The following is a 1,153,433-nucleotide window of genomic DNA, read 5'->3' as shown; positions in this document are numbered from 1 at the left end:
CCAGGCCCACTTCCTACTCTGGAACCGGCACCACTGCCCCTTTCGTTAACAACATGGTGACGCCGGACAACATGGCAGATCATCACACAGGGTCTCTTGACAATGGTGTAACCAGAAAACAATCCAGAGGGGGAGGCCCCGGAAGGGAATCTGGCAACCCCACCTGATGACAGACAAGACCCATTGGTCGGAGATCAGAGCTGACCAAAGGTTCAGAAACAGACGGAGACGAGCCCCTACAGCTGCCTAGTCACTTTTGTCCAGCACCAGAGGGAGGCTGCTGCTGCATCCAGAATTTATAATGTAACGCGGCCCCTGACCATGGGCCCGACCACAAACGGGCTGAGAGGACAAAACTCCTTGAATCTCCTGCTTCTGGAAGAAAGACCTTTTCTTAGGAGCAGGCTGAAAAGGGTTCAACAACTTCTTTGTCTCCGCAGAGCACTGCACCATCGTATTCAAGGCATCCCCAAAGAGACGGGGACCCTCAAAGGGCAGTTTATGGACTAAGGCCTTCTGTGCAGCCTTAAGACGCCAAGGCTTTGTCCACAGAGACCTCCTCCCAGCCACCGCTACCCCAGCAGCAGAGCAGAAAGCCCACAAGGAATTAAAAGCGACACCCAAAAGGAATTGCGCCAAGACCTCCATTTGAGCCAACACAGGAGTAGGGTCCCCCTGAACCTGGAGACAGTCAAACAGCTTCCCGAAATCCTTGAGCAGAACCTGTGATGCATAGGCCGCATAACTGCTAGCACGCACCCCAAAGTGCGAAGCGGCGTAAGAACGTTTGACAGCAGACTCCACCTTAGGCTCCACCGGATCAGACAGGGAAGCCTCCTCCGAAGACAAAGAGGAAGACGAGGAAGCCATAGATGACAAAAGAGAATTAACCTTCAGAATCGCAGTAAACTGGCAATCAAAGTCCACCAGGTGATACCGCTTCCCCAGGAATCGCGGAAAACTCTGCTTATCCACCTCAAGCCACTCTTTTTTTTTTTTTTTTTTTTAAATTTTTGGAAACCTTTATTGTGCATAAAAAGGAAGGACAAATACGGGCCTACAACCGTCAGGCCGGCCACAAATCAATTAAGCACAAAAGCAAACAAGTTAAACCCCCCTGCGGTATCAGGCAGTATAACATCAAATAAAGCAGTTACCCAAAAGTGAATCATGCCATCAAGGGGAAGGATCAGTGAAGGTTAATTTTAGAAATTATATCGAAACATGGATCAATAAAAATTAAGACAAGGAGAACTGAGTCCATACAGTCCGCTTACAGCACATGTAGGCAGCAATAAACATGGCAATAGTGATAACACCCAACAGTGCGGCGGCACAATTCTAAACAACAAGAGCATCATCCCGCATTAGCGTACCACCCACAGCGCTACCCACTCCATACAAACCCTCATTACAGACCCAGAACAAGGAAAGAAAAAATAATAAAAAGATCATAAAGAGGTACCATAGAACTTACGAAACTAAAACATACCCCCCCACCCTACACACATGCAGAGGCTATGGCCTGCCCCCCCCCAGCAGAGTGTCTGTCGCCCCATAAACCCGAAATGCAGCAAGAAAGAGAAAAAGGAAAGAGAAGAAGAAAAATAAAGTCCTAGATCGGAGAAAGGCAGAGAAGAAAAAGCGTCACATTCGACACATAGGGAGGAAGACAAGTATGCAAACTAGCCTATAACCCCCCAAAAATGAAAAGGGGTGGGGAGGAGCCAACAAATATCAGATCTCCACGCTAGCGAGCGAGACAGCAATTAATATCCCAAACGGAGCTTCAGAATGTAAGTGATCTCACAACAAATATAAACAGGTCGCCCTCCCCCAGGCCCCCCCGCCGCCCAGTACCAGGATATCATCCACAAAGGCAACCCCCGTATAACCAAGCAACCAACCTCCAGACCACCCACACCGCCCAGAGCCGCCATGTTGACTTCGGTAAAGCACCGATAGGGTGTCGTTACCACCACCTTTAAACAAAACAAGCGTCCCCCCCAGCGCATTGAACAGAGCAAGAAACGTTCCAGGCCATGTCATCTCCGGTCAGTTGGCAAGTCATTGTGCAGAGGATCCTCAGCCATGACCAGAGCGCCGAAAGACATCCAGGCATGTCCACTGCCGTACACTCCCCTCCTGCCGGACAATGAAACAAAATGGCCACCTCCGAAACTGAGGGCAAAAAGGAGGAGGAGGCGAATACTCCCAATATTCGACACTATCCATATCTGGGTGGCAAGTCGCCCCCCCCGCCACAAGTCGATGCATACTCCGCAGCCTCAGGGAAAAAGTCGAGATGGTAGAGGCAGGGAGGGGGACCAGCGCCCGGGGAGCCTCTGGGGAGTGCCACAGTGTCGGAGGGATAGCTACAGTTTCCAGCAGAATAACAGAAAGTGACTGTGTAGCAGCGTTCCCGTCAATAATAGAACTGACATCGGTACATCCAGGGGCCGGTCGCACGTTTCCGTGCGCGTGGTGGAAAGCAGTCTCTTGGACAGGGATAGGCAGTGGCAGCGGGGGGGCAATCGAACCCAGTTCCGTGATATACGAGGCAGCTCTCACTATCTTTTGTTCCAGGATATGGGCTTGTTGCCTGCATGTCGCTCGCAATCCGAGTAGGGCAGTCAGGATGTCGCCATAGGTTGGCTCCCTTTGTGATGCTGGCTGGCGTACACCACACGAACATTCCCCCGGATCAACCGCCTGGTCTGCCGTAGCAGAAGTACTGCCCGGTGAGAACAAAGAAGCCGCCATCTTCCTTCTACAGGGAAGGGGGCGTCATGGCAGACCAGCAAGAAGCTCGCTATGCAGAGGGGGGGGGGAAATGGCGTTGCCGACAAGAACAGAAGGAGCGGGAGCCACCAACAAGCCAGCGGCGCGCAGGTCTAGGGCAGGGCAGGGAGAGAGATTAATCTCCAGCCAGCGATGTAAACAGGCAGCGGTAAAACAAGCACCCTAAGATGGACTCCGGGTAGCCTATATGCAGCAAGTCGGGACGTGGCCGCCGCGACTCAAGTCCAGCGTCTCTCGGAGGAAGGGCAACCCAGCAAGAGCCTTACCGCTGAAAAGGTAGGCGGTGGAGTCCGTATCGATGATCAGAAGCGCCCCTGCCCCAGCCAGCGCCGCCGCGACGTGCCCATCTCACAGCATCCAGCCGTGTCCAGTGGCAGGCATTCAGCTCCAGGTCCCGGGACAGAGTCGGGGGCCGAAGAACAGCACCAATACACCACGGAAATGAGCGGCGGAGGTCCCAAAAGAACGCCAGCAACCTCCGAACTCACACATCTCCGTTTGTGCGAGAGATATTCAGGATACGTTTCAGGATCACGGTGCAGGATCGGACGGCTCGCGGAGCTCAAAGCTTACGCGTCCGTCCCGATCGCCATCTTGGCTCCTCCCAAGCCACTCTTTTTTGAGGATATCCTTCAGGACATCATGGAAGGGGAGGTCATCCACCATAGAGGAACTATACTGTGTGTAAAATCCCTCCTCAGTCAGGGATTTAGGGTCAAACCCAAGCACCTCTCGAATATGGACTAGCATGTCAGAAAAACCTTGCCCTGGACGTATTTCCCTTAGGGGATTGTCCATGTCTTCCTCATCATCCTTAGCCCGCTTTGCTGCAGGCTCCAGCAGCGCAGACTAGACCGCAGAATTAATTAAGTCCTGCAAATCAGCCCTAGAAATCTGCAAGACATCGTCCTCCTGCAGATCCTAAACATTATTAAGCTGCTTGGAAACCACCTTAGCCGGTACAGGTGAAGGAGCAACCTTCACTCATGGTGAGAAAACCCAGAAGCAACCAAACAGGAAATTACCACAACAAAGGAAGTGCCAAACAACCTCCAATAAATACTGCCCTCAATCACCGAGTCACGCAATGTGAGACCGGATTCACAAAGAAAAGGAGGGCAGCCCTGAAGTCTTCACCCACAGCCACAGATCAAAAGAGAATGGCCACGGGGGTCGGACGTTGCGAGAGTGCAGCAGCACCGGAACGACCCTAGGCCAGGACACCTCCAAAACTCCCCGCCCCAGCCCAGCAGATGAGCGGGGAGCGTATCAGACCCCAGAACAGGAGCGCGGCCGACAGGAATCCAGAGCGGCTGCGCCTTGCATCAAGAAAGAAACAGCACAATGCACATCAAAGAAACACAAGAAAAACTCCCGGAACCGCCACCAAAGGAAACTGGATCCAGGGACCGGAAACGGGAGCACCAGTGTTCCGACCGCCGTCGGAGCAGAAAAAAATAGGCATGGGTGGGGATTATGTAGTATGGAAATACTGGCATTGTGATTGGCTGGGTGCAGGCAGGACTGCCTCACGTAGTAAGGACTGGGACGGGGAGGACCCATGAGGGGGTAATGCTCATGATTCCTTTGAGCAAAGTGTCTTTCACCCCTACTTCATCTCCAACCTCTTTTATAACGTTAGCACCACCCCATTCTGGAATAGCAGTGACTAGAACCACAACAGAGTAATTTGGCAAAATTTACTTCCATTTTATGAACCACATGTTGCTATAAAGACGGAAATTCAGAAAATTGGTTCTAGAACCAGCAACTGTGAGTTAAAATCGACATTTTTTACTTTTGAAACAGATCAGTTGGGAGTGTACCCTATCATTGCATATTTCCTTCGCATATTTGTACATTGTTTAGAAACAGAGAGCTTAATTTATGAGTTTTTGGTGCAGGCCAGTGCATAACATGATTTTGCAGATCTGCCCTACATCAAAACAAAAAGGCAGGAGTGCACTGTATTAATGATATACGTTGCATTCCTGTCCTTTCCTACTTAGTTGTCCCCATTTTGGATGCCTAGCCTCAACACAGGCTGTCTGCTTTGTAGGCATGATTTTTTTGTGTAGAAAGTGGCACCTTCCTGTACAAAAACAATCACAAGAAGCGTTTAACTCATTCTATGTGCGCGTCAGAATGCAGCACACACGGAGAGAGGATAAAACAACAAGAAATTAGCATATTTCTCCTCGTTATAACTCATGTTGGGAGGCCTATGGATTTGATGCTTCCTCAGGTTTACATGACTTTGTAAATCTAGGGAAGCATCAAATTCCATGGGTGTTGCGTGGGAAACCCCACCACAATGCCCATGGAACACCTCCGGGGCACAAAGTAAGGCAATGCAGTGCAAACCTCGATGCAGGGTGGCTTTACGTGGCTACATTAATCCTAATGAGAGCCCTGGGTTACACGTACCACTTTCGTGGTGCAAACGTGGTGCAGGGCTCTCATAAATAAGTCTCCGAAGGCCTCATTTACAATGATTTGGCGTAGGGCAGCGCTGCAAGTGTTTTTGGTGCGCTGCCCTACGCTAAATAAAAAGGGCAGGAATGTACCATATTTATGAGATTTGGTGCATTCCTGTCCTTTCGGCCAGTGCCGGCACACAATATGGTGCCTAACTCCAATGCAGGTACTCTTGTACCATGGTGCAAGGGTGTCTGCGTTGTTGGTAGGACTGTTTTTGAGGAGGAAGGACACCTTTCTGCACAAAAATAATCCATGGAGGAGTTTTCCTCTTTCTATGTGCGCTGCCGAATGCAGTACACATAGAAAGAGGAAGAAACAAGGAGAAATAAACATATTTCACATCGTTAAGCCTACCCTGGGGCGGGGTACAGTTTTGACACATTCCAAGGGTTACACATCCTTGTAAATCTAGGAATGTGTCAAAACTCATGGGTGTTGCGTGGGAACATCCACTTGAATGCCGATGGAGCTCCTCCCTGAATCAGTGTCAGGCAACGCATCGACTTACACCATATCTATGAAACCATGAACAGCCACGCAAAGTGGCTTTGCTTGGCCTCGTAGAATGGGTCTGCACACTGCGGCATAACAAGCGGCTCACCGGTGGCGCATGGGGTTTGTAAATAGGCCCATAAGGTCTCATTCATGAAAAGTGTTGCATTGTCGTTGTAAAACAGCAATACAACACCATGGATGCGCCATATTTACTGTACAGCGCTCCATGTTCCAAGTGAAGAAATCAAGAAACCTTCCTAGGGGTCCCACTGATACTTGGTCCTTTTAAACCAACAAAGAAGAAATTGGCACAGAATCTGAAATATAAAAGTTACATTTTTATTAAACTCAAATGAGTGAGACTACGTCACACAGAAGCCTTAGCAACTGAATGAGGCAGTCTGAGGAGTACAGAAAGCTGGGGCTTTATATATGCTTAGGGTTACATAGTAAGCATAAATGCAAGGGGCAGTCATGTAAGCATGCAAAATGACTAAGTTGGGCATACAAGATCTACTTGCTCAACAAAGTGGGAGGAGAGTTACTTCTCCATACAGGAGCAAAAATAGCCTGACAGTCATACTAGAGAAGCATGTGTATTCTACTAGCTAGGCCCTTCTGGGCATGTGCGAAGTGGAAGGTGCTGAATATATAGACCCTTGCCCCCATACCTAGCAGGTAAAATACTTATGATTCGCAGGACTCCATGGGTGGGACATCTGGCTAAAAACATAAGGGGAGATTGCATTTTGATTAATTTCAGTAACCCTAGAATTGTCGATTTCATTTGCAATTGGAGATACCCTAGCACAGGCACGACTGTTCATTCCCTCCCTCTAACCTATTTCTACCCCCCCGGCCATTTTTCCTCTCAACCTGATGGATGGACCTTGGTTCCTGGGCGTAGGAGGGGAGTAGTACAAGGAGATTGGTCCATGCCACCTGCAAATTTTGATAGCTTTTTTCACCACAATCGCTATGACTGCTTGGACGCAGTTGATTGACCGGATGCTACTGCAAGTGAAATAAGTATCTCCTCTTTCCCCCAGGGTGATCATCCCGTAGAACTACCGGTATCTCAAGTGTCAGAGCATATAAAACACACTGGCATAGCCTTGGACCCGGTGGTTATTATTAACACTAAGGCCTCCCCGACCTTGACTGACATTTCAAACATTGTATCCCATGGTAGAGATAATGCTAGTATACTTAAAATTGTTTCGTGGAACGTGGCAGGTCTGCGAAGCAAGCTTTTGTTACCCAACTGGGCTGACTTTATCAATGGGTTTGACATCTGCATGTTTCAAGAGACATGGAGCTTAGAACCGTTGCATATGCATGGTTTTTCCTGCTTTTGTGTACCCGCTATATCGGTTGGCCGTGGTCGTCCTTCCGGTGGGCTTATAACATGGGTAAGGGTTGATCTTAACCTTAGGATTACACATCATACTCTTCCCTGTCCGGACATTATGAGACTATCTGTTGAAAGTATTAATGGTGACCCTGCTTGGGAATTTTTCAATGCTTATATAAGAGGAACACAGGGAGGGGGCAAATCGCCCACAGTCGAGACACTAACCGATTTGTTAAGGCTGTGTGCTCCTGATTCTTTAGCCCTAGTAGCTGGGGATTTTAACTATTCATTCGAACCCTTGGCAGTAGAGGATATTTTAGGAATACATGAGGATGACGCACAATGGGGTGTTCCGTCCCTAACCCTTAAGCCCGTGAGGAGATGGTCTCCTGTAGTCATTCAATTAAACGGCTTAATGACAGAAACAGGTTTACGGGCTGCCAACGGCCGTACTACCTCCGACGCCCAGGGTGCTATTACCTACAATAGAGTGTTGCGCGAGAGTAGGATCGACTACATAATGATAGATAGGAGGACTTGGAAGTCTGTAGTGGATATGGTCATTATTCCATCGGTTGAGAGTGACCACAACCCTTTGTCCCTCACACTGCAAAACCCATGGCACAGAAAGGAGCGTATATCCTCAAAAGACAGGAGTTTATTAAAAAAAGAATATATTCCATCGAATTGTAATAGATTCTTAAAATGGCCAAAGTTCTGTCTGGATGATTCTAAATTGCTTGAGCTGGATGGAATCCTTGCAGAGCAGTTAGTAAGCCTGTCTGTAGTCTGCGATGAGGAGGCAGGGTCAGTAGAGATAAAAAATATTTATACTGCCACAATGGACCACATTGGCAAGCTGTTTATGGTCCCATCCAAGAAGAACCTGGCACATACCAAGCCACTGCAGAGCTGGTTTGATAGTAATTGTAGAAGGAGGAAAACTGATTTAATTTCTGCCATCAAATCTTCGAACCCAGTATCTGTACGTTCGGCAAGATTGCATTATAGAAAGGCAATTATAGCCGCAAAAAGGGCTTGGGAAGAGTCCCATTGGGAAAATCTCAGAGATGCAAGTAGAAATAGGGATGCTAATTTGTTTTGGTCACTAGTTAGAAAATCATCTGGGTGCAGCTCGAACCAAATTCCAAACCATATCACGGATAGTGAATGGTTTGAACATTTTTTTAAGCTTTATGGAGGGATTGACCTGCCCGGAGCCCCCGGGCATTTGAGCGGTGCTCTGGTTGATGGTTCCAGTCAGCTCACGCCAACTATAGTTAATAAAAAAGAGGTTCTCGCTGCAATAGCCAAAATAGTTCCCGCCAAAGCCCCAGGACAGGACGGAGTGCCTGGTGACCTTTTTAAAGCTAATCCCGAAGGTTGGGCAACGTATTTTACCATCTTTATAAATGCATTAATGGCAGGCTCTCCAGTTCCTAGTTCCTGGAAAGCGGCCGAGGTGATTCCCATTTATAAGAAGGGCCCCAGGGAGAACCCTGCCAACTACCGTCCAATTAGTCTGATAGACGCGGGACAGAAGTTGGTTGGCAGGGTTCTCCTTGAAAGGATCCTCTCGTGGGCAGAGGAGAACAAAATCCTTTCCCCTTACCAGGCTGGTTTCAGGGCATGTACTGGTACAACTGATCAAGCATTTAGGTTGCTTCTCCTCCACTGGAAGGTGGTTACCATCGGCAAAGGCGGTCTTTATTTGGCATTTATTGACTTGAAGACTGCCTTTGACCTGGTTCCTCGAGACCGACTGTGGACTATACTGGAGGAGATGGGGATCCCGCTTCCAATCTTAAACCTCTTGATACGTATGCATGATGGCACTTATGCCCGCATTAGATGGGGCTCTCAAGGGCAAAAAACTGATAGGATTCCTGTTAAGCTTGGGGTTAGACAGGGGTGCGTGTTAGCCCCAACACTTTTTTCTTTGTTTGTGAATGGTGTTGTCTCTTTTTTACTTGAGATCGACGCAGATGCCCCGGTTCTGGCAGGTGATGAAGTGCCCACCTTACTCTTCGCAGATAACACCTTGTTGGTTTCAAAAACCCCTGTGGGCTTGCAAAAATTGCTGAATCGCTTTAGTTTGTTTTGTGAACTTAGGGGCCTAGTCATTAACACCACCAAAACTAAGCTTCTCTATTTCAACCCGAGTAAGTCCTCCAGGTCCACCCTCTTTCTTGATGGAGAACCATTGGAGCGCATAAAAGAATTTGATTATCTGAGAATCAGAATTTCTCATAATTTGAAGTGACAGCTCCATATTGATAAAATGCTTTTAAACCACAAAAGGGTGACTGGTGTTTTGGGGCGGGAACATCGCATGTCCATCTCTAAGCCCATTGCCCCTGCCCTAGATATATATGCTGCAAAGGCTGTGGGCAGCGCCCTTTATGGTGCCGAGCTGTGGGGTTTCGAATGTATCAGTGCACTTACCACTTCTGAGAATAAGTTCCTCAGAGAGCTAGCATCCCTTCCGATGGGTACCCCATCAAACCACTATTGAGCGATCTGGGTCACCGCCCTATCCGGGACTTAGCTAGGCTACGACCTCTTTTATATTGGGCCAGGCTATGGCGGACCCCCGAGCTCTCTAAGTACCTTGATGGCTTGATAGAGGTTATGAACTTTAATGGTTCTTATAAAGTCAGTTGGATCCGTAACATTAAGAAGCTTTTGAGCGAAACTGGTTTGCCAATTAGTTGGGAGCGTGGAGCTTCTGTATCCAAGCTTGAACTCAAGCGAGTCTACTGGAACTCGGTGGACGAGCAAGATCTAAGGGACCCAAACCAGGGTAGGCTGACCGAGGAGTTTAAACAGCATAAAATCAAGCCTCGCTTGGAGCCTTACCTGGACCTTATTGTAAAACCAAGGGATAGATCGCTGTTCATCCAGTTCAGGTTGGGAAATTTACCTTTACGCGATTACACTTGTAAGTGGAAACCCCCGTACCAATCTCCATCCGATTGCCCTACCTGCAATGGCGTCACTGAAACTATTGCCCATGTTTTTTTTGTGTGCCCAGCTTATGCAAAGCCGAGACAGAGATGGCTAAAACCTACATGTTTACTGCTCGGTACCAGGAATCATTCCGTAGCTTTGAGAATTCTAAAGACCGACACCAGCACATGTCTAGTTAGTGGGGTTGCTAAATTTCTGAGCTGGGCCTGGGTAATCAGAGCAAAATCTTTGAGATGACTCAGTTTTTAATCAAACCTTCCTAATTTTTACTTTCACAAAGCTGCTATTGTTTAATATGCTTCTTAACTTATTTATTGTAATATGGATGTTTTTATTGTAACTAATTCTGCAAACTGTAAAGACCTATGAATTGTGTTCTTTTTTTTATCTTTTGAATGTGCTTTTATGATATCAGGTGTTTATCGAAATAAAGCTTTGAACTGAACTGAAGTTTGTCTCTAGGCAGATTTCAAGAGCAGTTAACACTGAGGGAGGACAGAGCACATGGCGAGCACATGGCAAACAAAATGGCTGCCAGAAATACAAAATGGCTTTCACAAAGCGGATAAGATAACTTCTAAATACAGGATGGCTTCAGCTAAATGCTAACCCATTGCTGTCAATTTACGACACAAGGATTGACAAATACGTCAAGAATCCTGACGTATCTGTTGGCGCAAAAATGACACATTACTAGAATGTTTCTGTCAACAGTCACAACTCCAGCAATGTGTCTTTTCAGATGGGGCAAGCCCCATATGAAAAGGCCTGCATCACCCCTTACGCCTGCTTCATGCAGGCTTGAGGATGTGATGCAGGGAGGCCATAGAAGTGTCGCTGTGAAATCTCATAGATTTGACTGCGACACTTCAATCAGCCTTTTCTGTGCTGGAACGCCCCTTCTGCATACATTATACATGATGCAGGTATAATGTAGCGCAGGGGTTTACAAAGTGACGCATCTGCCTAGATGCATCACTTTGTAAATATGATGCATGTCTGGTGCATTTCTATGCTGCCACAGAGTCACAAATAGTGCCGCAACAGTGCCTTAAGGGCCTCATAAATAAGGCCTGTAGTATTTATCGGGAGGCCTCATTCACTTATTTCTCTTCCGATTTAGAGCACTAAGATAAAATCCATTGAAACACAAGAATATGCAGGCTGTGCAGTCAAACTACTAAAAGTCTTTTTGTTATTCCTTCTGGAAAATCATCATAACACTCACAATAGCCAACTTGTATTTTTTTTCGTTAGACAGAGGGAACTTCATTAGGGGGAACGGATGATGTATTATCTGTCAATTCTATTTTAGAAGCATTTCTTTGTATCTAATAATTTCAGTCACTTCATACAGTGAGCGGCAAAAGGCATTCATTATGTACCCAGTATCACTGTGTGCGCTCCATGGCTGAACAATAGTCAATCTGCAAGAATATCTCATTAGTTGCGATTCATGAATTAGGTTCAATCCGCTGGCATACACTAGCTCTTTCTTAAACTTGTGCAAAATCAACCGTGCCGTATCCCCTTAGCTCTTTTTTTTCCAATCTATACACAATTCTGCCATGCAGGTGTCGGTTCTCTTCACACTGTGCTCAGGAAAGGAAGGCCACTCGGTAAAGTCATTTTAGACAATGGTGGGGCATATTATCAAGGGGGTTTATCTCCGCTTTTTTGGCTTTAAAAGCAAGAAAGCGGAGATAAAATTATCTCTCTATTACCTAGCTGTCGCTAACACCAGTTAGCGACAGCTAGTAGGAGATAGCGACCATCTTGGGCCCCACTTTGTATGTCAGTGATATTTATCACTAATGACATGCAAAGTGGGCGTGCCAAGATGTTAGCGACTGAAACAGTCCCTAACATCGCTATCTCCTATTACCAACTTTTGGAGATATTTGCGCTAAGCGCGAATATCTCCAAAAGCTAACACCTGCCCTGAGCAGTTCTTAGCCATGTTATCCAATGGGAGGTGGATAACATGGCTAAGAGCATTAGCTTGGTAATTCATGAATATCGCTGACTTTTGAGCGATATTCATGCATTGCGGCGATTTTTATCGCATTTGCGATAAACCTTGGTAATACCAAGGTTTATTTGAGGTAAAAATCGCCGCAGCTCAGCGGTAAATTTTTGTCTCTAACCAAGCAATAGCGATAATTATCGCTATTGCTTGGTAATATGCCCCGGTGTAATTTTGACAGACCACTTGCCCCTGAGTTATGGATGTACATCCAACCATTGACGTGGTGCCAAAGTAGAAGCTTCACTTTTTTTGGCGAGGTCAAGATAAAAGTTGTTTATGGTACAAGTGCTGTTAATGCAGCCGAAGGCTTACCAAATTTTCTTACCACCCACAAAAAATCAATATCACTAGGCCCATTTTCTAACACATCCTAATCTTATAAAACTTTTATTCTTTAGCCTTGTCCTGTTAATATTATGGAAGATCACACATTTGCAAATGCTTTTGACTTTTCTCATTAATTGTTATAGTTTCTCTTCATGATAGGAGTATCAGTATTTAGCACTACTAAACATTTTCTTGGCTAGTCATTATTAACACATTAACAAGCAAGCATAATTTTTCAACGTGTCACCTTTCAGCGCACGTTTTTATTTTCATATGCGTTACAAAAACTCATATTCATTCTAGGTCAGTTTTGTTTGTAAAAAGCATTTTCTACATTTCTCAAGTACCACTATGCATTAAACTTTCATTGTAATGCACATTTGAATGTTGTTATCACGAAAACCTTTATATTATTTTTTAATTTAATCTTCTCACAACACATAAATGCATCTGCATGACATTTTCACTTTTCTCGCTTTATTTACATTATTTGTAACATTGTTTTCTAAAACTCTGCACGCTTTTACGATGAAGTATATGAACATATGTTTTCAGCTTGATAGGTTAACACTTCTCATCCAGTAAAAGGTCTTGTAAATGATTATCTCAGGTAGGAATTGGTAAAGATAGATGCCAGATAACATCTACCCTCCATCACTGTAGATGGCTGGCATATGGAGGTTTGGCAATTGCTTTACCTGATTGATCTGCAATTATCCCAGCTACGTAAGGGTGGTGCACAACCCAGGCTGTGTAGTTTTATTCTCACTAATGCAGGGCAGGATACCGCTACACCCATCAACACTGTTGAGGCAATCAGGGAGCAGGTGACAGCGCCTGTACAAGAACAGACGCCATTTTGAGGATTCAGATGCCTTCCGCTTCCCTGCATAATTGTCCGGGGTACCCTTGGTTGTTTCAATTTTTCCTAGCACAAAGTCAGCTAGTCTACCTGTCTTGACAACAATGGCTTCCATTTCGCAGAGCATAGATAGCAGTCTTACTCTCATATCCAAAGAAGGATTCCATTGCCTAGGCCATCCTGCCAATTGTGTTTTGGAGGCCCTGACTATCCAAATGAGACCAATCCCTCTCCCAGGTTAGGGCTATTTTCGACAAACAACAGATGACTCAAGTGGCTCATATGAGCCTTCTCACTCTGTAATGGCATTAAGGACCTAGGGCCAGATGTATCAAGATACACTTTTGCGATTCTCAAATAGCGATTTTTAAGGAATCTCTATTTGAGAATTGCAAAATGGTATGTATGTAGAAATTCACATTTTTTTAGCGATTTCTTAAAATTCCTTAATTGCGATTAGCAAATTGCTGATTGCAATTAAGGAATAATTTCCCATTCATTTCTATGGGCCAGGAGGCCCATAGGAATGAATGTGAAATTATTCTCAATTTGCGATTCACAATTTGCTAATCGCAAATTGAGAATAATTTCAAGGGTGCAGGGGTGTCCAAAGGACACCCTGTTGCACCCCTGAAATAAGCATGGGTGCACATGTGATGCACATACATGCCCTAAGGGCATGTATTTGCATCACATGGCACTTTGAAAAATGCAAAAATGGGCATTTTTCAAGAAATTTGCAAATTACCACCAACTTGAAGCTGGTGGTAATTTTTGATTCCTTAAGGACAATTAGCAAATTTGTTTTGCTTCATGCATTGCATTTAAGGAATCGCAAATTTTGAGATTCCTTAAATGCAATCGCAAAATAAGGAATCGCAAATTTGCGATTCCTTTTTTTGCACTGAAATTTGCTACATACATACCATTTTGCTCAAATGAGTTTGCAAATCGGCATTTGCAAACCCATTTCAGCTTCATACATCTGGTCCTTAGAGCCCCCATGCCTGCATTTGCAACCTGATCAGTAGGACCTGCAAAATGAATCCTGCCTCATTAACTTTAATGGCGCAGGATGCTGCAAATCATATCAAATAACTGTTCTGCACTGAAGTCATGACTCAACGTTTGCTATATCAGACCTTCTGTGTACTGTGTGCAAGGCCACTGGAATTATGCGATTGTGTGGGCACCGTCATTTTCGCATAATTATATATTTGCTGCATTTGCCACATAATTCATTATCTGCTGCATAATCTGCAGATTTTAGCAACAACAAAAATGTTGTTTCCTGCTCAAACGGTTCAAACGTTACTAAAAACGGTGAGTAGCCAAAATATTGAGTTTAAAATATCGATATACAACAATATAGATGTTTTAATTTCTATGGCACAGAATATCGATGTGCAGTAATATCGATGGACAGAATATCGACTTTAAGGTAAGTAATATCGAAGTTAGTAATATCGATATCAAATATATTGATGTTACTAATATCTGAATTTTGTTTAGTGTTATGTATTTTATATGTTTGTTAAACATGTTTTTTATTATATGTTTAGAAATTAGTAATTTTGTTTACATTTTGCGTTTTATTATCAGAGCGGGTTGTGGGTTTATAGGGGAATACTGTGGAAAGTAATTTAATTATAATTAATTAATTCATATTATTTTACTATTAGTGATTAATAATTAATTGTTAATTAATAATTAATTGTTAATTAACTATTATTAATTAGTTAATTAAATTAATTAGATTTAATGTATTAATATTTGTAACTTTTTGTTATTGTTAATTGTTAATTAATTATTATTAAGTGATTAAATGATAGTTAATATATGTTGATGTGATTTATTTATGTGTAGTGGGTTGTGGGTTTATAGGGGAATAGGGTATCAAATAATTAAATTAAATTAATTAAAGAGATTGTATTTATTTATTGGTATTTAATATTAATGAATTGGTAATTAATTAATTGGTAATTAGTATTTGTAAAATTATTTTATAATAATAATTATACATAATTTATTAATAAATATTGTTTATTCTCATTGTAATTTTGTTGGTAATTAATTAATATTTGGTCATTAATTATTAATTGGTAATTAATATTTGTTAATGACTTAATTTATAATTACATCAATTTAATGATATTAATTGTTATTAATTGATTATTTGATATTTTGATTAATTGTGTTTGTTTGTATGTGTAGTGTGTTGTGTGTTAAAGGGGGAGTAGCGTGGGAAGTAATATTTTCTTATTTATGTAAATATTATTTATAAATATTTGGTATTTAGTAATATGTTTTTGTAAATAAAATATTACAATTTTTTTTAAATATGAATTGATAAGTATGTTAATATAATGCTTACACTATCCAACGCTTTCCCTACTGTTGCCCCCCCGGAGTGGGAATAGTAATTTTACCCCCAAGCTATCCAACGCTTTCCCTACTGTTGCACCCTCTGGAGTGGGAATAGTAATTTTTACCCCTACGCTATCCAACGCTTTCCCTACTGTTGCACACTCTGGAGTGGGAATAGTAATTTTTACCCCTACGCTATCGAACGCTTTCCCTACTGTTGCACCCTCTGGAGTGGGAATAGTAATTTTTACCCCCACGCTATCCAACGCTTTCCCTACTGTTGCACCCTCTGGAGTGGGAATAGTAGTTTTTACCCACACGCTATCCAACGCTTTCCCTACCGTTGCACCCTCTGTAGTGGGAATAGTACTTTTTACCCCCACGCTATCCAATGCTTTCCCTACTGTTGCACCCCCTGGAGTGGGAATAGTAATTTTTACCCCTACGCTATCCAACGCTTTCCCTACTGTTGCACCCTCTGGAGTGGGAATAGTAATTTTTACCCCTACGCCTCCAACGCTTTTCCTACTGTTGCACCCTCTGGATTGGGAATAGTATTTTTTACCCTTACGCTATCCAACGCTTTCTCTACTGTTGCACCCTCTGGAGTGGGAATAGTAATTTTTACCCCTACGCTATTGAACGCTTTCCCTACTGTTGCACCCTCTGGAGTGGGAATAGTAATTTTTACCCCCACGCTATCCAACGCTTTCCCTACTGTTGCACCCTCTGGAGTGGGAATAGTAGTTTTTACCCACACGCTATCCAACGCTTTCCCTACTGTTGCACCCTCTGTAGTGGGAATAGTACTTTTTACCCCCACGCTATCCAACACTTTCCCTACTGTTGCACCCCCTGGAGTGGGAATAGTAATTTTTACCCCTACGCTATCCAACGCTTTCCCTACTGTTGCACCCTCTGGAGTGGGAATAGTAATTTTTACCCCTACGCCTCCAACGCTTTTCCTACTGTTGCACCCTCTGGATTGGGAATAGTATTTTTTACCCTTACGCTATCCAACGCTTTCCCTACTGTTGCACCCTCTGGAGTGGGAATAGTAATATTTACCCCTATGCTATCAGGTGCTTTCCCTACTATTGCACCCTCTGGAGTGGGAATAGTAATTTTTACCCCTACGCTATCCAGCGCTTTCCCTACTGTTGCACCCTCTAAAGTTGGAATATTCATTTTTACCCCTACGCTATCCAGCGCTTTCCCTACTGTTGCACCCTCTGGAGTGGGAACAGTAATTTTTATCCCTACGTTATCCAACGCTTTCCCTACTCATGCAATGTGTGGAGTAAGTATATATATTAATTTATATGTAGAGTTTTTTTATTTATTTTAAATGTATTTGTAATAGTTATTATTTTTTAAATATGTTTTAATGTTTATATCTATACATTTTTTAATTATGTGTATTTTAAAATTATTTTTACATTATTATTAATACATTTAAAAAATGATATTTTTTACTACGATATTTTTGTACTACAATTTAAAAATTTTTTTTTGTACTTACCTTTATGTAGATACAACTTTGATATTTTTGATGTCGATATTTTTGTGTCGATATTTTTGTATGTCTATATTATGTCTGTCGATATTATGCCATCCATCCACTAAAAACATAGTGGTGAGTGTTGCCGTGCAGTGAAAGGCATTTTGCAAAGGTTGACTGTTGACTCTTCTGTAGTTCGTTTCTTTATTTGGGTGTTAATCTGGTACTAATGAGGTGAACTCAATGCTCAGACAGTGTTAACAAGTGTTAAAAGTACAAAAAACGGAAGTCCTACTATTAAGAATGATAATATGTCTCATTTCTTTTTCTGTAATGACACCTTTGTTATTCTAATAAACTTTTACTTGAACTTAAAAGAATGTGCAGCATTGTGCCACATAATTATCCTTTTTTTGCCGTATAATTTACTCAACCCTGCCACATAATTTGCCCCTCTCCTGCCCATAATCCCAGTGACCCTGACTATATGCACCAGCCAAATGCATTACGGCTATCTGCTAATCATCCATTTTAACCTCATGCGCGCTAGCGTTATTCCGCTCGCACGCTGAGATTTGCGAAAACGCACTTTACGTGACGAGCTGGGCTCGTCATCAGCATGCGAGGAGGCTATGCCATGACGAGCCCAGCTCGTCATCAGCCTGGAAGGGGTTAAGGGTTCCATATGCAATTTATTAAATATCTGGATGATTTGCTCATGTCATCAGTACTCTCTGTATGGGGTTAGATTTCATCCAATTTTTTTCAGATATTCACAGCATTCCTCCTTGTATTGTTCTAAAAATGGATTCCCAGCACCAACACCAATGTAATTTATTCTCTTTTCCTATTCGCGCTGGTATGCTGCACTTCCACAGCCATGCTTTGCATAGTCTTGTGTGCTGTGAATTTCTATTACTATTTGTTAGTATTTGTAAAGTGCACGACTGCCCAACAGAGCTTCCCAGTGCTAGAGGCAGAAAGATGGACCAGATTAGGGTGCATTAACTCAATCTCTCCCCTAAACAAGCCTTTAGAGACTTCCTGAAACTAAGGGACTTATTCACAAACCTTGCACTGCCGGTAAATAACTTTTAGGGGCTTATTTACAAGCCCGTTGAGCTGCTGGTATGTTACTTTTTCCCATATTAAAAGCGACGGGGCAATGGTGAAAGGAGCCTGTAAATAAGACCCTAAGGGGCATATTACCAACAACTAGCGATAATTATCGCTATATTGGTTTAGCGGCGATATTATTATCGCCGAGCTGCCGCGATTTTTATTGCTTAGGAGCCTTGCTATTATCAAGGTTTATCTCCTAAGCGATAAAAATCGGCCGAAATGCATGAATATCGCTGTAAAGTCAGCGATATTCATGCATTACCGAGCTAATGCTCTTAGCCATGTTATCCACCTCCCATTGGATAACATGGCTAAGAACTGCTCAGGGCAGGTGTTAGCTTTTGGAGATATTCGCGCTTAGCGCGAATATCTCCAAAAGTTGGTAATAGGAGATAGCGATGTTAGCGACTGTTTTCAGTCGCTAACATCTTGGCACGCCCACTTTGCATGTCATTAGTGATAAATATCACTGACATGCAATGTGGGGCCCAAAATGGTCGCTATCTCCTACTAGCTGTCGCTAACTGGTGTTAGCGACAGCTAGGTAATAGGGAGATCATTTTATCTCTGCTTTCTTGGCTTTTAAAGCCAAAAAAGCGGAGATAAACCCCCTTGATAATATGCCCCAGAATTCCAGAGTTCAGCTGGCAGATAAATAAAAGATTGACTCCCATTTCTACTTTCATGAATTTTCGGGATCCTTGCTAGTAATGCAGTAGAGGATCTTAAAGATCTTCATGGCACATAAAACTGGACAAAACAGTGTAATAAAGATGGGCAATTTTTATGGACTGGAAGTCCATAAAGTTTGGCACGTAATTTGTACGCGAAGTGATGCTTAGGGGGCCACATCAGCAGATGAGCTGCAATGTTTTGGACAATCTGTAATCTTTTAAGCGAGGATTGTGGAGTTCCTAGATAAAGTCCATTACTGTACTTAACCGATGATTTGAGCTGTGTCTGAGGTACAAATCTATCAGGCCAGCAGTTTGGTGTCCAGTTTCTGAGGTTATTACTAAAGTTCATAACCTCTGTTTTTCCACCATTCAAATTTAGACAGCAGTTGACCATCCAGTTGGGCACCGCAGGGAGTCAAGGCTTAAGGCATGCCACTTTAGAATGATGTTTTGGGCTTTCAAAATGATTAATTGAGTATTATCGGTGTATAGGAACCAATGAAAGTCGATAAGACTGGACTATGCCTGCAAGAGGGCAAACTTACATGTTGAACAATGTGGGGCTCAATGATGAGCCCTGGTTAACTCCACGTTTTTGTGGTATGAGATCTAAGTAGAGAGACGTATCCTATTTCTATTATCAAGAAAAGATGAGAGCCATTTCAAAGCCTGATTTTCCACCCCCAGATTATGTGATCTTTCCATTAAAGATAGTATGGGTGACAGGATCGAATGGTGCATTTGGATCTAATAAAGTAAGGGGTGTTTTACTGCTTAGATCCAAAATCCATTTGAGTTCTTCAGTTACAGCCAATAGCGCTGATTCAGTGCTATGACGGGAACAGAAACCCATCTGAGAAGGTTGGGAACCGATGGTCACTTTCCAAAAGCTCAGATGGCTGGGTACTAACATGCTTTTCCAACACTTTTCTTAAATAGGGAAGGAGTTTGATTGGCCAATAATTAAATGCTACTAGTTGGTCTGTAGCACTGGTTGTGCCACCCACTTAAGCAGCACTTTAAATATGTATCAGGCATGCCATTGCAGCCTGTGTGTGTGCAGTTTTAAAACTGCCATGTCAACCTGGTAAAATAACCTTTTTACCAGGACCGAAACGTTCCTTTTTAATACATATTCCAACCCTAGGTTAAGCCTTGGACAGCTCAAAGGGCAAGGTGCAATGATAGGACATTTACTTGTAAGTTTTACAAATCCTGGTAGTGTAAAAACTCTTCAATTCATTTTTCACTAATGAAATAGTATAAGGCAATATTTGAGTTACCTTATTAAATTTGATAAGTGCAATCATCAAATTCGAATAGATAACCAGTTCATGTTTGGTGTCTCTGGAATTGCAATTTAAATCCTAATTTATGGTCAAGTCGAATTTTATATTAAAATTCTGAAAAAGACACCTTTAGAAAGTTAGCATTTTCTTGCCTTAGCCCTATGGGGCAGATTTACAAGGTCTGGCGCATCCCTGCAAATCAGCAGGGATGCGCCAGAACACTTGTAACATGCTAAACCACCCGTGCGCCACCACTGATGCGCCGCATTTACAATGCGGCACGCCGTGGCGCACGGATGGGCAGTTGCGTGTCGCATCCCCCGGGGATGTGAAATGGACGGTGTTAGTAGCCTTGAATGTGTCGAAAAAGGAGGCTAATGTAGAGTATCTCTTACTTAAAAAAGAAGCCTACTTGATTATGAAATTCTACAGTGTACAGACAGGTTTAAATGAAATGTCCGAAATCTCGAGGATCTGAAGTACGGTGGCAATAATAATTCTTGAGGAGATGCCATGAGTGTAAACTGTCCTGTGCCACTATACATTAAATATGGTAGTCATATTGTCCATTAATAATTATTGATAGGGATTAACATAAAGGTGAGGGTTTGTGTCATTCTTAGTAACATCTAGTCATTCATTTTACCTGCACTAAAGGGAAGCTGTGAATCGTGTGCGACACAAGAAGGAATAACTACTCCGAATAAGGGAACAATAAAGTTACGAGAGTTTTGAATGAGCCATATGACAAGGAATAATGGGTGGCGAAGTGCACATAAAAGATTTATAATGAAACGCATATTGGGCTGGGGCAAGACACATAAAAGACCCATAATGAAACGCATATTGTCCTGGGAGCAAGACGACTTAAAATTTGAATTTATTTAGTAATCCCAATACATAGAGTCACTACGACACCGATCTGTAGTTCAAAAAACTACGGGGCATATTACCAACAACTAGCGATAATTTTTGTCTCTAACTTGTTTAGAGACAAAAATTATCGCCGCACATCGGCAATTTTTATCGCAGATAAACCTTGCTATTAACAAGGTTTATCGCAAATGCGATAAAAAACGGCCGAAATGCATGAATATCGCTGAAAAGTCAGCGATATTCATGCATTATCGAGCAAATGCTCTTAGCCATGTTATCCACCTCCCATTGGATAACATGGCTAAGAACTGCTCAGGGCAGGTGTTAGCTTTTGGAGATATTCCCGCTTAGCGCGAATATCTCCAAAAGTTGGTAATAGGAGATAGCGATGTTAGCGACTGTTTTCAATCTCTAACATCTTGGCACGCCCACTTTGCATCTCATTAGTGATAAATATCACTGACATGCAAAGTGGGGCCCAAGATGGTCGCTATCTCCTACTAGCTGTCGCTAACTGGTGTTAGCAACAGCTTGGTAATAGGGAGATAATTTTATCTCCGCTTTTTTGGCTTTTAAAGCCAAAAAAGCGGAGATAAACCCCCTTGATAATATGCCCCTACATTTCCTAGTGGCAAACAGACGCGTTCTTTAGGCGTCAGCAAAGGCGTGATTCCGAATTCGGAAACGAGGCTAATTAATAAGCAGGCAAGAAAACACACGCCGGTAAGCGGGTTTCGAAATTTAACAAATAGTGCGGAAATCAAATAGACGATGGTAGCTTGATACCCAGCTTGCGTTATTATTGCAGAATAGAGAGCCAATCGAAGGGAGCGGGCTGAATAAGTGAGCAGGCGGAAGACAGTGAAAAACGCCTTCAGGTATGTGTATTTTATGCACACGTGTAAGAGTAACAGAGTTCAAAGCCAAAAATTCACACTCATCAAAGGTGCCCTCTTCCTTTTCCTTATAGAGAATGCCTACAAAATCGAAATATTGATCCCTAACGAATGATCAGGAGTGCAGGTATGTTTAATTGGCATGACAATGGGGTCGCTTGAAACCAATAGTATCATGTATAGGTGGCTCATATCAAACAAAAATGTCATTGATTACAGGTCCATCCAAAATAGGTTGTATTTGAGGATCAGACGAAAAAAAAGTTGCACCATTTTGGCAGGTATGTGTTAAACTTTCCGAAATTTAATGGGAATTATTGTAAAGAATAAGGCAAAATAGTCATAGGTGTTTTAATTTTTTGTGTTTATAGATCAGTCCAATTTGTGAAAATAAGATGCCCTGATGAGAGCCCACAGAGACACCAGTGAGGCTTGAAACGCGTTGGTTTAGCGATTGTTTACGCTGGTTTAAGTAAAGGATCAAAACAATGGAATAGGATTCATACCGGATAAATACGCAACAGCGTTCAAATCAAAAGAACTTTTGCTCAATTTCATGAGCACCAAAAAGAATTTAATCTTTACTGCACATTGGTTTTGTTATGTATGTGGCTTTATTGTGAAAAGTATTGTAACAGTGTTTTTCATTGACTTAATTTGTTTTTGTTGTATGTATAAATGTAAATAGTGTTGTATATAAATGTATGTCGTATATGTCTTTAAACTGGTGGTGTTGCTATGTGAAGGTCAGATTCCTTTCTTATAAAAAAATGATGAAATCATGAAAAAAACAGGGTGATTAAATAACCCAATCACGAAAAGAATATAGCGTGGTTTGTTCTAAGTAAAACAATTGTAAATGAGAAAGGATACCAGGTAAATCATTTTTTATACTACCTTTAGAAAGTTGGCATTTTCCTGCCTTAGCCATATGGAGCAGATTTACAAGGTCTGGCGCATCCCTGCAAATCAGCAGGGATGCGCCAGAACACTTGTGACATGCAAAACCACCTGTGCGCTACCACTGATGCTCCACATTTACAATGCGGCACGCCGTGGCGCACGGATGGGCAGATGCGTGTCGCATCCCCCGGGGTAAAGGCGGCGCATTGCTGGAGTTGCATTGCAAGCGTGACACAGCTCCAGCAAGGCTAAGGGGCGCCCTATGCCTAAGATGCTGCGTCGCTCCTTACGCCTGCTTCAAGCAGACCCAGGGTTTTGACGCAGCATGGAGGTAAAAGTGAATCAGAGTAATCTTGTAGATTTCACATGCGTCATGTTGTAAAGCCCTGCGCCACATGTGGCGCAGGGCTTTACAATGTGACGCATCTCCCTAGATCCGTTTTTCACGTTGTAAATAAGGCGCAATGTGGTGCATGGTTTATGCCGCCGCTGCATCACAGAAGTGACACAACGGCGGCATATATGTGTCGCAAGGGGCTTGTAAATTTGCCCCCTAGTCCCTACAGTTAGTCACATGCCTGGGTGTGGTGACAGTTGGGGTTTGTGTATTCCTCCTAAACAGCCGTACACAATGAGAAGGTTAGGTGTGCCTGGAAAGGCCATCACTGACAGGATGGGATGGAGGAGCTGGACCCAGCCCCACTTACACTTGAATAGGATGTGCCCTGTATCCACACAAAGGGCTGCATACCCCTGTAGTTAGTATGGAGTCTGAGCAGGGAAGGCAGGACAAGGCCTACCTCTGGAAGCTTCTCCCCACGTCAAAGGCACAACTGAGTACAAATACAGGGCCTTAGATACTACTACTTCAGTACACTTCTGGGCTTGTTGATACTCTGCCAGGAAAAAGGACTGCTGTGCTGCTGAAAGGACTGCCACTCTGCTGGACTTCTGCTATTAAGTAACTGCTGCCCTGCTGAATTCTTGCTTGGGTGAGAAAGACTAGACCTGCATCTCTTGAATCCAGAACCTAGCGTGACTCCAAGAGCTAGTTGGATGACCTCCTGATATAAAGCCCTAGGTTCTTAATAGGCTTCAAACAAACTTGCACCTGCACCTGGACGTCCAGTTATGTGGATCCAGCGGAACTGGCACATCGTCTGTGCTGCATGGCGCAACAACAAGCCGAACTGCTGCATCTCTGCTACAGTGTGGATTGGACCTATTCTATTTTTCCATCATGGCGTGTGATCTTTTTGTGTGGTGTTTTCACTTTTTTACTGTTTGAAGTGTTGCAAAAATACTTTACTCAGTGCCTCTAAGTTAGGCCTGTCTGCTCTGTGCCAAGCTACCAGAGGGTTGAAAACAGCCAAATTTAGGGTTGGCATCTGCCTCACCCTGACACGGTTTGTGGTTGCTGCTTGACCAGGGCTAACACCCCAGGCAACCAGCAACCCAATTTCTCACAGTGACGGTGTATAGTTAAGACTCCTCTACTGAAGATACAGGCCTTCTGAGGAGAAGCTGGCCCAGGGAAATGAGAGGAAGACTTACCTCCTCATCTCCTGCCTGCCGTGCTCATGTCCGTGTCCACCCATAGCCCGACACACATGCTTGAATGCTGAACTCTGGATCCCAGACACCAAGTGGCAGGCTAAGCGCTATGGGAAAAAAACACGTAAGTTTGCAGAGGACCCGTTTTCAGGTTAAGGCGTACCTCTCCATTTCCTCATATGTTCCAAATGTTGTGCTCTCTGGCTCTGGCATTGTCGATGTCTCTGCTGAAAAAACACTCTGGTTCTTTTACTCTTGACCGTGGATAAGCAGCAATGACAGTCACATTCCTTGAAATGCTCCCAGAAAACCCGGGTCTTATCCTGCTTGGCAGATTGTGGGCCTGGTCCCACTCCTGTTCCCACTGTCTCCGCTGATCCTTTTACCACCTCTGTGCTCGACTCTCGCGGGCAGCCGGGTGAGTACGAGCACACGGCAGGGGGCTTCTGCTGGTTTCTGAGGCTGAGGATAGCTGTGGAAAGACTGGCTCTGGATTTTGGAGCTAGTAGAGGAGAAAACATCAAGGCACTCTGCATTAAAAACATTAAAGGGGAGATCCCTTTATGGTGCCACAGTACAGTGCGTCCTTACTATGAGCGCTTGAGCCACTGTCCCAACTTTTAGAACTTAAGAAATTGATAACAGTGGAGAATAGTGGAGTGAACTTTGTGCTGGCACTAAGTAGGTGTTGTCTTCAGCCTACACCGTCCCACCACTAAGATTAGACGATTCCAGGGAAGGTGGTAAGTGAATGAACCTCAGATGATGTGGTCAATACTGTTAATGCTATTCAGAGTAATTCTTTAAAGCTATATACTACTACATACTACTCACCACTTCTGTATCTGCATTGTATGCACCATATACTGAGACTCTGACAGTCTAATTAGCCTAAACGGAAATTTTGTTTGGTTGTGTTTTTGTTGAGGCATTGGCTCGAGGGCCTGAGCCCCTTCTAGGCACTCTACAACTTCCTTACTCCTTAGAACCCTGAGTGTGATGAATAGGGGGCAGGGCCTGTATTCCTTTAGGTTAAGATAAGAGAGAAGACCCCATGTGTTCCAGGGAACAGGGTGCTAAACGACAGTGTAAGTCAAAGGAATATCCCTGGACTAACTTTTAGACAGTTTTTGTTGTACTATCACTTTACTCACAACTCATCCATACATATACCCTTTGAATACAGGCCAAAAACTAAAATGTAACGTTTACACTCTTTTATTAAAACACAATTTGGTCACCTTTGGTTAAAATTTCAGAAAAAGCAAGTATTCTGAAAACATTCAATATAAAAACATCTCATACATTTCAATAAAATATATAAAAGAAAAACTTTTATCAACAATGCCAAGTTAATACATAAAAATAAAGAAGACCACATTCACCCTAGTCTAATAAACAGATTTTTTGAAAAAAAACATTTTCAATAACACAAAAAGAGAATGACAACATAAACACCCTGTATTAAATAACTCGAATTATGTTTCTACAGATTATTTGGATCCAATAGCCTTAAAACAAGTAATATGTTGCCACCAGAATTCCTGATTTGACATATGTCTGGTGACCCCTGGGCTTTACTTGGATTCTCTATTTCACAGTGCGTCGACGCATTTCGGTGTTAAGGCCGTGGATATGGTCACACCTTCCTCAGGACAAATTTGAGCGGGGTCATCATATTCCTGTCACTGGTATCCTTCTGTATATTAGAAAGATATCTATCAGTACATGATTTTGTCTATCTAAAACAAGTTACATATAACATTTCATAGCATCATTAAAATTATGCTCCTGGATTATTGACTTAAACCCCTGGCTTTAGCTCAATAGCTGTGACTTGAATATACAGTCACTTAATATAGCAATGGATTTGTTATCTGTGTGACTTGGGGCATCATAAGTTAAAGACGATAGATGCGATCAATATATACAAGTTACACGTCTTTATTCGTTCATTATAGATTACATTGTGTATTTGGTATCACATAGTTGTTTTATAAGCCCTCCATTACACTTTAGTTGCTGGCCAAAGAGGAAAAAACATCACTACAACTTTAGCATATTCCTATGTCTTATCCCTACCAACCTTTAATTTTCGTGTAGGTATAACAGTGCGATCAGCAGGTAGATGTCATGTATAGCTGATCTCGCCAGGTATCATCAGTGCCACTATTTCACTCTCATACGAGGTTCGTGGTTAGGTGTTTCAAATCTAAGGAAGATTTCATAAAGAACTGATGAGATACACTCTCTGCCTTCTATCGTTCTCACTTCTTTTTCGGGCTCATAACCAGCATTCTTGAATCCTGATTTAGGGATACCGTCTGAGAGTATGACTGACTGGTCTGTAAACATCTTGCCTTGAGCCTGTAGAGGGCCCTATAATATAACAGGCATGGGAACATTACCTGTATCAATGAAGAGAACAGGCCTAGGATCCTTGCTAAAACCCTTAACGGTATTTTCTCTCTCCTTAACACTTTCTTGAATTCCCAGTGTAATTTTTTTCATTTTTCTCTTGGAAGTTTCAGCTCGGCCTGAACCATGTTCACAATAAAACCCAGAAATTGCATCTCCTGACTTGGCACTAGGCAGGACTTCCTTTGGTTTATCTCAAAATCCCGCTGTTCTAGTAACTATATGGTGATTTCTCTATGCCTCAATTCAAACTCCCTGCAGTGACCCATTATTAGGATATTGTTCAGGTAAACAATTAAACTCACTCCCCTTGCCAGGAACCAAGCCGCTACCAATTGAATGTACTTTGGTAAAGAACCGAAGTGCTGAGGAGAGGCCAAATGGGAGACTACAGAACTGCCTAAGCTTGCTCTTAAAGGTGAAATAGAGATATTTCTGGTGAGGAGACCTAATTGGAACAGTCAGATACACATCTTTGAGATCCAATCTTGTTAGCCAATCTCCCTTTCTCAGGACGTCCCTGAGCAGTAACATCCTAACCATTATTCAGTTCTTTTAGATTTATTACTGATTGTCTTTATTTTTTACTAGTAAGATATTGCTTATAAAACCTATAGCATTCTCCAAGACCATCCGAATAGCTCTCTTTGCTACCAAGTCCTCTACTTCCTGTGTTACCAACCTTGAATCTTCCTCTGAGAAGTTTAATTCTTGAGGCATCCTCTTTTGAACAGGTGGATTTATAAACACCAGTTTATATACCTTGACAGTGTCCCAGACCCATTGGCCCTGTGTCAGCAGTCTACTATTCGCACAAAATCGGGGCAACCTGCCTCCCACCATTATAGGGGTATCAGAAAGGTCTTTCAGAACTCTTTCCTGTGGAGAATCCTTGTTGCCTCCGATCTCCCTTGGAGGACCTGTCACAGAACCTTTGCCTTTGGGGGTAGAAGCCCTGTTGAGACCCGTAGCCCGTCTGGGCAAACCCGTTGCCACGTCCCATTTCTTCTCATTAGAGATGGTAGCTTTAGCATCTCCCAATAGGCAAACGGCCCTCTGGGCCTACTGGCACAACTCTTTGGGTTCTACTAATGTCTCATTCAAATAGACGACCTCTGCCATTTCAAACATCTTGGTCAAAGGACCAATCACATCCAGTAAGTGGTCCTGGCATGACCTCAAACCTTTACCTAGCTCCTTTCTTGGGACATTGCCGCTTGTGTTAACAAATGCCACTACTTTGGCATACAAATCAGGGGTCATTACGATTTTGGGAGGGAAGGGCGTAGGCAGTCTCATCTCAGAAGAGAACTTACTTCTTTGGGAACTCCCCTTTTCAGCCAAAAGGCAATGTAGTCAGCAACATGTTGGGATGTTGCCGACTCGGGGAATAAGAGATGCTTTATTTATAAGAAGGGGATCGAACATGTTGTCCCCCAAGGGATCCACAATACCTATCTTGGATCGAGAGGCTTTGGATGTCTCTTTGGATGTCCCTTTCATCCAGAACTCAATTTTTTTGAGGTTCGAGGTCGGAGTTGAAATCAGATGAATGGGAGAGATCAATCTCAGGCACTAAAACCTCATCACTATCAACGCAAAGAGGGACTTCAAGGCCCTTTTCCTGCACATTCATAGTGCCAGAAGCACAGGTCCTTTTACCAACTCTCTCCTGTGTTAAATCTTCTCCAGTATTTTTCGCTTCATTTGCTTTTATAAGCAAACTGTTACATGGAGCCCTCTTTCTTTGGGTCTTTCCTACCCATTCACAGCTTCCAGGCTGCTCTGCATCCTTTAAGACCTTTCTCTTTTTAGAAAGTATTTCTAACTACTTATTGATGGCATCATCTAGCGACCCCATCAGTCTCCCATAAGCCTTATTTACCATATCCTCTACCTTATCCTCCATTCTCTGCTCTAGCTGTTGCTCAGACATTTTATCACCTCCAGAGAATATAATGAATCCTTAAATAAATAAGGGTTAAAAAAAAAAACCATAAGTTTAAACCGCATCCCAAAGTTTTTTAGGTGTTGTCATGGGAACGATACTCGTTCCTAACTGTTGAAAATGGCAGTTGCCATTACTGTAAACAGAATTAGCCCAATTGCAAAAAAAGACGGCTGTTGTGCATGACACGTGCATTGTCGGCTGCAATGGTTCTTTCCTCTCTTGTGCCGCACAACAGATGAGACTGAAGTCAGCAGAGTGAGCGCCTGTCAGGGCATGTCACAACCGGTCTCAACCTCAAGTGAGTTCTCAGCAGGGCATTCAACATGGACCATGGCGCAAGGGCCGCTTGGCATGCCGGCAGAATTCAAACTGGCATATCACTTAAACCCCACATATGACCGCTGGTGGAAAACGAGGCCGCCTTGCCTCATGTTAAACAAGCATTTACAATGCAATGGTTTTGCCTTTGTTAAAGTTAGAGCTATTGCCATTGCTCTTGACATTATTTTTATTTATGTTTTTTTAACATAAATAAATGGCATTGTCATTTACAATGCCACTAGCTTTATCTATCGCAAATGACACACACAAACACACACAGAGCCGCCCCACACACACCCCCACACAGAGCCCCGCACACACAGCCCCCCACACACACAGCCACACAGAGCCCCCCACACACACAGCCACACAGAGCCCTCCACACACACAGCCACACAAAGCTTCCTACACACACAGCCACACAGAGCCCTCCACACACACCAACACAGCACAAGCAGGCAACAGGGGCAGACGGAGGCACAAGCAGGCAACAGGGGCAGACGGAGGCACAAGCAGGCAACAGGGGCACACAGAGGCACAAGCAGGCAACAGGGGCCCACAGAGGCACAAGCAGGCAACAGGGGCCCACAGAGGCACAAGCAGGCAACAGGGGCACACAGAGGCACAAGCAGACAACAGGGGCACACAGAGGCACAAGCGGGCAACAGGGGCACAAGGAGGCACAAGCGGGCAACAGGGGCACAAGCAGGCAACAGGGGCACGAAAACGGAGGCACAAGCAGGCAACAGGGGCAGGTGGAGAAAACACAATTTTCAACAGCCCACTTGGCTCTGCAACAGTTGCCTTTGAAAAGCAATACGGCGTAATGGGCATGATCAAATCCCGTCCCCTGCATAAAAAAAAACAACAGCCTGAGGCGACTGCTAACACAGATGTAGTACAAGGCATTACACGGCAAGGGTGCTGCTGCCGGCAATTATCCTGGTATTTAAACAAATCTCTCTCTCTCACACACAGAGCCGCCCCACACACACACCCACACAGAGCCCCGCACACACAGCCACACAGAGCCCCCCACACACACAGCCACACAGAGCCCTCCACACACACAGCCACACAAAGCTTCCTACACACACAGCCACACAGAGCCCTCCACACACACCAACAGCACAAGCAGGCAACAGGGGCAGACGGAGGCACAAGCAGGCAACAGGGGCAGACGGAGGCACAAGCAGGCAACAGGGGCACACAGAGGCACAAGCAGGCAACAAGGGCACACAGAGGCACAAGCAGGCAACAGGGGCACACAGAGGCAGAAGCAGGCAACAGGGGCACACAGAGGCACAAGCAGGCAACAGGGGCACACAGAGGCAGAAGCAGGCAACAGGGGCACACAGAGGCACAAGCAGGCAACAGGGGCACACAGAGGCACAAGCAGGCAACAGGGGCACACTGAGGCACAAGCAGGGGCACACAGAGGCACAAGCAGACAACAGGGGCACACAGAGGCACAAGCAGGCAACAGGGACACACAGAGGCACAAGCAGACAACAGGGGCACACAGAGGCACAAGCAGACAACAGGGGCACACAGAGGCACAAGCAGGGGCACACAGAGGCACAAGCAGGCAACAGGGGCACACAGAGGCACAAGCAGGCAACAGGGGCACACAGAGGCACAAGCAGACAACAGGGGCACACAGAGGCACAAGCAGACAACAGGGGCACACACGTGCAAAAGACACCCACAAGCTGACAGCCCAATTATCTTGAGCCACAAAATGTATACAGACCCTTAATTCGGATCACGTTTCAAGTCACCATACCTAGAAAAGACATTATGTAAATGCAAAGATACTGGATCGATTTGAAATATTACGCTCTGCATCTGCACAGTTGAGCCCAAGTACCCACCCAGTGACACCCGTCCATTTCCACACGAAAAATCCACGTAAAGTATACACGAATATTAAGAATCAACCCGGAAGTAGAGTTGCTTTTGTGCCGTTTAAAGAACAAATAAATACTAGAGGTTCGCCATTCGTATAAAATATACGTTTATTCACCCCGGTATGAAACATCCTGTGGACAAAACGTGCTCCAGTTTCCACTTCGCACCGGTGTGATGCGGAAGTTATGGGATCTGCGTTGATTAGGAAACGTCCTGCCTTACTTTCCGACGAATATAAAGATCTAGAAAGTATTGAGTAACCAATGTGGACTTAGTAAATACGCGAGCAGAAAAGGTCAGTTTTTTTTTTTTTTACAAACTGCCCGCGTCTTTACAAGGTACTTGAGGACAGACTACAAATCCCATGATGCCCACAGTCGGTTTCCATGCAGGAACCTTCACCATTCCTTACCCCCGTTTTAAACAAACAAGCCCCATTTAACTGCAAACCCCCCACAAGAACATGCCCTCACCGTATCCCACTCGACCAGTACGTGACCATACGAATAACTAATAACTATATCCGTTTGCAAGAGCGGAAGGGCGGGATTACGCAGAGAGGGTACTAGCCTCTAACCCCGTAGCCAACAGCCTAATCCTGTTTAGGACCCGAAACTCGCGTCCGTTTGGACTATAAAAGAACGGGCGGCAAGGTAATATGTCCTGTAGCATACTCGGGAGGTCGAGCGGCTTGTGGCCGCGCCCCGCCCTCCCCTCGCGCTCACCCACCTGCCGCGCGCTGAGCTCCTTCTCCAGCTCCAGGGGTCGGTTCCTCCAGACCAGGTGATGCAGCGGGAACCTGCTGCTGTCCGGAGCCTGCCCGGAGCCCAGCATCATCCCTGGAACATGCTGGGCCCGCCTCCGCCGGCCCCGGAGACAACCCGGCTGACGGGAGCGCGGGGGGCGCTGCGGGGAGGAGGAGACTGGAGGCCGGCGACGGAGACTGCAGGGGACGGGAGGGGAGACGGAAGGCAGAGAGAGGGAGAGGGCGGAGAGCTGGGAGAGTGTTACCATGTTCATGCAAAATGCATATACGTGAGCACAGGAATAGCGCAATGTCTGTAGTGCATTCCATAATTCAATGTTGTTTTTCTCTTTTCCTTTCTTTCAGTACAGTGACTATAGTGAGGTTTGGTCTGGCTCTAAGGCTTTGTGATTTGGTCTAGTTTCATTGGGTGTGAAGAGAGGTTTCACCTGGAAGCACAGTGACTGTAGAGAGGGTTGGGCTGGCTGTTTGCTAAGTGTTTGTGAGTATATCTGGCTGCACCAGGTTTGAAGTGTGCTTACATCGGCACAGTGGCTGTAGTGGGGTTTGTGGAGGGTTTTTGTTTAAATCTGACTGGAAGGGTTGAAATGATGAGTGGTCTTCCCGCGCAGCTTCTGATCTGCTCTACAATGGCTGTCACATCCCTCCACACGGACCCATCCTTGCACCCCTTGCCCCCAGACATCACTCCACTTACCACCGGCGGCTTCTTCATGGTGAGCCCTGTGCGGGGCGGCTCAGGCGGTGCTCCCCGGGCACCCCCGCCTCCTGGCGCCTTCCATTGTATGCTGTCCGCCGGTCTGGTGCTCCGGGAGCAGTGAGGCTGCGAGCCCTGGTTCGGAGCTGCTGCTGCTGAGCTGCAGATTGAAGGCAGCGTTCAGCAGCACTCTCTTTGGGCTTCCAGTGATATCCACACACACCGCCGCCTCCCGCCGTCTCTGCTGGGTCCTAAAGCCCGCCCCGCCATCAGCTTCGGTGTTTCATAGACACGCTCATCTCCAAAGCTAAGCATGTTTCCTAGAGCATTTCACCATGTGTGTGCCTTACCTAATGATGAGGGGTTATTACCTAACGTGCCTTTACTTTGACCAGTGTAAAACGCAGAAAAAACAGCATGCTGTAGATTTTACACTTCTACGTTTTATCTAACAGGAATGATTCTCGCAACTAAAATACCGACTTATTCCGATGATCCTTTTATAATTTGATTGGGTCGAGGCGGGGCTTTCTGATGTTTCCTGCAGAGCCGAAATTTAAATAAATTGTACTTCCGTTGTGAACTTGGCATCAAGTATTTTATTTTATGGACGTGTACCATCTCTACTCCTGCATCTCACTGCTTAGCTTCGGAGGTTTGTGCGACGCGCCCTCTCCCCCAGCAACACGCGTCCACTCCTATTCTACTTACACCTTTGTGAATTCAAAGGATGCAGTGCTGGGCTGCGCCCTCACCCTGGGCGATTGACTTGACCGGAGCCCGTGCTCCCACCGATAGGGTGCAGAAGAATCCTGCTCCCACACCCGCAGACCTACCACGCTCTATACGGCCGGATATTGCCAAAACCTTTAAACTGATCGCTCTGGCGGGCCTGATCCTCTCAATCTACCACACAGATTCTTTTGCTTGCTTGCTGGGAAGCGGGGCATAGGTAACCACCTGTCTCTCATCCTGGCATAGCGGGTGTGTTTTCGAAACTGTAAGGAGTGCCTGATCTTTTCCCTTCGCTATTAGCCCCGCAACTAGCCTCCATGTAATTCCCCCCAGTGGGTGCTTGTTGGGCTCATGTAGCCGGTTAGCAACTTACCCGGGGATGGGGTAGCGTGTGGCCACACACCCCTGCCTGCCCTCACCCCTAGTGACCCTTCGAACTCCCTGGTCGGTCCGCGTGGCTGCCGCACGCTCCCTATTCGCTTCTTACCTCCTTCTGATGTCCGTCCTGGCTTGGGGGGGTTTCCCGCCGCCCGCATTGGCCGTTGGCTTCTCGGGGGCACAGCCGCCCGCTCCGACCACCGCGTGACTCCTACATTTCTCGGATCCTTCCCTTTCGCCACCTCCTGGTGTGAGCTTTGCCCAGCCTGCTGATGCGGAGTGTAGACGGCTGCTTGCAACGGTTCAAGGTGCTCCACGCTACCCTGCCCCTCGTTACCCTCCTGAGGTATGCCTGGAATGGCGGGGGCATGGTGGGGGGCCGGGACCCTCAAAAGGGGGGGGGGTTCCCTCCAAGAGATTCCGGATCCCCGGCCCGGCCGCCCCTCATGCTGCTTCAGTTGCGCTGGTTCCTGGGTACCTTTGCCTTGGTGCTGCTGCCAGCTTGCTTGTTCCCTAGGGTGGGATCGCTGTTTGACCTGTAGCACAGGCGGGGTGGAGGCTCCGGTCGCGCTGCCTCCCCTCCCCGCGCCACTCGACCATCGCCGTCGGAAGGAAAGTAAAGCGTGAAAGGGAAGCCAGCTGTTCTTGCCGCCATTGCTGATCTCTTTGTCCTGCTGCTCCTCGTGCTACAACCCAACTCCTATACGGAGGTTTGGATCCGGGCTGCATTCTTTTTCTGTATGCCGGGTAAGTCCTCCCAGCCTTCTTTGCGGTTTACAAAGGGGGTGCGGTGCCGGCCGCTTCTCCAGCGGGAAATTCGCCCTTCTGAACGGGTCCCCGTGCTCGGGGGCAGAAACTGGGTGTGTGACTCACGTCCGTTCTGTTGCAGCCCTCCGGAGTTTTAGCTTGTGTCTCCCAATGCCCCTTGTCTCTCGCAGCCATGTTCTCCCGGCGCCATAGCCTTGCCAGCTGGTGACGTCGCTGGCCGGACTTCTCCTGGCTCGGTTTGTCTTTTTCTTGGCTGGCCTTGCTCTGCCCCGGGTTCTGGGAGGATTAACCTCCAGATCCGGCTGGAGCCGGGGTGAATGTTTTCAGCAGCGGTGGTTGCTCCTGATGGCCAGCTCGCACATGGCAACTCTAGAGAACCAGCTGACACACGCAGTCCTTTCTTCTGTTATTGGGCGTTAGTGTTAAAAAAAAGTTGTTGCTCCTGCAATCATGTGTCCAGGGTCGTACTGGTTCATGGCACAATCAGGCAGTGCCAGTAGGGCTGGTCCCGGAAGTCTCTACGGGGGGGCGGGAGGGGACACGGACGGCAAAGCACTCACGCAAGCAGGAAAGGGTGCCGGCTCAATGTCGGGACAGATTCGGGGGCGTTCCCGGCGTCGCGTGACGTCGGCAAAAGCCAAAGAATGTCGGGAACGCCCCCGTGTCTGGTCCGGCATTGACGGACAGGCCCCTCATCCAATGGCTAGGCTCCATTTACGGAGCCAGCCAATGAATGACGAGGGCCGACCCAAAGCACACTACAGTTCTCATCAGGTTTTCGCCTGCGCGAAAAAGATGCGCAGAGCGCATCTTTTTGGCGAGGCAAAACCTAAAAAACGAGCACCGTTCACACCACTCCCAAGTAGGGCGCAAATACTTGAAATCAAAAACATGCCTGAATATAGAGTAAAGGCTAATAAAAACATTTAACACAAAAGGTAAAACATGCCTGAATATACAATAAAGGCTAAACGATAATAAAATCATGAATACGAAAGGTAAAAACAAGACAGTATTTAAATGTTCTCCTTACAAGTGGAGGGGGGAATGCCATGAAACACCAATGCTATTACTGTCAAACCTCTAACGTTAGTTGGTAAAACAAACACTACTTATCTTGTGAGCTGCAGCAACAAAAGAAGGACGATGGCTGTGTGTTACTGTACTTTATACCCTACTAGAATGTTTAAAAGTTCAAAATTCTTTCAATTGTTGCTGCTGTGAGTGGGAAATAAAAGGAGACTTGCATAATGTTATTCTCCATGTCCTGATATAAAATCTCAAATAAGATTATGCTTAATGAGCGCGGGTCATCGTTGGAGCACCACCCTACTTTAGATGATTGTGGAGAGTTTTCCATTTCCAATGGCAGTGCACCAAGGACTCCTGATCCTGGGACTTCGGTACTAACAAACTTTGTAGTCAGTGCCCACAACATTGTAAATGGTAATGTGGAATCTGTCTTAGTGCCCTGGAGCCCTCTAATACCCTGTCCAATGCCATGTCAGAGCTAAGGCCTGTTGTCAACTGGGAAAAGCTCGAAGGAAAATCTCCAGTGGCAGAAAGAAAAGAAATATCCAGCAACAGTGCCAACTCTCCTCCTGGCTTAAAGTACAGAATCAATCACAGTTAACTCAGACATCAGATTACTCGGCCTCTCATTCCCTAAATTATGATGCCTTATGTGGGAATTTTAGTGCCATTCTGGAGGAGAAACGGAAACCGATTATGGAGCAACTTGATCGTATTGAGAGGCGTATGACAGCTATATCCAACTAGTCAAATGCCACTGTAACCAGAAGCATTCCATCCTTGCAGATGAGAAACTCTGCCTGTTGTGAATGGGATGTCTATACAGGGGAATCTGTGAAGCCTATGGAAGTAGCTCAGGTTTCCCTCAAAAATCAACTAAAAGCTGAAATGACTGAGCCTGAGGGAGGACCTTGTCACACTTGGAACAGAGATGAATTGAACCTTGGGCTTCCTGGGGATAGATCACTTAACCAAGACCCAAGTGGAGTATGTCTGATTCCTAACAAAGAGACACTAAACTTGCCCCCCCCCCCGAAGCTTGCCCCTATGTTCTGGTGCTGGCAGGAGTCTCCCTTCTTAGATGTGATCAGATGGAGTCTTTGGTGGAGCTACATAATAGAACTGCAGATTGGCTTAGCAAACATAAACATTTTATCCTGAGGGATATATAAATGAGATTTTGATGGTGCAAAGGTTTGGGTGGGACATTCAAGCAAGCACATTGGTGGGGATTGTGTTGTGGTAAATTTTCAGGAACCCTCTAGTGTAAGAAACATATTGAAGATGCAAGAGGATATTAATAGTAAGGGAACCAGAATTTTCTCACTTCCCGTAGGCTACTTTGCAAACCAAAAAAGAGGATTGTTTTGAGTAGCCCAATTAACCAATTTAGTTGTAGCCCCCCATTGGTTTACCAGACCAGGTTCCTTGCTCTGAGTGACCTTGAAGGGATAGACTAAGGGGCAGATTTATGTTGGGAATGCACCATGTTTGCCTCACGCAACTGCGGCGTAAACGTGGTGCATCCCTACGACCCATTTACAACGTGACGCATCTAGGCAGATGCGTCACGTTGTAAAGCCCTGCGCCACTTGTGGGTGTTCTGGCGCAGGGTGGGCTTCCCGAGGCAGATGCGCCTCGCAAAAGTGGCTGATTGAAATCTATAAGATTGCACTCAGTCACTTTCAGGCCAATGCTGCGTCAAAACCCTGCGCCTGCTTGAAGCAGGCGTAGGTCTTGACGCAGCATTGTAAAGATGGGGCACCCCGAGCCTTGCTGGAGCTGCGTCACACTTGAGACGCAACTCCAGCAATGCGCCACCTTTACGGCACAGATGCGTCACGCATCTGTGCCGTTTTTGCCCCATGGTGCGCCGCATTGTAAATGCGGCGCACCAAGGGTGGCGGAGCTGCGGCGCAAAATAACTGGCGCATCCCTGGGGATGCGCCAGTTGTCATAAATCTGCCCCTAACTGTCTTAATGCTAGCAAGGAACCAACAACCAGTCCTATAGTGAAATCATCCCAATCTGCAACACTATCACTCCTAGGTTATGTTGCGGGCTCTGTGATGGCTTTCATCTTCAACCTATTCCTGAAAATATTTGTTCCATCTTGGAGCTCAGTATCATGGAACAGTGCTGGTTTAAAACCAAAAGTAGCTGATCCTGCCTGGGCTTCTTTCGTAGATGGCTTTGAAATCTGCATATTCCAAGAGACGTCGGGAAGAGATCCTTATTTTAAATGTGGTGATTTGGCCTTCTATTCACCTGCTGTTGCAAGGGAAAGTGGCCGCCCTGCTGGGGCCTCATTATCTGGGTAAAAAATTCTCTAAATTGCGGTCAAGAGGCTCCCTTGATCCTCTCCCAATTTACTTGGCCTCTCCTTACGTAAAGGAAATACCTGTGTTTATCTCGTTAATGTATATAACAGGCCCATTGGTGTGAACAAGGAATCACCAATGTTGGTATTATTAAATGAACTGTTGGCTGCTCTACCACATGATGCATATGTAAAAGTAGCTGGTGATCTAAATGTGTCATTCGAAACTCCTATTAATTGTGATGTGAACATAGCGGATGAGGAGGAAGCTATATGCCACAAGTAGACATTTTCAAAGCTAAGACGGGCTCGCTTTAAGCAAATCAATTACTAGGTACAACACTAAAATTAGGGTTACCTGCTTGTATTGGCAGGTCTCCATCAGACCAGGAAAAGGCCTGTCCCTTTAAGCGCCTAAATTATGCCAGCAGAATAGATTACTTCTTATTCACTCTAAACATGTGGCAATTTATGAAGTATATGACAATCCAAGAAAGACCCAATAGTGACCATAACACACTTAAACTGGAATTGGCAGGCCCTATAGGCTCTGAAGTTGAGATCCTTAACCCATCACTTCTGGGGGATCTGTCTCTTTCTAACAACCATTAAGCCTAAAGTGGAAGTATGTGGAAGTCCACCCTCATATATTGAGGCAGGCCTACACCAGCATAGCTGAAATGTTTAGTAAAATGGAGAACCTGTTTGATCGACAGAGATCTCGGAACTTATTGTTTTGCAATATGAGGACTTATTTAATCGGGTAAGGGTTTTGTTTCAAAGGGGACCCAAGAGAGTGGTGAGAACTTTGCAAGCAACACATCCCTGGTATGGCATGAAGTGAAGAGAAGCCAAATCTTCCCTCTTAAAATTAAGAAAATCACAAGATTATGTTGCTATCCCGGAAGCTAGGAATTACTATGAGAAGAGACTAGAACAAGTCAAAACGAGCTAGGAAACAGAAACTTGGTTAGACCTGCCTTCGGCAGCAAAAACAGGTGACACAAAGGCCTTCTGGGGTATCATCGCACACAGAGGCCAGTTTTTGGTATTGTTGGAAAGGAAATTAAATTTAAACTTTAGAGACCTGAGAAAACCGATTATGACACTTTCCGAGAGAAAAATAAGAAACGTGCATCAACTACACGTTATAGAAAAGATGACGAAAACCAACACATTTTAGTTATTGCATCATAAAAGCATGCAGAAAAAGTGTAGTTAAAACTATATAATTCGTATAGAAACAAGAGATTGTGGGGGCATATTATCAAGGGGGTTTATCTCCGCTTTTTTGGCTTTAAAAGCCAAGAAAACGGAAATAAATTAATCTCCCTATTACCTAGCTGTTGCCAACACCAGTTAGCGACAGCTAGTAGGAGATAGCGACCATCTTGGGCCACACTTTGCATGTCAGTGATATTTATCACTAATGACATGCAAAGTGGGCGTGCCAAGATGTTAGCGACTGAAAACAGTCGCTAACATCGCTATCTCCTATTACCAACTTTTGAAGATATTCGCGCTAAGCGCAAATATCTCCAAAAGCTAACACCTGCCCTGAGCAGTTCTTAGCCATGTTATCCAATGGGAGGTGGATAACATGGCTAAGAGCATTAGCTCGGTAATGCATGAATATCGCTGACTTTTCAGCGATATTCATGCATTGCGGGCGATTTTTATCGCATTTGCGGTAAACCTTGGTAATACCAAGGCTTATTTGCGATAAAAATCGCCGCAGCTCAGAGGTAAATTTTTGTCTCTAACCAAGCAATAGCGATAATTATCGCTATTGCTTGGTAATATGCCCCGTGATTTATTAAAGAACCACACTATATCCTATTAACATGTGCTAGAAAACGTGTTAATAGTGAACTCTCAGGTTATGGAGTTTATTTCTAATCATTCTTTATTATCATGTATATGTGTTTACAACTAATGAGCATTTGTCAACCAGCAAGATTAACATGAATATGGTGATGCAATTCAATTTAACCGCATCGCTGCGGCGCCTTTTCCCGCTGTGCGCGGCGGTTTTGTAAATACCGTGTTACATGACGAGCTCAGCTCGTTATGAGCGCACGGCAGGTAAGCCTCATGACGAGCTGAGCTTGTCATCAGCGCGGAAGGGGTTAAATGTATTTTTCTGTTGTAAACTTGTGCACCGAAATGACAAAAGAAAAGTAGGTGCCACACATTCCTGATTTATAATGCCTTTATGAGACGTTCATAGATTGCATTTCATACATGTATTAATACAGGGCACTCAGAATGAGTTTAATTCACTAATGTTATAAATGTATTTACACATTAATTCAGTCGAAAAGATAGAAGTCTGTCATACTGACATGTATTATTTGTGAACTATACTAAGTGATTTCAAGTGCATCAAAGTCGTACTAGAATCATGACATCTTACTATTTCAAATTAATGTATGCTAAATAATTCTATATTTTCCATGTTATATTAGCATGATTTAATGTAGGCCAAACTGAATAAGTGACATTTTTGACTTGTTGAATCTCCTGCTCGTGAGAAAACTCCTCAATATAACAAATAACATGCAACAGTGTGTTTCTTTCCTGAGTTCTCAGGTACTGTACAAGATACTTTGCTACAATGTTTGTTACAATCCAAACAAGCTGCCTGGGAAATTGTCCTCTTGATTTTGCCTATGTTTTTGCTAAAGGAGCATTGTTCCAACATTTCACAAATTCGATTTCTTAAGGACTGTGTAATGGACCCACCTATTTCTCTACATTTTGGGCCAGATGTAGGTGGCCATTTACCGACCGGTAACGGCCGATTTCGGCCGTTACCGACCGGTAAATGGTCATTTGTGATGTAGGGGCCCTATTTTACCGATTCGGTAAATATACCGAATCGGTAAATTTACCAAATCGGTAAAATACCGAATCGGTATTTTTACCGATTCGGTAACTTGCAGATGTAGGTGGGACTCTTCTGAGTCCCACAGGCCTTACAGAATCGGTATTTTACCACCCGATCCAATTGGGTGGTAAAATACCGAATCCAGGTGTTTATGCACATGTGTGCATGCACACCTATGCCATGTGACAGACAGACATGCCCTTAGGGCATGTCTGTGTGCCACATGGCACACGTGCCTGAATTCGGGGTGCTAGAGGGTGTCAAAGTGACACCCCCTGCACCCTTGCAACATTCGGTATTTACCGAATCGGTAAATACCGATTCGGTAATGCCCATTGATTCCTATGGGCTTCAATGCCCATAGGAGTCAATGGGCATTACCGAATCGGTATTTACCGATTCGGTAAATACCGATTCTTACAGAATCGGTAATTCAATTACCGATTCTACCTACATCTCCCCCCTTCTATTTTACTGATTCATAAATACCGATTCGGTAAAATTCGGTATTTATGAATCGGTAAAATATACTTACCTACATCTGGCCCTTTATGTCTTCTTTATGTCGACTGACACCCATCCAATACAAACTGAGCAATGGACTGAGCGGTCTGGCCACAGGAGCTGATTCCAGGAAGTTTCACCCCCGGAACTTCATCAATATAATATTGCTCAAATTAACGGACATGTGTCTGCATCTGCCTCTCTCCTTGCCTGGCTGGAGTGAGTGATGGATGGGTTGTTTCCTTGCAGAACTTTCCTTTGCAAATCTTGACTTGCCTTGAGAGGACACACTTGGCTTCCTTTATGAACTGATGCATACGCTGTATGTGCTGGGTGGTCACTTCCTTTCTGGGAGACTGCTGGACTGGCATGTTTCATGTCCCTTCCTGAACTCTTGAGCTTTGGCATTTTATTTCAATGTCTTACTAGTATCTGACTAACTATCTTTAAACTGAGACATTGTGCACTTGCTTACTTTAAATTTCTGATAAACTAAATTAAATTCCTTTATTGGCTCAGTTATATTTATTTCCTCTTCAATTGAATGTGCATACCTAATCTGTGACAAATGACCATAGGAGATCATATTAGACAGATCTCACGGCATCAGATACTAATGCTATTATTCTGCATTGCTTTAACAGAACTTTTAGTGTGTATGATCTTGGTTCACTTCCATTTCTTCAGGAGAATTGAGCGTAATCTACATGCAACTGATTTCTAGTCTGTAGTTCAGTTATCCACTTCCTGGTCCTCATTGGATGACTATTGGGACCCTTTATATTTAACCCCTCTCGGCACAAATCAAGATCCATCGGAGGACCAAGAGTAAGAGAGAGGTATACAATATCTGATATTTGCATACTAATGCTACAACAGTATCTACAGTCGACTTCATTGGACAACCACAATGTTGGGTTCAGCATTTTGTATAACTGTATGCTGACTTTGTAGCGGCTGAGGTGGGCAGAGAGAGATATCATAGACAGAAAGAACGATGCAGAGCAGTTATAGCTACAGAGATCTCTCAAGAAGAATTGCTTAAAGCCATAAAGTCAATCATGACAAGAAAAGCCCTAGACCCAGTTTGCATTCCTGCTGACCCATGCTTCTGAGCTGGACATCTTAGTTCCCTACATAAGTACTCGCTCTAGGGCGATTCTCAAAGGAAGAATAATACCAACATCATGGAAGCAAGCAGAGGTCATCCCAATCCAGAAGAAAGGGCGGCCAGACTATCCTTCTAACTTTAGACCCACCAGTCTTGAAGACCGGCTACAAAAGATCTTTTGCCGACAGATTTGAGTGAAAACGATGGAGTGCGCCTCAAGAAAATATCTTTTTGGAGCTACAGGCAGAGTTTAGGCCAAAGACAAGCACCTTAGATCAGTTATTAAGGTTTTGTGCGATTTATTTGAAAACAGTACTGCTGGGGAAAAGTCACCTCCATGTAGTATTCGTAGGGCTTAGAGCACCCTTCAATCTGGTTCCCTCGAAAAGGTTGTGGGAGGTTTAAGCTAACATGAGAGTACCTGAAAGTATCTTAGATATTCTGATTAGACTCTATACTGGTTATCTAGCGTGTGTCAGGTACGGGAAACGGGGAAACAGGGAACAACCTGACTCCTTTGAAATCAAACGGGTAATAAGCCAGGGCTGTTTTTTGGCCACTACCCACTTCTTTTTATAACTCAATGATCTGCTATAGTTACTCGACTTCCCAAACAATGATGCTCCCAAGATAGACCCAGCTAAGATACACACTCTCCTGTTTGCTGATGACACATTGCTTATATCCAAAAACCCTGCAGGCCTCCAGGCCATCTTAAACCGCTTTTGAATTTTTGCTCAGACCACAGCCTGGAACTAAATATAGGAAAGCTAAATTCATGCCCTTAAATCCAGCTGTGACCAGTGCAGGTAAGAATAGTTTGGGGTGGGGAGTTGACATAAAACGACGAGGCAGAATAAAATAAAAAAGAAATAAAAACACTTACCTTGCACTCGCAGCATCACCAGGTCGGCTATCAGCGACGGCTCGTGGAGGGAGTTACGGTGGGGCAGGAGGGTGGGGAGGGGGAGGGGCAGGGTGGAGGTTGCTAAAAACCGGCATATGGATAATTGCAGGTAAGTAAACAATTTAATTAATAAAACGAATTTCGTAGTGCGCCTTGCATCGCAAAATGCAATGCAGTGCGAGCTACGAAATTCGTTTTATTAATTAAATTGTTCACTTACCTGCAATTATCCATATGCCGGTTTTTAGCAACCTCCACCCTGCCCCTCCCCCTCCCCACCCTCCTGCCCCACCGTAACTCCCTCCACGAGCCGTCGCTGTCGGCTATGCAGCAAGCACAGGGTAAGTGTTCTTTTTTTAATTTTATTCGCCCTTGTCATCATATGCCGACACCCCCCACAGTTCCCCGAGGCCCCACCTCTCCTACCTGCGCCCGCCACGGCTACCTAAATACATATGTCGAGTCGGGTGAACATTTCTATGGGAAACGTGTCTCTGGACCAAGTGTATGGTTTCTCCTACTTTGGGGTAAATTGGTCACATAACTTTAGCTGGAAGCATGAAGTGGGTAAAAATTTGCTCAGGCAGACTCAAGAGGCAGGAACGATCCTTAAAATTGCAAGAAAAATAAAATAGAAAAATTGGCTTCCAACTCTTGAGGTTTACAGGATCAAAGTTAAAAACGCAAAACTGTATGGAGCGGAACTCTGGGGATTCAGGACATAAAAGAGCTGACATACGCAGAAAATAAACTCCTAAGAGTTTAACTAATCTCCCCACAAGTATGTCCTTGTTGCCTCTAGCGCTAGATATGGGACTATTTCCCATCGCCTTGCATTCCAAAATGGGACCGCTACTGTATTGACACAGGCTTTGGTCCATTCCCGAGTTGGAACCGTATAGACAACCTTTTAAAGAACTATTATGTCAGAAGGAACAACTTATAATTTCATGGCTAGCTAATATAAAGTCCAATAAACATAGTGGGAGAATGCACTCCTCCTTATAATGATAACTTTTTAATCTGAAGAATTATATGTTGCACGACCTTACGCGTCAATCAGTTGCACAGCCTTTAATGAGATACTTTTTCTCATCATAAACCACAATTCATACTCCTTGTTTAAACCATATTCAATGGATGGGTATGTTGATGGCAAAAATAGAAAAAAGAGTAATTTTGAATTAACGCTACCATAGAAGTGAATGAACAAGAAAACGGATGAAATTGTGAATACAAAAAATAAAGCTAAATATGGTTTAAACAGGAAGTATATGATGAATTGTGATTTATGATGAGAAAAAGTATCTCATTAAAGTATGTGCAACTGAGTGACGCGTGAGGTCGTGCCACATATAGGGCCTCATTTATGAAAAGTGAAGCATCACTGCGTGAAAACAGCGATGCGTCACTTTTCATTGCACCCTCCTTGCGACATGCTGGATGCGTCATATTTACAATATGACGCATCATGTTGCAAGGAGTTACAGATACGCCAGTATTTCTGACATGTCTGTAGGCACAAAAATGACGCACTGCTGGAGTGTGTCACAAAAGTGATGCAACTCCGGCAATGGGTCATTACACATGGGCAAGTCCCATGTTAAATCTGCTTGCATCAGTCTTATGCCTGCTGTGAGGCAGGCGTGAGATATTGACGCATTTGCGTCCTAGAAGTGGCGCAGTGAAATCTCATAGATTTCACTGCGTCACTTCTACGAGGCTTACTTGCATCAAAACGCCCACCCTGCATACATTATACCTGGCTCAGGTATAATGGGACGCAGGGGTTTACAAAGTGACGCATCTACCTAGATGCGTCACCAACAGCCTGATTCATCATTCTCCCGTTTTGCGAGCCCCTAATAGCGATTCATAGCGAATCGCTATTAAGGACTCTCAAAACGGGATTCATGTAGAAATTGCATAAAGAAATGCGATTCCTACATAATCCTTATTTGCGATTAACAAATTGCTAATCGCAAATAAGGAATAACTCGCCATTCATTCCTATGGGCCAAAAGGCCCATAGGAATGAATGGGGAGTATTCCTTATTTGCGATTAGCAATTTGCTAATCGCAAATAAGATAGCGATTTGAAGGGTGCCAGGGGTGTCCAAAGGACACCCTGTAGCACCCCTCAAATGAAATTTTACACAGGTGTTGCACACACACATGTCCAAAGGACATGTGTGTGTGTAACATGCAACTCAGAAAAATGCATTTAAAAGCATTTTTCTGAGTTTTCGCAATTTACCACGAGGTCTGACCTTGTGGTAAATTGCGGCCAGAAATTGCGAATTCGCAAAACAAAATTGGATGATGAATTGCATTTAAGGAATCTCAAATAGAGATTCCTTAAATGTAATTCCTCGCAAAATTGCGAGATCGCAATTAGCGATTTTCGCATTTGGGATGAAGAATCCCAAATGCAAAAATCGCACTCGCAAAGGGCCAGATTCTCAGAATCTGTCCCTTTGCGAGCCGATTTCGGCTTCATGAATAAGGCTGTTAGTAAATATGATGCAACATGGCACATATTTTTTAACCTGCTGGTGCGTCACAAAAAGTAACGCACCAGCGGAGCAAAAGTGATGCAAGGGCCCATAAATAAGCCCCATAATTCTTTACCTAATATAAATAACATGCTTCACCATCTTGGGCTTGATTCTCTTTGGGCCAATCCAGAAGAAGCCATAAAGCTATCTAGACAGCAGATAAACAAGAAATGCTGAGACTTTCACTGGGGAGAAAAGGTTAAGCTATGAAGGCCAGGCAATCTGACTGACCAATTGTATAGACCTCAAGAACCTTCCATTCTATGAAACATCATTTGAAGCTATACACGGCTCTCAAGCCAGACATTTTTTTTAAATGTGGGTATGACACTCTTCCGATCCTCAGGTTTACCTCAAGATGGAGCGATGTTATGTTATGTTATGTTATGTTATGTTATTTTTTTATTTAATATAGCGCAACGGTTACTCAAAAGAGAATCCCGGCGCTTTAGGTAAGGTGAAACTGGTTACAGAATAACACAACACAGATAAAAACAAGTTAAAAGTCCACAAAAGAAACAGGGCAACCGGCAAGGCTATTGAGAGAACAGCCAAGTTTTGAGGCCTTTCCTAAATTCAAGAAGACTGGGCGCCCCTCGCAAAGGGAGCGGTAAGGAATTCCACATCTGTGGGGCCAAAAGACTGAAGGAGCGGCCACCTAGGCGGGCCCTCTTCACACGCGGAACAGCCGCGAGAAGTAAAGATTCCGATCTCAACGCGCGAGTAGGGTGGTAGAAAGTGAGTCTCTTTCGCAGATGTTTGGCTCCCACCGCATGGAGAGCCTTGTAGGCTAGGGTCAACGCCTTAAAGGCAATCCGTTTGCGGATGGGTAGCCAATGTAGCTTCACCAACAACCCAGAGGCGCTGGTGCGTCTACTTAGGCCAAAAATGGCCCTGGCCGCCGCGTTCTGTGCCACTTGAAGCCTCTGCAGCAAATACTCTGGTAGGCCCAGGTACAGACTATTGGCATAATCCAGCCTGGAGCCTATCAGGGCCTGCACCGTCAGCCTCTTGTGATCCTCAGACAAGAGAGGCAGAAACTTCCGCAACATTTTTAGCAAGCCAAAACAAGTGCCAGTTACCCCCAGAATCTGGGCTTTCATCGTCAGCCCCTTGTCGATCTTAACCCCCAGGTTTTTAGCCATGGGAGAAGAGCCGGACGGAGGGAACATGTCGATGGGCCACCAGGCCTGCCAGCTGGGCTCCGAATCGCACCCGAAGAAGAGAACCTCCGATTTATCGGAATTGCACTTGAGGCTGTGCAGTTGAAACCATGCAAACACAGCCCCAAGGCAATTCTGGATCCTCTCCCCGTCAAAGTCAGCCCCCCTCTCGCAAGAGAAGAGGAGCTGAGTGTCGTCGGCATACGACACGATCCGGGCACCAAAAGACTCCGCCACCGCCGCCAAAGGGGTCATATAGATATTAAAAAGGGTCGGGCTCAAAATAGAGCCCTGAGGGACCCCGACTCCCAAAGGCGGCATTACAGCGGTGTCAGATGATGTCCAGATCGTTTGCCGGCGGCCGGCCAGGAAGGAAGAAAACCATTTGAGCACCGTCCCCCGCAGACCGATCTCAAAGAGTCTTGCGAGCAGGCCCTCATGGGGGACGGTGTCGAAGGCCGCCGACAGGTCCAACAACACCAGCATGACTTTGCCCCCGGAATCCAGCACCCCTTTGATGGTTTCCGAAACCTCAAGGAGCGCGGTCTCGGTGCTGCGGTTTGAGCGGAAGCCAGACTGGGAGTCGTGCAAGATCTCATGAGACTCCAGAAAGTTGGTGAGCACCGACTGGACGTGCTTTTCCAAGATTTTTACAAAAGCCGGCAGCAGCGAAATAGGCCTGTAATTAACAGGGGCTTTCGGATCAAGTCCCGGCTTTTTAAGCAACGGGATCACCATTGCCTGCTTCCAAGCTGACGGCACCTCTCCCGAGCTCAACGAAAGGTTGAGAAGAGGGTGAGCCAACGGGTTAACCACCTCCGCCAATTTACCCAGAAGCTTAGCTGGGCATGGGTCAAGCGGAGACCCAGATTTTAAATTGCCCATGAGCGCAAGGGAGGCGGAGGCTGGCAAAGAAGGAAACTCAGCCAATATGGCGCCCTGCATAACTGAGGGGGGCATACCCTCCTTTGGCACCGGCCGTGTAACCAATCCACTCGAAGGAAAGGAGGCCTGGATGAGTTTGATCTTGCCTGTAAAAAAGCACGCCAGATCTGCTGCCCAGGATTCTACAGGGCCCACCTCCAACGCGGTGGTCCGGGGTGAGATTAGCTTCAATGATACATGCCCTGCATGCTCCCTGTCATCTGAACCAATCCCCACTTTTGCCCAGCAGATAGGCCCCCCGTAAAAGATGAATAATTCCAGTGTGCCATCTCATAGAGGTTAGAAGGTGTGAAATAGTGATTTGTATCCTGAAATCTGATACAAGGGAGGTGATAGTAGTGTTCAGAATGGTCAAATTTCTGCAAGGGGCATGGCTAATCCGTAATTGATGTTTGACAGCCCCTTTATTGAAAGAACCAGGATTTAGTCATTGAGCATGCATCTGGTGCTGCAGGAAATTCAGAATCAATGCCTAACCTCCCCAAATAGTAAGGATCAAAAGCTAGCCCTCATCCATGACCTTGGTGTTTAGGGCCTTAGGTTGTTAGCCTTTAAAAAAAAATCAGTGGCCTTTATGTGGAGAGGTAGTAAATATCCCACAGGAGATGTAGGTCGTTTGGCAAAAATGCATTTTAAGCAACATTCAACGCAGTATCAAAGGATAATATTGACAGGAGTTCTATCAAGTTTTAGAATATTTTTAGCTTTCATTTCTAAATGTTAGAATTATTGCTTATTTGATGGGAACTATTTGGAATGTAAATGAGGTATTTTAAATTATATGTTTTTATTATGTAAGTTTTATGGATGGTGCATCTGAAATAACATTTCTTGTTGTTGTTAAGGCTCATATTCGAAAAAACTCCTCTTATAATCACAGTAGTTGACAACCTTTGCATCTGAATGTTTGAATTTTTTCTGTTTATGATGTAACCTCAATGCCTTAGTTTCTGCAACTTCAGAAAAACCCTTGCCCAGTGCTTTGCATTACCAGCTGTTTGAAATGGGGTTTCTGGTTGTCAGAGTATGCACCCTGTGCAAGCAGGAACCACCTTTTTAGTCAGGGAAAGCTAGATACACACTAAAAAATAACCTGTGCCACCCTCTGGTAGCTTGGCACAGGGCAGTTAGGCTTATATAAAGAGGAAGGGACGTGGGACTTATTTACAAGCCCATTGCGGTACCGGTGCGTCACATTTTTTGACACACTGCAAGCCAATGTACTTGCTCATATTTACAAGGCCACATAAAGTCACCCTGCATGACTTTCATGGGCTTTTAAATATGGGCCCCTTTCACACGTTACTCTGCGTGATAGGGGCATTCCATGGGTGATGCTGTGGGTGTTCCCTCAACATCCACAGAACTTGATGCATTCCCAGATTTACAACATTTTGTAAAACTGGAAAGGCGCTCAGAAACCTGCGGAATCTGCAGAACGCATAGAAAGAGGAAAATTACATTGATGATTGTTTTTGTGCAGGTAGGTATGCTTTCCTGCACAAAAAACAATCATCCCAGCAGTGCAGGCACCCTAGAAAAATGACACATGGGTGCCTGCACATGGCAGCCATTTGTGCACCAGCGCAGGGGAAAGCACAGTGGTGCGTCATATTGTTGTTAATATTATGCACCCCAGTGTTTTGAAAATGATGCTGCGCTGCCTCATTTTCTTGTAAATGAGGCCCGTTATGTGTAAAGTATTTGTGCAACACACACACACAAACACACACAGTAACACAACAAATACACCCCAAAAATACTCCACACAGTTACAAAATATAGATTATATTTTTATGAATAAAACAAGACCAAAACAACAAACCAGGGTTTTGAATTTTGAAAGAATAAATGAAAAACATTGCTTAGACGTCAATAGCGCTAAAAGGTTACTTTAGGTCATGCTAGACCATGGTAACTCCAACATTAAGGATGACCCAGATGGAGCATGTGTGCATGCAGTTCCAAACAGGTCCAGCTGAAGTATTTTGACACAAAAGACTCATCCTAGATTCAATTTTCCAATTATATCTCCCTCATGAGTCCACCCAACATAGTATCCATTGTCGGGCACACACAAAGATATGTATGCCCAGGTGTCATTTTTCATCATAGGCACAACCCATGTTTTCCAAAACCCGGTTTGATGGAGAGCGGTCCTTCATATGGAGTCAGGGAGGTAACCCGTGATCTACATAAACTAAAAAACAATGTGACATCCTAAACAGACTTTTATATTTACTAGAAATGACACTTGGTATTAAAAGCAATTGTAGAGAAAAGGGGAATTAGTACCACATCACCACTGTACCGTCAACATGTTTCTGCTTGGTGGCTCATGTGAGTCTGTGGCACTCCTCAGGACGGAAATACAGGATCCTGGTATGGCAACTATACACTAGTTTTGCCGCTACTAACAAAAAGGGTGACCTGTTTGAACCTCTTTTATATCGGGTCCATAAGTACCCCACTATCGGGTATTTGGCCCCCATGGAGGAAGGGCTCAGGAACCCTGTAGTCCCACTTTTCTCAAGGAGCATTCCTCTCGATAAACCTGATAGCATCTTCTCCTTAATCCCAATGTCAATGACCCGGTACCAAAGGATGACAAAAGCATGGAAGCCGTCCAAGAGCTCAAACATTTGCTATGCAGTGCACTCTCTCATAGAATGCCAAGCTATGTGAAATAATGTGTGCTCTTTTGTCATGAAAGAAATGGGTGAGGACAGTTTGTACTAACATAAGACCATTAAGCCACCAAATATCCCATCAGCTATTTTGCAGCTACTCTAAAAAAAAAAAAATGTTTTTATTGTATTTTGTTTGAAAACAAAAGGAAACAAAACATAACAAAATGCAGGTAGAGTCATGCAGTGTCCTACATTAGTAAGCCATATATCAAACAGTACACCTTTACAGCCATTTCGGGCTTTTTGTAAACACATATTTATAAAGCCCACATTGTTGTAGAGCAGTTCCATGAGGTTTTCCTTTCCCTTAGATGCTAAGGGTCTTTTACTTGTCATTGATTCTGAGAGGAACATCCCTCTGGGATCCAGCTAATCATCTCCCACTGTGACATCAAAGCCATAGTATTTCCTCCATTTCCCCATACCCTGTGAAATTTTTTCGGGCATCCCCTTGCCTTGTAAGTGACCCTTTCAGCTGCCACATACATTTCAATCCCTGCTCTCCATTCTCGGAGTAATGGTGCATTTATGGATCCCCAATTTCTGGCTACACCCCTCTTTGCCACTCCCAGTGCTAGTGTAATAAAGATTATTTGTGACAGACCTAAATCCACATCACCCGGAATTCCCAACAGTATAAATTTCAGGTCTGAGGGTATAACAACTTCTAGTACTTTACTCAGTTCCTGCAGTGTCCTCCCCGAATAGGCCTGTATTTTAGTGCGCTCCTAAATATTGTGATAAAAGTCGCCCTCCCCATGTCCACATGTCTGGCAGTTAGGTTCACTTGCTCGTCCTATTTTGTGTAATCATGGTAGGTTTTGAGAAATATTTTGTATTGAATGAGGTACAGGCACGATTTAATCGCCACCTCCCTAGGGTGCATTAAGGCAGCCTCTCAGTCTATATTTTCAAGTGTGCCCAGATTTCCTTCCCGCGTAGATCGCAACTTGCTGGTCCGGTGCGTTATTATTTAGGGTCCAGTATGTAAGTGATACAGCCTTGGTGAGATTATGTTTCTGGAGCAGTCTCGCCTCCAGTGGTGTGTAATTCGTAGTGGGGAATCGTCTATGTTCTCTGCTTGCCATGCATGTCTGATTTGAGCATATTTTGAGGAACTGGGAATTCTGGAGTGAAGAGTCTGCCTGTCTTCCCTTGTCCATGATATCACCTATAGTGGAGATACCTATGTTGCCTCAGCCTCCAAATCCTCTTAACTTCTGTATTTCTTTTAGCCAGGTGCAGTGCTATAGAGGCGTCTGCTTAGTAAGTTTCCTATCCCACCCCATTTCCTTTGTTGCTCTCCCCCACGCCTCAGTTGTAGCTTGAGTAGCTGGGAGAAGCCTCCGCTTGCCTCTGCCTTCGTATAGATAGTGCAGACATGTACGTACAGCCATGGTTTCCCTCTCTAATCTGTAAGTTGGATGATCTCCTGGTGCATGTATCCATTCATTTACCGGGGTTAGTTGTTCCGCCCAATAGTAAGCGTCTGTGTCAGGGAGCGATATCCCTTCATTATATTGATTGCGCTGTAAGGTACGTAGTGCAATCCTCTGTTGTTTCCCCAGCCACAAGAGTGAGCGTAGTTCAGCCTCTATTTCATGGAAAGTTAATTGTGATAGGTGGAAGTACGTGTTTTGTAGTGCATACAGAAATCGGGGCAGAGTAATCATTTTAAACATAGAGGCCCGGCCTAGAATGGTGAGTGGTAACGATTCCATCGCTGCGCATCTTCTTTCAAATTCGTGATTATGCGCTTAATATTTGTCCAGTAACAAAGGTCTCTGTTTGTGGTAAGATAAATTCCCATGTAGGTGAACCCGTTGTGGGCTATCTGGAGATCTCCAGGGAGTGCGGGCCATGTGGTCAAGATACCTGGGCAATATATTACTGATTTGTGCCAATTTATTCTGTACCCCGAGTTGTGCCCATATCTATCTATAGTGTGAAACAGAGTAGTAATCGTTGTGGTCAGGTGCGTAATATATAGAAGTATGTCATCCGCATACAGGGAGATCTTTTCTTCCAAAGTGTCTTCTGGGTTAATTCAGAGCCCCTGTATCTCAGGATGTTGTTGGACCGCACATGCCAGAGTCTCCATCATGTGGGCAAAGAGTAGTGGGGACAAAGGGCAGTCCTGCCTGGTTCTGCATCTTATGGGAAAGCCCCGAAGGTCTTACCATTTACCCTAACCCTAGCCCTGGGATTTTTATACAAGAGTTCCACCCATTTCCTGAAGTTGGGACCTATACCAAATTTAATCAGGGTGGCCTCGAGGAAGGGCCAGTGGACTGTGTCAAACGCCTTTTCTGAGTCCAGTGACAGGAGTAGGTGGGGGGTATCAAGGTCCTTGACCTCCATCATCCAGCTGTGGGACCTACTTAGATTCAGTCTGGTCACCCGACCGGGCAGGAATCCCATCTGGTCCTGATAGACTACGGTCGTTATTACTTGATGTAGTTTTGTGGTAACAATAGTTGCCAGTATCTTCACCTCCGTATTGAGTAGGGATATTGGGCGGTAGGATTCACACCTATTTTGGGGTTTTCTCTTGTTTGTGGATAGGGATTATAGTGGCCATACGCAGATCTAATGGGAGAACTCCCTCCTGGCACGCTTCTTTGAAGAGATTTAAAAGGTGGGGACTGAAGAGATCTGTACTTCTCTTGAAAAGTTCTGCTGGTAGGTCTTACCTGGACGTAGTTGGGCTATAGCTAATTTAAGTTCTTTGATCGTGATGTCTAAGTCTAGCCCCTCCCTATCGGCATCCTCCAATAATGAGGTATGTAACTCTGCTAAGCAGTCTGTGATGTCAGCGGTCAGACACAAGAGGCGGGCGTCATAGAAGTCTTTGTAGTAGGACGCAAAGGTCTGGACTGTCTGCTCATTGTTCGTCTGTGGTATCCCTTGTGGATCTATAATGCTTACTACCCATTGGGCCTCTACTTCCTTTTCGCTAAGCCATGCCAGGAGTTTTCCTGATTTGTCCCTTACATCATAGAGTTTGTGTAAGGTCGCCTGGGCCTGCACCTTGGCTGCCTGGGTAGCCAGGGCCTTGTATTAGTGTTGTGTGTCCGTCATCTGCCTTAGCATCTGAATTAAATTTTGTCTCTCAAGGGTTAGTGTCTGAGCTTCTAGTTTGGTTAACACTTCCTGATCTTATTTCCTCTCCCATGCTACACGATTTTGTCCCGCAGGACTGTTTTATATGTTTCCCATATTACGACCCCTGATTGTACAGATCCTAAGTTTTCATCAAAGAAACTTTTGTGACAGTTCCAATGCCCTTTAGCACTATAACAATCTGTAGGTCCCATGCAGACAATCTCCAACACATGTGTCTCGCTCGTTGCTGATCTTCTATTCATACGTATAAAAGGGAATGGTCCGACAAACCTCTGGACATGTACTCGGCCTCGTGCATGTCCTGTATTTCACCACTTGGGAGGAAAACATAGTCCAATTGCACCCGACTAGTATAAGTATTGCAGTGCCCCTGGATGCATGCATCTCCAGACATCCACTAGACCCAGTGTCCCAGCAAGATATGCCAATAGTGTGGTAGAGGGCATCTGCTTATGATCCCCTGTACGGTCGATGGGTGTGTGCATTATGTCATTGAAGTCCCCCCGATAATGTGTAGCGAACCCGGTGCCTCCAGTTGTATTTCTGTCACTTTGTTAAGCGTCCTGATTTGTAATTTTGGTGGGGCATAAACAGAGAGGATGGTAACATTTCACCTGCCCTATTTCCCTGTCACCCCAACAAATGTGCCCTGGGGGTCTAGCCATGTGAGCGTCACACAGAAGGGGGGTGACTTTTTAATCAGGATTGCCACTCCTCTAGAGCCGGAGGTGTACCCAGCATGGGCCAAGACGGTATATGCCCCCCCTCGCTATGAATCAGCATTTTGTGCCCTTGAGATGGGTTTCCTGCATCATCACCACATCCGAGTGGATACGTTTTATAAAGGACGTCACCAGACCTCTTTTAATTTTATCCTCAAGGTCATTAACATTCCAGGTCAAAGCAGTGAGGTGTTCACTCTCAGAACTCATCATGGTTGGCTATAGTGTATTTGTGGTGTACGTGTGTGTATAGAGTAAAGCAAAGCCCAGACATATGAATGTGTCTGTCCACGTGTTTCATGTAGACCCCATGACTGAACCAGAACAGATACTTAAACATCAACAACTTCTCAAGTGAGTTAAACTCATCCCCATCCCCCTCCCCACCTCCCCCCCAGTATCACATACTCACCCATGTTAATACCTCCGGGGTTGTGAATAAGGGCAGTAGAGGTCTGTCGCCCACCCCAACCCAGAACTTACGTTACAAGTCGCAACTCTTGCAGCTCATTAAATGACCGAGGAAAAAACATAAAGAAAAGAGCGTTTCCAAAGGATGGAAAAGAGGGAGTACAAAGGGAAAATTAAGTAGGGAGGAAGAAAAAACAGTGGGGGAAAAAGTATCAAAGTCTTAGGCCTCTTCTGGCCTGTCACCTGCTCTTGATCGCGCTGCTTCTGTCTTTGTGCAGGTCTAAGAGGTGTTGTTGGGGGGTGGCAGTTATCGAGCTCGGCCTTACTGATCTGATTCTTCGGCAAGTCTCTGAGGCCCTTATACAGGAGTTCAAGTCGGGAGCCTCTCCCTGTGTATCAGGTTTCCGTGTCTCATTGTCCTGTTCCATTGCTACTATTTCAGTAATCAGGGGGTGTTGCGTTTTGTCATCTTCTTCTTCTCCAGATGTGCTTTGTATGGTGTCTGTCTCAGTGTATTGTTCATTCAGTCCGAGGATATGAGTGTTAAGTGAGTTCTCTCCCTGCCCTGAGTCTTGCGACTGTATAATTCTCCTCTGTAAGCGACCACTCCCTCTTGTGACATAGGGCGTTGCTCCCTGTAGACGTGGCCTCCGGGGGCCTGGGATCAGTGTGTTTTCTGGAAGCTGATCACTTTAGGATCTTTCTCCTTTTGTGTCTCGATGGTCCGTGGCGGGTCTTCAATTCTCCTCAGAACAGGACGTTCTTCTATCCATTGCCACGTCTCCTCTGGCGTCTCGAAAGCTTTTAGCGAAAGCACGTCTTAAGCGGACATGTCATTGGCCACACCCCATTTTGCAGTTACTCTTGATCCAGTGGCTGCTGTATTGCCAAGTTGTCTCAAAGCGGTTGCAGCGGTTAGCCATAGCATACAGTAAACTGAGTGGATCGTGATGTGCTACCCTTTAATTGAGAAGGTGCCACACTCTATTGAGATCCTCATGACTCATACCAGAACTCAGCATTTGACAAATAGCTGTCTAACCCACTATGAGAGAATGATTTTGGCAGCTGAGAATCTTTCCATTCAGAGATGTAACACACTAAATCCTGCTTCTATTACCGACCCCAGGGGGGATAATGAGAGTGATTTTGACCACGACTGTGTCGATGTAAGTGAGTTGTACACAAAACCAAGGCCTGACTACTGAATGTTCCCCTTCCTGAATCTGCCCATACCCTCTTTGTTGATGCTGCTTGTCTTAGAGAACAACGTAACATCCTGAGAGCTGCCTATGCCATATTTTCGCTTAGTGGAAACTTCTTACTTGTGCTATGTAACATCTGGCCAAGTAGCTTAATTAATTGCTGTTACCAGGGTTTGCTGTACATCATGAATTACCATTATACTGAAAGCCAGTATGGTTTGGAGTTCTGTGTGACTTCGGCCATGTATGGTCGCAGCGAGAATTTCTAACTTTGACTGGTACTCACATTTGAAATAGTTTGAATGTTTTAAATTTGATAAATTCTCTCCAAATACTCAAGGAAATTGCTGTGTTGAAGTGTGCTACACACAAGAGCGGCAATGACTTTGCCACCAGAGGCAAGCGTTATATGGATGTAGTCGCTCAATACTTTGCTCTTGAGTCCAGTACCTTCCATCAAAATGAACTATGTGATACAGAAGAAGAGACTGTGTCCAATATGTTATTAAATACTGTACACACCTTCAACAAGTTAAGGGAAATACCACACACTATTCCCGAGAGATAGGAAAGGCCAAGTGGGAAAGGTTAGCATGTGTGAAAGATGGCAGTGACATTTGGGTATCGAATGAGGGAAAACCGGTTCTTCCTGATTCCCTCCTGCCTGCGATGGTGAGGCACATACATGGTCCAACTTTTGTGGGAAGAGACGGAATGGTATCTAGCTTCTGCTCACATTTGTTTCATTCTCAATTCAGAATGATGACAGAAGGCTAGTGCCAATGATGTATGACCTATTAAAAGCAAAATGTGGGCAAGAGAGTTGCAGTGGAAAATCTGATGGTCCCGTCAACCGACTTCAGATTGACTTCGCAGAAATACCATGATGCAATCAATTGAGGTTTACTCTCTTCATCATGTATCTAATCTCACATGGGTTTAAGGCTTAAACTCCTCAGGGGTGTGAAAACCTAACAGTTACTAAAATATTGTTGCAGGCGTTAATACCGCAATGTGGGATGCCAGTTTATCTTGAATTGGATAAAGGAACTCACTTTAAAAGGGAGGTCATGCAGTTACAATCTACAGCTCTAGGGATTAACCAAATGTTCCATTGTAGCTACATACTTGACACATCAGGCATTGTAGAGAGACAACATGGGACATTCAAAGCTAAGTTGGTGAAAACGTGTGACTCCACATCACTAAAATGGCCTGATGCCCTTCCTTTAGTGCTCATGAGAATCGAAAGTACCTGATGTAAAAGAACCGGAGTGTATCCACACATAGGGTTGGTGGGGAAAGCGATGAGAATACCCTCTGTCCTGGCAGCTGCTCTTTTGAATTTCACAGATTACATGGTCATTGAAAACTGCAAGAGTTGCTAATGTGGTGGATTCTATTTCTCATCTGGTCGACATTGCTATCAGTGCAGTGCAGTGCAATGATGCCCTTGCTCAGTTCACATAATGACGTTCTGTCATCAACTTGGGAATATTGCTGGACTGAGACCGTTTATTCAATTAGATCCCTCAAAAGGCATGGAAGCATTTCTGGCTGGTCAACAAAAAATGAATCATGGTTGTGCACATGAAATCCCCACCTGGCAAAATATTGCGGCTGCGCTGCCAGATGGTCTACCTTTTAACCAGGAGCCCCAGTCTTCCCTCACTCACGGAAATGTGGATCTTCCCTAAACCTTTCCAAAATCAGCCAAGGGTCACAGCAGAACCACCAAAAGGTTAGCAAAGTATTGTAGAGGTCCTGGGAGTACCAACATTTTGCAAAGCACTATCGTCCCCATAATTGAGGAAGCCATCCGGGGGCATATTTACAAGAAATGCCAGAGCACTGTGTTATTCCAAATTTGGCAATGCCGCTCTATGACATTTTCAAAATGCAGGGATGCGCCATATTTACAAAAATACGCAGCACCCCTTCATTTCCCCTACCGTTGGCATGGAAAAAGCTGCCAAGCGCCAGCACAGGCACCAATGCACCATATTGCAAGGGTGCCTGCGATGGAGGGGCGATTGCTTATGTGCAGGAAGGGACACCTTCCTGAACATAAACAATCAATAATGGCGATTTGCTCTGTCTATGGGTGCAGAACGCAGGAAAATGAGGAGAAATTAATAATTTCTCCTCGTATTGCCATTTTAAGACCAGTCATTACCTGGCCTTAGTGCTTGACGCTGCCCAGCCTTGTAAATCTGGTGCAGCATCAAAAAGCAATGGGTGTTGCTGTGGAACGCCCACAGCAACACCCATTGCCCGCACCTTTGCCGCAGGGCTCATACACAGATTCTCTGCTTTTAAATCCACTCCATGCTCATGAAATATCTCTGTCCATGCACACTTAAAGGTTTGAGAGCACACACTAGTGGTGTGGTGTCAGTCACATTTTTCTTCTTTTCTGTGATACTACAAAGATAAACATTATCCAGACGTCCCAATTAACATGCAATCTGATTATTGACCAGAACTGTTTACCATCTCCATGACTTCTGATAAGTGTTGAACAGGGTACTGTGTATGTGAAAAAAACATAATCAGCAGATCGAGATATAACATTGTCTGAACAAATGTAAAAACCTATCAAGACCTTGTAATATAAACTGAAATTCCATGCAGCAACCCTTGACCCTGTTTGCAGGTTAGGCTGCTCCCCACACCGCACAGCACCACCTGTGTGTCCGTGCCTCCCAAGCTCGCTGCTGTAAGTTTGACGCCCCTGAGTCCTTATCTGTTAATTTTGTCCTGCTGTTAAATTGTGTCTTATTATTTGCTTTTCAGCACTCTGTGTTTTGCCTTCCTAACTGCCTATTGCCTCAGTTCTTCCTCTCCTAAAGCCCCTTTTTTCACCTCCTGTACCCCCCTCCTGCTCTTCTCCCGCTGCTGCATCCCTTGCGGTCCCGCACCCCTACCCGCCCATTCGCCGCCCCTGTGTTCTTCTCTGTATACTGTGCCTTACCGTTAAATTGTGCCTAATTTGCAGCTTCCTGTGTTTTTTTTTGCTTCCTGATTCGCCTTGTTGCCTTAGTTGCACCGTTTCCTCTTATCCCTCTTTTCTTCTGTACCCCCTCCCGCTCTTTTTCCCCGCTGCTGTGTCCCCTGTGGCCCTGCTCCCCTATTCGCCCTTTCGTTGCCCCACTCCCACCTCCAGCTGCTCCTCCCTCCCGCCTCCCCTTATATGGCAAGCCCATCTGCCCATGTGCCTGGACCGTGCCCAGCGCCAGAACCCCCGTCCCTCGCGAAAGCCACGACGCCTGGCTTCGCTAAGATGCCAACACCCTCCTCGCACTCAACACCGGACGATCGCACACCTGCTTCCGGGCCACCCCGAAGCGCACCCAGGGACCCTTCACCTGCCGGAACTACAGCTTCACCAGCTTCCAATCCACCAATCAACACACTGTGAAAGAACTCAACCACCTCAGCTGCATCCTTCTCAACACCTGCTCTGCCCGCAAACGCAACGTTGAACTCTGGGACCTACTAGACTCCACCTCGCCAGATGTTGTCTTCCTGATCGAGACCTGAATGAACCCCTTCTCGGCACCCAACATCGCCATAGCCATCCCCGATGGATATAAGATCACCCGCAGGGACCGCACCAACGGAACTGGAGGAAGAATCGCCATCGTCCACAGGAACACTCTCAGAATCTCGACCAGCACCGACAACACCCTCAGCAGCGCTGAACACCTGGACTTCCAGATCCACACCAATCCCAACACCACCCTCAGACGAACCCTCGTCTACAGACTCCCCGGCCACAGCTTAGCGACTCCATCGCCGACTTCGTCAGCACACATGCCCTCGCCTCCTCAGACTACATCGTTCTCGGGGACCTGAACTTCCACCTCGAGAACATCAACGACACCAGCTCCACCACCTTGCTCGACAACCTCGCCAACCTCGGACCGAGACAGCTCATCACAACACCCACCCACTCTGCCGACCACACGCTTGATCCCATCTCCGCAAGCTCCCACGTCGCCTTCAGCCACACCACCGAACTCCACTGGACTGACCATCGCTGCATCCACTTCACTTTCCAGAAACCAACCACGCATCACCACGCCCAACATATCCCTCGTCCCAGCTGGAGCAAAGTCACCAAAGACCAGCTTACCACCACCCTCGCCCGGAGCCCACCCGCCAATCCCACTGACCCGGACACCGCCGTCCGTAACCTCAGACAGTGGATCGAAGATTGCGCCAACACTCTCGCCCCGATCAAGAAACCCTACAACAGACACACCAGCAAGAATGCCAGCTGGTTCATCGAGGACCTCCTGGCCTCCAAGCAAGCCTGCCGAACACTAGAGAAGAAATGACACCGTGAACAGACACCAGACAGTTACGCGGCCCACAAGAAAGCCACCCGCAGACACCATCAGCTCATCAGATGAGCCAAAAGGACCTCCTTCAAAGACCGCCTAGACAACAACGCACACAACAGCAAAGAGCTCTTCAACATCGTGAAGGAACTCTCCAACCCCAGCTCCAACACCAGTGACATCCCACCATCATAAAACCTGTGTGACTCCCTTGCCACCTTCTTCCATCGCAAGATCGCAGACATCCACAACAGCTTCACCATCTTGACCACCCCGACTGCCACTGAGACCTCCACAACCACCATCAGCACCGATCCCCTGCTCTCCTGGACCAACATAAACCACGACGACACCATCAAAATCATGAACACAAAATCTCTCCATCAGACCCCAGCCCACACCACATCTTCAACAAATCTAGCAGCACCATCGCACCCCATCTCTGGAAAGCCATCAACATCTCCTTCGAGACAGCTACCTTCCCAGAGAGCTGGAAGCACGCCGAGATCAACGCCTTACTCAAGAAACCCAAGGCCAACCCTAAGGACCTCAAGAACTTCTGACCCATCTCCCTCCTCCCGTTCCCGGTTAAGGTCATCGAGAAAACCGTCAATAGACAAATGAACCGCTACCTCGAGGAGAACAGCATCTTGGACCCTTCCCAGTCCGGGTTCTGCAGCAACCACAGCACCAAAACTGCCCTCATTGCTGCCACCAATGACAGCAGGACCCTGCTGGACAACAGCGAGACCACAACCCTCATCCTTCTGGACCTGTCAGCCGCCTTCAACACTGTCTGCCACCGCACCCTATGCACACGCCTACAAGACGCTGGGATCTGAGACAAGGCTCTGGACTGGACCATCTCCTTCCTCTCCGGCAGAACCCCGAGCGTTCCGCCTCCCCCTTCCGCTCCAAAGCCACCAAGATCATCTGCGGCGTACCCCAAGGCTCATTACATGGCACCACTCGCCCACGTCAGCCGACTGCACAACCTCAACATCATCTCCTAAGCCGACGACATCCAGCTGATCCTCTCCCTCACCAAGGACCCCCGCACCGCCAAAACCAACCTCCACAAAGGAATGAAAGCCATCGCCGAGTGGATGAAGAACAGCCGGCTGAAACTAAACTCAGACAAGACAGAAGTCCTCATCCTCGGCTCGACCCCCTCGGCCTGGGACGACTCCTGGTGGCCGACCGCACTGGGAACAGCACCAACACCGACCAACCATGCTCGCAACCTGGGGTTCATCCTCGACTCTACTCTCTCCATGACAAAGCAGGTCAACGCCATCTCATCCTCTGCTTCAACACCCTCCGCATGCTCCCCAAGATCTACAGGTGGATCCCCACCAAAAAAAGAAGAACGGTCACCCAGGCCCTCGTCAGCAGCAGGTTGGACTACGGAAACGCCCTTTAGGCAGGAGCCTTAGCCAAACTCCTGAAACAACTACAGTGCATTCAGAACGCCTCCGCACGCCTGATCCTCGACATCCCTCGCCGCAACCACATCACACCCCACCTGAGAGACCTGCGCTGGCTTCCCGTCAACAAGAGGATCACCTTCAAGCTCCTCACCCACGCACACAAAGCACTCCACAACACAGGACTAGCATACCTCAACAGTCGACTCACCTTCTACACCCCCAACCATCTCCTGCATCCGAAGAGTGACCTCCGGCAGCAGATCGTTTCCCTCCTCGCTGCCAAGACCTGGAACACCCTCCCCATCTTCCTACGGCAGACCAGGACCTGCTAACTTTCAGAAGACTACTCAAGACCTGGCTGTTCGAACAGTAGCAGCACCCCCCCACCCAGCGCCTTGAGACCCTCGCGGGTGAGTAGTGCGCTTTACAAATGTTCTGATTGATTGATTGATGCATTCCATGGACAGGGTTAACAGCATTGGGGACAAAAGGGCATCCTTATCTAGTCCCTTGATCACTTATCAACTTGGAGCAGTATCCTGCTTCTCTTGAGACGCTGTTAGCAGTGGCGGTTTCTGGCTAAGGGCGTCGGGGCTCCGCCCCCTTTACTTTCACCCCCGGTCAGCCACAATCCATTCTCTTCGAATTTGGTTTAAAAATGTGCACACACTGCTTGCAGCTTGCCAGTCACTGACTGAAAGCTTCCTGAATGTGCTGGCGCTGCCTGTGGGCAGGGCCACAACCTAATGTATTTGCCGGTCGGTGGATCCCACAGCCCTGAGGGTTGTGAAGTCATCGGCTCGGCAAATACATTGCCTAAACGACCAGTCTCCACCCCCTGAAGACGTGCGTGCAAAATTAGCCCCGGGCGTTTTATTCTTAAGCCCTGTAACTCTGGAGCTGCACGTCAGTCAGGGAGTGGAGGGAGGGCCACCCCACCCCTTCCCAACTCGTCACAGGGGACTGCCCTGTGACGAGTTGGGAAAGGGTTTGTCAGGCGGGAAGCAGAGACATCGAGTCTGCGCAGTCATCCGTACTTCTGAAGACCACTGCAGACTCGAGTTTTCTGCTTCCTGCGAGGCTGTTGTTGATGGCAGGAGCGTGAGGTAATGCCATTATTAGAGCTCCGGGTGGTCCCTGTGTTGAGCACTGGCCGGCAACTAGATCGCCCAGGCTGTGTGTGCAAACAGAGTTCTGAGCCTCCCCCCACCCCCATTTTTCTATCACCTGCTGCCCTCGAGATAATTTGGGACGTGTCACGTAAATAATAATTTCCTGCACTTTAAAACTCAAGCCGGCAAATGACTGCAGTATTTTCACAGAGCCTGTCTGTTTTGTTTCTTTAGCATTCCCATGGGTCAAGGATGAGTGCCCTGTGCTCCTGTCCCTCTGGAAATCGTTTATTAAAAGTTCTGGAAAGTGATTTAAGTAGACAAATAAATAAATGTTCAAAGGCACCCCATGCAGCCCATTTGAGAAGGAAATCACAGCATTTCACAGGAGTTAGTGCAAAATGAAAGGAACACTTGTGTTTCTGTTCGGTTTATCTGTCGCCCATGCAGACCCCAGACGTAAGACTCCAAATACACAAACAGTCATCATTTGTCTTTAAGTTCCACTTCATAATATGCAGTCCTTTAAATGGAAAAAGAGAAGTACCAGTACTCACCAAATTGTTTGGGGTGAGCTTGGAAGAGGTGTGTCTGTGGATCGTGGCTTCAAGGCAGCCTTGAACACTGTCAGCATTTTCTTCTTCAATGTAAAGTGCCCTTGGCCAAGTTTTTGTCATAGCTGCAAGGTGTAATTGGTGTTTGTTGTAATTAAAAACAGCGTGTACTTAGCCCGAGGGCATTAACGTGAGAAGCAGAAGTTTCGCAAAAGCTGACTTTTTTTTTATGGCACATGGAGATTTAAGTGATTTGCCCTGGATCACAGGATGTTGAGTCCACGCTGGGATTTCACCTGTGCCCAAAAAACAAAGTATGCGTTCATGTACAACTTGTGCTTCTCATGTAAAGCACTTTAATGCCCTCCTGCCAAGTTTGCGCTATATATAACTGCAAAAATAGACCAATGTGCCCTGCACACACAAGCCAAACTTGTCCGAAGGGCGTTAGGCGCTCTGACAGACAATGGCGAGTGTATTCCAACCTGCAACCTTTCCCTATAACTGAATAACTGAAAGCGTGACAGTTCCAAAGTGGACAGCTCTAGCTGTCAAGCCACACGTGTCTTCCTGTCCTGTCGCACTGTCAGGGTGTGAGCAGGGCCGGCCTGTAGCGTGGGCGTGCTGGGCCCATGCCCATGGCGCCGGTATTCCAAGGGACGCACGGAGCTGTGCGCATTAAGGCAAACCAGCCGCAGAACTCCTGTCATCTTGCAACCGCCTTGTTCATGTCCCTGCCTCTGTCTGACTTGCCAGGTAAGAGTTGTTTTAATCCTTTATGATTAGACTTTTGGGCAATGTTCTCATTGCCCATTTCTTCGCGCCCCTTTCACCGTCTCACCCCTGCTGACGCACACACCAACAGACCCATCACCGTGAGGCAGTTAAGCTATCGGTGATTTAGGTGAGCTGGGGAGGTCCCGAGGCGTTTGGATCCCCTGCTGCCTGATTTCAGTCTCTATCAGCAAGGGCGCCAAATTTCTCTCCGCCTAAGGCGCTATCTTAACAAATGCCGGCTCTGAGTGTATGGCTGCAGTCGCAACCTAGGGCCGGGATACACCTCATTAACCGTCATGCACCCATAACCCAGACACTGACCACAGCATGCCACTGGGAGTACCGGTACTCTCTTAACACAAGGAGAAGACCCGGTACTCAATGGGAGAACACTGAGAAGTGCCGGTACTCCGTACCGGTGATTACCGTCCCATTTAAAGCGCTGATAATATGGTTGTATGTACAGAGCACCCTTGGTGGAAATCCCAGCTGATAGAGGTTGCAGATTAGAGCTGCTTTGTAATGTCAATATTTGTCTAATTAGTTGATGTCTAAAGGTGCCTATTGGTTTCAGCTTTTTATTATTAACAAGTAGAATTTCCATACTGTTTTTTTTTTTTTACAATGGGCACATGCAGTGAACCGTTATTAAACCCATATGCCACAGGTGGGTCAGGAGAACCCATTTGTAACTTGTCAATTGGATTTTCCACAAGGGCTTTAACAGGAACTTTTTCAAAAGCATTAACATAGTTAGTTTTTTTCAGTATTTAGAAAAGGGACTGGGTTGGGATGACCCTAGCACCGCCAAAACTAACCTACACGAAGGAATGAAAGAAGTAGCCGAATGGATGAAACACAGCCGTCTGAAACTGAACTCAAATAAAACAGAAGTCCTCATCTTAGGTACCTCCCCCTCTGCATGGGACGACTCGTGGTGGCCAGAAGCCCTTGGAAAAGCACCCATCCCGACAGACCACGCACGGAACCTGGGCGTCATCCTGGATTCCTCACTTTCGATGAACAGACAAGTCAACGCCGTCTCTTCATCCTGCTTCAACATTCTTCGCATGCTCAAAAAAACCATTTCGTTGGATCCCCACCGAAACTAGGAAAACGGTCACCCACGCTCTGGTCACGAGCCGACTGGACTATGGAAACACCCTCTACGCCGGTACTACCGCTAAACTCCAGAAAAAACTCCAACGAATCCAGAACGCCTCAGCCAGGCTCATATTAGACATCCCACGTAGAGAACATATCTCTGGTCACCTGAAAAACCTCCACTGGCTTCCCGTCAATAAGAGGATCACTTTCCGACTCCTAACCCACGCACACAAATCACTCTACGAAATCGGACCAGAATGCCTCAACACACGACTGTCCTTCTACACCCTCTCCCGCCAGCTACGATCATCCAACCAAGCCCTCGCCACAGTACCTCGCATCAACAAAACCACCATGGGAGGCAGATCCTTCTCCTACCTGGCAGCTAAAACCTGGAACTCACTTCCCACTTACCTTCGCCTTACCCAGAACCACCTAGCATTCAGAAAGCAACTTAAAACGTGGATATTTGACAAGTAACTCCCCACCCCTCCTCAAGCGCCTTGAGACCCTCTGGGTATGTAGCGCGCTATATAAATTCTTTGACTTGACTTGTAATGGACCCGCTACAGTGGCATAGAATTGATTGTCACTCAGATTTTCTAATAGAAATCCTCTGACAAATGAAGACATGTTTATTTATGTTTTTTTCAGCGCTGGCTTCAAAATAGAAGTTTGCTCAAGACTGATTTGCCTTGTCCCTCGGAAGAGGAAAGAGTTTTATGATTAGGACATTTAGGCGAAATTATAGCTATGGTTTATGGGCTGGCTGAACGAATAACATTGAAGTGGTGGCGCAGACACATCATCTGCATGGGCGAAGCAGCTCTGCTTAATAAAAGTATCAATGAATGAATCTGATCCGCGTCTATTTTTCGTTAGGCCATATTTTTGATTGCTGGTCCCTTCTTGCCATTATATTGAATCCTGTCAACACAGAGAGAGCAGTGGCAGCAATGTGTAGTGTGTTTAGGAAATTAAAAGCGCCCCAAAGCCATCACTAAATTGCTCATGTATAACACATTTTGTGCTATTTTGCAAGAAATTAAAAGTGTTTGGTTGTTATTAATCCACATCAAATTTGCAGTAACTCAGATTCACACCCCCTAAGAAAAGAGCAAATGTTTAAAATATTATCACGCTGCTTAAGTTTTAAACATTTTGTGCTATTTTGCAAGAAATTAAAAGTGTTTGGTTGTTATTAATCCACATTACATTTGCAGTAACTCAGATTCACACCCCCTAAGAAAACAGCAAATGTTTAAAATATTATCACGCTGCTTAAGCTTTAAACATGGATGAAAAATGGAACCCATAACGGCATAAAGTTGGTGCCTTCGCTGTGCATAAATTTGTTTTCAAAATCCAGGCACAGATCAAAAGTGACCTACTTCTGAAAGCTCACTGCCTTCTTTGCTTGTCCCAGAATGCTCTAGTGCAGGTGCGTTTTGCCAGGGGCTGTTACTGCCAGTGCAATCCACAGGTGAGACGCTCCATTACTTATTTCTCCTACAATTACAGTGGTCAGGCTCTTTGGCAGGTCATTATAGTCCTATTCAGTGGGAAACGCCAGCTCTCTTGCCTTGGTACCATTTAGTTGCCTTTATATCTGCTCAGAGCGATGGAACAGCGCGGCATTGCTAGGTAAAAAGTTAGAAATGTGGTTTGTGCGCCTGTCACATCAAGGAAGCTGCATCGCATTATCAGCTCAATTGAACCCCCATGTTGTTCATTATGTGCCCACAACAAGGCTCTGAAAGTTTGTTTCCCTGACATGTGGTGTGAAGGTGTATAAAGTAATGAAGCATGTTGTTTGCTTCCGGCAGTCACTACACACTGCACGCACTGGCACTGATCTCCTTCATGTGGGAAATTTCCGTAATCTCACTTTTGTTTTCTTACTGAGACCTAGAAGAGCAAAAAACAGTAATTCATTTGAAACACACATAGGTGTTGGTGCCCAAAATGGTACTAAGGAGGCCGCCACCCACTTTTAAGCCCTGGTGTGGCCCACATTCAAATGGATTTGTTTCAAGTCTCAATCAAATGTGACAGCCTTATGAACGCAGTTTCATCAGCAATAACCTCTTAGTCCACAAAGGCATGTGGCCATCCATCAAGACATAAAATAAATCAGAAGAAAACCTGCCACCTGCAAGGCTATCTCTGCAGAACAAGAATCCAATGCAATATCAAACTATACATCAGGGTTATGTCAATGAGATTATGAGAAAGATTTCTGATGCTACTTTTCTGATTGATCCCATGTTGGGTTAATGCCTGAGGAGCTAGGGGGTTTGATGCCAAATGCTGCTGTCTCAGCTGGAGATTTCTGTTTTATCAGCCTGTCGTCTGCTTTCTCTGCCGAACTGATGCAGGATAAAACTATGAAGGAAAATTGAATATGAATTGTATTAACGTGTTACGATTTCCTTCAACAATGTGTGTAAGAAAGGACTAGGAGGTAACAACTGAGAACTGCACATAATTAGTAAGGTTTTTTTTTACATAGAGCAGGGTATTCTCACCTTAATCGGCTATATTCAAGGGCACTGGAATTATGCAACGGGGAGGGCTAAATAATGCGGCTGAGTTGGCCAAACTATCTGCCAAGAAAAGGCAAATTATGTGGCTTAATGTGGCACATTGTCTGATGGTATTACTTCATACTGTTGTCAGTTTTTTAACATGTTAACACTGGGCAGAGGTTTGACCACATTAGTACCTGATTACACATAAATAGAGCAATAATCAGCTAAAGGGTGACCAGCCAACCTTTGTGTGAATGGCTTTCAAGTGTGACGAGCTGTTTCGCTACGTTTTTAGTAGTGTGGAAGCGTTCCAAGTATATACTTTTGTGCACTAAATAATAACGAATAATAATATTTTGATGTTACTATAGATTCTGAGTTTTGTTTTGCATTACCTCGACATGTTGATTTACTAGTGAGTTTTGTTGTACAGTACTTACTATGCTTGTGAATCTTATAAAAACATAATGGAGCCTGAAACAGTACATCCTGATACTGTGACCAGCTGCTCTGTGGTGGTGTGATGTGTCTTAGGATGTTACAAGTCGCCTTGAGCTCTGATGTTGTGATGGGTTGCAGTGAGCTATGATGCGATGCAGTAGGGTGCCTTGCGTTGTGATATTGTATTGAGCTGTGATGTGTTCATATGCTTTGGTGAGTGCTATGTTCTGTCTTGTTGTGCTACATGGTGTCTAGTGATTATTTTTGTATAGATTTGAGAATTGCCAAACATTTCTTCTTGCAACCTCGAAATTTCTAGCAGAAAACTATAACTAGTGTGAAGCTTAAGAAGCTGTAAAGCTGAGCTTTCGCATGTAAATCAGGACTTTGTGACTATGTTGTGTATAAGTGTATGTCTGATATGTAAACTCACTGATCACAGATGTCACTGCCTTATTGATGGCCCTGCATTTGCCACCGGCCAGACACAGGATCCAGTTTAAGACCTGCTGTATTCGCACTAAGGTCTTGAATGGCATGGCTACTTGCTTTGTAGATAGGAAAGTCAAGAAATACATCCCTAATCAGATTGGTAAAGAAAAGTAAAGGAGGCTGTAACTTCTCGGTACAAGTCTCTGTCCTATGGAACTCTCTCCCAGATCACTTATACCACATAGGTAATTTTATTCGGTTTAGGAAACACTTAAAAACAGTGCTCTTCAAACAAGGATTTCACTGTTTACCATCTTCTTTAGCTCCAAAATGCTATATTTGGATCCCCCTTTTTTCAACAATTTGCAGTAAATATGTGGTGTAAAATCCACCATTTTAATAAATTTTTTTCAAAATTTTCTTGCAGGGGGAGAACCCCCCCGCACCTTCCTTTTGAGGTTCGGGCACGCTCGCTTCGCTCGCTCGCTTATTGCATTAGTGTTCACTATTTATCGGCCACCACTTTAAAAATCCACCAGCCGCCACTGTGTTAGAATACAAGACGAAATACACCCATGTATATACAGTCTACAGCTCATACAATCCAATACTGATTTGTAGTATGCCTAACGTTTCCATGTCAAATGAGGATGCCACTGGTCGAGATCCCTGGTGAGGAATCAATGACATGGGATGGAAAAGTCTTTGAAAACTAGGAGAGGGACTGTGTCCATGCACAAAGTAATTTTGGCCAGGATGTATAAATGATTGCAGCAGGAGGCGCTTTAAAAACCAGCAAGGGCTACTGCAGCGTGGGATGCCCATTCTTTGCCTTGTTGCTGCCTCCCTGCCAGGGTCATGACCACAAGACCCATACTCCACAGTGGCCCGTAGCCAGCGTCAACTTCTGTGCCAGGAGGGGCTTTAAAAATGAGCAAGGACTCCCGCAGCGAGGGACGCCCGTTCTTTGCCTTGTTGCTGCCTTCGTGCCAGGGCCAGGACTACAAGACCCAAACTCCACAGCGGCCCATCGCCAGCATCAATTTAGGCACCAGAAGGCACTTTACAAACCAACAAGGGCTCCTGCGCCTGTCAGAGCCGGGAGGAGGCCAGGCTGGGCAACCCCTTCTACAGTCTGCTCTCCTGTACATACACATCCTTACCCAGGTGAACGTTATGTGGTACTGTTTCTCATATCCTTATGCGTACCATGAAGATTTGACAACGAGGTCTAGAACTTGTAGTCTAAGTACTTTGGGCTACTTGTCGCTCGTGCAAGTCCTGAGGACTAATTGTTAATTCATCTCTTCTTTTTATATATTTTTTTGATTGTCATGTGGAACTAAATGGGCAAGAGGAAAGCTTGTGAGGGAGGTATGGGTGATGGGCATAAAAAGAAGGCTAAGAAGGGCAGAAGAAAAGTCCTATGTATGAATCAGGAAGCAGGGGGATGTGTACTGGACAGAATAGATAATCTCCTAATTTAACATGAGGGTCTTCTCTATTCAACCCTCTCTGACACTGTATTAGTTAATAGTAGTAACGTTCACAAGTTTTGGGAAGTATTACCCCTAAAAAGTGCATTCCAGAAATGTTTAAAAAATCCGCCAGCCGGGTCCAACCCCCTGAAGCCCTAGGTGCCCCTCCTGTGAGACCTGCCGTCTACCTCCCAGAATGCCCTAGCTGTCCTTTCTTGCAGCAACAGATTCACTGACCTGTCAGAGCAGCTAGTGCCAGTGAAGTGATCAGCCCCCCAAGTACAGGGACCCAGGAACAAAGGGAGTGCGCAGTGAGTAACTCTGACTACACCACACAGGAGCAAGTTGCAATAGGAGAGGCTAACCATATTGGTAAAGACAAATGCACTAGAAATTAGCAACCCAGGAGGTCCCCTGCAGCCTCCATGCAGCTAATGAACTTGATCAGTGAAATCCACGCCCTCAAAGCTTCTGTTTGTAATCTAACTGATTTCCTACGCACAATACACTCAGTTGTTCAGCAGGTTAAATTCTCACTAAGAGACCATCCTATAAGCTGTTACAATATCCCATGGGACATGGGACAAGTTAGCCAGTCCCCTCACTATAGCAATGCCCAGGCCCCATATGGCATAAATAGTCCAGTTTTAAACCCATCATTAATTAGCACTAGTACGGGTAATATTCAATCTGATAGGGAACCTAAAAATGTGACAACATATTGGAAACAAACGCACCCCTCTTTGGTACCTCCACTTTCTACTACCCCCGGTCATGTTAGATTTACTGAACCGTGGGTGTCACATGGGGCCCCTGGCACATCAGGCACGTGTAACATTGTGTACATGATAAATGTCCCAAAACGCTCAGGTGACCAATACACTGAAGGCAAGAGTTGCCTCTGAAATAAGTGCACTCAATGGATTTGTCATGTAAGTGGCTATTGGTCCCTAATTTGGGATGACGTTCTCAGGGCCAAACGACGAACATCACCTGAGGCCCCCCTGGTTTATATCACCTCAACACTCTCACATCAACACCTGGCCGAGAACCTTATACATTTTGACATTCAAACTCAAAAATTCACTTGTTCCAACATCCAATTTAAATTTAATCCCCCTGTAATAGCTAAACACTCAAGTATATCTCCACTTAGGGAGATAGATTGAAGGTCTCCATCACTCGCTAGCGTCCCTGGCGAATATCCCAGGTTACTCGCCAGTGAGTGTTTTACCTCAGCTAGACCAGCTCTACCAACCTCAGCACCGAATAATACATCTACAACTTTCCCTCTGGATGTGGGAAGGTTGGATATTGTAGGAAACTCAGCCCTAAGGTGTAACAAGCAAACTGAGTGCCACAATACATTGCCTAGACTAGATTTATTGTCTTGGAACGTAGCTGGCTTAAGGTCCAGGGGCATATCCCCGGAGTGGCAAATTTTTATAGAACAGCATGAGATTTGCCTTTTCAAGAAACATGGCTAGTAGACCATTTTTACCATCTAGGGTACTTAAGCTATCACATGCCGGTTATAAGTGGGGGGAAAGGTCGCCCATCAGGGGGGTTTACAATCTGGGTTAGGCAGGCTATTGACTATAAGCTTCAGGAGCTCCTGACCCAGTGTAATCACATTCTCACCATACAGCTGCTGGTGGGCCCCTTGGGAACATCGACATCTACAACGTCTATGCTGGGAGGCATAGTGGGGGGAAGAGATCAGAGGTTTTATCGGCCCTTGATGACCTTTTAGGCAAATTATGTCAAGACTCTAGTGTTAGTTGCAGGGGACTTTAATTCAACCTTCGAGCCCCTTGGTAGTGAGGACCAGGAACTTGCTAGGAAGGAAGACGATCAGGGCCTCATTTATGTGAAACCTTGCGCCATCGGAACATCACTTTTCGTGACGTTCCGTGGCGCAGAAGCCTACGTGATATTTATCAGGCAGCACTAAGTCAGTTTTTTTGGCGTACTGCTGCCTGATGAATATCAGTCCCTTTAACGCATTCCCAGGAACATCCATGGCCTTTTGACACTGTCCCAGATTTGCGAGAAATCATGAATCTAAGGCAGTGCCAAAAGCTTACGCCTCCCCAGGGGAGGCTTAAGGGAGGTGCAACGGGGAGAAATATCTTTATTTCTCCTTGATTTTCCTTTTTCTAGGTGTGCTGCATTCTGGAGCACACGTAGAAAGACGAAAAGCCTCTTATGATTATTTTTATACAGAGAGGATTCCCTTCCTGTACAAAAAGAATCATCCCCGCAAGGCCAGCACCTTTGCACAATTGTGCAAAGGTGCCTGCACTGGTGCAGGTAGCCCATTGTGCGCTGGCACAGGGGAAAAGGACAGGAATGCGCTGTATCTATAGATACGGCGCATTCCTGCTGCACTTCCCTACCGCAAAACCTCATAAATGAGACCCTCAGTGGGGAATTCCAAGCCTTGAACTAGCACCTGCTAAACGGTGGACAGATGTTGCAAACCAAATTAAAGCCATCTGCCTAGAAAAAGGATTGGGGAGGCTAAGGGAAGAACTCCCTCTGACAGACATGGGGCGAACACCTTTAACAATGGCCGTAATGCGAGTTGCATTGACTATTTGTTAATTGATCTAAAGCTATGGCAAGCCCTTTTGGACAAGGTGGTGACAGATCGCTTGGAGAGCAATCATAAGCCACTATGTTCCACTTTTAAATTAATGGCCAATACGAATCCTTACAATCTGATAATCAGGTCACCACCCGTGACCTGGTTCCTACTAATGATTTGAGGCATCACAAATGGGAAATGGTCCTAGAGAAACCAGACATCCTATTGTCCAATGCTATGGAAACCGAGCATATATTAGCCAAATTAGAGGCCCTCTCCACCCGCTCTGACTCTCTTATAGCTATCACCGCATTGCATAATACATTTTTAGTTAATTGCGCTCCTATTTAATCAAAGAAGGTAGGACCAAGAACACCCCTCAAAAGAACCTGCGCTATTGGTTCAATGACGCATGGAAAATGGCTTGCAGACATCTTGGAGAAGCGATTATATTGAAAGAGCCAAACAGTGTACGGACCGCAAGGACAAAATATAAGAGGGCCCAGGAAGGCAAAAAAGAATGGGATGAAAATAGATGGCAGGACCTCAGATCTGCATGTGCCAATAATAACTCCTAACAATTCTGGAACCTGGTTAAATGGGGCAGGGGTGAACATCGACCACAGCCACAGAATCACGTAGCCCAGGATCAATGGGCCAACCATTTTGAATCCCAATATGCAAATGGTGCCGAAGAGGTTAATGCCATGGCGCTCCCTCACATATACTATTCTGATAAGGTTTTGTTGCAGCTGATGTTAGTGTGGGTTTGAGCACAATTACGAGGGGTAGAGCGCTGGGGATTAATGGCATCCCAGGCGGTATTTTTCTCCATAACAAGCCTAAGTGGAATATGTACATCCTGTTGCTGGCAAATGCGATTGCTATTGGTGCCCCTGTCCCTGATTCCTGGAGAGGGGCCAAGATTATTCCAGTGTATAAAAAGGGTGACAAGTTCCCTCCCAGGTAATTATAGACTCATTAGCCTAATCGACTCCATCCAAAAGACGGTAGCTCGATTGGTGCTAGGTAAGGTCCAAGACTGGATAGAGGAACAGGAAATTCTCACTCCATTACAGGTGGGCTTTCTGGATCACATTAGCACAATTGAGCAGGTGTTTTGGTTTAGGTTAATACACTGGCGGACTGTGGTCTTAGGCAAGGGTAGCATGTACCCTGCCTTTGTCGACCTTAAGTCAGCATTTGACCTGGTCTCGCGCAGCAAACTTTGGGTAGTGTTGCAGGAGCTAGGGATGCCTTCTGAATTGCTCTATCTTATAGCTCGCCTCCATGAGGATAATTTTGCCCAAATACGCTGGGGTAGGCAGGGTAATGTCACTAGTCCTTTTTCTGTAGAGAAGGGTGTGCCCCAAGGCTCAAATCATACAGCTCAATGGGCACGGTCTCCGGGCAAGCGATTACAATGACCGATTCGGACAGCCCGAGATGAAACAGCTTTCGACATCGGTCTGGAGCCCATTGCGGGACCCCCTTCCCCCGGAGGCATCCAAATGTGGCCCATGGGGGTACCCAAGGGGATCCTATTCCCAACTATGCACAATATGGCAGGCATAGAGGAAAGTGGAGGATTGTGCCCTCACGATCTGTCAAAGATGGTCCAAAAAGAAAATTCAAGCTGTTCGTTAATCTGTTTCTGCAGTCCAGGACCGCAGAAAAAGATTATCGAACAGTTTGAGAATTACGATCCTTACCTGACTACATATCTGAACTTTGCCTTGAAAAAGCCCACGGCCAATAGGCCATTAGAGCAAAACATGTGTCTGCTGTGCTTCTCCTTTTTTCTTTTTTTGCATATGCAACAATCAATAAAAACCACATACGCAATACCATTAAGGAACGATTGAATTTTCTTTTTGGACCACCTTTGACAGATCGTGAGGGCACAATCCTCCACTTTCCTCTGTACTTATTTTCAAAAATGGCTCTTTGGTTAAGCTGTGCACGAGGAATGTGTCACAACGAAATCGGGCCCTGACAATTGTAGCACAAAAACCCAGAGATCTCCACCCACACAGTTAGCCAAAATATGGCAGGCACCATGGGGTGCCCACCACAGGGTGCAAGGTTTTCCCAACCACCCCTTTTTCCAATAGGAGCCTGTATTCTCGTTCGGAACACAGGCTCCAATTGAATCAATCAATCAATCAATCAATCAATCATGACATTTATATAGCGCTCTACTCACCCGGAAGGGTCTCAAGGCGCTGGGGGAGAGGAGTCCATTACTGCTCGAAAAGCCAGATCTTGAGTTCCTTCCTGTTGGAGAGATGGTCCTGGGTTAGCCGAAGGTGGATGGGGAGGGAGTTCCATGTCTTGGCTGCCAGGTAGGAGAAGGATCTTCCTCCGGCGGTGGCTCTGCGTGGAATGGTGGCGAGGGCGAGGCTGGTCGATCGTAGCTGGCGGGTGGGTGTGTAGAAGGTCAGGCGGTTGTTGAGGTACTTGGGGCCCAGGTCGTGGAGGGCCTTGTGTGTGTGGGTGAGGCATCTGAACGTGATCCTCTTGCTGACAGGGAGCCAGTGCAGGTCTCTCAGGTGGCCGGAGATGTGGCTGTGTCGGGGGATGTCCAGGACGAGTAGTGCCGAGGCGTTCTGGATGCATTGGAGTCTTTCCTGAAGTTTGGAGGTGGTTCCGGCGTAGAGGGTGTTTCTGTAGTCCAGTGCCTGGGTGACCGTCTTCCTAGTTTCGGTGGGGATCCATCGGAAGATCTTTCGGAGCCTGCGCAGGGTGTTGAAGCACGATGATGAGACGGCGTTGACTTGTCTGGTCATCGAGAGGGAGGAGTCCAGGAAGAAGCCCAGGTTACGTGCGTGGTCTGTTGGCTTGGGAGTGGTGCCCAGGGCAGGGGGCCACCAGGAGTCGTCCCAGGCAGAGGGCGATGACCCCAGGATGAGGACTTCCGTCTTGTCTGAGTTCAGTTTCAGGTGGCTGTTCTTCATCCACTCGGCGACGTCTTTCATACCTTCGTGTAGGCTGGTTCTGGCGGCGGCGGGGTCGTTGGTGAGGGAGAGGATCAGCTGGGTGTCATCGGCGTCGGAGATGATGTTGAGGTTGTTTTGGCGTGCGATGGCTGCGAGGGGGCTCATGTAGATGTTGAAGAGAGTGGGGCTGAGCGATGATCCCTGTGGTACGCCGCAGATGACTTTGGTGGCCTCGGATCTGAACGGGGGGAGGCAGACTCTCTGGGTTCTTCCGGCGAGGAACGAGATGACCCACTCCAGTGCCTTCTCTTGGATTCTGAAGCTGCTGAGGTGCTGCACTAGGGTGCGGTGGCAGACAGTGCCGAACACTGCGGAGAGGTCCAGGAGGATGAGGGCCGCTGTCTCCCCGTTGTCGAGCAGGGATCTGATGTCGTCAGTGGCTGCGATGAGGGCGGTCTCGGTGCTGTGTTTGGCTCGGAAACCCGACTGCGAGTGGTTGAGGGATCCGTTCATCTCGAGGAAGGCGGCAAGCTGTCTGTTGACGGTCTTCTCGATGACTTTGGCAGGAAAAGGGAGGAGCGAGATGGGGCGGAGGTTTTTGAGGTCGGTGGGGTCCGCTGTTGGTTTCTTCAGGAGGGCGCTGAGCTCGGCGAGCTTCCAGCTCTCTGGGAAGGTGGCGGTGTTGAAGGAAGCATTGATGATGCCCCAGAGTTGGTGTGCGATGATGGAGTCGGCCTTGTTGAGGACGTGGTGGGGGCAGGGGTCGGTTGGGGATCCGGAGTGGATGGTGTTCATCGTGCGGGTGGTGTCGTCGCTGCTGACCGGGGTGCAGGCGCAGAGGGTGGTGGTGGGGGGCGTTGGTTTGGTGGTTGGGTGCGTTGTTGGTGCGCCGAAGCTGTTGTGTATTTTGGCGATCTTGCGGTGGAAGAATGAGGCGAGTGAGTCGCAGGGGTCTTGTGAGGGAGTGATGTTGTTGGTTCCGGCGCTGGGGTTGGAGAGCTCTTTGACGATGCTGAAGAGTTCCTTGCTGCTGTGGGTGTTGTTGGTCAGTCGTTCTTTGAATGCTGTCTTCTTGGTGGTGTGGATCAGCTGGTGGTGTTTGCGGGTGGCGTGCTTGAGGGCAGTCATGTTGTCTGTGGTCTGGTCGTTGCACCAGGCTTTCTCGAGGGTGCGGCAGTTCTTCTTGGAGTTCTTTAGTTCGTCGGTGAACCAAGAGGCTTTCTTGCTGCCGTGTCTGCTGGAAGGGGTCTTCAGTGGTGCGAGGTCGTCTGCGCAGTTGGTGATCCACTGTGTGAGGTTGCTGGCTGCTTTGTTGGGTTCCGTTGTGCTGGTGGGAGGGTTCTGGCTGAGGGAGGTGGTGAGCTGGTCGGCGGTGATCTTGTTCCAGCTTCTGCGAGGAACCTGTTGCGGGTGGTGGTGGGTCGTGGTTCTTCTGAAGCTAAAGTGGACGCAGCTGTGGTCAGTCCAATGAAGTCCGGTGGAGTGGCTGAAGGAGATGTACTTGCTGGAGGAGAAGACTGGGTCAAGCGTGTGGCCGGCGTAGTTGGTGGGGGTGTTCACCAGTTGCTTGAGTCCGAGGTTGGCGAGGTTGTCCAGCAGGGTGGTGGTGTTACTGTCCTTGTTGTTCTCCAGGTGGAAGTTAAGGTCCCCTAGGAGGATGTAGTCAGCGAAGGGGAGGGCGTGCGGGCTGATGAAGTCTGTGATGTCTTCGTTGAATTGTGTGCGTGGTCCCGGGGGTCTGTAAATGAGGGTGCCTCTGAGTGTGGTCTTGGGGTCGGTGTGTATCTGGAAGTGGAGGTGTTCGCCGGCGGTGAGGGTGTCGTCGGAGCTGGTCATGATGCGGATGATGTTCTTGTGTACGATGGTGATGCATCCTCCAGTCTGGTTGACTCAGTCCCTCCGGGTGATCTTGTATCCGTCCGGGATGGCGATGGCGATGTCGGGCGCTGAGGAGGCGTTCATCCAGGTTTCCGTGAGGAAGACGACGTATGGTGATGTTGTGTCGAGCAGGTTCCAGAGTTCGATGGCGTGTCTGTGGACGGGGCGGGTGTTGAGCAGGATGCACTTGAGGTGGTTGCTGCTGGTGCTCGGCTTGGCGGGTGCTGTGCAGGTCCGGAGGCAGGTGAATTTGCAGGCTATGCTGGTGAAGGGTCCGTGGGTGCGTTTCGGAGTGACTTGGTAGCAGTCAGGGGTTCGGCCGGCGATGAGTGCATTGAGGGTGGCGGCGTTGTAGGTCCGTTGTGTGGTCTGGCGTCGACGGGGGCCAGGGGTCCTGGCGCTGGGCGCGGTCCAGGCGCGGACGGGAGCAGACGGGCTTGCCTTTGGCGCGCCTTCGGTGCACAATCGGCGCACCCGCTGCGCGCGGCTCTGGGGGCGTCATAAAAGGGAAGGAGGGGAGGAGGGGTCAGCTGGGAAGCGGGAGGGAATAAGCCAACGGGTGTGGGGAGGCGGGGCCACACGAGAGGCAGCGGCGGGAAAAACGGGGCTGAGGAGCCCGGCGGACGAACCAGGAAGAACTCACTCACTCACTCACTCGGGGGTACAGAAAAAAAGAGAAGGGGGCGGGCAGGCACACTTGGCACACAATCAAGGCGCAGGCAGTCCAGGCGGCGCTCGTGCAGGGTAGGAGAGCGCCGATCTGGAGGGAGGAGCAGGCGGCAAGATGGCAGGCGGAGCTGCAGCGGTGGGGAAATGACCTACCCGAGGGTCAAGGGTCACTTGAAATAAAAGCGATTCCGACCGAATGATGTTGGGAAGCATTGTAATCGATCGTCCGAACTAGCAAGACCTGATTAATTCGGAAACGAGTTCGGACCCTGGAGAGTGACTGAAAAAAGGGGCATACTTACTACTAAATGAAAGGGGTAATGGGAGGAGTAAGGAGGGATTGAGGGAGGATTGTAGGGCTCTAGGGAGGAAAATTCACCAACCCACAAAAGAATAAGCCAATTTCTATTCACAAACTGCATTTCTAAAGTTACTACAGCCAAAACAGTAATAAATGTACTCCAGCTCAGAGCTATGGACCTAAAATAAAAACCCAGAGGAAAGAAAGCTAAATTAAATGATTTAAACTAGTCACACATATAAATACAAATTCTTCATGTTAAAAATATTTATTTAAAAATAAAGCATATTTATTCAGTTACTTAAATTATATTTTCATTCAAAAATTTATTTAACATTTATTGTTGTTAAAATATAATTAAATTCCTTTTAGTTAATTCTATATATTAACTTGTAATGCATAATAAATAAATATATATATATATATATATATATATATATATATATATATATATATATATATATATATATATATATATATATATATATATATATATATATATATATATATACACAAGAACGGCGTTCCTCACGAGCACTCGGGCAGCTAGGTGTACAGACCACAATCCACAAATAGGTCCAAACAAAGGAGATTTATTCCGTCATAAATCCTTTACGTGACGCGTTTCGCACTCCACGGAGTGCTTGATCACACAAATTGCGCATGTTTGCATACATCTATTATGTTTACAAGTTGTATAGGCTGAAAACATAGGAAACGGACATTCGTGGGAAGACATTCTGCATCATTAATTACTCAGTCGCCATATTGTAGCAATGTCTTATTCATATACTGTTGCATGTAATATCAAACTGCACTGTTTAGATATATGATAAAGACATGACATTCATTCATATTAATTCATATGCGAATATACTGTCATAAGATCATTATTATCCCTCCTGATCCATATTTTACCGAATGACCGTTGTAACATAAATGTAGTCCGTACAAATGTAAATATCACATAGTTCAAATAATAAGGTACTTAGTCTGTATTTAAAGCCCAAAAGATATATATATATACAAACAAATGTGCCATAACACTGGTTCTGGAAACAACTGGCCTTTATTGAGATTAGCGCAGGCTGCAACGAAAGTGGAGCACCTGACGCGTATCAGCAACAGCTTTCTTCAGAGGTACACCACGTGTGCAATGTCCCAGAATTCGTTGGTAAATACCTGCAGGACTGCTTCCAAACTACATGTCCCATGATTCATCAGGAGTTCGGATGGAGTGCCTGTGTGCAGTCCAAAGTGATGTTGAATTCCACCCCAAACTCCGACATGATGTTAGGGTAAGTATGGTTGCTGGCAATCTCTGGTGCACATCCATGCGTAGCAGTTGCAAAATATCAGAATAACGCCAATTCCAGAACCTGCTCCAAGGAGGAATCATCCCCCTTATCGCTCCCATACTCGTAACCACCGCAAAAATCGCCGGCAAATCCTCTGGCTCGCGGTGGGTCGAGCGGGTCATGCCCCCCAATTAATGTTCCAAGCAAAGATCGCTGCCGTCGGTGGCCCCCGACCCTGAAGGGCGTTTATGGCTGAAAACGGGAGACAGCGCTTCCCGCACTTAACATCCAAATAAATGCGCCATAACACTGGTTCTGGAAACAACTGGCCTTTATTGAGATTAGCGCAGGCTGCAACGAAAGTGGAGCACCTGATGTGTTTCAGCAATAGCTTTCTTCAGAGGTACACCACGTGTGCAATGTCCCAGAATTCGTTGGTAAATACCTGCCGGACTGCTTCCAAACTACATGTTCCATGATTCATCAGGAGTTCGGATGGAGTGCCTGTGTGCAGTCCAAAGTGATGTTGAATTCCACCCCAAACTCCGACATGATGTTAGGGTAAGTATGGTTGCTGGCAATCTCTGGTGCACATCCATGCGTAGCAGTTGCAAAATATCGGAATAACGCCAATTCCAGAACCTGCTCCAAGGAGGAATCATCCCCCTTATCTCTCCCATACTCGTGCCCACCGCAAAAATCACCGGTAAATCCTCTAACTCGCGGTGGGTCGAGCGGGTCATGCCCCCCAATTAATGTTCCAAGCAAAGATCGCTGCCGTCGGGGGCCCCCGACCCTGAAGGGCGCTTATGGCTGAAAACGGGAGACAGCGCATTAACAACTATAACAATTCTTTTAATTTAATATATTCAAAATAAGTATATTTTAAATTAAAATAAATTTAATAGTGCAGTAGCATTTTTATTATATTCAACAGTTAAAATAAATATACAAGATTAATTTGCATTAATATTTAACAAAACATTATTTTAACTAATTCTTTTAACGTTTAATAAATGTTTGTACTATTCCCTATCCTTTAGTACAGGGACATCGCCACCATCGCCCAGCTACTCTTCTCGCTTCCATAAATCACAATTTTCCATTCTGTTCTAACCTCTTCTTGCTGTCTAAAAATATTTAATCTCCACTCTATTTACACACCCCTCTTTTTCCACTTGCATTACTCCCTCTAATAATTGCACCTAACTCCTTTTAACTTAATACTCCACGACTTGAAAATTGAGGACATTCTTTCCCTACAGCACAAAACTAGCCAAATAACCTACGACAATGAATAATAACTACTGGATTAAGCACAAACTTTGGGCTACAAAGTAGTATGTCACATGCCAAAAAGGCGTTCAAATGCCTTGTCAGGGATAGTAAGCTCTATATAAAGGCGATTACAATATAATACAATACAAATATGAATTTTAATGTTTTGGAAAGAATGTCGGTGTGCGATCCTACGAGTTTACCTGGAGATGGTGCTGTAATACTGTAATATTGTAGAACGGTGCAGCTGGATGGCATTAATGCTGCCTCTAACCTGTTTTTGAAGAGGGATAAAAAGATTGATGTTTGAGATGTATTTTAATACTGATAGTCTCTGATATAAAGACATGAGAAGAGAGCTTGAGGCCTAGGTAAGGCCAGATCACTGCATCTCTCCGGCCTGTGGCTCAGTAGCACTTTTTCAACAAAATACGTTACAATATATTATTAGCTATTTTATCAACGGGTGTCCTGAATGACAGGCGCTCTTTTGCTCAGATTCTGTTTTGTTACCCCTCTGAGGCGGAAAGCCGGAGGCATTTTGTGTTCCATGTTCTTTGCCCCATTCTACCTGCTGATTGAATACTAATCGCGCCTGAAATAATTTTTTTTAAAAAGTGTACCATATTTTAAATAGTGTGTTTTTACATTCTGTGCTTACCTCGAGACGAGACTACTTCGCCGCCGAGGCTTATTTACTGGTACCACGCCGACTTAGCCAGGCGCTGGGAAACTCCAGGCACAATTTCAGGGGCCATCTTGGGAAGGGAAGGCTGAACCGAGACCTCGGCGCCCCTCCCGCCCTCCGTGGTTACTTAAGGAAGAGTCCTCTCTGTTCCCAGTGATTCTGTTTTGTTACCCCTCTGAGGCGGAAAGCCGGAGGCATTTTGTGTTCCATGTTCTTTGCCCCATTCTACCTGCTGATTGAATACTAATCGCGCCTGAAATAATTTTTTTTAAAAAGTGTACCATATTTTAAATAGTGTGTTTTTACATTCTGTGCTTACCTCGAGACGAGACTACTTCGCCGCCGAGGCTTATTTACTGGTACCACGCCGACTTAGCCAGGCGCTGGGAAACTCCAGGCACAATTTCAGGGGCCATCTTGGGAAGGGAAGGCTGAACCGAGACCTCGGCGCCCCTCCCGCCCTCCGTGGTTACTTAAGGAAGAGTCCTCTCTGTTCCCAGTGATTCTGTTTTGTTACCCCTCTGAGGCGGAAAGCCGGAGGCATTTTGTGTTCCATGTTCTTTGCCCCATTCTACCTGCTGATTGAATACTAATCGCGCCTGAAATAATTTTTTTTAAAAAGTGTACCATATTTTAAATAGTGTGTTTTTACATTCTGTGCTTACCTCGAGACGAGACTACTTCGCCGCCGAGGCTTATTTACTGGTACCACGCCGACTTAACCAGGCGCTGGGAAACTCCAGGCACAATTTCAGGGGCCATCTTGGGAAGGGAAGGCTGAACCGAGACCTCGGCGCCCCTCCCGCCCTCCGTGGTTACTTAAGGAAGAGTCCTCTCTGTTCCCAGTGATTCTGTTTTGTTACCCCTCTGAGGCGGAAAGCCGGAGGCATTTTGTGTTCCATGTTCTTTGCCCCATTCTACCTGCTGATTGAATACTAATCGCGCCTGAAATAATTTTTTTTAAAAAGTGTACCATATTTTAAATAGTGTGTTTTTACATTCTGTGCTTACCTCGAGACGAGACTACTTCGCCGCCGAGGCTTATTTACTGGTACCACGCCGACTTAGCCAGGCGCTGGGAAACTCCAGGCACAATTTCAGGGGCCATCTTGGGAAGGGAAGGCTGAACCGAGACCTCGGCGCCCCTCCCGCCCTCCGTGGTTACTTAAGGAAGAGTCCTCTCTGTTCCCAGTGATTCTGTTTTGTTACCCCTCTGAGGCGGAAAGCCGGAGGCATTTTGTGTTCCATGTTCTTTGCCCCATTCTACCTGCTGATTGAATACTAATCGCGCCTGAAATAATTTTTTTTAAAAAGTGTACCATATTTTAAATAGTGTGTTTTTACATTCTGTGCTTACCTCGAGACGAGACTACTTCGCCGCCGAGGCTTATTTACTGGTACCACGCCGACTTAGCCAGGCGCTGGGAAACTCCAGGCACAATTTCAGGGGCCATCTTGGGAAGGGAAGGCTGAACCGAGACCTCGGCGCCCCTCCCGCCCTCCGTGGTTACTTAAGGAAGAGTCCTCTCTGTTCCCAGTGATTCTGTTTTGTTACCCCTCTGAGGCGGAAAGCCGGAGGCATTTTGTGTTCCATGTTCTTTGCCCCATTCTACCTGCTGATTGAATACTAATCGCGCCTGAAATAATTTTTTTTAAAAAGTGTACCATATTTTAAATAGTGTGTTTTTACATTCTGTGCTTACCTCGAGACGAGACTACTTCGCCGCCGAGGCTTATTTACTGGTACCACGCCGACTTAGCCAGGCGCTGGGAAACTCCAGGCACAATTTCAGGGGCCATCTTGGGAAGGGAAGGCTGAACCGAGACCTCGGCGCCCCTCCTACCCTCCTCCGTCACCATCTATATGTATATAAACAAGGGACCCACCCGACCGCGCAGCGGGCGGGCGCAGCGGGCGCGCCGACGGCGCGCCTAAGGCAAGCCCGTCTGCGCCCATCCGCGCCGGGCCTAGGGCCACCCCCCCTGGTTCACTTGACTCTCCTCACCGCATTATTTACTCCTCCGCTCAGCTCCAGCATCTTCGCCCGTTGTGCAATCGAACCTGCTCGATATTTCATCCTACCACCCTGTCAACCAGCACAGTCATATACTGTCCTAGCTGTCATAATATGATCCCCTCTAAACCTTCGGAAAGCAAGCCCCATATCTTGAAACCCCATGTTATAGCCCTCACGAACGTCCGCTCACTGGGCAAACACAGCCAGGACATTCATGATTTAATCCAAGATTATAAGATTGACCTTTTATTTATGACCGAAACCTGGATGGGCCAAGCTTCCGATCCAGACTTAGTCATAGCTGTTCCGGTGGGATACACTACCCATAGGCTAGATAGGCAAATCAAGAAAAAGGGAGGTGGTATCGCCATTATTGCCCGTGACACTTACACGGTAAGGTTCACTATTATCCCACAGATTTTTTGTGAAGCTATTGAGTTTGCAATTAAAATGTCTCCTTCCTACACTTTTAGAGGGATTCTCCTCTATCGCCCTCCGGGGCCAAGAACTGATTTTATCGATGCATTTAGGTCGACGCTGGAAGTATCTGCATTAGACAACTCTTTCACCATTTTGGGTGATTTTAATTTCCATTTTGACGACCTTGATAATCCTGACTCAGCAACATTATTAGCTGATCTAGCTACATTTGGCCTTGCCCCCCTGGTTCATGCCCCCACGCATGATGGAGGTCACATGTTAGACGGTATCTTCACCAATGCTACAGGTTTTCAAGCTACACAAATACTTCCGTTAACCTGGTCCGACCATCATCTCATTCTGACAGCGATACAAATACGTGACCCTCCACCCAATAAATCGAATTCTACCCCTCGTCAATCATATCTGGCTTGGGAGAATATGGATGAATGTAGGTTTAAAAATCTCCTTACAGCTACCACTCCCTTGCTATCTACTGACCCTAACACTGCTACTTCCCAATTCAACAACTGGGTAAGTTTAGCAGCTAAGGATCTGGTTCCCGTTAAGCTACGCTCACGGAACAGATCCACCCCTTCGGCCCCATGGTATACGGATGATCTACGCAAACAAAAACAACTGTGCCGCAACAGAGAGAGACACTGGAGGAAAGACTACTCTCAGGAGTCAAAAGTTTTGTACAAAGAGTCAGTGGCCTCATACAAATATCTCATTATAGAAGCCAAGAAAATGTACTACTGTCACAAAATTGAATCTGCACAAAATTCCAACAAATGTCTGTATGAAACCACCAAACAGCTTGCCGGCTCCTCTGTTGATCTTACTCCCCCACCGTCTCAAATGATCTGTGATGCTTTGTCTAAGTTTTTCTTTAGCAAGGTTGACGACATTTATCGAATCTTCGCTAATACTACCATTAGCTCTCACGATGCCTTGGTTCAGCTAGATGGACCTGTTCTTCATCAGTTCAGTGACGTTACAGGCCCACAGGTTCTAGACACTATATCTTCCATTAAATCAGGATCGGCTCTGGACCCGTGCCCGTTGAAGGTTATGCGGCCCATCATGGATGTAGTCTTTACATCCATAACAGAGATTTGTAATTCCATGTTCTCCACGGGTATCTTTCCAGATATCCTCAAGAGAACAATTATAAAACCGCTCCTTAAGAAATCCAATCTAGATAAAGAAGAACCTAAAAGTTATCGGCCTATTGCCAGCTTGCCTCTCTTGGCGAAAATAGCGGAAAAAACCATGAATACCCAACTCTCCTTCTTTATAGAGGAGAATAAAAAGCTGGATGATTCGCAGTTCGGCTTTCGCCGATGTCATGGTACTGAGACCGCCCTGGTCAAGGCGGCGGATGATATTAGATCTATCCGGGATGCAGGAGGCTCGGCCATCCTGATTCTACTGGACCTATCGGCAGCCTTCGACACGGTCGACCATGTTATCCTGGTCGACCGTGTCGAGAAAATGGGCATCCGAGGCAATGCCAAAAATCTCATTGCCTCTTTCTTGGCTAATAGGACCCAGATTGTCACCGTGGGACCTTTTGAATCCTCTCCCCTGTCATTACCTTGTGGAGTTCCTCAGGGCTCATCCCTCAGTCCGACACTCTTTAATATTTATGTGTCGGACCTTGCCAAAGTCATCAGGGCACACGGGATGAGCCTGACGTCCTACGCTGATGATACCCAATTGGTCCTAGCGGTCAAGAACGATGGGCCACAAAGAGCCAACATGCTTACTCAGGGCATGCAGGCAATTAGCAGTTGGATGGCCCACAACTGCCTGAAATTAAATTCCGAGAAATCTGAAGTGGTAGTTTTCGGCAATCTCTCCCCAGAGTGGTCCTCTTCATGGTGGCCCCCGTCCATGGGCCAGCCTCCGGACCCAGTTGACAAAGTCAGGAATCTGGGTGTCATGTTTGACAACCGTTTGAATTTCCTACCTCATGCCAACCAGATCTCCTCCTCTGCCTTCTACAAACTTCGGCTCATCAAGAAAATTATGCCCTTTCTGCCTGAACATCTTGCTAAAACCCTGGTGAGCGCTCTGGTCCTCTCCACCCTAGATTACTGTAACGCCTTGTTTCTGGGTGCTCAGGAGAGAGTGCTTGCCAAAATGCAGGCTATTCAAAATGCAGCGGCAAGGCTACTAGGGCGTATTCCGAAATTTCAACCGGTCTCACCAACCATAAGACAACTTCATTGGCTTCCGGTGAAAAAGAGGATAAAGTTTAAGGCATTGTGCTTGATATACAAGGCCTTACATAATGCCGGACCAGCGTTCTTTACCCAGAACTTAATCCTCTACTGCCCGTCTAGAACACTGCGATCCTCTAGCTCCCTTGATCTGGTGGTCCCCCGCACCAAAACAGTCAACTGGGGTGACAGACGATTTCTGGTGGCGGCACCAAGATTGTGGAACACACTCCCTCAATCGATAAGGACCAGTTCCTCCCTCTGGTCTTTCCGAAAAAGCGTTAAAACCTGGCTTTTTAACATCTGATGAACCCTGCAGTTTTTTTGGTGTCTTTATGGGAAAAACATTTCAGTTATCTAGCGCCGAGATGCCTAAGGGCCTTTGTTCGCGCTCTACAAGTGTTATAATAAATAAATAAATAAATAAATATTGCAAGTCATAAATCTCTATCTCAGATGCAACTATCTGGCCTTTTCACAGAAATAATATATACTCAAAAGAACAGAGGCACACGCATGGAATTCCTAACCAGATATTCTGAGAACATGGAATTAATTGTTAATTCCTACTTTGCAGGCCGTGCTGCAAAAAATGGTGGGGTTCAGTTTCCTGCTAATTATTTCACGGTAGAGGACACGGTCCCTGCTATGCACAGTTGCGTTACCTCAGAAGTAAAGGCGAGTTTTTTGGTGTTAGCAGTGTCTACAGTGCATGCATGCAACTCACTATTTCCCTAAATTATTGAAAGTGAGGCAAACGGCACAAGATAGAAACAGTGGACAATGATTGGCTTCTCTCTTTCCGAACCGTGCTGCCTGTAGTTCATGCATTAATTCTGATAAATTATGGGCCTCATTATGATGGCGGTTGGACGATCGTCCGACCGCCATCATTGCGGGATGGATACTGGCTGACATGCAGTTAGTGGTTCCACCCGCCAAATTATGATCTGACCGCTGTGCAGGATGTTGATTGGTGTCAAGTGGTTGTCAACATTCGAAACCAGGAAGTGTTGGCAGCCATTTTGTGCCTCGGTAGAAGCGAGGATCTAGAAATTAGTGGAACAAGTGGATAAAACATTTAAAGGGGGCAGGTAAGACATATTTTGACCCTCTAGACCTGCTTAGGGGGACCCACAAGGACCCCTAGGGCCAAAAAAAGAGATATATATTTTTTTTAAATGGAGAAATGTGCGGTGGGTGCATCGATCCGCCGTAAAAAAAAATAAAAACGAAGCGCGGGCTCCTGTGCTTGTTTTAAAAGTAGCTACGTGGGAAGGATGAATCCCGGGGCTAAAATATTGCATTTGAAGCGGGGGCTGAAAAAAGGGGGGTTCCAAACCGTGTTTTCCCCATGCAATTTTCCATAGGAACCGTTCATCATGGCTACAGCCCGAATGGCTGAACGGAATTACACCAAATTTGGCAAAGTGGTAGACCTTGGTTCAGACTAGTGCCTTTTGCTTAAATGGTGTAAATCTGTTCAGTAGTTTCTGAGAAAATTACAATTGAAAATACATATAGATCTAGGACCTCGGTGGATCTGCGCATCTTGCACGCACTCTAAGCGCACCGTCCCGATGGCGCACTGAATGCTAATTGGCTGTCAAGGGGCTGTTAACATTCGAAACCAGGAATTGTTGGTAGCCATTTTGTGCATTGGTAGAAGCGAGGATCTAGAAAATAGTGGGACAAGTGTTTAAAAGGTATAAAGGGGGCATGTAAGAAATATTTTGATCCTCTAGACCTGCTTATGGGTCCCACAAGGACCCCTAGGGCCCCCCCCAATTTTTTTTCGGGGGGACAAAACTGAGAAATGTCCGTAATAAAAATAAAAAGGAAGCGGGGCTCCTGTACTTGTTTAAGCATTAGCTACCTGGGAGCCAAATCCCGGGGCCTAAAATATTACATTTGATGGGGGTCCAGAGGTGCCCTGTAGCCCGGGGTCCGCCATTCCTCGGTGCTACAAAATGAATGGGTGAGGGAGCTCAAAGGTCCATCTAAGCCCCGGGGATTACCACCTTCCGGGGTGTTTTATATTTTAGGAGGGAGGCTGCGTGGTCTGCATTCTGGAGCAGTCAAAAGCCTTAGGGAACACCACCCCCCAGGAGTGGCTCCTGCTGTGTCTCGAGGTGTCTACCCCCGGGACACTGCTGTTTGCTATGGCAGGGTGGAATTCGAGGTTCCCATTGTGTCATAGCAAACTTGAGGGTATATTAACAAGTGCTATTTTGCCGCAATTTTTGTAGAAAAGCCAAAAATGCTGTGAAAATTATATTGCCCTATTTACTAGGCGACGCTAAGATGGATTAATGCATGTTAGCAGCCGGTTTGCTAAGGGCTCACCTCGTATCTCCAATGAGTTGCAATGTAGGTGTTGTCAGTGGGAAGGTAGGTGTTTCTATGAGAATATAAAAAGGAAGAGGGAGGTATGACAACAGCGTTGTATTTACACGGCAGCCCTGGATTTGAGGACCGATAGGAAAACATCTCGCTAATTGCGGTTTATGTCGGATCCTAACATCTGTTCTGTAGTAGACTTAAGCATGTTTAATATGCAATGTGGCAGATTTACAAGTTCCTTGCGTCACTATTGCATCACTTTTAACATGGGAAAAGTGACGCAAAAGTGGGGCAAGGGGCTTGTAAATCTGCTACACAGTGTTCTGTCTTAGTTTGCTTTCCTTTCTGTCATGTAGAGGATCCTGGGTAAATATAACGGTTTCTGTACAGCCAGTACCTTTCAACCCTACCCCCAAACTGCTTACTGCCTGTTACCATAGTATCAGTTCATGGAACACTTAGGTGAGCACACAAGGTACAAGTTCACCACACAATGTTGCTAATCAAAACAGTTACTGTGCTGGAGTTTTAAAAAATTTCCATAGGAATCGGTAATCCCAGGTGCAGACTCTGGTAAAGAGTGGGTAAAGAGCCCCAGTATTATACTTCAAGTTATAAACATCATTTCTATTTTAATTGTTTAATGTTTTATTAGCATATGATTATGACACTAAATAATAGTGAAATATTGTCAGAAAAATAATCCGTATAAACTTTTGTTATATTAACTTTTATTAAAACAACAATAAATAACTAGAAATGTAACTTTAAAATAACAATATAATAAATAACTGGAAACATAACTTTAACATAACAATATAGCATATATAATTAACAAAATGTTCGATGGAGTCCAATGCAAGGAGGGTAGGTAACCTGCAAAACAAAAATGAAAATAAGTGTTTAAAATCAGATCGATGTGACTGAATGAGGTCAACAATCACAAATTAAGGTAACACTTGGCAATATTAGTTAATTTGCACATCTGTAGTGTGCCTGATACATTCCTCCTCTCTTATAGGCCCACATTCAAGAGGTGTCTGTACGGAAGTGCCTACTGCGTCAGATTTACAGTATGGACCAACAGGTCTTTAAAATGATTCAGAGATGAGTCTGAATTAGGTGAGAGATCACGTCACTATGCAGGACAATATTCTTTATTTGAAACGCATTTAATCGGAGGCATTGTGTATCTAGGCCGCTCTGCTTACATTGTGGAAAAAACTGTGGCGAACAGAGTTCACAACTTCAACTCAGCTTTGGTTTTACACTACAGACTGTATTAAATTCAGCCTTGATTTTTTTTATCCAGAAAAGGGGGTGGTGATGAACAGAGTGTCTGAATTAAGCAGACCACTCTTACCCAGTCCAAAGATCAGGGCCTGATCCATCACCATTTTTTAGCTCACTGCACCATCCCAGCTCAGAACTTGGCTATATGCAAATTAGTCTGACCCTGGCCCAGTGCATCATGGGAACAGGGCGGACCAAACTACCAAGCCAATTCTTATACTGGGAAGGAAACAAGCTACCGGGGACCGGTTTCTGGCATTTCAGCCGTCTTCGGCCCGGCTTGCTTGAATCCTGATGGTGCAATGAGCTAGGGACTCACATCTGAGTATACCCTTCCACGCTTATGGTGGACAAAAATGATTCAGAAAAGGGGGTGGTGGTGATGAACAGAGTGTCTGAATTAAGCAGACCACTCTTACCCAGTCCAAAGATCAGGGCCTGATCCATCACCGTTTTTTAGCTCACTGCACCATCCCAGCTCAGAACTTGGCTATATGCAAATTAGTCTGACCCTGGCCCAGTGCGTCATGGGAACAGGGCGGACCAAACTACCAAGCCAATTCTTATACTGGGAAGGAAACAAGCTACCGGGGACCGGTTTCTGGCATTTCAGCCGTCTTCGGCCCGGCTTGCTTGAATCCTGATGGTGCAATGAGCTAGGGACTCACATCTGAGTATACCCTTCCACGCTTATGGTGGACAAAAATGATTCAGAAAAGGGGGTGGTAATGAACAGAGTGTCTGAATTAAGCAGACCACTCTTACCCAGTCCAAAGATCAGGGCCTGATCCATCACCGTTTTTTAGCTCACTGCACCATCCCAGCTCAGAACTTGGCTATATGCAAATTAGTCTGACCCTGGCCCAGTGCATCATGGGAACAGGGCGGACCAAACTACCAAGCCAATTCTTATACTGGGAAGGAAACAAGCTACCGGGGACCGGTTTCTGGCATTTCAGCCGTCTTCGGCCCGGCTTGCTTGAATCCTGATGGTGCAATGAGCTAGGGACTCACATCTGAGTATACCCTTCCACGCTTATGGTGGACAAAAATGATTCAGAAAAGGGGCTGGTGGTGATGAACAGAGTGTCTGAATTAAGCAGACCACTCTTACCCAGTCCAAAGATCAGGGCCTGATCCATCACCGTTTTTTAGCTCACTGCACCATCCCAGCTCAGAACTTGGCTATATGCAAATTAGTCTGACCCTGGCCCAGTGCATCATGGGAACAGGGCGGACCAAACTACCAAGCCAATTCTTATACTGGGAAGGAAACAAGCTACCGGGGACCGGTTTCTGGCATTTCAGCCGTCTTCGGCCCGGCTTGCTTGAATCCTGATGGTGCAATGAGCTAGGGACTCACATCTGAGTATACCCTTCCACGCTTATGGTGGACAAAAATGATTCAGAAAAGGGGGTGGTGATGAACAGAGTGTCTGAATTAAGCAGACCACTCTTACCCAGTCCAAAGATCAGGGCCTGATCCATCACCGTTTTTTAGCTCACTGCACCATCCCAGCTCAGAACTTGGCTATATGCAAATTAGTCTGACCCTGGCCCAGTGCATCATGGGAACAGGGTGGACCAAACTACCAAGCCAATTCTTATACTGGGAAGGAAACAAGCTACCGGGGACCGGTTTCTGGCATTTCAGCCGTCTTCGGCAGTTTAGTCTGCCCTGTTCCCATGATGCACTGGGCCAGGGACAGACTGATTTGCATATAGCCAGGTTCTGAGCTGGGATGGTGCAGTGAGATAAATAACGGTGATGGATCAAGCCCTGATCTTTGGACTGGGTAAGAGTGGTCTGCTTAATTCAGACACTCTGTTCATCACCACCCCCTTTTCTGAATTGATTTTTTTTATCGGCAGAGTGGACAGCAGAGTCCATAACTTTAAAAGAGAAACAATGTGAGAGAGAATGAAAGAGAGAAAGAGAGAAAAAATGACATTAAAACTGTGAGAGAGAGAAAGTTATAGATGGAGCAGTTAATACTAAAATCTTCGTAGCTCACCTTTTTGCATCCGTTGTGTGTCCAAGTGATCTGAAAGATAATATAGAGTTAGTAATAGCAGAGTACATACAACTGCTCAAGTATATTTTTGCTTTATGTGTTTGTACACTCAGGATACTGTATTTCATCAACTCCCACTGCAAGGAGGTGTCTGTGCGCTCTTTTTCTCCCAGAGTACTATACCCCATGCCCTCCCACTGCATAGCCATGAGTTCTCATTACTGCGTACCCAGACTGTTGCACCCAATTGACTCCCAGAGTCCTGAGATGAGTGCTTTTTCTTGTGCACTCAGGGGCAGATTTACAAGCTCTTTGAGCCACTTCTGCGTCACTTTCCCATGTTAAAAGTGACGCAAAAGTGGCACAAGGGGCTTGTAAATCTCCTCCTCAGATTGTTGCAACTTATCTATTCTCACTGCCTGGAGGTAATTGTACATTCCTTCGCAGTCAAGCTGCTGCACACTACCCACTCTCTCAGCACTCAGGTGACTTGTTGTTGTTTCAGAAACAAGCGTCTTTGCTCACCTTGTGCCATTGGCGTGATTCAAAGAGGGTACACCATGTGTCGAAGCAGCCTTCTCAGACGTTACGATGGCCACGCATCATCTCAGAATCCTCAAATGTTGAGCTTTGGAGGTGTTGGGGGACGCCAATTTGTGAAACACAACCTGTAAGATATAAAGGAAGTTAACATTGTGCGTCATTTCTTTATCAAAGGAGAGAGGAAGTGAGAGAGTGACTGAAAAGAATATTCGCAGCTCACATTTCTGTCACCGGTGTGTCTTTCACCACGTGCCGGGACACAATCCACCCTGAAGTTCTACATCTAAAAGATAGTAATAGAAAGATGTTATGATTGGTAATTGTTACTATCTTAATGTGTAGTAGAATTACATCGCCCTTTCACACACCTTCCCTCCCGCATTTAAAAAACAACTATTTGTACAGTTCCAATTTTTTACAGGCTTAAATTTTTGAAAAATTACTATAGTAGTAATGTTTTTATCCGGTTGTGAAAGCAAGCGGTGCGCAGTGATGCACGTGGTTTTGATCACCACGAGCGTTGGACATTTGACTGATTATAAAAACTTTCCTGCTATTGGAAAAAAATACAAATGCAATAAGATACGGTATATAGGACTGCGTATGCCTAAATCGCTGCCTCGCCTTTTTGTATCTAGTCTGCTGCACCCCATGTACTCACTCCGCTGCACACCCAGTCCTCACTGCTCACCTTTTTGTGGACAGGGCACCTTCTAAATCATGCAGTCCCACTCTGCCACCATGAAGTCTCAGATTTGGTGCTGAGTGTTAATATCACTATGGCAAAGGACATACTTGTGCACCTATCTTCATTGCAGGTTCCTCACCCGGTCAGTCTTTGTGGTACCACTAACTCAGTGACCAAAGAGGCCACGCACGTGGCGGTGGGCCCATTGTTCGGTAGTTCGGACCTACATGAGGCACCGAACCACTAGGACGGGCCATCATAGCGCTTACAATGGGAGCAACTCTAAAATGGCGTAGTGCACGTGCGCCCCGTCTTTTTTATTGGTGGGGTCACGTGTGTAGTGACGTATGTGCTGGATGGGTGTGGTATGGGTGTATAACAACCACGAGGGAGTGTGTGTGTGCCATTGTGACAAGTAGACCTAGAAGTAAGAAATGACTACAATGAAAATCTGGGCCATGTACGTACCGTTGTTGTGTTTTCCTGGTAGCGTAAGCGGAGTGGGCTGGACTGACGTATGCCAGTGCTGCGCGAGGCTGTGAACGATAACTCCGGAGCTCTGGGCGTGGTTCCGTCATGAGCTATAAGAGAAATCAACTGATTTGGGTGTCCGTCTTGTAGTGCTGCTGTCACCCGGGTCTTACACACAAATGTGTCATTATATCTGTAAAGCCCCACAATATGGCTAACATGGAAGGTCCAGGGTATCACTAACCCTATATTCATTCATAGTTGCACATATATAAGATGGTAGACATGACGTATTTTGCGAATATGATTGTTTGTTGTACATTCAGTGGAGTGTTGTAGCTGTAGTAATACATGGCTGTGAAATATTTAAGTTGCAGTTTTTGGCACATGAAAGGCAGATAATATATATACGTATATGGTCATTCAGGTATACTGTCGAACTTGGTGCTGGAAATCAGCGTTCGAGGCTTAGAGTTGCGTTCACATCCTGTTATTGTAGAGTAATGACATAATCTACGCGTGCCTGAAAATGTACTGTAAATATGGTGCTCATGTAAATTGCTGATATAGTTTTGGGTTGACTTTGCGCTATATAAATATGCTAAAAAAAATATAAAAAAAGGAGGAATAGCCCACACTTACTGTCAGAGGTAAGATGGTTGTATACGCTATTTATAGCACAATATAATATGGTAGGGCGAAGGGGCAGCATTTTACAAACATAATAAATACACAAACACAGATAGACAGCTGAAGTGCGTACGGGCAGGTGAGCTCGACTCCATTTTATTACGTTGCTGTTGGTAACAAGTAGAATAGTAATTATGATATCATACATGGATATTCAATCGTAAACGGCTTATGGCTTCTGCTGTACAAAGGTAGGAGCACTACATGTGAAATAATACACAGAAGATTCTATTGTAAAGGGTTTATGAGTTGTGGTGCACTAAGGTAGGGTTGGTTTGTGTGGAACCTGCGATGATGCGTGGTTCAGGCAGACCGCACTGGTAAGAATGTCTTTTGGCTACTAAATTTTCCCTTAATAAGGCCACGTGGTGATTATTTATTATGCACTGAGTTAGTGGTACGTATGGTACTCAGCGTGTTGCCTACTGGACAGCATGATCTGTAATCATGATTGAAATAAAAGATGAAACATGTATGGAATACATTGTCAAAATATGCATGTTTTAGAGATATTATAGTTCAAGTTGTAACCTGTGCTGTCCGCAGTGTACACTACCATTGAGTGTACCTTTGCACTTGCAGCATGAATTTTGTTTTTCAACTAAACCTAGAACTGATATAAAAGACATTTTTAAAGGAAGGCTACTAAAGGGATATTGTGTAAGTTTGAGGGACGTTATACTTCGTTTGGTACTGCACTCTATAAATAATGAATGAAGAATCAGTTGAATTCTGCCTGAATACGACCAAGTGGTGATGAATTATGGTGCACTGAGTTCATATTAACTTTGGGACTGAGCATGTACATAATCTGTGATGATGCGTGGTCCAAGTGGCCGCACTGGGGATAATGTTTTTTGACTACTGAATTCTGCCTTAATAAAGCCTTGTGGCGATTATTTATGGTGTACTGAGTTAGCAGTACGTCTGGTGTTTAGCGTGTGCTCACCCTGCGATGATGCGTGGTCTGAACGGACTGCACTCAAAGTATTGACTATTGCATACTGGAATGCTTGTACTTTGAGTGGAAAAAAAAAGTGGTGTCACCATTTTTGTCTCCAAAAAAGAAATTCAGGTTTCCAATGAAGAAAAAGTGAGGTTCAAATTATGATATATGCTTTCCACAGTGTAGACCACAGCTTTCCAAACTTTCCAATTTGGTGACACACCTTTTAGTGAAAAAAATTTCAGGGACACGGTAACGCGAGCGAGCGTAGCGAGCGAGCACGAACCCCCCGAGAGATTTTTGAAAAAGTAGTGGTCAAATGGTGCATTTCCAAGCAAATCTGAGAAAGCATGAAGGTTAATAAAGCAATTGTTAATCTGGTCTAACAAAGCCAGTGACTGGCAAAACTGAGTGTAAGAAAGGTTAGGTTTGTGCATGAAACAAGAATATAATAATGCACACATTGACTAATGCACCAGTGATTTACGGCAAAAAAAGGGCAGGTGCACGCCCTGCCAACCCTCTCAACCACACACAAAGTCCACCTGCTGCCTTTCTGAATATGAGTTATACAAAAATCCATTCTGGAAGGGGGAATTGTGAGTGATAAAACAATCACGCAACTTTTCAACCGGTCTCTGCGCATTGAACTCAGGTGGGACACCTTTCCTCTGTGCAGCGCGCCAAAAGGCAACAGAGAATAAGACTAGTCATATGTTTTCCATTCAGCACTTTGTACAATGGAAGGTAGCAGAAGTGACGGAAAAAAAGTCCAACTATAAACAGCAACAATGAGCACAGGCAGTGTGTGTGCAACAGACTAGCATGGCAAATATATTTGTGTTATAGTAAACCATATTATTTGCACATAAACAGCCACAAAACTAACTGCAACAATAAGAAGAATGTTGCTAATTTGTTTTGATTCTACAGGATATAAGAACGTTTTTTAACCACTTGACAATTAGGGCTCCTCCCACATTCGGCCATTCATGCATGGTGCTAAGCCCCATTTTTGGATGTGTGGGGTTGATCGTGCATAAACCTTCATAACTTTTTCCCCCACAAAAGGTATCCACGCTATATTTGCATTCTGTTTTTCAACATCCTTGATGTTACCTAAATGATGTGCCTGTGAAATGCAAATTATGCGCCATAATGTGGGACAGTTACATTTTTTTGTCGTTCTTACACGTTAACACAATCGGAGCAAAGGTTTCACCCCATTAGCACAAGTTTAACACCCAAATGCAGCGATAAGCACCAGAAAGGTGGCCAGTCAACCTTTGGGAAGATAAACATAAAATAAACATCGCAAATCAATCGAGAATGTGGAACCTTTCCCCTCATAATGCATACACCGATTTGGCAGCAACATGTGTCACATTTAGAGTTTCTTTTTGATCCATTTGAGTTAGAAACAATTTTTTGTTAAAGCTGCAGATTATGCAGAATATGATGTATTATGTGGTAAATACGGCAAATCCATAATCATGCTCAAAGTTCCTGCGCCATAAAACGGCATAATTTCAGCGGCCCAGACTTTCGGTAATTCTTTTTATCTGCTTCTTCTGTGGGGCACCAGAACAGCCGGGCAAGGTAAGCGCAGCTGTGAAAGAGTGCTGAAAATAAACATCACAAATCGATCGAGAATGTGGAACCTTTCCCCTCATAATGCATACACGAATTTTGCAGCAACATGTGTCACATTTATAGTTTCTTTTTGATCCATTTAAGTTAGTAACTATTTTTTTGTGAAATGTGCAAATTATGCAGGATATTATGTATTATCTGGTAAATACGGCAACTCCATAATCATGCACAAAGTTCTGCTGCCATAAAACTGCATAATTTCAGCGGCCCAGACTTTCAGTAATTCTTTTTATCTGCTTCTGCTGCTGCTGTGTGGCACCGGAACAGCAGGGCAAGGTTAAGCGCAGCTGTGAAGGAGTGCTCGAAAATAAACATCTCAAATCGATCGAGAATGTGGAACCTTTCCCCTCATAATGCATACACCGATTTATCGCGCTAACCGCAGGGCAGAAACGTGTGGCAATTACAATGCGCCCATCGGAAAAACAAGTTACAGGACAAATTTACTGAGTGCCTACTGTGCCTGGAATGGGGCTCTGTGGTCACAGCTTCTGAAAGGGAACATGGCTGTGTTTCTCAGGTCTCGCACACCTACTGCTGCTTCTTCCACCGCGGTCTTCAAACTGAACGTAAACTCAACGTCCAAGAGAGCATTTCCCTGGCCTAATCGGCCATGCAGACGTTATCTATGAGCGACACACCCACACAGGCGACGCGACACAGTACTGTGTTGCGACGCACAGTTTGGAAAGCTGTGGTGTAGACTGTCATAAGTGTGCCTTTGCACTTGCAGCGTGAATTTTATTATTCAACTACATCTATAATTGATATAAAAGAAGTTCCTAAAGGAAGCATACTAAAGGGATATTGTATAGGGTTTCATATATGTTATACTTAGTTTGGTATTGTACTCTGCAAATAATGAATCAACAGTCTGATTAATTGTGAGTTCTGCTGACCTCAGTGTAGGCAGGAGGCAGCGATTAGCAAGAGCCCATGGCCACGTGGTGTTGAGTACAGCTGCACAGTATTGGTAATTCAGTGTGTGTGCAGCCAGTGCTGATAAGTGGTGCACGGAGTTAGTGGCACCTGAAGCAACAAGGTTCTGTGGAGCCTGCGATGATGCGTGGTCCGAGCAGGACGCACTGGTAGCAAACTCTTTAATATCAAGTTTTCTTATAAATACTTGTCCTTTTACAGGAGTAAATTGCAGTAGATCTCCAAAAACTATGATATGTTTTCTTCAAAATAAGACATCTGACTGAATACGGTCACTTGGCGATGAATTATGGTGCACTGAGTCAGTAGTAGCTTTGGCACTGAGCGAGTACGTAACCTGCGATGATGCGTGGTCCGGCCAGGCCGCACTAGGAGCAATGTTTTTTGCTTAGTGAATTCTGCCTTAATAAGGCCACAGGGAGATCAATTGTGGTGCAGTGAGTTAATGGTACCTGAAGAACTCAGCCTGTGCGCACCCTGCGATGATTCGTGGTTCTAGCGAGTGGCACTGGTACAATGTCTCTTGCCTACTGGAATGCGTCATGTTCAATCGCCATTCCACCTGAATCGTGAGCCCTCACAATGTAGATCAAAGACAGTAATCATCACAAACATCAAGACATTCTTTTTGTCATATCCTTTAACAAAATCTGAAGACATACAGTACAATTGTCTCTGCTTTAAAAAAAGGCTACATTCAATGCTGTCCGTAGTGTAGATGCAAAGCTAAATTCAAGTTGTGAACCCTGCTCTCTGCAGTGTACATCGAAGGTATTAGTCGACACAAACATCGATGAATGCTTTTTTTGTCACAGTTAACAAAATCACAGTACAATTGTCTCTACCTTTAAATTGAGAATGAATTTAATATTGTCTGTAGAGCTGATGCATTTCTGGTATCAAGTAGTGAACTCTGTTAATCGCAGTGTACATTTGAAGGCAGAACTCAGTACAGACATTGAGGAATGTTTTTTGTTGCATCATTTAACAAAATTCTCTCTGCCTTACATAAATCAAGGTTAACGTCAATGCTGTCAGTAGTGTAGATGCAAAGCTGAATTCAAGTTGTGAACCCTGCTGTCCGCAGTGTACATCAAAGGCAGTAGTCGACACAGATATCGAGGAATACTTTTTTGTCGCATACTTTAACAAAATCTGATGACATAGTACAATTGTCTCTGCCCTAAATAAATTGCGACTGAGTTCAATGTTGTCTGTAGTGGATATCCTCAACTGGTACCAAGTTGTAAACTCTACTGACCACACTGTAGATCGAAGGCAGTAGTCAGCACAGATATTGGCGAAGAATTTCTGTGACTTATTTTAACAAAGTCTGAGGACATAGAGTACAATTGTCTCTGCCTTACATAAATCAAGGCTAACTTCAATGCTCTCCGTAGTGTAGATCCAAAGCTGAATTCAAGTTGTAAACCCTGCTGTCCACAGTGTAGATCGAAGGCAGTAGTGGATACATACATAAGTCTGCGGTGCTGTGACGCTGAGTTCGCAATGGGCCTGTATTGAGGAGGCACATGGTCATGGCGGCAGCCACGTGGCAGGGTGAGGACCTTCGCTGTGGTGGAGTCTCTTCTCTTTGCAGAAGTGAACCACGCCCAAGGCGTAGCCTAATTATTTATAGTCTTACGCTGACGTTGCATACGTTGGACCATCCCACTCCGCTTCTGCTTCAAGGGGGGGAAACACAGCTACATGACCGAAATATTTCCCAGTGTCTGAGATAATATGGTTGCGTCCATTATGCAGTACACTACACGTATCAATAGTATATCTACACACGGAAACGTTTTTGGTTTCTATAGTGAGTTGTGTATAGCATTTCACCGGTAGTCTTGGCATTGTGTAAATGATTGTTGGTGTGCGAGTTCCTTCCCTAATACATAGTTGGTTGCAACATCTCTGAACATTCAGCTATTGTGTGGTTGAGAGGATATGATATCTTGGGAAGGTCCATTATCCTGTTTTGCGCTGCTTCTGAGGTGCCAGCAGGTGCTTTCTCCCCATTCTTTGTTGTGGAGAATGTCCATTGAGGGCCCGTGAGCCGCCCATTGCTGAGGACAGGCCCTAGACCCTTTCTCTTCCTCCTCCTACAAGGATCGGGATGCTGTCCTGAGGGAGGTACGCAAGCTGGGGGAGGGGACAGTGGATAACGCCACAGTTCCTTCCTTCCCTAACTACACAACGGGGGTGCAGAGGCAGAGGGGCCTGTCTCTAGGGGTTAAGCGATGCCTCTGATAGTTGGGCATCAAATACTCCCTCGTCTACCAATAAAGGCTGCGAGTGATCTCAGATGTTGACATGCAAATCAGTGACGCCGCTGAACAAGTCTGGACCTGGCTGTAATCTACTGGTCGCCAGGCACTGCGGACAGGGAGTGAAGGGTCTGCCCAACAAGCTGTCATTCGTAGAGCCAGTAATTTTGGGAGGCGTTGCAGGAGTCCCATCCACAACTACAAGCCACCCCTAATCTGCAGCAGGTTATACAAGAGAGGCGGAAGTCTCTGCATGCGGTCACGATGATGTGCAATCACACTCAGAGACAGGATCTGACACCTCCCCTGAACACTCCCCCAGCGACATGGGCTCCACTGCGATGTGGTCATCCAGTGCGGAGTCTGTGCCACCCCTGGATGTGGCTCCTCAGACGGCAAATAACCTCATTTAATGTTGACTGGTTGTGCATCTCTCCTTCTTCCATGGTTACAGACAGCTCCATAGAGTCTCTGGTTTTCTGCGGTTCCTGGTCTCCAGCTTCCTGTTGCATAAGTTCCGGTGTACAGAGGTCAGCATTTAGAGGGGATCAGGTCCAGTTGTCACCTAAAGGGAAAGGAGCAGTTGTTCAGGTGAGCAATGCATGTCAGGTGTGGTGGTCTTCTTGAAGCTCGGAGCTGCAATGGCAGGAGGTCCATGGCGTTGTTGACCTTGCCAAGGAGGAATTGTGGGAGTTCTTCAATTTTCCAAGGGCCTCATGTATGAGGCCCTAGCGGCACTCTTGCAACGCTGTGACATCACGTGTTTGACGTTCCAGTTGCAGTTGAACAATGTGCCAAAGCATGTTTACAAGGCCATGCAAAGCCACTTTATGTGGACTTGTAAATATTTGCCCCTTTCACGGATTATAGGAAAGTAAGATCTGCTTCTTATAGTTACCCTTCACTTTTTGCTTGATGTGATGCTGTTTTTGACTAGTCCAACTGGGATCCTGCTAATCAGGACCCCAGTCTATCTGCTTTCTCCTTAAACTGCTATGTTATGTATTTAGGTACACTCCAGATTGGATACTGTGGTACCCTTGCCAGTCCTTGTCAGTATATGGTACACATCTAGCCAGGGCATGGATACCCCAGAAGCCTCCCATGGGCTTAAGCATGTATTATGCCACCCATGGGAGGCCATACAAAATGGAGCAACAGGCCTGTCATTGCTGCCTGGTAAGTTAGTGCATGTACAACTTACTTAAGATATAGGTTTACTATATCTAAGGGTCACTGCACTTAAAACCTATAAGTCACCCCTATTGTAGGCCCTTACAATCCTGAGGACAGGGTGGTTGGTTTTAAGTGAGAGTGTGCCTCTGCACAAGCAGGACACTCCTGCAGCTTTCGGAGTCCATTCTCCTAGGTTACCAGTAATGCAGCCATAGACTAACATAGCATTATGCAACCGCGTGATGCCAACTCTAAAACGGCTGAAACAAACCCTATTGTGTTTGGTGACAAACATGCTGGAATCATACCCCCATATTGGTAACCAGTGTGAGAGGTATGATTCCACCCCTCAGAAGTGAGCTTCATGGGGTTCCTGGTGTTCCCGGTACCAGCCTTCTAGTCCCGGACAGCACAAAATGGTTGCTGCCGACTAGAGACACATTTCGGCCCTCCTGCTGCTGAGCCAAGCTCGAGGAGGGGAAGGCAGAACAATAGCATTCTGTCAGACAGGATTGAGTGTATTAGGGCTGGGTGGGTGCGCTTGCCAACAACTGAAAGTCTGCATGAGGACACATTTGGTGTCCCTGTGCATAGTCTAGTTCAAACCAGTCCTGGGAGCTTTTAGTTACTGCTCTGGTGCAAAACTGGATGAAGGGCACTGGAGTAGCCTCCCCACTGTCCAGACCCTCCCCAGGGATGGCCCCCTGAATCTTTCCAACCCAATTGCATTGGTACTTAAGGGCTTACCTGGCTATAGGACCTAAGGTTCGATGTGGACAAAATTCTGAACAAGGGACCACTGCGCTTCGACTGTCTGGACACTCTTGACTTCGCTGGACTTAGTTGGGCCCGACTTTGTCTTCCTCTCAGTCTGCTGCACCGTCTGTATCCATGCACCATACAGGATCTGTGTAGGACCTGTGGAGCATCAAGGACAACCAAAGATAATCTCCTTTGGAGTGAAGGAGTCAATCCCGTGCATTATCAGGCACCTCAAAACTGTTGACCGGTCTGCTGATCCTGAGTTCCTATGGACTCCGAAGGGTCCAGCAACACAGGAGGTGGGTTTCTACATCACTCGAGGTCCGAGCTGCACTCTTACCGAGTTTGAGGCCACTATCCCTCGTGGGCGTGCAATACCCGAACCCCTGTGCACTGCGTGTATTTGCGAGTGCATGTGCTTGTTGGCATTGCATTGGGCTACGAGTAGCTCCAACCTCTGGCACCATTGCCTACCAAGAACTTTGACCTCCTCGCACTGAGTGCTCCGTGCGCTGTTGTTTGGTGAAATCGCTCGAGGTCCTTTTGCGACTCCTGTGCCTCTAACCCGTGGGTCCACTTGAGGGTCAAATTTGCTTTTCTTGGGCTCCCCTGGTTGCTCCCGGCTCACCCTGATTCCCCTGTGTGTGATGAGTCTCCCGGGCCTTACTAGTCTGAATCATACACTTCCTTGACCGTCTGCATGGGTTGCCATTGCCAAGGCTTTTTGGTGTTCCCGCCGGACACCGACCCCTCAGTACTCGACATCCTTCGTGGGACAGCTCGCAGTCGGCTCCTGGTTGTCCTGGATGTGTCCTAGTCCCCGCAGATGCAGAGTCAAGGAATCCATCAACCAACCTGAAGCACCCAACATCGGTGGGCATTCATCTACAGAGCCCCTGGTCACTCCCAAGTGACCCAGACTCTGTCCACTCTGTTTTCAGGTACTCCTTGAAAAGAATCCACCTTTAGAACCCAACTGACACTTTTCTCCCTTCCAGCAGTGGATCTTTTTTAAAGTCCTCCATTGGGTTTGACGGCGGTTTCCGACCCCACTTCAGACCTATGCACCCGGCTTCCCTGGGATAGGTAACTTGGGTACCTCGGTATCCACGAGTGGGTTGGCTCTCCAACTTTCTGTCTTTCACGGGGTCTCTTCGAAGTCCTCTGGCAAGGGTCCTTAAACTCTAAAACTTCAACCGCAACTTTCCCAAACACTTGTGGCCGTGTTCCCACACTGCAAACGCACATCGTGGGGTCCCTATCTACTCACCTTGAGTGGTTCCTTGGGGCCCAGCAATTCTACGTCCTCTCAACACTGTCTTGACTCGAGTCATAGGGGCATTTTACCAAGCAATAGTGATAATTATCGCTATTGCTTGGTTAGAGACAAAAATTTACCGCTGAGCTGCGGCGATTTTTACCGCAAATAAACCTTGGTATTACCAAGGTTTATCGCAAATGCGATAAAAATCACTGCAATGCATGAATATCGCTGAAAAGTCAGCGATATTCATGCATTACCGAGCTAATGCTCTTAGCCATGTTATCCACCTCCCATTGGATAACATGGCTAAGAACTGCTCAGGGCAGGTGTTAGCTTTTGGAGATATTCGCGCTTAGCGGGAATATCTCCAAAAGTTGGTAATAGGAGATAGCAATGTTAGCGACTGTTTTCAGTCGCTAACATCTTGGCCCGTCCACTTTGCATGTCATTAGTGATAAATATCACTGACATGCAAAGTGGGGCCCAAGATGGTCGCTATCTCCTACTAGCTGTCGCTAACTGGTGTTAGCGACAGCTAGGTAATAGGGAGATAATTTTATCTCCGCTTTCTTGGCTTTTAAAGCCAAAAAAGCGGAGATAAACCCCCTTGATAATATGCCCCATAGTTCTTATACATTGTGTCTCAAGGAAGGAGCAGTGAAAACTGTCTAATTTCTGTTTTATCACAGTGATGCAATACTTTTCATGAATGGGCCCAGGAATGTGCCCTATCTTATTGATAGGGCACATTCTTGACCTTTTGTTTTGGCGCAGCATAGCAGTATTCCTTGCAGCGCTGTCCAGCTCCCAGACATCTTATATCTGGGCCCAATTGTTTGCACCAATTTTAAGATCAGTTATTTCAGGCCTTAAAAAATCTGCCTCTAATTGGACTTAATGGCAGTTTTGGGGGTTTATCGACGTACTGGGATTTCCTTGTAAAAGTTGCGATGTGTATTTAGAGGCAGTTTTTCCACAGGAACACCTCCCTTGCATCTCATTTTCGTTAAGTCCCGCTAACAGAAGTGGCGATTTTGAAAATTCACGTTTATGCTGGAAAATTGCAGCTAATTGGATTTAGTGGTAACTTGTAAATACGGTGATAAAAGAAACTGACTTAAAGTAAAAAGATTGACGCAAAGGGTATGTTAAGTTCTTTAAATGTGCCCCTAAATATATGACAAGTAAATAAACAATAGATGGTTTTGGGTATCTTTAGGTACTGAAATATACTTCTAAAGTCCAACTCGTAATTTGGAGGTGCTTTCTGGGATGGGGCGCACAGGAGTGCCGCATGCTAGACTGAAGAAAATTGACACATTTAAGCATGAAGACAAAAAAAATGGTGTGCTTCAGGTTCAATTTAGATGAATCATTACCCTCGTTCCAAAGCCTGTTAGAGCACCCAGTCGGAAGAAGAAGTAAAGATTAAAGGAGCACAAAGGACATTTTCACTTCAGAACCATGAATGACGGAGCTGTTAGGTTGCACTTTCAGATTTACATCATGTATTAGAATTATGTTTCATTAACGCAGTTCATTTTATTTCTAGTTTAAAAAGTGAGGGGTGATGGAAATATGTTGGTGATGTTGCATTATTATTTTGCGTAGGTTTTCAGAGGTAGGGTGCACTTTAAGAATAAGGGCGGGGCACTCATAACACAGGTGCGGGAGTTAGGTTAAAAGCAGTTACGTAGGAACACATTTAGGGGCAGATTTACAAGCCCCTTGCAACACTTTTACGCAGCCGTTGCGTCACTTTTGTGACGCAGTGGCAGCGTAAACAATGCGCCACGTTGCAACTTATTTACAACGTGCCGCATCTAGGCAGATGCGTCACATTGTAAAGCCCTGCGCCACATGAAACCTGCGTCAGGTTTCATGTGGGCGTTCTGTCGCAGGGTGGGCGTTCCCTCGCAGGAAAGCCCCGTAAAACTGACGCAGTGAAATCTACAAGATTTCTCTGAGTCAGTATTACGACGCTGCTGCGTCAAATTCTTACGCCTGCTTGAAGCAGGCGTAAAGAGTGACGCACCACGTTGAGTATGGGTGGCCCCTTGCATTGCAGGAGTTGCGTCACGCTTGCGACACAACACCAGCAATGCGCCGACCATAGGCCACAAGATGCGTCACACATCTTCCCTTCCTTGCACCATGGTGCGGCGCATTGTAAATGCGGCGCAACTGTGGTGGCGGAAGGAGAGGATTGCATGACGCATCTGTTCTGGCGCATCCAAATGATTTGCAGAGATGCGCCAGAACATGTAAATATGCCCCTTAGAATGCCTGCTGGAGGGAGACAAGGAGGCGAGGCATGCACCATGAGAACTGGGGAAGTTTCAGAGGGGAGCTTAGAATTAAAGGATGGGGCAGTTAACATTGCGCTCTCAAACCTTTAGCAGTACACATTTTTATTAGCATTTTATGGGGATAAAGGGGTCACGGTGCACAGATGTGAAACTATTTTGCATCAGGTAGTTTAGCACAATACTTTTTTTGTTTTTTTGTTTTCACTTTAAGTGGGATAAGGATAGAAGAGGAAACATGTTTCGCTGTAAAATTAATCTATATATGAACTGTTAGTTTGAATAAGTATACTGATACATATTTTTAACATCACAGATACCCCCGAAGAAGGTCACGAGGACCGAAATGCATTGGGTATATTACACGTCTGGTTATCATGAAGTTTTTGCACTTGCCTGTGAATAGGCCCGGATGGGCAATCTCAGAACACTAAGACGCATGAAACGTAGAAAACTTTCGCCTTTGATGTGATGGTTTAAAAAACTTATGAAATATTGGAATAAACTGGATGAACTGGGCAAAAATATGGAGTATTTGTGAATATTGTTCACTTGTGTGCATATTGCTGTGCAACTCCTTCGTGTCACGTATATCACATGCCACCATTTGGACTCATAATTTGGAGGCACTCTCTGGGACGGGGCGCACAGGAGTGCTGCACGCTAACCTGAAGAACATTGACACATTTAGGTATGAAGACAAAAAAGAGTGTGCTTCAGGTTATATTTAGATGAATCATTACACTTAATATTTAGCAGACCATCACCTGACAAAATCAAATTTGGGGTAGAGGTAAAATTGATGACCATGCCTAATCAATTATTGGCTTCTCCCTAGACAAAATACTTTCAGAGGGTGTTTGAGAACTTTGGTCGTCATGCCCATTTAATCATTCTCCTGCTTGGACTGATCATATTTAAGTAGGCATGCAATTCTCTCTGCATTGCCACTTCATCCTTTGCCGCTTTTCCTATTTAATAGGTATGTTGCACAGCAAATCGGTACATTCAATTCCTTATTACTAACGTATGGCACATTCAGGATTGCATGATTGCTTAATTGTAAGAAAGTGAGGGGCATATTATCAAGGACAGGTGATACATTATCGCCGCTTTTATTGGCAGGAAACTGCCGATAAAGCGGCGATAATGGCCTTGATAATATGCTCTATGAATTCCAATCGAAGCCCATGGTAGATGTGTTCACATCGAACATGGGCTTCGATTGGAATTCATAGAGCATATTATCAAGGCCATTATCGCCGCTTTATCGGCAGTTTCCTGCCGATAAAAGCGGCGATAACGTATCGCCTGTCCTTGATAATATGCCCCCAAGTACTCTGTTGTAGCTCTTGACTCTCTCTGGGTAGTGAGACAGATTAGTCCAAGGCTTACTCATGGGCAGCGGTGTGGGTCAATACCCCAGTCTGCAGGCACAAACGAACAACACCCAACAAATCATGGTCCAGTCAAATAATTATTTTGCAGTTTGATGTTTCACTGATAAAATTCGAAGGTATTAACACGCTATACATAAGCACCAGTATCATTGCACAAGGGCACACAATTATAATTTTTTTGACTCAGGGAGTTTAAATGATTTTCCCAGAATCACAAGATGTTGAGCCAACATCAAGACTTGAAACTAGTTCTCCAGTGCCAAAGTCGTCAGCTCTGGCACATCTTTTCCTTTTATAAAAAGGAACACTACTTTATTACGCACACACTACTGAATACTATACATAGGTTTACAAATATATACCTGATAACAGGTGGAAATATCTGTGGTGGAACCCTTCTAACAGTTCACACCCTTAGTGAGCCTTCAACCCTATTACTACAATACCCCTCACCTATACTAGACACAATATAATGGGGCGCAGTTATAAAAAGGTAGTCCTAATGTCTTTGTAACAGTGTCACCACATTGATAAAAGCAGAAATATATCACAGTAAACCAAAGCAAAACCAGTGGAACTACTGCGGATGGTAGCATTTTCCAATTACATTCTTGAGGGCATGTAACGACTCACTGTTAACCTAAAACATGCAAATATGTACTAAATCACTGTTAAATTTGTGATTGTCAATTAAGGATTCCCATTTTCTTTGTTAAAATGCATGTATCAGTCTTTTTTTACTTTGACCATGCTGCAAAACCTTCCTTAGAACCTACCTACCAACAACTGTCCCCACAATTCGGAACTTCGAAAGAAAAAGAATCAATTCCATGAGTGCTTGAAATAATAAGATCCCTCTCCCAGTATATTCAATTTGAGCCCCTGGGTGACAGAAGGCAACACCAAGAAAACATTAGGTTAGTGATCCAGCGGGCACTGCTACACATCCTGCTTAATGTTGGTGGTGCCCCTGCCTTTCTTCAGCTACGATGAGAAACAATATTCTGGGGAGCTCCTTTAGCCCTAAGCATGAATATTTGATGAGTGGCTTTAGACCATTGAAATGTCTTTCCTTTTTGTATTAAAGGCTTCCACGATCTCAATTAGGGTGCCCACAATCTTGATTTTTGTTGGGAGCCATGGGGTGATCTCCTTTTCTCTGGCCTCCCTCATTGGTCTAATCGAGATGATTTTTTTTCCTTTTGCTCATGATGGGCAGTTCTAGCCACTAGAAAGGGTCTTTTTGGCCCTCTAAATTTTAATATCCGTTGGAGAACTAGGTTACACTCCCTCCTCAGGACCTGTCTGCTGTCGAGCACCTGGTGTTCTCCTTACCTTTTGGTCACCCGGAATAACCCACATCCTCAAAGGCAGAATACCCTCCATTTCTGCATTCTACTAGTCCCTCAGACTCTATGGTCACTTGAAGGGCAACCATGTGATAGCAGAAGTCAGGGGAAAGTCCTCCAAAAAAAGGGTTATTCATCAGCAGGCCTGATCCTCAGAAATCCAGGAGAACCCTTCTCCTCCATGCTTCCCCATTAGGTGCATTCCTCTACCATTCCTCAGAGGGTGTAAGGGGGCCAGCACAACTGGCCCTGCAGAGATGAATTTACAGAGTCCCATCGAGTGTAAGTCTAGGACAATCCAGCATCGTAGAAAGCTGTCCGGTCTTTTTCAAGGTTCTGGGAAATCTATTTCCTCTCTCTCTCTCTAACTCTCTGTCCTGTCCAGAGAATTTTAAGTGGGAGTGTTGGACTTGGCGTTCTCTGCAGAGTTATCCAAAACTTTTTGTCATGTCCCTCCTATTTTCTGAAACAATTTTCTGTTAGCTTTTGAGACTCTGCACGCTTTACCACTGCTAACCAGTGCTAAAGTGCTTGAGCTCTCTCCTTTAAACATGTTCAAATTTGCTTACACCCAATTGGTACATTTAATTTACTTGTAAGTCCCTAGAAAAGTGTGGCTACATGTACCAAGGGACTGTCAAATAAATGCTACTAGTAGGCCTGCAAGCAAAAGATACACATAGCTTGATTCCAGTGGCACAGTGAGCACAGGACCCACGTCTGGGCATACCTGGCGCAATAAGGGCGAGAATGCAAAAGACACACATTTGATGGACGGAATGCAGAACAAATCAATACATTCAGCCCCAGTCAAGAGATCTGGGTGAAATTCATCATTATTTTGCTCACCATACCACCCCAGTTTAGGCCTGGTCATAAGCAAATCAGCCTTGACCCAGTGCCTCATAGGAACAGTTCAGCCCGCACTGCCAAGCCAGGCCCTCCCTGGACCGGAAACAAGCATCTTAGGACCGGTTTCGGGGTTTCACCCCTCTTCAGCCAGGATAGCTTGATTCCAGTGGCACAGTGAGCCCAGGACCCACGTCTGGGCATTCCTGGCGCACTTACGGCAAGAATTCAAAAGACACACATTTGATGGACGGAATGCAGAACAAATCAATACATTCAGCCCCAGTCAAGAGATCTGGGTGAAATTGATTATTCTTTTGCTCACCATGCCACCCCAGTTTAGACCTGGCCATATGCAAATCAGTCTTGACCCAGTGCCCGAACTGCCAAGCCAGGTCCTCCCTGGACCGGAAACAAGCATCTTAGGACCGGTTTCGGGGTTTCACCCCGCTTTAGCAAGGATAGCTTGATTCCAGTGGCACAGTGAGCCCAAGACCCACGTCTGGGCATACCTGGCGCACTTATGGCGAGAAAACAAAAGACACACATTTGATGGACGGAATGCAGCACTCATTGTACCACGCACTTAAGCAGCCTTTTAAACATATCTCAGGCCTGCCATTGCAGCACATGTATGCAACTTAAACTACCATTTCAACCTTGCAAAATAAACCTTTTGCCAGGCCAAACCCTTCCTTTTTGATGAATATATGTCACCCCTAGGATGATTTTCAGAGCTGCGCTCAAAGAGCCTGGTGCCGTCACAGGGAGGAACTCATTACCACAACAGAAGGTATGCAAAAAACTCTCATGTGCGTACCCCACTCTAACAAAATCACGTCAGGCATCAGAAAATATTGCCCATTTTCCAAAGCATTGACCTGAACCTTGATACACCTATGTTCTCTAGCAAAGGAGGAAAATATATTAAGGGTCACTTGGTACACTTGGCTTGTCCCGATACACCAATACCCAACACAATTGGCATTGCATGGGGCCACCGACCCCTAAAAGGATATTAGAAGTGTGGCAACTGTGTAGCTTGTAAGTATACCACAACACAAAAAATGTTCTCCCATGATTCCATAGATGTATTTCTAAAAGATTTTTCCAACTCTAATACCACTAGCATAATTTGGTGCCCCTGCCAACTGATCTACATTGGTCACACGACACAACCTATCAAAGTCTGGATTTCCCAACACAGCACCAGAATTTGCTGTGGCATAATCATGGCCTCTCTGGTATCCCACTAGATGGAAATCCACCAAACGGGATGATATTATATGGCAGATGCTGGAAGTAGCTAAGATACCTACATGATTCGGTTGCTCTCATTTTGCAACTCCAAGGAATGTAAGTGAATCAGAACTTGTAAATTTACAAATCCACAGTAATTGGACTAAACCCCATGGAAGAATGGAAGAGAACTCTGTCTCTTGATTCTGAGGAAAACCAATCCAAAAACCATGTCCAGGACTCCTGCAACAAAAAAATAACTTTTTGACTTTCAGTTGAGCTATACTGGGGTATCTGAAGTGGTTTCTCTGCCCTTCCATCGGTACTTTATTTTGCTGGCCCCTGTTTGGGGTGGGACGTCGTCCCCCAGAATACTCACTGTTCCTGGGCAGAGCCAGTAGATGACACTCTACTTAGAGCACCAGCGAGTCCCTCAGTACTGATTACTGAAGTGGTTTCCCTGCCTGCATGCCTATACTTTACTTTGCTGGCCATTGACTGTGGGGGGACTCTGTGCCCCAGACTCCTTGCTGTTGCCTGGCGGGGCCAGGAGGCAAGGCGCTACTTAAAGCGCTAATCATTTCTGCAGCGTGGGTTCCTGAAGCGGGTTCCTTGCCCTCATGCCTATACTTTACTTTGCTGGCCTCTGTGTGGGGTGCAGGCTCCTCACTGTTGCTGGGTGGGGCCAGGAGGCGATGAGCTACTTAGAGCACTAACGTGTTCCGCAGTACGGGGCGCAAATGGGATGCGCCTGGAAAAAGCCCAGGCCAAGGCGGGCCAGTCTGGCACCCGTCATTGTTTAAAAGGGGCTTGGCCAACCCCCTTTCATCGGACTTAAGGTACTACGTGAAGGGCCCAACTTCAAGTCGTAATGCTCCAGCTATAATCCCTGCTACTGAGCAGGTCCCAAGCTCTCTTGCACCTCTAGTCCCGCCTAACATCAATGCTTAATTTGCTGCACCAGCAAAAATGTCTACATCTCAGCATAATGGCCCTAGAACTAGAGGCCAGGTGAGAAAGGGAAGAAGGCTGTTCCTGGATCTAAGCCTAAGAGACCATGGGGCATATTATCAACTGGGAGCGATAAATATCGCTAAGCGAGCTTTGCGCGAATATAGCTTTTGCCTGCTATTGCTGGAATTGATAGAGCGTTATTATCAACGGCTATCGCAATGTGATAAAAATTCTAGTGAAATCTAGTGATGAGATGCAAGGCGTGGTGAAACGGGTGCTACAACAAGGGAACACACGCTGAAGCCTGTTAGCGTTCCCTTGTTGATACTGAGATAGAATTATCACAGCTTTTTGGCCAAAAACGGCTGCTAAAGCAGCAATAATTCTCTTGATAATATGCCCCCATGTACTCAAAATCTCGCTACAGAGCTCACCCCTCAGTTGGGCAAGGATATATTAGCTGGGGACCCTCTCACGACAGAACTAAAAAATATCTGTTGCGATTTCAAAACTTTTCTGTTAGTATAGCTTGACTCAACGGGGCATATTATCAACTGGGAGCGATAAATATCGCAAAGCGTGCTTAGCGCGAATATAGCTATCGTCTGCTATCACTGGAATTGATCGCTGAGATAGTGCGTTATTTCCAACGGCTATCTCCAATTCGATACAAATTCCAGCAAAAGCGGCCAAATGCTGGATTATCGCTGGTAATTCAATGATAATATTGCTGCGATAGAGAATAGCTTGGTAATAAGCCATGGTGGATTTACCCAGACAATCCACCTCCCATAGGGTAATGCTGCTAAGTCAGATATTTTTCTGACGTTAGATTCCTGCATTCACGGGGATTTATCACCAATTCTATTCTTGCTAGGCAGGTATGGGGCATCGTTGGTAATAGCGTGAAGCTGCGTTATCAATGTTTTCTTATGCTGTGAATGTGAGGCACCCCTACCTTGCATCTCATTAGCGATGAGATGCAAGGCGTTGGTGAAACGGGTGCTACAACAAGGGAACACATGCTGAAGCCTGTTAGAGTTCTCTTGTTGATACTGCGATATAATTATTGCCGCTTTTTGGCTGAAAACGGGAGCTAAAGCAGCAATAATTCTCTTGATAATATGCCCCTACATTTCCCCGTTTAGAGGCAATAGAAGCCACGTTAAATTGCTTGGACAGGCCCCACCGAGCCGATAATATAATTCCATCTATACAAGTTGCTTCTCGCACAGGACCCCCAGTTAAAATCATACCTCCTAATACTTCCAACAGAAGCTCAAATCGAGGGATATTTGCTACAGCGGGGCTTCTCCCCCGTGCCCTGGAGCAAGTCATTCCATCAAATGCCTCCGGACCTGGTTACTGTGGATCCTGGCCAATAATAAAGGAAGCTGTAACATGCAAAAAGAAGGATAGGCTGATGGGGGAATTGATTGCCAAAAAAGGGGGTTAAACTCTCGGCTTTTCCAAAACTCCATCCTGACTGCACCCAATATGTTTTGGTACACCACTTGCCATAAGTTTGGAAGAGGACTTTAATGGCTTAAAAATGAAACTCTGTATTGGTTAAGATCCCAAGTGGAGAGTTTCTGGGCCTACAGTCTAAGATAAAAATGGTTAGGAGAACACCAGGAGCATCCCTGGTATAAAAGAGGAAACTGATGACTGCATGATCAAACCTCCTGCACTGGTAAAATTCCTCCTTAATTATGTCGATTGGTACTGCTCCCATTATCCCAGGAGTTGTATTCAGACAGTTCCACTTGGCTACTTTTACAGGGCTTCTGTGTTATCAGGTGTTAATTTGACATTAATTAAGAAGCAGAATAATTGGAGTAATGCAATGTTTACTGTCCAATACACAAACCCTTTGAACCTCTAGCCACCCTGGAAGACTTGGACTGACACCATGGTAATACCCTCCTTGCTTCAGGGTCAGGGGACAAAGTGCCAGCGATCCAGGAGGGACAACACTATACACCTTGTGTATAGTGATCCAGGAGGGACAACACCTTGTTGGGAGTAGATGAGAGCCCCAGTGCCCATGAAGAATTAGCCTACCACAGTAAGGGTTGTGAGATTTGGAGGAAATCCCCAGGTAATTAAGTGAGAGCCAACCCAGAGAAACTACACAGTTGCCCACGCCAGTGGATAGTGGGAAACTAAAGTTTCTGTTGGAACCTGGCGGGCATTAAGATCAAGGGGCCCATTAGGATGTCGGGCGGTTTGCCCGTGCCAGGCTGGCGGTAGCCACCGTCGGCCTGACGGGTGCAATCCGCCCGACATCTGCAAGTGAATTCCCCACCGCCATATTAGTATGGCGGAGGGACCGCGGCAGACAGAAAGACCGTCCGCCGCTTTTTCGCCTTGGTCGCCTTGCGGCCGGGGTGGATAAGGTTTAATATGGTGGCGGTGTCTAATAGACACCGCCAGCCATATTACAATGGGCCAATTTAGATGCCTTTCCGTGGCGGCATCGATGGCATGCGGTCTTCACTCTCGGGGCCCTCTGCGGGCCCTCAGAGTGAAGGAGCGGTGGGGGTGCACACGGGGGGTACCTGTGGTACCCCCCAACATTTGCATAAATGAAGCAGCAGGCACCGTGCGGTGCCTGCCGCTTCGTGTATGCAAATGCATGCATGCATTTCTGACATTGTGGCGGGCGGTGCAGTGAGCACTGCCCGCCACAATGTTAGAAATAAGCGATGCGCCCGCCACTGTGGTGGGCTCATCCTTATGCTAACGTCGGGACCCCCGCTCTTAAGGCCGGCGGTCCCGTTTTCCGCAAGGGTGGCGGGGGGGGGGGGCAAAGTCTGCCCACCATCCTAATGGGGGCCCAAGTGAGGACTGTGAGAATTTTATTGATTGTTTTGATATTTGCCTCTTTTAAGAGACCTGGGCCTCAACTGTGCTTTACAGGGTGGTGTTCACAATCTTTAGTATAGAAGCATCTCTCTCACCTATGGGACAACCAGTAAGTTCCCTTATCATTTGGGTTAGCATCAATTTGCAATGTGCCCTTAAACAATTGGTTGTAAATTCTAGGGACCTTTTGGTTGTCAATTTTAAAAACACCATGGGGAAAAAAATATACCTTTGTAGTTAACATATATAATAGATTCCTCACACAGCATCAGGAGTTCCCGAATGTAACAGTATTAGATGATTTCCTTCAAAGGTTAGAGGGCCATGACTTTATACTGCCAGCAGGGCTCCTAAACATAGCATATGAACCCTCTGAACTATTGGCAAATGCTACAGGGGAGGAGAACCCAGAGTAGGGAATCCTGGGTTTGGGCATTACTAGCCCATCTAGAAACACGAAAGTAGCTTTTCAGATTGCACAATTTCCACTTAAGCCTGCAATGGGCAATCCAAGTCAGACAAGAACTCAAAAAACATGTTTAAGAGGGACAATTGTTGTTCGACAATTGTTTATATATAATTGGACTTATCATCCTGGCGATACTTGAGTGACATGCAGATAATTGAAAAGCATGATAGTGATCAAAAAGCGTTGGACTATATGTTTATTGCCACTGAATGTAAACTAGTGAGAGAGTTGGCGTATGCCATTGTTACAAGTAATAACAGAAAAATGATTAAATAGCCCCAGATTGAGGGAAATCAAGACATTATTGCCCAGATATATAGTATAGTAGCCCAAGCACTCCGAGATATAGGCAAATATGAAAGCGAGGTACAATTAATCTTAAACAGTTATACCAAGTTATTTGAAGAGATTGAATACTTCTTCTATAAATAAATGTAAATGCTCTGCTGATCATAATAATAGAACTGAATAGGTCAATAAGACTTGTAAGGCAGCAAGGAAATAACTGATGGGCGCTATAAAATCAGGACAAAAAAATGGTTCACTGATAAAATATTGCTAACAAAAATATAGCAGTAAAAATATAGAAAGCAAAAATATTAACTCCCTATACTTACCCAGGTAAGTACAAAAATATTGATGTGAAAAATATAGATGTAAAAATATAGATTTTTAAATATATCTAAAATAAAATACAATGTATTAAATATATCAAATAATAATATTATTTTTAACAAAAAAAATTAAATGTAATATACATTTTACTAAATATTACAAATAAACTTAATGAAAAAAATATAAACACACAAACATAATAATTTACACATATACATATATTTACTTAAAATAATTTAACAATTATCTTTATTGAATTTGTAAGCTATTAAATTACTGAAAAATAAAATGAATACTTTTATCAATAATTTAAAATTTTAAAATACAATGTTATAACTAATTAAAACATTTAACTATTATTAAAAAATTACATTTCACAGTAAAATAAATATAACAGTAGTGAAAATGTTGGATATCGGAGGGGCAACATTTACTATTCCAACTCCAAAGAGTTGAACAGTAGGGAAATGTTGGATAGCTGAGGGGTAAAAATTACTATACCCACTCCAGTGAGTGCAACAGTAGGGAAAGAGTTGGATAGCGGAAGGGTAAAAATTACTATGCCAACTCTAAAGAGTGCAACAGTAGGGAAAGTATTGGATAGCGGAGGGGAAAACATTACTATTCCAACTCCAAAGAGTGCAATAGAAGGGAAAATGTTGGATAGCTGAGGGGTAAATATTACTATTCCCCCTCCAGTGAGTGCAACAGTAGGGAAAGTATTGGATAGCGGAGGGGTAAAAATTAGTAGGCCAACTCCAAAGAGTGCAACAGTAGGGAAAATGTTGGATAGCTGAGGGCTAAAAATTACTATTCCCACTCCAGTGAGTGCAACACTAGGTAAAGTATTGGATAGCGGAGGGGTAAATATTACTTTTCCAACTCCAAATAGTGCAACAGTAGGAAAACTGTTGGCTAGCGGAGGGGTACAAGTTTCTATTCCCACTCCAGTAAGTGCAACAGTAGGGAAAGTGTTGGATAGCGGAGGGGTAAAAATTACTATTCCCACTCCAGTGAGTGCAACGGTAGGGTAAGTGGTGGTGTTATAGGATAGGAAATAAAATAAATACATTTATGTTTTAAATGTTTTTTGTTTGTCAATATTAACATAATTAATAATGATTTTACAAATTATTATCGATAAAAAAGATTAATAAACATTAATTGAATTTGCATTCTTTAACACTATAATATGCACAACACACCTAAAATATATTAAACAATTACCATAATTAATTAATAATTAATTAATGTTAAAGAATTACCAACTAATTATTAATCCATAAATTAAAAATAAATTACTTCCCATCATTTACACCTATAAAGACCACACCTAAAATTAATTCATTACTAATTAATTCAATATTTAACAACTAATGATTAATTTATCAATTAAAAATAAATTACTTCCCATCTTCTCACCATTTTTACCTATAAACACAACACACACATAGAAATAGTTACACAATTAACATAATAAATTGCCATTTAATTAATTAAAATGAATTAACAACTAATGATTAAATAATTATAACATATTAATGTACATATTTAACACATCTTAATTCAACAAATATTAATGAATACAAATTAATCAATACATTTACTATAATTAAATTACTTCCCACCCTACTCCCCTATAAACCCAGACCCTCTACAGTACTAAAAACGCAAAACTCAAATAAACAAAAATTATGACTACTAAAAATAAATACATCTTATATAATAAAATTACTTCCCACCCTATTCCACTATAAACCCAGAACCCGCTATGGAATAAAAAATGCACAATTTAACAAAAAAATGTAATAAGTACTAACATTTTAACACAAATAATAAAAATACAAAAAATTCTTAAATAAAAAATACATGCATCACAAACATATAAAATATATACTAAAATACATAACATTAATAAAAACATTTTTTTAACATCTATAATTTTGCAAACAATAATAAACTCTTCGATATTTTTACATCGATATTAAATACACTAAATCGATATTCTGCACCATGATATTTTTTATTTCTATATTCTTGACCAACGATATTTTTACCATGATATTTGTGCACATCGATATTTTTACATCGATATACTAGCTCTGCACCCTAAAAAATGGGGTGGCTCACAATCGGCACCTACATAATGAGGTCCAAAAAAGTGCCAAAGAGAATGGGAAGAAGGTCAATGGACAGATCAATCTACAGCAGCCATAAACAAGGATAGTAAGCAGTTCTGGCATATTGTGGCTAAGGGAAGTAGGAGCCAGGGTATAGATGAAGATTACTACATCCAACTGATGACCTGGGTAAACCATTTTAGTTCACTTTATGCCGGAGAGAGCCAAAAGGCAATGGGAATAGATAATCCACTATATGCAGGTACAAACAAGGAACCCTGGGATACAGGTTCTTTTGATTTTAGTTTGGAGGAAACCAGACTAGGCTTTTCCACACTTCAGAGATGAAGGGCGCCTGGATTAGATAAAATCCTTGGTGACCTTTTCCTCTCAAAAATGGACGTATGGATTGTTATGCTCAACCTTTGTTTTACCACTGTTTTAAATGGTGCACAGGTTCCTTATTCGTGGTTAGAGGCAGAGGTGGTCTCAGTGCATAAAAGGGGAGACAAAGATGAACTGCCAACTATAGGCCCATTAGCCTATAGACATATCACAAAAACTGCTTTGTAGGAGTTTGTTGACTACATGATTGGATCAAGGAGAACGAGATCCTCTCGCCCCTTCAGGCTGGTTTTAGAGAGATTACAGGCACAACCGACCAGTTATTTGCGTAATTCTGTGAAAGTATGTGATGTTCAAAAAAACACGTATACATAGTATTCGTGGACTAAGTGCCACCATTAATCTTCTCCCCCGGGGGAAAATGTGGGCAGTTTTTAGTGAAGTTAGGTGTTCCAAAATATCTTTTACAAATTATCACTAGGCTTCACCAAGGGAATTATGCCCATATAAGATGGAGTTGATATGGTGAACTGAGAGAATACATTAAGGTGGACAGAGAGGTGAGACAGGGGTGTGTCTTGGCCCCAACTGTGTTCACCTTATACATTAATGGGCTATTAGAGTCCTTGCACTTTGCAATGGGGACTCTCATAAGATAGCTGGCAGCCCAGTTGTGTCCCTAATGTTCGCCAACAATATATTACTTGCATCTAGAACACCTATGGGGCTACAAAATCTATTGAATAGTTTTCCGCTGCATGTGATGGCCTTGGACTTGAAGATAAAGTAAAGAAGACAACATAAAACGTTTAAGGGTAAGGTGAAGTTTGGTAGTACCTTTTTAGAACAAGTCAAGGAATGTGTTTATTTAGGGGTTAGATTCACTACCACAATAGCTTGGAGTCCGCACATTTCCAATTCCCATCTCACCCTCCAGCATGTCAGCTCTGCCCTGCTTAAAAGACTGAAAGCAAGGACATACATGCCATCTGGCCCTGTTATTGACATCTATCGGTCAAAAGGGGTAAGTTCTGCACTATATGGATTTTAGGGGTCATTGAGAAAGCACTTGACAGCAAAGGGAGTATTCCTTGGCTAAAGTATGTCAAAACATGGTTATTTAATCTAGGTATGAGTGAACTGTGGACCAATTCCCACTGTCTTAAGAAAAACACTTTGGTGTCCCTCATGAAGAGGTACTGGCTACATATCTGTAGCCTATAGTTGAACCATACCACAGTGGGGGATCCAACATGCAGGTTTCTGGATTTTAAAGATAATGTGAGAAATTATTGAATCAGATCGAACCCCCGCAAGCAAAATCCTAATACCTACAATTTAGAAATGGTATTTTGCCACTTCATGGATTCCGCAGCAGATGGAATGGCCAAAAATTCTCGCCCATATATCCATTTTGCCAAGATAGCCCTGAAACAGAAAGGCATTTTCCATTCTTCTGCCCCAGATATCCTTCAAATAGGAGATCTTGGCTAGTTCCAATTTGCATTATTTTGTCTCTAAGATAAACAAGGCCTACTATTAGAATACTATGAAGCGATACAACAGCATGGTTGATTTTTGCCCTATCAAGATATTTGTTACAAGCATGGAAACATAGATATAAGAACATGCCATGTCATGACAAGTAGAAAATGTAGTACTCTGAATAACTGATTGGATCTGGAAGAGTAGTTTAGAACCTTGAAACAAGTTATAATGAGGGGTCAATCTCTACCCATACCTGAGTTTTGTTTTCTTCAATCACTGATTAATTGTTCATTCTGTGTGATGTTTAGATAGCATTAGAGAATTGCTGTATATTTTTCTATAGTTTTAGTATGCAACCTACTCTGTATTATCTAAATTATGATCTTTTTTTTTCACAACCAATTTTATTGAGCAAATGATCATATGAGAATGTGGCATCTCCACAACCGAAGATCACCACGACAAAATCAATACAGCAAATCACGAAGGCAGCAAATGATGAAACGGACTCAAGAATAGGCTCAGTATAGAAACCCCCCAGTGGCCCAACCCATCCCACAACTCCACCCCCCCAGCCCCAAACACCCCCCCAACCCCCCCTACCACACGTGTACAGAAAGCAATAGAGCAAAATAAGCAGGTGTAGTGCCACCAGAGCGTCACTGCTTCGGGCCAACAATGTCACTGTGGTCAAATGTCCTCCTCTCGCTCCGCCGGGGGATCCAGAGACAGACCCCGGTAGTCGGCCCAACGCTTCCATATTTTGTAGTGTTTGCGCGGGCAGCCCCTCGCCTCATAGATCGGCCTCTCCAGACCCATGAAATAATCCAGCCCAGCCTTCCATGCAGACAGGGGGGGGGCCCTCACCGCTTTCCATGCCCGGGCCAGATCCCGCTAAGCCACGACCAGACCCAGGAGCAACAAGTGGCGTTTATATATGTTACCCCCAACCCCTTCCATAATGTGCAGCAGTCCTAGCCGGTGGGTACGGGGAAGGTCCCAGCCCAGGACCTCGGACAGACAACTCCACACACCCCTCCAGAACCCAGTCAACCGGCCACACATCCACACAGTATGCATCAGGGACCCAGGCACCGACCCACAACGCAAGCATTCCGGAGATGCAATCAAACCAGCTTTCCACAGTCGTTCACGCGTATAGTAAGCGCGGTGCAAGTATTTAAATTGGATGAGCCGGAGCCGGACAGCAATGGCGGTTCCACGTGGGGATTCTAGCGCCTCCCTCCAATCGTCCTCATCAAGAGGGCCCACGTCCACTTCCCACGCCGCCCGAAGAGAGTGCAGGGTAGAGGAGCAATGAATAACAAGCGTCTGATATATCCTGGAGACCTTTCTGTCCCCCAGATCTCCCATAAACACTTTAGCTTCGACCGGGCTAAATTCCGGCAAGGAATCGAAACCGGCAACGCTCGGGGTGAGGGCATGTCGCAGCTGGAGGTAGCGAAAGAACTGGGACTGAGGCATTTGGAACTCCGCGCGGAGCTCCTCGAAGGATTTGAGGGTGGTGCCGGACATGACCTGGCCCAATTGTGTAACACCTATGGCTTCCCAACCCTCAAAACCGGTCAGGGCCGCCAGCTCCGGGAGCAGACCATTATGCCAAAGCGGCGTCTCAGCCATCAACTTGCCCCACCATCCCATGTGGCGCAGTGCCTGTCGCCACACAGCAAAGACCACCCTGGTAACCGAAGGCAACCCACGGCGCAGGCGAGCCGAATATAGGATGGTGTGGAGCGTGCGATCACCCATGAGCGATCGTTCCAGGGCGTTTGGCGGATCTCCTCTATCGCCGTACCACCATTCGTCAGAGTGAAGGAGCGGTGGGGGTGCACACGGGGGGTACCTGTGGTACCCCCCAACATTTGCATAAATGAAGCAGCAGGCACCGTGCGGTGCCTGCCGCTTCGTGTATGCAAATGCATGCATGCATTTCTGACATTGTGGCGGGCGGTGCAGTGAGCACTGCCCGCCACAATGTTAGAAATAAGCGATGCGCCCGCCACTGTGGTGGGCTCATCCTTATGCTAACGTCGGGACCCCCGCTCTTAAGGCCGGCGGTCCCGTTTTCCGCAAGGGTGGCGGGGGGGGGGGGGGGGCAAAGTCTGCCCACCATCCTAATGGGGGCCCAAGTGAGGACTGTGAGAATTTTATTGATTGTTTTGATATTTGCCTCTTTTAAGAGACCTGGGCCTCAACTGTGCTTTACAGGGTGGTGTTCACAATCTTTAGTATAGAAGCATCTCTCTCACCTATGGGACAACCAGTAAGTTCCCTTATCATTTGGGTTAGCATCAATTTGCAATGTGCCCTTAAACAATTGGTTGTAAATTCTAGGGACCTTTTGGTTGTCAATTTTAAAAACACCATGGGGAAAAAAATATACCTTTGTAGTTAACATATATAATAGATTCCTCACACAGCATCAGGAGTTCCCGAATGTAACAGTATTAGATGATTTCCTTCAAAGGTTAGAGGGCCATGACTTTATACTGCCAGCAGGGCTCCTAAACATAGCATATGAACCCTCTGAACTATTGGCAAATGCTACAGGGGAGGAGAACCCAGAGTAGGGAATCCTGGGTTTGGGCATTACTAGCCCATCTAGAAACACGAAAGTAGCTTTTCAGATTGCACAATTTCCACTTAAGCCTGCAATGGGCAATCCAAGTCAGACAAGAACTCAAAAAACATGTTTAAGAGGGACAATTGTTGTTCGACAATTGTTTATATATAATTGGACTTATCATCCTGGCGATACTTGAGTGACATGCAGATAATTGAAAAGCATGATAGTGATCAAAAAGCGTTGGACTATATGTTTATTGCCACTGAATGTAAACTAGTGAGAGAGTTGGCGTATGCCATTGTTACAAGTAATAACAGAAAAATGATTAAATAGCCCCAGATTGAGGGAAATCAAGACATTATTGCCCAGATATATAGTATAGTAGCCCAAGCACTCCGAGATATAGGCAAATATGAAAGCGAGGTACAATTAATCTTAAACAGTTATACCAAGTTATTTGAAGAGATTGAATACTTCTTCTATAAATAAATGTAAATGCTCTGCTGATCATAATAATAGAACTGAATAGGTCAATAAGACTTGTAAGGCAGCAAGGAAATAACTGATGGGCGCTATAAAATCAGGACAAAAAAATGGTTCACTGATAAAATATTGCTAACAAAAATATAGCAGTAAAAATATAGAAAGCAAAAATATTAACTCCCTATACTTACCCAGGTAAGTACAAAAATATTGATGTGAAAAATATAGATGTAAAAATATAGATTTTTAAATATATCTAAAATAAAATACAATGTATTAAATATATCAAATAATAATATTATTTTTAACAAAAAAAATTAAATGTAATATACATTTTACTAAATATTACAAATAAACTTAATGAAAAAAATATAAACACACAAACATAATAATTTACACATATACATATATTTACTTAAAATAATTTAACAATTATCTTTATTGAATTTGTAAGCTATTAAATTACTGAAAAATAAAATGAATACTTTTATCAATAATTTAAAATTTTAAAATACAATGTTATAACTAATTAAAACATTTAACTATTATTAAAAAATTACATTTCACAGTAAAATAAATATAACAGTAGTGAAAATGTTGGATATCGGAGGGGCAACATTTACTATTCCAACTCCAAAGAGTTGAACAGTAGGGAAATGTTGGATAGCTGAGGGGTAAAAATTACTATACCCACTCCAGTGAGTGCAACAGTAGGGAAAGAGTTGGATAGCGGAAGGGTAAAAATTACTATGCCAACTCTAAAGAGTGCAACAGTAGGGAAAGTATTGGATAGCGGAGGGGAAAACATTACTATTCCAACTCCAAAGAGTGCAATAGAAGGGAAAATGTTGGATAGCTGAGGGGTAAATATTACTATTCCCCCTCCAGTGAGTGCAACAGTAGGGAAAGTATTGGATAGCGGAGGGGTAAAAATTAGTAGGCCAACTCCAAAGAGTGCAACAGTAGGGAAAATGTTGGATAGCTGAGGGCTAAAAATTACTATTCCCACTCCAGTGAGTGCAACACTAGGTAAAGTATTGGATAGCGGAGGGGTAAATATTACTTTTCCAACTCCAAATAGTGCAACAGTAGGAAAACTGTTGGCTAGCGGAGGGGTACAAGTTTCTATTCCCACTCCAGTAAGTGCAACAGTAGGGAAAGTGTTGGATAGCGGAGGGGTAAAAATTACTATTCCCACTCCAGTGAGTGCAACGGTAGGGTAAGTGGTGGTGTTATAGGATAGGAAATAAAATAAATACATTTATGTTTTAAATGTTTTTTGTTTGTCAATATTAACATAATTAATAATGATTTTACAAATTATTATCGATAAAAAAGATTAATAAACATTAATTGAATTTGCATTCTTTAACACTATAATATGCACAACACACCTAAAATATATTAAACAATTACCATAATTAATTAATAATTAATTAATGTTAAAGAATTACCAACTAATTATTAATCCATAAATTAAAAATAAATTACTTCCCATCATTTACACCTATAAAGACCACACCTAAAATTAATTCATTACTAATTAATTCAATATTTAACAACTAATGATTAATTTATCAATTAAAAATAAATTACTTCCCATCTTCTCACCATTTTTACCTATAAACACAACACACACATAGAAATAGTTACACAATTAACATAATAAATTGCCATTTAATTAATTAAAATGAATTAACAACTAATGATTAAATAATTATAACATATTAATGTACATATTTAACACATCTTAATTCAACAAATATTAATGAATACAAATTAATCAATACATTTACTATAATTAAATTACTTCCCACCCTACTCCCCTATAAACCCAGACCCTCTACAGTACTAAAAACGCAAAACTCAAATAAACAAAAATTATGACTACTAAAAATAAATACATCTTATATAATAAAATTACTTCCCACCCTATTCCACTATAAACCCAGAACCCGCTATGGAATAAAAAATGCACAATTTAACAAAAAAATGTAATAAGTACTAACATTTTAACACAAATAATAAAAATACAAAAAATTCTTAAATAAAAAATACATGCATCACAAACATATAAAATATATACTAAAATACATAACATTAATAAAAACATTTTTTTAACATCTATAATTTTGCAAACAATAATAAACTCTTCGATATTTTTACATCGATATTAAATACACTAAATCGATATTCTGCACCATGATATTTTTTATTTCTATATTCTTGACCAACGATATTTTTACCATGATATTTGTGCACATCGATATTTTTACATCGATATACTAGCTCTGCACCCTAAAAAATGGGGTGGCTCACAATCGGCACCTACATAATGAGGTCCAAAAAAGTGCCAAAGAGAATGGGAAGAAGGTCAATGGACAGATCAATCTACAGCAGCCATAAACAAGGATAGTAAGCAGTTCTGGCATATTGTGGCTAAGGGAAGTAGGAGCCAGGGTATAGATGAAGATTACTACATCCAACTGATGACCTGGGTAAACCATTTTAGTTCACTTTATGCCGGAGAGAGCCAAAAGGCAATGGGAATAGATAATCCACTATATGCAGGTACAAACAAGGAACCCTGGGATACAGGTTCTTTTGATTTTAGTTTGGAGGAAACCAGACTAGGCTTTTCCACACTTCAGAGATGAAGGGCGCCTGGATTAGATAAAATCCTTGGTGACCTTTTCCTCTCAAAAATGGACGTATGGATTGTTATGCTCAACCTTTGTTTTACCACTGTTTTAAATGGTGCACAGGTTCCTTATTCGTGGTTAGAGGCAGAGGTGGTCTCAGTGCATAAAAGGGGAGACAAAGATGAACTGCCAACTATAGGCCCATTAGCCTATAGACATATCACAAAAACTGCTTTGTAGGAGTTTGTTGACTACATGATTGGATCAAGGAGAACGAGATCCTCTCGCCCCTTCAGGCTGGTTTTAGAGAGATTACAGGCACAACCGACCAGTTATTTGCGTAATTCTGTGAAAGTATGTGATGTTCAAAAAAACACGTATACATAGTATTCGTGGACTAAGTGCCACCATTAATCTTCTCCCCCGGGGGAAAATGTGGGCAGTTTTTAGTGAAGTTAGGTGTTCCAAAATATCTTTTACAAATTATCACTAGGCTTCACCAAGGGAATTATGCCCATATAAGATGGAGTTGATATGGTGAACTGAGAGAATACATTAAGGTGGACAGAGAGGTGAGACAGGGGTGTGTCTTGGCCCCAACTGTGTTCACCTTATACATTAATGGGCTATTAGAGTCCTTGCACTTTGCAATGGGGACTCTCATAAGATAGCTGGCAGCCCAGTTGTGTCCCTAATGTTCGCCAACAATATATTACTTGCATCTAGAACACCTATGGGGCTACAAAATCTATTGAATAGTTTTCCGCTGCATGTGATGGCCTTGGACTTGAAGATAAAGTAAAGAAGACAACATAAAACGTTTAAGGGTAAGGTGAAGTTTGGTAGTACCTTTTTAGAACAAGTCAAGGAATGTGTTTATTTAGGGGTTAGATTCACTACCACAATAGCTTGGAGTCCGCACATTTCCAATTCCCATCTCACCCTCCAGCATGTCAGCTCTGCCCTGCTTAAAAGACTGAAAGCAAGGACATACATGCCATCTGGCCCTGTTATTGACATCTATCGGTCAAAAGGGGTAAGTTCTGCACTATATGGATTTTAGGGGTCATTGAGAAAGCACTTGACAGCAAAGGGAGTATTCCTTGGCTAAAGTATGTCAAAACATGGTTATTTAATCTAGGTATGAGTGAACTGTGGACCAATTCCCACTGTCTTAAGAAAAACACTTTGGTGTCCCTCATGAAGAGGTACTGGCTACATATCTGTAGCCTATAGTTGAACCATACCACAGTGGGGGATCCAACAGGCAGGTTTCTGGATTTTAAAGATAATGTGAGAAATTATTGAATCAGATCGAACCCCCGCAAGCAAAATCCTAATACCTACAATTTAGAAATGGTATTTTGCCACTTCATGGATTCCGCAGCAGATGGAATGGCCAAAAATTCTCGCCCATATATCCATTTTGCCAAGATAGCCCTGAAACAGAAAGGCATTTTCCATTCTTCTGCCCCAGATATCCTTCAAATAGGAGATCTTGGCTAGTTCCAATTTGCATTATTTTGTCTCTAAGATAAACAAGGCCTACTATTAGAATACTATGAAGCGATACAACAGCATGGTTGATTTTTGCCCTATCAAGATATTTGTTACAAGCATGGAAACATAGATATAAGAACATGCCATGTCATGACAAGTAGAAAATGTAGTACTCTGAATAACTGATTGGATCTGGAAGAGTAGTTTAGAACCTTGAAACAAGTTATAATGAGGGGTCAATCTCTACCCATACCTGAGTTTTGTTTTCTTCAATCACTGATTAATTGTTCATTCTGTGTGATGTTTAGATAGCATTAGAGAATTGCTGTATATTTTTCTATAGTTTTAGTATGCAACCTACTCTGTATTATCTAAATTATGATCTTTTTTTTTCACAACCAATTTTATTGAGCAAATGATCATATGAGAATGTGGCATCTCCACAACCGAAGATCACCACGACAAAATCAATACAGCAAATCACGAAGGCAGCAAATGATGAAACGGACTCAAGAATAGGCTCAGTATAGAAACCCCCCAGTGGCCCAACCCATCCCACAACTCCACCCCCCCAGCCCCAAACACCCCCCCAACCCCCCCTACCACACGTGTACAGAAAGCAATAGAGCAAAATAAGCAGGTGTAGTGCCACCAGAGCGTCACTGCTTCGGGCCAACAATGTCACTGTGGTCAAATGTCCTCCTCTCGCTCCGCCGGGGGATCCAGAGACAGACCCCGGTAGTCGGCCCAACGCTTCCATATTTTGTAGTGTTTGCGCGGGCAGCCCCTCGCCTCATAGATCGGCCTCTCCAGACCCATGAAATAATCCAGCCCAGCCTTCCATGCAGACAGGGGGGGGGCCCTCACCGCTTTCCATGCCCGGGCCAGATCCCGCTAAGCCACGACCAGACCCAGGAGCAACAAGTGGCGTTTATATATGTTACCCCCAACCCCTTCCATAATGTGCAGCAGTCCTAGCCGGTGGGTACGGGGAAGGTCCCAGCCCAGGACCTCGGACAGACAACTCCACACACCCCTCCAGAACCCAGTCAACCGGCCACACATCCACACAGTATGCATCAGGGACCCAGGCACCGACCCACAACGCAAGCATTCCGGAGATGCAATCAAACCAGCTTTCCACAGTCGTTCACGCGTATAGTAAGCGCGGTGCAAGTATTTAAATTGGATGAGCCGGAGCCGGACAGCAATGGCGGTTCCACGTGGGGATTCTAGCGCCTCCCTCCAATCGTCCTCATCAAGAGGGCCCACGTCCACTTCCCACGCCGCCCGAAGAGAGTGCAGGGTAGAGGAGCAATGAATAACAAGCGTCTGATATATCCTGGAGACCTTTCTGTCCCCCAGATCTCCCATAAACACTTTAGCTTCGACCGGGCTAAATTCCGGCAAGGAATCGAAACCGGCAACGCTCGGGGTGAGGGCATGTCGCAGCTGGAGGTAGCGAAAGAACTGGGACTGAGGCATTTGGAACTCCGCGCGGAGCTCCTCGAAGGATTTGAGGGTGGTGCCGGACATGACCTGGCCCAATTGTGTAACACCTATGGCTTCCCAACCCTCAAAACCGGTCAGGGCCGCCAGCTCCGGGAGCAGACCATTATGCCAAAGCGGCGTCTCAGCCATCAACTTGCCCCACCATCCCATGTGGCGCAGTGCCTGTCGCCACACAGCAAAGACCACCCTGGTAACCGAAGGCAACCCACGGCGCAGGCGAGCCGAATATAGGATGGTGTGGAGCGTGCGATCACCCATGAGCGATCGTTCCAGGGCGTTTGGCGGATCTCCTCTATCGCCGTACCACCATTCGTTAAGGACAAGCAGTTGGGAAGCCTGGTAGTAGGAGAGGAGGTCCGAGGTGGCCAGGCCACCGCAATACGTAGACAAAAAGCACGTCCTCAATGCCACCCTGGCCGCACCGCCATTCCACAGAAAGCGGCCCAACACGGAGTTAACCTGACGGAACCACTCCTGGCCGATGGGGTATGGGAAATTCTGGAGCTGGTATAGGAGACGCGGGAGCGCCACCATCTTGAAGATGGCCGATCTCCCATAGATAGTGAGCGGCATCCTGGACCAAGTCTTAACATCAGCCTGGACCCGTTCCCACACCGGCAGGACTCCACGTGCCCAGGCCACTACCCGCGACTCTGAGAGGAAGACGCCCAGATATTTCAGGCCTTTCGTCGCCACCCGCAACCCGTCAGCCCAGGGGTCAGCAACCACTCCGCCACCCAGCACCCACAGGGTCGATTTAGTAAGGTTAAGGCGAAGGCCCGAGACCTCGCCAAACGCATGCATGATCTCCGGAACCCGGGGACCCGAGAGCCGTAGGTCGGTGAGAAAGAAGAGGACGTCATCCGCGTACAGCGCAATCCTATCCACCAGGCCCTCATTCCAGACAAAACCACGCAGCCGGGCATCCGCTCGCACCCGCGACGCCAGGGGCTCCATGGCAAGGGCAAATAGGTACGGGGACAGAGGGCAGCCCTGCCGAGTACCGCGACCTATACGGAAGCGCCCAGAGGTAGCTCCGGCCACTAGGACCGAGGCCGTTACGTTAGTGTAGAGTAGGCGGACGTACGACAAGAAAACCGGGCCTAGGTTGAGGCGGGCTAACAGGGTGAACAGGTATGCCCAGCTTACAGAATCAAAGGCTCTGTCCATATCCGCCAGTAGGAGTGCTGCCTGCTCATCTCTAGCACTCATAGCATCCACCGCCACCTGGGCCCGTCGGATATTATGCCGGGTGGCCCTACTAGGCATGAATCCAGCCTGGTCAGGGTGGACCAGGTCAGCAATGTTGGGCAATAGGCGGTTCGCCAAGGCCTTAGCCAGAATCTTGGCCTCAATATTTAAAAGGGAAATTGGCCTATAAGAGTCGTATCCGTCTGGAGCCCTGCCCGGCTTCAAGAAGACCACGATCTCGGCATGGCGCCAGTCCGGTGGCAGCTCCCCCCGGGTCCGCGCCGCCTCCAGTGCACGCCGATAGTGAGGCCCCAGCTGAATGCGAAACTTTTTATAGAATTCACATGGGTAGCCGCTCGGGCCCGGCGCCTTTCCAGTATTCAGTTGACCAAGGGCCTCCCCGAGTTCCTCAGCTGTGAGCGGGGCGTCCAGAGCGGTCCTGGTCTCATCGGGAACGGCCTGCGGTAGCAGGTCATCAAGATATGCGGAGATCTCACCCGTCTCCAGGTGATCACGGAGGGCGTATTGCGTCTCGTAATAGCGGGCAAAGCTAGCCGCGAGCAAGTCCGGGTCGGTCATAACCGAGCCGTCTTCCGCCGCAATACCCGGCAACACAAGGGGTTGGAAGGTCGCCTGGCATAACCTGTGAAGCATAGTACAGGACTTATCGCCCCACTGATACACCCTGCTGCGCGTGGCGAGCCACGCCTGCCGGGCTTCATCGTAAAGGACGGAGGCGTACGACTGCTGGGCTTGCAGAAGCTGCCTTACTATGCCTTCATCGCCCCCAATACGACCACGCTGCTCCAACTCTTCTACGCGGGCGGCGGCGGTCACAATGGCCTCCCGATGCTTCCGCCGAGCAGCCACGCACCAAGCGATATCAATGCCCCGCAACGTGGGTTTCAGCGCCTCCCACACCACCATTGCTTCCACATCCCCCACCAGGTTCTCTCGCCAGTAGTGATCAATCGCCTCACGCAGGTGATGCACGTACTCAGGCTGTTGCAACTGCCAAGATGACATCCGCCATCGAAACGGCTGTCTTTTTGAGGGGAGGGTTATAGTAGCTAGGACAGGGGAGTGATCAGACAAACCTCTAGGGAGTATCACGGCATCCCTGACTCGACTCAGACAGGCACCCGGCGCAAACAGATAATCAAGTCTCGAGAAGGACCCATGCACCGCCGACACATATGTGAATTCACGCGCAGCAGGGTGAAAATGTCATCACACATCGACCCAGCCCAGGCCACTCACAGTTGCACGCAGTTTGGTGGGAGCAGCAGCAGGGGGGGATCCACTACAACCGGCACCCGCCTCAGACGATCCAAGCCCACATCCATAACCTCATTCCAATCGCCTCCCACCAGGGTCAGCACCTCCGGAATCTCGTCCCATAACGCAAACAGTCGCTCAGACAAGGCCCACTGCAGAGGGGGGGGGGGGCGTACACGCTACCAAAAACCACTTGCTCGGTACCCAGCAGGCCTTTGATAAAAATGTATCGGCCCTGAGGGTCAATCCATTGCTTTTCATGCACGTAAGCCACCCTGCGATGGACCAAGATAGCCACCCCCCGCGAGACCCTTGTAAAGCCCGCATGGTACACTTGTTGAAAGCCGAACCTCTGGAGGCTAAGGGCCTTAGAGCCCAGCATGTGGGTCTCCCGAAGCAGCAGCACATCCACCATCTCTCTCTTCCCCCAACGGAGCACGGCCCCACGCTTGATTTTATCCAGAATCCCTCTCACATTCCATGTCACAACACGCAGGGTCTTTTGAGGAGACACAGTCGTATGATCAGCCATTATCAACACAGTGCCCAGCACCCGGCCCTCCGCACCACCCCGGCGCACCCCACAAATCAACAAAATCAAGAGCAATATACACGTGTGGTCCCACCCTCCCAACCCCAATCTGTCGTAATTTGATAATGGCCGAGTTAGCGCTTAGCTGTGCTACACGTTCTTTCCCCTTAACTTGACTATACTTGGAGACGCCATTTTGTAAATCGTTGCGGCCATTTTAGAGAATGAGCGGCCTCGTGGTTAGCGTGCCCTTTAGTCCGTTGTCCGTGCAACTGACCACTCGACTCTGCCCAGCAACAGGCTATTTTTAGCCATGGTCAAGCCCGCACATGCGCAGTTCCAACTGACCAGTCACCCCTTAGGAATGTGCCGCCAAACTGACCAGTGGGGTTGTAACCCCTCCCATGAGTTGGCTGTGCTCCAAAAATGACTATATATGTACATAATCTCTGTAACCTTGTACCGCCTATCTTTTTATTGCTTATACACTGTATAAAAGAGGGACTCACACCAACGTTCGGTGTGATACTTCTTGCATTGCCGAAGGGTGCTGTAGGAATGTACCACCACACCATGGGGTCTTAATAAACTTGTTCTTTGTACTTTTCAGTTTCCGTGCCAACAGTTCTCTCAGTGTATATGGGTTATCTACGGAGCATGTAGGCCTTGGGAACCCGATACTACACCCAGACCCAAACCCTCCCAAACATCAGCAACAGGAGAACATCCCCCCTCGCCCCGCTCCCCCCACCCCAATACCTCAGAGAACATTGAAGTATCTGTCGCGGCATGGAGAGACCCGGGTCCAGAACGGAGAACCCAGGGCCCGCCATACCAATGGATCCCAACACCCCGATCAGCACACACTCACCACCCCCCCCAAAACACCCACAGCCGTGAGGGTCTGAGGCCCACAAAAGGCGCCTCCCGAGCCCCGTTGCATTCCCGCTAAAAGTCACAGGATTCCTCAGACGTGTACAGACTGGCATAAAGAAGCCATAATAGAACAGTCTCACCAGCCAATGTAGGGCAACTCAGTACCCGGCCAACAAGGTCCAGTCCCCATCAAAGTTCAGCTGCCCGTATCAGAATGTTCCGAGTCCCTCGCACCATCTGTCTGCGATGCACCGGCGGAGGCCGACCTCTTCCGCGATCGAGACCTCCGGTGTCGACCCTTCCAGTTCGGGCGGTTCGTCAGCTCTGGCGACGACCCCCGGGACCTGCCCGGGTCCAGCCCCGGCTGGGCATGTGTCCTGAGTCGCACCGCCTCGTCGGTCCAACGGAATACCTCCTCGGGCGAATCAAAGAAATGTGTCCGGGACTGGTACACCACTCGCAGGCGGGCCAGATACAGGAGGGAGTACTGGAGCTTCAGGCCCCGCAACTTGGCTTTAGCGGCCACAAAGGATTGTCTCTGCTGCTGCACCATCTTCGTGTAATCAGGAAAGATCATGATGGTATGATTTCCAAAGGTGAGCGAGCCTTTGTTCCTCGCCTCCCGCAGTATAGCATCGCGGTCATGATAGTTCAACAGCCGGGCGATGACTGGCCTAGGACGCTCACCCTCCGGTGGCCGCTGGGTCAGGGCCCTGTGCGCCCTCTCGATAACAAAGCACGAGGACAGTGTCCCTTCGGGGAGCCAACTCTCCAGCCACTGGGTCAAGAACCGCTCCATGTCGTCCTTCTCGCACTGCTCCGGAAAGCCAATGAAGCGGAGGTTGTTCCTCCGTGCGCGCCCTTCGGCGTCCTCCACTTGGGCCGCCAGCGTCTTCTGGACTGCCTCCACCTCCGCCAACCTCTTCTTCAGGGCGCCAATGTCCGTTTCGGTCACCGTGATTCGAGATTCGGCCTCGGTGATCCGCGCCACCGCGTTGCGGAGGTCTTGGCGCAGTAGCGTAACATCCACTCCTACCGCTCCAATTTTAGCATCAAGCATGTCCCGGGATTGGGTGATGGCCGCCAGGATCGCTGCATTGTCCGGCCCAGGGCCACCGCTGCCACCAGCCGCCCCAGAGCCACCACTAGGCCCTGTGAATTTATCTATAGGGCCATGCTTAGGCGGGCCGCCCCCTCCAGCCCTGGTCATGGCCGATCGCGGGCTCACCGGGACCGCACACTGGGCAGGGCAGGCACCACTCCCGACAAGGCTCAGGAACCCCTGGATACTGCCACGAGCACTGGAGGCCCCAGGACCCGGGATGGAACGTCGATATAGGGGTCCCCAAGAAGGAAGTGGGCAGGCCGGCACAGACCCGAGGTCGCGAAGCTCGAGGTCCCGGCTTCACCAAGGCGGGATAGGCCTCCACCACGCCTCGTCACCACGAGTGTCCGCCCAAGGCGCAGGAATGAGTGGCGTTGCTGTGATCCGCGGGCCATCGTAGCAGTAGAGCTGAGCCAAGAGCGGCGCAGTGGATGCCACCACCACTTGCCAGTCCGCAACCGCCACCGGACGTTCCGAAACTCGAGGACCCCGGTCTCCAGCCGGTCACCAGGCCGCACGTCGCCGTCGCCTCTTCTTGATCACAGGAGAGAGAAGTGGCCGCCCAAGGTGCAGGAATGAGTGGCGTCGCTGTGATCCGCGGGCAATCGTAGCAGTAGAGCTGAGCCAAGAGCGGCGCAGTGGATGCCACCACCACCCGCGAGGCCGCAACCGCCACCAGGCGTCTCGAAACTCGAGGACCCCGGTCTCCAGCCGGTCACTAGGCCGCACGTCGCCGTCGCCTCTTCTTGATCCCCGGAGAGAGAAAAGCGCAGGATCGATACACCGGAGCAGGCAGGGGACTCCACCGAAGCGGTGCCAGTCACTGGGTATCAACAGCGGGCTCGGGGACCAGGATAAATGATCGGATTAATTCCGGGCCGACGGGAGCTCTACAAGGCTGCGACCGCCATCTTCGCCCGCCAAGCCACGCCCCCCCAAATTATGATCTTTCTAATGGATTACTTCAGGATATTTTAACTATGGAAAGTTATTAATGTGAGCAGGTTCCTCCATCTTTTACATTGTGATTTTAAATGATCTGAATGTCAATAATGTACATACTATTATATTTTTATGTGCTATTATCGTTTTGCTAAAACTGAATAAAGATTACTACTACTACTACCACTGAAATAAACACCTGGCGTTAGTGGGATTATGTATGTCCCCCGGCCAACTCGCTATACGAGTTAGACATTGGACACTGTACAGTTACGCCCTCATGTTTAACGAATTGTAATTATATGCAATTATATTGTTTCCCCACCCCAACATCTTGTCCTTGCCTTATCCCACACAGAATATATTTTTTTCATTTTTGGCTTTTAATTAAATTATTACATTTTATTTCCAGCCTTTACTTTAAAAATCCTTATCCCCCACTAGCTTACACACGCAATTGTTCTGCCTAGATAAGCGATGCGCCACCCTAGGCTTGAAATGCTCTGACTCCAAGCCTCGTTCTGATGCTTCTCTATTCTAACCAATACGCACTCTCTGGGCGCGAGGTAGTACGCACAGCTGGAACCTGAAAACACAGACACGGAGGACTCACTCTGCCACGTCAATTAATTCAAGGCACATAGCTGCCCTAAGCCCACACTGAACCCCATTTTCCAACGCTGCAGTGCGGCTTGGTTTAATACGTTTATACACCCCAACAAGTCGGACCTCGGCTGACTGTTCTAGCCATCCTTGGCAAGTTGCAGCCGACTGGGCCTCTCTTGCATCTCATTTTGTAAGCTTGAGTAGCTCTAACACTGGTCTCTCTCCCCTTCTGCCCACAGCAACCTTGGACAGTAAGGTACAATTATTATTCATCTGCACCTGTGAGCATGCACACAGCCCTGCATGCCATGGTTGTTTTGCTTTTTTAGGACTCCCTTTTCCTTTGTCAGTAATGCAGACACCGTACATCATTTCTACTCCGTCTTTTGTGGTCCTTTTCCACTTAAGAAGTCCCTGCATTGTCGATGTCCTGATGAGACCCCTTTATCTTTTACAAAGGTCAAAACGTTGTTCACTTTTTGTGTAGCTGAAAAATGTCATACCTGCTTACCCTCAGATTGATATGGTGAATACCATGTTGTAGGTTGTCAGCTACCATCACAAAATCCTTATGTTAAATGCGTAAAAGTTTAATTGAAGGCTTTGACACTGGTGACAGATTGCACTCATGTACTGTAGTGTCCTATGTATATGCCATTTATGATAAAGTCTCCGTGACACTAGCTATTACTGTTCACAATAAAATAGATAAACATTGTGTGTCTTACTTGCATTGGTGTTCTGTGTTCATTACTTCAGTTCTTTTAAATCTTTGCATTCATTGCATGTGATATATCTATCCTTGCTAAAAATCAGTACCTGTGTCAATCATTGTTGCCATTTTTTTGATTGTATATCCAGATTCTCATGGGTTTATGGGTTGGTCTTGTAGATAGATACTACTTTTAGAAAGTTGGCATGTTCTTGTCCTATTCATTTGGTGCCTGTAGCCTGTATCCTGGGTCACACGCCTAAATGGAGTTGTCAGTTGGCCTTTGTGTACACAAAGGAGGACTATATGTTGACAGGATGGGCCATCCTGACATGATGGGAAGTGTGGAGCTGTGCACAGACCCACATGCATTTAAAAGGAGCTACCTCAGTATACACACAAAGGAATTCATTCTAGCTTTTTATCACCCCCGAAATCCAGAGACCACAGCAGGCAGGAGGAAAATTCCAGAAGCATATGTTGGGGGGAAAACTCTAGAGGTTTGTTCCACTTCAAAGCTGGTACCGGATATAAAACTAGGACCTTCAGACCCAGTCTTCAGTAGACTGCTGGACCTGTGGATACTACAGAAGAAGGACTGCCCTACTGCCAAGAGACTGCCCTGCTGCTTGAGGACTTCCCTGCTCTCTGAGAAGGAAAACTGGATCCACTCTCTTCATCCCAGGCAGAATGGCTCTAATGGACAGCCGGCTGATCTCCTGTTCTGAGCTACAGGGACACAACATGTTCCAGAGGCCTCCCTGCAACTGCCCAGCTGACTTGCTGCACCTGGACCTGCGTAGACATACAAATGGACCTGACTGAGCCCTGCTGAAATCTGCTAGTGTTGTTGCAGGGATTCTGCACAAACATAGTACTATGCGCAGGATTATGAGACCTAGGTATATAGGACTGGGTCCTCCTACCACCTTAGTGCCCCCGAGCCCAGGACGGACTAGCTATAGTGTCTCACGTACTCTCCTACTCCCTCACAGAGAAGCAAATGATTAGACACCCCAGAACACAACACTCCCAGATCTCTCAGGAATCGAGTTAACAAGGCACGCCCTTTCGCTCACACTCTTGTACTCGTCCACAATAAGATCTGACAGAGACACAAAATCGTTAAAAGTTTTTATTTTAACTAACGTGTCCTAACATGCAATATACATGCCACGACAAGCAGGAAAATGCATAGTACAAAAAAAAGTCAGCACAGCAGCTAGTCCATAAATCATAAAGGGATGTGCCATCATAAAAAAGAGAAGGAAGCCTAACCTCCCTCCCCTTACTAAGAAGTATTATTATATGTTAGAAGATCTCTGGGCTTTGTCAGCAGACCCCATACCTTAGCCTATAGATGGTAGATCTACATCATAGGTGCTGTCTTGCTCTTCTCCCTGGAAAAGTCCATCTCCAAGTGTGTCTCACCTATTCGTGTACCCCACAAAAAACCAAAGTACGTTGTCCAAACACCAGCTGCATCGATATGCTTTGTCAAAGGGCTATGGTCTGGCCAGAACAAAATAACAAGGGGCATTGTTGTTCGACCTTGCACATTATGTTCAGTCAAAATCCCAGGAACATGCAGAGTGTGAACACAGCAATGAGTTCTCATGTGAAAGCAGTCATTGAAATATTGCAAAAATAAAGTAGTAGGAATGTGCACAAAAGCAGCAAGAAAGCTGCAATGTGCTTATGATAAGTTAGTGAAAAACGACAATGTCCCTATGGGCCACACAGTGTGAGGCCCTGATCCCGAAGATGCACCTCCCTGGTTCCTATGCCCTTTATTGGCATCAGAGTGCACTCCTCTGATGAAAAGTGAGAAATCCTGAGGTTTGGGGTTGTCTGTGACCAGGAATGGATCTGTTTATCCCAACATCTTGCCACCTGAGCCGGCGACCAACATGTAACTCCAGTGAACAAAACTCTTTTCTCTACAGCAACCAACAGCGATGACCCGAAATGCAAGATCTGCACTTTGCGCTACAGCATTGACAGCTTGTGTTGATCACCAACGTGAAGCTCCAACAACGACCATTTGTGACTCCTGACAGGATCTTCCTGCTACAGCAACAACCGTCCGCGATGCCCAGCCTGCTCATTGCACTACTGCGCTGATCATCTGTGACACTATCCCTACTTCTCAAGCCTCCTCTTTCGGGAACTGGGCTCTTTGTGCCAGACTTTGAGAAGGTAACTTTTTCAGCACGACTAATCTGGTCCCTTTATATAGCCCACACTCCATGGAAGTTGGATTGAGATTGTGACTTTTCCTTGGTCTAGCACGACCAGTTAACTGCAATAGCTGTTTTGTGGTTATAGGCACCATACTTACCTCAATATTTCAAATTGCATATCTCCAGTTCTACTGATTGGACTTTTGTAATTTTGGTCTCATTTTATTAATTAAAATTTGATATATGTTTCTAAAGTGGTGCAGTAGTTTTCTTGTGTTGTGTATTTAATTTATTGCAGTTTGTATGATGCATAAGTAGTTTGCACATTGCCTCTAAGTTAAGCCTATTTGCTTTTGTGCAAAGCTACCAGAGAATTAGTCACAGATTCATTTGGAGACTGTTGTGGTTCACCCTAACAGTGGCTGCTGTTTGAGAAGGTCCCATACACCCTCAACCAACAACCCAATTTTCCACAAATGTCTATTGTGTGGGGGAGGCTTCTGATCTTCCTGCTAGCCAGCAGAGTAGTTATCTTGGCCCAGAAAGGCCTGGAATCTAATTAGAAGCTGAGTCATAGAAATATGCCGGGAGGAGTTTAGATAGATATGACAAAAGTGAGATTGGGTCTGCACTGGGTGTTCATTTTTATCTTATTGTCAATGCACCATGCTAGTCTCTATGACACACAATGGTGAAACTGTAGGTTAGTGCAGATTTTGTCCATAGTGTGTAATACAGCGAGGCACTCACACATTTCAATACACCAGATCAGCACTAATTCCTGAACTGTTTCCTCTGCAACGGACTACCTGTGCACGCTCTGCCCACACGTGTTCACATTGGTTTTCATGCTCTAACAGCCAGAGTCTCTCACCTTAGCTGCATCGCATGGACACTTTCTTAAAAGGCAGACACTGGCAATGAGTATGCCCAACCCATCATAACAGAGCTTACAATGGGTGAGACTCACTCACTGCAGATGTCCATAAACAAGGTGGTCCAAAAAGCAGGGGATAAAATGGGTCAGAGCTAACTTTCCTACACCCATCTACACCAATCATTAATTTTGCAATCCTGGACTTTCACTTTAAAAAACATTTTTATCAAATGTGTTGATTATTCGAAGCAAATAAAGGTTGCCACTCCCAGATTGCACAGATGTTAAATAAGCACCGATGACCAAGCGCATGGTGCCCAACACACATGGACCAAGCCAGGTACAAATATACTTATTTTTGGATTCCAAATTTCAAATTAAATAGATCTTGACATTTTATAGGATGAAAAAATTCTACGCATTCCTTTAAGAATATTTACTGAGCTAAATATACTTGTGGGTCCTCATTATGAGTTGCGCTGTACTTGGGGGCTCAGTAATTTACCGGCACAGTGAGGCAAATCCACCCCAGTATAGTGCAGTTACAAGTTAAAGACCATGAAATGGGAATTACTGTATGGGCCAGGATTTTTTGGTCACAAAACCACATGGAATTTCCAATTCTGTGGAATTGAACTCCTACATTTACTACATGCTCTGAACAGGTGGCAAATGCATGCAGGGACCTCTAGTTTAGGCTAGGGGTGAGGGTGCGGGTTGGGGGTCGGAGGAGAGGGAAGGGAATGATGTTTCCTTCAGACAGAGTATTGCATGCTACCCAGTGGGAAATAAACAGAGCTTGAGACATGGCTCTGTCACCACCGAAGCCTCAGGCAATTTTACCGAGCAAAATTAACACCTTGTAAAATTCGCTTGTCCGACCTGAAATGTGTTGGAGTGGAATTCCATTCAATAATTCTGCTCCACCTGACTCATAATGAGGGCCTTAGTGTACATGAAATATTATTTTCCTGTTATTGCTTTCACTGAAAATGCTCTTCTCGGTTCCTTTTAATTGTCTTGAAATGCTCAGGTTTGTGTATCTGCTTATTTCACTTGTTTGCAGTTGCTTCCATGGGATAAATCATAACAAGCAATGTTCTGATTTAAAATGATATTAGCATTAGCCATGAAGCAGTGTCATTTTTGCTGCTCCCTTACATGTCACAAATGTGCAACATAAATGTGCTCTCAGAACATTGTTCTCTGTGTGCCCTAATGATATTAATGTAAAGTGTTGCACTTGACGTCTCTATTAAAGTGCATTCACTGTACAATTTGATCATTCATATCAACTGTGTGCCTTAGCTGTATTAAATGAATGTTTATTGTTTAGGTGATTGAATAAACCATCTTCACACTATGGATATGCATCCACATTAGAAACGACAATAGATTTATGAAATGTGTGAACTAATGTTTCAGATTCTTTACATTTTAATATAATTCCTAGTCACATTTAAAGACGTATCCTCAACGTTATTTTATCTTTATGAACTTTAACATGAATCTAATGTACTGACAGATTCATTTGTGTTTGAATGTGCACACATATATTAAATGTGCACAATCGAATAAATGCTTACGTTGTCATGACTAGGCCTATGTTTCTTCTTGCATTAGATGCTGTTTCTCATTTCTGCAGGCATGTCTTTCCCTTACACTTATAATTCACATGGTTTGTTGGTTTGAGAAGAGATACAACACTGTATTAGGGATGGAGAGAAAAAGACCTTGACAAGGCACATGGAGAGCCAGAGTATTAACTGAAAGTCTCCATTTCTTAATGTTTCAAAGGCTCTTAGGTGATCAAGGACTTTATCGTTCCCATATCTGGCCTGGGAGAATTTGCCCATGTCACAGCTTAAAAAGTGTGAATGGAAACGACAATAGAACCCTTGATGATGTGAACAGAGGGGTGTTACCTGAGAGATTTTGTTGCAAAAAAACTAGAGTACACGCTGTCTGATGTTACACCATTTTCCCTTGTATTTGGAGAGGTTTAGACCTCTACACTTCCCCTTTGACTCTTAGGGGCCCATTAGGATGTCGGGCGCGCCACCACCATGCAGGCGGTGGAGATCCGCCCGGCATCCTTGTCCGCCCGCCACCCATTTCCTCCCCGCCATATTACTAAGGCGGGGGGGAGTGGCAGACTGAAAGACCGTCCGCCACTTTTCACTTGCGACCGGGGAGGAAAAGGTTTAATATGGTGGCGGTATGTATCAGACAGCGCCAGCCATATTAGTATGGGCTTTGGGCAATGCCTTTCCATGGCGGCAATGCATCCATTGGATAACAACGGTAAAAAGGGTTGACCCAGAGCGCTGCAACAGCCCCATTGATGCGTGTCAGGACGCTCACTTGAGATAAGCATGAACAAATGTTCTCTTTCTACAAAATATTTAAGTACTGATTCTTAAACTGCACTTTGTAGTATGTTTGGGAATACTATAAAATGCAGTATAAAGTGTACGTTTTGCCAATACTTATATGGACAGGTTCCTCCACATCCAACTGTGGACTCTCTTCACAAACAAGTATAGATTTTAGTAGGGAATGTGTAAAGGATACAGAGGAATGGGTGGGTAAAGAGGCAAGCTTACTACTAAAGGGGATGTGACTAAGGAGGAGGAAGAGAAAGAGATATTTAGGGAGGGTCAGGCCACGGGTTTGGGAAGGCCTAACACCCACCCACACAACAGTAGGCCAATTCCACTGCACTGGGGATGGAGACATGTAACATACACTTTTGTGGTTTACACCAGAGGGAAGATTTACCAACAAGTCGCAACGCAATGCAGCTTTCTGTGCTGCATTGCGTGACAGGGAGAGGGCAGGAATGCGCCATATTTACTAATATATGGGGCATTCTTGCTATCTCCCTGCGCCAGCGCACTGAGTGCAGCCTAGCGCCAATGAAGGCACACTTGCGCCTTGGTGCAAGGGGGCCTGCATTACAGCCAGCCAGGATTGTATATGTGCAGGAAGGGACACTAAAACGGGGATAAGTAAACATATTTCCCCTCGTTACACATCACATGGGGAGCCGTAGCATGTTGACACATTCCCTGGTTTACTCTATTAGTAAATCTGGGAATGCAGTAAAATCCATGGGTGGATGCATGGGAACACCCACACTCCACCCATGGAATGCCTTCCAAGGGCAGGATAGTGCAAGGCAGCGACCTGTGCTGCCTTGCGTTACTCTAGATTTACCAAGGCATGCAAGGTGGCTTTACGTTACTTAGTAAATCGCACTGAATCCCTTGCCTTACCTTGCAGAGTGAGAAATATGTAAAGACCACCTATAAATGCAACGTTTGGGGGGCTGCATAGGTTGGGACACCCTCCTAATAATTTCATACTCCTGCCATGGTGTGGCAGTGACATTCGGATCAGCAGTCTTCAGCAACAGTGCCATCAAGTCATTGTTGCTGATGGGGGCGTGGCTTGGCAAGATGACTGAATAGATATCTCTCCTGGTGCTCCCACCGACATGGGCTAAATCCAGTCATTATCCTGCAGTATCCAGTCAACAAATCCCCATCGATGGCCTATGGTAAAGTCACTTTCATACTAGGGCACATCAGAAGGCATAATACTGTCGTCCAGAGCAAGGGGTTCGCTGCATCATTAAGGTGGCCTTTGTGGAAGACCGACGCCATTTTCCTTGCTAAGTGTAAGGCGGGGTGGAGCAATGTCTAGAGGCAGGAGACAGACCGAGAGTCTGGCCGAGAGATTAAGAGCCTTAAGGGCAGTTGCATTATTGAGCCCTGTTGAAGTGGATGACTCGTTGTGGAGCGAACTCCCGGCTGCCTCCCTGTGATTCCCGCTGGACTGGTGGGGAGCGGGATCCTGCTGGAACCATGACTAGTCTGGGATGGTGAGACCTACATCGGCAGTGTAGATGAGCTAGGAACCCTGTGGTTGCTGATGGGACTGGCCCTAAAGGATGTGGGGAATCCTGCTGAGAGCTCATCTCTGCGGGGGGTTTGTGTAGGGTCTGTGGGGGCGCAGTCATGCCACCCGTGGTTGCCCCGTGGTGATAGTGCTTTTGATAGAGAGTGTGTCGGAGGGCGGGAGCCTTCTGCCTGGATCAGATGATTCCTGCCAGCGAGACCATGGCTCTTGAAGCGTCCATGTACGCCACCCGATGAGAAGCTGAGCGGAGAGGCGTCCTGAGACAGAGGTGTGGCACAGACCAGGAGATTAGACGAAGATGATCAGTGGGTACTGTGGTAAAGACAGCCTGGTGGAGATCGGCCGACCGGCTGCTGCTGTGTGACTGCCACTGGGCTGTAAGCAGCAACCTTACGCGGGGGCTGTGACTCCGGGTTGCCTGGCCCATGCAGACTGAGACCCACGGTGGCTGCTGAAAATTAGTTGGGGGGCCATACACCTGTAATTGACGCTGGCCCGGGAGTGTCTAAAGATACCTGTTGGGGGCTGCTCAGGTGCCTGATGGAATGGGAGGTCTTTACTTACTGGACTCTTGTGAGAAAGAGCGAAGCCCTGGGTTTCAGATGTGGAGACTCTATGATAAGCGGTGAGGTGAATGAGCGCCTGAAGTGAGAGACAGATGCCACTTATTGGAACTTCTTGCATGATGATTAGTTGAAGACCGTTGCCTGACCTGTATTGGTCGTGCCCCCAGGGGACTGCTGTGTGGCTGCGAGCTGGGTTGACTTCCCACTGTGGTGACCTCCCTGAGATTTTGGGGACAGCATATAACTGGTGGTTGCTTGCCTCCGACTGTGGGGTATAACACCCCGTGGGCAAAGATTTGGGCAAGTACGCTCCTACATTATCCTGAAATGCATCTGGTGTGTTTCCTCTGATAGCCTGTTACTTGGTGGTTGGAGAAGATGGTGCAGGAGAAGGGACACCAGGTGTCCCAGGATAACAAAATCATTAACTATGCGAAACCCATGACACTTGCCGACCAGGCTGAGGAGATGCCAGAGGCTGAGGAGTCAACCCCCTCCCTCGCAGATGTGCTATGTGCTAGCTGCTATCCAAACTACACAAGATGAGATGGTCCATTAGATAGACTCTTGCCATTGAGGTCAACCTGCTGCGGTGTGATCTACGTAGAGTATCGGACAGGGTGACATCTACATAACAGAACGTAGACACCCTACAAGCAGAGGTCCGTACACTCCAGGACACAGTCATTGACCTCCAGAAGCAAGTGGTGCATTTGGATGACCAGGCAGAGGACTCTGAAGGGAGATCCTGCAGAAACAATTTACACTTTGTAGGATTCCCCCGCAAAGTGGAACGACACTCTGCCGAATTATTTTGGAAGACTGGATTACAACTGTCTTGGTACACAAGAGGCTGTCTAAATTTTTCATCATTGAGTGAGCGCACAGAGCACTTATTCCTCTGCCTAAGCCAGGTGCGCCGCTGAGAGCTATGATAGCTTGGTTATTCAATTTCAGAGACTAAGATGCAATCCTATAGACAATCCGTACCCGAGGGCCCTTGTTTTTTTAGGGCCACGCTATTACAGTCTACCCAGATTACATAGAGTGAGTACAGGACCAGCGGAAAACTTCTCTTGCTGCAAAAAGACGTCTTCGCAACCTTAATTTCAAATATAGCCTACTCTTTCCTGCCGAGCTGCAAGTCAAAAGCCAAGGAAAAGTCCTTTTTGTTGCCAGCCGCAGAGGCAAGTGACTGGCTGGATTCTCGGGGACACTCAAGAATCTGTCTGGTACCCTCAACAGAGTCGTCCCAATTGTCAGCATCGGGCGGGTCTGTCTGAGATTGTAAGCGACTGCTTCAATGGAAGTTCAGTGGTAAGGCTGAAAGCCCAGCAATGCTGTGTTTGTCTTGATGGGACGCTATAGGCCACGGAGGCTCTCCCTGATTTGGATGTGGCCTCTCAAGACCAGCTTGTAGACGAGAGCCCGATTGAGAACGCCAATATTTAAGACTTAAGGCAGTCCAAGTGCAGAACTGACATAAAGGCTGGGCCCGCTAAGTGGGATGCATTGTATCTGTGGTTAAATGGGGGAGTTCTGCAATTGGAATATGTAAGATGTTTGCGTGGAATACTGTGTAGGGTTTCTCCACAGATAGTCTCTGAATGGTGTCAGCAGAGAGCTGAACCCCCCCCAGAGGTGGGCACCAGGATGGGCCTGGAGGTCTTTCCTTGCACCCTACCAAATGACCAACCTCTAGCGCAACACAAATGTCTCTGAAAAGCAAAAAAAGGAATGGGGAATACTGTTTTGTGGTTCCTTGTAAGCATGGGCGGAAAATCCGTTACACTCGCGGATTTTGCGGATTTTCGGGAAATTCGCAATCCGCGAGATTTGCGAATTTCCAGCAAAATCCTCAAATTCGCACGCAGCGGATTTTTTTTGCGGCGCGCGGCGTTGGTGATACAATTTTTGCGGCGCGCGGCGTTTATCATCGTTTGCCGAGTTGTTTTTCTCGATAGTTTGCGAGTGCTGCGCCATTTTGGATCTTGCTGTGTGATCCCGCGGGAATTGGCGAGCGCGGTTACGTCATCGCGGCTTGCCAGCGATAGTTTGTCAACGCGAGTACGGCGAGATCACGTCTCGCGGTACTTCGCAATTGCGAGATTTGAGATGCGGCGAGCAGCAAGAATCTCGCACAAGCGAAAATATAAAATTTGCAATTCTGCACAAGAAATCCACCAGCCAGCAGCATAAACCTTCTTGAAATGATGATTTTTATCTGAATAACTCCTTAGGTTGACATTTGCCTGCACTTTTTTAGCGAGGAGTCCATTTTGGGGAGGGGGGAAGGGGGGTGGGAGGAAGGAAGTGCCCCACAGTCTTCAACTTCCTGTTCCTGTTCAGCAGGCTCCTCCCAGTGCTTTGTCCATCTCCTGGCCACTTTTCATTTGGATCTGGAGCTGGAAGGATTACTTTTTGTGGATGCTGCTGGATCTTTGGATTTGAGGCCTTTTTGACTTTCTTTGGATCACTGTTGGATTAGAAATTTTACAAGTAAGTTTGTTTGGGGCATTACAGTTGCTGCAACTAAAATTTTGGAATTTTCGATTTTTGGGCTGTTTTGGGGCCTTTTGCCCAGGGGTACTCAGTGGTGGGTGGACTGAGTCTTTCTGTGGGTTGTCTTGAACTTAAACATCATGGAGGGCATGGATGGATTGGGATTGTGCTGTTTTTTCAGTGATTTTCGTTTTTTGGGGCTGTACTTGTGGCCTTTTCACCAGGGGTATTTGAGTCTAGCATGGGCCTAGTCTTTCTGTGGGCTGTCTTGAACTTAAACATCATGGAGGCCATGGATGGAATGGGATTGTGCAGATTTTTCAGTGATTTTCGTTTTTTGGGGCTGTACTTGTGGCCTTTTCACCAGGGGTATTTGAGTCTAGCATGGGCCTAGTCTTTCTGTGGGCTGTCTTGAACTTAAACATCATGGAGGGCATGGATGGAATGGGATTGTGCTGATTTTGCAGTGTTTTTCGATTTTTGGGGGTGTTCATGGGGAGGGACAGGCCATGTGGCTGGTGGCCATTTTGAGTGCTGCTACAGGCACTGGCCATGTGCTGGCAGGCAAGTGGCCATTTTGAATGCAGGCTTTGTTGTTAGGCCTGCAACCATTTTGCCTACTTTTCAACCTTTATGCCCAGGGGTAGTGAGTCTTGCATGGGCCTAGTCTTTCTGTGGGTTTTCTTGAATTTAAACATCATGGAGGGCATGGATGGATTGGGATTGTGCTGATTTTTCAGCGATTTTCGTTTTTTGGGGCTGTACTTGTGGCCTTTTCACCAGGGGTATTTGAGTCTAGCATGGGCCTAGTCTTTCTGGGGGTTGTCTTGAATTTAAACATCATGGAGGGCATGGATGGATTGGGATTGTGCTGATTTTCCAGTGATTTTCGTTTTTTGGGGCTGTACTTGTGGCCTTTTCACCAGGGGTATTTGAGTCTAGCATGGGCCTAGTCTTTCTGTGGGCTGTCTTGAACTTAAACATCATGGAGGGCATGGATGGAATGGGATTGTGCTGATTTTGCAGTGTTTTTCGATTTTTGGGGGTGTTCATGGGGAGGGACAGGCCATGTTGCTGGTGGCCATTTTGAGTGCTGCTACAGGCACTGGCCATGTGCTGGGAGGCAAGTGGCCATTTTGAATGCAGGCTTTGTTGTTAGGCCTGCAACCATTTTGCCTACTTTTCAACCTTTATGCCCAGGGGTAGTGAGTCTTGCATGGGCCTAGTCTTTCTGTGGGTTGTCTTGAATTTAAACATCATGGAGGGCATGGATGGATTGGGATTGTGCTGAGTTTTCAGTGATTTTCGTTTTTTGGGGCTGTACTTGTGGCCTTTTCACCAGGGGTATTTGAGTCTAGCATGGGCCTAGTCTTTCTGTGGGTTGTCTTGAATTTAAACATCATGGAGGGCATGGATGGATTGGGATTGTGCTGATTTTTCAGTGATTTTCGTTTTTTGGGGCTGTACTTGTGGCCTTTTCACCAGGGGTATTTGAGTCTAGCATGGGCCTAGTCTTTCTGTGGGCTGTCTTGAACTTAAACATCATGGAGGGCATGAATGGAATGGGATTGTGCTGATTTTGCAGTGTTTTTCGATTTTTGGGGGTGTTCATGAGGAGGGAAAGGCCATGTGGCTGGTGGCCATTTTAAGTGCTGCTACAGGAACTGGCCATGTGCTGGGAGGCAAGTGGCCATTTTGAATGCAGGCTTTGTTGATAGGCCTGCAACCATTTTGCCTACTTTTCAACCTTTATGCCCAGGGGTAGTGAGTCTTGCATGGGCCTAGTCTTTCTGTGGGTTGTCTTGAATTTAAACATCATAGAGGCATTGGATGGATTGGGATTGTGCTGATTTTTCAGTGATTTTCGTTTTTTGGGGCTGTACTTGTGGCCTTTTCACCCGGGGTATTTGAGTCTAGCATGGGCCTAGTCTTTCTGTGGGTTGTCTTGAATTTAAACATCATGGAGGGCATGGATGGATTGGGATTGTGCTGATTTTTCAGTGATTTTCGTTTTTTGGGGCTGTACTTGTGGCCTTTTCACCAGGGGTATTTGAGTCTAGCATGGGCCTAGTCTTTCTGTGGGCTGTCTTGAACTTAAACATCATGGAGGGCATGGATGGAATGGGATTGTGCTGATTTTGCAGTGTTTTTCGATTTTTGGGGGTGTTCATGGGGAGGAAATGGCCATGTGGCTGGTGGCCATTTTGAGTGCTGCTACAGGCACTGGCCATGTGCTGGGAGGCAAGTGGCCATTTTGAATGCAGGCTTTGTTGTTAGGCCTGCAACCATTTTGCCTACTTTTCAACCTTTATGCCCAGGGGTAGTGAGTCTTGCATGGGCCTAGTCTTTCTGTGGGTTGTCTTGAATTTAAACATCATAGAGGGCATGGATGGATTGGGATTGTGCTGATTTTTCAGTGATTTTCGTTTTTTGGGGCTGTACTTGTGGCCTTTTCACCAGGGGTATTTGAGTCTAGCATGGGCCTAGTCTTTCTGTGGGTTGTCTTGAATTTAAACATCATGGAGGGCATGGATGGATTGGGATTGTGCTGATTTTTCAGTGATTTTCGTTTTTTGGGGCTGTACTTGTGGCCTTTTCACCAGGGGTATTTGAGTCTAGCATGGGCCTAGTCTTTCTGTGGGTTGTCTTGAATTTAAACATCATGGAGGGCATGGATGGATTGGGATTGTACTGATTTTTCAGTGATTTTCGTTTTTTGGGGCTGTACTTGTGGCCTTTTCACCAGGGGTATTTGAGTCTAGCATGGGCCTAGTCTTTCTGTGGGTTGTCTTGAATTTAAACATCATGGAGGGCATGAATGGATTGGGATTGTGCTGATTTTTCAGTGATTTTCGTTTTTTGGGGCTGTACTTGTGGCCTTTTCACCAGGGGTATTTGAGTCTAGCATGGGCCTAGTCTTTCTGTGGGCTGTCTTGAACTTAAACATCATGGAGGGCATGGATGGAATGGGATTGTGCTGATTTTGCAGTGTTTTTCGATTTTTGGGGGTGTTCGTGGGGAGGGAAAGGCCATGTGGCTGGTGGCCATTTTGAGTGCTGCTACAGGCACTTTCCATGGGCTGGGAGGCAACTGGCCATTTTGAATGCAGGCTTTGTTGTTAGGCCTGCAACCATTTTGCCTACTTTTCAACCTTTATGCCCAGGGGTAGTGAGTCTTGCATGGGCCTAGTCTTTCTGTGGGTTGTCTTGAATTTAAACATCATGGAGGGCATGGATGGATTTGGATTGGGCTGATGTTTCAGTGATTTTCGTTTTTTGGGGCTGTACTTGTGGCCTTTTCACCAGGGGTATTTGAGTCTAGCATGGGCCTAGTCTTTCTGTGGGTTGTCTTGAATTTAAACATCATGGAGGGCATGGATGGATTGGGATTGTGCTGATTGTTCAGTGATTTTCGTTTTTTGGGGCTGTATTTGTGGCCTTTTCACCAGGGGTATTTGAGTCTAGCATGGGCCTAGTCTTTCTGTGGGCTGTCTTGAACTTAAACATCATGGAGGGCATGGATGGAATGGGATTGTGCTGATTTTGCAGTGTTTTTCGATTTTTGGGGGTGTTCATGGTGAGGGACAGGCCATGTGGCTGGTGGCCATTTTGAGTGCTGCTACAGCCACTGGCCATGTGCTGGGAGGCAAGTGGCCATTTTGAATGCAGGCTTTGTTGTTAGGCCTGCAACCATTTTGCCTATTTTTCAACCTTTATGCCCAGGGGTAGTGAGTCTTGCATGGGCCTAGTCTTTCTGTGGGTTGTCTTGAATTTAAACATCATGGAGGGCATGGATGGATTGGGATTGTGCTGATTTTTCAGTGATTTTCGTTTTTTGGGGCTGTACTTGTGGCCTTTTCACCAGGGGTATTTGAGTCTAGCATGGGCCTAGTCTTTCTGTGGGTTGTCTTGAATTTAAACATCATGGAGGGCATGGATGGATTGGGATTGTGCTGATTTTTCAGTGATTTTCGTTTTTTGGGGCTGTACTTGTGGCCTTTTCACCAGGGGTATTTGAGTCTAGCATGGGCCTAGTCTTTCTGTGGGCTGTCTTGAACTTAAACATCATGGAGGGCATGGATGGAATGGGATTGTGCTGATTTTGCAGTGTTTTTCGATTTTTGGGGGTGTTCATGGGGAGGGAAAGGCCATGTGGCTGGTGGCCATTTTGAGTGCTGCTACAGGCACTGCCCATGTGCTGGGAGGCAAGTGGCCATTTTGAATGCAGGCTTTGTTGTAAGGCCTGCAACCATTTTGCCTACTTTTCAACCTTTATGCCCAGGGGTAGTGAGTCTTGCATGGGCCTAGTCTTTCTGTGGGTTGTCTTGAATTTAAACATCATGGAGGGCATGGATGGATTGGGATTGTGCTGATTTTTCAGTGATTTTCGTTATTTGGGGCTGTACTTGTGGCCTTTTCACCAGGGGTATTTGAGTCTAGCATGGGCCTAGTCTTTCTGTGGGTTGTCTTGAATTTAAACATCATGGAGGGCATGGATGGATTGGGATTGTGCTGATTTTCCAGTGATTTTTGTTTTTTGGGGCTGTACTTGTGGCCTTTTCACCAGGGGTATTTGAGTCTAGCATGGGCCTAGTCTTTCTGTGGGCTGTCTTGAACTTAAACATCATGGAGGGCATGGATGGAATGGGATTGTGCTGATTTTTCTGTTTTTGTTCCGATTTATTTTGTGGTGTATACCTGAACTGATGTTCCTCTGTCTTCCATTGTTTTTAGGTGCACAAGGCTCAAGAGAACCACCAGTGCCAGGAAGAAGTCCTGCAGCGGTGTGTGTGTGCAGCATAACGTCACGCGACGTCACGTCTGGCCTCAGACAACTCTACAATTCGTGCAACTGCGGCCTGCTGTCTGACCTGCTCTGAAGAAGATGGCCCCATAAAAAGTTCTCCGTAGCTCCTCTAGCAAGAAAGTTGCTAGTAAGGAGCAGAAGAAGCAAGTTACCAAGGAGGCTGGTGTGCCAACCGCCACGTTTTTTGGGAGCAAAAAAAAAAGTACGCCTGCAGCAGCAGCAGGATCTGCTGGGGACCAAGCTGGGAGCAGCACCCCTGCTCCATTGGGTTCAGTGCCTCCACCACCACGCCAACTTAAGTCAAAGCCCTTGAGTGCTTCAGAGGCAGTCAGTGCACTTCTCCAATCACCATCGACCAGTGATGTTGGCTCATCGCAAGAAAGTAGCAGCAATGTCCCTGAATCAACACAGGTTGTTGTAACTCATCTGACAAGTGTTGAACAACCACAGCCGCAACAACAACACCATGTGCAAGTACACGCCCAAGTACATGTGGAAGGAGAGGCAGCAAAAGGAGATGTGCAAGCAGAGGTGCGTGGAGGGTCACAAGTGCCCACAATAGTTGTTCCTCCCAAAGTAGGGGCACATCAGGAAATCAACAATGAAGCCGAGGTATCATTGGAAGCCACTCCTCCTGATGATCATTCATTGTCTTCCACATCCCTAGCAAGGAAAAGATCAAGGGGGGTGTCTACATCTTCTTCAAGCCCACCTCCTTCTGATGATACGGATCCAGCTTGGAAACCACCACTGCGGTCTGAGAGTGAGGCACACCATGATCTGACAAAGGTACCTAAGCGTAAAAGGAAGGTCGTCGAAAAACTCATACCTATGGAGTGTGATGAGGCTCAACAAGAAGTGACAGATACTGCTGGTGATGAAGCCTCTCACGATGACGACGAGCCAGTCATCACAAAGGTCACTGCAGCCCCACCGGGCATGCAGCAAAGAGACATTTTGACCCTATCCCGAGAAGCTGCTGAGCGTGATGATGATGTCGACGAGGAGGCAATGGAAATGGAAACACAACAATCATTAGATTTGGAGTTAAGTAGTACTCCAACACCTACCGCTTCCATATTTCTAACTCGCAAGAAGGGACCTACATCCACCTCGACCTCAATTCGTGGTGGTGAAAGTGCAAAACGTACTGAAGTTCGGCAATCCACATCCTCCACTTCATCTGGCATTAGCAGCAGGACCACCACCACCAGTATCGCCGCCTCCTCCGGCCCCCAAAGACATTTCAAGTCTGCAGTTTGGGACTTCTTTAGTGTTTGCCCAAAAAATGAAACCGTAGCCATTTGTAGCATGTGTAAGCTTCGAGTTAGTCGTGGTAAGTTGGGTTCCAACTATGGTACCGGAGGCCAGAGAGGTCATCTTGAAAGAAAGCACGCTGTCAAATGGTTTGCGCACCTACAGGCGATCAAGGAAGCCCGAATTGCACGTAATGCTGTTTCATCTGATGATGACGAGGAGGAAGAAGACGTGTCAAACCCTTCACTTACACCCAGTACCCCTGTCAGCAGCACACCCCATGTGAGCCACACTAAGAGTGTGGGAGAGAGTGATACATCATTGCGAAAAAGTTCATCAGCGAGCGTAACTGGGTCGAAGATATCATCATCATCCCGTAAATCTTTGGTCCAGGGCAACATTAAAAAGATGTTGTTTACAGAAGCGCAATATGAACGCAACCACCCACTGTTGCGTCTGTATAACACTAAGCTGGCTAAAATGCTAGCTCTGGACCTTCTCCCATTTTCTTTTGTAGAAGGGGTTGGTTTTCTAGAATTAGTGGCAGCGCTCTGCCCTAAATGGAAGGTTTCTAGCCGGTTCTATTTTGCCAGAGTTGCGGTTCCAGCACTACATGAAGATGTTCTGAAGGTGATTGGGGCAGCTTTGCAGAAGAGTGCTGTTCACACTATACATATCACAACAGACATGTGGACCAGTGGCGCAGGCGCTGATTACATGTGCATCACTGCACACTGGGTCTCTTTTTCAGGGGCTAAAGCAAAGCTAAACACAGGTGTTGACACAGACATTGTTTTTAAAGCTGCTCGGAAACATGCAACACTAGCCATGTTTGGTTTGGAGAAACGTCACACAGCAGAAAACATTTTGGATGTCTTTAACACAAAGGTCCTTAACTGGCTGTCCCCACTAAAACGCCACGGACAATGGCTCCAATATAGTTAAGGCCATGAGGGACGGTCACTATTTCAGAGTGCCGTGTTTGGCGCACTGTATAAACCTGGTTGTCCAAAAATTCTTGGGTAATAAAGGCAGTGCAGCGTACAGTGTATTGGACACCTGCCGAAAAATGTGCAAGCATTTCAGCCATTCTTTTAAGGCCCGGAAGCAGCTGAGGAGCCTGCTATATCAACGTCAAATGCCAGTGAAAGCACTCATCCAGGAGGTGGTAACACGTTGGAACTCAACCTTCTACATGCTTGAGCGTCTGTATGAGCAGTATACGGAACTCGATCAATATTTCCTTACAGAGACTACAGAGGAGCTGAGGATGGGTGCGGCGCAATGGAACATAGTTCAAAGCCTGACACGCATGCTTTGTCCTTTTGAGTTCTTCACGCGTGCAGTCAGCAAGGAGGACTCTAATTTGGGAAAAGCTATCCCATTGTTGTACATGCTGGAGGACCAACTGAAGGAGGTGTGTTCTGTGTTTGAAAAAGATGAAAAAAACCAAGACTCTTTGCTTCTGGCTGAGAAATTATTAGAGCTCCTACAAGGTGATGAACGTCTTAAAAAGATCCACTCAGAAGAGCATTACATTTGTGCTACAATTCTGGATCCACGCTACAAAAAGGCGCTGGCAGGCCAAGCATTCTTTCCTTTTGATGATGAACATGTTCCAAAGTACAAACATTGGCTAGCCTTGTCAGCCAAGAGGTTTGAAAGAGAACGGCTGACAATTGAAGGAAATGGCAGTACATCAGCAGGCCATCCCCAGTCAAAACAATCCACTTCTGCACCTGTGGCTGTGGCACAAGTGACCTCTCAGCCGTTAAAGACACCGGCAACCGGATCATCTGCACGAGACACAACAGAAACATTGGAGGCTGAAGAGGATTGGCTAGCTCTGCGTGGGTTTGGTTCTCAAAAGGTCAGAGGCACAGCAAGAGCTAAGCAAAGTGGAGGAACCTTGGATGAGGACCGTGAGTCGATGGTGAAGGACTATCTGAATGACTCAACAGAGGTCTATGTTAATTCTGACCCATTGGCGTATTGGCATGGGAAAAAAGAATTGTGGCCACAGCTCACCAACCTGGCTTTAAACTACTTGTCTTGCCCACTCGCAAGCGTGTCTTCTGAACGGGTTTTCAGTGCTGCTGGTGGCATTGTAACTCCCAAACGGAGCCGCCTCTCGCCCAAAAATGTGGAGAGGTTAACAATGATCAAGATGAATCAGCACCTCATACCACCAGATTTCAGAGTACGAGAAAGCGTGCCGGATGAAGAGGAGGTGGCCAGCAACATAGATGAGGGAATTTCTACTCTGTCAGGTGACACTGAGCTCACCCTGCCTGAATTCGCAGAGTATGATGACGAAGCCTTATTCTTATTCCTGGACCGTGATACCGAGCCCTGAAAATGAGACAACGAATCAATAACTTTCTTTTTCGTCCTTATTCACTTTTATTCCTGTGTGTCTGTCTTTCTTTGTTGTGCACAGTTAATATATTTCAAACTTTAATCAGATAATCACAAAATCAAGCCCATCAGCAGAACTGTCTTCACTGGTTTGCTAATTGATTTGAAGTTGCCGCAGTCTGCATTCCTCAGGTTCACAAGTTCAGAAGAACATGCTCCTCTATCCTCCTCCTCCAGACTCCTATTTCCATCAAACCAGAGGGCTGGTTTACGCCCAATGAAGAAAGACTCAGCACTTGTGGGGGTGTTGTTGTACCTCTTTGCAGGTGAGTTGACGGCTCTGGGACCATTGTTGGGAAGCTCTAATACCGGATAAAAGTGGTTTGGACCAAATCCCATGCGGAATTTTTTTGTGTTTTTGATGACTTGCTTGCCTTTTAGGTGCTCTTAGGGGGGGGTTCCGTCTGTTTGTGGGTGAGTTTCGTGGTCTGGGAGCACTACTGGGACACTCTAATCTTGATTGCATTTGCTTTTCAGGAAATCCGTGGTGGCAACCCCGACTTATGGCCTAGCCACGCAGCGCGTTTGGACCGAAGGCCGAGAAATATTGCAAGTATGAGATTTTGCTTTTGGCCTGTTTGGGGGTGTTATGCTTCTTGGCGGGTGTGTTGGCGGGTCTTGGGGCATTCCTGGGAAGGTCTAATACCGGGTAGAAGTGGTTGGGACAAAATCCAGGCCGATTTTTTTTTTGTTATTTCTGACATTTTGCTCAATGTAGCGTTTTCGGGGGCCTGTTTGTGGGGCTTCCTGGTGTTTGTGGGTGGGTTTCGGGGTCTGGGAGCACTGCTGGCTATGGATACTTTACTTTGCAAGAAGTTTGAAGCAAATCCATGGTGGCAGAGGGGAGTTAGGGCCTAGCTGCAGAGCGCGCACAGAGTGTTTTGGGAAATTGGAAAGAAAATGACTAAGTCCCCATTTTTGTACTTTTGCTTTTTGGCTGTTTGGGGGTCTTTTACTAGTTTTCTCCTGGGTTGACGGCTCTGGGGCCATTCCTGGGAAGGTCTAATACCGGGTAGAAGGGGTTGGGACAAAATCCAGGCCGATTTTTTTGTTGTTGCTATTTCTGACATTTTGCTCAATGTAGCGTTTTCGGGGGCCTGTTTGTGGGGCTTCCTGGTGTTTGTGGGTGAGTTTCGGGGTCTGGGAGCACTGCTGGGACACTCTAATCTTGATTGCATTTGCTTTTCAGGAAATCCGTGGTGGCAACCCCGACTTATGGCCTAGCTACGCAGCGTGTTTGGACCGAAGGCCGAGAAATATTGCAAGTATGAGATTTTGCTTTTGGCCTGTTTGGGGGTGTTATGCTTCTTGGCGGGTGTGTTGGCGGGTCTTGGGGCATTCCTGGGAAGGTCTAATACCGGGTAGAAGTGGTTGGGACAAAATCCAGGCCGATTTTTTTTGTGCTATTTCTGACATTTTGCTCAATGTAGCGTTTTCGGGGGCCTGTTTGTGGGGCTTCCTGGTGTTTGTGGGTGGGTTTCGGGGTCTGGGAGCACTGCTGGCTATGGATACTTTACTTTGCAAGAGGTTTGAAGCAAATCCATGGTGGCAGAGGGGAGTTAGGGCCTAGCTGCAGAGCGCGCGCGGAGTGTTTTGGGAGATTGGAAAGAAAATGACTAGAAGTGGTTGGGACATAATCCAGGCCGATTTTTTTTTTTCTATTTCTGACATTTTGCTCAATGTAGCATTTTCGGGGGCCTGTTTGTGGGGCTTCCTGGTGTTTGTGGGTGAGTTTCGGGGTCTGGGAGCACTGCTGGGACACTCTAATCTTGATTGCATTTGCTTTTCAGGAAATCCGTGGTGGCAACCCCGACTTATGGCCTAGCTACGCAGCGTGTTTGGACCGAAGCCCGAGAAATATTGCAAGTATGAGATTTTGCTTTTGGCCTGTTTGGGGGTGTTATGCTTCTTGGCGGGTGTGTTGGCGGGTCTTGGGGCATTCCTGGGAAGGTCTAATACCGGGTAGAAGTGGTTGGGACAAAATCCAGGCCGATTTTTTTTTTGCTATTTCTGACATTTTGCTCAATGTAGCGTTTTCGGGGGCCTGTTTGTGGGGCTTCCTGGTGTTTGTGGGTGGGTTTCGGGGTCTGGGAGCACTGCTGGCTATGGATACTTTACTTTGCAAGAGGTTTGAAGCAAATCCATGGTGGCAGAGGGGAGTTAGGGCCTAGCTGCAGAGCGCGCGCGGAGTGTTTTGGGAGATTGGAAAGAAAATGACAAGAAGTGGTTGGGACATAATCCAGGCCGATTTTTTTTTTCTATTTCTGACATTTTGCTCAATGTAGCGTTTTCGGGGGCCTGTTTGTGGGGCTTCCTGGTGTTTGTGGGTGAGTTTCGGGGTCTGGGAGCACTGCTGGGACACTCTAATCTTGATTGCATTTGCTTTTCAGGAAATCCGTGGTGGCAACCCCGACTTATGGCCTAGCTACGCAGCGCGTTTGGACCGAAGGCCGAGAAATATTGCAAGTATGAGATTTTGCTTTTGGCCTGTTTGGGGGTGTTATGCTTCTTGGCGGGTGTGTTGGCGGGTCTTGGGGCATTTCTGGGAAGGTCTAATACCGGGTAGAAGTGGTTGGGACAAAATCCAGGCCGATTTTTTTTTTGCTATTTCTGACATTTTGCTCAATGTAGCGTTTTCGGGGGCCTGTTTGTGGGGCTTCCTGGTGTTTGTGGGTGGGCTTCGGGGTCTGGGAGCACTGCTGGCTATGGATACTTTACTTTGCAAGAGGTTTGAAGCAAATCCATGGTGGCAGAGGGGAGTTAGGGCCTAGCTGCAGAGCGCGCGCGGACTGTTTTGGGAAATTGGAAAGAAAATGACTGTCCCCATTTTTGTACTTTTGCTTTTTGGCTGTTTGGGGGTCTTTTACTAGTTTTCTCCTGGGTTGACGGCTCTGGGGCCATTCCTGGGAAGGTCTAATACCGGGTAGAAGTGGTTGGGACAAAATCCAGGCCGATTTTTTTTTGCTATTTCTGACATTTTTCTCAATGTAGCGTTTTCGGGGGCCTGTTTGTGGGGCTTCCTGGTGTTTGTGGGTGAGTTTCGGGGTCTGGGAGCACTGCTGGGACACTCTAATCTTGATTGCATTTGCTTTTCAGGAAATCCGTGGTGGCAACCCCGACTTATGGCTACGCAGCGCGTTTGGACCGAAGGCCGAGAAATATTGCAAGTATGAGATTTTGCTTTTGGCCTGTTTGGGGGTGTTATGCTTCTTGGCGGGTGTGTTGGCGGGTCTTGGGGCATTCCTGGGAAGGTCTAATACCGGGTAGAAGTGGTTGGGACAAAATCCAGGCCGATTTTCTTTTTGCTATTTCTGACATTTTGCTCAATGTAGCGTTTTCGGGGGCCTGTTTGTGGGGCTTGCTGGTGTTTGTGGGTGGGTTTCGGGGTCTGGGAGCACTGCTGGCTATGGATACTTTACTTTGCAAGAGGTTTGAAGCAAATCCATGGTGGCAGAGGGGAGTTAGGGCCTAGCTGCAGAGCGCGCGCGGAGTGATTTGGGAAATTTGGAAAAAAATGACTAAGTCCCCATTTTTGTACTTTTGCTTTTTGGCTGTTTGGGGGTCTTTTACTAGTTTTCTCCTGGGTTGACGGCTCTGTGGCCATTCCTGGGAAGGTCTAATACCGGGTAGAAGGGGTTGGGACAAAATCCAGGCCGATTTTTTGTTGTTGCTATTTCTGACATTTTGCTCAATGTAGCGTTTTCGGGGGCCTGTTTGTGGGGCTTCCTGGTGTTTGTGGGTGAGTTTCGGGGTCTGGGAGCACTGCTGGGACACTCTAATCTTGATTGCATTTGCTTTTCAGGAAATCTGTGGTGGCAACCCCGACTTATGGCCTAGCTACGCAGCGCGTTTGGACCGAAGGCCGAGAAATATTGCAAGTATGAGATTTTGCTTTTGGCCTGTTTGGGGGTGTTATGCTTCTTGGCGGGTGGGTTGGCGGGTCTTGGGGCATTCCTGGGAAGGTCTAATAAAGGGTAGAAGTGGTTGGGACAAAATCCACGCCGAAAAGCCTTTTGGCACTTTTTGTAACTTATGGTTCGTTAGGGTTAGCCCTAGCAGCAGGATTGCATGTCTTTCGGAGTGTTCTAGATTTTTGCAACTGAGTTCTGGGGTCTTAGAGCACTCGTGAGAATGTGTAATTTTTGTTGCAAGTCATTTGAAGAAAATCCATGGTGGGAAAGGGGGGATTTGGCATCTTTTCCACTATTCTTAACTTAGGGTTCGTTAGGGTTAGCAGTATTTCTATTGCATGTGTTTGGGTGGGGGAGTTTTCGAGTCTTGGAGCGATGCTGGCTATGGATACTTTTGCTTGGTTGCTTGCAAGTGATTTGAATGCAATCCACGGTGGGTAAGGGGGTACTTGGGCCTACTTTTACTTTCAAAGTACGTTTTGTCACCAGTTTTCTGCTAGGCCTAGTTTTTTGAGATTTGATTGGGGGTCTTCTACATTTTTGCGACTGGCTTTAGTAAGGGTCTGGGTGGTGGAGCACTGCTCAGGAAGATCTGTTTTTGTTCTAAAACACAGTTTACAGGACACCTAGCTTGAGGGGAAAGATCCGCTACATTAATTTGCCCATACTTATTTATCCTTTAAAAGGTGACTCTGACAGAGTACGCACTTTCAAAAATATTGTACTGTCTACTAGGAAAATCAAAGTGTGACTTTTTGCACTCCACAGCCTACATACCTTATATTTATTTATCAGTGGTGTTGTAATATTATATCACTTCCTGTTTTTCGTTGAATAATTACAAGCCGGGTTTCAGTCTGTGCAATGGGGAAAAAAGGATGGAGTCAGGCTTCACATTAGCGAGCCACAATTCAGCATCAGCCAGTCAGTGGACAGGGTGTCTTCTGGTGACCAACATCGATGGACGAAGCGTCAGCTGCAGTGGAGGAGTGCCGCTAATAAGAGGATTTTTTTTCTGCAGGCAACTTACTTACCAAATTCAACAGGACAACTACAACAACATAGAGATACAGTATCCTTTGTCTTTTTCTCTGACTGTGACTGCATTTCTTGGATCTCTCTCTGCTTCTAAATTGATCCCTTAACACATCACTTAGTCCACTCCACTATCACATCTGCACCACACATAGTCATTTGTAAGTGCTCCTACGTAATCCGCAGGTCGCAGCACGCCCCAGCCCGTTGAGGACTGGGATGGCCCCAATGATGAAGCATGTCACCAAGGGGCAACCCTGGTGAGTGAGGGGACACCTAGAAAAAGAGCAATTTCTCCTTTTCTATCTACTATACCTTCCAGACCGACCCCATTGAGTGTTGTGAATGGATTTATAGTGACCAGCAAGGCTCTCAGGTATCTGGCAACAGAGACCTTATGTTGAATATAGTTATCAATAATTCCACACATGCCCTGTACTGTCGCATTCTTTCTTCCACAGTTGTCGAAAGTACTACTTACTTTTCACTGACATGCATCCAGTAGTGCATGCACTTTCAAAGATTGATGGATAGGTTTGTACCCAAAGATTTGTTTATGTTCAATTGTTTGTCCATGCTGTGCTTTTTTTACAGGGTGTCTTCTGGTGACCAACATCGATGGACGAAGCGTCAGCTGAAATGGAGGAGTGCCGCTAATAAGAGGATTTTTTTTCTGCAGGCAACTTACTTACCACTTTCAACAGAACAACTACAACAACATAGAGATACAGTATCCATTGTGTTTTTCTCTGACTGTGACCGCATTTCTTGGATCTCTCTCTGCTTCTAAATTGATCCCTTAACACATCACTTAGTCCACTCCACTATCACATCTGCACCACACATAGTCATTTGTAAGTGCTCCTACGTAATCCGCAAGTCGCAGCACGCCCCAGCCCGTAGAGGACTGGGATGGCCCCAATGATGAAGCATGTCACCAAGGGGCAACCCTGGTGAGTGAGGGGACACCTAGAAAAAGAGCAATTTCTCCTTTTCTATCTACTATACCTTCCAGACCAACCCCATTGAGTGTTGTGAATGGATTTAGAGTGACCAGCAAGGCTCTCAGGTATCTGGCAACAGAGACCTTATGTTGAATATAGTTATCAATAATTCCACACACGCCCTGTACTGTTGCATTCTTTCTTCCACAGTTGTCGAAAGTACTACTTACTTTTCACTGACATGCATCCAGTAGTGCATGCACTTTCAAAGATTTATGGATAGGTTTGTACCCAAAGATTTGTTTATGTTAAATTGTTTGTCCATGCTGTGCTTTTTTTACAGGGTGTCTTCTGGTGACCAACATCGATGGACGAAGCGTCAGCTGAAATGGAGGAGTGCCGCTAATAAGAGGATTTTTTTTCTGCAGGCAACTTACTTACCACTTTCAACAGGACAACTACAACAACATAGAGATACAGTATCCATTGTGTTTTTCTCTGACTGTGACTGCATTTCTTGGATCTCTCTCTGCTTCTAAATTGATCCCTTAACACATCACTTAGTCCACCCCACTATCACATCTGCACCACACATAGTCATTTGTAAGTGCTCCTACGTAATTCGCAAGTCGCAGCACGCCCCAGCCCGATAGAGGACTGGGATGGCCCCAATGATGAAGCATGTCACCAAGGGGCAACCCTGGTGAGTGAGGGGACACCTAGAAAAAGAGCAATTTCTCCTTTTCTATCTACTATACCTTCCAGACCAACCCCATTGAGTGTGGTGAATGGATTTATAGTGACCAGCAAGGCTCTCAGGTATCTGGCAACAGAGACATTGTGTTGAATATAGTTATCAATAATTCCACACACGCCCTGTACTGTCGCATTCTTTCTTCCACAGTTGTCGAAAGTACTACTTACTTTTCACTGACATGCATGCAGTAGTGCATGCACTTTCAAAGATTGATGGGTAGGTTTGTACCCAAAGATTTGTTTATGTTCACAATTGTTTGTCCATGCTGTGCTATTTTTTCTTGTCTCCCAAAACCTTTCCCAAAAACCCCCGTACCCATCCATTTTTCAAACCCTAACCCTCTTCCCCCGGGCTGTGTGGTTTTGATTGATGTGTGACTAAATTACAGCAATAAATCCACACACTTGCTGGGGAGGATAAGGTGATAGCAACAGGCTGGTGAAGAAATCCGAGGATATATTCTTACTCTGCATGACAAAGACCCATGGCTAATGTCAAAGAACTTCAACCGAATTAGTAGTTATACTTTACCATTTGTTAGGCTACAATGTGGCACAGATTTAATTTTCTTTTTTTTCATAGGCATGCAACTGCCACTGTGTCACACCACTAGTACCACCGCTATGAGGAAATTTTATCCGCCCAGGATTGCCAACCTTATTCGCTGTTTCCCGTGGAGCCAGCCCTGGGTCTAGCCCTACTTTCAAACATAAATTACAGGTAAGATAAGCGTTTGGTGGTTTGGGAGTATAATGGAGTATTAGGAGAGACGAAAAAGTCCTAGGACTCTTGAATACACTTCACTTACTGTGTGAGAGGCACTTAGTGTTGAAAACATTTGGGCATTTACACTTAAAGGAAGAAAATGGAACTAAACTTTCAGGAAAACAAAGTCACTGTTAAACCCCCACCCACCAGGCAAGCAGTAAAAAACAGGTATGCTCAGATAAAGTTTGAAAAAGTATATTTATATCCCTAACAAAATAATCTCCCGCAAGACCCTCCCTAACCCCAACGATTGTCCTTCAAAAGTCCCCAAAAACCCAACTCCCAATTCCCACCCCCCAAAAGTCTCTAAAAAAGGGGCAAGGGACACTATGGGTGGATGCTGTTTACTTTTTGGGCCAGGGCATCATGCTCCTCGCGGAGCAAGGCGAGCTCCTGCTGAAGGCGGGACACCATCAGGGTACTGCGGCGCAGGCGTGCCTCCACTGCCTTGCAGGTGCAATGCCTGTGAGAGGCAGCTGTTGTCCTTGCTGCTCGGCAGTGGCGTTTGCCTTTGGCAGCCCGGCTCAGTCTGGGTGGACCACTGTGCTGGGTGGCAGCCCGTGGGGCCATGGAGGCCGATGCAGACGACGCTGTTGTTGTGGTCGACTGCACACTTTCTTCGTCCTCCAGGGCCACCAGCCGCCGATATTCCACAACAGTGGCCTCGATCCTCCGTTGCCGGGCCGCTCTAGCCAGCTCCTTCCTCCTTGTTCGTTTGGAAGGAGCATCTATATGAAGAAAGAAAGACATAGTCTGTAACCAATGCTGTTTAAGATTAACTCAATCATTCAGCAGAAATTTGTGTTGCAGTACAACTAGCAACTTGCAAGCGCATTACATAACTATTGAGGCCAGTATCTATCTAACCTCCCACTTCTTCATCCTTGCTCTAACATTAGTGGGAGTTTAAGGAACAAATTCTACGAGCACTATGGACTTCCATTGGAGTCGACTATGAAAGTACACCAGTCTTATTCTTCTTCTTGTCTCTTGTTTAGGAAAATTGGTACGTTATCTTCTGCAAGCCGGCATAATGCCAGCGCAGTGAACTTGCACCCGAGAAAAAGAGACGCACGCCATGATGAGTGACCTAGACTTGCGTTGCGTTACTGTACCCGTCCAGTACATGCAGGTGGTGAAGCTCTTACTTTTCTATTACGGGTGGCACTGAGAATACTCTCTTACAAGGGCTACTGCTTAATTATTTTAACTTTCACCCTACAGTGCAAATGAGTACTAGAAATGGAAAATTGAAGAAGATAAATAATCTGATTATCTATCACTTCACATGGGATGTTTTTGCTTATATATGGGATGACTTTAGGTGCTTTGCTTTTTAGTGAGTGACCAGTGATACATCCACACATGAATGACTGAGTACTACTAAACTTATTAAGAGAGGTAGGGAGTGGCCACCGTAATAAGCAGATCTATGCTGTGCTTGCAATAAAAACTACGGCTACTATTGATGGTTGTATTTGGACAAAATTAAAACTTCTTTTCCTTGCCTTTCCTACACTGGAACGGACGTGCGGGTGCAGTGTTACATGCTCTTCAAAGTTACACTTAGTTCATCCACTGACCGTCTACTCTCTCTAGATCATGGGTACTCACAAACTTTCTCTCGGGGGCTAAATTTACAGTGTAGTTTGTGGCCGAGGGCCGCACTGGTGGGGGCGGAGTCAGAGGGGGCGGGGCTAAGGCAAAACGAAAACTTGTGACCTTGAGGTTGCACACAGGTCCCTGCAGCAGATGCCTTCATCCACTGAGCCACCAGACCCAGCATTTACATACATCTCTCTCCCTCCTGCTCTCCCTCCTGCCCTCCCTCTCCCTCCCCCTCTGTCATCTCACTGTGTGTGTGTCTGTCTGTGTCAGCCTTCAGCCCGGGCTGAGACCGCTTCCTCAACGCGCGCACACAGACAACCACACCAAAGTATTTAACATGTCTTTAAAAGACCATTAACATATTATTGAGGCTTTGTTTGTTGTAGCGCCCCTGCATCTCCACCCTGACAATCACTGCTTGCCCGGCCCCACAGAGCAGAGGCTTTGTTCTATTTCACCTCTTTGTGGCCCTGCATCTCCACTCTGCTCTGTGGGGGCCGGGGGAGCAGTGATTGTCAGAGTGGAGATGCAGGGGCGCTAACAGGTGAAATACAACAAAGCCCCTGCTCTGTGGGGGCCGGGGGAGCAGTGATTGTCTGCAAGGTCTGCGCACCGCCAAGGAAGGCTTGCCTGGCCACCACCGGCACGCGGGCCGTACTATGAGTACCCCTGCTCTAGATACACATATGCTATCTAAGAGTCAGATAGTAGCATGGTCCAGGTATATGGACACATACAGTTTCTGTGTCACCCACCCAGGCTGTTGTCCTTCCACCCATCATTGCTTCATCATTCACCAGCCATGCATCTCATATTCTTGCCTTCCCAGCCACGTCTTCAATCTCAATAAGTAAGGAATATATAAGAGCTTACCTCTGGCCGCCACCACCACCGTCTCAACTCTCACAGCCGCCGCCTCCTCCCCTGAAGAATTGCCCTCCTCCTCCGTGTCGAGCACCACCACCTCCACGCTGGCCCCGCCACCAGATGTTCCACCTACAAAGTACATGTAAGAATGTTAGAATAAAGCACTCACTAGTATTTGGTCTAGGAATGAAGACATGTGAAAACAATGTAATTGGTGACTGTCTACTTTAAAGTTAAAAAAAAGTCCCTTTTTTCAGGGAATGGTTGTCTTGCTGCACTTTTTGGCACAACTGATGAAGGCTGGTGTTTTAACACGCACCATTTTTCTCCACGCAGACAGAAGATGGACTTCTAACAACAAGATTAAGTTGAAACCAGGTGAGAGCTCGGCTCGACCACAAGAAATGTCTTCAATTAATCGTCAGCACTAACCACTTTTCCATTATCAGTTAAACGTTTAGTTTTATTATGACTTAATTTTAATAAATGTGTTTACTTTTAATAAAGCTTTTAAACTTAATTAGACTCAGTGTTTTTTGTCCAGACTAGAGTGACTGAGCGAAAGGTTTTGCAATTTTTGCAAGCATGAGTCCAGATAGAACACTTCAAAAGACATTATGGACAATCCCAGAGGACTGGAGAAGTGTGGCTCAGGGGTTAGAGGCGGCAGACCCGGAAGCTGAGATCGGCCCTGGACCAGGGTTCAATTCCCCGCCTCGACGGGAGTTGGGCTCAATAATTCCATGGACTCGATAATTCTCGCCCCGGTGCCTACTCGACTCATGGGTTCACACTCTGCGACTCTGGGCAATAGCTTGCTTAATCTCCACAACGGCCCCTCGCGGCGGGATGCCTGGCTTTCACCTTGTGGATACCCTGCCGGGGTTACCTCACAGGGGAATACCGGGACGGGTTCCCTAAGCAAGCGCATAGATGCCTGCGATGTGGGCGATTTGCGCTATATAAATACATGTACATTTACATTTACATTTATTTACTGCACTAAGTTGATAGAGCTATTGCTGACTAGAATGGGAGTTTCGCCAACCGTGCAATCTTAGTTAGCTACACAGACAGACTAATAACAATAATCTAGTAATACCACAGGGAGTCATAGTAGAGGCAGGATAAGAATTTAGATACAGTCTACAAGTAGATCAAAGACGATTTTGAAAAAATCAAATGAGGAACGCTAGGAAAAATAGGTACTAGTCTAAAATGAAAACTTACTGGGGCCAGCAAAGGAGCCCTCGCCTGCCCGATCCTGGCCCTGTTCAACAGCATCCGCCGCCTGCTGCTCCTGTGTCCTCCCCTCTCCCCTGGGGGGAGCTGACGTACAACATGAAAGAAAGAACAGAAAACATGGATGATTGTTGCTTGTCAATGTCAACCAAATCAAACATTTCAAAACAACAATAACAAAATATTTCCGCGAAATTACATTGATTAGGGTTAGTTTTCATTGATTTGCGGACCTGCGACTTCTAAAGTCACGTAACTCACTAAACAAAGTACTGAAAGGTTCACCTAGGACTGGCAGGCAGCAGTCCGCAGGCAAGACGCAAAGTGACAGACAAACTCCATTGTGATTTCAGTCAGATCAGTGACAACACTAACAGTTGCCTGCTACATAACCAGTCATTTCAACAGTCAAACTATCAATCCACCGCCACTATTTTTCTTATTGTCAGGGGTACAAAGGAAGGGGCAGATTTAAGCCCCTTGCGGCTCTTTTGCTCCGTTCTTGCGTGACTTTTGTGACGCAGCTGCTAAACAAAAGAGGCGCCATGGTGCGGCGTATAATATTATAACAACGTCACGCATTTGGGAGATGCATCCCGTTATAAAGCCCTGCGCCATCAGGGGGCGTTCTGGCGCAAGGGAGGGCATTCCTGCGCTGGAACACATCCTAAAAGTGGCTGAGGGAAATCTACAAAATTTCAATCAGTCACCTTTAGGACAATGATGCGTCACACAAACCCTGCACCTGCTTGAAGCAGACGTACGGCTTGACCCAGCATTGGGGAGATAGGGTACCCCAGAGCATTGCTGGAGCTGCGCCATCGTTGCGACGCAACTCCAGCAGTAAAGCTTCGGTGACGTTTTGGGCCCATGGTGCGCCGCATTGCAAATACGGCGCACCATGTTTGGTGGTGGTAGCGGGCCGCACAATTAATGGCGCATCCCTGCTACTTTGTAGGGATGCGACGGTAATTGCAATTCTGCCCCTTAGGGGCATACTTACTTACGCGTTCTGGCCATCTTCAAATGCGTCACGCAAAACTACCCTTGCGACCATCAGATGCGCCTCATTTACAATGCGGCGCGCCCTGGCGCAAGGGTAGGCACTTGCGTGACGCATCTCGTCACGTAAGAGCGGCGCATCGCTGGAGTCACGTCGCCAACGCAATGCAACTCCAGTAATGCTCAGGGCCACCCAATACTTAACATGCTGTGTCAGTCCTTTCGCCTGCTTCAAGCAGGCATAATGAATTGAATTGACGTAGCAGCGTCGCAGAAGTGCCTGCGTTAAATCTTGTGGATTTCACGCAGGCAATTTTGCGAGGCGCACAGCCGCCGGACCGCCCACCCTGCGTACTAGGAACGCACCCATTGTGGTGCAGGCCCATGGCTTTATAACGTGACGCATCTCCCTAGATGCGTCATGCTGTAAATGACTCGCAGGGATGCGGCACGTTTACGCCGCTGTTGCGTCACGCAAGGCAACGTAAACATGGCGCAAGGGGCTTGTAAATGTAATCTGCCCCCTAGTGTCTAGCATTACGCAGTTCTGTAAAGTACACTCATACATAATAGTTACTCAGGCCAATGAGACCACAAAATAGAAAACAAATAAGCATAGTAGCAACGCCACTGAGAAGGAGAGCAGTGCACCTGAAATGCACAGAAGATTTTGAAATATAATTTAACTACAATGTAATCGTCATCAGCGGCATTATTGGCTTGCTCCATGTAAAAAACAAATATTTGCAATACAACAACACAGAGCAGGAGAAAACATCATAGTAGTGAGTGATGAAATGGCTACTACTACTCACCAAGCCCGGGGATCTCCAAGCCGAGCTGGTCCAGCAGGTCGCGCTCCCGGTCCAGGAGGTCCATCCAGCGATGGGTGACCTGGCTGTAGGTGCGCTGGACCCCGTAGAGGTGGGATATGGCCCAGCACACCTTCTCCCACCGCTTCCGGCGCTCCCGCATGTTGTAGCCGCCGGCCGCGATCCTGCCGCCTCCCGCGATGGTCCTGGGCAGGCGGCGCTGGACGAAGTAGACCAGCGCGCCCACTTCCTCCGGGCTGAAGATCTCCCGTCGCATCACCTGCTCCCCCCTCAATCGACCGCATGGTGTCCTGGCACGGGGTCCAGGACTCCTCCTCCCCGCCGCCGCTGCCGCCCTCAAGTGCCTGGGCAGCTTCACGGCGCCTGGCTTCACCATGGTCTGGGCAGGTAAGGTAGGAAGTAGAAAATTAAGAAGGAATAGGATAGGGAAGAAGAAAAGAAAAGAGTTTAAAAAGTAGTTTAAAAGTAAAGAAAAATAGCAGAAAAGACAAAAATATACAGCTAGGAAAAGAGAGGGATAGATAAGAAGCAAAATCGTTAAAAAAAAACTGAAAACAAGCAAAGGATGGCAAAGATAGCAAGAGGATTAAACACCATGCCCAGACACAGGAAATGAATGAAAAACAAGATGGCCGGCGCCCATTCACGAGCGCGAAAGTAAGTTCGCGCGAGATTTTCCTTGCGATCTCGTGCGAACTTCTACTCGCAATGCGCTTACTGCGCGAGATTATACATAGCGGGCGGAAACGGAAATACGTCACGCAAACAAAATGGCCGCGCCCGTACTCGACCTTGGGGTAAATTCGCGTGTTGCGCTGCAAGCGGCTCGCGAATACTGCAAAAAAACTCGCAAAACAACAAGCCGCAAAAAAATAAAAAGCTCATTCGCACGAATTGGCGGCTTCCGCGGTCGGTTTCGCACGACGCCGCGCCCCGCGAATAGCGCGAAAAAACCGAAAAACGATTTTTGCAAAAGCAAAAGCAATGAGCAGGTGCAAAAGGTCAACCTCATGATTTGTAACGATTCCCTGTAGTGCTTCCTGAGGGGGCCCTCCAGAATTCGGTTGCCTGCTTGCAACTATTGTGTGACCCTGCTCTGACCTTAACTGTATGCCACAAAGGTCCTGATTTACAGCTAAGGGAGCAGACAAGCAGGTGCCAGGCTGGAACTTCAAATTCAGTGACACATTAATTAGCCCCTAATTCATTATTGTCAGTTGGGGCAGGGCAGGTGTTGTTAATAAACTAACCCCAAATTAATTCATGTCAGTTCAAGCAGGGCAGGTGGGCTTGCTTTTCCCCCCCATCTTCTACAGTGATGATGAACCAGAGGGTGGCATTGATGTAACAGAGGGTGGCATGGGTCAAAGAGAGGGTGCCAGTGGTGAAACAGAGGGTGCTGGGAGGCTGTGATGATGAACCAGACGTAGAAACAACATAGTTGTGACCGTTGCGAGCCGACAAGTAAGTTCGCAATTGCGAACTAGTACCAAATCCTCGCGAACTGGCAGAAACACTTGCGAACACAAAAAAAAAATCCGCAAATTCGCGAGAATTCGCGGATTTTGCGGATTGCGAATTCGCAAATCCGCAAAATTAGCGAACGCGAGATTCGCAAAATTCGCCCATACTTACTTCCTTGTTCTTCTCTGTTCTTGTTCTAATTGGGATGTGGGGTGATACATGCAAATCCTTTTACAGTCTGATCCTAGACTGTGTGGGATGGTGAGTACTTCCCAATGGGAGGAGGGAGTTTGAATTGTGGTATGATTTACCTGTTGCAGTATGGTTGGGGTTGTTGATTGCTTCTGTGTCCAAGAACTATGTTTGGAATGTCAGGAGGGTCCCTATAGGTGAGATATTCATGCAAGGATGTACTGTAGATGTGGGGCATTGGGAGATTATTATGTGACCTATGGCAGCCTCAATAACTAAACTGATAACTCAGAATGTCCATTGTATCACTGCCTTTGAGAAATGCAGATATGTGTTTGATTATTTGAAGCTGTACGGGGTGGCAGTGGCCTGCCTGCAAGAGACACATATTTGGGGGGATTTCTGCCATGCCTGGGGAAGCGGTGGAGAGTGCATCTCTATACCCTCATATTCGGGCTTCGCAGGGGGAGTCCTCATCTGGGTGGCTCCAGGGGTTCCTTTCAATATTTGCTCCATGTGGTGGATTCCGAGGGGTGGTATGTTATCTTATATGGGGAGTTGGAGGGGAAGAGATATGTATCATTAACGGATATGCCCCTACTGTTAACAGCCCTGATTTCTTCCCTGCTATGCGACTTACTATAAGGGTGCAGCAATGGAATGGAATGGAATGAGATTTTTTAAAATGGAATGGAATGAGATTTTTAAAGCGCATGGCTGCCCAAGAGCGTCCCAGCGCTGACTGAGAATCCATCTAGTCAGGTCAGGCGGAAACAAGGAGAGAGTCAAGGGAACAGCCACGTCTTCAAGGATTTACGAAAGGACAGAAGGTTAGGTTGGGCACGAAGGTCCAGTGGGAGAGCATTCCACATCTTGGACGCCTGATAAGAGAACCGTCGGCCACCGGAGCGTGTTTTCTTAATCCTAGGTATTTGAGTGAGGTGAACATTAGAGGATCGGAGGGTTCTGTTTGTTATATACGGCATCACAAGATCTTTAAGGACGGGAGGGGCGTTTCCATGGAGGATTCTGTGAGTTAAGCACATGGCCTTAACCCTTTCGCTGCTGATGACGAGCTCAGCTCGTCATCACCCACGGGTGTCGTGTGCTGATGACGAGCTGAGCTCGTCATATCTGCACCAGAATAGCAATTTGCAGCACAGCGCAAAAATCCCCGCAGCAGCCATGTGGTTAAACTGCACCCTTTGCTCCACCGGAAGCCAATGGAGTGCTCTGATCGCTGGTTTGGCAGAGCAACGATTTTTTGTGCCGCGTTTTGCACCACCTGTAACCTAGCAGTGACTTTTTTTGGTGAACCGAGGTATAAGGCATTGCCGTAATCAAGTCTCCACAATATCAGACCCTGTATAAGTAGTTTTTTTGACTGAAAAGGAAGCAAGGGGAGGATCTTACGGGTGGAGCGTAATAGACCAAAGCATGTTCCCGCTGTTTTCCTGGCCTGGGTGTTGAGGGTTAAGTTATGTTATGTAATAATATTGGCAGGGGATTTTAACTGTGTCCTTGATGGGTCACTGGATCTCAAACCTCCTCGAGCCCATACTAAACCCTGTTTGACCCAGGCACAGAGGTACATCTTGGCTGGCATGCAGCTATGTGACAACTGCAGAGACCATCATTCATCGAAGAGATTGTTCTCTTGTCATTCTCCGGCTTCTTGGACTTTCAGCCGTCTAGATTACTGTTTTCTCTCTGTTGAACTCACACCTGAAGTTGCTGGGATTACCTACTTGCCCAGATATCACTTGGATCATTTGCTTGTCCTGTTGAGTTTTGAGGAGTCCACCACCGCCCGGCGATACCCCTGACGTGCCCTAGAGTGGAGGCACTGACAGATTCTCCGTTTGTGGCGACAGTCACGGATACCCTAACACATTACTTTAAAGAAAACTGGGGATCTGCATCAAGTTAGGTGCTTGATTGGGAGGCCGTTCTTAGGGGAGTGCGTATCAAGACATTGTAAAGGGTTCAGTGTCAGTTTGAACAGGACATAAAATCCCAGGAATCAAAACAGGGTAGATTAGGAGTGGTGCTTCCCACAGCCGCTCCAAGGGCGGCTCTAGGCTCATGGTGGCCCTGGGCAGGGAGTGTAGGTAGAGGGCCCCGGAAGAGGGGGTCTGGGTGGGGTGGAGCGAGGAGGCCAGTGAACAGGGGAGGGGGGGGAGGTCAGGGTGTTTGGAAGTGGAACAGGCTGCCAAATCCCTGCCAGGGGCCACCACGCAAATGTGTATCCATCCTCAGAGGATTATTATATTAAGGATATATATTGACGTGGTGGCCCCTGGGGTTTGGTGGCCCTGTGCAGGTGCACAGCTTGCACATGCCTAAGGCCGCCCCTGGCCCCTCAATCTGTGTGGTGTGCCACCTGGGAGACCTTGCTGGAGGATTGGCTCAGGTTAGAGAAATACACACATACAGCATATCAGCAACGGTTACACATATAGGGAGATAAACAGGAGCTCTGCTGGCCCGACTGTTTAAATGGAAGTCATCTGTGAAACCTATATTTCAGACCCACTGTAGTATCATAGAGTTAGTATATACAGAACAAGCGATAAATGAAGTTCTGGCTGTACATCTCAGTAATGTTTATGCAAAATTAATTTCCCCCTCACAGGAGGATATTCAGGACTTTCTGGCCTCTGGTAAACTCCCCAGATTGGATCCGGAGGCAGCCAAGACGATGAAGGCTCCTATTACTAGGAAAGAGATTCTTGTGGCAGTTAGAACTCTCAAGCCTGCCAAAAGCCCCGGGAGCGAGGGGCTGCCGGCGGACTTTTATCATAGGTTTGCCCTGCTGTTGGCTGACTGTCTTCTTGAGGTCTACAATGAGACACTCAAGGTTAACACTTTGCAGGCCTACATGCATGAGGCTTTGGTGGCTATGGTTTTAAAACCTGATAGGGACCCTTTGCTTGCTAGCTCATACACACCAATCTGGCTCTTGAATTTGGATGTGAAGGTTCTTAGTGGGATTCTGGTGGCCCGCCTCCTCCCAAACATGCCCCTTCTTATACATACAGATCAAGCGGGGTTTATCCTGAACCGTAATCCACCCATAACTTGCTGCGCCTGACACATGTGTGGCGTGCTCCAAGGCTCATGGAGGATGAATATGAACTGTCACTCTTAGATATTGAACAAGCCTTCATTTCTGTGGCTAGGTGTTATGTCTGGCAGGTACTTCACGGGGTCAGAGTGGGTCTGGGTTTCATCAAATGGGTCCAGCTACTTTATGCAGCAACTTCGGCTAGAATAAGGGTTGGAGGACTGGTACCGAAACCATTTGAGTTGTGTCAGGGCACCCGCCAGGGCTGCCCTCTAACCCCACTCTTGTTTGCAGTGGCCATGGAGCCTCTTGGGGCTTCCCTGGATGATATGATGGGTTTATGTGGAATAACTCTTAGAGAGACCAACCATGAGGTCTCCCTTTATGCCACTGTTATGTTGATGTATCTCCGACAACCGGCAGATTCAGTGTCTCTGGTCTCCGTATTAATCCAGGAAAGTCTAAATTGATCCCCTTGGGAATACTGGCTGCAATACTGGAAAGTGAGCTACCAGAGGTGGGATTTCCGTGGGTGACTAAGGAGGCAACATACTTGGGGATCCACTTGGCCAAAACGGCTTCCTCGTACATAGATCTTAATGTTGGGAGAGTAGTGGAGGGAGTATGAGGCTCCGTATGGTTCAGGAAGAATTACCCCTGTTTTTATGGGCTGGATAGCGATCATGAAAATTATCATTTTGGTGCGTTTTCTGTATGCCCTTCAGCGTTCGTTATATATAGTTCCCAGACATTATTTCCAGGCATTGGATGGCCTGTTGGTGGGTCTGCTGTGGGGCTCCAGGCTCAAGAGGGTGAGCCTCAAAACACTGCAAAGGGCATGGTGTAGAGGGGGCTCGAGGTTCCCTGCCTAGAATGTTATTTTATGGCTTCCAAACTAGAGCACGCAGCCCATTGGTTGGATACTGACGATAACTGGGAAAAGCGACTCCTGGCAGGCACCTGCAGTGGTCGCCCTCTGACAGATCTTCTGATGCTCGGTTATGGGGTTCCCGCATCGCTCCCCTACACTGTACAACATGTGGCTATCACGCGGGAGACTGTGGTTAGGCGGGTGGTGTGTCATGACTCTTATGCCCCGGATATGCCTCTTTGGGCGATACAACCTTTCTCGTGTATTGCTAAATCCATGTTTGTGCGGCGCTGGAAAGAGGGAGGGTGCCTGCTGTTGGGGGAGCTCAATGTTAATGAGGGACTTATAACCAGTGAGGAGGCAGTGACTCCCTTTAACCAGGGAGCGGGACAATTTCTGCAATATGAAAAGTTGGCGAGTGTTGTGAGGGGGGTCTGGCCGTCCTTCCCAGCACTAATATACTGAAGGTAATGTTGCATATGGCCCAGGGGCGCTGGTTGGTGTCTCATCTTTACTGGGCCTTATGGGATGACTTACCGGGTGGGATTCTACCCATGCAAACCAAATGGTATATACTAGTTGGGGAACCGGAGGGAGAATATAATTGTGTGCATCAGACGCACCTTACCCCATGGACAATGCTTACAATTTACCCTGCCCTGCCTGCTCCGGCACATGCCCACAATGCAGGTTTTCTGAGGCTAATTGTATTCATACGATGTGGGCTTGTTCATCCCTTACTGTCTACTGGGAAACCATACTTGCTCGCCTTGGGAAGGCCTCACGTTGGGTGGTTCCCATGGAGATCTGACAGGTATTGCTTGGTCTACTTCCCACCCCAAAAAAACAAGAATTTAAGTAGAAGATTTGTTCTTCTACGATTGGTACTAGCAAAGAGACGCATTGCTATCCCATGGCTTTGGCCTACGCCCCGCTCGCTGAAGCATGGCCGAGAGATGTACGAATGAGACACGTCCGTAAGGATGAAAAACTTGAGGGTGATCATCTGGAATGGGCCTATATGTTAACTGACTTTCGGGAATCACACACCCCGGGGGTGACTGGTACTGCTGGCAGGGGTAGACCTTAATATCCCTGGAGAGGTGATCGTTTGATGGCAGATGACAGGCAGAGATTGAGGACACATAGGGATATCTAGGGCACATTCATACAAGTAATTCGTGTCATTGTCGCGATGCCCTGACACTGAAGTAGGGTGGGAAGTTAATTTGTTAAATGTTGGCATGGAGTTCCCTAGGTACTATGGAAGGGATCTTTACTTTCTGTGCAATGCAATTGCAATATTTGGACGCAATTAATATGATTCTGCCTGCCCTCTCTGTCTCCACCTTGGACATCACGAGAATTACTGAAGTTGTCACATGTTGTTAATTTGTATTTACGTGGGTGGTGGTGGGAGGGGATAGATGAACATTTTTACTGTGAACTCCTATGAAAAATGCTGTCTCTGTGATTCTCAAAATGCTAATAAAGTTATTTTTTTTAAAAGATGTGTGTGTCTTTGATGGGCAGGCAGGGCACAGATCCTATTGGTCTCCTTCCTGATTTTACTCCACATCAGTGTGCCACCTGAAAGGCTTTAAGTGGGATGTGTTCGGCCACGTTAGCTGCTGCAGTAATTAAAAACTGTCTTTGAAATGGGTCCGTATTGGGTCCTAAATCCATTTCCTGTACAGTCACAATCAATACTTGAATTCCTAATGCCAATTGCAGAAAGCCTTGAGGTAAGCCATAACAGCGATACAGTCCTTGTTTACAATATATTTTTGATTTCATCTTGCATCCCCTAAGAGTATTTGTTTTTTCCTTATATTGTGTGTTTGTAATTTTTTCATGAACCATATGGCTCTTTTATGTGAACACAGTTGCTTCCAAGTGTCTCAGTGGCCTCAGACTGTGGAAGGGCGTTCATAACGAGGCATGAGTAAGAGCTCTGAAGATGAGGCTGAAGGTATCATACATTTCTCCCAGTGCTAGTCAGTGGGTCATAATGGAGTTGCGATTTCATGCACATGCAATCCTTGGCCTCTCTGTAGAGTGCACAAAGTGATGGTCACATATATGCCAATTGTGATTCTATGGAAAATTGTGTGAAGGAGGTATTCAGCTATCAAAATACTAACAGTGCCAATGCAAAATCAAATGCAGTGCTCATAGGCAAGTTGGTGGGTTGTGCGTATGGTGGGAGATGAAAGGGATGTGATGAACAGAAGTAGATGTAGAAGAAGAGGGTGGTAATATGGTATGTAGAGGAATATGATGATGTGTGAGATATACAGATGGAGGATTTCAGAAAGACATGGGGAGCAGTGGGGAGCAGTGGGGAGTAACGGGGTGATTATTATGGCGTAGCGATCGCCACCGCCGTGCTGGCGGTAGGGACCATCACTCCATCGTAACCTGAACTACCCACCGCCATATTACGATGGCGGGGTATCACGGCAGATAGAAAGCCCGTCCTCCACTTTTCTGCCAGTCAGCAATCATTACGATTGCCGGCTGGGCGGAGCTGGGGCCCATATATGGTGGAGGTGCCATATTATGATGGGTGGAATTTAAGGCCTTTCCATGGAGGCGATGCCGCCATGGAAAGGCTGGTGGGGACTTGGCCCCTAGGGGGTGGGGTGTGCACTTGTCCATGCACAAGGTGGCAGGCACCGCATGGTGGCTGCCACCTGCCACGTTGTGCATAGAAATGCACAACATAGCATTTTACAATTGCGGCGGGTGCTGCAGCCAGCAGCACCCACAGCAATTTTAAAATGGCTGATGCAACTGCCGTGACGGTCACATCATGATCAGCGGTGCGGGATCGCCCTATGGCAGGCATGCAGTCCTGTTCCTGCTAGGATGGCAGGGGTACTCAGGTCCGCCCGCCATCCTAATAGGCCCCTAAGTGTCTAACAATAAGAGACTGCAGATGACAGTGCCATAAAGGGAGACAGAAGTGATTGAGACACTCTGAAGACCACCTCCCCTCCACAAATCTTAGGACTGTGTAATTAAGCCCCACATTTTTAGAATTGAAAGATTAGTCTTTCTAATTCTTAACAACAAAATCATTTATTTGATACTCATTTTAAGTATTGGAAAGCCAATAGGTGTGGCCTGATTTAGCCGTACATGCATTGTTGGGCGGTGACCCTCAACACTGGGGGGCATAGAGGGGGCCAGGAGACAAACCCTGTGGGGGTCAAAAAGGTAATAAAAAAAAAGTACTTACCCGTGTTTCCTCCCCTCCGTGTATTCTTCTTTCTTCTGCCATCAGCGTGACTGCACCTCGTTGAGCCTCAGGAACCCCCCTTCTGCAAATCCCAATGCTGCTCTCCTGCTGCAGATGAGCAGCATGAGAGCAGCCCCATGATTCACTGGAGTGGGCTGCCTTGATGCTCCAGCGTGCTCAGAAGGCCAGGGCCTGCTCTCTGCCCAGCTGTCTGAGACAACTAGGCGGAGAGGTTTACACTGCGCAAGTCAGGCTGGCCTTTGCAAGACAGCCGGCCAAAGTGACTTGCGCAGTGTAAACCGGTGGAGTGAGCACCACTTCCCTGCTGCAAGTCAGCAGCAATGCCCCCCCCCCCCCCTAAACACTGCTTGGGCTGGGAGCAGTGAAAAATAAAATAGTAATTCTTTTTATTACTGTTTTATTTTTCACTTTTGCTGTGCTGGCAGCAGGGGGCTAAGCCTCTCTGCCCTAAAGGGGGGCAGCCGCTGATTATTTTGTAATATGTCTGGTTGTAATAACACAGAACTCAGGGCAGATTCACAGAATGAACTTAAGACTCAATCCTAAACTTACTGCTATTTTGGTATTCACAGAATGCACTTACTACTTTTGGCATTCACAGAATGAACTTACTCATTTCGGTATTCACAGAAGTTTGTAGTCCTAACTTTAGGACTCCTAAATGCCTTTTGTGAATACCGAAAGTCTTAAAATTAGGATTTTTCTCGATTTAGTAGTAGTAAAGTTAGGACTCCTAACTTTAGGACTCCTAAATGCCTTCTGTGAATACCAATAGTCTTAAAATTAGGATTTTTCTCAATTTAGTAGTAGTAAAGTTAGAACTCCTAACTTTAGGACTCCTAAATGCATTCTGTGAATACTGAAAGTCTTAAAATTAGGATTTTTCTCATCTTTTGTATAATTATTGTTTATGTTTTTTAATATATGTGTTTAATTTTTAGTAGTTATCAATTTTCTTTTAATAAAATTTTGTGTTTTAGAGTTCCTTAGCTGGTTGTGGATTTAGAGGGAAATAGGGTGGGAAGTAATTTAATTATAATAAAGGAATTATTCTTTTTTATTTATTAATATTTATTTAATTTAGATTTTATCATTTTAATTGTGGGAAGTATTTATTATTAATTAATTATTAACTAACAGAAAAAAGTAAATACTTCACTAAAAAAATACAGGATGCAAAAAACTCGAGCAAAGAACTCTTCTCCATAGTCAAAAAGTTAACAAAAATCGACAACTCTGCCCTAACTGAAATAAGTTCAGAGTTTTGCAATAACCTGGGCCAGTTTTTCGTAGACAAAGTTTCTTGGGTATATGAGTCCTTCAAAAGGACAGTAAATCCTACTCTCAGGCACCCCAACACTACCAATGACCACTTCTCACCACCTATAAGTGGCCACTCATTCCACTTTCAACCACCTTCTACCGAACAGATTCTTCAGGTAGTTAGTTAGGTTAACGAAATCGGGGGGCACATCTGATCCTTGTCCGCCTAAGATGAAGCACCTGTTCCCCGAACTACTGAGTGAGCAGTTAGGGCTGCTTTTCACTGAAATAATTAAAACCGGCCACTTCCCTGAGGCATGGATACCAGCGTCAGTATTCCCGCTATTAAAGAAACCCACCCTAGACCCACAAGAACCGGGCAATTATAGACCCATCGCACAAATACCTTTTGCTGCCAAGGTTTTGGAGAAACTATTGAACAGGCAGTTGTCCCAATTTCTTAGGGAGGCACGTATCCTAGACCACTCACAATTTGGTTTCCGATAAGAGCATGGAACAGAAACAGCCCTGCTGATGGCCACGGAGGAACTTAGGAGTATATTAGACGCCAGAGGAAAGGCTGCCTTGATCTTACCTTTGATACGGTAAACCACAACACTCTCCTCTGCCGTCTCAGTGAAGTAGGAGTGCACGAGTCCGCTCGAATTCTGATAGCCTCCTACCTGTCCAACAGCGCTTTCACGGTGGAGCAGGGAGAGGCAAAATCCAAATCTTTCAGTTCTCCATGCGGTGTACCCCAGGGGTCGTCGCTAAGTCCCACTCTATTTAACCTATACGTGGCACCCCTGGCGGCAATAATAAGGGACTGTGGTTTCCTCCCAGTCTCTTATGCAGACGACACACAAATTGTGGTGTCAATTACAAACAATGGCAAAGAGACGGCGAATAGATTTAAGAAATGCATGGAACAAATTATCCAATGGATGCAGGGTAATTGCCTGAAATTGAATGGGGACAAAAGAGAAGTCATGTTGCTGGAGACAGACATGCACACTTGGTCCCAGGAATGGTGGCCTAATAGCCTGGGCCAGTGTCCATCCCCAGTTAATAAGGTCAGAAACCTAGGAATACTCCTGGACACTAAACTGACATAATAGGCACAAACTAATAAATTAGCCTCTTCCATCTGGTACATTCTGAAAATGATCAGGAAACTTTTACGGTTCATTCCCCAGGAGTCATGCAAAACAGTAGTAACTGCACTGGCACTGTCTAGGCTGGATTTCAGAAATGTGCTATATGCTTGGATCCAGGTTAAGCAGCTGGCAACACTACAACGTCTACAAAATGCAGCAGCTAGGCTTGTGTTGGACATTCCCAAGTATGATCCAATAGCGCACAGACTGAGAGCCCTCCACTGGCTCCCAATAGGAAAAAGAGTAAAATTCAAATCCCTGTGTCTGACATACAAAGCCCTCCATGAAATAGGCAGTCAATTCCTGATAAATAATTTGAAATGGTATGAGCCATCTAGGACCTTGAGATACAGTCATCAGAAATTGATTCAAGTGCCTAGATTTAAACAGGGCCGGTGGGAAGGGAGGAGCTTTCTGCTACACTCAGCTAGGTCATGGAATATGCTCCCAACGACAATCAAAAACAGTCCTTCGCTACTTTCACTTAGAAAAGAGATAAAAACCTGGCTATTCACTGCAGGGCTGTAAATACCTAACTGGTCTCCTATGTCTACTCAGCGCCAAGACGCCCATGGGCAATCGCGCGCTTTATAAATCAAAAATCAAATCAAATCAAACTGGTTGTTAATTAATAGTGATTAATTAATTGATAATTCATTTTGGTAATTGTGAAAAAAGGGCGGGAAGTAATTTATTTTTAATTATTAATAATTTGATGTTAATTAATATTAATTCATTGAAAATTAAATATGGAAATTGTGGTTTTATTTTAGGTGCAGGTTGTGGGGTTTATAGGGGTATAAGGTTGGGAAGTAATTTATTTTTAGTTAATTAATAATGTTAACTAATATTAAATAATGAATTGAAAATTAAATATGGAAATTGTGTAATTAATTTTATGTGTGGGTTCTGGGGTTTATTGGGGTAAAGGATGGGAAGTAATTTATGTTTAATTAATTAATAATTAGTTGATTATTAGTATTGAATAATTAATTGATAATTAGGGTAATTGTTTTGTTTTGTGTGGGTTTTGGTTTTACAGGGGTAAAGGATGGGGAGTAAATACATTTTGCTTATTTTATAATTAGTTGTTAAATACTATTATTTTTTTAATTTGAAATACATTTTAATACTGTAATTATTTATTTACACTTTATTTTTAGCTGTGGGTTGTGGAGATTATAGGAGTAAAGGGTGTGAAGTTAATACATTTTTATGTGTTTAATTTGTTTTTAATTAATACCATTTATTTAATTGATAATTATGTTAATTATGGAAGTAATTTTTTTAAATTTAGATGTGGTTTGTGAATTGTGTGGTGTTGTAGGGTAGGAAATGAAAAAAAAATGATGTAATAATTAATGTTTTTGTTTCTAAATACTTTTTAATGATAAATATTAATTTGTTTGAAAATGATTTTTTATTTCATTTAATATATTTGTAGGTATTTGTCGTATGTATTTCCATTTTTAATATTAAATATATTTGTATTTTAATTTTTTAACATATTTATATATTTTTGATTTATTTTGTTTTTTTAAATATTTTTGTTGTTGTTGATATTTTGTTTGTTTTTAATTTTGAACTGACTGGAGAGGGAATACTAATTTTACCCCTCTGCAGTCCAACACGTTACCTGCTGTTGCACTGACTGTAGTGGGAATTGTAATTTTTAGCCCTGCGCTATCCAACACTTACGAACGCCAATTCACTGGTGCATAATGTTTTTATTAAAATGGTACACTGCCATGACACGTTTCGGCCTGCACAGGCCTTGATCAATATATATATATATTTATTTGTTATTTGTTAAATATAATTTTAAAATGATAAAATACATTAAAATATTAGTTTAATCATTGTTTTAAAGTGTATATATATTTTTATTAAGTGTATTTGTTATATTTGTTAAAATGTACATTAAATATAATAGATTTTTTGTAATATATTTATTAAATGTATTTTTATTACATATATATATATTTTTAAAAAACTATGTTTTGGACAACTATATTTTATACATCAATATTTTCCCCCCAATATTTTTGTACTTACTATTATTAATATAGGATGCCAATATTTTTGAAATTGATATTTAAAACTCGATAGTGTGGTATGGAGATATTTTAGGTGTCAATATTCTGTCAGTGAACCGGTCACTACTCTTGGAAAGGATTCATAATTGCTCTTCTTTGCTCATGTCTATTTTATAAACTCAACATCGTTTTCTTCCCACTTAAAGCACTGGTCATCTGATATGAGGACCACAGTAATCAGACTCATACACAGCATTTTAGCTTCATGCTCCTTTTAGGTCCTGGGTGTGCCACTTGGGCACTTGCAACACAGTGCATCAGCAACTGAAGTCCGCTTTTAAATTATGTGTTCCCTGCTACAGCATCAGTTTTCCTCTATCTGAATCTACCTATGTATATAAGAAGCATCTGACATAAGATACGCATGCCAGTGATTTCATCTGGCACTGCTCGGAGCCTTACAAAGATTAGGCTTTGTTCGCTTTCACCTGATCAAAGCTGGGTCGTGAAAACCCGCAGCACTGCACCACCCTTTTTTCTTAGGCTCTACCCAGGCTGTCACACTCCCATCTCTATTAACGGGGAACATGGTAGCTCCCGTTCCGGAAGCACTGTTGCATCATAAAGAATACCTGTCACAATTGTAATCCATTTAATCACTTTATTCATGTTATACCAATTTTTTCAGTTTTTTTTTTTTTTTTTAAATTTTGAAAACCTTTATTCAAAACAGAGCACACAGCTATTCAGCCTGACATCCCGGAGGCAAGGCAGCAGGGGTAACAGGAGAGAAATAGTGCCAAACGATTGGGACATAGTCATCGAAGGTCATTTTTATATTAAAATGAAAGTTCAACAAAGGGGCGCCCGAGGGTGCGAAAATGGCAATAGAGGCAAAGTGAAGCTGGGCGTCAGGGATGGGTGGGGAAGGAAAGGCAGGGAAGTGAACATCAAGGATAGGATTCCAGAATGGGAAGGAGGAGGGGGGGGAAGAACCAGGAGAATACAGTACATCAGAGCTCAGTTGGCATCACAGGTCAGGGTGACACATTATCATGCAGGCTGACCGATTCAGACGGCAAGCACACGTCTCCCCTGTACTCATTCCATGCCCCCCAGATTTTATTCCAGGTCTGAGGCCTCCCTCTTGCCACATAGACTGTCTTCTCCCGGAACATGCACCAGTCCATGTTGGCTTTCCACTGTACCAGCAGGGCGGCCGCGGACGCACCCCACTTCTGAGCTATGTCCCTCTTGGCCACCATGTTCCCAAGGGTCACCCACCTAGTCTGCGCAGCGCTGTGGTCGGAAGGCTCCCATACGTTCAGGAGGCATCTACGAGCTTCCGCGTGGGCAGCCACGCCAGTAACCTCCTCCATGACTCGGTGCACTCGCCTCCAGTAGGAGGCTATCACTGGGCATTCCCAAAGGATGTGCAAGAAAGTGGCGAGAGCTCCGCAGCCTCTACGACAGAGACCGTCAGGCGAGAATCCCATGCGCATTAATCGAGGCCCTGTCATATACACCCGGTGCAGGATTTTAAATTGCACGAGGCGAAGACGGGAGGAAATTGCAACCTCCTTAGGGGAGGAAACCGCACTCTGCCAATCTTCTTCATCAAGTTCAAGGCCATCCGCCACCCACTGGTCCCGCAAGCTAAGGAGGAGATCTGTGCGCACGTTAATCAATTTTTTATATGAAAGGGAGATCGCGCTGTCCGGCATGTGCCCATCCAGTATCCTGTCCTCCAGAGGGGAACTCTCAGGAATGACGCCGTCCGGCGGTGAGGCCGAGAGCAGCGCATGTCTCAGTTGAGCGTAACGGAAAAACTCTGTCGCGCCCATCTGGTATTCGGTTTGTAACTGGGGGAAGGTCTTAATTGAGCCTCTGGAGAGCATGTCTTCAACCCTACTGATCCCGATGAGGTCCCACTTATCAAACCCCTTGGTGTGCCATAGTCTACCCAGGATGTCCGAATCAAAGAGGGGAGTGAACCTTGTGAGTCTGCCTTGCCAACCTTGTGCCTTAGTGACCGCCCGCCAAGTGTGGACCGCCGTCCGAGTAGGGTCCGTCAACCGTCGGTCGAAAGACTTCGAGTATAGGGCCCGATAATAGTTACCATCGCCCATCAGCCATCTATCCATGGCATAACCGGGACTACCCACGGGGCCATAGAACCCGTGGTTGAGGGCAGCAAATTGAGAAGGCCAATAGTAGCGGCGCACGTCTGGGAGAGCAATGCCACCATCGTACCAGGGGAGCGTGAGTTTGTGGATGGCAACGCGGGGTCGACCATCCCAGAGGAGGGTCCGAAGGAGGCCTTCAAGGTCTCCAAAGTAGCGCGCCGGTACAGGGTCCTCGGCGTTTTGCAGGGCGTACAAGAACCTGGGCAGGGACATCATCTTAAACAGAGCGGCGCGGCCAAGGAGGGAGAGCGGTAGCTTACGCCAGCTGTCTACATCACGCTGCAGACGCTGGAGAGGAGGGAGTAAGTTGTGGTCGTATCGCAACTTGGGGTTACCAGAGATGTAGATCCCCAAGTACTTGACGCCGCGTGTGGCAATCTGAATGTTGCAGCCTCTGGGAAGTCGTGGAGTGTCACCTTTAAGGACATATAGGGACGATTTGGTCCAGTTTATAATCAGACCAGAGTACCGCCCGAAAAGTCTGATCACATCACAGGCCACAATGAGGGACCTGCAGGGGGAAGTCAGATAAAGCAAGATATCATCGGCGTACAAGGATACCCTGTCTTCGAAGCCAGGGGCCCACGTAATGCCGCGTAGGTCAGGATGCACACGCAGTAGGGCTGCGAGCGGTTCAAGGGCCAAGGCGAACAAAAGGGGCGACAGGGGGCAGCCCTGTCTAGTACCCCGATGTAGGGGGAATGGCGTCGACAGGCGGCCGTTGACCGTGACATTAGCCATCGGATCCGCATACAGTAGCTTCACCCAGCTCACAAAGATCGGCCCAAATCCAAGTTTGGACAGCACTGCCCAGAGGTATGGCCACTCGAGAGAATCGAAAGCCATCGTGGCGTCGAGGGACGCGAGGACAGCCGGCTCTTCGAGGGTGTGGGCTCTAGCCATGACACCGTGGAGGCGACGTAGATTGAGAGCGGTGTTTCGGTGGGGGATGAATCCCGACTGGTCAGGGTGTGCGAGGTTGCTAATAACACCAATCAGCCGGTTGGCGAGCAACTTGGCGAGGACCTTGGGTTCCACGTTAAGGAGAGAGATGGGACGGTACGATCGACAGACGTCACGTGGTTTACCCTCCTTGAGGATGACCACAATGGTAGCCAGCCGCTGATCCAGGGGGAGACAGCCCCTCTCAAAGGATTCCAGGAACATTTTCCGCAAGTGCGGAGACACCGCATCCGGGCGGATTTTATACAGTTCAACCGGTATGCCGTTAAGCCCAGAGGCCTTTCCGGTCCGTAGGGAGCGGATCGCCAAAGCAATCTCGTCAGCGGTGATGTCCCTATCCAAGTCCGCTCTCTCGTCCTCAGAAAGGCAGGGAAGGTCAATCTTCGAAAGGAAAGCCGACGAATCCGCCTCCGAAAAGTCCGAAGCAGACTCATAGACTCCCCGAAAATAACCAGCGAATGAGTCGACAATGGCACTCGGGTCCGTAAGGACCACACCGTCGTCTCCCAGGAGTTCAGGTACCACGCGACTGGCCATCTCCCTCCTGTCTAACCAAGCCAGCAACTTCCCAGCCTTATCGCCCACATCATACACGCGGCCCTGCTGTTCCTTGGCCAGAGTGAGTGCGGCATTCGCTGCCAAATCGTGGTACTCCGCTTGTTTCAGCGAGAGGGTATGCAAGACAGAGGGGTCCGGCTCGGGCCCCAACTGGGACTCGAGACGCAGGACCTCTTGCTCAACAAACAGCAGGTCAGAATCTCTAGTCCGGCGGGCCTCAGCGATGAGCGCCTGGGCCTCACCTCGGAGCACCGTCTTAAAGGCCTCCCACATAATAAAGATCAATGGCTTTGGCCAGGAGAGAGCGGGTCTTGATGTTACAAAAATACCACGGATTGACCGCGGCCGGTCGCTCCGACAAGACCACCCCAAAGTCGAAAGAGACCCATAACGGGGAGTGATCAGAAATGCCCCGCGCCAAGAAGCGGGCTTCGGAGACGGCCAATGCGTCCGACGCCAATGTGAGGACATAATCGATGCGGGAAAGACTCCCATGTGCACCCGAAAGAAAGGAAAATTGACGGAGTGTAGGGTGTAGCAGACGCCAGCCATCTACCAGGCCCATAGACTCGAGAAAGGAGGACAGCCACATCTGTGGGTTACGTAGGTCCCGGGGCGGTTGGCGATCAAGCAGACCAGAGCAAACCGAGTTAAAGTCACCCCCCACTATCAACCGGCCAGCCGGCATAGACAAGATGGCACCACCAAGGTCCTGAAAGGTACTGGATTGGAGCCCCGGGGGGACGTATACAGAAAACAACGTGAGGGAACGCCCTTCCCATCTACCAGCCACGGCAGCGTAACGCCCCCTGTCGTCAATCAAGGTGACATCTATCTCTAGGGGAAGGGACGCGCGCACGAGGACACCCGCCCCCCGGGAACCGGAAGAGAACCCCGAATGTGCCACCATTTTGTAGCCTTTGCGATTCAAAGCCTTACAAGCGTTGCCCACCAGGTGTGTCTCTTGAAGGAGGACAACATCAGGCATGTGACGTTTGATCAGTTGTATCACCACCCCTCTCTTAATTCGGTCACCCAACCCGTTAACATTCCAACTGAGAATTCGTAACTTTCTACCCCCCATCCCCCCACTGCCCGCCCCACCCAATCCCACAAGACACCCGCATAAAATACAGTTCAGGAGCACAAATGACCCATTGCCACACAAAAGAAAGAAAGAAAAAATCAACAAACAAGATAACGCTTCCCAACATACCCCCCACCCTGCACCCCTGCATCAGACTAAAAAGCCCCCCCAACCAGCAGTGTGCCTGTCGCCCCATTAACTACTCTACAAAAGACCCAGAGGAGTAAGGAATCTCCATGAAAACGTCCCGCCACCCACCATGTAAATGAAGGAGAGACCGTTAGTTATCGAGTCACGATTCCGGCAGTCATTCGAGGCAGGGGTAGCATCAGCTCCTTGCTCAGTCTCGCCGTTCCGCTCCGCCCGAGGCGCCCCCAACTTCATCCTCCTGTTCATCCCGATGTGGCGAAACCGTGTCCAACCATTCACTGACATTTTCAGGATAGTCAAAGAAAAGGGCACGTCCCTTATGTTCAACACTGAGTTTCGCGGGGAACATCATTGAATACTTGAGACCCAAGTCCCTGAGGCGCCTCTTCACTCCCGCGTAGCTCAAGCGTTGGCGCTGTACCAGCCTGGTAAAGTCCGGATAAAAGTGCACCTCCGCATTCTGGTATTGGAGTGGCCCATGCGATCTGGAAGCTTGAAGGATCGCATCACGGTCCCTGAAATTGAGGAGGCGCGCCACAATCGGTCGCGGCGTCGCTCCCGTTTTCGGCGGGCCACCCGGTACCCGGTGGGCACGTTCCACTGAGAAAAAGTTGCTCAGTCCAGAGGGCGCCAAATGGGTCTTAACCAAGTCCTCCACAAATAGGTCCGTCGCGGCATTCTCGGACCCCTCCGGTACACCAACTATGCGGACGTTCTGCCGCCTGGCTCGCCCCTCAAAGTCCTCCAGCCGCCTCAAGAATAGATCAGTGGTCATCCGTAGGTTGCGGACCTCAGTCTGTAACTGGGAAACGTCGGAGGTTAGGCTGGAGGTCTTGATGTCGAGCGCCTTCACACGCTCGTTGGTCTTGCCCAAGTCGGCCCTTATAAGGGTAATATCAACGGCCATAGAGTCTACTTTGTGGTTCAGGGTCTCGTGCTGTTGCTGCATGTCGACCCGGAGGCTCGTGATTGCACCCATGATGTCCACGAGGGTGGGGTCCGATCCATCCGGCGGGCTCGTCGATGGGGTCCCTTTAGAAACGGCCCCCGATGTAGGTGGCGACTTGAGATTCACATATCGCTCAATGCGATTCTGCTGCGTTTGCGACTTGCCCCGGCCACCCTTGTTCGATGTCCTGTCCGGGTCACCTCTGCCCGCCATGACGGGTACAAGAGAACAAAGGCAAGGTGCCCACAAGTCCGGGTCCGCAGCCGGAGGGCAGGTGGGGCCAAGGAGGCAAGACCAGGGTGTAGAAGGCAAAAGCAGGAACACAATCACTCCACCAACGTGGGCGGCAGGCGGGCACTACACAGTCCGATCGTGCGAAGTGGCGAAGTCCGGAGGGACAATGGCACCGTCACGGAGCGGAGTTCAGCTCGACGTAACTTTGCACAGGAACAACCGATTTGGAAGCCGATTGCAGTCCTCGCCTCAGCAGGCCACCAGCAATACAATTCCACCAACGTGGATCAGGATTTCAGGCAGGATATTTGCGGTGGGTCGGACGGTCCACGGAGCTCCGAGCTTATGCGGCCATCTTGGTCGCCCGCGAAGCTCCTCCCAATTTTTTTCAGTTTTTAAACTCATTGTGTCACATGGAATTTGAAAATTGTATAAAAATCTGATGCTGACGGTATGCCCATCCAGGCCTTTTCACGACAGCAGGACATATACAAAATTCATCCTCCGTAGTATGTAATTCCCAATGCATTTCAGGCTTCTTTCATCGCCCTTCGTCAGGGGTTTCACTACAAACATAAACAGTGACTTTAGACTGTGCATTTTAAACATTCAAAACATAGAACATATTTAATATTTAACATGTTCATAATAAATGCTTCTTTAGACGTTTTCCCTCTAATACCCAAAAACGTAAGACCCAAATATGAAAAACTACGATCCTAATGCTCTTAATCAAACGTTGTAAATCTCATCATTGTAGGAATATAGCCCCGCTATCTAACAACCGGTTACCCCCTGTTCATTAAGCCAAACCACTTAAAGACACTCTCATACCTTCAGAGTATGTCCTGGTTACATTCCTGCTTTTTCCAAAACTATCTATCAATGTCCTCACATCCGTTTCCCTTGATATATCTAACAAACCCCTCCCCTTCTCGTATGCAACACCCTACACTTCAGCTCCAATAAGCCACCGTTTGTTAGTTCCTAGAATATGATCCCATCGGGGACAATTATGATCTACGAATACCAACTTCCTCATTTGGTTACCCCGCCAACCTTTCATTGCCACACGTTACGCCTAATCAGAAATATATTAGCATTAACATTACAGTGCCGACATTTAGTAATGACAGTTGTTCAAATATCGGGGATACAATCCGTATTATAAGCAAGCCCATGTTTATCACAATGTTCGCTTTTTGTAAATACAACTTAAAACAGAACCGCATCCATCACGTTTATGAGCACGGGAGCAGATGTATCATGCTTCCCCAAGCTGAGTGGAGTTCGTTTTTCATGTTACCACCGTTGTTGTGTTTAATCCTTGTAAAACACGGGTGCTACTTCAAAAAGGGGCTGAAGTAATCAATTCAAAAACAAGGTAGAAGTGCACACCTGTTATCCTTATGTTATCCTAAGTTAACTGCTTTTAGTTTGCGTGCATCCCGGAAACGTGGTCCGCCCCGCGGCCATGTGTGAGTACAATCCAATTAACGGGGAACGTGGTAGCTCCCGTTCCGGAAGCACTGTTGCATCATAAAGAACACCTGTCACAATTGTAATCCATTTGATCACTTTATTCATGTTATACCAATTTTTTCAATTTTTAAACTCATCGTGTCACATGGAATTCGTAAATTGTATAAAAATCTGATGCTGACGGTATGCCCATCTAGGCCTTTTCACGACAGCAGGACATATACAAAAGTCATCCTCATTAGTATGTAATTCCCAATGCATTTCGGGCTTCTTTCATCGCCCTTCGTCAGGGGTTTCACTACAAACATAAACAGTGACTTTAGACTGTGTGTTTTAAACATTCAAAACATAGAACATATTTAATATCCGACATGTTCATAATAAATGCTTCCTTAGACGTTTTCCCTCTAATAACCAAAAACGTAAGACCTAAATATGAAAAACTACGATCCTAATGCTCTTAATCATACGTTGTAAATCATATCTTTGTAGGAATATAGCCCCGCTATCTAACAACCAGTTACCCCCTGTTCATTAAGCCAAACCACTCCAATTTCTGCCATGTGACAGAGGGTCACGGGACCAGTGTTTGTGGTGGGTCCAAATCGCCTCTGAGAATAGCAGTGCAACAGGTACACTTTACTGACATTTCAATAAAGTCCCAATAATTGCTTGTGATAGGGATTCATGTTGTGCCATTCTGAAGTGCTGTAAATAACAGAATGCTCTGATAAATCGATGCACATGGTTAAAACAAATACTGCAGCCACGGTTTGCAGGAACATAACATGCACATTTGAAAGAGCATGTTAATCCAAGGGTATCTTAGAGCTGAACAACAGGTTTGTATTGTTATATAACGGCACTCATTGTATCGACCTCAGAAGAATGACATGCTGAGTGGACTTGCTGGGATTTAAACCTGTAACCATGACATCAAACACAGGCCCCTTCAGTTGAAGCATAAGTCCACTAAGCCACCAGACCCAGCCAACATACATGTTAACATGTTATACAATGTGTTATACTTCATACTGTGATGGTTCACTGCTTTTCTTTCTAATATGCGCTTCTCTTAGAGAGAGCAGTGGCCACGATATAGGGGCCGATTACCATGGTGGGCGGATCGCCCCCACCGAGCCGGGGGTGGTCACAGCCGACCCGGCGGGGGCGATCCGCCCACCATCCGCCCGCCTCGTCGACCGGCGGAAAACAGGTTTAATATGGTGGCGGTGTCTGGAAGACACCGCCATCCATATTACGATGCAGGCTCAGAGCAGCCTTTCCATGGCTGCATTGCTGCCATTGAAAGGCTGGCGGTTCCTGCTGTTTGGGGCCCGTTGCGGGCCCCCAGGTTGTTAGGGGGTGGGGGGTGCACATGGGGGTACCTATGGTACCCCCCGGCTTTTACATGTACAATGTAGCAGGCACCGCGCGGTGCATGTCACGTTGTGCATGTAAAAGCACAACATTATATTTTACATTGCCGTGGGTGCTGCTTGCAGCAAAGCCGGCCGCAATTTAAAATATACAGGATGCGCCCGCCACACTGGAGGGCACATCATAATTGCTATGGTGGGACCGCCACAACTATGGCGGGCGGTCCCTTTTGTAGGTGCGTTGGCGGGCGGACAATCGTAATCGGCCCCTTAGTGTCCTATCAAAGATATCATGTTTGTCGTTATGGAATATTCTGTTATTGGGGTATGACACCCAAATGCACATAATACAACCCCCGTCGCTGTGCCATATCAGGATTGTAGATGAGGAACAGTGCTTCTCCATCACACATATTTATTGTGCTTTGTAGCCCAGCAGATAGAGTTACATACCCTTCAAGGTCACTAGTCCATTTTCACAGCTCAGCACAAGGGCAATGTGCACAAGGGGGGCAGCTCCAAATGAAGCAGCTTAAGCTCATTTACACACATCTACCTACTTAGGCATCTATCCGAGCACACTCGCACCCTCAGGCACGATACATCATACATGCACCCATCCATGAACATACCACATACATAAAGTGACTTTTAATCCATCCACACACACGAACTGACAATCACCTGTCATTGAACAAATGCTTGTCTATCTGTAGACATTTTCTTTTCACATGTCCTATCCATGCACACCTTCTGCATTCATCTACTCATCCATATTTCCATATGCATAATACAGATCGAAGCCATACAGTTGTCAAAATGTTTGCCCCCTTAATGTTAGATCCTTTTACGTTGGACTGACAGATTGTATTCTATCACCAATCTACATATCCATTGCGAAAAAGTTAGGTTAAACTTACCACATCCACAACATCTATCCTAGCAGTGGACAGTTGTACACCCCCGAAAACTAATTGCAATGTCCTGCAACAGACAGATCCACACACATAATCTTCATATCTTTAAATTACTGCTACCATGTCTATTTTTTCTATTCAAAGGGAGATTGAAAGTGTGATCACGGGTTCCTTGCTGTGTAGAACATCACAGGGTATAAGGGTTTCAATGGCTGGGTATTTTCAAACAGGAGTTTTAGGGGGCATATTATCAAGGGGGTTTATCTCGGCTTTTTTGGCTTTAAAAGCCAAGAAAGCGGAGATAAAATTATCTCCCTATTACCTAGCTGTCGCTAACACCAGTTAGCGACAGCTAGTAGGAGATAGCGACCATCTTGGGCCCCACTTTGCATGTCAGTGATATTTATCACTAATGATATGCAAAGTGGGCGTGCCAAGATGTTAGCGACTGAAAACAGTTGCTAACATCGCTATCTCCTATTACCAACTTTTGGAGATATTCACGCTAAGTGCGAATATCTCCAAAAGCTAACACCTGCCCTGAGCAGTTCTTAGCCATGTTATCCAATGGGAGGTGGATAACATGGCTAAGAGCATTTTCTCGGTAATGCATGAATATCGCGGACTTTTCAGCGATATTCATGCATTGCAGCGATTTTTATCGCATTTGCGATAAACCTTGGTAATACCAAGGTTTATTTGCGGTAAAAATCGCCGCAGCGGTAAATTTTTGCCTCTAACCAAGCAATAGCGATAATTATCGCTATTGCTTGGTAATATGCCCGGATCACTGAAATTATATCGACCTCAAAAATATCGAGTTACCATAATATCGTTGATAAAATATCGATGGACAAAATATCGACTGGCTATCTTTAAACAGGTAAGTACTAAAATATCGACTCTGAAATATCGAGTTACTAAAATATAAACTGTAAAAATATCGTTTTTTTAAATGTCTTTAAATTAAGTTAAAACTAATGTAATAATAAATATATTTATTATAAACTTACTTAAAATTATTAAATTAATGTTATATTAATAAATATTTATTGTAAATTAAAATAAAATATAACAAAAATAATACATATATATTTATATAAAAAAATATTATTAAATAAACATATATAATATTTTTACCGTAGCATAGCAAAATGGTTAAAATTTATTGTAACAACTGTAGTGAATTCTACAGTAGCTAAAGCGTTGGATAGCGTTGGGTTAAAATTTACTATTCCCACTCCAGTGGGTGCAACAGTAGGGAAAGCGTTGGATAGCGTAGGGGTAAAATTTACTATTCCCACTCCAGTGGGTGCAACAGTAGGGAAAGCACTGGATAGCGTAGGGGTAAAAATTACTATTCCCACTCCAGTGGGTGTAACAGTAGGGAAAGCGTTGGATAGCGTAGGGGTAAAATTACTATTCCCACTCCAGTGGGTGCAACAGAAGGGAAAGCGCTGGATAGCGTAGGGGTAAAGATTACTATTCCCACTCCAGTGGGTGCAACAGTAGGGAAAGCGTTGGATAGCGTAGGGGTTAAAATTACTATTCCCACTCCAGTGGGTACTACAGTAGGGAAAGCATTGGATAGCGTAGGGGTTAAAATTACTATTCCCACTCCAGTGGGTGCAACAGTAGGGAAAGCGCTGGATAGCGTCGGGGTTACACTTGCTATTCCCACTCCAGTGGGTGCAACAGTAGGGAAAGCGCTGGATAGCGTAGGGGTAAAGATTACTATTCCCACTCCCGTGGGTGCAACGGTAGGGAAAGCGTTGGATAGCGTAGGGGTTAAAATTACTATTCCCACTCCAGGGAGTGCAACAGTATAAAAAGGAAATACTTCATAATTAATTATAATTGATAGAAATATTAGTACCAAGTAAATTTAATTTCCTATACCAATAACTTTTATTTACCAATTAATTTTTATTTCATGGACAATTATTAATTAATTAAATAATTTAAATAATTTACTTAATTAATTAATTATTAAATTACTTCCCACCCTATCTCCCTATAAACTCACAACCCACTACTGAAAATAATTTACTAAATATTAATTATTTATCAATTAATCAATTATTATTAATTACCATTGATATTTTAATTTAATTACCAATTATTACTTATTTTACAATTATTATTAATTTATATAATTATGTATTTTTAATTACATTACTTCCCACCCTGTACCCCTATAAACCCACAACCCGCTACTGAAACTAATTTACTATAAATTAATTATTTATCAATTAATCAATTATTATTAATTACCAATTATTAATTATTTTACAATTATTATTAATTTACATAATTAATTAATTATATCTAAATTACTTCCCACCCTATTCCCCTATAAACCCACTACCCGCTACAGATTTATATTACACAATTAGTAAAAATTAGTAAAAACTTACCTTATTTTCCATTTTCTTTTGTCTATATTCTATGTAGTCGATATTATGTCTAGTCTATATTTTTGATTCGATATTTTGGCTATTAATATCGATATAACTCGATATTTTTGTAGTCTACATTATGTCTGGTCGATATTTTGTCTAGTCTATATTTTTTCCTCGATATTATGTCCAGTCTATATTTTGGGTTCGATATTATGTCTGTTTACCAATATGCCCCTAGGTTCCTTATGTCATTACATGCTGCTCAGTGTTCTGCAGCATTTTCTTCTATTACAAACCTTTCACCTAGCCTGCTGTCCCTGATTGCTCACTTCTTCCAAGCGTGTTCTGCTGCTAGGCCTGGGCTGCTAAAATGCCTGTTCTCAAAGCCCACCTAAAGCATGGTCTGTTGATGTTAGTTATGGGCTTATGCAAGCTTGCTGTCCTAGGCCTCTCTGTTCCACGTTGCTGTGAGGAGGAACTGTACTAGAATAGATAACATTGTCCAAAATAGGTCACTGAGGCCCTGCACTAGGAGCCTTACTTTTTCAAACAACTGAAAACCAAGGCCCCTAATCCTGCCCTTTACCACCGTCCAGCCGCCCCAGCCTGTCCTTCCATTGTTAGTTGTATGCCCCACTTTGCATGTTGGAAAATATCAGATTCCCACCCCAATAACATTATTGAATAAGCTACTTCTTTGAGCCATGGTGCTTGTATACCTAACTCAAGTACCAAACACAAAGCAGTGCTACAGAATAATGCACCCTCCTAACCCCTGGGTCCCCTCTCCCTTATTGCTGTATAGTGCGTGGAATATTTATCAATGTTCACCATTACCTTAAACCTAAAAATATCTATCCAGTAAAACAAGCTACTGCAGTATGTCATGTGTAAAGACTCCTTACTATGGTCTGGCTTGACAGGGCAGCTATTGGCAGACAATTATTCGGGAATTACTACAGAGGTGCTTTGGCTCCACCCACATGTTGGAAGCCAGGAGTATATATTTTGACTTGGCGGAATTTGTGTGCCCGCACATAAGGAGTACTTTCACTTCACACAGCTGGGATCATTTTATTTATTCAGCTTCATAAGCTTACACTTCCAGGGACATGCTCGCCCGCCATGCTAATGGGGCCCTAAGTGTGTGTAAAAAAACAAGTCAGTACTGGCAACTATTTGTGGTTTTTGCACTTTCTAGTAGTGTTATTTCTGCACGAATTACGACAAAGCCACCTATACCACTGGCAAGGGGATGTCGTTGCAAATCCATTGATAGGAAACATCACGATGTACTCCCCTGCAATCCGGTACTGCAGTCTGAAGTGATTTCAACCATTCCCCATGTTAGCCTATGGGAAGAGCAAACCTCATAGGCAGCGAAAACCTGCATGGGTATTCCTCACTACCTGGGCAGGGGACACATACCTGCCCTGCCTATCACCTTCCACTTGCTTCACCCCTAAGATCTACCCTCGGGGAACTCGGTGGAAGAAAAAAAAGTCCACTCAGGATGGCCAGTGACTTAAACAGGCCAGTCCGAGTAAAAGCGCAATTGACTGCATCATCCTGAATTGGAAGGCTCGACATGTATTTAGGAGCACCATTGGTGCAAAGTGCCTGCTAACTTGTAAAGACAGACTGGACACGTCTTTAAAAGTACCACCAGTGAGAGTGCGCACACCAGCATGCACTGGCAGGCCGGACACATGGTTGCAACCCCAGATAGGCACCACTTCTTAACGTGTGTAGGAAGGGTGCAGGCATTTTCACACTGCATTTACAGTGGCAAAGTGCCCCAGACCCTAAGGTCTAAGAGAATCAGAAAAGACCAGGAGGAGAAAGCAAAACGTTGGAGGAAACACTACTCGAAGTGTTCAGGTCTAACAATATAGTTTAAAAAATAATTGACATATACCAATAAAAGCACAACATGGAAAAATGAAAATGACCAGCTTTACTGAAATATTTCCAATCACCTTGAATATTTGTTTAAGCCAAAGTAATCTAAAACGCAGATTGCCTTTATGTTACATGAAAAGGTTCAGTGAATTTAATATTTAAATAAACATTTTAAGTTGTAGAATTGTAAACAGAGATGTCAACTTCTCTCTGCGTCCTCTTTTGCAACCTGGTTCTTGTTATTTTACTTTTCCTATTATAGACAGGACTACAAGTAGCTTAATGCAATACATCAACAACTCACACCAGAACAGGAAAAAAGGTCACTGTGTAAGGTCTAATGTTTAATTTATTGCACACATATAGAGCTTGAAAGCCTTTTTCTTCATTATTTCAACTATGGACGTTTGTGTTTCCATACTGGAATAACAGGAATGTTCAGCAGCATTCCAATTTAGTGTCCAAACTAAAATTCTTCTCTCATGCATAACAAGGGAGTCCGTGATACCGAAGCATTGTCTATGGGCATGAGGGGAACAGGACCAAGCAAACGATTTTATTGGGCAGATGATGGTAAAAATGCCAAGCAACCTTAAGGGAATTATTGCTGAAAGGAGAGCCTGAAAGACTTTACTGAATTGCAAAATGGGTTTAGTACATATTAAAACGTCATTTTGTGGTTTCAAACCCTATGACTTTCTGAATCTCAGAAACTGGGATTCCAAAATGCTTCTGTTTTTAGGTTCTTTGTTAGGTAAAGAATTATATTTTAATGGTATGTTAAGTTGTAATGAGTTTGAAATTGGACTTCTTTTATCGTTTTACTGCAAAATATTTACTTTTCTGTTATGCGTACCTGAAAATAATTTACAAATATAATAAACAGAAGTTTTGGTTGCTGGTTATACTTTGGGCAATCCCATATCTAGACTATAATTCATCCCACAAATATATATATATATATATATATATATATATATATATATATATATTTACTGGATTTATTGCAGTGGGAAGAATAGGTGGGGGCCCCATCAGCATATCTTGCAGGGGGTCCCCTCAAGTTTCGTTTAGCTATTGATGCAATTGTCACCTGGCCCTTAAACCTACACCAATATTATTCTACAGTTCTTTGAGTCCAGACAAATACATATTCATTCGATATTATTTACTTGTAATGCTTCATATTACCATACAACATTCTATTAAAGCCAGACCTATTGGCCCTGTCAGCTTGTTTTAATGCTTCTTTATATGAATGTCAGTGCGCGATGCTTTGAGCTTGCCTGCAGATGAGGCTGTAATGCTGGAGCTGAATGGAATGACTGCTGCCTGCAACCTTTTTCTGAAGAGGGGAGAAAAGATTGTGATTTGAGATATATTTAAGCCTGATAGTCTTTGATATGAAGAAATGAGATGAGCGCTTCAGACCTAGGTGAGGCCAGATCACCGCATCTCTCTGGCCTGTGGCACAGAAATAGGTTTTCAACAGAATAAATTGCAAAGTATTATTTGATATTTTATCAGCGGGTGCTCTGCATGACAGGCCCTCTTATGCTCCATATTGCAAGCCATAAATCTCTATCTCAGAAGCAACTTTGGGATCCTTTCCAGGAAATAATATGTACCTAAGAAAACAGAGGCACAAGCATGGAATTCATAACAAGAGGTTCTGAGAACATCATTAGTGAATCCCTGCTTTGAAGACCTGGGGTGAGGCTCAGTTGTTTCCAGCCGTTTATTTCAGAGTAGAGAACAGTGGCAATGTCATGAACAGCTGAACAACCTCAGAGCAGAGCTGGGAGCTGATTTTCATGCATTTGTTGTGTTTATTATGCAAGCCTATGACTCCGAATTTATCTGAATTAATGAAAGCAGGCAAACAGCAGAAGAAGAAAGCAGTGAGCAAAGATTGCCTCTATGCCCCTGTTTCTGTGCTGTCTGCAGTTCATGCATTGACTCTGAGAAATTACGATATATATATATATATATATATATATATATATATATATATATATATATATATATATATATATATATATATAGTGGAGATTTTTCCATCTGCCTAATAAATCTTCGAAATTGGAGCTCTGGGTGTCTTGTTTTCATCATAACCTTGATGTTTTGTGGAGCGTATATATATATATATATATATATGTATATTTGTGTGTGTGTGTGTGTGTGTATACATATTTATATATATTGGATTTATGAAGCAATAAATCTACGTACACCTCTATCTGTGGTTTATTCCTGAGAGCGTGGCGGGTAATTTTGTTTCTTGGTACACACATGCGTGTGCTCAGGACGGCCCCCGGCCTTCCTACATCATGGTAGGAGTGTGTGGAGGACGGCCAGGGGCCGTCCGAACTCTGCCCACTAATTAATTCTTCCACACAGGCGGGGAATTTGCACCGCGCTGGGGAATCCGGGGTGTTTGGACGACCCCGGCTGTCCTGAGCACTTACCTACCGTGACGTAGGATGGCCGGGGGTCGTCCTGAGCACACAAGGGGTTAAGTGGGCCGGGTTTCACCGGTGCTGCGCACCGGCAGTTTTTGAAAGAAGGTCTCGAAACGGGTCTCTATCAGGCTCTGCTTTGTGTCCTGGCACAGGCGGTCCGTTTTTTGTCTGGACTGCAGTGACAGCAGGCACATTGATGTGCGCCTGCTCACACTGCTCACTTGTGGAGAAGATACAGCATGACTTCATACCAGGCGAACCTTGGAGGGTAAGGGAAATCCTTTAAAGAGAGTCATTTTCTCTCTGGATTTCCCTTCTGTTTTTTTAAACTCAGGAGCAGCAACATTGTCGTGTTGTCACCAGGGCTTTAGGTGGAAGCTTTTTCAATATTATATACAAGCCATAGTTGCTGCTTATTTATCTTATGCAACTAACATCCATTGTTCTTATGCAACTAACATCCATTGACAAAGCCAATAGTCCAGACGTGTTGTTGGTATGATATTACTTGTTGTTTCATATATCTGGATGCAATGACAGAAACAGCAAAATGCAAGTCGGTCGGCACACTATGCTAAGCACACATTTTTAGCTTATGTGTTTTTAATTCAAGCCCTTAATTACATTGGGCACGCCCCTTTGAGAGACCTCCTAGTGTTTTTCATCCCACTTAAAGCCCTGACAGTAACCGTTCTATAATATCAATAGAATTGTACATAGTCAACTGCACACTTCATAGGGGACACATCATGATCGTTGTCAGTGTTGTGTTCTGCATCTGCCTACACGTGTACAGTCAGGCGCTAACTTAGCAACTTGGTGAGAGCTAGGGACTTCAGTGCCCGTATCAGATTTGAGCGCCTGCTTTTTTACATTTTAGGCATCTAAAGTTCACACCTATAACTCGAAATTTCGCTGAGTTAATGCATGACAGAACAAGTCGAGAGCGGGGGAAAGAAATTGCCTCTTTCTGTTCCTAACTTGTTCTGTCCAAAGGTTAAGCAGTAACGTTGAGAAATTCAAAGTTACACATACGTGTGAATAGGGCTTTAAGTGGGTCGGGTCTTGAAAGGTGCTCAGCACTGGCAGTTCTAAAAGAACAACTGCTGTGATCGGTCCCTATCGGGTTCTCCATTTTTGCCCTTTGGAAAAAAAAATCTTCTCTGCAGCAGTGCCACCGTTCCTTGCCTTTGATGTAACTTCAAAGATACTCGGTACAGTCATTTAACAGTCTCACCATTTCAGAACTGAAGCATTTTCAATCTTATATACAAGGAAGCCATAGTAGCTGCCTATTTATCTTATGCAATTGACAACCATTGACAAAGCACAGATTTTTAGCATACGTATTTATATGCCACGCCCTTAATTACATTGGCCATGCCCATTTAAAAGACCCCCCAGTTTTTTCATCCCATTTAAAACCCTGCATGTGAATTTCAAATGCTTTGTATGAAAAAAACACGCGTGCAGCACTGCCCTGAGCAGCTGCGCCTCATCATAATAGGCCCTGGGGGGCAGATTTACATTCTGCAGCACACACAGAATGAGGAAATAACCTCTAATGATTGTTTATGTACAGGAAGGTGTCCCTTCCCGCACGTAAACAATCCTTTAAATAAATGATGCTTTACAGGTTCTATGTGTGCTAATGCAGCACACATAGAATTTTGAAAAAGCCATTTCTGATTGTTTATGAGTATCATCCCCTTGATGCAGGCATCCCTGAACCATGGTGCAAGGGGGTCTGCGCTGGCCCATGACAGCAGTTTGTGCGCCAGCTCAGGGAAAAGCACAGAGATGCAACATATTGTTGTAAATATGTTGTATCCCTGTGCTTTCAAAGTAACGCAGCGCGGCTCAGCAAAATGTCTTACTGCACCGCACTGCGCTAGTTTATTTTAAATCTGCCCCGGGTGTTAGCCAGAACGTAAGACAAAATTCCGTTTTTTTGTCAAAGTTTGCTGCCGTTTCCATGGAGTATTTCACCATGCTAACTCTGCCAAATATGGCTGATCTACTACTGTAGATGAGACGGATGAACTGCCACCATTTTTATCAGAGTAAGCACCAGGTGTTTGTAAAAGGGATGGTGGTGACAGAGGCCTTCCCGTTGGCGAGCGATTTACCTTGACCAGATGATAAACTGGGTGGACACCAGGGGCCATACCACAGATACAGCGCATTTTCCTTGTTTGCGCCGGGTGCACCTTTTAAAAGGTGGATTTGGCGCAAACCAAAAAATTGCGCTGTATTAGGATGAATGCGTTGCCACCAGGGCCGCAGCGAACTTGAACTGTCCTGGGGACAGCGCATTCATGTGAACAACGGAGTGGCTGCTTTGAAGCCACCTCCGTGCTTCACAGTGCAGGTGGGAACCTGCCTGCACTTTGAACGAGGATTAGAGATTCCCTTGCAGGCGGGTGCAGGAAGTGACTGCACCTGCCTGCAAGGGGATGTCTGGGGGGTCCATGGGACCATCTTTCCCCCATCCAGAGGACTGCCATCAGGGAGCACACTGACTATGAGTCACCTTTTAGGTGGCACACTGTCAGTGTGCCTCATTACAGCTTCTTTGCCTCTGGGCCGGCGTCTGTCATACAATGTGGTCAGAGAGACAAAGGGATTCCCTCATTTGCATTGGGGGGCTTTATGTGCACCAAGCTGTCGGTATTACAGAATGGATCATACAAGCATCTGTGGCCCCTTCTGTAATAACAAAGTACCCCGGGGGCACACAAAGCAGGTGCCAACGCCCTTTGGGCCCCTGGGGCACTTCCATAATACGGCCACAGGGGCGCAACAGCCATTGTGCTAAAAAGTCTTTAGCCCCCCGCCCCCCCACTCTCTCTCCCCCATCAGCCTCCATGGGCTGGGCGGCCTGGATGGAGATCAGCCTCACATGAAGTATTTCTATGGCTCTTTTTAGTCCCTAAAAGCTTGACGAAGCTTTGTTTATATTGCATTGCTTTGTGTGCCTCCTGCCCCACTCTCGGCCCTGTCAGTCTCCTTGCATGATACGATATTCAAGGGAGATGAAAGATAAAAACACAGCACAGGTGCTATTCACCTACTGTGTACAACCAAAACCATACATTTAAGCTCACATCGGATTGTAAAAAGACAATGACAGTGATAACACAGAAACTAATGGAGAACAAGTTTGCTTTTGAAAGTAAATAATAAATATGACATTAGAGAAGAAATATTAAGAGAAGTTTCTTTTCTGTTTCTGTGAAGAGGCTCATAACAGAAGGCATGGAAATTAGCTATATTGCCACAGAAATTGTTGCATAAAACCAGTGCTTAATTTGTAAAAAAAGAATAAGTGCCAGGGCCATAATCAGGAGACCACCGCAAATTGCACCACCCATTGTCACTGCTGGCTCTGCCAATTACGCTACCTACATAACTACACACCTTCTAATCATCACACCACTGACAATGGTGACAATGCAGACTGTTTGAGGCCCCAAAAGCTATACAAAACAACATGTATTAGTTCTTTTCAATTATTAAGAAACTGTTATGCTGCTTAATTCTAAATTACACAAACAGGGCCACCATGTGACAGCTGTCACAGGTGCCGGTATTGACAGTTCAGTGCCAGTACTGAGCAACGGGGACCCTCAGCTCAAATTAAGCACTGCATAAAACTCAACTTAAATTTGTTATATAAAACAAATCGATGAAACTGAAGGTTACAACACAGAGACTACAGCAACAGGTTACAATAGCTGAGCAGTATAATGTATCTACTCCATGGATCTGTTTATAATGTCATGGCCATGGGTTCAAATTCTTATTGAACCACACAGCCTTTTATCCTCTAGAGGTTGACTAAATGAGTATCATTACCTTGCAAAACAATTAACATATGTCCTTTGTCATTAGTACCAACAGAGGAACTCCGGGTGAACATGCACTACTAAAATATGCATGACATTCCTATGTTAACACATAACAACAAGTGTCTCACTTACAAAAGTTTCTCACTTACAAAACTTGGCTTTTTCCCAGTTCCTTTTAACTTTCTTTTAATTCTCTTTTTAATTTTCAGCCTGCTACCAGTCTCCCTTCTTTTCGCTTTTGATGCTATCACCGCCAGGATTCCTCTCGAGGTGATAGCGCGCTTTACAAGTGCAATAAATAAAACTAAATAAAAAATAGGCTTCCTCCACAAATTGTCCCTTTGCACAATATTTCCTTGGTGATTTAACTTGGTCTCTAGTTGGTCTTTTGTTAAGCAAAAGTTGATATTTCACTGCCCTCGCACTGGTGCCTATTCTCACCCTCTCCACTACACCCTATGCTTATGCCCAGCAACACTTGCCACACCTTTCTTTCATCAAATGGTTCTAAAGTCACACACCTCACTCAAGATGTCCATTAGGGTCCAAGCTTGAAAAAACATTAGACACTAAAACAACCTAAAAAGTTGGTGCAAAAGCAAGCATTACGGAGAGCACGGAAAATCGTCAGCACCTCTATTATTTAAACAGGAAAGGTTTGATTAATTTCTGAAAGACCAGATCATTTTTGATTTATCTGTAGGAGAACTGAGGCTCATTCCAAATGTTAGGGTCCCCAAAGCAAAATGACCCCCCCCCCCCCACTGCAAGGTTTATGTATCCGGGATTCAAAAGAAGAGGATGAGCAGATTTTATGAGTAAGGCAGAGGGCCTTAAACCTGATTTTGTGGTCCAAGGACAGCCAGTGAAGCCTACACTTTTAAATAATCACAAGATCATTTTCCATTAGTTTGTGAACCAGTCTTACCTCATAATTGGATATTCTGGGGCCTAGCCGTTTGGGCTGCTGGGAGGCCTTACTTCAGAGAAGAAAAGTAGCCAACCTCCCTCCAAAGCATGGGCATAACTGTAGTGCAAGAATCACTTTCAAGGAATGTCAGTATGTTCCTATGTTCCTTCAGGACACCAAAGCAGGGGTTGGCTACAGAGGAAATATAAAGTGCAAAGGACAGATTTTCATGAAGAATAACACTAATTGGTTTTACCTTTGCCACAGGGATTGGTGGGTCACCCATGTTAGAAGGCACAAAACATTTGCTCTGACAAAGTCTTTACTCAGAACTACAGGGCATATTATCAAGAAACGGCATTAAAATGATCACAGCTTTAGCTAAGGTATAGCAGAGGCTGAATGCTTAGATTAAATTACATCAATGGAAAGGAGGAGAATCGGGGAAAAGGAGAAGCCTTGCAGCACACTGTAGATAATCATGTCACATGGCAACCAAAAGGTAGACAATCTCAACAATTGCAGGTCATAATTTCAAGCATGATTTCAAAGATTTCCTAGCACATCCTGCCTCCTCAAATAACATCACCCTCTCAGAAGACCCTTGCTTGGATTTCATCAGTAACAAAATCACCTTCATATACAACAACTTTGTTCCTCAACTAGAACACAGCACTGTTGAGTCTCAACTTACTATCACAGTTGATGAATGAACCCTGACCCCGTGGCCTGCCATCACCCCCATCAAAATTGCTGGTACCATGAAGACCATTCAATTGAGGCCTCCTTCTGACCCTTGCCCAGCCATGCCTCCACCAAAGGATTCCTACTGATCAGTGAAGCACAAACATCCATCCTCAATGCCTCTATCTACTCAGCCACACTCCTGGACATCTGGAAACATGCCACCATCATGCCCCTGACCAATAAACTATCCACTGAACCTGGTTATATCAGGAAAGAATTTGTGTACGTCAGATGCATCCAAACTGTGTTTATGTCAATAGTGTGGTGAATGCATCATGCTTGTATGAGGCCTGAACCATATCAGAAGGATGCAAAGTAAGAGTTTTAACAGTTCTGAGATCTTCCTAGCAGTGCAGGAGCAATGGCTTAGAGCACAGCTGGGGTATGAAGGGGTCATCAGAGGAACCCAACTTAACGGAGGATAAGAGTGGGGCAACCTAAAGGTGAATCAATCTAAATGAGGATCCTGCTGTAGCGCAGGGTAAAGATTTTCTACTAATTATGATGCTTTGACTTGAAAGACAAATCTTATTGAAATACACATGCAGATCTATCAGTAAAACTTGCAAATATTTTAGAGTTAAGTTGTAGATGAGTTATTGTTCATGCACTATCAGGGGCGGGTCCTCCGTTGGAGTGGAGAAGCGTCGCCTCACTGAAAATCCCCCCAAAAGCCCCAGAAATGAAAAATAAATTAATTACCATTATATTTTTCATGCCCCATCCAGAACAGTGTCAGGATGGGAGCGGGACGCTGCTAAGTTCCAGCAGCATATCACTCAGCAGGGAGGAGGGTGGGTTGACTAATGCACTGTTTAAAGTGTGCATGTCTTTTTGGCCGGCCGTCTTGCTATGGCTACCACTGTGCACCGTAACAAATATTTTCACAGCTACTACTACTAGTTTATGTTTTGTATCTGCCATTATTCATGGGTATGTTGCAATATTGGGTATCTATTTTTTGCTTTGAGGGAACTATATATACTCTAACCTTGAACTCAGTTTTTGTACTTTGTGTTGTTTTACAGCCAACAATTTCCCAAAGAGGGATTGCATTTAAAGTTTTTGGAGGGCCCAAGCATATAAAAACAAGAATATTTGATGATAATTGGAACTTCGGGTCATCACGTTGTACCAGGATGTACACTTTCTGCATTCCATGGCTTTGGCACCTTGTTGCTGACAGCAAGACAATTATATTTTGTACTAACATCCCATCCTACTAATTCTGTAAATTCTTCAAACTCACTCCAATTCTCCCTGTCATTTCCTGTGAAGTTGTAGTTTGGGCTTCTTTGTTTATGGAAATTAATGTAAATTATAGCTCCTCACCCCCTCTCCTTATCGTCTGACAAAGGACCATACTACCAGTGGTGGGAGTTGTTTGATTATTATACCCGCAGTTAGAGATACAAGAATCCCTGCTCCAGCAATGTTGTAGAACTTAGGGGCATATTAGCAAGAACCTTGTTAAAATTATCACAGTTTTAGTGGCAGGAAACTGCAGCTGAAATGGCACTAATGGGCTTGCTAATATGCGTTATAGAATTCCAATAGAAGCCTAGGTTAGATGTGCGCAACATTTAACCTGGGCTTCTATTGGAATTCTAGAACGCATATTAGCAAGCCCATTATCGCTGTTTTAGCGGCAGTTTCCAGCCGCTAAAACGGCGATAATTTTAACGAAGTTCTTGCTTATATGCCCCCATGAGAGGTTTTACAAATATTGGGGCATATTATCAAGGACAGCATTAAAATTATCGCCGGTTTAGCAGCAGAAAACTGCCTCAAAAGCAGCGATAATGGGCTTGATAATATGCCCTGGAGAATTCCAATAGAAGCCCATGTTCACACCAGAACATGAACTTCTATTGAAATTCTCAAGGGCATATTATCAAGCCCATTGTCGCCGCTTTAGTGGCAGTTTTCTGCTGCTAAACTGGCGATAATTTTTAACGCTGTTCCTGATAATATGGCCCGTAATTTGTTTGCAGCTGATTCACTTCACCTAACTCTGGTTGGTTTAATTTGTGGGAATCGTGTACAACTGTATGAAATCCTGTGTCCAGAACCCTATAAAAGTGTGCTCTTTTTAGATGTGTAGGGAGGCTTTCCTCATTGACCCTTACAGGCAAATCCATGCCGGATTTCTCCCCCATTTTATATTTTGTGTTTTGCTGATCTGCACTTTACTCAGATCTTTGATTGAAATTGTACACTAACTTACCTTTGTACTCTGATTTTTTGAGGAACTGATTCTGGCTATTTTAATTGATTCCTGCATGACAAAATCGGAAGGTAAACCCTCTAAAGTTTAACACTTCTCTGTCTGCCATTTTTGTATGACCAAATGGGTTCTGTGCATTCAATTGTAATTGCCATGTAGAATGATTTAATGAGACACAGATTCAACATGGAGCACCGGAATCCGTAAAGTGATATATTTCCTGCACTCCCTTCTCTACCATTAATCCTGAAGTACTTTTTGCTGTTCTTGATTGTTTTCTTTCGTCATTCTTTTACCCTAGGAGTATCACAGACTCTGGTAAGATCCTTGTGTACCTCTCCTAGTCTCCTCTGAATCAGCTGCCCTTATCCTGGATGGGGTAAGTATTTGTAGACGTGTTATCCAATATTCCTGGCAATTTGGTTTGAATATTAGGTAATACTGCATACTTGTTTTCTAGAAGCAGGCCAAGACTCCTGAGTTATCAGATATAGACAGGTACTGGCAGGCCCTAGACAATAGTGAGTCTTGGGGGTGGCAGTGTGGGCTAGTGTTCAATCATGTCCCCGGCAGCCACTGATCACAGGGAAAAGTATAAGCTACATATAAGGTGCTCTTTAGGGACAGCTTTGGTATTCCCTAAGACTGGGGATAGACTCAACTGGTCTCCCCACCTTGTAATGTTGAGTGGCAAGACTCAGGAGCAGCTCCGGCAGGTAAGAGCGGTGGGGCCAGGTTGGGGGGGGAGGGGAGTGCAGGGAACAGTATTTCGACAGACGACCAAAAGAGAAAATTAAATAAATAATACATTTTCCCTCATCATCTGTCAAATTCCCCCCACCAGGCCCCACCACTCTTACCTGCACGGGCTGCTCCTGGCTAGACTCACTTCTCCCTCTTCACCCAGGTTCTGGCTAGTTGCAGAATTAATTATCTTCTTGGTGTAGTACCTAAAAAAATGAGTAATGCCTAGGGCTTTACCTTCTAAGTTAAGCTCAGTGAGAAGTAGCGAATGGAGCGTTCAAGATTTTTTACATTGTGAGTGTGAATATTTGCGATTATGATCCACTATCTTATGATGTGGCTTTTCTAATTGGATAATACTGCTTCTTGCACGTGGCAGGCACGGTGCGTCCATTACGGCGCTTAGGCATTACCCCCCCACTGAGCGTTTTCTGTCAGTCACTCTCTCTGAATGACTCTCGCCTTGCTCAGTCACACAATGCAATCATTCTATCCAAGGCCGCATGAGCCGGAGGCAGTCGGCTCAGAAGAGGGAGGGGCAGCACTACAGGAGTTCAGCTGTTGCAAGTGTCTGAATCGTGAATGATTGACATCCACATCCACGTATCATTCACATGTGGTCAGCGCATGCTCTGTTTAGGGCTTAAAAAATTTGCGACCAGCCCGAACATGCACACTAGGTGGTGCTCATTAGAAGAGCGAGGGTTGTTCCATGCCGCTCTTCTAATGAGCAGCCTAGTGCGTATGTCCAGGCTGGTCGCAAAAAATGTTAAGCTCTAAACAGAACATGCGCACTACTGCTCAAGCCAATCCTGGCGCTGCTGCTGGAGCAGGGTCTGGATTGGCTGAGGCCGACGCAGGCGGTACTTGCCAAGGCGCCAACGTGGGAGTCGGACCCTTGACCTGGACTCACAGAGGCGGTGCGGACCCGGTAGGTTTATTAGTGTGCTTAATATTGATGCTCCTTTATTTTAATCTTCCCCACGCGCGACCCTCAACACCCCCCTCCAAGTATTGGTGCGGGACCCAGCTACTGCCCGGTGGAACAAAAGAAAAGCTCGCTGCGCTTATCTGTTATGGATAAGGAGGATGCTTTTATTCAGTGTTGTCCTGTAAGCGCCAAGGCGCTCCAGGAAGCGGCGGACAGGCCCTGGTGCGGGAATATCTCGCTTGACGTTGCCATTGCCAATTGCCGACAGCGGGGCTTTTAGCTCCCACTCGAGGCTGAGAGACTGAGCCAGGCCTAGAAGGGAGGGCGCGGAGTCAGTTATTAATGGAGGCGCTGCTAACTTAGACCCCTTAGTGCGAGGCATCATCGGCCATATCACACACACACAAGTGGAAAGTGACATTGCAGATAGCTGCCTGGCGTTTGACATGTCTTGTAGGCGCTGCAGACCAGGCGTAAGCGCTTCATGAAATCAGGTGTAAAAGTCATGCAGGGATCGTGAGCTCAAGTGGCAGAGAGGATTGTCTTACATGTTATGAAATATATACAGACTTAGTGAGAAAATCAGATGTTACACTGGATTTTACTCTATTTTTTATTATTGTAGGATTATTTTTTTCTTTCTTTACAATACCAGACATTGTTTCAAGACTGTGGGATGGTAGGTGTACTGCTTCTCGCAGCAGCGTGTTTATATGGACATGTACATTACGTTGTATTATGCTACTTTGAACCTACATTTGCTACTGTGCATACACTACATTTGTGCTCTGCATTACTCCATTCAACACTGAATTGATTGCTTGTAAACTGAACAGTGCTGAATACAGTATTCTCTCGGCAAGGTGTATAATGTTGGGTAATATTTGCAAATGTATATTTTCCTTTAAAAAGCACCTGCTACCGTGTTCCTGGCCTCCAGCAGTTATCGGGCATCAGTTAAAATGTCAAAAAAACTCAGGGGATTAATGTCTTCCTGGAAAGAGATGGATGTTTGTCTAGTGGAAGGTTTGACTCATCCAAAGGTAGCACAGTGGGTTTAAATGACTGCTGCTAAGAATGTGTACCATGCAGATAAAGTTCATGTAATGTAAATAGGTCAGTGGGTTACTGCTTCTGTAAGAGAGCTCCTTTTGTTATTTGTCGTTTGTAAGTCTAAATTGCAATATAGAACATTGTGCTATTAACTGTCATCAAACAGCTGTGTGTATAGTGCAAGCATTATGTTAGATTGGTGTGTTTTTTTGCCTAGTCTTTCATTATCATAATCTTGCCAAAAGGGTTCAGTTGGGTAGAAAAGAATTCTTGGTATTAAAGAAAACCCCTAACAATGGTGTTACATTTTAAATTCAGAATTTGTGCCTTTCCAGAATATGGACTCCTAAACTATATTTCCTATCAGTATCACTAACATGTCATGGAACTGATGATAGTTTGAGGGGAGGCAGTAGCCTGTTTCTGTTTAGCACAGAGGCTTCCGAAAGTCTGGAAAATGCACCATTTCCTCACTCATTTTTCAAAGTTTTCCCAGGGGAGAAACCCCACGAACCCTCCTTAGGTCGTTTGGGCTTGCTCGCTCGCCTCGGTGTGCTCCACTACTAATTTTACGGCCCACCACTTTCAAATGTCACCAGCCGCCCCTGGTACTTGGACATTGAGGGTTAGCACAACTGAATTCTGGCTATCAAGTATCTGCCTGGCCGCCTTACTCTTTTGATGTTGTGCTCTTTAGGGTGGTCCACTTTTTGTACTAATTACAGTATTTTTCCTTTTTATGTAGTGCTCCCGGCATGCGCAGTTTTCGCAAGATGATCAACCCAAGTAGGAGAGATACGGTGAGGAAGAGTAGAAGGGCAGCCCGGGGACGCCACAGTACAGGTAAGTGTTTATTTTGTTGTTTTTATTCATCTATAATTCATTTTTAATAGGAGTGGTGGAGGTGGGTGGCAGAGTATTTCCCCAACTCCATGGCCCTCTGCCTAGGGTCAGTTTACAGGTGGGTAGTAGTACTATAGGGTAGTAAGGGTAATTTTAGGGTTTGGGGTGGGCAGTGGTAAAATGTGGTAAGGGTAATTTTAGGGTGTAGGGGTGATAAGAGTAATTCTAAACAAGCATTGGCATAGCCAGGAGGTCTCGCCTTTGGGTCCTTACAAGTGTTTAGCCAAAGCTATTGCCTGTGTCTTTAAGCTATGTTATAAAGCATTGTGGCTGCTATGCAGCATGTTGAAAAGTTATAATAAAAAAAGTGTTATAAGCATTTGTGTTACCTTGTACATAATCAAGAAGACATTATGTACACCTGAACAACCCTATGAAAAAAAGGATTAACATAAAAAATGTCTTCTAGTTTTTTTGTCCTTGCAATGCTGGCAACATCTTCCTATCTGTTCTGATGCTTTTTTGTTATAAAAATAGAGTGCAGGTTGGGAATTAGTGCCTCTATGACAACACGAGCAGCAGATGGACACTATGGGAGAATCAATAGATGACAGATTCCGAGCGCAGAATGAGGTGGTACTAAGTGATGGTGAGGTGGTGCTCAAATGGAAGTGTGCTGGCACAGAGGTGATGTTGAATGATACTCAGGTGGTGCTGAGTGATGCCGAGGTGGTGGTGTGCTGGTGCAGAGGGGATGGCTTATATGTAATAAAAAGGGAGTTTTGGGCTTGCCAATGGATTTCTTTTGTTAAGTCGAATAGGCAGTTTAAAACTGCACACAAGCTGCAAAGGCAGACCTGAGACATGTTTACGGAGCTACTTAAGTGGGTGGCACAGTAAGTGTTTCAGGCCCACTAGTAGCATTTAATTTACTAGCCTGAATATATGGTATACCACTTTACTAGGAACTTATTAGTAAATAAAATATGCCAATTAGGTGTCAGCCAATTTGACCATGTTTTAGGGAGTGAGCACAAGCACTCTAGGACTGGTTAGCACAGGGTCCTAAGACCACCAAAACAAATTCAGCAAAATAGGAGGGGAGAAGCAAAAGGTTTGAGGGTGACGATCAACACCATTCCCATTGTGGCATCCAATTTGATTAAGTCCCAATTTGCAACCTATCTCATTAATATTCATGAGGTAGACCGTATTACGGATCCCATGTATCACAAATCCATTTTGCATTCCCTAAAAAGCTAATTTTAGGTCATCGATATTTAAGGAATGCAAAATGGTATGTAAAAAAATAGTGATTACCTAATAGCGATTTCTAAAGATTTGCAATCGCAATTAAGTAATCACTATTAGTTAATACTAATCAATTTGTTCCGAAAAGCCCATAGGTGTGAATGGTTTTGCATGACCTAATTTATGATTACCTAATTGGTAATCGCAAATTGGGTAATGCAAACCCAAGGGTGCCCTGATAGGCACCCTTGAAGCACCCCACAAAAAAATTTGCCCATGTAAAGCTACATGGCAATTTGAATAATGCAGTTTTTGGGCATTTTCAAAAACGGTACACTGTTACCATTGACTTCGAGTTGATGGGAAAAGCATTTTCTAACTGCTCAGTTTACATATAGGAAATGCTTGGTACATATGCTTAGTGAATCGCAATTTGCAATTCTTTATTAATAGTTGAATTTTAGGTAATCTAAATTTTTTGCGATTACCTAAAACTGCGACTGCAAAGCCATTCATACATCTTGAAAGGATATTATGCATTTGACAACAGTCGAATTTAAAGATTTGCAATGTTTGCAAATACAAAACGGTTTCATACATGTGGCCGTACATCTTACTGCAAATGGGAATTTTGATAACCGACTTATTAATACACAGGTCGGTTCATAAAGTTCCACACTGCTCGCAAAACTACTGACCGAAATTTGCACTCAGTATTTTGTACATCAGACCCAGTGTTCTTCACACCACTCTTCTTTTATTTCAGAACACTCTGCAATTTTTGATGAATTTTCACTTTTTGTGTGCTATGTCCTTTAATTCAGTATGCGGTGCCATTGTTATAAATGCGAAAGCTCTGCATCTGCTTTTAAATCAAAATGGGATTAATGGGGCTATAACTTTATACATCTTTGAATGAACTGTTTAAAATAGAATGTTTAATGGCTTCTCCAGGCCATAAATGAAACTATTTGAGATCATGTAAGAAAGTCATATATTTTGTTTCAGTTAAGTGCTGTTTTTTCAGTTTTAAAGTCCTCATCTCTAGCACTGTAGTGTATAGTTTTGGGACCACTGCAGTGCCCAGTACTGTAATACTACTTAACCTTTTTACTGCCTGTATAAGTGTCCGCCCTTTTGACTCCTTATTTCAGTCAATACCCTGAACCAAAACGTGCTGACTGTGTCAAGCAAGGTGGCATATCTCATTTACTTTATGCTGAATTTCTAAAAATAGGGTAGTGTTTTTGAGGTGTTTGGGGGCTATGCAAATCATCCTAATTAGGACATGTTGTGTGTAAATACATTTAATTTATGTTTATTTTTGAACCCCCCCCCAATACATCCGCCCTTCCAACTCCCACCCAGTATCCCAATCAATATTATTCTTTAATCTGATGTTCCTTCAGTTCAATGAATACCATTCTTTCTCCAATCCAACTAGCTCAATGCAATCTGGCTGTCTAAATTCCTTTTGACTCATCTCAAATGTTCCCACTCCTGCGCACCACAATGACCTCTCGCCCTTGCTTATTCTTCTTGACCTCTTTCATGGATTAACATTGATGACTCCTCCACCACGCTTTGGAATTGCACCCTTTTAGGTTTTACAGGCATGGGGAATGTAGGAAAGTAGGATCTGCTTCTTATGGTTACCCTCACTTTTTGCTTGATGTTTTACTAGTTTTGACTAGTCTGACTGGGATCCTGCAAATCTGTCCAACCCTCTTCCATGGGTACAAAAGGGCTTACATGGCAGTAGGACCCCAGATTCGGCATGGACAAAATTCTGATCAAGAAACCAATGACTTTCGACCATCTGGACACTCTGGATTTCGCTGGACTACGATTGGGCCTGACTTTGTCTCCCTCTCTCTCCAAAGCATTGTCTGTGCCTATTCACCATACAGGCTCTGTTCAGGACCTGTAGAGCATCAAGGACAACTGAAGTATCTCCCGTGCGGTGAAGGGGTCACTTCTCTGCATTTGGATGCACCGTAATGCAACTGAACAGTCTGCTGGTCCTGAGCTCCTGTGGACTCTGAAGGTTCCAGCAACACAGGAGGTGAGTTCATACATTTCTTGAGGTTGAGCTGCCCTCTCACCAAGTTTGAGGCCAGTATCCCTCTTGGGGGCCGCATAACTCGAAACCCTGTGCACTGTTTACATTTGCAAGTCCATATGCTTGTTGGCATTCCCCAACTAAGTGCATTGGGCTGTTGATAGCCCCAACTTCTGCACAAATTTCTTACAAAGGACTTTGGCCTCCTTGCACTCTGTGCCCTGCAAGCTGTGACTTTGTGAAATAGCTAGAGGTCCCTTTGCAACTCCTATGCCATTGGCCTGTGGTCCACTGGATGGATAACACAGCTTTTCCTATGCTCCCCTGGTTGCTCCAGGCCTGCCCCAACTCCCCTTGCTGTGGTGAGTCCCCTGGTCTTTGGTGGGCTCGCCGTAACCCTCCTTGACCTTCTTTGTGGGTTGCCGCTGCCAAGGCTTGTTGGTGCTTCTGCCAGACACCGACCCCTCAGCACTTGACATCCTTTGTGGGACAGCTCATATCAAGCTCATGGTTGTCCTCGACATCTTCTGGTCCCTGCGGCTGTGGAGTCAAGATCTTCACATTATTTGTAGATTATTTCCAATAGATAACCCTATTTCCAAAATCTATTGGAAATAATCTACAAATAATATGTATCATTTTGATTCCTCTAGTACCAAACTCTTGAATATTAGATATTGAATACTTTCTATCGATCTACCAATCCCTTCCTTTCTCCATTGGCTTTTTGAAACTTTGAGCAATGAAATGATTTGATGTTTAAGATTAGACGTATCTGGTTTGTCTTTTTCTTGCTTGTAAAAAATGAGAGACTTGACATTTGATATATTGCTTTTGGTTAAATAGAAATTGTTGTATTATTAGATATGTATTTTATTTTTGTTTAAGTTTCTTCATAATGAGTTTGAAAGAGTATCTATTATGTATATTTTGTATATTTTCAGATTAAATGTGGCTACTCTTGAAGAAGGCGCTGCTCGCCGAAACGCGCGTCGAGATAACAATATTGTGCCACTTGTGTGTCTTTCCATTGAAAACTAATCCTTAGCCTTTTTTTGTAATTGTATTAATTTATGAATTTTATTGTTGATGTTGTAGCTCCTCCCCGTGAGCTATACACCTTTTTAATAATAACGGAACCAATAAAAAGCAATAACTTTATGTCACTATTTTCTTTGCCTCTCCACTATCATACTTGACAAGCAAATAGTGAATTGACTAGGTTGTTACTTTCACATGTCATGTCCCTGACCTAGGAATTTCCTGTCACTGGTCAAACAGGGGGTCCTTGTTATTCTCACTTATTATTCCTCTCTCAATCTCTGCCATCCTTTGCTTGTTTGAAGTCTTTTTAATGTATTTTACTTATTATCTATCCCTCTATTTTTCTAGCTCTATATTTCTGTGTTTTCTGTTACTTTTGGTTAATTTTAAACTACTTTTTTAAACTCTTTTCTTTTCTTCTTCCCTATTTTATTTCTTATTTATTATTTACCTTCCTTTCTGCCCAGACCATGGTAAAGGGAGCCGGGAAGCAGCTCGCGAAGGACAAGGGTTCCGCACCCCGTGCCCGGCTCCGTGCGGGCGTTTGAGGGGGGAGCTAGTGATGCCACGGGAGATCTTTAGCGCGGAGGAGGTGGCCGCACTAATGTACTATGTACAGCGCCGCCTCCCCAGGACCATCGCGGCAGGCGGCAAGATCGCAAGCGGCTACGGGCTCCGGGAGCGCCGGAAGCGGTGGGAGAAGGTGTGCCGGGCCATGTATGAACACTCTCTGGTCCGGCGCACCTACAACCAGGCCACCCACAGTTGGACGGATCTCCTGGACCGGGAACGCGACCTGCTCGACCTGCTCGGTGTCGAGATCCCCGGGCTTGGTGAGTAGTAGTAGCTATTTCATCACTACTCTGTTTTCTCCTGCTTTGTGTGTTATTATATTGCAAATTTTTGTTTTTTACCAAGAGCAATAATGCTGCTGATTACATTGTAGGTAAATTATATTTCAAAATCTTCTGTGCATTTCAGGTGCACTGCTCTCCTTCTCAGTAGCGTTGCTACTATGCTTATTTGTTTTCGATTTTGTGTTCATTTCATTGGCCTGAGAAATTATGTATGAGTGTAGTTTACAGAACTGCATAATGCTAGACACTAAGGGGCAGATTTGCAATTACCGGCGCATCCCTGCAAAGTAGCAGGGATTCGCCAGTAATTGTGCGCCACGCCACTACCACCCATGGTGCGCCGTATTTACAATGCGGAGCACCATGGGCCCAAAACGTCACAGAAGCGTTACGCATCTGTGCCGTAAAGGCGGCGCATTGCTGGAGTTGCGTTGCAATGATGGCGCAGCTCCAGCAATGCTCTGGGGTGCCCTTTCTCCCCAATGCTGCGTCAAGCCGTAAGTCTGCTTCAAGCAGGCGCAGGGTTTGAGTGACGCATCATTGTCCTAAAAGTGACTCATTGAAATCCTGTAGATTTCACGCAGCCACTTTTAGGATGCGTTCCTGCGCAGGAACGCCCTCCCTTGCGCCGGAATGCCCCCTGATGGCGCAGGGCTTTACAACGTGATGCATCTCCCATATGCATCACGTTGTTAATATACGCCGCACCATGGCGCCTCTTTTGTTTTGCCGCTGCGTCACAAAAGTCACGCAACAACGGAGCAAAAGAGCCGCAAGGGGCTTGTAAATCTGCCCCTACAGACTCAAGTCCAGTCCTTCCTTTGTACACCTGCCAATAAGAAGAAATAGTGGTGGTGGATTGATAGTTTGAGTATTTTAATGACTGGTTAATGTAGTAGGAAACTTTTTAGTGTTGTCACTGGTCTGCAATCACAATGGAGTTTGTCTGTCACTTCGCGTGCTGCGGACTGCTGCCTGCCAGTCCTAGGCAAACCTTTTTAGTAGTTTGTTTAGTGAGTTACATAACTTTCCAAGACGACGGTCAGCAAATCAAGCAATACTAATATCGTAGTAGACCACATGAGATAGGTCAATATATCCCGTGGAATCGTTGTCTATTTGATATTTCGCCAAAATATTTTGTTATTGTTCTTTTGAAATGTTTGTATTGGTTGACAACAATCATCCATGTTTTCGGGTCTTTCTTTATTTCATGTTGTACATCAGCTCCCCCCAGGGGCAAGAGGACAGAGGAGGAGGTGGTATCGGTTGCTGCTGCTGTAGAAGGCCAGGATCGGTCAGGCAAGGGCTCCTTTGCTGTTTTCATTTTAATATAGAGTACCTATTTTTTCCTAGCGTTCCTCATTCGATTTTTTCTAAATCCTCTTTGATCTTGTTGTAGACCAGGGGTCTCCAAACCGGTCCTGGAGGGCCGGATCCATGCCAGGTGTTTTGGATATCCCCATTGAGATACATGTAGTTATTTTAAAAATCTGGCATGGATCCGGCCCTCCAGGACCGGTTTGGAGACCCCTGTTGTAGACTGTATCTAAATTCTTATCCTGCCTCTATTATGACTCCCTGTAGCATTACTAGAATATTCTTATTAGTCTGTCTGTGTAGCTAACTAAGATTGCACATTTGGCAAAAGGTGTTAAACGAAACTCCCATTCTAGTCAGCAATAGCTCTATGCACTGAGTGCAGTTCTCTGGGATTGTCCATAATGTCTTTTCAAGTCTTCTAAATGTTTATGCTTTACCAATTCCCAACAATAAAATGCGAATGACCACCAAGAAAGAATAAGATATTACTTTACTTTTGGTTTGGATAGGAGGACAATCCATACTGCTACTGTTGCAGGGACAAATCTGCACAAACAGAACTATGGACACTAAGTAGTGCATTATTTATCAATTATAATAGGGGCAGGTAGACTTTCCACATACCTCAGTGATAACAGACTTTGAAGAACCCCCAATCTCCTTACTGACTATATAGTGTGGCAGAGTCATTTAGCTTCCGAATTCATTGATGATTGATCCCCAATGATAATTTTCCAAGTGCAGGACAAGAGTACGGAGTCAGAGTCCAGAAGTGTCAGAGGCACTGACTCATGCTTGCAAATTACAAAACCTTTTGCTCAGTCACTATTGACCAAAAACCACAGAGTCTATTTAAGTTTTAAAGCTTTATTAATAGTAAAAACATTTATTAAAATCAAGCTTGTTATAAAACATAAACGGTTGATTAAAAATGGAAAAGTGCTTAGTGATTTATTTCACACATTTATTGTGGGCGAGCCGAGCCCTCACCTGGTTTGAACTTTAATTTTTCTTTTTGGTGCTGAATCATTGGTCACTCCGTCCTAGTGATGATGATCTGATCTTGCTCTTGTTCTTAGAAGTGAAGCTTCTGTCTGTTATGAGAAAAATGGTGCATGTTAAAAAGCAAGCATTCATCAGTTGTGCCAAAAAGTGCAGCAAGACAACACCCTTCCCTGGAAAAAGGGACATTTTTACTTTAGAGTAGACAGTCACAAATTATTAGATTGGTTTCTGTATTCACATTTCTTCATTCCTAGACAAAATACTAGTGAGTGGTGTATGTCTATGACATCTAACATTCTTAAATGTACTTTGTAGGTGGAACATCTGGTGCCGGGGCCAGCGCGGAGGTGGAGGAGGACACTTCTGGGGAGGAGGCGGTGCAAGTGCCGGAGGAAACTGCTGTGAGGGTTGCCACGGTAGTGGCGGGCAGTGGTAAGCTCTTATATTCCTTACTTATTGAGATTGCAGACTGCAGAGTGTGCTCTCTGCACGGGTGTAGTATATATGTTGTACAGTTAAGTTACTATACTGTTAAGAAGACTTTCAAATTTAGAACAAAAGTTTTTATCAACCAGGTAGTAGCCTCTTCTAAATTTACTTCAACTCAGCGGTGATTTTTTTTTCGAGTATCCAAATCAGATCTGAGATGAACTTGATGGATGGGATGAACGAAAAGCGAAAGAAGGGTGTAAGTAAGTGTGGAAGGACGAGCAAGTTAAAAGTAATGATGACTGACAAAGTAGAATGATACATGTTTGATTGGTGCCCGAGGTGGCTGGGAAGGAATATGATGCATGGCTGGGTGAAGGATGAACAAGGATGGGTGGAAGGAGAACAGCCTGGGTGGGTGAAACAGAAACTGTATGTGTGCGCAATATATCCTTTGGTTGAAATTCAAATGCAAGTCAAGCACGGATGTATGGCTTGCGGTTTCCCGAATAAAATGAAAAGGTTGTTTTCCCATGAGAAAATGTAAGGTTTGTCCAGATGAGAGACATGAAGAAGAATGATTGACATATAGTTTGATTGGATGGATGCCTGGATCATGGTACTATCTGACTCTTAGATAGCATATGTGTATCTAGAGAGAGTAGATGGTCACTGGATGAACTAAGTGTTACTTTTAAGAGCATGTAACACTGCACCCACACGTCTATTCCAGTGTAGGAAAGGCAAGGAAAATAAGTTTTAATTTTGTCTGAATACTACCATGAATAGTAGCAGTCGTTTGTATTGCAAGCACAGCATATATCCGGCTATTACGATGGCCACTCACTACCTCTGTTAATACGTTTAGTAGAACTCGGTCATTCATGTGTGGATGTATCACTGTTCACTCAATAAAAAGCAAAGCACCTAAAGTTATCCCATATGTAAGCAAATACATACCATGTGCAGTGATAGATAATCAGATCATTTACCCTCTTCATTTTCCTTTTCTAGTATTCATTGGCACTGTAGGGTGAAAGTTAAATTAATTAAGCAGTAGACCTTGTAACAGAGTATTCTCAGTGCCACCCGTAATAGAAAAGTAAGAGCATCACCACCTGCATGTACTGGACTGGTACAGTAACTCAAGTCTGTCTCACTCATCATGGCGGGCGTCTGTTTTTCTCGGGTGCAAGTTGACTGTGCTGGCATTATGCCGGCTTGCAGAAGTTAACGTACCAATTTTGCTAAACAAGAGAGAAGAAGAAGAATAAGATTGGTGTACTGTCATAGTCGACTCTAATGGAGTGAGTCCATAGAGCTCGTAGAATTGATTACTTAAACTCCCACTAATGTTAGAGCAAGGATGAAGAAGTGGGAGGTTAGATAGATACTGGCCACCATAGTTATGTACTGCTCTTGCAAGTTGCTAGTTCTACTGTGACACAACTTTCTGCTGAATCATTTTGTGTTAATCTTAAAGAGCATTGGTTACAGACTATATCTTTCTTTCTTCATATAGATGCTCCTTCCAAGCCAACATGGAAGGATCTGGCTAAAGGGGCCCGGCAACGGAGGTTGGAGGCGACTGTCGCCGAATATCGGCGGCTGGTGGCCCAGGAGGAGGGGGACACGCAGTCGACCACACCATCGACCGGGACAGCTGCATCCTCCTCCGTGCTCCCTGGGTCAGCTAGTCAGCGCAGCAGGTCTCCAGCGGTATGGAGCCGTGGTACTGCAGCCACCCGCCACCGCTGAGTAGCAAAAAAATCAGCTGCCCCCACAGCAGTACCAAAAAAAGGTTGCACCGCCCTTCACTCAGGGTGTCCTACCTTGAGCAGGAGCTGTTGAACACCAAAACCCTGCTCGAGACCCTCCGCAAGGAGCATGCCGACCTGGCCCGAAAAGTGAACAGCAGACAGCAGTAGGAGGAGACTGTCCCTTGCCCCTTTTTTAAAGACTTCTGGGGGTGGGAATTGGGAGTTGGGTTTTTTGGACTTTTCACGGACATTCGTTGGGGTTGGGGGGGTGGGTTGGGTCTTGCGGGAGATTATTTATGTTAGGGATATAAATATACTTTAAACTTTATCTTAGCATACGTGTTTTTTTACTGCTTTTGAGGCTGGTGGGTGGGGGTTTAACAGTAAGTTTGTTTTCCTGAAACTTAAGTGGCATCTTGATTCAAGTTGTGTAAGTAATTGCCCAAATGTTTTCAAAACTAAGTGCCTCTCAGAGAGTAAGTGAATTCAATAGTCCTAGGTCTTTACTAGTACTACCGTCAGTCTCTCGTCTCTCCTAATACTCCATTATACTACCTCCCCCCAAATGCTTATCTTACCTGTAATTTGTGTTTGGAAATAGGGCTAGCACAGGGCTGGCTGCACAGGAAATGGCGACTAAGGTTGGCAATCCTGGGCGGATGAAATGTCATCATTGCGGTGGTACTAGTCATGTTACACAGTGGCAGTTGCAGCATATGAAAAAAAAGAAAATGAAACATTGTTTGTCCTTACCGTAGCATTAGAACGGTAAAATAGAGAATATAGCAGGTGACAGTACACTAGAACAGTGCCACAATGTTACCTAACAAATGGTAAAGTATTGAAAGTATAACTACTACTTGCGTTGAATTTCTTTGACATTGGCTACTACTACAAGAAATAGTACTGAAGGTGAAGGACACAGCAACGTAATCATTTGCCACGTCTAGGAGGAGGATGCTCTTGATGATCAATCAAGTTGTTGGCGCACATGAAAATGTGCTTTTATTTGCCTCATAGTCATGGGTCTGTGTCAAGCTGAGTAAGAATATATCCTCGGATTCCTTCACCAGCCTGTTGCTATGACCTTATCCTCCCCAGCAAGTGTGTGGAATTATTGCTGTCATTTAGTCACATCCAATCAAAACCACACCGGGGGAAGAGGGTTAGGGTTTGGAAAATGAATGGGAATGGGGGTTTTTGGGAAAGTTTTGTTGAGAGAAGAAACAAAAAGCACAGTATGGACAAACAATAATTGAAGATAAACAAATCTTTGGGTACAAAGCTATCCATAAATCTTTTAAGTGACATAAAGGAAGTGCATGCACTACTGCATGCATGGTTACTGAAAAGTAAGTAGTACTTTCGACAACCGTGAATGAAAGAATGCGACAGTACAGGGCTGCAGTAATAATTATGGGTTTTCACTTGCCTATATCTGCACTCAGAGAAACACTTCGTACATTAAATTAGGTTTGAAAAATAGCAGAAGTAAAACCTATACAATGGCTGTAGGGATGAATTTAGAAGAAGAGATCAAAGAAATGCAGAGTCACACTCAAAGAAGTTCACAGCAATAACATTACTTAAAAGATAATTAGAAAAGAACGGATACTGGATCTGTATTTTGTTGTAGTTGTCCTGTTGAATTTGGGAAGTTGCATGCATCCAACCATTCCTCTTATTAGCGTGACTCCTCCATTCCATCTGACGCTCCGTCCATCAATGTTGTGACCAGAAGACACCCTGTCCACTGCCTGCCTGGCGGATGCTGAATTGCAGCTCGCTAATGTGAAGCCTGACTTCATCCTTTTTTCCCATTGCACAGGCTGAAACCCGGCCTGTAATTATTGATGGAAAAACAGGAAGTGATATCAGAAAACCACTGACAAATAAATATAAGGTATGTACGCTGTGTAGTGCCAAAAGTCACACTTTGAGTTTCCTAATAGACAGTACAATATTTTTGAAAGTGCGTACTCTGTCTGAGTCTCCTTTTGAAGGATAAATAAGTATGGGCGAATTAATTTAGCGGATCTTTCCCCTCAAGCTAGGTGTAGTGTAAACTGTGTTTTAAACAAAATTAGACCTTCCCAGCAGTGCTCCCAGACCCTTACTAAACCCAGTCGCAAAAAGGTAGAAGACCCCAATCAGATCTCAAAAAACGTGCGATACTGCTACCTGTCAGAGGCCTAGTAGAAAATGGTGACAAAACGTACTTTGAAAGTAAAGTAGGCCCAAATCCCCCCTTACCCACCATGGATTGTATTCAAACCACTTGCAAGCATGCAAAAGTATCCATACCCAGCATTGCTCCAAGACTCCCAACCCCCCCCCCCCCACAAACACCAGGAACCCCCACAAACAGCCCCCCGAAAACGGTAGAGTGAGCAAAATCTCAGAAAATGCAAAAACTTTTTTTTTCCTCAGGGATTGTCTCCAAAACACTTTCTTTTGGGTATTAGACCTTCCCAGTAATGGCCCCAGAACTGTCAACCCAGTTTAACACCCCCAACAAGCCAAAAGGCAAAACCCGGGAAAAGCCACACTTAGAAAACTTTGGGCCTACCTAGAATTCAGTCCAAATGCGCTCTGCAGCTAGGCCCCAACTCCCCTTTTCCACCATGGATTTCCCGTAAAACAAATGCAATCAATATTAGAATGTGCCAGCAGTGACCACAGATCCCAAAACCCACCCCAACAACCTAAAAGCCCCCCAAACAGCACCCCAAAGACAGGCAAGTGATCAAAAGCGCAAAACCTTTTTCTGCTCCGATTTTCTCCAAACCACTTTTAGCCGGTATTACACCTTCCAAGAAAGGCCCCCAGACCCGTGAACCCGGGCAAAAACAAGTCTCACCCCCCCCAAAAAGCCGAAAAGCAAAACCGGGAAAAGCCACACTTAGGAAACTTTGGGCCTACCTGGAATGCAGTCCAAATGAGCTCTGCAGCTAGGCCCTAACTCCCCTTTTCCACCACGGATTTTCTGAAAAACAAATGCAATCAACATTAGACTGTGGCAGCAGTGCTCCCAGACCCCCAAACCCAACCCCAAAAACCTGGAAGCCCCCCAAACAGCACCCCAAAGACAGGCAAGTGAGCAAAAACGCAATATACTTTTTCACCTCTGATTTTCTCCAAACCACTTTTATCCGGTATTAGACCTTCACAGCAATGCCCCAAACCCCCCAACTCACCCGCAAAGAAGTAGAACACCCCCACAAGTGCAGAGTCTTTCTTCATTGGGCGTAATCCAGCCATCTGCTTTGAGGGAAATAGGAGTCTGGAGGAGGAGGATAGAGGAACATGTTCTTGTGAACTTGTGAACCTGAGGAAAGCAGACTGCGGCACCTTCAAATCAATAAGCAAATAAGTGAAGTCAGTTCTGCTGATGGGCTTGTTTTTGTGATTAGGTGATTAACCTTTTAAGTGCTGCGTCGGGGCGTTGGCCGACGGCAGCACTACCTCCCCAGTGCTGCGCACGTCCATTGGACGTCCATTCAGCACTAGTTCCAATGGACAGCGCAGCACTGGGGAGGGATATTTGCGCCGCATCTAAGGTGTTAAAGTTTTTTTATATAGATTTTGCAAAACAAAGAAAGACAGACACACAGGAATAAAAGTGATTAAGGACGAAAAAGAAAGTTAGTGATTAATTGACTCATTTTCAGGGCTCGGTGTCAGGGAAGAAGAGCTCGTCCTCAAACTCTGCGAGTTCAGACGGGAGTAGGTCAGTTAACAGAGAAGAACTTCCCTCATCTAAGTTGGTGTCCTCCTCGTCTTCTTCCTGCGTGCATTCTCGTATTTTGTAATCTGGTGGTATGAAGTGCTGATTCATGTTGATCATTGTTAACCTCTTCACATTTTTGGGCGAGAGGCGGGTCCTTTTGGAAGTTACAATGCCACCAGCAGCACTGAAAACACGTTCAGAAGACACGCTTGCGAGTGGGCAAGACAAGTAATTTATAGCCCGGTTGGTGATCTCTGGCCACACATCTCTTTTCCCATGCCAATACGCCAATGGGTCATGATGAGCATAGACCTCTGTTGAGTCGTTCAGATAGGCCTGCACCATTGACTCAAGGTTCTCCAGGGTTCCTCCACTTTGCTTACTTTTTTCTGGGACCTTTTGAGAAGCAAACCCAAGCTGAGTTAGCCAATCCTCTTCTTCACACAATATTACTGTTGTGTCTGGTGCAGATGATACGTTGCTGGGAAAATCACTCACTTCTGCCACAGCCACAGATGCAGAAGTGGATTTTTTTGACTCCGGATGGCCTGCTGATGCTGATTTACTGCCTTTTCCTTCAATTTCCTGCTGTTCTCTTTCAAACCGAGTGGCTGACACAGCTAGCCAATGTTTGTACTTTGTAACATCTGCGTCATCAAAAGGAAAGAATACTCTGCCTGCCACTGCCTTTTTGTACCGTGGATCCAGAATAGTAGCAGAAATGTAATGCTGTTCGGTGTGGATCTTTTCAAGATGTTCATCGCAAAGTAGGTGCTGTAATAACTTCTCCGCCAACTTAAATGCTTCTTGCTTTCCATCTTTTTGAAACGTAGAAGACACCGCCTTCAGTTGGTGCTCTGGCATGCGCAACAATGGGATAGCTTTTCCCAAATTACAGTCCTCCCTGCTGACTGCACGGGTGAAGACCTCAAAAGGACGAAGCATGTCTGCCAGGCTTTTAACTAGCTCCCATTGCTCCACCTGTATCCTCAGGTCTATCATAGGTGTACCCAGTTTAAAGAAATACTGATCGACTACAGCATACTGCTCATACAGACGCTCAAGCATGTAGAAGGTTGAGTTCCAACGTGTTACCACCTCCTGGATGAGTGCTTTCACTGGCACTTTACGTTCATGTTGCAGGCACCTCAGCTGCTTCTGGGCCTTAAAAGAATGGTTGAAATGTATTCACATTCTTCGGCAGGTGGTCAGTAACCCGTAGACTGGACTTTCTTCACGCAATAATTTTTTAACAACCAGGTTTATACAGTGCGCCAAACACGGCACTCTGAAATAGTTACCCTTATCCATGGCCTTAACTACCTACATTGGCGTCATTATCCGTGGAAACATAACCAATGCTGCATTTTCTTGGGGACAGCCATTGAAAGACCTTTGTGTTAAACTCATGCAAAATGTTTTGTGCTGTATGAATTTTCTCCATGGCAAACATGGCTACTGTTGCATGTTTCCGAGCAGCTTTATAAAGTTTGTCCGTGTCAACACCTGCGTTTAGCTTTGCTTTAACCCTTGAAAAAGAGACCCAGTGTGCAGTGATGCACATGTAATCAACGGCTTGGCAACTGGTCCACATGTCTGTTGTCAGATGTATAGTGTGAACAGCACTCTTCTGCAAAGCTGCCCCAATCACCTCCAGCGCATCTTCATGTAGTGCTGGAACCGCAACTCTGGCAAAATAGAACCGGCTAGGAACCTTCCATTTAGGGCAGAGCATTGCTACCATTTCAAGAAAACCCACCCCTTCCACAAAAGAAAAAGGGAGAAGGTCCAGCGCTAGCATGTTAGCCAGCTTAGTGTTATACAGACGCGCCGTTGGGTGGTTGCGTTCAAATGGCGCATCTGAAAACAACATGCTTCTAATGGTGGGCTGGACCATTATACGGGATGATGATGACTTCTTCGACCCAGTTACGCTCAGTGATGATGAACTTTTTCGCATTGGTGTCTCACTCTCTCCCACACAGTGTGGCTCATATATCTTGCAGGGGGTGTGCTGCTGACAGGGGTACTGGGTGTAACTGAAGAAATGTTTGACGCTTCTTCCTCCTCGTCATCATCAGATGAAACATCAACGGATACAATTTGTTGACTTCCAATTTGGGCGGCCTTGATCTCCCTTAGGTGCGCAAGCCACTTGACAGTGTGCTGTCTATCAAGATGACCTCTCTGGCCTCCGGTACCATAGTTGGTACCAAGCTTGCCACAACTAACTCGAACCTTATAAATGGTACAAATGGCTATGTTTTCCCTTGTTGGGCTAACACTAAAGAAGTCCCAAACTGCGGACTTCAAATGTCTGTGGGGGGCGAGGAGGCGATACTGGGAATGCTTATGCCAGATGAAGTGGAGGATGTGTGTTGCCGAAATTTACTACGTTGTGCACTTACAGCACCATTAATGAGGAAATGGAGGTCGAGGTGGATGGAGGTCCCTTCTGGCGAGAAAATATGGAAGCTGTAGGTGGTGGTGTACTAGTTAACTGCATTGGTGGTGCTCCCATTGCCACATCGCCAACATCACGCTCAGCAGCATTTCGGGATAGGGTAAAAATGTCTGTTTGCTGCATGCCCGCTGAGGCTGGAGTGACGTCTATGATGACTGCGTCGTCATCGATCAGTAGGAGTATACTCCACTTCTTGTTCAGCGTCATCATCACACTCCATAACTATGAGACTTTCGGGGACCTTCCTTTTACGCTTAGCTACCTTTGTCAGATCATGGTGTGCCTCACTCTCAGACAGCACTGGTGGTTCCCAATTTTGATCCATATCATCAGAAGGAAGGGGGCTTGAAGAAGATGTAGACACCATCCTTGATCTTTTCCTTGCTGAGGATCTGGAAGAATCATCAGGAGGAGTGGCTTCCTCAGATGATACCTCGGCTTGAATGTCCATTTCCTGATGTGCCCCTACTTCGGGAGGAACAACTATTGTGGGCACTTGTGCCGCTCCATGCACCTTTGCTTGCGCCTCTCCTTGCGCCGCCTCTCCTTCCACATGTACTTGGGCTTGTACTTGCAGCACATGTGGTTGTTGTTGCGGCTGTGGTTTTTGAACACTCGTCAGATGAGTTACAACAACCTGTGTTGATTGAGGGATGCTTCTACTTTCTTGTGATGAGCCAACATCACTGGTCGATGGTGATTGAACAACTATACTGGCTGCTACTGCAGCACTCAAGGGCTTGGACCTAAGTTGGCATGGTGGTGGTGGCACTGAGCCCAATTGAGCGGAGGTGCTGCTCCCAGCTTGGTCCCCAGCAGACCCCGCTGCTGCTGCAGGCGTACTTTTTTTTCCCCAAAAAATGCGGCGGTCGGCACACCAGTCTCCTTGGTAAGTGGCGCCACTTGCTTCTTCTGATCCTTACTGGCAACTTTCTAGCTAGAGGAGCTACGGGCAACTTTTTTTAGGGCCATCTTCTTCAGATGTCAGAACAGCAGGCCGCAGTTGCACAAGTTGCAGAGTTGTCTGTGGCCAAACGTGACGTTGTGCTGCACACACCGCAGCAGGACTTCTTCCTGGCACTGATGAGGAACGATGAGGCTGATAATTCGTCTTTCTGCACCTAAAAGCAAACGAAGCCAGAGGAACATCAGTTAAATAAATGTTGCATATGTAGCACTTCAATTATTAGTTTCCAAGTAAGCATTTTTATTATACCCACCCTCCAAAATGGAATGACCAATAAAATGCACCACTGACAGAGTACCCCTGGGCATAATGGATGAAAGCATGGCAGACTGGGTGCAGGCCTATGGCACAACAAAGCACACTGCCTGGCTTCAAAATGGCCCCTAGACCCCAACCCACATGGCCAGGCCCTGGACCAGGCCTCAAAATGGCCCCCACCCACATGGACAGGCCCCAACACCATCCCAAAAAGTCGAAAAACACACAACAATCACCACAATCCAATGCCATGCATGCCCTCCATGATGATTACATTAAAGAGACCCCATCGAAAGGCTCGGTCCATGCACCACTGAGTACACCTGGGCAAAAGGCCCCAACAACAGCCAAAAAATTGAAAAACACACAAAAATCACCACAATCCAATGCCATCGATGCCCTCCATGATGTTTACATTAAAGAGACCCCACAGAAAGACCCAGTCCATGCACCACTGAGTACCCCTGGGCAAAAGGCCCCAACAACAGCCAAAAAAATCGAAAAACACACAAAAATCACCACAATCCAATGCCATCCATGCCCTCAATCATGTTGAAATTCAAGACACCCCACAGAAAGACTTGGTCCATGCACCACTGAGTACCCCTGGGCATAATGGATGAAAGCATGGAAGACTGGGTGCAAGCCTATGGCACAACAAAGCACACTGCCTGGCTTCAAAATGGCCCCTAGACCCCCACCGCAATGGCGAGGCTCTGCCTGGACCAGGCCTAAAAATGGCCCCCACCCACATGGACAGGCCCCAACACCACCCCAAAAAGTCAAGAAACACACAAAAATCACCACAATCCAATGCCATCCATGCCCTCCATGATGTTTACATTAAAGAGACTCCACAGAAAGACTCAGTCCATGCACCACTGAGTACCCCTGGGCAAAAGGCCCCAACAACAACCAAATAAATTGAAAAACACACAAAAATCACCACAATTCAATGCCATCCATGCCCTCCATGATGTTTACATTAAAGAGACCCCACAGAAAGACTCAGTCCATGCACCACTGAGTACCCCTGGGCAAAAGGCCCCAACAACAGCCAAACAATCGAAAAACACACAAAAATCACCACAATCCAATGCCATCCATGCCCTCAATCATGTTGAAATTCAAGACACCCCACAGAAAGACTCGGTCCATGCACCACTGAGTACCCCTTGGCATAATGGATGAAAGCATGGCAGACTGGGTGCAGGCCTATGGCACAACAAAGCACACTGCCTGGCTTCAAAATGGCCCCTAGACCCCCACCCACATGGCCAGGCCTCAAGATAGCCCCCACCCACATGGACAGGCCCCAACACCACCCCAAAAAGTCAAAAAACACACAAAATCACCACAATCCAATGCCATCCATGCCCTCCATGATGTTTACATTAAAGAGACCCCAAAAAAAGACTCAGTCCATGCACCACTGAGTACCCTTGGGTAAAAGGCCCCAATAACAGCCCAAAAATCGCAAAACGCACAAAAATCACCACAATCCAATGCCATCCATGCCCTCCAAGATGTTTACATTAAAGAGACCCCACAGAAAGACTCAGTCCATGCACCACTGAGTACCCCTGGGCAAAAGGCCCCAACAACAGCCAAAAAATCGAAAAACACACAAAAATCACCCCAATCCAATGGCATCCATGCCCTAAATGATGTTGAAGTTCAACAAAATAGTTGTATCATGCACCCATAACTAACCCTGGTCCTACTGGATACTGTGGCTACCCACAATATATTTTATTTAATGTTCTGAAAAAGTTCCAAAATTGCAGTTGCAGCAACTGTAATGCCCCAAACAAACAACATCAACTTACTTGTGAAATTTCTTATCCAAAAGTGATCCAAAGAAAGTCAAAAAGGCCTCAAATCCAAATATCCAACAGCATCCACAAAAAGTAATCCTTCCAGGTCAAGATCCAAATCAAAGTGACCAGGACATGAACAAAGCACTGGGAGGAGCCTTCTGGACAGGAACAGGAAGTTGGAGACTGTGGGGCACTTCGTCCCTCCCCCCCCTCCCAAAATGGACTCCTTGCAAAAAAAAGTGCAGGCAAATGTCAACCTGAGGAGTTATTCTGATAAAAATCATCATTTTCAGAAGGTTTATGCTGCCTGCTGGTGGATTTCTTGAGCAGAATTGCAAATTTTGCAATTTCGCGAGCGCGAGATTGTTGCTGCCCGCCGCATCTACGTGTTCGCAATTGTTTACTCCCGCGATGCGTGATCACGAGCCTTTATGATGTACTCGCGTTGACAAACTCTCGCTTTGCAAGGTGGCAGGCCGCGATGACGTAATCGCGGTCGACAAACTCCCGCGGGATCACACAGCAAGATCCAAAAAGGCGCAGCACACGCAAACATGGAGAAAAACAACTCTTCAAATGCTGAATGACGGTAAGTGAATGCCGCGCGCCGCAATATTGTATTTGTCAAGCGCGACCAAGCAAAAAAATCCGCTGGGTGCGAATTTGCGAATTTTCGGCAAATTCGCGAGAATTCGCAGATCGCGAATTTGCCTAAAATCCGCACATTCCGCGAGCGGAACGGATTTTACGCTCATACTTAGTCCCTAGTATATGGTACCTTAGATATCAAGGGCAAAGGTACCCCAGAGGCCGACCAGGGCCGGGACCATGCCACCCCTGGGAAGCCTTCCAAAATGGCACCACAGGTCTGCACTTGCAGCCTTGGGAAGGTGGTGTAAGCACCCCTTACTTAGATATAGTATACCTATATCTCCCTATATATATGGGCACATATAGACCTATAAGTCACTCCTATGCAGGCCTTGACAATCGTGAAGGCAGAGTGCTTGGTTTTTTGTGAGAGGGTGCCCTAGCATGAGCTGAGCCCCTCTGCAGCTTTCGGAATCTCTTCCTTATAGCTGTTCTATAATATAGCCATACCATATACTCTTAAGTGCATTATAATCCTCGTGGTTAATGCTAACTTTGGAATGGCTTTATTAAAACATGTTGTGTCTGGGGTCAAACACTTTGGAATACTACCCCCCCACCAGTTCTGGTGGCAGGGGTAGCATTCCACCCTTCTAGATGGAGAAGACATGTACACACTTACTTACCCCGTATATGTTTAAAAAAACCTCAGCATCACAAAATGGATGCTGCTGCCGAGAAGAGGACAGGGCCCGTGCCTAATTTGGAACCAGTAAATAGTAATAAGGGAATAGGGGAGGGGAACTTTAATGTTGGCAAGCCGATAGGGGGGAAAGATGTAGCCAAGGAAGGACAAAGGGAAAACACTAGGAACCAATTAAGCCTGGAGCCAAGTAACCCTACCAACCCCTCCACAGCTACCACACATAGTGGGGAGAGAAAGACTCTCATCATTCCAACCCCAATCGCACCTGGCCAGGCACTTGGTACCCGGGGTCTACAGACCCTGGATCTACCGCCGGCATCCGGTTCCTATACTATAGTACTGACAGGGGTTCCAACATCCAGTCAGGACAGAGAAGAAACAACAAGAACCCTGATTAACAAGGCAGCACACTGGATGGCCAAAAATACGAATGTAAGTAGATTCCATCATAGGCACATTCTCATGGCATGGAGGGTGGCTTGGATAGGAGCCAGTAAGAAGAAGTTTGCGGGAGATTGCGTAATCATAAATTTTAGACATCCAGAGCTAGTTAGGGAGTTGCTCTACTCAAGACAGTGGAGCCCAAATGAGGTAGGAGGAGGGACCTGCATTAAAATGTTGCCCCTGAGTTTTTTCTACAGGGACATAGCCAGAGAAGCAGGTATTGCAGGCTATATGTGGAGGACAAACACACCGGGGTGGGATGACTGGTTCAAACCAGTAAACAATAGATATGGGCCACTTGCTAATGCATTCACAATGGATGAATTAGGTTGACGGGGGAAAGGGAGGGAACTGAAAAAGCGATAACTCAGGAGAGCCCACTCAGGACTGAAGTAAAGGGAATGGCACACACAACAGGCAAGTAACCCAACCTCTCTGGAAGGGCGCGGGGAAGCGTGGAGGGAGGGAAATGAACTGTTGGCAAGGCGGCCGGAGACACGTTTAATAGCAGGGAAGGGCACCAGGGGGATAGCATGGATAATCTTACAACCAGTGAGATTAGAGCGGTCTAATGGAACATTGCAGGATTATCGGCTAAAATACAAAATAAAGAATGGATAGATTTCATTATGAAATTTCATATCATCTGCCTTCAGGAAACCTGGGAAATTAATATCGCTGCCCCTCACTTAGAAGGATATAAAATATTTATTATCCCGGCACGCATAACCACTATGGGACACGCTAAGGGTGGCCTAATTATTTATGTGGACCTGACTATGCAAGGGACCTGGGAAGACTTGGGTTGGGACTCGGATTCCATGCAGGGAATTAGGTACTGCAAGAGGGGGATACATTTAATTTTTATTAACTTCTACAATGCAATGGTGGCGGGACAATCCATGTTAAAACTGGGGGAGCTAGATAACAGGCTGGCTGGTCTACATGAGGCAGGGGACGCATCCTCCCAGCTGATCGTGGTGGGCGATTTTAACTGCCACCCATGCCTACTCCTGAAATGGGATAGGGGAGAATGGGATTCATGCCCAATCTATAAGGGTTGGCATTTAGAACACACAAAAGAGGGCAGGGAACTAAGCAAGATTCTTGGTTCACACGCCCTCACACACACGATGGATCTGATCAAAATGGGGGATAATGACACAGTAATCCCAACCTTCAAAGGCAGGGGAAGAGATACTATCATTGACTATATATTCGTAACTAATATACTTAAACGAAGGGTTATGAATGTCAGCATAGAGGTCAGCATTTTTAGTGACCATAATCCACTGGTATTATCCATCAGGGACACTAACCCGTCGACTAAGCTCGGTCAAGGGCAACCTAGCAGCTTAGTTCAAGCCACCAATCAGGGCAGGAGATTGAGATGGAAGAACATAAATGGGGAAGAGTTCTACAGAACGCTACTCGCCAAGTCGGAAAACCAGATTTGGAAATGCTTAGACCCAGCTGTGGAGGGAACTGTTCTCATCAGTGCATTTGAGTGTACAGCGCAGCACATCGACGGGTTACTTAGGGGCAAAAAGACGAAACCTGACACACTGCTCCCTAGATGGTTTGACCATGAATGCACCCTGGCTCAGAGAGAACTTAAGCTAGCACTTTAAACCGTCCCCAAAAATAAGAGTAAAGTGGTGGAGTGTAGGGCACATTCTAAATGGGCCATTAAAAAGCGAAAGATTAGGCTTCAGAATCAGGCATTGGAGACTCTAAAAGATGCAGCAGAGCACAGGGATACAAACGAATTCTGGAGAGTATTCAACGATCCTTGCTTCCAGGAATCAAATATTTCAAAGGAGGCCTGTCACATCCTCCTGGAATTGTGGGAGGCGCACTTTAAAGGCCTGTATAATTTTGCTGGCTCGGAAGACTCAATGAGCCAAGACGCAGTAAACACAAGCAGCACGAAGATCATCTTCTCCTTGAAAGAGGTCAAAGCAGGAATAGACGGGCTGACCTGTAACAAGGCTCCAGGCCCGATGGGATCCCGCCAGATGTTTTTAAGAGCCAGACAGACCTTTGGGCCCCCATACTCACAAGAGTTGTTAATACAGTAGTGAAAGTAGGGATGCCTAGGTCATGGTCCCTGGCCACTATATTCCCGATTTTTAAAAAGGGAAATAGGAGTGACCCACAATGTTACCGCCCGATCTCGCTAATAGACGTAACTGTGAAAGTCCTGGGAAGGGTTATTCTTAACCGGCTGACAGACTGGGCGGAGGAACATGATATCGTTTGTAAATGTGTAAATGTACAGGAATTTATATAGCGCAAATCACCAAGCGGTTTCTAAGCGCTTGCTTAGGGAACCCGTCCTGGTATTCCCCTGTGAGATAACCCCGGCAGGGTATCCGAAAGGTGAAAGCCAGGCATCCCGCCGCGAGGGGCCGTTGTGGAGATTAAGCAAGCTATTGCCCAGAGTCGCAGAGTGTGAACCCGTGAATCGAGTAGGCACTGGAGCGAGAATTGTCGAGTCCATGGACATTTTAGGACTCAAGATCCCGCCGAGCTGGGAATTGAACCCTGGTCCCGGGCTGACCTCTGCTTCCAGGTCTGCCTCCTCTAACCAGTGAGCCACACTTCTCCACGTTTCTGACACACAGTACGGGTATAGAAATGGCCGATCCACAACAGACCAATGCCTTAATCTATACCACCTGGTGGCCAAGTACACTGTGGCAAGTAAGGGGATGGTGTACTTGGCCTTTAAGGACCTGACGGCAGCTTTCGACCGGGTGAACCAGAGGAAACTCTGGGAATGCTTGGGGCAGCTCTGTGTAGACCCAGATGTGATAAATATCTTGAGAGTGCTCCACCAGAACACTGCTGCACAGGTCAGATTTAATGATGAGGGGAATACAACTAATCTCTTCCCTTGTTCAAGAGGTGTGAGGCAGGGATGGATCCTGGCGCCTTTTCTATTCACATTATACATAAATGGTCTGGACAAGGCGCTAGGAGACCTAGGGGTGGACTGTCCGCGTATATGTAGGAGAGGTATACCGGTCCTACTATACGCGGACGACGCAGTACTCCTGGCCCGCATAGCCCGGGGACTACAGTCCCTCATTGATGGCTTTGTCAGCTTCATGGAGGATATAGACCTAACACCCAATCTTACTAAAACCTATGTTATGGAAACAGAGAAAAGACCGTCCAAGAATTTTATTTTTACAATCGGGACTCACAAACTAGAAAAAGTGCAGGTTTTTAATTATCTAGGGATTTTATTTGACAATCACCTTAGTTTTAAAACATTGATTAATGATAAATGTAGATCCCAAATTTGCTCGGTGGGAACAATCATGAATTTTGCTAAAAGATTAGGCTGTTGGTCACCAAAGGAAATCACGCACCTGTACACATCAGTATGTTGTGCTAGGACCTTGCATGGAAGTGAGGTTTGGGGTTTTAGAGATATCTCGTTGCTCCAAAATGAGGAAAACAAATTCCTGAGAAGGGTTCTGCAGGTACCACAAAGCACACCTTCCCATATTGTTCATGAGGAGTTAGGCCTCTCTAATATAAGCAACAGGCTAGGACTTAAACCCATAACCTGTTGGATTAAAATATGGACGAATCCTGAGGCCACTTTAAGCAGGCAAATACTAACGGACTGCATTGCCCTGGATAGGGGACTAACAATACCTTGGCTTAAATATGTAAGGGATACCTTGAAAGGGCTGGGCTACGTTAAGTATTTTGATGAACCTGTTACACTCAGACATAAAGACAAGGGTATCATAAAGATGGAATACACAAGGTAAATAGCTTCGGAAAGGGAGGATAGAGAACTGATGAAATCCTCGATGAGAGCCCACTTGCTAACCAAATCAACCCCAGGAATGGAATTTCATCTGTCTAATATGTACAATAAACATGACAGATTCCTAATGACCAGATTCAGGTTGAATCTCTTGCACCACATTTTATCAGTTCCAGCAGGGTACACACTAGATACAGACATAAAGGGATCCTGCGGCTGCGACCAGCGGTCTCCGCAGGACACTCTTCACTTCGTTTTAATATGTCCCTTTTATGCGTACCCGAGGACAATGTTTTCAAAACCACTTTTAAGGCAAGCCAGATTCAACCAGGTGAAGGTGGCTCTACTGTTTTTGAAACTCTCAGCGGATCCTCTAACATTGTTTATTATGGTAAACTTCTTGAGATCTGCTGTGAGACTAAATAATACTAGAGGTGATGAATAATTGTTTCTGATTTCCTCTTGTGATAGAAGGGTTGGCTGCACTAAAATGGCCCAGGATTCTGTTTTACTGTATAAACTATTTTCAACCGGGTTTTTAGATATTAAATATTCATTCTCTGATTGTTTATATATACTCCCATTTTATCATGTAATATTGACCAATTGTAATGACTTTGTTTTTTTTAATGCACTTTGTATGGTATTGTTTTATACCGAATAAAGTATTCTTGATTGATTGATTGATTGGATGCTGCTGCCACAGACACGAGTCTGACCTCCTGCTGCTGGATGAAACTCCAGCAGGGGAGGCCTCGACAATAGGTTTCCTGTCCAGGGAGGTGCCAGCACCTCCCCAGACAGGCTTTAGTGTATTGGCGCAGGGTGGGTTGCATTCAGTGAAGGCTTTTCAGACACTGCCTGCATTTCCCAGTTCAAACCGGTTGCTGGGGCACTCAGCCCCAGCTCTGGCGCAAAACTGGACAAAAGGGAAGGGGTGTAACCACCCCTCCCCAGGTCCTCCCATAGGTGGGACCCTAGAGTTACTCCAAACCCTAAACTTGGTATAAGTATACAAACCCGGTCACTGAGACTTTAGATTACCCTGGACAAAACTCTGAAGATGTAATCTTGGACCTTTGACATTCCATATCGACTGGAAGACAGAAGAAATCTCCCTTGGGGTCAAGTATTGACTTCCCTGTTCAAACAGGCAGCTAAGAAGCATTTTGCCGGTCTGAATTTTCAAGGCTCCCGACGGATCCCAAAGAATCTGTGACACAGGACACGGAATTCCAGACACCTCCGAGGCATACACGAGTCTCCAGCAAAGCTGAGACCTGTAGCTATTACAAGAGACATGGGACCGGAACTCCTGGACATCCTGCAAGTTTGCAAGTGCACCTACTTCCCGAAGTTTCCCGAAGTTGTGAATTGGGCTATTTGTTGCCCTTGCCCAAGCACCTTTTGCACCGAAGCTGAGAGGCCTACACTCCACGAGGGGAAACATTGTTTACAATGCAGGGATTGCATTGCGATGCCATTACATCGTGGTTTTTACCACGCAAGTTGTTACAACGACTTGCGCTGGATGGCGCTATAGGACAAGGAATAGTATAATTTACTATCCAACACCTTCCCTACTGTACGTAGACTAGAGTTGGAATAGTAAATTATACTACTCCTAAGTCCTGCGCCCTCCAACGCAAGTCGCTGTAACAACTTGCGTTGTAAAAACCGTGATGTAATGTACCGCGATGTAAATGTATGCATTGTAACATCATACATTCCTCCACGAGTGTTCCGTGGGCCCATTTTCTTCTCTGCGGCTTGAGGCTCCTTTGCGATCTCTAGTTTGTTGGCTAGTGGGTCCCCACGAAGGACAATCCTTTATTTCATGGGCTTTCCTGGTTGCTCCAGACGTGCCCTGAGTCCCCTCCAAAGGGTGAGTCCCTCAGACCTTGCTGGTCTGCACCGAAGCCAATCTTGTCATCTTGCATGGGTTGCTGTTGCCAAGGCTTGATGGGTCCAATCTAGATACAGAAGCTGCAGCACTCGACATCCAACATGGGACAGCTCGAATCCAGCTCCTGGATGTCGTCGACACCTACTTCACCTTAAAGCACCCGACATCGGCTGGCATTTTCTTGTCAACATCCTGGCCACTTGCTAGTGACCCAGATTCTGTCCCCTCTGCTTTCAGGTTCTTCAGATCTCCGATCCACCCTTGGATCCATCCGGACACTTTTCCTCTGGTCACTGGTGGCAAGCAGCTCTTCTTCGCAGCTCTCCATTGGAATCGATGACGAAAAGACACCTATGCACACGGCTTCCCTGGGTGAGGTAACACGAGTACTTCAGTGCTCCCATGGGTCTTGACTCTCGAAGTGTCTAGTTCTAAAGGGGTTTCACCGCAGTCCAGTTTCCTAAAACTTTAAAACTGTAACTTGAATTTCCTCAATAGAAGTCAATGGTGATTTGCGCTGTGTTTAGACACTGCATGCGTCCCCCGTTGGTCTCCTGCATCCCTACCTTGGGTGGTTCCTGGTTGCCCCAGCGGTTCTACAGGTCCTAGACCTCACTTTTATGCCTCATGTGGTTCTTATTCCATTTTTTTAGTATATGGTTTGTGAGGTCCCTAGGGCAAAACGTATACTGTGCTAATTTACTGTGTGCTATTTAAGTTCTTGTATTGTACTTTTGCCTCTAGCCTCATAAAGAGACTAGAGGGGTTGTGTTTAGAATAAATACATATATTTTTATATATATACCTTGTGTGGTGTACTTTCATTTGATCGTTCAAGGGATTATAGACTGGTAAAACAAGCTGCTTTACATTCCTTCAAGAATTAGCCTGAAGACTGCTCTCCACAGCTACCACTAGGATCGCTTTCAATAAATGTTGTCTTAAACCTATCATCAATAAGGGCCATCTGGACTGGTGCAAGGTGCCCACTAGAATAGTGGACATCATATGCCAGGCCAACTTCTCACAGCAGAGATTTTAGATAGTTTAATTAAAATGGAGGAGTTAGAGATGGTTGTTAATAATTTGCCGACCAGAAAATCTGCTGGCCCGATAAGTTCCCAGGGGATGTTTATAGGGTCTTTTTTCATGATATCAAGACAGAGATGTTGGCTACTATTCGAGCTGCACAAAATGGGCATGCACCTATGTCGTGGGATGAGGCCACTAGTGTGGGCTTGAAGGAGAAGGGGAAACCACCGGAAATGCCTGGATCTTACCGACCGATCTCATTGGTCAATTGTGACGGGAAAATGTACGCTAAAATATTGGCAAACTTGCTGGCAAAGGTTATTTCTCCGTTAGTTTCCCTGCACCAGCATGGCTTAATCCCTGGCCGAGGGACGGTAGCCATTGTTAACAAAGTCGTGACTCTATTCAATATTACCCAGGTCGAAGGGGGAGATTTGGGGTTAATTTTGCTTGACACTGAGAAAGCGTTCAATAGTGTGGCTTGGGACTATCTGTGGAATATCTGGCAGGATTTGGACATGGGTTCATTCAGGCTTTACAATTCTTATATAAGTCACCGGTCGCTAGGATATATGCAATAGGTATAATTTCGGAACCTGTTAAAATAACTAGAGGAACCCGACAAGGGTGCCCCTGCTCCCCCTACTATTTGCTCTTTATATCAATCCTTTTGTTGAGATTTTGGGGAAAAGCCTCCTAGTCAAACCGTTTATTGTCGGGAGATTCCGTAGTCTGTCTTCACCTATGCTGACGATATTGCTATTACTCCGGTAGATCCTGCCACAGCTACTGTAGAGATGGAGCCCTTAGCGCAAGAATTCAGCCAGATATCAGGTTATAAGCTTAATGTATCAAAAATGCAAATATTATGTACAAACAACATTATGCCTGATGATCTAAGAGTTGTTAACAAAGTGACGTACTCAGGGATTAAAATCCGGGTATCTATGAAAGAGCCAGTGGAAGTTAACTGGGTGGATATAACGACTAGGATTAAAGAATCCTTAGAAAGATGGGGGGGTCTCCATCTTACGCTGGTGGGCAGAGGTAACATTCTAAAAATAAATATTCTTCCCGGGGTTTTATATTTTTTTAGATCTGTCCCATTAGAGGTTACCCGGGCTCAACTCCAACAATTACAATCCCTCTGTGCTAAATTTCTCTGGCCTCCGGGTAAACCTAGACGTGCCACATGGTTCATGACTCTCCCGAGAGCAAGGGGTGGCTGGTCGATCCCTGATTTCCATTGTATTACTATGCAGGTTTTTTGTCGAAAATGCGGATATTATTGACTGGAGAAGAGGGCAGTAATATAGCAGAAGCTCCGTCAAATTTTCAAATGTTGCTGGTGGCTGAGGGTAACAACTGCCTGTTTAAAGAAGTTGATGGCAGCTATTACAAGAGGACATGTTTCAAAGTTATTGATGTTGTCTTTAAAGTCTGGAAAGCTATTCAGACAAAACTCTCTCTTGAGCGGATAACATATTACACACGGACAAATGCCTTAAAGATTCTTCCATCTATTTTTTGGGACTATGTAGCTAAAAGTTGCAGAAACAAAGGTATTTTACAAATTGGTGATTTTTATGAGGTTGGGGGGGGGGCTCTTCCCTACTTTCTTGGATTTTGCAAGGTAATTTAATTTACCCAGGATCCAGTTTTTTAAGTTTCTTCAAATTCAGGATTTTTTGGAAAGGAAAAACTTAACGCCCGCACCGTCCACATTTATTGAAGCCATTAGGCGACAGGAGTAAATAGGGGTTCTTTATAAAATTCTTTTAGCCTCGAGGGCAGACGACTTGGAGAAACATAATGCTAAGTGGGCCAATATTTTGGGAGAGTATGAACTATCATTAGAAAAAGCTATTATAATGTCGGGGGAAATCCTTCTATCTGCAAATCTAAAGGCTCAATTTTTTTAAACTGCTTTCAATTTATATTATACTCCCGCTAAGATGTTGAAATGGGGGGGGATGGCAGGATGGTAAATATTTTCGCTGTGGGAGTGATAATGCTGACAGTTTACATGTTTTTTATTCTTGTCGCAAGTTGCTTTGTTACATTACTAATATTGAAAAGTTTTTTTCCGAGATTACTTAGATGCCCATTAAAATTACTGTTGCTATGATGTTATTAGGAATTGGTCAGGATTTAGAGCCTGGGAAGCCCATGTCTAAACTTTGTTACTTATTGTTTATGGCTATGGCAGTTGCTCGTCTCAGTATCGCTGCCTCTTATCTTCAGTCTGAGGCCCCCCCTTTTGAAAGCTGGCGAGCCAGATGTATAATATATTTAATTTAGAATTTAGTTTATACTCAATAAAAGGCTCAAGGAAACGAAAGACTGGTATTTATATTTGGGGGCTTTTATGAGCATATGAATGTTTGAAGTATGATGTCATATGCTGATACTGTGGATCAATAAGTAGCATTTTTAAAAAAAATTTAAAAAGGGAAGTAGACTTTTCTAGGCTCTTTATCCACTCTCCCTCGGTCTTTTGATGCTCTTCACTCTCATCACCTTTTTACTATCACCTGGTTTGCCATAAAGCTTGCTCCTGGGACCCCTCCTGTTATCCCTTAACACCTTCTACCGTAGCAACATATGTATGCCAATGACACTCATTTTATTTCCCCTTACCTTTCTTTACATCCCTAATCCAAACCCAAACTACTGTCTGCCTAACAGTCATAAGGCAGAGGATGGCCCTCTGCTCACTAATTATTCCGAATTGGAAACCCTTTAGTTTCCTATGCCAGCATCTCTCATTTCCCCCAGCTTTCCTTTTCACTCATTACAAGCACATTGACACACTCTCCCTAGTCCAGAAGCCTAGAAGTACAAATCTATTCAACTACATGGCTAGACTTTATCACCTGTGTGTCTATGTTGCAGATATATGCCAATACACCTCATCCAAATGGTTGGGTCTATGATATACGTATATGTCATGAGCAGGCTGGAGTATTGTGAGAGGCTATTTTTGGCCTTGGCCGTATATGTATTAAACAAGCTCATCAATTTTTCCACACAAACACTATTCAACCTGGCAGGGTATATGCTACGCCAGATAACCACCATTATGCCGCCCCAACCAAAGGCAACTTCGCCAGATGCATGTCCCTTTTAACAACCTGGATGAGATCCAACTGCCAGACAGAAGACTGAAGAGGTAATTTTCGGCAAAACAACATCTGCATGGGGCACCACCTGGTGGCAAGCAGACCTCGACCCCACACTTGTCCCCACCACTCATACTAGGAACCTAGGAATAATCCTCAATGACAAACTCAACAAAGCAGCCCAGATAAACACGGTGACCTCCACCAGCATTCTAATCATGAGAAAGCTATAAAAATCTTCAAGTGGCTACAGGAAAACTTTAGCAAAGCAGTAACACAGGCCCAGATCAGCAGCAAACTTGATTACAGCAACACACTCTACACTGCATGCACCGAAAAACTCCTAAAAAGACTCCAAGTTCACTCAGTTTAAACTACTCACACACACAAAGTATTACACAACACAGGGCCTGCATACACTTTCACCGGACAACTCTGATCCACGGGGTTCTCACTAGCACAGGTACACGGATACACAGGTACAGAACTGGCGGGCACACTTCTGCAAGAAGCTAAAGACATGGCTCTTCGAGTAACCTCCCTCTAGGGGATCTCAACCTACTTATCTGCAAGCACCTGGATACTCTCTTGGGTGATTAGCGTGTAGCAAATAGACATATAACATTGCACATAACATAACATAACATAACACAACGTAACATAAGATAACATAACATACAATAACATAATATAACATGAAGTTTGGTTATCTACCAAAAACAAGAAAGAGTACAAGGTGCTCAAGCTGGTTTGGAAGCCATATATGGCTCTACCCCTACATAACTCTCCCAATCTTTCAGAAGCCAATCATGATCCCTATAGTAGGCAAACTTTCAGCTCCTTCAGTGTTAAGATTTGTTTTAAGGACTTGTCCATTCTCTTTTTAATGGGCTGCCTAAGTGGTTCAGAGCCAACTATCTTACTGCACTTTATTCACATATCTTCTGACTTCAGTGTCATGCAATTGATGTAAATTCTACAAGAATGTGTCACTAATGAGCAAGTTACTTACCTTTGGTAGCACCATATCTGATAGAGACTCTAGCTAACTGCAGATTCCTTACCTTAGAATTAGTCTCAGGCGTCAGACTGGATACGGAATTTCTTTTTTTTAGCAGTACCCCTGCTTGCTTGTAGGTGGCATTGTTCACCTCTGCATGGCATCATCAGCTTCATCCGGGCTGGAAGTGACATGCATGGTGACTATATAGGCGCCACCCCAGAGCACTGATGTCTGTTTCTTTTTGCATTATTTTGTGCAGAGCCTTGAAAATATACTGACCACTTGTGTGTGAAAACTAGGGCCCTGGAAGGGGAACAAGCCCTAAGCCAATAAATAATTTCAGTGAGTAAAGAGGATGGGTGGGTTGGTAAGGAATTTGTGGATAGATAGATCCCTTACCAGCCAAGGTGTTACTGCAGGTAAGTAACTTGTTCATATGATAGACTTCTAGCTGCAGATACAATATCACACCAAAAAGTCCAACAGGACTGAGTGGGCAAAGAGATTGGTAAACGTGTGCAGAGATGGCCGTGTTGCTGCCTGGTAGATGTCCAGGACCAGGTCATAGCCTTGGCTGTGGTGGAATGAGCATATAAACCCTCAAGAGGCTCCTTCTTGGCCAATGTATAGCAGATTTAGATACAGAGCATGATCCATTGGGAGGGGAGATGATCCATTTCTGGAGTGCCTTCGCCCTCTAGGTTCAAACATTCCCCACCAATAGTTGGTTTTCCACCCAGAACTCTTTTGTGTGGTCAAGGTAGAACAACAACAGTCTTTTTGAGTCCAACCGGTGGAGTGCTCCTATTCCTTAGAGGGATGAGGTGGAGTGTAAAAGGGAGGCAGGGTGATGGGTTGGCCTACATGAAAGGGGGTCAATACCTTCGGAAGGAAGGAAGCTCTTGTGCGAAGGACCAGCTTGTCTGGAAAGATGTTGAGGTACAATACTGGTGAGATCTTGAGGTTAGATGACAAAGCCTGGAGCTCACTGACTCTCCGGGCAGATGTCATTGCCATTAGAAAGGCCCTTTTGATAGTAAGGAGCCTGATAGGACAGTTGTGCAACGGCTCCAAGGGAGCACACAACATAAAAATTAGAACTAAATTAGCTCCCACTGAGGCATGATGAAGAGTGAAGGTGAGAACAAGTGTTGGAGACCTTTCAGAATCCTATGTACAATAGGGGACTTGAAAAGAGATGGTTGATCTGGCAACCACAGAAATGCTGAGATGGCAAAAATGATAACCATTTAAGGTGCCCAGGGCAGAGCCCTGCTTGGCAAGTAAAAGAATAAACACAAGGACCAGAGAAAGGGGTGCCGAAAAGGGGTCAACCTGTTTTTTCTGCAAACCATGCCACAAACTTGACCCAAAGGCAGGCATATACCATATCGGTGGAGGGGTGCCTGGCTCCCAAGATAACATTAAAGACTTTGGGCGTTAGGTCAAAAGCTGTCACCTGTCGCTGATTAATCTCCACGCATGAATGCAGGGCATTGACCAGTTCGGGTAGAGAACCCTCTTCTGCTGCTGTAATAGAAGGTCCTCCTGAAAGGGCAACCTGATCGGAGGACTGATGGCCATGCTCAACAGTTCAGTAAACTATACTCTCCAAGCCCAGTCAGGAACCACAAGGGTGACTTGAGGCCGGTCATTCCAGATTTTCTTGAGAACTCAGGGCAGGAGTGGTATAGGTGGAAAAGCATACAGGAGGACTGAGCTCCATCCGAGACAAAAAAGCATTTCAAAGTGAAAGGCGCCTTGGACACTCCAGCACGCAGAACTGCCGACATTACGAGTTCTTAGAGGTGACAAACAGATCTAATCAAGGTTCTGGCCACTGCTGAAAGAGACCTTACACTACCTCAGGCTGGAGATGCCATTCAGAATCTGATAGGCGTCTTTGGTTGAGTTTGTCTGCTCTGGTGCTCAGAGATCCCGCCAGGTGTTAAACCACCAGGGAAATGTCCTGATATTGCAGCTTTATCCAAAGACACAGGACCTCATGGCAATGGGTCCATGACTCCATTCCGCACCCCACCCTCCCTGTTTGTTTTAGTACTACAAGGCAACTGTTTGCCCCCGAACACATTTACTAGCTCTCCCTTGATGAAGGGTGGAAAGGCTTTCAATGCCTGTCTGATCGCTTGGAGCTCCAACAGGTTGATTTGGAGCCCGCATTCCACCTCTCGCAGATGGCCGCCCCTGCCCAGGAGTGACGCATATGTGACTACTGTCAGATCTGCTTGGGGAAAGGAAAGGGGTCTGCCGCTGACCCAATTGCAGATCTGTAGCAGGCTCTCCGAGATCTGGACCATGTCAGAGTCTCTGCTGTGCTTACTGGAACTTCAGGTCCCACTGCAGACACTGCATATGCCAGCGGGCATGTGCCAAAGCAGGAAGCAGGACGCAATGAGGCCCAGTAGCCTCAGAGTTAGTCTCTCCGAAATCCGGTAGAGAATATGAAACACCAGCATCATAGCCTCGATATCTTGGACTCGCAAATTGGTATAATAAGCCCGAAACTGTACTGTGTCCATAACAGCTCCAATGAAAGGGAGTTTCTGAGAAGAGGTCAGGTGTAACTTTCGCACGTTGATGGTGAACTCCAGCGAGTGCAGGAGGTTCACAATTCTCTTAAGGTGGGGATGCCTGCCTAGGACGAGCCTGCCTTCATCAGCCAGTCATTGAGATTGAGGAAGAATGGCACCCCTAAACTCCACAGATGAGCTGCAACTACCGCCATCACCTTGTTGAACTCCCAAGGGGTACTGGTAAAGCCAAAGGGGAGCACAGTGAACTGAAAATGCTTTTGGCTTACCATGAACTGTAGGTAATGTTGATGGGCAGGCAGCACCGGGATGTGCAAGTATGCATCCGACAAGTCCAACACTACTATCCAGTCTCCCTCGTCCAGGGCAGACAGGACTTGAGCGAATGTGAGCCTTTTCAGTTTCTCCTTTTACAGGAAGAAATTGAGAGGGCATGGGCTAGGATAGGATGAAGGCCTCCATCCTTCTTTGGCACCAGAAAGTAGCGGGAATAACAACCATGACCTACGTAGGAACCAGCACCCAGGTTATCGCTCCCTTGAGCAAGAGTGACACCACTTCCTGGAAGACTAATGAGATATGGTCCTCCATCCGCTTGTCACAAGTGGAGAGGTAGACATGAAGAGGCAGGAGTAGACCCATTGGACATCTAGAGAACTGAGCAGTTGGATTTTATTGACCTCCAGTGGTGCAGGTGATGGCGTATCCTGCCTCCCACTGGATGCCCATGATGGCCGGAGGGCAAACTAAAGATGCTTGGGGGCTGTGGTTGCAGGAGGGTGTGGGGGTGGACTGGCCTATCTTTCTGGCTATCTGGCCCACAGGGTATGTGGGTGCCACGTCCTCAGCCACCCAGAGGCTGGGAAAGTTGTATGAATTGGTTGCTTGAGACATGGCAGGAAGCCTCTTCTGTGGCCATAAAAGGAGCGAAAGGCAGACTCGGGTTGGCAAGGGGTCATGAAAAGGCCCAAGGACCTGGCCGTGGCTCTGCTGTCCTTGAAGCACTGTGGGGCAGTGTCTACCATGTCTCCGAAGAGACGGGAGCAATCAAAGGGCATAACATGAGTGAGGCCTGGACATCTCCCGAACAGCCAGTGGTTCTCAACCAGAAGTCATGCCTAAGGACCACCGATGATGAGATGGTGGTCGTATCCAGCCCACAATCAATGGCAGACTTTACTGCGTTCCTCCCATTAGCAATAGCTTAGGAGAGTATGACTTGGGTCTCCTCTGAAACCATAGGCAGCACTGGTGCAACCGAGTACCAGAGAAAGTGGGAATATTGGTCCAAGAGACATGTGGTGTTCAGTGACCACAGTGCCATTCTGGTCCAAGAAAGCATCTTCACTCCCAAGGTATCCAGCTTCTTGGATTCCCTGTCCGGTGGAGTAGTAGGGAATGTGCCAGGATTTAGCTTGGATTTGGAGGTTTGGACCATCAAGCTCTCTGGGGTGGGGTGTTGGGTGACAAACTTGGCTTCCCTGGAATGGGGCGATGGCAGCGGGCAATTGTCCTTTTCACTGGAGCCCCTTTGCAGGGCTTTGACAAGGACCTGGGTAGGACATCTGTGAGGGCTTCAATAAATGCGAGAAGTGGTCCGGAAAGGTGACTCCTGGTTGAAGCACCTCAGTCAAGACATTTGTCTTGACAGTCACAGAGGGCAGCTAAAGGGCCAGGACCTCGGCTGCCCTCTTCACCACTATAGGAGGTTGGCTCAGTATATAGTATTTACCTATGGTGAGGCACTGTGCACTGAGTCCAGGCATCCCTTAGTGATAGTGTACAGGTCCTTCAAAACTAGAACGATCAAGGGGTAGCTGTAGAGAGAATCTAAGGCTTATTCAGGAGGGGTGTAAAGCAAGTGCATACACCACTGTAGTCAGTCAGTAAGCTTTTCACACAGGAAAGAACAACACCAGGTGAGTGTAAAAAATACTTTGTATTTATTAGCCCACACTAGACACTAACTTGGTATATCTCCTACCCGGAGATATCAATTACCTACAAGAATTACTTCAGAAATAGATTAGTGGCATGGAAAAACACAAAGGGCCCAAGCAGGGGTCAAAACCATATACTACAATAGTGGAATGTGAGGTAAGTACCGAAACTGGAATAGTACCCAAGGATGGAAGACCCCAGGGTAAACACAGAGCCACCTAAGATAAGTAGCCGGGGACCCCAAGGCGCTTGGGTGCAGAGTGATTACACCTGGTCAAACATCAATAGGATAACACAGGGTAAGTCGCAGTTGGAATTTTACAGTTCTAGGACCTTTCCCAAAGGACCCCGAAGGAACCACTTGGATCAAGGATGGTTGGAGAGCCACCCCATCTGTGAATACCCCAGGAACCCGGATACCTACACCGGGAAGCCCAGGTGCAGAGGAATGAAGTGGTGTCAGAACCACCGGTAGACGCCAATTAAGGGTTCATGGAGGATTATCAGCTACAGTTTCTCGTGGACCAGGCCAGTTGAACAAGGACATGGAATTCAGATGAGAATAACCTGAAAGCAACAGGTACAGAGTCCAAACCATTCGGAGGTGACCCGGAGGTACAGGACTACAATACCAGCACTGGTTGCAGGTTCTTGCCGTAGCACAGTTAAGTTGTTGCAGCAGCTGTGGGGCCCAGGCGATGATGCAGAACAACAGGAGCTGCCTATGAGCTTTTCCATGCCGGGAAAGAAGCGCATGAAGGTCAGTGGCCAGCAGGACTGTCGTAATTTGACGGTGATCGGGTTAGCGTTAAGCTTTGCTACACGCATTTCCCTTAACTTGACTATGGTGTTCGGAAGCTATTTTCAACACACTGGCGGCCATTTCATATGAATGTGTCGCCTTGTGGCCAGCATACCCTTTGTCCTTTCTCTGTATCATTGACCACTTGAATTTTCCCAGCAACAGGCTATTTTAGTACTGGTCAAGAACGCGCATGCGCAGTTAACCCCTCTGTACTAGTGGATAGTCATTGCTTAGGAATGTCCCTCCAAACTGACCAGTGGTGTTGTAACTCCTCCCATGAGTTGGCTGTGTTCCAAAAATGACCATATATGTACCTAAAACTGAGCAAATGTGTTCCGCCTACTCTTTTATTGCTGTAAAACTGTATAAAATATGTCTCGCACCGATGTTCGGTGTGATACTTCTTGCATTACCGAAGGGTGCTGTAGGAATGTACCACCACCCCATGGGGTCTTAATAAACTTGTCTTTTGCATTTTCCAGTTTCCGTGCCAACATTCGTATTATGGTGTAGGGGGTTTTGCGGAATATGTAGGCCTGGAGAACCCAATACCACAAATTGGCGACCACGAAGGGACTCATCGGCGACTCGGATGCCCGAAGGAGAGGTCGTGACGAAGGATTGGAAACTCGCCATGGACGCGTACGCTGCCACTGAGTGACCCGAGTCTTGGCACCCACGGTGTTTTCTTCCTTTCCTTCTGATCTGACCTTCCAGGTGGCGCCGGTCCTCGACTGAGATCCTGATCGTTCGAGTTGTCGTACAGTGCCGGTTTGGCTGATTTGATTAAAGAACTTGGCAGTTGGAATCTGGATATCTGAGAATTTGGTAAGCTTGTGATTGGTAAGATAGTCTACGGACGCTTACTGTGGCTTTTTGAATATGTTTTGAGTTAGCTAACGTTTGGTTCTATGATTTGAATTATATGTGCAGTGCACTTCACATAGGCGGGCGTGCAGAGATATTTCTCTAAATTCGTTCCTGTTTGAACTGCACACCTTGTATATTAAGTGCCAATTTTGTGATATCGCGTTTCCGTGATATTTTGACATGCCCGTTTTAAGCACACTCCGAGGAATGTGTTGTCTTGGAAAAGGTACCAATTATCGATTAAATGAATCTCAGCCGGCTCCCCCAGAGGGGACCCCTAATCGCGAAATGTATATAAAATTTGGAATTCCCCCTATTCTATATAGTACATTGTGGCATAAGTACACTAAAACTGATCCCAAATTGCAATGGCCACTACATGGGTCGTTTGATTTACGAAAGGTTCAGTATGTGGAGCAATGTTTGTTTCAGCGTAGGTCTAGACAAGATATGTTTAATTGTGTACGTATGTGGAAGAAAGCGGTGCGTGAACGAATGAAGCGTGAAATAGCCTTGGCGGACAAAGAGCAGCGGAAGGCTGCTCGGGATAAGGCTTTACAGCTGGAGGAGAAGGAGTTGCAGGAAAAGAAAGAGAGGGAGGCACGGGAACGTAATTTGCAAATGAATGGTCAATTCCCTATTCGATGTCCTCTTTATCCTGTCCTTACTAATGAAGTTGATGATTTTCCATTATTAGATCGTTGCCCGCCTCCGTACGTTCTTTCTACGGCCCCAGATGTGGATTCGGATGGAAATGATCAAGGGGGTAGTCGTGTGAGGTTAAACGCCAGTGAAGCCGCGGAACTACGTAGCTTTGCCCGTAAACTTAACTTGAATAAAATAACTATGACAGAGATTAATGACCAAATGAGTAGGTGGTCTGAACGAGAACGGTTGTATTTTTTGAGTCAGTTTGGAGATGAAGTTGTAGAAGGATTTAGGAAAAATTCAACTGATTTAGAGCCTAAGGATATATCAGTTAATTGTGAGAATATGCGTAAAGGTCTATTTGTTATTTCAGATGCGGATGGGTTTTTCCAACGGTTGATCCAACTACGGGATGAGGCGTCAAGATTACGGGAAGCGATGAAAGAATCAGAGACGCCTACGCCGGGATTGACGGCGCAATACAAAGAGTGTTCTATCTTTGGAGCAGATAAGAGTTCTACGATTCATGTTATGCCTATGCGTGAAGCTGCACCTTTGTATGTCCGTCCTAAAGGGCAAGGTACAAGTGATGATAAATTGTCCGGGGATGCAAAGGGTTATTTCGTATATAATTGGGTTTATACACCTTGGAATAGAGCAAATGTTATGGCACTGAAAAATGCTTTGCCTGACCCACGTAAAAATCCGGCAGCTTTCTATGAAGGAGTGGAAGGGGCTATTTATTTGTGTGTTATGACGGTAGTTGATATTGACCTTTTCTTTGGGTTAATATTGCCCCCTGATATGTGGAGGGCAATTCGTAAATTTGATGATGTAGCGATCCTGGGGGCGGATTGGAAAGCTTTATCCCAAGCTGATTTAGACAGGGAGCCTGCATGTAAGCCATGTCAATTAATTTGAGATCTCCCGACGGCTATTTTGAATAAATTAAAAACGATCGTCCCCCCTAAAAAGATTTATTGGACTATGCTAGCATCTTGCAAACAGAAAGCGGATGAGTCGGTCTCTGATTTCTTCTCACGTTTTGAAGAAGCATTTCATGACTACAGTGGGCAATTATTAAAAGATGATACGGGTAGGCATTTGTTCGTTGACAAGTACGTAGCGAATCTCCTACCGGAGATTGCAAAACGATTAAAGACTAGTGAAAGTTCCTAGACCACGGCGACCCCTGCTTCTTTACTGACTATGGCTCAGTATTATGAACGACAGGAAATAGAGGCTAAAGAAAGTACTGATAAGAAAGCGAAGGAATTGAAGACGAAAGTGATGTTGGCTCAGGTTTATGCTACACAGCCGAGAGGGAATGATAGAGGTAGATGCGGTTCGTACGGTACGTCTTCTGGCCGTACCGACATTGCTGAGGATCAATGTGCATATTGTAAAGAGTTTGGACATTGGGCCTCAGATTGTCCGGTACTTTGTGAACAACGTAATCAGCGTGGTCGAGGAGGTGGAAGGACACGGAATAGTTATTCAGGAGCGAGAGGTGGAGCAAGTTATCGCGGCAGGTTTGAAATGAGGGGTCGTGGTCCGGCTGATGATAATGCTTTTAATCGACGGAATCAGTATCAGATATCGGAAGGTGAGAATGTGGAGTCTCAGGACTATGTGCATGCATAGGATTGCCTAGGATGGGGTGTGGAATCGGTTGACGTACCTGTAGATCAAAGAGGTCCATATGTATCAGCGGGCGTTTTGGGTTCTACTGATCAGTTCCTGGTTGATACAGGAGCTACTCGTAGTGCTCTGTCTAAAAACTTGGTTCCAAGGGCTCCCCTGTCTGGCGAAACAATTACATCCATAGGGTTCGATGGAACACCCTCTCTTAGCTCATTGTTACAACCCCTTACATTTTACATTGACAGATTCTTTGGTCCGTGCCCGTTTTTATTGCCACCAAATACTCCAGACAATATTATGGGAATAGATTTGCTCAAATACTTCCGAGCAAAAATACGCTGCGCTCCTGAAGGAGTGTGGGTTATTTTAAATGACAATTACCCAGATGTAGAGAGATTGTGTACTATGCAAGAAATTGAAGCGCTGGCATCCCTCCCAAAAACGCTATGGGCCACTTCAGACACGGATTTGGGACAGATGCTTATCCCCCCAATTCGGATAACTGTCAAGGAGGGAGTGCCTCTGCCTCGTGTACCACAGTACAGAATTTCCAGGGAAGGTGAAGTTGCCTTCACTCATATTGTACACGATTTGATTATTGCAGGTGTTGTGGAAGAAGTTCCCTATAATGTCTGTAATAGCCCTATTCTTCCGATCTTAAAGAAAGATACTGATGACAAAGTTTATCGATTTATTATTGATTTGAGGGAAATTAATAAGATTGTAGTGCCCCAGTACCCGGTGGTGTCTGATATTACCACCTTACTTACTCTGATTCCGCCCACTGCTACCACATTCACCGTGATTGACCTAAAAAATGCCTTCTTTTCTATTCCCATCCATCCCGATAGCAGATACCTATTTGGTTTCACTTTAAATAATAAATCGTATAGATTTTTTCGAGTTCCTCAAGGTTATACAGAAAGTCCTAGCATTTATAGCCAGGCTCTAAAAAGACAGCTCGATTCTTTTGATTTGCAGCCTGGAGTGGCTCTCATTCAGTATGTCGATGACATTCTACTTGCAGCAGATACGCAAGAACAGTGTGAGGAGAGTACTCTTGCTTTGCTCTCCTTTCTTGCTCAGAATAATCACAAGGTATCTAGGAAAAAACTTCAATATTGTAGACCAAAGGTGACCTACCTCGGTCATCTTTTGTCTAAGGAGGGGCGTGCATTAACATCTGATCGATTTCAAGCGATTTTAGATACACCAGTCCCCCGCACCCAGAGAGATGTGCGTGCTTTTATAGGCCTAACGTCTTTTTGTAGGCAGTGGATAATGGGGTTTTCACACATTATAAAACCTTTGTTAGCGTTATTGTCCAAAACTACACCAATGCCCCTTGAATGGACAGATGAGTGCCAGAATACGTTTGAGCAATTGAGACAAGACCTTTGTTCTGCACCAGTGTTAGGTACACCAGCCTACATGAAGATTTTCACATTGTATGTACACGAGAAGGATGGGTGTGCATTGTCAGTCCTAGTGCAGACACACGGGGATAAACAGAGGCCCTGCGTGTATTTCTCGGCAATACTGGACGCCGTAGCACGAGGATTACCTGGGTGTTTTCGAGCAGTTGCAGCAACAGCGGCGGCCATATGGCAGAGTGAGGGAATAGTTTTGTCACATAAATTGCTGGTGTTAGTTCCCCATGGGGTAGATGCTCTGTTAAATCAAACAAAGATCCAGTATCTCACGAGTGCACGTTTAACAGGATATGAGCTCACACTGTTGGCACCGCACATCACACTAAAGAGATGTGCTGCCCTAAACCCTGCTACTTTATTGCCGTATCCAGTTGCTGAGGGCCAGGAGGAAGAACACCATGATTGTGTTTTCCTGACTGAAGAACAAACAAAGGGCCGTGTCGACTTACAGGATACGCCACTTCCAGATGTGGATGGGGAACTGTGGGTTGATCGATCGTGTTCAAGGCTGCCAGATGGTACAACTTCCGCAGCATATGCGATCACGACACTAATGACAGTGGTAGAAGCAGCATGAATACCACAGAAATCGCCCCAGGCAGCGGAACTGATAGCCTTAACAAGAGCATGTGAATTGAGTGCTGGCTTGTGTGTGAACATTTACACTGATAGTCGGTACGCCTTTGGAGTAGCGCATGATTTTGGCCTACTCTGGAGAGAGCGAGGGTTTCTGACTTCACATGGAGTGCACATCATGCACGGAGATCTAGTGCGTGACCTTCTGAATGCGCTACTCTGTCCAAAGAAAGTGGCGATAATCAAATGTAGTGCACATAAGAAAGTGACAGACAAAGTAGGACAAGGAAACGCCTTTGCAGATTGCATAGCCAGGGAAACTGCTATGTTACGAAATGCCTCGCCAATGTATGTAGTGAAATCGCAGGCTGAGCGATGGCATGATGCTAGTAGAGAGGAGATACTAGACATTCAGAAATCAGCGTCTGAAGCAGAACTTGCAACCTGGGCAACGGAGGGAGTGTTGGACGATGAGGGTTGTTGGAGAAGCAAAGATATGGAGAGATGGAAATTGCCTGCAGCTTACTTGCAGACAATGGTCCAAATGACACATGGATTGGCACATGTTGGAGCTCTCGCAATTACTAGACTGCTTACGCAAGTCTGGGAGCATCCTGAGATTGCCAATACGGCCAAAAGAGTAGTGCAGACCTGTCTGATATGCTTGCAACATAATCCTGCTAAAGGGACGTATACTCCGAAAGGAGGGTTTGTTCCACCTACTGCACCGTTTGAAGTGCTGCAAATGGATTACATCCAGCTTGAGCGTTGTAATAACCTTAAGTATGTTCTAGTGGTGGTGTGTGCCTTCAGTAAGTGGATTGAGGCCTTCCCCACGAAGGATAATACAGCTCTGACAACAGCTAAGGTTTTGCTCAAGGAGTACTTCCCACGCTATGGTGTTCGCAAATTTTTGTGGAGCGATAATGGTCCTCATTTTGTCGGGAAAATTGTGGAATATGTGATGAAGGGATTGGGAATTCAGCAGAAATTCCATGCTGTATTCCACCCGCAGTCAGCAGGTCTTGTGGAAAGGTATAATGCTACTCTGAAATTGAAGCTAGCAAAGATCGTGGCATCCACGTCTCTGAAATGGCCAGATGCTCTGCCTCTAGCATTGTTATCTATCAGATCAGTGCCCCATTCCCGAACTGGCCTCACACCCTATGAAGTGGTGTTTGGAAGGCCTATGAATATATGGGGAGTTCCTAAGCCTCGATTGTTACATGATGTGCCTTGTATAATGATGAACAATTATTTGGCACGATTAACAAATGATTTACTTTCCATTCATCAACAGATTCGAGAAGCGCTCCCCGACAATTCCATTGGAGAGGCTCACAATCTTCATCCTGGCGACCATGTCAATGGTCCGGTCCTTTGAGAGAACAAGCAGCTTGGAGCCGAGGTGGCGTGGGCCCGAGCAAGTGCTACTTGCAACACGAACGGCTGTGCGAGTTACTAACAGGAAACGATGGGTGCATTCGACTCATTGTCGTCGAGTCTCTCCGGACCTGGTGAGCCCAACTGTGCTGTCTGATTATCGAGACATCTTGGACGAGGAGAAGAGCCCAGCTGTCACGTCTACTGAATCGGAGGGAGCCTTCCCAGACCACACCGTTTTTGGAAAAGAAAGATACAATTTGCGACCAAGAAAAGCAGTTGTTTTGTGCGAGACTGGTTGAGTTACCGCTCCAGGTTTGTGAAACGGAAGCCGGGAATATCAAGGGGGGGGGATCTGTTCTGCCAAGTGTAGCGACACCCGTCTTGAATCTCGGAGAAGAAACCAACGGCTACCTCGGAGCTCAGCACTCATATTTTTATTTTTTAGTTATTTTTTAGACATTCTGAACTTTGAACTATGGCATCTTCTGCAATGCAAACAAAGAGAATTCTTGGGGCAGTACTCTTTGTTATGACAATTGTAGTGATAGCTGTGATAGCTTGGGTAGTAGAACTCCTGGTGCCGACAAGAGAATACTTATTGCCAACTACCCCAATTCCATTTGAACATTTTCATTTTACTCTGCCTTATCATGAAGAACGACACAGACAGACTTATCTGAACAATAGCTTCATCCAGATTCTGCATCACACTCATAACATGACGAACACTTCGAACTGTTGGGTATGTGGGATGTTGCCTGGACATCAAAAGAAAGGAGGCACTCCGCTTATCCCACTTCCTTTTTCCCATAATGGTTCTTGCAATGCTTGGTATACTCTCTTATTTACTTTGCGATGGCCGACAAAAGGTGGACTACTTTTCCGACTCAACAAGGTCTGTTTTAATGATCGAGATGGTTATCCACAAGCTGAAGGAACTAATTTTGAATGGGAAGAATACCGGCCCGACAATGTATCTTCGCCACGAATCTATAGTAACGAACGAAATGTAAATATGTCTAATCTATATGTAATTACTGTTATTGATACAAAAGCCGACTTGTGTGTCCGAAATAAAGGTACAATCCCAGTAGGAAGAAGTGAATGTAACACTACTCTCACCTTTGACACTCCGAATGGTATCACCTTTGTGGCTTCACGAAACAAGTACTTTATCTGTGGAAATAAAGGTTATCACCGTCTCCCTATAGGTTGGTTAGGAACATGTTATATATCTTATGTATTACCCCCGGTGTTCATTGCTCCACCTATGTATCATAATGACTTCATTCTGTATCACGACTTTATACTGAATAGAGTGAAGAGAGCATTAGCTCTCGATGACGTTGATCAAACTGACACTTCTCTGCAACAGTATGTTGGTTTTAATATAGGCCTTTTCTCATTTGTTGGGGCTGCCTTGAACAGCCGAAAAATAAGACGATTGACACGTGTTGTAGAAGCTGTTGCTAATGAGACAGTTTTTGCTTTAGGGAACTTAACTGAGGAACTTCAGATTACCAGAATTGTGACGCTCCAGAACCGAATGGTTCTAGACGTAGTATTAGCTGACCGTGGTGGTGCATGTTGCATTATCGGAAGTAGTTGCTGTGTATACGTGCCAGATAATTCACCTTCTGTATATGATGCAATATCTAAGTTGCACAAGATAGCTGCTGAGATACATCCTGATAATGGTACTTGGACACTTTCGGGGTGGTTTTGGACGTTACTTAGTACTTGGGGTTGGAAGTTGTTGACAATCTTGTGTGTAATAATTGGGATATTATTTTTCCTATGTCTTTGTATTCAATGTGGCCCTATGTTGTGTTCCATGTGCCTTTCTGCTTGTATTCCATCCAGACGAGCTATTACCAAGAATGAACAAATGATTCATAGAGAAGTAGCGAAAAATTATGTCCATAGATATTGAGGATGAATACCCTGATTATCTCCACTATGAGGTAGCTTCAGCTGAACGCTAAAAGGGTCGTCTGTCGTAATTTGACGGTGATCAGGTTAGCGTTAAGCTTTGCTACACGCATTTCCCTTAACTTGACTATGGTGTTCGGAAGCCATTTTGAACACACTGGCGGCCATTTCATATGAATGTGTCGCCTCGTGGCCAGCATACCCTTTGTCCTTTCTCTGTATCATTGACCACTTGAATTTGCCCAGCAACAGGCTATTTTAGTACTGGTCAAGCATGTGCATGCGCAGTTAACCCCTCTGTACTAGTGGATAGTCATCGCTTAGGAATGTCCCTCCAAACTGACCAGTGGTGTTGTAACTCCTCCCATGAGTTGGCTGTGTTCCAAAAATGACCATATATGTACCTAAAACTGAGCAAATGTGTTCCGCCTACTCTTTTACTGCTGTAAAACTGTATAAAATATGTCTCGCACCGATGTTCGGTGTTATACGTCTTGCATTACTGAAGGGTGCTGTAGGAATGTACCACCACCCCATGGGGTCTTAATAAACTTGTCTTTTGCATTTTCCAGTTTCCGTGCCAACACTCGTATTATGGTGTAGGGGGTTTTGCAGAATATGTAGGCCTGGAGAACCCAATACCACAGGACCACCAACAAGCCTTGGCAAAAGAAAACAATGGTTCACAGACCAGCAAGGTCTGTGGGCCTAACCCAGCAAGGGTAAGTCAGGGCTGGTGGTCTGCATGCAGGAGAGCTAGCAGAAATTGATGGAGTCCCCTCAAGGACCCTCTCTCAGCAGACATGGGAGTCACAGGGAAGGCTCTACACTACACAGGAGATGAAAGTCCACGATGAAGGGGATGCATGCAGGATGTTGTTCTTGAAATTGTGCAGTGGTGGAGGCTGGGACGTCTTGGAGCTTAAAGATCTTTTGTGAGGGGAGCCAACAAGCCTTGGTAATGGCAAACAGATGCAGTTCACAAGGAGGTGGTTGATGTTGGCTGGAGAAGGATTACAGGCACCCAAGTTGCAGGGAATACTCGTCAGGCCTCTAGAGAGCCAATAAAGCACCACATGTGTTGCAGAGCCAGGTGATGTCTGTGGGAAAACAGGATCAGCAAACCGTTCGTTGATGTAGAGGTGCCTGCGGATGCAGGGAAGTGACTCCTTCACTCCAAGGGATATTCCTTCTGGCTGGCTTAAAGAACAGCAGAGTTCCAGTGTCCATCAACAGGAGAGTCTTTTGACAGTTTTCAGAAGACAGGCAGTTGGATCTTGAAGTTGTTGTGGGGATGAGGACTAACCCTCAGGGGAGCCCTTAAGTAACCCTAGAAAGGGGAAGACCTCTTCTCTGGTGATCCACCTACCTTCGGGTAATGTTCACGCTATAGAAAATTGCATCAAATAAATAAATAAAAATGTATAAAAAGGGATGATTCTCAGCTGTCCTAGCCAGTCAGATGCTCCCAGGAGCCAAGAGTTAAACAAGAAACAAGTGGCCAACTGGTGGAGCTCTGGGCACCTCCCTAGGGAGCAGCTGGACAGGGGGTGGACACTTGCCTGTCCTTTGTGTGGTTTTATGCCAGAGCGGGAGCCTAGGGCTTCTGAAATTTGCAAAACTGGTTTATGCATGGAGGGCACCAAATATTCCCTTCACTGCAGTCTGGTGTTGCTCGGAGGCGTCCCCACCCTACCTAATGCTAAAGGAGAGGTGGTCACATCTCTCCTTTGCAGGAAATCCTATGTTAAGATCAGCAAGGGCGAAGAACACTGTCTAGGGTCAGAAGCAGCATGGGATGGCAGGCAGACCCTGTAAGGCTACACAGATAGGAATTGGGGTGTCCTATAAAGAGTCCCCCAGTGCATGGTATCAGGCAACTAACACTGGAATCAGTGTTGTTGCATGATACCAAACATAACCAGGTTTGGGGCAGCTATTAGGTAGTTGTACATCTCGACTTACCAGTGTCCTCTACATACATTATAATGGCTGTCCCGCACTTACAAAGCCCAGGGAATGTAGTTTGCAGTTTATAGGGGTACCTCTACTCTGGCAGGGGTACCCACACACTTCAAACCATGCACCCTGCCCTTGGACTGACAGGCCTTCCTACAGGGTGCCTTATAGGTTAAAAGGGCAGTGACCAGGATATAAGGGAAACCTTATAAGCAAAGTGAAAGGTGCAAGCACCATTTCACGCAGACTGCAATGGCAATGGCAGTACTGCAGACAGAGTCTGTATGGGCTCCCATGGGTGGCATGAAAAATGTAGCACCCCATAGGAGAGTGACCCCTGGTGAACCAATGCTCTTGGAATCTCAGTACTATATACACAGGACCTACAATGGCACCCCTGTATGCCAATTGTGGGCTGTACAAAGTACTTAGAAAAGAGCACTGCCACTGGGGTCCTGTTTGCAGGATTCCAGAGAACTACAGTCAAAACACACTAACACCAGGCAAAAAGTGGGGGTATTTATGTCAGAAATGTCCTACTTTCCTACAACCACCATAGCAAATGAGGCTCCCTCTTTCCTAGCCATGGTAGGGGAGACCAGGCCAGTATGTGGGAAGATGTCAAAACAGCTGGCATCCGCCAGACCCTCACACCAGCTGTCCTCATAGGGGTCCAGTGGCTCCTCCCAAACTTCTCCAAATCCTAGTCTATAGGAATAGGGATCAGGCTCTGGCCTGGATGGAATGGCTCCAGTCAGCACTGGAGTCGGATGACACCCATCCGGCTCTGTGACGAAGTCAGAGATAAGAAAGGAGGCGGCACCTCCGATGGGCACTGGCAGCACCTGGGACACTAACAGTGGGGCTGGCACTCGGGATGGTCGAGGTGGCTTGACCAGTGTCGGTCCAGATCCTTCCATGGAACCAAGGGGCCGGGGTGGGCCAAGGGGGAGAACCTGTAGGTGGAAAACCAGTAGGGGCCCCTCTTAAAATTGGCTGGGCCCAAGGCACGCCTTCAAGGACAGGCCACTCAAATATGAGGTGCGTGGCCTCATAAAACTCAAGGAGTTTGGCAGGCAACTCTGGCTCCAGGAAACTTGAGGAGGCTTGGAGGTGGCCCAGGTGCAGGCTCAACTACAGGGCCAGGCCTTGGATGCTGTCCTTCCCTCATCTCGTTGGATGACTTTGACTGGAGGGGCAAAGCCGAAGACCTCTTGAACTCTTGTTCTTGTTCTTTATGTGGGAATTACCTGAACGCCCAGATGACTTCTACTGCGACAAAGATCAATGGCTCAGGGACCTTCTTCTTGACGTTGATTGAGACTGTTTCGGAGTCGTACATCGAGCAGCGAGAAGCTTGAGGGACCAGTGCCTCAAAGCCTCGGGTTGCATGACGCAACAGAAAAAGCAGGGTTTGGTGTTGTAGTCATGCTCGAGACACCAGAGGGAGACAAGGTGTGGATCAGTCACAGATATTTGCTTGTGACAGGAGCCAGAGGGCTTAAAACCAGCCTTCCTTGTGGACATCCCTGCCCCGCCAGGAGACAATCTCTTAATGTATCTTTGATAAATGTCGAAAATGGTCAGTCTAAAAGTGACTGGGGTAGCTCTTCTCCGGATCTGTGCTGACTGGTGCTGAAAGAAAATCTCTGACATTGGCATGCTGGGGTAGCATCTATATAGGCACTGCGCACATCAGTTTTTGGTGTGGATAACGCCTAAGACACCATGTAGAGATGAGCAACGCCACCTATTGGCACACAGGGGCACTGATCATGGGAAAAAATCTGGATCCAGTCTGACGACTGGAGATAATTCTAAGGTAAGGAATCTGCAGCTAGAAGTCTCTATTAGATATAGTAATAGTTATGTTCATGTCTGTGTTTCACTACTCAAAAGAAGCATATCAATAATGCCTTTATATATAACTAACTCAACTTCTAATGCTATACTTTTTATGAAGAGCAGCACGTCTGTTCTCCTAATTCCACAATAAAAACAAAAAGAGAAATACAAAAAGAACTTAAAGGAATTTGAATTTGTTGGGTTGATGTTTCACTTCAGTGATAATATAAGGGAGAAAGTACCTCCTGCCAGACATTATAAAGATATTGTAAGTCACTGATTTAGTTCCATGACCATATAGAGGAACAAGGCTGAAGGTTGAGTTCCTTTATAAAGTTATGGAACTTTGAGGCAACTTGTAATACCATTATATTGTACACCGGGGATACTTTACCACATATAATACATTGCCACACAATCACTTTTCTCACAAACATCCTAAAACCTTGGTGCCTAGCTCTTTCATATGGAAGAGCGAGATTACAAACATGAAGATAAAAATAAAACCTCTAGTGCAAAATTAAACTCATGAAAAACATGTTACATTTTTGTTGCAAACAGATATTAAAACAGTTCAATAGAACTCAGTTTAAAATATAGCTTGGACTGTGTAGAAACATGCAGAACGGTTCTATTGTGGAAATAAAATTGACAATTGTGCCCCATCATTTCCCTTTTTCTGCCTGACAGCCATTTTTTCATTCAGACAAGCACCCATTTTGTGTGACATCCATTTTGTCTTCAGACCCACAAGCAAGACACCCTGCCTCTGGCACCCCCGTTCATTGACCACACATTTCTGTGGTTCTGCCAATTCTGGGAACCAGCAGCAGATAGTTCCTGTTTTCTTAACTGTAAGACACCCTGCACCTGGCATCTTAGTTCATTGACCACCCCTTCCTGTGCTTCAGCCTATTCCCAGAACCGGCAGACAGCTCCTGTCTTAAGAAATAGTTCCTGTCCTTGACTGCAAGCCAGAGAGCAGATGGTCTCTGTTTTGCACAAGATAGTTCCTCTTTTTGACTCTTGTGGTTCAGCCAATTCCCAGAACCAGCAAGATAGTTCCTCTTTTACACAAGATGGTTCCTGTTTTTGACTCTAAGCCAGAGAGATAGACCCTCGAATGAGTAAGGGCCTTCAACTGAAAGAGGACACATTTCCACACATCACATGCCCTCTCACGAGACACAAGACACGCCCCTACCTTGACACATCTGTTGGAAATTATTGCTTGCCACTTCCCTTTTCTTGTCACTTCTCTTTTCTTCTTTTTCCTATTGACTGAAAACTGTATAAATATTCTGATGTGTGAATAAAGCTGCAGACCACTCCTGTACCCGCTTGGTGCTGGAGCTCTCCCCTTAACTCGAGTTACTGGACTCTTTTTTATTACTCGAGCACCACGGACTCCTCTCCTTGCTTTGACTGAAATTATGATTATTAAGTATAGAAATTCTGAGATGAGGTAATATTGAATTAATTTACCACATTAATTGGCGGCCGGACAGGTACGTTTACTTTTCCCCACGCGCCGGCGATATTGGACCCGGTACTGTCCCCTCCTGACCTTTGACGGACTTCAAAGTGCACAACGCGGGGAATTCCCGCTAACTCCCTCGAGGCAAAGAGGGGGACCAACTGCGGCCCAGCATCCACACGAGGCAGTGAGGAAAATTGTGGATCGTCCTGAACCAGAGCCCAACCTGTGAAGAGACGAGTCAGAGGTTCTGCGAGTCCCACCTTAGAAGCTGCGCGCATTTCAAGGTCTTCAAGAGGCCTTCCAGTTATTTTTTCGGTGAGTACTGCTGAAAAGTATAAAGACGAACCCACAGCTTTTGTGGGTGCGGTAAAGATACATGTTTTTGTTGGTTTCTCACCTATCTTTGGTGAGGACTGCTAAACTAGTATAAAAGACGGACTCACCACTTTGTGGATGCGGTAAAGATACATGTTTTTGTTGGTTTCTCACTTATTTTGTGAGGACTGCTAAACTAGTATAAAAGACGGACTCACCACTTTCGTGGGTATGGTAAAGATATATGTTCTGTTTGTTTTTCTTTTTCTCTCAATTCTAAATCTTTGAACAGTCTTGCCATCATGCCTATTTTCTCGAAAATACGTAAGATAGCAACCAAAAGGATTATTCTTGAGAAGGAAATTCCCCTTCCTCCTCGGGATACTCCAGGACACTTCATGTATGCAAAACATGGTGTCGGTGCAATTATTTATTGTGATTTATGGTTGGATTATACTAAAGACCTAGAACACAGATATAGATGGCCTGAAAATAGTACTTTTGACATGGAATGTATTATAAAATTAGAGGAACAGTTCTGGAAGAAAAAGGGAGTCCGCCAGTCACAAAGTGACTCAGTGGAATTATGGAGAAAAGAAGCCCATAGGAGGCAACAGAAGGAATTGCATAAAGTTGAAAAGGGTAAGAGAATGTCAGAGCAGGCCAAGAAAGAACAGTTACAAGAAATAGGGAAAGAAGTAGTTAGTGAAAGGAATACAAGGGAACAATCAGCCATTTCTACTGGTTTTTATCCCGTATTGCCATCTACACCTGAAAACTTTAACATTGCACCACCTAAGACACAACCTACCGCCCCATCACCAGAGGATACTTTCACCAATTTCCTCTTAGATACTCCACCTCCGTATGAGGTTCCAGTAATTCAACACCCTCTGCCTCCGCCACCCGTTTTACAACATAACACACCACCTCTCACTACAGAAGGGGGTGCCGTAAGTCCAGACCCAGGTAAAACATTTCCCGACTGCCCCTATGACCGACTCCGAGCAACACAGGGGAGGCGGGCCGAATAGGTAAAATACTTCATGACTCCTGGGAAGAAATAAGACATCTACCAGCAATTGACACGTTTCTTCAAGCGGCCTCTGAGTTTCTTCGTACTGGAGAGAACTCACGAGCCATTAACGCTATGACTACAAGAAGATCACACCCTGTAAAAATGCACATGTATAGGTTCCTCCTTTGCTGTTTCATAAAACACATACAAGCAGAGGAAAGAAATGTACCAGTTTCACTTTTTGACTTATTAGATTCCGCATCCGACCACACGAGTCTAGAACTTATAAATGATGCACTAGACAGGTTCACCCGTAAGGTGACCCGTATTCTGCAAAACTTGCAAACAAATGAAGAGAATAAGAAACTTGAGGAGGAAATTACTGAACCTACTGAAAAAGTCCTACCCGTTCGTTCTTCCGCCCCTAATTCACAAACACCCCGGCCTACATTCCTCCAAGGTCACTCTGAACGGTCATCTCCAGATGAGTTATTTGAAAATACATCCAATGCATTAGACTACTGGTTAGACCAGGAACCTCAGCTTACACCGGAGGAGGAGGAAATAGCCAGAACTGCGACCCTATGGGTCTCTCAATATAAGATATATGACAATGATCTCATAGCCCAACTTTTTCTAGCATTACCACACTCACATCAAAGATTAGCCAGTCTCTACATGGTACAACATCTCCTCACACTCAATGACACTCATTTTAAACATGATCCAAGACTGCGCTGATAACATGTTCCTCCACTATAGTTCAGTTTTTCTCAACACATTTATAGATTTTAGACAGAAATACCAGAAAACGACTGAATATAAATCTTTCAATTATACTTGTGGACCAATTAATAGACTTCCTCAAACACACCAGTTCCCCATGAGAGAGGTCCACCCCAGAGCTGACACGAATGGTGCGCTACAATGCGTTTTTATTTATGTACCCTTGACAAAACTTGAGTTACTAAGGATAAAAGAGATGGTTCCCTCCCACTCAAAGGATCCTGCTGGATTCTTTAAAGAATTAGGAGATGTATTAATGATGGGAACATATACTCTTTCTGATATCACAGTAATTCCGAAATTATTGTTGCCATCGGGTATATATGACAAACTAAGAGAAAAAGATTGGGAAGTAGCAGGTGAACACATTAGATGGACCGAACTTCAGAATGATGAAAATACTAGAGTAGCAGGTCACCTGCTTTATTTTATCTATTAGAGCTTCCTGTTGAAGCTAATTTAGTAAGTATTTTAGGATGGCGCTGGAAGCTTGCCGAGGCAGGTGTGCCTTCTTCCCAAATCTACCGTGGAAAATCAGCTGTGATGCTGGATAGAGGCTTTTGCATCCTTGACTTTCACGAGCGCAATACCCGTGCTGTTCCTGTGACCAGGAGCTTTTTCTCTTCATCTGCTGAACTGATCTTTCTCTGACCTTTTATGCACACAAGAGGCATGTGAACTCGCATGGAAGCCCCGCACGTTTGGCCCCGCGCACACACTCGCGGTTTGCACCGTCTTCCCGCCATTCACCCACTATGATGGACAGCTCATTCAAGGGACCCCTGCGCCCTTCGGGGCGATTGCATAGTAACACACACATGGTCGCTCGAACTAGTTGATGCTCAAATTCAGTGACTCATTCATTAGCCCAAAAACAATCATGAGCGTCTTCGAGGCTGGACAGGTGTGCCTCTTCCCAAATATACCGTGGAAAGTCAGCTGTGATGCTGGGTAGAGGCCTTTGCATCCTTGACTTTCATGAGAGCAATCCCCGTGCTGTTCCTGTGACCAGGAGCTTCTTTCTCTTCATATTATTGTGTTCGCACGGGTTGCTGCAAGTTCGCACGCGTTTTGTACAATTTCGCAATTTGCGAAATTGTACAAAACCCTCGCGAACTTGCAGAAACCTGTGCGAACATAAAAAAAAAAAAATCCGCAAATTCGCGAGAATTTGCGGATTTTGCGGATTGCGAGTTCGCAAATCCGCAAAATCCGCGAACGCGAGATCCGCAAAATTCGCCCATGCTTAACGCCAATGCCTAAAAGAATTACTGATGTAGACAGCAGAATATTGACTGATTACCTGGCTTCCTTGATGTCTGCACTCCAATCTTGTCGTTCACAGGTCGCTGCAGCCTTCCCTGACAAAACTGCCCCTGGAGAACACACCATCCGACCCGGCGACTGGGTGATGATAAGAAACTTCGACAGGACCAGTCCTCTTCAGCCCAGGTGGAAGACTCCGAAGCTCAAGCTCCTAACCACGCGGACGGCGGTGAAGGTCGAAGGCAGGAAGGGCTGGCTACACGCGAGCCACTGCCGGAAATATTTTGGACAAAGAGACACTGTTGCCGGCGACGCTGCCAACCCTAGTGACATTGTAACAGAACAATCTTTTGTGCCCTTGGAACTGACCCCACAACAAGAATATAAATCAAAGTTGAGGTCTGCCATCCGGACTCTGGCTAATTAGGTCCACTGGGCGTAGGTCCAGTGGTGAAGCGGTTGGAGCATGGGGATGGATTTAAACACCTTGACTATGTGGGAAAAAGATAGAATAAAATGCAGAAACAAGAACTTTAAGAACTTGCGTAGTGGTTCTATCATATGTTTAATGATATTGTTTTTCTTCATAACAATTATGACGTGTCTTGGTCGGATCCTCCACACTGTTTTCCCTCCAACACCACATACCTCTCATACACCCAACAGCACTCAGGAACACACATATCATGACCTACCCCCTCATGAACAAGCCCATAGACTAGCCTGGCAAAACAATACCTTTATACAGATGTTACACTACACTCATCAGGCCAGCAATAGCACAAATTGCTGGATATGTGGCCGCCTCCCACCTCATCAGAAAAAGGGAGGGATGCCTCTTTTCCCCTTTCCATTTTCCTATAATGGGACTTGTGAAGCCTGGTTCGCCCTTATAACAGCTGACGATACTACCCCCACCTCCTGCCCTGACGGAAATAATTCATGCAAGAATGGGTGGCCTTGGGCGGACTTAAACAAGGTGCTGCCTGTTACCCAAATAAGGATGGAAATCCTCAGGCGACAGGTACAGTCCTAGAAAGTGAAGAATACAAGCAAGGGAACATGACCATGTCCTATAAGATGTTAAATACCAAACCTAAAAAGAATGCTGGTCCCCCTTCCATCTCGGTCTCACCAGTAAAAGGACAGCTGTGCATCCAGAAAAATGGCTCTGTTCCATTAGGGCACAGTGACTGTCATACCACTATAAGTTTTGAAGACAGAGGAAAGTCCTCATTTCTAGCATCTCGCCATACTTATTTCGTCTGAGGCCAAACGGCCTATGTGCAGCTGCCCTTGAACTGGGGGGGAACTTGCTATATAGCATTCCTGTTACCCCCTGTCTTTGTGGGCCCCTTCCACTTACCACAGAGACCTCCAGGTGCCCCATGTCAGACATAAAAGAACGAACGATACCTCCTTGGTTGACCAAACAGAAACCTCATGGGAAAAGCATACAGATTTTAACAAAGGGTTCTTCTTCTTTGTTGGCCCTGTACAGAACAGCAAGCTTATACGCAGGTTGACAAGGACCTTAGAGGCTGTTGTAAAGCAGATGGCGTCTGCCCTGGGGATCTTAACCCAGGAGCAGTCCGCCATACGATTGGTTACTCTCCAAAATCGCCTTGTCCTTGACATCATCCTGGCTGACAGAGGCGGAGCCTGTAAAATGATAGGCTCTAGCTGCTGTATATTTATTCCTGATAATTCCCCATCTGTATAGACGGCCATAACAAAATTGCACAAGATAGCCGTAAGTTTACATCAAGAACCTGGCACTTGGACGTGGTCTGATTGGTTCTGGAAGATAATATCGTCCTGGGGATGGCAACTGCTGTCATATTCCTAATAATAACTGGATGCTGCCTTTACATCCAATATGGTCCTGCCCTGTGCGGTCTATGCGCTGCAAACTGCATTCCTAAACTACTTGTCCAGCAGAGAGAAAGGGAAAGAATTATGCTACAAGAATGTATAGATGATCTCATGCAAATTGAGATATAATGTAGGTACACTCTGGGGCAAGGAGGGAATGTGGAAATAAAATTGACAATTGTGCCCCATCATTTCCCTGTTTCTGCCTGACAGCCATTTTTTCATTCAGACAAGCACCCATTTTGTGTGACATCCATTTTGTCTTCAGACCCACAAGCAAGACACCCTGCCTCTGGCACCCCCGTTCATTGACCACACATTTCTGTGGTTCTGCCTATTCGGGGAACCAGCAGCAGATAGTTCCTGTTTTCTTAACTGTAAGACACCCTGCACCTGGCATCTTAGTTTATTGACCACCCCTTCCTGTGCTTCAGTCAATTCCCAGAACCAGCAGACAGTTCCTGTCTTAAGAAATAGTTCCTAACCTTGACTGCAAGCCAGAGAGCAGATGGTCTCTGTTTTACACAAGATAGTTCCTCTATTTGACTCTTGTGGTTCAGCCAATTCCCAGACCCAGCAAGATAGTTCCTGTTTTACACAATATGGTTCCTGTTCTTGACTCTAAGTCAGAGATAAACCCCTGAATGAGTACGGGCCTTCAACTGAAAGAGAACACATTTCCACACATCACATGCCCTCTCACGAGACACAAGACACACCCCTACCTTGACACATCTGTTGGAAATTACTGCTTGTCACTTCCCTTTTCTTGTCACTTCTCTTTTCTTCTTTTTCCTATTGAATGAAAACTGTATAAATATTCTGATTTGTGAATAAAGCTGCAGACCACTCCTGTACCCGCTTGGTGCTGGAGCTCTCCCCTTAACTCGAGTTACTGGACCTTTTTTTTTTACTCGAGCACCGCGGACTCCTCTCCTTGCTTTGACTGAAATTATGATTATTAAGTATAGAAATTCTGAGATGAGGTAATATTAATTTAATTTACCACGCTATATTTTCCCAAACTATCTAGTGAGTGCAAAAAATTGACATATTCTCACTGCTTGAAAAATACAACAGAAGAAATTAAAGCAACATTCGATTTTCCTTGATTTAAACAGTTGCTTCAATTATGCTCCATGGCCTGACCTGTCCTTCACTTCGGCTGCTGGCTCTGGCAGAAGGCATTGTGATGTTAGGACTCCATTAAAATAACTTATATTAGAACATTAGAATGTTTGGAGCTCCATTGAATACAATGGACTGCTCTGGGATTCTACGAGCCGGTAGAAGCCCGCAGAGCAGCATTCCAATGTTGTTTTTGTTCACAGCTGCTGTTGTGATCTAGGAGGCCACTTGGAGCCGAGGGGATTTAAATCCCCTCGGGCTCCGAGAGGCCTTTGTTTTTAGTAATTAGAATATTATGCCCTCTAGGGGCAGAATTTGCTAATAGCCTTAGAGCCCTCCTAGCGGGCTCTATCAGCCATTAAAGGCCCGCTCCCTTGTTAAAGGCCTTCACCTTCTGCTCTGGTCTTTAACACTGGAACAGGCCCTTTATCGCCGGTAGAGCCTGCTAGCTCAGGCTCCAGGGCTATATTAGTCGAGGTCGTACATCTTTTCTTTATAATTAGCGACTGGGTGCGTCATAAATCTCCACTTATATAGAAACTAGAGACAGGTGAATATACAGAATTATAGAATATACAGATTACAGAATCCCATGTATTATATGACAATAGGAACACAAATACTACACACTATAGTATAAGTTCTTCTGAGGGTAAAATTATATTCTACTCTTTATTGGTCTAGATACAGACAGCTAATTGTCTCACAGAGTTAAAATAATCTGTTCGGGGTATAAAAATTTCAGCTCCATCAGTTAATGCTTTTTGCCAAATTTACATATAGATAAGCTCATGTGTATCAGCCATTGATTGATTGCAACTATCATTCGTGATTTATTGAGTCACCATCACACCAGCATACTGCTGTTTCATTGGTCCAGGAGTCAGCAGAGTGAGAGAAGGAAGGCCTTCCAAAACAGTGAAGAGTCTAGCCTTCATTGAGAGAAATATTGAGAGAAACAGCAATTCATCTTACATCCGACTATAATGATTGATTTGGCACTAACTGTGCATTAGCTGTATAATTTATTTTGAGTGATGGTTCAAATGTGAACCTGCATTGAGCATTACTGACTGCAAACCTGGGCATACAGTCACAATTTCAGAAAGATGGGCAGGAACTCAAACTTCTCACTTCATGGTGCAAAAGCCAGGGTGCACTAAGTATTACTGGGAGATGGTGCAAATCAGTGTATGTACTGACTGGTATTGAGTGATGGTGCAAACCTGAACATGCACTAAGGAGAATGGAGAGTAAATTTAGACATGCAGTGAGGATTGATGAGTGATGGCGCAAATCTGAACAGGCACTATGCATTACTGACTGATCAGGCAAATACACAAACAAAAACAAAAGCATATAACAACACAGGCTAGTCGATCATTATAGGAATGACAACATGCATCACTTTGTGCATGTTGTCTCATTCTCTTTTATATATAGGTCTCAGTGCACAATGTAAAAGCCAGAACCACTATCTTTGACAAAACCTGTTGTATGTGTATATATCACATTTTCCCTGTTGCTTTCAAACAAGTATCACTTAATGTTTTGCTGCTATATTCAGATCTTGTCTAGATGATTGAATATCAACTCAAATGTGAACTGTTAGCATCTTGCAAATGACCCAAAGAGCCCAATTTACAAAATAATTAACATGCTTACATATGGCTCATGCATGGAAAAGTTCAAAGCTTTGCAGGTATGTATTAGTTATGATTCACAAAAGCAAAAATATCCCAGATGAACTCCCCGCGCAGCAGGTCCCCTTGGCTCTGCCATGGTTAATCCTGTTGTCTTGCTGTGTTGCCTGTGTTTTGCCAGAGCTTATTTAGAGACTACGCTGCCAGTATCTTTTTTATATAACTTGCCTTTTTCTCTCCCATTGCGGCAGTCGTTTTGCACTGCGCCATTTAGTAGCTGCTCGCTCCTTCTCACCCGCCATTTTTTCCTGCTTTCGCGCCTCCCGCCATCTAGTGCACAGCCCACCCTCCCCGGACCTACAAAATGGAGGCCACAGCACACCCCCATTAAGAAGATCCATGTTCTGCTTCTCCTACAGCAGGTCTCTCTGACTCTGCAATGGTCACTCCTCTTGCCTGTTGTCTTGCTGTGTTGCCTGTGTTGTGCCTATGCTGATTTAGAGACTGCACTGCCGGTATCTTTGCCTTATAATTAGCCATAGCTCAACTTTCCTTTTGCTCTCCCATTGTTGCATTTTGTTATTCACCATGGTGTTTAGGGGCTGTTTTTGCTCCTTCCCAACCGCCCTTTTTCCTGCCTTTCGCTTTTCCGCCACCCAGTACCCCACACCCACCCAGGACCTGCTTAATAGAGGCCGCAGTACAAACCCATTAAGCAGATCCCAGATCTGCTTCCCCGAAAGCAGGTCTTTCTGACTCTGCAATGGTGACTCCTCTTGCCTATTGTCTTGCCTGTGCTGATTTGGAGACTGCACTGACCGTATCTTTTTCATATAATTAACCTTAGATCAACTTGTCTTTTGCTCTCTCATTGTTGCACTTCATATTGCACTATACCATTTAGGAGCCGCTTGTGCCCCTTCTTTTGCCACCTTTCCCTCTCCCGCCACCCAAGGTCCCACCCAGGACCTAATTAATGGAGGCAGCAGCACAGCTGCAACACCGGCGGACCTCATGTGCACCAAAGGCAAGCCTTCCTGCACCTCAAACGCGCCCGGCACCATGAACCCTGAGCCTTCAGCCACCAATAGATACTTCTCCGCAAAACTCTGAGCCCTGGAATGCGGACACCGCAATGACAACTGCAGCCTTGCATCCCCTCACTCAACTGTAGGGCTTTGCACCTGCAACTCAGCACCTCCCACCCTCAAGGAATCCTTCACCACACCCTCCTCACCAACCATGACAGCCACAGAACCACTCCACTCTACAAATACGCCACTGAGATCTGGGACACCATCACCACCCTCACCCCTGATGTTGTCTCCATGACTGAGACCTGGCTCGGCCCCTCTGCTACCCCCAACATCGCTATTGCAATGCCAGCAGGTACAGGATGAAACACTGGGACTGCACCAACAAACACAGAGGTGGCATCACCATCATACACAGAGAAAACATCTGTTGCACCACCACCAAAGACGACACTACACCTATCATGAAGCACCTCAACTTCTAACTCCAAACTAATGGCAGAACGACCATCAGAGACACACTTTCGTAGAGAAACCCAGGCCCATGCACGGCTTCAGCAACGCCATTCCAGGATTCATCTTTCCAGTCACCATTGACTCCAAACACTACATCTTTTTCGGTGGCCTCAACCTCCACCGAGACGACACCGAAGACACTAACACTGCCAACCTCCAGGAAAGCTTGAGCAATATTGGCCTCACACAACTGGTCACACGCAGCGCAGGAAACAAGCTTGACTCAAACTTCATTGCCAGTGACAGGTCAAGTACAGTCAAGCCACCGAACTCACCTGGACCAACCAAGCCACTACCCACTTTACTTTTGCAGGAGCACCATACACCACCACCAAGACCACAAGCTCCTCCCCCGCTGCTGAAGCAAATTGACAGAGACTCAATTGACGGACACCATCAACACCCCCATCCTGACCCCGCAACCAACCTGAAACAGGCTGTTGAAAACCTCTCCGCCTGGATTGCCAAATTTGCAGACAGAGTCTTCCCTATCAAGCAATCTGTTAGACCTGGCATCTTTGGCGTGGTTTCCCCTGTCTTTTTGCCTCTGCCTCCTGTATTTTTGATACTGTGCTGGATCTCGATTTTTCTGGTTTAGACGCTTTGGGCACTTTGCCACTGCTGTTCAGTGTCAAAGTGCAAGTGCTCCCAGTGTAGATTGATAATATGATTGGTTATCCATGATTGGTATATTTGTATCACCAAGAAGTCCCTAGTAAAGTTCACTGAGTGTGCCAGGGCTGCTGATACAAATGCTACTGGTGGGCCTGCAGCCCTGATTGTGCCACCCACACGAGTAGCCCTAACATGGTGTCTCAGGCCTGCACCGCAGTGCCTGTATGCAGTCTGTGAACTGCCATGTCCTCCTGGCCACTATCCCCACTGACCAGGCCTAACCCTTCGCTTTCTGTACACATTGGTCACCCCTATGGAAGGCCCAAGGTACCCCCTTGGGCAGGGTGCAGTGTATGTGAAAGGTAGAGCATGTACTAGTGCAGGTGACATGCTCTGGTAGTGAATGACAGCCATTTACGTTTTTCACCATTGTAAGGCTACCTTGCCTATAGGCTATCATGGGGAATGCTGGCTACAGTGGCTACCAGCATATATTCCCATAGGAGCAAGGTAGGACATAAAAGTCTGGTATCCTCAACTCAGAATTTAATAACACATCTTTTAGGAAAGGTGGTTTTTAAATCCTGTGTTTGAGAACAGCACTTTTAGAAAGTTGCTGTTCTCTTGTCGGACCGGTCTGTGTGCCTTGGCCTGTTTGTGAGTTGACGGTCTGGTTTGTGAGTGGCAAGGGCTGGGTGGCTCCCTGGGCTGAATAGCTCCATCTGCATCTAGAGTAGTGGGAGGGGGTAGCACCTGGGCATGAATAGGGCTGTGCCTGCCTTCCACAATGCTGGCTCCACCTTCTGCTGGACGAATGACGACCCTGCCCCTCTCTCTGAAAGGAAAGGAGAGGCCAGGAAAACAGAGTGCTCAAGGAACACCCAGAACTGGTTCAGACCGGGCTCTGAGCCCTCCTGCACAAAGAGAACAAAGACTTTTAGAGGTATAAGTATAGGACCCCAGACTACAGAAAATTAGATCATCCTGGAATGAAGAAGGAACCTCTGCCAAGGAGAAAGCTGGAAGACTGAAGAAGGAAGACTGTCCTGCTGTTGCTTTGCTGGACTGACCTGCAGTTGCTTTGCTGCCAAGGAGAGGGGAAGGACTTTGTTGTTGCGTTGTCCCCTTGCTGAATCCGCCTGCTGTGAGCTGGCCTCCTGTTAAGAAGTCCCAGGAACAAAAGGTGTGGCCTGCTGTTTGGAAAGCTGGAGAACAAGAAACTAAGACTATCTGCAAATGTTCACGCATCGCTCGCTTTTTGGAGCGCATCCCGTCAGTGCGAGGAAATTCCCGCCACCGCGAAGATCGAGATTGTCGCAGCGCCTGTTGCCGCTGCAAGAACCGACGCATCCTTCGCTTGCGGAACGCATCGCTCCAGTGCGGGAAAAGTACCATCGCTGCAAGTATTGTCGCAGAGCCTGTCGTCGCTGGGTGAGATCGCGCACTGCTTGCTTGCGGACCGCATCACGTCACTGCGAACATCGTTGCAGAGCCATCGCATCGAAGGGCCGCAAGAGTAGAAGATCGACGCTATGCCGCGCATCGCAGCCACACCTGAGATTGTCTTCGTCCCGAAGATCGTCGCATCGTGCCTTTGCGAGACGTCTGAGACGGCGGCGGTTTGAAACGGCGGAACGCCGCAGTGTTGATGCATCGTGATCAACATTTTCAGGTGACTACCGTTCTGATACTTATCGTTTTTGGATTAGAAAGACACATATTCCACATGGCATAGGACGGATTTTCGTTCCTAAGATATTTGTCATTATTTATATATAAAATCTCTTGGAAATTAATGGATTTACTAACACAAGGATTAATATCCGAGTGGGATATATATAATTCTAGCAATTTGGAGATCAATTTGGGGAAAATCATAACATAAAGAACAAAAAAGGAGCAAAAGGTTATAAAGTTCTCGTTCCCCCTTCTGCTATTTCTTAAGATTGGAACCTAATACGCTTTGGAACAATTATTTCGCCCTGAGGAAGTTCTGTTTTCAGTACGAAACGCGTTGGCTGGTTTTTTCCGAAAACGGATCATTAAATGAGCATTACAAATTCACATCAAGACTCAGCGTTTGTGTGTGAAAACACTAAGAAAGTTGTTTAGTTTCTTCAAGTTGGATGTGATTGACTTGCAATGCGGTGCTTTTCCATATTGGACAAAAAATTGACTGGGTACCATTTTTACTGTGAGTGTGGAGGAAGGAAGACATTTAAAAAGAATGTTTTTTTGGAAACAGCACTAATTTCAAATCTTTAAGGATTCAGCATCTACAAAGTTTTGACATTCTATCTAAGGAACATTATGAAGTATTTACATACATCTTGAATGCTTGCAAATATGCACCCTTCCAAGTGTAACTTTTGTAAATTGTATGCATTGCTCACATACCCCTGAAAGCTATTAGGTAGCAGTATTAAATGTCAGAAATCCTTAGGCATTAACTTTACAACTTTGTGAATTAGGTCCTGTTAAACCTGGCACCATTGGCTTGGGGTCCCTTCCATTTTTGCTGTTGCCTCATGTATTTTTGCTGGTGTTGTATGCTTTGGGCACTGTGCCACTGCTATTCAGTGCCACAGTGCAAGTGCTCCCTACTTTAAATTGATGTACTAATCAGTGGTTCCATGTTTGGATATTTTGGTTTACTTGTCAGACCCTAGTCTAGTGCACTGAGTGTGCCAGGGCGTGTAATCCAAATGCTTCTGGTGTGCCTGCAGCACTGGTTGTTCCACCCACAGAAGCAGCCTTGTAAAATGTGTCTAAGGTCTGCCATTGCAGAGCCTGCGTGCAGTCTTGTACTGTCATGCTGACTGGGCAAGTGCACCCACTTCCCAGTCCCTAAACCTTCCCTTTTCTTCATATCAGTCACCCCTATGGTAGGCCCAAGGGAAGTGTGCATTGTAAGTATAAGGTAGGACAAGCCCTGATGTGTGTGGCATGTCCTAATAGTGAATTACAGCCATTTTCGTTTTTCCCTATTGCAAGGCTACCTGTTCTCCATAGGCCAGAATGGGCTGTTAGAATTGTTACACCTTATAATCCTAACTGCCTCAGAGAACATGGTTGAAATTCGAGTTTAGTATGCCTGAACTCAGAATAATAAAATACATCTTTTAGTAAAGTTTATTTTAATATTCTGTGTTTGCAAATACCACTTTTAGAAAGTAGGTATTTGCTTGTCTAACCATTCAGACCTGCCTCTGCTAGTTTGTGTATTCCTATGTCTGGTTTTGTGAGTGACAGGGCTCGGGAATTCCAGGAGACAGGCTGAGTCACCCAGTGGTGAATAGAGAGATCTGTATCTAGATGGGAGTGAGGAGTGCACCTGAACCTTGAATAGGGCTGTGTCTGCGTTCCACAATGCTGGTTCCACCCCCTGGGGAGCGGCTGATGTTTCTGCCCTGCATACTGAAATAAGAGAAGGAGTCCTGTAAACAACGTGCTCCAGGACTGTACTTGTCTTCCACAATGCTAGCTCCACCACCTGTGGGGCGTCTAATGTGCTTGCCCTACACTGTGAAAGGGAAGGAGAAGTCTGGTAAACAGAGTGCTTCAGAACTGGTTTGGACTGGGCATAGGCCCCTCTCCCCTCAGAGAACAAAAGATTTTTGGGTATAAATATTGGGACCCTGATCCCATGAAATTAGATCACTTTGGACTACATAAGAGAACTTTACTGAGGAGAGGAACCAGAAGAGACCGAGGAGAGACTATTCCAAGCTGAAGTGCTGTTTGGGGGATTGGCCTGCAGTGGTTGCCTTACTGCCAAAGGAAGGAGAAATAAACGTTGTGTACTTTGCTTTCAACTTGTGAAGGATCTCCAAGGGCCTGGAAAAGAGCTTTCCTCCTGCTGAAGTCTCAGGGACAGCAGACTTCACCCCCCAGCTCCTCAGAGTTCTTCTGGAAGTGCCTGCTGCTGTTTTGGTCCTTCTGAGGAACTGTGTATCGCAAGGAGCTGGAAGCGCAACTCAACGAGAAGAAGCGTGTCGCCTTCGCTGTGCCTGCCGTCGCAACTCCAAAGGAGGGTGTCGCCACTGGAACTGTCGCACTGCACCGCATTTGAAAGAAGCGTCCCGCAACCAAGAGGAAGCGTGTCGCCGTCGCTGCTGCTGCCGTCGCAACTCCGAAGAAGGAGGGTGTCGCCGCTGAAGCAGTCGCACTGCACCGCATCAGAAGAAGAATCTTGCAACGAGGTCGGAACGTGTCTCCGTCGCTGTGCCTGTCATCGCAGCTCCAAAGTAGGAGGGTGTCGCCGCTAGAACTGCCGCATTGCACCGCATCGACCAAGAGCACCTCTCATCCCCGAGATGCGCGCAGCTGTCAGAGCTGCTGCTGTCGCATCTTGGATGTGGTTGTCGCATCGAGCGGAAGCTTCACGCATCGTGGAGTAGAGCGTCACTGCTGGAGCTGTTGCCGTTGCATCGTAAGGGTGTCGCCGCAGCAGTCTACGCATCGAACCGGGAGCTTCTCGCATCCCCGAGAAGCGTGCCGCATCTGGAAGATCTTCACGTCTTTATTTCTTTGCACCTGACTTTGCCGCATTTCCCTTCGCTGCAAAATTGCTTGTCGTGGAAGCGCAACGCAACTTAAGGTACATTGACGCAGAGTGTCGCATCTAAGAACTGAACTGAACTAAGCTTAAATCTACCATCTTAAAGTAATCATAGTGTGTATTTTTGTTGTTTATGGTCTTGTGGTAACTCTAAATAAAGTCTACTTATTTTTTATATAAAACCTGTGTGGTGTCCATTTGTAGTGTTGTCACTGGGTTACTGTATGTGGTCACAACTGCTTAACTTACATCGCCTCTGAAATAAGCCTTGACTGCTCGCGCCACGCAGACTAGAGGGTGAGCAGGGGTTATTTTAGGAGTGTAATCCCCTTGTCCTGACTAGAGGAGAGGGTTCCTACTTGTCACAAGTACCTACCTGTGCCAACTAGAGACCCCCAAATCTAACAGGTCCAAAATATAAGCCTTGCAGCAATACTTATTTTCTTTCCCATTCTCTTTTGTTTGTTCTTCTCTAGCTCCACACCATTTCTGAAATGTGCACGGCAATCAGGGTGGCATTAAGATAATAAAAAAAGGCACTTACCTTGCAGACTTGTCACATGATGTTCCCCTCGGCCGAGGTCTTCACTCCTTGAAGCCCCAGTCCAGGAAACTGCACTTTTCAATCTTGGCACCTCTCTTAGCATGAGAGATGCATCAAGATTGGAGGAAGAAGGCCTCTCCCAGCTCTCCTAAGAGCACTGGAGGTCTGCGCTTTCTCTAACCTAGAGAAGTTTAAAATGAGCATGTCTGGCTGGCCATTGCAAGAGAGCCGGCCAAAGAGGTATGCACACTTTAAACATAAGCGCACAGCTCCCTGCTGCCACTCTGCAGCACTGGCCCCACCACCTCCTGACACTCGGTTCCGGAAGGGTTGTGACAAAATAAAATGGTAATAAACGTTATTACCATTTTATTTTTTAGCTGTTCTGGGGCATTTTTTTAGTGGACGACTCTCTGCTCTCACAGAGGAGCCGCTTCTGATTGCAATAACTCATGTTGATGAACTGGGCACCACATGCTTATTCTTAAATAGCCACTAGTTGTGCTGTTGCATTAGAGTTTGCGGTACCTTACGGTTAGTTCCATGACAAGAATTCCCACCTCTTACTTATACAGGAAGGACATCCAGGCCCAGATTTAATATCAAAGCCACTGTATAAAAAATTAGAGAGCTGCGTTATGTAAACATTCGAAAAGTATGCAGTGCCAGGTTTAGAAAGAGTCACCGGCCAATAGAGTTCCCACCGGGCCGGTTTTCTTTTTAAGTGCAAACTGTGCATGTAGTAATAAATTATTAAGCAATGAGGCATATAATGAATTAGAAAATCCTAAAACAAAAAAAAAGATATGTTACAGAGTGAAATGTTTTCGAATGACTCATCTCACACAGGAAATTCAAAATGACCTTTCTTTAATGCACACCGGAAGTGAAAGCCTCCAATAGGCGTTGTGCAAAGGGGTCGATGACAGTAGAATTCAGGATTTCAGGAGCGACTTGAGTCTATGTCCACATTTCAAATCAGCTAACAGTTCACAGACTAAAGAAAGACAAATTCATAGTTACAAAAAAACACTATCTCAGTAAGAAGGAGTGACGAGGCACTGCTGTCCAGCCTGGCGAGGAGCGGCCATCAGGCCTTGCTTCAGCATTGTACTGCTTACAGCTCCCCACCCACTTCTGTGGGGCAACAAAGTGCGTCACACGTACACGTCGAGTGTGGCACTGGCTCCTTCAAGACTCTGGCGTCCTGTTTGTCCTCTGATACTCTTCCAGTTCATTTTTCCTTTTAATGGCGACTTGCAGCTCCTGCTTAATCACCTGGATCTGTTTATCTAGCTCTGTAAGTTCTTGCGTCACAGTATCTTTTGCAATATTGATGGAGTCTGCCTTCCCATTTGTGGTCAGCGTAGCTGTAATCTCTGGCCTGAGCTTAAGAGGAGGTAGGTCTTTTTGCCTCCTGATGCTCCGTTTATTTTGTCCCTCTTGACAAGGTATGTATGTTTTCCGGTTGCTGTTAATTTGATTGGCAATATTCCACACGCTCGGGGTACTGTTGGCGGCGTTGCATCTAGGAGAGAAACAAGAAAATTGCGAGATTGCTCAGCTTGTTTCATCTGTACAGTGCAACACTTTATTTCAAATAAGGCTACGACATTATATTATTGACTTTCAGGTATTTTGTGTTTGCTAAACATTTCTTGGAGAAGGAGAAGTGGACACATTTATAAACCAGTTAACTTTACAAAATATACAAGCATAAAAACTTGTAATTTAAAGACATGCTAAGGTTAAAACTTGAAAATGAAATCACTTTATACTTCAGATTCTCACATGTTAATGTACAGTCCAAACGAGAATCTACAGCCATGTCTTTACTAGATACCTGAAAGTACTCATCACCCTTACACAAGCTGCACTGATCCATTTCACATCACTGCAGAGCAGACTCAATGTGGAAAAGAAAAGACAGTGGGGACCGGCATGGTCAAAGGTTAAACCCAGCGTGGGAGATACAGAGGGACACTGAGAGAGAGAGAGGACCCTGCTTAGCCGGGGGGGCATGGTGCATGCTGGGAGCCAGGAGGGGAGGTACAGAGAGAAACTGAGGATAAGCACAGGCGCAGATGAGAACTGGGGGGCATATTATCAAGGGGGTTTATCTCCGCTTTTTTGGCTTTAAAAGCCATGAAAGCGGAGATAAAATTATCTCCCTATTACCTAGCTGTCGCTAACACCAGTTAGCGACAGCTAGTAGGAGATAGCGACCATCTTGGGCCCCACTTTGCATGTCAGTGATATTTATCACTAATGACATGCAAAGTGGGCGTGCCAAGATGTTAGCGACTGAAAACAGTCGCTAACATAGCTATCTCCTATTACCAACTTTTTGAGATATTCGCGCTAAGCTCGAATATCTCCAAAAGCTAACACCTGCCCTGAGCAGTTCTTAGCCATGTTATCCAATGGGAGGTGGATAACATGGCTAAGAGCATTAGCTCGGTAATGCATGAATATCGCTGACTTTTCAGCGATATTCATACTTTGCAGCGATTTTTATCGCATTTGCGTTAAACCTTGGTAATACCAAGGTTTATTTGCGGTAAAAATCGCAGCAGCTCAGTGTTAAATTTTTGTCTCTAACCAAGCAATAGCGATAATTATCGCTTAGATTTCTCTTGAATGCCTCACGCTCAGTCCTGGCTCCACAAGCGCAAGTAATTTGTCCTGATAAGACCCAAAAAACATAACACATTATAAAACGGGAAAAAGGATGAAAAACACAGAAGTGATCTTGATGGTGCCACCATATGGAGTATTCGTTAATGGGTATCTGGTTTGTTGTCATTGAAGTGGTCAATGAGTTGACTAGAGTAGTGGTGCATTCCACATAGTCTGCCCACAGTAAGGAAGAGCACTCCATTGCCCAGAAGAAATGCATATTATTCTGCAAAAATTACTTGTCTACTCGATAATATAGTAGCACCAATGTAATTCTTTCTAAACTGTTATTTTGTATTGGCACATGAGTGCAATAGGTGTTTATTGATTTGATATTTTAGTTATTTTTATACCCAGCTCTAATAGACATATTCGACTAAAAGAAAAAAAGAGAAAGCTGTACATCATATGTTAATAAAATGGCTTGATGTAGGGGTAGGGGTAGAAAGGAGAATTTCCAAGATGTCTCCATATAACGTTAACATCTAAGTGGGGCATTCAGCCTATGGTTTTGTTTGGTACTAACCTGGCGGTGGTGTACTAGTACATGTGACAGGGCTTTAGTCTCTCCGTATACTCTAAACCGTTTGGGTTGTAGGGAGAGAGGAAGCTAAGTTCAAGTATCTTGTAACCAGAAATGCATCTCAGCACCTTTATTGAGTCCCTTCTGGGTTGTTTCTAGTTTGATGATCAGTTCACTTTTTTATCTTCTCATTTGTAATTCCCGGTTGCCACCACTTGAGTGTGCTTTGATGTGTTCTAAGCCAAATAATTGGAATGTCTTGTTGTGAGGATGGATCTGGTGTTTGGTTAATGGTGGGCCTATTTCTGATTTGGGATTGTTTCTGTAATGTTCTTGTATGCAAACTCTCAATGATCTGATAGTACTGCCTCCATATAATTTGGAGCAGGGTTGCTGAATAAGTAGAGGGCAGGGATCAACGGCGGACCCCGGTGGCCGCACCACTTAGCAGTGTTCCCGTTTTAGTAATTGGTGATATGGTCACAATTGGTGTGCGCAATCATCTCCTGCAACTGCCATTGGGAGATGAAAACTGCCAGGCAAATATGCAAGAATTAGAAATAAGTGGAGCGGTGAACTTCCCCAGTAGTCTGTTTCAGTAACAACGATTGGTCAATTTCTTTTTTGAAAAAGGTTCTTTATTTAATAATCCAACGGATTGTGCGACAAGCCTCGGCCAATGCGTTTCGTTCAAAGAAATTGAACTTCATCAGGGCATTTGTGTAGTCGGACAGATTAGATCAGGTTCCAAAGTGAAAAGTCGCCTCGTAGGACTTGACTGTCTGCATGAAAGGAAAGGTTACGTCTGAGTTAGTGACTCCATATCAGAATACGCCACCTTGATAATGATGACTTCATCCGAACACGCTACGAGGAAGGAGCACAGGCCTTCCACTGCTCCAGACACACCATTTGGGCCCTTATCAAGGTGGCGTATTCTGTCTATGGAGTCGCTAACTCAGATGTGACCTTTCCTTCCATGCACACAGTGAAATATGGACTACCAACTGGTAACACTAGGACTATTGAGAAATACTCAACATGTGCCTCAGATATGTATGCCCTGGTGTTTAAAATATGTGGGAAGTAATATATTCTCTGTAAGGAAAATTGTGATGGAACATCTCAAAGCCATAAATTTTAAGGACCCTGCATGTCCCCTGGCTAGACGCTCTGCAGAAAGGCATGTTTTTAATACTGATGTGCTTGTATTCTTTGACATTGACAGGGTACCACTCCACAAACATGGATGAGATAAAGAGAAATGTTTGAAGAAGAATGAATTCAGATAGATGATTGATTTTGGCACTATGGATCCCAAGATCTTGAATAAAGATAAGAAGCAATCTGTCCACATTGATTAAAAACGTGGTACATGTATTCTTTCTTTTGTAGTCTTGTTGCTAGGTCATCCCCTGACTCTAGTAGGATCATTTTTCATCAATTTGCTTTTTTGATCGTTCTATGTTGGGGAATGCATTACTTTATATATGATTGAATTCCAGTGTGCTAACTTAGAAACTTGAACTTAGGCTATTTGAATGTAATGGGAATTCATTTGATTTATAGAACTATGACCCAGATCCATATCCTATACGACGATCTGACACCTGATGATGTGGACTTAATCTGATACTAACTTGCCACATCGGCTTGATTGGTCAGCTATGATTCATAATATTCAGGCAATGTATATATTATTCACAAGATGGCAACAGGCCATGTGTTACTATGAACAGCACAAGGTACAGTCAATATCACATTTGGTCAATATTCCATTACAGATTGCATGTTTGCGACAACACCTAAGTGGCAATCTTAATAACTTATTTTGGGTCTGCCACTTAAAATATGTGGAGCACGTTTTTATGCAGACAGCGCATCACAAATGACACTAGAACTGATGGAAAACGCAGCTATCCACACAATGTCGTTTTTCTATGTTTTTCAGTATGATCTTACTAAGGAACTTATTATGAGTGGTTCGAGAAACAAGGCGCTATTATTGCCCCTAATAAATAATAATACTCTGGGCACTTTATTTATAGGGTGTGATAAATAGTGCCTATTATGAATGTGGAATAACATACATATATTTGAGTTTAACACACCAAAATCTACATGGTACGGTAAATACAATGCACATTAATCTGTTACTTTTCGGCAGGTTTGATCTGTCGAAATTTGATGAAGGTCTAAGTGTTTAATGCATTCGAAAATTGTTGGATGGGAAAAATAACTCCTATTTCGGGCACAAACAGGTTTTAAAATAAGGGTGGAAATTCACCGGCCCACTTGTAAAAAGGCCTAAAGTGTGCAATTATTGGGGATAGATCACTTCCTCAATGTTTGTTGCTATAACACTATGTATAACATTGATCCTGTGTTATTTTTGAACAGGGCGAAGGCATCAGTTATTGTTAGCACACTAAACTGTAACTGGTGAACTTAAGTGGGTTTGTTTTGTTTTTTAAGCATTATTTTTTATACAGTACATCCTGTGCTGTTTGGTTAAACACATCTCCATCTTAGATCGCAAATCGAGATTTAATTTAATCAGTACTTCACTAAGCAATAAGGCCATGAGATGGGGGCAGTTATATTCACTTACGCAAGGACAGCAAAAGCAGCGTGAAAAAAGGACAGTGTGAAAACATAAGACCACTCTTAAAATGCAAATCTTCAGTAACATCTTTAACCTGTGAACTACAAGCATCTTCTCTGAAAAATGTGCAGTTCAAAATGAAAACACTGGGTGGCACTGCGAGAACACGGTATAAGGCGTGCGTCTCTTGAGAATGCTAGCTACAGACAGTCTCTTCAGGAACAGGTATAATGTAATCTGAAAATCAGTGGGATACAAAATGACATTAGCGTTGCCTGTCACTGCTCAAGCTTCGACACCGTCTCGTTTTCATTTAAAATCTACTTAAGATGTCTTTATCCATACACGCGGTCTTAGTTGAGATCGCAACACTGCTGAATGCATAAAAAGGTCAATTGAAGCTCTAGGAATGACATACATAAAATGACTGAGTTGCAGGATACATTGATGGCAGCAAGGCTAAAAAAGAATCCTCTATTATATTTAGTCCTAAACAACTACAGAGACCGATGTATCATCACCGTCATTGGCGCCCAACAATCAATGCATGACTCTGCACGTGATCAATGCGTTTGTTTAATGTCTTAGTTGGACTAGCGCTGCGGGGGTGGGGGCGGGGAAACTGGTGACACCTAGGGTGCATCACTGCAATAGGATCGACTGACGAATTTTTTACCCTGATGCTAGGTGGTACTGGCATTGTAGCTGTGGGTTTGGGGGTATGCGGTTCCACAGGATTGGGGCCCTGCACGGAAAGCATGTTTCTTCAATCATGGGCTTCGCACAATCAGGAATCTTACATTGAGAAGAAATTTCAGAGAGTGCAAGCCCATAGACCAAATGCAAATTGGAAAGATGAGGGCGTGTTTACCAGTACAGGATGGAATATCTTCTTGACCCACCTGCAGTGGTCTTTAGCAAAAAAAATCATTGACATGAGTGCCATCTTTCGCCTCTTCAACTCCAGATTAGTTCAGAAGAACTGCCATCTGAACACTTTTGCACCTCATTTAAGTGATAGTGATTGTTTAAGAAGAATTTGTGTTGAAAATTGAGCCCAATGCCAATATTGATGAATGAAACAGACTAACTGACCAAATACCAGATCAGGTAGTCACATTCCCATAACTTACTGTGTTTGTAAAGATGACACCCCCTTTCAGAAAGACCCCGCAAGGCCTATGGTCTTTTTAACTCTGTCAGATGCTTCAAAATCATGGGTGCCTGACCACATTTTGCAGTGGTCCCCCATGATGCATTATACCTCTCACTGCAAGAAGTCATATTGTGGCATGAATTGTAACCCCTGGCTACCCAAATAAACCCCGACAAAGTCAATAAGTCTTGCTTTTTATAAGGTGAAGTGTTTGGACATAATTGTTTGACACAGTTGGTGTTGCCTCTGTTAGACCTGGCAACCTTGGCATGTATTTACCCCTACCTTGTTGCCTTCAGACCTCCTGTTTTTACTGACATCGTTTTGCTGCCCTTAGCACTCTGCACACCTTACCACTGCTAACCAGTGCTTAAGTGCTTGTGCGGTCACCTCAAAACATGCGAAGTTGGCTTATATCCATTTGGAATTTTTAATTTACTTGTAAGTCCCTAATCAAGTGGCACTGACTGTGCCCAAGGCCTGTAAAGTAAATGCTATTGGTGGGCCTGCAGTACTGAATGTGCCACCCTCTTAAGTAGCACTTTGAACATGTCTCAGGCCTGCCATTGTAGCTTGTGTGGGTGCAGTTTCAAACTGCCATGTCGACTGGGCAAAGTAACCTTTTTGCCAGGCCCAATTTTTATTTTGTAATACATATATGTAGGGCTCCAGGTCAACATTTGTTTTTTAACATGTCCATCTGTATTTATCCATAATTATTTTTGACCATTTTAGTGGTATATTTCCATATTTATTTTGTGCTAGAGAATAAATGGAGCCGTAAAATGGTTTATTCCCATATTTATTTGACTCTAGGGTGTGCATTCATACATGTATGCCTGTCACGTTTCAGCAGATTAATTTGCCACGTACAATGAAACACTACACTCAAAGTAGGCCCAGGACAGCCCCTAGGGCAGGGTGCAGTGTATTTAAAATGTAGGACATATACTTTTGGGTTTTTGCATGTCCTGTTAGTGAAAAACTTTTACATTCGTTTTTTCGCTACTGTAACGCTTCTCCCATAGGATAACATTAGAGTTGCCTTACTACCTTTTATAAATGTATTTTTCAAATGGCAGAAGTAAACCTCTTTATGTTTGGTGTCTCTGAAATCACATTTTAAAAAACTTACTTATGGAGAAGTCAGATTTTAAATTTTAATTCTGAAAACGCCATATTTAGAAAGCATATTTAGAAAGTCTGCATTTTCTCGCTTTAGCCATTGTGTGCCTGCAGCCTGTATCTTGGTGTAACTGAATAGGCCATCACTTGGAGGATGGGAGGGAGGAGCTGGGCCCAGTTGCACTTACATTTGAATAGGCTGTGTCCTGTCTCCACACAATAGAGCTGCATACGCCTGGTAATTAGTCTGAAGCCAGGGTCGGAAAGGAGAGGGCACCTGTGCACTTCAAAGGTTCGCCTCTAGAAACTTCTCCTCACATTAAAGGCACAACTGTTTATACATACTGGAACTCAGACACCAACTCTTCAGTATACTTCTGGACCTGTAGATACTCTCCCAGGAAGAAGGAAGGACGGCTGTGCTGCTGAAAGGACCGCTTCTCCGCTGGACTGCTGCTCTGAAGTAACTGTGGGACTGCATTTAGAGTGGTGGGAGGAGTTGTCGCTTGCACCTGAATAGGGCTGTGCCTACCTTTCACAATGCTGTCTCCACCCCTCTGTAGTGTGTCTGGAGCCAGGGCTTGGGATTGAATGGGGGATGCTGTGCACTTCTAAAGGTCGTTTGAAGTGCCCCCAGAACAAAGACATTAGGAGTATAAGTACAGGGGCTGTGACCCCATGATATTGAACACTGCGTGGGACTTGTAACCAGACACTGCTGGCTCTACATGCTGCACCTTGCCTAGGGACTATTGGGCTGCTGATGGAACTGCCTATTCTTCTGCGTGGCCTGCTGTCTGCTGGGCTGCAGGAGAGCCTATTACTTTGCCTCCCCTATGCACAGGCCTGTTGCCTGTTTCCATACTTGAGTGACACCAAGAAGCCCTGCACGTGGGAAATGGGGTTTCTGCCCCTTGCTCTTGTGAAACCAGCACATGGCGAGCGCTGGTTCTGCCCCCTCGCCCCTGGGAAACCAGCTAGAGGAAGGATTTGTGACTAGCCCCTGGTGAGTGCATGAAATTCTGTGGCCTGAGGTGGGGGCTCCTTATACCAAAAACAAAAAGGGAAGAAGGAAATCCCTGGAGAGAGCCGTATCTGCGATGTCTCACCCCTCTGACATCGCGGAGGGCGATGCCCAGCCTCGGAGGAGTGGAGCTGAAGTGGAAGGAGATCGCCTGACGGCAGAAAGGGAAGGGTCACCCGCACTGCATGAACCCCCCTCAGTGGGGACCTGACTGCAGGGAGCCTTAACTCTGATGTTGACGGGTTCCCACTGCAAAATGGCTTCCAAGATTACAATTGCCAGTGTTCTGATGTTTCCAGCTCCCCGTTCACCAGCCCCAGAATGGAGAGACAGTGGCCCTACCACAACGCATGAGAGCCCCTGCTGGTAGGAGACAGTTCTCTCCAGGAAAAAGGTCCGGTCTGGGGAGGTGAAGCCCCATGGGGCAGCCGCAGTGGTGAGAGTTGTGTGAAGCAAAGCCGGACGGTCCCAAACGTGGAGGCAATTGTTTAATGCCATTGAGGGCCAACCTTGGATTTCTGTCCCCACATGGAGACAGGGACTTGGTTTGCAGCTGCACCACCTAAGCATGGGCCGTTGCCTTGCCTCTTACGAAGCAGGAGGGGCCCCTGCAAGTTCTCCCAACTGACTATGGTAGTGCGTGTAAGCCACATTCTTAGTTATATCTGGGGCATTGTAGCTGGATTGTCGGGACAGGGTGGAACTGCAACAGAGGCCACCAATTCCTGAATTTGAAGGAATTCCCAGAAATTACAGTATTTCTGGTAACAGAGGCACAGATGCTTCCATGATGGGAGTTACCATATAAAGCATTAAGGGAGTTTAGAGAAGCTGCACCCTATGCATTTATGGGGATGTTAGGTAACCCATGTTTTATTCTCTTGGTCTGCTGCATTCTATGACCTGTTGTGATGACGGGTGTCGTTTTAGGCCTTGTACTGACAGGATAACAATTATCCCTCCAGGTCCTGCATATTATGTACAGCGATGATGTATTCGGATAATATGGGCAATCTATAAGTATTTACTTGATTGCACTACCTTGTAATGTTTTGACAATTGCCAGGCTGACAAAGTGATTTATATGATCTATGTGATGTCATGAAAAGTGCCTAGTGGCACAGTAATTTATGTGATTATGGTCTAATATGTTTTATGTACCATACAAAGGATATTTTTATATAATCTTGTGTGGAGTCTCTTTTTGTGGTGTACCTAGTGTGTTACTGGTGTGTGCGTGTTGTGTAACGCTTTAAACATTACCGTTGGGATAAGCCTGACTGCTCTGCCAAGCTACTAAGGGGGTTAGCAGGGGTTATCTTCTGTGTGTAACTCGCTTACCCTGACTAGAGTGGTGGGTTCTGCCTGGCTTAGGTGCATACCCTAGCCAACCAGAAACACCATTTTTAACAGGCTTCTTTTTGTTTTTCCAAATTTTTCCTCTGCCTGTTGTGTCTGAAACCAAGCCAACAAGGATGGAATTCAAGCTGCCTATCATGGATGTCCACACTATGACATAGTTCAAGGAGACAAGACTTCCAGCAAAGAATATCACCAGTAAGGTGGAGCTCCAAAAGGTGCTGAGGGCCTGGGAAGAAACTCACCAGTCAGCAGTGAAAGACACAGATGGGATGATATGATGGAAAAACAAGGAGAGGGCCAATTTGAGATTCATCATTCAGCTGAGTAGAATGACTTGACCCAAAGTGGAGCCCCCTGCTAGGGCAGGGAGCAGTGTGTCTTCCTGCAGCATGTTCCCAGAAGAGCTGGCAGAAAGGAGGGAGGAGAGAGAGTTCAGACTGAAAATGGGCAGACTCAGGATGGAAGAAAATAAACCGGCCATGGAGGTGGAACAAAAGCAGGTTGGGAGAGCCTTGGCAAAGGAGAATGCTGAGAGGGCCTTTGAGGAGAGAGAGATTAGCCATGGAGGAAATGAGGTTATCCCATGGGATAAGACTCAGATAGCTGGACATCAGAGTTAAGCAGGTGTAGTCCAGCAATAATGGTGGTAGCTTACCGACAGTGCCCTCTGGATACAAGCAGGTCCATATTCCTAATGGTCTGGTGCTTGACTTTGCTGTCGGGGATGACACTGCCAAGTGGTTCAAGGCATATGAGATTACTTTACAGGTGCACAGGATCTCTGAGGATTGGGGGTCTAGCCTGCGGAAGTATGTCCCTAGCACCCTACTGGCCCTACAGAAGGGGGGAGGATGATGTATCCCTCAATAAAGGAAGCCCTTGTAAGGAAGTATGGCCTTACCCCCAAAGAAGTACAGGCAGAAGTTTAGGGACAGCCAGACACTGGCCCAACAGACCTGGGAAGATTGTGTGGATTTCTTTAGCAAAGCACTGGATGGTTGGGCCAAGGGCAGTCAAGTAAAGGATTATCAGGGGCAGTACAATTTAATTGCAAAGGAGCACATGTTAAGTCATTGTTTTGCACATCCACGCCAACACTTGATTGATAGTAGACTCAATGACCCCAGGGAGCTTGCTAAGGGGGTGGACCGCTGGGTCAGACAGACTTAATGACACACCGTCGTATATTTCTATATATATATGTGAGTAGATTAATCACTTCAAGTTTGAAAATACTTCTTACCTAGTGAGAGCAAGCTAACATAGATTAATACAACCTGATGAGCACAAAAGATACTTTTCATCCATTTGTGCCACAGGTTTCATTTATATGACATTTCATGCCCCTCAGAATTAATAAATGGACATAAATATTGGAACATTGGTGGTAACGATGTGCTGATCACTAAATGCTTTATGTCTAACTGCACAACTCAGGTTTTCGCAGTGCTTAAGTTGTAAAAAATATAAGTGTCAGGGCTCTCTTCAGTTGGCCACTGCAGCTGGCACCACACATTGGCCTGCCATGCTTCCAATGATAGTAATGACACAACTACTAACCATCACACTCCTACAAGTGTGAAAATTCAGACTATTTCAGGCCACCACAGCTGTAAGAAGGGCTTGGGCAGCAGTTCATAGTCATATTTAATGTATATTTATTTAATAATTAAGTGTTGTTGTGGTAATCTCTAAATTAGCCAGACAGTGCCACCTTGTGGCATATTGTCACAAGCGCCGATGTTGCCAAGCACCGGAAAACACCAGCTCAAATGAAGCAATGGGGGTTCGTTAATGTGCTTTCAGTAAACACCTGAACGTGTTTTCATTTATAGAGCTTTAAACTACTTCAAGTACTGCACATATGAGAACAAAACTCTTACTGTGACTAGAATATATTAAACCCATTTTTGGAAAGTAAGTATTTTAATATTGCTGGAATATTAAGAAGTCCAGGGCGCTCTCTGGTGAGAAGAGATTACTGATATTTATTCTTGCGACTTCACCAGCATTGGCCACCCCTACAGGTAGGAGTCACAGCCCAGGGAATGGAGGCGAGATTAAAGCAGCAGGTAATTGCTTCAGTCAGTACACAGCAGGCTTAAGCACACCAGGCCTACGGGACATGTCTTACGAGAGTCAAAAAGCAAACTGCATTTTAAGAGACAAAACCTGCTTCATTCCACAAAAAAAGAAAACGTTGCTCTTCCCCCAAACTCAAAAACAACAATTGATTGACATAATGCAGAACAATGTCATACATTCACCCCAGTGCAGAGATCTGGGCTTAAATCCATCATTTTTTTGCACTCCACACCACACCAGTTCAGACATGGCCATATGCAAATCAGCCTTGACCCTGTGCCTCATGGGAACAGTCCAGCCCGTACTGCCAAGCCATGTCTTTCCTGGTCCGGAATCAAGCATCCTAGGACCGGTTTCTGCCAGGATAGCTTGACTCCAGTGGTGTGGAGAGCATGGGACTCACGTCTGAGCATACCCATCTCACTCGGGGTGACAAATGCAAAAACAAAAATTGATAGACAGAATGCAGAACAATGTCATACATTCACCCCAGTGCAGAGATCTGGGCCTAAATCCATCATTTTTTTGCACTCCTCATCACCCCAGTTCAGACATTGCCATTTTGTACCGCTTTGTTCGCCATAAGTTGTCAGGGAATGCTCAGATGTGAGTCCTTTGATCACTTTGCGGCTGAAATGCTAGTCAACAGATCTGGGTTTGATCCATCACCGTTCTTTAGCCCACTCTGCCACCCCAGTTCAGACATGGCCATATGCAAATCAGTCTGACTCTGTGCCTCATGGGAACAGTCCAGCCTGAACTGCCAAGCCATGCCATCTCTGGACCGGAAACAAGAAACAAGAATGGTGATGGATCAAACCCAGATCTGTTGCCTGGGTGTGAGTGTTTGATTGGTTCTGATGCTCCGTCCATCACCACCCCCTTTTGTACCGCTTTGTTCGCCATAAGTTGGCAGGGTATGCTCTCAGACGTGAGTCCCTTGCTCACTTTGCTACTGGATTCAAGCAAGCCGGCTGAAGACGGCTGAAATGCCAGAAACCGGTCCTCGGAAGCTTGTTTCCGGTCCAGGGAAGGCATGGCTTGGCAGTTCGGGCTGGACTGTTCCTATGAGGCACAGGGTCAGACTGATTTGCATATGGCCATGTCTGAACTGGGGTGGCAGAGTGGGCTAAAGAACGGTGATGGATCAAACCCAGATCTGTTGACTGGGTGTGAGTGTTTTATTGGTTCAGATGCTCCGTCCATCACCACCCCCTTTTGTACCGCTTTGTTCACCATAAGTTGGCAGGGTATGCTCAGACGTGAGTCCCTTGCTCACTTTGCCACTGGATTCAAGCAAGCCGGGCTGAAGACGGCTGAAATGCCAGAAACCGGTCCTCGGAAGCTTGTTTCCGGTCCAGGGAAGGCATGGCTTGGCAGTTTGGGCTGGACTGTTCCCATGAGGCACAGGGTCCGACTGATTTGCATATGGCCATGTCTGAACTGGGGTGGCGGAGTGGGCTAAAGAACGGTGATGGATCAAATCCAGATCTGTTGACTGGGTGTGAGTGTTTGATTGGTTCAGATGCTCCGTCCATCACCACTTTCTTTTGTACCGCTTTGTTTGACATAAGTTAGCAGGGTATGCTCAGACGTGAGTCCCTTGCTCACTTTGCCATTGGATTCAAGCAAGCTGGGCTGAAGACAGCTGAAGTGCCAGAAACCGGTCCTCTGAAGCTTGTTTCCGGTCCAGGGAAGTCATGGCTTGGCAGTTCGGGCTGGACTGTTCCATTGAGGCACAGGGTCAGACTGATTTGCATATGGCCATGTCTGAACTGGGGTGGCAGAGTGGGCTAAAGAACGGTGATGGATCAAACCCAGATCTGTTGACTGGGTGTGAGTGTTTGATTGGTTCTGATGCTCTGTCCATCACCACCCCCTTTTGCACCGCTATGTTTGACATAAGTTGGCAGGGTATGCTCAGACGTGAGTCCCTTGCTCACTTTGCCACTGGATTCAAGCAAGCCGGGCTGAAAACGGCTGAAATGCCAGAAACCGGTCCTCGAAAGCTTGTTTCTGGTCCAGGGAAGGCATGGCTTGGCAGTTCGGGCTTGCTGTTCCTATGAGGCACAGGGTCAGACTGATTTGCATATGGCCATGTCTGAACTGGGGTGGCAGAGTGGGCTAAAGAACGGTGATGGATCAAACCCAGATCTGTTGCCTGGGTGTGAGTGTTTGATTGGTTCTGATGCTCCGCCCATAACCACCCTCTTTTGTACCGCTTGGTTTGCCATAAGTTGGCAGGGTATGCTTAGACGTGAGTCCCTTGCTCACTTTGCTACTGGATTCAAGCAAGCCGGGCTGAAGACGGCTGAAATGCCAGAAACCGGTCCTCAGAAGCTTGTTTCCGGTCCAGGGAAGGCATGGCTTGGCAGTTCGGGCTGGACTGTTCCTATGAGGCACAGGGTCAGACTGATTTGCATATGGCCATGTCTGAACTTGGGTGGCAGAGTGGGCTAAAGAACGGTGATGGATCAAACCCAGATCTGTTGACTGGGTGTGAGTGTTTGATTGGTTCAGATGCTCCGTCCATAACGACCCCCTTTTGTACCGCTTTGTTCACCATAAGTTGGCAGGGTATGCTCAGACGTGAGTCCTTTTCTCACTTTGCCACTGGATTCAAGCAAGCCGGGCTGAAGATGGCTGAAATGCCAGAAACCGGTCCTCGGAAGCGTGTTTCCGATCCAGGGAAGGCATGGCTTGCCAGTTTGGGCTGGACTGTTCCCATGAGGCACAGGGTCAGACTGATTTGCATATGGCCATGTCTGAACTGGGGTGGCAGAGTGGGCTAAAGAACAGTGATGGATCAAACCCAGATCTGTTGACTGGGTGTGAGTGTTTGATTGGTTCAGATGCTCCGTCCATCACCACCCCCATTTGTACCGCTTCCCCCAAACTGTCACTTACATACTGTGCATTTGCCCACACAATATTCATTTTTAATAACACCAGATGATGTGCCTCGTGCATGGTCTACACTTGCCTCACGGTCTCATAGCGAACAAGCAAAGGCAAAGCCAATAGGTCTGACTTGCATTTTCATATAAGCAGGACCTGTTGGCTTCCTCTGGGGTTTTGTGTCGCACATCCGCAAATTGGAAACATGCTCCAAGGAATAATGCACACTTCTTACTATACGGAGCCAATAGAAGCAATGAGATACTGTCTACGCTCACTCTTTATTCAACCAGAATGCATGTGTCCTGGTCACTATTTTCAGCCATTTTGAGTACGTCTGTAGTATTTACTTCACAGAGCTATGCTATTGTACTTTTCATTGACCGAGGTGTGATGTTGAAATTATCATACACATTGTTCAGCTATCATGTAGATTAGGTAGTTTTGTTAATGTCACTGTTACAAAGTGAATTTAAAATAAAACATAATGGCTGAATGACTTGATGTCACATTTCTCTTCTTCATTCTAAACCAAGACTACAGCACCCAGAAGGGATTACGCTTTTAACAGAAAGCCAAGACTATAGACATACTGGCTACAGTGATAGCATTTACCTAGGGACTACCTACAGATACATGGCATAGGGATTTACAGTGGACAATGCTTCTAGGGAAACTATTAAGTAATATGGGGCACTTAAGCTGTCCTGAGTAACATGCAAACACAGTAGGAGGGTAACCGTGCCATGCCAATCTTGAGTACTTACCAATGACGTAAAGCAGAATGATGGAATGCCCCCCAACAGCAGAATGTGATAAGCAACCACTGTCTCCCATATCTCACAGATATACATTGGCCTTAGATCGAATGGGGGCACTCCTAAAGGGTTGGGGGCGAGGGGGTTGTCCTATACCTCTGGTACTTATGGCTCCTTTTTGGCAGAGCAGGGCCCGTGTGACTGTAGCTGCTGATCCACTAGGTAACCTTAATTCTGGAAGTCATCCGACAAGGAAGGAAGGAAGGAAGCTAGAAACAGGAAAGCAGAGTAATGCAGGAAAGAAGAATGGAAGAAAAAAGAGACTTGTGGCACAGTAAACAGCAAGGGTTCAAAGATCAGAGGGAAAAATCAAGATGGGTGTCAATTTTTGTTAGTGCTGCTCTCCTCCCAATGTCTACTACATTTTTGGGAGGGGGTGAGTAATAGATCTAGTTTCTATTGGCAGAGAGCAAACTTGGTATTATCCCACACATATTTTAATAGAAGTGTAATTGGATATTGGAGTAAAGTTAGAATAAAGTCAAAGGGGAAGGCAGGACTACAGAAGAAAATGCAAACAGCCTGAAGTTCACTCACTTGCCATGGTGAAGTGATGGCAACGAGGAAGGGTGAGGAGTTGCAAAAGACAGCTGTGAAGTGGCTGTAAACCAGTGCACATCAAAAATGTGAAGACGACTACAGCATGAGAAAGGAAGTAGGAGGAAAAAACAGTTGAAGGCCATTCAAAAAGTGCACCATAACGGAGGCTTTACAATGAGGGGCTGATTCCAAATGCAAACTTACACTTACACTTAAGTTTACAATTGCTATTCACAAAGGGATTTATGAGTAGTATTGTGGAATCTCCACACATAAAAGATACTACTCATAAATCCCTTTGTGAATAGCAAACAATCGTAAACTCACATGAAAGTGTAAGTCACCTTTGTGAATCAGATCCTGAGTATGGTCCAGCAACTGTGTAACATCTGAAAGAGCTGAAAGGAACCCTTTAACTGTGCCCAAAGTAGAGCCTTACTAGGCTAGAGCTAAACCAACAACAGAACATAAGATAAATTAGCTTGGAGGGGGTCAATCTGGTGTGCCCTGAACCAAATCACAAATCTGTCACAACATCAAGTTTATACAGTTTTTGCCGAGGGGCACTTAGGTGCCAAGATAACAACAGCCTCCTCCAGAGAAAGGTCAAAGGTGTAAAGTTGTCGCCTCTCATCTCCATGCATAAAGGTGAGGATTGTGAAGGCCTGCCTTGTTGCTGCAATAGCCAGTCCTCCCAGAGGGGAAGCCTGATTGGAGGACAGATGCTCAAACCCAGGAGCTCTATATGCCCAATTTGAGGCCACTAGGATGACTTTTTCCTAGTTGGACCAGATGTACTTCAGAATTCGGGGTAGAAGAGGTACAGGTAGGAAAGTACACAGAGTCCCAAGTTCCACTCTAGGTGGAACGAGTCTCCTTGTCGCTCAGGAACAATGTGTGCCTCCATTGGAGTCCCACTCGGGGGACTCGAAACATCCGAATGCCCAGGGGCCTCTCAGGGATCTCCACCAAAATGCGGGCTGGGAGCCTCGTGGGCTCGAGAAATCAAGGCACCCTTGGAGTCTCGGGGGCGTTTAAGGAAATGCTGCCCGGTTTGAGCCTCGTGGTCTCTAGAAACTGAATGCCCCCTGAGCCTCTTGGCTCTTAAAACAAATATGGCCCCGGATGCTGGATTCCCACTAGGGGGACTCCGAGGCAGGAAATGCCCTGGGAGCCTCGGGGCTCCTAAATTACAAATGCCCCTGTTGTTGGAGTCCCTCGCTGGGGGACTCGAAGACACCGACTGTCCATGGAACAAAGATAGCCCAAGCGGGAGGGGCGGGCACCGGCAATGTGCCCGACACCCTCCTCCCTTCAAACGCACACCAGGGCCCGACTCACCAGCTTCTCTGCTTCCCGGGCGGGCACTGGCTGCGGGGCTCTCTTGGACGGGCCTCCTCACCGGCTGCTGGCAGAAGTCCAGGGCTCTCCCTGCACTCGGGAGTTCCGGGAAGGAACGGCAGGATGCTTCCGGCTGTCCCGCAGTCCCGCCCCCGGCCTGCCTGACTTCATGTGCTGAGGGCTGCCAATGGCAGCGTAGCCCTTGGTAGGGAGGCGGGCACAGCGCCTCCTTATAGATCTCCAGGCCAGCGGCGGTGAAACACATGGTAACACGAGGGGTAGGATCCCTCTTCAATTTAAATATAAAGCGAGGTGGGCACTCGCCTAGGGCCACAAAACGGCACCAGGTCCCTGGCGGGGTGGGCACCTGCTAGGGTACCCAACAATCGGCAAATAAACGGGGCAAATGCCGGGTGGGCACCGACTGAGAACAAAAGCACTCCCAAGCGCTAGGCAGAATAAAGCGCTCCCAAGCGCTAGGCAAAAATCAAGAGCTTCCAGGCGCTAGGGTCCCAAAAGTCCAGGGACCAGCACAAAGTCCTTCAGGAGGTGGGGGGGGGGCAAGCTCACAGGGCCCTCCTAGGCAGGGAGGAAATCCCCAGTGGTGGTCCTCCTGGCGCCCAGCAGCAACCCCCCTCAGGAAAAGGATCCAGGAAGAGAACATTTTTCAAGGGGACACAGCCCCTTTTTATACATGAACATCCTTTGTCTGTGTGCAGGGTGGAGGAAAAACCAGTCGCAGCTGGTCTGTGAGCACTCTTGGTGTGCTCAGACAACCTTCCTATTCACTAGGGAGGCTAGGGTCATCAGTCGCACCACAGGGGGCAGAGCCAGCATTGTGTGGGGAAAGCCCAGCCCTATTCAGGACCTAGGTTCACTCCTCCCCAGCCATCAGCATGCTAATCTCCACACTCACCACCGGGGCAGACCCATCCAGACTCCTGGAGCCAGGCTCACCAGCCAGCTCCAGCCAGCCGGTCACAAGCCAGCACCCATACTGCACACGCACACCAATGTCTAGAAGTGGCACTTCCACACTAGACAAAAGCATGCCGCATACATCATTGCGCAGCATTTAATCACACGAGTCCGCACATACCAAACTCGCACCCGCACACCTTTCGCATCAGGAACTACCAGGGACACAGACATTCCCCATGTATTCCTATGGGAGGGCAGGCCAATGTCACCCCACGCACTCAGAGTGTGCACACACTTTCCACTGGGACACAGTGAAAAAGTGCGCAGAGACCAAAAATCGCTACCATTGGGTCACCACACAAAGCATAAAGTATAGGGCTGAACCTGCCAAAAGTACCAAGTCCAACACTCCCTCTCTATTTAGGAAAGAGACATCCAGGTGTAACTGTCACTAATGATTATCAAGGTGCCACCAGCTGAGTTTGTCCGCTAGGTAGTTCACCACCCAGAACATCCCTTGTTGGTCCAGGCCTTTCCAGAGACATAGTGCCCTGTGATATAGAGTCCAAGACCCTACACCTCCCTGTTTGTTGCAGTGCCATATGGTGGCGGGGTTGTCCATGAACACCTACACTAGCATCTCTTTGATGGATGGAAGGCTTTCAGTGCCAAGCGGATGGCCTAGAGCTCCAGGAGGTTGATGTGAAGAATGGCCTCTGTCATATACAAGACATCTTGAACCTCCACCTCTCTCAGGGGGCCGTCCCAAATCAGAAGTGCTGCATTGGTCCCCATTGTCAGCTCTGGATGGGGTAGGTGGAGGGATATGCTGTTGATCTAATCATGGACCAATACCAACTACTGCAAATCTTTTACAGTCCCCTCAAAAATGTAGACAAGGTCAGAGAGGTCCCCTTGAGATTGGGCCCACTGTGATTTCAGATTCTACTGCAGCGCTTGCAAATGCCACCTGACATGCTTGACCAGCAGGATGCAGGAAGTCATGAGTCCCAGCAGCCTCAAAGTTGACCACCCTGAGCTCAAAGACAGATGCTGAAAGACTGGGTTCATAGCCTAAATGTCCTGGACCCCCCTTTTCGGGGGAAAGGTATGCAAAAAAAAACATGTCCAGAATGGCGCTGATGAAGGGGAGCATCTGAGAAAGAGTCAGGTGTGGCTTTGATAGTTAACTCCAAAGATGACAGGAGGCTCACTGTAGTCTGAACGTAGTTGACTCATGCCTGGGGCAAGCCTGCCTTCAACAGCCAGGTGTGGTGGAAAATGGCGACGCTGGTGCTAATGGCTCACCCGATGGAATTGGTTGGGCCAAGCCACAACAAATTGTCAACCTGGCCCCATCACCACCGTCCAGCATGGCTCAGATTAGGACAGGTCAGGGATCTCCTGAGAGACCTGAAAGGACTTGAGCCATTGAATCCCAAAGAGCGTGGGAATAGCGGCACAGCAAGCAACAAGCATTCAAGATCTTGAGGGCAAACCTGAAGAAAAACTTCCCTCTTTTGAAAGGTTTCTATTTGTTTTGACTCCCTATTGGGAGAATAATGCAAATGGTATTTAGATTTGTCCAAATAGTAGATGCCCACACTACCAAGGTTTCAAAGGAGAGGTGCTGTGACAGAAATGCATGGTCACCCATGGTGGGCAGTGGCATCTCGCATTTGATGTAAAGCGCTCTGATACCTCCGGGTCTAGACAGCGCTATATTAAACTTTGCAAATAAAATAAATAAATAAATTTGGCAACTGACCGTGGGGTAAGAGCAAGGTTTGGCCCAAAGCCCTAAGAGAGTATTTATAAGTGCCTCATTGAAGGGGAGGAGAGGCTCAGCCGATGCTTGCTCAGGTTGGAGCACTTCTGTCAAAACATTGGTTTTGAACTCTGAGGTAGGGAGCTGGAGGTGAGGAATCTGGTGGTCAAGACATTAGGCTGCCCTACGAATGACCATAATGTAAGATGCACTCTCCTCAATGGCAGGGCCTGGGGATGAGAGGAGTCCTGACTCAGGGGATGTATCAAGGACACTGGCTTCTTGAAGGTCATCATACCAATTCTCTTTATATTTCGTTGCCCTATCTCATTACCCACACTATAATCTTTGTCTGAATCCATACCAAATATGTGTTCTTTTTTGTGGAAGAGTGAAATCAAGAACGGGTGGTGGTTCCTCAATGTAAAGCATGCTCAGCCTTTTTCAAGGTTGTAGTGGTGCTGACTCGTAGTCAGAGAGCATAATGGGCACCTCATTCTTCAGCGCTGATGGAGTCTGCAACAGTGTTGAAGCTCCGAGAACAGGCGTGGAGCGTGGCAGGCGTGGCAGTATAGTGCCAGGGGAGGCCTGGTGGTGGAGTTCCAGGGTACAGCTGGTGCAAAGAGTAAACCCACTGGAGGTATTCCAGGCGGAGGGCCCTTCGGCTCCTTGGGACCTTTGGTGAGCCAGAGGGAGTCAGTAAGCAATCAAAGCGTCAGAGCACAGCCTCCCTGTTCTCTTTGATCTGCCTTGGTGCCGCATATAGCCCCAAAAATTCAGGTTGTGCTGGCACAAATTGTGCAATGGGCTTCAAGGGCGACTGACTTCAGGAGTGAAATCAAAAGGAATGGTGACACCCATGCTCCTTCTCAGTTGAATGTGAGAGGTGGGAAGGGGCTGAGTCCCTTTTTGATTTTTTATGTTTTTTATTTGACCCAAAGCCTTGGAGCGAGAGCACGACCAACCTCTGAAACGACTCCTGTGACTTCTGGACCAGGAATGGGACTGGAACAGATCCTTCGATTTGGACCAGCCTCATTGTAGAACTCCTGGTGCTTGGTGACATAGAGTTCTGCTTTGAAGTCTTCAATGGCATTCGGGTTAATCAACGTGAGGTCACTGCAGGACTTACAAGATGCAGCTCGACCCCAGACACCTCAGGCAAACGCTATCATAGAAATTTGTTTGCGACAGTCCTTGCTCTTTTGAGAGGTGACATTTTCCTTGAACACCAAATATATTTTGAGATATAGTGTCACAAAGAGATGATAGGTAGCTTCTGGTGGCATGGATCAATCAATAAATCAGGATTTGTAAAGCTTGACAAATCACCCTACAGGATATCCAGGCGCATGCAGGTACCAGAGGCTCATTCGAGCAGCCAGGTCTTGGGGTCCTTCGGAATTCCAGAAGTGAGATGATGGTTCGGGGTTGTGTGGGGAGGCTGTTCCAAGTCTTTGCTGCAATGTGGGAGAAGGCGGGTCCTTCACTTCTGCTTCAGTAGGCGCAGGAGTGTGAATAAGTTAAAGGGAGGTGGAGAAAGTTTTTCTCGCCGGTCAGACAGATAAAAAAAGGACCTAACATCAGCAAACGGGAGTAGCACCATTATAGGCTCCACATATAAATTCCAGCGTAGAAGGGCATCAGTAGGGAGTTGCACAGTGCCACCTACAGATGCACAGAGGTACTGCTGAAAAACATTTCCGATTTCTGTCTGACACCGGGTGAATATTCAAAAGGCGAGTAACCTGCAGTTAGAAGTCTTTATCAGAAGTTGCATTTTCCTAAAAATACTGTTTGAGTTGGATAAAGAGAGAGAGAGAGAGAGAGAGAGAGAGAGAGAGAGAGAGAGAGAGAGAGAGAGAGAGAGAGAGAGAGGGGAAGTCAGATATTGAGGAAGGAGAAATAAGAATTAAAAAAAGGAGGGAGGAAGAATCGCAGAGCAACAGAGAGAGGAAGAGAGAGAGATAAAAGTGGCAGAGGCAAATGTATTGAAAGATGGAAGTAATGTAAAAGACAAGGGCAGGGCAGCTGTGATTAGAGTAGCTGGCCATATTGGGTAGCTGGGTTCTCAGCTTGGTTATGGCTCTGGCCCCTCGATGCATGTTTCGCAGACTGGGCCCTCTCGCAACACAGTCCAGGAGGCGAGTCCTCCTAGACACTGTGAGCCCAGTGCACCCCTTCCTTGACAGAGGAACGTACCTATGCAGGGATTAGTGTGATATAAAAAAACTTCATGCACGAATCAGTGGATTAAAGTTGCCTTTACTTCAACTGTGCTGAATATATTATAATTAGGTGACATGTGAATGCCATTCCCCACTCTGTTTTGTAGTCAGCTTAGTGGCTAAATAAAGTTTGTTTATGGTGTCAGTACTGCCCTCTACTCCCAGTGAGTGTTATCGACAGTGACATCATTATTGCTATTGCTGGGGTCTCCGTTGTAAGGCGTTCCGTGGGACTCACAATGGTATTTCATATGTTCCTTTGTGTGGATTTTGCATTGACAGAAAATACATATGGGCATACACACCTCATGAAAGGTCAAGGTAACGCCGCAATTTCCTAACTTCAATCACTAAAATCAGGCATGTACGAGTTGATGTGCATAATTCCTTGGCATTGCACTATCGTTTTTGAACTTGGGAAAGTTGGGTTATAGGGTAGTTGTAGGTCGACCTAAAGGTTATTCCTAGAGTTATTGAAGTTATAGTGAATTAATTAACAAATTAATAAAAACGTACAGCACACTGCAGAGAAAGCCACGTGCGGACGCTAATCAGAAATTGCCTTTCTAGCAGAGAAGTTGAGCCTTTAAAATAATATGCTTTGGCTAAATAAATAGCTCTGGATTTAGGCCTAGCTTTATTGAGGAATTGCGTTGTCCGTGCATGATGCAAGTTGTTGTAAGGCAATGCAGGTCCCTAAATGGGACCTTTAAAGCCACACAAAGGGCTATTTGCTTTTATTTGCGTGATGTTGTTAAGAAATGTAATGCAATGCAGCTGCTTGTGTCTCTCCAGCCCAAATTCGTTTGGAATTTGGATATACACAGCAAAATATAGCAAGAAGGTATCAGTTCAATAAAACCATGCAAAAATACGAAACAATCAATCCAGTCTTCTAGTCAACGCTTTATGGGAAGCATTGGTCAATGATGCTAAGTCAACTTACAGTAAATACTTGTTTTCATCAATACAACTAACAAATGCGGGTGATCTGTGGGACATGAACTTGTCGCATCCCACGTTTTGACAGGCCATGAACAAAGCGGCAAAAAACACTGACTGATAGATGATAAAGGCATTTTTTCACGACGAGCCCATGCATGGATGACAATCCAAGCGTATGCCACATTGCAACCTGCAACTTACTTTCAGTTAACCTCAGCTAAATTGTGAACTAGTGACATTTTTGCACTCTCATGACAGAGCAGTAAAACAGGCTTGCAAATAGTACCCAACATCATAAGCTACAAGACTGTATGACACTGATAGGAGGATAAAAGTGTAGCAAATGACGATAATTAGAACTGTCGAATCCTGTTTGCTACAACTGATGCATACCCTACATGAATAATCTGGTGAAAACTGCAAAGTCCCTGCAATTATGCCCTGAATATATTTTATGAAATTGTATTTTATAATCCATGATATTATGTGATATACCAATATTTATTAATGTTTTAATGAAAATGGAGTAACCTTCTTTTAACATGTATTTAAGTTGTATTTGTACTGTGATGGTTTTTATTAGCTAAAAACAATAAACAATAATGATCAACTCAGAGCCTTGCGACATTATTGTACCACTTTGCAAACGTGACGCAAGGCTCTCATAAATATGCCCTTTAGTCTCCAACAGATCAGTTCATAGGTGCCAGGAGCTTGCAGACTACATTACAGTAGCTCGCTGCCTGTCAGTCATGGTTGGGAGTATACATCTAATGGCCTGGCAGTTTGTCATTTTGAAACATGTGTACCGGGTTCTGTAACCTAGGAAACCTGACAGTTCATGAGCAGCATTTTGTGCTAGTGCCTGGTTAGAAGCCAAACAACAAATACCTGTCTTGTATAGCATTCTGAGGATGAGACTCTGTGAGTTTTTTTAATTAGCAGCAATGGAAGTAAAGTATTTGAAAGTGTGAATAACATTTAAATGTATTTTCCTCCTTTCTTCTTTCTTTGTTTTTGTTTCTGGCTTAATGTCATTCTTTCCTTCCTTCTATCTTTCCGATTCTCATAACAGTCTTGTCCATTTGCTCTTCTTTTTTTCTCTCTCCTGCTTTCTGGCTTCCCTTCTGTCTCTTTTCACTTATTTGTTTAGTTTTTCCTTTTTTGTTCCCTTTCTCCTATGTTTCTCCTCTTATTTGTTAAATTCTTGCTTTTTAACTCAGTTTCTCAGTTTTTCTATTTTCCTCCTTATTTCATTCTCTCCTGTCTTTCCTTTATTTCTGTCCTTTATTCCTTCTGTATTTTTTCCTCAATCCTGCTTTCCTTTGTCTCCGTCACAGCTTTATTCCTTTTGTCCTTCTCTTTTCTCCCATGATTCGTTATTGCCTTTCCTTTTCTTTTTTGTATTTTTCCATTTCTTTTACTCCTAACTTGATCTAATTCCTTCCTTTTCCCTCCTACTTCTATCCTTTCCACCTTGCATCATTTCCCGCTCTCCTGCTATCCTTCCTTCCTCTCCTTTCTTGCCCCTTTCCTATTCCCTATCTTTCTTTCCTCTCCCCCTTTCCTTTTGTCCTCCCCCTCTTTCTTCCACCCCATTCCCTTTATCCTCTCTTGTCATTGTTCCTTCTGTGCTTTGTTACTTCTTCCTTTTTTCTTTCTGTGCTGTCTGAAATACTCTTTTCCTTGGTTTCTTTTTTCCTATTCTTCATTCCATTCTTTCTTTCTTTAGTTCAAGTCCATCTTTCTGCCCTTCTTTCTTCAAGGATGCTTAACTTCCTAAAGAAATCTCTTCAATCATCAATCTGGGTTTCATCTTCTGTGCTTCTCAGCTATGGGGATGGCTTCAGACGGGTTGTGTGTATGTGTGCGTGCGTGCACGTGTGTGTGATACTAGTTAAAGTGTTGGTAATGCTTGTTGTAGCGTTTATGCCACCAGGAAATGTTATTCACAATTTTGAACCATTCATTGAAAGACAGTTTTTGGACATCAACCAGTGGACTCTAAGACTGTCAGCCATATCATGAAAGTCTTTCGGGCCCTCACTTCCATAATGAGAACAATGTCACCCCAAGCATTATATGTGAAACAGACAACAAACCTGCTGCAGACACTCGTCTCTCAGAATTGGTTCATAAGTAAGAATGAAGGGACTGGGGACCTCATAGGTAACTCTTTCGTGATATATACTGTGTACCACTATGCTGTGTGCTCGTTGCACTGGGGGTGGGTGCTGTAGGGAAAGCTTTTAAGCTGCTTGGCTTTTATGTAGATGTTTTTAAGTTTTTTACTGGTTTTTATTGATCAGAAGCAGCTCTCACTTTTGAAAGGTGGGAGAGCCCTGTGGCGGCGTCCTTGCACAGTGAGGCTTGGCGGTTTACAAAGGCGGATTTGTCTGCAATAAGCCACTCGAATTTACAAGTAAGAGCCATTATTAAATCAAGGCCTGTTTCTCCTTGGAAATAAGCTACCTGAATTCACGAGTAGGAGCACAAAAATTAAGACCTGTCTACCTAGGTGCATCGTAATCACCTTTTTAAGCTACCTGATCTTATCAACAGGAGCACCCCACATCAGATTTTGAAAAAAAGACAATTATACCAAGGTATCTTTTTTCGCCACGATGCATATATGAAGTACTGCCCTCCCAACATGAGTGAGAAGAGGAATTTAACATTAAGGATATTTGATGGGAAGTTGTAACTTTGGACCACCTCCTATTGCTCTCTCAATCTTGAAGGGGTTAACATTATCCCTTGGTTGCCCTCGTTTGTTTCTCCAGTCCTGATGAAGACTCGCAATCCCCAGGTTCAAATCACCGTTTGGGTATAAGACGAGTCGAAACGTCGACACTATTATCATATAACCTTGGACCAATTAATTAAGACCTTTGTATATAGTGCAAAAAACATCTTAGACACATATGCTTGTGTGTAATAATGCTTTGATTGTACTAACGTTTTAAAAAAAAGGTTTAGCCAGGTACTCAATACGGCAAATTATATGTCCGATATTGCTTGTTAAATAATGTGAATAATTTCTGTCCACTACTGTGAATTTCCTTTCTGTTCACTTGTTACACTCTTCTGATCACACCTTTTCTTTGCACGCTCTCCTTCGGGCAACCATCCTGTTTTTATCTATTTTTGAAATGATACATTGTGTATAATATGAACTACTAACAAAAAGAGAAAAGATGATAAAAATAAAAACAAAAAGTATTTTTCTTTAACCGTGGTGTAGGTTTATCTCATTATACTAAGTAATTTGTGTATTATAGAGCAGACTGGATAGGGTTGCTCCACATATAAAGTATTGATCAACAATTGATTAAGTCAATCACTATAATCTATAGGTTCAGGACCATTGTTTTTCTATATCAATATATAACCGGATCCATGCCTTATGGGTTACCCCATTTTCTTAATGGCTGCTGTAAATGTAAGCTTGCTACTAATGAATACAGAATGTCTCTATAGATGTGGATCACTGTTTAACGCTGACCAGACAACACACTAATTCCTTGATAGCTCCATCACTTAAGCATTTACTGCTGAAATCTGTACACAACCGGCAGGTCACAGATATGAATCCTGGCTGAATCAGCCTTTTAATCCTCCCAAGCTCGATGTATTGAGTACCATTACATGATTTATTGGCAGCCTCTCCTATCTGAAATGCGATGAAGTATAGAGACACTGTCGTACCAAGTGTAAAAAGCATTGCTAAATGCATTAGCTTCCTCTTATGTGATTAATAATAGGTTGTTTTCTGTTGTAAACTGTCGTTTGGTAAGTAGTTGTGCAATATAAGTTATTAAAACTGTGTTGAAGTGCTAGGACTTGCTTTTTAGAAAAGGCAATATATTGTGGTTTTACTTGTTTTATTATAAACACAACAACAGCAAATTAACAAAATCGTAAGTCTGAAATAAAAGACGACAATGAAATCCTTTGAAGGCTGAGTGGTTGGTTGGTAAACACACTGTGAAATAATAAGGCCTGTTACATTGCAGGTTAGACCAAAAAGCCCTTTAAAACATGGACTTCACCTGTAACACACATGCATAAAATGTGTATTGCTGTGATAACAATATTTCACAAATTGCATGGTGCCAAAAACAAGAACAATTTTTGGAAGACGTGTGAGGCAAGAATGTAATAAATTTAAGAAAAGGCCAAAGACAAAGCAAATATATGCAGACAGCAAATATGCATAAAATGCGTGCTGCTGGCATGACAATATTTGACGGAATGCATGGTACAAAAATCTAAGGGGGATATTCACAAAGAAGTGGCGGTGAGAGGCGTTAGCCTCCTTGGCTTGACGCCTCTCACCGCCACTTCGGAAACGCCAGGCTGCACCCTAGTCACAAGAATGAGGTGCAGCCTGGTGTTTCCTCCATCGACAACGCTAAATCTCACGACTTAACGCCAGAACAGGCACCCTTGCACCAGAGCGCAAGGGTGTCTGTGAGCAGGAAGGTTTATTAAGGCACAGGAAGATGTCCCTTCCTGTACATTAACAAACCCAAAATGCCAGTTTGCTTTTTCCATGTGTGCTGCTACATGCAGCACACATGGAAAAAGCAAAAACGAGGAGAAATAAAGGTTTTCTCCTCATTTAGCCACATTAAGAACTTATTTTTCTAGGTCTTAAGTTTGGCGCTGCAACCTATTATCGCCCCCCTTGATAATAGGTGGTAGTGTCAAACTCAATGGGTGTTGCGGTGGTACGCCCACTGCTACACCCACTGCACGCCCCCTTTCACACTAAGTTTAGCGTTAAAGGAGCTCTATTCTCAAGGCAGTGTTAAGCCACTTAACCTGGCTTTAAGCCATGTTAAGTGCGTTAACGCTGCCTTGAGAATAGGGCTCCGGCCCTATCGACACTGGAACGTAAAAAAAAGAGACGTTTATCTGGCGAAAGGGGCTTGAGAATATGCCCTTAAATAATTAGTCTAAAGGCTTCTGAGTGAAAAATGTGGGGAAAAAATATAAGATGCGGACAGCCAACACTCCTAAAATGGGTGCTACTGCCCCAACAATATTTCACAGAATGCGTGGTACAGAACAAGATAAGTACTTTAAAGGCATTGGAGTAAAATATTTGGAAAAAAACAATAACATGCAGGCAGCAAACACACATCAAATGCTAGCTCCTGACAATATTGAAAAAAATGAATGTTCCCAAAAACGAGATAATTATTTGAACGGCGGCAGAGGCACGAATCTAATAAATTAAAGAAAGGTCCAAAGTTAAAGCAAATAATCCACAGGCAGCAAACAGGCATTAAATGTGTGCTGCTGCCATGAAAATATTTTACAGAATGTGTGGTTCAAAGAACGAGCTAATGAATCCAAAGACATCAGAGGGCATCATTTGTAAATAAACTAAAATCTTCAGTCAGCAAACACGCATAAAAGTAGTGATGCTGTCACAACAATATTTAACTGATTGTGTGGTACAGAAAACCAGATAAGTAGTTCAAAGGCATAAATGCATGGTCTAAAAAATGACATAATTGGTTGCAAGATGTGGGAAGCCAAGATAGTAACAAGCTGGTTCGAAATGTGTTGCCGACAGGACGAGAAAAACAACAAAACACAAGCATGCTCTAAATGCATGCAGCCTGGGAAAAATAACAAAATGTAAACAGTAAAAGCTGTGTAGCCTTAACAAAAAGAAGGAAAAAAAAGCTCCAGCCTCCTAAGCAGATGCGAATGAGTCCTTGGGCCTCGTGAAATAGAGAAAGGAGAAAAGAATGCACCCAATAAAACGGAGGAAAAGTAAAGTGGCAAGCACCCAGTCCAATAAGAAGAGAAGTCCCTTTTAAGATATATTGAATGCAATAGATTTCACAAGCACAGCGCAAGTGTTGTGCAGGTGAAACCTAACATGATCAGTGCAAGCGCTGTGCAGGCGAAACCTAAAAATGCTAATAGAGTTGTGATATCTATTTTCACAGCAAGCAGTGATAGGACCAAATCCTATCAAAGCTTTGAGGGATGAGATGAACACAATAAAACACTGTGCTTTATTTTAAGATGCCATCAGACAGCATGGCTTTAGTTAATAGGCACTGGTACTTATTTTATATATGGACAATGGTCCTTATTTTATGTATAAGGTGCCAGACAAGGAAAAAACAGGCTCTTGGACTAAAGTTACCTTTTATTTTATTAATCCAAGTAATATGCAGATTTTACAGCTATTCACGACCCTTCGAGATGTTGGAGCAGACCTCATCAGATAAAAATACAATTAATTTTTTGAACGGATGGAGTTCGAAGCGCCATTACACAGGCATCTGGTGCATGCAAACAGTTGTCTTGTTCGTGTGCTCCTGTGACAGGAGGCCAGTCTGCTCACTAATTAGTCCTGGAGAGCAGTGCTGTGAAGTCTGTGAGGTGCTACCGGCTTCAAATATACTTTTTGTCGGTCTTTGAGCAGAGATATCTGTGTGCCACGGAGTTTGGGCAAGAATATCGTGGGAAGCTTTCACTTACTTCTAAGACAGAAATAATCCCACCAAAAGATTTGATCAGCCAGGGGCCATTGTGCCTCCTTTGATACAAACCTGCCTTAAATATCCCAGCACACCAGGGAAGATTTTGTCTATTGCACGAGCTCTTTATTTCTATTTCAAACAGCAGGATGCCTGAAGTTTAAAACAAAATGTTGAATACTGCACGGAGAATAACATCTCAAAGACTTAAAAAATAATCTGATCTGGAAGTTCTACAAAAATGTTAGCAGAACTACCTCAAACCGAGGGCCCGTTAGGAGTCCACAGCAGTGCTATCCCCGGTAAACACCTCCCCACCGATAGCAAGTGTGACCAGGCGTGGTAATGCACCTGGTAAAACCCAACGCGTTTCTGTTCACATTCTGGGCCAAGAAACTCATAGTGGCTAGTAATTAGGGTGGATGTAGCTGATGCAACCTGTTTCTCCAGGCTCAGTATCCTCACCTCCAATGACTGGCCAGCTTATAATGGGGCCTACTACTAAACCCACAGTAGATAGATCTACTTACCTCAGAAAAAACAAGAAAAACACGTCATCACCGAAATTGACAGAGCAAGAGACTCCAGTGTGTCAACATTTCCAAAGAAAAACAAACTACCCCAATTCCAACACCACAGAACTCACCCACCATCAAAAGAATTAACTCCATGTGCGCTAGCGGAATTCCGCTCGCACGCTGAGATTTGCGAAAACGCATGTTACGTGACGAGCTGGGCTCGTCATCAGCGTGCGAGGAGGCTACGCCATGACGAGCCCAGCTCGTCATCAGCGTCGAAGGGGTTAAAGGAATGCATGCGCACTACATTATAAACAGCTTCACATTAGCATCAACCACATCACTGGAGATGCTGCCAACGACTTCAACCTCCAATAGTCACATATGAACTGAATCAAGTCATACTCTTTACCTATGGAATTGGTTAGATTTGATAAACTCTCGAACTTTCTAGCTATTTTAGGAACCCAGATCTTGTTTAAAGCAAGTTATGAAAGGGCCTGGCATCTGTCGCTCAGCAACAGCCTGGAGAAATGATTCAGGTAGTGAGTGGTGTGTTGGATGGTCTGTTGCCTTGCAGAGCATGCTTTTTGAGAAACAATCTTTCTCGAGGCAAGGAGACTTAAGCACAGGGACTTTGGTCCATTTATTGTACAGTCCTTTTATGGTATTTCATTGTATTTTGTTCATACCTTATGCTCAACCCAACACATACAGTGTTCCTCTTGTTTGCCAGCTGGTGCAAACAGCCACAAGCAAACTTGGGTCTACGATATGAAACTATATGGTTTCACTCCTCAGTTATCAGACATCATAAAATCACTTGCAATCACCCTCAACACAACCCTGATCTTCTAAGAAAGCATTTTCAGGAAAGCCAAGAAAGCATGTTCCCAGTTCTGAAAAATAAAACATGTGAAACTCTTCCTTTCAGAAACTGATTTTAGAACAACAGTGGAAGCCCTCGTCCTCTTAGACATTGACAGATACAACACACTACTCAACCGCCTTTCCAACACCACTGTGGAATCCTGGAAGCGGGTGGTGTTTCCAGCGAAAAAATTTGACTACCTGGTCCTCGTTTAATACTTTTGTAAAGCATTCTCCTGTGAATTAAGACGATTCTATGTCTAGTAATTTTGGTCATGGGGTTTTGACCACTGCTCTGCAGTAATGTGTTTCTGTTATAAATAAAAGTGTCAGTGCAAACCTCCTTTGGTCTCTGGCTTGGTATTGCCTCATGATGTTATGACTGGCACAAGGAGGACTGTATGAGGGAGTAATAATTTCTTTTACTTACCAGTAATCTTTATTGCACTGATTAGGTCCTCCTCATCCCAGTCAATGACCCTCCCTTCCCTCTCTTGTGGTTTGCTTTTTCTCTTGTGCTCTTCCAGGAGGAGGGAGGGTGGGCGCTTTTGTCCATTCATGGACATAAAGAAAGGACTAGTGTAGTAGGTACATGTTGAGGGCGGACCACCCTCCTCATTACGTTATGACTGAGATGAGCAGGACCTAATTGGCATAAGAAGATTACCGGTAAGTAAAATAAATCAGTGCCTTTCCAATCAGTTCCTTTGCACTGAACCACCAGCCACCATCCACTCTAAGCTAGTACGTTTTTTGGAAGATTTTCTAGAAAGACCTTTTGAATTGATTTAAGGCGTGATACATTTATTTCATCAACCACAGCACTGATGTCTGTTTTTAAAACTTAAGCACTGTACAGCGCCCTTGGGTTAAAGGAAGATACATCTATATAGTTAGCAAAAGCTTCTTTAGCAACGCAAGACAGGAACCCACATGCCCCATATGCAATAAATTACACTAAAACTAATATTGCCATCAGGTCTTGCGGTGAGTCAGGCAAGAACCATGACAGATGAAAAACGATAAAACTAGTTAATATTCTCTTATGAAGATGATAAGCAACTCCTGTGGGGCGTTTTGTGACCTTTTACATGGCTGCATCTGGTCCTATTGCCTCAAAATGACGTGTTCCCGGCATCATGCTTGGGATGTTGTGCACCATGCTTGGGATGTTGTGCTCCATGTTTTGGATGCTTTGCTCCATGCCTGCGATGCTGTGCTCCATGCTTGGGATGCTGTGCACCGTGCTCGGGATGCTGTGCACCATGATTGGGATGTTGTGCTCCATGCTTGGAATGTTGTGCACATGATTGGGATGTTGTGCTCCATGCTGGGGATGTTATGCACTATGCTTGGGACGTTATGCTCCATGCTCATGGCCTCCACCCACCCCTCGTGTAGGAGTAGGATATTTAGATATATCATATTTGAATTGGAGTAGCAGTGTCAGTTGTGAAATAGATGGGGCGTATAAATAAATGGCTACAAATGAACCGAATCCCTTTTACCTTCGGTCTATTATTTACCTGTTTTCTAGTCGCTTCAGTTTCTGCTGGAAGTTGTCCTCATTAAACGACGTATTTAAGGCTCGATGTAATCTCTGCAAGAAAGAAAACACACCTTTTTTACAGGAAAAAGAAACTTGACAAACAGTACAAATATGTTTTTGTTGTTGAAATCTACACTAAATTCTGATATGGGTAACATTTTGGTAATGCAAATAATATATTGCCACATTCCGGTTATGTCAGTCAGAAGTAGTAGGCCATTACTTCCTGCTCTGATGGATGGTCATGGTATTTTGGTTTAAAACAATCTTGGTTATTGACAGCGTCTACAGACAACAAATGCTCACATGCCAATACACCAGATTCAGGTAAAAAAGTTCTGATGTTTTCAAGTTAAAAATGGCTTTAGTTTAGCTTTCTCCCACCTAAAATTGCCTCCGCTTCAATATACGTTACTTGGAAAAATGCATTCCGCACTTTACAGTTTTAAAATGATGACTTGTATGCAAAGGCGCTCTCTCACTTTTTCTCATTCTTACTCTCATTCCCCCTTACTTTGTTGCCCAGGATGATGTGGTGCAGAAAGAAGCAAGAGATATGCAGAAAGAACCAAATGAGATGCAGAAAAAGGTCTTGTTGCAAAGTCGTTCTTTGCCCCCCACATTTTGCTGACTGGTACTGGTCGTAACTAACTCTGACTAACCAGGTCTGGAGCCACTGCTATGCTGAAAGACACTTAGAATACAGTTAAAACACCTACATACACTAGGGTACACTATGGAGTGGGGTACCCCTGTGATTGCCATGACCTCCCCTGTAATCCCTAGTACATAATAGGGCAGGGGGATTAAAACTATCTCTAAGTCAGAGGTGCATAAGGAGGCAAGAGAAAAAGCAACAGGTGTGCCGAAAGAGGCAAGAGAGGTGCAGAAAGAAGCCAATGAATTGCAAAAAGAGGCAACAGAGGTGTAGAAAGACGCAAGAGAGGTGCAGAAAGAAGCAAGAGAAGTGCAGAAAGAAGCAAGTGAGGTGCAGAAAGAAGCAAGAGAAATGCAGAAAGAAGCGAGAAAAGTGCAGAAAGAGGGAAGACGAGTGCAGAAAGAGACAACAGGGGTTCAGAAAGAGAGAACAGGTGTGCAGAATGGAGCAAGAGAAGTGCAGAAAGAGGCAATAGAAGTGCAGAAAGAAGCAACAGAGGAGAAGAAGGAGGCAAGAGGGGTACAGTAAGAGGAGTGAGAAGTGCAGAAAGAAGCAAAAGAGGTGCAGAAAGAGGCAAGAGCAGTGCAGAAAGAGGCAAGAGCAGTGCAGAAAGAACCAAGAGATGTGCAGAACGAGGCGAGAGAGGTGCAGAAAGAGGCAAGAGAGGTGCAGAAAAAGGAAGAATGGTACAGAAAGAAGTAAGAGAAGTGCAGAAAGAGGCAAGTGAGTTACAGAAGGAGGCAAGAGAACTGCAGAAAGAGGCAAGAGAGTTGCAGAAACAGACCAAAGGGGTACAGAAAGAGGGAACAGATATGCAAACAGAGGCAAGGGAGGTGCAGAAAGAGGGAAGAGGGGTACAGAAAGAGGCAAGAGGGATTTAGAAATTTACAACAGTGGTACAAAATGAAGCAAGAGCAGTGCAGAAAGAACCAACAGAGGCGCAGAAAGAGGCAAAAGTGGTACATAAAGAGGCAAGAAAAGAGCAGTAAGAAGCAAAAGAGGTACAGAAACAGGCAAGAGAACTACAGAAAAAGGCAAGAGAGGTGCAGAAAGAGCCAGGAGAGCTTCACAAAGAGGCAAAAGGGGTATCAGAAAGAGGCAAGAGGGGTACAGATAGAAGCAAGAGAAATGCAGAAAGAAGCCACAGAGGTGCTTAAAGAGGCAAGAGGGGTACAGAAAGAGGCAAGAGAAATTCAGAAAGAAGTAACAGAGGTGCTGAAAGAGGCAATAGAGGTGCACAAACAGACAAGAAAAGAACAGAAAGTGGGAACAGGGGTGCAGAAAGAGGTAAGAGAGATGCATAATTTGCATGAGAGGTGCAGAAAGAAGCAGGAGCAGTGCAGAAAGAAGCAAGAGAATTACAGAAAGAAGCAAGAGAGGTGGAGAAATAGGGACGAGGGGTGCAGAAAGAGGCATGAGGAATGCAGACATTTGCAAACGATGTGCAGAAAGAAGCAAGAGAAGTGCAGAAAGAACCAACAGAGGTGGAAAATGAGGTAGAAGAGGTGCACAAACAGGAAGGAGGTGTACAGAAAGAAGCAGGCGAGGTGCAGAAAGAAGGGAGAGAAGTGCAGAAAGAAGCCACAGAGGTGCAGAAAGAGGCATGAAAGGTGCAGAAAGATGCAAGAGAGGTGCAGAAACAAGAAAGTGAGGTACAGAAAGAGGCAACAGAGGTGCAGAAACAGGCAGGAAAGGTGCAGATAGAGGGAACAAGGGTGCAGAAAGAGGCTAGAGGGATACATAAATTTGCATAAGAGGTGCAGAAAGAAGCAACAGCAGTGCAGAAAGAACCAACAGAGGTACAAAAAGAGGCAATAGGGGTACATAAGGAGGCAAGAGAAGTGCAGAAGGGAGCAAAAGTGGTGCAGAAAGAGGCAAGCAAACTGCAGAAAAAGGCAAGAGAGGTGCAGAAAGAGAAAGGAAAGGAAAATGCTACTTACCAGTATGCATCTGTTCTTGGCATGTAGGGCTGCAGAGCCACACACTAGTGCATATATCGCCATCTGGTGGTGGGCCCAGATGATTACACTTTGTTGTTGTCTTAGAAGAGTCTTTGTTTGGTAGATGACTCCTCCTGTAGAGCGTAGTGCGCATGGGCATCGACTCCATCTTCAGATTGTTTTTTGCCATTGGAAAAATTATGGAGTTGTATGAGTACATAAAAAGATGTCCATGTCTTGTGTATATAATTAAGATATTACTGGAACAGATATAGGTAGCCGGGGAGGCGGGTGGGTATGTGTGGCTCTGCAGCCTTACATGCCAAGAACAGGTGCATTCTGGTATGTAGCATTTTCCGTTCGAGGCACATGGGCTGCAGACCACACACTAATGCATTGATTGCATAGCAGTTCTCTCCCTTAGCAGCGACCACCAGTATCTGTTGCAGTAGTTTGAAATAGTGTCTTGGGTACAGCCTGGCCCACACTAGCTTGTTGTTTTGCTTGCACATCTACACAGTAGTGTTTTGTAAATGTGTGCGTTGTAGACCATGTAGCTGCTTTGTAGATATTATCTAGGGGAATATTTCCTAGAAATGCCATAGATGCCCCTAATTTACAGGTGGAATGAGCCCTCGGGGGAATGGAAAATGTGAGTTTTGCTTTTTGGTAACAAATTTGAATGCATTTAACCATCCACCTGGCAATCCCAGCTTTTGAAATGGGATTACCTTTATGTGGAGGAGAAAAGGACACAAACACTTGTTTTGCTTTACAAAATGGTTTTGTCCTATCAATGTAGTAGAGAAGCGCTCTTTTTACATCTAATGTATGGAGAGCTCTTTCAGCAACCGTCTGTGGTTGAGAGAAGAATACTGGCAACTCAAGAGATTGATTGAGGTGGAACGGTGAAATGACTTTTGAAAGGCATTCCGGGTTTCTTTTCAGAACCACTTTGTTGTGATGGAGTTGTAGGAATGGATCTTGAATTGTTAATGCCTGGATCTCACTTACTCTTCTGAGTGAGGTAATAACAATTTAAAAAGCAACTTTTCATGTAAGGAACTGTAATTCACACTTGTGCAAGGGTTCAAATGGAGGACCAATAACTCTAGTGAGAACAATATTTAGATTCCATACAGGGGAGGGTGGTATCCTGGGAGGAATTATTCTTTTGAGTCCTTCCATAAATGCTTTGATGGTGGGTACTCTAAATAATGACAGATGTCTGTTTTGAAGGTATGCTGCTATAGCAGCAAGATGCAACCTGATTGAGGAGTACGCCAAACTACATCTTTGTAGATGGAGCAGGCAACATATGATGTTTTTGATAGAAATATCTAGTGGGTTCATGTTGTTATTTGTGCAATACACAACAAACCTTTTCCACTTGGCTGCATAGCATGCTCTAGTGGTGGGACGTCTGACTTCTTTTATAACATGCATGCAATCAGGCGGAAGATTGAGGTATCCAATTTCTAAGACCTCAGGAGCCAAATCGCTAGGTTGAGCTGAATGGGGTCTGGTCCATGATCTCTCCATGGTTCTGTGTCAGTAGATGTGGAGAGAGTTTTAATTTTTGATGTGCTGTACCACAGTTGTCTTGCTCACGTTGGTGCTAAGAGAATCAATGTGAAGGAATGTTGCTGTAGCTAACGTACCACTAACGGAATTAGTGGGAGAGGTGGAAAAGCGTACGCAAATTTGTTTGACCAACTCATCCATATCGCATTGCCTTTGGACAATGGGTGTAGATATCTGGCGGCGAAGCTTGGGCATGGCGAACAGATCTATGTCTGGTTGGCCCCACTTGTGAAAGAAAGGTAGAAGAACTTGAGGATGAAGTTCCCACTCATGTATCTGTTGTCTTTGATGACTTAGCATACCCACAACTTGATTGTGAACTCCTGGTAGAGGTTCTGCTAACAGAAAGATTTTTTGAGGAATGCCCCACCTCCATATGCTCTGCGCCAGCCGGGAGAGCTGTAAGGAGTGTGTTCCTCCCTGTTTTGGGATGTAATACATGGCTGTCATATTGTCAGTATGGACTAATACAGCCTTGCCTGAATGGTAATGCTGAAATGATTTTAGAGCTAGAAAAATTGCTAGCAACTCCAGATGATTTATGTGGAGTAGCTTTTGTTGCTGTGTCCATGTGCCCTGCGTGTTCTTCCAAATGTGCTCCCCATTCTGTGAGTGATCCGTCTGTGGTTAGCACTACTTGCGGAACTGGCTCTATGAACGGCCGGCCCTTGGAAAGGTTTTTGGTGTTCAACCACTGCAGAGAGCGATGTGTCCGGTCGTCTACCACCACCAGGTCTGTTATTTGTTGTTGAGCCTGGTTCCATTGGCTTGCTAAGCACTCTTGCAAGGGGCGCATTTGGAGTCTTGCATGTGGCACTATGAAGATGCAAGATGCCATCATTCCATTTAATTGCATGAACACTTGAGCTGGTAGTGAGTGTTGCGGCTGGAATTTATGTATAAGAGCTTGTATACTTTGTATCCTTGCATTGATTGGGGGATGCAATTGCTTTGGAGGGATCTATTGTGGCAACTAGATACTGTTGAGACAGGGATGGTTGGAGATCTGACTTTTTTTGATTTACTGTGAAGCCTAACTTGAGTAGCAGACAGATGGTCTGATGATTGTGCTGCACGCACTGGTGGTATGACTTGGATTTTATTAGCCAGTTGTCTAGGTATGGGAAGACAAGAATGTTGTCCCTTCTTAGTTGTGCTGCTACTACTGCTAGACACTTTGTGAAATCTTGAGGTGCTGTAGTTACTCCTAAAGGGAGTACTTTGAACTGGTAATGCTGACTGTCTAGTACAAACCAAAGTTTAAAGGATGGGAATGTGGAAGTAGGCGTCCTTGAGATCTAAGGTGGCAAGGAAGTTGCCTTGTTTTAGCAGAGGCAGAACTTGCTGTAATGTGACCATATGGAAGTGGTCGGACTGTATGTAAAGGTTTAGAGGCCTCAGGTCTAGTATAGGTCTGAGGGGACCGTCCTTTTTGGGGATGGAAAAGTATAGGGAATAAACTAGAGGCTGTGTCAGCAGTATCTAAAGCACAACGGATTGAGGTATTAGTAATGACCATGCCTTCTTGTATTAAGTCAGAAGCCCTGGATTTATATTGTTCTGGCAAATGTTGCATAAGTGTTTCTAGCTCATCATAATGAGCTCGATCATATCTTGCTAACAATGTTTGAGTGTTAGCAATTCTCCAGACATTGGCTGCTTGTGAGATGGTGCATTTTCCTAAAGCATCTAAAAGCTTGGACTTCTTATCAGGGAGTGGAGCATCCCCTGTTGTCTGCGAGTTAGCTCTTTTCCTAGCGTGTGAGACTACTAATGAGTCTAATGGCAACTGGCCTTTAATGTATGCTGGGTCAGTTGGAGCCACTTTATACTTCTTTTCTAATCTGGGGTAAATTACCCTGGCTCTGACTGGGTCATTGAATACCTCTGGTGCATGTTTTACCCCTCCCTTTAGTATTGGAAATGTGGTTGTGGTTTTATGTGATGACAGTAATGTATCCATAAGGAAGTCTTCCTCTACTGGATCTGTGTGTAAATCTACCCCATGAAAGGTGGCTGCACTATGAATAAGCTACGTAAACCCTATAGTGTCATCTGGAGGAGATGGCCTAGAAGGGTATGCATCATCTTGTGGCGGATCTGGTGCATCTGGCGAATTATAATCTTCCCAGGGATCATCTGATGGTCCAGGAATATTGTCTGGGTCATCTGTGTCACCTGTATGTTGCTCACTTTCTACCCCTTGTGAATAATTATCCTCATCAACATCATCCTCTGGTGCAGAGCTGTGCGTGTTGGATGGTTGAATGTGCAGGGGAAATGTCGAGTGGTATCTCTGGCAGTGGTGAAGGAATTCTTATGGGGGAACTTTGAGCATATTTTTTGGGAGGAACTGGAGGTGGCTTGGGGAAGTCCATTTTCCTCTTTTCAGGCACTGTAATTATATGTCCAGTCTTTCGATGGATACGAAGAGTCTTTTGTTTTGGATCTGGACGGAAAAGCTCTTCTGTGGAACTATCCTTTTTCAGCAATGACTTGTCTTGGGGCCGAATTGCTTAGAAGGTTTTACAGTGTCTATTGCAGTCTTTGGAGCAGATCTTGGTTTCGGTTTCGAAGACTTGGTGTCATGCCTGTTTTTCAAATCGGAGCTTTTCGGACTCGGAATTATTGGTTTGGAAGCACGTTTGGGATCGACAACTTTTGGTACCAAAGTGTGTTTCGGTGCCGAGAGGACTTTGGGTCGACTTTTTTCGGAACCAGAGTTGGCTTCGGTTCGGTAGACTTAGGAACTGTTTTCGGAGCTGAGCTTGTTTTCGGCTCGGCCGGTTTCAGTATCGAGGGTTGCTTCGGTGCCGGAGTTAGTTTCGGTTTGAGGACCTTTTGCTTGTTGGGACCGACAGACTAATTCGAGCCCAAGTTGCCTGGAGGTTTTTTTGGATTCTTCGTTGCCGAGCCGGAAGGCGGGGCATTGGAAGTTTTTGGTGGGTGTGCACCTGGACCTGGAGGTGAAGGTGGAACCGAAGTCTCTCCCGGTATGGGGGTGTGAACAGGGTTGACGCTTGTACTCACGACCTGTTGACCAGCTGGTAGAAGATCATCGTCTTCTGATTGTTCTTCAGCTCCAGAAGCTGAATCCTCTGCTTCAGAAATGACATCGTCAGACTCTAGATCGATTGGAACCTCGTCTATGATGAGATCTGGTGTCGATGAAGAGGACTACGCCATGACTCTTCGAGCTCGACAGTCTCTGATGGCTTTCTTGGACCGGAACGACACGCAGGCCTGGCAATCTTGACTCTCGTGCTCTGAGGACAAGCACAGATTGCAAACCTCATGTAGATTAGTGTGGGGAAATTTGTGTCCACACTGAGGGCACTTCTTGAAGGGTGTTCTTTCCACGAGCCAAAAGCCCAATTGTGCAGTTGGGCCCGACGGCCCCAACGAACGCTGGAATCAAGAAGCGCAAGCCTTTCTTCGATGCGTATAACTGGAATGACTATCGAAGATGATACCGATGGTATGGTGTAGGACTGAAGTCGAAAGGAGATCGGTAATGAGACCGAACGATAAACACATCCGAGCCAGGGAAAAAAACGATCTGAAGATGGAGTCAATGCCCATGCGCACTACGCTCTACCAAACAAAGACTCTTCTAAGACAACAACAAAGTGTAATCATCCGGGTCCACCACCAGATGGCGATATATGCACTAGTGTGCGGTCGGCAGCCCATATGCCTCGAACATGAGGGGTGCAGAAACAAGCAAGCGAGGTGCAGAAAGATGCAATAGAGGTGCAGAAAGATGCAAGAGAGATGCAGAAACAAGCAAGAGTAGTGCAGAAAGAGGCAAGAGAATTGCTGATATAAGCAACAGAGGTGAACAAAGAGGCAAGAGAAGTGCAGAAACAGACTGGAAAGGTGCAGAAAGAGGATACAGGGGTGCAGAAAGAGGCAAGAGGGATAAAGAAATTTGCAAAAGAGGTGGAGAAAGAAGCAAGAGCAGTGCAGAAAGAACCAACAGAGGTGCAGATAGAGGCAAGAGGGGTACAGAAAGAGGCAAGAGAAGTGCAGAAATAAGCACAAGAGGTGCAGAAAGAGGCAAGAGAACTGCAGAAAAAGGCAAGAGAGGTGCAGAAAGAGGCAAGAATGGTACAGAAAGAAAGAAGAGGGGTACAGAAGGAAGCTAGAGAAGTGCAGAAAGAAGCAACAGAGGTGCTGGAAGAAGCAGGAGGGGTACAGAAAGAGGCAAGAGAAGTGCAGAAATAAGCAACAGAGGTTCAGAAAGAGGCAAGAGAAGTGCAGAAACAGGCAGGAAAAGTGCAGAAAGCGGGAACAGGGGTGCAGAAAGTGGCAAGAGGGAAACAAATTTGCAAAAGAGATGCAGATAGAAGCAAGAGCAGTGCAGAAATAATCAACAGAGGTGCAGGAAGAGGCAAGAGGGGTACAGAAAGAGGCACGAGAAGTGCAGAAAGAAGGAAAAGAGGTGCATAAAGAGGCAAGAGAACTGCAGTAAAAGGCAAGAGAGGTGCAGAAAGAGGGAACGGGGTGCAGAAAGAGGCAAGAGGGATAAAGAGATTAGCAAAAGAGGCAATAGAGGTATAGAAAGAGGCAAGACAAGTGTGGAAGGGGGTAATAGACGTGCAGAAAGATGCAAGAGAGGTGCAGAAACAAGCAACAGAGAATCGGAAAGAGGCAAGAGAATACAGAAACAGGCAGGAAAGATGCAGAAAGAGGGAACAGGCGTGCAGAAAGAGGCAAGATGGAAACAGAAATTTGCAAAAGAGGTGCAGATAGAAGCAAGAGCAGTGCAGAAAAAACAACAGAGGTGCATGAAGAGGCAAGAGAAGTACAGAAAGAAGGAAAAGAGGTACAGAAAGAGGCAAGGGAACTGCAGTAAAAGGCAAGAGAGGTACAGAGAAAGGGAACAGGTGTGCAGAAAGAGGCACATGGGATAAATACATTTGCAAAAGAGTTGCAGAAAGAAGCAAGAGTAGTGCAGAAAGAACCAACAGAGGTGCTGAAAGAGGCAAGAAAGTTACAGAAAGAGGCAGGAGAAGTGCAGAAAGAGATAGGAGAGGTGTAAAAAGAGGCAAGAAGGGGACAGAAAGAGGAAAGAGGGGTCCAGAAAGAAGAAAGAGAAGTACAGAAAGAAGCAATGAATGTGCTGAAAGAGACAATAAGGGTGCAGACAGAGGCATGAGGAGTGCAGAGAGAAGCAACAGGGTTGCAGAAAGAGGCAATAGATGTGCAGAAAGAGGCACGAGAGATGCAGAAATAAGCAAGTGAGGTGAGGAAATAGGCTAGAGTGGTACAGAAAGAGGCAGGAGGAGTGCAGAAAGAATCAACAGAGTTGCAGAAAGAGGTAATAGAGGTTCAGAAGGATGCAAGAGAGATGCAGAAAGAGGCAAGTGAGGTGCAGAAAGAGGCAAGCCAAGAGCAGAAAGTGGGAAGTGGGGAGGAGAAAGGGGAAAGTGGGGTGCAGAAAGAGACAAGAAAAGTGTGGAAAGTGGCAAGAGAAGTACAGAAAGATGCACAAGAGGTACAGAAACAAGCAAGAGAAGTGCAGAAAGAGGCAAGAGAATTGCTGAAAGAAGCAACAGAGGTGCAGAAAGAGGCAAGAGAAGTGCAGAAACAGGCAGAAAAGGTGAAGAAAGAGGGGACTGGGGTGCAGAAAGGCAAGAGGGATAAAGAAATTTGCAAAAGAGGTGCAGAAAAAAGCAAGAGCAGTGCAGAAACAACCATCAGAGGTACAGAAAGAGGCAGGAGAGGTGCAGAAAGAGGTATGAGGGGGGCACAAATAGGCAAGAGGGGTACAGAAAGAGGCAAGAGGGTACAGAAAGAAGGAAGAGAAGTGCAAAAAGAAGCAACAGAAGTGCTAAAAGAGACAAGGGTGCAGAAAGATGGAAGAAGGGTATAGAAAGAGGCAAGAGGGGTACAGAAGGAGGAAATAAGGGTGCAGAAAGAGGTAGGAGAGGAGCACAAAGAGGCAAGAGGGGTACAGAAAGAGGCAAGAGGGGTACAGAAAAGGAAGAGAAGTACAGAAAGAAGCAAAAGAGGTGCTGAAAGAGACAACAAGGGTGCAGAAAGAGGCAGTCGAGGTGCAGAAAGAGGCAAGAGAGATGCAGAAAGAAGCAAGTGTGGTGCAGAAAGGCAGGAGAGGTGCAAAAAAAGGCAAGAGAGGTACAGAAAGAAGAAAGTGAGGTTAAGAAAGAGGCATGAGAAGAGCAGAAAGTGGTAAGTGTGGCGCAGAAAGAGGCAAGAGAGGTATAGAAAGAGGCAAGATAAGTTTAGAAAGAGGCAAGAGAAGTGCAGAAAAGGCACTTGAGGTGCAGAAAGATACGAGAGGTATAGAAACAAGCAGGAGAAGTGCAGAAAGAGGCAAGAGAATTGCTGAAAGAAGCAACAGAGGTGCATAAAGAGGCAAGAAGGGTACAGAAAGAGAGAAGAGGGGTGCGGAATGAACTAAGAGAAGTGCAGAAAGAAGCAACAGATATGCTGAAAGAAGCAACAGGGGTGCAGAACGAGGCAGGAGAAGTGCAGAAAGAAGCAACAGAGGTGCAGAAAGAGGCAAGAGAAGTGCAGAAACAGGAAGGAATTGTGCAGAAAGAGGGAAATGGGGTGCAGAAAGGCAAGAGGGAAACAGAAATTTGCAAAAGAGGTGCAGAAAGAAGCAAGAGTAGTGCAGAAGGAACGTCAGAGGTGCAGATAGAGGCAAGAGGGGTGCAGAAAGAGGTAGGAGAGGTGCCACTCCACAACAAAGACTACCATACCAAATAATTACTCTCCATAACACATAATTTCACCCTAAATAATTCCTACACACTAAATACCACATACTTCCTAGCCACATAATTTCACTGCACAACTTACTACATAATTCCACTACCCACAATGTACATCCACTGCACTCCAAAAAACATTATTAAAAAACGTTTACATTTGCAATGCCAATAGCTCTAACTCTCGCAAATGCGAAACATATTGCATTGCAAACACTTCTTTAACTAGTAGACGCATTTGCAGAGTGGTGGAGAAAGGGTGCTGGGCCACTGACCAGCACTCAGGAATTCCGCTGCGTAGGACTTACAGGAGGTACCAGGAGGGCTTCTTGGCCCCCAAAGTCCCTCAGGAGTAAAGTGGACTTCATTCCCTATCCCTTAGTATGCTAGGAGACGCATTTGCAGAGTGGTGGGTAAAGGGGGGTGGCCTCCAAAGACATCTTAGCAATCCCACTGTGTGGGACTTACTGGAAGTAACAGGAGGGGTAGTTGGTCCCCAAGGACAACCTTGGGTGCAATTACCCCTCCTATTGCCTCCAATAAGTCCCACACAGCAGGATTGCTAAATTCAAAAAGCAGGCCATGCCCCCTTTGCCCACCACTCTGCAAACGCGCTCCCTGGTGCGCTCTTCGATGGGGATTGGAGTTCTCTTCGGTGCTGGGGGTCCTTGGGGGCCAAGTAGCTTGCCTCTTACCTCCAGTAAGCCCCACACAGTGGGACTGCTGAGAGGTGGCCCCAGGCCACTCCCCCTTTCTTCACCACTCTGCAAATGAGCTTCCTGGCATGCTCTTTGTTGGGGGATGAAGTCCCCTTTTCTCCTGATGGTCCCTGGGGGACAACTAGCCCTCCTGTTACCTCCAGTAAGCCCTATACAGCTGGATTGATGAGAGTGCTCAGAGGCCACACCCCCTCTTTATACCAATCTGCAAACGCAACTCCTGGTGCACTGGTGCTCGGGAGATGAAGCCCACTTTAGTCCTGAGGTTCTCAGGACACAAGAGGACATCATCACCCTACCAGGGGGCCTGGCCTCGGACCACCTCTCTGTAATCCCCCGGTGTGGAGCTTACTGGAGGTACCTGGTGGGCTAGTTGGTCCCTAAGGACCCATAAGATGCTAGGGGACTTCATCCCTCAACCCAAAACACACTAGGAATTTGCAGAGTGGTGAAGGGAGGGGGCGGGGCCTCCAGTGAGATGCCGGCTTCTGTTTTCTTTTTACATTTTTAGGAGGGGGGTTGTGTGGCCCCCTTCTCTTAACATTGTTTGGGCCCTGCGGACCCCATACCCCAGGGACTGAGCATTTAAAAAACCAAACAAAAAAAAGCAGCCCCCTTCTGGCCCCGGGACTCTATCCACCGGGGCCTGGCCTTGTTTTTTTAATTTTTATTTTATTTGTGGTGGGGGCCGCATGGCCCCCTTCCTAAGACCAATTATGTCCCCAGTGACCCCAACCCCGGGCCAGCCTTCCATTTTTTTTAATAATTATGAAATTATTGGGGAGGGGAGCCGCGTGGCCCCCCTCCCGGGCCAGCCATCAGTGTTGGAGACCGTGGGGGGAGTCTCAATGCCCCCACGGTCCCAGCCGGCTCCCCGTCTCCTAAGGGAGCCGGCAATGCTTTTGGGCAAGGGGAGCTGCTAACATGCAGATCCCCTTGCCCAAAAGCAATTCTGCTTTGCTTCTTGGAAGGCAGAGCAGGTTTCCTGCTCTCACTTCCAAGAAGCAAAGCATAGTGTGCTATGACCCAGCGCGAATTTGGCCGATTTTGTTTTGAAAAAATATGCTTTTTTTGCCTTGCGGTCCTTGAGGGACCCCCCATGAGCAGGCCTAGGGGGTCAGGGTGTTTCTACCCTGCCCCCTTTTCTTGTTTTTCAGCTTTAGTTCACCCTTTTTCTTTTGACTTCGTTACTGAGTCACAAGATGGGTGCCAACACTTCCTGGTTTGGAGTGTTGACAGCCAATCAGAGTGAAGCTCGTGCCCGGGAGGGTTTGCGAATCCTCCTAGGTGCTCAAATATCGATATTTTTTTTTAATTTCTCAGGAACTACTGAACAGATTTACACCATTTATGAAAAAGAGTGCTTTCTGAACCAAGAGCTACCCTTTTTTCCAAATTTGGTGTAATTCCGTTCAGCAGTTTGGGCTGTTGTCTGTTCCAAAATTCCTATGGTAATTAACATGGGGAAAACGTGTTTTGGGACCTCCGTTTGTTCTCGGCCCCCACTTGACGAATTACCCCAAAACTTTCAGGACATGAGCTGACTGGAGCAGCCCATTAGTTATGAAAATTTCGCGAAGATTCGTCAAACGGTGCCAAAGATATTGGCAAATCAAAAAATGTTTTTCCTATGGAAACTAGAACCTAATTATAACTACCTACTGGCGACCGCCAGTATGTAATATATATATATATATATATTCAAGCCAAACACTCTCCTTGGTGTAAGAAAGAAATCCGGGCTACTTCGAGTGTTGCAAAGCGTGTTAATTCAAAAACAGCATTTTCTCGACGCGTTTCGCAGGTGAAACCTGCTTTCTCCCGAGAACGAGCAAACTGAATTATGTGCAATATATACAAACTCACATGGTATTAGCGTCATACCAATGGTAATAAATAACAGACTTAGTGATTTACACGCGGGCTGTGTTCAAGCAATTGTTATACATTATTAAATGAGATAAACATCTGAAAGATGACTGATACTGTTTGTAATGCATAGCGTGTCACATTGTCGTGTTAAGTGAAGAAATGCATTTCACAGGCAAACACTCAGACAAAAAGCCAATCGCCGTCGTCCCCAGAAAACAGTAAATTAAGCCAAGTAAGCACCAAAATTAATAATACAGTGCAAATCGCCAGACTCATTCGGCAGCAATTCATACATCATGTTTGTGCTATCAAATGGATAAGCTACCCCCAGTGGGGAAATATCATCAACCACTAGTCCAATCCAAGCAAAGGTTGCCCGAAATAGAAAGCAGACTAAATTTCATCTAGACGGTGTCGCCCCAGTGGGCTAGAAATTCAAGATCCATATATATATATAGGAAAACATTTTTTTCCTATGGATACTAGGACCTAATTATAACTACCTACTGGCGACCACCAGTATGTAATATATATATATATATATATATTCACTGAAAAAACCATAGGTTTCACCCATGTTATAGTTAGTTGGACATTTCTCTCATACAAAACCATTGAAATTCTCCCGTTATAGTTAGTTCAGCTAACTATAACCCGCGCGCCCGCAATGCACTGCTGATGACGTCACATATTACATCACTCATCACATGATCAGTGACATCACTCATGACATCACTGATGACATCTCAAATGACATCAGTGATGACATCACTGATGACATCAGTGAATGTGTGTCTTTCTGAAAAATAAATATGTTTTATATATGTATATCTGAAGGTTGATGGAAGAATAAATGTGTAAATAAGTGTCTAAATGGATGTTTTTTTGTTGTAAAATTAATTGTATAACATACTCATTAAGTGTATCTTAGTGAATACATGTATTAGCGAGTAATGTTTAAATATGTAATTATCTGTATCAGTGTCTCACTTTGTGTATAAGTGGCTGCATGTTTTGGTGAGTAGATACATGAGTGTCTATATAGGTTATTAGTTGGTTTATTCAGTATCAGTATGAGTGTCTGTATGTTTCAGTGGGGAGTATTACTTAGCGCACAGATGCATGCATGATTGACTCACTGTTTGTATATGTTTTGAAGACAGCATGTGGGCAGGACTGTATGGGTGGATGAGTGTTTGTATGGGTGTGTTAGTGAGTGAACGACTGTCTCAAAAGTATCTACATATGTTTTAAACTAGTATATGTGAGTATGGATGTATATACGTGAGTATGTGTGAGAGTGTGAGATTGGAAGAGTTCCTACATAAATAAGTATGTCTTTCTATAAGTGATTGTTTAGGAGAATAAGTATGTGTATGTTTCTGTACAAGTAAGTGTAGTGGTGTGTGTATAGCTATATATGCAAGTACATGGATGTTTGATAGTTTATTTGCATGTGTGAGTATGTGTGTCAGTAACTCTATGGATGAGTATCATGTGTAACAGTATATATAGGTGTATGAGTACATATGATGAGTGAGTACATGTATGTGTGACTATATAGAACTGTTGGTGAATGACTGAATATGTATGTAGATTTTGGAATCATTTTGTTGTAACTGGTATTGGTATCTCCATTGTTTTGAAATTTGTAGTTTCTATTTTTCAATGTGTGTATCAAAGGTTATATTACGCTGAGAGGAGGTTTGCCACTCTTTCACAAGGATAATGTAATTAGTGATGTCATCAGTGATGTCATGATTGATGTCACTGACCATGTGATGAGTGATGTAATATGTGACGTCGTCAGCAGTGCATTGCGGGCGCGCGAGTTATAGTTAGCTGAACTAACTATAACGGGGGAATTTCAATGGTTTTGTATGAGAGAAATGTCCAGATAACTATAACATGGGTGAAACCTATGGTTTTTTCAGTGTATTTCTAAGGTTTTTTAAATGCGAATTCCTCACTATAACATGTGTGAAACCTATGGTTTTTTCTGTGAATTTCTAAGGTTTTTTAAATGCTTATTCCTAACTATAACGTGGCTGAAACCTATGTTTTTTTCCAGTGAATTTCTAAATTTTTTTAAATGCTAATTCCTGACTATAACATGCCTGAAACCTATGTTTTTTTCAGTGAATATATATATACACTGGAAAACTAAACACCCACTTCCTTTACAAAGAAATGGAAAGTTTGCAACTCTACAACCTCTCTAATTTTTCAAGATTTTCATCTTCCACACAATGTACACATCATCCACACATCCACACATCTAATTGTTGCATTACTTAACTGTGATTATCAACTATTCTTCTATTTTATATTCATATTCAAAGTACAAGCCCTTTATCGAGCCTTTTTGTTGTAACTACTGTTCCAGGAATTCTGCTCATACACAAAACTGTGCATAAAGACTTAGGACCTCAGTGTATTACGGTGTTCCAAAACCCACCTTACTACACAAACAACCTACCAGACTAGCAATCAGTGACTCATTCGTTCTTTGCCTTAGAGCAGTGTTTCCCAAACTGTGGTCCTCAAACCCCCAGGAGTCCCTCACACATTCCGTGGGTGTCCGCAGGCAGCAGTTTTAAAAGCACTACAAAGTATCTTGTTTAATTACCAGTTTTCAAAGAACAATAACAATGTCAAGATAACAACAGTGATTGAGTTCCCTGCTGGAGAGACATAAGAGTTTTTTCCAGTGACAGCTGTGACTGAACTAATGTAACACAGAGGGTTAATATGCCTACTGCAAAGAAGTGTACCATACATTTTAAAAAACAGTATTTGATAAGCATCGGTCAGTGGGTTACTGCTTTTGTCACACAGATTCTTTTGTTACACTGCAGATCATAAGTGACAATTGTAATCTAGCACAGTGACAAAAAAACTGTCATCAAACAACTGCTTGCAAACTGCAAGGTACAAGTTAGTGACATGCTTTTTTTCAGTCTTTCAGTATCCTGATGCTTCTAAAAAGGTTTCTTTGGGTGGAAATACATTTTTATTGTTAAAGTCAATGCTAACCACTGTTTTATGTTCTAAATCCTGAGTTTGTGCTTCTCCAGACCAGCACTCCTTAAGTTTATGCTTCTCCAGACCAGCCTCCTTGGCTCAACAACACACTCTACTACTTCAGAAACGCAAGGCTGCACCATATTTACAATAATATGGTGCAGCCCTGCGTTTCCCCTGCACTGGCGCTATATTCAATAGAGGAAGATTGTTTATGTGCAGGAAGGTCCCCCTTCCTGCACATAAACAATATTGAAATGTCATTTTGTCACTTCTATGTGTTCTGCTTAATGCATCACACATGGAAGTTACAAAATGTCTTCTTTTTAAAAGATTGTTTATGTGCAGGAAGGGTCGCCTTCCTGAACATAAACATTCCAAGGCGTTTTACAAAAACGAGGAGAAATGAAGAATTTCTCATTGTTTCGCCAAGTTAAGACCAGGTTTTCCCTGGCCTTAATTTTGGCGCTGCTTCCCATTTACGCTGCTCTTGTAAATAGGCAGCAGCGTCAAAATCAATGGGTGTCTCAAAGGAAACGCCCACCACAACACGCACTGCCCACCGCTTTCACGCTAAGCATTGTGTCAAAGGAAGTCTTATTTACAAGGGACTGTTAAGCCACGTTAAGTGGCTTAAAGTTGCCTTGTAAATAAGGCAAAGCCCCCATCGTCAGAAACTCTCAGAAAGTGATGTTCCCATGGTGATAGGAGCTTGTAAATATGCCACTAAAATCATTAGTAATTTGAGTATTTGTTTTGTGTGCACATATGTGTTAATTTTTTCCGAATTAAGGTTTTAATGTTTGAAATTTAAATCCTACAAATTGCTCGGGGGTCCCCAGCTTCCAGTGGTGACTCTATGGGGGGTCCTCAGGAGTCGAAAGTTTGGAAACCACTGCCCTACAACAAAAACACCAATGACTAGTCAACCCAGAATATGCCACTCAGATTACATGAAGTAACGTGGATAACAATAGCACTCTTTCATTATACTCTTACACCAGTCCAATACAATATGTAAATAAAAAACGTGCAACTTTGAAAGGTTTATTTCTAACGCCAAAATCTCATGCACAGTACCTTAGATAATACAACCAAACATATTATCACAAACAAGGTTGTCACCATTGTTACTATTCTATAAGATACAAATGGAAAAAGCATCCCATAATACTAAAGGTAAATACATTTAAAATATACCTACATTTCACCCTCCCTACCTAGCAGATTAGTTTATAACTACAGAAAGTCTCATAGGATTACATGGTCAGACCCATACCTCTGGTACTCAGCAGTAACAGATCACATTCAGTGCTCCACAAACTATCAAGTTATGAATGTTCTCCAACTGTGTGTAACTTTGGCTCCACAATGCATTATGAAAAGCGCAAGTATCAATGGTGGACACAATTACATATGTATTGTGGCTCGAACTTCCGAGGATCATTCTGAACAGACACAGTATTCAAGATAACTTTCATGTTCCATGCTCTCACTATACACACAAAACTAGCAAGGCACTTTACAAATCTAGCATACCAAATTATTCTCATATAAAAATAAATACTCAGCTTTCTCTAAACAATATCACAAATATTTGTCACGTGCAAAGCAGAGCAGGAAAGCAAAAATAGCGTGTAAGCTTCTAATAAACCCATGCTAACTTAACAGGGTGTGAGTGAAAGCCTCAGCCCCACGGCACCCTTTCTTCATCAATGCACGTGATATAAACGTGTGCCACTTAGAAACGCACACTCCAAGACTAAAAACCAGAGTCAAGTTCACATTTCCCCCAAAAAATGATTCGCTCTTTGATAGAAAGCAGTAGCTAAAAAATAAAGAATACACAGAAAAATCAAAGAGTCTTAATACAACAGCGTGTAAGCACAGTATGTAGCAAGTAGCAACAGCCTCCAACAGGAAGTCATTGTTCTCATCTGAAAACATTTCAGCTATCCAATTCAATAGGGAGAATGAGCATACATGTTCCTCAACGACTGGAGCCTCTATCACCATCGGAGAAAAACTCGGGTCATCTTCAATGTAACTGCGTGCCAAGAAGTCATGCGCCGCTGCAAACATTCCAACGTCCCATTATTCCATGTGTCGCTGCTAAGGCCATAATCCCGCCGCCAGAACACAGCAAGTCATGAACCACTAAGGGGCTTATCAGCTGGTCATAATCCACGTTGGGAGACACCGTACTGCAAAGACACAAATCAAGGGCCTAGTCTAAATCATGGCTCAGGCAATGGAACACAGGTTTAACGCATGTGAAAAAGGAGAATCGAAACGATAATCCATAAGCTTCACTCAACGTTGCAAGAGGCAGAGCTCCATAGTAACTAAGCATTCAGTTGCGGACCAGCAACAACCAAGAAATATTGTTGTCTGCTGCAAGATGTCCATCCATTTTTAAGTAAACAAATTAATACAAGCACACTGGCAACTAATGTGACCATTAAGCACAATTCACCAAAGATGCTGCAAAAAATGCAATGAAAAAAACACCGAAAAGACACCAAATATACTTTCTACAGGAGTCACAATACCAATTCTTATAATTTAAAAAAAGTAAGCTAACCCCCTACTCGAGGACGCATTAAAGATAGTCTAAATTAACTCCCTAAAATTCCATGTACGTCTGTATTTAACAAAGCATACACTTCTGTGCGGGTGTTTGCTACATGAAGGACAAATGTTTCTCTAGCAGATGTAAGAGCGACCTCTTTTTGAGACAATAGCGCTCTTATACGACTCATTTGGTTGACTCTGCTTTCAAGGTCGAAATCGACAGCCAGATGGAAACATCCAGCTGGGCTGCTATGGGAATTTACAAGGGCCTATTATCAAGCCCATTATTGCCGCTTTATCAGCAGTTGTCTGTAGATAAAAGCGGCGATAATGTATCGCCATATGTTGTTCATAATATGTCGCTTCCTTCCGTGCCCTGTATGGCATTTTGCGATGCAGGGCGCGTTACGAAATTTGGGGCATATTATCAAAGACCGGTGTTAAAATTATTGACGTTTTATCGTATTCGTAGCGTATGCTGAGAATGATTAGCAGTAGAAACTATGGTGCAATCACTCTCTCACTGTCAAATCAGAGCAGAGGGCGCGCTATGAGAATAGTTAGAAGTGGTCACTTATTGGAGATGCGATTCAGCTGTGTGGCTTATTGTGCAATGCTAGGCAATGCTTACATGATTACGGTAACTGAGCATGTGGTTTGATTAAAAAAAAGTTGTTTTAACTCCTCTGCATGGGAAGCTGGATGTTTCCATCTGGCTGTCGATTTCAACCTTGAAAGCAGAGTCAACCAAATGAGTCATATAAGAGCGCTATTGTCTCAAAAAGAGGTCGCTCTTATATCTGGTACAGAAACATTTGTTCTTTATGTAGCAAACACCCGCACAAAAGTGCATGATTTATTAAATACAGACGTGCTCTTGAATTTTGGGGAGTTAATTTTGAGTATCTTTAATGTGTCCTTGACTACGGGGTTACCTTACTTTTTAAAGTTAGAAGCAGTGGCCTTGTGACTTCTGTAGAAAGTTTATTTGGTGTCTTTTTGGGATTTTTTCATTCGATTTTTTCCAGCATCTTTGGTGGATTGCGCTTAATACTCGCATTAGTTACCTGTGTGCTTTTATTAATTTGTTTACATAAATATGGATGCACATCCTGCAGCAGACGATAATATGTACCAGCTGTTGCTGCTCTGCAACCGAATGCTTAGTTACTATGGAACGCTGCCTTTGGCTACATTGAGTGCAGTTTATGGATTATCGTTTCGATTTTCCTTTTTCACATGCGTTCAACCTGTGTTCCATTGCCTGAGCTGTGATTTCGACTGGGCCCTGGATTTGTGTCTCTGCAGTACGGTGTCTCCCAACGTGGATTTTGACCAGCTGATGAGCCCCTTACTGGTTCATGACGTGCTCTGTTCTGGCGGCAGGATTATGGCCTTAGCAGCGACACATGGAATAATGGGACGTTGGAATGTTTTTGCAGCGGCGCTTGAGTTCTTGGCACGCAGCTACATTGAAGATGACCCGAGTTTTCCTCCAATGGTGATAGAGGCTCCGGTTGTTGAGGAACATGTATGTTCATTCCCCCTATTCAATTGGATGGCTGAAATGTTTTCAGATGAGAACAATGACTTCCTCCTGGAGGCTGTTGCAACATTCTGTGCTTACACGCTGTTGGATTAAGACTCTTTGATTTTTCTTCGTATTCTTTAATATTTAGTTACTGTTTTCTATCAAACAGCAAATAACTTTTTTTTGGAAATGTGAACTTGACTCTGCTTTTTAGGCTTGGACTCTGCGTTCCTAATTCACCCACGTTTATATCAAGTGCTTTGATCAAGAAAGGGTGCCGTGGGGCTGAGCGTTGCACTCACACCCTGTAAAGTTAGCATGTGTTTATTAGAAGCTTACACGCTATTTTTGCTTTCCTGCTCTGCTTTGCACACGACATGTACTTGTGATATTGTTTAGAGAAGGCTGAGTATTTTGCTTTATATGAGAATAATTTGGTATGCTAGATTTGTAAATTGCCTCGCTAGTTTTGTGTGTATAATGAGAGCATGGAACATCAAGGTTATCTTGAATACTGTGTCTGTTATGCAGAATGATCCTCGCACGTTCGAGCCATAATACATATGGAGCTGTGGCCACCTCTGATACTTGAGCGTTTCATAATCCATTGTGGAGGCAAAGTTACACACAGTTGGAGAACATTCGTATCTTGACAGTTTGTGGAGCACTGAATGTGATCCACCATGCTGGGTACCAGAGGTATGGGTCTGCCTATGTAATCCTATGAGACGTTCTGTAGTTATAAACTAATCTGCTAGGTAGGGAGGGTGAAATGTAGGTATATTTCAAATTTGTTTACCTTTAGCATTATAGGATTCTTTTTCCGTTTGTATTTCATAGAATAGTAACAATGCTGACAACCTTGTTTTGTATTTTCTAAGGTACTGTGCATAAGATTATGGCGTTAGAAATAAACATTTCAAAGTGGCACGTGTCTTTATTTACATCTTATTTTTGACTGGTGTAAGAGTATATTGAAAGAGTGTTTTTGTTATCCACTTTACTTCATGTAATCTAAGTCGCATGTTCTGGGTTGACTAGTCATTGGTGTTTTTGCTCTAGGACGAAGAACCAATGAGTCACTGATTGCTAGTTTGGTAGGGGGTTTGTGTAGTAAGGTGGGTTTTGGTACACTATAATTCACTGAGGTCCTAAGTCTTTATGCACAGTTCTCTGTATGAGCAGAATTCCTGGAACAGTAGTTACAACAAAAAGGCTTGATAAAGGACTTGCACTTTGAATATGAATATAAAATAGAAGAATAGTTGATAATCATAGCTAAGGAATGCAGCAATTAGATGTGTGAGTGACTATATATAACTGTTGCTGAATGACTGTATGTGTATGTAGATGTTGGAATTACATAAAAGGTTGTTGTAACTGGTATTGGTGTCTCCATTTTTTTGAAAATTTTAGTTTCTGTTTTTGAATGTGTGTATCAAAGGTTATATTAGGGTGAGAGGAGATCTCCCACTCTTTCACAAGGATGATATAATCAGTGAGGTCATCAGTGATGTCATTTGAAATGTCTTCAGTGATGTGATGAGTGATGTCACTGACCGCGTCATCAGCAGTGCATTGCGGGCACGCGAGTTATAGTTAGCTGAACTAACTATAACGGGGGAATTTCAATGGTTTTATATGAGAGAAATGTCCAGCTAACTATAACATGGGTGAAACCTATGGTTTTTTCAGTGAAAAATATATATATATTACCTACTGGCGGTCGCCAGTAGGTATATATAGTTAGGATTTTTTCTCTATGGGATTTTTGAAAATTCTATGTCTAATAACTTTGGCGTTTGTGGACGGAATTGGCTGAAATTTTCAGGAAAATGGAACATTTTGTTTCTGAGCAGCCCCTGACAATTTGGGGGGGTTTCATCAAGGGGGGGCCGAGAAAAAAGGGGGGTCCCAAAACGCGTTTTTCCCATGTTAATTTCCATAGGGCGGTTGGCCTCACTTTTAGCTCGAACGGCTGAATGGATTTGCACGAAACTTGGCAAAATTGTAGGGACTGTTAGCCCGATGTGCCTTTGCTAGGTCTCAATATATGTGCTCCAGTGGATTTTGAGTAATTTAGGTTCAAAAAAAGATATATATCTGGGCGGAGCCTAACCACACCTGATCTGATTGGCTGTCAGCACTTCATCCAAGAAGTGTTGGCAGCCATCTTGGGACCAATATACATGATAGCACCTCATTAAAAAGCATTGTAGTTAATAGAGGGTTTTAGGACTTTAGTTACATTATAAATCATTTGTTGATGGTACCATACTCGTTTTAGGAATTGTGGTGGGTTCTAAGGTGATTTTACCATGTGAAAAAACCTTCTGCTGTGATATCATGAATATTGTTTGAAAGAAAACTAATATCTCATGATTTTCCCACAGTGGTTTGGAAGGGGATCTATAAGCTAAACTGAAAGCATATTTTCTGTAAATTCACATTATCTTTCTCAGTCATGTGAAAATGAAGTCTGACATTCTCAGTAAAACATGTACATCCAACAAGGACAGAGACTGTCAGTTGATTCCTTTGTGTTCTACTGCAGCCTCCTAGAGTGTTCTAAAGAACAACTAGAGTGCTAACAGTCCTACTTATTACAAAGGTATGGCACACCTGAAGCCATCTTGATTGGAATAAAGTGGTAACTCTTAAAACATTTAATTTAAAAAGAAACAACATGAGGGGGTATATTTTGCCATAGAAAGTATGATTAGTGCTGCAGAATGAAAAATTAGGGCACATTTTGAGTGACTTCTCAAATCCTTTTCTATTTCATTAAAACATTCTGACATGCAGTCTCCCAAAATGGCCACCAGAGACAAAAGAGCTCAAATGTAGCCCAAATATCACCCAGATGTAGCCCAAGTATAGCCCAATGACAGAATGTCCCAGAGTGTTCTTAAGAACAACTAGAGCGCTAACAGTCCTACTTATTACAAAGGTATGGCACACCTGAAGCCATCTTGATTGGAATGAAGTGGTAACTCTTAAAACATTTAATTTAAAAAGAAACAACATGAGGGGGTATATTTTGCCATAGAAAGTATGATTAGTGCTGCAGAATGAAAAATTAGGGCACATTTTGAGTGACTTCTCAAATCCTTTTCTATTTCATTAAAACATTCTGACATGCAGTCTCCCAAAATGGCCACCAGAGTCAAAAGAGCCCAAATGTAGCCCAAATATCACCCAGATGTAGCCCAAGTATAGCCCAATGACAGAATGTCCCAGAGTGTTCTAAAGAACAACTAGAGCGCTAACAGTCCTACTTATTACAAAGGTATAGCACACCTGGAGCCATCGTGATGGGAATAAAGTGGTAACTCTTAAAACATTTAATTTAAAAAGGAACAACATGAGGGGGTATATTATGCAATAGAAGGTATTATTAGTGCTGCAGAAAGAAAAATTAGGGCACATTTTGAGTGACTTTTCAAATCCTCTTCTATTTCATTAAAAAATTCTGACATGCAGTCTCCCAAAATGGCCACCAGAGACAAAAGAGCCCAAATGTAGCCCAAATATCACTCAGATGTAGCCCAAGTATAGCCCAATGAGAGAATGTCCCAGAGTGTTCTAAAGAACAACTAGAGCGCTAACAGTCCTACTTATTACAAAGGTATGGCACACCTGAAGCCATCTTGATTGGAATAAAGTGGTAACTCTTAAAACATTTAATTTAAAAAGGAACAAAATGAGGGGGTATATTTTGCCATATGAATTATGATTAGTGCTGCAGAAAGAAAAATTAGGGCACATTTTGAGTGACTTCTCAAACCCTCTTCAATTTCATTGAAAAATTCTGACATACAGTCTCCCAAGATGGCCACCAGAGACAAAAGAGCCTAAATGTAGCCCAAATATCACCCAGATGTACCCCAAGTATAGCCCAATGACAGAATGTCCCAGAGTGTTCTAAAGAACAACTAGAGCGCTAACAGTCTTACTTATGACAAAAGTATGGCACACCAGAAGCCATCTTGATTGGAATGAAGTGGTAAGTCTGAAAACACTCAATTTAAAAAGGAACAACATGAGGGGGTTAATTTTGCCATAGAAAGTATGATTAGTGCTGCAGAATGAAAAATTAGGGCACATTTTGAGTGACTTCTCAAATCCTTTTCTATTTCATTAAAACATTCTGACATGCAGTCTCCCAAAATGGCCACCAGAGACAAAAGAGCCCAAATGTAGCCCAAATATCACCCAGATGTAGCCAAAGTATAGCCCAATGACAGAATGTCCCAGAGTGTTCTTAAGAACAACTAGAGCGCTAACAGTCCTACTTATTACAAAGGTATGGCACACCTGAAGCCATCTTGATTGGAATAAAGTGGTAACTCTTAAAACATTTAATTTAAAAAGAAACAACATGAGGGGGTATATTTTGCCATAGAAAGTATGATTAGTGCTGCAGAATGAAAAATGAGGGCACATTTTGAGTGACTTCTCAAATCCTTTTCTATTTCATTAAAACATTCTGACATACAGTCTCCCAAGATGGCCACCAGAGACAAAAGAGCCTAAATGTAGCCCAAATATCACCCAGATGTACCCCAAGTATAGCCCAATGACAGAATGTCCCAGAGTGTTCTAAAGAACAACTAGAGCGCTAACAGTCTTACTTATGACAAAAGTATGGCACACCAGAAGCCATCTTGATTGGAATGAAGTGGTAAGTCTGAAAACACTCAATTTAAAAAGGAACAACATGAGGGGGTTAATTTTGCCATAGAAAGTATGATTAGTGCTGCAGAATGAAAAATTAGGGCACATTTTGAGTGACTTCTCAAATCCTTTTCTATTTCATTAAAACATTCTGACATGCAGTCTCCCAAAATGGCCACCAGAGACAAAAGAGCCCAAATGTAGCCCAAATATCACCCAGATGTAGCCAAAGTATAGCCCAATGACAGAATGTCCCAGAGTGTTCTTAAGAACAACTAGAGCGCTAACAGTCCTACTTATTACAAAGGTATGGCACACCTGAAGCCATCTTGATTGGAATAAAGTGGTAACTCTTAAAACATTTAATTTAAAAAGAAACAACATGAGGGGGTATATTTTGCCATAGAAAGTATGATTAGTGCTGCAGAATGAAAAATTAGGGCACATTTTGAGTGACTTCTCAAATCCTTTTCTATTTCATTAAAACATTCTGACATGCAGTCTCCCAAAATGGCCAGCAGAGACAAAAGAGCCCAAATGTAGCCCAAATATCACCCAGATGTAGCCCAAGTATAGCCCAATGACAGAATGTCCCAGAGTGTTCTAAAGAACAACTAGAGCGCTAACAGTCCTACTTATTACAAAGGTATAGCACACCTGGAGCCATCGTGATGGGAATAAAGTGGTAACTCTTAAAACATTTAATTTAAAAAGGAACAAAATGAGGGGGTATATTATGCAATAGAAGGTATTATTAGTGCTGCAGAAAGAAAAATTAGGGCACATTTTGAGTGACTTTTCAAATCCTCTTCTATTTCATTAAAAAATTCTGACATGCAGTCTCCCAAAATGGCCACCAGAGACAAAAGAGCCCAAATGTAGCCCAAATATCACCCAGATGTAGCCCAAGTATAGCCCAATGACAGAATGTCCCAGAGTGTTCTAAAGAACAACTAGAGCGCTAACAGTCCTACTTATTACAAAGGTATGGCACACCTGAAGCCATCTTGATTGGAATAAAGTGGTAACTCTTAAAACATTTAATTTAAAAAGGAACAAAATGAGGGGGTATATTTTGCCATATGAATTATGATTAGTGCTGCAGAAAGAAAAATTAGGGCACATTTTGAGTGACTTCTCAAACCCTCTTCAATTTCATAAAAAAATTCTGACATACAGTCTCCCAAGATGGCCACCAGAGACAAAAGAGCCTAAATGTAGCCCAAATATCACCCAGATGTACCCCAAGTATAGCCCAATGACAGAATGTCCCAGAGTGTTCTAAAGAACAACTAGAGCGCTAACAGTCTTACTTATGACAAAAATATGGCACACCAGAAGCCATCTTGATTGGAATGAAGTGGTAAGTCTGAAACCACTCAATTTAAAAAGGAACAACATGAGGGGGTTAATTTTGCCATAGAAAGTATGATTAGTGCTTCAGAAAGAAAAATTAGGGATCATTTTGAGTGACTTCTCAAATCCTCTTCTATTTCAATAAAAAAATTCTGACATGCAGACTGAAACATGCACTTTGAATACCAGCAGCAGACGTCCCTGGTGAGCAGTAGCTTTACTACAGTGATCTAATGTGCAACTAGAGTGCTAACATTCAGAATTCATGGCAAATGTGTGACACATCTGAATGCCTTCTTGATGGAACCAAAGTAAACAAGCATTGAAAATGCAATAGATCTCGCCCTCGTTTAAGTTAAAGCCATTCTGTTTGTAATGAGGTGGCTTTTTAGCTTTGCTTTTATTAGTGTTTTTTCAACTTTCATGTAAATAACATGCATCTGTATGCATATAAGTATATGTATGCATGCATTTATGTTTGTATTTATATAGATATACAGATGATATATGTTTATATATGTATGTATATATATATTCACTGAAAAAACCATAGGCTATAGACCATATATAGTTAGGAATTAGCATTTACAAAACCTTGAAAATTCACAGAAAAAACCATAGGTTATAGACCATATATAGTTAGGAATTAGCATTTACAAAACCTTGAAAATTCACTGAAAAAAACATAGGTTATAGACCATATATAGTTAGGAATTCACATTTACAAAACCTTATTTTACTCACACAAAACCATTGAAATTCCATATATAGTTAGTTGCACTAACTATATATCGCGCACCCGCAATCCACTGCTGATGATGTCACATATTACATCATTCATGACATGGTCAGTGACATCACTGATGACATCACTGATGACATCTCAAATGACATCACTGTATATGGTCTATAACCTATGGTTTTTTCAGTGAATATATATATATATATATATATATATATACACGAAAGTATGTCTGTTTGTCCGTTATGCATTAAAACACCATTCATACGATTGGCATGAAACTTTGGGAAGTTGTTGAGTACACTCCCGCAAATGTTTCTGGCAACATCAAAAAAATAAAAACAAAAAAAATTAAAAATAAATTAAAAAAAGAATTGTTAAAAGTTGTTGAGTACACTCCCACGAAGTTTTCTGGCCAAAAAACAAAAAAAGAGAAATTTGTTAAATATTGGCCCCCCGGCCCCCCAGGACCCTCATAACCTTTCCAATACTGAACGTTTACAGTTTCCGGTGCGACTCGCTTTTGCAATGACCATCAACAAAGCACAAGGACAATCGCTGCAAGTGTGTGGACTAGATTTGGAGAATCCGTGCTTCTCACATGGACAACTGTATGTGGCCAGCTCACGGGTCGAAAAACCTTCTGATTTAGTTGTGTACACAAAAAATACTGTGTATCCACAAGCACTCGAATAAATAAACAGAATTAAAACAACACTGTAAAATGTTTTCCATATTAAAATGAATAAGTTTCAATAAAAATGACACAATGTAAATTAAACAAATTTCCTTAAATTTCCTTTCTTCTGAGATCGCAGCAACGCGTGACGGGTAAGCTAGTATATATATATATATAACCCCATTCTTTTATCTGATACCGAAGATACACAAACAAGTAATTCCAGTGCCTGGCCGTCCTATTATCTCGGCCCAAGGCAGCCTGTTAGAATCAGTGTCTCGGTATGTAGATCATTTTCTCCATGAATTTGTGGAAGCATTACCTTCTTATATCAAGGACACAGGACATTTCTTGTCCAAAATCAATGATGTATTATGGGACAATGAATCGGTATTAATAGCGTTGGATATAGACTCGCTCTATACCAGCATAGCACACCAGGATGGGCTGAATGCGGTAAAATATTTTCTAAGTAAACGTGACATTGCCTTTACCCAACATAGTAACATGCTGCTGAAAATGTTAGAACTTTGTTTAAATAACAATTTTCTTTTTGTATAACAAGGAAGTATATCAGCAGCTAAGAGGAGTGGCCATGGGGGCATGTTTTTCCCCCACTTATGCATGTCTTCATGTAGGGTGGTGGGAGGAACATGTCCTCAGGGGTTCTCTGGAGGCCAAATTTCAAAATAGAATTTCGCATTTTTGGCGCTTTATTGATGATGTTTGTCTGGTGTGGAGGGGATCTGAGGATTCTGCAATTGAATTTGTTAAAGAGATTAATAAGAACCAGCTCAACTTGAAATTTACATCTCAAATAAGTAAAGAAAAAATTCAATTTCTGGACGTTGAAATCTATGTCCAGAATGAGGGACTCCAGACCAGGCTTTATAGAAAGCCTACAGCGGGCAACTCTATTTTGCACGCTGGTAGTGCGCACCCAGGTCACCTCGTGAAAAGCATCCCGTATGGGGAATTCTTGCGTATTCGCAGGATTTGTAGCTCTGAGGAGGACCTAAAAGAGTGCCAGACAGAAGCATTCCAGAGATTCTTGGCCAGAGGTTATGACTCCACGACCCTGAGGGAGGCAATGTCTAAGGCCAATGAGCTCAACCGAGCAGACTATCTAAAAACAACCACAGCTGTCAGAACCAGACAGGAAGGATCATCTGAGGTCCCTGATAGATTGGGATTGATTACAACCTTCAATAGTGAGGAGAAAAAATTGAGAGGCATTCTCAGAAAGCATTGGCCACTATTAAAAACTGACATCACGATAGCACCCTTGTTACCTGAAGAGCCAACTTTAACTTTCAGGAGGGCACCCTCGATGCGGGATGCCTTGGTAAGATCTAGCCCAGAGGTTATCCCCAAAAAGGAGGGTCTATTTGACAAGTCAGGTTTCTATCGGTGTATATCATGTAGGGCCTGCAAGTTTGGAGTTTCCACTAAGGAATACAAAACTGCTTTTGATGCTGCCCCTATTTCCATTAAGGGGCATTATACATGCCGGTCTGAGTTTGTAGTTTACGTGCTCCAATGTACTTGTGGGCTCAGGTACGTTGGGAGCACTAAACTACAGGCCTTCAATAGAATACTCCAGCATCTCAGGGCCATAGTAAACGCAGATGAAAAATACCCTGTGGCTCGTCACTTTGGCCTAGTACATCAGAAAAATGTAAGTCACCTAAGCTATTACATAATTGATGGAGTCCCTAAGAGCATCAGAGGGGGCAACAGGGAAAAATCCCTCAGACAATTGGAAAGCAAGTACATTTTACTATTGGACACGAGGATCCCAAATGGCCTCAATACGGGGGAGGACCTTCATTGCTTTTTATAACATCACGGCATAAGAAACAGCTATGCTGATAATATTAGACGGAATATTTAGTCCCTCCGTATGTCAATTTACAAGCGGCTTCTAATTCAGGGAAGGCTAGCTTAGTTATATTGTACTTGTAAGAAATGTGGGCAGTACATGGGGCATCATCGAACCTGCACACAAGATAAGAATTTCATCTTTGTACTGCATTGGTGTCTGAGGTTCACATCCCCTGTTGCTAAATCAGTTCCCCTCGCATTTGTGTATATATCTTCCATCAAGCACATCATTGATTACAATTTGGACACATTTGATCGATTCCATCTCAATTTCTGTGTGTACCAGCTGAAAAGTAATGTCCAAACTGTTATGTTGTGATACCCTTAAGGCACTATGTCTTAATGTTTTCTCTAATGATTGAGATTGTGTATATACTACGGTATTTATTTGTATGGGATATCCATTTTACAAAGTACTTCAGTCACGTTTAATTTAGTGTTGGGGAGCAGGGTGAATAGTTGTATTAACTCCTGCACATGTAAACCTCCTAATTGGTATAACATGGTAAAGCATGAGTATCTCCTAATTTTTATAATTTTGACCAGTGTGTTAATTTTTGATAAACTAGTCACATATTAATCACTTATTCTGATCTTTTTTCTGAATCTCAGGTTAGTTCAGATTACACCTTGATTTATGGGTTTGTCTTTCCCCCCCTTTTTTTGCACACTAGGTGGTCACGTTAGGGGTCTTACGCGCCAATCGACTGGGGTTTGTGAACGAGTAAAATTTGTATTGAATAAGAAATATAATTGCGCATCATCATCGGATCTTGCAAACATACGAAACGTAGAACGGTTTAGGGTTTGTAAATATGTGAAACAGCAACCTCGATGGATTCACATGTACATAATGTATAGTAATAATGGCATAATGATATTATGAATTGATCGATTGTACATAGATTGTACATATGAACATTGTAATCAGTTTATAGATTGTAAATAGTCTGTCATGTTTATATCCATTTATTTGTCTGTTTTCTACTCCAGGATGATGTGCATTAAGTGATTTTTCAGTTTCTAATATTTCTCCCGCCCCTCTTGTTGATTGGTAACCCTTTATATACATTTTCATTGGTTTTGTTCGTCATGTGATCAAGGTCACCGTGAAGTGACCGAAACGCGTCATGCTGGCGAAATCGTGTGAATAAACTCTGTTAATATTGCACCCTTGCGCTGTGGAGTGGTCTGTACCTGTGGTATCCGGTGTGGCAGATTGGATCTGGTCCTGATTTGAGGCAGCGGAACAGGACTGTGAATTGCATATATATATATATATATATATATATATATATATATTCCAGCAATGTTTGATCCCAGGGGAAAAAACCTTGGTCACACCAGAAAAATCCGTTTTAGTTGCCTTTATTGAGGTAAAACAAGCGGCTTGTGGCTCAGTCCCGACATGTTTTGTTCCTCCTGGAACTTCTTCAAAGGTAAGCCCCGCTCTTGCAACACTCCACAGTCCGATGTTTTAATTCATTTTGTTTGCCTCCAATGGCATTCATTTATGGAATCACTTCCGGTTTGAAATGTGTTGTGGGACTTGTGGTCGTGCCTTGATCCCAGACTTTTTTATACACAGTCCGATTTATTTTAAGGTCACCTCTCATTGTTTTTTGTGTCTCACTCGGTGTTGTCCTCCCGATTCGGTTGTTATTTTCTGACACCCAAGTCGGACCTGTGATTCAAAAGTCTGTTCAAATGTAAAACCCTCCAGTGGGTAGAGCGTTGTGCTGTTGTTCTTTCGGTGCTTGTTTTAAAAGGTGCATCAATTGGACAGCGAGTTTCCACGGGTCAGCCTGCATGGGAGACTGATACCAAAACCAATACCGAGATCCAGTCCTCGGTGGCACCAATCTCCCTATTTTCGGTTTTGCCGAGTTCAACAGAACGGTTCAAGGCGGGAGATTGCCGGCGCTCTTGTGGCGGTGTTAGACCTTCGGCTGAACCACGCCGATATATATTCCAGCAATGTTTGATCCCAGGGGAAAAAACCTTGGTCACACCAGAAAACTCCGTTTTAGTTGCCTTTATTGAGGTAAAACAAGCGGCTTGTGGCTCAGTCCCGACATGTTTCGTTCCTCCTGGAACTTCTTCAAAGGTAAGCCCCGCTCTTGCAACACTCCACAGTCCGATGTTTTAATTCATTTCGTTTGCCTCCAATGGCATTCATTTATGGAATCACTTCCGGTTTGAAATGTATTGTGGGACTTGTGGTCGTGCCTTGATCCCAGACTTTTTTATACACAGTCCGATTTATTTTAAGGTCACCTCTCATTGTTTTTTGTGTCTCACTCGGTGTTGTCCTCCCGATTCGGTTGTTATTTTCTGACACCCAAGTCGGACCTGTGATTCAAAAGTCTGTTCAAATTTAAAACCCTCCAGTGGGTAGAGCGTTGTGCTGTTGTTCTTTCAGTGCTTGTTTTAAAAAGGTGCATCAATTGGACAGCGAGTTTCCACGGGTCAGCCTGCATGGGAGACTGACACCAAAACCAATACCGAGATCCAGTCCTCGGTGGCACCAATCTCCCTATTTTCGGTTTTGCCGAGTTCAACAGAACGGTTCAAGGCGGGAGATTGCCGGCGCTCTTGTGGCGGTGTTAGACCTTCGGCTGAACCACGCCGATATATATTCCAGCAATGTTTGATCCCAGGGGAAAAAACCTTGGTTACACCAGAAAACTCCGTTTTAGTTGCCTTTATTGAGGAAAAACAAGCGGCTTGTGGCTCAGTCCCGACATGTTTCGTTCCTCCTGGAACTTCTTCAAAGGTAAGCCCCGCTCTTGCAACACTCCACAGTCCGATGTTTTAATTCATTTCGTTTGCCTCCAATGGCATTCATTTATGGAACCACTTCCGGTTTGAAATGTATTGTGGGACTTGTGGTCATGCCTTGATCCCAGACTTTTTTATACACAGTCCGATTTATTTCAAGGTCACCTCTCATTGTTTTTTGTGTCTCACTCGGTGTTGTCCTCCCGATTCGGTTGTTATTTTCTGACACCCAAGTCGGACCTGTGATTCAAAAGTCTGTTCAAATTTAAAACCCTCCAGTGGGTAGAGCGTTGTGCTGTTGTTCTTTTGGTGCTTGTTTTAAAAGGTGCATCAATTGGACAGCGAGTTTCCACGGGTCAGCCTGCATGGGAGACTGACACCAAAACCAATACCGAGATCCAGTCCTCGGCGGCACCAATCTCCCTATTTTTGGTTTTGCCGAGTTCAACAGAACGGTTCAAGGCGGGAGATTGCCGGCGCTCTTGTGGAGGTGTTAGACCTTCGGCTGAAGCACGCCGATATATATTCCAGCAATGTTTGATCCCAGGGGAAAAAACCTTGGTCACACCAGAAAACTCTGTTTTAGTTGCCTTTAATGAGGTAAAACAAGCGGCTTGTGGCTCAGTCCCGACATGTTTTGTTCCTCCTGGAACTTCTTCAAAGGTAAGCCCCGTTCTTGCAACACTCCACAGTCCGATGTTTTAATTCATTTCGTTTGCCTCCAATGGCATTCATTTATGGAATCACTTCCGGTTTGAAATGTATTGTGGGACTTGTGGTCGTGCCTTGATCCCAGACTTTTTTATACACAGTCCGATTTATATATATATATATATGTATATATTACATACTGGCGGTCGCCAGTAGGTAGTTATAATTAGGTCCTAGTTTCCATAAGAAAAATGTTTTTTGATTTGCCAATATCTTTGGCACCGTTTGACGAATCTTCGAGAAATTTTTAAAAATAATGGGCTGCTCCAGTCAGCTCATGTCTCGAAAGTTTTGGGGTGATTCGTCAAGTGGGGGCCAAGAACATATACATATATATAGCTGTTTGCTGCCTTTCCAAGTAAACTGTAATCCTAAGTGTGTGTGTGTATATATATATATATATACTAGCAGCCCGTTGCGACGTTGTCCGCGGGGGGGGTCCCCCTTTGCGCACCTGCCACCTTCAGGGCCCCTAATTAGCTGCACACAGTTCACCGCTCCTCCCCGCTCTAACGGGCCGCTCCTCCCCTTGCTTCACCCACCTCTTAGCAATAAACCTCATCTCCGGCTGACCAATGCCCTGTGCAAACACGCACACATGTCTCTCTTTATTATTATTTTATTTTGTGTTCCACCTCTTAGCAATAAACCTCATCTCTGGCTGACCAATGCCCTGTGCAAACACGCACACATGTCTCTCATTATTATTATTTTATTTTGCGTTCCACCTCTTAGCCATTAACCTCATCTCCGGCTGACCAATGCCCTGTGCAAACATGCACACATGTCTCTCTTTATTATTATTTTATTTTGCGTTCTGTCTTTTATTTCCGTTGTGAATGTGGTACCACATTGGAGACTTCCCGCAGGCGTGTGTGAGCGATAACGGGCCGCTTCTCCCCTTGCTTCACCCACCTCAGCCCGAGTCCTTTCCTCCACTCCTCCCCGCAATCCTGTCAGCCGCACATTGGAGACTTCCCGCAGGCGCGTGTGAGCGCTAACGGGCCGCTCCTCCCCTTGCTTCACCCACCTCAGCCCGAGTCCTTTCCTCCGCTCCTCTCCGCGCTTCACTCAGCTGCACACGTTTCGATCCTCCCCGCGCTTCACCTACCTCAGCCTGAGTTCCTCGCTCCTGTCCGCGCTCCTGTCCGCCGCTCCTCGACCTCCTCTCGCTCCTGTCTGCCGCAACCCCCCGCGCTAGATGATGTCAGCACGCACGTTCACATCGTTAGCGCACACGCCCGGCGCTACTTCCAAGGGACTACTTTTTTATGAATGTATATTTTTTATAGAACGTATATTTTTTGGGTATATATAGCCTATGTCACTCTGCAGACCCTGACAATTCTAATGATGTATCGTGTGTTTTGGATTGGCGCTGTGGTTCCAGAGTTTACCCGCCTCAAAGGTTCAAAGTTCTTACTTTATAATAGTAGTATAGATATATGTATATATATATTTTTTTTAACCAATTCTAGTGCCACAGCACTAGAAAAAAGGGACGCACTCCAGGTCAAGTTTTCTTTGCTTCTTTTATTTATTTAAAGTGTCCCACCAGCAACACACATGGAAATATGTAATAGTATATCGCAACTATGGTGGAAGTTAGAAAAATGTTAACAATGTGTGATTCCTCGCATTTTTAGATCTTTCCACCTACAGGTGGATTTTAAGCATGGTTTTCACCTACAGATTATGACCATCCTCTACCAGCCTATACTCACACCAGCCCTGCACCTGCCCGCAAACACCTCCCGTACAACTGCAGAAGGACAGCTGGACACACTGCCTGGTACACTAGCAAGTGCCATTTCATCAGAGTCAGCCCAACTGCCCATGCAACAGTAGACTCACCAAACTCAGGAATCATCAACCTGTAAGCACAAAGCACCCCAAGCTATAGTGAAGGAGCATCTGCAAGCAGCTCAAGCCATTGAGCTATGTTTAAAGCAGACTCTCTACCAGCACCACATCATTGCCCGCAAGCTGTACAAGCAGGCAGGATGAACCCTTCCATAAGAGATCTCCAAAGATCTCCAGTGATCACAACATCACCGCCATCAGGCTGTGCAAGCAGGTACCATGAACCCTTCAAACAGAGCTCTCCAAAGATAGACAAGCATTTCCCAAGCAGTATAAATGCAACAGCGCCATTGATAAGACTGGATAAATGGAAAACGTTGGAACCCCAACACTGCCAGGTTCTCTAAGGGACTCCATGAGCCGCATCAGCAAGAAATGATTGATGACCATAACCTCAGAAGAGGTCCTCAAAGGATATCTAATGACATTGGCAACAAAGCTCCACCCCATCATACAACCTACAGAAAACATAAGGCAACACTATTGAGACCAGCTCTACCAATGATGATCAGTGAGTGGTTGCACCACCCAACGCAGGTTACTAAGGTTCTACACGTTGTCAAATAATGAAACTGGAATCCTGACCTAGGACAAGATGCTACATTTGAAGGTGCTCTACTATCTCGGAAAGGAAACAGACCCAGAAAGGTAGGAATGTGGATTGAAACCTGCAACCGATTGTGCACGGTTTTCAATCAACTTTTATTGTCATCAAAATAGCTTAATGGCAACCGTACTGTAAGTACAGATTGTATTACCAGAATGATAAGTGGTGATCACTCAGCCTACAGTCGAAATACTCCGAAAAAAACAAGCCAGTGGTCCCCACTTGCAACCACCGGCTCAAATTAAGCACTGATTATAACCTAACTCTTGCAATAAGGCAATCAGGATCTCGTTCACGTTTTTACCTCGCACCCTGTCCGCCACATTGTAAATAAGTACCTACGTCCTCTTCACTAAATGAAATACCTCCAAATATGCATTTCCTGGGATTTCTCATTTATTCTTTTTAGTTGTTAGTAATTATCAATATGCTATCGTTTGAGTTGGGTTTGTGTAAAAGGCCAATTCTACTTAACGAAAGTTTGATTTACAAGTTTCCAAACGGAAGTGCATAAGCAACACAAATAAAAACGTGCAGCCGGTACCTCAGGATGAAAGGATGTTGCAGTTAGAGAGAGAGGTAAATTTATCGTTTTGACATGTGGTGCCGGTCGAATAGAAATTAAGTACTCTATTTAATTAGCAGAATTACAGTACTTTCCGGAATCAATTTTGTTCTCCGACTTGCTGTAATTACAGTGACACGGTTAAGAGTATGAGGAAAGGCAAGCAATCTTGCATAACTCCTGCTGAACTTTGCCCGGTCGGTGGCAGGGGCCGTGCATTATTAATGATATCCAATCTGCACGTGCCAGGTTGACAAACAGCTTTCTGGGATATGCAATTACTCAGCGAGCAACTACAGTGTTTCTAATTTCTTCTACAGAAGCACCACCCCAAAAACAATTTCATGCAAATCAGATCATGTCAACATCATCCTAGATGCATAAGAGTTTACTTTACTCTTGGTGCGGATGTGGTTTCATTAAAACAAAAACAAACAAGCATTTGCAATGCAACAGGTCTCGCATTTACGAGAGTTTGAGCTATTGGCACTGTAAATGACAATAGCTAAAATTCTCGCCGTAGCAAGACCTATTGCATTGCACATATTTTTTGTTTACAAGCGCGCCATGCCACGCTTTCACATTAATAGAGGCCACACTTCTTTCTTTAGTCGAGCCGTGTCTAAAGAAAGGTCTGTGGCCGCTATTAAAGTGAAATTGCAGTATACCATAAAAACTATTTGTCAAGTTGACAGTGTTTTTTTCGCATTAGAGACCAGCCAGGAGCACATTATGTTGCACCAATGACAGCGTTTGCTCCGAAGCAGCCGGAAGGTGACGGGAAGCGCTATACAGAAGTCCTTGATAGATAATGTGCAGTAATAATGTCCTTTCCATCTAGACTTAGTCCTGTCGCCTCATGCTTCAACAAGCAAATATATATAATGTTGTGCTGTCCCCAGAGGGTGAGGATATGGCTCAGCGGCCAAAGCTACTGATTCATGGGGACAAGTGTTTGAGCCTCGGCATTGGCTCAACATCAAATCACTTTATCTACTAATGTAATATATTTTTTTTAAAACAGCGTGGTCAAGAGGGGTTGGGAAGTGGGGAAACAATAAACAGACCTCGGAGAGGTGGTTGGGGCGGCAAGCAGTGAGGGGTGAAGGGGTGGAGCTGTAGCCAAGGAGCGAGAGGGAAGCTGTTGTTGCAGGAAAGCATGTTGCGCCTGCAGTAGAAGAAACTCATTAAAGAAAATAATGCTTATAGACTGAAGAATATCTACTATGTAACAGCAGAAGTAAAAGGGCCAGTCCTCATGGTATATTACAAATGAAGACAAGGCGGTACTAAGGAGGGACTAACAAGCACATCAACCAATCAGGGGCCAGAGTTTAAGAAGAACAATGGCACAAGCCAATGAAAAATATGGGCGGAAAGTGGGTGGGGCTTCAAGACCATACTCTAATACAGTATGCCTCGCAGAGCAGCGCAGGCAGGCAGGCTTGACCTGAAAAACAAACCCAACACTTTCGCTCTGATTCAGGAGGAGCAGAATTTGTGTTATCAGCTGGAGTTCCCGCACTCGGTTTTCCAGGGTTTGGGAACACTGCACCCTATTTTTTCCAGGTGATAGTTTTTCTGAACTGACCTGTGACTCCGCATCTTTTGACATTGTTTATAGACTGTGGGACCCATCTCCTAATAATGTTTATTTCCAAAGAAAAGTGCTAATTACTAGTCTGATACTTTTATGCAACACAGAATACATATCCGCAGTGACAAGCCAATACCATCCTTCTGGCCCTAACACCCAACTCCCAACAGTTCTCTAATTGACTATCCTATGAACACATGCTCTATTAACTTTGCAATCAAACCCTGTCATGCAACAATCCCTCCTCAAACACTCAATACAAGATAACAGCATACAAACTAAGGGACAGATTTATCATTCTTTCATGCAACGCAGCAAGACAACTTGCTGTGCTGCGTGTAAAGGAGAGGGCAGGAATGTGCCATATCTACAAAGATATGGTGCTTTCCTGCTGTCTGCCTGCCCTGGTGCACAGTCTGCTGTCTAGAGCCAACGTAGGCACCTTGCGCCAAGGTGCGAGGGTGCTTGAGTTGCAGGTAGGATTGTTGTTGTGCTGGAAAGGACACCTGCAGACTGCAACACACTTAGAAAGAGGAAACAACGAGAAGAAATAAAGATATTTCTCTTTGCCACGCCTCTCCAGGGAAGGAGTAGCATTTTGAAGCATTACCAGGTTTACAAGTGTTAGTAAATCAGCCAAAATCCATGGGTGGAGCATGGGAGTTCCCCTTCCTAGGGTGCAGTAACGCAAGGCAGCTACTTGCACTGCCTTGCATTACTCCAGATTTACCAAGCAATGCAGGGCCATAAAAGGTAGCCTTGCTTTGCATGGTAAATCTCACTTAAGTATTACATTGCTCATACAACACCATGTGTGATGCAAGGGCAACACAATCACTTGATAAATTTGACCCTAGATATCAAAAAGTACATTTCTTCTTCAGTTGCGGCTGGTAGGGAACAGGGATGGGGTTATATAAAAACAAAAAACACTTAACTTTTCTGACGGCCGCATCTCTCCTCGGCTTCTCTGCTCCAGACGAAGCTGCAGGGAGCACCCGGCACACAGGCTCACCCTGAGCCAATCACAGTGCTGCAAAGCAGCATTGTGATAGGTCTGAGTGCCGTGGATCGGGGCTCAAATCGGGACAGGGAGCCTGTGCATATTCCCCACCAGGCTGTCCATTACAGCCTGGTGGGGAATATGGAAAGGGTGCATGACTGCTTGGCTGGCCGGAAATGGCCAGCCAAGCAGTCATGTGCACTTAGTGTGCACAGTCCTCTCCTCCTCCCACCCTGAGCCCCCAGCCCGCCCCAACCCAGCTCGTAGCAATCTAAAATAAAACGATAACCTTGCTATTATAATTTTATTTTGTACCTTTTCACTGCTCTATGAGCAGTGGGGCAACGATCCGCTGCCTTAGCAGAGGTCCCTCCCCGGTTCTCCTTACAGCATCACAGTAAATGTGGTATGAAAGCGGGCGTTACCCAATAATATATATAAACAACCACTGAACCTACCTGACTTGTGTGAAGCCAGTACTTTAGCTTGGATTTCTTTTTAATTCTTGGCAGGACCAGCCTGTAGACTATATGCTCCCCGATTGTTGTGAGAATCGATGCTCCGAATCCAATGCAGAGCATGACAAAAAGTCCAGAGAAATGTTTGATGCCCATTTGCAATGTCTGTGTGGAAAGAGAAAAAATCAGAGCATAAATCTCTGAACAGGAAACAATTATAGGGGAATGCATAACATGAGATGGAAAACGCACTTTCCCACCCAGGCTGGCAATTAACCTTCCCACGACCTACAGCAAATAGTTCTGATGATTTTACAGAGTGTCCCATTTTTTGCAGAGGTAAAGATCAGATGTCTCCACCTCTCTCTCCCTCCAACCATGCCAGCTCAGGACCACAACTATACACAAAGTCTCAGATTGAACAGATTGAACAACTAAACAGACCATATCATATAAAAGCTGTTCAAAGCTGTGAGTATACTTAAAACCAAATAACTGTGCATATGGCTCTCACACTTCTTCATCCAACAGACTGCTATGCGCTGCATCCCATAACATGATAATCGCACCTCTTGGTCATCATACACAATATGGGAACACTTCCCACATATGATCAAATCAAGAACTACATCCTTTCGATCAAGCACTGCACACAGTGTAGGGTGCTACTCATTTAAGCAAACACTTCAGTGCCCAACACAATGAGTAGTAAGTGCTATACAAATATAGTAATACAATACAATCCCAGATGCCTTTACACTTCATCGCTGTTTTCCTTCAATGCCGTCCTAAGCACGTATATTTGTATGATTAATACACTAGACACTGAGTGAATGCTCTGTAGCTTAATCAAACCTTTCTTCATGTAGCGCCCCGCTGTGCACACATAATTGATAACATCTCTTTGCTACCCATTCCAGTCTACACAAAGTTTTGCCTGCACAAGTCTTACTCTAGGAAATTCATGAGTAAGTCACACTTAAACTTAAGCCTGCAGTAAAATGTGCCTACTCATAAACAATGCACGGTGAATCAGGCATTGGTATGCAAGTGCATGTCACAGCCAAGCCTACAGTAAAGCACCCCTACTCATAAAAATGTTTTGTGAATTGGGCCCTAAAGGTGTGGGCTACCTGCAACTTCCTGGACTGCAGGTGGCCCAAGGAGGTTAAGGTTGCCCACAGCTGCTCTTAGTGGCTGGCCAGACCACTGAGAGATTACTGTCCACACACCCCTCAAAGGACAGTTCAAGTGCCGGTGCCAGAGCCATGCTGACTGATGAGGCGGCAATGCTCGGGTATGCTAAATTTAGACTCAAAACCATCTGATGAACATTCTTGTCAACATTTTTAACCCCACTACTGACATTGTGGACTGAGTTGAAATTCAGAGGGCATGATGAACAGTGGATGGAGCAAATGCAAGTATAGACCACCACAGAATTTTTTTTCCAACTTGATGAAGTTAAGCACTTTCTTGCCCTTGTTTCCTCAGTCGTACAACACATTAGAAATGTTGGTGTACATCACTGCAGCAGTAAGCAGCGACGTGAGTCAGTAATCAGTTGCTTTGGAGGCTTGAGAAAACTGTGGGTACTGGATTCCATACTGTAATAGAGCTTCCTACAACCACGCATGTCCGGGATGCACAAGTGAACACCCTTCTTTGTCTGATTGTTCCAAAGGATTACATATAAAGTTCTAACCTGACCCTCTCATTACAAGTGGCCCGGTAATTGGGGTGATAACTACCTCGCAAGATAAAATCAAATTCGGTGGAGTAGGAATTGATCAGCTGCAATAAATACCACACAATTAAGTGTTTTTGTGGAATAACATGCAGATTTTGGTGCATGCTGCACCAAAAATTGCATGTTCTAGTGTATACTGGACACTATTTCCCTGATAAATACCATCAGGTTTAACCTGCTATTTATCACGCAACTTAAAACTGTGATATATGTGGTAACAGCAGTAATTAAGGCCTGACTGCACACAGTAGTATATGGTACCAGAACATCAGATCTGTAAACTCAGACTATGCCACAGTGTGCCACTCAATGTTGGCTCCCTTCACACAGTCACCTGGTCAGAAGTCGAAACAACACGGTGGCAGGAAAGAGAAGCAGGAAACACTGAACAAAGTGGCCTTTCTGCTTGTCTTTGGAGGCACTAAGCAGCAGATGTCAATTAAGCAGTGAGAAAAACCCTTGGATATTGGCAACAGCCTCAGCATCCCTTTGTTTTTTTGGGGGGAGGCTTGATAGAGGGCAGAGTGCATCTTCGGTAGGTCTCAGCACAAGGCCCCTTCTCCGCCAAGGCCCCATGCCCTCCTCCAGGGCCGGGCGGGGAACCCAAAGCAGCCCTAGCAATTTTCTCAGACCAGCCCCATGTGAAGCACTGCTTGGCAACTGGAGGCTGGAAACACTTGCTTGCTGCTTTTATTCCTGGGGATCGATTTGCTCTAGAGTGATGAAACTGACCCACACCGCTGAAAAAACGGCCCTCACCCTTCCAGCCTCCCAGGGAAATGCCTGATGCCTAATACAGCCAGCCCGGGCCTGCCCTCCTTACAAGCTGAAATTCATTTACAAGTTGACAAGTTTGGAACACAAAACCTTGAAGCGAAAATTGCAAAACATGGGCATCACGATTCAAAGCTCAGAATTAAAATGCTTTTGTTTACATCTTCTTTCTTTGACATAAGCAGCCGTTTGACAATACGAACAGAAATGCTGTCTTTAAGGAGGGCAGATATAGTACATAGCATCAGCTGTAGTTATGATAGGGAACACAAACGGGAGAAGCCGATTGAACCATTTGTATACAAATGTTGATTTGCGAAAGGGATGGTCAGTGAAACAAAACATCAACCAGATGAGTTTCATGGTATATCCCCAAGATGGACAAGTAACGTTGTGGATGTGATTTGCGTGGTATGTATTCTTCCTCCAGTGTCACGAGATGGCCCCTAGACTGGCTAAAGTCGTTGAGTGTGATACATGCACAGATGTCAGAATGCAGAGTATTCCCATGATGGGATCCAAGCAGTAGAGACTAGAGCAGAAGTCTTCAAACCTTTGTCGGCTAAGCCCCCATCTAAACCTTTTTACACATCTGCCCCCCCCCCACTCCCCCCACTGCCACCACCACCTCACAAAAAAAGTCTTGGAAGCTGGCACTCTGCATAATTGATGGCCATTCACTCCTGCAGAGCCCAGGTCGTGTACAGCAAATAATATTAAATAAAGGTAGAGTGTTTAGTAAACTGAAGCTTTTGGTAGTTTATGTGCTTATTCTAAAGTTCAAATGAAAACTCTCCAAGAAAATAATTTGCCCAAAAAATTACATTGGTGCTTTATTTTTCACATAAAACACAAAATTTAGGCTAGATTAGCAAAGATACTCCCGAAACACAGGTGTGGGAATGCATGTTTTTCTCCACAGAGACAATCTGTGGATGGATTCTTGCTTCTGCCATACTTAGGTTGAGCTCCAGTTCCAGTCTTGAGCAGTGCCTTGAAACAGGAGTGCTCACAAAATGTTGTAATATCTTTTTTGCAGTTTTATATAGTGCGAACATGACCCAAAGGTATTGGAGCGCTTTACAGGAGCATCTTTTACATTACACAAGCACACATTCATTTTTTGAAAGCACAGGGAAATTAAGTGATTTGCCCAGAATCACAGGATGTTGAGCAGACATCAAGAATTGAACCTGCTATACAGTCATCAGCTCTGGCTGTTGTGCCACATCCTTGCCCCTAAACAAGATATCAGAAAAAGAAGTTCCACAAAACATGCTTTCTGACACAATTGAAAAATCCATGATTATGTGGAGTACGGCCAGGTATTGCCATGCTTCCGATTTTAGACGTCACATGGCTTGAGGAGAGCTCCAGTGGGCAGTCTCCCCTGTGAGCTGTCCCATTTCAATCTCTGCCCTCCCTGCAAGTTTCAACAGAAGCTAGGGCTGTGGGGTCTGATTGCATTTCTAAACACTGATAATAATCCGTAGTCCCCCTTTGTCACTCACCTTCACACAGACATGGCGGAAGAGCATGGGTACATGAGGCAGGACACAACAGTAAGATATATTATGGACAAGGATTTTATCATCATGTGAGAATTGACAGTATCTGAATCGGTGGCGGTAGCCATGTCAAAAGACCTTAAAAACATACAGGACATCCTGTCTGACCAGTTTCAACTTGCAAAGGGTCGCAGTTCGGACACACCCTGTGGGTGCAGAAGGGTCCCCAAAGTGTGGATCAGAGATAAGAGAAATACGGAACAAAGGCATACTCTTTTGACAAGTTTCAGTTGCGAAGACCAGAGGGATGAGGTAGCTGCTGGGCCCAGTGGCGTATTTTGACCAGATAAGGGTGCCGCCCATAAAGGGGCTTCTGACTAAGACCTGAGGGATACAAATGCCTTCACAGCAGGAGTGCAACGCCCATAGGGCTCAAAGGGCTTCGTCATGTGTGTCAGCCCGAGATGAGACAGCTTCCCGGGCACACACACAGGCAGTTTTGGAGCTGCCGGCCGCACCCTAGTACTTCACACAAACATGATTGTTCGCCATCACAGACTACTGCTGCAGGGCTAAGCTACAATCCAAATCTGTGCAATTCAGAAGCCGGTCGTCAAAAGACCATTTCGTGTTAACGAGGTTTTGTTGTTTTTTCACCCCTCCTTAGAGCCCCTGCATGTCTACTCTTCCTATTGCTGGAAGAATTAGTCCCCCCCAAATCTCCCCCCCCTTTCCAACTGTTGTGTCTCTGGCCTCTGACCTGTGACTCCAGACACTCTCAGCCGACCATGGCTTGGTCAAAGCAAGTTAATTTAAAATGACTTTTCTATGACCACGTTTACAAACAATGCCATTCGTGAAGTAGTAGATGCAGTGGAATGTACAATACAATTCACTGGATCATGTGAAAGTTGCTAAGGTGCTACAAACATGATCGTTCGCCATCACAGACTATTACTGCAGGGCTAAACTACAATCCAAATCTGTGCAATTCAGAAGCTGTTCTTTAAAAGACCATTTCAGGTTAACAGGGTTTTTTTTTCACCCCTTCTTAGAGCCCCTCCATGTCTACTGTTCCTATTGCTGGAAGAATTAGCGCCCCCAACTGCTGGCCTCTGGCCTTTGACCTCTGACTCCAGACACTCTCAGCCGAGCCCCCAGCAGACAAGAGTTTGAAATTACAGGTAGAAAGGTTTGCACAGGAATTGGAATTGTAGGTAGTGTGATTATTACCCTCCGCTGTTTTCCCCTGATATAAACCAACATGTCAAACATGCCAAAATTTAGCAGTCGGAAAAACCCTGAAAAAATGCAAAATGTGGAATTTGGTGTGTGTTTCCAAGTTCAGAATTCAGATTAGGGGTGTTTACTAGTAGTGGTTTGTATCCCAAACCCAGGTAATGGGGATATATCAGTGTGGTAAATACCTCATCCTGTTCAATATAACTTTGAACAACATAAATAAATATATTAACCTAAAAGGCCCCTGATGGGCTGCATCTCGTCTGGGTTAACGTGGGCACCACAGAATTAGGAAAAAGCTGTCACCATCCAAGAGGTAGTAGTCTCATGGGACCCCGAAGGATATCTCCATTTTTACTAAGGTTGTGGGGAGACGTATGAGGGTCCCCACTTGCACAAGGGATTCTGATGAGGCCACCAATATGCGGTGTGGGGGAACCCTAGTGATTAGGCATCCCCTCAAACTGTCACTAAAACCAAATAATTGAAAAAAAACCTGAAATAAGTGCATGGGAGCTACACAGGCGCATCCTTCTATTGTGATCCTATTAAGGTTGTAGGACTGTTCCATAGGAGGGCGGCACAATTTTCACATAATTTCCTTTGCGGAAATTCCACAAAAGGCCATAAAAATATGTAAAATTACGGGAAATGCTGGTCTGGCTTTTTACATTATTGCTTAGTGTGAAATACATCCCGCTGTCCTTTTTAGATGTGAGGATGAATGTCATTCGAAAACAGTGGTGCAAAGTTGTGCGTGATGCAAGCAACTGCCACTCACGTTCTGTACCATTGTGTTGTGCCTATGTTCCCAAGATGTCACTTTTACTCGATAAAAATATCAATTACGTGAAATTCCATAAAGTTTTTACAAGTGCAACATAAAGGTTGAGGATTTTGAGATATCATGCCGACATAAATTACATTTTGTCTGGACCTGCAACTTTAGCCAGGTAATGTTTTGCATTGATTCACTGATACAAACTGCCACTATAGCTTCAGAGCCAAACGTAGTAGGCTCTACCAGCCATAAAAGCCCGCTCCCTTGTAAAAGGCCTTAGCCAAACATTCAGCCTCTAGAGGGCAGAATGATCCAATTAGTAAAAACAGAGGCCTCTCGAAGCCATGTGGGGATTTAAATCCTCTCAGGCTCCCATAGGTCGTTATTCACAGCAACAGCTGTGAAATGAAAAAAATATTGGCATGTTGCTCTCCGGGCTTCTACCAGCCATTAGAAGCCTGGAGCACTCCAATGTCTTCAATGGAGCGCTCAACATTCCAGTGTTCTAATTCATGTTAAAACCAGTACATTCATACCCACAGAGTACAAGCAAAGGTAGAATTAGTAACAACGCCTCCATAAGGCGCCTTTGTGCGTCAACTAATGCTGGTGCCAAATTACTGAAAAAAGACCCATATATTGCCTATCACATTTATATTTTGCCTGCAGCACACAAAATCAGGCAAACCTCTGTTAGCTTTGCTCTCCCTTCCACAGCACTTAGACATGAAAACTGCGCAGATGGAAAAAGTTTGATAAGTTCAAAGTCCAATATAGTAGGTTTCAAAATTGCAAGTCCAGGAAGCCATTATGGTTGTAGAAATGCAGTTAAAAAGACTACACATGACTTGCCTTACAGGAAATAGGATTTTCTGCAGAAAGGCAAAGCAAGAGTAATGGATGTGAAGGAAAATACTGAAAGAAATTGTCAAACACATCTCTCACTACAGCGCAAAACCCACTTGTTTATTCAATTTAGTTACAAATGACAAAGTACTGTAGAGAAAATGATATTTCTGCAGTTAAAATGTATTATTCATCAGTGAGTAACATTGTAATATCAGTTTAAAACGCTACAGCAGAAAATGGTTGCAGAGTCAGCAGAACCCCAACAGCCTGAGCTCTAATCAGGTCTATATCTTACATAGAAAGTTTGGTTTTCAATCAAAATTGCATCATGGCCTAGTCTTCCAACTATATGTGTTCCTATCAGTGCAGGACTGTCTGTTTCAGATGTTCTAGTCTGCTCTGCATGTACTTTCATAGCCCAAGATTTTAGAACAGATCAAATTAAGTTACAACATATAATTCCAACCCGGTTGGGTTCAATGACAATTAAATGGCGGGTGATTCTCAAATATCCGGCAAGAATCCAAAGTAGGATAATAATAGGAAAAGTTCCAAGGCATCTATAAAGGCGGGATAGCTGGAGAGTACGATATGGTCATCAATGTATTAGTGTGCGGCCACAAAGCCAATACGGGGTCTTCAGGAAAAGATAATTCCTTCCAAAAGGAACTTTGAAGACCGAGGGAGAATTAAAACCGATCTTGATTGACATGTGTATGTGTCCTTCGCAGCCTAGTAATGGCGTAAATTAAGAACTAACCTTGTGTCAAAGGAACATGCTAAAAGGTAAAGAATAAAAGTGCCACTGCATGGAATACAATGACCATACCCATGCCTGTGTAGTGCGCTACTTTATTAGCTGGGACAGTAAGCGGGACAGTCACAAACCAGCACTGGCAAAGTCAATCGCTCTTGCTCATGCTTTAGCTACTGGCTGAGCCAATGTCTTTTAGCGATGTTGTAAAGCAGCCTGCTGCTCTCCAGCATGGCTAAAAGTTAATGGCATGGCGTAGAGTGGCATGGAGTAGAATGGCATGACGGAGAGTGGAGAAGGGGAGAGTGGCGTAGATTAGGGTGGAGTGGGGTGGCTGTGAGTAGAGTGGGGTGGTATAGAGTAAAGTTGAGTGGCGTAGAGTAAAGTGCCACAGAGTAAAGTGGTGCAGAGTGGGGTGCACAAGAGTAGAGTGGTGTAGAATAGTGAGAGGAGTGGCATAGAATCCACTGGGTACAGGAATACTGTTTGGGTAAAGTTTCACATCAGTCGTACCAGCCTAAATCCCAAACAGCACAACCAGCAATTGATTAGTGACAAATGTCTATCAATGTGCATGCACTGAGTGAGGAACATTATAATAGCAATTGTTGACATGTTTGAGCTAGAAAGATTTGTCAAAATCTGCAAATTATGCAAAATAGGGTAAAATGTGTGGCATGTGTGGAAAATCTTAGTTTACCCAAAAAGTGCCCCAGCTGCACATTTGTGTTTTTCAAGCTACCCTGCTTATTGACCTGACATCTAAAATTGGTCCAAGGTAGTACCAGATCATAAACAAAATGCTATATTCCCTAAGATATTAAGTAAGATTATTTAATAAAATCGAGTAAACCCGGAACAGTGTGCATTTCAGAAGAAAATATAATTCAATGTTTTCAGTGATAAATTATTTTGATGGCTTTTCATAATTGATTTCACAATGATTAACACAAACACATTCAAATCAGAAATGTTTTCACTTAAGCAGCTTTCATTTGACTTGTCATCAAAAACTGAAATTGGATGCACTTGCACAAATCATCATTATTGATTTCTGTTGTATGCTAACGACACACAACTGCTTACGGTCTTTGATTCACGAAAGATTTTAAAATAGGAGTTGACATGGTGTTATCCAGTCTTTCAGGTAACACCACATAGGAGTTTCCCACCCCCAATTCATAAAAAATGTAAGTATGATCAGAGGACAGTGATGGGTGTCTTACTTTGTTAGTGAACTTTTTTGACAGCTTTATCCCAGTATTGCTGCGTTAATTGCCCCGTTGTAAGATGCATGATCTCAGGAGGGAAAGCTACTATGTTCTGTCCTTCCCAACAGTTTTTCAGTTGCAGTTAACATAGACACTCTGGCCCCTTTGTGATTGAATCATATCTCATAGGATGCAAGAGCATACCAATCCAAAAAGCTTTATTCGATGTGTTAAGTCACAAAAGCACAAACAAAATGCATCTAAAACAATTCCATAAAACATCAGATAAAATATGATGCACGCCAAAATGGATGGGTACTATATACAATGTAAAAAGGCAGTAAAAATTATATAGTAAAATACTTTGTTATTATAAAATAATGCAAGCTACAAAATACAACGCATAGTTGATCTGGGAAAGGCAATTGATTCCGCACAAGATCCACAATCCGCATAATATCCACAAAAGCATACAATCCTAGACAGTGTCTTACTGATATACGCTGCTAAACCAGTTGTGTTGCGATCTGTTTTATGGCCTAAATATGTTTCACCAGTGCACCGTTTGTAATGTCAGTACTAAAAGAATCAAATCACGAACCCAATATATCAATAAAAACCATTGTGGAAGAGCTTAGCCAGCACTTTGTTAGCTTGATCAAGAACATATCATGTTGAAAAGCCATTAGATGTCAACAACTAGGCAATCCACTGTTCTAAAAAGGTGACTGTTTTGGACCCGTCCGTTTTCTTGGGCGGTCTCACTTCACAGACATTGTTCTTTCTAGAACGGTCCTCTGAGTCCTTCACTCTATATTGCAAACAACAGACCCTTTTAATGAGGTTGAAGTCTTACTTGCTCAGTATATCAGTGATTTGTCACATTTCTTTCAGTGAGGATTCACATGCTATTGGGTACCACAAGAATATTTGGAACATAAAACTGGCAAAGTGGTGATTTCCTTAGAGATCGGCAGAAGAAACTTTCCAATGCAAAGCACCTATTTGGAAAGTTTCTTCTGCCAATCTCTAAGGAGATCACCACTTTGCCAGTTTTATGTTCCAAATATTCTTGTGGTACCCAATGGCATTTAGAACATATACATTTTATTGGAAATTATTATGGCTTTGCCTCTATGTCACCTAGAGTTCTCCCCATACGTATGTCAGATTGATTACTGGAAGAGTGAGGGAGATGCTCCAGGCCAGGTGCAGTGTCACGTGCAAGGATCCTAGTCCTATTATGTTTCCAACCTTGTATGGTGCAGTGCTGTAGTTCATGTTATTATTCTATTTTTTAGCACATCCGCCTCTGTCTGTTCGATGGTCAAAGCAGAGCCCTCCTCACATCTAAGTGAAAGTAAATTGGGTGTCCCCTGGGATTATGCAACTGGAATTCGGTTACAGACTTTCAAAACAATGCAAGCAGTTCCACAGGGCCAAATCAAATCAGTCTTAAGGTCCTGGAAGACCCTCCCTCTCCAGGGCTTAGGCCCAATGTGAGGAAGCTAAAGTGGGCAAATCTATATATAGCAAGTGCTATGTGCTTCTCATGAAACATCCAATAGGGACAAGGAACCTACCCTCCTTTATTCCGCCAGTATCCCTAAGTGTTGAGTTTTCCCTTTTCTCGTGTCAGACACAACATCTGAAAAACCATGTAGCCTGGGATCAATATCTCAAATAGTGTTATAAGTTTCTGGGCACAAGAATTCCTCAGTCTTGAGAATACACATTTCATTAGGCAGGTTTGTTTAAGGCCCTTTAATGTTTTTTTCTGTCCCATGCCTTGTGCTCTGCCAGTACCACCTCAAACATTGGTAAAGAATTGGAGAATTTCAGCAGTACCTGCCTGGTCCACAGAGGCTGCTCACACAGGATCTATCAGGGCCCATGGCCACCATTTTGTCCAGGTGTCCCTTGCCAAGTCCTGTGCCCAACATGAACGTGCATGGCCTTCAGCTGTACACAGCAGGGTCTGGTTTCAAAGATTGGCAAAGGCTAGGCCCGGAGATCTCAGGCCACACTTGTGTGCGTAAAACCTAGTTCAGTCCCATATAGCTCCTTCCCTTGTTTTTCCGACTGCGGGGACTAAACTTTTGCACACTGCCACAACATAATTTTCTGCTGCAACCAGCCGATCAGTTTCTGGATTGGCTGATTGATGGGAAAAAAGTTCCCTTAACCAATAAAATGAATATTTATTTTTTAATTTGCCTCCAGATGTTCGGTGTAACCATGTTCATGGATCATCTGCAGATATCAGTCCTGATATCTTTAAGCTTTAAACCCTTTCGAGCCCATCCTGAAACCTTTTAAAACGTTAATTTCTCTAAAACAACTGAATAGATTACTTTAAACGACGCAAGGCACTTTCTTAAGCAAAGATCTACTTTCACTGATTTTCCGCTCATGCACGGCGTTTTTTCAAGCTCAGAACTCAGATTTTTATGAGAGTTAAAAAGGGAAATATCACTTTTTTTTAACCATCTGTTTCTTCTCTTAACAAATCTGCATTAAACTTGACATGCCAAACCCAAATTGAAAGAACTTTTTTGGGAAAGTTGTGTGCAGATTTGTCAAATGGAATAAAGTTATTAAGAAAGCAAAATATGCCTTTTCCTTGAAAAGTCTGACCTAACCATTAGTACAGGCCTGCTAATAGTCGTTCTCATAATTATATGTTCAAATATTTTCTACAGATATGTGGAACCTAGTTAATGTCTTATTACTTACCGGTAATCTTCATTACCCCGATTAGGGTCCTCCCCGTCCCAGTCCTAACAACGTGAGGCAGTCCTGCCTCCACCCAGCCAATCACAACGCCAGAATTCAAAAGTTACATAAGCCCCTCCCACCTACCGCCATGCCTGTTATCAACAAGACTCCGACACAAACACAGCGGGAGGGTACAGGACTGGGACGGGGAGGACCCTAATCGGGGTAATGAAGATTACCGGTAAGTAATAAGAAATTACCCCCTCATGGGTCCTCCCCGTCCCAGTCCTAACAACGTGAGGAACTCACAAGCAGAGAACCAACAAAAAACGCAGGACACCAGGGATCCATGCAGAGTACAAAACAGTAAAGATCAACGAACAGCAACGTCCAAGACGTCAACAGAAAAACAGCCAGCAGAGGCATGCAAAACAACAAGCCAAGAAGGTAGCACAAATACGAGACGGGACAGCGGGTGGCCGCCCAACAAATTCCTGGATAGAAAACTCCCGCCGCCCCACCCCAGGAAGCAGGCACAGAACGTGTCTAACGACCCAGCACCAGAGACGGAGGAGGCAGACCCAAAGGACCGAAAAGGCAGGCAGACCGCCAAACGCACCCACTGACCAGCTCAGACCCGGAAAACCATATCCCCCAAGCCACACCTCCACAGGAGACAAACAGGGCAGGAGAAAATGGAAAAACACCAGGGAACGAAGGTGGGAAAAACCGGAGAGTCCAGCGAACCACCAAGGAAGGGGGAACAAGGGACCCCCCAGCAGGTAAAACAGGAAAAACACCTCCAGCTGCCAAAGGAAACGGGAAGAACCCCCAGGCAGAAAGACCAGAACAAGCCACAAACCAACCCAATCCGGCAGGAACCCCCAACAGGGAAAAGAAACTAGCAGAGCACCCAAAGCACCCAACCGACGAGCAGAGGTGATGGTCAGCAAAAAAGCCACAGTAGCTGACAACCAGAACAAGACAGCTACCAGCAAGAGCTCAAAAGGGGGCAACATCAGACCCCCCCCCCCCCAAACAGCAGGCAAAAACCCAAGAAGGCACGAGTACAGGAGAGACCGGCCGACGAAGCCGAAAGCCCAGAAGAAACCGACTCTCCAAAGGGGCAAAACCCACCAAGGAGGCTCCAGGACCCCGACAAGCACGAACCGCCGCCCACTGAGAAGACAAAGCGGAAGGGGCAAGGCCCTGTAAAAAAAATTGTCCCGAGAAAATCCAACACAGAGGTAGGATCCCCAGCACAGGAACGACCCAATGGGAAGAACACAAAGAGAAAAAAGAACCCCAAAGACGACCACAGCACCCAAGGGCCGAAGGCCAACGTGACAACGGGATGCCACGAGCCACCACAGAGGAACAGCCCAAAGACGCCAACCACAGCCGCACAAGAGCCAGGCCGTCAGAAGCAAGTGACATCAGGGCAAAAACCAGCTGTGGACCAAAAAGCGGAGCCGGAGCCAATGAAGTCCGGCCAAACCCGACCCCCGCCAGCAGCAGCAGGAGCAGAAATCAAAGACAGAGAGGTTAACGATACAGACACCTACACACACACCCTTACATCCCCAGGCTATGCAGGAGGAGAAATAGGAGGGAAGGCACACAGAAAGCCCGAAGGCCAAGGAAATGTGCAGGGGCCATGCAAATCCACACCAAATCGAACCAAACAAAGAAAAAGCGCCGCCGAAGCGAGCACAGAGGTCACAAAACAGAGGTCAGGAGGAAACGGCCCAAGCAGCGTCTACGAACGAAAACGCAGACAGTCCTGAACACAAACTCAAAGCCCACAGAGGAGACACGGCCCAGAGAGAGCTGCGGGAGCCCGAACCACCAGAGGCACAAGACACACCAATGAGCCATAGTGTCGTGGGAACAACACATGGAAGCCAGCAGGAACAGAGACATGCAACTGGTCCCCCCAAGAAGGCCCAAGCAGCAAAAAGCCATGGGAAGGCCAGCACGAATCAAAAAACTCGGCCGCCACCAAGGACCCCAACGTGGCGCCCAACCCCAAAGACAGGCGTCCAAGGACAACAAGAGGAGAGAAGGGAGCTGAAAACGCACCCCAAACACCAGGTCGGGAGAGCAAAGCCACCATGCCAAAGTAGGAACCAGAACAGGGGAGAGAGGAACCAGAGCCATATAACCTGCACGGAAAAGGACCCAAAGAGCCAATCAGAAGAAACACCAAGGACAGGAGGAACAGGCAAACCCAAGGAACTACAGCCGTGGAGGCAGCCACCACCTCCTGGAACCGCAACCAACCCCAAAGGGCAGAAGGGCGACACAGCAGGACCCACAAAAGAGCCAACAGGGAAGAGAACCGAGCCGGAGGGTGAAAACAACCCCCTGCAAAGTGACGAACAGGCCCCGAGAAACCGAAGGCCCCAAACAGGAACCAGAAGAAAAACGGCCAGAACCACAACGAACCCCAGTAACTGGAGCAAGGCCACAACGCCACCATCGCCAGAACAGTCACAAGGAGGGTGGAAGCAGAAACCGGACAAAAGGCACATAGGGAAAAGCCAACAGCACCTCCCAGGCGGTCACCCACCCAGATATGGACCAGACCAGACCCTGCAGAACAAAGAACAACAGGTGCAAGCAGAGCGGAACCGCCAACTAGCAAAAAACCTGCACAGCAGGAGCCAGCACCGCGGAAAAAACCTGGGGAACAGGAGAGAGGCCGAAAGGCAACACCCCAAAAAATAAAAAATAAAAAACACCCACCAGGAAGAGGGGAATGACAGACCGCAAGGGGAACAACCGACCAGCGGCACCAAATGGTATAAAGCCCCGGGACACAGAACCGTGCAGAAAGGAACCAACGGGCGCCAGGACCAAGAACAAAGAGGAAGAGGAACCTCGGCCCCGCTCCGCCACTGGAACCAGCACAACAGCGCCCGGAGACAAAAAAAAAACCGACGCCCAAAGAAGAAGGTAAATGCAACAAGGGTCAAAGGACAACGGAGCAACCGTGAAAACAGCCCAAAAAAGGGGGACAGCCCAGAAAGGAATCCGGAAACCAAGAGCGAAGACCAACAGGACTCACCAGTTGGAAAGCAGACCGGACCAACCAGCCAGGAACAAGGGATCCGAGCCTCCAAAACCGTAACAAAAACAGCAACGGAGACAGGGAACCCACTGCCAGATGAACACCAGCAGTGGGACACAGACCCAAAGAAAAAGAGACGCAACCGCAACCACCAGGTCACAGAGACCCCCCTCCCAGGGCACAACAATACCCAAAACCCCGGACGAGCAACACCCAGGGGCAGCTGTAGGCGCAACAGAGGCCGGGAACCAAACGGAACACAGCCTCCCCCACCCCCGACCACGAAAGGGCCGAGAGGAAGACAGAGCACCACCACACAGACTGTCAGTAGAGGGAGCCAAAAAGCCAAGGAGCCACAGAAAAACAGACAGTGGACCAAGACGCCAGGACCACGTCAGCCGAGGAGAAGACTCAACCCATCAAGCCAAGACAGGAAGGAAGGCCCGCAAACAGCCAAACTCCATACAACCCATGAGAAGGAACAGTGAAGTACAGGCCGAACAAGAGCCAGCACGCACCCCAAAAGAAGAAGCAACACATGGAAATGCAGGAAAGTGAGAGACAAAGTCCGCCAGGCGAAACCACCATCCCAGAAAACGAGGAAAACCCTGCGTATCTGCCGCAAGCCATGCATCAGACAGGATATCCAACAGGACAACATGGAAGGAAAAGGTCAACCACCACAGAGTAAACAAACTGTGCGGAAAACCCCACAGCATCCAGGGATCTAGGGCCACAACCCAGCATCACCCTAATAAAGACCTATCCTCAGGACAACGCAAAGTAGGCCCTGGCAGCGCATACTGGGCAGCCAATACCAACAACTGTGGAAAAGCACAGATTGAAACTATATCAACCCAGGTAATTGGACAGCATAGGCAGGAAGATCTCGTGAACACCAGTAGCCCTTCACAGTATTCAGCGCAGCCCCAGAATCTGCAAAAATGACATCCACCTGCAGAACCTGGAAACAATGCCGCATGGAAACAGCCCAGGCAGGCACAGGTGAAGACGACCCTTCACACATGGAGAGTGAACCCGAGCAATCGAACCAAACAGGAACTCACCACACAACAAAGGAAGTGCCCAGCAACCTCCAAGCAACACTGCCCCCAATCACCAAATCACACAACATGAGACCGGTGAAAATTACAATGGGCAGCCCTGTAGTCTCCACCCACAGCCCCAGGTCAAAAGACCATGACCGTGGGGGCCGGACGCTGCACTAGAACTACAGCGCCGGAACGACCCAGGGCCAGGACACCACGAAAACTCCCCGCCCCAGCCCAGCACATGAACGGGGAGAGTCCCTGACCCCAGAACAGCTGACCGGGGGACCGGAGCAGCCGCGCAGAGAGAAAAACCCACAGGAAACAATGCAGAATTAAAAAACTGCAAATGAAATACTCCTGTGAAATTCACACAGTAAAATAACGCAGAAGCACAAAACTGCAAATGAAACACTCAGGGCACCGTCGTGAAGAAAGCCAGAAACAGAAACAGGAACCGGGAGCACCAGCGTTCCGACAGCCGTCGGAGCAGAAAAAAAAACAGGCATGGCGGTAGGTGGGAGGGGCTTATGTAACTTTTGAATTCTGGCGTTGTGATTGGCTGGGTGGAGGCAGGACTGCCTCACGTTGTTAGGACTGGGACGGGGAGGACCCATGAGGGGGTAATGTTTCTATTACAAGAGCTTTGAAGTTCCTGTAACGTTTTGGGTAAAAGAAAAAGCACGTGAACGTGTTGCAGTAAAGAATGATTTTCACATGGTCTTATTTAGACCAATGTCTAAAATGCTGGCATGTTCAATCTGAAGGCTCTGGTGCCCAGCACACACCTAAGACGTTTTATGGAGATGAAACACATTTGCAGGGCTGAAGCTCATCCTTCAGTTATTTCTGCACAATAGACCGGCTCATTCACATCACATTTTTTTTGTTATTTCCTCAGAGCTGGACAGAATGCTATCTGCCAGAAATCGCTGAGATGTAAAAAGAGAATTGTCAAAGACTGGGGAATAAAGGCACTTTTATGCACTGGTGTTATATTTTATGAATATGAAATCCAACTAGGGATGGGACTGACATGCTCCAGGTCATGATCTTCTGGGATGTATAGCAGCATTAGCTATTCAGTGCATAGTTTCAGTTAACTCAAATAAACAGAGAGCTTCCCACCAGTGATTATGCAGTGGAAATTCATTTTAATGGCTATGCATTTAATCTTAAGGATGCAAGTGTAAATATCTCTGCCTCATCCACGCTAAAAAGATAAAAGTACCTGATAGAGTGGAGGCAAAATATTATTAAAACTTTTCGATAAGGTCACATGAGTTGCAGTATTTAGAACAGTTCTCATAGTATGAACTATCCAAAGTTACTAAAAGTATGTGAGCAAGTAATTTTTCCCACTTTTTTGCTCCGGGAACTGGCTTGGGGAGAAAATGTCTTTCTGAAGCCTAGTTTGTTTAAAAAATGTGTGGTGGAAGACGTCGTCCCCCCCTTCCTTGCATATCAAGTGACTGCTGAAAGCGAGTTTTTCACTAGAGAAACCACAAAGTGTGTTTTGTCAACAAATAGATGTCATGTGTAATTTTATAGAAATGTCACACAGCACTAAACATTTTCATTAAGAGATCCGAACAACCATTTGCAAGTTGAATTCCTGTTAATATTCTAAACGAGAGGCTTGTTGCTCTAGAGCTACTGATAATTCGCCGGTACCATAGAAGTAGCTCCCAGAAGTACTGCCCAGCACAGTACGTAATTCTGAGGGTCTAGCCACACTGAAAAAGGCAGCACCACACAGCTCTGGGCCATTATAGTGGCAGCCAGCCGAGCCAAATACAGGGCGACGTAAGCACACACTGTGACAGCCTGCGAGACTTGCAACGTGACCACCTGTCTCAACTCAATTTAAAAAGTCACATGGAGATTTGTCACTTTGCAAAACTCATTCCATCAGTCAGCGTGTGTGAAAAAGATAAGCTGTTCTTGGAGTGTTTTTACCCAAAATTAAAAAGGAATATTTAATGGGAAAATTAGTACTTTGAGAAAGTGATATGCTGATGTTTGAAAACGAATTGATTGAAGTTTCAAAACATATTTAAAAATGCTCTTTGATAGAGAATCCCTGGTGTGACTGGAAGATTTATAGCTGTTAGTATTTCTATTATGGAGTGGCCACTTGCTGCTATTGCTGTTACTTTATTAGTCACGTGGACAGTGGCGACTCCTGGAGGGAGTGTTGCGGGGCGGTGAGGCGGGGTGTGGGAGGGGCAGGGTGGGGGTAGTAAATTCCGGCATACGGCCGAACGGGGGTAAGTAAGTATATAAATAAATAAAGCAAATTACATTGTGCGCGAAGCATTTCATCGCTGCAATGCAGCGCGAGCCATGTCATTCCTTTTATTTATTTTTTTACTTACCTCCGTTCGGCCGTATGCTGGAGTTTACTACCCACCACCCTGGCCCTGCCCCGCCCGCCTCACCGCCTTGCAGCAACTTCTCCAGGAGCTGCCACTGCACGTGGAGGCATTTTATATTGATATAGCTATTTCTGGGCATTGCTGGTGGTATCCGCAGCTTACATAGCTGTAATTGATCGAAACTGAAGACATTGCTTAGTTCAAATCTCTATGTTTGATTTATATTTGGAAAACAACAGAGTAACCAACACTCTCCGGTACATGAATGTTATACTGCTATTCATATATTAATAAAATATGGTGAGGCGCTACACCTGCGTTTAAAAGGGGAGCAATTTAGTGTCTTAAATGCAGAAGAATGTATGAATTGTGTTAGAAACACAGTGAGCCTAAAGCACATAAACATTAAAGGTGCAAACCCAACAATATTAAAATCAGTCTCACTTACATCACCTCTTGACTGGTATAAGTACCACACCTGGGGCGGCTCCTCCGCTGAGGCGGAGGAGCGCCGCCCCACTGCTCTCAGAGCAGGAAAAATAAAATGATGATAACGTCGCTATTATCATTTATTTTTCGTAGGTTCTGGGTCTGGGTTAGGTTGGGGCTGGGGTGGTGTCACAGGGGGAGGAGTGGTATGCACACTCCAAGTGTGCATGACTGTTTGGCCAGCCGTCTTGGGCTGGCCAAACAGTCATGCGCACTTTGCATGTTCCTCACCAAGCTGCATTAATTACATAGCCTGGTGAGGAACATGCCCAGGATCGCATTCCCTGTCTGAGCGCTCATACCAATCACAAAGCTGCATTGCTGTTGTGACTGGCTTTGGAGAGGGAGCCTGTGTGCTTCCTGGTTCCAGCCGCGGAGAGACAACGAGGGACGACAGAGGAGAGGCGAGGAGGTAAGAGGTTTTTTATTTTGTAACCCCCGCCACACCCCCAACCCTCCACTCTCATTCCCTGCCAGCCGCTACTGAGCCATATGGGCATCAAGGGAAACAAATAATTACTAGCACCACTACTACATTCTGGCAAGCACTCTAACCTACTTGCCACGACAGCAATCTTTGCTGCACAGCTTAGGAACTTAACTGTTTCTGTTTGCAATTTACTTGTAAATCTAATCAGATAAAGTAAAATTACTGAACAGGGTCTTTGGCAGAACCTTAGCTTAGCAAAGAACTAATTTTGTGGCAGGTAATTTCCCGAAAGGCTTTTTAAAAGCTAAACTCTACAATTGCTTTTGATCTCAATGCCACTGTTTACAATAGAGGTGAAAAGGTCAATTGATTTTTTTTCTTAAGAGGAGTTACTGACATACCGAACATGATATTTGCACCATCCTAAAAGACTCTTCACAGTGAAGGTAATTACTGCCTGCAGTGATTTCTGAGCCAATTTCATTCATAATATTATTTCCTAAAAAGCCATTACCCTGTTTGAAACAGTGATCAGATAACCCTGTAATGGATTTCCTCTTTTCCTTAGGTATATCTTGTACAGCATTAAGAGGGGTCAATTTTTTCCTGGAGTGAAAAGATTGGGGCACTTGTAAGGACAGCTTTAAATAATCAGTTGTTTTTCAGTAATGGACGAATCCGAGCATCCCTCTGAAAGCATTTTTCTATTCTCGATGGGGCAACCCACAAGGAAGCATAGTGTTTTCTTGTAATGAACACTTTCATTGTTTTTTGTTTCCATTTAACATCAGGATTCATTAACATTGCATTCTTTATAACATTTCAGTCAGCAGGCTCTATCTATCTATCTGTAATGGCGATTGCTGCAATCTGATTGGTTGCTAATCACATTTCAGTAATGTTTGTCTATTGTGCCTGTCTCCAATTTCGTATCTCACGATACATTACTGATATGATGTAGAACGTCTTCTGGCAGCAAGCAGAGTTCAATAAGAGTGTGGTCAAGAGAGACAATTACATTACGTCAATGTCCTCTTCTTACACATGAAAAGGACTTTAACTCTAAGTCAGAACCCTGCAATTACAGCTTTAAGGTTCTGATCACCCAAGCCAAGTGCTATAACTGGTGACAACATCTTAGAAATCTTTGGTTTTTAAAGTCTCCACTTGAATATAATAATTCATCTTTTAGAGACCCTGCTAACCTCTGGGCCATCCTCTCAACAAGTCCCCATCCTGCTGTCTGACAGAGGTGGATTTAACTTGCGTATCAAATTTGGAGGTTAACTCATTAATTGAAGTGGCAAGAGCCGCACAGTGAGCAAGGAAATGGAGGGCGGGACTTACCTGGTGGTGACTGGACTCCCCTTTCTGGAAGGTCAGGTACGCAGTGAGTTTTTTTTTGTCTAAAGTGGATAGATTCTATTACTCGAAGATGTTCCATCTACATGCCTCTATAGTTGTGACGAGAGTAGGGGGGCAGTGTGACACATTCTTTCATGCATGCAAGCCTGACAGCATTGAGCGGGTCATCTCTGGGCTCGAATTTCACAGGTTTTATGCATATCTCTTAGAACACACACAGACACACAATGGAGAATAGGCAGGGGCAGCTCCTCTACTAAGGCGGAGGAGCGTCGCCTCACTACTCCAAGAGCTGAGCAAAGATAAAATGATGATAACAAATTATTATCATGTTATTTTTAGTCTGCCTTTAAGCTCCATGTTAGGGCGGATTGGGGCTGGGCTCGCGTGACGCCAGCAGCGGGAGAAGTGGTGGCTGCACCATAAGTGTGCATGACAGTTTGGCCAGCCGCCAAACAGTCATGTGCACTTTGCATGTTCTCCACCGTCTGTATTGTAGAGCCTGGGTGTAGAATTTCCACAGCCTCCCAGTCCCCATCTAAGCGCCGAACCACTCTCTCAGACCAATCATAACGCTGCAGTAAGGCAGCATTGTGATTGGCTAGCAGAGTCTGGGAGCCTGGGGCCTTCCGGGAGGCAGTATACAGCGCGGACGAAGGAGAGGTGGTGACTGGCGACCGATAGGTAAGTCTAAAAAAAAAAACTACCTCCCTGCCCCCTGCCACCATCCCCTACCAGCCACCACTGAGAATAGGTAGCATACTTCAGCCATGTGATGGGTGCAAACAGAACGCACAGAATACATGTAAAATGTGAATGTTCAGTTGTGGAAAATTGGCAGCGATCAATGTTAGCATTTAGCTGAAGCCATCTTGTTTCTGGCAGCCATTTTGTCTGCCATGTGCTCGCCATGTGCTCTTTCCTTCTTCTCTGTCGTTTAACCTTTTTTTTTTAGTTTTTTTTATTGAAAGTTCATAAAAATAAAATATATTTTACAAGACACATTTAGTAATAGAATTAATACAGTACAGGACACAAAAATACACAAGTGTGTTCAAATTTCACCGATTCAGAAACTTACTTATAAAGTGCAATGTGAATAAATATAAACAATCTGGCAGACTAATAAAAAAGATGCAGTTACAGTTCAGAATCAAACAAACTAGGATTCAAAGATACTCCAAAACTTTTCATATTTCTTAAGGGCCCCAGATCTCAGTGCATATTTTCTTTCCCTGCCCTGGATTCGTAATAGTTTTCCCTTCCATGCCTGAAAGGTTGGTACAAGATCTGTTTTCCAGGACTGTAAAATTAGGGATTTTGCTATTAAAGAGGCAATAAAAAGGGGCTCGTCATGTGGAGTATAATTCGAAGAGCAGCCTAGGACAGGAATTAAATCATCAAAAATGATAGTGGCCTTAAGCTCAATGGAGAGGTATTTTTCTATTTCCTTCCAGAATATCTGAATTTTTGGGCACTCCCAGACAATATGTTTCCAGGTGCCTTTTTCTTCACATCGGAAACATTTATCGGCGACGTGTGGAAAGATACTGTGGAGAAAAGAGGGGGTTCTGTAGATTAATCATTTATTATAAAATTGCATGCGTATGAAATTAGCGCCACGAAAGATGGTTTTATTAAATTTATTTACCTTATCCCATACCAGCTGACTAATTTCAATATCTTCCCTCTTTTTCCACCTCTCAATGATCTTACTAGAGAGTTCCTGCCCTTTATTTTCTTTTAATATTTGAATCCACATTCTCATCTTCTTTTGTATTTGATTATTGATAGCTATTTGCTTTATGGAATACATTTCCTATATCGAGCTCTCTAAGTTTTAGATTGAGCATCAAAAATGACCAGATCAGAACTGTATGGGAGTGGTGTATCTGTCTAGAAATTTCCTCCCAAGACTTCCTCCTATTGACTATGAGGAAGTCTTCGATGTTCTTAAGGCCGTTCTCCTTCCAAAGATTTATATACTACTGTCCATGCAGCCCTCTTCCCCTAAACTAAAGTTAGTTAAATCCGTTGTATTACCTATTTTGGGGATAGAATAAAAAAATTTAAAAATTGTTTTCTGTTTGAAGATCAACTGAAGGGACTTATAACAAACTTTTTTGGGATCTTTCGTGATTCTTACAGGGTCAGTGATTTTTAGGTCTGACAGCATCTTCTTCATAAAAAAAAGTCTACCTCGTGTGTTTCTGAGGGAATAAAACTAAAACTATGGTGTGCAAAAGATGAAAAATAATATTCTCTAATATTTGGGAGAGATAACCCTCCTTGTGCAGATGTGAGTCTAGGAGATTTTTTGCCCAGAGAAAAGAGTAGATCAAAACATCTACTTTTTTGAAAAAGGAGGCCTGGATTGCACAGGGTGCGGCGCTAAAAAGAAAATCGAAAAGAGGTAAAATTGACATGCGTACTAACGCTGCCCGTCCCATTAAAGACAAGGGTAATAAATTCCAACGGTCTAAAAGAGACCCCACCTTTTTTAACAGAGGTAAACAATTTAGCGAATGCATGTCCTCCAGATTGTCCGATATGAATATTCCCAGATATCTTTTTGGGGATGTGTTGTGGATCAGACTGAATTCCGGTATTAAAGTGTCTAAAGTCCAGTTAGTTAAAATAATTTCCGTTTTGTTAACGTTAATCTTGTAGCCCCCTAATTTTTGGAAGTCAGAGAAAATTTTTAAGATTTTCAATTGACTTGAGGGTTTAGAATCTAAAAAAGGGCGATATCATCCGGGTATAATTTTATATTGGTCATTCCAACTACTGGGGCAGTGTCGGTCCTTATGTCCTTAATTGCAATCGTCAACGGTTCTATAAATAACACAAATAAAATTGACGATAGGGGGCAACCTTGTCGCGTGCCCCTAGTGACCTGGCATGTCCCGATGTTGGTGTTATTAATGATAATCTGTGCCCTAGAATTCATATCAAGTTGTTTTAAAAGAGAAATAAAAACAATCGCAAAATTGAAACTGTGCAAAATAGCAAAAAGGCAATCCCATGACACTAGATCGAAGGCTTTCTCCGCATCTAAAAACCAGATTTGAGCCTTCACTTTATTAATCTTAAAATAATCTAGTGCCTGCCTGTACACCAGCTAAACGTAATGTTGCACAAATGAATGCCCAGCGTATACTAGATAAAGAAATTGATAATATGATGCGGATTGACATACAAGATGTATAATCAGATAATTCTAGATCATAAATGTCTTCATCTAATGCTAAAAGGGTCTTCTGTGGAAAATAGGCAGCAATCAATGTTAGCATTAAGCTGAAGTCATCTTGTTTCTGACAGCTATTTTGTCTGCCATGTGCTCTTTTCTTCTTCTCTGTCGTTTACCCTTGTGCCTTGCTCAAAGGACTGGCTATACTTAGCCTCTGCTACCCTGCACATGCTCAGTTGAGCTTGCAGCTGCCCATGCACCTGTTTAGGTCTGTAACTGTCAGAATGTTTCTACTAAAGTCAGCCACTGTTAGCTCCTCCTTCCTAATTGACTGTTCATTTCTGTATGACCATCTATGTATGTGGCCTTCTTTTGAGCCCCTGTGTAGGTATAAAAGGCCCATGGTTCTTCTACTCATTGTGCTCCTTCATACACTACAGAAGGATGTTGTGTGAATGTAGTTTCACCTCATGAGGTTAATAAAATATCTTTTTACTATTTCAGCTTCTTTGCCAACTTCTATTTACTGGTCTGAAGACTTGCGTGCAGAGAAGGGCGAACTCCTAGCACTGGTAGGCCTTGCTGAGGTCCACCTCTACACAGTCAGAATGGCATTGTAGTTTGGATATATCATCAGTACAATTCACACTCCCTCCTTTCCACAAAGGAAGCATATGGAGGATGTAATTGATTCATCAAGAAGTACAAAGGAGATCAAGTATTATGTGTTCATAGTTAGGCCAGTCAATTCCTCCAAATGTAAATGGTGATCTAGCTCTAATCGCATCAACAGTGTCCTGTCTCCCCTCTTACTCAGCTACTTAAGGTACACCCTATTTCTTATGTAAGAAGTTGCGAACATCATTGTTGTTAAGTGTAGTGGGGCTTCTGCAACACTACACTTCTCCTCTTCACAGACCTATGGCCAATTCGGTAATTGTTTTTACATGTGATTATATTTTTGGAAAACAACTATTATTATCTTTCTATAAGACTAAAGAAGTAATATTTATAATATGCAGCACATCTTATTACTGAATTAGGGCAAGATACCTCAGTTAGATCTTATTTTGTTTTTTTTAGTCTGGAGTTGAAATTTGTATTTTTGGTGTGGCTTTTGAAACCTTGTCTGTTTCTATATAGTGGGGGAACACTTTAGGTCTCGGCTTGACAGCGAAGAGACATGTATTCAATATGTGGACTTCAGCCCGCACATAGGCTTCCCGTTTGCTGGCTCTATCGTTGCCCTCATATTCTCTCTCCCCTTTTGTCCATGGCATGTTTGCGTCATGCTTCTTCCTGTGTTTAGCCCTCTCTGAGAGCCTGGACTACTATTCAGCCAATGTTCCTATTTTAGGAACTGTTTTAGGATTTACTTTTGTTCTCTGTTAAAGACCACTTCCCACGAGCAATCATGCTTTCCCTCGCTCTGAGCTCTGTTGCTGGAAACCGACTTGTAAATCTTGTTCTTATCTTGTCACATATGCTGTACATTCAAAGACGAGATCAAATGTCAGACACTGTTTTCCATGGCCGCCTCATTATTTTTCTTTTTCTGATTTCAAAGTGAGAGTAATTTTTATGTTAAGGTCCCGGTGTTGCTTTTTCTTAAAAAATGAACACTCTTTGGCTTCAACGTGAAATCTCTCCAAACAAACCCCAAAGCGAGGTCTCTGTATGCCAAACCTTTGAATGACTGTAAATGTAATTCCTCTGATAACTTTTGCAAGATTACAATCATCACTTTCTCACATGGCTCATACAATTCACACCTTTCTAACAACAGACCCCAAACCACTTGAACTGCAACCAAAACTTACTGCCTAAAAAACACATTGGGGATTGGTAGGAAATGTACGGAAATAAGTTAGGTAAAACATAAGAGGCATTGGTGAAGATAATCCAGTTTATAGCCTATGGAAGAGTGGCCGCCATCTTTAAATGACATCCTTACAGTTCAAGAATTGAGAGAATGTGTACAATATAATATTCTAAGGTCAAATATATTTAGCTACAGTATATTTAAGGATTTGTAAAAAAAAAGATGGTTTCTATAGTAAGGTGGTAAAATACTGCGACTTAAAGGATGAGTCATCCAATTATTTTCCCCCATGTAACCAAGGACTTGTTAACCTACTGATGAGAATTTGCTTCCGGCTGATATTGACTGTTCTTCTACACAAAACATTTAAAGGATTCTTTAAGCAAAAATACACACTTGAATGTGGTTGGTCAGTTGCAAGAAGGAAAACAAAGATCGCTTAGAGCGGGACGTGATGTTTTTTTCCGGGAGCATGACTATGTTGTTGCTACTGTGATGGGTACACCAGACCACAGCGTCCAATATGGCGATGCAGTGGAGGCAGGAGAGTCTTAGAGCTGCAAAAAGTCCTCTCTGTTGCAAGAAGGTGAGCAGTGAGAAAGTGGCCCTCTAATATTAATGGTACACGGTGCAAGTCATAAGATTTTGAAGAGTAGCTGTTTTCACTTGGTGTTCCAAGCGTGACTGTTGTATTCTTACATATAGTAAAGTGGGGCTCTCTAGAGTCTTAACTATGTATAATAAAGCTGTCATGGTGTTCTATTGGTGTTGTAATTTAGAATGTTATAGCAGCAGTTGGGAGTGGTGCCCGCCCATAGTCTTCCCATTTGTGTGCTCCATCGTTGCTCTCATATTCTTCCTCCCCATTTGTCCATGGCATGCATGTGTTATGACTCTTCTTGCCCTCTCAAAGAACATGGTCCAATTACTACTATCCATACACTGTTCCCATTTTAGGAACTTTTTATTTCTTTGTTAAAGATTACTTCACACATGCACTCGTGTTTTCACTCACTCCAAGCTCCGTTGTTGTAAAGGGGCCTGTAAATCTTGTTCTTATATCATCATATCTGCTGTTCATTCAGAGTCCTTGGTCACATGTCGGATGCTGTTTTCCGATGGCGCCTCATTACTTTTCTTTTTCTGACTTCAACGTGAGAGGAATATATATTTTAATGTCCCAGTGTTGCTTGCTTTTTACATATGAACTCCTCGCCACTCCCCTCATCATGCCTGCAACTCCTATTTCTTCTCATCTGCTCCTCCCATATACATTTGCTCTGCCTTGTGTTTCACCCCTGTCTCTCTCGTCCCCTTTCACTGTTACCTGTGCACCCTGCCGCAGGCATACAATGCGCTTGTGCCTCGCAATATGTCTGATGACAACTGTATCATGAGCCCCACCTTCTGAGGTACGAATTTGGGTTAGACTGGCTGGCGTGACTGTTCACTTACCAAATCTGTTTACGACTCAAATTATTTTGCTGACCAAAAATTGTTATCCTAGTCGGACTTTAAAAAAAAATCAAAGGTGACACAAAGCAAGTTAGTAGCAAAGGACCAGCTTGCTGTCTGTTACTATATGTAGAAAAAATCCAAAACAAAACCGATCCAGTATAAAATGGCTGTTGCATGCTAACGTTAAGAAGAAGGGGTCCCAGTAAGGAAGACGTATAAATAGAGACAATTTAAATAAAGTAAATGAAAATAAATGCATCTATAATGTTTTATTCACATTATAGGGAAAGGTAATCAAAACCAAATATACAATTTACAGTTGTATCAGTGCCCCCGAGGGTAAGGTGGACGTGCAGTCGTGAAAGGTAGTGTAGGGAGGGATAGTGACAATAAAAGCACGTATTATTCAGACATTCATATGAGTTCCATGTCGAATAGACAGCAGAAAGATCATAAATCAACACAAAAGTTCACAATACACATGCCCCAAGGTCCATACTATGCAAGAATTATGGGTAGGAGGAGGCTGTGTTTTAAGGTAAGAAAGTCGACGTTTCGACCCAGGGAAGGCAGGAATCAGTGAAATCCTTGCAGGTGGGTCTTCATCAGGACGGGAGTGGGGTAGTGGGGCAGACAACCTGAATATATCAGTGTTGATGGGTGGTAATCATTTGACGAGGTCGATATTAGCATTCAATCTTGAAAAGTAAAGTCCAATATCCCAAATGGGTAAGGCGAAACGATCCGGGTGCTGGACAGGGAGGGACCACTCTACGCATCGATTTTCGTAAAGTTAATCTTGTGTCCCCGGTGCAGGAAAGGATAAGTCAGGATCCGTATCCGGTCTGTTGCGGCTCAATCGAAGTGAAGCGTCTCTCTCGGCTGCCTCGAGGAGAACCTCATGTCAGAGTTTTCTACTATTTTTTTCTTGTCTGTGTCTTGTGTTACTTGTTCTTTATGTATCGACTCTTCACCATTCCCCTCATCGTGTCTGCTCCTCCTATTTCTTCTCATTTGCTCCTCCCATGTACATTTGCTCTGACCTGTGCTCTACCCCTGTCTCTCTCCTTCCCTTTTGGCATTACCTGAGCACCCCCACCGCAGGCATACAGTGTGCTTGCACCTCACAATATGTGTGATGACAACTGTACCTTGTGCTCCACCCCTCAAGGTACGAATTTGGGTTAGTCCGGCCGGTGTGACCGTTCCCTTACTAAAACTGTTTCAGGTTCAAATAATTTCACTGACCACAAATTGTAATATTTATCAGCCCAACAAAAATGTAAGAAGAAACAATGCAAGTTAGTTGCAAAGGACCAGCTTGCTGCCTGTTACTACATGTAGAAACTCTGCCAAACTGAAGGTCCGCCAGCCTCATTTATAGTCAGGCAGGCGTTCAGTATGTCAGCAGCAGAGACTACTCCACCAACTCCACCGTCGACATACTTCTCCAAAGGCCAAACACAGTAATGTTCATTGGAGCTTTTACCGTTTTTCCGCCCGCCCCATTTAGAACGGGCAGACAAATGGCAAGTTTTCACTGTTCATCACCTCCAGATAAGGGGCAGTGAAAACTGTAAAATGACCACCACATCATGGGGGAAAATCCAATTGTGAGGCGGTCATTGTTTTTTTTATTTTCAAGAACAAAATAATCCCGCTTTGGTTTTTTGTTGTTGAAAATAATAGAAATGTTTAAAGTTTGGCGCCATCATGTTGACTATCAAAGCGTTTACAGGAATCACCATGATGTTGGTTCCTGGAAATGCAAGAGATGTCGTCTGGACCGGCGGACTTCTCTAAATTTGTCAGTGGTGTACCCTCGACATGAAGGAGAAAAGCACTTTGCCATGGCCACAGAAGATAATCCATCCACCAAGCTCTAAATCCGGCCCAATATATGTTCTTTCTAACACCCTTGTTTTCCCACCTTGCAGGTGCTCCACCATCTTTGAGCCAATGCATGCAAAATTCAATAGTAATGGGTAATGCAGGAACCCCGGGGAATGTATCTACAGTTAGGTGATTTCTAATTCCAGGCTGTCTGTATTCTATTGTACAATTTGTGTAGTGCGTGATACCAATGATGAGGTCAAGAAGCACTCCGAAAATTAAAGCCTTACGTCTGTGCTGCATTTTGCTTCTGAATGCCCAATTTATGCCAGGGCAAAGTAACACTGAAAAATACCACAAACGATCCAAATATGAAACTGACAAATATGTGAAAGCAAAAGCATGTATTAAAATGTATATTACTCCCATAAAGGCTGGACATTTTAGTGGAGCATGACTAAAACTGATTTGCACTTGGCTGGTTTCTGTCTAGAGTAGCACAGTGGAAGAAAAACAATCAATAGTAAGAGAAAGATTGGAAAACAGAGACATATGAAGAAAGCAGCGATGAAAAAGAAGCTGCTAGAAAGAGATAAAAACATAGGGTGGTGGAAGAAAGGAGCATGAGATGCAATCAAATAAATCAAATCCGGTATTTGTAATGCGTTAACTAATCACCCTTAAGGGTCTTAATGCGCTGGGGGCCATCTGGGAGATTAAGTGAGCTTTTGCCCAGAGTCACATGGTGCTGAACTGTGCTGTCATTGGGATCGAACCGTGGGCACCTTGTTCTGGAGTCAGTCGCTCGTAGCGATTCTTGATATTAAACAAACCTGGCTGAAGCCAGCACCAATGGTGGGCTCGTAAGAATAACATTGAGCTCTTCCTTATTCATTCATTCACTCACAGACTCCATACATACACAGTAAATGGTAGCGCTTGAACACAGTAGATGAGCAAGGCACTCATTGCCAAATTGAGTCTGGAAATTACGGCTTTGGAATTTCTGCAAACCCGGACAGAAGGGTGTATGCAAACTCCTGCCTCCTGACTGTGTGTTTGACAACGTTTTACAAGTAAATACCCGCCAGGGGGATTCCAAAGGCTTCATTACAGGAATCAACCAGCTGCACCCCTTCTGTTTCCACTGCCTTTGACACTCACTCGCACAGCATGTCCCCCCATCTGCTCTTTCACGAAGCACGCTACATTTCCACTCTCAGCATGCAGCACTTGCGGGCAATCTGCCTTTCTGCATTTAAGGAATCCACGAGAAAATATGTTGCTGCATCTTTCTGGTACTTTTTTTTCCAGCAGTAATGGAATATTTTTCCATACTTATCACCTGTAAAGATTTTACAGCATACAGTAGTGTACGCACTGCCTCTGGATCATCCTTCTTGGGTACCCCGGAGAAGCAAGAGGGCGCGGCGGAGACGATGATGAACGGCGACGTAAAACACGAGGTTGCGTGTCTAGATGAGAAGAGGTTATTGCGTAAAAATGGAAATAGAGAGAGGACATTAGCCCTCCGCGTGAACACTGGGATTTGCACACGGTAAATACTAGAAGGGGAACTCATCAAAGTCAATAAGAGGCTCATAAATATTTTGCATGGAGATCTATCCATCTTGATTACACGTCTCCAGGACACGTGCCATCCATTATTGATTTTGGGAAGCGGCATAGCAGCCTCCATTAGTATTCCCGAAGCAGAATCCGAGATATGTCTTTCTTACTGTCACCGTTGGATTTACACTCGGCCTAGAAACACGATGTCCTCTTTCGCGTTCCTGCAGGGATTTCGCATATCAATTTACCAGCCGACCCCCCCACAGCACACCAAAGAATTGAAAAGATGTGCTGCTTCAAAGTGACCGCAAAGAGAGGAAAAAAAATGAATATTAATTTTTCATTAAAATACTTTGTCAGGTGCTACCGATTTTTCATTATTCATTCGATGACAATCGATACACATGAGATCAGCCATTACAAGCAACTGTTATAGGCCACTGCTCCCTCTCAAATAAAGCGAACGAAGACAACATGTTGTTGGGTGAGGCGCTAATGGGTCGCTGCTCTGCATGCACTAATGGGAAAGCTGATTAGAAAGTTGATGTTCTGTGTCCTGGAGTGCGCTTCCACTGCCAGTTCTCTGAGAGAGTTGTTAGACGATTGAATGGTGTGAGGAATAAACTGCGAGGTCTCCCCAGGGCAGAAGAAGTCCTTTTTGACTCCCACCCAATTTCACAATAAAAACGGCATGTCGCCTGATAATGTACTGTTATTTATGGTAACTATTTAGTTTGCCTTTCTCCATTTCATTGTAGTTCCCTAGAGTTCGCGGAACATGTTCATCAACAAAAACACAACACTCTCTGGATCGCATCAGCACTGATAAGCAGCGTCGGATTGGTAACGCGGGTATTCGGGCAATGCCCGGGGGGCCGGTGTCCGAGTTCCTGTTGTGGGTTGCTTTTTTGAGCAGTCTGGGGGCCGATTTGGGCGCTGTCTCTATTGTTCGAACAGCCAGCTGCCCAGTGGGTGTCGGAGTGGCCTTTCTAAAGGCAGATGGGCGCTCATTGCCTCCTGTTTAGCAACAGGCAGAGGTATCACTCCCTTTGTCTCGCTGGCCGGCCCATTAACGTGTGCACATACTGAGCGGGGGCAGAGGGCCTGAGCAGAAGTGGCCTCACTTGTTTCCAGGTGTGTCTCAGCAGTGTAAACTAACGTGTGCATTTTTTTTTACCCTCCCCCTGCTTTTTTTTACAAGACTGCACCGAAGCAGTCATTTGAGGAAAGGCATAATGTAAATGTGGGCCGATTTTTATTTTGCGTGCCCGTGCCGATTTTCAATCCCAATCCAACCCTGCTGATAAGTGGAAATGCAATATTCTGAAATGACCTCAAACTCGAAAATAAGCAGGGAGATCTGTGAACCCACAAAAACTACTGTGTATGAGGTACCATATGCCCACCAAGGCCCACTTCACCCCTCTTTCATTTGTGAATCACTGAGCTCTTAAACATCTAAAATACCTCCCTGGGTGCTCAATCGATGGCGTTTGCTTCGTCTATGCCCTTAGTAACTCCTGTCCTCTCACTTTTCTCTACTTCCGGCCCTTGTTACTTGTTTACTGTTCCCAGTGATCAATCTTGTTTCTTAGTATTGGACCTGTGACGACACCACTAGCTCCTCACCTTCATTCCCTCTTCTCAGAATATCTGGTGTATTTTTGCTCTAAAACATGTGGAGCTTTATCTGTGCCGGTGACATGCTGACTCTGCCACACAGCAAGATAAACCTCCCATGGCTGTCGTGCCCAATCGTCCACACTGATTGTATCCTCCCGTCCATGGGCAAACATCCTTTACCTGCAGGCAGAACCACGACCTGCCTTCACCCTGCAGTTGTTGGCTGGTGTTGGATTTAAGTCCAACACCTTCCCCACTGAAACTGATACACTGACTGGAGTTGAAATATTAATTTATACTATTCCAAAGTCCAGTGCCCCCTTAAGGCAAGTCGTTGTAATGACTTGCCTGGTAAAGGAGCGTGTGGTAACGTCACAATCGGGGGAGTGACTGCGGAGTAAAGGAATGTGTGGAAAATGCCTGCGGGGTTCCGTCATACATCCCCATATGTGTGGACAATGTTGGACACATGACAGCCATAGGATATTTGTGTTGGGAAACATCCTTTACAACAAAACTTTTTCCACGCAGTACATTTACAACGCAGGAATTACAACGCAAGTCGTTACAACGACATGCTCTGGAGGGCGCTGTAGGATAGGGAATAGTTTAATTTACTATCCAAAACCTTCCTTACTATCCACGGGGACTGGAGTTGGAATAGTAAATTAAACTATTCACTATCCAGCGCCCCCCAAAGCAAGTCGTTGTAACGACTTGCGTTGTAAAACCTGCGTTGTAAAGGCATACATGGAAAAAGCATGGGTTGTAACGACATCCATCCATTTGTGTTGCATTGTGAGGAACTACTTCTAGGCGTCCTTATTCCAAATTCTACTCACCATGGTTACGCGTTTACAAAGAACTCCAAGGTATTACCCTGACTGTGAAAGGCTGAGTTACAAAATCTTCTTTATTCTTTGTTTTGGTAATGCAGAACTGATGGAGCAAGGTTGCGCATGTAAGGCGACTTGCTTGTATTCAACCCTCTCTAATAACTCATAATATACTAACTAACATGTTTGTCTTATTAATATTGCATTACACAACACATTAGGTATCTAGAGTAAGCTTGTCTATGTGCTTTTACTAAGCATAATCCGCTTGCACTAAAATGGCTGCTGCTACAACTTACTGCGCATGCGTCTGTCCCACTCATGTGGCATGACGTATCTTTCGCTTGGAGGGAAACCTTTGCTTCTGCGCACTAGAACTAAAATGGCTGCTACGTGTTATTAACGTGCAAGAAACTTGCATAGCTGCTTTTGCTAAGCTGTTCATTCTGCCTAATTTCTTTTTTTTAAATTTGTTTATTAGATATAAGACATGGTAGCAAATTCGTTCAAATAATCAAAATTAACATACAGAATATCCATGGCAAACATCTCTCAATTTTTCAATTTTCACCCAGCTCCACTGTCCCACCCAGGTAGCGCCGCAGGAAGATAGGAATGAAGGAAAAAATACAGTAAGAAATACTTAATTAGGATAAAGAAAAGAGGAAAAGAATCAGAAATACTGGCAGTTTCATCCAGACATCCTAGGCCTTAATTTTCGAGAGTCATCCAATCAGTGAACAACCTTTACAACGCATCTTTTACCACGCAGTGCCTTTACAACGCGGTATTTACAACGCAAACCATTACAACGCATTGCGCTGGGGGGCGCTCCAGGATAGGGAATAAGTTTAGTTTACTATCCAACACCTTCCCTAGTGTCCACGGGTACTGGTGTTGGAATAGTAAATTAAACTTTTCACTATCCAGCACCCCAAAGCGCTATGCGTTGTAATGGTTTGCGATGTAAAAACCGCGTGGTAAAGGCATGCCTGGTAAAAGCATGCGTTGTAATGCCATACATACCATCCAATCATTTAGGGGTTCCCAGATTCGTTCTCCCTCCCTCCGAGCCCTAGGTCCTCTTCTCTTGAAAACAGATACTTTCCAACTACTCACATTAATAAATTTAACCAACCACTCATGCACATTCGGGGGAGTAGGATCCAGCCAAATAGTGGCAATTGATAGCCGCAAAGTAGCCATGGCAGTAAAAAAGAGTTTGCGCTCTGGTTCGGTCATATTCGGATCCACTACACCCAGCATTATAGCCTAAGATGTCAATAATATCCTGCGTTTAAACATTTGTTCCAGATATTGCTCAATCCTATTTAGAAAAGATGTCAGGCTAGGGCAAGTTGTGAACATATGAATGCTGTCCACCACATATTCTCCACACCGGGGGCAGTTTACCCCTGTCGTACCTCCCCATTGTTGTATATGATCTGGAGTTATATACAAGTTGCACCATGTCTGAAAAACACTGGACCTGAAGATTTGCGGAGATAGTGGCCGTTGGACTATAGCCTAGAGATTCTTCACATGTCTCCTGTCCCGCATCTAATCCAGTCTGCCAATGACTAAAGTGTTTGTTTAAATCATCGCTCCGCCCGTCATTTATTAATATATAGATCTTAGAAATAGTTGATTGTCCCCCCCTTAATTGCATCTATTAACGGAATATGATTCCAACTAGCAGTTTTTCTAGAGAAGAAATCTCGAATCTGTAAGAATTTAAAAACATGTTTATTACTAATTCCAAACTTCTGTTTTATTACTTCAAAGGTCAATAACCCAGATTCCAACATTATCTCCAATTACAGTGACCCCCTGTGATGCCCAGTCTCTAAAATATCCATCCTGAAAAATTCCTGGTAACAGAGTGTTCCCTGCAAAAGGAGAGTATGAATCCTACCAATATTACACAATTTCTGGACCATAGACCAAACTTTAAAGGCCCCCCACAAAACCTTTATCCTAACCTGTTTAAAATAAGCAAAATCTATATGTCGGTAAAGAAGCCCCCAAGCCTCCTCTCCATAAATTACATGATAAATTGAAATATCCGAACATTCTTGATCCTGAACATGTAATAGGTCGGCAATATGCCTCAGCATTATTGCCCAATAATATATCTGAAAATTGGGCACGGACCATCCCCACCTCTCCCTGGGCAGTGTCATATATTTCATAGCACGTCTGGGCCGTTTCCCTACCCATAAGAGCCAGGAGATGATCCAATCCAGTTTTCTAAACCAACTTTGATCAAACAGTAAAGGAATGGCTCTTAAATAATACAGAATTTTGGGCAAAAATATCATTCTGACCACATTACATCTACCCATTAATGTTAAATGAAGATTATTAATCCGACGGGCATCAGCATTAATTTTATCTATCAAAGGGGGTAAGTTGATCGGAATTATCTCATCTGGATTAGCACAAATTTCTATCCCCAGATATTTAGCCTGATGCACTACCCGGGGATCTGTTAAAACAATTTTATCATTATGTATGATTTGAGTTTTGGCCTCTTGTAGGGCCACCTGGGGGCATCTGTCAGAACAGCCAGGTCATCCGCGTAACCTAGGAGTTTAGCTACCTCCCCTTGGACTGATTGGGACGTATCAGACTATCAAAAATAAGTTTTTTAATTAAGGGATCTATATAAATTGCAGATAATAAGGGGGAACAGGGACAGCCCTGCCTTGTACCTCTCAAAATATTAATTGTGTCTGTCTGAATTCCCATGACAGAAATTTGGGCTATAGGTTGTTTGTACATACTCTGAATAGCACGAATAAATCTTTCCCCCAACCCAAAATGCTTCAGAGTAGCCCATAAAAAAGGCCAGGAGACCCTATTGAAAGCTTTCTTCGTGTCCAGCAGAATTAAAGCCATAGGGTCCCCTGAAACCTTGGTAAAATCAAACAGCGCGATTGTGCGACGTATGTGATCAATCGTTTCCCGCCCGGGGACGAACCCATGTTGTTGAGGGGAGACTAGTTTTTTGATAAGCCCCGACAGCCGATTTGCCAAGATCTTTGCATATATTTTTATATCACTGTTTATCAGGGTAATTGGGCGAAAAGACCCTGTATCAGAAGGCTCCTTACCCTTTTTCAAGAATGTGACTATTCTGGCTCTTCTCCAAGATTCAGGAGGCATATCCCCATTCTGGATCTTACCAAACATTTACATCATCACAGGTGTGAGCTGAGATCGGAAGCATTTATAGAATTCCCCCGGCAGGAAATCTGGACCCACAGCCTTACCAGCAGGGAGGGAATCTATAGCTAACAACATTTCCTCCATGCTAATGTCTGCATCTAGCGAATCGCTCTCCTCAGAAGATAATGCATCGACCTCAATGTCCCTAAGATATTCTTGAATTTCTAACTGTATTGCCTCATTTTCCCTGATATCCTCTTTATAGAGTTTTTGATAACATTTTTGGAACGCTAACGCGATAGCACCTTCTTCCGAGACTAAACCTACATCTGGATCTAGGATATTTTTGATTCGCATTACAGACTCTCTCTTTCTGGTTCTAGATGCGAGTAAATGTCCTGCTCTTTAACTATTTTCAAACATCTTGGACCTCCAAGCTACATATTTACTTACCGCCTTGGCTTGTGAAATCTCTGTAATAGCTGATTTGGCCAAGTTAATTTGTGTTTGAGCAGAATCACTATCCTCAGTCCGAGACAGAGCCAGACTAAGTTCAGCTCCGCCTTCTCTAGATCTCCATATAAGCCCAGTAGTTTTGTTTTTTCTTTTTTCTGGCTTTCCCATCCAAAGCGGGTACTCTCGCCCCTTATCCCAGCCTTGAGTGTGTCCCAGACATTTTGTATCCCAGTACTACCCAGATTTTCTTCTAAGAATCTTATGATCCAAACAGCCATGGACTCTATATACAGCCTATCCCTAAGCAGGCCCTGAATAAACGTCCATAAATCCGGTGTATCACCCCTTAATTGCACATTAATTTCAAGTAGAAGCGGATTATGATCCGACATCACTCTAGGATACTTCGTAATATTAGATTTTGAAACCAAAACTGAATAAATAAGAAAATAATCTAGTCTGGAACATTTTATGAGGTGCAGAGAAATAAGTAAATCCGGGATCCTTAGGTCTAAAGAATGCCCAAGCATCTATCAAACCATGTAGATCCATCATATGCCGTAAAGCCCTATACACCTTTGGTTTTCGACCCCCATATGTTGCCCCTTATTGATTCATCAAGCCACAGTCAATATTTATATTGAGGTCCCCGCACAATATCAATGGGGCAGGCCACCCCACCAACTCAAGATTCAGCCATTTATATATTTCTGGATCATCAAGTGCAGGGCCGTATATTGAACACAAAGTCAGCTCTTTATTCAAAAATTTACCATGCACAATGACCCAATGACCCAAAGGCCATAAGAATCCGCTGCTGATCAAATAATATTAACCCTACCCCGTCTTGCCAGAATTGCAAGTCCTTTAGCTTTTGCCTCCAATTTAATCCAGGATACTAGCTGGAACCCCTCAAATTCCAAAAATGTATTCCGCCTGGCTTCTATATGTGTTTCTTGAAGGCAGAAATGAAGATCTTCTCTAATCCGGCGGCGTTTGTTTGGGTCATTAAGCCCACAGATATTAATAGATGCTACTGGAATATTAGCCATGCCACTAAGAAAACATTTCTAAAATTAAACCTGCCAGTACACTGTATCATATTAAACTAAATTCCTCTTTCTTATGAACCCGCCTTTCCCTCTCCCTGCAGTGGTTCCCCCCCATCCCCACAACCCCCCCTCCCAACTCTCTTACCCCCACCCACAAAACAGGCAAAAGGGGTCCTCGGACCCGTGTGATTCCTCCCGCCTCCCAAATGCCAGTGTGGGTCTCCCTGTCCACAGCACATCCATCTAAGAGAGGGAAGAAAAATCAAAGTCCTAAAGGATTAACAGAAAAGAATATACAAAGACAGATATATGCAACCACTCAGAAATACAAGTGATAGAAGCCATTAAGGGGTTGATTCAAAATAATTTAGTCTTGAGGCCCATTAACCGTCAGGAAGTTCCTTCAGGTATTCCCCAGCTTGTATTTCAGAAGTGACTACCCGTGTCTTGCCACGATAAATACTTTTAGCCGTGTGGGGTTCATCAGGTAAACCTCGCATCCCTTCTTTTGGAAGGCAGTAATCAGTGAACGGAGCCGCCACCTCCGTTCCACTGTAGCGTGGCAAAAATCGGGTCGCACGAAAAATGAGTGTTCCTCTACGGATCTTTTAGCGTCAGGGCGGTTCTTCTCAAAAAGGGCTTGCCTCAGAAAAAATTTGCCAAAGAATATTAATATTGCTCGTGGTTTCGCTTCAGGGCCCGGATTTTTTTAAATTAAAAATTTTTTTTTTTTGAAAACCTTTATTCAAAACAGAGCACACTGCTATTCAGCCTGACATCCCGGAGGCAAGGCAGCATGGGTAATAGGAGAGAAATAATGCCAAAAGATCTAGACATAATCATCGAAGGTTATTTTTATAATAAGATGAAAAATTCAACGAAAGGGCGCCCGAGGGCGCGAAAATGGCAATAGAGTCAATGTGAAGCAGGGCGTCAGGGACGGGTAGGGGAGGAAAGGCAGGGAAATGAACATCAAGGATAAGATGTCAGAATGGAAAGGAGGGGGGGGGAGAACCAGGAGAATGCAGTACATCAGAGCTCAGTTGGCGTTGGCCCGGATTTATTTTGAGCATAAACGGGAACCGGTGCACTCTTTAAATCTCTGATTCCCAACACCAGTGTGAAAGTTCCGGAAATGCCGCTTTAAACAATTTAACAACAAATCCTCTTATGTCTTGCCCCTCGGCCTTCTCTTCAATTCCTAATAATCGTAAATTGTTCCTACGTAATCGATTTTCGGAATCCTCTAACTTCCACATTATATCAATAAGCTTTTCATCATTGGCAGTAGTTTTTATTTATGCCCCCTGTAATCCGGCCTCGAGCCCAATGATCCGTTCTTCCAGGGCTGCTGTCCTAGCAATCACCTCAGAACACGCCTTCGTGTTCTTCGGAATGGCCCCCTGTATTTTCATGGTGGCCAACTGGGCCCTTTTATGTTCCAGCCGAGCTTCACTTTGAAAAGATTTCAACATCGCATATATCAAAGAGTTTGGGGGAGATGACTCCGTCTCTCAACTGGAGCCCCCAACTTGTACTTCCTGTGTGCTCGGCCCCTCTGCTCCTGCAAAGCTAGTAGTAGCATGTGAGCAATCCCATTTGAGATTATTGCCGGCTTCAGACCCATCACTGTCAGAAACCCTTAGTTTTTGTTTGGCCATCTTCCTTCCTTTCATATGACACGGGGTCACCCTCTTTAAAGTATCGCCAGTATTAGGAGGGCTACCACTCTCTTCACCTGATGTTAAATATTCATTAGCAGAGTCCACAGTTGATTCAGAATTCTCTGCTACGGAAAAGAAGCTATCACCGTCCTGGGCATCCTGGAAGCTACCCCCAGTTAATCCTGGATCTAACTTCTCTCCAAAAGGGGTTTAAAATGTATTGCCCTGATCCGTCTCATCAATCTCTGAGTTCTCTGAGTTCTGCAAAGAGCTAGTGTTTTTGGCCCCTTCACTCCCTCCAGACTCGAGGTCCACATACACAGGGGGCTCCGGTGTAGCAATATAGGGAGCCCCGTTTTTTATCGCGCCTTCAGCCACGGGATTTTCAGTATCCTTTGAGTCTCTCACTATATCTTTTGGTCCTTCTGTAGCTTTCCCTGGCTTCTCACCATTTTCACCAATTCCAGTACCACCTACCCCCACTGGCGGCGTTTTTACATTTTGAGGGAGACTTTTCATGGTAGTAGCCTTCCCAAAGAACATCCCGGGAACCGTTACTGGCTTCCCCCGTCCTGCACCCACTGCAGCTATTGCCACAGTCCTGTTCCCTTACTCTTAGTTTCATCATTCGTATTAGGAGGGGGCTGTGTCTTTTTCATAGGCTTCCCCTTTGACAAGCCTTTCTTAAGACTCACCGCCACTGTCCTGAGCCCTGCTATCTCCGTCCTTTTGGGTTTCCCGGGTTTCTCTTTCTCTGGTGCCGGTGTAGCCATAATCTTCCATGAGACGGGGGGGGGGGGTGAATCCTCCGCTGCTTTAGCAGTTCCGTTTTTGCGAGGCGTCATTCGCTCTACCAGGCTACCGTGTACCGCTGCTCCTCGCTGTTGGCTCTCCACAGACCACACCTTCCAAGCCCACAGGTGAGCCCGGCTCCGGAGGGAGGTTACAGCGAGCCGCGCCGCCCGCAGCCGGAGCCTGTGATTCCGTCAAACCGTGAGCATAGGTCTTTCTTTTTTTTCTTTTTCTCCTGCCACAGAATCTTCCACAAAAGCCCCAAGAAAAGTAACATCCAATTCTCCAATCCTCTTTGCAAAATCCTCTCCTCTACGCTCTCAAACAGCCATAAATTCCAGAGCCGGACAGGGAGTGACGCTCACTCGGGTCAAGCGGCCGCCATCATGCCAGCCTCATTCTGCCTAATTTCTAATGCATTAGTTAAAATAAAATAATGGGAATAGAGTAGTGATAAGTGGTATACAGAACATTAATTTATTCTTTGTTCTAAAACTGTTTGTCTTTTATTCCTTACATGTAACATTTCGGGCCTGATGAAACCAAACTGCACCCATTTTGAACATGCGCACAAGACTTCAAAAGCTCAAGAGTCATTGGCATTGAATGGAAGCCAAGTCCAAACTTTCGAGAAGATGTGCCTGGGAGCATGAACTTTCAACCCCAGGAGAGGAAGCTCAATACTGAATGCTATTGTTACTGATTGATACATTCATTTCCAGGTGGAATAAAAGTGCATGGAAAAATAAAGTTATGGGCGGGAACGTTAATTTTAATTTCATCAAAAAAAGTTTCATTTTTAGTATGGTGTGATGACCTCTCCTCTCTTCTTGTCCTCAAAATTGGGGATCCTTACACTTGCAACATTAGGGGGTGGTACACTGACCTGGAAAATAGTATAACTAGGGTAGGCTTAGTTAACTTATTTGTCCGACTTGTCTGAATAGCTGACCTATCACTGACCCAATGCACTCAATAGGTGATCGAGAGCAGAGGTGCTGGCGGAGCACTCAGCCAGAAGATTCCTTAACCCAATCAGGGTTCGGGAGCAAGGGTGCTGGCGGAGCACTCTGACGGAAGATTCGATAACCCAATTGGGGTTTGGCTGTTAGCTGCAGAGAGGGTTGTAGCGCTGGCGTAGCAACTTTAACTGTGGGTGCCGGTCTTAGCCTGTGGTGGTCCTGTCCTGATCCAATTTAGCTGCACCTGTCCTGATTTCTGGTCGCCACCTGTTGTATTGCTGGCACTTGCACTTTCGGGGTTCTATCTTCTAACTGACCTGTGGCCAGGGTTAGTTCTTCACACCAGTCTAGGTAAATATACTATGTGGGTATGTCATTGTACTGTTTCCTTTACTCTTCCCACCCTAATGTCAAATGCGTAAAGACTGCCTTATAAAATCTTTGCATATTCTCATTCTAATCGTTATTTTCCTGATCGAATGTTTTCTAGTTACAAATGTTTGGATTATGACGTTTAAAGATTTTAGATAAAGATTTTAAACCGTTCCCGAGTTTGTGGTTATTATATGAGTGCAAATGCTATTTTTCTACCTATTTTCTTGCTAACTCCCTGATCCTTTAGGACTTTTAGGTACATGTGACTAAGATTGGTAAGTCAATGGTATAGGTCCTAAAAACTTATTTATATAAATCACTGATTAGAGGAAAGTGCACAGGTTACCTGATTAAAACTCATCATATGCTGTTTTATGGGCCCAGGTGAGTATGGTAAAACGGAGTCGTGACCTGCGCGCTCTATCAGAACTATATCCTAGGAGGTCATCCGCCAAACCAGCCTTGCGGGCGCTCCACTGGCTCCCCATCGAGAGGAGAGTGGAGTTTAAGGCCCTTGCCACCTGCCATCGTATCCTGAATGGCAAAGCACCTCTTCCGCTCCAGAGCCTAGTAGCCCATTACGAGACTGCACGCAGTCTTCGGTCCTCGCAGACCGGGCTGTTAAAAGTTCCAAGAATATTTAAAGCTCGTATGGGAGGCAGATCCTTCAGATACCTTGCTCCCAAGTGCTGGAATAATCTTCCGCCGGAACTTCGGCTTGAACACTCCGAAATCCAGTTTAGAAAAAAGCTTAAAACGCACCTTTTCAGTAGATAGCTTGGTTGGGAGGAGGGGGGACAGTCACTCCACTTGTCATAGCGCGGGGACACGCCAGTGGCGTAACCAGGCGCTTAATAAATGTCCAATAATAATAATAATAATCCTACACTGTTGTGCAAAAAAAGTACAGTAGCACAATATTGTGGTGGGTTCCATGATACAGAGGACTGTGGTATCTGTACGGCCTTTTGTAAGGTTCACAGCATGTGCTGAGCACACATTCTGGAACCACATGTGATGTGACACACTTTATGCTATTTTGCTTACTTCTTTGGGAACAGCCAAGACAAATGTTGTTTTTACGTTGTTGTGCTGTCCTACATTGTTCTGTGTGAGGCCACCAGAGGCTGACACACAGTAATGTGTGGTGTAAGATAAGTTTTTGTGTGTGTGTCATGCACCTGCCACATCTGTCATCATACTATACATTTTTCATAAATGGCCTGGCATGGTCAAAGTGAAGATGCACATTCTGATGGCACAACTGTCTGTCATCACGATGTTGTAGACTAACAAGGCTGCTCTGTCTACAAGTGGCACATATGATGTGAGTTCACTTTGCTTATTCACACATTACCCACAACAATGAGTTTCATCTCATGCTTTGGCCAACACACCACACACATTCTCTTGTCAGATGTATTCTTCTCTGTCAAATTATGGTGTGCAACATGGCTACTTAACTGCAAATTTAAAATTGCTGATTTGTGTTTTCACGGTTTCCTAGGCACCAATTACTGCTGTACATTTATTAGCGTGTGGATTTTAATATACAATCCATTGTACAGTTAACTTTAAGGTCTGCAAAACTGTAGATATAATTGGTAATGTTCCTGCAACAAAAGGCAATAATTTTCTGCTGAACCTGCAACTTTGAAATATTAAATATATGCATGCTGTGCAGAGTCTGACATCTCGATATTTGCAGTTGTGATAATGCCATTTGTAAAGCACATCACTTGTGCTATTTAAAAAGCCCACAACTGTTGGTCGATATACGCCTTGTGTTCCGAAAGCTTGGGTGCACATTCAGCAGCACCAAATGTCGCTGCCTGCGTCACACTCAATGCGACAATTTGGCAGGCAACACCTTAGCGCAGCATTCCTGTCAGACTTCACACATTATGCTGCTTTACCCCTCTCAGGGCTTGAGAGGGAAGTGCTTGAGCCTGAGGACAGAGGCCAAAACTTTCAGCATGTTACTTCTGGGGCAAGGTCCTGATTAAATACCTTGGGGCTGCACAGATCATCTTCTTTGGATGAGCCAAAACCACAAAGCCCTCCCTGCTTCTTACCCATATTACTTGTGTGTGATTACTAATGCAAGGCAAGTGTTGCAACATTTTATTTTCTCTTGTTCTGCATTGCATGCAGAGTTACAGGGCGATCCAAAGGACTTCAATGCGAAAAGCAACCAAAGAAAGAGCCTTGAGGGGCTTCATACCAATACCTGAGAGTCCTTAGAGTATAGCCCTGGCATCAAAGTGACGGTGTCCATTATTCCCAAGGGCAATTGTATGCCTGAGCACCTTGGGGCTTACCTGGCAATGCTCCACTTCTGCATGTGAGTTATGCTTCTGGACTATCGGGTCCAGATGTGGGTTGAACCCCCCCAAGTTCAGCACCAGATGTGTATATCACTGGTCCTTATTGGCTAATCAGGCAGGCTGTCAGATTAGGTCGCATTGTCCCTGGCTGCCCTTGGATCGCCCTTAAGTTAACTTATTACTGTACTAAATAAACCTGAACATAGTATTCTAATAAACAAAACCTTTGTGGTCTCAGTCATTCATGTGAGGACTTTTTCTTTGCATCCATTTATTGAGTGTAATTGCGAGTCTCCTATTACCATGTCTAGAGAATCTGGATTTCATTAAAGACACGGAGGCTGACATTATGCAATGTCTTTTATTGCAGTCTCCAAGCAGCCGCATGAGTCATAATACAATGGTTCCATAAAGACCAATTAAACAAGGTAAATAGTATGACATGACAACAATCTGCCTCTTTTAAAATGCGGCTCCGTGTAGATAAGTAACTCCTCAGCTCTGTCTTACTTGATTTTAATTTGATGTTTTGTGGTCATTTGTATGCCTTTTTAACAGATTTTAATATATCTTATATGCCATTTGCGGGCTAAACCCCCCTTTTTTCCCTTCCTTACCGATCTCCAATTTATGGAGATCCCCTTTGTACTTGTACTTATAATTACTAATCATAATCTTTTCCCACAGCTTCATGATGAACAAGTAAGTATTATATATAGCCTTTACTTGCTTTGAGATAGACGTGCTTCACGGGGACAGGCTCCCTCATGGAGAACCTAAGCGCTGCTCTCTACTCGCTGTTCTTTCTCCCCCGTTGTTTTCGGTTGGCGCTTGTCTCACACGAAGGACTGGCCGCTGTTCAGAGCGTATGGCCCGCAAACAAAGTCTCCTCCATTCTTCGTTGCGGGCCTCACACGTCGCGATCGCGGTTCAAGGAAAGTACCTTGGCAGCAGGTGCTTCACACGCTAGGGCAGCCAGGAGTCTTTCCTCTACCGCCGCTTGTGCCTACGAGCCTCGGGGATTGCTTTCATGCATCCCCATGGTAAAAAGCTTGCGATCGTCAGTTAACGGTCGGATGTACTCGGTAAGCCGGATTTCTAATTGTTACCACCGCAATTCCCATTCTATGCCCTTTTAAACCCACAATATTCAAAAAAGAGAAAAAAAAGATAAAAGGGAGATTGAAACCCTGAGGAGACATATAAGTTGGAGAGCAATATAGAGAGAATTACATAGCGCACTTAGCACACACTTGTCTCTCTCTAATATATATTTATTTATATTTAGTTAGGGAGCATCTCTCTCTAAAAAAAAAATGGGTAAAGTATGTCTGACTCTGTTTTCGAGCAGGCTAGCGCCTCCTTCCCTAGCTTTGACAATGAAAGCTTCAGATTAATGCTTCAGAAGGAAATGAGGTCATATATGTTGGAGACCCTCGGAAAGGTCATCCCCAACAAAAGACCTCTTCCTTCACAGGAATATCTATCCATTGGACCACCTGAATTAAGGGGTGAACGTATACAAAAAATGTAAGAATATCGAAATTCCTGCCCTTATGAGCACTGAAGGTCCTAACACCTCTTTAAATGTGGGAGGTTTTAACACCTCAAATCTAAATGGAGGTCCACGCACCTCAGTTTCAAAGGGTGTCCATAGCGGTACAACAGTGGATGGTGCCCTTCGCTGCACAGAAACCTCGGATGCCCGTAGCAGCACAATATCTCATAGTGCTCAGAACAATATTAGAGATGATCCCTATTTTATTAACAATGACTTTTCAGATGTACCAGACGAGTACATATTAGATCTAGATCAAGAAAATGATGATCTCTTCAACACAGAGGAGGAACCCCTTCTGTCCTCAAAATACAACATTTTAGACCCCTTAGGGGAGGAAATGTTTTCTCCCTTAAACGTAAAGCACTCTAGATCTTCACAATGCTCGCCACAGGACCACAATTCAAAATGTATTAAAAAATGGCTACTCAATCTCCTGGAAAGAGACACTAGAAATATTCTTAGAGCAGAATGCTCAAGACCTTCAATTGAATACAAGACCTGTCAGACTCCTAATCTGGACCCTGAGCGTATAAAATTTCTTTTTAAACTTGGTCGTGATCCGAGAAAGGGCTTAGAAAAATCATTTAAAGGTTGCCAGGACCACCTTTTACATGTCCTTGGCCTCCTTACTAGAATCCTTGACTCAGCTGAAGAGAGCCATATCCACGGCACTTCTCTTAATACTGATCTTATCAGAGGCTGGAGTCAAAGAGCAATATTACTCTTAGGCAACGCTAATGCTAGCATTAACGCTGAGAGGCGTAGACTAATTCTCTACAAGCTTGACCCCAAGCTTTCCAATATGGCCGACAAAGAGCCATCCTCTAGTCCAAAAGGTCTACTTTTAGGAGAGGAATTAATAAAACCACTTGGGAAATATGTCTCAACTTTTACAGCCCTAGATAAGGCTCAACAAAATATGAAAAGGGTCTTTAACAATAACATTTTTGGAAGGGCTGGAAGAAGGGGTCTTTTTTCCGGCCCTGTGTATGTGTGCCTGGCTATGGGATATCTACGCTATGTATTGGACTTGATATGCATAGCAAAACAACATACACCTTGCCACCCCGTAAGTGCAGCATTCTTAATGCCACAAGAGGGGCAGCAACATATGTGTACTCGTCTTGATCAAAATATTTACCTGTTTCATTTAATCAAATATCACTGCTGCAAACTAAGCAGGAGACACTAAACTTTATACAGCTGACCGTTGAAAACACTGATTTCCCATATGTGCAGACTGGCTCTAGATTTTATGAGTGGTGGTGCTGAGCACAATTGTGTGACACTGTGCCTCTGTCCTTTAATTCAATGCGAGGGTCCCCTCTTTATGATTAAGGCTCCGTTTTCAGTGTTTATGGATTTTTACAGATACAGACAGAAAACGATGAGTTTCCTGTCTGCATTTATTTTTCAAGGTGGATAAATACAGAAAACGGTTCTTCTTTAAGTGAACCTCTGCACTGTCTTTCATGAATAATAGTTCAACAGCTGAACAGATGGACAGCACAGGAAATGAAAAAACAGGATGACATTTCTTTCAACAAAGGCACTTGTCAACATACATTTGTGGTATAGTGCTAATATTTACCAGTGGCTGTATAGTTATGTAATATTTGGCAGCTTAAATAGCTAAAACATGACAGACATCAAAGTATGAGTGTGTGATGATCAGTTAAATAAATATGGAAATGTACAACTTCATTTTTACACAAAAAATAAAATAAATATGGATAAATACAGATAAAATGTCCAATAAATAAATATGGATAAATACAGACGAAAATGTTAAAAAAATAAGCATAAAACCATGAGCCCTATTTATGATCAACCACAGATTTTCCTCAATCCTTAACTTTATTTTCAATTTTCTTGAAATTACACTGCACTTTGATCCAAAGTAAGGCTCGTTCATTAAGAAAGAGATAATTGAGAAGTAGAATAAAGATTCCTGTGTGGTCAGTTTAGGAACTTTGTCTGGAGGTTCCCTGAATTTTTCATTGTCTAATCTTGTTGCAGTTTGAGGGGACCTAATCCCAAGGGGCTTTCCTAAACTACAGACCTAGTGCTCTTCAAGGATACTAATGGTGAGCCTGAAGATTGGAGACTGTTAATGATCTTACCAAATAGAGCCTGAAGGGTGTCACTCCTATTGACACTTTTGTCCAAGCACTGGCTGGTGGACACATTTGATTGTTTTGGGGTATGGTAGCTTTACCCAGGAGTGATACCCATTGGGCTCCATATAAAAGAAAATAAGGCCAGTGACCTTGGCAAATGGGTCACTTCCTATTTATTTTGTTTGAACTATTGTGGATGGATGATCTTAACTATTATGTACATTGGTTTTCAGCACACATCGGAGCCTGATCGGAATGAAAAGGGATGGAATCCCCATTCTCCCAACCTGACATTTTCCATTTGGGCTGCAGGTAAGGAGCAGCTTTCAGAGGAGAATTGACTGCCATGATCTGAAAATGTCTCATTGCACCATAATAGTCACAGTCTCCCACAGTGAGAGGCTGGTCCTCACATTTTTGCTAGAGCTGATTTTGATTCCCATACCAGGGAAGAAAGACTGAATCAATCACCTTTGGTCCATCTGTTGTAAGCATGACTTTTGGGCTACTGCAAATATCATTTTAGTATAAAATGTTTAGTGCATGACAGAGCATAGCTGGTGCTCCCAGACCAACAGCGACAACCCCATCCTCCACTTCCTTCTTCTTTACCTCCAGGTTCTATCCAAGAGGTGTGCAAAAGGTTCCTGCCACAGGATACTGATGCAGATTTGACATACCTGGTGTCCCAAAGGCACCAGTTCACATGATGCATACTTTGACCAGGGCAAGAAATGCCCTTCCCAGAAGCCCCTCTAAGAAGTGAAACTCTACCCTAAACTGCATGGATAATATTTTGAATTTTGTGAATGCGCTAGCGCGGATTGGCAGCGGGCTGCTACCCAACAGCAAACTGACTGTGATTATAAGCTGGGCTCACACTCTCATATAGTACTGAAGACCAATATTATCACAGACCAAGTGGACCCTACTGCCACATTCATTATCTGGATCTGACTACCTCATTATAGAGCCAGTCACTAGAACTCCTACATCAAGAGATACTAACATTTTAAAGTATGAAACAGACCCTATCCTTGGACTAAGTGGATTTTCCAGTTCAATACCATTCGACTTGTGAACACCAAGGCACTTGATTCCACTGGATTAAAATCTTGCATCCCTTCCCAAGTTACAGGATTTGTATTCTGCCGAATTGTAAGTTTTCTGATGTTCGCGATTGGTTGCCAACCGGACATGGTCTTTACACAATTTATAGGTTTTAACAGAAGGACTGTGATTCTCGGTGGGTTCTTTTATTTAAGAACACAACATTTGAAATCTATTAGTGATTGCATTAACTATGTCCATTTGGATGTCTGGTGGTGGAACCGTATTTTTTGTGTTATTTTGAGGTTTAATTCTATTTAAGTGTATTTCATTTCTGGTTAACTATTTATTTATATAAATGTATATATGTAAGTTGTTTTTAAAGTGTTATTTCGTTATGCAAGAACAAAAGCTATTCTCACCTTTGATATTTGTTGGTTGTCCCTACTGTGGAAATGTCTGACAAGACGTTGCTATGAACAAAAGTAGAGTGCTTGGGTAGAGCAGCCATGAACATTCATAGAAATAGAGAAAACAATGAAAACAATGAGAAAATGAACTGCAGAAATTATACACAAGAAAAGGTAAAATACAAGCATGGAGAGAAGTTAGAAGGAATATGCATAATCCACTTAAAAAAGACTCATAAGAATAAAGAATGTGGAACCTGAGTGCATGTTACAAAGAGGAGCAGCAGTAAAGTCTAGAGAAGATTGGGAAGAGGTTACAATGTGTTGGTGTGAAAAGTAATAAAGGGGCAGACTTCCAAGTACTAACCATCTGAAAGGACAGGTGTGAGCAACAAAGAAAATGTGTATGATGAATAGAAGTAAAGATTTGAAGGTGATGCTATAGTTCTAAAGAAGAGGGCTGACTTTAGCGTTGGTGGTGCCCGGTGCCACAATCATTTTTGGTGCCCTCACACCAAATGACCGCCTCCTCGGATTTTCTCACTACCACTGGTCATAAGTGCCCCTCATCTCCCCAATCATTAGTAATTTCTAAACAGAGCACCCCCCTCAGTTTGGCACATCCTCCATTGGTCAGCGCCTGGTGTGGCTGCACCAATTGCACTGCCCTAAAGCCGGCCCAGCTAAAGAGAGAATGAAAGGCGGACTGCACATTGGTGATGGAGGGTTCTCTATGAAGCGACAGCCATGCAGGGTATTGTGGGAAAATAGTATTTCAGCTTTGTTATAGTTAAAACAGAGAAAATGCGTTTTCTGTTTTTGAATTTCCATGAGATAAGAGGAAATCGAGTCATGAACTTGAGTGGAGAAAGATGGGAAAGAAATATCTAGGAATAATGTACCCAAAATTTACAGGAAATGCACAAATATGAGTTTAGAAAAGCCAAGAGAATAGTGTAGATGATAAATAAGAGCGAGCCCAAAAAAAGATCCCTGAGGAGCTATATGTTCACGAGAAAAAAACATAGAAATTAACTCCAGATCAGGAAGAATAATAAGTAAGTTAGGGAAATCAGAGGATGTGGAATGAAGAGACAGAGCTTAAGGTAAAAAAACCTTTACATGGAGTGGTGGACAGTGTGATTAGCAGAATCAAAAGGAGCAGCAATATCAAAAAGAATAAGAAGGGAGAGAACACTTAAAATAATGAGCGAGATAAAAGAATTAGTAACAGAAAGAGACTTAATTTTATGGGGAAGAAAGCAGAAGCCAGCCATGAGTGGAGAGAGGAAAGAATAGGAAACATAAAAGCAGTAGCGGCCAGCATGGCTCGCGGATGTGGGGGGGCAGACGTGGAAGGTCACGGGGGTCACATGGAGGGTAGGAGGGGGTTCCAAATTCGGGAGGGATTGGCAAAATAAAATTGAAAATTACTTACCTTGCCGGGGGTCCCGCACACCTGCTCCTACTCTCCTGGAACTTGAGGAACAGGAAGCAGGCCCCCACTGACCATTCATAATGCTGCAATGCAGTGTTGTGATTGGTAAGCACCCAGGCTCCCTGACCAATCACAACGCTGCAGTATAGCGTTGTGATTGATCTGAGCATCCTAGTTGGATGCTTAGCCAGGAAATGGGGGCCTGGGTACGTTCTCCATGCAGGCTATAATGCAGGCTGCATGGAGAACGGGGAAAGTGCCTATGACTGGTTTGAGCGGCCCAAGAGGCCCGACCAAACAATCATTGCGCACTTAGGAGTGGGCCATCCACTCCTACCCTGCCATGCTCCAAGAGAAGAGTATCCCCGCCCACTCGCACAGCAGCCCAAACATAAAATGATAATAACTTTCAGTTTCTGATTCTCGCACTGCTTGAAAGAAGTGGGACAATGCTACTCCGCCATAGCGAAGGAGCTGTCAATAATTAGTAAAAAAAAGATTACATGAACAGATACATTTCGAAGAAAAAAGCACAAAAAAATGCAATCTTTTTCCAGTTTCTCATGAAAATTTCAGAGTGCACATTGAGAGATTCACAGTACACTTGCTTCTTTCTATTTAGCTTGGTAATTGTAGGATGTGGTGCCAGGATGTGTGTCACATGAAGCACTTCTGACTCCATGCTGAGTAAAAAAATATTCCCAAATTGATTTTTCCAGGAAGCCTTATCTTCACGCTACTTAAGGTACTGAATGTGCTCTAACCGCTTAATGACCAGATACCAGGGATCCTTTATATGACGGCTGATTATTGTGAAATCAGAAGGCGAATTTCTTAAAACGTTACAGGGCGATTACATTATGGAATATATACAAATGCAGGCTGTAATTTTCCTATCGACTACCACCTTGTTTGTTCTTGTTCGTTTCCACTTTTGACATCTTTGGGAAGTGGATGGAAGGATACACGGGCAGAATTGGACTGGAGTGAACAGAATAAGGTGACACATGCATGTACGGTTTCGATTCGGTGCAACACTGTTAAATGATCCTATTGCGTTTGCTGATTATATATATATATATATTTTTAAGAGCCCCATAAAGAAACAATTTTTTACAAATATTTTGATTGAGGTAAATGAAAAATGTAATTATAATGTTACAAAACATCTTCATTTACATACATCACCGGAAAAAAAATCTTAATTATATAAGTTCTTTCTAAATATTTCCACATATTACACATTTTTGAATATTCATTCTCATTCTAAATGCATATATTGATTCTAATAGCATAACTTTAGCCATTTTCATTTGACATTTGGTGAATAATGGTATTTCAGTCGACTTCCAATGCTGCATGATAAAAAAAAACGAGCAAAGGAAAATAAATAAATATAAAGTGTCTTTTTGGTTGATGTAAATTTTTACTGTGTATAACCCAATAATGTAATATAGGATTCTGGCATGATTCCAATTTCTAACCTAAGGCTATTTAAGGTAAAGATTCAGCCTGGGCGAAATGTAAAACACACCAACATAATTTGTGTAAGTTCAGGAATTTCACATTACACTTGCTATGCGACATTTTGAAAATAAATCCATTCAACCAGTTTGTGGAATTATGCACCATCCATTGGAAAAATGTTCCACAAATGCGCCATTTGCGGTACAAATTTACCTTGAACAACAGAATGCCAACTGCTGTTTTTTGCGGTGCTTTTGTTTAAATTCCTCCTTGTACCCCAATGTTAGGCAAGCATGCATTTGAAGCTAAAATCTAATGCTAAATGGCAAATATGCAGCAATTTAAAATGATAATGCAAAAGCAAATTACTTGAATTTTTCACACCCCTATTAAAAATCCCACCCCAAATAGGCTTTAGAGAGGGGCAGGAAACCATCATATGGTACCAGTGAATTGGTATCCCTGTTTGACACCAGAAACAGGCAGATGACAAAGCCAAATACGTTTTATAATTACATTTAGGAGGATATACAGCAGCCATCTTGAATAGAAATCCATCCTTCTGAAATTGGTAGCGCAAAATGATTCAATACAAAATTTTGATATTTGTTGCCAGCCAGACGTTAAGACTCTAAGCTCACTTTTTTCTTCCAGCATCACTAGTTTATCATGCCTATTTAGCCTTAATATCTTATACCAGCCCCACATTCCTCTAACATCTTAAAATATCCAACAGAATGTGCTCATATTAGATATAGGAAAGGCTGTAAGAAAAGCTTTAACCTGGTACAAGGAGACACAATACCTATGTTGATGAAATGCACAACGCTCTGGACCTGTCACAGTGAAAAATCTATAACAGACCTAAAGCCTATCTCTTCCCAAAATGTTAATATATCTATTTTCTACATTTAGCCTTAGTTTCTTTAAGCAATTTTTCAATTAAATACATTTATGGATATCAGGAATGCCATAATGTTGATAGAACTCCTTTTTCCTGTATACTAACAAAGTCAATGTTTTAAACCTGGTTTTCTTTGAACAACTGGAAGTATTCAGGTAAATGAGTTCATGCTTCCTTAATCGCTACTTTTAGAATTGTATTTTCAACATCAAACAACTCTGTAATGCCATTAAGCAAAGATATTGAATGCTACAAAATAACATATATGTAGACTGGGTAATGCTAATCCACCATACATTTTCTCTTTCTGAATAATTGACAGTTCCGGACAAAATTAGAAAACGATTGATTAACTTGATTAAAAAATTTCTCTGAACTGTTCAGGAAACACTTAATAACAGAATGATAAAAATAGGGTGCATCAATATGTTAATGGTATTCTACCACTAATGAATATTGGTAAAAATTACCACAGAGGAATACGATTTTTAATTTGAACAAAACAGGGAGATACTTCAGTATAAGGAGAGAGGCTAGCAGTGACAAAGAGTCCCAAATATCTAATGGTACTATCAGACTTGGAAGTTTTATAGCTGTCTGGGAGATCCTCTTCAGTGGTGTTAAAGGATTATTTCTGTTTTAGCATGGGGCACTTGTAGCCACCAATTGCAGAGAAAGAATGATTTTGATCAAAAGTGTGCCTGATATTCTCATTTTAAAAGCAGAATCATGTCATTGGCATTTCATTTTATTTTAGCCATAAATGGGGCAAAGGATTGCTTATCCAAAAACATAGGGCTCGCAAACTGGTTCTCTAACACAGGAAACTCTGTAACCGCGGTTTTCACATTTGCTTTTCACCTTCTCTGCAGCCCCAAACCTTGACATTGACTCATCAAATTTAGAGTAAAATACTGAATCCCCACTTGCTCAATGTAATCATTAACAGATTCCCTCTCAAGCCATGACAAGTGGTGTATTAACCTGAACTTTCCTATGAGCTTTTTAGTAACTACACCTGATGGTGATATGATCTGGTTCAGAAAAGGGAAACAAATGAAGGGACCTACCATGCCTCCCACCTAGACTTCCTTCAATAATTTTGTTTGCATTATATCTAGCATATGCTTTACTAATCGCAAATCTTCAGCCCACTGCTTGTGCAGACAGTCCATCGTATAGTATCCTAAATCCCTTTGCAAATTTTTCTTTCAATTACTGTGCTTCTACTCTGTTGGGGTACTATCTCAGCCAGTTATATTTTCTCCAATTAACTGGCGAACTGGCCCTCTACCGCTGTCTCTGCCCTGAAAAGTATTTCTTCCTGACCCTTGGCCTTCAAAACATTTCACCGTGGGATGTTTCCCTCAACAACTTCAGCACTCATGCTGACATTTACATGGCATCTTATTACAGGCACCATTGTTAATATTCCAACTAGCTCACGGAATTCCACTCCTGACTAAGACACTCACAGCAGCTGGGGTTTGGTCTGGCTGGAAAGGGTCTATAGCGTAGTGGCGAGCCACCCGCCACGTGTACCGTTGGTACAGGCCTTGTGGCGTTATCCACTAAAGCCATAGCTTGTTATCTGTCTCCTCAGGGTTGGTGGGTCCTGCCCGCTCTGTTCTCTAAATTTCTTAATATATTTTAGCCCTGCCTCTTCTGTCTTCTTTCATTAATTCTATGTCACATCCTTTCTGACTGCATACAGCATCACCTCGAATTTGAATTTTGAATTTGAATTTGAATTTGAATTTGAAGTGGACTTCTAAAGCGCGTAGCTACCCGTGGGCGTCCCAGCACTGGACTCGTTAGACTATATCCGAAGCAGAGTGATTCATGGGAACAACCAGGTTTTCAATAGCTTCCGGAAAACTAACAGATTAGTTTCCCTCCGGATGTTAAGGGGTAGAGTGTTCCATAGCCTGGGGGCAATGTATGAGAAGAGACGTCCCCCTGAGCGTGCTCTTTTGATTCTGGGAACGCTAGCCAAGGAGAGAAGGTTGGATCCCAACTCCCTATTGGCATTATGTGGTTTGACCAGGGGTCTCAAAATAGGGGGGCTTTTCTTGTGGAGGATTTTGTAAGTGATGCATAGGGTTTTAAGGAGATTCTTTCCTGTATTGGGAGCCAGTGTAACGAGTTAAGAGCGGGTTTTGCAGAACATCGATGTTTTGTGCCAGTGAGCCTGGCTGCTGCGTTCTGGACCAGTTGGAGTTTATTGATGACCGATTTTGGAGCGCCCAAGTATAGGGCGTTTCCATAATCTAGCCTTGATATGATGAGGCCCTGAATGAAAAGTTTTCTGGACTGAGAGGGTATGAGGGGGAGAATCTTGTGTGCAGTGCACAGGAGGCCAAAGTAGATTTCAGCGATTTTCCTAGCTTGTGTCTTAAAATTGAGGTCCTGGCCGAGCCAGACACCTAGGCTCTTTATTTCCTCTTTTGGGGTGGGGGTTGTTCCCATGCAGGGTGGCCACAGGAGCTTGGTGGGGATTTTGGATGGATTGCCCAGCAGTAAGACCTCTGATTTATCCCCATTAAGTTTGAGGAGAGATTCACTCATCCATTTTGAGATGTTAATGAGGCACGCCGATAGGTTTTCCTGGCATTGGGCAGACTGATTTAAAGAGACAACAAGTTGGGTGTCGTCGCATACATAACTACCTTTATGCCAAAAGGTGCCACGATTTCCTCCAGAGGTGACATGTAAACATTAAAAAGTGTGGGGCTCAGGGAGGAGCCCTGAGGAACCCCACACTGAAGTGGAAGGGCTCTGGAGCGGATGTGACCATCAGTGACCTCAAAGGTTCTGTGCTCTAAAAAGGATTTGAGCCAGGTCAAACCTCGTTACTGCGTTCTGCACAGGGAAACTTCCCTTTTCCTTTCCCTCGCCACTCTCCACTGCTGCCATATCGTGCCAGCTTGCCTCCGCCTTGTATATTTCCCTCACCTTCATGATTAGGCTTTTAGTGGACTGATTTGCTGACATTTGGCCTCCTTTCTCCACAAATTCCCCCTGCCTATTCATCCTTTCTGGGCTGATTTATGATCCTGCTTTGCCTTTATTACACCCTAGAATGGCATATGATTGTATCCTATAAGAGCAATAAAGAGCATTTAAAAAAGAATATAGGATCAATCTTTTCTGGGTGTTTCCATTTGAAAGTGTCACATTTGTCAGGGCTCTTCTGGCCACTGACATGTCTGTAATCTTCCTCTTCTTGAACGTGGCTTCAGAGCAGATGTTTTAGGGTTGAACTGTACAAGGCTTGCTCCAACAGACTTGCTCCTATTTTGTTTGGATCAGTTTGTGTCCCTTAGTAGCTGGCACGGTGTTGTACACTGGTGGGGTGCATGAAGGCACTGGAGGACAGTGGGTACCATGGTTGCAAAAGTGTACTTAAAGGATTTTAAATGTGCAAAAGTCTCCTCACAAATGACCAATTATTTTGGAACAGTAATGGTCTCCCTAGTAAATAGCAATACACCTTGATGAGGTATTTCCCAAGTGAGTTATTGGAATAGCGGATTTGGCATAAGATGGTAATACTATGCGGCAACCTTAAAAACATGAAATTTAGATTTGTTTCATCCAGCATAAATTCTACCTTGTATTACATGTTGACACTTTTCTCGTTGGAAAATGTACAAAATATATGCAGTACAAATTCAGGTAAAAATTCCTGTTTGGACCTAAAGTGGCATGACCATCTTTCCTGAAATGATGCCCTTTGATAGGAAAAAGGTGGAGTAGGATACCAGGCAGGCAAAGGTGTACATGAGAATGGCAAGCAACGATCTGTGATTGAAACAGGGTTAACAACCAAAGATTATGAGCACAGGTGGAAAGCAATGTAAGGATGACCTTAATCTTCATCACCCGCCTAAAACATTCACCACCGATTCTGCCTACATATGGCTCCAATAAACCATACCAGGTGCAGCTCAGGACTCCATAAACTGTGAGGGAGATTTCAGAACCACCAAACTGGTTAAAAGTGCAAGCAGGAGCTCCCTGTACCAGCTTGAAGTGCCCTCAGATTTTCAAGACCTCATCAAGAAATGCTAACAATGCTACCAAAGCTAGCAGAGCGAAAGCAAATGCTTTGCAAAGTCTGCAGTCACAATGAGTGCATTCCCAAAAACACTTTACGCTTGACAACATGGTTTAGTTACAGACACAGGTTGGTTAACAAACACCTTAACTGTGCAACATGGATCTTTGACTCATGCGATGGCCACAAAGTCTAGTGGCAGCACTTAGTCTATCCTTTTCCTTTTTTGGGGGGTAATTGGGGGGGGGGGGTTGGAAACAGACAATTCGACCTGCACACCCCAGGTGTTACTGGTCACATATACATGTTACAGATTCTGAGCCTGAATTAGAGTTCAGCCGATGGGATACCCCATCACAAATCTTATAGATAGCCCCAGTATCATCTTAACATTTGGGCTCCCCCTGCCAAAACATGTTAGGAAGCCTCAGTTAAGAACAACTTTGAATTGTATTACCCATTTTCTGCTAATTCAAGCCTGCATGATGCTAAACAAACTTTCAGAAATTAGGTCATTCAAAATAGTTGAAACATGCTTTCCAGGGGCCTCGAAAATCATTAAGATGACATTGGCAAAGATAGATAGAGGTAGATGTAGGCTGGGGGTAAAACGTGGACATACAGAAATAGACAGAGGTGAGACAGAGAGAAAGTTTACTTTTTCCAGGGGGCCACTTGGAAGGTGGAGACCCTGGGCAATTACCCACTTTGCCCACGCCTTAAAACATCTCTGGATATTCAACCTCCCATATCACATAGAATCATCCAGAGCGTTTTGGTCCTTGTGAGAATGTCTTTGAGGCTAAAATATGTAATTACTTCAACAGAATATGTAATGGTAATCTGGTTTTAGAGCATCGCCTCAATGAGTTCACGCTGTTGGTGTGTCAGCATCATCTGGGTCACAGAGACAGGTTGCTCTGCGTTTCCATGCATGTGGTGGGATCGAGTCATGTGAACCCCTACATAGTGTTGTGGGCTCTCTCAGTTTTGTTAAAGTTCAAGACACTCAACTCTTTTCCTGATTTAAAAAAGAAGAGGCTGCTTGTTCTTCTGTGCCAAGATCTCCGTAAGCCTGAATTCTGCCTGTCATAGTTTGCCAGCCAGCTCCAAAAGTTATGTTGGAAGATGGGTAGCTCAGTGGCTGACCTTTCATGCATGAGTATAGTTCAAGATCCAAGTGGAATCTGAGGGCCATATGTATCAAAAAAGAGTTTTGCGATTCTCAAATTGCGATTTTTAGGTATCGCAATTAAAGAATCGCAAAATGGAATGTATTTAGGATTTGCTAAAAATTTTGCGAATCCTACATATTCCTTATTTGCGAATCACAAATTGAGATTCGCAAATAAGGAATACCTTCCCATTCATTCCTATGGGCTAGAAGGCCCATAGGAATCATTGGGAAGACATTCTCAATATGCAATTACCAATTAGAGAATCGCAAATTAAGAATGCAATTTCAAGGTTGCAAGGGTGCCAAATGGACACCCTGTTGCACCCCTGAAATATGCATGTGTGCACATTTTGCGCACATACATGCCCTAAGGCATGTATGGGCACCTTACCATTACGTACAATACCATTATGGATAGAGCATGATTTATTTGTCTTGGTATGTGTTCTTATTTAATCGTGTTGTGCTCTCAGATGCTCGTATTGGTATAACTAGTTTGAGTTAACAAGCACTGCATTTGGTGTGCGAGTTATGGTTTGTCTAGTGAGTATGTAAATGATGGTACTATCTGGGTTTAAAAAAAATATACACATCTATAACCATGTCATTGAAAACAAATGTGGGAAAAAATCTCATGTTAGACCATTTGTACTAATAAACGCAAATTCACACATGTATTAGTACATTGTAAAGAGCAAGCCAGGAATACTATAAGAATAAGTCATGCACTAATATTTATGAGTTGCGCCTACTGTTTTCAGCATCACAGAATACAGAGTACCACGGGCCTCATTTATGAGGCCGTGCGTCACTTTTACACTGCCGGTGCGTCACTTTTTGTGACGCACCAGCAGCATACAAAATGTCCCTTGTTGCACCATATTTACAAAGTGACGCATATAGGTAGATGCGTCACTTTGTAAACCCCTGCGCCACATTATACCTGCACCAGGTTTAATGTATGCAAGGGGGGCGTTTTGACGCAAGAAAGGGTCATGGAAGTGACGCAGTGAAATCTATAAGATTTCACTGCGCCACTTCTAGGACACAAATGCGTCAATTTCTTACGCTTGCTTCACAGCAGGCGTAAGACTGACGCAGGCCCTTTCACATGGGGCTTGCCCCATGTGAAAGGACACATTTCTGGAGTTGCGTCACTTTTGTGACACACTCCAGCAGTGCGTCACTTTTGCGCCATACAGATACGTCAGAAATACTGACGTATCTGTAACTCCTTGCGCCATGATGCGTCATACTGTATATATGACGCATCATTGGTGTCGCAAGGAGGGCGCACTGAAAAGTGACGCATCGCTGTTTTCACGCAGCGATGCGTCACTTTTCATAAATGAGGCCCCATGACTTTGGACGAGGAACCAACTCTGCTCATGCTTACAAGGACTCTTGAATAGGATTTTATCACACTGTTTGAAAAGAATCATTTGCATTCTGTTTTAGGTTCACTTAAAAAAAATCCATATATGTATGAAAACCAAAGCATAACCCACATATGATAATGCAGATGCATAATGTGCAATATGCAATTTCATACTACTGTTGAGACAGGCCATCATATGTGTGTGTGTGTGTGAGAGAGAGAGAGAGAGAGAGAGAGACTAAAACTAAATTGCATGCAAACGATTCCAAGAATAAAAGTAATAAAGAAAAACAGCTGGAGTTACCTCAGTGACAGCAAAACTTCTTTTACCACAAGGGACAACCTTGTACCACTTGTCGTGCAGCGTGTCCATGAACCCACTGGATTTGTACTGGCTGACAAGCTCAGATATGTTGGAGGTAAGGGGAGAGTTTGGTGGGAGGCCAATGCCATATCCTAGAATGAATGAAGATGGTGAAGTATTTGTCAGAGGTATAATTAGAAAATACATCTCTTTTCAATTAACAGCATAACACAGAGGTAAATGTCTTTAAACACCATGGTGATAGTTTGAAGAAAGTAATGTAAATCCAACTATGGCTGTATGACGGTACGACGCGTACCGTCACAACGCGTGCTTTTACAACGCGTCCCTTACAACGCAAGTCGGTACCACGACTTGCGTTGGGGGCACGGATTGAGAATAGTATAATTTACTATTCTAACACCAGTCCCCGTGGACACTAGGGAAGGTGTTGGAATAGTAAATATACTATTATTAATCCTCTAGCTCACAGACACATTAGACATATTCAACTTCGATACATAAAGGCCTTTTATGGATAGAAAATTGCACAAAGGTGCACAGAGGTAGGGTCCGCCAAGACATCACACCAGTGAAAGCCCCTTACATTGGTAAAACGAATTTACATAGGAGAGTGCCTACTGCGAATGAGTTAGTGGCCCTGTCTCATTTGGCGTGTTTGGGTCCCACAGGTGGGTATTCCTACCGCTTCACCAGGGTGCAGACTGGTCCTCAACATTCCACTGGAATTCTAGGAGAGAAAGCTTTCTTGTGGGGCTGTCCCACCGGAGAAAATATTTCCACTGGCACAACACTGGCGAGACAATGTGCAATATGTTGTGTTTCCTGCTATTGGCGCAACAACATCCATGATCTTGAAAATAAAATACCATCAGAATTCTTGCTATTATATTCCAGAGTTTACCCATCATATGCCCGTGCCTTTCCGAAGTATATTTGCACGTTGAGGTAATACTCCAGTATGCTGCCAATACTACCGGTGTGCTGCTCCAATCAAGGCCGGCTTTAGCGCTGGTGGCGCGTGGTGCAACAATCACTTTTGGTGCCCCAGCCTCCCTTGACCACATCCTTGGATTCTCTCACTACCACCTGCAAAGGTGCCCCTCATCTCTCCTATCATAAGACAATGCTAAGCACAGAGCCCCTCTGAGGTCACAGCGTCCCCCTCCACAGAACAGCGCCAGTGCGGCCGCACCAGTTGCACTGCCCTAAAGCCGGCGCTGGCTCCAATGTTCCCTGGTGCTGGTAATATCAGGTCCATTCTGTCAGCCTAGCAGGGGTTCTATTCAAATGCCCCTATAGTTTCATTTTATGAATATTTAGGTAGCACTCCCAAGACCCCCTCACACATATATCATTTACCAGCAATTATCTCCTACCAATATTAGGCTGCTAATTCCTGAGTGACGGGGTAGGTGTGAGAGTGAGGTGCTGCCGGAGCACCGAAATTCAGCTGGGGTTCATTAGGGGTGGTCCCTCTGACACATCAGCGGCAGCTGTCCAATCCTGCCATAGTTTCACTTTTTTTGGGTGTGGCCTAAATTCCTTCCCAGTCGATTAAGCAATTGAGGTGCAGTGGGAGGTGCTTTAATATTTTGTTCACTTGTAAATAACAAGGCTCTCCGTGTACTGCATGTGCCGCCAGGGCAGATAAAACCCCCTCACATTAGACCATTTAGAAAGGGACTGACCGGGCCATTTAGTGACTGGCTGTAGGCTATTGATCACATGGCTTTTTCATTTTATGAGCATTTTATTGAGCATTTTTCATAAACAATAAACAAGGAGATAAAACAATCAAATAAAGGAATAGTCTAATAACACAAGGGTCCATTCTGAGATATACAGTTCTGCACCGTAGAGATTTGGATGGTTGGTAGTGATCTGAACCAGGCAACAGTTGACAAGTGAGAGCAAAACAACATATGATATCTCAACAGACCCTTAAGAGATATGCTGTGACTTAAAATAAATGATGGAGGTAAATAAAGAGAGAAGGAGTGATGGAGCGAGGTGGAAAAAACACATTTTGTATACCCCTCGTGAAGTCACTTCCTCATAACAATAATATGAATTAATCGGGTGGTTTTGAAAATGAATCAACATAGAATAGAATGCAAACACACAAGTACACGGGGGAAAACTAATATGCTTTTGTTGCAACCATAATCAACTAACTGAGTGATCTTATTACCTCTAACACTAATGCATTCATTATAAATTAACCAAAAGTGGCATGAATGTGCTTTATTTTTATGTATTTGTGGCAAAAACATGAAGAAAAGTGAGCATAAAAGTGCATATATGTTGCTTGATTTGCTAGGTAATAACTAACAGGGATACCTTAGTAAAGGGGGAGGTAAACAGAAGGGTTATAATTCAATAATTAACGTTTATTTGTGTTTCTATAATAGTTCCCGTTCTGGCCTGTGAGGCCTAGTGCAAAGATGGACGTTTCAATAAACTCCGAGATTGAGATGCAGTATACATGTGCGTGTTTGAAAAAGCTGCAAGTAAAGTATGAGCTGCTTGTGCTCGAGCGGAATGGTTCAAGGACAGTGTGCCCTGAAAACCCGTTGAGTGCCAACAAAATGGACGTCCGTTATGTGAAAGCGTGAGAAAGTGGACCAATATTGCCATTTAAAGGACCGGAATGAAGCGAACAAAGAACTTTTTCAATTTTCGATGATCATGCAGAAATAAGACGAGATGATGAGGTTATGCTCATCCACCCCTTGGACTATCCAATCAGAACTGTCAAAGAGCCCGAATGTTTCATAGTTTAGATAGATTAGCTAGAGAAAAATAGTATAGAAGAGTATATCCGGACTTAAGAAAAAACTCTCTTTGAATTCCAGCTGTGCATTCCGACATGCTGTCCGAATGCTGAACTTTCCTGAGGCATAGGAACTTTGATATTTTCTAAACTTTTAATTTTCTTGAATGAGTATGGAGTCCTTAGATGAGGTTAATAGATAGAAACAATAGGGAGGCAAGCTTTGGGAACTATTATGTCTTTTGCTAATATTCACATCCAATAATAATGTGTTTATTTTTAAACTTTGAATTAAATGAAATATAAATGTATGAGTTAAATTTTTCTTTTTTCTTAAAAACTATTTGCATTGAAATAAATAAACAAGTGGATAAATACAGGTCATGCTAGAAGATTTATTTTTAAATAAAAAATTAGATAAAAGAAGAATTAAGCTGGTCTTGTTTATCCTTAGCCTAATTTTTACTAGCAGATCTATCGACAATCAATGGTTGTGTGTCTGAATAATTTGTCATATTGGTAGACCATAGTAAACAATTTAAACTGTAGATGTATGCATTATAAATAGATAGTTAAAAGTTTAGACACTCCGCTATGATCCAGCAGCTCGCCTTTGATTCACACCAATTCATGAAGTAGAGAGAAAGTGTATATGAATGACTCTCAGTGTTATGGGCCCCACTGATGAGTAAATGAATTATTTGATACTTCAGGGAAAAGGTTATGAGGTTTTAGAAATCATTTCTGGAGTAGCGCTGCATCAGGAGCACATGGCTTTTTAACTGTATCCCTCAAAAGTAAGCAGTGTATGGTATCTTCTCAGTAAAATCCATTCTATCCCAAGTACATTCCTTGTTTCCACCTCAGGATGCGTATTGAATGTGTACACTGGTTGGAATAAATATATATATCTATATCCTGTAGACTTTAATACCAGGTCTGTAAAAAGTACCTGGGATACACTTTTAATGTTGAATTGACAACGCCTGAAAACTGTAGCCACTCCTGCTAAAGCAATGTGACCTTAGGCACTCAACACATGAATCCTGACCAGAGGGTCCAGACCCTCCTCTGCTTAAAGACAGGGAAAAAAACGTGTTTCCTTGGGGTTGGAGGGGTATTTGACATGTGAGTAAAGCTTGGACTTTGGATGGCCCAAGCCTCCCACTAGAAGCCTCAACAAAAGGTACATGCTGCAACGCATGACCTGGTAACGTGTAGGTCATCAGGAGTTGAGGAGACTCTGTACCAACGCAGGGAGATGTCTGCCAGAAACAATACTCTGCATTCTGGGTTTTGCTATGAATTTAGGGCATCTCTACTCACATGAGCCTCTCTATCAAATTTTCAGTACTAGATAATAAATACAGCAAGGACATAAATGAGATATTTTTGACAACATTTTAGGCAGACCATTACCTTTACTGAAGTGCCAGAATTCCCTTTTAGATGGAATGTATGCTTAAGGCTTTTGATATACTTTTTTCAGTAGCAGTTAATTTCAAGAACATTGTGGAACTGATTATTCTGCAAAACTAAGAACTCAGAGTCAACTATGTTTTCAATCTCATAGGTATAATATGACTCATAAGCAATGGAGTCTATGGACAAAGACTTCCACAATCTACATTACTCATCAACAGCATTTTATCCATGTTTTTAAACACAGGTTTAGAATCAAATGAGCAGTAAATTTAGTAATGTAATGATCTAACTTATAGAGGCATGCTAACTGACTGCCATGATATCCTTGGGTGTGATAGAGCACTTTACAAATACACATAACATTAAGGATTCTGACATTAAACTCTGCAATAGGAAAAAATCCAAAGAGCTGGAAGAGTGCTTTACTGAAGCTATTGCATCAAAAAGGTGTTAAAACATAGCCAAACAATGATGTTGAATCCACCGGCAAAATTGTTGGCCATGGCGGTATTACATCGACTTTGCTGTTGGATGTCTGACACAGTTATGTTGGAGAAAATTCCCTTTTGCAAGTATTTGTCCACTGTATAACATAATTGCCCTTTATAGCAATAAAGATTCTTTGCTCTAGGGTAATGCAGCTGCACTGTGCTTTTTGTGGACTATGGATGATATTTGATACAATCGGTAAAGCCATAATTTAGAAGAAGCTACTCCAAAATGGGTACCTCTAGATGATTGATAATTTTTATATTTGAGTTCTATGACATTAATACATGGCTTAGATAACACTAAGTTCATTTGGTAAAGGTGAAATGCATCATGGAGTGATGCAAGAATGAGATTTGAAGGATGACTTGGCATGAGGATCATAGCATTTCCCACAAAGCATTTTCCACCTATTCTTATGTTTGTCCGGCTCAGGAGCATTTGGTCTTACAGTGTTTTTATTGTTTGGTGCATGTATTGTTTCAAGGCTGACATCCAACCTCAGTGCCTGGAGAACCTATTTCCCCCTTCTCTTTCCCACTAGCCTCCCTGTCAGCTATTCCATTTCTCCAACTTTCCTGCGCTCACCGACATCCTCTTGCCCCAGACGACTAATTTTTTTTCTTTTTTAAGTAATTTGTTTACGTTTTTCCTGCCCGCCGTGATATTGACTGGTGGGCATTTTAATGGTTCTTCACCTGCCAATATTGCATTGATGTCCACCTGTCCATAGTGCAGGTGAAAACATGTCCGGCAGGTATCTCTGAATTGCTTTTTTATTTATTTTTAACAACCTATCCAAAGATGGCAGCAGAAGATATGCACGGATGAACGTTTGCTGTCTTTAAGCAGGTTTTGTTAAAATGAAATGAATTTTTTTTAAAGATGGCTGCCACAGATGAACCCTCATCCACTACAGCCATTTTTGAACAACAAAATGCATTCAAAGAGGGTCACTATGGATGCGTGTGGATCAGTGTGTTAGAAACAAGGACCCCCTGATATGGATAAAGATCCTGGGACAGGGTAAACAATGTATGCAAAATAACACTCCCAGGCACACAAACAAGGTACTGGCACAATATAGTTGGCAAACAATAATAAACAACTAGTTCAAATTTAGAAAATACATTTTAATTCAATACGATAAAGAGAAATGATAAAATTCATCAGTCCATTGATAAGACTTAATAAAATAACATTGTATTAATATATATGTTTTCACAGTTAAAAAAGAGAAGAAATATATCTAAAAAGCGGATGGTTTGATATCACACTTGTTTTAAAAGGACGTAAAGCGGTTGAATTCCACTGAAAGTTGACTTCCCTCGAATGAGAATATTGATGTTCTAGAAATTGGGCTTCGTTGTACTTGAAAAATGATGTATCTTGATATTTAATTTTCGGGTCAGTGTTATCCAAAGCGCATGGTTATCTGTAGATTCTGTCCCAGCACGTACGCGTAATATATTTTAAACTCTCGGGCGACGGCGTGGGAAAGTATTGATGGCTTGCACAAGGTATTCAGACCGCGCACTCCATGTGTCGGTAAAAGGAAAATCAAACGGCGTGTCAGCTCAGCTTGTCGGTTTTCAGGGCGAACAACGTCCTTTTAAAACAAGTGTGATATCAAAAGACGGATTAAAGTGATAAAGATAAGATAGCCGACCACCTGAAATTTGGTATTGGACTATTCAACTATAAGCCATATCCACTCCTGATATAGAATTTAACAGACGTTGAATCATCTAGATTGAAGGCAGCATAAAATCGGCAGGGAAACAGAACATCTAAACCTATTTGAACTGAATTAAATAGCATCATGATGGTAAAGTCCTGATGAAGACACAGTCTTTGTGTCGAAACGCGTCGACAGGAAACCATCCGCTTTTTAGATATATTTCTTCTCTTTTTTAACTGTGAAAACATATGTATTAATACAATGTTATTTTATTAAGTCTTATCAATGGACTGATGAATTTTATCATTTCTCTTTATCGTATTGAATTAAAATGTATTTTCTAAATTTGAACTAGTTGTTTATTATTGTTTGCCAACTATATTGTGCCAGTACCTTGTTTGTGTGCCTGGGAGTGTTATTTTGCATGCGTGTGGATCAGTGACAGCCATCTTTGAATGCATTTAGTTTTATTTTGTTTTACAAACCTGTTTCCAGGTGGTCACCACAGATGTGTGCATATTTACAAAGGCTAGCTAACACAAAAAAAGCTTTAGCAAAGTCCACTCGTTGCAAGTGCCTTTTTTATGGTAATTATGGTGATTTTATGGTAACTTGGTAATTGTCACCTAAGAATTCTCTTTAATAGTGATCATAAATGCATCTGTGATCTTGCTCTTTTTTGACACCCCACAGCACTGTTTTCTTTTCATATGCCTCCAGTAGTGTCACTAGGAGGGTGCGGGGGGTGCAGACTGCACCGGGTGACACCCCCACATGGGGTGACACCATGGTTATGCTGTGTATGTAACACAGCTCTGCAGCCTCGCCTCTGCTCTGTGTCTATTTAAACTTATCCTCAGCGACGCGCACACTAATTCAAAGCACATTAAATGTGTTCATTTCAGTCACTTTGAGAAAAGCCGAGAACTGTGAGGGAGAAACCATGGGGGGGGGGTGGAGAAGGCGACGAGGAAAGGGTTAAAAGAGCAGCAGGCTGGGGAGGGGGTGCAGGCGGAGGGGGAGGGATGGTGCAGGCAGAGAGGGAGATGGTGCAGGCAGAGGGTGAGGTGGTGCAGGCGGAGGGGAGATGGTGCAGGCAGAGGGGAGAGATGGTGCAGGCAGAGAGGGAGATGGTGCAGGCAGAGGGGAGATGGTGCAGGCAGAGGGTGAGATGGTGCAGGCAGAGAGAGAGATGGTGCAGACGGTTTAGGGCTCTGCTTAAAACATACCTATATACTGCAAAGAGTCTGGGTGTTCTATGCTGGTTCACTGGTAGCTTAGCGCGGGGACACGCCGTGATGGCGTTACTGAGCGCTCTATAAGCTCTTTATTATTATTATTATTATTATTATTATATTTGATAATATATCATCCGCAAATTTCGGAATCATTTTATCTGACTGAATAGTTGTAGCATTACCATTGTACATTGTTTGATTATATATGACAAGTGTGTGATTCTTTACATGGTGAACATTAAAGCAAAAATAAAGTATTCTTGTAACAAAGAAAAAATGTGTTCAATCTGTTCAAATTCTAGACTTTGAATGATGGTGATTACTCAAAAACATTTCATAAAAACATTCACTATTTGTGCACTTGGAAAGAAATGAGTGATCGACAGCCTCATTGCATTCCTGAGCATGAGTTTCTGTTTGTCATGATTGTTAATAGGAAGATTATATGATATACTGTACATAGGAATCAAAAACACATTTGTGTCTATGTAAAGATGGTGAGATTCTTGCAGACTGAGCTGCTTTGGAGAATCATGTGACCCTTGAAGCCTAGGATTCAGATATCACAGTAGGCGTTCAAATTATCCCATGCTCTTGTGATCTTCAAGAAAATGTCAATTGTCACGTCCACCTCCCAGAATTATGAGGAAGTAAATTGGGTTCCATAACATTGACTGCTGGCTCCTTTCTTTAATCCACTGAGAGTCATTATTTACCTTTTTATTTAGCTGTAACTTGGTAATTGTCACCTAAGAATTCTCTTTAATAGTGATCATAAATGCATCTGTGATCTTGCTCTTTTTTGACACCCCACAGCACTGTTTTCTTTTCATATGCCTCCAGTAGTGTCACTAGGAGGGTGCGGGGGGTGCAGACTGCACCGGGTGACACCCCCACATGGGGTGACACCATGGTTATGCTGTGTATGTAACACAGCTCTGCAGCCTCGCCTCTGCTCTGTGTCTATTTAAACTTATCCTCAGCGACGCGCACACTAATTCAAAGCACATTAAATGTGTTCATTTCAGTCACTTTGAGAAAAGCCGAGAACTGTGAGGGAGAAACCATGGGGGGGGGGGGGTGGAGAAGGCGACGAGGAAAGGGTTAAAAGAGCAGCAGGCTGGGGAGGGGGTGCAGGCGGAGGGGGAGGGATGGTGCAGGCAGAGAGGGAGATGGTGCAGGCAGAGGGTGAGGTGGTGCAGGCGGAGGGGAGATGGTGCAGGCAGAGGGGAGAGATGGTGCAGGCAGAGAGGGAGATGGTGCAGGCAGAGGGGAGATGGTGCAGGCAGAGGGTGAGATGGTGCAGGCAGAGAGAGAGATGGTGCAGGCAGTGGGTGAGATGGTGCAGCGGAGGGGAGATGGTGCAGACAGAGGGAGAGATGGTGCAGGCAGAGGGGAGATGGTGCAGGCAGAGGGGGAGATGGTGCAGGCAGAGGGGGAGATGGTGCAGGCAGAGAGGGAGATGGTGCAGGCAGAGAGGGAGAGGGTGCAGGCAGAGGGTGAGATGGTGCAGGCAGAGAGGGAGATGGTGCAGGCTGAGGGGGAGATGGTGCAGGTGGAGGGGAGATGGTGCAGGCAGAGAGAGAGATGGTGCAGGCGCAAGGGAGATGGTGTGGACAAAGGGAGAGATGGTGCAGGTGGAGGGGAGAAGGTGCAGACAGAGGGAGAGATGGTGCAGGCGGAGGGGAGATGGTGCAGGCAAAGGTAGAGATGATGCAGGCAGAGGGAGAGATTGTGCAGGCAGAGGGAGAGATAGTGCAGGCAGAGGGGAGATAGTGTGGACAAAGGGAGAGATGGTGCAGGCAGAGGGGAGATGGTGCAGGTAGAGGGGAGATGGTGCAGGCAGAGGGTGAGATGGTGCAGGCTGAGGGAAAGATGGTGCAGGCAGGGGGTGAAATGGTGCAGGCGGAGGGGAGATGGTGCGGACAGAGGAGGGAGAGATGGTGCAGGCAGAGGGGACATGTTGCAGGCTGAGGGTGAGTTGGTCCATCCGGTAAGTTGTGAGGGGGTGACACCATGAGTTACCCGCACCGGGTGACACCAACCCTAGTGACGCCACTGTATGCCTCCTCCATTGTGCCATTTCGGATCAGTAGGAGCAAAGCTGGGTGCCACATGGTACATCCTTGGTTTATAGGCTGAGATATAAGCAAATGGGCTACTATGTATTTACATATTGCTGCTAATACTATCTATTTTTAGGGTTATTCCTGTAAAGTAGGCCAAAAACGAACTCAGACGTGTCCACTGTATGTCTAGGAGGTCAGGCTGCAAGTCTAATCTACAAGGAAAACTTTCATTCTGTAATGAGTATAATTTAGCCTAATTATGCATATGTTTATCTTTTGCTGATCATAAAGTGACAACAGGTACCCCCTGGACAGGCTAAAGTGTGAGTTTCTGAATAGGCAAGTGGGATTCTTGAAACAAAGAAAAGGTTGCCTTTATGGATGGTAGCACTCACCCACCAGTCTGGTGACATGCTTCATCATAGGACTCCTTCTCGCACATTTTGGGTGTGTGCTACAACCCTGCTTGGCTGGGAGCTCTTGTAGTGTCCTTGTCTGATGGAAATTCATTGCCCCATATCTTGTTTCGCACAACGCACGCCAGGAGGAGGGAATTTCTGATGAGTAGTCTAGCTTGAACCAAGTTGAGCGAGCGACCAGCAGCTGAGTGGAATTGAGCAGAGGGGACTGAGACATTAAGGGTGGCGGTGCCATGAATGGGGAGCACCCAGTCCTTCTTAGCCTAGCTGCAGCTGCGGGAGTTTTACCAGCCGTGCTGTGTTGTCACTGGGAGCTGTGAGCGGTAGGGATGCACTTGTCAAATGCCCCCACCCATGCTCTCTACTTTTGGCCAAATACATAGAATTAAAAAAGTTATGTTAAAAAGCAAAATAGCGGTCTGAGAGAGAGTGCAGACCCACTCTCCAAATCGCTCAAAAAATGCCTGAAACACCTAAGGAGAGAAGAAAGTGTGTTGGAGGCCAAGGCTGTACGGGGGGAAGGAAGCAACAAAACAAGCAAGGCAAGGCAGTGAGTGGTGGGTTCAAAAGAGGGACCCACTGGAATTATGCCCCACTGCCCTGGTTGAGACCTGAGCATGCTGAAGCAATTCAGTCTGGGTTGGCTTGGGGTGCGGCGAGTCTTTCCCTAGGGCAGCAGTTCATGCAATTTAGCAGTGTGCCACATGCACATGCGACGACCTGAGTGCCAGTCTTATCTGCCAGCCCCCGGTTGCACCAGCCTCAGCCTCATCCTCAGCCCCAGCCTCCAGGTCTGGCTTTAGTTTGGCCTCAGTCTGAACACACATGGCTTCAGCCTTAAAAACATAGTATTTTACCAGCACGCCCGTGCCCCTCCTCCCACTACACTGAGACAGCACTACTCTGAGGGGGGAGGTGATGCTGGATAAGGAATCCAAGTTCACCTGAGACTGACAATTGTTCATATAATACGCTTCAACATCAGCCAACACTGAGCAACGAGCGAGCCATGTACAAACCTACTAGCCAGTACTCCCAGCCCATAACAGCGACTTATATTGACTATAGTAGTGTGGACTGTCACTCTGCAAAGCACGGTCCTTCTACAGAACTCATAAGTGCTTACCCATAAGAGCTCTGAACTTCCCAGTAAACTAGCAGAAGGCAGCTATAAAAAAGTCAGACTTTAAATCTACCACGGCCCTAGGACAGCACATCAATGCCAAACCTAGAAGCAAAAAAAGAAAGGCCGAAACAAAAGAAAAATGCCACTCCTAACCACGCTGGCGAATAGCCCATATTTAGAATACCGGCTATATCTGGGGAGAGGGAACCCCCTGAACTGTCCCCCCAACTACAAGGCACACCACAAGCGGGAACCCAGCCGTGAATATAGTTGGAGCAAATAACCTTAACTGCAAATAACCTTAACTGCTGTATCGGAGCCTCTGCTGACACCCGGAGACGCAACCATATAGTAGAATCGCAGAAACAGTAAAGATCATGGGAATGAGGGACGCGATATCAAGTCTGGCAGATGGGAACATCTATCCACTAAGAACAGTAGCAGAACACCTAGGCAACTCTCTGGTCACCAAGAAAGGAGCTAAGACTTTGACTAAGTTTTCTTAAGCACTGCACAGCAGTGTGACTCACTGGGAATTTCTCCTAGGCCACAAGGGCTAACTCGCTAGGGGGAAGGTTCAACACAGAACAGGAGCATGCGTGGAAAGCCACTACCCAATCTACTGTCCCAACTGCAGGCCCCTTTGATTCAAGCATAATCAGGCAAAATTCGTTAGAGGATCCTGCAACACGTATACAATACCCTAGCGGAATGAACTGTGATACACAGCCAATGCAGGACAACCAACAAGACACATCGATCATAGCTTTTTCACCAGAAAATGAGTACAACGGCAACTGTGACATTTTAAATAAGGGGAACATTTTATGCTTATTAGCCCTAATTCCAAATTTAGATAACTTAATGTCAACAGACCATATTTCAATAGAATTGGTCCACGCTGAAAATCTATTAGATAATAAAGTCACCAAGGCCACTTGGAGCACAACAGAGACATCCCAGAAAGTTCTGAGGGAATGGTCGACATTTAAAAAATAGGGAATAAGGTGAGTCCCTATTACGAACCAGGATGCCCTCTCCACCTGTTACACTTGGATCAAACAAGAGTGGATGCCTGGCCACCCAAACCTACACATTCAGTTCTCAAAAGGGCTCTGGGAAAATCACTATTAACGAGAGCAGCATATAATGAGCAACATGACAAGACATTTAATGGGTGGCCTGGCAATCTATGTCTCTGCAACAAGCAATGGCTCAGAAAGAGTACTACACTCCAAGTCACCTGCAATTAATGCCAGAAAGAGATAATCCACCACCATAACGTTAAACCTGAGGTGGTGATGTTTAAATTCACCCTAAAAACAGGTCAAACGCTTCAAAACTGTTGGTAGAGGAAATTCTAAGGTTCATGGAAGAAGAAAAAACCTCGAACTTTCTGGTATCTGCTGACATTAACTTTAATCTCCTAGGATTTCCTTCTCCTGAAGAAAATACTTCAGCCCAAACCCTATATTGGAATCTAAAGCTCAGGGCAGAAATGGAACCCACAAACGAAATAAAACTGGTAGACAGCTCTTAGGTGATTTAGAAAACTTAAGTTTCCGAGCCCTCAATGGCCGGTTCATCTAGGAAAACCAGAGGCAGTTTCTTTCAACTCCAACTCAACTATTTCCACTCTAGACTATACCTTTGTTACCCTTTCATTGTTAGTCACAGGGTTCATTCATACCATTTAGGGGAGAAGACAGACAGCGACCATCTTCCACAAGTGGTGCCGTTTTTCGCAGCTCCGGCAGCATTTTGCAGCATAACTGAATCACCAGGCTTGGTTTTCATTATTACTTATAAAATAAACTAAATACTCCCCTTCCACTACAAATGACCTGTTGGGAACAGCTAATGCTACGATCCAACAACTGCTGGTAGTATCCAATGTGCACTCACAACCTGTGAGTTCTTTACTAAAGGACTTGCGGACAGTCTTGCTACCCCAGTAAGAACATAGTCTCAAAGAAATTATGCTGGGCAGCAGGGACGGACCTCCCAGGCACAACTGAAACAAGTTTACGTATTCACAAGGGCCATAAACAAAACACTAATAGCTCCTCATTGCAGGCTAGGGGATTTCATTTTACGGCTAGCCATGAGACAACAGAAGTCCTCGCTAAGGGAACTGAAATGGGCCATAAAAAGGAGGCAGGAAGATCAGTTTGGGGCCAAGCTTCTCTTAGATGTAAAGAATAATTACAGCAAACAATTCTGGGAAATGGCCAACAAGGTGCTGCGACCTTCCCATAGAGGAATCAACTCACACTTATCTGAGGAAACCTGGGCAAACTTTCTTTTCGACCATTTCAACCTGCAGCCGGCCAGAGGAGCCTCCAACTAGGCACCGGCAGGACTCCTGCGAACAAACCCTAATAGCACTGACTCGCTGGCAGCCTGCCAACCACCTGCTCCACTTCAATGAACACCAGCCCAACTAAATGCTCCAATGTTGACGATCAACGAGGTAATTAGATGCCAAATAGCAAAGGGCGGACGAAAGGGAGCCTGAGCCCAAACGGCATTGCTCCTACCCTTTTCAAGCCTGATGCTGGGTACTGGGCAGTGATACTCAAACCAGTCTTTTTTCAAATCAAGCTTGAGAGAGTAATACCAGCTTCATGGCGAGGTTCTATAATCTCCCCAATTTGTAAGAGTGGAGACAAATCCTCAGCAAAAAGTATTGCCTCGTAGCACTGATTGATAATGAGGCAAAATACTTTGACCTAATAATTTTCTCTTTGCATTTTTGAATGTTATACCCTATGCCATTCCTTTTGTATTCATTGCTTCTTTCTGAGGAACAAATTGATCCATTCTGCTGAGTCAATTCGCTTCCTGTCCCAGTTCCAGGTCAGAGGTCTTCTCTTAACGTTGTTAATCAACATAGTTTTGTTTTTTTCTAAATTGATGGCCAAACCTTTTTCAGTTGAGTACTCCGGTGTGATTTTGAGCAACCATTGCAGTCCCAACTGAGCATGGCTCACCAAGACCAAGTCATCAGCATATAGAAGTCTGTAGAGACTCATACCACCTAGGTTTGGGGTGTGGAAGTTGCAGGTATTTAGCTTTGGTGTAAGGTCTGACAGAAAAAGGTTGAACAGGGTGGGCACAAGCACACACCCCTGCTTTAAACCTTTTGTTGATGGGATTTGTCCACAGAGGTGTGTTCCAATGCCCAGCATAACCTGCACCCACGTGTCCATTTGATCAATATGAGCATGTTTGATAGGGCCTGTGGGAAGTTGTTGATTGGTAGTGCACTGGGTCCTTGCTAACCAGGCCCCAGTGCCAGTGCTCTTTCCCTAAAAACAAGACAAATGTTCAATTGCAACCTAATTGGCAAGGATTTTAGCAAACCTGTAAAAGTCACTAGTGAATGGTAGGTGATCACACTTACTCCAGCAGGATGGCTAGCAGATTAGCATCTCATGGCCGGAAGCTTGAAAGCCTCTGCAACCTTTGAAATGCCTCCACAGCTTCCCCCCAGACCTGAGGAATGCCACCCCCTGCCCCGCGGCTCATTTGGCACCAGACCAGGCAGGAAATTAGATAGTCAGAAGGCTTGTCACACTTACAGGCTAGGCACACCCCTAAGGTGGGCCTCCTGAGGTGGACAGTCGAAGAAAGGTTTCACCATATTGGTTTTGGTGAAACACAGAACTCTGGGTCTAGATTATGCCCACTCCCCACAGGAAGTGGTAATACAGGGGGAGTAGACAGCCCAAAGGTAGGTAGCCAATTGGCTACTACCCTACACTCCACTAAACACCCCTCAATTCAGTATTTAGGGGTCCCCTGACACCAGAGCTTTAGATTCATCTACCTGGGAACAGAAGAAGGACAAAGAAGAGCTGACACCACAATAACAGAGGACCTGCTCCGAAATTAGTGTCAATCCCTGAGTGGCTGCTGGTAACCTAAACAATTGCAGGACCTACTTGTCCAGAAGCTGAATATTCTCCCCAAACCCTTGGTGGACTGTCCAGTGCTTCAACAACCACTTAGCATCTCCATTAGGGTGGAGGAGCCATCCCCCTGAATATGCAGGTACTGGCCACACTTGTCTGGTTCTTTGTTTTGCTGGCCATCAGGCCCACCAAGGAATCACCTTGCCATGAGGAGGTCACCCTAGTTTCAAGAGGCCAGCCACGTCTCTACAGATAGTTTTTGAAACACCAGATCCTCCTGGAGCCCCCTTCACCAATACCCTAGGTACCGGAGCATTTGCCACAACCAAGGCTTGATGAGTGTCCAGTCTAGACACCAATGCCACCAAAACCGACCCGCACCCCGAGGGACATCAGGACTGATGAGGTTCACACCGAGAGTGGCGCTGTTGTCTGTTTTCTCTCCCTATGCAGGTCAAGATCAAGAACCATGAGAGCCTCCAACTCAAATAGCAAGCCAGCCAAACACCTCTGCACCTGAGCCCCACAGCTCGGGTTCACAAACACTGACTGCACCCCCTTGCTCCCGAGCCCCCCTTTGGGTTTTGATGGACTTGTCCCCAAGTCCCCACTTGCAGCCTTTTACAAGTACTTTGGATTAAACTGTGTAGAGCTCAAGGATACCTGCGCGACCACCACCCAGACACACCAGGGCAGGTAAACCTGAACTGCTTGTGGTTCTTTGGACTTTGGCCCCCAAACACCTTCAATCCTAAAGAGCACACTCTACAACCACTTGCAACACGTATTCAGTTTATGTCTTTCCTCCCATAGGATAACATTACCTCAAAAACCCTTATTTCAGCATTTTGCTATTCCTTTGTAAAATTCATAACTCCGAAAGTACTTATCTGATTCCAATGATCTTGGTGTCTAAAATTTTATAAAAGTCTGTTTTATTTTTCCAAATTGGTCTCAGATTTTTTCTTGAGTGTCTGTACCATTTATTGACTCTGTGTGTGCAACAAATGCTTAACACTCCCTCTGAGAGATTTTTTCTTGAGTGTCTGTACCATTTATTGACTCTTTGTGTGCAACAAATGCTTAACACTCCCTCTGATATGCTTAAGGCTCTAGACCACACTACCACAAATAGAGCACTTGGGATTATGAGAGTAAGCCTCTGTAAACCAATAAGGGAAGTCTGAACTTTTTGCATAGTAGTGTGCCCCTACATTGGCCCACTACTTAAAAAGCCAGCTAAGAAGTCTGACAGCTGCTGGTTACTTGACGCTTTTGTTTGTGGTTAGTGAAATGGATGGTACACACTTCTAAAATTTGTATTGTTGCCCTGGGCAGGTAAGCAATCAAGACTCACTTAGTATGCACTTTGCTGTCTATTTTCATTGGGCTGTTGCACCTTTTAATACACTACTGCAGACATGGGCAAGAAAGAATTGTAAATTTACTCAATATTAATTTCATTGGTTACTTTAATGGGCAGCTACATTCTTTTGTTTCTGTTGTTGACATGTTACTGTGGATCCAACCAGCATGCATTTTAGGGAGTCTGCATTTCATTAGCCCTTCATAGGTTTTAAGTATATTTTGTTTAAGCTTGTCACAGCTAATATTGTAACTTGATATATCTTGCTGTAAGGTGCCACCTGCCACAGAATTTAGATTTGTTAACTGGACACTTTACTGGGTATTCCAGCTGGTAAGCTACTTATGTTTAAACGTTTTTTTACTGATGACACGGGCAGCCAAGCACTTCAAATCCGCTCAATAGGCACGTTAAAGTATTATATGCACTTTACTTGTCTGAAAAAGATCTCTTCATAACTCAGTCAAGTTAAGCTTGTTATTGCTAATACTGTAATTCGATGTAAGGCATTACATGCCACTCTATCAACAAGTCTTTTTGTACTTATGAGTTGATATGGTTTGTTTTACCTTTTGAAAGGGTTTTAATTCACTGAGTAAATAATAATAAACTTGAAACTTGTCTGATGGAGTCCTATGGCAAACAAAGTCCTTCATATCAAATATGCCCTATTATGTCCCGCCCTAATTATATACCCAAAAAACACAGTTGATGGACAGAATGTAGAACAATGTCATACATTCACCCCAGTACAAGGATCTGGGCCTAAATCCATCGTTTTTTTGCACTCCACACCACCCTGGGTTAGACACTGGCTATATGCAAATCAGCTCTGACCCTGTGCCTCATGGGAACAGTCCAGTCCGAACTACCAAGCCATGTCTTTCCCAGACCGGAATCAAGCATCCAAGGACCGGTTTCTGGCTATCAGCCTTCATCAGCCTGAATAACTTGACTCCAGTGGTGCGGAGAGCCTGGGACTCACGTCTGAGTATACCCAGCACACTCGGGGTGAAAGTTGCAAAAAACACAGTTGATGGACAGAATGTAGAACAATGTCATACATTCACCCCAGTACAAGGATCTGGGCCTAAATCCATCTTTTTTTGCACTCCACACCACCCTGGGTTAGACACTGGCTATATGCAAATCAGCTCTGACCCTGCGCCTCATGGGAACAGTCCAGTCCGAACTACCGAGCCATGTCTTTCCCAGACCGGAATCAAGCATCCAAGGACCGGTTTCTGGCTATCAGCCTGCATCAGCCTGGATAGCTTGACTCCAGTGGTGCGGAGAGCCTGGGACTCACGTCTGAGTATACCCAGCACACTCGGGGTGAAAATTGCAAAATTATATCCCCAACATATTACAGATGTCCCTTCATCATATATGTCCTGATGAGGCCCTTACATGATGATACAGGTTGAAACGTTGTTTATTACCATAACAAACAAACTGTTCCCAATATGAATTTAGGTTTATATGGAGACATAAAATGCCTAGTTGGCTATTGAAATTTTCCTTAGTTGTATGTTTGTTAAACACACTGTCCTAATTGGTTTTATTTCGCTCCACTCCTCTCCTTCAGTGTGTTTTTTACTTTACTTGGGACACATTACTCCTTTTCTTTGAAATTACATATTGTTTTAAAACTTGTTATCTTGATAACCATTATATGTAGACACATATTTAATGCTTATGGATAGGTTAATATGAGGTAGTGTTTATCTGTTTTTTTTTATGTGACAACACATTAAGTGCATATAATGATTTCACTACTTTTAGGGCCTGATTACGATGTCGGTCGGAAACTAAACCACTGACTCCTTGTCAGATTAGGTTCCGACCGACTCGCGTTCAGCGGTTCCGCCGGACCGATTATGATGCTTCCGATCACCGTTCGGAAGTACTCCCACAGACTTCAATGGGGCCTGTGTTCCGACCGCCAACACAGCCTCCTATGGGAAAAATAGGTGTCTGCGGAAAACCTTGCACCCTGTTGTGGGCACCCCATGGTGCCTGCCACATTGTGCATGGTTTTAAAGGGGGGTCCCTTAGGTAACCTCTCGACCCCAAACCGGGGAACTCAGGATGAAGGGGGGCCTACTAGGGGGCCCCCCAAAGTCAGTGTTCAACAGCCTTTTCATGTCGGACAGACCGAGGCAGAAATCCGACATCGTAATCGGTCAGTCAGAAACGTTGTCCATTGAGCTGTACGAATCGGCTCTGACCGACTCGGATTCTCTGAATACCGGTAGTAACCAAGTCGGAATGTCTGAACGGTTCCCCTTCCGACCGCGAGCATCGTAATTGGTCAATCAGGAATGTTTTGACCGAGGGGTCGATTACGATGTCAGAACGTATCCTCCTGACTTGGGGCACGATTACGATGTCGGTCGGAAAGCTTTCCAACCGACCGATTACGATAGTCAGACACCATTCGGACTTTCTGAGTTGGTTCAGAAAGGCAGTCGGAGGAACCGTGTCAGTTGGAGCCGATTCGTACAGATCTACGGACCGCATTTCTGACCAGGCAATTACGATGTCAGATTTGGACAGCCTTTCCAAATCGGTTGTCCGACACAGACAGGCTGTTGGAATCTGACTTTGGGGGCCTGTAGCAGTCCCCCATTCACCAGGAGCTTTCCGAATGGGGCCCATGGGGGCACCCAAGGGACCCCCTTTCAGACCATGCCCAGTGTGGCAGGCACCATGAGGTGCCCGCCACAGGGAGCAAAATTTTCCCCACCCACCCCTTTCTTCAATGAGAGCCTGTGTATTCGGTCGGAACACAGGCTACTATTGAAGTCAATTGGAGTCTGACCGAATGGTATCCGGAACCATCATAATCGGTTGGTCGGACTCCCCGAATCAGATTCAGTCGGAAACCATTCCAAGACCTATTCGGACGAAATGCTTCCGACCGACTTCGTAATTGGGCCCCAAGTCGGGAGGATAGGTTTTGATACGGTCTAGTAGAATACGACTGTTGGTTGGAGGCTTTACGATCGACATCGTAATCAGGCCCTAAGTTGGTCAATACTACAAGTGAGTCAGGTGAGAGCCAATGTTTTCACAAAATAAATAGGTTCAAAGATTTGCACAGGCATATGTGTTGCTCTTGTAATATAAGTATTTTATGAATTTGTCAGGATGGCCATTGGCTGGATAAAGTTTGATCATATGCTGTTTAATTACTTCTCAAATCAGATGTTATGTGGCCAACACCTTCAGAGCTCTGACACCCTTCTGCTGGAAACACCAGCCTTTAAGAAGGCGATAACATTGACAGAAGAAATGCTTCTCAGGAAGTACCCTAGTGTCACAGGCCAAAAAGACAACCCCATTTTAACAAATGTTCTAGGGTGAGTTGAAGAGCCCATAGTTTCAGAGTCAATCTCTACTATGAAAGGCCCATGAAGATATCAATAATTTGACGCAAACCCCCTTTTTTACGTTCACTGCTGGGAATATGTACGTAAATAAAGTATTTTAGCCTGCAGTGTTAGTGACCCCAACTCTTCCCTTTTTATTTACGTTTGTTACTATGTGATTTTTACCCTATGTGCTTCAGACCTATGTAACAAGCCATAATTATCCCAATATATATTATAATTATATTATTGCTGCTAGTATTTATGACAATTGTTAGGAAATGCCTCTTTTTGTCTGATTAACCCAAAACGTTTGGACAGATGCTGCCGGTTTTTCATATTTGAGAGTGTACTGAGGTCTGGTAACCAACCTTAGTGCCAGTGTTCTAACCCTATACAAAATGTATGTTGAATTGGCTACCCTCAATTAGCATAAGTTAACTTAGTTATAAGTCCTTAGTATACGGTACCAGGTGTACCCAGGGCCTGTACGTTAAAGTGTCCAACCAGGGCTGCAGCTCAAAGTGCACCACCCTGAGTGTGGTACAGCACAACACAACATGGTTCCCAGTCTGCCACTTTTGACTGGAAGAGATGCTTTAAAACTGATAGTTCGACTTTGCCATTTAAGCCAATGACAAAGCTCCACTTTCCTTAACAGCACATATATAAGTCTCCCCGAAGGATGCCCAATTGAGTGCTAAGGCAGGGAGCTGTATATTCATAAGTACGATATGTACTTTAATTAGTCCTAACAATAAAATCCCCAAATTGTTGTTTTACTGTGCAAAGAATAGAGGCCCCATTGGCCAGTACAGGGTTGCAGGCTGACATCGCTGCCCTGATACTTTCAGAATGGGTCTTCTAAAACTAGTACTTCAAGGTATCAAATTAATTGTGGCCTTAAACCCGACTTGATGCTCAAATTCAATTTAATGTCACTTTTAAGGAAAGGCAACTTTTAGAAATGCGAATGACTCCTCAGCCTTAGGACATGAGAGGCCTGCAGTAGAGGGAGGTATCACCTCCCCCTGGAGTAAGCCACACAGAGTGTTGGCCCAAAAGGCGAGCATCAAAAGAAGAAGCGGCCTTTGATAGGCAAAGGGCAATTCTTCTAGAGAGGGGCTGCCCCTTTGTTCAGGTAGATGAGCTGGCCGCAGGTACAGAGAAGGGAAACCAATTGCCAAACTGGTTTTGCCATGGACAGGTAGCCCACAGGTAGCCACACCACTAGGTTGGGCTAACAAGGTCTACACACTGAGAGAAGAGTTCAGACATATTGTGAGTAGGTAGAATAGTGCACTCTAGGATAGCTAGATGCTACATAGCTGGAAACCATCAGGGATCCTGGTAGACCATTTGCTAGTGATGTCTTCATTTCCCAGAGCACTTTCAGGCTATATATATGATACCCATGGCACCCTGAACCTCATATCACATCTCAACTGGAAAGAGGACCCACAAAGGGTTTCCCTGATGACCCCTGGACCTGGCCAGAGAGGCTGCACCAACTGCTGGACATCACCTGCTACTCATTGGGCTAGTGAAGAAAGGACTGTGCCTGTGGTGCCTGGCTCATGGAAATGTTGCTCCAAAGCTCCAGACAGGAAAGGTGAACTCAAACAGTCAGTCAGCTGACTCCCTGCTCCAGCACCAGAGCCATAAAAGCTGAAGGAGACTGTCCTGGCTAGTCAGTAGCCAGTACAGTCTCCAGGCAGGTCGCTCTCCTCACCGCCACACAGCCCCCTGTGTGCCCGGTCTCCTGCTGCCACTGCCGCCCCTGCCAGCCGCTGCTGACTATTCTACACCCCGGTGCCTGCTGACCCCCTACCCTGTGACTCCTGCTGGGCCCCTGTGCCCTCGCCGCCACCTCTCCAGCCATTTTTACCTCAGTTTCTTCCTTTGCTTTCCCCTCCTGTGCCCCCTGCCTTCTGTGCCCCCACCGCCACCTTCTTCCGCATCTTTGCCGCTGTTTTTTCCCGCCGCTGTGTCCCTGCGGCCCCGCCCCCTGGCCCCATTGGGTGCCTCGCTCCCCCTCCCAGCTTCTCCTCCCTCCCTCTGACCTACATATGGAGGCCACGCAGCGGACGCACGCAGCAGACGCGCGCAGCGGACGCGCGCAGCGGATACGCCGATTGTGCGCCGAAGACGCGCCAAAGGCAAGCCCGTCTGCGCCCATCCACGCCTGGACCGCGCCCAGCGCCAGGACCCCTGGCCCCCGTCGACGCCATTCCACACGTCGGATCTACGACGCTGCCACCCTCAACGCACTCAACGCTGGCCAAACCCCTGCCTGCTACCGAGCCACCCCGAAACGCACCCACGGACCCTTCACCTGCCAAGCCTGCAAATTCACCTGCCTCCGGACCTGCACCACACCCGACAAGCCAAGCTCCAGCAGCAACCACCTCAAGGGCATCCTGCTCAACACCCGCTCCATCCACAGACACGCCGTCGAACTCTGGAACCTACTCGACACAACATCACCAGACGTCGCCTTCCTCACAGAAACCTGGATGAACGCCTCGTCAGCGCCTGACATCGCCATAGCCATCCCAGACGGGTACAAGATCACCCGAAAGGACTGCGTCAACCAGACTGGAGGAGGCATCGCCATCATACACAAGAACACCATCCGCATCACGACCAACCCCGACGACACCTTCACCGCCGCCGAACACCTCCACTTCCAGATACACACCATCCCAAGACCACCCTCAGAGGCACCCTCATCTACAGACCCCCGGGACCACGCACCCAATTCAGCGAAGACATCGCCGACTTCATCAGCATGCACGCCCTCCCCTCTGCTGACTACATCCTCATAGAGGACCTGAACTTCCACCTGGAGAACAACAAGGACAGCAACACCACCACCCTGCTGGAAAACCTCACTAACCTCGGACTCAAGCAACTGGTGAACACCACTACGCCAGCCACACGCTTGACCCAGTCTTCTCCTCCAGCAAACACATCTCCTTCAGCCACTCCACCGGACTCCATTGGACTGACCACAGCTGCATCCACTTCAGCTTCAGAAGAACCACGACCCACCACCACCCGCAACAGATTCCTCGCAGGAGCTGGAGAAAGATCACCGCCGAGCAGCTCGCCACCTCCCTCCGCCAGAACCCTCCCGCCAGCACAACGGACCCCAACAAAGCAGCCAACAACCTCACACAGTGGCTCTCCGACTGCGCAGATGACCTCGCACCACTGAAGAACCCTCCCAGCAGACCCGGCAGCAAGAAATCCCCCTGGTTCACCGACGTACTCAATATCTCCAAGAAGAACTGCCGCACCCTCGAGAAAGCCTGGCGCCAGGACCAGACCACAGACAACATGCCTGTCCTCAAGCACGCCACCCGCAAACACCACCAGCTGACCCGCACCACCAAGAAGACAGCATTCAAAGAACAGCTGGACAACAACGCCCAAAACAGCAAGGAACTCTTCAGCATCATCAAAGAGTTCTCCAACCCCAGTGCCGCAAACACTGACATCACTACCTCGCAAGACCTCTGCGACTCACTCGCCTCATTCTTCCACCGCAAGATCGCCGATATACACAACAGCTTCGGCGCACTAACCACGCACCCAACCACCGAACCAACGCCCCCCCACCACACCATCTGCGCCTGGACCCCGGTCAGCACCGAAGACACCACCCGCACGATGAACACAATCCACTCCGGTTCACCAACCGACCCTTGCCCCCACCACGTCTTCAACAAGGCCGACTCCATCATCACACCCCAACTCTGGCACATCATCAACACCTCCTTCAACACCGCCACCTTCCCGGAGATCTGGAAGCACGCCGAGCTCTGCGCCCTCCTGAAGAAACCAACAGCAGACCTCACCGACCTCAAGAACTACCACCCCATCTCGCTCCTCCCTTTTCCTGCCAAAGTCATCGAGAAGACCGTCAACAGACAGCTTGCCGCCTTCCTCGAGACGAACGGATCCCTCGACCCCTCGCAGTCCGGTTTCCGAGCCAACCACAGCACCGAGACCGCCCTCATCGCAGCCACTGATGGCATCAGATCCCTGCTCGACAACTGGGAAACAGCGGCCCTCATCCTCCTGGACCTCTCTGCAGCTTTCGACACTGTCTGCCACCGCACCCTAGTACAGCGCCTCAACAACATCGGAATCCAAGAGAAGGCACTGGAGTGGATCATCTCGTTCCTCGCCGGAAGAGCCCAGAAAGTCCGCCTCCCCCCGTTCAGATCCGAGACCACCAAAGTCATCTGCGGCGTATCACAAGGATCATCACTCAGCCCAACCCTCTTCAACGTCTACATGAGCCCTCTCGCAGCCATCGCACACGAACACAACCTCCACATCATCTCCAATGCCGACGACACCCAGCTGATCCTCTCCCTCACCAACGACCCCGCCACCGCCAGAACCAGCCTACACGAAGGGATGAAAGACGTCGCCGAATGGATGAAGAACAGCCGCCTGAAACTGAACTCAGACAAGACGGAAATCCTCATCCTGGGATAATCGCCCTCTGCCTGGGACAACTCCTGGTGGCCCCCTGCCCTGGGCACCACTCCCAAACCAACGGACCACGCACGCAACCTGGGCTTCATCCTGGACTCCTCCCTCTCGATGACCAGACAAGTCAACGCCGTCTCATCATCATGCTTCAACACCCTGCGCATGCTTCGCAAGATCTTCTGTTGGGTCCCCACCGAAACCAGGAAGATGATCACCCAGGCACTCGTCACCAGCCGGCTGGACTACGGAAACACCCTCTACGCCGGAACCACAGCCAAACTTCAAAAAAGACTCCAGCGCATCCAAAATGCCTCCGCACCTCTCGTCCTGGACATCCCCCGACACAGCCACATCTCCTGCCACCTGAGAGACCTGCACTGGCTCCCCGTCAGCAAGAGGATCACATTCAGAATCCTCACCCACGCACACAAGGCCCTCCACGACCTGGGCGCCAAGTACCTCAACAACCGCCTGACCTTCTACGCGCCCACCCGCCAGCTACGATCGTCCAGCCTCGCCCTTGCCGCAATTCCACGCATCCGCAAAGCCACCGCCGGGGGAAGATCCTTCTCCTACCTGGCAGCCAAGACATGGAACTCCCTCCCGATCCACCTCCGGCTGACCCAGGATCATCTCTCCTTCAGGAAGCTCCTCAAGACTTGGCTCTTCGAGCAGTAACAAACCCCTCCCCCCCAGCGCCTTGAGACCCTCCCGGGTGAGTAGCGCGCTATACAAATGCCTATGATTGATTGATTGATTAGTAGCCACTTCTGAAGAATCACCCAGGCCCCCCATGTGCAGCCTAAAGACCACCCCTTGACCCCAGTAAAAGTTGCATCCATATCTACTGGACCCGGGAGGGTCGTTAAAGTATTAAATGGCCATCCAAGATGGACACTAGCCTGTGCCATAGAAACCGCTGGACCTGCTGTGGCTGGAGGCAGGTAGCTCAGTCAAAGCTGGGCTTTGGCTGAAAGAGGACTTTGACTCCTGTGGCCAAAGTTACCCAACTTCAACTGTGGACCAAGGATTAACCCCAGAAAGACCACTGTTAACTGCACTGCACCCAGAGCATCTTTTAGCATACTTCATCCTCAGAATCAGGACTGCTCTATTGAAGTCTATGGTAGTCCTTGCATAAAGTGTGGAGCCGGACTGGAGACTGTTTTGGTGGCATGTAACTGCCTAAATACTCCTTATTGGCCCTTATTTACTTTCTTCTTGTTAGAATTGGTTGCCCATTCTGGGTCAGAGTAGTCAAACATAACTCTTTAAAACTTTTGAAAAGTTTGCAAACTTTACTGTTACCAATACTTGTTTGTAGTTGAGACTAAAATGCAGAGATTTACTTTTTACTTACAAATCTGTATATCGAAACCCTCTGGTGGATTTTGCCCATATTGGTGTCTAAAATTCATAAAAATATAATCTATTGTTATAAATTGGTTTTGAATTTACTACGTGTTTTGCGACTTTCTTATTTCGTTGTTTGGTACTTCTAAATGCTTTACACAAATTCCTTTGTTTAACCGCTTTCCTTGTGCACGACCGTTGGCCAACGCAGTCCCGCCCACGCAATAGAACACCTGCATGGTGGCGGAATGCCCGCCGCTGTAAACAAGTTAAGCCTTGCTGCTCACAGCTGCCTACGGTTGGCCTAGAGATTCTACAAATGAGTCTGATTGGACCAAGACAGTTTAGCGAGTGTAATACATGGTGAGGTCTCACAACCACACCATATAATGCATCACAATCCTCAGAACAATATTGTATTATTTATGGTTATCCATTTTTTATCGCCAATATCATTTATATTTATTATGTTATACTTCATAACCATTGATGGTCCGTTTCTGCAGCTATATTGAAATAAAGGAGGTTTTTAAACTCTTATGTAAAGTGCTCCATCATCCACTATGTCTCGTCAAAGCTATAGATGGAGTTGGCCTAGTGGCTAGGGCGGTCGACCTCGAATCTGGGGAACCGGGGTCATGTCTCGGCAATGATGCTGAACATCCTGTGATTCTGGGCAAATCACTTGGTCTCCCCGAGCCTAACAAAAATGAATGTGTCCTCATGTAATGCAACTGGTGCTTTGTAAAGTGCTCTGATACCCAATACAGGGCAAGTTCGTAATATATAAAACTCCGTAAAAAAAAAATCCTAGGAAGTAAATTTTGACCCCTTGATCAACACCTGCCAATCTTCGAAACTATACAAGATCAGAAGGCATGTTTACTAGTCTTGAAATTGTGTACCATGCCCATCACATAGAAGTACCATTACAATGCTGCAAATATGTTTTGACACCTATGTGTCCTCTTTCAACAATAACATCACCCTCACCAATTGATGAGAAGAGATGGCTTTGAAAATTGAACTGCTAACAATAAGCATGAAGCATGTTCTGCCAGAAACTTTGGGGCCCATGTTACACATAAGGCGCACTGCCCAGGTCTGCACCACAGTGCACTTTTAACTGAACGGCCGGTTGCAAACCGGCACAATGCACCCTATTACACTGAATGCACCTTTTCTATTGAAGATGCAAACTTGCATCTGCCAAGGCAACAGGGTATTAGTGAAAGGTTTATCAGCTGTTTGAAGTTGTGAGTCTCCATTTCACTGCGCAGGCAACAACCTCACCTGCTTGTCAGAGTGGAGTAAAGTTCTTCCTGTGTGCGAGGGCAGTGAGTGAGTGCACGCATCTGAAGTGGGATGCTTCAGGGGCCCTTGGGGTCGCTTCTTGCTCCCCCAAAGGGCGCTCTACCTCTGCCCCTCCTCTATGTGGTGCGCTGTCAGTGTCTTTGCCTTTGACTCTCACCTGTATTTCCTTATTGCAACCCATGCAAATGAGTGAACACCCCCTCGTGTAGATGCCAGCGCAAAAAGTGTGGTGGTGCAATCCATATTATAGAAGGGGCAGCATAAGCGGACGCAAAAGCCCGTTTCCACCGGGGCACTTACTGCAATATGGGTCTAGGTGTGCTAAAACCCCATAATCATTATTTTTACTGTAAGCTTTCTCGTTTGCTGGAAAATGCAGAAGAAGCCTTTATACCACTATAACTTGCCCTACTGCAACCTTGATTCCCTGTCACTTTAACAACACAGACGTTTTTTTTTTAAATTCCTGAAATCATTCGGACCCGGGCTCAAGCCAATCAGAGAAAGGCAATAGACACAGAGAAAAGACAAGCGTGCTACAGACACCACCAGCAGGACTGAGAGGATTTTGGGGCTGATTACGATGGCGGACGGACTTCAGTCCGTCTGCCATCGTCTCGGGGAGTGGGCCTGCGCGCCTACAAGGCGGCAGTCCCTCAGGTGGTATTACGATGGGGCTGCCATGGGGCTGCCACTACGGTGGCCGCAAGTGCCGTACTTAACTTGCGGTGGTGCTGCTGGCTGCAGCATCCACCGCAATGTTATGAATGCACTTTTTACATTTCCCTACACTACGTGGCAGGCCCCATGTAGTACATGCCACCTGGTGAAGGGAAATGTAGGGGCGGCACCATAGGTACCCCCCAACCCTAAAACCAAGTGCCCAGGTGAAAGGGGGGCCTACTATGGGCCCTCAAAGTTCATCCCTGCCAGCCTTTCCATAGCAGGTGAACTGCCATGGAAAGGCTGGAAGGGATGGACCTTCGTAATCCCAATGGCGGTGCCTATTTAAGCGACTACGAGGGCCTCTGAGCACTGGCAGGCTCAAGGAGCCCGTCGGATGCGTGATGGTCGGAGTCTCCAAACGCCACGGTCTCACCCGCATTAGAATATGGCAGGGGAAAAATGGCTTCTCGATGGTGGTGAACCTGCCACCGACAGCCTTTTGGTGGTAGGTTCACCACCATCATATTCTGCCCCATTGTTTGGTGTGCATGAAGCAGTTGTCAAACGTGCATGTGTGATTTTGACAGAAATTCCTATCCTGCTGGTCGTGTTGAGATCTTGCAAATTAACTGACCGTAAAAGGGCTTCCAAACGGCTGTTAGTCCATACAGACTCAACAGAACATCTGTGCACTGAAAATGCACAGGACATCACACGAACGAGAGTAAAGGACCCTTTATGATATGTATGAGGTCTGCAAGAGTTACTTCTTTTTCTAACTATAGTTAAAAAGTATGATGCACGATAAATCTGAAATGATGCCTGTCTCCTGAAAGGTGGCGTAAACTGTTTAATCAATGTGAAGAGTTTTTTATCAAAAGTCATGGCACATATGAACTACAAAAGTAAAAAAAAAACTTAAAGCCAAATATTTTATTCCTAGGATAAGAGAATGTAATAAAAGTATTAAAAACTGGGGGCCCAATTCACAAAAGTAATCTTTTATTCACAAAGGGGCAGATTTACAAGCCCCTTGCGCCTCTTTTACGCCGCCGTTGTGTCACTTTTGTGACGCAGCGGCGGCGCAAAAGATGCGCCATGGTGCGGGATATTTACAACGTGGCGCATCTGGGAGATGCGTCACGTTGTAAAACCCTGCGTCATAAGGAGGCGTTCTGGCACTGGGGGGGCGTTCCGGTGCAGGAACGCCTCTTAAAAGTGGCTGAGTGAAATCTACAAGATTTCACTCAGTCACTTTGGGGCCCATGCTGTGTCAAAACCCTGCGCCTGCTTGAAGCAGGCGTAAGGCTTGACACAGCATTAGACAGATAGGACCACCGAGAGCATTGCTGGAGCTGCATGGCAACTCCAGCAATACGTCACCTTTGCGGCACAGATGCGTCACGCATCTGGTACGTTTTTGCCCCATGGTGCGCCGCATTGTAAATGCGGCGCACCATGGGTGGCGGAGCTGCGGCGCACAATAACTGGCGCATCCCTATGGATTCACCAGTTATTGTAAATCTGCCCCAAAGTGCATTAGGATTCCTCAGTCACTTTTAGGCCAATGCAGCGTCAAAACCCTACGCCTGCTTGAAGCAGGCGTAAGGCTTGACACAGCATTGGACAGATAGGGCCCCGAGAGCATTGCTGGAGCTGCATCGCGCTTGCGACGCAACTCCAGCAATGCGTCGCCTTTACGGCACAGATGCATCACGCATCTGTGCCGTTTTTGCCCCATGGTGCGCCGCATTGTAAATGCGGCGCACCATGGGTGGCGGAGCTGCGGAGCACAATAACTGGTGCATCCCTAGGGATGTACCAGTTATTGTAAATCTGCCCCAAAGTGCATTAGGATTCCTCAGTCACTTTTAGGCCAATGCTGCGTCAAAACCCTGCGCCTGCTTGAAGCAGCCGTAAGGCTTGACACAACATTGGACAGATAGGGTCCCCGAGAGCATCGCTTGAGCTGCGTCGCGCTTGCGACGCAACTCCAGCAATGCGTCACCTTTACGGCACAGATGCGTCACGCATCTGTGCCGTTTTTGCCCCATGGTGCGCCGCATTGTAAATGCGGCGCACCATGGGTGGCGGAGCTGCGGCGCACTTAATTGACGCATCCCTGGGGATGCACTAGTTATTGTAAATCTGCCCCAAAGTGCATTAGGATTCCTAACTTTACTACTCCTAAATGCCCTTTGTGAATACCGAAAGTCGTAAAGTTAGGCCAGTGTCTCAGTTTACTTTTGTGAATCGGGCCCTGGATGTTGGGCTCGCTGCATATTTTCATAGGGCAGCATTTGCTAATACCTGTTCTTTAAATAGGACCCCCAGAGGATTCTTTGAGATGCAGTTGAGCTCCTCACACAAAGCGAAAGTATGCACGGTGCCCCTTTCCATCCATTAGCCAATTTCGCAGAAGTCTGAACAAAAATAATGACTTCAGAACTCTTCGGAGGAGCATCCGAGGTCTGCACGCATTCGTGCCAATGCATCAGTGACAAACTTTTTAATGATCACTTCAAGAGAAGAAAAGAAATCTCATTAAACCCCAAACATTTCACGTCTTTTCAATCTGAGGCCAGGACGCGCGAGGTTGCCAAGAAGAACATTTCACGAGTAGAGGATATTAGTCAAAAACGCATCAATACCTTCAATGGCGAACGGCTTCCCTACTGTCAGCAGTTTGCAGTCAGCATCTATCGACACCTCGTAGTCCAGCAGCGCCTTATCCATGATGAAGGCGTCCAGGGTTTCCGGATCATTCCTGCATTTCAGATCCAGACAAAACAGAGAGACGAATCAGCTTCAGCCACAGAATGTTAGTAAGAAAGTTCAAGCTAAGGCATAATGTTGAATGACATCAAGGAAATGGAATATAAAGGACATTTTAAGGAAATTGTCATCCTTTAGTCAAATCTCACAGAGCCCTCCCTTAGAAACTGGCTTTAAACCACACTGTCACCATTTCAATCAAACAGGATCTTACAAAGAACAACTTCTGCGTGTGTAGTAAAAAGTCAAACAATGTGCTGGAGACTTTATTAGGTCATTCATGTACATCAAGTTTTCAAATTTTTATGCCACTCTCTTAACTTACTGGGTAAAGTAAAATAGGTATTGATGGAATGACTGTATTATCGTTTTCATCTCACTGTGTTGCAGACAGGAAGCAGCCTTATGCAAATCAGTTTGAATCCTGCTCCAGTGGAACAGTCAAACCCAAACTGATGGACTGCATCAATTTTGAGCAAGAACATAAACAACCGAGATCGAATTTTTAGGTCTGGTTATTAGCCAAGATTCTACCAGCTCTCTATCCATTGGTCTGTTGTTATATCATTTATATGTTGCTTCCTCTTACTACAGCATAGGACGATGGCTCAGCCTACTTAAGCCACTGGTTAACTTCACTTTGAGTAACTGCATGTTGCTCTTTCACTATTAGGACATCCCTACACAATGTAGTTCCCATCAGTGCCAGTGTTTCTGTTTGTATTTTATGATTACTTTAGTATTGCCCTTGAGTTTAGAGCCTAATGTAATAGCTCAAAGCTTTTGATGTAACCAACACTCATTCCAGCCTTAGCGTTTCCTTTATCCTGCCAATGATGTTGTACATTGCTTTTGGAGCACCTTAATTTTTTATACCTACTAGTATTTCACAGCATAACAGACTGTGCCCATTTAAAACTGTTCTGTATTACGTTATGCCTTCTTTCTTTCATTCCTTCCTTCTTTCCTATTTTTTAATCCTTTTCCTTTGATCCCTTTTTTCTTACCTACTTTCTTTCTGAATTTCTTACTTTCTTTCTTGCCTTTGTTCTTTCTGTCTTACCTTCTTTCTTTCTTTCCTTCTTTCTTCCCTTATTTTTGTACTTCTTTATCTTTTGTTTGTTTGTTTGTTTCTTTTCTTCTCTCTCTAGTCCATTCTTTCTTCTTTCTTTCCTGCTTTACTTCTTTCTTTCCTTTTTCTTTTTTCTTTCTTTCTTTCTTTCTTTCTTTCTTTCTTTCTTTCTTTCTTTCTTTCTTTCTTTCTTTCTTTCTTTCTTTCTTTCTTTCTTTCTTTCTTTCTCAAAGGTAAGAGACTAGCAGCAACTGCGAGACCGATTGGCTTTTTCAGGTCTGTGTTATCCCAGACCTTTGTTTTTACTAAAATTATGTATATAGGGATTACAGGGCTTTTTAACCAGACTTCATCCATTGTCTGTGGTTGTTTCATTCACATTTGTCATGGGGCAATGTGTCAGCCCACCTCAGCCCTGGACTGACTTCACTATAAGGCACAGCATGTTGCCCTTTCACAAGAAGCACATCCAAACAGAATATTTCCCTTCAGTACTAGGGAGTACTATGGTAGTGTGTGGTTTTTTGAGACAAACATTTTTTTTTGCCTTCAGCCTATATTATGTTTCACATTGATGAGGCCCAGCAGCTTTCCAAACAATAATGTTTTGCAAAAACCATGACAAAATACAAGAATAAATTGCAGAAAGGCTGGCGGCCAATACTGGACCTATTAACTTTGGGAATGCTTGTTACTTATTGACTAAGCATGGGCGAATTTTGCAAATCTGGCGTTCGCGAATTTTGCGAATTTGCGAACTCGCAATCCGCAAAATCCGCGAATTCTCGCGATTATTTTTTTTTGTGTTCGCAAGGATTTCTGCCAGTTTGCAATGATTTCTGCCAGTTCGCGAGGGTTTTTTATCAGTTCGCAATTGCGAACTTACATGTCGGCTCGCAACGGTCGCGATTATGTTGTTTCTACGTCTGGTTCATCATCACAGGTTCCCAGCACCCTCTGCTTCACCCCTGCCACCCTCTGTTTCACCCATGCCACCCTCTGGTACATCAATGCCACCCTCTGGTTCATCATCACTGTAGATTATGGGGGGAAAAAGCAAGCACACCTGCCTGCTTCAAGTGACATGAATTAATTTGGGGTTGATTTATTAATGTGTCACTGTTTTAAAATTCCAGTCTGGCACCTGCTTCCTTATCTGTAATTTGCTTTCTGTTGCAGTGCAATTTTTTTTCCAGGACCTTTGTGGCCTACTTGTAGCTATTCTATGAGCCTGCTGTGAGGGTCAGAGCAGGGTCATACACTTGTTGCAACTAGCAACTGAACTCTGGAGGGGCCCTTGTCAGGAAGCACTACAGGGAATGGTTACTAATGATGAGTTTGAACTTTTGAACCTGCTGAATGCTTTCACTTTTGCAAAACTCGTTTTTCTGCAGAACAGCATTACAGCAACTGTAATGCCGCAAACAAGCTTATATGAGAAAGTTGATTTCTAATCCAAAAGTTATCCAAACAAAATCAAAAGGCCTCAAATCCAAAAAAGTACAGGCGAATGTCAACCTGAGGAGTTATTCTGATAAAAAATCATCATTTTCAGAAGGTCTATGCTGCTTGCTTGTAGATTTCTTGTGCAGAATTGCAATTTTTGTAATTTCGCGAGTGCGAGATTGTTGCTGCCCGCCGCACCTACATGTTCGCAATTGCGAACTTACACTGCACGCCGCAAAATTGTATCACCAAGAAAAAAAAATCCGCAGCGTGCAAACTTGCGGATTTTCGGTAAATTCGTGAGCGTTCACGGATTGCGAATTTACCGAAAATCCGCAAAATCCGCGAGCGGAATGGATTTTCCACCCATGCTTATTATTGACATTCTTTACGATTTGCAGCTCAGTCTCTGGGCCTACCTGTTGCACTCAGGGTGTCTTACTGTGTAAATTATTCTCAGGTATTGGCAAGGTGGATCACACTGAAGTATATCATTTTGTTGCTCACTCTCTTCCAATACTAGTAAATAACATTATAGGGAAAAGGAAGGAAGAGGGAGCAATAATACCAGCTTATTTACTTATTTATCAGCATTCCTCCAAATACAAGCAACAGCTAGTTTTATTACAATACTCAAAATCTCTGATTGATTATTAAACAAAATGGATACCCTGCATCCCATAAACAATAAATGGAAAGCATTTAAAAGAATTCTTAAGGAGGTAACAATGACTAAAATTAACTGTAATAAAAAAGTTTTGGTAAAGCCGAAAGGTCACCGATGTAAAAATCAGAGTGACTGCCTTGGCTAATGCTTTTCTGTGTTGTCACAAACTAATAACACAATTACCTCTAGGGCATCATTTACCATGACGCATGCTTACACAAGTAGACTTTTGGCTAGCCATCTTGGAAAAAATCCTATTCCCATTCTGTTACAAGATGGCCGCAGAGGAGTAATTTAATATACTGGTACTTTTTTTTAGTGTTCCTAAATCCATGTGAGAAATTCCAATTAAAGGTAAAATAAACAAAAAGAAAGTATGCAGCAGATTGAAAAAAGGAAGCGTGTGGCACACTAGCACATGGCAGCTGAAGGGCTCTAGTAAAAAAAACAAATATGAAAAAGCCTGGTCCGACTGGGAAAGAAAGTAGGCCAGCGCACCAAAATAAAAGTGGCTCCCATTAGTGAATTAGATACATAAAAAAGTGGCCCAAGTTTGCAAATTGGGGCGATTTTGAACTTGACTCATTGTATATGTATTTTGCAATGTTTGGAAGACTGCATGGATTTTAGTTTGCTGCAGGCAATATTTGTTTTAGTGCTGGAGAAATCAAGAGTCAAAATCAGCACATTAGACCATAAAACAGGCCCTCAAATAGCCAAAAAACAGCCCACAGAACGACCCGTTACATCAGCCTGTCTGGAACGGCCTGATTGCCCTATAGGCCAGTAAAACCATGACCATGAAAACAGGGAGTGGGATAGGAAGTTTCAAGAAGAGGGGGAGTGAATAAAGGGCACCCAGGAGCAGTGCACTAGAATATTAGGAGGAATCAAGGAAAGTCTTGCACTCCTATGGAGTGCTAAAAAAACATGAAAAAAGAATTGTTTAAGTCAACTGTGGGAAGATACAACTCATCCAATCAGAATACTGCAAGTCCAAAATGCTTATGGGGGGGACAAACACAGGAGTAGGAAAGCCACTGAATCAAGAAAAAAATCTAAGATAAACAAAAAAGCCATCTAATCATGAGAATATTGCCCAGCCAAAGCACATTATAGATACGCACATTATGTATTGGAAATAACAGGTGAGCGACAGACAGCTGTATGTAACCAAGACCTAATTAAAAAGGATTGTGTGGGTGAATGGGTGAGAGGTAACTGGACGTTGCTTTCAGTTCCTAAAACAGGAGCACACCCCAATGCATAATGCCTGCCTTCCCAAGAAAATGTAATACAAAAATTACAATTTTTTTTTCTCCAATAGAAAAAGAGAACACATTTTTCTGTTCATGCAGGGCTGGACAGGCCTTTTATTCCACCAGCGGTACAAAAGGGGGTGGTGATGGACGGAGCATCTGAATCAATCAAACATTCACACCCAGTCAAAAGATCTGGGTTTAATCCATCACCGTTCTTTAGCCCACTCTGCCACCCCAGTTCAGACATGGCTGAATGCAAATCAGTCTGACCATGTGCCTCATGGGAACAGTCCAGCCCGAACTGCCAAGGCATGTCCTCCCTGGACCGGAAACAAGCCTCCGAGGCCCAGATCTTTGTACTGGGTGAATGTAAGACATTGTTCTGGATTCTGTCCATCAATTGTGTTTTTTGCAATTTTCACCCCGAGAGGCCTGGGTATGCTCAGACGTGAGTCCCAGGCTCTCCACATCACTGGAGTCAAGCTATCCAGGCTGAAGAAGGCTGATAGCCAGAAACCGGTCCTTGGATGCTTGATTCCGGTCTAGGAAAGACATGGCTTGGTAGTTCGGGCTGGACTGTTCCCATGAGGCACAGGGTCAAGGCTGATTTGCATATAGCCATTGTCTGACCTAGGGTGGTGTGGAGTGCAAAAAAACGATGGATTTAGGCCCAGATCTTTGTACTGGGGTGAATGTAAGACATTGTTCTGCATTCTGTCCATCAACTGTGTTTTTTGCAATTTTCACCCCGAGTGGGCTGGGTATGCTCAGACGTGAGTCCTAGGCTCTCCAAATCACTGGAGTCAAGCTATCCAGGCTGAAGAAGGCTGATAGCCAGAAACCGGTCCTTGGATGCTTGATTCCGGTCTAGGAAAGACATGGCTTGGTAGTTCGGGCTGGACTGTTCCCATGAGGCACAGGGTCAAGGCTGATTTGCATTTAGCCATTGTCTGACCTAGGGTGGTGTGGAGTGCAAATAAATGATGGATTTAGGCCCAGATCTTTGTACTAGGGTGAATGTAAGACATTGTTCTGCATTCTGTCCATCAACTGTGTTTTTTGCAATTTTTACCCCGAGTGGGCTGGGTATGCTCAGACGTGAGTCCCAGGCTCTCCACATCACTGGAGTCAAGCTATCCAGGCTGAAGAAGGCTGATAGCCAGAAACCGGTCCTTGGATGCTTGATTCCGGTCCAGGAAAGACATGGCTTGGTAGTTCGGGCTGGACTGTTCCCATGAGGCACAGGGTCAAGGCTGATTTGCATATAGCCATTGTCTGACCTAGGGTGGTGTGGAGTGCAAAAAAACGATGGATTTAGCCCCAGATCTTTGTACTGGGGTGAATGTAAGACATTGTTCTGCATTCTGTCCATCAACTGTGTTTTTTGCAATTTTCCCCCCGAGTGGGCTGGGTATGCTCAGACGTGAGTCCCAGGCTCTCCACATCACTGGAGTCAAGCTATCCAGGCTGAAGAAGGCTGATAGCCAGAAACCGGTCCTTGGATGCTTGATTCCGGTCTAGGAAAGACATGGCTTGGTAGTTCGGGCTGGACTGTTCCCATGAGGCACAGGGTCAAGGCTGATTTGCATATAGCCATTGTCTGACCTAGGGTGGTGTGGAGTGCAACAAAACGATGGATTTAGGCCCAGATCTTTGTACTAGGGTGAATGTAAGACATTGTTCTGCATTCTGTCCATCAACTGTGTTTTTTGCAATTTTCACCCCGAGTGGGCTGGGTATGCTCAGACGTGAGTCCCAGGCTCTCCACATCACTGGAGTCAAGCTATCCAGGCTGAAGAAGGCTGATAGCCAGAAACCGGTCCTTGGATGCTTGATTCCGGTCCAGGAAAGACATGGCTTGGTAGTTCGGGCTGGACTGTTCCCATGAGGCACAGGGTCAAGGCTGATTTGCATATAGCCATTGTCTGACCTAGGGTGGTGTGGAGTGCAAAAAAACGATGGATTTAGCCCAGATCTTTATACTGGGGTGAATGTAAGACATTGTTCTGCATTCTGTCCATCAACTGTGTTTTTTGCAATTTTATTCCACCAGGCATTTCCCAGTTGGGCTGGAGTTCTTGAAACCCGATTTTGAAAGTACAAGGCCGCTCCTTGGTCCGCGGTCTCTTTCCCTATCTCCATGAGGTTAATAGCAGCAGACATGAGGAGGCTTTGAGAGAGAGAGAGAGAAATGGAGGGAGTGGGAAAGTAGAGAAAAAGCACTCACACAGGATGAAGCGAGAGAAGAGAGGAGTCAAAGAGAGAACAGATGGATGGAAATAAAGAGATAGCTTGAGGAGATGAAGGAAGCATGGCTAGTTTGCACATTTTTGCTTGGGCTGCTTTTGGCTCCTCAGTCTGGCTTGTTGTCACCTCAATTACTTCGTTAACATTCCAGTGATTTATTTTTTGCAATACCATCTTAATTTCAATGTTCGCTATGCTGGTGTTGACTTCCTACTTTATTGTCAGAATAACATCTATATTCCACCGGGCCACTTTCTTACCGGTTCTTTGTTGGCTCCTCTGTCTTAGCTAAGAAAACATATGTTTCAGTATCTAACAGAAATTGTTGCAGCTTTGCTGTATGGTTATGTGTTGCCTTTGCTTTATTGTCCTTACTCTTTTTTCAATTTCAAATCGTTTTATTGAGTTATAAGAAAAAACAAATAATAAGAACATTCATAATAATAATGAAGAATAAGAATAAGAAAATCAATCAAACACGGGAAAACAGATACAAAGACAACGTAAGTAAATAGAAACTATAAACTATAAAATACAAATTATAAAATATAAATTATAAATTGCTCAAGTGCCCAACCAAGATATTCACATTTAGTACGTAGAAGGCGTAGAGGTAAATGAGCCAGCACAGTTCACCACGGGACTTCACTGGAGTATATAGTGCAGTATGTAGCACAAGTGTGTCAAATATTTACATACTATACAGCTAGTCCCTTGCGTGCTTCTGTCAGCCAACGGCTGTGGCCCACATTACCTTCGTAGTGCTGCGCACATCCGTTGGCCGACGTGGCCCCGCCCACTCCGCTAAACCCCAGCACCGCTTCAGAATTGCCGCTGCGGTGAAGCATTATAGAGGCATGAGTTACAATAGAGGCAAGTATTATTGGGATCCACTTGGCAGCCCGTGAGGATAGCACCTGCAGCCAATGCTTAATTTGTGAAAAAAGAAGTGCCAGGGATCTCCTCGGGAGACCACTGCAGCCTGCACCACCCGTTGTCCCTTCCAACACAACTAATGACATACCAACACAACTACTAACCATCACACTCCATACAAGAGTGACAACTACGATTATTCCAGGCCCATAACGTCATGAAACTGGCTTGGGAAGCAGGTGTTAATCCTTTTAAATGTTTATTTAATTAATAAACAACTGTTGGGTGCCCATCTTTAACTTAGACAAACAGCGCCACCATGTGGCAGACTGCCATAAGTACTAGTGTTGGTAATAAAGTGCCTGTGCCGAGCACCGGAAACCACCTGCTCTAGTACTACCGTAACCGTAGCATATCCTGCTCTTGATCCATTAGCAAAGAGATGCTACAATCTACATTTGAAAGGCTGTCTCTGCCCTCTCACCCATTGGGTTGTGTAACACTAAACTGTCTACCAGGAAAAAAGGCAGAAAGTCAGGAACTAAATGTTGTTTTGCATTTCAAATCTAGGACAATTTTCACTATGACATGTAATGGAAATATGCATTTCTTGGGTGGTAGTGTTTTTCGAAAAAATCAACGATTTTTCACATTTAGCACATGATAAATCCTCTACTGCATAATTTGAAGATTTCACCAAAAAAGAAATGGTTCTTGCTCAAAGGATCACATTTTATTAAGCAAAAAGTGCATAGCAAAGTGGTAAGTGCATCACAGAGAGCCCTACACTCTTTGTTCTGGTCAGTGAGGCGGGTGCAGAGCCTAACAATATGGGATGCATATGTTATTAAATTAGAGGCAAAGTCAGATGACCAACCACCCTGAACACTGTCCACAAGAAACAAATCACAGTGTTTTATCTTGCCCCTCCCTTCCTCTAGGGAATCACAAGTAATATCCCCGGATAGGAGGGTGGTCCATATGGCACTGGTGTCGCATGTTGAAGAGCATAGGTGAGCATCATATGGTCGGTGATAGACATGGGCACTATAGGGGCCAGTTACTTGGAGCAGTACTGGTGCGTGTTATGCATTTTACATGGTGAGGACACGGAAACTGTAGTTAACTAGGTTTTATTATGTACTGTTCGGTTTAAGTTCTTCTCACTTGCCGTGAGGTACTAGTATCATCACTGTGGACAGACACTTCAGTGACAGCTAGCATCAATCGAAAGAGGAGGGCGTGAGTGCACTCAAACCAAATTAAAAAAATCAAGATAAATGTTCACAAGCAAATACAAACTTAAAATATAAGAAAACACTTACCTGACAACAGGACCTCCTGTAATGGACCTCGCCACACTGCAGCCAGGCCACCAAGAAACTCTCTTCCATCAATCAGGGTGCTGCTTTAACCAGCATGAGGGAAGCGCCCTGATTCGACGGAGCAGCCTCTCTTGGTGCTCCACAGCGCTCTGGAGGCCTGCACTTACTCTCACCCGCGTCCTAAAATAGCTGGGTTAGAGGTTTCAAAATGCGCATGTCTGGCTGGCCATCGCAAGACAGCCGGTTAAATAGACGTGCACACTTTGAAAAGTGCACATGCAACCCACCCTCCTCCCCGTCTCTGCTGCTGTCATTCAGCAACAGCCCGCCCCCCCGTTTTGACGCTCGTTCAAGACAGGAGGATGTCAGGATGAAAAATAAAATGGCAATGAGGAATTACCATCTTATTTTTCATCTCGGGGCTCAGGGGCAATTAAGTTGAGCGATGCTCCTCCGCCCCAATGGAGGAACTGCCCCGAGACACTTGTGGAATTTCCAGCTCAGTTTGAGTAAATGCCACTACACATCACAACAATGGCAATGGGGGCACATTACTTGAGATTCTTCTGGTTTCCCTCTGAACTGGTATGGATGAATGATGTTACTTTGGAAATGTAATCAAAACTGTAAATGACAGTAAAGAGCAATTAAAAAAAAAAGTTGGTCAACCATATACCATATACCATAATTTGGTCCTCCACTATTGCATAAGTCCAGTGTTACTGCATATCTCGATCTCATTCACTACTCATGCTGCATTTGCGGGGGTTATAGTTTTGCTTTCAACACCACCATTATTGCTCAAAACCCTACTCTGAAAAGTGCTGCTGGCTTTAGTGCCAGAATTGGCCTCAGGGGCTATGCATTACATGAACCCACTTGTAAGCTGTATTTTACATTTTTACAAAGTCATTCCGTTAATTTTTAAAGAAAAAACGTTTCTTTACACGTAAAATTAAAAGTGAACTTTGATCACATATTTTGTGAAAGTTCACGCTTTTATATACATTGTGAAGTCAAATAAGTCAAGAGAGACTTTGTGCGTTTGGGATTCCACCTGCAGCTACAGGAGTAGCTTGGAGCTCCTACCTTGCCCTGGTCTTGTGGGCGAATAGACTGCTGTCCCTGGAGGTTCTGGCCGCAGAGGAGGTGAGAGGCACGGCGAGCGGGACTGCGAGGACCAGCATTCCTGCACAACATTCTAGAGCCTTGCCAACACTTTGTCTGTCATCAGAACACGCTAGGAGCAATTTAGAGCTACTGCGTGCAACGTTTTTGTACTTTTAAAAATCGCCGAATTTTACTCCTAAATTGTTGAATTTTCACACTGCTTGCATTCAGCACACCTGGCACCCACTTGGCACCATTTTCGCCTTGTTTTGACGATCCCAGCCGACTTTAGGGCTGAAGATCGAGGTGCAGAGCAAACAGATTCTACGGCGGCCATATTGGGTGAGGGGGCGAGAGCTGTGAGAGCGCTCCAGTCTCCTGTACTTAAGGAAACGGTCGTTCTCCGCGCTAGCGGTCGCGTTTGCGGACGCGCCTCCTCAGCGCCGGAGTCACGCCAGAGTCAGCCCGTCTGCGCCCGTCAGCGTTCCGGCAGCAGACGGGGCAGGACGGCTGGCTGGCATTTTCCTTTGGTTGGTGCCTTACTCTTCTCGGCTTTAGCTATGTGTTTCTCTTACTCCTCAGAGACCCTCTTAAATATGCGTCCTCCGGTAGGTCGCTGCCACTCTGTCTTTCCTGGTGGCCGTGCCCGTAGGAAAGGTTGCACTGAGTGCGGATGGCGCTTTCCTATACACAACAAGCCGATTTTGATCCATCAACCTATCACTACCACCTGCCTACTCCTTAACACATGTTCCCTAGATATTTGGAATTTGCTCGATAACTCTAATATACCCTGCCTCTTTCTCACAGAGACTTGGCTTAGTGATACCTCGGCCCCTGACTTAGTCAACGCCATCCCACCTAACTATTCCATCATCAGGAGGGACAGAACATCTGGGCGCGGGTGTGGTGTGGCTATCATAGTTAACAACAAGCTACACTGCACTACCTTCCCGATAGACAATATTCAGGACACCGAGGCGCTCGGCTTCACACTTCATTTGTCTCCCCACCAGGCATGTACCGGCATTCTCGTATATAGAACTCCCGGTCCCTTAGGTTCTTTCCTGGATGAATTACAGGTAGCACTTTCTGTCCCATGTCTTAAATCAGAACATTGTTTACTTTTAGGCGACCTAAACATACACATGGATGAGGCCACAAATCCTGACACAATGAAACTCATGGAGGTCACAACAGCATTAGGACTTACACCTTTCATTCATGATCCCACGCATAATAAGGGCCATACTCTGGACCAAGTTTTTTCCACCGTCCCTATTAATGTACTTGCTTCTCAGCCAGTATTATGGTCGGATCATTACTTAATCTCCTTTTTCCTATTAAGTACCCCTCCCCCTAGACCAAATCCCACTACCTCTGCTAAACGACTTTCCAGGCCTTTTCATCTGCTCTCTAATGAGATGCTACTACAGGCCATGTCATGTTCACCCTGCACCTTGTCAGGTAATGTGGAAATCGATCTAGCTCATTACACTGACTGGCTCACGACTATACTGGCGGATCTCGTGCCTGAGAAAGCCGCTAAACCCAGAAACAAACGTTCTTCTGCTCCTTGGTTCACATCTCAGCTTAGAGAAGCCCGTCAAAACTGCAAGAGAGCAGAAAGAGCCTGGAGGAAAGACTACAATCCTCTTGAGAAAGAAAAATTTAAAAACTTAACTAGATCTTACCACAAGATGATTTGGAGTGGAAAAAATCCTATCTTGAACGTCGGATAGACGAATCTGAAAACTCCTGTAAGGAACTCTTTAAAATTGTCAAGGATTTTACTTCTCCGTCCCTAGGCATCTCTGCTCAGTCTCACTCAGAACCTTGGGTGACTGAACTGGCACATTATTTTGTAGATAAAATAACATCTATTCAAGCCTCTCTTGCCATTTACTCAAAACAGCCTCAGGATGCTGCTCTTGGTGCCCTCTCCTCTTCACAACCCACCCTCTGGGAATTCCCGCAGCTGAGCCTTGCTGCTTCATTAGACCATCTGACAAGCTTGAAGTCGGGCTCTCCTCTAGATCCTTGCCCGGTCTCTTGCCTTAACAAAATAGCCCCTATGCTAAATGGCCCCATCAATTCCATTCTTAATTCCTCATTGTCTTCTGGCGTAGTCCCTCAGGCTTGGAAGAGTGCTCTCATCCTTCCACTCATAAAAAAACCAGCTCTGGATCCCATCATACATGCCAACTACAGGCCTATTTCTCTCCTCCCTGCTCTGGCAAAGGTGGCAGAAAGACATGTGCACAGATCTATCTCTGACTTCATCGAGAATAACAATCTGTTGCACCCCACTCAATCTGGGTTTCGTGCGAATTACAGCACAGAGACCGCGCTACTTGAAGTCACCACTGCCATCAGAGAGGTCCTGGATACTGGAGGAAAGGCCATGTTGGTCATGTTGGACTTCCCCATGATACCCTCCTAATTCGACTCTGGGATTGTGGTCTCCGGGGGACGGTGTGGAACTGGCTCAAATCATTTCTAGCTAGCCGTCGACAAACGATCTGGGCGCCACCTCACTCCGCAGCTATGGCAACTCTGGAAGTGGGGGTCCCTCAGGGGTCTATTCTTAGCCCCCTGCTCTTTAACATCTTTCTGGCCCCCCTTGCAGAGGTTGCGGAGTCGTTCGGCGCTCAGATTGTGTCTTACGCTGACGACACCCAGCTCTTGTTCACATACGACAAGAATGAGGTGTTCGATGGGATCCGCATCAGAGGCTGCCTAGAAGCAGTCTTTGATTGGTTCAAAAGACACGGCTTAAAATGCAACTCCGATAAATCGGAGCTGCTTTTTTTTGGATGTGTCTCTGAACCAAACTGGAAAAGTTGGTGGCCACAAGACCTGTTTCCACTGGTTAATGCAAGTACCAAGGCTAAAAATCTAGGTATCATTGTTGACAATGAGTTAACCCTTGGGCCTCAAATATCCTGTCTTTCGGGGAAATGTTTCGGGATCCTGCGGATGCTCAGGAAATTCCTCCCCTTGATTTCTATGAACCATCGAAGGGTCATTGTCCAAGCACTTGTCGGGTCGCGTTTGGACTATGCAAATGCCCTCTATCTAGGACTCCCTAAATATCTCGTGAGGAGACTTCAAGTAGTCCAAAATTCAGCTGCCAGGGCTATTTATGGACTCCCTAGACGAGCTAGTGCTTCTGACTTGTTGAAGGAACTGCACTGGCTTCCTATAGCCAAGAGGGCTCTCTTTAAAAGCCTGACGCTGACCTACAAGGCCCTTCATGACTCAGGCCCTAGGTACATTAGGAAGCGCCTTGCTCTTTACAAGCCGAGCAGAACTTTGCGATCTGCCTCCTTGTCTAAAATGGTTGTTCCGACCATCAAGCGAACCAGACAAGGGGGGCGCTCTTTTCATTACCTGGCCCCGCGCGCCTGGAATGAGCTTCCCATTTCTCTCAGACAGGCCCCTAGTCTGATGTCATTCAGAAAGGCATTAAAAACCTGGCTGTTTACCAGTTAACTTCGCTGTTCCTTTTATTCTGCAGTTATGTTTCCTCTTCTTAAAGGACCTCTTCGCTAAAGCGCCGGGACACTCCTACTGGAGTAGCCGTTGCGCTATAGAAGAACCCTAATAACATAACAATAACATAACATCGCCAGCTGGTTCCTCTTCCCGCCCGCGCCGCGCCCCCTCCCAGTGCCACGCCCCCCGCCTGAGCGTACTTCACCTCTCGCGGCCCCCGCTTCGCGGGAGCCGCTCGAGAGAGACTTTGTGCGTTTGGCATTCCACCTGCAGCTACAGGAGTAGCTTGGAGCTCCTACCTTGCCCTGGTCTTGTGGGCGAATAGACTGCTGTCCCTGGAGGTTCTGGCCGCAGAGGAGGTGAGAGGCACGGCGAGCGGGACTGCGAGGACCAGCATTCCTGCACAACATCGCCAGCTGGTTCCTCTTCCCGCCCGCGCCACGCCCCCTCCCAGTGCCATGCCCCCCTGTCATTCATAAGAGCCCCTGGATACGCGCATCGTGGGACGCGCGCGGGGCGGAGATCGGGGCGAAGACCGGGCAAAGAGCGGGCCGTTTTAGGCCGTTAGAGGCCGGCAGAGACCGGACCGGGCCTCCCCTCTAACGTCGCGCCTGTCCCAAGTCTCCTCCCTTTCATATCTCAAGTCAGCGGCCCTGACTGTTCCTTTCGCCATGGCTACCAGAGTATCCAGGAGCAAGGCTGCCCAACAGTGCTCTAGTACACTGGAAAAATTCTTTCCCAAGGCCAGTGCTGCGGTCAACAAAGGTCACACAAGGCCAGACACCCTCCCTGAGGTGAACACAGAAAATGTCTCAGTGGGCCCCTCGGATTCCTCTTCAATTGATGTCAGTACTCCAATACCCCTTGACGCTACCCATTTATCTCTCATGGATAGTATTGACCAGACAATTGAGTCAGTCCTCCAACAACTCAGGACCCCGTCAAACTTACCGAGGGATAGTGAGTCCTTGCGTCTCTCCGGGGTGGTGGAGACCACTCCCTATGTGAACTGTGCGGAAATGACTAAGTCGCAGGATGAGGGCCAAGTTGTAGTGCTAACGGAATCCGTAGGTACCAGAGTGGACCATCCTCCGAAAAGGAAAAGGTCAAGGAAGCTAAGAGGGGCAAAAAGGGCCAAAGTGGACAAAACCAATCCAATACTGGATGTCAGCACGGACATTTCGGCTTCTCCCGAGGTCACTTCTCCGGGAATTGGGTCTGATCAATCAGGCTCGCCATTAGTTACAGCTGTACCAGGGTGTTCTGGGCCGTTTATATTTGGTGGAACTCCTCCTAATATTACAGATGCTCTAATTAGTTCACTTACGGACATCCTTAAGAACCTGTTGGAACCCTTGTCTGCAAAACTGGACTCTATAGATGCTAGACTCATGGCTATAGAAAACGCACACAACAGAAATAGACCTAGTAGGGGGTTGGGTCCAAGTGTACAGACGGCTCCCCGGGAATCTGTGGGGAATGGACCCCCTACTGCTGAAACCAGCATACAGGCCCAGACTGGGGCACAACACAGTATCACAGGTAGTCATGTCCCCCTACTGCCCTCTTTACAAACGTCTAGGCCCCCTGTCCCTGCACCTAGAAGATCCAAGCAACCGACACCACCCCAACCAACGAGTGAGGGGTGTGCTACCAATGAACATACTGGTCGCCCCATTAGCCCTAACACTAGGCGTAGGGCGGTCAATCTGCCCCCTGAGGCAGTGCCTTACACAGCGATTATGGTGGGAGTTCCTGAGCTCACTGGTGACACTAGAGAGCCACAGGACTCACTCCGTAATAAGGTAATTAGCTGGCTCAACACCAACAGGCCCCTCCCTCCCAATATCAAAGGAGATGTGTTGATGGTTAGAAGGATCCCATGGATTGGAGTTACCCCCAAGAACAGGGCGGGGGACTGTATCATAATCAGCTTTAAAAGCCCACTGGTTGCCCCTTACATCTGCAACTGGCTGGTAAGGCTGGATAAGTCCAACATAGAATTAGTGTCCCTCTCACACTTCTACCCAAATGTCTCTAATCTAGTTGTGGGGAGGGGACAGAGCTGGACTAGAGTGGGCTTCGCAGTAGATGGTTCACGGTACAGACCCAAGCATAACACACTTCCCGCTCTTGGCAATTTCATTCATCAGAATAGATTCTCCTGCCTGGACCAAGTAGATTGACCACAAAGGGGAGACACACCACAACATCCAGAAAAATCTGCCTTTGGGTTTCTAGACAGGGGGGAAGGTATATCTCTTCCCGCAACTGACAAAAGGATCCAGGTCTTTGTTAATGAGGGGGGACCTCCTTGGGAAGCATCCCAGTTCAAGCCGAGGAATCATCAAGCAGACTCATTGCTTCTACAATGCAATTAGTGGAGCTTGCTGTATTACCCACCCCGTCGCCCACCATAACTGGTTTGGGTGACCCGGGCAATCCTGCACATGACATCCCGCCCGTATCAAGCGAAGCAGGTTCGCAACCTCAAGGTCCAGGGTTGAGTATTCTCTCCTGGAATGTGGCAGGCATTACAAGTAAGGTGGGCACCCCGGAGTGGGAAACCCTGGTTAATAAAAGTGATATCCTCCTTTTCCAGGAGACGTGGGCAAGGGAACCACAGTCTAGGAGGGGGTATGATATTTCAGAAATCCCGGCAAAATGGAATGGGAGGGGGAGACCTTCGGGTGGTCTAGCAATCTGGGTGGCGAGCCACATTGGGTGCCAGGTGGAAAGGATGGATACACTCTCACAGGACATTCAGTGTGTGCTCCTCAGATGGCCCGGCAAAATAACATGGGCCATTGTTAACATCTACTCACGACCAGTCGCTGTGGGCAATGAATCCCCCACCCTAGTCGAACTTACATCTTTTCTAGGACAATTGCCAGGTGACCTGAAAATAGTGATGGGAGGGGACTTTAACTGCCACTTCGAACCCCTGGAGGGCTTAATGGAGGGTGCCTTTACTGCCGAGGATGATCACTGGGGAGTTCCACCTTCCTCCTCACCTCACCCCAAAGCTTGGTCTCCGTTGGCAGTACAACTTACTTCCCTCACCTTGAACTTTGCACTGAGGGCGTGCAACGGACGCACCCCTTCTGACACTCCTTCGGCGTGTACATTCAACAAAAAGGGCCATGAGTCAAGGCTGGACTACATATTCATAGACATCTCTTTGTGGTCTAAAGTTCAAGATTTTAGAGTGGTTCCGAGGACAGATACAGATAGTGACCACAATTCCCTTTTGCTGGAGATCCAGCATCCAGCCCCCGCAGTAGGGCCGTCAACTACTGACTCCGGAGTCGACCAGGGGGACATACTCCTCACTACAAGCAGGCGTCGGGTGAAATGGGGGAAGCTGGTTGACAAAGAAGATGCCATAAACAAGTTATATGGCTTAGCACTCCCTAGGTTCCTGGAGGTGGATGCTCTCATTAACCAACTAAGACCCTCCGATTATAATGAGAGACTATCTGGCATTCACCAGGCCTTAGTGAGGGACCTTGCAGATGTCTTCAACCCGCTGGTGTCCCCAAGAAGGAAAAAGACTCATACCCCGACCTAGTACACCTCTACCTGCAGGAAAACTAAATCTGAGTTACTTTCCGCCATTAAAGAGGGTAGTGACAAGGCGAGGGTTGTAGCCCTTAGGAGGGAGTATAAGTTAGCACTGGCCAACGCAAGGGCAGAGTGGGACTGGAACCATTGGCACGAACTGACTGAAGCCCTTAAATCCAAAGATTCTAGAAAATTCTGGGCCCTGGTAAATAACGGAACAGGGGATCTTATATCCGCAGTAGAACCCAACATTGCCCCCTCTATTTGGGAGGCCCACTTCGGAGCACTATATCAAGAAAACATTCTATGGCCCGAAGGGATGGCGGTGGAGTCCCCCTGTCCTCCAGATATGGCCCTGGAATTCTCCTTAGGTGAGGTGAAGATAGCACTGGAGCGCTTAGCGCTGGGGAAGGCACCGGGGTTGGACAAGCTACCCGGTGATCTCTTCAGACACCATCCCGACATCTGGGGCCCGTACCTTCTTATCCTTTTTAATGCTATATTAGGAGGCATGGCGGTCCCTTCCTCTTGGTTAGGGGCTGAAATAGTGCTGATCCACAAGAAAGGGTCCCCTCTGAGTCCGGCAAACTATAGGCCAATTAGCCTTATAGATGTCCCCCAAAAGCTTTTTGCGCGTCTTATTTTGAACCATCTATTTGACTGGGTAGAGGATAATGACATCATGAGTCCCTTGCAGGCTGGCTTCAGGAAAAACACGTCGACCATGGACCAGATCTTCTGCCTCGTCCTCCTCTACTGGAAGACGGTGAGGATCGAGGGGGGAAGATTGTACATGGTCTTCGTGGATCTGAGGTCAGCCTTTGACCTAGTCCCGCGCAGGAAACTGTGGGAGGTGCTGGAAAAGCTAGGATTCCCCCCCCAGCTACTTAACATCTTAGCCAGGCTGCATGAGAACAACTATGCGCAGGTCAGGTGTGGGAGAGATGGCAATCTTTCATCCAGGTTCCCTGTCCGTCGAGGGGTGAGGCAGGGTTGTGTCTTGGCACCGACCCTGTTTTGTTTATTCATCAATAATGTCATCTCACACCTGGAAAACGTCAAGGACAACGACGCCCCATGTTTGGCAGGTAGGAGGGTACCGGCAATTATGTTTGCCGATGATACCCTCCTCCTTTCCAAATCCCCCATGGGGATTCAGAGGATCCTGCATGGATTTGGTCTTTTCTGTCGTCAGCACGGGTTGGAGGTGAATACAGAGAAGACCAAGTTTATGATCTTTAATCCACCAACTAAAACTAGGCCCAATCCCACTCTGGGGACTGCTAGCCTTGAGAGGGTGTCTACTTTCATATATCTGGGGGTAACATTGCAGGAAAATTTATCATGGGACCGCCAGATAGTACGATCTAGGGTCAAACTGTCCCAACTGTCGGGCGCAATCCTGAAGGTGGCCAATACTTCTTCATTCAAGCCCATAAGTCCGGCCCTTGAAACTTACAGGACCCAGGCTAAGGCAGCGGCCATGTATGGCAGTGAGCTATAGGGGCATAAAGCGGTGAAGGACTTATCAACAGTTGAAAATAGCTTTCTAAGGCGTCTATTAGCTCTCCCACGTGCTACGCCACTTCAGCCGCTGAGAATGGACATGGGTCTCCCCCCTATTGCAGAGGAGCTTGTGTCAAAGCCAGTGAAGTTCTGGCACAGGCTCTGGTCTACGAATGAACTTCACCACTATAGGGAGGATCTTACCCACGTCATGAGCTTGAACTATAGTGGCAAAATCCCCTGGCTCGCCTTTGTGAAAAACGAACTGTTTGCCATGAATCTCCGCGACCTCTGGGAGGACCCTGCGCGAGGCTGTCAAACAATCTCGCGCAAAACCCTGTCAAAAATCTACAAAGACAGGTCCCTTGCACACTTGATGGACGCTCAAAACAGCGGCACCCTAACCTTGCGATTTTTAGAATCCAAAAATTCATATGTCTTTGAACCTTTTATGGATTTTATTTTCCCCATCCTGGCGAGGAAACTGTTTGTTCAATGGAGGCTTGGCACACTCCCCATCAACTCATACACCTGCAAGTGGACCAACGGGGGCGATAAAACATGTCCCTGCTGTAATAATCATGTGGAAGATGACCTCCACATCTTGTTTGTGTGCCCTGTATATCAAAGGCCCAGGAAACATTGGATAGCGCCGCTATGTAAGAACCTAGGGTTCAGAGAGTATGCACAGGCATACAGGATCTTGAAAACCAGCACCCTGGGCCACATTGTGTTCGCTGTTTCCAAATTCCTTATGGCTATATGGTTGATTAGAAAGAAAAATTCCTCTGAAGCCCCCTGAACTTTCTAGTGTTATTATAATTCCTTCCTCGCTGGGAGAGTGAATTTTATTCAATGTATCTTAAAAACTGTATTTTAATGTATGTAATGTTGCACTGCATCTTTTATGGTCTATATGGCCGAAATAAAGAATTTTTGGATTGGATTGGTTTTGTCTTTTATATAGTGGAAAGTTTAATAACGAGTTTCACAGCACAACAATGGTACAGCATGGACAGATGTAGCCAAACCTTTCCTAACACACAGAATAATTAAAAGACAGGTCACAGAAACAAGAGGGACATCAAATAGTTCTCTCACACATACAGAACATGTACAATACTGGTAGCTAACATGCAATAGGGGAGTGAGGAGAGTTAAAGGACTGTTGTGTGCTCTTGTAAAGACACATAAACATACAAGAAATACATATATCCTGTATGAAACAGCCATACCTTCCATTGAATTACCGTTGATTCATGTATGCACATAGGAGGATGAATCCTACCCTATGTAGCGTAGTATCCTTCATGAATGGGTGCCAAATCTAGCATCTATGAGCACTACTGTTCACTAGTATTTTTCTAGTCATGGGTTCCCAAATTTGGTTGAGGTAATGTCCCTCATGCTGACATTTATGTTTTTCACAGACCACTATTAACATTGTGTGTGTAAGAGTAAAAGGAACAAAAAAGTAGTTATGGAAGTAAAAAGTACAAGACTCAAAACAAGAGGTTTTGGCAATGTACAGCGCTGCTCAAATATTTCCCATACAGGATGAGGCTCCTTCCTAAAGGCTAAATTCTAGTATTCCACATCAAATATTGTGAAATAGTCCCTACCTTACTCGGCATGTTATACACATGTTTTTATATATAGTCTTTGTTTTCATAAGCTGGAGCAATAGCAGTGGAAGCAACCCTTCCTCATGGAACAATCCCATCTTGAGCATAAACAGTATAAGATTCCATCTGTCAGTGCAGCAGCAGTGCATGCTTTCCCAATCACAGGACGAGTACAAATCACATAAGAGCAGTGCTTCCTCGGTGAACAGGTACAGCATCACAGTAGCAAAGCAAGCTTTTGTCTCCTGCAGCAGTGCAACCTTCCATCCTCCGCAGAAGAACTTCATCAGGCAGTCCAGGTCAAGATTTCATCATTCACAGAACATACAATATTAAAGTACAAATTATGTGGATTATAGGTGGATGAGTCAGTGAATACACAAGTTTTGACACCTTTCTCACTTAGGTGATATTCCGCTTCAGCATCCTGAAAGTCCTACTGCTGTCACGCTGAGGCCTGCTTTCACTGCTGTAACTCCTGTTGTCATTTCTTGAAATCTTACTGTTAGACCTGTCATCATTACGGTGTTCTTTCCACAAATGTTTTGCCTTTTTGCAGATTCTTTTTATTATCTTAAGCCTCTGACTGCTAACTAATGATAAAGTGCATGTACTTCTCCTCTAAATATGATGACATTTGTGTATACCTGATTGGCATATTTGTTGTGCTGGTAAGACCTTCGTAAAGTGGTATACCTTACAACCAGGGCCATTTATTACATATAAGTCACCCCTAAAGAAGGCCATAAGTAATCCTAAGGCCAGGGGGCTATGTAAGTGAAAGGTAGGACATGTACCTTTATGTTTTTCATGTCCTGGTAGTGGCAAACAGCCTATCTAGTTGTTCACTACTGGGAGACCTACCCATCTCATAGGTCAGCATTGGGAATTCCTTAACACACTTTCAAGCTGTAATTCCTGATCAGAAAGAAGTAGCTTTTATGTGTTTGATATATTTGGCCTGGTAAAGATAAATCCTCCTTACTGATGAAGTTGGATTTAACATTACTGTTTTAGAAATGACACTTTTAGAAAGTGGACATTTCTCTTTGCTTACTGCTCTTTGTACCTGACAGCTTCTCTCCAATGCATGTCTGAGTTGGGTGGCAGCTTCACTTTGTACATTCCCTTTAGACAGCCACAAACACAGAAAGGTGAGGCTCATCTGCATTCTGAGCACTCATTTACATTCTGATGAGTCTTCCTGGGCGAGGAAGGAATGGGAGAGGCTGAAACTTACACTTTAATAGGTGTGTCCTGTCCACACACAAAGCACTGATTCCACCCCTCCCCACCTCCCGGGGTTAGCTTGGCAGACAGGACTGGGTTGAAAGGAATCCTTGTGCACTTCACAGAGTTCTTCTGAAGTCACCCCTACATCAAAGGCACTCTTGGGTATAGGCACTGGGTCTTTGCCCCCCTAAAATCAGACACTCCTGGATCTTGAACTAAACCTCTGTCAGAAGGACTGCTATGCTGCCTAAACGACTCAACTGGACTGCATTTCTGGAAGGGCTGCTTTTCTGCCTGTTGCCCTGCTGCTGGCTGCTCCCTGGCTCTGCTGGAAGAACTCTGGAAGGACTGCTTTTCTGCATGTTGCCCTGCTGCTGGCTGCTCCATCACTCTTCTGAAAGAAGTGATCTCCAAGGGCTTGCTGACTTTCCCCCTGTTTTCTGAAGTCTCAGGGACACTTAATACTTCCTACAATTCTGCTGGTGCTGCTGGACTCTGTATTCAGTGAGTCCTACTCTTGCCTGAAGTGCCTTCTCCAAACTCTAGACCTCAGAAGTGGGTTCTGCAGCTGTGTCATCAAAAATCAATGCACTGCATTGTCTGTGTGAGAAATTCCACTGCATCGCTCTTCGACGCCGAGGCTACCTGACGACAGCATTCCACAGCCTGCATGGCTTTATGACAGCGCATTGTGCATTGCCTTCACTCCAGCGATGTGGAAAGGGTTAGTACATCTAGCCCTCAGAGTGGACGCTTTGCTCAATCCAAGGTACTTTCTCAGCGGGCCCTGCGTCGGTCCTGTAGCCAGCCTGCCCCCCATCGCAGCCTGCCTGTACTTTGCATTTGCACCAGTCCCTTGCAACCTCAAGTAACCGTTTGACATTTAGTGACTTCCAAGCACTAAATTTGCCTTTAATCTTTAAAAGTTCATATCTTGACTTCTACTGATTGGATTTCTGTCGTTTTGGTCTCATTTTGCTCTGAGAAATATTCTCTATTTTACTAAACCTCTGTGGAGGCTTTTAGTGGTGTATTAATTGTGTTACTGTGTGTGCATACTGCACAAATACTTTACACATCATCTTCGCAGATAAGCCTGACTGCTCTGAAGCAAGTTACCAGAGGGTAATTGGTAGTTGCTATTTTTTTCTCTTTCTCATGTACTCTCTATCCAGCTTCTACTTCTATCCATTCTCTCCTTTCCAACATTTTCCCTATTTTTCACTCTATTTCGCTCTCTCATGTGCACATCTCAATGAAATACTCTTCTCACAAAAACATGAACACATAGCATTCCCTATTTCAAATCCTCCTATTCCCAAACCACGCTTACTTGCCTTTCTCACACATCTAACCTCCCTTACACTATGCCTTCTTTTGCTCATATCATTCTCTGTCTCTTTCTCTTTTTCACATGCACTTTGACTTTTTTGCTGGCTCTCTTACAGAGATGCACGCACTCAAGGAAGGCTATGGTCTTTATAACCCTTAACAGCAGCTCTAATGTTGAAAGATCATTTTGAGAAATTACCCTGGTTCAAACAGGGCGGCCCACAGTTTGGCATTACTGACTTAGAGGCCCTGTTGATAAGATCCGAAGAGAAAATCCTATGCTGGACTGTAGGCTTAAATCAACGTATTGATGATTTCAAGATGAAGCATCAGTGGCGGTTCGCACAGGTAAGACGCTGCGATGCATCAAGCGCAAAGAGGTTTTATTTATTTAATTTTGCTTATCCTGTCGTCTGTCGAATTCCACCACCCCCCACCCTGCCCGGCCGCAACGCTCTTACCTGTGCTAGCCGCTACTGTGAAGCATGCCTATTTAGTTAAAAAACTGGAACAAAAGGAAAGTTTGGGGTTATTTTCAAATGACTGTTGTTGGTTTTGACTTTTTGGTTTTCCACGTTTCGAGAAGTACCCAATAGGACACTGTGATTTGGGGCAGTCCAGCCACAGCCTAGGAAACTATGCTGGAATCAGGCACACAGCTGGCAACCGCTTCAAACTGGTTTCGAATGCACGCGCACCAGGCGCTGTGCAATCCCACAGTTGGCTCTTCATCTGTTCAAAGGGTTGCAGGTTGCCAGTTGTGGTAGTTATGGTGGTAGCTATTGTTCAAAAATGATTGTTCGGTGAATTGAACTATGCCGTCAACGAGCAGTAGCTCATGATAGTGTCTCTGAATTGTACTTGATACAAGGACACCTCTTCAAAACAACTGATGTTCCATTTAATCATAGAAATATATAGCAATTAACACTGCCCTTAATCACAGAATCTCTGTTAGCTATTCATTATTTCACAAAACACCCCCACTCAAAGCTGCTATGAAGTTAGAAATAATTCATATTTATTCTCTGTGCAGTACAATTAAAGTGCATTCAAGTATATTCCAAACTCAATCACCTCCGCTGTATGTGACATTGAGAACTTAATGCTTTGAAACACAACGTTTAATTATTTTCAGAGCTGAACATTGGATCTAATGAGCCGTGCTGATGTAAACTGCACTTGGCAACAAGAAACTTGTACCAGATTACATCTCCTCACAAGAAGCCGCTGTCCTGATTACCAACCTGGGGGGGAAAAAAGCCTGCAACAACTAGCTGTGACAGGCGAAGTTAATCGCAGGCATTTTTGAAGTACATTCCAATTACTCAAATAATTCATCTATGTGAGGAACTGGGTTGTTGGTTGAGGGGGTGAAACCCTACCCAAGCAATGGACACAATCCATGTCAGGATTTGATTTTCCACTGGTTTGTTAGAAGTTTAATATGCTCATCACACTTCATATTCAGCTTGCGACGACATAGCAGGATTAATCATAATGTTGTGTATGTGAAACAACAATTGTGTCTATGTGTTCATGTTTATTTTTATTTTTTATTTTTTTACCAGTCACAATTGACGGATCCTCACAATGAGATTCCTTTCATATAACAGTCTCATATGCTGAGCTTTACTTTACTAAAATTAGGATGCTATTGATATCCACTAAATGATTTTGATCAAGTAGATTAGGTTAAATTTATGACCTTGATGAATTGCTGTTGACTCCTTCGTGAGCAGTTGGAGGCAAACAATATGTAGACTTCCTAAAGAAACCAGGATTCTTTCTTGTCCTCTTGGTTTCTATGCTTGGTTTTATGCTTGGCATGAGTTCTTAGTTGTTCTAATTAAAGGTCTTTCTTATTCTGAACTCATAGCCAATTTTAAATCACCCATATTTCCAATGTACCACTTTTTCTTCTCTGACTCCAACTTAGTGCAGGGCATTACTTGGCTTCTCGAGTAATAAAAAGAACTTATGCAAAGAGCCTCCTTGTTGGGGTCTGCTGGTTATTGCAGCACCCACCCAGCGAGGAGCACAGCCCGAGAATGAAGCATACCACTTTGGTGGGTGAGGGTTTATGTATCTGATAAAGGGTGCTGTGACCTGTAAAAGCATAATAACTTAAAAACACACACAATAGTGGGAAGGTATAATCGCCTTTTCTATTGAGCGAAAAAAGTTCACTGTTAAGGATTTTTTTTGACATACCATTGTTTTTATACCAGCACACTTTTTTGTTCCCAATATACGTTGAGGATATACTGCTGCTCGTTAGAGACTCCGCTGAGATCCTAGATCCCATTATATGAGATGATGTTAGTTTTGGTGGCTTCTAAAGATTATGTGAATCGTATTGTTTAAGCTTTATTTCGACAATTGTGCCATAAAAGCTAGAAAACAGTTAAATACAAATAAAAAAGTAGGAATAAGCAATACATACAACACATATTACAATGGACATGCAGGTTCTTCCTTCCAAACAATGTTATTTCTGTGTCATATTTCCTATAAAAGTACCTCATAGTAAGACGGTGTCCAGAAATTTAAGAGGGGCAATGCAGCTACATGTGTAAATTGGAAGAAATCGGAAATATTCCCATTTACGAGCAAGACTAAAAGATTTGACTTTGAGTTCCCTCATACATAGCAAGATGACTCTGTCGGGTGCTGGGTATCCTGGTGAGGAGGAACAGGGAGCGGAGAGATCATTTTGGACCATCCTGGTGAAGTTGATAACTCAGATAGAGAGATGGATCACACTACCGCTCTCCATGGCGGGTCGAGTTGCATTGATTTAATTGCTGGTACTTCCAAAGTTACTAAATCTTTTTGTAAACATCCCCATCCCCGAGAAAAATACTTTTATGTGCAAGTGCATTGGGTATTTATAAGATTGGTCTGGTTGGGGATCACCTCAGATCGGTTGGGGCAAGCTGCCGCGTACATATAAACAAGGTGATTTGTGCACCGGACCTGGAGAGATACTTCTTAGCGGCCTAGGTACACCTGCTCATACACGGGGCAGCTCATCTTCCTATTAAAAGCGATCAGCTAGAAACAGGAGCATGCAGCATAATGCTGGCTACTAAGCTCCCCAAACTAGATAATAAAATTGAAATGGTTTGATGCATGCAATAGGCGTTTACTACTCTGGCAAGACATACAGCGTTTGAAGTTATGTACTGCCTGAAATACCACTGCTAAACAACCCAGTACTGTGCCGCTCCATGGATAGATCAGAACAAATGATACCACTGTGATTAGCTCTCTCTAAGCTGGGACACCAGTCTGCAACATGCACTTTCATCTCCTTAGAAAAGTTGTTCTCACTGGGGTAGGTCAATATCCTAGACCTATTTGCAGCCACGGCCCGTGGAGGGAGTTTCGGTGGGGCGGAGAGGCGGGGCAGGGGAGCGGCAGGGTGGGGGGTGCTAAAAACCGGAGTATGGATAATTGAAGGTAAGAAAACAATTTAATAAATAAAACGAATTTCGTAGCGCGCCCTGCATCACATTTTGCGATGCAGGGCGCGCTACAAAATTCGTTTTATTAATTAAATTGTTTACTTACCTTCAAATATCCATACTCCGGATTTTAGCACCCCCCGCCCCCACCCTGCCCCTCTCCTGCCCCGCCTCTCCGCCCCACCGAAACTCCCTCCACTGGCCGTGGCTGCCTATTTGCATATTTTAGACTACGTCATGATGGCCTTAGGCAATGGGCGGACTTCCTTTGGAAACCCAAGGAGTACTCGCCTCTGACATTATTAACATATAAATATAAATAGGTAACTGTGAATAACAGAGATGTTTTTCAGTGAGGAGTTCTGTGTGGCCTTAAATAGGCTATATAAGCTAGAAAGTCATTTTCCACTACTTTAATATCACCAAGGCACGTGCTCGCTTTTTGCTTTCTGCTGCCCTGCTCGGGTCTCGAGAGACCGAAGCAAGGAGGCTGAATGGTGATTGATGGTCTGCTGCCTCACCCACCTTCCCAGTTCTCTGTCAGGTCTATGCAGACTCACGAGAGGTGGAGAAAGTTGGTAGTACTCTGTGACCCGCATGGCCGGACTGGCCGTAGCGGGCATCAGGCATTTCCCCGGTGGGCCAGAGGGGTGGGGGCTGGTTTTGTGCATGTGGGGGGCGCTTTACTTACTGGGGGCTTGTTTTGCAGCAGTGTTGCAATATCGGCCTCATGTGAGAAAAGCAGGAGCTGTGCTCTTTGCTAGCCCCTACCCACCAGCTCCCAGGAACGGTCGAGCAGCAAACTGCCAGGGCTGGTTGCTGTTCCCAGTCCGGCCCTGGTGACCACCAGCCTCATGCATGTCAACCCCCCTGATTCAGGTGGGAGACTACCGATTTGAAGGCTAGTCTCCTGATTCCTGCATCAAGAAACCCAATTTGTAAAACTACCAAAAATAAAATGTTGATACCTGTCACGCATTCTCTAATCTCCACTTCCAAGAATTATCTCTGACATCAAAGGTTAATGCTCTGTGCTTCATTCTTGGAGGGGCAGATTAGAGCATGTGACAGGCTTCAACATTGTATTTTTGGCAGTTTTACATAGCACAAACACAAACAATGTTTAGAACTTTGTTTTTGTTTGCCAAAAATTTAATTCTGATCATCTGTCACAATACATACCAATAGACCCAATTTCTGGAAGATTGCCTCAGCTTCAATATAAGTCAGTGGGGAAAATACATTCTTCTTACTATTTAAATCTCACATTTGCCTGCTCTAAAATGTTGGCATGTATGCAACCCCTATGCGCAGACTCGTTGTGCAGAGACAAGGGGTCCTCAAGCTGGCTGGGTTATATCTATATAACAATAAGGTTCTGCGCTGATGGTGAGAGGCAATAGGGCACAAAGTTTAGCAATTAGGCACGTAGTACAGCAGAGTTGGCAACTGTGTAGGCCCGGGAGTGCATGCAAATAGTAAGTAGCAGTATCATTAGGCATTAAGGATGGTGTGCAGTCCTTTCCAAAATGGGGGTCTTTACAGTTCTGAATGAAATGCAGGCTGGGCTTAGGGTACTTTTGGTCAAATCCCAATGATATATATGGGGTGATGCCATTGAAAAGCTCAAAATGACCTCTTGGGCCCATGTTTCGGGAGAAAACCTTACCAGGACCACTTTGGGCAGCCTGACTGATGGTTCTTCTTTTTAAAATGTGGGTTTGAGTTTGAACCGTATTAAGATATGGTTACCTTTCCTTAATTTGGAAGGGGGGGAGGTCATTTTTTACTTTTTGGCTAATTTTTCGTGGCATTATGTTTTGTATATATTGTAACACTACTTTCTTGCTTTCCATATTCTGGCCAGTTACCCCGAGGTGCAAAAGGAGTCCCTCTCATCACCACACTCATCATCAGAGTGGTTTCTGGTGTGAGAGCACAAAGGGTGTTGGGGGAGGTCGCTAGGGCACCAGTTAGGACAATTTTTATAAGGGAGGGATGGAGATGTATAGATGGGCAACTGTGAATAATGGGAATGTTTTCAAAGAAGGGGGCCTGAGTGACATGAAATAGACAACAACAAAAAAAGCTTTCATGCTAATGAAAAAACTGTGTTTTTGAGTCCTATAATATAGAAGTGTTAATTTGTAACAGGCAAGCGCTAGTTGGCTAGCAGCAGGGGGAGGCTGTGCTACCATAGCAGCTGATCTTTGGAGGCTCCTGCATTTCAGTTTATTCCGCATGGCCCATTTAGGTTGGCTCCCAATCAGATGAGAACTCTAAAACCATAGAGTCTTCAGAAAGATTGCTTGAATCATTAAAAGTAATTACATTCTTTGCGAAACGAGTGAATCAACCTAGGCGACACTCTCTGTAGACCTACTGTGATTGTGTTTTAGCTATTACAGGGAGCTTTGAATTTCAGATGTAATATGCCCTCATGTAAAAAGAAAAAAGAGAATGTGTTAGTAATTTCTACTCATGTTCCAGTGAAATGAAAAAGACACATTTTGTAATTTGAGTTTAATACATATGTGATTGTATTGTGTTTTTTCAACTAAAAAAGAACAAAATGCTGAAATTAAAATCCAACCTATTTTGTCATAGTTCTGTGCACCATATTAACAATGGCAATATGATTGGTGTACCACTTCAATATAATTCTTTAGTCATATTCTTTGAGAAAGTACAGGCTGTGCAAAAAGAAAGATCTTTACATATACAGATGATGAAAGCAAATACTGCGAAAGGGTACATTTTTGATTAATTTCCTTGTCTTTATATGAGGCTTATTTGAAAGGTACTTTAAAAAGTTGTGTTTCAGGACCCAGCAGTGGTATTTGAGAATAGGAAAATCTATAGCTCACACAATGTGATGAACATATCTTGAACTCCTTCCTGGGATCATCATCCTAGCATACAGTTACGTATGTGCATTAATTTCATTCAGTTACTAGATTTTATTTTCATTTTTCCTTTCATCATCATATGAGGTTGGTGTTGTTGCAGTTACCACCTCAGTGGTAAAGCTCAGTGACAGTAGTTAACCCATATCCATGTAGGTGAGTGAAACTGTCACCAACCACTGTTTGTACTGGAAAGGTTCCCCCAAAGTGTGGGTACATGGCAAGTACTGACATAACCAGAGTCCCTGACATGTTGACTTAGGAATTTTGTCCCACTGAATCAGGAAATTGACAGTTTAAGGTTTTAAAAGAAGGCTGCAATGGTCCACAATGGTTTACATGGCTTTCTTCCATAGTACTGCTACTCAAAATGCAGCCTTCACCTCGCCAATTTTTGGGTAATTATTCGGCATTTGCCCCTTCTCCCCCCGGTCCATTCAACTTTTACTACAAAGTACTATACTTACATGTGTGGAGATCTCCACCAAAGCGGAAGGGAATCTCCTCAGAGAAAAGATAGGAAAGGCGAGGTCTCTGCCCATAGGTTTAAGAATTGCATTTTATAGTGTTTGAGTACTACTACTTTATGTACTCAAAGTATAGTTTGTGAAGCAGGCCCAGCATTTTCACCAAGTTTCACAACCTATACGTTTATGAGTAGATAGAATAAAACATCTTGTACTGCTGATGTAACATGCAACATTGGGTCGGGCACAACTATTTTTTCCATTCTCTTCCTCTAAATGGAAAATATTTTTCCCTGTGGAGTGATCCCATCACCTACACTCCCACAAAGGTTGGTACTGCTCCATCCCACATTCCACCCTGGAAATGAATTAGCTCCTAGCCAGAGTTAAAAGGAATCATGGAGGAGTGTGCCAACACTCAAAAAGCACATTTTTGTGTGTGTTCACAAACCTTCCAGGCTATCCACCACTTGAAACCTGGGAGGGGGAAGGCGCAGCCAGACCCAGTAAGGGCCTGGGGCAAACGCCGCCCGGAGGCGGGAAGCCCTCCCCCCTTCGCATAGCCAGCGAAAGGAGGGTCGACCAGGATTCGTCGCCGCCAAGATAGCCAATGTCCCCACCAATCAAGGGGCGGGGTGGCAGGTAGGGGGGGGTTAAATGAGGGTGTGAGGCCCTGAGGTAGCATGCAACCTCCCCCATGCAAGGAATAGAAGGAATCCCACCCACCCACACCTAAGGAAGCGGGCGTTGCAGCCGCAAGGTTGAGGTGAGGTGGAAGAAACCCAGCTAAGATATACAAAAGAGAGTACATTTACTAGAGGTAGATGGAAGGCACACACAGTGTCCTTGGGATGTCTCACGGCAGGGACACTGAGGGAACTAATGACAGCACACAGCCACAGGCTGAGTAGATATGACGCTCCCACAGGGCCCTTGGGATGTCTCACGGCAGGGACACTGAGGGACCTAATGACATCACACAGCCACAGGCTGAGAAGATGGAATGCTCACAGAGGGTCCTTGGATGCTATGTGGCATGGGTCCCGAGAAGCAGGCGAGGGGCCAACAAAGGGTCCAGGGCAAGCTAAACGGCACTTGCAGCCCGGGCAGCCCTGATGGACACACACCAAGTTTGGTAGCAAGTTGAAGCCTGGAACCGCAGACACAGAGGACTGGCCAAAGGTGCACTTCGCAAGAACTATACTCTTTGGGAGAAAATAACAGCAAAAAATGTACAAATACAATGGAAGTATACAATAACATGGATGCTATGAACGACCAATGAAATTGCAAAATGTAAAACCATGTTATGTCCGAATAAACTGCAACCTTTTAAGGCACCAAGTCACATTGTCAGTGATGTGATGTAAAGTTAAAAGGGATGCAGTTAAATGGGCAAGGGAGGGAGGACTCGCCTCTGGGAGGCGTTGAAGCACCTACTCTCTACCCCCTGCTTGATATTTACTTCTGTATATTATTACATAATCATGGAGCGATATAGTGTTACCAATGAGTGAAAGGGTTCTATCTGCAAGTTCACATTTGGTAAATCACTAAGCTGGAAACTTAATCATATATGTGTCCAAGTCAAGCTTACAGGTGCAAAGGGCTCTGAGAGTCAGGCTCATTCACAACAGATACGCACGAAGCAAGACTTGTAGCAGTGGTGAGTGGTGGATGATAGCCCTGGCAAACCTCGACCATCTGGCTTTGCTAGTGCTTTTTTTTTTGCAGCGCCGTTTTTCCTTAAATCCCCACTGCTCCTTCTGATGATTGTGTAGCGCCACGCGGCAGCTTATCTTGTAGTGTGCACTGCATACATTATGTCACCATTTTCTTCCCTCCAAATTCGCATAATTTTCCCTTTAATGGAAAAGAAAAATGAGAGGCCAGTAAGTTGGGAGGGGAGGTTGACAAAAGGTGAGAGAATGAGGAGCGTTTTTCAACCCTCCGTTGAAACAAAATTCTCGTGGTTTTGGTGTGGTGGTGGGGAATTTTTATATGCGCGGATGTTGAAGTTAGGATTGGGCAAAAATGTTTTTTAATAATTTTCACGAAAGCGTAAGACTGTGTTCAGCTAATACAGATAAAATTTGACTGAAGCAGTGCCCTTCTGTGAAAATTGTGTTGTTTCGCCATTGTTCTATTTTCACAATTGATTTGTTTTCAAGAACGATTCGGTTTTCTACAAATCAATTCATTTGAATTATAATTTGATCAATTCATGTAAGCTTGTTTTCTTATTTTATGTATTTTCAGGGAAATTTTTCTATGCAAATTAGTGGTGAGCATGTTGCCTTGCGGTAGGGAGACATTAGCCATGATTGATAACATTGTTAATTATTTAATTAAATGTAAATAACTAACCAATTTGACTATCTCACATTGTTTGAGCCTGTGGTCAGCAGGCGACTGCCTAGCTTTGCACAACGTGCATGTACCTACTCAGTTAACCTACAGGGCATTTCCTGTGGCATGCAGGTTATCACAGCTGCAGTCATCAGCAGTAGGTGCAGTCACACAGAGGGCTGTCTTAATCCGCCTGAGATATTCCGCCCTGCAGGTTATATGTATTTCTATGCAGTAAGTATAGCACAGCCGTCTTTATGGGGCACAGGCTGGACTAACTATACCTTCCCGGGAGGCTGGAAGGGGGGCGGTATTGTAGCAGTACAGTAGATTCGAAAGCACCCACCACAGTTTCCTGTACTTTCAGTAGTTTTTAGGCAACAATAAAAGTGTCACAATAACTCTGGCGATTAATGTTCTTACTGGAGAGGGATCACAGTTTTGTGAAGTGGTAGTTTTGACTCATCTAGGTTAGTGCAGAGGGTTAAAATGCCCGCTGCAAAGAGCATGTACTATGCAGACCACAGAACATCATTTTATGTGCATAGCTTAGTGGGTTACTGCTTTTGTCACAGAGTCCCTGTTGTTACTGTGCAGTTCATAAGTTACAATCGTATCTAACACAGTGACCTATGAAGAGGCATCAAAGAGCTGCATGCAAACTACATGGTACAGGTTGGAAAGTTATTTTTTTCCAAGTCTTTCATTATCCTAATGTTGCTAAAAAGGGTTTGTTTGATTAGAAATAAATTTGTATTAGCAAAGCTAACACTAACCACTGTGTTACGTTCTGAATCCTGAGTTTGTGCTTCTCCATACCAAGCACTCTTAAAAATGCCTACCAGTATGGATGACATGAATCCTACACCGTGGAGTCCCCTTTGTCTCATGTAATATTTTCCATACAGTTATTTGCACATGTATGAGTCACTTTTATCCCAAAATATTTTATGAAGTTCTATGGTTGTACTGAAAAAGCTGCTACCTACATCAATATCATATGAAATCTCTTTATTGATGTCAATAACCACACTTTCACAATTGCTTTAACCTTTTTGCTTTCTCAAATGTGACTGAAAATTCACCATTTGCCCACTTTTGTTAAAAGTTTTCTTGGGGAGAGAAGCCCCCCGAACCACCCTTATGGCGGTCAGGCTAGCTCGCTACACTCAGTTGCCACAGGGCACTCATACAGAACTGCTTTTTTGGCTCCTGTATTACATCTTTAAGCATGGCCTTTGTCACTGGGGTGAAGCACTGTGATTTCATTTATTCACGAATTGTTGAGGAGCATTGGCCAGAGACCATGGTTGTCATAGTGCTGTACCACAAGACAATAGAATGTACATACAAAATTAGCTTAACAAGTAGGCAGGTACCAGAATATTGCAGATTACACATCATCTGACAAATGTATCATGTCCTAAAACGTGTTTACAAAAATAGAGCACCGCTGGAATTGATAATATAAACCTATAACCCATGGGAAGGAATTTTTGTCAAAGGTATTCTGACATACAACTCAAATAGGAATAACAAGAATGCGAATATTTTGAGGAGAAAGTGCCAAACTTTGATCTTTAAACGTTTGGGTTTTGATTTCGTATCTGTATTCCAAAAAGAGGCTTATTTATGAGGAGCTTGCACCACCTGAAAGTCACTTCTTTTGACACTCCAACTGTGCAGCCTCCGAATCATATCTATGAGGGAACACAAAACCACTCTGTGTGGCTTTTCATGGTCTCATGGATGTGGAGTAAGACAAAGCAGCGCAAGTCACCGCCTTAACTTACCCTGCATCAAGGGGCCGTTCCATGTGTGTTGTGGTGGGTTTTCCAACGTTCCGCTCATGGATTTTGAAGCTGCCCCAGATTTACTTAATCATGTAAACCTGGGGCTGCACCAAAACCTTATGCCTCTTTCATTTGCATTCTGCAGCACACATAGAAAGAGGTAAACGCCTCTCAGGATTGTTTTTGTGCAGGAAGGTGCTCGTTCCTTTAAATAACCCCTCACATATGTTCTTTCTCCCTTTGTTGTGTAGACTCTGCTTAAACACAAGGTCTCTTTTCTTTTGGGATAGATTCAGCTCTGTTACATTATGATTGTTATATTTCACTTCGATATCCAGTGATAAAACAATTAAATTAAGTATTTGAGCTAAATCACGAGCATGCGTTATGCTGTATCAGTGCAACCTGCCGGTCCATTTGGTATTGGTAAGGTTTATGTATTTCTTGAAATTAAAGGCAAAACCAACTGTGCAGCTTTATGTGTGGTGTGCCTTGCTTGGTGATGATCCTAGAAGGCTCAGGGTATTTCTATTAGACATTCACAATGGCAGACTGAATCATTAAAAAACGAATAAAATTGAAATTGTTGTGTTTCTGGTTTTGTTATTGATGTGCTTGATAGAGTCAGCTCAACTACTATATCGACCAATTTACATTCAATTTGATATTCATTTTACATTTAAAACATCACATATTTGTTTTTATTTTATCGACAGTGTTTGTAAAGCACCGTCTCACAGCTGTATCTACTTCAAAATTAAGTTTTGGGGAACTGCAAGTGTGTCTGCCCCAGAAGCTTTGAGTTATTTGAGAGTAGCAAATCAAAGGATTCTAGGAACATGGGACATAGATATACAATTCTGAATTCAATTCAAATCAATTCAATTAATCTTTATTCAGCTCAAAGCATGAGCCATAAAAGACAATAAAAACATGCACAGTAGTCAATAAATACAAATTGAAAAAATGAATACATGCTTTTGCTGTCCTCAGGACTACGTGTCCCAGGAACCTTTGACCACTGTCTTCCTTGGTGGCGGGGCCACAGTCACCCGTGCTGCTAAGCGCAGAAGGGCATCCCGATGCTGGGCGATGCTTTTGATGCCATTGGTACTACGTGTCCCAGGAACCTTTGATCACTGGCTACCTTGAAGGTGGAACAACAGCCACACCACGCTAAAAGTGCAAAAGGCCATCACACTGTGCAAGACATGCCCGGGCAAAGTCTGGGCCAAAGGCGGGCTAGTCCGTGCCTGTCGGAGCCCAGAGGAGGCTTGGCTGGTATACATATTTTCATACAAGGTTGTATATGTACTTTAGTTTACATCAGTCTTCTGGTAGGTGGGTTGCGCCTTATATTTATTAGCAGTACTTCCTGCTGTGTTCTTGATTACTGTGACTTGAGCCTTCTTGTCCCCCAGTTCTGGGTTCCCTTTTGGATTGCATGCTTCGATGTTAATGGGACTGCACTAAATGCACCCTTGCATTTCCGGGGTGTGTCACCAATTAGCCTAATTGGGACTAAGGAGGGTTCTTTCTTCCTGTCTAAATTTTTCCCCATAAGGCTGACTATACGAACTAGCATGGACTATGGGAAGAGTAGTATCCCTAGTGATATGACAAAGTCCTCCTCAACCACTATCATGGATGCCTTTTTACAATGTGCTGTGGGGGTAATCGGTAAGGAGATTGCACTGGCCGGGTGCCAACTATCTCTCTCTACCATTACGCCACCATCTATTGGTTCATTAGGAGCTGTCCCTAATATCTCCTCAGTTTTGGACTCTGTGCCGCTCTTTTACCCACATCAAATATGGTTCACAGGGGTTAGCCTGTTGCTTCTCCTTCCCTCCAGTTCCCCTGTTACCCTGCTGTTCATTTTCGATATCACCTTCGGTGATTGAAGTTCGAGTGGATGCTATCGCTGATGCTGGAGTGGGAAAAAAGAGGAAGGAGCCTGCTGTGTCAAGCACAGCTTCTGGTGTAGTGAGGAAAAGGTAGTGTCCTGAGGTTATCACCAAATCTAAGTACTCAACGGTTAGTGGTAACCACAGACCTGAGGTTAATAATTTAATTTCCAAGGATAAAGATCCATTAGAAAGTTTAATGGATTCCCTGTATATAAAGCTAATTGCCGCCCTAGATGTTAAACTGGAACCACTTTGCTCATGCCTAGCCAGTATCGAACTGAAAAGTAATCATCATCACCAATCTTTACCTGATAACTCTGCTTCTATCAATTCTTCTAACTTTGATTCCCCACAGCCTGGCCAAACTGTAAGGGGCATAAATCTCCTAAATGTTAAGAAAAATACTAAACCTATACCATCTAGTTTGCAAGTTCATCATATCAAGAAGGTCGGTTCTCTTGACTATGTTATTGGGGCCGGCTCAGCTCTTTTCTTGGTCCCAGCAGTGAATAGGGTGCCTAGTGGGGGAGTTGCCCAACCAATCAGTCAGTCACAGGGTGTGTGTCCAGATTGGGTGATTGGGTGCATCAACAGCAATTCCATTCATGAGTCCCTGCTCCCGCGGCCCAATACTACTGTTCTTAACTTACCACTGGATGCCACTCCCTATGTTGTGTTGTTGGATAATGTTTCTCCACTTAAGCCTGGTAATCCAGAAAACTTTACTCATTTGATGAACAAGGTACAACATTGGCTGTATTCAAATTAATCATTGGTGCCTTGGGCAGGTGGATGGATCAACACGGTTCGATGAGTCAATTGGCTGGGCAAAGATGTGAAACCTTTTGATGGAGACTGTGTAGTTAATAATTTCAATAGACCATTTGTGGCTAGGATAATTCTTGCCTCAGTCAGGTGGCCCTATGTCAGCGGTTCATTCTCTTCCATCCTGGCTCTTCTGTTTTTTTTTTTACAGACCTTTTTCAGTGGTTTGTGCCCCACAGTCGAATCAGTGGGCGTTTCCAAGGCCTACTGCCAATCCCAGAAGGGGTCCCCATGTCCTGTGTGAGCTGGGTTACTCTAACAGATGTGCACCTTTGTTGCTTCTGGATGATAGTGATTGACTGGCTGGACCTGAGGATCCAGGCACACAATTTGATATTAAATGCATATTCTGGATTGTGGTGGTAATTCTAAGTAAGGTGAACAACACCGACTGGTGTAACATAATTGACCACTTTAACATTGTCTGTTTGCAGGAAACCTGGTGTAGCGATATAGTCCAGATGGGAAACAACCTTTACAATGCAGTCATTGAATCGCACTACCTTTACATAGCAGTCATTACATCACAACATCCTTTACATCGCATGTCATTACAACGCAGCCATTACATTGCATGTCACTACAACGCATGTCATTAAAATGCATGCCACTACAACGCAGGCATTATATCGCAAGTCATTACAATGAATACCATTATAACGCATAGTATGTTAATGTTTATGTTTATTGCATTTCTAAAGCTCAGCTGTTACCAAAAGAGGTGTCCTGGCGCTAGGATAAAGAAACCTACTGACCAATGCTGGGAAAGAGAGACTGTCTTCATAGTTGGCACCTAAGTTATAAAAAGCCAGGTTTTTAAAGCTTTTCTAAAAGCCAACAAATTGTTTTGGTGTCTTAGTTGGGGGGTAGTTAGTTCCAGGCGATAGCTGCATTTGCGATGAAGCTTCTACCGCCCCAATTGGTGTTCTTTATCCGATGAGTGACCCCCAGTTTAGCCTCAGATGAACGGAGAGTCCTTATACCAGTTGAAGTGTTGCTTCAGAAATTTCAGTCCTGTGCCCTGCAATGCTTTAAAAACAAGGCATAGGGCCTTGAATTTGGTCCGCTTCCTCATGGGCAGCCAATGAAGGTCTTTGATTACTCCACTGATAGATGCACGCTTGGGTGTTCCTGAGATGAATCTAGCGGCTGCATTCTGAAGGATCTGCAGCTTGTTCATGAGGCCTTCCTGTAGCTTGACGTAGAGGCTGTTGCAGTAATCCAATTTGGACAGCACTAATGCAGTGACTACTGTTTGCTTCTTTGGGGATCAGAGGCATGATTTTTTTACAGGCTAAAAACGTAAACGCAGTGGATGATGCAATTGAGTTTACTTGGTCCTTGAATCTAAGAGTGTCATCTAGCCAGATACCCAGGTTCTTCACTTTCCTGGTTGGGAGTGGCAATTGTCCCAATGCGCTTGGCCAGCAGCTAGGTGACCAGAAGGCCGGGTTGTTCCCAAATAGTATCACCTCGGACTTGCTGGAGTTTAACTTTAAACAATTATTAGCCATCCAATTTCCTGTTGCATACATGCAGTCATGGAATTTGGTGGCTGTGTCCTGCAGTCTTTCTGGTTGAATGGCGACAACGATTTGAGTGTCGTCGTCATAAGAAGTTAAACTAAAACCGTAAGATTCAATAAGTGGCGTGAGGGAGGAGACATATACATTGAACAGCGTCGGGCTTAGTGAAGATCCCTGAGGGACTCCACATGGCAGTGATAAGGCCTCTGCCTCGTATTTATCGAGTTTGACTGTTTGAGTTCTTTCCGAAAGGAATTATTTTAAGAGTTTTAGGGCGGTGCCTTTTATTCCTTTCTCTGCGAACCGGTCAATCATTAGTGTGTGGTGTACCGTATCAAATGCAGACGATAAATCTAACATGATGAGGGCTGCCCGACCTCCTTGATCCAGGGTGGCTCTAATTTCCTCTGTAGATGTTATAAGGGCCGTCTCTGTACTGTGGCCTTCTCTAAAGCCGTGTTGAGTGGGGTCAAGAGCCTGCGTCTGATTGAGGAACTGGTTAATCTGCATATTCATGTTCTTTTCTATTAATTTAGCTGGGAGGGGGAGTCTGGATATGGGCCTAAAGTTGTTTGGGTCATCCGGGTTCAAGTTTGATTTTTTCAACAACGGCAGTATAGCGGCCCGCTTCCAATCCCTAGGAAAATAGCCATCATTGTAAATTAGGTTGAATATGGACGTGAGTTTGCTTGTCACTGTATGACCGGCTAATTTTAGCACTTCTAATGGACAGGGGTCATAGGGGGAGCCTGATTTAGCTTTAGTCATCAGTTTGTGTGTGTCTTCTTCTGCAAGAGGACTAAAGGAAGTGAATTCCGATTTGGCTACTTTATTTGGGGCAGTGCTAGAGCAAAAGTTAGGTTTAAATAAATTTTCCTTGGGTAGGTCTGAGAATGTGGAAAAAATGGTGTTCACTTTATCAAAGAAACACTTGGCTATTCTGTTGCAAAGATCTTGGCTGGTCGGAGTAGCTGGGGCTTTGGGCTGGGCCAAGTCATTTACCGTTTTGAACAGTGTTTTTGGGGAGTTTTTGGCCTCGTGTATTTTATCCGTGTAATATTTTTGTTTTGTGTTATGTAGCAGTTGTTTGTATTGTGCTTGGCTTATTTTGTATTCTTTTTTATCTTCGTCGTTGTAGCCCTTCCTCCAATTTCTTTCTATCTGTTTACATACCAGTTTCTGGTTTTTGAGCACTTGTGAGTACGAGGGCGCAGATGGCCGTGTTCTTTGGAGGCGCACTGTTTTTAATGGGGCCAACTTCTTCCCTGCGCCTTCTACCCAGTTGAAGTAAATTTCTGTGGCCTGATCTAAGTCGGTCAGAGTGGGGGTGTCTGTAGCCGTGAGGACATTTTGAATGCCCCCCTCTGCTATGTTTTTCCACGCTCTAGTTTCAACATGTTTATTAGAGGGTTTGTTGACCGAACGAGGCGGCATAGTAAGTTTGAAAAATACTGCTAGATGGTCAGTCCACGTAACATGCAGTACTTTTGTAAAGGCAAGTAGGGGGTTGTTAGAAAAAATACCATCCAGGGTGTGACCCGCTGAATTTGTGGCTACATTGACCTGTTGTTCCAGGTTACCACCTGACATGAGGTTCATCAGGTTGGTGGTGTCTATATCCTGGTCTGCCTCAAGGTGAAAATTAAAATCACCTAATATTGTAAATGAGGGGGTATTTAGCCCGATCTCTAAAATATCGCCTACTTCTGCGATAAAGGGTTTTCGAGGGCCTGGCGGTCTGTAAATAAGGAATTCTCTCAAGGAATCCTGATGCGAGATCTGAAGACAGAATTCCACTGCTTCACATCCTTCATTTTTTAGAGGGTTAAATGATGATACAATGGAGTTGTGGTGTATCACTGCTAATCCACCTCCTCTTTTAAGGTTTCTGCTAAGTGAATAGCAGATGTAATCTGGAGGTGTCGCTTTCACTAAGTCAGGACCTGAGGCTTCGTCTGTCCAGGTCTCTATAATAAAGGCTAGCTTAATATCTTCGCTTTCTAGGAAGGCGGCACATTCTATACTGAGCTTGTCCAATGATCTTGCATTGATCAGGACACAGTTCCACACGGTGTCCTGCTTGGAGATACCCTTCTTCCTAGTCCACCCTGCCACCGGGATTGATGTAAGCTCCGGGATTTTAACATTGCATCCTGGGCACATCTTTGATGTATGGTGGCGCCCATATTCGGGTAGATAGATGTTACAGGATTCCTCAAGTTTCACTGGCTGTAGAGCCCTCAGCTCTTCACTAGAGTATGTCATTTTTGGGGCTGTCCTTTCTATCCAACACTTACCCTACTGTTGCACTCAATGGAGTTAGAATAGTAATTATTATCCCTATACTATCCAACACTTACCTTAAATGCAATGTAATGGTATGCATTGTAAAGGTATAATGCGATGTACTGGAATGCGTTGTAAAGGTAGTTTCTCAAAATGCGATGTAATGGCATGCAATGTAAAAGAATGCATTGTAAAGGATGTTGCGATGTAAAAACAGTGTTGTAAAGGCATGCATTGTAAATGTATGCATTGTAACGTCATAAATTTTTTGATGTATATATATATATGTCATGTGAACAAGGCTGGCTGAGAGCCGAAACGTCATGTGCTAACTTGAGCTGAATAAATACTTGCACAAAATGGTCCGTGTCTGCGTCTCCTTGATCTGGGGAAAAAGCCTGAGTGAAGGAAGCAAGACGTGGTATCCTGGATATATATATATATATATATATATATATATATATATATATATATATATATATATATATATATATATATATATATATATATATATATATATATATATATCTCCAACCTAGAGTTGCCTGGAAATGAGGGAGCCCACTGCAGGTGAGTAGTAATACGCCACTTTTTTTAATGGAAAAACGGCTTGGGAATGCAGCAAAAGTGTCTCGCACAAAGTAAGTCCTTTGCTCTTGCCCAACTTGTTTCATGCTGATGAAGCATTTCTTCAGGGGCTTGCAGGAAAAACAAGAGTCTCTGGTCTCAGCAGTTTAAAAGGCACCATGTTGTAACTTTGTTCCCGCCCAGATGGGCGTGGCCATTGCTGTGGTCTGCTATATCCTGTAGTGCCACATGTTCACCCAAGTGAGCCGCGTTGACCAGGCTCACAGTGCCGTCATATTCCTGCATTAACTATAAGTATTACAAAAGGGGATGATGGACGGAGCGTTTGAGCAAATCAAACACTCACCCCCAGTAAACTGATCTGGGTTTAATCCATCACCATTCTTTAGCTCACTGAGCCACCCCAGTTCAGACATGGCCATATGCAAATCAGTCTGACCCTGTGCCTCATGGGAACAGTCCAGCCTGAACTGCCAAGCCATGTCTTCCCTGGGACAGAAACAAGCATCCTGGGACCGGTTTCGGATTCATGATCCTCATCAGCCAGGCTATCTTGAATCCAGTGGCCAAGTGAACAAGGGACTCATGTCTGAGCATACCCTGCCAACTTAGGGTGAACAAAGCGATACAAAAGGGGATGATGGACGGAGCGTTTGAGCAAATCAAACACTCACCCCCAGTCAACTGATCTGGTTTTAATCCATCACCATTCTTTAGCTCACTCAGCCACCCCAGTTCAGACATGGCCATATGCAAATCAGTCTGACCCTGTGCCTCATGGGAACAGTCCAGCCCGAACTGCCAAGCCATGTCTTCCCTGGACCAGAAACAAGCATCCTGGGACAGGTTTCGGATTCATGATCCTCATCAGCCAGGTTATCTTGAATCCAGTGGCCAAGTGAGCAAGGGACTCACGTCTGAGCATACCCTGCCAACTTAGGGCGAACAAAGCGATACAAAAGGGGATGATGATTAGCTCACTCAGCCACCCCAGTTCAGACATGACCATATGCAAATCAGTCTGACCGTGTGCTTCATTGGAACAGTCCAGCCCGAACTGCCAAGGCGTCCAATGCGCCTGATTGGTGCCTGGGCGTCTGGCCCATCCTCCTCCTAAGTCCAATGCCCACAGACTGTGTGCAAAATCCAAAGTGAATATCCCTGAATTCACTAATAGAAGTATTGTTTTGATTTATGTGTTCTTGTTGTGTTTACTTGAGCGATGATCATTAGAACAATTTCTAATATTTTTTTAATCACTCGTTAATTGTGTTATTTTATCATATTTCCCTAGGTCCTTGTACGCTCCTTAATTTGCCTTCTATCAATTACACTGTTGAAGGTCTTGCCTTGAGAGCAGTAAAAAACAAAGTCAAAGATGGTGATTGAACAAACGCTAATATTCCGCCTCACCCAGGCCAAGCCCTAGAAAAGGAAGACAACCTTTGGCCTTCATCTCTTTAGAACAACATGCATTATTCTTGTATTGTTTGGTAGGGCGTACTGTATCCTACCTAGGAATACTTTGCATAGTTCAAAAACTGGGTGAGGGAACCAGTGGCACAACATGGGTGGGTTCTCAGGGACAGTTGCTCCGGGTGCAAAATTTGTAGGGGTGCAACATTTTAAAAGAAACAAAGCTTGGGGGTTAGGGACTCAATACTGGACTCAGGAAGTGCTAACGGTTCACGGGTTAGGGAGTGCAATACTTGCCTGGCCCCGGGCATTGGCAAACCAAGCTACTCACTGGAGGGAACTCACCATATGGATGGTAATGCTTAAAGTTTGAGGCTGTCCGTGTCCCATGCAGGGGCCCCCCATAGGAGGGCATCCACCTTAGTGCCACATGATGGCACAAACACAACAGGGCTAGTGTTTGCACCTCCAGAAGGAACTTATTGCCGCACAGGGCACCATAGGGATTTCTTCCTGAAAAGTGGTAAAAGTAGAGATCATTTGCTGCAACCCCGGGGAAGCCACTGAACATGCCCATGTTGGTAAATAAAGCTGTGGGTAAAACAGAGAACAATAGTTCAAAAAGTTAAGTGAAGGCCATTGAACTTGCCTACAGAAGGGTAATTAAGCTGTCTGAAAGCACACCAAGCATGAGGGCTTGGTTCAACTCAATTTAAAATATAAAATCTGAAGGGATCGGTGAATTAGGCATGGTCTCTTTAGTGCTACATCGCAAGGTTTCCCCGATAGGACCGGGAAACACCTGCAGAGGTAGATGTGAATTGCCCAGCCAAAAGAACTGGTAACAATGTCAGAGGTAAATTGGAATTGTCCGGGTCTGGAGAGGCTGTTGAAATTTCCCGCAGGAGGTTAAACAGCGCCAGGGGCTTAATTCACTGACCAGAGGAGTTCCTGGCTTCATCAGACTCTTGCATGCCAAGACCACAGGAGTTTTGATGTGGATGGGTGTCCATTTGTCTAGTATGGGCATGGCCCTGTTTTGGTTGGACCTGGATGATGCCCTAGAATCAGCACGGTGTAAGTAAGAATGCCTGCCTTGGTGTGGGGCCCTGGGTATGATGGGTGCCACACCCACAGCTGTGGTGGAGTTACAGGGTGATCCAAAGGCTAAATGGTACATAGGGGTATTCTCTTCAGGACCAGAAGAAGGGTGCAAATGCCAAATAGCCCCATGAGGTCCTTACAGCAGGACCCTGGATGGGCGGGCGGTTGCAAACCTTATGGTTAGCACCGATTGGTTATGCCACAGTGCAATTTGGCTCATCAGGTGGGCAGGCAGCTAGGGGCTGCCTGCCCTTGGATCACCCGTAAGTTGACCCACCATGTTGTCTTATTTCTTATGCAAAATAAACCTGCAGCAATGTTTTCTCCAACAACCAATGTGTCTTGTGTGTTCTTTATTATGTTATTGCTGTGTTTGCGGGTTGGATGCGTTGCCGATATTGGCACTATGTCTCAGTACCTCCTTTAATATTATTGAGACATGCTCAAACTGAAGTGACCATTCAATCAAACAGAATCTCACTATTAGCCTATGAACTCATAAAGGGACATTTGGATGACAATGTGGTGTTATAAAAGCAAAACGACTCTTACTTTAGGAATTCAACTCCGTCCGATGTTGCGGGGGTATTGTACCTTCTCATGTACTCGTGCATTTCAGGGAAGCTTTTCTTCACATAATCTTCAGCGCTGCTTTCTCGGACAGTTCCGAACCGGAAGCCTTGCGAGGGGTGATGAAGCTAGAAACAAAAAACAGACTGAGAATTCTGGGACTTTAGAGGTGACCTGGAGTTTAAATGCTTGTTGGAAACGATACAGCCTTGTGAATTGTTCATTAATTGTTTGTAAAGTCCATTGTTTTGCAATGTATTTATGTGCCAATTAACACAATCGTTATAATTTGCATATTCAATGGCAAGGGAATGAGCACATTTACAACATTAATGAATCTAGATATCATGAAGGGAGACATGAACCATGCAATATTGATTTTCCCTCTGTGGGTTATAATAGTTACTGTTAATTTGCCTTTGAATACAAAGCACACACTGAGAGAACTTGTGCGTGCAGTACCATTAATTTCAGCAGTAAGAAATATATTTGTCAGATTATTCCAGGTTGGAGCGAGCAATCAACATTGACAGTAATTTCACCTGTTTCATTTAATTGTGAGAAATCGAAACTGACAAATTCTTCCTGTGTTTGATGGATGTTGCGAAATAAATGCTAATGCGGATTGACTTCAATATGTGTAAATGTAATATGCAATCAAAACAGTACATATTTTAAAAGCAAAAACAAATGAATTGATGCCCAGTGTGCTTTTGTTTTATTTATCATTATTTAGAAAGCTCGGCCTAAAATTGAAAAGTATTAGAACATTTAAAAAAGGGGAACATGGGTAAACCTGCTACAACATGAAACGTAACTTACTGAATACATATGATTTATCTACGACCCTCCTATATTCTTTGAATTGTATTTAGATTTTGCATTAATGAATTTGATTTGATTTGATCAACATTACAGTGTTCTTTAGCACCGAAGTAACACCTACTAAGGCAATTATAAAAGCGCACTAAATCGAAGAAAGGCAACGTCACTGATTTATAGGAAGCTCATGAATCAACAGCCTGATGCCCTGTAGGCTTCGAAGGGGACGTGGGAGAGGAACTTAGGAAAATTGAATGGACGAAGGCATTGTCTAGGCCTAGAGAGGTGTCCATTAAGGCGGGCTTCTGCCTAGCACAGTTGAACATAGGACATAGAAACTATTATACTAGAGTGATGCTGGCTGGGATTGGCAGAATATACCATGATACCTGCCTTTCGGGCTGTGTAGGCATAATGTTACATATATACATACAGCATGGGATGTCACCGCCCTGAGGCCGTACTGGCACTCTGGCAGAATGTGTTAGACACTTTGGCCAAGATTGGGGGCCTCCCCTAATCCTGGAGTGAAAGCTGTGTTTTAGGAGCGTGGGGTGACCAGGAGGGTATCAGCGTCTTCTTTGTATTTTAGGTCTTGTGATGGCCCGGCGCAACATTGCACAATTGTGGGGTTCTTCAACGCTGCATCACTTGGAGCGATGGACTAAGGACATGGACGGCTGCATGAAAGCTGAGAAATTTAAAAGGATCTGGGGCACATGGCAGAGTGATTGTGACAGCTTATAGTTATATGCATATACTGACTCCATCCCACGAATACACGGTATACCTCGTAAGGCCTTTGAGAGGCAACACCTGGGAGCAGATTTATGTCGGACTTGCGCATCCCTGCGACCTATTTACAACGTGACGCATCTAGGCAGATGCGTCACGTTGTAAAGCCCTGCGCCACATGAAACCTGCGTCAGGTTTCATGTGGGCGTTCTGTCGCAGGGTGAGCGTTCCCTCGTAGGAAAGCCCCGTAAAACTGACGCAGTGAAATCTACAAGATTTCACTGAGTCAGTTTTGCAACGCTGCTGCGTCAAATCCTTACGCCTGCTTGAAGCAGGCGTAAGGAGTGACGCACCATGTTATGTATGGGTGGCCTCTGTACATTGCAGGAGTTGCGTCGCACTTGCGACGCTACTCCAGCAATGCGCCGCCCGTTCACCACAAGATGCGTCACGCATCTGCCCTTCCTTGCACCATAGTGCGCCGCACTATAAATGCGGCGCATCTGTGGTGCCGCAAGGAGGGAATTGCGTGACACATCAGTTCTGGCGCATCCCTGCTGATTTGCAGAGATGCGCCAGAACTCATAAATCTGCCCCCTGATATCTACTGTATTACATCACATGCATGGTTCCCATGAAAAGCCAACGCTCTCTTAAGACTGATGTTTCAGCCACGCACTGGGTGATGCTTTGTGGTTTGCAGGGTGTATTGATTTGTCTTGCTTTGCACTATCAACCAAAATAACTTTAAAAAACACTAAACCCAGATATTCTACTGAACAATAGACATTTCTCACTTTCAAGCTTCCCTACACAGACTGTAGCATGATATAGTCTCCTTTTTACCAGAACAAAGGCCCTCCTTCTGAGTTAAGCAGAGTGGTAATTTCACAGTCGTTCTATGGAATTACCACCACACATTTACCAATTCTTAATTGTTGCTGAATTGCACTCAGTAAAACCACATGCTGTTCTACATTCGTTTTTTGTCTGCTAAAAGCAGAAGGAAGGTGTGAGCTGAAATGTGCCGGGAATTAGGGAAACAGCATGTGGTAATGACCTGGTCTTTCTGGGATTGTTTCACTATAGCAGAAATTTATAGTGCTGGTATAGACGGAGCCACTTAAAGAAAATGGTGTGAACATTTCTCACAGAGATGTGAGATTCCTGCAGGTCATGTTTTAATCTGCTTTGAACATTAACCCAATTTGCTGCTATTGGTCCCGCAACGAAATTAAAGAAAACGGTCACAAAATGCTCATGAATGCCAAATGTCCAAATACTCTACTGAGTAAGAGTTTTAAGGAGGTCTCACCATTTTCTGGGGCATACCACAGACATGAGAGAAGCACATGGAGTCTGTGGACACCTCTTACGCGTCATTAGAGGTGCTGACAATGTTGGCGTCCTTCCCCTTGCATTAGGGTACCTGTTCCATCAGAAAATATTGTGACTTCCCAATTCAAGATGGCGAAGGAGTACTTCCAGGATTGGCGGAGAAAGAGACAGTACTTAAACTAGTGCAAGCAATTCAAGGTTTTGTTGGGTTACTTCAGTACCAGTTCACACCCAGCGTTCCCTTTGCATTTACCTTTTTTGTGTTTGTCGGTTCCCCTTACTTCAGTTATTATTACTGCTACAAAGCTGTTCCTGGAACACCACTGCTACAATCTGCTCCTCTCATCTGTGTCTGCTACTGGAGTGTTTACTCACGCTATTTTCTTTTCCCTTAGTCTACTGTGGTAAGTACTGTCAGATCCCGAGGACGCTGCAGAGTCAATTCTTTGTTTCTCCCTTCCCGTATCCTTCTTTTTTGTTACCCTCAGACTCTCATATGTGGTGCTTTTTCTATGAAGTACTTGTAGTCTGACTCACGTGGAGGCATGGGTTCGGGATCAACTTCTACATCATAGAGGTCTTGGCAGTATAAAACATGTGTGTATAGCAATTTATTCTCCGGTGCCAAAGTATTCACCTCCTTGACCTAAAAAAAATGTGATTAACATCACAGAATGTAGGAAAATCCTCATTTTAAAGTCAACACCAGAAGCTGACATTATGCTTGTTCAATGCACATGAAGAAGACCTGGGTGAAATGTCTTGTACACTGACATAATCTCATGGAATTTTGCTGATTTTGCATTACGCTTGTTACAAATTTCCCTAAATTACATAATTACACCTAATGGCCAAGTTTTAACAAAGGAGCACAGTAAGAACGAGAAGGACCAGAGCAGCTGTTGCTAACAGAACTTGTGTTTTTTGTGTTATGTTTTTCGACTTTGCATCCTGAAGGGATGCGAGGATGCATTTCAACTTTGAATGTAGTGCTAAATGCCAGTTTTATATTTTGCATGGTTTTATGCAGAATTTGGTGTAATTATGCAAAAGTAATTTACACCTTTTGTTTCACAAACCTAATATTAATTGCAACCTGGGAATATCAAGTGACTGAACTAGCCCTGGCTATGCGTTTATGAATTACTTCTGTCCATATCTGCATGATGCACGTAGAAGCTTCGATCAAAAGTCACTGGACCTCTCTGTAATTGCCAAATCAATTCTATAACAATAATATAATGAGCTGGACCAGAATCAATCAGTACTGAAGACCCTGGGAATCCCTGAGAAGATAAGGAAATGATGGAAAAATAATTGGACAAGTACCAAGTTGAGTTGGCTTTAGATCGTTACTGAAAACATGGAGTCCTCTAAGCTTCACCTTTTCAGGATCATTTGTTTCACAATTAACTGCAAAAAGTCATGAAGTAGACTCTGGCACCTGTTCTGTCTCCTAACTGATGCCATCACATCTATGTTACAGAGGAAGAAACAGGCGCATCATAAGTAAGCTATGAGGTGGACAGATTGGCCTGGAAATGAATCTACACAGATCACAGACTGGAAAAACATACTTGTTTAGCCTCCATTTTCTGAAATGTCTCGAAAGCCTAGCATTCAAAGCGACCACTATGCTGTGGTAGAAAAGGTTCTGCTTGATTTTGCTGTCAAAACTGCCAAAAGCTCTTTGCAAGGTTAACCAATTGCTTTGAATTTGTGGTTCCCAGGTGATTGATTCATCACACTGCTGAAATGTTAATTTTCAGCCACTCTGAACACTGTACGTGATACTTTGTTATTTTTTCATTGCTAAGGACCCTGCCACCACCTGCATATGTGACATGCATGGACAACTCTATTTACCTGACCTCTCTCCACTAGCTGAGAACTGGCTCCTTTAGATCCTACAGCCCACACAAGCTGCACCTAATCACACAATTTGACCTTCAATGCACCTCAAAGATTTGTCTTCTGTTTTTTGTGTCCTCGATTCCATCTCTTCCCAGGGCTCCTGATCTAAAGGAGTGAACTCATTTCTTGATAGTTCCATATGAAAGTGATGCCTCTCCACATGCTGCAACTATGAGCCACTAGAAAAAACCCAACATTGAAACCCTACACAGAATGATATCTATCAAATGTTACTGCAGAAGAAGACCTGACCACAACTCCTTGTGGTTGGCCCACATCTTCTGAGCATAAAATTGGAGAGTACATTTTTATTTGTCCATCAGAAAGCTCAAACAATCCAACATTGGATTCGTGGGCCATAATATGGATGAGGGTTACTTCAATGTCTATATGTCAACAACAAAAGCAGATTGCTATAAAGATCCATTTGAGATAATACTTCACCACAAGCTGGACAAAGGCGAGAGAAATCTGGGGGCTCAGACTCTTGCTGGAAAGGTTGTGGACAGATGTGCTGAAGGTTGCATATGTGGTGGGCTTGTTAACAATTAAAGATAGTGTGGAAAGAAATTGTATTACATATTAAGGATATTACTGGAATCACGTTTAGGCTTGATCCACTTAATAAATTGGTAAGTCGCTTTTGTAAGAATGGAGACAACATGCTCACTAACATAGCCGGATAGCTGTTGGCTTAGATACTACTAATACCAAGACTATCAATAACCTACTCCTTCGCGAACCTCTACCTGATTGTTCTAAAAGACAGACCATATATGCAATCGATAAACTGACTGCCACAATACGCAACAAAATGAGCAAACATGAATACATTTGGGTCCCTTTTCTAATATATGTGGGTTTCAGGGCTTTTACATACTGGTCTGAACTCATATAGTAGATACGTTGTATAAATTAAGGCTTTGTCATCTAAGCTTGCGTAAAAATACAGCCTCTCATGTCAATTAATTGAAGTAATTACGATGATTGTTCTTGATGTGCTACGTACATGTGGATGTATCTCTGATATTCTTTTGCTTCTTGAGTGTAAACTGTGATGACAGGTTGACTTGGCAGCCACGACCTCATTACCATTTCACTGTACGCTTGTTTCTCCTTTTTTTCTGCACACAAAAAACCTTCCAAAAATAAAGTTTTAAACAATAAACTTTATCATTGGGAAAGATTGAAATAAGGACGTTTTCCATTTTACTAGGAACTCCACATACAACAAAATCTGAACTGTCTGCAACACAAGAGGTACCTAGTACTACTGGTGCTGTTAATGCTAATCACAGCACTTTATCTCAGACACTGAGTCATATATGAAAAAGCGCAGAGATACCCCTCAGGGGATGATTCAGGCGCTATACAAAACCCATAAAAATTTTAAATAAAGGCCTCTGCCATAGGTCTTACAAACTAGGTGAAATACTTTGGAATTGAACATAGGGTGAGTTAAAGAGACTTCCACTCTTGTCGTTCTGGTTGGAATTAAAGAAACTTCCTGTGAAGTGGAACTGTAGCAAGTACATTATGCATCTTTCAAATCCAGATTAGCCATCCCATCCACAGACAACAGACGTTTCTGGTGATAATGGATCCAGTGTATAAAAAAGTCAAATTTTCTCCTTCCCTGTGCACCAGCAAGGTGGCAAGAAGCTCCAGTTGATACACAGAGGCATTTTTGATTGTGTTTTTTTGGTGAAATGTATGCACCTCACTTTGAATGACCAGCTGGCCTGCTTGAGAAATCCAAAGGACATTATCAGGATAAGCCTCTATGACAGCGCCAAACAACTCCAAAAGAAATCATTGAACAATTTGCAAGATCCAGGTATCTTAAATCAGGTTCACAAAATTATGAAAAAACAACAACATTGTACTCATACCTTTTCAATGAAAAATCTTGACTCCTTCATCCACGGATAGAGCTCCTGGCATAGCCTTTCCAGCCTATAGCTCTGCCTCACCGAGAAAAGAAGGCAAGAGAATGTGCCTCAACCTATAAACTGAACATAGAATGTGGTGCTTGCATGGGTGCTGTTACTTTATTTGTTCAAATGGAAGATTTTTGGCGCTAAAAGGACCTCTACAGTACACCTAACACACAATCGAGGTATTTTGCAGGACGAAAAACATGTTGAAAATGGGCTGATTACTAGGGCTCCTGATAATTCTTATCCCTCTACAAACTCTGTATATGTAGGGAAGCAGAATTATAAGTAAAGCAAAGTTTACCGCACCGGAAGGGGGTTTATCTCTGCTTTTTTTGCTTTAAAAGCCAAGAAAGCGGAGATAAAGTTATCTCCCTATTACCTATCTGTCGCTAACACCAGTTAGCGACAGCTAGTAGGAGAAAGCGACCATCTTGGGCCCTGCTTTGCATGTCAGTGATATTTATCACTAATAACATGCAAAGTGGGCGTGCCAAGATGTTAGCGACTGGAAACAGTTGCTAACATCGCTATCTCCTATTACCAACTTTTGGAGATATTCGCGCTAAGCACCTGCCCCTGAGCAGTTCTTAGCCATGTTATCCAATGGTAGGTGGATAACATGGCTAAGAGCATTAGCTCGGTAATGCATGAATATCGCTGACTTTTCAGCGATATTCATGCATTTCGGCCGATTTTTATCGCTTAGGAGATAAACCTTGATAATAGCAAGAATCCTAAGCGATAAAAATCACCCCAGCTTGGTGATAAAAATATCGCAGCTAAACCAACATAGCGATAATTATTGCTAGTTGTTGGTAATATGCCCCCATGTTCTTAGCAAGTGCAATAACCCATGCACAAGCACAATTTCCAAGATGCATTTCGGAAGATAAGTCATACCAATATATACTAGGTTAGGCAATCCTAGAAAATACAAAGACTTGTGGATTTTGGGTTGAGAACACTAAAATCTGCATTTTGTAGCCTATGTTTAGGGCAAAATTAGTAAGGAGTGCTATTTATTTCACCTGATAAATTTTCCATCTGGGGTATCTGATCTTACTGGGTACAATATATATTGCAAACCCTTACAGGGCACTCATAATCAGTGTTACTGAGACATCTGTACCCTTGTTACTATAGGTAACAGAGGAGTAAAGATTAAGCTGCATGCTTTTTGAAGCCAGGGTAGACGCAGTAATTAGCAGATCTGTTGATCTACCATGATGTGCAAGGCAGAGTAGCAAATTGTGTCACATATGGCTTTAATGCACTGGTGACTTACTGAACAGCTTGCAGAGAAATAGTTGTAAAATGCCAAGCGAGGAGATTCCTTGGATGGGAATCTGTGGCATAATATCTTAGTGCACATGATCAGTTTGTCTTCACAAACATGACCTAATATGCTCTATTTTACAGTTTTAGGTGTTTTGTTTGACAGGGTGATTTATGCTTTCAGCTGGTTCTTTGTTAGGTGACACGTCTACGATATGTCGGCTTACATATCTGTCCAGAAAAGGTCTGCAGTGTTTTTTTATTGTTTTATTTGCTGTAACACGTGTGCTTTGTCCTTCCATGTTGTTTTTCCTGAGAAAGAAGTGCTCCTCCTATTGTTGATTGCACATATGATGCAGATCCAATTGCAAGATGCCTTCTTTTTTGCATGGTGCTCAGTGACAGTGATGGGTGAGTTCTGTTGAGGGTGCCTACCCTGGACTCCGAGTTATTGGGCTAGGTGAGATGAATGTGTGCACTGAGATTGTTTAGCAGTGGCTTGTCGTGGGATTACAATGTTGCAAGTGTTTTGATTTTCGAAGCATGGATTTTCTTTTTCCTTTGACTTGCTTACCATTTTGTTTGTCACATTTTGTTGTTGTTGTTACCCTTCTTTAGCAGGCTATAAATGCTTATATCCGTCTCTCCATTCTCGGTTCAACTCAAGCAGCGTTATCCAGGGATAGGAGCACTTCCAGGTACTTATCGAATGGGGTAGTGCCAAGGGTTACTGAGTGGAAACCAGCAGCCCTGCCCCTCTCTAGTTATTAACTTCCTGAGTACCCTCCACTTCTGTAATATCACTATTGTAAATCATACCCAAAACATTTGGGGTGAAATTCGGAAATTTTTTGATAAACGTCTGTTTTTCATGAAACTATTTAGATGGAGTGTTTTTTGATAAGGCTCTACCATTTTTATCCGGTTGAAAATCCTTGTAGTGAATCCCTGGTTTTCAGGGTCACAACAATGTGCACATTGAAAGGGTGATAACAGATTTTAGTCAGAATATCAATCATTTGTTAGCTGTACTATACTCTTTTAAAAAATTGTGATGCGTTTTAATTTAACTTCACTGTGTGAAAAATGCCAGCTCTTTGAGAGAAAATTGTTTTCTCACCTGATTTTCTCTTGTAAGTTATGGTAAGTAGTCCCGGATTTACAATGAGGACACATTTTCTACAAATTCAGGAATATGTTCTTGAGCCATGTGAGAAAAAAGTCTGGATGTTGAATAAAACATACTTCCAAGAGATGAAGCAGTCTTACCATGTGATACTACAGTGTTTTACTGTAGCTTCACCACATAGATACACCGAACAACATGAATGCTGACATTCTGTATTTATGACAAAAAATGAGACTCTCTTGAATGACTTGCTTCTGATATAGGAGGCGGAGTTGGCAAATTAAAATAATTCCCTATAAAGGAGATTGCAGCAAATGAACAAAATGGGGGATTGAATTTTGTCACAGAAAATATGGTTAGTGCTCTAGAGTACTAAAACGAGTAAACATGTTATACATTCTCAAATATCTTTCTTGTCCAAGTCAGAAAATGTCTGGCATGCTCAGTGATGTAGTGAAGCCATATGGTTCAACTAATGTGAGAGGGAAGTAAAGACTTGTAATCACTTATAGCTATCTATTTTTTCTGTTGCCTAATATCTCCTTAATTTTAAAATAGTTACAGCTGGGTAGACATAATAGGTTTTTTTGAAACCTCATTTTTAATATTCGGCAGTAGATTTTTTAGAGGTATGAGAAATGGCTGCAGGCTGATCTTATATTTAAAATGAGTGGATTTGTGTTGCTATGGGTAGTAAGACCCTTTGAATGAGTTGCTTTTTGGACACTTAATCATTTAAATATTTTTCCTCACTTTCTTTTATCAGTAATTTCTTCTCCTTACATAAGGGTAAGCTGGTTACAAAATCATTTTTATTCTGAGTTATTAATCCCCTGGATTGATATTGACTGGCTAGGAGGCTATCGAAATGAGCATTGCAGTAGCGTACAGTTGTTATGATATGTTATGTTATGTGATCTTGTATAGCGCATGGCTACCATAGCGACGGGGCGTCCCAGCGCTTGCGGACATGCCAGAAGCTAGTACGGCAGAGTAAGTGCTAGATGGATGCAAACAGCCACGTTTTTATATCTTTTCGGAATTGCAGGTGATTTGAAGTGGCCCGAGCTTTAGAGGGGATAGAATTCCAGAGCTTAGGGACCAAATACCTGAAGGAGCGGCCGCCGGCTCTGCTCCTCCGAATCTTGACAGTACGAGCTAGAGAGAGGTCCACTGATTATTACTCGAGCGGCAGCTTTCTCAACGGGAACTGGTAGTTTCTCATTAAGAGCGGTCGCGAGCATGCGCAACCACTCACAATGAGAAACCTTACCTCCCCGCGTTGAGAATCTCGCCAGGATGTCATTTTGCTTGCTCGCGGTCGCGAACATGACGTTCAGGACCGCGAACAAGCAAAAAATGAGCGCTGCACTACGCTACGCTGCACTACGCGTGTTTGCACTGTGCTACGTGCAGCTCGCGTAGTGCGAAGTTGCGCAAACTTTGCAAACTCTGCGAGCGTAGCGTAGTGCTTCGCCCAGGGTTAGTTTTAATGCACTGATGACTTACTGAACAGCTTGCAGAGAAATAGTTGTGTAATGCCAAGCGAGGAGATTCCTTGGATGGGAATCTGTGGCATAATATCTTAGTGCACATAATCAGTTTTTCTTCACAGACATGACCTAATATGCTCTATTTTACAGTTTTATGTGTTTTGTTTGACAGGGTGATTTATGCTTTCAGCTGGTTCTTTGTTAGATGACACGTCTACGATATGTCGGCTTACATATCTGGATACAATGAATGAGATCGGATGGATGCACAGCAGTTTGAGGAATAAATACTCTGTTTGAGAAAATGTTAGTTATGATTTTATGGTGCTCCGAAAGGTGACGTCGAGGGCCCGACGGCGTCCGTCCATAAGCTTTGAAAAGTGAAGCTAGAGGTTCTCTAGTTTCATCCCTTTACAGGCACACATGTTGTTGTCTTTCCTAGTAGCAAAAGACTTCCACTCAATACGTTTTGTTTAAATGTCTTTATGATTCATAGTGGTTTTGACTCAAGTTTTCAAAATGGTTCATATGTCATCAGACCCTTTATAAACAATTTTCACTTCAGGCAATGTCTTTGTAACGTGTCCAATGCATTTCGGGCATTTTCATCATGCCCTTCATCAGGGAAAACGACACTGTGAATGATAGTGTGAACAACCATTAATGTGACATCTATCCGTGTCAACAGGTATATACATAAACATAAAAATTCGATTTTATCAAGCTGTGAACGTGCAGTAAGAAATAACATGATTAATGTTGTAGCGCAATTGTGAGGGTCTATCCTATACGTGTGGGGTTCTAAACTTCTGGGGTTGTGAAAAACAAACAACTTAGTGAATCGGAAAAGCGGCGTGTCACTTACATGCCTTTCTGGAGAAATTGGTTGCAATCTGTAAAAGAACGGTAGAAAGCCATCAGCGTGAGTTCGCTGAGTGCTTCAGTGAAGCGCTCTGGAATTACATCTGTCCGATGAGGGTGACTAACCTGAGATATTATTGAAAAGAGTTCCGGTCCGGTGAACGTCTTCAGAAAACGCCGGCACAGTCAATTCTGGCCGCGTTTGGATATTTAAAAAACGAGCCGGTCATGTGACAAGTCACATGACTGGAAAAGGTAGAGAGACTATAGAAGTCCGCCGTGTTCATCAAATGGATGCTAAGGAAAAGTCTCCAAAGGTTTTAAACGTGAGGGGAAAATGGGTAGGAGCGCGCTAGTGATGAGGGTGACACTGAAAGCAAACTGAAGAATATGTAGCAGTCTAGTACAGAGAGGATGGAAAAAAAATATTAGAAAAAATTACTTCAAAGGAAGACCTAGGATCGAACACGTAGAGTTTGGGGATTGGAGTGTACCTGGTTCTAACATTAGAGCTAACGCCGTGATGGGAAATCTAGAAAGGGAAACTGAGGGATGAGGTACTGGTGGAGGGTGAAGAGTGTCAGTGAGTGTCAGTGATAACAGTGAACAAACACAGTAATAACAAGTTACAGTCTGTAGAGCAATTATTTACAAGTAACATGACAGTTCGATTCTTTCATTTAAACCCATCGGTTTTTGGGTCGACAACTTATGAATCCAATAGTTTTCTCTTCTTAGGAGGTGTTTGGTATTATCTCTCCCCTCCATTTTGTCGACTGTTTCCAGAATGATGAATTTGATTTGTGAGACATTATGATGTTCTTCTACGAAATGTGATGATAGTGCTGACTTCAAGTTTTTTAATCGGATGTTTGATTTATGTTCTGTTAGACGCACCTTGATGCGTCGTTCAGTCTTGCCGACGTACATCTTGCCACATGGGCATCTTATCCCACAGATCAGGTTGCTAGTGTCACATGTTGCATTAACCCTAAGTTTGATAGGGTTACCTTGCATGGGGTGATGGATGATGTTACCTCTCATTATGCTATTGCAATTGCCGCAGTTAAAACAAGGTTTTGTTCCATGATAGGCCGTGGTTTCTAAAGGTTTGCCCTGTAAGATCTCTCCCAAGTTCTTTGCTCTAGTGAAAGCGAATATAGGTGGTTGGCTAAATGACTGTTTGAAATCCGGTTCCATATTCAATATTGACCAATGCTTCAAGATAATTTGTTTATATTTCTTGCTAGCTGTTGAATATTTAGAAACCACCACTGTACGTGTTTGGTCAGTTTTTTCTTTGGGGGTTAAGAGTTTAGTTCTGTCGATGTTTTCAATCCTCCCTTTTGTCTCTTTAACTAGGGTTTGTGGGTAACCTCTTTTGATGAATTTGTTGGTCATCTCTTTCAATCTTGTGGTGAGGGTGGCTTCATCAGAGGTGATCCTTTTTACTCTGGCCATCTGTGAAAATGGTAAATTCCGTGGTGTCTGATATATCCCAGGTTAATTGGATTCGTTGGTCTAACAACTTGAGATTGATAATCAGATACATTGATGATCTTTTCATCATTTGGACAAATTCAGAGGAGACATTAAGAACCGAACTCACCAAATTCAACGAAATAGACCAACGAATCCAATTAACCTGGGATATATCAGACACCACGGTCAACTTCTTGGATGTGAAAATATCCGTAACCCCACATGGATTTATAACTGATCTTTTTGTCAAACCGACAGACAGAAACAACATGCTATTACATTCGAGTTTTCATGAACCAAGCTTGATAAGGAATTTACCATTTTCACAGATGGCCAGAGTAAAAAGGATCACCTCTGATGAAGCCACCCTCACCACAAGATTGAAAGAGATGACCAACAAATTCATCAAAAGAGGTTACCCACAAACCCTAGTTAAAGAGACAAAAGGGAGGATTGAAAACATCGACAGAACTAAACTCTTAACCCCCAAAGAAAAAACTGACCAAACACGTACAGTGGTGGTTTCTAAATATTCAACAGCTAGCAAGAAATATAAACAAATTATCTTGAAGCATTGGTCAATATTGAATATGGAACCGGATTTCAAACAGTCATTTAGCCAACCACCTATATTCGCTTTCACTAGAGCAAAGAACTTGGGAGAGATCTTACAGGGCAAACCTTTAGAAACCACGGCCTATCATGGAACAAAACCTTGTTTTAACTGCGGCAATTGCAATAGCATAATGAGAGGTAACATCATCCATCATCCCATGCAAGGTAACCCTATCAAACTTAGGGTTAATGCAACATGTAACACTAGCAACCTGATCTATGGGATAAGATGCCCATGTGGCAAGATGTACGTCAGCAAGACTGAACGACGCATCAAGGTGCGTCTAACAGAACATAAATCAAACATCCGATTAAAAAACTTGAAGTCAGCACTATCATCACATTTCGTAGAAGAACATCATAATGTCTCACAAATCAAATTCATCATTCTGGAAACAGTCGACAAAATGGAGGGGAGAGATAATACCAAACACCTCCTAAGAAGAGAGAACTATTGGATTCATAAGTTGTCGACCCAAAAACCGATGGGTTTGAATGAAAGAATCGAACTGTCATGTTACTTGTAAATAATTGCTCTACAGACTGTAACTTGTTATTACTGTGTTTGTTCACTGTTATCACTGACACTCACTGACACTCCTCACCCTCCACCAGTACCTCATCCCTCAGTTTCCCTTTCTAGATTTCCCATCACGGCGTTAGCTCTAATGTTAGAACCAGGTACACTCCAATCCCCAAACTCTACGTGTTCGATCCTAGGTCTTCCTTTGAAGTAATTTTTTCTAATATTTTTTTTCCATCCTCTCTGTACTAGACTGCTACATATTCTTCAGTTTGCTTTCTGTGTCACCCTCATCACTAGCGCGCTCCTACCCATTTTCCCCTCACGTTTAAAACCTTTGGAGACTTTTCCTTAGCATCCATTTGATGAACACGGCGGACTTCTATAGTCTCTCTACCTTTTCCAGTCATGTGACTTGTCACATGACCGGCTCGTTTTTTAAATATCCAAACGCGGCCAGAATTGACTGTGCCGGCGTTTTCTGAAGACGTTCACCGGACAGGAACTCTTTTCAATAATATCTCAGATTAGTCACCCTTATCGGACAGATGTAATTCCCGAGCGCTTCACCGAAGCACTCAGCGAACTCCCGCTGATGGCTTTCTACCGTTCTTTTACAGATTGCAACCAATTTCTCCAGAAAGGCATGTAAGTGACACGCCGCTATTCCCATTCACTAAGTTGTTTGTTTTTCACAACCCCAGAAGTTTAGAACCCCACACGTATAGGATAGACCCTCACAATTGCGCTACAACATTAATCATGTTATTTCTTACTGCACGTTCACAGCTTGATAAAATCGAATTTTTATGTTTATGTATATACCTGTTGACACGGATAGATGTCACATTAATGGTTGTTCACACTATCATTCACAGTGTCGTTTTCCCTGATGAAGGGCATGATGAAAATGCCCGAAATGCATTGGACACGTTACAAAGACATTGCCTGAAGTGAAAATTGTTTATAAAGAGTCTGATGACATATGAACCATTTTGAAAACTTGAGTCAAAACCACTATGAATCATAAAGACATTTAAACAAAACGTATTGAGTGGAAGTCTTTTGCTACTAGGAAAGACAACAACATGTGTGCCTGTAAAGGGATGAAACTAGAGAACCTCTAGCTTCACTTTTCAAGGCTTACATATCTGTCCATAAAAGGACTGCAGTGTTTTTTTATTGTTTTACTTGCTATAACACGTGTGCTTTGTCCTTCCTTGTTGTTTTTCCTGAGAAAGGAGTACTCTTCCTATTGTTGATTGCACATATAATGCAGATCCAATTGCAAGGTGCCTTCTTTTTTGCATGGTGCTCAGTGACAATGATGGGTGAGTTCTGTGAGGGTGCCTACCCTGGGCTCCGAGTTATCGGGCTAGGTGAGATGAATGTGTGCACTGAGTTTGTTTAGCAGTGGCTTGTGGTGGGATTACAATGTTGCAAGTGTTTTAATTTTCGAAGCATGGAGTTTCTTTTTCCTTTGACTTGCTTACCATTTTATTTGTCACATTTTGTTGTTGTTGTTACCCTTCTTTAGCACGCTATCAATGCTTATATCCATCTGTCCATTCTCGGTTCAACTCAAGCAGCGTTATCCAGGGGTAGGAGCACTTCCAGGTAGTTATTGAATGGGGTAGTGCCAAGGGGTACCGAGTGGAAACCAGCAGCCCTGCCCCTCTCTAGTCATTAACTACCCGAGAGTACCCTCCACTTCTGTAACATTACTATTGTAAATCATACCCAAAACATTTGGGGTGAAATTCAGAAATTTTGTGATAGACGTGTGTTTTTCATGAAACTATTTAGGTGGAGTGTTTTTTGATAAGGCTCTACCATTTGTATCCGGTTGAAAATCATTGTAGGGAATCCCTGGTTTTCAGGGTCACAACAATGTGCACATTGAAAGGGTGATAACATATTTTAGTCAGAATATCAATCATTTGTTAGCTGTACTATACTCTTTTAAAAAATTGTGATGGGTTTTATTTTAATTTCACTGTGTGAAAAATGCCAGCTCTCTGTTGGGATTTGCTGAACCATGTTTAAGAGAAAATTGTTTTCTCACCTGATTTTCTCTTGTAAGTTATGGTAAGTAGTCCCGGATTTACAATGAGGACACATTTTCTACAAATTCAGGAATATGTTCTTGAGCCATGTGAGAAAAAAGTCTGGATGTTGAATAAAACATACTTCCAAGAGATGAAGCAGTCTTACCATGTGATACTACAGTGTTTTACTGTAGCTTCACCACATAGCTACACCGAACAACATGAATGCTGACATTCTGTATTTATGACAAAAAATGAGACTCTCTTGAATGACTTGCTTCTGATATAGGAGGCGGAGCTGGCAAATTAAAATAATTTCCTATAAAGGGGATTGCAGCAAATGAACAAAATGGGGGATTGAATTTTGTCACAGAAAAAATGGTTAGTGCTCTAGAGTACTAAAACGAGTAAACATGTTATACATTCTCAAATATCTTTCTTGTCCAAGTCAGAAAATGTCTGGCATGCTCAGTGATGTAGTGAAGCCAAATGGTTCAACTAATGTGAGAGGGAAGTAAAGACTTTTAATCACTTATAGCTATCTATTTTTTCTGTTGCCTAATATCTCCTTAATTTTAAAATAGTTACAGGTAGACATAATAGGTTTTTTTAAAACCTCATTTTCAATATTCGGCAGTAGATTTTTTAGAGGTATGAGAAATGGCTGCAGGCTGATCTTATATTTAAAATGAGTGGATTTGTGTTGCTATGGGTAGTAAGACCCTTTGAATGAGTTGCTTTTTGGACACTTAATCATTTAAATATTTTTCCTCACTTTCTTTTATCAGTAATTTCATCTCCTTACATAAGGGTACACTGGTTACAAAATCATTTTTATTCTGAGTTATTAATCCCCTGGATTGATATTGACTGGCTAGGAGGCTATCGAAATGAGCATTGCAGTAGGGTCGAGTTGTTGTGTTATGTTATGTTATGTGATCTTGTATAGCGCATGGCTACCATAGCGACGGGGCGTCCCAGCGCTTGCGGACATGCCAGAAGCTAGTACGGCAGAGTAAGTGCTAGATGGATGCAAACAGCCACGTTTTTATATCTTTTCGGAATTGCAGGTGATTTGAAGTGGCCCGAGCTTTAGAGGGGATAGAATTCCAGAGCTTAGGGACCAAATACCTGAAGGAGCGGCCGCCGGCTCTGCTCCTCCGAATCTTGACAGTACGAGCTAGAGAGAGGTCCACTGATTATTACTCGAGCGGCAGCTTTCTCAACGGGAACTGGTAGTTTCTCATTAAGAGCGGTCGCGAGCATGCGCAACCACTCACAATGAGAAACCTTACCTCCCCGCGTTGAGAATCTCGCCAGGATGTCATTTTGCTTGCTCGCGGTCGCGAACATGACGTTCAGGACCGCGAACAAGCAAAAAATGAGCGCTGCACTAGCGTTCTGTGCTCTTTGCAACCTGTTTATTGCAGTCATGTTAGAGCCTAGCATGAGGGCATTGCAATAGTCCAGGTGAGATAGAACTAATGCCTGGACTATAATCTGGCGGGTAGAAGGCAAAAAAAAACCCAAGATGGGTTTAAGAGAGCAAAGACGCCCGTAACAAGTACCTGCCACTTTTTTGGCATGGGACTCCAGGTTAAGTGAATTGTCAAGCAACACCCCCAGATTTTTTACTGACTCCTTGGGTATAGGAGCTGGTCCCAGCGCAGGAGGCCACCAATGCTCGTCCCAAGTCTGAGTACCTCTGTTTTAGAGGCGTTTAACTGAAGACAGTTGTTAGATAGCCACCTTGAAATCGCCAGAATGTCTTCTTGGAATTTAATTTGGTCCCCCACATGTTGAAAATGAGTTGTGTGTCGTCCGCATATGATGTTAGCTGGATCTTACGTTCCCGAGCCGTCAAGGCCAGGGGGCGGACGTACACATTAAACAATGTGGGGCTGAGCGCAGACCCCTGAGGCACCCCACATTCAAGAGGGAGCTTGCTGGATGAGTACGGCAGGGCGTGCACCTGGAAGGAGCGGTCAGATAGAAATTACGCAAACCAGTCCAGGGCCGTTTCCCTGACTCCGATCTCCCACAGTCTCTCAAGTAGTATCTTGTGGGAGACCGTGTCAAAGGCCGCACTCAAATCCAGCAGAACCAGGATAGAGGTTGCGCCCATGTCCAGGGAGGCCCTTAGATGTTCTGTAACTGTTAGCAGGGCAGACTCCGTACTGTGATTAGCACGAAAGCCATTCTGGGACTCATCAAGAATACCATTGGACTCCAAGTAGGCAGTCAGAGTGGAGTTGACATGTGCTTCCGCCACTTTCGCAAGATAAGGGAGCAGCGAAATAGGTCGGAAACTGTCTGGCCTTGAAGGATCTAGTGTTGGTTTTTTCAAGAGGGGTAGTACTTTGGCATGTTTCCAGGATTTGGGAACGGCGGCTTGCTGTAAAGATCGATTAATCAGCTCTCGCCCTTCCTGCAGGACAGAGTCATGAAGTGATCTGAACAGTTCCGGTTTGATGGGATCATCCGGGGATCCTGACTTTACTCTTAGGGCTAGGTGTTCCATCCCTGTCTGTTCTATCGATGGAAGGGTCAGGAGGGAGTAGGGAGGATCAAGATTGTCTCTAGCAGGATTAGGGAGCCCAGACGGGCTATCCGGTTGTAGTAGGTTGTATATCCCTTTGACTTTATTAATAAAGAAACAAGATAGTTCTTCACACTGTGCATCTGACACTATCAGGTTGCCTGTGCCTACCGGGGCTTTGGTCATATCTTTCTTCAGGGAAAAGATCGTTTTGGAGTGATTTGTGCTTGAGGTAATCAGGTCTGTATAGTAGGTGGCTTTAGTTTTCTTTATAGGTTTATGGTAAGCTTTAGTGGCCGTTCTAAACTTAGGTTTGGCCAGGGGGTCATAAGATCGTCTCCAGATACGCTCTAGCAGCTTGCATTGTTTTTTAGTTTCAGCGAGAGTCTCCGAGTACTAGGGGTGGGACTGATCTCGCCTAGGTCTCAAACGGTTCATAGGGATGAAATGGTCTAAAGAATTATTTATCCACTCTCTATAAGCAGAGTCTGCTTCTTCCATGTTACTCGACCAGACAGGGCGGGAATGGTTGAGCCTGGCTTCAAACTGGGCTTTATCTAGGCTATTCCATGGGCGTCTCCATAGGGAGGGAGGAGGAATCTCCTGCCGCTAGCTGGGATCTTAACTGAAACCGAGACCAGAAAGTGGTCAGTCCAGCTAAGAGGACTGGGGGATTCAGCTGTAACTTCCTCTATATTAGTAAAAACTGGGTCGAGGAGGTGGCCTGCCTGATGAGAGGGTCCCACAATCAGCTGACGAAGCTGGCATGCTTCCAAGTCACCAAGAAACTTCGATATATTGGGGGAGTCTTGCCGCTGGAGGTGGAGGTTGATATCACCGAAAACACTGAAATTAGCTGATTGAAGCGCTAGTAATGAAATGGTTGATAATAGCGACTCTTGGAATGCACTCGACGGTACTGGGGGATGGTATACGAGGAGCCCTGTGAGAGTGAAGGTGTCAGAGACCTTTATCTTAAATAGCGCGCATTCGCTACTAACTATGCTAGTGGCCTTGAGGGTACAAATGTATTAGGACTTGTAGATCACCCCTAATCCACCACCTCTACCAATGGGTCTATTTTGAACACATATTAGGTAGTCTGGGGGAAGAGCCAGAGCTAAAGTTGCAGCGGAGTCCTCAGATAGCCATGTTTCTGTCAAAAACAGAACGTCAGGGCTTTCATCTAAGAGGAGCTCATGGGCGTCCACACGGTGCTTTACCAGGGACCTGCAATTGAGGCTCAATATGTGTAGTTTAGAAGAGCTAATGGGCGCTGCGGCTGAAGAAGATAGCGGAGAGCAAGCCTCAGAGGCCTTAAAGCCGCAATGGTTGCAGTGTATGGTAGGGGAACCAGGGTGACATGCATGCGCCAAGCAGTCAGTCTGAAGTCTAAGAGCAAGCAGCTCATCCCTGGCGTAGGGCGACATCGCTAGTCAGGCGTCCAGGGGTCTAGGCAACAGGCGACGGACCAGCGTGGACGGGCGCAGACAGGCTCGCCTTTGGGGAGCCTTCGACGGCCCGCCTGCGGCCCGCCGCGCGTGTCCGCTGCGCGGGAGATAGTGTCTCAGCCTAAAAAGGCACCGGTCCCGCCTCTGGCGGTAGAGTTACGCCCTCGGGGGCCGTGCCAAAGGTCAGGTACGCCCTACACACAATCGGCACAAGCCGTGGTGGAACGGGGCGGCGACCTGGTAGAAGCGAAGATGAGGTACAGGTAGGCTTTGTCTGACTTAAAATGGTTGTGAATTGCACAAAAGGATGGTTCTGACAGTTTGAATGAGGTAGTAAACACACCTATGCCATGGTCTGCATTTCGATGGTTTTATATTCCTATGCATGAACGTGATTCGGGTGTTTGTGCATGCTGGTGTGATTTTCTCTGTTCTATTGCTCACATAAAGGTGTGCGGTGCGCACATGCACAAACGTGGCGGTATTTGCCTAATTCCGCCGCCTGTTAACTTTGGTAAATACTTGCTCCTTCTTGCATGCTGGCACGCTGTGATATTTGCAGAAAAACAGCAAATACCACTTGGCAATTTCGTAGGATACGTTTAAGCTGACATTCCTTTGCCCACATGGAAATATGTCTGCTAGTTATCAGTTTTATTTAATATTCTATTTACTGTTCTGCACTCCAGTTTCTTAGTTATAAAATCTTATTCAAATACATTTCAAAGCAAAGAGTGTTTAAAGGTCTGTGCATATTAACAGTGATCAAAAAGTAAACACACTGTGCAAACAAGCCTGCTTGGTCGTGAACATTGGTAGGAACACTTTTCATCATCTCAGCTCAGGAGACATGTACATGAAGTGTTGCAATTATTAGATTATAGAATTGAAGCCATTGCCCACATCAGTGAGAAAAGCCATCAGCATGATTTAAATATTTCTACTCACCCTTAGCTAGGCAAATACAGCAGTCACCACTGTAAGGGTTAGAAGACATCCTCTGAAATTGGCGGTAACACGCACCACACCACAGTTACAGTTCCAAGAAGCGGGAGATTTATTAAACAAACCACAACACACTTTATCCCCTCTCCCTCCAGGATTCATATCCTGACCTGTAGGCTAATGCTTAACAAGTTCATCAAGTAGGTATAAATAAAAGTCTAGAACCTTACAATTAGATAGACCGTCCCCAGAGGACAATGTAGTCAAATTATTTAATTATTCTGAATTAATTAAGAGACTGAATTAAGAGTCTGAATCATTCTTACATCAATCTGCCTAAAGCACAGTCTCCTTGAGCTAAACACTTTTCACAGGGGACACAGCCAGGGACAAATGCAATTTATTTCAGGGCACTCTCTTCCACCCAGGCAACTAATTTCAGAAAATTCCCCTCTGTTCCAAGAGCATAGCCATTCACAGCATAAGGTTTCTGAGCCCCTTGGCAATCAACACACTTTAGGATTTTCCCATAGCACCTGATGTTGTTCATTTATGGAAAGTGAAAGGGTCAACTTGAAAGAAGAGCACAAATGAAACTGTAGTCGTTTGCCTAATTAAGTACAAAGGATTGTTATGTAATTAATGTTAATTATTTTTCAAGATGTGTGATCCCATTGGAAGGCCCTACCATTATTTAAATGAAATAATATTAGTGTGGTGACTTATGGAAAATTAACACGTTAGGGGGCATATTCATGAAATTATTACACAGAGAAGCGCAGCAAGTTCCCTTGTTGCGCTGCGTAATAGGGAAAAAGGGCGGGAATGTGCCATACTTAACAATATATGATGCATTCCTGTTATTTCACAGCGCTGGCGCACAGTGTGCTACCCAGTGCCAACGTAGGCACCCCTGCACATGATAAAAAGGTGCCTGCATTATAAGCAGGATTGTTTCTGTGAGGAAGGGACCTTCCTGCACAGAAACAATCCTGAAAGGCATTTTCCTCCTTCAATTTGTGCTGCAGATTGCAGCGCACTTAGAAAGAGGAAGTAAGGAGGAGAAATAAAGATATTTGTCCTTGTTACTGCTCACCTGGGGAGGAGTAGCTTTTTTATATATTGTCAGGTATACATACCAGTGTTGGTAAATCTGGGAATGCTCCAAACTCAATGGGTGAATGCATGGGAACACTCACGCTACACTCAGGGATTACCTTCCCAGGCCAGAGGAGGGCAACACCGCAATTTGAGCTGTGTGGCATCACTCTAAATTTATCAAGCCGTGCAGGGCCACATTGCCCTGCATGGCTCGATAATTCTAATGTAGGTTTTGCATTGCGCTTGCGCCCCCCTGCGCAGCACAAGGGTGACACCAAACCTTCACAAATATGCCCCAAGATTTTTTATGAACGTGACCAATGATTAACCCCTTCGACGCTGATGACGAGCTCACCTCGTCATGAAGTACACCTCTCGTACGCTCATGACGAGCTGAGCTCGTCATGAACCGCGGGATTATTCAAAGTTCAGCGCACAGCGGGAAAATGCGCCGCACCGATAGTGTTAAATACAGTGACCTTGCAGAGATGGCAGAGCAGACACCAAGAGCCTCATGCACAAAGTCTACTTTGTGCTATTGAATTCCAAAATCCTTTTCACTGTGTCAGGAAATATATAATTTTACGAATGGAGTTCTACTTACTCATGTGGAAATGCTTGCCACTTTGGGGGACCGGTCAGTATCATTTATGGGATTATTTAGTGTATGACGAGCATCCCGCTGCCGTGTGAGCGAGGCAGATATCACAACCTCTGCTACCTCTGTGGGTGGCTGCTTGTCTGATCTGTGCCTGGAGAGGAGTTGCCAACATGGCAGCTCTTCAGATGGTACTGTAAGTGTATTAAGCAGTCACCATGTTTAATGCAGCTGCTCCGCCATTTAAAATTTTTTTTTTAAAACAAACTCCCAAAGCAGGAGTTTTATTTGAGTCTTTTCTGTTTAGGACTTGTAGGCTTTTTGGGACTGCCAGGTTTTCCTGCTGTTCCTCACCAAATAAAAAGTACATCAGAACATCTGCCGTAAATAGGGCGGATGATCTGAAGAACTTACACCGACTACCTGCTGTCCATGGTACTGCTGGTCTAAGGTTTCAACTGGTGGAGCAAGTGGGGCAAACATGACAGTTCACCCAACTCTGAGCAAAGAGTAGTATTGGGGTGAAAACTCATGTCAACACAGTTAAACTTATGGTGGTTCCGACCCTGGAAATGCACACACTTTTTCTGTTTCACAACATAGGGTTAACAGTGTTCTTATGAAAGTGTTGGGGAAGGTGTTTCCCTATAAAGAAAGGTTTTCTCTTTGTGGAAAGAATACGTATCACTGAACAATGCAAAACATGTGAAAACCTCATTCATAAACCTGCATAGGTTTGGAATGAGGATGGTAATCGTTAAGAAGATAGGAGTAGGGATCTGAATATCTTATGAGTTGCATAGATTTTTAATTTAACCCTAACACGTCTGAGCCCCAAAGTAAAGACTTATTTATATGTTTATTGCGAATCTTAGTTAAGAATCAGGACTACAAACCTCAAGGGAACTCTGTGGGTCGAGATGGTTCACCCCGGCATTTTAGGCGGTGAAATCTCTAGGTGAAAAGCCATCTGAAAAATTAGATACTCCATAGCAACATACCTTATACTAGATCTCCTAGATAACGGCAAAACGTATGTCCACCCAGTAATATCATACAACATATTTTCTTAGAAAGAATTGTTTGGGAGTCCAGAATAACATCACTGTGGTATTTTATTTATCTGCCTAAAACATCTTATAGCCATTATTCACAATATACCCCATATGCAGCTTGATTTTCTAGATATATTCCGTTGTTTCACATACAATCAGTCCTATCATACCTGTCTGACTTTCCTATGGCCATGAATAAATCAAATAGTTCAATCCTCTATGTCAGTGTCTAGAGTATAGTAAGACTTCTATCCATCAAAACCATGTTTAAGCTATCAATATCATTCTTTGGAGCCATCTTCGGTACCCAATCCCTTTCTTCAACTCATAAAAGTATATACGTTATGTCTAAGACATACATTAAAATGAAAGATTACTATTCCAAAATCAATATTTGTACAAACACTGAACAATATAATATATCATGGTCGTTTTTATTTGTTTGATTGTACCATATTGCTATGTCTTGATTTTTGTTCTCCATCGCATTAAATTTCAGTTTTCATCATTTAGCTGTAAATTCTATATTACCACAGTGTGGATACAAAATGTTGCCCATTCTACTTTCAAATTGCCATAGGTGTGCCCACAGAGAATATAGGAGAGGCACATATTTGACAACCTATTATCCTGACGTTAAACCATACAAACGATTAAATTCCACCCTATATTTGTCAAAAGCAATAACTAAATGACACAAGCAACAATCACGTTTTCATAATTCAAAATATATGAAACATAAGGCCTATAAACATTAAATAAATGAATGGAAAGTGATATTACTTTCTGGTATCCCCAGATCCCAGACCAAAATAGTTATACACCCTCTTACAAAGTCTCTAAACAAGATGATATTTTAGTGTTTGTGATCCAGATGTAGTTCCACTCCAAGTGTGTGGAAAAATTAGATAAATGCCAGATGTCCGAGTCTGAATTTTGTGGTGGGGTGAGTTTGAAACCCCCCTCTTAGAGACAATAAAAACCTGAAGTATGATTTAGTCCACACTGATGTGCATGATATGACGAAGAAACTAAACGTTACTCCTATATTATTTTTGGGCAATTGCTATAAACATATGCAGTTAGGCTGGACAACATTTTATTATTTCACACTCATGCATCATGTTACTCCAAATAACTCTTTAGGACCATCTTAGAATTCCAATCTGTAGTGTCTGCCCCTGGGAAATGGTCCACTTTCTATATCTATGTGATTCACTCGCAAACAACTGCAAAGAAACAGACATGAACTCGGACATTTACTTCCACACTAAGACGTCTTCTTTAGCTATATGCTCAAATCCTTTCAGTATCAGATATCTTTCAGTATCTCACCTTCACCATTCACTTTACCAGCCATATCAATTGCTTTCACCCTTCCAGATTCCTTGGTCTTATCACATTGTGCAAGTGAGTCTTGACCCACAGCAGGCTCCTGCTGACAAGCTCTCTTCAAGGAAAACTTGCCCATGACGTATGTCAGTCGCTGCCCTTGCAGAATCTATCCTCATTTCTTTCAATCAGGAATCCCTCCAGAGCAGTAGCGCCCGGTAGTGGGAGTGCTGCTGGGCGCTGACGTGCGGTGGGGGAGGGGCAGGGTGGGGGGTGGTAAAGTACGGATTACGGACGATTAGAGGTCAGTAAACATATAAATAAATTTAACAAATCTCGTTGCGCGCGCTGTATTGCATTTGGCGTTGCAGCGCGCGCAACAAAATTAGTTTGATTTAATTATATGTATACTTACCTCTAATCAAATTGAGAAAGCTAAGAACTCTAGTAAACAACTATTTCTAATCACTAAAGCACTATCAGGTAATTCCCCAGACCTTACTCCCCCCCCCGTCGCAACTTTTGTGTGACTCTCTTGCCTCCTTTTTTTTCACCAAAGTAGACGATATCTATCAGGCTTTCTCTTCCAAATCACTTTCAAGTCCAATCTCATCTACTACCTCCTCTCCAGCCAACACGTTCCTCAGCTTTCAATCGGTCACCCCGGACCAAATCAAAAATACACTATCTACTATTAAATCAGGATCACCTCTGGACCCTTGCCCTCTCTCTGTACTCAGACCGGTAATGGATGCCATCCTACCGGCACTCACGCAGGTTTGCAATTTAATACTTTTGTCAGGCAATTACCCGGACCCCCTCAAAAACACCTTATTAAAACCTCTGTTAAAAAAACCCTCCTTGGACAAAAGTGAGTTAAAAAACTATCGCCCTATTGCCAGCCTACCCTTCATGGCGAAGGTGATTGAAAAAATCATGAACACCCAGATATCCGAGTTTATTGAAAAACATCAGCTCCTCGACAACACGCAGTTTGGGTTCAGGAAACATCACGGAACAGAGACAGCCCTAATTAAAGCCGCCGATGATATCAGGGTAATCAGGGACCAGGGTGGCACTGCCATACTGGTTCTATTAGATTTATCGGCGGCTTTCGACACGGTCGACCACAACACCTTGGTCGACCGTGTCCAGGGATTTGGCATCTGCCACACTGCCAAAGACCTAATTGCGTCCTTCCTAGCCAAAAGAACGCAGGCTGTCATTCTGGGACCCTTTCAATCAGCCCAACTCTCTGCTCCTTGCGGAGTTCCTCAAGGCTCATCCCTGAGTCCGACACTTTTTAACATTTATGTGTCGGACCTTGCTAAGACCATCAAAGCACATGGGATGAGCCTAACCTCTTACGCCGACGACACCCAACTAGTGTTGGTGATCAAAGGGGATGGAGAGCAAGTAGCTGAAAAATTTAAGAAAGGGCTACTAGATATAGGAGAATGGATGGCTACCAACTGCCTAAAGCTAAACTCGGAAAAAACCGAGGTACTTATCTTTGGACCACTTCTACCAGCCTGGCCTACCAGTTGGTGGCCAGAGACCTTCGGTACCCCTCCTACTCCCACCTCGAAGGTTAGGAACCTCGGTGTTATCTTTGATGATGGTCTGAACTTCATGAACCACGCCAACAAAACAGTATCGACGGCACATCTGAAACTAAAAATGATCCGGAAAATACGCCCTTTCCTCCCTGACTCTGCCATCAAGACACTGGTTTCTGCCCTTGTCCTTTCATCCTTGGACTATTGCAACGGGCTATTCCTAAATGCTCAAACCAGAGTAATTGCAAAACTCCAAACAATACAAAATGCGGCAGCTCGCCTTCTTTCCGGCAAAACAAAGTTTGAATCCATCTCCAAAAACATAAAAGATCTTCACTGGCTCACTGTACAAAAAAGAATTCACTTCAAATCCCTCTGTATTGTATTTAAATCAGTCAATAATCAAGGACCACATTTTCTAAAAGATCAATTACAGCATTACAAACCTACCAGAGCTCTACGATCAGCTACTCTCAGCCAACTGGTCGTCCCCCGCACCAAAACAGTCACCTGGGGTGACCGACGCTTTTTGGTGGCGGCCCCCAGACTTTGGAACACCCTGCCTCTTAACATCAGACAAAGTGCCACACTCCTTCAGTTCCGTAAACTTTTGAAAACTTGGCTGTTCACCCAATAACCTTTTCCTCCCTTACATCTGTTTTTAACTAACTGGTTCACCCCCCCCACATTTCCTTACTGATAATGGTTTTTCAGCGCCAAGACGCCCATGGGTATATGCAGCGCTTTATAAATATTAAAAATAAATAAATAAATAAATAATCGGCCATAATCCGTAGTTTACTACCCCCACCCTGCCCCTCCCCCGCTCCATGTCACCGCCCAGCAGCAGTCCCACTACGGGCAGCTACTGCTCCAGAACCTGATGCCACACATGCTAGCATTAACAAAGCAATTACAAACGGAAATTTCATTACCAAGTTAATTTAAACATAGCCCTATCTACAGTTGATATAGTTAAGAGAAAACCATTAGACCAATCAGCCTTAGGGTGGTCTTCCCCCAAATGTTTTGTCTACCTCGTCCATTTTTGCTGATCTCGTTTTTGCTGGCCTTAGGGCTCTGCATGCTTCACCACTGCTAACCAGTGCTAAAATGCTTGCCCTCCTAAACATGATCAAATTGGATTATACCCAATTGGCATATTTAAATTATGTATAAGTCTCTAGCAAAGTGGTAGAACATGTACCCAAGGCCTGTAAGTGAAATTCTACTAGTAGGCCTGCAACACTGATTGTGCCATCCACTTAAGTAGACCTTTAAACATGTCTCAGGCCTTCCATTGAAGCCTGGGTGTGCAGGTTAAACTGCCATTTTGACCTGACCAAGTAAATCCTTTTGTCATGCCCTAACCTTCCTTTTTAATACATATAAGTCACCTCTAGGGCAGACCTTGGACATCTCAGAGGGCAGGGTATAATGTACTTAAAAAGTAAGGCATGTACTTTTAAGCTTTGCACGTGCTGGGAGTGAAGAACTCTTACATTTGTTTTTTACTACTGCAATGTCTACCTCTCCCTCAGGATCACATTAGAGTTACTGTATTACCTTTTGTATATGTAATTTCCAAAAGTGAACAGGCAACCAGCTCATGTTTGGTGTCCCTGGAAATAGAATTTAAAATCCTAACTTTTGGCAAAGTCGGATTGTAAATACAGTTTTGAAAATGCCACTTTTAGAAAGTTGGCATTTTCCTCACTTAGCCATTGAGTGTCTGTAGCGTGTCTCTGGTAACATGACAAGGTGTAGCTGACATGATTTGTGTATTCCTCCTTGACAGCCACACACAAGTTAGGCTTAGTGTATTCCTCCCAGACAGCCACACAGAATAGGGATCTTAAGTAAATCCAGGATTTGTAAAGCGCGGCGAGGGTCTCAAGGTGCTGAATTGTAGGCACAGGGAGATTGAATTGCCCAGGATAACAGGATGTTGACACCAATGCCATGACGCATGCCTGGTCCCACTGGCTCCAGATTTGGCAGCTCCAACCATTATGCCACATCTACGTGTGCATTAATGGGGCATTACTGGCAGGATGGAAGGAAGGAACTGGGCACAGCTGCACTTACACCTGAATAGGCTATGCCTGCCTCCACATAAAGGGCTGCATACCCCCTGTAGTTATTCTGGAGCCTGGACAGAGGAGGTGGGATGTCTGGGGACTTCAAAGGGAAACCACTAGAAGCTTCTCCCCCATTTCAAAGGCACAACTAGGTATAAATACTGGACAGCAGACACAACACGTCAGTACACTTCCGGACCAGTGGATACTCTGCCAGGAAGGACTTCGGTGTTGCTGAAGTATTGCCACTCTGCTCGACCTCACTCGGCTAGACTTCTTTCTTATTGTGCTGCTGCTTTGCTGTGCTGACCTGCCGCCTGCTGCCCTCCTGCCCCCTTGCCTGGGTGAAAAGGACTGGCCATACACCTCTTGAACCCAGAACACCAGAGTGACTCCAAGGGCTAGTTGTCTGGCCTCCTGACTAGAGCCTCAGGAACAGACAGCTCCACCAACCTAGCACCTGCCCCTGGACTCTGCTGACTCCGCCAGCTGTGAGTCTACCCTGCCAAGTGGTACCACCCCACTCCTGGACTCTTGGAAGTGGTCCTAAGGTGCTCTGCCAGCCTCTGTGGATCTAGCAGAACCGACAAATCTCGTCTGCTGTGGGATGTGGAAACTATAGCAGAACTGAGGCATAACTGAGCCTGCATGGTTTGGACCTGTCGCAAAAACCTGCATTAGATAACAGCTCTTTAGAACCGCCTCTTCCCCCTAACCTTGTGGCGTATCCGCGGTGTGGGCCCTCAGCTCCCTCATCAATGGCAGCCTCGACGACAATCCTGGACTTCGCATCGCAGTCGCGCAGCTCTTCAGAACCGACGCATCACCCCAGACTGCGGACCGCATCGTCAATGCAGGACTTTGCATCGAAATACCTGTAAACGGGATCCTTGATGACAACACCGGACCTCGCCCCACAGCCTCAGCACATCTCAAACTGAGGCATTCCTTTGACTCTGCAACACATCTTTGAAGCGGATCCTCACAAACCAGGATTGAAAGTACTTTGTTCAGCAGCCCTAACTAGGTCCCTGTAGTTGGCCTGTGCTCCATCGCAGAGGGCCTGAACTTGTGACTTTGCCCCAGTCTGGTATGTCCATATATCCAGAGTTGGCACTTTATGCTTTTTTGTGCTATATTTACTAAAATATTTATAACTGAATATCTCCGGTTCTACTAATTGGATTTTTGTCGTTTGGATCCTGTTTTATTTATTAAAAATTATACTATTATTCTAAGTCTTTTGAAGGCTCCTTTTGTGATGTGTTTTCAATGTATTACGGTTTGAAGTGTAGTACAAATACTTTACATTTTGCCTCTGACTTACGCCTGACTGCTCTGTGCCAAGCTACACTAGGGTTGAGCACAGGTTATTTTAGGGTTTGCTTATGACTTCACCCTGAAAAGAATTGTGGTTGCTGCTTGAGAAGGGCTTCACCCCCCTCAACCCAGTAGCCCAGTTTCTTCCAAAAAACTTAGTAAGCTTGTGTCCATTTTGTATACAGATGGGTTTATTTAGACTTTAGTTGTCTGTACATAATTACACAAAGGGATGTTCCTTGCTGCCTTGGCAGACTACAGACCTCCATTTTTAGAAATTCCCATCTGCTTGGCAGGGATCTCTGTATTTTCAGAGGAGCTGCTGCCACGTCAGTTCCTCAGAAGGCACAGAAGCTAAGCTGTGTGGGTGCTATGTTCAGTTTGTTTTTGAAAAAGTTGAAATAAATGCCTCTAACAAACTAGAAGCAACATTTGAGATGATCTCAAATGAACCCTCACAAATGATGATTGGATGATCCGGAACGAAGTAAGACAGTCTGGCATCCAGACGAAAATCCTGACATGTGACAACTTGCGCCTTCTTTGACCAAAATGCGATTGGCCTCCTGCTCCACTCAAACAAATGAGGAAACTGTGAGCAATCTTGCATTCAAACCTTACTTTGGAAATACAATTCTGCTCAAATCATCATATTAAGTTTTGGGTCCTAAGAGCTCAACTGTAAACTACCAGAGCCCTTGAACTCTAGTTTGGGCTCCGTGTCTTGGTGTACAATGAAACATATTGTGCAAACTCCCATGGGCCTGGAACATGACCACACAACTACTTCTGCATCACCTGCTCTGAACCTCATCTCTTCCTCCTTAGAAGCTCTCCACTGGCCACTAAAATTACATTCCACACTTTACCCTGAATGTACTTTAATTAAAATTCTCAGAGCAATATTCTCAGAACAATATGTGTGCAGCTACCATTGCTGCAATGTATGTCTTTGGTACCTCTTTATCAGTACAAACTGTAAAATTGTGAAATTCTCGATCAGTTTTCTGGAAAATACAGGACTAGGGGCCATAAGTAGGAAGCCTATTTGCGATCGCAATTAGGGCAGTGTGCTATGTAGCACACAAAAACCCATATGCAAAAAAAGGAATCACTAAATTTGCGATTCCTTATTTTGCTATTGGATTTAAGGAATCGCAAATTGCGATTCCTTAAATGCAATGTAGGAAGCACCCAAGATGTGCGACTTTCTGCTTAAGGAATCGCAAAATACCACCAACTTCAGGTTGGTGGTATTGCGATTTCTTTGAAAAATACACTTTTTGCCATTTTTCAAAGTGCCATGTGGGTCACATACATGCCCTTGACATGTGTTAATGAAATTGACACATGTCAATTTCATGGGTGCAAAAGGGTGTCCTATTGACACCCTTACAACCCTGAAATTGCATTCTCAATTTGCGATTCTCTAATTGAGAATCCCAAATTGAGAATGTCTTCCCACTCATTGCTATGGGCCTTTTAGCTCATAGGAATGATTGAGAAGGAATTCCTTATTTGCGAATCATTTTCATTTCATTAATCTTTATTTCGATCACAGATCATAAAAGATGCAGAACAATACATACATTTAAAAACTTATTAAACATAGTGTGATCCAAATTTATAAGAAGTAGTTAAAATGTAAATAAGACATTTGTGGAAAGCCGCTGGTCTTGTCCATTTATACCAGACTTTTCATCATTCGGCTACGGGTGAACCACAGTGAAGTTAAAAATTTTGACAGTGCAAAAACGATAGGAGGGGAGAGATCAGATTTTAGGACTCTATAAGCGGTTTGGTGGGATCTAAAACCCAAGTTCCTGAGCATCGGAACAAGCCAATATTTCCTGCTCCGCTCGTAGCCCTTACAGAAAAGGACCGCATGCATGTCGTCCTCCTTCGGGTGTGCACACATTGGGCAAATTGATGTAGTGGAGCAGGCTGACCAAGATGCTGTAAACGAAGCTAGGGGAAGGCATCCATAACGCCATTGTAAAAACAGTTTCCTGGTTAATGCAGGGGAAATCTCATCTAGAGTTTTTTCAAGGGAATAGGTATCTTTTATTTTCAAGAATAAATTTGTCAAAGACCCCTCACGAGTGTCATTAGAGGCTCTGGTGAGCATCATGGCGTAGTAGGTATTCGCGAGTGCCTTTTTTGGGATCTTGGTGCAGGAATTAAGAGGATCTGTCCATAGTTCCGGGAATCCCATTTCCTCGCACCTTCCCTTGACGTAAGTCAACCAAGGAATCCTCTTTGTGCTTCGTAGTTCCAGGAATTCTTGTAGTTCTTCTCTATAGTTTGCGAGATCTGGGCTAGACCACAAACGCCTCCAGAATTTTAGGGGTTTTAGTCCTAGCTCCTCTGTAATGGGTCTGATTCCCAAATCCAACCTGAGTGGTAGTAGTGGGGTGCTCTGGGGGAGGGCAGCTACCTGTCTCAAAAACTTGTTCTCCATGGTCTGTAACTTGGGGTACTGGGTGTATCCCCACAACTCTCCCCCGTAAGTGACCCCTGCCCTAGCTTGTGTTTTGTATATGTGAATAACTGGGGTGAGTGGTCGATAGCTAGATTTGTTTGCCAGACGCAGAGTGCCACCCGCCAACTGTGCCAGTTTGATGGTCACTTTGGCCTGGTGGGTCGACCAAGTTAAGTGTTCGTTTATAGTAATCCCCAGGTAATCAATATTATGCACCCGTTCTAATTGAACCGTACCTAGCTTGGGAGGGGTTCTATTTCGGGAGTTGGGATTTAAAATCATGAATTTTGTTTTTTGAGGATTAACTTCCAGTCCCCGATCGGAGCAGAAGTTAAGGAAGCCGTCCAGAATGCGCTGAATCCCCATGGGGGATTTAGACAGCAACAGGGTGTCGTCTGCAAACATAATTGCAGGCACCCTGTTGCCAGTCAACTTGGGAGCGTCCGAGTTGGCAATCCTGTTAAGGTGGGCAATTACCCCGTTCACGAAGATGCAAAACAGGGTGGGTGCAAGTACACAGCCCTGTCTTACACCTCTGCGAACGGGGAACCGCTCAGATAGTTTTCCACCTTTGCCACACCTAACGCGGGCATAGTTATTAGTATGGAGTCTTATCAGGATTGCCAGGATATCGGCAGGGACATTGAGTTCTTTCATGACATTCCACAGCCTAGCTCTAGGCACCAAATCGAAGGCGGCACGTAGGTCTACAAAGATGGTATAGAGACTACCGCCTTCGATTATCGCTGTTCTCCAATAGAGCAGTTGTAACCTAAATATTTGGTCTGTGGTGGATACACCCTCCCGGAATCCTGCCTGGTATGGGGACAGGATATCCATTTCTTGGATCCACGCTTGCAAACGATTTAAGATCAGTCTGCCAAAAAGTTTTTGGGAAATATCTATCAGACTGATAGGTCGATAGTTGGACGGGAGCAGAGGGGATCCCTTTTTATAGATTGGGACTACCTCTGCTCCTGTCCAAGTATCGGGCACAGTCATTCCCTCCTGGATGGCATTAAATATTAGTGTGAGGTACGGTGCCCAGATCCCTGGTTCCTGTTTGAACAGGTCCCCCGGGACCCCGTCCAATCCCGGGGCTTTTCCAGCAGCTAGACCTTTAATGGCCTCCCTTACCTCTTTTTCAGTAAATGCCGCCCCCGAAGGGGTAGGTGCGGGCAGAAGACTCACAGTGCAAGAATCCTGACCTCTCTCAGCATATAGTGCTTCAAAGTGAGCCTGCCACACCGAGGCGGCTATGTTGGGTTCTATTGCCGATGATAACTCACCCGTACCATTCACTACTACACGCCAAAATTTGCGTGAGTCTCTGGTTGATAATGCCTTCACGAGATTCTCCCAATAGTCGTAGTCCCATTCCGCCTTAGCATTCACTAGGAGGGACTTGTACTTATTTCTTCTCTCGCGAATTACTTCCCTGCTAAGGCGTCCCTTTATAGCAGATAGCAAATGAGCCTTAGCCTTCCTACATGTAGCATTATACCAAGAGGTCTTTGGCTTATAGCCCTTCCTTTTCATGGAAGTTGTAAACAGGTCTTGTTCGAGGGAATCTGTGATATTTTTATGAATTATTGCTAGTTCCCTTCTGGTGTCTTCGTCTGGGTTTTTAATGCCCAGATCAAAGGCACTCTCTAGTAAGGGAACTAGCCTTTCATAGAGGCGGGGTAGTTTGTCTGTACTGCTAGCCAGCTTCTCCCACTTCACTTTCCTACGGTTAGTTTCAAGTAGGAGACCCGACTTATCAATCCCAGATCCCTGTGATGTGTCCTTACTACCGGGAAGGGAGTAAGTCAGTTCCAGGGAGTTATGATCACTATCGTTTCTTGGGCACACTTTAAAGTCAACTATTGCTGGCCACATGGAGGTTTTGACCATGATGTAGTCAAGTCTAGATTCACTACCAGGTTTGTTGTAGGTCGGGTTACTAGGTATATCCGAGCTACAACGGCCATTACATGCCCTAAGACCGAAATTAAGGGTAAGGGCGTTTATTTGTAGGGCTAGGGGAGTCCAGGCCCTTGGCGGTGGCGCCGCCGTCTCAGGTATAAGCCAGCAGGAATCTTCATCTAGGGAAGGGCCGTCGCGTAGTCCGGGCAGGGGTTCATAGTGGGAATTAAAATCGCCCCCGACCAGACAGGCGAGATCGCACGGAACGCCCTCTAGGAATCTAGCTAACTCTTCTATGGTAGGCGACTCTTTATGCATTTGGGTCGGCCTAGAGTAGATATTAATGATTAATAGCTTTGTTGAGTCCGGCCATTCTAGTAGGACAGCCAACAGATCGTCGGAAGCGGTCTCTATATCAGAGGCTTGGCAACCTAGATCTGTTGCTACCCCTATCATTAATCCCCCAGATGGTCTCCCCTTTCCCCCCCACTTGGCTATTTTGGAGAAGGAAGCAAAGCCAGTTATGTCTATTGTTTCTCGCGCCCAGGTTTCTTGCAGGAGTATTAAGTTCTTAGATCTAATGTAAGAGGCCCATTCTAGACAATCTAATTTACTAGAGAGCCCTGCTACATTCCACGAAATTGCTGTTATGTGTGGTGTTTGGGCGCGCGGCGGATTCGCAGCAATATCAGTGGGCTCTTGGTGGGCCCTGTAAGTTAAGGATGGATGTGTGATGTCCAATGGACTAGTGGCAATAGGTGAGGGAGGGTTCATCATAGCTGGCGTCTGGGTCGAGTCACCTAAACTTGTTATTAATGTACCCGCCAGTGTATGTGAATTTATATCACATATGGAAACTGCAGGTGTGTTAGTGGTAGTTGGGTAGGTTGCAGGAGCAACGTTTCCCTCTCCAGCCGTCTGTCAATCTACCATATCTAAGTTGCTGTATCGATTCTGTGTTGATAGATAGGCAGGGTAGTGCGTTCTATATGGTCCAGGTATTCCCCTCCTATGACCACCTCCCCCTCTCCTCCTCCTGGTGACGGTTTCCCACCCCGCCTCATCCCCGTATCCAGAGATATACTCAGTTGGTCTCCCCCTATATGGAGGATAAGTGTTAATGTCTCTGTGACAAGTTTCCCAACCCTCTAATAACTCTTGATGGTGCCCCCACCTGTGATCCTCAGAGTCATAAAGATTGGAGGGGTAGAAAAATGAGAGGGGAAGTGTTTGGATAGTATTACCGAAGTCCTCATCAGTAACACAGGAGCAAATATATGCAGCTGTGTTGGGGTCTCTAAAAGAGACCAAAATGCAATCTCCTCTGATGGACTTCCTAGTATGCCCCACCCATGCTACTCTCTTTGTCGTGGATATGTCACTCGCAGTACCTCTCGGTAGTGGTCTATTAACCGAGAGCCAGTTTATTACTTTATTCTTGAGTGAGGTATATGATTCAAATGTGGGGGGGTCAAGTTCTGGTACCCCAGCCAAAACTACAGTGTAGGGGGCGACTTCTGGTGGGAGGTTTACAAACTGTAGTTTTCGTTTGAAGTGTGGCTTCTCTCCCTCAAGTGGGGGGTTATCCTTGGTTTTAGTCAGAGGAGTTGGGTTTGGTTTTGATGAAGAGGCCGGTTTGGGAGTAGTAGTATTAGGTTGCTGTGAGGGTGTCGGGACTGTAAGTGTAACAGTAGGCTTTGATGCATTATTTTTTGCAGGTTGTGTGGATCTAAGTTTTGGATCTGATGGTTTGGAGTTTGATACAGCCTGCAGGTTGTTGTTTTTAGCAGAATTAGAGCCTGTACCCTCCTTTAATGTCTTAGTGATATTGCTGTCGGTTTTCCTAGCATCAGCGAGTTGCACCGTTGCCTTTTCGATGCTCACTAATCTTGCTTCGATCTTAATCAGTCTTGCCTCTAGTGGGCTTAATAGAGACCTGAGCAGTGAACCTATGTCCTCCAGAGTGATGTCATCCGAGGAGGTGTCTAATGGGAGATTGTCAGTAGATTGTAAGGGTGGGGTTGATTTGGGTGGTCTGGGAGTGGATGGAGTTCCTGATCTGACCCCCATTGCGGCAAGGGCATTTAATTTCCTCCCCTTACCTCTAGTTTGTTTAGATTTGGGGGTTTTGGTCCTAGGTTCTTCTTGGTTTTGTGGCCCTTGCTTTTTCTTTGGAATCGCTCCCTCTCTGGCTCCCTTATTGTTATCGCTATTGGATTCTACGGTTGTAGCTACCTCAGTATTCTGTGGTGGTATAGGTTGGGTGTTTTGAGTATTGGGTAACACCATTAGGCTCATGTCCTCTAGATCGCTTGGAACATCAATAGTGATTTCTGGGCTGTTTGTTAGTGTGTCCGTAGGGTGAAATGATGTCTGATCGGAACTATGCATGGTAGGCCTACCTGAGCTATTTTCAGGCGTTCTAGCTAGTGCCATCGGTCCCATAGACGATCTCCTTACCCAATCAATTTCTTGAGAAATTCTTCGCTCCAGGACTTGGATCTCCTCAATCAGGAGTGAGCCAGCCTTGGCAAAGTAAGTGTCGATTGGGCCTTTGACCGCTCCAGCTGCAGCAAGGGAAGATGTTTTACTTCTTGTTTCCCGTGTGCACATTGTTCAGGGTGTCAGTGGTCTTGGTGGGGCAGGCAAAGAGGGGGGGCCCGGACCGGACTCTCCCGTACTCGAACGGCCTCAAACGGCCCGCTCTTTGACCGGTCTTCGCCCCGTGCTCCGCCCCGCGCGCGTCCCGCGTCGCGGTTAAGCTGGGGTGGATTAAATGTACCAAGGCAGGGGGCGTGGCCGCCGGGGGAAGAGGCACCAGCTGAGTCAGCTAGGGCTGCTGGTCCTCGCAGTCCTCCGGTCGGCTCCACGCGCAATCCAACACACTATGCCACACCTGGGAGCGCGTTAGATCTTCACCGATTGTGAAGCCGCTCACACCAGGCAGACACGGCGCGTATGCAAATGAGCGGCACCCGCGAAGCGGGTGTCGCGAAAAGTAGCACTGGTCGTGGGTCCAAGAATGCAGCAAGGTCTGTCTCTCTCCACAAAGGGTAGCAGCCCCAGAAGCACCCACTCGATGTTTAGGCTCAGGCGGTCTTATTTCCGTGAGGCAGGGGGCGTGGCCGCCGGGGGAAGAGGCACCAGCTGAGTCAGCTAGGGCTGCTGGTCCTCGCAGTCCTCCGGTCGGCTCCACGCGCAATCCAACACACTATGCCAAACCTGGGAGCGCGTTAGATCTTCACCGATTGTGAAGCCGCTCACACCAGGCAGACACGGCGCGTATGCAAATGAGCGGCACCCGCGAAGCGGGTGTCGCGAAAAGTAGCGCTGGTCGTGGGTCCAAGAATGCAGCAAGGTCTGTCTCTCTCCACAAAGGGTAGCAGCCCCAGAAGCACCCACTCGATGTTTAGGCTCAGGCGGTCTTATTTCCGTGAGGCAGGGGGCGTGGCCGCCGGGGGAAGAGGCATCAGCTGAGTCAGCTAGGGCTGCTGGTCCTCGCAGTCCTCCGGTCGGCTCCACGCGCAATCCAACACACTATGCCACACCTGGGAGCGCGTTAGATCTTCACCGATTGTGAAGCCGCTCACACCAGGCAGACACGGCGCGTATGCAAATGAGCGGCACCCGCGAAGCGGGTGTCGCGAAAAGTAGCGCTGGTCGTGGGTCCAAGAATGCAGCAAGGTCTGTCTCTCTCCACAAAGGGTAGCAGCCCCAGAAGCAAATAAGGAATAAGTAGGATTCGCAATAAAATTTGCTAATCCTACCTACATTTCGTTTTGCGATTCTCTAATTGCGATTCCCTAAAAATCGAAAAATTTGAGAATCGCGAAATGAAAATTACCTACATATGCCCCTGGGTCTCCTTCTGTAGAGTTCTGAAAAAATTGTGCTTGCATTTTACTAACATTTGAAGCGCGCTGTCTTTTTCCTTAAATTCCAAGACTTTCTGGAAGGCTAACTAAAACTGCTCCAACAATCTTCTTCCATGCCAAATCTAACCTCACTGCTATAGGCATATTGCATGTCATAGTGGTGTACACAGGGAGGCCATTTAAGGCAGGAGCTCTCAGCTCAGTAGAATTCTTCCCTTCCTCCCTCCCTATGAGAGTTCGGTGATACAGAGAACAACAGGAGTGGGGAGGATTAAGAGCTCTCTTACTCCAGTCCACTTACCAAATAGCCTGTGAACAGGAAGGGGAGAGGGACAGTCACAGGGTGTGGTTTTAGGACATTGGAAAGTTAACATCACTGGGCTTATACCAGTATCTTCAACGGAGCTCTCAATGTTCCAAAATTCGAATAAGGAGTATTCAATCCTATGCATGGTTTCCAAAATGTAATACACATTTCTGCGGTAGAATTGGTGCACATGTGTGGCTCTCATGATCTACCATACCATCCATCGCCCTATCCGGAATTTAAGATCTGCCGGAGCGATGCTGTTTCAACTTCCCCACATTCGCAGGGCCAGGATGGGAGGTCGCTCCTTCAGACTCTTAGCAAGTAAACATTGGAACAAACTTCCACTTGACTGACGCATGGAACCCTCTGAAACTAGATTTAGATTGAAACTCAAAACTCATCTTTTTCCTCGTGAATAAATGCTTCGAGGTTCCTTTGACCTAGGCCTTTCACTTCTGGTCTTATGTCTCCTGGGAGTAGCAGTAATTTTAGCGCGGGTACACACTGTCTTGAGTGTAACCAGGCACTTTAAAAATGGTTTTATTATTATTATTATTACACCTAACTGTACCCATATAAGTCACCCTCCACCAATACACTTACCCAGCCTCTTAGACTTACTATCAATTGGACAAGGCAACACACCACATTGCCACACCAGTGAGATTTGTGCATGACTTACACTTTCTATTGTAAACTATAATTTCTCCTCTCTGGGGTGCATGGGCAATGCTTCAAATCAATGCTCACATATTCTGATGCATAACAGTCTTCACGGGGACCCATAATAAAAGCTTTTGAGAAACAAACTACGTGCAGGGAATATTTTCCTTTTGTCCACTCCTGCTTTATGCGGAAACCTAAACAAAAGCAAAAACCTTTGGTTCTGAATGGCTACTGAAACTTAAAGGAGGACAATTGAGAAGCATATCCCAATAAAAAAGTGTTGAAACTGAAGATCCCATTCAGAAGTAATACCACCTCCATCTGGGATAATTAAAATTATTTGTTTGCCTAATTTTTTTAATGTGGTCGAATATTGTTTAAATAGATGTATGTGACAATATTGAGGTGGAAATACCCAGCTTCAAGTGCCACTATGTTTCAAATTAAGGATAAGAAGGAAAGTTGAGATTTGCTATTCTTAACTCCACATGTGCTTATCTTGATGATATAGCGGTCATTGATATTATGGATGCCATATTTATGTAGGTTGCGGTACAGTTACACTCCACTGTTCAAATATTTTAATGGCTGCTAAGTTGACCCAGCTCTCAGCATTATTTAATCTTAAAGTACTATATTTATGTAGCTGGTAATGTATGAGGGTCGATGCCCAGTTTTATTGCTGCGTTAGTGCTGTAAAGGGGGTGGGCCTTACTGGCGTAATTCCCTGTAGCTCAATCATGAGTAATTACCGAAGAATTTTATGTGAGAAGTGTAATTCTGTGTTTAGTGCTGTTTCTTAGGGAAAAAATGCCATCTCGAATACAAAATGGAAGTACTGATGCATTTTGCGCTAAGAAATAGCACTAAATGCAACAGAATATGAAAAGTGAGAAGCCACTAATGTGCTCTTGCGCGAGTATTACTACTGGCATTTAGAGCTATTTTTACAGCGCAAAATGTACCCTTGCTAAGAAACGTCATTAAATGCAGAACACGAATAGCGAGAATCTGCTCAAGTGTGCTACCCAGGTAGGATTTTCCCCCAAATTACTCTTAATTACCTGAGCAGGAGTAATCGTGTACTTATTGGTAATTCAGTGTAAAGGAATAATGCGAAATTACTGAAATTACTCCAAATACTACGCCGTAATCGAAATTCTGCCCAGGCCTAGCTATGATCTATGGGCCTCATTTATGAAAAGTGATGCATCGCTGTGCGAAAACAACGTTGCGTCACTTTTCATTGCGCCCTCCTTGCGACATGCTAGATTCGTCATATTTACAGTATGATGCATCATGTCGCAAGGAATTACAGATACGTCAGTATTTCTGACGCATCTGTAGGCGCAAAAATGATGCATTGCTGGAGTGCGTCACGAAAGTAACGCAACTCCATCAATGGGTCATTTCCCATGGGCAAGTCCCATTTCAAATGTGCCTGCGTCAGTCTTACGCCTGCTGTGAGGCAGGTGTAAGATATTGACATTTGCGTCCTAGAAATTATGCAGTTTAATCTCATAGATTTCACTGCGTCACTTCTACGAGGCTTACTTGCGTCAGAACGCCCATCCTGCATACATTATACCTGGTGCAGGTATAATGTGGCGCAGGGGTTTACAAAGTAACGCATCTACCTAGATGCGTCACTTTGTAAATATGACGCAACATGGCGCATTTTTCACCCTGCAGGTGCGTGACAAAAAGTGACGCACCAGTGCCACAAAAGTGACGAAAGGGCTCATAAATAAGCCCCTCTAACTACCAGCCATTTAACGCATGTTATCACATTAAACAAGTGAGCTCAAAATAATGGCAATTTTGTCCGGGACTCCATTGCCACTCACCAATCATCGTTATAAAGCAGAACATTTTGATTTGTCTGCCTGACAATATCGCTGAGTGAAACGCAAACACAGAAGACCTGGGATTAAAGTACGTTGAAGGAAAAAGTTTGAATAACAAAGAGAACGCTTTATTACAATATATTTGACCATTTCATTTTGTAGCACAGCAGTTACTATGCTAAAGTCCTCCATTACGAGAAAATAAGCATGTATCTGCATGGGCAGGGTACAAACTGGGGCATTCAGGAGGTGTCCATTTTTTGTTTTTTATTCTATGTTAAACTTGCTAATATCTGAGCAAGCACAAAATAAGTCTTAAGTAAGAAGAAGGTAAATAGCACGAATGGCTCACGCTCATCACACATCTATATGGTAAAAGTAGAGTAGAGCCACCTCGCTTAAGACTAAACCTTAGCATCATGAAATGATGAGCTGACGAAAGGGATATTTATTTATTTATTTTATTCTCGTTTTTATTATAAACACGAGTAACTGTTCGGAACTTAGGGGCACATTAGTATGGCGGGCAGACACCATACCAGTGGGGAATAGGACCGCCCTCAAAGCTAGCGGTGGTCCCGCACACCCCATTATGATGCGCCTGCCACACTGGCGGGCGGATCAGGTATTTTTAACATTCCGGCTGGTGGTGCTGAAAGCACCGCCAGCCGCAATGCTAAAAATGCATGTTATGCTTTTCAGAGCACAACGTGACAGGCACCACGCGGTGCATGCCACGTTGTTCTTTGAAAGGCAGTGGGGGTACCATAGGTTCCCCCCATGTTCACCCCCCACCTCCCCCGGAGTCCATGGGGGCCCGCAACGGGCCCCCGAAGCAGACTCCTCATGCCTTTCCGTGGCGGTAATGCAAATTCTAATATGGCTGGCAGTGTCTATGAACCCTTTTCCACCCGGTCGACATGTTGACCGGGCGGAAAAGCGGCGGCCAGTCTTTCCGTCCGCCGCGGACCCCCCAGCCATTATAATATGGCGGGGTCTTTTGTACAGGGATGGTGGGCGGATTGCCCCCGCCAGGGCCGGCGGTGACTACCACCGGCCCGGCGGGGGCAATCGGCCCGCCATCCTAATGGGGCCCTTAGTCTTTTTTCCTGAGTCTTATATACATTCATCAGTGTCCACTGCAAGCTTCATCTTCAGTCCTCCCTCCACTCCTGCATCATTTCAACACACTTGTAATTGCAGAATCTCAGAATGCACACACAATCTCTTTACATGTTGACATGAGGGTTCTGTATGTGGAGTGCGTTTGTAACATTCAATAAAACAAAATATTTTTAAAGGGTGAAAATCACTATCATCCTTTTATTCGTAACTGGATTAAAATGATAACAACAGCTTTTCTTGTGATTTCTCAATGGTGGTCGAGCATGACATGCTCCATTGTTGATTAGTTCTTCATAGTGTTGAATCCAGCAGCGGCTCCTCCGCTATGGCAGAGGAGCGTCCCACCACCTGCCAGAAGTCAAAAATGAAAAATAAAATGATAATAAAATCTTGTTTATTATCGTTTTATTTTTCTCTTGTAGCTGAAGCTTGGGGGTTGGGCCAGGGTGGTGAGAGGTTTGGAGGAGGAGTGTGGCACTGCCTTTACCCTGCATGTGGGTTTGGCTCGCCGTCTCAGGCAGGCCAAACCTACATGCACAGTGAAGCTCTCTCCAGCCCCATTTGCATTGCTGGGTTGGAGGGAGCAGGCACCGGCTCCCAGTCTGTGTGAGGGTGCAAATCATCAGCACTCAGGCAAATCCTGATGCTGTTTTCAGCAGCACGAAAACAGAGTCACGATTGGCCGCAGTGCACTCTGGGAGCCTGTGCCTGAAGAAGAGAGGAGTGTGATGCGGCAAGCAGGTAAGTAATTTTTTAAAAACAAATTTTATTTGTCTCCCCCGTTCCCTTTCCCCCCACCTCCCCTTGCCCTCCACTCTGTCAATTCGCTGGCCGCTACTGGTTGAATATAGTGCTGAACTTGTAAAGAATTTACTCTGGGAGCACCTAAGTTTGAGGTCAGTGCGCAGCGCTGGGGAGGTTTGATCACGAGCGGCAAAGTCATGAAAAGCAGAATCTATCAGACATCATACACCTTTATTTTTTTTAAAGATTTTTTTGTCAAAACTCTCTTTATTGGATTTTACACTTATGAAGTAATGACAGAACATGAGATATACAACCCTCATTATACCACTAAGAAGCTAATGCAGTGAACAGATACGGGATCGATTCAGAATCATTACAGACATGTAGTGAAATTTCTATTACAATAGAACATGTCAAGCAATAAACTTTCCCCCAAAAAAACCCGCAAAACCCCTAATGCCATCAAGCATAACAACTAAGAAAGAAGGAAATGAAAAAAGACAATTACGGTACAAGTATGTTACACAATTCGACCTATGGATATGGTGGTTAGTGGAGAAGTTTCATAGGAGAGGTGGAGGTAGCGGGAGAGGATGCTATCTTGGACTAAAGTGGCCTCGTTCTTCACCCCTATAATTGGAATAGATGAAATGCCCTTGAGAGGGGCAGGCAGTTAATGGCAGGTCTCTCGAGAGATGGTATACCAAGGGCCCCAAGTGAATTCAACGTTTTTAAAATCGTCCAGAAATATGTCTGCCAACCTTTTCATTGTAAGAGGTTGCCACAGACGATAATGCTACTGTGTCAGTGCTGGAGCCTCCTTCTGCTTCCAGGCTGCAGCTAATGCCAGTTTAGCCGCACCCAAACACAGCCACATGGTAGTTCTATTTCCCTTAGTTTGGTGTTTCAGTGTGTCAACTCGCAGGCCTAATAATGCGAATCCCGGGGTATCAGGCAGTGGGTATCCCAGAATGTCTTTGATTTGTGCTACGATCTCGGACCAGAAGTGGACGAATCGTTGGGCAATCCCACTATATGTGGCGAAAGTCACCCAGCAGTCCACAACCCCTCCAACATAAATCAGAAGATTGTTTTCAGCTTAGCGGGATATAGGTAATCACTCTATAGGCATGAGCGAGGCACAGTAGGAGATAGCTATAGTGTACCTCTCTTATGCCTATAGAATGATTACATTGTGGACTATTGCTCCAGAGTTTTCTCCCTTTTGCCTCAGGTATTTCTTCCCTTAAAGTGTGTTCCCAAAAAGCAATGTGGAGTGGCTGCGAGGTGAGAAGTGTGGTGAGTAGTAAGAAGTACAGAAAGGAAATATTTCCCCTGGAGGATCTCACTCTCCTAACAAAGTGTTCAATTGGGGTAAGCTCCCTAATGGCCGCCACTCTAACCTCTGGGTGGAATGCCCACTGTTTCAGTTGTGTATAGTGGTAGGGTTCTCAGTCTGAGGGGTGGAAGTTTCACTGGCAGTGTTCCAAAGTTAAAATTTCCCAGTTGTGGAAGAGATCAGAGAGGTTGAGACAGCCCCCCTCTTTCCAGGAATCAAAAGGACCTGGCAACAAAGCTGGGGGAAATGCCAGATTGTAGTTGATCAGCATATAGGGAGAAGGGAATGTAGTCCATTCTGCAGCTTTATTTACCTTGTCCCAAGTCTTAAGAGTTGTTTTCGTGGGGGTTATCAAACAGGCATTGAGGGGGTGGTTCGTTTTTGGTTTCCATAATACATCCCAGATAACTCCCCACTATAGCCTTGTCCATGTGTAACCAATGTTTATCCAACTCACGAAGCATTCAGAGATAACGCGTAATTGTGTCGCTTCGTAATAGAGTTGAAAGTCAGGGAGTGCTAACCCTTCTGCGTCTTTCGGAAGTTAGAGCAGTGCAAATGGCAAGCTGGCATTACGGTTCTGACAAATAAAGCAGGTGACTACCGTATGCAGAGTCATTAGGAACACCTGATCAATCTCAATGAGAAAGCCTTGTAAAAAGTTATAGGACTCTGGGCAGGACCGTCCTCTTAATAGCATGTATGCATCCAAGCCACGAAATCTACATAGGTACCCATCATTTGAGATCTGCTTTCAGCTGCTGTAGAAGCGGTGGGTAATTGGTTCGATAAAGGTCGTCAACTTGGGTGGCAGGGCCGGACTGGCCACAGCGGGCACTGGGCTATCCCCCAGTGCGCCGCACGGGTGTGGGCCGGTTTTGGGACCCTGGGGGACGTTTTTGTTACAGGGCCGTTTTTGCAGCATAGCAACATTGTAGGTCCATCCAGGTGCATCTTACGGAACATAGATCAGCAATCAGAACAGGAAAAATGGCAGCGCCTCTAGTGAAACATTTTTTAGAAATGGGGCGCATTTTAGAAAAAATAAGAACACCAGATAACAAAGGTGGATGCGCCATTAGAAAGAAAAGGGAGGTCTACTGGATTTTTGTTCTCAACACTTTTAAGAAAGGATTAAACAGCGAAATTCCGTGGGAGAACGCAATATTTTAATTTTTATTGAAAGGGATGTGCCATATGGAAATATCCTTTAAAAATAGTGAACCTGGCCAGAGCTAGGAATATTGTCAATTCTGATACTGAATTGTTCGCAATGAACCTGTCCTGATCTGTAAAGATGTCTAATGTCTATTATTTTTAATGTCTAAGATATAGTCGAATAAATTAAATCCATCCAGACGTATGAGGATGATATATGCTATAATCTAATGGCTAAATTATAACCTAATTGATACCTGTTTCGCATTATACATCAGCTACATATACCGTACTATACATCTTGAACTATATACGCGGTACTACTTTTAAAAAAATGCATGACCATTAAAGATTTGGTCTGGTTTTACTGATCAACTATAAAAGGAAATTCTTTAGTTGATATGATTTACTATGTGTTATTTTAAATAGACTCTTATCAATTTTGAATCACTTGCATTACCATGGCTAAACAAACAGAAAACAATCGAGTCTATTTTTGTTCTGTGTCCTACATTACATGTCTGTTAAATAGGCAGTAGTATAGACGTCAGATCATGTGCATCAATGTGTGCATATATGGCTACATTGTTGCATATGCTCCACTTATTGACCCTTGATCTTTGGTCAATGAGAATCTTGATTTCATTTCTGTGGAGAGCGTTTTTGCTCATTAGATGCACGACCGCAGATATCTGGTTTAATTCCATATGTCGGCAGTATCATACAAATACTTAGTCAATGCTATTTGTTGCGCGCGTATTTGATTGTGCGCTTCAATTGTCTGTTGAATATTTGTGGAGAACTGCTGTCGCATGGCGTATATGCTGTGCGGCTGATGGCGCTCGGTCTCAATGTATGCGCCGCCCACCCACGGCTAATCATACTATCACACTACAAGGATATATCTTTAATTATACACGTCACGTTAGAATGGGAGATTTATCCCACGTGACTCCGCAGGGTTGCATTTATAGGCGTCCATTGACTGTGGCAGGTGATATGACTTCCAACGGTCGTAAAACGCTAGCAGCCATCAATTGCAGTGCCCGATGCCTCCTATGCTTACTTCGGTCTAATCTTATCGGTAAGTTATTCTCGGCACCCTTAGATAATCCCTGTGATTAAATACAGCTTTATTTAATGTCCTATTTCTTAACTGCTATCCCCACTATATATTTTTTTAGAAATTTGGTGTCTCTGAAGTAATATCCGAAATCCGAAAATATCGGCCGTCTCGATTAGGTGCCTCTCGTTTGGCAGAGTTTTTCCGATATTGGCCCTTCGGCAATACTTATCGGTAAGATAAATCGGTTTGATAATGTAGATCTAGAAATATTCGTTTCCTTCATAGGGGGGCCTTTTGTAATATTGTATATTATTTTCCCACTTTTTAGATATCTGCTGAATGTGGTTCATATATTAGTGGAACTGACACCACCCAGAATAGAATTCCGTGCCTGCTAATGTTGAAAATAATTTCTAAAGATACAACGGTAATAAGAAGTTGCAGGAACCGTGCATGCTCGACTATTTAACTGGCAGATTTTGTGGTTAATAGCGTTTGGATTCCGGTTGGAATCAACGTCTAATAGAGTATTTTGCAATAGGGCAATTTGATATTACAATAATGGTAATAATAAGCCACAATGATTATGCAAGCTCTCTCTGCCACCACATAGGATTTTCGATCTCAATATCGGATTTTGTTTCCTTTTTCCATCTAGATATTGGCCCGTATTCTGATAAGACATACCTACATCCATTTTCAGGCTTTGTCGAGCTTTTTAAGATAAGCACAGATTTGAATGCATTAATAAACATCGAATTAACATCGAACTACGAATGTGAGTCATACTTCTGTAGTGAGTTTAATAAATTTGATAACAAGATAAATAGAGATATGAGTAATAGAAATAAGAGATTTTGTCCCCCCGTCTCTCTCTCCTCACATTTTTATATTACTACAGACATGAAGCTATATACACTACAGAGAACGGCATCGCCCTGAATTTAGAAATCACGTGCTGCATTGAATTATTTCACGCATTTTAGAAGTGAGTAGATTTGGGGAATTAGAAGCGATACTCAGTTATTACAATATTAGGCTAGAATCTCCAGGCCCCTTTTAATTAATAATTGTTATGAACGACTCCTAGGACCATCTATGTATGACATTAGACTACATTCTAGTAATGATGTCAGGTCAAGACTGCTAGATTAACAATAGGTTTATGCCTTGTAGAATAAACATCTAGAAAAAGAGAAACATTTTTCTCTTCTTTGATTAAAATACTGTTCTATATTCCGCTAGAATTTAAATTATATCGCTATAGTAATTTGTATCAGGACTTCAATCACGTCAACTGTAAATCCGCTGTATAAAAACTAGGACTCCCCATTGAAGCCATCCACCTTTTTTAATTGACTTGGTCCTGCCACCTTGGATATATAGATTCTTTAATACCATCGAATGTCAATTAAAGGCAACTAGGTATGTGGGAGGGGTTCCGATGTATATTTTTGACATAAGTACTAATAACAACTGCTCAAATATATCTATATTGGAAATATATTTTGTTTGGCACTCATTTAGACTGCCATGGTAAATAGGGAAGGCGTGCTATCAAGGAACTTGTTAAGTATCGCTGACTAACTTGTGTTTTCTGTGTTAAAAAAAGTCTTAAATGTTTTGAATTAGCTGTGATAGGAATATGATAATTTTAAAATTGCTACTATGTGGAACTGATTATGTTTATATATTTTTTATATATTTACAGACATAATTTGTGGCTCCTGAAGAAGGCGTCTTTGAAACGCTGAAACGCGCGTCGGAAACATATTGATTGCCACTTTTTTGGTCCTTTTTAATATATGATTATTCTTATGTTATTTTTGTGTAATTTGTAAATTTTTGTGTATTTTATTGATTGTTATGTTATGCTGACAGCGATATATGTTGTTTTTACCATGAACATTCATTAAATGAATTCGAGTTTTTATATTTAATTGTATTAGTGATTCCTTGATATTGTCACCCTTCCTCTTGCTTGTGATTCTGTTGTTATGATATATACACTGTTTAAAGCTAGTGTATGCATTTTAGGCTTACAACATTTTTTTTCTTGAGCTGCATTTTTCCCTTAGCAAACATAATAATTCATTGCCATTTCTGTGAGATGACTCGGTGGGAAAATCAACTTTAACCCAATGCCATAGTCTCTTACATTGTATATTTCTTACAGTTGACAAACAGGTGAGGCCCGAAAAGCCAAGTCGTTCATATGAAGTTCTTGGGAAAGAATGCGGCAGTAACTCAATTGTATTTGGTGACAACACACGTAAACGAATCATACAATGGACTGGCGTGATATTACGGCATTAAGGTGTCATAAGGACTATAAACGAAGAAACCCCACAGGAGGGGCAATGCCATACTTTCCCCTCTCTAGTGCAACTTTACGTCATACTTTTTCTCTTTGAGGTAACGCAATATCATTTTTTCTTTCTATGGGTCATGACCATTTACACTTTTGATTTTCCCTATTTTGTACTGCCTTTTGCTAATGCTGGTGTCTTTATGCAATTTGACCTCCTTCTTCGCCGAACTAATTGATTTTTGCTTTATTTCCCCTTTTTGCCCATGCACATGGACTCAACCCTTAGAAGGTTTTAATATGATTCCTTTCTTACTCCTTTGCTTTACATCTTTAGGTGCTGTTAAAGAGAACCAAACTATCCATCTGCCTTTAATGGTGGCAGGAATCTATAACTTCATAATTGATATTGAACCTTCTTCTTTGGATCTAAACATCTGACTAAATGTGTAGTCCTGTACTACATGCGTTAATATTCTTGACTGAGATGCTTAAGAAAATGCTTATATGTATGTATTTTGGAACATTAATACAATAATTAAACTATTTAAATTGCCTGAGTTTATTATTGTGTCCTGATGTTCTTTATTTGAAACTGTACTAAATTTACCATTTGACCTAAATGTGTTATTGGGCGAATCAGAAAATCTTTTCAGAATATCAAGTTTAGCTTCTTTTATTCTGTTTGTTGCAATAGCTGAGCTCCTAATGTTGACTTAATTTCTTTAGGAGATTGGGTCTCCCCATTGCGATAATCAATTTCTACTGTATGGTCCTGAGAGTAGTGTATTTGAACCTAATTTCAAACTTATGAGTTAGTCACCAATTAATGGCCCTCACTGAGTGGCTAACATTGTGTTTTGGACATCTTAATCCCCCCCTTCTTTCGGCAGAGAACGATCGATCAGAGAATAATTTGCCTCTGTGGTAAGGGTAATGCTGTGATCCATCCAGCCATAGGGGCCTCAGGACAGTTAGAGGGACAAATGAGTAAGTAGTGATTTGAGAGCTAAGCATACAAATATTCATATAATGCTTATTCTGGATCAGCTGTTACTGTTGTTAGTGTCCATTGACAAACCTTGGCGCAGGAAAAATGCCAGAAAAGATAGGAATATTTAGGACTGGATGTTTAGCAATGAGTTTGTCTTTGTGATAATAAAGGATAAGTCAAATGCTTTCTTGATCTGTGGGATATCTTTGTAAGAAGAACCATGCCCATTTTTAAATTGGCAAATGCCTATGCCCCACCACATTAAAAAAAGGTAAGGATTTCTTCTTACTGAAGAGCAGTAATTAATTCCTACTGGGGAGAATACTATTTATATCTACAGCATTATGTTGTTATTTACCAGAAGAGTGCTCAACTCTGTTAGGGTTTAGGGTTCTACCCAAAATGGAATCCATTTTAGAGTGGACCAATTCCATACATGCCCAGTCTATGAGACTTCTAACTGCCAGGTGTCAGCTGCATCTGGCAATGAAGCAGAGGACCTTTCTATCTGAATGTAACTGGGTAAGAATGTCTAATGTCTCTTCCTGCTAAATCGGGTATATTCACTCACTCCCCTTGAGCATGAATTGAATGTACATATTAGTGATTTGGTACGAGTAAGGTGGGACACCCAGGTTAGCATACCACTCTATATGTGAAGCTCCTGAAGTTGCATTGTGCTTCTTAATGCTTATCTTAGCCATAGATAAATGTCTCCTCCTTGTCACATACTACCCCTGTGATGCTCCTTTAAAAGTCCTTCCTTCCTTCGGGATTCACTATAAAGCCAATATGTATTCCATGGAATTATGTTTTTTTGCTCTAACTGAAACCAGTTCCAGCAGGTAAACATGTGAGTTAAAGAAAGCAACACTTAGACTATTTTAGCCTGGTCAAAAAACACAGAACTCACACAAAAGGCTGGGCTGATGCTCCATCCTCATATCCTGTGCTTTGTGTTGAAGGTGAAATACTCAAATAGTGAAATGACAGTTTTACTTCAAATGATTGTCATGATGATGTGGCTACCTGAAAGGAGAAATGCACTATGCAAGGACTGGTTTACCCAAAGTGCTGGTGCACACTTTAAATTTGATTGGACATTTGGAGATACCACCTGTCCCCAGAAGTAGATATAATTGGGTCTATCTCAGGTATCCAGTATTTGACTTTGACTTGCTGAAATTCTGAACGCCTCTTTTAAGAAGTTAGCATCAAAGTCTTAGTAGAGCAGAGAAGATCTATCCTTCTGAGCCTTACTGAGAAGAAGGCTTATGTTTAGAAACACCCTTTCTGCTGGTAGAGACTGAGATCTTGTGTGCTCATGCGGCACAAAGTACTTATCACTGCTTAGTCTGACCTAGAACCGAGACAACACTGAGCAGCCCAGCTCAAATTATAATTTTGAGGAGCCGTGTTTACAAAGCTGTGCATGCATGTGGTCAGATTATGAACATGCAGAAGTCATCATTTCAAGTATCTCATTATCTCTATGAGCGCCTGCACTCTGCACTGTGAGGTCGACATGTAACATGGCGCGAGGCACCAGTCGCTGTAGTGAGAAAGCATGAGGATAACTTGTGACTGTGTGACCGGCCCCCACGGGGAAGGCCGGTCACCCTTCGGCTCCTCCTGTGCCTGACACAAGGCTGTACCAGAGAGCCGGCATCCCTAAAGCTATGACTGCAAGTTGCGCAGACCAGACCTCTCTCCTGCATGACTGTGACCATCATGTGGCCCATGTGATGCACCTTCAGCTGCAGTTCACATGTACTACTTTCAGGCATCGCCCACTCAGCACAAATTTCTCAGAAGTCTAGATTATGTGTTTCAGAATTTAAAAAAACACATGCTAAAGTGAGATTCGTGAAAACGGGCTATAAACCAAATCTTGGGTAAAAATCATATTTAATAGCAATACTTGCCAAGTATTGAAGGTAGAGGAACTGTACTTACTGGCATATTTGAATGTAAAGTATATGCCATATATGTTCTGAGAGTTACTACATTTGTTTCATTAATATATAATTAAAACCTTACTACTTTTTATGAAAACAATAACCCTGCTTGGATAATCTATGTATCACGAGTAATACTTGTGCTGTCTAAACTTGGCATTCTTTCTCTACACAAATGACAAAGCCAAAAAAGGAGGCCCTGTGAAATTTCATGAGCTTTCTCAAGAATCTGACTAATGCATTTCCAGGGACAGCAGACATGCTTGTTACAAGGATGGGCCATGTACACCTAAGTCGTACAGACCTCTGGGGAACTTTGGTCACTGTGGGTCTCCCTGCCACTGTGGAAACTGTTATCATTGCTGTGGTCCTGCTGTGGTTCCTGTTGTTACCACTTCATTGGTCTTCGCTTTAATGACAGCTGAGGTCCCTGCTGTGGACCCTGCAGTGGGTACAGCTGGGATCACTTCTTTGTTCCCTCTATACTCACAGCTGTTGTTGCTGCTGTGCTGTAGGCTGTTGTACTAGCTCCTGTAGATGCTGTTGTTGCAGCTCTGGTTGCTACGTTTACTCCAGTTATTGTTCTTCCTATGACAGATTAAGGCACGTTGCACTTTATTGACTACTTCACACAGATTGATTTCTAGTTTGACCAACGTAAGTGTAAATAGGAAATCTTAGGCCTAATAGGTTTAATAGGTACAATGAGTTCTATGAAATGTAATAACTATAGATTAGTGCCGTTAAAACATGTTCCTACCTGCAGCATTCAATACATTATGAGGGTTTCAGCTGTATTTTAAGATGGTTTAAAATATATATATATATATATATATATATATATATATATATATATATATATATATATATATATATATATATATATATATATATATATATATATATATATATTACCTACTGGCGGTCGCCAGTAGGTATATATAGTTAGGATTTTTTCTCTATGGGATTTTTGAAAATTCTATGTCTAATAACTTTGGCGTTTGTGGATGGAATTGGCTGAAATTTTCAGGAAAATGGAACATTTTGTTTCTGAGCAGCCCCTGATAATTTGGGGGGAGTTCGTCAAGGGGGGGCCGAGAAAAAAGGGGGGTCCCAAAACGCATTTTTCCCATGTTAATTTCCGTAGGGCGGTTGGCCTCACTTTTAGCCCGAACGGCTGAATGGATTTGCACGAAACTTGGCAAAATTGGAGGGACTGTTAGCCCGATGTGCCTTTGCTAGGTCTCAATATATGTGCTCCAGTGGATTTTGAGAAATTAACGTTCAAAAAAAGATATATATCTGTAACAGCGCTCCGGGCAGCGCTCCGGTTCGCGTACTTGACGCGTAACGGAACTTCGCGAAGCGAAGCTGATTGGCTCTCCAGTGTCTGTCAACATTCTAAACAGTCCGGAGCGGCCGCCATCTTGTCTCTCGGTAGGATCGAGAGACAAGAGGAGGCCAAAACAAAGGGGGAAATGAGCATAAGGGGGCATAGTAGATCCTCCCTGACCCCCTAGGTTTGATGTGGAGGTTTTAAAAGGGCCCCGCGGGGCAAAAAAAATAAATTATTTTTTTTTTTGCGTGGGAAGCTCCCAGTTCGCGAACCGGGAAGCGGCCCGGGGAGCGTACTATGAGGAAAAAAGAATGATAGACTTTTCAAATATTGTATTTTAATTGATTGTTTGTTTTGTTGATTTTTTTTTATTTACTATGTAACACCACTCATCCACGCAACGCCACTCATCCATTTGCAAAACCAAAAGGTCAAACTCTATTGCGAGACCTATTGCATTTTCAATGCTTGATTGTTTCACTTCCTTATCTATTTTGTTTTTCACAATTATATCCTCTTCCATCTTTTCTTCGGTAAATAAATCTATTAAACAGCATCTCTGGTTTAGTCCCTATAGCTGTCTTTCTTTTAACATTACTCTCTGTTTACTTCCCTTATACTTACTCTTCTTTTTTTTTAAACATTTTTTTTTGGTTCGCTCCCGGTTCGCGTACCGGCGAGCGAACCGGGAAGCGAACCAAAAGAAATAGAGCTTGCCAGAGAGAAGCCATCCTTTACCACGTGGATTTTACTCCGCAGTACCCTTTCAACGCGTCTTTTACAACGCAAGTCATAACCACGACTTGCGCTGGAGGGCGCTACAGGGCAAGGAATAATTTCATTTACTATCCAACACCTTCCCTACTGTACGTAGGCTGGTGTTGGAATAGTAAATTAAAAAATTCCTAAGTCCGCACCCCTACAACGCAAGTCGTGGTAACGACTTGCATTGTAAAAAACGCGTTGTAACGGTACGTGTGGTAAAACCATGCGTCGTACCGTCGTACATCCTTGCCAGAGTGCTAAATATTCTAGCAATTTTTTTATAAAGGGGAGGTAGTTCTGAAAAGAACTTTTTTTTAATGTTTTTGTTGTTTTATAATTTTTTTAAAAAAATTCTGAACATTTTTTTGTTTTTTTTGTATTTTTTTAACAATTTTATGTTTTTTTTGGTTTTTTTGGAGGGGAAAGAACAAAAAACAGGCATTGGAAAGGGCTCAACAGGAGCAAAAAAAAATGATTTTTTGGGGTGTTTAGAGCACTTGTGATTTTCAAATGCACTGTTTACTAAGTTAATGCTCATATTGGCACATGAAAGTAAGGTACCGCAATATATACAGACAATCTTCATGTGGACAAAGTTTTCCTGTATGTTTGGCACTGTTTCCCGTGCCTCTGGCCCCGACAGAGATATCTGTGTTGATGTCCTGGCCACAGGAGTTGGTGGGTTGTCCTACAGGTCACGCATCTCTGCCCGGCTGTAATTTAGAGGATGCCACCTCTGCATGTGACGGTGCATAGTATAGTTGCCGTAACTATACTTCTTATTTGTGCCTCTAGATAAGTCCTCTTTGCATATTAGGCACGTCACATACCGAGCATTAACTTTTTTCTGTCCTTCAGGAAATGATAAAAACTGCCAAATGAAACTATTTTTATGATGAGATACCCGGGGCTCCTCTTGTAAAAACTGTGGTGCCTGTTCTTCCTCTTCCTCTTCTTGATCCTCTTCCTCCTCTGTGTTGGCAAGGAACTGTGGAGGTGGTCCTCTCTTCCTATGAGGAGGTGGTGGTGGTGGTGGGGGTCCACCAGCTGAAGCTACTAGTGAAGCCATTTTCCACTGAGCAAAATAGGTCTTCCTTTCACAAAGTTGAAAGTCAGAGTGAGAAAAAAGGTGGGGGCTTTCATCATTTGGGACAAAAATTAGTTCTAAACCAATGAAAAGTGTTATTTTTAGGTCACCTGACCTAGCCTTACATCATTAGGAAACCAAAAGTGAAATGAACCAATGAAAAGTTTTATTAACAAGTCACATGACCTGTTACGCTTATGTTACGCGCTGCGCGCCGCGCCCCGGATCGCTTCCGGGAAGCTGCGCTTCGCGCCTCTGTTCGCGGTCTGGAGCACTTCCGGGTGCGCTAACGCGGCGCGTCATAAGACGCATTACGCGGCAACGCGATACATCGCGCCCCGGATTGCTGCCGGGGAGCTGCGCTTCGCCACTTAGTTCGAGTACCGGAGCACTTCTGGGAGCGGTAACGCGGCGCGTCATAAGACGCATTACGCGACAACGTGATATGTCGCGCTTTCGCGACGCGTCACGATGTTGATTTCTAACACGGCAGTTGCGCAAACGGAACGTTTACCGGTTAGCGGACCGGGTCGCGGCATCAAATTGAGCTAACGGAAAGCTTCCCGGTTTGCGAACCGGGAGCGAACAAAAAAATATTTAAAAAAAATTATTAATAAACATATAAAATATATTTTTGGATTTAAAGAAGAATACATTTTACAGCTACAGATATTAGCTTTTAAAAAACCAATGAAATTCACTGAAAAAACCATAGGTTATAGACCATATATAGTTAGGAATTAGCATTTACAAAACCTTGAAAATTCACTGAAAAAACCTTAGGTTATAGACCATATATAGTTAGGAATTAGCATTTAAAAAACCTTTTTTTACTCACACAAAACCAATGAAATTCCATATATAGTTAGTTGTACTAACTATATATCACGCACCCGCAATCCACTGCTGATCATGTCACATATTACATCATTCATGACATGGTCAGTGACATCACTGATGACATCACTGATGACATCTCAAATGTTCTGCCATGAGATTGAACAAAATACTGTCACTGCTGTGTAAGGACGCCTCACCGTCAATGCTTTTTAATTAAACTGTGCCAAAAGCAGAGTCATACAGCTAATGAAATGTCAGCAGGCTGATAGCGTAAATACCACTGTGCACTGGTCCAAAGGGGATGTATGACGTTACAACGCATGCTTTTACCACGCATGCCTTTACAACGCGGTTTTTACAACGCATGCCTTTACAACGCATAGTGCTTTGGGGCGCTGGATAGTGAATAGTATAATTTACTATTCCAACACCAGTCCCCGTGGTTAGTAGGGAAGGTGTTGGATAGTACATTAAACCTATTCCCTATCCTAGAGCGCCCCCCCAGCGCAATGCGTTGTAATGGTTTGCATTGTAAAAGTTGTGTCGTAAAGGCACTGCGTGGTAAAAGTTGCGTTGTAAAGGATGTTCCCCGTCCAAAGGCTTATGGCACTTTTGTCAAGCAATGAATGAAGGGTGCTGGCATCAAGCAACCCAGGGTTGCGAAAAGCAGAGCCATTCACCAATTTGCTTTTTTGCTCATCACATGTAGTTTGTCAATCAACTAAAGTGGTCTCTGGCCAGCTCTACAATGGGTATTAGGCAGGGGCGGCTCCTCCATTGGACTGGAAGAGCGTCACCCCACTTAAATCACCCGAAAAAACCCCAGCGATGAAAAATATAATGGTAACTTATTACCATTTTTTTTTCATCCCGAACAGAGCGGAAGGAAGGGAGCAGGGTTGCTGCTGTGTGACAGCAGCACGGAGGAGTGTGGGCTGTCTATGCACGTGTGCATGTCTTCTTGCCCGGCCGTCTTGTGATGGCCAGCCACACACATGCACTTTAAACATCTCTCTGGGTTAGAGCAAGTGCAGGCCTCCAGAGAGCTATGGAGGGCCGAGTGAGGCGGTTCCCTCCAATTAGGGCGCTGCTCTCATGCTGCATGAAAGCAACGCCAGGATTGGTCCTGGGAGTTACAGCATCCAGTTCCTGTAAAAAGAGGCCAGGAGTGGAGAACCTCGTCTTCAGGTAAGTGTTTTTTATATTATTTCCGCACACAACCGCTCCCTCTCCATAGACGCCAGCCGCTACCGGTATTAGGGAATTTGGTATTACAGGTGGGCACTCCTTCTTCTCTTGCTATACAAATGTAGTGCTAACAACAAACCTTGGCACAAGAAGCATGGCCTGCTGGATTTTCGAAAACAATGTTAAGCCATTCAGCACCATGGCTGATAACTTATTTTCAGTCCTCATGACTGATGACTTATTTTCAATATTTAAGTTCATTGTTTGTCCCAATTGTTCTATCAGGTCAATGATAGAAGCATTACAGTTAGAGGCATTTAACGCCACCATTCTTCATACATACCCAATAGGATTGTAAGAATGTTTCACCCTACTTTAACTTATTGTAAGATACCATGTTATTTTTATTCTAATGGCTCCTAACTCTGAAGTTGCACGCTGAAGTGAAATGGCAGTTAGTCCCTGCAGTGTACAAGTGATGTCACAAATTTGTACATTCTTAAAACTTTAGTCTGGACTTTGGGCTTTACTTAGAGTTGGCTCGGTGCAGGACTTCTGTGGAAGTCCAACCATCTGCATTAAGAGCGCATTGATTTCAACATAGGGCACAGATTATGCCCCAATTTCTGGAAGATGTCACACTCCGCCGTTCTCTAAATTTGGCCCTTTGATACTGTCAAAGATTGAAAGTGCAAGGAGGGGTGTAGGGTCAAGGGGTGGGGAAGTAGGAGGGGCAGTGGGGTAGGGGTGTTACACCCCTCCTAATAAATGTACTTTCAGGTAACTAGTTAGGTACAGGTGCCTTTAGTCGGGTATGGTGAGGTGTCTTTCGGATTTCACAAGGACTTTTTAAATAAATGCAGACAAAAAAGCACACACTGTCTCCCTATTTGCATATAAAGTGTTCAAAAACGTTGGTTATTTTGCAAAATATTATGTTTTCCCTCACTACCCCTATCAATCTCCATTGTTTTCCCTTTCCACTGCCCCTTTTTTCCTCTCTCATGTGCCCTGCTTGTCCTATTATGAATTTTGACATTATATGCCGGCGTGATTGTCGGAAAATCTGAAGCTCGCCCCCCCTCCCCCAATCTTACTGACCGAGCTATGCCACTGAAGGCAAATACTGCGCATAAACAACTACACTTTGCCTCAAGAAAGCGAAGTTGCCTCCTGAAAAGTATTCACTCCACGCTCTCCATGGTTTGAAAATTACTATTCATCTTTTTGACTACACCGACCTCGCAGAAGCAGTAATAAAGAGTCCAACAGTGTGGAATTTATATATGTCAGTATGCTTCTTTTTTTGATACTATGTAGGATACTTAGGGCCTGATGTATCAAAGGGTTTTACCCATTCTGTGTCAATGGGAAAATGTGTTCATACATAAGGCCCTTAAATTCTATGGTGTATTTCTTTTCAGAAAGAGTTCGCATGTACACAGTTGTATTCAGTACATTTATTTTTTAAGATATTGTGTTTTCGCTTAGACAGCTGTTTTAAACCCCTTTTACTCCTTCGCTGTACTGAAGGGCTTCTTTTATATAATCACATTTTTACACATCATAACATTGTTATTAATTCTTAACCTCATAGCAGCTAATCAAACCCCCATAAAATATTGCAGAGTAAACAAAGTGAAAGAACATCCCGTCCTTTCATCCTGACAGACCTGCTAATCAAAATTCAAAGCCGATTGTTTTTCTTTTTGTCTCTAAAGACGGATTTTTAAATTATAATTTTTGACTGTTTTATGACTTTTGGTCGTTTTGATCCTCCCTTGATATATTCATGTCAGTTCTTTTATGAGAGGTGTGCTGCAGGGACTAGGTTTTCATTGATTGAGAACAAAAACTACATCAGCCTGAGCTCTTATTGCTTTCATACAAGTTTGAATATTGGAAACTCGCCTTTCAGCACACCAGATTAAAGAGTCCACAGCAGTTATATCAACAATCCATCCATTAATGTGTTGTGATCATCCAGCTTCAAGTTTCCAGCTTTCTAGCTTTTAGCCAATTCGTGTTTCGTCGAAATGGCGCATCGCCCACAACTTCATTAGTTGAAAAGATAAATGAAAATCACTATTTTACAAGTAATAATCACCTCAGTTACAATATTTCCCATCACCTCGTAACATTATGCTCATATATATAAAATAATGAGAATCAAGTTAATGCACCAGAGTCCGTATGATGCTAAGGTTGCATTTTCATTGATTGCGCCGGGCGCACCATCGAAACGGTGCGCCCACAGCAAGCGATGAAAATGCTCCGTATTACCATGAATGTGCTGCCCCCAGGGCACCCGACTGCACTTTGAAGGGGGATTAGAGATCCCCTTGCTGGTGGGTGCAGTCAGTGACTACTCTTGCCTGCAAGAGGATGTCTGGTGGGGTCCATAGGACCCCCTTTCCCCCTCACGAGGGCTGCTCTCAGGGGGCGTACTGACAGTGCTCCACCTTTTAAATGGTGCACTGTCAGTGTGCCTCCTGGGTGCTTCTTTGCCTCTGCTCCCATGTCTGTACTACGGCGTGGGGGCAAAGGCAAAGGGATTACCTCATTTGTATGGGGCACGCCCCCATGAAAATAAGGGAATGCCCCATGAAGATTGCGTTGGCACAAGTGTCTGCGGCCCCTTCCATAATACCAAAGTGCTCCGGGAGTGCGCCCCTAGGGTGCTCTCTGTAAAATGGCCCCATGTGTGGAAACCCAAGAATACATCCAGAAAATGTATTGTTGGGTTTCCACACAAGGGGCATATTTACAAAGAGCTAGAGCCACTACAGCATAATTTTTTTTGCACAGCGGCGGCGTAATCAGTAAGCATGGGCGAATTTTGCGAATCTCGCGTTCGCGAATTTTGCGGATTTGCGAACTCGCAATCCGCAAAATCCGCGAATTCTCGCGAATTTGCGGATTTTTTTTGTGTTTGCGCGGGTTTCTGCCAGTTCGCGAGGGTTTTGTACAATTTCGCAAATTGCGAACTTACCTGTCGGGTCGCAAGTTTCGCGAACTTGTTGTTTCTACGTGTCCAGCCTGTTTGGGACACTCTTCTTCATCACTGCCACTCTCTGTCACCACTGCCACTCTCTGACTACTCATGCCACCCTCTGGCCCACCCATGCCACCCTCTGTTTCATCACAGCACCCTCTGGTTGTCCAGTCAGTGTACATTATTGTGGCAACGCAAGCACACCTTCCCTGCCTCAAGTGACCTGAATTAATTTGGGGCTGATTAATGTGTCACAGAATATTTTTTTAGCTGGCACCTGCTTCCTTAGTGCTTCCTGATTAGTGATCTTTTGCACTTGCTAAGTGCTTTCATTGTTGCAAAATTAGTTACAACACCTGCCCTGCCCCAACTGACAATAATGAATTAGGGGCTGATTAATGGATTTGAACTTCCAGCCTGGCTCCTGCTTGCCTCCCTTAGCTGTAATTCAGGACCTTTGTGGCATATGTGTAACTATTCTGAGGTTCAGAGCAGGGTCACATAATAGTTGCAACTGGCAACTGAACTGTGGAGGGGCCCCTCAGGAAGCACTACAGGAAATGGCTACTAATGATGAGCCTGAACTTTTGAACCTGGTAAGTAGTTTCAGTTTTGCTAAGATCGTATTTCTGCAATTTTGCACTTATTCGCGGGGCGCGAAGTTGTACTGGGAAGCCGCGAACTCACGCGAACAGTGCGAGCAAAATCCGCTGCTCGCGGATTTGCGGATTTTGCGGGAGATTCACGAATCTCGCGGATTGCGAATTTACGGAAAATCCGCAAAATCCGCGAGCGAAACGGATTTTCCGCCCATGCTTAGTAATCAGTGCTCCATATTTACAAACTGACGCATTGGGCCCAATGCATCAGTTTCTATAGGACTGTGTCACATTATACCTGCACCATGTATAATGTATGCAGGGTAGGTGTTCCCACGTTAAAAGCCTTGAGAAATGATGCAGTGAAATGTACAACGTTTTAATGCGTCACTCTATGACTTGATTGTGTGAAAATCCCTATGCCTTCTCAAACCAGGCATAATGCTTTATGCAGGTCTTTTAACATGGGACTCACCTCTCTGTTCTGACTCATTGGTTGAGTTGCGTTAGTCTTACGACCGACTCCAGCAAAGCGTCACTTTAGCGTCAAAAGATGCGTCAGAATTTCTGACACATCCATGAATCCTTGCACCATGGAGAACTGTATTGTAAATACCGTACATCAATTATATCGTTAGTGCATTTGCAGCAGGCTCAGGAAAATTATCACGCCGATGCATCAGTTCTTGTAAATATGCCCCTTGGTGTATTTACTTTATCATTATTTTATATATGTGAGTATCATGTTACGAGTTCATGGATAATATTATATTTGCATTGTAGTTTATTGAGGAGATTATTACTTGTAAAGTAATGAGTTTCATTTACTTTTAGCACTGATGAGGTCGTGGTAGACATGCCATTTCAATGAACACATGTTGGCTAAAAGCTGGAAACTTGAAGCTTTGTTATCACGACACATTAAAGTATGGACTGTTGCTATAACTGCAGAGGCCTCTAATCTTGTGTGAACAAAGGTGAATTTCCAATATTCGCCATTGTATGGTTCTCAAAGGCTGTTTGGTGGCCCCCTTTTCTTTTGGAGCACTGCAATATAGATAAGATTGGATTACTTAACTTTAGAACTGCAAGTGTGCGCCAGCAGTTATACCCAGCCACTGTGGGAATTGATACTTATTGCTTTCACACAAAATATTGTTCTCATGCCTGCCGTCACTTGAGGCAGCACATTTTATCCAGCACTTGCTGATATTTATATTACTAGTATCAGTGCAGAAAAAAGTTAGTATCCAGTAAAAGAATATCTTTTAGAGTTCCTGCTTTCAATCAGTGATTTCATGGGGGCCTTGCTGTTAAGTCAGTCAGAAAATGTGCAACCACAACTTTTTTGAGACTAGAGTGAGCAGAAATCATGATCCTTCAACTGTAATTGCTTTTTGCAAAGATATGGAGAACTTTACAGAGGTGAGAGGTGGAAGATACAGGGCATATTATCAAGCCCCTTATCGCCGCGTTATCGGCACTTTTCTGCCGATAACGCAGCGATATTTGCATCACCCTATTATCAAGGCAGCGTTAAGTCAATTAACGTGGCCCCTTTCCCGATAAACTCATCGTGAAAGGGGGCATGCAGTGGGTGTTGCGGTGGGCATTCTACCGCAACACCCATTCACTTTGACGTTGCCACCTATTATCAAGCTTGGCGATAATAGGTGGCAGCGCCAAATTTAACACCAGAAAAATCCTGGTGTTAAGGTGGCGAAACGAGGAGAAATGCTTCATTTCTCCTCGCTTTTTTCATATGTGCTGCCTTGTGCAGCACACATGGAAAAAGCAAAACGCCAAGGATTCTTTATGTACAGGAAGGTGTCCCTTCCTGTACATAACAAACCTCTTTATAAAAATGCCAATTTGTAACTTACATGTGTGCTGCATAAAGCAGCACACATGTAAGTTACAAAAAGGCATTTAAGGTTTGTTTATGTGAGGAAGGAACTCCTTCCTGAACATAAACAAACCTCCCTGCGTGCATACACCCTTGCACTCTGGTGCAGGGGGGCCTGCGCTGGTGATAAGTTGTAAAACCTACCGCCATCGCAGGAGGAAACGCTAGGCTGCACCATTTCCTTGGTAATATGGTGCAGCCTTGTGTTTCCGAAGTGGCGAAGAGAGGCGTTAAGCCAGGATGGGAAAGCCCTCTCTTCGCCACTTTGTTGATAATATGTCCCACTGTTCGGGTCCTGTGTGAGGGAGAGTGAGTTAACATTTTGATGGTGAAGTGGCACATTTTATGTTTGCCTTTGAATAACATGCTACTATTTAACATGTATAATCATTGATTACATCTATACATGTAGAACTATATATTTAGATCGATTATAAAGAAGGATTTCACATTACGGTTAACTATAGTTAACTAGCGTGTGGGCGTACTAATTTAGCAGAAGTCGATATAGGCCTCATATGGCTGACTACATTTTAAGCGAAAGTTGTATTCTTGTCTGCGGTGCATAAATGTTTTTCCTCGTTTCAGGCACCGAGACTTGCTGTATTTTTGTTAATTGGATTGTTTTGCTAGATTTCTGTGCGAAGGTCATTAGTGTTGCAGTTTAACGAGTTGACTATGATTCCAAGCACCAGTGTGAGGAGAGAATACTACCTTGAGTGACAACCATGAAGACTGAGGAAATGGGAAGATTCTACATTGTATTAACCATGACAAGTTGGCAAACACCGGGCATATTGTGAAAGCTAGTCCTGATTGGCTACTGGCTTTGTGGTAACCTAGGAGTTGTATCTTTTGTCAAATGTTCTGTTTATGTGTTTACTTTTGGTGTTAGACAGTTAAACTCACTTCTGTCCACATTCAGAGGTGGACATTTCTTTCTCCGCTCTTGAGATCCCATGCTCCTTTTAATTTTGCTCTAGAGAATGCTTCTCATGTGAGCCTATTTCTCCTTGCCTTGATCAGTACCTTCATTTGGTTTTATTTGTGATTATATACTTGCTGAAACCTGCTCTTTAAAAATTCCCCAACTTTGACCACAGCCTTAGATTAGCATTAGGGAGTTTCCCTTCAAGGGAATAGAAACTGTATGCTTTGCCTATTCTACTTTTAAATAACTTAATTGAGATTGTAACTTTACTTATAAGTTTATAAACCATTGCAGTTTGAACATTTTCTCCTCTCTGTCGTTATTTTGGAGGAAAATATGCTTCACTGTCATTGATATATTGTTACTATGATGCTTTACGTCTCAATGCCACAAAAAGGTCCATCTAAGTAAAACAGAGGAGTTTTCAACTTAGCGACAAACTGGCACAATGCAAACACCACTCAAACATAATTCTATCTATAAATGATGAGACATTTCTTGAAGAGCTGCATTTGAATAAGAGAAGGAAAGTAGCTATTCTGATCTGTGGTTGGATGTTGATCCACAGCCTTGGTGGCCTTGTTTGTGTCCTCTAAGAAAACCAAACTTCTACAATACCTATTTTGAGAATTCTTTCCCATAAACTAGTGAAAATGTGTTTTGCCTCAAAACTGTGTTGTACTTGGTTGTATTTCTTAAAAAATAATTAATATAAATTAGTTCCCTTTTTTGTAACTTATTTCACAACCTACTGCACTACTATCTCCCACACTGTTTTCTTTACTTCCTGGAGAGGAGAGCCCTGCAAAGCTTCCTCACAATTCTCTCTCTCTCTCTCTCTCTTTCTTTCCTTCTCATCCTCTTCCTGGATTATGCCACCTTCTGTTTTTTCATTTGTCCTTAAGGACAAGTCCACCCCAAAACCTCCACCCATATAATAATTTCGTGATTCCATTTTATTTTTATTTTTATTTCCCTCTTGCCTCTATCTCTCTTTTTCCCTATCCTCCATTTTGTTGTCATAAAGGGGACATAATTACTTGCACCTGTTTTTCTATTCTTCCACTCTCCTTTTCCCTCTATTTCCCTGCCTCCTCTTTTCCTTACTTTCTGTTGTCACACATTTGTAATCTCTGTTTTTTTTAGACTGGCAGTAGAAGAAAGTAGCAACAGTACCATTGTTTATTTTTTTATTTTTCCAGTGCTTACCTTTTTATAACACACAAAAATCATAGGGCTTTATTTAGTGTTGGTCAGATGAGGGACATGCACAAAAAAGTGACAGATGTTCAGTCGGTCCTATTAAGAAATAATTCATGTTAATGGGGAATGGAATATCCGCAGAAGGCCTATAGATTTATAAATCTGTGTTTTATAAGTTGATGAAGGTTTATGTGCGTGTGTTTAGAATTTTTTATCACCTTCTTGTGACAAGATTTCATACTTGACCTCTGATGTTTTTGGTATTTTCTTCTCATTTTTGGGCCTTCTAATAATATGGGATTTCTACTATAACATTTTTCAATGTTTTGGATCATCAAATGTTATATTCTCATTATTGGTTTATCTAGCAAATTACAAATTACAAATTGGTGCATATCTTGAAATATCAATGTTCTTTTAACTTCTTGACTTCAAGTCTACTGGTCAAATAAGTTTTCAATATAGAAATCATGGATTTCACATATCAGACGGCATATTAAATCATAAGTATATTGCCATTTCACATTTGTAAGTAAAGCTCATAAGTACTGAGACAATGTGTGTGGTATACACATTGGTCAGCATCTACATTTAACATGACACATAACATTGTTCAGCATCTACATTGAACACAGCACTTAACATTAAATTACTTGTTGTGCAATGTCTACTGCACAAACTGTACTTTTAAGGTACAATAACATTTCCACACCCATTTAATTTCGGCAGGTCAAACTTACCAGTAAAAACCATGACATGCAAATTTTGGTGCACCAAGACATGCATATTATTCCTCAAAATATCAGAGCAGGTGCTATTTATAGCATCAGATAAATTTGGACCCATGGAGTATTCGATTTGATCCGGTGTTATCAGGCTGATTACCCTTCTAGGGCACTCATAATCAGGTCCTTGGAGTGATCTGTTGGCTGCCAAGCATATAAAACATGATTTCTTGTGTATATATTTGACCAATAATCAGGAGGAATACCCTACTTGCTTTACAATAAATTAGCCCAAAACTTGATCAAGCGGATATAATGTATGTGTAGTCTGTAATTGTGCACTAGCAGTGTAGCCAGTCTCCCCCTTCATCACTGCATCATTTGTTTGATAGTGCTTTGTGATCCAAATCATCTGGACGAAAATCTAGAGTAATATTACCAAACTGTTCAACATGAATATGGATTTGGGCGGGGCACCTATAGATTCTAATTCGGATTCCAGTATCTCTTTAAGTCTTTCTTCATTGCATTTCTCTCTTGCTTTCAGGAGCCAGACGGTTTGAGGTTTGAACAATTTAAATTTAACATATATGTTGTTGTCCAATCTACTACATGCAGCCAGGTGGATCAGGAGGAAGAAAAATATCTGGATTTCTGTAGGCATCAGTCTGGGTTACAACTGTTTAGCCTCTATCAGGATTGACATACATGTAAAGTGATACATCCAAGATGTAGTTCAGCCAATTTTAGATTCCAGCTTATCGCAACCAATGTTATAAGCGGAGTTGTTTGTAGGTGACCACTCTAAATGTAGAGCAAATTTTTTTCTGTCCTCGCAGCTGACCTGTGGAACTCCATTCCATCTGACCTATGTGTCATGTCATCCAGTCAGTGCCACATGACCTTGAGAATGGTCAGCACACCAACTGTATATCTAAAAGCACTTCCAGTAAGGACAATGGGGTCAACAGGAAGTGATTAATAGTAATTCAAGGTAATTCAGACAATGATTGGGTACAAGGTGGCAGAGGTTTGCTTACTTATGCAATCTACCTTGAGCATCTGTAGTTGGTGTGAAATATTAACAGGCATTACCTTACATCAATCATGTGACTCATGTGTTGGAAGCTCAGGATTTTGTTAGTGGTGATCATTGTGTCTGACAATCCACAATAACTGAGCAATGCATCAAGATATGGGGATGATGTGAACTGCCATAGGGGCAGTACCATCATGTCTGGCATAGGTGTTACTGCACAACCTAGCCTGCATTTGAATACATCCAAATTCGTGTGGTGCTCCAGTCAGACATAAATCCAAACCAATTCATTATGGGTTTAGCGACCAAATAAAAATGATTTTATTGTCTCATCTCAATTAGGGGAGTCAGTTAGCTGGGTCTCTCTGGTACCCATGTACCAGCCTGGTGTGCTTCGATCCATATGTGGAGTTGGGGCATCAACCAGGTGGATCTACAAGAATTACTTTCAGATCTCTGCTTGTAAACATTTACTTTACTTGATATTTACTCTTTTCCTATACATTTATAGAGGAGAGAGGGCCACAGCAGCTTGAAGAATGCCCCTACACCTCAATTCAGGGAGCAATGTGGGCAGAAACATGTTGACCACTCAATATGGGTTGAATTGATTCCCATCTTCTTTTACTTCTATCACTGGTAACCTAATAGAAGATTGATGCTTTAAAATGGCATGGTTTAGGACCTATGTTTTTATATTTGTGTTATTTATTATATAAGTTTCCTTTTGCTCCAATTTTCTTTAATAACATTCTTTTATTTCATTTAGTAGGCCTGGGTAAAAATTAAATTACAATAGTGCAATTTAAGTAATTTCGGAAATTTCATGCTACACTTATTGCATGAAATTTCCAAACTTATGCCATTATGCCACCTCTTGTACTGTAATGCGATCCGTACTATTAACTATTAAAATTTACTGCAAAAGCAGAATGCAAGCAGTTGTTATTTGTAGTGCTTTTGTTAAATGCTTCCTTGCTCCAAAAATTGATGTTAGGATTAATGTTGCACAAACATATAGTGCAAAATGACAGAGGTTGATTTTGTTTGATTACGAGTAATTCCACAAAATTTTGCCAAACTTTTACATAATCACATAAATGAAAATTTAGTGCATGTCGCACATCCTTAGAGTTTGCCCATAAGAATATAAATTAGATGTATTTCCCTATCCTCTTTTAAATATTCTTTCTCTACAGCCTTTTTTGGCCAATATAGTATTTGGAGGTTTTGTGATGGATAAGGAGAAAATGAAAAGTTCAGCTTGTGAAAATCAAGTACTTTTGTACATTAATAATGCTTTGAGCTCACTACCACTGTTCGCATACGGAATTTTCCATGATTTCTGGATACAAACCTAATTTGAATACATCTAAGTATTGCCCTAAATATATATTGTTTTAAAGCTATTTTCAATAGACATCTAATATGGTGTAGAACAAAATTAAATATTTGGGTATTTTTTATTTTTGCTATCTATAATAGATGCTACAAAGTTCAATTTAAAGTCATTTTTATCAAATTGGTCACATAGGGAAGCAATACTCACCATAATTTATGTTTTGGTGGGGCCTTTTAGATACCATTTAATTGTTGATCATTCCAATACTTCTATACAGATTTGCAATACAACCTAATACCATACCATAATGTTTCTTTAAAAAATTGGATACCTTTTTAAGTAACTGTATGGAATAATAGAAAGTCTAAAATCACTTTTTTCTATATTAAAAATGTCCAGGCAAGATGGCAGAGCAAAGTTTCATAATCTCTATCCATAGCATTCTGCATTTTCTTTAAAGCAAATCTGGTCCTGGATTAAGATTTATCTATATTTGAATCTCCTGCCTGAATTAAATTAGAAAAGGCACATGTGGCTCATTTTTACTTCAATTAATTTGTATATTTAATAATAAAAAGCCTTCTCTGCCTTTTCCTATTCTAAACAAAATGTATTAGTTATATAATTCTCTTGTTTTATATAAACCCCTGGCTAGGGAACAGAAGTTGTTCACACAGAGTTAGTATAATAAACAAAGTAGGACAGACACCTACATACTTTTTGGAAAAGATATCACTATCAATTAACAAATGACATTAATATTGAAAAAATATAAATTAAAAAAATAATGACATGGTAAGAAAAATCAGTTCAGTTCAGTTCAAAAGTCTTTATTTCGAATATCAATTCATAAAAGACAATACATAGAAAAACACCATTATTTTGTAAAACCATTATAGTAATCATATCTAAAAGTTTACCTCATTTTAAAAAGATATTAAACAATTTGATAGACAGTTTAATAAAGACTTCTAGTTATGATAACAATCCACTGTGTAAAATGTGTAAAAAGTATATAGGAGAAATAGGCATTAAGAGACATTGGGGTTTCTAGTTCGAATAACCCAGGCCCAGCCTAGATACTTGGCCACACCAACCACCACCATCTCAGATGTATTAGAGTGAAATATCCTCATGGCTTCTAGAAACCCTTTAATTTCAAGATTTTTACATATGGGTTTAAGCCATTTCAGCCGCGGAACGCGGTAGGCTGGGCATGCAAAAAGAAAGTGACCCAAGCTTTCCGGGTGATTAGGGCACCAAGGACAAGTATGATTTGTATTCCCAGACCATTTGCCGGCAAAGGAATTGACTCGGAGTGATCCGACACGGAATTGGTGGTATTGTTTCCGGTCGAGGGTTTTAGTGATCACATCCCAGTAGGATTCTAGAGAAGGGGTCAGTTTAAGAACGAGAAAATGCCCAGTTAGGTTAGAAGCATCCGACTGGGCCACAGCTAGATGTTTTATTGTGGCCCAGTATAAATCCTTGAAGTCCTGTTTGGAGGGAAAGAGGGAATCCCCCGGGTTGGACCAAAGGTGGTTGAGACCCATCTCATCCAGCACAGATTTTACTTCCCTTAACCAAGGGATTTGGGAAGCCCCCCACAATGACCTAACTTCGTCCAATTCCTTGGCGAATAGGCTAAGCTCTGGAGTGGTCCAGAGCCGTCGCCATAGGGCCACCAGGCGGAACCGAGCCATGTCATTGAAGGGTTTGCAACCCAAATCTAACAACAATGGTTTGGTGGGTGTAGATTGCGGTAGACCCACCAGATTACGCAAAAATTTGTTTTGTGCCTTGACAAGGAGAGACAGATCTTTATACCCCCACACATCAGCGCCATATAATATGGCTGTATTGATTTTCGCTTCATAAAGTTTTATCACCGGGGCAATACGTTTGGTCCATGACTTTTTTTGCTCCTGTGATAAGCAGCCCGAGAGGCGGACAAACTTAAGATAAAGGGCCTTCATCTGGGGTTTCCAGCTAAATCGGTAGGCCAGGGTCACACCCAAGTACATCATTGTATCCACTTGTTCAATCAGGGTACCATTCAAAGTAATAGAGGTTTTAATGGGGCTTTTATTACTGAAAACCATAAATTGTGTTTTGTCAGTGTTGATCTGCAGATCATTAACCCTGCAAAACTCAGCAAACCTGCTGAGGGCTATATGGCTGAGATACCCGCCACCCCCTCTCAACACAATCCCCAAGGATGGGAAACCGGAAACAGTTCTGAAGTCTTTGGAAGACGGGAGGGAGTAACCCCCCCAGCCGTATTTATTAAAATATGAAACAAAATTAAAACATTAAATAAACAGTTTCATATTATGTACAATTTCATTACCACATTGCGATGTTTGGCTAACCTTAACAGATTCTCTAATACAAAGGTTCTCCTAGCCGAACTAACATCCTGCAAAACATTTACTTGAAATTTTGAAATTGTACATCCTAACGTTTAAGGGCCAACGGCAAGGTCGTAACCGGTGTCAAGATCCCTAATCCAGAAATATCGCCCTCACTTGTGAGGGGCGGCCCAGAGGCGTACCTCAAGTGCAATTACCAATTTCCCTTGACTTGACGGGGGCCCCAATAAAACTCGACGCCACTTAGAGGTCGTACGAGGACTCGTGTGAGGTATCTAGAAGGTAGCGTAGACCCCCCCCAAACCCCACACAACTTACCATATCTGCCGTCGCAGACGTCCTGGCCCCGGGAAATTCCCCAGGAGGGGGCTGTAACCCCTCCTACCCAGGAAGGGGCCTTGACCGCCTTTCCTCTTCTTTCGGCGACCCATCCTTAGAAGGGACCGCCTCCCCGTTGAGGGGCCAATGGCCACCTCCCCCGAGCGCTCCCATCCGTGCTGGGTGACGCCCACTCATAGGGATCTTCCAATTAGTGCTCACCGATCATGACCTTACCGCCCGACCAAAATAAATACGACAATGCTAACTAAATGACTAAACTAAAAATACAGTAGCAACTATACTTTTATTAAAAGCATGCTTACCAATGAACACTAAAGCAGAATTTCTGTATTTGCAAAACGTAACACAAATCGACATTCTTTATTACATACTCAAAATCATCACGATAATACCACAACCTGTAAACGAAAATCAGAGTTATCCATCAACTTTATTCAAAACCACTTGCTGTCATCAGGGGCTGGTGGGTGGGTCAAAATTGGCTCTTCGTTCCGTCTCGAGCTCACGTGCAGCGAGGAGGTGCAGCTTCAGAGCACAGGAACAAGAGGATGCCTTCGGATCTTGCTTCTCCTTTTATCCGTCTTCAGGGCGGGCGTAAACCCGCCCCTGCCTGCCCCTAGGGCGTGGCCAGCCGCGTCAGTGTCTAGGCCAACCCACTCTAGGGCGGGAAAAGGCGCGCCCCGGCTACGCCGCTTCGGGCATACCAGCCGAGACTCGCCTCCCGCCCAAGATGGCTTCCCGGGGGGATCGTGGTACTCTGCCATACGTTCGGGGGGACCGAGTGGTCGCCCCTTTCCATATGGCTGAGATACCCGCCACCCCCTCTCAACACAATCCCCAAGGATGGGAAACCGGAAACAGTTCTGAAGTCTTTGGAAGACGGGAGGGAGTAACCCCCCCGGCCGTATTTATTAAAATATGAAACAAAATTAAAACATTAAATAAACAGTTTCATATTATGTACAATTTCATTACCACATTGCGATGTTTGGCTAACCTTAACAGATTCTCTAATACAAAGGTTCTCCTAGCCGAACTAACATCCTGCAAAACATTTACTTGAAATTTTGAAATTGTACATCCTAACGTTTAAGGGCCAACGGCAAGGTCGTAACCGGTGTCAAGATCCCTAACCCAGAAATATCGCCCTCACTTGTGAGGGGCGGCCCAGAGGCGTACCTCAAGTGCAATTACCAATTTCCCTTGACTTGACGGGGGCCCCAATAAAACTCGACGCCACTTAGAGGTCGTACGAGGACTCGTGTGAGGTATCTAGAAGGTAGCGTAGACCCCCCCCAAACCCCACACAACTTACCATATCTGCCGTCGCAGACGTCCTGGCCCCGGGAAATTCCCCAGGAGGGGGCTGTAACCCCTCCTACCCAGGAAGGGGCCTTGACCGCCTTTCCTCTTCTTTCGGCGACCCATCCTTAGAAGGGACCGCCTCCCCGTTGAGGGGCCAATGGCCACCTCCCCCGAGCGCTCCCATCCGTGCTGGGTGACGCCCACTCATAGGGATCTTCCAATTAGTGCTCACCGATCATGACCTTACCGCCACAGGCCGGATAGTTGACCGGCTATCCGGACCCCCCACAACACTCCTACCTAAAGGTCATGGTGTAACGTTTTTAGCCATGCTAAGAAGTCTCCTATGAGTAACTCATTCCCCACCCGAGACAAATGCACTCCATCCCCCAAATACATACTGTCATCCTTAATACACCCATGTGAAATAGCATGCAGTGTCTTGGAACGGAACAACCTACTCACTTTGTTATTAAGCTTCCTAACAGAATGATTTAAAGCAGGAACCGAAATAGCCCCCCGCCACACTTTTCGTGGGATCATATGGGACCACGCAATTGTGCACCCTGGAACTCTCCTCGCTAACCAACTTACAGTGGAAAGCATCGCCTCAAGAAGAAGTCGTCTACCAGTGGTGACCAAATCATTACCCCCAAGATGTACTATCACTACAGACGGCGGTGACCTCGTCCGCCCTAGCAAACCCTCAAAAAATGATTGAAACTGGTCAATACAGAGACCGCCTCTTCCGTAGAAGGACACACTGTACCCGTATTCCCCAGCTACGTGAATCATATCACCTGCCTTGAATACGTCTGCGGCACGTCTCACGTATGAGTGGCCCACAACCCACACCTCCTTTTTCACAGCCGGTGCTGTCTGACCGCTGGCCCGGTGTAGGGTCGACTGCAAAGTCCGCCCCGCCTCGTAGGCTTGCGCAACTGAAAACCAAACAAAACAAGAAGCGTGAGTACATTGCTACAGCTTCACAACATGTGCAACCGCACATACCTTTTATAACAATTGGAGGACCAACGCCCCACCCGTTTAACTTGTTCAACATCCAGACCCCTGGCTGTAGCTTCTGTAGCAGCCCCTATCCGAAAGGAATGGGTCCCAAACTCGCCCGGGTTCAAGCCCGCAGCGGCAATCGACATCGCAAGCACCCGCTGAAACTGAAACTTCGTCAGTGGGGTGGCGTCAGCGTGTCTCAACAAGGTCCCCCCCCATGATGCCACCCTTCGTGCTAAATAATCTTCTAGACACCTTACCGGGCACATGGAGGACCCGGGAATCCTGCGTATGATTACGCAGTCACCCATCCCACTTTGATCGGTCTTGGACCTGACAAATGAGACCGTCATCGTCTCCCCTCTGATCTGGACGTGCTCCTGGCACAATCCTCCTGTCACATCCTGCTTGTTCCTCGCCACTAATTCGCTTACCCGCATAGCCCCATGGAATGCCAGCGTAAAAGCGGCTCGGAATAACACTGTCTCAAACTGAGATGAACACGTAGCAGGGAGTCTGGATAATAACTGGGCCAGCCTATCCAAGCCTATCGGGCGCCTCTCATCTACTCTGCGACCCTCAAGGCGTTGCCACCCCCGTAGCGCTTTCTGTACAACGAAAGACGCTGTCGGGTCCTGAATCCCGTGAGCCCTAGCAACAAAGGAAATGGCAGCCCGATGCCTCTGAGCCGTGGCCACCGATTTCCCGACCCGATGTAAGGACATCAGAAAATCCACCACCCACTCTTCCTGGCCCCAAAGCTCCTCCCTATCAGTCCCCAAAAAGGCCAAATAGGACCGGAACGCCCCTTCATATGCCTTCCTCGTCCTGGGTGCTAAACTCTCTCCCACGAGGTTACGAAGTTCGGGGCACCGAGAGACCAGAGAGCTTCGGGAAAGGGTGCCGGCTCCGGGTCCGCTGTGGGAAGGAAACCCCAGAAAGCCTGCATACGAAAACGAGACAGTGCATCAGCCGCCTGGTTCATTACCCCTGGGACATGTCTTGCTCTGAATAGCACATTCAATTGCATACAAAGTAAAACAATTTCCTTGAGCAGTCTCAAAATCCATTTGCATCGTGCTGCCTGACTATTGATACACTCGACCACGGTCATATTGTCAGACCAAAATACCACAGAGTGATCTTTGAACCCTTCGGGCCAAGTTCTCAGGGCCACTAAAATGGGGAAAAGTTCCAGGAAAGCAATGTTACTTGTCAGTCCACTGTCATGCCACCATGTCGGCCACTTTTGTGCAGACCATCTTGTGCCGAATATGGCACCGAAACCTATGCTCCCTGCCGAATCTGTCCACAGCCCCAGCTCCTCAGAGGACACGGCTGGTTTGTTCCAGACGACTCGACCATTGAAATCCGCCAGAAATGCCAACCAAATGCGCATGTCCTGGCGGACCTCTGCCGAGAGCCTTGTGCGATGATGGCACTCCTTCAGGCCGACCATGGCTTGAGCGATCGAACGGGAAAAGGGGCGGGCCATTGGTATAACCCTCAGGGCAAAATTCAACTGGCCAACTAACTGCTGTAATTGATGCAGCTTAACCTTAGGTCCCCTTATACACATCTGCAGGGATGTCCTGAACTTTGACACTTTGTCAGCTGGTAAACGAAAACAACCTTCTGCGGAGTCTAACTCGATCCCCAGAAACTCGAGGCAAGTGGAAGGCCCCACAGTCTTACCTGGTGCCAATGGCACGCCAAACTGATTCATCAAGACACAAAACTGTGCCAAAGCCTGCCCACATTCCGGGTCCCCGGCTGCCCCCAGGAACAAAAAATCATCAAGGTAATGCATCACATTTTGGAAACCCGTCTTCCTTGTGAAGACCCATTGTAGAAAACTACTGAATTTTTCGAAATAGGCACAAGATATGGAGCACCCCATCGGCATACACCTATCCATGTAATAATGACCCTGAAACCTAAGAGACGCTGATCGTCTGGATGTACCGGGAGCAACCGGAACGCTGACTCGATATCAGATTTTGCCATCAGCGCTCCGGGCCCCAGGCGATTCAAAATGGCTACGGCCTCATCGAAGGATGCGTACCGCACCGAACACACTTCCGGGTCTATCGCTTCGTTTACGGAAAGACCACGTGGGGCTGATAAATTATGTATCAGCCGAAACTCACCCGGGTCCTTCTTTGGGACCACACCTAAAGGGGAACAAACAAAATTAGGAACCGGTGGTACACTAAACGGACCGGCGACTCGACCTCGAGTAACCTCCTTCCTGATCTTATCCTGTACCACATTCGTATGCTGAAAGACCGATAGCTGATTTTTACATTTCGTTGCACCTTGAAAGTCCCCCACTGGGATGCGGAAACCATAAGAAAACCCGTTCCGCAACACCCCAGCAGAAGTACGATCCGGGTATTCACTGAGCCAAGGAATCATTGCCAAGGTATCAATCGGGGTAGGTAAAGGCGCCCCTCGGACTATGTTAGACCTGTTTGGCGCCTCCTCTACCCCCGTTATCACCCGTTTTGGCTCTGCACGCGGACTCAGGATGGGATGATTGCCCACACCCACTACATTCGTGTCTAAATTTGCACGATCCCTGGGGCCTAGTACATTTACCCCTGTTGAAGTTCCAACAAACCCCCCTTTTTCCAGTGTTACCGGCAGGCTTCGAGTAATTGTCTGTACCCGCACCTGACCGAAAGGGCGTCCCCGCATACTGGCGGGAAGATTCGCCAACAATACTCCCCACTAATGGCAATTTTAACATACCAGTCTCCTTCATTTTGGACCATGACACAGAATCATAACAATCCCATGTTAAGTTTTTATCATGTTCTTTAGCTTTTCTAAACAGGTTATCATAGCAGAACCAATGATTACCCTCGTGTGATACCGAGTACCCCATGATTCGTGACTGATAAATCGGCAATTCGGGTAACAGATCGGGCCTTCGCTCCCCCAAGATCGATGTAAAAACCCCCCACGCTTGGCCCCAATTGCCAATGTTTTCATTTACCTTAAAGGCGGCCATTTTTGCGCGCCAAACACTCGGATGCATGAGCTCCTTCTGGCCCTTGACATGCTCCATCTCATAGTGATCAGTAAGCAACGAGAATATGTTTACGTACTCCCCTGCCCATATCTTTTCCTTAATAGCCAAAGGAACATGCTGACCCAACTTTTCCCTACGAGAGGGTGCCGACTCATCCCTCGCAATCGGCAATGGCCGCTTTCCTGCACCGGACGTTGTCTCTGCTACTGAACCCGTCCCCTGTGGCTTCTCTACTGCTGCAGCCGGCGTGGACACCTTCGCTGCTTCCCGTGACTCACGCAGTTGCTTCATTAGCTCCTGCGCGTCGACAGCCGTGGTGCCCTCGCTACCTTTTCCCAACCACGCTGCCAATTGTGCTGCCAGCTCGGGCGGCATATCTTCCTCGGACACGGGGGTGACCACAACGGGAATCGGATTCCCTTCCTTCGGCACGGGAGTTGGTGCCTCGAGCGGGGCACTGGGACCCGGGATGTCCTCTCCCGCTGCTCCCCTCCTGGGCCTCTTGTTTTTCCCTCCCGGGGCTGCTCCCGCCAAAGGACGTTTCGGTCCCCCTTCCTCGTTCTTATCCATTCGCCTCTTTAGTTCGGTCATCTCCTTCCTGAGAACGCGCAGCATCTGTTCAGTAGTCATGCGCTTTCCAGCCTTCTTCGGCATTCTCCAACAGAGTATCTGCAAAACAAACAAGAACGATTACAACGCTCAAAATTGGCTCTTCGTTCCGTCTCGAGCTCACGTGCAGCGAGGAGGTGCAGCTTCAGAGCACAGGAACAAGAGGATGCCTTCGGATCTTGCTTCTCCTTTTATCCGTCTTCAGGGCGGGCGTAAACCCGCCCCTGCCTGCCCCTAGGGCGTGGCCAGCCGCGTCAGTGTCTAGGCCAACCCACTCTAGGGCGGGAAAAGGCGCGCCCCGGCTACGCCGCTTCGGGCATACCAGCCGAGACTCGCCTCCCGCCCAAGATGGCTTCCCGGGGGGATCGTGGTACTCTGCCATACGTTCGGGGGGACCGAGTGGTCGCCCCTTTCCATTTGCAACCCCTTACGAGTTTTTGAGAGAAGCAGGGTGTCATCTGCAAAAATCAACATCGGGTATTTAAAACCGCCCAAAGATGGTGCATCGGTCGGGGTATCAGAAAAGAATTTTACAACCTGATTGATAAACAAAAGGAATAAGGTGGGTGCCAACACGCATCCCTGTCGCACACCGCGTGTAACTGGGAAGCTGTCAGTCACCTGACCTTGTTTACCCCATCTCACTTTGGCGAAATTTTCTTCGTGAAGTCTAATCACTAAATCAAGAAGTTCAGGAGGCAGACCCATGAGTCTAAGGGACTTCCACATTTTCTCTCTGGGAACTAAATCGAAAGCCGATTTAAGGTCTACAAAAGCGGCATAGATAAGGTCTACAAAACCGGTAAGAAAAATATAAACGTATAGAAAAAATACACAATATTAAACAAAAATAAACAAGGCTAGGAAAAGTGTTTGACTTCCAACGAGATTAATAAATCTAATTGCAATTTAAGCAACAGTAGAAAAACAGACTTTTAGATGGGTTAAATTTACTATTCCCACTTCAATCTGCAGAACAGTAGGAAAAGGGTTGGATGATTTAGATTTACTATACCCATTCCAATCCAAACAGCAGTAGGGAAATTGTTGGACTCTGGAGGAGTTAAGGGGACTTTTCCCACTCAATCTAAGCAACAATAGAGTAGGAAAAGTGTTGGAATTGGAGGGGATAGTTTTACTATTCGCTCTCCAATCTAAGCAACAGTTGGGAAAGAGTTGGACTTTTGAGTAGTTTCATTTACTATTCTTACTCTAAAGTAAGTGAAAGCATGGAAAGTGTAGGAATTAGGGTGGGGTATATATACCATTGCAAATGCTGATTATTAGAAAAAAAACATATAAATCCCTACTAACATAACGTTATTAAAACATGTTCAAAATGAAAAAAATACTATAAGAATAAATACATTTAAATTCTCAAAAAAAATTTGAATACAATATTATAACACAAAAATAAAATGCATTTAAAACAATTCGCTTCCCTCCTTCTAACCAAAAAATGCAGTCTCCCAAATACATTTAATAAACTAGAAATAAAACAATATTAACTTAAGATAATATTTGATCAAAACATATAGATCAAAAATATTAATGAATATAAAACACATCTAACAAGTTTTTTATTACACACACTGATTAGTCAAGTATCAATGAATTTGAAACAAACATTTTCCTAGCAAAGAAAAAATAAACACGTATCATAATTGATTATCAATCAAATATTTAAATTACATTTACTTAAAATTCAAAAATGAAATAAAACAAATAGTTTAAATGACTCCATATTCCATTCCACTACAAACCCATCAACCAGCAGCTAAAATATAAATTACTAATTGACTGTACAGAAATAAAATTTACATTAAAATAACAATTAATTAATTTACATAATTATTCACCAATTAAATCATTTCCTGACTTAAAAAATGAATAACAAATCCCCTAAACCCACCATTAAATATTAAATTACTAATTAAGTATAAAGAAATTGCACATTGAAAGATACAAACTATACATATTTTTTTACTAAAAAAATACATTATTAATGTTAACACTTAAAATAATATAATTACGACAATATAAGAATCTAATAAGATGAATATTTAATGCAACTGAATTAAAGTCACTGCTATTATATATACAAATATATTTTTTGTAAAAAATATATGCATATAATACCAATATTATAACCCAGCTATATTTTGTTAATCAATATTTGTGTAGTAAAAATATTGTTGACACAATATTCATGTCACTCAATATTTTTGATTCTATATTTTTTTTGTTCATCCATTGGGTAAACTTAAGGTTTTTTCCCTCCACATTAGAGTCTAGAATCCTTAGCATTAACTGATGAGGTATTCTAATGAGGGCACACCCGTCTATACAGCCGGACCAGAATTTGACACTTCAGCCCCTTGGCTTCTTTTACTAGCACTTCAGTGCTATACAGTGTTTAGAGGGTGGGACTCGTAGTCTACTGATGGTCCAAGACAGAGAAAATCAACCCTGCTTAGTTCTGCTTATCTCTATTAGGTTACAAGTTTTGAGATCCCTACAGGAAAGAACCAGGTCACATTTTAAGGACTAAATTATAAGACCGAGGAATATGAAAGGTGATCCTGATGTGACATATATAGATGCTGGTGCCCTAACTACTACCACCCAGAGTGTTGATCAGCCGCACATTGAGAACACCATTGTGGGTAACATTGTCCAATATGAGGATTTACACAATACTCCTGTTACTACCAACTTTGGCCATGCAATGGAAAGTGGATATAAAATTGCAACATCGAACATTGCTGGACTAGCAAGTAAACAGGGTTCCTTAGGTTGGTCTGATTATCAATTTGCCTACAGGAAACGTGGTGTACAACCCCTATTCATTTCGAAGGATTTTCCTCCTATTTGCTACAGGCGATTCCATCCCCTGCTGGTAGGGTCAAAGGGTGTCTTATGATTCTTATATCAAATAAGCTTCTGGTACATTCTAAGAGAGTTGTTACCATTGGGTCACACTCACAAATAATGTGGCTAACTTTTAAAGGAGGAAGGAATTTGGTTTTGGTCAATTACTATAATAATGTATTGGACTAAACTCAAAGCAGAATAGTCGCAGAGCTGGATAGTGGGATTGATACTTTATTAAGTTCAACTAATAACAGCACTGCACTTATTTGGGCTGGGGATTTTAATATTCATACCTGTCCTCTGTCCGCTTCCCGGGTATGTTGGGTAACTAATCATGATGGGGATGGCTATGCACACTTTCTGCGTAATTATTATGGTGGAGCCCTGAACATAATGATTACTAAGTATGACTTAGAGTTGCTAGAGTGTGCCTGCAATAATAACGGAGATCAGATACCAACATTTATAGGCAGGAATGCTACATCTATTATTGATCATGTGTTGATTTCAACAAATATTAGCAATCAGTGTTGAACACCGAGGGTAGCCCAGCCAGCATTGAGTGATCATAATTGTATTATATTGACAGATCTCTTGTGGAACAAGGAGGTTTTAATCCCCGTGAGTACTATCGTCAATATTGCCTCAATAAGACCCAATGCAGTACTTTTTAAGTGGGATGGAGTTGACCTCACTAAAACTTTATATGAAATTGTTTCAAAGTGTGGCGGAGAAATCTCTTATAGCCTTAACGATGATGTTAGCCCTATTGAATTGTTAACTAATTTTATTAAGATGAATTATGTTTTTAATGGAATATTGACACACCCATATCAACCGAGACCCAGGCAACGTGGAGGTTGGTTTGATCATGCATGTACATTGCTTTCCAATCAATTGAAACAGGCTCTAAATTGCCAACCCAGAGATAATGGTTTGAGTAGCACCCATCGGTTTAATTATAAAAAAGCCCTCTGTGCCAGGAAAATAGAGCTACAAGAGGCAGTGTGGGAAAAAATTGTCCACGGCCGCGGACACTGCTGCGAATAAATTGTTTTGGGTAGTTAACTTTCCTTGTTTAAATTGAGATTCTTACCCAGAGTTGTTATCATGTTACATGTGGAGCTTGGGTAGCTCATTATTCAAATATTTTTAACTTGTTTGATGAGGAAGAGGGGAGTATACAGAGGAAAATATAAAGTGACTGGCTCCCCATACCGTTAAATATCACGATTGAAAAGGTACTGATGGGCCTGAAAGGACGTGCAGGTGGGAAAGCCCTGGGCCCGGATGGGGTTCCAGTTGGCATTTATAAGGCTGCTACTGATTTATTTATTTATTTAGTGTTTTCTATAGTGCGAACATGACCCTGCGTAGGGTATCAGGGCGCTTTACAGGAGCATTTCAAAAAACAAAACCTTATACTTTACCAAGACATTAGTGAATTAGCATGACTAGATCTCAACATTAAGCTTCAGGAAAACATATAAACATATAAATAAATCAACAGTTAAGTTAACATAAAAAGCTTAAAACATTAAGCTACATGTAAAACATATATACAAGCCCCTAATGGTTAATGAGCGGCTAACGGAAGCATGGAAACAGTCCTGAGAGGTTTATAGACAGTAGTTATGCTATATGGACTTATGGGAGAAATTTCCTCATATAAAAGGATTTAGCTTCCTTTTTGAATACCGCGATGGATAGAATTCTTCTAATGTTAGGGGGGAGTGTGTTCCAGATTCTCGGAGCTGCCCCAGAGAACTCCCAGTCATAAGTTCTTTTCTTACAAAAACGAGACGGTTTCAGTAGTAGGTCTGCTTTGCTCCTGGAGAACCGGCACCCTCCTGATAGCGTGAGTTTCTGTGCAAGCAACACTAGTGTTTTGTGGTGTAATGCTTTGTGAGTGATGCATTCCAACTTGAATTGAATTCTTGCTTCGAAGGGCAACCGGTTGAGTACTTTCAGTGAGGGGAGATATGGTTGAATTTTTTGAATCCCGATATAAGTCTTGTGGCTGCATTAAGACATGCTTTCAGTGGGGCTGTTGAGATCTTGGGGAACCTGGCCAAAGTAGTGCAACCATACTCAATCCTTGATATGACCAGTGCCTCAACTGCTGTTTAAGATCTGTTTTATTTAGGAATGGTTTTAGTTTTCGCAAGTAGCTTAAATGGATACTGGCTCTTTTGCCATTGTGTTGAAATGTGCTAACATGTTCAGGTTTTTGTCCAGAGTAATTCCTAGAGATTTAGTAGAGTCGACAATCTTCGGAATACACTTTAGAGCAGTGATAAGTTTGGTCCATTCTACTATGTTTGATTTGCTTTTCTGGGGTGTAATCAGTAGTCAGCTATCATACCCATCTATAAAAAAGGTAATAAATCAGAACCTAAAAATTACCACCCAATATCATTATTAGATTCATCTGCAAAAGTGATTTATAAAGTGTTTCTAATGAGATTAGAAGAGTGGGTAAATGACCAGGTGGTAATTTCCCCGGCGCAGTTCGGATTTAGAAAAGGGGTGGGGATGATCAAACAATGTATAAAGCTGGACTTGTTAATAAGTAAATATACTTATACCTCTGCCAAAGAAGGGAGATTTTACTTATGTTTTGCTGATCTTAGCAGCACTTTTGATCTTGTTGATCACTCTATCCTTTGGACGACCTTACTTACCCTTGGTGCACCCAAACTTATAATATGTTTTCTCACTAGGCTTTATGAGGTTTTATCAAGTAAAGTGTGATTTGGATATGGTGGGGAATGCACCCCGAATTTTGATGTGAAACAAGGTATACACCAGGGCTGGGTCCTTGCCCCATTACTTTTCTCACTTTTTATCAATGGAGTGGTTAAGGTATTGGAAGGGGAACAATCAGATGCCCCGCAAATCTCTGGAAGTCCAATCCCAGTGTTACTTTATGCAGACGATGCTGTATTAGTATCTAGGAATCCAGTGGGCCTACATCGATTAATCAACAGCTTTAGGGATTTTATTTCCACAAGGAAATTGGTAGTTAATAAATCTAAGACATATATCATGATATGTGGGCCTAAATTGAAGAAATGCAAAACCTTTGATATCGATAATACTCCGATAGTCACTGTTGACAATTTTTGTTACTTGGGAATGGCACTGCACAGAGAAGAAAACTATTTCTTAAAGCGCTTTTTAAGTTTACCACCAAGATAATACACCGGGAGTTAGGCTTACAGCAACTGGCAGATACAATTTCAGTACGTCCCCTGTTGCTTTGGAGGTCTATTTGTGCGAAGGAAGAGACTAATTTCACAAAGTCATTCATTACCGATATTCTGTCCTTGGAGGAGGCAATGCATCTTCCTTGGCTTAGAAATATTGTTAATATATATGGCAAGAAGTTTAATCTGTCAATCCAGTCTAATCCTGCACAGGTGATCGACTTATTTAAACAGTCAATGAAGGTAAATTTTATGAATTAGAAAACTAAATCCCGAATGGTTTTGGTCTGGGAAAAATCAACCTTTATATTTAATCAATCAATTCAGTCTGAGAAGGGTTGCCAAAACTATTTTACAAGGGTTACAAACCCATCACACTGTTTTGTATGAAAAAGACTTAGACTTGGAATAGTTAATCGTTTGGTTGCTTTTCTCACAATTAAATCTTGCCCCCCCCAAATCTGACCCCCTGTCCATGCGATGAACAGTCCAAGCAAAGCAGAATACTTTTCTGTGATTTTTCCTCCAATTTTAGGTGTTATTATTTAAAACCACTGTTTTAAAAACAAAATGTGAGAACACATAAAGCTGCTATGAAATTTGTGGCTGATTTTCATGATATTGGGGTCTGTTTTAATGTTGCCATGTACATCTTAAAGGCAATAAATATACAGAAAGTTATTGCTTTTTTTGTAGTTCATAACAATTTTGTATATATAATTCAAATGGCAAATACTTTTTAACGTGATTCCTTGTCTTATTGTAATGTACTTAATTACTGTAATTACTTTTATGGATGTTTATACACATCAAATGAAGCTTGATTGAATTAAATTGAACTGTTGAGGTCTGCCTTTGATTAGAGAATTCTTTTGATTTTGCAAGTATGAGGGTGCCACCTTCAACTACTATAGTATTCCATACCACGTCTATATCGTACTCCCTTTTTCCCATGACTACATGCTGAACCTTTCTGGCATTGTTAATTGTAAATTTCTCAATAGTCCATTGTCCTGATCTTGACACTCTAGGAAATAATGGAGAAACATCGTCAACTACTATGATCATTGGGCTGAAAATGTAGCTGCTTGTTCAAAAGGTAACAAAGAATTAATCTTGTACCATAACTACTGAACTTTTACAGTTCTTTAGCCTCATTTCTTCTGTGTATAGACACTTGCACAATGACAAAACAACACCGTCTTTGTGTGATCACTTGAGCACATTAATCTATAGAAAAATCATCAAATTAAACCAGGCCAAAACAAGAGGCAAGCAGAATGCTGAATGATATTCCCTTCTGAAAACTACTACTGCAAAGTTATACATTTTCTGTTGCTTTTTGTCATTACATAGAAACTTGTACTGGTGGGTGTACATCAAGTAGAAATCTCACTCTTCAGAATTGCTGCTTCAATCTACCTAGCATCATGCCTGTCTGATTTTTTGCACAAGCAGGCCATTGACATCACCGACATACAACTATTAATAAATTGGGTGCGCTGCTTTTTTTTTGGTGTTTACGCATGCTGCAATGCGAGAATGTTAGTAAGTCGGCGGCTTGATTTTGAAAGTGCTTTACAATAAAAAACTGCACTTTTAACCACTTCCATGCGTCAGACGGCCCCCGGCCGTCCACCGTCATGGTGGGCGTGTGCGTCGGATGGCCGGGGACCGTCCAAACCGCGCATGCATCATTTTTTTCAGCACTGAAGTGGAATGTCTGCCGCGGTGAAGGAGTTAATGTTGCATATCAACATGCCCAGCAATAGGGGGTGCCATGAAAACATGCAATCTAAAAACGTGTGTCATGTTTTAGAAACATGTGAGGCAAGTATATCCTTTCATTCTACTCCTTATATCTACACTCTGCAACTGTGGATGGATCTTTCACGTGTACACATTTGCTTTTATGTCAGAATATATTGACTGCAAGAGTATTGTGCTACCAAAAATATCATGGCAAACATTTTGACAGCCTATATATCCACAAGAAAAGTATACATAGTATTAATATATTTACTAATCTTAACTTCACATCTGCATGTCTTGAAGATATAACATTCAGGGGTATGTTATCTAGTGAAGTATAATGAACCTATCATATCCTATATATACTTACCTTGTTGATATTTTGGCCATTAATATGTTTGATGTTATGATATATTCATAACACAATATTTTGTTCTTGATATTCTGGTACAATACCACACAGTTTATCAGAGTAAAAGCTACAACACTTTAATAAAGAAAAATGCCTATCTTTTTAAACAGAATGTATGGTGGATGAGCCTACCAGAATTAAAACTATTGGATGTCCAGAGACACAATAAAATGGAGGGAGGATTCCGCAATTTTGCATCTATCAGATTCTAAGATTCTCGATTGTTTTACCGATTATTATACCTCCCTTAATACTCCAGAATCTTCTTTTTCTATTGAGCTTATTGATTCCTTTTTTCAACGAATTCCCAAGGCTCCCGAGAGCCAAGTTGACCTCTCTTCCTTGAATGCCTCTATCTCTAAACAAGAAATCATTGCTATTTCCCTTTTACCTAAAGATAAGACTACGGGTCCCGGTGGTTTTTCCGTTCGATTCTTCCTCCAATTTAAATAACTTTTGATTCCCCATCTTCTCTCTCTAATCAATTACTTTATTGCCAGCGGTACAGCATAGGGCACTTTTACTCAAGCTATGCTATGCCTGATACCTAAAAAGATAAAGATCCGTGTCTCTATAAAAACTATAGGCCCACCTCTTTGATTAACACTGACTGTAAAATTTTTGCAAAATTACTCGCCATACGTATTAATAAAGTTATCCCTGACCTTGTTAATATATATCAATCAGGATTTGTCAAAGGTCATTCCTTTACAGATAATTCACATACTCTCCTTAATAGGAGAGTACGTGTCATAGACTAACTCTAGGACAACTGGGAATTCTGGGGCATATTTATCATACTTTCATGCAGCGCAACACAGCAAGCCACTTTGTTGCACTACGCTGAATGAAAAGGAAAGGGCAGGAATGCACCGTATTTAAAATCATATGGCACATTCCTGTTCTTTCCTTGCGCTGGCCCACTTTTAGCTTCCTAGCACCAATGCAGGCACTCGTGCACCATGGTGCAAGATGCCTGCATTGTAAGCAAGATTGTTTTAATGCAGAAAGGGATCGCTTCCTGCACAAACCTATTCTGAGAGGCATTTTGGGGCACATTTCCAAGGACGGTGTTAAAATTATCACCAGTTTAGCGGCAGAAAACTGCAGCTAAAGCGACGATAATTGGCTTGATAATATGCCCTGGAGAATTCCAATGGAAGCCCATGTTCACACCAAAACACGGACTTCTATTGGAATTCTCAAGGGCATTATCGCCGCTTTAGCAGCAGTTTTCTGCCGCTAAACCGACGATAATTTTTAATGTCGTTCTTGATAATATGCCCCTTTATTCTTTCTATGGGTGCTTCAGAAATAATGCAGCACACATAGATAGAGGAAAAAACGAGGAGAAATAAAGATATTTCTCCACATTACGCTTAACTTGAGGAGGTTTAGCGTTTTGACACATTCTTCTCACCCCTACTACTAATGGTAATCTGGCAATGCGGCAAAATCCATGTGTGGATGCGCGGGAATACCTAAGTTCCACCCATGAATCATCCCCCTGGGGCAGAGTAACGCCAGGCAGTGACTTGCGCTGCCTTGTGTTACTTCAGATTTAGCAAGTCAAGCAGGGACTTTATTGTTGACTCGCCCTTGTGCCCCCTTGTAAGGCACAAGGGTGATGCAACACTATGATAAGTATGAACCTCTATGTCTAACAAAAATGTAAAAATCCACACCAATCTTAGGCATATGCATATGGAAGGGTAAAATACTACATTGTTTACTAATCAGGTCCTAAAATATTGACTTAATTCAATCTTATTTTCCTATGAACTTGTATTACATCCCACCATAAACTATGTGTGGTGAATTAACTCTTACAACTCTAAAACTATATTGCGTCAACTAGTTTCTTCTCCAAATAATTAATGTGCACTTGTAATATATCATCTAAAAAAGCATTATACGTTTACAGTTACTGTAAAATAAACAATTAATTTTCTGCCCAGAATGGTGCATGGGACAGGAAGCAAATCTTCTAGGAGTGCCTTTTTGAAAGTAATTCATCAATAAATAAATTTTTATGGGTTGTCAAGCGTAGGCTGCTATTGTGTTTTATGGTTAGAACATTTGTATTAATTTAGGCAGACGATATACTTAAAATACAGCTTCACCGTCATATTTATAGATAAATATGACAGTATTATTAGATAATGTGGTAATTTTGAACGTGTTAGCACTTAATGCATATTCAATGCCATATTTCTCGATATCATTACACCAGAGCAGCCTTATGCTTCAGCAGAGTTGTTTTCAGCTATGTCATCCTACCGCTTAGCATGCTGCCATTTTCTTGGAGAAATTGACAATCATGATGTAAGGTTGTTAGCACATTATGTGGCTTAAATTATATTCATTTGTTAATTGGACTAGGGAAATCAATATATATGTCACTGGATAAAGCCATAGATAAATTATTTGCTGACGAGGCACATTATCCCATTAAATGACAAGGCAACATGTCATCTGAAAAATGAAGTAGCAGTGAGCCAGATAATGCCCTGATGGCACACTTTGGGATTCACTTAGGAATAGGTAAATGCACATTTGCAAGCAGAATGCTATTCCATATATTTTCTTTGCCTCCGGTTCCCAGCATGACCTGAGCCAGTGGAAGTGCTGGGCTGTGTGTGCAGATGTCGCTCTGGCCTTTATTGCCCTGCCCCTCTTGCATAACAAATCAGTGTTCACTCCTCCTCAATTATATATAGACTCCCATTAATCAAGTGGGAACTGTGCCAGACCCCTGCCCATTTTAACAGGTTCACACCCTCACTCATGTCACCCATAGGAGGAGCATTGCCATATAAAGGCCTTTAAGGGTTTGTTGGTACATTCTGTTGCTAAACTGGCTTCAAAAGTCACTGGTAGACTGAAGTAGTGGCCTTTTCAATATCAATATTTGGAAGGTACAGCAAGCAAATCTTCTTCACAGCCTCTTCACAATGCTAGTTCAAATTATTACTGTTAGAAATGAGGGTCTCTAGTTGGCAGGGTTATGCACCCTGTCCGAGAAGGCGGCCCTCTTTCTAGTCAGGGTAAGGGAGTTTCACACTCAAGATAACCCCTGATCCCCCATATGGAGTGTTGGTACGAGCAGTCAGGCTTATCTCGAAGGCAATGTGTAATGTTTTTGTACATATCACATACAGTAACACAGTGAAAACACTACAAATGGACACCACGCCTTTTTGGAAAAATAGTGGATCTTTTTCTAAACCAAACAAGACCAAAACAACAAAAATCGAACATACGTAACACAAAATATCACTTTTTAAAGGTTTAAGCAAATCTGTCCATAGAACTTTATGGTTGTGGTGATTTGTTACACAAAGTATCTTTGAGGCATCATAATCCACAAGGAAAAACAGCTGCAGAGGAGCGAAGCATTGGACAGCACATTGATGCGTTGGTTCTTGAATCCTTGCAGACAATAAGCGTCAGTTCTGCTGCAAGCAGGAGAAATGGTGCATGGGTTACGGACTGTGAGGAGAAGCGATGTGTCGAAATCCAAAGATGGTTCAGGTTCATGGGTGATGTAGTGGAAACTTTGTGCACAGGTGCGATGCGTGGAAATCTGGACATGCTGAAGGTCGAGACGGCGGCAACAAACAGGTGCTGCATCGATTCGTTCAGCCGTGGACCGGTGATGTGCCAATTCTTTCAGCCGCACAGCCGCACAGCTGGGCCTGAGCCGAAGTCAGTGTGTTGGTTTTGGATGATGGAGACACAGTGCACTAGACTTGGGCTGTCGCTGTTCCCCAGGCCGCGAACAGCTGCTGCATCGATTTCTTCGGCTGCTCAGTGGCGGTGCGTGGAAACTTCTCCCACAAGGTGGTGATGTGCCAGAAAAGCAGGCGCTGGAATGGCGATGCGTCAATTTTGAAGTGTTTTGCAGCAGGAACCACCTCCAAGGGCACAGAACTGGAGTTGGCACCACTTGACAGGTCAGAACTCCCAGCAGTGGATTTGAGGGATGCTGCAGGTGAAGTCCTTGAAGCCCCTGAGACTTCCAACGGGAGGCAAGCACACACAAGCCCTTGGAGGTCGAGGAAAAGCAAGATTCAGTGCAGTACTCCTCTTGACAGCTATTCCTCTCTTATTCATGGCAGAGTCCTCAGTCCAGAAGTGTTCTAAAGATGTGGGGTTATAGGTCCAATACTTACACCCTCTTTGGCGTTTGAAGTGGGCATACTGCAAAGTAAAGTCTCTGTTGTCCACAAGATCTTGCCTTGCCCTGCCTTTGCACCAGACACACTACAGAGGACCAGAGACAGCATTGTGAAAGACCAGGTACAACCCTATTCAGGTGTCAGTGACACCTCATCCCACCACTCTAGCTCAGGAAGGCCATCAGCCTGGTGATGGGCCATCAGGGAATGCAGGGCACACCTCAGCTCCCTTTGTGTGACTGAAGCCCAAGAGTCCTATTTCAAGGATACATTGGGGATTGTGGCAGTTCTCAAAATTAACATACTCTGGAAGTTGGGGCACACATTTACTGTTCAGGTGTCAGCCACCAGTAATATTCCGGAGGCTAAAATTTCATACCTAAATGAGAGCCATCAGTTTTGGGCGCTGTTAGTTTTAAAACTCACTAGTTGACAGGACTCTGTACTTTCATTGCTGAAACCTCTCTTGTTTTAAATGGCGAAATGGATAGAAATTGTGCAGTAGGTGCAGTGGGGCCAGGTACCAAGTCTGTAAGGTACCATCTGGTAGCTCCTAAGTTAATGTGTGATTAAAAACTTCTCTGATTTTCACTGTTGCAGATTTTCATAGTTGAAAAAATAATCAGTAAAATGAATCTTCACAGTCCTACTAGTTAGGTAAATCTGTTTTCAAGGTCTTCTCTCCAAAGTAATGGATAGGTTACAGGGAGGAGTACCACATTTCTAATTCCTCATAGTCAGGGCCACTGGAATTGTGGCCAGGAAAGACCAAATTATGTTTATGGGTTGACTAAATTATGCAGCAATAAAAGACAAATTATGCTGCACAATGCAGCACATTTTGTGATAGTAGTGCTTCCTTATTTTGACATTTTTGCACAGGTTAACACTGTGTTGAAAAAGGGTTCATCTTATCAGTACCAGTTCAACTCCCAAATGCAGCAATAGACAACAAAAGTGGACCAGTCAACCTATGCAAAGGGCCCTCTGCTGTGTGGCAATGTGCGTTGCTGCATTTTTAGTAACTTATTATCTATTTGTGCTATAAACGATCTTTTATTTTTGCTAAACTCTGCAGATTATGCAGCAGATGACGGCTTATGTGGCAAATACGGAAAATCCATAAATATGCAGAAAATGCTACAACCGTAAAATCGCAAAATTCCAGTGGCCCTGCTTAGAGTCTGCAAATGTTTAGGAAAACTCCCAGTAGCAAAATCCTTTTCAGTGGTCTTTTTGATTTCTAATGAAATAGACTACTGTGACAGATAATCAAATGTTTGAATCACATTTCTAATTGTATAACTTTATGCACACTGCTAATGAGCTTTTGCGCACTGTACAGGTTTTGCTGTGAAGTTAAGGGAAATGACTATAGACCTGATTCATTCACTGGGAAGAGTTATGTCCAATGCCATATGTCTGATCAGTGTATTATAAAAAGATCTGACAAAGGCAGTAGGCCTAGCTTGATTATTGTAAAAGCATTTGTTAAAGCCAATAGGCCTATACTTGGGATTGTTATAGTACACACATGGAATTTCACAGAATACTGTAGTAGACAGGGTTTTGGTATTGGCGACTTAGCCAAATAAACTGTGGGCGTAGAAGATTTGCTCTGAAATAATCCTTGTTAGGCCTTTTATGGGGTGATTTTTGTAATTTTCTAGACAACTTTAATTTGATATATATTTGCAATTCTACCAATGGTTGACTTGTAGTAAAGTTTATGCACAGTACAGTTACCCTGCCTCTATTACAGTGATGAGCCAATGACACATTTTAGGGCTTGATTGGTTCATTGGGAAAAGTTATTTCATATGCCATAGGTGTGATCTATTACTTTTGAAAAGTTCTGAAATAAGCTGTAGGCCTGATTTATTTATTCACGAAACACACCTGTTGAAGCCATTAGGCCTTCAAGGGTGGATTGTTATTGCACCCTGTTAAAGCCTGCAGAAGTAATTTGTAACATGAAATCGAACAGATTCATTTTTAGGCAAGACTTTCTGCTTATTACCCTTTGGACAAACCTTGGAGGTGCATGATTTGCACTGCAATAATTCTTTTTAGAATGTCTTCAGAAGGTTTAACAGGCTTAGTTGTCTACCAGAATCTTGTAATGAAAAACATATATGCCACTGTATACAGCAATGGTATATATACCACGTTAGTCATTGACTCTCTTGCCCTGTGAGTGACATTTGTCTGACCACATGTGCACAGCCACCTGAAAATGAGTGCATTTCGGTGCCAAGGCTGGTGGGCCAGTCCTTTAGTTTTCCATGTTCTAGTTACATATCCCTTTAATTTCTTACCCTCTCCTCTTTATTTTCATGATTACAGCTGCTTGCTTGCCGCTCACTGTAGTGTTCTGCAACATGTACAGCCACTGCATCTAAACTACCTGACCACAGTGGAAGAATATTGTCCATAGGGTTTTGTTGCTTTTAACTTTGCGAAATGGTCAACATGTTGGTTCTAAACCTGGCAATCAGATGCAACAATAAAACAATGCACTATATACAGTACCATTGCAAAACGACCACCTGCTGCCTTCTATAATTTTGTTACTGAATGTATATGTCTGTCATTTTTAGGTAATATTACGTTTTCTTCTCTCTGTTTTTATTCTTTGAGTTTAATGCTTATAATGCTGAGTTTGTGCAGGCACTTTATTTTTGTTGTATAAATGAGTGAATATAAGAGTTACTCAGTGAGGAATAGATGAATGAGTGCAAGGATGAGTAACAAAATGCATGTATGATAACTTATTCTGTACCTAAACTCATCGATGACTAAGAAAGCACCTTATATATAAGCCAGACCTATTGACATAGCCAGTGCTTATCAACCTTCCAGAGGTAGCTAGTCGATTTTCCTAGTTGCACAACTCATCACTCACAAGCTAGAAAACATTCTGTTGCCACACATGAGGAAGAATAATTGGAGGGAACATTGGGCTCAGGGAACCCAAACTCCAATTTAAAATTGCTTCCCAATTGAAAGTTACACTTGTAAGAAGTTACAAGGCAGCTCCAATGATAACCTATGGGAGAGATAGTCTTTGCAATGGTGAAAAACAAAATTGGCAGTATTTCACTATCAGTAAAGGCATAACTTACCAGTACATGTCCTACCTTTCACAACCACTGCACCCTGCCCATGGGATACCTTGGGCCTGCCTTAGGGGTGCCTTACATGTAGAGCAAGGGAAGTTTTGGGCCTTGCAAGTGGGGACCTGAGACACATTTACAGGGCTACTCATGTTAGCTGGACAATGAGAGCTGCATGCCCACTAGTAGCATTTACAGGCCCTAGGCACACACAGTGCATTTTATTACGGACTTACCAGTAAATCAAATATGTCAATCATGGATGATCAAACATAATAACAATTTACACAGAGCACACTTTCAGTTTAACACTGATCAGCAGTGGTAAAGTGTCCAAAGTACACAAACCAGCAAAAGCAGTCCAGCCTACAGTCAAAAATACAGAAGATAGAGGCACAAAGACAGGGGAAATCACACCAAGGATGCCAGGTCTAACAGTTGCCAACTGTCAACGTTCAACAGGCTTAAGAGAAAGAGCGAACCACATGTTAGGGGAACAGGGGGCAAGGGACAAGAGGGGAGCAAGGGGAAATGCCAACCAAGAAGAATATATATATATATATATATATATAAAACGCCGACATGAAAAATATAATATATATATATATATATATATATATATATATATATATATATATATATATATATATACATACATACATACATACATACATATATATATATATATATATATATATATATATATATATATATATATATATATATACATATATATATATATATATATATATATATATATATATATATATATATATATATATATATATATATATTACCTATTGGCGGTCGCCAGTAGGTAGTTATAGTTAGGAACTAGTTTCCATAGGAAAAGTGTTTTTTGTTTTCCCAATCACTTTGGCGCCGTTCGATGAATCTTCGCAAAAGTTTCAAAACTAGTGGGGTGCTTCGGTCAGCTCCTTTCTTGAAAGTTTTGGGGTGATTTATCAAGCGGGGGCCGAGAAAAAAAGGGGGTCCCAAAACGCGTTTTCTCCATGTTAATTTCCATAGGAAACTTTAGACAAGCTACAGCCCGAACTGCTGAACTGAATTACACCAAATTTGGTAAGAAGGTAGCCCTTAGTTCAGAAAGAGTCTTTTTTGTTAAATTGTGTAAATCTGTCCAATAGTTGCTGAGAAATTAAAGAAAGAAAAATGCATATATCTGAGCATCGAGGAAGGGTCGCGAAACCCCCCGGGCACGAGCTTCACTCTGATTGGCTGCCAACGCTCCAAACCAGGAAGTGCTGGCAGCCATCTTGTGACTCGGTAACCGAGTCACAAGAAATCAGAAAAACATGAAAAAGAAGAAAAGTGGTCAGGGTAGAAACACCCTGCCCCACTGATGACATCTCAAATGACAGCGACATCTTTTGAGATGTCATCAGTGATGTCATCAGTGATGTCACTGACCATGTCATGAATGATGTAATATGTGACATCATCAGCAGTGCATTGTGGGGGCGCGAGTTATAATTAGCTGAACTAACTATAACGGTGGACTTTCTCTGGTTTTGTACAAGTGAAATGAACAACTAAGTATAATGTCCCTGAAACCTATGGTTTTTTCAGTGAATTTCTAAGGTTTTTGATATGCTAATTTCTAACTATAACGCGCCTGAAACCTATTTTTGTTCAGTGAAAATATAAATATATATTTATATAAAAAACAAAATTCATATCTACTGCAATAGATAAAGTTGCCAGTAACAGTAGCACAGGATATTTTTGATAGATGTTCTTTTAGTTACTTTTCTAGTTCATTGTAAACAGTGGGAGTGTGTGTAGCATATAGTAGATGTAACTAACACTAATTTTCATTAGAGACAGATGCCTTTCAAGAAGTAATGTGTTCGTGGTTTGTCAGTCGTACAGTTTTTGGCATTGATAACTCTCTGAATAAAAACTTTTAGAAAGGAGTCAAGCAAATTAATTGACTATAAGAAATCATCTTGGAAATTAAAGGGAGGGAGAACATTTACATACCATTATAGGTCCTGTGGTAATGTTCCAAGATACATGGGGAAAGTTTCACTGTGGGACAGCTAAAACTTTCCTTAACTCAACCATTTAGGCCCTCACCACAGGTGGCAATTTATTCCGATAGGGTAACATTAATTACTGGCCCTGTCGAAAATGTGAGATTTCTGGGAAGACCACCGGGTCTGGTGGCTCAGTGGACTAATGCATCCGCAATAGGCGCTTGTGTTCGACCTCATGGTCACAGGTAAAGTATGGGTGAATTTTGCGAATTCGCGGTACGCAAATTTGTGCGAAAGCGTACACGTGGTCCGCAAAATCCGCGAACTTTCACGAGATTGCGGATTTTTTATTTTTGTGTGTTCACGGTATTTTTTTACCGTGGCTACCACGAACTTACCCATGCGGTCGTACATCAGTGCGGCCATCTTGTTTTCACTGTTCGCGTTGCGTATTTCCGTTTCCGGTCACTAGTTGCATGCTCGCGTTGCGCTTTTCCTGTTCGGGGCCACAGTTGCGTGTTCATGTCCGTTTGTGCGTGCTCGCGAGGAAAATATCGCGCAAACTTACCCACGTGATTGCAATGGGCCCTGCCATCTTGTTTTTCATTCATTGCTATGGTTCTGGGCATGCCTTTTCTATCCAGCTTCAATCTTTGTAATCCTTTGTTTTTTTGAACTTTTTTAATATCTTTTTTACTCATTATCTATCTCTTTATTTTTGTACATTTATATTTTGTGTTTTTTTCTAATTTTCGTACTTTAATAACTACTTTTTCTTTTAACTCTCTCTTGTATTTTATTTACTTTTTTCCCCCTATTTTTTCCTATGTTTCCTTTCTTTAACCCAGGACCATGGCAATGGGAGCCGGCAAGTCCAAGGGGAAGAGTCCTGTTCCCGCACCCCGCAGCCGGCTTCCTTGCAGGCACTTATTGGGGGAGTCTGTAAGTCCCAGGGAGACCTTCGGCGCGGTGGAGATGGCCGCACTGGTCTTCTTTGTGCAGCGCCACCTCCCGAAGACCGTCGCAGCAGGCGGCAGGCCCGGTACCGGGTACGGCTTCCGGGAGCGTCGTCGGCTGTGGGATAAGGTGTGCCGGCCATGTATCGGGAGTCAGGGGTCTGGCGCACCTACAACCAGGTAATGCACCGGTGGTCCGACATACTGGACTGAGAACAAGACCTGCTCGACCTGCTTGGCATCGAGATCCCTGGGCTTGGTGAGTACTAGTAGCTATTTAATAACTACTTTGTTTTCTTCTGCTCTGTGTTATATTGCAAATATATGTTTTTTCCAAAGAGCAAGAATGCTGCCGATTACATTGCAGGTAAATTATGTTTTAAAAGCTTCTGTGTTTGCAGGTGCTCGCCTGCTGAGTGGTGGTGCTGCCATGCTTACTTGTTTTCGATTTTGTGCTCATTTGGCCTGAGTGATTATGAGTGCACTTTACAGAACTGCGTAATGCTAGAAACTAGAGACTCAAGTCCAGTCCTTCCTTTGTACTCCTGCCACCAAGAAGAGGTAGTGGTGGTGGATTGATTGGTTGAGTATATTATGACTTGTCATTTAGTAGGAAATTTTTTAGTGGTCTGCAATCATGATGGACTGTGTCTGTCACTTCGCGTGCTGCTGAGTGCTGCCAGTCCTAGTAGAACCTTTTTGTAGTTGGTTTAGTGAGTTACATAACTTTCCAAGTGGACGGTCCGTGAATCCAGCAATACTAATATCCTAGTAGACCACATCAGATAGGTCAATAAATTTAGTGCAATTGTTGTTTATTTCCCCAAAATAATTTGTTATTGTTTTTTTTAAATATTTGACTTTGTTGACAACAATCATCCATGTTTGTGTCTTTCTTTAATGTACATCAGCTCCTCCCAGGGGCAAGAGGACAGAGGTGGCGGTGGCGGTGGCGGTGGCGGCAGAGCAGGAAGGCCAGTATTCGTTCGCCGAGGGCCCTTCTGCTGGCCCCAGTAAGTTTTCCTGTTAATATTAATAATTATACTTCCCTAACTTTTACAGCACCTATTTATTCCAAACGTTCATCATAATTCTATTTTTTCTTAGATCGTCTTTGATCTTCTTGTACACTGTTTATAAATTCTTATCCTGCCTCTACTATGACTCTCTGTGCTACTACTATTTATTATTATTAGTCTGTCTGTGTAGCTAGCTAAGCTTGCACAGTTGGCAAAAGGTGTTAAACGAAACTCCTATTCAGCAATAGCTCTAGGCACTGAGTGCAGTCCTCTGGGTTGTCCATAATGTCTATTGAAGACTTCTTAATGTTTATGCTTTAACAATTCCCAACAATAAAATGTCAATGGCCACCAAGAATAAGATACTACTTTACTTTTTGATTGGATAGGAGGACATACTACTACTGTTGCAGGGACTATTCTTCACATACAGAACTATGGACAAGAAATAGGGCATTTGTGATAATAGGCACAGTTATACTTTCCACATACCTCAGTCATAACAGAAGTTGAACCCTCAATCTCCTTACTGACTAGCTTGTGTGTCAGAGTCAATATTTAGCTCCCGAATGCAGCGATGATCCCCAATGATTATATAACCCAGAACATAAGACTACGGAGTCGGAGTCCCGACCTCTCAGAGTCACGGAATCATGCTTGCAAATTGCAAACTCTTTTGCTTACTTACTCATGACCAAAAACCACAGAGTCTATGTAAGTTTTAAAGCTTTATTAAAAGTAAAACAACTAGCACTGTGTGTACTCTGTATATTCATTTTCAATTGTGCATTATATAAAAACATTTATTAAAATCAACTTCATACTAGAAGAGAAACGGTGAACTCATGAAAACTGACCAGTGGCTGATTTACACATTAATTGTGGGAGACCCCTCACCTGGTTGGAACTTGAAGTACTGGTGGTAATGATGATGAGTAACATATTGCTCTTGTTCGTAGAAGGGAATCTTTTGTCTGTTATGAGAAAAAGGTGCGCATTAAAAAGCAAGCATTCATCAGTTGTGCCAAAAAGTGCAGCATGTAATGACTAAGCATAAATAAAAACACCCTCCCTTTCCGAAAGGGGAATTTTTAGTTTAGATTAGAGAGTCAGAAATAATTAAATGTGTTTATGTAGTAACATTTTTTTTCATTCCAAGACAAAATAGGGAGTGGTGTATATTGCATCTAAAAATATGAAATGTATTTTCTAGGCAGAACATCATCGGCACAGCCCACCACCAGTGCCGGGGCCAGCGCGGAGGTGGTCCCTCCAGGGACAGATGCGGTGCCAGCAGGAACTGCTGTGGGGGATGTCTCGGTAGTGGTGGGCAGTGGTAAGCTATTATATTCCTTACTTATTAAGATTGCAGAGTAGGCTCGCTGCAGGGGTGTATATGTTGTACAGTACAAGTACACTTTACTATTAAGACGAGCGAGTTAAATTAATGACTGGCAAAGAATGATATATGTTTTTGAATGCAGGCACAGGTGGCTGGGAATCTGATGCATGGCCGGTTGAAGGCTGAAGCAAGGATGGGTGGAAGGAAAAAGAAAAAAGGACTGCTTGGGTGGGTGAAACAGAACCTGTATGTGTGCACAATATATCCTTTGGGTCAAATTCAAATGCAAGTCAAGCACAGATGCTTGGGTGGCGGTTTACAAAATAAAATTAAAAGGGTGTTTTTCGGTGAGAAAAAGTAAGGTTTGTCCAGTTGAGACATTAAGAAGAATGATTGACATTTACTTTGAATGGATGGATGCCTGGATGGTATCTTCCTCATAGATAGCATAGGTGTATGTAGAGTAGACAGAGTAGACGGTCACTGGATGAAGAGTGTTACTTTGAAGAGCATGTAACACCGCACCAGAGAAGCATAGCCGAGGAAAGTAGAAGTTGTAATTTTTCAGAATACTCCCTTGACTAACAGTAGTTTACAAGCACAGCATATATTGTGTATCTATATTGTATAGTTCACATTATCAAGTCAAGTCACAAGTGCCTTCTTCTGGCGATTACGGGGACCACTCACTACCTATGTTAATAATTTTTTTCCACCTGTGTCATTCATGTGTGGCTTATCGGTGTTCACTCAATCAATAGAACAAAGCACCTAAAGTCATCCCTTATATAAGCAATATCCTGTAAAGGGATAGATGATCATATTATCTTCTTCATTTTCCTTTTGTAGTAGTCAGGGGCAGGGCAGGGTGAAAGTTAAATTAATTGAGCAGTAGTAGCACTTGTAACAGAGTATGGCCAGTGCCACCCGTAATAGAAAAGCAAGAGCTTCCCCACCTGCATGTACTGGACTGGTAACAGTAACGCAAGTCTGCGTCATCATGGCTTGCGTCTGTTTTTCTTGGGTGCAAGCTGACTGCGCTGGCATTATGCCGGCTTCCACAAGTTTACTTACTAATTTCGCTAAACAAGAGAGAAGAAGAAGACTGGTGTACTGTCTGAGTCTAATGTAGTGAGTCCATATAGTGCTAGTAGAATTCCTGAAACTCCCACTAATCTTAGAGCAGAGGCTGATGAAGTGGGAGGTTAGATAGATACATGCCACAAATGTTATGTACTGTGCTTGCAAGTTGCTAGTACTACTGTGACACAACTTTCTGTTGAATTATTTTGTGTTAATCTTAAAGAGTATTGGTTACAGTATTTTTTTCTTTCTTCATATAGATACTCCTTCTAAACTATCAAGGAAGGAGTTGGCTATCCGGGCCAGGCAACGGAAGCTAGAGGAAATTGTCGCTGAATATCAGCGGCTGGTGGCTCAGGAGGAGGAGGATGACTCTCAGTCAATATCAACAACAACAGCTGCGTCCTCCACCACTGCCCCTGGGTCATACAGCCAGCACAATCCTCCAGCGGTACGGCGCCGTGGTCCGGCAGCCACCAGCCACCCGCCGCTGCCGAGCAGCGAAACCAACAGCTGCCCTCCACAGTACCTGCAAGGCTCGTGTGCACCGACTAACCCTGCGAGTGGTTACCTTGAGCAGGAGGTGGAGAGGCAGAAAGCCCTGCTCAAGGCCCTCTGGAGAGAGCTGCGTGACCACCTGGCCACAGGACACCACAGGCCAAAGTAGAGAGAGACTGTCCCTTGCCCTTTTTTAAAGACTTTTGGGGGGTGGGAATTGGTCATTGGGGTTTATGAACTTTTGGGGACATTTCATGGACATTGGTTGTGGTTAGGGAGGGGGGTGAGTCTGGTCTTGTGGGATAGTTTATTTTTCTTAGGGTTGAAATAATTATTTATTATCCACTTAAATATAGCATATACATTTTTACTTTTTTGTGGGGGGGGCTTTGGGGGGTTAACTGTACGTTTGTCTGAAAGTGAAACTTAACTGACTGGTTGATTCAAATTGTCTAAGTAATCGCCCAAATCTGTACAAAAGTGCCACTGACAGAGTTAGTGAATTCAATTGTCCTACTACTTTACTAGTACTACCGTCAGTCTCTCCTGTCGTCCTACTCCATTATTCTTCTTCCCCCAAAATGCTTATCTTACCTGTGATTCGTGTTTGAGAATAGGCCTAGGCACAGGGCTGGCTGCATGGCAAATGGCGATTAAGGTTGGCTATGTAATCCGGTACGGATGAAATGGCATTGTTGTGGTGGTAGTAGTAGCGGTACACACTGGCAGTAGCAGCATATGAAAAAAAAGGAAATTAGACATTTAGTGGCCTGAGGAGCATTAGAACAGTACGATAGTACACCGTACAGTACACAAGAACAGTGCCATAAATTGTAACCTATTCAATCAAAAGTTAACTACTAGTTGCGTGGATTATGGCTACTACAAGAACTAGTAATGAAGGACACAGCAGCGTAAGCTTGCGTCACGTGTAGGAGGATGTTGCTGTTGATGAATCCACTCAATGGCAGACATGAAATTCTGAATTGATTTGCAAATACTCATGGGTATGTCTCAAGCAGAATAAGAATATATCCTCGGATTCCTTGACCTGCCTTGAAATTGATTTTCTGTTGCTTTTGACCTTATCCTCCCCAGCAAGCGTGTGGAATTATTGGTGTCATTTAGTCACACCTCAATGAAAACTACACAGCCTGGGGGAAGAGGGTTAGGGTTTGAAAAATGGATGGGAATGGGGGTTTTTGGGAAAGTTTTCTGGAGAGAGAAAAAAAAACACAGCATGTACAAACAACAAATGAAGAAAAACAAATCTTTGGATACAAACATATCCATAAATTGTAAGGGACATAAAGAAAGTGCATGCATGAAGTTGTTTGCTAAATGGATGGTTAGGTTACTGAAAAGCAGTACTTATACTACAACTTACTAACTAGTACTAAACAATTAGACAGTACATGGCTGTAGTAATTACGCAATTTCACTTGCCTATCTGCCCTCAGAGAGAATAAACACTTAGTAGTACATTACATTAGTTTTAAAAATAGCAAAGAAACTTATCAAATAGCTGTACGGATGAATTTGAAGCAGAGAGCAAAGTCGCACTCATAGAAGTTCACAACAATAACATTATTTAAAAGATGAGGACAAGTGAAGTGGATACTGTACTGTATGTTGTAGTTGTCCTGGTTGAATAGGGAAGTTGCATGCATCCAGCCATTCCTCTCATTCGCGGTTCTCCTCCATTCCATCGGGCGCTCCGTCGATCAATCTTGGTGACCCTACTGGCCACTACCTGCCTGGCGGATGTGGAATTGTGGATTGCTATGGTAAGCCTGAGTTAATGTTTTTCCCATCGCACAGGGTAAGTGACGGCCTGTAATTGTCAATGGAAAAACAGAAAGGGATATTAAAACACCCCGGTGGAAAAATATAAGGTACGGTGTGTAGTGCAAAAATAACACTTTCACTTTCAGAGGCAACAGTATTACATACATGCATCATTTCTAAAGTGCCTACTCTGAGTCTCTGTTTCCAGGATAATAATTAGCGCACAGCAGGCCAGGGCCATGCAGACGGTCAAGGCAGGCACCACTGAGTGAACCAACCTCCATGTAGCATACCTCTTTGACACAGACAGACAAAGCAGATCTAATTTTTTACAGCAAGCCACATAGGCGCTGTATGGACTCTGGCATAACACTACACTTGATCGACCACTCCATAGTCCATACCACGACTAGACAGACATGTAGTTCTGCTGTGGTTGTTGTTGACTTGTATACCTGTTTGCCACTCACGAAATGGCCATAGTTCTTCCGTAAATCAGCGATGATGATCCATCCATCCCAGTGAGTGACTGTGAAGATATTATGTAACTTTGGTCATCATGACTCATCATCATCGTGGTGTTGGCAAACTCAATGTTGTTCATGCAGTCACAGTCTACACACAGTGAGTCCAAGGACATTTTCCATATTAAAAAATGCAACATAGTGGCCCCTGCAGTAGAAGTACAATTTGCATTAAACAAGGTAAACAAAGTAGACTTGAGTTACATTTAGTGTGTAAAAGATTAAATAATAACAGAACACATAGGATTCATTTCATGCACAACAAACAAACAGCAATTGCTTTCATCGGAGCCAGAAAGCCAGTGTTGTCCACTGCATTCCATCTCATCATTCATTACTTGTTCCACTTTTTGTCAGCATCTTATTCTTAAGTGAAGGGCAACAGGGCAGCCTCTAGTGTCAATTTCAGAATTAACAGTCAGCATAGTCAGTCATTCCAGTACCACTTCTTTTGAGGGGACTCGTCTACGAAGCGACAGTTTCTTGATTATGGATAATCCGGCCATCTGCCTTGAAGGAAATGAATAGGGGGAGTCTGGAGGAGGAGGATAGAGAAGCATGTTTGAGTTGTGAACTTGTGAACTTCAGGAATGCAGACAACGGCACCTTCAATATGGAAATAAGAAGAAGACAGTGCTGCTGATGGATTTGTTGTGATTAAAGTTTTGTTGTGCTAAAAGTTGCAAAACAAAGAAAGACACACAGAAATAAAAGTGAATAAGGACGGAAAAAAAGTATGCATTTCAAGCCTAGGTGTCAGGGAAGTAGAGCTCGTCCTCAAATTCTGTGAATTGAAACGGGAGTAGGTCAACTAACAGAGAAGAACGTCCGTCACCTAAGTCGATGTCCTCTTCTTCCTGCGTGGATTCACGTATTCTGTAATCTGGTGGTATGAAGTGATGATTCATCTTGATCATTGTTAACCTCTCCACATTTTTGGGCGAGAGGCGGGTCCTTTTTGAAGTTACAATGGCACCAACAGCACTGAAAACACGTTCAGAAGACACGCTTGCGAGTGGGCAAGACAAATATTTTATAGCCAGCTTGGTGATCAGTGGCCATTGAGGCCTTTTCCCATACCAATACACCAATGGGTTCTGATCAAAGAAGACCTCTGTTGGGTCATCCAGATAGGCCTGCATCATCCACTCAAGGTCCTCCAGGGGTGCTCCACTTTGCGTGCCATCTGTTGCCTTTGCATCAACACTGGAACAAGCAAACCCTTGATGAGTTATCCAATCCGCTTCCGACAATATTATGGCTGGGCCTGGTGCAGGTGATGATACGGTTGCAAGTGTTGTTAACGGCTCTGAGGGAAAGTGACTGCCTTCGGCCACAGAAGTGGACCTTGACACCGGATGGCCTGCTGCTTCAGTAGTACTGGTGGTGGTTCCTTCAATTTCCTGCCACTCTTTTTCGAACCGAGTGGCTGACAGAGCTAGCCAATGTTTGTACTTGGAAACATATGATTCAGAAAAAGGAATTAATGTATTGCTGGCCAGTGCCTTTTTATACTGTGGATCCAGAATAGTGTGCACAAATATAATGTTGTTCTTAATGTATTGCTTTAAGCCTTGCATTGTCAACTAGGCGGCTTAATAAGCTCTCCGTCAACTGATATGCGTCTTGTTTTTCAGCATCAACTCGGAACGTTGAAGATACCGCCTTCAGTTGGTGCTCTAGCATGCGCAAAAATGGGGTAGCTTTGCCCAAAGTACAGTCCTCCCTGCTGACTTCACGGGTGAAGACCTCAAAAGGATGAAGTATGTCTGTCAGGCTTTTAACTAGGTCCCATTCCTCCACTTCTAGCCTCATGTCTTTCATAGAAGCAGCCCGTGTGTGAAAGACATACTCATTGATTACCAAGTACTTCTCAAACAGACGCTCAAGCATGTAGAAGGTTGAGTTCCAACGTGTTGCCACCTCCTGGATGAGTCCTCTGACTGGCACTCTACGGTCACGTTGAATGAACCTCAGCTGCTTCCGGGCCTTAAAAGAATGGCTGAAATGTGTGCAAATTCTTCGGCAGGTGGTCAGTAACTTGCTGACTGTGTTTTCTTTTTTCAAGAAATCTTGAATAATAATGTTAATGCTGTGTGCCATACACGGCACTCTAAAATAGCCACCATCAGCCATGGCCTTAACTATATTACTGCCATTATCCGTGGAAACATAACCAATCGTGCGCTTTCTTAGATGCAGCCATTCGAAGACCTTTACTGTTAAACTCCTCCAAAATGTTTACTGCAGTATGAGATTTCTTCATGGCAAACATGGCTACTGTTGCATGTTTCCGAGTAGCTTGAAAAATTGTGACACTGTCAACACCTGTAGTTATCTTCTATCTAAACCCTGCAAAAGAGACCCAGTGTGCAGTGATGCACATGTAATCAACGGCTTGGCAACTGGTCCACATGTCTGTTGTCAGGCTGATAGTGTGAACAGCACTCTTCTGCAAAGCTGCCCCAATCACGTCCAGCACATCTTGATGTAGTGCTGGAACTACAACTCTGGCAAAATAGGACCGGCTAGGAACCTTCCATTTAGGGCAGACTGTTGCCACAAATTCTAGAAAACCCACCCCTTTCACAAAAGAAAAAGGGAAAAGGTCCAGCGCTAACATTTTAGCCAGCATTGCATTATACAGACGTGCCGTTGGGTGGTTGCGTTCAAATGGCGCCTCCGACCAAAACATGCTTTTTAATGGTGGTCTGGACCGTTTTTATATGTGATGCTGATCCAGACTTCTTCAACCCAGTTAGGCTCATTGATGTACTTTTTCGCATTGATGACTCTACCAGGCTCTTACTGTGCATCCTAGATGTTGCTGGGGTAGAGGGTGTGGGCGCTACCACTGCAGTGCTGCTGCCAGGGGTACTGTGAGTACCAAAAAAATGTCTCTCGCTTCTTCACCTCCCCCCGCATGATCAGCTCCTCGTCATCACCAGATGCAATATCAATGGCTACATTTGGATTTGTACTTTTGGCTTTCCGGATGTTACTTGCGTGCGCCTCCCACTGGATGCTGTGGTGTTTTTGGAGATGACCTCTCTGGCCTCTGGTACCATAGTTGGTACCAAGCTTACCCAGACTAACTACTTGTTTACAAATCAAACAAATAACATGGTTTTCTGCCTTCTTGCCAAACTGGGGAGTTGAGATTTCTGGTGGTGGTGGTGGAGGTGCCACTTTCAATGCCAGATAAAGTGGAGGATGGGCGTGGCGGAATTTGTCTCTGTTGTGCACTTACAGCACCACTGCTTGAGGTAATGGAGGTCGAGCTGGATGGAGGTCCCTGCCGGCCCTTCTGAAGAGAAAATATGGAAGCTGTAGGTCGTGTTGGTGTAGTAGTTACCTGTGTTGGTGGTGGTACCAGTGCCATGCCGCCCACATCCCGTGCAGCATTTCGGGATCGGGTAAAAATGTCTGCCTGCTGCATGCCCATTGGGGCTGGAGTGACGACTGTGATGACTGGGTCGTCATCGTCAGACTCCTCATCAGCAGCAGAAACCACTACTACTACTTCTTCATTGTCATCACCCATAACTGAAAGCCTTGCGGGAACCTTCCTTTTACCTAGCTTTGTCGGCTCATGGCGTGCCTCCCTCTCAGACTAAATTGGTGGGTGCCAATCAAGATCTAGATCATCAGAAGGAAGGGGGCTTGAAGAAGAAGTTGTACTAGTATCCCTACTTTTCCTTGCTGGGGATCTGGAAGACAATGGATCATCAGGAGTGGCTTGCTCGGCTGATACCTCTGCATGAATCTCGATTTGCTCATGTGCCACTACTTCTGGAGGAACAAGCATTGTGGGCAGTTGTGCCTCTCCTTGTGCCTCTCCTTTCGCCTTTCCTTGAGCCTCTCCTTGCGCCTCTCCTTGCGCCTCTCCTTGCACCTCTATTTGCGCCTCTAATTGCGCCTCTACTTGTGCCTCTCCTTGCGCCTCTACTTGCACCTCTCCTTGCGCCTCTCCTTGCGCCTCTCCTTGTGCCTCTCCTTGCGCCTCTCCTTGTTGCACCTGTGGTTGTCGTTGTGGCTGTAGTTGAACACTTGTCAGATAAGTTACACCCTGCGTTGATTGGATGCTACTTTGCGATGAGTCAACGGCAACATCACTGGTCGATGGTGAAAGAGCAATTAAAGTGGCTGCCTCTGCGGCACTCATGGGCTTGGGCCTAACTTGGCATGATGGCACTGAGACCAATGAAGCGGAGGTGCTGCTCCTAGGTTGGTCCCCGGCAGACACTGCTGCTGCAGGTGTAGTTTTTTTTCCCCCAAAAAAGTGTTGGTCTTCACACCAGTCTCGGTAAGTGGCGACACTTGCCTCTTCTGCTCCTTCTTACTGGCAGTGGCACAGGCAACTTTCTTGGTAGAGGAGCTACGGCCACCTTCCTTTGGGCCCATCTTCTTCAGATGTCAGAACAGCAGGACACAGTGGCACGAGTTGCAGAGTTGCCCGTGGCCATATGTGACGTCATGTGACGTTGTGCACACACCACAGCAGGACTTCTTCTTGGCACTACAACAAGTGATGATGATGATGATGATTCCTGGTTCTCAGTCTTTGTGCACCTAAAAGCAAAGAATGGATGTTTAAATTAATAGAAGAAAGACCACACAGAGAGAGTTGTTTCATGCACCCAATCATCATATAACCCTAGGCCTACTGGCCCGCAACTGCAAGCTTGACGGCCTATGCCAAAAAGTGCCTGGCCTCAATATGCCCACCCCCAACCACATGGCCAGACCCTGGACCAGGCCCCAACAACACCCACAAAATCGAAATACACACAAAAATCACCCCAATCCAATGCCCCCCATGCCCTAAATGATGTTTAAATTCAAGAGACCCCACAGAAAGACCTGGTCCATGCACCACTGAGTACCCCTGGGCATAATGGATGAAAACAAGTCAGACTGGGTGCAGGCTTATGGCACAAAGCACACTTCCTGGCTTAAAAATGGTCCCAAGACCCCCACCCACATGCCCAGGCCCTGGACCAGGCATCAATATGACACCCACCCACATGGCCAGGCCCTGGACCAGGCCTCAAAATGGCCCCCACTCACATGGCCAAGCCCTGGACCAGGCCCCAACAACACCCAAAAAATCGAAATACACACAAAAATCACCCCAATCCAATGCCACCCATGCCCTAAATGATGTTTAAATTCAAGAGACCCAACAGAAAGACTTGGTCCATGGACCACTGACTACCCTTGGGCATAATGGATGAAAGCAAGGCAGACTAGGTGCAGGCCTATGGCACAAAGCACACTGCCTGGCTACCAAATGGCCCCTAGACCCCCACCCACATGGCTAGGACCGGGACCAGGCCTCAAAATGGCCCCAACCCACATGGCCAGGCCCTGGACCAGGCCCCTACAACACCCAAAAAATCGAAATACACACAAAAATAACCCCCAATCCAATGCTATCCATGCCCTAAATGATGTTTAAATTCAAGAGACCCCACAGAACGACTTGGTCCATGCACCACTGAGTACCCCTGGGCATAATGGATGAAAGCAAGTCAGACTGGGTGCAGGCCTATGGCACAAAGCACACTTCCTGGCTTCAAAATGGTCCCAAGACCCCCACCCACATGCCCAGGCCCTGGACCAGGCATCAATATGACACCCACCCACATGGCCAGGCCCTGGTCCAGGCCTTAAAATGACCCCCACTCACATGGCCAGGTCCTGGACCAGGCCCCAACAACACCCAAAAAATCGAAATACACACAAAAATCACCCCAATCCAATGCCACCCATGCCCTAAAGGATGTTTATGGTCCATGCACCACTGTGTACCCCTGGGCATAATGGATGAAAGCAAGGCAGACTGGGTGCAGGCCTATGGCACAAGGCACACTGACTGGCTTCAAAATGGCCCCTAGACCCCCATGCACATGGCCAGGTCCTGGACCAGGCCTCAAAATGCCACCCACCCACATGGCCAGGCCCTGGACCAGGCCCCAACAACACCCCAAAAAATCGAAATACACACAAAAATCACCCCAATCCAACGCCATCCATGCCCTAAATGATGTTTAAATTCAAGAGACCCAACAGAAAGACTTGGTCCATGGACCACTGACTACCCTTGGGCATAATGGATGAAAGCAAGGCAGACTAGGTGCAGGCCTATGGCACAAAGCACACTGCCTGGCTTCAAAATGGCCCCTAGACCCCCACCCATATGGCCAGGCCCTGACCCAGGCATCAAAATGGCCCCCACCCACATGGCCAGGCCCTAGACCAGGCCCAAACAACACCCAAAAAATCAAAATACACACAAAAATCACCCCAATCCAATGCCATCCATGCCCTAAATGATGTTTAAATTCAAGAGACCCCACAGAAAGACTTGGTCCATGCACCACTGACTACCCCTGGGCCTACAGGCTAGTGTGGCTTTGACACGCACCCCAAAATTAAAAAAAACTTCCACATATAACAGTGAGCTATTCAATTCCATGCCATCCATGCTGTAAATGATATTTAAGTTCAACAAAACTCACAGAAACAGTTGTATCATGCACCCATGACTAACCCATGGCCTACTGGATACTGTGGATACCCACAATATATTTTTTTAAAGTTGTGAAAAAGTTTATAAATTGTAGTTGCAGCAACTGCAATGCCCCAAACAAACAACAGCAACTTACTTGTAAAATCTCAAATCCAAAAGTGATCCAAACAAAAAGTCCTCAAATACAAATATCCAGCAGCAGCCACAAAGAGTAATCCTTCCAGCTCCAGATCCAAATGAAAAGTGACCAGGACATGGACAAAGCACTGGGAGGAGCCTACTGGACAGGAACGGGAAGTTGGAGACTCTGGGGCACTTCCTTCCTCCCACCCCCCAAAAATGGTCTACTTGGACAAAAAAGTGCAGCCAAATGTCAATCTGAGGAGTTATTCTGATCCAAATCATCATTTTCAGAAGGTTTATGCTGCCAGCGATAGGTTTCTTGTGCAGAATTGCAATTTTTGCGAATTCGGGAAAGTGAGCTGTTCAAATCTCCCGCCGGATGTCAGCTGCGCGTCGCATCTACGTATTCGCAATTGTTTACTCTTGCGATGCATGATCGCGGGCCCTTATGACGTATTCGCGCTCTCAATGTCTCGCAGTGCAAGATGGCGGGACTCCATGACGTACTCGCGGTTGAAAAGTCTTGCGCGATCACACAGCCAGATCCAAAATGGCGCAACGCACGCAAACCGGGAGGGAAACAACTCGGCGAACTCAGAATCACGGTAAGTCTCGCACGCGTGAGATTGTATTTTTAAAGCGCGGCCAAGCAAAAAAAAATTTGCCGAAATGCGGATTTTTGGGCAATTTTACACGATTCACTGACCGCGAAATTTGCCAAAAACCCGCAAATTCCGCAGGCGGAACAAATTTTCCGCCCATGCTTAGTCACAGGTTCAAATCGCGGCGGGTCCACTCAGCCTTTCATCCATATGAGGTCGATAAATTGAACACCATTGAGTTGGGTAACAATAAACATCTGTTATTCAGCGCCAATATACCTTCGGATGAACTTGCGCTTTACAAATACACATGTTATGTTATGTTATTGTAAGTATGTTTACTTTTAACTGGAGATTTTTGTTGCTGAAAGATGGATGACAGTCTGAGTCAATCTGAGGGACATCAGACCTGGAATAAATGCTTTCTCTGGTAATGTTGCAATTCCTCTTTTTTTAGTAGACCCTCAGACACAAACTCATAAAGACCTAGATCTTGTGTGCCTCCAGAGTAACCCCCGCCTCCCGTATCTGTCAGTAACTCTGGGTTGGTGGAAATGTTGTCACATTTCCCAAATCACTCATTGTGACAGCTTTACAATCATGGGGTGAACTTGCGGCTTATTATTAATTTAATACTGAAGTTGCAAAAATCAAACACTTAATAAATAAAATAAAATAAAGACAAATCTATGGTCAATGATATCTGTGTAAAACAGCACACTCACACATTAAACAGACATATTTTGAAGGTAATTGCATTGTTCCAAATGACTCCAGTATTGTGTTAAAGTATGATTTAAATAAGGATGATAATGGAAATATACCAAACAGACTGCAGATTTACCACCGTCATTTGGGTGGCCCCGGGTTCCAGCAAATGTATTTCTCAATATTACTCATGTGTCTGGCTATACGGTTTTCTCTACCAAAAATGATGACAATCAACTACCCGATCTAGATTACCAAATCTGCAAACATGTATGGTTAATTTACCTATGTGAAAGATTTCCAAAAAAGAGACAACAAAAAGGTGTTTACATTGCTATTGATATCCTGTAAATCACTGCTGAGCATGTTACGCAGACCAGATATATCAGTACAAGAACTAGATAATCCATCTATCAGACGCCAAACAAAAGATCCATTTGAAATTTTAGAGGCATGTTGAAGCCTTTCTGAATGTACAATCTACATGTTCTGAATGTACAATCTACATTGGAACCCTTCACTTAGGGAGGACTAAGAAATCTGTTGAAGACTGCTTTGCAGTAGCTAAATTCATTACATGTGCAATAAAACGAAGGAAAACACTTGGGGGTATATTAGCAAGAACCTCGTTAAAATTATCACCGTTTTACCGGCCGGAAACTGCCGCTAAAACGGTGATAATGGGCTTGCTAATATGCGTTATAGAATTCCAATAGAAGCCCAGGTTAGATGTGCAGGACATCTAACCTGGGCTTCTATTGAAATTCTATAGGGCATATTAGCAAGCCCATTATCGCCATTTTAGCGGCCGTTTCCTGCTGCTAAAACGGCGATGATTTTAACGAGGTTCTTGCTAATATGTCCCGTACTCACTTAGAAAACTTGTGGTATGAGAGAGATTAACTGTATATATCTAATCAGTAATCTGTGACTTGAATATAATCATAATAGGATGTCTGGATAGGTTGAAAATAATTATTTTATAGTGGTACACTGCTGCCAGAGAATCTGAATGTCTATGAAGATTGACTTTATTTGCATAATATTTGTGTTTTTAATGGAATTGAATTAAAAGAGGATGCATTTGGTTTGATGAACACCTTGTCTATTTCTCAACCTACAAGTCAACAACACTTTGGTGAGACGTCTGAGAATGTTTATCATAAAACAAAGATGCATTGGTTTCTACAAATCCCTGATGGTTAGCGCCAATCAGAGCGCTGAGTATTTTGCAGAGTTACTTTTGAGCAGAGCATCTCTTGTGCTAGCTATTGATCTCATTCATAAATTAGACCAGGAGAACTCTGCACATAAAAAGAAAGGACAGGCCTTTCTTGTTGTGTGTGGAGACTCTGCACTCATAACATTATTGGTAGTAAAATTAAACATGTAGTTTGTGAATACCAAACAAATAGTAAATGTACAAAAAAGTTAAGTTTACCTTGCGTGCTCATGAGTACACTGCTTGTGATCCCAGTTATTTAGGTTCTAGTGTTTTAATAGTGATTGTGCCAAAGGTGTGGGTATGATTTTTCATACATTATCTGTGTGGCAATGATCAGGAAAAAACAAACTTTTTATTCAAGCAGACTACTTCTCAAACCGCTAAATCTGATGCTAGCCTTTTCGTTGCCCTTGCCAGAGAGGTGCTGTCAAACTTTAAGACTGTTTTTAAAATTATCTTTAAATTGCTGAATTAGTCAGAGCATCCTTTTTAATTTGGCACATCCAATGCTTTAATCCCAAGGTTGGATGCGTTATGTGTTAGTCAATAATTGCTTTCTTAGTAGGTGTTTGTAAACACATTCCGTACGTTCACAGTCTCGGTATCTGGATATCAGCTTATTTACTAAATATCCTTTCATCTAATTTGCACCTCATCATTTTCTGCAAAAGTAGCAATTAATGTGCGTTAGGAATGCAAAGTTCTTCCTTGATAAACCCCTAGTCCTTCAAGTAACTCTTGTCTGTAGTAACGGAGCCACCCGGCCCGTTCTCACACGCACACACGTACGCATGCACCTCAGGGGCGGGGTAGCCCCTGGGTATAAATAAACGGACGGGAGACCGCCCGGGGTCTTCGGCCCATAGCCAATAGCCAGAGTGTGTGTCTAATTGTGTCCGCAGTCTAGGTAGGCCCCACTACGTGGCCTAGGTCCTTCCTTGTCCCTACGGCCACTACACTGGCGACAAGGCGGGTCCTGTCCCACACCTCGCCCCGCGGAAGTGTGCTGGTCTGCTCGCGCCTGCCGCGCTTGAGCCCTCGGTGTAAGGCCTGCCGCCGTGGGTGCCCACCCCGCTTGCTTTTGGCTGCTGGTCCTCCAGAGTGCTGCCGAGTGACCCGATGAGCTGTGCGCCAGGCCATGGCATTAAGGTGAGCCCTGGAGGGTTTTGCGGCCTGCGCGTGTGCAGCCCTACCTTCACCGAAGTTCCAGTCCCAGCCGCACCGTGACCGCGCCTTGAAGCGGGCAGCATCAGGCCCTACACCAGCCGCGGCACCCGTGAGGCTTTCAGCGCATCGGGGAGAGGGTTTCGGCCCCTGCGCTTCTCCCGCGCCTGCCAGCCGTCTCTTCAGCCTTCCGCCCATCGGAGGGACGGTTCGGCCCCCGCGCGCATGCGCTCACGCCCCACGCGCCGGACGTGCCATAGAGGAGGGAGTGCACTCAGACGGCCGCCTCCCCTCCCGCACATGGAAAGCCTGCTCTCGCCATACAAGATATCAAGGCAGCACAACGAGGCCAGTGCTAGCGCCCCCCCCCCCCTTACACGTGTAGAACCTCGCTCAGGCCCTGCCAGGGAGAAAGACACAGAGCACACTGCCCCAGGCCTGCCACACCGAAGATGCCAGGATCACGCCACTGCAAGGCAAAATACCGCACCCAGCACAGCACGTGCGCAGCAGCGCGCAGAGAGGAGACTCAGCGGCGCCCCAGGCCCGGTTTGTCCTGCACAGGCCCAACGTCGAGACCGGCACTGCCCACTGCTCAGAGGGCCTAGAGGCCACGCACCACGCCAAGCAGCGCGTGCCGTAGCGCGACACGCCGTGGAGAAGCCCCGCATTCCTGCCTCAAAGTGAGGCGTACCTCAGCACGACGAGCACCTGCCACGTACCGTCACACCAGACAGCATGAGCGTGCATCCAGGGGGCGATGAAGGAGCTGCAGCTGTGCCATCAGTCCAACAGGCCCCACAACAGGCGGGATCTCATCCCGCCGCACAACCTCAAGCTGCCGACAAAGTCGCAGGCCGGGCTGCAGCCGCCACGCCAGCCTCTCCAGGACACGGTCTAGCGGCCCCCCTTCCGCCTTTCAGTGAACTCTCAGACCCATTCACAGCAGCAGCGCGATGGCGTTCGTGGATAGGGACACTCGAACACTACTTTATAGGGGTCAGAGAGATGGATGGAAAGGTCAAACGCTCGTTGCTGATGTGCTATGGAGGCGATGAACTCTACAAACTATTTGAGACGCTGCCGGACAGAGGTGGAGCCGGTGACTACGATGCGGCGGTCAATGCGTTAAATCGATACTTTGACCCGAGCGTGAACCCCGACTACAAATGGTTTAAGCTGCGACAAGCACGCCAGGGTGAGTCGGAATCCATCGACACCTTCTATGCTAGGCTGAGGAAATTTGCGATTGCCTGCGAACTGCCGGACCAACAACTGGAGATAGGCACGCAACTCATTCAAGGTTGCAGGGCGGTGCAACTCAGACGCCTCACCCTCAGGCAACCACGGATATCCTTAGATGAAATCCTCGTCTTGGCAAGGTCGCACGAGCTCTCCAATGCCAGGGCAGATGAGATGCAGGCGGCCCTGAACCGTCTAGGAATGGCAGTAAAAGCCCCAACCATCAAGGAAGAACAGGTTGACGTGATCCGCCGCTGCCCGCCGTCAACTCAGAGAGAGAACACCCCAACGACGTCGCGCGCAATGTGTGGAAACTGCAGCATGGACCACCTGGCAGGAAGGGGATGTTTCGCGAAAGGCAAGATATGCTCGAACTGTGGAAAGCCGAATCACTTCGTGAAAGTGTGCCGCAGCGGCAGCGGTGGACAATTGTCGCTGGAAGACCCGGGATCCTGCAGTGACACTACACGATCGGCTTTTCACCTGGAAGATGATGAAGACATTCAAGCTCCATGTGGACCACACAGTAAGACCAACTGCATTGAGGCACAGGCGAGTGCCATTTCATCTGAGGTCACAAGTGGAGGAGGAGCTGAGGAAGCTCGAGGAATTGGGAGTCATAGAAAAAGTGTTGGGCCCGACACCATGGGTTTCGCCCCTTGTGGTCACACCAAAACCCAAACAGCCTGGTGCCATACGCTTATGCGTGGACATGCACCTGCCCAACAAAGGGTGAAAAGGGAAAGGCACCTAACGCCCACGATGGACGACATCGTAGCAGACCTAAACGGAGCTCGGCGGTTCTCGAAACTGGATCTGAATGCCAGGTACCACCAGCTCGAGCTACACCCGGATAGCTGCAACATAACCACATTCTCTACGCACGTCGGCCTTCGACTGTACAAGTGGTTAAGCTTCGGCGTGTCATCGGCCGCGGAAGTTTTCCAGAACGCGATTAGAGAGACTCTGTCAGGATTGTCTGGAGTAATAAATCTGAGCGACGACATCCTAGTCTTCTCTAAGACGCTCGAAGAACATCATGTACAACTCCGCGCCACCCTACAATGCCTGGCGAACCACGGCCTTACCCTACACCAGGCCAAGTGCTCTTTTTACAAAGAGTCGGTGGATTTCTTTGGGTACATATTCTCGAGGGATGGACTCCAGGTGGACCCGAAAAAGGCAGAGGCAATCAGGTCGGCGCCGAAACTAACGTCGGCAACGGAGGTCTGAAGCTTTTAGGGATGGCCACGTACTGTGGCCGTTTCATCCCCTGTTGGGCGTCCCTCTCGGAACCCCTACGCATGCTGACCAAGATGGGACAACCATGGACGTGGTCTGCGAGGGAAGATGAAGAATTCACAGCTGTCAAGGACGCGCTGATCGACGACAAGGTCATGTCCTATTTCAGGCCACACCCGCGCACGGAGGTTGTTGTGGATGCAAGCCCGGTTGGTCTAGGGGCCGTCCTCATGCAGGAGATGGAAGCGCATGAATGGGTGCCCACGGCGTACGCCAGTCGGGCATTGACTGCAACCGAGATGAGGTATGCAGAGATCGAACGGAAGGCCCTGGCGATCAAGTGGGCGTGTCAATACTTCCACCTATACTTATATGGACATGAGTTCAAGGTTGTCACGGATCACAAGCCTTTGGTGCCATTATTTGCAAGGACAGCCAGACTCGCTCCTACCCGCATTGAAAGGTGGGCCGTGCAGCTACAGACCTATCGGTTTGAGGTCATCTACCGCCCTGGGGCGGACAACCCAGCGGACTTCCTATCGAGACACCCAGGCTCAGCTGCCACGGACCAAGGGATAGAAGACACGGAGGAGGCCGAAGAGTTCGTGAAGATGTTGTCGCAGGTGGCGTGCCCCGCGGCCCTCACGCTGGAAATCATCGGGAAGGCCACAGATGAAGATGAGTGCCTCATCCGAGTGAAGGCCACGTTAACAAACCGGAACTGGAAACACTTCCTAGACCGGGTCAGTGCCCTCACAGCCACAGAACAACAGTCAAAGCAACAGATGTGGAGGGCCCAGAGCGAACTCAGTGTGGGGCCACACGGGATAGTCCTCCGTGGCACAGCAATTGTGATCCCATACAGTCTCCAGAAAGATATAGTACGCCTGGCTCACCAAGGCCACCAAGGGGTGTCAAAGACAAAAGTGTGGTTCCCAGGCATGGACTCGGCAGTAGAAGAAGAAATAAGCAACTGCCACTAGTGCACCATCACGGGTCAGGACCCGGCCCCTCATCCTGTGATCACTGAGGACCCCTGTTGAATGCCGTGGTCGAAACTCAGTGTAGACTTTGGGTCCTTCCCAGACGGACGCCACACACTCCTACTCACGATTTCCGGTAGTGGAGGTGGTACCCTCCACAGCGTTTGTGCATGTGAAAATGGCAATGGAGAAGATCTTCGCCATGATGGGACTACCGGAGGAAATCAGGTCAGGCAACGGTCCACCGTTTCAGGGATAAGACTTCCAGGCATATCTGACTGCAAGAGGAATACACCACAGAATGGTCACCCCTCAATGGCCACAGGCAAATGGCGAGGTCGAGAGGTTTATGAGGACTTTGAACCGCGCTGTCCAAATCGGAGTTGAGAAAGGAGAAGACGCGGAAGAATGCATGTCCCAGTTTTTGAGTGCGTACCGGCAAACACCACACTCCACCACCCAGTGCGCCCCGGCGCATCTGCTGTTCAAGAAAGTGCCAAGAGACTGTGTGCCGATGGCACCGTCATGGTGCCCGCCAGAACTGGACCAAAATGCCACGCAAGAGAGGAGAAGACGCAACAACGAAAAGGCCAGTCAGGCTCGGAGAGCCAAGCCCAGGTCCCTGGTGGTCAATGACAAGGTTGTCCTCAAACATAGACACCCGAATTGGAAGTATGACACCGCCTATGAACCCGAAGTGTGGGAGATCGTTAATGGACAAGGCACCATGATATCCGCAACCCGAGGCACCAGAGCAGTGACACAGAATTTGTCATGGTTCAAGCGCGTTCCCCGAGGGCGCGAGGAGGCCAGTCAAACATCTGAGGATGCGGAGCATGTAGATACCGATCAGGAGGACAACGAGATGCTGACAAGCCAGCGTAAAGTGGAAACACCCCCGCCCGGACTTGAACCTAAAAGGAAGGATACCCTGGATAGCATCCCAAGAGAAGCCCAGGACCTAGCAGACCAGCCCAAAGGTGACGGAGTGGCCGGGGGTCAACGGAGCCAAAGGTACCATCTCCGGCCCAACCCGACTCCCAGCCAGAGACTGAGAGACTATGCCTGCAAGCTGAGCTCCCGCTAGAAAGTCCTGTGACCTGGACTATTGATCTGTGAGTTTGGAGGGATGTAGTAACGGAGCCACCTGGCCCATTCTCACATGCACACACTCGCATGCACCTCAGGGGCGGGGTAGCCCCTGGGTATAAATAAACGTGCGCGAGTCTGCTCAGGGTCTTCGGCCCATACCCAATAGCCAGAGTGTGTGTCTCATTGTGTCCGCAGTCTAGGTAGGCCCCACTACGTGGCCTAGGTCCGTCCTTGTCCCTACGGCCACTACATAGTCTAGTCCGTACTGATTCTTTCTGTTTGACCTGTACTGTGGAAAATGTCTATATAATCTGTACAGCTAATGCAAGCCTCCTGTACCACCTTTTAGCTCTTCTTCCCTTGGATTGTTGAAAGTGTGGTCACACAAATTTTATATAACTGGAATGCTTTAAATGTATACCTGTTCTGCTCCTGCTCAGTTAACTAATAGCTTCCCTCCATCTACTGTGAGTATGATTACGCCTTGTCTTCTCTAAAACTCTTCAGTGTCTGGTGTCCATCGACTCCATCACTACGTTTCATCCTCAAGCCCACTAAATCTGCTTCAATCGTGTTTTCACCAATTACAATGCACTGAAACAGTTCTTGTCAATGTTTGAAACTTCCTCACCTCTGTGCACCCCCAACACATCTCCTCTGATCTCATTTTCTCTGACCTCACAGCTAAATTTAACACTGTCAACCACTCCGAGCTTCCACCATTGCCTTACTAAGGGGCATATGTATAAGAAAGTGGCGGAGTGCTGGTTAGCTCCAAAATTGCTCATGTTGTGCTCCGTCACTTTAGAAATGCAGGAATGCGCAGTATTCACAATAATACCGCGCATCCCTGCATTTCTACCTGCGCTGGCGCTAAATTCAGCTGTCTAGCGCCAACGCAGGCACCCTTGTACCATAGTGCAAGGGTGTCTGCTTTGAGGGAATGATTGTTTATGTGCAGAAAGGAACATCTGCCTGTAAATAAACAATCATTCATGGCAATTTGGTGTTTCTATGTGTGCAGCAGAATGCAGCACACAAAGCAACAGCAAAAATGAGGAAAAATGAAGCAGTTCTCCTCATTTTGTCATGTTAAGATCAGGTTTTCCCTGGTCATAATTTTGGCGCTGCCACCGATTTACACCACCCTTGTAAATAGGGGACAGCGTCCAAATCAATGCGTGTTGCAGCAGAACGCAAATTGCACGTCCCTTTCACCCTAAGTGTTGCTTGAAAGGGGGCCTTAATTACAGGTGGTGTTAAGTCATGTTAAGTCGCTTGACGCCACCTTGTAAAAAGGCGAAGGGTTTATCGCCACAGGAATGTCGCTAAAGTGACGTTCCTATCGCGATAGGGGCTTGTAAATATGCACCTATGTGTCACAGGAAAGAGACAAAATGTGTTCTTCTCTTTTCTCCAGTTAATTGCACTTCTTTATCATGTTGTGATTCTTGCACCTGAGATCTACCCATTTCTAGCTGGTGTACCCCAGGTCTTGGTCATGGGAACACCTCCTATTTGCTCTCTACACAAGTCGCTTTGGTGACAAAATGGCTTTTTGATATCTTATATCATGACATATATCTCAATGACATTTGTTCTTCTGTTGCACTGGAACTAGAGGTACCAGAGCTGCTGCAGCACCCCCATAAAACTAGAAAGTTTTGATGTAGAATGAACAATATCTAGGCCCATCAAATGTTTTTTTCTACTGACGGCATATGTGCCACATTCCCTATGCCTTTATTCAGGCACCATTTTTGTCAAGCACCCCCACTCTAAAAATTGTTCGAGCACTACTGTCACCTTCTGACTGTACAGCATTCATACAACGTTGATTGGCACTCCACTTCTCTTCAAAATGGCACTGTCATCTCCTTCCTCAGACAATTACATACCCTCTCCCACAGCCATAAACCTAGGAATAGATTTTAACACCACTAGGCAGCCTGTTTAGATGATGTAAAGACATTACATATATAGGACTGTGATTATTGGCTTGGGTTTATGATGTCACCAAAGATTTGAGACTAACCATAATGTTCAGCAAACATAGCTGGTTTCAATATCAGCTCCGAATCAAAATGAAGGCATCTTTATGATGGACGACCACAACGGATGAAGTTAACTCTGCTATTTTTTGCCATAGTGTGCATGCCCAGGAAGATGGCAAAGTGATAGATATGTGTGAAAATTCCAACATACCACAAAACATCCATGATCAAAGTCACAATATTGAGGTCAATAATATCAACCTCCGCATTGATGGATGCAATCATTTCTACCAGCCACAAATCATCAATGTACAAAACTGGGTTATTAGTTGAGAGGGGTGGAAGTCCCACTCAAATAGTATACCATATACTTGTCAGAGTAAACCACAAATGTCATTAAATTAACCTGTTCCTAACGCTCTGGTCGCTTATTTATTTTTTTATTTTAAAGTTTTATATAGCGCAAACTTGACCCTAGTGGGTATCAGAGTGCTTTACATACGAGTTGCGTAAAACATAGGTAGATAATTGTGGGAGAAAAGCAATGATATATAGAAATTCAAGTAAAAAATGCCATAATAGACGCTGGCATTGGGGCCATACAATTGGCAAGTAGCAAATTAATCAGCTGAACAGGATGGGAGACAAAAAGAGAAAAGCTTCTAGCTCAACACCGTGCTCATGAGTAAAGCTTTCACTTCCTTTTTGAAGGCAAGTGTCGAAGTAATTTCAGATTCTCTGGGCAATACCTGAGAATGTGCGATTGTAGGATTTCATTTTTTTAAATTTCTTCGGCTTGAGCAACAAGGTACTGGAGCTCCGCGAGGAACGGGAGCCGCCCGACATTTCAAGCTTATTTGCCAGGTACAGAGGAGTGTTGAAATGAAGTGCTCTATGGGTCATATATACAAGTTTTAAGTGAACCCTTGCCTCAAACGGAAGCCAGTTAAAAGATTTCATGTCTGGAGAAATGTGGTTGGTTTTCTTGGAGCCAGTGATGAGCCTGGCTGCCGCATTCAGAGATGCTTGGAACAAAAACAGTTAGGCTTTACTGTGAGGCAATGTGTAAAGTACTTATGTACCACTCAAACAGTCATAAAGTAAAAACACAACACAAAAAACCCCACAAACCAAATTAGAAAAGCTAAGTAAATTTTAAGAAATAAAATTCCACCAAAACAAACACAATCCAATTAGTAGATCTAGAGTTCTGAATTTTCAAAGTGTTTACTGAAATCTAGCACCAAAAAACTGAAAAAAGTGCCAACTGCGGGTATCTGGTTGAGTGAGAGTGGGTCAAAGTCAAACATAAAGGCCAACCTTGATGGAGCGTGGGTCAGATACAAAGGGGTAGATTGGGACCGGTCTTGGCTAACCTTAGTCTTAGTGGGGCATGGCACCAGGCTGTATCTGAGGACAAGATGTTGATGAGGGGCAGCTGCTGAACAAAACCTTAGTGAAGCCTTTGAAGATGGCAGGGTAAGCTCCAAGCGGAAAAGGTTGGATTTTCAGGCTGAGGTGGTCAGCGTCATCGATGAGGTGCTGGTTGTCATTTAGCATGGTAAAGGTTTCTACCTTTGGACTTACATTTTTTTTGGAGAGCAAAAGGTTGCAGGTTGTATAGCCGAAGAGGGCTCTACGAGGCCAGGTATAGTCAGCAAACGGTCCAGATGAAAGGGATTTGTTGCTGCAGAGAAGAACAAAGCGGGAACTGCTACAAAGTTAATCCCACCTTTCATTAAACATTAGTTACTAAAGGCTTTTATTTGAAGTCCCTATCTACATTATTTTCTATGGGAGTGTGTTGCACCAGTTGTTGGCCATGTGCTAGACTTACTCCAGCTTTGTAGCCTTGAGCTGGAGTACAATTACAAATGTTTAGGTTCTTTTTGGTTGCAGTAACTAACAGTGCAGTTTGTAAATAGCAATGGGCTTACTCTTTTGTGCTTGTCCTGTCCTTCCCTAACATCCTCCATCATCCTCTGTTAACCCCTCCCTTTTTTGTACTGCATATTTCCCATTTTCCCACCAGTCATCTCCGTCTCTCTAACATTAACTTCTAAAATGTATACCTATGTGTGTGGAGATGTCCAAAGTCGGGTTGACGATGTCTACACTTAAAATATAGGAGAGGCGGAGGCTGTTAGACCTGCCATCCCTAGGGTGATCTTCCCCCAAACTTACTCCCTGCTTATCTCCACTTTCTGCTGTACTTTTTTGTTGGCCTTAGGACTAGTAGCACTACTGCCCAGTTCTAAAGTGTATGTTCTGCTCCCCTAAACATGCTGACATTGGTGTATACATAATTGGCATAGTTAGTTCACTTATAAGTCCCTTGTAAAGTGTCATCCCATTTACCAAAGGCCTGTAATCTATATGCTACTTGTGGGCCTGCAGTACTGGTTGTATACCACACACAGATTTAGCCTTTCAAACGTCTCTCAGGCCTGTCATTGCAAGGCCTGTGTGTGCAATTGTCTGCCACTTCGACTTGGCATTTAAAACCACTTGCCATGCCTTCAACTCCACTTTTATTACACATGACTCAGCCCTAAGATAGGCCCTAGGTAACCTTAAGGGGAGGGTGCTGTGTAACTAAAAGGGAGGACATGTACTTTTATATCTTATATGTCCTGGTAGTGCCAAACTGCTGAATTAGTTTTCCACTACTGTGAGGCCTACTCCTGTCATAGGCCAGCATTGGGAATGCATTAAAACACTTTTCAGCTGTAATTCCTGATTAGAAAGGAGTAGCTGCATAATTTCTCATATCTTTGAAATGATAATGATAAATCCTCTTTATTGGTAAAGCTGGATTTAACATTACTATTTTAGAAATGCCACTTTTGGAAAGTGAAAAGAACAAATGATGGATGGAATGCTGAACAAATTAAACATTCACCACCAGTCACAGATCTGGGTTTAATTCACGTTTTTCACCACACCACCCCTGTTTGGGCCCAGCCATATGCAAATCAGTCTTGCTCTGCTCCCCATGGGAACAGTCAAAGCCGGGTCCTCCCTGGACCGGAAACAAGCATCCTGGAACTGGTTTCAGGGACTCACCTCTCCTCAGCCAGGCTAGCTTTATTCCAGATACACAGTGAGCACGGGACCCACGTCTAGACATACCCTTCCCACAAAAGCAAAAAGAAAAAATGATGGTCAGAATGTAGAACAAATCAAACATTTCCCCACAGTCACAGATCTGTGTTTGATCCAAATATTTTTTGCTCGCCATGCCAGTTTGGACCCAGCCATATGCAAATCAGTCTTGACTCTCCTTCCCATGGAAACAGTCAAGCCTGCACTGACAGGCCAGGTCCTCCCTGGACCGGAAGCCCGCATTGTGGGACTGGTTTTGGGGTATCACCCCTCATCGACCAGGCAAGCTTGAATCCAGTGGCACAGTGAGCACGGGACCAGCATCTGGGCATACTCCTCCCAGTTAGGTCGACAAAAGCCAAAAGAAAAAATGATGGACGAAATGTTGAACAAATCAAACATTCACCCCCAGTCACAGGTCTGGGTTGAACCCATCATTTCTTTGCTCGCCACACCACCCCAGTTTGGACCCAGTCATATGCAAATCAATCTTGACCCTGCTCCCCATGGGAACAGTCCAGCCCAAACTGCCAGGCTAGGTCCTCCCTGCACCAGAAACAAGCCTCCTGGAAGCGGTTTCTGGGTATCACCCAATATCAGCCAGGCTAGCTTGGATCCAGTGGCACAGTTAGGCCCAAGACCCACGTCTGGTCATCTCATTCCCACTTAGGGTGGCAAAAGCAAAAAGAACAAATGATGAATGGGATCCTGAACAACTAAAACATTCACCCTCAGTCACAGATTTGGGTTTAAGCTATTGTTTGTTTGCTCCCCACACCACCCCAGTTTGGACCCAGCTATATGCAAATCAGTCTTGACCCTGCTCCCCATGGGAACAGTCCAGCCCAAACTGCCAGGCCTGGTCCTTCCTGGACTGGAAACAAGACTCCTGGGACGGGCTACAGGGTATCATCCCTCATCAGCAAGGCTAGCTTGAATCTAGGGCACAGTGAGCACACAACCAACATCTGTGCATACCCTTCCCACTTAGGATGACAAATCAAAAAGAGCAAATGATGGACGGAACGCTGAACAAATGAAATATTTAGCCCCTAGTCTAAGATCTGGGTTTAATCCAGTGTTTTTTGCTCACCACGCCACCCAAGATTGGAGCCAGCCATATGCAAATCAGTCTTGACCCTGGGAACAGTCCAGCCGGGACTGCTAGGCCAGGTCCTTCCTGGAATGGAAACAAGAATACTGGGACCGGTTTTGGGGTATCACCTCTCATTAGCCAGGCTATCTTGAGTCCAGTGGCACAGTGAGCACGGAAACCACGTCTGAGCATACCCTTTGTACTTAGGGCAACAAAAGCAAAAAGAACAAAAGATGGTCGAAATGCTGAACAAATCAAACATTCACCCCCGGATACCCAAGGATTTGGCGCCCAGTTATGTGGTGGGGGATGACATAGACAAATAGTTTGCAGCCTATGAAGTGGCTCTAGGAGTGCACAAGGTTCCATTGGAGTTCTGGGTAGTAGATTATGAAGGATTATGCCCGCAGTGGGGAGGGAGACACTCCTTACACTAGATGTAGAGGACCAGACATGCTACATTGCTATGAAGGCCATCATAGTCAGTAAGTTTGGACTGACTCCTGAGAGGTATAGGCTCAGATTCAGGGCCAGCCACAGGATCTCAATACAAAGATGGGTGGATTTCTTGGATTATGCCAGCAAGGCTCTGAAGGGCTGGGTGTGGGGCAACAAGGTTAATGATTTCAGACGTGTACAATATGATTTTAAAGGAGTACATGCTTGATATTTGTTTTCCAGAGCTACTCCAACACATAGTTGATAGCAAGTTTACTGACCCCAGGAAACTTTCTGAGTAGGCGGATATCTGTGTCAGCACCAGAGTGTCCAAGTAGGCATGCGGGGGGGGGGGAGGTTTCTCAAAAGGGTGGTCAGGGATCCCACCAGAAAAAGGAGGGAGGAGATAAAAAGGCAGAAACTTCCCACAACTACAACTCTGCTGCGGCTGCTGGACTCTGCCATCTGTGAGTCCTGCCCTGCCTTAGGTGTCAATTCAGTCCTGGGCCTAGGAAGTGGGTTCTGCAGCTGTTTTGCTTCATAATCAACACAGTGACGCCTTTGAGCTGATCAGAAATGATGCAGTGCCCTCTGACACAATGTCAATGCGAGGAATCTGTGCGTGACTCGATGATGACGTGGGACCCAACTGTGAGGTTTGACGACAACGCAGCGCCAACATTGTAAGGAGCCCGACACGGAACTTGACTCTGAGTCTCAGAATCGAGTCTTCCACGGCGACACTTGCTACTTCTAAGGTACTTTTTCAGCAGGCCGTGTGGGTTCTTTAGCTGACCTTCATCACGGTCAGCCTGAACTTTGGATTTACCCTGGTCTAACACAACCTCAAGTAGTCCAACACTAAGCACTACTTTTTGATGTATTCTTTAGGAATTCATAAATCCTGTTCTACTTATTGGATGTTTGTTGTTTTGGTCTTATTTTATTCATAAAATGATTCTCTATTTTTTTTAAACATGTGTGGAGTATTTGTGTGCTAATTCATTGTGTTACTATGTGTGTGTGTGTGTTACACAAATACTTTACACTTTCCCTCTTCATATAAGCCTGTCTGCTCCAGATGGTGTATCTAGCTAACCCTGACTAGGATTGTGGTCCCTAATTGGACAGGGTGCATACCTCTGCCAACTAAAGTGCCAATTTCTCTCAGAGGCGTTAATTTACATATGTGGATATGAGAATAATATTTTTGTGGTATCTCAGTAGTATAATGGTAGTACTAGTAACGTAATGTAATGCAGTTTGTGAATAGGCACCTTAATGTTATCTAATTCAGCTCACACACTGCATTTAACTGTAAATATCAACACATAGGACCTCTTTATGAGCAGTATTTTAGTGTAGTAAAATAAAGCCACCTCAGGTGTGATAATTGTCTGGTCTGGTTTTGCAGCACAAGTCTAGTTGTCAAGTGGAGTTTATGCACCCAGACCTGGACTGGCAGTACCAGGCCCTGGGCCTTTTTCCAGTGGACTGGGAATATAGGGGCTGGTTTTAATGCTGGTGGCAGAAGGTTGTGTTGCTGAGGACTGACAGGACCCGTTTCAGGTCTGCAGCGCTGCCACTCTTTAAAAATAACCCAGTCAAACTAATGGTTTTAAAGCGTCGTCCAGAACCATTTGTTTTTGCATTTGGGAAATTCCTGTCTCTTGCAGGGTCCCCATGAGCAACGCTGACATTCGGAGCTTTGGAGGGTAGAGGCAGGGTCTGCTGGTGCTTGGCTCAGAGAGACCAGTATATATATGGCAAAGTCTCTTTAAAATTTGAAAGAGTGTATTTCTTTATAATGTAGACTTTGCAGTGCATTTCAGTTTAGTATATTTAATTGCAATATCACATTGAGTGGCAGTTGTTATGAGTGACAGATGTTAATCATGGACTTTGAAAAATCCATGCCCCCCTACCACTGCCATAATGACAATCAGGCATATGCATCAAAGTAAATACCGGTTGCAAATGGGCAGATTCTCAGAATCTGCCCCTTTGCTCCCGGTATTTTTGCATTTGGGATGCATCATCCCAAATGCAAAAATCGCAATTTAAGAAATCTGTAAATTGAGTTTACTTAAATTGCGATTGCATTTAAGGAACCCCAAATTGAGATTCCTTAAATGCAATGCATGAAATTCAAAAAAATAGCGAATTCGCTAATAGGAGTACCAAATTTCCATGAAGTTGAACTTAATGGTAATTTGCTAAAACTTTGAAAATAAGCACTTTTTTGCATTTTCAAACTTTCATGTTGCGCACACACATGCCCTTAGGGCATGTGTGTGAGCAACATATGTTCAGAGATCAATTTCAGGGGTGCTACAGGGTGTAATTTTGACACCCTTGCACCCTTGAAATTGCATGAGCAATTTGCGAGTAGCTACTGGTACTCGCAAATTGCTCATGCAATTTCCAATTCATTCCTATGGGCCTGTAGGCCCATAGGAATGAATGGGACAGCATTCTTTAATTGCGACTAGCCATTTGCGAGTAGCAATTAAGGAATGTTTAGGAATCGCTATTTTAATAGCGATTCCTACATGCATAGGCTTTTGTTAATCCTGAGAGAGCGCAATTTGAATAAAACGCATATCCGAGCCATATTTACAAGCATATCGTATAACGTAGGAATGAAATGTATATCGTAACGTGAAGTTAACACTTATAGCATAAAGTTAACCGATGTTATCAAGGTAATATAGGAAATGTAACTGTATTTACTCTTGAACATGTATTAGATTTAGAAGGCCCGTATACGTAGTGGGCTAATGTAGAAATGTGTAGAAATGCTTATGAACTGAAGAACGTGCCAAGTAGAATTCATGTACGTGTGTAACTTTAAATGGAGAAACGGCGTGAAATGTAACATGGAGAAATGTGCAGAGAACATATACGGCGATGTAACAAATGAGAATATAAAGTTATACTCTATGTAATTTATATTCTATGTACAATGTATTCACTTATACGTAAAGGATTTGCTAAATGTGATTATATATAAATGAGTGTTAAAGGTTATACTGTGTAGAAAGCTTCTTGTAAGAATGTTAGAAGGGTTTAGGTCATGTGTGATTTTAACCTAGCTGACCAAGGGTTCGCAGGAGGGTAGTCCGCTGTATGTAATTTAGTGGGCTCATAGGAGTCGTGAATAGCCTTGCTGTGAACGTGAGAGCCAAGGAGTCTAGTTCTTGTTAGATTTAAGGTGACAATGTCGGACGAAGTTTATGGCCTAAACGTGATAAGAGGCGCTTGGAAGTTGAGTCTTGTTTTGAAAGGACCATTCACAGGACCAAGAAAGGTTATATACATAGTCATAAAGTTTAAAGTTCTGCTGAGGTTATAGACTTTTGATCCGAAAGTGTCAAATGAAGTCACCAGCAAGAAGACGAAGATGGCGCCTAAGGAGAAGGGTCAACTTAACGGACGACGGAAGGAGTTGAAGACATGGAAAAGAGCAAAGAATGAGATCATGGGGAAAGTCCGCGGTGGGCGTCGAAGGGGCGTTCCACCCACACTGTGATTGTGTATTTTAGGGACAGCACCCCGGGGATAAGATAGCGAACAGCTCCGAGCAGAGGCCATCATAGAGAGCTCAGAGAAAGCAAGCGAAGAGGGGCGAAGAGCTCAGAGCGCAGAACAGAAGATCAGAGCGCAGATGACTTGAGCAGATGTCCTGAGAAGTCAGAGAGAAAGAGCAGAGCGCAAGAGAGCAGTAGGCCGAGGACCCTTAGAGAGCGGATGGGTAGGCAGAGAGGGTACTGCTTCTCGATATAAGTTACCATTAGGGGTTAAGAGAGTTTGAACTTCTTTGGGAGTCAAACTGCTGACACCTTTTTTAGGTAAGGAACTTGCGAAGTAGGGATGTCACGTAGTATAGAGTAGGGACAGATTTAACTTGAATACTTTTTCTCTTTCTGTAGATGACGCAAAGGAACCACTTCATATCGATGCTTTAATTTGCTGATTCTTGAACTGACTTTAATTGGATTTGTTTATAGACTGAGGTTCTTTCAGGGAATATATGTTCCTTCTAGTTCCTGTATAAATTGTTGAATTTGATCCTGAGAGGATTGTATTTGCAACTTTTCTTAATTTTATATTAAACCTTTTAAACTTTATCAGTTGTAAGTGGTTCTTCAGAGTGGCGTCAGTTTATGGGGTTTATCTAACCTATGCGGGGTTTGTCTTTTACTCAATGACAGATAACAAGCGATCCAAAATTGACGAATGAGATAAGTTATTAAATTGATAAAATTGATATTAAAATCTCATTCCCCGCAGTTGGTAGCAGAGGATGGTTTTCTTCTTGAGGAAGACAACCTAGGTCAGGTCTAGATTACCCCAAGGTCCCTAGTCATCGACGACCAGAAGAAGAATCCCTGCCGAAGAAGGTGCTGACGGTGCGTCGAGAGAAAAGCAGCAGAGTCGGTCGAGAGTGAGTATAAGGGTCATGCGTTGTAAGATTGCGGTATTTTGTGTTGTACCTGTGTTGTAATGTCAAGCGGAGTTGAATGCCTGTAGTGTGATTGAGGGAAGGTTGTGAGCGCGCGCAACCGGATAAAATCTTAAGTTCAAAGAGAGCTTAAGTGGTTCGGGTGTATCGAACACCCAAAGTAATTTGTCTACCATTGAAAGGGAGTCATGAGGTACCATTGATCGCCCGACAGACCGATGATAGGGGGAGCGTAAGAGTGAGTGTATGAGTAACGGACGCTGGTCGTACGTTTACTGTGTGTAAGTAACCTATCAGTTGAGGCAAGCGTCTGACCGTAAGAGGGAAGACGTTTCGCCAGTTGAGGTGACAATTACAGTTAGACTGTGGCCGTACAGTCAGAGAAAAGTGATCGCTTGGACGGAAGTAGTCATTTTTCAGCGTATGAATGAAAACGCATGCGAGATCGTGAGACGAGTTGAGAAAGAAGGGGAACTGCTGCAGAGGGAACGAGTGACGTCAGCATAGAGCCGCGCTGAGATTGGTTAGTTTGTCATACGTCAGCGTAGAGCCGCGCTGAGATTGGTCGGTCAGCGTAGAGTCGCGCTGGGATAGGCCGATTAGCGAGAGCCGCGTAGGGATTGGTTGGTTTGTCATCGGGACGAAAACAAGGAAGAGAAAAAGGAAAATCGTAGATTATCGAAAATGAAGTGTTTTAAAAGTTTAAGAGCAATCTTTAGGAGGAATAGAAGAAACTTGTATGCCGGAGAAGAAGCTCCACCAGAAGGCACACCAGCTTATCATATGGCAGTAAATGTAGGCTTACACTCGATACTATGGATCTCCGAGTGGAATAAGCTAACTGAAGGGAATAAGGAACTGACGTTTCCGAGATACGGAACGTTTAAGCTAGACGTGTTGAACGAACTGAAAGCGGTAATGCTTGCAACGAGACCTCTACCGAGGCCAACACAGTTCGAAGCCCTTAGTGCATGGTTTAGAGCAGCACACGAAAAAAGCGCAAAGAGGCGCCAAGAAAGAGTAAGACGATCAGTAAAGGCAGTGCAGGATGCTAAATGGGACGACGAAGCCAAAAAGTGGAGGGTACAAAAGATAGAAGCAGACAAACTATACCCGATGCTAGAAGTTACGGGAGAAAAGAAACCTCTAGAGGAAGATGAGGAAAGCGAGACGGAGGAGGATCTGATAGAGAGGCTATTAACAGATAGACCACCTCCGTACCACAGCGAAACCGCAAGTCCCATACTACAGCAAGGGGACGGAGCTAGATGGGGGGAATATAAATCGCTCCCAGTATCAGAGTGGGATGCCAAGAAAAGTGAGGAAGTACCTCAATCTAGTTCCGAACAGAGAGTAGTAGGAAGATTCGTGGTCCAGAAGGTGCCAGAAATGCAGTATGCAAGGTCGTATCAAATGCCAGATGCTCTGCAAGTACCTGTTACCATAGGGCCTATAGTGTCAATCTATAACCCGGAGGGAGTCCAGCAGGAGGAACAGGCACAATGGGACAGGGAAAGGGCAGAGATGGAGAATAGGAATAGGACGATGAATCCTCAGAGGCAGATACTAGCACCAAGGAGTCGGAGTACCCCATTAGATGCCGCAACAGGTCCCTGGGTAGAACAGGGGGGTCAAAGAGGGCCAATGGACTTAAAGGGACCAAAACCGAAATCCCATAAGGAATTAAGGGAGTACCTGAAAGAATGGGATACTGCCGAAGAGATGCGGAATAAAAGTTTAGAAACAGGAGCAGAGTGGAGAGACCAGGATAACAGGATCCTCTCTCATTGTGGAGCTGGCGAAAGCAGCCCGGAGTGGGAGAGGGGGAGCCAGGAAAGCAGGGGAGATATTTGCCATATTACCAGCGGCAATAGGGAAATGTGTAACGACAGAAGTACAGGGTGTGGGGAGGTGCCTCGCGTCACTTTTAGTGAGGGAGAACGAAGGACGCAGGAGTATCGAAATAGTTTCAGATGCACTCACCATGCCCCAGAAGAAAATGCGCGGCATTGGAATCACGGAGACATGAAGAGCCGCGAAGGGTCTCGCCTTGCATCCGGTGAACGCGAACGAAGTCATGAGAATATAGGGAGTCGCGAAACGTCTCGCCATGCATCCGGTGATCACGAACGAGATCGCGGGAACATGGAGGGCCATGAAGGATCTTATCGGTTGCTGAGTGACACCAGACAGCAAGCGAGTTACAGTGGTTTTGAACAGAACGGTGGATCCTATATCGTATCTGGAGACACCGAGCCAGAAAGACGGAATGTAGTGATGGGGAATGGAGCAATGTTCCACCACACCCCAAGGGAAGATGGAAAGGCTTGGGATCTAGAGAGGTGGGAACAAAGAGATGGAAGAAAAACTCTTCATAACTCACCTGTGCTTAGGCGTAGGGCGCATAGTGGAGGTGAGAGGGGTGTAAGAGAACAACCTAGGACTGACGTACTGAGAGCTGAAATAAAAGCAAGACGGATTGATGTAATGAGCTTAAAATCAGACTTGGATGAGATAATTGATGGCACAGTGGCAATAGAAAGGTTAGAGCTGTACGAACCAGATGAAATACTGTTTTTATCTAAAGATGTTACTCGGAAAGCAAGGGCAGCTCATGAAAAATTATCTGAATTTGCAGAAAAGTATATGATAGACATGTCACGAACTAAAGCCTTACAGGCCAACCATAGGCTGAATTGCACAGATCGAGATCTAGATGAGCGTAGGACGATTGGGCTAAGAGTACACATAAGGGAACTGATCATGTGTATTAGGATATGGAAAGATCTGGATAGATGGGAGGAAAAATGGTCCAAGAGGGGATCTGTTAGAAGGAGTACACTCGTGAAGTCCCAGGATACAGACCTAATGCGAATGGAAGCTTTCCCTTTGCGAGAAATCGCGAACGGAAACTACGTTCATGTACCTTGGAGTAGGGGGGATTTAGCGGCATTCACTAACTCTTTCCCCAAGCTTAGAGAAAACCCTGTAGATTGGTACAAGCAGGTAGAGAGGTTCGTGAAGATCTCTAAGGTGTTGTGGATCGATTTGAACACATTGTTCGATATCGTAGTACCCGGAGATTTGTGGACGGCATGCAAACTTAGTATTGAATGGCCCACTTGTGAGCCTCCGAGAGATACACAGACAAATGGCCCATCAGATAGAGTCATGGAAAAGTACGAAAGAGTAATTGCCTGGTTAAAAGAGAAAGTGCCAGTGCAAGACATAGACTGGGTTAAGATAGATCGAACAACTCAGGAACCTAAAGAGACAGTCCACGAATTTTACGAGAGATTGCTGAAAGCATTTAAACAGTATAGCGGGTTGGATGTCATGGATCCTAAAGACATAGGACAGTTTGTGTCGAAGTTTGTTCTAGGATTGAGACCAGACATAAGCTTAATGATCCAACAGCATTTGATTTGTTGGCAGAACAAACCGTTAGATGAGATTCTGAGGTATGCGACGTACTGTAGCGACGAAATAGACTCAAAAGCAAAGAAACTTAAAGAAAAGCTGATGTTGGTGCAGATGCAATCAGCTGGAAAGGGTGGACAGCGGCAACAGGGAACAGGAACACCAGTAAAGAAGCAGAATAATCAGAGCAGAGATGAGGAAGAAAGACCGAGACCGAGAATGGATATCGCGACACTGAAAAAGACAACGAGGTGTCATCAGTGTAACGAGGTGGGACATTGGCGACGCGAATGTCCTTACAATGTTGAGACAGGGGAATTAGAACAAGAGGAGGAAGAGGTACAGAACAACGTGGTTAAGGGAGCCGCAGTCCCGAAGGGAAAGTTTAGCAAAGGGGGGACTCAGACTCCTCGAGCCCCGTTTCCTCAACCACCTCGCATCACAAATGGAGCAAAAACCTATAGACAAATGCCATTGTTCGTAGGAGGAGAAGAATGCTACTACGTTGATCCTCTTACAGGGCAACGAGTGAATAGGGAAGAAGACTGTACACTAGGAGCAGCCCTGGAAGTAGATCAGAGAGGACCCTACGTAGAGGCTGAAGTAGCTGGATGTCCTACGACCTTTTTGGTGGATACGGGGGCCACTCGATCCACGTTGAGATCAGCGGTAGTCCCAGGTCTGCCAATGTCGGGAGAGACGATTCAGGTGGTAGGAGTCGCAAACAAGAGGATGACGAATCCTCTGACCGAACCAGTGTCAGTAAAGATAGGGAATTACAGTGACGAACATCAGTTTGTGATCTGTGATTCTAGCCCTGTGTGTTTGCTAGGAAGAGATCTGTTGTGTAAACTGAATTGCACAATACATTGCACACCTGAAGGAGTAGAAGTGCAAACCAATGATGAGGATGCCGATTTTAAGGTTGTAAACTCGCAGGAGTGTGTGGAACTATATCCTACCTTGACAGTGGAGGAGCTTCCACAGGATTTGAGGGAGAAAGTGTCAGCTGAGGTGTGGGATTTTACTGGGGAAGAAATAGGATTGATCAAAGGGGTAGAGCCAGTAAAGATCATGGTAAGACCCAATGCTGAGTATCCAAGAATACCACAATATAAGTTGACACCGGAGACGATTGCAGGAATAAAGCCTGTGATCGAATCCATGATTAAGCAGGGAATACTGAAGGAGATCGTGGGAAGTCCATGTAACTCCCCGATTATGGGTTTACAGAAGCCTAGTGGAAAATACAGAATAGTGCAGGATTTACGAAAGATTAATAATATCGTTGTTTCATGTTGTCCAGTGGTACCGAATCCATCAGTGATATTGTTTCAGATACCGTTCCAAGCTGAATGGTTCACCGTAATAGATTTGTGCCAGGCTTTCTTTTCGATTCCTTTAGATGAAGAGAGCCAGTATCTTTTCGCTTTTAAGCTGGAAAATCGCGTTTTAACATGGTGTCGTATCCCTCAGGGGTATACAGAAAGCCCATCGATTTTTAACCAGCTACTGAAGAAGAATCTTGAAAGTCTAGTACTGCCCAAGAACTCGGTTCTAGTCCAGTACATAGACGACCTCCTAGTTGCGTCAGAAACTGAGGAAGCTTGCAAAGTAGACACCATTACCTTATTAAATCACTTGGCCGAGAACGGACACAAGGTGTCTCCAAGAAAATTGCAGTATTGTAAGACTGAAGTGCAATACTTGGGCCACGGGATTGAAAAGGGAAAGCGGAAGGTGTCTCCAGACAGAATAGAGGCGATCATGAAAATGAACGCGCCTACAACACAAAGAGAAGTCAGGATGTTCTTAGGCATGGGCGGTTATTGTCGGCAGTGGATAGCTAACTTTTCACTGAAGGCAAAACCGTTACTACAACTGACGCACAAAGGAGTAAGTGATCCGGTACCATGGGACAAAGATTGTTTGATGGCGTTTTTGCAGCTGAGGGAGGACTTATGTCGTGCCCCGGCTTTAGGAATGCCTGATTACACAAAACCATTTTTGCTTTACTGCTGCGAAAGAGAGGGATGCGCTTTAGCAGTTTTGGCCCAGATACACGGCGATGCGCGTAGGCCAGTGGCGTATTTTTCGGCTACATTAGATCCAGTAGCCGCAGCGTTGCCCGGATGTCTCAAATCCGTTGCTGCAACGGGTGTCAGCATTGAACGTTGTGAAAGTGTGGTAATGGGACATCAGTTAGTGGTGTACGTACCGCATTCTGTAGAATTGTTAATGACCAGGACTAAGACTCAGCATCTGACGAATAGCAGGCTCACACGCTACGAGCAAGTCATATTGGCTGCCGAGAATGTGACCCTAAAAAGATGCTCCGTCTTGAATCCTGCAACTTTGATGCCACTTCCAAATGATATTGATGATGAAATTTGTACAGATCATGACTGCCTTGATGTGACTGAACTATGCACCAAACCGAGACCAGATATCGTGGATGAGCCATTGACTGACCCCGATGAAATATTCTTCGTTGATGGTTCATGTGTAAGAGACGATACTGGTCAGCTGAGAGCAGCTTATGCAGTTTGTACTATTACCAGAGTTGTGGAAGCCGCCTGCCTGGAAGGAGTACATTCCGCTCAGGTAGCTGAAATTATTGCTTTGACCCGTGCCTGTTTAGCAGGTAACAAAATTCGAGTCACCATATACACCGATAGCCAGTATGGTTTCGGGGTAGTTCACGATTACGGGCAGTTATGGTCTCAAAGAGGTTATATGACCTCCTCGGGTTCTCCAATTAGGAATGGAGAATTCGTGAGACTATTGTTAGAGGCATTGCAAGGTCCGTCAGCCATAGCAGTTGTCAAATGTGCCACGCACACGAAGAACGTAGACTTTGTGTCGCAAGGCAACCGCTATGCGGATGAAGTAGCGCGTTACTGCGCAGAACAGGGATATTCTCACACCGATGTAAAAGTGGGGGGAATCCAAGAAAGAACGGAATTGACAATGTTGTTAGATACTGTAGATACGTGGGATGAGTTAAGGAGTGTTCAGGAAAATGCACCAGATGATGAGAAAAAGAGTTGGGAAACAGCGGGTTGCACTAGAAGTGAGATGAATTTTTGGATCTCTGCAGATGGGAGAGCAGTGTTACCAAATGAACTTGTTAATCCAATGGCAAGGAAATTGCATGGATCAGCACACATAGGTAGAGATGCTATGGTGAGAGTATTCAGACAAACGTGGTTTAACCCGAAGTTTAGAGTAGCGGCAGAAGCAGTATGTCAGCGATGTGCGATCTGTCAGCAGCTAAACGTAGGAAAGAGAACACCAGTCACATTGAGTCACATTGGGAGGTCTGGGGGGCCTTTCAATAGAATGCAGCTTGACTTCATAGAAATGCCTAAATGCAATAGACTCAGATACGTTTTAGTGATTGTTTGCATATTTTCTAGATGGGTTGAAGCTTACCCTACACGTAGGTGCGATACACTTACAGTAGCAAAATTGTTACTTAGAGAGTTAATACCGAGGTTTGGGGTGCCATCCTCTTTGGAATCGGACAGAGGAACTCATTTTAACAGCGAAATAGTGAAGATGCTATGTTCAGCTTTGGGTATTGATCAGAAACTACATTGCAGCTATCGACCAGAAGCTTCAGGGATTGTAGAGCAAATCAACAGTACAATCAAGTCCAGACTTGCCAAAGTTTGTTCAGCAACATCCCTGAGTTGGCCAGACGCACTTCCAGTGGTTCTTATGAGCATACGTAGCACACCAGATAGAAAAACAGGTCTCTCTCCTCATGAAGTGCTAATGGGGAGAGCCATGAGATTGCCATCGGTTCCGACTGCAGCCCTAGTGAACATCACAGACGATTTGATCTTGGACTACTGTAAGGGACTATCTGATGCCGTTAATTCTGTGTCCCTCCAGGTCCAGGCTGCGGAGGTTCCATCAGCACAAGATTTGTGCCATGACCTGAGTCCGGGGGACTGGGTTTTGGTGAAAAAACACGTCAGGAAGAACTGCTTAGACGTGCGCTGGAGAGGACCGTTTCAAGTCATACTTGTGACGAATACTGCAGTAAAGTGTGGAGGCCTGCCAAACTGGATACATGCCTCACACACCCGAAGAGTGCCAACACCTCTAGAAGAAACAGCTCCTCTCTCGGATGAGAATCCAGCAGAAAGCGGAGAAGCCATAGAGGGGGAAAGCCATGCTGTGGAGGTGATCGAAGAGGCTGAGACTGAGACGGAACAGGTCGACGAAGGTCAGGACACCAGTGGGACCGAAGTCGCCTCAGGAGAAGAGAGTAATTGGGAGATCGAATCAGATACTGAACAAGCAGAGAGTGACCAAGAGACAAGTCCAAGAACAAGGAGCGGGAGGACAAGGAGTGACGAAGCTAGTTGGCCGGAGAGAAGGAGAAGGCCAAGCTTAAAAGCAGATCAAGGAAGAGCTCTTGTCCCGATCGCTGAAGAGTCGGATCAAGACGAAGAAACTACAGACTCAGGCACTGAGAGTCCAAGAAGATCGAGAAGGGTACGTGTGCCCTGCAGAAGGTACGCCACCCCAGAGTGGACCTATCTAGCAGATGTCTTGGGGACAGAAATCTGGGAGAGTGAAAGAGGTGAAGGTAATCGATCTCGATCCATTTGTGGCAGTGGAGATATGGATGTTGACGCCTGGGCTCGAGACTGAGGGGTTACTGACTTTCACACTTCCCATACCCCCATACCTAAGTCGGATCAAAGATCTAGTGCTAAATCGATTACAGTTTCCGACTTTTGGTCATCAAATTCCAGAAGAAGAAGAAAAAGTCATTCGTTTTGAACTATTGGAACATGTTGTAAAGGCTGCAGGTACGAGAATAATTGCTGATGCATAAAAACTTTTGTATATAAGCTATAAAGAAGAAGATAACCTAGAGCCGAGTGGAAAGAAGAAAAAATTTAGGGATTACATTTAGAGGACGGAGAAGGGTTAGGGTTGTCTGTTGTTAAAGAGAAAAAGACATTGTTGCGAAAAGAGACTTTTCTTATAAAGAGCACTTTACAGACTGAGAAAGCAAATAAAAAAACAGAGATTGGGAAAAAGTAGGTCATGGAGTAGGAAAGGTTGGAAGTTGGTTTGCCAACCTTGGTAAAAGCATTGTGTGGTATATATTAAAGCCTGTATTGATAGTATTGATTTGCATAATCACATTGTTAGGTTTAGTGAAATTGTACAAATGGTATAGGTCGAACCGGTTACAAAGATCCATGAGAGAGCAAGAAAGAAGATTAGCTGCTTTACAAGATCAACAGTACAAAAGTTTAAGAGCTCTCGAAACGATAAAAAGAGGGAATATTGTAACTAGTTCTGTGTAAGGGTGCTATTCAAATTGCATTTAGTGATGACTCCCAGAAGTCATCAAAGGGGGGAACTGAGAGAGCGCAATTTGAATAAAACGCATATCCGAGCCATATTTACAAGCATATCGTATAACGTAGGAATGAAATGTATATCGTAACGTGAAGTTAACACTTATAGCATAAAGTTAACCGATGTTATCAAGGTAATATAGGAAATGTAACTGTATTTACTCTTGAACATGTATTAGATTTAGAAGGCCCGTATACGTAGTGGGCTAATGTAGAAATGTGTAGAAATGCTTATGAACTGAAGAACGTGCCAAGTAGAATTCATGTACGTGTGTAACTTTAAATGGAGAAACGGCGTGAAATGTAACATGGAGAAATGTGCAGAGAACATATACGGCGATGTAACAAATGAGAATATAAAGTTATACTCTATGTAATTTATATTCTATGTACAATGTATTCACTTATACGTAAAGGATTTGCTAAATGTGATTATATATAAATGAGTGTTAAAGGTTATACTGTGTAGAAAGCTTCTTGTAAGAATGTTAGAAGGGTTTAGGTCATGTGTGATTTTAACCTAGCTGACCAAGGGTTCGCAGGAGGGTAGTCCGCTGTATGTAATTTAGTGGGCTCATAGGAGTCGTGAATAGCCTTGCTGTGAACGTGAGAGCCAAGGAGTCTAGTTCTTGTTAGATTTAAGGTGACAATGTCGGACGAAGTTTATGGCCTAAACGTGATAAGAGGCGCTTGGAAGTTGAGTCTTGTTTTGAAAGGACCATTCACAGGACCAAGAAAGGTTATATACATAGTCATAAAGTTTAAAGTTCTGCTGAGGTTATAGACTTTTGATCCGAAAGTGTCAAATGAAGTCACCAGCAAGAAGACGAAGATGGCGCCTAAGGAGAAGGGTCAACTTAACGGACGACGGAAGGAGTTGAAGACATGGAAAAGAGCAAAGAATGAGATCATGGGGAAAGTCCGCGGTGGGCGTCGAAGGGGCGTTCCACCCACACTGTGATTGTGTATTTTAGGGACAGCACCCCGGGGATAAGATAGCGAACAGCTCCGAGCAGAGGCCATCATAGAGAGCTCAGAGAAAGCAAGCGAAGAGGGGCGAAGAGCTCAGAGCGCAGAACAGAAGATCAGAGCGCAGATGACTTGAGCAGATGTCCTGAGAAGTCAGAGAGAAAGAGCAGAGCGCAAGAGAGCAGTAGGCCGAGGACCCTTAGAGAGCGGATGGGTAGGCAGAGAGGGTACTGCTTCTCGATATAAGTTACCATTAGGGGTTAAGAGAGTTTGAACTTCTTTGGGAGTCAAACTGCTGACACCTTTTTTAGGTAAGGAACTTGCGAAGTAGGGATGTCACGTAGTATAGAGTAGGGACAGATTTAACTTGAATACTTTTTCTCTTTCTGTAGATGACGCAAAGGAACCACTTCATATCGATGCTTTAATTTGCTGATTCTTGAACTGACTTTAATTGGATTCGTTTATAGACTGAGGTTCTTTCAGGGAATATATGTTCCTTCTAGTTCCTGTATAAATTGTTGAATTTGATCCTGAGAGGATTGTATTTGCAACTTTTCTTAATTTTATATTAAACCTTTTAAACTTTATCAGTTGTAAGTGGTTCTTCAGAGTGGCGTCAGTTTATGGGGTTTATCTAACCTATGCGGGGTTTGTCTTTTACTCAATGACAGATAACAAGCGATCCAAAATTGACGAATGAGATAAGTTATTAAATTGATAAAATTGATATTAAAATCTCATTCCCCGCAATCCTAAATAGCGATTCCTTAAAAATCGCTATTTAGGAATAGCAAAAGGCTACGTTGATGCATCTGCCAGAATGCTGTTAGTGAATCATGAGGAAAGTCAGCTTTTTTTGGCCGCCTTTCCATGACCTAGGGTTTTACTAAAGAGGGAATAACAATATAATCTTTAGATTTTTTGTAGAGCACATCTTGGCCTGAGGTATTTCAAGATGTTCTAATGAGCTTTTGAATGAAACGGACGCATTATGAAAAAAGTAACTGCCTAGAATCGCACAATGTGGTCAAGTGGAAGCCAGGAATGATGCAAAGTTTCCTAGTTTCACATTGTGCAATTCAGCCACTACATGATTATCTCATTATCTCTCCCGTTTTTGATCAAAGCTTAAAGCTTTGTGTTTAATTATTTGAGGTGTTAAATCAGTGCCACTTGTTGAAAACATCCAGGCTATGCATGTTTCATAAGGGCAGGTGGTACTAGTGTTTGAGATTGATGTTTGATTGTAGAAACTAAAATGAAAACAGAGGACACGCTCCCTCGGTAAGTGCATTGAGACGACTTGCTCTATGTTGATAAAAGTCTTTACTCATTGGCATCCATTCTTGAATTAATTCATCCTCTCACTTCTCAGCATTTAACTATTCATTCATATGGGGCCAGAGGTATGACCCTTTTTGCGGCCGCAAACGGGTAATAGCATGTACAAATGCTATTTTGTGAGTCACTGACTCGCAAAATAGCATTTGCGACTCTCGCTATTAGGAAGGGGCTTCCCTTCCTAATAGCTAGTCAACATGCTAAGTACTAGTGTTTTGCAACCGCATTTGCGGCCGCAAAACCCTCGCAGTTTACCACCTACTTCAAGTAGGTGGTAAACCACTTGCAAAGGGGCAGGGGTCCCCAGAGGACCCCTTCCCCTTTGTGACTATGTTGGAAAATATTTTTTTAAGAGCAGGCAGTGGTCCCAGAGACTACTGCCTGCCCTTAAAACAATTAAACTAAAAAGTTTCATTTTTCTTTTTTAAATGCATCCCGTTTTCCTTTAAAGAAAATGGGCTGAATTTAAAAAAGAAAATGCTTTATTAAAAAAGCAGTCCCAGACATGGTGGTCTGCTGAGCCCTGCAGGCCACCATCCCTGGGAGGGCCTGTCATTCCTAATGGGGTCGCAAATTGCGAGAGGCGCCTTAATATTCATGAGCCTCGCAATTTGCAACCACATTGGGAATCGCAAACAGTGTTAAACACACTGTTGTACGTGCAAAATAGCGTCTCGCAAATTGTGAGTCGCAAATGACTCGCAATTTGCGATGCTCTATTTTGAAGGTCGTACAACTGGCCCATAGTCTTACATCCTTATCTCTTATCGCCATCCAGCTATTCAATGATTGGGCAATGTTCTATAATTAAAAAGTGCTGTAAAACACAACATATTTACAAGTGATTTAAAAAATGTCTGGGAGGACAACCCCCAAAACTCGCTTCCAGTGGTCAGGCTTGCTGCCGTTCTGTTGCTACATGCAGTATGGAGGCTGGCCTGATAAAATTTGGCTGGGCTGCATCTGGTTCCCAGTCTGACCCTGTGTGCAGTGGCATAACAAAACTTTAAGGGGCCTTCCTGCAAGGTACATTGATCTACTCCCCCAACCCCCTAGACTTAATCAGGATCTTTCAGGCTAGGGTACTGTGCTGATGGGGCTCCCTGCCGAGGACCGGTTTCTGGCATTCCAGCCGTCTTCAGCCCGGCTTTCTTGAAACCAGTGGCAAAGTGAGCAAGGGACTCACGTCTGAGCATACCCTGCCACACTTATGTCCTCGGAAGCTTGTTTCCGGTCCAGGGAAGGCATGGCTTGGCAGTTCGGGCTGGACTGTTCCCATGAGGCACAGGGTCAGACTGATTTGCATATAGCCATGTCTGAACTGGGGTGGCAGAGTGGGCTAAAGAACGGTGATGGATTAAACCCAGATCTTTTGACTGGGTGTGAGTGTTTGATTGGTTCAGATGCTCCGTCCATTACCACCCCCTTTTGTACCGCGATGGGGCTCCCTGCAGCTCGGTCTCACCCATGCACCGTGGGTGCTGCAGGGTCTATGTTACGCCCCTGCTTGTGTGCATCTAATTCATGCAGGTTTATCTTCTTCTGATACTTTTACCTATGCAAACCTGACCCGGTTTCCCCTCATTACATTTTTCATGGTAAAAACAAGAAGGGTGAGTGGTAAATGCACATTACCTGTAATCTGGATTTGGAGTAAAAAACACTTTCTGCATAGTTGAGGGTACTGGGCTACTGTCAATGATGGCTAAAGTTTTTTTTTTTTAAACTCAACATAGAGAGAAACTGGCCTGCAAATGCCACTGTATACAGTGCTTAATTTGTAAAATAATAGTCAGGAGGTCGCTGCAGCTCGCACCAACCATAGCACCTTCCAACACTGCCAATGACCGTACCTACACAACTACTAACCATCACAATGCTACAACTGAGGCTCTTCAGACTGACTGAGGCCCAAAAAACTCAAAGAACGGTATGGGCGACATGCATTAGTTCTTTTCAATTACTAAACAACTGTTGCCCTACTCATCTCCGAATTACAATACCAGCTAGCAGCTGTCACAAGTGCCTGTGTTGACAAATAAGTGTCAGTGCTGAGAACTCAAATTAAGCACTGCCTGTATAACATCATACTCCATGCTGCTTTTTTTTAAAACACAGGCCAGGAACAAGCTTTTGGAATCAAAATGTGATACAATTTGTTGCACAGCTTCACATTAAAAATAGCAGTTGACGTTACTACGTAGCACGCGAATGTATTCGGGTTGCTCTCTAGATTAGCACCCAAGGGGGACTAATCGGTACAGTGTTAAGCTCCTGGCAATAGTAGACTGTCTTGTGTACACTTTATGGGCCCGATGTAGGTCGGTCGGTAACGGCCGAAAATCGGTATTTTCGGCCGTTACCGATCGGTATACATGATTTGACATGTAGGTGCACTATTTTACCGAATCGGTAACTTTACCGATTCGGTAAAGTTACCGATTCTGTAAAATACAGAATCGGTAACTTTACCGATTCGGTAAAGTTACCGAATCGGTAAAATACCGATTCGGTAGTTTTACCGATTCGGAGCCGATGTAGGTGGGACTCTTCAGAGTCCCAGGAGCCTTAACGAATCGGTATTTTACCATCAAATCCTATTTGATGGTAAAATAACGATTCCGGTGTGCATGCACATGTGTGCATGCACACCTATGCCATGTGACAGGCAGACCTGCCCTTAGGGCAGGTATGCCTGCCACATGGCACCCGTGCCTGTTTTGGGGGTGCCAGAGGGTGTCAAAGTGACACCCCCTGCACCCTTGAGAAATTCGGTATTTACCGATTCGGTAAATACCGAATCGGTAATGTCCATTCATTCCTATGGGCTTCAAAGCCCATAGGAATGAATGGGCATTACCGATTCGGTATTTACCGAATCGGTAAATACCGAATTCATCCGATTCGGTATTCCAGCACATCTGGAATACCTACATATCGGACCCATTGATTTACCGATTTTAAATTACCGAATCGGTAAAATTCGGTAATTTAAAATCGGTAAATCAATTTTACCTACATCGGGCCCATAGTTCCCTGATTCAGAGATTTTAACCTGAATTAGTCAGCGATTTTGTCTGAAGCAAGTGATATGCTGCTTCATTCTTCAGCTAATCCAGCCTCGCCTACGGACACTTTTGAAGTGTAATAGAAGGGATAAATGGCATCTATAAAACAGATAAAAATGATAACGAATGCATTTAAGAATCAAGCGGAATGAATTTACTATTGTCAGTGACTTCTCAAAGAGATTTTTTTTCGTTTCAGAAATTTCTATTTGCATGAAAACATGCTATACTTTAATAATGGCTATAAAAATGCCAAAACACATTGCCAAATACGGCAACATTTATCACGATAACGACAATCTTTGAATAATCTCCAGCATTGATTCAATTAGCTGTATTTCAATGGTTCAAAGTTAATGTTTCAAAATGTGGTTGTGTTGTACAGTAACAAGTACCTTTTATAGCTTCAAGGAGTGATATTTAACCATCTATGGGCATTTATTTTTGGTGTAGTAATGCCTATTTTGTTTTGGGAATCCAGTACCCTAAATTGTTATGTTATGTTATGTTAATTTGGTATTTATAAAGCGTGTGGCTACTTCCAGGAGTGTCCTGCCGCTGAGCAAAAAACCACATAATAGCCGCAGAAAAAGACTCCCAAGGCAGACTACGCCAAAAGCAGATTAGAGTTTGAAAAGGCATGTTTTGACTTTTTTTCTGAAGATGAGCAGGTCCTGAACCTATCTAAGGGGCAGAGAAAGGCTGTTCCGTAGGCGGGAGGCGACCACTTGAAAAGGTCGTCCTCCGACCCATGAGAGCGAAACTTTAGGAACAGGAATCAGAAGCTGAGCCAAAGACCTCAGAGTCCGTTGGGGAGTGTAATGGGGAAATCTTTGTCTAAGGTAAGGGGCTCCAATCTGATGATATGCCTTAAAGACCAAAATCATAGCTTTAACATGAATTCTTTTCTGAACAGGGAGTCAATGCAAAGAGGACAGGAGAGGGAATGTATGAGTCCTGGGACCTGCCAGACAAATGGCCCTAGCAGCCGTATTCTGGATCACCTGTAAGCGAACAAGTAAGTAGCCGGGTAGTCCCAAGTACAAAGAGTTGAGATCACCAAAGCTTGGACAATGATTTTTCTGTGAGGGACAGAAAGCAGGGGAAAAAAGTTCCTTAACATTCTTAAAACCCCTAAACAAGTTCCGGCTACTGATTGGATCTGAGACTTCATGAAAAGCGTGGCGTCCAATCTGACTCTGAGATTCTTAATCTTGGTCACTGACGAGCAGGGGGGGATATATCCTGCGGCCACCAATTGTGCCATGCCTCACATAGGTGAGGGCCAAAAAGATAATCTCAGATTTTTCAGGGTTACATTTCAATTGATTATCTTTCAGCCATGAGAAAACCTCTGAGAGTCAGGAGTTTATTGCATGACCACACTCAACCCAAGACTGAGGGCAGAGTCAAGCCACATGAGTTGTAGAAAGACCACTTTACTTTCAAATGCTAAAAAAAAAAAAACATAGGTGTAAGGGGGCAATATACTGTTTTCAGAACATCCGCTCTGACCTTCAGATCCTTCTGCTGTATTTGTTTACTGAGAAGTTTTATGCAAGGCTGCTTCTTACCAATTGAGTATTTCCGAACGCCACTGGGTGTAACTGAATCTAGACTAGGGCAGCTCTAGATGAGGGGAACAGAGGCACACTCCAATACTTTGTATCACACAGTTCATAAGTGCTATGTTTTATTGTGGTGATGCAAACAGTACCTGCACAAGTTTCTCATCATTTATGGGGTACTCTCTAGGGCTGACTGGTCATAGCGGGCATTAGGCATTTCCCTGATGGGCCACCAGGGCGGGGGCTGGTTTTGGACCCCTGGGAGGGGCATTTTTGTTACCGGGGGCTGGTTTTGCAGAATAGCTGCAATATCGATATAAAAGAAGCTGCAGTCTTTTTGTCCAGGTGCATCACCCTGCAGCCGGTCCGACTCAGTTGACGGGGCCATTGTGTGTTCCCAGTCTGGCCCTGGTACTCTCAGAATGATTGTAAGTAGCACAGTTAACAAGTAATGTCTGTTCTAACATGTTTGACTCTTCCCAAAGCTGAACAAATGTTCGGGGGTTAACTGTTCATGTGTAAGCTACACTACTTTTCAAAGCGGCACAAACACACGGCAACTAGTACTGAGTGCAACACATGCAGGAACCCATGGTGAGATGAAGCTTACACCCTGCGATTCTCCACAAAAGGAGCTGAAGTGCAAAGAAGCGAAGTCCATGCGAACTGATCTAGAACACATATAGTCTGCAAGCTACATATATGTCTCAATGAGCACAGAAGACATGTGACATCAGAATATATCCAAGACAGTGGAAGGTTGGCAAAGAAAGTAAAGGCCACATGTGAACATGGGGTGGATGAGTTGAGTACAGATATTGATATTTAATCGTTTTATATAGTGCTCCAATGCCCAGAGGGGTCTTGATTCTGGTATCTGCTAAACACAAATACTAAGGCAAGAGCATATAACAAAGCAAATTACTGGGGAGAGAAAACAGCCAAGTCTTAAGATGTACTCTGAGATGTACCACTACATTTTTCCAAAGTTGGCACATTGTGGGGACAAAACTACTGCCACCTCATGTCATTCTCCTAATTTTAGGAATGTTGACTGCTCTAGAGGTAGTTGAACACAAAGGGCCCGATTCACAGAACTAACTTAAGACAAAATCCTAAACTTACTACAATTTTGATATTCACAGAAGGCACTTACTCATTTCGGTATTCACAGAAGTTAGGACTTCTAACTTTAGGACTCCTAAATGCCTTCTGTGAATACCGAAAGTCTTAAAGCTAGGATTTTTCTGAGTTTAGGAGTAGTAAAGTTAGGACTCCTAACTGCAGAGCCAAAAAAGTGCAGTAAAATGATTATATTCTTTACAGGGAGCCAATGTAGCTCCACCAGAACTTTTGAAACCAACTCAAAATTGTGGACCATTCTAAGAAGTCAGGCTGCTGAATTCCGCAGAATCTGAAGTTTCTTCAGTGCTTGTTGATGAATGTCTATGTATAAGGCATTACAATAACCCATCCTGGATAAGACCAGGGCTGCGACCACTGATTTCTGTAGATCATATGGTATGAAGGGGAAAACGTTTCATAAAGTGAGCAAGAAAAAGAAACAAGATGAAGCAAGTTTGTTGATCTGGGAATTGAAAGAGAGGCTGGAATCAAAAATCACCCCAGATTCCTAACAGAGGATATCGGAGTTGTTGGAAGGCCCAAAGGCCAAAACCACCAAGATTGGTCCCAGAAGGTAGTGTCCCTGCCAAAAAGAATAACCTTAGTTTTATCCAAATTAAGACTGAGACTGTTCTTGTTCAGCCACTCAACCACTGCACTTAAACAGATGTTAAATTGGTGCGCAGTCTCAGTTACATTGCCAGAGACTGACACAACAATTTGAGTGTCTTCTGCTTTTGCAACTGATGAGAAGCTAAACCTACGGTAACCTGGTCAGGGGTCCACATAAACATTAAATTGCATGGGGCTCAATGACGATCCCTGATAGACGCCACACAGCAATGTGAAAGGCTTAGACACAAAATTCCCAGGGCAACAAATTGTTCCCTGTCAGAGAGAAAGGAGTGTAAAAGATCGTTAGCTGTGCCACTGATTCCAATCTTCACAAGGCGATCCAGCAGAACAGAGTGCTTCACAGTGTTGAAGACTGTTGATAGATCCAACAGGATCATCACAGCCTTCCTCTCTTTATCCAAGATGCTCCTTTACTCCTTGGTTGCCACTTCCAGAGTTGAATCAGTGCTATGAGTTGGCCTAAGGCCAAAATTAGCAGAATTCAAGACTTCATTTACCTCCAAGAACTTAGAAAATGTGATGTGCTTGTGCTTCTTGAGAATTCTTCCAGGAAGTGGAGGCGGGATATAAGATGGGAATTCTTCACTTCCTTTGAATCCAATGAAGGTTTCTTCAGCAGCGGGAGAATGGAGGCCTTCTTCCATTCAGGAGGGAAGTGGCCTGATCTAATGATGATATTCAGGAATATGGTTAATGTAGGGGCGACCGTCTCTGCTATGTCTTGTATGATTCTTGGCAGGCAGGGATTTGATGGGGCTCCTGATTTGGTTTGTCTAATAAGGTCTACTACTCCTTCAGAGGTGAGAGGTGGGAAATTACCAAAGTCATTCTTATTTGTAACTGCCTAGTTAGTTTTCAAGGCGGGCTTGTAGCCAAAAGACTGGAGTTTAGTTCACCATGTATTTCCTCCACTTTATTTTTTTTAAATCTGCTAATTTATCGTAAAGTGATTGATTGGTCGGCAATGTACAACTGGTGATTGGATAGAAGAGTACCTGAACAGTTTTAAATAATTCTCTTAGGAAATTCCTAGCTGAGTGGATTTTTTTCTCAAAAAAATGTTTTTTTAATAGGGATCAGTTTTTTAGATTCTTAAATATATTGAATATATGTGCTATTTTAATCAGTAAGGTAATTCTTTCTCCATATTTTTGCCATTTCTGTTTTAATTCCCTACGTTCAGAGGAGAACCCGGGTGCTGAGGGCCTTCCTTCTTTTGTGACTTTTACCGGTTTTGAGGTGGGCAACTTAACAACTGCTGCCCTTATCCATTCAGAGTAGTTAATGGCTGCTCTGTTTATATTGTTTGAGGCTAAGGGTTGGGACCTGGTTAGGAAATTAATCAGTTCTGCTTTATTGATTTTCTTTCCAGGATTGAACTTTCTTGCCTTGCAAAGATTTAATATTGACAGGAATTGGAGGCAGAAGTTTTAGACTGAAACCAATGGCCTTATGATCGGACCAGCTAATAGGAAGTAGTATAGCTTCCAACTGTAGACCCTGTTTTAAAAAAAAAAAAAAATACCATCAAGCGTATGGGCAGCTACATGTGTGGTGGTACTCACCAACCGAATGTTCAATATTTGTTCCAAGTCTTTATTGTTGATATTTTTCCAGATGGAAATTAAAATCCCCCAAAACAGTGAGGTTGGGGTACTGCATACATGACTACAGGATGTCACCTAGTGCATCTAGAAATTAGCTTTTGGGCCAGGTGGCCTGTTCGTTAATTGGCATCTAAAGAGCATGGCTTGACTGTCTACTAACATGGCGGGTCCACAAATGCCTTAGAGGTTGTTACAGTAGACCACTGCTAAGCTGCCATCAAGAGTATGGGTGCCAACATGATTACAAAACTCAATGTTAAGTTTAATAAGAGAGTGGGTATTAAATAAAGTGCATTTCAGTCTAGTAATAACTAGATCTAAGGGCTGGGGGAGACAAAAAATGCCCAGTTGTGCATGCTGGTGACAATTGTTCCGCTTGGCAAGCAAAACTGAGGTGGTTACAATGTGTATTCTCCAGACGCTCCCCACAATTAACAGTATTGCAGGGTGCGAGACTACCTGTGTTGAACTGCATCAATCACTCTCTAGTGTACATTAAGGGGGAAAATTGGCAAGATATTTGCATTGTACACCCCAGATGACCATGAGGCTATACAAACTCAGGGATGCACAAAAGACTTGAACCCCAGAAGCTTAATAGGTATGGTCACTAAGCATGGGCGAATTTTGCGAATTCGCGATACGCGAATTTGCGGATTTGCAAATTTGCGATCTGCAAAATTCGCGAATTTGTGCGAATTTGCGGATTTTTGTTTTTTTGCGTGTTCGTGGGGTTTTTTGCGTGTTCGCTGGGTTTTTTGCGTGTTCGCGGGGCTTTTTGCGTCTTCGCGAGCCGCTTGCATAGCGAAGTTACCCATGCAGTCGTTTATGGGAGAGGGAGAGAGAGATAGATAGATAGATAGATAGATAGATAGATAGATAGATAGAGGGAGAGAGAGAACGAGAGAAAGAAAGAGAGGCCGGATCTCTGAAGGGCCAGATTCCTGAGTTGCCCCTACAGAACATACAGCTTTTTATTTTTAGCAAAATGCATATGAAAATTGTGCTGTAAAGGTCTCTTTTAGTTTAACCCCTCCTGACAACTCAAAATGGGTGTATTTGCCATCCTCTCCCTTCTTCCTGTTTTTTATATCTGTAAGTGCTTCCTGATGAGGTTTAATTGCTTGGACAGGTGCCTCGATGCCTACTTGTAACTATTCTCTGACCCTGCTTCAAGGGTCAGAGCAGGGTCAGAGAATAGTTGCAAGTATGCAACGAGGTGCCAGGAAGCAATTAGCAGCAGGTGTCCAAGTTGAAGTTAATTTGTTTGTAACTCTTTTGTAAAAGGTTACAAAGAAATTAGGTTCAACTTTTGCACCTGCTGCTGTAACCCTTGCTTGGCTGAAAATTGGTCCCCGCTGATTCAAGGAATTCACTGACATTGGATGGGTTGTGACCGTTAAGGGTGGGCGTAAAATCCGTTTCGCGGGCGAATTTGCGGATTTTCCGCGATTTCGCGATCCGCGAATCTTGCGAAATCGCGGAAAATCCGCAAATTCGCCCGCGAAACGGATTTTACGCCCACCCTTAACGGTCACAACCCATCCAATGTCAGTGAATTCCTTGAAGGTAGAGTAATTGTTACAAATAAAATCTGAGTACCATGCTTTTACTGCATTCTACATCAAATCTGTCACATATAGACACAGAAAATGATTTGAAACAAGTACCCACCCACTCAGTTATCTTACACATATGATAGAAAATGCGATCCTGGTCAGGTTCTGAGGCACAAAAGGGTTTCTAAAAGTGATACAGCATTAACATAGTGCATGTGTATAATTGCCACAGTAGTGAATCGTAATTTAATGCCCCTGATAAGTAAGGAACCCTATAAATATGATAAATTACACCAATTGCGAGTTTCACCTGTGAAATGAGGAACAACATGGAGAGTTTGGTGCTTAAGTATGCATAGCATAAAAAGGAGACCCCATCTTTGAACTTGAAGTGTACGATAATTTTGAAAAAAACAGAGATCATACAAGGCCAGTAGTTCCTTAAAAAGACTTATTATCAAAGGAGATGGTCAATCATATAAAGTCTGGCAGAAAAAAACTCTATTTGGTAAATGTTGGAAGGGACACCAAAAAATTAACTTTAGGAAATAATTATTTTTTTATAGAAAACAGTTTCCTTTATTCAACAATATAGGTTGTTTGGATTGAAAGATCTAGTGCTCACATAGAAGTGAAAAGGGGCGTGATGTGGTGTGAGAAGATAAATAAAAACATACATCATATTGGCAACATAGGTAGAAACTCTTTGGTACAAATCATTAGGAATAAAAGGAGTTTTTTGTTGTAAGGAGGTCAACGGCGTTTCGATCTCAAGAAATTGAGATCATCATCTGGACAAAAGATGTGAGAAATAGGTATTTCAACTGAGCCCACTGACGGCTGAGCTAATCAATTAAGGGCGGGGCAATGTGATGGGTCGAAGCGAAAAATAGCCACATGACAAATGGAGGTAGAAGGTGGGGAGGGGAATGTACCCAATGAATTGCACGTGGTTCAGTAGCCAGACTTTTATGATATATTCAGACCTCATAAATTAAGTAAGATTCATTGTGTCTCAAATTCAGAAAAGTGGTGGTAAACCAGATACTCAAAGGTTATTGAAAGAATATATGAAAACAGTAAATTTCTAGGATAATTATGATTATTATAGAGAAAAAAGCAACAATAAAGAAGAAATTGATTAGTTACATTTAAGGAATGCAAACATATTGTTAAAATTATTCAAATTGAGTAATTAAGAAAACAGCCAATTTTGATCCGGTTGTCCTCAGCTTTCGCTACAAGTAGGGACTTCGTATTTCATTCCTAGGAAGAGCCCATTATGCAATACTTCTCTGCAGGATTCAATTCATGCACTGATTATGAAATCAACCTTGACGGATTTTAAGGGCAGATGAATTTATCAGCACAGTCCGTGCAGGTGACAGCAGCCGTGGTCCATGCAGGTAACAGCGGTGGGGTCGAGTAAGGGGGGATTTTGAGAGACGATGGAGAGGGAAAATTAAACAATCAATTTTCCCTCTGCATCGTCCCTCGAAATTCCCCCTTATGCGGCCCCACCGCCCCTCCGCTGTTACCTGCACGGACCGCGGCTGGAATTTACCCAATATTATAATATCACAGAGTATTGAGGATTTAAGATGTTTCGAGTATATTTTACTATGCAGTTCTCTATGTACCTGTACACATTTTAATATCTTCTAAATTTGTTTCATGTTACTAAAAAGGCATGTGGTTGTATGATATGCATGCATGGTCTGAGGTGAAGATGAGCATCATAATTCAGATAAAAACTTTGCACATCTTGATTTATCCTTCTTGCATAGAGTGGAGAAAATGTCATTAAATACATCTGAACCAGTGAGTTTTGGAACACAATTTATTATCATGCCTTCATTTCAAGTCATGTGGCCTGGTGGACTCCAGTGCTTGCTAGTGGCATATGCTTCCAACACTTTAATTTAATTATATCACAAATACAGATGGTGTTTGATAGGCTTAATGTTTACCAATGGGCAAATTCATAACCATCATGCGATTTCATTTTGTCTTTCAAATAAAAAAACATTCTACTAAATCTTACACATTGACATTTTTGTTTTCAGGTGTAACATAAAATTCTAAAAATGAACTTACCTTTGGGTCGTGAATTCCAGAAAGCTCTTCGTATATTTTCTCTCCTACCATGACAGCAGCCAAGTTTGCAGTGTAGGTTGACAAACAAAATAAACAGAAGATGGCCCAGAGGTTCATGAGAAATCTCCCAGTCCAGCATTTTGGCGTCTTGATGGCTGCTGTTCTACCAAACAAAATGGAGTAACAGACGTTGAGTGCGGAGGAGAAGGAGAACACCTTGGTCCTGTTTCGACCTTTTGGTGTCATCCCAAAAGGGCTCTTCCATTCATACAAAGTAAGAAAAATAGCAGTGATGTGAAGTGAAACAAATATGCCCAGCCACATGGTCCAGTGAAGAGGCCACATGAATGCTCCAATGGGGGCAGCAGTATCTTTCGTCCTTACTAAGATGCCAAGGCTGGTTGAAAAAAATGGACTTGTGAAATCGATCACCTGGCTTCGGGCAGTGTTGATGCTGAATGACGTCACTGCCAAGTGAGCATTTCCACTCAGCAGATCCCCCACCAATCCTGTCCAGTGGCCATTCTTCCACGCTCCATACTTCCCATCCCCGACAATGTACATGTCAAAATCAAAATTCATATCCTCTGACAGTTTCTCTAGCAAATCGATGCAGTAGCCATAGCAGCACTTCTTGTACTTGATGGGCACAGAGTTGTTGCCACTTTGGAGGCTTTCGAACAGGCTATCGAGTACTGCAGAGTCATTGGTCAATGGATCCAGGCAGAGCTGGCCCGCTGGGCATTGTCCGTCATCGTCAGCATTCCGCGTGAAGACGAACGGGGGCTCTATCAGAGTCACAACGCGCAGGTGTAAGCGTGGTGGTTGCTGGAAGTGGTTTTTGTGCCTCTGAGCCTGATCTGGCCACAGCCCATAATCGATGATAATTTTTTCCTCATGCCAACTTCCTAGCCGCGTCCACATGGGATTTCCAATTGGATCGTGCTGTAGGTTCCAAATAAAGTAATGGTCTTCTGACTTAATAATGGAAGACTCTGTCACCTTGATGTGTCCACTAAGGCCACTAAATGTCGTATTTGCTAGGAATCTGCAAACAAATAAATAAGAGAATTAAAGGGGCTGAGTGGAAGTTGCATGCACAGTAGTAGCATAAATCATGAGCAAACTGCACTTTTCCCAATATCATCTTAAGGCAAGAAATCTTTATGGGAGAGCCACACAGGCCTCTATTTTTGTGCAGTGTCTACAGAAAGCAATCTTAAACTGTTAACAAAACGAACCTAATTAAGTAAAAGCCTTATAAATAGAACATAATTGATTTTAGGAGTAATTGGCAGCGTATAGCTGTTAATGCCTTCCCCAGATGACAAGCATTGACAGAAGTACAATATATTAAAGAATGAAGCGTCATGCAAAAATACGACTGCAGGGTAGGGATCTGTGCCCAACCTCAGGACTTGGCACTCACTGAAGAGAAATCACTGTGGACAGGAAAGTACCGACTAATTAAAAGTCTAAAAGGTTGCAGACACACAAGGGAAGGCCGAAAAAACATTAGTTAGGAGATATGCCTCATAAGAAGTGAGGGCTGGCAGAATGATGCAAAAGAGGTGACTTTGTTGTGTGAGTCTGTATTGTGGCCAAATAAGCAATTGTGGCATTTAAAGTCGGATGCCAATCAAACGATCTCCAGCAGCCCAACAATGACAATGCAAAGGAAGGCAGCTCAGTCCTCTCAGCATTGTTCTGCAGATGTTCATAAATATTCTGGAGATGTGCTGTACATACATCTGCAGACATGTTTCCACTTCTGTGTTTATGTTGACCTCACACAAGCACTGCAGGAATTGCATGCGGTGTATGGATGGTTGGAGTGCTAAGAAGTAATCAGGATGTAGGTAAGTTTACACTCAGTGGCGCATCACAACACAGCAAGTAACCTTGCTGCACTGTGTGACAGGGAAAGGGTCAGAATGCACCATATTTGACATAATACGGCGCATTCCTGACTTTTCCTGGCACTGTCGCACAATGTGCTGCCTAGCGGCCACGCAAACATCTCGCACCAATGGGCAAAGGTGCCTGCGTTGTAAGCAGGATTGTTTTTGTGCAGGAAGGTGTGTGTGCTGCACAGTGCAGCACAGATAGAAAGAGGAAGTAACGAGGAGCAATAAAGATTTTTCTCCTCGTTACGTCTCTCCTGGGAATGCGAAGCATTCTGACAAATTCCCAGGTGTATCATTATTGGCAAATGTGGGAATGTTTTAAAAGTCATGGGCGGGTGCGTGGGAACCCCCATGCTCCACCCATGGAAAGCCTCCCTGGGTCAGAGTAACGCAAAGCAGCCATTATCTCTGTGTTGCGTTACTTTGGATTTATCAAGCCACTCGGGTCACGCAAGGGGGCTTTGCGTGGCGTTATAAATCAAAGGTAATGGTTGTGTCACTTTTGCACCCCGCTGCGTGGTGCAAGAGCAACACAACCCTTTGATAAATATGCCGCAAAGTGTGAAACATTTTCCAGCCTGCTGTCTTGTTATTAAATATTGGTCAGGTTGAAATTTTAGCAGTGATGGGGCTGTGTCATTTTTGTGGCAAATGTGGCATGTAATTCCACAAACACATAAGCTGAATGGGGATATGTTTCTCAAAAATATCACCAGGTAAAATCATCATTTTTGATATATATGCTTCTACCAATAGTGATTTCATTTATTAATAAAATGGTTCTGATTTTTTTACACAAGCTAAACCAAACACTCTCTATTTAATTTTTATGATTTTGCTAAAGACACTGAATATTTTGACTGCTGCGTCTGGACCAACAGATTGTTCGCCTTATCTAGATTTAATTTCTATCAACTGCATGGAATACAAAATATATTAATATTCTGATTTGTTTGTTTTGTAATGTGAACTGATAATTTTTAATTAGGTTTTGACAGGCAGTCTGTTTCTTCTCCAACTTCTAATTTTTGTTTTGCTTGTACAAAGAACAGTATTCTGTCCAGAATATTTCAGAAGATAAGATTCACCTATTCAATTCTATCACGCAACCTCTAACAAACTCTGTTAACTGCTCAATGATTCTATGGCAGTGTGTCAAGTTTTTACTTTCATAATATCATAAAATGGTAGACTATATACTTGTATATTTTTCTTTTTCTTATTAATTTATACAGTTTTATATAGCGTGAACATGACCCTTGTGTGTAACAGAGCAATTTACAATTATCAAGACAACATGTATAAAAATACTGAAACATCACAAGGGGGTGAACATGGTAAGGGAGAGTCTCTGGAGTGAAAAGCACAGTTCCCAGGTAGGCAACAACCAGTAAAACGGAATACACGTATGATCTGTGAGAAATAGGCATGGGTGCAAGCAAGGGGTAAATCCTCTCCTGGAGTATAGATCCTGCATTCTTCTGCATACATTTGTCCATCAGTCACCTTTTTACTTCTTTGTTGAATAAAGCAGGTGAGGGTTTACTCTGATTTCAGGGGGAAGTGTGTGTCAGATTATCGGGGCCAGGCCTGAGAAGGCTCGGTTGTATGTTTTCTTTTTAAAAATTTTGGTGGATTCATCAGTAGGGAACGAGTACCTCTAGATACTCTGATGCCACCAGGATAGCCCACATAAGGTTGCATTCCCATAGTCCAACCTGGAAATCACTAGAGTTTGGACAGATGACTTGATGTCATCCGAGAGTAGGAAAGGTTTTATTTTTAATAAGATGTTCATGCGGAAGTTATCTCCTTTGGTGGCATAGCTGCTGCTGCTCCATGTTCAGATTCATGTCCAGCATTATTCCCAGAGATCTTGTTGGCTCAATAAAGTGCGGTACGCAATTCTGCACTGTTAGAGGTTTCATTCATTCTGCGATGTCCGGTGCATGTTTGGGTAGGGCAATTAGGAGGAATTCTGTTTTGAGAGCATTTAGTTTGAGGTGGGTACCAGCCAACCATTTTTATTTGTGAATTTGAGTTTAGAGATCGAACATTTTTGGGGTAGAGACTTTTAAATATAGTTGGGTGTCATCTGCGTACATGTGATAGTGGATCTTGGATAAATTAAAAAATTCAGTTAGAGGTTCCATGAATAAGGTAAAGAGAGTGGGTGAGAGTAGAGACCCATGAGGGACCCCTAAAGTGACCTGTGTGGGGTTGGATAGGGACATGTTGACCTTGATTCTTTGAGTTCAGTTCTGGAGAAAAGAGGCAAACCAGTTAATAAGGGTACCTGAAAGTCCCACCCTACATGCCAGTAGGTTGTCAAGTTTGACAGTATGAAATGCTGACGAGAGGTCAAGGAGGATAAGAAAGCAGGATTCATTCTGACCCAACGTTTTCGTTGCATCACCAACTATGTGAGTGAGCCCCTTCCTAGTCGATATTTAGGTCAGCACACAGTATTTTCCGTATGGTGTTATGGTAGTATGATATAAACAAGTAGATATTCTGGCACCACATCTCTGTGACCTGTCTTTAGCTAGAGTAAAGACAAGGCTATGGGACCCACAGTTTCAAAAGTGTGCAATGTTTGTGCTATTCACAAGGTAAGTAATTGTACTATTCTAAGAATGACTATAGGTAGTATCACCATTTAAAGGCCTGCATTAGAACTATAGATCTTCTTGCAAGGGAGGCTGTGTTAATGTGCTAGTGGGGCATGGACCTACCATTCATGGAGGAGGGAGGAGAAGGCACACCGAGCAGTTCAGTGCTAAGGACAGCAGGCAGGCTGCTTGCAGTAATACAGCTGAGACTGTGTTTATATAGCCGGAGGGAAGATGGAGTGGGTGCAACTGCTCATGTGCTGGCCAAGGATTTCCTCGTCCTCAGAGTCCAAGCCAGTGCTGTAACGCCAGGAGGGGTGGGCACGGCCTGTTTCAGTAGTGCTGCATAAGTATGCACTGGGGCACTATTGCTGTGGCCCCGGGCGTAGTTAGCAAATCTCCAAACAAATAAATGAAATGGGGAAAGACTACTTTTGTATCAGTGTGGGAGTGGGTGGTGCTGAGGGGGGCAGGTTGGGGAGGAGTCTGGCAGCTCGTTCTGGCGCTTGAAAAGTGGCCTCAAGGAATGGAGAACACGTACAGCAGGAGGTTTAAGAGAAGCTGTTTTTCTTACTTGTGTGATTACTTCTCTTTCAGTCTGTCAGATGCAAAGATTTGTTTTCCCATGGGGACGTTTGGGATGAAATGCAGGACTGCTGGAACAGCAGATGTTTTGCAGCCCTTCAGTTCCCCTCCCTCTGTCTACCTCAGACAGTGCCAGGGGGGTAGGGAGGGGGCACTATTTGAGTGCCTGCCAGCCCAGGCCTCCCTTCACCATTACATTTAAAATGCTTTTTATGGTTCCACAGGGGCTTGGTGAGTGGAACTTTCCTTGCCATGTGCTGACTTTGATAACATCTTTGCTTAGTTATTACAAGTGATCTTTATTCTTTGGGGAAAAATACCCTTCAAAGATAAGATTCGTTGAGGCTGCACAATTTTATTTACTAAATCATTTCCTAAACAGAAACACAGACCACAACAAATGGCAGTGTTTGTTGTAGGACAGCTATAAATTATGAGCAAACTGTTGTTAATTCACTTTGCTATTAATGTTTTTCTGTTTTCCATTAAAATGAAGCCGACATTGATTCAAGGGCAGGTGCTGTATGTAATGGCAGAGGTGGGTGGATAGCCTGCTCCAATAATACAGCAGGACGTCATACCATCTATCCGTGTGAATGCAAGCATATTCCAGCAATTAAACTATCTTTCAAATACACTTCACCCTTACCAGACAGCAGCCAGTGCAGGATTTCTTCTTTGTCCTTGGGCACAAGTCATTGTAATGTATGGAGGGTTGGGAAATGACAATTTAGCAGTGCTGCATGATTGGTGACCACTGAGGCCTAGGGCAAAAGCAACAGAGTATCAGATTGTAAAGGGCAAAAGTCAGGGCTAGGCACTGGAGTTAATGTGGGTTTCAGAGGGACAAAGTTTAAGAGGGCCATGGAGAGAGCAGTGGTATGAAATATTAAGCATTGAAGCATAGGAGATAGCTGTAAAATGATCCATTTGAGGGCTTTATTCAATTTCTGTGATAAGAGTTCTTTGATACTTAAACTTTAGAATGAACCGTTTTTCCCAAAATGTTCACACAAGAAAAAGTCTCCAAGATTTCCCTTCAGTTCCTACTTTGTTACTCGCCCTTTCATTGCCTTACCACTTTAAGAATCCACCAGCCACTCTTCTCTTTTTGCTTTTCCAAGAAACAGGTGGTATTGGGCCCATGTGAGAAATTGGGTTGTTAGTTGTGGGGAGTGTGAGCCCTTCTCATGCAAAAGCCACAGTCCTTGTCAGGGTGAACCACAATAGTCTCTAAATTCACCTGTGGTTAAACCTCTGATAGCTTAGCACAAAAACAGGCATGTTTAACTTACAGGCAAGAGTTACTTATCCAGGTCTTCTAAGAGGGCTCAATCTAGGTTCAGAAGTCCCGGATCAATTCCGGGTGTCGGGTGTCTAGAATATTCACATCAGATATATATAATTCATTTTTAAATGGAACTCACGTATTTATTCAGTGGTTATCCTGAAATTGTGGCACTACTGATTGACCATGGACTTTGATCTATCCCTGATAACACATTCAAACAAAGTCACAAGGGGTACCGACTAGACTGTGACACATCTTCGCATACCTTGGATACCAACCGAAACTACAGACTATTCCCACACTTGTGATGTCCAAGGTCAAATATGTCAGTATCCCACACCTTGACATGCCCTGTTTCACAATACACAAAAAAGAACAAATCAAAAACACTGAAGTGAGACTCTTCCTTTGCCATCACCCCATAGAGCACCAGTCGTGCAAACACCGCACTAGCTTCATACAGCTAGATGATCAATGTTTGAAGCACTTTGCAAAGTTCACAGTCCCTCCCAAGGAAAAGCACCAATATACCTACAAATGTAATATCAGCAGTTTAGTTTAAGCAAAATAGAACACTGCACTGCCTGCAAGTACCACGAATCATCATGCCACCCTACAATAAGAAATCCATAGGTGAATGTGCTTTTTGATACAAATTGCCAAGCTCTGAAACTGATTGCCATCCAAATTCGAAGCAGCCAGCAGCATGTAAAGTTCAGAGAGAAGTGAAAACACGGTTGTTCATGAAATAATTACATCAACGACTCATCCTGAGTTAGAATCCAGAAAGAAAAAACCCTCTTTTCTGTATAAATTGATTCCAGAAGTATGGAGCAATCCCAACCAGCACACCATGCCAAGAAGACAGACAGCCTACCCAAACTGGGGACGTATGCACAACATAGCTTCAGAATGATTTCCGCATACATATGGGATATGGAAATTACAGCATCTGAGCCATAGGATATGCCTCAGAACAAAATATTAGAAGTTTCAACTACTAGTCAGCAACTGAAGACTCACACCATTATTAATGAGATTGCAAACTCTAACTACAGTCCCCAGACGCATCACAGACATAGTAAACATTGTTAGCCCTGCCCTATCTCCTACCACCAACCACAAGATGGACGACAGGTATTCTATATATTGCTAATATATTCCATGCCACCATATGATATCATATATCCATTCAGTACCTGACCCGTCGGGTCATGTAACATTTAAAATGACTGGTGGAACCCTGCTAGTAACTGGAGGGCACACTTACAGGCAATACAAGCTTGCTTAACTAACCAGTCATTATTAATGAAACAGGCCTGCGAAGACTGAGGAGATGTGCCACATGGTTCTTTTGGTCATCGGAGACATTTAACACGGTCCACCCTACAGGTCGCTCATAGTCACATAACCTGAGCACCAACATTTTACAATGAGAAAAAGGATGATTATAACAGAGTGCGTCTGCAGTCTTGTTATCTGATGTCATTGTGGAGAAGAGTTGCTCAATGGTTAGAGCGGCAGACCCTGATGCAGAGGTCTGGCTCGGGACCAGGGTTCAATTCCCGCCTTGGTGGGTTTTGGGCTCAATTTCCTCGAACCTGATCATTCTCGCCTCGGTGCCTAGTCTCATCATGGGTCCAACTCTGGGCAATAGCTTGCTTAATCTCCACAACAGCGCTGGGATGCCTGGCTTCACCTTGGGGGTGCCCAGGAGTGGACATTTCACTGGGAAAAGCAAGGAAGGATTCCACAGCAGTATGCGTTACAGCGCCAGGACACCCCAGTTCGGGTATTAGTGCGCTTTACAAGTACAAATTACATTACATTACATCACTGCAATCACATAAAGGAGGACTGCAACACAGCCTATCTGGGCAGATCTCTGGTTTCCTCTCACTCTGTCAGTGCTTAATTTGAGCCGGTGGTTTCCGGTGTCAGCACCAGCACTTTATTATCAACACCGGCTCTTATGACAAACTGCCACATGGTGGTGCTGTTTGTCTTATTTTTTGAAGAGCACATCAGCTGTTGTTTAACAATTAAATATACTATATAATCACTATCATCTGCTACCTAAAGCTATAAGATTAGCTTGGGAGGCTTGTATTAGTCATTTTAATGTATATTTAGAGTTTTGTTTCGTCACACTTGTATGAGTGTGATGGCTAGTAGTGATAAAATTGTCATTGGCAGCGCTAGTAGGAGCATCGGGTGTTGCAAGCTGCAGTGGCTCTTGACAAGGGCTCGGGCACTTCATTGTTTACAAATTAAGCACGTACACCTGTTACTGCCATGGGCCCCTAGGATCTAAGAGCAGATGACCTCCTGTCATAGTCCGCATACAAAATTGAACTGAGAACATAAAAGAAAACTACCAACTCACTAAAGGGAGCCACAGAGCTATTCAGGGCTGCCAGCGTACCACAAACTATGAAAATACATATCTGTCTCTCTCCATTCTTCATCCATTACACTGCAGAGCTCGGCGTTCCATAACAGGATAACTGCTCCTCTGTGTTCATCACACACTACATGGAAATACTTCCCACAGGAGCTCAAAGCAATTACAACACCCTTATAACACGACCACACAGTTTAGGATGCTGCCCTGGTGGATAAGTGCTTCAGAATCTCTCATAGAGGTAGTAAACGCTACACAGACGACACAATACAGTACTGACTGGAAACCCAAAGCAGCCTTGGAAATTTCGACGGACCAGCCCCCCTGCTGCTTATGTTACTGGGGGCCGATATAGCAGCACAGCTGCTAAACAGCAACAAAACGGCCCCCATCGCTGCAAAATCTGAACCCACACTTCCAGCCTCCCGGGGAAACGCCCGATGCCCACTACAGCCAGTCCGGCCCTGATACCATATATAACACAATACTACACTGGACTCCCCTGAACTATTAGATCCAGCCGAGCAAAACGTGTCATCAAGGTGAAAACAAACCATTCTAAGGGAAGTCTAAATGAAATCCAAAAACGAGTATCTAATCTCTCCTTCCTTTGTGAACGGAAGCCTTTATAATAGTATGCACACCAACTAAATGGAAAGGTCTGTGCCACCCACGAAGCATCTGCAGGCAATGTGATAGCCTTCTTTTTGCATCACAGTACGAGTTGTGCAATGTGTAAATGTGTTGCGTCAATGGTGGAGGACTGATTGCATTGTTCGCAACAGGTGGTGCTGAAATTGCTTTCTTTTTTCGCCATATTACGATGTGTGCGTAGCATGCATCTGTTATGAAAAGCGGGGATTTTATGGGACGTAGCACAATTTTTTTCTGAATAAAAATAGTTTCTTTCACTATATTATTTATGAAGTGTGAAAAGTTTTCTTTTGCTAATTAGTTCTGGTAGATTTTGTTCATGTATCACTTCACAGAAAGGCGTTTTTAGCTGAACTACACTTTTGACAAATCAGGGTTCTACTGGCAGTTTGCAATTTCTTTCATGAACTGTAACTACTTTTACAAATTGCAGAATTTCTAAAAAAAAGACCACCTGGACTTTTTTATTGTTGGCGTTGTACCGATGTAAATACATTTTACTCTTCGGCCCTCATTAGAGTTGTGTGCATCTGTTGGGGTATATACCACAAGTGGTAAATACCAGGGGGCCTCATTTAAAAAAAGTAACGCATCGCTGCGTGAAAACAGCGATGCGTCACTTTTCACTGCGCCCTCCTTGCGATACCAATGATGCGTCATAATTACAGTATGTCGCAAGGAGTTACAGGTACGTCAGTTTTTCTGACGTATCGGTAGGCGCAAAAGTGACGCATTGCTGGAGTGTGTCACAAAAGTGACGCAACTCCAGCAATGTGTCCTTTTACATGGGGCAAGCCCCATGTGAAAGGGCTTGCGTCAGTCTTACGCCTGCTGTGAGGCAGGCGTAAGATTTTGACCCAACGGCGTCCTAAAAGTGACGCAGTGAAATCTCATAGATTTCACTACGTCACTTCTACGACCCTTCCTTGCGTCAATATGCTCCCCTTGCATACATTATACCTGGCGCAGGTATAATGTGGCGCAGGGGTTTACAAAGTGACGCATCTACCTAGATGCGTCACTTTGTAAATTTGGTGCAACAAGGCACATTTTTTACGCTGCTGGTGCGTCACAAAAAGTGACGCACTGGCGACGTAAAAGTGACGCAAGGCGCCCCCTTACCTGAGGGTGTGGTGCTTACCGTGTGTGCTAAACTCCTCCTATTCCGAGAGTACGATAGAAAAAAAAACGAGGTATAACATGCAGAATCAGTTTTTAACTCACCAAATTCTACGTTTTGCCTTTTTTGAAATAATCTGTTCCGCAAATAAATTTTGGCCCGTTGATATGCAAGAATCTATAAAAGGAAAACTGAGACAGAGTGATAATTATCACCCAGCAGGAAATTCCTATCCCTGTTTAAACTTCTGTTTGCACAGGGATAGAAATGTAGCCTTTAACTTGTGATCAGGGCCTAAATTAGGCACAAAAAAATCACATTTTGGCAAATGACAGCTTCCTGTAACATGCTCATTAATAAAGTGGTAGCTTGGCTAGTAAACGTTCCCTTCGTACAGCAGGAGGTTCTCAAAATATGTCAGCGTTAATTAGCAACAGCAAACCGTTCACACCTCAAAATATGGTTCATTACATAACCTATTTGTATACAGGAAAAAAGAATTAGCACCACCTGGCGTGTCCCATGTAACCAGACCACCCTTTTTACACAACATGAATATGAGATCTAAAAAATTAGTCTTGGCTGGGAGTATCCCATCTGAATTTCAACAAATTGAAAATATAGTAGGTGATTTAAGATTAGGAAGCTGTATTCAGAGAGATTCCAATTCATTGGTTTTAGCAAGACCTTCCAGGGATCTCCAACCTTTTCTGCAATAAGACATACTTATGTGGAATGTAAATCAGGCCGAGCTACTAATGTTATAGTGTTGTACGGATAACATTACGTAAGAGGCCTCCCATGCAAGACTCCCGCAATAGCCTCTAATTTAGTAGGATGAGCTGCACATAGGAGAGATACTTATAGGTAGTTAGGGAGCTACAAGTTGCTCACAAGCTACTCGTTGGAGATGGCCATGGCCGCCGTGGCACATCCTCCCGACTGCCCTGGAGTGTGTGTGTGTGGGGGGTTTGGTGGGGATGCTACTGAGAAGCTCAGTTGACGCGGTTGTTACAGGGGTACGATTTTGCCGGACTGCTGCAAAACTGGCCCCCGTAATAAACTGTCCACCACAGGTCAAAAACTGGCCCCACCCTTCTGGCCCACCAGGAAAACACCCTGTGCCCGCTATGGCCAGTCCGGCCAGTTCGGCCCTGGAGAAGGCTGATCTAGGGTAAGACATTTTGCCTTGCTCCGATCCCTGCTGGGATTCCAAAACAGGAGTTTTTGACTGAATTGTGATCCTGAATTTGCAGTTATTGCCGAACTGAGGGTTTTTCTTGCACGTTTTTCAAGAGATAAAGCTTGGTGTCATTTGTGCAGGGGAAAAACACATCCTGAGATGAGGTGCATAGCTTATACTGAAGCCTATAGACGACGTGTCTGTGGTGTTGGTATTTACTTGATTGGATATTACTGAGGAAAGAAGACCTTAATTGCAATGGGTTTGATTGTAATTTAAAAAAAAGATATAGAACAAGGTGAAAAGTTTCCAAAGGCAGCCTGAAGATCAGAATATCTACCTTTTCAGTTGTCAAAGATAAAGTGTGGGATGTGGTAATTCTAGCACCCAATAAAATCTGTCATTCATGTATTTAGAATTTATTGAGTGCGATAATTATCGTCTATTCTTAGTCGTACTCTGAAAAATATGGCACAGCATGAGGACTTTGGTGCTGAATTACTGTACCAACATCCACATTGCCAGAATTTACAGGGGACTAATGCCCCAATAAAATATCGACAGACCCCTGTAAAATATTGACAGATTTTGACTCGCACAGGTTTATCCCTGAAGTGGGGAGTTTTTTGCATTTGATAATAACCGGTGTGATAAAATGTGCACAGTTCACAATTGTGATACATGCACTAACATGAGGTACCACACCCAGTGCTTTATTTGAGCCGGTGGATTCCGGTGCTTGGGCCTAGGACTTAATTGTTAACACCTGACCTTGACAGTCTGCCACAAATGGGTGCTGTCTGGCTAATTTAGAGATTACCACAACAACAGTTAATTAATAATTCAATATACATTAAAAAGGGCAATTACATGCTGTCCAAGCAGTTCTTATAGCTTTGGGGGCCTGAAATAGTCAGAACTGTCACACTTGTAGGAGTCTGATGGTTAGTAGTTGTGTTGTTACTGTCATTGGCAGCATAGGAAGGGCAATGTTTGGTGCAAGCTTCAGTGGCCTCCTGACGAAAACCCTGCCACTTATTCTGTTACAAATTACGCAATGAATATTGGAATTTAATCTAATGTAAAAGTATAATTAATTTTCTTAAGCAGTCATTTTGCAATAAAATATTTTAGGAAGGTATTATGTGGACTAAAACAGCTTGTCCTGCCATTACATTTTCAGAGTGTTATGACGCCCATCATAACATGCCTTATTGTCAAGAGCAAACAGCTCGGGAAAAATATCAGAAGTGAAAAAAAAAATTGGGGCAATATGCAACATTGTCTGGATCATTGTTCCAAGCTAAAAAAAGAACAAAGCTACATCAAATTTCTCCAGGAATACACTTTTAATTGTATGCACAATTAAAGTAATGTAATTTGGCAGAGAGAGGTCAGAGAGAAGGACAGCTTGAGAAGAGAAGCAGAGAATTATTTCTATGTTGTCACTTTTGCAATAAATGGCCCTTCCAACTGAAGAAACAGCTTATTAAAGAACACTTTTCCTGTATTAGAGATGTTTAATAGATAACATACCAGAAAGCAATAAAAAAACGTTCTGACCTCAGAGTAAGACTACAGCAGAAAAATATCTGCTAACACATCGAGCTGCGGCGAACTGATGGCCTTTTGTACAATAGTATAATAGAAGGAAAGCGATCAATTGATTGTTTCTTTAATTTTAATAAGAGTTAATGTCGTACTCTCGCTTTTCCCTGTAATAATGAATTCAATGTGATAGGTTTCAGGAACAAAACTATGATTTCAATATTCAATATCCTTTTCGCACACCATACATCGCATTAGGGCTTATATTCTCAATTGGTGCCACTGCGCTCCAATGTGACAACCTCATTCAAGGTCTTTCCAGACACTCTCCAGCATTGACTTTCAATTTACAAATCATTGGTTTCAGGTGTCTTAGGGCCTGATTACGACATTGGAATTTTGGAAACAGGCTGCCACGCCAGCGCTCACTCCCATACCGCCAAAGTTGACTGCCGCCCACTCGCCAGAGTACGAGTTTCCGCTGTGTCTGGCGGACGGGCGGCTCATCTGTTCCTAATGAAAAGGTACTGCACTGCAATGGGAGTGCCTAAGGCGGTTTATGCACAGCATGTACTGTGCAGTCCATACCATGCAGGAAAGGGGTGAAAGCAGACAAGGGGGAACAACATGTGGCCCCCTGCATGCCTCACCTTGCACAAGGGTAACATGGGGACCATGAAGACCCCGTTGTTTCCCCACTACCAACCTTTTCATGGTGGGCTCACTGCCATGAAAAGGCTGGGGGTGGGAAAATTCATAATATGCTTGAACAGTGCAACAACACCACTGACATGCATATTGCTTCCCCAGACGGCCACAAGACCACCATGGTTACGGCGGTACCCTGGAGGTCCGACCCCCATACTCATGATACAGCAGTTGGACGGCTGGTGCATTGGTCTCCGACCGCCACCGCACCTTCACCGCAAGTTTGTCGGTCCTATGGTCTACGATATCTAAATTGCAATAGGCTATAGCGCACATTCCAGAACTGGAAAATGTCCCCAAAATGCTCTTGAGGGAGGCGATCACTCTACATTACATTGATTGAAAGCACGTTATTCATGGTGGACCCCTGGACCAGCATGTACATATATATGTATGTATGTAAAGGTATTTATAGAGTGTCAACCTAGCTAGAGGGGAATGGAGTACTAAACAAGAGACATAACCCATGAAGTTCATAGTGAGGCAGGTCATTTGGACATTTTTATAATGCCTGTATAACTCTTCTGTGATTGTAATTATTTTATTGTATTCAGCCATGATGCCAGTAAATGAGACAACGTGTTGGTTTCCACTGCCACTTGATTAACTGAACAGGTACAGCCTCTGTATTGTAGATCCACCACCCTTTGACTACTGTAGTTTGAGGATCTAAGAACTTGTTGTGGAAAACTGATATTTTAAAGCTCAGTGGCTCAAAACATTTGCCCGCCTGTTTTGCAATGCTACCATTTTTTAAAAATAGATTGATCACACCTATTTGCTTGTGGGTATTCAGAATGTTGACATTGTGCTTCCCTTAACCTAAAGGGGCCTCATTTATGAAGGCCTTGTGCCACCAGTGCGTCACTTTTTCCCATTTTAAAAGTGACGCACCGGCGGCGCAAGACCTTCATAAATAAGGCCCAAGGTCTTTAATGTCTTTTCTCTAATTCTTGTGATACCTTGTATTGTGTTCATTTCATTAACAGGCTATTCTGCCTGTAGAGTGCTATCAGATGATGTCATGTTACCTAGGACACCTTGTTCTTGTCAGGAACTTTCCTTTCACAAAGCAATGTATGCTAGTATATAGAAAATTTTGTTCAGCAACGTGAATCTAGACTAAAAATACCAAGGGCCAGATGTAGGTATTCTCGATTTTCCTACTCTTAAATACCGAATCATACAGATTCGGTATTTAAGAGTAGGTAAATGGGATGTAGGTAATTTCACTTTTGAAATTACCGAATCGGAATGATTTGGTAATTACCGAATCGGTATTAACCGATTTGGTAATTGGCATTGATTCCTATGGGCCTTGAGGCCCATAGGAATCAATGCCAATTACCGAATCAGTAAATACCGATTCGGTAAAATTACTGAATTTGCAAGGGGGACAGGGTGTCACTTTGACACCCTGTTGCACCCCTCAATTGTGCATGGGTGCACATGTTGCTGACATACATGCCCCATGTATGTCTGCAACATGGCACATTTTTTAAAGCAAAAAAAATGCTTTTGAAGGGTTTTCATTATTTACCAACAACTTCTAGTTGGTGGTAAATAACGAATTCTTAAACCCATGTAGCACTGATTACAGTGCTACCTACATGTTGAATTACAGAATCGGTAATTTTACCAATTCGATAATTTACCGAATCGGAAAAATTACAAATTCGGTAAAATTACCGATACTGTAATTTAACATGCCCCTACATCTCAATATCCAAATACCGACCGGTATTTGGATACCTACATCTGGCCCTAAATGCCTTAGAATGGACACTCTAAGATCAAGGTCTCATTGTTTAGAATAACCATCTTTTATTATGAACTGTATATTTGCATTACTATCAGTAATGGCCAGGTGCACACTCTGACGTAGAGTGTGGTCAAATAGCAGTTTTCCAGCTTGCATTGTCATTTTCACTTGCAAGCCCACTGTGCTGACTAGAGGAAATATATTTGACATGAGAGGATGGGGGCCTACAATCTTACTACCAAGAAAGGTGCACCAAAGGCCTCTCCAGCAGGTGGGTTGAGACATTGGAACCAGTCTTCAAACAATCCATCTATATTTAGCCCAGCAATGACTGGTCTCGTTCGCTAATGCGCATCCACTTCTTCTGAAAGCTTCTTAATGCTGAGTGATGACTGAAAGCTGCCAGAGAGAATAGGCAAGACTGTGCTTGCTTTGGCCCTATCCCATGCAGATCTGGCCTGACTACCACCCACTCACTGCCAGTTTTGGGGGAAGACTTCTACAAGTGAAACTTTCCCATTGGCAACAGCATTATCCAAACAAGGCAGTCATTCTCCTAACAGAGCAGTTACTTTGGCCAGTGGTTTTCCCACATGCTGCTGAGCTGAATCTGCCACTACTTATGGAATTAGGCACTAATTGCTGGTGCTGTTGTCATTGTTTATACGGGTTTATCTGGTGATTCCAACATTGTATTATCTACCATTTTAGAATAAGCTATTTTTGTAGGTCCTCTGAATGATTCTTCTTCCCTCATGAATTCATATCCTTTTTTCATGTACAGGGAAAGCGAACACGTGAAGGACATCTACAGGGAGCATCTTCTACTGTGCAATGTCATGTTGTGTTATCGGAGACCAGTAAAATGTCCTACTACCGCCTACATCTTTTTACTGGGACCTTGTCTGAGAGCAATTGAAAGCTGGGGTCAGTGGCTGGAAAGGTGTTATGGCTGTGAATGCCCTCCGTGAGAAGGTTTGAGCGCGGTGCGTGAGGTACATCTTGGCATCCCTACGACAGCATGTCCTTATAGAGGGATCTTTGAGGAGTGTGACAGCAAGATGATAGGCGCTCAGGCTTGACGAAGAGAACACCAGCAGCGGATCCTCCCTCTGCACAGTTGCCTCAAGAAATCACTGTCATACGCCTTGTAATATCCTCTCCCATCCTTATAATGACTGCGAGGCCTGTTCAACCAATGCCAACAAGGGATAGGAAGCTTTAGTCAAATGATGTTTAGTTTCTCTCCGGCACCGCTCACCATTTTCCAGGTGTGTCCATGTGATGTCACCCACACCACCTGATCAATGAAGTTACTGGTGGTCTAAAGATTATTGTACTTGTAAAGTCATGACAGCATCATCCCTATGTATGTATAATGTATGTATGTATAAAAGATTTTATTACGCGCTCTGCTACTACAGAGTATCCTGGCGCGATATGTGAACTAGAACAGAGCCGAACCAAGGACGAAGGGAAGCAACTAGATACTGAGATTAAAAATGTGAGTTTTTAACCCCTTCTTAAATTCTGCCAGTGTGGCTGACGCACGCAAAGAGAGCGGCAGGGCATTCCAGGATCGAGCTGCTTGGACAGAAATAGATTGACCACCCAATCTCACATATCTGATTTTAGGCGTAAACATCAGAAGGAGATTAGCTGATCGGAGTGCACGGCGAGGGGAATAAAACGTGAACCTCTTGTGCAAATATTGTGGTCCGTGTTGATGCAAGGCACGGAAGGCCAGGACCAGAGATTTGAACACAATACGATAGGCCACTGGAAGCCAATGGAGCTTTCGGAGATGAGCAGAAGCGCTAGTTCTTCTCGGGAGATGGAATAAAAGTCGGACCGCCGCATTCTGAATAATCTGCATTCGGTTGATGAGATATTTAGGAAGACCGCTAAAGAGGGCATTGGAATAATCCAGCCTTGATAGAATCAGAGCACGCAGAACCGTCTCTTTTGCTTCCCTATGGAGCAGTGGAAGGAACCTTTTTAGTGACTTGAGGGTCGCAAAACAGGTCGCCGTAAGTTTTTTTAGATGTACTTCAAACTTAAGATCCTGTCCGAACCAGACCCCCAAGTTTTTGGCCGGGCCTCCAAGAGAGCTGGGACAAGCAAAATCAGGCGGCCAAATGAGATCCTTAAAATTGGCCGGAAAGTTGCCATAAAACAACAGCTCTGTCTTGTCCTCGTTGCATTTAAGTTGGGCTGACAGGAGCCACCGAAAGACATTGGATAGACAGGAGCAGACGACACTAGCATCTAGGCAATTCTTAGGCCAGGTAAACAACAGCTGAGTGTCGTCGGCGTACGCCATTATTTTGGCTCCCCACTGCTCAGCCAGATAGATCAGCGGGGTCATATAAACGTTAAACAACAGGGGGCTTAACGTCGACCCCTGGGGGACCCCTGTGCTGAGCTTCTTGGGAGACGAGGCGTAAGGAGGCATCCAAACTTGCTGCGTCCGTTCCGACAGAAACGAGGACAGCCAAGCCAGAACCGCGCCTGACAGTCCCACCTCTGCCAACCGATTCAGCAGCAGAGCGTGGGGAACCGTATCGAAGGCGGCAGATAAGTCCAGCAAAACCAGGACCGCTCTGCCGCCTCCGTCCAGACACTCCCTGATGGCCTCCGAAACTTCCACCAGAGCCGTCTCGGTGCTGAAAGCCGCCCTGAAACCCGATTGAGCCGGGTGCAGGGCCTGAGAGGACTCAATAAAATTATTCAGCTGCCTATAGACAACCTTTTCACAGACCTTCGCCAGTGCCGGGAGCAGCGATATCGGACGATAGCTGGACGTGGCTAGAGGGTCCAGGCCAGGCTTCTTAAGGAGGGGAAGCAATTTCGCCTGTTTCCAGCAAGGTGGCACAGAGGCAGAGGACAGAGACAAATTGACCACCTGAGTGGCCTCCTGATATACCAAGCTCGCAGCTCCCCCCAGAACCCTGGCGGGGCAAGGGTCAGAGGGTGAACCCGACTTTAGTGACTCCAAGATGGCCAGCACGTCCGCTTGCACAGCTGGCTCAAAGGTGGTAAATTGGCTAGTAGATTGCTTCCCCCCAGAACAAGCGAAGGGAGACAAGGGCCGAAGAAGCCCACTGGAATTTTGGAGCTCCTCTTGAATTTTGATGATTTTATTATCAAAAAAGCAGGCCAGTTCTTCACACCAGAGATCGGAGGCCGGAAGAGCTGGTAAGGCAGCACAGGGAGAAAGGAAACTCTGAACAATGGCAAAGACTTCTTTGCCATTGTTGTCCGCCTTCTCTATCCTTTCTGAGAAGTACCTACTTTTGGCAGCTTTAATTTCGGCATAGTAAACCTTCTGCGCCTTCCGCAGATCACTCTTCAGATCAGGGCGGAATTCACGGCGCCAGGCTCGCTCCAGTTTTTTGCAGCCGGATTTAAGTTCCCTGAGAGCATGGGAGAACCAGGGTTTAGAGGGCGATGACCTGACCCGTTTACTGCCACCTTTATTGGGGGGCACAACGGCGCTTTGTTTAACCCAAGCATTGAATAAATCCACTGCAGACTCTAGGTTAGACGGCAACATAGGCCGGTTAGCCAGAAGCGAATCTGAGAAGGTGGTTACATTTATTCTCTGGGTGTGAGCTTGAGGGGCAGGCAAATCCCTCAGCACTTTAGAACCTAAGGGCCAAGTGAACAAAATTAAGGCATGGTCCGACCAGGTAACCTTCATAGGGGGTGACATAGTGATCTCAAAGTTAGAGCAGACCAAATCTAACCAATGACCAGCCTTATGAGTGGGAAAGTTCACCCATTGTGTCAGGTTCGCCAGCGCAAGGACATCAGCCAAACCCCTTGATTCAGGCAAATCCCCAGTGTCCATATGGATGTTAAAATCACCCAGCAGGAGATAGCGAGAAAAATTGAGGGCCCGGGGAACAATAACCTCCTCAATATTGCCCACGAAGCTACCGGCATAGACCGGGGGGCGGTAGAGTAGGGTGCCACCCAAAGTGAAGTGGGGGGAAAGAACCACAGCAAAGTGTAGCATTTCTGAATCGCCAAGTAAATCTGGCGGTTCACTCACCACTACCCAGTGGTCACGATAGATTACAGCCACACCGCCACCCCTGCCAGATGGTCGATCCATCCTCGCGATCCTAAATCCGCGTGGAATAGCAAGTTCGATCACCGGCATGCAAGACTCAGTGAGCCAAGTTTCGGTAATAAAAAGGAGATCAAGCTCCTGGCCATCAAGCAGCTCAAAGATATCGGCCGCGTGGCTGACCATAGATCTTGAATTAATCAGACCAGCTTTGATATTATCTAAATTGGTCCTGGGTATAGGAACAGGGGTAGGTTGGTGTATAAAACGGAACCCGCATGCCGGACAACAATGCAGCGTAGTCTCAAGCACCTCCCAGTGTTTAGTGGCATCGCAGCTGAGAGTATTGAGGGCAACTAGCTCCTCAAAAGTATACTTCAGAGAGCCACCACGAACACATCGGGTTGAGTAAGGAGGTGGCGGGGCCCTGGGCCCGTCCGGGACACGGACGGGCACAGACGGGCCCTCCTTTGGCGCTCCTTCGGCGCGCCCGCAGCGCGCGACCGCTGCACGCTCGACGCATTGACGCGTTAAATAGGGGCGGGCGATTCAGGAAACTAGAGCGCCAACCCCGGTGCAATGCGGTCCCGCCTCACATCCGGGAACCGCTGGGGCCGAGCGCTGAGAGCGGGAGTGACCGGAAATGTGCAAATACGCAAAAATCAAAAGTGCACAGTGCAGAGCAGCGTTCCACTAAAGGTAGGCACAATTAATGAAGGTTCGCGCTAACGCCAGAGCAGCAGTTAAAGGTAAAAGCAGAATAAAAACGAGCGCGATTAAAGGGTCATTAAAAAAGCAATGCGAGTTGGAGGCTCAGTAGTAGTCACATTTACTACAAAACATCCCCAGGGCAAACCTATGCTTCTAGATTTTTTGAGAACAGGACTACATTGATAATTCATCACATCCAGGATCCTACCATGGATGGCAGAAGTGTTGTGAGACAACAAATAGGACACCGGAAATTGAACAGAACTCTTGCCTATCATAAAATAGACAATCTTGACTGTCCCCCTAGAGACGCCTCAGCATGCTCTCACAAGATGCGCGCAATTATTCGATTGATTTCCTCGCCTGGCACTCAAGACCAAGACCAAGGAGCAAGCAACCCCTGCAGCTGAGAGCATTATTCCCACCAGCCACTGCTTCAATATAGGCGTCTTATTGTGCCACTTCCAAGTTTAGTGGAGTGGTCTGTTGGGAGTGGTGAACGGTTGTCTGAAGCTGGGCAAGAGCCTAAAGTTATGGATAAGGTCCAGTGGTGTCCTGGGGCTGAACTACGAAAAGCCTGCCCTTATGAGAAGGGCGGAAGGGCATGAGAGACACCAGGTACTATCTCCTCCCATTGACCAAGCCACCCTAAAAGAGTCCCAAGACAAGCAGTTGTTACAGAGAGAATTGTAGAGCGACATTGAGCTCCCCCTTGACTGAGGCAAGTCGCTTCATCTTCAGGGGCAGCCCTGTGTCCCATTTCTTGTTTTGTCAACTTAAAATCTATACATCAGAATGGAAACTTGGCAATATGATTCTTGTCAGTTACATTTGTAGTATCAGCCTGCTGTACTGTCAGAGAAACAGAGTTTATCGTGTTTTACTGTTTGTGAAATAAATATCCTTTGAACATTTGGAAGTAATAAAAAGACTTCTAGTTTACTTTTCTTCAGGAAATAGGGCTGCTGCTGAGAAACAGAAGTGCACTATCATGGCCGGGAACTTCTGATGAGCCTTCTATCTGAATCTTTATCTGTCCCCAGAGACATTGGGCCTCAGATGCTGTAATGAGTACATCTTTCATTCTGTATACCTCCACCCTGTGCGAAACACTTATACTCAAAAACAATAACTTCTATCACTGGGGAGAAACCATTAAGCTCGTTCCCATAATGCAGAACTGAATCAAACACATATGAGAGAGAGAGATAATGTAATAGATATTATATGTAAATGTTTATTGTACTTGTGAATGAGTTTCTAAACACTAAGGACTTTTCAACTGACTTCAGAAACAAACAGCTAAAAACGAAAAGTTATGAAACAAATACCAAGAGAGGTATAATATATTCTATTTGCATCACAGCTGAATGCAATCATAAAGATATATACTCAGTGGCAACCGGTACAGTACAGTGGTGGCGAAGCCAGGGAAGGGGGGGCGGTGCAAGGGGGAAAAAAATAACCATTCACTTACCTGATTGCCGCTCCTCTGTCTCTCCCATGCATGCAGCGTTGTGATTGGTCTGAGCGGTCCCCCGCGGCGTCCCCCAGGGCTCTTCCCTCAGTCTGACGCTGTTCAACATCTACATGGCACCCCTCTCCCACGTCGCCCGACAGCACGACCTTAACATCATCTCCTACGCCGACGACATGCAGCTGATCATCTCCCTCACCAAAGACCCCCACACCACCAAAACCAACCTCCACGAAGGACTGAAGGACGTCGCAGAATGGATGAAGAACAGACGTCTGAAGCTGAACTCAGACAAGACGGAGGTCCTCATCCTTGGCCCCACCCCCTCAGCCTGGGAAGACTCCTGGTGGCCGACATCACTGGGAACAGCACCAACACCCACCGACCACGCACGCAACCTAGGGGTCATCCTCAACGCCACCCTCTCCATGACTAAACAGGTCAACGCCGTCTCCTCATCCTGCTTCAACACCCTCCGTATGCTCCGCAGGATCTTTAAGTGGATCCTCACCGAAACGAAGAAAACAGTCACCCAGGCCCTCGTCACCAGCAGGCTGGACTATGGAAATGCCCTCTACGCAGAAACGTCGGCCAAGCCCTGAGACGGCTGCAACGCATCCAGAACGCCTCAGCACGCCTGATCCGCGACATCCCCGCCGCAGCCACATCACCCCCTACCTAAGAGACCTGCACTGGCTCCCCGTCAACAAGAGGGTCACCTTCAAGCTCCTCCTCCACGCACACAAGGCTCTCCACAACACCGGTCCAGCATACCTCAACAGACGTCTCAGCTTGTACACCCCCACCCACCATCTCCGTTCCGCAGACCTCGCCCTCGCCACAGTCCCTCGCATCCGAAGAACAACCGCCAGCGGCAGATCCTTCTCCCACCTCGCCGCCAAGACCTGGAACACCCTCCCCACTAAACTACGGCAGACCCAAGACCTACTGGTCTTCAGAAGACTCCTCAAGACCTTAGCGGAGGAGTCGTCAATGGATATACTTAGTCTGGTGTTCTGCTTTTATTGAGTGAGATTTTTGAAGTCTCTTTATATGGGGCATACACTGATCACTGGTTACGCCGGGCAAATTGAGGCCTCTGGCTTGACCAAAGCTAAGACAGAAACCTGAAGGAGGAAAATGAAGCCTGGTACTTCCCTGGCAACGGTGGATGTTTGTCTCACTCAATGAGTGTTAATACCTTCTTACATGGGCAAATGTAATATGTTTCTATTGTGTATCACTGGGACATTGTTTGCAGTGTGAATACAATCATGTGACCGAACCTCACAGACCAACCCCACTGACATCATGTTTAGAAAATTCAGGCTGGTTTGACCTGGTTGTCTGACAGTAGCCAAACAGGTGCTGGTTAGAAGGACTGCAAGAAGATGAATAAAGGACAATTAGACCTGTCAGCAGTCCCTGATATCAGTCATGGAAGTGTAGGCCAGTCCAGGATAGTGCTTGCATTCAGAGCACTACTAGCATCCTCTTAGTCTTGGAGGTTCCTAGAGTCTTGCCTGACCCAGGTAAACCACCTTCCTGGGTAGTGAATCTGTAGCAGTTAATCACATCGCCCGACTCCGCTGCACCCTCAACTGCCAACACAAAACCCAGAACCCATGACATCATGTAATGGAACCTATATACATCACAATGGACTACAGTCCCAGCCTAGCTGGAACAGGCTAAGTACATCACAACAGAATCACCACTGGTGAGAAGAGAGACTTCATCCTACAATGCTTCTGGAGTGGCCCACAAGCCACTCTGAAGGTCGTCACTGTGCCAGACTAGAGAATGGCCACCACTAAAATGGGTGAAATATGACAAAATAGTGTCTTAGCTCAATAAGGAGTACCCCAGAACAAGTCCAATGTTTTGAAGTAAGGTTTTCTCTTCCAGAGGTGAGATGCATTCTAGTTGTTCAAAAAGCTCAGATGAGGGAAAGACCTCAACCATCCTCAGAATACTGTGTGTCTCAGGAAGTGCAAGAGGGCAGGGTAAGCACTCACTATTCCAACAAAGATCAGATAACAGTGAGGCATGATATGATTGAATCACAGTGATAGGGTGATGTGAGGCTGTTTTGAGGTAGAAGCCTCCATAGGGTACTAAGACTACATCTTAATCTAAGCTGTCAGAAGAAATATGACAAAAGGATGCAGGGGTTTTGTGTTCGACAGTACTCGTAGACAACGTTGTGAACACAGGTACGTTTATTACCTTAAGTTAGCACGGAGCGTGAACGCCACTTTTGCTAGCCACACAGCAACTGCTGTTCGTGGAATATTGGTGCAGGGCAAACACACAGATGGAACACAGGTGGAGAGAGGAAAAAGCACTGCTACAAGCAAGTGCACATTACAACACCCCCCTTCCTTCTACCCAAAATAAAACAGAACAATGGATTGAACAACAGAAAGCAAAGAGAAAAAACAAGTCATTGAAAATGCAAGTCATTGAAAATCAAAAAGGAGAAAAACATCAATTAAGAAACACAAGGAAACACCCTTCAAGTTTGAACATAATCCTTCAACTAGCGAGGAGGTCTGCGAGACCTGGGTGAATGGGCAACTCTGGTGCCCACATCAGAAGGAAGAACAGGTGGAAGAGAATTGGAGGTATCCCTAGAGCCAACTTCACTCCTGACCACAGACTCATTGCATGACAACTCTGCATCACTCATCAACATGAAGCCATTCAAGCCATCATCAGACCAAATAGATTTGGGTACGGTCACCATGGAGCCTCCCTCCCCCTTGCGATACAACACAAACTTGCGTTTGTTCCATTTGTTGCCATTGCCAAGAAGCACATAGTTGTCAAAAACCTGCCTCACCCGGAAGGGATCCAGGAACTTATATAAACCTTTGCAGGGTCTGCCATGTCTAACTTTGACCCAGTCACCGGCACAAACACCTCTGCTATCAGACTTGACGCCGTCCACCTGGTCGGATGCTAGTCTGGGAGAAGCCAGCCATGCAGGTACAAGTTTGGTGCCAGGCATCCTTCCACGCATCTTTTCAAGTCACTCTTCTCATGCGAAACAAGTTGTGTGCGATTGTCCGTGATGAGGATACAGGGCAGACCTTCCTAGTGAAATTTTTTTTTCAACTGTTCAATGGTCCTCTTAGTCGTAACATCAGATATTAATCTGACAACAAATCACTTAGAATGTGCATCAATAAGCACCAAGGCATTCCTCAACCTCTCCTCCACACCCTGCATATGCCCAATAAAATCAACACAAACAGTACTCCAGGGTACACCAGGATCTCGATGTGACCCAAATGGCATGACTACCCGTATTGAGTCTCTTTTCACTCTCCCTGCACACATCACACCCCACAACCCAGGACGTGATCTGCTCATTCAAGCGGGCCACCAGAAATTTTCATGCACACGTTTCTTAGTCATGGTTTGGCCAAGGTGCCCTTCATGCGCAAGCTTGATAATTCTAGGTCTCAAGCCCTCAGGGGGTACACACTTATCATTCCTCATGAGGACTTTAGAATCACTCATGCTCAGCTCATCCAACACCTTTAAAACCGGTCTGACCGGGGTAGCCAAAATGCTTTCCCTCCGCTCCACAAGAACTAACATATGTTCCACACATTTAACAACAGCATCCTGATTCATAAAATGGCACCACTCAGCAGAGGAGAAAGCACAACCAATGCACTCCCCAACATCACACAAAGAAGCCACAGCACCCTCTTGCTCCCAAGAAGAACCCAGACAATGCTCACCAGAGCTTTTCAAAGACATACGAGACAAACAATCGGCCTGTGCATTTTTCCAACCAGGAATGTGAGCCACACGGTACCGATATTCCTGGAGCCTAGAAGCAAGTCTGGCCAGTCTTGCAGACCCTTTACCCGCACCTCCAGGGCTCAACACCTTAACTAAGGGTTTGTGGTCAGTGCAAATACAAAAGTGAACACCCCACAAGAAGGTTCTGAAATGCTCCACTGACAAAGTTGCTGCAAGAGCTTCACCCTCGATGACCGAATAGTTGCTCTCGCATTCGGTTAGAAACGTTTTCAAATGAGTGTCAAAGCGCGCCAGAATACCTGCCTCACAAATGTCCTTCCTAATCAAATCGAAAGTTTGTTGTTGGACATTGCCCCATACAAAAGGACACCCTTTCCTCAAGAGAAACCTGAAAGCCTTGGTCTTGGTGGCAAAGCCCTTTACAAATTTGGCATAATACTTGATTAAACCCATGAAGGACCGTAACTGGTCCTTGTCATGGGGAATGGGGGCCTCCCTGATTGCCTCTAAAAGATCGACCTTAGAACGAACTCCCTGACCAGAGATGGTATGCGCCAGATATTCAATTTCCTCCACCAGAAACTTGCACTTATCCTTCCTCAGAGTTAGACCAGCCTCTCTCAATCTGCCAAGGACCTCCCTCAAAGCTTTATTGTGTTCATTAACAGACAACCTGAAAACAAGGATGTCGTCTTGGAAAACTTTTATGTGGTCCAAACCCCTGAAGACTTCAGACATGATCCTCTGAAAAACGCTGGCAGAGCAGGACAATCTAAAGGGCAACCTTGTGAAGCAAAAGGTGACCTCCATGGTAATAAAAGCTGTACGATTTTTAGAGTCCTCGTGTAGCTAGATCTGGTGGGAAGCACTTTTCAAATCAAGCTTGGAAAAGTACTTACCACTCTTGAGTAAAAGCAACAGTTCATTGATGTTGCAGAGGGGAAGGTATCAGCAACCACATGTTGGTTAAGACTTTGGAGGTCCACACAGCACCTGAGCTTATCATCACTCTTCTTTGTGATAACCACCGGAGAGATCCATTCGGAGGTCTCAACGGGTTCAATAACGCTTTGCTTGAGCATGTCCTCTAACATTACTCACAATAACAGGAACCATTCGCAACTTGTGCTTGACAGGGATGGTGCCCTCTTCCAAAACAATTTTATGCATGTACCCCTTCAATTCACCAAGATTCTCACTTCGAAACATCATCCATTTCGGCAAAAACTTGTTCAGTGGTAACATCAACCTCAGACAAAACTTGACTAGGGGCGCGGGGTTCAATGACAATATGAAGGTCAAATTGGTGTCCCCAACCCAAGATCGGGGGACCATCTTCTGCTACGTAGATCTTACCCACAATCTGCCTTAATCTACAAATGATAGGAGAAGAGAAGTAGCTCAGAACAGCAATTCTCTTCCCTTGGTAACCCCAAGGATCAATTTCCTTAGGTAAGAGTGGAACTAGAGGCCACTCTTTCGCCCACATCCACCTCGGTACAATAGTATACAAGGACCCACAGTCCACCATCAGTTCCACTTGCTTGCCAAGGATCCCAAAGGACGCTTTAGGACGACACCTCTTCTAAATTTCACTGTTGCCTGCAAGAACACACACCGTCTCCCTCAAGACAGAAATCCTCTGTCACAGCAACCCTGGATTTGTTGAAGTCTCTGCACATACGGGCATAATGACCTCTCCACCCACACTTCCTGCAGTCTTGCTTTGAAGCAAAGCACTACTTAGAGTCATTCAGATGAAAAGCACTACTGCACCTGGAACAACCTTTGGACTTGGTGGACCTTGGAGCCTTTGGATTAGGTTTGCATACGGAGACTTTGGTGGCTTCCTCCTTCTTCCCAAAAACAGCCACATCACCTTCAGTGCCCCCTTCATTGATCATTTCCTTCATGCATCGTTTGGACTCTTCGACAACCTTAGCAATGTAAATGGCATCCTTCAAGGTGGGGTTCCTTGCAACCCACAGACGTTCTTGAGTGTTCTTGCTGTAACAATGAACTATCAGTTGGTCCCTAATAAGTTCATCAGTCATCTGTCCAAATTTGCATTTTATTGACAGCTCCCGAAGACAAGAGACAAATTCATCCAAAGTGTTGCCTCCTTAAAGACATACTCCACAGGCTGTAATTTCCTAACATTTGAGGTGAGCATTTAAAAATGTGATGCACCTCTTTTCCAATAGTACCTAACAACAACACTTTCTTCCTTTCAGGTGAAAATTCAAGGCCATCAAGAGCAATAATGTAATTGCCAAATAAGTCAATCCATCCCTCCTATTGTATGGACGGTTGACCTGGTTCAGCAAGAAAAGGAGGAGGAAGCACAATGGAGGAAACAGCCATAATTGCAAGCAAAGCAAAAGGCAGCTCGGAGAGATACAGACAGGGTACGCAGCAAAAATAAAAGGCCAGCAGAGGGCGAGTGTAAAATTTCATAATGTAGGAGGCTCCACTTGCCAGTCGGCAGGCTCATTTGTTGAGAAAAGACACGTGAACAGGTATCAGCCACGCCGGGAAAGGATGAGGTAAGATGCGAGGGGAGAGCATCTCAGCAAGCCTCTTGCAGCGGCACCCTGATTAAGAGGGCGAGCCGCTTTGGAAAAGGCTGTCTATTCTCTAGTGTGTGAATTCTGAATTTATGCCACTTCTGATGTTCATAATTGAATTCTGCACCAACTTTTTAAACCTCTTATGTTATTGAATTTTAGTTGCGCCGCAACGTTTGTTAGAATCCATTTTTAAACTGTTTATGTCACTGATTTAGCAAGTGCATTTACCTTGCCTAGACCCCGGTCCGCCGCGGCGTATGCCGTTTGTTGCGGAGGGTCGCACAGGCATTATACTCACTTCCGTATTCCTACACGGAACAGACTGTCAGCGCTCTAGCTGATCCGGCCCCCTTCCCTACTTAACTTCGAGGGAGGCGCGGACGCGCGCAGCGGCACCCTGATTAAGAGGGCGAGCCGCTTTGGAAAAGGCTGTCTATTCTCTAGTGTGTGAATTCTGAATTTATGCCACTTCTGATGTTCATAATTGAATTCTGCACCAACTTTTTAAATCTCTTATGTTATTGAATTTTATTTGCGCCGCAACGTTTGTTAGAATCCATTTTTAAACTGTTTATGTCACTGATTTAGCAAGTGCATTTACCTTGCCTAGACACAGGTCCGCCGCGGCGTATGCCGTTTGTTGCGGAGGGTCGCACAGGCATTATACTCACTTCCGCATTCCTACACGGAACAGACTGTCAGCGCTCTAGCTGATCCGGCCCCCTTCCCTACTTAACTTCGAGGGAGGTGCGGACGCGCGCAGCGGCGCGCCAGCGGCGCGCCGAAGGCAAGCCCGCCTGCGCCCGTCCGCGCCAGAACGCTGCCAGCTGCCATACTAATATCGTAATTCCGGGTGGTTTACCTTCCCCAGTCATCATCACCCTTCGAAAATGGCTGCTACTACATCACCTCTTATCAGGTATGCACGGAACAAACTTTTAGAATTAAACTCTCCCCTTATTGTGACATCAGAGGCACTATTAGCAGACCTTCGGAAGGCCCCTTGTGTTTTTAACATAGAGCCATCAGTGAAGAGACGGACTGAGAGGGGTGAAGCTCAGACCGTTTCCACTAGCTCAGCTCAGGTAAAATGTACGGCTATATACTTCAAAGCGAGATCTATCCCAAAACACGCTCTGGAGATATGGAGCCTTCTTGACTCTGAAAAGCCAGATCTGTGTTTCATATCTGAGACGTGGCTACATGAGCATGCTATTCCCGACCTTCATATAGCTTTCCCGCAGCAGTACGCTATAGTTAGGTCTGATAGAATAGGGGGAAGGGGTGGAGGAGTACTGATAGCAGCAAAGGAGAGTATGAATGTTCATATTATAGAAAGCCTGGTGGTTAATGAGTCAGAGATCATAGTTTTTAGAGTGAATGGTCTGGGAAAAGAAGTATGGAAAGGGGCATTGTTATATCGACCCCTGGGAAATAAAGGAGATTTCGCCAATACCTTATTAGAAACTATAGCCCCTCATGTATTGACTACGGACAGTTTTTTGTTACTGGGTGATTTTAATTATCACGCTGATGACCAGTCAAATGCTGAGACAGAAAAACTAATCTCTTCTATGAGTACCCTCAATCTGGTTCAAAAGATTACAGGTCCCACCCACCAGGCTGGCCACACGCTGGATCTCCTATTTACTAATTCTCCTAATATCTTGACGGCCTCCCCTACTCCATTACTGTGGACTGACCACTACTTGGTGAAATTCGCTATAAACAACTGTATACTGGAAACGACTAGTAATAAAGACAAAAAAGCTTGCAGAAACATGAAAAAGATCACTCTTGCTCCCTTCTCTGATAATTTTGAGATAGATCAAATAGATCCGAAGGCAAATGTCAACCTAGCAGCTATGCATCTGGAGTCTGCCGTCGGCAAGGCACTAGACAAGATCGCCCCTTTACGAACGGTCAATTGCAGGGAGAAATTTTCGCCCTGGTTTACAGACCAACTAAAAGATCTTAAAACCTTGACAAGAAATGCTGAGAAAACCTGGCGGAAAAGTAAAAATTTAAATGACCGTAAAGCGTATCAAACCCTACACACTAAATATATGAGGGAAATAAGAACAGTAAAGAGAACGCACTTAGCTGAACAGATAATCAAAGCTGAGAACTCGTCTAAGGAGCTTCACCATATCTTAAAGGTATTCACTTCCTTTAAAAGTCCGCAATTAACACCAAAGACTGAAGAATGGACGGAAGAGCTCTCTAAATTCCTAGATGATAAAATTACAAACATATGCAACTCCTTCGAATTGGACAACGCATCCTTTCAGTATTTAGAACACGACCTAGACATGAATGAATCTGTATATATAAACGATTCTTCCCCGAGGTGGGCCACTTTTGAATTGCTTGACAGTGAAAAAACCATGCTAGTAGGAAGGAAAATTAAATCAGGCTCCCCCAGTGATCAATTAACTTCCAAACTATTTGCCATCCTTGCCCCAGCGCTAGTGGACTCTCTTTCTTGCCTTTTAAATAAATCCCTGAAAGAAGCGGAGGTTCCAAAAATTTGGAAGGTGGCAAGAGTCAAACCTATATTAAAAAAAACCTGCGCATATGCAAATGCCTTCTTAAACTATCGTCCCATTTCCTTGTTGCCATACTCAGGGTAAGTGTTGGAAGCATTTGTAAATGAACAACTGGTTAACAACTTGGAGACGAATAACCTACTCGATCCATCACAGTCAGGTTTCCGTGCTGCCCACAGCACGGAAACAGCACTGATCGATGTTGCCGATAACATTAGGCTTGCCTTGGACAAACGTCAATCTTCTATTCTTGTCCTTTTAGATCTGTCGGCTGCCTTTGACACCATCTCCCACCAAATCTTGATCAGAAGGCTGTGGGAGTGTAGTGTCAGAGGTCAGGTTTTGAGATGGTTTGTCAGTTATTTGACGAACCGAACAACTACAGTACAAGTAGATAAAACCTTGGCCAGCACCCGGCCCGTCAAAAGAGGTGTGCCTCCGGGCTCTATTTTGAGCCCCCCGCTTTTTAATGTTGACATGGCCCCCCTGGCCAAAGTGATCAGGGCATGCGGTTTTGACGTGTTGTCATACGCGGATGATACGCAAATACTGGTCACACTTGGCCCTGACGCAAACGAGACTAAAAGGCGTTTCAGAAATTGTATGGTAGAAGTAAAAAACTGGATGGGCCAAAACCACCTTCTGCTTAATGGCACTAAATCTGAGGTTATGTTATTTGGGAGAGCAAGTGAGCACTGGACCCAGGACTGGTGGCCTTCGGAATTGGGGGAGTGTCCTGTCCCAAAGGAATCAGTCCGCAATTTAGGGTTCCACATGGACAACAAGCTATCCATGAGGGACCAAGTTAATCACACTGTGGGTACCTGCTTCGGAATTATGCGGAGTCTACGCAGGGTTTTTAAATGGATACCGGCCGAAGCACGTAAAATTCTGGTCCAGGGCCTGATTGTAAATAGACTAGACTATGGCAATTCACTTCTTCTTGCCATTAACGAGTGCCATATCAGGAAACGTCAGGTTTTACAAAATACGGTTGCTCGTCTGATCTTAGGCCTACCCAGAAAATCCCCCTTATTGCCGTGTCTGAGAATCCAACATTGGCTCCTTGTAAAAAAAAGAACTATTTTCAAGACCCTATGTCTGGTTCACAAATACATGTACGGACGGGGACCAAAATACTGGACTCAAAAACTCACATGGTATATGCCGGGCAGACAGCTGAGATCGAGCACTAAGTTACTGCTCACGCCTCTCAGAGTTCAAACTGCCAGAAATGGTGGTCATGCCTTTTCTTTTATGGCACCATCCCTTTGGAACAAACTACCTTTGAGTTTCGCACAATTGTAGAACATACGAACCTTCGAAAAAAACTGAAAACCTGGCTCTTCTGCTAGATCTATTCTTTGCTCATCTCCTTTTTCAGGACTGTCTGCATGCGCCATGAGACTCCCTTGGACGTGATATGCGCCCAATACAAGTGTCCAGACTAGACAAGACTAGACTCTTACGCCTCATGCAAAAACCTTTAGGCAGCGGGGCAGAAACGCGAGGCTGAGCACTGGAAACAGAGGTGTGACTCACTACAGGCGTCCAGAGGATCAATAGGCTTGACTCACCACATCGTGCAGATCAACAACAGCCCCCTACTTGTTAAATGCTTGAACACAGAGGGCTGCACACACCACTGAGCTGTGGAAACAGCTGAGACATCCGGCAAACGAGGCGTAGCAGCGCAGGGAAGCAGAGAGAGGGAGCTCTTCACAACAGGAGGAGATCAACGCCGATAACAGCAAATTTCAGGTAGTCTGTCAGTTACGGGTCAGAGCTTCCTGTGTCTAATGCTTCACGCTACCGTGCTGGGTGTGACCACATGTGGCTGGCGATCGTCACCAAAAATGTGGTAAACAGTACTCGTAGACAAAGTTTATTACCTTAAGTTAGCACGGAGCATGAACGCCACCTTTGCCAGCCACACAGCAACTGCAGTTCGTGGAATCTTGGCGTGGGCAAACAAACAGATGGAACACAGGTGGAGAGACGAATAAGCGCTGCTACAAGCAAGTGCACATTACAACAGGTTTACAGCTACATTGCCCAAACTAGCACAATGTAATTAGTGACACCACTATGGTTAGCTCTCTGGAGAGGGTGCATTCCCAAAGTGGACTGGACAGTGGAGTTTACTAAGACCTGTGTGTGGAGACCCTTTATCAGAAGAGCCCATTTTAGTGGACAGGTCTGTCTAAGGGCAAACAGGTGGCCACCACCCCTGGCACCAGCATGTTAAGGTAGTGAAATAAACCTTAGTGAGTGAAAGTACTTTAGACAGGCATGAGTTCAGCAAAGGAGTTGAAGCCTCATTAAGCTTGTTAATGATGATGTTCCCCGACAGTACCTTTATTTTTGGTGGCACATGGATAGGAACTTTGTGTACATGGTTGTGACCATGTTCAAGAAGCAAATGAAATGTTGTACCCCAATTTAAAACCCTACCAAACACTGTGGGAAAGGGGCACTTTTGCCCATCTCTTACAGTAATATCTGTATGTGGAGGCGCGCACATGAAAACAAACTTAAAGGTAGATAGGCGTGAGCAGCAGAATTTCTATACAAAAAAAGGTGCACACCTATAAGCGCTTGCTTGGTAATCAGTTAGAGGTAAACTTTGAAATCGCCCGCTTCTTATCAAGAATGCTGATCATCTCCTGTTCACTGTATGCCTTGTCACCGTCTAAACTATTGTACAGGGCAAACTGGGAGTACCTCAGTAGGCATAAGGTAGTCCTGTGTGTGGTTAAGGAGGAACATTTGCATTACTGATATATGTCAGAGTTGCACCTTCTGCATGATGCAAGATGATTCATTAATGACACAACAAAGGTTGCAAAAGTTTTCTTTTTCTGTATACTTCAGTGTGATATAAGTGCCTCTTCTCTTTCCATAGCAGCATCAGCAGTTTCGAAGTCTTTCTTTCCTCTCTCTTTGCGTGGGAGAGAAGTCTAATGGTCTTCACCTGCAACTGCACCTCACGCACAGTAAAGATATGCTCAACATCCATGAAAACGGAATGTCAAGTTCAAACATGATTGACAATAAAGTTACAGGTGTTCTAGAAGAATACCTCAGTGGAAGGCTAGGTACAGTGCTGTAGGTCTAATACTGAAAAAACAACTTGAAAATGAAGAAAGCCTAGACAAACAGAAGTGTGCTACTGACTCTATGTCTGCAAGAAATTCCTTCTAATCACAGTATAACCTCTTGTTTTTGGAAGCTTTACATTTTATGGAACTGTTGGTATGAAGCTTCAAGAGCAACAGCGAGACAAAAAAGAACTCCTAGTTATCTGAGAGATTACATGTGTGAGTAATGCGTTGTCAGCAATTTTGCTCAGGAAATGAGTACAGTTATACAGCTTGTTGGTTTGAGGGCTGTAACTTGTTTTCCCCTGTATCATTTGTAATATGCATCGGAAGGGGAGGATTTTACATAGTGTGTATTTGCTTTTGGTGTTGCATCGTGCCCTGCTTGTGTTTCCCAGCCTTGCAGTGTGAATAATTTTCTTTTGTGTATTGTCTGGTCCTGTGCACCTACACTTTACCCAAGATGGGTTTCAGTTAAGTTTCTTTTATCTTGTTTTATTTTTTACCGCCTCCCTTCGCAGCTGGGTCCGTCTACGCTCGTCTCCCCTCTGTAGGTTCTTCAGACTGGTTCGCTGCCTCAACACCAGCACCTGACTCAATAAATCTTCGCCAAAAATGTTGTAATGAATAGTAGTCACAAGTTCTCTTACTTCCCTTGAGCTTTATTGATAATTCAATTCAATTTTTTATTGATATATGATTTGGAACTCGATTGAGGTCCACATATAAACAACGCATGAAAAACAACAAAATTTACAAGAGCATATAATCCATAAAATACATTCTATAAACACAGAAACTGGAATATGGAAGTCATATCCATTAATATAATTCTAAAAAGCATTTGAAAAAGTTAAAAATTCTATAACAAAACATTTCATTGGGGGGGTTATAGGTAGCATCTATTAGAGATTTGGCAGACAAAATGCTTAATTGTAAACAGATTGGTCTCATCCACTTTCGACGGTGAGTCATTAAGACAGGGCATACGAAAAGAACATGGGCGGTATCCTGACTCAAATTATTATTATTGCATAAGTTACATTTGTCGGAGGAACCATACCATCTGGCTAATAATTTATTCAAAGGGAGGAGATCTTGCCTCAAGAGGAACCAAAAGCGGCGTAAGCCGCGAGGAAGGTTCCAAGAGGCGTAAGGTTGTATGCTTTTAAATAAATAAGAATTAACAACCTGAGTAACACCTTTCTTAACAATAAGGGCATCTCTGTCCCTCCTAAAACTTAGCTCCCATGTTGCCCGTTTTAGGGTGGATTTTAGCTGAAATGAAGATAGCAAAAAAAGAGATGATTCCTCCAATTCAAGTAATGTAACGGCCCTTCTAAAATTCTTTATAAGTAAAGAGTATTCTTTTAAAGGACCCAATAATTCTTTTTTGATAAGAAATCTTAGCGTGGCCGGTTTTCCGTTGGCTAAACAGGAGACCCAACGTATTACTCCCGCCAGGGCCTGAACCCAGCTGCTTCGCATACCAAATTCGAGTCTAAGAGATGCCACTGTACAAGCATTATTCTCCGTAATTAGATTTCGTAAAAGTCTACCCTCGATGGTATCTAAAAAACCCCATTGCCCCAAATCAATGAGCTCAATGCCATAGAGCAGAGATGCTGGAATTTTTGTCCGGAAAGCCTCTAGCAAATGAACAAAATGTCTTTTGCCGGTGGCTTTGTAAAGAGCACTTAGTCCATTACCCTGTGTCAAGGCCTTTCGGGTGTTATTGTCTATGTGAGCCTTATCGCTCAAGTTATCGCATACTGTCTTCCCTAGAAAAACATAAAATTTTACAATTTCCAGTTTGTGGCCACCCAGAGACCAACTAAAATTCCCAGATTTCGTTTTTTTCTTTCCCATCATGCACATTACCTTACTTTTAGAGATATTGATCTTCAGATGATGGGACTCGGCGAATACATGTAATGCGTGCAGACGATTATTAAGTCCTTTCGGGGTAAGGTTTAAAGTAATATATCATCTGCATACATCAAACATGTAACTGGTCTGTCCCCTAAAAGAGGGGCAATTCCTTCACTTAAGGATAGTGTCTGGGGGAGGTCACAAACATAAAGGGAAAACAATAATGGAGCTAATAAACAACCCTGTTTAAGACCATTAGCTGAGGGGATTGCTTGGGATAAGCCTCTCTCTCCTCCCAACAATACTCTGCACCAAGTGTCAGAGTGGAGGTCCTGAACTAGATTTAACAACCTGGTTGGCATACCAAAAGCAAGTAATTTCTTCCACAACAGAGGACGATCAACTTTATCAAAAGCTGTGGAGAAGTCTATGAAAGCTGCATAGACTCTCCCTCCTCTGACCCTGATATATTTGTCAGATAATACTTGCAGGGCTGTTAAATTGTCCATGGTGCCATGGTTCTTTCGAAAACCCGTCTGTTCAAGGGGGAGTATATTGGATTGGTCCACCCAATCATTAATTCGTTTCAAAAGGTATCTTTCAAAGACTTTGCCGATTCCATCCAAAAGTGCAATTTGGCGATAGTTTTGGGGAGACAACCGGTCACCCTTTTTAAAAAGGGGAACCAGAATACTCCCTTTCCAAGAAGGAAGAATCTTTCCACTACAAAAACAAGTGTTAAACACAGGGCATAGCAATTTGCTCCATTTTATACAACTTTTCTTTAGGACAGAAATTGGGAGTTCATCCGGCCCCATTGCCCCAGAAGAGCGCATCTCCTTAATTGCTAATTCGATATCCTTTTCAGATAAAGGAGCCTAAGGCTGACTATTCTCATTGAGACTTATACGGGGAACCACAGCTCCATTACTTGCGTATAGGGTACACAGTCAAAATATCGAGTATTTAATTTCGACTTACAAAAATATTGTGTTAGAAATTTCGATGGTGCAGAATATCGATGTCAAGAATATCGTTGGACAGAATATCGACCCTAAGGTAAGTAATATCGAAATTTTTAATATCGATGTAAGTAATATCGAAGTTAGTAATATCGATAGCATATATATCGATGTCACTAATTTCGATGACACTAATATCGATATTTGTATTTTTTTTTTGTTTTTTATTATGTATGTGTTATATGTTTTATTTAATTATTTAAAAAAAATTATATTATATGTGTATTCATTTTATATATTAATACATTTATTTATTAGCAAATTATATGTTTTAGTACCGTAGCAGGTTGTGGGTTTATAGGGGAATAGGGTGGGAAGTAATTTAATTATGTTAAAATAAATATTAATTAGTATGAATTATAAAATAATTTTAATTAATTGGTAATTAATTTTAATTAATTGGTAATTAATTATAATTAATTGATTAATTGATAAATATGTTCTATAGAGGGTTGTGGGTTTATAGGGGAATAGGGTGGGAAGTAATTTAATTATGTTAAAATAATTAATATTTAGTATGAATTATAAATTAATTTTAATTAATTGGTAATTAATTTTTATTAATTGGTAATTATTTTTATTTAATTGATTAATTGATAAATATGTTCTATAGCGGGTTGTGGGTTTATAGGGGAATAGGGTGGGAAGTAATTTAATTATGTTAAAATAATTATTAATTAGTATGAATTATAAATTAATTTTAATTAATTGGTAATTAATTTTAATTAATTGGTAATTAATTTTAATTAATTGATTAATTGATAAATATGTTCAATAGCGGGTTGTGAGTTTATAGGGGAATACGGTGGGAAGTAATTTAATTATGTTAAAATAATTATTAATTAGTAGTTAGCAAATAATTTTAAATAATTGGTAAATACATTTAATTAATTGATTTTATCATTTTAATTAATTGAATTATTGATGTATATGTTTTGTAGCGGGTTGTGGGTGTATAGGGGAATAAGGTGGGAAGTAATTTAATTATGTTTAATTATTTGTTAATTAGTAGGAATTATAAATTAATTTTAATTAATTGGTAATTAATTTTAATTATTGGTAAATAATATTAATTATTTGGTAATTCATTTTAATTAATTGGTAATTAATTTTAAATAACTGGTAAATAATTTTAATTAATGTATTAATAAATAAATGTGTTTTGTTGTGGGTAGTGGGTTTATAGGGGAATATGGTGGGAAGTAATTTAAATGTAATTAAGTAATAATTTTTTTTTAAAAATTGTTTTGTCAATAATATCATAGTTAATTAATTATAAATTGGTAATAAAATATAATAAAATGTTATTTTGGAATATTTATTTTTGGTTGATTATATTTAGCTAATCATGTTTTTTATAATTATGTATAGGTATTGTATATGGTTTATATTTATATAATAGTTAATATTTATTTTATTACAAAAAGTTTTAATTTATAAGTATGTTATTTTAACCCCTACGCTATCCAACACTTTCCCTACTGTTGCACTCTCTGGAGTGGGAATAGTAATTTTGACCCATACGCTATCCAACGCTTTCCCTACTGTTGCACTCTCTGGAGTGGGAATAGTAATTTTGACCCCTACGCTATCCAACGCTTTCCCTACTGTTGCACTCTGTGGAGTGGGAATAGTAATTTTCACTCCTACGCTATCCAATGCTTTCCCTACTGTTGCAATCTCTGGAGTGGGAATAGTAATTTTTACTCCTACGCTATCCAACGCTTTCCCTACTGTTGCACTCTCTGGAGTGGGAATAGTAATTTTGACCCCTACGCTATCCAACGCTTTCCCTACTGTTGCACTCTCTGGAGTGGGAATAGTAATTTTGACCCCTATGCTATCCAACGCTTTCCCTACTGTTGCACTCTCTGGAGTGGGAATAGTAATTTTGACCCCTACGCTATCCAATGCTTTCCCTACAGTTGCACTCTCTGGAGTGGGAATAGTAATTTTTACTCTTACGCTATCCAACGCTTTCCCTACTGTTGCTCTCTCTGGAGTGGGAATATTAATTTATACTCCTACGCTATCCAACGCTTTCCCTACTGTTGCATTCTGTGGAGTGGGAATAGTAATTTTCACTCCTACGCTATCCAACGCTTTCCCTACTGTTGCACTCTCTGGAGAGGGAATAGTAATTTTTACCCCTACGCTATCCAACACTTTCCCTACTGTTGCACTCTCTGGAGTGGGAATAGTAATTTTTACTCTTACGCTATCCAACGCTTTCCCCACTGTTGCTCTCTCTGGAGTGGGAATAGCAATTTTGACCCCTACGCTATCCAACGCTTTCCCTACTGTTGCACCCTGTGGAGTGGGAATAGTAATTTTCACTCCTACGCTATCCAACGCTTTTCCTACTGTTGCACTCTCTGGAGTGGGAATAGTAATTTTGACCCCTACGCTATCTAACGCTTTCCCTACTGTTGCTCTCTCTGGAGTGGGAATAGTAATTTTGACCCCTACGCTATCCAACGCTTTCCCTACTGTTCAGACCCTCCAGCATTTCGCGATTTCGCGATTCACGAAAAAATCGCGAAATCGGCAGATTAGCGCGATGGCCGCGATATTTGCTGATTTGGCCGCTAAAAAGGGTCTCCCTGAAGAAAGGAAATGATTAAGGATTCTTATTGGTTGCACGCGGCACACACGTCACTAGGTGTCGCCTTGCAGCCATAAAAGAGTTGCTTCCTGGCTGCCAAACTCTGCAAAACTCGGTGTAAAAAAGCGATTCTAGTGTAATTATATGGTGTGAATGAATTTCACTGCTGGGGGGTCTGATTACAGTGACTAATTACCTCTTCCTTGGGAAGCTCCGTTTTTATCGAACGCTTCATTTGTAAGGGAAATAAGAATAAAAAGTTGGCAATTGACGGTAAAGATGCTATATTTAAATCTCCTTATATTGACAAATAACGGGAATGAATTGCAAGATGTGAACGTGTAAAAGTAAAGATGTTCTGAACTGCTGCGGGGGCTGTCCTCGTAAAGACAGGCTTCCATAACCCAGGGGGGTGCCCAGACATTCTTCCGCAGCGGCCGTCATTCAGGTCTCGGAGGCACCCACGGACCCCTGTTATTTCAGGTATTTCTGTCATTATGGCCAGTGTCACTCTTGCTATTTTACTGACCATAGATGTTGTATTCAAGCTAGTCTAATGGTGTAAAGGTAACCGCCAACCAACGCTACACCAATGTACAGCTCTGCAAAGAGTGAGCATAGTTATGCTTCTGGGGATGTTTTAGGGAGGCTTTCATTTTGTGAAATCATGACATGATTTGTTGTAATTTAGTTTCTTCTGGCTGTCGATTGCATATTTTAATGGTCATTCATGTTTGCTGTAATTGTGTTACATTGATGAGCACTGCGGATCACTTAATAAGTAATGATCACACCTAAAAGAATAAATCAATAAATTAGTTTTGTTTAAAAAAATGACTTCAAATTAATAATACCTGGTGATCTCAGGCCCCCACCCTATTCCACTACTCCTATGCCCAGGATATCTGACTTCTTGGCCCTCCTCCTTTAGATTTATTATGAGATCAGAATAACCTTAAACGAAACCAGCATAAGTCAGATGTTCCTGCATATCGCTTTTTGCTTTTGCATATCTGGGTCCTGCCCCTGCATCTAGGATCTAGCTTTACATTCTTCTACTTCCACATTTGGAGCAGCGGAGGGCTTTGTGGCGTGATGAGATGCCCATAGTACAGGGCTGCCACGTTTTCAGATTCTTATGCATGATATTTCTACAATTGCAATAGTCTTCTGTGTGATATTCTCATGTCTCATGTGTGAAACTTTGTGTGACACTTCCCAACGGCATTCATCTGAAGAAGTGGAATAACTTCTAGAAATACCTAGCATTGTCACCTAAAATGTATAAAAGCAAATCCAAGCCCAGGAATTGTTTCAAGTAGTTCCAAAACTAACAGACATGTGGCTCCTCTGACTGCTACAGAGCTGTCAAGTTTCCCAGGTCTATGTCTGAATAGCTCACCTGGTACAGGTGTTTTCTACTTGAAGCTGTGAATTTATAAAGGGTTAAACGGGACTACAAGTAACAGCTTGCAGACTAAAAATGAACCAAATGAGCTATTTGCAAATGTGCGCCCCCCACCACCCCTACAAAATTGCTAGGATTGCTGTTTTTTTCTTTCAATTATATTTGTGTGGGCAAGGGGGATAATAAGTAATTTTAAATAATTACAAAATATCGTGCTGACACCGAAGCTCGAACATGAGGCCCCATCTCCCTCGTCGGCAGCTTGCAGGGAGGTAACCGTGCCAAAGGGCTCACTGGTTGGCTGGTTACCGGGCATTTCTAAGTAAACAATGAAAAACCAAATGGTTTTAAAGAATGCTTTAAAACCATTTGTTTTGCTTTCTTTATTTAGAAGTACATACAGGTCCCCATTCACAAAATCAGGCCCCACCGCAGTGAAATCGGCCCCCAGCTTCTCAGCCCACCAAAACGCCCGTAACCAGTCTGGCCCTGTTTCTGGGGTGTTCTCAAAATAGCACTGCACATCATGCAGCTTTAGAAAGTTTCTCTGGAAGCACTATAATTGCCAGAGAAAAAAAACTTCTTGTAAGCAAGCACTATAAGTACAAACTGCGTATTTACGCACCGCTTGCAGGTTTTCAGAACACATAAATAAAAGGCATTGTCATTTATAATGCGAATTAGCTCAAACTCTTACAAATGCAAGATCTATTGCATTGCAAAGGCTTGTTATAAGCAGACCAGTAGCACAGATCATGGCACTGTATATGCAAGGACACGCCGAGAAGTACCTAGGAGGCACTTTTGAACCCCAACCCGCCCCCAATCCCCCTCCTCCCCCCGCACCCCCCCAAAAAAAGCTTGGGGAGTCTGGTGCTACAGAAATATATATTGGCAGGTTAGGGGTTCGAATAAAAATTCTATGGTAGACAGCACACGCCGTCTGAACAATGCTGTGGGTGGCGTCACTGGCGGGTACCACAAGGCAACATTGCTAGAGCACCCTCACAGGGGATGACACGCTGGTAGTCCAGTCCTAGTCACTGCCTATCCCCTCCCCCCGCTTGTGTAATGCACTGTACAGACCCTCCAGGATTTGAGGCTGAAAATGAATGATTATGAGTAAAATAAAGTGCCGCAAAAATGCCGCTAAATTTCCATATTTGTGCCGCTAAATTTCCATATTTGTGCCGCTAAATTTGCTAATCCATGCCGCTATATCCTGGGGGGTCTGACTGTTGCACTCTGTGGAGTGGGAATAGTAATTTTCACTCCTACGCTATCCAACGCTTTCCCTACTGTTGCACTCTCTGGAGTGGGAATAGTAATTTTGACCCCTACGCTATCCAACGCTTTCCCTACTGTTGCACTCTCTGGAGTGGGAATAGTAATTTTTACTCTTACGCTATCCAACGCTTTCCCTACTGTTGCTCTCTCTGGAGTGGGAATATTAATTTATACTCCTACGCTATCCAACGCATTCCCTACTGTTGCACTCTCTGGAGTGGGAATAGTAATTTGTACCCTTACGCTATCCAATGTTTTATATAATTAATTGTAAAAAGATTAAAAGTATATTTATTTTTTTATATTTGTGTATTTTATTTATGTTATTGTTTTATGTTTGTAAATGTATTAGTAATTTAGAATATATATTATTAATTTATAAATTAGTAAAATAATTATTACAACTTATTGTTCAGTACATATATATTATATATTTACTGTATATATTTAAATAAAGTATTATTATTATATATGTATTATTTATTATTTTTAAACATTATTAGATAATTTTAACTATGTAGATTTTATTTATTAGTGTTATTTACTTTATTTTACATATATATTTTAAAAGAAAAAAAAACGATATTTTGAACATCGATATTTTTAACATCTATATTATTTTTTCGATATTTTTGTACTTACCATGTTGTAGATAGGATGTCGATATTCTTGCCCTCGATATTCTTGACTCGATATTACTGTAGGTCGATATTTAGTAGGTCGAAATTCTGTCAGTGATCCTGCGTATAGGGCTGTGACATAATCCACCCATATTTGTTCTTCAATGGGGATAGGAAGCGGTCTTATTCTGACCCCACAGCCTTCACCTATGAGGGACCAAAACTGTCGCATTTCTCCATTAAAAGCTGCCTCTCTCAATTTTATCCAAATAATATCCTCCCCCTCTTTTCGTAATTTTGCCTGTAACCTTCTCCTCCTTCTTTTTAGCAGGGCTACTCTGCGCGTTCCTTCAGCCGATTTGCACAAATATTGTTCCCTTACTAACTTATTTATTTCTATATTAAGTAGGCGCAAGGGACTGAGGGGTATTGTTGTATACCTTTTCTTATTTGATTTTTTAGCGACAGAGATCACTACCTTCATAAAATCTAGAAAGCTCACAATTTCACAACCTTGCCAATTAGCAAGGTCATTAATTGCTACATCAAGAGCACTCTCCAACTCTCGTTCAGCTTTTATATTCCAATAGCAACTTCCCGATTTCGCTCCAAAACTTACCAGATCACTATTAAGTGACCACGGGCCAGGTTTGGGAGGGTTTATGTTCATAGAGGTAGAAAGTATTTTATGGTCGCTAAAAAGAGTTTCAATAACCCTAAGATCCTTTAATAGGGAAAAGGTAGAGTTCTCTACTATTACAAAATCTAAAATAGATTCTCCCTGATGAGATTTATGGGTAAAATTTGCAGGGGAATCAGAAGGGAGCCTACCATTCGCGATAATCCCATCCATATAGGACAGTTCTTTAAGGAGTATCTTCCCTCACTTGTTTGTTTTGATATTCTCAGGGAAGAGAGCTTGGGGGATCTGTAATGATTCTTCTTTATGTTTATCACGAAACAGGCTCATACTAGAATTAGAGATTTTACAATTCAAATCACCTACTAAAATTATATTAGGAGAAGGAGTTTTCTCCCTAATACTCTGTATATAGACAAAAACCCTCTTAAAAGTTAAGTTAAAACTAACTTCGGGGGGAATGTAAGCGTTAATCAGAACTAAAGGTATAGGTGCATCAACATTTTCACAACTAAACAACGTTACCGCCTGAAAAAGGTTACAAGGATCCAAGTAATGAGAAAAGTTCCATTTTATCTGGTTGGATAATAAACAGGCAATACCCCTACTAGCGTGACCTCTCCTGGAGGGGGAAGCACAACCCTCAAGTAAAAAGTAATCTCCTCCTATCTGAATTTTCTCCGAACACCATGTCTCCTGGAGACAGATCACACTGACTTTTAAAGACAAAAGGAATTGAATTTTTTCGGGGCTATTCTTCAACCCAGCGGCATTCCAAGATAATATTGTTATGTTGCCGCTAAAGATGAGGGTGAGACGAGTACTTAGTAGTCAATTTCCTTGAGAGAATTTCAGGTAACCAGTTCCAACGTAGATTTTCATCTACCACCTTGTCCTGGGGAGGGGGCATGGGAGGGTTAATGTATGATACAAAACGGAGATCCTTTGATATGCAGATTTTCAAATCATCAAAACCACCAAACTGTTCTATATTTCCAGAGGTTGCCTGCAAAGAGGACAAAGGAAACCCTAAGGGTTTTGAGAACTTAGAAGATCTGCCAGAATAGATATTCCCCAAAAAGGCATAACATCAATCCCTCTACTTCTGACCGTTGTATGATTAAATTAGCTACTAATTTAGAATAGAACTTTACCCTGGTTAGATTTCCAACCTCTGTCTTCAGAATCCGTACTATATCTATATCTGCAGATTGTAATAATTTCAGATTTGCGGATTCCTGAAAATATTTAAGGAGTAATGATCTATTTAAGATGCAGTTAGCATCAAATAGAGGGAAGAAGTCGAGAGTGAGGGTATCGATAACCTCCTCCATGGGCGTTTCAAGAGGTTTATTACAGACCACTGCTCCTTCCCTCTTGTCAGAATAAGATCTGGCCAGAGGATTAAGGACTAAAGAAGCAGGGCCTGTGAGATTAATCTCATTTCCCTGAGGAACTAAATTTAAAAGGTCCCCCCTGACCATATTAGGCTCGCCAAAAGAACAAGGAATTGATGACAAGAGGGCAGGCCTTTGTACTACGGAGATTGAGGTGTCCACAACTCTTTTTTTGTCCCCACTTTCGTCTTTTAGTACCAACAGGGAAGCCTGATGTGGATCTTCATTAGAGGGTGTATCTATATTTTCTCCAAAAAGAATTCTTCTCCGCCTATTTTTTTCGATTCTTCTAATCAATTTCCTCCTTTTTTCCCATTCTTTTTAACATTCCCTGATTTACCCTTTTTTCTATTGTCTTCTGGTTCTAGAACCTCCTTGTCTCCCTCACCCCGCTGTTTATTAAAGATCGGAAAGAGTTCTTTGTCTTCCTTTAAAACCGCTTCATGTGGAACCTCTATTGGTGAAGGGAGTTCTTTACCTTCTTTTGCAACCGTTTCGTGAAGGATATTCGAGGGAGTACTGCTATAAAGATGGAGGCCAAGGGGAACTGATGTTACAGGAGTTTTTATAGGATCCCGAGCTTTACCAGTATCTACCTCAATATATCTCCTACAGAGCTCTATATCCAGATCAGAGGAAGATAGGTCATTATTATGCACTCTTCTAAGGGAAGACGAGCTAAAATCGAGATGTTTTGGTGGAGACTCACTAGATTTAGGAAGAGAAATATGTTCTATCACCCCCACTACTTTTAAGATAGCTTCAGAAGAAGTTTGTAGGGGGGGAAGGGATTGTATATTATTATCCTTTGCGGCATACAAGGAAGGAGATACACAATTGTCCACAGAGCCCAAACCTTCCGTTGCTGCCACTGATGTAATAGCTCCCTTTTCCTTGTTGTTCTGAGACCCTGGACCCACAATATTCAAACCCATCACAGAATTGGGGACTTTTACCTTGTCATTGTGAGTGAGCTCTACAATTGACGCTCTATTCTTTCCCCTTTCCCAAAGATTGAATAACTGACAAGTGCCCTTAAGTTGCACAACATGGCTGTCCTTATTTCGGAGGGGATTCGATTTAGTTTTAGAGCACGACCTTCCAACTAATAGTCTCCCGGATCTTAGTTTTTTGGCCGTCATTTCAAATAGATATAAGCGGAGCACAAAGTATCACTTGAAACAACAATACGCACTAATGCAATAACAGACCTACAAACTGAGGTTATAACGAATAAATTGTTCTTAAAAGGGATGGGCACAGCACAACCTCCGAGGGCCTCAGAGGGCCCGCCCTTTGCCCGGGCTTCGCCCCGGGCTTCGTCCCGCGCGCGTCCCGCGTGCGCGTTCTGTGTAAAGTTTAAATAGTGAGGGGCGGTGTCGGGAAGAGGACCAGCTGCGGCTTGTCAGAGCCGCTGTGGCTGCTGGTCCTCGCAGTCCCGGGTAGGCTTAAGGGCTCAGTCTCCAGCCACCGAAGAAATCTCCCTCGTAGGCAGAAGAGCGAACGGCTCCCGCGCAGCGGGGGCCGTGAAGAGTTGATGTTAAGCCACTACGGGCTGGCGTTTTGCACAACAGGGGTCGTGGCAGGCAGCAGCTCCAAACAGAAAACAGCGCACTTTGAACCGGAGGATGTAGAATCCCACTCCGATTATACCGGGAAAGGGGCGGTGTCGGGAAGAGGACCAGCTGCGGCTTGTCAGCACCGCTGTGGCTGCTGGTCCTCGCAGTCCCGGGTAGGCTCAAGGGCTCAGTGTCCAGCCACCGAAGAAATCTCCCTCGTAGGCAGAAGAGCAAACGGCACCCGCGCAGCGGGGGCCTTGAGGAGTTGATGTTAAGCCACTACGGGCTGGCGTTTTGCACAACAGGGGTCGTGGCAGGCAGCAGCTCCAAACAGAAAACAGCGCGCTTTATTGATAAGACTCAGGAATCACCTAACTATCACAGCCAGACACAGTTACAATGAAAACACCAACTGCTCAAACGCAGAATGTTAACCATGTCATTAGAACATTACTATGTCACAGCAGTCTCAGCCTGCCTGAGCCTGCCTAATATTATTATAACAGACAGCTTTTCTCCTTCCCTCCTACTTGCCTTACATGTGCCAGTCAGATATGTGTTAGTGTTAAGCTAATGTTCCCAAGGTTAACAACTATTGAAAGGTGGCAGCTGTTGACTTAATTTAGAAAACATCATATCTTTATAAATAAATTTAGCAAATGTGAAAAACTAATTAAGATATTTTGAAAGGAAGAGGTACTTTGCATATATATATATATATATTACCTACTGGCGGTCGCCAGTAGGTAGTTATAGTTAGGATTTTTTTCAATGCAAAATCTCAAAATTCTATTTGGAATAACTTTGGCGCCGGTTGACGAATCTGCCTGAAAATTTCCTCAAAATGGCCTCGCGGCGTTCCGGTCCTTCCCTGAAAGTTTGGGGGGGATCCGTCAAGCGGGGGCCGAGATAAAAGGGGGGTCCCAAAACGCGTTTTCCCCATGTTAATTTCCATAGGGCGGTCGATTTCACTTTTAGCCCGAACGGCTGAATGGATTTCCACCAAACTTGGCAAAATTGTAGGGACTGGTAGCCCGATGTGCCTTTGCTATGTCTCAAGATATGTGCTCCAGTGGATTTTGAGTAATTAAGGTTAAAAAAAAAATATATATCTATAGCAGCGCTCCGGTAAGCGCACCGGTACGCGCACCGGGCGCGTCACGCGACTTGCGTGCAGAAAGCTGATTGGCTCTGGGGTGTCTGTAAACATTCTAAACAGTCCGGAGCGGCCGCCATCTTGTGTCTCGGTAGGATCGAGACACAAGAGGTGGCCAAAACAAAGGGGGAAATGACCATAATGGGGCAGAGTAGACCCCCCTTGACCCCCTAGGTTTGATGTGGGGGCCATAAAAGGGCCCCACGGGGCAAAAAAAAAATATTTTTTTTTTTTATTTTCGCGGGGGGAGCGCCCGGTACGCGCACCGGCGACTTGCGCGCAGAAAGCTGATTGGCTCTGGGGTGTCTGTAAACATTCTAAACAGTCCGGAGCGGCCGCCATCTTGTGTCTCGGTAGGATCGAGACACAAGAGGTGGCCAAAACAAAGGGGGAAATGACCATAATGGGGCAGAGTAGACCCCCCTTGACCCCCTAGGTTTGATGTGGGGGCCATAAAAGGGCCCCACGGGGCAAAAAAAAAATTTTTTTTTTTTGATTTTCGCGGGGGGAGCGCCCGGTACGCGCACCGGGGAGCGTACCGGGGAGCATACCATGGGGAAAAAGAATGACAGTTTTAAAAGTAGCTGATTAGAAAAAAAAATGTTTAGTTTTTTTTATACATACACATACATATATATAAATGCATATGCACATATATATATGCATATATGTCTATATGTGTGCGTGTAGAGAGAGGTAGAGAGGTAGAGGTGTAGAGGTAGAGAGGTAGAGAGGTAGAGAGTAGAGAGTGAGTAATAGAGAGTAGAGAGTGAGTAGTAGAGAGTAGTAGAGAGCAGTAGAGAGAGTAGCAGAGTGAGTAGTAGAGAGTAGTAGAGTGAATAGTAGAGTGAGTAGTAGAGAGTAGTAGAGAGTGAGTAGTAGAGAGTGAGTAGTAGAGAGTAGTAGAGAGTAAGTAGTAGAGTGAGTAGTAGAGAGCAGTAGAGAGTGAGTAGTAGAGAGTGGGAGAGAGTAAGTAGTAGAGAGTAGTGGAGAATATTCCAAAGTTTGGCACAGCACCACTTTCACAATGAGTCCAATCAAATCATATCACTTAGAGTACTTATTGAAGCGCTGAATCTTGGTGTATATTCAAATGCTTTTATTTTCCTTAAGTTTATGTACCACAGCCAGCCGAAACGTTTCGTTCTGTACAACAGAACTTCTTCAGGGCGTTCTTATTTCCTTCAAGTTATGTCGGTATCCCGTTGTCATATAACTAGATATTTCTTCCAAATGTTAGACGAGACATAAGTATATTCTTATTAAAAGTGACTAGGTATCAATTTTACCCACACAATTCGGGCAGACTTGAGTAATTTATAGCATCCTCAAAGTCAGTCTTTCAAAAATTCCAAAGTATAGGACATGATAATCCAAATCCAAATGTTTCTCAAGAAAAGTCATTTACAATCGTTCGGAATATCGGTGTTTGGGCAGATATGATCCAGGGACCCCCAGTATGCAAGGGGAATTAGTCCCTCCTCTGCAAAGGCGCCAGTGGCCTGCATTGCAGAGAGGTGTAACAAGGGTGTGGCCTCATTACACTTCTCTGCAATGCAGCTCCCTCGCGCATACTGGAGGCTCCTGGTGGACTAGTTGACCCCAGGGACCCCCAGTATGGAAGGGGAATTAGTTCCCCCTCTGCAAACACGGCAGTGGGCTGCGTTGCAGAGAGGTGTAACAAGGGGCATAGTCTCATTACACCTCTGCAATGCAGCCCCAGGCGCATACTGGAGGTTCCAGGTGGGCTAATTGGCCCCCAGGGGCCCCCAGTATGCAAGGGGAATTAGTTTCCCCTCTTCAAACATGCACGGGGGCTGCGTTGCAGAGAGGTGTAAAAAGGGTTGTGGCTTCATTACACCTCTCTGCAATGCAGTCCCCTGGCGCATACTGGAGATTCCTGGTGGGCTTTCAGGTCTTATATAGTTAGGAATTAGCATTAAAAAAACCTTTGAAATTCACTGAAAAAACCACAGGTTTCACACCAGTTATAGTTAGGAATTAGCATTTAAAAAACCTTTGAAATTCACTGAAAAAACCATAGGTTTCACACCAGTTATAGTTAGGAATTAGCATTTAAAAAACCTATTAAATTCACTGACAAAACCAGTTATAGTTAGCTGGAAATTTTACTGATATAAAACCAATGAAATTCCACGTTATAGTTAGTTGGACTCACTATAACTTGCGCGTGCAATGCACTGCTGATGACGTCACATATTACATCACTCATGACATGGTCAGTGACATCACTCATGACATCACTGATGACACCATCCTTGTGACATAGTGACAGACCTCCTTTCACTGTAATGTAACCCTTGAAACACATATTCAAAAATAGAAACTGAAATTTAAAAAAAATTGAGATACCCATATCAGTTACAACAAGCAATTCAGTAATTCCACCATCTATATGCACATCCAGTCATTCACCAACAGTTCTATATAGTCACTCATACATATACTCACTCATCATATGAAGTGATACACCTATACATCCTGTTACACACCGACAGTCATCCGAAAGTTACTCACACACATACTCACACGTGCAAATAAACTATTGAACATCCATTTATTTGAATATAGAGTTATACACACACTTCCACCTTACTTGTATTGAAAATTACACATATTTATTCTCTTAAACAATCACTTATAGAAACACATACTTATTTAAACAGGAACTCTTACAATCTCTTACTCTCACATATACTCACTTATATACATCAATATTCACATATACTAGATTAAAACATATGTAGTTACTGATAAAGACACTAGTGAGACAGTCATTCACTCACTAACAAACACATATACACACTCATCCACCCATACAGTCCTGCACATATGCTGTCTTCAAAACACATACAAACAGAGAGTCAGTCACTCATGCATCTATGTGCTAAGTAATACCCCCACCAAACCATATAGACACTCATACTGATACTAAGAGAAACACCTAATAACCCATATACATACGCATGTAGCTACTTACCAACACATGTAGCCACTTATACACAAAGTGAAACACTAATATATATATTTAAATATTTAAACATTACTCACTAATATTTATTTTTCAGAAAGACACATATTCACTGGATGGTGTCATCAGTGATGTCATGAGTGATGTCACTGACCATGTCATGAGTGATGTAATATGTGACGTCATCAGCAGTGCATTGCACGCGCAAGTTATAGTGAGTCCAACTAACTATAACGTGGAATTTCATTGGTTTTATATCAGTAAAATTTCCAGCTAACTATAACTGGTTTTGTCAGTGAATTTAATAGGTTTTTTAAATGCTAATTCCTAACTATAACTGGTGTGAAACCTATGGTTTTTTCAGTGAATATATATATATATATATTCAATGAAAAAACCATAGGTTATAGGCCATATATAGTTAGGAATTAGCATTTACAAAACCTTATTTTACTCGCATAAAACCATTGAAATTCCATATATAGTTAGCTAACTATAAGCGCTAACTATATATCGCGCACCCGCAATCCACTGCTGATGATGTCACATATTACATCATTCATGACATGGTCAGTGACATCACTGATGACATCACTGATCACAACATCCAGTGATTGTATGTGTCTGTAAAGTTTAAATATGTTTCACATATTGAAGAATGAGTGGATGTATAAGTGTCTGGATGAAGAATTTAGTAGGTGCATGACTGACTGTATGAGTGAGTGATTAAATGTGTCTCACTGAGTACATGGGTTAGTGACTAAACTGTCTTAATTCGTGCATCAGTATGTTTGTTGTTGTGTAAGCTGCTGCATGTGTTGATCAGTAGCTATAAGAGTGGCCATATGGGTTATTGATTGGTTGCCCAAATATTTGAATGGGAGGCTGAGTGTGTGTGTGGGTGGCTGGGAGGTGCGTGACTCTGTGCATAGATGTGTGAGCAGTTGATTCACTAGATGTATGGTTTCAAAAGTGCACGTGGAAACAGCTATATGGGCGGTTGACTGTGCATGGGTGTGTTGGTGAGTGAATGGATTTCTCATTGCTACATGTGCAAGTAAGTACGTATGTAAAACACAATACATGTGAGAGTTGAGATATATAAATAACTGAACATAAGAGCCAGTGAATGTGTGAGTGGCTGTATCGATCACTGTGAGCTTGTATCAGGGATTATATAAGAGAGTAAATATGTGTTATTATATGTTTGAATAAGTAAGATGTGTATAACTGTATAGTTGAGGAAATGGAGGTGTGATTGATTCTTTGCATGACTGACTAGGTGTGTGAGTAACTCCATGGATGAGTGACAGTCTGTGAGTGTCTGTTTATACTGAGTGTATGTAAGGTTATATTAGAGTCTGAAGAGGTTCATTGTATTATCACATGAGTGATGTGATCAGTGATGACAAATGAGATGTCATCAGTGATGTCATTTGAGTTGTCATCAGTGATGTCATTTGAGATGTCATCATTGATATCATTTGAGTTGTCATCAGTGATGTCATTTGAGATGTCATCAGTGATGTCATCAGTGATGTCACTGACCATGTCATGAATGATGTAATATGTGACATCATCAGCAGTGGATTGCGGGTGCGCGATATATAGTTAGCGCTTATAGTTAGCTAACTATATATGGAATTTCAATGGTTTTATGCGAGTAAAATAAGGTTTTGTAAATGCTAATTCCTAACTATATATGGCCTATAACCTATGGTTTTTTCATTGAATTTTCAAGGTTTTGTAAATGCAAATTCCTAACTATATATCCACTATAACCTATGGTTTTTTCTGTGAATTTCATTGGTTTTTTAATAGCAAATATGAAAAGCTTTAAAATGTCAAGTACGTGATAGATAAAAACATTTTCGTATTTATGCACGCTGATGTGCTTTGAACGCTGCCCCCCCCCCCTCCCCTCTTTTGCCTTAGTAGTACTCTCTCTTTGCAGATACTGAAGGGTAGTTAACGCAGGCCTTTACCCCCGTTGTAATCCGTCGTGCCTCCTTGTCTCTCCATTTGATTGATTGTTGTCCAAGCATTTACTGTTTTAGAATTGGTTCTCTTTGGATCATTCTCTATTTACAAACAAGCACAAAGTCGCAATACTCTGTTTAGTCTTTGCAGATAGTGAAAAATCGTGTAAAAAAATAAAAGTAATCGAACAAAATCAGTAGGCCACTAATTGGATCTCTTTTTGACCTCGCTAAAATAGAAATATTAGGAACAACCCTTCTTGAGAAATACGAAAATAGTGAGATGAACTGAGCTCCACACCATGAGGGCTGCAAGACAGCTCGGCTCCATCACCCATCCCGCACAAAATAATGACAAACCCTATGCAAATATTAAAAATATAGACAACACACCAGCAAAGAAACAGGGTAAAACATTTTATTAAAAAACTATTTACATAACGTTGGTTTATAAGATGATGTCAGTAGTGGACCGATGTGTGAATAGATCGAAAACAGCACAAGGCTCCAAGATCCGGATAGCAAGCTCCTGGATGTTGGGTGCCATAGTTTAGAGTTCTGAATTTCAGCCTTTTTCAATGCCTGTGCTTTGTTGAATCAAAATGGCGGCTTGACACAAAGCTGACTCAAGCGTTGTTACTGATGCTATGCAGACCAAAACTGGTTTTCAGTTTGTACATTTTTCTAGATTTTTCAATCCAAGTTTGGTTGACTTTGTAGAACGATGGCTTCAGATTTTCAACATACAGTGTGGTGGCGCTGACTGGGAGGGGGCGCTTCGCTCCTGCCCCCTCCCCAAGTAAGATTCTCATACGTGAAAGTACGTTAATGGTTTTGGTCCCTGAGATGCTTCGATGTCACTACCATTCTCAAATAGCATAAGTTCTGGATGTTGGGTGCCATAGTTAAGAGTTCTGAGCAGCGCTTGTAACACTGTCTGAAGCTTATTTCCACCTACTGCAGCTTCACTATTCTCAAAGTAAGTGAGTGTCGTTTGTGGACCTGACTGCATTAGAAAACAATGTGATATGTTACCTTCCTAAACAGCTTGACGGAGGCCCCTGAGGGGCGGTGTGATGGCCATGGACTCGGAGAAGACGCTTGGCTCCGACACCCTCCCCAAGTCTTATAGCACTGGTGTAGCCTGAGATCGCCCCCGACATAGGCGGCCGGCTCCCGGGGTCCGGCGGAACTTTTTGCCTTTTGATGACTCTTCAATTCTGGACCTTGTCCCACAATCCGTTTGACCTGAAGACAAGCTGTAGTGGGGCGCCCCTTTATCGTTTTAGTTGCCATTCCGCCCGCTTTTGCTACACTGTGCCTCTTCCGCCATTCAGCTGTTTTCCGCCCGCTCTTGCGACTACAGCGTCTCGCTCACCATGTAGTTGAGATGCGCCCGCTCTTGCGGTGCAGCGATAGGCGGCTGCCACAGGACTCTCAAAATGGCGGCCGGCTCTTCGGTTTTGGGCCTGGTCCACTAAAATGGCCCTGGGACACCTTGGAACTCGGACGCTTGTCTGCTAGGGCTTGGGTCCCATTCTCGAAAAGCGTCCCCTCAGCCGTGAAGATTCTACAAAAGTCTTGGGGGCCTCCGACTCCCGCAGGCTTCTGGTGGGGAGCGGCTGCCATGATTGCTCGTGGAATGGCCACGACGGAGCTACGAGATGGTAGTGGTCTCATGCTGACGCCAGCTTTAGTCTGAAACATCCAGAAACACTGTAGACTACCAATTCGATCAGTTCCGGTAGCGCCCCAACATGACCCGGAAGAGAAGAACTTGCCCTCCCCTCTTTGACTGATGGTTCTTGTTGCCTGTCCCCTCTGTTGTCATTTAACAGAACTTTTTGGACTGCTGAAAGGGGTTGTGTTCTGAACGCTGGTTGGTGGAGACATTTAGACTATATTCTTGACCTACGTTGTCGCGTAATGCGTTTTATGACACGCCGCGTTAGCGCACCCGGAAGTGATCCGAGGCGCGGCGCGCAGCGCGTAACGTAAGCATAACAGGTCATGTGACTTGTTAATAAAACTTTTCATTGGTTCATTTTACTTTTGTTAATTTAATGATGAAAAGCTTGGTCATATGACCTAAAAATTACGCTTTTTATTATTTTCGAACAATATTTTTTTTTCAAACATATGTTATAATATTCCAGGCTAATGTACTTTCCCGGAAAATTTACAACTGTCTTGCAAGTAAAATATATTCCTTTTTCGAGAAAGAGGGCGTTTCTTCCTTCCATGACGGAGCCGTTGAGTAAAAGAGATTCGGCCTGCTGTCTTAGTCGCCGATACGCCTGATTATCAGATTCTTATCGATCACTTTATGTTGCAGACATGAAAAACACAACTGCCCTTGACCATTTATCTTTACTGCGTTCCTACATATTATACCTTTTATCCGTCATGTAATTGGACTGCTTTATTTCACTTGCCTTTTACTGATTCGAAAACAGTCACTAAAAGTAAAAACTTTACAAATGAAAATACTACTACCGTGTTTTGTTTTAAAAACCTTTATTGTGAAAATGTCAGTATACAAATACGGGCCTATAACCACGTGGGCCGGCCACGGAGCAAACTGAAATCGTATATGATGAGGAGACATTTACACTGTAGAAGAACGTAACGAGCGGGCCATTAGGTGACAAGAACAAAGGTGTCTAACAGTTGCGGAATCGGTGGACGTACATTTTGTAATTAAAATACGACAGGGCCACTTACAATAACATTTTCTAGATATACATTTGCGGGCAAAGAGTTACGAGTCCCATTTATACCGGCGCCATTTTGGGCGAGGCCGGGCAGGTCCAAGATATAGTCAAAATGTCTCCACCAACCATCGGCCAGACCAGAACCCCTTTCGGCCCTTTATGCTACAAGATGGTGTCTTCCATTCAGAAAATATTGGTGGCAGCATTTTGAAAGGAAACAGAAACAGCCGTTCTCCTAGTGAGTTTCACATTGTTACATTTAGGAAGAATGTTGAAGAGTAGTATGTGGAAAATCTGAAGCCATTTTTCTACAAACTCTCAATCAGACTTGGATGGAAAAAAAAAACCTGAAGAATGTACAAACTGAAAACCAATTTTTGTCTGTATAGCACCAACAGTAACGCTTGAGTCAGCTTTGTGTCAAGCCGCCATTTTCATTCAATCAATAGCGTCCCCCTGCACACATTCAGGGACCTGGTCGTGTCTTCAGATGAAACGCATTGTAGGAAAAGAAGCAGAAAGGAAAAGGAAAAAAGTTCCGCCGGACCTAGTGAAGCTGCAGCAGGTGCAAATAAGCTTCAGACAGTCTTACAAGCACTGCTCAGAACTCTCAACTGAGGCACTCAACATCCAGGACTTGCCATTCGGATCTTGGCGCCTTGTATTTTTGTTTTGTTTTTGATGGAGGGGAAACAACAAAAATCAGACATTGAAAAAGGCTCAACAGTGCAGGGCGCCTTGTGCTGGTTCCGACCTATTCATACATCGGTCCGCTACTGACATCACCTCATAAACCAACGGGGCACCCCACGCCGACTTTCGGCGCAGCATTGTAGGATGGCCACACCAGTGCGGCAATTTGCTGGACACCACCTCGGTGCCATCCAGATCTCGGCGCGTTCATTCAATCAATAGCGTCCCCCTGCACACATTCAGGGACCTGGTCGTGTCTTCAGAAGAAACGCATTGTAGGAAAAGAAGCAGAAAGGAAAAGGCAAAAAGTTCCGCCGGACCTAGTGAAGCTGCAGCAGGTGCAAATAAGCTTCAGACAGTCCTACAAGCACTGCTCAGAAATCTCAACTGAGGCACTCAACATCCAGGACTTGCCATTCGGATCTTGGCGCCTTGTGCTGGTTCCGACCTATTCACACATCAGTCCACTACTGACATCACCTCATAAGCCAACGGGGCACCCCACGCCGACTTCCGGCGCAGCATTGTAGGATGGCCACACCAGTGCAGCCACTTGCTGGACACCACCTCGGTGCCATCCGGATCTCAGCGCGTTCGAGTCACTGTGCCGGAAGAGTGACCGGAACTCAGCTGAACACGCCGTCTTTCGGCGCAGCATTGTAGGATGGCCACACCAGTACGGCAATTTGCTGGACACCACCTCGGCGCCATCCGGATCTCGGCGCGTTCGAGTCACTGTACCGCAACAGTGACCGCAATTCAGCTGGACACGCCGTCTTTCGGCGCAGCATTGTAGGATGGCCACACCAGTGCGGCAATTTGCTGGACACCACCTCGGTGCCATCCGGATCTCGGCGCGTTGTGCTGCCTTCGGCCTATTCGCACATCGGTCCGCTACTGACGCCGCCTCACGTGCCAACGGATTTTCTACGCTTTTTGTAGCCCTATGTCGCATAACAGGTCATGTGACTTGTTTATAAAACTTTTCATTGGTTCATTTTACTTTTGGTTTCCTAAAGATGGAAGGCTTGGTCATATGACCTAAAAATAACACTTTTCATTGGTTTAGAACATTTTTTTTTCCCAAACGATGAAAGCCCCACCTTGTTTCTGGATCATTCAGACTGAAGCTGGCGTCAGCATGAGAGCACCACCATCTCGTGGCTCCGTCGTGGTCATTCCGCGAGCAATCATGGCAGCCGCTCCCCACCGGAAGTCTGCGGGAGTCGGGGGCCCCCAAGACTTTTATACAATCTTCACGGCTGAGGGGACGCTTTTCAAGAATGGAGCCCAAGCCCTAGCAGGCAAGCGTCCGAGTTCCAAAGTGTCCCAGGGCCATTTCAGTGGACCAGGCCCAAAACCGAGGAGCCGTCCGCCATTTTAAGAGCCATGTGGCAGCCGCCTATCGCTGCACTGCAAGAGTGGGAGCAACTCAACAACATGGTGAGCGAGACGCTGTGGCCGCAAGAGCGAGCGCAACTCAGCTAGATGGCCGCCACCTGGGGAGGCCCGTTCACGCCGGCTCCCCCACGCCCCCCCCCGGGCCGCCGCACGCCAATTTTCGGAGCAGCATTGTAGGATACCAAAACCAGTGCGGCAGTTTACTGGACATCACCTGGGTGCCTGTCGTACATGTTGTGTCAGCCATGTGACACTGGACACAGACCGCTACTGACGAGGCCTCCCCCCGCACCACCCGGGACGCCCCACGCTGTTTTTCTGTGCTGCATTGTAGGATCCCTAAACCAGTGCGGCACCCAGGCGACATCACCTGGGTGCCGTCCAGAACTCTGCACGTTGTGCTGCCTTGGGACTATTCGCACAACAGACCGCTACTGACGAGGCCTCCTCCCGCCCCACCCGGGACGCCCCACGCCAATTTTCGGAGCAGCATTGTAGGATCCCTAAACCAGTGCGGCACCCAGGCGACATCACCTGGGTGCCGTCCAGAACTCTGCACGTTGTGCTGCCTTGGGACTATTCGCACAAAAGACCGCTTCTAACCATTGTTGCTTTTTGTGTGGAGAAATGTTTAAATGTTTTTAGTTTTTGTTCCGTTTGTTAAAGTTAGTAGTTAATAAAGTTTTATAACCTTACTTTGTTGGAGTGTTATCTATTTTTTTTAAAACGGGTGAATGGGGCCTTGATTCGGGTTATTGTCATGTGTGGGCTTTGGAAGTTTGCTGCTGCAGGATCGGACATTTCAAACTCAAATGCACGTTCTTTTTCTTACCTTTCCGAAGCATGGAGCGCAATAGCAGGCAGAGAAAGGGTGATGCACGTGTTGAACACTACCTGACCTGGCAAGTTGCTGGCAGTGCCCCCCCGCCCGCTCCTGAAAGAGGGCACACACACACCGCCGCCCCGAGTACTTCACAAATCTTTAAAAGACCATGCGCTTGTTCATGAGGCTTAAATGGTTTATCACCTCTTCTAGAACCCCTACATCGACCCTCTGACGTTTCATGGAAAAATTACCATGTAACACAATACCAAGCCCTGTCAGCTGAAACCCCCAAGGAATCGTGGGGCATATTATCAAGGGGGTTTATCTCCGCTTTTTTGGCTTTAAAAACCATGAAAGCGGAGATAAAATTATTTCCCTATTATCAAGCTGTCGCTAACACCAGTTAGTGACAGCTAAAAGGAGATAGCGACCATCTTGGGCCCCGCTTTGCATGTCAGTGATACTTATCACTAATGACATGCAAAGTGGCGTGCCAAGATGTTAGCGACTGGAAACAGTCCCTAACATCGCTATCTCCTATTACCAACTTTTGGAGATATTCGCGCTAAGCGCGAATATCTCCAAAATCTAACACCTGCCCTGAGCAGTTCTTAGCCATGTTATCCAATGGGAGGTGGATAACATGGCTAAGAGCATTAGGTCGATAATACATGAATATCGCTGACTTTTCTGCGATAATAGCAAGGTTTATCTGCGATAAAAATCGCCGATGTGCGGCGATAATTTTTGTCTCTAAACAAGTTAGAGACAAAAATTATCGCTAGTTGTTCGTAATATGCCCCCGGGTTTTTGCTTGCAGAAATCGGGAGGCGGGAGACTAGCACTGAAATCAGTACTCACACGCCTGAATCAGGAGGATTGGCATGTCTGAATTCTCTACAGCTGGGGCCATAAACTACATCCGCAGGGTTAGGTGATAGCCTGGAACCAGCCTGGCATCTAAAATGGCTGCCGTGCACGACAAAATTGTGGCATTCGAAAAAAGGCAAGATGGCGCAGCCGCTGGAAGAGATTTATCAACATATATCAGCCTCCTCAGCCACCCTCAGGAAACATAGGGGATTAGGATATGTCTCCCGCACCCCCTTATACCTAGTACTTTAATTAACGAAGCACAAAATGGCGAATTCCCGTTTCGCTACCAGTTTGCGGCCCAGTTCGCGGCCCGTGAAGCGCTTCTACCGTGAAAAATCATTTTTTTTTTATTTTCCCCACGGGACCCTTTAATAACCCCAACAACATTCCTAGGGGGTCAAGAGGGGGATACCTTGCCCCCTTTCATTAAATTCCCCCTTAGTTTTTCACCTTTTCTTCTCTCTCGATCCTACCGAGAGACAAGATGGCGGCCGCTCCGGACTGTCACGCAGCAAAAAAAAAAAAAAAGCTCACGCACAGCCGCTGGAAGAGATGTATCAACATATATCAGCCTCCTCACCCACCCTCAGGAAACATAGGGGATTAGGATACGTCTCCCGCACCCACTTATAACTAGTAATTTAATTTACGAAGCACAAAATGGCGAATTCCCGTTTCGCTACCAGTTCGCGGCCGCGCTTCTACCGTGAAAAATCATTTTTTTTTTTTCCCCCCACGGGACCCTTTAATAACCCCAACAACATTCCTAGGGGGTCAAGAGGGGGATACCTTGCCCCCTTTCATTAAATTCCCCCTTCGTTTTCCACCTCTTCTTCTCTCTCGATCCTACCGAGAGACAAGATGGCGTCCGCTCCGGACTGTTTAGAATGTTGACAGACACCGGAGAGCCAATCAGCTTTCTGCGCGCAAAGTTCCGATAAGCGAAAAGTAAGCGGACCGGATCGCTGCCCAGAGCGCTGTTACAGATATATATCTTGGTTTGAACGTTAATTTCTCAAAAACTACTGGAGCACATATATTGAGACCTAGCAAAGGCACATCGGGCTAACAGTCCCTACAATTTTGCCAAGTTTCGTGCAAATCCATTCAGCCGTTCGAGCTAAAAGTGAGTCCAACCGCCCTATGGAAAACTCAATGCAAAAAACGCGTTTTGGGACCCCCCTTTTTTCTCAGCCCCCCCTTGACGAAACCCCACCAAATTTTCAGGGGCTGCTCAGAAACAAAATGTGCCATTTTCCTGAAAATTTCAGCCGATTCCGTCCACAAACGCCAAAGTTATTAGACATAGAATTTTCAAAAGTCCCATAGGGAAAAAATTCTAACTATATATACCTACTGGCGATAGCCCGTAGGTAATATATATATATATATATATATATATATATATATATATATATATATATATATATATATATATATATATATATATATATATATTACTCTTTTCTGATACCAAAGGAAAAACACAACTGACACTTGCGTCTGGGTGGAGAATTTAATCAAGAAATGTAAATGTTCTTCTTTCAGAGGAATGTGAATTCTCGCTTGCAATATAATTTCCATCACAGAGGGGTGATTATGGGATGGGAGTGCATGGCTATATGGTACAACATGGGATGTAGGTTGACTTATATTTCAGCAACTTCCTTTTGTTTATCTTAGTTTCTGTCTGTTGAGGCTTCAGGGTTATTGCCTGTTGTTCGCCTACGGAAGTGGAAGTGGAGGAATGATTGACTAAGGGAGATGTCTTGCTTTGAAGAGCATCTTAACTGAGGGAGAAAGTAGGCTGTGAGAGTTTGTTTCCCTGGCGTGTTTCCCAGAAGTATTTTCTAACATCACAGTGTAGTGATAGAGTTGCCAAATTACGGACAGCTAGGGATTTGGGGCCTCATTTATGAAGGCCTTGCGCCACCGGTGCGTCACTTTTTCCCATTTTAAAAGTGACGCAAAAGTGGCGCAAGACCTTCATAAATAAGGACCTAGTTAAGTATACCCTCTAACGTGACGCTACCTAGACACGTTAAAATTCCAAGATGGCCCCCACTTTGGGGAATCAAAGAAGTATGGAAGATTCCTACTTCTGATGAAATGTAAAAAAGTTGTTCTGATTAATTCCTGTGTTCATGCTGACCTGGACTTGCACCAGAGCTACAAATGCAAAATCGCAATTTGATTTCAATATCTCGTGGAGTCTATGGACTGCTATAGTGTCTGCAACCTGCTGAGTGAATCCCTTGCTCCCAAAACAAAACCTTGAAATGTGTCACCTGACAATACTGTGGCAGTGGAGAAAGTGGCGCTTGCTACCTGCTGGTTGGAGCCTTCCACTGCCTTCCTGGTTCTTAGTAGAGCCAGGGGATCCTGAAACCTCAATTGGAGTATCAGTGCAATCCTGACCTTGTGAAAGTCGGAAAGTGCTCTGGGATAGGTTTCACAGTATTTGATTATAATCTACCGAATTAGTGGTCCAAGTTTATAATACTGAAAAACATTGCTCCTTCACTGCAGTATGAGCTTGGTAACCCAAAAACCTGCAAAAGCACACCGGAGCCAGGGAATGCTGGGAGAGGATAACACCTTGCAGCTCGAGCGGTGGACCTCGACGTGGGGGAACCGGGTTCGAGTCTCGACTATCAACATCCTGTGATTCTGGGCAGATCACTTAGTCTCCCCGTGCCTAACAAAAAATTAAAATGAATGTGACCGTCTACGAAACTGGGGCTAATGTTAAGCGGTCTAATGTCTCGGGTCTAGTTCTTGCTATATAAAACTCTAAAAAAAATATTTAAATGCTCTTACCAAGTAGATCGACTTCACCCCAGAGCCGTTGTTTTCTCCTATCACTCTTGCCATGCATTGGCCTGCTACTGAACATTTTTTATTTAAAAAAAAAAAAGCATTGATAATGCTCTCTGCCCTTCCTATTGAGCAGTTAAGTAACTCGCTGGCAACAGTTAGTTTTTTAAAAATCTCAAATAGACACTTTACATCACAGCTTTTGCCCTTTTTTTCACATTGTTTGCCTTTTATTTAACCCCTCTGCAACCAAACGGGTTGATGATTAGTTTGTCCAAGTGATGTCTCTTTGACAACATAGCGTGGGAGCTCAGCCCTAGCTCACAGACAAAGCGTGACCCCTCCCTTAGTATGCCAGATGAATGCCCTTAAATGCGCTTCGAGCGTTCCAACAGGGTCTAAGACAAGTTCAGAACTGGGGGTTCCTGAGGGAATAAATATATCTATGATCGTCTGAGGGACCTGCAACATTCTGATGTAATTTTAGAAGAAAGTAAGAGGAAGAAAGAATAATAAGGTAAAGGTTGTATGCATGACTGGAGAAATCATTAAAAACACATTTTGTAGAAACACATTCCATGTACAACAAGGGCAACATTAGAAAATCCGTGGAGCATAGCTGCACACAGCACCGATATGGAAAGTCTCATATACACAAACAGTCTCAACATATGTTTTGTAAGGTAGGTGGACAGTGTTTGGAAGCACTCAGTTTCAGTTTCATCAACTTTTATTCGATTATAAAATTTGCATAATCATAAAAAGTACAGTTTATAAAAAGTCATCGGTTAATGCAAAGAACACATGTTACAGTTTAAAAAACAATTTCATGACGAGTTTTTATTACTGCTTTTAAATAGGTCACTGTCATTTTGGCTTCATGGGGGTTTTTCGGTGACTGGAGATAAACGAGAGCTGGGTATGTACGTCTAAGTCCGCTTAAACGGAGAAGGGGGAAAATCCATTTTTTCCTATCTGCTCTGTAGTATTTGCAGAACAGGGTGATGTGGACCGTTGATTGCTTGGAAGCCCTGTCACACTGACAGCATGTCAAATTTCGAGACCAGTTGTTCTGTTCTGGAAATGAGACCATGCGGAAGAAAAGATCGAACCGTAATCTTGTCAATAGAAACTTTTCATAATTTGAAAGGAAGAACGTCAAGTAGGGCTGTATCAGTTTCTCTGGCTGCAGTAAGCGGATTTTTTCATTTTGTGATTTAACAATCTCAGCCTGATTACGGAGTTCTCTTAAATGGCCCATACATAGATCTTTAAGCTGTTTCTTTGAAATGTCTTCTATTGAAGGTGGTTCGAAAAAGTATTGCTCCCGATCGAGATCTTGGAAAAATTTGTGAATGTAGTTAAGCCAGGGTATTTTCCTCCAGTGTGCTAAGCCAAGGCATTCGGTAATGAGGGAGCGCGTTATATGGCTTTCTGGGTTGCACCATATACGGTGCCATAGAGTGAGAGGCTGGCAACCTATGGTGTCTATCACATATTCCATCCCTAGCTCCCGGTGTGATGCTAGAATAGGGGAGCTTTGGGGAAGGGCCAAAACATATTTAATAAAGGCGTTCTCTGTTACCTGGAGTTGGTCAATGTTTCCGTGGCCCCAAATGCCTGCTCCATAGCTAGCCACGCTGTGGCATTTTGCGTAATATAATGTTAGCAGTTCCGATGGAGCTGGTTTGCCAAGTTTCCTGGAGAAAGCACATAATGCTGATGTTGCTCGGCGAAAGTTGAGGTTTCTGGCTTCGATGGCCTTGCGCCAGGTCATTGTATCATCCACAAGTATACCCAGGTAAGGGTATACCGATGTTTTTTCCAGCCTGTTGTCATTGATGTATATGGATTTTGAAGGTCCATGTTTGGGTCCTATGGTCATTGTGAATGTTTTTTTTGTGTTTACTTTTAGACCCAGGGAGTCCATGAATGCCACATATTTGTTCAGCTGTCGCTGGAGTTGGTTGGCTGTTCGGGCCAGGATGACCGAGTCGTCGGCGTACAGGAGGATAGGTATCGGGCGGCGTGCTATCTGTGGAAGGTCCTGGCTCCCCACCAACATAGCTTTTTCAATCCCGTTGGTGTATAGATTGAATAGGAAGGGAGCCAGTACACACCCTTGTTTTACTCCTCGTGTTATTTTGAAGGGGCATGATAGCTCGCCGCCGATGCCATAACGTACTCGGCCTTCCGCATTGGTATAAAGACCCCTAAGAAAGGCTAATATAGATGGATCTACTCCAAGATTGGTCATGGTCTCCCACAGCTTTGTATGCTGAACGCAGTCAAAAGCCGCGCTCAGATCTACATAGACCAAGTAGATTTTGCCTTCTTTCGCGCGTGTATATTTTCCGGCCAGGAGGGTCAGGTTTAGGGCCTGCTCCACCGTCCCGAGCCCCTTCTGGAAGCCATATTGCAGGTCTGTGAGGATGTTATTTTCCTGGGCCCAAGATTGTAGTCGGTCCAGGAGTAATCGGCCTGCGATCTTACCCGTGGAGTCCAGAAGGGAAATCGGCCGGTAGCACGCGGGGTCGTTACGGTCCCCTTTCTTGAATATTGGCAGGAGGGTGGAAGATGACCATGAAGGAAGGAGTCCAATTTCGGTGACTGCACTCATTACCCGGGTTATTATTAGTGACCAGTACTCGCTGTTGTATAAAAACAAGTCCATGGGTACCCCGTCTGGGCCGGGAGCCTTACCAGTTTTTGACGCTTTGATTGCCTTTCTGACCTCACTGACGGTAAAGCGTAAGTCGATGGGGTGGAAATTATTCTCTACTTCTTCCTGGCCTTCTGTTTGAGGGGGGTCAGTTAGTGGGTCGGTTAGTGAGCCAAAGATTTTTGTGAAGTGACGGACCCAGTCGTTCTCGGTTATTGCTACGTCAAGGTGGTATGGATCAATGTTATTGTCTAGAAAGGGTGATCTGATAGTCTGCCAGAATGTGATGCTGTCTTTTTTTAGTGCACTCTCGTGTAATTGGCACCATAGATCTTGCTTTATCTGGTGCCTTCGATTTTTCTGGGCTATGTTGTACACTTTCCTCCGATGTGAAATTATTTGAGCGTCTCTGGGTTTCTGTTGGAGGGCTTCTTTTAGGGACGTGAGGGCCTTTCTACAGTCCGAGTCAAACCATCTCTTCATTTGGGGTTTTGGTTTGTTTGCTGTGTGTTTAAATAGCTTGTCCCTTATTGCTCTTTGAATGTTGTGAAAGGAGGTAATGATTAGTTCGGGGGAGGCCTCTGCAGACAGACAGTCCCTTAGCCAAGGGTGCGTTTTTGCAAATATCCTTTGCGTGGTCTCTTCGGGGTCGATCTTTGCCCATTTAATAGCATACCCGTTCTTCTTCTTTATTGCTATTGATTGTTGGTCGAGAGAGCTGGTTCTTATTGTGGAAGGACCCACTTTTTCCATGAGGAGATCCACGCTCAGGGGATAATGATCACTAATCGGACTGGACCCTACTTTGTAGTTTTTTAGCGATCCTTTACAGGTGTTTGAGGCTAGGATGAAGTCAATGGTTGACATACAGCCTCGCCCGTGGAAGGTAGGTAGAAATTCCTGGGCCGGGTCAACTAGTTCTTTAACGAAGTCCAGGTCCAAAGTGAAAAGAATTTCATTGAGCTTATTTCCGCTCGGAATGTGTGCGAAGTGAGGGATGGGGTTTCCGGATTCCGACAGGAAGCCACAGATTCCGCTTTTGTGATTTGGACATAGTGGCTGATTGAAATCGCCTCCCTAAATGTAGTTTATTGTCGTGTTTGGGTTTGCGTTTTGTAGTACGGCTATATGTGCCACCATTTCATCTAGATACGAGCAGCATTCCAGGGTACCTGTGTTGTTGTAATAGTTTATTAGTATAAATAAGTTCCTCGATGCTGCCGTCTGGTGAGTGATTTGGATGATTTGAAAAACGGGTGTTTCCTTTGTTAGTTTTACTGTGAGTGGTATGATGTTGGAAAAGTAAATCATGAGTCCACCTTTTGGTCTTCCCATTGTGCTTGGCATTGCTTTGGTGAAGAAAGTCTTGTATCCTGCTAGATGGAGAGGGGATGTGCGCCAGGTCTCTTGTAGGCACAAGATTTGGTGGCTCCTTGCTATATTCAGCCATAAAGGGCATGATATTTTTTCGGTAAGGCCTGCGACGTTCCAGTAGGCTATGCCTATGCTCATGGCCTCTTTATTTTTCGTGATAGCAGATACTGCCTTGGAATTAGTGTGGATTTCGGTAGCTGTATCTTGCTCGATGTTTGATCTTTCACTGGTGTCTGCTTCTACAGGGGGAGTGCGGGTCAGGAGATTGTTTAGATGTGTCGATGTTGTCTCTGGTGTGTTGGGCGGTTTTGATGGTGCTATCGGGTGCTTGTCAAAGACTAGGTATTGTACGGTTTCTGCTGTGTAATGGCTAATTTTATCCGTGAATGGTCAATCGACCAAGTCTAGGCTCTCAAATCGGTTTTGGGTCGGGAAGCCCTGCCATCCTTCATGTGCTAGATAGGATCTGTCCTGCCAGTATGGTACTTGGCGATCAACATACCTTTCTCTTAAGCCTCCCCTGTCTATATACTCGCGTGGGTAATCCCTCTGGTTCCATGGTGTTTGATACCATGGATCCTGGTTTCGTAGGTCTTTGGGATGGTGGTGCCATTCCCAGGGTGGAAAGTTGTGGTGTTGTTTCGCTGGGGGGTAGAAAAAGGAAAGGTGGCGGGCGTCTATTCCCCCTTTTTTTTCAAGTTGGGGCCAGGCACAGATATAGTCTACCGTTGCGGAATCTCTACATGTTACGATAATGCAGTCACCGCGTATTGTTTTCTTCGTTTTGCCTATCCAGGCTACCCTGCGGGCTGTAGTAATCCCTCCCGATAGGTGGGATTCGAGAGGTCTGTTTATACTAAGCCACTGCATGGCCTTGTTTTTAAGTGACCATGCAGTTTCTGGGGTGTCATCTACTAATTTGGGTACTCCTGTTAAAACTATTGTGTATGGAGTGGCTTCAGGGGGCATGTGGGCAGGGCGTCTAACTATGGGAGGTTTTTCCGGCATGGTTTTCAGAATATTCTTGGGTGTTTTTTGAGGGGGTGGTGGTTTCGATAGCTGAGAGTCAGTTTTTTCTGTGCGGATACTGCTGGGATCTGGATTTGGTGCTGGGCGTGGAGTATGTGCCATGGCCTTGTCTGTGGTTGCTGTTTGCTGTGCTTTTTGTTGAGGTAGTTTCTCCTGCTGGGGATGGGGCGTGTTTGCAGTGGGTTTGGGTGTAGTAGACGATGGCTTTGGAATCTTCTGTACTGCAGATGTTGTGTTTGAATAATTAACTGTTTTCTGTATGTGTGATTGATGGTGTTTTTTCGGTGGGTGCGAGGTGTTTCGTTGACCCTTTACGTCTATCCTGGTGTTTGTATATAGGAGGGTGGCCGAAATTATTGTTAATTGGGCTTCGAGGTTTCTAATGCTTAACTGGATGGGCTTTAGATATTGGTATAGTAGATCTTTGGTTGTGGTGAGCACTTGCGAAGTGATTCTGCAGGTCTTACATTGCTCAGGCGTATTGTCATTGGAAATTGCCTTGTGTGGGAGAGTTGAATCGGAAATGTGTAATATGCTGTTGGGAGTTGGGGAGTTTAAATGAGTCGTTGTGTGTTCCTGACAGGGTGAGCTATGTGTTTCCTCGCTGTTTATTAATCGAGTTTTCGATATTGCCCCTTCTCTCACTCCTTGCTGGGACGGATTATCGATGGATTGGATGTCTCCTTGGATTTGGCACCCAGCTAGGTCGGGGGTTGCTTCCAGGTCTTCCGATGTTATTGAAGAATCCAACTCGGAGTGTGTGACTGACAGGTCAACTACTGATGGGACGGTGTTAAGGTCTGAAACTAGTAGAGACACTGGAAGAGAACTGTTTTGGGTGTTCAGATTGATTGGGGATGTAGCGTTTGCTATGGCACCAAGTGATGAGCGCTTGGCGTTTGCGCTTAAGAGATCCATTGATAATCTCTTCTCCATTAAGGCTATGCTTTGGTTTATCGTTTCGTGGACCCGTGATATAAATAGGTCGATAGGGCCTGTTACTTGTGCTACTTCCTGCGCGTGTTTAGATTTAGGTTTGGAGGCACTTCTTGTTTTGGGCGGCATGGTTGTTTGATTGCTGGGTCGTTGTTGAAAGAGGGATGGCCCGGTCCGGTCTCTATCGGGCACTAACGGGCAACAACGGGCCCGCCCTTGGCCCGGGCTTCGCCCCGGGCTGCGTCCCGCGCAGCGGGTGCCGCGAGAAGTTGTAGCGCTTCGCTGGGGGCGGGGCACTGGAAGGGGGCGCGGCTCTCACAGGAAGAGGACCAGCTGAGGATGGTGTATGCTGGTCCTCGCAGTCCTGGGGCCGGCGCCTCGTCCTCCTCTGCGGCCTCGCGCTCCCGGTCGCTCAGCGGGGCTTCAGATGGAAAGCTGGGCTACTCCTGTAGCGGGGATCAGCAGCGAGAACAAATAGAGTCCTTGAGCAGTGAGGCTTTCTCCATGAGTGGCACCCGCGCAGCGGGTGCCGCGAGAAGTTGTAGCGCTTCGCTGGGGGCGGGGCACTGGAAGGGGGCGCGGCTCTCACAGGAAGAGGACCAGCTGAGGATGGTGTATGCTGGTCCTCGCAGTCCTGGGGCCGGCGCCTCGTCCTCCTCTGCGGCCTCGCGCTCCCGGTCGCTCAGCGGGGCTTCAGATGGAAAGCTGGGCTACTCCTGTAGCGGGGATCAGCAGCGAGAACAAATAGAGTCCTTGAGCAGTGAGGCTTTCTCCATGAGTGGCACCCGCGCAGCGGGTGCCGCGAGAAGTTGTAGCGCTTCGCTGGGGGCGGGGCACTGGAAGGGGGCGCGGCTCTCACAGGAAGAGGACCAGCTGAGGATGGTGTATGCTGGTCCTCGCAGTCCTGGGGCCGGCGCCTCGTCCTCCTCTGCGGCCTCGCGCTCCCGGTCGCTCAGCGGGGCTTCAGATGGAAAGCTGGGCTACTCCTGTAGCGGGGATCAGCAGCGAGAACAAATAGAGTCCTTGAGCAGTGAGGCTTTCTCCACGAGTGGCACCCGCGCAGCGGGTGCCGCGAGAAGTTGTAGCGCTTCGCTGGGGGCGGGGCACTGGAAGGGGGCGCGGCTCTCACAGGAAGAGGACCAGCTGAGGGTGGTGTATGCTGGTCCTCGCAGTCCTGGGGCCGGCGCCTCGTCCTCCTCTGCGGCCTCGCGCTCCCGGTCGCTCAGCGGGGCTTCAGATGGAAAGCTGGGCTACTCCTGTAGCGGGGATCAGCAGCGAGAACAAATAGAGTCCTTGAGCAGTGAGGCTTTCTCCACGAGTGGCACCCGCGCAGCGGGTGCCGCGAGAAGTTGTAGCGCTTCGCTGGGGGCGGGGCACTGGAAGGGGGCGCGGCTCTCACAGGAAGAGGACCAGCTGAGGATGGTGTATGCTGGTCCTCGCAGTCCTAGGGCCGGCGCCTCGTCCTCCTCTGCGGCCTCGCGCTCCCGATCGCTCAGCGGGGCTTAGATGGAAAGCTGGGCTACTCCTGTAGCGGGGATCAGCAGCGAGAACAAATAGAGTCCTTGGGCAGTGAGGCTTTCTCCACGAGTGAAGCACTCAAATGGAGCTCGTAATTACTGTATACTCATTTACTTAGTTTCCCTCCTGGTGACAGGACCAGATGCCTGCTGATAACAGCATGCAATCTCTAAAAACAGAAGGTACTATCATGAAGACACCCATTGGTTGTCCCACATTTAGGATTTTAATACTATACTGCATTTTAAACTGTACCACAGTTAAATTCAAATGTCTGAGAGCACCACTTACCACTGTGGTGCTGGCATTTCCACTCACACAAGGATGCAGAAATTGTACTCCAGGGCAATTAATCATCACCTTCTCACTTGTCCTGGAGTTGAGGACATTCCAGAAAATAACAACAATAGCAACTAAATTGTGGGTATGCCCAAGAGTACAAGGTCTACCGCTACAATTCACTACTAGAACCACCTACCTGTTCACCACTGAGACCTGGGCCCAGATTTGAGAAGCCCTTGCATTGCCATTCTGCATGCAGGGTGGTGCAAGAGCTTCAGTGAGATTTACTAAGCAACAGAAAGCCATGGATTTTGGTGCATTCACAGATTTACTAAGAATAGTAAACCAGGGAGGAGGTCAAAATGGTCACCATTCCAACAGAGGCGTAACGAGGAGAAGTATCTTGATCTCTCTTTATTTCTCCTAGTTATTTCCTATTTATACGTCGGCTGTATTCTGTATCACATGGAGAAAGAGAAAAATGCATCTGAGGATTGTTTTGTGCAGGAGGGTGTACCTTCTTGCACAAAAATAATCCTGCCTCTAATGCAGGCACCCTTGCACCATGGCGCAAGGATGCCTGCATTGCCCTGCTCTTTCAATTTGACGCAATGGAGCAAGTTATTTGCTGCATTGCACTGCGTCACATTTTAGCAAATCTGGGCCCTTGTTCACAGACTGACAAAAAAGAGACCAGGATGAGATGGAAGAGTGACTATATATACACAAGGATTCCATGAACCTGCAAATGAAATACATTACCAGCATGACCTCACTACATAAGCAGAAATCCCACCCCCAAATAAGCAGTTACTTCCCTTATAGGATATATTCTCAACTATGTAAAACACATCGTCCTCGATTCTGAGCGCCTAGGATAATGATATATTCGGTAACTTCTGTTACCTAGAATACCTAAATTATGGGTATAGTGGGTAACCTTGCAACCCTGCAGTTTCTCCCCTTGTACATTTTGACAGCTCAAACCTGTTGATACTTCCAAGGGGTAAAAGACCCTCTAAATACCAGAAGTTGCAGATTTTGGTGTGCAAGTAGAATTGTTCACATGTCAGGCCAGAATCTACTTTTTTATATTTTCAAAAACAAAATCCCAAAGTGAGATTTTGTTTTTGAGAATACATAAACGAATGACAACCGCACCAAGGGAGATGTGGGGGCAATTTAAATGTGTTTACTGTCTCTTACTACCACATTTTTCATGGCATTAAGAGTGAGTAGATACTGTCCCTTTGAATGCTCACTCTAAATCAAGCAGGTGGTCGAATGGCCAATCCTTACACAGCCCTTACTCCGTTTGGGCATTGGAGAACCTGATAAAGTCCTGCACTTGATAAAGTTTCATCTCATTGTTCAATTTTATGTGGTGTGAACATTTTTACACTACACACCAGGGCTCTTGTAATCAAAACCTTAATTTGAAAATGTCCTTTAATATAGGAAATCCTAATCTGAGTCAATGATCCATATGCTGCCTATGCTGAAAGCATTATGCACATTTTAAAAAAACCACTCAAAGGGACAAAAGTTTCTCAACCAACTCACATTGAAGGATGATACTTGAACTGCCTGTTCCCCTTAAAACCCGAGCTCTGGATATCCAACTATCATTTTCTATCCTGGTCAAGTCACATTATGGTAAAATTCCTCATAGAAGACCATTTCAGGCCTAATGAAAAACACCAACCTCCACGAGAAGCAGTGTCCAGATAAAGGAAATTATCCAAAGCCACTCATTGGAGAACTCCCTTACCTCAACACTATAGTCCTAACTCACCAGGACTGTAGGATAATAGCGCCCCACTCCCAATGGACACCTTTATAGGTTGTAAGTATGTAACATTATAGCACAAAAGACCTTGAAAGAAAGAGTCTGGCCTTTTGAATGTTGTGGTCTAAATCATTGCCATCACATGAGCTCACCGTGTATCAGGGCAAAAAAAAAACTACTATCAATTCTGGTCAAGGAGAGTGTCAAATTTTTCATATCTAAGTTCTCATGCTGTACACTCTTACCTCCATAAAAAAGGAACAAGGGAACCCTTATAGTCGGAAGGGACCAAGGGTTGTAGTAGATTATTAGAGACAGTGGTCCCTTTCAAGGAGAATCACTATGGATAACCCTAATACTACAATCAGGATCAGGTCTGTTTGTGTCCAATTGGACTGTATTTTGAATTTATTTACACATTTTTAAAGCACAACATTACACAAACTTTAAGTGAGCAGGACGTGACCGGGTATTAGGAAATCAGCAGATTTCCTTACCACAGGTAAGTGCCTTAAAAGTGACTCTTGGTGAAAATGCAAAATAACAGTAGTCACAATAACACAGACAGCTTATACTCCACAAAATTCTCAATTTGAAGTTTAGAGTTTAAGATGTGGTTGCCGCGCTTAATCCCAGCCCGATCTGAGGCTCCGGATTCCCTCAGCCTCTATTGACAGGATCTCACTAAGACCTCACATTGATAGTTCTTTCTGGCTCTATGCCTTGCTTCCAACTACCCGGGACACACTAACAACTTCCAGCCTTAGTTCCCCTTTGCAGCCATCCCGTATACTCTTACCACGGATCCCATCTGCACCAAGGCCCCGGCACCAAGGCCCCGGGCTCTACATTCCCACCTGGTCGACTGGACCCTCACCACGTTTGTGCATGTATCCATCTTTTTGGCATTTATCCGGGAATCCTCCTCAGTGCAGCTCGCCACTAGCTCTGGCTGCAGCCTCACCACTTGCCTTACAGAAGCTTCCCAGGGATTTGCTTGATTGCTCAGTCCTGATGCTGACCCCATAACCGTTGTTGGGGATAAAAACGTCGTCGACATCCACGTCTTAAACTCGAAACATCAAATTGAGAATTTTGTGGACTATCAGATGTTTGTGTTATTGTAACTACTGTTATTTTGTATTTTCACCAAGAGTCACTTTTAAGTCACTTGCCTGTGGTAAGGTAAGCTGCTGATTTCCTAATACCCCGTCACGTCCTGCTTACTCAGGGGCCCATTAGGATCTCGGGCGGATCGCCACCGCCCGCATTGTGGTGGCGATCCGCCCGAGATCCTACCCCGCCCGCCACCCATTTCCCCCGCCATATTACTATGGCAGGGGGGCCACTCGGACGGAAAGACCGTCCACAGCTTTTCCGCCCAGTCGACAAGTCGACCGGGCGGAAAAGAGTGCAATATGGTGGCGGTGTCTGTTAGACACCGCCAGCCATATTACTATGGGGGCGGAAACATGCCTTACCGTGGTGGCATTGCCACAGCGGAAAGGCATGAGGGAATTGTTTGCGGGGGTCCGTTGCGGGCCCCCAGGGACTCTGGGGGGTGCACATGGGGGGTATCTATGGTCCCCCTGCAGTTCCATGCACAACATGGCAGACACTGCGCGGTGCCTGCCATGCTGTGCATGGAACTGCACAACATGCCTTCCTGGCATTGTTGGAAACCTAAGGAGTCAAGCCCTTGAGGACAGGTGGGTAGGCTGGACCCTATTTAAATGAGATAACACATGAAAATGCCTGGCCACCTATATTTCAATCCTCACTTAAGGAATGTCGAAGACGCTGAATGTCGAAATCGACAAGGTACTTTTATTTATACCAATTATTTCATAATTATTCAAAGTTTTTTTTCAAAAAGAAAAATCGAAGTCAGAGAAAACAGATATCTACATCACATATTTACAATAAATTTTTACAATTATATCAACAAAAGTGCGTTTTCAATTTGAAACATATGATTCAAACAAAAAGAGACCAAAAAGTGAATCCAGTGTCTACATCAAATATAACCCACATAAAAACAATACAGCAACAATGAACATATGCATTGAAAACAATGATTCTGTACAAATGGAAATAGCGAATAAAGCAATAATGAGAATAAAGGAGTCAAGTCAATTTATGGCTGCTAATATAACCAGCAGTTGCTGGTATTAAGGATTTTGTCACAGTTGCTCCTTTTTTTTAAAAAAAGGCTGACGCGTTTCGATACCAGGGCGAGAGTTCCTGGAATCTCATCAGGGCGCTGTCAGTCTATCTGCAGGGGGTGCAAAGAGAATGAAAGGGATTTTCAATCTCAAAAATTAAGGACTCGCCTCACTTCTAGTGACACTCAGATTAACATGTAAGTCGAGACCTACCAAGATTTCAAAAAGAAATGGATTCGTGTAATGGGGATCTGGCACGGAATTCTTCACGTGCTGTAACCTTACTTATTTGAATGGTTGAGTCCTGTTGCGAGGAAGAGAGAGGCCACCTAAAGCAATGAATGAAACAATAAATTGACTTGTCTGTTTGGCCCATTGTTTCAACCCGATTCATGTGGAATTACAAAAAAGAGGAACTTATCTTCAAATAATTCGTTTGAAGGAGGCCCAAAAATGTCACCGACTTTGCGTTGTAAACCAACAAATGTCTTCTGCAAAGGCTTGGACACCAAGGCGTGAACGCTGGGGAGACAGGGAGGAAGTTACCTATGTCCTTCCTCATCCTCGCCTACAACATTCTGCGGTCAATCCAAAATGGATGCCAGGTGTGTGGCTGATTTTGACTATGAGGTGCCTGTCCTGTGCACTGTGGGACACATAGTTCTGTATATATGGGAACCTGTTTCATTGTTTAACATACGTGTAAGATATATGGCAACACGTATTTGGTGCACGTAAATCCGAATAGTGCTGTGAGCGCTATTAGCTGTATTTAGCTATCAAAAACAAAAAATTGCCCAAACCCTCTTATCTTGATATAGAGCTCAATCAATAGAAACCAAGTGCAATTTTATGAAACCTGGTAAGGTACTTTTATTTATACCTATTACTCTCGTTTTTTCAATTATTTTTTATAAACTTTTGTTTTTTTGGCAAAAATAGACACACATTTACACACTATTCTACAATTACACAATTTTTCAACAAGAAAGCAAATTTAAAACGATATCGCAGTAACACAGAACAATACACATTACAAAAAAACATTTCATTATTTTCTCAAATGAATTCATACTTGGAGACAAAACAAAGCAATGTTTCATAAACTTTTATTCGATTATAAAAATTTGCATAATCATAAAAAGTACAATTTTATAAAAATCATCAGTTTATACAGAAATACACATGTTGTGGTTTATAAAACAATGCCCTTGCGAGTTTTTAGTGCTTTTTTTAGGAAAGTCACTATCATTTTAGCTTCGTGCGGGTTTACCGGTGACTGAAGGTAGGCAAGAGCTGGGTATGTGCTTCTAAGGCCACTTGAGCGAAGGAGAGGAAGGATCCATTTTTTTCTGGCTACTCTGTAGAATTTGCAGAACAGTGTGACATGGACCGTTGATTGTTTAGAGACTCCGTCACACGGACAACAAGTCATGACCCGAGACCAATTATACTGTTCCGGGAATGAAACCAAGCGGAAGAAGAGATCGAACCGAAGCCTTGTCAATAGAAACTTTTCATAGTTCGAAAGAAAAAACGTCAGGTAGGGCTGTATCAGTTTCTCTGATTGCAATAGACAGATCTTTCCATTTTGTGTTTTTACGATCTCTGCCTGATTGCGAAGTTCTCTTAGATGACCCATGCATAGTTCTTTAAGTTGTTTCTTTGAAATATCTTCTATTGAAGATGGATCTAGGAAATATTGCTCCCGATCAAGATCTTGGAAAAATTTGGAGATGTAATTGAGCCAGGGAATTTTCCTCCAGTGGACTAGGCTGAGGCAGTCGGTAATGAGGGAACGCGTTATGTGGCTTTCTGGATTGCACCATATGCGGTGCCATAGGATGAGGGGCTGGCAACGTAAGGTGTCTGTCACAAATTCCATCCCTAGCTCCCGATGTGATGCTAAAATCGGAGAGCTTTGGGGAAGAGCCAGAACATACTTGATGAAGGCGTTCTCCGTTACCTGTAGTTGGTTAATGCTTCCATGGCCCCAGATGCCTGCTCCATAGCTAGCCACGCTGTAGCATTTTGCATAATACAGCGTTAGCAGTTCCGAAGGAGCTGGTTTGCCAAGCTTCCTGGAAAAGGCACATAGTGCTGATGTTGCTCGGCAAAAATTGAGGTTTCTGGCTTCGATGGCTTTACGCCATGTCATTGAGTCATCTACAAGTATACCCAGATAGGGATATACTGATGTTTTTTCCAGCTTGGTATTGTTTATGTGTATGGATTTTAGAGTTCCGTGTTTGGGTCCTATGATCATTGTAAATGTTTTCTTTGTATTTACTTTTAGACCCAGAGAGTCCATGAATGTCACATATTTGTTCAACTGACGCTGGAGTTGATTGGCTGTTCGGGCCAGGATGACCGAATCGTCGGCGTAGAGGAGGATGGGTATAGGGCGGCGTGCTATCTGTGGGAGGTCCTGACTCCCTGCCAACATAGCTTTTTCAATCCCGTTGGTGTATAGATTGAATAAAAAGGGAGCCAGCACGCACCCTTGCCTTACTCCTCTTGTGATTTTGAAGGGACGTGATAGTTCGCCACCAATGCCGTAACGCACTCGGCCTTCTGCGTTGGTGTATAGACCCCGAAGAAAGGCCAGTATAGATGGGTCTACTCCAAGATTGGTCATGATATCCCACAGCTTTGCGTGCTGAACACAGTCAAAGGCCGCGCTTAGGTCTACATATACCAGGTAGATTCTTTCAAAAAGAACTTCTATTCTTCCAGTAAATTGAGCAAAAAAAATTTTTGGACAAAATTCATGCTTCATCCATTCTAGACTTGAAGTTTGAAGCATCGTCCCCCAGGTTTACGTAATTAAATACGCTCTGCCTGAAAGACACAGGTATTTTCTCTATCATTTCTTCGAATATGAAATGGTTTTAATTGAGGCTATCAGATTTCCAACAAAACTTTAATATTTTTGTGTCCCACACAGACAAATAACAAAGCCCTGATGAGGGTTCGAAAACTTGCTATTCGAACCTGAAACGCGTGGGCACACCCACAAGAGCCAGTAGTATCATTGAGTGATTTACTGAGACATAATATATTTTGTTTCTGCTCTTGTTTGTACATTGCTTTGTTTTGTCTCCAAGTATGAATTCATTTGAGAAAATAATGAAATGTTTTTTTGTAATGTGTATTGTTCTGTGTTACTGCGATATCATTTTAAATTTGCTTTCTTGTTGAAAAATTGTGTAATTGTAGAATAGTGTGTAAATGTGTATCTATTTTTGCCAAAAAAACAAAAGTTTATAAAAAATAATTGAAAAAACGAGAGTAATAGGTATAAATAAAAGTACCTTACCAGGTTTAATAAAATTGCACTTGGTTTCTATTGATTGAGCTCTATATCAAGATAAGAGGGTTTGGGCAATTTTTTGTTTTTGATAGTTCATATGGTCCAGCCCCCTCCCTCAGTCCCGCCAAGGACCTAACTCCTTTGTTTCCACACATTAGCTGTATTTAGAGCATAACGAAAGGTTTTAGAACCCTCAAGTAATCACTTCATCTGTTTCCACAGCGGATTCCATGCCGCCCGAGAAACGGTGAAAGTAAATGTGAGGATTAAACAGTCAATCCCACGCGCGAACAAAAGGTATGTTTACAGACCTACAAGTTCACTGCTAGAATCCCACGCCCAGCCCAAAATCACTCAAACAGTTTTGTTCAAAAATAACTTCCTCCCTGTCTCCCCAGCGTTCACGCCTTGGTGTCCAAGCCTTTGCAGAAGACATTTGTTGGTTTACAACGCAAAGTCGGTGACATTTTTGGGCCTCCTTCAAACAAATTATTTGAAGGTACGTTCCTCTTTTTTGTAATTCCACATGAAATCCGTTGAAACAATGGGCCAAACAGACAAGTCAATTTATTTTTTCATTCATTGCTTTAGGTGGCCTCTCTCTTCCTCGCAACAGGACTCAACCCTTCAAATAAGGAAGGTTACAGCACATGAAGAATTCCGTGCCAGATCCCAATTCCACGAATCCATTTCTTTTTGAAATCTTGGTAGGTCTCGGCTTACATGTTAATCTGAGTGTCACTAGAAGTGAGGCGAGTCCTTCATTTTTGAGATTGAAAATCCCTTTCATTCTCTTTGCACCCCCTGCAGATAGACGGACAGCGCCCTGATGAGATTCCAGGAACTCTCGCCCTGGTATCGAAACGCGTCGGCCTTTTTTTAAAAAAAAAGGAGCAACTGTGACAAAATCCTTAATACCAGCAACTGCTGGTTATTTTAGCAGCCATAAATTGACTTGACTCCTTTATTCTCATTATTGCTTTATTCGCTATTTCCATTTGTACAGAATCATTGTTTTCAATGCATATGTTCATTGTTGTTGTATTGTTTTTATGTGGGTTATATTTGATGTAGACACTGGATTCACTTTTTGGTCTCTTTTTGTTTGAATCATATGTTTTAAGTTGAAAACGCACTTTTGTTGATATAATTGTAAAAATGTATTGTAAATATGTGATGTAGATATCTGTTTTCTCTGCCTTCGATTTTTCTTTTTGGAAAAAAACCTTTGAATAATTATGAAATAATTGGTATAAATAAAAGTACCTTGTTGATTTCGACATTCAGCGTCTTCGACATTCCTTAAGTGTGGATTGAAATATAGGTGGCCAGGCATTTTCATGTGTTTCCTGGCATTGTGGCTGGCGGTGCTGAGTGAACCGCCCGCCACAATGTCAGGAATGCAGGATGCGCCCGCCACTGTGGCGGGCGCATCCTAATGGCCCCCACGGGATTCCCGACCGTATGGCGGACGGTCCCATTTCACGATAGGATCATCCTAATGACCCCCTCGATGTTTGTGTAATGTTGTGCTTTAAAAATGTGTAAATACATTCAAAATACCGTCCAATTGGTCACAAACAGACCGAATCCTGATTGTAGTATTATGGTTAACCATGGGGATTCTCCTTGAAAGGGACCACTGTCTCTAATAATCATACACTCTTACCTCATCCACTAATTTCTGGATGCACAATAGCTGCTGTATTTAAGGCTAACACATACAGCTTCTCTTCCTGCAGATACCCAAAGATGGAGGCAAAGAGACCTTAAAATCCGCCTGAATTTCTCTCAGCCCAGCATCTGAGCATTAATACCGAAACTTCTTTTTGACTTTTGCAATACAATGGTTGTGATTCCTGGCCTTCATTTGCTGGCATCTGTTATTTTTATCCTAATCAATGCCTTCAATTGGATGTTGGATAAGTACAAAGGGGCTGAACTAGAGTTTGAGGGAGAGGGTACTCGGTTGCAACAGCAAAGAAGTACCCTTCCTGCCAAACTGAAGGTCCACCCATCTGATTTAGAGACAGGCTGACGGACCTTAATAATGTCAGCAAAGGAGACTACTCCGTTTCCATTGCTTACCTACTTCTCTGATGCCCCAATGGAGCAAGGGTTGAGGAAGGACTGGCCATTCAACCACTTGCCCGATTTCGAGTGGAAGGTCCAGTGTCCTATTTACTCTCTCTTTAAGCCATGAAAAAAAATGTGGGGTTAAGGGACAGTAAAAAAAAATGTAAAAGACCCACCACACACACCTCCCATGATGTGGGTGTCACTAGATTTTGTATTTTCAAAAATAAAATTCAATTTTTGTGATTTTGTTTTTGAAAATATAAAAACATGTTAAAAGTGTGACGGGTGGTATCATCATTTTAACCTTTTTTTTTCTTACTCTCCCTTTTTCCCTCCGTGTCCAGTTCTTCCTTTCTATTTTCCTTCTCACCGTTCCTTCTCCCCGTCTTCTTTCCCACTCTCTCTCCCTTCCAGTGATTTAGAGGAGAATATATCGGTGATCCTAACCTACCTGCTTTTTGATAAGAAGTGCTGGCACACACCTATTCAAATTAAAAAATCGTAGGTAATCCTGTAAAGCATTGCTTCCTTCTCTGAGATCTTTCTGTATATTGTGTGAGATCGTCAGCCATTTCTGCCTTTCTAGTCAATAGTGCTCTGCATTCTGTTATACTTCAGTCTATGCTCAGAATGTAAAAAGCGAAACAACAACCCCAGAATACATAAGTTACTGAATGACATGTTAGACCTATGTAAAGGGGCACACATTAAAATTGGCTTGTTGGTAGCTAGGGCTATTCCTAACTCACAATTCAAAATACATTAATTGGTGTGACTACATTTAAACTTACTTACTTTGTCGACTTAAAAGGGTGGAAGGCTGAGTAAGCCCTAAGAGGATTCAAATGTAAGTTGTAAAGGTTGCAGCAAGCTAAGGATCTGAGTTATATTATTGAGACTGGGATTTGCTAGCTTCAGGTCACAAGCAGATCTGTGTAGTGATCACTTTTATTCCCTGAGCTGCCCTAAAAGCAATGTAAACTGTGGCTTTCAGAGTAAAACACAACTTGCAGTAGGCACATTAACACCTTGATGACATGTAACTTATTGATTGCAATCACGTGTCCTCAGCGGCCAACTTTACTAAGATTGAAACCTGCCATCCGCACATTATTTCTTTGGGTGAAAACCTGTACTACTTTTTCCTGCACTCAAAGCACTGCCTGTAGACGTGTTTAAATATAAGAATTCAAATCTAGAATTTTTCACTTTCTCCTCATATCTCTTTACCCAATTTCAAGGGAAATTGTGCTAAAGAAAGCAATTTTTTCCACTTTTCTTCCAAAGTTTTCTTGGGGGCGATGAGCTCCCAACACACCAGGTTGGTAATGCTTACCTGTCACTTTAAGAACATATTCGAATATTTGCTGGAATTGAGCCAATGTACGTGAAAAGTGTGCTACAAAATGCAACTTTTGGCCTCGTTTTTTGAATACATTTTGGAACCCACTAGGAGAAAGTATGGCATGCTTGGTCAACTCGAGATGGGGATCTTTGCCTCACCACTGTTACAGTTCATAGGCTGCCACTGCTGCGTGGAGCCGGATATAGACTCCATAATTGTAATTCAATGCAGTGGTTAATTTGTAAAGAAAAAGAAGTGCCAGGGCTCTCGGTCAGGAGGGAGCTTGCACCAGCCAATTTCTCCTGTTATCACCACCTAAAACAGAACCAACTACTAACCATGAAAGTGAGGAAAGGATGTGGCGTAATGGCCAGAGCTGCCAACTTCTGAGCTGGGGAACCAGGTTTGAGTCTTGGCACCAGCTCAACAGCATGTGTTCTTGGCAAATCACTTAATCTCACTGTGCTTACGATACATGAATGTCTCCTTAACTGGTGCTCATGAAAATCACTGGTGATTAAATGATGGTGCTGAGCACCGAAAACCACGGCTCAAGCTGAGCACTGTTCAATGTATCTTTTGTTTACATTATTTCATGCCTTTTAAATAGGATATTGATTTTCTATACAATCACAGTTTCCAATGGCAATAAATAATGCAACAGATTCCTACCTTGCTAAATACTGGCCCGAAGTGAGGCTCCGTTCATCCCTGTCCATACAATTCATTGTTCCTGGAATGAGGGCCAGTTCTGGCAGGATGTGTGTGGCTGTTGCCACCGCCCGGGCAACCAGCTCCATTGCATCCTGTACAAAGTGCTCAAAAAACGTCTCCGTGGTTTTCCCATGTGCGATGAGGCCTAAGGGCAAGCCTTCCGTCCTTAGCTCCTCAACGTTTTGTGAATCTCCCAGAATCCAATGAAACTCAGGCAGCATGACCCCAAACTCTGTGGCAGTCTCAAAGATCCGCCTTGTGTTCTCCATGTCGCAGCCATACATGACAATGGTGGAGGAGGTGTCTTTGATGTTCTCCAGGTGAAACTGCAGGTAGCCCAGTAGCTCATTCTTAGTGGTCAGGTTGCCAGTGATATTTATCACCGCTCCCAGATGAAAATTGGAATGTTTCTGGGTGAGGCTGAGAAAATCAGTGATGTTCCACTCTTCTTGGCACAGCATCAGGCTGAAATTGCACCAGTTGTTCATTTCCAGGATAGAAAATGTGACGTCGGCATGGGAGCTCAATGAGCTTTCGATGGGAAGTTGTAGGTGAAGTGGGTTCTAATTAAAAAGACACAAGAAAAGGTATTGGAAAGATTGTACAGGTACATTCTGATCACACATACCAGACAGTCATTAACGATTAAATCGCCAACTCTTTGCCAAACTTTATGAGCAAGTACATTTTCATTTGTCAATTTTCAAATTTCAAGATTGTCTTTGTTCAAATCACAATGTTGCCTGTGTGCGAAAGGAATACCAATCAGTATCATGAGCTGCTGTGGTAATGTGGTAGTATTTTAAAGTGCTTTCACTTTAAAAGTAATGCAGTAGTGTTAGAATGTGCTTAATGGAATGCTGTGTGAGGGTAGAGTTACATTCAATTGGTGAGAAGAATGTCAACGAGAATCTGGCAATTTAAAGAATGATATTTCCAAGGTACCATGTTCGAGAACTTTCTATTCCAAGCGTAGAATTTATATTGCACTGATGTAAGTAAGAAAGGTTTGGGGGCTATATTATCTCAAATTGATGAGCTTGGAAATGAGTGGATTGTGGCGTTTGCATCATGTGCTCTTTCAATGGCTCAAGAAAGATATGCTGTCATTGAGAGAGAGACTCGAGCTTGTGTGTGGGGTTTCACTAATTTTTGATAATATTATGTGGGGTTACAATGTGTTACTAAAAACTAATCACACACTTATGACAAAGGTTCTAACTCCTACTGGCTTACAAAAAGCGTTGCCATGTTTAGCACACATATCTGTGAAGTTACTGGACTTTATTTATGAAAGACATCACATACCTCGTGTGAATAATAGAATAGCTGATTTTTTAGTCGCATGCTACTGCCTGCTGATGACGAATGTGAATATTTATTTCATGGTTGTGTTGCAGGTGTATTTAATGATGAAACAAAGATTATTGACAAGGATGAGTGGAAGAAGCATATGAGCAGGTATAAGAGCATACAGCTAATTCTTAAGTGTATCTATGAAGGTTGGCCTGAGAAATGAAAAAATAATCTAGAAATGCAGGCATTTTTGGAAGTACAGAATGTATTGAGGGAAGAGAATGGTGCACTACAACGGGGTGGGAGGTTTGTTCCCCAGTTGGGTTGCGGAGAAAAATCCTGAAGATATGTCATGAAGGCCATTTAGGCATCTCAAAAACGAAATCAAGTGTTGAATATAGTTATTGATGGCCTGGTTTAGATAATGACATTAAAAGATTAGTCAGGGGATGTGTGGTATGCAATAGTTTGGATAAATCGTTGAAAACATATTGCCTATCTTTATTACCTATTTCTTGCCCCAATATGCCTTGAGAGAAAATTGATATTATGGGTCCAATTGAGGATGATGTTGTTGAAAAGAAGTACATCAATGTTGTGATGGACCGTTTGTCTGAATGGCCTGAGATATAAATTTTCAGAAAAGTGGATAGGGAATGAATTATTACATTTTCGAATGAGATCTTCTTGAAGGAAGGTTTACCTAAATGTTTAATCTCAGATATTGGTCTGCAATTTGTGTTGGATATGTTTAAAGTTTTCACGGAAAGGTATTGCATTTCACACAAAACTACATCCCGTAGGGAACAGCCTTGTGGAATACTTTAATAGAGTAATTAAGGGCTCAATAAGAATTGCCGTTAATGATAATCTAAATTGGGAGACTGAGGTTCCCTTAAATGTTGTGGTCCCACAGAATTACTCCCAGTGGAAGTCCTTTTGTACTGATGCGTGGACGGGAACCGATAAGTAACGACACCGCTTAGATATCAACAGCCAAATTGGCTGAGTGGTCACCTGCAAATGTGAAAAGAAGGTTATTGTTAGTCAAACAAGCGTACACAGAGCATCATGATCGGCAACAAGGTGTGAAATTGTTTCCAGTTGGAATTAGTGACTAGGTTAAAGTAAAGAAGGAAAAGAAGGTTCAGAAAGGAGAGATTAGATTTTCAGAATCTCTAAAACTGGACAATTTGTTTGGTAATTCTGCTTTATTGAGTGATGGCAAGGTTTGGCATTTAAGCAGATTGGCTAAATGCAAGTATGTTAGGGATGAAATTAGCAGGAGCAAGGAAGGTAAGATCCATGATCATAAGTATGATTGGATGGATGTTGTCGTGAATGGTAAGGATGAGATAGAAAGCAAACATTATGCCTATAGATTGAGAGTAGACTACCAGGAGATTGTTGTGTTCAATGATCATTTTCTACATGCTAATAGTGAAACAAAGAATCGACAAGGAAGGTGTAGGAGATCAATTTGTCATCAAACAAATTATGAAGAATTTGTTTGTACATAACTGTATCTTTATGTACTAAACACTGAAGAGCAATTTTATGTATTAATTTTCATAATAATAATTTTTGTTTTGTTTCAAGAGAGGGGTAATGTGGTAGTATTTTAATGTGCTTTAACTTTAAAAGTAATGCAGTAGTGTTAGAATGTGCTTAATAGAATGTTGTGAGAGGGTTTGGAGTACGGGGGACTGACGGTTAGCAGGAGACCGAGAGTTGACACAGTGGCAGCTTCTGCAACCTCTGCTGCCATTTTGTCGATGATAGGGTTGAAAAAAGAAATCGTAACTTTCACAGTGTGGAGATTATTCATTACAAAACTGTCATAACAACTAAATCAAATTCTCAGACGCAGTACCTGATAATGGCCAATCAACTCTGCTTTCGATTATATTGTCTTTTCATTTTTATAAATTATTTTATTCCCAAAAGGTCAAAGCAAAAAGCATAATACAGTGTAGCATTAAGACACAGCCAAATAAGATAAATTCCCTCACTTTTACCTTCGACCCCTCGTTCCACCACCCTCCACTCATGCAATTTACTAAACATTAGCAGTCTCAAGGTGAATGAATGAATGAATGAATGTGGGTTTTATAGAGCGCGTAGTAACCCGGAGGCATCCCAGCGCTAAAACAAAAACAGACGATTCAGAGGCGGTGACCAAGAGAAAAGAGGTTCAGGGGAAGAGGTGGGTTTTCAAGAGTTTTCGGAAGCGGAGATGACAGGGTTCGCTCCTGAGTTTGAGAGGTAGGGCCTTCCACAGTCTAGCCGTGTTCACCGAGAATCGCCGACCTCCTGTGCATGCCTTTTTTACTCTGTGCACTGTTATCAGATGTTCATGATCCGAACGGAGGGGCCTATTGGCCTTGTAGGGCGTGACTAGTTTTTTGAGGATGGGGGGGCCCTTGCCCTGTAGAAGTTTATGTGCCAAACAAAGGGATTTAAACTTTATCCTTTCTCTTATTGGAAGCCAGTGCAGCAGTTTCAGAGCTGGTTTGGCAGATGTTCTGGCCGGGGTGTTCGTGAGAAGCCATGCTGCGGCGTTCTGAATATGTTGTAGTTTGTTGAGGGTGGATTCGGGTGCTCCCAGGAAGATGGCGTTGCCATGATCCAGTCTAGACAGGATCAGTCCTTGGATGAGCAGCTTGTGGGAGAAGGGGTAGGATTTTACGGACTGATCTGAGAAGGCCGAAGCAGATTCCCGCTGTTTTTTGTTTGCTTGGGTTTTAAAGGACAGGTCCTTTTCCATCCAGATCCCTAGACTCTTGATCTCCTCTTTGAGAGAAGGGGGCTCTCCCAGGCATGTGGGCCAGATGTTCGGGGGAAGGGTGGACTCATTATGCCCAAGTAGCATGATCTCAGTCTTGGACCCATTGAGTTTTAGGGCTGACTCACTCATCCAGATGAAGATTTCAGATAGGCAGGTGCGGAGATTGGACAGTCCTTGGTCAGGTTGGGATAGGGAGACGACCAATTGGGTGTCGTCGGCGTAGCTAATGATTTTAACTCCATACGGGGCGACCACCTCCTCCAGTGGGGACATGTAAACATTAAATAGAGTTGGGCTAAGGGAGGAGCCCTGCGGTACTCCGCACTGGAGGGGAATCGCCGTGGAACGGGTGTTACTCTCCCAGACCTGGAAGGTGCGGTTGCTTAGAAATGATGTGAGCCATGACAAAGCAGTTCCCACCACCCTTATGTCATTGAGTCGCTGGATGAGGACCAGGTGGTTAACAGTGTCGAAGGCCACAGTGAGGTCCAGGAGGACCACTGCCACTGATCCTCCTGCATCTAAAATGCATCTGGCCTCCTCAACCACAGCCAGGAGGGCAGTGTCCGTGCCCTGTCCAGGGCGAAATCCAGACTTTGATTTCCGAAGAAGGTTGTTAGTCTCCAAGAAATGGGAGAGTTTTTTGTTAACTAGTTTTTCCGTAATCTTGCTGATTCCGGGGAGAAGGGAGATTGGCCTGTAGTTGGCCAGATCCGAAGGATCTAGGAGCGGTTTTTTGAGAAGGGCTTCAACGACGGCAGCCTTCCAGCCGTGAGGGACCGTACCCTGACGCAGAGAGGAATTAATGAGGTCAGTTAGAGGAGTGGCGATTGAAGATGCCACCATTTGTAGGATGTGGATGGGAACCGGGTCGCTGGGAGAACCACTTTTTATCATGGCCAGCGTTTTGAGAACTTCTTCTACTGTTACCAAATCAAAGGTGTCCAGGTGGATGGCTGGTTTGGCCGGCTGAGGATTTGAGTCTGTTCTGGGATTGAGTTGATCGTTAGTGTCTGCTCTCGAGTTAACTTGAGGCAATGTGGAGAGGATGTTGTGAATCTTTTCATCGAAATATTTTGCCAGTTTATGGCATTTGTCCTCAGAGGTGTCAAGAGCTGAGGGAGGGTCAGGCACTTTGAGCAGTTCTTTCATAATGATGAAGGTTTCTCTAGCAGAGCTGGAGGACTTTTTGATTCTCTCATTGAAGAATTGGCTTTTGGTGTCACGCAAGGCCGTTTTGTAAATTCTCATGGAGGAGCGAAATGCGCTTTTCTGGATTTGGTTCCGTCTTTTCTCCAGGAACGCTCCAGTTTTTTGCATTCTTTCTGTAGTAGTTTTAACTCTGGAGTGTGCCAGGGGGCGGGGTTAGCTCTTTTAACTTGTTTCAGGGTACTTTTTTCTGGAAGGATAGAGTCGAGTGAGTGGATGTGCCAGGTTTTGAATTGCGTATCTGCGGTTACTGGATCTAGTGCGGGGGGGGAGGGACTGCGTAAGCCTGGAGGACCAGTCTTCAATCGAGAGTTTGGACCAGGGTCTATTGCTGACCCGTGTTTTGAGGGGTTGGGGTGGCGGGGGGCTGAGTTGCCAAGATATAGGGACCAGATAGTGGTCTGTCCGCGGGAGTGGGAGGGGGGGTATGGTTTTCAGGTCGTTGATGTTGGTAAAGATGGGGTCAAGAAGGTGCCCTTTGTCATGCGTAGCCTCTGAGTTCACTAATCTTAAATCGTATGAAGTGAGGTCGAGTAGGAGGTCGGACGCTGTCAAGTCCAGGGGATCACGAAAGTGGAGGTTGAGATCTCCCAAGATTATGAAGTTGGGGGATGACGTTGCTATTGAAGTGACGGTTTCTATAAGGGCGCTGGAGAACTTGGTCAGGACTCCAGGTGGGCGGTATATGAGTAGGCCGGATAGAGAGACTGTGGGTGAGATTTGTAAAGCAAAATGGCAGCTCTCGCAGTCTTCGATGGCCCCGTTTTTTGCCCTGCAAACAAACTGCTCCCTATATATTATGGCAAGGCCACCTTCTCTGCCGAGGGGTCTGTCTGAGAATAGATTAGGTATCCTTGGGGAAGGGCACTGACGATGTCGGATTCTGAGTTGGGGGTTAGCCATGTTTCCGTGAGGAGCAGAATGTCAATCTTATGATCCTGTATGAGGAGGTTTGTCTCTAGGGAATGTTTCGGGAGGGACCTGCAGTTCAGGAGGCCCAGTTGCAGGGCGTGGTGTCCCACCGTGGTGTGGGCTGGGCTGCATAGATCGCAGTTAATAAAGGTTTTCTCCCCTTTATAGATGTAGTTACAGTTAGTGTTTTTCATGGGATTGAGTGACCGGAGGTTTCCTTGGGTATAGACATAGCGATCACTGGTGGGCTTGGGCATAGGGTCTGGGCCTAGGGCCGGCTGGGCCCGGACGGGCACAGATGGGCTTACCTTTGGCACGCCTTCAGCGCGCTGACGGCGCGCCCGCTATGCGCGTCCGCTGCGCATCCTGTTTAGGCACATTTTGTACAGGTGGGGGGGGGCGTGGCCTCACTTCCTTCTAATGTCGGCAAGAAGTTTTCCAAAGCGCCGCGGCAGCGTTCAAGTCGGCTGCGCTGTGCGACTTTGGTGATTGAAGGAGGGGGGGAGTGCTCTAGTTCAGGTGAGTTCACACAGTTAAAAACAGATCAAAAATGTTTGTGCTTAGGTAATTTCGGCGAGTGTCTCCCGGCTTCCGCCTCAGGAGCTGTCAGGGATAATGCGTGCAGAGGTGTGGCGCAGCTTACATAGCAAAGGAGAGGGAGGGGGAGTGGCCTCTGAAATGTGGGCGTGGCCTCACTTCCCTCTAATGGCGGCAAGAAGTTTTCCAAAGCGCCGCAGCAGCGTTCAAGTCGGCTGTGCGGTGCGACTTTGGTGATTGAAGGAGGGGGGGGGAGTGCTCTAGTTCAGGTGAGTTCACACAGTTAAAAACAGATTAAAAAAAATTGTGCTTAGGTAATTTCCGCGAGTGTCTCCCGGCTTCCGCCTCAGGAGCTGTCAGGGCAAGTACACGTTCCTCCAAGCATTAGTCCACAGGGATCCAAAAGGGGCGCACAACCCACTGCGATAATCGTTCTATTTCCGCCATATTTTGGTCCATTAACCTGGACAGCCTCTGCTTTCATAAACCGCCCTCTCTGCCAGCGTAAACCAGTCCATATCCAGACGACAGTCACTCAGCTGTTTGACTGTTTGGTTCTCCAAACACGTGCAACGTTGCGTTTAACTACCATTAACCCCAAGGTCAACAGAATTTGGTCCATGCGGGTGAGGTATGGCCTCCCATATATTTAACAGACACCACTTTGGGGAGATCTCGACAGCTCTACCGCAGAAATTATTCAGACAGGCCACTACAGATTCCCAATAACCCCGTATATCTGGGCAGCTACATAACAAAGGATAGAAGGAGACTGTTAGGCCACATTTCCTAAAACACAAGACCGTGGTTGCCCTGCCCATTTTCACAAGAGTAGCACATGCATTTTTGCACCTAGGTGAAATATAAATCTTATGGCTACTTCCCTAGGGGATGATAAAGCCTCAGGCCGTTCATCGTCTTCTAGGCCCCCAAGATTCTGCTCCCAATGTTCCCCCAAACGAATCAGGGTATCAGTGAGTCATTGATTACTTCATGGTATGTAAGGGAAACTGCCTTTTTGAGCATATAATCAGTCAATAATGTATCCTCAAGTGGGGATGCCTCTTGGAGGTCCTCCCTGTTTGGCAATGCCTGCGGTAGTTCATGGTTGATCTCTAGGTATCGGTAGGCCTCTGTGGGTACCAGTTGACATTTGGTTTGTAGGTCAGCGAAGAAAATAACTTCATCTCATGTCCATAGGTCTCCCTCCCTTGTAATGCCAATGAGATCCCACTTATGAACTCCAGAATGTGTCCACAAGGTGTCCAACCGTGCTGAGTCCCATTGAGGAGCGGCCTGTGTGATCCTATCTCGCCAGCCCAAGATGTGCAATGTTTTATGCCAAAGTTGTCTTTTGTCCTATAATGGCTGCATTCACATGCCTTAATTGGGATTATACCAATCAAATGAATGTCCTGACTATAAGTGCTAAATATACTATATGATTGCCTGGAATTAATATCAAACAGTAAGTTCTCCTTGGTAATGAAGTAATTTTATTGTTCAAAATGTAAGTTAGCGGTAAAAATTGGTTAGAAGTGTTCTTTGGTGGATATTGTTTAACAAAGGGAGCTGAAAATCTTCCTAACCAGAGAGATGTTATGTTATGTTGTTATGTTATGCTATTTTATCACTGTATGACATGTTATGTTATATCAGGTTATCTGATTTATAAAGTATTATTGATCAAGTTTTAACAATAAACATAGCCCCTTGGTACAGGTTTTTCATCCATAACATTGCAATTGCATCTCGTTATCTAGGGTCTTCAATTGCTGTGTTGATCCCCTTTGTATGTCCTCTGAATAACCATGAAACAGAAAACTTATGTCCTTCCTACTTTCCTAGCCAAAGATGACGGAATGACGTCTATCACAATGGTACTTGATTTTCAACTATGAAAAAAACAACTTCTTACTGAATTCCTTCTCTAACATGATTACTTACATAAATGACCAGAACAACAGAAGGCCAGGTACCAATTACTGTTCCCCTGTTTCCTCTTATCATCACTTCTCCTTCGAGGGTCGTCACAGGCAAGGCAGTCATGCTCTTTTTCCCGGGCTGCATGCTTTTTAGAGGCCTGTGCTCTTTCTACAATTTATATTTCGAGATTAAGGGCCTGATTATGATGGTGGTGAAACCGCCACAGACAGCCTATTGGTGGTGGTTTCACCACCATCATACCCAAGGTATACGCCCGCCACATTACAATAGCGGGCTTGTCTTTGGCAGTTGGAAAGAGTGACTGCCATTGGTCCGATGGGCACAAGGAGCCCGTTGGACTTTTGGAGGGGAATCATATCCCTACAACGTTGGTGGTGCCTACCAGGCACCGCCGTAGGGATTGTGATGTCCTTTTCCGCCTGCCTTTTTCATAGCGGTTTGCCTGCCATGAAAAGGTAGGCGTAAAGGGACTTTGGGGACCCGCGAGCCCCTCTTTCCCACTGCACTCCAGATATGGGAATTGGGGGCACCTATGGTGCCCCCCCACATATCCCTGTTCCATGTAGCAGGCACTGCATGGTGCCTGCCATGTAGTGCAGGGATATGTAAAATGTCCCATTTTACATCGCAGCGGGGCTGCAGCTAGCAGCACCCTCTGCAATGTAAAATATGGGCATTGCCACTGCCGTGGTGGTCGCATTGCAATTGGCCCTGGTGGACCGCCGCCTTATAGGCAGGCGGTACAAGTCCTCGATACAATGGCGTACGGACTGAAGTCCGTTTGCCATCGTAATCACCCCTAAGAAAAAAAATCTGTCCTGTTCATTCACGATGATTCAGTACAGTGGGCAAGACCCTGGGTGTTTGCCAAATGCTGGATCTGCCTGGTAAAGTTATGTTCATTCCCCAGAGAATATTATTTCTTCCTCACAAATAAGGAGATCCTTGAATGAAAACCATAGTGAGCCCCACCTCATATTTTTCACTCGGGCCCCACTGGCCCTATATCCATCCTCAACCTCCCTTTGTCAAGAACTTTTGTTTATCTTGCACCTGAGAGGAAGAATTGAAAGCTTAGGGCTGCAGCCACATAAAGTGAGCAGTGGGGGCCCTAAATGAAGACACTGTCTCTGCAGACTTTGGGGATGACTGTAGTCTTAAATAGTTGAAGAAATGGGGCAGCACTATTTTAACACATTGAACAGTGGTGAATTGGTGCTTGTCACAGGAACGTTTAAGGCATGTGGACTTGTTGGCTGGAAACGTAGCAACATTTGCTGTTTTATCTCAAATAAACTACAGAAATGAATACAATAACATATTTAAAGTACAGTATTACACAAATAAAACATAACAGGGCACAGCAAAACAGAATGCAAAACAACAACCACACTACATCACAAGGGATCACTGACATAATCTTGATTACACCAATACTGAGATACAGAACTATCATGTAAAAAATATTGACGACAAAAATATTGTTTCCCAATACTTATAATGGTACATTAAAAAATATAGAAAGCAAAATATTATTTCACACTAATATCGTAAAACATGCACAAAAATATTCTTTTTTCACATATACATAGTTTAAAATAGTGAATCTTAAATATTTTCATATGTAACATTATTATAATGTAAATCAAATACATTTAAGTAATATATAATACTAAATATATAATATATACTCATCTAAACATACACACATACATATTTATGTGTGTGTGTATGTTTATATATAGCTATATATAACACTATTATTAAAAAAATATTATTTATATTACATTAAATGTTTTTTTTTAATTTACTACAATAAAAAGCAAATGCATATAAATATAGATATATATATATCTATATATATATTAATATCACAAGTTCGATAAGTAAAGATGCACACTCAGAAGTCAGTTTGCTGAATCACCAATGTTTAATCCTGTATACAACTACGCGTTTCAACACTACCAAGTGTCTTGATCACACAAATGATTTGTGTGATCAAGATACTCGGTCAACTGACTTCTGAGTGTGTATCTTTACTTATCGAACTTGTGAAATTGACGAACCAGCTTGGGGCTCCTGCCGGTCGATGCACCACCTGGCAACAGGACTGATCGCGGAAGGACCCAAACTTGTTCTAATTATATATATTAATATATAAAAAATATTAACAAATCAACTGCAAAATGTTAAGGAAATTGGCAAAATATTTAAATATAAAAATGTATGATTAATACTTAACTGTTCATTTATTAATAAATTATTACTTAATTTTATACCATATACTCTTACAAACCTAGCAGCATGCACCTAATATATAACTTTAAAAACATAATTAACATGATTGATAATCAATTAAATAATGAATAATGCATTACTAATTTAAGGCCTTATTATGACTTTGGTGGTCTACCAATGGGACCAACACCACGGTGCTCCAAGGAAGGCGGCCAAAGTCGTGGTGAGCGCGCCTGTCAGATTATGAGTATAATTCAGGGCGATGGGTAGTGCTGGGGCATTTTCTTGGCAGAGGCTGTGTTAAGCTTAAAGGAGAGCCTAACCAGCATACTGCCGCTGTGAGAAGGCCTGCAGCACATTCCTGCACATTGTGACATGCACCATGTTCTGCGTGCCACACCGTGTAGGAACGAGGGTGCAATTAATGGGGCCACAACATGTGCCGCCCCCACCGGACCCCCAGGCCCAGAATCTGCATGTCTGCCACCATTGTCATGGCACAGTCCCCCCATGAAAAGGGCCATAGATAAACAGGTCGGAATATGCTTGTCAGTTCCGGCATCGGCACCACCAGCATAATCAGGCCATTATTAGACCGCCACCAGAGTGGGATCCTTGATCCCGGCAAAGGCAGCGGTATTGTGGCAGTCCCACTGCCATACTTGTACTAGGGCGGATGGGTGGTTAGACCGCCACCGCAAGTACAGCGTCCCAGGTCTGCTGTACTCGTAATCAGACCCTAAGTGTTAATTATTATACTTAATTAACTTCCCACTCTACACCTCTTCAAATCTAGCATCCCACTACAACACTACAAATTATTATTACCAATTAAATTCAAAATGATAAATCACAGAGGATATTAAAAAATATTATTAACAATTATACAAACTATAATAACGCATTAAATGTACATAGGATATGAACTAAAAATGAATAAATATATTTAAAAAACATGTTTTTTACAACTATATATTGAAAACAATATCAACAGCAACGATATTCTTGATAAGGATATTACTTACCTGAAAAATCGATATTTTTGACACTGATATCGAGGCATCATACTATTTTTGTATCATGATATATTTTTTTTATATTTCTGCACAACATCACATTACAATAATGCAGCATAAAAATACAGTAGGATTGACAGATCAGAATATATGACCAGCAGAAAAAAATACCATATTGCACACATGCAAAAGATGGGGTGGTGACATATTACCAGCTCCAGAAACCTACTTTCATAATATAGTGGCAAAAGGTGTTTCGGCCAAGTACTTCCTTGACTTACTACAGGACATGAAATAGCACCAGTCAAAAATGTTTGGTTACCTGACCTTCTGGTCACATCATATAAATAGTACCAATGCAGGAAAATTTTGCACTGGTACGAGACAGATGAACTGAGGCTGGGCAGTAGTGCACATGTTTTAACCAGCATTTGCGAAAAATGATGGTGCAAGTTTGATGTTTGCATAAACTGTATATTGTGAATACAAGTTGTGAATGCAAGACCACAACCTCTGTATTCCTGCAATGGCATTGGCAGATGGTGGTCTGAAGGATCGCCCTGTTAGGATATTAAGTATCACTTCTCCATACACATTGCTTTTGATTACATCTATAACTAAGGCCTGATTACAATGCGAGTAGGACCAGCTTCTGTGGTCCTGTTGGAAGCGGTCGGATAGTTGAAAGTCTCTTTGAAAGCGGTCGGTCCGACCTTCGTAATACAATGCATGCATTGTGTACTCCGACCAACCGCTAAAAGACTGCCTACTCCAACAGCCTTTCTCTGACCGCCAAGATGGCTGTCGGAGACAAAATGCATCCATAGAGCTGTACAGGGATCTCCGACCGCCGTCTGGATTACAATGCAGGTTACCAATGACCTGACCCTGGCAGTCCGACCTGTTGCTATGAGTCATCTGAAACTAAGGGTTTGGGGTGCATGCTCACCCCAATCTGCTTCTTTCCAGCAGTCTCCACAGTGGATCCTTTCCTCTAGGTCCCCCCTACACCTCGAAAACAGAACCCCAATGACAATGATCCTGTGTTTACCGGAATCCAGGTAAGTCCGTTTGCGGTATATATCCCCATTTACTGGACTGTGCACATTCTGCCATATTACAGCAATAGGTACAGGGTGCCTAAGGCATTCCTCCACATATGTTATAGTTGTGTGTACATATCACATGTTTTTCTGTGAGTTGTGTACACATTTGAAGCAACATTTTCGGGGATATGTGCTCTACCATAGCTGGGACCGCTGCAGAAGCTGCGGTTGCATCATAATACCGCGGGGGGAGATTCCCGGCTTCAGTGATCAGAATGGGCTCAAGAAGATGGTGGTAGGATGGTTTGTCCAGCCGGCATTGAGGCCCTAAGTGATCCAATATAGGAACCATATACAAACATTTTGGACTTTTCCTGGTAGTTCTGCAAGCGAGCGACTGACTTAAGCCTCCGAGTTGCTTACGAGTGACCAATTACAAAGGGTATAGTTTTAGAATGATTTTATAATAATACAATTTTACACACTTTAAATTTACGGGAATCAGAGTACAGATGCAATTATGATCGCTTGCATAACGTCACTCTCAGCTGTTTGTGTAGATGAAGTTCACTTATTTTATGTAGGGGGGGGTATTGTAATGATTTTAATTAATCAAACAATAAACATTAAACTTGAAACTTGAAAACTACAAAGGGTATGGTAACACCAGATGAATTGTTATGAATATTGCTGGTATTCATGGAGTATAGCAGGCCATTTTGCAGAGATGGGAAATTAAATTGATATTTGCATACTACCAGTCGACTCTTGATCAGCCACGAGATGTATTCGGTTGCTCATTTAAAACTGTTAAAAAATGTTTTAAAGAAGCACATAACATAACTGGTGGACCTTTATTTTATGATCTCCCTGAATTCTCTCATGAAATATTATACTTTTGTTGACTTATATTATGTTATAGTATTTTATTATTAATTAGAAAACATTACTAACTGTTATCTCTGTTTATATATTTGGGAAGAATGCCTCCAAGGCAAAGTGCTATTTTTTATTGCAAAACATTTCAGCTATTGTTTCTCTTGCAGGGGGGCTAGTTCTTTTATTCAACAGATAGCTTGTTATACAAATAGTTAGAGGCTGCTCTTCTAAGGAAGATGCTGCCTTATTAATTGGTAAGAATAACTGAACACAACTATTCACATATCTTAATTGAAAAGGCAGTGGCAAAGTTAGTAGGTCTCTGCTCTACAATTCCAAGATAATGGCTTTGCCAATGCTTTTTGCCAATCACCTGCAAATACATGCATTAAGATGCATGCACATGCCTGCTTGCCAATATTGAAATTGATTTTTTATCAACAAAACCCCATTCCAAGATACCCAGCAATGTGCATGTCTGTATGTGTCATGACGCATGGGCCGGCGTGTGCAGTGACAAAAGTGCTTTCATTTGTCATGACGCAGGCACACATCTCTATCGAGACATGTATGTGTGCATGCATCACGACTCATTGTGCCCATTTTTTATTTACCATTCTAACATGACGCATGGTCATATTAGAAGAGTAAATAAAAATATAATAAAAACAGGGAGAAAAACATTTGTACCAAAGTTAGTCAACTGAGACTACAAAACTATTCAGTCATGGGTAAGGGACTGACTCACATCACACTTTTATGGCCTTATTGTGAGTTTGGCGGTCCGTGAACCGCCTACTGGCAGTCTCACTACAATGAGCTCGGCGGTCCATCCACCATAATTACGAGATGGATGGATTGCCTTTCCAAAGACTGCGGATGACCTGCCAATACCTACAGCACACCGCTGACCGCTGTGGTCGAGTAAAGGCAGCTGCCATAGGGCAGTACTGAGGAGCTCCACTGCCATCCTTATTACGAGTTGGATTTCCAGCAAACTTCCCAACTGCCATCTTCGAGTCAGTGGTAATGAAGGATTTGAGGTGCCTACTCACTCCTCTCCTGTTCTTCCAGGCAAGGTTTGATGTGGATCCCTTTCTCTAGACCCCCGTCACAGCAGCATCTGCAACATGAAGAATACGATCCTGTGCACATTGCTCTACAGGTAAGTCCTTTTTTGTACCATATACCCATTGTTGGAGTGGCCCTATATGGGCCGGACTCCAGCAATGGGTAGGGGGTATTTTTCCACATGTATCATGCATGTGTGTACATTCAAACCACGTGCATTCAAAATATACACACAGGCATCGATAGATTCAGAGAACCATTGCCCACTGCCGCAAGACTGCTGCAGCCACACCACGGGTCTAGCGGTCAACTCGTAATACAGCAGTCTAAATAACTCCAGTGCTGTGGACTACTGGATATTTTAAACAAACAAGGGAACCCACTTGGTAAGCAAGGACCAGGGGTATCAGTATAATTAAACAACAACGGTCCTTGACAAAGGAGAAATAGACATTTAGATAATTATAGGCCACAGTCTGCGCTATAATGAACAGGAAGTCCAGCCGGACTTCAAACTTTATTTGATATTGAAATAGGTAAAAATAACCAAACCAACAATAAAGCAGTGGGACACAGTCCTGTATCCACAAGGCTAGACAAACAATTCACAATATAACTAGGATATAACATATAACTAGGAATGTTCAGGCAATTGAAAAGGGGAGGAGAAAAAAAATGAAATCCATTTGCTTCACATATGTAGAAAAAACATGATTTTGGCACATAATTGTGAACTGGTGTTTAGACTACATAAACTGTCTTACATAAACAGTTTATGTGAATTGTTTGTCTAGCCTTGTGGATACAGGACTGTGTCCCACTGCTTTATTGTTGGTTTGGTTATTTTTACCTATTTCAATATCAAATAAATTTTGAAGTCCGGCTGGACTTCCTGTTCATTATAGCGCAGACTGTGGCCTATAATTATCTAAATGTCTATTTCTCCTTTGTCAAGGACCGTTGTGGACTACTGGCTGACACAGTTATAGGGCGGTTGGACCTCCAAACTCACAATCAAGCCTTTTACGTGACAATTTAAAGAAGGAAAAATTAATCTTTGTTTTCTGTAAAGCAAACAACTTAATTAAACGTACCCAATGCCAAATCTGGATGATGAATGGGACTTTTAAAATGTGTCTGAAAACATTCACACAAATATGCACCATACATGGTGAATATGACAAGTCCAATATTCGATTTGTATATGCTTTACTACCAAACAGAAAAAGCAGCATCTACTATGAACTCCTAAATATGACTGGGCGGAGTTCATAGAGTAGCGAAGTGACAAAAAAAACGTTGCCACTCTATGCAGAGGTCCCCAAGTGACGCAGTGTGTTTGGATGTGCAGTGCACACTGATTTTTAGCGCCAAGTGTTTTTCGCTCGCTGGAAAAACAGAGCAAACTGTACCATGCACAGTGCAAGAATGCTCTGCTTCTTTCTGCCGTTGAGTAAATGTTCTGTTCTGCTCGAGTAGCAGCTTCCTCAATGTGAACTGATGGTTTCTCAGTGCAAGCAGTGGTGGCCATCCACGACCGCCCGCATTGAGAAGTCCTGCCGGGAGTTGGTCTGGAGTAAGATTTTCCTTGCTCCAGCTTGTCAACTTAACGTTGGTGAGCGCGAGCGAGGAAACAACTCCACTCCATGTCATTTTTTGGAGCTACGTGCACAATGCGGAGAGGGAAAATTTCTTCAAACTCCACAAGCAGAGCGGATTTTTACACCCAGGCCTACTTGGAAAAAGTATAAAATAACATACAAATAACTACTACGCCCAAAAAATAATCATAGACTTTGAAAAAGCTATGATTCAAACAATTCTTAAAATATACCCCCACACAGCAATACAAGGCTGTTACTATCACTTTAATCAAAGTACATGGAAAGCCCAAAAAATCTACACTACATGTAGAATACTCCACTAACAGTGAATTTACTTTCTAAATAAAAAATCTAATAGCACTCCTCTACGTCCCTGTCACAGAGGAAGTTAACCACTATAACTTATTAATAAAAAGCCCTTTCTTTCAACGAAAGGAAGACAAACTTAGTCCCTTAATAGACTATGTTGAAGATACATGCATCAGTCAGGACACAGACACCAAGCCAAGCACCAGATAACATTGTGAAATATCTAGGAAAGCACCTTGGCACAGGAAGCCAAAACAAACAATGCAGTGGAAGGATGGCACAATGGCTTCCAATCCACATCAGGCAGATCTCAACCTACATTATACAAATGTATTGAAGCATTACAAAAAAGAACAAAGCTACCAAGAAGAAAGAAAAGAGCATCCACATTGAACTCTGCCTGGAAGAACAGGAAAGGGGTGAGTGTGCACCCGAAGTTCTTCTTTACCACTGACTCGACGCTGGCAGTTGGACCGCCTGGGTCGGTTAGTCGGAAAGCCAACTTGTAATACCGAAGGTGGTAAAACTCTTCAGTATCGCCCGATGGCAGTGGGTGCCTTGTTTTACTCAGCCTCAGGCAGGCATCAATGGGGGGGGGGGGCGTGGGTGTTCCCACACACACACCATGGATTTTGGAGCATTCACACATTTACCATAAGTGGAAGATCTAATAATGTGTGAAAATTCTACCCCTCTCTAGGGGAGGCATAAGGAGGAGAATTATGCTTATTTCATCTTGTTTTTTTACTCTTTCTATGCACACATAGAAAGAGGAAAAAGCCTCAGAGGATTGCTTTGTGCATGAAGGTGTGCCTTCCTATACAACAACAATCCTTCCTACAATGCAGGCACCCTTGCACAATGGTGCAAGGGTTTCTGTTTGGCGGTAGGCAGCAGTTTGTGTACCAGCGCAGGCAGAGAGCAGGAATGCACCGTATAATGTTAAATAAGGCTCATTCCTGCCCTCTCTCTTTTAGCAGCCCTGCAAGGTGGCTTGCTGTGTTGCATGAATATTTTATGAATATGCCCCTTAAGGTCAACAAACAAATCTGTTGCAGAACAAATAGATGAGTAATTCACTCGATTTCCTAATTGAACAGGGAAAACTACATCTGTAGTACCAACTGGAGGAATGGACAACAAGGTTGCCAACTAAAATGGGCATAATTCCAATGAACCTATGTGGTCATTCTTCCTGGTCTCAAGGTCTGAGTTATTGACAGTTTTTAAAAAGGCCTGTCCCTTGATTGACATGCATTAAAGAACTAACCATGGATACAAATGTTATATGTGTAATGGTCAATTCTGTTTTAATCCTGGTTTTTTACTTGTGCATCATGCTAAAAAGACATGTGCCTATAGGACTACCAAAGAACTGAATCAAATAGCTGGCACTACATAGAAGATGATACAAGCAATGAGAGAGGCAATAGGCCAAGCATGGTAACAGGTCACGCACTTAACATTTGTAACACGTGCACACACACACACGCACACACACACACACATCCACACACACACACACACATACCCACACCCACACCCACACCCACACCCACACACACACACACATTTGTACACATGGATACATTGAAAATGCATAAGAATACACACACACACACTTATCTATTTATAGAACACTACAGGGAAACAAATACACAAACAGCATTTCTAAATGCCACTTTACATTATGTTGTCGAAACAACATATGGACCAATAGAGCTAAAGAATACTAAATTATAATGGACATCAGATATATCTTTAATGACCCGTCGGTCAGATGGAAAAAAGAAGACAATGTGACTATTTCAGGCATGTCACACAGTCAGTCTTGATTGGAAAAAGATAAACGACCACAATACACACTGCCTAAGTGGTTACAGAATATCTTATTTTCCAGACCTCCTTTATGTTATGCAACTAAAGCTGCTCTTTTAATTTTTGTTACTTATAGTTTTTGGTCTTCCTCGGCTGCTAAAATAACTCATTATATTAAAGCACCAGGCTGTGAAATAGCTGTTTGACTGGCAGATCACAGGCTTGAATTCCACCAAGCTCAAGCATTTATAGGTTGAGTAATACTAGGATGTGCTGAGAACAGTGCTACAACGCAAGAATACCAAGGTGGCAATCTCTGAAATTAAAAAGTAATTTTAGTTGAAATTAAATTTTGAGAGCAGATTTATGCTGCATAATAAAGCAGATAGAAACTGTATTGAGGCTGGAAGTCCTGTAAATCAATTTCTGTAATTGTGTGCTGATTCTCTTGAGTGTAAGTGAATTACACTTGTCTGCTTATAGGGTGTTGTCATGGCCCCTAGATGAAATATCAACTGATTAAAACGGATTAAACCTTCCCGTTGTCTACTACTGCTGACGGTGTAAAACATGAAATGCCATACAAATGCTTGCTAATTGAGATTTATGCTAGGGCTGAATAAATGTGCCTCTGCATAGCACTCAGAAAAACCCAGGAAAACAACATTTCCAAAAGAGATAAGACATAAACCAGGCAAGACCAGGCAATCAATCGCAGAGTACACACAAATAAGTAAAACGATGAGTGCATGTTAGACCAAAATAAATATCTACTTTATTTTACAATTGCTGCCTGGTATCCTGAAATATTTTTTTTTACCAGTTCACAATATATCTGCATAACACAGAAGAAAATAAAATAAAACGTGTCTCACAATCTGTGGACTCAGCTCACCGCTGTAGAAATGAATACAAATGAACATCATTCATAATAAATATGATTCAAATCAACCAATGGCCAAAGAATGCAATGAATGACATTGAGTCCAGCCAATGCCTGAGAAGGCTGCGTTTAATGCCAAGACTGAAAAACAAAAAGTTGAGGAGGGTCAAGGGGACTATATTTATAGACCATCCAAACTCAATACCCCTAATCAGACTACAATGAACAAAAAGAGTTGGAGGGTCTGTTGACTAGGGTCGCTGAGTCTAATAGGTCCTTATTCAAGTAACCCTTTTGGATTGCACTAAATCAGACCACGTGGTCACATGACACGGGTATATAGTAGATATCCTATCAGCCCACCCATTTGGCGGAGCCTCGTCATGTAGGACGTCTGACCAGGGTGGTGAGTCTAGGCCCAGATGAATCGGCCAGATAACACACACTTCTGGTTTATATTTCTACAGTGTCCATGCCACAGAGTGGTGCTGAGAAATTTCAGTGCAAAACAGGGAGTGAGAAAGAGTGAAGCTAAAATGACGGTCGAGGCAAAGAAAAATGATTTTATTGAAGATATTCACCAGGACGTCAGGTTTAAAAAGAAGTGTAAAACAGTGTTGAAAAAATCACTGTGATACTTTGCTGTACTGTGGATTAGGCCAACATGTTTCTGCCTAAGGTGAAACTACACCGGCATTCTTCAGGGCCAGATACAAAGAGATGTTGCTACTGCAAAGATACACTCAAACTTATTGTGCAATGTGAAAACATGAAACGGACAAACCAAATTAATTGAAGAGTTGTCCAGATTACTGGAGCGGTCTCGTAGACCATCCTACCATATCCTCCTGACCAGTAGTTGTTGGAGGAAGAAATCCTGTAAATAAAAAACAACAAATACTATATGTTCTTACATCATAATGGACTAATTACATAATAAGGACCATTGTATAGACTCAACTGGGCTAGTCCCTATTAGAACAGCCACAAAAATATATAGTAGAGGTTTCATTAGGAGTAAACCATCAGTCATTGCTGAACATTATTTTCAAACACATTGTAGAAGACTTACCCAGCAATGTGTGGGAGTCGAGCCTCACCTCACCCGGCAACGGCTCGGAGATTGAGGCCCCGCTCTATGCACAGAACATAAAAAGAATATTTAGGATTTAGTCCTGAGTTGACTCAGAAGTCTGTAGTCAATATCAGGTTGTACAATCTGTGCAATGAAAACTGGTTGTATGACTGCCCCAACTGGTCGCTATCCCATGGAGATCAATGAGAAGGTATAACTCAAGGCATAGAAAATGTCTAATCACAAGCTCGTTAGGTCAACCTGTAGAAAGTACCCCTATTAATTAAGTGATAACTGTGTAACTGTCAGGTAATAGGCCACTCCCAACCCTCACTTGGTCAAGAAAAAGTAGACTATTGTTAGGAGTGACTACTCAGAAATAATGAGTCTAAGTGGGGGAACCTGAGCCCTGTGCTCATCTGAGAGGTAACCTAGGCACAACTGAGCTTGTACCCAACCCCCTGATGTAATTGTAAAGAGGGGTGGACCAAGTTGAATTTAAACGGTCTGCTGGTAAACCATGTCTACCTAAAGGCAGTTTTGGCTCAGAAACTCATGTGCCTCAGAGGGAAACCCCCGTGTACCCACAGAACCTGAAGGGGCAAAAAACGATCTTACTACTCACCTCTCCGTCGGTACCTCTCGGCTGACACCTAAGCCGAAGGGGAGGCGACGAGGAGAGGTGAGACTCGTGTATTTATACCCTGCCTGATTGGAAAAACGGCAACAGCTGGCATCCTATCGCTGTTGCCGGTCTTGCAAGGGCCTCTGTTCTGCGCATGCGTGGCGGCAAGACACCTCTAATCACGCTGCATACTCAGAGCTGAGTATGCGCGATGATGTGTAGCCGGCCCACGCATGCGAGAGATGTGTCTCGAGAAGCGTGCGCCCATAGCGCATGCGCTAAACAGAGGGGCATACTTCAGATAGACTATAGCAGTGTCCCTGGTGCGCGCATGCTCAATTGAGCAACAACAGTAAACAACACTCGGTAAGCGGTGTAACTAGCGGTACTTAGTCAGATTAACCCCTAGCACCCATGTCAACCGATCGCGAAGCTTCTAAAAGGCGATTACCATGAGGAGGCGCTGATAGCTAGCTCTCACTGCGAGTTTTATCATTTCGTGATCATGTCCATGTATCAACACAGTACACGCTCAGGGAAGTAAGAAACGAATGCTGCGCCTAAATGAAGTGCAAATAGTGTCCCTGGCATCAGGCTAAAGTTTATTCAGTGTACTGTGAAAATATAGAGAAAGTGAAGAACCCAATGGTCAATATAACGGAGGCACAAAAATAACAGAATAGTCCTCCATATATAGTGAATTGGTCTTAATCATGGTGAACAATTGTTCACCAAGAGTCAGGTAAATGCTAGCCTATTGCATTAAACACTAGTTGACTCAAAGGCTTGAGCTATCAGGGACTCAAAAGCGAAGTGACCAGGGTCTAAACTAGTGCTGTTGATACATAGAAATGGAATTGACTGATTAATGACATGTGCTACACTATATGTCGTCACTGAAGTGAATACGTTTCATATGAGGTGTAACCAAGTGATAGTGTGCTGGGTCATCCACTGATCAGAGAGGGTGTCCTTGGTGGATCACAGGTGTTCAAATGGACACCCAAGGTATGTTGTCATTCAACCCCGATGTATCAGTTTTCAATTTAAAAATCCAACGTTGTTCCTTGATGAAAAGAAACCTTGAGACATCTGATATGTGTGGTGGGATAAAAGGTTGCTCCAGAACAACCCACCTGAGGTCATCAGCTTTATGTTTTTTGATCAGAAAGTGGTTCGTTAGACATGTGGACTGTTTATTACACCGTATTGTGCTCTTATGTTCGCTAATGCGAAGCTTTACTTTCCTGGTGGTATGTCCAATGTACGCCAGACCACACGGGCATGTGATCTTGTAGATCACTCTCTCCGAGTTGCAGTTGGTATGGTTCAGCAACTTCCATGGTCTGTCAGTTCCGATGTCAATGGAGAGAGTTTTGCAGGTCTGTGGACACGACGTACAGTTACCACAGGGGTAATGCCCTTGGACCGGAGTGGTATTCCAAATAGTGTCAAGGGTGGTGGTGACTTCTTTCCTGTATGTACGTGGTCTTGTATGGACCAGTGCATCTCTGATGCTAGACCCTCTTTTGAAGGCAAACAGGGGTCTGGGTATTACACCAGAAGCCGTGTTCAGGATTTTCCAATGCTTCAAAACAGTTTTCTTTACCATGTTCGATCTGGTGCTGAAAGTGTGTACCATCGTGATCCTTTCGGAAGGTGCCTTCGTATGTCGATGTTCGATCAGTGCCTCTCGATTGTTGTTGAAGGCCCTCTTGTTGGCCCGACGTATCAGTTGGTTGGGGTAGTTCCGTTCCTTCAGGTTGCATGACAATTCTCGTGCATGTTGTTCATACAGCTGATTAGAGGAACAGTTTCGCCGGACCCTCAGAAATTGGCCCACAGGCAAATTGTCACGTAGTGACTGTGGATGGAAGCTTCGGTAAGACAGTAGGGAGTTGCGAGCCATGGGTTTCTTGTACAAACGGCTCTGCAACACTCCCCCTTCTGGAAAAATCAGAAGATCCAGGAATGGTAACCGCTCTTTGCTGTACTCCACGGTGAAGCGGAGATATTGATTCCTGGAATTCAGCCACGTATGAAAGTCGGTGATCTCTGCACTGGTGCCCCTCCAGATGACGATGATATCATCTATGTATCGGCGCCATAGCAACACCTTACAGAAGTAAGGGTTGCTGTTGTTCAGGATATGGTCTTGCTCAAACTGATGCATATACAGATTCGCCAGACTGGGAGCGAAGACACTCCCCATTGATGTCCCCGAGACTTGGAGATAAAGAGCATCCTGGTATTGGAAGTAATTCTCCATCATAGCCAGTCTGGCACACTCCATGATAAAAGGTATCGGAGTGATGGTTTCAGGTGGTCTGGATTCAAGTTGATGTCTTATGCAATCCAGGGTCTCTTGCTGAGGGATGCATGCATAAAGGGATTCAACGTCGAAACTCACCAGTAGGTCGGTCTCGACATTGAACTCAGTCTCTGCAAGAAGGCGAAGGACATCACCAGTATCCTGCAGATACGTAGGTGTCTCTCTGACCAGTGGTTTAAGGTAAAAATCCACAAAAGTGGACAGCGGCTCAAGAAGAGACCCAATACCCGAGATTATGGGGCGACACGGAGGTGGTCTCTTCTCCTTGTGTATTTTTGGGAGGCAGTAAAAGTAAGGGATCACTGGATGGGCCGTGATCAAGAACCTTGCTTCCTGAGATGTAATCCATCCCTCACAGGATGCTTCTTCAATGAGACTTTTAATATCATTGGAAAGTCTCATGGTTGGGTCTTCGGTGAGTCGACGATAAGCCTTGGCATTGTTCAATTGTCGTAAGCACTCTCTATGGTAGGTGTCTGTGTCCTGTATGACAACCGCACAGTCATAGAAGACGGTAGCAACTTGGTAGTGAACCTTAGCAGCCGTACACTCACAGCTATTGAGACCTCAGTCCTGAATAAAGGACTTGGATTTGTCCCTACAAATGAAGGAGATCTTTTCAATCTAAGATGCGAATTGGAATCCTTTTACAGGAAGGTCCGTTTACATTTTTTCTTTAAACTCACCAGTGATAACAACGATGTGGTGGACCTGACGGACCAGAACACCGGTCTGAAACCGAAATCCACATTCACACCTCTTAATCATCAGGTGCCAGCTAGGGTCATTGCATTTGAGCAGGCGGTCACTCATGACATCATGAATGCAGACCGCACAGAAAAGAAGTCTTTCTCCAACATGACCAGGACGGAGAAGCTGGCACTCGCAACCTTGTCTAAAGACACCAGTATTACCATTAAGCCCGCCGACAAAGGCGGTGCGGTTGTCATACAGGACACAGACACCTACCATAGAGAGTGCTTACGACAATTGAACAATGCCAAGGCCTATCGTCGACTCACCGAAGACCCAACCATGAGACTTTCCAATGATATTAAAAGTCTCATTGAAGAAGCATCCTGTGAGGGATGGATTGCATCTCAGGAAGCAAGGTTCTTGATCACGGCCCATCCAGTGATCCCTTACTTTTACTGCCTCCCAAAAATACACAAGGAGAAGAGACCACCTCCGGGTCGCCCCATAATCTCGGGTATTGGGTCTCTTCTTGAGCCGCTGTCCACTTTTGTGGATTTTTACCTTAAACCACTGGTCAGAGAGACACCTACGTATCTGCAGGAAACTGGTGATGTCCTTCGCCTTCTTGCAGAGACTGAGTTCAATGTCGAGACCGACCTACTGGTGAGTTTCGACGTTGAATCCCTTTATACATGCATCCCTCAGCAAGAGACCCTGGATTGCATAAGACATCAACTTGAATCCAGACCACCTGAAACCATCACTCCGATACCTTTTATCATGGAGTGTGCCAGACTGGCTATGATGGAGAATTACTTCCAATACCAGGATGCTCTTTATCTCCAAGTCTCGGGGACATCAATGGGGAGTGTCTTCGCTCCCAGTCTGGCGAATCTGTATATGCATCAGTTTGAGCAAGACCATATCCTGAACAACAGCAACCCTTACTTCTGTAAGGTGTTGCTATGGCGCCGATACATAGATGATATCATCGTCATCTGGAGGGGCACCAGTGCAGAGATCACCGACTTTCATACGTGGCTGAATTCCAGGAATCAATATCTCCGCTTCACCGTGGAGTACAGCAAAGAGCGGTTACCATTCCTGGATATTCTGATTTTTCCAGAAGGGGGAGTGTTGCAGAGCCGTTTGTACAAGAAACCCATGGCTCGCAACTCCCTACTGTCTTACCGAAGCTTCCATCCACAGTCACTACGTGACAATTTGCCTGTGGGCCAATTTCTGAGGGTCCGGCGAAACTGTTCCTCTAATCAGCTGTATGAACAACATGCGAGAGAATTGTCATGCAACCTGAAGGAACGGAACTACCCCAACCAACTGATACGTCGGGCCAACAAGAGGGCCTTCAACAACAATCGAGAGGCGCTGATCGACATACGAAGGCACCTTCCGAAAGGATCACGATGGTACACACTTTCAGCACCAGATCGAACATGGTAAAGAAAACTGTTTTGAAGCATTGGAAAATCCTGAACACGGCTTCTGGTGTAATACCCAGACCCCTGTTTGCCTTCAAAAGAGGGTCTAGCATCAGAGATGCACTGGTCCATACAAGACCACGTACATACCTGAAAGAAGTCACCACCACCCTTGACACTATTTGGAATACCACTCCGGTCCAAGGGCATTACCCCTGTGGTAACTGTACGTCGTGTCCACAGACCTGCAAAACTCTCTCCATTGACATCGGAACTGACAGACCATGGAAGTTGCTGAACCATACCAACTGCAACTTGGAGAGAGTGATCTACAAGATCACATGCCCGTGTGGTCTGGCGTACATTGGACATACCACCAGGAAAGTAGAGCTTCGCATTAGCGAACATAAGAGCACAATACGGTGTAATAAACAGTCCACATGTCTAACGAACCACTTTCTGATCAAAAAACATAAAGCTGATGACCTCAGGTGGGTTGTTCTGGAGCAACCTTTTATCCCACCACACATATCAGATGTCTCAAGGTTTCTTTTCATCAAGGAACAACGTTGGATTTTTAAATTGAAAACTGATACATCGGGGTTGAATGACAACATTCCTTGGGTGTCCATTTGAACACCTGTGATCCACCAAGGACACCCTCTCTGATCAGTGGATGACCCAGCACACTATCACTTGGTTACACCTCATATGAAACATATTCACTTCAGTGACGTCATATAGTGTAGCACATGTCATTAATCAGTCAATTCCATTTCTATGTATCAACAGCACTAGTTTAGACCCTGGTCACTTCGCTTTTGAGTCCCTGATAGCTCAAGCCTTTGAGTCAACTAGTGTTTAATGCAATAGGCTAGCATTTACCTGACTCTTGGTGAACAATTGTTCACCATGATTAAGACCAATTCACTATATATGGAGGACTATTCTGTTATTTTTGTGCCTCCGTTATATTGACCATTGGGTTCTTCACTTTCTCTATATTTTCACAGCACACTGAATAAACTTTAGCCTGATGCCAGGGACACTATTTGCACTTCATTTAGGCGCAGCATTCGTTTCTTACTTCCCTGAGCGTGTACTGTGTTGATACATGGACATGATCACAACATGATAAAACTCGCAGTGAGAGCTAGCTATCAGCGCCTCCACATGGTAATCGCCTTTTAGAAGCTTCGCGATCGGTTGACATGGGTGCTAGGGGTTAATCTGACTAAGTACCGCTAGTTACACCGCTTACCGAGTGTTGTTTACTGTTGTTGCTCAATTGAGCATGCGCGCACCAGGGACACTGCTATAGTCTATCTGAAGTATGCCCCTCTGTTTAGCGCATGCGCTATGGGCGCACGCTTCTCGAGACACATCTCTCGCATGCGTGGGCCGGCTACACATCATCGCGCATACTCAGCTCTGAGTATGCAGCGTGATTAGAGGTGTCTTGCCGCCACGCATGCGCAGAACAGAGGCCCTTGCAAGACCGGCAACAGCGATAGGATGCCAGCTGTTGCCGTTTTTCCAATCAGGCAGGGTATAAATACACGAGTCTCACCTCTCCTCGTCGCCTCCCCTTCGGCTTAGGTGTCAGCCGAGAGGTACCGACGGAGAGGTGAGTAGTAAGATCGTTTTTTGCCCCTTCAGGTTCTGTGGGTACACGGGGGTTTCCCTCTGAGGCACATGAGTTTCTGAGCCAAAACTGCCTTTAGGTAGACATGGTTTACCAGCAGACCGTTTAAATTCAACTTGGTCCACCCCTCTTTACAATTACATCAGGGGGTTGGGTACAAGCTCAGTTGTGCCTAGGTTACCTCTCAGATGAGCACAGGGCTCAGGTTCCCCCACTTAGACTCATTATTTCTGAGTAGTCACTCGTAACAATAGTCTACTTTTTCTTGACCAAGTGAGGGTTGGGAGTGGCCTATTACCTGACAGTTACACAATTATCACTTAATTAATAGGGGTACTTTCTACAGGTTGACCTAACGAGCTTGTGATTAGACATTTTCTATGCCTTGAGTTATACCTTCTCATTGATCTCCATGGGATAGCGACCAGTTGGGGCAGTCATACAACCAGTTTTCATTGCACAGATTGTACAACCTGATATTGACTACAGACTTCTGAGTCAACTCAGGACTAAATCCTAAATATTCTTTTTATGTTCTGTGCATAGAGCGGGGCCTCAATCTCCGAGCCGTTGCCGGGTGAGGTGAGGCTCGACTCCCACACATTGCTGGGTAAGTCTTCTACAATGTGTTTGAAAATAATGTTCAGCAATGACTGATGGTTTACTCCTAATGAAACCTCTACTATATATTTTTGTGGCTGTTCTAATAGGGACTAGCCCAGTTGAGTCTATACAATGGTCCTTATTATGTAATTAGTCCATTATGATGTAAGAACATATAGTATTTGTTGTTTTTTATTTACAGGATTTCTTCCTCCAACAACTACTGGTCAGGAGGATATGGTAGGATGGTCTACGAGACCGCTCCAGTAATCTGGACAACTCTTCAATTAATTTGGTTTGTCCGTTTCATTTTTTCACATTGCACAATAAGTTTGAGTGTATCTTTGCAGTAGCAACATCTCTTTGTATCTGGCCCTGAAGAATGCCGGTGTAGTTTCACCTTAGGCAGAAACATGTTGGCCTAATCCACAGTACAGCAAAGTATCACAGTTATTTTTTCAACACTGTTTTACACTTCTTTTTAAACCTGACGTCCTGGTGAATATCTTCAATAAAATCATTTTTCTTTGCCTCGACCGTCATTTTAGCTTCACTCTTTCTCACTCCCTGTTTTGCACTGCAATTTCTCAGCACCACTCTGTGGCATGGACACTGTAGAAATATAAACCAGAAGTGTGTGTTATCTGGCCGATTCATCTGGGCCTAGACTCACCACCCTGGTCAGACGTCCTACATGACGAGGCTCCGCCAAATGGGTGGGCTGATAGGATATCTACTATATACCCGTGTTATGTGACCACGTGGTCTGATTTAGTGCAATCCAAAAGGGTTACTTGAATAAGGACCTATTAGACTCAGCGACCCTAGTCAACAGACCCTCCAACTCTTTTTGTTCATTGCGTTTAATGCCATCCTTTGAATAGGTTGCATGAGGTCTTTTTTTTAATTTAAATTTGTTTTTATTGTTGCAGCAAAGTATATCAGTACAGTGTAAATAATCCGCCGACGTGGCCTCAACATTCAGCCACGAACAGCTAGGCGTGCAACGCTTTCTTGTTTTATATAACTGGTACAAATACATATTTCCTCAGTTAATCAGTACATTATGATTGTGCGAATATGCCTGCAGGCTGGGAGACAGTGGAACAGCGTCGCCATGGGGGCGATGAAGAATGACAGGCAGGCAGGTTCCCGCCATAATAGCGCAGGATCGGGGGTCTGTACTGTCCATATAACAGTGTTACCAGTGAACAGGGGGGGACAAAACAGTGGGAGGGAAGCATGTGGGCGCTAGCAGGGTCTAAGCAGGGGGATACTGGCGGCGGGTGTCAGGGGGGGGGGGCACGGAGCCACGCAGTCTGTGCTCCAAAATGGGGGGGGGGAAAGGAGAGGAATGGCAGGGGGGTGGATACATTCCGCGCAGGCGAGGGACTAGATGGGTGGCATGACATATGAGAATTTGATTAGGATACAGGGGGTACCGGGACTCGACCCTGTGGTGACTTACACCAGGTAGAGACTACTGGCCTTCTCGGGCGGGGGGGGGGAAGGGGTAGGTGGATCTCCTATCTGCGCGGACTGCCGGAAGCTGTGGAGGAGCATGGCCCATTCCATGGAGATGGGAATTTTTTGCGCGCCCCTGGCTTCTTCTTCTCTCAGAGCATCCTCCTCCGCTGCCGCCCATTTACCAACCGCCCCCTTCCATTGTGCTATAGGGGGGCCCTCCGGGGACCGCCAGCGCATGGTTATGCATCTATTTGCCAACAGGAGCGCTAAGGACACGAAGTGTCTATGCACCGGTTCTTGCTTAGAGACGTGGAGGATGCCTAGTGCGCTGGACTCCCAGGTGGCCAGTGTAGTGAGACCTGTGATTTCCGACAGTGTGTCGTGTACCGCCCGCCAAAAGGGTTGAAGGTTGGGACAACTCCAAAACATATGACGGAAATCTGCAGCAGGGGAACAGCATCTGGGGCATAGGAATGGTGTGGAGGGGTAGAACTTCTGCAATCGCGCTGGGGTGAGGTACGCCCTGTGTAGTATATAGTATTGGATGTTTTTGAAGCGGGCGTTCCTAGAGGCGCGTTTTGGGGCCTCAAGTGCTTTAGTCCACTCTGAGTCGCGTAAAGCGCGACCTATGTCCTCCTCCCATGTAGCACGCAAGGCCGTCAGGGGAGCGTGTGAGAGTTCCCGGATGGATTTGTATAGCCAGGTGACCAAGTGGCGTCCCACCCCCATATGTAGGATAGCATGTATTACTGGATGCGTGTCTGGCTCGCCAGTTTGGAGATTGAAATGGGGCCGTTACCCATCAAGCAGCTGCCTATATCTGAGGAATTGGCCCGGGGGGAGCCCGTATTGGGCGACCAGGCGGTCGAGTGGCTTCAACTGACCCTCCTGGAAGAGCGATTCCAGATCCGTGATGCCACATTGGGACCATTCAGTGAGCAGTGGAGCCGTGAAGTAGGAGTCCTGCCTAGGGCTGCCTATCAACGGTAGCAGTGGGGAGTACAGGAGCCTACTGGGGGCAAGCGGTGGATCCGCATCATGCATTGGCGCGCTATGGCCACATGGAGGGGGTATGTGCGCCGTGGCTTGGTGCCCGGGAGGAGAAGACGGGTGAGTTCCGGGGTCGCGACTCTGCCGGTCGAGGTGACAGTCTCCTGATGATAACGGTCCGCCGTCCAGTAGGATAGCCATTGGAGCTGTGCCGCGAGGAAATATGCCTCGAAGGACGGAGCCCCGAGCCCCCCCTGCGTCGTGGGGAGTTGAAGGGTTTTCAGGGCGACCCTGTGTCGGCCTGCACCCCAGATAAGGGTCCCTAAGAGGGAGTCAACATCGCGGAAAAAGGACCTGGGCGGTATCACCGGTAGATTTGTGAAGTGGTAAAGGAGTCGGGGAAGCATCACCATTTTAGCTAGGGCTATCCGCCCTATCGGGGCCAACGGTAGCTTATTCCAGAAGGCGACAGTCGGGCGCAGACTAGCCAGTACCCTGCGATGATTACCCTCAAAAATGTCTGCTGGAGAATGGTACAAGCGGACACCGAGGTACCGGGGAGCCTCCGCGGACCATGAGAGTTTACGCAGCCCGAGCTCAACTTCCCGGGGGGCAGGCCCGGGTGTAAGGGGTAGACTGTGGACTTGTCCCAGTTCACCTGTAGTCCCGAGGCATCTGCAAATTCCGCCGGTGTTGCCCCAATGGGGGCTAGGTCCGTTTCGATGTCTCGGACATATATGAAAAGATCATCCGCGTACATGGACACGCAATGGGTGCCGTCTGCAAGCGGTATGCCCCAGTCTACACCTTCCTGGCGCAGCCGAACCGCCAGCGCGAATAAGAGAGGCGACAGGGGGCACCCTTGTCTTGTGCCTCGTCGAACTTCAAACGCCGGTGAGATGCGTCTACCGATACGAACTCGAGTGGTGAGATTGGTGTACAGGAGGCGCGTGTATGCCATGAGCGTCGGGCCGATATTGAGGCGCTGCAGGACTGAGAACCGATAGGGCCAGGTGAGGGTGTCGAACGCCTTCTCCAGGTCCATAATGAGGCAGGCGGCGCGGGGAAATCTGTCGCGCACTTGGTCTTGAATATGGAAGACTCGGCGGAGGTTCTGGGAGGTGTTCCTCCCTGGAACGAAGCCGCATTGGTCGGGGTGGACCAGTGGGCGTATGACCTGTGCATATCGATCAGCTAGAATCTTCCCTAGGATCTTACAGTCGGCCGACAGGGGCGTGATGGGCCGATATGACCCCATGTGGAGCGGATCTCTGTGGGGCTTGGGAAAGGTGACAATCACGGACTTCTGCAGCGACTGAGGTAACCTCCCTAGATGAAGAGATGCCCCGAACATCCGTGACAGACGGGGGACCACCAGGGGAGAGAATGTCGAGTAGTATTCTAGTGGGAAGCCGTCCAGTCCCGGCGCTTTATTTCGAGACATGGCACGTATCGCCTGGGTGATGTCAGAGGGAATTATCCTGGCGTCGAGTATGCGCTTGTCGTCATTCGATATCGTGGGCAACGTCAGAGGGTCTAAAAAGTGATCCACAGAAAACGGGGAACAGTGGGTCGGGGCTCCGTACACTTGCGTATAATGACGCTGGAATGCCAGGAGAATCTCGGCCTGCGATTGCACTAGTACACCTTCCGGGTTGATAATATCCGTGATTGGCTTGATTTCGGTGTCCTGCCTCGCCATCCAGGCCAGTAGCGCCCCGGGTTTGTCTCTGTCCTTGTGTACCCTAGAGGCGTATGCCCTAAAATTGTATTTTCGGAGGTCAGCGCAGGCAGTCTGATACTCCGTCTTAGCCTCGGCCGTGAGCACGGCGTGTTCCTCCGAGTCGTCAGGCCGTTTAGTGAGTGCGGCCAGAGCTTGTTCTGTGGTTAAGAGCGTCCGCTCCAAGGTGCGGCGGACCCCTACTACCTGTTTGATGCATTCTCCCCTCGCCACCACTTTAAACGCGTCCCACTCCACCAGTACCGACGACGCTGTGTTCTCGTTGTGTGTAAAGTAATCTTGTACGCTGGTTTTGTGTGCGTCCCTGAAAACTGGATCCGATAGGCAGTCTCTAGGGAGGCGCCAGGTGGGGACCGGTGGGTGTGGGGGGCGCCAGGTCAGATGTATGATGTGGGCGTCATGATCTGAGAGGATCCGACCCAGGTAATCTGTAGAAGTTATCTTAGGGAGGATTGGTGCAGAGCAGAGGAAACGGTCTAGGCGGACTCGGAGGTTGTGTGGAATCGAGTGGAAGGAGTAAATGCGAGCCAGTGGGTGTAGGTGTCATGCGTCAGTGAGCGCCCAGTGCGTGGTCCATGTCCTGAAGAGGTCTGCCTGTCGGGGGGCCGGGGAGTGTGTGGGGGGAGGATGTGAGCGGTCCAGGGTGGGGTCCAGTGTGCAGTTAAAGTCACCTCCCAGCACCCACGGAACTGTAGTGAACTGGGCCAAGACGCCCATAAGGTGATCCCAGAACTGATCCTGATCCGTGTTAGGGGAGTAAATGCTGCCAAGGAGTACTCCCTGTCCATCAAGTATTCCCTCCAGAAGCGCATACCTGCCCACTCTATCTACCACCCACCGGAGCACCTGGAAGGGAGTACCTGGCCTTACCCAGATTAACGCGCCGCGCTCAAACGCTGAATATTGTGTGGCACAGATGATCCCTCGCCATTTGGCCTGCAAACGAGTGAGTTCAGCAGCGTTAATGTGTGTCTCCTGCAGAAATGCTATACCGGCTGACATGCGCCTAATGTAGGAGTACACAGAGTAGCGCTTACTAGGCGTGTGTAGGCCCCGTACGTTTAGTGTAAGGATATTAATGTCTGAGTGGGGGACTGCCATTCCTAGGGTGACGTGGTTGGGAAAAGGGCCCCCCTACAGCCCCAGTGGGCTGCCCGTGTGTATGTGTCACATGTGCTCCTGCGCGCCAAGCTTCCTCAAACGTGGGGGTGGGACTAGGGGAATTAACAACAACTAGAACCTCGGGTGGGCAACTGTCCCAATACTGAGGATACGTCACCGGGGGTGGCATATCCAAACTAGTGTCCCACTAGGGGAGAAATTCAACAGATATCCGTGGGGGTGGCAGCGTGTGTCGCTGCTGGGCCTGTGCGCGGGTCGGGCTCTAGCAGGAGAAATGTCTATCGCTCGCTAGCGCTTACAGTCATCTGGCAAATCAGTCTAGGCTCCTAGACATCGCGCAATACAGCAGGCAACCATGAGAAGGATATAGCAGTTGACAGTCCAACCTTCACAAAGAGGTGGCAGGCTGGCTGGCCAGGGCAGCGTCCAATGTGAGTGCCACAACGAGGGGGGAAGAGATTGGGCCAAATCCCGACATAGTCCCATCACTGTCCCGGTCTTTCTCGGGGGTGAACAGGTGAGGCTGACCTTCCAGGTCCGAAGCCGGGGGTGACGTGTGCAGTTCGGTCACCGCTCGTAGGGCGTCTCGTCGCTCCTGCATGATTTGCGTGAGGTCGGGTGAGCCCGTGGGGGAGGATGCCTGGCTCTTGGGGCGGTCTGATCGAGCACGGCTCGCGCCCCGTCTCCTGGATCGTCTGGAGTCATTGTTGCGTGTCCTCTGGAGTCAGGGTTTAGGGATCAGCGGGCAATGAAATTCAGTCCAATCCTGTGCGTCCACCGCCGTATCGAAGAAGAGGGCTGGCCTCAGATAGTCTTGCCCTGCATAGCGCTCCATTTTCAGTGTGGCTTTTGTTGGTTGAGACGCTCGCAACGTTTGTTTACCAGACAGCCATTTGGTTGATTTGCTGACCGTCCCTGACCCTCCCTGGACCTCGCTCCCGCCTCCCTGCTGCCCCTCCCACGCTCCGCCCCCTCCACCATCCATAAATGACTAATGCATCAGCGTGCAGCGTTCACGTGCCCCAGTCGCGCAGAAGGTGCGCCAAAGGTAAGCCCGTCTATGCCCGTCCGCGCCTGGACCGCGCCAAGCGCCAGACACCCTGATCCACGCAATGCCCAGCCCTCCCGCATTACATACGACGCCACCACCCTCATAGCCCTAAACCCCGGCCGTCACCACAACTGCGCCCAAGCTGCTCCTGGACTCACCCAAGGACCCTTCTCATGTAACTCCTGCAAGTTCGACGGCACCAAGAACAACTCCTCATCCACGAACACACAACAGCTAGCTGATTCCAACCACCTAAAATGCATCCTGCTCAACACCCGCTCAATCCACAGACACGCCATCGACCTCTGGAACCTACTTGACACCACCTCTCCCGACGTTGCCTTCCTAACAGAAACGTGGATGAACGCCTCATCAGCCCCAGACATCACCATTGCCATCCCGGAAGAATACAAGATCATCCGTAAGGACCGCACCGACCAAACAGGAGGAGGCATCGCTATCATCCACAAGAACTCCATCCGCATCTCAACCAGCTCAGACATCAACCTTACCAGCGCCGAACACCTTCACTTCCAGATCCACACCAATCCCAAAACCACACTCAGAAGCACCCTACTCTACCGACCTCCAGGATCCCGCGCACAATTCAGCGACAACATCACCGACTTTATCACCCCACACGCCCTCCCCTCCGAGGAATACATTCTACTGGGAGACCTCAACTTTCACCTGGAAAATAGCAATGACAGCAACGCCACCACCCTTCTGGACAATCTCGCCAACCTCGGACTCAAACAACTTGTTAATACCCCCACCCACATCGCAGGTCACACACTCGACCCTATCTTCACCTCCAGCAAACATGTCTCCTTCAGTCACACCACAGTTCTCCATTGGACGGACCACAGCTGCGTTCACTTTACCTACAACAAGACCACAACTCACAACCATCCTCAACCTACTCTACGAAGAAACTGGAACAAAATCACCATCGACCAGATCTCCTCATCGCTGCTTCAAAATCCCCTTGTCCACTCCTCAAACCCCGACCAAGCAGCCATTAACCTCACCCAATGGCTATCCAACAGCGCCGACATCCTTGCACCGTTAAAAAAACGTCAAACCAAACTAGGCAGCAAAAACGCCTCCTGGCTCAACGATGATCTTAAGAAATCGAAGAAACTCTGTCGCTCCCTCGAGAAGGCCTGGAAAAAAGACCCAAACACCAGCACCAGGGACGCCTTCAAAAACGCCACCCGCACTCACCACCAACTGATCCGTACTGCAAAGAAAGCCGCATTCAAAAACCGACTAGATAACAACGCCCACAACAGCAAGGAATTATTCAATATCGTCAAAGAGTTTACCAACCCCTCAGCCAACTCAAACGACATCACCCCCTCTCAAGCCCTTTGCGACTCCCTAGCTTCGTTCTTCCACAACAAAATCGCAGACATCCACAACAGCTTCGACAACCAATCCGGAGACCAACCCACCCAACCCTCTGCAGGACCTTCACCCCCCTTGAACACCCTTAATGACTGGAACCCAATCTCCACTGAAGACACCATCCGCCTGATGAACTCCATCCACTCAGGATCCCCCACAGACCCATGCCCTCACCACATCTTCAACAAAGCTGACTCCATCATAGCACCACACCTCCGAGACGTCATCAACTGCTCCCTCAACTCTGCCACCTTCCCAGAAAGTTGGAAACACGCCGAACTTAGCGCCCTTCTGAAAAAACCCACAGCTGACCCCACCGAACTCAAACACTACCGACCCATCTCGCTCCTTCCATTCCCAGCCAAAGTCATCGAGAAAGCTGTCAACAACCAACTCGCCGCCTTCCTCGAAACCAACAAATCCCTCGACCCCTCACAGTCCGGCTTCCGAGCCAAACACAGCACGGAGACCGCCCTCATCGCCGCAACAGACGACATTCGAACTCTACTGGACAATGGAGACACAGTCGCCCTCATACTCCTCGACCTTTCCGCAGCCTTCGACACAGTCTGCCATAGCACCCTTCTACAGCGCCTCAGAAACATCAGAATACAAGGAAAAGCACTGGAATGGATCACCTCGTTCCTCACCCGAAGAACCCAGAGAGTCCGCCTCCCACCATTCAAGTCAGAGGCCACTGAAGTCATCTGCAGCGTACCACAAGGATCCTCACTCAGCCCCACCCTCTTCAATGTATACATGTATACATGAGCCCCCTCGCAGCCATCGCACGCCAACACAACCTCAACATCATCTCCTACGCTGATGACACCCAACTGATCCTCTCACTCACCAAAGACCCTAACACCGCCAAAACCAACCTACATGAAGGAATGAAAGAAGTAGCCGAGTGGATGAAGCATAGCCGTCTGAAACTTAACTCAGACAAAACAGAAGTCCTTATCTTAGGAACCTCCCCCTCCGCCTGGGATGACTCCTGGTGGCCAGAGGCCCTTGGAAAAGCACCCATCCCGACGGATCACGCACGGAATCTGGGCGTCATCCTAGACTCATCACTCTCGATGTCCAGACAGGTCAGCGCCGTCTCATCTTCTTGCTTCAATATTCTTCGCATGCTCAAAAAAACATTTAGCTGGATCCCCACCGAAACCAGAAAAACGGTCACCCATGCACTGGTCTCAAGCCGCCAGGACTACGGAAACACCCTATACGCCGGTACCACCGCAAAACTCCAGAAAAAACTCCAACGCATCCAGAACGCATCAGCCAGACTCATACTAGACATTCCGCGTACAGACCACATCTCCAGTCACCTGAAAAAACTCCACTGGCTCCCCGTCAATAAGAGGATTACTTTCCGCCTCCTAACCCACGCACACAAATCACTTTACGAACTTGGACCCGATTGCCTCAACACACGACTCTCCTTCTTCACCCCCTCCCGCCAGCTACGCTCCTCCAACCAAGCCCTTGCTACCGTACCTCGCATCAATAAAACCACCATGGGAGGTAGATCCTTCTCCTACCTGGCTGCTAAAACCTGGAACTCACTCCCCACTCACCTTCGTCTCACTCAGAACCACCCAGCATTCAGAAAGCAACTTAAAACTTGGATATTTGATAAGTAATTCCCCTCCCTTCCTCAAGCGCCTTGAGACCCTCTTGGTATGTAGCGCGCTATATAAATCCTTTGACTTGACTTTGTGGATCACTTTAAGGTGAGCAGGGAACAGCAAGGAGTATTGAAGATCGTTTGCACGGAGGCGCCTCTTGACTTCCAGAAACGTGGATCGTCGCTGTTGGGCCTCTCGAGCATAGTCCGGGAACACCATGACATGTTGGTCTTCCACCTGCAGGGGGCCCGCCGTCCGGGCCACACGGAGCACCGCATCTCGGTCTCCGAAGTGCAAGAATTTAGCTAGCATGGGTCGTGGAGGAAGACCGGGTTTGGGTGCCCGGGCCGGGACCCTGTGGGCCCTCTCGATGGAGAAGTACGGCGACCACCGGTCGCAGTCCGGGGTGAACGATTTAGTCCAGGATTCCATGTAGGCCAGAGGGTCCGAGTTTTCAATCCCCTCCGGCAGGCCCAGGACGCGGATGTTACATCGTCTCGAGCGCCCCTCTAAATCCACTGTGCGCTCCTCCAGGGTCGCCACGCGGCGCAGGACCTCCTGCATGTCTGCCTCCTGCGACTTCACCGCGGGTTGTAGCTCGTCACGATCCGCTCACCCTCCTTCACCCTGTCCGCCAGCTTACGGTGTTCATCACGGATTAGGCTAATGTCCGTCGTCAGGGTGCCCAACCTCTCCTCCATCAAAAGACGAGACATTTCGATTGCCGCCAACACCCGGTCCAGCTTCGCTGATAGCGTAGGGTCGGTTTGCGACGCATTGGCCTGCGTCCATGTCCTCGTGTGTGGCATCTTCTCGACGGCCGTTTCAGGGACAGCCGTCACCTGAGAGGCCTTCGGTTTCCCCATGGGTGCTGTCAAATAGGGGGGGGGGGGCTGGATCGTCGTGTGCCTCAAGGGCGGCAGGTCGTCGCCTCACAACGTCGCCGGGTAGGTGGCAGCTCAGTGCCGGTCGGCTCCCTCAGTTCCCTCCGGCTCCGAGGCGGGGTCCGTCTCACTCTGGGGAGCCCCCACCAGGGGTGTCAGGGGTGGTTTGCGGCCGCCGGGGCCGGTGGGTCCGACTGCGGGGGGGTCACGTGGGCGTCCTCTCCTCCCCGGCGGGGGTGTGGCACAGCGTCAGCGCCGATCGGCAGGGCAAAGGTCAGGTGGCGTGGACCAGGGGGCTCCGGGGCGGCGGATGGCCACCGGTACCGTCTCCAGTACGAGTGGGGCACTCCTACCCTCGGGGCGAGGTTCGTGTTTTTCTTCGGCGTTAGGCCTCCATGGGCGCCATCTTAGGGTCAGGCGCCCGGGTCCACCGGGCAGTTTGTGGCGGTGAACGCGGTCTGGGCCTCCCGGTCAGGTGGCGACGTGTACAATGATCTCCCGCGGGCCCGGAGGGAGGAGGGGGCCACCGGGGTGCCGGCGTTGAAATCCTCGGGGGAGGGGGGAGAGATCAGCACTCACCGCCCTCGGTGAAGGTTGCGGGCTTCTGGAGTGCCCAGCCTCGTATAGGCGGCGCGCTCGTCGGCTCCTCGTAGTCCGCGGTGGCAGGTTGGCCGAATCTAGAGGCCGGTCAGGCTCCCGGCGGGAAGATAGCTCCGGTGCATCGGAGCCCCTGGGCGGCGGCCGCCATCTTGTGTGTCGGGGCGCTGAAACGGAGGAAGGCGCCGTCCGGTGCGCACCCCCCGTGGGCTGGTCTCATCGCCTCTGCAGGTTCCTCCGCAGCTGTCGGCTGGCCGCGTCCTCCGGGGCCGCCGTTCAGGGAGCCGGTCCTCGGTGGCTCGCTCGTTCGCAGGTCAGAGCTGCGCCCGCCATTTTCAGGGTCGGCGCCGCTCGGCTCCGGCAGAAGACAGTCCGGCTCGCGCCGTCCGCCCGCAGCAGTCCCAGGTCATTCGATGGATGACCCAGAGCGCGGGGGCATCACAGGTGCTTTTTTGGCGAGTTGAGGCTCCCGGCGATCTCGGGAACTGGGCAAGATGCTAGCCCGATCGCGGAGCCTCAGCAGGACACAGCCGCCATTGTGGCTTGCTAAGCCACGCCCCAGGTTGCATGAGGTCTGTGATGCGATATAGATGTAGCTGCCTGTGCCAGACCTCAGAAAGAGACACTTAGTTCAGGAAAAGGGTTAGTCGAGTGTTCTTTAGAGCCCACAGTCCTCTTCTGGGCAATTGCTAGCCTTAGTGGGCACAGCAGAATGTAAAAGAGCGTGAGAAAATGAAGACAAAAGGCCTCATAATTCCCAGTCTCATGAAACAAGAGCAGATACGACCAGGCAGGGATGCCTCTTTACATGTATCAACTAATAGGGTTCTGGATATAAACATTTCACACGGCCACAGTTAGTGTGTCCGACACATTCCATTTTACCAGGGAATTCAATGGAGGCGAATGAAATTCTGTTTGTAAAAATGTATAGTAAGATCTGAGCCAAGTTCAGCAGACCCTATCCATTCCAAAGGACTAAATAAAGAGCACTAACAAGAGTATTCAGCATGGAAAGAAGGAATGTATCTTATATTTGTGTAGACTTCTACTTTTGCCTTCCCTTCCTTAAGATAGATATTCTGAGGACTCAATGGATGGGCCACTCTTCCATTAGGGTCACTGGGTGTTTATTGGCACCTTATGGCCTGGAGGTCAATAGTAGAAGGCTACATAAATATCAGGGCTATTCCATCTTCCCGTGCTAAATCCTACACTTCCTGCTTTTGAGTTACTCATTTAGTTATTCTTTGGTGGGGAGGAAGTCTCCTGAACTTGTAATGGACTCCTTTCATGCTGCCTGCTTTAGGAGCTCCTGGGATCTCTGCCAGGGGATTTCACACTACCCTGATGCCTGATTGCACTTTTATGCATTTTAATTAATGCTAAATAAAGTTTTGGGACTGACTGACTGCGTGACCACTATTTGACATCACAAAGTTAACATAGTTTTACCGACAATGCTTTGCACGCACCAACACTAATGAGACTAAACTAAGATGGCTGGTGGAACCTGGACACCACAGGCCTCATTTATGAAAAGTGACGCATTGCTGCATGAAAACAGCGATGCGTCACTTTTCATTGCGCCCTCCTTGCGACATGCTGGATGCGTCATATTTACAGTATGACGCATCATGTCGCAAGGCGTTACAGGTACCTCAGTATTTCTGACGTAACTGTAGGCGCAAAAATTACGCATTGCTGGAGTGTGTCATGAAAGTGGGCCATTTCACACGGGCAAGTCCCATTTCAAATGTGCCTACGTCAGTCTTACACCTGCTGTGAGGCAGGTGTAAGATATTGACGCATTTGCATCCTAGAAGTGATGCAGTGAAATCTCATAGATGTCACTGCGTCACTTCTACGAGGCTTACTTGCATCAGAACGCCCACCCTGCATACATTATGTATGGTGCAGGTAAAATGTGGCGCATCTAGGTAGATGTTTCACTTTGTAAATATGACGCAACGTGGCACATTTTTTATGCCGTTGGTGTGTCACAAAAAGTGACTCAACGGCAGCGCAAAAGTGACGCAAGGGCTCATAAATAAGCCCCCATATGTTTTTACTGTGCCTGACCTCTGCTGCTTGCATGTCCCTGGTGGCATTAGGTGAGACATTTAACACTCAAATGCAGGGATACTCCTATTTCTTGACTATATCCACGTTGTTCAGAAAGAAGTCAACACGAGTAGACCTATTATTAAGGAAACATTTAAGGTTTCAAAATTCAAACACTATTATCAGAGGGATTATAAAAACGACACAAAACCACACACAACTGATTCATCACACAAGCCAGAAACTGTTTATAGTCTCAGTGAAAGCAGTATTTCAAAGATATGGGGTCATAAAACTCCCTACGCATGGCACTGTGGAGAATCATAGTGTTGCTCCTGGCAACATATAAAAATGCCTGCTAACATCCTTTGAATGCATTAATGTTTAGTGGCTAAATACAAAACATTATATTAGAATCACAGAGCTTTTCCTAGACAAATTGGGAATATTTCGAATCTAAATCAGAGACATCTTGAAAGGTTCTGGGTGATTAATAATGGTGAGTGTGCAAAGAAGCACAAAAAGGATTACTGCTCATAAACAAAATAAATTAGTCTTCTGCTTTGCACTTTATCGCTGAGGAGCCTCGGTGTCTAACAACTTTGTTGTGCAGCTGTCCATCTGTCCATTTATATTTCTTCTGAAAAGTATGACATGTTTCTGTTGTGCAATAAGTTGATCCTTCACACTTGACAGCTTGATAAAGAAAAGTGAGTTAAACATGAATTATATTCAGAATCTATTCCTTTCACTTAGCACGAAGTTTTAGATTGCTAGTTTTATTGATTGCTTATCACATGATTAACATGGCATATGTATATCTAAAAAAGATCATTAAGAAAATCAGAAATGGTCCCAGAGAAACAGAAATCACATTATACAATTTCAGTAAAACTGCCCATCATGAAAGATACATCTGTAGATTATCCAGACCCACTTAATGTGTATTTTATTATATGTATGAACAACTGTACTACTCTTGTTTACTCGGATCTATTGCAGATACATTGGATGGACAAGGAAAAAATTGACCTATTTAAGTAAAAGAAGGACAATGCTATAAAGCTCGAATATTTGATAGATGTTCCAACAAGTAGAACTAAAGTTAGAGAATGGAGGATGGCTACAGTAGTACACTACATTGTGTCACATATATGTATATATTTGCTTTGCATGATATGCGCATGTTAGACCTGGCTTGCCCAGCGGGTTTATCCTTAGACTTTTTGCTTTTTGGCCTTCTGTTTCTGACCTGTTTTTGTTGGTTTTTTGACTCTCGGTACTTTAACAATGATGATCAGTGCTAAAGTGCATATGTTCTCCCTGTAAATTGCATTATGGATTAGCGGTTCCATGACTGGTATATTTTATTTACAAGTTAGTCCCTAGTACAGTGCGCTGTGTGTGCCAAGGGCCTTTAAATCAAATGCTGCTGTGGGTTCGCAGCACTGATTGTGCCACCCACATAAGCAGCCTGTAAATGTAACTCAGATCTGTCACTGCAGTGTCTGTGCGCAGTTTAATGCTGCCATGTCGACTTGGCAAGAGATCGACTTGCTAGGCCCTAACCTTCCCTTTTATTACATGTTAGTCACCTCTAGGGGTAGGCCCAGGGTACTCCTGTCGGCAGGGTACAGTGTATGTGAAAGGTAGCACCTGCCCTGGTGTGTGTGGCATGTCCTGATAGTGAAATACTGCAAAATTTGTTTTTCATTATTGCAAGGCTACCTGTTCCCATGGGATAGAATGGGGGGTTTGCTTATACCATCTTATAGCCTACCTACCCCGAAAAACAAGGTAGGAAAATAAAGTTTAGTATGCCTGAACTCAGAATGTTAAAATGCATCTTTTAGTCAGGGTGATTTTTACATTCTGTGTTTGAAAATACCACTTTTAGAAAGTAGGTATTTTCTTGCTTAGCCATCCAGTGTGCCTCTACTAGTATATGTATTGACTGTCTAGCTTTGAAGTGACAGGGGCTGGGGATGTGGAGTGGCTCCAGAGAGTCCGGATGAGTCAGCGCTAGGTTGAATAGGCTTAGTATGCATTTGGAGTGGTGGGAGGAGTAACACCTGAACCTGAATAGGGATGTGCCTGCCTTCCACAATGGTGGATCCGCCCCTGTAGTTTGTCTGGAGCCAGGGCAATGGAGGTTGTTGGGCACTTGCAAAGTGCCCCCTAGAACTGGTTTGGGCTCGGCTTAGAGCCCTGGGCCAGGAGAGAACAAAGAGATTTACTGTATAAAAAGAGGGGCCCAGACACCAAACTTTTAGATTACTGCTGAACTAAGGAACCTACCAGGAAGAAGATCTGGGAAAGCTGGAGGAGAAGTACTCCCCCTGTGCTGTGTGCTGGTGGGCTTGGCCTGCAGTGGTTGCTTCTGTCTTGGGCAGGGAAAGGACTGGACTGTGCTCTTATCGTCCTGCTGTTACAGTTTCCTCCAAGGGCTTGAAGTAGAGCGTGCCTTCTTTTGGAAGGCTCAGGGATAGAAAAGACTTCAGATATCATTACTGGGAATCAAGAGGAACCTTGCCAAGGAGGAGAACTGGAGAAACTGAGGAGGAGTACTGCCTCTTTGCTGTTTGCTGTCTGGGTTTGGCCTGCAGTAGCTGTTTCTGCCAGGGAAAGGACAAGGACAAGGACTTTGCTGTGTGCTTTGTCCCCTGCTTGAGGAAGATCTGCAAGGGCTTAAAATAGAGCTTGCCTCCTTTTAGGAAGTCTCAGGGACACTAGAAACTTCCTGCAACTCTGCTGGTGCTGCTTGACTCTGCCATCTGTGAGTCCTACCCTTGCCGAGGTGCCTACTGTAGTCAAATGGCCTCAGAAGTGGGTTTTGCAGATGATCTCTGCAAAAAGCGGCGTGAAGCATCGCAAAACCACGCAAAACGTCTTAGAACTGATGCCGGGCGACGCAATGCTGCGCCGAGTCCTGCCAAGTGACGCGAAGCCTAGCAGCCCCCTGTACCAACCCCAGACAATGACGAACCCCAGACAATGACGCAAAGCCTTGCAAAATGACAACTCACCTCCGGTGCGCAACACATTGCACTTGGGCACCAAATCTACAAGAAAACCAGGCTACAGTAAGAATCACCACCCCCCACATTAATAAACCAATGCATCACCTCCCCTAGAGTAAGGAACCAACCCATCACCTTCCCTGGGTGTGAGGAACCAACACATCACCTTCCCTGTGTTTGTTTCTGTTTGTGACTGTGACGCATCCAAGGTACTTTGTGTCGAAAGTGTTGCATCCATAGTTTGCTATGGACAGAACTGTTTTTGCCTTTTAAGGATTACATTTTGATTACTGTATTGTGGATTTTTGTTGTTTTGAACTTGTTTGGTTTAGATAAAGATTACTTATTTTTCTAAACTAGTGTGGTGTCCATTGGTAGTGTTTTCACTGTATCACTGTATGTTTTCACAAATGCTTTACACACCGCCTTTGAGATAAGCCTGTCTGCTCGTGCCAAGCAACCAAGGGGGTGAGCAGCGGTTATTTTGGAAGTGTATCCCCTTACCCTGACTAGGAAGAAGGGTCCCAACTCGGACTATGGTGCAAACCATTGCCAACTAGAGACCCCATTTCTAACATTGGTGGTGAGGATCTGGACTTGCATTTGTGCCTTACATACAGTGACTGGTGTATACTACTAGTATAGTCCAGACCATTACGCAAACACATACTGCTTTTTCTGATTTCTGGTGTCCTCCTAGAAGTATGTTTGATACTGAGACTCTGGTTAGTTGTTGCACTATGCATTCTTGACAAAATGGATCTTGACTCTTGGAATATGTTCATCTATACGTTGAGGGAGCTATGTGTGCTCTGCAAGGAAAGGGGGCTACATGTGCAAAGCAGGTCCCGGGAGGATCTAGAGGCACCCCTATTTCACTATGAGCTACATGGCTGTGGGCCAAAACTACCAGATGAGTCTAAGGAGGAGGACTTTTCTGAAAGTGAGGGAGAAACAGAGATGAATGGCTTCTGGCTTGTGGGCAGAGACTGAGGAGCTGGATGAGGAGCTTGACAGGGCTGAGTCCAAGAGGGCCTCAACCCAAAAAAAGGAAATGTGTGTAGCTCATGAAGTGTGATTGGCTGGACTGGAGAAGGAGTCCAGTTCAGATGGTGGCAGCAAAAAGGTGTTATCTACTGCTGAGCGAGCAGTGCACACACCCAGAGATATGGCACTGGACTTGAAGGAGGGGGTTGACACATACCAGAGGGTTCAGGGTTATGAGGTAGCTCCAGTGGTGCACAATGTCCCTGAAGTGGATTGGGGAACTGGCACAGGTGATCATATTCCTAGTGGTGGAAGGGAAACTCTACTGACTCTAGATGAGAGGTGCAGGGAGATAGGGATGCTCCAGGGTAGAAGTCCTGGACTGTGAGTGTGGAGAGCGCCCAGAAGAGTATGGGTTGAGTGACAGAGACAGTCAGACGCTATCTTGCCAATCCCAGGAGCATGATGTGGGGTACTTGTGCAAGGCACTGGATGGTGGGGCAAAGAGTAGCTTTGTTAACACCTGTGTGGGGCTGTGTGATTCAATTGTTGGCGAGCATATTGTAAGTCCCTGTTTTGCAGAGCTATGCCAACCCCTGGTGGAGTGTGAGTTCTCTAACCCCAGTGAGCTCTCACTGGAGGCAGACCTTTTGGTAGATTCCAGAGGGTCTGAAGAAGCATCTAGGGGTGATCCTGTAGGAGGTGGCTCAGGTTTTCCCCAACCAAGTGAGGTAGGAGAAGAATGTGGTGGCCCAGATAGATCCCAGAGTAATTGGGGGGGGTGTAGGGTCCCATGTCCTTTCTCAGAGGAGAAGGAGTGGGAGTGGGCTGTGCCCCAAAACCCAGTCTCAAGGCCTGGTTCATTCCATGATAGAGCATCAGGAGGGGGGGGCAGGCCTGTACTGGGAGACCATCCCCAGAGGGGGATCACAAGGTGTCAGTTGAACTGGGGGAGACTGCTGCATCCAGCATTCTACCAGCTCTGATGTCTGGAAGCACCTCTCCAGTTGGAAGAGAGCATGAGTCCAGAGAGAGGGGTGAAGGGGGGTCACAGTCCCCAGTGGAAGGACCAGTGGGTGTGGGGGTTTCAGCTCTGAAGTCAGAGCCCCAAGGACTGACCCTGGTGAGGCCACTTCTGGCTTTGGGGTCTTCATGCTCAGTCAGGTGAACAGAAGGCTGGAGACCTGAACCAGGCAGACTCTTGCACAGCTCCAGAGGAGTGTGTTTCCCTTGGGCGGGGTTGGTATACTCCCCTAGAAGTCCTGGGTTGCCAGGCACATGTCCAGCCGAAGTGTACAGACCCTGGGTTGGAGGGCCAGGTTCAGGGTGTCCCCCCTGACCTGGAGGAAGGGACGACTGCTAACAGTGCCCTTACCGGTTTGTCTTCTGGGGGCACGCTCCAGGTAAGAGGGTGCAAGACCCCAGTAGGGAGGTCAGGGAGAGGGCAGCCTCACTCCTGACCAGCCTAAGGGTACAGATCCTAATCTGCGATCCCAGTTGCAGGATATAACCCCTGAACAGGTGGGCGGATTGTGCAGGACACCTGCCACAGGTGACCTGATAATTCTGGAAGGAGGTAGCACTCCAGGTGGGAGGGTGCAGAGCCCCAATGGGGAGGACCAGGTATGGGAGAGCCTACCCAGTCCCCTGTCCAGTCTCAGGGTACAGACTCTGGGCTAGAGGGTCACTGTCAGGATGTCATCCCTTACCTGACAGGAAGGAGAGTGGACAGATGATGCAAGGCACCTGGGGCTACTGACAACCCTGATAGGCATAAGGCCTGGGTCTCATCACTGACAACTGTCAGTGGCCACTGTGGGTTGCTGTCCTGGTGGAAAGAGTTGCCCTTGGGAGGGGGACAAAAGTCGCACCCCAGGGGTAGACTGGGCCACACCACTGTGTTGGCCATGTGGGTACTGTCTGCCTGTTGGGACAAACCTGTGAGCAAGCTACGGTTAGGGAATGCACAGATGTTGTCCACAGGTGAGAAGGGTTCCCTATGGGTTAGCTTAGTGGGCCCTGAGAGTATGGACAGAGGGTTCCAACTGGGTTCAAAAAGGCTTAGAACCAGAACGGTTCCCCACTGTTGTGGGCTAGGTCTAGGTTCTATCACTTCAAACAGTGAAATCCTTCAAGGGATTGATTAGTCTACGCTGGATTTAGGTGGGAAGGGGGCTCTGTTCGAGCTGGCATGTCCAGTGGGTTTATCACTTGGGGCCCGATGTAGGTGTCAAAATACCGGTCGGAAACGGCCGAAAATACAGATTTTCGGCCGTTTCCGACCGGTATTTTGACATTGGTATGTAGGGCATTGAAAATCCTACAGATTCGGTAATTTCACCGAATCGGTAATTTTACCGAATCGGTAAAATGACCGATTCTTGAAAATTACAGAATCAGTAAATTTTACTGATTCTGCAAATTTACGGATCGGTAAAATTACTGAATCTGTATTTTCCTATGTAGGTAGCACTTCTAACAGTGCTACAGGGCCTTTAGAATTCGATATTTACCATCTAATACAATTGCATGGTAAATAACAATTTCTTGTGTACATGCACATCTGTGCATGTACACCTGTGCCATGTGACACACATACATGCCCTTAGGGCATGTATGTGTGCCACATGACACACAAGCCAGAAACAAGGGTGTAACAGGGTGTCAAAGTGACACCCTGTCCCCCTTGGCAATTCGGTATTTTTACCGATTTGGTAAATACCGAATCGGTATTTGCTATTGAAACCTATGGGCTTCATGGCCCATAGGATTCAATAGCAAATACCGATTGTTACCTACATCAGATTTACCGATTCTAAAATACCGAATCGGTAAAACGGTATTTTAGAATCAGTAAATCTAATTTACCTACATCTAGCCCTAGATGTTTTGCATTTGGCCTTCTGTTTCTGCCTGTTTTTGTTGGTTTTATGACTCAGGGCACTTTACCATTGCTGATCAGTACTAAAGTGCATATGCTCTCTCTGTAAATTGTGTTATGGATTGGTGATTCAATGATTGGCATATTGTATTTACTAGTCAGTCCCTAGTACAGTGCACTGTGTGTGCCAAGGGCCTGTAAATCAGATGCTGCTGGGGGCTTGCAGCACTGATTGTTCCATCCACATAAGCAACCTATAAATGTAACTCATATCTGCCACTGCAGTGTCGGTGCACAGTTTAATACTGCCATGTCGACTTGGCAAGTGCACCCACTTGCCAGGCCCTAACCTTCCCTTTTCTTACATGTTAGTCACCCCTAGGTTAGACCCAAGGTACCCCTATAGACAGGGTGCAGTGTATTTGAAAGGAAGGACATACCCTGGTTTGTGTGGCTTGACCTGATAGTGAAACACTGCAAATTTCGTTTTTCATTATTGCAAGGCTACCTGTTCCCATGGGATAGAATGGGCAATTTGCCTATATTATCTTATAAGTCTAACTACCCCTGGAAACAAAGTCGGAAAATAAAGTTTAGTATGCGTGCTCTCAGAATGTTAAAATGCATCTTTTAGTGAGGGTGATTTTTACAAGAAATCCTAACTTTACTACTCCTATATGCCCTTTGTGAATACAGAAAGTCATAAAGTTAGGATTTTGTCTCAGATTACTTTTGTGAATCGGGCCCTCAACTTTTAGAAAGTAGGTATTTTCTAGCTTAGCCATCCTGTGTGCCTCTGCTAGAATGTGTATTGACTGTTTAGCTTTGGAATGACAGGGGCTGGGGAAGTGCAGTGGCTCCAGAGAGTCTGGATGAGTCAGCGCTAGGCTGAATAGGCCTGGTCTGCATTTGGAGTGGTGGGAGGAGTAACACCTGCACCTCAATAGGCTGTGCCCGCCTTCCACAATGATGGCTCCAACCCCATGTGATGTGTCTGGAGCCAGAGCTCACACTCACAATGGAGGTTGTTGTGCACTTGCAAAGTGCCCTCCCCAAACTGGTTTGGACTGGGCTCAGTGCCCTGGGCCAGGAAAGAACAAAGAGATTTACTGAATTAAAAGAGGGGCCCAGACCCCAGACTTTTAGATTACTGCTGAACTATGGAACCTACCAGTATGAACAACTGGGAAAGCTGGAAGAGGAGTACTGCCCCTGTGCGGTGTGCTGTTGGGGTTGGCCTGCAGTGGTTGCTTCTGTCTTGGGTAGGGAAAGGACTGGACTGTGCTTTCATCATCCTGCTGTTAGAGTTTTCTCCAACGGGCTTGAAGTAGAGCTTACCTCCTGTTTGAAGTCTCAGGGATAGAAAAGACTTCAGAGATCACTTCTGGGAATCTAGAGGAAACTGCCAAGGAGAAGAGCTGGAGAAACTGAGGAGGAGTACTGCCCCTTTGCTGTTTGCCGTCTGTGGTTGGCCTGCAGTGGCTGTTTCTGCCAAGGAACTGAAAAGGACTTTGCTGTGTGCTGTGTCCCCTGCTTGAGGAGGTTTCTCCAAGGGTTTTAAATTGGGCTTGCCTCCTGTGAAGAAATCTCAGGGACACAAAAGACTTCCTGCACCCCTGCCGGCACTGCTGGATCTGCCATCTGTGAGTCCTACCCTTGCCTGATTTGCATCCTGCATTAAAAAGGCCTCAAAAGTGGGTTTTGCTACTGATCTTTGTAAGAACCAGCGTGAAGCATTGTGAAACAGTGCAAAGCCTCTGGGAACCAACGGGGGCGACATGAAGCCTCACCACGCAGCCCCCTGCACCAACGCCGGATGACGCGAGGCCTCACAAAGTGACGCCTCACCTCCGGTGTGCAACACATCGCACTTGGGCACCAAGTCTACTAGAACACCAGGGCCGCAGTAAGAAACTGTTAGATCACCACCCCGCACAGTAAGAAACCAACACATCACCTCCCCTTCAGTAAGGAACAAATGCTTCATCTCCCTTGCTTGGCAGGAAGGAACCAACACATCACCTCCCCTGGAGAAAATAACCAATGTATCACCTTCCCTGGTCATAAGGAACCAACACATCACCTTCCCTGTTGCTGTTTTTGTTTGTGAAATTGAAGCATCCAAGGTCCTTTGTGTTGAAAGTGTTGCATCCATAGTTTGCCATGAACAGAACTGTTTTTGCCTTCTAAGGATTACATTTTGATTACTGGATTGTGGCTTTTTGTTGTTTTGGTCGTGTTTGGTTTAGATAAGGATTACTTATTTTTCTAAACGTGTGTGATGTTCATTTGTAGTGTTTTCACTGTATTATTGTATGTGTTCACAAATGCGTTAGACACTGCCTCTGAGATAAGCCATTCTGCTTGTGCCAATATTCCAAGGGGGTGAGCAGGGGTTATTTTGGAAGTATATCCCCCTTACCCTGACTATGAAGAAGGGCCCCTACTTGGACACAGGTGCAAACCATTGCGAATAAGAAACTCCCATTTCTAACAGCGCACACAGCAGGTTCTTCTATGGGCAGGGGCACAAGATGGAATACATTTTAACTGTAGATGATTATACAGAAACAGACTTAAGATAGCGTTCATACACACCAGATTCAGGCACTAACATTGAAACCATGTGTGTGTTTCAATGTAGTCTCCAGCTGGAAACAGCACTGAACAGGACACTCTACTCAACATTAGGATACGCATCAATCATTAGCACAGTGATCCGACAGATTACATGGGACCCACGTTGGATGGTATGTATTTCACCAGCATTTCCTCTAGGTGCCTTAAGACTCCTTTTGCTAATTAGTGATATGAGTGATTAAGAGTTTATTTGGAATACTGTTGATGCTAATTCGCTGTTTGGTAATGGAGTTACAGATTGGGGGATGATTTAGGAATGGTGAAAGAATTCTGATACCTAGTTTTTGCATAATGTGTGATGTTAAGCTATCACTATTACATGCCCAGTGAATGTATTATAATTGTCACAATATCCAGTCACCAATTGTAATCTAACTGTAATCATTTCCAGATTTCAAGAGAGAGGGAGTCTGAGAGACTAATTCCAAATACAACACAATATAAATTATAGTTATTATTTGAGCATTGGGGTTTTGGGGCGGGTATTGTTTCTGAAGAAAAGGAGGTGTGTTGTCTCCTAACAGCCATAAAAGCTTAAGCATACATCTGAGACCCCCTTCTGGATATGGTATAATGTTCCACTCCGTGCTAGCGACTCAGATTTAGGTCCGTGTGACAGTGCACCATGTCACAACAAATGTGCTGTTCTGAATGCAGGCGCAAACCACGCCTGAAACGGCTACAGCACGTTAGTAAATAGAAGACATGCTTTTTGAAACCACCTGGTTTCTTTTCACATGAATCCTGCATTTCAAAGGGGAGGAGAGATGCCCCTGAAGGCAGATCCAGTGAGTGACTGCACCTGCCTGCAGGGGAATACCAGGCCACATTTCCCCCTTTCAGGGGACACCATGGGGTGGGCACACTGACTGTGTGCTGCCTCTTTCTGGTGCACAATTAAGTTAGCCTCCTGATGGCCTCTCTGTCTCTGTGTCTGCATCTATGATATGGCGCTGGTGCAACGGAAAAGAGATCCCTAATTTGAGAGAACAACTAATTGATAACACTCCAGCTCAAATTTGGCACCAGCATGATCTGCATTGCAGAAGAAGCCATCCAGGCATAGCATATATGGCCCAATTTATAATTTCATAGTAGCTCGGGGAATATAAAGTGAGTGCACATGTCTGTTGCACCCCTGGGGCACTTTCTATTATATAGTCCCTGGTTGGAATATTTTAGGGTAAATGGCCTCCCTGCCAGTGCCCTGTGGGGTTAATGTGCATCCTTCCAGCTTCTGCAGCCTCATCAGGGGATAAAAACGCACCACAGTGATCCATTTTATTGACAGCAGATAAAGCTAAATCATGAAATGAAGCCCCAGCTCAGCACAAAGATGAAATGTATTGCATGGCAACAGCAGGCTTGGTATATTCCACTGCTAATCCTATCTCACATACAGAAAAACAAGAACGAAGGAATGCTGGACCCTACCCCTTCCCCCCTCCCATCGGGAGTACATAACGTACTTACCCAGCATTCCTCCTAAACTACCAAGCCCCCCCCAAAAAAGCTGGCTGACAGGGAGGAAGGGGAGTCATGAATGGGACTGGTCAACAGGACCAGGAGTAATAAAGAATACCATTATGTAAAAGGGAAATTCACCCAGGTCCCTCCTGTCCCCATCTCATTCTTGACAAATGAAAATACCCTAGCAGCACACTGGCATTCATCCACAACAAACCACCAGGAGACAGATAAACTGCAACACCCGGTAATTTATTGGAATATAGAGACATGAAGTCAGGAGCACACAGCCTTCAACATCCACAATCCAAAAAAAACATCATCACCCAGCAAATGTTGTTTTCAATAATGCCTAACAAATGTATTCGAGGATGCTCAATAAGCCGCCCTACAGGTCTCAGACAGGGAAACCCCTTTTACCTCAGCCCAGGAGGCTGTCATCCCATGGGTAGAACAACCTAGCAGCCCAACAGGAGGAGGCAACCCGTACAGTAAGCCAACTCAATGACCTGCCACAACCAACGACCAATGGACAAAGAAGAAGCTGTCCCGCCTGAGAGGCAACCCCAAAGGAAACAAACAGTGAGTCCAACTTCCCGAAAGGAAGCGCTGGGTCCAGATAGATCCACAAGGCACGACTGACGTCCAACAAGGACAAGGAAGATCACTGTCCAACAAATGATCCCTACTTAAGGCAGGCAACAGCAACTCCTGAAAAAAAGATGGAAATGGAAAGGAACTTGTGGAACAAAGAGGAATCTAAACGCAAGATCACCCCATCATCAGAAAATGACAGGTAAGGCTCCCTTGCCATCAGAGCCCCCAACTCACCAAGGCGCCTGGCCGAAGTGGTAGCCACCAAAAAAACGACCTTGAATGTGACAAACTTAAGATCCACCTCAGCCACATGCTCAAACGGAGCAGCCACCAATGCACACAACACAAGGGGAAGATTCTACAAAGACAACAAGGGCGTCACTAAAGGGCAGAACAATGAAAAGCTCCGCAGCAACCGGGAAACCAACTCATCCCTATCCAGCAAATTTCTCAAAGGGGAACAAAGTGCCCGAATGGTTGCCCACTGAGCCCGCAAGGTGGACACAGCCAAAAGCTTCTCGAACCCCTCCTAGAGAAACTGTGGTACCACTAGCAGGGAACACTCCAGAGGAGACAAGCCTAGAGCCCGAGACCATCACTGGAAATTCCCCCAATGTCTACCATAGGACTTCAGAGTCAAAGGCTGCAGAGGAGTAATCGGGGAGACTGTGACGTCGCAATACCTGCCTCTCAAGCTCCAGACCGACAGTCGCAGCCTCAGGAGAGGCAACCTTGGAGCCGACCTCAGAGGACACAGAAAGCAGAGGAGCAACCACGGACCCTGAACAACCAACAGCTTCAGAGTGGGGAACCAAGACCTGCGGGGCCAAAACGGTACCACCACCACCACCTCTATGAGACTCCCAAACCAGGCGAGCAAGGAACCGGGGGATCAGGGCAATGGGAGGGAATGCATATAACAGACGATTTGGCCTAGGAACAGTCAAAGCATCCACTCCCCAAGTCCCTACCTGAGGAACCCTGGAACAGAAGCGAGGAAGCTGAGCATTGATCTGGGATGCTAAGAGGCCCGGGAAGTGAAGACCAAACCACCTGAAAGATCAGGAAAGACAGAGAAAATTCCTGGAAGGGGAGCGAATGACTGAGGGCAACCGCCACCCCATTGTCCACCCCCTGATGTGAAGCGCAGAAAGAGACAAAAGGTGCTTCCCCTCCCAACAAAACAAGGGAACCACCACTGCATTCAGAGACCAGGACTGGACCCCCTTGATGATTCAGTTAGGCAACAGTCACCATGTTGTCAGAACGCACAACCACATTTTGCCCGAACATCATCCACAGGAGCCCCTTGACAGCCAGAGACACGGCCGACAGCTCCTTCCAATTGGAGGACCACCTCCCCTCATGGAGGGACCAGCGGCCCTGCAGTAAGTCAGACCCCAATGTCGCCCTCCACCGCAAAGCACTGGCATCCGTAGTCAGCACCATGGGATGAGATGGCTGTAACGGCAAACCCTTGGAAAGTTTGGATGGGAACGTCCACCAGCGCAGAGCCCGGAGGATGGAAAGAGACACCGGAACCAGAATTACCAGATCCCAAGACTGAGGAGCCCAATGGGACAACAAATGCCCCCACAGAAGACGTAGATGCAATCGCTCCCAATGGACCGTGAATACCGTCCCTGCCATGATCCCCAGAAACCGAAACTAAAGGCAAACAGGAATGGAGACCCCTGTGTGAATCACAGAGCAAGAGAACCCAAGGTCAAAGCCCAAAACGTCCAGCAAGAACACCTGGTTCAGATTCATTCGAAAGCATTCTCCGATAAATGTCTGGTCCTGAGAGGGCACCAGATGACATTTGGGAAGGTTCAGCAGAAACCCAAGAGCCCCCAATGCCAAACACACGACCATCAAATCAAGGAGCAACTGATCCAGAGAAGGGGCCAATCGTCCAGGTAAGGTCAAAGCATGGTCACCTGAAGATACAGGGAGGCCAACACCGGTAAGGGTAAAGGATGATCCCCTGAAGATACAGGGAGGCCACCAATGGGGCCACCATCTTTGTGAACACCCTCGGGCAGAGCACGGACGAAATGTCAGGACACAAAACTGAAAATGACTGCCCGGAGGCAAAATCTAATGAACCCACAACAGCAAGGATGAACTGAAACATGGTGGTAAGTATTTTGCAGATCCAGGGTGCACATGAATTGCCTGGGAGAACCAACAAAATTACTCTCTGAAGAGTCTCCATTTTGAAGGGCAGGTGAACCACAAACTTGTTCATAGCTTTTAAGTGCAGAACCAGACAGAACCCAACTGCAAACTTGGCACCAGAAAAATCAGAGAGCAATACCCTGTCCCCATCTCCAGAGGGGGCACCATCTGAATCACCCCTTTCCTCAGTAGTGACTGGACTTCCACAGACAACTCTGTCCTCTTGGACTGACAGGATGGCCTGGAGTTGGATGACCCCCGCAATACGGCGGGGCCACAGTGAACTCGATATGATACACCCGGCGCACAATGTCGCAAACCCATACATAGGAGGTAGACTGCAACCAGGCGGGTAGAAAGTACTGAATTTTTTTTCCTACCAACAATCCCTTGATCTCCATCATATAGTCAGGACCGAGGCTTCGGATGGTGGAACTTCGCCTTCCTGTCCTCACCCCGTCCAGATGACCCCTAGAAAACTTTCGCCTGGATTGTGGATGAAAGGGGGACTTAGGCTTTGGAAAACCCTTATCAGCGGAGGACTGCTTTAGTGAAGAGGAGTGCTTCTTTTCCTTAAAAAGCTTATGCAACTTGCCCTCCAACTCCTCCCCAAACAACATAGTACCCTGAAAAGGCAAATGAGGGACCTGCCTTCTGAACGGAATCAGTCTTCCAATCCCTCAGAACCAAATTGCGCCGAGCCGCCATACAAGCACCCCCAGAAAGAGCAGAGGACCTCACAACATCAAAAGAAGCATCGGAAAGGAACTCCACCTGCCTCTCGATATGTTCCAAATGTCCCGAACAGTCTCAGGTATCAACCAGGAATTGAAAAAGAGCCTTAACATTGGAAATAAGGGAGTGAGGAACATAGGTTCCATGGATCCTAGCCCTCAGAGCCAGATGAGACCCAGAGAACACCTTCCTCAAGAAAGCATCTACTTTCTTCTTATCCACAAGGTCTTTAACAACCGAGTCCTCAGCCAACGAAGTCCAACCAAGTGACTGGCCACGAAGAAATCAATCGGAACAGATTCAGGCAAGAAAGTGTACATTTTCTGGAAAGGATACAATTTGGCCATAAACCTGGGCATCATAATGTGATCAGGGCCCTTCCACTCCTGTTTCAACACCTCATGAAAATAGGGATGAACAGGCATATCAGCCTGTGCCATACTCTTGAACTGGTAAAGCAAGGATCCTCCGGAGGTGCTGGGCACCTCCTCATCTGGAACGCCCATGTTGGATTTCACATGTTGCAGCAAATCCGGCAACATGACTTTATCAAAATATTTTCCTTTATGCTCCTTACCCCATCCAATCATCGTCCAAACTTGAAGACTGAGAGGGTAAAACAGGAACAGAGCACTAGGGCCGACCACTTCCACCCAATTCCTGCAATGTCTCCTTAATTTGGTGTTTAATACAGGCCCTGAGGCATTTAGATCACGCTGAAGAAGAGGAGGAAGAGAAACCAGAAGAGGAAGATGAAAATTCCTCCACATGCTAGCGCTTCTATGAATGTTTACCATTGTGACAAACACCAGCAATAACCGCAATCCACTGTCCAAGACCAACAGTTACAAGTACAAATGGAATCCAAAATAGAGAGTACTGCCACCAAACCGCTATGCAGTACTCACCAAACAGCTGCCAGAAATACCTTCGGGACCAGCCATCCTCAGCCATGCTGACCTCCCAACTGGCAACGGTGTGCCCGACTTACTGACTCACCATCCCAGCGGAAAGTCAGGCAACAGGAATCTCAAGGGCACCATAATCCCCGAGCACAGGGCCGCCCCCACAGGAAACCATACGCCTCCCGACAAGCCTAGCAACCCAGGAGATGCAGTATTAGAAACCAGGAATCACTGCCACGGCCCGAAGGTACACCGTAAAGTCTTCCTTCAAGCCCATTTCAGGGAGAGAGACAAGAACACCAGCCCTGCCCCCACTGCCCGGCAGCGGAGACATCCCACAAGAAGCTCCCTCTACTGACTCGTTCCATTTTGATGAAGACAGAAAAAAAGAACAGGAGGAATGCTGGGTAAGTACGTTTATGTACTCCCGGTGGGAGGGGGAAGGGGTAGGGTCCAGCATTCCTTCATTCTTTTTTTCTGTATGTGAGATAGAATTATCTCACTTGTCATGAATAGGACGGGGACAGGAGGGACCTGGGGGTAATGCAAATGAGATCATCTGTCTATGCAAATAGCATGCATTTTCTTAACTCTGACTTAAATAGCTACCAGAATACTATCATTCAGGTCTTCTTTCATCTGAAAGGCAGCTGTCTTTAAAAAAGTGTATTTTTATGGTTTGTGTAAAAAACATAATTCTAACAACAGTGGAGTGGACTCAGAATAGGGCTCCACTCTAAAGGTAAGTGTCAATCAACACTAATGCTCTTAAACAACACACTGCCTTTTAGTTCCACACAGAATCCTATCATGCAATGATTTCTACTATACAATCATAGCACTCACACTCCCCTTCATAGATAGAGGAGGCACTCAACTAACTGGTATACCAGATTTCAACCTAGAACCACAGAAGGAACCTTTCATCCCAAAACATCTGTGTGTTTGTGCCGACTGCATTTACGAAATGTCCACAAAAACAATGGAAGAAAACAGGCCATCTCCTATGCAACAATGTTTCACAAATACTGTTTTCAGATCTCTCCCACTAAACCTCTCACTGCAACAATTCAGATAAAAAAACAATTTTTTCCTATAACTCTCGCATGTGCTTACAACAAACTGACAATATCCAGGTCTTCATCCACCTATCTTTCCCCTTTTCTCACCCCAAAAATATATTTGATAACTTTTATATGTAACACCTGGAAATTTGCAAAAAAACCCTTGATGATATCTGTAAATCCCCTCCAACAGCTACAAATTTCCTAAGCTCGTGTACGGAGGTTCTGCTACCCTGTTTGAACTTTGTTTATTTGGCTGGCAAATTTGGTATTGATAACTAGTGGGTACAGTTCTTTTTATTGAAGCTATATAAAGCTCCTCAATTATGTATGGGATCTAGAGCCTTTAGATTATATGTAGGTGACTACTGCATTAACTCCCACTTAATATTGTCAAACTAAAATTACGATAGAGGTCTAAAGTCTCGGGCTGATGATAGTTTTTATATGACTCAACAGATCCGACAAGTGGTCAAATTAGATCATTTTCAGATCTGGATTCATAATTATTTTCATTTTTATTAATCATTAATTTTATTATTCATTAATTTTATTAATCATTAATTGTATTAATCATGTTAATAATCATATTATTAATCATTTTCAGATCTTGATTCATAATTAGAATATTTTCAGATCTGGATTCTTAATTGTTTTCATTTTTATTAATCATTGATTTTATTATTCATTAATTTTATTAATCATTAATTTTATTATTCGTGTTAATAATCATATTATTAATCATTTTCCGATCTTGATTTTTAATTAGACAAATCTTTCATCTATTCCTTAGGCTCATCAATATGGACAGTGAGGTGGCTAATAGAATCAGGGCTTGATAATTAGAAACCTTTTTGTGTGCAGGCTCACACAAAATAGAGGATTAACCTCCTGTGAAAGCAGTGTGCCACAGTGCGACTGTCAGTGAACTATGAAAATAGTGACATGCAGCTAAGGCCAGTAAAAAAGACTTGGGGTTATGTTATGTTGTGTTATGTTAGGCCTTCTTGTATAGCGCTCGAATCACCGTGGGGCATCTCGGCGCTTACTCAGAAAACCAAAGGAAAGGAGCAGCTGAGGAGTAGGGAGCCACTAAGTACAGATAAGCCTTTAGATGTTTCCTGAATTTTTGATAGATGGAATCTCTCCTAGAGATATTGGCAGGCTATTCCAGTATTTGGGGGCCAGGTAGGAAAAAGCCATGCCCCCTGACCTACAGAGTCTGATACGGGGTACATGCAGTAACTGCAGCGAGCTCGACCTCAGTGGACGGCTCAGGATATGTTTTTCCAATTTGTTCTGCAAGTACCTTGGTCCCTGCCCCTGGAGAGCATTAAAGGTCAGACAGCAAACTGTGAAGAAAGATCTTTGCTTAATAGGCAGCCAATGTAGGTTTCTCAGCAGTGGCAGCGAAGAGGAGCCTGCCGGCATGTTCAGGACCAACCTGGCCACCGTGTTTTGGATCACCTGTAATTTATTTAAGGATGTTATTCCAACTTCTGCTAGAAGGGCATAGCCGTAATCCAAGCGGCTGATGACCATAGCTTGGGTCAGTGTTCTGCGGTGCTCCATAGGGATAAAAGGAAAGATTTTCCGCAGAAGTCTTAGCCTATAGTAGCAGGCCCCTGAGACGGCGGCTACATGATCCTGCATAGAAAGTGAATAATTCATCTTAATACCAAGATTGTTGACGCACTGTTTGGGTATAGGAGGGGATCCCAGCTGGGTAGGCCATCAATCCTTGGACCAGACTGCCGCAGCCTTCCCAAGAAGCATGACTTCCTTCTTACCCGGATTCAACTGGAGGCAGTTGTTCATCATCCAGTTAGAAATTTTCAGGATTCCTGTGGTAAAGCGTAGCCTGTCTGCCTCCCAGTTTGAGCCGAAACAGCAGCTGGGTGTTGTCTGCATACGAGATAGTTTCGAACCCCAGGGCTTCTACTAGCTTAGCCAAGGGTGCCATATAGATGTTGAAAAGGGTAGGGCTAAGGCAGGAGCCCTGGGGGACACCCTTATCCAATGGAATTTTCACCGACTGATAGGAGCCTATGATGACAGTTTGGGATCTGTCCATCAGGAAGTTCAGCAGCCATTTAAGAGCCATACCCTGAACACCAATGGATCTTAATCTCTCCGCGAGCCTGGCATGTGAAATAGTATCAAAGGCCGCGGAGAGGTCAAGAAGGATCAGGGGATGTATCAAACGGTTTTATCCAATCTCTCTCTATGGGAAAATGTGTTCATACATCTGGCCCTTGGGTCCCTATTCCTAGTGCCCAGTGTGGGGTTGATAATTCCTCACCCTTAAATTTTAACAATGTGGGGGGTCCACTGACTCCAGGAGTGAAGCATTAACTGGAATTCAGGATTTAACCATAAAGAATCTCCAAAGAAGTGAGGAGGTACTGAGTAAATGGTTATTCTGGGTCTTATTGCCTAGGTTGTTCCATGTCCTTAAGGTTTTTGCTAAGGATGACAAAGTGATATCTAAAATCCACTCAATTTCTATTGAACCATATTTGCACCTTTGTTTCAGTTGGAAAAGTCTGATACAATTTCCTCCAACCTGAAGAGCGATCATAGGGACTAAGAGGTCCTGGAGTAATGGTGACAGGCTCTCGAATTGTATACCGCCCTCTCTTTGAGAATGCCATCTGAGGACCTCCTTCATCACAGTTTGCACACTGTGGGCCCGATTCACAGAACTAACTTAAGACAAAATCCTAAACTTACTACCAATTTGGTATTCACAGAAGGGACTTACTCATTTTGGTAGCCACAGAAGACACTTGCTCATCAATGAGTAAGTGCCTTCTGTGAATACCAAAAGGAGTAAGTTACTCATTTTGGTATTCACAGAAGGCACTTACTCATCAATGAGTAAGTGCCTTCGGTGAATACCTAAATGAGTAAGTGCCTTCTGTAAATATCAAATTTGTAGGAAGTTTAGGATTTTGTCTTAAGTTAGTTCTGTGAATCGGGCCCTACATTAAAATTGCATATGTTGGTCAGTCTGTGATGCAGACATACTGACCCCTTACGTGTTGTGCACTTGTAAAAGGGAAATATAAATTGTTTTTTGTTGCATGTTATCCCCCATATCTAACCCTAGACTTGTAATTGCAGATTTACCAACCAAATCCGGGATTCCATCACCTATGGAATAAGGGTCACAGTCTCTTTATGGAACTCTTTAGTGAATTAACTTTTTCATTAGAAATTACTGGATCCCATTACCACTGCCAGGTATCAGGCAGAGCAATAAACGCGCCTCTAGACAAAAAGATAAAATAGAGTAAATGTAACTTTCCGAATAATAATTACGAAAAACAGTAGAATTGCCAACCTTCTATGATCAAGCAACGGCAAAAGAATCTTAGAACTGTACCTTACCACAAGTTTTTGATTAGCAAATATTTTCCTATCTTGGAAATCTCCTAATGGTATAAAAATAAATTTAATAAATAGATATAGACAGCTGTCTAGAATCTTGAATGAAGATATGAGCTCACACTTCAGTATAACTTTGTAGATGATCAGTCCCATGAGTTTGGGAGAAGAATTAACTTCAAATTATTCAATCACGTTGGTACACTTTGCGAAGGGGTTGTCTATCAGCAATTTCCAAACTGGCATTGCGCTGCATCATAAGTTCCAGTAAAGATTATCATTGCAATCAATTTCTTTTTTTGTGTGATTCTTGTTCGTGCTTCTAAAACATTTTATAATTCACTATAAACAGTGTTTACTAGCCAGTATTGTTTGTCGGATTCGTTAGTTTTACACCCTTGTGTACCCCTCTTTGTTAAGTTCCACCCAGTGGTATCACCTACATTTGTCTGGCCAATGTGACATAATTCATAGCTGTGAAATTGTGAATTCTTCTGGTGTCTATGATTTTCAGATATTTTGCTGTTCAATTTCTGATATATAATGCAAAAAAAATATATTTGATGGGCAATTCATTTACGGGGTAAAAGTACATAATTAATAGTGTGATTTTCGGATCTGCATTTTTTTCACCTCAATTATTTACCCAAATTAAATAGCGCATTTACAGCGCATATCTTCACCTGTGGAAGTAAATAGCACTATTACTGACTAATTGGATTTTGCCCGAACTCTTTTGCAGCTGCTATTATAGGGTCTCTCTGAAACATTGTGGCACATTATCTCAAAATGAGAATTATTAAAATGTAACTGGCCAATTAAACTAACTGGTGTGTAATTTAGACGCTCATGGTGACTATTGCTCTACCTTAATTGACCGAAAGATAATTTCAAAGATCCTTTTAATTCACAGCACAGTGTTTTTATTGCAAAACTGAAAATGAGAGATAATGTGATATTACTTGCTCTAATGGAACTTTCACAATTCTGCTTAATTTCATAAAGAGTCGGATAGACATGGAACTCACTCATAGAGCACTATATTCAGGTTTTTGCTCACTTATGTATATTGTATGTCAACACCGTGAATTCACAACAATGTGGTTCAGGTATTAACTAAGGAAAGATTCTTAAGCACTTTAAATTGTGATGCTTTGTTTTTAATGTTGAATAAACATTTGCCTTCCAATTGGTGTCCCTTTGGGACCTACTGGGTTTGCTAATGGTTCTACTCATGATGCAGTGTAGAGCATCCCCGATGCTGTGTAGCATGGGTTTAAAATGACAAATAAATCCATATGCGGCTGCCAGAGCCATTTTGTAGGCATGTGCACCAACCATTGTGTGCCTACAATATGATTCAATCGCTTTTCTTCTGTTTTCCGATCCACGTTGGATTGGTAAACAAAACAAAATAGTGCTGGTGGAGGGAAGTAACATAGAGCAGAGGGAAGCAACAAGAGGGGAACAACATGGCAGTAGGAAATATGGAGGGTAGAAGCGACAGGAGGGGGCGCGTGAAGTAAAGTGGGGGTATGGGTAGGGGGAAATAAAATGGAAGTCAAAGGTAAGGACCATTAGGGGGGAGCAAACACAGAGGGGCCGCAACGTCGAGGTGGGGGAAGAAGTATCAAGGCAAAAAAGTCATGCAGGGGTGTGATAAGCACATGAGAGCTAAGAGGAAACTCATAGGCAGCGAGTGAAGTAAAGGGTGAGACAAAAACGATGGAGACAGCAGAAAAACACATGCACTCTTGTACATGCGTAAACAAAAACAAAAAGTAGCAACTGAAAACAAACAGAGCAGTGGAGGACGTAAGTAATGGGTCCATACTCCAGAGCAAGAACAACCCAAATAAGAGGAAGTGAAGCCCAAACATGTTAACAAATTAGAAGCAAGCAAATGAGCGTGACAATGAAGCTAACCAATGGTAAGTAATGGTAACATTGAGGGAAGGAGTCAGACAGGAATGAGGTTGATAAGGAGGAGGGAGATAGGGGGAGGAACAGGGAACACAGAGGGACGATAGGGATAGAAGGATAAAGAAAGCAAAGTAGACAGAAAAGAAGAGGAAAAGGGAACATGGAAAGGGAGTGGCAATGGGAAAGATAATAAAGAAAAATGGGAAAACTGATCGCCTCAACAATAAGAAGGATAAATGCAGATGATGGAGAAGTAGGGCTAATTCAGAGCATGTGGTTAAGTAAAAGAAGTATGTGATAAACCAAAAAAAATACTAGGAATGTGGCTGAACTGGCAAATTGAAATGAATGGGAAAACTGATGTAGAATGGCAAAGGTAAATAAGGGAAGCAGCTAGAGAACAGTGGAAAGGACTCATGATCACACCCACCCCAGAATTTGCTTCTCACTCTGTCTATGCCAGTCAGTCAGTCTGTCTGTCATAAACTTATTACAGCAAAAGAGCCATAAAAGGTTAGCATAAATGCAGTTTACACACTCAATTCCTTTAATAAAGTGAGCAATTACATAGCAGATAAAATCTCAATATAAAAAATATCAACCTTTGTTAAAGACTAAAAAATACAATACAATAAATAACTAAAGGTTTCGTTAAGGCTGATCAACAGTATCTTTTCCAGATACTTAAAGACCCTCTAATGTAGCCGATTATAGTGTGGCAAACCCAAGGCATATGAAGGTGCTGTAAGCAATCTAAAACCAATCATATAGGATTTAGAACATATTGTGCACAAGAATGGAACTAAAAAATGAATTCTCACAGATGTATAAAGTGCACAGAAAAGCATAAAATGCTATTTGATTTGCCTTCAGAAGCATTTGCCTTGCTGTGGAAAGTGTAAAGGAAAGTACAAAGACCCCATTCTTAACGTGGTCAGATACAACCTAAAATGGGAATTTTTTATAAAGGCAAGTTAAAAGTCAAGCTCATGGCTGGAAAATACAGTGGGATAATCAACCAGAGAGGAAAGTTGGTGTGCCTTGTGCCTGCGGATAAGCTGCGCCTACTCATAGAAAGCTGATTCTGTCTGGGCTCTAGCAGAACTGTTTATGTTTAAGAAATTTGTAGCTCGCACAGCTACTCAGAGAGTGTCCCGGCACAAACCTGGTGGGGAAAAGGTGGAAAGGACTACTAGATAAAAAGAAACGCCTTCAATCTCTTCCTGAAGAGCTTGGGGTCCTGAGTACTGCGAAGGTCCAAAGGAAGCAAATTCCAGGCTGGAGCTGCCCTAAAAGCAAGAGAGCTCCCTCCAACTCTCTTAAGACGAAACTACGGGACGTGGGCAACAAGCTGTGTTGCTGAATGCAGTTGTCTGGAAGCAACATAAAACCTGAAGCTCTTTCTCAGATAAGCAGGACCGTGACCATATAGAGCTGAGTGTGCCATGACAAGGGATTTAAACCTAACTCTTTCTGTCACTGGAAGCCAGTGGAGATCGCGCAAGTGTTGTCTCACGCTGGTCTTTATAGGGATATTAAGAAGAGTCCTGGCAGCAGCATTCTAGTCTACCTGCAGTCTGTTCAAGTGATAGCACGGCAGGCCCACATACAGGGCATTAGCATAATCAATGTGTGATGATATCAAGCATGGGTAACCGTTTCCCTTGCTGACCTAGGGTGCAACGGTAGACACTTTCAAAGGGATTTAAGTGTACCGAAGCACTGACCTGTACATTTCTTGATCTGAGTAAAGAAGTTCAACTTCTCGTCAAACCATATCCCTAGGTTTTTGGGGAATTGGCTCTCAGAGGTTGCCATGGGATATTCATCTGTCCAGAGTGATTTCTGGAACTGAGAGGGGATAGCTCCCAAAAAGAACTGTGCCGAGGAGAGCCATTGAAAGACAGCCGTCAGACAGGTTTTAGCTAAAGAGATAGAGGAATAATTTTTCTTCCATATGAAAAGGATCTTGGGGTCATCTGCTTTAGCGATGATATTTACTCCAAGCTCCTCAGCCATCTGTATCAAGGGAGTGACATATATATTAAAAAGAAGGGGGCTCAGAGTAGACCCCAGAGGCACTCCAGTTGTCACGGTCTGGGGGGAGGAAGAAAAAGACGGGGGAGCCTGATTTGTTGCGTTCTAGCCTCCAGAAAGGACATCAACCATTTTCTATTTTCCAGAAGACGGTCCAGAAGCAAGGAATGTGGCACAGTGTCGAATGCTGCTGAAAGGTCCAACAGAATCAGGGCCACCCTACCGCCTGAGTCTAGAGTTTCCAGAATAGCTTCAGCAACTTCGACAAGAGCCGTCTCAGTGCTGTACGTGGCTCTTAAGCCCGATTGAACCAGGTGGAGCAAGCCGTGAAGTTCGACATAGTTGGACAATTGTTTGTTTACCACTTTTTCACATACTTTCGCCACACCAGGAAGGAGAGAAATAGGGCGATAGCTGGAAAGGATAGAAGGATCCAGAGTAGGTTTTTCCAATACAGGCACGATTTTGGCCTGCTTCCAGGCTATAGGCACCGTGGCTTCAGAGTGGGACAGGTTGCTTACTCTATTTACCATGGGTTTGACCATTTCTGTGACTGAGGACAACAATCTGGCCGGGCAAGGGTCTGTCGTTGATCCCGATTTCAGAAACTTGAGGACCATCAATGAGTCTAACAGAGAAATAGGTGTAAAAACCACCAGAGTGGGGGGCGGTTGCAAAGCTGGAATTAACCCGTTCAGTGACGTGTTCCCTACAGAGAGGCTATCTCTGATATTGAAATTAGCTTGGAGATCTTAGATCTTATCAATGAAGAAACTAGAGAGTTCTTTACACCATGTTGCTGAGGTAGGATGAGTAATAGCCTGTGCTCTAGGAGGTAGGAAGCTTTGAACGATGTTTAAAATGTCCTTCTTATTGTTACTGGGGTGAGCAATGCGTTCAGCATAGTAAAGATGTTAGAAATGGGGGTCTCTAGTTGGGAGAGGTAGGTACCTTTGACAAAATATGGACCCTTGCTTCTAGTTAGAGTAAGAGGGATACACACTTTAGATAACTCCTACTCACCCCCTTGGTAGCTTGGCACGAGCAGACAGGCTTATCCCAAAGGCAATGTGTAAAGTATTTGTACTGACACTCAGAGTAACACAGTGAAAACAACACAAATTGACACCACACCAGTTTAGAAAAGTAAGGTATCTTCTAAACAAGACCAAAACGACAAAAACCCAACCTACAAAATCAGAGTAAAATGTCTTTACAAAGGTTGATGCAAAAATAAAATTGTAGATGATGAAATGCAACACTTTACTCATAAAGTACCTGGGATGCATAACGCAAAACAAACAAAAGGGTCGCAGAGAAGGTGATGCGTCGATTCTTCCTGCGCTCCGGTTCCTATGCGACAAAATGACGCCTTGATGAGTTGCGACTATACGGTGTGATGCGAGAAAATGGCGTCTTTACTGCGATGCGACACACTAGAAGCGATGCATGCACGCCTGATGGCCGTACAGTGATCACAGTGGTTTTCTGAGCCGCGACAGGCCTTACAACAACACCCTCAGTGACTGCGACACGCTTCTCTGGTGTTGTGGCGGTGATCAGCAGCAGCGCGCTTCCTCAGCGATGCTGAAGCCCTGTGACATGCTTCTCCGGCGATGCGACAGTGATCAGCAACAGCCCCCTTCCTCAGCGATGCGACGGCCCTGCAACACGCTTCTCCGGTGATGCAACGGCACCCTCTGTGCGGCGGCATGCTTCACTTGTTGTGTCGTGCTTCCAGCTCCCTTCAGCAAAAAGGCCTCACACACAGTTACAGGCCCTCTTGGCAGACTGGAACTCCCAGCAAGGAAGTTCAGGGAAGCTGGGGCTGAAGTCCTTTTGTGCCTGGGACTTCAGAAACAGGAGGCCATCTCTTCTCAGGCCCTTTGAGACTTTCCTTCAGAGGGACACAGCACACAGCGAAGTCCTTCTTCAAGAAAGGGACACAGCACACATCAAAAGTCCTGTAGTCCTCTCCTCAGTAGAAACAGCAAACTGTAGGACAATTTGTCTTGATCACGCAATAGTCTTGGAAACTTTTATATCCATGTGTTTCCACAACAGGAGGTCAGGTCTTCTGGGACTTTATTTTCAGGACACAGCACACAGAAAAGTCCTTGTCAAGTAGGGGGACACAGCACACAGCACAGTCCCTTGTCCTTCCTTTGGCAGAAATAGCAGCAGCATCTGTGGCGGCGATGAGGGCTGTCTCAGTGCTGTGGTTTCCTTTGAATCTGGACTGGGATGGGTCTAAGATGTTGTTGTCCTCGAGGTGGCGGGCCAGTTGTGTGTTGACAATTTTCTCCATGACCTTCTCTAGGAACGGGAGCAGGGAGATGGGCCGGAAGTTCTTGAGATCTTGGGGTCCGCCTTGGGCTTCTTAAGGAGGGCGCTGATGTCAGCGTGCTATCAGCTTTCAGGGAATGTAGCTGACTCGAAGGAGATGTTGATGACCTACCGTAGTTGGGGTGTGATGGCAGCGTCTGCTTTGTTGAATATGTGGTCTGGGCAGGAGTCTGATGGTGAACCTGAGTGGATGGAGTTCATGACCTTGCGTGTCTCGTCGTTGTTGACGTTGGTCCAGGAGGTCAGGTAGTTGGTGCGGGTGGTGTTCGCAGGGGAGGGTGGAGTTTGGCATGGTGGGGTAGACTTGGTGTTGAAGCTATCATGGATGTCAGTGATCTTGCGGTGGAAGAAGGTGGCCAGTGAGTCGCACAGTTCTTGTGATGGTGGGATGTCGTTGGCGTTGGCGCTGGGGTTGGAGAGTTCCTTCACGAGGCTGAAGAGCTCTTTGCTGTTGTATAATACATATGTAATATATAGGTAAATATTGAAGGGTCACATAGGGTCAAATTTGGTTCTGAAGAAAGCCGTGGAACCCGTTGAGGCCAGTGAAGGAATAAAACATGTCTACCTGACAATATGTGGACACAAGCACCCTAAGAGGGCTTTTAGTGTCCCGTTTTGTTTTTAATCATCCTTCTTCCACCAAAGAATAAAGACTAGAAAGGTATGGATGGTAGGCGCTAGGAATTTTTATTGGACACTCTTTTCCCTTGGTTCCCTTCTAATGACTCACTCGCAGCGCTAAATGAGAGGCTCGCTCGCATTAGAGGACGCTTTGGCCAATTCCGGATGGCCAAGGATGTAGCATGACACCCGGGGGTGTGTGAGGCCATCCCAATTATTTTTCATATATATTTTTTGTAACGTCCATTAAACTGGATGAGTGGTGTTGTCAGTTAGTCGATATACACCATTGATGAGGGAATTCCTACATTGTACAGTGTTTGAGTCCAGAAATGGGGCTTTAATAACAGGTGCACATTTGTTTCTTGTGGTTTTGTATAATATTCTCCCCATAGATTAAGCATGGGTGTCCATCTCATACTAAGTTGAATAAACACACAATATCCCAACTGGTATTATTGAAAAGGCATTATGAGAACAGAAATAAGGAGACTCAATAAGTGTTTTCAAATGTGCTCATGGCATCATGTAATAAACAGAAATAGTTAGGCGATTTACAGTTGTAACAGCACTGTAAGTGGATGAATAACAACACAACCCGAATTGTACTTGGTGCTCAACGTGTGCAAGTGACATAAAAGGTGGCGACGCAAGTGACAATTGTGGTCAGCATATATGGCGCATAGTGAATGGTGCTTGAATATATACAGTGAATAAAGGAAAACAATGTGGCTCCAATTGAGGGGTTAAGCAAAAGTTCTCAGTCGAGTTGAATTTAATTTGGATGAATCACACTGGGGACTCGCCTTGTATTGCGCTGAATGGTCGACGATGTTTCGATCCTCTTTAGTTGGGATCATCTTCAGGACTGGGTTCTAAATTGGGAACGGTGCTGTCTGGGACGCAGGTCCGTCTAGGCAATGGCCGGTGAGCCGATTGAAACGGCAGGGCCCTTTCTGATCAAAGATCGGTGGAGCTTGAGTGAATCTTACGCTGAGTGAAGCAGCGAGGGATGATTACTTCTGACTGCGCATACTATTTCTGCAAATTAATCTACCTAATTTTTTCAGTACCTTTTTTTATTATCCACACTATTTTGTAATCATAATTTTTCAGAGAAAATTAAAGGGATAAATTCATTAAATAGTGTATTTCCAATTAGCGTACTACAATTTCTGAAAATCGCTTGATTATGCTAGCCCAATGCATTTCGGGTCTAGAGCATTATTCAGTGGTTAAACAGTGGCGGCTCCTCCGCTAAGGTGGAGGAGCGTCGCCCCAAAAGAAAAATAAAGTGATAATAACAATGTCATTATTATTTTTTTTCACTATTGTCGTGCGCTGTAAAGGTGCTGGCGGGGCGTGACTGTGCCGACCGCAGAGCAGGGGGAGGAGTAAAGAGCACACTCTAAAGTGTGCATGACCGTTTGGCCAGCCGTGTTGGGCCGGCAAACAGTCATGCGCACTTTGCATGTTCCCGACCAGGCTGCTTTACACAGCCTGGTGGGGAAAATGCACAGGCTCCCTGTCCCCGTCTGTGCGCCAAACCCCGGTGCTCAGACCAGTCGCAACACTGATGTAATACAGAGTTGTTATTTGCTTCGGGAGCCTGGGTGCTCCCTGTTTCTTGATGTGTCATGGACGTGGACAAAGAGGACAAAGGAGAGCCAGCCATCTGGAAGATAGGTGCATTTTTATTCATTTTTCTCCCCTTTTCTTTTATTTTATCCCCCTTCCCGCTCACCATTACTGCTTGGTGGCAGCCGCTACTGTGGTTAAATAATCCGTGACAAAATTCAAAAGCAATTAGTTAGCATAGGGACATTTAAAAGATACAGCTGTTTACCCAAACAATATCTTTTCTATCATTCACAATATATTTTTATAACAAAACCTCAACTAGGTTGTATCCAGATTGCCCCTCACTAATTAGCAGTGCTGTGTTCTGCATTGCAATATTCCATTTGTGAAACATTTTTTTTTTAATATATCTCAAGCTATGGTGCATGTTATATCCAGGGTGACTGCAATTATACGATTTCGCAGTTGTGGCATATTCTGCATAAATATGAATTTGCCGCATTTGCCACATAATCCATCATATGCTGCATAATCTGCAGATTTAACAAAAAAATGATTCTAACTCAAACGGATTAAAAGCTACTGGAAACGTGGCAACACAGGTCCCTGCACAGTGGAAAGACCTTCACAAAGTTTGACTGATCATCTTTCAACTGGTTATTGCTGTATTTAGGTGTTAAACTGGTACTAATAAGGTGCAGTCTCTGCATAGCCAGTGTTAACTATGTGCAAAGCTGACAAAAAAATGAAGTAATACTATCACACAATGTGATGTATTATGCTGCATAATTTGTCTTTTCTTGCTGCATTACTAAGTCAGCCCTGCCTCATAATTTGATTCTCCTCGGCTGCATAATTCTAGCAGAAGTGGTTATATTTAAGTATGGAGGTTCGATCCAAGTGCTACATTTTAAACAATAAGAGATAATCTTCAACTAGGACTGATTGGAATTCGCAAATTAGAATGGGAAACATCGTTGATAAATATGAGATTTCTAAGCCATTTGGATACATGACATAATTCTATATGGGACAAAAAATTCAATTGTGACTGAAAAGAGGTTTGAAAATGGAATCTTTGTGTTAGTCAGTAACGCCAAATGCACACAGTGTGGAACAAATAGTAAATAAACTAACTGCTCAATGCAGGAGGAAAAAAACACAATAAGAATTGGCCCCAGAATTAGAGAAAACAAGCAGAACTGTACCTGGCAAATCCTGGTCCAGCATGTTATGACTCATTTCAGGGCTGAAAACTCATGATGCCTCGTGTACTTATTTTAGCAAGTTTGAGTGAGTGATATGCTAAGTCACTCACTTTAGATATGCTGCATTGTGTTTGTTGAGAAGAATCAATGAATTGCATATTATTTTATTAAGTATTATTTAACAATGAGCAGCCTCATTGGAATTATGTGATTCTGTGTGCATCGCGTTCTCCATATAGTTATAGATGTGCCACAGTTGACACATAAAACAGCATTGTTTGCATAATGTGCAGATTTTACCAGAATCCAAATATACAAAAAATGCTGCTGCTGTGCTACTGCTGCTTTCAATAGCTGATTGATGCATTTAGGTGTTAAACTGGTACTAATGATATGGAACATTTGTTCAGACAGTTCTAAAATTATGAAAATTACAAATTAGAGAGGTATTACTGCTACTAAAGGTATGCATTACTGCCCTCTCTGCAGTGTCACCCTGAACATGTTCTTTTTTATACATATATAAGTCACACTTCAGGTAGGCCCTAAGGACCCATAGGGCGAGGTACATTGTATTTAAAAAGACAGACATGTGGGTTTAAGTTTTACATGTCCTCGGAGTTAAAAACTCCCAAACATTTTTCACTACTGTAAGCTCTACCTCTCCCATGGAATTATATTGTGTTGCCTTATTACATTTAATAGGGTCTCACTTTTGATTGGGGGGAGGTAGAAATGTCATGTTTAGACTCAAATTAATTGTAATCTAAAATCCTCTTTAGTGGTAAAGTCTGATTTTGATTGCAATTCTGAAAAAGCCACCTTTAGAAAGTTGCCATTTTCTTGTTCAAGCCAGATGTGCTTTCTTTCAGGGTCCTGAGTCACATGACTGTGAACAGTTTTCAAAGTGCTAGAGTGGTGAGCTATCTGATAAAGTGAACTCATTCAAAATAATATATTTGCAGACTATAAATCATTTTTTGACTCATTATCAGTTTGGAATGTGATATAAATATAGATGTCAGAAAAGGCTCCAACTAAACATAAATCGCCGTCCTACTCAAAGGTGGTACACATTACCACTGGAAAGAAAGATCCAGGTAGTTATGGGTTGCAAAAGTAAACTCTTCCCTAAGGTGGATACAAGACAACAGGTAAACCAGCCTTTTGTATCTGCCCGCCATTCCACTGAAAGACTGCTCATTATTTCTGACTGCTGTGCACACTACTGTAACTGTTTCAGTCTTACCACACTGCAAAAGTAACCTCTACCCAAAGTACTCTTTATTTCCTCAAACTCTGGTGCCACACAAAGATACGAAACTGGAAGCCACCAGAAGTTTCCCGGGGTAAACACATTATGGAGAGGAGCTGGATAAAGAAATGGCAGTGACATGTATAATAAAGACAGAAACTAGTACTTTTTACCATTTTAAAGAAACAATGATTGTTTGTACATTGGTTAATGTCTCTCACTACAACATAACACATTGTGAAAATAATTATATTTTGGATCTGAAATGCTACCCCTTTATACATAATATTCCATAAATAGTAGAGCTTGTTATCCATATTTAAATCTGAAGGGTCTGTAGGATGAAAAAGAGTCATTTGTTGGAGTGTTGCTTTGACCAGCTTGGAGTGATGTGAGGTTGAACCTGGGAGAGAGCGCCACAGATGACTGTCTGAAATAGGAGTGGACAGTCAGGGCCGGATTCACATAGGTAAACTTACACTTTTGTATAAGTTTATGTTTGTTTTGGAATTCACAAAACTGCATTTTAATAGTAAGTTTAGGAGTGCAGAGACTCCACAGTTGGGTGGAGAACTCCGCTCATAAAAAGAGAGCCATGCCATATCTTTTTATGTGCAGAGTTCTCCGCCCAACTGAAGAGTCTCCACACTTATTAAGAAATTGCTATGTTGTGAAGTGTAAGTTTACCTTTATGAATCAGGCCCTCAGTAATGATGTGTGAGAGGCAGAGATGCCACTTCCTATACTTACATTGGTTTCCTGTCAAGAAGTTCATTGGGAAGAAAGGCTTTACATGACATAGAATAAAGGTACCTCTCAATAATGTGTTTTCACCAAAAAGCAAATTCATGCTAAGGATGGATTGTGGAGTTTGAAAGCACAGACGTAGTATGTGGCCATCTTGTTCTGAAGCTTTCACACCACCCAGAAGCCCTACGTCTCCTGCAGCTACTTTGATGAAGAGAGCAAATAAAATGACCTTCGCCTGTGGAGTGTTCCTATCAGCCGACACCAGATGAACAAAACAATTGATGATTACAGGATCCATTGCTGCTGTTTGAGCAGTTACTTTCCAACGTTATAAAAGTCTCAGTAAATTACATTTGTTCGCAAGAAAACCATGGGAACACATTTATTGCCAAACAAGCACGAAAATTAGAAATAATGCGGCATTAAAGCAACCCTCATTTTTCAGTGCAGACAGCTGACCATGCACTATTTTCTGATTTATTGATCACATATTATAGTGTTAAAAAGGTTAAAAAAAAGTATTGCTTTACTGTTTCGACGCAGTATAAAGTAAAGCAATTATTGACACAATCGTTTCATTCCTTTGTTTTTGGAACCCCATATTTTATTTTTAACCACGTTTCCCCTCAGTTAGCTCACATCAATATTTAAAGCGTGTGTGTAATGAAACAGCGAGTGTATTCTTTGCACATCTAGAAGTGGCTAAACCAGTTAAGAATATTGGGGCATATTACCAAGGGCCATTATAGCCGCTTTAGCAGGACTTTTTCCCGCTAAAGCGGCGATAATTTTATCGCCCTATTAACTAGCTGTAGCTAACACCAGTTAGCGACAGCTAGTAGGAGATGACGATCATCTTGGGGCCCGCTTTGCATGTCAGCGATATTTATCGCTAATGACATGCAAAGTGGGCGTGCCAAGATGTTAGCGACTGGAAACAGTCATTAACATCGCTATCTCCTATAACCTACTTTTGGAAATATTTACGCTAAGCGCGAATATCTCCAAAAGCTAACGCCTGCCCAGAGCAGTTCTTAGCCATGTTATCCAATGGTAGGTGGATAACATGGCTAAGAGCATTAGCTCGGTAATGCATGAATATCGCTGACTTTTCAGCGATATTCATGCATTTCGGCTGATTTTTATCGCTTTTGAGATAAACCTTGATAATAGCAAGGTTTATCTGCGATAAAAATCGGCGGAGCTCGGCGATAATAATATTGCTGCTAAGCCAACATAGCGATAATTATCGCTAGTTGTTGGTAATATGCCCCATTTTTCTTTCAACTTATTCCATAAGCAATTGAAGTCTGATGATCTTTAAGAAAGAGCCCAGGTCTGTACTAAATACAACCCCATTGCAGTACACAAGGTTTGTTTATGGTCAGTCGAGTTGATAAACAGACATTTTAATATGTTTAATACGCTGTTCTCGTGTTCTCTCTGTGTAAATGTAATTGGAGTGTTTGTGCAATAGGTGTTATTTTCGATATGTTTGACTTTGTTCACTTACAGCATGGTGGTGTCATATAAATTTAGGAGTAACTACCTGCTTGGCCACAAACTAGTGTGCACAGTGTAATATGTTGCTACCTGCATATTTGGGGTTCAGTAGTGCCAGTGGACAGTGGGAGCTAGCACAGGAAAATCCGGTGGGCGGGGCAGGGTGGGAGGGTATAGAAGCACACAGACGACAGCATATGCATAATTAAATAAATAAATAATACCTACTCCGTCGTCTGTCGGTTTCCCTCCTTGCCGCGCCCTGTCCCACCCTACCGTGCTCACCTGAGCCGGCCGCCGCTGCCAGTGGGTCAAGCATAGATTTTCAAACGGTGAACTACTATACCACTGGAGCATGAGCCTAGTCCAATACCTCAAAAGCTCCTACAATTACACCACACTTTAAATAAGGTATGGTGATGTTTCTCTATTCCCAGTGTGCCTTTTGGCACCAAGGGAACCCCTTAGAGGTGAAACTCCATCATAACCGATTATAGCCTCTTGTCTAAGGAGCTCTTCCCAAACTCCAAAGCCACCCACCTCCAACCAGTTCAACCTATTTTACATAAAATAATTTCCGGCAGGTTCTACTGGCACTGTCACAAGATATCATGTAAAACAGCAAAGCGTGTTTCAGGTGGATCCTAATTTAAAATGAATACATCTTGGCAGTGCTGTTCTTTGGAAAATGTGCATAGCACCTAATGCTCCTCTGCCATCTTTGGTCTAATATGTGTGTTTCATGTGAAATAATTAATGTAAAACATATACAAAGTTGCATGCACCAGAAGGCATACCTGCATGTGTATGCTTCGGGACAGATTTAGCAAGGCTTTGCGCCAGTGAAAGTCACAAAAAGTGATACAAACCAAAAAAAGTTTTGATACACTATTTACTATACAGCAAAAAAATTGATTTGTGGATGGAAAGTAACCCTAAGTGATACAAAAGAGCACTTTGTGCTACTTTGCATCATGAGTGGTACATGGGTGTTTCCATGCAACCAACCATGGTTTTTGATGCAAAGACCTATCTACTAAAAATGATAGACAACACTTTACGCCGACAAATGATGGCTTCTCGAGGTAGACATAAAGGTGGACTAAAGTTTCCAAAGTTTACATGTGTGCACTTTGCAGCAGACATGCAAACGTGAACACGTTCTAAATTGTGCCTAAGAAAAGTACTTTGTATTGTACAAAACCCATGCTAGAAATCACACACATACTCTTGTACCATTGTACAAAGGTGTGCACATGGCACAACGCAGCCTATCTTTACCAGCACGGGGAGAGAGCATTGTGCCATTTCTTAGTAGCTATGGTCCTTTCCTGCTCTCTCCTTTTCACATAATGTAATGCAGCAATAGCTCCTCGCCACTAAGTACTCTGCATTTTCCCGGGGGGCGGCCATTTGGATTAGCAACTCGGTCCCGTTTAAGCTCATTGACTCTAAGATAGACAGGGAAGGCCGCTACGTGCTTGCTAAGGGATTGCTGAATGGTGTGTGTGTGGTGCTTGGCTGTTTGTATGCCCCGAACGTGGGGCAATCGCAGTTCTTTGTGGAACTGGGTAGAGCACTAACGGATTGGGTGGAGTATGATTGGATTATAGGTGGAGACTGCAACGCGGTACTGGACCTCACGCTCGACAGATCTCACCCCCCTCTGCACGCAGCTGAGAGTAGAAAACAGGCAGAGGCATTGGCACATTGGGCTGAGGGATGGGACCTAGTTGACTCATGGCGGGCTCTACATACAGCACACAGGGAATACACATTCTACTCCCCACCACACAACCTCCACACCAGGATAGACCGCATCTTTTGCTCCAAGACACTTACGCCGTCAATTGTGCAGGTAAGACATATGGGGAAGACGCTCTCGGACCACAACCCGGTGGAATTGTCCCTATCATGGGGAAGAATACCTACCCCGATACCGACATGGCGGCTGTCCCCAGGCCTCCTCGAAGACTCGATTTTTAAGTCCACCCTATCAGATGCTACCACACACTACTTCACGGAAAACACGGGTTCAGCAAGCTCCAGGAAGGTCGAGTGGGACGCTTTCAAAGCGACCATTCGCGGGGTGGCCATGGGCACCAAGGTAGGCATCAAACACCAGGTACTGAGGAGCCTGCGAGAGATAGAAAGCGGTTTAACGGCACTGGAAATCGAGGCCGCAGGCACGGGCGGCGCCCTCACACAACTACAGGAGGCTAATATACGGTATGCAGAACTTCTAGAGGAATTGAGGGTTCTCGACTATAGGGAATACACCACACGACAACACGCACAGGCGGACAGGGCGGGTGCGCTGCTGGCGCGCCTGACAAGGGACGCACCGGCAGCTACCCCTATCATGGAGATCCAGGGGCCCTCAGGGGACTTAGTGCAAGGGCAGCGGGAAATCAACGAGACGTTCCGGCGTTACTACGCTGCGCTGTACGGCCCGCACCCTCCACTCTCGGAACCGGCGTTAGAGGACTTCTTCTCCGATGTATGCGTTCCTCAACTGAGCGCGGCGCATGGCGTGGAGCTGGCGAAACCCATTACGGTAGCGGAAATTAGAATGGCGATTAGGGCTCTGCCTAGAAACAAGGCACCCGGGTCAGATGGACTCCCAGCGGAGTTTTACTTAACATACATAGACCTACTGGCCCCCCGCCTGCATGAGGTGTATAACGAGGCACTGAAAAGCGATGGCCTACCCGACACAACACTACAAGCCCTAATTGTCTCCCTTCAGAAACCGGGTAGGGATGCTTTGAGACCTGACAACTACAGACCACTATCACTTTTGAACACTGACTCCAAAATACTCAGTAAGATACTGGCGGTGCGCCTGTCTCAACACATCCAAGAAATGGTACACCCCGATCAATGCGGGTTCGTCCCGAACAGGAGCACAGCACTAAATCTGCGAAGGCTCCACCAACTAATGTCTCCCACCGCAGGGGGAAGTGCCACCGAGGGTTGTATCTCGCTGGACCTACGGCAGGCGTTTGATACACTCAGATGGGACTACATGTTCGCGGCCATGACCAAATTTGGGTTGCCCGCCGGATTTATAGACTGGGTATCTCTGTTGTACCGGAAGCCTACGGCACGGGTTCGGACCAACAACTGCATCTCTGATCGGATAGACATAGCGAGAGGCACAAGGCAGGGGTGCCCTCTCTCGCCACTGCTGTTTATAATCGCCCTGGAGCCCCTAATGCTGAAAGTCCGAACTATGGCGGCTGCGGTGGGGATTACTAGGCCCAATACCCATCATGTCATATCGGCGTATGCCGACGACATACTGCTCTTCCTCAGGGACATAAATAACCCAGTGACACCGCTGCCGCGGGTCTTTGAGGCTTTCCGCGAGTTATCGGGCCTCACCATTAATGAGACAAAGTCGTATGGGTTTGGCTTTCGGAGCCCGGTGGCGGGAACACATGTTCAGTTTCCGCCGCACTGTTTCCAGGTAGCGCCTGTAACATTCAAGTACCTGGGTCTCCAGATATACCGGCAACCACAGGACCTGCTGGACGGGAACCTGGGGCGAGCACTGACCAACCTCACTGCTCGGGTACAGTTCTGGACTACTTTACCGCTATCGGTGGCAGGGAGGGTGGCTATATCAAAAATGGTGGTACTGCCGCGTCTACTATACTTCTTCACGAATCTACCAGTCTCTATCCCTATGCCTTATTTTAAGAAACTTAACACTCTATTGCTCGACCTAATATGGGGGAAGGGCAGGAGACGCATAAGTATGACCCGGCTGCAGCTACCCACGGATAGGGGCGGCTTGGGAGTGCCTGATTTATTCGCTTACAGCTGTGCGTGCCAACTGCAATGGCTAGCTTATTGGTTGGCTGGCCGCAATTTACACGAACTGAACATGACAGAGGACGACAGACTCCGGGGGGCCATACATCGGCTGTTACTGCCAGGGGCCAAGGCACCGGCGTCGACTCCACCCCTACTCAAACTGGCCCTCGTGTACTGGAGGAGGGCGGTCAGGTATACAAACGGGCGGTCGAATTATGCACCCTCGATACCACTGCTGGGCATACCGCTGGGGACGGGTCCAATGACGGAAAGAAGACTACGGGTGTGGCAGGAGGCGGGGATAACACAAATCGGGGATTTCTTCTCGGATAACAGGCTATTGCCATATGAGGAATTCGCCAGGCTTCACCAGGCGCCAAGGGCGCTTTTTCTGCAGCATGCACAATTGGCACACTACATAGGCACCCATTGGGCGGGGGACGGGGTGGAGCCCACCACCAACACGCTGATCACTATGCAGTACCTCATGGGGGCGGGCGGACACTTGACCAAATGGTTGACTGCTGGGATACGGGAGGGCAGGGCTGACCCCCTACAACCCCTGAAATTGAGATGGGAGGAGGACCTGGAAGTGGCGTTGAGCGTCAAAGAATGGGACCTGGTATTGAAATTGCCGAAGAAAGTGTCTCGGAACCCCAGGTTTAAATTTATACAATTGATGATTATACACAGGGCATACTTGACTCCTCGAAGAATTCACATAATGTTCCCGACTGCGCCCGATGCTTGCCCCAGATGCCGGCAGGAAGACGCAGGCATGTTACACATGTTCTGGGAATGCCCTAAGCTGGGACACTACTGGGCCACGATACGTCACATACTGAATGATATAGTACCGGATAGACCCTACACATCTGCCTCTTATTGCATGCTGGGGATAGGACACAAAGAGAAAAAGAGAAGTGTGGAGTCCAGATTTGTGGATCTGGCATTGCTAATAGCGAAGAGGTCAGTGGCGATGAGATGGAAGTCGGCAAGGCCGCCAGACATAGAGACCTGGGGTGGGGAGGTGGTCAGGTGGGGCAAGGCAGAGGGACAGGAATTAGGCAGGGAAGAGCGTAGAGGCCTTAGGAAACATCCCATCTCAATGGAATGGAACGCCCTACTCATAGAATTCGAGCAAGGTGTGCAGGACCAAGAGGACTAGTCTGAGTCTGTCATCTCTCACAGGGGGATACTACGCCCGTGACCAAATGTACAGGGGAGCCGAGTTGCAGACACACTGGGAAAGATCTGATACGCATATATGATGCAACCGGGGATCGGTACCCTACTGGATACAGATTGTACTGTACACATTGATGCAAAACCAATACATTGCTGTTATGCGGAATGTTGAGTGCCGGGGGGGGGGGGGGGGGGGAGGAGAGAACGGGGAGGCTTTAAGGGAGTTGGGACGTTAGTGAACGCAGAAAACGGAAAATGTAAATGTTTGCAATGTATACTGAAATATATGTCACAGAGTGGAGAACTACTGTACGAATGTCTATACAATATACAGTGACCTAACTTGCAAATAAAGAAATTTTCAAAAAAAAAAATGTAATGCAGCAACCTTGGTTGTTGTGCTGCCTTGTGTGACTTCTTAGTAAATGTGCCCCTTCATGTAATAAAATGCATCCCTCCTTTGTTCTGTGCTTCTCAGTTTATTTTTAAACACGACTTCAACTTGGCCCTGAATTCACTCTCTAAAACGTCTGGTGTTCCTATATTTCCACTAAATAAATATCTCTTTAGAATATTGTTGAACAGTGAAGCAAAACGTGTTCATGGCAAAGAAAGACATCATTGCTTTCATCCTGTTTGCATTACAGTTTTAAAATGTTTGATTTCTATGTCCTGATGTAAACAAAATACCCTTCCTGCAATCCATCAACTGGGGACTTTTACAACATCTCGAGCAAGATGTCACACCTTTAAATGTCTAAATACAGCAATCAACAGTTGAAGGATGCCTGGTTACCTCTATAAAATGCCTTTCTTGGCCTTGTATGTAGGATTTTTAATGTCATTGATCCATTTGACCTAGAGGCACATTTGAGGGCATATTATCAAGTGGGTTTATCTCCGCTTTTTGGGCTTTAAAAGCCAAGAAAGCGGAGATAAAATCATCTCCCTATTACCTAGCTGTCATTAACACCAGTTAGCGACAGCTAGTAGAAGATAGCGACCATCTTGGGCCCCGCTTTGCATGTCAGTGATATTTATCACTAATGACATGCAAAGTGGGCGTGCCAAGATGTTAGCGACTAGAAACAGTCGCTAACATCGCTATCTCCTATTACCAACTTTTGGAGATATTCGCGCTAAGCGCGAATATCTCCAAAAGCTAACACCTGCCCCATAGCAGTTCTTAGCCATGTTATCCAATGGTAGGTGGATAACATGGCTAAGAGCATTAGCTCGGTAATGCATGAATATCGCTGACTTTTCAGCGATATTCATGCATTTCGGCCGATTTTTATCGCTTAGGAGTTAAACCTTGATAATAGCAAGGTTCCTAAGCAATAAAAATCGCCGCAGCTCGGCGATAAAAATATCGCCGCTAAACCAACATAGCGATAATTATCGCTAGTTGTTGGTAATATGCCCCACATTTATTGCCAAACAAGCACGAAAATTAGAAATAATGCAACATTAAAGCAACTCTAATTTTTCAGTGCAGACAGCTGACCATGCACTATTTTCTGATTTATTGATGACATATTATAGTGTTAAAAAGGTTAAAAAAAAGTATTGCTTTACTGTTTCGACGCAGTATAAAGTAAAGCAATTATTGACACAATCGTTTCATTCCTTTGTTTTTGGAACCCCATATTTTATTTTTAACCACGTTTCCCCTCAGTTAGCTCACATCAATATTTAAAGCGTGTGTGTAATGAAACAGCGAGTGTATTCTTTGCACATGTAGAAGTGGCTAAACCAGTTAAGAATATTGGGGCATATTACCAAGGGCCTTATCGCCGCTTTAGCTGGACTTTTTCCCGCTAAAGCGGTGATAATTTTATCGCCCTATTACCTAGCTGTCGCTAACACCAGTTAGCGACAGCTAGTAGGAGATAACGATCATCTTGGGGCCCGCTTTGCATGTCAGCGACATTTATCGCTAATGACATGCAAAGTGGGCCTGCCAAGATGTTAGCGACTGGAAACAGTCATTAACATCGCTATCTCCTATAACCTACTTTTGGAAATATTTACGCTAAGCGCGAATATCTCCAAAAGCTAACGCCTGCCCAGAGCAGTTCTTAGCCATGTTATCCAATGGTAGGTGGATAACATGGCTAAGAGCATTAGCTCGGTAATGCATGAATATCGCTGACTTTTCAGCGATATTCATGCATTTCGGCTGATTTTTATCGCTTTTGAGATAAACCTTGATAATAGCAAGGTTTATCTGCGATAAAAATCGGCGGAGCTCGGCGATAATAATATTGCCGCTAAGCCAACATAGCGATAATTATCGCTAGTTGTTGGTAATATGCCCCATTTTTCTTTCAACTTATTCCATAAGCCATTGAAGTCTGATGATCTTTAAGAAAGAGCCCAGGTCTGTACTAAATACAACCCCATTGCAGTACACAAGGTTTGTTTATGGTCAGTCGAGTTGATAAACAGACATTTTAATATGTTTAATACGCTGTTCTCGTGTTCTCTCTGTGTAAATGTAATTGGAGTGTTTGTGCAATAGGTGTTATTTTCGATATGTTTGACTTTGTTCACTTACAGCATGGTGGTGTCATATAAATTTAGGAGTAACTACCTGCTTGGCCACAAACTAGTGTGCACGGTGTAATATGTTGCTACCTGCATATTTGGGGTTCAGTAGTGCTAGTGGGCAGTGGGAGCTAGCACAGGAAAATCCGGTGGGCGGGGCAGGGTGGGAGGGTATGGAAACACACAGACGACAGCATATGCATAATTAAATAAATAAATAATACCTTCTCCGTCGTCTGTCGGTTTCCCTCCTTGCCGCGCCCTGTCCCGCCCTACCGCGCTTACCTGAGCCGGCCGCCGCTGCCAGTGGGCCAAGCATAGATTTTCAAACGGAGATCTACTATACCACTGGAGCATGAGCCTAGTCCAATACCTCAAAAGCTCCTACAATTACACCACACTTTAAATAGAGTATGGTGATGTTTCTCTATTTCCAGTGTGCCTTTTGGCACCAAGGGAACCCCTTAGAGGTGAAACTCCATCATAACCGATTATAGCCTCTTGTCTAAGGAGCTCTTCCCAATCTCCAAAGCCACCCATCTCCAACCAGTTCAACCTATTTTACATAAAATAATTTCCGGCAGGTTCTACTGGCACTGTCACAAGATATCATGTAAAACAGCAAAGCGTGTTTCAGGTGGATCCTAATTTAAAATGAATACATCTTGGCAGTGCTGTTCTTTGGCAAATGTGCAGAGCACCTAATGTTCCTCTGCCATCTTTGGTCTAATATGTGTGTTTCATGTGAAATAATTAATGTAAAACATATACAAAGTTGCATGCACCAGAAGGCATACCTGCATGTGTATGCTTCGGTACAGATTTAGCAAGGCTTTGCGCCAGTGAAAGTCACAAAAAGGGATACAAACCAAAAAAAGTTTTGATACACTATTTACTATACAGCAAAAAAATTGATTTGTGGATGGTATGTAACCCTAAGTGATACAAAAGAGCACTTTGTGCTACTTTGCATCATGAGTGGTACATGGGTGTTTCCATGCAACCAGCCATTGTTTTTGATGCAAAGCCCTATCTACTAAAAATGATAGACAACACTTTGCGCCGACAAATGATGCCTTCTCGAGGCAGACATAAAGGTGGACTAAAGTTTCCAAACTTTCCATGTGTGCACTTTGCAGCAGACATGCAAACGTGAACACGTTCTAAATTGTGCCTAAGAAAAGTACTTTGTACTGTACAAAACCCATGCTAGAAATCACACACATACTCTTGTACCATTGTACAAAGGTGTGCACATGGCACAACGCAGCCTATCTTTACCAGCACGGGGAGAGAGCATTGTTCCATATCTTAGTAGCTATGGTCATTTCCTGCTCTCTCCTTTTCACATAATGTAATGCAGCAACCTTGGTTGTTGTGCTGCCTTGTGTGACTTCTTAGTAAATGTGCCCCTTCATGTAATAAAATGCATGCCTCCTTTGTTCTGTGCTTCTCAATTTTGTTTTAAAACTCGACTTCAACTTGGCCCTGAATTCACTCTCTAAAACGTCTGGTGTTCCTATATTTCCACTAAATAAATATCTCTTTAGAATATTGTTGAACAGTGAAGCAAAACGTGTTCATGGCAAAGAAAGGCATCATTGCTTCCATCCTGTTTGCATTACAGTTTTAAAATGTTTGATTTCTATGTCCTGATGTAAACAAAATACCCTTCCTGCAATCCATCAACTGGGGACTTTTAAAACATCCCGAGCAACATGTCACACCTTTAAATGTCCAGTTGAAGGATGACTGGTTACCTATATATAAAACCTTTCTTGGCCTTGTATGTAGGATTTTTAATATCATTGATCCATTTGACCTAGAGGCACATTTGATTTGTAAAACGTGCAAACAGTCGGCGCATTATGTACTGCAGTCTGTGCACTATGTAGCAAATCTGTTAAATCCATATTTACACAGAAAATGCAGCCACTGTTTAATTGCGCAATTCTGCTGGTCATGCTTTACTTCACTTTTATTCCAGGACAGGCCCTAAAACGCCATTGGAAAGCTTGAAGGACTGGGTTCTTTAAGACCCAGCGGTGCCAGGGGACAACACCTGAAACCTTCGTGGGTAACCTGCTCCGGCGTACGAATGACAGAGACACGGGACACTTCCTTCGGCGTCAAAGATTCAAGGTTTATTTGCTGCAGGGAAACACAGAAATCACGGAAGTACAACGAGTGTAGTTCAGGGAGACTGCTTCAAATTGGTTCTGTGGATCTCTCCTTTTATACACAATTTTCCCATAGGTTTGCATAGCAGACAAAGGTTTACAACCCGGTTCCCACAATTATCCCCGAGAGGGGTCGCTTTGGTCACTTTGATACCCATAAGGTCCGGAACATAAGTGCGGAAACATTTGGCGGTTCCCAACCGTAAAAACCCATCTTCCGACCATTAGTACATTCCAATCAGTAGTAAAACAGATCGAAAAAGGAACAAGGACAGGTGTAGAGGAAGATGGAAACAGTGGGGAGATTGGAAAGGGTGTAAAAGGGGAGGTATCGGGAAACACGAGCTACAGGCATCAAAGGGACGTGCCTAATGAGATGCACGGCTGAGACAATAAACCGGCACGGCAAGATGAGCCTCGAGCGGGGCCATCTGCCTTACAGTATCATCCCCCTCATCATAAAGACACTTACAAAGAACATGTGTCTTCCGCAAATATCTTGGGAGTCCCAGGGTCGCGAAGCGGACAACGTCCGTTCGCTGGCTACTTGAGGGCAAGAGACAAAATGGATGCCGTATCTAAGATGGAACCCGTGGGTACAGATGAAAAACCCACGTAGCAAACGAACTGTTTAAGTTAGCACAGCGAAACTGCGCACACTTACTAAACTCGTCATTTGCGGTTCGTAGATACCAGACTCGACCATATTCGTGCGAGTCGAAAACACCATTTACAATTGTCACGGAACCTCAGACGCTCCTTTTGCCCTCATGTAGGCAAGCACTAGTCGGAATCATACTCGATATTCATCAGACCATCTAGATGTTGCTGTAGCATAGCTCTGTCCAACCGAGTTCCATTGGTAACAGGTGGCTGTCTCATACACGTTGTAGCACAGAGGCCACATAAGGCAGGACCGCACTGCACACAAAGGCAACACGTGAACAGGAACGCCACAACGACTCCGATGATCATCAGAATCTTCCAACCCCAAGTCGACATCAGGCCCCAAAACCACCCAAGTAGCGTCCAATCCCCTACATCCACGTGTATGGATTCGGAGATCTTATGCAACTTCGAGATGGCTTGATAGACAGTCGGAGCATTATCAGGAATGAAAATACAGCAGCTCGAATGGATCACCTTACATACCCCACCTCGATCTGCTAAGATCACGTCTAAAACCATACGGTTTTGCAACGTCATAAGTCTATCCGCCTGAAGTTCAGTGGTGATATTACCAAGGGCACTGGCAGTAATATTAGCTGTCGATTCTACCACTCGAGTCAACTGTCTCAGGTTCCTACTATTAACCATAGGTCCCCAAAACGGGAGGAAACCCTTGAAAAAGTCTTCTGCCTCTTGACCGGCAGTATCCTCTTCGCTAATTACGCCTCTCACAACTCTAGTCTTGTGATAATCTGCATCTACAGTAAACGTCGGAGGCAACAAGTTCGCGATAAAACATGAGCCCATGAAGTCAGAGGGCAACCATGCATACGCACGATCATGACAGATGAAGTATGTACCCTTGGCAGCCAGAAACACAGGGGACGAGACCATCGGCAGAATGTAATTTTCAGTGCAAGCACTCCCTCCAAGTCGGGCTTTCGATCTTCGGCCACGACCCATTAGACAAAAATTACCAATGTGGGGTACGACCCATATCGGAGGCGAGCTTTTAAGCTGTTTTTCACTAGTGAACACACTATACTCGCCTCTACTCAGGACCCTATAGGCTTGTACCTCTTCTTCTGGAATAAGCGAGGGATCATAGATATCGCTATCTAAGTCTTCAATCGCTATAGACAAAGGTTTCTGATACGAGCTAGGACCAGAGTAGGGGGAACGTGGTTCTCGAATGGGGTGGAAGCCTAGTGCGCTTCGAAACATTGTTTTAAATGCTCGAGCAGACCCTTGGGAACTATACGGTAACACCAGATATGGAATTCCCTTATCCGTGGTATGTGGCATCAACCCACACACCCAACAATTAGTAGTGTTAACCACTAACTGATGCTGATGAAGGAGCTGAATAAAGGAATTGTTGCGGAATTCTGCACGTCTAGCCTGTTCATGTTCGGGTAAGATATGAAAAGAATGAGGAGAAGCAGTGGAGGTGAGTTTAGGATCAGAGGTAGGAGTAGGTATGGCAGAAGGTAAGAAGTAAGACATCGTGTAATACACCCCACCCGCCAATAATGCAGAAACAGTAAAAAAAAAATACAAATATTTGGAACATAAAACATTTGGTACGACTAAGTTGTTGCAACTTGAACCTTTGCGCTTGAGCTCCTTCCAAGTCCATCAGCTTCAAAAATGCCATCCCCTACGACCGTCCGCAACGTTTCTTGACGCACTTCGTTCTGTGTAGCAATAGTCAATCCCTAGGAGTTCCCAGGAACCGACGGTATTTAACCTAGTGTCAAGACCTACTAACCAGAAGGAAGTACACGCGCGGCCCTACGGCCTTTATTCACAATTATGTGGATGCAAAAGTGTCTCTCAGGTGTGGAAGCAAAAATATGGGGAACGAAACTCAATGTATATATACAAAAATAATTACAATGATACGAGTGTTCAAACTGATCGTGGAAAACGGGATAATGCAATTGTCAAGGGACAGAACAGGATCTTTTATTAGTCTTTAATGCTGGATCGCAAAAAGTATCGAGTTTTCCCAGGACGTGTCTGTTCGTCAAACAAAGGATCCGTTGAAGAGACAGCGTTCTGTTGATCAGTTGAGTGTTCTGGTCTTGAGTCTTTTGATGACAAATGTTCAACAGTGTCTTTCTGCTGCACTGAGGATTCTCCGACAGGTTGTGCGTCGCTGAAAGGTACAAACGCCGGCAATCCTTCGGTTTCAGTTGATGCAATGCCTCTCCTCACCCACGAGTCTGCTGGCAACGGAATAGGGACTTTTTTGGTATGGGTGGCATGCACCCAGTTTTTCCGACCCTCTAGACGAACTGCAGTTCTCGTGGCAAGGAGGACCTGGTAGGGTCCAGTGAATCTTGGCTCCAAGTTCTTCTTGCGCGAGAAATTGCGCGTCACCACCCAGTCTCCGGGCTGGAGCTGGTGGCCTGGACCCTCCGTCTGCGTCGGCAATGCTTCGTAAACCTGTTGGTGAATTAACCTCAGTTTAGCAGTCAAGTCATGAAGATAATCGATCAACATTGGATACTCAAGATCACAGAACACACCCGGCCTAGGGACCCCCCAAACATTGGCAGGACGACCGAACACTATTTCATAGGGGCTGAGCCCTACTCGGGAGTGTACAGTTGCCCTTGTTGACAATAATGCTAAGGGTAAAGCGTCGGGCCACGAGAGACCAGTCGTAGCCTGAATCTTTGCTAGCTTTAGTTTAAGGGTGCCGTTGTACCCTTCAACCAAACCAGCTGACTGGGGATGATTGGCGCTATGGAATTTCTGATTAATTCCAAGGCCCTTACACACACTCTTCATCACACTCCCCACAAACTCACTTCCGTTATCGGACCACACAACTCTAGGCATTCCGTACCGAGGAAAGTATTCCTTCAGTAGGATTTTCGCAGTTGACAAAGCAGTGTTGTCCTTAAGAGGGTAGGCTTTGATCCATCGGGAGAACGCGCAAACCACAACTAAAACGTATTGCAGGTTATTGCATCGCTCCATATGGATGAAGTCTAATTGGATCACCTCAAAGGGACATGAAGGGGGAGCAAAACTACCAGGAGGAGTTGGGGTTCCCTTACCAGGATTGTACAACATACATACCATACAATTCTTAACCAACCGTTCAGCACACTTCGTAATACCATCATTCTTCCACACAGGAGACAACAACTTGCAAATACCTTTCGCGCTAATATGTGCTAACCCATGCGCCATAGTCACAACAGCCAGCACATACGCATCAGGCAACATCCATCTTTTCTGATCCGATAAGTCAATCCAACAACCATTCGCATCCAACTTTCCCGTACTTTCTTTCCACTTCATCTTTTCAGTCTCGGTGGCCTCATTCTGAATTGCTTTCACACTCTCGATAGTGTCCTCACACATACTCGATTCTGTAGGCCACCTAACCGAACTCGTAACATACATTCGAGTGCTAAGGTTCCGGGCAGTCTCCTTAGCAGTCTCATCCGCAAACGCATTACCACGACCAACATCATCCGTCACCTTACGATGCGCACTACATTTAACAATCGCCACTTGCTTAGGCAACGTAAGTGCATCCAAAAGATCATTCACAAGCTGGCCATGCTGAATCTTCGTACCATGCGATGTCAGAAAACCTCTCTCTCTCCACAACCGTCCAAAACTATGTGCGACGCCAAAGGCATATTGGCTGTCGGTAAACACATTCACACGTTTCCCTTTCGCTAACACACACGCTCTGGTGAGAGCGATCAGTTCTGCAGCTTGGGCAGAATTCGGATTTAATCTTGCAGTCTCAACAACAGTATTCAACGTTACAACAGCATATGCAGTAGTCACATCGCCATTCGGTAATTTAAAACATGAACCATCCACATACAGCGTTCCATCTGGGTCTTCCAAAGGAGTGTTTTTAAGGTCCACTCGACCTTTTGTTTCCTCTTCTGTCCTCAAATAACAGTCGTGTTCTGTTATTTCATCTGACTCTGAGCTAATTGGTAACAAAGTCGCCGGATTCAGAACATTGCAACGTTTTTTTTGAATGTGACTTGCCAGCAACGTCAGCTCGTACCCAGACAATCTCGCACTCGTCAAGTGCTGGGTTTTCGTACGATTTAAAAGAGTGTCGACTGCATGCGGAACCATCACCGTAAGCATATTATCCATGACCAATCCTGCTGATTGTCGGATGGACACCGCAGCTGCCGCTGTTGCTCTCAAACAACTCGGCAATGCTCTAGCTACCGGGTCCAAGGTCGAGGAAAAATATGCACATGGACGTTGCTTACCACCAAAAGGTTGCGTTAAGACACTCAACGCACAACCTTCCCTCTCGTGCACGTATAGTGTAAACGGCTTGCTGTAATCAGGGGTACCTAACACAGGAGCCGAACACAATGAATCACGTAACTCAGAAAAACTTTTCTGACATTCTTCCGTCCATGGTAAAGGAGTCGAAACATCCTTGCACGTAAGAGCTACCAATGGTTTCGCTAGCAACGAAAAATTCGGAATCCATTGCCTGCAGTACGACGTGATACCTAGAAAGGCACGCACATCTCTTTGGGTTGTTGGCACAGCCATTCGCGCAATTGCTGCAATTCTCTCTGGGGTCAACCGCCTCCCCTCCTTTGACAATAAGTGACCTAGATAGGTTACTTCTTGACAACAATATTGGAGTTTAGAAGGTGACACCTTGTGATTTAACTCGCAGAGATGTTGCAGCAGCGATACCGTAGCAATTTTGCAAATGTCCTGAGTATCTGCAGCTACCAATAAGTCGTCGACATATTGGATTAAGGCCGCACCAGCCGGCAATGAAAACGCATCCAGTTGACCCTTCAAGGCTTGACTGTAAATCGATGGACTTTCACAGTAGCCCTGAGGAGCGCGTTTGAACCGGAAGCTGCGTCCACCAAGAGAGAAACCGAAAAGGTCTCTACTTTCTTCTGCAATAGGAATGCTGAAGAACGCATTCTTCAAATCAATCACTGAAAACCACGATGCAGAAGCTGGAATCAGAGTCAGGAGTGCCGTGATGTCAGGCACAACGGGGAACTGAGGAATCACAATTTTATTCACCTCCCGTAAATCGATAACAAAAAGATAAACAGGTGGTTTCGAAGGATCAGTACGTTTTAGAATGGGCAGTACAGGGCTGTTGCACACGTTTCCCCGTGTTTCCTCAATAACGTCTTTCTCGATCAAATCATAGATGATCGCTAACAATGCTCGTTCACCATCAAGAGAGATACGATACTGGGGAATACGTGGCAACCGCACATTAGATTTCAACTGAACAACATAAGGGGAGATGTCAAGCAGGCCCACGTCATTGGGACCTGTTGCCCACAAAGATGCAGGAAGAGAACTCAATTCCTGTGGAAGCTTATCGAGAGACAAGTACATAGGAGAGACAACCCTCTCTCCCAATGTAAGCTTTACACCCGCAGGGGAACAATACAAAATTGCATACAAACGTTTAAGCAAATCCAGACCCAAAAGGTTTTCACCACAACCAGTAGTCAAAATCAACGGAGCTTCTAGCTCACGAGGCCCAATTGTAAGGGGCAAAGGGCGCGAAACTGGATTGCGAACGGGGGCGCCAGAGAATCCAACGGAAACATTTGTTAAGCCAGACAAAGGTGCGCCAGGGAGTTTCGAATGCTTTATGGAACTTTTCGCTGCACCAGTGTCCAACAGAAAAGGCTCAACGACGCCCGATGTAGCAACTGCGACGTAAGGCCCTCTCTGATCAACCGGAACTGATACCACTCCCTCTCCTTGTCTTCGGCTGTCCTAGTAATTACTGTCGTCAGTTCCCTGATCGACGTAATAATCGTCTACATTGTACTGCGCAGATCGTCCTTGCGATGATCCACGTTGATCAAAACAATTATCGGAATTTGATGAGTTATCTGAACGGTCATTCTGAGCACCACGACCCCTACCGCGTGACGTCTGCTGTGAACCACCACGGCCTCCTCTAGATGAATTACCACTATTACGATCGTTTAGAACAGGACAATTGAATTTGATATGACCCTCCTGTCTACAATAGGCACATTGGTTGTACCCTAACGAAGATCTTTGGGAAGAGGAGACATTACAAGATTGTGATCGGTTCGATTGCGGCTGCGATCTATTTTGTTGCGAAGCATTCTGATTCGAACGTGGAGGATAGGCCTGCTGTAACAACACTTTAGTTTTGAGTTCTTTCGTCTTTTTATCAGCACAGTCGTTTTCTTCTTTCTCTCTATTCTCATAGTATTGTGCCGTAGCCAATATTTGAGCCGAGGTAGAAACGGCCCACGCACTTTCTGAATTCTTTAATTTATTGCTCAAATCGGGCAATAGGTTTGAAACAAATTTGTCCACAAACAGCCGTTGACCACCCTCAGTGCTCATATCCTGGCCACTATGGTCGATGAATGCCTCCTCGAATCTCGTAAAGAAGTCGGAGACACTCTCGTCCTTCTTCTGTCTACAAGCTGACAATTTGTCCCAATTCACTCTCATAGCTGGCATAAGAGTTTTCATGAGTATTATTATTCTTTGAGGAAGAGCACCACTTTGAGGGTTTAGCACCACTAGGTTGCAAACCATCCGCCGCTACAATGGCAGCCCAATCACCACCTAATTCATTTGGGTGATTCTCCTGACGAATCTTAGCCCATACCGGTTGAGGCACGACATTGCCGAACAACATGTCGATATCGGCAAGATTCATTATCGTAGCGTCTACGAGCTGCGATAATTCTTTATAGTACCCTGCAGGATTTTTGCGAGGGTCAGGCAAAGATTGCTTTACCTGTAACACTTCTGATCGTTTCCATGGGAGATGGATCCATACTCTCTGGAAATGTGCCAATATCGGAGGTTGAGCCTGTGGATTAGCTGGCATCCACACCGGTGGGACTTCCCGCATGGGAAACTGACCAGACTCATCTGGCTGTCTTTCAATATCCTCAACAAACAAGGCTTGAGGTATAGGAGTGGGGCGAAAAGATAGCAACCGTTCAACAGCACGTCGAACATTGGTATCCACTATCAGTCCAGTCGAGAACTGAAGTTGCAAATCAGACAAAGCGGTCAGCACCTCGTCAGGTGCGTCGGCCGATATCTGATCACGAAGAACCTTACACATTTCTTCAAACACGAATCTTTGGGTTGGTATATTGAATTGACAAAACGTGTCGAGCACAATACGTGGTGGATTTCTAAGGGGATGCATCATCCAACCCATCGCCATATTATATAGCGAAGTGCGTTCCCTGTTACCAGGAAGCTGACTACGTCTCTGAGGACCATCGGAACCAGCGGACCCAAGAACAGGTCCGAGAGAATGAAAGAAACTAGCCGCAAGAGGAGAATTACGACTACGAGTAGAGGGAGAAGTATAGGACACAGGACTAACAAGCGAAGGAGTAGAAACAGAAGCAACAACAGGAGTTAACAGAGCAGGAGCAGTAGCGGGAGCAGGAGTATGTGGAAGCGGAGGAGCAGTAGGGATAGCAACAGGCAAAGGAGTAGGAACAGTCGGAAGAACGGGTGCAGGTTGAGGAACAGGTGGAGGAAGAATAGGTGGAAGAATAGGTACAGGGGGAACCACAGGGGCTGTGGTACCCTGTACATACGGAGGTGGCGACTTCATGAGATAAGACATTAAAGGATCCTCAACTGCGTCTTCCTTCTTTTCCGACACCGTAGGCAAAGTAGGATAGCATTTATCTATAGTCATACGCTGTAGCCTATCAAACACTTCCTTTTCCTTAACCTCCTTATCATGCTGAAATTGCTCTGCTTTCTTTACAATGGTAGCAACACTATCTCTCTGATTTCGTTTAGTCTGTCTGATTTCTTTCTGTCGGGCCTCTTTAAGCCACAACCGAAAGGCATCAAACATGGCCGGCCTTGACTTTTTCTCGAACAATTTAGCCTCTAGGTTATCTAAAATCGGGGTCTCAAAGCTACCATGAGGTGGCCAACTAAGGACACCGTCCTTCTTTGTATAGCGAATCCAATAATCATTAAAAGTAATCGGGCCTAGCCCATGTTTACTGTACAGTTCATACGTTGGAGTTCCAACCGGAGGTATCGGACACGAGTCCTCCAGTCGGGAATCCGCACCACAACGTCTGAAACAACTAAACAAAGTACTGCGACCAGGCATCTTGCACACTAGTCGAGTTTCACAAACTTCAAGGGTTACGGGAAATACCAAGTCCCAGCAAAAACAAAAACCCTCGGTTTTTGGCGGCTGCAGTCGTCAAACAACACAACAAAGTACCAAGAACTACAAATGCAATGGAACCATGCAACCGCTAAGCAACCACAACCAAGAACTCTGGGAGCGACCCACAAATACTTAACTCAAAGATCAATGGCGTCCCCGGGAAGGCCCGTCAATCGTCTCGCTCTACTAAGGTCTACGCCAGGCGCCAAAACAGGTCTACAGTCAGGGCAGCAGTCCGTCGCAGCCGTCAGGAGGCGGGAATCTTCGCGGGAAAAGTCTTCGGGCCACTTGTTTCGACAACAGGATCGATGAAGCGGAGTGCACCTTCCCTCGGAGATTTCACACGAAGTTCCTCACGATCGTCGGGCTTGGACCGGTACCACTGATGCAGCCCCACGTTGGGCGCCAACTGAAGGACTGGGTTCTTTAAGACCCAGCGGTGCCAGGGGACAACACCTGAAACCTTCGTGGGTAACCTGCTCCGGCGTACGAATGACAGAGACACGGGACACTTCCTTCGGCGTCAAAGATTCAAGGTTTATTTGCTGCAGGGAAACACAGAAATCACGGAAGTACAACGAGTGTAGTTCAGGGAGACTGCTTCAAATTGGTTCTGTGGATCGCTCCTTTTATACACAATTTTCCCATAGGTTTGCATAGCAGACAAAGGTTTACAACCCGGTTCCCACAATTATCCCCGAGAGGGGTCGCTTTGGTCACTTTGATACCCATAAGGTCCGGAACATAAGTGCGGAAACATTTGGCGGTTCCCAACCGTAAAAACCCATCTTCCCACCATTAGTACATTCCAATCAGTAGTAAAACAGATTGAAAAAGGAACAAGGACAGGTGTAGAGGAAGATGGAAACAGTGGGGAGATTGGAAAGGGTGTAAAAGGGGAGGTATCGGGAAACACGAGCTACAGGCATCAAAGGGACGTGCCTAATGAGATGCACGGCTGGGACAATAAACCGGCAAGGCAAGATGAGCCTCGAGCGGGGCCATCTGCCTTACAGTATCATCCCCCTCATCATAAAGACACTTACAAAGAACATGTGTCTTCCGCAAATATCTTGGGAGTCCCAGGGTCGCGAAGCGGACAACGTCCGTTCGCTGGCTACTTGAGGGCAAGAGACAAAATGGATGCCGTATCTAAGATGGAACCCGTGGGTACAGATGAAAAACCCACGTAGCAAACGAACTGTTTAAGTTAGCACAGCGAAACTGCGCACACTTACTAAACTCGTCATTTGCGGTTCGTAGATACCAGACTCGACCATATTCGTGCGAGTCGAAAACACCATTTACAATTGTCACGGAACCTCAAGCTTCACCCATATTAATTACAAACTGTGTATAATTGCTTATTGTTAACAATTTTAATTTCCAGCTTAAATCATTGTCATCACCCTTAAAATTCCTTATCTTGTAAATGTTTCAGTTCAGTTTATAGTTTATTGCGCAGTTAATTAAAACCAATGCAATACAGTACACAATAAGAAAGTTAAAATGCTCATAAAAAAAAACATGCGTTTAAGATCAATTCTATACTATGGTGCGATATGCATAAGCTATTCAACATAAAAAAATATATTTTGCCTGCTGCCCACAATAGGCCGTTCTGTACTTCTCATCCACTTTGTAGGCCTGTTAGTCTATTCGTATTTCCCGTAAAATTCATTAAAGTTTACAACATAGATGATTCATCAATGTAAATTAAATCATATGTCCTGTTTGTAGATTGTTCATGGGTCAGTTTTTGGTAGTTTTTTTTCCACTGCTTTTAAAAATTTCACGAAGCTGCAGCTCAGCTGAGGGTCCTGTGCTGAGAAGCAGGTTAGCACTGCACTCCTTCGTGTGTGTACACCCTGTAGAATAAAATGGCGTTTCAGCAGGAGCTTCCTTTCTTCTTGCAGTTCTTTACACAAGCATAGCAGATGCATCATGTCTTCAGCCCCAATGCCACATAGCCTGCATAGTATTCCTGCTTTCGATCTCAGCCAGTGAGGGAGGTGTAGGATGCATGGTAGCAGGCCCAGTCTGTATCTTAAAAAGGACAGTTTGGTTTTTTTCGTATAGCCTAGACCGAGATAAGGCTGGGGGGAGACCGAGATAAGGCTGGGGGGAGACCGAGATAAGGCCGGGGGGAGACCGAGATAAGGCTGGGGGGGGACCGAGATAAGGCTGGGGGGTCTATCTTGTAAATGTAAATGTCCAGTATTTGTAAAGCGCGAACAATTACCCAAGAGTGTTAAGGTGCTGAGGGGCGTCTGAAAAATTAAGCGAGCCATTGCCCACAGTCACATGATGCTACGCTGACCTGCCGCCAGCGATTGAACCGTGAGCCCTCTGGTTCCGGAGTCAGCCACCCTGGCCGTTGCGCCATGCCTCTTCATGTCTTAAGTTGCTGAAGTGGTTTCCCTGGGTTATATATGTGGCTTCAGGCTCACTCGACTGTCAAGGTTAAGCTTGAGCCACCAAAGGGAGAGCTAGGAGTACTTTAGAGACTCTTGAGAATCAACTATATTTGCTAATAATATAACAAAACCCCCGAGAACATTTGCGAAGAGGAGTTCAAGTAACAGAGTTCAGGTTATTTTATTTTTTCAGTTCTTACTTATTTAATAAATGATTCCTCAGTTCTAGCCAACACTTGTTTTGTCATCTCTGACTTCATCAGGGCTCTTCGAATTGAATATAATTATAAATCTAATCCTATGTTCCAACCAGATGTGTTATAAATTTGTGTAGGATCATCAAAATACTCCAAAGTAAGAGAATCAAATGTATCCAAAGCAGAGTGGGCAGGTATCAGTCCCCATCCAAAATCATGCCCCAATAATCATCCGGGGTCCCTCGATTAGTCCTGTAGTGTTGTGCGTGAGCCCTTTGGGGTTTTGACTCTAGCGAGTTTGTTATCGGGATATTTTACCTAGATATTGAAATCTCCTAGAACAACAATCCTGTTTCCTTTCCAAGTATTGTATCTGACCAGGTAGGTCAGGCGATCAAGAAAGGATTCAGCAGTCTCAGCAGTGCAGAAGTTTAATACAAAGTGGATGGTGAAGTGAGGCGAGATGCAACAGTGAGTTACCAGTCCTGTCCCTAGAGTAACAACTTCAAGACCTCAGGTGAAAAGTTTAGATGTTATTTTTTTATATAAATGCAAGAACATCCATTTTCTATCCTTCCTGTTGCAGGAAAGTATTCGTAGGCAGCAAACATTGATGAGTGATGGGATTGAAGTGCACATTCAGGGAGGACAGGAAAAAACTCAACCACAGGGGAAGGTTCCATGCCAAATAAACCAGGGGAGTGAGCAGAATTAATCTGAATGCCATTAATATTAAACCTTGCATATGTTAATTTTAGCACAGAAGGGAGTTGTCTTAAAATGATAATATCCTAAAGTATCCTAATGTGGTCTGTGTGTTCTTGGCATGGACAGGGTTGTTCTTGGCACACCACCTGTGCTGACGTGAAGCATGTGGTCTCTTGTAGATGTATCCAACTCGGCGCATGACTCAGAGCCTAGACCATGTCCTCAAGTCCAGCAAGAAGACAGAGGGAAATAAATAGCAAGGAAAGCCTATCCCTGGTCAACTAAAACTATGACTGTGAAAGTAACTCACCTCATTAACCTTGGATCAAACCCCATCAGCATGGAACTCACCAACATCCTCAACACCTCAATCAACACAGAAACGTTCTACGGCAGTTAGAAACATGCAGAAGTCAGACCCCTCCTAAAACAAAAACACTGCAAACCCCTGCACCCTAAAAAAAAATGACCAATCTCCTTGTTCCCATATCTGGCCAAAGTACTCGAGAAAGCCATCAACCATCAACTCACTGAATTCCTGGAATATAACCACCTACTAGACACCTCATAATCTGGATTCTTTGCCAACCACATCACTGAGACCGCACTGATTACGGCCACAGATGACTTCAGAACTCTCTTAAACCACCGAAAACTGTGGCTCTGATCCTTCTCTACCTCTCTGCTGTGTCCGACACCGATCTCCCACAAAACTCTCATCAGAAGACTACAACATCGGCATACAGCACAATGCCCTCAAGTGGATCGCTTCCTTCCTTGCAAGACAAACCGACTGCCTCCGATGGACAACATCTGAGGCATATCACAAGGATCATCTGCCAGCCCCATATTATTCAACACCTACATGACTACCTTCACATGCGTCGTCAGATCCCACTGGCGCAACATATTCTCCTGTGCTGATGACACCCAACTGATCCATGCACTCACCCAAGACCCCACCCACGCCAAAACCAAAACCAATTTCTCCAGTGCCATGACCAACGTAGCCAATTGGATGAGCGACAACTGGCTCAATCTGAGCTCCGACAAGACCGAAGTACAAATTTTCAGGAACAGCATCTCTGCCTGGGAACAAAGCTGGTGGCCAGATGGACTTAGACCAAGGCCCACACCAGCAGACCATGCTTGACAGCCAACTGACCATGAAACGACAAGCCAACGCAGTCACCTCCTTCTCCTTCTACAGTCCCCGCATACTTCCTCCTCACTCACCATCACCTTCACCATCACCTTCACCCCGCATCTGTCACAGCAGGAGCAGAGGCCACTCCTTCTCCTACACCTCTGCCAAGACCTGGAACAACCTGCTGCTTCACCGTGACAATTTGTGGAGGTGTCCCTATTAAACTAACAAGGAGTTGTTTAATAACTATATTTTGACACAGTAGAGCTTAAGGAAAAGACGTGCCTTTGCCTAAAGTGTTCATTTGGACTACCTCTCAGTGTATCACCCAGAATTAATGAGTGAACACCAGTTTAAATATTTTTTGGGGTATTGGCAACATCAAGTTCAGTTTATTGTTGTCTATGTATATATAAATATATTTTTTTGTATTCATTTTGTCATATGGAATTTTCTATGTCTTTATATTGTCATTTAGTTATGTTCATCGATCGGTCGCATCGTATATGTGAATCCTAAATTATTTGATTATATTTTTCAAAGGACTAAAAAACCGAAGATAGGGTAATTAACACTTTCCGTGCTCATGAGGCACGGTTGAGATGTGCTCATGACGAGCTGAGCTCGTCATGGCCGTTGGAACGTTCACACGCGGGGATAATTTCCCCGCAGTGCTGAACGTTCCAAAATGGGTGTGGCCGTGACGAGCTCTGCTCGTCATAAGCACAGCGCCACTGTGCACTGTGACGAGCCAAGCTCGTCACAGACACGGCGGCGCAGCGCGCGGCCCTTCCCCCCACACAGCAGGTGAAAACGCCCCGCAACGAAGGGGTTAAAGGTCCCCTATGCTAAAATAAAAGTCAGATATTAATTCCTCCGTACCTATCTTTTGTGTACATGATATCTCCACCTCCGAACAGCATTGCAAAATAATTGAGCAACCCAGTAAGTCGTAAGACTCGGGTAATAATTGGTAAAACAAAACAATTGGTCCCAATGGGAATTATTCAATTAAGTATAACTTAGTACCCGATAACACAAATGACAAAACACTCAAAATATGAATAGCAAGGTTAATTCTATAAAATAATGATAAATCACTTTCTATACACATGAATTCATGTGACACAGAAGCTCCACAGAAGGTGGAAAGTGGATGTGGATAAGGGTACTCGTGAATATGTCTGAAAAGAGTAGGCATAAGGAGTGAATTAATATATATAGTTTAAACGGTTGTTTCAGAATCAGACTGACTGACAATGGTTTTCTAATCAGATTATCCACAAGTCATTAGATACTCTTACTGTCAAAATGGTAAATATGCCCGAACAGATTCCTGCCTGGCGGACATCAGAAAACCTGACTTTTCAACAGAGACATGGCATCCTCAGGGCCTAGATGCCCCTAGGGGTGACAGTGCTGTGCTACACAAATACTTACAGGTTGATTGATTGATTGGAAGTGCAAGAATTCCCGGGACTCGTATTACAACTCACACTAACTAGTTGAGAACAACAGGATACTGTTGTGGGCGAGTATAGCAAAAACAGAAATGGAAAATTCTCCAAACAAGGGGGGAAGAGTGGAGATGTTTTAAGGCATGGGCAATGTAGGCACTTGCCCAGGGCCTCTATCCTTATTGTGGGCCCTCCCTGGGAAAGAGACCTCTCCCTCTACATCCCCTCCAATTCACTATCTCATCCTTTTCCCCTCTCCATGTTAGTCTTAAGGATTTTGAGACATCACTCAAGGCATATATTAGCTGTTTTTGTGTGATTCAGTTTCTGAAAACTTAACATACTTTAATAATGTGAGCATAGTACTAGATCGATTAGCACAAAATGAGTAATCAGATTCAAAATTGTTTTGAACAGGGAGTCTGAAAATATGTCTTGCCCAGGGCCTCAAAAATCTTTAGATTCCATTGGTGAAAACACAATTATTTTTACAAACGGTAAGAAGACTTTAAAACATACTAACGTGTGAGCATTCAAATGAGAAAACAGTGGAAATAGAGTCAACAGGAAACTGGCATGTGTAGAGTCTTCTAGAATTGACTACAAACTCATTACTTCTTTTTACAAATTATTGTACATTTCAAGAAGAGCCGAAAGCTTGTTCTCATTATAATTTTCAAAACAGCAGTTGTACTTCTGCCTTTCGCGATGTGAATTGGCTATAACAACAGGCGTTGTGACATCATAGCTCAACTATAATAATCATTACAGTTGAGGAGTTACATCATTTTCTTACTACATATTACTAATGATGTTAACAAGGTGCGCCTCCTCCATTGGAGCAGAGGAGTTTCACCCCACATAAGTGCCTCCCAATGCCACAGAGATGAAAAATACAATGTTAATTCATTACCATTTTATTTTTCTTCAGCCCATCCTGAACCAAGTGTCAGGACAGGGCGGTGACTGCTGAGGGGCAGCAGGGAGAAGTGGTGGGTAGAGGCCTGCCTACCAACTGTTTAAAGTGCGCATGTCTCTTTGGCCGGGTGTCTTGCGATGGCCAGCCAGACATGCACACTTCAAACCTCTCAACTCAGCTGTATTAAGACACCTGGGTTGAGAGCAAATGCACGTCTCCAGTGAGCTGGGGAGCGCTGAGAGGTTGCTCCCACCAATCAGGGCGCTGTTCTCATGCTGGCTAACAGCACGCGACCAGGTCAGGATTGGTCGACTGAGTTTGCTGGGGCCCGCACTATAGTCCCAACAGAAGAGGTCCGGAGCAAGGAGGACGTTGACTAGTAATGATCTGGCAAGTTTTTTCATTTTTAAATTTTTTTTAATTTTATTTGCACACGTATGCACCCGCCCATTTGTCCCCCTCACCTTGTAGATGCCAGCCGCCACTGATGCAAACTAAACACTAACTAACAAGAACAAGAGAGTTAGGCTTCTATAGCAGGATTGGAGGCTTCAACATCTTATAAATAATTAGAACATAGTAATTTTGTGAGCTGGACTTAAGGCAGTTGAGTTGCAGAGTGGAGCAACTATGGGAATAGGGGCTCGGCACCTGCACTTATTTGGCAACACCAGCGATTGTGACAGTCTGCTACAAGGCGACACTGCCTGTCTAATTTGGATATGCACAACAACAGTCAATTATGAATTCAATTCACATAAAAAATAACGATTACCTGCTTCTTATGGCTTTGGGGGTGTGGAATAGTTGGTTAGTAGCTTTATTGTCACTATAATTGGCAGCAGTGGCAGGGGCAATGTGTGGTGGAAGATGCAGTGGTCTCCTGACGAGAGCCCTGGCACTTATTTTTAACTAATTAAGCCCTGGAGCAGTCCTTCAAGCCCATCATTAATTATAAGGTTTCACTTTCAGTTTCTCCCTTTCAATTTCAGAACATTTGTTCCTACTTGGTGGAAAACGCTAATAACATTATAGCCCTTCTGCCTTTGGCACCTCTGTCCAATGTACTGTCCATGCCAAGGGACTGAAGAAACTCCAGTCGAGGACAAATATTTTCAGCATATGTGCTCTTTAAATACTTTTCATGTCTTATCTGGGAGAGAGCAACGCCTGTAATGAAGGCTGTCAGACTACTCTTGTCTCAGAATACTCAAGCCTAATATGCAGGTGATGAAAGTACTCCAACACCTACTCTGGATGATGATTGTCTTATATTTCTTCACAAAACTATAAACTCGGCTTTATATGGGAAGCATTTGTTAAAGGCTAGATGGCTTTGAAGCCCACTGGAAACCTACAAACCCTAAACATTTGATGTAAGAATGAGCCAAGGAAATGCCTTAAATTGCTAACAGACATAAAATACATTCTTGCACATTTTCTGTTGATACACATACGCCTTCCAATGAATCAAGCCCCTTGACACTTCTGTGCTCATTATCTCTCGTCTGTGCCTGTCTAGTTATACCTTTGCCTCCCTCTCTTTCACTTTCACACAGGGCACCACAAAGATGTCAAATCAATTCAGAAAGATCTCCATGACGTGAAGTGGAAATGTGCGCGGTCAGATTTAATTTTCTTCTAATGACGTTCTCAAGCAAGATTCTGTGAATAAAGCGTGTTACAGCTTTTTTTTTAAAAAAAAGGGAAATATGTATTTTCTCACGATATATTTTTATTATTTTTAGTTGAAATGATATTCTGTGTTTCATGTTCCATATAAACCGTGACATACCGATTGAGTGTATTTAAGCAAAGAATGTTGATATTTGGAGGAGGTGGCAGCAACACAGCTGCACTGAGCAATAGCTTCAGCTTGATGTGTCTGTAGCATATTTTAGATGAAGACGCAACACATGTTCAGGGCCACTGAAAGGATGCAATTTCACGACTGCGGAGTTTATCGCATATTTATGGATTTGCTGCATTTTCCACTTAATTTATTATCTGTGGCATAATCTGCAGATTTTAACCACAAACATTGTTTTTAGGTGAGACCTATCAAATGTTACTAAAAGCGCTGTAACATGTGTTGCGGTACAAAAGGGAGTGGTGATGGACAGAGCATCTGAACCAATCAAACACTCACACCCAGTCAACAGATCTGGGTTCAATCCATCACCGTTCTTTAGCCCACTCTGCCACCCCAGTTCAGACATGGCCATGTGCAAATCAGTCTGATCCTGTGCCTCATGGGAACAGTCCAGCCCGAACTGCCAAGCCATGCCTTCCCTGGACCGGAAACAAGCTTCCGAGGACCGGTTATTTATTATCTGTGGCATAATCTGCAGATTTTAACCACAAACATTGTTTTTAGATGAGATCTATCAAATGTTACTAAAAGCGCTGTAACACGTGTTGCAACACAGTGAAAGGCCATTTGCAAATGTTCACTGGTTCGCTTTCTGTTGTTATTGTGTGGTAGGGTGTTAGACTGGGTCGAATAAGGGTAAAACTTTGCTCACATAGTGCTATGACAACTTATCTGTAGGCCCCAGTATATGGTACGACATGTAGGATTTAAAGGGCCAGTAGATTTAATGCAATTAACTGTGCACTGCTGTGTTACCTGCTGCCATTTTAAAGGCAGCCCTGCTTTGCAGGCTGCTTTTAAAATAAAATGACATGCAAATTGGATTGTGGAATTAAAGGTACTTCCAAAGTCTCAAACTACCTCACTTTCACATATGTCACCCCTAAGGTCTCGCAATATCGGCGATGCAGCGCGCGCAAGGTGAATTGTTTTATTTATTTATTAACTTACTTTACTCCGTTCCGCCGTAAGTCGGAGTCCAATACCCCCCACCCTGCCCCTCCACCGCCCCACAGCATTCCCTCAGCGAGCCGCCACTGGCCAGACGGGAGTCCCATCAATTACATTAAAAGAGGGGCTGGAAGGGGACTGTTAGGGAAATTTAGCCATGCCAGTAGGTTGGGTTAGCCAGACCTTAAACTCCAGAAGAGATTTTCTCTTTTTTGGATTTCAAAGAACACTGCTTTCTAGAACAAGAATATGGCACACTTTAGAAGAAGGTGTCTCTGTGGAGGGTGGTCCCCTGCACCCATTGGTCAGGGGTGCCCCCATGCTTGCTACCCCAGAAGCCGGGATAAATATGGGAGAGCTGCCCTAGTAACTCAGATTCCTGTCTGAAGAAACAAGAAGAAGAAGACTACTCTGCAGAAACCCTGGCATGAACCGCCAGGATCGTACTTTGAATGACTGCACTTGCTGCACACTCTGGAACTACAGCAAAAGACAGACTTTACCTTGCTCTGAAAATTTTCGGAGTGGAACCCCTCAAAGCAACAGGTTAAAAGAGCTCCACTCGCATAATCTCCAGCAAGAAGAGACCAACTTACCACCTTCAGCTTGACTTTAACCCCTCCGCCGCGGCCGGAATTCTGCGCCTGTGCGGCACATTCCGATCGCGGTCGTGGTCATGACGGCTCCCGGCCGTCATCAGCACACGGCCACCGTAACTGATGACGACCGGGAGCAGTCATCAGCACCGAAGGGGTTAAAGGATGTGGCCAGGTGCATAGTGGCAACTGTAGTCCCAACGTCCCAAGCAGCAACTCAGAGAATCTGCAAAGTTGAATTGCAAATCATCAAAAGGACCTTCGGGAGGCATCTCCAGAAGTTTGAAATCATTTGGAGCAGTTTGACCAAAAAGCTCCATGAGGTCGAGAGTCAAATTGACGGTGTCAAACCACGACCTGGCCTAAAATCCCGGTTCGTCGCGCTGAAGCTTCTAAGCTTTTCGTCATCGATGAGACTTCCAGTAGTTCACCAAGGCCTCCTGCTGGACCAAGTCACTGTTGTCGAAACCAAAGATGGTCTGACAAGGAGCCATGCTCAATGTCAAGAGAAAAAGCTCTGAAAAAGTGACTACTCAGAAGTGAAAAACTTGACCGGCCCTATTGCTCACTGTATCCGAATGACGCTGCATCACGGTCTCCCTGAAACTTTGAGTTTGTCCTGTTCAATCGTGACCAGATGTCCCAAAGTGGTGCTTTGGCTTTTAGGCACTAGAAAGTGCTTATTCTTTTAAAATTCATATCTCCGGTTCCTTACACTGGATTTTTAACATTTTGTTGTCAATTTATTCATACAAATATTTCTTATTCTTATAAATTGGTGCTGGATTTGGTTGTGTCTTACTTACTTAATCTATTGGTGTTTTCAATGCTTCACATACCTGCCTTCTAAGTTAGGAATGTCTGCTTGTAGCCAACTACCAAGGGTTGAGCAAGGGAATAATATGTAGAGACCTTGATTGGAACTTATATTCTGATTGTGGCCTCATATTACTAGTGGTAGGTACCTACCTATAATCCACCTACCAACAGCCACATAATTTGCCTTTTCTTGTCACATAACTTAGTCAAACCTGCCACATAATTTGGTTGTCTCCTGCAGCAAATTCCTGTAGACCTGCACATATTACAAAAACATGCATCTATTCAGGTGAATAGCAAAAATCTTTTTTTTTTTTTATTCCTGTTGATTTTATTTTACCTTTGAAGGAGCAATACCATTTGCTTGTCGCCCAGTGCAGCTACTGCTGACAGAACTAACACCTTGACATGTCATTCGCCGAACCTAGTGTAAGCTGGCTGAAGGAGTACATGGCCATTCCTGTCTGGTTAGATCTGTACTTGGTTTATAAATCTGAATAAAACTTTTTTCTTCCCGTAAATAGTCTAGTTTCCTGTGAACATCAACAGTTGGAAGACTTTTGCCTTCAGCTTGACCCCTCACCAAGGACCAGATTTATCATAGGATTGGGTTGCCCTTGTGTAACTTATGGTGTTGCAAGGACAATGCAACCCTAAAGTCAAATTTACCAATCATCGCAGTTACCCTTGCATCATGACACAAGACTGCTTGCGTTGGCATTAGGTTGCAATGAGCATGCCAGTGCAATGAGAGGAGGAATGTGCCATGTATTGATAGATATGACTCATTCCTGCCCTCTCCATTTGACACCTTGCTGTGCATCAAGTTGTCAAAAGTTTATAAATCTGCACCCGAATGAATTGTCCAGGAACTATTATTTCACAGATGGTAGCAGCCATAAAGATAATTTTCCAAAAGGTTATATATCCTGGATGAAGGGCCGGATGTACAAAGTATTTTACCGGTCGCAAACGGCCCATCAGCCTTGCGACCAGTAAAATCTATTTTGCCATGAGCATAAGGCACATTTTGACTCAATAACTCTTTACCAAATCACATTTTGCTATTCGTTATTAGGGAGGGGCATGTTTTGGATGCCCCTTCCTAATATCGAATAGCACTGGTATGTACGAATGTTTTGCAACCGAAATGAGGTCATAAAAAATTCACAATTTACCAAGTCTGTAGAGGAGGCGGTAACCCATTCGCATATGGGAAGAGGCCCCTTTGTGAATGCGGGTGAAAAAAATTCTTGAGAGCAGGCAGTGGTCACACAGACCACTACCTGAGTTGAGTTGAGATAAAATTTGTAAAGCTCTACTTTGTCCATAGGCGTCAAAGCGCTAAGGATGGAAAAGCTGAGTTAGAGGTGAGCAAAGTGAGCCGGTTAAAGGTAGGTCTCTTAAAAAATGAAAAGAAAACTTTTCATTTCTAGTTTTGTATTGCAGGTCATTTTCCTTTAAGGAAAATGGGCTGTGTTACACCAACCAAATATTGCTTTATTTAAAAAACAATCACAGACATGGTGGTCTGCTGACCCCAGCAGGCCACCATCTCTGTGACTGTAGCAATTCCTAATGGGTCACAAATTGTGACTTGCCTCATGAATATTGAGAAAAGTTAGGAATCACAAACAGTGTCTGAGACACTGTTGTCCATAGCTGGTGCGATTTATTAATTCTGTAGCGAAAAAAAATCGCAATTAGGCAATCGCAATCAGATTGTTTTGTACATCTGCTCCAAAGTGCTCAAATTGAGAGAAAAAATGTGATTATCACAATCAGAAGAAAAAAAGTAACAAATTACATTTGTATACATTCATTCAGTCAGTGAATGGTAAAGGCTTAATTACATTCCTGAGGTTTAGAGATAACTCATTGTGGACGCAGCTGAGTTCTTCGACAAAATGTCGTCTGTGACTTCAGTGGAAATCTACAGGGGACGCTACTAGGAATAGGATCGCCTGGGGATATCCTAGGACATGCATGTGTTCAATGTTCAATGTTCCCATTCATATTTAGAGGGTATGGTAACAAGGTGTCAAGTACTCAATTGTCCCGGTAAGAGTCTGCTGGAAACTGATTCCATGAGAGATGATAGTTATATAGCCTCGCTTGTTCAGAACAAATGTTTTTCTTTCTTTAATAACATTATACTTCTGGTCTGGTTTGCTCTATTTTTGGCATTTTCTTCTAACATTGCTTTTAATTAAAACATGAATGCATTTAATCTTTAAGCTCTTGCCCGTTTACATCACACAATCAGTACCAATCTCTCAAAACATACAGCTTTCCACTCGGACAAGGTACCAAACATGAGCTCCAGGATTCCCTTAGAGGCAGCAATGTTTTTTTCTTGAGGGGTCTTTTGATCCCATAGTGTAGGAACTCATCAGCAGAAAAATATAGATACTCCCACTATTTGCACACCTACAGTATTACTCTTGTTTCTGCTTAGTTAACATTTTGTTGGAAATAGAAGATTATTTGGAAGTGTGCCTCCAGACAGGTTTCTTTGGTCAATTAAAACTCCCAACTCTAACCTTAAAAAAGTCAGCTGGAAACTCATCAACAGTCTTGGTTCCACAGTATCATAATATATTCCTGACAAGTACATTTGAGTCCAGTTTCTTGAAAGCCATTACCAAACAATCATAAAATCTTTATCAACATTTCTTTGGCTCATCATTCACTGATAATCCTTTACCTTTGTGTTTTTTTTATTTGATACTGAATTTATGATTTAATTCTCTTTAATATCCATTGGTTGATGAATATTCACTGAGAATCAAATCCAGCTACAACAACTGCAAATACATTTTCACCCTCATCGAGGAACTCTCCAATCTAACAGCTGCAACTAACACCATCTCCGATTTTTTCCACTAAGAAAATACCAAGATCTACAGCAACTTCGAACCCAACCCACCCCCCATTGACCTTCCAGCCTACTAACCTCCTCAACCAAAGACAACCAACTGTCAGCATGGAACCCTGTATACATTGAGGACATGAAAAATTGGTGGGGTGCATCGCAATGCTGAAAAACTCACTGAGATGCCGCTGGCCCTCTATCCAGGGTCACTCCTCTCCTGGGATCAGGAGGGTGACGACGAACGGGAAAGGGAAGGAAGGTGGTTGACTTCCTACCCAGTGCCATCGCAAATCCAACCAATCCTGGGGCTGCTGTCATGCTTTTTTCAGCATAAGGGCAGCTCCAGAATTTGCTGCAGCAGGCTAACCCATTGCTCATTTTGAGGCTAAGGGTCTGCGCCTGTGCCTGCAATCCCCCGTCTGTTTCACATCATTGGGATTGCTGGGTCTAAAGCAGAGGTCTTCAAACTTTTGTAGGTTGAGCCCCCCCTGCTTAATTTTTTTAAATGTCGGGCCCCCCCACCACCTGACAAATTTCTGCAATCTGGTACACTATATAATTGATCGCCACCCGCGTGTCCCGGCCCATATCCGGTAAATAATGTTCAACGCAATAAGAGTTTAGTTAACTGTACGTTTGTGAGTGGGTGTGGTTAAATCACAGAGGCTTATTACACAGCTCAAAACAAAATTTTCCAAGATAAAATGTGCGTAAATTGTTTTTACTAGGATGCTTTGTTTTACAAATGACAGTTTTATAATAACACCACGAACATTAATGTGATGGGTGTGCCTGTTTTTCACCACAGAGACGGTCAATCTGCGGATGGATTTTTGCCACTGCCATCCTCAGGTTGTGTTCCACATCCAGTCTTGAACGGTACTTGGTCTTTAGTACCGCAAGTGCTGAGAACCCAATCTCACATAAATAGGACGAGCTGAAAGGCAAGAGAGTTTTGATGGCAGTTTCTTGCAAAGCTGAATATTCTGCAGAAATTTTCAGCCAAAACTCTCCCAGTGAGACTTTGCTGAAATGCATCTGCAGAGTGCGGTCACTTTGGAGATCAATCAGTTCTTCCTGCATACGGATTGGGAGATGGCTTGTCACCTCTGCCAGAAATGGTTGAAAGACCCAGTCATTGAAGTGATCGTTGTCCTCCGGAAAATACTTTTGCAAACTGTCCCTGAGAGAAGTCAGATGCTTTTTTATTACCTCAGCAACACTTGGAAGTTCATATTCAGTCTCCGCAAGAGCATCTACTAAACATGGAAACTGCTCAAACAGGCCTTCTTCAACTAGTCTTCTCCATAATTCAAGCTTGTTCTTGAATGCAGTTATTCTTTTATTCATGTTAAAGGGAGTCATGTCAGCTCCTTGCAGAGACAGATTCAGGGCATTTAATTTCTCAAAAATGTCAGCAAGGTATGCTAGAAGTACAAGCCAGCGGGGATTGCATAGTTGTTCTGCTTTGCCGGGGTCCAAACACAGAAGAAACTGCCGTACTTCATTCCTTAATTCAAAGATGCGAGACAGCACTTTGCCCCGGGATAGCCACCGCACTTCTGTATGAAACAGCAAGCCATCATGCTCAGCTCCCATTTCTGCACATAAAATTGCAAACAGACGAGCTCTTGTGGGATGGGTCTTTATAAAATTTACTATTTTTACGGCAGAATTCAGCACATCCTCTAGTTCGCTGTCCATGTTTCGAACAGCAAGGGCTTCCCGGTGTATCATACAGTGGGTCCAAAGAATATGTGGAGCCACTTTCAATACGTTAGCTTTTAGGCCAGCCCTAGCACCACACATTGAAGGAGCACCATCTGTGCAGATTCCAACACAGTTATCCCATTTTAAGCCATGGATATTCAGGAAGTCATTGATCATGGCAAACAAATCGGATCCTGTTGCCCGCCCCTTGATTGGCTTGCAAAATAAAAAATCTTCTAATACAAGTGTTTCATAACAGTAACGAACATATGCAATTAAGTGGGCATCCTTTGACACATCAGTTGCTTCATCCAGCTGTAAAGCAAACAAACTTGATTTCAACCTGGCTATGAGCTGTCCCTGGATATTTTCTGACATGTCAGCGATGCGGCGGCAAACTGTTGTATCTGAGATTGGTATACTTTTGAACTTCTCTGCTGCTTTTTCACCAAGCATTGTCCTAGCTACGTCGAGCAATGCTGGGAGAATCACCTTTTCTCCATCTACAAAGGGCCTTTTGTTTTTGGCAATGTGGTATGCTACTTGGTATGAAGCTTTTAATGCATTTGCTGGAGTACTTGCCACATGTTTCACCGCTTCTTTCTGCTGGGTTATCTCCGTCAACTTCCTGGCAAAAAAATCTCTTCCTTTTCCTGCTAGAGACCCATGTTTTGTTTCAAAGTGCCGCCTTAGTTTGGTTGGCTTCAAGCTGTCGTTAGCTAAGATCACGCCACATATCACACACTGCGGTCTACTTTCTCCACTAACAACAATGCAGGTGAAACCAATATCCAATTAGGAGGAATCATATTTCCTTATTTTTGCAGCTTTTCTCTCTCCGTCGCTTTCTGTTTCAGCCTTTCGCTTGAGCACTCCACCATCTTTTCGGAGCATAAAACGATCCATATCAAATGTTTGCTTACCCTAAGATACAAAATTTGAAGCTGCATGTTAATGAATAGTAAATGGCTGCAATGTTACAGCTGCAGGAGGTACAGGAGGTCTTTAACTTTGTAGTTGCAAAAAAAATCTTTAAAAAAAAATCTTATGTTTTAAATAAAATAAATTTGGATAAAAGCATAATTCTGTGGTAAGTGGCAAAAAAGTAATTCCAGCTCATCCAGCCTTTACGTAGGTGCTCCCAAAATTGCTGCTGTATGTATATACTGTATACCACCGATGAGGCTCTGGGAGTTACTTGTTCAAAGGTTAGTGAGGGCAAACTTCAGCCCTGCCTCTTCACCCATCACTCAAAGACAAATGCGTACCTTCTTATTCACTTCCTCAGATGTTTCTTCTGCTTGAATGGGAGTCCTCAGCCTAGCGACCAAGTATTTTTTCCCCTTGCAATGAAGAGAAAATGTTGAAGAAATATTACTTGCATGTTCTCAAGTTATTAGTTGACGTCCTGATGACTGGTAAGATCAACTTCAGGTCTTAGTTGTGGTTTTTTGACTGTTCGCAATGGGTGCAATATTACAGACGGACGGCCAGGGCAAAAGAGCACTGGGGAAAAACACGTAATCTACAGCATCAAAAAGTGTTCATACAACATGTGCAGCTGAAAGGCATCTGGAACAGAACAAGGAGGGCTCCTGGGATACTCCGTACTGCCACTCTATACCTTTTTGAAATTTGTATTCAAAATATAAAGCTAAATATGCCAAAGCTATGACTCCATTGGTTAAGATAAGACCTTGATATATTGGGAAAAATCCCAGGCGGTTCAAAAAAAGCAGCCACTGAATTTTCAGCACGTATCTGTGCATACTTTGAATAGCAAATAGAAATAGAAAGCACTTTACATTGTGTTCTAGAGCTGCCTGAAAGATCTGTGACTGAAAGGAAACAATGACAGAAAAGTCACATTACAAATGCATACATACTTTGTTCTACATTCCCCAAATAATTACAAACAGGTTTGGAATGGTGTAATTTAGCTTCTTTGCCAGAACCAGGCAACTGGGCATGAATGTGTCAGTTGTCTGTTTAATTTTGCCACGCATCCATTCTCAGAGGTGGACTGGACAGTGATGGAACCCTTCTGTTTTCTCGAAAGGCGGCCACCAACATAATAAGTGCAGGTGCCCAAACTTTTGCTTAGAAGCCCATGGCCCACGCTATCGGAGGTAGGAACGCAGAATACCAGGGCTGCATAGTCTTGCATCCAACCCATGCCTCTTTAATCCGCCACCCATCACTTCTTCACTCTTATCAGGTTCCTTTTCCATTCCTGCTTTCTCACTGTTTTTCCGCCTTTCTCCACACAAAAAAAGGTCACATTCAGGCACAGGGGGATTAAGTGATTTGCCCGGATTCACAGGATGTGGGTGCGACCCTGAGGCTCGGACCTTTGTTTCCAGCACCAAAGTCAGCAATCTAGCTGGCGAGACACATACTCACCTTCTTTCCCCCTTGTGTGTTTTTGTCTCTTTCTCGGGGTAAAATTCTTTTGGGGGAAAATAAGTGCTGGTCCCTAAAAATAAGTGCTACTAGGCCCCACCTGCAAGCGCCAGTTCAAATTAAGCACTGGGAAGGCACATTTTAAGGGCACCCATAATGTGAGGGAGACAGGCCACTGCCAGACATGTTTGACTTCAGCAGACCCTGCATCACTGACTTCACAGAGAAATCCATTCTCAGACTGCTTGCTGCCACCAGCGTTCAAGTGCAAGGAAGCCTCGCTCGTGTACCCCCTGCCCCCCTCTGACTTCGCGCTATGTACAGTACACACAAAAACGGCCGGAACACCCCCCCCCCACTGACTTCGCGCTATGTACAGTACACCTCCTCCAGAGACACCTCCAAAAGTAATTCACGTCCTCTTGCTATTTGTGAGGAAGACTTCCAACTACTGATAATTTCTACTTTCCATGACCATGGAAGTGCCTTTCCAGTGTAGGCCTGTGGTTGGAGGGTCTGCCTTTTTGCAGTATTTTCCATGTACTTGTGTTCGGTGCCCTCTTGTAACATGCACACACCACTCTGCCCTTGTAACACACGGTTGCTTCCTCTCACATATTTTTAGCTTTTGATACTTGCACAAGTGCCACCTTGCCCACATAACGCTTGTTCTTGTGCCTGAGTGTCTAGCACTTATTGCCGTACTATACCTCAAATTATACTCTGTTTTCTCTTATAATTGCACACTTGTCACTTTCCTCTTGTGCACTTTTGACTACCTCATGTATTTATGGTCGCTCACAATTTTTACTCAAGTATTTTGTTTGCTCACGATTGTCACTATTACCTTTACTACCTCATGTATTTTTGGTTGCTCACAGTTTTTACTACCTCATGTATTTTGTTTGCTCATAATTGTCACTATTACCTTATGTAAGTAACGTATGTTTTTGCAATCTGTTCTTTTGTAATGTCTCTCATTATGTTTCATTTCTGTTCCTAATGTGAAGCGCTTTGACACCTTCGGGTAAAGTCTGCGCTATATAAAAATGCATAAATAAATAAATACACACAAAAACGGCTGGAACCCCCCCCCCCCTTCGCGCTATGTACAGTACACACAAAAACGGCCGGAACACCAACCCCCCCCCGCCCCCCTCTGACTTCGTGCTATGTACAGTACACACAAAAACGGCCGGAAACCCCCCCCCCCACACACACACACACACTTCTACAAAGTCCTCTTACCAGCAGTCCAGCGATGAGGGCAGATTCCAGCGATGATGGGGGCACACAGATTCCAACGAGATGCACACGCAGAGGAGAGGCGATGAGGGGCCGATTCCAGCAGCCTTCACAGCGAGGAGGCGATGAGGGGCACAGAGTCCTTTGCACAGAGTCCTTTCCGGCGATGAGGGGCCGATTCCAGCGGTTTTCACAGCGAGGAGGCGATGAGGGGCACAGAGTCCTTTCCGGCGATGAGGCGCCAATTCCAGCAGCCTTGACAGCGGGACGAGGCGGAAAACGAAAAGCAGGAAAGGCAGCTACCTTCCATTACAGGGGCTTTAAAGCCGCAAATTTCGCGCCACTTCCTGGAATTGCAGCTGCTGCCACTCCCATTGGTGGAACGTCGCTGGTGACGTTCTACATGCTGATTGGGACAAGCGGGAGCAGCGATGCTGATTGGGACAAGCGGGAGCAGCGCCAATCAGAGTTTATGACTCCTTGTGTGACGAAAAGAAAAACAACTCCACAAAGAGAAGCTTTTCGGCAGGAGTGCCGCGCCCCCCCTGGAATGGCGGCGCGCCCCCCCCTGGAATGGCGGCGCGCCCCCCCTGGGGGGCGCGCCCCACATATTGAAGACCACTGGTCTAAAGTGTGTATGTTGGCCTGGCTGTCACAAGAGAGATGGCCAATCTGACATGTGCACCAAGCACTGGAAGGGGCAGCAGTCATCCTGCAATCTGCAGGAATCAACGCTGCCCTACCCTCCAACTCACATCTCAACTGCGCGGGACGGCAGCACACATATGTAATAAAAAGGTATTGGCCATTTTATTAATCTGTGTTTACCAGTGCTTCTCTGCCCTTTAGAAGAAACTGCCACGGGGGCCACAGACTCCCACCACCCCATATCTACAACCTGGGAATAGCATGATCAGAGCTTCACTCATTTAAATCATCAACACAGCCTTCAAGATAGCCACCTTCCCATATAGCTGAAAACAACCCGAATTCCAGGCCATTCTAAAAACAAAAACCTCAGCTGACCCCGAAGTACTCAACAACTGTCGACCCATCTGGCTGCTCCAATTCCCAGGTAAAGGTATGGAGAAGACAATCAACAGACAACTCTCTGACCACCTAGAATGCCAAAACCTTCTGGAAGACTCACAACCAGGATTCCAAAGCAACCACAGCACCAAAACAGCACTCAGTGATGTTGCCACAGACAACATATGCACCATCCTTTACCCTGGACAGACTGCAGCCCTCATCCTCCTCGACCTCTCTGCTGCTTTTGGCACCATCTCCCACCACACACTCACTGTCTGACTACATACAGCAGGAACACATGGACTAGCAGTCGAATGGAGAGCTTCATTCCTCTCTGGAAGAACACAACAAATCAGGCTCACATCATTCACATCAGAACCCAAGGATCTCATCTATAGAGTCTCACAGGGATCATTAGACAGGCCCACACTTTTCAAAATCCACAGGACTCCTTTGGCTAAAATAATTGGACCCCATGGAATCAACATAATCTCCTATGCTGATGACACCAAGCTCATTTTCTCCCTCTCAGATGAGACCATCTTCACCAAGACAGATTTCAAACTATGCATGACCAGCATGGACGATCAAATGAAAGAAAACTGCCTCAAACTAAAAACTGCCAAAAGTGAAGTGCTGATCTTTGAAAATAAGAACTCACCTTGGGACCCCCCCTGGTGGCCCTCCGACTTGGACCCACACCTACCCCACTTGACCCCGCAAGGAACCTAGGCCTCCTCCTGGGCACCAACCTCAAATCCCAGGTCAACGCAGTCACCTCCTCATGCTTCCAAATCCTTTGCATGTTATGTAAAATCTTCAAGTGGCTCCCAACCAGACATACCTATTATGCAGGCCTTAATCATAAGTAGAGTGGACTACGGCAATGCACTCCACACCAGCTTCCCAACCCATTTTCTTCACAGATTTACACCATCCAGACTTGTACCCCACCCCAGCGCAGAATCCACACCACACCGCTCATCAGAGACCTCCACTGGGTCACCATCCAGAAGCGCTGCCAATTCAAATTTCTCACACATGCATTCAAGTCACTACACAACACGACCTGGATACCTCAATCACCAGCTTCATTTTCACCAACCCGCTAGACAACTTCGCTCAGCATCACTCTCACTTGCACCATGCATACACAGAAGTGGAATGGAAGTGTTAGAAGTTAGGCTGTTGGTTGACAGGGGTATGAGTCCAAGTCAGGCAGCAACCAGAATACTAGTCACGGCAAGAAGCAGGCAAACCCTAAATCAACCTGTGCTCATCCTCTGGTAGCTTGGTACAGTGCAGTCTGGCTTAACTAAGAGGCAATGTATAAAGTATTTGTGCAACACTTAAAACAGTAAAACAGTGAAAACACCATACAAAAAGATTCTACACCAGGTTAGAAAATAGAACTTGATTTAATAAATAATGCAAGCCCAAAACGATAAAAATTGAATAAGTAGAACTTGAGATAAGAATAAACTGTTAAATTGCGCTTAAAAGCAATAAACGCTTACTTTAGATATCTGGTTGCACTGGCTCGGGAAAAAGTAAAAAATTCAGCCTGACTGGGCTGGAGCGCAGGCCAGATACCGGGACCCAGTTATGCCCGATGAACAAAAATACCTTTTACTTCCATTTTAGCAGCAAGATTGGGCCTCATGGAGGGGAATGTCCTTCACTTAGATCAGAAGATCTTCGTTAGGAATCGGCAGCTTTTGGAACTCCCCTATGATTTCAATAGTGCTATTGATCACGCTTTCACATATTCCCTCCCATTGGAGCTATGACTTTGGACGCCACCAAGGCCTTCGACAGAATGAACTGGATCTACCTGTCGGAGGTCTTGAGGAAGTTCAACTTAGGGGAAAAATTTTGCTAAATGGTCCAGTTGATCAACCAGAACCCAATTGCCAGACTTTTGGTTAACAGGAATATCACGGACCCTTTTAAGATCACAAGAGGGACCAGGCAGGGCTGCCCACTCTCCCCTCATCTTTTTGATTTTTACATCGAGCCATTAGCTCAATGGCTTGGGGATCACACTATTATTCTGCCTTTTAAGCATGGGGAGTGGGAGAGGAAGGTAGCCCTGTACACTGATGATATTTTGGTTTTATCTGCTAATTTACAGTCAGCCTTCTCAGCGGTCATCAGTTTAGCCCGGGAGTTTGGCTCTGTCTCCGGATATGAAATCAGTGCTTGGAAGACGGAGATCATGACCTGGAATCTTGAAGAGACCTAATATCAGAACCAGCTTAGTTCCACAATGAGATATTTGGGAGTTCACGTGGTTTAAGATCGCCAATACCAACATGGCTATAGTGGCAAGAGATTGCCAGAGGCTAATGAGATCTTGGGCCCTACTTCCCCGTTATATCTTGGGTAGAATTAATTTGATTAAGATGTCAACACTCCAGAAGATTATTTTTCTTTTTAACTGCATACCCCTGTATTTTGAAAAATCTATGATTGATAAGTTGCAGAGTGAAATTAACTCATTTGTTTGGGCATCCAAGTCACCTAGGATTGCCTGGAAAAAGCTGAAGTGGAGAAGAGAACAGGGAGGCCTAGCTATACCAGATCTTCAGTTGTATACCTGGGCTTTCCAACTCTCACACTCACGCATAATATTAAGAATGCCCGTGAATACAGGTGCTGAAGGGATGTTTTTGGCTATTCTTAGGGGTGCCAAATTATCAGAAGAACGTTGTTTACATGTGGGGATCCGAAGTTTTAAAAAAAATCAAGCTGAAAGTTCTCCAGGGGGTGGCTAAAACCTGGGCCAAATTGTGGGGTTTGGTGGAGCTTGGGTACTTTTCCAGCTTGGCTCCCCTTTGGGATTCTCCAGGAGCTCCAGAGTGTTTAAATGACATGTTGGCAAAACCTCTGAGAGGCGCTGGGTTGACGGTTTGGGGAGACCTCCTCCCTGGAGGCACTTACTTTTCCTGGGAACATCTTGAACACAGAGTGGGAGTAGGCCTTTCCCGATTTTAATATTTTCAACTGGTAAGCTGGGTTCAATCCCACCCACAATTAAATTGTAAGAACGCAGTGGGTTGTGGTAGTTTGGGAGGAAGGAAGTCTCTTTTTGGTACCAATCCTTTTTAGAGGAAGTAGATGGTGAATTCAATTTAGCTGAGGAACTGTGGGGTGGCTCTTTACTTGCACAGGACTGTGTTCAACTATGGACGAATTCTTGTAAGACCTTACACAAAGTTGTGAAACCAGCTTGGTTAAAAAGGAACCACCAGTTCACCATTCATAGGGCCTACTTCACCCCTCACAAATTGTCAAAAATCACCAAAGGGCCACCGGTGAGTTGCAAGAGATGTGGTCTGGGGTCTGCTACCAACATTCACATGTTTAAGGAGTGCCCATCTCTGGCTACCTTCTGTGGAAGTGTTAGTGACTTTTTAATAAACACCTTGGGTTGCCCTATCAACATAGATTTACCCCTAATTATATTAGGCTCTGCAGAAAAAGTCACTGGCCCGGCGGGAGTTCTGCTTTTCTATGGTATCCTCCTAGCACGGAGGCAAATCTGTATAAGATGGACAGAATCAACCCCTCCCACATTTTTAGACTGACAGTCTTCAGTCTTGGTGGCCTCCAAAATGGATCTTGCCAGATCAGGCAGTAATAAGAAGAGAGCATTTTTGAAACCTTCTGCAACTTAGATGGGGCACAGATCGATGTAATGATTGGTTTTTTTTTTTGCTCTTCCCCCTGAGTCCTATGATTATGCCGTTAATACTCTTCAGGCTAAGTTGGGGTGTGCCAGATCCCATGGCAACTCTTCGAAGAAAGTCATCTAGCCCATAGAGCTTGGCAGAAGAGGTATCTCAGTGGTTTCATCATTGATCCCCAACATGTTCTGGTACTAGTAGGCGGGTCTCCCTTTCCAATAGCCTATGCACCTCAGCCGGCTGAGTGGGAGTACAGACATCTAGGGTGTGAATTGAAGTGAGATTGGCGGCGAATGAGGACAATAAAAAAAATACCTTGATCCTATCTGCCATGAGTCAAAGTAGATGAGGAGTATAGATGAAGTGATGCGTTAGTATCGATCCTTGCAATGGTGGCGATGTGCTGGTCCTGGTCCACGCAACAGCAGCCTTCGATCCTGTCCCCAACTTGAGACTCCTTTACCACCTCCTACCTATTGGGATTGGTGGTCTAGCTCTGAAGTGGCTTACCTCCTTCTTGGATGAAAGGAGTCAAGAAATTTGGATGCCCCCTTTCTCCTCCATAGCTCATGAGATAATTGTTAGAGTGCCTCATGGGGCAGCACTGAGCCCACCTTATTCAATGTGTATCTTACGCCCTTAGCTGTGTTAGCTGGGACCTTGGGGGCTAAGGTAATCACATATGCTGACAACACTCAGCTTCTTTTCACCTATCGAAACAAAGAACAGTTCACTGGAAAAGCCATTAAAAACTGCCTCTTTAATGTGTTTCACTGACTGTCTATCAACCAATTAAAAGGTGATCTTGACAAAACAGAGATCGTGTTTTTTGGCCCTACATTGCCAGACTTATGGAGGGCCTTCTGGCTGAAGGACGCCCACCGAACCACAAGAAGGCACTATAAAGAATTTAGGAATCAAATTTGGCAGCCTGAATCCTCTTCAATCTTCCTCCGTGAACCCATATGTCCTTTGCATTTGAAGGCACTTTACTGGCTTCCTATTAAAACAGGATTCTTTTCAAATCCCTGGTCCTTGTTCAAAAAGCACTGCACAATAATGGGGCTGGCTATCTGGGAGAGAGAGGATTTGTGACCATGTCCCTTCCAGAAACCTATGGTCCTCCTTCGATCGATTGGCTGGAGTTCCAATCTGTCGGGCTAGAATTGGTGAAAGGTCCTTTTCCTATCTTGGACCAGTCACCTGGAATAAACTTTTCTGGAGCTACGTACCATAACTGAGTAATCCACCTTTCAGAAAAAAGTTAAAACATGGCTTTTTATGAAACTTAACAGGGTGATCTTTGTTTTGTAAGAGGCCTTCAATTCAGCATCAGGACACTCCTTGGAGTATCTGGGAGATATCTTAATCTCATATCATTATCATTATCTTCTTCTTCATGAAAACCCAGCTGATAAACAAGCATGACCTCTGTTCGGAAACATGTTTTTTAAACCTTTTACTCTCACAACCTTCATAGTGCCCTTTTGAAATACTGGTTCCGTGTTTGGTGCACCACAAACTACGAGCCCTATTTATCAAATTATTGCATCGCACTTGCACCACGCAATGGGGTTCTTGTGCAAAAGAACTATTAAATGCTTATTATTGCGCCATGAAAGGCCACCATGCATGGCCCTGAGTTGCTTGATATTAAATCTGGAGTAACGCAACACAGAGCAAATTATTGTGTTGTGTTACTCAGCCTCAGGGAGGCGTTCCATGGGTGTTGTGTGAGTGTTCCCAAGCAACACCCATGGATTTTGACGAATTCCCAGATTTACCATTATTGGTAGACCTTGGAATGTGCTAAAATGCTATGTCTTCCTAAGGGAGGCATAACGAGGACAAATATCTTTATTTTTCCATGTTGCTTCCTCTTTCTATATGTGCTGTATTCTGCAGCACACATATATCACACTCAGAGCATTGCTTATGCACAAAAACAATCCTGCTTGCAACGAAGGTGCCCTTCCACCATGGTGCAAGGGTGCCTACCTTGGTGCTAGGCAGTGTGTCAGTGCTGGGAAACGGCAGGAATGTGCCATATTGTGATAAATGAAGTGCATTCTTGCCCTTTCCCTGTAATGCAGCGCAGCAAGGTGACTTGCTGCACTGCGCTGAATTTCTATTTTATCCCTTTGGTCCCCAGTTTTTTAAACAAGCCTTCTGTATCGGACATCGCCACATGGTACTGATATAAGTTAGACATTCTAATTGAGTGACGGTCACTCTATTACTTGCTGTGTTTACCTCTCCTTTGTTTAATTTAAACAGAAAATATCTAAAATCCACCTAGGGCTGTCTATATTTTTTTAGATGTCAAACTGGACATTGATTTATGTGAAATGTTACATTCTCTGAGTTCACTTTTTTCAGTTTTATATAGGGTGACCTCAGCCCAAAGGTATTGGAGCATCTTATATGAGCATCAGTGACATTACACAAGATCAGATTATTTTTTTAGGAATGCGGAGACTAAATAATTTGCCAGCAATCACATGATGTTGAGTTGATGCTGGAACTCAAACCTGTTTCCCCAATTCCAAAGTCGTCAGAACTGGCTGTAACACCACCTTGTCTATGTTGAACTTCAAGCTCGATCTCCTATACACTGCATTCTGGGACACATAGTTTGTATTAGTCTCTAAGGGATTAATTACGAGTCTGGCAGTAGCAGATGCTGTGTGGGCATAGTGGTGGGTGGGGGGATGAGGGATGATGGGGGAGGTGGGGCAGAGGGAGGGGATGCCAAAGATATAAAGAGAAAAAAAACATACCTTCCACCTGCTGCCCGAGGCTCTTCTCCGTGTCCTCTTCTCGCTCCCAGCTCCCAGTCTCCCAGCCTCCTCTGCGGCCAATCTTGATGCTGTTTTCATGTTGGCAATGCAGCTGGGTTGGAGGCAGCTCAGTGCGCATGTGGGTTTAGCCGGGCCAAGAGGGCCAGCCAAACCCACATGAATGAATATTAGTCTTATCGAGCGCAAGCTTTGCCCAAAGGCACCAAGGCGCTGCGGATATAGGCGGCGGTCGTAGGAAACACATGACAGGCACCTAACTATTAGAGAGTGAAAAACCATGTTTTGAAGGCCTTGCAAAGCATAAGGTGGGAGTCTAGCCCAGAGATCGATAAAGGGAGAGAATTCCAACGCTTAGAGGAAGTAACAGAGAAAGCTCTTTAACCCCACCTGGCTCTCCTGAACCTGGGAACTACCAACCAGTTTTTTCTGGCGGACGCCAATTGTTTGGTGGGGACATACCATAAGAAAGAGCCTTTTAATACCTTCGGAATCCGAGTTATGAAAGGCCTTATGGACAAGGCAGATGGCCTTGAACACAATTCTCTTTTCTAAAGTAAGCCAATGCAGCTTGCGAATAGATGCAGAAACTGGCTGGAATTTAGGAAGATCCATCACAAGTCTGGCTGCTGCATTCTGTCCAAGCTGCTATTTATGGATGAAGCCCTTATTGATGTCCAGGTAAAGAGCATTACAATAACTCAATCTGGACAGAGCCACAGCTGCCTGCTTTCAAGAGGAAAAGAAAGACATGGAAAGATCTTCCTCAGGATCCTAATGATACCAAAACCGGTGGAAACCATTCTGTTGATCTGGGGTCAAAAGAGAGAAGGCTATCTATGACACCAAGATTCTTTGCTGCTGGAGCGGGACAGTGACATGAGCCGAGCATTTCAGACTACCAAGAGTGGGACCATATAGACTGCTGCCTGCCAAAATCACCATTGAGTCACAAGTAGTTGTCTACCATCCAGGAGGCCACAGCCTGCAAGCAGCTCCTACAATTTACAGCAGACGCCTCAATGCTATTTATGATTGACACAAGGATTTGTGTGTCATCCGCATAGGACAAGGCCTCCAGCCCACAGATCTAATGACCTTGGCCAGAGGAGTGACATAGATGTTGAATAAGGTTGGACTCAATTAGGAACCTTGTGGAACTCCGCAGAAAGTATGAGTGGTGACAGAGTTTAATTGATTCATATTTACCTTTTGTAACTGATCAGTATAAAATGATGACAAAAGCATCAAGGCAGAGCCTGTGACCTGAATTTCTTTGAGACTACCAACCAGCCTCATTGGCGAGATGGTATTAAAGACCACACTTAGGTCTGGGAGAATTAATAGTAAGGTGTACTCGGCATCTACTTGGGTGCGTATGTTGTTAATTGCAGAGGTTAGAGCAGTCTATGGTCTATGGCCTCTTCTGAAGCCATGCTGGGAACCATCAAGCAAATGATGTTGCTCCAGATAGGAGCTAAAATGTAAGTTTAGATGCTTCGCCAAGAGCTTTGCAGGGACTGGTAGCAAAGAAATAGGGCAATACGTTTTTTTTAGTTCAAAGGGATCCAATATAGCCTTTTTTAATAAAGATTTGACCACCGCTATTTTCCGAGAATGAGGGTACTGCCCTGATGAGATAGCGATTCAGAAAAGGGGGGTGGTGATGAACAGAGTGTCTGAATTAGGCAGACCACTCTTACCCAGTCCAAAGATCAGGGCTTGATCCATCACCGTTTTTTAGCTCACTACACCATCCCAGCTCAGAACCTGGCTACATGCAAATTAGTCTGACCCTGGCCCAGTGCATCATGAGAACAGGACAGACCAAACTACCAAGCCAATTCTTACACTGGGAAGAAAACAAGCTTCCGGGGACTGGTTTCTGGCATTTCAGCCGTCTTCGGCCCGGCTTGCTTGAATCCTGATGGTGCAATGAGCAAGGGACTCACATCTGAGTATACCCTTCCACGCTTATGGTGGACAAAAACGATTCCAGGTTAATTAACACCGACATTGGCAGAAACATGTTGACCAGCACGTAAATTTAGAGGAAACAGGCCAGCTAATTTATCTGGCTTAGTTTTCCCACAGATATTTTAATATGTCTTATTGATCAGTTAATAAAGAGATGTTTTGATACAACTAAGGCATTTTTAACCTCACCACCTACACTTATTCTAGTCACTCACACAACCACTTAGTCACTCACGTCTTCACATTACCTGCTCCGCAGTAATTCTGGCGTTGAAGCACACTGGGGTGGCATTCGGCCACTCCCAGTGGGGCCCGATGATGAAGCATGTCACCGATCAGGTCGGTGAATGAGGGTTTTCCATAAACACTAAGCAGGTGTTTTGACTTTTGTGTCTTTGTGCCCTGATACTCGTCTTTCCCGATGAGCTTGAACACTCTTTTGTTGGTATTACTGATGATCAGTTGGGAATAAGAGTGTTCCCTTCTCCCTACCTCTCTCCTTGTTGATACGCGATTCAACTTTATTCAGAAAGAAGTCAGAAAGTTCTTCGCACAAGGAGATAGAAGGGGTGTGGGCATAGCTTTCGGGGTAACATAACTTTCAACAATGTGAATGTTAAAAGTCACCTCTTGAAGTCTGCATGATCTCAGGTTGTGGGAAGATGTTTATGATGGGGCACGATTGTGAGCTCCAGGCAGTGCAGGCTTCCCACCAAGTCTGTTAGTGGGTCATATTTGCGTTCAGACTGCATTTTCCTCCAAACCTTGGCCTCTCTGCAGAGCACACAGAGCAAGTATCACATAAGTGCTAATTATAGTAACCATTTTACCTGAAAGTGTGTGAAGGAGGTACACAGCTGGTGAAATACTGACAAGTCCGAAGGTAAAGAGCGTGTTTACAGGTGAGGAAGGATTGACCCTCGTGTCTGTGTGTGTGAGTGAGAGCATGGTGAAGGGGGCCGACATAATGCAGTACATGCAGAAGGACGAAATATAAAGACAGTGATGAAGGGGAAGGAGGTCACATGAGATATACAAATAGAGAATTCCAGAGACATATTTGAATAAAAAGAATAAAGGTGGTTAAAAGAATGATAAACCTCAGAGGATTTAAAAACGTGACTGATTAAAGCACTCTGAAGGCCACTTCTCTTACAAAGACCATAGCAATGTTTGTCACAGTCTAATATTTTAGAACTGAAAATTTTTTAATTTCAATTCACAACAAAACCTTTTTAATTACTCATTCATCTGATATTGATACCAAGCATTTGCAACACCAACAGGTCTGGCTCGTTTTAGGGCATGTTGATTATTGTGTTATAGGTCTTGAATGAATGATAGAAAACCTTCATGCACACAAATCCTAGTCATTGTTCTGATTTAGTCCTTAGGAAGTTTCACACATTTGGCATTAGAATGCCATGCATACGCTCACTGTGAGCATAGAAATGTCACACATTAGCAACCCGAAAACGTGTTACCTATGGTTTCTGCCTTGATCTTAATTGACATTCTATCTCATTCTCAGACTTACTTTTTTATTGCTAGGTATTAATCCTTCTTGGTGATATTATGGAGTGTCAGTCAAAAGTACTTTATTCAGTTCTTAACAAAAACCATAAAAGTGTACAAACATCAAGAATCAGGCCCAAAAAGTAATACATTAGGTAAAGAAAAACAATATTATGGAGTGGCTTTTGCACTGGTTTGAAAATGTTATTGTCTGTTGGTTTGTGGTCTATACATCGATAATAACTACTGGGTAATTTTACTGTTGTTTCTCAAAAAAGTTATTGGAATTTCTGTGAAGCTGCACTAAATCCCATGTGCATATCCTGTAGCATTGTTGCTGTGTGTTTGGCCACGTAAGTTGGATCCTGGATTGAACAAGCACTACAAGCTTTAGTCTTTGTTTACGTCCTGGTGAGTCACAGCTCACATCAAGGCCATGGCCAATTTCTTTCATTGGACAGGTTATCGTCTCGTATTCATAAAATGAGAGGGCACATTTGCAAAAGAAGTGACAGAGCGCAGCGTTAGCCTTGTTGGCCTAACTCCAAGCTCCGCCACTTCTGAAATGCAGAATTGCAGTGTATTTACAAGAATATGGAGCAGCCTGTGTTTCTTCCTAAGATGGTGCTAAATGTAGCAGCCTAGCGCCAACGCAGGCACCCGTGTACCATAGTGCAAGGGTGCCTGCGTTGAGTGGAAGAATTGTTTATGTGCAGAAAGCTGTGCCTTCCTGCACATAAACAATCTGAAAAGTTGTTTCGGAACTTCTTTGTGCAGCACACACAGAAGTTGTAACTCGTCATTTTTTTGTAATAATTGTTTATGGTCAATAAGGGACACCTTGCTGCACAAAAACAATCAATACCATTTTTCTGTTTCGATGTGTGCTGCACAACGCAACACACATAGAAACAGAAAAAATGCAGAGAAATAAAGCATTTCTCCTCGTTTTGCCTGGTTAAGACCAGGTTTTCCTGGTCTTAATTTTGGCGCTGCCCCATATTTCTGCTGCCCTTGTAAATAGGAGGCAGCGGCAAAATCAATGGGTGTTGCGGTGGAACGGCCACCACAACACCCATTGCCCGCCCCTTTCTTGCTAAGTATAGTGTGAAAGGCTGCCTTATTTACAAGGCAGTGTGAAGCCACGTTAAGTGGCTTAACGATGCCTTGTAAACAAGGCCAAGCTCATATCACCACGGGAACATCACTAGTGACGTTCCTATGGCAGTAGAGGCTTGTAAATATACCCTGAGGTGTCTACATTAGAATGTGAGCTGAACGATACAATACCCTGCAAAGCACCTGCTCTTAATCAAGAGCTGGGGGTGCAAAGATTTAATCATCCGAATCTTCAAAACACAAGGAATTATATAAGGTTCAAACAATGTTCATTACCATAACACATTTTTATCTCAACATCACAAAATCTATTTCAAATTATCTTAACCAGTTATCAATATAAATCATAGGGGTTATTCAGTAACAAAATATGGGTCTATGCGAAATTATGAAAACAATAAAAAATGTGTATTAGTCACTGTGAGTCAGGACAACGGGATCACCAGTAGCGGTCGGTGGTGGGAGTGCTGCCGGGCAGTGATTTGGGGTGGGAGAGGGGCAGGGTGGGCCGTAGTAAACTAATAATATGGCCAAATATAGGTCAGTAAATATAAAAATAGATAAAATGAATTTCTTTGCATGCACTGCATCGCACTGCCTCGCCAAATGCGATGCAGTGCGCGCAACGAAATTTGTTATATTTATTTTTATGTTTACTAACCTGTATGTGGCTGTATTCCGTAGTTTACTACCCTCCACCCTGCCCCTCCCCCGTCCCACATCACCGCCCGACAGCACTCCCACTACCGACCACTACTGGGGATGACCATAACGTTTGTCGCATTATTACTAAAAAAATGCCAGTTTTTCATTAAAGGGGTACACAAAGTGTCCACTCTTGTGGGAGAACAAAATATGAACCTATCACAGAGGCTTCTAATGTGGCTAGTTAGAATCTCCCCAGACTTTGTGGATGTATTTCCAGTGCCCAAACTTTCTCCCTGAAAGTGGATCCTCCTAATGTGATATTTCGCAGTCACTTTGAGTAAAAATGTTCAGTCTATGTGATGGAATATTTCTGATAGGAACATATTTTCCTCTGTTAGTATGATAGAGCTGTTTTCAGAGTCATACTGGTGGACAGCAAATCCACCATGTGAAGCCTAACTAGGAATTTTAGACAATTAAATTGAGCTCCATTATTTCCAACAGTAGTTATCTCAAGTTTACATCTGGCACGGGGTCCGAGAAATCATTTAACAAGTCTTATAGGCTATAATAAAGAGTTTTCTAAATGATGGTGAGGATCTGAGTCATATGAATGACTCACAGGTGTCTAGTGAAGATATAAGGCCATGGACTGTACTTGGTGACTCCCCGCTATTGGTTCTGGTATTGTGGATTGTACAGAGCTTGAATCATGGAAGCAGGTGAAGATCTGCCCTGTGGCCTAACGGCCCTGCACAAGTCCACTGAAAGTTGTTTTTAAAATGCAAAACTCTTACATATGACCTAGTACAAGCAGAGGCTAACACATTCTTCTCCTACAAAAGCTGAAAAAAGATTTCTGGCCACAACTTGCCATTTTATTTGGGAAAGACCTTCACCCACATGGCACATTTTATGTAGGATTTTTGTTCTTCAATTCTAGCATTTATCAAATCTAAACTACCTTCCTATTTTGCAGTAATATAGTATCCTCTAAATCTCAAGATATTTGAATTGAGGCTGCTAAATATTCATGACACATTTTCTTAGAAATACAATGTGGTCCCTGGCGTCATTTTCAGTAGATGTCTAACTCATCAGAGGTGGGATCAACTGTCTTTCAGATATAGGGAAGAAACATCCACTGTGAATAGACACAATCGTATGTGACAGTCTCCCATAAATAAATAGCATCTACCATATTGTGCTAGACACAAAATGGACAGTCCTGGGTCTCACCCTATTCTGGGAATTTTCAAGAGGACTAAATTAGCATTTAAGTTTGATTCTGACATGTATTATTATCCCAGAGTGAATGGTGATCCTCAGTGCCTGGGATAAGAAGTAATGATAAAGATTTGTCAAAAAATATTTTTCAAAATGTGATTAAAATACCAATTGAAGTCTGGAGTTTGTGTACAAATATGTTTATATCTTCAAACATTATAAAGAGTGGAACTGCAAATAAAGTGATATAACAAAGACTAATTGGTTCAATTCTTAAAATGTCAGCACTTTGAAGGTGGTGGAATAAAATGTGCCGTGATAGCCATTTGAATGAAAGGCATAGGGCATTATTATGAGTGCCCTCTAATATCCCCGGACAACTCATCCACAGCATCATTAAGGAGGATAGCGGTAACTCTAAAGGTAGCGTTAACAGGAAATTATTATTGGGACCATTAGTGTTCCCTGAGACATTAGGATTTACCAGTGAAATCAGCAAATCCACTTCCAAAGGTAATTCTTCATTTCTTATGGTTTCCCTCAGGAGATTTTTCTGCTTGAAGCATGCGAAATCTCCAGGAGGAAACCACCAGATTCTACTGGAATTAATAGAGTCCATAATGTTGTGAGCGCTGAGGTCAAAATAAAGTCACAGTGTAAGCAAAACCTTCAAGGGGTCTGCAAATGACAAAACTGATAAATCAAGGGAGTGCAATATCTATGCAAAAATGAAAATGAATGATATGGTGGGTCGATTGTCTTTTATCCTTCCAGCTAAACTTAAAGGGGCATATTACCAACAACTAGCGATGATTATCGCTATGTTGGTTTAGCGGCAATATTAATATCGCCGAGCTCCGCCGATTTTTATCACTTAGGAGCCTTGCTATTATCAAGGTTTATCTCCTAAGCGATAAAAATCGGCCGAAATGCATGAATATCGCTGTAAAGTCAGCGATATTCATGCATTACCGAGCAAATGCTCTTAGCCATGTTATCCACCTACCATTGGATAACATGGCTAAGAACAGCTCTGGGCAGGCGTTAGCTTTTGGAGATAATCGCGCTTAGCGCGATTATTTCCAAAAGTTGGTAATAGGAGATAGAGAAACAGTCGCTAACATCTTGGCACGCCCACTTTGCATGTCATTAGCCATAATTATTGCTGACATGCAAAGTGGGCACCTAAATGCCCGCTATCTCCTACTAGCTGTCGCTAACTGGTGTTAGAGACAGCTAGGTAATAGGGCGATACAATTATCACCGCTTTAGTGGGAAAAATTCCCGCTAAAGCGGCGATAATGCCCTTGGTAATATCCCCCAAAGTTATTTGTAATGAGTAATGGTGCGCTAAATGTGCCTGGAGTTTTTCATGGAATACATCTAATTTTCACTAAAATACCAAACCTGGCTCAGTGTTTGTGAAGTTGCAAGTTACCCAACTTCTCAACTTCACACATGCCTAATCTTCAACTCTAAACAATAGTGCTCTATAGTGTGGTAGCCAGTGATCCCTCTAGTGAGATTTTAATTCACGCCTTAGACTAGTACATCCAGATCCTCAGTATTAATAATTATGTTTTTCTTCCCGCAGTAATTTAGCAATCCTTCTTAAAGGTGAATGGAAGGATCATTGCTACCCCATTTAGATCATTTTAAATGGGTCTTGCATGGGTATCCACCTAGTGGTACTCTGGACATTGTGAACCAATATTGGGCACCTGAGCTTTATATCAATTAAAGTGAGTCAAAAGAAGTCTCCACTGGGACCCGGCTCTAATATGCCCCTTTGTTTACCCTACAACATGAATGGCTACATCATAGTACAATCAGCTTAATTTAATGACAAGGATTTCCAATTACTAGTAAATTCTGATACAATGCTCATCTGGATAAATCTAATGGTGAGCATCAATCACTTTGGAAGTGAAGGCAGACCAGTAAAAGCGTAGAACATTTTACCAATAGGGGTATGAGAAATGTGTGCAATTTGCTCCCGCGTAATCACATGAAATTTCAAGAAAATAATTTGAAATTATGTGCAATTATGCATAATGCAAATTTGTCATTTGGTACTATATTTTAGAGCGGGATGTACCCTTGCGTTATATATTGACACAAAAAAACTTTGCTGCAAACACTCATGATTTGGTTCATGTTGTTTTCATGCTCCTAAATTGTAATTTAGCCTCAGATGGAGTATAGTTATGTGACGTTGCGTAACGGCATAATTTAGGTCCAAATCAGCAAAGGATAGTTCTATTAAAAAGATGAATGAAATTCCAATATAGAATTGATACACAACAACTGGTAAATTACAAATACTGTGTGAAGATCTAATTCGTGTCTAAAGAATGTTTTCAACTTTCACTACCCAGAGACAAACAAAGGAAGCAAATAACAAACATGTATCAAGCAAAGCCATTAAGTTAAGGAACTAAGGGCTAAACAACAAAGGGTAGTGTAGCTCGACTAGAAAAAAACATCATGCATTATCATAATGAGGAGTAGTGCAAACATGTAATCAAAACACAGAATCCAACCAACAGCCTTGTGCTCTTCATCAATACATTTACCTGCAAAAATCGCATTAAAGCAGGAGATGCAGGATACTTAGTCACATTCAATTGAGAAAGGCAATGCCAACATATTCACTTGTTTTGGTAGATGTAGGTTAAGACTTTGATACATCAATGTTAGATGTCAGCCCTCTTAAAAATTGGCCTTTGATTGCAGGAGGCGGCTTGTACCATAAGGCTCCTAGGGCATTCAGGTACCAGATCCTGTGATTGTACTTGTAGATACCTTTTATTGAGGATGCCAAACTCAGATAATAGCTGATAGTTTATTTTATTGTAGAGAGGCACTGGTTAGAGATGCTCCCTTGCGCCTTTCAATTTTTTAGCTCTTTTCAATTTTTCATCAGAGACTTTATGATTAATAAATACGCACTAGAGTGCTAAAACATGAGGTTTACTCTCACAAGGCTCTTGTTTGTGCAGTGAATGTAATTGTCTGGTCATCCAATCTTGATATGTCTTTCCCACAAGCTCATATATAACAGATGAGCATAGCAGGATCTGGGGATATAATTTGAAACTTAAGAAAGCAACAGCAGTTCTTGTTTCGCCTTCTTGTCATAAATGGCATATAATCAATCTGGCCGTTAAGTTATCCATAATGGTTGTCAGCGAGTCTCGAAGACGCTTCCACATTACTTTTTCTGTACGTCAATCTTGCTGAACAGGGCGCTTATGGAAACTGCTTTTCAGAGTGTCATATAGCCTGCATTTCCTAGTTGAAATGCACTTCCGTCTACACCTCTCTCTCTTCCTTCACTCTTTTCCTCTCCCACATTTTCATTTCTTCCTCTCTTTCCTTACTCCCCTTCTCTGATTCTGGTCTGCCTTTCTCCTTTTAGCTTCCCCTCCTTCCTCTTTGTTCTCCCCCTCTTCCTCTAAGCATCCCCTCTTTCCCTTTCTCATCTGCGTTCCTTTTCTGCCACTTATTTCTCCTCCTTTCTGGCAACTATTTCTGTCTGTATAGGTTTTGTTGGGGTAACAACGTTAAAATATCAAAAATCATATGCTAAAAACTATATCTATCACTGAAATCAGTAACCATTTTTTACATTCAGTCATTAATACCAATAAGTCATTAGAATATTTAGCATGCATCACTGTCAGCAATACACTTTTAAATAAAGCATTGTCATAAAATCTAACGTGTCTGTGTCTTTTTTTAGCCACTGTAGACCACAAAACCCATGGCCAAAGTACCAACCACTAGAGTTCTCTAGACTCCCAGGCTGAAGAGCATATGTTGTAGCCTTAGACATGCTTAAAACCTTGCTGAAAAAGCTGAGGTGTGGGCGGATGGATTCATAGCTTCTTTGACCCTGGAGACTTAGGGTGACTTTTCATTCTACTTGTAGGGCTAGCTGCTGCAACTCCTGCGACCCCCCCATACTTCTCAAGTAGCTTTGGTGGGGCCCCTGCCCTCCTCGGGCCACACCAAGGAAGAAACCCTTGGGCAAATACAGCACTCAGGACATTATGGGACCCTAGCTCCATGGAGCATGCATGTGGACGCTTTCCTCTACGGTCGCTCCCCTCGCCCTCTGCCTCCCTAGGGACGCTTGTGCTCCCCGCAACCTGAGCCTTCCAGAAGGGAACATTGTGCTGCTGTCTGCCTGCACGGATATAGATAACTCGCAGCGCCTGGTATCGCTTTTGCCCACTTTAACATTGAATTGAGTACAGTGGTTGCGCACTCGGCGCCTGAATTAATTTGCCTCATTTAATTTATTTGATTATTGCTGCGCACTGTGGACTTTGCTGTGTGGGGAAAGAGAAGTGTCTTGAGAGTGTTTGTGACTTGTACTCGGCTGTGCCCCAGTCTCGTTTCAGGGACCCGGCTGCCATTTTGGGACTTTGTTTACCTCCGTGAGCCCGTGCCTCTCCCAGATCCCGCCTCCCAGCTGACCCGCCCACCCACGAGTACAGCTACGGCGCTCCATCCCCTGGCCATTTGTGACCGTGTGGACGCTTTCCTCTACGGTCGCTCCCCTCGCCCTCTGCCTCCCTAGGGACGCTTGTGCTCCCCACAACCTGAACCTTCCAGAAGGGAACATCGCGCTGCTGTCTGCCTGCACGGATAGAGATCGCTCGCAGCGCCTGGTATCGCTTTTGCCCACTTTAACATTGAATTGAGTACAGTGGTTGCGCACTCGGCGCCTGAATTAATTTGCCTCATTTAATTTATTTGATTATTGCTGCGCACTGTGGATTTTGCTGTGTGGGGAAAGAGAAGTGTCTTGAGAGTGTTTGTGACTTGTACTCCGGCTGTGCCCCAGTCTCGTTTCAGGGACCGGGCTGCCATTTTGGGACTTTGTTTACCTCTGTGAGCCTGTGCCTCCTCCCAGATCCGGCCTCCCAGCTGACCCGCCCACGCTCCGCCCCCCTCCACTATCCATTTATGACAGATGTCCCAACGCGCAGCGTCCACGCGCTGCGGCCGTGCCGAAGGTGTGCCAAAGGTAAGCCCGTCTACTCCCGTCCGCGCCTGGCCCGCGCCTAGCGCCTGTCCCCCTGGTATCCGCCGTCCCCAACACTCTAGAATCACCTATGATGCCGCTACTCTCCTCGCCCTCAACCCAGAACGTACACCACTATGCTGCGAAGCTACTCCAGGACGTACTCACGGCCCATTTGCCTGCCTCTCTTGTAAGTTTAACTGCCTCAGGACCCTCACCAAATCCACTTCCTCCACACACAGCTCCGACTCTAACCGCCTAAAGTGCATCCTGCTCAACACCCGCTCGGTCCACAGACACGCAACAGAACTCTGGGATCTACTCGACACTGCGGCACCTGACATCGCCTTCCTCAATGAAACATGGATGAACACAGCATCCGACATCGCCATAGCCATACCGGACGCTTACAAGATTATCCGAAAAGACCGCACCAATCAAACAGGAGGAGGCATCGCCATCATCCACAGGAACACAATCAAAATCACGACCAGCTCCGATGACAATCTTGCAACCGCGGAACATCTCCACTTTCAGATCCACACCGACCCCAGGACCACACTTAGAGGCACCCTCATCTACAGGCCTCCAGGTACCCGCACTCAATTCAGCGATGACATCACGGACTTCGTCAGCCCACACGCCCTCGCTTCCGAGAACTACATTCTCTTAGGAGACCTCAACTACCACCTTGAAAACAAACACAACAGCAACACCACCACCCTTCTGGACAACATGGCCAATCTCGGACTCAAACAACTCGTTGACACCCCCACCCACACAGCCGGACACACGCTCAACCCTATCTTCACCTCCAGCAAGCACATCTCCTTCGATAGCACCACAGCTCTCAACTGGACGGATCACAGCTGTGTTCACTTCAGCTTCAAAACCACCCTAACCCACAACCTATTCCTCGAAGAAACTGGAACAAAATCACCTCCGAGCAACTCCTCACATCACTCAACCATAACCCTCCCACCCTCTCAATGGACCCAAACAAGCAGCCACCAATCTCAGGCAATGGATTACCCACAGTGCTGACGAATTAGCACCCCTGAAAAAGCACCAGATGAAATCAGCCAGCAAAAAGGCACCCTGGTTCAATGACGAACCTAAAAAGTCAAAGAAGCTATGCCGCACCCTGGAGAAGATATGGAGAAAAAACCCAACCTCCGACAACATGGCCTCCCTCAAGACAGCCACCCGCAAACACCACCAACTGATTCGATCCGCCAAGAAATCAGCATTCAAGGAGCGCCTCAACAACAACACTCACAACAGCAAGGAACTCTTCAACATAGTCAAAGAATTCACCAACCCCACCGCAGCATCTAACGACATCACTCCCTCCCAAGACCTCTGCGACGCGTTATCCTTCTTCTTCTACAACAAAATTGCCGACATCCACAACAGCTTTGAGAATACTCCAAGCGATCAACCCTCCCCACCCCCTCAGATCCTACTCCGCCAACTAACTACCTCAGCGCCTGGAACACAATCACCACTGAAGACACCATTCGCCTAATGAACTCAATCCACTTTGGCTCCCCTACCGACCCCTGCCCACACCACATCTTCAACAAAGCTGACTCCATCTTCGCACCCCATCTCCGTGATGTCATCAACTGCTCGTTCAACTTTGCCACCTTTCCAGAAAGCTGGAAACACGCCGAACTCAGCGCCCTTCTGAAGAAACCCACAGCAGACCCCTCTGAACTTAAAAACTACCGACCCATATCCCTCCTCCCATTCCCGGCCAAAGTCATCGAGAAAGCCGTCAACAGCCAGCTCGCCGCCTTCCTTGAATCCAACAACTCCCTTGATCCATCTCAATCCGGGTTTCGAGCCAAACACAGCACCGAAACTGCCCTCATTGCAGCAACCGACGACATCCGAACACTCCTGGACAACGGAGAAACAGTGGCCCTCATCCTACTCGACCTATCCGCCGCTTTTGACACAGTCTGCCACAGCACCCTTATACATCGCCTCAGCAACATCGGCATACAAGGAAAAGCCTTAGACTGGATCATCTCGTTCCTCGCCGGGAGAACCCAGAGAGTCCGACTCCCCCCATTCAAATCGGAGGCCACCGAAGTCATCTGCGGAGTACCTCATGGATCCTCACTCAGTCCCACCCTCTTCAACGTCTACATGAGTCCTCTCGCCGCCATCGCGCGTCTACACAACCTCAACATCATCTCTTACGCCGACGACACCCAGTTAATCCTTCCCCTCACCAAAGACCCCAACACCGCCAAAACCAATCTTCACGAAGGCATGAAAGAAGTAGCCGTATGGATGAAACATAGCCGCCTAAAACTCAACTCAGACAAAACGGAGGTGCTCATCCTAGGATCTTCCCCCTCAGCCTGGGACGACTCTTGGTGGCCTTCTGCTCTGGGCACAGCACCCACTCCCACAGACCATGCACGTAACCTCGGCTTCATCATAGACTCCTCTCTCTCGATGTCCAGACAAGTCAACGCAGTCTCGTCCTCCTGCTTCAACGTGCTTCGCATTCTCAAAAAGATCTTCCGCTGGATCCCCCTCGAGACAAGAAAGACTGTCACCCACGCACTGGTCACGAGTCGACTGGATTATGGTAACACACTATACGCCGGAATCACAGCAAAATTACAGAAAAAACTCCAGCGCATCCAAACGCGTCAGCGAGACTCATATTAGACATCCCTCGCAAAGATCACATCACCGGACATCTGAAAGACCTCCACTGGCTTCCCGTCAACAGAAGAATTACTTTCCGCCTTCTCGCCCACGCACACAAGGCCATCTACAATCTAGGACCCGAATGCCTCAACACTCGACTGTCCTTCTACAAACCCACCCGCCAACTAAGATCGTCCAATCAAGGCCTCGCCACAGTCCCGCGCATCCGAAAATCCACCATGGGTGGCAGATCCTTCTCCTTCCTGGCTGCCAAGACCTGGAACTCACTCCCCACCAGCCTCCGCCTTACCCAGAACCACATCTCCTTCAGAAAAGAAATTAAAACCTGGCTATTCGACAAATAATGAACCCCTTCCCCTAGCACCTTGAGACCCTCTGGGTGAGTAGTGCGCTATACAAATGCCAGAACTTGAACTTGAACTTGCGTGGTGAGCGGCTTCAGACACACTACTTCTTGCTGCGTGGGGCTTAACGCCCATGTCTTATTTTCTTTTTCCCCATTTCTTTTGTTGGGTGTTGCCCAGTTGCATCCAGGACAACACAAAACATATTTCATTGGGCCAGCATGGGGAGCCCACTCCTGCGTTGCCCAGTCCTCTCCCCGCCTGGTTAGCACTGTAGTTCGCTGGTGCTGAAGCAGCCAACTGCATTATTCCTATCCCCTCTGTGTGGGCAGGGTGTTTATCTTGCAGTTGTCGCTCTGCCTCCCTGACACAGGTCAATGCACCCAGTGGGGACGGACGAAAGCAGTTCCCTGCCATAGACCCCCTTTTCCTCATACAAAGACTCAACCTAGGCTGCGGTACTGCGATCCAGCGCCCTCAAACACAAGGAACACATCTTCACATGAAAAGGAAGCCTTGAAACAGAAAGGACAGCCATTGTGCACCCCACGGAATTGTTAGAGTCACTCACTTGCTAGGGAACCCGGCTGGGTTTCCTAGTGAGTAACTTTATTTTAATTTCACTTGCACGTGGTTTTCACGCACTTTACCTACATTGAGCAATGCCAGATGTCCCCCACATCATAAGTCCTGAAGAGACCCTATATCCATGCTGTCGACAGCTGAGAAAAAGCTAACCTATATAAACTGACATTCTATCATCTTATAGATGTAATGTATTTGAAAAAAGAAACAGGTCACTTTTGTAGATAACAAACTTTATTTGAAACCTGCACATATTGTTTCACAAATGTTATTCATATGCCTTGGTTCATAAATTTCACTTGGGACACAATCCACAATTGTAAATACTTGTTGTAGAATTGTTTCACAAATTTTTGTGTTTTTCAATACAAATATTGTACAAACCAAACAGTGCGTTTGGGTCCCTTTCTATCTGACATCCCACCGAAACCCTGCCAATTTTCGCTCTTATTTTATCAATTTATATTAAGTACTTTTCTCCATAGGAACCACTGTTTTTCTAAAAATACTTAATCACCCTGGTTCCGTTGTGAATAGGGTTCCCTTGTTTTTCCTTTTCAACCCTAACACAGGGAGCAAGTGCAAGACCACCACCACTGAGGGGCGCTACAAAACTCCCCCATGCTTTCTTTACTGCAAGGGCTCGAGGATGCGGTCTTAGACCACAATCTCTAATGCTGTTCCTCAGGTCCTGTTGATGGGGTCTTCTCCTTTGCATGGAGGGCCTGAGAATATGGTCCAGGCCCTATTTCTTCTTATGCCAGCCTCTTGGATGGGGTCCCTAGGTCAGGCAGAGCTCTGAAGAGAGGGCCCCACACATGCCTCCCCTCCCAGAGTCAAGGCAAGTCAAGTCAATAAATTTGTATAGCGTGCTACATACCCAGAGGGTCTCAAGGCGCTTGAAGAAGGGTGGAGAATTACTTGTCAAATATCCACGTTTTAAGTTGCTTTCTGAATGCTAGGTGGTTCTGAGTAAGGCGAAGATGAGTGGGAAGTGAGTTCCAGGTTTTAGCTGCCAGGTAGGAGAAGGATCTACCTCCCATGGTGGTTTTGTTGATGCGAGGTACAGTGGCAAGGGCTTGGTTGGAGGATCGTAGCTGGCGGGAGGGGGTGAAGAAGGACAGTCGGGTGTTGAGGCATTCGGGTCCGATTTCGTAGAGTGCTTTGTGTGCGTGGGTTAGGAGCCGGAAAGTAATCCTCTTATTGACGGGGAGCCAGTGGAGGTTTTTCAGGTGGCCAGAGATGTGTTCTTTACGCGGTATGTCTAATATGAGCCTGGCTGAGGCATTCTGGATGCGTTGGAGTTTTTTCTGGATTTTTGCGGTGGTACCGGCGTAGAGGGTGTTTCCGTAGTCCAGTCGGCTCGTGACCAGAGCGTGAGTGACTGTTTTTCTAGTTTCGGTGGGGATCCAGCTAAATGTTTTCTTGAGCATGCGAAGAATGTTGAAGCAAGATGAAGAAACGGCGTTGACTTGTCTGTTCATCGAGAGTGAGGAGTCCAGGATGACGCCCAGGTTGCGTGCGTGGTCCGTCGGGATAGGTGCTTTTCCAAGGGCCTCTGGCCACCAAGAGTCATCCCAGGCGGAGGGGGAGGTGCCTAGGATGAGGACTTCTGTTTTGTCTGAGTTCAGTTTCAGACGGCTGTGCTTCATCCATTTGGCTACTTCTTTCATTCCTTCATGCAGGTTGGTTTTGGCCGTGTTCGGGTCTTTGGTGAGTGATAGGATCAGTTGAGTGTCGTCGGCGTAGGAGATGATGTTGAGGTTGTGTTGGCGTGCGATGGCCGCGAGGGGGCTCATGTATACGTTGAAGAGGGTGGGGCTGAGTGAGGACCCTTGGGGTACGCCGCAGATGACTTCAGTGGCCTCTGACTTGAATGGTGGGAGGCGGACTCTCTGGGTTCTTCCGGTGAGGAACGAGGTGATCCATTCCAGTGCTTTTCCATGGATTCCGACGTTTCTGAGGCGTTGTAAAGGTATGCACCTGTTACAACGCATTTTTTACAACGCACTACCACTACAACGCAGGCATTACAATGCATACCATTACAACGCATTGCGCTGGGGGGCGCTCTAGGATAAGAGGTAAGTTTAATTTACTATCCAACACCTTCCCTAGGGTCCACGGGGACTGGAGTTAGAATAGTAAATTATACTAACCACTATCCAGCACCCCAAAGCGCTATGCGTTGTAATGGTATGCGTTGTGAATACCGCGTTGTAATGGTATGCGGAGTAAAAGTATGCGTTGTAACGTCATACATCCGTTGTAAAAGGGTGCTATGACAGACCGTGTCGAAGGCTGCGGAGAGGTCGAGGAGGATGAGGGCGACTGTGTCTCCATTGTCCAGTAGAGTTTGAATGTCGTCTGTTGCTGCGATGAGGGCGGTTTCAGTGCTGTGCTTGGCTCGGAAGCCGGATTGTGAGGAATCGAGGGATTTGTTGGTTTCGAGGAATGCGGCGAGCTGGTTGTTGACCGCTTTCTCAATGACTTTGGCCGGGAATGGAAGAAGTGAGATAGGGCGGTAGTTTTTGAGTTCGGTGGGGTCAGCTGTGGGTTTCTTCAGGAGGGCGCTGAGTTCGGCATGTTTCCAGCTTTTCGGGAAGGTTGCGGAGTTGAGGGAGCAGTTGATGACGTCTCGGAGGTTCGGTGCTATAATGGAGTTTGCTTTGTTAAAGATGTAGTGAGGGCATGGGTCTGTGGGGGATCCTGAGTGGATAGAGTTCATCAGACGGATGGTGTCCTCAGTGGAGATTGGCTTCCAGTCATTGAGGATGTTCAGGGGGGGTGGGGGTCCTGCAGGGGGTTGGGTGGGTTGGTCTTCGGGTCGGTTGTCGAAGCTGTTGTGGATGTCTGCAATTTTGTTGTGGAAGAATGAGGCTAGGGAGTCGCAGAGGGCTTGAGAGGGGGTGATGTCGTTGGAGTTGGCCGAGGGTTTGGTAAATTCCTTGACGATGTTGAATAATTCCTTGCTGTTGTGGGCGTTATTATCTAGTCGGTTCTTGAAAGCGGCTTTCTTGGCAGTCCGGATCAGTTGGTGGTGTATGCGGGTGGGGTTTTTGAAGGCGTCCTTGGTGCTGGTGGTTGGGTCTTTTTTCCAGGCCTTCTCAAGGGAGCGGCAGAGTTTCTTGAATTTCTTAAGATCATCGTTGAACCAGGAGGCCTTCTTGCTGCCTAGTTTGATTTGTCGTTTTTTCAGTGGTGCTAAGATGTCGGTGCTGTTGGATAACCATTGGGTGAGGTGCTTGGTCTGGGTTTGAGGAGTGGGCTGGGGGGTTTTGAAGAAGCGATGAGGAGATCTGGTCGATGGTGATTTTGTTCCAGTTTTTTTGCAGAGTGGGTTGGGGGTGGTTATTGGAAGTGGGCTTGTTGTAGGTGAAGTGAACGCAGCTGTGGTCAGTCCAAAGGAGAGCTGTGGTGTGGCTGAAGGAGGCATGTTTGCTGGAGGTGAAGATAGGGTCGAGTGTGTGACCTGCGATGTGGGTGGAGGTGGTGACAAGTTGTCTAAGTCCGAGGTTGGCGAGGTTGTACAAAAGGGTGGCGGTGTTGCGGTCGTTGATCTTTTCAAGGTGAAAGTTGAGGTCTCCCAAAAGGATGTAATCCTCGGAGGGGAGCGCGTGTGGAGTGATGAAGTCCGTGATGTCTTCACTAAACTGTGCGCGGGGTCCTGGTGGCCTGTAAAGGAGGGTGCCTCTGAGTGTGGTTTTGGGGTCGATGTGGATCTGGAAGTGAAGGTGTTCAGAGTTGGCGAGATTGACGTCTGAGCTGGTTGAGATGCGGATGGATTTCTTATGGACGATAGCGATACCTCCTCCTGTGTGGCCGGTACGGTCCTTGCGTATGATCTTATAGTCTTCCGGGATGGCAATGGTGATGTCTGGGGCTGATGTGGCGTTCATCCATGTTTCTGTTAGGAAGGCGACGTCCGGAGAGATGGTGTCTAGTAGATTCCAGAGGTCAATGGCGTGCCTGTGGACCGATCGGGTGTTGAGCAGGATGCATTGTAGGTGGTTGGGGTCGGATATCAGTTGTGTGATCGTAGATGAGGAGTTGTTCTTGGTGCCGTCGAACTTGCAGGAGTTGCATGTGAAGGTTCCATGGGTGTGTCCAGGAGCGGCTTGGACGCAGTTGAGGGAACGGCCGGAGTTGCGGGCTAGGAGGGTGGTGGCATCATAAGTAATGCGGGAGGGGTGGACATTACGAGGACCAGGGGCTCTGGCGCTGGGCGCGGTCCAGGCGCGGACGGGCGTAGACTGGTTTACCTTTGGCGCACCTTCGGCGTGGCCGTAGCGCGCGGACGCTGCGCGTGGGACCATCTGACATAAATGGACAGTGGAGGGGGCAGAGCGTGGGAGGGTCAGCAGGGAGGCGGGATCAGAGGGGCGGGTCAGGGGAGAGCAAAACACAAAATGGAGGAATGAAAGTGAAAACAAACAGCGAAGGCACAATGCAATGCTCGCCAGCAAGCTATCAAAGGCACCTAAATCCTGCACAATGTGTACACCTAAAGCGCTATCCACAAAGCAACCAACCTTGGAAGCGTTACACAACACAGAGCATTAGTAATGAATGCAGCTTGTAGCAGCTATGAATGGGATGAACAACCTTTGATGCACTGGTGATTTTCAGTTGAACTGTAAATATTTGCACCGCCATGAGCACTGCGCCTTGTGACACATAATTATTTTCTGTTTGACAAAAGTATAATGTACAAATAGAACAAGCATATTTCATAAGGAGTGAGTGGCCTTTTGTATATTTATTTGTTCATTCAATGTGATTAATTGAAATTGATGCAAATGAATGAATGATTTAGTTCATAGAGGTGCAATTTACATGTTAGATGTTAGCCTCATAAGTGATTCTCATGGGATGCATGTAATATTTCTTTCAGTTGTTTTCAGTGCTTGGGTTCATTGCACTTTGTTTTAGTGCTAGATGTGGTCTTGGATCCAAAATAGATGTAAGGACGCATTTCACAGTAAAGTAGCCCTCTCAGTGCCAGATATGCATTTCATGTAATTACGTTTGATTTTCTGTAGTTTTCATGGACTCTCACGTAGCAACTTTTAGCATTGTTTCCCCTGATATTTTGCTTTATGACCTCCTGTTTTTGACTTTGTTTTTGCTGGCTTTAGGAATCTGAGCACTGTACCACTGACGATTAGTGCTAAAGTGCATGCGCTCTTATCTAAAATATGACAATTGGTACATTTGGTTCACTTCTAAGTCCCCAGTAAATTGGCAAACCATACACTTAGGGCCTGCAAGCCAAATGCTACTAGTGGGCCTACAGCACTGATTGAGCAACCCACAGAAGTAGCCTTTCAAGCATGACCTGGCCTGCTATTGCAGGGCCTTTGGGCGCAGTTTACTGCCACTTCAACTTGGCATTCCCAACTACTTGTCAAACCTTAAACTCCCCTTTGACTACATATCAGCCACCCACAAGGTAAGCCCTAGGTAGCCCTAAGGGCAGGGTGCTGCGTAAGAAAAAGGTACCACATGTACCTTTTTGTTTTGCCGGACTTGGTAGTAACAACCACTCAAGTTCGTTTTCACTACTGTGAGGCCTGCTCCTTTCATAGATTAACACTGGGAATTCCTCAAATGACATTTTTAACCACAATTCCTGATTGCAGAGGGGTAGCTGCTTTGTGTTTGATATGAATGGATTGGTAATGACAAATTGCATTCTGATGTGTCTTTCTGGGCAAGAGGGAGGGGAGGAGCTGACATGTGCACCTAAATAGATAGTGGCCTGGCCTCACACAAAACACTGATTTACCCCCACTGACAGGCTGAAACACAGAGTTGGGTTGATAGGAGACTTGTGCACCACAAAGTCTAGGTTTGTAGTCACCTCAACTTCAAGGACCCATTTAGGTGTAATTATTGGGTCTGGGAACCCCCTCTCACTAGTTCAATTTGGGGTCCTAAGGAGACCTTGTCAAAAAGATGAGTTGTACTACAGGATGGACTGGCCCTTTCTAGCTGCTTTGCTGTGTTGGCCTGCTGCCTGCTGATTGCTGGGATACAGGAGGGACTGACACTTTGCTGCCAGCTTTGCTGTGTTGGCCCGCTGCCTGCTGCCTCTGACATTGGTGGTGAGAAGGTCTATACCTGTTCTCTACAACCTTTTGCAACCTAAGGAACTCCAAGGGCTTTTTGGCTTTCACCCTGTTCAGGAAATCTCAGGGCCATCATAGATGTCTTTGTACAAAAAACAGCTGCTAGACTCTGCCAATCTGGAGTCTGGTTCTGCCAGATTTGCCTTCAACCAGTCCTTGGCCTTCGCAGAGTGTGGGCATCTCCTTTTGGGCATCCACACACATCGGCATGATGCACCAATTAAGAACCGCCTTGCCTGCCTGAGTGCAGATCATCTTGTTTGTGAACTTACCCCACGCTGCAGCACCCGAAGGCAGTCAAGCGTGACCAGGCGCACTCTGCACACATCGTGGAAAGACAGGCGTCTGCCCTCCATGACTCCAGTCACCACATCGTATGCAGCAAAGCAAGACTCTTGCAAAGAGGGTCCCAAGTTTGACAGCATCACTGCAATCCCCTGGGAAAGGTACAGTGCACTTAGGGGCTAGGGAGGTCCTTGGGGCCCACTAGCGCTCTTACAGGCAGCCCGAATGGAGCGAGTAGATTAGTCTCCCTCAAACTTGACATTGCAATTTAACTGTAATAACTTTGGAAGGATTGCTTCATGCTGACCCAGGGAGAAGTCTTCATTGTGTAGTCTTTTTTGTGGTGTTTTCACTGTGTTTCTGTACCCACTTATGCACAACTGCACAATATGCACAACTGCACCTTGAGAATGCCAATGACAGCAACTCCACAACCCTGATAGTCAACCTCACCAACCTCTGACTCAAACAACTTGTCATAACTCCCACCCACTCCGCCGGACACACGCTCGACCCCATCTTCTCCGCCAGAAAACATGTCACCTTCAGACACACCACCAAACCCCACTGGACCAACCACCACTGCATTCACTTCTCCTTCGAGAAACACGCCACGCACAGCCAACCACAACAAATCCCACACCACAGCTGGAACAAAGTCACTGAAGACCAGCTCATAACCACCCTCACCCGAGACCCTCCATCTGAGCCCACGGACACCAACGCAGTGACACACAACTTCAGACAATGGATCGACAACAGCGCCAACACCCTCGCCCTGCTCAGGAAACCCTCAAACAGGCACACCAACACCAAAGACATCGGGTTCAATGCCGACCTCCAGACTTCCAAGCAAACCTGCCAAAGATTCGAGAAGCAGTGGCGCCAAGACCAGACACCAGACAACCATGCGTCCCTTAAGGATGCCAGATGTAAGCAGCACCAACTCATCCGATCCGCAAAAAGGAGCTTCTTCAAAGAACACATCGACAACAACGCACACAACAGCAAAGAGCTGTTCTGCATCGTGAAACAGCTCACCTCACCCAACTCCAGCTATAACGACATCCCACAGTCGCAAGAACTCTGCAACTCCCTTGCCACCTTCTTCCACCACAAGATTGCAGATATCCACACAGCTTCGACACCCAGACACTGACGACAGACGCTGACACCCCCGACTCAACGCCCTCCAAACACACAGACCTTCTGCTCTCCTGGAATAACGTCAACGACGAAGACACCATCAAAAACATGAACACCATACACTCTGGCTCAACCTCGGACCCCTGCCCCCACCACATCTTCAACAAAGCAAGCGCCATCTTCGCACCTCAACTCTGAAAGATCATCAACAGCTCCTTCGAAACCGCCACCTCCCGGGAGAACTGGAAACACGCCGAAATCAACGCCCTACTCAAAAAGCCCAAAGCGGACCCTAAGGACCTAAAGAACTTTCGACCCATCTCCCGTTCCCTGGGAAAGTCATTGAGAAGACCACAAGCTGACAACTCGCCCACTTCCTGGAGGAGAACAACATCCTGGACCCCTCCCAATCTGGTTTCCACAGCAACCACAGCACCGAAACCGCCATCATCGCCGCCACTGACGACATCAGGACCCTGCTGGACAATGGCGAAACAGTGGCCCTCATCCTACTAGACCTCTCAGCTGTGCTTCAACACCGTATGCCACCACACCCTGAGCACATGCCTCCATGATGCAGGGATCCGTAACAAAACCCTGAGCTGGATCACCTCCTTCCTCACCGGCAGAACCCAGAGAGTCCGCCTCCCCCCATTCAGATCCGAAGCACCACGATCACCTGCAGCATACCCCAAGGATCATCCCTCAGCCCAACACTCATCAACATCTACATGGCACTGCTCACCGACATTGCCGACGACACCCAGCTGATCCTCTTCCTCACCAAGAACACAGCCACCGCCAAATCCAACCTTCACGAGGGAATGAAGGACGTCGCAGAATGGATGAAGAACAGCCATCTGAAACTGAACTCGGACAAAATGGTGGTCCTCGTCCTCGGCTCCTCCCCTTGTGCATGGGACGACTCCTGGTGGCTGACCGCATTGGGAGATGCCCCTACACCCACCACCCACACACGCAACCTGGGGTTCATCCTGGACTCAATGTTCTCTATGACCCAGGAAGCCAACGGTATTTACTCCTCCTGCTTCAACAGCCTCCGCATGCTCTGAAAGATCTACAAATGGATCCCCACCTAAACCAGAAGGACGGTCACCCAAGCCCTCGTCAGCAGCCGTCTGGACTATGACAACACCCTCTAAGCCATGACCACGGCCAAACTCCAGAAACGACTCCAATGCACCGGGATGCTCCTTCGCTGGAGTCGCTGTGCGCATAATAAATTGTTATAACATAACATAACATAACATGCATACAAAACGCCTCCGCACACCTCATCTTCGGAATCCCCGCCACAGCCACATCACCGCCCACCTGAGAGACCTGCACTGGCTCCCGATCAACAAGAGGATCACCTTCAAGATCCTTACCCATGCGCACAAAGCTCTCCACAATGCCGGACCAGCCTACCTCAAGGACTGGCTTACCTTCTACACCCCGAACAGCCAGCTTCGATCTGCTGACCTCGCCCTCGCCACCGTCCCACTCATCCGCCGAACGACCACCGGTGGCAGATCTTTTCCCACCTTGCCGCCAAGACATGGAACACCCTCCCCATCCACCTTCGACAGACCAAGGAGTTGCCGACCTTCAGGAGACTCCTCAAGACCTGGCTGTTCGAGCAGAAGATGCGTCACCCCCTACCCCCTGTAGCGCCTTGAGACCCTCACTAGTGAGTTGCGTGCTCTACAAATGATTGATTGATTGAACTGCTTTACACATTGCCTTTTATGTTAAGCCTGACTGCTCTATGCCAAGTTACTAGACAGTGAGCACGGGCTGCTTTAGGTGTGTGACTAACTTAACCTGACTAGAATTGCATTCCCTACGTGGACAGGGTGCATACCACTGCCAACAAGAACCTGATTTCTAACACTGTGCAAAAGAACATTACATGAATTTCACACACCCTTATTTGACAGTTTCTGCATGAATCAGATAAATTACGCTGATTGATTGATGTTGGCCCACAGACCCTATGGTGGACACACAAGTTCTAGAGGAAGTGACGTGTTATTCAGAGTTGCCTGAGTATGGTGTGTTGATGTAGTCCAACATTGTTTTGATTAAGCAAGCAACAAGGGAGAAAGGAAATCGAGGAGAGAGCAGGTACATGATGAGTTTTCTTGTGTGCTTTTTTCAAAAGGAGGTTCCTTATATAACTCTGCTGACCTCTGTGCTCATGCTGTGGTGATTGTCCTGATAGGCATCTATTTTCTTTGTCCTTCTTATGTGTCTTCGTGATAAAAGTAAGTAAGTAGTGGGAGAGGCTAGAGATAATGCGATGGATCACTAGGATGATTACCCTATGTTTTAGGTTGCTTCTTGTGAACCATCCCTCTAGAACATTTGAAACAGAAGTGGGGTTCTTCTGGGGAACACTTCCTTTAAGGTGCATCTGGGTGTCATCAGTGTAAGAGTCAAGAAAGCAGTATTAGCCCTTGACTAGACTTGTGATTGGCTACACAAGAATGTCCTATAGAATGGCATGTAGCATTATCCAAGAGTCATTTACTATGTCACTACAGCACTCCATTACTAGCGTACTCTCTAGAGCCAGTCTGTGCCAAAAAAATAATTGGTGGTATTAACCTTGAGGTAAGTTTCCATTTGCTGTTGGAATTGTGCAACAACCAGGAAATATATTGAATACCAGCTGTAGGGCAGTGGTTGGGTTGTGTGGTGGCCTCCAGACATTTACTATGACTGAGAGGTGGTAGAAAAGCTGTGTTAACAAATTATGTGTATTCTGATCGGGTTGGCAACTGATGGGGCAAAGGTTTAATCCATTCTTTATCTACATGGGACGATGTACCAGTGGTGGCCAGCACGGATTGGGGTGGTGGAGGCGGGGCCGGGGGTGGATAAAAAAAGAAAAAACATACCTTATTGGGCGTCTCTACTTCTCTCCTCCACTTCAGACTCAGACCGGAATAGGAAGCAGGAAGCACCCAGGCTCCACTGAGCCAATCATAACGCTGCAATGCAGTGTTGTGATTGGTCTGAGCACCGTGGTTTGTGCTCAGCCAGGGAATGGGGGCCTGGGCATGTTTTCCATTCAGGCTGTAATGAGGACTCGGTGGAGAACATGCTGTATGTGCATGAATGTTTGGCCGGCTGAAAAGCGGCCAAACATTCATGCAAACTTGGAGTGGGCAGACCACTCTTCCCCTGCTCCTGTGTGAGCAGCCCAGCTCTGCACTGTCTGCAAAGCAGGAAGAAAAAATAAAATGATAATAACATAGGGGCATATTAGCAAGGGCAATATCGCCGCTTTAGTGGGACTTTTTCCCGCTAAAGTGGCGATATTTTTATCGCCCTATTAGCAAGCTGTCGCTAACAGCAGTTAGCGACAGCTTTACGCGATAGCTACAGGTTTGGTGCCCGCTTTGCATGTCAGCGATATTTATTGCAAATGACATGCAAAGTGGGTGTACCCAAACTGTTAGCGACTGAAAACAGTTGCTAACACAGCTATCGCCTATTTGCAAGGCAGGCGAAGTGATAAAAAAAATCACGCTAAGCGCGATTATCGCTAAAAACTAACGACTGCTAAAAAGATGATTTACCTGTATAGTCAATGGGGGGTGGATTATCAGATTAAGCCCCCATTGGCGTTAATGCGAGACTATCGCTGGATTTCCAGCGATATTCTTCCATTTCGCCGCTATCGCTGGATATTTTAGCACAATGTAGAAAAACGTTGCTAATAGCATGTTTTCTCCGCTAAAATATCCAGCAATTAAAAATGTCGCTAACCATGTTTAGCGATAAATATCGCTATTTCTTGCTAATAGGCCCCATATAGTTATTATTTTTTTTCCTTTTGCTACACTGCTTAAAAGCAGTGGGGCAACCCTCCTCTGCCTCAGCGGCAGAGCCACCACCATGAAGAACCAATCATTGTGGACATTAGAAGGAAGTGGAGGAAGCCAGTATATCAGGTGTAGTTTTCCATAGGGAGGAAAAGGTAAACTGGTGGGAAGAGTGTCCTTGGTGACAACTAGGGGGGAGGGGGTCTCAGAAAACACAATGGAGGTGGTGGGTGAATTTGAGCTACAGTTATTTTCTAGATGTCTTTCACTCTGGCAGTCAGAGTGATATTTGCTTATTTACTTCTGTGATGAATGGGTTAATGGATGTCAGACTTTGGAAGCTCTGGATGGGTCTACACTGCTATGCCCTGTCCCCCCCCCCCCCTAACACGCCCCCCCCCCCGAATATCAAAACAAGAATATCGAAGTGTTCAAATATCAAGAACAAAATATCAAATCCAGACTATGGAAAATTAAGCTTTCTCATGTCAGAGTTTCATTTAACTTTTTCGTAACGTTTTCGCCAGCTTGAAGCTTCACGTTTACAGATGGTTAGTTGAGACATCATCAAGTCAGCTAGTCAATATATCAGTTCATCCTCTTCGATATCAGTTTCGCACGTTTATCATCATCTCTTAGAGTGGTAATGCATGTGTAAAATTAAATAAAAGACATTCATTCCATATTTCCTTTCAGGGTGTCATCACGATCGGTTGCCTTGTGTCAATAAATAACACATTATTTCCTACTTCCCAAACAACATTGCGCATTATAATAATGCGAGCAAAAGGGCGGTTTTTTCCTAATGCCAGGACATTGATCAACCTGAATAAACCGAAAAATATTACTAAATGAATACCATGTGCATTATATAACGCATTAAATTGCACATGTTGACATAACATCCCGACATTATGCCATATTTTGAGAATGTTTGACAATTAGTTCCTAGATTTGCCTCTAGATGGCGCCCTTAATCTTCCCCACATGCATTGGCCACATTAAAAGCGCTACAGCAAGTTGATACTTTCCCGCGCAGCCAACTGTTATGAGATGGTGATGCATATAAAATGTTCTCACAACAAGTGCAAAACAAGCAAAGCTGTAAAGAGGAAGACATCCAAATCGTTAATTGAGCTGCTGTCTTAGAGAACATTGCAAACACGATTTTGCCTGAAGGCAAACCGTTTTGAGAAACTCAGAGTGATCTGGTCTAATACCGCTCTTCGGTGTGGGCAGAGATTTCCAAATTGCGCGATTGTGCGGTCGGGAGCCAGCAATTTCCGCCCGTCACCTTGCCTGATTTGTGGTACGGCTTTTGTTAAGCTTGACAGCTCTCTTGCCTTAAATAGCCCTCGCTGCGAGACGCCGACCTGTCCCACAATGCCTGTGTTGTAATCTGTCGACTTTACAAATCAATCGCACAGCAATGCTCTGTTGACTTTTTCGAGTCGATTAATGTGTGCCTACTTGTTCTACTGATTGGCACTTTAGTGCGTTCCTTAATGAGCAGCGCAATTTCCGGTGTGGCAATGGAACCACGAATTACAAATGTCTCCATCCGAATGAATAGAGTGGATGCAGAGACAGCGATTCCATCTTCCACAGACTGAAATCAGCGAAACGCTGACACATAGCTTCGTACTGACGTTCTAGATATCCTTCACACTGCGCTTCTCTGTCTGACTTCCTGTTTGAGCACCCTTGTTTTGTAAGCAGAATATTCTGCCTAGACATGTCCAGGTAGGTGACTTGCAAATACCACTTTCTACCAATGTTCAAAGTCTGCAGTCAGTGCCGATGGAGCTGTGATTTGCACTTGATTTTTACGTCTCACCAACAGACAGCATTAACTGTTTAATGTCCGAGACCTATTTCCGCAAATATATTATAATCTAATAAAAATGGAGTGTGCGTTGGGTCGTTTCCTTTTCTCGTATTTGGATCACTGTAATGCCTAACTCGGCAAGGTGTCCCTGATTCGTTCGACTTCCTGACTATTCTTATGTTTGTTCTGCCCATGGGGCATTTCTCCTTTCTATCCTTTTGATTGGACGAGTTATATGCTTACCCTGCTGACATCATGTGACTATTTTGTTATTAGGCGTTTCGCATTCCTTGCGAGCAGATGCCTTTCCTCTCTCTCACTGTCTTTCTGTCTCTGTCTCTCTTTCTCTCCCTCTCTATCTGATTTGTAACATTTGTGTTGTGCAGACAGCTACTTCCTAAGCAGAGACCCGGTGCTTGAGGTACACATGATAGTGAAACAAATGAGGGTGCAGACGTATGTATTATCTCAATGGTTAAAAGTCGCATCACAAGAAATACCATCAGAACATTCTACATCTAATCATTCAGTTCCTTGGTATCAAAGTTAATAAAGCCAAAGTGGGCATCTCAAAATGTTCATGATCACAATTGCTGCAGAATGGAAAGGATAAAAGAGAGGCTATATAGAAAAAAAGGGGGAAGGAAGGGAACATATATTAAAATACAGCCAAGAAAGGCCCCAAGAGTAAGTGGGTGGAGATAATCATATTAATGAAATGGACATGAGTCTATAGTGTAAATGTCGAAGCAAATCTTCTCTAATATTCAAACACTGAGGTCGTACGTCCAGAATGTACCTGGATTCCAATTTTTTAAGAGTTCCTACTTTATCTTCTTGCCCAAGGTGCCTGGGGACTCTGTCAATGCCAGAAAATTCAGCAGTATCGTATGATGATGGGTTTTGTTAGGACCACCCGGTGTTTCCTAATCTTGTTTCTGGTTTTAGGTGATTGAGTGGAGCAGGTCATATTCAATCTTAATGTATTCTGGGTTGGGTGGTTTGTGGTGAGTCAACAGTGTGTATTGCACTGCACTTGAAAATAACGTCTTGCATTGACACCATGTTTAATTTCTCTATTGATGTTTGCAATACCCTCCAGGGGAATCCCTTTAATTTGAATCTTGATTTGATGTTTTGAATATGTTTGTTTACATACATGGATGATATAGATCGAACAATTCTATATGATGAAACAGCCGTTTTTAATGTATTAATGTTCAAAGATCTCAAGCACCTTAGACCTTAATAATTTAACAAGAACAAAAAGGAGCCTAATCGATTCAATTCGATAAGAGACCTCCAACTAAGTTTATTTTCAAAGAATATCCCCATACATAGAAAAGTTGGTACTACTTCAAGACATGCTGTATCTAAATGTCAATAAAATATTACATTTGTCTTGTCAAATGATAAGATTTGGATTTTCTCAGACTGACTTTAAAGTCATTGTTGGGTCAAAGAATGGCCAGTCCATCAAGAACATGCTGCAACCCTGCTGTAGTGTGATCAAGTAGAGACGTTGCCAGCATAATGGACTGCCCTAGTGCACGGGACACCGAGCCAAGGAATATGTGACTGAACAGCTATCAAGGAGGCATACAGGTTGAGTCGAAAGTTCTTAAAGGATATAGAGCAGTGATCTCCAACAAGTAAGGATATAGAGCACTGATCTCCAACAAGTAAGAATATAGAGCACTGATCTCCAACAAGTAAGAATATAGAGCACTGATCTCCAACAAGAGCACTGATCTCCAACAAGTAAGGATATAGAGCACTGATCTCCAACAAGTAAGGATATAGAGCACTGATCTCCAACAAGTAAGATTATAGAGCACTGAACTCACAAGTAAGAATATAGAGCACTAATCTCCAACAAGTAAGAATATAGAGCACTGATCTCACAAGTAAGAACATAGAGCACTGATCTCCAACAAGTAAGGATATAGAACACTGATCTCCAAAAAGTAAGAATATAGAGCTCTGATCTCCAACAAGTAAGGATATAGAGCACTGATCTCCAACAAGAAAGAATATAGAGCACTGATCTCACAAGTAAGAATATTAGAGCACTGATCTCCAACAAGTAAGAACATAGAGCACTGATCTCCAACAAGTAAGGATATAGAGCACTGATCTCCAAAAAGTAAGAATATAGAGCTCTGATCTCCAACAAGTAAGGATATAGAGCACTGATCTCCAACAAGAAAGAATATAGAGCACTGATCTCACAAGTAAGAATATAGAGCACTGATCTCCAACAAGTAAGAACATAGAGCACTGATCTCCAACAAGTAAGAATATAGAGCTCTGATCTCCAACAAGTAAGGATATAGAGCACTGATCTCCAACAAGAAAGAATATAGAGCACTGATCTCACAAGTAAGAATATAGAGCACTGATCTCCAACAAGTAAGAACATAGAGCACTGATCTCCAACAAGTAAGAATATAGAGCACTGATCTCCAAAAAGTAAGAATATAGAGCTCTGATCTCCAACAAGTAAGGATATAGAGCACTGATCTCCAACAAGAAGGAATATAGAGCACTGATCTCCAACAAGTAAGAATATAGAGCACTGATCTCCAACAAGTAAGGGTATAGAGCACTGATCTCCAACAAGTAAGGGTATAGAGCACCGATCTCCAACAAGCAAGATTATAGAGCACTGAACTCACAAGTAAGAATATAGAGCACTAATCTCCAACAAGTAAGAATATAGAGCACTGATCTCACAAGTGAGAATATAGAGCACTGATCTCCAACAAGTAAGAACATTGAGCACTGATCTCCAACAAATAAGGATATAGAGCACTGATCTCCAAAAAGTAAGAATATATTGTTCTGATCTCCAACAAGTAAGAATATAGAGCACTGATCTCCAACAAGTAAGAACATAGAGCACTGATCTCCAACAAGTAAGGATATAGAGCACTGATCTCCAAAAAGTAAGAATATAGAGCTCTGATCTCCAACAAGTAAGGATATAGAACACTAATCTCCAACAAGATAGAATATAGAGCACTGATCTCACAAGTAAGAATATAGAGCACTGATCTCAAACAAGTAAGAACATAGAGCACTGATCTCCAACAAGTAAGAATATAGAGCTCTGATCTCCAACAAGAAAGAATATAGAGCTCTGATCTCCAACAAGTAAGGATATAGAACACTGATCTCCAACAAGAAAGAATATAGAACGCTGATCTCACAAGTAAGAATATAGAGCACTGATCTCCAACAAGTAAGAACATAGAGCACTGATCTCCAACAGGTAAGAATATAGAGCTCTGATCTCCAACAAGTAAGAATATAGAGCACTTAACTCACAAGTAAGAATATAGAGCACTGATCTCCAACAAGTAAGAACATAGAGCACTGATCTCCAACAAGTAAGAATATAGAGCTCTGATCTCCTACAAGAAAGAATATAGAGCACTGATCTCACAAGTAAGAATATAGAGCACTGATCTCCAACAAGTAAGAACATAGAGCACTGATCTCCAACAAGTAAGGATATAGAGCACTGATCTCCAAAAAGTAAGAATATAGAGCTCTGATCTCCAACAAGTAAGGATATAGAGCACTGATCTCCAACAAGAAAGAATATAGAACGCTGATCTCACAAGTAAGAATATAGAGCACTGATCTCCAACAAGTAAGAACATAGAGCACTGATCTCCAACAGGTAAGAATATAGAGCTCTGATCTCCAACAAGTAAGAATATAGAGCACTTATCTCCAACAAGTAAGAACATAGAGCTCTGATCTCCAACAAGTAAGAATATAGAGCACTGATCTCACAAGTAAGAATATAGAGCACTATCTCCAACAAGTAAGAACATAGAGCACTGATCTCCAACAAGTAAGGATATAGAGCACTGATCTCCAAAAAGTAAGAATATAGAGCTCTGATCTCCAACTAGTAAGGGTATAGAACACTAATCTCCAACAAGATAGAATATAGAGCACTGATCTCAAACAAGTAAGAACATAGAGCACTGATCTCCAACAAGTAAGAATATAGAGCTCTGATCTCCAACAAGAAAGAATATAGAGCTCTGATCTCCAACAAGTAAGGATATAGAGCACTGATCTCCAACAAGAAAGAATATAGAACGCTGATCTCACAAGTAAGAATATAGAGCACTGATCTCCAACAAGTAAGAACATAGAGCACTGATCTCCAACAGGTAAGAATATAGAGCTCTGATCTCCAACAAGTAAGAATATAGAGCACTTAACTCACAAGTAAGAATATAGAGCACTGATCTCCAACAAGTAAGAACATAGAGCACGGATCTCCAACAAGTAAGAATATAGAGCTCTGATCTCCAACAAGAAAGAATATAGAGCACTGATCTCACAAGTAAGAATATAGAGCACTGATCTCCAACAAGTAAGAACATAGAGCACTGATCTCCAACAAGTAAGGATATAGAGCACTGATCTCCAAAAAGTAAGAATATAGAACGCTGATCTCACAAGTAAGAATATAGAGCACTGATCTCCAACAAGTAAGAACATAGAGCACTGATCTCCAACAGGTAAGAATATAGAGCTCTGATCTCCAACAAGTAAGAATATAGAGCACTTATCTCCAACAAGTAAGAACATAGAGCTCTGATCTCCAACAAGTAAGAATATAGAGCACTGATCTCACAAGTAAGAATATAGAGCACTTATCTCCAACAAGTAAGAACATAGAGCACTGATCTCCAACAAGTAAGGATATAGAGCACTGATCTCCAAAAAGTAAGAATATAGAGCTCTGATCTCCAACTAGTAAGGGTATAGAGCACTGATCTCCAACAAAAAAGAATATAGAGCACTGATCTCACAAGTAAGAGTATAGAGCACTGATCTCCAACAAGTAAGGATATAGAGCACTGATCTCCAACAAGTAGTATCTATCAGAAGTGAAGCCCAAGCCGGTACCTCATTCAGATAGTCTCTGTAAAGTAATAAGAAAGATGGCACTGCTCTTCTCAAGAACCTTAGAATGACAGCCAGCCAAACTAATGGCGGGGCCTCTTGATAACAATCAAGCATACACAATGTCAGCCTATGAGGTCTGCCACTTGATCATCTATCTCTATTCACAATCTAACAAAGTCAAAAGGATATTATGTATGTTGTGGGCCCTGTTACATCAGCCACAAAATGTGTGTGAACAGTGGGCCAAGAAAAAAGAGTGATATTTTGAAGGCAAAAAAATTGATTTTACAGAATTTTTTTTTTTTTTCGAACAATTGAATTTTTTGTCCAAAATGGAAAGTAGTAATTAATATAAAAACATGAGTATTTTCAGAAACTGATATGCTAAACAAGACATAAGGTTGCAATCCTAAAACAAATTTAAAGTTGATAGTTGAGCCATAATTCGAGTGTTGGGGAGGCATACTGTTGTGGTTATGTCCTTTGTGCCAAAGGGCATATAATGCTTTGGCTGTTATTTCATTAGTCAGGTGGAGGCATTTAATATTGATAAGCTTTCTACTGGCATTTCTGTTGGGAACCTTGCCTGAAATGTGTGAGTGGAGACTATTGATAATCCTGCTTAGAATGTTCATAGCATAATGTTAAAATATCGGGTCACTATTGTACAGTGATAAAAATTGATAGTAGTTCGGGAAGAAATTTGATTGTAGTTCGGACAATTTCCTTGAGCGGAACTAACTCTCAACAAAGAAAAAATTGGAAACCTGTGACATAGAGCCTCTTTGCACCCTTCAAAAACATCTGATTGACACTGGATTTTCGGCATTTCATGGAATTGCTATGGGGCTTGATAGTTGCCCATGTAGCTGTATGCAACTGTGGTACTAAATAGACCAGATTCCTAGGGGCAGCCATTCCAAGAATCTTATATCAAATTCATGGTCTCTTTATATAATAAAAGACCTCAGTGAAGTTAATAAAAGCACATTTCTATGGAGACATATTAGTAGAAGCACCTTACCACCCATGATTGCCAAAGCCATCAATTGAGTAAAACAGTGTGGTCAATTTGAAAACCTAGGTGGTTATCAGAAATGATATGGCTTGACCTAACTTAAAACATCAAACCTGTCAGTGAGATTTTAGCTTTGTGAGGGGCCTAAGAATTAAAACAAGTTGATAGTTATTAGGATCAGCTTCTGCTACATTCTCAAATGCTGAAAGTACCTTGGCCCTTTCTGAATTGCAGGAATTCGTACAGAGAGAAAGAGGCCATTGAACCACTTTGTCAAGACAGAGCTCCCCAGCAGATAAAACATTTAAGGAAATTGCTGTTCAAGCCATCAAGACAAAGGACCTTGGACGAATTGAAAGACATACTCGGGTTAGTAATGGTGTTAAGAGACAAAAGCACATTGCCTTCAAGTGAATATGACAGCTTGTTTAAAAGGGAATTCCTTGCTGTTGCTAGAAACAGAGGCCCAACTACATGACCCCATATTGATGGAGCAATTTTCTCTTGGCTCTGTTTCATGTCATCATCAGTGTGCTTCATAATCAGCCAAAATAATGTATTGTCGTTCCTAAGAATCACATTATGCATAAAATACCACCCTTATGGTCATTAACCTTCACCTTGTATTCAGTCAGATTTTTATAAACCATTTTATTGCCATTTTTGCTAAGTACAAAACAAAAACCTCTGACATGTAGACCACATGAACCATGAATTGGGGCAATCAACCAATAATAAGTATACAGACAATGGGACAGTAAATACAGTCAACTCTTTTCCCCAACGTATTCCATCCACGACCTCCGCATCTTCTGATGTTTCAGTCGGCTCCCATGGGCTTCATATAAAGGCACCTTTAGCACCCTTGAAATGATCCAGCCCTACCTTTCACTTATAAGACTTGGAACTTCTGATGCCCTCCAATCTTTAGTGACGTCACTTTTAGCCAAAGTTATAGCACGATTGATGAAAGCCTTCCCTTATTTGCTGACACTTAAGTCATCTAGTTATTAGTATGGGGGTCTTACACTGAGTTACATCTGACTTTCTTTGCCAGAATATCTGAATTACACTGCTGCCCCATACTGTATGGATACATTTTGAGATTAGGAATACTGGATAGACTTAATACTTGTGACTTCAGGGCCCTTGTAGCAAAAAAAGCCCTTTATGTATTTAGTAGTTTTCTATCATGCAGGCAAACCCCCAGGGGGGTTAGTGTGCTTAACAATAAAAAATGTGTAAACGCAATGGGCCTGTGAGAAAAAATGAAATAGTGAATACCGTAAACTTAACAGGTAGTTCAAACAGATCTACTATGACGGTAACGATAACTACATGCTAGTTACATGACCAATTTGGTTAGAGATCGCCATATTTGACTCTGGGCTTGTGGAATACTCTTTTATCCATCACAGAGGTGCCATTTTTATTGGGACGCTCTCTAGTGGTTGGGACCTGAGTTTCCTCACTTGGTAAATACCAGAAAATGCCATGGATGCGTGCAGCGGGCATGCCGCTGGTGCGTCAAAGGTGCACCAAAAGCAAGCCCATATGCACCCAACCGTGCCTGTATCAAGTCTAGCGCCAGCCACGCTGCCAGTGAGTCTTCCTTCAATGTCAGCTTATTCAAAAGACAATTTAATTGTAGTAAAAACTCAATCAACTTTGCCCCGCTGTAGCCAGAAACTCATTTTAAGTACTCAGTTGAGCATTGATGATAGGACGATTTGTCCATCATGCGGCTTTTCCTTCAACGCACAAAATGATGCTCATGAGTCTAGACCCAGGTCAGCTTAGGCTGTGAATGTTTTCTTTAGCAAAAATCAGGAGAGAGCTGCTATATCGGCCTTCCTAATCAATTGTCAGTCCCTAACTAAACATTCTTTTTAAATCAGCAAATTACTTACAGGTAACAATTGTGATATTCTCTTTCTGACAGAAACTTGGCTCACTGATTCCTCAGCCCCAGATATTGCCCTAGCCATCCCAGCTGGTTATCACATACAACCCATAAATAGAGAGGACAAACAGGGAAATGGGGGTAAGAGTAGTGTACAGGGGTTCCTAACAGTGATATATTTGTAAACCAGCACATAAGGGTGCCATTGAGGGTTTCTCATCCATAATTTCCCTTGACCCCTCTTTTACAGTCTCGAAGTTACTGGTTAACAGACTCCCCAGCTGTTTGTTGGAATCTCCAAGCCCACAAATGGACTTGACAGGTCAACTCTAGCTTAAGCTCAAACATCCTGCTGCTAGGTGTCACCTTTGACTCAAACATATCACTTGAACATCAGGCTAAAGCTGTGTCAGCCAACTGTTTTCTCTCACTGAAATCTATTAGAAAGATGATCCATTTGATTCCTGAGGAAAATCATGAATCAGTAACTCATGCTTTGGTAACCGCAAATAGCCTTTACCTAGGTTTATCATTGTATCTGCTATACCGTCTGCAGATTATTCAGAACGCTGTAGCATGGTTGATTCTAAAGATCCCGGCTCGCTTTTCTGTCATGGCCTCCTTGCACAGCCTACTGTGGCTGCTCATCGTTAGCTGCACCAAGTTAAAGCTCTAACATTTCCTTTCAGAGCTGTTGAGCAGAAATTCCCTCTTTAATCAAGAAGAAGACTGCATCCCTACCAGGAGGAGAGATCACTACCCTCCAATGGACAAAAACCTCTGCATGTTCGCAGGTCCGCAGGGCAAAAAGAGGTGGATGGTCATTCCCCTTTGTGACCGCCAAACTTTGGAACTCTCGGCCTTCAACTCTTTGCATCAACCAAATCAATTTTTCCGCAAACATTTGAAAGCCTAAACCTTTTGATCTAAAGGCCAACTGTTCTTGGCTCGATTAATTCCTTGTCCCTCTTTTAAGTCGTTAGTGCCAGGACACATCTTTAGATGCAGCCATGTGCTTTACAACTTTTATTGTATTGCATTGTATTGTGAAGATGAGCTTGGGAATCCGAATCTCTGGACAAGTCAGCTGCTGTGCGGGAAATAGACATCTGGCTATCGCTCAATTTGAGGATGCTATTTTAGAACCTTCTTACAAACATCTTGATTAAACCATGGACAAAAAGGAAGAATTCAAAAGAATTACAGTCATGTTATGCAAATAAAAAATTATATATAATGAACTATTAGAGTTGTAGCTCTGTCTAAGTTCAGTACAAGAGACCTTAACTCAAAATGATATAAAAAGTCCAGCATTAGGATGACTTAACACCCTTGAGATTGTACAGGTGCAAACAATCTGACAAGTAGTTATGCATTTAGAGCTACATAACGTTGTCTTATTTGAAAAAAAGTACAGGCATAAATTAAAATGTAATACACATATTAAATGATGTATATCTGAAAGGCTGTTCTTTAATGAGTATTGGCTAATCCAATAAATATATGGTTATGTTTACAGTGAAAGCTTTGGCAGGATGAATACTAAGTTTAGTTGTGGGTCAAACATGTTAATATTGTGCCATGAATTGGATACTGGCAATTGTTGCTAGTGTGAGCAGAACACTATTTTCCTTTTTTAGTTTTTAGCAGGTATGGAATACACGTGTTAGACGAAGTAGGCCCGGCCAACACATTTTGTTGTGGGTGAAACTTGCAATGTTCATGAATTTGTGTGGTTTTCACCCATGGCAGACTGGTTCGCGCACAAAATAGCTTGTGGGAACAGTAAAATGCCACAGAGAGACATTTTCTTGTCAAACCCGTCTCCAGCCAGTGTCTAGCTAGACCTCCACCCTTGTCTAGTGTCTTCCACACTGGCTTCATTTTTCTCTTACTCAGCATTCTTTCCGATGGTGCATATTTCATGACACTAACTCCTGGAGCTCATTAAAGCTGGTAGTGTTGATGAGTCAATATGGCAACTCAGTGGAAAGCACACTACATTCCAAACTGAGCACTTAGTGTTGCCAAACAGCTCCATATTTTTTAACATCTTCATCTGGCCATGGCCTTTTTGTCGAAAATAATGTGTGTTTTTTTCTGTTTGTTTGAGATATGACAGCTTGCTGAGTGTTATTGTCAAGAAACTTAGAAGTGCCTACAAGTGTCCCATATGCTGTGCACCATTTGGTAGCTCTTTTCCCACTCTGGTTGTTGGTTCTGACTGAGTCAAATCCTGTCACAACAAGTAATTAGGTTTGTTCCATCATGTGTGCCCCTGACATGTGGTGCCTTCAGCAAGCTCTGGCTTTATTCCAACTGGTGGCTAAAACTGTTTCACATGTGACATAGATCACACTGGTAGCAATTCCTGTTCAGCTTATGCCTTGTCACATCTCTTACATTTGTTTATTTAATTAGGCATTAGAAAATCAGAACAAGAAGTTCCAGACAACATGCAAAATTCTTCTTGACATAGGGAGTTCAGATCTCTATAGCATTTTGCAGCTATAATGTATACAATAGTTAAACTTGGAGTCACGCTTTCATGTATCCAGCAATGTCCTGTGTTCCCGTTCCATGTGTGACTAGCTCTTCATCTTCTGTTAATTCCTTTGCCCTCCGGTACATACAATGTTACGTATTTTAGCTTTAAAGTCAGCGTTGAAGTCAAATGCAAAGGAAAAATCAGGGAAAAATAAAATACTCACATATAAATACGGCACACTTGTAATCAATATACATTTTCTGTGGTCGGTGCTCTTGACACTTACAGGTGCATTGCAAAGGAAGTGCGGTTGAATGGTTTAATTTGGTGATTGGTGCAGGTATACACTCTGTTGTTACACGTCATATGGATACAAGTGTGCAGTCCTCATTGAAGAGGCTTTTTATGAATGCCATGTTGGAGATGGCATGCGCTGAAAGGGGCGCCATGTTTACAAAGGAAACAATACACATTGTGCCTATTTGTTTCACAGAGCAGCCGCAGGTTAATCAGGCATTTGATAGATGTGAAGCCATTTTGGATTTGATTGCCTGATGTTCACTTCTCCGTGCTAATACGCACTTAACCGGCTGATAACTCCTTCCTCGGCCCAATATTCCCACTGACTGCTGAGTGCCTATCATCTTCAGCTAATAAACCAGCTGTAAGCACTAAAACTACAAGTGAACATAGAGAAAAACAGTAAAGCGTGTAATGGCTGTCCTGCGCCAGAGAGTGACTGAAGCCTGTCCTTCTCTTTGTGACTTCCCTGCCTACCGCAGTCTAACAGATGTGAGGGCAGGAGAGCAGGGCGCGTGACGAGGAAGGAGATGAGGCGCGCGCGAAGAAGAAAGGGTGACTGTGACCAGCTGTACAATCAAAGGGAAACGCGCCTCTCGCGCCTCTCTCGGGAGACCGAGGGAGTGATGTGGTAGCTGCCCTGTGATGTCCCCTGTTCCTCGGCACACCAGTCGGCTGCTACGTGCTTCCACACCTAAGCGCCGCGCCGACAGCCAGACATGTTTTCAGGCTTGAGGTAAACCACCTGTACAGGTACTTGTTCACAGTCAGGCACCTTGTGCTGCAAGATTATGCGCGTTTTAGGTGTATGATGCTTAATAAAAACCTGCCTCTAATTTTCTTCTCGCTCTAAAGTTGTGACATTACTAACCACCTGTTATAAGAAAACAACGAGACTACTTAGCTGTATTATTAAACTCATTGCGTTAGAGTTGTAACATCACAATGCCTTCTGCCAGGGACTATGCACTGCGACAAACAGCTTATTGAACTAAAAAAACACGTCTATCACTTAAATAATTGAAGAATCGCTATTCAGGCTCCTTTACTCTAAATGTTCTTCCCTGAAAGTCATTGGCTATTTGTTATTATCTATTTTTGCACTTCAGAGGATCAGTGCTGGGGAAAGTTACTTCTATCTTAATATAACCCAGGTATGCTGAAGCACAAAACTAACTGACATATTGCCGTATATTAAACTGCTTAAGAGTTTGTGTTTGTAAGAATAATACATAGCATGCTGGCTGGCTTGCCATCTTAAAGAAAGGAAACTTCAGACCATGGCTCTCCATCCTGCTGGTGTAATAAGTGCTGCTTATGTTTAATGAATGCAAATATAACAAATATAACAAATGCAAATATAACAATTGGTGGACAAAATGCAGAACAATGTTATACATTCATCCCAGTACAGAGATCTGGGCCTAAATCCATCGTTTTTTACTCACCATGCCATTCCTGTTTGGACCCAGCCATACCCAAATCATTCTTGACCCTGCGCCCAATAGGAATAGTCCAGCCCGAACTGCCAGGCCAGGTTTAATGAATATCATCCGAGCTACTGTTCCTAATGTTGAAATTGTGAGCATATCAGACACGATTACATTAGTGATTACCAGTAGTGACACTCTACCGGGCTATGCTCAGTAGAATTTATGACTTGGACGACAAGGTGGGCAAATTACTGGCCTGGTTGGATCCCAGGGACAGGGCTCAGCACGTTTTGGTAGAGCTTGAAACAGACTCACATTCCCGGCAGACTGCACCACAAGAAATAGCATAAACATTTGGCCAATATTATCAGTCACTTTACACGTCCCACACAACATATACTGAGGAAGCTGCATCTCTCCTACCGTGATATCTCAATGCCACTCATCACTGAGGAAGAATGCACTCATCTTCATATTACTGTGGCTGAGGTTGAAAAAGCCATACATGACCGGCGTGGGGGAAAGGCGTCGGGCCCGATGGAATCCCCATAGAATTGTTCAAACTCACAGTGAGCACAACTACGCCCTTTCTTGGGAAATCTACAGAGAAAGCAAGAAGGGAAGTATCCTGCCTGAGGATCAGCGACTTACAAATATTGTTGTCATTCATAAAGCAGGCAAGCCAGCCAACAAATGCTCATCCTATAGACCCATTTCACTGCTCATTTGTGAAGTGAAAATCCTGGTGAAGGTTCTGGCCACTCGCTTGCTCAGGGTCCTAACCCACCTGGTCCATCCGGACCAATCGGGGTTTATGCCTGCAAGAAATACCTCCCGCAACCTGCGCAGGGTCCACGGGGTGCTGGGCCGGGTTGACACAATCAGAGAAGATGCAGTCGTGGTGTCCCTGGATGCTGCATCAGCTTTTAACACCATCGAGTGGCTCTATTTGTTTACTGCACTCCGCAAATTTGGATTTGGGTCTGAATTTACTGATTGGGTGCTGCTTCTGTATGGCCAACCGCTAGCTCAAGTAGTTTTCAACTACAGGAAATCCCCTGTTTTTGTTCTTGGCAGAAGCACCAGACAGGGCTGCCCTTTGTCACCGCTTCTCTTTGCTCTGGCACTGGAGCCTTTGGCGACATGCATCCACGAACACCCCGCCATTAGAGGCCTTAGGTGGACGTCAGGCTGGGAGGACCGCATTTTGCTATACGCGGATGACATTCTGCTTTATTTGGCCTCTTTGGCGCATCCCTCAATGTTGTCTCGGACATATTCTGCGTGTTTGGTAGGTTTGAAGGATATACGATCAAAGTCGAACTCAGTGCTCTATGTCCTTTATGGCAAGTGGCCCTCACTCCCCCGTGGTTGCCAACTGGCAGGAGCTGCGGATGGCTTCAAATACTTGGGAATCTGAGTCTCCAAAGATTTATCTAGATTTTATGACAATAATCTTCTGCCACCTCTAGTGCATCTCGAATCGGACGTTCAACACTGGAAGGCGCTCCCGTTGACTCTTGGGGTGCGCAGCCCTGTTTAAGATGATGTCCCTTCCTAGACTTCTATATGTACTACAGAATACCCCACTCTCAGTTGCAGCCATGTACTTTAGAGACCTTGAGAGCATTGTCCTTGATCTACTGTGGGAGGGAAAACAACGCAAACTTACGCTGGTATGGTTCTATGGGGGTATTGGGCTCCCAGATATCAAAAGGTATTACTGGGCCTCGCAACTTGCTTCAATTAATCAATGAACATGTAGACCACAGGATAACCCGGCCTTTTGAATTGATAGGTGGCTTCTCCCGGGGGCGGTTTTGAGGGTGCGCTATACACACGATCTTTGAGGCCTGTCTTGACCGGTCCGACCGGACATGCAGTAAATATATGGAGGGTAGCCACCAGAAGCCTGGGCTGGGATGGTAGACTCACACAAGCCATGCCACTCTGGCACTGTGAACAATTAGGTAGACTTATATGTTCGAAGGGCTTCGATAGGTGGGACCTTATAGGCATTTCCAGGGTGGGTCACTTATGGTAATCGGGGGAGGTAGTTTCCTTTACCCGACTGTAGCAAGAGTACAAACTAGCTCAGTCTGAATATTTTAGATATCTTCAAATAAGGCATGCTCTGCTCGCCGTTCTGCCTAGGGGTTGAGCTCTCCCTGAATCATCCCCGCTTGAAGACAGGATACTTGACGGCGACCTACCGGAGAAGGCCATTTTTCTTAACTATAGAAAGCTCATCAACAATATGGCGGGTCCTCTGACCCACTTAAGAGCTAAATGGGATCACGATGTTGTGAGTCTAGATGACGAGGAGTGGCGGGCAGCGGAGGCTTCCCCTCATGAGGTGGCCATCTCCTCCGGGCTCCCCTTGGTCCAATTAAAACTTCTTCACAGATCCTATTTATCAGGGTCCTTGCTGATTAACATGGGTTACACCTTGGATGGTGGCTGCATACAACAATGTGGGCAGGAAGGCACATTTATTTACACCCTCTGGGAATGTGCAGTGATCCAGGGATACTGGGAGTGGGTTGTACGCTGAATGGAGGAAACACTGGGTCAACAGATCCACTGTAATATTAAGTTAGTATTGCTGAATATTTGGGACCCCATGGACTTGAACTCCAGGGAGCAAATATGGGTCACACTTGGGCTTATGGACGCAAAAAGAAATATTGCACGGTTGTGGAGGGCTCTGAATCCACCAAAAATAGTAGATTGGGCCAATGATATAGACTGGTGTATGGTGACAGACAAATCCATCTATGAAGCCAGGGGGTGCCCGAATAAATGGATGCAAATATGGGGACAGTGGAATGTTTACAGGAGGTAGATTTGTGAACCACCGAGAGTCAGAGAGGACATCATGGGGGAGAATTGACACTACATGATAAATATTGTCAACCAAATGTTGGGATGTGTGAACCACAAGTAACCATATAATGTATAACCTATAATGACAACTTGTTTCCCATTGCCTTACTAATGTAAAATGCTTTTCTTTTCAATAAAAAAGAGTTTTTAGGAAAAAGATTACCAGCAGCGATCACCTTACTGCCTCAGACAAGCTTGCCACCAGTAATATAAAAAGGCTTTGCTAATTTGAAATGCCTCTAAATGGATAATACATAAGAGCCATAGCTGTAATGCACCTGCTACCAAGGTAAAAAAACGACTGATAAGTCTCCCTGATGCAGCATGATTTATAACTCAAATAACAGCTTCAGATATATCAGCATCAGCTTAGAAATGTTGAAGATGCCCAGATTGTCATCTCGAATACACACTTTTCAATTTTGGGATACATGTATTAATTCACCCAATCAAAATCTTTTAATTTTACCGGCTGACCTCCAAGCTACTCATTGGAGAAGCCTGTTCCAGATGCAAAACAAGTTGAATATCATGTGGGACATAGCATGGAATTTATGCTAGCAGCCTCTTTTGATCAGCTGCACATTTGGCAGGGTCGAAGACAATGTGGTGGAAAAATGCTGGACATCTTCTCGGCTTTCGATACAGTCAACCATAATATTTCTTCACTCCCTCAAAGCTGTGAAGACAGCCAAACAAGAATTTGATTAGTTGGCACCCTTTTGTTAAACCAGAACTCACTGTTTTTACTAACTTCCCACCTTCCAGCAACAGCTCCTCACCATGCAGGGTTCCCAAAAGGTTCGGTTTTGTCTAAACCTGTTCAAAATTTACATTGTGCCTCTTTGTGGCTTGATATTTTCCTTTGGGTTAATCACACTAGCCTATGTGAATAATACATAGCAACTGCTTATATTTTACCAGCCGTCTTTCAACCTCTTTGGACAGCTGCAAGACTGCCTAGCTGGGATTCAGTGCTGTACCTCATTCAATTTCTGTAAACAAAATGGGACAAGAGCAAGATACCAATTATTGGTAGCGACTCTGAGACCTGGTGCAGTGACCTGTGCCCTCAGCAGCTGGGCCCCTCTGTCAGGCTGGTGAAGGCAGTCAAGAAACTGTGAGTTCTCTTCAATTCGAATTTGGCTTTTCTACCACACATCCAAAAATTCTGGATTTGCTCAGACTAAAAATCAATATTTCCCCTTTCATCCTCTGTGAAAGTTCTGGGCAGATGGTCAGATTATGTGCCTTCTCACACCTTGACTATTGCAACTCACTCAATCTCACCCTCCCTGACTGATCCATTTCCACGCTGTAATGCCTGCAGAATATGGCCCTATGATTTAACAGAGGCTTCAAGAAATTCAACCATATTTCCCTGGCAAGGGTCACCTTCAAAGCAGTACTAGTAAAAGAAAGGAGTCACCTTAAAGTACTCTGTCTCACCCTCAAAGTCCTTCAAAAGTCTTATGTCCATTACCAGTTAGTGACCCCACCAGTCTCTCACCCCAGCTCCTGTTGCATTCTGGAACTGCGTTCCTGCTTTCCGTATCCCTGTTGAAATGTGTGTGGTGTAGGTGTAGACACTTTCACATCCGGTGACCTACACCCTGGAATGTCCTTCCTCAGGACATAGGGACTATTTAACACTTCACAGTTTTTAGCATGCAATGAAAACTTTCCTTTCTGCTCTGCAATAGCCTGGAAGGGCTGTCATGTCTGCGGTCTTTTTTATTTGATTCTGTTTGGTCTTATTTTCTGTGTCTTTTTCATTGTGGTGTTTTTAACTGTCTGCGTGTTTGTTTCTTCTTCCTAGTACAAAAGTGCCTTGGTAAATATCTGCCTAAATAATAATAATAATAATTATACTGATAGATAAACAGATAAATCACCTATCTATTGATGTGTTTATATTGACATTACAGATGCCAGATTTATTATATATTATCTGCACCCAGGAAACCTCTTTGATTTGAAATAATATAAGTAACAACATCTAATCAACAGTTTGGAGATGGGGAAGTGTTTGACCATATATAATATGCAAAGCATTCACATTTCCAAGGTCCATGCATGACTGGCTCATCCAGTCAAAGTTTTTTTCATTGCATCCTACTTCCTGTATACGACATTTTACAAAGTGATCAAAATAAATACAAATCCCAAAATGCAAAGAAACAAAACTTGACTAGCAGAGCTGATCTCACATGGTGTAGGAGACTTGAGTGTGCAGTATAAGAAACAAAGTGATACCTACCATACCTAAAAATTATTGTGCTTGTCAAGTTGGAGTTCCATGCCACTGTAAAAGAAGTATGGGGCAGATGTATCAAAATACCTATTTGCGATTCTCAAGTAGCGATTTTTGAAAATCGCTATTTGAGAATTGCAAAATGGTATGTATATAAAAAATCGTAATTTTTTAGCGATTTCTTTAGGGGCCAGATGTAGGTAAATCTTATTTACCGACTCTAAAATACCGAATTTTACCGATTCGGTATTTTAGATTCAGTAAATAAGATGTAGGTAATTAATCAGTATTTTTTTCCGAATTGGAATAATTCGGTAATTACCGAATCGGTATTTACCGATTCGATAATTGCCATTGATTCCTATGGGCCTTGAGGCCCATAGGAACCTTTGGCAATTACCGAATCAGTAAATACCGATTCGGGAAAATTACCGAATTGACAAGGGGGACAGGGTGTCACTTTGACACCCTGTTGCACCCCTGATTCAGGCTTGTTCGCCATGTGACACACATACATGCCTTTAGGGCATGTCTGTGTGCCACATGGCACAGGTGTACATGCACAGATGTGCATGTACACAGGCATTCGTTATTTACCATGCAATAGTATTACATGGTACATAACGAATTCGTAGTGGCCTGTGGCACTGTTTGCAGTGCCACCTACATATAGATTTACCGATTTGGTAAAGTTACAGAATCGGTATTTTACAGAATCGGTAAATTTACAGATTCAGTAAATTTACTGATTTTGTAAAATGTAGGCCCCTACATCTCAATCACCAAATACCGGTCGGTAACGGCCGAAATCTGCCGTTACAGACCGGTATTTGGTGACCTACATCTGGCCCTAAGTATTCTTCTACTTTTGAAGGTGTGTGTATTTGGGTTGAAAACATGCTTATTGGTTCCTGTGCTTTACCATTGTGCCCCAACTACCTATTATCAGATGCAATGTGTTCTTGGCTTTTTTGATTTCCTGCTACTATTCATCAATCATCTTCAATCGCATTCTTGTTTAATTTGTACCGGTGTGCCCGTGCATTAAGACTATAAATTCCTTTACATGAGCTTTCCTTTAACTAAGAGCCTATATGTCAAGCACTCTTTCTGAAGTAAACTCTTAACCTCTTCCTCATCAGCAAGAGGTTTTGGCCTGCACTGTTTTTTTACCATTTATAAGTGTGGCACTTTCTACTGATGCTTCCTGTTGCGCCTAGTTTTCACATTTCATATTTCTCAGAACAATGTCATACATAATCAGGAAGCCACTTCACCATGCAAGCATAATTCAATCAACCTATCTTTCCAGTGATAGTGTAATGGCTTTGGTATCCCGCTGTGATAGTTTCCTGTGCTTCCAATGAGGTCACCCCTACTTTTAGGAGCACATATGGAAATCTACTCATCAAGTAGTTCCACCATCAGAGTACTTCTTGGCCACAATAAAACCTGCACGTACTGAAGATAACAAAAGTCACATTGACACTTTATGTAAGATTCTTAAAGCTGGATATTTCAACATTCATGTACCTTTCACGTACCTCGCATATGTGAGCACACTCCAAATATGTGCCATAAGGGCACATCACATTAAATTTCAAAGATACACTGTAGCCCAATGTGAATTGTAGTGCAGCATGCATTAATATAAGTCAAGGGTACACAGAAGCAACTCAAAACGGGGGGGGGGGGGGCGTGAGAGCAACTCCATTCTAACTGCCCCAGTCTCCAAGATTCCACCTTGCATACCAGATTTCTAACATTCAATATCTCACCTACATCACACAAGCACCCATCACACATTCCACAAGACTTAGACACTAGAGCACCCAGAAGTCAAATGATTTTACCATTTAAAGTCCAATGTCCCCTCAAGTGAGGTTTCAGCCATGCTTAACACTCTTATGTGGAGCTGGAGGCTGATTTTATTTAACATGGTTCAATGTTTCCAAGAACAAAAACATCCAACCACTGATTCACCTACTCAGCTGTAATTGAACAAGTTGCAACATATCAAACACATTTAAGGACAATTTCCAGGTGATTCAACTACTTCATGCAGCCAGTGTGTTACTGTGACACATGTCAAGGCTTCTGGTATTCACTTTTGGTTCCAGAAACTTCACTGTGAGTTTTAGTAATTTGGTAACTTTGACTAATGTCTCTGACTGCAGTGAGGGTCATTCAGGAATGTTTCAGGTTTGAGAGTGTTCATAAAAATGCTGCGGGAACAGGGACTTTCCTGATTTCCATTGAGTTTTCCCAGATGCACTAGCTGGGAAAGCCTTATTGGCAGGCTGCACAATATCTTCACAAAACCTTGCACAGGTCATCTGTCAAGTCCATCAACTGACAATACATCTTACGGAGCCTGCAGAGAGTTCAGTCTATGGCAGCTAAGTTGGCGCTAAAAAGGCAACAAAGGTCTTCTACTAGTCTAGCCTTAAGGGACCTACACTGGCTGCCCATCAAAGAGAGAATCTGCTTTAAATCTCTCTGCATTGTGTACAAAGCAGCACATGAGGAGGGCCCCATTCCACTGCAGGAGAGGTTTATATGGCATAATCCAAAAAGACAGCTTCGCTCTTCAAACGCAAACCTGATCAAGACCTCTAGGTTTAGAAAACACAGAATGGGGGGCAGAGCCTTTGGGGTGGATGCTGCACGACTATCGAATGATCTGCCCCAGACCACCAGTCAGGCCAGCTCATTGACCTGTTTCTGAAAGAATCTGAAAACCTAGTTGTTTCCTAGGATGGAAGACTAGTTCTCTCACTGCCAATTACGGGCTGGTAATGTGCTGACCATCACCATTTCTAAAAGCGCCAGGATGCCCGTAGGGTGACAGTTTTTGCGCTAAATAAGTGATTTTTACATTACATTACATTAAAAGGTCAAAGCCAAAGGCAGCAACCGTACGTGGTCCTTGAGCCCTGCCTCATAAATATTCACTGAATGGCTCAATACATCTGGAATACTCGAATATGTAGAAGAATGCACCAGGATTTACAATACCTAACATTACTTTAAAACAATATATTTCTAAAGATGTATCTGTGGCCTCAGAGTACTAAAAAAAAAGAGAACATGATCACTAACTTCTGAGAACCATGGATAGAAATCCCACCTCATAGCACACTGTTTCACAAATAACATACATTTGATGTGATAGAAAGCTTATCACTGATTGAATGATGCATATATACACAAGATGATAAAGCAATCCTTGCTTTCCTTATTGTCTGTTATATTGCATGGTAAATTAGATTGAATATTCATAAATGCATAGATTGTTTTTTAATATGAGATCATGCTTCCCTCAAACATTCACTGATGCTTTATAGTGGCGGACAAACATGTAGGCCTGGATGTGTATATTATAACAATGTATACTGTGTAACATAAACACATTTATATAATTATATAATATATAGATAGTGCACTTGGAGCTTGACTGGAAAATAGACCCATTTCCATTAGAGTGAGAAGGAATACGAGGGTTGTGACCTCTCATTCGGCGATGAAGTAATATCATTGCACATTCTCTCAGCAAATGAATCCCTCAAATATATGTTTTAAGGTGTATCCACTACTTCCTGGGTTGAAGAAAAGGCAGTGTGGGTGCCAGGTCTTTTTCAAGGGCGCCAGTCCCATAGGTTAGGTCAAAATCGACAGGGGTATACCCAAATGACCCTTTTATTCCTGTGCATGGGACGTTGTTATATACTATAACAAATGGATTAAAGGAATAGATACAAGACAGTTACTGAGTAGAGTACATTTAATTAGCCTCTCCTCAATTATTATTCTTTATGAATGTATCAAATGATAATTATATCCCCCATGGACAATAGCACCTAATCAATGAAATAGAAACAAAAGATGACATATATCACAACATTCTATACATGATCCAAACAACATACATGTATAACACAATGACCCTAACAAATTATTCTCACTAGTGTCTTCCATACAATTTTGGACAGATCACTAAGAGGCAGTCCAGGTGGCACACTTAAGGTTAGTCAACTAATACAGTCTTTCAAGTGTGACACCCTACAGTTTAAAACATCACTACAATTCTATTGACTCCTCCTTAGAAGTGTCGATGTGACCACGTTTCAGCCTATAATCTTCTTATGCCTCCTCAGGACTGGGTTAATACATTACTGTACAAAACACCAAAACACAACATTACTACCATCATCCGCTATGTGAAGAGCAAGCTGGCTAAGAATTGTGACTTCCCATATCACCAACAACTGCCGGTCTATGACACCAACAAAAAATCAACCACCAGTGTCAATCCTATCAGCTCCTTATAAAAGACTGACCTACGCAATGTAAGTTCACTACATGCACTCAGTGCTAAACGCAAGTACCAGACACCCACCTAATCCCTCTAGACACAGTGACTCTGAAAAGAGAGATATTGTGTAGTCAAACGATGACACAATTTAAATTAAAAAAATGCAAGAATATTAAAAACCTTATTGCCCCATACAAGGATGCCATATGTCAAGAATGCTTGAAACATAAGGACTTACATCTGTCAAGCCTTCAAATGGACTAAAACTCATACTCAATTCATAACACTTTGCGCCACATAGGTATCTCAGTGCTCAACTGGATCCAGCACGTCTGGAAAAACAATATATAACTCATATCAATACACGTGCCTCTCGCACACTCCACAACTATAGTCCAAATCCAGGGAGAAGTCGGCCCGGAAGGTTGGTCACGTCGACACCTCTAAGGAGGAGTCAATCAAATTGTAGTGATGTTTTAAACTGCCAGGTGTCACACTAGAAAGACTGTATTAGTTGACTAACCTTAAGTGTGCCACCTGGACTACCTCTTAGTGGTCTGTCCAGAATTGTATGGAAGACACTAGTGAGAATAATTTGTTAGGGTTATTGTGTTATACATGTATGTTGTTTGGTTTGAATGTTGTGATATATGTCATCTTTTGTGTCTATTTCATTGATTAGGTGCTATCGTCCATGTGGGATATAATTATCGTTTGATGCATTCATCAAGAATAATAATTGAGGAGAGGGTAATTAAATGTACTCTACTCAGTAACTGTCTTGCATCTATTAATTTATACCATTTGTAATTGTATATAAGTAAGTCCCACAGGTCAGGGCATCCCATGCCCACTCAAAGCAACTCGCCTCGATACTGCTGGTCCTATGGGGAGACAACCTTTACATCGCGGTCATCACACAGCGATGCCATTACAATTCAGTTGTTGTTACCATGCAAAGCCATTACTACGCATGTCATTTCATCGACTTGCAGTAGATGGCGCACTAACATTAGGAATAGTATAGATAACTATTCCAACACCTTCCCTACTATTACGTAGGCTGGAGTTGGAATACTATATTATAAATTTCTATTTTCAGCGCGCCATCTACTGCAAGTCGATGTAATGACTTGCGTAGTAATGGCATTGCGTGGTAAGAACGCTGTCGTTGTAACAACCGTGTTGTAATGCCACAAGATGTAATGACTCGCGTTGTAATGAGTCATATTCGTCCTATGACCAGAGAGACACCACAACAATTTAGTTACTCTGGCCACCAGTGTCTGACAGTCACAACCATACATGCTCATTGTTATAAGTAGATTTCAAGGATGACCAGAGGTAGCCATGAACTATTACCATGTAGAGGTTTATTAGTTGCTTCAGTAGATATAATTTATAAGTCAAGTTAAGTTCATTAGATGTCCAAAAGGAAATCCCACCAGGAGCGGAGCTAGATGGTTGCTGCTCAGCCTACACTCTTCAACTGTCATTCCTCACATACCAACAAGCACACTCACATTCTAACCACACTGTCATCAGGCATTCCAACATTCCACGCGGACATCACATTCATTCTGGCTGAACAACTAAGAAGAGGATGCACTAGGGAGAATTAAGTCACTACATATCCTCTTCCCTTGGGAACAACAAACAATACGAATTGCAACAATGCAGCATAAACAAGAGAATGAATGTGCAAGAAACATTGCGCATAATTCATCTAAAAAGTAAGAGAAATGCAAAGGAAGAATTAGCACAGATTAAAGCTCAGGATGCAAGACAGCACTTCCCCCTTCCTAGGGATAACAATAGAAAAGGTGCACAACTTAAATATTCAAGCATCTTGCACTAGTGATGAATTAAGGAAAGAAACAGAATCGAGACAGAATAGGAAAAGAGTAAAAGGTGCAGGTCATAAGTGTAGCCGGAGGCTGAGTGAAATAGATACTAAAAGTACACACCCAACCATGTCTCTACATATCGCACCATGGAGGTATGGTGTGGATTTCAGAGAGTGGAGGACACAATAGGAAGAGAGAAAACAAATATCCAAACACTCAATCTATGCCACACACCTCAAACATAGTATGGATTGTCATGTAATATATATCTATATCCACAAAAGGATACAAAGCCCAAAGTACAACTAAGGCACAAAACAACAATAATGATGAGCCCAAGGCGCAATGCCAACCAAGAAGTGGGTAAACCTCCCACAACGCACCTCAGAAGGACAAGTGCCAAGGCAAAGTGTAGGACAAAGAAAGATGAGGACACCCAGGAAACCCACGAAGTGTAAATTCCACACAACTGTCACTGTCCAACTTGCCATAATAAAATAATATACACCTCGAAATCAAAGGTATACTCCAGAAAAATGCATGCAAACCAATGAATACACAGAGACATGGCGTTGCGCAAACCAAACAAAATGTAAAAGAAACACTGCGCAAACCAAGGCAAAGCATAGGACACAGAGAGAGGAAGACACTCATGAGAACCATGAAGTGTAAATTCCACACACCACTATCACAGTCCAACTTGCCATAATAAAATAATACACCTCGGAACCAAAGGTGTACTCCATAAAAATCGCATGCAAACCAATAAATACAAGATAAAGTGCCATTGCGCAAAAACAAACATAAAGTGTAAAATAGACACCACTCAAGCGCAGGCCACGCCAACAGAATGGGGTACACCGCCCACTGAATAAACAACAATATAGGTCCACAGCCCATTGTATAAAGTAGAACCTAGGATACACCACCTACATAGTAAAGCACAGTATGTGTACACCGTTCAAAGTAAAGAAATAAAACTCACACTGCTGGATGTATAAAGGATGATCCAAGTGTAACAAAGGCACAACAAAATGAACAGTATAGAGTAAAGACAGTGAGAAGGTGTGCGCACCACCCACACTGAAGTATTGAAAGAGTGCAAGAAGACCAGCTCCTATACACAATTACCCTAACATATAAGAAAGAAACATAGTGCCCTTAAAATCCCACTAATACACATTAATAAAGCAAACATCCAATTACCACATGAGTAGAATAGTACAAACACAGTTCAACATGCTAACCATTGTAAAAACAATAAATAAAACAAATTAGGTTGTCACCGTCGCCTCGTGTACAGGGATACTTCTTTGCACATCTTGTAAGTTAGTCCCAGAGTTTTTTCCTTTTTTGCTCCTCTGCAACATAACTGCATATTAAGATGCGCTGACAGGATCCAATGTCCTTGAATAACTTAATGTCACTAATGCAGATGGAGGCCTTGCTGGTGAAAACTCTTTTTTTTTTAAACATGAAGTTGACTGACTGCAAATTCATTTGCGCTGACAAAATAATAAACATCCGATGAAAGACATTGTGTCTCAGCAAAGAAGGATGAAAACCTTGCAACAGTACTTACATTTCTCACAATGTTAAAGATCACCAAATTAACGAAGAAACCTTCAGTGAAGGACCGCAAAGGCTTTGCCACAACATCCTCGCCCAGACATTTCCGTCAAGACCCACCGACCAAGAAGTGAAGGGAAAGCTCAGATGATCAAGATGGTGGCACGTTGTAATAGACTGGGTCGGGTGGCTCAAAGCAGGTACTGGTTCCTCAATTCCTCCAGGCAGTCCAGCTCCGTGAGGCATTCTCAACTGGACCAAGTTGAACTTCACGCGACACAGAACACTGGAGACTGAGGTAAAGTGTGTGCGAGCGCTCGAGACACCAATTAAAATCTGGTTGCTCGTGAGGCCCATTCAAATACCGCTTATCGTAACAGCAACACAAATATTTAATAAATACAAGGTATGGACTCACCACTTCACAACGCTGAAAACTCTGGAAACTTTGTGTTAAAAATAGTCTAAATTGCCTTCGATGTGAAATGCACATGCAAAAATGCCAGATATAGTGAAATGGGTTACTTGATGCTCGTTCAAAGTATCAGTGCTGCTGTAACTATCCCACTACGATAAGTATGTCACCAGCTCCGATAAATGTTAACCTAGCAGATCAGATCAATGCTCCAGTTCATGAGATGCTAGTAATCAATAACATTCAGAGGAATGCTTTCAAAGCGCTTCACTAACCACTCGCAATGAAAAGTGCGAATAACAACGAACTTGACAAAATAAACTCAGACTGGTGTCTTCAATAGCTGATATTCGATGAAACATTCCCCAAAAGTTCTGCTTTTCACTACAGTCTGTAAATTTTACATCTAGTTAATTGGTGAACACATGCCTGTTCTTGACAAATGGTTAACGCTGTATTCCTTCTTATAAAAAAATATAAATCCACAATTACAAGGAATGTGGAGCCCCATCGGTAGGCTGTCCAGGTGGTGAAGGACACTGGTGGGAGTCTTTTATTGCTTTGCTTTAAAGTTGGCAGTCTTTCATTAATTACTTGTAAAATAAAGTTCATTTAAATGATGGAGGTTTTTTCACCTTCAGTAAACTTCAGTCCACAGTACACAGGGTTTGTTTCCAAGCGTCGCCAAAATGTTATAAGTAGATTTCAAGGATGACCAGAGGTAGCCATGAAGTATTACCATGTAGAGGTTTATTAGTTGCTTCAGTAGATATAATTTATAAGTCAAGTTAAGTTCATTAGATGTCCAAAAGGGAATCCCACCAGGAGCTAGATGGTTGTTGCTCAGCCTACACTCTTCAACTGTCATTCCTCACATACCAATAAGCACACTTACATTCTAACCACACTGTCATCAGGCATTCCAACATTCCACGCAGACATCACATTCATTCTGGCTGAGCAACTAAGAAGAGGATGCACTGGGGAGAATTAAGTCACTACACTCATGCAAGCCTAAACCTACAGTGATAGAATGTTTCCTGTGGCCTATCGGACCTCTGGGCCCTGAACTACCCCACAAGCAAACACTCATTTATATCTAGCTAAATAGGATTGTGGTTCTTCAGGCACAACTCATTCAGAGCAGCACCTACACTAAGGGCCAATGCAAGGCCATGATAACATACATTATATATATTTGTGATGTCCACCAGGCTATCAGTGATTTCACGATGGAGTTTATTTTCCTAACAGACCCAGTCTGTTTACGACTGCATCTCGTAAGCAAACACAAACCCCTAGCCCTGCTGAATGATTTCAAACAAATGGTTTCAAATGCACATTAGACATCCCAATGAAAAAATGGTAAATGTCGCTAATCCATTTTTTTTTACATTTTCAATTTTGCTTTTACGAAGAAGTTCTATGCAAAGATTCCTAATGTATAAGACAGATGAAAGCACATCCGTAGAGACCAAATGAATGCAATCCACATATCTTACATATTTTAAAAACCCATTGAGCTGAAACTCCGAGTGCCCTTCCATCCGTGTTTGTCACTGCAGCAGCTTTTATTTCACATTGGTGTCATTTCTGAACAAAATGATCCCATTAACTGACAATAGGCATGTGGAGAAAGCATTCCTTTGCCACAGCTCTTGATCAAAGGTTCCTCTAACCTACACCCACACTTGCAAGGTATCATTTGACAAAGTGCACCCTTTCTTGACCCACATTCCTTTTGAGTTATTCAGTTTACTTTGATATACCTGCAGCTTCATTATAATTGGTCCCCGCACTTAGCGGTGAACCTAATCAATATGGTCAGCATGTCTTGCAGAATTAAAGATTCAAAGGAGTGTTTTTAGATATATTTTAGAATGAACCTTAAAAGCTGATCTATTAAAAGCACCTCCGTACAGCACACATCCCTGGAATATTTTCAGCGACTGAATAGAAGAAATCATTATATAACTCCACGCAATCGACTACATCTAATTAGCCAAACAAAAACGTCTCTGCAAATGAAGCACTCTTTGTTCACGTATCTCAAATGCGGCCTAGCATATTTCTAGCAAATGAGGACGCTCCATCATGCCTTTTGTGATCTAATTCAACATGGTGTTGGTCCATAGGAAATAGGATTACAAAACAGATTCGTGGAAGGAATCGTGAAATTGGCACAAATCTCTGGGAGGCTAGACCAGGCCATAACCAATCCTTCAAGGTGGAAGGCAGTCTGCAAGTTCTTGGATTTACCCCAAAAATTGAACATTCCATGATTAAGGCGTGGCACATTGGATCGGATCCTCACTACCAGTCTAGAGACTTCATATATAAAATTATTGTCCCAGTGATGGTCAGCATACTCCTTATTTATGAATGAACGTAAACATCTAAACCACCGTCACGTGGCAGGAACCACGCGTAGAAGCTCTTGCAACACCATTCCGATCACTGACTAACATACTGCACTCTGAGTTCAGTTTATGCCACATTCCGAACCAGACTTGGACCAGGTGAGAATCCCAAGCCACTTCTGGAGAATCTACACACTAGCATCTATGGATCCCTTGGGACAGTGATGTCTGTTCTCTAAGTATATAGCAAGAGCAAGGCTGACAACCAATGCTGTCTTAACGCATGGGCATGACAAGCATAGTGACCCCGTGCAGAACAGAATTTAACACTCATTTTCTGTTAAACATTTCTAGTCCTGTGAGTACTTGTGTGGGCAGGGACCAGTGTACTGCTTTCGCCGGGGAACTATAATGCCGTAAAGACGGCCCTGCTGCCAGTGTTGGACGGTGACAATTGCAAGAGGTGGGGGGTAGCGAGCGCGCGTAGTGCGCGACCCCGAACAACATAAAGGGGGTTTGGGGGTGGGTGTCCCCCGAGAACATTTTGAAAAAATAGTCGAAAAATGGTGCATTTTCTAGCAAATTTCAGAAAACAGGAAGGTTAATAAAGCAATTGTAAAAGTGCAGGTATTACATTATTAAAGAGATGTCATATAACATAGGTAGCTGGACCAGACCGCAGTGTTGGGGTGGAGAGGCTGTGGGGTGACGGAGGCCTGACAATGACGGTACGGGGAACTTGAAGCTAACCTGGTACTGGTTAGGGATGGCAACGCAGAGGTCAGACTCAGAGGAGGCCTGGCGGCACAGTAAAAAACGTACGTGTTAATAAAGAATCCACCGACTTATTGGCATTTGGCAGATGAGATGAGCGACGAGATCTGGCACTGACGAGAGGAACGACAGACTATTGGAGAACCATGACTTTAATCTAGGGCTCGATCTCTGTGCATTCTTATAATGTAAATATTCAATAACAGACAGCCTGCTTCGACCAGCCGCTATTAAAAATAAAAAAAAGTGTTTTTGTGCCTTGTTATCGCAGGCTTCGGACCCACATACGAGCCCGGCATCCCACGCTGCGATGTTGGTATGAACGTATTATGTAAACATTCAGTAATATATACCTACAGCAATTGCCATTAGGCGCTAGTTAAACAAAACGTAAACACGCGTAAGAATAAATACATACTCAAAATGCTGGGATCGAACCGTTCCGTTCTGGCATATAATTTCAATTGAAATATTTAGTAATATAAGCACACCGATCCCCCCATAAGGCGCTAGAACAAAATACATGTTTTGCGGCTCTTGTAAACTCCAGGGTTAGACATAAACGCAGGGCTGGGTCCAACTCACAAGTCCTGTTATGAAATTACATTAAATATTTAATAATTAAAGCGCACCACCCTCCGCGAGGCGCTATTAATAACATGTTTTTCGACCTAGACCCCTTTAAAAGAGTCTTCAATATACAGCAGAAGCTGGGCTCCAGCGCTCCAATCCTGAAAGTGATTGTAATTTAATTATTCAGGAATATAAACACTCAAGCCCCAGCGACGCGCTACAAAAACATTTTTTGGGGACATTCCAAAACGAATCCTCAACCATAATTACGGGCACAGAGGCCCATCGCCCTGATTCCACAGCAGAATTTAAGGGCCATATTTACAAGCCACTTGCGCCACTTTTACGCATCTTCCCATGTTAAAAATGACGCAAAAGTGGCGCAAGGGGCTTGTAAATAAGTCCCCAAGTATTCAGTAATATAAGCACACAAACAACCATAAGGCGCTTTTAAAACATGTTTTCCGGGCTTTTGTAAACACAAGCCTCAGATGCGCACACGGGCACAGAGGTCCAACGAGCCGTTCTAGTGTGAAAATATAATGTATATGTAGTAGACCTTTGTACTCTTTACCATTCCTATATGACTCTTAAAGAGTATCCATTTGTATCCCTTCCCTATGTATATAGAGATAACTCTAATCACTAGTATATGCAGTAGACCTTTGTACTCTCTACCATTCCTATGTGACTCTTAGAGAGTATCCATTCATATCCCTTCCCTATGTATATAGAGATAACTATAATCACCGGTCTCTTCTTTGTGTGACTTTACATCTTGTACATTTGCAATTTTTTTCTGTGTGTATCTTTTATGTAACGCATGTAATCCTAAGTCCTTATGTTTTGCAACTGGTTCTTATGTAAAGCGCTCTGACACCTTCGGGTAAAGTTTGCGCTATATAAAATCGCATTAAATAAAAATAAAACAAAAGTAAAAAATATCCTCGAGCTACAACGTCCCCCAACTCTTTGCCCTAACAATCCAACACCCATGTACCCCAACTGCAGCTCCCTGCTCCAATCTACCCCCTTTTCCAATACATTTATCCCCCCAGCTCCCGTCTGCCCGGTACATTCTACCCCATAGTCCCACGACGTTCCCCTGTGCCCTGGGGACTCCCCAATGATTCACTGTGTGTTTTTTTTTATCCCGTTCGGTGCACAAAGTCGTTATACCTAGCAGCGCCCAGGTGCATGTTGCACTGGGATGCCCCCTTCAGCCTGAGTGTGCCCATGCCTATAGCGGGCACCTCAGGGCGATGGCTCACTACCCGACTGGGCAGTAGGTGGATGAGTGACCGGAGTGCGGGTCTGTCAGAAGATAACTTGAGATACTGAATTTTCAGCCTGGGAATGGGGATGCAAAGAGCAGCGCTTAGGAGAAAAACGGGGCGCTGGTCTGTGACCAAATCAGGGAGGGTGCGGGGCTTCAGAGACACTCGTGAGAAGGGGGGTGCGCTGTCCTTCAGGAAGAAGGACCGTCAGGAGAGAAGAGGGTGCGAATGCATGGGTGAAATATGTGAGAGCATGTCTCCTGTCCCGGGACTATATATGAGACAGCATGAACCCACACTATATGAGACAGCATGAATGATGAACCCACACTATATGAGACAGCATGCACCCACACCATATGAGACAGCTTGTCTGATGTTACTGGGCAGTGTAGGAGATGTCTTGTAAATATTCATCAACATAAGCACATCGATCTTTCTAAAGCGCTACAATGTGTTCTGGACTCTTGTAGTCACAAGCATACGAGCCTAGAAGTCCCACACCCGGTTTTGATATAAAATTATGAATTAAATATTCAGTAATATAATATTGCTGAATATTTAAATCATAATTTTATATCAGATATAAGCACACAGATCTCTGTAAAGCGCTATCAGACCATGTTTAGTAGGCTCTTGTAAATACAAGCATAAGATGGGTACACGTGCTCAGGGGTCCAACACTCCAGTTCTGAAATAAAATTATCTTTTAAATATTTAGCAAAATAAGCACACCGATCTCGGTAAAGCGCTATAAAGCAACGTTTTCTGGGCTCTTGTAGACACAAGCATCGGACGGATACATGGGCTCAGGGGTCCAAGTCCAACACTCCGGTTCTGAAATGAAATATTTATTTTAAATATTCAGTAATATAAGCACACTGCACTCCGAGCCGGAGGCCTGACAATGACGGTACGCCGGGTACGGGGAACTTGAAGCTAGCGCCTGGCACTGGTTAGGCTGGGATGGCATTGGCAACGCAGAGGGGTTCAGACTCAGAGTCAGACTCAGAGGAGGCCTGGCGGCAAAGTAAAAAACTTACGTGGACGCGAAAGCACCAGGCGGTCCGAACCGTCCGTAGTAGGCACAGTCAGCACACAATGACGACGAACTGGTCACGCGGTCCACTCTCTTCATGACTCTCTCAGACTCAGACTACTTTAGTTCTACTTTCACTTTGCTTGTTGTTGTGTTGGTAGTGGTGCGGCACGCGCAGTGACGTCCCGACAGCGTAGGGAAATGGCCAATCACCTCGACATGGCTGGATATAGCCATATGTGATTGGCCATACAGTGCGGCCCCTCAGCAGAGCAGCCAACACCCACGCGCGGCACCATCCTGCTGCAGCAGCCAATCCTGGCGCAGCATTAACAGCAACACTGCGCCAGGATTGGCTATGAGCAGGATACTATCTGCCCATAATGAGACCGGGGCCCCGGGTCCCTGCCTGACAGTGCATGTGTCTCTGAGTGCTATAGAGGGGGGGAGGGAAGGTCTACCACTGTGCGCATGCACGGGCCACTCTAAATATTGAGTACTCCTGGATTCCACATGCGCATTGCGCAGTCTACTACTCCGCTATTCTGCTCTGCCTGTGCGCTGCCTGTCAGTCTCTGCCAAAGCCCCGCCCCCCACGGCCCACTTCCTTAGATGCCCGATTCTGCCTGGCTTGTCCCGGGGCCGGTAGCGCGCAGTGCACTCAGATTTATTTTTAATCAGATTTATTTTTAAAAAGTAAAAACCCAATGGACGCACCGCCACTGCCTGTAATATAACGCCTCTTAATGCACCGAGCACCGGGCCTCAACGGTTTATGTTTTACATGTGTTTGTTGTTTTCTATTGTATCTTGTTATTATACATACAGATCGATGCCTGTTGTTAAAGAAATGGTGTCAAATCAATAAAGCATATGTTTTGAAAATATATACCACTTTATAAAGGAACATTCCATTTCAGCGAGCTGGCTCTTTCAGGCCTGCCCTCTGTCTTGTCTTGCTATGCCATCACCGACATGGACGGAGGGAGACAGGCATTTTTGATGCCAGTAGGCTGATGAGGAGAGGCAATATATTTCTAAGTGCTGTGCTGTACATGAAGGAGCAGATGGCAGAGGTAGGACGACATTGATGCTCTTAATCTAGCCCCCTGCGACATAAAACCCCTTTGTAAATCCAGGGGTGTGGTAGCTCTGCTGGGGGTGAGGGGTTTGCCAGTGGGTTGGGTGTTACACCACTCCAAAACAGTCTTTTCTGAAGTAAATAGTTGGGTATTAGTACTTTCAATCGGGCAAGGTAAAGTGTCTGTCGGATTTTACCTGGGATTTTTACATGCCTACACTCAGTGCTTTAAATGGGAAAAAATAAGTGCAGGCACTCATTAAAATGAGCTAGAGGTGTGGCAGGTGAGTGGGGCTAGGGGCGGAGCTAAGGGCAAGACATAATTATAGATAATGACTTCTATGCAAGATGCAGTACATATTAAAACACAAGAAATGTGTTTATGTAAACAAAACAGGTTACCTTATTACACAAAATGAAAGCCAAACAGGATATATATATATATATATATATATATATATATATATATATATATATATATATATATATATATATATATATATATATATATATATATATATATATATATATATATATATATATATATGTATATACACGATCCATCCTGCTCCTATAAGAAGAAGGCACACACTCGAGCCGAGGATTGAAGGTAAATGGCATTCTTTATTTTCTCAGGTCTCCCTCGACCCTACAACTGAAGAGAGAGGCTTCAGCTACCAAAGCAGCCTTTCTCAATCTGGCCTGCGCCATACATGTGAGCTTAAATAGACCTTCCCCTACTGTTAGACATGGTAAAAGAGAAATTAAACGTTCTGTGGTGCATCAGACACATGAAGTGAATAATTCACAACTCTGGGCTCAAATAGTGTAGCTATTTAGATGAAAAATCACCAAAAACATAATTAAGCAAATGGCAGAATTATAAAATACATTTGACTGCGTGGGACGTAATCAGTCCACATTACCAGTGAATATGAAAGAGCACATGAAAGATCAAATTGCCTGCCAAAGGGTTTGGCATATGCTATTAAAAACACAAAAATGTGTATGAATGGACTCATAAGATGGCGCTGACCCCTTCAGTGAATGTAACCTCAATAAAAAACATGTGTAAAAACATATAGCACAAACATGCTGCGGATATATAATTAGACCAATTAAGAGGAGACCATATTTCATTTGGGATTAAATCTGAAAATGACATACCAATAAGGCTTACTGTCTTATTAATGCATTGCAGAGGGGAGTGATATTCTGAAGCGTCCAATAAACAGTGTGCCACAAGATACTACAGATACTCACTCAACAGGTAGGGGCAGTCTAGTATTAAGCTTAATGAACAACATGAAAGAGACCGAAAAACACAAATTGTGTAATCTTACATGCAAAATTGTCGGCCTGCATGTTAACATTCATAACACGATCGGAAATATTAGTCCCATAATGCTTTAGGTATAGTTATGTAAGTTATGTAAATCTGGACCTGAAAAAAAGTCAAGTATGAGGCATAACCTACTGCAAATTAACATACGCCTTATGTACAGGGCAATTTTATCATAGAAATAACTCAGTAGAAGCTGAATGTTAAACCGCATTTCTCAGGAAACATGATTGTCTCATTAAGTTCCTTATGCCGGTTTTTGCCAAACAATCATAGCGGGAAAAACGGCAACTCACAACTCCAACGTTTTCAGGGGAATTGCCAAAATGTCTCAATGTCCCAGTCCGAAAAGCAGCACACAAAATAGCATAGCCAGTAATCAAACAAATGAACATGTCATTGAAAAAAACGCTTCCACAGTGCCCCGTCACCAGCGAGATGCCAGTTTGCTGAGCCAGGCGTTTCTAGGCAAGGAACGTGCAGACCTCATGCTGGCAGTTAGCACTTACACCTGAATGCTCGTTGCACGCTTAATTAACAGTGCAGGGTCTGGCTAGACACTGTCCTGTTAATCTCAGTGTGATGCAAGCCCGCTCACACCCCTGCAGTGTGGGGACATTCAAAGGTGTTCCTCTGGACTTTAGCAGCCTCTCTGCAAAAGTCAACTTCAGAGGCTCAGTGCGACTGCGAGATCCGGAAGCAGAGCGGCATCTGGAGGAAATACCGAACCCGAGCCTGCCATGCCTTCAATCACAGTACCGGTACTCTCCCTGACTAAAGAAAAGTGCTGACGGGTAGAACATTTGGAAGTGCCGGTACTCAGTACTGGTGGGACCGGCCAATTTAAAGCACTGCCTACACTGAAAAAAACACACATGCCGTCTCTCTCTCCTATCTTTTGAAGGCCTTAAAACACAATGTTTTTCAAACCAATCGACATTTTTAAGTGCACCTAACAATCTGCACTCCTCTCTCTTTCCACTGCCCCTTAAGCCCCCCCCCCCCCATGTCCTGCTTCTCATATAATGTGCTTTAATAAGTTGTCCCAGCATGATTGTTGGGAAATCTGAAGCTCACCCCCCCCAATCATGCTGACCAAGCTACGCCCCAGTGTAGATCAGGGACTCACATTGTAAACTACTCCTGGCCCGTTGCAGGGATGGGTACTGCATACCACTCACCCTTGCTACAAGGTCTTGGTGATTCAGGTCCCCTGTGTACCCACTCTTTTGTGACATAGTTGTGCTCCGTGTTCTGTTGTAAGGATACATAATGTAGTCTCTGCAACAGTATAACTAGATTGGAGACAGGTCACTTGAGTATTAGGTTGAGATTATTTTATTCCAAATTTAAGTAAATTATGACTTGGTAACTTAGTCAAAATCATGGAAATTATGAGTCAGAAGTTAAAGACATACACATAATTGTTTTGATTGTCTATCTGTGTCCACAAATGAATTCTGCCTTTCTTTAGGTAATTTGAGTGCCCCGCCCAGTGTGGAGTATTGACTAAAACTTGAAGGGTTCGCTCAAGAATATATTCGAAGCATGTCATATTAGATTTGCCCGAATTCCTGCTTACCTCCTGACAGCTAGTATTTCTGTAATATTATAGAAGTAGTACCTTTCTTTGTCCAGCAGAGGCATATGCCTTGCAGTGAGATTACTGATTTTCTCACGGGTGTGGAATCATTAGAGTATTTGACCTGTGAAACTGAGGCCCTGAGAAGTTAGGGGCCTACCGGGCCCCAATTGTGCCTGTAATTTACTACAGTAATTTTACTTGCCTGCATTAAGGCCCATGATACCCTTCTTTACACTAGTGGTATAACATGAGACCCCCCCCCCCCTTGCATGGTACATGGAGGGGCCCCCTCCAGACTCAATCAGGAGTTCTCAGGTCAGGGTACTGTACTTAGGGGGCCCTTGCAGCTGGAGGGCCCCCCGCACAGCAGGGGCTGCTGGGGCCTATATTACGCCACTGATTGATACCATTGTACATACTTTGAAGTTCTAGTTTCTGGCTTCAATGTGTTTGTTTTGTTATACTGAATACAAGTACAGTGGAGGGAGCCAGGCAAGTCTGCCATGATTTAATCTTTTTGCAGAGAGCAAGGAACAACCTGGGGTCTCCTATTGTTGCCAAGAATGAGTTCCCAATCACAAGAGCATTGTAAACACTCAACAAAAGTCTGTTGCTAAGAAGACCAGAATATCTTTGGAGCCAAGGTTGGGGCATGTAGAGGTAGGTGAAAGTTGCAAAATGAAAGGACTCGGGATGAAAATTCCAGAAGCCATCAGCTAAATTCAGGTGGGTCTTCTTGTCAGATAATTGGTTTCAACTTGAAATTGATACAGAAGTGTTTTCTCTACTATGACAGTTTGAGACCTTTCTGTAGGCAGAGGTAGAGGAGTTACAGTGGTTTGGTTACCTATATGCTGCGGAGATGGGTACTCGGAGGGTATGAGCTGTTAATTTAATATAATAAACTCCTTTCCACAGGAACAGTTGACAAAGCAATACCTGAGACGTCAGCAGCTGATGCACTGATTGGTCTGTAGTCTTAAATGTTGAAAACTAAGACCACTGTTCATTAAAAACTAGGGTCTTTATTTCACCTCAAGGTTCTCCTATGACACCCTTCATTTCCCATTTATCTTACTCCTTCAGGTTGTTTTGAACTCTCCTTTCTCTTTTTTGTTACTGTTATTCTTTTTACCATTTCATCTTTCTTTCTCCCACTTTTTTGTCTCTTTTTTGCTCTGGGTAAAAGTCTGATGATGGAAACTGAGCTGGTTTCCCCTTTCATGAGTGAGGGAGTCCATCATCTGCAACCACTAGCACAGTTTAGGCATTCCTCAAGGGCCAAAAGTGTTCTGAATGCCGATGTCTTTTATGGCGGTTGACCATTTTGCCATGAGGTGTCTTGCGGTTGAAAAGGTTAGGGGCAGGGCTTTAAGTGTGATGAAAAAACTAGGGGGGGGGGTTCTCTCTAAGGGGCGTGGCCCATGTAATTAAGTGCATGGCTTAAAATGCATAAGCTAAAAATCTGTGCAGAGCATGTGTGCCGCCCTACTGGCATTTTGCTGCTTCTGTCATTGGATCCAGATACATAATACAATAAGTACGATTATTACCTACGCCAGTGCTTTAAGTGGACCGGTTCTGAGTACCGGGACTGTTTTATTTTGAGAGGGAGAGTACCTGCACTTCTGAACAGTGACATTATTTGCTTCATTGGAGAGTACCAGCACTTTTTAGAAAAAAGCAGGTACTCTGGTACAGAGTACCTGCACCTCTATGTTTCCATTTCAAGCACTGCCTACAACAAGCTAGGGCTTTTGGCTTTGTCAATGGCTGTTAGTTGCATAAGATACATAAGCCACAACTATGGCTTTGTTGCATATAATATGCAAAATGCTTCCATTTTGAAATGAGGAGGCTGTGAAAGAACTATAATGAGTCTGTTTGAAGTTACCGCAAAGGCAGTGAAGGGTGGTACTGCTGCAGAGTTAAGATTTTTTTTCACCGCAAAGGTGAGGGCAAAAATGGAGAGCCCGATAGACACCCGTTTCGGTACCTGTTTTTAAGAACGGCTGGTGCTGAGCACTGGCAAGACCCGGCCCACTTAAAACCCTAGTTAGAGGTTGGTGGGGGGGAGTTGAGAAGCTAAATTTGTATTGACTGAGGTGGGAGATCAGGTCTCCAAAAACAATTTCAAAATTATCACAATTTCTCTCTGCATTGTGCCAAGATGAATCTCACTGTAATCTTACAGCAATGCGCACTGTATTTCAAGCCCCGGGTGCAGCCTCACACATAAATCGACTTCCTCTGTGTACACGCACCGATTAGCTTCAGATTGACCTATTCATACAAAGCTCCTCAGCGAATGCACCTTATTCTGGCTCACTCTGAAGAGTGTTGATGCATCGAAATTATACACCGCGTGCTCTGCTTTTTCCTGGCGGAACAAAATGTTGCATTAAAGTATAGCTCCAAAAGTCACGGCTAAAGGTCAAGATGTTTCCAGCGGGTGATTAATGGTGGCACTCCAACAGCTGCTAATGACCACTGACAGCACGAATGGGCGACATGATGAAGCAGTTTAACAACGATCCCCTTGAATGAGGCGACAGCACGTACAAATTATCCCTAATGAATCCTACAAAACAGGGCTGGCGCTAGCCATGGGCAGTGTGGGCAGCTGCCCAGAGCCTCGTGCTCAGCTAAAAAATAGGGGGCCTGCTTCACTGTGAAAGGCCACACTTTCACAGTTAGCTCACCTGCTCCTCCAGGGCCCCCTGCCCCACACAATTGCATTACAAATGCGAGATGTCTTGACCTTGCTGGTCAGGGCGTAGTGGAATTCCTGGGGGTGCAGGGTTGGGATAAAGGAACAAACTGATTGGGGCCTCTGTTGAGTACCGTCCATTCAAGGCATTTTATTGCTAGGTGAAAAAAAGGCCCCTTTGTTTCAAGGACCAGCCGGACACAGGTAAGGAGAGGTAGGTGAGGGGTGGAGGGAGCAGCCAGATCAACTGGCTTTTGTTAACTTTTGCATCACCCATGTGAATCTGCATTTTAAATGTATGTAGAACTGACAGTGGTAGGGCATTGTTTTGCTAAAGGCCTCAGTACTGCTTCGAGGCCCAGGGGAAAGTCCTCCCTTCCCTGGGCCTCGAAGCACTATTACAAGCTGCAAGGTCCAGGTGTGGGGGGCCTCCTTCCCTGGGTCTTGTAGCCATTACTCCCTCTTTCCTCTCCTTTCGTTTATTTGTTCCTTTTACTGGAAATGTCTTTGGTAGACATTTTTCTATTCCAAAAATCAGCCCCTGAAGCAAAACAGAGTGGGTTGCAAAGTGGCCAGGTTAATTTTATTCACACCCAAAACACATTAGCGCCACTTTCCAGAGATTGCCAGTGAAGCACTACTTTTGCTATCTCGTCTTACTTTGAACAACATTGTTTCCCTGGGTAGGGAAGTGAATCAATCCTGGATGTACTGCAATACCTGGTTGAAGGGTGGATTGAAAAATAAAAGGCATACCGTGGCTCTGTGTTCAGGAATGCTGTCTTTTGAAACCATACTGCTTACGTTTTGTAGGGATATAAGTAATGGACATTGAAATGGGTCCCTTCTGGGCCCTGTAGTCATGTCCTTAACTTTTCAGGCAAAAGCACTCACTGATTTCTGAATAATAAGTGCAAAAGCGTTAAAGTAACATTTAACATGTGTTACTTAATCTTGCATCCCCCTGAGTGTTTGGTTTTTTCAGAATGTTGTTACTTTTTTTTTAAGCAGCATATTACTCTTGTCTAGTGCGTAATTTGAACTGAGTCGCATCCAGGTGTTTATAGCGGGGCACAATTGGGTTGTATTTGAAGGCAGTGCGAGTTTCTCTCAGTAGGATGTGGCACCATCCTCAGAGCTGACGAATTTGGGACTGGAGAACCAGGATCAGCCCACCTGACTACTCTTCTGAGAGAGCACATTCCCATGCTAGACCTTAGAAGGCCTGCAAGACTTTAGAAGGCCTGGTGTCTTAGCACCAGCAGGTGGACCCTTGTGGTGGCAAGTGTGGGTTAACCTTGAAGGCCTGTTTACCACAATGCATCCTGAAGTTCACCTCCAGTTTTGCAGGCAGGCCTATGAAGCAGCACACCCTAGAGAAACAGTGACTCTGTCACTGAGGTCACAGGACCCTTGAACAGGGAGGCTCTAGGGTGGTGCAACTGGTGAGATTGCATAAGCACTGACTTCGGGTGGGGGCATCATGATTTCAAGTATATTATGTTTTTTAAAGTATTTGTTGCCTCATTCCTGGCCTCCAGCCATTTATGCCAACACTAAAAATGTCAAGATAACTCCGGTAATTGATGTTCTTACTAGAAAGAGATGGAGTTTGTCAGGTGGAAGTTTTGACTTGTGAAAAGGTAGCATAGAAGGTTAATGTGCCGGCTGCAAAGGACATGTACCATGCAGATCACAAAGTGCACCTAATGTAAATAGCTCAGTGGGTTAAAGATTTTGTCAGTGAGATCCTTTTGTTACTTGCAGTTTATAAGTGAAAATCCTAACATAGAACAGTGAGCTATTAACTGTCATATTAGTGCTGCATGCAAACTGCAAGGTATAAATTCGACCATTATGTTTTTCCCCAGTCTTTGATTAACCTAATGTTGCAAGAATGGTTCTTTTAGATAGTAATCAATTCTGGTTATTAAAGAGAACCCCCAACCATGGTATTATGTTCTAAATTCAGAGTTTGTGTTTCTCCAGACCAATCACTATTAAACTATACTGCCTACTAGTATTCTTGTCATGTGACTCCTACACGTTGTAGTCCTTTGTCATATGTCAAATTTCCTATACAGTGATTTACACAGGTATGATTGCTTGATTCTGTGTAATGTGTGTGATATAAAGTGCTCTGACACCCTGCACTGGTATGAGCAGTGCTGTAAATCAAATGAAATGCATCTGAGAGAGAGTGTAGTTATGGGGACTTGAGGGGCACTGTTAAAGAGTGGTGGTGAGGGAATCTGTGCCAGAGGTGGTCATTAGAGGCACCAACAAACACTCTCGCACAGGACTCCACCAGGGCTAAAGCCGGCCACTACCACTTACTACAGTTTTAACACCAAATCAAAAATGTTGATTCGAAAAACCCTTGAATCTGCAGCATACCCTCAAGTCAATGTATGATTTAGTAGTGGTCTCCGTTGTTCTAAGTCCTTTTTTTATTTGTGTACAATCTTTATTTATTTGCAATGGTGGCTAGTATTTTTGTACTATATGTGTTGTGTTTTTGCACTTAACATAATTCTGGCGAGTAAAGAGCCCACACACAAAAAAGATTGTCCTACAAGTCTTAGCATGTGCATGTGAAATACTGGTGAGGAGATTTACGTTCAAACAAATTACTAAGTATTAATGTCATCCTAAGGTGGCACAATAATGGCACAGAAAGATAACAGAGCCTTTTGAAATTTGCGATTATATCCAAGGGTTGACGGGTTCTCTCTTGTGTAATTTTATATTTTGAATGATCCCTCCCCTTATTACCTCAACAGGATCTCTCCCATTTATGAGACAGAACTGGAATGTTTATCATGCACTCATCGGGAAACAATCAGTTAACATGGAGTAAAAATACGCACCTTTGTGAGACCTGCACCTATCTTTTTCATCCAATGTAACAATTGTAATCCATTTAATCCAGTTTTAAAATATATAGAATTATTTCACTTGCATATTTCTTTTTGTCCCGTTACTGATATCCACATTAGGTCTCATCAGTGATCCCAAATAAGATCAATAGTCCTGCAATGTCACTTTCTGTGGTGTCACTTCTTGTGATGTCACATGCAAATTAGAGGGGCCTCACATCTTGACCTTCGCCCAGGGCCCTAGAACTTCTAGGACTGACACTGCCACAAACGACAGGGCTTGTCTTAGAAACCAGTGGCCATTTTGTGAAAGCAAAACTTCTGGGCCTAACTTTTTTTAAGACTTGCAGATCAAACCTAAGATTTTCTCTTTTGAGAAAGACACAGCTTCAGTGGCAAAATACAAATGTAAGGACACACGAAAATACATTAAAACATCATATGAAGCCTAGTGTTTCGGTTTAAGACAGCCCATTCCACTTTGTTTCGTAAACAAGGCATCAGTGTTGGCACTGGCAGCCATTAAGTAAACATCTCTGGAGGCCTCTCTGAATGCACAGCGCACAGCTAAATATTGAATGCTTTTGACGCAGACGATAGACAGAGCACAATCATAATTTGTAAAAAGCCCTTGAAAGCAGACCCTCGTTACTTGCGTTTTCCCAATATAAGTGATAATTGTTTTTAATAACCAAAAGGATTGCTGCCCATATCCGTTTTCTGTACTCAAAGTGGTGCATTTAAATTAGGTGCTTCCAATGTTGCAGAGCCTGATGAAAGTGGAAATAATAACCGTTTGACGAACTAGACATATTTTTTTGCTGCATCGCCATCCTTATTACAGATAATGAAGAAAATTAAACGAATTTTACAAACATTGAGAAAGATCGGCTTTGACTGTCAAGATCTGAGAGGTGTAATTGAATGCAAGGGGAACACTAATTACTTTTGTGTGAATGTTAAGTGAGAGATGCTGCTTGAATAATTTATTCAGTTGAAAAGTGGCCCCAGAAAAGATGTCATAAATGGTTCTTTTGGCTTTGCTCCTCTTGCTGTCGCTGCAAAATCTTTAATTGGAGCTCACCCGAGTATTTTTGAGTGGTAATTGGCTGCTTTTTCTGCTCCTCTCTACTTTATGATTCCTGTAACCTATAAAGTGAGCATTTGAAAGGAGAAAGCTCCACAGTTGTGTGTAAAATCAGAGGCCGTGTCATGGCGGCCTTTGCTTGTGCAGCTCAGAAGGAGCTCTTTTTTATGCGTCACAGTATGTAAAATAAATTAATTTAATCCCATGTTTCTCTGAGTTAGTACTATAATTTCAGATACCGCTCGACCACAGTGAGCGAAGTATGCCTCTTTCTGAATCCGAAATGTGCTAACTGGAGAAAAAAGTACTTTACTCCATGCTGGGGCCTAAACAGGCACTTGGCTCTGCGCTGCGCCAGCACAGTCCATCATAATAGAGCAGCAGATGAAGTGGCCGTGCACACATAGGTCAAGATTTGCAATGGTTTTGTGTCGGGTGTGTGTTCTTTTTTAATGCAAATTCAATGCAAAACCCATGCTAATATGTATTTGCGTTGGTTTGTAAGGAAAAGTAAAGTAAAGCAGTGCAAAGCACTGCTTTGTATTACTCTGCATTAAGGGGCATTACATGGGTGGAACATGGGCGTTCCCGTGCAGCCACCTATGCCTTTTTGACGCAAAACCCTATCTACAAACATTAATAGACAAGGTTTGCACCAAAAAACAATGCTGCTGCAAATCAGGCGTTAAAAGGAGAAATGCTTTCATTTCTCCTTTCTTTCCGACTTCTCTAACCATGAAATTAGAATGATTATTAGTATCCACTGAGCTATTTAATCCCAAATTCTATGCAACAATATTATGGGGAAGCTCTTAACATCCACAATACTTAAAAATACAACATTTATTGTAAACTATAGCAATGCTGTAACATAGCATGAGAGTTACTTAGTATAGTTATATTATATGCCTCCTCTTCTACTTTTGTGAATTAGAGAACCCATTTCCTTCTACTTCTGCAGGAGCTTGGATAATGTTCTCCTATAGCTTTCAACGTACTTAACTAATACATTCATGCTTTATTACAGATTTAGAGTAGAGCCCCAGGCAAACCTGTCTATGCCCATCCGCATCCAGACCCAACCATGCTGATCTTTTCCCCCCAACCACAGAGACTACACTAGGGTAAGGATTCCCTGTTGGCTCTTCAAACATAAATCTTGAGGGAACTTGCTGTTTGACACCCAGCAGGCCAGCCATACAACCCTTTGCCCCATTTGTAAGTAACTGGCCCACTCCCTTTGGACCCCTATGGGCCACCCTGAACCACAGTGCACCTTCTTGGGACAGGGGTGGAAAGCTGTCCTCCTCCCTCTCCCTTAATGATATTCATATTGATCTAATCAGTGTAGGATCCCTCCCAAAACATGAAACTCACATTTAGGACCTGTTAAATGACAACTAATGGAATGTCCTCTTCCTAACAGAAACCTAGTATAACTCCTTAACCGCGGCGCAAATTCTGCCGTGGTGCAGGAGTTTTAATGAGCGGTCGGGGCTGCGTTGGCCAACGGATGTGCGCAGGAGTAGCCAGGTAGTGCTCGCGACGGCCGTTAGCCGAAGCGAACACGGAAAGGGTTAACACCCACTCAGCCCCAGACATCTCCATGGCAATCGTGGAAGGCTACTCGATTACTCACATTGATCTGTCACTGGAACGGGTGGTGGGATTGCCATTCTATACCGTTTCATCTTTAGTTGCATCTTTACAAAGCTCGATGGTATAGACATCATTGAGGGTCTGGTCTTTTCCCTCCATGTCATTCCAAACTTCTCCTATTCAGAAGCCTTAATCTACCGCTCTCCTAAACCCCCTGCCTCAACCTTTGACATGCTTATCAATGTACTCATCCCATTCCATCTAAAATACTCCATCATTGTAGTCCTCGGGGACTTCAATATTCACGTGGACGATCCTGACTGTATCGCTGCAGAATGATTTAGAGAGGCTATGCATGACCGTAACTTTCCCCAAATGGTAAAGGGACCCACGCATAGTTGTGGACATACGCTGGTTCAGATATTCTTTAACTACTCCCGCCTTTTAGTTGGGGCCCCCCTTCTAAAAATCTGAACCGATCACTTTCTTGTGCCCCTCCATGTATCTTTTTCTTCTTACCAATCGGTCCCTACCAAGCCCAAGAGCATCTCTAGATCTGGGGAAATATCCCTGAATCTACCTTATCTCATATGTTCACGCAGATTGAGGTGATGATCTCGGAAGGTATGGAGGACACAGTCAACTCCTTCAACAACTCCCTAGCACAAGGACTTTGTATTTTAGCTTCTCCCAAAACCCTTTTCAATAAACAAACCTCACGGTCTGCCAATTGGTTCACACCCTGGCTTCAGGAACGAAAACTCTCATGGAAAAAACTGGAACAAATGTGGCCTAGGAACTATGACACGGAGGACAAGTGGGCCTAAAGCACTAAACTCAAACAGTTGTGGAGGAATATAAAAAGAGACAAAATTGCTTTATTTTCCTCGCAAATTGCAGCTGCTGATTTCATTCCCTGAATGCTTTTTAAAATTGTAAAGACTGTCCTGAAGCGAGTAGCCTGCAAACAAACTGTTTGCACATCACAGTCTCTGGCCGAAGACCTCTCCTTATTTTTCCACTCTAGAGTGGAAAGAATCTACTCTCAGTTCTGGAAACAGTCCACCCCCCTCCTGCCTACAAGTCAATGGCTCGGCTTGTTTAATTCAAGCCAATATCACTAATGGACTCAGAGCTAATAATCTATCAAATTAAAACCGTCTCACCCCTAGATCCATGCCCCGGTTAATGCTTGCCAAGGCTGCTCCAGTCATCAATCTGCAAATCAATGCCCTTTTTAATCTGTCCCTAGAAAGTGTAATGGTACCTCTGAACTGGCACTGGAAAAAGGCACTGGTGATCCCGCTATTAAAGAAGCAAAAGCTAACCGGCGCACCCTGAGTAACTATGGGTCCATCTCCCTCTGCCATCATCTTGGCATGATGCTTGAATCCTTGTTGAATCATCAGATCACCAGGTATGTAGACCAGAACAAGATGCTACATTCATCCCAGTCAGGTTTCCTTGTCAGCTTCAGTACTGAATTTGCCCTTCTTAGAGTCCCCGAGTAAAGCAGCGGCAACCTTGATGCAGGGCAGAAGATGGTGGTCATCCTACTTGACCTCTTCGCTGCTTTCGATACTGTGTCTCACCTGATCCTCTTACAAAGGCTGGAGGAGTTGGGTATCACGGACTGTGCTCTTAAATGGCTTTGGTCCTTCCTAGCAGATATGCAACAAGCAGTTTTCCTCTCGCGCTTCACCTCACAGTCAGAGCCACAAACTGTAGTGTGCCCCAAGGTTCATCATTAAGGCCAACCCTTTTTAAAATATATCTGGCCCCACTAACCCTAATTGCACAAAGTAGGGTATGAACATTGTCTCTTACATGGACAAAACACAACTTATGCTAACCTTCCATCAACTTGTTGACTTTGTAAATGGAAACTTTTAGGGCTGTCTCATATCCATTACTCAATAGATTTATAACAGTTATTTACAACTTAATTCCAACAAGATGGGAATTCTAGTGTTGGCCCTATCTCCCCCTTGATGTTTTGTGCCTCTGGCTGTCTGACTTAGGACCAGCCCCATCCCTTTCACAATGATTAGGAGCTTGGGGTCGTGATGGATACTGCCCTCTCCTTCAAACCCTACGTTAAGGCTGTGACTACCACCTGCTTTGGTCGGCTAAAATCCACGAGAAAGCTGTTAAAATACCTTGCTCCTGGACAACAACAAGGGGATTGTACATGTACTTAGCATTTCCAGGTTAGCTGGGTGTTGTGCATCTTCAGGGTCCTCATGGACAGGAGCTGACAACTTGGAGAGGCGATCTCGAGGCAGCTGGCCACTCAGGAATTGGGTCTTGGGTGTCTTGATGTCTCTCGACGGGTCCTTGCTTCTTGTGCTTTGGCAGTCCGGTGTGGACTCTTCTTCTTTGTTTTTACAGATGGGGGTTTGGTATAGGTACATCACATCTCTGGTAGGTCCTGGTGCCTCTAAGCTTTGTGAAGAGGCAGATCTGACCCTCCGGAGATGTTCTACCTCTCCTTGCTTTGGTGCTGCATTGAGGTAGTTGGAGAGCAGCAAGTCGACAAACCAGACTTCATGGAATCGGTACCTTCGTTGTTCAGGGGAGTGCTGATCACTCCCACTCAAAGAAGCTTATCTGTGATTTCTTAAAGACTAAAGGTGCTCCAGGGTTTATGGAATCCTTTCAGGTTTCAGAGTGGCACAGAAGCAGCAATTGTCAAGCCCTTCTTTCAGCTGGCAGGGTATGGTGCCTTCTCTTTCTGCAACAGGGCTTCTGTCCTCGTGTAGCAGGTCTTCTTTTGTCCTTGTCTTCTTTGGTCTGATGAATCTGAGGTTCCGGTCTTGCGTTACAAGGGGACACAGGCAATAGCTAATGGGTTATCTACCTTTAGGGTATCTACATCCTCTAGTGACCATTTCTTGTGGGATGAGGTACTACCCTAGCCCTGATTGGAGGTTTTCTCACCATCTCAAGATGGTGGAATTTCAGAAGAGGGGTTCACCTCACCTGCCCCACCCTAGGGGTGGTGCAGGCTGAGGGGGTAATGTCCTCCGCATCTAAGTACTTTTACTGTCAGTCCTCCCACCAAATGTGAGGCAGGAAAGGGGGTTTGGCCTTCCCCACTATTTGGGGGTTCCTGGGTTGTAATTTAAAGGTGGCATTACCTTCGAAGCTTCCTTCCCTGGAAGGCCATCCTGTCCTGGAGGAGGTGTGAAATATCACCACCCGTAGCAGGTATTGTTTATGTTCTTGGAGTGCACTGGTTTTCACCCCATGCACTCATAAATATGTCTGGTTGTGGCAGGCTGGTGAAAACCAGCCAGAGACCCCACTAGTGTTTGGCTAGGTTTCAGGGGACACTCTAAAAGGGTCTCATGTTTGGTAACAAACATCTTAGACATCAGTGAAGCCTAATGGAGCTAGAAAACTCATGTTGACAAGTATCCAGCCCATGTACTCTCTATGGCTTCCGTGTTCACTTAAATATCACAGCATGGACTGGCCATTGTAGGGGTGTATCTACTCATGCAGATATGCCCACACATAGGATACAGTGCACCTTGCCTTAGGGCTGAAGGCCTGCAGTAGGGGTGACTTACCTATATCTTTTGAAGTGCCTGAGGAGGCTTGGCACACAGGGCTGGGTGCCATGTGGACTCTTTGGATTTTCCTGCATCTAGACACGCAGCTTGCAATGGCAGAGTACATAGCCTTGGTGAGGGGGTACTGGGGTGACAAAACCAGTTCTACAAGCCCAGGGGACCCTCCTCAGTACCCATGCTCCAGATACTAGAGGTACCACTTACTAAGGGATTATAGGGGTGGCTGAAGATGAGATGTGTCAATCGTGGTACTGAGTTTTGCGAAAGAGATCTGACATTGGGAACCTGCTTAGTAGGGACTCAGTGCACTTACAGATTGAAATGCAAAAAGTGGGGTCTAACCATGCAAAAAGAGGCACTGTCCTACACCCCAAATGTCAGTCCATCAGACTAGGGCTCAAAGAACTACACTGGCTTCCTATCGACTCTAGGATAAAGTCACAAGCTTTCATGACCACCCACAGAGCCCTACAGCAAAGGCGTCCCAGATACATCTAAGACATACTTCATCACTACTCCCCTGCAAGGGCTCTCGGTTCCTCTAATCTCACTGTCCTGTACATTTCCAGGTATCACTGAGCCAGAGCAGGGAAAGTTCCTTCTAGGTTCTCATACAGGGTCTCTAGAACACCCTTCCCTCTCTCCCTCTGGTCTATACCTTCTGCTAACCTACTTAGGCCCACGTGCATCAACGCAAAAAACGGTCGCAAACAGGCAGATTTTTAGAATCTGCCCCTTTGTGACCGGTATTTTTGCATTTGGGATGCATCATCCCAAATGCAAAAATCGCAATTTAAGTAATGTCTAAATTGCGATTACTTAAATTGCGATAGCATTTAAGGAATCTCAAATTGAGATTCCTTAAATGCAATGCATTAAAATAAAAAAAATTGCGATTTCACTAATAGGGGGAGCAAATTACCATGAAGTTGAACTTCATGGTAATTTGCAAAAACTAAAGTGCATTTTTCAAAGTTACATTTTACACACACACATGCCCTTGGGGCATGTGTGTGTGCAAGATGTACTCATTTGCAGATTTTAGGGGTGCAACAGGGTGTCCTTTTGACACTTTGGCACCATTGAAATGGCATTCTCAATTTGCGATTCTCTAATTGAGAATTGTAATTTGCGAGTCGCAATTAAGGAATGTTTAGAAATCGCTATTTTTAAAGCGATTTCTACATGCATAGCCTTTTGCTATTCCCTATTTGCAAATCTTTATTTTTCGCTAATGAGGAATCGCAAAAGCCATTGTTGACGCATGTGCCAGATAAAGCACAGTTGAAAACTGTTCTGTTCGGTGAGCTGTAATTCCCCCACTCTTACCTGTCTCTGGCTAGTGCAAGGACGCTTCTTCTGATGCAACAGTTGCTCTATAAAAATATCTCTACATTAATTAATTAATTAATTCATTCATTACTTACCTATCACTAGCACCAAGCTAATTTGTAATGCTTCTATAACTCATTAGATGACTCAGCGCCATTAAATGAAGTACTGGGGTCAATGCTTCCCACAACCATATGAGGCCAGCGGATTTCTCAATGCTGTTCTGAAAACGCAATTGATTACGTTGAAAATCCAGGTTCAAGTCAAAATTATCAGTGAATGCTTTTTGACACAATTGGTTGATAGCCTCCTCATTTTCTCTGTTTTTTTTTTAATGAATATGACTTTCAATGGCATAATTGATTTCTTTACTGTATCTGAGCAATTTAAGCATGGTCGCAGTTGCGACCCCTGTCTTGCCTCTTGTGGTCCCTGGCACTGCCTTTACAACACATGGCCTAACAGGTGGCAAAATCAGTGGCAAGAACACAGGTGTGATTCCACATTCTTTGTTTAATGTCAATTTTTCGTTATACTAGTAGTGAATAATTTTGGATTATTTACCATAAGTGTAATAAAAATGGAGCACAATTAGCTGGAATGGGGCCTTTGGTGGCAGCTAAGGTAAGTAAAAAAATATTTAAAATGTATGTTGTGTGAGTGCTTGCTGGTGACAGTCTGTTTATGTGAGAAGGTGTGTGCATGTGTGAGCAAGTGTGAATGTATATGTAAACGTGTGTATGTGAGAAATTTAGTGACTGGTAGTGAGTTAGAATGTGTGAGATTGAGTGCCAGTAAGTCTGAGTGTGCCATAATAAGTGAAAATAAGTAACTGGAAGTGTGTGAGTGAGAATAAATATAAATTAGTGTAGGTGAATGTTAGGGAGTGTGAATGAGAATGAATGAATGAATGAATGCATGAATGAGTGTGAGTTTGTAAATGTGAATGTGCGAGACAATGTGGTTATGCTTGCAAGTCTATTATTGGCCCTGGCCTGCTGAATGTAGTTCTTGTCTTGGCTGTAAAATACCAGGGCTGGCATTCTTGAAGCATTTCTTAGCATGACAGGCACCTATGAAAAAATAGTGGCACACTAGAGGGAATTCTTGATGGAATGGGCACCCATGGTAAAACACAGGAAATGGCATTATAAAGGTAAATTTTGTCAAAATGCAGTTTTACCACTTTCTTTTCATAAATTTCTCAGGGGGGCGAATCACCTAGTAGTGGCATCTCTTTATTACTTCACTCACTCACTTCAATTCAGAGCAAGTGTTACGTCCCAGAACTTTCAATGATCAAGTCAGAAGAATAATATAGATGATATCTAAAACAGACCTTTTTGTATGTTGTTATATAATCATGCAGTAATAATGAAGCCACTGCAATTGTCAATTATTAGGATATCATCAGGGTTACGGTCATGTGACATGACTTCATGAACAAAATCAAGGTCAGGGGTCATCTGAAGTCACTTCCAGTGATGTTTTTAAGGTTAAAGGTTATGTGTTGTCACTTCTGCTATGCCTGCCATTTTTGGTGAAACAATGCCTATGAATTAAGGGTATTACTTCACATAGATTTAGGAGGATATAACGGCTTCGCAAGTGATTTCTTCAGAAGAGATAAGGGGCAATATAGGGCTTACGGTTGAGCCTTAGAGCCTGGGTTCAGCTATGAGTTTGGTTGGTGTTTTGTCTGATGATGCATATTATGTCATAGAGCAACAATGTTTTTTGTAGGTGTGTGTTTTTTTAACTCTTCACTTAATTTTGTCCATCTGTGTTTTTTCTAATTTTGAGTCAGGGCTTTTTTTGAGAACACCATTAGGCCCTTTCCCAAGATGAGTTTAGAGGAAACCATTGCACCACACCACAGCAGAGGACTATCAAATCTTTAAAGAGGGATCCCCTTTATAAATATTAAGGAGACCTCACAGGCTTTGTGAGGCAGAACAAGTGTTAGATTTGGGAGTCTCTAGTTGGCACAGGTAGGTATTTGTGATAAATAGGGACCCTTGCCTCTAGTCAGGATAAGGGGATTACACTTCTAAAATAACCCCTGCTCACCCCCTTGGTAGCTTGGCACGAGCAGACAGGCTTATCTCAGAGGCGATGTGTTAAGCATTTGTGACCACATACAGTAACCCAGTGACAACACTACAGATGGACACCACACAAGGTTTTATATCAAACATAAGTACACTTTATGTAGAGTTACCACAAGACCATAAACGACAAAAATACACAATGCAGTTACTTTAAGATGGTAGATTTTAGCTTAGTTCAGTTCAGTTCTTTAGATGCGACCCTTTACGTCAATGTACCTTAGGTTGTGTTGCGTTCCACGACAAGCAATGTCTCAGTTAGGGAAATGCAGCAAAGTTCAGGTGCAAAGAAATAAAGATGTGAAGATCTTCCAGTTGCGGCACGCTTCTCGGGGATGCGAGAAGTTCTCGGTTCGATGCGTGGACTGCAGCGGCGGCATCCTGACGATGCGACGGCAGCAACTCCAGCGGCGACATCTTCTCCCACGATGCGTGAAGCTTCCGCTCGATGCGACAACTACAACGGGGACATCCACAATGCGACGGCAGCAGCTCCGATGGCGGGGTGCTCCTCAGGGATGCGAGGTGCTCTTCTTTGGTGCGGTGCAATGCAACAGTTCCAGCGGTGACACCCTCCTTCGAAGTTGCGATGGCAGGCACAGCAACGGCGACACGCTCCGACCTCATTGCGAGATTCTTCTCTTGATGCGGTGCAATGCGACAGCTACAGCGGTGACACCCTCCTTCGGAGTTGCGATGGCAGCAGCAGCGACACGCTTCCTTTTCGTTGCGGCACGCTTCTCTCCGATGCGGTGCAGCGCGACAATTCCAGCGGTGACACCCTCTTTCGGAGTTGCGACGGCAGGCAAAGCGACAGCGACACACTTCTTCTCGTTGAGTCGGGCTTCCAGCTCCTTGCGACACGCAGTTCCTCAGAAGGCCCAAAACAGCAGCAGGCACTTCCAAAAGAACTCTGGGGAGCTGGGGGGTGAAGTTCGTTGTCCCTGAGACTTTGGCAGGAGGCAAGCTCTTTTCCAAACCTTTGGAGATCCTTCACAAGTTGAAGCAAAGTATACAAAGTTCCTTTCTCCTTCCTTTGGCAGTAAGGCAACCACTGCAGGCCAATCCCCCAGGCAGCAATTCAGCTTGGGAATAGTCTCTCCCCAGTTTCTTCAGGTTCCTCTCCTCTGTAAAGGTATCTTCTTGTAGTCCAAAAGTGATCTAATTTCTTGAGATCAGGGTCCCAATATTTATACCCACAATAATTTGTTCTCTGAGGGGAGAGGGGCCTTTGCCCAGTCCAAACCAGTTCTGCAGCACTCTGTTTACCAGACTTCTCATTTCCTTTCACAGTGCAGGGCAGGCACATCAGACGCCCCACAAGAGGTGGAGCCAGCATTGTGGAAGGCAAGTACAGTCCTAGGGCACTTTGTTTACAGGACTCCTTCTCTACTTTCAGTGTGCAGGGCAGAGACATCAGCCACTCCCTAGGAGGTGGAGCCAGCATTGTGGAAGGCAGGCACATCCCTATTCAAGGTTCAGGTGCAGCCCCTCCCTCCCATCTAGATGCAGATCTCTCTATTCACCACTAGGCTGACTTATCCTGTCTCTTGGAATCCCCCAGCCCTGTCACTCACAAAACCTGACAAAGGAATACACAACCTAGCAGAGGCAGGCTTGAAAGGTTAGGCAAGCAAATACCTACTTTCTAAAAGTGGTATTTGCAAACACAGAATGTTAAAACCAACTTCTCTAAAAGATGTATTTTATCAATCTGAGTACAGGCATACTAAACTCGAATTTCTACCATGTTCTCTGAAACTTTGATTATAAACATGTAATAATCTAACAACCCGTTCTGGCCTATGGAGAACAGGTAGCTTTGCAATAGTGAAAATTGAAAATGGCTGTAATTCACTATTAGGACATGCCACACACATCAGGGATTGTCCTACCTAATACTTACAGTGCACCCTGCCCTTTGGCCTACCAATAGGGGTGACTGATATGAAGAAAAGGGAAGGTTTAGGGACTGGCAAGTGGGTGCACTTGCCCAGTCAGCCTGACAGTACCAGACTGCATGCAGGCTCTGCAATGGCAGGCCTTAGGCACATTTTACAAGGTGGCTTCTGTGGGTGGCACAACCAGTGCTGCAGGCCCACCAGCAGCATTTGGATTTACACGCCCTTGGCACACTCAGTGCACTAGACTAGGGTCGGACAAGTAAACCAAATAGCCAAACATGGAACCACTGATCAATATATCAATTTACAATAGGGAGCACTTGCACTGTGGCACTGGACAGCAGGCACAGTGCCCAAAGCATCGAATACCAGCATAAATACATGAGGCAACAGCAAAAATGGAAGGGAGACCCACGCCAATGGTGCCAGGTCTAACAACAAGTATGACACATGGGAGCAGAGGACAATTGACTCGTTCAGAGGGAACCAGAGTCTCACATCACAGCAGATTCCTTTTTCCAAAGACATTGAAAAATTCATGCTGTTGGACCTGGCCCTCTCTGCAGGGACACACCCAAACGTTTTGCCTTTACCCCTCCTATTTTATAACCCGTTTTTGTTAACTTTAGAACACTGCACAGATAACTGCTAACTATTGCTATAGTGTTTGTGCTCTCTCCTTTAAACATGGTAAAACTGGTTTACAATCAATTGGCACAGTTAATTTTCTTGTAAGCCCCTATTAAATTGTTTCTACATGCACCCAAGGCCTGTAAATTAAATGCTACTAGTAGGCCTGCAGTGATTATTGTGCCACCCACTTAAGCAGCATTTTTAAACATGTCTCAGAACTGTCATGGCAGCTTTGTGTGCAGTTGAAACTGCCATTTGGACCTGGCAAAGTAAACCTTTTTCTCACATTAAACCTTCCTTTTTAATACATTTAAGTCACCCCTAGGGTAAGCCCTAAACAGCCCATAGGACATGGTGCAGTGTATTTAAAAAGGTGGTCATGCACTTATAAGTTTTGCATGACCTGGTAGTGAAAAACTCTTACATTTGCTACAGCAAGGCCTACCTCTCCAGTAGGATTAAATTAGGTTACCTTAATAAATGGAAAATGTGATCACTTTTGCTTGGGAGCAGGTAGGAATGTCATGTGTAGTGTCTGGGGAATTGTAAATTAAAACCCTTGTTCAAAGTAAAGTTGGATTTTAAGTAACAATACTGAAAATGCCACTTTTTGAAAGTTGGCATTTTCTTTCCTAACAATTTGATGTCTGTTCCTGGGTCATATGACTAGGTGTAGTGGCAGTTGGTCTTTGTGTATTCATCCCTGAGAGCCACACAATAGAGGGTCTGGGATTTGGCCGGATGAGCCCTTTTTACTGGATAAAGGGAGCACAGCTGTCACCTGTCACACTTGCGAATCAAAGACACTACTCAGCTCACCTTCAATGTACTTCACACTAGCCGATTGTGCCTGCAGACAGACTGGGACAATGACATTTAGGTAGGAAATTCCAGACACCTCTGCAGGGAGAAGACTCCAGAAGCTTATTCCTCTTCAAAGTGGGAAACAGGTATCACAAGCATTGGTAAAAGCATTAGGTTTCGGTTATGTGATCAATATAAGCTGTTTTTTGTTGTATATTGTAGCTTGCTGAGCAGTTGTACAATATAAGTTACAGAAGTCTTTTGAAGTGTTATGACTTGTTTATGTACAAAAAGGCAATGCACTGTGCTGTTACTAGTGGTATAGTACAGGTAAGGAATGGCTCATTTAAAAAAATTAAATGAAAGAGAGAAACAATAGAATTAATTGATTTTATAGCTATTTTATTATTAGTGTAAAAGTAGTTCCTACAACTTTTGAACCCGGTGCCACTGTACCTGCTGCACCATTAAAATAATGTCCTTAGAACCACCAAGATAACTGGATTTGTGACTGCCTGCTTAGTAGTAAAATATAGCAATATTTGGTGTTTAGAGGAATTATGACAACCTTTGGCCCTAGTGCCACTGCACTTGCTGCACCTTTGAAATCAAGACCCCATTGCCTGTAAGGTAACTGCACTTGTAAATGTAAATGTATAGGCATTTATATAGCGCACTACTTACCCGTAGGGTCCCAAGGCGCTTCGACCGCTGCGAAACCCTTCCTGGCTTCCCTGAGAGATGGTCCCTTAATGGGTATCTCCAGGATGAGACCAGGCATCCCCGGCGGTCTGGTGGGGCCGTTAGTGAAGATGAGGCAAGCTAATGCCCAGAGTTGCCGAGTGTGATCGCTGATCAGAGTGGGCACCGAGGCGAGAGAATTATCGAGTCTGCTGACCCTGGTCCAGAAACCTGCCGCGCCGGGAATCGAACCCTGATCCCGGGCCGTCCTCTGCTCTCGGGTCTGCCGCCTCTAACCAGTGAGCCACACTACTTCACTTGTGACTGCCTGTTTAGTAGTAAAATGTTACAATATTTGGTCTTTAGAGGGGTTCCTAGAGTTTTGGGCACTGGTGTTACTGCACCTTCTGCACCATTGAAATCATGACTTTAGTGCTTACAACATAAGTGCACTTGTGTCTGCTTATTTAGTAGTTAAATATAGCAATATTTGGTGTTTAGATGAGTTTGGACAACTTTTGGCCTGGGTGCCATTGCACCTGAAATCATGGGCCTGCGAGATAAATGCATTTGTGACTGTCTTGTTCAGTAGTAAAATTTAGCAATAATCTTGGTTTAGTGGGGTCCCTTGAGCTATTGGTAGCAGAGCCATTGCAACGGCTGCACCATTCAAATCAAGCCTGTTTTAATTGCAAGGTAACTGTAATTTTGACTGGCTCTTTAGCAGTCAATATTATGTGTTTAGAGGAGCTCTGACAGCTTTTGGGTCCGGTGCTACTGCACCTGCTGCACCATTCAAATCATGACTCTTTTGTCTGCAAGGTAACTGCACTTGTGGCTGCCTGTTTAGGAATAAAATATAGCAATATTAGGTGTTTAGTGGGGTGCCTTGAGCTTTTGATCTCGGTGCTACTGCACCTGCTGCACTATTGAAATAATGACCCTAGTGCTTGCTAGATAACTGCACTTATGGCTTCCTGTTTAGTTGTAAAATAAAGCAATATTAGTGTTTAGCGGAGTTATGACAACTATTTGCCCAGGCGCCACTGCACCTGCTGCACTATTCAAATCAAGCCCCTTTCAATTGCAAGATAACTGCAATTGTGACTGCTTATTTAGAAGTAATCTTGGTTTTTAGATGAGGTCTGACAACTTTTTGGCCTGGTGTCACTACACCTGCTGCACCACAAATCACGGACTCTAGTGCCTGAAAGAAAACTACACTTCTGACTGCCTGTTTAGTTGTAATAATATAGCAATACTTGGTGTTTAGTGGGGTGCCTGGAGCTTTTGGTGTCGGTGCCACTGCACCTGCTGCACTATTGAAATCATGACCCTAGTGCTTGCTAGATAACTGCACTTAAGACTGCCTTATAGTTGTAAAATATAGCAAAATTAGGTTCTGACAACTTTTGGGCACTGGATTTAGTAGGGTCCCTTGAGCTTTTGGCCCCGGGCCACTTCAACTGCTGCACATTCAAATTAAGTGCCTTTTAACAACTACAATTGTGACTGCTTATATAGTAGTCAAATATAGCAATATTATGTGTTTAGAGTAGTTCTTACAACATTTGGACCCGGTGCTACTGCACCTGTCACACCATTCAAATCATGACCCTGTTAATTAGTAAAATATAGCATACCTCTTGTATATTAACTTTATTTTTAATGTGCAATGTTTATGACATTTAGAATTTGATCATAATGACCAAATAGAATAAAATGAAAAAATCCATCTGATAATGCCTACAAAGGGGAAAGAAAGGTACTGAGGTATAATAGGAAATGCAACAAACGTTCTAAGGCTATAGCATCTGCTTTACACAACTAATAAATAAAATGCAAGTATTCCAGAAGCTGTCTGTCTTTTCCATGGGAAGTAATCTTATTTTGACAGGGAATGGGCGTAAACAGTGTGAACAACTTAAGTAGAAGTATCGTAAATACATGCAGGTAGGGGAAGTTACAAAAAAAGTACCAAAAAAGCGAATGAACACAGTAATTCGGCTTTGGGAACTGATAACAGCCCCGTTTTAAGATATAATAAATATAAGAGATTTCACAAGCACAGTGCAAGCGCTGTGCAGGCGAAACCTGAAAAAGAGACCCTCAGACCCACTCTTCAGTATGCTCCTGGACCTGTGGGTATGACAGAACTGCCCAGCTGCTTGAGGCTTCGCCTGCTGTCTGAGAAATAAGACTGGACCTGCACCCTTAATTTTAGGTTGAAGTGACCCTAAAGGTCAGTTGATTGGCTGCCTGTTCTAAGCTACAAGGACACAATCCCAATAGATCTTCCTCAACTGTCTAGCTGGCATGAACCTGCCTGAGCCTTGCTAGCCTTTGCTGGAGTGAATACCTGATCCCCAAAAGGTGCCTCCCAGTTCCTAGATCCTTGATGTGGCATCAGTTGTGCGCCTCCAAAATAAAAAGGAGAAGTCCTGAAGTTTTGGGCTCTGAACAACTACGAATGGGCTCGTTCATGCTAAGATATTACTGCCTGCACTGACCACCAACACAAAGCTCCGATTAACCTGATTCTTCGCTCTACAATGACCACCAGCGATGACTGCCAGCGGGAGATCTGTACTTCGCGCTACATCATCGACAGTCCATGGTGACCACCAACAGGAAGCTCCAGCAACGAATGTTAGTGATGCCCAAAAGAATCTTCACACTACAGCAAAAACTATCTGCAACGCTCAGCCTCCTCTTTGCGCTGCAGCAATGACTATCTGCTGTTGTTCTCCCTGCTCCTCGTGGCCTTCTCACCATAAACAGAACTCTCCACCTGGACTTTAGAAGGTAACTTTTTCAGTGGGACTAACCTGGTCCCTGTATCCATCATGGTCAGTCTGAACTTGATACTTTCACCCATCTTCCATGACCAAATAACCGCGAGTGGAGCTTTGCACCTTTGGGCGCCCTACCGACCTTACATTTTTTACATTGCATATCTCTGGTTCTACTGATTGAATTTTTGTTGTTTTGATGTCAAATAATGTATTAAATGTTACTCTATTTTTCAAAATTGTCATGGGATTTTTTTTGTGTTGTGTTTTCACTTTAATACTGTTTGAAGTGCGGTATAAATACTTTACACATTGACTCTATGTTAAGCCTGAATGCTTCTCTACCAAGCTACCAGAGGGTTAAACACAGGTTAATATAGTGACTTTTTGTGGTGACCTTGACATGGATTGTCGAAATGGATATTCCCAGACCTGGGTCCCTTGCTCACTTTGCCACTAGATTCAAGCTAGCCTGGCAGATGAGAGGTGTTACTCCTGAACTGGTCCTAGGATGTTTGTTTCCGGTCCAGGGAGGACCTGACTGGCAGTTCAGTCTGGACAGTTCTCATAAGGCACAGGGTCAAGACTGATTTACATATGGCTGGGTCCAAAGTGGAGTGGCAAAGTGAGCTAAAGAACGATGATGGATTCAACCCATATCTGTCACTGGAGGCGAGTGTCTGAAAAGTTTCAGCACTCCGTCCATCATCTCTTTGCGTTTGCCTTGACATGGATTGTGCCTGTTGCTTGAGTCGGTTTTTGCCCCCCTCAAACACCCACTTTTCACACATGCAATATGTAAAGGCTGTCCAACAAGATAACATGATCAAGCTCTGATGGCTGACCGTATCGAAGGTGGTGGAGAGATCTAACAGGACCAAGGCCGCATTTTTGCCCTGACCCTCTGCTTGGTAAAGAGCATCAAGATCTGCTGTTGCCACAGATGTCATGCTATTGAAAGGTTTGACGCCTCCTTGTAGCATGGAAAGTTCTTTGTCCACCAGAAGGTCACTAAACTTGATTTTGTGTCTTGTTAACCACAGATGGACCTTTTTGTGATTGTCAAAATGTGGACTACTTTGCATTATAAAGAAAAATTACTATGGTACTGTGATTCCTATAGGAAAAACAAGGTATATAACATAAGGACTTTAGGGGCTACTTTGTAGCCCGTTGGCTGTCAAGTTTATGTATTTTACAACCCAATGAAGAATAAAGCCTCATTTTAACTGGATTCATGTGTTTGCGACAATACTTGTGTTAGAATGGTATCCCTCCAGAAGTTGGACTAATTGCCAACAGAGTATGTGTTTAGGGCATTCCTCTCTTGGTGCATGTACTCCTTTCAAAGGGTTCTGACAGACTCTTAGATTTCCAAGAGACCTATTTTGAAATTGAGGAGATGGGAGAGAATTAATGTCTCATCACATAGCTTCCATCATGCATGTTATTTTAACAAGCCTCAGTTCCAAAGGCCTCTTATTAAATGATTTGGGGAGGCGCTTCTATCGGAAGCATTACATTATACTTTGGATCTCTCCTGTATTTGCTGCGCTTACGGCTGTATTGGACAAAGTCATAAGAACTATCTCATTATAATGAGTTTTCCTCGCAGCCACCAAATTCCTGGATTTCTCTTGTCAAATAAAATCAGAAAAAGTATAGCTGTACCTGCTTTGCCTAAATAGATTACAAATGCATGCTGTATCATAAAGACCAAGGCTGGACACACATAAATGTAAAAACCTACAGCTTTTACTGTTTGTACATTCACTGTAATTACCTAACTTATTTAATTAAAAACCTGGATTTTTGTTTTAGGTGTGTCAATGGCCAGCTAACATTGATTAAAGTATCCCTCCATGAACTGCAATTACTCCCAAATGTTTACTGCTACATTGTGAACAATGAGTGTCATGACTTGGGACAATATGCCTTCTATTCACATATCACTTGTTTTCCTACTAAACGTTTGTGAAGCTATCAGGGACTCGGCTAAATCCAATAAATATAAACAACAAGAAGCACTGTGTGTGACTTCTCTTCTATGTATTTCTGATGCAAATGGGCAGCGGATATTGACTACCCTTTCCAATTTTCCCCTGGTCCAAATTTTTGATGGAAAGATTTAAAAGGGCACAGACTTTATGAAAATCCCAAGCTTTATCAATCTGAGACACAAAATGGAATGTCCTATCCAGTTACACACAAACAGTGGTCCACAAAGCGAAAGAATAGCTGCTTTGTCTAGAACTTGTATCATCCCGGCTATCAATAAAAAGCACAGATGAATTGTTCACGTACTGTGGCAAAACCGACAGGATTTAAGGATATTACTTTAATATCTTCAATGCAGTGCTCCGGATACTAGATGAACTAGAACAAATTCATGCTTAGAACAAATCAAATTCATGCAAAGAGTTGATATGAACCGTCCTTGTGCTTTGCAGCACAAGGGGATTCTGGGAGAATTAATTGTGTGGGAATCAAAAACTGATATTCTTTGAAATGGAGAATAATCGCCTGGCTCCCAGTCACACCCAAACCTTTACAATACAGGTTTCATATCTACAAAGTAGAAGATATTGCCAAGCAGGTCAACTGAGGATGATCAGTGTCTAAGGCGATCACCTCTGGAGGTGCATAGTGTGCTGCCCACATGCACTTAACTAAATTAAACATACATGCAGTTCACCTCAACTCAATTCGTCTCCACTCAACTCAATTAAAAACAACACAGTTAAACTCAACTTGGGTCAATTAAACCAAACTCAACTCAGCTCAGCTCAGTTCAACTCAACTCAAATAAATTCGACTGAATCAGTTAAGCTCAGCCCAACTTAACTCAGCAAAACTTAACTCATCCCAGCTCAACTTTCCTCAACTCTTATTCCATTGAAGTCTCTGGAAGTTATTTGTTCATCTGCATAATGAATGAGAAACGGGGTGTCTCATCAACACTAGAGGTGGAAGGCTGCGTCTGCTCTTTGATGTCTCATGGGAAACAGTGCTGAATTTGTAAAGTAACAAGTACTGCTAAGAAACCCACGGCTAATGTAATAAATGTCAGAGTTCGCAAAGGCGTCTCCTCCACTAGGGCGGAGGAGTGTCGCCCCACTGATTCTTCCAGTGCGAGAAGCAGAAACAGAAAATTGTAATATCTTTCCGTTATTACAATTTTATGTTTGGTTGCAGGCGGGCAGGTGGGCGAGGCAGCTCTGAGTGGAGAGGAGGGGAGCAGTGGTGTGTCTGCCCACTCCTGAGTGCGCAAAGACCGCTTGGTCGGCCCGCTTGGGCCACCCAAACCAGTCTTGAGCACTCTGCCTTTTCTCCATGTAGGCTGCATGCAGCCTATATGGAGAAAATGGCCTCTCCATTAGCCACCAGCTGGTCAACGTCCCGACCAATCACAACGCAGTGCTGTGATTGTCTTAGGGGAGGGAAGGAGCTTGGCTGCCTGTTTCTGCATCCTGTTCTGGAGAGCAGGAGAGCAGTGAAGATGCGGAACCCGGCTAGCGGAGGCGGCAGAAAGGTAAGTTTATTTTTTGTTTTTAAATAAATGAACCCCCCCCCCCGTGGATGACCCCCCCACCCTCAAGTCATGCGGCCATAACTGCCAACTACCAGTGCTGCTTAGTCCTGAATCCACCTCAGGCCTTTTCAATCCACTGCCAGCTCCCTGCCTCTTTGTCTCACTCTTGCTGGCTGCTCATTTCTCACTTGGTGACGGATTTTCCGTCTTTCCCTTTCTCCTTCCTTCTTTTTTGTGTGTTTTCCTGCTGTTCTTCTTGGATAATGTCTCATGAGGAGGAATAAGGGTCAGTCCCCAAAAATGAGTGGCAGTAATCCACAGGCAACCCCCAGCTCAAATTAAGCACTGATAGGAGCAATGCTAATGGCAAACATTTGTCAAAATTATGCTATGTGACTATGGTAAATTGCATGTTCTCTAGTATTACTTTTTGATATGTAACATTTAAAGACTTGCAATATGTGTCCATTTGATCACTCAAAAATCTTAAATGGGGAGAATACGAGTCTTGCATTGTTTCTGCTTCCTGTTATATTGATAGCACTCTGCCTTTACTTATCAATTCATCAATCCATCCATCATTTCACTCATCCATTTAACCATTGACTTGCCCATCATCCACCCTTTCACTCATCCATCCTTTCACTCATCCATTCATCCTTTTACCCACCCATCTACCATCCCACCCATACATCCATCTATTTACCTTTTTTCTCATCCATCCTTCCACTACTGCATCCATCCATCCTTTCTCTAACGATCCATCTATCCTTTCATTCATCCATTCACCATTTCACTAATCCATCCAGCCACCCACCCATCTTTTCACTTACTTACTAACTCACCTTGTCACATTAATTATGAGCTGAGCCTTTGTCTGCAGGGTTGCAGACAGAAGAGACCCATCAAGAACTCTACCCTCGCTGTAGTTCCTGAAGCAAGGGTTGGGGTGGAGGAGGGTTCACTGTGCCACTACACATAGGCAATCTGAAAAAGTGGGAGGCATGAGTCATGCATTATGCACAGTGCCAGGACGTGAGGCGACTGTGACATGGTGTTGCTTCCAGACCTTTAAGTGAGATGAAAAAACTAGGGGGTCTCACCAATGGTGGTGTTTGATGTAATTAAGGGCGTGGTTTAAAACACCTAGGCTAAAAATCTGTGCTTAGTATAATGTGATGCCCAACTGGTATTTTTGTTGCGTCTGTCATTGCATCCAGATATATAATACAACAAGTAATGTTACACCTAGAATAAGTAACGTTACACGTACAACAAGCAAGAACTATTGGCTTTGTCAATAGTTGTTAGTTTCATAAAATAAAAAAGCAGCAATAATGGCTTCCTTGAATATAACATTGAAAATGCGTCAGTTCTAAAATGACAAGAACCAGAAAGAACTATAATCCTTTCCTTTTACCTTCTTTCACCACCTTCCTTTGATGAACTGGAATCTCACTTAGCAGCAGCATGGGCATTTTTGCACTTCCATCTGACAGAATACCCTGCCCTAGACTGAGGCTGGAGGAGGCCGCAACATGCTGTGCAGCCCAGACTGACCCATTGTCATTCTGTATATGGCAATCAGCTTGCATACAGAATGACAGTGGGTGGGGTGGGGCTGTTCTTGTACTCAGAAGAGGAGTGCGACCGGCCCCATCAGGGAGCTGAGGCTTTTCGCAGGGTAACAGCTCTGCTCCCTGAAGGCCTAACATTACGGACAAAAGACGTCCGTAAAAGGGATCCTCATGGACAATGGACGTGAGCTTCAAAATATGGACGGTCCATGAAATTTACGGGCGGCTGGTCACCCTAGGCATATAAATTTCTCATGGATTTGAAAAGATTTTATTTACGTACTAAATTTGTAAAAAATCAGGGCCTTTGAAAGCAGAAACCAATAATCCACGTGTGAAGTGTTTAATTTGTTCCGGTGGTTTTCAGTGGGCACCACTGTCACTTATTTCAGTGGACCGGACACTTTGCCACCTCCTGCACTGCCCAGGTCTAAAGCAGGTGCGCAACATACATTGGGCTCAAAGTGCTTCAGCACCCCCCCTATTTACTTGTTAATGTGGCTTTGTTGTTCTTTCACCCTTTCTTAAAGACCCTGCATCTTCACTCTGCCGATTGCTGGAAGGATTAGACCCCCCCCTCGAAATTTCTATTAGCCACCTCCTCCCACCCCTTCTGAAATTTCACTCTAGATGCGCCTCTGGTCTGCAGCTGCCTTAATTTACAGATGAGTCTTTACTTTACTTTCACAATCAGCCATAGGAGTAGAAGAAGGACAACCAATGCAGTGATCCTTCGCCATTGAATGTATTGGCAGCCCTTATTTTATTTCCACAAAAAACAACAGTTGAAATAAAAGAAGGACGGTTGCTCTCCTGCTGGATGGTGTGCATGCTGCCTACTGGCCAGGAAGTACGGGTATATGACACATGAGGTCAGAGGCTCCGGACAGTAAAGGCACTTCAGATGCTTCCAGGACACATATGTGATCAAAAAAACGAGTAAGGTAAGGCCTGTAGGGTGACCAACCGTCCGTAAATTTCACGGACCGTCCGTAATTGGGACCTCACGTCCGTTGTCCGTGAGGATCCCTTTTATGGACGCCTTTTGTCCGTAATTTTGGCCATCACAGGGAGCAGCACTGCTCCCCTGTGAGAGGCCTCACCCCCCTGATGGGGCCGCCTCGCGCTCCTCCTGGAGCACAAGAGCAGCCCCACCTGCCCATTGTCATTCTGTCTGCGGCTGATTGCCACATACAGAATGACAATGTGGCAGTCTGGGGGTGTTAAAGCATGTGGCAGCCTCATCCTACCTTAGTGTACAGCAGGGCAATCTGTCAGAAAAAAAGGTAAAACGCCCATGCTGCAACGTGAAAAAACTGTTTATATAAAGAAGTCTGAAGAACAAGTTAAAAAGAAGGTGTTATTGTTCTTTTACTGTCCCATCATTTTAGAGTGAGATATTTTCCATACTATATTCAACAAAGCCCTGGTTAGTGCTTTTTTATTTTAAGCAACTAACACCCATTGACAGAGCCAATAGTCCTGGCTTCTTGTTGGTGTAATGATACTTGCTGTATTATACATCTACTCACCGGCAGTGTAGCTCTTGGGACGTTGTTTGGGGCTGGAGGATCTTGTGCTGATTTTCCCCGAACTTTGGATCTTGGTGGTTGCCGGTCGCGGCACCCGCTCATTGCTTCAGTTACCGGACCCGCCCACACTGCACACACCGCTGCGGGACTGCGAGGCAGTGCCTGACACACCTGAAGCCTCTTCCCGCAGCGGCAACGCCCCCCTGCCTGGCTCAGCTCGGCTATAACTGTTCGCAGCACCCGCTTCGCGGGTGCTACTCACCGGCAGTGTAGCTCTTGGGACGTTGTTTGGGGCTGGAGGATCTTGTGCTGATTTTCCCCGAACTTTGGATCTTGGTGGTTGCCGGTCGCGGCACCCGCTCATTGCTTCAGTTACCGGACCCGCCCACACTGCACACACCGCTGCGGGACTGCGAGGCAGTGCCTGACACACCTGAAGCCTCTTCCCGCAGCGGCAACGCCCCCCTGCCTGGCTCAGCTCGGCTATAACTGTTCGCAGCACCCGCTTCGCGGGTGCTACTCACCGGCAGTGTAGCTCTTGGGACGTTGTTTGGGGCTGGAGGATCTTGTGCTGATTTTCCCCGAACTTTGGATCTTGGCGGTTGCCGGTCGCGGCACCCGCTCATTGCTTCAGTTACCGGACCCGCCCACACTGCACACACCGCTGCGGGACTGCGAGGCAGTGCCTGACACACCTGAAGCCTCTTCCCGCAGCGGCAACGCCCCCCTGCCTGGGAGGACAAAAAGCAGGATCATAAATCCGCGCAGCGGGACGCGTGCGGGACTAAGCGCGGGGCTAAGCCCGGGCAAAGGGCGGGCCCTCTGAGGCCCTCAGAGGCCAGAAGAGCCTGCCCTGGGCCTCCCACGCTGCCTGTTGGCTATTAGCTCCTGGGACCACGGACCCTTAAATAACTGTAAGTTTGGCTACTGTTAACGTTTCCATATTACACGGGACTGACCTACCAGATTGACTTTTGCGCTCAACCAGCATAACTGTTAAAACCTACCACTGTTATCTTTTTAGGGTCTATTATGAACTGTCGAGAGACCAGAAGTATGGCAGTTGCTGGAGCAAAAAAACTGACTGGCACTCTTGATGATTTTATTGTTCGGACTCATGCACTAATAGACGAAGGGATTATTCTAATGGACAGAAGGGTGTCCCAAGACTTGGCTATGGCCAAGCGATCCTCTTTAGGCCTTATAGCCCAAGCTCGTACCCCACACGCTGCAACAGGCCCAAATGCTCTTGTCACTGTACATAGTGAGGGGGGAAATGACGTCTTGAGTTCTCAAGACGGTTTGGAGGCCACCCCTAATCTCACCTTGTTTGCAGACAGTGGCCTAGCTGAAAATGAGCCTGAAAATCTCCCTATGGCCAATGAATTACATCAAAGGGGCATGAAAGAGGGGGCAATTCCAAAACAAAAGACTAAGAAGCCTGTTAGTCGCAAAGGTAAAAAAGCACACATTACCCAAAATCAAGATTTACCCACCCCAGATTCGGCGCCGATAAATATGAGTAGTAATTTGGTTGCTCACATTGCTGATACGGGGGAAGTACACCAAGTTAATGTTGGCCTATCCTTAAGTCTACCAGATGACACTGTTATAGACAGTAGTTTAGAGGAAATTTTGGAATTAAGTGGGGCAGTAGATAATCATGTCGGAGCCAGTGAGGACAGAATGAGCCTAGGTATGGTAAACCATAATGTTTTTGAAATGTTGAAAATTCTCTTGGAACCCATCGAAGTTAGGCTACGCTGTTTAGAAACAATTTTAAAAAATATTCATAAAGATATAAGAGCCCCTAGTTTTAATTTGAATAATAAGGTGCCACATGTAAAAACTGTAACGAACAAGCCAACTGTGACTGATAAAAGTGTCCCCACTACCAAAAAAAATGTACCCAGTAATCCTGGTAACACCGTCAATCCAGTAAGTACCACATTAAAGACCCCCAACCCTAACCAAATTTTAGACTCAGCTAAACCCAAGGCTACCCCACAAGTTAAATTTAAAGACCCTACACCTCCGACCCCTAAATCTGACCAGGCTGAAAAAGATAAGAGAGAGTTTCGGAGAAACGTCCACCTTCCCCCGGATGCATGTTCGTATGTTGTGATCCTAACTGGGGTTACTGAACTTGCATCAACTGAAGTAGAATCTTACCAGGCATTAAAAAATAAAGTATGTCACTGGTTGTCAAAAAACCACCCATTACCACCTGGCATGCCTAGTAACATCTTAATGATTGAGAGAACCCCTTGGGTTGGTGGCAATAGGAAAAACCTAAAAGGTGACTGCATTGTGGTTACCTTTGAGAACCCACAGGTGGTCAATTACATCTTTGCCGGCGCTCCGCGCTACCAGGCAAGCACGGTTACTGCCAGGCCACTTTCCTACTTCTATGCACAGGGGAACCAGTTAGACAAAATATGGAGTTGGTTAAGGGGACCACAGGACTATAAAAACAGACAGAGGTTTAACCCCCCATGGGAGGTGCACCCCCGTGGCTGGGAGGAGGGTGGCGATGATAGATGGAACCTAGTCAGGAGAAGAAGGGCTAGACCTTCCCAGGGAGGGTTTGCTCCAGGGCCCCAAAATAGCTACCCACATTATGACCACCATTTTGGGAAAGGGCAAGAGAATTACTTCAATGTTCCAACGTTCAACCATTACGAGTGCCCATCATTCATGGAGTGGGTAGATTGACAAGAATCGGGCTCACTCACCAAACAGCTGCAAAATATCCCTTCCACCTCCCTGCAGGGCAGTCAGCCCGCACAAGAACTAAACATTGAGACAAATTCTGACTCTGTGTTATTTGTAGGTCAGGGTACTGAGGGTAGAATAGCATCCTGTGTGAAAGATGAAAGTGAAAAGGGCAGGGGGGGGATCACATTGGCTACATGGAACATTGCGGGTCTTAGGAGCAAAATTGATGACCCTTATTGGAGAGACCTTATAGGCACCACAGACATAATAGCCATGCAGGAAACATGGGCCACTGACAATACACTTACTGTGGATGGCTTTACCACTTTTTTTCTTCCAGCAGTAAATTCAAAACGAGGGCGGGCCAAAGGCGGCTTGGTTACATTAATATCCGCCAAGATCCCGGGCACCTACAAAGAAATTCCCACTGGTAGCCCTTACTGCCTCGCAGTCTCAATAACACATAGGGGTTCTAATACGGTATTGTTAGTGAATTTCTATAACTCTTTTGATAGGGAACACCCAGTTGACAACCTGCTGAGGTTAAACTCTTTTTTAGTTAACTTCAAGGAGTCTATAGAGACTGAATGTACCGTCATCTTATTGGGAGACTTCAATGTTCATGGTTGCCTGGACAAATGCCCCCCCAATGTTTTATTTGGCCCTCCAGAAGAAGAGAATATCCACTTCGAACATTCAGAGCAGGGAATGTTTTTAGAATCCCTGTTGGCTGAAAATGGGTTGATGTTGCCGAATGGGGGGGGGGAGGATACCCCTACTTTCACGGGTCATGGATGTGGGTCCACAATTGATTACATTTTTTTGAGTAGCAGTTATGGGAGTCAAATTATCAATTACTATTTTGTAAGGTCGCATCATAGTGACCACAATCTGGTTGTATTAAAAGTCAAGAATGTACTTGACATTAAGGAAAGTAGCTTGAGTTTAGTGGATAAAAGTGATATTCGATCAACCGACCAGGCACGCAGAATCAAATGGTGTAAGATAATTCCTGAGGACTTTTTTAGTAACCTGTGTATCAGTAGTCAGGAGGCCATAAAACTCTGTTTGGATGATCAGGCGGAGGATAATGAGGTAATAGAGGCGTATAAAAGGGTCTGCGCCGATATTCTGTCCAACCTGACGCGACAGGGTAAAAGGAAAACTCAAGGCAAGGAAGGCTGGTTTGATAACAAATGTTCTGCTGCTAATCACAAGTTAAAAGTAGCACTTAAATCCAAACCAGTAGATAGAACGCTTGTGGCCACCCTTAGGAAAGAATATAAGTCCACCATTGAAAATAGGCGCTGGGAGATCAGAGAGGACGCTTGGGCCGACCTGACCTCAATTGATGTTTTAAAAAGCAGCGCCAAATTTTGGGCCTTGGTCAACCAACCTTTTTTCTCGGATTCAAGCAACAACGACCTGGATTGCGGTATCCAAGAAGAAAAATGGCACTTGCACTTTAGATCTGTTTATGAACAGGAAACCTCTGGAGTTGAAGATACGATTAGTTTCTCTCAACTCCCTTATAGCTTACCGGTAGATGAGGAAGAGGTGGCCGTGGCCATTGGGAAAATGACCAGTATTAAAGCTCCTGGGCCAGATGGGGTTCCCGCTGATCTTTTTAAAACTGATATTTTATTTTGGTCCAAAATCTTAGCAAGAGTATTCAACAGAATTTTTAAAGTAGGAATCCCAGAATCATGGACCCAATCAGTGATTGTCCCCATATACAAAAAAGGGGACAGGGGGAACCCTGGAAACTATCGCCCTATATCCCTAATAGATTCTGCGGTTAAGGTCCTAGGGAGAGTGGTTCTTAGCAAACTGACTGAATGGTTAGAGGAGACTAACACCCTCTCCCCCCTTCAGTATGGTTTTAGAAAGGGGCGCAGCACTATTGACCAAAGTCTAAACTTACAATTGCTAATAGGGAAATATACACAAGCAAAGCAAGGATCCCTGTATATTGCATTTATGGATCTGTCCTCGGCATTCGACCGAGTTAACAGATCCAAGTTGTGGGGACAGCTCCTTAGTATTGGAATTGACCCAAATGTTGTGTATTTTCTAGCTGACCTCCATAGGGAACTTACTGCTACGGTCCGCTATGACAGAAAAGGGAATTGTACAGGGAAAATTAGTATCACCAATGGTGTAAGGCAGGGTTGCATTCTTGCTCCCCTGCTTTTCACACTATATATCAATGATTTGGGTGGAATACTGAATACAGCTTGTAAGGATATACCCAGGGCAGGGAAATACCTACTGCCAGCATTATTGTATGCGGACGATGCTGCTCTCATAGCTAGAACCACAGTGGGTTTACAAAGTCTGTTGAACTCTTTTTATACTTTTATGATAAAACTGGATTTAAGTATCAATTTCGGCAAATCTCATGTTATGGTGGTAGGCCACAATGCAAAGGCCAAAAAGAATGTCATGACACTGCACTGTAACGGCCACAAGTTATCAAGAGTTTCAAGATTCCCCTATTTGGGGGTCGTGTTTGATGACCGTTCTACATGGCACCCCCAAATGTTGGAGAAAAAAAAGGTTTTGGCACGATCTGTTTCGGCGGTATTGGGTTTCTCTCGTAAACTTGGGGTGAAGCCTATAGAGGCAGTTTTAAAAGTGGATGCTGCCAAATGCATTGCTATCGCCATGTATGGCGCAGATTTGTGGGGCTTTAGGCCTATTAAATTCCTTCAAGTGATTGAAGATAATTTTTTAAAATCAGTACTCTCCTTGCCAAGATCCACTGCCAGCTTCATTGTCCATCAGGAATGCGGGGTGGATTTCTTGGAGGATCGAGTCTCTATGGCCCCCCTTTTAAAATGGATATCGGTGTGGCTTAACTTAGAGCTGGAAGTCAATCATGAAATCCTGAAGGACTGTTTAAAACTAGATCATTGGAATAAGATCCCCTGGCTAAAATATGTTGAACAGATATGTGTAAAGTTGGGACGGCCTGATATGTTTCATAATTATTCCGCCCTTGTGAAAGCTGATCTGAAGTGGGCAAAGAGCAGTTTCTTGCAGTATAGTGGGATGGACAGAGAAAGCAGGGAGCTGAAAAAGCCCTCTGTTCGGTCCCACCAATTGATTGTCTCTTCAGACTATGAACCGGAACTTTATCTGAAGGTTGTTAATAATTCCAACCACAGGTATCTTCTTACCAAGTTCCGCTTGAACAAAGTCCATCTGGTAATCTCTGGCCGTCCTGGCTGGACCAGGGATTTGGATCTGAACCTATGTAACTGTGATGGTCACTCAATCATGGATACTGCCCACTACTTATTTTTCTGTGCCCATTTTAATGATATCAGGAAAAAATTCATTATACCCCTATTAAAGGGGAGAGGTTTCAGGCAGGTCAAACCAGCTTTATTGTATCTTCAACTGTTAACAAACATTTGGGAAATCTATAATGTGGCCAAATTTTTAACCATTGCAGTGAGATTGGGAAAAAAGATTAACTGGACATAGATTACCCACCATAACTGTGCCTTCTGTAACTTGAATCAAGTTTTTTTACTCTGCGAAATCTTAACTGTTGTACATTTTCTTTTTAACTGTAGAATGATATTTTTTTTAATGCTGTATTGTGATCTTCGGACTATTTTCTATGTATGTCTTGTACTTTTATGGTTTTTGAATATTGAACCGAATAAAGTATTTCTTGACTTGACTACATCTGTAAATGTAAATGTACAGGAATTTATATAGCGCAAATCACAACTGGTTTCTAAGCACTTGCTTAGGGAACCCGTCCTGGTATTCCCCTGTGAGATAACCCCAGCAGGGTATCCACAAGGTGAAAGCCAAGCATCCCACCGCAATGGGTCTTTGTGGATATTAAGCAAGCTATTGCCCACAGTCATAGAGTGTGAACCCGTGAGTCGAGTAGGCACCGGAGCGAGAATTGTCGAGTCCATGGACATTTTAGGACTCAAGACCCCGCCGAGCCGGGAATTGAACCCTGGTCCCAGGCTGACCTCTGCTTCCAGGTCTGCCTACTCTAACCAGTGAGCCACACTTCTCCACTGGATGCAATTACAGAAACAACATAATACCAGTCGGGCGAAAGACTATGCTAAGCGCAGATTTTGCGTAGGTGTTTTTAACCACCCCCTTAATTACATCAAACACACACTTTGAAGAGACCCCCAAGTTTTTGCACACCACATAAATCCATGGAAACAACATCATGTCACAGTCACCTCTCATCCTGGCAAAGTGCATCATGCATGACTCATTACTTATACGTTTTCAAATTGCCTATGTGCAGGGGCATAGTGAACTCTTCCCCACCCCTTGCTTTAGGAACTACAGCGAGTTGAAGTTCTTGATGGGCCTCTTCTACCTGTGACTCTGCAGACAAAGGCTCAGCTCATAATGTGAAAAGGTGAGAAAGTAAATAAGTAAAGGAATGTGTGAATGGCTGGATGGATTACTGAAAGGATGAATGAAAGGGTAAATGGATAGATAATTAAAGAAAGGATGGATGGATGAGTGAATGAGTGGAAGTATGGATGAGAGAAAAGGTAAATAGATGGATGTATGGTGGAGGGGTAGATGATGGGCAAGTGAATGGATGCATGGATGAGTAAGTGAATGGATGGCTGGATGGGTGAAAGAGTAAATGGCTGGATGGGTAAGTGAATAGATGGATGGGTGGAAGAGTGGATGGATGACTGTATGGATGGATGGGGTGAAAGGGTGGGTAGATGAATGATGGAAGAGTGAAAGGGTGGATGAAGGGATGGATGAGTGAAATGATGGATGGAAGGATATATGGTGGATAGGTTTGCAAATGGCTGAGTATGTTTGGATATAGATGGGCACACAGATGGAAGGACAGAATGAATGGTGAAAGACTGAATTATGGATGAAAGAATGATTGCACCTTGTAGCACCCATTATCTTAACTATCATTTCCTATACAATGACTTTCACGTTATTATGAGTCATTGTCTCTATATAATGTGTGTGTGATGTAACGTACTCCGACACCCTGCCCTACATACTTGGGATTAGTAACACTATAAAATAAATTAAATACACATGAGAGACGGTCTAAGTATAGATGAGGGGCACCAATGGAGGGTGGTAGCAAGGCCGGACTGGCCGGACCTGGCATTGGGTGTTTCACTGGGAGGCGGAAAGGGGGGGAGAGCGCTTTTGTTACTGGGGGCTGGCACTGCAAATCCCCTTGTATATCCAGTAGTTTTCAATCAACAATAAAAGTGGCCTCACTTATATTCAGGTGTGGTTCATCATTGTCTGGTGACTAATGTACCTGCTGGAGTGAGATGCAAATTTTGAATCGTCTAAGGTAGCAAGCTGTGGCCATACTGAAAAACCGTGACGTGCACGGTTGTCTCAACCTAATTTAAACTTATTTTGACTTGTACTTAGGTGGTTGTCTATTTACTTACTTATATACTATTGCGCGACCACCTCTGACATGTCTGTAAAACGTAACTTTTGTCCCGAAGTTTTGTCCTGAATTTTGACCCTTTGTCCTGAATTTTTGTCCTGAATTTTGTCCCTATGTCCTGAATTTTAACACTCACCGTCCTGAATTTGCACCTATGCCAGTTGGTCACCCTAGAGGCCTGCATTCCCAGCTCACTCACTAAGCACCCTCACTCCTCAGAATACTTTTAAGGATTACAGTTTTTTTTTTTAATTAAGCACTGTTGACATTCACTACGCTTCGTCAGAAACTTTTGCTGAATCAGCTCTTTTTTCTTTTACAACGCAGAGCAAGAACACTGTGTTCTTTAGCGTCGCCCCCTCCCATTCACCCTCTCAGTACAGTTCGACTGCATTTCCTTCAGGCTACACGTGAGTTATACAAATTACCTTAATATTTGATTTCAGTTATGCAGTGTAATTTCACGAGAGGAATAACCTCTCTTGGCACCTCTTGTGCACTGCAGTGCATTGCGTCTGCTCTATACACGGCCCAGGGAGGCTCGTATATCTCTCCCGGGCCGGGCTGGTGGCAGCGTCACGGCGATCCATCAGCGCGCGCTGATCAGCCCCGGGCGAACCTGGGAGCGTCGCAGTGCACATAATGTAATGAGGTGGGGTTTCCCTTCCAGGCAGAACTGAGAGGGAATCACTGGCTACGAACACCATATAATGTGCTCCTGGAGACGGGTGCTGAATGCCTCAGCTGTGAGACAATTGTATTTGAAGGAAGCATTGATTAGCTAAAATGATCGCCCACTGTTGCATGCTTAAGTTGTCTTAACAAATCCGCATTTTTATCAAGTACGGTGCAACTGGTTTATTAACACTCCGAGCCAGTGCTTAGTTTGTGAAAAAAAAGTTTGGGCAATAGCCCCTGTCAGGAGGTCACTGCAGCTTTCATTACCAATTGCCACTGCCAGCGCAGCTAATGACAGTACCAACACAACCACTATGCATCACACTCTTGCAAGTGTGACAATTCAGAGTGTTCCAGACCCCCCAAACCTAGAACAATGGCGTGGGTGGTAGGCATTACTAATTTTCAATGTACATTGAATAATTAAACACTGTTAGTGGGCTCAACTCAAATTTAGACAAACAGGGCCCCGTGTGGTGGTCTGGCAGTAGTGTTGGGGTCGAGAAATAAGTCCAGGTGTCGAGTTCCGGAAACTACTGTCTCAAATTAAGCACTTCTCTGAACAGAGGGAAACAATACTCCCTTGAAATGCTGCAGTTGTCTCCACCAATCAGGTGTGCATGGGGGCAGTAATAGGTATTAACGCTTTGAGCGAAGTGGTGGGATAGTCTCAACTAATTCAGAAGGTTTACCAAGTGGAGGGTAACTGCTGTTGATTGCCTGCATTCTAAATTGTTGGAAAGGGTGTAGCATAGGGGTTCTTAACCTTTTGACTTCTATGGACTCCACTTAATCGTTATGGGAATCTGGGGGCCCCCACTAAGTAATTATTGGAAGCCGATGACCCAGACTTAAACATTTTCGATAAGTTGAACTACAAAACAATTCAGAAAAAATACTGAAACAAGCATTCATTACACAAATCTACCAACTATGAAATATGTTGTTTAATTTACAGACAAGTATAAAAAAAACTAAATTTGACTGAAAAGGTTGGAGCTTTTCTAAATTCAATTGAGGTCACTCATTGTCCATACTGATTCTGTTTTTTCATGTGCACTGCTTCTATTAATCAATTTGCGGATACTAACTTAATTTTTACCTTCCAATTTCAAATTCCTATACATTTACTAAAGGTTTTCACATTTTCAATTGTACATTGTGCTTCTTTATTTATAAACACGTTATTAATCTGATAATATTATTTAATTTTCTAAGCTAAACAGTTGCGGACTCCCTGAGTATGCTTCGTGGGACCCCAGGGGTCCTCGGACCACAAGTTAAGAAGCACTGGTGGGGCAGAAACATGAAGCAGACGAGGGAAGACGTGGTATCTATCTGCCTGTTGTGTCATAACAGGGAAATTAGAGTTAGTAACCTTGTTGCCTCCATACCTTGGGTGTTAACAGCTCTTAATTGTCATTTTCCCTGTTTATGTGGTGTGTCTTCAACTCAGCAGTAACATTGTTGGGCAGACAATTAACAGTGCTTTACCTCCTGAGCAAAGCAATTAAAATATGTGAACGCACTGAGTGCAGGGCAATGAGTCTCCCACGTGGAAGTCTGAGAAAATTAGTTAGTTGCATATCCCCAGAGCTACTGGAGCTATGTGATTTTTTATCCTCAGTATTTTATGCATAATTAATTTGCAGTTGTCGCCGCATAATACATCCTCTGTTACATAGTATGCATATGTCACAAAGATACATTGTTTAGAGCTGTAACTGATCAAAAGTTACAATTAACTCAACAACATGTTGCAGTGCAGTGGACATCTCTTTGCAAAGGTCGACTGGTCCACTTTCTGTTGCTTATTCCTGCATTTGGGTGTTATTCTGGTCAGTGATTTAACCCCTTCGGTGCTGATGACTGCTCCTGGTCGTCATCAGTTGCGGTGGCCGTGTGCTGATGACTGCTGGGAGCCGTCATGACCACGACCGCGATCGGAATGTGCCGCACAGGTGCAGAAATCCGGCCGCGGCAGAGGGGTTAAATGGGCCGGTACTATCCAGTACGGAGTACCAGCACTTTTTTATTTTGATAGGGAGAGTACCAGTACTTCTCAAGACGGGCGTTATACTTTTAATAGGAGAGTACCGGCACTTCTCAGAAACAAACAGGTACTCCTGTATAGAGAACCTGCACTTCTATTTTTCCATTTCAAGCACTGATTCTGGTAGTACTGAGATGAAACATTTTCCCAGACACTTTTAACCTGTTTAAAAATTACAGAATTATGAAGTAATACTATCGCAAAATATGCTGCATACATTGCAGATTTTGGCTTTTCTTGCCTCATAAGTTAGTCAAACTTGCCACATCATTTGAGCCTCCCTGGCCACATAATTCCAGTGGCTCTGCCCACAGCCGTTCATCACATGCTCTCACTTTTGCAATTAAGAGCAAGTCAGCAAGGTTAGCAAGGTCACCAAAGGACGGTGCAGCGTGTGAAGACTATTGCATGCTCTTCCAGCAGCTGACTTATGCACTGTGGCAGCTGCAGCTGATGTGATGGATAGAGGGGGCGTGTTTGCTGTGCAGAGCTTGTCTAAAGTAGCTGTTAACTGCTGCACAAGTCCATTTGTTTCTGTCAAAACCGGTGAAAGGCCCTATGAAGGATTTGTGTTTGCACCATCCAAGCATCCATGCCAGGGGAAAGGACTTTACGGAGGCAGGGAGTACCTGGATGCAAACAGTTCTTGGCTAAGTGCAAAGTGATGCAAAACTAAACAAAGTCCTTGAAGAGTGTTTACATCCAGGACAAAGGCGCTCAATGTGTTTTGCGCTGGAAAGGTCCCCTTTTGCAGCACGAAAACTCTTTCACTGCCTTGCATCATGTTGTGTCAAGGGGGTGTTACTGGGGCAGAGCAATGCAAATACCCGTAGGTTTTGATTTAAAACCTAATCTACTAAGATACCCTGATTGAGCTTTTCCTCAAATCGAAGACCTCCTCGGACAAGGTGGGGTGTATTTATTTCTCAAAAACACAGCACACATCTAATGCATGGGATAATGTTGTACTGGAAGGGTGCGCTTCCAGCACCAATGTTTACTAGACAGAGCACACTCATCAGTACACCACGGTGACGGCTCTGCCCTGCGCAAGCTAGCCTGATGCGTGCCAGCTCGCGAGATGACAGCAGCATCCGGCCATCGTTTGTAGATAATGGCCCTGCGCAATATTTGCCCATTTGCGCTGCGCATGGAAGCAAAGTTAGCTGTTGCGCTGTATGGGTAATTAGTAACTCCGGACTCCCGTTTCTAAATGGGCTTTTTGTAGGACTAGAGCAGGGAATAAGAGATAAATATCAGAGGGTTGAAATATGCAGACATCGAGTACACCCACGAAGACTGCTCAATGGAGACACTTAAAATAAGGGTGTGGGTGAGGCTTTTGAAATTCAAATGTAATGTAAGCAAGGGCAGGCGCCCTCAGTAGGGTCCGAGGTGCTGGATTTGAACCAGTTTTATATCTGTTATTGTAATGGTGCTCTAAGCCTTTGATCCACAGTAAGGTCAAGGGTTGAACTCGCTACACTGTGCTCACTCTCAAGGCGAGAATTGTGACTACCTATTCTGAGGAAAAAGAAGGGCGTTAAAGAAAGACGAATACATCGCCACCTGTTTTGAGTTGCCTGCTGGACTCAATCCGTCTCTAACTGCACGAAGACAGGAATGCACCGGCGGCTGCATTCAACCCATCAATGCAGTATTTCATGCTGTGTTATCAGCGAGTTGTTGATTTCATTTGCCCAAAGAAAATAGGCGACAAAGGTCTCGCACCTTTTTACCTGGCAAAGTGAGTGCGGTCCGTGGGTCTCTAGCCCTCCGGTGCCTCCCTGTCCCCGTGTATGAGTCAGCACCTCTGGGTGCAAGCTGCAAAGGGATGCACCGCACGGTGTCATTGCAAGGGTGCTGTGCCCTAATGCATGAAAGGAAATGTACTACCCTGTTGCTGCTGTAGCAAACGACAGGCATATCTGGCACGCTGCTGGCACTTCGCATCTCGGGGCGCCGGTGCCACTCAACCTGCTGCAAACACAGTTGCTCTCAGGGGCTGCATAGACATGTTTAGGTAAAACGTATTTTAATCGGAAGTAGCGCAGACGGCCGCACTGTGCACGAGGCTGAATTATGACATCTCAAGAGAGTTACGGTTGCACCACAGGTGCACGGAGCCACGCGCCAGACCAAAGCACGAGCGTCGGTAGAGCGAAGGGAGATCTTGCAGTGCAGAGGTGCAAAACAAAGGCTGACACTCATGGCAAGTGGGTGTTCTCGATGTGCTTTGAGTCTCAAAGTGTGCAGCCGCCGAGTCGGATCTATTGTATCAGGCGTGTTATGGTTGGCACCTGTGCTGCCTCTCAAAAAACGGGATGATGCAAAGGTCACCTGCCTTTACCACGTGTAAATCACAATTCTGCGAGCACTCTGCACTAACGTCCCTGAGAACCGCACCTGCTGTCTGCGGTTGCAACCTTCCCCACGTCACCCCTACAGCATATGTCTTATTGCAAAATCCACACTAATTAACCAGACTCTAGCAGTCTGTGTATCCTGATCTGCTCAGTCTTGCCTCCAACTAGAGGCTACTCTTAGTCAAGGGCGTACAGTGCAGCCTGCAGTGAGCAACAAGGTCTCGCGCCTAAAGAAGCGTTCAGGATTCAACAGTTGGAAGAGTCCAGCCAGCGTCCTTTCAGGGGTGCTTGGGGCTCCTGGGCGTTCAAGGGTCGCCTGGGCGGGGTCTGTACGTGGCTCCCAAAGATAAACGTGGAGAGGACACCGTTGGCCTCATTTAATTGCGAGGAATAAAGCAATATATTTGCACTTAAATGCATGTAAAAGAGGTCCAACGGGAAGAAAGTCGGTGTAGGGAGTGTTTTTGAGCAATCTATGACTCGCTGGGTTGTGTTGCACGCTCGCTGCTGGCCCGTGATGTGAGGTGTAGGTCACGAGTAATAATCTCGACCATGTGGATCTCTTCAGAAGTCCGCACACGAGAACCCTCCAGGGGTATAATGCGCAAGGCCATGTGCAAGACATCTTGCTATTCCCTGTGATTAACCCAGAATGGTGGAACCTCCTGCAAAACTTTGCAGGGCCCTTTTATTGAATTGTTTATGTACCCAGTCACATCACTTCGTGGATATACAAAAATGTCTTAATACGTCTAGGACCCCTCAAGCTACAGCATCTGTGTTCTGAAATATAACCCACATGAATCCGTAAAAACATAGGAGTATCTCTGGTGTACCAAGAGCCACAGAGGGAGCCATCGATGCTCCAGGGGTCATGAAGGCTTCGCACTTCTTGGGAGGTCACGATGTCGCGAGCAGGGGCGCTGTGACGCTGGGAAGGGCTCGCCGTTTGCTGCTGCACTGCGTTGTCTGGGATGAATGCGTTAGCACCCTGGACAGCGATCAGTCACTTGTATGCATTGGAGCTGCACTGCCTCGGAGCTGTCCACGAGAGGTTCAGCTGTAGGTCTGTATTGGCCTGTAGGGCGACCTGGCAGTGCCAGGAGGGTTAGCACGACAGGTCAGGATGTGGGCGTGGTTTTTGGTTGTTTGGGGGGCGGTTTTCATTGTTAATTTCCCTGGTTTTACCACCAAATTTGCCTGCAGGAAGTGCAAATGCGCAATCTCCCGTGCCTAGTTGCAAACAGATCTACGGCATGTCTTTGCAAGTTTACAACTGCCCTGATTTAAAAATGCAGGATGCACATCTTTGCAGTCTCCCATACTTTGCAAATACAGCATCGTTAAAGCATCTCTGTAGAAGTTCAGAACTGCAAAGGAGGGGCACTTTTTTAGCTACCTGATTCCCTGTTGGTGGTGACTTTTATTTTGGTGCCTGGGCCTATTTTCTGACCCAGGCCGCCTCTGTGCAGCTGGAAGAAAAGTTATTCATTATGTGGAAGCCGTGTGCAACTAAATAAGCCATTGCTCCTTTAGCCTCAAATTTCAGTTTTTGTATTTTAAATGAGTGTGTCTTTCAATACGTCTGTCGATAATAATAATGTATTTAATTTCTTTCAGGACTCGCTAAATGACAAAAACATCCCTGGATTCTCTAAATGACACAAATATTCCAGGACTGTACAGCTGCTGGGTTCTCTGAGCGAACACCCTCCCTTTTGACTGTTTCTGTCCAAATGAATACACTTTAAGATCGAACGTAAACATAACGATACGTCACGGGCCAGTAGTAGAAGACACGAATTCATCACGGCAAGGGGCTTGCCTCACGGCTGACTGCTGTAAAAAAAAGTAACCGCAGTGTTCCTTAAAACAAAAAAAGGGGGTTTCCTCGGTGGCTTTTAGGGGGGCAGGGAGTTTCCTCGGGGCCACGGGATTTCCACAGGGGGTTTCCTCAAGGGGCAAGACTCCTTACCTCACTTGAACGCGGGAACTTGTTCCTCACGATGCTGACTACGGGTATCTGTAGAGTCGAGGAGAGAAATTCCAGTTCCAGCATCTCCCCCCGGCTCTGCGGGAAGGCCAGGATGGCACTGACCCCCTGCACCACCACCGTGTGACAGACGCTCTGCAGGAACGACACCGGGTCACTGCTCCAGGAGGAGCTGGTCGAAGAAAAGGGGAAGGCGGGCAGGTCCCCCAAGCCCGCTTCGATGGCCATCACCACTTCCAGAGACAAGTTGTAGGGCAAAAGCGCGGGCATCCGGTTCAAATTATCCACAGCAAAAAGAAGAGAGTCCCTGGGGAAGAGCATTTCATCCTCGCTCTCTTGGTTCCCAAATATCCCGGGGCCAAACCCCCAATTTTTTCCCAGCGTGGTCCCGATCCACTGCCGGCGTAGTTCCCTTCTGCCTCCGGAGAGGGCGCTGGAAGCTCCTTCCCCGCGGTCCTTCCCGGTGACAGCCTCCCCCGGAGCCTCGGTCTCCTTGTACTGCCTGTCCTGCCCGGTCTCCACCGGCTCTGTCCTGCGGGGCGGGACGTCATTGTGGAGCCAGCCTTGCAAGGTGTGCTGCTGCACCGGGACCCCCCTTGTCCTCCAGGGCTGGAGCTGCACCGCCCCGATCCTCACCGTGTGCCCGATGCGCTTCAGGATCTGGCAGGGCTGGGGGTGGGAGGACGAGCCAGGGACCCTGGCGAGCACCAGGGCGCAGGGGACCAGCAGGCAGAGCCTGCTCACCATCAACCACCACCAGCTCAGAGTCAACATCACTGGCAGGTGGGGGACGTGTCAAGGAGTGGGAAGAGGGGGGCAGCAGCCCGGGTCTGGACTCACAGGCTACGGGCGGAGAGAAACTGCAACAACCTCCCCCTCATGGAAACTTCTGAGCAGCGCTCACCTCCATACCGAAAGAAAAAGAAAAGAAAAAACCTTCACGAGCAACTATTCATTATTGTCGTCGAAGTCACCGTTTGTATTCGTCCAACCGACTCAAAGATGAGGGGCACCGTGGACAGGTATGTCTCCCCCTCTCACTCTGCTCCGGAAGTGTCATGATTGCTTTGCAGTATAATCCAATGGATCAGACGCAGCGCCCACGAGCAGTTCTCTTTTTCTTGGGGCACCACCTCTTCAGCCAGGTGTTGTAGATGGCATCAGATGGCACACGGGGTCCAGCAGGTACTCCCCGCGCTGCCCTCTCTCAGTGCGGCATCTTCCCGCCCTGGGCTGCTTGGTGGTGACTTCAGTGGAGCTCAGGCGTCAAACTTGCTGCTGCTTGGCTCTTTCTGCTGCTGCTGGCTGTCGGTCGGTCGCTTGGCTGCGCTAAACTCCCACTGATGCTGCCAGTGCCGGCTGCAGCGCAGGTGGCTCAGAGCCCGGAGCAGCGCGCGCCACGGCGCATGCCGCGAGACGGGTGTCCGCCCAGGGTGGGAGGGACTACAGGTCCCGAGATGCCCTCTGCCGGAGGTGTGAGGAGCCCGGGGCTGCCAGACGTCAAATACGAATCCCATGTGACGGTCCTGTTGTGCCGGACCCTGTGGTATGCACGTACTTAAGTTGCAAACAGTGGATGTGACTGCCACATTTCACCTGCATGTTAAATACTGTCAAACGCTGTACGTTGAAAGGAGGTGTCTCGAGTCCAAGGCACTGGGATTACATCCAAAGGAACGCGCATCTCATCTCTCAGCTGGTAGAATTAATAGCCGCTAGTAGTCCTCGGTCATTTGGATACGATCAATTGTACTACCTAGTATCGCGTCCAGTACCCCTGTCCAGCTGTGACGTGACACAAAGTCCAACCTATTCGTCTGAAAGTTCGAACAATGACCAGCTGAAAGAAAAGCCACGTCTTGAATATTCTTTCATCATTCATTCATCCATCCATTCACGTTTATCAATTACACCGCAGGAATCCCATTCAAGCATCTTTTGCTGAAGTTCCAGCATTTCCCTCTCTGCTGCCGCCGTGTTTCTGCCGAAGAGTGCCGCAGACGTCCAGGGAAGGAAGAAGGCAGCGGTGTTATGAGGTGTTGATAGAAGAGGGCTTATGAGCCAGGAAGAGGTGAAGAGAGGGGGCGAGAGACGCAGCAGGGGACTGGGAGGAGTGTGGGGCGGGTAGAGAGACAGAGACATTAATTTCTTTGACTAGGATGGCAGGAGTGGTGTGTACATCCTTCGTGTTGAACGGGAAAGGGAACGGAGAAGTCTAAACTGCCCTTATAATGCTTTATACATAATTTAATTTACTAATTTTAAAAATTTCCATATTTTACTTGCACTTTTCATGGAATGAAATTGGTTATAACTGTGAACTAATTTTTCCTAATGTTCGGCTTTTAAATTACTCTGTTATATTGCAAATGGTTTTAGGTAGAAGGCACCCCAAGTGGTTTAATCAGCAATGTTCTAGTGCCCTTAGAGACCTTAAAGCAACACTAAAGTCGGTCCCCAGAGACAAGCTCTGCGTGTCATTGTGTAGGGGAAGGTATAAACAGGCCTTGAAACACTGTGAATGTTTACTGCAAAATGAGGCATGGGAAAATCTGAGGGAGGCAGCTGAAGCGAGGGATATGTCTGCCTTCTGGAAAATTGTAAATAGCCCCCTCTTTCAAGATAAGGATAAACCTAAAATTGCCTGCCACGTTCTATCAGAGGCATGGGCGGAGCATTTCAAAGGTCTTTATAATTATGTTTGCCCAATCATTGCACCTCCATCTGAAGGGGTAGAAAACCGAACATCTTTGGACATCCCCCTTGCCTTGGGCGAGATAAAACCGGGAATAGAGGGACTAACCCGTAACAAGGCCCCGGGACCGGATGGCATTCCCCCCGACCTCCTGCTTTCTCAGGTAGACCTGTGGGCTTCAAACTTAGCAAGAGTAATTAATACAGCAGTGGAGACAGGTATGCCTCCTTCATGGTCCACTTCGACAATTGTCCCAATTTTTTTTTAAAGGGGCGCTAAAGATAACCCACAATGCTATAGACCTATTTCACTTATTGACGTCTCAGTAAAAGTCATGGGAGAGCAATACTTAACCGCCTAATGGAATGGGCAGAAGAGCACAAAATCATCTCGGACATCCAGTATGGCTTCAGGCCGGGTCGCTCAACAACTGACCAATGCCTTAACCTCTACCTCTACCAACGGTGTACTTGTTGCCAAGTACACTGTCGCCAGTAATGAGCCAGTGTACTTGGCATTCATGGACATGACAGCAGCCTGCGATCGGGTCAATCGCACCAAATCATGGGAGTTTCTGGGGACCATGGGTGTGGATCCAGGACTGGTGAATATTCTACGCACCTTACACCAGAACACTTCAGCCCGGGTCCGAAATAACGAAGAGGGAGATACCACGGATCCCTTCCCCTGCTCTATGGGTGTTAGACAGGGTTGCATCCTGGCTCCCTTTTTATTCACACTATATATTAATAGTTTAGATAAGGCTCTGGGGGAATTAGGGGCAGACTGCCTGAGGATAGGCAATAGAGGAATACAGGTCCTGTTGTACGCGGATGAAGCGGTGCTGTTGTCTCACACTGCGTGGGGCCTCCAGCACCTGATTGCTGGTTCTGTTAGCTTTATGGAGAACCTGGAGTTGTCCGCAAATCTCTCCAAATCTTATATCATGGTGATGGGGAAAAGACCAGGTAGAAATTTTAACTTCAAGATTGGCTCCCACTTTCTCGAAAAAGTACAGGCATTTTCTGATTTAGGTATTGTGTTTGACCCCCGGACTAGGTTTAACAAACTGATAGAGGGGAAATGCAGTTCTCTCTCTAGTTCTACGGGGGCAATTATGAAATTTGCACAAAGGCTGGGACGTTGGGCCCCAGAACAAATCACGAACCTGTACAGGGCCATTTGCAAGGCAAAAATGCTGTATGGAAGTGAGGTATGGGTATTCACCGACCCCACAAAGATACAGGTTGAAGAAAATAAATTCCTGCATAGGTTACTGAGAGTCCCACAGAGTACACCATCTCACTCCATCACGAAGAGCTAGGTCTCTCTTATATCAGAGATGAGATCCAATTAAAACCCCTCTCTTGCTGGATAAAAACATGGTCCAACCCCGAAGCGACTCTAGGAAGGCAGATCATATCTGATTGCATCAAAAGGGATCAAGGGCATAACATCCCCTGGTTGAAATATGTAAAGGAAACTCTGGCTGGTTTGGGTCATGCTGACTATTATGAAAACCTGAAGTCGTTGGCGGCACAGGCTAAGGAGACTGTGAAGGTGGCATTTTCAAAGCAGAGGGCCTCCGCCAGAGACAATACTGAGTTGATCAAACCATCTGTAAGAGCCCACCTACTTGCTAAATCTAGTCCTGGAATGGAACCATATTTGGCCTACTTCTATAATGTATTGCACAGCTCCCCCTCTCAGGAGGGAACACCTCTAAGCACAACTGTGGTGACCAGCGGTCTTCTTCCATAAATCAAGGGTATTTCAATAGTTCAATCCTTGCACAAATTAGTGTTGTTCCAACATTCACGGTTTATTAAACTCATTGCAAGTTCATGGCTTAATAGTAGGTAATTGCGTGGTTGGTATTCATAAATTGTTGATCAATGACGTATGTTTAATCACAACAAATCCCGATGCATTTCGGGCCCCGCCCTTCGTCATGGGATTACTAGTCAGCAGACTACGCGTGGACTACACGGAGTTCCCGGTTAGCGTCAACAATTTATGAATACCAACCACGCAATTAACTACTATTAAGCCATGAACTTGCAATGAGTTTAATAAACCGTGAATGTTGGAACAACACTAATTTGTGCAAGGATTGAACTATTGAAATACCCTTGATTTATGGAAGAAGACCGCTGGTCACCACAGTTGTGCTTAGAGGTGTTCTCTCCCGAGAGGGGGAGCTGTGCAATAGGTTCTATGGTTACCTATCTCTGTCAGGTCGGACAGTGATTTCCTCAGAGCACGCTACAGAACTTTACCATTGGTTAACATTGTGGATATAACTAAGCTGTGCGCGTTCCATCCCTTCTTCAGTCTACTTCAATCATGCCCAGGACAGATTTCTGATGACGAGATTTAGGTTGAACCAACTTCACCACATTTTGGGGTGCCCAGAGTTTTTTTTTCCAATGATTGAGTTAAGGGGCCCCTGCGGCTGTGACTATAAGTCTCCGCAGGACATGCTCCATTTTGTTTTATTGTGCCCTTTTTATGCCCACCCCAGGAGGTTGTTTTTAAAAAGAATTTTAAAGTCTGCTAGGTTCAAACAAGCAAGGGTGGCACTACTATTCCTGAAACTGTCTGCGGAGGCCTTCACACTCTTTTGCAAGTAAATTTCTTAAGGATGGCTGCAAGACTGAGAAAAACCATAGACTCTGGATGTTGACTCTGATCACGTGACCGTTCTTTCTTTCCCCTAGGGCTATCCCGTATGAGGATCTTGAATGGACTTTTTAAACCTAGATGTTTTTAAGGGGTCCTGTTTGGAGATAATTCTCTGTCCTGCCAAGCCGGCACCAAGTGCTCTCTAACAGATATCCTTTCTACTGATCAGAATGCCCTTTAGGTATAGCATTAATTACAATCCTCAGTTTATTTTAGTAGTATTTGTTAGAAGTTTAGTATTTCACTTTTATTGTAGTACCTTGTATAGTGTGTTTATCCCCAGTGTTTTTTAAAATGTTTACTGTACACTTTTTATGGTATTCATGGATACCGAATAAAGTAATCTTGTCTGTCTGTCTGTCTGTCAATTACTCTGTTATATTGCTAATGGTTTTAAGTAACAGTGCAATAAAATAAATATATTTACATTACATAAAAAACTGCTCTAAAGGATGGGACAATGTGCAAGAGGAGTCCAGGAGTCGGCACTGGACAAAGGGAGTAGGTTATAAGAGGGGGTGACTGGGTAGGTGGGAGTCAGGGAACAAAGATTAGAAGAGAAAAGGTTTGGTGAGTGGGAAACAGCAAGGTTATGGGGGAGTAGGGTTGAAGAATGGTGCATGAAAAGACGGCTGGTGGAGAATCAGGTTACAGGTAAGGAGGATGGCTGGCCTCTGTGCTTAATTTGAGCCTGTGGTTTCTGGAGCTCACATTCGCATTTAATTGTCGGCACTGCGACCACGCTAGTGACAGTCTGCCACAGGTTATGCTTTCTGGCTAATTTAGAGATGACCACAATAACAGTCAATTATTAATTCATTATACATTAAAAATGACTATTATCTGTCGCCTAAGCCATTCTTAAAGCTTTGAGGGCCTGGAATAGTCCGAATTGTCACACTTGTAGAAATATGAAGGTTAGTTGATGTGTTGTTACTATCAATGGCAGGGGCGATGTGTGCTGCAAGCTGAAGTGGGTGCCTGACGAGAGTCCTGACACTTATTTTATTTACAAATCAAGCACTGGCTGGAGTGGACAAGTGCAATGGAGTATTGTATTTAATTTAGCAGTTTCATATAGGGCTTTATGTGAGAACCAGATGCTACACTTTCCCTTTCTTCTTTTAGGTATGGGGCATTTTGTGTATTTACCCAGAACCACAGGAAGTTGAGCCAAAGCCAGGTTTTCAACTAAGTTTAAAGTTTCAAAGTCAGTGGCTTCAGCAGTTAGGCCACATCTCCTCCTGTAGTAGTTACAAGTTGGGTTGTTGACTGAAAGGGGTGGAAGCAGGAGTAAAAGTGATAGTAGAGAGACGTGATTGGTTAGGAATAGGGAGCCACTAGAGAGGAAGACAAGGGGTTGAGGTAGGAAAGGAGGCGAGAGAGACCTTGCAGTAATGGTGGGATGAGATCTTGTGCTTTCATTTGGAATGAGACATTGCTGCGTTGCAGCGTGGAATTGGTAACAAGGGGCATTCAGGCAATGCCCGAGGGGCCAGTGTCCGAGTTCTGCTGTGGGCTGCTTTTTTGAGCAATCTGGGGGCCATTTGGGAGCGGCCCAGTGGGTGTCCAAATGGCCTTTCTAGAGGCAGATGGGCGCTCATTACCTCCGTTTACCCACAGGCAGAGGTGTCACTCCCTTTCTCTCGCTGGCCGGCCCATTAATCTGTGCACATACTGAGTGGTGGGCGGGGGGCCTGAGTAGAAGTGGCCTAACTTGTTTCACCACTGTAAACTAACGCGTGCATTTTTTAACCCCCCCCCCCTCAATGTTTTTTTTATAAGATTACGCCAAGCAGTGATGTAAGGAGTAATTATGCAAATCTGGGCCCATTTTTTTGTGCGTGCCCGGGCCGATTTTCAATCCCAATCCAACCCTGTTGCGTTGGTACAGCTTCCGGAGTGAAATGCCCATTCTGTTGATTGTGGTTACTCCAAAGGGGAGCAAAGTACCCCAAGGAGGAGAAATGAGGGGCCTGTAGGTTCAGTGGGGTCTTTAGGATTCTATGGGATTCTATGGGAGACTTGGGTACTCAACCACCCTATAAGTTGGCATCTAAGGGTTCAATCTAGAGTGGCACTGGAGCAATCCAATAGATGATGCAGCTTCCCAAAACCACTGGTTCATATGGGAATCTATAGAGTCCACCTGGCAGGCAAAACATATAGGAAGATGTAGGGTCAGATGTATGAAACATTTTTGCTACGTACTAATCCCATTTTAGGAGCCAGAAAAGGATTTGCCACTCATAAAGTGAGAATTTGAACAAATATCTGTATCTGGAAGGGTCGTGTTGTAGGCAACGCTTTCAAACATCGAATCAATTCAATTCAATTCAAAAATCTTTATTCGAATTTTAAAAATTCCTAAAAGCAACCACTTAAACAGAGTATCAGAAAATCCCATTTAAAAAACGTTATAAATTACCTTTACAAACTTCCAAATTCAGGCAACAGATTATTGTGGCAATTAAGACGAAATAACAATTCATGGATTTTCCATCATTTTGCGAGCACAGATAATAAGTCTCAAAAAAGTGCTAGTGCGGAAGGCTAGTTCTTCAGTGTCCAGGGAAAGCAACATCAAGTAGGACTGCCCCAGGGAAAGGGGTCTATGTTTCCTAAAATAGGGAGCTAAAAACCATTTGACATATTTTAAGTAAAATTTGCAGAAGAATAAAAAGTGCAGATCGTTTTGTGTACTCACTCTATCACAAGGACATGGCTTACAGTGTGATTTTGAAAAAATAGCCCAGGGGAAAACATAACAAGACTCTTACAGTTCCTGCCTTTAAGCGAAACAGGAGGGATCTTCCCCAATTAGGCATTGGCAGGGTGAGGTAAAGTGGTAATGGATACCTGTACAGCTCGTTATTCATGTATGCCGCGGCTGAGGATTTGGTAAGTTCCTTTTTTGAACTATCCAGATTGTAAAGTGCATATAGTGCAAGTTTTAGCCCCTTCTTATCACTAGGCTCAATTCTAGTGGGATCCAGGAAAAGGTGGCCTTTATCCACACTGCATAAGCTCTTGTAGACTCCTGAGAGCCAGGGGATCTCCATACCTTTATCACAACTGAGGCAGTCGCTTACAATTTCTTGCGTCAGAAAGGCTGAATTATTCCTCCAGATGGAGAGGCAGAATGACGCTCCTCTTGTCCCAATAAAATCACAAATAAAATGCAAATTTAATTCCCTGTGACAGATATACTCAGAGGTAGAAATCGGTGCACCCAAGATTTTTCTGCAGAATCGGTTTTCTTCTAATTGGATGCAGTAGTTTTTTTGCCAGGCCCCATATCTCCACCCCGTATGTAACTACTGGAGCGCATTGCAATTACATTTTTTTTTAAATAGCTTTAGTGGTGCCTATTTTCCTCGGGAGTGGTAGACTGAGGATTGAATTGATGGCCTTTGAGAACTTGCTCGTGGAGTGGGCCAAGTGTCCAGTCCACGAGCCGTTCGCAGCAAAGACCATCCGTGAATATGGGAATGAGCTAGTGGAGTATAATCTATCAGCCCCCACTGAAATAGAGTTAAGCTGGCCTTTCCCTGGCCCGCATGACATGATAAAAGATTTTTTTAAATTCACGCGTAGGTCCAGGTCATCCATATGTTGTACAAAGGTTTTGACCAAAATACGCAGGGAATTTGGAGTACGGCCCAAAAGGACTGCATCATCTGCGTAAAGGAGTGCTGGAAGTAATTTCCCTTTAATTATTGGAACTTCTGAGGTTGCCTGCCTTAGAGAGTTGCTCAACCCATTAATATAGATGATAAAAAGCAGGGGTGCTAAAACTCACCCCTGTGTAACACCTCTGCCCACCCTGATGGCGCCTGAATCTCCCCACCCATCCCAATCCTGACTTGTGCTTTGAGGTCGGTATGTAGGAATGCCAGGAAGTGTACCTGGGGTTTGTCTAGTCCATAGTCCAAAAGAATGGACCAGAGTTTAGCCCGGTTGACTAGATCGAACACGGACGATAAGTCCATGAAAGCTAAATAGATCGGTGATGATCGAGCAATATTATATTTGCCAATTACTAGTTTGAGATTCAAACATTGCTCGGCCGTACCGACTTTACTTCTAAAACTCATCTGGCAAGGGTCCAATATTCCACTTTCCTCCGTCCATTCCAAAACCCTATTATAAAGTACTCGCCCCAAAATCTTCAGTGTATTGTCCAACAGCGAAATTGGCCTATAATTGATCGGGTCAGATATTTCACCCTTTTTATACATCGGCATATTGATGCTAGTTGTCCAAGTGTCAGGCATGGGAGCTGAGGGCAGGCTGTTAAAAACATTTAATAAAATTTGGCCCAGAGTTCCGGTTTCCACTTAATGATATCTATTGGAAGGTCGTCAGGGCCAGGAGCCTTATTGCCAAGGCTCTGTCTGATGGCTACTTCCACCTCATGCAGCGTGATTTGTAAGTAGCATAGTTGTCCTGGTACATAGCAAACTGTGTCCTCTATTGGGGCAGCGTATATGTTAGAGAAATGATTCTCCAATAGGTTGCTCGAAATAGTGCAACTAACTGTTGTCAGATGTTGGCCCATATTGCGCATGTTCCCAACTGCGGGCCAAAAAGATTTTCCATTCTTCCCAACTGCAGAATCAACTAATGCCTCCCAGTGCTCCGTCAGTAAGGCAGCCTTTCGTTCAGCGATATTAATTTTATATGTCCTCCTTGCTGCCCTTATCTCCGTAGGGCACCTAGGTTTGGAGGTCAGGGCCTTGCGTAAAGCCCTATTCACTTCTGAACAGCTGTGGTTGAACCATCTGGGTTCTTTATCTATCTTGTGTATTGGCACTGACAGGAGAGATTTTATTACAAAACATAGTTTAATGAAGTCTTCAATTTTCCTTATACGATTTCCATCTATCGATGTACAGGAATTGATTAACTGCCCATGTTCTTCTATCATGGTTCCTACTATGCTGCCGCTGTCTGCTCCTCTCCATTTTAGCCTTAAGTTATCTGTTGAGGGGGTGATATCTCTCTCCCCATGGGAGGTAGCATACACGGGCTGGGTCCTAAACGTAAAACCGCTATCAGCGGGTTATGATCTCCAAAAGTTGTAGCCAGGACTTTAGCCTCTATAAGGCGGTCTGCTAAACATGGGTACATAAAAATATAGTCAATGGTTGATGAGCAATCTCTACCTTTAAAGGTTGGTACCTGTTGTTTTCCCGGGATATGGCCCAAATCCATTACGTTAGTAAGGATGTGTTCACTAATAAAACTATGTAATTCTAAACCCCTTCGTCCTACTGAGTTAGCTTGGGGTTTATCCATACCTTGATGTGCCATTAACATTTTTGCATTAAAGTCCCCCCCCTAGGAGGATCCCTATATCGTCGTCTGTGCCTTGGTGTTGGACTAAATCTGAATCAGTATCATAGGTACCTATGTTTTGCAACCGAAATTCAATTACAAAGCACTGAAATTTTGCCAAACCATAAGTTGGGGTGGTAACCTATTTTCAAAAGGAAAAGGGACCCGTTAAGAGCCTATAAACACTGAAGATGGATGCTAATTAATTCAGTCACAATACAAATATTAAACAGGTGGTGCTACCCACTTTTACCAAAAAAGGCACAAATGTAGGTACACTGGGGCATTTTCAAATAGGCTGGCCTGCTTTTTGTCCTGTGTGCCAGGTCACGACCTTTGCAATTGTCCCTCTGCAAGCCAATGTCAAGGCACTGGCACAAATCAAAGATGGCAGGTTGCACCTAGCCCAATGGGGTATGACTGAGCATGGAAGAGTAACAGCTAATGTGATTGGTCATTTACCTAGGGCCTCAAGGTCAATGGGTGCTGGCGAGCAGATGTGCAGGTGGAGCACAGCCCACTGGATACTGCACCTACAGTGTAGAGGAGAAAGGCAGATTTGGAGGTGGCCTGTTTGATGTAAGTCACATAAAATGAAGATGAAAACGTATGCAGTTAGTCACCATTGCTCGCTGCAATTCTGTCAACTATAAAAAATTACGATGTGAGAGTGAATGAGGGTCCTGAAGGGGGCAGAGTCTGGAGAAGGGAGGCGGGTCCTGAGGTCCATCATAGCCTAAACAGAAATGGTGGGCGCAAGGCCAGGAAGATGAAAGGGGATTTGTGCCAGCAGTAACTAAGTATCCACTGCTAACCACCCTCAAAACACAAATGCTTCTGAAGCAGTCTTGTTTGACCATGGAATATGGAAGGTAATGGATCATGTATGTGCGGCGCTCACACGCACGGACCAGAAACGTCCTCCAGATAGGAGTTTCCAGGTTGCCCTGTGTTCACCATCTTATATTGGCTCTTCATCGGGTGACTGAGTGATGGAGTTAGAATAGCATGTGACACATAGGGCCAGATTACGACTTTTGGCTGTGCGGGGTGGCCTGCCACCACCATGCCCCTGCACTGCCAAGAGTTGCCTCTGTCTGCTCTCCAGATTACAAGTAATTTTTTATGTTGTGGTGGGCAGAAGGCATGGCGGTGCTACTTTCAAAGGTGGCAGTGCCTTTAATAAAGGCACCGCAATGGGAACACCACACAGGTACCTGCATGACATGGACTGTAAAGTCTATGCCGTGCCGGAACTGGGGCACATGCACCCAGGGGGGTACGTGTTGCGACCCCCAGCATACATACCCAGGCTGAGGGGGCACAGGGGGCCCTGTGGGCTTTCCTTTGTTTCAGCACCACCAGCCTTTTCATGGAGGAAAGACCTCTGTGAAAACGTTGGCGGTCCTAAAACTTATAATATACATGGCGGTACCACAGCAGCACCACCTGCATCTTACAGTGGTCCTGACCACGCGCCACCGTCAGGGAGCGGCGGTTCCCTGGCAGAGGACCAATTATGGTCTGACCGCCCAACTCATAATTTAATGGCTGGACTGTCGGTGCGGCGATGGCTGGACCACCACTGCCGGGTCACCACGAGTCTGGCGTCCTCGGACTGCCAGGCTCTTAACTAGGCCCATAGCGGTATCATGCGAGTTGCCAGGTTTGTCAATGTTATACATTAAAATCACAAATAAAGTTTGAATAGGGCATTAATCACTTTCTGTTTAGTTGCCCAATAGTTGCACAGGCACGCGTCCTGAAATATTAGTCAGAAAACCTGGTGGGAGACTATCACTCGAGCTTTTTCACTGCATTACATTTCGGGTCTCATGAGCTTACCGTCATGGCTTTCATTTGCCAAACTGGTGTGCCATTACTCTGACAGCCCTTCTCTCAGCTGAATGTCTCTATGGGCCTCATTGCATGTCCAGGCTTTTCATAATGCCCCTGATAAACAACAATACCAAGGATACTTAATTTATCTGGTGCAATAAATAACAGTTATAATGAGTTATTGGGAATTAACATACAGATTTTGGTGTTTAGCGCACCATAATCCACATGATACCGTAAATATCATAGGTTTTCCCCCATTATATTTCTGCAGGTTGAACTGCCAAAATTTAAGGAAGGGTGAGTTATTTAACACATCAAAAAATCATCAGATGCGATAAATGCCTTCAAACTCATAATTTTGACCCATGAGTAAACAGGAGGTTGCACATAGGACAGGCTACAACAAGCAAACGTTAGTGGGGTCTTATTGCGAGTTGCACTACTAGCCTTAACAGAAAATGTCACCCAGAAATCTTGGATTTCATCTATTCTTTCTCTGCGTGCTGAAATTTCCATAAATGACATCGAAAACTCTGGTTGCTCCTTAATAACAAACATTACAGAATAATTGTGTCTGTCTTATGAATCCCAGAGCGTTGTCTAATGTATTTAAGATCATCATTATTATAATATTCACTTGAGAAATGTTAGATATTTGTAAATTGAAGGAGCCAGTTGAAATGCAACCCGTGTAATCTGCTCAAGCGAAGATCTCAAGAGAAAGAGTACGTGATTAAAAAAATGATAAACCCATCTTGTAATAACACGTATACGTTATAATACCACGAGAAAAAACGCATATTATTTTATGTCAATGGCTTTTTAAACAAATATATTTTCCTACGCCGTTATTAACTAAATGTGTTTCAAAAGCTGTTTGTGTCAGATAAACACTTCACTGTCTCACTCAAGCTTTCCATTTCTCATCCCTTATTTCAGTAATATTGTCAAACTAAATATCTATGAACACTTGAAGCTGTAAACACTATTCATTATCAGAGAGCTCCTTTTAGGTCTTGCTACAGACAGCTTGAACTGTTGTTAGGTCTCGCTATAAATACCTTTAGCTGTCTGTTGCAAGAACTCTTGCAAACAGATCAAAAAGGAGAAAAAAGCAGCAGAAAAAAGCAGAGAGAGAGTGGGTTTTGGGTAGGCTCTCTCCAGCCATTGGCTTTCATGTGTTTTAAATGGCTGTTCACTGCGTGAATGGGCTGTTCCTTAGGCATTTTGAGGATCGTTACATTGCCCTATTTGTCTCCACTTTATGTTTAGATGTCATGAAGTGCTTTGTGGAAAAGTGTAAATGCAGCACGATGCTTACCTAAAGACTGAGACTGGGCTTGTGTTCTTTGATGTATTTACTTTGCTAGCACAACAGCATTTTAATTGTTGATTTATGGGTGTACTACTTTCTGTTTAGATGCCTAAACTTGCCGAAAGTAAAGGCACATTGATAGTCACCAATGCTTCATTTACTCACATGAAAATCACATTATTCTAATTCTTTTCCCTTTGCTGAACCCTTACACCATATGATGTGTTCACACCCTGGAGACAGGCACCACGTTTTCTACATGCATGGAAATACATGTAAACTCCTCCCCCTTCGGTTGTGCTTATATGATACCTCTTTCCCACTGAAACCTCTGAAATTGACTTGAAAAGCAGCCAAGCAGACTGCAATCAGAGCCAGGCATACTGCAGAGATGCTGGGAAGATCAAAAGGAGGCAACATCAGAGTATTAAGTGATGAAAGCACTACGGGGCATATTATCAAGACAGGCGATAAAATTATCGCAGTTTTAGCGGCAGAAAACTGCAGCTAAAACCGCGATAATGGGCTTGATAATATGCTCTATTGAATTCCAATTGAAGCCCATGTTAAATGTGAAGGACATATAACATGGGCTTCAGTTGGAATTCCAAAGAGCATATTATGAAGCCCATTATCGCTGTTTTAACAGCAGTTTTCTGCCTCTAAAAAGGCAAACATTTTATCGCCTGTCTTGATAATATGCCCCTACGTCCTCATCACAATCCTCAGGTCATCTGGATGTGCCAAAATAGGCAGAACTGACACCAATCACCCACAAAGGTAGCCAGCTGGAAAGGACAAAGTCCAGCTTTGAGGGAGAAGCATCACAACCAGAACCACAACAAAGCCCCAAGTGCCTGTGCCAAAGCAAGCCAACATGCACTAGAAGCTCAAAAGGCAGGTGGCACAACTGATGCACCGCGAGGAGCAGGGACCGAAAATTAAGGGACAGCTGCAATAGTGACCCACAAGAGGGTCAAGGAGGCCATAGACAACAGCAGCAACTTAGTCAACAGTGTGAGAAAAGGTCTAAAGGGACAAAAACACAAGCATAAAGACTCCAATAAAGCAGGCACTCTCCAGCTAAAGACAAAATTAGAGCCCATGGAACAGAATGTGACTAAACCCCACCTCCTAGTGGAATGCAGGAACAGTCCTGATCCAAGGCAGGAGAACGAGGCTTCTAAAACAAGCCCAACACCAAGCACCCTTGAAATCACTGGGGAAAGGCCACATACAGATACTACATCATTGCCAAAACATGACACAAGCGTATATTGACCTGAGCAAGTTCCTAAGGCAAATCCAGAGTGATTGCCAGTTGTATAGGCTGTTTGCAAGCATTCCTCCTGTCGCCTTATGTGTGCTTGACGTAGCACTATTAGTTTCCAAGGTTATGCCCAGACGTGATCCACAGGATTCAAGCTATTCCATACAGATGAGACCAAACAAGGCCAAAACAGGACTGGGGTTGCTTAGGGTCCCTCCTGGAATGGACAGCATGTGGCATTGCATTACGAGCAGCTCCCAAGAGGAGCAGGGTCAGCACTTATCGTTATGAGGTGGGCTTCTGTCTTCAGTGTCACTGTGGCTTAAAAGTGGTGGTTTGGATTATTATCCAGAGGGATTGCCAGTGGTTTAGACTGTTTGTGAGCATTCCTCCTATCACCTTTTGTGTGTTTGATGTAAAGGGGAAGACAGAAAAGAGCCAAGAGTCACCCACAAGATAGAAGATCAGTGTCCAAAGGGACTGGTATATCAGTGTAAAAAAGAAACCCCCAAAAAACGCCAGCAGAAGTTTACCCTATTTAAAGGCCAGGACACATCAGTCGACTGAAGGCGATAAACCCAGAAGATAAACTAAATGCCGGCAGGCACAGGGCCTCCAAGATATAAGCAAAATGCGCTGGAAAACAGAACCTGAAGCACAAAACCAAACAGTTGCAGCCAAGAGAAGATGCAGCACCTGCCTAGGGCCCATTGGGGAGCACAATTCTCACAGCAAAAAAAAGAAGTGACCAGCTCTGAGGGAGAGAGAGTGTAAGCCAATAACAAGGCACTCATTAGTAGGCAAAGTAGATCTTGGGAAGGTCAAGCTTATATCCCAGCAAGAAGTTAGTTGGGACGAACTACTAGAATCCACAGCCAACAGACTGAACGAAAAAGGGTGCAGCAACTCGGAGAAATATTTCCAAGCCATACACACTAAATCACCCAGAATTTTAGGAACTGTATGTTGGCCACCATCAATTGGATGAAAGATAATTTCATTAAATGTAATGCTTACAAAACTGAGGTCCTTATGTTTGGACACCACTGTTCATTTTGGTTTATCAACTGGTGGCTGTCTACCATTGGCCTTCCTCCCATTCTGCTTGAGTCAGCAAAACACTTAGGGATAATGGGGCATATTATCAAGCCTGTGCGATAAAATTATGGTTGCTTTATCGGCAGGAAACTGCAGATAAAGTGGTGATAATGGGCTTGATAATATGCTCTATGGAATTCCAATCGAAGCACATGTTAGATGTCCTTCACATTTAACATGAGCTTCGATTAGAATTCCATACAGCATATTATCAAGCCCATTATCGCCACTTTATCAGCAGTTTCCTGTCAATAAAGCGGCGATAATTTTATCGCCCAGGCTTGATAATATGCCCCTATATTTTATGAAAGTCTGGCCTTTGATACGTAAGTAAACCAGACAGTTTCGTCCTGTTTCAATATTATCTGGTCTCTTAAAATAATTTGTCCCTACATCCTAGAGACTGTTAGGAAAACTGTCATCATAGCAGTAATCTCCTCTAGGCTGGACTACTCCAATGCACTTTACCTTAATATTGATCAAAGATCCGTAACCAAACTGCAAACAGTATAAATCACTGCTGCTCAACTTAATCTAGCTATTCACCTTACCGTTTGGTATTGGAGGAGCATAATTTATTTATTTATTTATTTATTTATGGTATTTGTAAAGCGCTCTGCAACCCTACGGGCATCCTGGCGCTGCGTATATATGGCTGAAAAATACTGTGCAACAGAGGGGGATAATAGTCTTAGGTTCTGATAGATTAAGTTTTCGGGAAGAGCCATGTTTTCACCTTTTTTCGAAAAGGCATCAGTTCACTTGTTTTTCTGATGTCAGTAGGTAGACTGTTCCACAGTTGGGCTGCCGCTATACTAAAGGCTCTGCCGCCAAAGGTGGCTTTCTTAATCCTAGGTACACTAATGAAGTTTAAAGAAGAGGATCGAAGAGACCGGGTAGGTTCATACCAGTTAAATTTATTTTGAAGTGGTCGGGGGCCTAGCCCATGCACTGCCCTGAAGACAATGCATAGGGATTTAAAGCGAATCCTCTGGTGTATGGGCAGCCAGTGCAGGTCAGCCAGGGCGAGGATGGTAGAGGATCTTGGCTCTCGAGATAGTGCCAGTTTTGCTGCAGCCGCCTGAATGCTCTGAAGCCTGGAGATCAGGTAGACAGGGGATTCCAGTAAAAGGGCATTACAGTAGTCCAGGCGGCTGAGAATGGTGCTCCTAACTATAGTGGCTCTAACCTGTGAAGGTAAAAGGGGTCATCTCGCACACAAAAGGGGATAGGGTCTAAATTACTGTCTACCACCCCGAACCCCAGTAACAGCTATAATAACCACACAAAAGAGGGGTGGAGACAACAAACAAAACAAGCATAGACTCAACACCCAGGTGCAAATGTTGGCACACTTTTGGGTGGTGAAAAACTGCCCTCACTCACACACAATGTGTGTGACATGCTTCATCGTCGGGTCTGCTGCGACGTCCGAGCGTAGCCACACAACGGACTGAGCATAGGGCGGGGGGAACAAACAAAATGTAAAGACACACACACACAAACACTGGACGTGACCCTCAGGTCCACATACAATGACTCGAGACTGGATACAACACAAGACAACTCAAAGTGCAATAGGTGATATTAAAACTGACTCATGGATACCAAAACCATCTTTATTATTAGGTTCCATGGACAGGATTAAAAAATGGTAGGGTGGTGGTGTTATAAAGGGTTATTAAGACCCACTAACACCCCACTCGCACTACTTGATGCAAGTAGTGCGAGTGGGGTGTTAATGGGTCTTAATAACCCTTTATAACACCACCACTAGGGCGAGGGGTAAAGTAGAGCTGCACACCACTTTCAAAGACCCCCAACACCCAAGGTGCGAGGGTATTGTAGTAGTAAGACAAAAAGTGCCAGAACAGGGCAGCTCCTATCATCACATGCACCCAAAGACAATTGGCAATGAGAGAAAGGAAGATGATCATCAAGACAAGAAATGGCCAGGGCTCCCTAAGTGTTAAAGATAAAAACTTAAAGGTTATTAGGCAAAGGCATAATCCACATGGGGATCCTAAGCCCAAGAATAAGTACACCCATCCACAGTCTTGCACAGAGAAATGAGTGAGACAAGACATGAATCCACCAGCCAAGGCCCAGGCAGTGCCGTTTAAAACTGTTTTGGTCACACAAAAAGACTGTGTAGGAAATTGGGCTCCTGGTTGAGGGGGTGAATTCTTGTCAAGCAGCAACCACAATTCGTCTCAGGGTGGAGTCAAAAGCAAATGCTATTGTGCTAATCCATAGGTTAGCTTGGCACAGAGCAGTCAGTCTTAACTCCAAGGCAATGTGTAAAGTATTTGTGCAAAACGTCAACAGTAACAAAGTGACACCAAAAAGGAGCCCAGTACAGTGCTAAAAAAATAGAATAATTGTTAATAAATAAAACAAGATATAAATGACAAAAATCCAATATATTCAATTCTAAAGATTTTGTGGAAATACCGGCAAAAGGTGTAAAGCACCAAAAGTAGATATCTTGTTGTGAAGGACTAAGACAAAGTAACAAGTTCCAGCAGACCGTGAAGGAGTGTGGGTCGGCTACATGTACCCAGTTAGACACGCTGAACAAAGTACCTTTAATTCTGGTTTGAGGAGTGTTGTGAGGAGCCATATTGAAGATGCAGCAGCAGTGATGGATCGGTTTTGAGATGCAGCATGGCTGTGGTGCCTGATCATGTTGCATCATCATTGAAGATCCCGTTGACGAGGGTTTGAGGTACGAAGTCCAGAGTTGGGGATGCATCACCCCGTCGGGTGATGTGTCAGTTCTGAGGAGCTGCAAGGCTGTGATGCAGAGTCCATCTTCATTGTTGAGGCAGCTGTTGAGAGATGTGAGGGCCGGTGCCGAGGGTGGGTCCAGCAGCGATGATTCCAAAGGCGATGCGGGCTGCCGCCTCAATGCAAGTCTTTGCGATGGGTCCAATCCACACAGCAGCAGTGATGCATCGGTTCTGCTTAGGGTTGCACTGCGCAGTAGAGGGGATGTGTCAGTTCTGGGTTCATAAAGACTGGCAAAGCACCAAAGCCCCACTTCACGGGTCCAGGACTGGGGTGGCACCACTTGGCAGGGTAGATTCACAGATGGCAGAGTTCAGGTGCAAGGTTGTTAGAGCCATCTGCCCCTGAGGCTGTAGTCAGGAGCCCAGCCAACTAGCCCTTTAGTCCCTCTGGGGTTCTGAGTTTAATAGATGTAGGTCCAGTCCTTCTTACCTAGGCAGCAGGTCAACACAGCAGACCAGAAGCATAGCAAGGCAGTAGTCTAGCGGAAGTGTGTTCCAGCAAAGTGGCAGTCCTTCAGCAGCACAGCAGTCTTTCTTCCTGGTCCAGAAGTGTACAGAAGAGCTGGTGTCTGAGGTCAAGTATTTATAGTCAGATGTGCCTTTGAAGTGGGGGAGAAGTCTAGAGGCTTCTCTTTGAAGTCCCAGGCATCCTGCCTTCCCTGTCCTGGCTCCAAACTAACTACAAGGGGGATATATCCCCCTGTGTGGAGGCAGAACACATCCTATTTGAGTGTAAGGAGCTGTGCCCAGCTCCTCACTCCCATCCTACCAGTGATGGCCCATCCAGGCACACCTAATCTCCCTATTGTGTGTGGCTATCTAGGAGGAAAACACAGACCCCAACTATCAGCTACACACCATCATGTAACCAGGGACAGGCTATAGGCACTAAATGGCAAAGGTAGAAAATGCCAACTTTCTCAAAGTAGCATTTTCAGAACTGTAATTTAAAATCTGACTTCACCATCAGTTAGGATTTTAAATAAGAATTCCTGAGACCCCAACCATGAACTGATTACCTATTCCCATTTGGCAATTACACTTGTAAATGTAATAAAGTAGCTCCAATGTTATCCTATTGGAGAGGTAGGCCTTATAGTAGTGAAAAACAAATGTAAAAGAGTTGTTCATTATCAGGCCATGTAAATCTTAAAAGTACATCTCCTACCTTTTAGAAACACTGCACCCTGCACTCTTGGCTGTCCAGGGCCTACTCTATGGAGATGACTTATATGTATTAAAACGGAAGGTTTGGGTCTATCAAAAGGTTTATTTTTTCAAGTCGACATGGCAGCTTAAAAATACACACCCAGGTTGCAATGGCCAGCCGTCGTTGGGATTTCACAGGCTACTTTAGGGGGGCACAATGATTTACAGGTAAATTAAATATGCCTATTGGGTATAAGCCAGTGTTACCATATTTTAAGGAGCAAGCACAGGTACTTTAGCAGTGGTAAAGTGCACAGAGTCCCAAGGCCAACAAAAACAAATTCAACAAAAATAATGGAGGAGTGAAGGCAAAAAGTCTGGTGGTGGCCCTGTAAAGGAATGTCTTGGAGCAAAATAAAGCCAAGGGAAGTACAAGGTCAGCCATCCCTCCAGGGAGTGAGAGGTTGACGCCCACCAGGACTAAAGCTTCTCACCCACAAATAAGATCAAGCCTCAAGAAGAACTGTATGGAACATTCTTTTACCAGGCAGCATGCCGAATAAGTAGGATGTGGAAAAATCTAGTAAATATTAAGAAGATCCACCAGAAGAATCAAAGTAAAACTGTATTGGCCACAGTGTCTTCACTTCCCAAGCAGTTAGAAAACAACTTAAAACCCAGACAAAGGGGCTGGAAGCAATACTAAGTTGTAAATTTACAGCAACCAGGAGCTCCAAATCCAACTAGGAGAAATAGGAGCACAACCATAGAAGATTAAGATGCACAAGGAACTGAAGTCAAAGAATGCAGAGGTACCTGGAGTAAAAGTGCAAACCCCATTACAGGAACTACAAAGTGAGAAGGAGGAGTAGGGTTAGCCACACTCAAACCCCAAGAGCAAATAGGGTTGGGGTGGGCTAAAGCCCAAACAAAAAGACAGATCCAACTCCCAATTCAATGAAGAAAGGAGGCATCCCCAAGCAGAACACTAGCAAAGCTAGAGAGCAACTCAGAAGCATAAAGCCAAGCACGCAGCTAATGGAACCTCAAAGGAAAGCCACTGTACCACATGAGGATACAAATGTTCAAGTCCTGAGCTATACCATGTGACTATGTAGTGCACATGGAACAGCACCATGCACCATGCCAAACAGTATCCATTGAAAAAAGAGCAACAGAAGAGTCAGATTAGAAGGTGTGACTCCACACAGAGAAGGGCCGTCAAAAACATTTTGGGACACCAAATGATCCGAAATGATAGAGATACAGCACATGAAAAACCACAATCAAACACAAGAAAGGTAGTCTGGGTCAGTTCACCAACAACCAAAACATCAAACAAAAAGGAGGGAGACCAGAGAGCAAATCCCTATTTCACAAGCATTTGGCCAACCAGCGATACACACGAAGCAGAGAAGACTATCCATGACAGTGTTAAAAAAATCCTATGAGGAAACTCCATTGCAAATCCACTGAATAAGAAAAAGAGAGGGTAGTAGGAGAGGTATGTCAAGGAAAGCCGAACTAGGGCACATACACCACAAAGCCCAAGCCCAGCAGATGCACCGTGGGAAGATGAAACACAACCCAGCACCCGTTTAAGAAGTATAACTCCAAACCTACTCCGTGGCCACCAAGGAAGCAGCTATGGGCATGGGAAACACCAGAGCAACATCACACATCCCCATACAAGCTCAGCAAGAGGACCTGGGGACACCACAATGAGCATGAGACAATTTAAGAAAACAAGACAACACTTCAGAAGCCCATGCCCAGCATACACTGCAGAGAGATTGGAGGGACAACACACCTGCCTTCCAGCCATGGGTTCTCCTGGGGCCTCATATCAATTAATTGCAACCAGTCTTAAGCACAGTAGGGGGCACACACACACTTAGGAAGACCCACACCCACTTGTGATCTCGGGAGAGAAAAGGGAGAATCAACATCTAAGAAGGAATGACACCAACATCAAGAAAAGTAGCTACAAATCCAGCTCCAGTCCAGGCAGTGAGTTTGTTAAGGGCAGGTTAAACACAGTATCCAGCACCACACAGCCCTATACAAGCCCAGAAAGAAGGCATGGATTCACATGCAAGCCGAAAAAAGGTCACTTGCCCAGCTGGGACCCCAAAAGTCAGCAAAAGTCAGGAAAATAATCCACAAAAAGCAGAAAAAGACCCAAAAGAACTCACAAAGTAAACAAGATCTCTAAACCAAAGACAAGAAATGGAGAGTGACTGTCTTCAAAAGGGGCCAGACAAAGCAAGAGGTTTCTAGGTACAAGTGGTCCTTTATTGGTGCACCAGGAGGGGGAGGACTTACATAGGACATGAGGTTCATGCTGCTAGGATGTTGACACATTTATGATGTGAGGATTAGAATGAGGAGGTGATGCGGAGGTAATCACACTTGTGCCATAGTTTGTTTTACTTTCCGGTCATTATAGCAAACGCAACAAATTACTAACCCTATGTCAAAAGTGTATACCACCCTGTACAATATTTTCCGTGTACAAATTTTAAGTCCACCATTTTCAATACAAATGTAATCTTCTGTGCCAATTGCATAACAAGGGTTCAGTGTAACTCTGCTAATTAAATTGGTTATGCAGATAAGATCCTTTAAGTTATTATCATTATTAACATTATTATTATTATTATTATTATTATTATTATTATTATTATTATTATTATTATTATTATTATTATTATTATTATTATTGTTATTACTTTCACTGAGCGTCCTAACCTGAATATTAGATACTACATTTGTTCCTATTGTTGCTACTTTATAAAGAATTTCTAGGCTGCACACACAGGGCTCCCAGAGAGCATACCAGCACAACACCAGCTTTCTGCTCTGATGGACAGCCCAGAGCTAAGCTTTGGCAGGCAGAGGGCGGGGAATCATAGAGGGTTCTTCAGGTGAGTGGCAGGAGACCAAGTATTATTTTCATATCATACATAGAAGTCTGCAATCTCAGTATAAAAAACTGTCTCTAATGGCCTTATTACAGTCAAGTTGTGATGCCTGTAGTGGCCTATTATGAGAAAATGGCATAGCTGCTCAACTATAATAACTTATTTCATTTGATTTGTGATGTCATGATAATGCCAGCTGCCAGAGCCAGGAGCCAAGGTGAAAGGCAGGTCACGGTGATTCATTGCAAACTGTGGTTTAAACATTAAAAATGAGAACTGTACCGTGACTAGGGCCCCAATGAGCATGCGTGCCCATTTTTTGCAACCTTGAGGCACTGAAGTATTGCAGAAGGGGCCGCAGATATTTTTTTATGACCTCTTGTAGTATAAAGATGGCACCAGTGCACGTACAGCCTCAGTGTAAACTTAAGAGGGCATTTCTTAGAATCATGGGCTATGGCCACATGAAAATGAGAGAATCACTTTGCCACTCTATTCACTTAGTATTATGGATGCGGGCACAGAGGCAAAGAAGCCGCCAGGAGGCGCATTAACTGTACGCCACAAAAAGTCAGTGCACCTGCTTAGGGCAGCTTTCTGGAAAGGGGAAAGGAGCTCTCATGGACACCTAGACATCCGCTCGCAGGAAAGTGCAGTCACACACTACACCTCCTGCAGGGCATCTTCAACAGGGTTTCAGGGCGCAGCCCTACCTTCTGTGATCCACCACATACTGCTGCCTACCTTTCCCCACACTAATTATGATATAAATTAACAGTGCTCATGCAAAACACACAACTTTTGTGTTTTCCTGAACACTGTCTCTGCATACTTGAGCTTTCTCAGCTCTTCAGTCTCCTGATGACAGGAGAAGAGGCCTGAGGGGGCTGAGGCATGATCCGTGTACAGCACAGGTACTTGCAAACATTTGCCCAGGGGCCGCAAAGTTTGGTGTGTGGTGTGACCGAGGGCCGCACCGATGCCAGCAGGGTGGTGGTAGGGGGTCTGGGTGGGTCAGAGATTGTGTAAAAAGGTCTAAATAAATGTTAACTAAATGGGAAAGCATTTGTTTGCAGGTCAGTAAATGCTTACTCGTTTATTTAATATTTTTTTCTGAATATTAGTGCTCAGCAACTAAACATCAGCTTGTGCTGCTCTCTACCAGAGGGGCCACACGTATTGGTCAAGAGGGCCTCAAGCGGCCCCCGGGCCGTACTTTGAGTATCACTGGATGGTTTAAAAAACATGTCACTCTGAAGGTCGATGTCTGGATTGCATATGTCTGAGGGGTATAATCCCAATACAATCTCCTTACATGGGCACAATCCATTTTATTTAGCAGACATACTATGCATGCCTTAGGCAGCACAGTGCAACTGCTAAAATGGTGCAGTCAAGGTGCACATTACTGTGTCTACGAGGCTAATAAGAAGCCAACAAGGCAGAATCCGTCCCATTGACCCAGCTTCTCATAGCGCTGTGCTTCCAGTGCTGTCAAGAAGGTGGGAGAGGTTCTGGGGTGAGTCTTTCCCATAATCCTGACCCTGCTGCTCTGTCAGGCTCCTCATTGTGAATCATTCCTCACTGGTTCCGATGTACAGCTTTAGATTCATGCCCTGGTCCTGCCATGGAGATTCTGAGTTGCCATAAAAGGAAAGAAAGCACGAAAAAAAGCAGGGTTATTTTTCTGTGCATTTGTGAGTGTGTATTTGTGAGTGAGTCAGAGTGAATTAGATTGAGTGATAGAGAATGGTTATAGTGTGTTAGAGAGTGCCAAAGAGAACAAAAGTAGGTGAGAATTAGAGAGAGTGAGTGTGAGAGTAAGCATCAGCAAATGAAAGTGAATGTAACGTACTGAGTAAAGAAGTGTGACTTTCTTAAAATGAGTGAGAGGGAGCCAGTGAAAATGACTGGGAGTGAGTCGTAGGCGTAGCAATGAGTTGTGCAAAAGTTGCAGTTGCACTAAGGCTCAGAGGCCAGAGGGCTTACTGAATCCTATTTATTAAAACCGGACACCTGGTCACCTGGTGATTATTATAGATTTGGCACTGTCCCATTTTGAACCACCACCTACCTTTAACATGGTGTGTTGTGTGCAAACAAGAACAGTATGCTCTATCACAGATTCTTGACATATGTATTACACACGATATATGAGCAGTATAAATGGAAATTTTCTGGAACTGGCATATTGTATGTAATTCTTTCCAAAAATGGGCACCCATGACAAAATGATGGTTTTGGCACACTGCAGATAATTCTTTACATTTAAGGGGGCACTCAAGGAAAATTTGGAAAAAAAAGATGAGTCCGGGGCAAGTTTTATGCTGCACCGCTTCCATAGATTACTATCTGAGGGTGGGAGGGTGGATGGCAGGACACCAAGATGTACATATATTAGACATTTCTAATTGGGTGAGTGTAAATTCCCTCAATCTAAATGGAGGTAAAACTGAGCTCCTCTGTTATCCTCCCAGTAAAATCCCAGGATTTGTACCCTCCAATTTTGGCCACTGCCTACAGAGACCCCTCTTGGTGTTTCAACTACGGTTCGGAAATTGGGAGTAATGCTAGATGAAAATCTTTCTCTTGAGAAGCACATGAATGGAGTAGTTGGGGTTTGCCTCGCCCTAGTTCAATGTCTCAGGAACTGTACCCAATGCTACCTGCCCAAGCGTGATCCCTAATTTGCAGGTGCATCATACTTAGTAGGTTGGACTATTGTAATGCCCTCCTTCTGGGAGCACCTAACTACCTGGTAAAAAAAATTGGAACGAGTCCAGGTAGTTAAAGCCAAATTAACATTAAATAGACCTCAGAACTCCTCCGCCTCTGGTGCTCTTAGTGATCTCCATTGTCTATCCAATAAACAGAGAATTATTTTCAAATCACTCTGTATTGTTTTTAAAGCTCTTCAAAATAAAGGTCCAAAGCTACTGCAGTCTAGGCTGAGGAAAGACACCCCAGGATGGTCACTTCCATCAGCCAGATCCAATTTTGCCCAAGAACAGAGATTTAAGAAAGTGCTTCAAGGAGGATGTGCCTTTACTGTTAAAGCGGCACAATTATGGAGCAAGTTGCCATCCCAAGTAAGATCCCAGACTGACTTACTCAAGTTAAGGAAGGTCCTTCCCTGCACAAGGCAGTACACATGGAAACAGCAAAAACAAGGAGAAATAAAACATTTCTCCCCGTTTCGCCTGTTTAAGACCAGGCGCTGCCTCCTATTCACGCTGCCCTTGTAAATGGGAGGCAGCATCAAAATCAATGGTTGTTGCAGTGTAATGCCCACCACAACACCAATTTCCCTCCCCTTTCAAGCCAAATACAGGGTGAAAGGGTGTCTTCCTTACAAGGCAGCGTCAAGCCACTTTAAGTGGCTTAACGCTGCCTTGTAAATAAGGCGAGGCCCCTATCGCCATCACAATGTCACTGAAAGTGAAGTTGTGGTGGGAATAGGGGCTTGTATATATGACCCTGGGTTCTTAAAAATGGTCAGTCTGGACTCGCTTCTGGTCTACACTTTGATCCAGTTGTTAAAAACATCAGAAGATGCTTCTATATCTGAACGCGTTACAGCTTTGTTGAGGAGGCTAAAAAAAAACTACCTTTTGGGTTTGATATTTTTCTGTGCTCAATGAAAAATGGCAGTTATGCAGTTTCTTTACTGTGCAAGGTCTTTCAGCACCTTTTTTATATTACAAGAGGACAGAAGAGTGCTTTTGTTGAGTGCTGTGAAGCTGTTTAATCAATGGATGGATCAGCCATTGGAGCACAATGACTTCCTAACAAAGATGTCAGTGGGATATGGGCCAATCCTGTTTGCATTTTACCAGTCTAGTTGAAAGGGGAGATTCATTTAAGCCCCAAGGTCTTTAGGGTGGATATCTTCTGTGGGAAATCATTAACCCAAGAAAAGGGGAGCCTTGTGGTCTCATATTTCAGGTATCAGTAACACAATTCAGGAACTTTGACCATATGTGTTATTTTATCCTGTAGCATCTGTTTTGATAAAGATCTTTCAGTATCTCTGACGGGTTATTCTTTCACTTGTCAAATCCTCAATTGTTTCCTTGGTCCTTCAGGCACTATTGAAAATCCTCGAGAGGCCCTGAATCATTTTCCCTTAGAATCGTGGCCCCATAGAATTCTGGAGTTAGGTATTCTGTTGTGGCAGCACACTTGCATTCAATATTGCAAGGCGGAGCATCATTCAAATACAATGTTTTACCCTAAAGCATCTAAAGCTTCCAATATTGAGCACGCAATAGGGAGTGGAGGGGCGATTAGGTCCACCGTCAATGTGGGGGCATTTCTGTATAATATAGTAGAGCAGGGGCGTATTTGTACACCTGCAGATGTGGCATCGAGGACTGTGAGAGAGGACACTGTGTGAGTGATGTCGTCCCACCCCTTTTAGTGCTAAGAATCCTGCATTCCTGTATTTGAGAGACATGGCACCATCTTTTAGAGACAGGGATATGACAGTCAAGGACACATTTACTCACATCCTTTGGTAAAACTGACGCAAACCTGGTAAAAGAACAATGAAGAAGATTATGAAACTTTCTTTCAAATCACTGAGACGGCTCTGTCAGTTCCTCTCCTCTACTCGTCTCTTCACATCCTTCTCAACCCCCTATCCTGGAGGCAGGAGAACCCATTCAATACTGGATCAACAATGGATTCAGATTGAGCTAACCGTAGGAAATTGTCTGTGCTGCTGAATAGTGCCAGAAAGGTGATAAAGTTATAGGTTGCCGGGGAGGTCAGTGCAGTTTTTTTCTTCATATAACCAATGTTTGGAAACAATGATCATTTACATATTTTGTAATAATAAGTGACAAATGTGGGTGCCAGGGACCCGCTGTGTGTGTGCATGGAACTCGAATCATCCAGTGAGCAATTCTAAATTCAACCCTGGTACGTATCTGCAGTGGTAACAGGAGCAGATGGGGCTCAGTGTACGTCAAACAGCCACATATAGTTATTCTGATGTTTGATCCTTTCTCTCAGGGGCGTAACAAAACTTGAGGGGCCACCCTATTAAGTACATGGAGCCCCCCCCAACCGCTGGCCCAACACCTACTGCCAAAAAATCTGGTATATTTTGAATTGAAATCTTTAATGGCTTGGAATAGCTGTCCTGATGTGTACACTGTTGGCTGGCCGGTCATATTCTCATTGTATTTGCTTTTCTATAGTGCTTACTGCCCCTGGAGATGGGTTGAAGTTATTTGTGCTGGGCAGTGGATATCTCTAGAACCTAAGGTTAGTGGATAGTCTAGCGTTGTTGGTTATTGGGATTAGTCTTGTGTGCTCAAGTAAACCATTCCATGCACTCACTCCAGAGTGTAAGTGGTGGATTTGAGTATGATGAGTAAGGTTTAATCATTACTGGGGAAAGGGGCATATGTGTGAGTTCATGCGGATGCTTAGTGGGGTTAATAGATGATCTAGAGGAGATTAGGAAATGTTATGTTGCAGGCGCACCACTTTACAATGTTGGGACCAAATTCACATGTGGCTGCCAAAATTCCCAGGGCTGCTACATATTCCTCAATTCCTTCTTCTGATAATTGCATGCATTTGACAAAGTTGTACCTTTCTAAAATTATAATGGGTTCCTCAGTAAATTGTTTGTGTAACCTTTCAACAGCCTCTAAATATATGTTCCAAGTATCATCACCAGATTGACCACCATGTCTTGCTATAGGTGGCAAATGATCAAAAATGTGCTGTGCTGTCAAACGCAAGTTGCCATAAAATAGTGCATATTTTCTTTCAGGGTGATAACTGCTGGCATCAATGGCTACCAGGTGATTTTCAAATAAATGTAACCGATGTGCCCACTTTATGGAAGTTTTCCCTGGTTGAGCCAATAAGAGTGGAGGCTGTGTAAGTTGCTGTGGTGGGGCCATGATAATTTAGATCAATATGTGCAAATCAAAATTATAATAGTATAGAATCAATAATCTAGTAAAGGCTCCTTGAAGAAACAACAAATGTACTACTCACCACAAATGCCAAAATATGGAGAAAGGTAGAGAGATCCAGGAGTCTAAAATTTAAAATGTCAGAGTCAAATGAAGCAGAGAAGCATTTTCAAGTACAAATGTAAATAAATGAGAGTTAGATCACAAAACGTATGTAGTGCTGGCTGAATCAGCAAAATTGGCCCAATCCAAGATGGCCACCGTGTGTGATGTCACTGGAACCTCTAGTGTATGCCGCTTTGCTAGGCAACTCAAAACCTCTCCTCAGCGGGGCGGTGAGTAAGTTGGTAAGTGAAGACCATGTGGGCCGGCCGAACCAGATCGTAACAAAGGCGTGAGGGGAAACCGCCTGGATGGAGGAAGTTTGCTGGAGAGACAGTGAGGCAAAGAAAAACATTGGAAAATACAGGAAATTTAGGTGCAGAGAGGTATTGGTGGGTGACTGAGGATCGTCGCCTAAAGTAATGAAGTTCCGGATTCAGAAAGGTGAGTAGAAGAACTTTATTTCTTTCAGGCACAGTCACCCATGATGGCAGCGATCGGACGAATGCAATCCTAGCAGCAAATGGCATGGTCAGTTAGGATCATAGGTGACCGCTTGCTGCCGCACGGGCCAAACAATTACAACTTTATATGCAAACAATATTAAAACATGTGGTGTGACTCGGGCCATCAAGAGCTGATGCGTGAGGTAAGCTGCAAGTTGTAAAGGGCTGTGGTGGGCCCTAGGCCCTCATGCTGGCAAGCACTCATGCACTGACGCAGGACACACTGGAGGTATGGTGCAACTGGCCCAGAGCACGTGGGCTCGGCCTCTTTTATTGAAGCTGTGTCACCTGACCAGTGACATCAGTGATGGGTGGGTATTTAGTGTGAATACAGGCTTCAGCACTAGACTGCTGACTTATGCAGGGCATTACATCCCTCCCCAAATTGGTTAAAAATTAACCCAAACAGAAAAAGTCCAAAAACCTGTGGGGGAAAGAAAACACAGAAAATAACATTGGACTTGCGCTTTCAAAATGAGTCTCTTTGGCTGCTTGCAAGCCGCAGGCAGTATAGTTCTTGTGTTCAGGACTAATAGTTCTCGGTGGCACGGTTCGCAGTTGTTCGGCGGGTTCACTCTTTGTCTGTGCTGTCTGTCTGCTGTTCTCAGCCCTGCCTTTGCTTCACTCCGTTGGTGACGAGAGATAACTGGATGACCCAGGTGTCACCAGTCTTCTGGTTTTGTTCTCTCTTCTGGCTTCGTGAAGTTTTCCGGGAAGGCTTTAGTGTTGACTCTTGGCAGGTGAATAGAGTAGGTGCACACATCCCTCTCACTACGATGCCCCTCTCGCCGGTATTCCTCTCTCACCAGATGTCCGGGAGGACCTCTTCGCCAGGCTTCCACTGGACTGGTGTTTTCGGTCATGTTGCTCCACCATAGCCTTCGGGCCGTGAGCAGGGCGCTCCACGAGCCTCACCGTAGTGTCCTAGTTCCACCTGAAGGTTGAGTTGTAGACTCTTTTCATCGCTCGCGAGGCTTTCATCCCCCTGGGTCCTGCAGACGTGCATCGGTAGACCTGTCTCCCGTGCGGGACTTGCTGCCACCAGAGTCCCTCAAGGCCTCTGATTCTGGTTTTCCACGGGCTGGTGCGAGGTAGGTCAGGTCCTCAACTTCCGGAGGCCTGAGTAGTCTCACCATCCAATCTTCCGCTCAAACCCCAGAGGTATATGTTGCCAACAGTCTATCTTGCTCTCTTCTGCGATCGCCATGTGGATGGATGGCTCGTAAGTGGTTGTCTCTGTTCTGCGCTGCCGGTGCTCTTGCCAGGTTTGTCTTCCATTGCACTCAGGTGTTCCAGTGCCTGTCCCTTTTCTTCTTTTCGCAGGGGTGGCTTCTTTCTTCCTTCTTCTTAATCTGACAGTCGTGCCACTCTGATTACTTCTTCCTTCTTAGTGGCGGTGGCCACTCTGTTCTTTCTCCTTTCTTCTTTTCTTCCTTTCTTCGGTGGCTGCATGCCACTCCGATCTTTCTTCTTCTCTTCTCCTCTTCTCGCAACGTACCCTGGTCCCCTTTTCTTCATCTTCTCTGGCCAGGCTTCCCCATGCAGCACGCGCACTCTGCACGTGTCTTCCTGGTCTTGTCCTGGTCCTAGGACACTGTCTTCTCACTTCCAGGGTTAGAGTCACGACCTTCCCATCTTCTTCCTATCGCTTTCATTAATTTGTGTGGTTGAAGTTCGTGGGTCCAGGTCCTCGGACCGCGCCTTGTCCGAACTTCTTGGACCTCGTGCTGGTCCCTTCTGCCGAGGTCTGGCAGGTAAGATTCGTGGTGCTGATCTTCTTGGTGCTTGTGTACCATGCTGAGTGGTCATGTTGCTGTTGTGCAGATTCTTCAATGCTGCGGGTTGACTGCGCAACCATTTTCTTTTCATCTCTGTTTGATTGCTTTGGTGCGCAACTGGGTGCGTTCTTCGTGTCTTCTTTGTGACTTGCTGCTTTGGGTTAGTGCTGTCCGCACTGCTGCGCATTTGCGTCATGCGCTTTCGCACTTCCTGGTGCTGGGTTCTAGAACCATCGTTGGTTCGTGTGGGGTGTTCTTACTTTCGCCATTCTGCTGCAGCGATGGCCTGTGGCCACTAGGCATCGCTGTCTTCTCTTCTGGTGTGATGTAGATGCTTCTTGGGTGTTTGCTTCTGGAGGGTTGCATCACCACTCCGTTGACATTCTTCTGGTCTTGCTTCTTAAGATATCCTCGAGCCGGGTACAGCCTTCGTCCTTTTACACCCCGCCGCAGCTTCACTTGTTACACGCTGCGCGGCGGGGGAGGGGTGTCGGCGCTGTTCTCCGCCTTCGGCTACACACACACACGGAGCAGCGGTGGGCGAGGCAGGCGGTCATCGCTGGACGCTACCTTTTGTGGTGAGTTTATGTTTGGCGGGGCTGTGCCGGGAGTGCTGGCGCTTCTTACTTCTCTACCCCTTTCAGCAGGCATTTTTCTCCACGGCCCACGCCGAGGTGCTGGCGCCGCGGGCGGCATGTTTTGACTTTCGGCTCTGACCCCCACCGCAGCAAATTCTTTCAGTTCACTGCTGCGCGGGGTGAGGGTGTGCAGTAGGTGTCGCCGGGCACTGTGCGCCGTAGTTACAGGGCACTGTTCACTTGTTTTGCGGGTAGGCTCCGCTTAATTTTTTTTTGGGCGCCTGGCAGCTCTTCACACGCTGCGGGCGCTTCCTTTTCAAATTTGCTCACCCCGCCGCCGCACTTCACATGCGCTGCGGGACGGGGACCACTGCAGGCAGGTCGCGGGTGGGCTCCGCTGGCCTTGTCTTAATTAGGGGGCAATAGCGGCCGATGCCGCGTCGCTGCAGATAAGCCGCGGGTGGGCTCCGCGAGCTTTGTCTTGATCAATCATGCACCGTTGGCGCCGCTCTGACTTCAGGGGGCACAGACTGCTGACTTATGCAGGGCATTACACAAGTCACACCGCCATACCTTACAGTACATCACAATCACACGTTCAGATTGACTGATGACAGAGATGTACTGAAAACTCACCGTTTACATAACACCATATCCAATAAATACTCTGTCACCATAGCATCAAGGTATTTGAAAAGCAGTTATTAACACATCTAACTCAACAGCAACAAACTTTATTCAAATGCTTGTATATTGGAATTTCCAGAGATTAAATTAATGTATACAGCTGTGAAAGAGGATGTTAGGAAATGCATGCTCGTCCTGTTTTACTATTATTTTGCTTGTCATGCCACTCTTGTCAAATTTGACTATGGCCTAAATTACTTTACACATAAATATGCGATTCCATCTTACCTTTCCCAGTAAATCTGACTCAAAGTATGCCCCTAATTCATAGATTTAACTGGTCACTTCCCCACCTACAAGGACTGCAAGAATTGTTCTGAAATTGTAATTAAACATCCGATTTTACAGGCAGCGTCTAATGAGGTTACCCCAGATCAATTTTTTAAGGCAAGCATTTGCCGCTTCTGAGAAAAGTATCCAGGAGAAACCTTAAAGGCGGCATGGCCTGTCAGTCATCTTGCTTTCGACCCGTGTGCATTTGAGCAACAGTTATTGTGGCTCAGCATTCAAATAGACTTTTTTTTTAAAGTAGTGTAATCGATTTCAGAGCCTGCTGAGCAGAGAGCTGAGATTAATGCTGCATGTGGAGGGCAGGTTTAAGCCTGATTTCGGTAAAGCACAGGCCAAATTGAGTAGGTGCCCTGCGAGGAGGCGAGTGAAATCGCGTTAAAGAACTCCTACAAGCTAAACATTTGATCTCATGAAATGCTTTTCTGAAAGCCCTTTCTACCAATCCAGTCCGTAGAATATTGCACATATAGATGTATTCTCCTTGAAAACCATCAAGTAAGGCAGAGGATGTGGCAAAACTGATAGCGCAGCCGAATTTAAAGCTGGGGAACCAGATTTGAGTATCGGCAGGAGGTTCAACATCCTGTGATTCTGGAGAAATCACGTAATATCCTGGCGCCAAAAAATAATGTGTCCATCTGTAATGCAACTGGTGCTCGTGTAAACACTCCGATACCATGATATAGCGTTCGCACTATAACAAATTGCAAAAAAATAGTAACCTGTTCTAGCATAACTCTGTCCATCACCTTTTCCAAAATTGACTTTATCCACACTAAGTGTGGGAGGGTATACTCAGACGTGAGTCCCTAGCTCATTGCACCATCAGGATTCAAGCAAGCCGGGCCGACGACGGCTGAAATGCCAGAAACCGGTCCCCGGTAGCTTGTCTCCTTCCCAGTATAAGAATTGGCTTGGTAGTTTGGTTTGCCCTGTTCCCATCATGCACTGGGACAGGAACAGACTAATTTGCATATAGCCAGGTTCTGAAGCTGGGATGGTGCAGTGAGCTAAAAAACGGTGATGGATCAAGCCCTGATCTTTTGACTGGGTAGGAGTATTCTGCATCATTCAGAAACTCTGTCCATCACCTTTTCCAAAATTGACTTTATCCACACTAAGTGTGGGAGGGTATACTCAGACGTGAGTCCCTAGCTCATTGCACCATCAGGATTCTAGCAAGCCGGGCCGACGACGGCTGAAATGCCAGAAACCGGTCCCCGGTAGCTTGTCTCCTTCCCAGTATAAGAATTGGCTTGGTAGTTTGGTTTGCCCTGTTCCCATCATGCACTGGGACAGGAACAGACTAATTTGCATATAGCCAGGTTCTGAAGCTGGGATGGTGCAGTGAGCTAAAAAACGGTGATGGATCAAGCCCTGATCTTTTGACTGGGTAGGAGTATTCTGCATCATTCAGAAACTCTGTCCATCACCTTTTCCAAAATTAACTAGCATGAAATGCTGCAAGCTCCCTGGGTAGTCAAACTCGGCTTTTGATGGGAAGGAATTCTAGAACGTAAATGAAGCAGAGCAAGCAAACCTGTAATTACAGATAAAAGAGATGCCTGTTTGAAAAGAAATTCCCCTCTACCATGTCCTCTACCAGAGCCTTCTTTCCTCTCCTCGAGCAGACACATTAGGGGTCGAAAAAATGTTTAGTGTCTGAGACGCAGACTCCTCAGGTGATTGTGCGAGACGGTCTCATTGTTCGGGTGCTCAAGGTGGGTGCGGGGATAGAGATTCTGCCCTGCCAGAGAGGACGGCGCTCGGCTCCGACCGAGGTTGTCCCAGCCTGTGACTGAGACAGAGGGGATGTACTGAAGCCTCTCTGATGTAGCAGCAGGGCACATGTCCTAAAAAAAAAATGTGTGGGGGGGGGGGGGGCGGGGGGGCACTGTCATCGGAAGTGACGTCACGACATGAAGTGACGTCACTAAAGGTGGCTTGTACAATCGGGTTCATTGCCCCCTCGCTCACCCCTTAGATGCGATTGCATCTAAGAAGCCAGCGCATGTGGAGTTGCTGTGAGCTCCGATCTCGTCCCAGAGAGTCCAAAAAGTGAATTCCAGCTGTTTGGCAGGGGGGACGGCGTCCACCCGGTAAAATAAGTGGGGGGACGCCATCCACCCGCATGGTACCCCGACTCGAGCCCTGTGTAGCAGCAACCCCAAAATGCAGCGCTACCATGGCAAACCCTACTCCCTTGTAGCGACTCCTCCAATAAAGCATCAACGCCCTCCTCGCTTTAATTTATTTACCCGAGTCACAACCCCGGGTCCCTGAATACAGAAGTCCCTACCGCAAAGCCTAAGATTGGTACCCACCGAGTTGCAGCTTCACAAAGTGTGATCCCACCCTATGTGCAGTTTACACTGCGCATGAAAACACAACACACTGTGCCCCACCCCACTCAGTGACGCACCGGCTCAGCATCCGTGTGGCGCACAGTGTTGGCCAGTGCGCGGTGCACGACTGCATATGATCAAGTTACCAGTCCCAGAACCCACACCTAGTCAGTGTATTGTGCTGATGGAGCACCGCGGGGGTTGTTGGGGCTAATGTAACGCCAATGCTTTCTCTAGATGTGCATAGAGCTTACTTAATGTCTTGGAATGTGTATTCATCTCTACAATACAAGTACTCTTTTGTCACATTTTAACCTGATAGGAAAGGCCACTAAATCTCTCAATTCCCTTTTAAACAGTTTGAATTTGAATTTAAAAACATTTATTGAGCGCGCTTATACCCAGCGGTTTCATGGCGCTTTGAGGACTACGACCAGCGGCAGCAACAAAAAAGACAGGCTAGGCGGCAAAAGCTCTGGAAAAAAGGAAGGTTTTTAGGTTCTTCCAGAACTTCAAATAGGAGGTTGAGGATCTAAGTGTCATAGGGAGGGAGTTCCAGAAAACAGATGCAAGGGCCGCAAATTTCGCCCCGCCTGCTTTCTTTTTCTTAAAGCGGGGTGTGGCCAGGAGTGCCATGTGGGTAGAGCGGAGTTCTCTGCCCGGCAGGTAAGGTTTGATGGCTGAGCATATGAACTCAGGGGCAGTGCCCATCCTGGCCTGGAAGGTGAGGCAGCCTAATTTAAATAAGGCCCGCTCCCTCACAGGCAGCCAGTGCAATGATTTCAGCAATGGGGTGACTCGATGGAATTTGGGCAACCCATGGATCAGGCGGGCAGCCTGATTTTGCACTAGCTGCAAGTGGTGTATGGCATAGGCCGGTGCGCTGTTATAGATTATGTTCCCATAATCGAGGCGCAAGAGCACCATTGCCATCACAATTATTTTCAGTGCCGGAAGGGAGAAGAAGCGGGATATCTTCCTAATTGTCTGGAGGGAGAAAAAACAAGAAGAAACCACCGAACTGACCTGGGGGTTTACAGAGAGTTGGGAGTTAAGGAAAATCCCGAGGGTTTTAACTTTAGGGACCGGGAGGGGGGGGACACCAAGTGAAAGGGGCCAAAACGAGGGGGACCAGGTACTGCAACCACCTCCTGTCAAGACCAACTCTGTCTTGTCAGGGTTGAGTTTGAGGTGGTTGCAGTTCATCCAATCTTGGATGAATAACATAACAGTTTGGACATTCTGGACAGAAGAGGAGGAGTGAGAGAGATTAAAAATAAGCTGGAGGTTATCGGCGTAATTAAACACCGTGACCTCGAGCTGCTGCAACATAAAAATGAGGGGATAGATGTATAAATTGAACAAAAGAGGGGATAAAGAAGAGCCCTGAGGGACGCCGCACTCCACCTTTCGTGAAGAGGCAGCAAAACCAGCGAGATGGACAGCCTGTGCCCTATCACACAGGAAGGATTTGAGCCAGGAGAGGGCAGAGCCCTCTATGCCCGCCACCCTGACACGAGTGAGAAGGATGGAATGATCCACCGTGTCAAAAGCGGCGGACAGGTCCAGAAGGACAAGGGCTTGCGAAAGGTTGGTGTCAATACCCTCGCGGAGTCCATCCATCACTGAGATCACTACCTTCTCCGTGGAGTGCAGAGGTCGAAAGCCCGCCTCGCAGGAGGAGAGGCAATGATTTGCCTCCACATAAGTGCTCAGGGTACTCGTAACGTGGGTTTCTAAGACCTTTCCCAAGTAGGGCAAAAGGGAAATGGGACGGTAATTAGATGGGGACGAGGGATCAGCGCCAGCTTTTTTTTAAAATCGGGATGATGACAGCTGATTTGTGATGGGTGGGAACAACACCATTGCTTAGTGAGTCATTAAGGAACGTAAGGGAAGGGGTGGGGCAGGCCGAAAAAATCTCTCTTAAGACATAGGCGGGACCAAAATCCAAGGGGGAACTCGACTTCACCCGCCGCAGCAAAGGGAGGAGTGAGTCCTTGGTCAGCAAGGGGATGCTACCCAATTTGGAGGTAGAAGGGGGAGGGGACGGATTAACAAATGTTAACGAAGGAGGTGGTATATTAATTTTAATCTGTGCGACCTTCTCAATGAAAAACTCATTTAGCGAGTTACACAGATGTTGAGAGGGAGGGATTGTTGCCGTAGCTCTGTCAGATGCTGCCAATTCAAGGACGGTAGCAAAGATCTCTTTGGATTGGGACTCTGCCGCTAAAATCCTGCCTGAGTAGTATTCTGTTTTAGCCTCAAGGATGCCTTTTTTATAAGTCTGTAAGACAGAATGGTATGCGGATTTTAGTAAAGGACAATAGGCTCTCCTCCAAGCTCGCTCAGCTCTCCGTGCAGCTAGTTTTTTCGCCTTAAGGTCAGAGTTAAACCACCTATTAGCAGCATGGGCCCGCTTGACCGTAATCCGCCTCAGGGGAGCGAATTCGTCGCCCGATTGAGTCAGCCAATTATTAATGGATTCAAGTTGAACTGGGGCTGCAAGGCCTGAGAGGTCAGGGCTGGTCTCGGACAAGGACGAGCAGAGGGACGGCATGTCGGCTTTGCCCCATTTCCTGATCCAGATGTTCTTAGGGAGCGGGGGCTTAACCTCAGGGGATAGTGCAAGGGAAAAGGAGATGAGAGAATGGTCCGACCAAGGGCAGGGAGAGATAATGGGGGGCGTTGTAGGGACATTTAGGGCCCAAATTTGGTCCAGTGCATGACCATGAATATGAGTAGGGCTATGAATGTAAGGTACAAAGTTGAGACTAATCATAAGATCAGTGACTATTCTTAAATGTCAGCAAAGCTTACAGGGCAAAAGGGACTGTCCTACTACGGTGAATACACAGGAGATCCACTTCTGGCATGCATCCTCTGGGGCCGCATGTCAAAATTGTAGCTATGATGACATCTACAATGTGGCCCTAATGGCCACTCTACATACATGTATTCAATCTTGTGGATAGAGTCTGGAGTGCTCCCTCCGGTTTTAAATTATGTTTCACTACCAAATGTCTGTAGCTGGTGATCAGTGAAATATAAAGTATTGAAGAAATTCCTTGGCAGCCTCCATTTCTGTTTTTGATTACAAGGAGGGTGTGTCAGTGTTTGGCCTAGCCTCATTTGGAAAGCGACAAAGCATATGGGCAAAATGATAAAGGGCAGATTACTTTAACCTAATATTTATTCCTACAAGCCCAATTCTTCATCCTCAGAGCCCTTGGTTTCATCGACGAGGGTGTCTTAGGTCGAGTCTGTTTTTTTTGTAAATATCTTTATTGTTTTGTATGCTTTGCAGTTTGACACCTAGCAATTAAGACCTACCACTACAATATATAGCAACAGTCTTTATCTTTTCTCTTTACATTTTTTGGTGTATCACACATATGTTTCTGCAGCGGATAGAATGGCGTGTCAGCTCATACGTGGTACAATTATCTGGTCCCATCACATATATCGTAGAACATTATGCGCTGTATAGATGTGTTACGTAGCAAACATCACGTCTTAGGTCGAGTCTGTTTAGAGCAACTTTCTAAATTTGGGAAGATGAAGTGAGACAGGAAATATTTTATACAATATAGATCAAGAGGAGGTAAGTATCGATAAAGGGAATACTTTTTAGGAGAATGTATTTTCTTTATTTGAGGGCAAGGGAATTAAGGCCTAGATGTAGGTAATAGCAATTTACCGAATGGTAAATACCGAATTTTACAGATTCGGTATTCACTATTCGGTAATTGCTATGGGCCAGATGTAGGTAGCCCTTTACTGATCAGAATCGGCCGAAAATACCGATTTTCGTCCGTTTCCGATCGGTAAAGGGCTATGGAGATGTAGGTGCACATATTCGGTAATTTTACAGAATCGGTATTATTACTGAATCGGTAAATTTACCGAATCGGTAATATTTACTGAATTGGTAAAATTACCGAAAATGCTAGATTGATATGTGGGTAGCCAATTTTCCATTGGCACATGGCTTTCAGAATCGGTATTTTACCATGGAATACAAATCCATGGTAAAATACCGATTCCTGTGTACATGCACATCTGTGCATGTACACATGTGCCATGTGACAGACAGACGTGCCCTTAGGGCATGTCTGTGTGCCACATTGCACACATGCCCATTTTGGGGGTGCTAGAGGGTGTCAAAGTGACACCCCCTGCACCCTTGACAAATTCGGTATTTACCGATTCGGTAAATACCGAATCGGTATTTGCATTGAATCCTATGGGCTTCAAGGCCCATAGGATTCAATAGCAAATACCGATTCGGTATTTACCGAATCGGTAAATACCGAGTTTTAAGGTATCGGTAAAAATTCCAGATGTTGGCACCTACATCCCATTTACCGATTTTGAAATACCGAATCGGTAAAATTCGGTAATATTCGGTATTTCAAAATCGGTAATTGTGATTTACCTACATCTGGCCCTATGTAGGTAAAATATTTGGTAAAAATACCGAATCTGTATGATTCGGTAATTACCGATTCTGTAATTACAGAATCGGTATTTGCCATTGATTCCTAAGGGCCTTGAAGCCCATAGGAATCAATGGCAAATACCGATTCTGTAATTACAGAATCGGTAAAATTACCGATTTTGCAAGGGTGACAGGGTGTCACTTTGACACCCTGTTGCACCCCTGTTTCTGGCTTGTGTGCCATTTGACACACAGACATGCCTAAGGGCATGTCTGTGTGCCACATGGCACAGGTGTACATGCACAGATGTGCATGTACACTGGAATTCGTTATTTACCATGGAATAGTATTCCATGGTAAATAACGATTCGGTAAGGGCCTGTGGCACTGATTACAGTGCCACCTACATCTTGATTTACAGAATCGGTAAATGTACCGATTCTGTATTTTACGGATTCTGTATATTTACCGAATCGGTAAATATACCGATTCTGTAAATAAAATGCCCCCTACATCTCAAAAGCCAAATACTGGTTGGAAACGGCTGAAATCGGCTGTTTCTGACCGGTATTAAGGCTCCTACATCTGGCCCCAAATCCCTGTTTCAGGGGTAAAAACTCAGCATCATCTCATGACAAAGACAATCTGCATACAATAGTCACTGTAGTCTATTATCAAAGGATTTCACCCCAAAATTAAGGGTTGGCTAGAAGCTAATTTAAAACAAGTTTAACATGACTGAATTGTAAACTCACGATAACATTTTAGAAATAAGCAGTGTCTACACGTACATGTATGATAAAGTTCATTATGTGATATAGTACACTTTACTACTGGCGGGATCTGATCTAAGGGTCAGTGAAATCGCGAAGTCTTTTTGTCACATTATAAATGCTTGTTTGGGAAATCTTCACTTTTTATGCAAAATACATGCAAACGAGGACATACCTCGCATACAAAGGTCAAGTAAGTAACTGGTGTAGGCAGAAAATGTCTCGCAATCACGGCAGGCATCAGTTTCACTTTTCCCATGTCACATTTCCTGCTTGAAACAGTATCCAGAGGCCGAAAAAGACGCGAAAAAAGCATAGCCTGAGCGTGAAATAATTACGCGAAATAGACAGCCTAGCTTAAGACAATTAAACGAGAATTCATTCAGGTAACAGTAATTTCAACTGTACGTGGTAAGCATAAATATAACCCACTTCTTTTTACACAGCTGAAAGTCGCTCAGCTGACAGCTCCTCTTCATTTTTTGAAAGAGAGTGGTGCACAATCACGCTATTCTGTTAAAATGTTTGTATTCAGAAGAAACTGATTGAGAGCCGAAGCTCGATTTGCCTGATTGGGGTAGCTTTATAGACCATTCTGACATTTGGTCCTTTCAGGAGACCTGGGCCATTCGGCCTTTATTTCGCGCTGGCTTTTTAAACTTTTCTAGACCAGCTGTGAAAGGTGTCAGGGGCAGACCAGTGGGAGGCTTGGCCATTTGGGTACGTCAACATGTGGGTGTTTCAGTGAAGGAGCTCCCGATGGACAACCCTGATTTGCTGGCAATACAAGTAACCTCGTCTTCGGGGCTGAATGTGGTGATTGTTAATGTTTATATGCGGGGTATTCAAGGTGGAAAATGTTCGCCTATTGCACTAGTGTTGGAGGGCCTTTTAAACTCACTGCCGGTGAACACTAACAGGGTGGTAATGGGGGACTTCAATACCTGTTTCGAACCCTTGGGGCTGGATGATGGACTAATCACTGAGGACGAGGATAGTCTGTGGGGCATTCCGGGTTTAGAATTGCAACCCATTAAGAAGTGGTCACAATCAGCCCTATTTCTGAAGGGACTCTGTCTGAACCTAGGAATGCGTGCAGTCAATGGGAGATTGAAGTCTGATAGGATGGGGGCATCGACTTTCGATAATGGTAGATCTGGCTCCCGCATTGACTATATCCTGGTGAACCTGGAAATGTGGCCCATTTTATTGGATATGGTGGTAGTAAGTAGACCCGAGAGCGACCACAATCCCCTGGTTCTATCGATTAAAGAAAGCACCTTTGCTGAGCTCTCTGTGGCAGAGGTTTGCCTGCCCCAGGTTTCTCTATCTAATAATGAAAGAAGGGTTAGTTGGCCTAAACTAGCCCTAGATGAGGAGGCCATGTCAAGGATTAGAAGCTTGCTTAGGGACACAATGACTCAAATCAGTGGATCTGGGCAAGAGTCGGCCCTTCTGGACAATATTACCACAGTACACAGGGATCTTTTCTTAAACCTCAAAACTCTATTTGTTAAGTGCACTGGCCACAGAAGAACTAGGTTGAAACACCTTACCTGGTTCGACAGAACATGTAGGGAATCACAAAAGGCGCTGCATGCAGCTTTAAAGACGAGAGTGCAGAGCTCTATCCGCAGCTGTAGGGCTATCTACAAAAATGCGCAGGCCATCGCCAAAAAGAACTGGGATGAGGCTCGCTGGAGGGAATTGCTGGAGGCCTGTGAGAGTAACAACATGATCACATTTTGGCGGCAGCTTAAATGAGGCAATCGCCCACAGGATACAGTCCCCTCAAACTGTGTTGAGCCAAGGGAGTGGGTTGAGTACTATGGAAACCAATTGAAAGCGAATGTCACTAGATCCGCCACTCTGCTGCCTATTACTTTCGATGATGCCCTGGTCTTTACTGCTTCCGAAGTGAGGGCGGTGTTAAGGGCTGTCCCGGGAGGTAAAGCACCAGGCCCTGACTGCATTCCAGCGGATCTGTTTAAGCAGGAACAGGACCTATGGGTCCCTTATATTGTTCTATTAGCCAATGCACTGGCAAGGGGTGCTAAAGTCCCTGACTCGTGGTTGGGGGCGGAGATCCTCCAAATTTATAAGAAGGGCGATCGCTCAGTAACGGCTAATTATCGACCTATTAGCCTAATTGATGCTGTACAAAAGATTGTGACGCGCCTTCCTTTGGGTAGGATCCAGAGCTGGATCTCTGATTATGATGTTTTAAGTCCTCTCCAGGCAGGTTTTCGGCCACATATGGGGACCCTGGAGCAAGTATTTGGACTTATGTTACTTTATTGGAAGGTGGTCTACCTAGGGGGGGGGCCTTTCGTTCACGGCTTTTGTGGACCTTATGTCCGCGTTTGACTTAGTGCCTAGGAATAAGCTCTGGGAAGTCTTGACGGATCTGGGCATGCCCAAAGAGCAGGTGGCCCTGCTCATCAATCTGCATTCAAACACTTATGCAAAAGTAAGATGGGGGGCACCCGGGGAGACTACTGATAGCTTTAAAATCGCCAAGGGGGTTAGACAAGGGTGTGTGTTGGCCCCCACCCTCTTCTCTTTGTTTATTAATGGGGTGAATAAGTACTTTTCCAACTTTCCAACTGACGCCCCCTCCCTTGCTGGAAGGAAAATTCCCCTCCTCATGTTCGCAGACGACACTCTTATCATCTCTAAAACGAGGCAGGGCCTACAGTCTGCGCTGGCCCGCTTTGAGTGTTTCTGCAGCGAGCATGAGTTAGAGGTGAATGTCAGCAAGACCAAATTCATGGTTCTGCGAGGCCCCAAGGCTGTGAAGGCCAAGGTGTCGATGAGTGGAGCTATTCTGCATCAAACGGAGGTGTTTACATATTTGGGTGTCACACTAAGTGAGAATATGAGCTGGAAACCCCAATTGGATCTTATGGCCCTGAAACATGTCCAACTGGGGGGAGCCCTATTGAAGGAGCATGCAAAATCTCTGACTAAACCTCTGGCCCCGTTGGTCAAAATTTATGGCTCCAAGATAATTCCTGCAATTATCTATGGTGCAGAACTGTGGGGTTATAGTGATCTATCCACTCTGAGGGTGGCTCAGAATAGGTTCCTCAGAATGGCAACTGGGCTTCCACAATCAACACCTTCCATACCCCTACAGCTCGACTTAGGTGTTAAACCCATTGAGGATGTGGCACGGTATAGACCATTGGCGTTTTGGAGTCGTCTGTGGACTACACCCGAATTATCTCTGTTTGCCGAGGCTATCCTTGAAGTGAGGGGGCTTGAAGGGGCCCATAGGGTACCCTGGTTCTTTCATCTTAGAGAGCTCCTGAAAAACCTGAGCTTGGAGGTGCTATGGGTTGATTCAGCTAGTGCTACCTTCCCATCAAAAAAGGGTCCTAAAGATATCTACTGGCACTGGATCGGAGAGAGGAGATCCACTTTGGTTGTTGGCCCTATCATGTCTTTGGAATTTTTGGTTATTAAGGATGCCCCCAGATACGAGGCCTTTTGGGACTTAATAACCAAGCAGAAAGATCGTAAATTGTACAGTCAATTACGAGTTGGCTCGTTACCTGTGCGGGGGCTTACGCACTCCTGGTCCTCGGTGGGCAGTGATACATGTCCTTTTTGTGTAGCAGCAGTAGAGAACATCGAACACATATTCTTCTGCTGCCCCATGTATTTGGTACCCAGAAAAATTTGGCTTTCACCGGTTTGCCGCTCACTGGGTACTAGATCTGCTATTGCAGCTATTAGGATCTTAAAAACTGATACTACTCCCCTTATCGTCATTGGTGTAGCAAAATTCCTGAGCTGGGCCTGGTCACTCCGTAGTCGCAATTTTGGACAATGAAGTTTCTATGTTATTCGCTTTTATGTGTTTTTAGCTGCAATTTAGTATTGCTTATAGGTCATCATGGGTCTTCTTACATCATTGTTTAAATTTAATACTTTTTTAACCTGGTTTTAAACTGTAAAGTATTTATTATCTTATATACTAATCTGTATGAATTGTATATTTCTGCATATTGTCTTTTATGATGTAAATCGAATAAAGACCTGTTTGACTTGATTGAGAGCCGTATAAAATATTGAGGAGTAAACATACTGTGGTATAACTGATGGTTTAATAAATGTTTTATCACAAATCTACTGAAAATGTTCATATTGTAATACGTGTGTGATACTGTAAATGATTGCTGTTAAGAAAAGAAATAAAGAATTGAAGTAAAAGGGAATATAAATTATTGCAGTACATTGCTAATTACTTTTATAGAAGGAATTAGAGTAGTCATATGTTCATGATAATTGATGATGTACTGATATAAATCCTCTTCATGCTTTTAGACTCTGAAGTAGTATAATTGATTTCAAAGTCATTGCGAATTTTTTGGTATTAACTGTCTTTTGTCTTGCAGCCTTTTTAGTTAGACTTCAAAAGAATATGCTGACTGCCAGTCAGTATGCAAATTAATTTTGATTTTCTCACAGAAAATATCACAAGAATTCAGTATCAAGTTAAATAGAAAAACGTACTCAAGATGGTTATAGAGGGCAACCTCTGCTTGGCACCTTGGAAGCCCTGTCACAGGAGGTGCTGTGTAACCAAGGCAAACAGGGTGCCGCAAGTGGTCTAAACTCCAACTAAAGACCCGGGGCCTCATTTATGAAAAGTGACGCGTCGCTGCGTGAAAACAGCAATGCGTCACTTTTCACTGCGCACTCCTTGCGACACCAATGATGCGTCATATTTAATGTATGACGCATCATGTCGCAAGGACTTACAGATACGTCAGTATTTCTGACGCATCTGTAAGCGCAAAAGTGACGCATTGCTGGAGTGTGTCACAAAAGTGACGCGACTCCAGCAATGCGTCCTTTCACATGGGGAAAGCCCCATGTGAAAGGGCTTGCATCAGTCTTACGCCTGCTGTGAGGCAGGCGCAAGATTTTGACGCAACAGCATCCTAAAAGTGACGCAGTGAAATCTCATAGATTTCACTGCGTCACTATTACGAGGCTTTTTGCGGGGGAACGCCCCTCTGCATACATTATACCTGACGCAGGTATAATGTGGTGCAGGGGTTTAAAAAGTGACCCATCTACCTAGATGCGTCACTTTTGAAATATGGCGCAACAAGGCGCATTTTGCACGCCGCTGGTGCGTCACAAAAAGTGACGCACCGGCGGCGCAAAACTGACGCAAGGCCTCATAAATAAGGGCCCCAGTGGGCGCCACTGTGTAAAGCTCACTTCTCTCAGATTATTGGAACTCAGTCAGCCCTCCGCCTTTGCTTAATTTGTAAAAAATTAGTGCCAGTGCACTTCTCCGAAGACCACTGCAGCTTCCACCACCAATACCCTGCCAGCGCAGCCAATGGCAGTACCAGCGTAACACTAAAAACACAACTATTTTCCCTTTTGTACTATAACTTTACTGAAGCATCAAGCTGCTAATTAACAAAGCTCAGAAAATGCCCTAAATAAAAATTCCATAAATAAGTCCTCAATACTGACAGTTGTTCACAATTTTCAGAATATTTTTTCAATTTGGATTTATTTATTACCCTTAATTAAAACATATCCTTTTTTCTTATTGTGTAAAAATTATTACATTAAAAAGTAACTCCAATTCATGTTTGATGCGCAGTCCATATTCTTAAACATATCTTATATTGTTGTAACCCAATTTTTACAACACAGTGTTAAAATTCATGTCTCATCACCACATATAAATAAAAACACACAATATATTTCAAATCATAAAAACATATCAGAAACCATTAAAAATTATGGTAATTTAATGATTTTTTTATATGGTATGACCTTTTTAATGGGGGCATGAGGGGCCAGCAGGTAAGTGCCTCTGACCTATCCAGGGATACCACATCACCTCTCCACCCTTGTCCTAACTTTCCTGCACAGCCGACTGAGACATTTCAAATTGGCCTCACCTAAGAGTTACTTACCACATCTGCTGTGGGGGACTCAGCTCTACCCCTTTCCCTGACATGGCTGCCAGGATCTTTCCTACCAAGTCTTCAAAGGGAGCCCGCTACTGGGTTGGCTCAAGAGGTCTGGGTTCCCTCTTTTGTTTAGCGGGCTTAGGGAGGTCCATCCCTGGCACAGTGTGACAGCTGGTTGATTGATGCAGAGCATTCTGCCCCACCCCTTTCCTTCCTAGGACCTGAGTTAAGCACTGTTAATTCCTCACTTTGTGTGGGAAGGCCTTTGCTCCTTCTGCTGTACAGAAATATAATTAACTTAGCACAGCAGGGTGACAAACGGTCACGGCTCTGATCCTGAGCTGAGTCAGAGAAATATGATATTCCCGAATGACCAATAAACTGTACAGAGATATTTGCGGAACTTGCAGAATTGATTTTCTTATACGAGTTACTCCCTAAATTGGTACGTCTCTGGTGCCTGTAGGACAAAGGGAAGCAAAGTTGCACTTTAAGACAGCCCTCCCCTTAGGTGTATAATGGAGTCTCAATGCAGACAAGATAGCAAACCACCCTTATTTTCCCTATGGGTGTATAGCAACATTACGAGTCCTATCCCTGGTCAAAATCCAATCCTGCAGAGTCCCCTCTGTGCCAGCCTACCTGTGCCCAGTTACTGGGCTGTGCATGGCAGGAGTCTCTCATGTGCAGTCCTCATATGCTCATGTGTAACCAGTCAAGTGCCTCTTACCCTAGCTGCATCACAGCTGCCTTATCCTAAAAAGCGGACACTGGTGGTAAACTTGCACAGTCCATTTACCATGAGTTTAAAATCGGTGAGTCACAGATTATGAAGCTCACCCATAGTAAAAAGGTTACATACCAGGTGGTCAAAAAGCAAGAATTCAGAGCGGATTTGATGGACAGAACCTATTTCCTTACAAACCCATCCACTGTATATGATTAGTTTCCACTTTAGACAGTTGTAAAGCCTAACTGTTGGAAAATGGCCCTCTGTGAAGGGTCACCCCAAAGCTTTTGCCTTCCTCCTCCTCTTTTCCGTACCTTCTTTTTGTTGGCTTTAGGATTCTGAGCGCTTTACCACTGCTAACCGGTGCTAACAGGCATCTGCTCTCTCCCCTAAACATGGTAACATTGGTGTATAAACAATAGACCTATTTAGTTTACTTGTAAGTACCTTGTAAAGATGTAAACAGGGCCTATATGTAAAATGCTACTAGTGGACCTGCACCACTGATTGTGCTGCCCACACAAGTAGCCTTACAAACTTGTCTCAGGCCAGCCATTATAGGGCCTGTGTGTGCAGTTTACTGCCACTTTGACTTGGCATTTAAAACTACTTGCCAAGCCTTAAACTCCACTTTTCTTGTACATAAGTCATCCCTAAGGTAGGACCTAGGTAGCCCATAGGGCAGGGTGCTGTGTAATCAAATAGGTAGGAGCTGTACTGGTAAGTTTTGCATGTCCTGGTAGTAACAAACACCCAAATTCATTTTTTTTCACTATTGTGAGGCTAGCATTGGGAATTACTTAATACACTTTTAAGCTGCAATTTGATTAGAAAGGAGTAGCTGCATCATGTTTCATATCTGTGGGATGGTAATGATAAACCCTCTTTATTGGTGAAGTTGGACTTAAAATGACTGTTTTAGCAATGCCACTTTTTGAAAGTGTTGCTTATAACGGGTTACCTCTAGTACCATTGATTTGTGCTCTTCTTTCAAAAGCAGGACTATACTTTCCTACCTGTGTTGTTCAATTAATGAACTGGTCTTTCTATATATACCTTATCACACCGATCAGTGCATATACATATCTTTATAGCATTTTATAGACATACACAATATGTGCTCCATAACCCTTCTTTTTAGAAAATAGTTTTATTTCAAAATTGTTTTCTTTTCTTTTCTTTTTGCAGAAAAATGTTACACACTATTATCTTACATGTACTTATAATTTAAAAAAAACAATTGTGAAGATACATTATTTACAGTGCATAACTAAACATCAAACATTTTTACCATGACATTACGTTAGTGCCAAAAAAGTCCTACTACATTGTCCTTATTTATCGGGATATACATTGCTTAGCCTCGATATTTTATCTTTTTCTATGGTCCATGTGACAAAGTGAAAGGGTGTTAAGGTCAGAGAACACTTTTGTGTTCCTTCTCAAAGTTCCGCCGGTTCATGGTCACGGCACCCAGATTGTGGAATACCTTGCCACCGTCAATCAGGACAAGTCACTCTCTCTTGTTATTCCGCAAAAGGATAACAAGTTGGCTGTTTAATCAGTAACCCTCATATGAACCGGTAATGGAGAATATCGCAAGAAGTCTTAGCGCCGATACGCCCATGCGCATATGTTCGCTCTTAATAAATATCATAAATAAATAAATAAATAAATAAATAAATAAATAAACCACTGTATGTTGGTTGCACTAGTAGTCTCTTTTTTCTTCCATTGGTTCAACAATAGTGATACTCTTAACCTTAGGTTATGAGTAGGTGAGTGAATGGATAAGGTGATGTGCCGACGCATTTCGACCTTCGGAATTGGACCTAGGTATTTACAAAGAAGGTCTTCCTCAGGGCTGTTTCGTTTTCCTGTTGTAGGACACTTCTAAAAGTGAGAGAGAGGGAGAGGACAGAGGAAAGGGAATACAATAGGAAAGGTTATTGTAATATTCCTATTTCGATTAGTTTACTCAGCATCTATTTGTTTATATAGTACATTATTGTTTACTTGCTGTCTGCTTTTTTTAAAAGAAATTCGCCAGCTTTCAGGTGGCTTTTTTTCTCTTTGTTGGTTTGTTTTCTAAAAACACAAAGGGTAAAGTTGGACGTTATCAGTCTTATGTCGCTATTGTGTATTTATTTACAAGTTTCATCTTCCCTTAGTGACAACTAAAAAGTACCTGTTTTTCGTTTTGATTCTCTATTCCGAAGTATTGAATGCAGTTACTGCTGTTCTGGTTCTAGTCTTTCGAGGCACACTCCAGTTTTTTGGCATTTCTCTGCCCTTACTGCCCTGTGTGCCTTTCAGTCTCTCTCCAGTACATGTCTGGGGTGGGTGACAGCTACACTTTGTGCATTCTCTCTAGACAGCCACGAACACAGGAAGGGTGGGTGTGACAGAAGACTCGTCTGCATTCATCTGCATTTTGATAATTCTTTCTGGAAAAGAGGCGAGGGGGAGAGCTAACACTTATACCTCAGTAGGCAGCATCCTGTTTCCGATACAATGGGCTGAATACTTCCTACTGATAGTCTGGAGCCAGGGTTGTGAAGAAAGGGGGATCTGTGCACTTCAAGGGCTTGCTTTGAAGTCACCCCCAATTCAAAGTCACAACTGGGCATCTGTACTGGCGCTCTGACCCTACCAAGACAGTACACTACTGAACTGCTGTGCTACAAGGTATTGCCACTCTGCTTGACTGTTGCTCTGGAAGAACTGCTTTTCTGTGCTGCCCTGCTTAGTACAAGGACTGGACCCATCGCACTTGAACCCAGAGTGACTCCAAGGGCTTGCTGGCTTGTCCCCTTCTTCTGAAATCTCAGTACCATCAAAGACTTCCCACAACTCTGCAACAGCACCTGGAGTCTGCTATCTGTGAGCCCTGTTGCACTAACGGCTGCCAATCCAGTTCTGGGCCCTTGAAAGTGAGCTTCTGCTGGGCAGAACTATCAAAATGTATGTAGTGATGACTTTGCGCCAATCATAACTGGTGCATTGCCCTTAGATGCCGACTCAGGAGCTGATCGACGACATTGCTTCGACGAACTGCATGGCTCAATGATGACAGAGGGGGCTGCTCAACAAAGACACAGCACCTGCATCATAAAGGGGTTCATTGAAAAAGCCTTCATTATCTGCCCAGATCGGAACCGGCGCATTGGGTCTTCAACGTTAACTCTTCCTCCATCCTTTTTTAATTTTTTTATTTGCAGTGACCAAAAAACAGTACAGAGGTATGACATTTGAACCACACCACCCCACCCACCCCCCACCCTTAGACTAGCGGTTTAGTAACACAGAAAAAAGGAAAACAGGCCACAGGTAGTTAACACTGAGGAGCGAGAAAAAAAAGAGAAAAAGAAAAATAAAGAAAAAGAAAAAAGAAGGAAAGGGCAAGAAAAAGGAGACACTGGGTTGGAGGTGTTACCCTAAATGGAAGAGAGAATAGAAATGAAGAGGAGTAAAAGTATTAGGAGCCAAGTGAGGAAAGCAGAAAATACTCAAAGGAGAAATCGCGGGCCAGACTAGCCCGGCTGATCCAGCCAAGACAGGAACACTTCCCAAACGTCTAGACCCTTCTTCCGCCCTTTACGGACTTTTTTGGCATAAACAGCTTTCTCTAGGTGATAAGTTTCACAAGCCTAGCCAGCCACTGAGAGAATGGTGGGGGATCAGCATCCAACCACGCAGAAGCGACACAGATCCTCCACACTGCCATTGCAATAAAAGTTAGTGCCACACCTCTGTTTCTATTGGTTTCGGGCTGGGTCCCCAGCAAAATGACTGTGGGGGTTAGCACAATGGTCTAAGTGGTGACTTTCCCTAGGAATTCCTGCACCTTGAAGAGGATTGGAGCTAGTTTAGAGCAGGTTTCAAACATGTGTACTGAGTTAGCACCAAATTCGGAACACCTTTGCCTACTCCCCATTTGGCAATTTTACTGGGGGTAATGTACAGAAAAAAGATGGTTTTAAAATGTTGTGCCTGCAGTTTGGCTGATAGCAAAATGTTTTTAGAAAGTTCTAAGGAATTAAAGAACGTGTTGTGTGGGGCCTTGAGTTTAGTGTGCCATTTGTCAGCGATTTTCGATAAATTGTCTTAGGTTTGTCCGTTTAGTGTGTTGTAGATATGACCTATCTGAATAGTCGTGGAGTAACGCAATGTATTGACAAGTTGTATTTCATTGAACCCTGCGGTGCCCCCAACCTTTCTGGAAAGAAAATCACGTATGGAAAGGTATTTGAAGGCATCTTGACTTTTCAGGCCGTATTTAAATTGAAGGTCCTCGAATGATTTAACTCCTTCACTGGAGATAAGGACCCCCAATTTTGTGATGCCTGCCTTATGCCAATCTGAGAAATAGGACCTACCGAAGATGGCGGGGAGGTTACAGTTTGCCATGATAGGAGAGTAATAATTAAGTCTACCCAGCCCAAATATTCTGTGGATATTGCGGAAGACCTTGAAGGAGTTCATTGAGGTCTTAAATCTCACACGTTTGTAGTATCCGAACGATGTCTGCTGGAAGAGACACCCACGATGCTCTTCACCGAGTAGGAGCTGATAAGGTGAAGTGAGCCCGGGTGGAAGGGGGGATATTCCCTCAGCAATTCGGTACTGTACTGCAGGACTGAAGCCCAGTAATGTAGCATAATGTTGGGGAAGGCCCAGCCGACCCTCTCCCAGGGAAGAGACAATTGCCTTAGAGCCCGCCTTGGTTGTGAGTCGGCCCAGATAAACCGCATATATATTTGCTGACATTTCTGCAGATTGATTTTGCTAAATTCCAGGGGTATGGTACGGAAAAAGTAGAGAAGTTTTGGGAAGTAGGTTACTTTGATTACATTGCATCTGCCAACAAGGGTCAAGTGAAGGTTGTCAATTTGTTTAAAGGCTTTCTTAGTTTCAGCCGCAAAGGGGGATAGGTTCTCCATTACAATTTTATTAATGTTAGCAGAAATGAAACCCCCCAGGTATTTAGCCTTCGGCTCCACCCAGGCGTCGGTCGAGCTGATTTCCTGGTTTATAATTAATTGGGTTTTCTTTTTATTCAGTGCGTACTCCGAGATTTTCCCAAATGTATTTGCCTCCATTTCCAATGTCAGTATAGCATTCTCGGGATAAGGGGAAGTTATGGCCAGGTCGTCAGCATATGATTTTAGTATTACTGCCCTGTCTACTTGTTGCCATAATAGCGGGGTTCCTTTCAATTTGCTTAATGAATGGGTCTATGTAGAGCGCAAATAGCAAGGGGGAGCAGGGACAGCCCTGTCTGGTGCCCCGAGAGATCAGTAAGTCGCCCATTGATAGAGACACAGGCCGTCGGCTTTTGATATAGAGCCCGTATTGCCTGTGTAAGTTTTGGCCCAAAACCCATCCTATCCATGACAGCCCACAAGAACTGCCAGGAGACTCAGTCGAAAGATTTTTCAGCGTCTAGTAGTATTAATGACATTGGGTCTACTGCTACCTGTGCTGCATCAAACAGGGTAATAGCCCGCCTGACATGCTCCGTAGTGCCTTTTTTTGGGATAAAGCCATGTTGCTATTCTGAAACTAGGGACTCGACCACAGAGGACATTCTAATTGCCATTATTTTAGAGAAGACTTTGGAGTCACAGTTGATGAGTGTAATGGGTCTGTATAACCCCATTTCTGACGTGGTTTGTCTTTTTTGGGGAATATGGATATTTTGGCCTTAGAACAGGAGGCTGGAGGGGCATTACCGTTAAAGATAGAGGTTACCACATCAGTAAAAATGAATTTGATTTGAGGAGCGAAAATGGTATAGAATTACACAGGAATGCCGTCCATTCCTGCGGCTTTACCATCTGGTAGACTAGATAGGGCTTCCATAATATCATCCCAAGTAGGGTTAAGATCGAACAGCACACTATTATCGGAGGTAAGTAGTTTCAGTTTGACCTCACTCAGGTAGCTAGCTATCTTGCTTTCGGTTGAATCAGCTACACTGCCATTCTCTTCCGTGTATAGTTCAGTGTAGTATTCTTGGAATCCCTTCTGTATAGCGCCAGGATAGTCTCAATCCCTGTTGCCAGTTTGATTACGTGTATTTCGCTGCTTGTGGACTGTTGCCTGATTTTGACGGCAAGGTGCTGTCCAATGCCGTCGCTGCACTTATAGTTCTTTTCCCACAATGTTGCCCATTTGGCTGCATTTTTTCTACAAATACTGCCCCTATTTCTGCCTTTGCGAAAATTTCCTATTTTTGGACATTTCCAATATCCTGTCTAGAATTAACTATTAGGACCAGTTTAGTGTCTGCTCTCTTAAATTGTTCTTGAAGATCGCTAATTAACAACTTCTCCTTCCTATTTTTCCTAGTTGAAAATCTCAGAGTTTCTCCCCGAACACCCGCCTTTAGTGTTTCCCAGACAGTCATAGTTAAGGCAGTCCAGGTATTTATTTCCAGGAACTCCTGAATCCAACCTAGCATATGTACCCGATAGCCCACGTCTTGCAAGAGGGCTTTCTCAGAGCTCCACCTCGGTGCCTCCTTCCAGTTTCTTAGTCCCTTGATGTCTAATATAAGAGGATTGTGATCTGACATGAAACGAGGTGCGATGCCTATGGTGCAATTGCTAAGTAGTGAAGATGAAATCAAGAAGTAGTCCAGTCTGGCAAATGTGTGATGCGTGACAGAAAAATAGTTGTAGCCGGGTTGAGCAGAATTTAAGCTAGCCCAGATGTCACTTAGCCCATGAGTCTGAGCTAGGTTGGCTAGAGCTTGGAATACTAGGGGCTTTCTGCCTTTATACCTCCATTTCTTATCTCTTTTCCAGTCACTGGGCAGATGTATATTAAGGTTCCCAGAGAGGATGATTGAGGTGGGCCAGTGGGCCAACTCCCCTGAGACCAGGTTGATGATCCCTGGGTCGTCTGTGTGGCTGCCGTACAGTGAGCAGAGGGTGAAAGGAGAATTAGGAGAGAAGTGGCATTCGGATATTACCCATCTGCCCAATGAGTATGATTTGGTACAGGGATTTTTAAAAGGAAGTCTTCTGTCCAACAAAATTTCTACCCCTTTTGTTTTAGCGCCCTGTGTAGTGGACCCCTCAACTTTAAACCCCAATGTGTCTCTGCGAACCCTCTATATGGGTCTCCTGGAGGCAGATGATGTTGCCCCATAGAAAGCGCAAACCTTGCGCTACATTTTGCCTTTTTGAGGCATTGTTCAGCCCGCAGAGACAAACCTAAGCGAGTCTATCTTAGCCATTTGAGTATTTGAGGGAAGTATAGTAGAAATATTTCTTGGACCTTAGAATGTGTTTCACCTACTGAGTTTTTTACCCTCGCCCAATGTCTAGATAAGTGAGTGTGTAAGAGCGTGCGTACTAGAAAGTGCCCTTGGTTCTGCTGTGTCAATGTAGGTGCTCGTCCATCCCCCTTCCCCCCTGTCCACCCCCTTCTTCTGAGCAATCAGGAACAGCCTGAATGATGGTAGTCAGTCATGAGTCCCGACTGCCGACCACGCCTAAAAACAAAACAAATTAATAATTTATTAAACTGGTAGCCCCTTATTAGCAGAGAAAGAAAAGAGAAATGATGCACTTGGTCAGTCATCAACTTCACCTAGAGCTGCCCTACTGTACCCAATGCCATAGCCCCAGGAGGCTTGAAAGGTTATAAAAGTCTATGAAGGAAAAAATTAGAGGCGAGATAAAAACAGAGCAAGGGCCAGAGGACCCTAATAGGTGAGCTTTTTTTTCCCCTCTTTTTTTTTGTCTGAGCCTCTTCTTGGATTTCAGCTCGTTCAGGTATTCACCAGCTTTAACTTCAGACAAGAAGTAGACTTTTGTGCCCCCGTTGAAGATTACTTTAAGTCTGGCGGGGTTCTTTAGGTAGACTTCTGCCCCCAGCTGTGAAACGGGGAAATTAATTGTCTTAATTGTCTTATACGCCATCTCCGCTCTACTGTCTGGTGGCAAAAGTCGGGTTTAGCGATGAATGTTATGTCATTGGCCCCTTTTTTGGAGTTTGGGTGAGCCTGGTCATAGATTAGCTGCCTAAGGAGAAAATTGCCAAAGTATACCAGAAACACCCTTGGCTGTCCCCTGGTTGCGTTACTGCCATCGCGCTGCCGTCTCTGATTGAAAGGAAAGCGGTGCGCACTCTGCACCTCACGGTCCCATTCTCAGCCCGGTTGGTCAGGGAAGGATTCCTGCAAAAGTTTTACGATGAAGCGTCTGGGGTCGTCCCCTTCCTTCCCCTCCGGAATTCCGAGCAGGAGGAGATTATTTCTGTGCTGGCGGTTCTCCTGATCCTCCACCTTGGACATTAGATCTACCAGGAAGGCAGTGTTGTACTCACTCTGCTGTTTGGCTGCCGTGGATTCTGTTTCCAGGTGCTCAGTGCGAGCCTCCATCATAGAAACACGGTCGCTTATATCTGTACAGGTTTTGTTCAATCGCCTTAGGCCGCCCTGCAGTTTCTTAGTAGCACCTTTGGCTGAGCGGTTGTCTGCCCGAACCTCCTCCTGAAACTCTTTGATGGAAGCTAGAATAGAGGCTAAGGAGGGCTCAGCAGTGTCTGCCGGCAGGTTTTTTGTTTTCCCCCACTGTGTTGTGCTGGGATCATCCTCGTCCAGAGGGTAAGACATTTGTGAGTCCGAGTAGTCCCATTTCAATTGGCTGCGCCGCTTACCCTTGCTTCTGGCTTTCTTTGACTGCTAAACTGTACCAGTATCTTTAGTTGAGACCACACTATCCCCCTCACTTGTGTCGAACCCCCCTCACCCGATGAAGTAGGCGTGCCATCGGACACTGAGTAGATATGCTCAGGCCCTGTTTCTGGAGTCCAAGGAGCTTCTGCACCAGCAGGAGCTTCTCGGCTCTAGATGAAGTTGGCTATGCCAGTCATCTTAGCCTTAAGAGGGGCGCCAGGATTAACAATGTCGGGGCCATCGCCCAAGTTCTGTGTTACAGAGGGTAGGGTTGAAAAGATATATTGCTCAGTTGCCCCATTTAGAGGATCAGCAGCAGGCGCACAGGGAGAGGTGCCTGGGTTCGTGACAGGGTCCAGTGGCCCGGCTGAGGTATTTGTGGTACTTGCGCTGGTTGCAGCTACTGCCAGGTCAGTCTCTTGGTCAAGTATTGAGCCGGCCTCTTGCTGTGAGCCAGGTATAGGTGCTGGTGTGGTCAGCCTGATCAGTGGGACCAAGGGGGCAATCTCAGGGGGAGGTGCGGGTGTAAGAGTCTTGGAGTTAACGCCCGAGGACTGAGCTTTAGTTCCCAAAAACATTTTTGCTAGGGGAGGCTGCATAAGTACTGAGTCTTTTAAATCTTTTAAGTCTTTGGGCAGCCCTCCTCCCCCCTCTACTTTGCCCAACAGTTTTTTTCCTGCCACTAACCTCTTGCCTGGCTTTTGTAGCTCCCTCTATAGATGCAGTGTCGTTGGTTTCTCTGGGCTCGGGGATGGCTGCTGCCTTCGCTTTGCCACTCTTCCTGGCTCCTCAGGTGTTCATACTGCAGTTGCTGCCCAGGTGTAGCCGCCGCCGTGTCCCGCCAAATCTGCGGGTGGATGATGTTGCTGGAATCCCAAGGTGAAAGTCCGGGACCAGAAACATTGTGAGCAGCACGATCCGGGTCAGAGCGATGATCAGGCACCAGGAGGGTAATGTGCGGAGGTCCGCTGGGAAGATCGAAGAAAAAGAAGCCTCCATATCAATAGTAGCGCATCGCTGAGAATCAGAGCCTCCCCCCAGCAGCCTCTGCGTTGGAGCGATCATCTGAGTCAGCATCGCACCACTGGGTGCAGGGCGGCTAGCCGATCATTTAAGCATCTGGCGTGAGCCGCCGAGCAGTGCGGACACTCACGCTAGCTCCATCTCGCCTGCAAAGAAGCCAATACAACACAGAAAGTTGCCAAACGAACCTTCCTGCATCCAATGTAATTTTTCAGCAGGACCTGCGTGGGTCCTGTAGCCGGCTTGCCCTCCATCGTGGTCGGTCCAGCACAACCTCAAGTAACTCCTAAGCGCTATTTGATTCTAAGCACTATATTTTGATTTAATCTTTAAAATGTCAAAACCCCAGTTCTACTCCTTGGATTTTTGTTGTTTTGGTCATATTTTACTAATAGAAAATATAATCACGTTTTCTAACTCTGTGTGGAGAATTTTTGGTATTTTCATTGTGTTACTGTGTGTCTGTGCGTTGCACAAATACTTTACACATTGACTCTTTAAATAAGCCTGACTGCTCTGTACCACACTACCAGAAGGTGTGCACAGGTTATGTTTTAGTGTGTATCTAGCGTATCCTGACTAGAGAGGTGGTTCCTGTTTGGACAGGGTGCATACCTCTGCCAAACCAAAAACCCTATTTCTAACACTAGCCTTTTTAAATTCCATTCCGCAAGCCTACCCAGCGAACACGCAAACATCTTCAAAATGTACTGGTGTTTTAAGGAAAATGGCCACTCTCAAGAAAAGGTAAGACCTGAAAAGACAAGAAACAATCTAAATACGGTCCAGGCTTACTTTTTGGTATGCCAGTATAACCCCAGGTGTAATCGTAATTACGCCAGTGTAATTTGCCATATTCTCAAGATGACCTCAATATTCTGTCCTACGTAAACAAGATAACTATTTCAGGAAGAAACTATGGCATGAGCATGGGAACAATGCAGTCAGTGTGTGGCAAAAACACAATCAACCCAATCGTGAGCAGCATTCCATTAACATGGGCACCAATGAAATAACTGGTAAAGTCATTTTGTGTTTTTTTACCTGAGCAGACTATTTGTCTAAATTCTGAGCCACAAATGAATGTTTTTTTTTAAGGAGAGGGCATACGCAGAGGAAGTGCCATAGAGATGTAGGCTGTTGTACAAAGAATATTAACTTCCTCTTCCTGTCTTGAAAATTAATTCCTGTGCTTTTTCATCCCTGGGCATTTTGGATTTTGATGTTGGAGGGAAAGTATCACTCTTTTTCTACTACAAACTCTGCTGCATTATTCACCCTTGGAAGATAGAATCCACTTAAAAAAATCAAATAAGTTCAGTGCAGTCCTTTCCAAAATGATTGTGTTGGCAGGCACACTATTTTTGAGCATTTTTTGTTTTTTTCATGTTCTTTGTTTGTTGCTAATGACCTGAAGTTTAAATTAGGAAGAGTGCAGGCCGGCCCATGAAAGATTAAGGTAAATTGATTTTTGTTTGGATGGTGGAAGCCTAAAGTTAAGAATATTTCCCAATTTTCCTTGTGAATTTTGTCCAGATTTGTCTTTTTACTGTGCTGTGCTTTGCTTTAAGGGACCTAGGGGCATATGTATCAACTGTTTTTTTTGTCGCAAATGCTGCGATTCGCTAAAAAGCAGCCTTTGCGACTTAAAAATCGGAAAAAGGTATATATATGACACAAATCGCATCACAAAATAAGAAATCGCAAAAATTGCGATTTCTTACATTGCGAGAACATGAAATCTGCAAACCTTTTATCGATTTCTTCATTTGTGATGTCCTCCGTTAGCGAAATTCGCAAACTGGATATCACAAAATAAGAAATCGCAGTGACATGTAACAAAAATTTGCAAATTGCGAATTTGAGAAAATCCACCAAGTGCATGCAGGTTTTAACCAGGTGGAAGGTATAAAAAGCTGCCCACAATGTAACTGAAACTTTCATAATGGCAGCACTATATGTGATAGCCAGGAGGCTGCATATCCATGCCCTTGCATAGAGGAGACTGAGACAGGAGCGCATATTCAAACTGCGCATCACGCTGTTCCAGCAGACTGAAGAGGACATTCATGAGAAGTACAGGCTGCACGAACACACCATCTTGGACCTGATTGAACAGCTGAAACCCTTTTTGGAACACCCAACACGCAGGACACAACCAATTCCCACCCATGTGCAGGTATTGTGCTCACTGCACCTTCAAGAAGTCATAGCAGAGGTTGGCGGGGTGTCACAGAGTGCTCTATCTCGCTTTTCCATGCCTTTTTGGATGCAATGCTGAACAGGCTTGCACATCATATATACTTCCCCAGCACCCAACAGGCATTACAGCAAACCAAACTTGATTTCTATCAAATTGCATGTTTCCCCCATGTCATTGACTGCATTGATGAGATCCATGTCGCCCTCACACTGCCAGCGGCAACAGAATATGTGTTCAGGAACCGAAAATGCTACCATTCCCTGAATATATAGATTGTGTGCAATGCCAACTACATCATCAATGACATTGTGGCAAAATTCCCTGACAGCACATATGACTCTTTCATCTTCCGACATTGTGGGATACATAGACGTCTGAGTGCTGGAGAGTTTGGAGAGGGATACCTTCTAGGTAAATGAATAGTACACATACATCCATCCATTTCACATTTTGGGGGGGAACATTGACTTAACTTTCATTTTCATCCATGCAGGTGACAGTGCCTACGCAGTGCAATACTTCATCCTAATACCATATCTGAATCCAGCAAAAGCAAGTGAGAGGAGGTATAACCGGGCACACAGATCAACGCGCAGAGTAATAGAACGCACATTTGGCATCTTGAAGAGCCGTTTCAGATGCCTACATAAAAGTGGAGGGGCACTGCAATACAGCCCTGAAACATGTTGTAAAATAGTGACAAGCTGCGCAGTGCTCCACAACATGGCAATGAGGAAAGGCACAGAAATTGATGTGAGCGACTCAGACACATCGGATGATGACTGCACACCTCCCCCTGGCAGGGGAGCAGCAGGACTAGGGGCAGCCGCTGGACGCCAGAGACGCTCTGAGATCACACACAACTACTTGTAGGTAAGAAATAAATATAACGACCAAGAATCATTTTTGTAACATGTGATGTGTTTTTTCACACTTCACACATAATAATGTTAGCAGTACCAAACACATGTTTCAACACAGTGATAGCACTGATGATTAATGTCAGGAAATCAGTTTTTGTTGGTTGCTTCACCACTTTTGACAATAGTGTAATTGTCTACTTCACCTCCTCCGGTGATGGCTTGGTGCAGGGCGGTGTTCTGCCTGTGTGCCTTCCGTTGTATGACTAGCTGCAGCACCATGTCTGCCACTGCAAAGTTGTGTAGGTGGCAATGTAGGAGTGATGCTGCTCCGACTGGAGGTCTCTTCACTCTCCCCAGAGACCATTAGTGTGCTGCCACCAGAGTTAGCTGTTTGCATCTGTTGAATAGCATTTGTAACTTGTTCTAGCCCTCTGGCAATGTCTTGGCAGCAGTGTGTCATCTGCATCTGCATCGTGATGCTGCGATGAGTTAGGTTGCTGGTGGTTACGCAGAGCCGATTCACAGCCTTGGTGTAATTGTGCATGCGTGCATTGGCGTTGTGCAGCCCTGTTCCTGGCACTTTCAGTGTGTTCGAGTCTAGCGCATAGCTTCTCAATGGCACCTGCCATGGCCATCATGCCATCACCCATGTGCCTCTGATTTTTATTTAATGTGTTCAGCTGCCTGTTTATTGAACACAGTGCCTTGTGTTGCAGGCGCTGTACTTGAAGCATGTTCTGCTCCAGTCCTGCAAACAGTGTGCTCCTCAACATTGCCACTGCTGTTCCTGGACAAGGACCTACGTGCTGCATTTGTTTGAGACCTTTTTTTGTGGTTGCAGTTGTGCACGACTGTCACATACTTCCTGAATTTGAGATAAATTGTCACTTGCATCCCTAGTGCCATCTATGTTGTCCTCCAATGGTTCCAGAGGGGGCACATATGTACGCTTTCTGCGCATAATAGGTGTTTGGTTGGATCCATCACTGCTTTCCCCTTTATTTGTGTGTTCCAAATTAATTTGGTAGTCCTCTCCCTCTGCAATGTCCCCTGTTGCCCTTGATTGTGCTGTAGATGTAAAGGGGGACTGTTAGAACTGGGGGTCTCTAGTTGGCAGAGGTAGGTACCACTGCCTAAATAGGGACCCTTGCTTCTAGTCAGGTTAAGGAGGAAACATTCTTTAGATAACCTCTGCTCATCCCCTTGGTAGCTTGGCGCAAGCAGTCAGACTTATCAAAGGCAATGTGTAAAGTATTTGTACCAACACTCACAGTAAGACAGTGAAAACACCACAAACCGACTCCACAACAGTTTAGAAAAATAAAGGCATTTAATCTAAACTACACAAGACCAAAATGGCAAAAATCCAACATACACAGTTCAAGAATATGGTTGCGAAAGAGTTCTAAAAGTTGCAATAAAAATAATCCACAGTTGCGTGAAAAGTTTACAGTTGCGTCACGTTTAGCCAACAGTACCTTTAAGGGCGACAAAGTTCCAAAGTAGAAGCTGGTGCAGTGGAAAACAAGTGATGCGTTGCTCCTGAGACCATGGGGAGGCGTTGGCAACAGTCCCGCTGCAGCAGAGGGCGTGTTGCGACGAATCCGGTCTTTATGGGGAGGAAGGCGATGACTTGTATGGATTCCGGTGCGTAGGTTCCGTAGGAAGTTTGGTCTCGCAAAGGCACGATGTGATGATCTGTAGGGGCTGCGACGATCTCTTGGGCGACGATGCATGATCCAGCGGTGATCTTCCTCTCGCAGCTCCTCAATGCGATGGCTCTGCTACAATGTTCGCAGTGACGTGATGCGAGCCGCAATCAGGCGGTGCGGCGATCTTACCCAGCGATGACAGGCTCTGCAACGATGCTCGCAGCGATGGTGATTTTCCTGCAAACGAAGGATGCAACATCTCCGGCAGCGGCAACAGGCGCTGCGGCGATCTCGGCCTTCGTAGCAGCGGGAATTTCCTTGCACTGTCGGGAATGCGCTCCGCAAGTGACCGATGCGATAACTTTTCTGTAGCAAAGTCTCTCAAATCTTGGTTTTCAGCTTCCAAGCACAGGTACAAATTCCAGAGGCACCACAACTGGCCCAAGCTCTCTAGGAAGGACAGAGCTCTCTCAGCAGAGCTCAGGTAAGCTGGGGGTGAAGTCCTTTTGTTCCTGGGACTTCAAAAGAGGGAGCCAGCTCACAACAGGCTCTTGGAGATTCCTTCAAGTAAGGGCACAAAACAACAACAAATTCCTTCCCCTCTCCTAGGAAGCAAAGCAACTGCAGGCCAGTCCAGCATCACACAGGATGGCAGTCCTTCTTCTTCAGTCTTCCAGCTTTCTCCTTGGCAGAGGTTCCTTCTTGTTTCCAGGATGATCTAATTTTCTGTAGTCAGGGGTCCTGTACTTATACCCCTAAAAGTCTTTGATCCCTTTGTGCAGGAGGGCTCTGTTCTGGGTGTTCCTTGAGCACTTTTTTTTGTGGCTTCTCCTTTCCTTTCAGAGTGCACAGCAGAGACATCAGACACCCCACAGGAGGTGGAGCCAGCATTGTGGAGGGAAAGCACAGCCCTGGAGCACTTTGTTGACATGATTCCTTCTCTCCTTTCACAGTGTAGGGCAGGGACATCAGACGCACCACAGGGGGTGAATTCAGCACTGTGGGGGGCGGGCACAGTCCTATTCAGGTCCCAGGTGCAACTCCTCCCTCCCATCTAGATGCAGATCTCTCTATTCACCACTGGGTGGACTCAACCTGTCTCCTGGAATCGCCCAGCCCTGTCACTCACAAACCAGACAGTCAATTCACAAACAGCCATAGCACACAGAAAGGTCAGACAAGAGAACAGCCACTTTCTAAAAAGTGCTGTCTCAAACAGAGGATTTAAAAACTACCTTTCCTAAAAGATATGTTATTAAATTCTGAGTTCAGGGATACCAGACTTTTATGTCCTATCTTGCTCCTATGGAAAGATATGCAGATAATCACTGTACACAGCATTCCCCATTATAGCCTATGGGCAAGATAGCCTTACAATAGTGAAAAACAAAAATGGCTGTAATTCACTACCAGAGCATGTAACCTGCACTTGTACATGCTCTACCTTCCACATACACTGCACCCTGCCCAGGGGCGTACCTTCGGCCATCCATAAGGGTGTCCAATGTGTACAGAAAGGGAAGGGTTAGGCCTGGTCAGTGGGGACACTGACCAGGAGGACATGGCAGTTCACAGAATGCACACAGGCACTGCGGTGGCAGGCCTGAGACACCATTTTAGGCCTACTCATGTGGGTGGCACAATCAGCGCTGCAGGCCCACTAGTAGAATTTGTATCAGCAGCCCTGGCACACTCAGTGCTCTTTACTAGGGACTTCTTGGTGATACAAATATTCCAATCACGGATACCCAATCACAATATCAATATCCGTAGGGAGCACTTGCACTTTGACACTGAACAGCAGTGGCAAAGGGCCCAAAGCATCTACACCAGCAAAAACGAAATCCAGTACAGCATAAAAAATACAGGAGGTAGAGGCAAGAAGATAGGGGAAAACCACACCAAAGATGCCAGGTCTAACAGGGACATATGAGTTTGCGTTTTGTCATGCACTTTGCACTGAATAAAGTTTTCAACTTTCAAGTTGTCTCAATCCTGACACTGTCATTTTGCCTTCACTGCAACCCACAATCTAGGCATGATTTTATCAGTCTCATTCACAAACTATCCTTCATCCAACTGCAACTCCCATAATGCATTTCTACGTGTGTTGTAAGGAGTGGACTAGAGTGAAATGTGTCTTATACATTTCACTCATTCTAAACAGATTATTTGCCATGCATCTTACCTTGACTACTGGATGCAGGGTCAGAGCTGTCAATGTCAGCCACTCAACACACACTCTCAGACAGGAGAGTGGACTCTACCACCTCCTCATGGGGGTGTTGGCTGTTCTGCTGTTAAAGTCCCTACACCTGTCTTGTGTGCCTTCTTCAACCTGGCTGCCACCCTCTCCTTTGATCTTTGGCGCATGTCATACCATCTTTTTTGCAGCTCATCAATGGTACGGTTGGTCACTCCCACAGCATTCACCTTTTCCTGGATTTCCAGCCATATCTTTCTTTTCCTTGCCTTTGGTACTTTCAAGGCTTTTTTTCCAAACAGGAGTTAATGGCTGCACACCATTAATTCAATTAGTACCTCCTGTTCTTTTTCAGAAAACTTGTGCTTTCTTTTTCTTTTTTCAGGCTCCATGCTCTCCTGTGGCCTCTGTGACTCCATTGCAGAGCTTGAAATGCTGTGCAGCCTTCAAACACACTCCAAACTGGCTCTGGGTGTGGCTCAGGCAAACAGGTGCAGCTAATCAGATGTCATCAAGCTACACCTGTATTGCAGATTCCTGGATTAACGATTTCTTACATTTCGAATTTCGCAAATAAGGAATCGCAAAATAGGATTCTGCAATTTTTTTTGCGATATTTAAGAAATGGCAAAACTTCAGCGATTTTTTACATAATCCCGTTTTGCGAATCTGAAACTGCGAATCGCAAATTCTCGCAATTTGAGATTCGCAAAATGGAATCTTGATATATCTGCCCCCTAGTCTGCACTAGGCCTTTGATGTATTTTTAATACATTTTGCAAATTTTCACAGCGTATGTACTAGAGATATTTTATAATACTTTAGGGGCTTTTGAATGGCCTTGTAATCTTGCCAAATGCATGTCACTTTTGCTTTCATATCATTGTTGGTTGCTAAGGTCGGGTGGCTTCAGAAGTCTAGGCCCATGTAACCAGACATTTTCCTTTGTTATTCTCCATGTGCTTGCTCACCATTCTCCATATGCTTGCCCATCATTTGTGTTTGTGTATTTTTGTGTGAGATGGTTGATTCTTTGTTTTTCTTCATTTTTGCACAAATAGTTTTCAAGGGTAATTATTACCTTGTGTAGTTTGGGGCATTCTTAAAGTTTATTTCAAATCTTTTTTCGCTGTTTTCATTTTGCTTTGCTGCTGAATATTCTTGCACACAATTGTTTCTGCTTTACTGGTGGTATATTAAGTCCTATAAATAGGCCTGTATAATGTTGTATGCATATTTGTGCATTTCTTTCCCTACAATCTTGCATGTTTTTGTTGGTGGAGGAAGGGGCTTTTGTCAGGGTCGAAGTGCCAGGTTCTCTTTGTCCTCCTTGCCTCTTCATGTGCTGGCCTTGCAGCGACTCCACTTTTGTGTATCTAGTGTGTGTGCTTGTGAGTGTGCTTGTGTGTGTCATAGGTGGCCATTTAGTTGTTTTTTCCATGTCTCTTTCTTTGCTTACCATGTTGTGAGTGACCATCGTTTTGTGGAGCCAGTGTGTGTGTGTTTGCGTGTGTACGTGTGTGTGGTGGCCATTTTTACTTACTTCTCCATACTTCCTTCTTAGCTGTTCATATGGTGAGTGACCATCACTCTGGGGAGCCATTGTGTTGTTTTGATAATTAATCATCTTATTCCACTTGGGAGGAACACCATTTATTATTTTATTCAGTTTTTGCCCCCTCGAACCAGGCCTCCGATATGGTGCCTATTGTCCCTGGAGGGACACCATGTATTTTAATATTAATTTAATAATTTTTTATAATATTTTTTCGAAGATGATAATGGTGATTATCACATGTATTGCATTGCCAAGAATTGACAAATCTCCTTTGTTTCCTTATTTTTTATTGTCTGCAGGGGCAGGAGAGGATACTGATTGAGATGAATGGAAGTATTAGCTGATATCGGAGTCAAGATACCTCTGCTTGTGCTGCTGACCCATACAAGAAGTGAATCAGATGACCCCAAAGAATGAGGTTCCTGCCAAGAAATTGTTAATAAGGAGAAGAAGAAGACTGTTGAGAGCTTCACCAGTGGCATCATACCCTCATTTCTTTCTGCAAACGGGCAAGCCTCCAGCACCTTCACTGGGCAGGAAGAGTCTGGAAGGAGTATCACCCCTGGATAAATACCAGCACAGCTATTTATTTATTTATTTATTTTTAAAATTTATAAAGCGCATCATATGCCCGTGGGCGTCTTGTCGCTATCAAAACTGAAGCAAATGTCTCTGAGTGGTGCAATTTCTGCAGTTGTGACTTATAGCAGTGAGTCTGAAATTGATATGTTCCAGCAGCAAACTGAATCTACTTCACAGGAAACTCAATAGCAGACACACTATTTACACCTAATCTTTAAGAGGTAGGAACAGAGTATGAGGTTGAGCTTAATACTGAGCAAAATGTTACTGAGACTGCTCTTTCATTGGGTGGAATATATTAACCGTCTCCTGCAAGAAAAACTAAGAGCACTTCTCCAAACCCCCATTCTGATGATCTTGACATAGACTGAACCAAGGCAGAGACCCGCCATAATACATAAGGGAAAACAAAGGTTCCAATAAAAAAAGTCTCTGAAATGAGGAAGGTGCTGAACTAGTGATGGTTTGTGTGGATACTAGCACAGAGAATTGTTTTTGTGGATAATGGCATGAAGGAAGTACAGCTCACCACTATTCAATGTGCTCTGTGTCAAATTTTCCCTCAGCACCACCTGCTTCTATGTTTTCAAGAGCCCAAAAACCTAGAGCAACCAACACCAGCTGTACCACGATTCCTAGAGAAAGGCAAGCACATCAGCCTAGCTCAATTTCAACAAATTCTTCAATCATTAGCTGAATAAGCTCTCATCTCCAGTTTGGGACTTCTTTACACTGACGCTGCAGAAGAAGCTCATTGCAGAATACTCCCTCTACCGCAAACCAGCATGTTGTTGTAAGCCAGGTGGATATTCTAGTAATGAGGGCTAACATACCCATCTAAAAAATCAGCACACAATCATGTGGGAAGAGAACATCTGAAACATAGCTACTGGAGAGAAAGGAGAAGATGCTGAACCAATTGAAAGAAGTGGTGGTGATGAAAAGATGTCGTCATACGATGCAGTGATATGACTGCCGCTCATAGTGTGCAATAATCATCCTCAGCAACCTCGGAATGGGACAAGGAAAAGAAAAATATAGTCACCCCAAGGTGTCCAAGCAGCTTACCTGCTGTCCATATGTCACATGTTGAAATATCCTCACTTAAATACCAGTCACAAACAACAGGCTATCAAATCTATGTTCAGGAAGGAGTTTCTGTCCAAGCAAACCCATGAGCTACTTCATTTACATAATGGGAAGCTGGCCAAAATATTAGCAATTGACCTCCTGCTTTTTTTCTTTGGTTGAAGGAGAGGGGCTTCAGTAATTTGGGGAGACCCTTGGTCCAAAATGTAAGTTTCCAAGCCAGACCTATTTTTCCACTGTTGCATGCTACTATCAAATGCTGCATTTGGTCAATGAAGCAATGATGGAGAGCACTGTTCATAACATCCACCTCACAACAGACTTGTGGACCAGTTGTAAAACATCAGACTACATGTGCATCACTGCACATTGTGGACCTTTATTTGCAAGTGGCTTGCGTTGCGCCACTTTTTATGATGCTTGGGTGGTGCTGGCCTCTCAATCATATCTATGAGGCGATGCAAAGTCCTCCTTGCAGGGCTTTGCCTAACTCTACATCAACGAGGCGTTCCATAGGCATTGCTGTGGGTTTGGACACATTTTCACATTTACAAGGATCTGTATGGGAATGCGTCAAAACTGTGCGCCCCTTTAGGAGAGGCGTAACAAGGAGAAATAAATGTATTTCCTCTTGTTTTTTCCTAAACTCCAATCATGCAACAACGCAGGCATCCTTGCACCATGGTGCAAGGGTGCCTGTGCCAGGGCTGACTGAATGGACAGAAATGCACCGTATCTCGTAAATACGGTGCATTCCTGCCCTTTCGATTTGGTGCAAGCTAGCACAGCAAAAAGACTTGTGGCTCTGCCCTACATCAAATCTTTGTGAATGATGTGTATGAGGGACATCAAAAAGTGTGGCGGGTGATCATCATCCAGACTTCCCCCTAAATTTGAGGATGAGATCTACTTTTTACATTATAAAAGAAAAAATAACACAACAGAATATGTGCTATGTAAAATAAAAAAAACAAGCCCCCAAAAATTATTTTCTTTTGTATTTTCCATGCAGCAAATATAAATAAACTCAAATGGATCAGTATGTTCTGCACAGATGAACAATCAAGGAGAATGCTGTCATTTGACCTGATGACCAAGTGGTGAGTGGTAACAAAGAAAAAAACAAATTCAGCCTAAGGGGTCAAAAACGATGTTGTTTGGAAAGGCTCCAAATCGGATTTGGGACTGCCGAACCCAATTCGGAACCTGTTTTTTTGACCGATACGGATAGCTTTCAAACACTAGATGTTCAGACTTTCTGAGTCGATTCTGGATGGAATTCGGAGGAACCAAGTCATTCAGAGCCAACTCATACAAGTCTACGGATCGCCTTTCTGACTGAGCGATTACAATGTTGGATTCAGACAGCCTTTCCAAATCGGTTTGTCCGACATGGATCGGCTGTCGGAATCTTACTTTGGGGGCCCGCAGTAGGCCCCCCTTCACCCAGAGCCTTCTGATTGGGACCCGTGTGGGTATCCAAGGGACCTCCCTTTCAGACCATGCACAGTGTGGCAGGCACCAAGGGGGTGCGCGCCACAAGGTGCACGATTTTACCCACCAACCCCTTTCTTCAATGGGAGCCTGTGTATTTGGTCAGAACACAGGCTCCCATTGAAGTCGAAGAGAGTCGATCCGATTCGGTTGGAAACCATTCCGGGACCGATTCGGTCGGGATGCTTTTCGACCGACATCGTAATCGAGCCCTTTTAGTCAACAATAGGCTGTTTCTAAGTCAGCAATGGATGCCTTCAGACCATTTCCTGAAAAACAAGAGGCCTACTTTTACAGGCTCAACCATAAGTGAAGATGCAAAGGATTGCATTGCACAGCTTATGCATGTTACTTCTACAGAAAACATGGACAGACATATAGAAGTAGAGAAACATCGCACGTGGAATTGGTCACTTGCATCTATGAATGTCAAATGATAATTCATGTGATGTGTGTGACAACTTTACTCAGATAAACTTGGTATTTCATGTTTGGGTGATCATTTGTTTTAGGATGAATGTTGGAAGTGCTACTTAATTAGCATTTTTGGTAATTTGCATGCCAGCATCTCTTGGGTCTTCTGGAACTTTTCAGTTTATCTAGATTAGACTGATACGATTTTATTTTTAATTTTATTTTTCAACAAGGCTTTTTTTTTTTAAAGAAATTCGATTTGCATGTCTCAAAACCAAGCAGAAGGACACATGCATATCAATTTGTATGAGAAGCAATGTAACTTAATTTATTGTAATGCAGACTAGATGTTTGAGTGGCAACCCCAAAGTAGTTATGGTGGCCATTATGATTTTGTGCACAGATACACGTTTTGACTGTTTGGGTGAGCAATTATTCAGGGTACTTGCAACTCGCTGCCTAGGACCTTTGCTACTACAATGACCCTTAAATAATTGTTAGCTTATGCTCCACAATGTGACCGTGCTTACCTTGACTCTCAAATGTTGTCATTTTATTTTCTCATTTTACAGACCATTCCTTCTGCAAAGAAGTGGAACATCCATAGTGCTCCTGCCTTTGCAGTTCTCCCCGATTCCCAAGAACAATAATGTCAGAAGAATGCAGTTGTGCTAATTGTACAGTATGATTTTTCATACTGTTTATTATCAACATCTTTTGTTGCTATTTTGGCACACTGTGGCACTGCCTAACTTTACTTAGCATAAAGGGAATATGCCACTGGAGTTGCATCGGGATTCATGTGCATTCATCCATGATTTTGGACGCAAATCTATGCCTAAAAAGAATTGTAGATATGGATTTGCACCAAAATCCTGCTCCTCTCTGAGGCTGGCGTAACAGGAAAAATATTTGTATTTCTCCCTGGTTTTCTATCTTTGCTTATGTGCTCCATTCTGTAGCATACATACACAGAGGAAATGCCTTATGCATAGTTTTTGTGCAGGAAGGTGCCCCTTCTTGCACAAAAGCTATGCTGACGACAATGCAGACACCCTTGCACTTGGCACAAGGGTGCCTACATTGGTGCATGGCTGTTGAAAGTGTGCCAGCGCAGGGACAGTGCAGAAATGTGCCACTTCTTTGTAGATATGGCACAGTTCTGTTCTCTCCAGTTCATGCACAACAGAGCAGCATTTTTGTTTGCTGCCCTGCGTTGTGTCAACTCATTGTAAATCTGGGTCATGGTGTATTCCTGTCTGATGTGGGCCTGGCTATTTCTGTGTTTTGTTATCTGTGTGTCGGATGCTGTAAATGTTTGGTGGGTGTGTCTGGTGTATCGTGTTTTTGCATGTGTGTGTGTACATGTATGTACCTATCACACATGTGTCAATTATGCTCATATATGCAGTAAAGCTATTTTACTTGGCTATCCTATGCCATAAAGAACAGTTTGGTGCCGCTCGTTTACTGAATTGGAAAGGGGAGGAGCCGAATTCCCATTAAATTCCACTGTGTTGGGGTGGTAAAGCAGCAGGTTTATTATGTTTAACAAAATTGTGTGAATATTGCTACAGAACTCAGGCAGCACTGCAAACGCAAACTTAGATACTGTCACACAGATTCTGCAGAGACGAGTCCCATGGCTCTTGCGAATCTGTTCCTTGCTGTGAAACTCTTAATTAGTGCCACCACCATTTTCTCTGAGGGGTCTGTGAAAAGCTAATGGAGACGCATCGATTCAGTGGGTTGTTTTCAGTGATATCTCCGTTGAAATTTTCAAATCTCATAGGAAAGCATGCTCTCATATGTCCAAATGTATCTGAAACATGCACTTTCAAGCAACTGCAAAACATTAGTCATTTTGTACATGTGCAAAAGAACTATGGGGCATATTATCAAGGCGGTTTATCTCCGCTTTTTTGGCTTTAAAAGCCAAGAAAGCGGAGATTAAATTATCTCCCTATTACCTAGCTGTCGCTAACACCAGTTAGCGACAGCTAGTAGGAGATAGCGACCATCTTGGGCCCCGCTTTGCTTGTCAGTGATATTTATCACTAATGACATGCAAAGTGGGCATGCCAAGATGTTAGCGACTGGAAACAGTCGCTAACATTGCTATCTCCTATTGCTAAGCGCGAATATCTCCAAAAGCTAACACCTGCCCCAGAGCAGTTCTTAGCCATGTTATCCAATGGTAGGTGGATAACATGGCTAAGTGCATTAGCTCGGTAATGCATGAATATCGCTGACTTTTCAGCGATATTCATGCATTTTGGCCGATTTTTATCGCTTAGGAGATAAACCTTGATAATAGCAAGGCTCATAAGCGATAAAAATCACTGCAGCTCGGTGATAAAAATATCGCCGCTAAATCAACATAGCGATAATTATCGCTAGTTGTTGGTAATATGCCCCTGTAAGTTAGTCATCCATTTAAATTACACCACAAGGCAAATTTCCAGGATGAGGTGTTCGCATTCACACCGACGGATCAGTGCAAAATGTAGGTTTTAAACTTCAAATATGAATTTTGCAGAGGATTGTTGCTGAAAATAAAGACACATAATTATAGCAACACTTACAAAGGGGACCAACATCAGTGCAATCGATATAATTGAAATGATATGTTCATACCGAGTGCTTTTTCAGAGAACTTATCCGTTTTCAGAACTTTGCATTAACATGTTTAACCTACAGGAGCTGCATCATTCAACAACAAAGTTTGGTATATTGGATTAGATCTATGGCTGCCTAACTCAAGCACTGTACCTAAAGTACACAGACAGGTGGTCTGCGTTAGAAATGGGATTCCTGGTTGGCTGAGGTATGCACCCAAGCCAGGCAGGAAACACCACTCTAGTCAGGGTAAGCTAGATACACACTAAAGGATGACCTAAGCTCACCCTTTGGTTGCTTGGCACAAAGCAATCAGACTTATCTAAAGAGGCAATGTGTTAAGTATTTGTGCAAGACACACACACACACACACAGTAATACAATGAATGCACCACAACACGACTCTACACAGATATAGAAATATAGAGAATATTTATCTGACCAAAATGAGACCAAAGTAACAAAAATCCAATCAGTAGAAGTCGAGATATGAATTTACAAAAATTAAATGCAAATGTAGTGCTTAGAAGTCACTAGCCATGAAAAAGTTACTTTAGGGCGTGAGGTACCAGTGTAAATCCAAGATTCAGGCCGATCGTGAGGGAGGCCAGGCTGGGTACTGGTCCCATGCAGCGCCCGCTGATAAAGTACCTTGGATGCTGGGAGCTTGTTCATTGATCTTTTCCATGCAGTCAGTTCGCTGTGTGGTCATCGGGCTTCGCTGAAGTGAAGGCAATGCACAGTGATCGAGTCGCGCAGAGCGCTGTCATTGAATCGTGCAGGCTATAGAACTGCTGTCGTCAAACAGCCTCTTCATCGGCATAGAAGGGTGATACTTTTGTTCCTTTCGGCATAGTAGTGGAGAAAAGCAGCTGCAGAACCCACTTCTGTGACCTAGAACCTGGAGGGTGCACCTCAGGCAAGGGTAGTACTCACAAAAGGCAGAGTCCAGCAGCACCCACAGAATTGCAGGAAGCATCTTGTATCCATGAGAAAAACAGGAGGCAAGCCAGCAAGCCCTTGGAAAACCCTTGGAAGGAAGGCAGAGTCCAGCTATCTTTCAGCAGAGTCAGGGCGCATCAAGCAGAAGGGCAACACGTGGAAAAGCAGTCCAGTTGAGTCCTTTAAGCAACACAGCAGTCTATCTGACAGGTTCAGTTCAATATCCAGAAGTGTCTGATGTTTGAGGGTCAGACACCTAGGAATTATACCCAAAAGTACATTTGATGTAGGTAGTGACTTCAAAGGAAATCTCTGAAGTATGCTAGGATCCATTTCAACCCAGTTCTGTCTGCCAGGCTAACCCTCGGAATAAACACTGCTTTGTGTGAGAGCAGTACACAGCCTATTCATATGTAAATGTGAGCCACCTCTCCCCATTCTTACCCATGAAGGCTATCAGAATGCAGATAAGTCCTCTGTCACATCCATCCCTTCCTGTGTTTGTGACTGTCCACAGGGAATGCAAAAAGTGTAGCTGTCACCCAGCCCAGACATGTATTGGAGCCACGCTGTCAGGCACAATGAGTAGTAAGTACAGAAAAATGTCCACTTTCTAAAAGTGATGTTTCTAAGACAATATGTTAAATCCTACTTCACCAGTAAGGAGGATATATCATTGCCATTCAAAACATATAAAACATTAAAAAGCTACTCCTCTCTGATCAGGAATTACAGCTTAAAAGTATATTAAAGAATTCCCAATGATGACCTGTGAGAGGGGTAGGCCTCACAGTAGTGAAAACGAAATAGACTGTTTTTCACTACCAGAATATGCAAAACATAAAGTTACATGTCCTACCTTTTACTTACATAGCACCCTGCCCTTAGGGTTGCTTAGAGGCTACCTTATGGGTACATTTTATGTAGTAAAATGGGAGTTTAAGGCTTGGCAAGTATTTTAAATTCCAAGTTGAAGCAGCAGTAAACTGCACACACAGGTACTGCAGTGGCAGGCTTGAGACAGGTTTGAAAGTGTACTTCCGTGGGGGCACAATGAGTGCTGCAGGCCCTCTAGTAGTATTTGAAGTACAGGCCCAGGGTATATGGTATACTATTTTACAAGGGACGTACCAGTACAACAAATATGCAAATCAGGTATACACCAATGTCATCATGTTTAGGGGAGAAGCACATGCACTTTAGCACTGGGTAGCAGTGGTAGAGTGCTCAGAGTCCTAAGGCTAACTAAAAGATTCAGCAAAAATGGAGGCAAAAGTTAAAACATTGGGAGAAAGACCATCCTAAGGATGACAAGTCTAACTGTCTGTTAAGAAAAAACGCTACCCAAAATGCTTTGCAAAATGTGTCAAAGTAACCTGATCTATGAAACATTTTCAGAAAGTTAAGTCCTTCAAACTATTACTTTGATTATTGTTACCATACTGTTGTTACTCTGATTCCTTAACCTCACCTCCTTCCTTACGTCATGAGATAGACATCAGGCTGCCTTCCCAACAGAAAATAGTTTAAACTCCTCCCACTTCTACATAACAGACTCCTGTGTCTACCACCAAAGTGGAGCAGATTAATTCAAATATGGGCACATGATAGGGAGGGCAGTAGGTACATAACAGTGGGTACAAGGGAAAAAGTGAGAGTAATCAGCTTACTGGTAAGTAAGTTAATAATTCCTCATTCTTTCCTAGTGTCAACCCTTGCATCATGCATAAAGTAGGAAAGACCGGCATCAATCCTACCCTAATAAATCCAGTCAACATGTGCAAAGTTCAGACACTAAGCAGAAAAGTGCAAAACCAGAAGGCCAAAGCAGCCAATGGGGCAGTGCCAAAGAGAGCCAACCAACTCTGTAAACCCAAAAGGCAGATGTTACAACCAGTGTGCACAGAGGAGTAGCCCCTAGAATGAAAGAATACCAGCAAGAGCTTACCTCCCTAAATGAATAGGAGTGGCAAGGAAGCCAAAGTCAGCTACTGTCAGCTAAGCCATGCTAGCGACAGTGGGAAAAAACGAAAAGGACTACAAGGCAGCAGCCTAATGGAATCCCATTAAACAGAGCAGGCTCAAAGCAGTCCTATGTTCATCAAGGATCACTGAGATCACAGCACACCACAAACCCCATAGCAAAGAAAAAGGACCAGCAAAGGTAATAGACCATGAGAGGGAGCTACACTACCTCACTCCGCAAGCATCAGGCCACCCAACAATTGAAACAGAGCATTCACAGTGATCCCAGCAGAGGAAATGGAACAGCCTTTGTGATCCCTAGCCACCATGAACAAAAGGAGGTGGGAAAGACTAGCCAACCATGGCAATCAAAGAAAAAGGCCGGGCATTTATCTCTCAAGTCCTATACCAGTAGAAGGGCAAGGGCAAACCTTTAGCCCAGCCCATGACCCATACAAACAAATAAGAAGGAGAACACTCAGCTGACTTCCAGTGACAAGGCTATCACTGTCACCATCAGCAGACAGCACAACACCAGCAGTCAGTGGAGCTGGCTGCATAGAGTGCACCTATCAACTGCTAATATCAGTGTAGTGTGGTTCCTATATTTCCAATAGGCTCTGCACATTGGAATAATATACACTATAGATTTGACATAGGACTGAGGTCAGTATGTCTCTATCGAGTATACTAAACTTAATTGTGTGTGTGCCAGCTAACTCAGAGGTCACTAGAAACTTTCTTGAATAAACAAGAAGGGATTAGTTTCTCACAACCGCATAAACATGACAACTTTGTTTCTGGTGGTGGAAACAATAGATAACTATTTTACTCAGTCAATTGTACATGCTTCGTTTTTACAAAGTTGCATTGAAATAGAGAGACAGGCATTTTCAAAAAAAGGGTTTATTGAACAGTCTTGTTTCTCATGCAAGAGATATGAACTGCTACAATCATTAGACAGAATGCAAAGTATAATGCGTACAGCGTAAACAGTAAAATTAAAAAATACTGTAATGGCATTGTCTGTTGCTATGACATATATAAAAATACATACATAAATAACACAGGCTAAAATACTCAACTGGTGCTTCTAAAATACGCCTACTCCAATGTACCTAATCTAGGTCTAGTACCAGGGAAGAAGTAGGTGTTGTCTAGGTATAGTTTTAGTTCTGCCAAGAATTACCAAAGGTTTCTCTAGGTTCTAATCAGCTCTATACCTTTAGAATGAGAGAGGTTGGTATCTCTTTCATGGGACTCGATTTCCCAACACCCCGCAAGGGGAGTCAGAAACACTGGAGCTGGATTCTCGGCAGGAGGATTACAGCTTCAGGTCAGTGCGTCAGCTGGAGAGTTGGCTTCCTTCGGCACTTGCTGTAGCGAGCTGCGTCATGCAAGTAGGTAGTCGAACTGCACCGAACCACACTGTGCTTTGCTATAGCAACTGAAGTTATATTTATACCTTGAAGGTGTTTAGGAATGCCAGTATTGACGTAAAAGTCGGGCATATGAACGTCATGGATGAACCCCTAAGCAATAGATGTTCATGCATAATAATGAGTTTCTTGGCGAAATCAATATCCAGGCTAGGGGAAGTCCCTTCTGCTTAAGAGTCTGGTTTTCCAAGAAATCGTTGTGACGTAGATGAACAGATGGAAGTAGCCATGCCTGTATTTAAGTAGCAGGGGCTAAGCCTAAATAAGGAATGGTTTTCTATGCCTATAATAGGACAACGTGAATTGTACCTTTATAAGGGCATGAAGCGGGAAAATGCATATGGAATCTAAATCAATACACACATCATCACCATACATCCTCCATGGCTAGATAGGGGGACAGCGAGAAGTCAATGCCGAAACCATAATAACTCTAAACAACAACACAAGAGGGCAAAACATGGGGGCGTACATTATTAAGTGAAATGGGGTCCATCCTCCTCTAGTATGTAAAACTTTCCCCCTGTAGCAGCCTGTTATTGACCTGCTTATTTCATTACTCGCTGTGTTCCACCTGTCGGTGATTATTGTGACTGTAACTGTTTGGTATTCTTATATGGCATCATTTATTGGCTCTGAATTCTCCCTCTCTTCTCGCGGTGTATCATTAGTATGTGATTTTGTGACTACAACTGTTTGACATTCTTTACTGGAGTTGTACTCTCCAGTTCATCCTTTTGTAAAGCGCTCTGATATCCCTCTGGATCTGGTTTGCGCTCTATAAAACTTTATAAAAAAAAATAAAAATAAGTGCAACGGGGTCCACTGTAATAATAAAGTGACAGTACGCCCCGTCCTTAAGACCACTGGATTGGAAATGGTGAATGGTCCAGAACTAGGAAGTGAGAAGATGCAGTAATGAATGCAATCGTTTCCAGCTCCAAGGCCACTGCAGAGCATGGGAAGACCTGTCCAAACATCTAACACTGTACCACACATCAGACTACATGCACATCACTGCACATTGGGTCTCCTTCATATGATTCAGCGAAAGCTAACCACCAGTCTCTCCATAGAGGATGGTTTTCAAGGCATTCAGTGCGTGCAATAGTGTCAAAGTTCACCTTGGAGAAAACACATAAATCTTGGAAGAAATTATTAGCAAAGTCTACGAATGGTTTCAACCCAGAGGCTTCCTCCCTGGATTTGTTGTCACTGATTATGGTGAGCTAGAATCGACCTGTCGGACCTGCAGCAGCAGAACCCACCAGTGGTAACATCATTGCTTTCTACTTTACCTACAGTGCCAACATGTTCACTTCTAACATTTGTAATGAGTTTGTTTAAGGACATGGCAGGACTTAATTAAGTGTTCAGCCTCGGATAATGCAGAAGCAGCAAGTGCCAACAACGACAATTGAGAACACGGAACAGTGACCAGAACTCAACAGGCTGGCAATAACTTATCTAGCATGCCTTGCAGCCATTGTACCTTTATTGTCCATGTTCAGTGCTGATGGGGAAATTGTCACTGTTAGAAGGACTGGTCTCTCTTTTCAAAAAGCGGAGAGACTGATGATGATTAAAATGAATAAATAATGAAAAACGTTAGGCTCCAGAAGAAACGGCTCTGTATGAGATACATACAGTGTGACAAGGGATCATCTGCCAGAATTTGAGGCTGAACTCAACTTTTTGAATTAAAAAAGAAATAATAACACAACAGAATATCTGCTATGTAAAATAAAAAAGTCAAAATCTGAAAAAAGTTTTTATTTTTGTATTTTCTATGCAGCAAATATAAATAAATTTAATTGGACCAGTCTGTGCTGCACAGACAAACAATCCTGGCGGATGCAATCATTTGACCTGATGACTGAGCGGTGAGAGGTAACACATAAAGAAAACAAATTCAGCCTTAGAGTCATCAATAGACTTTGCTGTTTCTAAGTCAGCAATGGACGCCTCCTAACCATTTCCTGAAAAAACGAGATGCCTGTCTACTTTTACAGGCTCAACCGTAGGTGAAGATGTGAAAGGATTGCATTGCACAGCTTATGGATGTTACTTTCTAAGGAAAATAGACAAATATAGATAGGTAGATGAACATCACACTTGGAATTTGTCACTAGCATCCATGAATGTCAAATGATAATTCATGTGATGGATGTGACAGACTTTACCTAGGTAAACTTGGTCTTTCATGCTTGGGGTGATCATTTGCTTCAGGATGAATGCTGGCAGTGTTGCAAAATTAGCATTTTATAATTTGCATGCCAGCATCTTTTGGATTTGCTGAAACTTCTCAGTTTGACTAGACTAGACTAAGACAATTTTATTTGTAATTTTCTTTTTTTCAACAGGTTTGTCTTTTTCTGGAAGGAATACAATCTTTATATTTTGAGATTAAGAGAAAGAATGACACATGTATGTCTGCTTCTATGTGAAACAAGCAATCCTAAAGATGTCTACCCATTTGGATTTGAAAGGAGTGAGTTGTTTATAATAATGCAGAATAGTCGTTCAAATGGCAAACCCTAAGTGGTTATGGTGGCCATGATGATTTTGCACACAGCTAAACATTTGGATTGTTTGGGTGATCAATCATTCAGGGTACTTGCAACTAGCTGTCTTTGATCATTGTTACTAGAATAACTCTTAGTTAATTGTTAGCTCATGCTCTACACTTCAACCATGCTTACCTTGACTCTCAAATATTGCCATTTTCATTTCTCATCCGACCAGACCTTCCCTTCTGCAAATACGTGGACCATCTATGGTGCTTCTGTGTTGCAGTTCACTCCAGCTCCCAAGAACGACAATGTCAAAAGACATGGTCGGTGGTAGGAGTACGCAATATCTACAACAAGAGACCATGCACTATACAAAGCACACATCCCTAGTGATCCAAGTGCAGTTCTATACACAGAAGAAGCCCATGCCCACACCTCCACATCCTGAACAACATCAACAAAACAAGAGAGGATAATTGGGCACATTCTTAGAAAGCATGCACCACCCACAAGCGTAGCTGTGAGTACTCAGGGCATGAACACATGCACCATTCATATTCTGGGGCTAGTAATTGACATCCATCGATGCAGCCTTAGAGTGCCTCCAAGGACAGAAGCACAGCCTCAAGAGGAGAGCAAAGAGGCAAGGAAGGGCAGGACTAATATCAGAAACAGCACCATAGCTACCAACAAGGCCGTAAGTCCCCCAGCAAGCCAGCAAAATAACACAATACCCATTATGGACACAGACTGCTAGCAGAAAGAAAAAATGAAGAAAACGCCCAAAGAATTACAAATTAAATAAGCACCGACACCCATCCAGAGGCATGAAGTAGAGGGTAACTGCATCCCACAGGAGACAAACAAAACAGTTGGATTTTCGGTAGACATGGTGTGGTATCTTCCTTTCTTCTCTACTTTGTCCTTTCTCTGTATCTTGCTGCCCGGCCAGTCTCAGTGATGTCATGGAATGTTCCCTCTATGTAGGTTTAAGTCTATCTGTCAGTTGCTGTATGTAGGCTGAGCAGCAGGGTTGCTGCTCCCGGTGGGGCTGATTAAACTGTACTTTGTTACTTGGATTATTATGCTGTTTATTATGTACATCCTGTAACTTCTTCCTAAGAATAATCCTTCAACTTGGATACAGCTACAACATAGTCTGCTTCTATTTATTAAATATTACACATGGTTCTTTGTAGGTATTCTTAAAGGGGGATTTGTTTAAACTAAGTAGATAGCATTGTGCCTGCAACCATGATTTGAACACACCTCATGAAGTATGAACTGAAAGGAGTAATAGGAGGTAATGGACTTTATCACCTCATGTGCGGCAAGGCAACAATAAAAAATATAAGGTGCAGTGACACAGTCACTACTGGCTGCAATGCTGCTTTGTAAGTGTGCAAGTGCTTGAAAAATGTATCAGGGCCAGCTCGTTGTAGGGCAAAGAGTGGGACAAGGGAGACAAAAAGAATTTACAAAAGAGGCAGCGGGGGGCATAGGACAAACACAAAAAAACATACCTTCTGCCCTTCAACATCATGTCATTCTCTTCTGCTTCTCTCTGCTCCTGCAGCCAAGCACAGGCTCCCAGAACTGTGGCCAATTCTGAAGCTGCTCTCACATGAGATCAGCTTCAGGATTGGGCTGAGCGCCGATGATGTGCGCTCCAAGACAGACTGGGAGTCTGTGCCTGCTCTCTCCAGCCCCAGCAATGCAGCTGGGGTTGGAGAGGGGTCACTCGGCATGTCGTTTTTGGCTGGCCTGAGACCACCACTCCTCCTCCAGCCTATCATAACCCTGGCCCGCCCCAAGCCCCGGCACAAGCTAATGAAACATTAATAAAATGGGTTTTAAACACATTTTATTATTATTTTATTTTCACATATTTTTAAGTGCTGGCAGTGGAGCGACGCTGCTCTGTCATAGAGGAGGAGGTGCCGCTGAAATGTATGCTTGCAGATGTGACATCAATCGAGAATGTGCATGCTTCATCACACAAGGGTGTGCATACCCCAAGAAATTAGGTAACCATCCTTTTATTTATAGGCTCATGTGAGATGGATCAGTAAATTAGAAAAAAATACTAAATAGCGTGCAAGCTCTTTTTTATGACGAATGGCCTTCCCACCCAAATAAATATTTATTGAGAAGAGGACTGCATAAATGGGGGGCAATGGAGTAGTGGTGGAGGGCAAATGGCAAGGAATACATCAAATATAAATTAGGGTTGAGGAAGAGGGAAAACGTGGCACAGGAGGGCAAGAGCAACACAGGTCTCGAGGATAAGCACATAAGGTTGAAACCAATGGACGAGCAAGGGGAGAAGCACACAAGGGAGAGATCAACACAGAACAGGAAGAGCAAAAGCACATAAGAGAGGGCGCTAGCAGCACATGAGGGAGAAAGCAACACAGAGTGAGTGGGTGGCAGAGAAGCACAACAATTACAGAGCTGGAAAACATATGCACTCTGTTATGCGTGGAAGGCATCTTTAGAATTGTGTGTGGTTCTAAGCTCTGTCAGTATTCCTGATGTGGACATTCAACTCTTGACAGTTGGTGTTTGGCTAGCAAGAGGGAACCAAGCTCAGGCATGGTGTATTGATTAAGGGTCAGATGCACAAAGAAACCGTCATGCAATCCTTGTGATTCGCAATTTGAAAATCACAAAACGGCATGCCTTAAAGTGTGTTGAACACTTTTCGCGATTCCTAGGGAACCTGCCTCAGGAATATTAACGAGGTAGGTTGCAAATTGTGACCCAATAGGAATCGCAAAAAATGATTCATTAGAGACAAAGAAGTGTATCATTTAAGAAAACATCATGAATCATTTTTAATCCGATTAGAATCTAAACATCATTCCCAACCCTAGTGGTTCCTCGGATTTAATTCAAAATAATGGGCGTCGACGCGTTTCGGTGTTGTGACTTGATGCGCACCACCTTTTTCAAGACGAGAACAATATGTTGTCTCTTATTCTCTCATGCAAACGGACCCATTCTGCAAATCGTTCCGTTTGCGAAGACAAAAATGCTTGATTCATGTGCCCCTAAAGATTTTTCAAATGCATCACTGTGTCAGCAGTAGCACCTTCACCACACACTCTGATGGAGCTCTTAACCAAAAGGAAAAAAGTAATTCCCTAAAAGTGAGCAATGGGTGAATACAAGTCATCCAATCAAAAAGAGACTATGCTACAGGGTAGGACAAACAAAAAGAGAAAGGCAAGTCATTGAATATAAAGCAACCACATTTTAGAGACTATAAAGCTACCAATTGTAAGCAATGGATGGGCTCTAAGCATGCTGTAACTTCGCAATAGGTCTTGCACTGTCTTCTAGGCAAGACCTAAAAAACACAAAGTATCAAATACTGTGTGGTGCAAACCATTTTTCTGCTCTTGGTGGGAAAAATAAACTAGTATTGATAATTGTAGCGCCATTCTGTGGTAGTCAAGTGCTGCAAATTGGGCTGGTCGAAATATTCAGAAGTGAATCCTCTCGAAATTCTGCAAATTTAGCTCCATCTTTCCAGAGAAGAAAAAAATGTTGCTTGCCAAAATCATAACGTGCCAGGCAGGAACTGGTCGAGCAAGCATTTGCACAGGGATTGTAATGTAATTGTAAAGTGGCAATGAGCACGCCCCTAATTTTCCTATGTAAAACCTTCAGAAGTTTGCTTGGGGAAAAAATTGCAATGAATGCAGAATTCAGTGCGACAAACATATGTGATTCCTCATTTTCCAGAGAAAAAATAAAACCGCACCTGGTAAACAGAACACTTCCAGTTATTAGGATGTTCCATGTGCAGTAAATATACCCCAACCTTTTAGGCCTTAGACAATTTTCAATATCTAGATTTTCCATATCTAGGGCCTCATTTATGAGAAATTACGCATCGCTGCGTGAAAGCAGCGATGCGTCACTTCTCAGTGCACACTCCTTGCGACATTCCTGATGCATTATATTTAATGTATGACGCATCATGTCGCAAGGAGTTACAGGCAAGCCCCATCTGAAAGGGCCTGTGTCAGTCTTACGCCAGCTGTGAGGCAGGCGCAAGATTTTGACGCAACGGCGTCCTAAAAGTGACGCAGTGAAATCTCATAGATTTCACTGCGTCACTTCTACGACCCTTGCTTGCGTCAATACGCCCCCCTTGCATACATTATACCTGGTGCAGGTATAATTTGGCGCAGGGGTTTACAAAGTGACGCATCTACCTAGATGCGTCACTTTGTAAATATGGCGCAACAAGGCGCAATGTTTACGCCACTGGTGCGTCACAAAAAGTGACGCACCGGCGGCATAAAAGTGACGCTCAGCCTCATAAATGAGGCCCCTAGATTGCTTTGTATAATGCGCGCCTGTTATAGTTACGGCGGCTGCAGTATAAAGCCCTAAATGAACAAGTGTCCGCCTTTCTTCGATAGTCACAGATAATGATATTTGGTACGTTTTGCACTTCTAGAAAATATTCATTTCTTAATACCTTGCGTATTCGCTTACTATTTCGTCAAAAGCAGTCCATATTTTATCCGAGCGTGCTGATGCATCAGCTGCGACCCAGTCTAACAGATTGTATTGCTTTGATGACCAGGATCCTAATGTTAACAAGCAGTGTAGTTATGACTCATGGTGCACCCAGAGCAGGGCGGGATACAGCTCTAATGAACTGTGTAGGGTTTCTTGTAGAAACCTACTGAAAAATATTAGCAGTTCACTGGACCATCAAATCCTGACAAACAACATTTCCAAAAAAACACATAAATGAATAAAGAAAGGGAAACAATGGGGCTCGGGCTGCCTTGCAAAATAAAAAATACTGTCCATAATCTTCAAAGGATCTGGACAGAGAGAAATTGCAGCAGAAATATATCATGGCAGGTTTAGTGGCGCTGTAAGTAAGGGTCTGTCAGTGCCTCAATGTTACATTCGTAATACATGACTCGGGTCTTTTATTGAATTCATTGTGATTCATGAAGTTCGGTTTCATAAAATCCGAGCCCTCGTGTATTTTGCGAGATGTGAGTAAATCATTTTTCGTTTATCAGGAGCTACAATTATGTGGCAGTTCTCAGGAACCAGGTTAAATCTCTGTCGTAAACAGCAAAATGGGATATTAGAGAGAGCGCATTCCTTAACAATATAAGTTTTGAAATAGTTCATGTCCTTTTTAAAGAGTGACCTCAATTTGGCATACTTTTTTTTTTTTAATCGGAGAATGTGTTCACATAGGATATTAGCGGTCCTCACATTAAATTTAGAGAGGGTTTTGAGTCTTTTTGTTGGCTGTAGTAACTTTAGAAGTACAGTTTGTGATTAGAAATTGGATTACTCTTTTGTGGGGAGGTGCATGATCCTCCCTAAAGCCCTCCCGAGCCACCCTAACACTAACGGCCACATGCATCCTCCCGGCCTTTTGCGAATTCCAAATTTCGAAAAATAGGGAATCGCAATTTGGAATTCGCAAAATGGGATGCATGTATATTTTCGCAAAATATTTGCGATTCGGTAAAAATCGCAATTTTTACCGAATCGCAAATATTATGCGAATTCCAAAGTGCAAATTTGCAATTCCCATTGATTCCTATGGGCCAAAGGCCCATAGGGAAGAATGGGAAGGCTTTAACAAATTGCGATTTTCTTTTTGAAAATCGCAATTTGTTAATGCATTCCAAGGGTGCAGAGGGGGGTCCAAAGGACCCCCCCTGCACCCCAGAAATGTAATTTGAAGTGCTTGTTTCACACACACATGTCCTAAGGACATGTGTGTCTGAAACATTAATGTTTAAAAAATGCACTTTTGAGCATTTTCAAAACTTTTTGCAAATTACCACGAGGTTTAACCTCGTGGTAATTTGCACCTCCTAATTGCTAATTCGCAATTAGAAAAACAATCATGCATTGCTTTTAAGGCATCGCAAATTTGCGATTCCTTAAAAGCAATCGCATTTTTGGAAATCGCTAAAAATAGCGAATTTCACAAAAATGCATGATGCATCCCAAAAACTTATTTAGGAAGTGCAAACAGCCGAATTTACCGATTCGCACTGTTTGCACTTCCTAAATAGGTTGATGCATGTGGGGGCTAATCTCTCCTTACACCTTTCTAAATCCTGCCTGTTAGAAATGGGATTTCTGGTTGGCTAAGGCTTGTGCCAAAGCCAGGCAGAAACCACCACTCTAGTCAGGGCAAGGGAGTTACACGCCAAAGATAACCCCTGCTCACCCCCTTGGTAGCTTGGCACGAGCAGTCAGGCTTATCCCGGAGGCCATGTGTAAAGCAGTTGCGCACGCAGACAGCAACAACATCCCAGGCACACTACAAAAGGAACTCCATACAAGGTTATATCAAAAATAGCCTTTGTATTCTCATAACACATTAGGATAGTAATCACACAATATACACTGTGCCAACTGGCACGGGCAATATTCACAAGGGATTATATACACATGACAGGGCCACATGGACCACTGTCAGAACCATCACAAAGCGAACTTGGTAAAAGTAAAACAGATCATAAACGTACAACCCGTAAACACTGGTAATCACCTGTAACATAAACTACATTATCACATCAGGCGCGAATTACATTCTGCGCCAACCTCACCAGCATAACACATTATGCAATCTTCTCATAAGTCTAAACGCATTAGACCCTAACCTCCCAAGTATAACTCACAATAGGGGCGTAAATCACACAGTGAAACATAATCACACTAGCATAAACCGTAATATACAAAACAACCTCATAATCATAAATGACCACATTTAGAGGCATCAAACAGGGTGCGTAAAACATACTACACACATTACATTTCCTAGCACCACATACGCATTAAGGCCTGGTGCCCTACAAACCTCCCAGTCCCCCTGGCCAACTGGCCCTCTTCAAAGGGGCTCAAATGCCCTGTGTCCAACAGTCAGGACGCGCTGCCAAGGCAGCGACAGTCACGGGTGCGCAATCTGCGCAGGCCTAAACATTGCAGCTGGCACTAAGTGCTGCGCAGCTGTGAATGTCAGGGGCAAAGAAGTGCAACTCACTGCTGACTCAGGCATGCCCCCAAAGAACTCTGTGTCTAAACGGTGCAGCTGCCCACTTCTTGTGGGGCAGCTGTGTCTCTCAATTTGAGGCCCTGGCACCACTGTGCCCTCTGGGCCTCGCTGGGCTCTCTACAAACATGCCCCTCAAAACGTGGCAGCTGCCCTCTAGCCAGCGGGGCAGCTGTAGAACATATGGCCACCACGGGAAACAGCACGCACCTTCTTAGAGCGCACTGACGCTTTGAACCAAAACATACTACTCATAGAGCACACTGGCGCTTAAAACAAGACATGCTCCTTATAGAGCGCACTGGTGAAATGCGGCCATGTCCCCTGGAGCCCCCACTCACCGGGACTCGCTCTGCGACATGCAGGGATCTCTTCTCCTTCCCAGCACAGGGGGCAGGCACTGACAATGTGCCTCGTGCCCCCGCACCAGTACCTCTCACCGTACTCCTCTCCTTGCCTCGCCGGTCTGCCGGGGCTCCCCAACCTGACTTGGGCTCCTTGGCCGGCTTCATCGGTGCAACGGGCGGGGCTCTCTCACTCTTGAGAGCCTCCCTGGTAGTGCCTGCACTTTTCCTTCACCTGGGTCCCCTCCTAGGGCCTGGTACTCTTCATGGCTCCTCGGGAAGGCGGGGTAGGCTCCCGTCCTCTCCAGTCCGTCCCGGCGCGGGGTAGGCTCCCGTCCGGGTTTCCAAACGCAGTGCTTCGTTTCTGGCCGCATGGTCCTTCCCCTTCCGTCCGCTAGGCCCTGCTCACAATCAGGCCGGCTGCGGCGATTTCTTTGGCGGCGGCCACATGGGGTAGGCTCCCATCATTTTAAAATATAAAGTGGGGTGGGCACCCACAAGTAAGCTATGAAAATAGGCAGGGTGGGAACCTGCTCGATAACACAGGCACAGTTTAGCGGGGTGGGCTCCTGCTCGATCCTGAAGCATGGGGGAATCCCTTCCACAGGGATTCCCTCTATCAAGGACGGCAGCTGAGCGCTGCGGAGCATTCATGCTCCTCTTCTTGGCCACATAAAAATAAAGCACTCCCAGGGCGCTAGGCTAGCAAAAAGGTCCTGAAGAATAGCAACTGGAGCAAAAAGGTCCCCACAGATGAAAAGGGCAATGCAGGGCCCAGGGAGGCAAGCCCTTATGGTAGCCCCCCCTGGGCCCCAGCAGCAGCAGCACGCCCTGGCAGGAACAGAACTCCAGAAGACTGACCAATTTCCTGGGGACACAGCCCCTATATTTATATTAGGAAGACCCTTTGTGACACAGCACAGAGCTGGCGGAAAAACCAGATGCAACTGGTTTAGGGGAGCTGTTGAGCACTTTGTTTTGCTCAGCTCCTCTCTTCCATCACAGGACAGACCAGGTGCTCTGACGCAGCACAGGGGGTGAAGCCAGCATTGTGGAGGGAAGACACACCCCTATTCAGGTCCCAGGTGCAACTCCTCCCTCCCATCTACATGCAGATCTCCCTATTCACCACCATGCAGACCCATACTGGCTCCTGGGGTCACCCACATCAGCCAGCACCTGTCAATCACAAGCCAGACATGCAATTCTCATCAGGCAGGCAGACACACTGCACATAGAAATGCCAACTTCTAAAAGTGGCACTTCTCCACTAGTCACAATACATCTGCATACACCATCGCACGGCACTTATTCTCACGAGTTCGCACATACTAAACTTGCCCCTGCACTCCTCTCATATCAGGAACTACCAGGGACACACATATCCTTTATGCATTCCCATGGGAGGGCAGCCCCCTCTCACCACACATACACAGAGAGCGCACGCACTTTACACTGGGCCACAGTGCTACAGTGCGCAGAGGCCTAAAATCACCAACACCAGGTTACAGAAACAGGCTAGGAGAACGCAAAATGTTTCAGGGTGAACCTGCCAAAAGGGCCAAGTCCAACACTGCCCTTTTCTCCAGCCACTCCCCCTGGTCCCTCTAATGTTTCCTAATAAGTAGTAAAGTTACATGTGTGCGGATTTCCCCATAGAAAAGCTAGAAGAGGAGATTTTCACTTCTAGGTTTGTGAATTGCATTGTGGAAAAAGTAAGTAATGCTACTGTAGTATTACGTTATGTACTACAAAATGCTGTTTTTGACCCAGTCCCATACGTTTGTGAGTAGAATTTTATAGTACATTAGGAGTGCTGTTGGAGTACTTCTAAATATACTATAAAATGCGGTTGGTTAATAATCCCCTAAGCATCTGTGGATATACTGCTAAAGCACATTTATGACTGCCATACAATCGTGTTAAATCTGTCTCTCAAGTTGCAAAAACAGTTTTGCTCCTTCTTTTTTAAAACAGAGGCTAGACAAAGGCTAGTATTTGCTGCCACATTCCAGTGTATATGCCTAGGTTTCATATTTTGCTTAGGATGTAGGAGAAAGAAATCCTTAGCTAACTTATATCTGGAATTTGACATTGACACATCTTGAGCTATTTGTGAGCACATTAGAGCTGAAATACCACATGGTCAAATATGCTGTTTTAATTGCAAAACCAGGTTCATTTCTAGGGAGTTCTAGTAAAATTGGGATCTGTTTTTCAAGCCTCTACTACGAAAAGGGGAATATGCCTGTTATTTATAGTCCAAAAATGAAAACAAATGCAAGACCACATGGCCATGAATAACAGGTATGTTGAACTTATAAAGCGATCTTTTAATTAATTAATTTTGTTTGCTCACCAAGCCATCACAGAAAGGGGCCACCCATAGGCTTTGCCTCAAAAGGGGCAGTCCAGTTAGAATTGCTGGGATACCGCCATTTCCCCTCTGTTACCTGAAGCAACCCTATTTTTGTTGTGTCGCGTCACTGAGGTGGAGTTTGTATCCTCTGGTTCTGGAAGTTACAGGACCCATGTATGGGCAAATCATCTCACATATGGAAACTTACTCAGGAGAATATGAAGTGATGGATGGAATGCTTGAATAATTCCTTTGAACCTTTTCAACGGTGGTAGGGTGATAAAAGCAAGTGACTGAAATGCAATCTCATTATTAGTAGGGTCTTAAGATTAATTCAAGCATTTACTGCATGACATTTAGTTCATGTTGCATTATCAGCATATAATAGAACAGGGACATCCACAATTAGGAATTTCCAGGGAGAACCAGATGAGAATATCACTTCTATTAAGTCACATGTAGTTCAAGAAGTTATGAGTCTTGTGAACAGCTCTGGTTAATTCTGTTGCAATTTGATGACATTTACCTGTATTGCAATTTCCAAATAATCTTACTAAGAAATGAGCGTTCACACTGAAAGTGTGTTTCAGTCCAGGAAATTCATGATGATTTCCAAATTCTCATCAATGATGCTACAAATGTTATCATGGGTCACACTGTGGAAGTCATTTTCAGATCTGGAGAGCACAAAAATATTTTTGTGGACCCAGGAATATTTTGGCTTCCTCTATCTAAAATGTTACTGGCCGATTCTTCTGATGATAAAATTTTCCAAAATATCAATCAGGTCCTTTTAATTTCTAAAATTACATTTGAACACCCATTTTATCTTACTCCCAAATTAAACACATTTTCACAATTTAGTAGTCTTTAACCACATGCGTGCGGGGGCTATTTTTGCGCTGTGCGGCTTTTTTCCAAAAGCTCAGCTCATCATCCGCACACGACCACCGTGGCTGATGACGAGCTGAGCTCGTCATCAGCATCGAAGGGGTTAAGTGGATATTCTCTCATGTTTCTCAGAGTATTTACCTTAATATTTAGATTTTTTTCTTGAAGGAACCTGGGGCCAGATTCACTAAGAACTGGCCAGAAAATACTGGTCACAATTTGGGTCCTGTATTTTTGCGACCAGTGTGGTAATTTGCAAACCGACATATGTATTAATAGATCGTTATCTAAATTACAGATACCTAGTGGGTCACAATTTGACCTACCTTATGAAAATTAATGAGGTAGGTGGCAAATTGCGACACAATAGGAATCACAACCATCACAGTGATAGTAACCTGATGAGGTCAGCAGACCACAATGTCTGTGATTGCTTTTAAATACAATATTTTTTCCTTACAATAAAATGGAATACGTTTGAAAAATAAAAATGAAAAGTGTAAGTTTTGTTTGTAAAAGTAAGTTGTTTTCCATGTGAACACTCCCCACTCTTAAAATGTTTTGTCAACACTCACAAAGGGGAAGAGACTTTGGTAACCCCCCTCTTGCTTCCAGATTGCTTGGATTAATGTTTTGTCACCAGAATAAGATCACAAAACATACCAATTGGATTCAGCATTTGCGAGGGATGTCTTAAACACTCCCTGTCGAAGGACTAAATTGGTACTGGGTCTTAAAACTAAATTGTGATTCGGTAACTTATCACAGTTTGTTGTTTCTACATAAGAAAAGGCATTTTTGCAATTGCAAACAGTCTGATTCTGCAAATCGGGCAATTTGTGACCTCAAAATGCTTTGTACACCTGTCCTGTGGTCCCTTCATTGTGCGTACATTGCAGCACAACAGTCCTTCTCCATGATTTGGATTTTCATTTATAAATGTGAATGTCTGGAGAGCTGTCTCTGTCATTATTAAACAATCAGCTCAATGCCCACAGCTGGAACAAGTGGCATGCATTCCTGACAACTGCTGTTGTGCAATTTAGTATTAAATCTGTTTATTGAATTAATTACAAGGGACATTCACACCGGCATCATAACAGAAACTTGAAGTAAGCACATTATTAAATTATTGAAACTCGTTGGAAACAAAGCACTGCCTGTATTCAATAAGTAAACTATCGCCCATGATCCACAGCTTAACTGAAGTTCTGGGTAGAAAGACAAAGCCAGCAGCGGCTCCTCCGTTATGGCAGAGAAGTGCTGCACAGCTTGATGCGGGCTCAGCAGGCACAAAAATTAATAAAATGGCTCTAAATTCCATTTTATTTTGGTCCCAGGCTTGCGCTGTTACAGTGCAAGGGCAGGGGGCGGGGTTGATTTGTGCAATTGCACTATTACTGCAGCCCCTGCCAGTGCGCATGTCAGATTGGTGCTGCCTAGAGCCAGCCAATCTGACGTGCGCACTTTAGAGCTTGCAATCTCAGGGCTGGGAAACAACTGAGGGAATGCAGCTGCAGGTCCCCAGCCTCAAAATGAGTGCTGGGTAAGCCTGACCCAACCAATCCAGCAGCTTCAGGAGTAGTAACAGCTCCAAGATTGGTTGGAATCAAGTTGTACAAGGGAGGAAGTCCTTCTCTTTCCTGCTCTCTGCTGGAGTCACCGCTGAGGAGAGACACTGGACGTGGCTCCGTGAAACATATATGGTGATTTTTTGGGCATCGTGCCTCACCATATTTTGATGTTGCTGACCGCCACTGGATAAAGACTTAAGGCAATCAGTTGTTTTAAGGAAATAACACAACATTCTCTACACCCATTCACTGTAAGAGAAACCCTTGTCTATTACTTCAAGCTAGCCAACCCCAGAGGTATCTAAAACAAAGACCAAACAACACAGAAAAGAGGTCTCACTCACACTGAGACGTCTCTGTCAAGTTGTTCGAAAATGTTGGAGCAGGTTCAACTATTTTTTCAAAGTCCACTTTCTGGCATGCTGGCTACCTCACTGAAGCAGCTAGTCCACTTGCCACCTGTTTTTCATTATAGCATTGATCTCCCTCTTCCTTGTTAATGTGTCCAGTTTGAGGTCTGGGAGGACAGGAAGTGACACTTACCCAGGCACCCCAATTTTGCTTCAATCGCTGCTCTCAGAATGTTTTCTCTCATAAAATCAGAGCTGTGTCAAAGACTCCCACTGTTCCTTCATCACTCTTCTTCCTGGAGGAGAGATGAGCAGCGTGAACCACCAGATGCGCATCCCTTTCCCGCAGCCCAAGCAAAGCCATCTTCTATAGAGCGCTCTTTCTGTAGTAACTGTGCCTGGAAATGTGATGGTACACCTTTCACTCTTCCCGTCCATCTTTAGAATTCTCATAATCGTATTGCCTCCCAAGGTCTGCAAGTTCTGCACCTCTATGCTTAGGGCCTCCACCAATGAAGCTTTTGCATCACTTGCTTAGGTTCTTTTTCCAGCTCCTGTTCTATGCCATTAGGTTCTCTAGTTTGTCCTCCTGTGCCTTTTCAGTAGATCCAGTCACCACATTTCTCTCTGCAATATCAGAACTCAAGTCTGGTGACTGGGCATCAGAGAACCCTTTAAACTATTGAAAAGCCAGCTTCCTCTGCAGGAATCTCAGCTGTATCACAGTGATCCTTGCTGCTGGTAATCCTATTCAGAGTATAGAATGTCCTTTTTTTGTTTTCGTCGCTTTGTTATTTTAATAACTTCGATGTCTCAGGAGGGGCCCAGATATCTAGCCACAGTTGGTGTGATCTATCCCATTGGATGCCAGTCATATCTGTGCCACCCACAGACCTTTTGCTTATGAGCAGACCAGGCACCCACTAGAGAGCCACCTACTCGAGCTGTCCCACAGGTATGGGTGGGTCTTCCTCTAATGGATTGCTGCTTCAGGTCTTCCACGGCATGTCCTACCACTTGCATTCGTCCCTTCTGCACCAGTGTGAAGCTGGAGTGAGTGGCCTCAGTTCAGCTGCAGTCCACCATAAAAAGGATGTTGGTGACACTCTTATCACAAAAGTGGCCCTCTGCATCAATGCACTGCCAAGAGAAGACCCATTGCTGTCCCCTGCCATGTACTGCTCTGGTGTTCACAAGGAAGCAATTGTATTGAATGTAATGCTCCTTATCTGATTGCACTGATTGAATTTTGCTGCATTGTACCTGACAAATCGTGGCCTGCCCATAGTGCACTACTGCAGCGCCGGATGCATTAGTTGTCAAGCGGTTCCGGTAAGTCAGAGAGGGGTCGCCATTACCAGTTAGCGGGCGAGTTGTTTTGCCACACACCATAAAAGGGAGCGCCTGCACAGGGGACGCGCTGCTGGCATGCCGCTGGCATTCCTAAGGCAAAGAAGTCTGCGCCTGTCCGTGCTCGAACCGCTCTCAGCTCCAGCCCCCCTGCCCATATCAAGGCAGACGATGCACTCTTCTAAGGTACTCCAGGGCCCACCTACTTGACCTGAACCCTGATAGAAGGGACCTTTGATGTAAGTGTTTCACATTTTATATAAAGCCCATGTCCCTTCCAGACACCTGTCCTAACTGCATTAGGACTCTGCCTCTATACGACAGAATCAGACCTACTAAGTCTCCTAAAATGACTAAACCTGAGAAGCATAAGGGAATCTTGTTAAAATGTTTACTGGTCAATGCCAGTCCACGGTAAAGCACAGTTTAGAGTGTGCAAGTATCCTGGGAGAACATGATATAAAACTGGCGTTCATCCCATAAGCCTGGACAGATGAAGTCTCAGGTCCCGACTTAGTCAATGCTACACCACCTGGATTCCTCTGTCACACATTAAACAGGCCAACTGGTCGAGGGGTGGGGGACTGTAATAATATATCACAATTCCTTTAAAGCAGCTTTTCATACCGTCTCTAATTTGGCCTGTGAGGTTCTCTCCTTTAGCTTTGGTCTATCCCCACACCACTCTTTCATGGGCATCCTACTGCATAGACCACTAGGGTCCAGGAACTAATTCCTAACATCAATCGGAACTCTGCTAGAAGAAACGCTCTGTACCAACTCATTCACCATCCTGGGGTACATTAATTTCCATCTGGAAGCCCTCATGGATTTAGATACAACAGCCCTACTAGATTTGATGAGTAGTTTTGACCTGGTATAACACGTGAAGAGTCCCCCCCACACTGCAGGACACACCCTGGATGGGAACTTTTGCAATCATCCACAAATAACCTCACTGGGTTGCTTCCTTCTGCTGCCTCTTGTCTGGACAGACCATGCAGCAATCCAATTTGAGTTGACCCTTCCTGCCTATCACCATAAACTGGGGGGGGCTAAAAACCAGATAAATATGAGGGCTTGGAACATAATTAAGGGTACTGAACCAGAAGATTTGCTCAGTACCAACTCCCGCCCATTGCCCGCAGTCCTGGTACATTAACTGGGTGGAGACAGCCTGCAAAAAATTAGCTCCGGCAAAAATCTTGTACCCAAATGATCCCAACCAACCGCACCTTGGTACACGGAGGAACTTAGGAAGCAAAAACGTATTTGCAAACGTCTAGAGCAAAATTGAAGGAAAGAATACATTGAAGCTGAGAAAGAAATCTCACTGTTTGTAAACAATTAGTATTTAACGCTAAAAAGCTTTTTTTGCAAAACAATTCAAATTAGCCAAAAGTTCTTCTAAAGAACTTTTTAGAACTGTATCTAGGCTAGCCTCCCCTATTCCACCTAAGATTCAGCCAGGTCAAGAATTGTGTGAGGACATTGCCACATTCTTCTTGAAAAAGATGGAAATCATCTTTTCAGCCTTCAACCTCTCCCTGATAGGACAGATAGAAGCCTCTATTGAGGGAATCAAGCAAACAAATGGCCCACTTCTGATAAATTTGCACCCACTTTCAACAAATGAAACAAAAATGCTTTTTACGTCCAACCAGCCAAACCAAGTAGGAAAATCTGGGCAAATTCAAGGAAAAAGCCCTGGTCCTAGCAGCTCCAACGTATGCTGCATGCTTTTAAAAACAAGATCCCTAATAAAACACCAGTTAGACTTCTATGACCATGTCCAAACGCAAGACATTGATGTGGCATTTGTAACAGAAACTTGGGCAGATGAGGGTTCTGGCCCAGATATCGTTGCTTCCACACCACCCCATATATGCTGAATACAGACTGGACAGACAGAAAAAAAGGGAAGCGGATTGGCGATTTTGTTTCCCAACCATTTTAAAACGAAATTCGAATCACTAAATACCAAAGGCTTTGAGACCTTAACCTTCTCAGCCAGAGGCATCAGCTATTAAGGGGATGCTGATTTATCGCCCGCCTGGACTCAGGAGTAGCTTCACCAATAATCTTAGCATGGCGATTGAGTCTCTAAATATTAATGAAAAATTCACAGTTCTAGGGGATTTTTAGTTTCATTTGGAAAAATCTACTGACCCTGATTCTCAAAAAGTGATTGATAGTATGGACGCCTTCGGACTCACGCTAATTAATAAGGGCCCAACACATAAGGCTGGACATATGTTGGATGGCATCTTTTCTACTGATGATACCATCCCACTCCCACCACCCTTTCCAGTGACATGGCCTGACCACTGGGTGATTAAATGGCTAATAAAGATAGAGAAAAACACCCAATTCAACAGGTAAAAGGTAGAGCCTGGCATAAAATAAGCCTTGCAGAACTAGGAGAGGCCACTACCTCAAACCCCTGTGAACTAGGAGACAATGAAGAGGAGAATGCAGAGACTTGTTCGCTCTGGTTAAATACTGCTTCAGATATCGTAGCACCAACCACTAATAAAAACCCAAATGGGAGAAAAAAGTCACAGCCATGGTATAATGAGAAGTTCAGGCTATCCAGACAGGATTGTCGCAGGCAAGAGCAACGATGTAGAAAAAATGATGAGGCCGAAGAAAGGATCATTTATAAAGCTAAACTAACAAAGCATAAAGAGAACATTCTAACAGCAAAGATCATATATTTCACAGAGCACATTAAAGCCCCTGGTGATTCTAATAAAACGCTCTTTTCCGTGATAAAGAAATTGGTTACACCTACCAGTGCTAATCACGTTGGGATGAACCAAGATTTTTGCGACACGTTAGCAAGCTTCTTTCAGGACATGGTTGTAAACATTTACAATAAATTTGCAGCACACAAAAGAGTGAATCATCAAGCTGAACAGACGATCCTCCATTTTGTGCAGGCAAAGACAGAGTGCATTGCAAATGGAGGAAGCAACAATAGAGGAGGAACTTCATGACAAATTATGCAGCCATATTCTGCATCTGTTGAAGCTTGTAAATAGCTGGTTCGGAAAGGCCATTGTAGCAAGCACTGGCATAGTTCAATCTAGAAATGATGACAGCAATACCATCAAAAACCTTCATGTGGCACAGAATAAAAAGAAGGTTTTCCTTCGAGATCCTAATTTGTAGATAACAGGATAGCACAACTGCAACAGCAGAATGAGGCAGTGGGAAATGTCATCATTGTAATCTTATCTGACATCTTTAAATGCCACTACATGGGCGGTTTCAGTAACTGAACCAAGCCTCAAATTCATCTGACTGGCATCCAGAAACTTGTGCTCGTCAAGATGTTTATAAATCTGGTGAACCGGAACTTCTCATTAATTTGAGTGCCTGCTGGCAAAAGAAAGTTGAGCCTATTGTTGGCTTCCGCCCAACTGTGACTTCTTTTAAGGGGGGTTAGCCAAACCCTTTCTTCCATGCTCTAGTGACAGAAACATAAGTTAGGAATGAAGGTAAATGCTGTATATTGTTATGACAGTCACAAGAGTGCTTCTATCTGCTTGTGGCTGTCACAAGTTGACATGGCAGTCACAAGTGTGTTTCCTGCCTGCTCGTGGCTGGCTGTCACGCTCTATGCTTTTGTTTGGGTTGAAGTGTCGTTCTGAGAGGGTGGATAACGAGCTAATGGGAAAGATCAGATTAACGCTAACCTGGGACTTGAAAGGATGCAATAAACCTCTCTTCTACGAGAAAACATCTCCTTGTGATTTTTAATGATACCATTTACTTCCTTTCTTTACAGTGGCGACAAGCGTGCACGGATTCATTGCCCTCATCAACTTTAATGAATTAAACATTTTAACACCTTGGATATTATAAATAAATAAATAAAAGAAATCCGTCTGCTACATTGCTTGTATGCGTCATTTCTATGTTGGCGAGGACATAGCTGCACATCTTCGAAGGATTTCTCAGAGGGAGTTTTGTTGTGGAAAATAAATTCTACCGACTATCGTGTGTGCCTGGGACCTGCTTTGAAGGAGTTCAGCGCTGCGGTTGTGCACTGCTGTGCGGTCGTCCGGGAGAGGAAATTGGGAGTATTCTGAGGTCAAGTGAGTGTGAATTTTGGCGGTGTCCTTTCAGTGTGGAGACTATGCACGTTCCGGCACATTTTTTGAAGTTATAAGTTAGTGCGCTTACCTCATTCACAGAGCCTTCAGATTCCCATAGCAACCTGGCTTCAGCATTCTCCTCATTCCAGTAAGCCTCACGAGTTTCATTACGAAAGCACACATCAAAGATGTAGACGCTTTGTGACGATATCACGTTGTGTTCTTCACCCTCAACCTTGCATGCCACCATTTGTTTTATTGAAATTCACATATTCCCCATGATATTTACAACGCTATTGAAGGAGGTTTTCTCACACATATCCTCCATAAAAAATAATCAGTGACACGCACATCTCCCATCGTCATTTCGGTCAAGTCTTCAGGTGAACTCAGGCTATGTGTTGATTTACGCAGTTGAAATCGTGCTATTTGGGTTGATTCCCATCCCTTACCCAATTTACATGAAATGGCATCACCTTTGGCTGGTGCGCAAGTGTTCTCATGCATTGTTTTAGAAAGTGAGTATTACCAAGTGGTTTTAGCTGAAGATTCAAAGAATTTGACTGTGTAAATTACACCTGAAGGCCTTTTTAGATACTGCTGCATGCCTTTTGGTCTTGCTAGTGCTGCTTCGGCAGTCCAGAGGCTGATGAAGAAGCTCTTGAGGGATTATCTGGTGTCATCACATTTCAAGATGACATTTTAGTTTATGGTAAGGCCAATGAAGAGTATGACTGTAATTTACACAATGTTATAGCTGCTTTAGCAAAGAAATGTCTCACTCTCCGTCTAGAGAAATGCAAGATCAAAGCAAAAGTAGTATAATACCTCGGACACACCATTAGTGGAAAGGGTATTAAACCCAAACGCAAGCACATTGACAGTACAACTAATGATCCTGTTCCTTCTTCCAAAGACCAATTAGTTGCATTCCATGGTTTAATGGAATTTTATGCAAAATTCATCCCTAATTACTCAGCCAAAGTTGAACCTTTTTAGATGCCGACTTAAAAAAATGCAAATTTTGTTTGGTCACGTGAAATGTCTGAAGCATTTGAAAATTTAATTTTTTTATTGTAAATGCACCATGTTTAAAACCTCTAGTTTGTGGAAACAAATGCATTGTTATGGTTGATGCTAGCAATTCGGGGTAGGGAGGTGTTTTACTACAGAAGGACAATGAAAATGAATGGATTGTAGCATATGCTTCCAGGGCATTAAGAGAAGCAGAAAAACACTATTCCGTTATGGAAAGAGAATTACTAGCCTATGTGTGGAGAGCAGAACATTTCAGAAGTTTTCTATCGGGCACTGAATTTATCATCAAATGGATCACAAGCCACTCCTATCCTTAATGTCTCCAGGTGGAGGTCAATCTTTGCTTGCACATTTGGCTAGGCTATCTTCAAGATTACAATCTTTCCGCTTCAGGATTGAGTATGTCCAAGGGAAGGCGAACATGCATGCTGATTGTATGTCTAGGTTACCAACTGTTTGTGATGAAACATATCAGGAAGATGATTGTGAAGTAGCTTTCTCTTCATGTGATATAAATTAAATACATGGGGAAAGATCCAATTTTTGTGAGGAAGTTTGGAAATTAGAAATGGAAAAAGATGTTGAGTTAAATACCAGTAAAAAGTAAATTGTTCAAGGTTGGCCTGAACAAAGGAAATTGTCAGGTGACATGATGAGTTTCTTTAAAATTCAGAATGAGTTAGCCATTGAAAATGGGTTAGTTATGAGAGATGACAAAATTGTTTCACCGTTTGCCTTAAGGGATGGTATTGTGGAGTTTGGACATGAGGGACACTTGGGTATTTCTTTTACTAGGAGATGTATCAGGGAGACATATTGGTGGCCTGGAATAGATGTCTCCATTGAGCATTTCGTACGTTTGTGCGCAAAGTATTCAAACAGTGACAAGTCAGCTGTTGTCATGCGTGCCGAATCACATCCTGCTGATTTCCCTGTTGGTCCATGGAGGAAATTAGGTTTGGACATCAGTGGGCCATCTCATGTATTACCTAATTAAAGTTTTGGTATTGTACTCATTGATTATTTATCAAAATGGCCAGAACTCAAAATGGTTAAGGAGGTCACCTCACAGAGTGTGATTGAATTTCTGGATAATATTTTTTGCAGAGAAGGTATTCCAAAGAGATTGTCACAGACAATAGACCTCAATATATAAGTAGGGAAATTGAATCCTTTTTAGAGAAATGTGGAATAACCCATAGAAGAATAGCTGTGTTCCATCCTGAGGCTAATGGTCAAGTTGAGCATTTTAACCGTGTAGTAAAGGAAGCCATACAAATATCTACCAAGGGAGGTCTTAATTGGCGTAACGCTCGGCAGTCTATGTTGTTGGCATATAGGACTTCACCTAATTCAGTAACTTTGGTTAGTCCATTTGAACTCTTAAGGGGACGCAAGCCAAGTACCAAGTTAGTTCCTTAGTGGTTAAAAAAACTTAAGAGAGGATAAAAACACAACTAAGATTGACTATGAGTTAGTTAGACACAGAGTTAAAAAGTACAATGTGAGGATTAAACAAGTCATGGTTAGGAAAAGGGGTACTGCAAGCAAACAAAGAATTGTAATAGGTGATTTGGTCTGCTTACAAAAAAAAGAATATGCTCATAAAGGTTCTCAATGTTGGTTAGATCCCAAGGAAGGCATTGAGGTTTTTAATAATGCTGTGAGAATTGTTTGGAATTTCAACAGGATTTCTGTTTTCAAGGGAAGTGCCCATTCATCTGAAGTTACAACCAGGAATGTACCTTCAGTTGTTGAGAATGGTTGTGATTCCGCCAAACAGGATTCTAATTTTTTCCGACATAGCAGTGATTTCTTCAAGAGGGTGCGTGAACATCCTTTACCAGAATAGTACAAGGATTATGTTATGAGTTTAAAAAAAAAAAGGAAGAAGATGTGTTGTATATTGTTATGACAGTCACAAGCGTGTTTCTATCTGCTCATGGCTGTCACAAGTTGACATGGCAGTCACGAGTGTGTTTCCTGCCTTCTCTTGGCTGTCTGTCACGCTCTATGCGTTTGTTTGGGTTCAAGTGTCATTCTGAGAGGGTGGTTAACGAGCTACTGGGAAAGATCAGATTAACGTTAACCTGGGACTTGAAAGTATGCATTTAACCTCTCTTCTACGAGAAAACATCTCATTGTGATTTTTAATGATACAGCTTACTTCCTTTCTTTACAGTAAAGGCAGGTGTAGCAAATTTAGAGTCCAGACTGGACATACATCATCTGGGGAGCCCAATTTTAGGGAGTTAAACAAGGAGTAAACTTTCTCCTCTTCTTTAATCATTTGAGAACTCTTATAGGAGAGACAAAAGGGCAAATGCGTGTAATTATGCTGTATGAAACTGGAACTGGGCAATACAGCTATGAATGGCCTTTGTCTCTTGATCTTCTCATATGAAAAAAGAGATCAACTTGTCATAAACTATTTGGGAGGGGATTAGTCATTTTTTCATGTGGCAGACTGGTGAGATTGACGGCTGCCTGGAATAGAACATCAGGAAACGTGGTATTTTCAAATCTTTTATATCATATCTGTAATTAGTATATTATTTAGAATCTTTAACACATGAGGCAACACGAATACACTACTATATTCAGTACATTCCTAGTAGTGTGTTACACCGTTGGTACAATATGTACAAACCATATATACACATAGAGTGCCACTGAAAATACAGTCAGCTTAATCCATCAATCTCTTTTTTACAAATCCTGTTGTTGGTGATTCCTAACCCAAAACGGTGCCTGGGCGTCGACGTTTCGGTCTCTACTGTACAAATCACACCAAGACCATCATCAGGACTACTGTTGCACAAATCATCTACAAAAAATATATATACAATATATACAGTCAGTTTCATAGTATACACATTCCAATGTCCAATATTTCATCGTCTGCTGACATTAAACCATCACCTCACCCGGTGTGGCAGAATATACATAAACCACTGCCTGGCTTAATACTCACTGAACCAGTATATTCTCTCAGGGATATTCTCTCTGGAGTATTCAGATTCCGCTGTGGTATTACCACTATTGTAAATTAAGTCCAAATATCGCCCTAAACAAAGTGTAATGAAAACATAAGCCAACCAATCAATGGGACCACCAGCCACACTCAGAATACTAATGTGGCATCCACCTCGGCTCCCTATTTACCTTGAGTTGAATCCTCAGAGCGTATTACAACAACGCGAGTCCACAATCTGACTCCGTGTGTAGACAACAACGCGAGTCCACAGTACGACTCCGTGTGCAGACAACAATTACCTACAAAACACAAGCAGGGAGAGCTACCGTCACACTCCTAGTTCGCATACTCTGGGCTTCTCGTGTTAACTCGAAGGAAAGTCGAACACAATGTTTGTACTCACTCTTGTCTATCTCTAACGACGGGACCCATCCTCGTCAGTTTCGCTTCGCGTCGGATCCCAGACGCGCAAGCTCAGCTAACAATGTTTCCGTGTAGTGCGCGCATGCGCATATGCTATCAAAAAGCTAGAAACTACGGTGGCCATTTTAGAGAGGGCAATGCTTCCTATATATCAGGTGTACCTTCACCACACTACAAACAACAATTATTAAAAACGTACAAAAATGCTCTGCTATTTACATGCCGTTGGGCAAGCGTTCCTCACCCAAAGGGACCACTGTTAACCACTATGTACAAATCACTGATCTATATCACATCATATGCATCAGCAACAGCTAAATTTCACAGTGTTGCAAGATTGTGCCATTCCACAAATTGATTTAGCCCATGTTCCACTGTTCTACTCATCCATATCCATTTGTTCTCTTTTAATGTCAGCAGACGATCCACATTGGTCCTTCTTTTTGAGCCTTTTACCACTTCCAGCACAAACCATTTCATGTCTTTGGGACCATGTGATTTCTGAATGTAATGCTCTACTAAGGGTGCCGTCAGTACCTTACACCTAATTCGTGATTGGTGTTGTGATATTCTCTTCCTAATTTCCTGTGTGGTCTTTCCAATGTACATCAGGCCACATGGGCACTCAATACAGTAAATAACGTTCTTTGTCATACAATTTGAATGATGTTGCAGCATTATTTGTTTGCCATTCAGAGTACAGGATTTTGTCTTGGCAGTGGTATCACATACCGCACATTGACCACAAGGGTAATGTCCAACTATGGGGGCCAAACCCCATTGGTTCTGAATAGTGTTCACACATGGTTCCCTGTACGTTTTGACCAAATGATCCCGTAGATTCCTGCCTCTTTTAAAAGCGAAACGGGGAAAGCTCAACTGTGGTTCCAATTTCTGTATTAGATGCCAGTTCTTGGATATAATTCTTTTTATTTGGCTAGACTCTGTCCCAAACGTAGTGACACATGCTATTGTGTTTTCAGCCTTCTCTTTAAATTTGTTCTCAGTCAATAGTGCTCCACGATCATAGTACCAAGCCCGCTTAAGGGCCCGTTTCACCATTCTGTGTGGATACTCTCTGGCGCCTAATTTTAATTGGAGGATTTTAGCTTCTCTAAAATAATCCTCTTTTCGTGTACAATTGCGTTTTATCCTTAAAAATTGGCCAAAGGGGAGATTGTCCCTCAAATTCCTGGGGTGGTAACTTGAGTATTTCAACAAAGTGTTGCGAGATGTAGGCTTCGTGTACAGATTGACCACTAGATTACCGTTGTCATTAATTAGTTGTAAGTCTAGGAAATTTATCCGCTCATTACTATACTCAATCGTGAATTGTAAGTTGTTGTTTTGCTCATTGAGCCAAGTGTGAAATGATAATAGGTGGTCTTCAGAGCCTTCCCAAATCAAACACACATCGTCAATATACCTTAGGTATCGTTTGATATGAGGTTCAAAGGGATTATTATTGTGGATAATTTTGTCCTCGAAATCTGCCACGTACAGATTCGCTATGTCCGGGGCAAAAATTGCCCCCATTGCTACACCTTTGCGTTGGCCAAAGAAATCATCTTTAAATAAAAAATAATTCCTTTCAAGGGCTATTTTGGCACATTTTATGACAAATTCCACTGGAACCTGTGTGGGACGTGTCTGGGTTTCTAACACTTTCTCAAGAACTTTTAAAGCTTCATTCTGAGGGATATTAGAGTATAAACTCTCTATATCCATGGTAACTAGGATATTTTTGTCTGGATCAAATGGCATCCCTTCCAGGGCATTTATTACACTGATGCTATCTTTGGTGTAAGACTTAGTCAGTGGCACAAAGGGTTTTATGAAATGATCCACATACTCCGCCAAAGGTTGCAAAATCGACCCACACCCTGCCACAATAGGTCTTCCTGGGGGGTGTTTAGAATTCTTATGAATTTTGGGGAGTATGTAAAATGCCGGGATAGTAAACTCATTCTTATTTAAATATTCAAATTCTTTCTGGCTTAGCCACATTCCCTCCAAGCCCTCTTTACTTGTGGCAAGTATTTCCTTCCTTATCATTTCTGTGGGATCTCCTCTCAGTTTGGTGTAGTGTAGGTCATTATTTAGTTGACGTAAAGCCTCCCTCTCATAGTCTGCCTTGTCCTGTACTATAATGCTGCCCCCTTTGTCAGCAGGTTTAATATAGATGTCATCACGTTTAGATAATGTCTGTAGTATCTCATGTTGTTCCCTACTGAAGTTATACTTTACAAACCTCCTTTTACTATTAAATAGTTGATCCAGTTCAACTAGAACTGTATTTTCAAAAGTTAATAGTTCTTTTGGCATTAGGTTGTTCGAAGGGTAAAACGTTGATGGACACCGTAGACCTGTCACATTACTGGACTCATTAATAGTCAGGGACTTGCTGAAGAAATGCTTCAAACGTAGCGTACGGAAAAACCTGTGTATTTCCATCTGTGTTGTAAAGTGGTCATTCCTATTAGTGGGCACATATGATAAACCATGGCTCAAGAGTTCCAGTTCTTGTCTCGTAAGTTCATGACTAGAGAGATTAAAAATAGGCACTACCTCCAACATAGAATTATCAATCTCACCTGTCAGATTTGTATCCATCTCTCTCACCACTCGTAATAATTGTTCCTCGTTTGTCGGAACCCCGGGGTATATTGATTCCTGTACTGACCCCTGCGTCCTCCCCGTGCTCGTCCCCGTGGTGGTGTCTGGCCCCTGCCTAAAAAACGGCCTCGACCTTGTCCTCTATTGTAGCCTTGGTTAGAACCCCCTGCTCGGTTAGTGCTGTCGTCTGAATTCGACGAAGCTGTATCAGAAAATGTTAATTGTTTAGGAGCCCAATGTGTCTGACCTTGTTGAAAGAATTCTTTCTTGAGGTAGGGGTAGGTACGTTCCTTTGAATAGTATTTTAAATCTTTTTGTAATTTCTCTGTTTTCTTTAAAATGTTATTTTTCAAGAAATCAGCTATTTGTAACTCTAGTTTCTTTAGGAACTCCTCAGCATCAGTAACAGTTTGGTCTTCCCTAATCTGTTTTTCCAAATCTGTTATTTCTTGTTTGAGTTTATCAATGTGTTTTAGCGCAGTTTCAATTCCCAGCACCATCCAACTGCGCGAGCACTTATTGGATACAAAACTAAAACCCAATTTGAAATCTTCGTCTTCTGTAAATATAGCCGGAATATTCCGTACCTGTAAGCCCACAGGAATGATATTGTTATTTAAACAATCCGTAAGAAATTTTGCGTGTAACTCTGTTCTGATTAGTTTCTTCCGCAATCTTTCTAGATTATTTCGGATTGTGGTCTGTTGTATGTTATGTGTACTAGTGGTATTCTGAGGCCCTAGTAGGGATGGTCCGCTTGCTACTTTGGCAATGTACTCATCGCTATAGGTGAGAGTCTCTTGTTCTGACATTTACAATTATCAGTGTTCAGATGTCATATACAAAACACAGTAAAATACAATATTAGTTACTGCAATCTTACAAAGATATTTACAAACAAATATTTTACATACACATAGTATAAAAAAGGGGAAGGAAAGTGTCAGCAGACAAACACAAGAAAATTTTTGATACAACCACTTTCAAAGAAGGGCCCTTGCAGAACTTGTCTGCGCCAATACAGTTGCTAGAAGAGGGCAACCCAATACTCCCCAAGGAACTGGGTAATTAACATTCATAGAAAAATTGCGCCTTGAGGTATTATTTTATCTCATTAAATTTTTTCAGTTTGTCATATATATGTACATTAGCTCAAAAAGAACATCAGGAAACGTGGTATTTTCAAATCTTTTATATCATATCTGTAATTAGTATATTATTTAGAATCTTTAACACATGAGGCAACACGAATACACTACTATATTCAGTACATTCCTAGTAGTGTGTTACACCGTTGGTACAATATGTACAAACCATATATACACATAGAGTGCCACTGAAAATACAGTCAGCTTAATCCATCAATCTCTTTTTTACAAATCCTGTTGTTGGTGATTCCTAACCCAAAACGGTGCCTGGGCGTCGACGTTTCGGTCTCTACTGTACAAATCACACCAAGACCATCATCAGGACTACTGTTGCACAAATCATCTACAAAAAATATATATACAATATATACAGTCAGTTTCATAGTATACACATTCCAATGTCCAATATTTCATCGTCTGCTGACATTAAACCATCACCTCACCCGGTGTGGCAGAATATACATAAACCACTGCCTGGCTTAATACTCACTGAACCAGTATATTCTCTCAGGGATATTCTCTCTGGAGTATTCAGATTCCGCTGTGGTATTACCACTATTGTAAATTAAGTCCAAATATCGCCCTAAACAAAGTGTAATGAAAACATAAGCCAACCAATCAATGGGACCACCAGCCACACTCAGAATACTAATGTGGCATCCACCTCGGCTCCCTATTTACCTTGAGTTGAATCCTCAGAGCGTATTACAACAACGCGAGTCCACAATCTGACTCCGTGTGTAGACAACAACGCGAGTCCACAGTACGACTCCGTGTGCAGACAACAATTACCTACAAAACACAAGCAGGGAGAGCTACCGTCACACTCCTAGTTCGCATACTCTGGGCTTCTCGTGTTAACTCGAAGGAAAGTCGAACACAATGTTTGTACTCACTCTTGTCTATCTCTAACGACGGGACCCATCCTCGTCAGTTTCGCTTCGCGTCGGATCCCAGACGCGCAAGCTCAGCTAACAATGTTTCCGTGTAGTGCGCGCATGCGCATATGCTATCAAAAAGCTAGAAACTACGGTGGCCATTTTAGAGAGGGCAATGCTTCCTATATATCAGGTGTACCTTCACCACACTACAAACAACAATTATTAAAAACGTACAAAAATGCTCTGCTATTTACATGCCGTTGGGCAAGCGTTCCTCACCCAAAGGGACCACTGTTAACCACTATGTACAAATCACTGATCTATATCACATCATATGCATCAGCAACAGCTAAATTTCACAGTGTTGCAAGATTGTGCCATTCCACAAATTGATTTAGCCCATGTTCCACTGTTCTACTCATCCATATCCATTTGTTCTCTTTTAATGTCAGCAGACGATCCACATTGGTCCTTCTTTTTGAGCCTTTTACCACTTCCAGCACAAACCATTTCATGTCTTTGGGACCATGTGATTTCTGAATGTAATGCTCTACTAAGGGTGCCGTCAGTACCTTACACCTAATTCGTGATTGGTGTTGTGATATTCTCTTCCTAATTTCCTGTGTGGTCTTTCCAATGTACATCAGGCCACATGGGCACTCAATACAGTAAATAACGTTCTTTGTCATACAATTTGAATGATGTTGCAGCATTATTTGTTTGCCATTCAGAGTACAGGATTTTGTCTTGGCAGTGGTATCACATACCGCACATTGACCACAAGGGTAATGTCCCACTATGGGGGCCAAACCCCATTGGTTCTGAATAGTGTTCACACATGGTTCCCTGTACGTTTTGACCAAATGATCCCGTAGATTCCTGCTTTTTTTAAAAGCGAAACGGGGAAAGCTCAACTGTGGTTCCAATTTCTGTATTAGATGCCAGTTCTTGGATATAATTCTTTTTATTTGGCTAGACTCTGTCCCAAACGTAGTGACACATGCTATTGTGTTTTCAGCCTTCTCTTTAAATTTGTTCTCAGTCAATAGTGCTCCACGATCATAGTACCAAGCCCGCTTAAGGGCCCGTTTCACCATTCTGTGTGGATACTCTCTGGCGCCTAATTTTAATTGGAGGATTTTAGCTTCTCTAAAATAATCCTCTTTTCGTGTACAATTGCGTTTTATCCTTAAAAATTGGCCAAAGGGGAGATTGTCCCTCAAATTCCTGGGGTGGTGACTTGAGTATTTCAACAAAGTGTTGCGAGATGTAGGCTTCGTGTACAGATTGACCACTAGATTACCGTTGTCATTAATTAGTTGTAAGTCTAGGAAATTTATCCGCTCATTACTATACTCAATCGTGAATTGTAAGTTGTTGTTTTGCTCATTGAGCCAAGTGTGAAATGATAATAGGTGGTCTTCAGAGCCTTCCCAAATCAAACACACATCGTCAATATACCTTAGGTATCGTTTGATATGAGGTTCAAAGGGATTATTATTGTGGATAATTTTGTCCTCGAAATCTGCCACGTATAGATTCGCTATGTCCGGGGCAAAAATTGCCCCCATTGCTACACCTTTGCGTTGGCCAAAGAAATCATCTTTAAATAAAAAATAATTCCTTTCAAGGGCTATTTTGGCACATTTTATGACAAATTCCACTGGAACCTGTGTGGGACGTGTCTGGGTTTCTAACACTTTCTCAAGAACTTTTAAAGCTTCATTCTGAGGGATATTAGAGTATAAACTCTCTATATCCATGGTAACTAGGATATTTTTGTCTGGATCAAATGGCATCCCTTCCAGGGCATTTATTACACTGATGCTATCTTTGGTGTAAGACTTAGTCAGTGGCACAAAGGGTTTTATGAAATGATCCACATACTCCGCCAAAGGTTGCAAAATCGACCCACACCCTGCCACAATAGGTCTTCCTGGGGGGTGTTTAGAATTCTTATGAATTTTGGGGAGTATGTAAAATGCCGGGATAGTAAACTCATTCTTATTTAAATATTCAAATTCTTTCTGGCTTAGCCACATTCCCTCCAAGCCCTCTTTACTTGTGGCAAGTATTTCCTTCCTTATCATTTCTGTGGGATCTCCTCTCAGTTTGGTGTAGTGTAGGTCATTATTTAGTTGATGTAAAGCCTCCCTCTCATAGCTAATGTACATATATATGACAAACTGAAAAAATTTAATGAGATAAAATAATACCTCAAGGCGCAATTTTTCTATGAATGTTAATTACCCAGTTCCTTGGGGAGTATTGGGTTGCCCTCTTCTAGCAACTGCCTGGAATAGAGACCTTGAGGAGTTTAAGGCCCAAGAAACCGAATTTGAAATAAAAGAGTTCTTAATAGCAGCAAGATACATTTTGTAATGCTAGACATGTTAACAATTATGAGGTGCTTTCAAAGTCTAGTTTATATGTGCGTACACACACTTTTGTGTTTTTTTTAAATACACCATCATATATTTTTTACATGCAAAGATAGAGGGATTTCAGCCCTGTTTTCTTCCCCTGACCTCAGCCGGAGATTCTTAACCTGCCTCTAGCCTGCCCTACTCTTTAACGAACGATGCTTTTCTTTTTATCAGACCATTCTTAGCGTTTTCTTTAGCACTACATACAGCATGCTGACTGGTTCAGAGATGAGGGTCTCATTTAGAGGTTGGCAAACTGGGTGAACCAGCATTACTATGTGGTGCATCAAGGACACCAAACTCGCTCTTCCCCTATTCTATTTAAAGTTGGTGGAATAGCTGTGTTTACACTGGTGGAGCCTTTGCTGGCACTGGAGATGTAAATCTCTGACCTTGCAGAACATCTACCAAGGACCTGAAAAGTCACAATGATGGTGGACCCAAGCTATCAAGGGCGGGGTTACCAACACTGACTTTCCTTGCTCAAGGCATGGTGGACACAGACAGAGAGCACATAGCATGGCCACCATATGCAGGAAGAAAGCTCCCTGCGCTTAAGGCCACCTATAGTTTGTATTGAGAAAACAAACTCCTGCTTTGAGAGTTTATTTTCTCAAAACAAATAATCCTGCCAATTAGATGCTTTAAAAACAGTGCCCACTTGGCAAGCCTGCCTTGTCTAAATAAAGCTTGACACCATGAGGTTACCAGAAGCTTGCAAAAAGAAAGCCTCTCCACATATTATGGGTTTTGGATGACCTCTGTGGTCGCAGGGGGTGGGGGAACAGTTGCCCTACTTTTTGTTGAAAGTAACTGTTCCAGAACAGTTAAGAACAAACTTCAGGTGCATCTCGCCAAAATAAAAGGGAAGGAATTCTCTTGTTCTGTGAAACTACAGGAGAGGCATACACAGAAAGAAGTAGCAAGCTTCCCACCAGGATGACATCTACCTGAAAGAAATGTAAATGTGTGCAAGTGATTAATCAGCAAACCAAAAGGCTGCGTGGGAGCTATTATATAGCTTTAATGGTTGGAGTCCTTTGAGGCGTCAAGGTGACAAAGATTTATTTAAGTGGTTAATTCAAGGGTGCTTACGCTGAGTCCTGGAGTGCACCCTTCTAATATAAACTTATAAAGAAATTGTTTGGACTAGGTACAGTCTGAATTTAAATAATAATATATATTTTGAATGCACTTGTTTTATGTTAAACACAAAAAGACAAATTTACTAACTTTTCACACAATGCAGCACAACAAACAAAAGTCATGCATTGTGTGAAAGAGTGAGCATAAGAGCAACATATCTGTTAAGCTGTGGCGCTGTTTTCCTCTCTCCCTGAGCCATGCACATACCTTTTCACCAGTGCTACAGGTGTATGCGTGATGTCAAGCATATGTTTTGTGCTGAAAGGAAACTTACTGTAAAAAAAGTTTACTTTAGTACTTTTGCATTATTTTATGTTATGAAAACTCAGTTGGTTAATGCAATCAGGTGTTTATTAAGCGTGGGTGTAAAATCTGTTTCGTGGGCGAATTTGCAGATTTTTGACGATTTCGCGATCCGCGAATCGTGCAAATTTACCCAATAATCCGCAAATTCGCAAGCTACAAATTATTTTGCTTGGTCGCGCTTGAAAAATACAATATTGCACCCGTGGCGTTGTCTTACCGCGATTCTGAGTCCGCCGAGTTGTTTTTCTTCAGGTTTTGCGTGTGCGGCGCCATTTTCGATCTTGTTGCATGATCGCGTGAGAGTTTTTCTAACGCAATTACGTTATCGCTGCTTGCCATCTTGCACGACGAGAGTTTGACAACGCGAGTACGTCATAAAAGCCCGCGACGGCGCGCAGCTGACTTCCTGCGGGAGATTTGAACAGCTTGCGTTCCCGAAATTGCAAAAATTGCAATTCTGCACAAGAAATCCACCGCAGGAAGCATGCACCTTGTGAAAATGATGATTTTGATCAGAATAACTCCTCAGATTTACATTTGACTGCACTTTTTGGTGCAGGAGTCCATTTTTTGGGGTGGGGTGGGAGGAAGGAAGTGCCTCAGAGTCTCCAACTTCCTGTTCCTGTCCAGCAGGCTCCTCCCAGTGCTTTGTGCATGTACTGGTCACATTTCATTTGGCTGTTGAACTGGAAGGATTACTTTCTGTGACTGCTGCTGGATTTGTATTTGAGGACTTTTTGGACTTTGGAGTTTGGATCACTTGTGGACTTGAGATTTTACAAGTAAGTTGGTGTTGTTTGTTTGGGGCATTGCAGTTGAGGCAACTACAGCTGTTGGTGTTGTTTGTTTGGGGCATTGCAGTTGAGGCAACTACAGTTCTAAACCTTTTTTCACAACTTTAACAAAATATATATTGTGGTGGGTAGCTACAGTATCCAGTAGGCCCAGGGTTAGTCATGGGTGCATGATACAACTGTTTCTGTGATTTGTTTTTTAACTTAATTCTCATTCATGTCATGGAATTTTAGCTCACTGTTATATGTTGATTTTTTTTAAATTTTGGGGTGCCTGTAAAGCCTGACTAGCCAGTAGGCCCAGGTGTAGTGAGTGGTGCATGGGCCTAGTCTTTCTGCGGGGTGAATTTAAACATCATTGAGGGCATGGATGGCATGGGATTGTGGTGATTTTTGAGTGTTTTTCGACCTTTTGGGGTGGTGTTGGGGCCTGGCCACGTGGGTGGGGGCCATCTTGAGGCCTGGTACAGGCAGGGCCTGGCCATGTGTTGGGGGTGAAGGGGCCATTTTTAAGCCAGGCAGTTCTCAGGCCTGCACCCACTTTGCCTTGCTTTCAACCATTATGCCCAGAATACTCAGTGGTGCATGGGCCTAGTCATTTATCTGGGGTGTCTTGAATTTAAACATCATTGAAGGCATGGATGGCATGGGATTGTGGTGATTTTTGAGTGTTTTCCGACTTTTTGGGGTGGTGTTGGGGCCTGACCTTGTGGGTGGGGGCCATCTTGAGGCCTGGTACAGGCAGGGCCTGGCCATGTGGTGGGGGTCAAGGGGCCATTTTTAAGCCAGGCAGTGTGCTCAGGCCTGCACCCACTTTGCCTAGCTTTCAACCATTATGCCCAAGGGATACTCAGTGGTGCATGGGCCTAGTCTTTCTCTGGGGTGTCTTGAATTTAAACATCATTGAGGGCATGGATGGCATGGGATTGTGGTGATTTTTGAGTGTTTTTCGACTTTTGCGGGGTGGTGTTGGGGTCTGGCCATGTAGGTGGGGCCATCTTGAGGCCTGGTACAGGCCAGGCCAGGCCATGTGGTGGGGGCCAAGGGGCCATTTTTAAGCCAGGCAGTGTACTCAGGCCTGCATCCACTTTGCCTTGCTTTCAACCAATATGCCAAAGAGGTACTCAGTGGTGCATGGGCCTAGTCTTTCTCTGGGGTGTCTTGAATTTAAACATCATTGAGGGCATGGATGGCATGGGATTGTGGTGATTTTTGAGTGTTTTTTGACTTTTTAGGGTGTTGTTGGGGCCTGACCATGTGGGTGGGGGGCATCTTGAGGCCTGGTACAGGCAGGGCCTGGCCATGTAGTAGGGGTCAAGGGGCCATTTTTAAGCCAGGCAGTGTGCTCAGGCCTGCACCCACTTTGCCTTGCTTTCAACCATTATGCCCAGGGCTACTCAGGGGTGCATGGGCCTAGTCTTTCTCTGGGGTGTCTTGAATTTAAACATCATTGAGGGCATGGATGGCATGGGATTGTGGTGATTTTTGAGCGTTTTTCGACTTTTTGGGGTGGTGTTGGGGCCTGGCCATGTGGGTGGGGGCCATTTGGAGGCCTGGTACAGACAGGGCCTGGCCATGTGGTGGGGGTCAAGGGGCCATTTTTAAGCCAGACAGTGTGCTCAGGCCTGCACCCACTTTGCCTTGCTTTCAACCATTATGCCCAAGGGGTACTCAGTGGTGCATGGGCCTAGTCTTTCTCTGGGGTGTCTGGAATTTAAACATCATTGAGGGCATGGGTGGCATGGGATTGTGGTGATTTGTGAGTCTTTTTCGACTTTTTGGGGTGCATAACTGATGTTCTTCTGGCTTCCATTGCTTTTAGGTGCACAAGAGAACCACCAGTGCCAGGAAGAAGTCCTGCAGCGGTGTGTGCAGCGCAACGTCACGTGACTTCACGTGTGGCCACAGACAAGACAACTTTGCAACTCGTGCAACTGCGGCCTGCTGTTCTGACATCTCAAGAAGATGGCCCCAAAGAAAGTTGGCCATAGCGCCTCAGCGAAAAAAGTCACCAGTGCCACTGCCAGTAAGAAGGAGCAGAAGAAGCAAGTGGCACCACCTACCAAGGAGACTGGTGTGCCCACCGAAACCTTTTTTGGGAAAAAAACGACGCCTGCAGCAGCAGTGGTGTCCGCCGGGGACCAAGCTGGAAGCAGCACCTCCGCTTCATTGGGCTCAGTGCCACCATGCCAAGTTAGGTCCAAGACCACCTTGAGTGCTGCTGCGGCAGCTACTTTGGTTGTTGAATCACCATCGACCAGTGATCTTGGCTCATCACAAGAAAGTACCATCCAATCAACGCCGGGTGTAACTCAGCTGACGAGTGTTGAACAACCACAGCCACAAACACAGGTGCAAGTAGTACAAGCGCAAGTACAAGGGCAAGGAGAGGCGCAAGTACAGCCGCAAGGAGAGGCGCAAGTGGAGGCGCAAGTACAGCCGCAAGGAGAGCTGCAAGGAGAGCCGCAAGGAGAGGAGCATGGACAGGTGCATGGAGAGGTGCGACTAGAGGTTCATGGAGCGGCACAGCTGCCTACAACGCTTGTTCCTCCAGAAGTAGGGGCACATCAGGAAATTGCTATTCAAAAGGAGGTATCACCCGAGGAAGACACTCCTCCTGATAATGATTCATTGTCTTCCAGATCCCCAGCAAGAAAAAGGTCAAGGAGGGCTACTACTACTACAAGTTCTTCTTCAAACCCCCTTCCTTCTGATGACCTTGATCCTGATTGGAAGCCACAAATGCAGTCTGAGAGTGAGGCACGCCGTGAGGAATCGACAAAGGTAGCTAAGCCTAAAAGGAAAGCTCCCGCAAAGCTTCGACTTATGGCTGATGACGACGAACAAGAAGTGGTGTCTTCACAGTCGTCACTCCAGCCCCAGCAGGCATGCAGCAGACAGACATTTTAACCCTAGCCCGAATGGTTGCTGAGCGAGATATGGGCGGCGTGGCACTGGTACCAGCACCGTTAACTACAACACCAACATGACCTACAGCTTCCATCTTTTTTTAGTCAGAAGGGCCGGCATGGACCTCCATCCAGCTCGACCTCAAGTAGTGGTGCTGTAAGTGAACAACAGAAACGAATTCAGCCACGCCCATCCTCCACTTCATCTGGCATTGAAAGTCAAAGTAGCACCTCCACCACCAGCAGACATCACCCGTCCCCAGTTTGGGACTTCTTTACTGTTAGCGCAAAGGCGGAAAACATGGTATTTTGTTCGATTTGTAAAGTATTAGTTAGTTGGGGGAAGCTTGGTACAAACTATGGTACCGGAGGCCAGAGAGGTCATCTCAAACAACATCACCCTATCCAGTGGGATGCACACATGAGGAAGATCGAGGAAGGCAAAAGAAAAACAAATCCAAATGTATCCCTTGATATTGCATCTGATGATGACGAGAATCTGATCGTGCAGGGGGGAAGTAAAGAAGCGACAGACATTTTTTCTGGTACACCCAGTTCTGCTGGCAGCAGCACTACAGTGGTATTGCCCTCTACCCCTGCAACATCTATGAGGCACACTAAGAGTGTTGTAGAGACACCAATGCGAAAAATGACATCAATGGGCCTAACTGGTTTGAAGAGGTCATCATCATCATCATCATCACGTAAAATGATCCAGCCCACCATTAGCAGAATGTTGTGGTCGGAGGCGCCACTTGAACGCAACCACCCAACGATACGTCTGTATAACGCAAAGCTGGCTAAAATGCTAGTGCTGGACCTTCTCCCTTTTTCTTTCGTGGAAGGGGTGGGGGTTCTAGAATTAGTGGCAACAGTCTGCCCTAAATGGAAGGTTCCTAGCCGGTCCTATTTTGAAAGAGTTGCGGTTCCAGCACTACATCAAGATATGCTGGAGGTGATTGGGGCAGCTTTGCAGAAGAGTGCTGTTCACACTATCCACTTGACAACAGACATGTGGACCAGTTGCCAAGCCCTTGATTACATGTGCATCACTGCACACTGGGTCTCTTTTGCAGGGTCTTTTGCAGGGGTTAGAGACAAGTCAAGTGCAGTTGTTGACCTGGACAGTTTTTCAAGCTTCTCGGAAACATGCAACATTACCCATGTTTGCAATGGAGAAAACTCATACTGCAAAAAACATTTTGGATGAGTTTAACAGTAAGGTCTCTGAATGGCTGAAACCAAGAAATCACATGGTTGGGTATGTTTCCACGGATAATGGCAGTAATATAGTTAAGGCCATGCAGGACGGTGAATATTTCAGAGTGCTGTGTTTGGCGCACTGTATAAACCTGGTTGTTCAAGATTTCTTGAAAACTGAAAACCAAGTCAAGTAGTTACTGTCTACCTGCAGAAGAATCTGCACACATTTCAGCCATTCTTTTAAGGCCCGGAAGCAGCTGAGGAGCATTCAACATGTACGTAAAGTGCCAGTCAAAGGACTCATACTGGAGGTGGCAACACTTTGGAACTCAACCTTTTACATGCTTGAGCGTCTGTTTGAGCAGTGCATAGTAATCAATGACTATATCTTTACAGTAGGTTCTATTGACCTGAGGCTAGAGTTGGAGGAATGGCGGCTAGTTAAAAGCCTGACAGACATGCTTCGTCCTTTTGAGGTCTTCACGCGTGAAGTCAGCAGGGAGGACTGTTCTTTGAGCAAAGCTATCCCATTGTTGCGCATGCTAGAGCACCAACTGAAGGAGGTATCTTCAACGTTGAGAGATGATGGTGGAAAGCATGCTGCATATCTTTTGGCGGAGAACTTATTAAGCCGCCTAGTTGCCAATGAAAGGCTTCAAAAGATACATACAGAACAACATTACATTTGTGCCACTATTCTGGATCCACGGTACAAAAAGGCAGTGGCCAGCAAAGCATTCATTCCTTTTGATGAGGCAGATATTTCAAAGTACAAACATTGGATAGCTGTGTCAGCCAGTCGGTTCGAAAAAGATCGGCAGAAAATTCAAGGAGCTGTCAGAAGTCCAACTGAATCAGCAGGCGATCCAGCGCCAAGTTCCACTTCTGAATCTGTGGGCAAAGGGAGTAACTTTCCCTCACAGCCGTTAACGACACCAGCAGCAACCCTATCATCATCCTCACCTGCACCAGGCCCACCCATAATATTGTCGGAAGCGGATTGGCTAACTCATCAAGGGTTTGTTCGATCCAGTGTTGAGAAGGCCACAGATGGTACGCAAAGTGGAGCAACCGTGGAGAACCTTGAGTTGATGGTGCAGGCCTATCTGGATGAGCCAACACAGGTCTTTGTTCATACAAACCCATTGCTGTATTGGTACAGGAAAATGGCTCTATGGCCACTGATCAGCAACCTGGCTCTAAATTATTTGTTTTGCCCACTCACAAGCGTGTCTTCTGAACGTGTTTTCAGTGCTGCTGGTGCCATTGTAACTTCAAAAAGGTCCCGCCTCTCAGCCAAAAATGTGGAGAGGTTAACACTGATCAAGATGAATCAGCACTTGATACCACCAGATTACAAAGTACGTGAATGCACACAGGAAGAAGAGGACACCGACTTAGGTGACGGAAGTTCTTCTCTGTTACCTGACCTACTCCCGTCTCAATTCATGGAGTTGGAGGACGAGCTCTACTTCCCTGACACCGAGCCCTGAAAATGACTTCCTTTTTTTCGTCCTTATTCACTTTTATTCCTGTGTGTCTTTCTTTGTTTTGCAACTTTTACCACAACAAAACTCTAATCACCTAATCACAACAAGTCCATCAGCAGCAATGTCTTCATCTTATATTCCTTATTGATTTGAAGGGGCCGCAGTCCGCATTCCTGAGGTTCACAAGTTCACAACTCAATCGTGCTCCTTTATACTCCTCCTCCAGACTCCCCTATCCATTTCCCTCAAGGCAGATGGATGGATTACGACGAGTCCCCTCAAGTGGGACTGAAATTACTGACTGACTACATGCTTGCTGATTGCTGACAGATTTACTTTTGATATTGACAGGAGAGGCTGCCCTGTGGGCCCTCACTTTCCGAAGAAGATGCGGACAAAAAGTAGAACAGGTAATGAATAATTGAGAAGATGGCATGCACTTGACAGCAATGGCTGTCTGGCTCTGGTGAAACCAATTGCTGTTTGTTTTTTGTGCATAGAATGATGATTCATATGTCTTCTTGTCTAAGTTATTATCTAATCTTTCACATAGTAATTGTAACTCATGTCAACAAATATATTTTTTTTACCTTGTTTAATTAAAATTGTACTTCAAATTCAGGGGCCACTATATTGCATTTCACAAAATATGCAAAATGTCCTTGGAGCGGACTCACTTGCCAATATACCATGATGATTGATTAAATAATATATATTTTTTCTTTACAGTCACTCATTGGGATGGATGGATCATCAGCGTCGATTTACGGAAGAATTATGGCCAATTCGTGAGTGGCAAACAGGTAAGCCAGTCTACAACAACTACTACAGCAGGACTACATGTCTGTCCATTCGTAGTATGTATTGGTCGAGGGCGAGGCAGTGTACTGTTGTTGTTATGCCAGGCAGAATCCACTCCAGAGAGCAGTTCATGTAAAATTGGGGCTATGTGGCTTGCTGCATACAATTAGATATGCTTTGTCTGTCTGACAAAGAGCCTAGGTATGCTACATCAGGTTGCTTCACTCAGTGGTGCCTGCCTTGACCCTCTGCATGGCACTGCCTCAAGCTTGGGCCAAACATCCGTTATGTTTGCAAAATTTGCTGTTTTTCGGTATTTCGCAAATCTCGCGAAAGTACAGAAAAATCGCAAATTCTTGAGCAGAACAGATTTTTGGCCCATGCTTGCGGCAGGGCCATGCAGGCGGTCAAGGCAGGCACCACTGAGGGAAGCATCCTCCTGATGTAGCATACCTAGGCTCTTTGACACAGACAGACAAAGCATATCTACGGTTTAGGGTTCAGTGCGTTTTACTAGGGTTTTTGGGTTTAGGTTGGTATGGTTCACGCTGATTCTAGGGCTCGGGCCCGATGCAGGCTCATTCATAATGATGTTGGCAATGTTTTTGGGGGGTTTGGTGTTCTTTGGTCCAGAATTGGCAGAATTTTGGCCTTTTTGGGTGTTTTGCGTGCTCGTGTGTTTGGGTGAAAACTAAGTGAAAACTAGTCGTGGACCTTCTTCATCTTAAAAAAGAGCGCAGTGGTTCGATTTTGTTCTACCTTGCTTAGATTCTTGTGAATCACTGGAACAAGTGACTGTCCAGGTGAGTTTCAAGAGGATCAAAGTAGTGGAAGTGCTGAAAACAGCAATGTTTTGTGAACACCGTAATTTGCCATGTTTTGAATGTACCAGTATTGCTTGAATTTGGGGGGCTGTTTGGGGGTGTTCTAGATTTGTGGGGGAGGGTGTGGGGGTCTGGGAGCACTGCTGGGATAGCATTTTTTTTTTTTGAAGTGATTTGAAGAAAATCCATGGTGGGAAAGAGTAGTTAGGGCCTAGCTGCAGAGCGTGTTTTGACCGATGCTGACTGGTTGGCTGAAAACGTTCTAAGTATGATGTCAGGACTTCTGTCCCGGCTACTAGGCACACGAAGGTAGGAGCGAGTCTGGGGGTATGGTTTACCAGCTTTATTGGTTCTTTTAGCTTTTGTATGCTCTTGCTGGCTCATGAAATAAGGTAGTGATATCTGTGTGGTCAGTTACACAGTCACTGAGTACACACAGCAAACAATTAATAGGCAGTCTTTTGGTGCTTTATCAACGGTCTGGCGTCTTTATCCCTTCTACGGGTGTAGAAGTCTTTGACCGGCCTCCGGAAATCCAGAAGAGAGTGGGGGAGAAAAGAAACAAAACAAGGGTCAGGTCTCTGCCTATTCTCAAGATACGTGGGGGAAAGGGATGTGCACACCTAACACCAGTCCCTAACAGTGCCGTGCCTAAGTGAGGGAGATAACCCTGCTAGTGACGTAGTGCGGTACTCAGGCGGCCCTTCCACCACCCTTTGAACCAGCCCCCAGTCTCCCCCGTCACTTGCCTGTCGCCACGGTCCCAGGTGACCGTGGTATCGTGAGATCCTGCCTCCTCTGGTTCCGTCAGGGGGCCGGTCTCGCTCGCGTTCTCTGGGGTTCTTCGGGTTGGTCCCTCGGGCTCAGGACGTTCTCCTGCCTTTTCTCGTTCTCGCTGACGTCCTCTCCTCTGTCTCTCGGCCTCGAAGCGCTCTCGAAGGTCTCTTCTGCTCCTCCCGGTCCCGACTCCGGCTCTGCGCGCCGGGTTGCTGTGGACGTTCCCATTTGTGTGCGCAAAACGGAAACAGCGCTTCCTATGGCCACAGCTGGTACGCCGACCTGATTTCCGGCCGCGTCCAATCCCGCGGCCATCTTGGGTTGGGTCGGGGTTGCGGATTCCTCACACTGCCTTCCCCCCGAGAATGGACGATCGGGCCATTCGGCCAAAGGACACCGGGAGAGGAAATCCACATTGTTCTGCAAACTTCCTGGCAAGTGGAAAGTGCTGTAGGAAAAAGGCTGGAGGGCAAGAAACCAACGCAAAACCTTGGGGTTAGTATTTTTATGCAGGGCGAGCCAGGTCAATGGTGCATGATCAGTCAGGAGAATAAAATGACGACCCAGGAGGTAATATTGCAAAGCTTCCACAGCCCACTTAATTGCATGGCATTCCTTCTCGATTGTGGCATAGGAGACTTCCCTGGGGAACAGTTTTCGGCTGATGTACAAAACAGGGTGGAGGAAGCCTTTCTCGTTGGGTTGGGATAATATGGCCCCTAAACCCCTATCTGATGCATCTGTCTGTAGGACAAAGGTTGCATGAAAATTGGGACAGGACAAAACCGGGTCTCTACACAGGGCTGTTTTCAGGTCTTTGAAGCTCTGTTCTTGGGCGGCGGTCCAGGGCATTTTGTCTCTGGAAAAGGGTTTGGTAAGCAGGTTGGTTAAAGGACTGGCCACAGAGGAAAAATGTGGGACAAACCGCCGGTAGTAGCCTACCAGGCCCAAGAAGGAACGGACCTCTTTTCTCGTTGTGGGGCGGGGGATGTTGGTTATGGCTACCACTTTATTCACCTGTGGGCGTACCTGTCCTTCCCTGATGTCATATCCCAGGTATTCGATATGGTTAGCCCCTAAGGTGGTTTTCCGGGGGTTGAGTGTTAGTCCTGCTTTCTGAAGGGCCCCAAACACCTGCTGTAAATGTAACATGTGGGTTTCCCAATCCGGGCTATATACCACAATGTCGTCCAGATAGGCTTTGGCGTAGTCTCAATGGGGCCCAGAATAACGTCCATCAAACGCTGAAAGGTCGCGGGCGCCCCATGGAGGCCGAAGGGCATTACTCGGAACTGGAAGAGACCCAAGGGAGTTATAAAGGCGGTCTTGTCTCTACTATCTGGGTGAAGAGGGATCTGCCAATATCCTTTGGTTAGATCAATACACGACATAACCCTGGCCTGTCCTAACGTCTCAACCAATTCGTCCACCCGTGGCATAGGATATGCATCGAATTGGGATACAGCGTTTACTTTCCGGAAGTCGATGCAGAAGCGGATACTTCCATCCGGTTTTGGCACCAGAACGATGGGAGAGGACCAGGGGCTTTTTGATGGTTCTATGATCCCTGCCTCTAACATCGTTTTCACCTCTTCCTCTATTGCCATCCGTCTCGCTGCTGGGATCCGGTACGGAGCCTGTTTAATGGGTTGGGTGGTATGAGTGATGATGGAATGTTCCACTAGTGTTGTTTTCCCCGGTTTTCCGGAGACTACCGTGGGAAAAGAAGCACAGAGGGCCTCTAACTGCTTCTTTTGTTCTTTCGTCGTCTGGGACCCCCAGGGGGGGTTTTCAGTGGCTTCGTGAGTGTAGTGGGAGACTTCTAGGGGTTTGTTTGTGACGACTAACCCTACCTGTGTGCCTGATCCGGAAGGGAGTATATCCGGTTCTTCCCAGGCTTTTAAAAGATTGATGTGATAAATCTGGGACGCCTTAGGGTGATATGGGACAGCTACTCTATACGTGACTGGCGTGATTTTGGCCAGGACGGAGAAGGGTCCTTGCCAAGTGGCTAACAGTTTCTTATCTGAAGAGGGTAACAGGATAAGCACTTTTTCTCCCACCTTCAGCTCTCTCAACCTGGTGTTCCTGTCATATAACCGTTTTTGCTGAGTCTGGGCATTTTCTAAGTGCGTGTGCGCTTCTTCCCATACAGCGGACAGGGTCTCTTTAAGGTTTTCACTGTATTGGAGCAGGGGTTTTCCCTCGTCCTCTGTTTCTACCCATTGTTCGGCCGCCATGTTCAGGAGTGTACGAGGCTTCCTTCCAAACATAAGCTCAAATGGAGAGAACCCCGTCGACCTCTGCTCATGTGTGCGGATGGCGTAGAGGACTAGGGGTAGCTGACGGTCCCAGTCTCTACCTGTTTTATCGATGTGCTTCCTCAACAGAGTCTTGATGGTTTTCTTGTATCGTTCCACCAGACCATCGGTCTGGGGGTGATACATGGAAGTCCTTAACTGTTTGATCTGTAGTATGTCACAGACCGGCTTCATCAGTCGTGACATGAAGGGAGTCCCTTGATCGCTAAGGATTTCGTTGGGAAAACCTACCCTTGAAAACAGTGTTACCATCGCCTGAGCCACCGCCTTGGATGTTGCTGTGGTCAGGGGGAAAGCCTCCGGATACCGCGTGGAATAATCTACAATGACCAAGATGAATCGATGCCCACGGGCAGAAGGTATTAGGGGACCCACTAAATCCATTCCCACCTGGGAAAAAGGGATGTCAATCACGGGTAAAGGATGAAGGGGGGCTCTAGGGAGAGCTGGGTTGTTAACCAGTTGACAGCAGGCAGCGCAAAACCTGGCTACCTCGTGATATACCCCTGGCCAATAAAAGCGATCCAACAAATAATCAAGAGTTTTCTCTTTCCCACAATGGCCTCCCCCGGCCTGACTATGGGCTAGCAACAGGACCTGAGGGCGGAACGGCCCTGGAACAAGGAGTTGTTCCCTTTTCCCCCTGTTTGTAAGGGTCAGGCGATACAACAAGCCCCTCTTTACCACAAAATAAGGTCCTACCTTTCCCTCTTGTTCGTCCTCCGCCTGGTTCCAGGCATTCTGTAGCGAGTTGTCATCTCTTTGGTCGGCCCTGAAGTTGCGACAGGCAGTTGGAGACTGATCTGAGGAGGAAAGAACATGCATTGGGGTTGTATACTGTGGTCGTGAATATAGCTGTCTCTCTTCCCTCTTCTCCCTTTTGCTTTTTGTCTGTCGGTCCGCGGGTTGTGCTATAGGAGTGTTAGAAAACGGGACGTTGGTCAACCACTCGGTTGGTGAGGGAGACCCTGTGAATGTCTGTAAGTAGTCCGAAAAACGAGGTAAATCAGTCCCTAGGAGAACGCGTTCAGGCAACTCAGGGATCACCCCTACTTTACGTAGCTGAACCTCCTTTTGGATCTCCAGGGCTACCTCTGCGAGGGGATATAATTTTTGGTCCCCGTGCACACAGGTGACTTTCACCTGAGTGTTGGGTATCAGAAGGGCCTTGGGTACCAAGTCCGCGGCTACTACAGTTTGTTGACAACCTGTGTCGAGTACGGCTATCACTGGTTTCCCATTCACGTGTACTTTCATGTTATAGGGATTGACAACCTCTCCTGTGCTAAAAATCCTCCCCTTGGTCAACCCCACATCCATAGGTTCTGGCCCCGGGTTCTATTGGGACAGTTACGTGCTATATGCCCCCACTCGGCGCACTGAAAACACTGGGGTCCTTGATGTGTAGGGACAGGGGACGGAAACCTAGGGGTTATTCTACTAGGAAGAGGAGTGCTCCGGGACTCGGGTAGGGGGTTTGGAGGGCGTAAGGGAGGACGAATAGGAGAAAAGGGGGCGCGGTGCGCTAGGGGACGGAAATCAGGGGAACGATGGAAAGCACAAGCCAGATCTACTGCCAGAGCTACTGTCAAGTTCGGGTGTTGTCGTATCCAAGCCCGGGTATTGCCAGGTAGCGCCTCTAAATACTGTTCTAGCACTACTTTTTCTGTTACATTCTCCACCGTGGCGTTGGACGGCTGTAGCCAACGACAACCCAGATCACGAATGCGATAGAACAAGGTTCGGGGATTATCGCCTGTGGACCATTTCTCCTTCCGGAACCGAGTCCGGTAATACTCCGTATCATACCCTAATCTCTCTAGGATTGTCCTTTTAATCTCTGCATAAGGCGTGCTTCCATCGGGGTTGGCCGCCTGGTAGGCCGCCTGCAATTCTCCTGACCGCAGGGGCGCAACGTACTGTCCCCATCGCTCGGGAGGCCATGCGGCTGTGGTGGCCACCCTTTCAAAGTTCACAAAGAAAAAGTCAGGATCCTCGCCGGCTTGATATTTCTGTAACACAGCACTGGGTACATTGGGGTGAATCCTGGAATTGGCCACCACGTCAGACAAACGTAAAATGGCCGTGTCCTGTACTTGTTGGTTGTTGACCAGTAGGGAAGCCTGGTCTCTGAGTGCCACGTGTAGCTCCTCTCTGTCTTTCTGGGCCTGCTTTCCCTGCTCCTCCACCATCAGCTGCAGATGGCGTTGTCCTTCCGCCGGTTGGGTCACTATATTCTCCATAGTGGTGGGGTCAGACGGCTGTGTCGCGGTCTTAATCCCACTTCTGACACCACTGTCAGGACTTCTGTCCCGGCTACCAGGCACACGAAGGTAGGAGCGAGTCTGGGGGTATGGTTTACCAGCTTTATTGGTTCTTTTAGCTTTTGTATGCTCTTGCTGGCTCATGAAATAAGGTAGTGATATCTGTGTGGTCAGTTACACAGTCACTGAGTACACACAGCAAACAATTGATAGGCAGTCTTTTGGTGCTTTATCAACGGTCTGGCGTCTTTATCCCTTCTTCGGGTGTAGAAGTCTTTGACCGGCCTCCGGAAATCCAGAAGGGAGTGGGGGAGAAAAGAAACGAAACAAGGGTCAGGTCTCTGCCTATTCTCAAGATACGTGGGGGAAAGGGATGTGCACACCTAACACCAGTCCCTAACAGTGCCGTGCCTAAGTGAGGGAGATAACCGTGCTAGTGACGTAGTGCGGTGCTCAGGCGGCCCTTCCACCACCCTTTGAACCAGCCCCCAGTCTCCCCCGTCACTTGCCTGTCGCCACGGTCCCAGGTGACCGTGGTATCGTGAGATCCTGCCTCCTCTGGTTCCGTCAGGGGGCCGGTCTCGCTCGCGTTCTCTGGGGTTCTTGTGGGGTCTTCGGGTTGGTCCCTCGGGCTCGGGACGTTCTCCTGCCTTTTCTCATTCTCGCCGACGTCCTCTCCTCTGTCTCTCGGCCTCGAAGCGCTCTCGAAGGTCTCTTCTGCTCCTCCCGGTCCCGACTCCGGCTCTGCGCGCCGGGTTGCTGTGGACGTTCCCATTTGTGTGCGCAAAGCGGAAACAGCGCTTCCTATGGCCACAGCTGGTACGCCGACCTGATTTCCGGCCGCGTCCAATCCCGCGGCCATCTTGGGTTGGGTCGGGGTTGCGGATTCCTCACATATGAGTTATTGCATTTTTGCTTTTTGCCTGTTTAGGGGTGTTCTGCTTTTTTGCGGGTGGCTGCAGGGGTCTGGGGGCATAGCTCGGAAGGTCTAATATCGGAATCAAGTGTTTTGGACCAAATCCATGGTGAAAAAGTGTTTGCGTTTTTGCTCACTTGCCTGTCTTTGGGGTGCTGTTTGGGGGGCTTCCAGGTTTTTCTGGGTGGGTTTTGGGGTCTGGGAGCACTGCTGGCACAGTCTAATGTTGATTGCATTTGTTTTTTCAGGAAATCAATGGTTGAAAAGGGGAATTAGGGCCTAGCTGCACAGCGCATTTGGACAGAATTCCAGGTGGGCCCGAAATTTGCTTACTTTTTGCGGTTTTGCTTTTTGCCTGTTTGGGGGTGTTAAACTTGTTCCCACCTGGGTTGACGGGTCTGGAGGCATTGCTGTGAAGGTCTAATACCGGATAAAAGTGGTTTGGAGAAAATCGGAGGTGAAAACTTTTTCCCATTTTTAGGTATTTCGCTCACTTTAGCGTTTTCGGGGGTCTGTTTGAGGGGTTCCTGGTGTTTGTGGGTGGGTTTGGGTGTCTTGGAGCAATTCTGGGTATGGACACTTTTGATTGCAAGAGGTTTTACGGAAATCCATGGTGGCAAAGGGGAGTTAGGGCCTAGCTGCAGAGTGCTCACGGAGTGATTTTGGAAGTAGGGCTAAATATTTCTAAGTCTCTGTTTTTGTATTTTTGCTTTTTGCCTGTTTGGGGGTGTTAAACTTGTTTCCGCCTGGGTTGACGGGTCTGGGGGCATTACTGTGAAGGTCTAATACCGGATAAAAGTGGTTTGGAGAAAATCGGAGGTGAAAAAGTTTTTCCATTTTCAGTAATTTCGCTCACTTTAGCGTTTTCAGGGGGCTGTTTGGGGGGGTTCCAGGTATTTGTGGGTGGGTTTTGGGGTCTTGGAGCAATGCTGGGTATGGATACTTTTGATTGCAAGAGGTTTGATGGAAATCCATGGTGGCAAAGCGGAGTTAGGGCCTAGCTGAAGAAAGCGTTTGACACTATTTTTAACTTAGGGCTCGTTAGGGTTAGCAGTATTGCATGTGTTTGGGGGTGTTCGAGATTTTGGCAACTGGGTTCTGAGGTTCTCGCTAATTCATCACAGCCGTCCGTGTGATGGTTAATACCAAAGATGCGACACACCATAGGAGTATCCGTGTGCGCGGCAGGATAAGCCGTACTGCTTTCCAGCGTCTCCCCGTGTGAATGCGGGAGTCATTTACACGCGGAGACGCTGGAAAGCTGAGACGGCTGAGACGAATCAGCGAGAACCTCCACAGGACCCGGTAGCCAGGTCGGAATTAGAACCGGCTGAGAGCACATAGCCATTGTGGCAATAGCTTTGGAACCGCTGCCCGCGGGAGCCCTGATGAAGTCGTGGGCTACTAGCCCTGACGAAACACGTTTTGGCTGGGCGTGGTGAATAAAATCTGAATTGAAGAAAAACTTCCATCAAGACTACTTCCACATTGTTTGTCTATTGCTTGTGTTGTTTGATTACCTACAGCATTTTCTTTGTAAAAGGTGACGCGTGCACAGATACCTGTTGTAACAGTATAACATTTTGGCATGTATCTTTCCGCCGTCTTTGTAAGCCTGTGACATTACTGGGAGTTTCAGGATTTCCACTAGCAGCACTATGGGTGGACTCACTACTACATACATAGTCAGAGAGTACTAAAAAAAGGCCTTTTATACTGGCAGCTCACTTACATTTCAACCAAGAAATACAGGCACAGGCCATGATGATGCAGACTCGCAGTACTTTAAGCAGTACATGCAGGTGGGGATAGGAATGTCTTACTTTTCTATAGGGGTGGCACTGACATTGGGCATACTTCATCCACTCAGCGTCTGCTCTACTATCATACACCTCTGCTATCGATGAGGATAAAGAAGATAACATCCAGGCTTCCAAAGTACGTCTATGATTCTTCTTAATGTCTCAAATGTATAAAATTTTCTTTTTGTCAACAACCAACTAACACCCATTTCATTATATTTTGGAAACCGCCGTCTTTTTATCTTGAATTGCGTTCAACAAAACCATTCTTTACAGTCATAAATATTAAGACTCGCTCGTCCTTCATTTCACCCTTCTTTAACTTTTCGTTCTTCACATCCCTAAACTACATCTGATATGACTTGGCTTCACAATAAAAATTTGCCAGCTGAGTTGAAGTGAAATAGAGGGGGCCATTGGTTACCCGAGAAGTACTGCAGCTAATGCTATTACAAGTCAAGGGTGACTGTCTTCTCCGTGATAGTAGCCCAAAAAGTAGTTCTAAATTAGTAACTGTTATTAACAGTACAGTCTACTTATACTAGTGTACTGTGTACTACTGTACAGTACATCATACACTCCTTTGCGAGCCTACTCAAAAACATTTCAATGAGTAAGGAGTATAATTACTTACCACCGTCCGCCGCCGCTGAGCCCTCCCCCCAGCTCCTCCTGTTGGCGCCGCCGCATCCAGAGTGGACCCCTCCACACTGCTGGCCCCAGCACTGGTGGTCATCTCAGCCGCATCAGATGTTGTGACATCTAGGAAAAACATGTCATATTTTCAGATGCCATACACAACCCCCTATTTTATCTTGTAATGGAAGAAAATGTTACATAACACATTTATTATTACTGGGATTGAAAAAAAGTAATGGTTTTGGGGAGGAAGTGTTAACCTTTTATATCCTTATTCCATTAACTGCTACACTTCTTCTTATGACAACTGATGAATGCTTGCTTAACATGCACCATTTTTCTCATTACAGAAAGAGGATTCCATTGCCCTTCTGCCAGACCATTCATCAACTACTAGTAAGTCATCACCAGCAGTACTTTAAGTACTTTAAAGAAGGTGGGGGCTCCCGCACAGTTATTCTAATAATGTCATGTGTCTGTTAACTATTATTAAGTTACAGTAATACTAATTTCATTCATGGGAATGTTGTTTAAACTTTAACGTCATCTTCATCCATCACCATTGCTCGCTTTAATACTACGCTGTTAAAAATAAAGAATTCATGTTTTCATTTCTTAATTGAAAATAAAACTTTAAAACTAAGAAACACTGTGTGATTTTTGTTCACGAGTGAGAGAGCGGAAGACTTTGAACTACTGCACGTGGCAGTCATGTTTCAGTGACTCAGATAGACGGGGACTCGGCGGTAGTCTTCTTCTGTTCTTCGGGGTCATAAAATCATTGGTCAGACACACTAGATTGTCGGTCAGGGGATTGGGGGTTCAACTTCTGTTCGGACTGAACTATGTCGAAAGTCGAACTGCACCTATCATCAACAATGTCCTATTCCTCTTGTCCATACTTCTTTGTGTGCATAATAGTCCCTGAAACACTAGCGGTATGGGATGTGCTCCTCTCACATCAAAAAGGCAACTGCTACCTTTTACTTGGTGTAAACAATGACATTTTGTTGTTGGAAATTGTCAAAGCACTTACATTAAGAAGACTGGAATAGACAGCAAGGGCAACCCAGAGGACTGCACTTATTGCCTAGAGCTATTGCTGGATCAGAGATTTGTTTCACACCGTTTGCCGACTGGGCAAGTTTAGCTACCTACACAGACCGACTCATAATCGTAAATAGTAGTAGCACAGAGTAATGGTAGAGGCAGGATAAGAATGTAGAAAGTAGTCTACATTAGGAAAGAAGATCAAAGACTATTTTGTAAAACATTGAATTATTAGGAAACAATTTGTAATGAATAGGAGCTGTAAAAGTTAGGGAAGTATAAGTATTAATATAACAATAGAACAACTTACTTGGGCCAGCAGAAGAGCCTGCAAGGGACTGATCCTGTCCACCTTATTCCACCGGAGTCTCAGTTGCCGTCGCCGCCTTGCCCCTGGGAGCTCCTGTTGAACATGAAATAAAGAAACACAACATGGATGATTGTTTTTTGGGAAATATTTGATTTCTTTGAACACAATCTAAAATTATGTCGGTGAAACAAATTAACAACAATTGCATCTGATCTGGTCAACTAGGAGGATGGTAGTACAGTATTGCAGGATTCTCAGACCGTCTAATAGGAAAGTTATGTAATTCACTAACTACACCAACAACAAAAAGGTTCTAGTACGACTGCCATCACTCAGCAGCACGAGACGTCGCTTGACAGACACAGTCTGTCATCATGATTGCAGACCACTAACATATGTCCTATAACGAGTAATAAATAATATACTCAATGTATCAATCCACCACTATCTCTTCAAAGTGGCAGCAGCAGGCAGGAGTACAAAGAAGGACTAGATTTGAGTGTACTGTCCCTACCATTACGCAGTAATGCTCTCAAATGAGTAAAAAGTTGCAAACAAGTAAGCATAGTAGCAACGCCAATAACCAGGCGAGCACCTGCAATGACAGAAGTTATTTAAAGATTAATTTACCTGCAATGTAATCGAATCAGCAGCATTCGTACTCTTCAGGAAAGAAATAGATTAGCAATATAACAGAGCAAAAGAAAAAAAAGTAATTATTAAATAGCTACTTACCAAGGCTAGGGATCTCCAATCCTAGCAGGTCGAGCATATCATGCTCCCGGTCCAGGATGCCAGTCCACCGGTGCGTCACTTGCTGGTAGGTGCGCCAGACCCCAGGCTCATTACATATGCGCCGGCACACCTTCTCCCACAGCTGGAGACGCTCCCGGAGGCCGTAACTGGAAGCAATCCGCCCACCTGCTGGCACGGTCTTAGGGAGGTGGACTTGCACAAACACCATCAAGGCGGCCACCTCCACTGCAGAGAAGATCTCCCTGGCCTGGACTAGCTCCCCCCTCAAACACCCACAAGGGAGCCGGGTACGGGGTGCTGGGCCCTTCCAATTGCCCTTGTCGGCTCCCTTTGCCATGGTCCTGGGCACAAGAAAAAGGAAAGAAGAATAGGTGTGAAAAAAAAGTAAGAGAGAGAGCGAAAGAAATAAAGTAGGTAATAAAGTAACAAAAAGTAAAAAAAACACAAAAAATAGATGTAGGAAATTGTAGAGATAGATAATAAGCAAAAAAAAGCAAAAAAAAGTTCAGAAAAACATAGGATTACAAAGATGTAAGGTGGATAGAAAGGTAGCATGCCCAAAAACCATAACAATGAATGAAATACAAGATGGCCGCGCCCATAGAGGACCGCATGGGTAAGTTCGCGCGATATTTTGCCCGCGAGCACGCAAAAACGCAGGCGAACTTGTAATAGCGCGCCTCAAACAACGCGGGATTGCCAATAGCGCCCGGAACCGGAAATACGCAATGCGCAAAAGATGGCCGCGCCCATGTATGACCGCATGGGTAACTTCGCGGCCGGTGCGCTGCAAGCGGCTTGCGAAGACGCAAAAAAACCCGGGAACACGCAAAAAAAAACAATCCGCAAATTTGCACAAATTCGCGGATTGCGAGTTCGATTTAGCATGAATTTGCGCCCGCGAATCTCGCAAAATTGCAGAAAAATGAATTTTGCAAAACTGAAAGCACTTAGCAGGTGCAAAAGTTCAAGCTAATTTGTAACAATTCCCTGTAGTGCTTCCTGAGGGGCCCCTCCAGAGTTCAGCTGCCTACTTGCAACTATTCTCTGACCCTGCTTTGACCCTCAAAGCAGGGTCAGAGAATAGTTACAAGTATGGCACAATGCTCCTGTAAAAAAAATTAAACTGCAACAGGAAGCACTTACAGCTAAGGAAGCAGGTGCCAGACTTAAAGCTCAAATTCAGTGACACATTAACCAGCCCCAAATGAATTCATCTCAGTTGAGGCTGGGAAGGTGTGCTTTGCTTTCCCCCCATAATCTACAGTGGTGAACAAGAGGGTGGTAGTGGTGAACCAGAGGGTGCTGTGATAAACCAGAGGGGGACAGTGATGATTCAGAGTGTGGCAGTGGCAAACCAGAGGGTTATGAATCAGAGGATAGCAGTGATGAACCAGAGGGTGGCAGTGTGAACCAGAGGATGGCAGTGATCAACCAGAGGGTGGCAGCCTTGAATCAGAGGGTGGCAGTGATGAACTAGAGGGTGGCACTGGTGAACCAAGGGTGGCAGTGATGATCCAGAGGGTGGCAGTGGCAAACCAGAGGGTGTCAGTGATGAACCAGAGGGTGGCAGTGATGATCCAGAGGGCGGCAGTGATGAACCAGAGGGTGGCAGGGATGAACCAGAGGATGGCAGTGATCAACCAGAGGTTGGCAGCCTTGAATCAGAGGGTGGCACTGATGAACTAGAGGGTGGCACTGGTGAACCAGAGGGTGGCAGTGATGATCCAGAGGGTGGCAGTGGCAAACCAGTGGGTGTCAGTGATGAACCAGAGGGTGGCAGTGATTATCCAGAGGGCGGCAGTGGTGAACCAGAGGGTGGCAGTAATGAACCAGAGGGTGGCAGTGATGAACCAGAGGGTGGCAGTGGTGAACCACAAGGTGATGAACCAAAGGATAGCAGTGATGAACCAGAGGGTGGCAGTGATGATCCAGAGGGTGGCAGTGGCAAACCAGAGGGTGGCATTGGTGAACCAGAGGGTGGCAGTGATGAACCGGAGGGTGGCTGCGATGAACCACAGGGTCGCAAACAGGCTGGACACGTAGAAACAACATGGTCGCGACTGTTGTGACCATAAAAGTAAGTTCGCGTTCCCGAACTTGTAAAAAACCCCGCGAACTGGCAAAAACAGCAAATTCGCACGAATTCGCGAATTTTAAGAATTGCGAGTTCGCTTTCGCACAAATTTGCGGATCCCGAATTCGCAAATTTCGCCCATACTTAGTGTTTATGTGTATAACGAGAAACTAAACTGTATCCGGGTTGGTGCATAAGGGAAGTACACTTTTAGTGTCGATTCTCTATTGATAAGAAATCAAGTCACTCTATTCACTTCCCTGGATAACAGTAACCGAGATCCATTCTCAAAAAATACCAGTCATAGGAGCTCACCTTTAAATAACCAGAGTTATTCAGAGATGGGCTTCAGATAATAACAATAATCAATAGCAACTACAGATAACCTTACTCTTCAGATTTCTGTTCTTGCTAGTACCCAGACTCAGTCAGAGCTAATCTCAAGATACTGCATACTCTCATTCAGGGCCACATGATGACCTTTTATGCTCAGACTCCATCAGAATAGGTTGTTGATAAAACACATGTAGACTGAGAGGTCGGCTTCAGATAATGCACACTCTCATTTGGGGCCCCATAGCCTTTTATACTCAGACTCAAACAGAATGGGTTTTTGATAATACACAGTTTCACTCATTGCTACAGTCTATATTATACCCAGAATCCCTCTAAAATGTGAACTGTAATACCCAAAACCTGAAACTATGGGGCATATTTCCAACAGCTAGCGATAATTATCGCTATGTTGGCTTAGGGGCAATAATATTATCGCCGAGCTCCGCCGATTTTTATCACTTAGAAGCCTTGCTATTACCAAGGTTTATCTCCTAAGCGATAAAAATCGGCCGAAATGCCTGAATATCGCTGAAAAGTCCGCGATATTCATGCATTACCGAGCTAATTCTCTTAGCCATTGTTGGAAAACGAGGCAGCATCTGTGAGGCCTGCACAAATAACATGACACATTTGTCCTTCACTGGGAACCAAACACCCTAGGGCAGCTCCTGACTCTCAGAGGGTAGCGTTGCAGAGCAGTCTGAGGCTTACTCAAGGGAGGTGGTGTGGGCTAGTAATCGCCATTTGCAGGTGCGCAAAAATAACACTCAATAATGGATTGTCCAGTCTGTACTTTGCTTTATAAAAGTAAGAGTACATTTATTAAACACACACACCACTCAATACTATACACCAGTTTACAAATATACATAAGCTGTTGAAATTACTTTGTGACATTGCATAACATCTCCACCCGCCCCCGCAGGGGGGTGGGGTCTAGTACCACCACTCCCATGTATGCACATCATCTTGCCCCCAATACAATTAGTTGAACCTATCCTGGAGCGAGGGCCCTGCGCACTGGCACCATCCCAGTGGCGTCCCCCTCCCATTACCTCAACAAGCATTAAACAGGGATACACCTGCCTTGGTGACACATGACCCTGACCAAGCATCTCCTACTGACCCTAAATTATACACCTCTAGATCTTAAGGGCTAACAGTCTGGGGTCTTCACCTAAGCGCAGCAGCAAGACTACATGTTTACGCACACTTTAGAATGACAGCACTCAGCACATTTGGATATCATTAAAAATGCATTGCAATTACAGCCCCTAAAGGCATCACAGATGATCACAGGATTAAGTTGTAAATACCGTCAGACACCCTGGCAGGAGTGTCTAGCAACTTAAATCCACTTTGCTTGTGACATCACCTTACACCAGTACTTCACATTGAACATCAGTCCCTCTAAAAGAAATAACCATTAATAAATGCATTTCAGTGCAATACGCCATTTCACCTCCAGGGAATGCCCTTCTCGAGACATCTCCAACGCAGCCCTTCAATCTTTGATGCACTTCTCAATGAACCCCCAGCTGTAGAACAAAAGTTCCAGCCTAGGAGGTAATGCAGTCTTCGCTGAGAGTAGAGGGGTTATTCTTTTTAAATCCTCAAGAAACTTAGGGAGGGACTTAGCTTTGTGCTAGGGACGAGAATGCGCTGCTCCAGCAGCTCCCCCCAGCACCTTTTCACACTCAAGGGTGACCCCTCTCCTCTGGGGGCCACCAAAACGCCAAAAACAATCCATTCCTCATGCCTTGCAAGGCATCATTTATTTATTTATTTAGAAAGTTTTATAGAGCGCGAACAAGATCCTCGCGGATATCAGAGCGCTGTAAAAACAGTAAATGTTACTAGTATCGAAGATAAAAGCAAATCAAGACTTGTGCACAAAGCATATAGTATGAACAGCATAAATAGGTGAAGCATCAAAAACGAAAGTGTCTTGAGGGTGGGTACGCGTGAGTGTTTCGACATCGGGTTTCAGTAGATTATAGTCATGTGAACTTGGCCGTGAGGATGGCTTTAACTTTCTTTTTAAACAAGGTAGTGGAAGGGTTGAGTCTGGTTTCTGGGGGTAGGGAGTTCCAGATTCTGGGTGCCATGCCAGAGAAGGATCTGTTATAGGATCTTTTTCTTATGGAATTTTTGTGGTTTCAGAAGTAGATTTGCCGCACTTCTTGAGGATCTGGACCCACCCGAGATCGTCAATTTCTGTGCCAAATAGCTGGGTGACTTGTGATGCAAGGCTCTGTGTGTCATGCAGGCAATTTTCAGCTGGATTCTCGCCTCCAGTGGTAGCAAATACAAGGATTGAAAGACAGGGGAGATGTGGGAGGTCCGCTTCAAGCTGCTGCCGCTTTCTGGGGCCTCAGTAGGGGGCCCGGTCCCACCCGGACCCCCGGGTAAGGGTATGCGACGCGGCGAGCCCACACCCAGCCGCTCCGTGCTTTGGTCGGGGGCCCTGGTTCCACCCGGGCCCCTGGCTCCTCCTTCCTTGTCTGGGGCCCCGGTCCCACCCGGGACCCCGCAGGCTTTCCACGTTGGAGGGCAGTCCCCGGGACCTGACCCACCCCGGGGGCCTTTCCTGGACCAGCGGCGGAGCCTCACGCGCTTCGCCATCAGGGGGCCACACGTCCAAGGTCTCTCACCTTCTGGGGGCCATATCTCAGCCCCTGGAGGTCCGATCTGCCCCATTTTTGCATCTTCCTGCTCCTGGCGGCGCCTCCAGCCACTGAGAGCACTCTCCTTCGCTCTCCGGGTCTCCTAGAGGGTGCACTCTGCAGGGAGCGGTCTGCACTGGCTCCCTACACCAGCTTTTCGCCTGGCTCTCCTCCTGCACCTCTCTTCTCCCTGCCCAGAGGCCCCTGCTTCTGCACACCGGTCCTGGGTGCTTCTTCTGGTGCTGTTAGGGGCCTGGGTGACAGTCATGGGGTCTCTCCTTCCAACTGCCCATTGCCAGGCTCCAGCACCTTCCACCTCAGCAGACCACACCCCAGAGAGCTTCTCTTCCTGTCTCTGGCCACATGGCCTCTGAAACCCAACTCTTTCCTTCTTGGTGCAGCCTGGTTCCTGGCACCCAGTGACAGCTGCTAATGGATGAGCCTGTAGCCCCACCCATCTTCTTCTTTGTGGAGAGGAGGCCCTAGCTTGGTCTGGTCATGGCTGGCTCAGAAAAATATGACAGTTCTGTATGACCCAAAATCAGTACATATGACTTTGGACTCTGCAGAATACTTATTTTCACCTACTCTACAATGGACTTTAGTGCGTGTCTGGAATCTGTAGGCTTTGTGGAAGTCATTTTTGCCATGGGCCCCACATCCCCATAGGGGAATAATGAAGTGAAAACACAGTAAAGCACACTGACTTTCCCTGGCATGTTCCTTCCCACCCAATTCTGCATAAGTCCTGCCACACCATTCACTCTGTAGCTGCTCCTGGACTGCGCACGCTAGGAATCTCCCCTGCGCAGCTCCTACACGTGTGCACACGCATGTATACCCATGTCTTCATGTAACACGCACAGTGTCCCATAATCCAGCTGCTGCACAGCGGCCTAGTCAAGCCAGGCGGACACCAGTAACATCTCCATGCAGTCTCCTTCATTATGAGTTCACTGTGGATGAGTCCCAGAATTTGAGGCTCCCCCACAGTAAAAGCTCAACAATTAGGTGCTCAAAAAGTGAAAAATCCAGGCGGCCCCTAGTGTCAGAACCACCTTTTAACAGCCATGTCATCCACCTACCATTGGATAACATTGCTAAGAACTGCTCTGGGCAGGCGTTAGCTTATGGAGATATTCGCGCTTAGCGCGAATATTTCCAAAAGTAGGTAATAGGAGATAGCGATGTTAGTGACTGTTTCCAGTCGCTAACATCTTGGCACGCCCACTTTGCATGTCTTTAGCGATAATTATCGCTGACATGCAAAGTGGGCCCCAAGATGATTGCTATCTCCTACTAGCTGTCGCTAACTGGTATTAGCGACAGCTAGGTAATAGGGCGATGAAGTTATCGCCGCTTTAGCAGGAAAAAGTCCTGATAAAGCGGCGATTAGGCCCTTGGTAATATGCCCCTATATTCTTTAACATACCAAGATTTATTCAAAGCATTGTTCTTGAAAATATACAGTCTAATTAAGTATTGTTGTGTAGTTCCTATAAACCTGTATAGGATCTATGCGTTTAGATAACAGAGGGCCCGATTCACAGAATGAATTTAAGACTCAATCCTAAACTTACTACTGTTTTGGTATTCACAGATTGCACTTACTACTTTTGGTATTCACAGAATGAACTTACTACTTTTGGCATTCACAGAATGCACTTACTACTTTTGGTATTCACAGAATGAACTTACTCATGTCGGTATTCACAGAAGTTAGGACTCCTAACTTTAGGACTCCTAAATGCCTTCTGTGAATACCGAAAGTCTTAAAATTAGGATTTTTCTCAATTTAGTAGTAGTAAAGTTAGGACTACTAACTTTAGGACTCCTAAATGCCTTCTGTGAATACCAAAAGTCCTAAAATTACGATTTTTATCAATTTGGTAGTAGTAAAGTTATGACTACTAACTTTAGGACTCCTAAATGCCTTCTGTGAATACCAAAAGTCTTAAAATTAGGATTTTTCTCAATTTAGTAGTAGTAAAGTTAGGACTCCTAACTTTACTACTACTAAATTGAGAAAAATCCTAATTTTAAGACTTTTGGTATTCACAGAAGGCATTTAGGAGTCCCAAAGTTAGGAGTTCTAACTTTACCACTACTAAATTGAGAAAAATCCTAATTTTAAGACTTTCGGTACTCACAGAAGGTATTTAGGAGTCCTAAAGTTAGTCCTAACCTCTGTGAATACCGAAATGAGTAAGTTCATTCTGTGAATACCAAAAGTAGTAAGTGCATTCTGTGAATGCCAAAAGTAGTAAGTTCATTCTGTGAATACCAAAAGTAGTAAGTGCAATCTGTGAATACCAAAACAGTAGTAAGTTTAGGATTGAGTCTTAAGTTCATTCTGTGAATCGGGCCCAGAGACTGTGGTATTGGTATCCAAACTGATTCCAGGCACCCCCACTGGGTATGTTTGCCTGTATACAAGCTAGCTCACAGTGCCACTGTAAACTCCTCTTACCGTGGAGAGAATAGTTCTTGGCAATCGCTTAGTCACTCGTGCTCATTTTCTCTTGGAGAGAATCGCATTAAAATGGTGGGGATGTTTTCAATAAGTTATTGAACCAGTGTCATTCTAGTGTAAAATAGGTGTGCTGAAACAACGATAAGACAGAAACAGATATAAATGATTATAAGTACCAATAGGGAAAATGAATGGTAGATTTCTACCATAGTGCTAAACCAATGAATACAGGTAGGTACAAAAATACATACAATAATAATGTGCACTTCTCCGATGCACCCTAAATAGATGTACCTAAGTGCACCTAGATTGTATGTAGGTGTAGAGCCAAGAATTCCCCTAAGTTGTAGCCAACCACATTACCTTAAGTGAGAGCCTGTGGAGCCCAGTCTTTGTCTTGAGATGGACACCCCACGAGGAATGTCAGATCACTGCAAGCTGGAGTGTCTGCATGCAGGAACCTCCGCGTCTCGTGTCAGTGTGTCAGCATGGAAATCTTTTCTCCTCTGCCTGCCCCAGCAAATATATGGTGTGTACCCTCAAGTGCCTCTACCCTGCTGAATCATGTCGGTCAAGGATGACGGAAGGGATGACCCTTATACATATATCCTGTTGTGGTTCTGAAAATATTCATGAATAATTAATGAGGCTAGATTTCAGGGAAAACCACACAAAATCTATGCAGCGCTTAACACGGTGAAAGGTCAATACCAAAGCCCATTGTGTAGTGTAATGGTATGGTAAATGTAGGTGAAAGGTTAGGGGACTACTCCAGCCTATATTGGGATACCCTATGAAACATAACAGTACTATATATTAGCAATGCACAGAGTCCTTCTAAGATCTCCTCCTGATAATCCTCTGACCCAGAAAGAGCTTTATGGTTGATGTCAACATGACTCATTTCTCCCAGACATCTGAGCTTGGTAGACTTCAGAATCACTCAGTGCTCTGATGTTAATCAAAGCAGTTTTTATGATGCTTCTGCCCTTGACAGCACACTAAGTTGCTCGGAATTACATTTATAGCAGTCTTTATGACACTTCTGACCTTGATATAAATGCATGCACTCAGAAATTTAGTTGTAATAGAAAAGTTCCTGAGATATATTTGTCTTGATGATGAAGAGACATTCAGATTTTTTTTCGTGATGGTGTGTTAACGAGATTCATTCAGGTGTCAAAAGCTGAAAATGCTGTGTCACTCAGCGCTCTGCTCTTGCAGATACCCACGTTCCATTTAGGTTCTATTTTTTGGACTATCAAGACTCCTTCTTGACTATGTGTTCATGTTAGTTCATTCCATATGCGGACCACAACATTCTGCTTTTAATAATAGTACTAAACACACCACAAAGATACTTCAAGTTATATATATTTCATTTACATATTTCAATTGGTGAGAGAGGCTGTCAAACAGAACATAAACAAAACAACCAGTTAATCATTGACTGATGTGACAGATAGTGAAAAAAATGGTGAACTGACAGACACTAAATGAATCCATAGATAACAAAACTAATGGAAACATTTCTGCCCAATTATAAAGTTCAAAGGTAACCCTCAATATCAACTATTCATGGTTATAGTGATCAAGGACATGAGTAGGTTGTACATCGACGTTTCGACCCTGATGTCTGTATTTTTTTAAATTGCATCAAATAGGGTCTTCTCCAGGACAAAAGAACAGCCTGAGGACAGCCTGAGTAAAAAGACAGAAGGGGGGGGGAGGTTTAGATGGATGTGTCTGCACCGAGTTATGTTAGAAGGAGGAAAAACGGGGTTAAGCGGCGACTCACCAGGTTGTTCCGGAATATATAACAATCACTCCTCCAATCCTGGATGGAGTTGACAATGGTATTTATATCAAGTCATGTATAATTAAAAATATGAATATAAATGTCTAAGGGCCATATGTAGGTAAATGGCATTTACCGAATCGTAAATACCGATTTTTACCGATTCGGTATTTACAATTCGGTAAATGCCATGTAGGTAATTATTATTTAAATATTACCGAATCGGTAATATTCGGTAATTACCGAATCGGTATTTACCGATTCGGTAATTGCCATTGATTCCTATGGGCCTTGAGGCCCATAGGAATCAATGGCAATTACCGAATCGGTAAATACCGATTCGGTAATTTTACCGATTTGTTAAGGGGGACAGGGTGTCACTTTGACACCCTGTTGCACCCCTGATTCTGGCTTGTGTGCAATGTGACACACATACATGCCCTTAGGGCATGTATGTGTGCCACATGGCACAGGTGTACATGCACAGATGTGCATGTACACAGAAATTCGTTATTTACCATGCCATTGTATTTCATGGTAAATAACGAATTTCTAAGGGCCTGTGGCACTGTTTCCAGTGCCACCTACATCCCAAATTACCGATTCTGTACATTTACCGATTCGGTAATTTACCGATTCGGTAAAATTACCGATTCGGTAAATATACAGAATCGGTAATTTTCAGGCCCCCTACATCTGGAATTACAAATTATTTGTCGGTAACACCGAAAATGAGCCATTTTCGGTGTTACCGATCGGTATTTGGCCACCTACATATGGCCCTAAGTTATTAAAACCCATCTATTATGGCTGTTTCAATAACCGCTGCAGTCAAAAATAGTTTTTTACGTGGGAATAGTGAACTCGCCAGGGATGCATCATCATTGTAACTGTTATAAAATCCAGAATTAAAGTAGGCCAAGACCTTACTGACAAATTGGTCACCCATGGGTAGGTGCAAATACGGATTGTTCAAATTGGTAAAGTGCTGGTACCCAGGAATACATTGGGTTAATCTGGTAAATAAAGATATCATCTAAATTATTGAGCACAATAATTTAAAAGTTCCAGATAGTACTGCAGTATGAATGCTTAATGACTCACCAAAGATGGATCATCGTAATGGCTGGCAAAAGTTCAGAAAAGAAGTCGGTATGCTCCTCATTTGGCAACTGATCATTAAAGCCCATGAGTCGGGGTAAAGACAAGTTAATCAGTCTTAAAAGGAAGAGGAACCCAGAAATCCTTTTGGTTAATCTTGTAAACAAATGGGGATCAATTAGTGCAAGGTGCATGGTAAATGAATTATAAGTCAGAACGGGGCACCACAAAATGTGTTCTTACCCATTCAGGATGTTGCACTCAATGCAACCCGAAGCCAGCATGGACTGCAGGCTCAGCTGGAGAAGATAACCTGTATCTCAAGATGCAGGACCTTGTGTCCACCTGTACGTCCATACTGTATGCCTGAAATGCTTGAACTGAATATCAAGTGACATCACCTCAGGGAAACCAAAGAGGTGGTCGGAACCTGGTGTATTTTACAGGGGTCATTAAGTATATCAATCATAGTTTGACAGAATTCACAATGCGTACATGCGTAAAGGAGAAATTAAAAAGAAAAAAATGTATGGTATAGTCATAATACATCATTATTCTGTCTATGTATCAATAAACAATGGTGAAACCTTGGTGAGTTCTTGTTGGTGTCAGGTACAGTCGTCTGTGGCCTTGTGATATGGTCTCATGTACATGTTAACAACAGTATATACATCAATGTAAAATGCATTCCTTTATTGTATATTTAAGGTGAGTGTGTGGTTAAAAAAATTAATTAACAATGTTAAAAACATATATTAAAAACATAATAGGAACACAAAATGCTCGACTTTTCAATTAGCCCGATGGTGCTTATCTGTGGGTTGGCCAGTATGAGAAAAGAGAAATACATAAGAACCCCAGGTTGTGTGAAGCATTTCAATTACTAGACCAGAGTGTCCAATATTAACTATGTATACCGCTAAGATGTGTATCAACTTGAGTGACTGTAGGCAATTATCCTGTCGATTATCGGTATGTTAACAAGCCTGTCTGTCTGTTTATTCCCTCAAACTTGTTCAATCTTCCAGTTACTGAATCAAGGGCATGTATCCACCTACATTCCCTTATGCTGAGTTTCAATTGCATGACACCACCCCTAGGGTTGCGTACTATTTTTTTCCCATATCTACTATCTTAAACTTTCAGCTGGAAGATGGTTGTCTAAGAAGTGTTCTACTAAGTGGGCCCCCTGAGTTTTACACCTAATCTTGCTGCAATGGTGATGGGCTCACGTTTTGGCTTTTTTATTGTATGGCCCATGTATATTTTATCACATGGGCATTTGATAGCATAGATTACTTTGGTAGTGTTGCAATTTGTGTGATTTTGTAGTGGGTGAATACAACCCAACTGTTCAAATTCCTTTCCCTCACTTGAAAATTCACATACCTAGCAATGCCCACATTTATAGTGGCCCACCACCTGAGTTATATTAAGCTGGGCTCTAAGGTCAGTGGCTCTGTCTTTCCTAAGGAAAGAAACATTTTTGCCTCTTTTAAAGGCAAACATAGGGTTCTCTTACACGTCGATCTCAGTGGCAACCAAATTTCAGTATTTGTTGATTATCTTCTTAATTTCATTACTTTTGGTGTTAAAAGTGGTTACACATACCAGCTTGTTAGAAGTGTCCTCTCTCGGTTTAACCTCCAGTAGGATGTCTTGGGGACAATTCCAAGCTCTTTTCCTTGCTCTATGGAAAATGCCTTTGGGGTAACCTCTCTCCTTCAGATGGGTCATAAATGTGCCAGTTTCTTTGCAAAAATCAGTGAGTCAGGTACAGTTATGTCTAAGCATTAAAAATTGGCCATAGGGAAGATTATCACGTAAATTCCTAGGATGATAGGAGTTGTATTTGAAGAGTGGGTTGCTCTCTGTGGGTTTCCTAAAGAGGGTGGTGTATATCCTAGGTTCCTCTATTTTTAAGGATAAATCTAAGAAGCTGATAGTCTCTCTGTCATAAGTCATGGTAAACTGTCTGGCGATCTGGCATTGAGCCAAAAGGAAAAATCAATGAGGCTCAATTCACCGCCAGTCCAGATCATTAAAATGTCGTTGCTTTAACATTTCCACATTGTGATATTGTTAAGGAAGGGGTTCTCATAGTTGTAAATGTGTTCGTCTTCATATTTGTCCGTCCATGAAGAGATTTGCCAAGCTGGGAGCAAATCCAGCACCCATAGCTACTCCCTTGCATTGGAAATAGCACTCGTTTTGAAACACAAAATAGTTTCTACTCATGGCAATATCCAAGAGTTGTGTCAGAAAATCAGTAATTCACTCCATTCTAGGACCTCATGTACTACATCCAGTGCCTGATTCAGGGGTATGCTTGTGTAGAGTGAGGCAACATCCAAGGTTACTAAGAACTGTGTTTCAACATTGAATGGTTGATCTTGAACTATTTGTATAATGTGCATGGCGTCTCTAACATATGATCAAGTCGTGACCACCATAGGTCTCAGTAAGGTCTTGATATATTTATTCAAGGGCTCCAAAATGGATCTGCATCCTGAAACAATGGGTCTTCATGGCGGGGGTGTAGATATGTATGTATCTGGGGATGGTAGGTATCCAGGGATCTTTTTTATTAAGAAAGTTGTATTCTTTTTCGGTAAGAAATCCCTTGTCCAAACCTTCCTGGCTGAGTCTAAGGATCAGTTCACAAATGTCCTGTTTGGAGTCTTAAGCTTTTGATAGCTGTCCTGTACATTCAGTTGCTTCTTGATCTCTGGTATAGTAATGTAACCGGGTTTTGCGAAAAATGAAACCTGCTAGAAACAAGTACCCCATAATATATATTAACTATAATTAGAAATAGCATATTAATGTGCACCACACACAAACACAAGGGAATTTGCTTTGCTCATGTCTGCACTAATGTGAATTAATATACGAAATAACTTAAACTGTATTTGCAGTGTGCTTCAAAAGAAACAAGAGATACTGCACACATAGGCCAGATTTGCATCAGTAGTTTGCATGTTGCATCCAGCTTGAAATAATAAATAATGCCACTTGTACTCCATGCTTATGCTAGGCAACACTAATGGGGAATCATACACAGGTGGGTGGTAAACAGTGAGGGATGCAGTGTCATATAATTAATGAATGTCTATATATCATTGTTTTAGTGGAGTGAATGAAGAACCATTTCCTTATATTGTCCATTGTGAAGGGAGGGCCCTGAAAGCGAGTGAGATGGTCATGACAAAGCAGCCAGAAGCGCTGAGCACAGCAGAAGATGCCTAAAAGTTGAAAGTCATGATGCTGACTGCCCGTCAAGGGCTGTGATCGACCGTGTGAAAGGCAACAACTTCCGTGGATGCTGTCTAATTTGAATAAAAGAATGTTTAATTGCGACTTTTGTAAATTTCATGTGAAAGAACTGAGAGTTAGACAATGGGAAAGGAAGTGAAACAATAGAATAGTCAAAATTTAAGCAAAGTCAATGTGGTGTGACATCCCGCCCCCCCAACCCCAACCAATCCCTTGTCTAGCTTCATGAAATTAGCAACTAACGTGGGATGGACATGTAATCTTAGGCTGACAGGAGAGAAGAGGGGAGATGCGTCACTGTCCGTCAGTTTGCTGAGAGGCCTAGTTGTTTCCTATCCTATCCTGTTAGAGATCTTGCATTTCCTGTACACCTTGGGATCCCCCGTCATCACCTGGGCCCAGAGGAGGTTCTCCTTTAGACCTTTAGGTTTGTATTTAGCTAATAACGTTACCGGATATCAGTTTGATATTTTATCTCTGAATTCTTTTGTCTGTCCACCTATCCACTCCGTGATAAATCATTGATATGGATTATTTCAGATGAACCTATTGTCTCTTCATATATCCCTCCATTAGGTATACTACTGATTGGCATAATTATTTTGCTAAATCTTTGTTTCTAACTATATCCCCTCCTTCATTGCATAATGTCATTGCATTGTGAGTCTTTATCCATTGAAAAATATTACCTGTCATGAGATTTTGATGTTTTATTGTGACCAAATTGCAACTGAACATTAAACCTTTAATTGAGATAAAATCATTTGTTAACCTCACTGAGAGTCTGTTATTAATTTTGACTACATTTTTGGTAAATTAGTATTATCATTACCATCATCTATTCAACTAATTGGTCCATCGATCACAAAGAGGAAGAGTTGATATCAAGATTAGATATAAGACAGATGCTCCGAAAGTATCAATAAAAGAACATTGGATGTAAAGGAAACAAATTGACACCGGCGCCTCAGGGATACTGGGTGAATGTGTATGGGCCATTGTATTATGTTGACGAGTTTTAATCCCTGATCAATTATTGGTATAGGCGCTTGATCTCTTTGGTATAGTCATCAGTGTTTTGTGTAACCACTACTCCACTTTTGTCAGCAGCCTTTAATACAATATCATGATTGTTCTTCAATGTTATCAAGCTATCTCTCTCTGACTTAGTGATATTGTACTTAATGTATTCCCTTTAAGCATTGGCGAATTTTGCGAATCTGGCGTTCTCGAATTTTGCGAATTTGCGAACTCGCAATCCGCAAAATCCGCGAATTCTCGCGAATTTTTTTTTTTGTGTTCGCAAGGGTTTCTGCCAGTTCGCAAGGGTTTGGTACTAGTTCGCAATTGCGAACTTACTTGTCGGCTTGCAACGGTCGCGACCATGTTGTTTCTACGTCTGGTTCATCATCACAGCCTCCCAGCACCCTCTGTTTCACCACTGCCAACCTCTCTTTCACCCATGCCACCCTCTGTTACATCAATGCCACCCTCTAATTCATCATCACTGTAGATTATGGGGGGGAAAAGCAAGCACACCTGCCCTGCTTCAACTGACATGAATTAATTTGGGGTTAGTTTATTAATGTGTCACTGTTTTAAAATTCCAGGTCTGGCACCTGCTTCCTTATCAGTAATTTGCTTTCTGTTGCAGTGCAATTTTTTTTCCAGGACCTTTGTGGCCTACTTCTAGCTATTCTATGAGCCTGCTGTGAGGGTCAGAGCAGGGTCATACAATTGTTGCAACTAGCAACTGAACTCTGGAGGGGCCCCAGTCAGGAAGCACTACAGGGAATGGTTACTAATGATGAGTTTGAACTCTTGCACCTGCCGAGTGCTTTCAGTTTTGCAAAACTCGTTTTTCTGCAATTTCCCGGGATTCGCGGGGCACGAACATGCTCGAGATCGGATTCGGAAGCCGCAAATTCGTGCGAATATGCGATTTCTTTTTTTGCGGCGTGTTAGTTCGCAAGGTTTTGTGCGTTTTCGCGAGCCGCTTGTAGCGCAAGGCACGAAGTTACCCTTGCGGTCGTTCAAGGGCGTGGCCATCTTGTTTGCATGACGTATTTCCGTTTCCTGGTGCGAAGTGTAATCTCGCAAAGTGTGCAGCTCGCAAGTACATTTTCGCGAGTGTTCGCGAGGAACATCTCGCGCGAACTTACCCGCGCGGTCGTGAACGGGCGCGGCCATCTTGTTTCTCATTTATTGCTATGGTTCTGGACATACTTCTTGTATGCTCTCTAAATCTGTGCCATCCTTTGCTTGTTTGAAGTTTTTTTTAATCTATTTTACTTATTATCTATCCCTCTATTTTTCTAGCCCTATATTTTTGTGTTTACTGCTATTTTTTGTTAATTTTAAACTACTTTGTTAAACTCTTTTCTTTTCTTCTCTTCCCTATTCTATTTTCTTTATTCCTTTCCGCCCTGACCATGGTGAAGGGAGCTGGGAAGCATCCCGAGAAGGGGAAGGGTCCCCACCCCGTGCCCGGCTCCCGTGCGGGCGTTTGAGGGGGGAGACAGTCGCACCCCGGGAGATTTTCAGCCCGGAGGAGGTGGGCGCACTAGTGTTCTATGTACAGCGCCACCTCCCCAGGACCATAATGGCAGGCTGCAAGATCGGAGGTGGGTACGGGATGCGGGATCGCCGGAAGCGGTGGGATAAGGTGTGCCGGGCCATGTACCACCACTCTCGGGTCCGGCGCACCTACAACCAGGCCACCCACCGCTAGACGGATGTCCTGAACCGTGAACGAGATCTGCTCGACCTGCTTGGCCTCGAGATCCCCGGGCTTGGTGAGTAGTAGTAGTAGCTATTTCTTTACTACTCTGTTTTCTCCTGCTGTGTTATTATATTGCATTTTTTTTTTTTACCAAGAGCAATAATCCTGCTCATTACATTGTAGGTATATTATATTTCAAAATCTTCTGTGCATTTCAGGTGCACTGCTCTCCTTCTCAGTAGTGTTGCTGCTATGCTTATTTGTTTTCGATTTTGTGTTCATTTCATTGGCCTGTGAAATTATGTATGAGTGTAGTTTAAAGAACTGCGTAATGCTACACACTAAGGTTCATATGTTTAATTACCGGCGCATCCCTGCAAAGTAGCAGGGATGTGCCAGTAATTGTGCGCCACGCCACTATCACCCATGGTGCGCCGTATTTACAATGTGGCGCACCATGGGCCCAAAACGTCACCAAAGCATTACGCATCTGTGCCATAAGGGCGGCGCATTGCTGGAGTTGCGTCGCAACGATGGCGCACCTCCATCAATGCTCTGGGGTGCCCTATCTCCCCAATGGTGCGTCAAGCTGTACGTCTGCTTCAAGCAGGCGCAGGGTTTGAGTCACGCATCATTGTCGTTAAAGTGAGTGATTGGAATCTTGTAGATTTCCCTCAGCCACTTTTAGGATGCGTTCCTGCGCAGGAACGCCCTCCCTTGCACCGGAACGCCCCCTGATGGCGCAGGGCTTTACAACGTGATGCATCTCCCATATGCGTCACGTTGTTAATATACGCCGCACCATTGCGCCTCTTTTGTGCTGCCGCTGCATCACAAAAGTCACGCAACAATGGAGCAAAAGAGCCGCAAGGGGCTTCTAAATCAGCCCTACAGACTCAAGTCCAGTCCTTCCTTTGTACACATGGCGATAAGAAGAAATAGTGGTGGTGGATTGATAGTTTGAGTATTTTAATGACTGGTTAATGTAGTAGGAAACTTTAGTGTTGTCGCTGATCTGCAATCACGATGGACTTTGGCTGTCACTTCGCGTGCTGCGGACTGCTGCCTGCCAATCCTAGGCAAACCTTTTTAGTACTTTGTGTAGTGAGTTACATAAGAAGTTTCCAATTCGACGGTCCGCAAATCAAGCAATACTAATAACGTAGTAGACCACATGAGATTGGTCAATAATATATCCTGTTGAATAGTTGTCTATTTGCTATTTCGCCAAAATATTTTGTTAGTTCTTTTGAAATGTTTGATTTGGTTGACAAATTTCATCCATGTTTTCTGTTTTTCTTTCTTTCATGTTGTACATCAGCTTCCCCCAGGGGCAAGAGGAGGACACAGGAGGAAGAGGAGGATGAGGGTGCTGTTGAGGATGCAGGCCAGGATCGGGCAGGCGAGGGCTCCTTTGCTGGCCCCAGTAAGTTTTAATTTTAATATAGAGTACTTATTTTTTCCCAGCGTTCCTCATTCGATTTTTTCTAAATCGTCTTTGATATTCTTGTAGACTGGATCTAAATTCTTATCCTGCCTCGACTATGACTCTGTGTGTTATTACTAGATTATTCTTATTAGTCTGTCTGTGAGCTAAATAAGATTGCACATTTGGCAATTCCATTGGACTCCCATTCTAGTCAGCAATAGCTCTATGCACAGAGTGCAGTCCTCTGGGATTGTCCATAATGTCTTTTCAAGTCTTCTAAATGTTTATGCTTTGACAATTGCCAACAATAAAAAGGTGAATGACCACCAAGAAAGAATAAGATACTACTTTACTTTTGGTTTGGATAGGAGGACAATCCAATCTACTACTGTTGCAGGGACAAATCTGCACAAACAGAACTATGGACACTAAATAATGCATTGCTTAGCTTATCAATTATAATAGGTGCTGTTAGACTTTCCACATACCTCAGTGATAACAGACTTTGTAGTTGAACCCCCAATCTCCTTACTGACTAGATAGTGTGGCAGAGTCATTTAGCTCCCAAAGTCACCGATGATTATGATTATTCCCCAATGATGTCAGAGGCACCGACTCCTGCTAGCAAAAATTGCAAAACCTTTAGCTCATCCACTCTAGTCTGGAGTAACAAAAACCACAGAGTCTATTTAAGTTTAAAAGCTTTATTAAAAGTAAACACATTTATTAAAATCAAGTTTGTCATAAAAGTAAACGTTTAACTGAAAATGGAAAAGTGCTTAGTGCTGACGATTAATTGGACACATTTCTTGTGGTCGAGCCGAGCTCTCACCTGGTTTGAACTTGATCCTGCTCGTGTTCTTAGAAGTCAAGCTTCTGTCTGTTAGGAGAAAAAGTGGTGCATGTTAAAAATAAAAAGCAAGCATTCATCAGTTGTGCCAAAAAGTGCAGCAAGACAACAGCCTTCCCTGGAAAAAGGGACATTTTTACTTTAGAGTAGACAGTCACAAATTATTACATTGTATACAGTTTTTTTCACATTTCTTTCTTCCTCCTAGACCAAATATTATATAGTAGTGAGTGGTGTATTCTAACATTATTAAATGTACTTTGTAGGTGGAACATCTGGAGGCGGGGCCAGCGCGGAGGTGGTGGCGGCATTGGACGAGGAGGACAACTCTGGGGAGGAGGCGGTGCAAGTGCCGGACAAGGACATGCCTGTGAGGGATAACACGGTGGTGGCGGGCAGAGGTAAGCTATATATTCCTTACTCATTGAGATTGAAGACTGCAGAGTGTGCTTTCTGCACGGGTGTATTATAAATAAACCAGGTAGTAGCCTCCTCTAAATGTACTTCGACTTAGCTGTGAAGTTTTTGGCGAGAAGAATCCCAATCAGATCTGAGGTGAACTTGATGGATGGGATGAACGAAAAGCGAAAGAAGGGTGTAAGTAAGTGTGGAAGGACGAGAAATGTAATGATGACTGGCAAAGAAGAATGATATGTGTTTGCTTGGTCCCCGAGGTGGCTGGGAAGGAAAGAATATGGTATGGTGCATGGCTGGGCGAAGGATGAAGCAAGGATGGGAGGAAGGAGAACAGCCTGGGTGGGTGAAACAGAGACTGTATGTGTGCATATACCTTGAATGGATGGATGCCTGGATCATTAATGGTACTATCTGACTCTTAGATAGCATATGTGTATCTAGAGAGAGTAGACGGTCACTGGAGGAACTAAGTGTTACTTTGAAGAGCATGTAACACCGCTCCCGCACGTCCGTTCCAGTGTAGGAAAGGCAAGGAAAAGAAGTTGTAATTTTGTCCAAAATACTACCATGAAGAGTAGCAGTAGTTTGTATTGCAACTGCAAGCACAGCATATATCCGGTTATTACGGTGGACACTCCCTACCTCTCTTAATAACTTTGGTTTAGTAGTAGTACGTCATTCATGTGTGGGGGTATCACTGTTCACTCAATAATAAGCAAAGCACCTAAAGTCATCCCATATGTCATCAAATACATCCCATGTGAAGTGATAGATAATCAGATTATGTAGCTTCTTCATTTTCCTTTTCTAATACTCATTTGCACTGTAGGGTGAAAGCTAAATTAATTAAGCAGTAGCCCTTTTAACAGAGTATTCTCAGTGCCACCCGTAATAGAAAAGTAAGAGCTTCACCACCTGCATGTACTGGACCGGTACAGTAACGCAAGTCTGTCTCACTCACCATGGTCTGCGTCTGTTTTTCTCGGGTGCAAGTTCACTGCGCTGGCATTATGCCGGCTTGCATAAGATAACGTACCAATTTTCCTAAACAAGGGAGAAGAAGAAGAATAAGACTGGTGTACTGTCATAGTCGACTGTAATGGAAGTCCATAGTGCTCGTAGAATTTGTTCCTTAAACTCCCACTAATGTTAGAGCAAGGATGAAGAAGTCGGAGGTTACATAGATACTGTCCTCAATAGTTATGTACTGTGCTTTCAATTTGCTACTTGTACTGTGACAACTTTCTGCTCAATCATTTTGTGTTAATCGTAAGGAGCATTGGTTACAGACTATGTCTTTCTTTCTTCATGTAGTTGCTCCTTCCAAATCCAAGAGACCATCAAGGAGGAAGGAGCTGGCTCGAATGGCCCGGCAACGGAGGCTGGATGCCACTGTCGCTGAATATCGGCGGCTGGTGGCCCTGGAGGAGGAGGAGACGCAGTCTGGTACTACAACAACGTCCACTGGGACAGCTGCATCCTCCTCTGTGCGGGCTGCCAGCCAGCGCAGTGCTCCAGCGGTACGGAGCCGGGCTACCAAAGCCAAACGCCACCGCCGAGCAGCAAAGACAGCAGCTGCCCCCCACAGGATTTGCAAGGCACGCCGGCGCCGCTTATCCCTCAGACTGTCCTACCTGGAGCAGGAGGTCCTGAACTATAAGAACTTGGTGGAGGGCCTCCGCTTCGAACATGCCACCCTCCGCAAGGAGCATGATGCCCTGGCTGCTAAAGTCAACAGCACCCTGCCATAGTGTCCCTTGCCCCTTTTTTAGAGACTTTTGGGGGGTGGGAATTGGGAGTTGGGTTTTTTGGGGACTTTTGAAGGACAATCGTTGGGGTTAGGGAGGGTCTTGCGGGAGATTATTTTGTTAGGGCTATAAAAATATACTTTTTGAACCTTTATCTGACCATACCTGTTTTTTACTGCTTTTGAGTCTGGTGGGTGGGGGTTTAACAGTAAGTTTGTTTTCCTGAATAGTCCTAGGACTTTAGTAGTACTACCGTCAATCTCTCGTCTCTCCTAATACTCCATTATACTACCTCCAACCAAACGCTTATCTTACCTGTAATTTCTGTTTGAAAGTAGGGCTAGGCCCAGGGCTGGCTCCACGGGAAATGGCGATTAAGGTTGCAATCCAGGGTGGCTGAAATTTCCTCCTCATTGTGGTGGTACTAGTGGTGTGACACAGTGGCAGTTGCATGGCTATGGAAAAAAAGAAAATGAAACCTGGTTTGTCCTTACTGTAGCATTACAATGTTATGATAGAGAATATAGCAGGTGACAGTACACTAGACTACAACAGTGCCACAATGTAGCCTAACAAATGGTAAAGTATTTATAGTATAACTTGTACTTGTGTAGGATTTCTTTGACATTGGCTAATACTACAAGAAATAGTTCTGAAGCTGAGTAAGTCTAGAATATATCCTCGGATTCCTTCACCAGCCTGTTGCTATGACCTTATCCTCCCCAGCAAGTGTGTGGAATTATTGATGTCATTTAGTCACACATCAAGCAAAACCACACAACCCGGGGGGAAGAGGGTTAGGGTTTGTAAAATGGATAGGAATGGGGGTTTCTTTTTGGGTAGGTTTTGTTGAGAGAAAAAAGAAAGCACAGCATGGACAAACAATAATTGAACATAAAAGAAATTTTTGGGTACAAAGCTAACCATAATTTTTTTACGTGACATAAAGGAAGTGCATGCACTACTGAATGCATTGTTACAGAAAAGTAAGTAGTACTTTCGACAACCGTGAATGACAGAATGCGACAGTACAGGGCTACATTAAATTAGGTTTCAAAAATAGCCGAAGTAAAACCTATAGAATGGCTGTAGGGATCAATTTAGAAGCAGAGAGAGATCCAAGAAATGCAGTCACACACACTCATTGAATAAAATAATGGATACTGTATCTGTATTGTTGTAGTTGTCCTGTTGAATTTGGTAAGTAAGTTGCATGCAGCAAACAATTCCTCTTATTAACGGCACTCCTCCATTCCAGCTGACGCTTAGTCCATCAATGTTGGTGACCAGAAGACACCCTGTCCACTGCCTGCCTGGCGGATGCTGAATTGCGGCTCGCTAATGTGAAGCCTGACTCCATCCTTTTTTCCCCATTGCAGACTGAAAACCGGCCTGTAATTATTGAACGAAAAACAGCACTGATAAATAAATATAAGGTATGTATGCTGTGTAGTGCAAAAAGTCACACTTTGATTTTCCTAATAGACAGTACAACATTTTTGAAAGTGTGTACTCTGTCTGAGTCACCTTTTCAAGGATAAATAAGTATGGGCAAATTAATTTAGCGGATCTTTCCCCTCAAGCTAGGTGTACTGTAAACTGTGTTATAGAACAAAATTAGACCTTCCCAGCAGTGCTTCCACCCAGACCCTTACTAAAGCCAGTTGCAAAAATGTAGAAGACCCCCAATCAGATCTCAAAAAACGAGGCCTAGCAGAAAACTGGTGACAAAACGTACCTCGAAAGTAAAAGTAGGCCCAAATACCCCCTTACCCACCGTGGATTGTATTCAAACCACTTGCAAGCAAGCAAAAGTATCCATAGCCAGCATCGCTCCAAGACTCGAAAAACCCCCACCCAAACACATGCAATAGAAATACTGCTAACCCTAACAAGCCCTAAGTTAAGAATAGTGGCAGAGTCTTTCTTTAACTATGCCAAATCCCCCCTTTCCTACCATGGATTTTCTTCAAATGACTTGCAACCAAAATTACACATTCTCACGAGTGCTCTAAGACCCCAGAACTCAGTTGCAAAAATCTAGAACACCCCAAAACACATGCAATCCTGCTGCTAGGGCTAACCCTAACGAACCCTAAGTTACAAAAAGTGCCAAAAGGCTTTTCCTTATGGATTGTGTCCCAACCACTTCTATCCGGTATTAGACCTTCCCAGAAATGCCCCAAGACCCGCCAACCCACCCGCCAAAAAGCACAACACCCCCAAACAGCCCAAAATCAAAATCTCATACTTACAATATTTCTCGGCCTTCGGTCCAAACGCGCTGTGTAGCTAGGCCATAACTCCGGTTTACCACCACAGATTTTCTGAAAAACAAATGCAATCAAGATTAGAGTGTCCCAGCAGTGCTCCCAGACCCCGAAACCCACCCACAAACACCAGGAAGCCCCCCAAACAGGCCCCTGAAAACGCTACATTGAGCAAAATGTCAGTAATAGCAAAAAAAAAAATCAGCGTGGATTTTGTCCCAACCACTTCTATCCGGTATTAGACCTTCCCAGGAATGCCCCAAGACCCGCCAACCCACCCGCCAAAAAGCACAACACCCCCAAACAGGACAAAAGCAAAATCTCATACTTACAATATTTCTCGGCCTTCGGTCCAAACGCGCTGTGTAGCTAGGCCATAACTCCGGTTTACCACCACGGATTTCCTGAAAAGCAAATGCAATCAAGATTAGAGTGTCCCAGCAGTGCTCCCAGACCCCGAAACTCACCCACAAACAGCCAGAACCCCCCCAAAGAGCTCCTCAAAGGCAAGCAAGTCAGCAAAAACACAAAAAAATTTCCGCCTCTGATTTGGTCCAAACCACTTTTATCCGGTATTAAAGCTTCCCAGCAATGGCCCCAGAGCCGTCAACCCAGGAAAAACGAGTAGAAGACCCCCAAACAGCCAAAGAGCAAAAGTACAAAAATGGGGACTTAATCATTTTTTTGCCGATTTCCCAAATCACTCCGCGTGCGCTCTGCAGCTAGGCCCTAACTCCCCTCTGCCACCATGGATTTGCTTCAAACCTCTTGCAAAGTAAAGTATCCATAGCCAGCAGTGCTCCCAGACCCCGAAACCCACCCACAAACACCAGGAAGCCCCCCAAACAGGCCCCCGAAACGCTACATTGAGCAAAATGTCAGTAATAGCAACAAAAAAATCAGCGTGGATTTTGTCCCAGCTACTTCTATCCGGTATTAGACCTTCCCAGGAATGCCCCAAGACCCGCCAACCCACCCGCCAAAAAGCACAACACCCCCAGACAGCCCAAAAGCAAAATCTCATACTTACAATACTTCTCGGACTTCGGTCCAAACGTGCTGTGTAGCTAAGCCATAACTCCGGTTTACCACCACGGATTTTCTGAAAAGCAAATGCAATCAAGATTAGAGTGTCCCAGTAGTGCTCCCAGACCCCAAAACTCACCCACAAACAGCCGGAACCCCCCCAAAGAGCTCCTCAAAGGCAAGCAAGTCAGCAAAAACACAAAAAAATTTCCGCCTCCGATTTGGTCCAAACCACTTTTATCCGGTATTAAAGCTTCCCAGCAATGGCCCCAGAGCCGTCAACCCAGGAAAAACGAGTAGAAGACCCCCAAACAGCCAAAGAGCAAAAGTACAAAAATGGGGACTTAGTCATTTTTTTGCCAATTTCCCAAATCACTCCGCGCGCGCTCTGCAGCTAGGCCCTAACTCCCCTCTGTCACCATGGATTTGCTTCAAACCTCTTACAAAGTAAAGTATCCATAGCCAGCAGTGCTCCCAGACCTCGAAACCCACCCACAAACAACAGGAAGCCCCCCCAGCATGTACAACAATGGGATAGCTTTTCCCAAATTACAGTCCTCCTTGCTGACTGCACGCATGAAGACCTCAAAAGGACGAAGCATGCGTGTCAGGCTTTTAACTATGTCCCATTGCGCCGCACCCATCCTCAGGTCCTTCTGAGCTGTACCCTGTGTTAAGAAATAGTGATCAAGTACCGTATACTGCTCATACAGACGCTCAAGCATGTAGAAGGTTGAGTTCCAACGTGTTGCCACCTCCTGGATGAGTGCTTTCACTGGCATTCGACGTTGATGTAGCAGGCTCCTCAGATGCTTCCGGGCCTTAAAAGAATGGCTGAAATGGTTGCACATTTTTCGGCAGGTCTCCACTACCTCGTACACTGGACTGTCTTTATCACTCAAGAATTTTTTGACAACCAGGTTTATACAGTGCGCCAAACACGGCACTCTGAAATACTGACCCAGCTCCATGGCCTTAACTACATTGGCTCCATTATCCGTGGAAACATAACCAATCTGGCATTTTTTTGGGGACAGCCAGTCAAGGACCTTTGTGTTAAACTCATCCAAAATGTTTTGTGCTGTGTGACGTTTCTCCAAACCAAACATGGCTAGTGTTGCATGTTTCTGAGCAGCTTTAAAAACTTGGTCGGGGTCAATACCTGCGTTTAGCTTTGCTTTAACCCCTGAAAAAGAGACCCAGTGTGCAGTGATGCACATGTAATCAGCGCCTGCGCCACTGTTCCACATGTCTGTTGTCAGATGTATAGTGTGAACAGCACTCTTCTGCAAAGCTGCCCCAATCACCTCCAGCACATCTTCATGTAGTGCTGGAACCGCAACTCTGGCAAAATAGAACCGGCTAGGAACCTTCCATTTAGGGCAGAGCACTGCCACTAATTCTAGAAAACCAACCCCTTCTACAAAAGAAAAAGGGAGAAGGTCCAGAGCTAGCATTTTAGCCAGCTTAGTGTTATACAGACGCGTCAGTGGGTGGTTGCGTTCATATTGCGTTTCTGTAAACAACATCTTTTTAATGTTGCCCTGGACCAAGCATTTACGGGATGATGATGATATCTTCGACCCAGTTACGCTCGCTGATGAACTTTTTCGCATTGGTGTTTCACTCTCTCCCACACTCTAAGTGTGGCTCACATGGGGTGTGCTTCTGACAGGGGTACTGGGTGTAAGTGAAGTGTTTGACACGTCTTCTTCCTCCTCGTCATCATCAGATGAAACAGCATTACGTGCAATTCGGGCTTCCTTGATCGCCTGTAGGTGCGCAAACCATTTGACAGCGTGCTTTCTTTCAAGATGACCTCTCTGGCCTCCGGTACCATAGTTTGAACCAAACTTACCACGACTAACTGCCAACTTACAAATGCTACAAATGGGAAAGTTTTCCTTTTTTGGGCAAACACTAAAGAAGTCCCAAACTGCGGACTTGAAATGTCTTTGGGGGCCGGAGGAGGCGGCGATACTGGTGGTGGTGGTCCTGCTGCTAATGCCAGATGAAGTGGAGGATGTGGATTGCCGAACTTCAGTACGTTTTGCACTTTCACCACCACTAATTGAGGTCGAGGTGGATGGAGGTCCCTTCTGGCGACTAAGAAATATGGAAGCGGTAGGTGTTGGTGTACTAGTTAACTCCAATGATTGTGGTGTTTCTTCCATTGCCTCCTCGTCGACAACATCATCACGCTCAGCAGCTTCTCTGGCTAGGGTCAAAATGTCTTTTTGCTGCATGCCCGCTGGGGCTGCAGTGACCTTTATGCTGACTGCGTCGTCGTCGTGAGAGTCTTCATCAGCAGGAGTATCCGCCACTTCTTGTTGAGCCTCATCACACTCCATAACTATGAGTCTTTCGACGACCTTCCTTTTACACTTAAGTACCTTTGTCAGATCATGGTGTGCCTCACTCTCAGACGGCCGTGGTGGCACTGGTTCCCAATTTTCATCCAGTTCATCAGAAGGAGGTGGGCTTGAAGGAGATGTAGACACCCCACTTGATCTTTTCCTTGCTAGGGATGTGGAAGACAATGAATGATCATCAGGAGGAGTGGCTTCCAATGATACCTCGGCTTGATTGTCGATTTCCTGATGTGCCCCTACTTCGGGAGGAACAACTATTGTGGGCACTTGTGACCCTCCATGCACCTCTGCTTGCGCATCTCCTTGCGCTGCCTCTCCTTCCACATGTACTTGGGCTTGTACTTGCACATGTGGTTGTTGTTGCCGCTGTGGTTGTTCAACACTTGTCAGATGAGTTACAACAACCTGTGTTGATTCAGGGACATTGCTGCTACTTTCTTGCGATGGGGTCCCGTGACCAAAGGAAAACAGTTACAAATTTACACCATTTGTACTCAACAATTCAATGAAAAGAAACTCTTGAGAAGCAAAAAAGAATTTAATTCAAGATTGCAAACATCCTGTTAAATGGATAAATTACTCAAATAATACATTTTTTGATACCACAGTTTATATACAGTGTGCGTGCCCACATTCACAACAGGAAGGGAGTGACGTGAGGGAAAGTGTAGGGGGTAGGATATATGTGATCTGATTCATTCAGTGACAAGTCTTATTCAAGTATTCTAAGACAATGTACATGTGGTCCCTGACAAGCAGGGCCACCGTTATTGGCTCTAACAGAGTCCAAATTCATAAATGGTAGAGAACGGCCTAACTCCGCTGCAGCTGTAGGTGTCTAAATGGGGACCGGAGTTGGTCGTGGGTGGTGTAGTCGTCTACGTTTCGACCCAATATAAGTAGGATTCTTTTCCTTACGAAAGGGTCTTCATCAGGACAAGAAGAGTTGTGGGTGGGCAACCTCCTTTCACAAAGGGGCGATATGAGTAGACTTGAAGATTAGGTATTCTTGCTCCAAGCTGTTGGTAGATGACTCTGTTGACCCCTGTAGGGTGCCTCCCTAGTTGGGTTGAGGAAGTAAACTCTTAGTGGTGAATAGGAATTCTCACCCACTATCTACAGTATGTTAAATACAATTCGGAAGATCCTGTACACAATATATGTTAGGCCTCGCTCAGGTTTATTATGCCTTCCAGGGCTCCCATGTGTTTGTGGTAGGAGACCGTGAAAAGCCGCAGGAGATTACTGGACTGGTTATATAGATCATCGATTCTTTTAGGAGGATGCATACACGAGTTTGCACATTTCAAATGGGCTGCTGTAAAGATATGTTTTGATGCAATCACTTAACCAGTTCGTGTGCTCCTTTTTAACTGCCCCCGCCCGGGGGTCTCGAAACTTATGGGGAAACGATACTCCGATTTTGTTCACCGTCTCCTGATACAGGCGTCCGAAGTTCAAACAAAACACCTCCTATTCTGCAAATCACTGTTGCCGTTACGGATCTGTGCTGTGCGGGGGCAGTTAAAAAGGAGCACACGAACTGGTTAAGTGATTGCATCAAAACATATCTTTACAGCAGCCCATTTGAAATGTGCAAACTCGTGTATGCATCCTCCTAAAAGAATCGATGATCTATATAACCAGTCCAGTAATCTCCTGCGGCTTTTCACGGTCTCCTACCACAAACACATGGGAGCCCTGGAAGGCATAATAAACCTGAGCGAGGCCTAACATATATTGTGTACAGGATCTTCCGAATTGTATTTAACATACTGTAGATAGTGGGTGAGAATTCCTATTCACCACTAAGAGTTTACTTCCTCAACCCAACTAGGGAGGCACCCTACAGGGGTCAACAGAGTCATCTACCAACAGCTTGGAGCAAGAATACCTAATCTTCAAGTCTACTCATATCGCCCCTTTGTGAAAGGAGGTTGCCCACCCACAACTCTTCTTGTCCTGATGAAGACCCTTTCGTAAGGAAAAGAATCCTACTTATATTGGGTCGAAACGTAGACGACTACACCACCCACGACCAACTCCGGTCCCCATTTAGACACCTACAGCTGCAGCGGAGTTAGGCCGTTCTCTACCATTTATGAATTTGGACTCTGTTAGAGCCAATAACGGTGGCCCTGCTTGTCAGGGACCACATGTACATTGTCTTAGAATACTTGAATAAGACTTGTCACTGAAGGAATCAGATCACATATATCCTACCCCCTACACTTTCCCTCACGTCACTCCCTTCCTGTTGTGAATGTGGGCACGCACACTGTATATAAACTGTGGTATCAAAAAACTGTATTATTTGAGTAATTTATCCATTTAACAGGATGTTTGCAATCTTGAATTAAATTCTTTTTTGCTTCTCAAGAGTTTCTTTTCATTGAATTGTTGAGTACAAATGGTGTAAATTTGTAACTGTTTTCCTTTGGTCACGGGACCCCTTCCTTTTGTTCTAATTGTTACCCAGGTCCCTACTGACTATATTGGGTCTAACCCTGTTTCCTAAAACACTTTCTTGCGATGAGCCTACATCACTGGTCGATGGTGATTGAAGAAGTACACTGACTGCCTCTGCAGCACTCAAGGGCTTGGACTTAAGTTGGCGTGGTGGTGGTGGTGGAGGCACTGAGCCCAATGGAGCGGGGGTGCTGCTCCCAGCTTGGTCCCCAGCAGATCCCGCTGCTGCTGTAGGCGTACTTTTTTTTTTACTCCCAAAAAACGCTGCGGCCGGCACACCAGCCTCCTTGGTAACTTGCTTCTTCTGCTCCTTACTGGCAACTTTCTTGCTAGAGGAGCTACGGAGAACTTTTTTTGGGGCCATCTTCTTCAGAGCAGGGCAGAACAGCAGGTCGCAGTTGCACGAGTTGCAGAGTTGTCTGTGGCCAGACGTGACGTCGCGTGACGTTATGCTGCACACACACACTGCTGCAGGACTTCTTCCTGGCACTGGTGGTTCTCTTGAGTCTTGTGCACCTAAAAGCAATGGAAGACATAGGAACATCAGTTCAGTTATACACCCCAAAAAAATCGAAAAAATCCAGAAAAATCAGCACAATCCCATGCCCGCCATGATGTTTAAATTCAAGACACCCCACAGAAAGACTAGGCCCATGCAACACTCACTAGTCACTACCCCTGGTGAAAAGGCCACAACAACAGGCCAAAAAAACGAAAATCACAGAAAAATCAGCACAATCCCAGGCCATCCAGCCCCTCCATGATGTTTAAATTTAAGACAACCCACAGAAAGACTAGGCCCATGCAACACTCACTACCCCTAGGCATAAAGGTTGAAAACTAGGCAAAATGGTTGCAGGCCTAACAACACTGCCTGCATTCAAAATGGCCCCCTCCCTCCCAGCACATGGCCAGGGCCTGTAGCAGCACTCAAAATGGCCCCCACCCACATGGCCTGTCCCCATGAACACCCCAAAAAAATGAAAATCACAGAAAAATCAGCACAATCCCAAGCCATCCAGCCCCTCCATGATGTTTAAATTCAAGACACCCCACAGAAAGACTAGGCCCATGCAACACTCACTACCCCTGGGCATAAAGGTTGAAAACTAGGCAAAATGGTTGCAGGCCTAACAACACTGCCTGTATTCAAAATGGCCCCCTCCCTCCCAGCACATGGCCAGGGCCTGTAGCAGCACTCAAAATGGCCCCCACCCACATGGCCTGTCCCCATGAACACCCCAAAAAAACGAAAATCACAGAAAAATCAGCACAATCCCAAGCCATCCAGCCCCTCCATGATGTTTAAATTCAAGACACCCCACAGAAAGACTAGGCCCATGCAACATTCACTACCCCTGGGCATAAAGGTTGAAAACTAGGCAAAATGGTTGCAGGCCTAACAACACTGCCTGTATTCAAAATGGCCCCCTCCCTCCCAGCACATGGCCAGGGCCTGTAGCAGCACTCAAAATGGCCCCCACCCACATGGCCTGTCCCCATGAACACCTCAAAAAAACGAAAATCACAGAAAAATCTGCACAATCCCAAGCCATCCAGCCCCTCCATGATGTTTAAATTCAAGACAACCCACAGAAAGACTAGGCCCATGCAACACTTACTACCCCTGGGCATAAAGGTTGAAAAGTAGGCAAAATGGTTGCAGGCCTAACAACACTGCCTGTATTCAAAATGGCCCCCTCCCGCCCAGCACATGGCCAGGGCCTGTAGCAGCACTCAAAATGGCCCCCACCCACATGGCCTGTCCCCATGAACACCCCAAAAAACGAAAATCACAGAAAAATCAGCACAATCCCAAGCCATCCAGCCCCTCCATGATGTTTAAATTCAAGACAACCCACAGAAAGACTAGGCCCATGCAACACTCACTACCCCTGGGCATAAAGGTTGAAAACTAGGCAAAATAGTTGCAGGCCTAACAACACTGCCTGTATTCAAAATGGCCCCCTCCCTCCCAGCACATGGCCAGGGGCTGTAGCAGCACTCAAAATGGCCCTCACCCACATGGCCTGTCCACATGAACACCCCAAAAAATCGAAAAACACAGAAAAATCAGCACAATCCCAAGCAATCCAGCCCCTCCATGATGTTTAAATTCAAGACAATCCACAGAAAGACTAGGCCCATGCAACACTCACTACCCCTGGTGAAAAGGCCACAACAGGCCAAAAAAACGAAAATCACAGAAAAATCAGCACAATCCCAAGCCATCCAGCCCCTCCATGATGTTTAAATTCAAAACACCCCACAGAAAGACTCAGTGCACCCACCACTGAGTACCCCTTGGCAAAAGGCCCCAAAACAGCCCAAAAATCGAAAATTCCAAAATTGTAGTTGCAGCCACTGTAATGCCCCAAACAAACTTACTTGTGAAATTTCTAATCCAAAAGTGATTCAAAGAAAGTCAAAAAGGCCTCAAATCCAAATATCCAGCAGCATCCACAAAAAGTAATCCTTCCAGCTCCAGATCCAAATGAAAAGTGACCAGGAGATGGACAAAGCACTGGGAGGAGCCTGCTGGACAGGAACAGGAAGTTGAAGACTGTGGGGCACTTCCTTCCTCCCACCCCCCCTCCCCAAAATGGACTCCTCGCAAAAAAAGTGCAGGCAAATGTCAACCTGAGGAGTTATTCAGATAAAAATCATCATTTCCAGAAGGTTTATGCTGCTTGCTGGTGGATTTCTTGTGCAGAATTGCAAATCTTGTATTTTCGCGAGTGCGAGATTGTTGCTGCTCGCCGCATCTACAAGCTCGCAATTGCGAAGTCCCGCGATACGTGATCATGGCGTACTCGCGTTGACAAACTCTCGTTGTGCAAGTTGGCAAGCCGCGATGACGAAATCGCGCTCGCCAAATTCCCGCGGGATCCCGCAGCAAGATCCAAAATGGTGCAGCACTCGCAAAATATAGAGAAAAACAACTCGGCAAACGCTGAATGACGGTAAGTAAACGCCGCGCGCCGCAAAATTGTATCACCAAGAAAAAAAAATCCGCTGCATGCGAATTTGCGGATTTTCGGTAAATTCGCGAGTGTTCGCGGATTGCGAATTTACCGAAAATCCGCAAAATCCGCGACCGGAACGGATTTTCCGCCCATACTTAATTCCCTGTTCTTAAGTAGGTCCATGATTTCCTTAAGTACTGTCTGTTCATAGGCCACGATTGTGTGATACTAAATTTGCTGTAGGAGCGAAATTTGAGGGAGTTCTGAAATTAGTGGCTGCATTATGTAGCCCAGTAGATGGGTTCTTACCAAAATATTACCTAAGCCTGATTTTCCTGATGAACTGTTGTAACTCAGCCCTAATATTGAAAGAGTTAGGGGGTGTTGTAGAAACAAAGGAAAGGCCCATCTATGAATTATTTATTTCAAATTCATTCAAGACATTGTTTGAAAGAATTTTTTTGTGTCATAATGATAGGGTCTGTATGGTCTTGTGTTTAAAGCTCATTGTTAGGCTAGGTTTGGGTTAATAATGGTTGTGTAATTACCATCTATAGGGTTGTCTCTGAGTTTGAATTTCCCTGTTGGTCTTTTGTGGGCAAAATCTCACTCTTGTGTTCCCTCTCTGTGTGTTCCTTTCTGTATTCCACCCTCTTGCTCTGTCCCAGTTTGGATCCTGCCCACTTCCTTCGTTGGTCATCCATGTGTTGTCCCTTAAAAAAGTGGAACCACTTTTAGGGTTTTGATAGGAGGCACCTTGGTTATATCTCCGGGTAGTGTTGCTTGACCCTGCTCGTTCTGTGTCACTCTTAGATCCACTACCTATGGATCAATCAGAAAATGCAGCGAATCGTCTGGGACCTTGTCTGCCCCTATTGGTAAGGTAGCCCGGGTTATCCAGCTTAAACTAGTCTTCAGATAGATATGGGTATGTAACCTTCTTGTCGTAAGCTCTGATGTCCCTAGCTAATTTTTCTAGTTTCTTAGTTTGTGTGATAGTATTGAATTAAAATAGGGTTTTCTCTGCTTGTTCTTAAGCTTGTTTTGCATTCACTAAGGCTTTATAAACAATGATTTCTTTCTTCAGGTCCGCTATTTCCTGAGTTTGTTTTTTGACGTTTTGAAGGGCAATCTCTACACCAAGAACCATCCAATGTCTTGAGCAGTTATTGGCCACAAAGCTGAAGCCTTCCCGAAATTTTTAATATCAATAAAGATTCCTGGTTTTTCCCTAACCTGCAGTCCTTTTGGAATAATGTTTGATTGGATGTACTTTGTAAGATGATGACCATGAAATCTTGAACGTATTTTATCTCTAGAATTTCCAACTTTCTTTCTGACATAGTTTTGAGTACTTAAAGAGGTATATGAAAAAGAGAAAAAATAACAACTGAATAAGTGTGAACCCTCGCAGGTAACACCTGCACTAGTATACTTTTAACGTCAAAGGGGTGACCCTGTGTCCCTTGGAATCTGGGTATTGTTTGTATAGTCTACAAAAAGTTCAGCTGGGCGAGACCAATATCGTTTATATCATAGCATAAATGAAAACATTTCTTTTTATGTACTACTAAACTATATAAACACAAATAATATCCTGATTCACTCACAGCTTTCCAATTGTCCCACCCAAAGTCAAACAGATGTCTGCTATTGGCATATACTCATTCACATGCAGAGACCACTAAACCCGAGAGTAACTAGACTTTATTAGGAATTAAGATTTACCAAGTCCTATCCAGTGTTTGCGATAACACCTGGCCCGAATAGAACATTAAACAATGTATAAATGTATTTAATATGTGTTTTGACATGTCACAAATTTTAATGACTTAATTTTGGGCTAGTCATGACATTTTAAATGCTCTAATGCCAATACTTTTGTCAGATTTGGGGTGGGCATTTTTACCTAACACTAGTCAAGTCCACCTCTTTTGCAGTTGTACTTCCCATGATTCCCCAAAACTAGATACTTTTATTGGCATAAAACTCAAGTATGAATGATATTCAAAGTAGTGAATGGTTCCCACTATGTCTATAGAATTGTCTTCTAACCATGGACTTCATTTAGGTGTTACCAAGGGTCACAGCTGCAACCCCTGACTTGCCCCTTTTGCGGCCCCCCTTTGCGGTCCTAGCCTCAGTGGTAGCAAATAACAGTGCCAGGAACACTAGGGCAGCTCGTCCTTGTGGACATCAGTTGGAGTTCAATCTCCTTGTTTTTTGTCATTTTTTTATTACACGTGAATAACTATTCACTATGATTGCATTAAAAAATGGAGTACTATTAGCTGGAGTATGATCCTCCCTGGCAGCAGAGGTAGGTAAAAAATGCTTTCTAATGCATGTTGTGTGCATGTGTGCAGGCGAAAGTTTGTTTAAGACAGAGTGTGAGTGAGAGTTTGTATATGTGTGTGAGAGAGAGTGCATATTTGTGTGACTGTGTATCTATGTGTGTGCATGTGAGTGAACTTAACGGTCAAATGGCATGTGATGTCACTTCTGCTACTACTGGTATTTTGATGAATTGATTTTATTTCTAATAACAGTCAATTTGCAGTGCTCATTGGTTCATGTTTAATCTCACCCAGAGTGTTTGAAAGTTTGGATTTTTTTTCTGATATTAGTGGGAGTAGAGGCACATATTCTGTGTCTGGAAAGCCCTCTTGAACAGCTGCTGCACCGTGGTACACTCTATTTTCTTAATAAATATGAAGTTGTGAAGGGAGGTAGCATGCTCATTTCTGTTTGATTTATCTCGATGTTGTCAGTGGTCATCAGTCTAAAATTGATTTGAGGTATGGAAATAGAACTGGGTTTGATTGTTTGTCAAAATTATCAAGGTCAAGAATATCGACTTGCACATAGATCAGCTCCAGAATATCTTCGACCAGCCAGGGTTGGAGTGGCCGGTAGGACAATCTGGCTGTGCCATAAGGTCTTGTTTGACAAGTCAGTGTGTGGGCTGTTTTTGGGGTATTTTGGGCCCATTTTATGGTTTGGTGGGCCTGTTTCTACTGTTGGTTTCCCTGATAGTACCACAAACATTGCCTGTCACAAGCACAAATGCATGCAGTCTCTTCTACCTTGCAAAACACTTTCACAGCGTGTCTTTGAAAAACTTCCCCTGCAAATCTGAGCCACTTTTTACCTATCTGATTCGCTAATGGGTGCCACTTTTGTTTTGGTGCCTGGGTCTATTTTCTGTCAGCGTCCGACTCTGCAACCAACATAGCAAAAAGTTAAGACTATAAGGAGAACTGCAGATTCACTATTCTTAACGACACTTCTGCTTACCTTTACCATAAAATCATAGTCTATATTGTTATGGCAATGCAAGTGCTGGCCGATATAATAATCACAACATTTTACCACAATATTTTAACATAATATCTTGAGTTTTATGTCTGGAATTTGATTATTTTTGCTCACAAACTGCAAGATAATAGGGGTTTAAAGCATTTATCATTGCCTTGTGTTAATTTGAACAACTCTGTGTCACCTAAGGGACCAAGGGGCATATTATCAAGGGTGGTGATAGGGAATTTTTGCCGCTTTGGCCGCTAAGCGGTGATAATTCTATCGCCCTGTTAGCAAGCTGTCGCTGACAGCAGTTAGCGACAGCTTTTAGGTGATAGCGAGCGGTTTGGGGCCCGCTTTGCATGTTAGCGATATTTATCACTATTGACATGCAAAGTGGGCGGACCCAAACTGTTAGCAAATGAAAACAGTCGCTAACATCGCTATCGCCTATTAGCAAGGCAGGCGCAGCGATGGAAATATTCATGCTAAGCGCGAATATCTCCAAATACTAACACCTGCCCAGACCAGTTCTTAGCCATGTTATCCAATGGGAGGTGGATAACATGGCTAAGAGCATTTCATCGCTAATGTGTGAATATCGCTGTATTCTCAGCGATATTCACGCATTTCGCCGCTATCGCCGGAAAATTAATCGCTTTGGAGATAAACGTTGCTAATAGCACGTTATCTCAGCGATAAATGCCGACGATGCTCAGCGATAAAAAAATCATTGCTAAGCCTATTTAGCGATATATATCGCTACTTGTTGGTAATATGCCCCCTAGAGCAGAGGCGGAACCATACGTTCGACTGCCAATGTTCTTTGCACCCAGAAGTGGTCAGGAAGCAAAAGCAGCATGCAGCTCCTATGAGACCAAAAATATAGAAATAAACGTAGCTGGCAATTGTTCTACATTACAAGGGTTAGATTACGAAAGATATCCGGTTCAAGGTATTCTGTAGGTAGTATTTTTTATATTTGTGAATCTGCAGCATGTTAATTTATAGCCCATATTGCAGATTCAAAAGTGTACTGTTTCGATCCGTTTTGGTTTGGAAAGTTCAGGGCTGTGCTGAGGTCCGTCTCAAGGTGGGGGCAGTCGAGGATATATGCCCCAGGCTAATTACTTTTCATGGCCCCGTGCAGCTTCTGAGAAATGTATCTCAAAAGTTCTCTCTTCGGCTATGTAATGTTGCAGGAGTGGGCGCAACCACTCTAGCCCAGGAGTTGGGTTACTGCACTCTTTCCCCCCCCTTAAGCGTATGTTCATGTGGCTCCGCCCGACGTAGGGACGGAGGTCACGCTGCATAGTTAATAAAAGGCCCAGGGCCCTGGGCGTGGCAGGCACTTGACGGACCACTATCATAGAACACGTGTGGTCTCCTTCTGTTAGTGTGTGGGGCCTAGTCACGATACGATACTGGCGACGAGGTGGTCTCGCCACCCCACCGTGTGCACAGCACTGCTTTCCCTCACCCTGACCAGACCGTCTTGCGGTGGTGCCCCATGCGGTCAGCCGCCCCCCAGCCCCGGAGCCGCCGTCCTGCAAGGCCCTCCCGGCCCACCAACGCCCCGCTCTGTGCCCTGCCGGCGGTGGCCCAACCACGTCAACCGGGACCCTGCCATCAGCCGCCTACCTCGCTGTGTCTTCCAGCGTGCAGCGTCGCTGTCCTCCTGCCAGCCGACAGTCTTCCGACTGGACCTGCCCTTGGCCTCAGGTGCGTGCTCCCGGCCCGTGCGCCCCAGTGCGTGCCTCCCTGCAGCCTCCGGTGCGAGCCCGGCTCCACCACCGCGTCCCAGGCCTCGCCTGCATCCCGTCTGACGTCACGCAGCCTGCCGGGCCTGCCGCGCACCTCCCGTGCCATTCCTCACGCTTCCCACGTGCACTGCTGCGGCCCACCTGCCATATCCCACGCATCTCGCGTGATTTCGGCCTGCTATTTCTCACGCATTTCGTGTGCAACGCTGCCGTGCCCTGCTGCTGCTGCCTGGACCTCCCTACAGCTGCCACCAGCGCGTGTCTGGACTCCTGGCCTTCTAGTGACCGGACCTCCTCTGTCTGCCGAGCCCCCCCGGTTTCCACGATGGCGATGGCTACGGTGCCTCCGCTGGAGCCCTTCACTATCATGGGCACACCGCCCTCCCAGGCCGCCCAGTGAAAAAAGTGGGTGGAACGCTTAGAGAACTACTTTGTGGCAGCTGACGTTGCTGTTGAGCGGAGGCGTGCGATGCTCCTACATCTTGGAGGAGAAGCTATTCACGACATCTCGAAGGACGTGGTGGAAGGCGGCCCGCCCCGGAACTACACCACGCTGCTCGACGCAATAACCAAATACTTTGAACCTTTCGCCAGCACAGATTACGAACGATTCTTACTTCGCCAAGCCCGCCAACTCCCAGAGGAGTCCGTCGATGTCTTCTACGCGAGACTCAAGAAGCTGGCCAGCACATGCACCCTTCCGGATGTAGACGACGAAATCCGCGCTCAATTTATACAGGGCTGCGCCTCCTCAAAATTGCGGGAAAGAGTCCTAGAGGCAGACAACATGCCCATGCGCGACATACTGGCGCTTGGACGATCTAAAGAACTATCGAAAGCTCGAGCAGCACATATGGAGCCAAAACCAACGGTCGCAATCAAAGTTGAACCCGTATGCGCCATCAAGACGACCGCCTCGGATACACGCGCGAAACAGCCCCGAAGACCTCGGCCGAGCCCCGCTCAGTCATCGCACGGCCGCCCCGGCCTGTGGTGCAGTGGAGCAACCCCCCACAGCGGAACATGCCCAGCACATGGAAAAATCTGCAGCGCCTGTGGAAAGGCCAACCACTTCGCAAGCGTGTGTCTATCCTCACAAAGGAAGAAGCCCAACGGCCCACCCCGGAGAGTACGACAAATAGAACCGATGCCAGATACGGCCTCCAACAGAGACATGGACGACGACGAAGCGGATGCTCCATCCGTCCACGTGGTGCGAATGCTCAACACGCTAGCCGCCACCCCATCCGCAGAACCCATGTGCACAGTGAATGTGCAAGGCCAAAGACTCGCAGCACTGATCGACACCGGGGCCACGATCAACCTAATGGCGGCCAGTGTATACCGGACACTAAGCGAACCACCGGAACTTCATCCCACGAGAGTTCAAGTATACGCATATGGCACCAGTCGACCCCTCCGCCTCTGCGGAGTGTTCCGAACAACAGTATCACACGACTCCCACCACGTGCACACCAAGATTTATGTGTCGCAAGAAGGGTCCGGATTCCTGCTCGGCTGCCGGACCGCCCAAGACCTGAGGTTGATCCACTTCGCCCTCACGGTCCAAGCCCACAACCTCGACCATCTGGTGTTACAACATACCTCACTATTTGACGGGATCGGCTGTTTAAGAGGACCCGCAGTCCGTCTTCACATAGACCGCTCAGTCACCCCAGTAGCCCTCAGACACCGGCGCATAGCGTTCCACCTACGGCCCAAAGTGGAAGCAGAACTATGGGTACTCGAGAGAGCCGGGATCATTGAAAGAGTCAGCGGGCCCACTCCGTGGGTGTCACCCATCGTAGTGGCCAAGAAACCGAAACAACCTGACGCCGTGCGGATCTGCGTGGACATGCGCATTCCGAACCTCGCGATCAAAAGGGAACGCCACCTGACGCCAACCATCGACGACATCATCGGTGAGCTATCGGGTTCGAAGTGGTTTTCGAAGATGGATTTGAGATCCGGATACCACCAGATCCCTCTGCACCCGGACTCCCGCCCGATAACGACCTTCTCCACCCACGCAGGCCTATGGAGGTACACCAGACTCAACTTCGGAATATCCAGTGCCGCCAAAGTTTTCCAAAACATCATTCAAAACATCCTAGACGGCGTACTGAATGTGAGCGATGACATTCTGGTCCACGCGGCAACCCTGGATGAACACATCCGACGCCTCCAGGCTGTCTTCACCAGGCGATTCAGAAAAGGGGGTGGTGATGAACAGAGTGTCTGAATTAAGCAGACCACTCTTACCCAGTCCAAAGATCAGGGCTTGATCCATCACCGTTATTTATCTCACTGCCCCATCCCAGCTCAGAACCTGGCTATATGCAAATCAGTCTGTCCCTGGCCCAGTGCATCATGGGAACAGGGCAGACTAAACTACCAAGCCAATTCTTCACCAGAAAGGAGACAAGCTACCGGGGACCGGTTTCTGGCATTTCAGCCGTCTTCGGCCCGGCTTGCTTGAATCCTGATGGAGCAGTGAGAAAGGGACTCATGTCTGAGTATACCCTGCCACACCTATAGTGGCCAAAAACGATTCAGAAAAGGCGGTGGTGATGAACAGAGTGTCTGAATTAAGCAGACCACTCTTACCCAGTCCAAAGATCAGGGCTTGATCCATCACCGTTATTTATCTCACTGCCCCATCCCAGCTCAGAACCTGGCTATATGCAAATCAGTCTGTCCCTGGCCCAGTGCATCATGGGAACAGGGCAGACTAAACTACCAAGCCAATTCTTCACCAGAAAGGAGACAAGCTACCGGGGACCGGTTTCTGGCATTTCAGCCGTCTTCGGCCCGGCTTGCTTGAATCCTGATGGAGCAGTGAGAAAGGGACTCATGTCTGAGTATACCCTGCCACACCTATAGTGGCCAAAAACGATTCAGAAAAGGGGGTGGTGATGAACAGAGTGTCTGAATTAAGCAGACCACTCTTACCCAGTCCAAAGATCAGGGCTTGATCCATCACCGTTATTTATGGAAGGGTATACTCAGATGTGAGTCCCTAGCTCATTGCACCATCAGGATTCAAGCAAGCCGGGCCGAAGACGGCTGAAATGCCTGAAACCGGTCCCCGGTAGCTTGTTTCCTTCCCAGTATAAGAATTGGCTTGGTAGTTTGGTCTGCCCTGTTCCCATGATGCACTGGGCCAGGGTCAGACTAATTTGCATATGGCCAAGTTCTGAGCTGGGATGGTACAGTGAGCTGAAAAACGGTGATGGATCAAGCCCTGATCTTTTGACTGGGTAAGAGTGGTCTGCTTAATTCAGAAACTCTGTTCATCACCACCCCCTTTTCTGAATCATTTTTGTCCACCATAAGCGTGGAAGGGTATACTCAGATGTGAGTCCCTAGCTCATTGCACCATCAGGATTCAAGCAAGCCGGGCCGAAGACGGCTGAAATGCCTGAAACCGGTCCCTGGTAGCTTGTTTCCTTCCCAGTATAAGAATTGGCTTGGTAGTTTGGTCTGCCCTGTTCCCATGATGCACTGGGCCAGGGTCAGACTAATTTGCATATGGCCAAGTTCTGAGCTGGGATGGTGCAGTGAGCTGAAAAACGGTGATGGATCAAGCCCTGATCTTTTGACTGGGTAAGAGTGGTCTGCTTAATTCAGACACTCTGTTCATCACCACCCCCTTTTCTGAATCATTTTTGTCCACCATAAGCGTGGAAGGGTATACTCAGATGTGAGTCCCTAGCTCATTGCACCATCAGGATTCAAGCAAGCCGGGCCGAAGACGGCTGAAATGCCTGAAACCGGTCCCCGGTAGCTTGTTTCCTTCCCAGTATAAGAATTGGCTTGGTAGTTTGGTCTGCCCTGTTCCCATGATGCACTGGGCCAGGGTCAGACTAATTTGCATATGGCCAAGTTCTGAGCTGGGATGGTGCAGTGAGCTGAAAAACGGTGATGGATCAAGCCCTGATCTTTTGACTGGGTAAGAGTGGTCTGCTTAATTCAGACACTCTGTTCATCACCACCCCCTTTTCTGAATCATTTTTGTCCACCATAAGCGTGGAAGGGTATACTCAGATGTGAGTCCCTAGCTCATTGCACCATCAGGATTCAAGCAAGCCGGGCCGAAGACGGCTGAAATGCCTGAAACCGGTCCCCGGTAGCTTGTTTCCTTCTCAGTATAAGAATTGGCTTGGTAGTTTGGTCTGCCCTGTTCCCATGATGCACTGGGCCAGGGTCAGACTAATTTGCATATGTCCAAGTTCTGAGCTGGGATGGTGCAGTGAGCTGAAAAACGGTGATGGATCAAGCCCTGATCTTTTGATTGGGTAAGAGTGGTCTGCTTAATTCAGACACTCTGTTCATCACCACCCCCTTTTCTGAATCATTTTTGTCTTCACCAGGCTGCAAGAGAGAGGTCTAAACCTCCACAGGGAGAAGTGTGAATTCCTCCGGAAGGACATCAGCTTTTTCGGGTACAGATTCTCCGACCAGGGCGTGGGGCTAGACCCGGACAAAGTAAAGGACATGAAGCCCCCGCCCCCACATCTGTAACAGCTGTCCGCAGCTTCCTTGGTATGGTGACGTATTGCGGACGTTTCATCAAAGATCTGTCTGATCTCACCGGCCTTCTTCGCGACCTCACAAGATCCACAGCCACCTGGGAGTGGGGAGAGAACAACAAGAAGCCTTCCAAAAGACCAAAGCAGCACTCTCTGCAAACACAACCCTGGCCTACTTCGACCCTCGGTATGAGTCCCAGCTGGTGGTAGATGCCAGTCCGACCGGCCTTGGCGCAGTCTTGGCACAACAACAACCCTGCGGAGAGTGGGCACCGGTCGCATACGCAAGCAGAACTCTCACTGCAACCGAACAAAGATATTCACAGATCGAAAGAGAGGCCATCGCTATCCTGTGGGGGTGCCGTTACTTCCACATCTACCTGTACGGACACCCATTTGTGGTGGTCACAGACCACAAACCACTCCTCCCACTGTTCCAAGGGTCCTCCTCACGTCCTCCTCCACGCATCGAGAAATGGGTACTCCAGCTCCAAGAATATCAGTTCACAGTGGAGTATCGACCAGGCTCCAGAAACCCGGCCGACTATCTGTCGCGGCATGCCCGCCCGGCCACGGAAACAGAAGCCGCGGAGGCCGACGCCACTGAAGAGTATGTGAGGATGATTGTAGAGCGTTCAAGGCCACTGCCCATCTCCCTGGATGATGTGACTCGAGCCACCAAAGACGACGACTGCCTGCAAATTGCCATCCAGGCCATCCAATCGGGAAACTGGAAACCACTCCAGAGCCCTGCGTCGTTTCGCATGCCCGAAGCCCAGGCCACACTCAAAGCACTCTACCGAGTCCAGAGCGAGCTATCTGTCTCGCCCGAAGGATGCCTCCTGAGAGGCCCCCGCCTTGTTCTACCCGACAGCCTCACCCAGCAAGCAGTTCTCCTAGCCCATGGCGCCCAACAGGGCATTGTGAAATCGAAAAATTGCATCAGGACCAAACTCTGGTTCCCAGGACTCGACAAGAAGGTCGAAGATGTCATCCAACAACCAGTTTGCCCAACCCCCCTGCACCAGTAATTACGGAAGAAGGGCCAACCGCCCCGTGGACCCGGGCGAGCGCCGACTTTGGGAGCCTTCCAGGCGGGAAGTATATGTTTGTAGTGGTAGACAACTACTCAAGGTATCCGGAAATTGAAATACTACCCTCCACCGCAGCATCCGAAGTAATCCCAAAGCTAGAGAAGATCCTGGCGAACATGGCCTCATTGGGGAGCTACGCACTGACAATGGACCTCCTTTCAATGGCGGTGAGCTAGCGGAATATCTACAGTCACACCGCATCAAGCACAGGAAGATAACCCCAAGGTGGCCGCAAGCCAACGGCGAAGTTGAGAGACTAATGAGAACTCTGAATAAGACTATCCAAATTGCTATGGCGGATGGCCAAAACCTGGAACTAGCCCTCTTCCAGTTCTTGCGAGAGTACAGGCTGACCCCCCACTGCACCACCGGAGTCCCTCCAAGCCGCTTGTGCTTCAACAGAGCCGTAGTGGACACTCTCCCTCATCATCCCGTGTGGGCATCAACTCCAGCCCCGAACAACCGGTCCATGGAACAACGAGCCAAGTCTAACAAAGAAGCGTCCAGGCGGAGAAGAGCTGCTGACAGCCCCATCCAGGTCGGCGACAGAGTATTGGTGAAAGACCGCCACCCAGGAGGGAAGTTCCGCCTCCCATTTGAGTTGATTCAGAAAAGGGGGTGCACCCCTGGACAGTCACCGGTGTGAATGGTACCATGATCACTGCAGTGAGAGGGAGAGAGACAGTCACCAGGAACGTATCGTTCTTCAAAAGGTTGTCGCACCAGGTAGACGACGAATTTCCAGATCCAGCCGACCATCACCCCAGGATGACCCGAGGCCCCCGAGATGCCGAAGGAGAAGATACTCCCAGCGAAGAAGAAGAGATTCCGCCAACAGGTCCGGCCATGCCAATCAGAAGTGAGCATGAACCGCAGGCGACACCGAACCACCCAGAAGCTGGGGAGACTAAAAACTCTGAAGAACCGATCCCCACCCAGTCGGGCGAGCGCAGCCAGAGCAGGTACAATCTGCGCCCCTGCCCGAAGCCATCCCAGAAGTACCAGGACTTCGTGGCCTGTTGCAGACGCTGAGAGGTCTTAAGCTGGTCCGCGACCACCTGAGAAGTAAGACTGTTCCTTTTGCATTTTTGAGAACTTAAGAGACTGTAGACACAAGTTTGCATTTGAAGCCGTATTGCTGTGTTTGTTTTTTTCCTTAGGGTAAAGGAGGAATGTAATGTTGTAGGAGTGGGCGCAACAACTCTAGCCCAGGAGTTGGGTTACTGCACTCTTTCCCCCCCTTAAGCGTATGTTCATGTGGCTCCGCCCCACGCTGCATAGTTAATAAAAGGCCCAGGGCCCTGGGCGTGGCAGGCACTTGACTGACCACTATCATAGAACACGTGTGGTCTCCTTCTGTTAGTGTGTGGGGCCTAGTCACGATACTATAGGCTATATTTTTACGATGGGGTTGGTATTTGTCACTCGCCACAAAGTGGCGCCGCATGCTTGAGCTGCCTATTTATTCTCGAATTTCGGAGGCACACCTGCCGAAAAATGCTTCCTTGGCGAGACTTTCTCATTTAAGGAGACGATGCTCGTGCAAGAAAATAAGGGTCCTTATGAACCTAATGACCAAAGCGTCTGGCAGCGTTGGTTTGTTTTGCAACTAAAAAGTCAGGATTTGAATTTTATGCTAAACAGCAGTGAGCATCTCAGATGTTGAAATAAATAAAATAGCAAAACATGACAATGTGGAAACTGTAACTAGGGTTGCAGGAGGTCAAAAGGAGAATGATCAATGAACAGGACTATCAATTTTGTTCCCATCTTGTGGCGTTTGCTTTGCATTCAAAGACACAGGTCAAATGCCAATATTTTCTGTATAAATTGCTTCTTCTGTTTTTTTTATTCTTCTTAACATGGAGGCAGTTGTTTACTTTTTCCTGCTCTTAATGCAAAGTGAGTTAATTTTGCAACCAAGTGACAATCCTCGTGGGTACAGAGAGTGTGAAAGAAGGCTACAGTATGCCAATTGTTTTCTAACACACAACAATAAAATACCTGCAAATGAGTTTGAAAATATTTGATAAATACCAGCAGCAGGTAACAGCAAATACGGCATAGTGTTTTTGTTTTTATAATGTTTATGCTGGTTACAAAGATGTTCATCGTACCAAAACAAATGAAGACACTTTACATTTATTGTTTGTCCGTCATATAAGTTTAGTATAAAGCTGCCTGCCATATTGCAAATGTAATTGCCATTTCAGGAGGACATTTCAATGGACAACGTGCTCTCTGTGCATGGCAGTACCTTACCACTTCATGCTTGAATTACATATTTGGGACAATGTGCTTCAAAATGCACCACTGGACAAGTACTATAGCCCAACCATACTCCTGCTGAATGGCCGTGGCTTATTTGCTACACGTGCCCTTTATTTTAAACAAACCATGTGACTTTGGCGCTCTCTGGACACTCGTGGGGGCACTTTAAACTTACCTTTGTTCCCTGCCTTTGCCACTGGCCGTCCTGATCTCCCTCCCGCCGCCGCAGCTCTACATCTTTGCGGCCGCAGTGCGGAGGGGGACTACATCCCCCAGCCTCCTTTGCGGCATAAGCCGCCACTGCCATTTCCGCGCCCGGAGGCGCTTTAAACAGAGGGCAGCCCCGGTGGAGCGGGCGCTCTCTGGAAACTCGTTGGGGCACTTTAAACTTACCTTTGTTCCCTGCCTTTGCCCCTGGTCGTCCTGGTCTCCCTCCCGCCGCCGCAGCTCTACATCTTTGCGGCCGCAGTGCGGAGGGGGACTACACCCCGCAGGCTCCTTTGCGGCGGAAGCCGCCACCGCCATTTCCACGCCCGGAGGTGCTTTGAACAGAGGACAGCCCCCTCGTCGCGGGATCACACGCGGGCCGCGCCGGGCTAAGCCCGGGCCAAGTGCGGGCCCATCTGAGCCCGTCCGAGACAGGAAGAGACTGAACTAGGCTACACCCCCCCGAACGTCGTTATGCTTGTAAGACTTTACAGTGTTTTAACATTGTTAAGTATTTGACCCCATAACTTGTATAATTACCGTTAAGCAATTTTTATCTTTTGTATACTTGCTGTAATTTGCAAGGCAAATGGCATCAAAAAATGGGAAAGGGAAAAAGCCGGGAAACCCATGGGGTGGAGTGGGGGTAACTGGAACATTAGATGCGTTCATTACCAGGGCCGCTTCGGGCCTGGAACATGAAATTGCTATAACTGAACGCTGTTTGTCCCTTGATCCCATGTACCTGAGGAGATCTTCACTTGGCGGTATAGCCTTAGTACCCTCTCCAGACCAAGCAGTTATAATTAGTTCACAGTTTGATGCTAAAGCCCAACTTCGACATGATTTATCAATTATACTGGACTCCAGTCCTAATGTTGTAAACGATGATTCTTCATTAGTTTATCCAACGACCGTGTAGTTCCGTGGTTTGCGAATGAGGTTCGATGGTTCCGAACCCGTTCAACAAAGGTCGTCGGAAATGGACGATTTTTGTGTCAGCAGACCGCAAATGGCGAGTGTGGCGTGTCTGAGTGTTTTCGTATGAATCGATATAAGAGAACACTCCGTATTCGAGGATTTAGTTTGAACCTCCAGGTTCCATTTTGTGTACGGCAGCCATTTTGTATGGTTGCCCTCACATAGGCCCGATAACTGTGGCCGAACGAGTCCTTGAGACACGTATGCCTTAGCTGACCTTTGAGTGACCTGGCCGAACTGACTCCTTGCTCGAGGCCGACCTCGCTGAGCCAGTTCCTCGTTCAGCAGCTGGTCTGATAAAGATCAAGAGCAGGACGTGCCCGAGTTTACGGTACACTGCTCCCACCTTTTCTATCTCACTTCCAATCTGTTTCTGCCTTTCCTTTACGACATAATCATTGATTTGGGTTGCAGGTTTTATGATGGGTTTGTCCGGCCTCATCGAACAGGAAACTTGGAATTTGCTTGGTCACTTCTGGTGGGCTGGACAACGGAAGATGGGATTGTCTGAGATTGTCGTCATACGCTACTTTAAAAAATGCTACACTGTCATTGGTCAGTTTATATGCACCTAATGCTAATTTGAAAAGTTGCCTGAGGCTTGATTTTTGGCATAAAAGACCATGCTCCGCTTGTTGAATTTGTGCAGTCTCTGGCGAACCACCTGTGTCTGCTTCGTAGATCTCTGTTCCTGGTTGCAACCAATAAACTTTGGTCTTTGACGTCATCAAGAAGTATCCCGTGTCTCTGTTTGCCAAGACAGGGGAACTCGAAGGTATCAGGCGTTCTCCCTGACGCCGCTGGGTTCTAAAACCCGGTCCTTCAGTTGGCGCCCAACGTGGGGCGACTTCAGCGGTACCGGTCCAAGCCAGAGGTTCGTGAGAAGCTTCGTGTGAAATTTCTGGAGGAAGGTCAGCCACTTTATCGACCCCTGTATGTTGTCATGGTCCGAAAGTCTTTGCTGCGAGGTTTCCCGCTTCCCAACGGCTACGAAGGACTGCTGCCCTGACTGTCGCCCTGTTTTGGAGCCATAGACGTTTGTAGAGCGAGACGATTGATGGGTCTTCTGGTGACGCCATCGACATTTCAGTTAAGTATAAGCGGAGCGTCTCCTAGTCCTAAGTTTGTTTTGGTATCCCTTAAGTGGATCGCTTTGATTTGGTACCTGCAGGCCCCAAAGCCAAGGGATTTGTGTATTCACGAGACTATCGTTTTGAGATTTCCCTTGTTGTTTGAAGCTAGACTAGTGTGCAAGATGCCTGGTTTTAGCAGCCTTAGAAAATTGTTTGGTTGTGGTTTATCTAAGGATTCCCGGTTAGAGGATTCGTGTCCGGTTCCTTAGATCGGAACTCCTACATATGACTTATATGTGAAGCATGGTGTGGGCCCTATTAGTTATATTGAGATTTGGATGAAATATACGAAGAATGACGGTGTCCTACAGTGGCCCCGTTACAGTAGTTTTGAAACTGAGATTCTAGATAATCTTGAAGTGAAATTGTTCAAGAAGAAAGCCCGGCCGGCGATGTTTGACTCTTTTCGCATATGGCGCAAAGAAGCCAAACAGAAAGAAATGAAATTAGCGAAGAAGATTAAGCGAGAACGAGGTATGTCAATGGTACAAGCTGCTATTGCGTATAGAGACAATGAGGAAGAGCAAGAAAGTGAACAGATGCCACGAGTGAGGAAGTTAGCGGTAGATAGATGCTACCCAGTCTTGCCGCCTAAAGAGCAGAAAGACGAAAAAGATCTTGTGAAAGATCCTTTAATGTCGCATCTGTTAAGTTCGCCACCACCCTATGCACAGAATGCTACGGCACCACCGCCACCAGTGGTGGCTGTACAACCTCCAGTTATTATGCCTCTTGTAGTTCCTCCACAGCCAGCTCCTCTTCCGTTGGCTACTGTTCCTTTGGCGCAGCCTCCTCAGGGGCCGCCAACTTTGCCTTCTCCTTTGACTGCTACTTCTATGTCTGTCCCTAATGCATCTTCAGCTCCGACTCTGGATTCTTCTACTATTGTTCCGTCTTCCCTTATTCTTTCAACTTCTCCTTCTCCTAGACAGCGAATGACCGCTGCCTTTTCTGGTTTTCTAACTCCTTGGTTGGGACAATTAGGTATGTCTCCTGTGAGCGAGTGTAGGCAATCGCGTAGTCAATTGCCTGATGTGGATGAACGTGTGGTTTTGGACCACATGGCACGTAGATGGGTTACGTATACATCCCAGTACGATCTTGGGGGTATTATGGATGTTTTTCAGCAATGGAAAGCACCAAAGCAACGGTATGTTTTCGAGATGATGTGTGTGTTCCTCCATGAACAATGGATGGATGAAGTGGGTAGAGATCCTGAAGAATTGTGTCGAGTGCGTTCCGAATTTGCGAAAGTGACGATTGTGAGTCTGCCCGACATCGAGAGAGCGGTTTCGACGTTATTGTCCTTTCGAAATAATGCTCCTTCTGAACGACTGTTCAAGCCTGATTTGTCAGTTAGGAGACAAGCGCGTCAGTATCCGATGCGAGAGGTTCCTCCGGTTTGGAGACCTCAAGATGGAGCTGTTGCTGCGCACTTCCAGCGAGTGTGGGTACATGTTCCTTGGAAGCGTGCTGAAGTCCTAGCACTTAAGCAGACTTTACCTGATCCACGGAAAAATCCTGCAGGATATTATAAAGAGCTCACTCAAACTGTGAGTTTGTGTGTCATGAATTTGGCGGACATAGACATGTTGTTTGGGAATGTTGTTCCACAGCCCATCTGGAATGTCATTCGACATACGGATCATGATAATGAACTGGGTGATACGTGGGTTAATCTTGTTGCTGCGAATGACAGACAAGTTGGAGGTGCTAAGCCTGAAGATCTTATCACAGATCTTCCTGTTAGGATAATTAATTTTATGAAGACTTTGATGCCCGAAGTGCGTGTTAATTGGGACAAGTTGTCTGCATGTAAGCAGAAGAAAGATGAGACTGTGTCTGATTTTTTCACGCGTTTCGAAGAAACTTTTGTTGATCATAGTGGTCAGGATATGGCTACCGAGGGTGGCCAGAGAATATTCGTTGACAAGTTTGTACATAATCTTCTTCCCGGGTTGTGCACTAAGTTGAAGGATTCTGAGAGTGCTTGGCCTGTTTCCACGTCGGCGCAGATTTTAGCCACGGCTCAGTACTGGCCTTCAGGAAAAAGCTGAAGACGTTCTTGTTCCAGATCTAACCACACAGTTTGAGAACCAGAGTGGAGCCATTAAATTCGTTCTCCTGCAGGTTTAGCTGTCAGATAGCGCGGAGATACTCCCTTGGGATTTTATTCTAGCGCTCTATAAACCCGCAAAATAAATAAAATAAATAAATACTATGAAAATAGACGTAAGGATGAGTTAGAGAAAGCGGATAACAAGACTAAGGAATTGAAGACTAAAGTTCTTCTACAACAAGCTTATCCACCCCGCATTAATATTCAGTGTGATTATCAGCAACCTGTGGCGTTTGCTTTGCATTCAAAGACACAGGTCAAATGCCAATATTTTCTCTATAAATTGCTTCTTCTGTTTTTTTTATTCTTCTTAACATGGAGGCAGTTGTTTACTTTTTCCTGCTCTTAATGCAAAGTGAGTTAATTTTGCAACCAAGTGACAATCCTCGTGGGTACAGAGAGTGTGAAAGAAGGCTACAGTATGCCAATTGTTTTCTAACACACAACAATAAAATACCTGCAAATGAGTTTGAAAATATTTGATAAATACCAGCAGCAGGTAAACAGCAAATACGGCACAGTGGCGTAACGAAACTTGAGGGGCCCCCCCTGCAAAGAATATGGAGGGGGCCCCCCATGCTCCGGATCCAGTCAGGAGCCCTCAGGTCAGGGGCCTGCTGCGCGTGTACCAGTGGCGGCCGGTGGATCCCAAAAGTGGTGGAACGAAAAGCAGAGATCCAAGCCGAAGGAGCAAGTGAGTACAGCAAGCATACCAAAGTGAAAGAGGAGTTCCCAGGGCTGTCCTTCCCAAGTCGGCCCCCCAACTACTCAAATCTCAGCTCCAAACAAATTCAGTCATTTGTCTCCAAAACATCAGCCCGTCGGCCCATGAAAGCAGAAACGCCCTGCCACCAAACACTAGCTTTGCATTTTTGAAAAACAACCCAGATTCCCTAAATCAAGAAGTCATCTCCTCTGTGAATAAGTTCAACCACTGGCATGAACCACTGCAACACATGGATAGACTCTGCCCTGAACATCTATGTGTCAAAGCCGCATGTCATATGCGCCAATCCCATGCCAAGAACCACCACCATCAAGCCGAAGCTAGCACGAGGGCTGTGCACCACCACACAATCAGACAGGAACCACCACTATTATGCCAGGGCCGCGTTCCACCCGGCCGGGGCACCACCATACCATGGGTGAGCACATTGGGCCGACATGTACCACCACCATGGCAGGGCCAACACTATGTCATGTCATTCCATCTATCAAGTACACAATCATGGAACATCGCTGGTGTTGAAATGGGGCAGCTCTGCAGAATCTCACTAGCGGCCGCGACAAGCTCCCCTCTCTAGCCTTTGATAGCCCTTTCCACACAAAGGCATGTCGCAGGTACTATGGAAAAGAGAGAACAAGGCATGAATGGCTTCCTTGCCTGTCTCTAACAGTCTACCCACTCCCATCACAGCCCCCCCACAGTACGCAAGGTCACCCACATGTCCCCTGTACCCCTCCACAGGTCAAATGCATATCAACCATCCTGGAATTGCTACCCACCAAGAAAAGTAAGGAAGACATCACAGAGAACAAAAACAGCTTGAACCATATGCACGATGCAGGGTCTGCAATAGGCTATGGGGCACTGGCGCACAGCTCCCTGCAGGACAGCCGAGGGTCACGACTTCAGAGCCCACCGCGTTACTCCCTGCCCGTGCCAATTCATGGTCTATGTCATGCAACCCCATCTACGCCCTGTAGTATTTCATTGTCTCCCATTCACCACTGTCCACCCACTGTATTTACACCCTGTATTTCATTGTCTCGTACACCGCTGCCCATCCACTGTATCCACACCCCGCAGCACCTCACTGACTCTCATCCACCACTGTCCACCCACTGTACCTACACCTCATTGTCTCATACACCGCCGTCCACCCACTGTATTTACACCCTGCACTTCATTGTCTCTCACACACCGCTGTCCAGCCACTGCATCCATACCCTGTATCCCATTGTCTTCCATACACTGCTGTCCACCCACTGCACCCACACCCTGCAGCACTCAATTGTCTCTCATACACCACTCTCCACCCACTGCACCCACACCCTGCATTTCATTGTCTCTCATACACAACTGTCCACTCGCTGCATCCACACCCTGCAGTCCCTCAATGTCTCTCATACACCACTGTCCACCCACTGCATTTACAATTACATCCCTTCGTATTTCAATGATTTCTTCATATCTCTCTTTTCTCAGCCTCCACTAGCCATCTTGAAACAACAAAGTCACAATAAACTACAGCAAAAGAAACATACTTTGGCAAAGTCAATATCTCTGCAGCCAACGTCAGACCCATTGGCTTTGCCAACGCTTATTAGATATGACATCCCACATGGATCCTCCCCTTCCGACCCACAATGTCCTTCCCTTCCCATGTGTGTCCCACTCTCTCCCATATGACTTAGGCGACAGTTTGCTACACTCCAGGCCCATCCACTTCTCCGAATATATCTCTATCATTCTTGGCACACTGTTGCTGCTCTGTGGGCTCACTCCACGCCCCACTAGACTTTAACCACAAATCCATAACATGCTCTCTATTAGATTCCTCAACAAAAAACATTACCAATTTGAACAAGAAGAAATAGAATTCATAGGAAAACAAACAAAACAAAAAGTGCACAGCATGGGCGGAAACCGAGTACCCAAAATGCATTAAAAAAAAGAGAAAATGAAGGCTCTGTGCTGTGGAACCAGGGCACGACCCTCCCCAACTCCATAGCACTCCGGAGGCCCCCAAAATGTGAGCCTGTCAGCCAAGCTGGAGTCAGTGGCGTAGCACGAGCCCCACGCGCCCAGTCTTCATGATTCAACGATAGTCCTGCTGGCGAAAGTTACAGATCTGTGCGGCTTAGCTTCTTTCAATCCATGCTGCTGCTGCGCCCTGACTGCTGAGTGTTAGAGAGGTCGAAACTTAGCCACACATCATCCACAGCCACAGCCTTACCTGTGAAGCGGAAGCAATTCCACGGGCCTCCCAGGTCCGCTTTTATTTCATTTCAACTGTTGAATTCATCATCTTGGCCCTTGGCGCGCGCAGCAAGAACTGAAAGTCCCTGGTGGCCCCGCCCGGCCGGGACCAATACATAATGAAGATGCTGTGCGGCTGGCCATGGCGTGCGCTGTGCGCACCGTTTAATTTATGATTGAACTTAAATCATGAATTAAATGATGCGTGTGGCGTGCGCACACAGAGTCAGACTTGAGGCTTGTTGGGCTGAGTGAGGGGCCCCTGTCTGGAGCGTGGGGGACCGAGGCCCCCCGCACTGCGGGGGCTGCGGGGGCCTGTGTTACGCCCCTGATACGGCATAGTGTTTTTGTTTTTATAATGTTTATGCTGGTTACAAAGATGTTCATCGAACCAAAAAATGGCCGTGGCTTATTTGCTAAACGTGCCCTTTATTTTAAACAAACCATGCGACTTTGGCGCTCTCTGGACACTCGTGGGGGCACTTTAAACTTACCTTTGTTCCCTGCCTTTGCCACTGGTCGTCCTGATCTCCTTCCCGCCGCCGCAGCTCTACATCTTTGCGGCCGCAGTGCAGAGGTGGACTACATCCCCCAGCCTCCTTTGCGGCAGAAGCCGCCACCGCCATTTCCGTGCCCGGAGGCGCTTTAAACAGAGGGCAGCCCCGGTGGAGCGGGCGCTCTCTGGAAACTCGTTGGGGCACTTTAAACTTACCTTTGTTCCCTGCCTTTGCCGCTGGTCGTCCTGGTCTCCCTCCCGCCGCCGCAGCTCTACATCTTTGCGGCCGCAGTGCGGTGGGGGACTACACCCCGCAGGCTCCTTTGCGGCGGAAGCCGCCACCGCCATTTCCACGCCCGGAGGTGCTTTAAACAGAGGACAGCCCCCGCGTCGCGGGATCACACGCGGGCCGCGCCGGGCTAAGCCCGGGCCAAGTGCGGGCCCATCTGAGCCCATCCGAGACAGGAAGAGACTGAACTGGGCCACACCCCCCGAACGTCGTTATGCTTGTAAGACTTTACAGTGTTTTAACATTGTTAAGTATTTGACCCCATAACTTGTATAATTACCGTTAAGCAATTTTTATCTTTTGTATACTTGCTGTAATTTGCAAGGCAAATGGCATCAAAAAATGGGAAAGGGAAAAGCCGGGAAACCCATGGGGGGGGAGTGGGGGTAACTGGAACATTAGATGCGTTCATTACCAGGGCCGCTTCGGGCCTGGAACATGAAATTGCTATAACTGAACGCTGTTTGTCCCTTGATCCCATGTACCTGAGGAGATCTTCACTTGGCGGTATAGCCTAAGTACCCTCTCCAGACCAAGCAGTTATAATTAGTTCACAGTTTGATGCTAAAGCCCAACTTCGACATGATTTATCAATTATACTGGACTCCAGTCCTAATGTTGTAAACGCTGATTCTTCATTAGTTTATCCAACGACCGTGTAGTTCCGTGGTTTGCGAATGAAGTTCGATGGTTCCGAACCCGTTCAACAAAGGTCGTTGGAAATGGACGATTTTTGTGTCAGCAGACCGCAAATGGCGAGTGTGGCGTGTCTGAGTGTTTTCGTATGAATCGATATAAGAGAACACTCCGTATTCGAGGATTTAGTTTGAACCTCCGGGTTCCATTTTGTGTACGGCAGCCATTTTGTATGGTTGCCCTCACATAGGCCCGATAACTGTGGCCGAACGAGTCCTTGAGACACGTATGCTTTAGCTGACTTTTGAGTGACCTGGCCGAACTGACTCCTTGCTCGAGGCCGACCTCGCTGAGCCAGTTCCTCGTTCAGCAGCTGGTCTGATAAAGATCAAAGAGCAGGACGTGCCCGAGTTTACGGTACACTGCTCCCACCTTTTCTATCTCACTTCCAATCTGTTTTTTCCTTTCCTTTACGACATAATCATTGATTTGGGTTGCAGGTTTTATGATGGGTTTGTCCGGCCTGATCGAACAGGAAACTTGAAATTTGCTTGGTCACTTCTGGTGGGCTGGACAACGGAAGATGGGATTGTCTGAGATTGTCGTCATACGCTACTTTAAAAAATGCTACACTGTCATTGGTCAGTTTGTATGCACCTAATGCTAATTTGAAAAGTTGCCTGAGGCTTGATTTTTGGCATAAAAGACCATGCTCCGCTTGTTGAATTTGTGCAGTCTCTGGCGAACCACCCGTGTCTGCTTCGTAGATCTCTGTTCCTGGTTGCAACCAATAAACTTTGGTCTTTGACATCATCAAGAAGTATCCTGTGTCTCTGTTTGCCAAGACAGGGGAACTCGAAGGTATCAGGCGTTCTCCCTGACGCCGCTGGGTTCTAAAACCCGGTCCTTCAGTTGGCGCCCCAGGTGGGGCGACTTCAGCGGTACCGGTTCAAGCCAGAGGTTCGTGAGAAGCTTCGTGTGAAAATTCTGGAGGAAGGCCAGCCACTTTATCGACCCCTGTATGTTGTCATGGTCCGAAAGTCTTTGCTGCGAGGTTTCCCGCTTCCCAACGGCTACGAAGGACTGCTGCCCTGACTGTCGCCCTGTTTTGGAGCCTTAGACGTTTGTAGAGCGAGACGATTGATGGGTCGAAGAATGACGGTGTCCTACAGTGGCCCCGTTACGGTAGTTTTGAAACTGAGATTCTAGATAATCTTGAAGTGAAATTGTTCAAGAAGAAAGCCCGGCCGTCGATGTTTGACTCTTTTCGCATATGGCGCAAAGAAGCCAAACAGAAAGAAATGAAATTAGCGAAGAAGAATAAGCGAGAACGAGGTATGTCAATGGTACAAGCTGCTATTGCGTATAGAGACAATGAGGAAGAGCAAGAAAGTGAACAGATGCCACGAGTGAGGAAGTTAGCGGTAGATAGATGCTACCCAGTCTTGCCGCCTAAAGAGCAGAAAGACGAAAAAGATCTTGTGAAAGATCCTTTAATGTCGCATCTGTTAAGTTCGCCACCACCCTATGCACAGAATGCTACGGCACCACCGCCACCAGTGGTGGCTGTACAACCTCCGGTTATTATGCCTCTTGTAGTTCCTCCACAGCCAGCTCCTCTTCCGTTGGCTACTGTTCCTTTGGCGCAGCCTCCTCAGGGGCCGTCAACTTTGCCTTCTCCTTTGACTGCTACTTCTATGTCTGTCCCTAATGCTTCTTCAGCTCCGACTCTGGATTCTTCTACTATTGTTCCGTCTTCCCTTATTCTTTCGACTTCTCCTTCTCCTAGACAGCGAATGACCGCTGCCTTTTCTGGTTTTCTAACTCCTTGGTTGGGACAATTAGGTATGTCTCCTGTGAGCGAGCGTAGGCAATCACGTAGTCAATTGCCTGATGTGGATGAACGTGTGGTTTTGGACCACATGGCATGTAGATGGGTTACGTATACATCCCAGTACGATCTTGGGGGTATTATGGAGGTTTTTCAGCAATGGAAAGCACCAAAGCAACGGTATGTTTTCGAGAGGATGTGTGTGTTCCTCCATGAACAATGGATGGATGAAGTGGGTAGAGATCCAGAAGAATTGTGTCGAGTGCGTTCCGAATTTGCGAAAGGGACGATTGTGAGTCTGTCCGACATCGAGAGAGCGGTTTCGACGTTATTGTCCTTTCGAAATAATGCTCCTTCTGAACGACTGTTCAAGCCTGATTTGTCAGTTAGGAGACAAGCGCGTCAGTATCCGATGCGAGAGGTTCCTCCGGTTTGGAGACCTCAAGATGGAGCTGTTGCTGCGCACTTCCAGCGAGTGTGGGTACATGTTCCTTGGAAGCATGCTGAAGTCCTAGCACTTAAGCAGACTTTACCTGATCCACTGAAAAATCCTGCAGGATATTATAAAGAGCTCACTCAAACTGTGAGTTTGTGTGTCATGAATTTGGCGGACATAGACATGTTGTTTGGGAATGTTGTTCCACAGCCCATCTGGAATGTCATTCGACATACGGATCATGATAATGAACTGGGGGATACGTGGGTTAATCTTGTTGCTGCGAATGACAGACAAGTTGGAGGTGCTAAGCCTGAAGATCTTATCACAGAACTTCCTGTTAGGATAATTAATTTTATGAAGACTTTGATGCCCGAAGTGCTTGTTAATTGGGACAAGTTGTCTGCATGCAAGCAGAAGAAAGATGAGACTGTGTCTGATTTTTTCACGCGTTTCGAAGAAACTTTTGTTGATCATAGTGGTCAGGATATGGCTACCGAGGGTGGCCAGAGAATATTCGTTGACAAGTTTGTACATAATCTTCTTCCCGAGTTGTGCACTAAGTTGAAGGATTCTGAGAGTGCTTGGCCTGTTTCCACGTCGGCGCAGATTTTAGCCAGGGCTCAGTACTATGAAAATAGACGTAAGGATGAGTTAGAGAAAGCGGATAAGAAGACTAAGGAATTGAAGACTAAAGTTCTTCTACAACAAGCTTATCCACCCCGCATTAATATTCAGCGTGATTATCAGCAACCGCAGCAGTATTCGAGAAACTCGCCAAGGAACGAGTCTTCTCAACAGCGTTTTCCGTATGGGCCTAATCAGTGTGCGTATTGCAAAGAAGAGGGTCACTATAAGGATAGTTGTCCGGTCTTGCTACAACAAACGAATGGTGCTTCTGGTGTAAGCGGTAGAGGTGCTCAACAAGCGCCTAGAGGTAGAGGTCGCGGACAGAATGTATGTCCTTTGCCTCCGTAGAATTCGATGAATAGTTTTGATCAACAGCAGGGTTCATCTGGTAGGACAGCACAATATTATGTAGATGATTATTATGTTGAAGGTGACGAAGCAAACGGTAATGATTGTTAGGACAGCCTTGGACAAAGAGAGGGAGTTGTTTCAGTTCCAGTAGATCAGAGTGGACCTTATGTTGAAGTGATTGCATCAGGTGTGTCAGAGCCTTTTCTGCTAGATACTGGTGCTACAAAGAGTTCTATTATGCATTCTAAACTCCCTTGCTCACCTTTGTCTGGCTTTAATAATGTTTCTGTAGGTTTTTCTGGCGCCCCAGTTACGAATCCGATTTCTGCTCCATTGTCTCTTTCTGTTGGTCCTCGTAAGTTTGAAGCACCCCTTCTTTTGACTACAGCTTGTAATGTGAATTTGTTGGGATTGGATTTGTTGAAGAGCTTGTATGCGACATTGTATTGTTCTCCGTCAGGAGTACATCTTACTTTGGGTGAGAGTGTAATCTCTCCGATGTACGTGTCGAAAGATAGTCTTCCATCTGAATTGTCTCTGTTACCGGATTCAATGTGGACTACGGGTCCAAATGATGTGGGTCTATTAGACATTCCCCCATATGTTGTGACACTGAAGGTGAATGCTAAGTTACCGCGCATTCCACAATATCGTATCTCAAGTGATGGTGAGCATGCACTTTTAGCGATTATTTATGATCTGATCGACAAGGGTGTCATTGAAGAAACAAGAGGTAATGTGTGCAATAGTCCTGTTTTGCCTGTTTTAAAGAGAACCTGATCCTTCACAGCCTCCTGTATATAGATGTGTTATCGATCTTCGTGAAGTGAACAAGATTGTTGTTCCACAATTTCCTGTTGTGCCTGACATTACTGCATATTGACTCTGATTCCGGCTTCTGCCACCTGGTTTTCGGTGATTGACTTGAAGAATGCTTTCTTCAGCATCCCGATTGCCACTGAGAGTAGGGACATCTTTGGATTCTCTTTAGGAGGTCGCAGTTTCCGCTTTAAATGCGCTCCTCAAGGCTATTGCGAGAGTCCATCGATCTATAGTCAAGCTTTGAAGACACAACTTGATCTATTGGTTTTACCTGAAGGTGCAGCTCTTATTCAGTATGCCGATGATTTACTAGTCGCCGCTGATACTATGGAGATTTGCAGAGAAGCCACTTTGTCGTTATTACGTCATTTGTCTGATTGTCATCACAAAGTTTCTCTCTTGAAGTTGCAATTTTGTCGACAAGAAGTAACTTACTTAGGTCACCTCTTACCGAAGGAGGGAAGAAAACTGACCCCAGAAAGAATTCAAGCTATTGCGAAAATGAGTGTTCCTACGACACAGAGAGAGGTACGTGCCTTTTTGGGTATTACGTCATACTGTAGACAGTGGATTCCTAATTTTTCTTTGCTAGCGGAGCCTTTGATAGCTCTTACTTTTAAGGATACTCCAAATCCTATTCCTTGGACTGACGAATATCAAAAGAGCTTTTCCGAATTACGCAACGCGTTATGTTCGGCTCCTGTGTTGGGTACTCCCGACTACAGTAAACCTTTCACATTGTATGTTCACGAGAGAGAGGGATGTGCATTGTCAGTGTTGACTCAACAGTTTGGCGATAAGCAACGCCCATGTGCGTACTTTTCGTCGACTTTAGATCCGGTAGCTAGAGCGTTGCCGAGTTGCTTGAGAGCTACGGCGGCAGCGGCTGTTTCAATTCGACAGTCTGCTGGTTTGGTTATGGACAACACGTTAGTGGTAATGGTTCCACATGCAGTGGATACCTTGTTGAATCGTACGAAGACACAGCACTTAACTAGTGCTCGGTTGTCAGGGTATGAGCTGACATTGTTAGCGAGTCATGTGCACATAAAGAGGTGTAATACCCTAAATCCAGCCACGTTGTTGCCGATTTCACTTGAGACAGATGAGGATAGTGAACAACAGCATGAATGTTTTCTAAGAACTGAAGAAGAGACGAAAGGGAGAGTAGACCTTAGGGACACTCCTCTTCCTGACTGTGATGGTACTTTGTGGGATGATGGTTCGTGTTTTAAGTTGCCGAATGGTGATACAACTGCAGCATATGCTGTTACGACTTTGCATACGATTGTTGAAGCTGCACGTATCCCACATAATTCAGCACAAGCAGCAGAGCTGATTGCATTAACGAGAGCATGTGTGTTGGCAAAAGGAAAACAAGTGAATGTGTATACTGACAGTCAATATGCCTTTGGCGTGGCTCAGAGTTTTGGACGTTTGTGGCGTGAACGTGGATTTTTAACTTCGCATGGGACGAAGATCCAGCATGGACAATTGGTGAATGAACTTCTTGAATCTCTTACATTACCATTACAAGTAGCGATAGTGAAATGCAGTGCCCATAAAAAGGTTACGGATGATGTTGGTCGTGGTAATGCGTTTGCAGATGAAGTTGCGAAAGAAACTGCAAGAAACGTGATGAGCCGAATGTATGTTGCGGGTCCAGCGAGATGGGTTCCAGAGAAGAGTATGTGTGAAGATACGATTGAGAGTGTGAAATCCATTCAAGCTGAAGCCACTGAGAACGAGTTGAATGAATGGAGAGAAAGCAAGGGTAGATTGGATTCGAATGGTTGTTGGACTGATTTGTCGGAGCATCAGAGATCGTTGTTGCCTAACGCGTATGTGCTTACAGTTGTTACAATGGCTCATGGGATGGCACATATTAGCGTGAAAGGGATTTGCAAGTTGTTGGCTCCGGTTTGGCAGAATGTGAGAATTCCCAAATGTGCAGAGAATTTGGTTAAGAACTGTATGGTGTGTTTGATGCATAATCCTGGTAAAGGAACTCCAACACCAGCTGGTCATTTTGCTCCTCCTACGTATCCGTTCGAGGCTTTGCAGCTAGATTATATCCACATGGAGAGATGCAACAACTTAAAATATGCTTTGGTGGTTGTTTGCTCTTTTTCTAGATGGGTAGAAGCTTACCCCCTTAAGGACAATACTGCCTTGTCCACAGCGAAAGTTTTGATATAAGAATTTTTCCCGAGATTCGGAATGCCGAGAATTATCTGAAGTGACAATGGGAGTGAATTTGTTGGTCAAGTTATGAAGAGAGTGTGTGAGGGTCTAGGAATTAAGCAGAAATTCCACGCTGCAAATCACCCCCAATCAGCTGGTTTAGTCGAGTGCTATAATGGTACTCTTAAATTAAAATTGGCCAAAATCCAACCGAGCACTGGTTTGCAATGGCCAGATGCCTTGCCATTAGCACTTCTGTCTACAAGAATGACTGTGCATTCACGAATGGGTTTGAGTCCGTATGAGGTTGTGTTTGGTCGCCCGGCGAATATTTGGGGTGTACCAAGACCAACGAAGTTTAGCGACCTTGTGTACCCCGTGTTGCTTGACTACTTGCGTGAACTGACAACTAAAATGAGTGTTTTACGCCAACAGGTGCATGGCAGCCTTCCACAAGCTTCAGAGGATCCAGGCCATTCTATTGAACCTGGCTCGTGGGTCTTTGTGCGCAATTTCCAGCGGACCAAGAACGAACAGCCCCGTTGGACAGGACCTTTTCAAGTGCTCCTGTCAACGCGATCTGCGGTCCGAGTGCAAGACAAGCGGAACTGGATCCACGGAGTGCATACTAAGCGGGCACCTTTGCCCTTACCTTACGACAAGTGGGTCCAGGAGGGACTTGCAGACTCTGAAACTGAAGTCGTTCCACGGTTCCTACCATTCAGCGATGCTCGACTGATTGGAACAAACTCAGAGAAAGAGAGCGACAATATTTTGCAAGAATCAGTGCCCCTTGCGGATCGGTTGAACACTACAGAGCCTCAACTTTTATTTACGGATCAAGAATTATCTGGAAAATGCCGCTATAATTTGCGACCGAGAGTCATGGACAAATAAATAAAGATTGATAAAGTTTTATAATTTTCCTGTTTGCAGGTTAACTCTCCACCGAGGATCTACTCATTTTTGTTTTTCTTGAACCGCCATCCTGTTCCTGCTGCTAGGATCGCGGTTGCTACAAGTCTTTGGAGTGCAAGCCTGAGACACTAGGTCGAGGGTTCTGGTTGGCCTAAGGGAGTCTTCCTGGGTTGACAGAGGCATTCCTTAGCAGAATCAACCTACCACCGCGGGCAGCATATTATAGCCTGATTCAGCCTGATTCATCAAAGACCCGTTTTGCGAGTCTATAATAGCGATTCATAAGGAATCGCTATTACAGACTCACAAAACAGGATTCATGTAGGAATCGCAAAAAGAATTGCGATTCCTACACATTCCTTATTTGGCCCATAGGAATGAATGGGGAGTATTCCTTATTTGCGATTAGCAATTAGCTAATCGCAAATAAGATAGCGATTTAAAGGTTGCCAGGGGTGTCCAAAGGACACCCTGTAGCACCCCTTAAATGCAAATTGAAACAGGTGTTGCGCACACACATGTCCAAAGGACATGTGTGTGTGCCATATGCAACTTAGAAAAATGCTTTTAAAAGCATTTTTCTAAGTTTTCGCTATTTACCACGAGGTTTGACCTCGCTGTAAATAGCGGGCCAAAATTGCAATTTCGCAATTTTTAAATGGATGATGAATTGCATTTAAGGAATCTCAAATAGAGATTCCTTAAATGTAATTACTCGCAAAAAATTGCGATTTCGCTATTACTGATTTTTGCATTTGGGATGATGAATCCCAAATGCAAAAATAGCATTTGCAAAGGGCCAGATTTTTAGAATCTGGCCCTTTGCGAGCCGATTTTGGCTTGATGAATCAGGCTGCTAGTTTAGGATGGATTTCTTTGAGTTGGAGAGACCTGTACAGACAATAACTTTTAGGAAACGAATATGTAAAATCATATCGAAGAAAAGTTTTTTGATACCATGTTTGTTTTTACTATTGAGCCTGATGATATTTACAGTTGGTTATGTAACATTTTCTTTTAAAATGACGTTTAATCCCACTGTGCAACCTACACCTCCACTTACTATTTCTTCTCATTCTTTTCATCCTTTGCCTGAGCATGAGGTAGTTAGACGATTGGAATTTGCTAACAATTCCTTCATCCAACTTTTGCACCAACACCAGTTAGTGATGAACATGACAAACTGCTGGATCTGTGGTCTAATGCCCCATACGACCGATAAGGGTATTCCGTATTTAGTATTACCTTTTAGATCAAATGGTTTTATTTGGGCTTATAGAACGATGTTTATCTATGCCCATAGTGTCAACCCTCAACGTTCACTGAAAGACAATCCGAAGAATAGTGCTCTAGTTAAGGGCATTGTTGACATGATTAGAGGGATTAACTCGTATGAGACTATCCCGAGAGAGGAGACACTAGCCTACATTAGTTGGAACGTTACTGGATATGGAGTTAGTCTGAGTGTTAACCAGCGAGCGAAGAGTTCTCCACCGATTTGGATAGTGCCCCATCAGGGCCACTATTGTCTGCAGGGTAATGGCAAGAATCCCAGAGCTCAGTTAGGGAAGAGTGTCTGCACTGAGACTTATGTATTTGCATCACAGTCTTCCCCAGCGTTCTTAGCTGCTAAGGGTACCTACTTTGTTTGCTACAACAAAGCATATACATGGTTGCCCCCTGATTTTTTGGGCACATGTTTTGTGTCCTTTCTGTTACCTCCCACTTTTACAGCTGCGGCAGATTAACATAAGACGAGAGTTGCTAGAGGTGTCTTTAGTCAGGAAGACACTGCAGGGCAAGAATTGGGAGATTTCTTTAAGGGTTTTCTGCCGTTCTGGGGACCGATGGCTAACAGTAGGAATATTCGCCAGTTGACGAGAGTGGTTGAGTCCACCATAGTCGAAACTGCCGGTGCCCTTGGTAACTTGACTGCTGAGCTCCAGTCGGATAGACGTATGACACTCCAAAATAGAGTTGCCCTTGATGTCATACTAGCAGATCGAGGTGGAGTTTGTAAGCTGATTCAATCCAGCTGCTGCGTTTTCATTCCAGACAACGCTCCATCAGTCTTCCAGGCCATTTCCAAGCTACATAAGATCTCCGATTCTGTCCATTTGGACAAAGGAGATTGGTCATTGATGGAATGATTATGGGGATTGATATCCACTTGGGGTTGGAAGATTTTGATGGTCATTGGGATGATCCTAGCTATCCTTTTTCTGTTCTGTCTCTGTGTACAGTGTGCTCCTACAATTTGTGGCCTCTGTGCTACTTCGTGTGTAAGGAGACCTGTCCAGAGGAAGATACTAAGTAATAGGATGATGTTACAGCAACACATTGATGACCTGATGAATATAGATCCGGATTCAGATTGACATGGGTTTGGGTCTGTTGCCTATGTAAGGGCAAAAGGAGGGTCTGTAGTTCCGTGGTTTGCGAATGAGGTTCGATGGTTCCGAACCCGTTCAACAAAGGTCGTCGGAAATGGACGATTTTGGTGTCAGCAGACCGCAAATGGCGAGTGTGGCGTGTCTGAGTGTTTTTGTATGAATCGATATAAGAGAACACTCCGTATTCGAGGATTTAGTTTGAACCTCCGGGTTTCATTTTGTGTACGGCAGCCATTTTGTATGGTTGCCCTCACATAGGCCCGATAACTGTGGCCGAACGAGTCCTTGAGACACGTATGCCTTAGCTGACTTTTGAGTGACCTGGCCGAACTGACTCCTTGCTCGAGGCCGACCTCGCTGAGCCAGTTCCTCGTTCAGCAGCTGGTCTGATAAAGATCAAAGAGCAGGGCGTGCCCGAGTTTACAGTACACTGCTCCCACCTTTTCTATCTGATTTCCAATCTGTTTCTGACTTTCCTTTACGACATAATCATTGATTTGGGCTGAAGGTTTTATGATGGGTTTGTCCGGCCTGATCGAACAGGAAACTTGGAATTTGCTTGGTCACTTCTGGTGGGCTGGACAACGGAAGATGGAATTGTCTGAGATTGTCGTCATACGCTACTTTAAAAAATGCTACACTGTCATTGGTCAGTTTGTATGCACCTAATGCTAATTTGAAAAGTTGCCTGAGGCTTGATTTTTGGCATAAAAGACCATGCTCCGCTTGTTCAATTTGTGCAGTCTCTGGCGAACCACCCGTGTGTGCTTTGTAGATCTCTGTTCCTGGTTGCAACCAATAAACTTTGGTCTTTGACGTCATCAAGAAGTATCCCGTGTCTCTGTTTGCCAAGACAGGGGAACTCGAAGGTATCAGGCGTTCTCCTTGACGCCGCTGGATTCTAAAATCCGGTCCTTCAGTCGATCCTGGCCCCTGCATATCTACTCAACTAATGAACAAACGGTTTACTGACCCAAACGTACCTGACCGTTCAGTGGCAGTAGGCCCTAACTCTAAGAGGAAACGAGGAGGAAACTTACAAAAGGGGGGTTGTGCTAAAAAGACCAAAGTCGCATTACCTAAGGTAGCGGTAAAATTGACTGAGGGCACAAAAAATAACATTAAAAAAACCCATAATAACGAACCCCCACTCGATATAGCTCTTGCCAGCGCAGCAGAACCATTAATAAAGGAGGCTAAGAGTATAGAGCGTTTGCTATAAAAAATTGAACATCTGGTTAAATCATTAATCCTTCCATTATTGGAAAGATCAAAAAGGATTAGTGAAAAGTTTGGATCACTTGAACAAACAACTCTGGCTAACTCTGCACTAGTAAATAAATTAGTGCAGTCTGAATCCACCCAAATTAGAACTATAACTACACCCCCCGATAAACAACCAATTAGACCCTGTGAGACCATTGTATCAGTAAATAAAGAACCACTACGGTCAGTAAATGGCAAGAAAGACGGTGAGGCAATACGAACAGCGAGATCAAAGGAAAAGGGGGGTCGAGTGGAGGGGCAGGGAGCTAGAGATGAAAGGAGTCCTGAGAACGAAGGGAGGACGAGTAAAACTCCCATACCTGATAAAGTAGTACCATCTAGAGACAAAGGGTATGGTAACAGTCAAAGATTAGACCTCCCACCGGACTCATACCCATATGTAGTTGTGTTAGCAGGCGTTCCGGAGTTGAAATAAAATAGAAACATATCATGATTTAAAAAATAAGGTAATGTTCTGGTTGGGTAGAAATAGAACACTTAGACCGGATCTACATGGTGAAATCTTAAACGTACGCAGAGTAAGTTGGGTTGAGGAAACAGAAATTTTATGTGGTCAGTGTGTCCCCCCCACTCGCACCCTACCACGTACCTATGCCCCATGTATGTCCATGTTATCATGTAATTCTCTTCCCGTGCTTGTCATAAAAATGCCCCTGCATTTCCGTCTAATGTTAGCATGTCGGTTATTAGGCCTTCCATGAATGAAACGTTAATTCTGCACTGAGGCCTACGTTGCCAATGCATTTACATGGTACACGTTTAAATCTCGAGAAGCACACGTTTTTGTGGCCCAGCCGAGCCAGGCCCTGAATTCAGGCTCCGAGCCTCTTCTGTCTCTGAAAGCTGCAGTTTAGGTATGCATCCCTGACCTCTCCCTCACTCCCTGCCCAGCCGAGAGGTGCCCGGCCTGGCCTGCTGCCAAGACGGTATTTTGCCTACAGGTATCTGCTCAGCCTCCGCAAAAACACATTCCAGTCTAGTGAAATAGGTAAACATTTTCCCGCCTGCAGAGCATAGGGCCTAGCCTTCCTGTCTCCATGCAAGTGATTTACTGAACCCGTTGCCATAGTAGGCCCATGGCCCAGCGCAATGCACGAAGAAATATATGCACACCCTAGCATTTAGTGATGAACAGCCTTTACTCGAGAGACCTTTAATTCAGACAATACATCCTCCAAACACAAGATATCAGATATGCCAAATGTGCAGGTCGTTCTGACATCCCAGACTCCAGACTCCTCTACTAGTGCTAAAGTCAACCCCCCAGCTCTCCCCAGTTACACGTCAATTTCACGTCATGATCAGTTGCGCGCACATGCAGGGTAAAGGTTTCTGCTGACCCTGCAGACCTTCTCTATGCATCCACCCACCTATGACACTCCTATGACTCATCAAGTGAACATCCACGTGTACGCCTCTTTACACGCCTTCTTTTACGCCCATGTGTTCTTATCTCTCTCTTTTCACTTGCTCCGCCTGGAGTGTTCCGCCTACTGTATTCATTGCAATTGTATGGTTTTACTATTTATAATGTGTGATGTTAATAAAACGTTAGATATCCCTTCCTGAACCTTAGTGGTGATGGAACCCGATTCTCATTGACTCGAGTCATTCGAATTAAAGCCCCTTTGACTCAGATACCACGGACTCTGCCTCTCATTTTATGAGCTATCCTTATTGTTATTAATGTATAGAAAAATAGTCTGGGTAATTTTATTTACCACATAATTCTGGCGCCCGAATAGGGACGAGCCCCCTTCCCCACGCGCCGGCGATGTAAGCGCAGCCCCCTGACCCCTTCTACAGCCATGACGGACCCATTCTGTGCACATCCGCGGGTTTTCCTGCTAACTCCCTCAGGCCCACGGAGGAGACGGAGACTGCGACCAGGCATCCATACGAGGCGGTGAGGATTGCGGACTGTCCCGACCAGAGCCCAAGCCGAGAGAGCAAGGTCCGAGGTATCCGGAGGCCCACCTGTTCCGAGGCGCATGCGCAGCCAGAAGCCGTAACAGTCCAGTCCAGTATCGAGTTTCCGAGGCCTTCAGTTTTGCTTCCCGGTGAGTACCGTTGTTGGGAACGCATATAGACGGGTTCATTTATTTGAGCCCGGTCAAGACGGGTCTGGGTACACAGATCCGGTAAAGACGTGTCCATTTAGGTGGATGCTGTAAAGACGTGTCTCATTATGAGACCGGTATGACTGTACTGTTCTAGCAGTGCATCCAGTATAGTATTGTATTTTAGGATTTTTAGAATTGTGTTACAGGTAGTATCTGTAATGTTTTAATGTCGTGGTATGAATGATTGTTTGCAGTCTATTATTGTGCTTATTGTGTTTTCGTTCAAGCTAGTTCAAACATGCCGCTGTTTTCGAAATTACGTCAGATAGGAACCAGGAAAGGGATACTCGAAGAGGCAGTTCCCGTCCCGCCTAGGGACACTCCTGGACATTTTATGTATCACAAGAATGGCCTAGATGCCATACTGTACTTAGATTTATGGGTAGATTACACGAAGGATCTGGAAGAGAAATATAGATGGCCTGTCTCAGGGACATGGGATGCTGATTGCATCATGAGAGTAGAGGAAGCACTGTGGAAAAAGAAAGCCAGACAATCCCAGAAAGATGCCATAGAGTTGTGGCGTAAAGAAGCGCATAGAAGAACAGAGAAAGAAATTAAGAAAGCAGAGAGAAGTAGAGAAGCATCAGAAAAAGCCAAAGAAAAAGAGCTACAAGAAGAAGGTGAACGGGTTAAAGCGGAACAATTAGAGAGACAAAGAAATGCCCTTATTAAAGGCATGTATCCCCTCCTCGCCGAGGGCCTACCTAAAGAGACCCCGGAAGTACCCAGTAACTTGCTGCCACCACTGATCCCGACTAAACTCCGTAGCCATAAACAGACCGCAGCAGACATTTTTATTTCCTCCTATTTAGATGACGCTGCTCCAGAGTATGTAAATGTAAATGCACCTCCTACTAATCCTCCTCCTAATCCTCCTGCCACCGACCCTACCAATCCTTTTCACACAGCACCCGTAGTACAAGATCAACCCGCATTACCAGCGACAGCGCTGGCAGTTAAAGCAGATTCAAGCCAAAGCGATTCCAGTCAAGGAGCATCAGGAGGGGGGCCCTCTCGAGATATGCAGCACACTCCACCACCAATAAAACGGACCCTACGAGATTTAGCACTACAACACACGCCAAGACAAGCAACAGACCAAACCCTTAGACAGTCCCTCACTGATTGTATATATGATCCAGTACCGGGTGAGGGCACAATGCTCATATACTCGATACGATTAAGACGCGTTGCAGACTATTTGATTACTCTACCAGGCATGAGGGACCATTTAGACAAAATATACCACTTCATTAGAACGGGGGAGGGACCTGAAAGTATACAAGAGGCCATGGCGAATAGAAAAGTGGAGCTTCAACGCTTGCTCTTACAATTCTTGGTTAATTGTTTGATCAGGGAACAAGACCAGCCAAATAAAGAAGTAACTAAAGGCATGACAAACTGGAGTGACAATATAGCTATTGGTAAACATGATACACAGAATAGAGTAGAATGCATGTACAGGAAAATTCGTAAAGAAATACTTGAGATACACAAGAAAGAACAGGCCGAGAAACAAGCTGAGGAAGAGGACGACGAAGTCTCAGAGGACGATGATATAGTAACAGGGGAAGCGAATAAAATACATTACGTAGATAGGGAAAGACCTTTTGATAGACCCATACGTTTAGAATACAATAAACGTTCTCTCTCTCCCATACCAGAACGATATTCCCTTGAACACTTTTTCCAAGCTACTGAACATGCACTGAAAAAACGAGTAGGGAGTAGCGAACTTAGTACTATGCATGAACAGGAACTAGCCCGGTCAGTAGTACAATGGGCTGGCAATTCTAACATATATAAGGATGACATCGTAGCGCAAACATTTTTGAGTCTTCCTCCGGAAGAACAGCGTTTAGCTGGTATTTACATGATTCAACATCTCATCACACTATACGAGAGTCAGCATTCTGATCCAGGTCCCCTGTATAAATTATTGGACAATTTACTCCTAGCAAGATGGAGAGGCCTAGGCACCGAATTAATTAACGTTATTCTAGATCAACGACATAAGTACTTGACTTTCCTGACCCCACACTTGATTACTGTTCCACACCGAGAAAGGAAGACCTTTTACATAGACAGACAGAATCCCCTACGAGAGGTTCATCCCGTTAGTACTAACGCGGGTGTGCTTCAACGAGTATACGTTTACACACCTTTGACGAAAATGGAATTATTGGAAATGAAGAAATTACTGCCCTGTCATGATAAAGACCCAGCAGGGTTCCACCGTGAATTAAAAGACATGCTCCGCATGGGGGAGTATACATATGCTGATACGATTAAAATGTTAAAAGTACTGTTACCCGCAGGCATTTACGAAAAACTGAAAGAAAAAGAATGGGAGGTGGGAGAGAAAAAGATTAGCTGGACAGAATTAGAAAACGAAGATAATACACGAACCCCTGGTACTGGTCTTGGGGATAAAGCTAAAGAATTACCCGAGCTATTGATACAGGTTTTGCCGAGATTATTGACTACTAAAAAGGAAGATTGGGATGCTATTTCAGCCTGTAAACAGAAACAAGATGAAGACACTAGTGATTTTTATTCTAGATTTGAAAAATTTTTTCTTATTAATAGTGGCCTGAAGACAAGTAGTGAATCGTATCCACATCTCTTTGTGACCAAATTAGTAGAGAATTCCTTACCCCAGATCAAAAATAGAGTACTGAAGGTTGAGAGTACCTGGCAAGCAAATAGCCCTTCCCAAATGTTACAAATGTTACAGTACCACCAGAACCGAATTATAGAAGAACAGGAACACGAAAAGAGACGCATGAAAGACACGAAAATGAAAGTACTAGTTGCTCAATCAGTTCCAGCCGCCGATGGCCAGAAAAAGGGCGCGGCACCTGTCAAAGGGAACTGTAACTATTGCAAACAGCCAGGTCACTATATAAATGAATGTGCTGTCCTGAAACACAATATAGCTACAGGCAAGACGAAAGAAAGACCGCGTCCTCCTAGACAGAACCACATTCCGCAAAACACGCAAACTCCACAGAACGCGCAACAGACAGTAGCTGTACCCCAACCCATTGCGGCCACACAACATGTCACGCAACAAATGTACCAGTATGCACAGTCAGACTACCCAGATTATCAACAGTACTCACGAAACAGCCTAGAGAGGGAGGTTGGCTTGCCCCTCATCGAGGTTCCTGTAGATCAAGAGGGTCCCTATGTGCATAGTCATGTATTGGGGAAGGACAGAAAATTTCTGATTGACACAGGGGCGAGCAGAACTACCATCAGTCACGACGAGGTTCCAGGGGCACCCCTCTCAGGCTCACAGAATATTTCCCTGGGATTTTCAGGAAAGCCTATTGTTAATGAAGTGTCAAAGCCGGTTTCCCTAGAAGTTGGTCCATTGTCCCGTACTACCGACTTGTTGCTTACGAAATCATGTCCAGAAAACTTGCTTGGTATAAAAACGTTGAAAGAACTAGGAGCAGTGATTTGTTGTTCTCCGGAAGGAGTGAGATTGTTTTTACGTGATTTTAAAGGACATTATGTGTTGAGAGATTTTGACCCCAGACTTCAGAATGTACCACAGCATTTATGGGCACGAGGTCCGACTGATGTAGGTTACATGCACATTACACCATACCGTGTCACACTCAAGCAAGGAGTTGTACTGCCACGAATCCGACAATACAAGTTGCCACCTGAGGCTGTAGTAGCCTTATTGAAAATTATTGACGAACTCATTGCACAAGGAGTGGTTGTAGAAACTGACTCCAATGTATGTAATTCTCCTATCATTCCGATTCTTAAACGAACTGACCCGAATGCACCACCGGTTTACAGATTAGTGATTGACCTCCGAGAACTGAATAAATGCATAATACCCCAGTACCCAGTGGTCCCAGACATTTCTTCACTATTGACTGCCATTGATTCTGAAGCGACGTTCTTTACTGTAATTGATCTCAAGAACGCCTTCTTTAGTGTCCCCATCCATCCGGAAAACCAATACCTTTTCGGATTCTGTTTAAATGGCCGAAGCTTCAAATTTGCGAGAGCTCCTCAAGGGTTCACAGAAAGCCCTAGTATTTACAGTCAAGCATTGAAAAGACAACTAGACAGTATTCACATGCCTACTGACACTGCACTGCTCCAATACGTTGATGATCTATCGATCACAGCACGGACAGAACGAGACTGCGAACGTGCATAACTGACAGTCTTATACTTCTTGGCAGAAAAGGGGCACAAAGTGTCCCCTTCAAAGCTACAATTCTGTGTACAGCAAGTTGTGTACCTTGGTCACTTGCTGTCCAAGAGTGGTAGACAGTTGACACCTGACCGCATTCAGTTAATTGCACATCTTCCACAACCCAAGACACAAAAGGAAGTACGGGCCTTCATTGGCCTCACTTCTTACTGCAGACAATGGATTCCCCAGTATGCATATCTAGCCAAACCACTCATACAGTTGACAACACAGAAGGCAGCGACTTCGACTGTCCTTCCTTGGACTCAGGAACATACACTTGCTTTTGATGAATTGAAGAAAGCTCTATGTCAAGCACCAGTTTTAGAGACACCATGTTACAGCAAGCCTTTTACACTTTTTGTCACTGAACGCGATGGCACAGCATTATCTGTTCTCACACAAGATCAGGCAGGAAAACACAAGCCTTGTGCTTACTTTTCCAGTACATTGGATCCAGTGGCCCAGGCTCTGCCTGCGTGCCTCAAATCGGTTGCAGCAACAGCTCTAGCAATCAGACAAAGCGATTCCATAGTGTTAGGACACCCCCTGACAGTACAGGTTCCACACTCAGTAGAAGTTCTCTTGAACAGGACACAGACACAACACTTGACCATAGCAAGACTGACAGGATATGAACTGACACTGTTCCAGCCACACATAGAGATCAGACGTTGCAATACTCTAAACCCTGCTACACTTTTACCCTCGAGCACAGCAGACCCTACACCACATGACTGTGTGGAAGTAATTAACACAGTGACGAAGCCAAGACAAGACTTGATAGACATTGCATTGCCCGACCCAGACCTGACACTTTATGTGGATTGTTCATGTATGAGAACAAGCACAGGAGAGTTAGTGGCCGCATATGCAGTGACCACCGATACTGAAGTCATAGAAACACGACGAATTGACACCTTGTCTGCCCAAGCAGCAGAGCTCATCGCTCTGACCCAAGCCTGTATACGAGCCAAGAACCTGAAAGTAAACATATACACAGATTCACAGTACACATTCGGAGTCGTTCACGACTTCGGTGTCCTCTGGCAAGAAAGAGGTTTTCTGACCTCCCATGGAGCTAAAATACAGCATGGTCCCCTCATACAAGCTCTGTTAGATGCAATACACTTGCCTACAGCAATAGCAATCATGAAGTGCAAAGCACATACGAAAGTCACTGACACTATTTCCCACGGTAACGACCTGGCAGATCGAACCGCCAAACTTACAGCACAGACTCAAACAGACATTCCAGCTGACACGACAAAGACTGAAGTACCATCACTGACGAATTGCATGACAGTCAGGGATCCCTCACAAGATGTTCATGTATGAGAACAAGCACAGGAGAGTTAGTGGCCGCATATGCAGTGACCACCGATACTGAAGTCATAGAAACACGACGAATTGACACCTTGTCTGCCCAAGCAGCAGAGCTCATCGCTCTGACCCAAGCCTGTATACGAGCCAAGAACCTGAAAGTAAACATATACACAGATTCACAGTACACATTCGGAGTCGTTCACGACTTCGGTGTCCTCTGGCAAGAAAGAGGTTTTCTGACCTCCCATGGAGCTAAAATACAGCATGGTCCCCTCATACAAGCTCTGTTAGATGCAATACACTTGCCTACAGCAATAGCAATCATGAAGTGCAAAGCACATACGAAAGTCACTGACACTATTTCCCACGGTAACGACCTGGCAGATCGAACCGCCAAACTTACAGCACAGACTCAAACAGACATTCCAGCTGACACGACAAAGACTGAAGTACCATCACTGACGAATTGCATGACAGTCAGGGATCCCTCACAAGATGTACTCGACATACAGACACATGCCACTCCAGACGAAATCAATAAATGGACTGAACAAGGAGGGGTCCAGACAGATCAGGGATGGATGACAAAAGGCAAAGCCACATGGTTTCTCCCCGACTCCATGGTTCAAGCTATCATAAATACAGCACATAGTCCAGCACACTTAGGAGAAAAAGCCATGTTAGACAGTATACAGAACATCTGGTTCAACAAGCATTTACGTGCAGCAGCGAAACAGAAAGTGCGTACCTGCATGATCTGTTGTCAGTTCAATCCAGGCAAAGGCATTCCCGTGGAACAAGGTGGATTTCATCCTCCTGACCACCCTTTTGAAGTCCTCCAGATGGATTATATTCAGATGGACAGATGTCGAGGATTCAAGTATGTCCTCGTAGTTGTATGTGCCCTATCTAGATGGACAGAAGCGTACCCAGTCTCAGATTACACTGCTGTGACCACTGCTAAGCAGTTGGTCCGTGAATTCTTCCCGCGATACGGCTTGCCCCGTGTCGTGTACTCAGATAATGGACAGCCATTCTCTTCTGAATTAATGAAACAAGTATCTCTCCTGTTAGGGTACCAGTGGAAATTCCATTGTGTATGACACCCAGAGGCAGCAGGCCTCGTAGAGAGACACAATCAGACTCTCAAAACCAGATTAGCGAAGGTCTGTGCAGAAAAAGGCGTGGATTGGATGGAAGCCTTACCGGTTGCCCTCTTTTACATGCGTATGGTAGCTCATTCCAGAACCGGACTATCCCCGTACGAGGTGGTTTTTGGTAGACCGCCGAATATGTGGGGTACGCCTATGCCGCGCAAAATCACAGATGTTGACAGTAATATGCTGACAGATTACCTGGCTTCCTTGATGTCTGCACTACTTTATTGTCGTTCACAGGTTGCAGCTGCCTTCCCGGACATCACCCAGGTGAAGAGCCACGAAATTGTTCCAGGAGACCTGGTGTTTGTCCGCAACTTTGACCGTTCAAGCCCCCTGGAGCCCCGTTGGCGTGAGCCGAAGTTGGTGTTATTAACAACGAGGACCGCCGTCAAGGTCGAGGGCCGCAAAGGCTGGCTCCACGCCCATCATGTTAAACGATTCCATGGACTTGGCCCGGTAAAGGATTCTGAGGACTGTTCCACAAAGGATTCTGAGAACTGTTCCGATATTGACACTAAACTCCCTTTGCTAGAAAAGACTCTGCAACAGGAGTATAGACAGAAGTTACGGTCTAGTAAGTCAGACAGCGTTTAATTGTTTAAGTCCCCCTCGGGTGAAGCGGTTAGACAGGTTCCTGACATGTATAAGATCGTAGACCCCATCAGTCAGAGAGATAGGCGGACAAAAATGAAAGAAAAATACTGCAAAAACTTGCGCAGTAGATGCATAATAACTCTGATCATTATGTTTTTTTTAAGTATATCGATTATATGTATAAGCTTGACGCTACATGTTTTCTTTCCTCCTCTTGGTTCACATATACATTCTTCTTTCAATGACACTGTAGAGCACACATTCAGTGACCTGCCACCTCACGAACTATCCTATCGACTAGCACTGCGCAACAATACTTTTATTATTATGTTACACCATTCTCACCAGACCAGCAATGTAACAGATTGCTGGGTATGTGGCCGACTCCCACCTTACCAGAAAATGAAGGGAGCCCTGCCCCTTTTCCCTTATCCGTTTTCGCACAATGGTTCATGCGGAGCATGGTTTGCTTTAATGTCATCACTAGACAGTAAGTCCACAGTTTCCCAGGGCGATTGGATATGGGGAGACCTGAATACGGTTATGAATAAGGCATGTTTCCCAGATGAAGACGGTCTTCCCCAAAGGAAAGGGACCGATCTAGAAAATGAAGTGTATGAATTAGGGAATGTTCCCTCAACCTCATGGTTCTGAACGTCCAGTCCGAGACCAATACAGGTTCACTGTTTATAACAGTCTTACCAGTGAAAGGTGAATTATGCGTTAGGAAAAATGGTTCAGTGTACCTAGAACACAGTGATTGTAATACTGTGGTCGAATTCAGTGACAAAGGAAAGTCTACTTTCAAAGCTTCCCGCCATTCCTATTTTATTTGTGGTCAGACAGCTTATGTACGTCTGCCCTTAGACTGGGGTGGAACGTGTTATATTGCGTTCCTACTGCCACCAGTTTTTCTAGCCCCATCCAATTATCATCGAGATTCCCGACTCATACATGTTAGACACAAGAGGGAGATCGAGTCCCCAATTGTCGATCAGACTGAGACAGCATGGGAGCAATATACAGATTTCAATAAAGGATTCTTTTTCTTTGTAGGTCCCGTCCAAAACAGTATATTAATATGCAAATTAACCAGAACTTTGGAAGCAGTAGTGAACGAAACTACTTCTGCCTTAGGTAACTTGACTGAAGAGCAGTCTGCTATGAGACTTGTTGTTCTTCAGAACCGCCTTGTTCTTGACGTCATCCTGGCCGATAGGGGTGGAGCTTGTAGAGTGATCGGCTCCAGTTGTTGTGTGTTTATTCCTAATAACGCACCATCAGTGTATGCAGCAATAACAAGGCTCCATAAGATAGCTCATCAGATACACCAGAATCCAGGCACCTGAACTTGGTCCGGTTGGCACTGGAGTGTGATATCAGCCTGTGGTTGGAAAGTGTTGTCATTCCTAGGAATGATACTGCTCATACTATTCAGTTGCTGTCTCTGTCTGCAATGTGGCCCAGCGATTTGCGGCTTGTGTGCCACTGCTTGTATTCCCCGTCCACGTTCACGTTCCCGTGCTTGAATGAAAAAAGACGAGCAAATGATGCTATATGAACATATAGATGGTCTCATGAAAATAGATATATCCTAAAGGGCGTAGTATGGGACAAGGAGGGAATGAGGAAACAGACATTTTATGTGGTCAGTGTGTCCCCCCCACTCGCACCCTATCCACGTACCTATGCCCCATGTATGTCCATGTTATCATGTAATTCTCTTCCCGTGCTTGTCATAAAAATGCCCCTGCATTTCCGTCTAATGTTAGCATGTCGGTTATTAGGCCTTCCATGAATGAAACGTTAATTCTGCACTGAGGCCTACGTTGCCAATGCATTTACATGGTACACGTTTAAATCTCGAGAAGCACACGTTTTTGTGGCCCAGCCGAGCCAGGCCCTGAATTCAGGCTCCGAGCCTCTTCTGTCTCTGAAAGCTGCAGTTTAGGTATGCATCCCTGGCCTCTCCCTCACTCCCTGCCCAGTCGAGAGGTGCCCGGCCTGGCCTGCCTGCCAAGATGGTATTTTGCCTACAGTTATCTGCTCAGCCTCCGCAAAAACACATTCCAGTCTAGTGAAATAGGTAAACATTTTCCCGCCTGCAGAGCATAGGGCCTAGCCTTCCTGTCTCCATGCAAGTGATTTACTGAACCCGTTGCCATAGTAGGCCCATGGCCCTGAGCAATGCACGAAGAAATATATGCACACCCTAGCATTTAGTGATGAACAGCCTTTACTCGAGAGACCTTTAATTCAGACAATACATCCTCCAAACACAAGATATCAGATATGCCAAAGGTGCAGGTCGTTCTGACATCCCAGACTCCAGACTCCTCTACTAGTGCTAAAGTCAACCCCCCAGCTCTCCCCAGTTACACGTCAATTTCACGTCATGATCAGTTGCGCGCACATGCAGGGTAAAGGTTTCTGCTGACCCTGCAGACCTTCTCTATGCATCCACCCACCTATGACACTCCTATGACTCATCAAGTGAACATCCACGTGTACGCCTCTTTACACGCCTTCTTTTACGCCCATGTGTTCTTATCTCTCTCTTTTCACTTGCTCCGCCTGGAGTGTTCCGCCTACTGTATTCATTGCAATTGTATGGTTTTACTATATATAATGTTTGATGTTAATAAAACGTTAGATATCCCTTCCTGAACCTTAGTGGTGATGGAACCCGATTCTCATTGACTCGAGTCATTCAAATTAAAGCCCCTTTGACTCAGATACCACGGACTCTGCCTCTCATTTTATGAGTTATCCTTATTGTTATTAATGTATAGAAAAATAGTCTGGGTAATTTTATTTACCACAGGGTGAGCCACAGAACAAAGGACATTGATGGAGACTGTATCATCGTCAATTTTAGAGATCCACGTGTGGTACTATACACAAGTGGCTTTCAGAATCATAGAAATTTGGGAGGTATTTTTTCCTTCGATTTAAGCTACTTTTATCCTTCCTCACCTGCTACTTTTGGTGGCCCACTTTCTTACAATCTATATCGAGGTGGCCCCATTTTTCCATTAGAAAATCAGTTCAATGTCCCAATAGGCAACCGCTTTGAATGTTTATCGGGGCTAGGGGGAGTAGATTGACCAACAAATTGAAAATGCACATGTCAAATGTATCAAAAATCATTTACCTGAAATGGCAATGGGTAATCAGGTAAAATCGGGTTTGACCGAGCAACCTCTCCCAACTAATATTATTAAGGAGCTAGTATACTCTGATATAAGACTTGAAGCAGAAACTAGGGACTCTAGTTTGAATGAAGAGTTTAATATTGGTAACATAGAAGAAGTTGGGACTACTTGTAGTGTCACTAACTGTACGAATAAGGGTACTTGGTCTATTATTTATTGGAATATTGCTGGACTTAGAGCCAAGTTAGATAATCCGAATTGGGTCAAACTTATTAATGAATATCATATTGTATGCCTACAAGAGACATGGGCGGTTGAAGTGTACCACTTGAGCGGATTTAAAACTATATTTACATCAGCTATAGACTCATCACATGGCAGAGCCAAAGGTGGGCTTTGCACTTATGTATCCAACTTTTTTAAAGGTGAAAACATTTAGATTTTGTACAATAATTGTTTTAATCACATGGCTGGGTTACATATAAAGAAAAAAATGTGTTTATTGATTGTGAATTTTTATAAGAACGTTCCCTCGGTAGACATCCCTGTAGTTTTGAAAACCCTGAGAACTGATCTTTACAGTTTATTAAGTAAGGAAACTAAAGAGTTTGTTGTTGTGTTGGGAGGTGATTTTAACTGTCCACCATGTAAAAGGGGTGAAAAAGAGACTTGTGGTCTGATGTCGGATAAAGACACACATTTTTCACATTTCAATCACACTGAAACTGGGGATTTTCTAAATGAAATTGTCTTTATGAATAATTTAGGTTTTGCCAACAAAATGTGCCAACCGGAGATACCATTTTCCCCAACTTTCAATGGCAGAGGGGTATTCTCGACAATTGATTTCATTTTGATATCCTCATGTTACGGAGACAATGTTTCTAACTATAACACGTTGGAAAATCCTTTAAGTTAACATTTCCCTATTAGGGTCGAAATTTTAGATCCATATTTTGCCCCTGATTCTGACAATACACTTAGGTGCTATCCTAGTAATATTGCATTATCAAGGCAGAATGAATATGCACTGAAACGGTCCAAGGTAGTCCCCGAAGACTTCCTATGCAAATTAATTAGGACCTGTGAAACGAGTTTTAATATTTGTTTGGGTATGGCAGCTGATAACATCGAAATAATAATTAACTTTAAGCTAATAACCACACAAATAAAGGCCAGTCTTTGGGTAGAATTAAAAAACCCGAAAAGAAAAAGATCAAGTTTGTTTGACACAACGTGCACTAAGGCCTATTCTAACCTTAAATGTGCCTTGAACAACATTGATAGGGATCAGATTCTGATCAGGGAACTCCGTAAGGCATAAAAAACGGCACAAAAAACAAGAAGGGATGTACTGAAGAGGTAAGCGTGGGAAGCATTATGCGAAGCTTCTCAATTGCGAGACATGACAGCCTTCTGGAAGGCAGTAAATGCACCTTTTTTTAAGGATAATTCTAGGGCAAGGATTGAGATTGCCATTTCCGAAGCTGAATGGGTGAGATATTTTGAAATGCTCTATAGCGTGCCTGCTCCGACTATAGAAATGTACGAGGAGACAGTAGAGCTGTCCATCAAAGAGTAAAATAAATTTGAATTTTTCTCTAGAAGAGGTAATTTCGAGTATTAAATTAAGCCTAGGGGAAAAGCACCGGGTCCTGATGGTGTCCCGGTGGACATTTTCAGGAATAATATGACCTTATGGGCGCCATTGCTTACACGAATTTTTAATGCCTCCTGTTCAGCTGGTTTGGTACAGACATGGTATGAATCAATTATAGTTCTCCTATTTAAAAAGGGCGATAGGACTAGTTGCGCGTGCTATCGCCCTATATCATTGCTTGACTCAACAGTTAAAATCATTGGTAGAGTTATCTTAAATAGGTTGCACATATGGGCAGAAGAACATAAGATTATTAGTGACCTTCAATATGGCTTCAGGGAAGGTGTCGGCACCTTAGATCAGTGCCTTAACTTATATGTTCTCCTCGAGAAATATACTAACGCCAAAGGAGGTAGGATGTTTCTAACTTTTGTGGATTTAACATCCGCCTTTGATTATGTTACCCACAGCAAGTTGTGGTTAATTTTAGAACGTTTGGGGTGGAGGATAATATTATTAAATTTCTTAGAGACCTGTATAATAGTGCCAGGGCTTCTATTAGATTTGAAAAGAATGGTGAATGCACTAGGGCGTTTAATATTTGATGCGGCATATTGTGATCGTTATTAGCTGCTAATGGAGGGTAATTTTTAACTTTAACTTTAGAATATGTTTACCTGTTGTAAATGTCTTTTATGAAGTAAACAAGGACCCCCTGAGAAGGATATGTTTCCTGGGTCAGGGCAAACACTGTATGACAAATAAACAAACCCAGGCAAAACAAAATAGACTGGCAACGTTTGAATAAAAAAAGAAAATGAAACACTAAAAATAACATGGAAAATTCAATTTAATACATTTGATAAAAAATCATGAAAGCATTCATTGATATAATCAAAAAGATTTTTAAAAACAATAAAACAATGATGTCAATAAATATACATAATATCTAGAGATGATAATATTCCCAATGGTACAGAGAAGAGATTAATTTCGTCCGTCTACGCGTTTCGACACTATGGGAGTGTCTTCATCAGGACAGTATCTTCTTGTAACATACAGCCTGATTCATCAAGCTGATTTGCGCTCGCAAAGGGCCAGATTCTGAGAATCTGGCCCTTTGCGAGTGCGATTTTTGCATTTGGGATTCATCATCCCAAATGCAAAAATCGCTATTACCGAAATCGCATATTTGCGAGGAATTGGATTTAAGGAATCTCTAATAGAGATTCCTTAAATCCAATTCATCAACCAATTAGAAAATGCGAAATTGCAATATTTGGTCGCAATTTACCACCAAGTCTGACTTGGTGGTAAATTGCGCAAAAAGAGTAAAAAGCACTTTAGTGCATTTTTTTCTTTTGCATGTTACACACACACATGTCCTTTGGACATGTGTGTGCGCAACACCTGTTCAAATGTGCATTTAAGGGGTGCTACAGGGTGTCCTTTGGACACCCCTGGCACCCTTCAAATCGCTATCTTATTTGCGATTAGCAAATTGCTAATCACAAATAAGGAATACTCCCCATTCATTCCTATGGGCCTTTTGGCCCATAGGAATGAATGGGGAGTTTTTCCTTATTTGCGATTAGCAATTTGCTAATCGCAAATAAGGAATTTGTAGGAATCGCATTTTATTTTGCGATTCTTACATGAATACCGTTTTGCGAGTCTCTAATAGCGATTCCTTATGATTCTCTATTAGAGACTCGCAAAACAGTACCTTGATGAATCAGGCTGATAAGGTCGTAAGGAAAAAACACAGGCATGATCCTCGGTCCAAACAGAGATTATCAAAGGGGACCTCTATTTTTCTGGGTTTCTGTGAGGTATCCGTCGTGTTGATAGCGAGAATGGCGTCTGGTACCTCGTCAGGGAAGCCTTCCCTGACGAGGTACCAGACGCCATTCTCGCTATCAACACGACGGATAGAAACACGGGCAGCCAGTTATCCACATGATCCTTGCTCATAACAAACAGTCACGAGACAGAGTGCTGGTCGATTTGGAATCAGGACGCTACCTCTGCCAATGATATGATCTTATAAAAACAGCTAGCCGATTCTTCTCACAACAGCTACGGAATAGAGTGCCGGCCATTCGGAACCCCAGCGCCATTCCTGCTACCAATATAATAAGACAGAATACTCGGCACCCAATCCGGGTTTTATCGAGTCAGCAACATGGCACGCCACCTGGAAACACGTGACGCAGCCCACGCAGCACAGCTGTCCCAGGATTAACGATCTTAGCACTCGACACTTATCCCTGGTTTACCACGTAATACTACACGTTGTTACGATATAAACACAATGCAACCCTGCTACCCAAACACTAATTGGATACCTCACCGAAACCCAGAAAAATAGAGTTCCGAGGACCGAGGATCATGCCTGTGTTTTTTCCTTAAGACCTTAAGTTACAAGAAGATACTGTCCAGATGAAGACACTCCCATAGTGTCGAAACGCGTAGACAGACAAAATTAATCTCTTCTCTGTACCATTGGGAATATTATCATCTCTAGATATTATGTATATTTATTGATATAATTGTTTTACTGTTTTTTAAAAATCTTTTTGATTATATCAATGAATGCTTTCATGATTTTTTATCAAATGTATTAAATTGAATTTTCCATGTTATTTTTAGTGTTTCATTTCCTTTTTTTACTCGAACGTTGCCAGTCTATTTTGTTTTACCTGAGTTTGTTTATTTGTCATACAGTAAAAGTCTTTTATGATTTAAAAAAAGAAATAAACACTTATGAATTGAATTGATAAAGAAAACCATGTATATTGACTCCAAACCACTAGATTTTACTCAACCTTTCCCCTATCTGGGTATTTTGTTTCATTGTTCTGGTCAATGGGGTAACGCAGTAAGAAGTAGGAGATTGTTATTCACCAAGTGTATATTGGCCCTGAAATTATTTAGTAAAAAGATGGGGAAGAAACCTGTTAAAGAACTCCTATGTATCTACAAAGCTAGTTGTGTGGCGATAGCCACGTATGGGGCGGGAATCTGGGAGGATTCCAACGTGTCAACTTTACCGCTGACTGATAATAGTTTTCTGAGATATCTTTTATCAATACCGGAAAGTATGTCCACACATAATTGCCATGCTGAACTTGGCCGTCCTTATTTGGAAGATATTATCAAGGTGCAACTGGTTCTTCTGTGGCATAGGGTGTGGACCACTGGAGTTCTGGACTTTTTGGTTCCGTCCAGAGGTGTCAGGGAACAACACCCGAAGACCCCGGAGTTCCACCTGCCTTGGTGCACAAATGAACAGAAACACGGGCTTCTCGATGGTGGCGTCAAAGACCAAAGGTTTATTACTGCAGGGACACAGAAGTCACAGATACTACACACGGGCAGAATCTAGGAGCCTGTTCGATTTGTACAAAGAGGGTTGCTCCTTATATACTGAATTTTAAGCTGGGGGCAAATTCTTTACATGTAATACATTCCCAAAACCTTTGTGTCTAAAACAATAAATATTTGGCGTTACACAGGAACCGTCGATAATATCTGAGGCCAAACATTACGAAGAGGGGTTCCCACTAGTTCATCACAATCCCTTGTCAATATTGCATTCAAGAGCCGGACCGCCTCATCGTAAATTTCGTTACCTCCCCCTAATAAAGATTCAGAAAGAAAGGAACGGAGCCAGGTGTGGAAGATAGAAAAGTGGGATGAGGGATGTTTGTGGGTTGTAAAATGGGCAAGGCTACCGGCTTCGGCCGCCTAATCATGATCGGCACAATGGACACGAGAACCAGTTCGGTAGGGCTGGCCTCGGGCAGAGGAGGCAGCCTTTGTCGAGTCATGCAGCTACAGCGTGTTCTGTTTCAAGGTGCACGTGTCACTTGAAGAGGTGAATCTCCGGCTAAGGCTACGTGTCCGTAATTGAAATGAAGTGATCAGAGGTTATTGCGTATGTGAGGGCAAGAAACACAAAATGGCCGCCATGATCTAAGATGGATGCCATGGGTAGATCAGAAATGTGTTGGTTACAAGAGTACTCTTGCTCGTAGCATAGCGAAAACACCGGGATATGCTAAATGGATCATTTGCGGTTCGCTGATACCAATATTATGTATTTCCGACAATATTGAAAACACGGGTTCAAATCGTCACGGAACCTCAGACCCTCCTTTTGCCCTTACATAGGCAATTACTCAGTCTATGTCAGAGTCTAATTCTATGCTCATCAGGTCAGTGACATGCTGTTGTATCATCATCCTTTCTCGCGCCTTTTCTCCCAACGCAGGTGGTTTCCTAAAACAGGTTGCAGCACAAAGACTACACAGAGCAGGACCACACTGGATAATCAGGCAGCATGAGAATAGGAATACTAAGATGACACCAATGACCATTAGAACCTTCCATCCCCACGCTGAGATCAGAGTCCAAAACCACTCCATGAAGGACCAGTTTCCCTTGTCTACATGAATAGAGTCGGAAATCTTGTGTAGCTTCGAGATCGCCTCATAGACTGTTGGAGCATTATTAGGGATAAAGACACAGCAGCTCGATTGGATCATTCTGCATACCCCACCTCGATCTGCAAGTATAACGTCTAGAACCATACGGTTCTGCAACATCATGAGTCTATCCGCCTGAAGCTCAGCTGTCAGATTGCTAAGGGCACCAGCAGTTTCGGTAATAGTAGATTCAACTACCCGTGTTAGCTGACGTATGTTTCTACTATGGGCCATAGGCCCCCAGAACGGAAGGAAGCCTTTGAAGAAGTCTCCAGCTTCCTGACCAGCAGTATCTTCCTTGCTGAAGACACCTCTCGCTACTCTGGTCCTGTGGTAGTCAGTTGAAGCAGTGTATGTTGGAGGCAGCAATCGAGCAATATAGCATGATCCTGAAAAGTCGGCAGGCAACCATGTATAAGCTCTGTCTCGACAGATGAAGTAGGTACCCCTAGCAGTAAGAAAAGCAGGGGAAGAGTTAGCCGGAAACGCGTAAGTCTCTACGCACTCACTCCTCCCTAGCTGAGCTCTCGGATTTCTCCCATTACCTTGCAAACAGACTTGACCTCGGTGAGGTACGACCCAGATTGGAGTTGAGCTTTTACGCTTGCTTTCTCCCAAACTAAGGCGATACTCTGAAGAATTCCAACTTAAATATACTCGCAATTCGTCTCTAGGGTAAGATGGAGTATTATTGACGTCCTTGATCATGTCAATAATTCCCTGGACTAAAGCTTTGTTGGCAGAGTTATATTTAGTGGAACGTGGTGGACGCGGAGGATAGGTTTCAAGGGCATAAGCAAAGATGGTTTGAAGGGCCTGAAATGATCCATTATAGCTGAAAGGCAAAACCAGATAGGGAATACCTTTATCCATAGTGTGGGGTATCAAGCCACACACCCAGCAGTCTGTAGTGTTAACTACCAGTTGGTGTTGGTGCAAGAGCTGTACAAAAGTGTTATTAATGAATTCTGAGCGTCGAGCTTGCTCATGTTCAGGAAACGGATGAAAAGAGTGTATAGAAGAAACAGTAGAAGTAGCAGGATCAAGGGGAGGTACTGTGGTTACTGGCACAAAAATCAAACTCATACCGAAAATGATTCCACCCACCAACGTTATCAAAACAAGTAAAAATGTAATGGCACATTGTATCAAAAAGCATTTGCTGTGAAGAATTCTGTAAAGTCTGTTTCTGCAAACATAAATCACATTTTCTCGTTGCAGCGCAGGAAGCTCCATCTTCTACAATCCGCTTGCGACCACTGATGATGTGAACGTAGATGAAAATGCCTCTATCAGCCCTGGGAGTTCCCAGAACCAACAGAAAGATCGACCTTGTGTCAGACCCCCGCAGATTCAACTAGGCACACAGCCACGACCCTACGGCTACCCAGACGGCAAGGCAATTTTAAAAACAATAAAACAATAGCAAACTTCCTGGCTGGAGGCAAAAGTTCAAAATTTCAAAATATCACAATGGGCAGTTGCCTGCTTTATTTGCCCATATTACGAGGTCGTAAATTGTATCTTTGCTTTGCAGGTACTGTTTGATCGGCAAATAGCATATCACTAGTAGTTGTTGCAGTGTTTAAGTTCGCAGATGACAGAGTTTTTTCTGATGCAGGGGACAAATGTTCAGAGTTCAAAGGAGTCTTTTCAGGAGGAGAGTCAGATTTCAGAGTGTCGGTAATCAATTCGGCATCGCTGAAAGGGATGAACTTTGGCGTTTTTTCAAATTCGGAGGTACCAATTCCCTTCTTCACCCAGTCGTCGTAAGGAAGTGGCAAAGGTACACGTTTGACATGAGACGCATGCACCCAGTGCTTGCGACCAGCTACACGAACTGCGGTTCTCGTTGCAAGCAGGACCTGGAAGGGGCCGACGTATCTGGGCTGAAGGTTCTTCGTCCTCGCGAAGTTTCTGATCACGACTTGATCGCCGGGTTTCAGCTGATGCCCTGGACTCTCCGGAGGCTTTGGCAATGCATCAAAAACCTGTTGGTGAATAAGACTCAATTTAGCAGTCAAGTCGTAAAGGTAGTCGATCAACATAGGATATTCTAGAGAACAAAACTCCTTTGGCCTAGGCACACCCCATACATTTGCC

The 1,153,433-nt window shown here is 44.6% G+C and overlaps 2 protein-coding genes across 2 annotated transcripts; one reads left to right on the top strand and one right to left on the bottom strand.

The window, feature by feature from the left end:
- Positions 1 to 275,153: 275,153 nt before the first annotated feature.
- Positions 275,154 to 940,481, bottom strand: GRIN3A (glutamate ionotropic receptor NMDA type subunit 3A). The gene is made up of 9 exons (XM_086963254.1): positions 939,654 to 940,481; positions 712,379 to 712,983; positions 631,314 to 632,361; positions 481,174 to 481,319; positions 437,095 to 437,210; positions 406,701 to 406,852; positions 347,328 to 347,492; positions 307,740 to 307,813; positions 275,154 to 275,826 (listed from the first exon to the last, which is right to left on the bottom strand). Exons 1-9 carry the CDS (start codon positions 940,443 to 940,445, stop codon positions 275,490 to 275,492), a joined length of 3,435 nt encoding a protein of 1,144 aa, XP_086819380.1. The 5' UTR covers positions 940,446 to 940,481; the 3' UTR covers positions 275,154 to 275,489.
- Positions 940,482 to 1,084,331: 143,850 nt separating this feature from the next.
- On the top strand, positions 1,084,332 to 1,101,160 carry LOC147728236 (uncharacterized). The gene is made up of 5 exons (XM_086963758.1): positions 1,084,332 to 1,084,353; positions 1,085,773 to 1,085,877; positions 1,086,997 to 1,087,131; positions 1,088,462 to 1,088,793; positions 1,101,086 to 1,101,160. The coding sequence occupies exons 1-5, from the start codon at positions 1,084,332 to 1,084,334 to the stop codon at positions 1,101,158 to 1,101,160; spliced, it is 669 nt and encodes a 222-aa protein (XP_086819884.1).
- Positions 1,101,161 to 1,153,433: the final 52,273 nt, after the last annotated feature.

Source organism: Lissotriton vulgaris, chromosome 3_1, assembly GCF_964263255.1.
Source record: "Lissotriton vulgaris chromosome 3_1, aLisVul1.2, whole genome shotgun sequence".
Classification (NCBI taxonomy): domain Eukaryota; kingdom Metazoa; phylum Chordata; class Amphibia; order Caudata; family Salamandridae; genus Lissotriton; species Lissotriton vulgaris.
The sequence above is the reverse complement of the archived record's forward strand: the minus strand, read 5'-3'. Positions and strand labels throughout refer to the sequence as shown.

Coding starts and splice junctions, on each gene's coding strand:
- LOC147728236 (XM_086963758.1), top strand. CDS start 1,084,332: ATGGCAGGCTGCAAGATCGGAG. Junction 1,084,354..1,085,772: donor GGCAGGCTGCAAGATCGGAG/GTGGGTACGGGA, acceptor GTTGTACATCAG/CTTCCCCCAGGGGCAAGAGG. Junction 1,088,794..1,101,085: donor TGTCCTACCTGGAGCAGGAG/GTCCTGAACTAT, acceptor TTCTTTCTTCAG/GTCCGCTATTTCCTGAGTTT.
- GRIN3A (XM_086963254.1), bottom strand. CDS start 940,445: ATGTTGACTCTGAGCTGGTGGTGGTTGATGGTGAGCAGGCTCTGCCTG. Junction 712,984..939,653: donor AGTTCCCGCGTTCAAGTGAG/GTAAGGAGTCTT, acceptor CTTTTTAATTAG/AACCCACTTCACCTACAACT. Junction 406,853..437,094: donor GAAGCCGTTCGCCATTGAAG/GTATTGATGCGT, acceptor CATTCATTCTAG/GATATGGCATTGGCCTCCCA.